Below are 1,111,374 nucleotides of genomic sequence, written 5' to 3' on the forward strand. Positions count from 1 at the left end.
TGTAAGCTCTAAATTTTACTCTCCATATCCATATCCCTAAATGGTAACTAGACTTTTTGAAATGCCTATTCATATCGCATAGATCATGTTAATAAAATATACTGAGAGTTATATGTTTACGATGTTGCGATATATACGTAACGTCTATGTCCATTTAATATGTTATATTGGCGTTTAAAATAAAACGTAACAGATACATCAAAATATAGAGAATCTAGCGACATACTAACACAACGTTATGATGATGTACCAGCGAGCACGTCTCTACTCTGGAACAATGTGGATGTCACCAGTATGTTACAAGCATGGGTCACTGTTGATTACATTACATAGCACAGGGAAAGCAAATGTACGCAGTTTGGTATGTAACAGCTAACAAGATCGTAGACAGAGTTAAGTGGCATTAACATCGCTACGACGCAACTGTGTTTAGTGGGATATACTTCTAATCTTTCTTGATTTTGTATTTGTCCAATTATAATCGAAGAAGATAGTTACCATTTGAATTATTATAGAATGCCAATTTCAAGTTGAACCTAAATGTAAATTACAAATGAATTCTAATTCACAACAATATAACGTCAAAAAACCTAACTCTATTATTTACTATATGACTCACTACTAATTACCTATTGATTTGATAACGTCAATGAGGCTTGTTCTCTTTTTTTAACAACTTATATCAAAATTTTATTCTTTCGTACCTGCATTTAAATTCAGTAAAAGTGGACGCAAATCTCCATCATTATTCAATCAGGAATTAGTTAGTTACAAGTAATTGATAAATTATTCTCAAGTCTGTAACGATATAGACTGAATAGACTGGGACACATTGTTTTGTAAAAAGGATGGCTCACCATGTTGGGATTACCTTGTAAAAGTTTAGTCAATGCTTCTGTTAATCATCAGTCATATTTAGTTGTCTCAAAAAGTATTTACGTAACCCGAAAAACTGTGGATGGAGAATTATTAGGTAATTATAGGCATAAAGTTCTGGAAAAAAATTAACATAACTCGCTCCCTGCTGATTACAGATCTCATAGACAATTTTCTAACAACCCGTCGAAAGCAATAAATAAAAAAAAGGAATTTGAACAGGGACTAGTTAATCGTAAAATAAAAACAAATGTAAATACCTAAATAATTTAAAGTCATCTACATCTCCTGAACCGACTGCCCTCCGACTTTGTTGCTTATGTTCTCGATCAGTATGTTTGCCATTGTCCCCCGTTATGTAAACATCCTTTGATAGTGGTATATTGCCTCAGCTTTGGAGAACTGCTTTTATCACTCCGATTTTAAGAAAAGCGATAAACTAGATCCTACAAATTATAGTCTATTAGCCTTATATAATAGTTAAAATTATGGAACGTTGCTAACCGTATATATGAATTTGCCATAGTTATTTTATAACATTATAGTAAAGGAACAACACAGATTGTGTTGATGTGTATCGGCGATTAGAGTTATGCTCTGGAACGCCATAATCCGATCAATGTTATTTATCTGGAGTTTGATAAAGTTCCACATAGTGATTTAATATTAAAACTGGAACATTTTGGTATTCGTATGCATATGTTTTTGGTGAGTTTTTCCGTACAAAAATTTTTGATGACGTCGTCAACATTTTAGCAAGGACACCAATTTATAAAGGTGCAGTGTAATACTATTAATTAGTACACCTACTGTTATTAATAGTATTGCACTTCCTCAAATTTTCGGAAAAATGGGATAGGGAATAAAACATGTCACCTCATTTATTAATTTTTTGTGTCACCTGAATTCTAAAAAAATGGAGGCTCTTCAACAAATTATAAAATTTAATTTTGCTAATTTTATTTTTTTATGATAACCCCTATAAATTAAAAATACTTCTAATTAAATTTCTTCTTCAGGATATTGGACAGCTTTATTTCACAATGATTTAACAATAAAACTTAAACTTCAAGACATGTCCCGCTGGTCTCCTGAGGAAGGGAACATATTCTCCCCAAAACGTTGAGAAAACTTTGTATTGTTAAATAATTGCGAATAAATCTGTTCACACCCCGAAGAAGAAATTCCATTAAAACATAACCCATAATGGGCAAAAAGAAACCAGATAGCAGGTTAAAAAATTCATAGAATTAAATGTTATAATTTTTCGAACACTGTGTGTGAGATATATCGTTCTTGATTTGATGAGAACAAAAAAATTAAAACGCGAATCCGTACCCCGGCCTTCCATCTACAAAGCACGTCGCCATATTGCATATATTTCGTATAATGTAGCAGAAGAAGAAGGATGTTTAAACCATATCAATTATAATAGTACTAAACAAAAGCAAGGCGGATTCACAAAGCACAAGTGTAAGAGAATACTATTTAATAAAATTTAAATTACATATGTTTGTTGTACAAAATTTTGAGGGAATGTCATCACGTTGTTGATGGGGATGATTAGACAAATTTTGGTTAGCTTTTAACCATATCTATGATATTTGTATTAAAACATACAAAATTTGAAAATAATCGGTGCAGTAATTTCGAAGATTATCTGTCTAATAAATATGTGGACAGACGAAAAGAGGAACACTATTCCTTCGTACTCTAGAGTTCATGAAACGTCGAGAAAACATAGGAGTAGGGAGTCGGTCGATGGACTCGATTACAATACTTTGAAGCTTACGCTCGGGAAGTAAAAATATGAATGTGTTGATAAACCTCAATCAAGTACAGACTCTTTGTGCATATTTTAATCTTTTGGGAGGGAACAAACCGAGAAATTTTTGTTAACTATTTACTATGCTTACGATAACCGTAAAACATTTGCAAAATTTGAGAGCATTTAATATTGCAGTTTCAAATAAACTGCAAAATGTTCTATATACGAGGGTGGGGTGATTAATGCCGGGCCTCAACAGGAAGGCATTGTTTTTTTCGGTTAATTTTTATTTATTTCTCAACATAATCTCCATTTAGCTCGATACACTTAACCCAGCGATCTTCTAGAGCGGTTACACCGGAGTAATACAACGATTTGTAGAGATCTTCAAAATAACTATTTGCTGCTTTGATGTTGTCATAAACCTCTTACCACCCAACCACTTTTTGAAGTTAGGGAAAAGGTGGAAGTGACATGGGGCTAAATGGGGTCTTTAGGGAGGGTGGGGAACCAATTCAAATTTTAATTCATGAATTGTAGCCATCGCAATGACTGAAGTATGGACTGGTGCATTGTCCTGATGAAACTGCACCTTTTTTTTTTGGCAAATCTGTCCGTTTTACTTTAATTTCCTGTTGTAAACGTTGTAGTAGAGTGGAATAATATTCCCCACTAACTGTTTTTCCCTTTTGGAGGTAGTCAATAAAAATTATTCCCCTCGCATCCCAAAAGATGGTGGCCATAACCTTACTGGCCGATACAACTGTCTTCGCTTTCTTCGGAGGTTCTCTTTTTTTGGTCCACTGTTTCGACTGCTGTTTTGTCTCGGGGGTGTAAAGATGGAACCATGTTTCATCGACAGTAATGAATGGACGCAAAAACTCAGTTGGGTTACGCCTGTAGTGTGCCAAACAATCAGCCGAAACATCCTTACGATGTTGTTTTTGGTTTGGAGCGAGAAAATGCGGCACCCACCTGGCGCAAAGCTTTTTCATTGTTAAGTGTTCATGTAAAATATTTCGAATACGTTCTGTTGTGATCCTTATTGATTCTGCTACCTCCCTCACTTTCACTCTCCGGTCAGCCAAGATGATTTTATCTTTTTTTTTGTAATTTCTGGAGGGGTCACCTCAACAGGGTGCCCACTGCATGGTTCATTATTTGTGCTGATTCGGTCCATTTTAAATTTAGCAACCCATCACTTAATTGTTGTATACGATGGAGAGGAGTGTCCCAATGTTGTATCCAACTCTTTGTTGATTTCACTTGCTTTTAGGCGTTTCAAAAAAAAAAAATTAATCATTGGCCGAATTTCCACTTTTTCCATTTTGTTAGAATTGTTTGATGCATCTAATCTGAAGGACTGCCATCCAACTACTAAACGACATATTGACATGAAATCTTTAAGGGAAGCTGATGGAAGATGAAATTATGGAATGCCATCATTATACTGTTCTTATTACTCCCACATCTATGTGAGGCCCGGTACTTGTCACCCCACCCTCGTAATTTTGGTTTCTTTCTCTAAAAATCTGCAGGTCTAGGGCAATTAAAGACGAGAATTTATATGAGCGCAGTAAACAGATTTAAATTTGAATTAATGATTTATCACGTTTCCAATAACTTTAAAACATTTACAAGGTTTGAGGGCTTTCCGTTTTGCAATTTACAAAGTTAAATTCGAAAATGTAGGTATAAAATTCAGATTTTTTTTATAACAACCTGGATGCCCAGAGTAAAAGCTCCACACGGATTCATAAACTATAGAGGAGTATGTTATTTTATAAAATTTATATAAAAGTTGGAGATGACGTCATATCATTGTTGATGGGGATGATCAGACAAATTTTAGTTAGCATTTTACCATCTACACGATATTCCTAATATACATACAAAATTTGAAACAATCGGTCCATTGGTTTCAGAACGTATCTGCCCAATAAAATCAACACAGACGGCAGACGGCAAACAGACAGACAGACAGAAACGGAATACCTATCTTTGATCTTTTATTTGATTAAAACTGATACTGAGTTGCATTGAGTTACATTTGTAGATCACGAAAATGTAGCAGTACCAATTACATTCATTCTACGTGAGAAACAGCACCACTATTTTTTTTTTCTTGATCGTCTACGATCTTCGCAGTAAAATGATCAACCGGTACTAAATCATTTCCTTTAAACTTATCAGGTTGGAAAAGGAAAATACCTCCTATATTTATAGCCGAAGTTGTATTTTCTATTATTTACCGTAATTTTAGGGACATGTTTTAATAATAATAGTAATAATGTTTATTGTCAAACAATACATCTAATTGTGACAGTTTAGAAAAAAACATTATTCCTAATAGATTTAATATAAAAATGAAAACAATACTATTTTTGTTAATTATTAATTTCCTAATTGTCTAACGAATGAACTTAAAGATAACTGCATTTACATCAAGAGAGTTAATTGCTCGAGCAATGTTATCGATTATACGATAGTTAGTCTTATGAAAGTTTAACATAAAAGTTTCAGTACGACTAGCTGACCTTGAAACTCGAAACTGAAATAAATTGAAAAATTCAGTGCAGTCAATTATGTTCTTGCTTAATTTAAAACCAAAAATTATGTCACTTTTTACTTTTCTCGAGCCCAGAGTTTCTAGATTAGCTAACATTAACCTATGTTCGTAAATATAGTTGTTTTTGTTCAATTTCATTTTAAAAATTAAGTAATATACAAATTTGCGTTGGACTATTTCGAGTCTTGTTTGATGAACGTCATACTAAGGATACCAAATTATATTACAGTATTCTAGAATTGGTTGACCTATGCAACAAATAATTTGCGGATAGCACTAACATTGCTGAAATCTTTAGTTTGCCTTTTTATAAAACCGCACATACGAAATGCCTTACTTATAATGTTAGCAATATGCCTATTGAAGTTTATTTGCGAATCGAAAAGAATACCTAGGTCGCAAATTTCATCTATACTTATTTTTGAGAGTTAAACCATTAAGTGCATAATTGTACAATAAATTATTCGATTTACGAGAAAAAGTGATTGTTTTGCACTTATCAAAATTAAGTAACATGTTGTTTGAACACCAGATATTACCTACATTTAGATCACTTTGTAAAAGGATAGAATCATTTATGAAAATTACTTTATTAATAGTATATTAAAGAACGAGTTTCATAAGGCAAATATTGAGGCACGAATCCAAGTTTATATAACTCGCGGCTTCGCCGCTCGTTCTATAAACTTGGATTCGTGCCTCAATGGCCTTATGAACGAGTTATTTATACTATTTTTTCTACCGCACACGTTTTTTCCCAAAATTTAATTGAAATTTGCATTTTCTTTAATCTGGGGACTTTTGTCGTGGTTGGTGATGGGTTGGTCTGACACTAACCACGAAATATTTGAGGTTCGAATTTTCACAACAACAACTGTAATTCGAATCAATTCGAGTTTTTGTAATTTAAAATTGGTTAAAATGTCTTGCGAAGAAGTTACGCGTCCGGAAACATTGGAAATTTTAAGTTTACATTTGCCACTGACATTCACCTGACATTTCTTGTCATGGCTACCAATCTTACTGATCTAAATTACACCAGATGTATTAAAGAACGCCTTTCCGCTATTAACGAATTGCTGTGACGTCATTTGCGTGCGTTAATAGCTCTATTAGAAAACCAAAAAACGTGTGCGGTAGAAAAAATAGTATAAATAACTCGTTCATAAGGCCATTGAGGCACTCATCCTTTATATAACTCGCGGCTTCGCCGCTCGTTCTATAAACTTGGATTCGTGCCTCAATATTTGCCTTATGAAACTCGTTCTTTAATATACTATTAAATCGTCTGTGAACAATAAATAGCTGCAAGAAGAAAGATAATGAGCTAAATCATTAATAAATAAGGAAAACAAGATGGGTCCCAAGATTATCCTGTGGTACCCCAGATGAAATGATAAAAGAATCAGAAAGATATCCATTCAAAAAAACTTGTTGTTGTCGGTGTTGAATGTAAAAACTTAACTGTGTATGCAATTTGCCCTGTGTGTATATTGCATCTATATACTTGATAACCATTTTCTAAAGAACTTCCAATATAACTAATATAAACAGCTAGATTTGTGACAGCAGATCGACCGGGGAAAAAACCATGCTGATGGGATCAGAGTTTACTTCTGAATGTAGCAAATAGAGCTTTTGAAATTATTAATTCTAGAACTTTACATAAGCCTAGAATTATGCAGATTGGTCTGTAATTAGTAATGTCAGATCTATATCCAGACTTAAAAAGGGGTAAAACATATGAAATCTTCCAAAATGAGGGGCACACTCCTTCAGCGATGGATTTATTAGAGTATATAATAGAGAGGGGCCACGCCAAACTGCGACTGCATTACTTAAGCAGATAAGAAGGTACACCGTCAGGACCTGGGTTAAAACTTGCTTTGATTTTATTTACTTTGTTAGAAACAATATCTGGGGATATTTCAATATTATCTAAGCTATTGATGTTATCAAAAGGGGAATAATCCGTAATAATAATGTCATTTTAAATGCCGATAATATTTTTAGTCAATCTCCAAGGCATAAAAAATATATAAAATTTCAAGTTTTTCAGCTGCATGGGACGATAATGATAATACGTGGATGCCATTTCATCCACAGAATTCATACATTTCTGAAGATATACTATTTACAATTTTATAAAACTCAATCCGAACATCAGGATTGTAATACCAGGAAGAGAAACAATTTAACAGTAACTTTTTGGATGCTAAATAAAATACAGGCGACCAATATAAGACTCAACAATATTACTACCCGAGTTTTTAAATTACTCAATTTAAAACGACTAAAAACAGGTAAAAAAATGTCTCTTTAAATATCCTCTGTATAGCATTCAGGAATATTTTAACACTGTCAAAAACAAAGACATGTTTGTACATTGTAATATTGTAATAAAGAAGAGTAATAATTGTTGCAAATCTTGGTGTTTTTTTGTTTGTTTGATTTAGTGTCTCCCTTAGTTTACAATTATTGCTGTTACGTTTATCTGTTTATAAAGAAAAGTAAACTGTCCTGAACATTAATTGGATGTTATAAAATGGTTCATTTATTTGCTATATATATATATAGTTTTTCTTTTCTTTGACGTGTCGTACCATACAAGTTTTTTTTTACATAGTTCTGTAACAGATATACGTTATAAAAGTGATTCATTTTATCAGTTCTTTTCAGAATTCATTGTGTAGTTTCTTTTGTTGTCGTGCGCACAATTTTTAACTTTTTTATAATGGCTTTCATAAGAAAATCCGGAAAGAGATTGCAAAAAACAGGGCAAACACAGAGTGATTTCGAAATGTGTGGAATAAAAAAAGTAGGGAATAGCTCACAATAGGATTTATTGCGCTGTGTAAAGTTCACGTTCCTAGGTGGTAACATTGTCTAGAAAAAATTATTTGAAATTAAATATAAATTAAATAAACCCGCCACTGGTAGTGTCTCTTGACCTACCATAACTACTTTTTAATAAATGGTACAGAACGACTAAGATTAAGAACCAAAAAAGTGGCGCACTGATAAGCATCGTGGAAAAACATGATAAGGGCCAGTCGTGTATCAATTGGTTGCCGTCGTTTGTTTGGTTAGCGTCTTTGACAGTGGTGAATTTTTCCAATTCAGAGCGTATCGACATGGTAATGCTTTATGGTATGGCTGATGGAAACGCCAGGTTGGTCCGCGAATTGTGGATCGAGCGCGATTCCGTGTACACAAACATTTATATCAGTTGTACATCATCTCCGAGATCATGATACCTTCAAGCCTCAAACTCACGATCGTGGTCGTGATAGGACCGAAAGAATACTGCAAGCTGAAGAACAAATTTTTGAACTCGTTTAAGAAGAGTCCGACACCACCACTCGCCGATTTGGAGCTGAAGTTGGAGTTTCACAGTTTGTAGTGCATCTTACATTAAAAGAACAAGGCCTACACCCAAACCACGTCGTGTAATTTACGATTCGCTCGCGATACTGTTTTCGACAGCCACAACACTCACATTTCGTTCGATGAAAATCCACACGCTCCTCGAGAAGTACGATTTCAACGAGGGTTTTCCGTAACTGTGTGGGCCGGTATCGTCAATGACCGCTTAGTTGGACCTTATGTTTTACCAAACAGATTAAACGCGATACAGTACCTCGAGTTTTTAAACAATGTATTGAAAGGGCAGTTAGTTGTGGAAATGCCTCTAGGTGAAGGAGTTCGCATTGTTACTTGCATGATGGAGCACCACAACATTTTGCTATGCCAGTAACTGAATGGTTAAATAACTATTTTCCTAACTATTGGGTCGGTAGAAGCGGCCCAGTAGCTTGGCCCCCGCGTTCACTCGATTTCAATCCGTGTGATTTTTGTCTGTGGCGTTAGCTGAAACAGTTAGTTTATGGAAATCAACAGTGTCCAGAAAATATCGAAGAACTTCAACAGGCAGTGAAAGCGGCAGCCACTACAGTTCCTGGAACTCCCGGAGTTTTTTTTACGTCTACGTGCAAACATGTTGCACGTGCTGAAGTCTATATTGCTAGTCAAGGACAACATTTTCAACATTCATTGTAAAACGGTAGTAGCATTCTAAATTGCTCTTATTTTTACTCTAATAAACAATGGGGAACCGTTGTGGCAAGGACCAAACAGCCGTCAGAATAAAAAGTCGATCAACATGAAGCATCACCAAAAATCGGTCCTTCTTCAGGACCACCATTTACTTCGATCACTAACAATCTTTCACATTGATCTTTAACGATGAATGCATACATGAATGAACGAAGGATAACCAGCAAAAAGTCGGCTTTAGTTTTAGTTGAATCTGAAGTTTTATTGGAACGTTTTCGTACCTATTGTTTAAAAGGTGGATCAGTGGCATCGCATCGAGGGTATTCGTGGTAGTTTTGCTCCATTCGACTTTTAATTTGTTTTTTCTACATTTCCACATTACTACGATACGTGATGCCGTGGGTACAATTATTGCATATAATAGGGTGCCGCATCCAAGTCTGGATATAGGGAATTAACATGGGAATTGGTTTTTATTTTATAATATCTCCCCAGATCACTTTAAAGCTATTATTGAGTGATGTCTTTGTAGAGGTCGAAGAGGGCTATCGGCCAGTATTTTTTTCAAATCGTTGCATCGCGCTCATTCACTGAAAAGGGTTTTAAAAATCGTATTTTGAAATTCGCGCTCGATCCGAATTGTCGCGAAATGTTCCATCGCACTCTCAAAGTTTGGTGATCTCGTCTTTCGATTAATCATGCAAAATCCAAATGTCAAAGTGAAATTAGAAATTATTTTCAGAAATTAACGAACAACTCGAACCTGTGACTCAAACTGAATTATTTTATCCAGTGTGATGATTATTGTAGGTCAATTTAAACGGAATAAATGCACAAACTGCACAAAATATTTTTATTAGGTTATGCTATGTTCCACTGCGTTTAGATGAAAAAGCGAGGGTCTGCTTGTTCTTGAACGATTAATTTAATTAGTAGGTAATTTGGGTAAATTTTACATTTTTTTTTCTAATGACTAAAGATTGGAAGTCAATTGATTTTACGTTCGTTAAGCAGGGATGGAATTTTTGCCGCCTGGAAGCATGTTCGTTACAAGAAATTTTTGAGAGAAAAATGTAGAACATTGACTCATCAACGTGTCTATTACGAATGTGTTTTGGGATTGAGAAACTTTTGTATTACTGTTTTAGTTGTTTATTGTGTTAACAACAAAAATAAAAATAATATTTCACAAAACAAAGTTACATTTATTTTCAAAGGTGACAAAAAGTAAATAAAATCAGGTGGGCACAACGTTTTCTAGGAATCTTAAACAGATGGGATAGAAGAGTTTCAAAAAGCATCATGACAAAAAATTGAAGCCTGAGGACTACTTCTCACGCATAGAGTTTTACGAAGGAACGCTTGAGAGAATCTAGGCTGATGGAAAGTTTTTGAGGAACATTTGTTTTACTGACGAATGTTCATTTGGTCTTAAGGGAAGTTATAATCGTCAGAACGATCAAATTTGAGCATTACACAACTCTCACGTGGTCCATGACCATCGTTATCAATGGCGTGCAACTGTCATTGTATGACTGGGGCTTTTAGGACATCATGTCATTGCACCTTTTTTCATCGAATCCGGATTGAATGCTCAGAAGTAGGACAATATGCTAGCTCAGCAAATATTTCCTGGGACTCGAAGGGTGCGGCATCTGCAGCAGGTCTTTTACATCCAGGACCAAATCTCCAGCCATACAGCTCGCATAAATGTTGTTTATTTGAACCAGTATTTTCCCACAATGTTGGAATGGAAAGTTTGCACCGCTCCATTGATCTGTGCATTCGCCGGATTTAAACCCCTGGGAATTTTTTCTTTGGAGATTTTCTTCACGACCATCTGTATTCAAACAATACCAGCTATACAAACAGGGACGCGCTGATACAAGCAATCCAGCAATATTGTCTTCAGATTTCAACTCAAATGCTAATCAACACGCGTAAGAGTTTTGAAGATCGGCTTACTTACTGTACAGCTGCTGAGAGCAGTATTTTTGAGCAATTCTTGAAAATAGTGTAATACTTCTCCAGATTCGTACAATATTTCATTACTTCATTCATCAACAATTGTTAAGTTTTGTTATTTGTAGTTATCTAAATGGTTCATTAAAAGGTTCTCTTCAAAAGCGCCAGCTGTTTTGATGGTATATCTTATCATCACACAATAAGAAAAGCGGGCCCTCGCTTTTTCATCTAATCGCAGTAGAACATGGCATTTTAATGAGATTTTAGTAATAAAGACTCGACCAGCACCAGCAACATAACCTAATAAAATATTTTGTGCAGTTTGTGCATTTATTCCGTTTAAGTTGACCTACAATAATCGTCATATTGGATAAAATAATTCAATTTGAGTCGTTCAGTGATTACTGAGTGAGGCAGTGCGAGTACATTCCTAGCTTGAGGGCTCCCAGGACATGTCACAATACTGCCGATGGGGTTTTGAGGAAGACCAGCTGCTCGAAGTCTTCATCTCAGGCTTTTTGAATACAGTCTGAGTGTAGTTCGAGATGGCTCATTTGACGGGGTCGCGCACTACGACGAATGAATGGATCAATTTGTGCATTTATTCCCTTTACTTTGTCCTACAATAATCATCACACTGGATAAAATACTTTAGTCTGAGTTGTTCGTTGATTTCTAAGAATAATTTCTAATTTCACTTTGACATTTTTAAAACCTTTTTACAGTGAATGAGCGCGATGCAACCATTTGAAAAAAATACTGGCCGATAGTCCTCTTCGACCTCCACAAAGGCCTCACTCAATAATAGCTTTAAAGTGATCTGGGGAGATATTATAAAATAAAAACCAATTCCCATGTTAATTTCCTATACCCAGACTTGGATGCGGCACCCTGTATTTAGAAATCACTGTATTACAGCCGCCACTGAGCTGATTTATTAGATGCAGTACTACAGCAAGCCATCCAGCTCAAGGGTACCATCGTCCATGAGACTTTTTCAGAAGGGTTCGAAGCTACGGAGAAGAAATTACGAAAGTTTGAGGAAAATTTTTCAGTATTGCATTAAAATTCTAAATCTGAGCCGCTTAGCCCAAAACAGTGCGCATGTAAAAAAATATGCACTATATAAATACACGCGATATGTTCAAAATTCTTAAAAATTAAAAATGTTTTAAACAATAGGGTAGAATCTTCTTCAAAACTCTCTGAAACGTCAATCAGTTCAAACTCAAGATTTAGAATTTAGAGGAAAATTTATCTCACTCAGACAGTTCTGAAAAAGAAGAATCAAAAATGGCAGAGAAATTTGGTCTCTGCACAGCTCGGGTTTCCTGCCAATGATGACAGGTAGCGAAAGTGTCACCAAACCGTTAATAGATTCATTTGAACTATGGGTACAATTTTTTACTGAATGCTTTCGGGAAAAAAATCTCTAACAAAAAAATATAATGTAAAATTGAAACTCTCATTTAATCTTAATTTCCGGTGCTGAAAATTCATCTGTTTCTACAAATAGGATACTTAAATGATTCTTCTACTTACTCGATTTTATATTTATTTAGACTTATTTGATATTGCTTAAATACATATTATATTAGCAAACATTTTGGTTATTTATTTGCAGTTTGAGGTTGCATTTTATAGAGGACCTATGATGTATTAAACAAAAGCTAATTATCTTAAACAAGACTTTAATATCTGAAAACACCTAAAAATTAACTTATTATTGCTCAAATGACCTTTATTATATATATTTAAAAAAACAATTAAACAAGTTTAAAATCGAACTGAATGCTTAATAACAGATAACCTGCTTGGATATAAACCTAACATAATAATTTACGAACAACCGCTGAATTGTTCAGGATTATTTTATTGTTTCTTTAAAATACTTAGCTTTAAATTGAAAAACTACCTAATTGATGAAAATGTATACTTATATAAAAATATATTTCATGGACGTACGGATTAGACTCTATCATCAATAAAGACATTCGTTAATTATGAAAAAACACAAACCTTAAACTTTACAAATATATCCTATAAGCAAAAGAAACACATGGCAAAAACAAATTAATTATGCTTCCAATAAATTACTCACGTTATTGGAGACGAACTAACCTCAATTTAAAATTTTCTTACATAATATAGAGAGCTTCTGTAAGAAATTGCCCAATTAATAATTAAGTTCTAATATGCTCAGCATGTTCATGGAATTATCGTTTCATACAATTATAGTTTATCCACCGCTAATTATTGTCTCTTAGAAGAAATTATACATAATTTTCTTTTAAACAGGGTCACACAAGATGTCTAGGTCGGTCATTTAGATACATCACAGAGGTATCATCTTCGTGTCTTTTTATTTATAACTTTACTGCCTTAAACTTGAACGAATTAACATATTTCGAATTTCAATGAGACAAAGCATGTTTCTAGCAGGTTCTAAGATTAACATGCAGGTGTCAGCTAAAAAAAGAACAGGATTTAATAATAATTTTAACAATAATGCAAAACGATTAAAAAATTGTGCGTTTAACTCTTACAAAAAGTTTGTTTTGCGTTCTTAACAATCATCTCTTATTAATGTTATTAAAGCTTACCTACGTATAATGTATAACTGCCGCAGGAAACATTATTTTTTATCATTAAAAGCAATTATCGCAAAAAGTAGCCATATGATCTAAACCTGAATTATCATGTTCCACTCCTAAAAATTAAATAATAGCATTCAGAGTACGGAATTTTTAAAATAAAAATTATAATCAAATAAAAGTGCAAGGCCGGTCACTGCGTATTGATCATTGTGTGAAAAATTATGCTTATTCCGATCTTAAGTGACCATAAGGCCCTTAAAAGATTCTTTTACTTATTCGGTTTTATATTTCTTTAGGCTTCCTTGATATTGCTTAAATATTAACAAACTTTTTGGTAGATAAGAGGTTATTTACTTGAACTTTGACGTTGCATTTTGTAGAGGACCTGTGATGTATTAAATAAAAGCTAATTATCTTAAACAAGACTTTAATATCTGAAAACACCTAAAAATTAACTTATTATTGCTCAAATGACCTTTATTTGAGATGAGTAATATATAGATATTATGTTTGAGTACTGGTAACTAATCATCGCTTAGAGCATGCGTATATACTTCATCATTATTTTTCTTGATACAAAGACGTTTGTCGTGTTTGGACCGTGTAGAATTTAAAAAAGGTTTAGACGTTTCGACCAGTTTCGTCAGCAGCATCTTCAGGAAGTGAAAGAACAAAGAACGAAAGATTCAGTGAAGAGAGAGAAAGCAAAGTAAAACATTTTCTGGTGAAACGTCGAAACCTTTTTTAAATTAAATGACTTTGGCCGTGAAAACATCGGAATTTATTACTTGTCTTCGTTTTGTTTGCCAAATATATATTAAGTTGACTAACATTCCTGTACTAGACTAATTTATAGCATGTCCAGTTGAATGTCCCTCATCTAAAATCGTTTTCAAAGTTGCAGCAGGATTTCGAACAAAATACGGGGCGAGCAACATAATTTGTAGTCAAGTCATCCTTGAAAGGATTTAGCATGTCGGACCATACTGACAAATGTCAAAAAGTGACAAATCTATAAGTAAAAAATAATTTTCAATAAGATTTTTAATAAAGTAATTGTAAAATTACAAGGAAAATTGGAATAAGATTAAATCATTTTATTAAAAAAAATAATATTAAAGGATAGCAAATTCTGTTTGAGAATGAATGAAAATATCCATTTTGTTGTAAGCATAAATGAACACTTCGTTTACCTTATAAAATTATCAGCAATTAAAATTAATTTAGTTAAAAACTTTTGTATGATATAGCTTTAGACACAACGCTAAATATATCATTTTAAAGAAAATATGTGGACTCAATTCCAAAGATGACTCGATTACAAATTATGTTGCTCGCGCGTTTGGAACATATTAAAATGGTCCTGTGTTTTATGTTTCACAAAATTATGTACTGTGTCTTCACATTTTCTTCTGTGCTCCCATTAATTTTATTTTTCATGTATCCAAAATGTATTTAAGAAAATGTATGTTTATTACTAAAATATTTTTAAGACTGCGGCCTTTATTTAGTAATGTCTAAACATTAAGTACAATTAAAAACTACAGAGAGATATTGCAGATAAATTCTCAGTCTAATTATTTTATCTATCCTAAAAATGCCAATATGTAGTTACAATCATTAATCAGCTAGATACATAACTACCAAACATACTGTACTACATACATTCCAGTTTAGTTTTTTTTTTCGACAATTGAGTGGTTCATGATTGACTAAAAGTCCTTAGTGTTTGTCATACTTTCAGAGAAATGGCCTTTAATCCTGATTTGCACATACTCTATAAAATAAAAAGCAAACACCAATTGTATGTAGAATTGAAGCTTTTGTTTTCATATTTTGAACAAATTTTATCATAGAATTATCATCATTAACTGTACCCCAGATTAAGCCAACCACAAACAAAAATCTGACTTTTACGTTGTTAGTTTTTGCTTTCCGGGCGTAACCTAAGGAAGTATTGTAGTATAGTCCACCTCGCAAATAGCTAGTTTCATGTTTTCTAGACATTTCATGACACTTAGAGTACGAAAAAGTAGGTATTCCCTTTCCGTGTGTCGGTCTATCAGTTGTCTGTGTTGATTAGACAGATAATCTCTGAAACTACTGAAGTGATTGTTATCAAATTTTAAATGCGATTTAACAATGTCATGTAGAACGTTAAACCCATCCCCAGCAGCAACTGAATGACGTCCCTTCACTCTTTTGTGCAGTAAAGAGTGTCTAAATTTTATAAAATAATATAAGGTACTTCTCTAGTAGTAATTTCTAAATACGTCGTAATTTGATTTTATTGCGAATACGAACGAGTTTGCCAAACATGTTAAAAGTGAGCAACATAAAATTGAGCGATACTGATAAACGATCAAATCCAGGCTTTCATGGGAAAAAAATTAAAAAATATTCAGACAGAACAATCGTTAAATCTTTAAAATTAAAATTTGCATGTGGAATTGATATAATTTATTAAGGTAAATGAATCATTTCAAGCAATCAATACGCTAAATTTTGATTTTCGAAGTGGAATTTTGGATGAGGTGTGTTAACTTTTTGAAAATAAAAACTCATAAATTATTTGTTAATCACGATTTTGCTAAAGATTGCATGCTTGTGTTGGACGAAATGGTCATCAGAGCTGGAATAGAGTGATTATTGTGTGAGCACTGGAATATATATTGGTGGTATTACTTTGTCTCAGCATAAAGGCATTAGTAATTTTATTGGGAGGAGTTGAGTTACAAGGAATATACAAATCGTGTGTTGTTATTACACTGGAGATAGTACAAATGGTGCAGTTTTGGCTGAAATTCTATTAGAAATTTTTCGCAAAATTACTTTATTAATAAGACTGGACATACATTCAGACTTCCATTATAAGGCTAACGAATCAGGCGATGTGGAAAAAAAATAGTTAGGATTACTGCAGGAAAAAAATGTGTTATAAATCCGGACAATGGAAAAACATTTTACTTTCTACCAGATGGTCCTCATTTATTAAAAAATATTAAACAATGTTTAGTGCAAAACAAAACTAACAGCGGATTATTTTGTACAAAAATATAATTTACTATGTGATATTAAAAGTTGAACAAAATTTGTATTAAGGATAATTTTGATTAAAATTTGCACCTACTTTAAGCAGCAATCTTTCAAATTCCGGACATTTTAACAAAATGAAAGTTTCAAATTCATTAAACGTTATCAATCGAAATGTTTATTGTGTTATCAATCAGGTATAATGCACAGAAAGGAGGCGACCAAACTTCAATAACGACAGCTGTTTTCATTGACAAATAATTCAAATTAATTAGTTCTAGACCTACAACGCTAGCTTTAAGCAAATCCAATACGACTGTCTATAAAGAAACACTTGAATTATTGAAAGAAATTATCAAATTATTTTCATCCTTAGAAGTGGCCCCAAATTAATTTGAAAATGCAATGTGGAAATCTATTCAGACTGGTGTGATCTTAACTACGTCATCAATTTTGAATCTGCAAGACGAGGTTTAAACGAAAAAAAATATCTGTTTATAACGAGTGATCAAGAAGTTTTTAAATTAGAGTTGATGGCCATGGAAATATTTGTCATGTCTTTGATTGAAATGCATATGTCAAAAATCCAAATTATTGAAATACAAATGAGGTTATGCATGATATTTACAGTTTAATCAAAGACATGACAAATGTTTCCATGGCCAACCCTAATCTAAAAACTTTTTGATCACCCGTTATTAACCTCACGATTTTTTCAAGCCTTGAAACTGTTGTGTCTTTCACAGTATCTGAATGTTCCGAACGACAGTGGCTATGAAGTAGATGAAAGAACACCTTTAAATATATATTTTTTAATTTATTGGAAGTATTGGAAGTAATACAAAAGAAGATAATGTTATCAAAGAGAACAAAGATTTGATTGTACCTCATGATTGAAATTTAAAAAGAATCGAACTTTCTTTAACAGAAAAAAATGCTCTTTTTAGTTACCGGTTATGTACAAAAATATAAGAATTGGTATTTGTATTATCTATATTTCTTATTTATAGGGGTTATCATATAATAATCAATAAAATTTTGCAAAATGAAATTTTATAATCTTTTGGAGAAACTGGATGTGTTCGATTTTATTTAAAGGGGGAGGGAAGTTCAGTATAAATAACTTTACATTAATTTTTTCGTACTCAAAATAGATAATTTAGACCTAGTACTTGCCGCAATTTCATTATTTTGTATAACGAATGCAGCAATTGTTGAGAAATATTTTGTATACCGAATCTCATTCCAACATTTGGAAGTGTAATTATGTATCTGCTTATCTTCGATTTCCAAATTTTCTATAAATCTTGAGTCACAGCAACAGTCTTGTTAAATTATTACTAAGTATTCCACGTCCCACAAGAGACTGGACCAAGGCTGTGTTAGGTATGTTGATTTTTGTATTCTTGTATGGTTTCGAAGTATTTAAAAGTTTAAACGAACTATTTAAATAAAAACGAGTTACATAATCGCGCAAAACGATACATTCTTAACTTTTGGCCCTGCAAAGTACTTTATACAGGATGGTGAAAAAATGGCGCACCAATTCAATGGTACATTATTAAGTTCACAAGTCTAAGTTCAGGAAAAATTATTATAAAATTCCTTACGTCAATTTAACGTTCACGTACAGAAACAAAATATCGATTTAGACCGATACATCAAAAAACTCTAAAAATTAGCCACACTTGTCCAATTCATCCTAAACAATTTTTAAGTTTTGTGGATGAAAATAAGATACCTCCAAATTTATTTTGAATAATGGAAATCTAATTGAATTCATGCATCCAACACTACTAAGTGGTGAATTAGAATATGGTGAAATATTGAAAATAAAAGTTAAATTTTAAAGGGCTATATTTTCTACATTTGGACCCAAGAATTTTTTAAATTATTTTTTCTCTGTTCTACGTATAAAGGGTCCTCAACAACGTGTTATAGCGTTTTTTCAGCACCCTAGATAAAAACGTTTAAACATTTGACAAACTGAAAGAAAATCTAATTTAGTAGGTATGTACTCAATTCACATAAGATTAATTTTGCCATAGGTGAATTTTGTCAACAATACATTAATTCTAGGTCGATGAAGTATGCTAATGCAATCTTTTAAGGATATTTTCACCAATATTTTTCCATTAACTATGATTTATAAATCTTATATTGTATTCGTTTCTAATATGTGCACGATATCTAAAAAAAATGTCAGTGATTTACACACTCTTTTCTCATCATAAACAGTATTAAGCCTTTACATGTTTGTCTTTAGAGGGGACATTAGCAATACTAACATATTAGGTACTTTTTTAAATAACAGTTAAGCCAGTCAAATTATTATTCGAACTTAAAATAAATAAAAAATAATGGTTAAATAATATAATTCATTTATAGCTTTATCACCATCGTATCTTTTCCAAAAACATCTTTTGGCACAATATATGTAATTAATTCATCATCCCTGTATTAATTTAGTTTTTTTAAGTAATAGTATAGCTAAAATTCAGTTTCAGTACAAAACAATTAATTACATTGCTAAAATTTAACATTATAATTACTATTAAACAGTTATTTTGTAACCAATACAAAAAAATGATACTTTAGAAGACGAAAACAGTTTTTTCAACTAGATATTACTGGGACATGTCAAAAGATTTCACTAATCCATCGTTAGTTAACGAACAGTAAAGGCTCATTTTAATTACAAGTGAACAATGAACATAGTATTTAATGTATTCACTTTTATGTAAACAATGAGTCTACTTTGTTAAAAAAAAAATTAAATTTTATTGCCACAAATAAACTTACTGTTAAAATAGGCCTAAAAAAATATTAATGTCATTCGCTACTCGATGTTCGTTTGACGGCCGCTTTGTATTTACCACTTTAAATACAATACGTCCTTTGTAAGAAACGTCATCATTTTCTGTAAAGATTCTACTAAATTATCACAACTTTTGACATTTTATTTCATTAGAGGGAATTTGTCATATGACCTATAATTTCGATGTCATTTATTGTTATGACTAATGACCTTCTATTAATTTGTCAGAAGTCGATAAAATAAATAGTGTAAGGTATACAGTAATTTCTTACTATTTATCTTTCCATTAGAGACGATACACCATTTACACAAACTGACCATGGAGTTTACACACCGAAAATTAAAAAAGAAATGAGTAAAAATGTGGTAAATTTAGCGTTAGGGGTATACGTGACTAGACGAAGACTAATCATATCACCTCAATTCAGGTTACTTATGAAACATTTAATGCATATATAGTACCACGCGTTTTGCAAGTTCAAAATTATTATTAGTTTTATTTCTGAAAAAAACCCTGTTTTCATAACACTCGCGCGGATATCATAAAATTACCTGAGAAATTGATTATTAATCACATAAATAAACTTTTACCTTTAAACTGCTTATGAATTAACAATAAAAAATATTAGTAGTAGAAAATTAGCAATGTAAAATTATTCAGTAAAGTTTACCCATTATAAAACTTAAAGAAAAAAATAGCTGTGTTCATCTCAAGAGATCAAAATAAACTAACAAAAAATATTATTTAACTATGAGATAATATTAAACAAATATTTAGTGCACAATTTATAAAGCGCAAACAATTTTTTACAACTCAAACAAAATAAAGCGATTTGCATAAATTTCTTAAAAGCGTTAAGACACTTGAACATTTTTTTCGTAGTACTACAGTAGTAGCATTGTACTTGCATGAATGACTTTATAATAGCATGTACGATTTCGTGACGTAATCGCCTGCGTGATAGGTAATATATTTTATTAACCACAAGGTTAAGAATTTTAGTGCTGCTTTTTATTTATTCAACTAAATGTTAACCTATGACTTCGACGAGCATGTAAATGTCCTTGTTATAAGGATGTATAGAATCAGAGTGGGGAAGTTAACTTATAAATAAATTTAAATCAATTTTAGCTGTTTCAGTCAATTTTAACAAAAGATGGGTATTTTTGTGGTAAGAGAGTGCATTTAGTTTGAAAACACGTTGTGATTATGTGCATTTCAGATACTAATTTTAGGACTCGCCGCTTGCGTGAAAGGTGACGTTGGTTATCGATATAAGGTGCCGGCTACAAGTTACGATGTTCCGTTTGGTTCAGTTGGTAGTTTAACTAATGACAGAAAATATTACCATGTTGGGAAACAGAGTTTTTCCACCGGAAGTGTTGTCCCAGTAAACCCTTCTCAACAACTCCAAACACCGATTCATGAACACACCTCTTTCATCGGAACTGGCAATCTTCCGCAACAACAGGTGTCATTGTCTGCCAGAGGTCAAGAGAACACGAATTTATTAAATAATTTACATACTCCTGTACACACAGAAGGTATTTCCACGTTCAATATTGCAGGAAGTTCTCTAAACCGAAATGCTGGTGATGTCGGTACGCACAATGTGGCACTGGACTCCAAATCAAACTTTGAAGGAGGAAATTCGCACAGTGTACTAATAAATTCCAAATCTCAGTTTGAAACAGGAAATTCTCAAGATGTAGTACTGAACTCCAAATCCACCTTTGGTCAAAATGTGGCGGTAGATTCTCAGTCTAACTTTCAAGCCGGACATTCTCAACAAGTAGAGCTACAAAGACATCTATATTTCTACTCTGCTCCCGAAGAACCCGAAGAAGTTCGTCCAAGAATAGTAGCACCTCCGGCTCCTGCGAAGAAAAATGTCAAAGTTTTGTTCATTAAAGCGCCTACATTTAATTCAGCTCCTGTTCATATTCCCGCTCTACCACAAAATGAAGAGAAAACTCTTGTATACGTGTTAGTGAAAAAACCAGAAGAAACTTCGATAGTTCTGCCAACACCTGCACCAACGAAGCCATCAAAACCGGAAGTTTACTTCATTAAGTACAAAACACAAAAAGAGGCTCAAGAAGCAGTTTCCAACCTTCAGCAAGGTGGTGGCCATGGTGGAGTTTCGGCAATCAGCAGTGATGAATTCAATGCCAATTCTTTCTCCAATAACGTTCTTTCGGCCGGTCATCACATTGAATATGAACCAAATGTTGAGCTTAACCGAAATATTAACTTTGTTTCAAAAACTTCATCATCACTAAATGAAAATGGAGGAATTGGTTCTGAATCTCCCTTAGTAGTTTCCACACTGCCAACGCCTACTTCTTTTGGTGAATCTGCTTTACACTTTACTAGTGGACACAGTGGACTGTCAAATATTGTCACACCAGGATTTCCTCATTCTATGGGACAAACTCATGGTGAACGAATATTCTCTTCTGACGGAATTACAAATTTTGATGGTTCACTAAATAGCAGAGTAAACGAATTTCAGGGATCGACAACTGTAGGTTCTTTGAACTTACCAACTGCTCCTACCAGATTTGATGGAGAGGTAAAAGTTCATCAAGTATATGGTCCTCCCAGCAACTAATGACAACTTTTTCTATTTGCTCACTTTTTTAATACATGCTTTTTTAGTAAAACAGTGTTTTTGTCTAAAAAATAACACACATACAATAATTGTTATAAGCTCATTACAACACTGCGAAACTTGCGCAAAAAATGATATTATTATGATTATGAACCTTCCATTAAACAACACAGTTTAGACATGCATATATAAACTGTAAAAGAAAATACACAAAATATGAACACACGACTAATGGATGGAAAATAAAGACGTGCATATATTTCTACTGATATATTTTTTATGTTAAGCTAAAACATACATATATTTCTAGCGAAAACAATTCAGTAATCGGCATTTATTTGATTTAAAAAAAAGCTGTTATTCAGATGGGAAAAATTGACATTTGAACAATCAACCAGTTCCTTGAGATAACAGTAATCCTTTATAAAAATCTGTTTCCTGCTTCTCTTTAAAAAATATTTTATAATTCCTATAGCAAACGAAGAATGCTTAATGGTAGGTATTTGAAATTTCAGTGAATCTATTGTAAAATCATCGGCAAAAAAATGGAAAGAAAAAGAATAAAATAAAAACCACACGTCTTAAGGTGAGTCCTTACCTTTTTCATTTGCGAGGTGTTCAATACATATTCAGAAATGTAATAACTGCGTTATGAACTTATTGCACTTAAATTTTAATTATAAATTGTCCACAACTTACTCCATGCAACACGGCAGCAGTTCTTTATTTTAAACAGTATACCATCATCATTCTTTTTAAAGTTTTGGTAAAATTTTTCATGAGGCATTTTTTAAAATTCAATATCTCAATTATTTATGTACCTTAAATTTCGGATTACAAAGCTCCGTACATTACGTAGAAAACATTGTCGATTTCCTCTGTTGAAACTGAGATACAGCAAAGGAAATTTCTTCGACACAAGTTTTTCTTTTGAGTATGTTATTTCCGACAAAAGAAGTCGACAATGTTTCCCGGATAACGTATAGTGATCCATAAGCTGAAAACACTGGTGAAATCTGCGTTACGAAATTTTCATAAATATTGAGATATTGATTTTTAAAGATACGCCACGAAAAATTTCGAGAAAATGCTAATAAGCTGCCGATAAACTTGCGTTATATAGCGGAAAGTGTGGACAGGTTATATTGAAAATTTCATAACAATAGCTCTGTCAATAAGGGGCACATTACATTTCCAAAACAGATTGAAAATACCATGAGCCAAAGGTAGGATTTCTGTTATGTTTATAAATTTATGATTGTCTGAATGTATTTTTTTCATGAGGATAAACAGAAAAATTGTGGATAGCATTTTATAGTTTAGAAAATTTCATTCTACCTTCTAAAATTTTATTGACAATAACGAGGCGGACAGTGGTACAATGGTAAGAAATATTTATGGCTCACACCAGTGCATCCGAATTTGTTGGAGAACAGTTAGCAGGTAGTTGTACTCATAAAATAATGGTCCTTTTCGTTCGTGAGTAACGATGGTCCCTGTCCGGACTTGGATTATTCTGCTTTCTAACATGTGGGAATTACAGGCACGCGACAACTTCAAATTGTAAATATCTCTTACTACTGTACTACGGTCCGTCCGTCTCGTTATTTCCAATAAAATTATATAGGGTAGAAAGAAATTTCCCAAACTATACTATCTACGCTATTCCTAAAAGTACACGTTGAATTTCACAGTAATCTGTACAGTAGTTTATTTAGTATACTTCCTGCTTAATAAATTTGCAACGGATTGGCATACAAAGGGAGAGACGTGTAGTAATAAATTAATAATGTTGTAGTATTTTATTACTATATTTTTACATTAACAATAAATAACAGAGACTTAAAAAAGTTAATGGAGGGATTGACCTATGATAGCATTCTCGTTTCTTCGAGAGCGCGAATGGAAGAGCGAGAATTTCGGTCCCTTCATCTTGTTGTCCTTGTCTTCAGCTATTCGCCGCTCGCGCGTAGTCGCGCGTTCTGATGACGCGTACCAGACGTATGTTTGGTTGCCTGGTTATACGGCGCTGAAATACCTACAAATGAAAAACCTAATTTTTCATATTCTGGAAGTCCAGGGCCTAAATTAATGTGCACTTCTACACATTTTGTGCAGTTCAAAAATGTATTTGTGCAGCTGGAAATTGCAATTTGTGCAGTAATTTTTTCAAATTATTAATATTTTTACTTCTCGAGCGTTACTAGTAAAGTGGTCGTCAAATTATACCGAATGCTGCCTGGGGCGCGGTCATTGAAGTGATTAGGATGGTTGTAATTTTTATAACTCTCCAATGTTTGGGCACAGCATACCTCTTATTTAAGTACTAACTGAATGGTACGCGGCATTCGGCCCAAATTTATGGCATCTATAAACTGTGGTTAGGGGTTTATTGAGCGCTTGTGGCGTTCAGCTTATTGTGACAGCTACTATACTACCATTGACGCCGGTTCATCCCTTCACCGAAAAGAATCGAAGAAATTTTATGATTTTGTTTGTCAAGTTGGAACCTCAAGAAACCCCAGACGTTCTGTTTTCGATCTGTCACGTACCTGCTTAACAATAACACTTGTCTCAGTGATTTCGAAAAAGTGCACAACAAAAATTTATCAGTCGTACTTGCGGAGTCGTACTGCCTTCACAACTGTTATCACTTTGGTTTTTTCTTGCATTGGTAATGCGTTGTGACTAATTTTCTTTTGTGCTATGACAAGTATTATTTACGCAATTGGCGTCATCACAAATTTTTTATTGATCAAATTAAGAACGTGTCACCCCCTTTTCTCAAAAATATGAGAATACGTAAGTCTTTATTTAATAATGACAAAATAAGAATTATAATAATAAAATTCAGAACATTTTGTTCGATGGTCTGTTTTGGGAAGACAACACACAAACTTTTGTTATGTACCTTTAAATAGTGACATATGTAATAATAGTATAGAGGACAGAAGGGGGATTAAAGGCGATTGTGCAGTTGTGCAGTTGGAAATTTTCCTTAATTTAGGCACTGTGGAAGTCTGCAATAGTAATTTACGTTATAAGTTCGGTAAACTCGTCCTCATTAAACGAGGGGACGAAGGAGTCGAGTCAGTAATTTTAAGACGACTTACTGTAAAAGTTTACCGGACGTATGTCGTAATGAGTTTTATTTCATACTACAGACACTAAATCATTGTTTAAATTTGAAAAAAAAAAATTTGAATTGAAAATATGATCTGATCATCTATGAAACGCTAGTCCCTATGGTTACTGTTTCTATTGATTGTTTTGCAAAATTTTCCGAGACAAAATGACAACAAACTGTAATATTCCGGATGATGCTATGGGATGATGTTCTGAGTAAATATAATGAATCTACCGGATCTCTCATTCCAACAAAATCGTCAGAAAGATACCATGAAGAGTATAAGCAGGTATTTTTTTTAGTAATAAATAGTTTTGATTATTATTGATTTATTTCATTTGAATCCGGTAAAGGTTTTTACAGGACATGATACCCTAAACTATCATTTTCCAAACTCAAATCATTAATTTTAACATGAGTGTTACGAATTACGATGTAGTATGAAATAAAATATTGAATTAAAACCATTCAATAGGTTTAAAATATTTCCCTGACTAACATTCAGCAAATAAAAGCTACAAATAAATATCTACAGTTCAAAGCTTGAAACTTCGTTGAGTGCCTAAGTAATTTTGACTTAGAAAAAGTGTTCAACCTAAATTTACTTGTTATAACCTAATATCAGTTTAGTTTTACTGTAAGACCAAACTAGAGTTTAAAAAACAATTAAACATCACGAGAAAACTGAGAAGACCACAATTAATGTTTTAAGATTTTTACGAAATACATATGTACTTTAAGATTCTTAACAAAATTTTATATATAGATTTTTCTATTTGTTGTTATCTTAAGTTAAAAAAAAATGAATATTAAGATTAATAGGAGTATATGATTTTGATGTATTTTAATAAGGATTTCAGCGTTTTTAACGCAGATTAAAAAAACTGTTGTTAAAGCAGTTGTAATATTAACTCGTAGCCTTAAACTTAAATTTAAAGCAGCACCGGCTCTTACAGATTTTATTGTACGCAAAATTTGTGATGCAAAATTATTCACAAATATTTGCAACTGCATGTCTTTAATGGTTTCAGTCATTAATACTACAATTTCGAAGATTTTCAAATGATTGATCAACGAATTTAATTGAGTTTTTCAGTCAGTAATTTTCTTTAACTCTTTCTTGAACATTCATGTTCAATTTGAGAGAAAAACCCATCAATGCATTGGAAGTGTACGACCAATATTATATCAAAACTCCTTCATTAAAAAAACTAAATGTCAACGTGTTTAATATTATCGTCGTAAAACATTTCTATACCTACTCAATGCGTCGAGCTTTGAGCGTAAACATCATTAAAGAAATAGCATAAATTAACTTTTAACTGAAGAGAGAAGTTAAATATATATCTTATGTCATGCAGAAAACGCAACTCCTTTCCAACTACATACTTTGGAATTTCTAGTTCTATAAAATCAGTCTTTATTTTTTACGTAACATTGGTTGCATATCTTCACTGCACTGCGGCACACTATGGCATCTACTGTGCTATGGCATTGATGTGTTTTTCCAAATTGAACACTAGTAGGACTTTATGACATATAATCAGAGTTAAAAAAATAACCCATACCTATATAGATTTATTTTAGACCAACTGACATTTTAACTAAAATACGTCTGTTTTTAAATATCGTAGAAGACAAGTTTTATTCTACTTTTCAACAAAATATGTATTCCTCCAAACTTACTATTTATATGACAGATTCATATTTTGACCAAAGCATATCCTTCTAACTGTGTGACCCACTGCTCCAGAATCAGTAACAAGACTCCTATTTCTGTCTTGTCTTGAAAAATTATACCCAATGCTTATTTGGACAATACCAGCTATGGTTGTTGTACCATTGATTTCTTGAATAATTTTAGTGATGATTACATAATAACAGTGCTTGGGAGTAATTCAATTACAAGTAATTCATTACTGTAATTCAATTCTTTTTCAAGTAATGACTAATGAGTAATTGTAATGAATTACTTTTCAAAAAACGTAATGAGTAATTGCAACGAATTACTTTTTTTGAGTAATTCAGTCACTTTTACAATTACTTTTAACCCAAATACTCAAAAATATTGTTTTGTTTTTCTCTACGAATCGTTTACCTGACTTGCTGGGATTATTACACCTAGTTCGTCCCCACAAAGAGGAGATTAACCCAGTAAGGAGTTAAAATCTAAAACAACTTTAGCATAGAATTTGTTAAAAACCAGGTAACCATACATAAGCTCTTCATCATTTTAAGGGTGAGCTAAATAATTTCAGCATAGGGAAATACGTATAAACTTCTACCCAAGCTTTTGCCAAAAGTATACGTCTGATTGTAATAAACTTCACACAGTTGAAATGAGCGTAAAAAACCCTACAGACTGCTTTTCCGTTTTTTAAATTCTGCTGTAAAAAAAATACAACGCGTTAAAATTGTGATGAGTATGAAATTATCTGGTTTTCGCTATTTATGGATCAGTTTTAAATTTTCAAAAAGGTACTGTGATAACCCAAACTTCCCGCCTTTAAAAATTGACCTTGAAACAGTTTGAAAGGCCCGCGAAAAATTCAAAAATTCAAAATTTGGCCTTGGCTGTGATCGTCTAACAAATGAGAACCTACGTTGTGTTTTTTTTTTTTTTTGCTTTTGAAAATTGGCGGGAAGAAGTTCTTTCATACAAGTGCATACACGGTCGAGAGCGCAAGAAATAATTAACAGAAATTGTTTTGGAGGGGGGGGAAACGGCACCACCCTCACAGGGGGAAAGGCGCTGCGAAGATTTACCCCTCAGCGCAAAAACCCCCTTGGTTTTATTCCCGGACGACATTTTATTACATTTCAAACACCTTAAGATATTTGAAAGAAAAACACTCGCGGATTGACAGACATACACATGTGAAAACCGAACAAACACAAGACCTACACATATGTAAATTGGATGGCAGGACCCGAATCATTATGAGAGTGTGGCGATCGAACAAAATATAGAACAAAATATATCAATTTCATTTACGAGCACAGCAAAATACCCAGAGGGGGTGTCGTAGCGTGAGCGAAGTTTGGAGCTCCCGGTCTGGGCTGGTTTCCCCCGCGACGGTGATTCTATCTACACCAAGCCTGCCAGACAGCACCCCTCCATGACGAACATGCCGTCCAAGCAGGCCGTTTCGGCCTAAAACTAGCGGTGAAGTCTGGTCAACTACTACCTCGTCGTCAAGACCGTTCCCACTGAAATCTTGTTCAAAGCCTGCACGTCTTATGCAGACAGCGCGATACATTCCGCTACCGCAACTAGGAACTGCGCCCATCGCCGACACTACGTGTTGTTGTGTTATTTACCTTCAATTCTATTTAAATGTTCAATCTCTATGACTCTAATATTAAATGACAACCGAACAAGTGTTAAAGTTTCAACAAAGAGCAATAAACAACATTTAAATTCGCCACACACTCTTACGAAAATTCAACAACAAATAATTCTTAATTGAGATTAAATTTGGACATCAGATAATTTACATGATAGAAACATTAATCAACAAAACATTTACAAGATCAAAACTTAGCAAAGATTTGTGAAAACAAAGATCTGGTATGAAATAAACCTGTGCAAAGAAAATATCATGTTAGGTCAAAACTGTAGAGCATGGAAATTTACGTTCAATTCAAATTATATTGCAAAGAAAATTACTGAAGCTAAAATTGTGAGACAAAGACAAATTGCATGAGGTGAAAGATTGTAAAGTTAACAGATTTACATGTGATTAATATTAATTCGTGTCCAGTCAAGTTATTGGTTAAAATTCAAACGTGAAATTATTTAGCTGCATTGTGGGCCATTATTACACATACATTTCCCCAAACAAAACACATAAACAAACATGGCAGACAAGCTGCAGTTGCAAAATGGCGTTGGACGAATTCGTCATTCCAAATAATAGGCGTCGAAAATATGCGATGCAAAAATACGATGAATCCTGTGGCGTTGTATAAACGATGGGCTAAATAAAAGGAATCGAAGGCACGTCCCCCCATGACCCACAATGTTGTTATTTTGTTCAATAGATTCAGTTAAAACATGTGCTCGATTAAAAGAAACAAATGGACGCTTCAAAATGGCTGCTGCCTGAACAAAGAACGGTGAAATAACAACTCGTTTGCCGCCATCCAAAATACAGATTTCACAAATATAGCTAAATAAAGCATGGCCCGAACTAGAAATCACTTCCTGTAAAGCCCTACTGCGATGGATTTTAAATGAAAGATAAAAAAAAACGAGATTAGTGGAAAAACAAGCGCACGCGTCGCTGCGTCACGAGGTCAGAAGCATCGTCGGGGCTTGAAATTCGCCGCGAAACAGGTGTTCAAAACATACCTCTCCAAAGATGCGAAGATTTCGACACGGCTTACCGCCAAAAGGAACGCAAAAACCTCGTCGTAAGAACGATGAGAAATCAGGAACACCCAATGGCTCAACGGTGGCTGCTAGGTTTTCCAATGGAACTGGATCAACACTGGAAAAACAAAACACAACAGCAAAAGGCACAGAATAATTCACAATTAAAAATACAACCTGTTGCTCGAAGCGCTCGAAAAGAAGTCGACCGTTCTCTCCAAGCGATCAAAAGGAAGTGACCGTTTTTCAAGACAATACCACCCTCGCTTTGCGCATCTCTGTTTCTTTGGGGTGGTTGGTTGCCAACCTCTTCTTCTTGTCAACCGTTTCTTGTGCGCGCGAAATTCATTTGAAATTTAAAAATTCGAATTGGATCCTTACAGTACATTAGTAGAAATTGTATTAAAAAATCCATTGCGTTCTACAGAAATAAAATCTCTTAATAAATAATTGAGTAAACAAGGGCAGAATTTTTAAAATTTGTGGTCAAACAAACTTTAGCGATTTTTCTGGTCCACTCGAATCTATAACAGGTAACCGATAGAGCCCGTCCTTTTAAACCCCACATAATCCGATTATAAAATTTTATGACAGTGTCCACCCTCTAAAGTTTTCTAAATTTAATCTGTAAGTCACAACGCCAAGCATGAGGCACTTACTGTAACCTCATTTGACATAGACCTGTTAAAACTTTAATGACTTAAGCGGCTTAAGCCAAAGGACCCTTATAAGTCATCTGGCTATTGTAAACTTTGTTGACCCGAACCGCAAGATTATTACTGTCCATTGTTGGCATAATGTATATGTGAACTGAGTGAAGTAATACAATTGCATTCATAAAACACAAATACAGAGTGACAGAGACAGAGTCAGAACATTCTACATATTTCATACAGGAGTTACTCGGCAAAATTTTTAGAAGACGTCATCAATTTTTTGGGAGGAGATAAACGAATAAACTTTGATTAGGTAACAGTTATCATGATTATGATAACCTTAAAACGTTTGCAAGATTTCAAAGCATTCGTTTTTGCTATTTCAAATTTAAATTCCAAAAAGTTTTTACACAATTTTGATTTTTTTTTTCCGAAAATTTGGATGTCGACGGTGAAAACACGGTTTCATACACCACAAGTGCAGAAGTACAAAATAAAAAAATAGATTGTAAATTTTGGATATGAACGTCATTTCATTGGTGACGGGAATGACTAGTCAAAGCGTTTTACCTCACCCACCGAAAATATCAGTCACTGTGTCCCACATGCATCTTAGGAAAAAATTCGACCTAAAAATTTTATAATGTCTTCAATTTTTCCCTATCTGCTACAAAAATTACCACCTTGCAAAAATATGTTTTATTGTTCTTAGAAATAAGCTTAAGTATAACATATAATTAACAGAATACTTAGTAACCATTTTTATGTACACAACACATGATGGTATCAAGAGTTAAAAACCAACCGGGTAATTGCAAATTCTAAGGTAAAATTAATTTAGGGCTATGAATTAAATTTAAAGCTTTGTAAATACTACAATTCAGTTAGCAAACCTTGTTCCCTGTTTCAACTTTTACTCGGTTGAAAAGATACTTTTTACATAAAATGTAACCAACAGTTATGTTATAAAAATATGTGTAATAATACATAATTAATTTAAAAATTCATACATAACTCGCACAATTTCATAACACCCCTAAAAACTCTACTTTGCTACTAATAGTTCTTTCTTTAATTCCTTCAGTTGTTCTATTTTACCACATGTTTCAATTAATCTAGTCTGCACATTAACAGCACGAATAATCCATTGTAACGCTTGTTTAAACATAGACTGTGAATGATATAAATCTTGTGGTACCAAGTATCCAAACCACCTAACTGGATCAATTTGTTCTTCATTTTTAACTACTTCTAAAGTCCTGGCTTTTTGTCCAAAAAGCTCCTCATCATCTTCCCCAACTACTGTGGTTACAGCATCAAAATCAGGGCTGTTTTCGGTTGGTAATTGTAATGATGATACACTATTCTGTCCCAAAATGTATCGAGACTTCGCCAAGTGCGTTTCACCTCCACACATGGCATTTTCCACATTAAGCTTTATTTGAATTTCTTCCTCCATAAGTGTTAAGGCATCTAGTGTTAATTTGTCCAAAACAGTACATATTTTATCAAGTTCGGTCATTATAGCAAGTCGCTAAAAATATTACTATTTTTACCATAATTTATTCTGCAATGTCTACGAATATTTGTTCTTACCAAATGCTTATTATAGGCAGCTTTTATTCAGTGTTAGCAAGTTGAATGCAACTAGAACACAATTTTCTTTTTAGGTTATTTGAAATGTCATGATCATATGATGCGTTGCTGATAATGCTGGTCGTATTGTTGGTTGCCTAGCCCGCGACATTATTACATGAACAACAGATGTGTATAACGTGATTAAAATAATAATTACTACTTCGGTTGGTATTATTAACAAATTTTGCTTGGTAAATTTGTCACCTCACCTTACTTCCTGTTGTCAAAAGGGACATTTCGTTTATGTCAAAATTTGTTATTGATTGTTTTATTAAAATTACATAACCTAGCAGTAACCCTCTGCAGTATTATCTCTGCAGTAACCTAACGTTCTTGAGCGCTTAAAAGCTGGCGGGCGGCATCTCTTTTTTTTCATTAGTAGATGAAATAAATTTAATAAAATTATAGTGCCCCCCCCTTTTCTCGAATATGTGCGAATACACACGTCTTTATTTAATACGGTTAAGGTTTTGAGGAAACAAACTCGTTAAAATCAAACAAATTGCTGCGTAACATTTTTTTTTTCTTATAAACATAAACAATCGAAGTTAAGCATGTACACTAATGATAATACACTATTTCTCGTTGGTTATCTGTTTTAAATACATATATTTCATATTATGCATATAGTGGCGGCCAAATAAAATAGCACACTTTTCTTTCCTTAAAGTAACTTTCAAATTTGTATGGATGTTTAAAAATCATTGTTAATGGATACCTATTCACTTGAGTCCAGTTTACACAACTAAATTTATTGAAAAAATCTTTTCAAGAGGTGTCTTAGGTCCTACTTTATTATTTTGGCCGTCACTGTATTTACATGCGCGAAATGCCCCCTTGCAATTTACCCCCGGCGTAGCATCTCGAAATTCCTACCTTTCAAAATTCGAATATGTTTATCCTCATCGAAGAAGTGATTATGACCGACTGTTACAAAAGCCCAATTTTATCTCACTAATTCTTCGAAGGAATGTGTATAAAAAATTCTGTGTATAACAGAACTGTATTTACAAATTCATTATGTTTTACTGTTTCATGATTGAATTCACGTCAGACGAACATTTGACATCTCCATCCGAAAACAAATCTGCTTAAGGTAGTGCCAAGCACTAAAAAGAACGTTTCACGAAGCTGAATAACCCATGTGCGCCATGTGAGGCCATTTTCATGAACAGAATATCAAACTATATTTGATTTAGTTGCAATATTTGGTTAGGTACTTACTTTTTTAAATTATAAAATTTAGTTTAGGTACAAGTATTTTTCTGTCAGTATATGAGCATCGGCTGAACCGACTGGACATAATCGTATCGACTTCAATATTCATATGTCCAAAATTAAATTATTCTTTTGCCAAGTGTGTGATAGCAACATGCAACAAATTTTTTTTTTGAAAATTATAACTGGAGGTGAGTACAATGCAGCTAATTCAACACAACGAGCATAAGTTAACAACGGTAAAGTTCTTCTGATTTCTGAATCACAGTCAAACAAATATACAGCTTCGAAAAATTATAAACTTTAATTTTGCGAAATTTATGTTATTATGATAACCCCTAAAACTTAATAAAGATATGTGTGGTCTCATATTATAACACTTGCATAACTCTTGGATCAGGGGACGCAATCCGCACAGATACAGATAATATGAAATACATGTAGAACAGACAACCAATGGGACAACATACATTATCAGTACATGCTTAACTATTATTTTATTTATGTCCATACATCAAAAGAATTCTAACAGTACAAAATAAGCGGCAGTAAATAGAAATATTTTGCACAAATAAACAAGTTATGCGAACCAGAAAATCATAATTTATAAGTGGAAAAACTAAATCAAAACAGTTTTTCGTAGCAGTCAGCAATTTGATCAAAATACTACAGTCTCCTAGTAGTCCTAGTCAGTATAAAGTAACAGTACCTCCAAAAAAATATTACTGAATATTTCTTATACACATAAGTGATAAAAATCCGAAAATTATGTCGAAGTATACCTACGTCTGAGTTATCGACCAAAAGACGTAAGATCTCAGAATAGATGAACCTTTATCTCTCGGAATGAAGATACTCTTATTACTGGAGTCAAGGCAAAATTGGTACCAATCGAAAAATTGTGTTGGATGTATGTACCAAGTTAGTCTTCCCAACGACGTATTAGTTGTATTATAGGAAGTTGACAGTTAAACTAATTTTCTACTATAAAAATCATCCAATTTCATCAAAAAATCAAACTTCTAGTGTCTTCACTTAAGGTTCATATGAAACATCAAACAATAATACTTCTGAATTATAAAGACAATTTTATAGTCCATAATTTTGGACAACGACCATAAACTCATAACTTATTATTGTAATTCATCTTTCCTCAGCGGTGCAGCAGTCAGTAATAGTTAAACAACCTTTTCCAGTAGAATACTTTTCAATACTTATTATTAAAATTGCAGAGCTAACGGTTTAAAACAATATGGAATTCAATGGAGTTGAGTCAAAATTTTATTACTATATAAGCGACATCATCATATGTATTATTTGATTTAATATTTGATTCTTCACGACCTGTTATCATAACTAGTAGGTACATAATTATAATGAATTATAAACTAAAAAAGGCAAGGTTAACAGAATTTTTGGAATTATCTTATAATTTAGCTCTATACATCAGTTCACGCGTCAAAATGCCTTGTTAGATAACTATTTAAACAACTTGGAAAAATAATGCTTTTTAAGTAGGTAACATTCAAAATTTTAATAGTTTATTATCAATGGCGTTTCTTTTAGTTAACACACTGTCTATTTTACACACCCAATTACTAAAGTAAGGTAACACCAGTGATCGACACTATTAGACCAACATGAACAAAAAACCTGTCAAAATTAGAGATTTGCGGTCAAGTATCTTGTAAAATTATTTTTGGGATTTGATTTTTGAATCTTTCTCTTTGTTCCTATAATAACAAATGATGGTTTGTTTGTGTAGTTTTAAAATTTTGAATTGTTTAAAAAACTATTCTAAATCCGCAGTAATCGACACAGGAATTTTATGATTTTCCAGTAATTAATATGACTGGAGAGACTTGTCTCGAATAAAAGTCGACAGAATTTTACAAAAAAAATTAACTTTAATTCTCATGTAAAAATGTAACGTAAAATTATGTCAATGAACAAAAAAATCTATATTCTGTAAAATTAACAGCGTAACAATCAGCCTCCATTAGTTATTAATCAGTCGTAATATTTTTATTAATCAATTCTAACCAAAAAATTAGTATATTTTGCCATTTCCGGCATGGAATATATTCCATGTGAATTTTTTTTCTTTGGTGTTTGTAATATTTCTATTATTTCTTCTTCTGTATAATGGATTTCGTTTTTTTTATTTTAGAATTTCCAGTCACATAATAGTATATTATTATACTAGTTTAATAAGACGTCTTATTGTGGCACGCATGGGTTTGGGGCACGACGAGCGCAGCGAGGAGTGCTCCAAAGGAATAAGTGCCACAATGCGTCTTATTAAACGAGTGTAATATACTATTGTTTCTACTTTGCATCTGATCAGAAACAAAAAATTAATAATATATTATAATTTAGGGCCTTTTAATTCGAAAGGTTAGTTGTAGCGTTGTGGCTAACTTCACAATGTCAAAGTTTGACATCTAACCACCGAACACTAACAATCTAACCTAAGTTTGCCTCAAAAAATGGAAGAAGGGGCCCCCACTTCTTGCACGCCACCTGAAATACAGTTTAACAATTGATCCCATTATTAAACTGGTTTCGGTTTAATAATGAGGCCATTGTTAACGCAAAGTAGAAAAACCACTTTTTGTCATGGTGGAAGTAAAATATCCGCATGTATCCAGTTTTGTCACTCGACAGGAAAATAGCGCTGTTCATATTCTACAATAATTACATATGAATTCTGAGATGGTTGCTTAACTGGTTTTGATTTTGCTTCAACTTTGTAATACTCAAAGTCTCCATCGCTATTTTCTTAGCTCTGTGTCAATGTCGTCTAGGCTGTCACAACTTTCCACCTATTGTTCCTCAGATTTTGAATCGCTCGTCAGTAATACCGTGTGTTTAGTTTTTTGTTTTCTTGTCTTTTCAAGTTTTTTAGCTTGTCATTCTTAACTTTTCTTTTCTTTCGCTTCCACTTTTATTCTTTTTTCTTATTTTTATAATGATAATCCTGCCATGCTTTAGAAGTTATATTACCCTAGGTATCTCTTCCTTCCGTTTGCGTTTAGTTTCTTCGAGCGTTTTTTTTTAGGCCAAAACAGTGCGTCTTTGACTGGTGATGGCACATTTTGTTCAAAATTTACAAGTGTTTTCTTAGGAGTGATTGGAACAGCTGAGTCACATGCTTTGCCGAGACTGATCATTGAAATTATGTTAATGCGTTTGGGTTCAGTATTCTCCCCCTAATTTCGTATTTCTTGTTGTGTGCTGGTGCTTGGCAAAACTTCAGTTTCTTGTAACCCAGTTTTCAATTCTTTTGATTTAGCCGTTTCTTCTGCTTCTATTTCATTATAATAATTTTGCTCTAAACAAATATCCTTCTCTATTTCGTTATTTATTACTTATTACGTGTCTCTCAAATCCAATGTTTCTTTTATCTCTTTCTGAGTTTCCAACATTTGAGGTGTTCATATGTTCATTTTTTTTATTTTTTTCCAAAATGAAATAAACTTTTTTGTGTCGTTACTAAATAAAAGATCATCAATTTGTTTTTGCTGAATTGCTATCTTTCCAAATTCTACATGTTCAACATTAAAGGGGAAAAGTCCAATGCATCTAAAACCGTTTTCAACTGTTTATGAATTAATCTGTGATAAAGCTTGTTCAAAAATAGGTCCAAAATTTTCCTTCCGAACTTTATTTCCATTGTTTTCTACACGCCACCGTCGAATAGAATTTTTGCAATAACTCTTTAATGGTTTGAATACAGTAATATCCGTGGGCTGTATGAAGTGAGTAGAGTTGGGGTGAAGTGCTACAAGTTCTATTTGTTTGCTACTGCAGAACTGAGATAAATAGAGGGTCATGCGAGAAGTGTGGCCATCAGTGAAAAGAATCACCGGTCTTTCCATCTTCATTTCGTCAAGCCAAATATGAAAAATATTTGTAATATAATGTAATAATATAATGAATATACATCCAAACACTTTCTGATTTTCAAAAAATACACTTTTGTCAGCATTGAACACTCTTTTAGACTGGCTTAAAATGTGAAATATATTTCTTGTTTTTAGATCTTCTTCTACTTCTCTAAACCACCCTCGAATTTGTTCTACTGATACATTTTCTCTAGTTGGAGTTAAATTTTGCGAAATCCTTTGGCTAATGATTGCATGTCTTTTAAGAAATGATGAAAACCATATTTTTCCCTGCCGTCCATTAACAAACGGGGTTTCTCTTTTTGTCTGTTTTTTTATTGGTAGTGCACTTCTGCAACTTATTTTATCCAAAAATGTTGTTCTTGGGACAGAAAAAACCTTTGCTGTAGCTACTCGTATCGCCATTCCACGTCCATCAGCATCAATGGCTTTAGACATTTGTTCTTTTGTATAATTTCTTCTAGGAACCATTTGTTTGAAATTAATGAACTAGCATCAGACATTTGTTGTCCCACTTACTGACCATTGTCTGTTGAACATTGGAGTAATGGTACAGAGGTCTGGTGTTTTGTATTCAATAATCGACAGCCATTTCTAGCTATTGTGTGTACAACTGTAAAAACTGTATTAAAAATTAGTAAAGCTTTCGAAAACAATGCCTACCTTGGAGCTGTTTTTTGTAATATTTCTAAAGCATTTGACTGCATATCATTTAATTAAAAGTAGTTATTGCGTTTTGCAGTGCCGAAACTAGCTATAGGCCGAGTAGGCCCTTGCCTAGGGGCGCCAACGACAAGGGGCGCCAAATTCGTCCAAAAATTATGTTGTATAGTTTTGGAAATTTCATTGTACCCTATAAAATTTTATTGGCAATAACCAAATGCACAGTAGTACAATAGCAAGAGATATTTACAACTTAAGTTGTCGCGTGCCGGTAATCCCCAGATGTTAGAAACCAGAATAATCCAGGTCCGGGCTGGGACCATCGTTCCTTATGAACGGAAATGACCATTATTTTATGAGTACAACTACCTGCCAAATATTCTCAGACAAATTAGAATGAACTGGTGTGAGCCATAAATATTTCTTACCATTGTACTACTGTCCGTCTCGTTATCGTCAATAAAATTTTATAGGGTAGAATGAAATTTCCAAAACTATACCAAGAATAATGTCATATTAATCTTTTTTATTTTGAACGGAAGCTCAGAAACATGTAACCGGTGCGACAGGTTTTTTAATGTTGATTTTATTTTGAACTTATATAATATTTATAGATTTATACATATTATATACCTATATGTATGTATAATCTCGAATTTTTTTTTCCTTTTTTTTATATTTTATCATAGTATCTGTTTTGCATACCTATTAAAAAATATAAATAAAACTGTTCTGTAAAATTGCATTTTTATGTGTAGGGGAGGGGCGCCTAACACAAGGTTCACCTATACCTAAATATTCTTTGGTTTCGGCACTGGCGTTTTGCTCTTATGTCGTTGTCAATCCATTTTCAAATGTAAAATCTGTCCACAACTTTCACTATATAATGCCAGAGCAACTTTTTAAACAGTTTAGTGAGTAAGATATTTTTTTTGTTAAAATTTTTGCTCCACGAAGTTTTAAAAATCAATACCTCAATTATTTATGGAAATTTTCGGTTAAAAAAGTCTCGAACCCTTACCAAAGAAGCTTCTAGCAGCTTCTACGATACAAGTTTCTTTTTACAGAAAAATGCAAAGTTTAAAAGTGGATACATATAGGTACACATAAAAGATACTTTTCTGATGAAATATTTTTCGAAAAAAATTACCAGAAACGATTTCCTTAAAAATGGCCAAAGGTTAAAATTTCGAAAGAAAAACCATCAGTTAGGATTAAAAATATATCATGTTTTAAAATACGTATTGAAATTTCTGCCGCAGGCAGACCAAGAGTTTTTTATAAAATCACTAAAAAAACAAGTTAGGGTTAGGAACATAATAACTTTTCAATACTGGAGAATTCGTTTAGATTTAATGTATACATTTTTGTTGATTATGGTTAAAAAAAAATTGATATTGTGTTCGTGCTTACTCAGTCAATTGTTACGTTGCTCGGTGGGTAAAACTCAACAATTTATTTCTTAATAACTCAAATTTACTAACTGCACAACGATTATCTACAAACTAATTCCGGCGCGACTTATTTGGGTCTTCTTCGCATTCGCCGGACTCGGCTCGACTGAATCCCTCGTTCCCGACGGTGGGCTCTATTTCAACCTATACGTTCCTCTTGATGGATCCAAAACTCCGCTTCGAGGGTTTTCTGGGCCCGTCGTGACATCCGCTTCCAGGCTTTCCTTTAGCGAACGCCGCGCCGCGCGGTCCATGAGTACATACTAGAAGAAACACATACATACTAGAAAACTCATAGGCGTCGTACCGGGGAGGCCTATGGGTTTATTTCGTATCAGTATTTATTATTCAATAAAGTAAACAATAAGTAATTTAAAAAATCTCTCTTGCCCCATATCCAAATAATTTTAATTTAATTTGAATAAGAACTAACAAGTTATAGAATACTTTTAGATATATGCGTTAATTTTTATTTATGATTAAATATAATTAATAAATCAATTATTCTTGAAAAATGACAATCTGTAAAAGCAGTTTCAAAAATATTATATTCAAATTACGTTAAAGTTTTCACAATGTGGGCCAAAAACCATTTATAAAGTTATTTATAAGGACTTCCCGGTCCGGTTTTAAAACCCAATAAAATAATGTCGCTTGCATATTGGAAATAATTTGAAAAACAAATATTTAATTAATACTTATAACAATTTTTGGAATACAGTAGATATAAAGTTTTTGATGGGGATGAATTGATTTTGATACGTTACATTAGTCGTAACGTTACTGTGTTTTTATATTTTAAGAAAACTCTTTAACAGACAACAGATCTCATGCAAAGAGACAGACGAAAACGGAAAACCTGTTTTCGTATTTACATGTACATGAAACCATGAAATTGGACAGTCATCAAAACAATTTTGTTTGAAAATACTTTCCCTAGCTATCATCTGAGCAGTAAAAATAGATGTGGAAACCTATAAAATGATAAAAAAAATAGTAAGTATTGATATTTAAAAATAGTTGCTGACGACAGCACACTTCTGATCTCATCTTTGTGTACTGCTCAACATGTTGGTGAAGTTAGCTTTTAATGATAACTTGGTATCTCCACTCATAAGCAAGGCAGTGAGTATTGTAAAACATGGATACAATAAATTTTAAGTAATCCGACGGAATCAGATTTTTAATAGCTTTTATGTATTAAGGGCATAATTAGGGAGATTATGGCACGAGGGGATTTTTAATGCCCGACGTACATACATACAACGTTTTGTTCTATTTTAGTTTCTAAAATATTTTTAACGAAATATTGAGAGTTGTTTTGGAGACCAGGTTGCTTATTTGTTAAATAATTCGATTTTCAAAATTTAAACTGAAGAAACGGAAAACGTTTATTCAAAAGAAATTTTAGAAGAATTTTAAATCGGCCGAGGAATGATTTGATGAAATATTATTTTCTCAACTTCAATAAAACTGTTGAATATCGAAGCTTGTTTGAATAATTAATTTTATTAATGTAAATGCATAATCAATCGTTGCTTAGGAATTTTTGACTGATTTGTGCCATAAAGGCTAACTTATGCCCGCATTTTGGTGCTTATAAACAAGATTATGATTCTAAAATAGAATAAAATAAATTGAATGCATACATTTAGTACGTAATCTTAAACGTGTAATGTGTTGAGGCAAGATTTATTTAATTACAAAAACTTGTATTATGTGGAATTACTGTCACTATTTTATTGTAAATTCTATAAATGATTATGTTTATGACTCGAAATTTCATGATCACGCTTAAAAATAAGTGATTAATAGAATTTGTAATATTTAAATTTGATATTCATACGTATTATAATGTGAATGAGTGTTAATAGCGGTGGAATAATTTTGTTTTTCAGTCAAAAACAAAAAACTTTTGATCGTGAAAAGAACACCTGATTTTGGATATAGTTATTTGCTTTTTAACTTCACAATTATTTAAATATGGATTTTATGGCTGCCACACTAAATTACCGATGATATTTATTTCAGGGACTTGTATGTAATTTCCCGACATAATAAACACTTGGCACCACTCTTGTCCTACTTTCTTGTAACAAGTTAATCATTCGTTAACTTTATACCAGACAGAATAAAATTTTTGACAACAGTCATTAATTATTATATTATCACAGCGATGTTATAATTTGGCCATTCTTCTCAATTACATAATAAGGGTCCCACTCTTAATTTACACTATCTTATTATGATTTGGAAGAAATCGTAGAAGCTTCTACCGCGTTGGTGCATAAGGCGGGACCTTGTCTTGATCCTTGAATGACGTAACGCGTTAAAATAAAACAAAGCTTTTATTATTCAAATTAATATCAAAACGATTACGGTTTACAGAGGATACATTTGTCAATTTTCAGATCCGTTATTGTCACCCTCAGGACATTAGAATAACAAAACTTCTAAACGCGCTTTCACAAGTGCATTTATGAAGGTCTCTAAAAATGTCTCATTACAGGTGGAATTAATAAACGAAATGGTAAAAGCCACCACACATTTTTTGAATCATCAAATCCTTCAAATTTACCTACGAGTGAGTAAATATTTATGACCAGTAAAGTTCTCGAGTGGGTTTTACAATTACATGATGATTTTTGTGCACATCTGCTGCAAACATCAAGTTCACGGTTAATTGCTCGATTCGTATTTTCTCGAAGTATGATCAATAGTGATTTGAAATGGGTCTGGCATTGACCCATACCCATATAAAGGAACATATTTTATAAAACCATTTCACTTTATATGCTGAAGTCTAGTCAAGTTGGCCCTGGCACCATGCACTTATTACATACATCACAGTGCAATCAGGCCACTTGATCTCATAAAAATAAGACGAATCAAAATCCACTTGATGCTTAAATAGAATAATTTGCACGACAGGTCCACACCCACGCCCTTTTTGATTTGAAGAATAAACTTGACATTGAGGTCGACGACGAAAATAAAATGTTTGGAAACGAATTTCTAGTTGGAGAAAATGCAATAGACGCTGACACACTGACAGAAATATTTCATACAAATAAATTGTAGTTGGGAGATATTTTTAATAATATAATGTTAATGTTGGGATAGTTCGGTTCAAGAATGATTTCACAAAACATTGTTATTTGTTGAACTCGTGCGTGAGTGGATGACCAAAAACGACGCCTTGTGGATTACTTTTTAAATCACAGGTGCTGGAAGAGCGACAAATCACTGCGAAAAAATACACCCACTAACGCTAATTATATGTCAGAGGTGGTACGACGTTATAAAACCTAACACACACAGGTAGAAAAATAGAAAAAAACATTATTTCTTATAATAATATACGTATTTCGATTATATAACAGTTTTGGTATGTTATGATAAATTTCCTAACGGAACTTTCTTACCCACAAATATTAGAAATATAAAAAGTAGATGCTACGTCTTAGAAACTTTAAAAATATACTTAGTTTATTCCACGATTGATTAACGTATAGTTTATCTCATCTCGTCCATATAAATAAAGAACCTACCTCAGCACAGTAATAAATTATAGACATTTATAAGGTTAAATAGTGAACTCTAATATAAGATTTATAGCCTGAATCGTCTGTTTCATTTTCTTGACGTTTGACTTTGTTGTGTGTAGGTACTAACATAATTTTGATTTTATTGTTTTGTCTCAGTGACAATAAAATTATAACCGAATGATTATTTCTCCATTTAACAATATTTATTTCACAGAAGGCAATGATTATTATCAGCACTGTTAAAATGGATGTTATTCATTCAAAAATTTTATTACGTAACGAGATACACGTTTTGTGTTATTGTACAAAAAAACATATTATATTTCCATTAAATAGTTTAGGAAAGATACTAATATCATTCAGAAAGGAAAGTTGTGGAACCAGAAATACTACGATCAAGTCTACAAGATTTAACAATGTTGCTGCAAAGAATAAAATTAAGAGTCTTCATAAAATTATGTTTTATGAGCGTGATGAATCAAAACGTGTACTCATATTCCAATCATATTTTCAGATTCATTAGGTATGTAATTAATCTTTAATATTTACTTCAAATGTACATTATTTCGTCTATATTAATTTTTTTATTAAAATCCGGCATAATAAAGTTAGCACACCTACATAAAATGTGTAAAGATTCGCAACTCTCATCTTTAAATTGTTTTTGAACTTTTCATTAATATTTACTTTATTTTTTAATGTAAGAGGTACCACCAAGTGCCTACTACCTGCTCATCATAAGGAAAGAATAATGTAATTCAGGTAGTAAAAACCAATGTCTAAAAAAATGTGCAAAAAAAATATTTTTTGTGTAGAATGGAACAATAATGAAACAAAGTGTCATCTCTCATCTATTATGGATTTTCATGTAACACCTAACGACAGCTTTTTTTTGCTTTTCTGATGAATTTCTTATTTTCTTATAGAGAATGCAACTATTAACTCCGAACTCTCTTACTGTCCAACAAAATCCAAATAACCCTAACCGAATTTCAACTTTTTCCAATCTTGCTGCTACCTCTCCCTACATCTCGTGCTCTTATTCTCCTTTTGGTGTATTCTTACAAAAAATAAAATAAAACACATGAATTTTGCGATTCGTACTATCCTTGCCGTTTATTCTAAGCAGTTTTCTCTTTGGCAGATCTCACCACCACAAGAAAGTATATCTAAATCTCATTCTCTTTCCTAAAGCAGACTGTACAGGTCAAACTTCAGAGAAGTGATTTTTTAAGATTATATGACCGATTTCTCTAGCAAGATTTATTTACACCGACGCTTCAAAACCGGAATGGAGAGTGGGTGCTCCCGTGCTCTCCAGTAACTTCTTCAAGTGGTTGAGTTTTTATCACTGTGTAAAATTTGCATGCTTCCAAATCAAGACTGGGTGGTTCACTGAGTTCCCTCTGAGCACTTACTAAGATTTGTGTGTGTCCCATCTCGTGTCGGGATTGTTAGCAAATAGTTATGCCAAAGAAGTTGTATTATACACGAGCTGTGCTTCTTCACTTATGCTAAAATTGCTTTACACGGTGGATTATCTTCCTTGTACAGACACATTTAAACGACTGTTTAAAAAATAAAAAATATCACCACCTAGAATCTCAAATCTCTTTATCTAATTGGCTTGCTGGCTTCTTATAAAGAAGATCCTTCTTACCGTCTTTGTCTTTGTTTTTAATAAAATAAAAGTACTTAAGGAAAAATGAGTTGAATAAAGTTATTTCGACAGAATTTTCCTCCTTATTGAAATACATATAGTCCGACAACCGCTTCTTTAAAAAATTATAATAAAATAAAAATGATTGGCTAAATAGCCCCTGCGCCGCGGATGCGCAAATTTCAAGAAAGTGTGGACGACTATTAGCACGTTCAGATTACAAGCATCAGCGGTTAAAGGAAAATGAAATTTGCTTGATTTTGTCTCCTCGATGCAGAGGAGAGGACTGAGTAATGGATTAAGTACACTTATAAATTTGAAGAATATTATTCGTCAAAATTGTAAGATACCGTCATAATTTTGTTAACACTTTAACATGCTTCCCAAACCTTAAAATATTTGCAGGGTTTCACAGTATACGGTTTTGCAACTTCAAAGTTAAATTGTAAAATATTATACAATTTTGATTTTTTTCCTAAAAATGCGGAATCTACTTAGACTAAAAACCCAGATTCCTAAATCACACAGGTATGAAGTGTAAAGAGAGATTAAATTACAGCCACCATCGCAAATCGAAATTCTTTGTTTACGATTCTCATTATTAAAATTCTTGTATTAACTATTATATTTTTACGGAAGTGGCATCATTATTGTTTATAAAATTTTGCTAAAACTAATAATCAGAAATCAGATATTGAGCCTCAATATCTTCTTTTAATAAAATCATTTTGATGAATGTCGAATTTTATGTTTTTTTTTACTTCCGGAGTGTAAGCTAAGGAAGTATTGTAAAAGAATTCATCCGGCTAACAGCTGCTTTCGTGTTTTCTCTAGAGTATCAAAAAATACGTATTCCGTTTCGTTCTGTCTGTTATTTGCCGTCTGTCGCTTTTTATAGGACAGATAATCTCGAAACTACCGGAGCGATTGTTTTAAAATGAGGTGATCATTTTTTGGGCAGCATAAACGAAAAAAGTTTTATTAGCCATTTACCATGCTTACGATAATTTAGCTTACGCTCAGGAAGTAAAAAAGTATGATTTTGCTGTTTATTGTTGCGTAAAGCCTTAACCAAAGTTTGTGTGATCATTCTCACCAACAGTTTGATGACATCACCTAAAAAGTTTTCATAGTAAATGAAAAAGTAGCGTACTCCTATACAGGCAGTTTATGTATCCGCCTTAATATTATAATCTAGGCATCTAGATTTTCGCAAACAATCCAAAGTAGGTACATAATCAAAGTCATTTAATAGATAGGTTCTCTATTAACTAACCTTGTGGTAACCTGTTCTCTATTAACTAACCTTGGTACATAATAACATTTCATACCAATGTATAGGAGAACGGGGTGTAATTGTCTACTTGGTTCACCTGGAAAATCAAATTTTATAATTTTTCGAAGAAACTGAATTTGTTGGACTGTACTTCTGGGGCGGAAGAAGGTGTATCGAAATAGTCGTGAACCATTTTTTTTATGTTACACAATACGAATACGAAAATGTTGATATCCTACTTTCGACTAAACTATATAATATATGTATTAGGTAAACTAAGAAAATTAAGACCTCGCCAAAACTGATACGTCATCTAAAAATTTTTTGAGGCATCACTTCAATTAATTATATTAATTTGAATGCAGTCAGAAATTGCAAGTATAGTTTCATGATATTTTGCACAATTTAGACAGGAAATATTCGGCAAAATTTTGAGATGACGTCATCAGTTTTTTGGGGGGATAAAGAGATATATTTTGATTAAAAATTTACAATGCTGACGATAATTTTAAAACGTCTGCAAAATTTCAGAGCATTCGGTTCTGTAGATTCAAAATTAAAATGCAAAACACGGATTCATAAACTACGCGTGCAGAACTATATGTTATTTTATACAATTTAAAACCTATTTACTATGTACAATTTTGAGGTGACGTCATCACATTCTTGGTGGGAATGATTAGACAAAGTTTGGTTGGCGTTTTACTATCCATTTGACATTCATAATACCCTTATAAAATTTGACAACGTCAATCAATCTAGTAGTTTCGGAGATCTGTCTAACAAAAATTACCATAGGCGGCGGACAGACAGACAGACAGACGTACAGAAAACCTATGTTTTTGTACTGTAAAGGGGTCATGATCATGACACAGTGAGAAAATATGAAATTACGCTCGGGAAGTGAAAAGAAAACTTCTATAATTAAATTTTACAATTTAACTTAGGAACCACATAACGGGCTTCTTAAACTTTGGTAAGCCACCACTGATTTAGAAACAAAACGTCAGTTACAATCTAATTAGTTATTGTCTCCACAAAGTTGAATGCATCATCATAAAAAAAAATAATAAATACATTTGATACTAGATTGATTGAAGTTCAAGGGACACCTCAAGATATAGCGCTTATAAAGGTATCATCGTATGTGTAAAGTGATTAAGAAGGCCTAGAATCTGTTTGCACTCTTTTTGTGAACCTGAATTATCAAAACAGTGATAGTAGTGATCAGATAACTTATTGTGTCCCCCGATTTTTCGGTGACCCAATAAATAGCCGCTTGGCTGGGTTCTGCCAAGATGTCAACAAGTCCAAGTTCAACTTTTCAGTTTCCTAAAAAATCAAGGCATTGGACTAAATGTAATTAACGACCTGAAACTCACAGACTGTACCTCAGTAACAAGGATCTGGTCGATCAGATTGTCACAGAGCACCCCAATATAAAAATCCAAGATTATTAGGCAGAAGTTAGACGTTTTATATTTCATGTGCATCATTGCGTCAAACGTCTGCTATATTCTTGAAAACATTATTAAAAGCCTTGGGTACAAAACGGTGTCTCCCATGAATTTCCTTAGAACAAGCATTCCTACAGCTACGTTTTGAATCTGAGAAGACAAATCTTTGTTGAGCCTACCGACGAGACTGAATTTCCTTCGTCCACGATCATTAAGTACGAAGTGACTGAGTATAATACAAAATATTTTTACCTTCGGTGATCAAACTTGTTTTAGGTAAATGTCGAAAAGCAGGACATATGGCAAGTGAAGGCAACTAAGACCATTTAATAAAACTACAGTCAATAATAAAAGACAATTTGAGTTCAACCAGTCGGTCTTCGAAGATGAGTTAAACATACCGAATGTCGTTAATAATCCTATTGATGAACCTCGTATTCAAGATTTAGTTGGTATGTTAACGAAAAAAATAAAAACATGCAATTATACAGAAAGTCTAACTGGGGTCCCTGAACTTCTTGATCCTGTCAAAGAATAATTCGTTTTCCATATTCGTCTTTTTCGATAGATTTTGGATCTACAGTCATGGAAGAAGTCGTTAGACAATTTGACATACTTACCGTTGCTTTTACATATAAATACAAGAAATATTGATGGCCTACTTGAAATGTTGTATAGAATTTCCACTATACTGACGCATAAAAGCATTAAGAACCGTGTAGTCAACGTTCAGCGTAAGCTTAAAGAATCCTATGATCTTTACCAGGCTCGGTCTGGTGGCGAAGCTAACTTAGAATTCTTTTAAAAGTACATATTCATGTCACAAAGCGAAACATTTTTTAATTGTACTCATGTACACTAATCTTGGATCTCTGACCCCAAAATTTGATAACTTAACAGCTCTCTTTACTCAGCAGAAACCTACTACACTCTTAATAAACGAAACTTGGTTGAATTCAAATATTACTGATTCAATAGTATCTTGTCCAAATTATATTCTTTATCGATTAGATAGTAAATCAGGAAGAGGAGGAGGAGAAAAATGTGGAAATAATTAGACACACCTCCTGTATGTGCCAGAATCATGGAATCTATTATTTCTGATGAGATGAGAAGATGCCTACTGGCGAACAAGGTCCTTCTTGCCGAACAGCACGGATTTGTCCCAAAAAAATCTGTATCCACTAACTTTCTTTGTGCCGTATCAGATTGGACCAAAAATTTCAACCGTGGTGTTGCTACCGACGTTTCATATTTTGATTTTTGTAAACCCTTTGACAAATTTCCAATAACAAAGCTTTTGTTGAAACTTCGACATTATGGCCTAGTGGACTGTTACTAGAATGGATTAAAGGATTCTTAACTAATCGAAGTTTCAGAGTTAAAGTTGGTGCATCACTGAATGATCTGACACGTGTGGAAAGTGGAGTGCCGCAGGGTTCGGTGCTGGGTCCGTTGCTCTTTATAACGTATATTGCGGATTTAAAACCAGAAATCCAGTGAAGGTGTTTGTTCTATGCTGATGACTTAAAAATTTACAATGATAGTCTCACGAATTTTAGTATTTTGAGAAAAGATATTTCAATAGTGAATCAGTGGTTCAACGAATGGCTTCTCCCAATAAATAAACAGAAATGTTCGGACCGAATACCCAACTGGATCTAGGCGTAATATAGTAAGCTCAGAATTAACAAGGAGTGATTACATCGTGAGTGTCATGAAAAAAGCAAGTTCTCCTTCCGACTGTCTTATTCTGAACGTCTTATCATAATGTCGCTACCCACATTGAAGGACAGAAGAATTAGAGGGAATGTAATTTTCACCTTCAAGTCGTTGAGGCTCGAGAATACATCGATGCAGAATTTATTCACCTTAGGCCTATACTCCAGGACTACTGAAAAACTGAAAAAGGAGAACTTTCACACAACTGTTAGACAACACTTCGTAACAAACAGAGTGTTTGAGTTTGACACTTGGAGGACTATTTGTAGATAGTGTTTTAAACAAGTCATCTCTGAACTAATTACTTTATGGTTTATTCCAGACACGGCTTTTTCAGTTTCTATGATTTTAAAATCAACATGGGTATTTATCGCTGTCAAGAAGTATATGAAATTATCTCGAAGATATTATTAACTAAATCTTAGTTAAAAAAAAACATGTTGTGCCAACCATAGTGCTTCCGTCACAGGCTTTTATTTTGTGTAATTGCTTGCAAAGAAGGTAGATATTGAAAAATGTGGATGAATTGATTTAATTTATCTAAGTATTTGAATTTATTTATTTATTTATTTATTTATTTATTTATCTATTATCTTAGAAATTCTTCATCAAATTCAACAGAAATTTCAGGAAGACTTGGAAAAATGACCCCTAATATGCAAATAGTTTAGTTGTCCATCAGCTGCACATTATTTGCAATTACAGTTTTCAGTTGCCTTTATAGAAAGTGTGTGGGATAAAGCAATTGACAGTACCTATAATTATTATTTGTAGTAAAAATCTTGCCAATGAAAGACTCTTATTCTGCTTCCCAGTGAGCTGTTTTCCACTGGAAATTTTATCATATGATTGACTAAAATTTTAGACAGACGTTTATCCAAGAAATAGAGGTATCCCTGGTTTATCTCTGATTGGTAAAAGGGGTCTTAATGTTACCAAGAAATGTTTTCTTAAATATAATAATATAATATTGAGTTCCTCTTTCTCCTGCAAGTATTATTTTCGGTACGACACGATCTTATGAAAAAAATCGATGTGAATGTAGATATCTCCACACTTTCCCGGTATTTTTCTTATTATCCCACACACGTTAAACAAATTTTACCTGTCGACCGTTGACGAGCTATTCTCGTTAAAAAATCGCCAACGCCATTCTTATACTCAGGTTAAAAACCTACAAACCAGCAATGGTAACAACATTGTCCACATGATTGATTCCTTCACAATCAATACATTAGATCATACTTAAGATCATAAATAATTCCAAGCAGAGAAAAGAGAAATCTCAAAACATATAGGGTTGTAACTCACAAGATTTGCATAATTTTTTGGGAATATATGACATCCGCAAGCTTCTTACCTAAACAAATTGGGAAAAAAGAATTTTGCCGTATGTCCTAAATTACGTCAGCTCGTCCAACAAGATCTAATTTGTACCTGCTCAATGAAGAAATTTCCGCAGAACTTAGTGAAGGTTTTGATCGAAATTCGTAGGCGCGCCGAATATGGAGATATGTCCTGATCCAGGCATCGAACAGTAGGTGGAGGTTGATGACGTCACAACTGGTAAACTTATGCACACAGTTAGGTAACAATTAAAAGTGACACTTGCCCGATGTGTAATGGTTGCAACGAATTGAATGCAAGCGACCTTTACACGAGATGTTTTATTAGATAAATTGATGCATTTATGGGGTTTTGTTAAACGCTACACCTTATCGAACATGTATCAGCGCACATATAATTAAGAGCCTGTTGTGGGCTTGTCAATGGAAATATTACACTCATGATTTTTGCAATTGTTTTACTGATAAAATAGCATAGGAGAAATTATTCTAAATAAATTACTTATTTCAACAGTTGTTATTAATTTTTATTTACCGAGAGTACCTAGGCTTGGGAGGTATGTACCTACCGTACTGCAAATTTTTATAGTGGCACTTCTGAATTATTGGCAGTAATGCTAACAGTTGTCATTTTGACATGAGCGCTCCTAAGAAACGTGTTGAGAAGATGACAGCTGCTTACTTCTTGTCATAAATGTCAATTTAACAGCAGGTATAAAATTTTAAATATGTAGCCAACCGTACAAAAAAATCACAAACATTAATGGTCACTCGGTCTTCACCGCACACTATGTATATGGTCCTAAAATTATACCTACGAACAAATATTTTCTTGTCGAACATCATCAGAATTATACTCAATATAATCTGATGTGTCACAAGGTAGCATAGTACGCAAAAAATACTAAATTATCCAGGAACTTCATCCCTAAGCTTCGCTCAAAATATAAGTATGTAGAGTCGCGGCCATAGAAAAATGGACTCCTTTGGCATAACAAAGTTTTAGTGATATATTTTTTTAATATCATAACAGCAATTTGAATGCACGCTGTTGATTTGAAAAACGGGCCAGTGACTTTGTCAAAATTATTTGATTTGTCAAACAAAACATTAATTGAACCTTTTTTTTAATTTTAAATTTGGAAATGTGTGTCAAAGCTAGTGGTCCAGTTTTCTATGACTGCGACTATACATCCGATGAAACCAATCCCAATTCAGTTAATTGCAATAATGTGAATATTAATGTTATAAACAAGAAATAAATTATATTTATTTCATGCTTCAAAACAGTTGTTTAAAAATCTTATAAATGAAAAAAATTTAAAATTTTGGTATTTTATTGTCATGGAAACTATTTTTACTCTATTCCCTTGAGATTAAATGAGCCATTGCAATCTCTTGAATGAGCGAATGAAATAGCAACTTCAATCCCGGGAGTACGAAAGTTTCATTATCTACCTAAATTTAGTGAGTTCTTAATTGACATTAATACCAAATTTTAGAAAGATTAAATGAAGTTCTAGACTAGGCAATTAGCGTTGGCAGAGTATTTTAAGTTGTTTAATGATACAGTAAAGACTTTTTAAGTTGTTTAATGATACAGTAAATACTTAGCCCACGATTAATAATTTTGGTCTATACGCTAGGAAAATATTATTAACAAGTACTTAATTGATCGAAATCTTGGTTTAGTTTAAACAAATTTTAATTTAAAGACATAACAGACTATCTAATTACGTAGAATTTGTGGTAATTCTTATAGAAATAAGCTCAACAAGGTGACCCATAACTTCGGAGGCAAATGAAGAAGATGGAGACAGAAAGTACCTAATTATAAACTCAACAATTTAAATTTGGTGTCTCACTTTACTGGTATTTTATTAAGGCGACATTAATGACTTTTTATTGCAATACGTTATGTAGAAACTTTAAAATGAATGATTCATTTCAACAAAACACTATAATTAATCCAATATTATGGTAATCACGAGGTAATCAACAGCGTGATTTACATGGTTTAAAGACAAGTGTGCGCTTTTATGTTTGTGTTATTTAACAAGACGTTACACGTCTCTGGAATATAAAACAGTTCACGTCTTTTGTTTTATAAGATAGGATTAGATTTTTTTTTTCTTAGTTAAGGAAGTACTGTAATAGGGTTCATCCAGGGAAAGGCAATTTTCATATTTTCTCCACGTTTCATGATCCTTATACTATGAAAAAAATAGGTCTCCGTCTGTCGGTCGTTTGTATCGATACTGTATAGATAGTAAAACGCTTATTCAAATTTTGTAAAATAATGTACTCCTACGCTTGTGGTTTATGAATCCGTATTGATTTTTGGAAAAAAATTAAAATTGTCTAACATTTTACAATTTAACTTTGAAACTATGATTCATGATAGAATTACTTACATGTTACATGCAAGGTCACTCAAAAAAATAATGAATGAGGCAACTTATTTTATTGACCAAATCAAGAACGGCTCACCCCATTTTCTCGAAAATTTGAGTATACAGCACTGTTGTCATTAATATCACACTGTACCTATCCAAATTGTGTCCTTATTAATTGATCACGTTTTTTTTAATTACTGAAGAATATTTCAGTATTTTATACATGCTGTTTAATAAAATATTTGTTGTTACAATTTTAAAGAGCCTACTATTATACATAACAAAATAGAAAGTTGATCGTACAGTTAGTCGTCGTGTTAATTGTTAAAGTAAATTGAAAAAATGTCAATAATTTAAAACAAACATTACGTTATTATTGCGGGACACTCATACGATTAAAATTTAATGTCACGATTATTATCGTTATATTGAAAAATAGATATTAGTTACCATGCCCAATAAGCGGGTGTTTTTCTGTTGGATTACGTCTTTCAGTCATTAATACCTGCTTATTAAATTTATTTTTCCCGACTGATCAAGTACCGAAATTACACAATGAACTGTTAAATTCATCCAATTTTGTCAGCTATTGTGTTCCACGAAATTTCTCTTAACTTTTGTTAAGTGAAAGTATCAGATTCATATAAGGGCAAAATTTGTAAACATTAACATTATAAACTGGAGAACTGACTCACGATGTATGTAGTGTTGAAAATTTTAAATTATTAAAATCCCATGTATAAGTACCTACTGCAAAATAAACTAATGCCTATTATAGTTTATTTCACAGTAAACTAATAGAAATAACGCATATATGCTTTATATATAATATATAAGTATTTTAATAAAAAATTAATGATTTTTTTATGTTTTTAATACAGATTTACCTACATTTAGTATACTTGTACATAAAGAAAATTTCTACGGTTGTATACTTCGTAGTTTAAAGTCTTAGTATAAACTCGTGTAACCTACACGAGGTTTAAAATGTAATTAATTTTTCTATTTAAAGCATTCAAAACATGTTAGCATTTTACAAAAAAATTGTTAAAGTTTCATTATATGGAAAATCACAGATCAGTGCAGGGATAACAAAATACACATTAATGTCCGATAAAAGACAAAATTCTTGGAAATGTGCATATTAAAAATACAGTAGATATTATTAATGTCAATAAATAAAAAGTACGTAAGAGTGGTCCAAACTAAAATAGATCCCCAAAAATATAAATAAATCGTAGTGTGGACCTCATATTATATCATGGTCAAGTACAGCATACGTCTAAAGTAATGAACCCACGAAACAAACATTTTTTAGGAACAATTTGAAACCCGTGGCTTTTGTTGTTGTGTAAAAATACACAACTGTACGTCAAAATTATTTTTTGACATCCATTTATGTTGTGATTATAACATCATTACCATTTCTTGAAAGAGCAGCGTAATGTCAATAAATATCTCAATTATTGTTCGAGCAAACTTCTCAAAACATTTTACCTTCACTTTTAAATTAAAAAATTAAAAAATAGCTTTAGTATAATTCATCAGTTTGGCTTTGACTTTACATTAACGCTATTTATTAAAGCAAAAACGAAAGCAGTAACTTTCACATTCTTTCTTAATTTGACAGTTGTTAAATATAAAAAACGTATCTACTACCAAAAAATTACCAAAAATCTTAGAAAAATCTTAAAAAAGAAGGACAGACACATGTCCATACGTTTATTGACTACTGTTGACCTCTATAATAATCATAAATCCTAAATATTTAGATCATTTAACTATTACAGATTTGTGAATCATTAGGTAGTCAATAAAAATTGCCGAAAATGCACAAGGGAGATGATTATTTGAACAACACATATAATAAATAGTCCCTCGTGTCAACGTATTAAACAAATGTACTGCGTGAATCACTAAACGTTTTTCTATATCGTATTAATTATTTATTAGCAGGATCCATTATTATAAGAGGTATACACTGCGCTTGGTACTTGGTCGCAAACACTAGCCAGTGTAGGTGAGAGAGGACATAAAAAGCGGTCCAGAGCATTAATTAAGTAGTAGTAAATTGTGCAGTTGTAATTTGTTTTAAACGCATAAATTTTCCCAAAATGTTTAAATTGTTGTGTAAAGTTGAATATTTGTATCTGTTTCTAAGCAGTGTAAAAACGGATGATAGCGCGAAAAGACAGAAAACACTAGGACCGAATTTATGTCTAATGTTATTTGGACAGAACTTCCCTCGCCCCTAAAATATAGTCGAACATATTGCGAACCAAAAAACTAAACAAAATTTATATTTCGGGAAATGAAAGTCGGGCAAACAATAAATTATAGTATTCACTTTAATAGATTAATTGGAACACATGTTGATTTTTTTATATTATCAGAATTTGAACAAACGTAAGGTAAAAAAATTAAAAATTTGCAAATTTCTTTCAGATGAATGAGGTTAGAAAGTGTAGTGTTCTGGTCAAAATATTTTGTCATTATATATTAATCACTTTTAATACTTAGAATCTTTTGTTTATATACCATTGTATTGTTGACTTATCACTAAACTAAACCAATACTGCATATTTAAAGTCTATCCTCAATTTACATGGTTGTACTGACTCTATTAAGATATCTTAAGTCCGAGTTTTGTACTCTTTTTGTTGAGGAAAATAAGTATTAGACATGAAGTAATTCGTAGTGTTTTATAGTCATCTATGTAATTTTAAAATAAATTTATAAAACCAAAACTCCGTTTATCGACACCAGACCTTACAAACCCATAAGAGTAGCATATTTTTATATATACAGGGTGAGTCACTGAGGACCTGTTCCTCGGTATCTCATTAATTATTAGGCAGAAATAGAAAAAAAACAAAGATTAAACTTGTACGGTTCTTTGAGGACTAAAGTCTAAAATTATTTTTAACAAAACAGCGTGTTCATTTTGTTTGTTCACGCCTGAATATTTCTGCATAGACAACCCATTTTACGTTTCATAAACGGCTTTGATTAATTTTTATTTTTAAATAATAATGAACGCATAGATAGCAATGACCAGAAGGAAAATTATGGTAAATTATTTGTGTCAGCCAAATTAATGTTTTCAATTTTCGTTTATTTTAAAATGTTTTCAATTCTGAAAAAACAGACATGCTATTAATATCGGGAAAGTGTGACAAAAATTTTGATGCTAGTGTTCGTCTCTACGCCAGGCAATATCCCAATTGAAGAACTCCCTCAAATCAGGCGTTTAGAAAACTTGAAAAAAATTTACGAAAATTTAGGCAATTCAAAAAAAATAAAGTTAGAAATCAAACTGTAACAACGCCGGATAATGAAACTGCTCTAATTGAAATTGGAGCAGAAAATCCCCACGTGAGTCAAAGACAAGTCAAATGGAGATTAGTTTGGGTTCGGCTTTCAATATCTTAAAAGCAAACCGATTTCATCCATTTTGTGTGACAATTGTCCAACATTTAACAGAACGCGATTTTATCCGACAGTTAGTGTTTTGCGCATTCGTGAGGGCTCAATTACGAGACAATCAAGATTTTTTAGTTAACGTTTTGTTTACGGATGAAACCACATTTAGCAATAACGGGTGTGTAAACAGACACAACTCACATTACTATGCTCAGCAAAATCCCCATTGGTATCAGGAAAAGCACTTCCAAGAAGTTTTCAAAGTTAATGCTTGGTGTGGAATTGTTGATAACTACATCATTGGTCAACATTTTTTTTGAAGGAAATTTAAACGGACCCATGTATCTAAATTTGTTTAAGGATATTTTACATGAACTGTTGGAAAACGTAGAGCTACACATACGAAGAATAATTTCAGAGAGACACGGGACATTAGGAACTATTTACACAGAGCGTTTGCGCCAAGACTTATTGCTAAAGAAAAAGAGTACGCTTGGCCTGCACGGAGTCCTGATCTAACGCCATTAGATTTTTTTTCTTTGGGGGAAGGTGAAAAATGACGTTCATACTGTCCCAATCGAAAATGAAAATAACTTACATGAAAGGATGACAGCGTCATGCAGACTTATAACTCCCGACATATTAGATAGCGTTCGTAAAAATTTTGAACCTAGGATAGGATTTTGTAAAGATAGTGGACGCAAGCATTTTGAACATTTATTATAAATTCGTTTTCGTTGTAATCTGATCCATTAATAAATTGAGTATTGATTTTTTCAATTTTGTCATTTGTTGGCATTGACATCTTTGTCATTTTTTTTCTCTGACTGCTATGACTACTTATTAAAAAAATTAAATTGGATGAAGTCGTCTCTGGGGTGTATAATATGTTGCCTATGCAAAAATTGTCAGGAATGAACAGACGAAATGAACACCCTGTATATTTTTACATATTTTCGTTGATCTCTTCTTAAGCTTTACAACCTCAATTTACTTTTAGAATTCTGATCCGATGTTGTCACATTATTGCAATTTTCTTGAAATTTTTTAGCAATGGAAAGGTTCACAAAATTTCAGTTTTTTCAAATAAAATACACTATTTTTTAACAGAGTATCTTCTGGATTCTGGATTCTTAATTTATGGGGGCTGACCGTAGCCAGCCGGCACTTAGGCCTCGCCTTTGGGCCCATTGTACCTTCCCCAAGTCCATATCAGGGTGTTTTCCCGCTCCTCTACTCGTCAAGCCACCCAACTGCTTGAATGTACTTGAGTAATGCAGAGGGTGGAAACTCCCTGATATTTGCCATACTAGGCCAGACGTCCCCTAGTATGGATTCCCTGTAGGAGGCTAGGGCTGGACACTCACGAAGAATGTGCTCAGCTGTTTCCTCTTCTTCATTGCATCCACGACAGATTGGGTCTGTTACCACCCCTATCGTATGTAGATGTTTGTTAAACTGGTAATGTCCCGTAAGGAATCCTACCAGTTTACGCAGTTTGTCCCTTGAAAGTGAGAGATAAAATTTCGTCAACTTACGGTCTGGTGTCGCCATACAAGCTCTACTATGCCGACAGCTGCTCAACTTCACCCATATCTGCTCATGGCGTCTCTGGGTATATTGCTTTACGAGTTCGTTCGAGAGGGCGACCGAAGGCGTGATTGCCGGTTCAGGTCCCCAGAAGGGCATGCGCGCGGCTCGCTTCGCCATCTCATCTGCCCTCTCGTTTCCTTCGTTGCCACTGTGTCCTTTGATCCAACAAAGTTCCACACTATTCCTCTGCGTTACATACTTTAGCGTTTGTCTGCACTCCCAAACCAGCCCGGATCGAACCATACAGCTGTCCAGGGCTAGTAGTGCAGACTTGCTGTCAGTAAGTATGCGTATTGATTTGTTGCCGATTTCACGTTCAGCAATGATTCTAGCTCCCAGCATTATTCCCATCAGTTCTGTTTGTAAGACAGACGTGTGGGTGCCGAGAGGTACACTGATTTGTGCGTTCAGTTGTTCGGAGTAGATGCCGGCTCCTGAACCACTATCTGTTTTGGCACCATCGACATAGATATCTATGTCGGCTCGTCCTTCTGAATTTTCATTCATTGATATTCTATATGTCTTCTCATATATTAATTTTGTGCCCATTCGGTCACAGCCCAGCCTTAACAAGGGTATCCTGTTGAACGCCTCCGTTAAGATCCGAGTGTGCTTCGTTGTGCGGCCTTGCTTGTTCCATACTCCCAGAGAGTGAAGTCTTAGAGACGTCGTCATTGCCGCTTCCTCTATGTGAAGATTAAGAGGTGCTAAGCAAAGAAGAGTCTCCAGAGCCGCTGTGGGAGTGGTCCTCATTGCTCCTGTAACACAGAGTATCTTATTCTATTTTTTGTTTTCTTTCTTTTTACTTACCAAACGTAAACCAAGGACGTATAGTAAGCCAATCCATTCGACGAATACCTTTCATATTTTCTCAACGTGTCATGACTTCTAGAGTACGAAAAAACAGGTCTCCCGTTTCCGAAATGTTGCCGAATAAATCCTCTCTGAAATATATAAAATTTTATGACTTTATATTGGTGGTTTATCAACGCACTTATAGTTTTTAGAATTACTTATAGTGGGTGACTTAAAAAAAATGAAAGCCAATTTATTTTATTGATTAAATCAGAAACGTTACAACCGAATACTTTAAAATTTTGAAGTCGTTTTAAACTTATCGTAAGCATGGTAATTTTTTAATCAAATTATATCTGTTTATCACCCCAAAAAATAGTCATCTCAAAATTTTGCCGAATAAATCCTACGTAAAATGTGCAACAGGCAATGCGATTTAAATTTTAGTAAAAATGAGTGTTTACCCTAGACATTCAAATTTTCGCAAAAAAAATCCGAATTGTATAATATCATTTCTCCCTCCCCAACCGTGATCTGAAGGTAGCGCGTTCGGAGCACTCATAGGGGAAGGGGGTTATTAAACTGTGCCTCGTATTATCTATATATTGATGACAGAAGTTAGTTCCAAAGGATAACAATTGTAACAGCCAAGTAGAAATGAGAACAAAAACTTTAGAACCAAATCAGGGTAAAACTTAGAACTAGTGTAATGGCTTATCGGAAAACTCACTGATAAGGATAACTGATAATTAAACCCTCCATTATTATGACAAACTATAAAGAAATTAGTTCTTCCACCTTAAATTTACACTACTTTAAAGAAGTGGAACTTTTTCTTATATTCAACGTCAAACTGGCAATCGAAAATATGTCAAAATATCTTTGTGTGGAATAAAATGGCATAGTTTAATTTATGAATATGGTTTATCTTTAAACAAATTTAAAAAAGTTACAACTAATTGTGCGTCACATCTACCTGGAACTCTCACCGATCATGTATGTTGATCTAGTCACGTACGTTACAAGTCAGAAAAATTCTAACGAATTGAGGGGAAATGCGCTTTTCGCTGTTATGTAGCAACATGGCCACCTGACCTAATAGCACGTACATATTTAAAGAGGAATGTGAGTGACAAGTCTGGTCCCAACATATGCATGCATTTTAACACAATTACGAAATATTGCAGAGAACCCATTTTGTTCAAGTATCCCGGCTTATCCCTCCTTACATGATTTTTTTAAATTTCTTATTCACCCTTCGAAAGTAATGAAACTATAGTCAATTTAATCTTCACAGTCCAATATACAGCCTAAAATACTATATTTTCAGATTGGCACTGTTGCTTACAGTTAAAAAGATTTAAAAATATAAAAACATATACCTACAGTTTTTCCTGTATGAGCCACATAGTAAAGTAGAAAAATACTCCTAAAAAAGTCAAAAAATTACTCAGTTGTTTCTAAGCTGTAATTTGCTTATCCTAATTTATTTTTGATAAATCAAATTTTCTGTGATACTTATCTATAATGTGTAAACTACTTATTATTTGAGAAATATTTTAACGTTCCCATATTATATTATGCTCACGTCAACCGTAAATAAAACATGTGTAGTACGTACATGAGACCTATACCGTAACATGTAAGGTGCACAATTAAATTTTATTTAGAAAGTTACCTTTAAAAGTTATAAAAATCTCAAAAATATCAATAACTTGCAGCTCACAAATACTTATGGAAAGGCGCCACGCAACAAATATTTAAAACTTACTGTTCGAATTCAAACTACTTAATCTACTTAATTCTAATACAATATTTCTTATTGCCTTTCTACTATAAACTGTTCCACCTTCTTCTATATCGTTAGAAATATGAAAAATTGCCATTTATCACAGTTAAAACATCCTTAGCATGAATATACATTTGAGCTAATTTGTAAATTTACATTTCATTGATTACATTATCCTTCTGCACATACACATGTTTGTAATTCACTTTAATTAATGAATTGCAATGAATACAGCTTACTGGAGCCTGCAGCACAGTAACATGTAAGGGAAGAATGTGACTTAATTGCAGCTAATACTTGAAGCGTAATTTGACTTTGTTTTATTATGGCTATCAAACTATTAACACGTTGCTGCAGCCCATCAAACACTAAGATTCTCTTAATTTACAAAAAAAAAATCTTTGTTTTACTTCTTTTTTTTTTAGAATTTAGCGTCAATACAACGCTATATTCATCTTCGCCATAAACGACAAAGTGCATAACGCAAAAGCCCATACACGGCTCGAACAAATACAGTACCATTAGATCAGCAGCGTAAAAAAGAACCGTCCCAGAATGCAAGATAGTGAGTGGGCGCCAGTTGCAGGAATGACGTCACAATAAGAGCGGGGCACCTCTTTAGAGGTGTCTGCTGACCACGCCGGGGTGTCCCTCGCGAAGATCCCACCTTCATGGTCAGTTCTTTAACAAACCAGTCAGTCGGCCACCGGCAACCGCGCAAATTCTACATAATAATATTGCCTCGTTATCACTTTTGCGAGAACTCAGACTTTATTTTTTGGGTGATTTTTCAAAATTTTTTTCTTGTGTTGTGATTTTTTAACACCTGCTGAGTTTCATTTCTGGTAAGTTTCATTTCTGTTGTGATAAAATTGTGTTTACTCTGCAAATTTTTCTGTGTCATACACATTGCCGCAATTCAAATGCACTGATAACACTTGCGGTTAGATTTTTTCTTCAAATTGTTACCATGTGCACGATCAAGGCGTAATCGTAATAAAATCACACCTCTGTTCTGACCATGTCTATCGATAAATCGTATTTTTCCCACAAAACTCGTTCAACGCCTACCTTTGTGACTCATTAAAACCAACTCAAAAATTTTTTCAAAATTCCGTCTTAGTTGAGATCATTAGTGACATCGCACCTACGCTGCGCTGACATCATGTTCGATTGCAGGTTTACCTTTTATGGGTGTTTGTTTACAAACAAACTCGAAATGTTTGCCTTTTGCGGGTATAAAATTTTATGATTCGCGGAAATTTAGAAGTTACGAGGAACTTTTTGCAGTAATTTCGCCACAGATGCCAGGCAATGTATGCAGATTGGAAATGCAAATTACCACAGATTATATTTTCGAAGTTAAAAATAGCTCACCTTTATGTCATCTCGTTACATAATAAACACAAATTTGTTATTGTTTGAACCGCTGTGACAAATTCGATGTATTTCACCCGGGGCATTATTTCTCTGCAGCCTAATTATCCAAATCTGGCCACAACCATATACGGTATAGATTTACACTTTTCCAGACGTCCATGGCCGGTAACTTTACGCAATTCTTGACTGTTCATCAGCAAATATGTCGATGTTTTGTTATTTAGTTCAACACGAAGACAAGACAATTATGAAACTTCTCATTCATTCTGATTAATGGGCAGCCGCGGCTTGTTTCCATTTTCATCATCGGCACCTCATGATTATGACGAGGAGTGACGAATTCATTATGACTACTTTACTCGATAATTAATAAACAAAGTGTTGTTTAAAGAAAGAAAAGGTATACTATTATATAACAAATGGGATATTATGTTTTCTTTTGCTGAGAGTTTATGGTAGTACAAACATGCCGATAACCCGCCTCCAGTTTCAAAATGAGTCGGATTATGGATTCAAAACATATTACATGTCACATGCAGAATGTTATAGTTATCTTAAAAAAAACTGTTGTGAATCATGCAATAATGTAAAAAAAAGATTAATTTACAATTGCGGATTTTTTTACGAATATGTAAATACTCAGTTAATTAAATGAAACTAAAAATTATGGTAGTTGTTTTTGTAAACATTTCAAGATGAACTGAACTGCATTTTTTTTTCGTTTTTGTTTGAATTAATTGTTATGTTAATTTAAAAGACTGTCAGTTGAGTTAAAAAAGAAACTGGTTGGATAGCGTTCAAATCGGTCAGTTATCTTTTTTCAAAGTATGTATACTGAAAAATATTTCTATTTGCACTATATACTAACACAATGACTGATTATATTTATGTAAAGGAAAATGTATTACTCATAAGATATGCCCGTTTAAAGCAAACAATTTAACCAATCCTAAAGAAAATATATGCATAGACCAAATATCTATTTTTGAAGTAATTAATCATATTTGAACTATTATTTTTCATTACATCGATTTCCTTACATTGATATTAGTATCTTATTATAAAATAGTAGAGGAAAGTATGGTAACTTGGTAAGGTAAAACGCCTAAAAGCAAAAATATTTATTTAATAAATAATTACAGAGATTGTAGGACATTTAGATATCAAATTGGCACTCTTCGTTATAAACAAACGCATTATTAAAAAGTATTTAGTAAACAAGTAATGTTATTTTCTGTGATTTAAGCTTCATAACTAGATTATAAACTTTGGAACTTATGAGTTTATATTAACAATAATAAATATACTTTTTAACAAAAGATTTAATAATTGTGATATCACTGTAACTGTCGACTAATTAGGAAGTAAGAATATAGCTAATATAAGTATACGATGTTGTCGTTGTTGTTTCTTAAAAGCACAATTTTAGGGTGGAGAAAATATGTATTGTTGTGTCATTGTAGATTTTTTTACCGAAAATGCATTGTGTCCTTAGTTGATCTAGCAATAGATTTTCAATGTAAAGTAACGGTTACATTTTCTCTATGCTTGAGAGTAAGTAGACGCTAAAACCAATTTGCTTATTTTTATATTGCCATATAATTTTGGTGATAGTACATTTCGCAATTTTAACAAAAAATTGTAACAGTAATTTGTGTAGTTCATTAACTTTTAAACTATGGCGATACCAGTAACCATGACAATAACCAAATGGTCAACTCGACAAAATGCCTGGGTCAAAAATTATAGGATGTACAATAATGTGTCGATTTATTACAGTTTATAAAAACAAAAAGAAATAAATTATTATTATTTATTTACCTTACTTTCTTCACAGTCATTTAAATTAATGATGAACAGCGAAACATGATTTGCTCACATTATGTTGTTATTTTTGAAATTATTTGAACAATTATTTGCATTACCTTTTTACTGGATTTAGCATAATTATTGTTTCGTCGAGTGTAAGATGGAATTTACGTTAAATCATTTCAGTTGAACTGAGGAAACATCAGTATGGAAGTAACATTACTGCTACAATGTATTGCTCCTTTGTAAGTTTTTGTTGTTAGAATCCCCAGCGTTTATTTATATACGTGCAATTGGTCAAAATATGTTTTGTTTAAAAATAAAAATGGTGTTATATTATCAGGATATTTTGTTTTACAATCTTTAGTATTTTTCAACGTATTTATTTTCCCTATTCTAACATTTTCTTTTTTTAAGTACTGCCCATTGCCCAACCTTTTTTGTACTATCTCAAGTAATATGCGTGACGTCAGCTATGTACCTATAGGTTTTAATTCCATAATCAAAACACTGTTGTCGATAGTTTTGTAGCAACACCAAATCTTTGCAGTGGTTGAAACTTTCTTGTGCATAATTGTCAAAGAAAGCGCATGTACCTACATATTTTTCATCATCTAATTTTTTTTTAATTTTTGTAAAAAATCAATCTTCTAAAATCAGTACTTAAAAAGTCATTCAATAAAATGGACGAAAAATTCATATTTATTCATGACAATCTAGTATCTTGAAAAATTAACACTCATGTCATTTATTCACATATGTGATCTTTTACAATGATACAAATTTGCTCCAAGAACTTTATCTTTAAAAATAAAAAATTACAAGGGTTGTATCAAATAAAAGAAACACATGGTATATTTTATATTATTCGTAGTTGTGTAATCTGCACAATACCTCTAATTTTACAAAAATCAATATTTTAAAATCAGTGCTAAAAACGTCATTCAATAATATAGACGAAAAATTCATATTTATTGATGACAATCTAGTATCTTGAAAAATTAACACTCATGTCATTTATTCACATAAGTGATCTTTTAAAATGGTACAAATTTGCTCAAAGAACTATATCTTTATTTTAAAAAATACAAAATTACAAGGGTTGTATCAAATAAAAGAAACACATGGTATATTTTATATTATTCGTACTTGCGTAATCTGCACAATCCCTTTAATTTATAGAGGTATCACAAAACAAACATCGCAAACTCTAATTTTTATAATTTTTCAAAGAAGCGGGATTTGTTGGACTTGTACTTCAGAAGCGAGGGAAGTTCTGTCGAAATAAACTTCGATAAATCTTTTAACCTACATTTCATTTGTGTGTTAATATTTTGCCTGTAAGTTGTTAATCTTGCTCTTAACTTGCTCATTTCTCACAAAGTTTTCATAATTAAATTACTATGGATTACTTATCAACATTATGAGCAAATAAAGGCATAGAACGAGTAGAGAAATCGTACGAAATAAAGTAAAATGTAGTAAGAAAAGATTACATTGTTAGAAATTCATAAACTCCGAAGAATGAACGACAAACAACGTATTTATTAAGTCATACATAAGCATAACCATGACATACTGCTTCCGCAGATGTGAAAAATAATCAAGATATTAAATGCCACACTCTTGTAACTAGGTGGCTTTTAATAAGTTGTAATAAGAGTTGTATAAATAAAGACTGAAAGAAAAACTATTTTATTAAACGCGCGTTTAGCACTGAATCCTGTTTTGACACTATTCGTCGAATTAATAGAAGTTTAGTTTTAATAAGTCAATAAAAGATCTACCCTTAAATAACGCTTAAAAACACAACAGCGCTGAAGAGTTATCATTTAATTTGTTTTCCAAACAAATTTTAGCATGGAAAGGTTTTACGCAATTGTACGAAAAATAAATTAAATCACGGTATTAAAATAACGCTAGACAAAAAATAATGTGTATGTAATAGTAAAAAAAAAAAAAACAATGCATGTCATAAACGGCGCCAGAAAAAGTGCGCATGAGCAAACAACGTTTTTAATTTAAGAACTGATAAATGTTTTTATACTTTTTTCATTATTTCCTGCTTACGATGGAATAGGATCTTCTCAAAAGTTTCTGCAAACAAAATGAAGTCTTATCTAGAAAGTGTATTATTACATTATAAAATAAGAAAATTGTTTTAGTTATAATAATAATAATAATATTAATTAATAACATATGTTCTTGGAACAGGCACGAACGTATAAAGAACGATTTGCCAAACAATAACAATTGAGTTGAAATCTGGCAATCGTGGGCACATGACACATCGCACGAATCCTTGGCTATCATCATTCAGGTGTTGCACAATTAATTAACAATAAATGAAGAAATAGTAATTTAACACATACACCGAAATATATGTCTATTTTACATGAAATTGGAATTTTAATTAAGATTTACTAAATGAGTATTTTTAGCGGAAATTTTGATTATTAAATTTTTAGAAACAGATCTAAAATGATGATAACGTTGTCAAGCTTTTTAGGGTTTTCGGTTATTAAAAATGTTATCTTCAAACGGACTTTTTAAAATAAATTTTCCTTTGGTTGCTCCTTACTTTCAAAGTATATAATCCTGATTCTATTTTATAGCATACTATAGTGTCGGAATCAATGGGCTATTCTGCTGGATATATAAAGAAATATATATAACGAAAGTAAACAAAGGAACAACAACTCTCTATTGTACAACAAATGTATTTCACGTTCGAATCAAGATAAATTCTGTTAAATTTAGCAAGCACACACCTAAATACATATATTATAAATTGTTCATATATCAGTTTTTGTATTTGGGAAATTGTTTTATATACAATTTTGTAGTACGAGTAAAAACTTTATTACCTTTTCGCTTGTAACGAAAAACTTTAATTGAATCAACATTGTATTATTTTGCCATAAATTAATAATTTTCATAAAACTAACTCAGTTCCTATTTTGAGACAAAATAATAATTAACGGAAAAGTATCGTTAATGTTTAATCTAAAATGTAATTATCTAATCATAATGTGCAATATACAACAATATAACGAATGTTCTACCAAATCGTTTCAGTATTTTTTGTCAGTATTAAATAAATCGGCATTCGTATTAGTTAAAATAAATTGAAAAATTTCAGAATTAATCATATATCTTTGGTACTTAACATGTAAATTGACCGTTTTAATGAAGTTTTCAGACCAGTTTACTTTGAAACCGTTGGAATTAACTAGGCATATAGGCAATAAATTGTAGATTGAGGAATCTAAAAAACAGATGGAAAGTATTAAACAGAACTTCCCTCGCCTCTGAAGTACAGTCTAACAAATTCAGCTTCTTCGACAAATTATACTAGTGGATTTTGCGACTGAAATTTTTTTAAAATAGGTACAGGTAAAGAAGTATTATCTGCGTGTGTTTTAAGTGAGTTTTTCCATAAAAAATTTGATGACGTCATCAAAATTTTAACAAGGATACGTATATCATCAATTTGAATGGGACTGCATTCACAAATTATCGGAAAAATGTTTTTGATTTATTTAATAAAATAAATTCCTTCCTTCATTTTTTAATCACTTTGTATAAGCAGTTCTAAATAATGTGGATGCATTGATGAATAACAAGCATAGACTCAATATTTCATACATTTTAAATGCGATTTATATAACAAAATTTTGGGAAGGCGTATTCCTAACATATATCTAAAAGTTGACAACAACAAACAGACAGACAGACAGACGGAAACGAGAAACCTCTTTTTCGCACTATCGAGTTTTATGTAACAGGTAATCTGTAACGCTACGGAACCAATTACTCTCCAATTTTAAATGTATTTTCAAATTTGCTGAAACTGGAGAAGTAATGAAAATATTATTTTCAGTATTTACCTGACATTTCTCTACAATGTTAAGGGATTTATAGTGTTTCAGTTTGTCAAATCACGATCAAATTCGTATTTTAACTTCTAAGCATTAGACATTATAGAATTTTGAAAAAAACTTTTTACTTTATGTCCAGCACTATATTTATACCTACAGAATGACTTCACACCTGCTTGGATAATAATTTTTAGTTATACATTTTTTAATATATGTCCGATACATATTAACACGGACGTTGATTTAAATTTGTACCTAAATGTATATTTGAAGCCGTTTTTGGCGATATAGTATTTAAATCTAAGTTTACCGTCTAATTTAAAAATAGTGATCTACGCTTTTTTAACATTCATTTATAAATGATCACGAATAGGAAGATGCATTGCAATTTCCAAATAAGCACCTAGTTGTAATAACCCTTTGTGTGACTACTTTAAATTACAATATAACTATTTCGAACAATCTATTTTTATAAAGTCAACCTTAGTTATAGGAAACAAGAAGCATAGAACTGTTGACCCTAATAAAGATGCCACAATTAAAATAGAATCTTTCATTGCCAACTATTTTTTTACTTACTAGAGTTCATAACACGCACCGTTTTTATTTTTAAAGATATGTAGGCAGTTCATTTTTATTTATAATTACCTTTTATTAACAATTATTGTTGTATTATTCAAGTGTAGGAAGGACAAGTCTGTGAAAATCTTGTGAATCATACACTGATAAATTCAAATTTACAAACCATCTGAAAAATAATTAACAACAAACGATGCTACTTGACAGAAAAATTTTACGTTGAAGTCTTTAGAAGATAAGCATACCCTTGCACAAATACGTCGTATGAAAACATATTTTACATAACTGTATCTAGAAAAATTTTAAAAACACAACGTTATTTATTTAAGGCGATATAGATTTTGAACAGACGCCAAAAAATTGACGTCGTTTGAGATAAAACAATTCAGCCGAGGATAGAAATATCAAAAATAATATTAATGCAAGCATCTGTATTTAAAAACACTTAAAAACGCATAAAAACATCGACATAACACGTCTGATGTGATGGTCAAGTGTGACATAAAAATATGTGTTTTTCGCCAACTCTTGGCGGTCAATTAATAACAACTTAACCCTCAAACGCCTATACATTCTGTGACATTAATAAAAGACAGTAATACGTAACCACTTAATACATTTTACCTTGATTTATTGCTAGCGGTAATGCCTTATGTTAACTAAATCCCTTTTTGTAAATAACATTGACAGTATTGCTACAACATATGGTCGTTCGTTTCTAAGTTGACAATTTAACAAATCTAAACTTACTTCATGTATCTTTCAAAAAATTCTTATTTCTTATTATACTCAAATTTTCACTTGATTATATGATAATTAAAGTCTAAAGTCTTATTAACGTGGCTTATATAATTTTGACAGTAAACTCTTTGGTACTGAAAATTAAATTTGAAATAATTTATTACCATTAATAATCGTTGGCAAGACAAAAATATTCTTGTTAAATCGTTATCATTAAGCACCTGTTTTCTAACTATTTCTGTTTCGATTTAACTTTCAACAATCTACTTATTTGCTGTTATTTTATATCTGAAAAAATGTAAAATATCTTCTTCTTTTACGTTACTTTCGGTAACTATCCATATACTTTTAATTAATGCCAAATTTTCTGATATCTGTGAAAGTTTATTTTATATTCTTCTACTAAAAAATTTACGAAGCTTTCTGAGCGGAACAATTATTCTTGTTGTGCTAATCTTTCATTTTCATAACCATATTTTTCAAATTGTTAGTGGTATTGTTTCGTTTAATTCAGTAGATGTGATATACGTTTTCCATTCTTAGAAGGAATTACATTGTATAAAACTTCAATTGAGAGACTTTAAAAACAGGAACATTTTTTTAATAGATATTTTATTAGATAAGTTTTGAATACTTTACCTTTGTAAGGAACAAGTTATATCGTACAGCTTTTACCATAGAAATATATCTAGGAACAACATAAAATTCATCAACATTTTAATTTTTTATAATATTGTTGTTTTCTGAAAACAATATAATAAAATAGAATTTTAAAGCAAATTCAGTTTGAATATTCCACACCTATGTTGTTACACACAACCAACACTCATAGGTATATGTACTCAGCTTAACATCATTCATCTATTATAGTTGATTATTTTCCACCATTTTTGGCGAATCTATTGTCGAAATAAGCAACAAAACGGTCTTATTCAACTTTTGTAGAAATTTATCATATAATTATATTAATAGTCATTTATTTAATCTTCACTAGAGAATGTCGGTCGAAACGTCGGGGGACGTGTCCCTCATTAACGATGAAGATCTCCTCCGCAAAATGTGGCAAGATACCGAAGACTTTGGTCGCAAGAAAGAAATACGTGCCCACATGTACAAGCTAAGGGAAGCTCGACTTCGTGACTTCTACAATTCTGGAGAGGTTAGTACTGACATCCAGAGGACTACTACCACAACAACTGAAGGCAAGTCTTGCTCGGCTTCCACTCATGCTGATTCTTTGGCCGATCATAGCTTTATCAGCATGAAGACCAAAGAAATCAGGGATTCCGAATCGCCCACAAAAGATGACATTTATAGAGTTACCGGTTAGTTCTCATATTTATTTATTAATTTTAATTACTAGATTTTATTGATGCTAGGTAAGGGACTAGGTAACCAAGGCTGGACTGTCGTTTCATCAAACAAAAAGAGTGATGATGGAAAAACATTTTCTACGTCTAAAATTGCAACAACGTCGGGTACTGATAAAATAGACGGTGGCCAAATCGATTATGCGGCTAGAAATGAACAACAAGCGTCGGTATTTCGAGACGGTGATGATAAAAATTTTACTAAAGCAGTTGGCGCATCTTCCAATACTTTTATCAAACAGGAAGCTAGTGGTGGCGACGAAAATTCTTCATTTAAAAGCTCTTCAACAAAAACGTCATCCTCTTCAAAATATGTCACTGAGCAGCGTTCGACTAGTGGTGATGTTATTGACAGCCACAGAGTACCAACTGCAGCGATCACACGAGACCAAAACGATGAATATTTAGTCTCTCGAAAAACTTACACTAGTAATATACCAGCTGAATTGAAAAACCACCCAAACTATGTTGAAGGTAAAACTAAGGTAACTCGAGAAACAAGAACGTTGCCTGATGGTTCCACAGTAACCACTACTAGGTACGAAATACGAGGTGGCAACACAACGCAATCAACTAAAAGCAACCAATACAACACTTCTGAGCAAAGATCATCTTCTTCTGTTGTTAGATCATCCCAAGCTACCGAATCAAAAATTAACCAAAATGATAGAAGAACTACTCATTATATTACAGAACAACCGTCGAACACGACCACTACAACTGTTACACGTTATATATACGATTCAGAAGACCAAGGGTTACAACCAGCAACCACCAGCACCAGTAGCAGAACAGTTAAAAGTCAACAGGTAGATTCCGTAGACAATGTTTCACGTTCTACAGCTGTTTATGATAAAAGTAACAAGTCGCAGGATGATTTCCAAACGACAAAATCCACTATAATCAGAAAAGTTTACGACTCTAAACAAGAACCAATAACTTCTCAAGATTCAGACGTTAAGACTACGACTACAGTAGTGAGAAAGGTGTATGATTCGGAACCAAACGTTACCCAAGACTCGAACGTTACAACAACTACTACAGTAATAAAGAAAATCTACGACTCAAAAAATGAACCAACCATTACAAGAGATTCAAATGTTACTACCAAAACCACAGTTGTGAAAAATATTGAGACACCGTATGTTACAGATACTTCAAATACCACCACACTTCGCGTAGCAGTAGACAAAAATATCAAAAATCAAAAGCAGACGGTTGATGATTCCAACATTATTACAACCAAAACTGTAGTCAGCAAAGATCAGTATGATGTAAAACACCCGGCAGAAACAACCGATGATGTAAAAACTATTAAAACGTGTAAAACTACAGTTACAAGAGAAATTCGTAACGATCAAAATAATAGAAATCGCCTCGTGGACCAACAATCCACGAACGAGGTTAACAAACATCAAATTAACGAAAAATTCATCACTATCGAACAACAAGATACTAAAAACAAAATGGAACCGATAACACCGGTTAGAGAAATACCAAAAACTGCAAGTCCTGAAAAGCATCCATCTTCACCACAAAAGCGTGAAAGCCCTGAAAAGGCTCCAAAACCTGAAGAAAAATATCAACAACCAGAAAGACGTCAACCTATCAAACCTGGGAAGTCCGAAATGGACCAAAAGCCTAAACCAACTGAAGGACAATATGAAACAACATATAGAACTGATTTTGTAAACAAAAAAATCAGTGTTGAGGTGAGTCCTACACATGATGCATTTGCTAGGTCACTACGTGCTGTAAGCCCTGATAGAGTCAGTAAATGCTCATCTCCAAGTCGTAGTTTGAGAACTAGTACCAATTCTCTGAGAAGTAGTACCAGTCCAGAAAAAAATCGCCATCCTTCACGACTATCACCTGAAAGACGTAGCACTTCACCGAGGAAGGCAACGAGTAATGAAACAGTTACTCACAAAACTAAAACCAACACAGACACCATAACTCGAAGAAGTAACACTACGGAAATCGACAGCAGTACTCTGACTAGACGAAAAAACAGATACAAAACTCGATCTAGAAGTCCATCACCAACCAGTATTGCCAGTGATATTGAATACATCAGAAATACAAACATAATAACAGATTTGGATACCAACGAAACCACTGTTGTTTCCAAATCAAGACCCTCTACATTGGAAATCACTTCTCGAAGAAAAGTTACGGAAAGATCACCGACTTCTCCACTCACCGATCCTTCTCCGAAGAAAACTACTCCCCGAGATGTAGCTCGTACTAATAGTTTACGCACCATTTCACCTACCAAGGAAGTGTCTCCAAAAACTGATAGACCCCTTAAAAGAACGGATACTTATGAAGAAAGGTGTCGTCAAATTCTAGGAATTACTAATGAATCCGACAAAACGAAAAAAGATAAAACTGAAACTAGAAGAATGTCTGGACCAAAACCCTCGCCCGATAAAGGGAGTCCTATCAAAGATCAACCAAGGAGAAAATCTCCTGAAAAGAAAGTCACTGAACTCTCCTCAGAAGTCAAAAGATCACCGGATCAACGACCAAAATCTCCAGAGAAAAAAATTCCTTCAAAAATTAATGAAATACCTTCCCAACCTAAAAGGACAACAGACAAAGAGCCTGTGAAACCTTATTACGAAAATAAAAATCCTGTGAAAGATAATTCACTCCCTAGAAGGACTAGTCCAATAAAAGAAACTTCCAAGATTAGCGAGTTTCCTTCTCAGATTAGACGCTCGCCTGAAAAAGAACCTTTAGAACCATATCCGAAAAAAACTAGCCCTGTGAAGACAATTCCACAAACAAACGAATTTCCTTCTCAAATTAGACGTTCGCCAGAAAAAGAACCCTTAGGACCTTACCCGAAAAAGAGCAGTCCTGAGAAGACAGGTCCAGAAATATGCGAATTTCCTTCTCAAATTAGACGTTCGCCGAAAAAAGAACCATTGGAGCCATATCCAAAAAAGGCTAGTCCTGAAAAAACAGGTCCTCAAACAAACGAATTTCCTTCTCAAATTAGACGTTCGCCGGAAAAAGAACCATTAGAGCCATATCCGAAAAAGAGCAGTCCTGAGAAGACAGGTCCAGAAATATGCGAATTTCCTTCTCAAATTAGACGTTCGCCGGAAAAGGAACCATTAGAGCCATATCCGAAGAAGAGCAGTCCTGAGAAGAAAGGTCCAGAAATAAGCGAATTTCCTTCTCAAATTAAACGTACACCGGAAAAAGAACCAGTGGAACCATATTTGAGAAACAGCAGTCCTGAAAAGACAGGTCCACAAGTATCTGAATTTCCTTCTCAAATTAGACGTTCTCCAGAAAAAGAACCGCTGGAGCCGTATCCTAAAAAAAGTAGTCCCGTAAAATCTACTCCACAAATATCTGAGTGTCCACCACAGGTCAGGAAATCACCCGAAAAAGAACCTAGAGGATATTATCCTGAGGAAAATGAACCTGATATAGATCGTTACACGATTAATGAATTTCCTTCTCAAATCAAAACTTCACCCGAAAAAGAACCATCAGAAATGTATCCTGAAAAAACTAAACCTAGCAGACTTGGTTCGCGAATACCTGAATTTTCTCCTCAAACCAGAAGAACACCCGAACAAGAATCTTTAGAAAGGTTACCAGAAAAAAGTATACCTGCAAAATCTGGTCCACAAGTTTCTGAATTTCCTTCTCAAATTAAACGTTCACCCGAAAAAGAGCCATTGGAGCCGTATCTTGAAAAAAGTAAACCTGTAAAATCTGGTCCACAAGTAGCTGAATTTCCTTCTCAAATTAAACGTTCACCCGAAAAAGAACCATTGGAACCGTATCCTGAAAAAAGTAAACCTGTAAAATCTGCTCCACAAATAGCTGAATTTCCTTCTCAGATTAGGAAAACACCTCAACACGAACCTCTAGAAAGTTTTCCTGAACAACGAAAACCTACAAAATCTGCTCCACAAGTTTCCGAATTTCCTTCTCAAATTAAACGTTCACCCGAAAAAGAGCCATTGGAACCGTATCCTGAAAAAAGTAAACCCGTAAAATCTGCTCCACAAGTAGCTGAATTTCCTTCCCAAATTAAACGTTCACCCGAAAAAGAACCATTGGAACCGTACCCTGAAAAAAGTAAACCTACAAAATCTGCCCCACAAACTTCGGAATTTCCTTCTCAGATTAAACGTTCACCGGAAAAAGAACCACTGGAACCATATCCTGAAAAAGTTAAACCTGTAAAGTCTGGTCCACAAATTTCTGAATTTCCTTCTCAAATTAAACGTATACCAGAAAAGCAGACATTAGAACCATATCAGGAAAAAGATAAACCTACACGCTCAAGTCCGCAGTTGGCAGAATTTCCATCACAAATCAGGAAGTCATCGGACAGAAAACCACTAGATGCAGATAATGACAGAATGCCCTACACACACGAACCTCCTTGTACATTACCTACTCCTGAAAAAGAACTTTTAGAACGACAACCTCAAACAGACTCTCCAGATCAAGAAATCTATGAAATACCGAGTCCAACAACATCATACAGAAAACCATCTAATCAGCAACTAAAAAAACCAGCAACGACAGTTCCTAAAGATAAGGCTCCAACGAAACGTACGCCCGAGAATCAACCTTCTCATAAATTCGTTCAGAACAAAGATGTACCACAGGCCAATGACTTTTCATCCAAAATAAAAAAATCACCAGAGAAGATACCGCTCGAAAAACACCCCGAAAAATCAAAACCAATAAAAGATAAAGGTACAGTGAAAGAATTTCCTTCTCAAATTAGAAAAGTGCCCGAAGGTAGTAGTCCAGATCAAATAAAACCTAAAAAAGAAATACCTACCAAAAAAGAAATTTCCCAGCCGAAGAAAAAATCAGAAACAACCATCACTCCTGTGATACCCTCGAAAAAACGTACACCTAAACAAAGAACAGAATCCGAATCTTCCTCTACTACAGATGAAGAACAAACAGTTGAGGAATTACTTACCGTTACTACGGTATCAAATTTGGAACAAAAAGTTCCTGTTGACGAACCACTAGCGACAAAGAAATTCATCAGTCAATTATGCAGAGATGATGAAATTCAGAGAACTGATTTAACCAAAAAAGAATCACAAACTATTCTTAACAAGAAAATTATTGAGAGTGGAAATAAAATACAAAACAAAACTGTAAAGAAAGATTCCGTAAAAAAGACCGATGAGTTGTTCATTGAAAATGAAAAAAGAGATATTATTAAAAATAATACTTCACCAAAAATAACATCAACTAAGAAACCTTCAACCGAAAAAAATACTACCACGAATAAAAGAATTATCAACACGGTCAGTTCGAAAACTGATATCAAATTAGTGAAAAAATCTATAGACGAAAAAGCAAGGGATGTTAAGAAGACTACGGCCAAAATCACTCTTTATGATATTGAAAACGAAAATAGAACAAAAGAAGACAATCGTGTTCACATCAGAACACACAGAATTGACGACACAGTTAATAAGAGGACTACTAAAACTGTTATTAATGGTGACACTCCTAAAAGAGAACCAACGAAGCGCCCTCAATATATTAAACCGGAAGAACCAAGAACCAAAAAAACTATTGAAAGGAGACCTCAGAAGGTGATTTCTAGAACAGTAACTGAAACTGACACAAAACGTACAAGTACCACAACTGAACAGAAAAACCCGAAAAGACACGTAGTTACTACCACCATCACAATGAGCCCAACAAGTAAACTACACCCATCTAAATCTACAACACCCAGAACTCCATTGATTTCGAAACAAACAAAACCGTTAAAGAAAAAGCCGAAAGTACAAAACGGACACATCTCCTCGGACGAAGAATCCCTTGATGACAGTTTAAATGAAGAAGAAATTACAACAGTTACGAGACATGAAAAAATTATTCGCGGTACTTCCGATCAAGTCATTAAAAAGAAACCAGATAGGAAAACTCCAGTTAGAAAGACACCTCAACCAGAACCCACTTTGCCAAAAACAAAGCAAGAAAAATGTATAACTACAAAATCAATTATTATAAACAACACAACAGCAGATAGAGAGGTAATTGTAGATTTGCAAAGATCTAAATCTTCTCGTGAACCAACTCCTGACCGTATTTGTCCGTTACCTGTATCTTCTGACGATGAAAGCGCTCCCAGGTATCCTGATCAAATCGCAGAACCAGATGATTCCAGTCTTAAACGTAAACCCAAAAAGCTTTCAGATTTACCCATATTAGAAAACGAAGATGTTACGGAATTCAGTAGAATTACAGAAATCGTCGACACATCTGAATCAAACCAAGTTTTTGAAACAGACATCACTCTTACAAACATCGACAAGAAAATAAACAAATTTTCAACTACAACCGATAAAACTGCCAGACGTAAGCAAAGTCCCGCTCCTAAAGTGGAACGACCCAAATTAGAAGTAACAAAAGATTTAGAGTCAGACGAATGTCTCTTGAGCGTTTCCGAAAAAGTAAATAAGTTCATAACAACTGCGGAACAGTTAACAGCCGCACAGGATGTTCCTCAAAGGCCTAAAAGTCCCAAATGTCAATATTACCCAGAAGACGACGTAAACGTATCTAATAAAGTTGCTCACTTCATTACGACTGCTGAAAAAGTCATTACAACACAAAAGGGACCAGCTCCTAAAGTAGAAAGACCTACTTTCGATGATGTAGATGAAACGATTAAAGAGGACGAATGTTTGTTGAGCGTCTCTGATAAAGTTTCGAAATTTATAAACACTGCAGAAAAATTAACAACTGATTCAAAGAAAACTATATCTTTATCTAAAATTGATGTAAAGCCCACGGCACAAAAACCACATGAAACCGAAGAACCTCAACGTAGGAGATCTTCAAAAGAAACAACACCCACACGAAGGCCCAGTAACCAGTATCCCTCTGCCACAACTGACATAGAACACGGTAAATATCCTCGGAGAGATAGTTCACCGAAAATCCCTGATTCTACGCCAAAATCGACAAGAAGACCAAGTCAAGAAGAACCAAAATCAGTACTAAGCCCTACGGGTCGGTTAAGAAGCACTGACAGTGTTAAGAGAGCTAAAGCTTTATTTGAAAATGTCGACAAAGATCAATCTATTCTCAAACAACGAGATATATTAAGTCGACCATCAGTTTTCGAAGGAAGAAAAATCAAAACTGAAACCTCCAGAAGATTAGATTATGAACATGAAGATGACGAAAAGACTTTAAAATCGACAAAATTGCTTCTAGAAAAAGCACGACCAAGGCCTAAGTCCCCAGAAAAAATTTACGAAATAGATAGTAGACGATCAATGACTCCCGAAGGGGATCTTCCTGGTTATATGCGACCGTTAGATAGAAGTTTGAGACCAAATAGTCCACATCGCGACAACATCCATCAGTTGAATAAAAAGCAAACTATAAATAAAGAAGAAGAGAATAAAGACGTCCGTCACACGAAATTTGGAGTTACTTTGAAGAGAACTGACTCAGGAAGGCAAATAGGCAGTACAACGACTACGAAGAGAGTTGTGAATGTAGAAATCACAGAAGAAGAGGTGGAAGAAATTTACAATTTAGAATACTTAGAGGAACTGGTAAGTTTCAAAAAATTGCTTTTTTAAAACTAACTTTTGTGTTTCAGTTGGAAAAAGTTGTTGGTTATGATATACGAAGGAAAATTAGAACTCAAATACGTGTAGTTAAGAAACTGATTTCTGAGGGTAAATTAGATCAAGTAACTAAAACAATTACGACGAGAGTAAAAAGTCCCGTAAGAATTACTGAACAGTCAAGAGAGCGTACTGAAAGAACGTCCGAATACCACTCTTCTGCATACACTTACAACGAACGCAGAAGTTCTTCTGAGTATACAAAAATATCAAGGAGAAGTCAAAGTCCCGAAACTAAATTAGTTAAATTAGTACGACGAAGCCAGAGTCCAGATCTTAAACGTACCCACCCAATCAGACAAAGTCCTGAAAGAAAATCCACCACCGACAGAACGCCTGATAAATCTGAAACGAAAGTTACTAAAACATTCCAAACACAACTAAAGAAAGTTACTCCAACTTCTAAGACGACAACTGAGGATACCACACCAGAGTGGGTTAAGCAAAGAAATTTAAGAAAAGTTACCGACAGTACAGTTACCACTACAAAAACAACTACCACAGCAACTTCTAAGAAAAGTAGATCTAGTCCTGTTAAAGAAATGAGACCGACAGATAGTATTACGTCAAGTTACGGAGTAGGGCCTACAGATGAGAATGGTAGTCCTTTGTTTGGGTTGAAAGCTTTAAGAGTTCCGACTAAAACTGACACAACTAAAGGTATGTATTACTCGAACGTACTGAGGTTACTTTTACTTTAATAAATGCGCTGTAACGATGTTTAGTTCAAGGAACGGTGATAAGGAGCCAATACTATTCCGAAAACGGACAAGAGCCCATTGGTGAGATAAGCGTAACGAAATATTCGAGCGACCCCAGAGATTTGGGACGAAACGAAAATGTAAACACTAAAGGAGTTACAAGTGTAACTACAACACAGAAATTTGGCTACAAAGATACCCCTTCACTAAGCAGTTTAACAAGTTCTAAAAAGAAAAAAGAAATTTGCGAAAAAATAGAAGATGAAGTTGAAACTAAGAGTTCTAAATTTAGCAGACGAGGGTCAGTTAAAGCACTATCGCAAAAATTCATTGATAACGCTGGTAAATATTGTTTCACTTTCAGCACAAATACTTAATTGCTTTCAAAATAATACTTGTTTATTTTAATGAATTATGTTATGTGTTATATTTAGTTGAGACCTCGAAGAATGAAAGGCAGTCATCCTATCCTAAGGCAGGATTGATCTTGCGCACTTCTAGCTTCAAGGACTCTGCAAGTAGTGGTGATAGTCGCGAAGGATCTACAGAAAGAACTACAAATGTTAAAACCTCCACAACCCGAACTGTTTCAGGAGAAACATTCTTAACGAACCGCAGCAAAGTTACTGGAGTACAAGATGTTATAAGCCGAATGAAAACAGAAGGTGATGTAAAATATCATATTAATGTGCAACCCTTACAGTGATTTATAATATAATAATTTTTTAAATACATGTACAAAAAATTTGATTAGTTCAGTGAGCCTAAGATTATTAAAATTAATGTAGGGATAATCACCCCTAATTCAGACTTTTTTGACGCCACGGATAAATTGGAAGGCGTATAAGTACAGTGGGGGAAATTTAGGGTCGGGCAGAACTTTTTGACGACTGTAAATATGACTTTATTATTGTTTTAGAGTCCTAGGAAACCAGAATTTTCTTAACGTCAAATTTGTAATTTGATTGAATACAAAATCACCGTGGAGATCATGAAGGTAAAATGGGTAATAAAGGCCGCGTTTACCAAAATTGGTGAAAATGTCAGCTTGGTGCCCGACTTTAAATTTCCACCACTGTACTTAATGTACTTTTCGAAATTTTAGCCACTATGAAGCCACAAAAATCCCGGTGGCAATGATAATGACAAGTAAAATGCTAAAAAATTGTCAGGTCTCTTGACGAATTATTGCAAAATTTAACATAAGAAGAGTAGTGATATAAGTCCATTGTGGTACTCAAACTAAACAGAAATTGAGAAAATAGTGGATCAAATTCAAATGACTTTGTGGAAACAATATATAAGGGAGACAAAAACTTAAAGTTTTATAATGGTCACCTACAACCGTACAACTTCCGGAAACAATCCAGAAAGCCTTTAGGAGTTAATTTAGTAGGTTTTCCGGATATCTATGAAAAGAATTTTTTATATCTTGTGTAAATAGCAAAATCTTTTGTTAGTCCAATAAAACTCAGAGTGGCAAACGTAAAAAAACCTTTTTTTTTTTCAAATAACGTAAATAAAAATATGAAACTTTGAATTTGTCTAACATCTAACTCCAGAACGGAAAAATCAAACAAATAAAAAAAATCAGTCCTGTCCAATACATTAACGCTAAATGGGTTTTGAAAATATGTCTCATGAATCGCATTGGAGTTTTGATCCGACGTGATATGCGTATTATAGACATTGAAAACCCTGTCTCGCATAAAAGTTGCTTCATCTCTAGAGATTTTTTCTACAAAATGTGGTTTACCTCTATTCTGTTTAACTAACGACTAACAAAATCTTACTCTTCGGGGTAGGTGTTCTGGTTTAAAGGCTTGAACCCGTCGAACATGGTAGGCTCGAAGGCCTTGTTCGTTTGGAGTTGGCCAAACAATAAATGGCGAAACATCTAGCCAGTACCCGGTGTCCTAATCTTCTGACGCTGCTTGAGGCTTTTTCTCAACCATGTCCAAAATAGTTGGTTCAGCGTACAGGACATGCTATGTCCTCTCACGATCACGGTCCACAATGACAGCACCAAATTTGCTAATTTGTTTATTTGTAAATTTTTATTTTGTTTTTATGTATTCATCATTAAGATTTATTTTAACACGAAAATAAAGGGAAACCACTTTTTTAACCTATAAACGCACGTGTATTATCTCTATAGGTACGTTTTGCAGGCTGTTTGGTATACCAAACACAAAACATAAAATTGTGGAAAATATGTCTTTGTTCGTAACGAGCAAAGCTCTCCGTTCTAAAAATATCGCAAACACGTTAAACAACCTCAAAAAGACAACTCATTGTCATAAATTCGTTCCTCAAATTTTAGATATTCGCGAAGGTGATAGCGCGGAAGATGTAGAAGCAAGAGGCCTCCTCAACAAGTTCCTTGGTGCCCAAGTGATTCTATCGGGCATCGAATCGAATGTTAAAGCATCTACAACGACATCGAACGCTAAACGAAGCACAAAAGTCACAACAACAATCACAGTAAGTTTTTTCTAGTAGATTTAAATCTCAGTTATGTTATAGCGTAAATGAAAAAGGTGAAGTGTCACCGCAGCTCTATTTTTGAGGTTGTTTTTCAGCAACCTGAGTTTTTTTGAAAAACTCAACTTGCTGAAAAACAAAAAGAAAAAGTGCGATCATGAGAGAAAAAAGCAAAATCGAGAACAAAAAAAAAGGGGAAGATCTGGGGATAAAAAAAGAACAACGGTGAGACTTTACCTGTTTCGTACAAACGCACCTATCGTAAGGTTGCCGACTTATGTGGTCCTCTAATGCAAATTAAAGACGCGCCGCAACTAATTTTGGAGGAATGACGTCAAAACACGACGACGCTTGTTCAGATTCTCGGTGTTGGCCCTCAGTGGCTCTTGAATTTTAGTGCAGTGAGCGTCTGAGCACACAGCTTACAAATTTTGAAAACCAAAGGATTAACAAGTCAAAGTTTTCCGAAAAATCATTAGGTAAGCAAATTATTGCTTGTCAGTTTACAATTTTTTTTAACGACAAGTATAAATTCAGATCATTTAGCAAATGTACTGTAAAAATGTTTATATTGTGTACTATAATTAGTCAAATATTTATAGTCATCACGATGCAACGAGCACGTCGCTGTTTTCGCCGGCATTTTCCTAACACTTTCAATACTTTTCTGGAGAAATAAATCTGAACTTGAAACAGGGCGCGTAGTAGCGCGTACAAGAACCCATAAAACCCGATTTAGTCCAATCTATTTCGAGTACAGAGAAAGTTGTAGGAAGTAATACCAATTTAGAATAATTGCGCACAACCTCCAAAAATACCCTTAAAGTTAGAACGCAGACCCTTTGTTTAGTGATTCACGCAGCGAGATATTTATGCGCTTATTTGTTATTTTCACCATCCAGCGAATGTCTCTTTTTGCGTTCAATTTTCGTTATTAGCGCTTAGATTTAACCTTGTCATGTCTAGTATCGCAATGATTTATTTGTGAAAATAATGTGTGAATTTCCTACGGGACGAACGCCAGCAGAATAGTTCGTTGGTGGTTCTAACCAAAATAGGCGAGTCAATAAGACGTTTTAGTCAGACATGCGCAGCGTCGGGACGTTCGGCGTCTTTGTCTTCAACGATGCCCCGATAAGCGACGGAAAAAGATGGTGGGAGGACTAAAGTCCGTCCACCGCACTGAATACTGCACTTTTTTTTGTTTAAAATGATTTAATTAAAATGGCAAGTGAAATGTTCTTCCGGATTCTTACACCTTTGAACCAAATGAAATAATCTGATGATCTAAATTATTGGTAATGTTCTGTTCCTAATTACAGTGCTTTTTGAATTTGAAAACTGACTACATTTTTTATGTTAATCAGTGCAAAAATAAGTGCTAATTTCATCATTTTATTTTTAAAAGAATTTTATATTTAGAACTTGAATATTTTAAGTCGTTGAACCTCCGTTGTACTTGGCTTTGTCGTAGGAGAATTTTTGGTGACCATATTTGGAACGGTCTGACAATTTATTTTTTGATATTTATTTAATAGTTCTCGTGTGATGAAATTTTGACCAATGAATTCAGTGAGAATGTTAGACACAAGAATTACAAATAACTATCCAGAAAACATTATCTCACTACCTGGAGATATTTTTGTTAAACATGTCTCTGGTATGTTGCCATTTCGTAGAACTTTTAAAATTTATAATTGGCACTAATGTGATGTGACGCAAGTGCAAGTATTCAAAAATAAATTTCGCATTACCTAAAGTAACAAAAGAAATTTCCTGGAGTTAATTTGCTTTGTTTATATATTTGGTGCGCTATTCTGTAAACAGACTGCGTTATACCATTTACGGAAAAACTATTAAAGCCATAAAAGGGTGACTAGAACATATACATTCTTGAGTCAAGCATTTGGTCATTAAAGGCGATATAACAAAAAATATGAGATATTTAAGAATACTTTTTTTAGCTACGAAAGTGCAGACTTAAAAAAAGACAACGGTAACGGTAACGTTATGCTGAAACTTTCAACAACGCACTTGTCTTATTTTAATTATTATTATTACCGTTTACAAAAAAAATATAATAACAAACTTGAGGGTGTAACCTAGAATGCAATAATTCCTTTAAAAAATATAGTTGTTATTTTTCCTATTATTATATTAATGTTCAAGTCTCAAGCAAACGTAAAAAATATGTTCATACATACCGCAAGGTTAAAATTTTATTTAATGGGCATTGTCACTCGTGCTAGCAAAATTATCTAATGTTTGAGAAAAGAAAAACTGTTTTTTTTTTGTAAAGACTAAAATCTGTTATAGCGTCTAACACTTCCCTGCTACGACATTTCATCATCACGTCTTAAAAATGTAAAAAAATACACAGTCAAAACAATAAAACGTAAAATATTCATATATGTCTGCTAATTTCATAATTTCAAATAAATTTGAATTTTACCTACGACAGTAGGATAAATTTAACTTAGGACACCCATGCAAGTTATCTAATAAGTTACATTACCGCAGTCTTTTAAATTATTTTCTAGCATAAGTTAAAATCTTTTTGCACATTACGCGTGGGCTAACACATTGTCTTATCCTTGTGATTACACAACTCGGTTAGATTGCACACTCGTAAGTAATAATGGTTTTTATGCTACTTTGTAACGTAAATAACAGATATATTTTGTTAAATACAGAACAAAACAATTTCTATTAAAAAAAAACAGTTTCTCTTTATTCAACTGTTGATATAAAGCATTCAAAGATCCACAGCACCCGATAATCCACCTTGACACTAATGATTGGATTTTATTGTTATTCCTCTCTTTGAGCTATCAGTATTATTTATTTTGTTTTTTTTTTTGTTTATAAAGTTTATATAATTTCAAAAAATATGCAAGCAATTCTTCAATGAGAAAATATATTTTTAAAGAGACAAAAGAATTTTACGTTTACATTTTCATTTTCATATCTGGCAGAATTTCAGTAAAATCCATGTTATTTAAAGATACTGACAGTAGATGTTTTAAACATATAATTTTTAATTCTTCATTCTCATTGTCGTTTTTCTATTTATGTATATGACTGCAATATGAATTTAGATAATGACACCATTAAACACTTGACTCCTTTATCTGCTGACAAAAAATTATAAGAGTATTTTTTAAAAACTATTCTAACTTTTGTCGATTTCCTATAAAAGTATCGTTTCATTGATCGCTTACGTAAAATTCCAGTTACCATTTTTAATCGGTGATGGATCTTCAACAAAAAACGATCATTGACCATAAACCATATTAAAAATACAACGAAATTCTACTAAGTCGTTAGAGTTAAGATTAAAAATATATACAACATTAGTAAATATTTTTAAACAATATTAAACCCTCAGTTATCTTCACGGACTATTTAACACTAAACCTTGTTTAAATTTTACAGAGTTATGATTTTCAGTCGGTTAAAACTAACTTTGCCGAAATGAGATATTTGAGTAAAGACAGAAACTTATGTTTTTTTTATACAAGCTACTTTGCTGATACCATGACAAGACTACAGTGATTCCTCTAACTCCAACTACAAGCTACCAAACAAAAAACAATGTAATTTAATAATACAGTACGCAAAATGTACACAAAGAGAATCAGAGGAGTAAAAATTGTTTTAATTTTGTTATTTTTGTTCATACATTTTTGAAGCACAAAAATGATTTTTATTGCAAAGCAAGGTGTTCATGTGTACAATGCAAAAAGATTAATACTGAACCAAGATCCAGCCAAAAACTTCAACAATAATTAAGTATTTAACAAAATTATTTTAAAAAACAAATATAAGATGTTCTCAAAAAATTAATTCATAAATAACAAATAAATAGGCGTTTATTAATTAATACAATGGAAAAAAAAAATAGAGGAAAAAAATGTAGAGTAGAAATACTTTTCTACATAACCTAATGAATAACTATCAACTTTTCTTGTCTGTAAAATGCTCATTACCTGGTTAAAAGTGATTTTAATACATACAAATGTTACTTATGAATTTAAACAATGAAAATACTTTCTTTCATAATTATTTTACTCCAAACTGCAATGAAAACCTTTATAGGGAATTAATTGAAAGACACTTTTTTAACTTTTATTCAACTCTTATTTTTTTATTTATAATCATTTAATTTTTTAACATGATATCTAATAATAAAATACGAAATCATACTCAGTTTAATGTCGGACAATGTACTTTATCTTTGGTTGAAATTATAAATTGTTGTTATCACACAAAAAGAATGTATTTAATTAATTACAAAATTGTCCAACTTTTCCTACGTCTAAGTATTTGACTTTTGAATGTGACGCAGAAATTTCATTGTTGTACAATTTTAGCAGAGCACGTTCCTTTTCTGTTGTACAATACTCCATCCATAACGTAACTACTTTTCACATTAAAAAGAAATGTATATCGAAAAGTTAAAGTGACAATGAATGCAGTGTCATTTTGAACAACTGACTGATAAATTTTTGATATCGAAAGTGTAGAATTAATTCTTTCTATGTCGAAAAACCAAATACAGAAAAAAAATATTTTCAAAATATCTATTAACTTTCTTTTTTACGTTTAAGTTTAATGTAAAATAACTGGAAAGGATATAATAGCTACAAATCGAAATCAATTCGCGTTATTTAACTATTGACATTTGTAATGAGTTTCATATCATAACCCATTTTAGGAAGGAGGAAAGCAAGTCACGAAAAGCCGCGTCTTCCAGCACCCCATCACCGACGAAGATCTTCATACAGTTTGGGACGAGCAAACACTGCGATTATTGGTAAAGTATATGACATTTGCAATAACATCTCATTTCTGTTACCAACCATTTCAGCTAGAACAAAGTACTGACTACGAGGAACGCAAAAAAATACGAGCTAGGCTACGCCAAGTAATGGCAGAACAAGAAGGTAAATAATTTAAATTATCACTTCCATCACGTTACTTTCAACAATAGATATTTCAGCGTGCACAGAATTAGTTGATAAGGCCAGTCAGGATCAAATTTCCGCCACGTTCGAGGGTGAGTCTCAACTACTTCCTCTTCTACAGGGCTTACTCGAAGCTCCTGATAATGAACAAACTGCTGATTCGGGAACAGAATCAGGCGAAGACCAACGCAGTGGTCTAATAGCAGAAGTGCAAAATGCACTAGATAAATTATCGGCAAATTTGCGTGATGACGCAACCGATATAACACCTGAACGACGTAGTTCTCTTCTTCAGTTAGTGACAAAATTGCAAGCTGGTCTTTCAGCATCCGTACCTACTCAGCAAAGGCGTTCTAGTGTGCAAGGTCGTTTTAGAAGAAGACAAAGACCTAATAGACACACAGTGGGGGTCAGCAGTGAGGAACTAGCAGACGCCAGAAGATTAATCGAAGAGATTTCTTTGCACGAATTGACCCCGCAGTCGTCAGGAACAAAAATTACGATGCTGCAAAAGCAGAATTCTGAAGGCAGCGTCGGTCAGAATGTAACTAGTTCATTCAAACCCTTTTTGCCACAGAAGAGTGTTGTAAGAAATGCGGTCGCTAAACCTTTCAGCAGTTCTAATAGTACGATTTCTGGAAATTCGTCATCAGTGCAAACACCTACAGAATCATTAGACTTTCTGTTTAATGAAGAAGTAACTGACAAAAAAACTGATTTCTCATCTAGATCAACTTCTGTAGATGAGCACAACATTCGAAGGTCGTCTTCTGGAGATGTCAGTATTAAATCCGTGCAACAAGCAATACAGAATGCAGCGGCACGAAAAAGCACTGAAAACCTTCTAGAATCGGAAGAAACAGATGAAGATACCACTATGAGAACGCAAATGGTAAAAGTAGAAGTTAAAAAAGAACCTGTGGTTCAACAGTATAAAGAGCTACCACAAACAGAAATCGTAATGCAATCGAATCCAATTTATCAAAAATATTCAAATGAGGACACAAGTAATAAGTTTAACACGAAAAAACTTAAAATGAAAAGAGCAAACACTATCGATATACCTAAACCTCTCAATTTTTATGAAGACGACGCCGATAGTGACTGTTCTTTACCAGATGAAGATTATCATCAAAGAAGAAGAAGTAATTATTTAGCATTACGAGGGCCCATCAGAATAGGTAATCCTGGAAATACTAAGAACACAGTACCTGTATTTGAACCCAAAACGGACAATGATAAAAAATTTTTGGCTTTTATCAACAAGCATACCGAAAATACTACAGTAAAAGAGGAACTAACCAAGAGTTCTCTTTGGTCAAAGCCTGAAACCAACCAAGGAACTATTTGGAGCAATAAATTTGGAAACATAAAAACTGCTTTCGAAAAAGCGTCGTCTGGTCCCATTCAGTCTCAGAACTCTGCACGTCAGTTTTGGAAAAGCGCAGACGATGCTATAACTTCAGGTCCTAAATACGACGGACCTAAAATTAGCAAACAGAGCGCAAGAAATTTAAGACAAATGTTTGAAGAGAAGCAAAAACAATCACAAAAATTACCATGGAGTAGTACGCAAAATGATAAAAATATTGTTACTGGATCACTGAAAGTAAAAGCTTTCGAACCTAACTCTGAAAAAACTTATAAGTTTGTACCTCAACCCCTGCCGGTCAATAAGTTCTCGCATGCACCACAATCAGCTTTCAAGCCGATTGCTAAAAAAGCTCCACCACCTAATCTTCAGATAAATAAGGTTTCTGTCAAATCAGACGACAAAGGAAAAGATTTAGATTCACCACTTTACTTGTACAGTCCTAAGCCGGCAAATGAATCATCACTAAAGCCTTGGGTGGCTAATCCGAGCGAAAGTCGTGTTTTGAGCTTAGCTGCATCTAAATTTGAAAATGTTGCTCCACCAGAACCTGTTCCCATGAAACCTAGGAAACTGAGTAAAGATAAAATAGTTTTACCTTTTTCATCGCAACCAGGACCAGAAAAATTGAGTGCTCCGTATCTTGTAAAAACTGCGGAAAAAAAATCTAATACCGTGAAGCAATTAAGTGGTCATTATGATCACAGTGGTAAAAGTAGTGATGCTTATTCTACTTACAGCACAGTAAAATATACCTCGCCTCAAGCCGAACGAATAACGTCTCATCATCATAACAATCAATACAATCAACAAGTACCTTTGCATCACAATCCAAAGCAATCTTCTACAGCAGGCAGTGAATATAGACGCAGTTATGATTATTCGCAACAGCACTTTCAACATCCAAAGACTGATAATCATAATTCTGGAATTTCATCTCAGCATCATCATAATCGTGGGTACGACCAACCACCTATTCCACAAAGAAATCAAAGTCAGTATGGTGTGTCAACTCAATATATACCTCGGCAAGAATACAATCAAGTTCCGCCACAAAACACTTACAATCAGAACTATGTGGCTGCATCACAACAATATTATCCCCAACAAAATCAGAATCAAGGTCAACTAAATCAAACACAGTATTATCAATATCCTCAAAAACATTCATCTGAATCTCATCATCCTTCTCAAAATCATGTTTATACATCGCAAATTTACACAAATGCAAATCAAAATGCCAACTATGGCCAAGAAAATTATTCCAGGAGTAGTTCACATCAAGATTACTACCCAGAAAAATCAGAAACAAGAATTCAAGAAAATCACAAGGCCAGTGAGCCTGAGGGCTATGGTCATGTTACTACACCAACACCTGCTCAAAATTATTATCACGTTAATCAACAACAATACAATGAGCCACAATATACTTCAACATATCAGTACCAACCTCAAATTTCAACACCACCAAGTCACAATCAAAAGTTAAAACAAGAACCTCAACAAGAAAAAATTGAAGACAAACAAGAAACAGTACCTTCGCAAACTCACCCACCAAAACTTGATACCCAAGTGTCAGTGGAAGGTGTAAAGGAATATAACGCTGTTAGCAGTAGAGTAATGACGGGTCCGGTGTCACAACAAGCTACGACAATTCGTCAGAAATCGCCTATGAATAGAGATGAACATGAGATTGCAGCAGCTCTTAGTCTTCGAAATGCGTTACAGAAAGTAAGCCCAAGACCAGACAGTTCTCCCCAAAAAGTACAGAACAATAGTGGAAGAAGCTCGTATACAAAACAAGATTCGCAGAAAGACACTTCTCCAGTAACGAGTTCTACTTACAAATCTAAAGAAAACCATAATGTTGCTTCGCCTACTAATTACAGTTGTAGGAGCGATGACAGCTCTCCTAGTGGGTATAGTCCCAATAATAACAGTTATAGAAATGTGGAACCAACTTACTCACAAACTGCTGCCAACACCTTCAGCTCTAATTATAGAGACGAACCTCCAAAAATAATGTCACCTATGAACTACGATTACCGATTTAAAGATCAGCCACCGAGAATCGTATCACCAAACAGTTTTAGTTACCGACCTCGCGAAGAGCCTAAAAAAACAGTTTCACCTCATAGTTTCTCGTACTCACAAAGGGATACAGTTTCCTCCAGTAGTAGTCACTACAGGAGTGGAAAACGCCCTGTTCCTATTGAGTCGTTAGAAATTAATGATGATGGTGAGTCAATAGTGACATCAAAGTTCCAAATTCCTGTGATTAACGTGCCTGAACCTGAATCTCCACGACCTCCCAATCAAGCACAAATTGCAAACAAAGCTGATTCTTGGAACCAAATTTGCATTCAAAACCAACAACCATTACATAAACCGTCACCAAGAGCATCTCCCAATGCTCGCACGGTGTCAAAATCTAAATCAAGTCACTCTTTGGCACTTCCGAAACAGTTCGAAGCAGGCATGTCCAAAGACGAAATGGCCCACAAAAAGAAGACGATGGAGGCATTCCTTGGAGGTAGCAAGTCGCCTCAGTCACTTTCCAGGACTTCGTCAAATGAAAACCTAAGCACCAAATGCGAAACTAAGCCTACCAAAAGGGCGATTAATAGACTGAAGACATCAGAAAAAGTGTTGTCAATCCGGCAGTCGTCAGGTTTATCTAGGAGTCGCACTTTACCTGACATAGTCTGCCCACAGTTGCTAGACGAAACCAATGTCGACAGAGCTTTCGAAGAACTGTTTAAGTCTAGCACGTAATTTTTCGAAACAAAAACCAAGTAAGGAAAAGCGCACCTCTGCATTCCATTCCTGCGTGGAAGTTTTTTGTTAATGTTTAGATTGTAAGAGTTTTTAGTCGAACGAAACCCAACTGTTATTACGAACAAAACCCTTCTAGAAGTTGTTTATTGTTGTTGTTGATGACAAAAAGGCGTCGGTGATTGGTGTGTTTGGAGTGCGCACACCAATCGCAGAACGTTTTGAAAAGAAAGGGGGTCGTCGAGATGATATCAAGGGTGAGAGTGTGTTGGTGTGCGCACCCATTAACTGTGAACCCCCCCACCTTGTATATAATACGCCAGCCAGCCACGCCAGCGCCACAGATTTCTTTTGCACACAAGTTGTGTAAATGCGTCTTTTGTAGTTACACCCTATAACACCTGATCAAGCCGCATTTAGATTTTTTTATGTTCACACAAAAGCACTTGCTATGGCGTGCCCGCTTTTCGTCTTCAGTCCCACCCCATCATTTTTTGTTGCACCCAATTAAACACCAGTTTTGTCTTCTAACACTTTTTTTCTCATGTGATTAATTCATTTTGTTTGATGGTAACATTTACGATAATTGCTGATGACACATTTTTCATTATTTTCAGAAGCCACTCACACCAAGAAAACTTTTACGGAGGGGCCTGTGACGTCACATGGTAAGCATAATAATAATTTTGGCAATAATTTTATTCCAAGTAATTTAAACTGGAAAAAAATGAATATGGATGTTAACAGAGGAGTTATTAACTCTCATTTTTTTTGTTTTGATACAATATATTATTATGTATCGGTTTAAATAAAACATGTTTTGTTGATGATATTTATAACAATAATGATCCGAGTAACTGGTTTCAGTCACCACTAGGGTGGCGACAACACAGCAAGTACAGTCGAAAAAGCCCATCTCTCCGTTTGCCAAATTTCGACAACTGGACAAACAAAACAGCCTCAACTCCCCAAGGTAAGCTAAAACCCAATAACAAGCTCTTCTCTGAAATATTTCGATTAACTTTCGGCTTGAAATCGCTTTCAACACTAATGCTTGGCTTGGTCTGCAGTACCCCTAAGACCCCCTCCGGCAGTGGCCCCCTTTTTAAATTCACTGACCCAGCAGTGAGCCAAAGTGCTAGTACCATCAAAGATAGACTGTTACATTGGTGCAGAATGAAGACTAAGGAGTATGAGGTATGAAACGAGAGACTGTGTGTTGTTTTATTTTAGAAGCTTAATTTAACTGGCTCTGTTGTGATTTCCGTGTGCCATTAAACAACGCAACTGCTTTGTTTGTTTTCTTATATTGTTTTTTCAAAAGGAAAGAAATTGAAGTATCCAGTTGTATACATTTACAATAAATGAAATTTCAGAACATCCAACTAGACAACTTCTCCACCAGCTGGGCAGACGGATTAGCTTTTTGTGCTCTCATCCACCATTTCCTTCCGGACGCGTTCGACTACCATGCCCTATCGCCCAAAAATCGCAGACATAATTTCACGCTCGCCTTCCGAGTGGCCGAGTAAGTATCAAAGAATATAATAGATGTAGACAGAGTATATAAATATAAAGTCACTTGTTGAAATACTTTTCTGCACATAAAAAAAACTTATACTGTTCTTGTATCGGTAAAGCAGTACAAGAGACACGAGATGTGAGCAATACCTACCACAATTGATAAAAGATCGCAGAGTATCAATGTTAAACCTATTTCAACAAACTTTGTATAATTTTCTGCCGATTTTTAACTCGAGACAATCGCTTATTAGTGAGAAGGCGGACATTGCACCGCTCCTTGACGTTGATGACATGGTAGCCACCCGAAAACCGGACTGGAAATGTGTGTTTACTTACGTACAGTCCATCTACAGACGCTTCAAGGATGAAGATTGAAGTTTGACAGAAAAAAATGTTCCTTCTTTTTAGATTTAGGCTCCTACTTCTTCAATCAGTTCCTTGACTCGACTTTCTCGTAAATTATTGTTTGTACATTTTATTGTGCTTTAACTGTTACAATATGTATGTTGTTCTGTGATCAAATTTATTATATTATGGCATTTTGTTATAGGTGATACTGTATGTCATTATATTAGATTTTACTGTTCTGTATCAAGATCTGCCCAGCGGTTTTTATAATAATACTTTTTCTACTTTTTATGCAAATTTAACGAATGTTTAAACGCTTATTTATTAACTTATTTTGTAAGAATAATGTTATTAAGGGTTGTTGCTTTTGCCATGAGGTACCTAGATAATAACAGGTTTTATATACAATAACATTTTAAAGGACAACGTTGTTTCTTTTTATATTTATGGACAATAATAATAGCATTGCCTACATGCGTAAAAGACAATAATCTTGAATTGTTATGTAAGGTGAGCTCTGTGCCTTTATAAGTCTTTATATATTTTATAAAACAGATTTATACATGAATTCAACTAATAAAAATATATATTTAGCAGAATATGTGTATGTCTTAAAGCGTTTTTTAGAAAATCTTTTTTACTACATACTGAAGTAAATTTTCAGTTCGCTATCATAATTCCTTTCTATTTTATATTTTAGACTGTGATAGCCCAAACATCCCGCCCTGCTCTTACACTAATTATACTTATTGAATTGAATGAGGCTGTGGCGTCGAATGTGATTTGTTTTTATTTAAACAATTGCGCTTTTATGAAATTACAGAGTTCTACATACCAATTTTAACATTCACAACAAACAACAACAAGTGACGTCATGACACGTGTTAAAACTAACTACGTACTCTGTATTTCCCATTGCTTGTCTACGTTGTCTACGTTTTTTTTTTCAGCGCGAAATTTAAATTTTAAATTCAAGACACCACAGTGCCGTTAACGAAGTTTTTCTTCGAATCCATTTTATTAAAAAAATAATACGAACATTTTGTGACATCTAGTCAGTATAGTGGTGACCATTCGTTAACAAAATAATGCCAATTTCTTCCCTCGGTCAAAGATGAAACAATATTGCGAATATGTTTAACAGCGTTTCCTTACCGAGTAACACGTACCTTTGTATGAAATACATGAAACCGATTTTCCAGCTAGGGTTCACTATCTTTGGTAATTTTTGGGCACCGTTGATGACCGGCTTACACTGGCTGTTGAAGAAAACCATTTTACAGATTAAGCTTGCTACATTAATTTCAAAATATGAAATTACGGAACACGGAAAAAACACGTATTTACTGTGGTCTCCCAGTTTGAATTAAAATTTTGCGCTGGTAACAAAAACAACGCCGCGTAACTGAAACATAAATAAAGAAAATCTTTAAACATAGGTAAGTATGTGCAACTTCATTTAGGGTGGTAGCTCCTCTAGGGAATTAGTAAATGTCATCAGACTTTAAGTTGCTAGTCGGTAATGGCAATGCATGGGAACGTTTTAATTGTAATGCGTCACTTGTTGTCACAAGTGCAATTATAATTATTATTATTAATGTTTTTCTAATCTGAAATGTTGTGAAATTTGGTCGGAATACCTGTTATCAATTTTTGTTTATTGTTTGTAAATTCTACTGTTCCTGAATCTAGATTGCTAATACTTAGTTCATTTATGGCATTTCAACTCATCTAAACGTTGGTCAATTTCAAAAAAAATAATGAATGAGTAAATTTGTTTTATTGATTCAATCAGAAACTGCAAAACCGAATGTTTTGAAATTTTGTAAACGTTTTAAACTGGTTTTAAACTTACCGTAGGCATGGTAAATTTGTAATCAAAATATATCTGTTTATCCCACCTAAAAAATTGGATAACGTCATCTAAAAATTTTTCCGAAAAAATAATGTAGATACTCTCAATTTCTCAGCAGGTAGGTATATATGTCCATGTTCCACTGTTTATGTTTATATTTCGAAAAAATTGGACAATTATCACGTTCAGATCAGCAGTTAAAAATAATAAAATTTTCCTCAACGCAGAGAAGAGGACTGATTAATTAATAAAATCACACTCGATTATGTCTTTTCCAAAAACACTCATAAATTTGAAGAACAATTACATATTCGGGAAAACTGTAAGAAGACGGGCAAATTTTAATCAACGATTTACCATGCTTCCAATAACCGTAAAATATTTGGAAGATTTCAGAGCATTCAGTTTTTACAATTCCAAAATTAAATTGTAAAATATTGTTATAAAATTTTGTTTTCTTTTCCAAAATCTGGATGCCAAAGGTAAAAACTCAACACGAATTCATTTTTGTATCGCACGTCCAGCCTCTCCCCAAGGGCTTTCGAGCTATCGTCCCTCCTCTTATTCTACCTCCATGCTATAACCTTAAAACTTTTACAAGATTTCAAAGCATTTGGTTTTGCAATTTCAAAGTTAAATTGTACAACACATTTTTCCCCCAAAAATCTGGATATCTAACATAAAAACTCATGACGGATTCTTAAATCACACATGCAGGAGTATAAATAAATAAATAAATAATAAATAAGATTTATTTGCCCAACAGAAATAATTCCACTTATGGGACAAATCAATTAAGTACACCTCTTTTATCTGTAAGACATCACAATAAAGAAAAATATAAATTCTTAAAAATTATATTAACCTAATTTTAACTCAAATATTAAACGTTTCATCCTGCGTAAATTACAACAAAAAATATCAATTCTATCTCTACTCTCTAACATATTTAAATAAAAATTTATAACATATAAAGGTATAATATTAGTACGCGGACATCTGTTGGAAAGAGTTACTGCATATCTAGAATTAATCCTGGACACATAAAAATGTAATTTTTCCAATAGCTCACTACAGTCTATAACATTGTTTAACAATTTGTGTAAAAATAAGGGTGCACTACAAATACGCCTGCAATGTAGAGTACTAAAATTGAATTTAGCTAGTAGAGTGGCGTGAGGATAATTCCTTTCCGGCCATCTTCTTCTATGCAATTCTATAAAATGTAAGTACCTATTCATTAAAACTGTAAAATGACGTCTTCATTTTTTAGGGGTGCATAAACGAAAAAAATTTGATTGACGATTTAACATGCTTACGATACCTTAAAACGCTTGCAAGTTTTCAGAACATTCGGTTTTGTAGTGTCAAAGTTGAAGAATTATTAAAAATTCACTTGACATACACCTTGTAAAACTTTTATGACTTAAGCAGCTTAAGCCTAAGTACCCTTATAAGTCAAACTGGCTATTGTATAACTTAACTCAGTTCACACATACCTAGTAAAACTTTACAGTTCCACTATGGCAACAATCAGTGGCGGCTCGTGGTGATTTTTGATGGGTGGGCAAAGCATTATAGGTAGGTTATAACATGTATGAAAAAAAAATATATACATATATATAATTAATCATTTTTGTGAGAACGTGTTTTTGTTATGGTGCTGCATGTCAATCAATATAATATAACAAATATTTTATGTATATTACATATATATTATTTTATAAATGTTACTTAGAATGTCGGTCAGCAAGAACCAACGAGAACGTCGAAGACTCTTGCTAGAAGAGGAAAGAGGAACAAAAAAAAGGTTCAGCACATAAATAGATTTGTTAGGTGTTTATAGAACTATAAACTCAAATAATGATTCCAACATGCAAAGATTTTTAAATAACATGACGAGAAAACATTAAATTTTAAACCTTTGAGATAAGCTACACTTAGAAAAAGCAGCAATTTGGAAAATTATTGTAAAAGCAAAATTAAAAATGCCAAATTAAACAAAAAATAAATTCTCAAAATACTAACAAAGTTAACAATAACAAATAAAATAAAAATAATTCCAAAATAGTCGTTCTGAAGACCACTAATTACCAAAGACTCCTCCAAAAAACTTTTTAAATTTATCATCGAATTTACTTTAAGAGAAATTTGCGATTCATCTTGTTCCCGAAATGTATGTTTTTGTGTAGCCAAGAAAATTATCATATCGAATAAACGCCGAATTTAAGAGAATTTTCTATAGTTTCACTTCGTTTTCCAAGTAATTTTCATTTATTCAGATTGGTCATGTTTTTGTAAAGCAGTAGCAATATATTTTATATCGCTCGTCTTGTGGAAATTTAAAGTGTTCGTAATTTAATTTTATGTTAAATAGCAGATAATTCCAACAGTTCTGTTTGTTGTTTCACTACCGATCAACCAATAGGTAGGTAGTATTTATTGTCCGAACTTTGATTAAAGCCTTTATTACTGCCACGAGAGTTTGTGATGACCAATTGTTTCATTTCGGGACATAATCTTAATTTATAAACAAATAATTCATAAATATCAAGTTCCATACTACTGAATTTATTTATTAAAAACAAAAACTCAATGTCTTTAATGCCTTCTTTACCACCTCTCTAATATTATTTGCACAGCTTACAGTAGTACAAATAAAAAAAATTGCTAGAAAGTACCTACTTTGGTACCCGCCTAACTATTTGGTAATTTGAATAGCTACATTTTATAATTAAATGCACTATCCATCTCCGATGCAGTTTCTGATCTGACTGAATTCAATTGAGTCGTGTCTCCGACGAGGACGAACCATGCCGAGTGCTTCCGATTTTCAGGGTGGATTTGCCCACCCATGCTAGAGCGAACGCGTAACAAACCTGTGCGAACGGTCTGAATCAAATAATAAATTAAGCGTATATTTAACTTTTGTTGACTCTGCTACAGTTATATTTATGAAACAAAAATGCATATGTAATAATAAAAAAATACACATGTCAGATACGTACTGCAATAATAAATATATTACTTATTCTCATCATTGGTTATTCGGATTTTTAAATTTATAATTCATTATAAAGTTTACACGGTGTCATAATACAAGAATATGGTTATTACAAGTTTTCATTTGATATGAAAAAGTATTTATTAATTATTATGGTGTTGCTCTTTTCTGTAACAATAGCATTCAAGAATTTTCGCATGACATTATTTTCCTTACTACCTTACCCATTGTTGGACGTAAAGGCTTTGAAAACACCTTTTTTTCGCGGCGATTTTACAATTCCAAAAAAATAATATTAAAATTTGGATCGAAGCTGACAAACGCATCAAAAGGTCACCTACCTTGTTTTGTTCAGCCTCCTGGGTTGAGGGTTTGTAGACCGCATGCACAAAGGAACCACGTGTCTAAGTTTCGCGACAACAATTCGCGATTTACGTCACACAAGATGGCAACTGCGTTCACTTAACGCCCACCTTAGCGATGTTACCTCTCTGAGGGTTTCTCGATAACTCTCTTCGATAACAGCGCCAACCCCAAGTACCGGGCCCTTTTGCTCGGTACTATGGCGCCTCTAGTGGAAAGTGACCAAAATACACTTGTCAGCAATCCGCGGGAAAACAAACAAAATCAAAACAAAATATTAACAAACTTCGAACCGGAACATTCCGCCCACCAAAAGAAAATTAAACATTTTTTTTTTTTTGGCGTAGGTTCCAGCACAATATGAGGTTAAATCACAATCTAAAACTAATGACTAAACTAAATAAACAATATGAGTGAAAACTATTGACGAGGAAGCGGGCACAGCTTCACTCGAGGACGTGTGATCATGCCGCAAGTGGTACGTACTTGTGCAACTCTCACTATACCGTCTTTTCCCGGGTGCAGCGCGACAACTCGGCCAAGTTGCCATTGCAACGGGGCCACCGAATCACCCTTGAATACCGACGGCAGGTTATTCGACGTGTTCCACTTATGCCAAACATCCTGGTGCAACCGTTGCACGAGCTGCCACCTACTTAGCCGATTTAACCACATTGTCTCCAACGGTTCATCGGGATTATCCGCGGAGGCGGGACACAGGGGTCGCGAATTCAATACGGCTTCAATTTGCGCCAACACGGTACTAAATTCTTCGAAGGTTAGGGGTTGCTCGCCTACAACGCGCTTAAGATGGGATTTGAACGATTTGACCCCCGGCTCCCATAATCCTCCCATAGGGGGGGCCGACGGGGGGTTAAAATGCCATTTGAAGGTACAGTTACCGGCCGCTGCTTGCAATAACAAATACTGTAATATCCGGAATCCGACATGTAAATGTTTCCGATGAGCGGCCTCTATGATTAGTTCGGTTAGACTGTGCGAGCGCGGCAACAACAAGGGGTGCTTAGTTTCATAGGGCAGTTCCGTTTGGTGCAATCTTCCGGTGACGCGAATCAAACCGTCGTTGAGGAACGGGGTCAATTCGTAGAATGGTTTTGAACACGTGCCATTCTTTTGCAATGAACGAATTTCATTGGCAAACACTTTACTTTGTACCATTCGCACAGGTATTAACAACGCATGATGCAATTCCCTTCTGTGTAATTCAAGTTCCGTACCGGTAGGAACTTCTAGGTCTACTTGTAGAGGCCACTCAGTGCCTGCCAACCACGTGGGATTCGCCCACCATAGCGGCTGTGTGACAAGCTCCTGTAGGAGTGACCCCCTCGAGGCGCAGTCGGCTGGGTTATCAGGGCCGCTTCCATGATTCCATGCCGAAGGTTCGAATATACCTTGTATGGGCGCGATTTGATTTGCAACAAAAGTGGTCCAATGACCGGGCCGCGACTTAATTCCCGTTAGCGTTACTCTTGAGTCGGGCCACGCACACACCCTGTGTGTGTTCAACACACCCTTGAGGGTTTCCCGGGCAAATGACAATAGGTCGGCCGCAAAGAGGCGCGACTCAGGGACGAGATAACGGCGCACTGCTGAGTCGGACGAGCGACCTAATATGGATGGCGTCGTGTCGGCGAAAGGTAATTGAACACGGTAACTACCCTGGATGTCACATGCGATCGACGACGTGACTTTTTCCTCACACCAAGCGTCTTGCGGGGCCACCATACTGCGTTGTGGGACTTGCTCACGCTGCCTAAAGCGTTTTAATGCCGCGTCTACAGAGTTGTCTATGGACGTACAAAAGGACCTAACCGCGGTTTGTTGTTTGTTACGCTTAACACCCCCAATCAGTACCCACCCGAAAACAGTATTTAACGCGGACGGTTTCTCGAGCCCACCTTTCCTGAAGCCGGATGTCACGATTTGTCCGTAAACATCAGCACCCAACAAGACATCCACTTGTTGTGGCTTACCGAATTCCGGGTCAGCTAATTTCAAATTACGTATGTGACGAAATTGTCGCAAACGATCCTGTGACACTGCCCTTGTGGGAACGTCACCACAAATTTGAGGCACAACGACCATTTCAGCTTTCAATGAAAAGTTACGCACTAAATGTGACCTCACTTCGCATTTCAATACACCCGACGTACTGCTTGACGACATTTGATTCAAGCCTTGAATTGGTACCACCGCGTTAGTTTGAGGGAGCCCTAAAACCTTTGCACACCGCTCTGTGACAAAGGTGGCCTCGCTCGCAGTATCCAAAAGCGCCCTAAATGCGCGATATTTACCTCGCGAATCCACCACAATTATTCGCGCGGTCGCCAACAAAGTGAAACTATGGGTCGCGATCGCGTTAGTCATTAGTGTCATTACTTTGACCCCGTCGTCGACCGATGGGTCCCCAAAGATCCCTGACACCTCTTCCGGCTCGGCGCTAGGTTTGGGGACAAAATGTAACAACGTGTGATGTCTACAATCACAAACCCGGCAGTTTAATTTAGATGGGCATTTGCTAACCGAATGCACCCTCGACAAACAATTGTAACACAGATTTTTCTTACGCGCGAAAGTATGTCTATCCCGTGGTTCCATTTCTAAGAAAGCATCGCATTTCGTTAATGGGTGCTCATCCGAACAATTAAGACATTGTTCCTTGTTGATTGGTGATCGCGTGACAAACGATGACGTCACGGGACGCTTGGCAGGTACGGAAGATGCAGCTGTGGGTTTACGAAGGGCGGATGCGGAATTATGACCCATTGTCATAACGGAAGTTTCCAACGCGGTACAATGTTTAAGCAAAAATTCTTGGGGGTCATTGTAAGCAGGTACGGAATTTCCTACAATACTCAACTCAAATTTCTGTTTCCACGTGGTGTCCAGTTTTTGCAACATTAAATTTAATAACGTGAAGTCCCACAAATCGACTTCATCGTACTGCTTCAACGCGGCCAAATTTTCAGAAAACACGTTTAACAAATTTCGCAACAAATTCGGCGAATCTCCATTCACTTTGGGTGCACTATAGATCGCTTGCCAATAATTTGTCAATAATACGCGCTTATTGTTATAACGCGCCACCAGCGCATCGAATGCGATAGCATAATTTGCCGCCGAAATCGGCAAATTTTTGATGACGGTAGACGCCTCGCGAGACAATGACGTCGACAAATATTGAAATTTTTCAATTGCGCTAAGATTTGGGTTATTGTGGATAAGCGACCGAAACAAATCATAAAATGTGGGCCAGTTTTTGATCTGACCGTCAAACGTCGGAATTTGAATTTTGGGCAATTTGACGTTGTTTGATGTTAAATTGCCCCTGGGTGCGGATGACTGCGCGGCCTCGCGATTTAATTCCGCTGCAACCGATTTAATTGAATACTGCATATCGTCAAATCTTGATTGCACCTCGTATTGTTCGTCTAGCTCCTCAGGGGTGGTGCATAATTCGACAATTTGCAACTGTCGCTGCTCAAACTGGGCAACAATATGGTTTAAGTCCGCAGCTCGAATAAAAAACTCTCCTCGTACAGTTTCGTGGACTCTGGCTTGTTGCGATAGATTCACTAAAGCCTCCACGCGTTTGATCAAACTAGCGCGTCCATTACTTAGCGCGGCAACGGTAGCCATTATGTAAACTCGAATTTACGTATTCCGATAATTTAAAATCAATTGAAAATGCGTGCTAATCACGCTTAGCAAAACCACAACAAATTTGTGCTGGAATCTACAAATCTCTCGTAATTACCCTAAATCCGGCTCGAAGGACCATATGTTGGACGTAAAGGCTTTGAAAACACCTTTTTTTCGCGGCGATTTTACAATTCCAAAAAAATAATATTAAAATCCGGCTCGAAGGACCATATGTTGGACGTAAAGGCTTTGAAAACACCTTTTTTTCGCGGCGATTTTACAATTCCAAAAAAATAATATTAAAATTTGGATCGAAGCTGACAAACGCATCAAAAGGTCACCTACCTTGTTTTGTTCAGCCTCCTGGGTTGAGGGTTTGTAGACCGCATGCACAAAGGAACCACGTGTCTAAGTTTCGCGACAACAATTCGCGATTTACGTCACACAAGATGGCAACTGCGTTCACTTAACGCCCACCTTAGCGATGTTACCTCTCTGAGGGTTTCTCGATAACTCTCTTCGATAACAGCGCCAACCCCAAGTACCGGGCCCTTTTGCTCGGTACTATGGCGCCTCTAGTGGAAAGTGACCAAAATACACTTGTCAGCAATCCGCGGGAAAACAAACAAAATCAAAACAAAATATTAACAAACTTCGAACCGGAACACCCATATTTCAATAGAGTAATAAAAATAATTACCTTTATACTCTTACAATACAGAAGAAGTAAAAAAATCGAAATTAATTTATTGAATCCTTGAGTCGAATATCGAGAGATCCGATTCTGCAGCGTTTGAGATATACGTTGAGGCCAGGGCGTCCTGCCCCGCTTGAAGCAAGAAAACACGGATATGCAAAGACGCGCGTTTCGAATTCTTTACTCTCAATTACGTACATAGAAAACCGAACGTATGTCGTTGCTTACAATCAAGAGGGTGGACCAGGGTGGACTAGCCCATCCTCACATGAACCATATAACGTCGAGATCTGACGCACTTTTTTTACAACTGCAATTTCTCAGTTGCGGAGACTGCGGGATGTAATGAAGAAAATCCGTTAGCTTAAATGATGTTTACGACGATAATTATTATTTGTGTATACATATAAAATATTTTAAAAAAGAAAAAAATTCGATATTTTACTTCGTATCATAAACAATCAAATAGGGTGGGCATTGACCACCCTGCCCACCCCGAGGAGCCGCCACTGCTACGTACTCTGTATTTCCTTTGCATATGCTTGTCTACATTGTCTATGTTTTTTTTTCTCAGCGCGAAATTTAAATTTTAAATTCAAGACACCACAACGAACTTTTTCTTCGAATCCATTTTATTAAAAAAATAAGACGAACATTCTGTGACATCTAGTCAGTATAGTGGTGACCATTGTTTAACAAAATAATGCCAATTTCTTCCCTCAGTCAGAGATGAAACATTGCGAAAATGTTTAACAGCGTTTCCTTACCGAGTATAAATAACACGTATGTATGAAACACATGAAACCGATTTTCCAGCTAGGGTTCACTATCTTTAGTAATTTTTGGGCACCATTGATGACCGGCTGACACTGGCTGTTGAAGAAAACCATTTTACAGATTGCCTCCTTTAATTTGAGGGGCTATATTAATTTCAAAATATGAAATTACGGAATACGGAAAAAACATGTATTTATTGTGGTCTCCCAGTTTGAATTAAAATTTTGCGCTGGTAAAAAAAACAACGCCGCGTAACTGAAAAATAAATAAAGAAAATCTTTGAACATAGGCAACTATGTGCAACTTCATTTAGGGTGGTAACTCCTCTAGGGAATTAGTGAATGTCATCAGAGTTGCTAATCGGTAATGGCAATGCATGATATTAAAAAAAAAGAACTAAAACTTTATTATGTCAAAGTGGCCCAGTTTTCTATGGTACAGTATTTAAAGGTGATTGAAAAACTAAATTACTTTAAAATATATTTAAATTAAATCTAATGAAACTACATAGTACATGAATGAAATTATCACCACACATAGCACAAACTAGCACCACAGTTGTAAAAGGTATACTGAATGACAGTGGCGGCTCGTGACTATTTTGGTTGGGTCGGCCAGCAGTGAGTAACCCAAAGTTTTAAGACATAGAATACAAGAACCAGGGACCTCAAGTCAGTCATTATCTATAATTTGCTTCCTGTATGGTGTTAATTCATATAGTCCTAACAACTTGGTAAAACAAAATAAAAAATATTCTTCAAATAGGTATAAAGTAAAGCATATACTTATACAATATAAGCCATCTATAATAATAAAATAACGACAATAAACTCAAATAAAAATGAAAATAACATTCAAGTTATAAAGTAACACATTCTAACAAAAAATATAACATGAAACGTCAACAACTATTTATTAGTAAAAAACAAAATTAAAAAAGTAAATTAGAAATTTTTATAAACCAATTCAATGCGTCTTTGTTTTGTATTGGCAAAGTGGTCAATTACTTGATTATAGAACTTTTGATCTTCCGTTAAGTTTGTAAGCACTTCTTTTTCTATTGCTAAAACGAATAATTTGGATAATCGATTTTGATTAATGGAGTTTCTAGTAAAATTTGTAATTCGCTTTAAAGCTGAAAAACTGCGTTCAACATATGCTGATGTGGATGGTAGGTATATGATTAAAATTAAAGACAGAAATAATTTCGGAGGCTTCTACATTTTCGTAAGTAGCATCATCAGGAGCAGGGTTGAGAAATTAGGAAGATGGCAAAAGAGCACGGTAACTCAATATGTCAATCGTACCAGACGACCAGAGGCAAAACTCTTTTTCTGAAGTTTTTTTGAATTTATTGTCAACATCATATTCAAAAATTAAACAATATCAACAAAATAGTTTGTTTTTTGACTTGCTCCCCGTCAGCCATTCATAATTTTCATACCATGCTGTATTAATTATTAATTATTAATATGCTATTGCACCGGAGCTGACGTTATTATTGCTCCGTGCTTCGATTAAATGTTGCATGGGCGGCTCCGAACGGGTCATTTCTTTTATATCCCAGGAATTAATCATCGTATGTTAAAAGTCGAAAGTCATTATTTAATAGATGTGTAACAGCATCAAAATTTAAATCAGTTACTAATTCTCTTACTAACTGTTGTCATTGTTACTGAAATTAGAAACAAACCTAAACCAATTTCATCCACGTGAAGACTGCAGAAATTCACAATATACAGACAGCGGCCGGCCGGTGCTGGTAGTGGGGAACCGCATGGAAAAGTGCACGGCAGAAGTGGAGTGATGAAACGTAATATTGTACGGTTTCATCGCTATTGCCTTCTAACTTATACAAACAGAAGGTGATAGCGCTATAACAACTTGATGTACTGCCAAAAGGCCGGCCGATTTTAGCAGACATTTGACCAATCACTGCTGCAGGCGCGTTAATCAGAGGGTATCAGACACGTATCAGTCTTTATAGCTATTTCTCTTTAATTCCGCTAAACAGAGAGCGATAGCAGATATGACATTATTCGACGTTTATTCTTGTAGTCGGCCGGCCTCAGCTGCTGCTCCTCGCAGTAAAAATATTTAAACTTCCCGGCACGATTTGTGCTTCCGAACGAAAGTGAATAAATTAGATAACGCTTTTTGTAATTAAAAAAATAATAACAACAGTAAAATCAGGTGATTTCAAAATAGCTTTAAATTATATTCTTGCGTTTAAAATAAAAATGAATATCGCAAATTGACAAGTTCGGTGACAGACTCGGCCTGGCCTAACTGGCCCCCCCTGACGAGCCGCCACTGCTGAATGAACTAAATGGTTTGTCTGGAACAGATAAACTTCTTGCATAATCATAACTAAAAAAAATTATAGTTGTTGATTTAAACAACAGTTGAAAAAAGAGATCATTTACCTGGGACTTTTACTACCATGGTACAAAAAATCCCGCTTCTTCAAAAAAATTATGAAATTTGATTATGGGATTTTCGTCTTCTCATAAGCGCAAATTAAAAACCAGTGGTGTAATTAACACCCCGCAAATTCCAAATGTCGACAATATGAAATATATTTAAAGCAAATAAACAACGGAGAAAAATGTAGATATTCTCAATTTCTCAGCAGGTAGGTATGTACATGTTCCACTGTTTATGTTTATATTTCGAAAAAATTGGACAATTATCACGTTCAGATCAGCAGTTAAAAATAATAAAATTTTCCTCAACGCAGAGAAGAGGACTGATTAATTAATAAAATCACACTCAATGATGTATTTTCCAAAAACACTCATAAATTTGAAGAACAATTACATATTCGGGAAAACTGTAAGATGACGGGCAAATTTTAATCAACGATTTACCATGCTTCCTATAACCGTAAAATATTTGGAAGATTTCACAGCATTCAGTTTTTACAATTCCAAAATTAAATTGTAAAATATTGTTATAAAATTTTGTTTTCTTTTCCAAAATCTGAATGCCAAAGGTAAAAACTCAACACGAATTCGTTTTTGTATCGCACGTCCAGCCTCTCCCCAAGCGCTTTCGAGCCATCTTCCCTCCTCTTATTCTACCTCCATGCTATAACCTTAAAGCTTTGACAAGATTTCAAGGCATTTGGTTTTGCAATTTCAAAGTTAAATTGTACAACACATTTTTTCCCCAAAAATCTGGATATCTAACATAAAATCTCAAGACGGATTCTTCACATGCAGGAGTATGTAATTCTATAAAATGTAAGTATTCATTAAAACTGTAAAATGACGTCTTCATTTTTTAGAGGTGCATCAACGAAAAAAATTTGATTGACGATTTAACATGCTTACGATACCTTAAAACGTTTGCAAGTTTTCAGAACATTCGGTTTTGTAGTGTCAAAGTTAAATTATACAAAATCACTTGACATACACCTTGTAAAACTTTTATGACTTAAGCAGCTTAAGCCTAAGTACCCTTATAAGTCAAACTGGCTATTGTATAACTTAACTCAGTTCACACATACCTAGTAAAATTTTACAGCTCCATTATGGCAACGATAGACAGTAATAATCCTTGTGATTCGGGTCCATTATTATATTAAGGGTGGTTTGGTGGTTTGACTCATAAAACTTTTACAAAGTGTATGTCAAATTTTCAAATGAGTTTTGTAGTTTCTCCAGTTTTATTTCGGTTTTATGACGTGTGGAAGTTAACTTTCTTAACAATAGATTATTACTGCCGGTGATGGGACAGTCATAAATAAGAATTTAATACAGTACAATGGTAATGGTATAGCCCCTAGAAATACATAGTCTGTGACATAGTACCGTCAGCCATTGTTGTGAGAGTGGAGTAAATGCAGTTGGTAACGCAAAAAATTCCCCTGGTTTGGAACCAAATTGTGTCAGTAGAGAGTTGACAGTGCGTAAACCGTTGTTGTCACGTGGCCTTGGCGTGGTATTTTTGTTTAAAGTCAATTAATTGTCAATTAATATAACTAATAATTATTAAATAAGATTTTATTGATTAAATTGTATATTTTATTCAAATTAAAACTCCATATTTTGTATATAAACTATGTACAAACTTTAAATCCAACATAAAACCATTTTAAATTTCGCGGTCTGTCAAATGGTGTTTATAATTTTTGTTTTTGTTAAGTTTCCGCCAGGTTTGCTCCACGGTGACGATACCAGAGATAACCGAATTAGAACTGGGGACTATAACTTACCGATATTTTCACTCATTTAATAATAATTTGAGCGTAATCTGTGATTTGAGTGTGTCAACTGTCAACCTCAAATTAAAAAATTTTCGTTTTGGTAAATTTCATCCATGCGATTGGCACTACCGTGATGTTTAGTTTCTGTTGGTAACGTTTTATCGTTTTCGTAATGATCTGTCATTTAATCCAATCTAGAAACATTCCAAACGAAGGTGTTGCTGCGTAATAATCAGTAGCCATTTATCAGTTATTTACGGCAGTTTTTATCGATTCGTTTGTAAATACGTGGATGTGGTTAGTTTTTAGGTGATTTAACAAAATGAGTGAAGCAGTGACGGAACCGCAGTACGACGTGGGTGATGCCGTTTTGGGCCAATCATTCGTATCATATACAAATTATAATTTTGAAAACTCAGCTTTAGAGTTAGCTCGATGTCAGTGGTCCAACTATGCGGACCAACATTATATGAAAGGGTGCAAGTGGTCGCCCGATGGGACTTGTCTGTTGACGGTTGTCCGAGGTGCTGGAATGCACGTAATGGAATTACCACAAGATTTGTACTCTGGAGAGACGTTAATGAATAGTAGGCCTATTGTGGCCCTCAGTCCTGCCGTTAGTGTGCCTGAAAGTGGCTTAATATATGATTGCTGTTGGTATCCAGGAATGAATAGTGGAAATCCAGCAACTTGTTGGTATGTTATTTTAATATTGACGTTAATTTAACCATTATATGTAGTAAGACACGAATTATTCGGATTATTTATTCATTTGGATAACAATCAATAATCCTTAATAACTTTCAAATAGATGTCCTTGAGATACTGTCACTAGTTCACTATTTCTGTTTTATACATCCTGCAAACAATGCCTTTGGACTTTTGTCTCTGAATACTAAAAAGTAAGATATAAATAATAAAGACGGCATTCCAACTTGAAATTTGTAAAGTGAAGAGGTATTTTTGACAAACAAAAAATTGTAATGAGAGATACATATTTAAATATACAAAATGAACTTGATGAATGAGTAAATAGTTTGAGAATTGGTTATTTTCACATGCAAACGTGTACCGTACTGTTGTTGTACATGGAAAGTCCCTTTCAAATTGTATACATACTTCATTTTTATCAGTTTGACGCGTCGGCATGATACGAGTAATGTAACATGTAATAGTTATTTTAAAAACAAGTGTACAAAGCTGTATCTTATGAAAGGGTGTGCGTTATGTTACATTTTCGCAGCTTTTATTAGCACGAATTTTCAAAGAACGATAATGTTGAAAAAGCAAAAAAATAATATTCATATTTCCGACATTTCGCATTTAAATGGCTAAAAATACAGCATGACAACCCACCAATAGCTAATATGAGGAAACTGAAGTAACAACATAGTTTCACAATCTTTTCACAATGGTGAAAAAAAAAAAAATAGTTTTTATACTCAATTTTCACAAGCATGCAAGTTTACTATTCATGTGATGGAGAAATGAGTTGTAACTGTTAATGTTAATGAAACCGAACGTTGCAGTTTGTTCCTTTTCATAACTAACCATGGAAATTGTTGTCTCTAAATCATAAAATTCAGCCTTCAAATTATGGACTTTTTTATGGCTTAAAATAGTGCAAGAAAGTAGGTTTTTCTCCAGTAGTAGCCAGTTGCTTTTAAAAAGTACCTATATAGTTTTTATTTTTTTTTGTTCCACATTATTTTTTATGTACGCACAAATCAGTCACAACTGCTTATGATTGTTATGAATAAAATGTTTTTTTTTTTTTAGTTGGTTATCGAGCGGTCATGAAGGCCCTATCCACTTGTGGGACGCTTTCACTGGAAATTTGCGGTGTTCCTACAGAGGGTACAACAGTGTCGATGAACTGGAAGCTGCAATAAGCGTAACTTTTTCAGCTGATGGTCAGAATGTATTTTGTGGTTACAAGAAGAATGTTAAAATTTTTAGTACGGGTCGACCAGGACGGGAGTTCGTTGAATACCCAACAACCCATCCAGCTTCGTGTTTGGTGGCTAGTCAAGCGCAACCTGGCGTCGTCGCTATAGGTAAACTTTATTCACACATGTATGAGTACACATTTTGTAATGGTAATATTCCAAGGGCATTGTAATTTTAAAATAGTTTAATTACAATTTAAAAAAACATGTTTGCTGCTTACGTAAAGAAACGTGCGTGAAAAATTAAGCTACAATTAGCATTTTTTATCAGTGTCCATGGCATATTTACATAGAACATTTATGATTTTTTTTTGCAATATTTTTACATACTTATATTTTTTGCTTGCTCCAAAATTCATAACTATTTTCAAAATTTTTGGCATATTTACTTCAGTATTTATGCTTTCTGTTACTACTTAATTCTTCTATCAGAAATAAGTTTCTATCTTTGGTAAATAGGTAAACGTAGCATTAAATAACATGAGCGACAACTAAAAGTAAATTTTATAAGCAAGGCGAAAAAATAAACCGCTTTTGTTGGAGTTTTAAGTGATTTTTTATGTCAATATTTCACGTATTGCAGGTACGTGGAAAAACACAATTGAATTGGTGGCTCAGAGTGATGGCACGTTCCGCCACCTGTGCAAGCTGACTGGTCACCGAGGAGGAATCACATCCATGGTGTTTTCTTTGGACGGATCCCGCCTATACAGCGGCGCGAGGAAGGACAAAGAAATTATCTGCTGGGATCTACGAGTAAGACCGTTAAACCAACATTCTAATTACAAAAAGGAAAACAGCTTCCAAACGAATAAATTTCATTGTTAACGTGAATAATTTTCAAGGTACCGGGCCGACCCATGTTCTGTTTGACCCGTGAGGCTAATACCAACCAAAAAATCAGTATTGACCTCTCCATGTGTGGTAACTGGCTCGTCTCGGGGGGCACGGATGGTAAGGTGCAAGTATGGAATGTTCACGATAGTACCTATCCAACTGTTCATATGCAAGTGAGTATTAGACTTCACTTTTTTACCACGTAATTATTTCATGTTTTCAGTACGTAAGTTAAGTCACGTTTCTATTAAATAGCATTTTTTTTTATTAATAACACCAATTGTATTTTTTCTTGTTTTGTCTTTCACCAACAGTTACAGATTCCCAGGACACTAATATTAGTTAATTTTATTTCACATTTACTTTTTCATTTTATTTTATTTTTTTTTTTTTATCTAAAATAAATTAAAGTGAGGTCCTTAGGAACAGTGACAAATTCAACTCTTGGTAACTGTGAAAACTTGGTTGGAAGTTATAATTAATTCCAAGTAAATATTTTCAGATGCCCCTGCATAGTGACAGTTGTAATGGTGTAAGTTTACATCCTTATCGACCGATACTTGCCACCGCCACTGGACAACACCATACTTTGGATCCACTGCATCATACTAGGACAGCGCTGGTTTATGAGAACGCATTGTGCATGTGGTGGGTTGGACAACAACAAGAAGACCCTGATCTACTGGCGACCATCATCAAAGCTGCAACGAACTCTTAGAAGTGATAAGTTTGTGTTTTATTTTGCATTTATGTTAGTGGGGGGTGCCACATCACAATCTAGTTGATAATGTTGTGTATTGAATAAAGTATTTTCACACTGTTTACGACTTTATTTTATCACGTCACTGAATAGCAAACAACAAAACGAAAACCTGAAATTTTTATATAAAAAATACTCCATCTGTCCGAAAATATGGATACATTTTACAAAATTATTATAATTAACGAGTGATGACCAGCAATTATAATGAAGTTATTCTGTTTGCAACTTGTATAATGATGGAAAATAATATAAATAGTGGACTGAGATTTACTTCGTTTTTGTTAAAAAAGTGACCAAGAAAATTACTACAATAACAACAAAATAAATCGACACCCGCTGAATTTAAAAAATAAGAGATTTTAGAAATAGTAATTAAATTAAATCAATTATTTATTATAATAAATAATAATAATGTATTATAATAATTTAATTTATTTAATTTTAAGTATAAAATTCCTCATCTTAATAAATCCAAACTTCGTCGTGAAGGAAAGTTACTAACGAGATTGGTGTATTCTCCAGAAGCTCTAAATAAAGTCCCATTGCATATAAATTGAAATGCATTGTCGTTATAATAGTATTATTAAATAAAGTTACAAATGTATACCATATTTTCGGACGGAAAGAGTAATAATTAACAGAAATGAAGAAAAATGGAGACAATTATCCAATTATGTTTTGTCTAGCAATGAAAACATACGTGTAATATTTTTTTTGTTTAATTAATAAAAAGAGACGCAGGATTATGCCCACGAGAACACATTTGAGGTCCATAAAAGTGTGTTCTTGTCAGTTCTTGCTGGTTCTTGTATTCACATTTTCATCAGTTCAAATTTGAAAACAAAACGGATTGCTAATACCCAAAGTCCCTAATATAGGGACTTTAGCATGGAGGTAAGCATAAAATATCTCCACTATTGCATGATTTTCTACAGGACAGGAAGGAGCGTCTCTCATTTAATTAATATTAAAGACACGCCGGCAAAAGAGTTCCATTAATATTTAGTCACTCGGAATATCTATTCATGTTTGTTATAAAATTCAAACTCGAACACAAAAAATAAATGACTGGTGATCTAGGGTTGGCAGCCCTTAGATGATTCTGTCGAAGAAAGACAACGGTCGAATCACGTCGAATGGTCGAAGACTTGCGCAGACATGTTTGCAGAAATGTTTCGCGCTTGAAAATCATGATTTCAAACAATATGTGCCTAGAAAATAATGAAAATGATTTATTGTTTCACTGGTTCTTAGATATTAGTACTAAACGTGGAATGTATAAGGAACCAATTCTTGGAGTGAATACTGTCAAATTATTTAAACAAATTTGCGATGCATTTGAACAAAACGCCCACGTCTTCATTTTAGCTGTTGAAGTGGCAGAAGATTACATTAGGGCGAAGAAATCAGATAAACAGAAGATTAGCGATCCTCTTTTGGCCGCCGTGACGATCAGTTTCTTATGCCACAAATCAGAGGGAGCACCAGAAAGCCTAAAAGTGAAGCATGTGATCGACCTGCTGTTTTATTTGACACAAAAGTGGTACAGTCCAACTCAAGTTCTGTCAATGGAAGGCGATGTAATCGTTACATTGAAAGGGAATTTACCAATTACAACAGCACTCAATGATATGGATATTGTTATAGAGAAGTATATGTGTGAAACAAAGTTAAAAGCAAATATTCGCCCTTTATGTTTGAAGATTCTTGAGTATGTTTACATGGAACGATGGAAGTGGTTTCAAGAACTCAAAGATGTTTATTCACAAAATAGAGATTGTGTAATTGTTTTTCGCCATTTAATTGCTTCTAAATTTTATATTCCTGTTAGTATTTTAATAGCTGCTATTGAATTAACACATTACCGTCATATTTTGGACATTGATGTGATTCTTGCTGATGTTTCTAAATTCACGAAAATACACGAGGATCATGTACGAATTTTAGCGGCCAAAATAATTGAATTTTTAAAGAATGTCAAGCTTTAATTCAACTTAACCAAGCCATTTCACTACATAGTAATTTCTTTTGCCTACTCTTAGTAAAGTTAAGTTATTTGCTAATCTATGAACATTTAAGTTTAAAATTTCATTAGGGTTGTTGGTTCGTTGATGATTTATGTAAAAACCTCCAGCACAAATTATTCGAACTGCATCTTCTGTAATTATTAAGTTAACTTTAATGAATAAATTTCATTTCTTTGTTTACCTTTAGTTGTAAAACATCCAACTTTCATTGATAAATCTAATACACTTTGTCCTGGATTGGGCAAAATATCTACAACTGTTGCTCCTTGAAATAAGCTCTTTATTTCTGAAGCATTCATTTGCCCCAAAGCTGAGATACTTTGCTCATATAATGCTTGTGTCGCTTTTAATGCTTCTGCTAAGCCTTTTTCTCCATGAACTAATAAAATAACTTGTTTGGCCAGGTGTTTTTGAGGTAGTCTCAGTTCAGGTTTTTCTTCATGCTGTTTCATTAAATCCTTGATACTTCCTATAGTATCAAATGTAAACAATTTTAACAATTTCTCTACTTCTCCATCAGGTTGTCGAACAAAAAACTGATAAAGGGTAAAAGGAGAAGTTTTTTCTGGTGACAACCACATGGCGTTGCCAGCTGATTTGCCAAATTTGTCACCCATTTCACTTGTAATTATGGGAAGAGTGAGACCTGCAGAAAAACGAACCATTAATTTTTATCATTTTTTAAATTCTGTAACTCCTATACCATACACTTGTTTATCACATGTTTTACTGATGAGTTCATGTCCAGACATTATATTACCCATTTGATCATTTCCGCCAATCTGGAACATGCAATTATATTTTTGATACAAATGTAACCAATCATATGCTTGGAATAGTTGATAACTGAATTCAGTAAAACTCATTCCAACTGGTGACTGTAGTCGAGTTTGCACACTTGTTCTGCTAATTAATGTTCCCATTCTTAGGTAACGTCCTGGTCCACCTATAAGTTCAGTAGCAGTCATTTTGCTATACCATTCTTCATTATTAACAAATCTATAAACATATGCATTAAACAGGGCAGTACTTAAATCAGATTAATACTTCACAGGAGGCAGTTTATCCTCTCCCTTCCACAAATATTTTGCATGATTGTAAACAATCTTGTCAATGTCCCGTTTTATGCATTTTATATTTTCATCTATGAAAGTGGTTGATAACTTTTCTCGTTCTGTACTCTTGCCACTAGGGTCTCCAATCTTGGCAGTAGCACCTCCAATCTGTTACAAATAATAATTCTAATTGAAATTACAATAACTGTATGATCTAACCAAAGCTATAGGCTGATGGCCTCCTCGTTGCCAATGCAATAAATTGACGAGAACCAACAGATTGCCTATATGAAGACTATCAGCAGTTGGGTCGAAGCCAGCGTACACACACTGTGGAGCTGCATTTAACAAGTCCTTTACCGTATTTCTAAAAGGGTCATTAATTAAATTAAAATTATATATTTTTAAATTAAACTCACGTACGCCGCAGTATCTGGAAAGATATCTTGGAACATTCCTCTTTCTTTTAATTTTAAAATGTTGCGGTTGGAATAGTGTCTTAAAAATTTTGGTTTGCCGCATTTTATTATTTGTCGAATTAGCATGTTATGAAAACCGATGCCGCACACATCACACGCATAAAAAAACTAGGTTATAATATTCTTGATATTATTTTTATCAAAAGCATTGGGAAAACTTGTAACACAGTTGTATTGTGTGTTGCATATGTGACACTGAATCCACAGTATAGATATCAATCAGTAGGGACAACTCGCTATTTTTACTAACCCGCTTTCATTAAAGTCACTAGATCTACTATTACTTTTAGAAAGTACGGCAAACTGCCTGTGGTCGGAATTCGACAGAGAGGAACCTAACCTATGTGTTAAACAAAGATAGCGCGAGGCTAGTAATTTTCGCTATCTGTCAACGAAAGTTTGATGTGTTTACGATTTGAGGTTACGACAGACTGTACTAGAATTATTGAGTTAACGGACCGGAAAGAACACTATTCCAGTCCCAAAGTAACTCCAGTCCTATTGACCCTTTTCCTGTAAGATCGTAAAACTTCCATCGTGACTTTCCGTGCGCACGCATCTTCAAAACCACGTTGGAAATAGTATCCGGCACTCCGGCAGCAGAGCAAAGGCCTGTGACCACAGTATAGACAACAGTCAGTATGGACAACTCGTGTCGGCGCCTTTGATCTTTTTGACCCGAATTTTAAGCCGTCATCGGTGGTCGTTGTCCAAAATATTTCTAGATGTCGCCACCCAATTTAAAAAGGATCACAAACGCTTCATTTTAAAATTGATTCGTGAAAACAATTTACTATACTTTGTGCAAATGAATTTTTGGAAAAGACTTAAAAATAGTGTAATAACAATAACATTTTATAACTAGTTGATCTTAGAAACCACACAGTCTATTTTAATAAATAATTAATTAAGCGCCCTATAACTACTGGGATGCCATGTTGAAATTTAGATGTGGACCGCTTTTCTGATTACGATTTTACGTTTCATTAATTTCTTTTTCATGATGGCTGTAAATTGTTGTAAAATTCAACGTTATTAGAAAATGCTAATATAAACTCAAATCCATAAGGTTGTAACCACTCCCTAGTGTAAATTTTAAAAAATTATTCAGTGTAAATCTGTCTTTTAATAGCCTGGTGACATATCTGGTGACCTGTCAATATAATGTCAGTTCATTCATGTATTCGCGACACATGATTACGTTCGACTTTACTGCAATTCTTGCACTCCTGCACAGGTTATTTCATAATTATCATTGTAACTTGTCGCAATATTGTAAAAATTGATAAACAATTTTCAGTGAAAACAGGATAACCTGAGTCTTCATGGTAATTATGATACAAGAGCAACGATAAATAGAAACGTGTTTTATCTTTCATCTGTAGAAAGAAGAATGCCACCTGCTGTAATTTAGACTTGCAGTTGATACGTTTACGAATTACGATAAAATGAAGCCAAAAATATTGTGGCCACGAATGAAATCAAATGTTGGGTTGGTAAAAAAACAAGGTGAATTGATTTATTTATTGTTGCTGCTTCATAAAAATTACTTTACAGATGGGGAATAACTGAGATATTCAGAATTTGTTTAAATTATTGTACATGAGTATACGTGATAATTATATGTGTGGCTAACTATGATATGATATGACTCGAAGGACCAGCTCTCTCGGCTGAAATGATCAATTTCGCGAGCAACACCAAAATTGTCTATAATGGGTAGATCACCTTAATTAGTCGCAACGGATGACCAATTTTTCATCAAAAAAATGGGACACCAACAAGTCTTTAACGTTATGTTTAATAACTCTAATATTTGGTACTACTTATTATTTACAAAGTGTACAAGGAATTTGGTTGAAGGCGATAGGTCTGGCTATGCTCCTCCGTCCTGAGGATTTTAGTGGTAATAATGAACAAAATGGAACTTCACAAAATTCAGAGGCTAAAATAATACGTATGTTGAAAATAATTTGACTGCTTATTTAAACTTACTGTTACAGGAGTGGTTAGAAACATTGGGAACACATAGACCAAATAACCAAAAAGCAATTATTTTTCTGTTGTTAACTTTCTTAGATCTGAATCCCATGGATTTTAATACTCGATGTAAAGTATTTAAACTTGCTGTATATTCTGGATGTTCTTTCGCAAAAATAAACAAATCCTGAAGAGTAAAAAACTCATTTTTTTTGTTTTTGTCAAATATACGGTAGGTTAGATCTTAAAATTCCAAATTTGAATACCACTGCGATTTTTGTTTTGGTTTCCACTTTGCTTCTTGTAACGGTTCTCCAGATTGGTGTTGGGTTATAATTTTGTGGGCATGACATCGGGAACACTATGAAAAGGATACGAATTAATGATAAGTTTACAGGGAAAGTCGGAAAGTTTATGCAGTGTTTGAATTTAATGAGGTACATTTAGTTGTATTGTGTAGGATATAAAGAGTGGGTATAAAACTTGAAAAGACAATGTTGTACTAAAAAGCGAGATATACACTTTCAACTTGAGGTAGTTAAAACTAAAAGTCCTTCGACAGACCACCGTGTTGTAATAACATGAAAAAAGTTCCGAATGTCGATACGTTACTCTCATAGTATAGTACTCTCTTTCCATGGTATAAGAATAACTACATACTGAAAAGATTTTTACAAGCTTGAATTCAAGTTCTCGGGACGATGCGTAGGGATAAGCAAGTTTCAATTCATTGTGGCAGTTGGCAAGTGCCATTTTCATCTGCTTATTTATCACAATATGCCGTGTTGGTACCATTTTTCAATGATATGGTTTAATAACAAACTGTGAGATATTTAAATAAAACTCTCTCGTGCGTAATTGTCAAATTTTGACACATGCGCCGTTACCAATCTGTTCATGTGAAAAACACCATTGGCTCTAATGCCAACCTTACAATTTAACGAGTGGTTACAACCTTATGGATTTAACTGTATGTACATTTAATTTTTTTACAAAAAAAAAAATAAACAGTAAACAATGGTCCTATGAAAACGTGAACAACGCTTTTTAAAATGTCTCTATGAAAATTACACTTAACTGCAATTATTACACCGGAAGATCAGCCTTAAATCATCAAAACCAATGCAACTAAACTGCCAAATTTCAAATATTTCACAATTCACATTAACGTCACTAGATAACAAAAGTACCGCAGTTCAATGTCCCAATGTGTAAGAAAGAGAAGTACCTTGCGTTGCGCGCCCTCATACGGTCACAAGACAAACGACCACCCATGAAAACGGGTCAGTAAAAACAGCGAGTTGTCTCTACTGATTGATATCTATACTGTGTCTATACTGTGACAAACCGCTTTGACAGAATGCAACCGGCTACACATGCGTAATCTGTCGCTCATTGGTTAATTTTAACTTGGCGCTCCAAAAATCTGACTTCGCCTGCGCGATGTTGTCTCACTCTGTATCATTGGAATTTATATAATGTCTACTTACTTTGCTTACAGGAAAAGGGTCAATTCAACGAGAAAGTGTCACCGGTAACCAGCAAACAGTCGTGGAAGACGTGTTACCACCAAGGCAATTGACGGCCAAATGACAGTAACAGGATCGCCATACTGGAAGCAAAAAATACCTGCTGTCGAAAAGACGGAGCATAACAAGGACACAGATATATTTCTATTTCATAAAAGTTACTAATTGCCACACATTTCAAGATCGAGTCACATTAGCTTTCATGGGTGGTCGTTTGTCTTGATGAAGGCGCGCAACGCAAGGTACTTCTCTTTCTTACGCATTGGAACATTGAACTGCAGTACTTTGGTTGTCTAGTGACTTTAATGGGAGATATTTGAAATTTCGCAGTTCAGTTGCATTGGTTTTGATGGTTTAAGACTGATCTTTCGCGTAATTATTGCAGTTAAATGTAATTTTCACAGAGACGTTCTAAAAAACATTCTTCATGTTTTGATGGAACCATTGTTTACTATTTCGTTTTTTGTAAAAAAAAAATAAAATAAAATGTACAGTTCATCACTGGTACAGCCATCAAAACATGGAAAATAAATTAATAAAACACAAAATCGTTATCAGAGAAGCGGGGCCAAATCTTAATTTCAGGACGACATCGCTGTTGTAGAGCACTTAATTTATTATTTTTATAACAGACTGTGTTGTTTCTAAGATCAACTACAAAATGTTATTGTTTTTACACTATATTTAATTCTTTTGCGATTGTGATAACTTTTAATTGGGTGGCGACATCTAGAAATAGTTTAGGCAACGACCACCCATGACGGCTTAAAATTCGGGTCAGAAAGATCAAAGGCGCCGACACGAGTTGTCCTTACTGATTGATGTCTATACTGTGCTGAATCCACTGAATGAGATCTACCAGAACGTGACCGGACTCTGTGCCGGACTAGTATAATTTTTTAGTCTTAAAAATTACGAAAACGTGGATATTAATTGCCTAAATTCCCGAATTTTGTATTTTCTGGGTGCTACAAAAATTCATTTCGTATGAAAATAAAGAAAATAATAAAGACCAATTTTCCACATTATAAATAAAAAAAAAAAAACACTCGTCAAGTGTGCTTTGGATTTTTTTTAATTTAATAATAATTGTATTGCCAGCATTGGCGAAGAATATCAAGGGTTACACATGGGTTAAACGCTATACGTTAATATTCTTTAGCATTGATTATTTCTGTTATTTTGGTTTGAGAAGTGTAATACGTATAATTTAAGGTTATGTACACGTTATGTACATCAATGACAATGACAACTCATTAATCAATAATCATGGTTGTCAGTTATCATTTAGAATCAAACTGATCAAACTCAAACATAACGTCAAATTGACAGATTTAAATAATGTTGGTCAAAAATAATCATACTGTCAACATACATATTTTTTTAAGTAAATTCTAAAGCACACTTGACAAGTTTTTTTGATCATATGATGGTATTGGTATTATCACAGTAGATTGGTATTATTGTCTGTGGCCTTTCTAGTGAACCGCCACCTGTTGATTTGCTTAAAATTTAGCAATATATAACAACTTTCGGCTTTTAGTTAGACAATCGTCTGAATATGAACGTTGCCAAATTTACGATTAACAAGTGATATTTATATAGGGTGTTTGCGAAATGCATCGACAAAAAAATTGGACGGGTTCCCAAGAGCATAAGGAATGAAAAAAACTCCTGTTGTATTATCAAAAGTTGCAAAATAAATTTACCCGTTATCCAAGCTTTATTCGCGCCACTGTAAGAGGTGGTATCAGATTCAATTAATTCACGTTTTGTAAAAACATAGCAACCAAAAACTGACAATGAAAGGTGATGTTTAAACATTTTGGAGTAAAGAATTATTTCAAATGGTAGTAATTAATTAGTCATTTTTACTTAATTTTCCTTGCATCGAGGTCGTATTAGAACGAGGGCCGGCGAACCACTGTCCAGGATCGCGGGTCTTCTTTCCCGTTTTTCGCGTTCCGCTGTGGTTTTTTCAGTTCTTACAAGAACGCGGTTCCAGAACCTGTCCAGACAGTGGTCCGCTGATCTTGGTTCCATTGGAATTCCGACGTAATAGGTAATCGTCTGCGTGTTCTTTTTCAGGATGTTGTCATTTTCTCTAGTTATGTACAGACTTATGAATGAATGAGCATAGTTTACAAAAAGAGACTACTAATAAGAATAAGACTTTTCAACGACGATAACCAACTAAACTTTACTAACCTAAATAAAAATAAAGAATAAAACTAACACAACGTTAAACAAACTGCTACAACAAGTCTTCGAAATGACGGCCTCTATTTTGCACACATGCTTCTGCTCGCCGAATTAACGACTGCTGCGTTCTTCTAACCATACCTGAATTATTTCTAATCTGGGCAGCAACATTATGAATGCGATTTGTCAACTCTTGCACGATTTTCACCGGAGTTTGATAAACTACCTGCTTCATGTAACCCCATAAAAAAATCACAGGGATTGAGATCGGGAGAACGAGGTGGCCACAACACAGGTCCATTCCTCCCAATCCATTTGTTTGGAAAGTTTCGGTCAAACCATTCCCGCTTCTACGGCATAATGTGCAGGGGCCCCATTATGAAGGTACCATAGATTCCTACGAACATTTAAGGGTATATTTTCCAAAAATGGTCTTAAATCGTTGTTTAAAAAATCTAAATACGCAACCGCCGTCAAGCGAGGGGGCAAAAACGTATGGACCACGGTTGTAGAATAGATAGGTTTGTACACTAATGGCTTGGGATGGCGACGCTTCTTTTCGATCCCTATATCCATGGAAAGGACACATACAGCTAGCGCCTCTACCTTGTCGAGCGGAAATCATTCTAGTTATTTTGGGGATTTTCGTTTACATTGCTTTATGAACAATACAAAATTTGTAAATGACATTTGATCGGAGTCGATAAGTACGATTTCTTTTATTAATTACATCGGTTATAGACAGATGCCTATAGAGTTCTGTGTCCCTAAAACGTCAAAAACCAGGCGACGCGATCGACAATTGGCGTCGCTGACCAGGGATATGCAAATGTATGCTAGTGTATCAACCTATCTATTCTACTACCGTGGTATGGACCTATCAAATTGATTTTCATCAGACCAAATATGAGTATTACGAGAATTAAAAACTCCTTCTCTTGTGAAAGTAGCCTCGTCGGTGGTACAAAGTCTCGTTACTCCCTATTTTTTTGCACCAACCACTCACAGAACTGCACTCAACGAGGCAGGTCTCCTGGTTTAAGGGATTACACGCGCTGCACGTGGTATGGGTGAAGCCCTTGTTCTTTTAGGATTCGCCACACAACAAACGGAGAAACTCCTAATCTGTATGACAATTTGCGAATGCTTATGTTTGGGTTTTCTTCCACAATTTCTAGTATTTCTGGTTCCACGTCTATAACATGTTCGGTTCTTTCACGACCACGATCGTACTTTGCCGAAATTTTCCATTTTCCCGGAGACGTTGAACAACGGCAGTAAATGTTGTGTGATGAGGCAATCTTCGGCCTGAAAATTCCTCCTGGGAGAGACGCTGCGCTTCATGAGCATTTCCAAATGCTCTTCCGTAAATCAAGACCATATCGGTCATTTCGGCATTAGAAAAAGCTGCCAATAAATTTGACGGAATTTTTAGAGTCACTAAGCTGTGGGTATTGTTGGTGATTTAAAAGCGACGGTACGGTTTTGAGATTTTATTTCGTTGTTTACTGTTCGAGGGTGCCAGGGAGAAGAAGGAAGGGTGTTTAAAATGGTACACAGGTAAGCTCGGTTTCGAAGAGGTGGAAGTAGGTAAAAACGGAGTTTAGAAAATTCTAGAAGGGAAAAGAGAAAGTATGTAGGATCTTAGGGCAGGTAGACGAAAGATAGGAAGTATTTACATTTATACAATTACTATGACTGCCCTCAGGTAGAACACCTGATTTTGTGGGAACGGTTGTTCCTACAAAGCAATGAAGATTAGGTTTTTTTTTTAATTTCTACAATGCACCTACAATGGTACATTTTTCTTAGTAACGACATTATCTTTTTAATCACTGTTAAACTCAGTAGCGTACATGCTATTTTGACCAAATTTTCAATCAATTTTGTTTCGAAAACTAAAACAATTTTATTAGAACATTTTTTTCTTAATGATATCTACTCATCCAATCCAATTTTCAGTTTTTTTTTTGTCGGTGCATTTCGCAAACACCCTGTATATTATTGGGCGACGATTAATAACTACTATTATCACATACCTATTATAGTGATTGAAGCAAATTTTTATGTCGGCAATTCTGAATTATTCGTAGCCATGCTAATATGTCAGTTCACAGTTGTCAGTTTTGGCATAAGCACAGCTCACAAACGTGTTGGTTTTGATTTGTTGAGAACACTGGCCTCAAAAGTAACCGAAAACCAAAAGCAGAAAGGCACACTGTTGCCACATCATTTTTAGGAGGAAAGGCGTAAATTTCATCGTCATTTATATCGCGAAAAATCGCGACGACTCAGAAACTGCACAGGAAAATTGTACATTTTACATAAAAATAATCTTGATAGGCTTAATTTTTGAAAATAAATAATCAACTTAATTTTTACATATGTATTATACATGTTATTTTATTAAAAAAGTCTTATTAGAAAAATATGTATAATATAGTTATAAAAAAATAAAAAAAGTGACGCTTACAAAAGTTCCTTAGACAAATTTATGACATCACCATCTTCTGCTGAATTTGATTCATACATTTTTGAGTCTTGATTGCATTGAGTATTTTCAGCATCATAATGTAAAAGCAAACAGTACTAGATTTTTAAACAAAAGTTCGCCTGTCCCATTTTTTTGTATAGCTACTTTTTGGCAAAGTAGAACAGTGTTTTTCGGTACGTGATCTGAAAATTTTTGCATTCAATCAATGGTTAAAAAATTTCTATACTGGCTGTCTAAAACACTCCATTTTGAGGGGTAAGCATACTCTAGGGGTAATTCAGAAAATTGTTCCTCAGACAAATTTATGACATCACCATCTTCTGCTGAATTTGATTCATACATTTTTGAGTCTTGATTGCATCGAGTATTTTCAGCATCATAATGTAAAAGCAAACAGTACTAGATTTTTAAACAAAAGTTCGCCTGTCCCATTTTTTTGTATAGCTACTTTTTGGCAAAGTAGAACAGTGTTTTTCGGTACGTGACCTGAAGATTTTTGCATTCAATCAATGGTTAAAAAATTTCTATACTGGCTGTCTAAAACACTCCACTTTGAGGGGTAAGCATACTCTAGGGGTAATTCAGAAAATTGTGGTCTCATGTGATTCAAAACTATAGTCGGATTAAAATTTTTGATTTTACTAAAAGTTTCCAAATGTGTGGCCATGCGCTTGATAAGTTCTTGTATTTAATAGTGCCCAGTAAACCAGTTGTGATGTTGACGTGACAGGTACGTACTCACAAAAGAACAATAAGTACATCGCATGATTATGTCTTAACGATATACCTGGAACGTAAGCTATATAACATCACAATGGAGTACTCATGCTATGTAACAAACACGTAATGTTGACTACATTTACTACATATCTCATTATTATGTCGCAGCGATATAGCTTGCATATAAGCATTTAAACATCACACTGTGGTACCCCTGTTATGTAACTAACACCTAATGTTAACTGCATTTACTAGATATCTCATTATTGTGTCGCAGCGATATAGTTGGCAGGTAAGCCTTGTAACATCACAATGGAGTACTACGGTTATGTAACCAATAAGTAATGTTAACTGTAGTTACCAGATATCTGATTAATATATATATATATACATGCTTCGGAATATTTTATTTTTATTAGTTAATTATGCAAAGTGTTTTTCAGTTGATTTTACAAAATGACATGTTAAATCGAAAATTAACGTTTCTGACAGGGCAACAGCAAAAAACATTTAAAAACATACATATCGAGTATTATATAGCTCTATTTTATATTTATTATTTATGTTTGTGTTGCAAGTAAATAGTATATTCATAAACAAAAGATGCTGAGTCTTAAAAAAAGAAATTTCTTCCCTGTCTTAAATCTTGCACAACCGAGATGACGCTAATAGTGAGTTGCTCTTAATTTTTTTTTTCATATTATATTTCCTGTAATTATATTTATTTATAATTTTATTTTTATATGTCAATAACGACCTGCGCTTTATAAAACAGAACAAAAGACTTAATGCACATAGTTTATGATCAGAATTAAAAAATGTTCGATCTAACAGGTAATACGAATTAAGACTAGTAATGAGACATTATTTTTTAACCTCTGCCTATGCGTCACTGCCAAAAAGGAACAATTATACATATACAGAATTTTGAAATGAGCTCGAAAAATAAAATGATATATTTCATTATTTTATTAATTCTAATGCAAAATATGTTGATCGGCAACAAAAGCAACAAAAAGAAAAAAATCGAAATTAAAAAACTAATCTATTTCAAGGTCAGCGATATCGTTCTTAAATAAAAATGAATTAAATAATTTCTTCACTTTCATCGTAAGGAAAATAAATAATAATTTGAATACGAAACAATAAGTGATCATCGAGTTTTGTGTATTGACTTTCGCACTCAGTTATAGGTATTTTAACATTAAATTTTCAAAAGTTTAGATTTTTCCAATGTAATCTTGGGGTCTAAAATAAACTGGTAATGTATAATGTATAATTATAATTGAGTATTTTCGTGGTTGATCTTTAAATTATTATTTATTCAAATATGCAATAACTTTCTTAATATATGCAGAGATATGCAATTGCATATGCTCCAAAAATAAAAAAAAGCGTAATAACCGAACTAAATGTATTTACAAATTGCAAAAACACCTCACCTTTTATTACAAAAAATACATAAATCACATTGCAAAGTGTTTAATTAGATCTCACTGACAAATAAATGACATTTTTTAAGATAATATTCTTATACTCAAAAATAAATATTTGTAAACAGAACGAATAAAAAATAGTAGTAATCGACTATTTAATTACTATTTTGGTAACAATTTATTTTTAAATATTTTTCGAATAATTCTAACAAAAATTTTTCCGGTGATTCTAAAGTATGTATTTGTAAATAGAAAAACTGCGTACTGCGTCCACAGATGTAAAAATACTTATCGGATTAGAGCAGTCACAACAAAACACAGTTCCTTCTTGAAGAATAAGTTCAGGAAAAGGTTTAATTCATAAATTAATTTGAGTTATCTACACATTGACACACATCTCTATCGCTTTAAATACTTAAATGCAAACTCACGATGAAAAATAATAGGATAACGTCCCTTCGACCATCATAAAAGACCATTAATACAACGAACAAAAATATTGAAATGAACGGTATTTCCAAAAGTAATTAGGACCCGAATTTACCTGGAAGGATGGCTTAACACCCGGTGGTTCCTCGAAACTACTATAAAACCCAAACCTTTCCCAGTTATTTGAAGCTCAGGACAATATTTGCAATATGATTAATGAAATTTCGTTTTTCTAGAAAAATGCCGATCGAATGGCATTTTTTTTTTCAAAGTAGCACAAAAATTGATAAAAATGCAAAATATGGACCCGTTACGTGAAATATGCAGCAGAAGGTAAATATATGCAAATATGCAATTTTTTTATAGCTGTTACTTAGTTTATATCGTGGATTTCAAACCGATTGACTCAGTCCGATCCGATTGAAACTAATGGTATAAACGCTGCAGATCGAATGTTGAAGCGGATTGACCATCAAAATTCGATCCGACAAACTAGTCGGATCGAATCGAACCGATCGGATCTAAGACGGATTCAAATGCTTGAAGATGCGATGTAAACGGGCTTGAACTTTTATAGGTTTATTATTTATATTGACCACTTCACAGATAAAAAGAAATAATGTTACACTATTATCTTTCTCCAAACGTCAAACTCAAACCAATTTCAAACTACAAATCAGTAGATCGAACGGACTGTTTTCCGTGATATAAACGCCCGTAGATTAAAGTGAGTTTGACAATTTCGATCGTCTCGAAATTCGATCGGATCGAAATCTACGATATAAACAAACTATGTATTCATTTTTAATTAGCATGATTCGTTCACATATTAAATATCAAGACTTATATGCAAAAAATAACGGATATGCAAATTTCATAAAATCCGCTCTCTAATAATAATCAATAGATCGGGTATGTTTCTGTTGTTGTCTTCGTTGGACACCACTGTATTTACAGTATCTAAGCAGGTATACGTTTCCGCCCCTAAAATCCCACGTGCGGCATCCTTTGCCCACGTAAATACAGTACCTGGAATGAAAACAGAAACAGAAATAGTTTTACAACACCTTATCAAAATTTAAAAAAACCACTATGGTATTATTTGAAATTTATTGTTAAAGATTATATGGTCAATTAGATGTGGGTCGTCGTATTCTTTAAAAAGTGACTTCGTCAGTGAGTTCGTAATGCTTAATTAATAATTATATTCAGAGCGAAAAATACAACGGCTTTATTAGAAATATACCAAAGACAAGTTTTTTTCATTGTAATAATTTCTAAGAATTATTTCTGTAAACTTGTTTACTTGAAATGTTATTTTGTAAGTACCTGCTTGGCAAATTATAAATAGAACATCTGTAAGGTGACCAGATTTCAAAAGTCCGAAATCGGAACATTAGTTTCCATTTCCATCGTAATCTGATACTAACAGTACTGACATATGCTGACATTTAAAACAGTGCTGACAACCGTATCGATACAAGTTTTGTTCCCAATTTTTCACAAAATAAAATTACTATTCATGAAAATTAGTGATTTATCCGAGGATTTATTTTTATTCTTATCAGATTTATATAGAAATCGGAACATTCACGGAACGAATGTTTTAATCGGAACATTTATTAGACGAAATTTGAAATAGGAATTATTAGAGTATTGAAATCGATACAGTTCCGATCACATCGGAAAGTCTGGTCACCTTAAACATCTGGGGTAATATAGGGAAGACCCAACGACACAAACAAAACCATAAAAATTCTTTGCCCATTGTCCCTGAAACGAGACAAGGTTTTGAAGAGTTCATTCGTCGAATTTTGATTTTATAAAGACGTTTATAAAGCGATGATGGGTAGCAAAAAAACTAGAGAGTGGTTAATTTTGATTTTATTAAATTTATTTTATCTAATGAAAAAACGCTCAACTTCTGCATTTACTATCCACCAGATGTTTGGCGGGTGCAGTCGGACCTTTGTTGGTTTGGTTTGTCTATGAGTCGGACGATTCCTTTTTTCCGCATTTATGGTTATTGCACTTCACACTCACAGTGAAGCTGTCGAATTCCATTTAGCCATTTCGTTTACAACCACCGAACCTTTCTCGTGAATCCGTAACTCACTTCATTTTTAATGCAGTTTTGTGAAATTGTGCCATTCAGCGTGGGTTGAATTTACACTAGGTAAGTTAATATAATTCTAATGAAGTAATCATTTTAATTTTTACATGCTTCTGTTGTTTTTGATAACTGTACGTAAATAACAACAACAGTTTTTTCAGACAAGCTGGAAATACCACCATTAATCACTGAAGATACTCCCGCTGATTTTGAAGAACTTACGGTGATTGTTTTTGAGAGTGAGGCGCTTTGCCATAACATGTTGCAAAGGTATGTTACTGCAATTTTTTATGAACTAGGTGCTAATGAACATAATTTTACTCTAGACTTGAAACAAATACAAAAAATATGTGCGAAATAAAAGAAATTCTAAAGGAAACGAGTGAACAAATCTCCAATATGAAAACGTCATCAAATGTGACAAATCAAAAAGAAAACAGTAATAGAAGATATGCCGCCAAGACCACAAGTAACCAAATTTTGAGGAATTAGAAGATTATCTCTGCCTACTACAACAAGCAGGTTTCTTTGTAAGTTAAAAAAATACAATTAGTCCAGTCAAATTAGCGATCAACCTCGGAATGAGAGATAATAAGCTGAATTTTCGTATATATCTTCATTTTAGCGTTCTAAAAGTTGTCTCAAAAGTCTCATAAAATCTCGTGTCTGCGTCGTAAGTTATTCAAGGTCAAAGGTCAAGAAAAACATTATTTTGCGATTATCTCGGCTTCTATTGCTCTAATGATGTTAACACCCATTATCATAATTGTAGAGCACAAAATTTGGGACAAATTTTATTTGAAACATTTTTTGATACACTTAATCGTTTTTGAGATAGAGGGCAGTGGGCGCGCAGCGTTCATCCATACATACTGTAATGCAATCAGCCGTGAATATCTGTGAATACTACCTTGAATTTTGAAAAATTTGTATTATTTATCAGTTAATACATTGCATTTAATAACATTTTGCATATTTTCAATACATTTATTTAATGATACTTACCTACTTTGTGTAATTAAAAACTCTTTAAATGACATATTTATTGTAGGTATATCTTAGGTTAGATTATTATATATCTTAAAGTTATATTAATTTTTTCAAAGTAAATTTTAAGGAAGTAAAACGAGTTAATATATTTTAATTTTATTCAGCAGCTGTACATTTCTTACGATTGAAATTGAATTGCAGTGAAAATCTATAAATTTTTAATAATTTAAAGAACAAAAATATCAATTTTCTTCTTCTTCACCGTCATCTTCTGGACGTTCGGGAATTTCTGTATCATCGTCGTCATCTTCGGTGCCCTGAATTGTTGTTTCCAGACCTTCCAGTTATAATCATGATAGAAGAATAAGTATTTAAAAACTTACACATTTTAAAGATATAAATAAATTGAGATATACAATAAATATTTCATTAAATGAGTTTTTAATTACACAAAGTAGGTAAGTATTATTCTATGAATATATTGAAAATATGTAAAATGTTATTAAATACAATGTATTAATTGATTAATAATACAAATTATTCAAAATTCAAGGTAGTATTCACAGATATTCACGGTTGATTGCATTACAGTACGTACGGACGAGCGCTGCGCGCTCACTGTCCTCTATCTCAAAAACGATTGAGCGCATGAAAAAATATTTCAAATCAAATTTGTTCCAAATTTTGTGCTCTACAATTATGATAATAATTGTTAACATCATTGGAGCAATAGAAACTGAGATAATTGCAAAAAACTGTTTATCTTGACCTTTGACCTTGAATAACTTACGACGCAGACACGAGATTTTTATGAGACTTTTGAGACAACTGTTAGAACGCCAAAATTAAGGCGTATACAAAAATTCAGCTTATTGATAATAATAATTATTTGGAATGCCAATCAATGGTCTTGATCATTATTGACAATCGGGGTTTCCTTTTCATATTTCACTCATTTACCTCGGAGGTTATGGATCACCAAATTGTATTTTTTATGCTAAAATGACTGGACTAAATATATTTATATGTACTTACATATAACATAATTTTGGATATTATATACAGGTAGATGCCTGTAATACTATAACACTTTTTAGTCACCTACTAAACATGACACATTTCGCTTAACACGTTACATACATAGTGGGTTGCAGAAAAGTCTTATAGTGAAGCACCCTGTATGTTATACATACGCGGTGACTTCCAAATAGATTCGGAAAAAAAAACCTTTAATTGTCACACGGATTCAAAGTATTTAAATTGCTGCTCCAGTTTCAAGAAACAAATACGGAACATCATGTTAATGTAAATGATGCGGCAATGATTTATTCAGTTTCCATTGTGACTAAATTTTTTCTTTATTTTTGCTGTGTGTTGCTTAGATGAAAACAAATGGCACTGAATGAGGTGTAGATCTTGATATTTTTTCCCCTGAATTAGGACTAGATAAAAGAAATTACTTAAAATTTTCTCTACTTCGTGATGTTGTGGTTTTATTTTCCGAACTTATTTCAGAGTCACTCGATATATACACATAAAAATATTTTCTTCTTTTCTTATTTCAGGAACTGCTATTGTCCCAGATAGGTGGTAATGGGAAAAAGAACAATGTGGGGCGTATATTAAAAAAAAAAATCAGGGAATTTGCTGTAGCTTGTTTGTTCGGTAGGAAAATTCCAAAATGGCTGGGACAAAAACAATGAATATTATGAAAGGTATTTTTTTTTGCAATAAATATATTTATTACAATTTTTATTTTTGAAGAAACTACAATGAAGACCCATTCGGCAATAGAAAAAGAACGCTGCTCAGAGTGGCATTCTAGTCAACGCCTGAAGAAAGGAAAAACAACGGCAGTTTATAGTTTCTGTGTCTTTTTTTAAGTGTAAATTATATTGTATTATTTTCGAATTAGGAAATCATATATATATTTATTTATTTATATTATGAATTTATATTAATTTTTATATTTTATTACTTATTACATATTATATTTTTTCAAACATTGAATAAAATAATAATTTACTGTAAGCTCTAAATTTCACTCTCCATATACATATCCCTAAATGGTAACTAGATTTTCTGAAATGCCTATTCATATCGCATAGATCATGTTAATAAAATATACTGAGAGTCATATGTTTACGATGTTGCGATATATACGTAACGTCTATGTCCATTTAATACGTTATATTGGCGTTTAAAATAAAACGTAACAGATACATCAAAATATAGAGAATCTAGCGACATACTAACACAACGTTATGATGATGTACCAGCGAGCACGTCTCTAGTCTGAAACAGTGTGGATGTCACCAGTATGTTACAAGCATGGGTCACTGTTGATTACATTACATAGCACAGGGAAAGCAAATTTACGCAGTTTGGGATGTGACAGCTAACAAGATCGTAGACAGAGTTAAGTGGCATTAACATCGTTACGACGTAACTGTGTTTACTGGGTACTTGAAGGAAGTGTAAGCATTTTTTTTTAAACCAGTAATTGTCCGAGAAGACAATTTACTGGCTTTCAATTCTTGTTCAAACATATACCCAAAATCATAAATGTTCATGTGTACAAAATTTTGTTCATGTGTCAGAGAATTCCGTAACAAGCGACCATATCAATCAACTCACATACGGGTCCTATAAAAACTGAAAGGACCCTGTTGCTCTCATCTGCGAAAGCATCAGCCAGTAATTGAGCAAAAAATCATTTTTCTTTTTCTGCACCTACTGAAAAAAAAATCTCCGCTCTAAAAATCAAGACAAAATTTTGTTGATCGCTCTGTATCGGGATAAACAACGAATAGCACTTAAGGCGGCAACGTGGTAATATTGGAATCAATATTGATTAATTCAAATATTTCTTTATACATACTTGCTCATATTTACACAACTATTTTTGAACTAGTTATAAGTTTCCTTTAACAAAAAGACAATTTGATCGTCGTTGAGGCACAAAGGAATAAACTGTGACATACGCATTTCACAAGAATTAAATAATCTAACTAAATGCACTTTTTTTTTGCATAATGTAAATAGTGTGTTGTTTACCCCACACCCCACACATACTTAATGCACCATCTATCCCCAAATCAGTTAGATTTTTCAAATCTAAATTAATCGATTGAAAGACACTAAAAAAATGCATTATATAAATCCAAAGCAGTGGTGTGGTTTTATAAACGTCAGAAACTGAGTAAGCACCTCATTTTTTTAAAGAATAATAATATTTGATGCATATGCTTAAATATTCCTCTGTGGTGTTACATCTGTAGACTTATCTATAATAATAATTATTGAAAATTTAGAGTCGCCAACCTGTTTAACTAAATCCTCTAATAAAGAAGGCGCTATGACATTTTTTATTATTGCAGAACATTTTCTTCTAGGTAAGTGTAGCTTGTTTTCTTGACTTTTACGGAAAGTTGATGATGATGTTCCGTTTTTATCTTCAGAAAAACTGTTGAAAATATCTGATAAGAGTCATAGATAAGTGATCCACACTTCTTATCGTACTATGTACAGCTACATAGCAAGCGAGAACAGTTTCTTTTACTTTACGGCGGTTACTGTTAGCTCCGTGGATACACCTAAAATGGTTCTCTTGGATTACTAAGTGATAATTACTCATAATTCTTATACAAACCATAATTAAAAAGCTTTCCTTGTGTTCTGTCAACTTTGACATGCACATGTTGTGTTTGGCGGTTCTAGCTCATATGGTGGGTCCTCAGTTCAACAGCACAAAACTTTGCAAATACTACATGTGCCTTCTTTAGCAGACGCACTGATTAAATAAGGATTAAATACGTACAGATATAAGGTACGAGACAAAAAATTATCACGGTGCAATTTTTTAAGAATTTTTTATTATGTAGTCCTTTGATTAAATAATACACCCAGTAGAAGTTAATTTAGTATACAAAAATGCTTTTTTCAGTGATATTTTTGCATCAAATAATTTCTGATCTGTGAAAACTCAATTGTGTCAAGAAATTTTGAGACAAAAAATTATCACGCATCACTTTTTGTATAAAAATTAATTAGAAAAACATGGTATGCGTAATTGTTGTTTATTTGTCCGATACGCAATTGTTTGTTAGAACTTTTAAAGTGGCGAAATATATTTGGCTGAGCTACAATAATTGTCTTTCGTCATGGGCAAAGAAAACGATCTAACAAAACGTGAAAAAGGACAGATTGAGGCATACTATGACCAAGGTTTGACTTTTGCGAAAATAGGAAGAAAAATTGGAAGAGTTTGGACCACAATCTCCAAGTTTGTAAGGAAGAAATACAATGAAAATGAACGACAAAATTGTGGAAGAAAAGAAAAACTCACTACACGTGCCAAAAGATCCATTGTGACTCTGACTACAAAGGATAACATGTCGTCCTAAGGGATAAAGACGACCCTAGGACTTCCTGTTCACAAAAGAACAGTTTTACGAGTACTGGCTAATGACAAAAATGTTAACTATGCCAAATATAAGAAACAACCAATATTAACAAAAGAGCATATTCAAAAACGTCGTGATTGGGCCAGAGAAATGCAGACGAAAAATGAAGAATGGTTCTAGACAGTTTTTTCAAATAAAAAGAAATTTAATCTTGATGGTCCTGATGGTTTTAGATATTATTGGCACGATTTACGGAAGAACCTAAATACTTGTCGAAACGAGTCCAAGGAGGTGGCAATATTATGGTCAATTAAGCGTTTAGTAGCTTAGGAAATACTAACTTAGCATTTATTTCAAATGGAATGGACTCTCTGGATTACCAAGATGTGTTGGAAGTGCACCTTAAACCACATTTGAACCTATTTCAAGACAGCAAAGTGATTTTTCAGAAAGATAATGCGTCGATTCATATATTTAATTCATCGAAAACGTGGTTTCAACGACAGAATATAGCTTTGGTACCATAGCCTGCGAAAAGCCCGGATCTCAACCCTATTGAGAATGTATGGGGTTCTCTTGTACGAGAGGTTTATAAAGATGGGAAGCAGTACGCAACAGTTAATGAATTGAAACATGGTATCTTGACGGCTTGGGAGAATTTGAACGTCAATTACTTTATCCATTTGGTCAATTCTATGAAGCAACGCGTCTATAATCTCATAGAAGCAGGTGGAAAATACGTTGGGTATTAAATTAGTTTTCATTTAGTTAGTTAGTTATTTCCCTTTTAAGCGTGATAATAATTTGTCACAATAAGTCTGTTAACAAAATTACTTATTTTCGATAAATTTCGTTCAGTTTTGTGTTTTCTGTAAAAATGTTTTATTAAATTAATTAAAAATGGGATCGCTCTATCAACCAGGTATCTTCACTTTCTTTTAATACATTTAGGCAAAAATTCTGCACCGTGATAATTTTTTGTCTCGTACCTTACCCATTCTATAGTTTGGAGCGAACATGCCAAAGGCCAGTGAATAAGAGATGGCACACCAACATTTATTAGTAGACAGCGGATTTCTGTCGGGCTGCGTCACGATTATAGGTGGGGACGCGCTGGATCGCCGGGACTCAGTAGCGGGTGATAGATAATCACTGAATTTAAACATCACTTATTCCATAAGTACAATTAACGATTTATTAATCAAACGGCTAAGTAAATGAGAACTGGTATTAATAGCAGAGTGCAACGTAGCACCGGTATTCTAATCTCAAATAAACGAAGTGCAGCCCGTAACTGCAATGAATTCCCATCCCGTACGAGCCGTACCGAGTTTGGCCTTGTCTAGCCCGACAGAAATCCGATCTCTATTTATTAGGCATCAAACGCCATCGAATAGCTTGAACTCCAAACACAGTATAAAGATTATTCAGTAGGCACTGTCGGCGCCTTTGATGTTTCTGACCCGAGTTTTGCATAATGCAATAAATGCGTATCAAAACAAAGAGATTTGTTTCTAACAAAATAAAAATTAATTTTTTTTCATCTTTGGCATTTGTAAATTTGAAACTAGCATATACAGGGTTAGGATTAGGCATTTCATTTTAAATTTAGATAATATCAAGTGGTACAGGGTATTAGTATTTTGGGTTGCGTAAAAATAATTTTCAGAAGTAATTCTCTCGTGACTAACCCTGTATAGTTATATGCCCAATTCAGGCCTATGGTTTTTTTTTGTTCATAAGAAGTATGGTTTCCTAGATGCTACCGTATATGAAGATACCCATGGTACAAGAAGATGTACCATGAAGATACCATAGTGGAATTAAAATGTCATATATCATAGCAAAGTGCACAATTAATTAGTAACGGTCTAGATCAGAAAAAACTCTTTAAAAACTAAATACCTACGTGGAAAAGTAACTTAAAAAAGAGTAAGAGATAATTATTTTTATTAAGTATAAATTCTGTTTCTAACTTGATGATCTCTATACTGTGCCCTAATCGCGCGCGTAGATTACTCACACAGCACCAACAAAACTGTTCTTAAATTTACCACTCTACATATAGACAGCGATGGATTTTTTTTAAAAATGTCATAAGCATTAAGATAATTTACAACGTTGCGAGATGAGCCTAACACACCTTTGCGGATATTTCTAGTCAACTAGATCTTATTTCGTTCAGAAGTTTCTGATAAATAAATGGGGTTATTATAATGAATAAATAATACAAACAAATTATTACTTGTGGTTTAAAATACATATACGCTTTTACTTACTCTTTCGTAAGCCCGCTTTTGTTACGAAACAACTATAAAAGAAAATTATTTTATCGTTCACTTACTTATTAAACTCTCTTAACATGCATGTTGAGGATGAATGTTAAGTTACTCTTAATATTCACCTCGAATGTTTCAACATCCGCCAGTCTTTGATTACACTCTAAGAAAGTCGTAAACAATTGAATTTTCATCGCTTGCTCCAAATATTTTTTTACTGCACATCCGTCGTAAGCATCTCGAACGTAAGAGGGTTATTAGTCGAAGACCTTCTCTCTGTCGAAGATGAGAAAAATTGGGGACGTTTCGCTCAATTTTCATTCTTTTGTGTTCGGCCAGTAAACCATCCTTACTGTTCTAATACTTAATATACTATTATTGCTGTCGTCGTAATCAGTCAATTCACACAAAATAAATTGTTATTTAAACAATTTGCATTCCTCACCACAAAACAATCATAAATAAATTATAAAACCTCTTAAATGTCGATGCCCTGGTCTAATAACTTGTTATTATGCTAAAATGCAGCAAATATCACCCACTTCCATTTCTGTAATAATAATAAGTAATTAACATTGTTACGTTGAGCAGCGAATAAATTCGGCGTAGGTAAAACTCAACAATTTATTTCTTAATTACTCGTTCCCGAAGGTGCACTGTATTTAAACAACACGCGACTTCCGTTTCCAGGCGTTTCTTTAGCGCTCCGTCGCTCCGTCGCATTGAAAATGAATCATCATCGGCATAAGATCAGAGAGTTCTCGACGGCCCATAGGCGTCGTATCGAGGCGGCGTATGGGTTTATTTCGTAACAATATTATTAGGTCAGTCATTAGTATTGCAGTAAAAATTGAAGTTGAAAAGCCAAAAAAAAACTTTTTGTACATTCATTTTATTAAAAACTTAAGTAACACGACATTAAATTGAAATGCCCATTAATAACATATTCAACACCAAGAACATACTGGGAACAATTATTCTTTGGCTGTTATTTTTAAATTGACCCATCTTGGCTGCATAACTGATGACATAGGCAACATAGGTTTGTTCATGAACAGTATGAAATAAATGAGCCATTGGTCCTGAAATTATACATTTAATTTTATTACTTATTACTACAAAATTACAGAGATTCAGAGCTACAATGAAAAATTCAAAAAGAGTAGCTAAATGTAATCAAGATTCTTTTTAATAATACCGAATCCTTCATTTAATTTACTTAATTACAGAGGCTGAACACTAAGCGCGCGGTCCTCGAAATCTCATAAATTATTATTAGAGATGGAAAAAGTCAGATAGTAAAGTTGGCTCTTCGAGTAGTATAAATTAAAATTATTTTCGACTAGGTATATAGAGAATTTTGTTTTCGCGACGTAACTTACACATAAACATCCTATACTTTATTATTGCATCTTACTCAATTTTTTTCTCTTTCTTTAAATAGGTCGATTTGTCCTTAAAAAAGTAACAAATCGCAATAACTATCAACTTTAAATATAGAAAATACTTAAGAAAAACGAAAGGGAACAAAAACAGAATAAGATGCATTAATAAAATACAGGATATACTATTTGAAAAAAACTGGAATATCGATATTTGAAAATTGTTATAATGTAATTTTTTTCATCTAAACTAACTGTATTAAAACCCATTTTTGTTAATATCACAATAAAGCTCGTGTCTTTATTTATAAATCTACAAAAGATTGTAACCCTGACTTTAAAAATAACCCTACGTGATTTTTTTGTGGCCATAAAAAATTTCAAGAAAATTGGAATAACTTGACAATATCAGAATTTCGAAAATAAAGTATGGTTATGAAACCTAAGAAAAGGCCAACTAGAGTATACTGACAACGTTCCTGTTGTATACAATAACATTTTATGATGGTTTAAGTATATAAAAATATATAGGGTATTCTATTTGAAGTAACTAAGTTGTGTGTTACGCTTTATTAAAAACAGAACACTCTGTATCGTTGAAAACAATTTTATTAGATGGTGCTCGAAGAACTGTAGAACTTTTGTCTTAGACTTTTTCCCTATTTTTTATAACAAATGATACATATCGAAAAGCGCACACTTAGTAACTCATACTGTATATAAAAGTTGTACATACCTTTGGCGTAGACTAAAACATCGCTTCCGCCATGCGTGACCTCATCAGTTAACACAACAGCCTGTTGAGAATACTGGTAATCTCTGGTATCGTTGATTGAGGGATCAGCACGAGAAACTGTACCATTAATTGAAGAGTATTGATAGTTATTTGGACCGCCGGTCCCGTATAATAAAGATGTATAAGGAATCTTGTCTAACACAGATTCTTGAGCAACATCTGAAATTAGTGAAATTTTGTAATAATTTTACTAACTTAAAAAACATTCACTATATTTTTTGGAAACAAAAAAAAAACATAAAGCTATGTTGAATGAGAATTTCGTTTGCAGTTTGCATCTTCCTAATAGGATGCCACTTATGCATTCGAGGATACGAATAAAAAGTGACTGATGAGGTCAGAATGTTGTAAAGACGACGTTAATTATTTCTAGTTCTCGATTTGCAGACATCCATAAATATATATTCTCATCAGTTTTAATAATAATAATAGTATATTTACCCAACAGAAACCTGTTCCAATTACAGTATTATAACAAAACTTAAACTTAAACAAAACTTAAACCAGTGACAAGTCATATAAAACTAGAAAGGCTAATTACTCTTTGAACTTTGATAATAACAACTGTTTTTCTTTTCCCCTAAAAATATGATTGATTACTTTTATGAAGTTCCAAGTTTTCATTTACTACAATTCTTCAAGTTTTGAAGGTTTGGTTGAGAATGTAGCAAGTCATTAACGCTTTTTATCTCTTGGTGAAACGAGACAGAAAAAGACTATTCATTTTAGGGGAGTAAGATAAGAGCAAATAGTACATCTGTTTAGGTCAAACGTTTTGATACTTTATTATCAGCTTGATATACATACAAAATTTGACAACAATCCGTCCGGCAGTTTAGAAGACTATCTGTCTAATAAAAATCGACACAGACGCGGACAGACGGAAACGAGAGACTATGTTTTCGTATTATAGGGGCATGAAACGTTGAGAAAACATAAAAGTAGGCAGTCACCCAATGGATTCGATTACAATACTTCCTTAGCTGAGGAGAGTGGAATAACATCAGTTTTTATAGTTTCAATGAATATTTAAATTTCTATTTGGTAGATTTTCCTTCTTCTTTTCCTTCACTACTTCTATTTAATTCTATTTGTTTATATATTATTTCGAGTATACTCGAGTATGTCGATTTGGTAATGAATGTTATTTAGTTATAAATTTCCGTCTTTTGTAATTTTTAATCCTTGAAGGGGTATAAAAACTTTTGTTTTCTTTTTACACAGTAACGAGTATACTCTTTGGTGGAAATAATAAAGTATCGAAACACTTGACGTCAATAGATGCTATATGCTTAGTACTCTTTCAGCCTTTGTCTTGCTATCCATCAAATTAATAAATAAGAATTTACAGAAAAAATCCGACAAGAATGACAATGTGATGGTAATAAAAGAAAATTCCATCGACGTAAAAAAATGACAACCTCCATTAATTGTAAAATTTGTACACTTACCTAGCACATTGGAACCACGTGAAAGATAACCAGTGAAGACAAGCGAATGTGAGTGATCACTAGTGACAACAATTAAAGTTTCTTGCGGGTCCGTTTTTTCTAAAGCTACACGAATCGCATCACTGAATGATACTGTTTCATCTAAAGCTTGTCTCGCATGGCCTCTATGATGAGCATAATCAATAAGACCACCTTCAACCACCAGTAAATAACCCTCTGGATTATTATGTAGTAGTTCTATTGCTTTTTGAGTCATGTTAGATAAAGATGGCATTCCCTTTGGAGATTTATTGCGAGCGTAGTCCATTGCCATGTGTCCATTAGCAAAAATTCCTAAGTTTCAGGATAAAAGTACAATGTTGGTAGTACAAATTCGATAAAAGATCGGTTAATAGATATATCTGTTTTTTTTTTGTTTATACTTTTACAACCACCAATCATTTTTTTGAGTGGTAATTTTAGCTTTCTTACGTATTTTAACACAGTAAAAACCGCAATATAAATTTTAAATGATATTTAGATTTTTTTTTAAAGAATGTGAAAAAAATTAACAGTAAGTTCTGTTAGGAAAAACTTCAGTCATTAAAAAAAGCAGAAATCATGAGTATATTACATGTCCCCTAAAAGCATATTATTTTCTTCTAGGAGTACATTTTTTATTTTGAAATATTTATTTTATTTTATAAAAGATGGAGCTGGGCAAGTTAAGAATAAGTTTGGAAACTTCAATTACCAATTTGTTCTTCCTAGGTTGTGTTGTTCTCGACATCTAAACATTACCAATTACTTTAAAAAGGATAGTTAAAAATTCTCAAAGTTGTTGTTAAATTGTTTTCTACGTATTTATTTTTCTAATATTTCTTTTTAAAACATACTAGAAAAATAAAAATATAATTAAACAGCCAAGACGTTGTAGTTTTGCCAGAGTTGATTAAATTTTTTTGGTTAATTTATCCATTATGACTATACTCTAAAGCATGTTTTACCTATATGAGTGTTTCTGTTACATTGTGTTCCCAAATTTGTACCAAATAAGTATATTCAGTGAAAATAGCATATTAATCGTAGTGTGCACCTTACCTAATACGAATTCTGTAGAAGATTTCACACTGTTGAGTTGTTCATTATTTTGGACGACTGCATAAGTCTTATCACGTCCTTTTTTGTCTTGTATCCAGTCTTTAATTAAATCACGGCCGTCTTTACTGAAACAAGCCCACGTATCTACTGGATCGCCTGGTAAATCTTTAGTGTTCGACTGAAGACACTGTCGTCCACCGCCCATAATCACATTAATGTTCTTTCCAGGTTCGTCTTCTACAAGTTGTCTTGCTATATCTTTACATTTTTTTGAGTCATCAGGTATGGTGCTTTCGCATTCCCAACCTCGGTTAGGAATATGAGCATACAGCGCACTAGGAGTTGCGTGAGTAACGCGCGTGGTGGTTACGAATCCTGTAGATTTGCCAGCATCTTGAGCCCATTTGATTAAACCATCAATTCTGGCTTCCGGTTTAAGAGAAGCTTCGCAATCGTTTAATTTCACAGAAGAATCTACCCCCGACGTTTTGTAATTAGTTTTTATGCCGGAAAAAAGAGCAGTAGCCGTACTTGCCGAGTCCGGAACTAGTTTGTCTGCGTTGTAAGTCTAATAAAATAAAACAAATAAATAAATTTAACTGAAATGGTTTTACACGGACAATATACAAAATGATCATGTAACACGACATTTGTATCTATTAATTTTTCATTAGTTTAATGTTAATATACAGGTCGCTAGAACGTATGGAAACGGTTAAATATCTTGAGAACCAATTATACAAATCATCTGAAATTAGGTATGGAGGTAGAAGAAGTTGTGCCCTAATTATTTGCAAAAAATTTTTTTTTGCTTCATTTGTTTTCGAGATGCAAGACCAACTTGTTTGTTTTTCTGAAAGTTACTACTATATAATTAATGCAATTTTGAATACAGCTTTTTTTTCTGAATTCATCGATGTAGCACAATCATTGGTACTTTCTTTCTGCAAACATGTATGTAATACCACACTATCATCTGATGTTACTCTATCGTAAAATATAGATTAGACCTTAGATCATATAATAAATAGATACCAATACTCAAACTGAAAGCTGTGACTAGACATGAAGCTATCTGTTGTCGTTTTCTACGTTAAGGGGAGTAGTATAATGCTATCCTTGTGTGATCACCACATCTTCATCTTTGTTATATGCATTTCATCTGTATATGTCTATTTCACTTCCATCCTTGTACCACACCAGCGCAGCAAATCGCTTTTGACAGATGTTTCTTCTAACCTCTCTTTCGAGTTGTTGTACAAAAAACAATTTTAGAATTTAGAATAAAGATCCTATTTTAAGTGATGTAGTCATAAAGGATCACAATTGCTGCCCAATAATTTACTATTCCTTTCGTTATCTACTGTGAATTATTTATAAAATCAAGCTGTCAACATCTTTCTTCCGAAGTTAGTTCAGACATACTTCCTAAAATTTAGGCGCGCAAAATTCAAATAGTGATCAGGCAAGGATAGCTTCATTGTAATCCCTCCATGCACGAGAGAGATGTGTGACAGGAGGATGTCGTCACAGGCTGTCCTAGGGAAAGAACACGGCATGGTGGTATCTATTTATTATATGATCTAAGGATTAGAAAAGTCAATGAAAATCTGTAGATTGAAGTTTCAAGTTCCTTAGATCTCATCAGTAGAGCATATTTCATTGATTATCTATTATATATTTGAAAGTATGTATTTAAGACTTGCGTCTGACCTGGTTTCGTCGTGTCTTAAATACGATAGAGATATACCTAAGTATCGCTTTAAAAAATTATATTTCGAATTAACAAGCTTGAGTCCAGGGGACCCCCTAATTTATATTCACGTCTAGTGTGTAGTTTTTAATAAAAAATATATAAACTGGATCAATTTTTACACCACTTTGAACGGACACGTTCATGCATTTTTTAAGGAAGCGCTGGGTTTGCCATCTGAGATAGGAGGTACCCCGAAGAAAAGTGTCAGTTTTCTTGTGGTACCATTTTTACTTCCCAAGCGTAAGCAAAGGAAGTATTGTAATCGAGTCCGTCGGCCGATTCTATGCTTTTACGTTTTCTCGGCCTTTCATGACCCCTAGAGGACGAAGAAATAGGTCTCCCGTTTCCGTCTATTTGTCCGTCTATCCGTCTGTCTGCCGTCCCGGATTTTTATTAGACAGATAATCTCCGAAATACTAGACCGATTGTTGCGAAATTTTGTATTTATATTAGGAATATCATGTAGATGTTAAAACGCTAACCAAAATTTACGTAATCATCCCCACCATTAATGCGCTGACGTCAGTTCAAAATTGTACGTAGTAAATGGGTTTTAAATTGTATAAAATAACATAGTCCTACACATGGACTTTACGATTCCGAATTGAGTTTTTACCCGAAACGTCTAGATTTTTGGAAAAAAAATCAAAATTATGAAACAACATTTTGCAATTTAATGTTGAATCTGCAAAACCAAATGCTTTGAAATCTTGGAGCTCTTTTAAAGTTATCATAGGCATGGTAAATTTTTAGTCAAAATGTATTTGCTCATCCCCCCCTAAAAAATTAATGACGTCACCTCAAAATTTTGCTGAATAAATCCTATCTTAAATGTGCAAAATATGATGAGTCTGTAGTTGTGATTTATCATTCCATTCATATTTTTTGGATTTGCATATACAGGGTGACTCAAAAAAATGAATGGTAGTGTGAATTTATTTTATTGATTTAATCAGGAACTACAAAACCGAATGCTTTGAAGTCTTGGAGATGTTTTAAATTTTTCATAAGCATGGTAAAATTTTGATCAAAATGTATTTGCTCAACCTCCCTAAAAATTTGATGACGCCACCGCAAAATTTTGCTGAAAAAATGATTAAATGTGTAAAGAATGATGATGAGTCCATACTTGCGATTCATCACTGCATTAATATTTTTTAGATTTGCTTATACAGGGTGCCTGAAAAAATTAATGAGTGAGTCAATTAATTTTATTGATTAAATCAAGAATTACACAAATGTATTACGAAAAAAGACTGTCTAATAGACTAATTTTTTAGTTTGCAACTGCGGCAAACCACTCCAGAAGCCTCGTTCTAAAACTACATTGTGGAAAAATGTCGTTACAATAGTCAGTCCAATAATAATTTGTTTGGAAAGTTATTTCTCTAGTAAAACAGACTAACAGAGGACAGACACACGAAAACTGGAGACATTTTCGTATTGTATACACTGGAAACGTCGAGAAAACACGGAATTAAATATTTTTCAAAGTGATTTTATTACTGTAGGCTGGTACTTCCCTTGTTTACGTAAAGATCATGAAAATTTAATTACTCTCAAAATGGAAAATATAGAGGCTCAAATAATAAAATAGTAGAAGTATTAATAAAATTACTGTATGAATAAATAACAGTACGCAACAAACAATACTGTTGAGGTGTACAACTATTCATATGCTTCACTGAATAATTATGATTATACGAGCAAATAAATCAGTTTGCTAACTGCACATTGTTTTATTGTTCTTGAAATAAAACCATATTTGGATTATTGTTATAAAACGAATTTATCAAAGAGTTACTTGTGATCAAAATTGTCGTTTGTTACTCTACTCTCTGACTGGTAGTTAGTACAGTTAACTATAGGCACGCCGCAATACAGCGACTACTTGACCATGGTTGTAATCCTTCAATGATCCTACCTATAAACGTATATGTACTTACCTTGAGAATTCCTACATGTGGAAACTGTTCAAAAGCTAAGTAACCAGACTCAGTTGCCGAATAAATTCGTGCGGCTGTGGTAGTGGTAATTCCCATCCCATCAGCAACAAATAGAATGACATTTTTAGCAGTACCCTGTATAACTGGTTTATTGAGGGCGTTGTTGATGTCGTTCTTTCCCAAATCAAACCAATAGGAACTATCTACACAAAGTCAATAATCATAACAATATCGATACTATCGCCTGTAGTCGAATCTTACCTTCCTTAGAGCTAAGTACACTATTTAATTTTATTGTCAAAATGAATACTACCACATCAAATTTTAGGGAATACATGCCTCCAAACAGTTTTTACTATTTGTTGCTAAACAATTAGCGCAATCAAGCGTTCACTGGTGTTATGACGTGGTTGAGTAATTTAACGATGGGATTAAGTGACAATGAAACAGTAAATAAATGCGTTTAGTTTTGTAACGCGATGAGTGGATAATTATTGTTGCCTGAGTGTTTTGTAAAAGGGTTGACACCATGGGTTGACCGATAAATGGCGGCAAAATGTTGAAGGTGCATTTCCTGTTGTAGTAACGAGGGGACTTTAAATGTAGGGTCTTATACTCCTCCCATTTGCATATACATACATCCCCAGTAGTACTACGAGTATACAGATGAAAATATTGAATTATTAAATTTTATTAATAACTTTATTGTTTGGTTTTTTATTTAATATAAACAAACAAAAGAATACCTTACCGTTACAACTTATAACCTAGTCTTTACAAGTTGCTCAACTATTGTTGCGTAAGATTTAATGAGAGTGTGCTACCTGTTGCACAATAAATAAAGTAATTAAATAATTACAGAGCTTCCCAAAATTGAAGTCACCGTTTTTTTTTTTTTGAATAACTGCAACCAAGTAGACAAATATTTAACTTTTGATTAGAACTATAGCCCCTAGAAATACATAGTACCGTCATCCATTGTTGTATGAGTGGAGCAAATGCAGTTGGTAACGCAAAAAATTCCCCTGGTTTGGAACCAAATTTTGTCAGCAGAGAGTTGTTGTCACGTGGCCTTGGCGTGGTCTTTTTGTTTAAAGTCAATGAATTGTCAATTAATATAACTAATAATAATTATTAAATAAGATTTTATTGATTAAATTTTATATTTTATTCAAATTAAAACTCCATATTTTGTATATAAAGTACAAACTTTAAATCCAACATAAAACTATTTTAAATTTCGCGGTCTGTCAAATGGTGTTTATAATTTTTGTTTTTGTTAAGTTTCCGCCAGGTTTGCTCCACGGTGACGATACTATCTGTCACAGCTATGTGTTTTCTAGGGGCTATAGTTAGAACCACGGCCATATATAACAGGTCTGCAAACTCCGAGTTTAAAATGGTCTTTTTTCGAAGAGATCCCAGAAGGCCACGGGAGCTTAAAGTTCCTAGCGCCGTCTACTGGATACTATGTTGAAACTCTCCACAATAAAGAATGAAATTTGCGTAAAAATGTCCTTGAATGCAAGTTGTCACAAATGTCAGCTTTATAGGTTAGGTTTTGTGACATCTTTTTGAAAGATAAGGGGAAATATACGTCAAATGTCATGTCAAACGTCAGTCGATAGTGCAAATAGTACAATTAACTACCACATGGTGGCGGTCATCTTAAGCTCCCACAACCTACTACGATACCAGTTTTTAAGCGCCCGTTTTATGAAAATTTATGAATGGAGTTGAAACACCTTACTTATACCACCGTGGTTAGAACCAATGAAGGTCAGCGTACGCATAAAACAATACATTCAATACTCATACACTCATATCAGCATTTTATTCAACTTTATTTTTTGTTATCAACTGAAATTGAAATAAATATGTAGTAAATGTTGTATATCATTTTAATCGCAACTTAACGGTTTTTCAAAATTCGTTAAAAAATACACGCACGTTGTAATTCTTAAAAAATAGAGATACGCGTCGCGACCCCCACATTATACGAGTATATGCATAATTTTTGTGGTGTCTTAAATTAAGATTTTCCCTCTGCATTTTGCTTTCTATTGATTATTATTATTTTTTTATTTTTCGAGCGTAAGCGAAGGAAGTATTGTAATCAAGTCCGTCGGCCAGCTCTCTACTTTCACGTTTTCTCGACCTTTCATGACCCTCCCGTTTCCGTCTGTTTGTCTGTCTGTCTACCTGTCCGTCTGTCTGCCGTCTGTCCGGATTTTTATTAGACAGATAATTTTCGAAAGTATCAAATTTTGTATTTATATTAGGATTATATCATGTAGATCTCCCTATCAATGTCATGACTCTGACATCTCAAAATTGTTCATAGTAGGTAAGATTAAAATTTTATAAAACAGCATGCTGCTATATTTGTTTTATTGTTTAAATCTTTAAAACAGTGCACCTCAATGTTATTTTTAGTATTACACTACATGTGCCAGAATTGATATACGTGTCCTTGCTGAAATAATGTTGACCGAAACAATTTTAAATGGGAAATTCACCAATACATACAAGTATAGTCTGCCCTTTATCAATGCATTCATATATATTTCTGGAGCAATTGTTAATCCGGTTCCTACCATGGGGTGACGACCAGGTCACTCCAGAGTTGCTGACCGAATATAAATAAGTGTGTTTTCGCAACATAATGTGTTGGAATGCTAGACAGTGAACAGTAACGGGGTATGGGTGATTAAAGTATGATATATCAATGAATTTAAAAAAACCAGCTCTATAAGATCTCTAAAAAAACGTATAGTGTGTCATTAAAACATAAGTGATATGTGGTAGAGAAACAAAAAAAAATATAGGGTATCAAAACGAATTTATATGATGTCATTTATCTTCTTAGAGGGTTACTAGTATTACTTATCCATATTTATTTTAATATATAGAGGTTATCAAGAATAGAAATTCGCAAAATCATATTTTTTTATTTTTCAAAGAAGCGGGATTTGTTGCACTGCACTTCGGGGACGAGGGAAGTCCTGTCGAAATAACTTTCGACCATTTTTTTAAACACTGTATAACCACTAAGCAGTTATAAAAAAGCACATAATACAGCGTGATCAATAAATATACTGTTTCAGTTGACAGCAATTAATTTTGGTTGAAATTGGTAGATTTGTCACTCTACGTTGCTTTCTGTTGTCAAAACTGTCATGGTTGACAGTGACATTTAATTTCCGCCAACATTTGTTTTATTGATTAAAATGTCACAACCAAACTTTCTTGGGCGCGTCAAAACGACGTTGAATTTGAATCAGGTTTGGCAATAGTAGCGAAAAAAAAATTCTTAGAATTGATTAATTCTGTTCCCAATTGAAGCAGTACTTGTTGATCACTCTGTACTATGTACATTTTAGGTAGGATTTGTATAGCAAAATTTCGGGAAGAGGTTATCAAATTTTTGAAGGTAAATTGAATTAATCATTTATCGTGTATATGATAACCTTAAAACGTTTGCAAGTTTTCAGAGCAATTATTTTTGTAGTTTCTAAGTTAAATTGTAAAATGGCGATACAAAATTCTGAATTTTTAAATCTAGGAGTCTAAAATAATAATTAGGGGCGTGTTAATAAACTACAAGTATACAAACATATAATTTTATAAAATTTAAGTAGGATTTACTTTATAAAATTTTGAGATTAAATTGTTAGTGAGTTGTTTCGACAAATTTTGGCTAGCGATTGACTAGTCCACTAAACTCGCTAATAGAAGACGGAAACGGCAGATCAACAATTTTATACTCAAGGGATTATGATAACATAAAATTAGCCAATGCCCAAATGCCGTCTAAGATCTCGCAACTGATTTACTTTGTATGTTTTAGGAGGCTTTCTAATATTTCCCGGACTTCACTTTTTGTTGGGTAATTATAATTAATTATTGTCATTGCTTCACCATCGTCGACTTCTATTCTGTCCACTTAATTCGTTTTTCCCTAAATTGTCTGGTTGTTTCTCTTATTTTCTTTCTTTACTTTTGAATAATTTTGTTTTCATTTTTTGCTCTTTTCTTTTCTATATAATTTTTTGCTCTTTGAGTTCTGTATAATATTCTTTTCTCCATTTTGTGTTCGTAACGCCTCCATTTGCAATGAATTCCTTATTAGTTTATTACATTTTCTCGTTTACATTCTTCATCCCACCAGGGCTCTTTCTTTCGATATTTTTTCGTTCTCTTTGTTGCATGTTGAATGGTTTGTTTCAAATCTGTTGGACACAATAGCCTTTTTTTCTTAGCATGTGTGAATTATTTCTTTTTCTTACTTTTCTTGGATGTTTCTATTTTGCAATTCTTTAACATCGTGCTCTTACTGTCTAATCGGTTTTGTTTTACTTTTAACAGTTTTTTTAGCTTTATATCTATTCTTACAAAAAAATATTCCCAGTTTATGTCCGTACCTCTACATAATTTTCATTTTGTCTTTGTTTTTGTGTTATTGTTCAATTAACATATGACTCCGTTGGGTGAGATATAATTACATAAAGTACTCCAAAAGGTATAAGATTATATGACCATCATACAATTATCCCATTGTGTCGAAATTAAGTTGTTTACAATACAAAAGGTTTTAAAGTCGTAAATAACGTGTCCACTGCAGCTCGACCGGCTGCTGTTGGTTCGTTCAGGGGTGACTTTCACTAAATATCTAACTACCTACTCCTACTACCTGCAGCCACAAAGCGTTCCGAAATAACCAGTCGCTTTGAAAGCCGGCCCTGTTAAATGTGAGCAAGAAATGTTTAGAAGACGATTTATTGCCAACCGGTAAGCTTAGTGCGAACCACACAAAGGGGGTATTTATTTGCGATTAACTACTTTTATGATGGTCATATAATCTTATAGCTTTCGGGCTACTATACCTCTGTAACTAGCGTTTCTTTTTTTAAATAGTACAATGCGTACTACAGAACATCACTACAAACTCTGGAAAGAAGTATTTTGTTTTTGTACCACAGTTCAGTCTTTTCGTCTGCAGCTCTGCAATCGCATAAATAACACCATAAATGAAGCTATCTGCCGTTTTATGTAATTTCTAATACATCTAAATGTTTCTTAGATTCATTGACTTGAGAAATTTAAAAATGTTGCAGATTTGCCATTTCTAAGTAATGGTAGACATTTTTTCTGTTTTAATTAAAATGGTTAATATATCATCTTTCAGAATAATGATGACTTTGATGATATTTGAACTTTCGTTGTCATTATAGTTATACACCCCAAAATGGCGGAACAAATCCAGTGGCCATTTAGATGCTAGAATCATTTATGAAAACCCTGGAGTTTAATCCCGAAAAAAATTTTGATAATTGCATGAAAATCTGAATTATTGTATTAGAAATATACTTCAATTCACAATCAGTTTTCAACGAGTCGGAAAAGTCTGCAAGCGGTCAGTAATGAGTCGTATCTAATCGGTCAGAAATGACCCACTTTCCGATCTTTGGCTATGAATGTCAAATGAAAGTAACGGGTGTTCAACTGAAAAATCATTTTGAGAAGGCGTTGGAATTTCATTTGAAACAAACGACATGTCTGTTCTTATAATATCCATTTGGCAGAAACATAACCTCTTATATGCTATATGTTATAAGAACAGATATGCCGTTTGTGTTAAATAATAATCCAACGACTACTCTGAGTGACTTTTAAATTGACCCGTTATTTATTGTAAAGACGGCCGCACAAGTTTTGTTGGGAATTGCTGCAAATTTTTCTGAAAGTAGTGATAGTGATAATGATAACATAACGAAGAACAAAGACTAATGAGAGAAATGTTTGCAATACGAAAAATTTCTGAGAGAATAATACAAAAAAAGGACCTTATCACCATCTAACGCTAATGAATAAGTTGTATATACGTCGCTCTACAATTTTATGCTACAGCAGGTAAGAAATTGAGTGTCAATTTTTGTGCAGATTCAGAATTCTGGATGAGTAAACACTATTTCAATATGAGACATTTTATTTGTTAACCAATATTGGGAAAATGCAAATTTGATGTGATTTTTATTAATTAACTAGCTGACCCCGTGAACTTCGTTTCACCTACAATTTAATTTTGAATCTGCAAAACCGAATGCTTGAAATCTTGCAGAGGTTTTAAACATATGATAAGCATAATAAATTTTTATTCAAAATATATTTACTTATCCCCTCCAAAAAATTGATGACGTCAGCCCAAAATTTTGCCAAATGAATCCTCTTTAAAATGTCCAAGATAGGATGACACTATACTTGTGATTTATCATTCCATTCATAATTTTTGGTTTTGCTTATAGGGGGTGTCTCAAAAAATTAATCACTGAGTCAATTTATTTTATTGATTGAATCAAGAATTGCAAAACTGAATTTTGAAATATTGCAGACGTTTTGAAGTTACTGTTTGACATGGTAGGTTTTTAATCAAAATATATCTGTTTATCAAGCCCAAAAAAAAACGTCATCTCAAGATTTTGCCGAACAAATCCTATCTAAAATGTACAAAACATCATCAGTATATTTTCGTAATTTATCATTGCATTCATATTTTTTAGATTTGTTTTTACAGTGACTCCAAAAAATGTATGAATCATTCGATTTATTTTAGAGAATAACTCAAGAGTTGAAGAAATGACTTCTTTGAGATCTTGTAGACGTTTTAAAGTTATTGTAAGCATGGTAAATTGTTAAGAATATTTACTTATTCCCCCCAAAAAATTGATGGAACGGCCCACTCGATTTTCGCAGATAATTTTGGGAATACAATACAGTTATTTTTAGTATTACACTGCACCAATCCAAGGTGGTATGCGTGTTGATCGTAAATGTTGATTAGGTCATCACAAAATTGTGTGAAGAAAAGACTCAACTCGAAAATGCTGAATATGTTTCATTATACTTTTGGTGCGAAGGAAGTTCTGTCGAAACAACGTTCGATCAAATTTTTGACAATGGTTGATATAAATAAAACTAGTAGATGCTCATACTCGAAATACGAAGTATCTACTCGAATATCAAATCAAAATATTTCTAGTTTTTCTAGATGATGCTAATACTTCAGTAGGTAACAGTTGATGCTCAAGTAGTATCTCGATACAACAAAAACGGAAAACAGTGACAGTGTTCAACCATCAAGGCAAAAATCGAGTCACCAAAATATAAGTTAGTATGGGGTAGACACCTTGAGTTGGGAATCTCTATGGTCAGTGTTAGAAAGAACGCACTGCACAATTTATGCATAAATAAAAGCTAATTATCTTACGACTTCAGTTTTAATTCATCGGATTCCGTGATTCCTTCACTCGACAATGTTTAAATTTTGGGAAAATTTTCGAAACGATTGAAGTCGGTTGATCAAAGCTATACATTTGCATGATATAAATTAATAAATTTTAAACATAATTAATATCACTTATAATGTTTAAATATGATAAGGATAAATATATATGATAATTAAACCGAAACTCGTTGTCCTAAAAGCCCGAAATTATTAAAAACAAATCAATTTGTTTAAACATTGTTAAATTATCCCCGAAAATGTGCATTTTCCCGACCAAAATATGAAAAATAATTTTTGCAATCTCATCGTGACGTACGATGACGTCACTGTCACCTGAGCTACCTGTCCGAAGGTCACGTTTCGCGGTCCTTTGTGTTCAGTATTAATTTCTGTTTGATGGCGGCAAGATCGTCGCGTCGTTTTGGCGTAAAAGTGGGGCGTTTTGGCGAATTTCTACTTTATTATTAATAAATATTGCGGAAAGTATGTTGTGTTAGTGTCGTGAACACGAATGAAAATGGATATTTTTCCGAAAAGGACCGAAAACAGGGTAAGTACGATTTCAGTTTTAATTTACTGGGTTCGGTGATTCGTTTACTCGACAATGTTTAAATTGTGGGAATATTTTCGAAACGATTGAAACTGGTTGATCAAAGCTATACATTTTCACGATATAAATAAATAAAGTTTAAACATAATTAATATCATTTATAATGTTTAAATATGATGAGCATCAATATACGATAATTAAACCGAAACTCGTTTTCCTACAAACCCGAATTTATTAAAAACAAATCAATTTGTTTAAACAGTGTTAAATTATCCCCGAAAATGTGCATTTTCTCGGCCAAAATATGAAAAATAAATTTTGCAGTGTCATGGTGACGTACGATGACGTCAATGTCACGTGAGCTACCTGTATAAAGGTCACGTTTTGCGGTCCTTTGTGTTCAGTATTAATTTCTGTTTGATGGCGGCAAGATCGTCGCTTCATTTTGGCGTAAAAGTGGAGCGTTTTAGCGAATTTCTACTTTATTATTAATAAATATTACGGAAAATATGTTGTGTTAGTGCTGTGAACGCGAACGAAAATGGATATTTTTCCGAAAAGGACCGAAAACGAGGTAAGTACGACTTCAGTTTTAATTTATCGGATTCCGTGAATCGTTTATTCGACAATGTTTAAGTTTTGGAAAAATTTTCGAAACGATTGAAGTTGGTGGGTCAAAGCTATACATTTTCGCGATATAATTAAATAAAATTTAAACTTAATTAATATAATTCATAATGTTTAAATATGATAACTAGTAATATATGATAATTAAACCGAAAACCATTTTCCTAAGAACACGAGGTTAGCAAAAACAAATTAGTTTGTTTAAACATTGTTAAATTAGCCCCGAAAATGTACAATTTCTGATCTAAAATATGAAAAATAATTTTTGCAATCTCATCGTGACGTACGATGACGTCACTGTCACGTGAGCTACCTGATAAAAGGTCAGATTTTTCGGTCCTCTGCGTTTACTTTTGATTTTGGTTTGGTGGTAGCAACATCAGAGTCCGTTTTGGTTTAAAAGTAGGGCTCTTTTCACGAATTTCTAATTTATTATTAACAAATAATAGTGAAAATGTGTTGTATTGGAACTGTGAACACGAACGAAAATGGATATTTTTCTGAAAATGACCGAAAACAGGGTAAGTTCGAGTTCAGTTTTAATTTATCGGATTCCGTGATTCGTTCGGTCGACTATGTTTAAATTTTGGGAAAATGTTCTAAACGATTGAAATCGGTTGATCAAAGCTATACATTTTCACGATATAAATAAATAAATTTTAAACATAATTAATATCATTTATAATGTTTAAATATGATAAGCATCAATATACGATAATTAAGTCGAAACTCGTTGTCCTACAAGCCCGAAGTTATTAAAAACAAATCAATTTGTTTAAACAATGTTAAATTATCCCCGAAAATGTGCATTTTCCCGGCCAAAATATGAAAAATAATTTTTGCAATCTCATCGTGACGTACGATGATGTCACTGTCACCTGAGCTACCTGTATAAACGTCACGTTTTTCGGTCCTTTGCGTTCAGTATTAATTTCTGTTTGATGGCGGCAAGATCGTCGCTTCATTTTGGCGTAAAAGTGGAACGTTTTAGTGAATTTCTAGTTTATTATTAATACATATTACGGAAAATATGTTGTGTTAGTGCTGTGAACACGAACGAAAATGGATATTTTTCCGAAAAAGACGGAAAACAGGGTAAGTACGACTTCAGTTTTAATTTATCGGATTCCGTGATTCGTTCACTCGACTTTGTTTAAATTTTGGGGACATTTTCGAAACGATTGAAATCGGTTGATCAAAGCTATACATTTTCACGATATAAATAAATAAATTTTAAACATAATTAATATCACTTATAATGTTTAAATATGATAAGCATAAATATATATTTGATAATTAAACCGAAACTCGTTGTCCTAAAAGCCCGAAATTATTAAAAACAAATCAATTTGTTTAAACATTGTTAAATTATCCCCGAAAATGTGCATTTTCCCGGCCAAAATATGAAAAATAATTTTTGCAGTCTCATGGTGACGTACGATGACGTCAATGTCACGTGATCTACCTGTATAAAGGTCACGTTTTACGGTCCTTTGTGTTCAGTATTAATTTCTGTTTGATGGCGGCAAGATCGTCGCGTCATTTTGGCGTAAAAGTGGAGCGTTTTAGCGAATTTCAATTTTATTATTAATACATATTAAGGCAAATTTGTTGTGTTAGTGCTGTGAACACGGACGAAAATGAATATTTTTCCGAAAAAGACCGAAAACAGGGTAAGTACGACTTCAGTTTTAATTTATCGGATTCCGTGATTCGTTTGGTCGACAATGTTTACATTTTGGATAAATTTTCGAAACGACTGAAGTTGGTGGGTCAAAGCTATACATTTTCGCGATATAATTAAATAAAATTTAAACATAATTAATAGAATTCATAATGTTCAAATATGATAACTATTAATATATGATAATAATTAAACCGAAATCCATCTTCCTAAGAACACGAGGTTAGCAAAAACAAATTAGTTTATTTAAAAACATTGTTAAATTAACCCCGAAAATGTACAATTTCTGATCTAAAATATGAAAAATAATTTTTGCAATCTCATCGTGACGTACGATGACGTCACTGTCACGTGAGCTACCTGATAAAAGGTCAATTTTTCCATCCTCTGTGTTTAGTTTTGATTGCGGTCTGGTAGCAGCAACACTGGAGCTCCGTTTTGGCTTAAAAGTAGCATGTGTTCGCGAATTTCTAATTTATTGTTAATAAATATTAGCGAAAATGTTTTGTGTTACGTGCTGTGAACACGAAGGAAAGTGGATATTTTTTCCAAAAATGCCCGATTTTTTTTGAAATATGTTGTTAAAAAAATGCATTCAGGACTGATAAAGTACGGCTTTGGAATATACAAAGTGCAGCGTTCATAATTCACAAAATACCGTATGCATCATTTTTAAACTACGGCGTCCAAATTTACAAAATACGGTGTCCTTCACCCTTGCTATCGAACCCTAGTCCTCTCTTTTAATGGCAAGACGCACTCCAGACCTCCTTGTATTGTTTGGTTCTTGCTGGGCAACAGCAACGAGCGAGCACAATCACCGCTCTTTGTTGGCAAACGTGGAGAAATTTGTATATTGTAACTTTTGTAATTGAAGCATTTTGTACTGTATATTGTATGTGTTACTAACTTAACTTGGGTCTTGCCAATTTAGCTCCAGTGGTGCAAATGCTTTGTGTTCACGGTGCATTTGCTTGGGTTTTAATTTTGCAACAGTGCATTCTTTGGTTCCGAGACTGAATTCTCCATGTCGTCAGACGCTTTGGCTTGGGGGGGTTCTTTTGGCCCTTAGACGCTGGGTTGCATCGTTCTTTGAGAATGAGGTAAGACGACCTTGGATTTATGCGGCTGCGTTCTCCCTTGGGCGCGTGAGCGCTGCGACCAATAGATTTCGTCCCGAGTTCCATCGGTGTGCTTGCTTGGGTTTTCATTTTGCAACATTCTCAATTTTTGGTGCAATTTCTTCCGGTGGTGTATTGGGTACTAACTTTGCATTTGTATTGTATCTGAATTGTATCTGTATCTGTAGTGTATTCTGTATTGTAGCTAGTTTGTAGGTACCTGTATTGTATTTCCGTTGTATTGTACTGTATAACGTTCTATCCCTCATTAACAATTCCTAGCCCTCTCCTTTCCTAGCGAGATCTGCTCCAGACCTTCCCGTGGTTCTTGCTGAGCATCAACTATCGAGGACAGAAAATTCAAATTCAAAACCAGCAAAGTTTCACAAAAATCATGAACATCGCTCGTTGGTGGCCAACGTGGAGCAAAAGAGACTTTTGTAACTCAACTAACTTTGTTAATTCTATATTCTTAAGAAAAAAAAAAAATATTACATTTAATTTATCATTTATAAGGACAAATAGTCATTTGCCATGCCGATGCTCATTTTTAGATTAAATGCTCACAAAACTCGTAAATGTTCAATTTGTGTCCGGGGAGATACAATGTTTGCATGTAGATACACAGTACATCGGGTAGATGCTCAGGTATATCAGAGTAATAATGAAGTAGGTACTTTGTACTTCGAATATGAGTATCTACTCAGTTTTATTCATACCGTCCAATGTCTCGCTTCAATGTTTGATTATGATGTTGATTATGAGCAGAACGCTGATCAACTTCCGTATCCGAATTACCCTTGAAATAAATCATCGCGATTTGCACCTTAGGTAATTCGTCGCACATTTGATTGACTTCGTGGACTTATGTCAGCTTGTCGTCTTCTCGGCATTGTAATGAACTTCATAAAACGACACAGAATTATTTTCACATTCAATCAAATCTGTAAATTTTGTCTTGAGAATTTTAAAATATTGAAAACTTCAAATTAAATCCTCGAATAACGGTAAAGTTTGAAGTTTTGTCGAAACCAACAAAGTGAACATAGGTAAATAGAATGGCAGATCAAAATTAATAAGACACTTTCGCAATGTGTAACTAAATTCATTTTAACTAAGACTTTTCTTAAAATAAACGACGTTTTTTTTACGAAAAAACAAAGAACGATTTGAATTGCAATAATACTTTTTTCACAATCGCACGGAAGAAATAGTTTTGTATGACACGTCAGTTAGGCGACAGGTCCGTCAGGAACGCCAACTATTCAAATTCATTTGAAGTGGCGATTCCCATGCAAAATTTTTAAAATTTTTTTATCTTTTAGCCGTCTTATTTTTTATAAATTTTCTTACATATAAACCTTGTCCTGACAATAAGGTACACGTAAAAAAAGAATCGTCCAATTCGGTGCAGTCGTTCTGAAGTTATGAGCGTACATACATTTCGGCGATTCATTTTTATTAATATAGATAGATTTAACAAAATGTCAATTATGCAGCGCCTACTAAGTGTTAATATTTTACCGACATAAACCACATGTCTTATTATTATGGAGGTAGGGTTTTTATTATTCTATTGTTGCTTGTATTATTAAATGATTGTGAATAAAAAGTATACAAAACTTCGGCAAAAGTACCATTCATGTCTCGAGAACTAGTTCTCATGACAGGAATGAATTACGTTCCGCCTCGGTATATAATATACTATTTTCTACGCCTATTACCGAGACTAGTATTTTCGCCATAGATTGCCTTATTCGAAAATTTCAAATTACAAATGACGTTTCAGAGCATGCATGAAAAGTACATAAAGGTACATGTGTCAAGTTGCCATGGTGGACTTTCGTGCACTTTACATACATCCTCGGTGGACAGCGCACGAAAGGGCGTGGTAAACTTTAAAACTATTATACAAATAATAAATAAAGTGCATGTAATTCAACAATAAAAACGGTACTAAATATTTTTTAAGTTTTATTTGTTTAACTCAAAGAATATAGGCCCAGAAAAAGTATGTGTAAAACACGTGCGAAGGTGCTGCTACACGCTCGTGTTGATATGGCACTCGACTTCGTCTCGTGCCAACAACTTCAACAGTTGCAAGTAAAATACAAGTTTCGACACAATATACTGTTATTAATATTTTACATTGCGAAAGTACATGAATTGAAGGGGAGCAAAATATATTTCAATATTTGTTTGTTTTTTGAGATAATTCTATCGTTTTTCTAAAAGAAATCAAATGAACACGAACGATCAACGGATGAGGTGACGCTGGTCTGCTAACATCGTTCTACAGAATAGCGTCGGTTGGGGGAAAACGGTGTTATTTTTAAACTAGGTTACAGTCTGGGAATGGAAAGCGTAAAAAGTAAGCTTTATTACATATCCTTGTCATGTATTTTTTTTTTTGTAGAAAAAAGGCAAAGCCCATTTTTTTATAAGTTTAATTATCCTAACAGACGGAGAAAGAAGTTCTTTATTCTACTACCCACGATACTAGGTATTATTTAGAATATTGTCACAACTCAACCAAAATTAAACTTTAAAAATGTAATACTTCTGTTCACGGGTCAGACACAAATTATACTATTTATTTATCGAATTTTTTAGGCAACTTCAGCTTTCCTGAGAAACTGAATAAATTAGCATATACCAAGTTACCACTAATGACTGAAGCAAATTTTTGTGTTGGCAATTCTGAATTATTAACATCATTTCAGAATTGTCAGTTTTGACATGAGCACACCTAAGGAGCGTGTTGATTGGTTAAGACGATGGCAACTGTCATAAATGTTACTTTGAAAATCAGATATGCCATCATAAAATTTTGAATATGTTGCCAACCGGATAAAAAAACACAAATATTAATATTCTATATGTAGGTATTTAATATGTAAACAGTGATCAAAATATTTCCAGATTAGCGTTGGCATTAGAAATATTTGTCAAGATTAAATTGCAGATGTTATAAAGTCTGAATACTCTGGAAACGTTTTGATCACCCGTTATATAGTTAATGTTATGTAATTTACAAATCACTGTTATTGTTGCTGTCATCGAAATACTAAGCTTACTTTGGTGAAAAGAATAATTATAACTCTCAAATACATAAATGAATATGATTGTGCTTCTTACATTTCCAGCGTAAGCTAAGAGAGTAGGTAGCTATTGTAATAAGGTCCATCTGACGAACAGCTGCTTTCGTGTTTTCTCGACATTTCGTGACTCCTAGAGTACGAAACAGTAGGTCTGGATTTCCGTCTGTCTGTCATCTGTATCCATTTTTATTAAATAGCTGTTACCCTTCATGTGTTAACGATATTTAACAAAAATAATGCGTGTGATATCGTATTATTTATTATCTAATTATTTAATGTTAACCGTTAACCGATTTGCATTTGTTTCAATTCAGTTCTACCGAGTATGCGCACTCATATGCAGAAAACACACGAACGAATTAATGTAAAAAAACAACAAAATATTGAGGTGTCTTAAAAAATTCGCCTCCTAGTACAATTTTACCAGGATAGTTTTTTCTTCTTTGATACAGTAATCAATACTGTAAGCTATTAGTGAATTTTCCGAATTTTGTTCTTGCATTATTTAGGAGCTAAGTGAAAATGAAGGAATGTTAAGAATAGTTTTTTAATTCTCTCCAATTTTTTCAACAGTTTCTGAGATTATCTGCTTAATAAATCATTTCTAACATACAAACAACAATGAAGAAGGTTCATATTTTACAGTATATAAAAGCTAAGAAAACATAAAATTAGACTCAAAATGACACGATTTTAATATATATTTCTTTGTTGTTTGGGAAACACAAATGTATCTCTTTTTCATCGATACCCTTTTTAATCACAATTGATAAAATGGGTAAATTATAAAATATGTATGTCTTTCGATAAAAGTATAATCAGTAATAATCATAATAAAGAAACTACTAAATAATAAAAAGTGTTTTTCCTTCATTTGGCTTACTTTTCCTGAATGGTGAAGTTTTCACGAAACAATTTCGTTATGAAAACATAATGTTTACTACATTTATCATGGCATAATCATAATATAAACAAGTAATTTAATAGCAATCAGTGAATTTGTGTTCACACGTAAATCATAGCTTATATTCCAAGTTAAATCGGTGATAAATATTCAACCGTAGTTAACAGCAACATGAACGACTTTTATAATATAACAGTTCTACTTGGAATTAGTTACTTCATATGTCTGTTTCCTTTACGGCTATCATTTAACAAAAACAAATTAATCTTCACGTTAAATAAGACATTTTATTGTGTAAGAATTTTTTTTTTCAATACGATTATCGTGATTTGCATTGTTGTCAATTGTTATAATATTTTAGATGAGCACATTAGTCTAAAAAATATTGTTTTTATTTTCTGCAGTTTTCCAATTATTCTCGTAATTCTCGAAATTCAGATAATTGGCCTCTTGAATCAAGAAAAATACCATAAGGTATTAGTGAAATTCCATTCTCTTCATACTAGCATTTTAAGTAAATCGAACGGTAACAAAGAACAAACGGATTATTTATACTTATTACACCCACTTTTTATTTTCTGTTGTTTCCTTTATCTATTTACTCTTTATTTCGTATACTATAGTATTGCGGAAGCTTTTATTATCAATTTCGGGTTTACTCTATCAAAATTTATGATCTTTACAAACTCTTGCGTAATCGTTAATTTCTTAAGATTAATAAAAGGAGATTTTCGCAAATTAAATAACATTTTAACGTCATCAGATGATTTTATTTTTGTGTTTCGTACTTATTTAGAACTAGTGTTTCTGTGCAAAAAAGTCAACAAGTTATTTGGTCGACAGTTATTGTTAAGTATATTAACTTACTTAATTTGGACAATTTATGAAATGTACCATCTGGCAATCCTTTGGTCTTGTAAAGACTGTCCACGTTTTTTAATAATGTTAGCCTCAAGTTACACGATAATTCAAGAATCTATACTTTTCACTATTCTATGGACTTGCCAAAACACTCGAAAGGAATCGAATCGTTTTAAGGAAATCTGGTATTCCAAGTTATCCAAAAAAGTCGATATTTTTAACCAAAAAACAATTGAAAAATATTCTTTGAAGCTGTTAAATCATAATGTTCTTTTTACTGCAATGGGTCTTTATGTTCTGGATATGCAGCAATTTTTTGCGGTAAGTATACATATGTACAGGGTGTTTCACTTTTCATGAAAATGCATCATTTTCTACTTTTGAAATCTAAAATGGAAGTTGTAAAAATTTTTATTTTTCGACTAGATTAGTCCAAAGTGAGACACTGTACAAAATAATATATTTTTTCAATTCGGATTTTTTTTACAGATGCTTGGTTCTTTGGTGACTCTGATTGTGATTCTCACCCAGTTTAGTACAACGGTATAGATACACTAATATATTGTGTCATTGTTTTAATATGATCACAATTAAATACAATACAAATAATTATTATTATACATTGAAATAGAAAATAAATACATTTATTCAATAACAGTTATAAATATTATACACCATTTGGTTTCTAATGAACTAATACTGAATGGGCGTTGATGAATGAAGACAGATTTTGAATTTTTCTCCTGTTGGTGCTGGTGGAGAATTCGGATAAAGAACTGCTTTGTGTATTTGTTGTGGACTCCCCATTCCTTTTCTTCTTCTTTTTAAACAGCCATTTAAATGGAGGTAGTGACCTAAAAATCACGAGTGAAAACATTAAAGTAATTTGTGACATTGTTATAAAAATACGAGCATATTTACTATATCAAACAAAACAATAATGATATATCTACTATAGATTTAAGTATACCCTGTCTGTTATAATGTAATTACTGCATTTTGTACACAAAAATAAGTATTTCCAGCTATCGAGATTTGTGGTGGTGAAAAATATATTTAATTGTATTTGTTCATCATAATATTAAACATAATTTATTACCAAAACTTCTGAGAAATTACTTAAACTGTTTCTGATTAAACAAATAAAATAAGCGATTCAAACCATTTTTGGTTGATCTTGCTTAAGTAAGTTTACAAACGTAAAAATATGCTACTAATACACACGCAAAAATGCATTTCAGAACTCATTTTTCAATAAAGATTCATGTTTTTTTTCAGATCTGGTGGCGAATTGGCGATCTCATAAAATTTATTTAATACTAAAATAATCCAAAATACTACAATTTTTTAAAACCGCAATGTAATTTAAATTTTAATCTAATGGTTCAAATTTCTTTAATACAATTCTTAGATCATAATAAAGAAATAAACATTGTGAAATATAATGCTACAGAAAATAAAGAACGTTACAATGCATAATTCAAGCGACATTTTAAGATGACGTAATCGGTTTTTTTAAAGGAGATGAACAGTCAAGACGACAAAAAAAAACGAAAATAGAAAACAAATTGCATTTTTATTACTCTATGACCTAAGGAAACGTTAGAGATCAGTCAGGCATTCTCAACTTTTGCTGTTTTGTCGTAACAAGTTGTGTAAGAATTCCAGTTGGCGAAAAATGGTAAAAAACATCGAATTTATTAATTAGCAATGTAATTTGCATTGAGAGACACTAAAAAACAAAGCTGCGAAATCGCATTTGAAAAATTAAGAAATAAGAAAATCAGTCACAATGTAGGCAACCATGCATTTGTAGCAGAATTTAAAGCCTCGGTTTGGTGATTCGAGGAGAGAATATTTTTGGCCCACTTCACTAAAGCAGTGTTAGCTGAAACGTGTACTAAATTTTAGTGTGTAGAATATTGTTTGTAATTTCGAAAAAGGGCAATTATTTAAACAAAAATAAATCGCATTCGACCCCACAGTCATCAACGAGTGCAATTAGTACAATCTGAAACATGTAAAAATTTGACTATTAGTCAATAGCTGCTATCTTTGTATTATTATTTGTAAATTCACCATTCATGTTGTAGTACAATTAAACTTCAATAATGTATAAATCTATATAAAACACGTGGCAATAAATTAATTTATTTAGGTTTCACTGAACTGTTTATCACGATATTTTTAAGGTTCTTGATGTTTTTTTAAGTTATTGCGTTATCGACACTTCATAGTTTCTCAAGCGAGAATGAATATTGTATATAAACTAATTTTAAACTTTAAACCATTTTGAAAGAAAGGATCTTAAAAATTATCAACAGTTAAATTAACAGCACTGTGAATGTTTTACTTTCTTTCATCAGGATTTTTTTCTCACAGCTTGAATTTGAACATTTATTCCCGAATTATTACATTTTTTGACCGTATTTAATACGTTTGTTGCATATGTGCTTTGTTTTATGTGAATTACAGACTATAAAATAGATAGCTAATTCGTCAAAGTTTGTGTCAAATGCAAAGATTGCGTAAACAATGTTTGAAATGTTTAACCTACCATGATAATAACAGTCTCGTTTACATACATGTTGCACGCAACGTTTGTTATGCGAGTAAAATTAGTTTAAGAAAACATTAAAATCGAATAAAAATATCTGCGATACAAATGTACAGTAAAAGCGTCATTATGAAGTTGAAATGACATGGTAATGGTAAACCTCGTCACACACGATTAACTTAATTTTAATTAAGACAACTTAAAAAACACTATAGTTGTCACACTAACACAAAACTATAAAACAATAAGTTGGCAATATGTGTGAGACAGATGACAATAAGAACGTCATATTTTTTTATTTATCAAACTCACGATAAGAAAAATTCTGAAATGAAAAGATCATACACACACAAAGCAACTCTTCAAACTTTCTCAATTTTGTTTCACGATTGTAGTACAATTAGATAAACAGAAATAATCTTATTTCTCTTTTTTTGCAGTTGTTCACTGAGTACTCAATTTCAGCAGCCTGGTGTGGATTACTTTCCGGCGGCGGCAATCAAACATCTTCATAACACTCTGTTTAACAGCAAATACAAAAATTTCCGAGAAAATCAGCAGCGTGAATTAATTGAAACTTCTTGAAAGTTTCCATTTAACAACTAGTTTCGTTCGATATATTGATTCTCAAGGGTGTTTCCTTGTTTTGGTGCTGCGAGAAGGGTTGGAATTTCACCTAAGTATACTTCAAGAGAAAATTGAAATTCTACGCTGTTGAATTGAAAACTACTGACGCACAGTTAGTTAATAATATTATAAAATGTTGAAACTTGAACTGCGAAATATATGCAGTTAACAAATACTTCACTTTTGTTGTGTACTTACTTGTAAGTAAGTACATTTTTATGTACAAAATCAATTACAGTTCCGATTGCGCAGATTCCCTAGACCAAATGTTTTAAAAATTTTCAGATGTGCCTATGAAAATTTTCATTCATTTACCGAAGTTATAAGAACGGTATTTGCCGGTCCGTAGTTTTATCAGCTTGTGTCGTTTCTTAAAATAAATCAACCTAGATTTAATTTCATTTAAAACGAAAATTTTAGTACTTAACTCAGTTCGGTGATCAATATTATTTTAATTTACTTGAACTGCTAAAGTTTGGATGGAATATGTTTGCTTGAGTTAAGCAGTCTGACATTCACAAACAAATTCGTTTCAATTTTGTAATTTCCGATTTACATTTTTCTTATTTAAGCAAATATATAGCAGGAACTCGGTTTAGTGTTTAGATAATTGCGGACTTTTACTTTCAATTAAATCAAGAGAATGTATTGAGAATAGAAGACATTAATTCTTTTTCTAGCTTTGTTCTTGATCTCTAATTTGTATTCTAGTTAGTAATGCCACGAGCAGTCCTGTCGCATTCGTCACTGTTAATTTGAATCAAAGTCACTTTATCTTAAACTTTTCTCTGCTTTTTCCTGTAATTTCATTACCAAATCTAAACTCGCTTTGAGCCTCACATTGTTATTTATCAGAAGTAAGTGTAATATATCAAACGTAACTTTAGACGTTTAAAAATTGTATTGCCGTGTATTCGGATTATTTACGATGATATATAGCGAAAGTGATAAGAAAGCTCACACACAATAGTAGCTGACAACTCGTTTCAATAAAAACTAGCTATCCTACAATATCTTAACAAAAAGGTGACACTTGTCATTTGTGTTTACTGTTGAGGAGTTCTCTCTCTCTCACTGTATTAGGGCAATCTTCTTAATAGCGAAATTTCTTATATTCGAGAAAAAACTTGTCGAAATTATTATTTTCATGATTGCTTTCAGATGGAAACTTCAAGCGGTAAAAATGAAACACGACAAAAGTTGTTTATAAAGACTTGTTTTTCCTAAGAAAATATTTGAAAACCATGTTGTTAATGGTATTTTTATGCACCAGTGATTCAACTAGAGAACTGGAAACACTGTTTGTTTGCGCGTACGAGTCCTTAGAAAAAAAAAAGATAAAAATAAGGCGGCCTTTTGTTATGCTTCTTGTATCCATGTCAATTATTTAAAAAAAATCGCACGAGAGAATGGTTGTCTTATTTTTACATGCTTGCAAACAAGCACGTGTTAACACAAATATAAATAAACCAGGAAAAAGGGAACAACGATAATGATCTTGTACAGGGTGTTAATAAATGATTTACGTCTAGTGGGCTATGAGATTAATTTATTGATTTGACTTGTTGCTAAATTAATTAATCTGTCAATTGCTGGTTTTCGGTATCTCTCTCACGGAATTTTTTTATGATTATCGATATCGGTTGGTAGTATCGCTTGTCATTCTGTCACACACAAGTAGGTTATGGGTGCATTCAAAATTTTTCTAAATTTTGAGTAAAATACCACATTTTAGGTAATTAAAAATATCTAATTGTTAAAGTACGTAACACCTTATTTTAGTAATAAATAAAGTAAATAATGTGTGGAGTTTACAAAAATCCTCTAAAGACGAAAAAAAAAAAAAAAATTCAGCACCAAGTGCAATTAGAACTCGTGATTCTCGGTTATCGAGCGGGTCCTATAATATTTTTCGATTGTGAAGGGCTATGCATACATGTACTCGTATATTCATTTCCATAATCATATACTTTCAAAAACAATAACTATAACACTTGTTTAGAATACTCTTTTGCGAATACTCGTTATTTACAGGCCTCGCCTATCGTATTTTTAAAGTAAGATTTTAATTTGATTGTTTTAACACTTAATAATAATTAATTCTGAAATATTGCAAGCGTTGTAAGGTCACGTAAACATTGTAAATCGTTAATCAAAATTTATCAGTTGCAAAAATTTGATGACGTCATCTCAAAATTTTGCCAAATAAATAATGTTTAAATATGTAAAATCTTATTTAAAATATTATGAATCTATACTTGTGTTTTTGTATGCATTACTTATACAGGGTGACTAAAAAAAATGAGACAATCTATTTTGTTGATCAAATCAAGAAAGGCTCATCACCTTTTCTCGAAAATTTAAGTATACAGTACTAATATTATTATTGCTATTACACGCCACTTGTTTACATTGATACATGTGTCCTTGATAAAGCGTTTATGACGTCAATACAAAATTTTGTTATGGAAAAACTTGAAATATACCCATATCATGCTTCTTTATCTGTACTTTAACTGCGCACACAAATCTTTATTTTATATTTATAGGTGTTATCATAACAAAAATTAAAGTGTATAACAATTTTCGCGTAACCCCCCCCCTCCCCCCCTTCCTCCCAATGATTACGTCATTTTACATTTTTGTCGAATTAAAGTTCTTTAAAATTTATAGAATAACGTACCTCTGAATGTGTGATTTATGTCTATTGGTTGAGTTTTTACTCTAGACATCCAAACTTTTGAGAAAAAAATATGTTTTTTTAACACATTTTACAATTTAATTTTGAAGCATAATAAATCGTTAATCAAACTTTATTAGTTTATGGCTTTCTCAAAAGACCATGACTTCATCCTAGAATTTTGCCGAATAAAAAATGCTCTTTAAGTTGTATAAAATAACATACTCCTGCATGTGTAATTTATGAGTCCGTGTTGAGTTTTTAGTCTACGCATCTAGATTTTTTGGGAAAAAAATTAAAATTTTAAAATTTCATACTCCTAACATTTTACAACTGAACTTTGAAATTGTAAGAAAACATTTTGAGGTTATTGCAAGCATGATAAATGTGTTTGTTTATGCCCCTCCCTCCCTGATTTTGTCATCTTACAATTTTGTCGATTAAATGTTCTTCAAATTTAGGAATGTTTGCGGTAGATTTTAATTTTTTGGGGGAAAACAATTAATCCTCTCATCTGCGTTGAAGAGACAAAATCCATCAAATTTTATTTTCTTTGAACACAAATAGCCACCGATCTTAACGTGTTAATAGCCGAATTCTTTCGAAGTATAAACATAAATAGTCAAATAAGTAGTCGAAGTTAAGCATATACTCGAAAAACTGTATGTGCGCTAGATAAATATATTTCACATTGTCCTCACTAGTGCGGATCGCGCCCCCTTGGAATATGCGTCGGGGGTGTTATTTACGCCACTGGTTTTTACTTTATAGAAGTTATCACAAAACAAAAATCGCAGGGTTAAATTTTATACATGATTTTGTTGAGAACGTTATAAAAAAGCACATCATTAAAATACAAATAAAACTACGTTGAATTAAAATACAAATAAAATTACGTTGAAAAATATATTTTTTAACGAATATTTATTCAATAATGTATTAAGATGACCTTCCCGATGAGTGCTTAAGTAAAATTTAGGTAATGTTTTCAGAAGAGTCCACTTTGTACGTTTACATATTATACAATGAAAAACATGATATGATATTTACATGTTATAAATTAAACGGCTTTACTTAATAAAATTTTTAAATTTCACTTAGTTTTTAAATGTAACATATAAATAAATTTCATTTGGTATTTTATCGTACTAAATTTCAAAACAATTAATTGGCTTATTAGTATTTATTGAATTATCTGGTTAATCCAACATACGACTGACAAACGAAAGTGAGTAGTTTACACCTTCATAGTCTGTACCATAGAATGCTAGCAAAACATCAAATTTCATTTCGTGAAAATTATTACTGTACATATGCTTTCTATGGTTAAGGAAAAACCAAGTTTCCTAAAACTGGAAACTCCAGTGACAAATCGGAAGTTTTTTGTTCGCTTTAGACACTGTAATACTGTATGTAACTACTTAGTACATACGATTAAAGATGGTGGTAATTTTCTTATATTTTTGTATATTATATAGTTTTAGGAAAACAAAATTTAAGGCTAGTGAATTGAAAGAAAGAAGATACATTTATGTAATTAAAATTATATTTATTTACTATGTATTTTAATTAAAAATAGTTTCAATAAATAAATAAAATCTGTTAATTAATCAATTCGCACAACTTTTATTCTTTTAGACAGACTGCCTGCTGAAAACAAAAGCGAAGCACCCTATGTAATTCAAGTTATAAATTAGTTTTGATTTTGTTTTACCTTGATATTCTTATTTAATGTAGCGTATGGGTGCGTCTGACACTGACACTGAAAAATCGTGCGTGTTCTAATAGCTTAAATAATAAATAAATTCCAAACAAACACACTTAATGGACGTGAGTTTGAAAAAACAGTTAAGATAATTATTAAAGTTACCTTTACTTTCATAATAGAACATTCTCTATAAAAATATTTATCACATTCCCAAGTAAATAAGAACAATGTATTATAAACTGACTGTGCCTTCGTCCTACATTCTTTCGTGCTCAATTTATACGAGTAGTAAAAATGTTTTTGTTTTGATTTCTTGCATAAAATAATCGAAATCTCGTAATACACTGAAAAACATCTACTAAACTTGAAAAGAAAAGTAATAAAATATAAAGGAAGCTTTAAATAACACAAGTACAGTAACACGCATACTGCAAAATACAGTATGTTTAAATTTTAATAGAACCACCATGACTGTGTCGTCTTTGCAGTATGCGTTCAAACAGAAAGTAAAAATATATACATATATATACTAACCATAAAGTGCGACAAAAGTGTGTAGAAAATAGGCAGTAAATAATAGGATTGGCTGCTGAATTTAGAGGTGCCAAACTCTGGATCAGTGTGGCTATGGCTGTGTTAGTTTGAGAGCGTGGTATCTGCCCGAAAACTTGCAGCAAATCAAAAATTATATACGGACTCCAACAAATTATAAAAACTGTAAAAAAGAATGAATATAAGACTGCTAACATGTTAAATTTACTGAAATGGATTGAAAGTGCCAACTTTTTAAAAGGCTGCATACATGCTCATGCTTAATTTTCATCTTCGCATTCACGGAAATTTGCTTAGTGTGTATATGTTGATAGCGTGACAGGTTAGTTAAAATCGTTAAAGTCAAGATGCGGCAAAATATGTGCGCCTACAGTAAGAACTTGGCAAAATTTATGTGGCACATTCAATCATTCCGTACACATTATACTCAGAAGGAAATATTTGTTAGATATAACACTAAATTCTGAGTTCGAGGAATATTTTTGTTAATTTGGGTAACTAGCATATGCTTTTACTGACCGCTGACGATAACAAATGTCATTTTGATAGTTTTGACTTTGGCTCTTGGTATCAATCCTCTGGAACTAGCTCTCCTGGAATTGTCAGACCCATTGGTTATTTTAGTAGTTTTTACGAATCCTTTGGCGTTTTTGGACCAAATAGTAACAATAATAACTGCATAGCAGGTAGCTATAATTGCCGCAGGAATGATAAAAATTGACACGGAGACCAGTGTCATGTAGAGTTGCCACTTCCAGTTCTCGCCAAGATCGATCCAACATTGCCATACGTTAAAACGAAATTCTTCTTTGTAGAAAATCAAAATGGGTATTGAGAATAGTACACTGAAGAACCATGCAGCTAATATTAGACCTTTAGCACGTTTCCCTGTAAAAACAGTTAATATTACACTTGAATTTTACGGTTGCCCTAAAAATAAACAACGAATATAAAGTAAAACATAAAAAATATTTATACTTACAACTCCCTGAAAATCTCATAGGGTGACGAATTGCGTCGTAACGATCTATACTTAAAGCTACCAAAACATAGGTTGATGCATATGTTACGACCACCTAATGAAAATAAATATCGGTCATAGATTTAGAGTTATGGTTTTTCGCATACCTGCAAAAATCTGATCAATTTGCATGCAATATTGCCTGCATGCCACGCAATTGTTATTTTCCATATTATATCCGTTAAAACACTAATTAAACCAACGCTTAGATCTGAAAAGATAAAAGTATACATTAAAATTTTAGTGTTTATTTGTGGTATTATTTTTGTACCTGCGAGAGCCAAATGGGTTATAAAATAATTCATTCGGCTCTTTCTAGATCTGCCGAAAATCAATGTATATAAAACACCTACGTTTCCGGCCACGATTATAATAAAAAGAATCCATAGTAGGCTGAATTGTGCAGTCTGAAAGAAGTACAAAAGGTTTGAAATTGTTCTGATTTCAACTGAAGTAAATAATTTTCACGTGGACATATTTTCACACAAAGAACCAAATGATTGAATCCTGTTTTAGTGAACTTATATCTCTACTGCTTCAAATTGTTGATTTTCGACTATTTTATAATCAAAGATAAGAGAAAGTAGGTTAAAATAAAGTAAAAAAAGAATGGGAAAATGTTTTGGATTTCCACATGTTAATAATGTATGCATAAAGATCTAAATGTGTACTTGAATTAATGTTAAGATTCGTAGATAGTGAGCCGTTGTTTCTGATGTTACGCGCCCAAATCTTAACGACAATGTAAAATTTTCGAGTAAGGAACCTCAACATTAAAAAAAAAAATATTGGTGCAGTATTTTACAATAGTATTTGAGCTTAAATTTGAGCTAACATAGAAAATAAATTAACGCTTGTTTTCACGTGTAGTGTGCCACCGTACAACAAGAAAAACGAAAAACCGCAAAAACGCTTGGCAAACAGGAGCTTCATATCAAATTCGCTGAAGTTCGCTTCCACTTACATCGCTAATAAAGAAACAAACACTCTTTACGAGTATATTTACGATACAAAGATTTAATTCGATATATTGTGCCCTCCGATGAATCCGAATAAGTTCTACTCCGTAAACATTTTATAGAATATTCTCGCAATTATAATTATTCAAATAATTTTTACGCAAAGTAGCACAGCAGATCACTAAATTTCGCACTAATGTGACTAACGTCACAATTTTTGTTCAAAATGGTTTTAAAGTTAACATTATCGGAATGAAAAGGTAGAGCGATATGGTAATTTCTTGTTCATGTGGGAAAACCAGCAACAAAATATAGTGTGAAGGGTCGCACCTCAAGAAATTGACGTTTTAGACATCGACAGGAAGTACATATACCTATTTATATTCCTGCTAAAATGTGTGGTGTTTTATGCATTGTTCGCGCAAGTAATCTGGAATAATATTATTAAAATTGAATAGAGAAAATTGTTAGGATACATCGATTTTATAATAAAATAAAAATCGACATAGATGACAGACAGACGACAGACGACGGGCAGACGGAAATGGGGACTCATTTTTTCATACTCCAGGAGTCATGAAACGTCGAGAAAATATAAAAGTAGCCGTACCTTATGCTCAGGAGTAAAGGTCGTTTCCATTATGGGATTTTCCTTAGGAGTAACTCAAGAAATTTCTATGAAACGTGTTTATGTGATTAGTCCCAAGAAAACACTCCTAAGCAAAATCATAAGGATATTCTCATAAGGGATCCCACGAAATACGACGGTAGCTATTTCTTGTGAAAATTCACATCGTTCCTATACTAGATTTTCAATTTAGCGCCGTTTCTGCACAGCGGCTGTTATTTCGTGAGGTTAAAATTCAAGAAATTTAATAATATGTCTTTTGGTTCATGTTGTTTCAATACTGTCGAGCACTGTCAATTTATTTCCAGTAATTGTTTAATAAAAAAATAAAACGAACTTTAAGAATGATCGACTTGTCTTCATTCTAGCACTTATATTATAATATTATAATATCGAATAAAAGTAATGATTTTGTTGTTATAATCAAGATATACATACTTTATGTGCTCTTAATGTCACCTCTTTGTAGGTCAGAAACTTTTAAATTTAATGTTAAATGTCAAAACTAATAGTAACAAAATCACAAGTAATTTCACAATAATGTAAACCCCAAAACTCGAATATTGACCATCCTGTTCATTCCTAAATAATCACAAGGAAGTCATAAGGAATTTGTTTAAGAAATTTCCTAAGAAAAATCCCACAATGTAAATACTGTTACGAAATAAACCCATACGCCGCCCGGTACGACGCCTATGGCTCGTCGAGAGCTTTCTCGTAATCTACGGCAATGATGACTCATCATCGATGACGTCGGTCGGCGAGCGCTAAATAGAGGCTACCTTCAGGAACGAGCATTATTCAGTCAACAAGTCGAGTTCATCGAATGAGCGAATTCATTCAAGTTGCACCACGAAGTTATTCTGTACATAATCGTTGTAATAGTTAGTCGTGTAAATTTGAGTTACTGAGAAATACATTGTTGAGTTTAACCGATTTTATTCACCGATCAACGTAATAATAGGTATTCTTACACACAGATTTGATTTCGATTATTTTTTGTTGCCGCAAAATTATTTCATCGGCATTCAACCCTATTACGTTTTGTTTAAATGTTGATAGTTTTTAAAATAGGTAACATGAAATTGTTCATTATAAATGGTACGGTACTACAGTCGTAGTTATTTACAATATGTGTATCGTAACGAATTTTACGACACACGATGGACAAAAATAAAAAATAAATTATAACATTTTGTGCCACGATTTAATTTTTTGCTGTATAAATTTCAGGTAGAATTTACTTTGCATTAAAAGACATCAACAAATTTTTGGTAGTATTGTACCATCTGTTTTAATTTTATTTTAATGTAATTTAATATTATTATTATTAAATAATAAATGTATTTTCTTAAGATAACAAAAAACATAAAGACAAAAAAAATGAGTAAAACAATAACAATAAGAGACATTATTTATAATGGATAACAAAAATTTTAGAACCAGTAAATCCTTAAGACACTACGTTAAAAAGAAAAATTTTAAACGTATCGAAACATTATTCTATTAAAAACATTGTTAGCATTGGTAATTTGTTGAAAATTTGCACTTATATGGAATATTTAAAATAAATTTGTCCTGTTTTACAAAAACTTATACAGGCATCCCTAGACTGTATAAGTCAACAAATATTAAAATACGATACTCCGAACTACAAAGCTAGGCGCAAATTATTTAATAAAAAGAAGATTAACGAGCTCAACTTTTTATCACCTACATGCCGTGATTTTTTCCAGTTCAGATTTTCATGTAAAATTGCTTTTAAAAATTTCATGTATTTATGAATACTGGTTAAATCTGCACTGTGCACACTAAGCGTGAAATCATCTATTTTATTTTATACAATTTTCAAATATCAGTTTTTACAATTTTTTTAAATCCGATGTTTTATTATTGCATCTTATTTTATTTTTTATTTTATTTCTTTTTGCTAAGTATTTTTTTATATTTAAAGTTCCTACGAGTTTTTACTTTTTTAAGGGACACATCGCCATATTAGAAGAATGAGGACAAGAAATAGAGTTACATACAACAATAAAATAGAGGGTGTTCCATTTGAAAAAACTGAAATATCGATATTTGAAAATTGTATAATTTTGGATTTTTTTGTATATTAAAATCTGATTTAGTTGATAGCAAAAGACAGCCCGTGTCTTTGTTTATTTCCACAAAATATTGTAAGACAGACTTTAAAAAGAAGTCTATTGTGTTTTTTTTATGAATCCGTCACAATGCAACCAGACGTTTTTGCATAGTGACGCCATCAACGATTTTTTTAAATGGTATCCTGATTTTTTCTTTCGGATTCTGATAGATCTTTGTATTAGTTAAGTAGTAGTAGGAAACAGTTGCTATCTCATAAATATTTTTTGGGGGAAAATTTTGATTAAAGTTGAAAAACAAAAATTCGATTTATTAATACAGTTTGAACGGAAACTCTGCAGTAAAACAACAAAAGAAAAATAAATGTACAAACTGCCATCCAGCAATCATTTGGCACATACCAGCACGTGTTAAACACTTTGTACTGCCGCTTCAGTGGTATCTGAGATGATGTTGCCCATTTCTATTCGATTCGGTTCTTGACATCGTCCAAATAAGTGTTTGGTCTGTTAAAGTAGACCTTAGATTTTAAATAACGCCACAAGAAATCAAGGTGCGTTAAATCTGCCGAACGACCCGGCTATTCAAACGGTCCAAGTGGCCATATCCATCTTCCCAAGAAAATGATGTCAAAAAACTCTCTCACTTCCCTACCAAAATGCATAGTGCCCCATCTTGTTGGAACCAAATTCGTTGATTGGGCATATCTCCATTTTCGTGGTTTGGAAACAAAACCTGTGTAATCAAAACGCAAAAAAATAAATAGCGCAGAGCTGTTAACGTTTCTTTAAAAAAAAAGACGGTCATATCAAACAGCTGTCTAGCATTCCTGATCAAGTGATCACGTGCCATCTTTTGTGAAATTCAGCACGTTTAATAACAATTTGCAGGTTTTGGGATTCCATGAAACTTCTTTTCATATTGTTGCAATGTAGATATTCTTTTTGTTGTTAAATAAAAACAATATTTTGGACAGCATGCTTTAATAGTTTGGAAACCTTCATCAATTTCCTATGAAAATCGATTTTTTTTCAACTGTAATAGCAGTTTTACCAAAAAATATTATTTTATTCGTCCATTTAACTAATAAAAAGATGTATCAAAATTCAAACGAAAAAGTTTGGGTTCATATTTAAAAAAATCGTTGATGACGTCACTGTGCAAAAAACGATACTTAGGATTATTATTTGAAATGTAAATCTAGCTGATACTACTACTGTTAAGACACTTCTTAGGCAAAAGCGGAAAAATTCTACAAACATTAGTCTGTTAAGTAATTTAGAGTCTAGAAAAATGTAATCTTACTTACATGCACCATTTTTATTGTTAAAAGTAACTAGTTTATTGGTTATAAGCTGTAAAATTTTAAACCTCCCACAAGTTAATTTTTACAACAATAATATCAACATTTAAGAAATCTGAGTTTCTGAAAAGCCTGGGGCAACGTTATTTTTTCTGGAGGAACGATTTATTTGCAATCAAAACTTCCCCATCACGTATCTATCCAACCTGGAATTTGAACATCCATATCTTTCTTGTGTACAAAATACAAGGACCAAAGACCTGTCAAATAAATCACTACTTGAGATATCTGAGCCAAACCATGTTTCCGATAAAGCAAGCAAGTCATATTGACCATCTCAAGAAGCAATTAATAAATAATTTACTTTACATATTTGAAACAGATATACGATTTCCAATATTCACAACATTGATGACTTGTAAACAGGAACAAGAATGGAATTAGCTTTGTTTGAAGAGCTAACGTTGGTATGAAAAATCACTCTGCTGAAAAAGTGAGTCAGTTAATAAATTCTGTCTAATACCGAAATAAGTATTAGTTTTACAAAAATTCTTTAGATTTCCTTACGTAATTTCTTGGATAAATTCAAAAATGTATTTAAAATTTTTTGAGAACAAACTTTATGTGTTACGTGTAACATTGGTATTTTATGTAAGTTTTATTATTATCAGGTACATTTCAAATTTTAGAATAACTTGTTCGTAGTTTTGGAGATTGTGTTTGCTAAAATCATCTTTGAGGCCAATACACATTCAGAAAGATCGAAGCAACCGGAAATTTGTTTTGTCGTATACAACTTACGAGACATAAGGAAAACCGGAAATTAGATATCATTCATATAATAAAAACTGAATTGATACATTGCATTTCTAAATCTTTAATCGAATTGATCCCTTATGTGAGCACAGTGAACACACATCGATGGAGCCCTCGACAAACTTCTATTAAAATTCCTCAAAATCATTTTTATGGTTTTTCAAACCAAGTATATATCAGGATTTTTTATGAAAGATATTTACACAATTTTGACAAAACTTAACATATAGGTGTATATTAAAACTTTGTACCTAAAATAAATCCAATACGGTTAAAATTGTTATTCTGTCAGGTTTTTCTCAAGAACATTTCCTTTACAGTTTTAATAGGTGAGTCTAAATTTATTTCGAAATTATTAATAGCCTTGGTATTAGTGTTTACGTGATAGCTACGTAACATCAAATTTTACCGATTTTTAAACAAATAAAACTTAAAGATCAAAATTATATTTCCAAGTTTGCAAATAAAAAAAAAACTGTACAAATAAAATATGATCTACTACTTAAGTAAGTTAAACTCTTTTTAATACACCAAAATTAAAATAATGTAATATCATCTAAGTCGTACGAAATAAGTAAGCAAGTTAGTTTAGTTGCTGACTTTGAAAAGCATTTATTTTTAAGTAAGAAAAATAATCAACGTAACATTTTTCACGCGTGCAACCTGTAATAACCAATTTATACATAAAATTTTATAGATCTTCCAGTAAAGTACGTTTATGATTCATAATCTAAATTAATTATTATGATATCGCGGTTCTTAAAAACACGTCAGCAACAGGACGACGAAATGAAAATTTGAAACGAAATTAATTGCCATCATTTATCAGTCTTTAAAGTCAAATATTAATTAAATTTCATCCTGTTTTTATTAAGTACTTTTGCCGACATTTTGGTGGATGCGCGTATTAATAAATACATCCTTGGAATTTTCATGCTGGTTCGTGGCAATCATGAAGTATTTATGATGTACATTGTGTCAAGAGGATGCGTTCACCAAAAATATCAGCAGAGACAATATTGATACAAGTCAAGTGTAGTGTGACGATAGAGATTAATTAATCTGTAGGCTCAATTATCTAAATTAACAATTAACTATAATTAGTAGAATGATTATTAGCAAGAATTGTTAATTGTATTTAGCGTCAATTTTTTTTCTGGAACGACAATAACTTTTGCATTTTGTAAATATGTCACAGAAGCAATAATAAAGTGGCGTTTAATTCGTCTGCAACAATAACAGTAATAATAGCATTTAGTCTATTCGCTACTTTACTATTATAGCACACGCCTTTGCACAGATAGTGACAACACAAAAACGTGTTTCGGAGGAGTTTAAACGCCACTCAACAGTTATTAAACGATTTAATTTTCGCAGTTTTACTTCATTTCATAAGAACGTTGCAATTAATTAATTTTTGTTTTTTTTTTTCTTCAAGTCTTTGTTATCCTGGAGATAACAGTCTCAAAGTACTTCGCTTCTTGTTTATAACGTTGTTAGTAATATACCCTTCGTTAAAGGAAATTTTTCTGTGTAAATAAATTTACATCCTCCCTTTTTGCACTGAATTGTAATTTCTCTTAAAGAGTTTCTCCTCCATGCTAATGTTTCTTTCCTTTTCGTAATGGTTTTAATAACTGAATACAGTTTTGAACTAAGTTATAAGAAGTTAAAACTGAGTGAGTTTTGAAGATTATTATTAATTACGGTGCACTCAGTATTTGGTTTGCATTCTGTTATGCGATATATACTATGTAGATATATCCAACTTCAGACGTGTATGACTACAAGCCAGTGTTACATAATGTGTACAATCTGGGTATTGTACAACGAGAAATGGGTTATTCCCATACCTGCAGGTAGAAGGTTTTAAAGTTCCACCCCCACAAACCCTTTAGGGTGTTCATTTTATCTGTTCACGCCTGAATATTTCTGCATAAGCAACCCATTTTACGTTTCATAAACAGCTTTGATTAATCTTTATTTTTAAATAATAATGAACGCATAGATAGCAATGATCAGAAGTTAAATTATGACAAATTATTTCTGTCAGCCCAATATTTTCAATTTTCGTTTGCTTTAAAATGTTTTCGAATCCTGAAAAAACAGACATGCTGTTAATATTGGCAAATCAAGCGTTTAGAAAACTTGAAAAAAATTTACGAGAATTCAGGCAATTCAAAAAAAAAAAGTTAAAAATCGAACTGTAGCCACGCCGGATAATGAAGCTGCTCAGAGCAGCAAACATTTTTTTCTTCGCTTATCTAGATTGGCGACTTCGACCCCTACACCGACACCGACACCGAGTTTGAGCTCGTAGATCCTATTCCGAACAATACGATAGGTACTCAAAACCATGTTTTTAATATCTCGCAGAGAAATAAGGATTTTGCAGTTAAGCTCCGGCCTCCTTGGTTCACGACGAACAAAAAAAACCATCACAATTGAGATAGGGCGGGTGGGCGGGCCGAATTTAGCCTTTTTTTCTTAGTATGTGTAGAGTTATTTCGAGAAGAAGAAACTTAAAACATGACTAAAATGGTAAATTTTGTAGTAATCAACTTAAATCATCCACTTTATAAATGACAATTTTCAGCTCTATAAGCAACGTCAGCGGGAACAGCAACTGCAACGGGAACTTCAACGTCAACAGTAAGTTTATAAATCCCACTGCTAACGTCATCAAAAAAAAGTTCATGGAATAGTTCCAAGTCTGACAAAAATCTATGATGAATTTTCAGCAGAGGACATAATTTCGGAAATTTTACGACTGAGACGCCACTTGAAAGCCGCCAGCATTTCTTCCCAAGTAGCGGTTCATTGAACTACATTGGAGCTTTTCAGACTCATCAGAGCGCGACTAAACAATCTTTCCATTTTATCAATTGAAAAAGAGCAAAGTAAATTTTGATAACGTCATAAAATATTTTGCCAAAAGAAAACCGCTCTGTTTACCATAAAAATACCATAATTACCTACCTTATTAATAATGTTTTATTACTGAATAGAATTTTGTTTGGTTGTTCTTGAGTATTTTAAAGAAATTTAGTAAAAACAACTAAAAGTTAGAATTCCATTATAGGGAAAATACCTAACATACTTAAGCCAGTGAGGATCTTCAACTGACCAGTAGTGCATGTTATGACGGTTCACTACGCTATTACTTCTAAGCAAAGAAATTTTGTACGGATGCTATTTATTCTTTTTTACAATACGCTGAATGGACGTAATTGAAACTTGTATTTCTAATTGAGAACTGCTGCCATCATCTCCTGATTTTCTGTTACCCTATTATTACGAACTCTTTTTGGTTCACGAACACTACCGGTATCTCAAAAAAAATTAAGCACATGTTTAATTCTGAATTTTGTCAGATTTTCTTCCCGAAACCGTTGCCTCAGGACTCGAATCGTATCAGGAATAATTCTGCGACATTCTCCGTACACATAGACATTTTTTAGGCATTGTAAAAGAAGTAGAAAGTTGAAACTTCAAAAATGACAAAAGTGCGAGAAAATTAGTTGTTCCGTCACGGTTGATCAAAAATTTTAAGCAAAAAACATGCAAGTATTTTTATGGCTAAGTTTGTTTTCAACGAATTAATTAAAATCTTTTTTTTTCTGCCACTTCAAGAGCAGATTTCTTAAAGAGGAATAAACTTTTCAGTTTTCTTCCACGGAATACTTTATTTCAACGTAATACTTGATTTTTTTCAAAATTTTGAACAGCCTCACGTGAAATAAGAGATTTAAAATTAAAGATTACGACAACTAATACATTTTTCACATAAAACGGAATCTGCATTCTTCAATAAACGTTGATACAAAATTAAAAAAAAAATTAGTCGAAAAATAAATGAGATATATCTTTAACACAATCTGAATTCGGCACGTAACTTATAATAATAATAATGCGTCACACATTTCTTACATTAATTATAGAGTTCCGCAAGGGTTATCCTCGGGCAAATATATACTACTTTCGCTGTTGACTTCTCTAACTGTTTGCCCAAAGCAGATGTAACACTTTGTGCAGATTATTTTTACTTATATTTGTACTGCAGGAAGTACTGTTGTTTTTGCTTAGATATATGGATCCGTTTATATGATACATTTTTTTGCGAAACTGTGCCGCGACAGAAAGTTGATGATTAGCTTATTCAATAAACTTTATTTTAACTAGGCACTATTCTTGGTAGCTGAGCAGAAGGAGCATTTGTCTTGACTTGTCTAACAAAACTCCTTATTCGAGTTCACTTAAATTTTTTATCTCAATTAAATTGTCCTCACAAAAAATAGAAAAGATTAATTAAAATGTATGTATACATTATGTTCTCACAAAAAACTAATAACATCACTTTGTTCAAAATCTTGTGAAAATAATATAGTTGGGATAAGTTTGTATTCGTCTCAAATTATTCAACAGTGTCTGGCGAAAGACTGCTATATGCAGGACGTTTAAAAAAATCTGTAACTTGGTGTGACAGCGACTGTGCTTTCAAGACGAGGGAAATTCAGTATAAGAATATTCAGAAGAATATCTACATTTTTCGAAAACTACTTTCTGATATGTACTTTACAATTTTCAGTAGATGGCTTATATGGTGTATAACGAAGACGATTAAATTCCCATCAAATCTCTGAAACTGTCCACATTTCTTTCAGCATCACTGACTGTGCAGACAATTATTATCAATTTTCCAACACGTGGCAATAATTTTCTAGGTTCTTGATCTTTGCTCGTTATAAATACATTAAGCATGTGGTGTTGAATTAAAAAACATCGCTTTATTGGTAATCACTGCCAAAATCTAAATTGCCTTTATGGTTATGTGTTCGCATCAGCGATCAAGACAAGCCTCAACTACTGCGAACACCATTCCACAACTTTTTATGTGTGCTTATACAAAGTTAAAACAAAAGAATCGGCTTTCAAATTACTTTCTGATTGAATTGATGAAATTATTCAGTTGAAAAAACACACTAAATCGTTCATCAGTTCAACGAACGAATTAAGTCACGTCTGAATCATTACGAAATCCTGAACAAGCACCTGATTCCCGATGAACGCGAATACAAAATGAAAATATTAAAGTAAAACATTTCCGAGAACTGGTAACGATCAGATTGTTCAGTCGCTAGTTTTTGAAATAAATTTTCGCTTTAATTAACACCAGATAATGAGAAATCCGATAAGCAGTCGTTTATTAGCAAAGTTAGAAACCAATTTAGCGAAATATATCCTTACAAAATAATTTTATCATGTTTCTCTGCATTTTCAGAGGCAATGTCCGGAGATTTCACATTGTGTTTACGAAAAATTCGAGCTTAGCAAGCACGAGTCTGTTTTCGGTAAATTCTCGGAATGTATTAATTCCACAGAGTATTATAATTATTACTAGAGTGGCCAGATGTACAGGACAAGTGTAAACAGTGTTTTACAAGTTTATCTTTAAACATTTTAATGCCACGAGGTTCGAAAGCGTAAAATCCTTTTAAATTTATACTTACAATTACAAAAAAGACAACTTTTATGTCTGAAAATTCTCTTTATTTATTTATTTTTCCTGACGCTTTTTCGCTTCCGGTATGTGAATAAATTATACTTTTGAACGTACATCATTATTCCACACTGAAGCATTTCTCTCAATGCAAAACTGGTCAATCAATATTCTTAGACAAAACCAAATAACATTTCAAAAGGAAAATATAAAAGGAAGTGCTGCGATTTTAAAATTTATTCTTGGTAAAGGTATGTTATGTTGAGGAAAAATTTATAATAGAATGTACGGTCTAATAAGTGGGAAACGTTTTACAAAAAAAAAAAAACTGGTGAATGAAAGAGGCGCGTAAAATCCATATTTTTAGATAATGTAACAGCGTAGAACAAAATTAGCTGGAAATGTATTTCTTATCAAACTTTCTATGATTTAATTGCTATGACGAAGAAATGTCTTTTTTCCCAATACATCACCTTCTTTTAGTTTGGTAACTTGTATTGCGTTACACCAAAAATATATATTTTTTCACACTTACCACAATTATATCAAACGTAGAAATTATTTTAGAAAGAAATTAATAAAATTATTTTTATCCACAGTCACATTATAATTCGAGTTTTATCCACACTTATGAAGCATATCAAGTACCACTTTATCCACTAGTGGAATAATGAAAAATACAACCTTAAATCATAGTAATTTATTTATGTATTTGTTTATTATTAATACTAACATTAATATTTATATTAATAGAAATTTCCTTTTTTGTTTCATCGTTTCCATTAATAACAAGCTTGTAGTTTTCATCAGTTTCAGAACGCATAGTGCTTGTCAAAGTTTTTGATAAATCTGTAGAAACAATGGATGTCTTCTCTTGTAAGGAACGACTAGTACCAGGAGTACCTTGGATCTTCCTTGCGATATCAAGCTTATTAGATATAGAATCATCAATATAACTTTCTCGGAGCTTCTCCACTCACCGTGTCTTTTTATTGTTGTGAGGTCAACACCTTTATTAGCCAGTAAAGTTGTCGAAGTGCGTCTCAATGAATGACCGCTATAAGCTTCGGCGTTTGCCAAATTCAAAAATGAAGCAACTCTTGAAGGAACTTTCGACAAAGTGTTGATTTCAACAGGTTGTGAAGTACATTTTTGATTAGTATATCGTAAAAAGAATCTGTCATTTGATAACTTCTTCGGACGCAAGGACATGTATTTTCTACATAGCAACCATTCAACATCTCCCAATTTTTTTAAATTAATTTCAATAACTTTTGACGTTACAGCCGCTCTCAGAGTGAAATGTCAAATAATTTTTTGATGAAATCTGATTCTAAATGATCCTGATTGTGAATAAAACATTGTATTGCATTCTTGTTTTAGCTGCGTTTTATCCACTTAAGAATATTAAATGCTCGAGCTTCGCTCTCGCATTTAAACATTCTTGCGTGGATAAAATGCTGTCTAAAACACTCTTACAATAAATAACTATTATCGGTTAGAGTGTACTATGTTTCTTAATTTGGGTTTACATGTTCCGAGAAAATGTGGATTTCGTGACTGACTTATGATGACTATTTACATCTGTAACGTTCATGGGTGTTAGTTAAATGATAACCTAACGGCTGGTACACCTATACAATGTTGACCAGCTGTTGGCTTATAATTTTTTTCATTACATGTTCTATTTGTTTTTAAAATTCGGTTATTTATGAGCTGTATGAAAATTGGCGAGTTGTCGAATTTCTAAATTTTTTGCCGTCACAGTTATAAAACTTGAAAACTGGAGGTACATAGTCGTACTGTTTTAGCGACTACCTTGATTAATAAACATCTTATGACGGTGAACAAATGGAACGGAGCAAATGGACTGTTGTGTCCAGCAATAATTGTAACTGGTTTAACAACAAATCGAAACGCTGTCCTATCTGTAATCGACAAGTGAAGCAACTTAAAAACCCCGACAGAACAAAAAACTTAAAAAGTTTGAAATTGGTTAAGATTCGGTGCGACGGTCGATATGCTATGCACACCTTTCACACAACCCGTTCTAATTCCTATACCATGTGTTATGAGCTGATGATCATGAAGTGGCTGAAGTGATTATCAGCGAATTTAGCTAAGAACCATCCCTATTAAACTAGAATTCAAACAAACAAATTGCATTGAAATTGGTTCATCCGTTTGGATGCTACGATGCCACAAACAGACGGATAGAGAGACAGACAAATGCTTCAAACTTAAGACAGACACAGAGACAGACAAACAAATGTTTTAAAGGTATAACATCCCTCTTTTTGGGTCGGGGGTTGATAAACTGATTAAGATTGACCACCACAGGTCAACGATTTAAAAAGATAGTGGTACCAGTGGGTGAATCATCCCTTGAGCAGCGAAAAGTGAATTTTCGAAAGGTACAAGAATTACCATTTTCCTGTGATGTGCGGTTAGCATTTCTCAGTAAAAAGCCTACACGTCAGCCTTGATAGGCTGATTACAAACATACATATATGCATGTAATCACAAAAAAGCTAAGTCCCATATAACGTCTCGTGTAGAAAGTCTGACAAAGAAAGCTCACTATTAGTTAGTTTTAAATCTCGTTTTTTTGTAAATGAAAAGTCGATTGCAGGGAGTGAAAAACTACTTAGGACCATAATGAGCTGTCACTTTCGCCTCGTAGAAAAAAGGACAAAAAATGTCTTGCTAAGGGAAAATGTTTTACTCTCCGGAAATCGTGTACTTAATAATACATATGTAATAAATTATTGACAATAATTTTTATGATAATATGTAAATAAGGTAGGTCAAGAGAAACAGTTGCTAATATATTTGGGTTTGATTAACATAAACCAACTTCCGTTTTTTTATAGAGCATTGCAAAGGGCAGAACCGTAGCTAATGCTATTTTGCTGTTGGGACTGATATTTAAATAAAAATACACGATGTTAATCTTTTAATGTCACCGCCTCTATGATTTTCTGTTTATCATAAGGACATCAACAATTTGGACTAAACACTTTGGAAGTGTAAAACCGATCTCGTTAATCAGGGCTTTTCCCCTTTTTTTTCACATGGCGGTCCATTATGTTTCTCAGCAGTTCTTTCGCTTTTAGGAAGAAAACACAATTATAACTCCGCATCATTCCTTGTAACATTGTCTAAAACGAAAAGCAAGAACTCAAATCGCTTTACAGTTTCAGTGATTTTAAAGTAACCTCGTTACCATATTAGGAACTGCCAGTTTTGTGTCGTTTTTGAAAACAATACAATTATCGAAATAAAGGTTAACTGTACGTTTTATCGATATTCCATAGCCTCTAGAGTATAAAAATGTAAGTCTTCCGTTTCTGCCTGCCCATCGTTGTCTACGATTTGCCATCTGGCTATTTTATTAGATGGGTAATTTCCGAAACTACTGAAGTGATTGTTGTGAAATTTTAGGTCTATTTTAGGAATGTCGCGTAGATTATCATCTACGCATCTAGACGATTCTGCATGCTTTAAGTGTGTTTCGTGGCTCAGAACCATCAAAAAATGTTGAAATATAGTTCAAATTCAATAAAAATCGACAAAAATACAGTTTCTAGCTAAAATTTGATGGTTTCTTTGCTCTTTCTGAGCCCATAGGGTATCTGATTGGCTTAAAAGTACAAGAAAACACTTCAAAAGTGACGTTTCTAAAGAATTTTACCAATTTTCTTGTATCTACGAACGCCAGAATGCATAAAATTGACCTAAACGTCTCCTTTTCCTAATCTGAGACGATTCTGCATGCTTTAAGTGTGTTTCGTGGCTCAGAACCATCAAAAAATGTTGAAATATAGTTCAAATTCAATAAAAATCGACAAAAATACAGTTTCTAGCTAAAATTTGATGGTTTCTTTGCTCTTTCCGAGCCCGTAGGGTATCTGATTGGCTTAAAAATACAAGAAAACACTTCAAAAGTGACGTTTCTGAAGAATTTTACCAATTTTCTTGTATCTACGAACGCCAGAATGCATAAAATTGACCTAAACGTCTCCTTTTCCTAATCTGAGACGATTCTGCATGCTTTAAATGTGTTTCGTGGCTCAGAACCATCAAAAAATGTTGAAATATAGTTCAAATTCAATAAAAATCGACAAAAATACAGTTTCTAACTAAAATTTGATGGTTTCTTTGCTCTTTCCGAGCCCGTAGGGTATCTGATTGGCTTAAAAGTACAAGAAAACACTTCAAAAGTGACGTTTCTGAAGAATTTTATCAATTTTCTTGTATCTACGGACGCCAGAATGCATAAAATTGACCTAAATGTCTCCTTTTCCTAATCTGAGACGATTCTGCATGCTTTAAATGTGTTTCGTGGCTCAGAACCATCAAAAAATGTTGAAATATAGTTCAAATTCAATAAAAATCGACAAAAATACAGTTTCTAGCTAAAATTTGATGGTTTCGTTGCTCTTTCCGAGCCCGTAGGGTATCTGATTGGCTTAAAAGTACAAGAAAACACTTCAAAAGTGACGTTTCTGAAGAATTTTACCAATTTTCTTGTATCTACGAACGCCAGAATGCATAAAATTGACCTAAACGTCTCCTTTTCCTAATCTGAGACGATTCTGCATGCTCTAAGTGTGTTTCGTGGCTCAGAACCATCAAAAAATGTTGAAATATAGTTCAAATTAAATAAAAATCGACAAAAATACAGTTTCTAGCTAAAATTTGATGGTTTCGTTGCTCTTTACGAGCCCGTAGGGTTTCTGATTGGCTTAAAAGGACAAGAAAACACTTCAAAAGTGACGTTTCCGAAGAATTTTACCAATTTTCTTGTATCTAAGAACGCCAGAATGCATAAAATTGACCTAAACGTCTCCTTTTCCTAATCTGAGACGATTCTGCATGCTTTAAGTGTGTTTCGTGGCTCAGAACCATCAAAAAATGTTGAAATATAGTTCAAATTCAATAAAAATCGACAAAAATACAGTTTCTAGCTAAAATTTGATGGTTTCGTTGCTCTTTCCGAGCCCGTAGGGTATCTGATTGGCTTAAAAATACAAGAAAACACTTCAAAAGTGACGTTTCTAAAGAATTTTACCAATTTTCTTGTATCTACGAACGCCAGAATGCATAAAATTGACCTAAACGTCTCCTTTTCCTAATCTGAGACGATTCTGCATGCTTTAAGTGTGTTTCGTGGCTCAGAACCATCAAAAAATGTTGAAATATAGTTGAAATTCAATAAAAATCGACAAAAATACAGTTTCTAGCTAAAATTTGATGGTTTCTTTGCTCTTTCTGAGCCCATAGGGTATCTGATTGGCTTAAAAGTACAAGAAAACACTTCAAAAGTGACGTTTCTAAAGAATTTTACCAATTTTCTTGTATCTACGAACGCCAGAATGCATAAAATTGACCTAAACGTCTCCTTTTCCTAATCTGAGACGATTCTGCATGCTTTAAGTGTGTTTCGTGGCTCAGAACCATAAAAAAATGTTGAAATATAGTTCAAATTCAATAAAAATCGACAAAAATACAGTTTCTAGCTAAAATTTGATGGTTTCTTTGCTCTTTCCGAGCCCGTAGGGTATCTGATTGGCTTAAAAATACAAGAAAACACTTCAAAAGTGACGTTTCTGAAGAATTTTACCAATTTTCTTGTATCTACGAACGCCAGAATGCATAAAATTGACCTAAACGTCTCCTTTTCCTAATCTGAGACGATTCTGCATGCTTTAAATGTGTTTCGTGGCTCAGAACCATCAAAAAATGTTGAAATATAGTTCAAATTCAATAAAAATCGACAAAAATACAGTTTCTAACTAAAATTTGATGGTTTCTTTGCTCTTTCCGAGCCCGTAGGGTATCTGATTGGCTTAAAAGTACAAGAAAACACTTCAAAAGTGACGTTTCTGAAGAATTTTATCAATTTTCTTGTATCTACGGACGCCAGAATGCATAAAATTGACCTAAATGTCTCCTTTTCCTAATCTGAGACGATTCTGCATGCTTTAAATGTGTTTCGTGGCTCAGAACCATCAAAAAATGTTGAAATATAGTTCAAATTCAATAAAAATCGACAAAAATACAGTTTCTAGCTAAAATTTGATGGTTTCGTTGCTCTTTCCGAGCCCGTAGGGTATCTGATTGGCTTAAAAGTACAAGAAAACACTTCAAAAGTGACGTTTCTGAAGAATTTTACCAATTTTCTTGTATCTACGAACGCCAGAATGCATAAAATTGACCTAAACGTCTCCTTTTCCTAATCTGAGACGATTCTGCATGCTCTAAGTGTGTTTCGTGGCTCAGAACCATCAAAAAATGTTGAAATATAGTTCAAATTCAATAAAAATCGACAAAAATACAGTTTCTAGCTAAAATTTGATGGTTTCGTTGCTCTTTACGAGCCCGTAGGGTTTCTGATTGGCTTAAAAGGACAAGAAAACACTTCAAAAGTGACGTTTCCGAAGAATTTTACCAATTTTCTTGTATCTAAGAACGCCAGAATGCACAAAATTGACCTAAACGTCTCCTTTTCCTAATCTGAGACGATTCTGCATGCTTTAAGTGTGTTTCGTGGCTCAGAACCATCAAAAAATGTTGAAATATAGTTCAAATTCAATAAAAATCGACAAAAATACAGTTTCTAGCTAAAATTTGATGGTTTCGTTGCTCTTTCCGAGCCCGTAGGGTATCTGATTGGCTTAAAAGTACAAGAAAACACTTCAAAAGTGACGTTTCTGCAGAATTTTACCAATTTTCTTGTATCTACGAACGCCAGAATGCATAAAATTGACCTAAACGTCTCCACCAAACACTAATCAAAATTTGTCAGTTACTCCCCTCGAAAAACTTGATGACGTTAACTCAAAATCCTCCTTAAAATGTGTAAAATAATATGCTTCTAATATACCCTCTCTCAAAATATACAAAATACGAGTAGTATGTGTGTGTATTCACCAAATCGAAATTGCCTTACCCCATTTTCTTGAAATTTTGAGTATATAGTATCGTTGTTATCCCCACGTGACAGATTGCAAGACAAATGGAGATTAGTTTGGGTTCGGTTTTCAACATCTTAAAGGCAAACCGATTTCATCCATATCATGTGACAATGAACTAACATTTAACAAAAAGTGATTTTATCCGACGGTTAGTATTTTGCGAATTCGTGAGGGCTCAATTACGAGACAATCAAGATTTTTTATTTAACGTTTTGTTTACGGATGGAACCACATTTACCAATAATGGGTGTCTAAACAGACACAACTCACACTACTATGCCCAGCAAAATCGCCATTGGTATCAGGAAAAGCATTTCCAAGAAGTTTTCAAAGTTAATGCTTGGTGTGGAATTGTTGGTAAACACATCATTGGTCCACATTTTTTTGAAGGAAATTTAAACGGACCTATGTATCTAAATTTTTTAAAGAATATTTTACCTGAACTGTTGGTAAACGTAGAGCTAGACATACGAAGAATAATTTGGTTTCAAAATGATGGCGCTCCCGTTCATTATCAGAGAGACGTTAGGAACTATTTACACAGAGCGTTTGGACTTATTGCTAGAGAAGAAGAGTACGCTTGGCCTGCACGGAGCGCTGATCTAACGCCATTAGATTTTTTTCTTTGGGGGAAGGTGAAAAATGACGTTTTTTCACTAGCAGCCATGAAGCATGCAAATGTCGACTCATTTAGAGGTAGCAAAGTTCAACTTTTGCGACCAAGGTTCAAAAAAAAGATTGCGGTTATGTACGAAATACTTGATGTGATTATTTCTTAAAAAATGAATCAATGTGTGCCATTACCTAACATTACTTGAGTATACGCATGGTAGTTGGTAGACGGTGCAAGATAAAATGATTAATTCAGCGACAAGTGTAAACGGTTTTCTTTGTGTTGAAGATTTAGATTAAGTTTGATTAGAAATCAAAACAAAATCATGTTGCGTCAAAAATTGGACGTTTATTTTTTCAATTTATTGTCTTATGGCTTCTACTATCTAGTGAAAACATAGTATATTAACCACGGTTGTAAAACCACTTCTAGACCTTGCGCTCGGTCTAGAATGCTTGGCTTTGCAACTTTAACTAATAATATACTACATATTATAGTGTCCCAATCGAAAATAAAAACCACTTACGTGTGAAAGGATAATAGCGTCATGCAGATCTATAACTCCTGACATGTTAGATAGAGTTCATAGAAATTTTGAACGTTGGATAGGTCTTTGTAAAGGTAGTGGAGGTAGACATTTATTATAATTTCGTTTTCGTTGTAATCTGATCCATTAATAAATTGAGTATTAATTTTTTCGATTGATGATTACTATAATTGCTTATTCAAAAAAAAATTAAATTGGACGAAGTCGTGTCTGGGTTGTATAACATGTTGCCTATGCAAAAATTGTCAGGCGTAATGAGCACACTGTATAGTTAAAAAATTGCATTACGTACAATTTTTCAAAAAAAAGGAAAACGAAACCATTCCATATATGTTATCATCTTGCAAAAAATACGATAGTAGACTTTTAACGGTTTGTAATGGAATAATACAGCGTGAATGCGAAATATGTGCAATAAAAAAATGAGGAATAGCTCACAATAATATTATCGTACTGTGTAAATTTCACGTTCCTAAGTGGTAGCAATTTCTGGACGATATTATTTGAAATCAAATATAAATTGTGAATCGCGCCGCTGGTAGTGTTTCTTGACCTACATAATTACTACAATGAAAGGCCCAGAGCGTTGTGGCAAGGACCAAACATCCGTCAAAATCAAAAGTCGATCACCATGAAGCATTACCAAAAATTGGTCTTTCTAGGACCACCAACTTTTTCTACAACGAATGATAAGCAGCGAAAAGTCGGTTTTACTTTTATTTAAAACTGAAAGTGTTTTATTCGAACGTTTTTCCACCTAGTGTTTAAAAGGTGGATCAGTGGCTCCGTATCGCCCCATTCGATTTTTAATTTGTTTTTTCAATATATCCACACTATTATTATTATTATTGCATATATTTCGAAATCACCCTGTAGGTATATTTGAAGTGCAGTGCATCATGACCGCCAGATGTTTGAGCAACCCTCTTAGGGGATGAATTTCGAGAAATCTCTTCTTGAACGAAGCCTCCAGTATAAAATGAACATCCTCTCCAAATTTCAAATTTCTATCATTAGCGGTTTGGACTGGGCGTATATAGATTACCGCAAAACTCAATTAAACAAAAGCATTTTGTGAAAACATTTGCGCTACTACTTAACAACGTGTAATTTTCCGTGCCAGTTTTTGTTTCTCCATACTAAATATTTTGCTTAATAACGGCTTCCTTTTTAATTATCTCTATGAATTTTAAGAAAAACCTATATTGGTAACTCGATCACGCATGATTTCTATAATTCAGTTAGAAACTCTTAAAAACACTACATTTTGAAACGCGAAAGTGGCATTTCTCGTGGTAGCGCAGTTAACCTATCTAAATTTAGGTACGAAGTTTGACAATTTAAGAGTTTAGATACATTGAACCAGAGCGAAATATCTCCGTAAATTAAAATCAATGCCACATGGTACAATAACTTTACTTTCAACCTAGCTTGATTACTCAATTTATACACAGGTAAATAAACTCTTTCTACAAATTAACCTTCGCACTCAAAGTAATGAATTAATTTAGATATATCAGTGCCATATTGTGCTAAAAAGGTGGGCACTTTATCTTTTTCATGTAAACTTTACGAAATTTACGAGAACCTCGAGATATTTTTACATTAATTCCTGCTTTGCTGAAACCAACAATGCATAGCAATTAGAAAGACGTAAATATAGACCAGTACAAATAAAACAACTTTTAGCTTTAATGCATTTTAATTTTAGCGATCCAAACACTTTTCAGAAATTTGTTTAAGGTACAAATACTCGAAAGCTTACATTTTCCAAGTTCATTTACACGAATGTAAAGACCAGAGAACAAATTAAAGCAAACTTTCTTTTTATTTTAATATCGGTATTTTAGGTCTACTTAATCTCATCAAATTTATCCATTTAACGTTAATACACACAAAAATTAATAACAATTAATTGTATTTTGAATATTATTTTAAATTATAAACATAGTTTTAAGAAATTTTTTTGGATGACTAATTAAATCTGAATTATTTATGACAGTCTTCGCCGGCGATTTAATAAGGAGATTTTACAAAATCAAAACATTAAGACTAGAAGCCGATTTACGGAAGCTCAGTTAAATATTTTATTGCAATTAAATTTTTTTTAATGCGGCATTAAACCACTTTGACACTGACTATACGCCAATCACATGTCACTAAACGCTTCATTAAGTGCCTGATCAACTTAATTTGTCTTAAAATATTCTGTACACTGACCCTTAGATCCTATAATTAATTAATTAAAACCACAATTTTTACAATTTCGTTAACTTATCTTATAACTAATAAGACAATGCTGCTACGTTACTCATTATCTTAAAGTCCGTAATCCTTCATTTAAAAAAGAACATTATAAATAGTCAAATCCACACAAAATTTCCACGGAAAATTTAAATTTATGAAAACGGCAACATTCACCACCAGACTGGCATGTACCGTCAGTTTGACAACTTGATTATAATCTTTATTTTAACACTAACCCACTCCCATGTGAAACTCCGTATTACATACGAAGTAATAAATAATTTTTTATACATGCAAAGTCTTTCATCTCAATTTATCGACTGAACTCTTTCACAAGAGTTTCTGTGTGGGAAATAAATTTTACCACAAAAAAACTTAAAAATTACATGATTACCGGCTCAAATAATTTATCTACGCAAGACGTACACAGATTAAATAAACTCAGACGAGCATATTTATAATGTTTCTTTGACATGATTATGACGCTGCGTCGAAAACTACGCCATAAAAAGTTTTTAACAAAGTTAATTTTAATTGCCGATAATTTTGTAAACCTAATTTTTGAAAACCCAAAAAGGTAAAAACTAAAATCAGTCAAATCATTATAACCTGATTTTCAACTCTGATTTAAATTTTACGTCAATGTATTATTCACTATTGCGTAACTTTAAAAACATCACACAGAACATCCCTTCTACATTTCCCGTCTACGTTTCTAGTTTTTTGCTTGTTGATGCTTCCTGGAGAACTAAACTTTACATTAAAAACAGTTCATTTCAGAACTTTATTTGCGTACTCGCTTAAAAATGGCATTTAAATTGGACCAGAAGGCGTTTATGATTGAGTAGTATTTTCGAAACAGACAGAAGGTGTATGGAAGAATTGTAAGCGGTTTGGAATGAATTCCGGTAAGAATGTTCTAACAACATCGTCGATATGCTCATTTTTGCAATGCATGTGTGACATAGTTTTAAGAAACCTCGGCTCTACACAGAAATAAGGAAAATGTTGGAAATGTTAGACAGGTAATGGAGCAGACCCAGACAACATCCATATGATATCTAGCGCAACAAATGGGATTGTCGAGTGGAACTTGCCGAATAATAGTTTAGTGCGAGAATTACATAAGGCCGATTTTCCAGCGAGCTTTGACTGTTGCCAGGGATTTTTGGATTCACTTGAGGACCGGTTATTGGAGAAAACCTTCAAAGTATTTAAACAAATATTTTTATATCAGTTATTTATACTGCTCTTTTTAGTTTAAATATAGAAAAAGTAAACTAATATTATTATCACAATGAATCGTATTATTTTGTAATTTGTCTGACTGCGAAACATTTATACTTCTTTAAAAAAACATTTGTAAGCATATAAAGTGACAAGTATACTTTCTCATAAACCAGTGGGGATATATCCATCATCAATAATTGCATTTTAATGTTCTAGAAAGACTTTGACACCATTGTTACATTACTTACAACATACTGGTCTGGAGAAGTAAAAAATTATAGTAAAAATTTGCAGAAGAAGTTCTACACAGGAACATCTAAAATTGAAATTATAGGACTCTAGACCCTAACAAGAAATGTTTATATCTATATAATCTATACGGGAAATTCGGTAAATTTCCTCAAGGGCATCTAGAAGTTGAAAAATTACTAAAATCAGAGGGTGCAAGAGTTTTCTTCAAATTTATCGAACGGCTCTCCGACTTAAATTAAGCTGAGCTTTGGCCCAAAGGTATTATACCTAAATCGCTTGATCAGTATAATACTGATCAAGCGATTTAGCTTTTTCCAAAAGAATGAAGTGCGAAAAAATCAACCTTTTTTTATGCAAAGACGTGAATACGTCTATAAATTGGACTACTTTCATTGCAATAAATCTAAGATTTGACATCTAAATACACAATCATTCAAAAATAAACAATTAATATTAGAACTAGAAATAGTAATGAATATCTTTAACTTAGAAGCTATTAGTCTTAATGAACATTGGCTTAACTACAATTAAATGAAATGCAATAGAATAGAAAATTTTTATTTCATAAGAACGAATTTGTGAGGCAGCAGCCGTAGTTCTACCAAAAAATCATCATTTGATAGTCACATTATATCGACTTCTACTACTTTTAATGATTTTTGAGAAACATTGGAGATTATTGCCTTCAAAAAAATTGATCCAATCAAATTATTTATATTTCTGCATGATGACAAATAAAAACAGAATTTCAGAGATAATTTTGCACTAGTGCAAATTGCTGGAGCAGCTTTCGTCAAACCAGCCGGAATACATTTTTAATTTTCACTGTTTACGTTGTCATGCAAAAATTTGCACAGATACAGATGCAGAAAATATTTGATTTTTCAAAATTTTTGCGTAAATTACGTTAATCTTTTAATTTTTATTCGAATAGGTGCATTTTTTTTTAGGAAATAGAAAAATAATTCATTTCGTGTCATTTAATGTCATGGTCATGGGACCAAATAAAATTAATCACTTCTTTATGATGCATTTAGAAATTAACCCACTGATAGTAATAAACTTTTAAATCTAGATTTCAAGATGCGATATAAAACTTTGCTTTTAAAAATTAAAAGAAAGATACAAAAGTTGTTGTATTCTTCAGAAAACAAAAGTAAAACACTTAGATCTACTATAAATTAAAATTTTGTAAAAAACATAAAAATTCCATCTTCTCTGACGCACCTCTCGATGATTTTAACCTACATTTTGTATTTATGTATAATGCCGAAAATACTATTTCTAAGCTCGATCTCGAATGAAACGTACATTTAATCAATCATAACATATAATTAATGGAAACCGGGAAAGTTTTTCCTCCCTATATTTAAGTCCATTCACCAAATATGGTGTAAACAGAATTATTAAGGCTCTAAAAAGCAAAAAACACGAACACCTGGAGAATTATTCTGTAAAGATTAGTCCCTGGCAACATCTTTAAACTTAATCAATGCATTTAGCGATTATTTTCGTGGTGTATTTATTCCATTTGCTGAATAGACGTTCACAATATCGACTGCATTTATGATATAATTATTGGTTTCATGATGAATTTATCTATTTCCTTCAAAAAAATTGATCCATTGAAATCGTTTACATTTCTGCATGACGACCAATAAGACTTGAATTTCAGCGATAATTTTACACTGGGCAAAATGATCAGATTTGCATTTAGGTGAAAATGATAAATAATAAAACTAATTTCAAATTTTTACTTACAAAAGGTAGGTTTGATTTTTGAAAGGTACAATAATTATATTAATATAAGGAAACATTTTTTCTATTACATTGCACACTTTTTGCGGAAGTGTTTTATAGGGTTTTAATTATGCTTTCCTCATATTCTGTTATATTTAAGGCGAAATTTTGTTAAAAATTGTATTTCTTTCAACAGCATACCCTTTTGCCACACAAAAATATTCAAACTGCTTCCAGATCCTTTTGATTTTTTAGTGTGAAATGGAGCCAAATTATTTATTTCCATATCGATTTTGCTCGAGCAATTTTCGCCAAACCGGCCGGAATGCATTTTTGATTTTCACTGTTTACGTTGTTATGCAAAAATTTGCATCAATACAGATCCAGAAAATAAGAAGAGAATGATCAATATACTTTTTTTTTCAGTGTGGAAAATATCCGCTCGTGCAAATCAAAATGTCTCCTAATTTTAAATTATCGGCAATTTGGCATGCAATCGACATACATATTACTATTGATAATAATTCTGCTACGATAGATAATATTTGTGACGTGGTGCCATATCGTTCTACAAATATTCGATATTATTTTAACATAAATGACTGATATTTTACAAGTAGTGAGAAAAATGAAATGAAATGACGACAATATACCGCATTTTTGATACATGACTGTATAGTAGATATACGTGATAATTTCGCAAAAGTTTTTGAAAGTAAACTAGTTAAATATAGGGCAATGTAAACAGTACGGTATTGCTTTAAACATATCCACAACTACGAATTTACATAACTGTACGCAAAATTCCTATAATTTATTAGACCAAAGACAGCACACTGGTGTTGTTTATCCGGACCTATCTAACTACTTTGATAGTTTTACCTAATGTTAAGGAATTAATAATATGTAGTAGTAAGTCTGGCTTATACGATAAATTAGTAGGTATCAATATTGAAGGCATTTCTTATTGGTCAACAGTGTATGCTTAGTATGAAAATTGAAAACCATTTATTTTTAAATGTGTCACGACTTCACGAGTTTACATTAAGGTTCCAATTTAGGTCTGTTGTTGGTTGCGATTTTTATTAATGGTTCAGAGTATAATATATAAAAAATATGGGATAATCTCGTCGCTGCCGTAATATTATTAAATCTGTTAAAGATGAAAATGTTGGTGTTATCTTGCAAAAGAATGTGAATAAATTGTTTAATTGATATAAATCAAATAAATTAAAAGTAAAGGAAAATAAATATCGGGTTATATTCTTTATTAGTCATAAAGTTAATATGTACTATATTGTACGATTACACTAAATATAAATGACCAGCATATGGTTAGAGGTAATGGGAATAGAGATTTTGGGAGTTGCAATGGATCAATCGTTATCGTCTGCGCCTCACATCGCATGTTAGTAATAAAGAGATGAAACCGCTGAGCCTCATCATATATAATATTAAAGAATTTTTTAGTACAGCATGTGTATACTGGTTAACTTATTTGATGTTTTAAGACGTGCAAATAAGATTTGTAAGTTTTCAGCAGAGAAGGTTATATAGTTTAATAATAATAAATTAATAATATTTTAAAGGAGGACGTCACATAAAATTTTGTAATTTTTTAAATATGTAGCTGCTAGTAATAAATATAAAGCGTAATTTAGGTGTCATTCTCTGTACTTGGTAATGCAAATATTATTTTAAATGTAGCCGATTGGTATAAATTCAAGGACGGATAAAATTTTGTTAAAATTATAACAAGTATGAGATCGGTGATCAACAGTTACTAATATGTAAATCCTTATAGTTTGCTTTCTATACTTTAATGGTAAAATTTTATTTGTATACTTTTTAATTTTTAGAAAACAGACGATGTGCTGCATTTTTAATAAGTGTATAATATTTAATTATGGAACATTATAGTGAAGAACAAATATTTTCATTCAGAAGACCTGCGTTATAAATGACAACAAAAAATAGAACAGAGTAAAGGTGACATTACATTTTCATCTCAAAGCCTAATAACAATCTGTTTTCTTCGTTGCTTTACAATAGTTAGATTAATTGAGTAGCAATGCCTAGCAATGTAATTTCATTTTTTGTTTCTAAAAAGCCAGTATTGACATCGCGCGACGGGATACAAAAGAGCTGTTTTCAGCATTGTTTTAAGTTCATCAAGTAGTATTGTTACAAAATAAGTAAACCAAATTAAATATCGTATTTTCACATATAGTTACATTTTTTAGACGAATGTAGTATTTTAAGCTCAACAAATAAAATTTTATAACAGAGTTAGATTTTATGGCCATCAAATTTACATAAAACTACGTGGAAGTACGAAAGAAAAACATTACTTTATAATCCTGAATAATGGCAATAGCAGAGAAAACTCTTTTCAGGGTCGTTATTGAAGCTTACTTTCAGAAAAGTATTTTTTAAAGACACTAATACATTCAAATTATTTCATCTTCTTTATAAAACCAGGCTGCCCTCAGCAACTGTAATTAACTTTAAATAACCGAACCAATTTATGCATATTGTCAGATAGTTGATACAATTGTATGAAAAGGAACTCATAATGTATAAGTAATGGAAATTTATTTAGCATTTATGATAGCATATTTATCATATTTAATCATCTACGTTTGTAGCTTATATTATTGTTCTTTAAGAAATATTATATTTAAATGCTGAGAACTGCAGACAGAGTTATTACCTCTCAGGAATTTTTAATATATGTTTCAATATCAGCGTGGCTTGTAGTAGATATATTAAATTTTTCTTTTTTTTATACAAGTTTCTTATATAGGTTACCTATATCGAAATGAAAGTCAATATGAGTACACTTTATTTTTGCGTATTATTTGTATCATCTTCATTCTTACACTAAAATCTAAAGCTCCCTCTTTCAAAATTTCTGTTTTTTTTTTAAGTGCACATTTTATTTTTTATAAGATGATGTGTTTTTTATTCAGAATATTAGTTATATTTGACCCTAACAAATGTAAAAAATGCCTGAGTTTTTCCTCGAAAATTTTACAGATTTATTAAATGACTAAGTAACTGTGGAAAAACTGCTCATCATCCTGGACTTGTCATGTGTGCATTATCTGCTGCAGAACAGTATATCTACATGTGAAAACTTTATTGTTTACAAACGTTTTATGTAAAAAAAAATTATATGTATGAACAGATTTCACTTTATTTTTCCACGCGCTGGTACTGACTAATTGACATTTTATGTATAATTATCAAATAACGTTCGAACGAATTTTATAATTTGAATAACTTTAATGTTAACCATAACCACACCATAAATGATTCTGGCATCAAGGATGACTCTGGAATGCCTTTAGTTTGTTTTGCCGCTTTATCATCATAGTGGAGCACTTTTTTGATACAAGAAAGTAGCCCTAAATTTATCCTCTTCACTTAAACAAATTGTGACATTCTATTTTGCAACAATTCTGTTCCTAAATTGTGTAAATGGGTATTTAAAAAAAATGTTTGCGTTGTATTTGATTATGTAAAGAGTAATTAACCATATTATTTATAAAAAATATATCTATATTATGAAAAACTATTTACATCAGGTTTAAAAAAAGCTTCTGATGGTGTGTGACTATCACTTTTCCATCATCGTATAAAAACGATCATGGCGATTTGTAAATTTTTCCTTAAAATTTTTCATCTCTACCTTGTAAAAATAAACTGTTTAATCGTAAGCAAAAGAGTAATTACTTTATATGACTGAGTTATAATTAAAATGTCGGTATAATCAAAAAACACTTGCTTGCAAAAAATTCATGCTGTAAATATTATTTATTATATACACACCAAAATGAATGTTAAAGCAGTGCTGAAAACTTGTGGAACATTTTCATGTGTTAATCTTCTTGACAGAAAAGTTAAAAAAGGTGTATTTATTTTTTTATTAAATAAATAAATAAATATTATCATCGGTATTCCGTTTGGAAAACCGTTTGTTGGAACGATCGCACTTTCTCACACGACTCAAAACAAATAATCCACTGTGGCATTTTTCAATAATTAGCAAAAATTATGTATTTATAGATAACAATAATATTTAGAACGCGAATTCAGTAAGTAGGTAATAACTTATTCTTTTTAAAATCACAGAAACACCGCTATTCGTTCGAAAATGACGTCAATCAAATTTTTGTTTCACACTTTCAAATCGCACGCATTATTATTATGTTTTACGAAAATCTACATTAATGTCCTCGTAAATGCGTTCGTTACGTTAATTATGGGTTTCAAGTAAGGTTATTGCAGACTTAGAATAAATTTTAATGATAAAATTGCGATGAGAAAGTAAATCTACGCGTGAAAGTCTCAAGAAAACAAGAATCTGATTTATGGTGTCACATCTTTGAACATATGATTATCACTAATGTGACGTTTTATCACCAAATTAAATGAGTTGTGTTGATCAATATCTAAACGAAAGAAGTCGGAAATGAATAAAGTTTTGCGAAACGCGGGAACAAGCGATCGATGAAGAGTAAAGAGGCTGTGTAATTGGTCCATTACATTCGCATAATGCATTAAACCACATCAGATATCCCACTTTTAATATAAATTTAATTATGTAAATATAAGATAAATGTGACTTACCGCAAAAAAATAAAAATCGTCTATTTTAGTACCGTTGTTAACTATGGTTTGATTTTCGTCTTGAGCTTCTGTCATTTTCTGTTTTGTTTATGTTTGTTTTTTTTATTTTTACATGATGTCTGTCCGTTTCTTGCGCAAAAATTCAGAGACTACTGGACGAAACGCGGCAATTTTTTATTATATATAGCAAGAACTTAATTCCAGACACATGCGCGCTGGACTATCCCGAAAAATTATAAATTCTCATCTTATTTAAATTATTTTATATTCTCGAGAATACCTGAAATCGACTGAAAAAACTTTATAAATTATCTCAAGATTTGACCGATCTCTAAGGCGCCGGAAGACTTTTCTCCTCGAACAAAAAACGATTTTAAATTGAATAAAGTGACAAGTAAATTGCTTGAATAAGCCGCTAATTATCGTAAACAATCGATTTAGTGGAGTTTATTAACACGCGATTTTTCTCCAATCCTAATCATTTATTTTAGTGGGAATTTTAAACTTTTTGTTGATGGGCCAATCGTTGCTGCGTAACTCGGCGAAACTGTGTATTTTTTCAGGTGAACGTATCATTTTCTAAATTTCGTGACTAAAATAGTGAGAATGGATTAGTTAGAAAAAATCATTCGGGTTAATGGGATGACGTAAATTCAAGCAAACACAGTGAATTTAGAAATAAGATGTTTCGTGGGACACTATTTTTGTATTCGGACAATTGTCGCGATAATTCACGTTAAACGTGGATAAAAAACTAATCGAAAACGGAGAAGAGTAATTTACGATACAGTTATTACGATTTTATGCCTAGATTCTTCATTCATGGCATGGGCGGAGGTCTTTTGTGCGAGGCTGAACGGAAAGCAAATTTACAATTTCTTGATAGACTCACATGTTGTTGCAACTTGTTTTATTATTTTTTCTTTGTTGTTGTCACGTGAATCTACAATCCTTTTAAAGTTTAATTCGTGATTTATTACAGGACAACAAGTAAATGAAAATCGAAGCATTAAATTTCTAAAACCTTTCTGACCAATTATCAAAATTAGAGTCCATACTTTTTAGTCATACATTTTTGTTAACCTTATGTAAGGTTTCTCTTTAAAATAATAACAAATTCATGGCATGAAGCAAAACTTAGGTTATTAGTAATCTGAACGTTATCGCAAATGCATTAGAAGGTAATAAAAATTTTTTATTTTTTTTTATTTTCTGAGAAATTTTAGATCACACAACTTGTTTTCTTAAAATTTAAAATTTTTAATGATTTCATACAATTAATAATTACATAAAATTAATGTACTACGAAATAATCTCTGTAATCCTAATCACTAAACACTGACACATTACTTCAGATTTTTTCCGCAGTATTTGTTTTAAGTAGTCAGTCCTCAGGTGGGTAGGGTAGGGTACAGTTCTCGATAATAAATTAACTCCATTTCCATTGAAATCAGACCTGGTAGTAATAGTAATAGTAATAGTTGAAATTTCACACTAAACATTGCAATACATATACAATTTTGGGCATTTGTGAATTCGAAAAAGAAGACTAATCTCGTTCCACGCACTATTCATATAATGACTTAAATCTCTCTGATCCTAGGTATATTGTAAATGGTTTTGTAGATCACTTTGCCAAATCATTCGTAAATAGAAATCCAATTGTTGAACTAAATAATTGTTCCAGTTTAAATAAATATGTTTTACGAATCAAGTGCATCAGCGAAAAAAGTGTGTATAAAGCTATAAAAAAGTTGAAATCTAAAATGACCAGTTGACCAAACCAAATTTCAGCGTATGTTGTGCGAGAGTGTGCTAATGTATTTATGAAACCTCAGGTTGACGTTGTTTATACCAATTCGTCGAAAGCATTCGATAAAATTGACCACCGGCTTTTACTCGAAAAACTTGAATTTTTTGAGTTCTCTGATCCCTTGATTTCATTATTAAGTTCATATTTGGATAATCGTTACCTGTGCGTTAAGATTAATAGGTTCAAGTCGGAACTGTTCAAACAAGAAACTGCTGTTCCCCAGGGTTCGGTGTCGGGGCCTTCATTGTTTGATATATATTAATGATGTCGTGGAGGTTATAAATGCACATTCCCTTTGGTTTACAGATGACCTATAATATTACTGACTCGCTCTAAGACTCTCATTGCTTGCAAAAATGTCTTGATGTAGTTTTTGTATGGTGCGTAAGAAATTATTTGACGTTGAATAAATGTAAATGTTACGTGATGACGGTTACAAAAAAAGAAATACCTATTATCTTCAGTTACGATTTAGATAACACTATTCTAACAAGAGCAATAGTAATACGTGACCTAGGGGTAGTCTTTGATCCAAAACTCTGATTCAATTTTCACATATAATTACATATAGTCAATAACAGAGTCGACTTTTAAATCTCTAGGGTTTGTCATTCGAAATGGACGTGATTTTGGAGACGTTGAAACGTTAAAAACATTATATTTTACGTTTTGAATATGCCTCTGCAGTTTGGTCCCCAATGTATACAGTATCCATATCTTCTTTACAGCGAATACGACGAAAATATCTTCAAAAAATTGGTCTAAAGAGTTTAGACAGTACTTCCCTCGCTGTCGGAAACTTGACGACCGCATGCCTATTGTGTTTTTTTCTCATTACATTTTTGTAGTGGGAATTTAAAAAAAAATTGCGATGACGTCATCAACATTTTTGCAAGGACACGTATATCAGTTGGAATAGATGTAGTGTAATACTAACAATAAAATTATTATATTCTCAAATTTTCGGGAAAATGAATTGGGTCGTTTTGAATATTGATTTTTAATAATCAATAAAATAACGAAACAATTTACTCACGTATACGTATCAGTGGCAACTGAAAATCGTGTATGTATAAACATTCTTAATTTAAGATGACAGGCGTAACAGCATACGTGAGAGTCAAACAGAGAAACTGTAAACAAAACGACCATCGGTTTTATTGCTTCGACTTCCGCTTATTATATAAAACATTGGGTTTTATTTTAATTCTTGACGGTGAAATTCACAATTGGTTGATTATAAACATGTCTATTTCACATTCGCGGAACCAAGTGAGCGCATAAAACAAATGCAGGTCTGTAATGTTAAAGTCGATGTAAATAAGCGTGCTACCCTTATGTTTCAACCGAGTTTTTCCTTTAACAAATTTTGTGTCTACCAAATTGGGTTGGTTGGGTGTAATACTAATAATAAGTGTTGCCTTTAATTTAATCAATAAAATAAATTCACTTCATTAATTTTTTTGAACCACCTCTTAAGAAAATCTAAAAAATATGAATGGAGTGATAAATCACAAGTACAAACTCATCATATTTTTTGCATTTTAGATAGGATTTATTCAGCAAAATTTAAGGGTGACGTCATCAATTTTTTTAGGAGGGATGAACAAATACATTTTGAACAAAAGTTTACCATGCTTATAATAACTTTAAAATATTCCCAAGATTTCAAAGCATTCGGTTTTCTAATTCCTGATTAAATCGATAAAATAAATTCACGCCTTCATTAATTTTTTTGAGTCACCCTGCATATGCAAATCCAAAAATATGATTGGAATGATAAATCACAAGTACAGACTCATCATATTTTGTACATTTTAGATACGATTTATTCGGCAAACTTTTGAGCTGACGTCTTCAGTTTTTTGTAGAAGATAACCAAATATATTTTGACTAAAAATTTATTATGCTCTTTATAACCTTAAAACATCTGCAAGATTTCAAAGCATTCGGTTTTGTAGTTCCTGATTAAATCAATAAAATAAATTTACGCATTCATTAATTTTTTTGAGTCACCCTGTATATGCAAATCGAAAAAATTTGAATGGAATGATAAATCACAAGAAGAGACTCACCATATTTTGTACATTTTAGATAGGATTTTTTCAGCAAAATTTTGTGGTGACATCATAAATTTTTTAGGGGGGACGACCAAATACGTTTTGATCAAAAATTTACCATGCTTATGATAATTTTAAAATATCTTCAAGATTTCGAAGCATTCGGTTTTGTAGTTCCTGAGTAAATCAGTAAAATAAATTTACGCTTTCATTTATTTTCTTGAATCGCCCTGTATATGCAAATCCAAAAAATATGAATGGAGTGATAGATCACAAGTATAGACTGATCATATTTTGTACATTTTAGATATGATTTATTCGGCAAATTTTCGAGCTGACGTCATCAAGTTTTTGGAGGGGATAAGCAAATATATTTTGACTAAACATTTATTATGCTCTTTATAACCTTAAAACATCTGCAAGATGTCAGAGCATTCCGTTTTGTAGTTCCTGATTAAATCAATAAAATATATTTACGCATTCATTAATTTTTTTGAGTCACTCTGTATATGCAAATCCAAAAAATATGAATGGAGTGATAAATGACAAGTACAGGCTCATCATATTTTGTACATTTTAGATATGATTTATTCGGCAAACTTTCGAGCTGACGTCATCAAGTTTTTGGAGGGGATAAGCAAATATATTTTGACTAAACATTTATTATGCTCTTTATGACCTTAAAACATCTGCAAGATTTCAGAGCATTCGGTTTTGTAGTTCCTGATTAAATCAATAAAATATATTTACGCATTCATTAATTTTTTTGAGTCACCCTGTATATGCAAATCCAAAAAATATGAATGGAGTGATAGATCACAAGTACAGACTCATCATATTTTGTACATTTTATATATGATTTATTCCACAAACTTTTGAGCTGACGTCATCAAGTTTTTGGAGGGGATCAGCAAATATTTTTTGACTAAAGATTTATGATGCTCGTTATAGCCTTAAAACATCTGCAACATTTCAAAGCATTCTGGTTAGCAGATTAAAAATTAAATTTCAAAATGTTGTTTTATAATTTTGATTTTTTTTCCAAAAATCTGGACGTTTCGGGTGAAAAGTCGATTCAGAGTTGTAAACTACATGTGTAGGACTATGTTATTTTATACAATTGAAAACCCATTTACTATGTACAATTTTGAAGTGACGTCATCGCATTAGTGGTGGGGATGATTAGACAAATTTTGGTTAGCGTTTTACTATCTACATGATATTCTTAATATAAGTACAAAATTTCACAACAATCGGTCGAGTACTTTCGGAGATTATCTGTCTAATAAAAATCCGGGACGACAGACGGACAGACGGACAGACGGACAGACGGACAGACGGACAGACAAACGAAAATGGGAGACCTATTTCTTCGTCTTCTAGAGGTCATGAAAGATTGAGAAAACGTAAAAGTAGAGAGTCGGCCGACGGACTCGATTACAATACTTCCTTTGCTTACGCTCGGGAAGTAAAAATCATTATAACTGGAATACTGGGTGTTGCACTTTTTATGTCACGTAGTATAGGATAAAGTGTAAAAACTCTATACACACCGGGACACTTTTTACTTCCCGAGCGTAAGCAAAGGAAGTATTGTAATCGAGTCCGTCGGCCGACTCTCTACTTTTACGTTTCCTCGATCTTTCATGTCCCCTAGAAGACGAAGAAATAGGTCTCCCATTTCCGTCTGTCTGTCCGTCTGTCCGTCTGTCCGTCCGTCTGTCCGTCTGTCCGTCTGTCCGTCTGTTGTTTTTGGGTTTTCAATTGTATAAAATAACATAGTCCTACACATGTAGTTTACAACTCTGAATCGACTTTTCACCCGAAACGTCCAGATTTTTGGAAAAAAAATTGGTCTAAAGAGTTTAGACAGTACTTCCCTCGCTGTCGGAAACTTGACGACTGCATGCCTATTATGTTTTTTTTTCTCATTACATTTTTGTAGTGGGAATTTAAAAAAAAATTGTGATGACGTCATCAACATTTTTGCAAGGACACGTATATCAGTTGGGATAGATGTAGTGTAATATTAAGAATAAAATTATTGTGTTCCCAAATTTTCGGGAAAATGAATTGGGTCGTTTTGAATATTGATTTCTTATAATCAATAAAATAACGAAACAATTTACTCACGTATACGGCGCCGGTGTGTAATATCTAGAGAGCGGATTTCTGTCGAGCTAGGCAAGGCCAAACTCGGTACGGCTCGCACGGGATGCGAATTCATTGCCGTTGCGGACTGCACTTCGTTTATTTGAGATTAGAATAACGTTGTTTAGTTGCACTCTGCTGTTAATTCCCGTTCTCATTTACTCAGCCGTTTGATTAATAAATCGTTAATTCTATTTATGGAATCCAGCACGTCCCCCCCCTATAATCGTGACGTAGCCCGACAGAAATCCGCTGTCTAGTAATATGAGGGGCAACTGAAAATCGTTTATGTATAAACATTATTAATTTAAGATGACAAGCGTAACAGCATACGTAAGAGCCAAACAGAGAAACTGTAAACAAAACGACCATCGGTTTTATTGCTTCGACTTCCGCTTATTATATAAAACATTGCGTTTTATTTTAATTCTTGACGGTGAAATTCACAATTGGTTGATTATAAACATGTCTATTTCGCATTCGCGGAACCAAGTGACCGCATAAAACAAATGCAGGTCTGTAATGTTAAAGTCGATGTAAATAAGCGTGCTACTCTTATGTTTCAACCGAGTTTTTCCTTTAACAAATTTTGTGTCTACCAAATTGGGTTGGTTGGGGTGTAATACTAATAATAAGTGTTGCCTTTAATTTAATCAATAAAATAAATTGACTTCATTAATTTTTTTGAACCACCTCTTAAGAAAATCTAAAAAATATGAATGGAATGATAAATCACAAGTACAAACTCATCATATTTTTTGCATTTTAGATAGGATTTATTCAGCAAAATTTAAGGGTGACGTCATCAATTTTTTTAGGAGGGATGAACAAATACATTTTGAACAAAAGTTTACCATGCTTATAATAACTTTAAAATATTCCCAAGATTTCAAAGCATTCGGTTTTGTAATTCCTGATTAAATCGATAAAATAAATTCATGCCTTCATTAATTTTTTTGAGTCACCCTGCATATGCAAATCCAAAAATATGAATGGAATGATAAATCACAAGTACAGACTCATCATATTTTGTACATTTTAGATACGATTTATTCGGCAAACTTTTGAGCTGACGTCATCAGTTTTTTGTAGAAGATAACCAAATATATTTTGACTAAAAATTTATTATGCTCTTTATAACCTTACAACATCTGCAAGATTTCAAAGCATTCGGTTTTGTAGTTCCTGATTAAATCAATAAAATAAATTTACGCATTCATTAATTTTTTTGAGTCACCCTGTATATGCAAATCCAAAAAATATGAATGGAGTGATAGATCACAAGTACAGACTCATCATATTTTGTACATTTTAGATATGATTTATTCCACAAACTTTTGAGCTGACGTCATCAAGTTTTTGGAGGGGATAAGCAAATATTTTTTGACTAAAGATTTATGATGCTCTTTATAGCCTTAAAACATCTGCAAGATTTCAGAGCATTCGGTTTTGTAGTTCCTGATTAAATCAATAAAATATATTTACGCATTCATTAATTTTTTTGAGTCACCCTGTATATGCAAATCCAAAAAATATGAATGGAGTGATAGATCACAAGTACAGACTCATCATATTTTGTACATTTTAGATATGATTTATTCCACAAACTTTTGAGCTGACGTCATCAAGTTTTTGGAGGGGATAAGCAAATATTTTTTGACTAAAGATTTATGATGCTCTTTATAGCCTTAAAACATCTGCAACATTTCAAAGCATTCTGGTTAGCAGATTAAAAATTAAATTTCAAAATATTGTTTTATAATTTTGATTTTTTTTCCAAAAATCTGGACGTTTCGGGTGAAAAGTCGATTCAGAGTTGTAAACTACATGTGTAGGACTATGTTATTTTATACAATTGAAGACCCATTTACTATGTACAATTTTGAAGTGACGTCATCGCATTAGTGGTGGGGATGATTAGACAAATTTTGGTTAGCGTTTTACCATCTACATGATATTCTTAATATAAGCACAAAATTTCACAACAATCGGTCGAGTACTTTCGGAGATTATCTGTCTAATAAAAATCCGGGACAACAGACGGACAGACGGACAGACGGACGGACAGACGGACAGACGGACGGACAGACGGACAGACGGACAGACGGACGGACAGACGGACAGACGGACAGACGGACAGACGGACAGACAGACGGAAATGGGAGACCTATTTCTTCGTCTTCTAGGAGTCATGAAAGATCGAGAAAACGTAAAAGTAGAGAGTCGGCCGACGGACTCGATTACAATACTTCCTTTGCTTACGCTCGGGAAGTAAAAATCAAAATTATAAAACAACATTTTGAAATTTAATTTTTAATCTGCTAACCAGAATGCTTTGAAATGTTGCAGATGTTTTAAGGCTATAAAGAGCATCATAAATCTTTAGTCAAAAAATATTTGCTTATCCCCTCCAAAAACTTGATGACGTCAGCTCAAAAGTTTGTGGAATAAATCATATCTAAAATGTACAAAATATGATGAGTCTGTACTTGTGATCTATCACTCCATTCATATTTTTTGGATTTGCATATACAGGGTGACTTAAAAAAATTAATGAATGCGTAAATATATTTTATTGATTTAATCAGGAACTACAAAACCGAATGCTCTGAAATCTTGCAGATGTTTTAAGGTCATAAAGAGCATAATAAATGTTTAGTCAAAATATATTTGCTTATCCCCTCCAAAAACTTGATGACGTCAGCTCGAAAGTTTGCCGAATAAATCATATCTAAAATGTACAAAATATGATGAGCCTGTACTTGTCATTTATCACTCCATTCATATTTTTTGGATTTGCATATACAGAGTGACTCAAAAAAAATAATGAATGCGCAAATATATTTTATTGATTTAATCAGGAACTACAAAACGGAATGCTCTGACATCTTGCAGATGTTTTAAGGTTATAAAGAGCATAATAAATGTTTAGTCAAAATATATTTGCTTATCCCCTCCAAAAACTTGATGACGTCAGCTCGAAAGTTTGTGGAATAAATCATATCTAAAATGTACAAAATATGATGAGCCTGTACTTGTCATTTATCACTCCATTCATATTTTTTGGATTTGCATATACAGAGTGCCTCAAAAAAATTAATGAATGCGAAAATATATTTTATTGATTTAATCAGGAACTACAAAACGGAATGCTCTGACATCTTGCAGATGTTTTAAGGTTATAAAGAGCATAATAAATGTTTAGTCAAAATATATTTGCTTATCCCCTCCAAAAACTTGATGACGTCAGCTCGAAAATTTGCCGAATAAATCATATCTAAAATGCACAAAATATGATCAGTCTGTACTTGTGATCTATCACTCCATTCATATTTTTTGGATTTGCATATACAGGGTGATTCAAGAAAATAAATGAAAGCGTAAATTTATTTTACTGATTTACTCAGGAACTACAAAACCGAATGCTTCGAAATCTTGAAGATATTTTAAAATTATCATAAGCATGGTAAATTTTTGATCAAAATGTATTTGGTCGTCCCCCCTAAAAAATTTATGACGTCACCCCAAAATTTTGCTGAAAAAATGCCATCTTCAATGTGTAAAGTATGATGAGTCCATACTTGTGATTTATCACTGCATTAAAATTTTTAATATTTGCTTATACAGGGTGTCTGAAAAAAATTAATGACGGAGTGAATTGATTTTGCAAAACTGAGTACTTAGAAATCTTGACGTTTTGAAGTTATTGTAAGCGTGGTAACTGTTTAATCAAAATGTATCTCTTTATCAACCCCAAAAAAAATTCATTACGTCTTCTCACAATTTTGCTGAATAAAGTATATGATCTGACTATACTTTTAAAATTTTTAATATTTGCTTATACAGGGTGTCTGAAAAAAATTAATGACGGAGTGAATTGATTTTGCAAAACTGAATACTTAGAAATCTTGACGTTTTGAAGTTATTGTAAGCATGGTAACTGTTTAATCAAAATGTATCTCTTCATCAACCCCAAAAAAAATTCATTACGTCTTCTCACAATTTTACTGAATAAAGTATATGATCTGACTACACTTGTAACTAATCATTGCATTCAAATTTTTTAACTTGCTTATACAGGGTGACTCAAAAAAAGAAATGAATCAGTCACTTTATTTTAGTGAATAAATCAAGAATTGCTAAACTGAATATTTTGAAATCTTGCAGATGGTTAAAATTGATTGTGAGCATGGTAAATTGTTAATGAAAATATATCTGTTTATTCCCCCGAAAAAATTCATGACGTCATCTACAATTTTTGCCAAAAAAGTTTAACTCAAAATGTGCAAAATATGATGAGTTTTAACATAAGCAACTGTGGCCTGTGGTTTAGTGGAGGTGGAGTGTGCAGTGCAATTAGAAGTTCCGGTAACAGATCCCGGCACTTCCAACTTTTTTCGCCCATCAAATCAAGAACAGCACTTCCGATTTTCGCAACAATAATGTTATAATATTTATTTATTTGTTATTGTGTGTTCGTGAATAAGCACCATAAATAGCAAATGTTGAAATTTTTTTTGTGATCGGAAGAATATCTCTTAATCATTTCATATATTGTCAATACATGATTAACTTCGACTGTTAATGTTTATACATCGAGAGAAGCAGAGAAAAAATACATATGCATTTGCTTCAGTTACGCCACTGACCGTGTCATTTCTTTATCGCACGTTGAGACATAGTTTATATAAACAAACTCCCAGCCATAGCAAAAAGCGGAAGTTGGTAACGCCGAGGGGCGCGGGGGGAATCACTTGTTTGGGTGGCGAGACGAAACAGTTGCGATTGCGAAATGCGAAGCCAATTCGAAAAAAACTGTTGAAGAGTGAGTGTCATTGAGGATATATATCTCCAAATTTTAAAAATTGGACCAAGTTACAATAATTGTTGCCAGGTAAGTGCAGATATTTTGGATTTGCATATACGGGGTGATTCAAGAAAATAAATGAAAGCGTAAATTTATTTTACTGATTTACTCAGGAACTACAAAACCGAATGCTTCGAAATCTTGAAGATATTTTAAAATTATCATAAGCATGGTAAATTTTTGATCAAAACGTATTTGGTCGTCCCCCCTAAAAAATTTATGACGTCACCACAAAATTTTGCTGAATAAATCCTGTCTAAAATGTACAAAATATGGTGAGTCTCTTCTTGTAATTTGTCATTCCATTCAAATTTTTTCGATTTGCATATATAGGGTGACTCAAAAAAATTAATGAATGCGTAAATTTATTTTATTGATTTAATCAGGAACTACAAAACCGAATGCTTTGAAATCTTGCAGATGTTTTAAGGTTATAAAGAGCATAATAAATTTTTAGTCAAAATATATTTGGTTATCTTCTACAAAAAACTGATGACGTCAGCTCAAAAGTTTGCCGAATAAATCGTATCTAAAATGTACAAAATATGATGAGTCTGTACTTGTGATTTATCATTCCATTCATATTTTTGGATTTGCATATGCAGGGTGACTCAAAAAAATTAATGAATGCGTGAATTTATTTTATCGATTTAATCAGGAATTACAAAACCGAATGCTTTGAAATCTTGGGAATATTTTAAAGTTATTATAAGCATGGTAAACTTTTGTTCAAAATGTATTTGTTCATCCCTCCTAAAAAAATTGATGACGTCACCCTTAAATTTTGCTGAATAAATCGTATCTAAAATGCAAAAAATATGATGAGTTTGTACTTGTGATTTATCATTCGATTCATATTTTTTAGATTTTCTTAAGAGGTGGTTCAAAAAAATTAATGAAGTCAATTTATTTTATTGATTAAATTAAAGGCAACACTTATTATTAGTATTACACCCCAACCAACCCAATTTGGTAGACACAAAATTTGTTAAAAGAAAAACTCGGTTGAAACATAAGGGTAGCACGCTTATTTACATCGACTTTAACATTACAGACCTGCATTTGTTTTATGCACTCACTTGGTTCCGCGAATGTGAAATAGACATGTTTATAATCAACCAATTGTGAATTTCACCGTCAAGAATTAAAATAAAACCCAATGTTTAATATAATAAGCGGAAGTCGAAGCAATAAAACCGATGGTCGTTTTGTTTACAGTTTCTCTGTTTGACTCTCAAGTATGCTGTTACGCCTGTCATCTTAAATTAAGAATGTTTATACATACACGATTTTCAGCTGCCTGGGATACGTATACGTGAGTAAATTGTTTCGTTATTTTATTGATTATTACAAATCAATATTCAAAACGACCCAATTCATTTTCCTGAAAATTTGAGAATATAATAATTTTATTCTTAGTATTACACTACATCTATCCCAAACTGATATACGTGTCCTTGAAAAAATGTTGATGACGTCATCGCAATTTTTTTTTAAATTCCCACTACAAAAATGTAATGAGAAAAAACACAATAGGCATGCAGTCGTCAAGTTTCCGACAGCGAGGGAAGTACTGTCTAAACTCTTTAGACCAATTTTTTAACTCTGTACATATGAAATAAAGTGTGGAGATGGGCTTAATCCCTATGTTCAGTTTTTAAAAAACACATCAATGCATTAAAACTATGATGCCAATATTACGTCAACGTACTTGATGTAGAAAAAAGACACTAAATGTCAATTTATTTGTAAAATAAATTTGGAAACATGTAGACAATCCTACTCGATGTGCCTACGAATTAAATCGAACAAACAATTTTTAACTGAAGAAAAGAAGTAAAATATCGTCTGTTATGCAGAAAAAAACTCAATATCTCCATTAACTACATTCCAACGACTTTGGAATTTATTGTTCTACAAAATACAGTGTGTATTTTGGTCGCATGCTGCCAATGCATTGATGTGTATTTTTTCAAACTGAACACAGGGATTGGGCTCATATTTTCACACATAAAAAAATTGTCCCGGTATGTAGATATCGCGTAAGCACCACAATATGCAACTGACTCATCCTTGGAAAGGATTTAGCATGTCGGTGATTAAACCAAAGTGATAAATGTCAAAAGGTGACAAATGTAAAAGCAAAAATGGCGGACACATTTTTATGAGTTTCGTAATAAAATAAGTGTGAAGTTACAAGGAAAATTGGTACAAGATTAATTAATTTTATTATAAGCATTAATGTGCTCTTCGTTTGACTTCATCGATCACAGGCCTCAACATCTCGGCATTATTGTTTGTGTCATTGCTTTCTTCTGTTATTCGCAACTTTAGTTCCTCTAAATTGTTGACATTTTTGAGTGAATACTCAACTACTCAGATAAAGTTCTGAAAAGAACTGTTTTTAAAGTAAAAATTATTTCTCCACGAAGCAGCGGTAAGTAAGAAAACAGTGAAGTTGGTAGGGACGTTTCATCTAACAGTTGTTAAAGTCACAGAGAGAATGATTAATTAATTATTGACGTAAAATGTGTCTATTTCAAATATGTATTAGGTTTACAAAATTATCGGCAATTCAATTTAATTTTGTTGGAAACTTTTCTATGACCTAGCTTTGGACGCAGCGTTAAACATATCATTGCAGAAAAGACATACGGATTCAATTCCAGGGGTAATTCGTTTACATATTATGTTGCTCGCCCGATATAATAATACAGTAGTATAACAATAAGACGTTAACGAGACAGATTACTCCAATAAAAATAAATATTCGTTCATGGTATAATTATAAAGGCAGTGGCTTCGAAGAATGTTGTATTTGTTTTTTTTTTTTTTAGCTTATGCATGGTAACTCTTTGAGTACACGTCCTAAAGCTTTGAGAGCTTTTACGCCAATATAATTTGGTGATTGCAGCATCGCGTGAAGGCAATGAAATTGATAATATAAAATAATTTCTGTGACGAGTTATGTAATTCTGAGTATGTAGCAAGTTTTTTTAAGTATCAATATAAATGAAGGCAAATTCATAAAATTAATCAGTAATAAGATACTGAATTTTAAACATGTAGTAAAATGTAATGGCAGTCTCAAAGTTACAGAATAATTTTCACTGAGTAATAATAATAAGTGGCTTTTTTCAATCTTGGAGCGATATCGTTTATATGATCATGCCACCAGAGTTTATTATTGATTCTAATTCCTAATATTTTGGCAGTGTTGGGAGACTTTTTAGTAAATATCAAGTGTTGTGTTTTACTATCGTTGACCTAATAGAAGTTTGTTATTTGAAAACCCCTTTTTGGCCAACTGTGTATTAATACCTTAAATTTAGTTATTGGGAAAAAATTTGAGATTACGTCATCAATTTTTTGGGGAATAAGCAAATTTATTTTGATAAAAAATTTACAGTGCTTACAATAACTTTAAAATGTCTAGAAGATTTCAAAACATTCGGTTTTACAGATTCAGAACTAAATTGCAAAATTTTGTTATAAACTATTGATTTTTTTCCCAAAGTCTCTGGAAAAAACGCAACATGATGCCAGACGGAACCGGGAGACCTATATTTTCATACTCTAGAGGTCATGACAGTTCAAGCAAATATGAAAGTAGCCAGTCCGATAGACTCGATTACGGTACTTTCTTAGCTTACGGTCGGGAAGTAAAAATCCAACTCTTAATTTTAATTGGTTGAAAAAATTACCTCTTATTAAAAATCTATCTTGGTTAGCAACAGAAAAAAAATTTTTAGGAAACTTTTGATTACCTACTATCGGAACTGTACTGAAATTCTGTCATCTCATTGGTTGTACGATTTTCCTACAAAAAACTGAGTTTGTAATGCGATGATCTTTCCTTGATCTTTTATTTCTAATGTGTAGGATATGGTTAATGGACTTACTCTGTTTTAATAACCGTTGACGCCAATAATTCCTCTTAAAAATTGATTAATTTAAACTTTACGGCTAGAGAAGCATTACATTATCTCTAAAACCTGTTGGAACTAGTATTTTAAAAATCGGTTTTTTGTTACGTAGTGTAGTTATGGTTGCTACTATTCTACATTCTGGGATAAATTGTAATGCAGCTTTCGATTTTTTTGCTTGTGTTATTTGTGTCACTCTTTTTCACCTTACCTGTACTGGCTAAAATTCTCACATTTTGATGTTATTTCGAGAATCCATTGTGTTTTTAAGTTTTTGCTACGCCTTGATTAAGACATTTTGTGATTTTTGTTACAGCCGATCTTACAAACAGTGCCTATTTTGTATGTTTTACATTATTAAAACTTTCTCTTCATTTTGAAAGAAGGTTGTTAAAAACGTTATACTGTCACTTTATCTCATTTCTAAATAAATAGAATATCATAACTAACAAGTGTGGAGGATCACTCTATATTCAAAACATGGAAAACTAAAATAAACAAAACTGATTTTACTGTAAGTCACGCCGGCAATATTTTTTTACAAAAAACTGAAATACCTGTCGATCGAAAAGTTGTTGAGTTACGTTAGGCAATATATACACCATTTGGTATTATTGTTTGCAAATGACTCCGTGTTTGTCAATGGTGTCAAATCCAGACTTGTAACTGAACACAAGAGAATTGGGGTATATTATGTTTATCAATTTATTCAACTTCATGATTGCTTAAATACACGAAAAATGTTGTACCTTTCACGTTTGTTATGAAGCCTAACAAACGTTCCTCAATTTTAGTGTATCGTTAGCTGCAAATGTAAGCTTCTTGCAAGAGTGAAAATATCGTAATGCTGTCCAAGAAAATAACTAAAGTGAAAAAATTAAGAATAAGAAATTGTGGATTCAAGCGTTTAAGTAGAAGAAGGACAAACTTAAATAAACAATTAATTGTCAGATTAAATTTACAATGTCGATAAAAGCCTAAACTAGATGTTATGTTTTAGCTTCATGCAACTATTACTGATGTTGCCATAACCAAACCGACTTCTTGAATATCGTGAGAAAATTAAAATTTAAAACAATTGTTCACTTAGAAGGCTAAGTGAACTATTCCCAAGTTAGTCGAATGCCATATTGTAAACATTACTAGTCGCTTTTTAGTAAGAAAAAGCTTTTACCCTTTTTGCTGTGCTCATTAACGCAACAAGATATTCTTGTAGAGTAGTGTGAACATGACTGCCGTTTCTTTTTCTATAGAACTAGAATTACTGAACAATCTACGGCTAGGGCTAATCAACTTAACAGTTCAATTTTGCCTCCTGAAATATTCCCTGTTTCAAAGTGCTTGAATTCATTCATAGTTGCTCACTTCATTATATAAAAGTTTAATTACTTCCCGAGCGTAAGCAAAGGAAGTATTGTAATCGAGTCCGTCGGCCGACTCTCTACTTTTACGTTTTGTCGATCTTTCATGACTGCTAGAAGACGAAGAAATAGGTCTCCCATTTCCGTCTGTCTGTCCGTCTGTCCGTCTGTGCGTCTGTCCGTCTGTCCGTCTGTCCGTCTGTCCGTCCGTCTGTCCGTCTGTCCGTCTGTCCGTCCGTCTGTCCGTCTGTCCGTCCGTCTGTCCGTCTGTCCGTCTGTTGTCCCGGATTTTTATTAGACAGATAATCTCCGAAAGTACTCGACCGATTGTTGTGAAATTTTGTGCTTATATTAAGAATATCATGTAGATGGTAAAACGCTAACCAAAATTTGTCTAATCATCCCCACCACTAATGCGATGACGTCACTTCAAAATTGTACATAGTAAATGGGTCTTCAATTGTATAAAATAACATAGTCCTACACATGTAGTTTACAACTCTGAATCGACTTTTCACCCGAAACGTCCAGATTTTTGGAAAAAAAATCAAAATTATAAAACAATATTTTGAAATTTAATTTTTAATCTGCTAACCAGAATGCTTTGAAATGTTGCAGATGTTTTAAGGCTATAAAGAGCATCATAAATCTTTAGTCAAAAAATATTTGCTTATCCCCTCCAAAAACTTGATGACGTCAGCTCAAAAGTTTGTGGAATAAATCATATCTAAAATGTACAAAATATGATGAGTCTGTACTTGTGATCTATCACTCCATTCATATTTTTTGGATTTGCATATACAGGGTGACTCAAAAAAATTAATGAATGCGTAAATATATTTTATTGATTTAATCAGGAACTACAAAACCGAATGCTCTGAAATCTTGCAGATGTTTTAAGGCTATAAAGAGCATCATAAATCTTTAGTCAAAAAATATTTGCTTATCCCCTCCAAAAACTTGATGACGTCAGCTCAAAAGTTTGTGGAATAAATCATATCTAAAATGTACAAAATATGATGAGTCTGTACTTGTGATCTATCACTCCATTCATATTTTTTGGATTTGCATATACAGGGTGACTCAAAAAAATTAATGAATGCGTAAATTTATTTTATTGATTTAATCAGGAACTACAAAACCGAATGCTTTGAAATCTTGCAGATGTTGTAAGGTTATAAAGAGCATAATAAATTTTTAGTCAAAATATATTTGGTTATCTTCTACAAAAAACTGATGACGTCAGCTCAAAAGTTTGCCGAATAAATCGTATCTAAAATGTACAAAATATGATGAGTCTGTACTTGTGATTTATCATTCCATTCATATTTTTGGATTTGCATATGCAGGGTGACTCAAAAAAATTAATGAAGGCATGAATTTATTTTATCGATTTAATCAGGAATTACAAAACCGAATGCTTTGAAATCTTGGGAATATTTTAAAGTTATTATAAGCATGGTAAACTTTTGTTCAAAATGTATTTGTTCATCCCTCCTAAAAAAATTGATGACGTCACCCTTAAATTTTGCTGAATAAATCCTATCTAAAATGCAAAAAATATGATGAGTTTGTACTTGTGATTTATCATTCCATTCATATTTTTTAGATTTTCTTAAGAGGTGGTTCAAAAAAATTAATGAAGTCAATTTATTTTATTGATTAAATTAAAGGCAACACTTATTATTAGTATTACACCCCAACCAACCCAATTTGGTAGACACAAAATTTGTTAAAGGAAAAACTCGGTTGAAACATAAGAGTAGCACGCTTATTTACATCGACTTTAACATTACAGACCTGCATTTGTTTTATGCGGTCACTTGGTTCCGCGAATGCGAAATAGACATGTTTATAATCAACCAATTGTGAATTTCACCGTCAAGAATTAAAATAAAACGCAATGTTTTATATAATAAGCGGAAGTCGAAGCAATAAAACCGATGGTCGTTTTGTTTACAGTTTCTCTGTTTGGCTCTTACGTATGCTGTTACGCTTGTCATCTTAAATTAATAATGTTTATACATAAACGATTTTCAGTTGCCCCTCATATTACTAGACAGCGGATTTCTGTCGGGCTACGTCACGATTATAGGGGGGGGACGTGCTGGATTCCATAAATATAATTAACGATTTATTAATCAAACGGCTAAGTAAATGAGAACGGGAATTAACAGCAGAGTGCAACTAAACAACGTTATTCTAATCTCAAATAAACGAAGTGCAGTCCGCAACGGCAATGAATTCGCATCCCGTGCGAGCCGTACCGAGTTTGGCCTTGCCTAGCCCGACAGAAATCCGCTCTCTAGATATTACACACCGGCGCCGTATACGTGAGTAAATTGTTTCGTTATTTTATTGATTATAAGAAATCAATATTCAAAACGACCCAATTCATTTTCCCGAAAATTTGGGAACACAATAATTTTATTCTTAATATTACACTACATCTATCCCAACTGATATACGTGTCCTTGCAAAAATGTTGATGACGTCATCACAATTTTTTTTTAAATTCCCACTACAAAAATGTAATGAGAAAAAAAAACATAATAGGCATGCAGTCGTCAAGTTTCCGACAGCGAGGGAAGTACTGTCTAAACTCTTTAGACCAATTTTTTTTATACTACGACTTGTTTCAATAGACAGTATTTCAACAGTTTCGATTTGCATAAATTTTGCGTCAGATGCTTGAAACTTGAGTAAGTTTCTCACGATTCACAGTGAACATCTAATAAGTTAAAATCTTTTCCACATATTCACGTAGCTGGAAGGCTTACGTATAATTAAATGATAAACAGAATAATCTCATCGCTGTCTTGTCAAACGACGAATCCGCCTAGGTCTGATCTGTCTGATAAGCAATTATGTTTGTGATTTCGAAGTAATGATGCTAACTATAAGTACATATGACGATTGGCTGTAGCTTTTAAAAAGTTTTCAGTAACATGGTACTTTTAAAGCCACGATATTGCTGTGAAAACTAAATTGTCAAAACAATATAAAAGATGAGAAAGTAATGTATGCTAATTTATATTGTTATTGTTACTTTTTAAAGAAATGCATTATATATAGGTATTGTTCTGCTCAGTTACACGTTATAGTGAAGAATAATAGGCATTGTTATTATAGAAAATGAATTTTTAGTTGCATTTGTTATGTTTTTCCTTAAGACACTCACGATGAATGATTTTCTACAAATTGTAACATTAAAAACTGGATCGTAGTACTTCCGATTTCATTGTAAATGAGACAAATTTTGTTTTTTAGGAAATTCACTACATTTTCAGCATGTATTATTAATAAATTAACTTATTGTTGTGAAATTTTAAATATAACCTGTCCACAACTTTCTCTATATAACGCAAAGGCAGCTTCAGTTTTTCATTAACTTACTTTTTAAAAATTTGGTGAAATTTTTCATCACGTGTTTTTAAAAATCAACATCCCAGATTTACATATTTATGAAAATTTCGGAACGTGGTTTTCACCACTGTTTTTAGCTTACAAAACTCTGTAAGTTACAAGCGAAACATTGCCGACTTTTTTGTTGGAAATGAGATACAGTAAAAGCAGCTTGTCTCGAAGAAACTGTTTGTACTGTATCTCATTTCCGAGAAAAAAGTATATTATCGCGTTTTTTATTTTTAAATGTAGTTTTCTCAAGAGATTTTTGTATTTTAAGTGTAAATATAGAAAACAAAGTGATAATGCAATAAAACAAGTTTCTTGACCGTTTTAGTGGTCAAGTTCGTAAAACATTCGTCAACAATCCTGACTTTCTATTGAAAACAGCACTAAATTGTGTCTATAAATCTATCAAATCAACGTTTAAGCTTTCCTAATGGAGCTGAATCAATATCCTGCCCAACTTTTCTTGACCTTGACGTAAGTTACAAGAAATGCAAGATTTATATACACTGAGATTAAGTTTGTAGCTTTTTAAAATTTTACAAAACCAACAATACATTTTTGCAATATATACCTATATATATTTTTTATACTGAATTTGGTAAAGCCTTTTTAACAAAAATGAAAAAAATATTAGTGAAGCCAGTGATGTAATTTGAACATAAATTGACTACCGTACTGTGATTTTTTTACATAACACCAAAATAATTTTAACGAGAACAGCACAGTTACAAGAACAAATAAATATAAAAACGGATTCCCGCTCACATTAAGTCCTTCAAAGTGTAGGTGGATTTCCAAGGCAAAAGTTTGAGTAAGTAATCTTCTTGCGAGTTTTATTGTTTCCTGTGGTGTTGAACAGAATGCTATAGTTTCAGTTTTGCAGTATTGAATATTGACCAAATAACTTCTGATGAGTTTTTGGTAGTGAAAATAATAACAAGAAACATTTTGCACGATTGGGTGGGAGAAAAACCTAAAATACTTGGGTAGTTTACCTGCTGGATTCAGGGGTCGCTGGTGCTAGAGGGCACAAAAACACGTGCCCCCCCCCCCCCCAAATTACAAAAATTATTATTTGAACTGACCTAAATGAATTCAAAATAATTAGCAAATAAATTTGCAGTATCATTGTCGCTTCCAGTCTTTGTGTCATTATACAGCCTCACTTTTGTTAAACCGTTATTAGCTTTATTGGGGTTAACAACAGGCTAAGTGGATTTAAAATTATGGCAAAAATCTAGTTCAACATTATCAGTAAATGACTTTTTAAAATTTCAGATATTTACATAGTTTTCGTAATTTGCTGAAGAATAGTGACTGTGTTCAGAATCTCTATATTGTGAACGTTATTTACATTAGAATAATTTTGTCTCATTTATTAGTCCAGAATGGATTTTTTTTATTTCAGTCTAGGAAGTTTATTTATACTGTTTGAAATATAAAATTACAAAATCAAAGATTTTGCTTGCGACATATAAGACATACTCCTTTAATTACATATATGAAGTATTATAATCCACACCTAACTATTTTTATTTTAACTTACGGAGGTTATCATCATAAAAAAAAATCCAAAATGCAATTTTATAATTTATCTAAAAAACTGGATTGTCTGATTGTATTTCTGAGGCAAAGGAAGTTCTATCTAAATAACTTTAAAAGTAGTTGTTAAAGCTGTTGGTAGGAACGTCATTGCATAGTATAATGTAGATCATAGAAATTCCGGACAAGGCGGGGGAATTCTACTTTTTTCTAAGAAGTAGACATGATAGCTGTTTTCCGATCGTAAGTCAAACAAAGAAACATTTTACTTTTTAAATTTAAATTTAAAATTGGGCAGAATAACTTAACGTAAATAATAATCATAGAATTTTGGTTGGTTGTTTATTTATAAACAACAAATCGGTGTTTTTTAATTTATTTTGAAAAAATGAGAGATACTGAAAACTCGACTCTTAAAATGTTACAGTAAACAATATGGAACCGGTAAGTGCTGGGACGGTGAATTTACTAACAAACAAATTTCCAGAACGGTATGAATTTGTATATAGGCAGCTTATGGACTGTCGCCGCAAAAAGATACCTCGTTTTATTCAGAAAATATACTACTTGAAAATTTGGTGTCGCCGGTGCTTGTCGGCCGGATGTACTGGCATGAATTGACAAGACACATGATACAGAAGATTCCAGATGCAAACTTTTAACTAGAATTCCTAACAACAAAATCAGAAAACTTATTTAGAAACACATAAAGAAAGGTTAAGAGTACATAAAATTGACAGGATTCTTAAGTAGAAAAGTAGCAACAATTGAAATCAGTTGTTACTGGAATTAAATATTCTGTGGACAGAAAACAAGCCACAAAGATTTAAAATGTCACTGTTTTAACCAGAAATCTAAGCTTACTAATATATACGTAATACAAAAGTGTGGCAAATTCCGAAAATGCAGTAGTGAGAGAAATGTAATTAAAACATATGACAAAAGAGAAAACGAATAAGAATTGTGACAGTTTTTTTTTATATTTAGTGTAGCTCATCTCTCCGTATAGTGAAATAGGCTATCATGACGACACGAAATAGTTAGTTTTTGTAAAAAAAGTTACAAATCCTACATGAAAATATAAAGTCACTTAGTAACAAAGCAAAAGTAAATAAATCAACCTTTGCAATGTCGACTAATTTGTAGTGCAACTGATGCAGTAATTTATAACGTTGTTACATTATCCTGACTGTCAGATCGTCTCGCTGATTTTTAAAAATTTTTTTTAGCTAATTAATCTAATCATTTTCTAGCAACAGCTAACAATAACATCAATCTCAAATTACAAAGTCACCAATTAGCACTTTCAAATTTTCACTTTTTGTTTACCATTTCTTGTTAGTAAATGTTTGGAATTTAACACTGTTTAGACCTTCTTCTACAGTTTTAAAACTACTGTTTACAGCAAGAAGAGAATGATTTTTATAGTGGCCAAAATAAAGTTTATTAGCCTCTTGTTACTCAGTATTTGGATAGGTATAATACAGTTTTATCAGTTGAATTTCTTGCGGAATGAAAAACAAACTGTCTATTATATTATTAGCACCGAACAAAATGTTAAAGCTCATAACCAAAAACAATAATAAACGTAGCGTCAACCCATCAATCTTCCGAGCGAAATGAAACTTATAATAACTTATTTAAACAAGAACAGTCATATATCTATGTATGTAATGCAACAATGTAACAGTTCAAAATAAGAAGTATTAAAATCTTCCATCAGCTAAAACTTGACAACCAAACTGTAGACTAGTGTTTATTTTATATAAATTACCACTGATTTTATATTAAACTTTGTGGAGACCAGACAATCTCAGTTGGAATTTCAATTTCCGAAACATTTTTTTACACATTTTGTCATCGATACCCTACTGGCACCGTTAACCGCTGCTCCACGAAATCGTCATATTCTTCGTCGTTTATAAGAGGTTCATATATAATTCAGATTTTGAGAATTTTTGATGTCAAAGTAAAAAATCAAGACGGATTCAGAAACCACAAGTACAAGGATAGTTTATTTTATAAAATTTAAACAGCGTTTACTAAAACATCCATCTAATACATATACAGAATTTGACAAAAATCGGGCCATTAGTTTCGGAGATTATCTGCCTAATAAAAATCGACACAGTTGACAGACGGAAACGTGAGACCTACTTTTTCGTACTGTAGGGATCATGGTCCGCTTCGCTTACACTCGGGAAGTAAAAAATAACTCTTGCACGATAACACTTTGTTATACAAGTGCAATAATTCTGTAGCAAGCTTTGTATCATCAAAGGGATAGAAAATAATACAAAACGAATGTTCCCGTAGTATAGCTTGTCAGTTTCTTGTAAATAAAAGTCGGTATTTAACTATAAAATGATTGAACTAAATCTGTTTAAATTATTGCAACCAATAATTTTCTAGCCCTAGTGTTATATCTTGACGCGTTTATTGGTTTGCCTGAAATCCTATTTTTCTTTTTCCACTTCTGCTGCACTGTAGATTGTTATTTTTCCGTCAACCTTCACTGCGATATTTTTGGAGTCTATTGTTGTTTTTGGATTTCCATTGCGATGAGGAAGCAAGGATGCATAAATCAATGATTACTAAAAATATTTATGTTACAGCGTTAATTTCAAGCTGATACTCTTTTCGCAATGACCCAGGTATCGTAAAAATCAGAAAATCTACGTGTTGAATCAAGCTGTCGAAGTGAAACTAAAAATGATTTCGTAGACCACAGGGATAAATTTCTATGAATGCTTTTCGAGGAACACACATATCTATACATATAGATTGTGCAAAACAAGTTCATCGACTTACCAACTAACTACAGAACAATTGTCATAGTTTACTGCAATCTGACAATGGATTGAAATTTAAAAAAAACCTAAAGTGTTTAAATAGTACTACCCTTGCCTTCAAAGTCATAACACGATGGGTTTTACCATAGCAATTTATTTAACGAAACATTTTTACAAAAAAAGGGGTACCATTTTTTAAATTAATTTTAATACGTGTGTTCATACACTTTTGGTATACACCCCGAGTCCTTAACATATCATTATTATTACAATACAGTTATGTAATGTTATGATTTAGGGTATTTTCAGCAGCATCAACCTATACTGCATGTATTAAATAAGATTGTTCATCTCTTTCAAAACCTTGATGATATCATTAAATCTATTTTGAAATGTGGAGAAACATCCCGCCAAAATGAGACATGTATACAAAATATAGAACCCAATACAATTTAAAAATTGGCCTTGATCGTCAACAAAATGGAACACTACGTTGTGTGTGTGTTTTTTTTGTGTTGGCGGAATGCGTTCAAATGCAGAGTGGTGAACCCCAAAGGTGGAAAAGTGACCTTAAATCAAAATGTAAAATATAGAGGGCAAATCGTTTATTAATGTTTCCTGGTGAGAGAAATGCGGTAAAATAAGTCTGAAAGGACTTATAGTTGCAAAAACTTCCCCAGCGTTCAAAAATCAAATGTTACAAATCGATACAAGTAATACTAAACATTATAAATTTAACAACACAATGAAAAAGAGAAATCTTAAATAAAGTAACTACATAGATGGTAACGATCAAGTTATTACGATGATCAAAACCAGAGACCATGTCGAGAGTCCAAATCAAAGATCAGGTTATGGATGCGATTGGTGTCTCTGATCAAGGTGACGGAGTTCTTCTCTCTTTTTACATTGTCACGAAATTCACGACCTACAACATACAACATCCTCGCGGCGCAGGTGTGTTACCTATATCCTGACTGTAATTTCCACAGCCTTTGTATTGTGTCAGGCTGGAAGATCTCACCCCGCGCTGGCGTAAGTACCCCAAATCGAAGTAGAAGTCAAAAAAGTAACAGGAAAACTTGCGTTAAAACTTCCCGTGTTTTGTAATTCAGCAATGAACTTCCGTAGTTCATTTAGTTATTGTCAAGAAAAGACGTCCCGATACGTGTTAAATTGAGAATAAATTAAAAAACTGTTCGCGTGGGCATCCCTTTGTACAGGTAACCTCATTAATCTGAAATTTGTACTTTTGAAGTTACAATGATTAAGTGAATTACTCAAACGGCAAAGCAAACAAATCTTCGTTAGGGCACACTGTACCAAAATGAGTTTAGTAAGATTACCTCGTGGACCGAACCCCCACTTACATTAAAAAAAATAACCACATAGGAAATAAAAGCAACAGGCACATATTAAATACGGTTAAAATCAAAATAAGATCTCGGAAATGCTTTGCTTTAGAGATTTTCGATGAGTTCAGCTTGAATAAGTGAATTTCCACCACATATTTTACTTGAATATTTACATTAATCATTAAAAACCTAACTTGACCTATGAATTTAGAGAAATCAAAATACACACGTGAAACTCGTCAACAGTTCACGAGATCTCAGATAAGAAAATCGTAAATAAACTGATCTCACACTAAGTACACTTTTTGTTTAAGCAATTGCTTTTTAGTAAAATTAAATACAAAATTACTACCAGTTTTTTAAATACGTGTTTTCGCTGCATCACCAACAAACAACTACCCGGTCAAGTGCCCCCAAATTGTACTCTACATTTTTGAATGTCTACGTTATTGGAATTAATTTTTACCTTTAACGTCAAGTTTCGCGGAGATGTTTTTTCCTCGGCGCGAAATTTAATTTTTAAATCTGGACAGCACAGTGTATATATACTTTTTTACTTTGTTTATACAATCGTATACCTTTAAGGTGTCACAAAATATTTAGTACATAATGAAGCAATATATTTTTTTGATTTTTTGATTAAATTCAACATAATTTGTTTCATTTTTTGTTCTAATTTTCGAACACAGTATTATTGTTAATAAAAGTGCACTGCATCTGTCCAAATAGAATCTTTATAGGGTTTCTCTTGGGAGTATCTAGTGAGAGGAGCGCTTGCTTTGTACAGGATGGTGACGCGTCATTGTTGGTTTGGTTTGGTGAAGCATGGTGAAAACACGCGGTGAGTTAGCTAGGTTAAGTTTAGTTAGTTTGGTAGTTAATAAAAAAGGGAGAGCCTTTGTTTAACGAAAATTAATCGTAACGACGATGACGCCACAATTTTCCCAACACGCGTAGCAAATTCTTGCGGTTTTTTCAAGCGAAAATACTATTATGCGTATTTTCGACCGACGCTAACTCGTGGTGTAAATTTGTTTTATTGTTTGTAAATTTACAGTCCATCTTAGGATTTTAATCGTTAACTAAGTCTAACACAATTTAACGGTCCTGAGATTACTTAGGTACAGCACTTGCTAGGAGATTTCATGAAATTCACTTAGTCAGAACGGATCCTTTGTTTACCAAATTGTGAATAAGATTTCTGGATGCTTATGCTCAAGTGTTACAGTAATATAACACTCCTTAATTCCTCACACAAGATTGCTAATAGTTGATATACCGCAGCAATCTAATGTTCCCCACTCTGGGAAAAGACCGTGAAAGTACGGTCGAATTCATAATATCGTCGACGGAGGTATGACGGGATTGAACATTTTTTCCCTTAGACAATTATCATCGTTATCATCATCACATCACCGAGACATTTTTTTCGCAACGTTGAAAATTATATCACAGAGACTCACATTCCTCGCAACGCTGCATACGTTTTGTGTTGTTTTTTTTATCATGTGTTTTGTTTGGGATAAGCTGAGGACAGTTCACGATATAAACTCTCAAAGCTAATAGTTTTAAGTAACCAGTCATTTAGATCAAGGCATCAATTAACATAATATAAATTCTTTGTTTGAATCGTTAAAAAAGTGTAGCATAATTTAACATAATGTAAATTCTTTGTTTGAATCGTTGATAAAGTGTGACATAATTTAACATCAGGTAAATTCTTTGTTCTGGCAGCGGCCATGTTGAAAGAGTATTTTCAAACCAAACATGTTTGAAGTGTAAAATTTCGTTGAACAAATCATGTAGGACGTGCATTTTATTCCTTTGTTTTTTTTTTTTGTAGCTGAGCATTAAGAGGTGTCTTCAACCGGTACAACTTAGTCGCAGCTTTTTTTTTTCTTTTTTTTTGTCAGTGGAGGAAGAAATAATTTTGTATCCTCCATATAAATATTTTGTGTTTTATTTAGCGGTACTTTTACAACGTTGAGGTTCACCACTTGCATCTGGACGCATTCCGTCACAAAAAAAAAACAAACAAAATGTAAAGTTCAATTTTGTTAGACGATCACAACCAAGGCCGAATTTTGAATTTTTGAATTTTTCGCAGGCCTTTCAATTTTTTTTTTCACATTTCAATTTAAGGCGGGATGTTTGGGTTTTCATAACCTTTTCGACAGGTTTAACACATTTGATATATCCGTGATATACACGTGCATATTAAAACATATAACTACATATGTACCATCTGCACTAATGATTCTGTAGAGTATGTAAGTAATTAATAAAAATAAAACAAAAAAATACTTTGATTAGAATATTTTATACTTTTATCTACAACTACTTTATAAAGGCGTTATTACACGACTCATTCGGCACTGTTTGAATTGAGTAATAAACCATTTTATTCCACTAGTGATGTAATAAAGGTCTCCACTCCTTAATAGAATTTTATTAACATGCAAATTACAACAAGTTACATTAATTAATTCTTAATATATTTGTCATATACTCCTTCGATTCCTCCGGAAGCAATAAAAAATTCTCGAGATACTTTGGTTTTTGTATCTGGTATCAAGATACAAAAAATCTATCCCTCATGTTTCACGTTTTCTAACTGTAGGTTAGTTAATTCATCTATTTTGCAAGCTCCTCCAAATCCAACTATCAACGCAACCTTAAAAATGAATACTTAATACATCAATATCAAACATTCTAAATCTTCTTACCTTTATTAACAAGAAATCTTTATCTGTCGCTTCTTGCAAAAATGTTGAAACATCCTCTCTTAATATCCTTGATTTTTTCGGCTTGTAGCCTACTGACCGCTTTTTCAAAAAAGCAATTAAATTATTAAATTTACTGATGTCCACATTTTGTCGCATGGAGATTGTGACCCGCAACATAGAATAAAACGCCCAAAGATTGCTGGACTTATAATTTTTGGGCAAATCTTCAAAAAATGCCAACAGCACCTTCTCTCTTACTTCATTATCTATTTTCTTGGATGCACACCAGTCAGTGAACCCTTTATAGAAATTTTCGTATTTGATTTTTGATTTATCAGGCCACAATGAAGACACTGCATTTCCAGCCGCTTCTTCTATTTCGAAAGGCATGCTTTCTGCTTCAGAATCACTCATTTCTCAATTAAACAAATTTTTTTCTAAAAACTGACGCGTTATTTACAACAAATTTGAGCAGTTGTCATAACACTGCAAAAAATTGTCTTGGTTCTTGATTTTTAATTAACATATAAATTTAATTGATTTTTTTCTTTTGCATTTTTGAGCAGTTGTAGATAAAGTTTTTTATTTAATACATAGGCTAGAGCACATTACAGCAACTCGTATGATTACAGATGACTCGGTCTAACGATCTCGTCATCTGCAATCTTCACACTCGTAGTGCTATAATAAAGCCTCTATCCCACTAATAAGATAAATAACTATTATATGTAGTTTAACAATCCGCAGAGAAATGGTACATTTACATGAAGCATGTGTTATTGTCTTTTTATTGGCACCGACAATGAGAAATATACTTACCTGGTCGGCAACCCAAAATACACGAACACCTATTAATTTATGTAGTTGTATTTTTGAATTTTAATTAAAATGGCTAATTAAATATCATTTGAATTGATTAATAAATGCGAAATTAAAGAAAGGCAAACTTGACGTATAAATCTATTCCTGCTGAAAGATAACGTAAACGGACGATGTGCGATGCAGTGGCGGCTCGTGACTGTCTGATGTGGTGAGGCGATGATAGAAGTTTGATAATAATAGTAATATTACTATTACTTGGTCATACTAGTTAGTAATAATAGAAGTCTTGACTGAATACCGGTCATTCCCGGGTCAGTGGTAGGTCCCAATAATAATAATAATAATAATAACACCCATAACACATTGAATCAACAATGTTTTTACAAGTCAAAATTTTGTTGAAAGTAGCACTTTCTTGGAGGGTTCAGGAATAAGTAGTTGTTGTGTTCTTTTCTAAACGTTTTAAGCCCATGAAATTTTTAATGTGTACTTTGGAACTTTCAGGTAATTTTGCACTTCGGATGAAATTCTTTAAATTGTTTTATCCCGGGATGTTGTGTAAATATTACGGCAGAGCCATTTATATGTTTCGTAGGTACCAAGTTGATTTAAAAAACTTGGAGTACTGACGATTCTGTCGCTTATCAATGGAAGTTAAATGAATTAACGGTTTTGACTGCTCAATATTTAGCAAAATTTGCCGACGTTCTAGCTCGGTTCGCCGTGAAAACGGCGTTTCAAGAAGCAACATGACGATATCGTACTCGGGATTCATTTTTCACTCACCTGTACCTATGAAAGAGACAATAACACAAAACACCAACACGTGGGTTTTTATTCACGTTCATGCTAATTACCCACGCACCCCGCAACCCTTCCGTTCTGTAAAATAAATGGAAAAATGGTTTCATGAGTACGCCGAAATTGGCCGAGAAGCACCGAAGATATCGCCTCAGTTCCGAGCGAACGCATGTATAGGAGTATAGGAGCTGAGTCATGGAAATCCGTGTCTGTGATTGGGCTTCGCTGGTTCAAGTGAACCGACGTTTTGGCCGCTTCAGTTAAAGAACTAGGGGCATAAATCGTACGGTATTCAACGAAAAATGTCAGCAGGAAGCGTAAAAAATAAAAAATCATGTACAGAGTTCCCATTTCAACATATTTTTGTAACTAAAAATGCATTGAAAACTCTTTTTTAATTATAAATTAAGTCAATCTGTTCTTAAGATATATGCTGTGAGGCGCCGCCTCACTTGCCTCATCTGACGAGCCGCCACTGGTGCGATGATAGGTATTAAAACTGAAATAAGCTACGTTTCGGATCGCTACCGACATTGTTCTCTTTGTCATTTTACTGTTCAAGGCAGGTATACATAATCCAGTGTGCCATTGATTATTAAAATATAAATGCAATCAAAATTTATCGTATTTTGAAAGAATGTTTAAGTTCATCCGACTGTAGAAAAAATTTAACAAGCATCTCATCACTAAAGTTTTTCTTTATAATTGAGGCAGTTATTTGTTTGTGTTTTACTTTAATAACTAATCCAATTGCGTGGTAAAAATTGAAAATTTCTGTCCTAATATGTATAAGTATAAATAATAATAATTTATTATTACACCCCAAAAGCAAAGTTACGACGCTTGAAAACAAATTCTGATAGGTCTATTGTTTGAAATTATGATTTCACAATAATAATCTGGCGGGTCCGTGTTCGTCTTCAAGATTGTTCCACGGGTTGAGTTCTTCTTTTTAACGACTTGGCCAGTCAGTAAACGCATTTATAAGGATTATCTCAACAGTTACAATACCTCCTTATTTTTCCATTTCCACCCTATAACAGCACACAATAACTTGCGTTCAGACCCCGCAGCCGTAACACATTTCCCATTGTGTAAAAGGATTAGGCCCTTATTGCCACAATCATGTCGCGACCTTTCCGCTTTTTTACAATTTGTGCAGGTCAAAGTCCCATATTTCATCATACCACAGCAATAACGTTCTCACCATGAATCCCACAAATTTATCTAATCAGCCCCTGTTCTTTGAGGTTATATTGTGTACCAGTTTTATCAATTTGTGACCTTACGATAAACACATAAAGTTAATGCATTATTTGGTTGTGTGAACAATGTCGTATCCTAAAGAGCATCCTAGAAATTTAATTCCAGAATTGTGTCGGCAATTCTATGATTTGGGATGGGTCACTGGAACAGGTAATTTATCGACAAAATACATAACTCCCGCTTTCACCTGCCAATCAACATTTCAAATTTTAGGAGGTGGAATTAGCATTAAATATGGGGATGAAATTTACATTGCCCCTTCTGGCGTACAAAAAGAACGTATTCAATCAGACGATTTATTTGTTCAGAATATCCATGGAGAAGACCTACAATTACCTCCAGTAGAAAAGAAGTTGAAGAAAAGTCAGTGTACTCCATTGTTTATGTGTGCTTACACAATGAGAAATGCAGGAGCTGTTATCCATACTCATTCTAAAGCAGCTCTGATGGCAACGTTGCTATTTCCTGGAAAAGTATTTAAATGTTCACATCTCGAAATGATAAAAGGAATTAAAAATCAGAAAACGGGTGTTAATCTTCGTTATGATGATACCTTGGTGGTACCCATTATTGAAAATACTCCTTTTGAAGAAGATCTAAAAGATAGGCTTGCAGAAACAATTGCCAATTATCCCGAGACATGTGCTGTTCTTGTGCGTAGGCATGGGGTAAGTGTGATGATTTCTAAAACTGTTGTGAATTTGTCAGTGTTTAATATGCAATATGTGGAAATTTATTTGTAATTATTAGTAAATGCAACCAGTAATACATATCCGTGAGCGACGTGCATAAAAGTTTGCGGGAATACTAAAGTATTGATTTCATTTCACAAAAATATTATAGATTTTTCGAAGCTTTATTGGACGACACAGATTTTATTAAGCTAATACCGTCAAACGTTTTTTACCTTTTAACATACTTGCTATATTGCCATCTTTTCGCAAAGCTTAAACTCTAAAATTATACTGTATTACAATAATAATTTTAAAACCTGGATAACCATAATTATTTGAAACGTTGTTAAATTCAAAACCATACATACGATGGAAACACTTCTTCGTTATAAGAGCGAATAGAAAGATTAACTCTGACTGTAGGTAGGGTTACCATATTCTAAAAGTTAATTCTAGGGCATAAAATTTTAAAAATCCGGACAAAACCGGACACTTTGATACAAAAAAGTTACGAGTACTTATAAAAAATTTATTGCAGAAAAAACAACATAAAATTCTTTAGTTAAAAGTGTCACCACTTAAATCTAGTTGTCGACGTAACCCGGACAGAAATATAAAAATCCGGTCGGACGTCCCCGGACAATCGAAAAACCAGAACATGTCCGGGAAAATCCGGACGTATGGTAACCCTAACTGTAGGTAGTTCTTTCTGAATAATTACCTACTTGTAAAGTTATCATACGTATGTTACCAGATTCATCTCATAATGATGTTATTGTTTATCACCAAAATGACTTGTCTAAATTCTCCGACATTCGCGAAATGTAGTAACATAATTATTAATATTATACTGTAGGTGCCGTAATTAATATAACCTATTTATCTTCAGCAAAAACTTGATAACATTTAAAAAAATTAAATAAACACTCATTTTTCAACGTGGTCTGTAATATAGGCTGCGTTTCAGAGGCAATACTTTTTTTTTTTCAAAAAGGTGCGTTGTTGTATAAACCTTTCTAAAAAACGTTCTCTGTAACACCAATGATACGTGTTAAATGTGTTGCGTATTGGTGTACCTATTTATTTATTAGTTAATACCAGAGTTATTATAACTATAAATGTATGTAACGGATGTTCGAAAAACCACTCAGAGTAATCGTTGGAATTTCAGGTGACACAAACGACATGTCTATTATAAGATCTTTTTTTTTTCTATTTTTGTAGTTATTGTAGTTTTTCTTATTGAAATATGTATTACGTTTTCTGTTTTTAATATTCTTAATTATTATTGTTGTCATGTTATTAGGTTATCCTGTTGGGCAATAAAGGATTTATTTATTTATTTATCATTGTGGCAGAACCTTACTTACATGGATGTTATAAGGATAGACATACCGGTTGTGTTAAATAAAAATTCCAACTTCTACTCTGAGTAATTTTTCAATTCAACACCAGATAGGAGTGAACTTGCATTTCTCTAAGACAAATACCTACATAGTTTAATTCATTCTAAATATAATATGTACAACAAAACAAAGAACAACTGTGCGGAGATTTAGGTAGGTACACAATAATTGTTGTCTTTCATTATTTAACATTTCTAATCGGTTTAATAATACACTATTATTAACCTAACTTGAATTTTTGATATAAATTATAATCTCATTTAGTCGGATACAAATTTCAAACACTTTTAAAACATATTTCAAAAGATAAAAAAAGATGTATTTCTAACAAAAATGAAATTTGAAGATTGGATCAACCAAAACAGTATGTCGTATAAATTTTACTAGTTTATCTTCATAAATAAAATAGGCAATTATTCTATGAACATTCACATGTGTATCACTCGTTCAATGTTGTATATGTTGCATGGAATTTGAATTCTTTTTTATAAAAAAAAATAAACACTCATAGTAAAACGTTAAAAATGTTTGTTGTTCCAGGTTTATGTTTGGGGTGACACTTGGCAGCAGGCAAAGACTATGACTGAGTGTTATGATTATTTATTTGATGTCGTTGTACAACTGAAGATACATCAAATGGCTCCATTAGTGGGTGCTGTTTGAATACACGGCAAGGTGTTATTTTCTATATAAACAAAATATACGTTTTTAATTTTACTGTTTGATTATTTTACACATTATTTCTTTTTGATTAAGCCCTAACAAATATTTTATTTACAGAGGTAAGTGTATGGTTCAGTATTAGTGACACACGTTTGTACTGTAAGTGTCGCTGCATTCGTGTTTACTTATTGCCCAATGGAAAGGAATCTGCTTATTCAAAATAATACATTGTCGTAAGCCAAACATCCTGCCAAAATGGGACATGTGACTGTGCATGCGAACAAAATTTTAACAGCCGCGAAAAATTCAAAATTTAGTCTTGAGCTGTGATCGTCAACAAAATGGAAACCTACAATGTATTTTTTCTTTGTTTTGCCGAATACGTTCAAATGCGAAGTGGTAATCCCAAGGGCTGGAAAAGTGTCCCTAAATCAAACACAGAATATGAAGAACAGAATTGTTTATTCCACCATTCTGGAAAAGGAAGATCTGGACAGCAGCTACAAAAACCCTTTCCAGCCTTCAACAATGAAATGAAATCAAATGTTATGAATCAATGAAAATATTTGAATGGTACACATTAAAGTAACTGGATGTAAGTATAAAACACAAAGAAAATAAGAGAAATCTTCATTAAAGTAACTGGATGCAAGTTCTCAAATTATTATGGCGAACTACAGAGGACCTTGTAACGAGAGCGGAATGCAAGTTCCTTGTCGTAGTCCTTTCCCTTTCTTCGATTCTAGTTGTAGCAAAGGCATTTAGTAAAATCTAGTTTTAACTAGAGAAAACGCGCTTTAACTGAAAACGGGTTTTAACTGTAACATATAGTTCTTTTGAGTACCAATTGAAAAATTTATATTTTATTTAATTGAAGCGATTCAGATCTTTTTTAATTGAAATTGTTTGATAAATTCTCTTTTGGGCATTAAAACAGGATTATGGGCATGCCTTAAGGTTCTTCTAATTAAACGAATACTATTGTGACGTTCCTATTGTTCTAATTCCTCTAAAATTGTCCAAAAAAGGAAGCCATCATTTGTCATACTAAAAACTAAAACAATAATAATGTGGGGCCTTGCCGATTCTTTTCTAAAATAAGTATATTTCAATATTTAGTGTTCAATTTTTGATACCCAAGTTTTTACCGGTGGCGGTCACAAAAATTTTCCGTTAGGTCCTGGATCTGTGAAGGGCCATGAGGCAGATTCGCTCCATAGATAATCTATTAATAAGGAAGTTATAAATAACTCATTCGTAACTAAGACTAGGAAAAGATTGTGCATGCTGAAAGAGAACAATAAATGACAATATTCATAAACATTAAGCTAGGTTAAAAGAAGCAAGCAGAGTTGTGTGCCCTTATCATAGCATTATGTACAAAATATAGTAACCTAGAGAGTTCTTGGGGCTTTTTGGATCGCAGCGCATGATTTGCGGGAACCCAGTGGTAAATGGGATTAATGTAACAATTCGTACTGGATGGGCTTTCTGGTGTTAGGGATGCATACCTTAATTGTAGACCAATGCCTGGTCGCTGAATTGTGCGCGTAAATGAGGTAAAACGTGGGCAGTGCTCTATACGAAAGACTCTCCCAGTATAGCACGATGGACCCGAACATAACGGAAAAATGAGAACCCGGTCGGGTGTTTGTGGATCTCTCGTAGCAGTTCCATGTTCACCGGTGAAGTATATTTGCTCGGTCGACCCCACACGAGGGTAGAATCTGCTGCACACGTTTAATTAGTTAGGCCAGTGATAACTTACACGATAAGAGCCATCTGATCGAGTAGTGAATTGAAGGACTGGGAAAGCTCACGGGAAGGATTCTGCGACCACGTATAAGACGATGAACTGGTGAAAGGTCTTGGAGCTGCTTCTGCCTGGCGGAGGGAGTTGGATATTAGGGCCGAAGTGGGGTCTAGACGTACCAACCAAATTCTAATGCCGCTTCCTATTTATTGAAAGTTCGGATTGTGAGAACGTGTTTGAAGGCAAGTTTCCAAGTACTTTTTTAATATTCGGACAGGTCAAGAAATGATCGGTGACATCCTTCAACGCCGTTTTTAGTGGCTTTGGAGTGCTCTGATGGGTCCTCCGTGAATTCTGCCGTTATTTGGTAAAGAAATGCGTCATTCACGTGGACTATTGAATGATTTGTTTGTTTGGTAGTAATTTCTACCTATATGTATAAGGCATCGGAACAAAAAAGCATAATGTCTAACTATATTTGGTTAAGGAACATGTGCATCGGATGAATTCTTGAAAGACATCGAAACAAAGAAGCGTGATCTCTGACTATATCTGGTCAAACCATGTGTTTTAACTTAATTCTTTGAAGAAAATTTAGACAAGAGACCATGAGGGCAACTCTGCGAGGCCGTGGAAAGTAATAGGTGATTTTGAGGGTTCAGTTATTTGAGGATGAGTACAAAAAGGCGACGCTGCTTTGTAATAGGGTGATTTTAAGGGCGAGATTTCCTGTCCACCACGACAAAAGACATTCACTTTTTGGTATCTGCAGAAATATTCTGGTGACCGAATTTGAATCAAATTGTCGCGCTGAATTTAATTAACAACGGCGCGAAATCACATTTGAATAATTTGAATTTGAGAAAAAAATTCACTAAAAAAAATCGTTAAACATAGGGCAGGTGCACCGTTAACGCTTGTTGGATAGTTGGTAGCTCTGCTTGTTAGTTAGAGGGTTGGTTATGAAAGGGCGGCTTGGTAGAGGAGAGCGGCATGTTGAAAGCATGGTGAAGGTCATTATGTTATGGTTCGGTATAGTGGATGCATGGTGAAAAGATGCTGTGAGTAACCAGGTTAAATTATTTGGTTTGGTAGTTAATAAAAGGAAGGAAGCCTTTGTTTAACGTAAATCAATCGTAACGCCGCCGGCACCCAGTTTTCCCCAACTCGTGTAGAGAATTCTTGCGGCATTTAGTCGGAAAAATGCGACTTTTTGATCAACGCTAACACGTGTAAATTTGATTCATTCTAAATTCACAGTTCATATTAGGAGTTTAATCGTCAACTAGTGCTAATACAATTTTATAATCAGGATTATTTAAATAAACCGCTTGCTAGAAGATTTCATGAAATTCACTTAGTCAGGATAACACCTTTGCTTGCTTAATTACGAATGAGGTTTCTGGATGCATATACGCAAGTGTTACATTATAACATTTCTTAATTCTTCACACAAGATTGCTAATAGTTCATTTACGGCTGTTAAATGAACTAATTCGTACCGTGAACTGGCGGGGGGTTAAAATAATTTCTTCGCTTAGGTTATTACCATCGTTATCACCATTACACCACCGAGGCATCTCCTCGCAACGCTAAAGATTGATTACATCACTGAGACATGTCCTCGCAACGCTAAAGATTGATTACAGCACCGAGGCATGTCCTCGCAACGCTAAAGATTGATTACATCACCGAGGCATTTCCTCGCAACGTGAAAATTTACATCATCGAGGCATCTCCTCGCAACGCTAAAATTTACATCACCGAGGTATTCCCTCGCAACGCTAAAATTTACATCACCGAGGCGCTTTTTCCTCGCAACGATGACTGGATATTTTTGTGTTTATTATGTGTTTTGTTTGGGGTAAGCAGTTCACGGTATTATAAACTCATAAAGTAATTTGTTTTTTTAAGTAACCAATCATTTGGATCATGACATAATGTAAACGCTTTGTTGGAATCGTTGATAAAGTATGGCAAGGATTAATTTCTTGTTCAGTAATGGGTGTGCGATTTATAGCCCCCTCCCATAAATTCTGTCTCTTATTTCTTGCGCTCTTGACTCACACGCAGTGTATGCTCAATTCCCGCCATGTTTAAAAAAATATATATACACACAACGTATGTTCCTTTTGTTAGACGATCATAGCCAAGGCCAAATTTTGAATTTTTAAATTTTTCGTGGGCCTTTCAAGCTTTCCAAGTGTCAGTTTAAGGCGGGTAGTTTGGGTTATCACAATATCTATCGATTCACCAACATGTATTTCTCCCTGGGCGCTTAGTAAACGGTTTCTAGTTTAGCAAATTCTGTTTAGCTGGTTAAACAAGAGGTTGATAATAGAGGTCACACTTTTCAAGTGCATTTGACTACGTAAAGCTAGTTCTTCTAAGCAAACTTATGTGTTTTGGCGTTGTTCGTAATTTTTATAATTTTATCAAGTCGTGTTTAGTTGACAAAACCAATTTCGTATTTTATAGAGGTTTCAAATTTCATACTTTTACGGCAACTTCTGGCGTTCCCCAGGGTTGTAATCTGGGACCTGTGCTATTTGTTCATCTTATCGATGACTTTCATACTTATGTTGATGATACGAAAATATTTGCAATTATATCCAGTGAAGAAGATGACATTCGAATTCAAGAAAATAAAAACACGTTTTAAAAATAATAAGAACTTTTTTTACGTACATGTGATTTATCGTCTACAGAATATTATTTATTGAACTATTACACTTGTTATACAAAATATTTTTTCTGTTGTTAACAGACTTAAAACCTTAGGATCTTACATCTAAAAAGATGGATATAAAAATAAGTTTATTTAAGTACCTCTGATTAAATTTGTTGTGATATCGGCTGATTTATTATATTAGAAAGGCCGTTTCCTGGTTGTACAATTTTACGAACACGTAAAACTTGACCCTGGTCAGATAGCAACGGTCACAACCACGAGAGTAACCAAAAAAATCGTAAATTTCACAAGAACAGATATACATTTTGAAGAATGAGGTGTGTAATTCGCAAACAGTTTAACAAAGACAGTAAGTGCCCTGATGGGGTTAAGAAATGAAGCTGATATAGCTGAGATGAGATAGCTCATATTTTTTTTTACATTTCTTCAAGTTTCATCTCCTGAACCTGCCCCGAAACATCCGCTAAATTGTCTTCGTCATCATCACAAACTTCCATAGCTTCACAATTACATTCTACATTGTAGATGACCTCAAACAAAGGTCGACGAGTTTGTGCAGTCAAACGTATTATATCTACACGTCCTACGCCTACGTTGCCTGGTTTCCACTCATTGAGAAAAGCACGAATAATTTGGAATAAACCACGTTCTGGGGGTTTGTCCCGAGAAAATAGAACACTCCAGTTACACCGTGGCTTATTTCTGAAGTTGCGCGGTATCACATTAAGAACCTTCATCTCAGGTAAGTACTCTTGAAAAATGCGTCGATAGTTTTCTTGAAGTGTTTCATTTGGCAGGGGCTGGAACGGTGTTATCCAGTTGCGGGGACACGGTATCCTACGTGACTCACTCATAATTCTGAAATAAATAACAAAATGTCAAAACACTGATGGATAGCTTAAGGATAAATATCTGTGAATATTACTCAATATTTCCTATCAAATCGAAATTCACAAACATGCTCTGCTTGGTTAACATTGTCATGTTTTCTCGAAATTTCATGACCTCAAGAGTATGAAAAAAGTGATTTTCCGTGTCTGTCTGTCTGTTTGTCGTTTGTGTCGAATTCTTTCGAAGTATAAACATAAATAGTCGAAGTTACGCATGTACTGTGACAGTGAAATAACATGTTTTCTCGACGGTTAAATGTTTCAAATATAATTTATTCATTCCCCCTTGGAATTTACGTCCTCGCGGCAGGGACTGGAGGGGTGTTATTTATTATGTTATAATTTTTCAAAAAAGCGGGATTCGTGGGACTGTACTTCAAGGGCAAGGGAAGTTCTGTCGAAATAACCTTCGATCAATTTTTCGAAATTGAAACTAAGATTAATCACCTCACCAATTTTTGGGTGGTATTCAGTTAAATTGTGTTTATTGTGATTCCTTCAAAGGTAAGTCTGGATTGCAAAATGGAAGTTCAATAGAATATGCATCATAAACGTTCTCAAAACACAAAAATTACGCTCAAATTGATATCCTATTGAAGGCTCAGAGTTCAATTAGCTTAAGTCACTAAAAGTTTAAACTAAGATAATAAAAAAAAGAAATTGGACTATGACTACTTGGAAAAAATAGTCATAGTCCAATTTTTTTTTTGTGTCAAAATATTTCTGAATAAACAATCTATAAATCCATATAATTAAATATGTTATTTGATACATCGTTTAGTAGTAATAATGAAAAAACGAAAAAGCTAAAAAAGTTAACACATGCTGAAAGAAAGAAAAAAAAAAGTTGAAAATAAAGGCGAAAAGGACAAAAGTTTGTGGTGCCCGAACGGTAAGAGATAAAATATCTGTTGGCTACATCAAAACTTTCTTCTAGAACGGACGTATAGGTCTACACAAAAAAATCGATCCTGTCCACATCGGTCCGCACACAGGGGCCATTTTTCACTTTTTGTGTAAGTCGCCACGTAAACTTTTCTTCAGGCAAAAAAAACGACCATCGAAAGAGGATTCGAATAAGCCCAACATGCAACATTAAAAAAAGCAGAATAATGTATTGATATGATTTATTATATCACACTACTGCTAAATAATGACATAACTACTACTACTACTACCCACTACTACGCCTACACTACTGTTATTCATAATATACATAAGATACCACTAAAAAAAATCCTATTGCTAACACTATTAACACTACTACTCACTATGTTGTTTTAATCTTGAACACTGGCACTTTGCTCAGTCAATTTTTTTCCCTCATTTTCAATGTGCCTGAGCCTGGCTTGTTCCTCCACTAATTGTCGTTCTAATGAAGCAATGTCTTTGGTAAGCTTCTTTATTTTGCGTTCACTCACTTTCTTTCTTGTAACTAGTTCTTTATGGCGCCCCACATGGTTTGCTTTCACCTGCCTAACTTTCCGTTTGAATGCACTTAACAGTGCCTCGGCACTGTTGTCATCCAGAAATTCGTCTGCTGAGTCATCAGACTCAGCAGACTCGGCAAGAGTTGCAAGAGCACGCAGTGTTGTTGGTAGTGTTTGGCGGACCTGGTGAGCAGACGTGGAAGTAGCAGTAGCAGGGTAAGGAGACGACGACAATGACACAGGTGGGGAGGATGCAGCTGCTGCTGTTGAGGTTTCCTCCGCAGTGCCAGAGGGGGATGCACCAGCAGATGTTGCCGGCTTCTCAGGGGTTTCTTCCATCTGGTTGCACAGTGCTCTTAGGAGCTCAATATTATTCCCTCCTTCGATTTCGAACATCGACTGGGAGAAATCGAAAGAGGGTGGAGGGGACGGTTGCAGAACAGAGGGTCCTGGTAAACACTCCTCGTCTGAGAGGTGTTGGTAATGGAGCAGTGGTGGCAGACTATAAAGTAAAGAAACATTATTTAATTATTCACAGAAAAAAGGAAACGCAATAGTCATAATAATAATACTAAAAAATTGGTCTAAAGGGCTTAGACAGTACTTCCCTCGCTGTCGGAAACGTGACGACTGCATGTCTATTATGTTTTTTTTGCAGTAGATTTCATTATTTTTTTTGAGTCATCCGGTATATGCAAATTCAAAAAATACAAATGGAATGATAAATTACAAGTACAGACTCATCATATTTTGTATATTCTAGATAGGATTTATTCGACAAACTTTTGAGCTGACGTCATCAGTTTTTTGTAGAAGATAACCAAATATATTTTGACTAAAAATTTATTATGCTCTTTATAACCTTAAAACATTTGCAAGATTTCAAAACATTCGGTTCTGGAGTTCCTGATTAAATCAATAAAATACATTTACCCATTCATTAATTGTTTTGGGTCACCCTGTATATGCAAATCCAAAAACTATGAATGGAATGATAAATTACAAGTACAGACTCATCATATTTTGTACAGTTTAGATAGGATTTATTCGGCAAACTTTCGAGCTGACGATATCAATTTTTTGGAGGGATAAGCAAAAATATTTTGACTAAACATTTATTATGCTCTTTATAACCTTAAAACATCTGCAAGATTTCAAAGCATTCAGTTTTGTAGTTCCTAATTAACTCAATAAAATAAATTCACGCATTTATTAATTTTTTTGAGTCACCCTGTATATAGAAATCGAAAAATTTGAATGGAATGATAAATGACAAGAAGAGACTCACCATATTTTGTACATTTTAGATAGGATTTATTCGGCAAAATTTTGTGGTGACGTCATAAATTTATTAGGGGGGATGAGCAAATACATTTTGATCAAAAACTTACCATGCTTATGATAACTTTAAAACACCTTCAAGATTTCAAAGCATTCGGTTTTGTAGTTCCTGAGTAAATCAGTAAAATAAATTTACGCATTCATTGATTTTTTTGAGTCACCCTGTATATGCAAATCCAAAAAATATGAATGGAATGATATATCACAAGCACAGACTCATCATATTTTGTACATTTTACATAGGATTTATTTGGCAAACTTTTGAGCTGACGTCATCAAGTTTTTGGAGGGGATAACCAAATATATTTTGAGTAAAGATTTATGATGCTCTTTATAGCCTTAAAACATTTGCAATATTTCAAAACATTCGGATTAGCAGATTCAAAATTAAATTGCAAAATGTTGTTTTATAATTTTGATTTTTTTTCCAAAAATCTGGACGTTTCGGGTAAAAACTCAATTCGGAGTTGTAAACTACATGTTTAGGACTATATTATTTTATACAATTTAAAACCCATTTACTATGTACAATTTTGAAGTGACGTCATCACATTAGTGGTGGGGATGATTAGACAAATTTTGGTTAGCGTTTTACCATCTATATGATATTCCTAATATAACTACAAAATTTTACAACAATCGGTCCAGTACTTTCGGAGATTATTTCTCTAATAAAAATCCGGGACGGCAGACAGACGGACAGACAGACGGACAGACAGACGGACAGACAGACGGACAGACCGACGGACAGACGGACGGACAGACCGACGGACAGACGGACGGACAGACAGACGAAAATGGGAGACCTATTTCTTCGTCTTCTAGGGGTCATGAAAGATCGAGACAACAAAAGTAGAGTCGGCCGACGGACTCGATTACAATACTTCCTTTGCTTACGCTCGAGAAGTAAAAAGAAAAAAATTGGTCTAAAGAGTTTAGACGGTACTTCCCTCGCTGTCGGAAACGTGACGGCTGCATGCCTATTATGTTTTTTTTCGCATTAGATTTCAAAGCATTCGGTTTTGTAGTTCTTGACTAAATGAATAAAATAAATTTGCGCATTCATTAAATTTTTTGAGTCACCCTGTATATCCAAATTCAAAAAATACGAATGGAATGATAAATTACAAGAAGAGACTCATCATATTTTGTACATTTTAGATAGGATTATTCGGCAAAATTTTGAGCTGACGTCATCAATTTTTTGGAGAGGATAAGCAAATATACAGGGTGACTGCGAAATAAGTGCAAATATTTTAACCACGGCATCCCCCACCCTAGTAGAGTCGAAATATAGAAAAAACAAATTACAAATCGAATGGGGCAAAACCCCCATGAACCACCCTCGATACGAAGGCACTGAGCCACCTTGTAAACAGAGTTGGAAAAACGTTCGAATAAAAACGACCTAAACACTTTCAGTTTCAATTAAAAGTAAAACCGACTTTTTGCTGCTTATCATTCGTTCATTCATTTATTCATTCATCGTTAAAGGTCAGTGCGAAAATTTTTTGGTAATGCTTCATGATGATCAACTTTTGATTCTGACGGATGTTTGGTCCTTGCCACAACGATTTTGCATTGTTTATTGGAACAAAAATAAGAGCAACTTAAAATGTTACTACCTTTTTATAAGAAATGTTGAAAATGTTGTCCTTGACTAGCCATACAGGCGTCAGAGCGTCGCAAGATGTTTGTTGATAGGTAAAAAAAGACCGGAGTAGCGGCTGCCACTTTCACTTGTTGTTGAAGCTCTTCGATAATTTCTGGACACTGTTGATTTTCACAAACGAACTGTTTCATCCAGCCGATACACATTTATCGAAAACCGTCTCTTGCAATCGTACTTGTTGACGAGCATGTGGAGTTTGATCGGACAAAAAGTGAGTTACACAACGTCGACAATCTGCGGGCTCCAAACCCTGTACTTTGTCAACATGGTATGGATGTGGCCGTATTCTTTTAATGTAGGATGCACTACAAGGCTGTGAAAACCCAACTTCTTTTTTCTGTCTTATCACGGCCACGATCGTGAGTTTGAAGTTGAAGGTACCATGATCTCGGAGTTGCTGTACCACTGATGCAAATGTTCGCACATACCAATTACCACATCGACACAATCTGCATGGGAAAACTCCACCATAAACCGATTTCACCGACCGCTCGATGCTAACTGGCCCTTTTCGTGTTTTTCACTTTGGGATTAAAAAAGTGCCTGATAAAGTCACTTTTTTGATTCTTAATCCGACTCACTCTGTTCCATTCATTGTAGTAATTATGTAGGTCACAAAACAGTTCAGCGGCGCGTACAACAATTTACATTTAATTTCAAATAATTTTTTCTAGACACTGCTACTACTTAGGACCGTGAATTTTACCCAGTGACATAATCATATTGTGAGCTATTCCCCGTTTTTTTTGCATGTATTTCGCAATCACCTTGCATTTTTACTAAAAAATTATTATGGTCTTTATAACCTTAAAACATTTGCAAGATTTCAAAGCATTTGGTTTTGTAGTTCCTGATTAAATGAATAACATAAATTTACCCATTCATTAATTTTTTGGGTCACCTGTACATGCAAATCCAAAAAATATGAATGGAATGATAAATCACAAGAAGAGACTCATCATATTTTGTACATTTTAGATAGGATTATTCGGCAAACTTTTGAGGTGACATCATAATTTTTTGGAGGGAATAAGCAAATATATTTTGACTAAAAATTTATTATGCTCTTTATAATCTTAAAATATTTGCAAAATCTCAAAGCATTCGGTTCTATACTTCCTGATTAAATCAATAAAATAAATTCACGCATTCATTAATTTTTTTGGGTCACCTGTATATGCGTATCCAAAAAATATGAATGGAATGATAAATCACAAGAAGAGACTCATCATATTTTGTACATTTTAGATGGGATTTATTCAGGAAAATTTTGAGGTGACGTCATCAACTTTTTGTAGCGGATAACTAAATAGATTATGATTAAAATTGTGTCATGCTTATCATAATTGTAAACCATCTGCAAGATTTGAAAGCATTCGGTTTTGTAGATTCCAAATTAAAAGTCAAAATGTTTCCTAATTTTGATTTTTTTTTTCCAAAAATCTGGACGTTTCGAGTAAAATCTCAATTCGGAGTCATAAACTACATGTGTAAGACTATGCTATTTGATGCAATTTAAAACCCAATTACTATGTACAACTTTGAAGTGACGTCATCACCTCAAAGTGGTGGGGATGATTAGACAAATTTTGACGGCAGAAAGACGGACAGACAGACGGAAACGGGAGACCTATTTCTTCGTCTTTTAGGGGTCATCAAAGATCGAGAAAATGTAAAAGTAGAGAGTCGTCCGACGGACTCGATTAAAATACTTCCTTTGCTTACGCTCGGGAAGTAAAAAATGGGTTTTTCAAGAAATCTAAAATACTGAGAAAAATTAAAGACGAAAATATTGAATTAATGTGGTTTTGGAAATACAAGAAAGTCCTGATACGTCGTTACGCCAAATTGCAACAAATCACCAAGTTTCTCACGAGTTTGTGCATTACATTAAAAAAAAAAAACGTAAAGTTAAACCCTACATTCCACGCAAAGTGCATCCAATTAAGGAGGCAGTTCCTCTGAGAAGAATAGCGTTTTGCAGTTTTTTTTTAAATCAGTTGCGACAAGATCCCATCTATTATCGTCGAATGATACAGTCCGACGAATGCACCTTCTCAAAAATGGGCTTTTTAACAAACGATCATGTTCATTCAAAGAAATTTTTAAAGAACTTTTAGCGTTACTGTTTGGTATGGCTCTGCTATGAAATGGCGCACGAAAAAAAAAGCGTAAAGTCCATCTGGTTTAATTTTTCCGTGATATCGAAAAAATCATTCTCTCTTCTTTCCACGACCAACGCTTTGCGTTATGCTGTCTGAAACAAGAACAACAAGGCACCACTTCATTTTAACTTAAGTGGATGTGCGAGAGAGAAAACAGCTCCGCCTGTCGCAGTGAAACCCGAAATTTGACAGAGGTTCTCAAACAGTTATGTATTGTTGCAGGCTTTATAATAAATAGAATATACAACACACAAAAAAAAAATAAGCAAAACGTGTTCTGGAAATTAAACATAACACTAACTTAAAATTTACAAGTTTCATTAAACATCACCTTTTCAGGTTCAACAGTTTTTTGTTTGATAACTTCTGCTTTGTACGAACGTTCCGGTAGATCATTTGGACTGCCCCTAAAATGCTAGGCAATACGTACCATCTCAAACGCAATGAGAGAAAGTGAGACAAAAATAGTAACGTTTGAGAAATATTATTTGTTACGGTATTACAAGACTATGGAATTCTTATAACAGATGGACTTTAGGTCAGAATAGCGCACGGCCAATATAGCGAAGGACAAAGGAGCGCAGGATAAAACGGCTATGGTACAAAAAAAGCACGTACAAAATAGCGCAGGACAAAACGGCTCTGGCACAAAATACCGCTGTTCAAAATATTATTTATTTGAGTGTGTTTGTGTTGATTTGGTTAATAAAGTCATGCAATTTTCTACTTTTTAAAAAGGAAGTATTATCTTATTCTACGACCGTTATAGGTATCGAAAGGATCGAAAAACCCTCCATTCGATTTCGTGGAGGTGCAGTTGCTTCTTTCATCTATGTCAGAATCTATGGCGAAAAATTCAACATACGCAATTGGCCCAACTGTAGAAAGATAGAGAAGATATTCGTCTTAAATGTAAAATGTTGCTGGCATTAAGTTACGTCCCAGAAAAAGATGTGCAATTCGCTCTTAAAATTATCGCAGAATCATTTCCACAAGAACTTCGCCCCCTTGTTGATTACTTGGAAGACACATATGTCGGGAGACGATTGAGAAATGTTTCACCAAGGTTTATCATTAGATTTTGGAATATGTTCGATAAAGTCGGCACCGAAATGCTAAGAAACACTGGAAGCCTGGCATAATGCGTTTCAAAACTGCATCGACTGTCATCACCGTTCGTTGAGGACCTTGATATAGTGCAACTGAAGAAAAAGCAATCCGGAACAGAAATTTTTATGACAATATATCGTTCAGTATATAGGCGGCACGAGCAGCCTCAATGCAAATATACAGGTGCAAATCACAAAAAGATTGTTTTTCCAATGTTGAAGAATATTTGCGTTCCATTTCTTATAATTTAACACTATAAATACCTACATATAAATAGAGGATTTCTGAATTGTTTCGCTTTTCTGCTTTGGGTTATTTTGTCCTTGCGCTGTTTTATTAATTATTAGGGCGCGATTATATATTGCGCTATTATATTTTGCGCCGTACTGTTCTTGCGCTTTTTTGACCTGTACCGTTTTGTCCCTGCGCGTTTTAGAAGGGAACTGCCGACGGCCATTTGATATACGTAAAAGATCTTACAACAGCCCACGTGATGTGGTCCACGCTACGAAAAACATTTGAAAGGAAAAGCATGGCCTCGCAGGGGCTTCTACGGAAGAAGCTTCTGACAATAAAGCTAAGTACAGGAGGAGATTCAATGAGTATACACTTCCTCAAGTTTGATAAAATAATTCGCGAACTGCGGTCAGCTGGGGCGAATCTCGAAGAGAGTGATACTGTGTGCCATCTGCTGTTAATAATGCCATCTGAATACAACACTGTGGTCACTGCAATACAGACATTGGCATCAGATGAACTAACAATCAGATTTATCAAAAACAAGCTCTTAGATGAAGAATGTAAGAGATCTGGGGCACGTAGAGTGACTCAGAAGGAAACACAATTTCCAGCTGTATTTATGGTACCTGCAGCGGGAATACACGTCCAAAACTTAAATGTTTTAATTGTGGAATGGTTGAACACAAAAACTGAAAACAGAGCCAAATATGTCTGTGAGGTAGATACCGAACTGTGCTTTGTTGGACTTGCCCAAGACAATGGAGAGAACTCATGGTATTTGGATTCTTGATGCACAGAACATTTGATAGAGTCGTGATTTTTTGAAGAACGTAAGAACACTCGAAAAACCCATTCAGATCAGAAGTGCAAAATCTGGCACGTTTTTGATTCCTAGAGAAATGGAGGATCTTACTGTTGAAGCTATCGTAAGTGAGCAAAAAAGTCTTGATACCATTAATAATGTACTTCTAGTTCCAAACTTAGAGTTTAATTTACTGTCAGTGCGGAAATTGGAAATGTTTGGCCTGAAGATTGTTTTCAGGAATGGAAAAGGAAATATTCAAAATAAAAATAAAATGATTGCGGTGGCACATCGGGAAGAGAAATTATATAAGACAGCCTTCAGTGCACCAAATGTCGAGTGTGCTGCTGTGATAACAACCATTAGAGAAATCCCTGAATTATGGCACCAAAGATTCGGACACATCAGCAGAACTGGTCCCGAAAAAGTAAAACATCTGGTTGAATGGAATTTAGACAAATCTAGATCAAAATCCAGCATATGCTCAGTATGTGTAGAACGAAAACAGACAAGATTAGCTCATCTCCAGTCAAGAACAAGGGCTACTAGACCATTGCAACTTGTGCATAGCGATTTAAAGGGGCCAATTCAAAATAAGGCGTATAATGGAAAAAGATATGTTCTAACTTTCATCGGTGATTATAGTTCTTCGTCGTAGTTTATCTGCTCAATGCAAAGTCTGAGGTCTTCGAACGTTTCAAATATGAGACCCTGGTCAACAGCCACTTTGAAAGAAAAATAAGCAGATTTCGATGTGATAATAATATGCGAGAATATTTTTCAAGCGAAATGATTAAATATTTCAAGAACGAACTAACCATTAGATACACCCCACAACAAAATGGAGTTGCAGAGAGAATGAATCGTACTCTGATGGAAAAGGCGAAGTGCATGCTACTTGGTTTTAAGATGGAAAAATACTTGTGGACTGAACCCATCTTAACAGCAACGTATCTAATAAATTGGTCTCCGACTTTAGCCTTAAAAGATCAGGTGCCTGCAGAGTTATGGTACGGTAAAAAGCCTAATTTGAACAAACTTAGAGTGTTTGGATGTATAGCATGTTTACGACTGCCAAACGAACTCATAAAGGAGCAGCTAAACTCTAGAACCTGAACTTGCTTCATGATAGGGTATTATTCAAATGGCTACCGGCTCTGGTGCTCACAAGTGTTGTTTTTAGAAGAGATAATACGTTCGCAGCCGAGGAACCAACATTCTATGAGGAACAGGAGCCTGAAAAAAAAATCGAAGAAGTAGGTAGCTCAAGAAAGTATTGAGGGAGACCTTGAGCAAGCCACCGAAGATTTCGAAGAAACGTCAGAAACTGAAGGTAGACACAGTAGCAGAAAGAAAACTAAACCAAAGTATTTGGCAGACTACGATATTTCCACAGTTGTCATGGGTGCATCTGTTGATGATGTACCACTGACATATGATTTATTTTTTAGTAGATTTATCCGTAAGTAATAATGACAAGAATTGTAGCCCAGTGAGTAAAATATGTAGACCTATAACACGAATAGGAAGATTCATGTTTTTCAACATGCTAAGTTCAATTAACTGGGATTTCATTGATTGTGATGTAGTTATCAACGATAAGTTTACTATGTTTGTAAATATTTTAAGTTATTATTACAATATTGCTTTCCCTAAAAGGAAAATTACTTTTAGTAGTAAGTCCAAAATTATTAATAACAACTGGTTCACTTCGGAACTTAAATCTTTAAGAAATACCTTGGGTCTATTATCTGATACCTACAAAATGCATAAATCTAGTGAATTAAAAAATGAACTCTTACATTGTAAGAAGAAATATAACAAGGCAATTAGGAACGCTAAAATCGAATATAACGAGAAATACTTAATACAAAATAAAAATAATCCTAGGGCTCTATGGCAGCTCATTAATAGTGATAAACATGCAAAAGTTGTAAATAAATGTAAAGTAACGTCTAAGGACTTAAACTGTTATTTTGCGACAATCCCCAAGTCGATAGTATCTGCTCTCCCTAAACCTAATTTCGACCCAATATTTATTATAAACTCGTTGCAAAATCATACATTCTTCTTTCAATTTCAAACAGTGTCTCAAGTTGAGGTGCGTGAGTTCACCGAAAGCTTAAATAATAGTAACTCAAAGGATATGTATGGCTTTAATGTGAAACTTATTAAAGATACAAAAAACATCATAATCGGTCCGCTGACAAAACAGCAAAAATTATACCAATTTTTAAAAAAGGGGATGTAAATGACCCCGATAACTACAGACCTATCTCTTTGCTTCCTATTATTTCAAAGATATTTGAAAAAATCTTATTAAAGCAAATACAAGAGTATTTAGAAAAATATAACTTATTAAATCCAAACCAGTATGGCTTCCGCAAAGGACGATCAATTTCTAAAGCTCTTATTAATCTCATTGAAAAAATGAATCAGTGCTTTGAGAATAAAGAAATATATACCGCCGCTTTTATAGACCTAAGTAAAGCATTTGATTGTGTGCCGCACGACATTCTAATGCGTAAACTTTATTTTTATAATTTTCATCCAAGTAGTGTCAAACTTATCATGTCATATTTAACAAATCGTACTCAGAGAACATGTTTTAATGGAATACTTTCAGAGGCTTCCAACATTGCATATGGAGTTCCGCAAGGTTCAATTCTTGGGCCGATTTTATTCCTTTTGTTTACGAATGATCTCCCTTCTTATTTACAGGATGGAGAGGTCACACTTTATGCAGATGATACCTCTATAGGCAATGCAGGAATAACAACTGAACAAGCTAGAGCAAAAAATAAATTTCTTGTAAACCAATCAGTAGACTGGTTCACTGCGAACCGATTATCGTTAAATAAAAAAAAAACAGTCACGATGTTGTTTAGTTTAAAAAAGGGTGTTAATGATACACTTACATTTACAAAATATCTTGGTGTTTTAATAGACTCAGAACTTACATGGAAAAAACATGGGGATTACATAGCAAATAAAATATCAAAAAACATTTTTCTTTTGCGTAATTTGGCTAATAAGATTTCTTCAAAATATCTTCGGATAGCATTCTACTCTTTAGTAAATTGTTATCTCAATTATGGCATATTAATTTGGGGACACTCCTCAACCTTAAATAAATTATTTAAACGCAGGTGTTTCATACTCTGAAGATTGTAGATCATTTTTCATAAGCTTAAATGTTCTTACTTTACCATGTCTATACATATATCGCTGTCTTGAATATTTGGTAAATAATGCTCAGGATTACCGGAAATTAAGCACATATCACAATTACAAAACTAGAAGTGAAGACTTAAGTTATAACTTGCTGAAGCTCACCAAATGTAAGAATGGAACCTCATATTTTTGTATTAAGTTTTATAATGCATTGCCAAAAACATTTAAATCTCTTGAAACGAAAATGCTTTTAATAAATATTAAAAAGTATTTACTTCACAAGGCCTTTTACTCTGTTGATGAGTACTTACTTCATAAATTTGAACGCGTTTATTAAAGTTGCTTTATTATATTTTACATTAAGTGCTGGGGATTTATAATAATTAATACAATCATTGTTATATAGATTTAATTAGTATAGTATCATCTTACTTGTATTATTATCTAAATTTCTTAATTATCTATGCTTTTGGACGTGTGTAAATACATTTGTAGAATGACACCAATAAACTCTATCTATCTATCTATCTATCTATCTATGATCACATCCAAGGAAGACCTGACTCTGAGAGCTGTTACAAAGCAATCAGTGAAGAAATGAATACTATTGAAAAATAAAACATGGACACTTGAAGAATTACCTGAAGGAAAAAGGGCAATAGACTGCAAATGGGTGTTTAAAATAAAACAAAATGAACTTGGAGGCTTGGACAAATATAGAGCAAGGCTGGTCGTTAAAGGTTGATTGATTAGATTACTATAAGACGATTAAATGGTACAATCTTCAAAACATGGGTAGAAGAGCATTTGATCCCGGCGTTACCATCTGATGGAAGAAAAACAATAGTGGTATTTGATAATGCACCTTACCATTCAGTAAAACTAATAGTTGTTACCGGGCCAACATTTGGAGGCCTGATTAGTGCGATCATTAGGTTAAGGAATTAGATAAGTTGTTTTATTCAAATAATATTTAAGCATGTCCGAGATCCGCGGCACCGCGGTCCGAGATCCGCGGCACTGCGGTCCGCTAATCGGAGCGCGGCTGCGACAGCAGTCGCATATAAAGATACGTAAAATTAGAGCAATAGGCAGTTGAGTTGTGGGTTTCAAGGAAGTCTGTTGACGTCAGTGCTCGCCCCGGCGGCTAAACGGCCAGACAACCCCAATAAACCGTGCCTTCTTTTTCATCGAGGCTTTTATTCACGAAAAACCCCGTGCTCAGTTTTTTGCCGTAGCAAACAAAGCACCCACACCGGTTCTTTTCAGAACCCCATCACCCAAGGCCACTCCGACACCCTGGAAAAAAGTCGGCGTACCGACGCGGGTTAAGGACCGGACGCGTCCTCGCTGGAACCGCGAGCTCGCGACGACCCGGTCCCGTAACACATTGGCGCCCAACGTGGGGCTCTTTTCTGACAAAGCTGTCAGGGGGGCTCATTCGACTACAAGGAGACCAGGCTCCGAAAAAAGAAAAAACGACTTGGCCAGCACGATGCCGCCCCAAGTCCACATTGTAGACTTCTTTCCGGCCAACTTCCATGGAGGTCAGCGCCGTGAAGACGAACACAAGGCGACCGCCACTCTGAAGACGACTTCCACCAGACACCTGGTGCCGCCACTCCAGGTGGTGGAGCCGTCGCACACATTCGAGACAACGCAGCCACTCCCGTCCAGCAGCCGCTCTGAGGGTCCAGCGGCACCCAAGACTTCCTGCGGGGCTGAAGGCCTCGTCGGACCGCCACCGCCCCAGATCTGCGACTTGCCCGGCTTGAGTGGCGATTTTTCGCTAATTTTCCAAGGCCTAATGGAACGTTTCTACCAACAGATGTCAGCCGCCACCACCGCTGCAGCCCCTGCGGCCATGACCACCTCGTTCCTGCCGATGCCGACCTTCCAACCGGAGGACTTCCTTCTGACGTTCGGGGGCGAACCTGAGGAGGACCCGGAGCTCTTCATAGAGAGTTTGGAGGCCTACTTCCTCGAGGTCGGGCCGATGAGTCACCGCCACCAGGTGCTCGCGGCGCACCGTCAACTGCGAGGAGTCGCAGCCAGGCGTAACAAACATTACGCCCGCCAAGACGCCTGCATCGCGGACCTGTGGAGGCGTTTTCGAAGCGAATTCGGCACGGAGAACAACTTCTCCGAACTGGTGGCCGTATTTACGTCAAGTTTATACAACAGGCAAGAAGATATTGACGTCTACGTCACCCGGCAGCTGCAGCTATACCGCCGCCTGTTTCCCGACGGCCCAGAACAACGCCTGATTCAACAACTAATCAGGCAAATGCCAGTTTCAATCCGCGCTGCTCTTGCTGTCCGCAAGTACGACAGCGTCGAGGAATTTTGTCGGACGACTCGGAGAGTCCTCGACATCTCCGCCGACGACGGAACCGAGCCGGTAGAGAACTGGCATCCACCTAGGGGAGCTTCACCACCGAGACGGCCCCCACCACCTGGGGTACCCGTTCCTCAATTTCCACCCGACATTTACGCCGCTCCGATGCTCCTACCAGAGCACATGAGAGTGGCGAATCAGCAGCTAGAGCCAGAGGCAGAAGTAGATCCACCGGCCACGCCGTCCAGAGAACTTCACCTCCAGGCCGGTCCAACGCTCCAACCGGAGTCCGAGGCTGAGGCAGATCAGCAGGCAGTTTCACCTGCGGAACCTCGCCTCCAGGTCCAGTGCGGTGTTCCCGCCGAACCGACACCCACGACAGAGGCAGATCAGCGGGCGGTTCCACCTGCGGAACCTCGCCTCCAGGTCCAGTGCGGTGTCCCCGCCGAACCGACACCCACGACAGAGGAAGATCAGCAGGCGGTTCCACCTGCGGAACCTCTCCTCCAGGTCCAGTGCGGCGTTCCCGCCGAACCGACACCCACGACAGAGGCAGACCAGCAGGTTGTCCCACCTGCGGAACCTCTACACCAGGTCCGACCCAGTAACTATGTGACCACAGCAACGATCTCGCTCCAGGACGTGGTCAAGTCGGCGCAGATCACAGATCCGGAAGTCGCGGACATGATATGCCGACTTCGACGCATCACCAGAGAGGGGCCTGAGGCGAGAGGCGACGTCGGATTTGCGAAGAACTACGTAGTCGACGGCGGCATACTATGGCGACGAGGTGACCAACGACGCCTGTACGTGCCGGACATCGCCCGTCCAGCGGTATTCCGCGCTTTTCACGACTCCGTGGACGCCGGACATCCCGCGCCAGAAAAAACCGTCCGCGTCATCGCGCGGCACTACGCCTGGCCGTCGATGGACGACGACGTTCGGCGACTCGTTAACACGTGCCGCACATGTGCGGGCACAATGGATGGTCCTCACAAGCAGAAGGGTCCACCACGCACCTACCTTCCAAATAGAGAACGACCCCAACTAGCGACACCGTCCCAGAACAGGCATCAGGATGTCGTCCAAACCCAGCGAGCGAGCTGGTCAGGTGATGGACACGGAGCTGGGGTGGAATAAAAAAACATTCCGCTCCGATGACGCACTTTGACGGTCCCACCGCACCAAAGTCAGGCCTTCGGAAGAGGGGAGAGTGTTACCGGGCCAACATTTGGAGGTCTGATTAGTGCGATCATTAGGTTAAGGAATTAGATAAGTTGTTTTATTCAAATAATATTTAAGCATGTCCGAGATCCGCGGCACCGCGGTCCGAGATCCGCGGCACTGCGGTCCGCTAATCGGAGCGCGGCTGCGACAGCAGTCGCATATAAAGATACGTAAAATTAGAGCAATAGGCAGTTGAGTTGTGGGTTTCAAGGAAGTCTGTTGTCGTCAGTGCTCGCCCCGGCGGCTAAACGGCCAGACAACCCCAATAAACCGTGCCTTCTTTTTCATCGAGGCTTTTATTCACGAAAAACCCCGTGCTCAGTTTTTTGCCGTAGCAAACAAAGCACCCACACCGGTTCTTTCCAGAACCCCATCACCCAAGGCCACTCCGACACCCTGGAACAAAGTCGGCGTACCGACGCGGGTTAAGGACCGGACGCTTCCTCGCTGGAACCGCGAGCTCGCGACGACCCGGTCCCGTAACATAGTTAAAACTGAGCTGATGGCTGATGAAATACCTTATTACTCAACGAGGAAGGATTTCCAAAATCCTTTATCGTATTATAGACGTCTACCTTTAATATGCCCAATCAAAATGACATACTACAGATGTTAAAAACATTAACACCACCGAACTGCCCGTTTCAATCGACCCGAATTTGGAGTCGCCAGACAAAAAGGAAAAAAACTCGTGTCTATGCACAGTGGTCTAGCAACCCCGAAACTGAGCCCAAAATGTCATTTTTAAATGTTTTTAATAATATAAAATACAGTAATATAGCTATTTTTGCGAAATGGTGGTGTTTTACGCAATAGACGTGAAATTTGTCCAACGAGCCCCTAGGGCGAGTTCAGACAACACGTCATGTGCGTAATACCCATTTCGCACGTGTAGCAAACAAGATTTTTTCTACAATCGCAACAAAATTTAAAAATAAACATTTCAAGTGGCATTTCTCACAATTAATTAAAAATTGACATTTTTGACTTGTAAATATTTAGATTTTTATTGATACAACTTCAAGTAAGCCACTAGTAACAAATGAAGCATGTTGGTTGTTTAGTAAGAAATTGTTTATCAACAAAAAAAATTGTGCCTATTTTAGTGTTAATGCAGTTTAATGTATTATTCGATCAAAGAAGTAAGGAAACGTTATAAAATTGTGTCTATAATTATAAAAACATCAGCATGAGTGATTCCGTAATCTCGTCCGACGTCGAACAAGCACCCGAAGCCGCTCTAACAACAGTAATTCCTGAAAAGTCCAAACAAGTATACGAAACAACTTACAATAAGTTTAACAAATGGTGTGATCAGAAAAAAAGTGCACTTCATTTTAGAAAAAGTAATTCTGGCATATTTTTCCGAAATATCCTTAACTCTAAAAGCGTCAACTTTATGGAGTAACTACTCAATGCTTCGAACTACAATTTGCGCGAATAAAAATATCGACATTAGTAAATGCATGTTATGATATCAGCATAAGTCCACAACGGACAATCATTCTGCAGACTCATATCCTGCCACGTGCAAGATGCGCTTTCACACTTGCATCAATATCAACATGAGAACTCCAATTCTGCAGTTTTCCTCCTTATAAAAGGATCAGAATAATTCATTTTTCAGTTCAGAAACATCCGCCATCCGCGTAGCTAAGTTCCGAAGCATCCGTCATCCGCGTAGTTTAGAAGCCCGTCATAATCGCGCTCTCCTAATAAGTTGTAATTATTTAAGTGAATAATTGTGAACAATCAATATAAAAATAATCCAATAATTAATAATCAAGTGTAATAACAATAATTGTGAATAAAAGAAAAGTTCTTTTTAAAAACAAGTTTATTAAACCAATAAACTTAACTGGCGCAGTCGGTAGGATCGTGTTAAGAAACAAAAATCGTTCGAGACCGATTCCGAAAAAGAATCATCTCAACCGCGAACATCTCGGACAAGCATCGCCGAAACTTCGCATCATCTCCGCATCGCCTTCACACCGCAGAATTTCGGACAAGTATCGCCGAATTCCCCACAATCGCCACAGGACTCCTGGACAAGAATCGCCAGACTCCTACTTTGTTTAAAGAAAAGAAAAATGCAAATACACTTCGCACTGACGTTAATGTAAGTAAAAACTCGTTCCTTTCTCAATCAAATCCCTTGCATGAACGATTTCATTGAGGATCTCGTACAATTAATTGAACGGTTGTTCGTTGAAACCAAAGACAATCAAAACAATCAAAATCAAAAAATGGCGGAAGTTCATTCATCGTTTTTGGACATCATTCCCAAATACGCTGGAGAAGCATCAGAATTCGCTGACTTTCTTTCTGCTTGCGAATTAATCGTCACACAATTTCAAGACGCAGCAAATCCACAAGCATTCATAAACAAATTCCTATTATTATTATTATCCTCGATCTTGACTTAGAGCGACACTTGCTGCTTTAGCATCAATTTTAGGGAGGCATTGGCAAAAATGCATTGCCGCCCTAAAACGATTTATTTCTTGCCATACAGAGGCATAATGGCACTAACGTGGCACGAAAATTTTCATTCTATAGATGGCGCTTGGATGTTCTCACCGAGCTTATTTATATTTTAATGTACCTATTGTCTATAAGAGGGCGTCTTAAGTAGAACAACGTATTTCCACATTCCGAGTTAGGGCTTAGAAAACACAAAGTGCACCTAATTCACTTTTAATTATGTTTTCTTAATTCAAGTCATAGCCAATAAATATATAGATTGAATAACTTCATTTATTAAATTGGAATAAAAATAAAATAGACCTTATTTATTACAAGGTAACTAACAAGCAATCTATACTGAAATGTGTCTACTTTTTATTTTATAAGAATTTGTGGATTTGATGTCATCATTTGACCAGGCACGTAACCAAGGGGGGGCCTGGGGGGACACAGGCCACCCCAACAAAACCCTGTGCCACCCCTGGTGCCCCCTTAAATTAATTTTATATTTTAAAAGTAAGCAAATTCGAAATTTCAGATCAACAGTAAATTTTAGATGTGAATAATCTTATGTTCTTATCTTGTAATATAACTCTCTGAGTAAAGCGATACTGCTGTGAACAGTTTTGGTTTGGTCGATAACTTTTTTAAGCAATTAGCCGATACAGCAGATATGCCTTTTACACACTATGCAGATTGACACGTAGGCTTTTGATATTTTGTGGTGTTAGTTTTCCGGAGTCTTTTGTCCCGTGTCGTTCAACTGTGTCTGTTAAAAATGTCAGAAAAAAAAACGAACCCTTTCAGATTATTTCACCGCATTTAAAAAACTGAAACCTGGTGAACAGACTGCTAGTGATAGTGCAGAAACTATTTGTGAAACTGCAAGTAGTGATCCAGGACCTAGTAAAATAGACGAAACTTTAGAAGAAAGTGATGAGAGTTTTGAAAATCTGCAGTCAACGGATAGTGAATCACTTTCAGAAGCTGATTCTGAAACGGAAGATTGCGAAGCAAAATTTGAGAGCTGGATAAAATCTCGACAAAATCCGGAATTAAAACTCTCGAGTAGATCACATGTGCCAGGGCCTTTAGATTTGTCGCAGACGAAAGTGGATGAACCAAAACAACCTGTTTTACAGTTCTACCCAAAAACAAAATTTTTAAATAAGTTTCGTCAGTTCAATAAAGCCTGGTACAATACCTTTTCGTGGGTAGAATATAGTGTCAGTGCCGATAGTGTATATTGTTTTGCGTGCAGACATTTCTCACCTCATGCATCAGATCAAAATTCAAATGTGGCATTTATCAGTGTGGGTTTTAAAAACTGGAAAAAAGCAATGGACCAAACAAGTGGGTTGAAACTGCATAATTCAAGTTCTGACCACAAAAGCTGCATGATCAAGTGGAGTTCTTTTAAACAAATTAAAGCATCTGGAGAAGGATCAGTTGCGGGACAGTTAAGTGAAGCTCATTTGAATTTAGTGAAAGAGAACAGACTGTATGTAAGTATCGTTGTGGATGTTATACTTTATACAGCAATGCAATGTATTGCCCAAAGAGGATCCAAAGAAAATTCAGCGAGTAGTAACCGAGGAAATTTTCTGGAACTGTTATCATTGTTTGCAAAGTATAATGATGTCGTAAAAAAGAAGTTGAATGAAGAGGGTCACAAAAATTCAAAATATACTAGCCCGAAAATCCAGAACGAAATTTTATTTATTATTTCACGAATGACGTTGGAAAAAATTTCTACGGAAATTAACAAAGCGTCATGTTTTGCCGTAATATGTGACGAAACAAAGGATATTAGCAAAACCGAGCGGGTGTCGGTTGTACTTCGATATTATTTGGATGGTACCGTTTACGAAAGATTTATTGGATTCCACGCGGCCCAAGAGTTGAATGCAAATTCCTTATTTTCTTATATTAAAAATTTGTTGCAACGGTGTTCTGTAGACATCAAGAGGTGTGTTGCCCAAACCTATGATGGTGCCAACGTAATGAGTGGTCGTGTGGGTGGTGTGCAAAAATTATTTACTGATGAGGTCGAACAAGCCATCTACGTGCACTGCTACAGTCATAGATTAAATCTGGTAGTAGTTGATATCTGTCGCAATTTGACTACGGCAAATTTGTTTTTTGGTTTGATAGAAAATTTGTATGTATTTGTGTCTGGTTCTGCAATACATGCACAATTTATTAATATACAGAAAGAACTCCGTCCAAACAAAAAACCGATTGAACTCAAAAAAATATGTTACACAAGGTGGACGGCTCAAGTTTTCGCTTGCTTATCTTTAAAAAAGGTGTTTTTTCACTAGCAGCCTGGACGCATGATAATGTCGACTCATTTAGTGGTAGCAAATTCAACTTTTACTACCACGGGTTCAAAAAGAAAAATTGAGGTTATGTACGCAATGTTTGATGTGATTATTTCTTAAAAAATGAACAAATGTGTGCTACAAACATTACTTGAGTATACGCATGGTAGTTGGTAGACGGTAGAAGATAAAATGATTAACTCAGCGACAAGTATAAACGGTTTTCTTTGTGTTGAAGATTTAGATTAAGTTTGATTAGAAATCAAAACAAAATCATGTTGCGTCAAAAAATTGAACGTTTATTTTTCAGTTTATTGTCTTATGGTTTGTACTAGTGAAAAAAATAGTATATTAACCACGGTTGCAAAGCCACTTCTAGACCTCGCACTTAGAGCCCTCGACGCTGCGCGTCTCGGGTTCTAATTTGCGCTCGGTCTAGAATGCTTGGCTCTGCAACCTTGGCTAATAATATACTATTTCTGAACTGTTGATTTTGTTAAATAAATTAAGTGTCAGTAAAAGTGCTCGGTCAGCAGAAGCTCTTGGACTTCTACATCAGCTGGACTATACTTTCATATTTAATTTATGCATGTATAGTCAATTGTTGTCTATTTTCAAAAATGCCAGCGATTATCTACAAAAAGTCACATCAAATCTTTCAGAAGCAAACATTTTAATAACTTCTATTTACGACACAATAATGAAGATGAGAACTGATGACAAAAATGAAACCTTTATGGAAATATTTTCTGAAACAGAGAAAATATGTGCTGACAACAACATACCAATAGAAGCAACAGCAAGAAGAAGAAAAATGCCAAAGAAATATATGTCATACTTGGTCACTGAAGAACTAAATAATTTGGAACGCAGTGAAATATTTAATAGAGAAGACTATTTACACAAAATATTTTATCCCGTTCTGGACTTAATTACAAATGAATTACAGAATCGTTTCGAAAAGAATTCACCAATTGTCAACGCATGCGACGCCTTACATCCCGAGAATCCCTCATTTTTAAACTACGACAAATTATTACCCATGGCACAACATTACCACAGTGAACTCGAAATTTTACAAGCGAAACTTAAAATCATTCCAAATACAATTAAACAATATCAAATAAAAACAAAAGTGAATATTAAAAATATTATGGATTTTATAGACATGCTACAAAAGTACGATCTTGTGTTTCCCGAGATATTAAAATTAGGTGTCATTGGTGTAACAATTCCAGTTTCTAGTGCAGCATGTGAAAGGACTTTTTCGTGTTTGCGGCGTCTTAAAACTTATTTGCGAAATAAAATGTCGGATGAAAGACTTGTTCACCTGGCAATTATCAACATTGAACGAGAAACAGCTAAATCGTTGGACACCTCAAAAATTGTCGATGAATTTGATGCAGCTCATAAAAACCGTCGCATAATTCTACATTAACAACCCATCTCATTCCTGGTAAGATTTTATTAATTTTATCTTGACTACTAGCGAAGTTTTTTTTAACTACTTTTTGAATTGTTGGCATATCATAATGAATACTATATGTATTTCTAGTACATATACATACCTATATACAAAAAGCAAACATATCCGTACAGTAAAGTCACTAACGCATTAACGTGAAAATCTTGATTATTCTACCTCTCAATATTAAAAGTAAATACCTGTCAATTTCAACTATTTGCACCCCATTAAATTTATATACTGGTTGTGATCCAAGTAAAATGTTGATTTATACTAATGAAGACTTTTTTTAAAGGCCCCCTTATTTGAAATTTGTGCCCGGGCTGGGCCCCTCCAAAATAAAAGGCTGGTTACGTGCCTGCATTTGACATAATGTAATCTTTCGACCTTGACAGGTCGCCGCTTCATGGTTTTGAAGAAATTCATAGTTTAGCCAGAGAGCATAGAGAAGCGTCATAGTTTAAATTAAATGTCGGTTGAGGACTCCGCAATTTATGCTGGCAGCAGTGTTTGGTTTTAACTAGGAATAAAATTAACTAGAACAAATGTCACAATATTTTTAACGACGCGTTTTACTTTCAACAAATTGACACTAGATTTACCAGAATATTACAAGCTGCTTAGTTTCCTTCATTTTCATTCAACTCATGAATTACAATTATAGTGAAACAAGGTTTTTATTGGCATCGACTATTTAAATTTGGCGCTTGCCTTTGGCGGTTGAGGACTGCAATGTCAATAAGGGTGGTTTTGCAAAATCAGCCTGTATGTCGCATCTATATTAATCTATGGTTTAGCTGCTGTATGTTTGCGGATGTGGCGTGCAGTAATTGTTTCATTTTCTATCATTTATTTTTAGTTTTATAAAATTCAATAAACGTAAATATGTATGGATAACATTTTGAAGACATTTAAATGGTTGTTCATTAGGTCCCAATTCTTCCATATAATTTGCAATTTATCGGATAAAGGAATGAACATTAATTTTATAATTTAAACAAATGTATTTTTCCTTTAAATTAACGTGAGCTCAAAAACATTTGACAAGTTATTTGTGTTGTTGCCTCCTTAGATCATATAATAAATAGATACCACCACGCCGTGTTCTTTCCCTAGAAGAGCCTGTGACGACATCCTCCTGTCACATATCTCTCTTGTGCATGGAGGGATTACAACGAAGCTATCCTTGCCTGATCACTATTTGAATTTTGCGCGCCTAAATTTGAGGAAGTATGTCTGAACTAACTTCGTACGAAAGATGTTGACAGCTTGATTTTATAAATAATTCACAGTAGATAACGAAAGGAATAGTAAATTATTGGGCAGCAATTGTGATCCTTTATGATTACATCACTTAAAATAGGATCTTTGGTCTAAATTCTAAAATTGTTTTTCGTACAAGAACACGAAAGAGAGGTTAGAAGAAATCTGTCAAAAGCGATTTGTTGCGCTGGTGCCGTAAAAGGATGGAAGTGAAATAGACATATATAGATGAAATACATATAACAAAGATGAAGATGTGGTGATGACACAAGGATAGCATTATACTACTTCGCTTGACGTAGAAAACGACAACAGATAGCTTCATGTCTAGTCACAGCTTTCAGTTTGAGTATTGGTATCTATTTATTATATGATCTAAGGTTGCCTCATGTTATTTTTTTATGGCATGATATGAAAAATTACAAGTCATTTAAACATTTAAGACAATGTATCACATAATTTCTTTTCGTTAATTGATTCATTATCAATATAAAATTTTGCTTAGAATGAGTGGGGAATTACGGTAAAATCATGTATTAAACAACGACAAAAAATTTAACGACCATTTCTAAATTTTAATTAAAAAAAATATTACGGACCATTTCAACGTGTAGTTGGACATGTTTTACCGTCCACTCGCTTATATCTCCTGAGCAAACGCGCTTGGAATTCGAAACACAGGCAACCTGACGTAATTTTTTTATGAGGCGTTACTCTTAAAGTGCAGAAAAAAACAAGACCTAGAAAAAGTTTAAATAAAAAAGTTTAAAAAAGTATATACAATCTTAAATTTTCCAGTGTTATAACTCCACTTTGATTACAAATATAAGTATACTACTTATGGGCCATTCTCAGTTCGTAGAAAAAAAATGTGATTTGTCCTTTCTTACCGAATTTTTTAAATGAATGATTACATTGCATGCTTGAATTTATAAATAACATGTATTCTTCAAAATCCATACTTAATTTCATGTCAAAATTTAATAATCACTGAGATATTAATTCTAAAAACTCAATTTGTTATTCGACATGGCATGTGATATTGAAATTAGTTTAACTGAATTAATGTTTTCTGTCTCAGATTGCACAGATTTTTTTTTGATTTGGGATTCACAATATTCTTTGTTATATAAAAGAAAGATTGACACACAATTTTGTTAAGCTTCATTATCACTATTTTAAGTCGTGTGAATTTTGTGATATATTTTGCTCAAGAATTGCAATGATAGTGGAATTTCATTGCTGCTTAGTGAGATTTTGCAAATGAACATTTGAAACTCTGTGCCATGATTGTAGAAAATATGAAATTTATTATAATATAGTGGGTATGTCTATGACTTCAAAATGAAGATACGAGGGTTGTCCGGCGGAAATTGAGCCTCGTCTAGAAGATGGGTGTTTAAAAAAAAAACTTCGACTGTATGTATACACACATAATGTTAGTAGTTGATGTCTCAAATTTGGTTATGATTGATGTAACGGTTATTGAGAAAACGTAAAACAAACCACAACATATCTAGTGAAACGCTGTCTTTTTGGAAATTGGAATATCGTGCTGTGATAAAATACCTTGTAAAAAAAGGTAAATGTGCCAAAGAAATTAATGAAGAATTATTGGCCACTTATCCACAATGTGCTCCATCATATGCAACAGTCAAAAGGTGGACTCGACTGTTCAAAGAAAGACGAAAGTTAATTAAAGATGATGAACACCCAGGGCCCTCTTGCACTGTCGTTACCGACGAAAATATCAAAAAAGTAGAACAATTAGTTGTCGAAGACCGTTGAATTCGAGTTCGTCAGATAGCAGAGGAATTGAAGATTAGTAAAGATAGTGTTGGACAAATTCTTCGTAATCATTTGTTAATGAGCAAGGGGAGCGCGCGTTGGGTACCCAAAATGCCAATGCCGTTAGATCGGGAACGGAGAGTGGAAAGTTCTCATGATTTTCTTCATTTATGTGAGAATGATTTGGATGCGATTTGTCATCGTTTGTAACCGGTGATGAAACATGGATTTATCAGTACGATCCAGAATCCAAACAAGAGTCTATGCAATGGATAAAAAAGGGAAAAAAGCCACCGCGCAAGTTTAAGGTTCAAAGGATGGCAACCAAACTTATGGAAACGATATTCTGGGATAGTGCAGGAATACTTCTGGTGGATTACCTTCCAAGAGGAAGAACGATGAACAGTCAATATTATGCTGACTTAATAATCAAACTGCGACAAGCTATTATTGAAAAACGCAGGAGCAAACTTAGCCGAGGAATTCTCCTATTGCAGGACAATGCGCCAGTTCACACAGCTCAAGTTGTAAGGCGTGCTGTACGAGATATGGGCTTCGAGGAAATTAATCATCCACCCTACAGTCCAGATCTGGCTACCAGCGATTTTTATTTGTTTAAAGATTTAAAAAAGGCGTTACGTGGTAGGAGATTTTTCGATGAAAACGAAATGGAGTCAGCTGTAGATGAGCATTTTGCAGACCAAGTTTCGGAATATTTTTTTCGCGGAATAAAACAATTGCACGGTGGATGTGAAAAGTGTATTGAAATAGATAGAGATTATGTTGCAATGTAAAAAATATAATAGATTCTAAAAGTCAGTCTTTCGACCCTAGGCTCACTTTCCGCCGGACAGCCCTCGTATCTGTAAAACAACAAGTCTGATAAATACACGTCCGTCCCACATAGTGTGTCAGAACCATGGCCACCATAACAACCGTAATAATGAATATTTTTCTATGGAATTGTTTTAGCCGTTAGATGATGTATATTGAAAGCAGTGTGCTACATTATAGTCGCACAATTTAAAAAATAAATGTCAGGACCATGGAGGGTGTCAGAATTGTAGCATTTTCAAAGCCACTATGTAACTCTGTTTATGATTTGAATTTAATAATAATTTCCGGCACCAGTCATACACAAGTTAAAATCGACAAGTTCTAATAGGATTTTTCTTAGAGAAGTGAAAAGTTTGCAATACTCTTTCAATATATCATGCGAGCATTATACAGAAACATCGCTTGAATTCATGATATCGGACAACAGCCCTCTAAAATGCAAAAAGAGTAAAATGTTTATTTTCATTCTAGTTATTAAAATTACTTTTGTTAACATGTTTACAAATACGTTATGATAATCACACTCATGGGCATTCTGTCAAACCGTAGATGAATTTTTTGGTAATAATTTTTGTTTGCCTTTTCTGTGACATTCGAGCTCAACCATTATTTTTTTTATTTAGATTTCTTTTTCTTTAATTTATGTATATTTGTTTATTTATTTATATGTGAAATTATCTGTAAATACGACTGTAATGTCAAATAATATTTGTATTTAGAATTATATTCACTCAGGTACATATTAAGTATCCTGTAAATGGGCCACGTCTCTTGGATAATGATAAACATTTAAACATTAATACAAACTGTGTTTTAGACTCACCTTCTCATAATAAACTCATACGCACTAAAAAAAACATCAAATTTGAAATTAACTTTTCCGGATCGCCAAATGCAAATGACCCTTATACATATTTAGATAAATTAAATTTATTTTTTGATAAAGATAATTTTTAATCCAATTATATTCAAACGGGTATTTCATAATTTCGGGCGTAATATAACCTCAATGTTAACATCAGATATTAAAATTTGAGCATTTGAACGCGTGATAGTATAGCGGTTACACAAATAGCATAATTTCAAATCACGTCTTTCGGACGTTTAATTGAAGGTTTCATCGAAATGCCGTTAATTTTTGGTGTACATTTTAAAGAATGTCTACAATAAACCTTAAAATTAGTCAATGACAGCTGGCAAAGCGAAATCGTACAGCTTAACCTCACTTTTTCGTATATTTAAATTAACGCTGTTCAACAATTAAGCAGTGGCGGCTGGTGGGTCAAAATTTCGGGTCGGCCAAATATTTTGAGTCTACACCTTGGTGTTATATATTTTCGTAATGTATGGCTGCTACTCATTAACCACTGACATTTTACGTGCCAGGATGTACAAAACATCTCAAATGTTTCGACCTGTTAAAATAATTTTTTATAGGAAATTGACAATGTCAGTTTGATTCCAAATACTATTAATCCTTAATTCTACTTGTTCTGCTTTATCATTAATTGAGAACCACCGAAAACATTATTTTTACTGAGTTCCGCGTCGACCGGCGGCTATACGGCTTGCCGACCCCGGACATCCACAATTAAATAATAATAATTAAATAATGACATGCAGTTAAAAAATATAAAAAAAGTAATAATAAAAGTACCAACTGTTAACTATCTTCATTTACATTTATTTTTTTTTAATGTATATGACAAATTGTCAAATAAATTAATTGAATAATTGAAAAATTAAAATGATTTAAAACTTTAAATTCGTTTCTGAAATATCTGAAAACGCTTAGATGCTAAAAATACAGAAAAAGCGCATTTATGTTGTAGCTAAGTTATGTACGAAAAATAAAATTTTAGATAATTTAATGTAATTTTTTTCGTTTATTATTCATACACAGAAAAATGTATTAAATCGACAATTATTATTTAAAAAAAATAGTATGCACTGAAGAACATCGAAGCCGTTATTGTTTTGTAATTTGGTTAGCTATCTTAAATATTAAGCGTTTTAAAAACTAAATTCGCGTTGCTGGGTACGGCGAAGGAGGATTTCGCCGGACCTGGCACAACATACGTTCCGCCAGGTCTTTGTCTACTACAGTGTACTAGACAAAGAGAACGATGAAACCGTAAGCTGCTACGAAGTCGAAACATCGAGTATAATGCATTCCTGGGTACGGCTTGCAGAAATCTCGCCGGCAAAGCGTGTTTATCAGCATTTAAAATTAGCAACAAATGCTTTATTTTGTACCTACAATATAATAAAATATATTTTTAATATATATGATCTATCCTAACGTACATTCAAACTTTATTTCTTTTTTTATTTTCTAATTTCAACGCTTACTAAGTATTTTAAAATGACTGGTACGGCGTGGCCGACCCTGCCGCCCCTGACCAGCCGCCCCTGCAATTAAGTCAATAGATAATAAGAGTATGCACAATAAAGAACCTGAGTTCTGTCACGACCTCTTTCAAAAACCAAAACGCCACTTTTTGATCTTTTCAACTGAACACCCACCATGTTGCATATAGATACCTGGTAACCCATAATAAGCTAAAGAAAAGAAATATGGTTGAAGTGATACGTCTTTAAGTGGAATTATTTGACTTCTTCAGAACATATTGAAGACAAGTTTTACCTAAGTTATGAATACATTCTTATTTCTCTAAAAAAAAAAAATATTGAACGCTATAGGAAACAGTTGACAGTATTCCAAAATGGTGTATATGATGTTAATATATATTTGAACAATCACAAATTTGGAACGAAAGGCCCTAGGTTAAAACTAATACAGCTAATCTATGCTTTATGGTTCAAGAATCAATAAGAATTATAATAGCGGTCTAATGCAAATTTACTGGATAACATAAATTAAGAAAAACCTGTAAAAACCTAAATAGGTAAATATTTTCATGATTATTAACAATTACTGAGAATACTAGAAATGTATGTAAAAAATCAAAAAATCTATAATGAGATAACAGTGTACCGTTCATGATTTGACCAAAAAATAAAACTTTTACTTCCTTTGTGTAAGCTAAGGAAGTATTGTAATCGAGCCCATCGAGCACCTGGCTACTTTCATATTTTCTCGATCTTTTATGACCCCAACAGTAGGAAAATATAGGTCTTCCGTCTGTCTGTCCACCGTCCATGTCGATTTTTGTCAAAGAAATAATCTCCGAAACTACCGGACCAATTGTCATCATATAGAGAGCGGATTATATGAAATTTGCATATCCGTTATTTTTTGCATATAAGTCTTGATATTTAACATGTGAACGAATCATGCTAATTAAGAATGAATACAGCTATAAAAAATTGCATATTTGCATATATTCGCCTTCTGCTGTATATTTCATAGAACGGGTGCATATTTTGCATTTTTATCAATTTTTGTGCTAATTAAAAAAAAAAAATTATTGTCATTCTATCGGCATTTATCTAGAAAGACGAAATTTTATGAATCATAATGCAAATATTGTCCTGAACTTTAAATAACTAGAAAAGGTTTGGGCTTTATGGTAGTTTGGAGACACCACTGGGTGTTAAGCCATGCTTCCAGGTAAATTCGCGCCCTAATTACTTTTGGAAATACGGTTCATTCCCAATATTTTTGTTCGTTAGTTAAGTGTATTGATGGTACGTTTAGTGGTGATTGAAGGGACGTTGTACTATTATTTTTCATCGTGAGTTTGTATTAAAAGCATTTAAAGGGATACAGGCATATCAATATGTCGAAGATAACTCAAATTAATTTATGGATTAAACCTTTTCCTGAACTTATTCTTCAAGAACGAACTGTGATTTGTCGTGCCTGCTCTAAACCGGTAAGTATTTATAAATCTGTGGACGTAGCACGCAGTTTTTCTATTTGCAAATACAATTACTTTAAGGTAAGTGTCCACTTGCGAGAAATCGCCTCAAAATCAGCCCTGGAGAGCTCCGAGTCCAGTCGAGTAAAGACGAAACACTGATCGGCTGATCTCGCCGCGAACGATATTCTCTCCAGTGGACAAGCCAAACTGCGTTTACTTGCGAGAGATACTGTCCGTGTGAACAAGCTTCGAATTGGGGAATTATTCCCCGAGAGTAAGCAGTTCATCATAAATTATTTCTCGAGTAAAGCCGACTTATTTTACACGTTTATGATTCTATGCAATCAGTCGGGAAAAGGACTACGCAATTCGGCCAAATCTGATCGTTTACCTGACTTCAACATTTATACAGCGTTTTGAGATAGGTAACACATTTTTATGAAATTATTAAATACTAAAAAAAATGTAAAACGAAAATAAATGACTAAATTATGTTCATTTGTCGCAAATCTGAAGCAAGTAATGTGAAAAGTAGACTAGATTAACTTTTTTAATTTATAATTAAACATCATAGTTTGTATAAGTGATTCTGATTATACTTCATTATTATTATTATTATTTTGTTGTAGTACGAGATTAAACTATGCACAACGAAGTAAATTCATTTTTTATTATTCAAATAACGTTTTTAAATGAATTTTTAATAATAATTTACATATTAGGTACTACAAATGTATTGTTAAGTAGCATGAGTATTCAAAAATTAATATTTATTTTTATTTTCAGTGTTTATCCACAAGTGCTTTTATAAATTGATACCTGCCTCACCTGAAAATATAATTATTAGGGACAATAATTTTATAGATGTTTTTACACACTACAACATTGCATGTAATTGTCCTTTGATGAATCATAACCTGCCGGGATGATAATCTTCAGGTGCCGGTCGTATTAAGCGCTCTTACCAATCTAACCCGGGAGACAATTTACCTATACCCTTTTTGCTACCTGTTGTCCCAGCATTTACATTTCAGTTGAATTTCTTGAAAGAGGATTAACAAAAAGCTCATAAAATCATAAATTATTTGTCGGTCGAGTACAAATCGCTCGTTTCTCTCGCTAGTGTACCCGAGCAGTGGACAGGGTAGCAAATTTGCTAGAACTTGGGCTCTAGTTGGAAACCAAAGCTGTACCTCTCTGGAGGTACTTTCACAATACGAACACGTTTCGAATTCCTACAGTTCTGTCCGCGAGTGGTGAGCTTTGCCATGGCCAAATTTGGATGGTCAAAAGACCAAACTGCAGAACTAATTGCACGATATGGAAAAAAAGGACTATAGAAATCGCGTAGCATACATTAAAATTATTTTCAACTATACAGAGTGTTCTGTTTTTGAGGCGTAATATTCAACGTACTTTTTTAAATAGAATGCCTAATTCTAATTTTCTAAAGAATTTTTGTAATGAAGCGGTTCACAAAAAAATCGCAATCGTATTAATTTTAAGATCTGTGTTATAATATTTTATGGGGAGGTAAACAAAAGTACGTGCTTTGCTATGGTATCAATTAAATTCATTTCTAATATGCTGAGTCTTTATAAAAACAAAACTAAAATATTAACAATTTTCAAACATCGTTATTTCCGTCAGCCCATTCTCTACTTTTACGTTTTCTCGACCTTTCATGACCCCTAGAGTACGAAAAAATAAGTCTCTAGTTTCCGTCTGTCTGTCTGTCCGTCTGTCTGCCGTCCCGATTTTTATTATACAGATAATCTCCAAAAGTACTGGGTCGATTCCAGATTTTTGGAAAAGAAAACATAAAACAACATTTTACAATTTAATTTTGATTCTTACAGCTGTTTTAAAGTTATGATAAGCATAATAAACTTTTAATCAAAATATATTTGCTTATCCCCTTCAAAAAATTGATAACGTCAGTTCAAAATTTTGCCGAATAATTTCCACCCGAAATGTGCAAAATATATATGATCAGTATAATACTTGTAATTTATTATTGTGTTCATATTTTTTGGATTTGCTTATACAGGGCGACTCAAAAAAAAATGAATGCGTGATTTTAGTTTCCTGAATAACACAAGAATTGCAAAACTGAATAGGTACTTTGAAATCTTCCAGACGTTTTAAGGTTATTGTAAGCGTGGTAACTTGTTAATCAAAACATATATGTTTATTTCCAACAAAAACTTGATGACGTCATCTCAAAATTTTTCAGAATAAATTCTATCCAAAGTGTGCAAAATATGTTGAGTTTTTAATTGTGATTTATCACTGCATTCATATTCATCTACTGTTATTTTTAGTATTATACTGCACCAATCCAAGTTGATATACGTGACCTTGCAAAAATGTTGATGACGTCAGCACAAAATTGTGTAAAGAAAAAACTCAACTCGAAAATATTAGATATGTTTCATAGTTCTTTCGGTGCGAGGGAAGTTCTGTCGAAACAACTTTCGACCAATTTTTTACATTTTTAAGAGATATGTGGAAAGAAGATTTTACGTAATATTAAATAAGAGTAATAATTGCAATGTTGATTTAATCAAAATCAACTCTACATTAAAATTATATGACATTATAATAGAGGGTGGGATCATATGAATGTGACAACCTGTGACACAGAAAAGAAAGGTCCAAAAACCCCAAAATGTACGTGACATAACCTATGGAGAACACCTTATTTTGTTCAATGATTTACAGCATACTTTTACATATGTACCTGATACAAAAAAATCGTAATGTTACTATTACTCTTTCATGAATAGAAATAGCATCGTGCATCTGCGTATTTCTTAGCACAATTTTAGGTCCACATAATAATTTATGTCCTCTTACTACCTGTTTTCACAGCTGCAATATTTTACCGTATTTCGTGAAAAATAAATTAACAAAAGGCTCGTAAAATCATAAATTCTTTGTCGGTTCGAGTAAAGAGGGTCCATTTTCCTCGCAAGTGCAACTGTGTAGTGGACAGGGTTTTGAGAGCTTTGTCTGATCGACATCTATCGGCGAGCAAAATTTGCCAAAATATCCTCTCAAATCGACAAGCCCTTGAAAGTAACTCTCGCGAATTCTCGCCAAGTCACTCTCCAGTGGACACGTACCTTTAGAATCACCGGAAAAACTTTTTGTTAGAATATTTCGAAAAATATCTAAAAATAAATTGTTACCAAAATAGTAATTAAATAGTGGATTACTATTATTTTTTAATTTGATCTGTTTCTATTCATTTTTTAGTATAAGAATATTATCGTTAAAACGTGATTTATGTGTTAGTGACATGTAATTAAACACTTTGCAATGTGATTAATGTATTTTTTGTAATAAAACGTAAGCTCGGGACACCTGTTTTTGAATTTTATAAATAAATTTAGTTGGCTTATTAACCTTTTTTTAATTTTTGGAGCATATGCAACTGCATATCTCTGCATATATTAAGAAAGTTACTGCATATTTGCATAAATTTGGTGCATATCATATAATCATATTTCTCAAAATTTTGCTGCATATTTTCCGCTCTCTATACATCAAGTTCTATACTTGTATTATGAATAACATGCAGATGGTTAAAACGCTAAGCCAACTTTGTCTTGTCCACACCAACAATGAGATGACGTGCAAAATTCTGGATATCTAGGGTGAAAACTCAACGCGGGTTAATACATCAAAAGTGCAAGAGTATCTTATTTTATATTATTGTCGTCATTGATGGCAGGGATCATTAGCCAAATTTTAATTAGTATTTTAGCATCTACCTGATATTCATAACACATACAGAAAATTTTACAACAATCGGGCCACTATTTTCAAAACTTAGGGGCAATTCTGAATCAAACCTGTTAAATTTAAAGGGTATTAAATTGCTAATTTTCATAGTAAAGAGTTAAATTCATAAATCTGATTGGCTATTTATTTTTTAACATTCTTTAAATTTTAACATGTTCGATGCAGAATTGGCTCTATAATCTGTTTAATATAAACTGACAGGAACAAACAAACAGACAAACGGTAACAGGAGTCCACTTTTTCGTACTCTAGTGGTCATGAAACGTTGAGAAAACATGAAAGTGGCAAGTCGGCCAATGGACTCGATTACTATTGACGTTGTATTGTCACTGTACGGCTAAAACGCGTTCTCCAACTGCAAAGAATCTTAATTAGTGTAGTATTTTGAGAATTGAGAATGCATTGCTATTACTCATCCACATACAATTTACTCATTTCATTTAAATTTTTTAATTTCATCTCGCTTATCATATCATAGCATACTCTGTACATATTTTTTCTACTCAAAAAAAAGCGTTTCGTAGACATTTTACTCGTGACTCGTGATAAATTTAATTTACCTGTTCTCAGTTATTAAAAATTAAACAAAAGGGTACATAATTTTTGAGACGCAGGGTAGGTTTATGAATATTAAAACTAAATTAGAATAATAATATTTTAAGCACATTCGTAGATTTTCTTCTACGCCACTGCTTAGATTGAGTTTGATTTGCGAAGATGTAACTATTGCTTTTTTTGTCTGCAAAACATGCCAACTTCCTCTGGAGTTGCACCGGTTCAAACTAGACTTCGTTTCGCAAGTCAGGGTAGATTGTGGCGGGAGAAGGCGCTCGCGTCACTGTAGTCTGCAATTGCAAGGATGCACTCATTATTAGACGTGTTCAGGTGTAGTGTCGTCAAGTTATTGCATATAATTATGAAAACGCCAATGAGTACGGTAAGTAGAAAATGAGGCGATTGTACCGCATAGTTTTAATATAATATGATTTTTTTCATCAGACAGACAAGACCTACCAAACCTATTTTATTCATTGTTCTATTAAAAAATGTGGTATAATAATCAGGTATTTGATTGTTTCAAAGTTTTGTTATCAGCCGCAAACGACCAAAATTAATTGATAACAGAACAACTAAAAAAACTGTTAATCTGTACTAATGGATGTTAATACTTTAAATGTTTTAACTGATATACAGGCTGAGTCGCAAAATACGCGGTCGTCGATATTTCCTTAACAATTAGAGACTGAAGAAAAAGTTAAAGACCAAAGTTATAACTAAGGTTCTTTGAGTATAATAAAATAAAATTATCTTCAACTATACAGAGTGTTCTACATACGACAAGTAACATACAACTTACCTTTTAGTCGTAGGTTATATGACCATGGTTTATTTTTACAATTTTGATGTGGTGTTACCATGTTATTTCTGTTTTATTACAATTTTTAGCAATGCAAAGGGGTTCATAAAAGAAATCGTATTCGGATTATTTCTAAAATCTGTTACAATATTTTATGGAGAGGTACGTGCTTTGTCGTGATGTCAATTAAATTAAATTTTACTACACAGAGTGCTATCAAAATAAATTTAAAATATTACAATTTTAAAATATCGATATTTCATATATTTATTACTGCATCTTACTCTACTTTATGTTCTTTTTCTTTCTATATGTTGGTGTGTCTCTGAAAAGAATAAAAAATTGGAGAAAATATTTACCCCAGTTATAGAAAATATTCAACAAAAAAGAAAAAAAATAAAAACTAAGTAAAAAAAAATGTTAATATGTATCTTGTTAATATGCTTGGAAAACTTTTTATTTTGTAATTGTTGGAAGGTAACCTTGAACAAAAAATAAAAACGCGAAGGTATCCTTGAACAAAAAATAAAAACGTGGAAGAGGAAAAACGTTTATTACATATAAATTAATAAATTTCTAATTAAAATATATTTACTTATCCCCTCCAAAAAATTGATGACGTTAGTTCAAAATTTTACCGAATAAATTCTAACTAAAATGTGCAGAATGTGATGAGTTTTCACTTGTGATTTATTATTCAATCCATATTTTTTTATTTTCTTATACAGGATGGCCCAAAAAATTTATAAATGCGTGGATTTATTTTATTGATTTAATCGGGAACGGCAAAACCGAATGTTTTGGAATCTTGGAGACATTTTGAAGTTATTGTAAGCATGGTAACTTTTTAATCAAAATGTATATGTTTATCAACCCCAAAAAATTGTTGACGTTATCGCAAAATTTTGCCATATAGATCCTATCTAAAATGTACAAATATGATCAGTCTATACTTAATCATTGCATTCATATTTTTTAGCTTTAGATGTGCATAAAACAAGTGGCTCAAAAAAATTAATGAGTGTGTCAGTTTATTCTATTGATTAAATCAGGAACGGTTCACTCCATATTCCCAGTAATTTTTGGGAATAGTTTAGTATTGCACTGCACCAATCCAAGTTGATATACGTGTCCTTGCAAAAATCTTGATAACGTCATCACAAAATTGTTTAAGAAAAATCTCAACTCGAAAATACTGGATATGTTTCCTTGTACTTTACGCTAGGTGCCAGGGAAGTTCTGTCAAAACAACTTTCAACCACTTTTTTTAATAAACACTCGGTATATTAAAACTCAAATCAATTTATTCCACAACAAAGTACGAACCTCTGTTTTATTTTTCCACAATTTATGTAACTTTGGTCAGTAAATTTTAATCTTATAATTTATGAGATATCGAGGATCGTACGCGCAGTAACTTACCCTGTATAAACATACCATTTAAGTAATGATGAATATTATATGTATGTGTTCGAAAAAAAAAAGGTCGGTACAGTTAAGATCTCGAATTGTCAACCGTGAAGTGTTTAACTAATTTTAAAAATTAATGTTAGTAATGTCAGATTATCAACAACGACAATTTTTTAAATTGACAAACCGGTTTTCAGAATGATTGAAATACAAGCTGTCTGTACAGGAAATTTCAATAAACCAATTTAAATTTTTACTAGTACAAAGGTTTAATGTTGATATTTCTAAATGTAGTTTTTGCTTCCCAAGCATAATCTTAGGAAGTATTGTAATCGGGGCCGTCGGGCGTTTAGCCACTATCATATTTTCTGTGAGAGAGACCCCTAGAGTACAAAATCATAGGTCTCCTGTTTTTGTCTGTCACTCTGCTTGTCCGCCATCTGTGTCGAATTTGGTTAGACAGATAATAATCTTCGAAACTATCGGACCGATTGTTGACAAATTTATATATGTATTATGAGTATCACAAAGATCGTAAAACGCTAACCGAACTTTGTGTAATCATTAGAGAGCGAATTTTATGAAATTTCCATATCCGTAATTTTTTGCATATAAGTCTTGATATTTAATATGTGAGCAAATCATGCTAATTAAAAATGAATACAGCTATAAACAAAAATTGCATATTTGCATATATTTGCCTTCTGCTGCATATTTCACGTAACGGGTGCATATTTTGCAAAATGATTGTCATTCTATCGGCATTTATCTAGAAAGACGAAATTTCATGAATCATATTGCAAATATTGTCCTGAGCTTCAAATAACTGAGAAAGGTTTGGGTTTTATGGTAGTTTGGAGGAACCACTGGGTGTTAAGCCATGCTTCCAGGTCAAATCGGGTCCTAATTACTTTTGGAAATACCGTTCATTCCCAATATTTTTGTTCGTTACTTAAGTGTATTAATGGTATGTTTTATGGTGGTCGAAGGGACGTTATCCTATTATTTTTCATCGGGCGTTTGCATTTAAGCATTTAAAGCGATAGAGGTGTGTCAACATATAGATAAGTAACTCAAATTAATTTATGGATTAAACCTTTTCCTGAACTTGTTCTTCAAGAAGGAACTATGTTTTGTCGCGCCTGCTCTAATCCGGTAAGCATTCTTACATCTGTGGACGCAGTACGCAGTTTTTCTATTTACAAATACATACTTTAGAATCACCGGAAAAACGTTTTAGAATATTTCTAAAAATATATAAAAATAAATTGTTACCAAAATAGTAATTAAATAGTCGATTACTACCATTTTTTAATTCGTTCTGTTTACCTGTATTTATTTTTTAGTATAAGAATATTATCTTAAAAAATGTGAGTGTTTTTGCAATTTGTAAATAAATTTAGTTCGGTTATTACGTTTTCTTTTTAATTTTTGGAGCATATGCAACTGCATATCTCTGCATGTATTAAGAAAGTTACTGCATATTTGCATACATTTGATGCATATCATATGATCATATTTCCCAAAATTTTGCTGCATATTTTCCGCTCTCTGATGATTAGTCTAATCATCCTTACCGGTAATGTGATGACGTCACTCCAAAATTGTACCTACGAAATAGATTTTAAATAGAATAAAATAACATACGCATACAAGTGTAGTTTGTGAATCCACGAGATATCTAGATTTTTGGAAAAAGAGCAAAATTTTATAACAATGTTTTACAATTTAATTTTGAATCTGCAAAACCGAATGCTTCGAAATCTTGTAGACGTTTTAAAAGTTATCTCGAGCATGGTAAATTATTAAACAAAATATATTTATTTATCTCCTCAAAAATTTGATGACGTTACCTCAAATTTTTGCCGAATAAATTCTATCTAAAATGTGAAGAATATGATGGGTCTGTACTTGTGACTTAACATTACATTCATATTTTTTGGAATTGCTTATACAGATGACTCAAACAAATTATTGTTTATTCATTGGTTAAATCAGGGAAGGCTCATTCCATTTTTCCGAAAATTTGGGAATACAATGCTGTTATTATTAGTGTTAGACTGCACTTATCCAAACTCATATATAAACCGGACAACATAGAGAAGTGGCATAGTTTAAATGAAATGACGGTTGAGGCACTGGGGACTCCTCAATTTATGTTGGTAGCAGTGTTTGTAACTAGGAGTAAAATTAACTAGAATAAATGTCATATTATTTTTAACGACACGTTTTATTTTACAAATTGACACTAGATTTATCAGAATATTACAAGCTGCTTACTGTTTCCTTCACTTTCATTCAGATCACACGAATTACAATTATAGTGAAACAAGGTTTATACTGGTATCGAGTATTTAAATTTGGCGCTTGCTTTTGGAGGTTGGGGACTTCAATGTAAATAAGGGTGGTTTTGCAGCCTCTATGTCGCATCTATATTCATCTACAGTAGCGGTCATTTCTACGGAACCACTCGATAAAAAGTCAAGTTGGTAGCCCTGTCATCTAGTACTTTACGCCGAACGCGGTTGGTAGCGGTAGTTGATATGGCAATCGAAACTAGCACAACACGAATATTTCGGTTGCCCTCAGCTATGCCTCACTGTATCCCGTGCACACTGTATGTTCTGTTCATCTGTTTATTAAAATAAAATATCTACATTGACAATGGGGTCATCTAACCTGTCAAATTTTTGACACATATGTTTTCCCCCAGAAACCCGTCAAGGTCACTTACACCAAACAAATTTTGAAAATTTACACTAGGGAGTGGTTCTATAGAAAAGATCGCGACTTTATGTATAAACCTTCGCAAAAATGTTGATGGCGTCATCACAAAATTATGTGAGGGAAAAACTTATTTGAAACATACGCGTAGCACGCTTCTCTATATTTAGTTTAACATTACATAAATTTATTTTACCTTCTCATAAAAAAAATAATAACATTCGCAAAATAAAATTTTAGAACTTTTCGGAAAGCTGAATATGTCATTCCAAAAAATTGATGCAGTGGTAAATCACAATCAAAGGCGTATCATATTTTGCACATTTTCGATAGGATTTATTTATTTCGATTAAAACTTTACCATGTTTCCAGTAACTTTAAAACGTCTGGAACATTTTAAAACATTCGGTTTTGCAGATTCAAAATTAAATTGCAAAATGTTACAAACGTTAATTTTTTTCCCCCCAAAAATCCATATATCTAGGGTAAAAACTCAACACGGACTCATAAACCACACGTGTGGGACTACGTTATTTTATACAATTTAAAACCCATTTAGTATGTACAATTTTGAGGTGATGTGATCACATTGTTGATGGATATGATTAGACAAAGTTTGGGTAGCATTTTATCACCTACATGATATTTATATAGTTTCAGAGATTATCTGCCTAACAAAAATTGACACAGACAGACGAAAACGGAAAACCTATATTTTGTACTTTAGGGATCATGACTCATTGAGAAAATATAAATGTAGCTAGTTTTCCAATTGATTCGATAACAATATTTTTTATAGAAATGGAGATGAATAGAAAAATTTTGTTAATGTTCGTTTCACCAAATGGTTAAACAACGTGATTAACAATTACATCTGTCTGCCGACGTTATTTCCTGTTGTCACTGTTGTCAAAATTGACAAGGGTGACAGTGACATTTATTTTAAATTAAAAATTACTACTGATTACATATTAATATAATAAGTGTCATATCCAAAGTCCCTTGAGGCAACACCTTCTAGAGACAAGGCCGTTGCACAGACTCATTGACAGCGTGTGACGTCATCACGATGAGTCCATAGTCGCAATCGCTATCGCCACAATTCAATTTAACGTTTTTACTTTTGAACGCTCAAAAATAATTTTGTTTTGTTTTATTGTAGTTTAACACTCTGCTGGTCATTTTAAAACCGATAGGTTAGTACCGATGTGTTCTGTTCATGTTTTCTGTGGTATTATAATGCATAATTATTAGAAACCAGACGTTCAACAGTTTAGGTTATATTATTGAATTTGAATTGTTTGAACTTTTTTGATCATTTTAGCGAAACTTTTCTAATTCTTATATTTTTTCAGAAATGCCAACTAAGTGTTGCGTTCCTAATTGCCGAGGCAATTACAAAAATGGGCCGCAAGTCTCAACATTCACTTTTCCAAAGTCAGAGGATTTAAAAAGAAAGTGGTTGGCCGCAATTAAGAGAATAGATTTTGAACCGTCTCCTAACTCAAGAGTAAGTTTTATCTTAGTGTACGATACAGTTACTGTAGTCCATAATAATTACATATTAAAATACAGATCGTCAGTTAATCGATATTTCCTTCTAGGTGTGTGAATTACATTTCAGCCAAGCAGACATTGAAAGGGAGACAACTTACTTTCATGAGAAGTCTGGACGGCTTCTTACAGCACCTTTAAGTCATCCACGACTGAAGCAGGGTAAGTTTTAAAATAGTTGTTACATACAGGATCAATTTATAGAAGTGAAACTTAAGTTTTAATCCCAAGTAAGCTACAATGATTGTGTGTACCATCAGCATTATGATTAGTAATTTGCAAATCTAATAAATTAGTCATACATTTAATACATAACCCTTCTATAAACTGATCCACAGTCTTCTTGACTATAATATCTGTAATAATACATAAAATTTTTACATCTTCAACATCCAACATCTCTCTACACACACAAATTCTCGGAGCCTGGAAATGGAGGTGCCATCTATTATTTACTCTTGATTTGTAACATATTAATTTCAGAATATTTCTGGGATTTAAATAAAATTACAATCCATATAAATATAAAATATAATTTTGCAGATGCTGTACCCCGTCAATTTCCTGGAATATCTCCTTCCAAACCTGGCCTATCTTCCCCCCGAGAAAGTCCTGATAAAAAAAAGATGCGACTTGAAAGTCAGATGGTTGAGCAAGCAATTGCTGCCAGTTTCGAAAGTGACGCTGACTTTCAAAAGAAGCAGAAATTTGAAAGCATTTTAGAATTGCATACAAAATTACAAGAACTTGACTTAGGAAATTGGGAAGTCATAAGGAAACAACAATCACTTTATATTATTTATTTGGAAGAGTCAGACGTTCCAAGTTTAAAATGTACTATCAAGATTTCAAATGAGCTAAAACTATATATATATTACAAAGACACAGAAATTCATTCATTACCGAAAATCAAACTGAAGTTTCCCGCAGCCATAGATAATTTAAATCAAATAGAAGAAATTCTACATGAAACAAAGCAATTTTTAGTAGACAAAAACAATGACTCTAAATCAGTGGACGAAAGTATCCAATTAATAAATGATATTCTGCTATCTTTGATTAACCGTCTACCAGAAAAGGAACCCACAATCAAATTTTTAATTGAACAGGTTAATTTTTTGTCTGTATGTGTTAAAACTCGATTTAGATACACGTGGGAAACGATTTTATTTTGTGGTTTACTGTATTCTATATCACCACATGCATACAGATTTTTAAGAAGTTGTGGACATTTAAATCTACCATGTGCTAGTACAATACGACGAGTGTGTGGTACCTATTTTACTGACCCCCGAACGGAACAAAATGAAAATTGTTTCTTGAAGTACATCTCCGCGAAATTTAGCACATTAGAAGATACAGACAAATTAATAACTGTAATGTTGGATGAAGTTCATTTAAAACCCTACATGGACTACAAAGGTGGCAATATTGTGGGTCAAGCTTACAACAGTCTAGATGCTGCAACTAGTGCGTTTGTTTTTATGATACAAAGCATAACATCTAATTACAAAGACGTTGCCCACATCTTGCCAGTAAAAACACTTCATGCTCAAGCCCTGCACGAGATTATTAAAAAAATAGTAATTGGCCTCGAAAAAATTGGATTTGAAGTCATAGTTGCAGTGTCTGATAATAACCCCATTAATAAAAAGGCAATGTCATTTTTTACAGAACCTCCTAGTATAACAAATTGTTATCCTCACCCCATGAACAGTGCCAGACCTTTGTTCTTTTTAATTGACCCTGTGCACATTTTAAACTGTATCAGGAACAATTGGTTGAATGTAAAGCCTGACCAAAACATCATGTATCCAAACTTTTTAACTGACTCCAACTCAACCAACGAAATTTTTAAAATTGCCTCATTCAATGCACTGAAACAACTACATGCTTTGGAGTACGAAAAATTATTAAAATATGGGTACACATTGTCTTTAAAGGCACTCTTCCCATCATCATTAGAACGCCAGAATGTAAAGCTTGCACTACAAGTGTTTAATCATTCAGTAGTTGTTGCTTTGAATGAATTAGGCCCAAAGCGACAATTTGACAATTTTGTGGATACTTCAACGTTTATTGGAATTATATGCAAGTGGTGGGATGTTGTAAATGTAAAGACATTGTGGAAAGGGAAGAGACTTCGCAACGAACTGGCAGAACCGATAACTAAAACATCGACACACATTTTAGAATATTTACAACAATTTCTAGAATGGTTGCAGAGATGGAAAAAAATGAACACTTCAGCAAAATTAACACCTGAGACACAGTGGGCGCTAGAAACCACCACTGATGGATTAATTAAATTATCCAATTATTGCCTGACTGACAAAAATTTGACATTCTTCCTTTGCGGAAAAATCCAGACTGATAAACTGGAAGAAAGGTTTGGAAAATATCGGCAAATGGCAGGGGGGCAATACAAAATTTCTATTCGTCAAGTTTTCGAATCTGAAAACAAACTACGGATGCAAAGCATAACGCCACTGATCTTAAAATCAAAAACTTACGGCGAATTTCAAATAACGCCTGAGGATCCACCTGATGAAGTTTTTAGGGATACCAATGAAGATCCGCTTGTATCTGTTACATTGATCACCAATTGCCTTGTGAGCGATGATGATTTAAACGATATTGATGACAATACATGGCCAGTTTTGGTGTATGTTGCAGGATATGCCTCATATGCTATAAACAAAAAGTTAAAGTGTAGTTATTGTAAGGTGTTTTTAGTAACTGATGATCTCCTTTCTGGAAGCAGTGTAATAACTGCCAGTAGCAGAGGGGGCTTGTGTTACCCTACTACAGATGTGGTGACATGCTGTGCGTTTGTATATTTGACTGTCTTGAAGTGCATAGATACAGACTTGGAAAAAATTTTTTTAGACGAAATTGATCAACGCCTTACAATAAAAACTTTAGCAGCAAAATCCATAGGCGAATCAGTCAACAATTTGTTTTTGGGTCATCAATGTTCCAAACATTCCCCAGGCAAAATTGTTGATTTTATATTACGGCCAATTTGCAATATTTTACTCAAAAATTATTGCAAAAAGCATAATGACCAGTTTTTTAAGACCCCAATGGCCGAGCTGAAAAGAAAAACTTAAACAGCCTCCGATTTTTATAGTTAGTTTTATAGTTTATAGTTAAGAAGTTTGGTATGTGGAATGTTGTATTTTTTCTAAAAAGTCTACTTACCGTTTAAACAACACTATCTAAGGCAACAATCCATGTTTAAAAGAAATCTTTAATAACTATCTGTTTCTTAAAAGTGGCATTCTAGGTTATGTCTGTTTTTTTATCAAATTTTTGTGCAAATATACATTTAACGGTACAATGCAGCCTAACGAACGATGTCTGAAATAAATTTTCATTATTAATGGTGATTACTTGTCGCTTTTTTGTAATTTCGAGAATGTTGACATTTTCATGTGGACCCATCATGATGACGTCACAAAACTAGTGCACAGGCCTTATCTATAGGAGGTGTTGCTTGAGGGCTTAAAAATGACATAGCACCGGTCATTTGGATCAAAATTTCCCAGAATTGCCAATCTAAACAGTATTATATTGATCGCGCTGTATTTTAATAATCATTTTTTGAAATTCTTTAAAACTGAACGTCGATAAATGTCGGATTAATATTCTAAAACTGTTTTTAGTTCTCCACTAATGTGAAGTGTAATAATATGTATGTTTGTATATTTTAGGAATCTGTTTCATGCAGTAAGCTCTATAAGTCGTCCAAAGGAAATATCTACGTAGGAAAACGAAAATTAAGTCCCAAATCTTCACTACTGTTTTCAGGAGGTGAGTTGATGTTACATAGAAAGTACAATAACAATTTGTGTTTTTTTTAGATCCCAAAACATTGTCTAGGATGAAAGATCAATTACAATCGTCGTTTATAAAAATTGCTAATAGTATTCAACTGGTATGAAATACAGTTTACAAAGAACAAATGTAAATAATCTGGCTATCGTTTTAGAACAAAATAAAACTTTCGAAGACTAGTAAGTATGAGATTTCTGACACCGATGAGGAGCCGTATGAAGACTCTGGTGATAGTTATCAACCAACCACTTCCTGTTCAAGTAGGGGATCCAGTCACATTTCATCACCAACATTTCAAGTTGATGATATTCGCAGTAATGTTAGACGTCAGCTTTTTCCTACATCAGGTAAAATAGTATATATATATATGTATTATCCAGGTGTCCCAGATAAAATTCTGTGATCTTATATCTTCAAAGCAGATAGAAATATTGAAATTTTGTAAACACCATTGTTTTTGGCTTGAAGGAGGAAACTTAATTTAGCACAATGTAAAAATGACGCATATGTTGCTAGCCAACGTTTTTTTTATTACAGGATGAAACATTAAACTCGGAGTTTTCAATATCTCATTTACTATTACAAATAGAACAAAGTTAACGACCAAAGTTGTACAGTTATGTTATTTTTAACTATACTAAGGGTTCTGTTTTTAAAGCGTAACTCACACGTTCGTTTTTTTTTTAAATAAAACATCCTATATATTTTTACATATTTTGATTCTTAGGCTATACACTCACAAATATACACAGTGTTTAAAAAAATTAAACTTTATAATTTTAACATGTCAATATTTCAGTTCATCAGACGAACAGCCTGTATTTTATGATCGTATCTTATTCAATTTTTGTCCTCATTTTTTTAATATGTTAATGTCTATATCAAAAAAGTAAAAAATCGCAGTAACTATCATCTTCAATTATAAAGAAAAAAAATAAGACGCAGTTATGAAAAAAGGGGTAGGTATTTTATTTGAGAAAACTGAAATATCGATATTTGAGAGTTCTAACAATTAAAACATTTTGATAAACGCTATGAATACGAAATTGAATGCCATTTATACCATAACAAAGCGCGTACCTTTCTTTAGGTGCTACACAAAGTATTGCGACACAGATTTTGAAAAAAACTTTACTCTGATTTTTTTGGGAACCCTACCATTGCTAAAAAAGACATTACAGTTAAAAATAATTTGAGAGTATAGTCCTCAAAGAATCGTACAAATTTGGTCCTGATCTTTTTTCTCAATTGCTAATATTTAATGAAACATCGAGGAACGCGGACTTAGTGACTCACCCTGTATATTTTTAACATATTTTAATAAATCCTTACATTACAATTTTATCTGAGATACTCTGAAATGTAGATAAAGAAACTTCAAAAAAACTTGCTATATTTGTTAATAGGTTTATCCCTTCTAAGAACACCGTCTTCTGAAGAAAGCGAGTCTACCGACGCTGGCATACTTTCCAGAATGACTAGAATCACACCTTCCCCTACATGCTCGATGATGATACCAAACTGCCCCCTAGAAGAAAATACACCTACCCGTAGTAATATGCCTTCACAGTTAGCAATAGTAACATTTAAGGGCCAAAATGTTGAAGTTATTATTAACCATACGTTACATCGAGGACAATATTCCTGCCACCTTAATTGCGTCAAAGAAACGCTTACTGGTTTTCTTTACGAAAATAAAACTAATAGCAACGATCATGTGTGCAGTGAGTATACATAAAATCCATAAAATCCTGTATAGGTAATGATTGCTACAATACATTATATGCTTTACAGGTTATTTTAAATCAGAAGGTGCATACTCTAACGTTGGAACAATAGTCCGAGATAAAGATGAGCGGAAGGCGGAGTTACATGTCAATAAATGTTTCCTCAGTCCTGATACTTTGTTTGGAATGGAATCTTTTTTTCCTCACATGAAAACTAATCTGACTCCTCTTCTGGTTCAACAACATATAAATCAAGAAGTAGTACCAAAATCTTGTAGAATACCAACTGATAAAAAGAGTAAATACCATTTTTGTATGTACTGTGATCAAATGCGAACATCTATAGCAAGACACTTTGTAAAATGTCATGCTGAAGAAGAAGAAGTTAAGACAATTATTTTGCTTGAAAAACAAAGTAAGGCACGCCACGAGGCTTTGACTGCTTTGAGGAGAAAGTCTGACTGTGTACATAACGCAAGATCTGATCCTCATAACAGAATTTCTATTCGTGCTTCAAAGATGGTGCCAGTCGCTAAATTTGTAAATTGCTGTAATTGTGGTGGACTTTTTGCACCAAATAACTATTCTCGGCACAACAGAATTTGTACTGAACGTCCAGCTAATCGCCAAAGAGTATTGCCACTGGCACGATTTAATACTGAGAATCAACAAGAAGATTCTGATGAAACAACACTTAACGTAAACACTCTTGTGAAGAGATTACTTGCGTCCATGGAAAATGACGAAGTTGGGGACGTTGTTAGAACTGATTCCACTTTATTACTTTATGCCAAAAACAAGGCTTTGCAGCACATGAGTGAAGAAAGACAAAATGCAAACACTCGTCAACAACTTCGAAGAGGTGCAAAACTTTTGATACAAGCACGCCTTCTAGATAGTGAAATCAGCGAATTTTCTGATTGCCTGGATCCCACTAAATACGATACGATAATTGAGACTGTCTACTTACTGAGCGGTTTAAAGATAAAAACTTATGAGCTTACCACTCCTACGGTTATTCCACATTTCAGAATTTTACTAGAAAATTGTGGTACATTTTTAAAAAGTGAACTTTTGAAAAAAGGATTAACAATGCAGGATCCACAAGTTCAACGAACTGATGCCTTTCTCGCCGTCCATAACAACGACTTTAAAATGAAAGTTTCAAAAACTGCCAGAATAAATACGGTTAGAAATATAATAGAAAAAAATAAACAATTACCGTTGCCATGTGATGTAGCGGCGTTAACAGATTACATTAAGGCTCAAGCGTCTTACAGTTGCAATAAATTAAAACAATCTGGATTTAACTACGCCCACTGGTGCAAATTAGGAAAGTCTGTTATGCTTCATGTTTTAATTTTTAATAGGCGACGTGTTGGAGAAATAAGTAACATACGTTTAGCAGACTACCAAAAAAAATCTAAGTTAGAGAAAAAACAGTGTGCAGGATTAAATAACTTAGAGCAACTGCTTGCAAATCATTTTACCCGGATGCTAATCATGGCTAAAAGAAGCAGACCTCTTCCTGTTCTGTTGGATGATGAACAAATACAGTAAATTCAACAAAAAATTAAATCACTCTCATCTATTGTGTACTGTGTTTTTTAGATATATCGATTTATTTTTGTCACTCAGAAAGCAAGCAGGAGTAAAAGAAGGGAACCCATACTTATTTGGAGCGCCATTAAAATCTCAGCATCTGAGTTGTTCAGTAGCTCTCAATGAATTTTCTATTAATTGTGGTGCCAAACATCCAATTAGATTACGTTCAACTGCATTGAGGAAACAAATTGCAACAGTGGCACAGATTTTAATTCTCAATGATAATGAGGTTCAGCAACTGTCTGATTTTATGGGCCACAACATTGAAGTGCATCGAAGACATTATAGGCAAAATGAAGAAGTAACACAAATTACGAAATTAGCCAAGTTTTTTATGTTACAAAGTGGCAGAGACTTAAACAAATTTAAAGGAAAAACTTTAGATAAATTAGAAGTTATGTTACCAGCAGTGAGTGAAATAAACGATGTAGGTGATGAGGTTGATGAAGAATTGTTTGATGACCTGAATGGCCAACATATTGATACTGATCTAGCTAAGCATCACCATGAAAATGTGCAACCTGAACCTGAAATACGCCCACATTTAGATGATGATGAGTCTAATGTATCACATGATCCTGAAATTTTATTGGAAACCGGAGAAACTGAAGAAGCTGTATCCGACATGGTTGATATGTTGAAAACATCCATAGAAACACAAGTAACGTCTATAAATACAGAGAAAGCAACAACAAGTGGAAATCGGCAAACAAAAATACGCCGAAAGAAGAATTGCTCTACTCCAGGTAAGATCAACCTACTTACTTATTATTTCAATATTTTAAATTACATTTGTTATACCCTACATTAGATTCAGCAAATATGTATGTACATGATTTTGGTAGATAATTTTTTTAAGTTTGCACTTTCACCCTGGTAACATTGTTTCTCAACTCTACCAAATTTGTTTGTGTTAAGACTTATACTTCTTGTTTTCGTACCACTGTTAAAGCGAAATTATTTTGTCTTTCTTGTGTTTTAGATAAAAGCCCTCAAAGCAGATTTCCAACCACACAAGAAATTTTAGTAACTCTAAATAATAGTCCAAGGAGGAGGAAACGAACTAGTAAAGCACGTTGGACTGTTCAAGAGAAGGAATTCGTTTATCAACATTTTAGAACGTACCTTCAATATAATGATGGTGTTTTTCCAAAAATGGCATTCTGTCAACAATTTGCCCAAACATATCCTAACCAAATAGGACACCGACCTGGGAATATTTTGTATGCATACATAAGAAATGTAAAATTAACTTTGCAGACACCCCCACTGATATAGTATATTTCTAAAATAATAATGTACAATAATTGGCCTAAAACAATAAAGAGTATAACAAAACTAACTATACTTTGATAACCCAAACCTCCCGCCTTAAAATGATATTGAACAAAATTTGAAATTTGGCCTTGGCTGTGATCGTCTGCAAAAGTGAGACCCTACATTGTGTTTTGAAAAATGGCGGGAGGCGTTCGTTCATACAAATTGACGTACTGCGGAGCGGGAAGAGTGACGGACTTAAAAAACTTATATATGTAAAAAAAAACTATGAGAAATAAACTCAATAAGGACTCAAGGGGCCTTGACATTGGGCCCCAGAAGGACCTAAAGAATTTATTCCTCAGACAAAAAAAAACTTTATTTTCATTGAAACCTGAGAACATAACAAAATATCAGCAACCTCACAAGTACAACAATAAACAAAATTAAAGGTCGCGGAATTCTCGGAAAAGTAAATGGATGGCAACGTTCCAGATATTACGGTGGTGTGGCCTCTACAAACAAGATGGGGACGCACAGCGGGTGCAGGCGACAGCCACACTTCTCGTGAAGGCCCACATGGCCCTGCCTCACCACTTCACGGGTGTGGTCTTACGCACCCGCATGTTCTAGGTTGACCTTCCTGCCCCCGCCAATAAGCCAGCTGAGTAAACTCCTAGTCAGCCAAGGTCGGAAGTCCAGCAAAACCCGTAACCACCCGCACGGAGGCGTCGACGCCACCGCGTCCACACCACACGACCCCCAAGTTAACTAGCGCTATCAAAATGAGTATTTGGATTTCAGACAAGCAATAAACAAAATTTAATTTTGTCATCAACACCTTTTTTTAAATAAAGAAAATTAAATGGGATTAAATTATGCACGTGTGATCAACAATCTTATACAACAAGAAAATGAAATGAGAAATTATTCATGTTTGTATCAATGATTTTAAACAACAAGAAGTTTGAAAGAGATTATATTATTCACATTTTAGCAATGATTTTATTAAATTAAGCTACATTTACTTCGCTGATTTTTATCAAAGAATTTATCTGATAATAACAAAGAAGCTATGGATTTTATTAAAATAATGATATTAAATAAAGAAGTTATAACTGCATTAAAATGATTTTTACCACGTTACGTTGTTTACCGAATTAAACAAACAAACCCCCCCCCCCCAAACACAATACACATAAATAAAAACACATACGAAATAAACAAAACTACACATAAAACATGCAAAATAAATAAGACATAGCCAATCATAAACGTTCACTAGCTCCGGTGTTTCCTTCACCACCTTAGTACGGTACAGGACGGAGTACACAAAAAACATGGTTTCAAATTCATCGACAATGTTTTCGGTCAATAACGAATCCCCAATAACTAATACAAAAATTTACAAAGGACGCCCTTGAAATTCCCCGGTCAACACCCCGTACTCTGCACCCTACCACTTTCTCCTTTCTATTTTTTTTTTATTGAATATTTGAAAACTACATGGAATTTTCCAGAATTAGAGTTTACAATAAACGTACAGGTAACGCAGCTAACACAAAAGAAACCCCCCGTCCCCCAGATAATGATATTATTATTTTTTCTGATGCCGTTCTCAGCGTTATTTTGTTAAAGATTAACTTATTCAGATTACGTTTGAATTTACTTTACTCACACGTGCTGAAATTATGCAACGCAAAATAATAACTCGAAAATTGCCATCTAAACTTTCCGCAAAACATTTGCTAAATAAAACTGTCCTAGCTAACGTAATTCCCTGAAAAGCCCTACTAAACGAATTGAAATTATGCTGAAAAGGTTAGTACGAAAATTAAGGGCCACGGCGTCATCCGGAGGCGTCGCCATTTTGTAGCTTCCGTTCGCGTATGTGTCACACACGCGAAGCTCACATACGTGGGATCCCCGCGTGTCACATACTCCGTAACCATCGAGAAGCAACGCCGCTTCTTCCGTCAGCACACAAGGAATCACGTGGAAAACATACCTCTCGGATCTTCAAACCAAACACGTGCTCACCAACGAAATAAAGCCTCTCTCTGTTCGAAACGGAGCAGAGAATTCTTACGTTCCCTGGTTCGTCCGGGGGGTGGAACTCCGTTAGAAGGAATCGCCGCTAAAAACAGGAAACAAACAACGCACATCTCCTTATTAGTGGTTTTCGTTTCTTTTCATTTCTACCCCTTTTCTCCTTTTCTTACCAAAGGTTTAGCGCGCGGAAATTTGGTTCGAAACGGCTTACTACAATATACATAATTAATTCTGGTTGTATTACATTAGTTTATTTCCTATTTTTGGTGAGAGGATGTACCTAAATAATTGAGATTGTTTCTGGTGGGTAAAGAGCACAGTATTCCAAATATCTCTTCGGCAATTATTTCTGAACCGAAAGTGACATTCAACGTTCACTTCAGAGTGCATGGCATATCAAAATAATATTTATAACTGAAGTTGCTTTATTTTAATTATTGGTTAGATACCAATTATTAACTCCACACATTCATTTTCCCCACTTAACCTCAATTTGTCAGTCTTTTGACGTTTGAGGTTAGGGGAATTCTCCTTGATTATCATCAAGAATTTAACGGACCATCAAAAAAATTGACGTCAAGTTAGCTGTGTTTTTTGCTTTCCACTCACTTTCACCACCCAGGCTCAAAATAAGGGTCGTCTTGTATAATTGAATTGCATTTCACGTATTTTACACTACGAGCGTAGTTTATAAACTACGGACGCAGTATTTTATAAATTTTGAACACCGTATTTTATAAGCGATTAACACTATAATATTATTTCTATCATGAAAAAAACAAAATAATTTATTTTATTGAGCGAACCAACAACGTTCACCCCATTTTCTCAAAAGTTTGAGAAAATAGTGCTGCTATTATTAGAAACACACTGCACCTACGCAAATTGATGTACGTGCTTTGCTAAAATATTGACGATATTATTATAAAAATGTTATTATGGAAAAACTTACTTGAAACTTACGCATAACAGGTTTTTTATCTGTACCCAACAGTCCATATACATAACTCTATCTTTTTTTTAAATTATAGACGTTATCATAAAAAATAAAATTACATTAACAAAAACAAATTCGATAATTGTTCGAAGAAGTTGGATTTGTTGGATAGCGAGGGAAGTTCTATTTAATACGGTAGGCCAATTTTTTTTTTTAATAAAATAATGCTTTGAATAAATTGAATTAAGTAATTTGAAACAGAAAGATTTTATTCAAACATTGTGAAATTTATGGCAAATCTGTAAATATAGGTAGGTAGATATGAGTTTTGCTAATATTTACTGTGATATAATCACCTAGCGCTTCTCTAAAACAAATTATAATTGGTTATTAGCGAGTCATATTTGTACAATGCCGCTGCAAAGTCGTCATCCGGGCAGGGGGCCCCTTCAACTTTGGAACTGATGAGTTATGAGACAATGAGACCTTTGCTTTTTTGGTTTGGATGGAGTCCCTAGCTAGAAGTACTTCTGAAAAAGTGTATGTATACTATATCAGTCTCATTGTTATTCTCATTCAGTCCTTAATGACTCTAAGTTTCTGAAATGGTAGAAAACTAGCTATGTGATACCGATGAACGACAATTCATCTCTATCGAATCTACTGACATGTTATATGTGTTCATGTTGACTCAGTCTGTACATATTTCGCTAAAACATTTGATAGAGTTAATCATAATATCTTAATTTTGAAACTGAATCATCTGGGATTTCGTCAAGGGCCTATTTTTGTCACTTGTATAATACGTAACTAGTATCTGCTCTCTCAGTATTATGAACTCCATACGAATGTTTACTGCGACATTCTCACCTGGCGCCCTGCTAAAACAAGTTATAATTGGTAATTAGCGCGTAATATTAGAGAACTAAAATAACAGCAGTTTTCTTTGCAATTTTTGATTTTGAACAATATAGAGATATTACTATATAAAACCGTTAGATACTGGTCATTCGTTTATTTATTGTCACTTGTATAATACGTAACTAGTATCTGCTCTCTCAGTATTATGAACTCCATACGAATGTTTATTGCGACATTTTCACCTGGCGCCCTGGTAAAACAAGTTATAATTGGTAATTAGGGCGTAATATTGGAGAACTAGTATAGCAGCAGTTTTCTTTGCAATTTTTGATTTTGGACAATATACACATATTAGTATAGAAAACCGTTAGATACTGGTCATTCGTTTATTTACAGTTTATAATAAAGCAAAAACTGAAATAATTAATGATCATTTTTTGTGTTAATGAAGTTAATTTAATGTATATACATATGTTACAGTCAAAGCGTACATTTCAGCGAATGTATACACTGACTAGTCAATGTATACATTGACGTACGGTTTTAGCCAAAGTATTCACTGCGCATGGAAATGGATACTTTTACTAGTAAATGTATACATTCACTAGACAGTGTATGCATTTACTGCAGTCTGTTAGTCAAAGCTTCAATAAAAAGAAATACTTAAACATCACAATTGAGGAGCTCAGAGAAGAAGTAGTACAAGTGACATTTTTATTAAAAATGAGTTAAGTGCTGAACAGTATATTCACTAATGCTTATGGAGAAATAGAAATAACATAAAAAGTTAAACATTCTACGTTGTTGTCTAAACCTGTACAGATAAGATAGGATAAATGAAAAAACTTCCAGGAATTACTCCCACATGTAGCTAGTTTTTTTTAAGTTTGCAGATGATAATAAATTAATAAAAGAAAGGATTAGCATGTCGAAATCGATAACGAAGAAGACAACAAACTTTGTTTTTATTGCAGTTTTATACATTGTAGATAATATTAAACTAACACTTAATATGTACTACACACTACACAAAAACAATAAATCACAAATACCGCTAAAACATCAGTAGGTACCAAGGTTAGTTAATAGAGAACAGGTTACCACATAAACGAGTATGTGGGCAAAATCGCTTACGGGGGAGGAGAGGTGTCAGCCCCATGTGACGTCAAAATGAGGTTGGTATTACTTGGGAATTGAATTTTTAGTAACTTGTAATTTTGAGTTGGTGTGACCGATCAGCTGATGCCTTTAATCTGTACGATCTGTACCGCTAATTCTGACGTTTGGTGTTAGTACTGCGACTCGTGTAACCCTATTTTGCCTTAAATTAAATTTATTTATGTTTTGATATATTACTAGAAAGGAAAAAGTAAAGCAGTAAATGCAGATTTTCAGATTTTTTGCATAAAAAAATCAGTTAATAGTGTCACATTTGTTATTTTCAAGTTCTACTGGCAGCAAAACATTTTTCTTGAGGTTTATTAAATTGTTCTTTACACAGGATTGAAATTTGCGAAGTAGAAGTAGTCACTTGATTAAAAGTTTCCGTTTTTAGTGCGTTACTCGAGTATTTAAAACGGGCAATTTTCGCGCCATTTGAGAGCTCCTTGTGACGTATCAATATGGCATCCCAATGTGGCAACCTTATCTATTAAATGACTTTGAGTAGGTACAATGTGAGGTTATGTCACCATGTATTATTTGGTGCATACTTTGACTAAGCGGGAACCGTTAATGTATACATTGACTAGTTAAAGCTCACAGATCGTCCATTGTGAACACATTTACTGAGCAAATCAGTCAATGCATACATTGGATAGTCAGTGTATACATTGACGGAATGAACACTTTGACTGCAACAGTGTCAGCAGAGAGTAGACAGCGCGTAAATCGTTGTTGTCACGTGGTCTTGGCGTGGTCTTTTTGTTTAAAGTCAATTAATTGTCAATTAATATAACTAAATTATTAAATAAGACTTTATTGATTAAATATTATATTTTATTCCATATTTTGTATATAAACTACAAAACTTTAAATCCAACATAAAACCATTTTAAATTTCGCGGTCTGTCAAATGGTGTTAATAATTTTTGTTTTTGTTAAGTTTCCGCCAGGTTTGCTCCACGGTGACGATACTATATGTTTTCTAGGGGCTATACTTTGGTCTAAAGTTATTTAGACAGAACATCTCTTCCACCTGAGGTACAGTATAACATATCCAGATATTTGGAATAATCATAAAATTTGAATTTGAGAATTATATTTTCTTATGATAACCCTTATATGTTAGAAATCAAGAAGTGGATGTAGTGTTAGAGTAAAAGAAAAGAGGCATGCTTTATGTATGTTTCATGTGAGTTTTTCCGTCATAAAATTTTGAGATGACGTCATCAGCATTTTAACAAGACCATATACATCTATCTGGACAGGTGTAGTGTAATACTAACAAGGACAGTACTTCCAAGTTTTAGGAAAACTGGACAAATGTTTTGCATATTTTAGATAGAATTTGTTTGCGCAAATTTTTCGATGATACAAATTTTTTGGGAAGGCATAAACGAATAAGGTTTGAGTAACAATTTGCCATACTTACGATAACCTTAAACCGTTTGAAAGATTTCAGCAGTCGATTTTGCAGTTTCAAAGTTAAACTGCAAAATCTTGTTATAAAATTTTGATTTTTTTTCCAAAAATCTAGATATTGAGGAGATAAATTTAACACGAATTCATAAACCGCAAATGCAGGAGTACATTTGTTATCGCACAATTGCGAGATGATATCATCGGATTGGTGGTGGGGAAGAAAGAGATAGACACCAGACGTCAGACGACAGACGGCACAGAGACAGATGGAATTTAGAGATCATCATTTTGGTAAACTAGTATTCCTGAAACATGAAGAACTGATGAAGTTGGAAATATCACTGGGTCGGTAAATTAAAATACTTTCCTTTGAATCGATAAGTCAAAATCGGTAGGTTGTTGCCATATAACTATAAAAATTAAATGTTATTGACAAATCGCGTAACAACAAATGTCGTAGTGGTTGAATCTGTAAAATACAAACAAAAAAAGAAATGAGTGGCTCGCATGTGAGCGCAATTTTTTATAGCCAATAATTCAATTTGCCAAATATTAAAACTATTACGTTGGCTCCATATCATTGTAGCATTATTTGACTTATTGATATTGATTCTTGCCTAGTTTATTGTAAGGGTACATATCTACCAAAAATTAATTATCAAATTCATATACAATGGCAGAATTTAAAGTGGGATAGTAAAATTATTAACTACAAAATAAACTGCCGTTGTAATTAGAAGAAAGGTGTCCTGTTCTAAAATGAAATAAGTTACAAACATTATACCACCACAGCTAAACAACGTCCAAATTTATCGTTCGAATCTAAAACCCATTCAGTGGAATGTAAAATAATGTACAGTATGAATTCATTATAATGGCTCTTTACAAAGGCAAGGCAAAACGCGCTGCTAAAGCTGGTTGGTAATATAGGGACCAATGTCCTCCTGGTGGACAATAGCTGAACTGAAATAGGTAGTGCTTGCATTAAAATGCAGCCTTAGAAAGGCAGAGAAAAATGCATCTTCAAAAACATAAATAGAATGCCTCGCTAAGTCAAGGTACGACATTATAGTTATTATTATTGTAGTTAAGTGTGTTCTACAGAGTAAACTCCAATTACCGAACACACGACCGGCTCTTGATCAACCACTTAAAAATATATAAAGCTTTAAAATCTAATGTATATCCAAATTCTAATATAACCGAAGTTTTTTCAACTCGCCAATTGTGGATCTGAAAAGATCAACATCATCCTGTACGGAGTTAGCCAAATCACACATTAAATAAAGCGGGGAATATTTTAATACATCTGTTCTCGGAGCTTGCATATAAAATGTTTTCTTGACCCGTGATAAATACGGCCTACTATCAACATGAAAATTAATCGATTGTAATAAAAATGGGCAGTCAGTAATCGAATTTACAATCTTATATAAGAATATAAGGCGTGACGCTTTGTTCCTTTCAGTTAAACTTTGCACCGAAAACCGCTCTAAAAGTATCTGTTTTGAATACCCCACCGGAGGATAAACGCCATCCTCACGAAGACACAAAAATTTCAAAAATCTTCTCTGTACCCGCTCCAGATTATTCCTATGAGTACTATGGTGAGGAAACCAGCATACGGATGCATACTCGAGTTTAGCTCGAACAAAAGTATTAAAAATACACAATAATGTGGATATATTAGAAAATTCTCTAGCATGACGCAATATATAGCCATACACTTTAAGCGAACTAGCAACAACTTCTTCAACATGTTTGGTAAACGCCAATTTTATATCAAATGTCACACCCAAGTCGCGCACAAACTCGCTTTTTATCAATACCTGATCCATTAATTTATACTCAAAGGAAATAACATTCTTTTTGAGCCCATACGACATCACCGTACACTTCTTTCCATTAACAGGTAGCCTATTTAGCTGAAACCAATTCAACGCTACATTAATATTTTCTTGCAAATTTTCACAATCTAACGTGTTTTTTATCCTAGAATATATTTTAATATCATCTGCATATAATAGACAGAGGACAGTTAGATTAGCTACGACGCCATTGACAAATATGTTGAAAAGAAATGGGCCCAAAACTGAACCCTGCGGTACACCCGATAAAGCCTTGAATTTCTCAGAAAAATGTCCATTTATGAACACAAATTGGAATCGATCGCATAAGTAGGATGAAAAAAACTTAATAAGATTAGGTGTGCCTCCCATTATACCAAGTTTGTTTAGCAAAATTCCATGATCAAGCTTGTCAAACGCTTTAGATAAATCGAGATAAATTACATCCGTCTGACAATTGTCGTCAATAGCTTTAGAAACAAACTGCGTAAACGCACACAAGTTAGTCACCGTTGACCTTCCAGGCATGAAGCCATGTTGTACTTCAGCAAAGGAATTCTTGAATTGAAAGAATAGTTGTTTATATAATACAAATTCAAATATTTTAGAAAAATTATTAATGAGAGACACTGGACGATAATTCTCCATTTGAATGTTATTACCACCTTTGAAAACGGGAACAATTTTCGATTCCTTCCACAAATCAGGAAAGAGAGAACTTTTAATTGACATATTAAATAATCTGGTCAAGGGACCGGCCAAAGCCAGGGCACACTCTCTAATAATAATTGCCGGAATTTTATCAGGACCTGCCGTGTATTACGGTTTTAATTTGTAAATCGCTTCCATAACGTCCTTCTCTGACACCGGTGATAATGCAATGACGTGCTGAGGGAAACATGAATTAACTGGAACGCTATTCAAGGAGGCACTGGTTGAAGAGTTATATACTGACTTATACATAAGAGAAAAAGCATCTACAATCATTTTCGGTCCAGAATAATTTATGTTATTAAGAGTCATGTTGAGAGGAATGTTGGTACTATTTTTTTTAACCTTTACAAATTGCCAGAATTTCTTAGGATCACTCGAAATTTCACTTTCCACCTTTGATATATAATTTTTGTAAAGCTTTGCTAATATCATTTTAACTTCCTTGCGTAGGTTTTTAAAGGATTCATAATCCTCCTCCCTGCCATTTCTTTTAAACTTTTTCCAAAACTTGCTCTTCACCTTTATTTTAAATATAAGCTCCTGGGAGAACCAAGGCGGATAATTGTAATTACGGACTTTATTTTTTGGAACAAGTAAGTCAAATAAATCATATAATGTTTGATAAAATAACTGACAGGATAAATTTGGATCAGATAAATTATTAAGAATTGACCAGTCTATCTCAGATAAGCAATCTTTAAGTAACGATATATCAGCCTTTCTAAAATTTAAAGAATCAGTTGTCTTAACACCCTTGATATAACTGCTCCGTCTTGTAACACCTGTGATTGTTAGCAACAAAGTAGGATGATGGACATCCTCCGGCACCAGACACTCCTCCGATTTCTGAACCAAACATGACATATTAGATGAAACCAAATCTAAAATGCGATTATTAACATTCAGGACATAATTATGCTGTGACAAATCTAGCGTATCAAATAAATGCATTAGCGCAACTGCGTTACCTGATAGGTTCCCACTAGTTAAGTAACTGGTATAATCCGGTACATTGAAATCTCCCATAAAAATAACTTTTGAGTTGAAAATAAAATCCAGGGAAACTATTGCATCGACTAAATGGAAAAAATCTTCTCTGTTGGTTTTAGGAGGTATATATATTACGAATACGAAAACAGTAACGCAAAGATTCAATTTAACCGCGATAAAAAACAAATTAACAGGACAGGCAAAAGTAGTAACGGGATCACGAGAAATTAATACTTTGAGAGCTTTAAAAAACATTTTACAATTAAACTTCGCAGACCAAAGAGACGAAAACTGGCTCTTACGAGATTTAAATTAATGCTTTTAAAACAAGAAAACGAAACCCCGCAACAATTTTACATTCCTTGTCAAGACATGAAAAGTCTTCTTCTTTCAAATCTTGCAGTAACAGAACCCAATGAAGGAATTCGAATAGTAAAAAGAAACATGTTCGACAATTTAACCCTCAAATCATTTTTAAGTGGTTTACGAGAGCCACTCGGTTCAATAATCCGATCAAGAAATCCACAAACGCTGGAAGCAGCACAAGCACAAATACTCAATGAAGAAAACATTTTGTACGTAAAAAATCGGTCAAATTATTTAATTCAGAACAAATCACCCGAATTAAAATCAAACAACAGTCCCATGCACTTCATAAATAGAAATGCAACTCAACATTCTTCTAATCATCAACCTTCACATCCGAATCAAGGACGCACACAGTTCCACTCGCGACCTCAACCTCAAATGCAACGCATACATCAGCAAAATACCGGACAAAGGAATATCTCAAACAAATTTCCGCGACAAGCAATTTATCATCAAGTTCCCACAATGCCGAACTATCAACAAAATTATCCGCAAAATCATCAGCAAAATCAATACCCGAATCTCAACCAAAATCCGAATCCGAGAAATTTTCAAAGAAATGTATTCGCACCAAATCCGAATGCGAGACACAATTTTCCAAGACCAATTGCAATGGAAACACAAACAATAAGAAATCAAGTTGTACCAATGGACACACACAGAGCCAGGCCAACTCAAAATTCAAATCAAAATCAAAGAAGAAAATACACCTTCACAACGACAATGACTCACCTCAAACAAGTTATCTCCCATTTCCGAATGAACTTGAAGAAGAAAATGAATCAGATGAAAATGCCACATTTGCACAATTTCGAGGACAAACTTTCGCAACAACTAATTCTAAGGAAGCTGTTACACCCGAAGAAATTTCTCCAAATCAAAATTTTTGGCTAACCCCGCCTCTCGAGGACCAGACTTAACATTTCGCCCACAACAGCCTACAATCGAACTCAACATAGACACAAACTACATTTCAAGATTACCATACATAAGGACACCGGAATTAAATTTAAAATTAATGATAGACACAGGATCAGCTAGCAGTTTGCTACGCCCTCAAGTCGCACAACAATTTTATCCTTCTTACATCAGAGAAGATGCATTTCAAATACATTCAGTTCACGTAACCACTCAACATTCAGAAAGTGTAACAATCCCAATTTCGCAAATTTTTGGAAGACCAGATATCAAACAAAAACATTTTCTACTATTTGGCTTCAATCCTAAATACGATGGATTAATGGGAATTGATTTCCTACGTTCAATAAACGCATGCTTAGACTTTGGAAAAAATCTTTGGATAACAGAAAAAGCCATAGTTCCCATTTACTTTGAATGTGATGAAATAAAAAGAAGAAAACCAGTTTTTCAAATGAATCTTCAACCAAGAACTGAATAAATCATTCAAATACCTGTCGACAAAGATGTTACAGAAGGAATCTTACACCACCAAAAATTCGACGCAGCCGAAATACCAGCCTCATACGTCACCGTCAAGCACAAAAAAGCAACGACCACCATAATCAACCCAACGGATCAAGAATTGACCTTCACATTATTCAAGCCTTTAGTAATCAATACGGTCAATACATACGAATTCATACCACAACCACCATTATGTCCAATTCACCCGAACATTGATGAAATCTTAAAGGACAATCTATACAATCTCCGACTAAAGCACATGAACACAGAAGAAAAAGACGCAGTTTGGAAATTATGCATGGCATATCGAGACATCTTTCACAGCGGACGTTTACCCCTAACGTTAAACAACCAAATCAAACATCAAATAAGAACCAAATACCAAAATCCAACTTTTACAAAATCATACAGATACCCAGAAGTACACAAAGAAGAAGTACGAAAACAAATATACTTAATGCTAGGACAAGGAATAATTCGACCTTCAATTTCACCTTGGTCATCACTCATATGGATCGTAGACAAAAAAATGGACGCTTCAAAAGAATAAAATGGAGACTCGTAGTAGACTACCGAAAGTTAAATGAAAAAACAATCGACGACAAGTATCCATTACCAAACATCAGTGACATTTTGGACAAGCTAGGAAAGAGCATGTACTTCACCACACTCGACTTAGCCTCAGGATTTCACCAAGTGGAAATGCACCCTGACGACATAGAAAAAACAGCCTTCAGCACAGAGAATGGACATTACGAATTTCTACGTATGCCCTTTGGATTAAAGAACGCCCCAGCTACATTCCAACGAGTCATGGCCAATACTCTAAGAGGAATACAGAACGAAAAATGCCTCGTTTACCTTGATGACATCATCATATTTTCAACATCACTTGAAGAACATATCTCACGACTAAAAGAAGTCTTTGAAAGATTAAGAAAAGCTTATTAGTGAAAATGATAATTCCCGTAGACACGCAAAAGAATTAGAAAATAATTTCAATAATACAATTAATCCCACACGTTTACATAACGAAGTACATAGTTATAAATCAGTATTGGACCAATTATTCACGCAAATAGAACAGCACATAACGCAGTTATTTCCCGAAACAATATCAAAAAACTATCGAAGAACCAAAAGAGGGCTAATCAACTTCTTAGGTAGCACTATAAAAGCAATCACTGGAAATTTAGTAACGAAGACGGACAACGCTATGAAACCTTAATATCTCAAATTTAAACCCAGCAAGATAAACAGAAAATTCTCCTTGATGAACAAATCTCCCTAACTACCACAGCAATAGAAAAATTCAACGAAAGCATCGCCAGATTAACGATCAATCAACAAGTATTCAAAAACAAGATCACCGAAATCGAATCAATCATCAATCGAACTATTTCCACGAAAATCGATATTTACCCACTTCTATATCTGCATACAGTTTTTCTCCAAATGATCACCATATCGCAGGAAATATTAAGAATATTAGAAGAAATCGAAACAGCAATCAGCTTCGCAAAATTGAACACACTGCACAATTCAATAATCGACCCAAAGGATCTGTTAAATGAACTAAAAATAGTAGAGAACAAACTCGACAAAAAAAGCCTCGCCTACGAAGCCAACGAAGCAAACCTTTTAACCTACGAAAGAATAATCCAAATTAAGGCTTATCAAAAAGATCTGCATATCACGTTTATTTTTGAGATACCTCTTACCGAACCTCATAATTACAATTTTTACCAATTATACCCATTTCCCATTCAGCATGACTCCAAAACTTACCAAATAATTATATCATCCCACAAATACCTCTACCTTAACCAGCTTTACTTCAGTTTGAACGACGATAAATGTAATGAAGTCACCCCTGGAGACTATATCTGCAACTTACCACAAACCAGTAAAATTTCCAAAGAAGCACCTTGTGAAATTCAACTACTCAAATTTTCAAAAAATTACCAGCAGTGTAAAATCATCAAAGTCGACCTTAAAAACACAAAAACTAGAAAAATCGACAAGAACCAATGCATTGGAATATTCCCAATTGAGCAACCAGCCATTTCAACATGCGAAGTGCCGTTAGCAGAAAGTGCGCGTAAAAAGACTGCTTTTATTACACCGGACACGACCGGAGAGTTTACGCGAATGGTGTTTGGGTTGATGGGGGCACCGTTCGAATTTGTGCGCCTCATAAACTTGGTGCTGGGTCCTCTGCGCAATAGCATATGTTGCTGTTTCATGGATGATGTCATCATACCAGCAGCTGACTTCTGTCAGTTGCTGAAGAGTTAAGGATGGTTCTGGGGCAAGGAGGTTTAAATGTATTGAGAGAGTATGCCGTGTACCTTCCATATATCAAAGTGTGACCAACATCTCCCGGGTGAGAGGAGTGAGGCGTGAGAGGTTTACTGTACTGCAGTACAGTGGCTGACGAGTTTCAATTTCATACAAATTCAAGAAAAACAAAAAATATTGCTTTTTAAACAAAATGTGTGGTTAATACACTTCCCACACGTTCGCGTATCTGGTCTTTGCAAACATCCACTAAAATCTATAACAATGACAAACGTGTTAAAACTAATAGACAGCAGTAAAATCTAGTTCCGCCACTGACTCGCTCAATGGCTTATCCGCCAATTCACGAATATGTACGAACACCATATGAACAGCAGAGACGACTTGTATATATGCGACACAAAACAACGAGCCCAGTACTCTCTCTATACATTTAAACCTCCTTGTTCTGGAGGCATTTAGAAGAGCAAACCTAACCCTAAATTTGAGAAAGTACGTGTTTGGGGTTAACGAGCTCAATTATCTCGGACATACTGTGACCCCCGAGGGATTGAGCCCCGGTAGAGAGAAGTTGGCTGCCATCACTCTGTTCCCACAGTCAACAAATGCGCACGAGGTACGTTGATTTTTAGGGTTGACTGGTAAATTCATCCAGAACTACGCTGTCATCGCCAGACCGCTTACCGATCTGTTGCAAAAGGAGGCGCCTTTCGTATTCGGCAGTGCATGTGAGAAAGCCTTCAACACGCTGAAAGGAGCTTTAACGAACGCCCCCGTGTTAAAAAGTTGTTCGATCCGCTGGCGCCTACTGAGCTGCATACCGACGCCAGCTCGATGGGTGTCGCTAGCATGCTTATGCAGGGAGATGAGCATGGGAAGCTACATTTAGTGTACTGCATGTCGAAAAAGACAACACGAGGCGGAACAGCACTACTACTCGGCTAGGTTGGAACTGCTTGCGGTGATCTGGTGCGTTGAGAGGCTTCGAGGGTACCTTATTGGTATACCTTTCAAAGTGGTTACAGACTGCCAGATCATTCTCTTTTTGAATGGCAAGAAGTCGATCAACCCGCAGGTGGCCAGGTGGTTCGCTACCTTACAAGAATACGATTGTTCTATAGAATTCCGAAAGAGTGACCGGATGTCCCACGTAGACGGCCTGAGTCGGGGACCAGTGGGAACAGCTGAGGACACCGAAGGCTATATATTTGAAAGGAGATGTCAAGTGTTGACGACGAGTGCCCACCGCCCAGGTCACATGGCAGTCATCCAGTGGAGTGATAAGCGCTTGAGAGTAATCATTGAGCTCTTATGGATACCCAAGCGTAACTTGACGAAAGGGGAAGCGGACAGAATCAAGGACTACGAACTTGTCGAAAATCGGTTGTACATAAACACGAGCGTACAGACGTGGGTCATTTTGGAGTCGATAGGACAGTGAGCAGGATCAAAGAGGTGTACTGGTTTGCGTCACATTGCAAGCTGTGCCGTCTGCCTCTATAATAAAGTTCCGGGTGGAAAACAAGCTGAAACCCAAATGAAGAAATCAAACTTCAAATCATCATGAACACGAAGTACACAGAACTACGTCGATATGGACTCACGGAACAACCCAATCTCGATGATTTATTGAGCACAGCACGTATAATTGAGTGCACAGCTAATCAACTCAAGGTCATTGAAGACAAGAATGTCATGAACACAAGCACAGAAGAATTGTTCGGTCCAATCAGGTAGACCGAAGGAGAAGGGGTGCAGAAGACTCCACCCTCTCACCCACCACTTTCACCTGTAAATAAATGTACATATTTTTTAGTAGATTCGAATAAACCGTCAAGCGAAAAGGTTCGTGTCTCACTGAAACTATATTTATAGTTTCATCAACATCATTTTGGCCATCCATTGTGACCCCTTCATTTTTGGTCATCCATTGTGACCAACATTTGTGACCCATTTGTGACCGCTGGTCCTTCGAGCAAACACAAAAACTTCCGTTAGGTCACCCATTTATGACCTAACATTTGGTCCTTCGAGCCGGATCGTCACAATTTCTGTCAGGTCACCCATTTATGACCTAACAAGAATGTAGCTACTTAAACAAACACTAGCAACACAATACCGCACCAGCCAACAGTGGTACCAGTAAGAACACTTGCAAAAATTGTGGAAGCAATTGGCATCCAAATCGGAGGAGAGCTTGTCCTGCTCTAAATGTAATTTGTCGAAGTTGTGGCAAGAAAGGACACTACGCCCGAGTCTGCATGTCCACTACATCAACACAACAGCAACAAACACAATCACGAGCAAACCCCCAGCACGACAACCATGGCACAAATACTACCATAAACAAGAAACATAATGGAGAGAGGAAGAACAGAGCACAAATATTCTCTTTAATGAGCTTAATATGGAGCCAGAGTCAACTAATTCTGAGACATCTTTCAAAACAACAATTCGTCCAAACGACAGAACAGCCATGAAATGCCCTCAGGTACATGTTAAGTTGAATGGCAAAGTAATCAATTTCATTGTAGATACTGGTTCATCTGTTAATCTGATAAGCTCAAGCACAAAGAACAAATAATTTCATCAGTAGAGAGCGGATTTCTGTCGGGCTAGGCAAGGCCAAACTCGGTACGGCTCGTACGGTATGGGACTTCATTGCAGTTACGGGCTGCACTTCGTTTATTTGCGATTAGAATAATGTTGTTTCGTTGCACGCTGCTGTTAATTCCCGTTCTCATTTACTTAGCCGTTTGATTAATAAATCGTTAATTGTATTTATGGAATAAGTGACGATTAAATTCAGTGATTAACTATCACCCGCTACTGAGTCCCGGCGATCCAGCGCGTCCCCACCTATAATCGTGACAGAAATCCGCTGTCTATTCATCGGCAGTCGCTACAACCAGATTCCTCATCGATTCTCCAGTTAGAAGTAGTTGGAAAATTCAAAGGTCTGTTCCATTATAACAACCATCAAATGCGAGCAGATGTATTTGTGATAAAAGGCAACAGTGAATCGTTATTGAGCTATGATACAGCAAATATCACATATCTGCATAATCTGATCCAACATAACAAGGTTTTAAATAACAGTGGTAGAACACTTGATCTTGTTCTATCAACTGATCAGTGGCGGCTCGTGGTGGATTTTGTTAGGGGGGCAACTTGGTAAAAAAATATAATTAGAATTACAAATTTAGTAACCACTCATAACTTTGCATAGAAATAATTGCAAACTGGCAATATGGTACAACGCTGATATGGGCAAGTATTTTAAAAGCAAAAATAAAAAAAACTTACTCCAATTTAAGTTAAAACGATGCCGGTGACACATGTTCAAAGTTTATTGAAACTATACTTTTAAAATTTTATGTTAATATATAATTATAAAACCGGCGCACAGAAAAACTTGGGTTTAATTAACTGTCTTATATATGAAGTCCATCCTTCGATTTTTTTGAAAAACAAAATGATCTATCACAAGATCATTAAAATTGTCTGTTTGTTGAATTAAAGCTTTTTCTATAGACAACATTGAAAGAGCGTTTAATCGGTCGCTACTCATAGTGTTTCGTTTCAGTGTTTTTATTCGAGCCATAGTTGAGAAACAGCGTTCATCTTCTGTAGTTGTCATGGGAATTGTGCATACAATATTAAGAAGTTTCATGGTTTCGGGAAACACTGACGAAAAGTTATTTTCTATAAAAAACTGAAGAAGCGACAATGCTCCTCCAGCAGTTTGAAAATCATCCCTGTTGTAAATAGCGGTCAATTCTCCTTTTAAAACTGTTGCATCTAAGTGAAATTTGCTTACTGCAATTTGAAATTTATCTTCGGAAAAGGTCATTTGATAGTCCTTAAAGGCTTGGTTCAAAAAAAGGTGTGACAATGACAAATAATTTGTAGATGAAAAACGTAATTCTATATCTACAATTACCGCATCACATACTCGTTGTGCAATTAATTTTAAGTCATTGGTGTTTCGTGGGCGTTTTGCTGATGGTTCCTCTTCATTTCGATAATAATCATAATCAAGCGATTGTCTTATATGTTCTACAGATTTTTTAAAATCTTGTACATACTTTTCAACTGCTGCGGAATCTACACGTCGTTTTTGCAACTGATTGTATAGTATGTCACAGTTGGGCATTATTTTATTAAAAACATGGAGCCAATAATTAAATTCATAATCTTTCAGGAAATTAACGAGCCCATTTGATTTTGTAACTGTTTTGCTGTCATCTTCCCTTTCAATGATTGTTTCTAAACAATTTATTAAATCATTTTTATATTGAAAGATAGTCGTAATTGTTCTGGATTTAAAGTTCCAACGAGTAGCAGGTCCATGAGGTAGTCGTTTGTGAACTACTTCATCTAAAACTGCAGTTCTTTTGGGTGAACGAGAGAAAAATGCTGAAAACGCTTCCGAATTAGAGAAAACAATTTTTACAGACTTGTGAATGTTTGCTGCTCTCTTAATAATTAAATTTAATTGGTGAGCATAACAATGTATATATTCTGCGTTTGTATAAAAAGTTTTAATCCGAGCTTGAACACCTTCATTGTGGCCACTCATGACTGACGCTCCGTCATATGTCTGTGCTATCAGTAGAGAGCGGATTTTATGAAATTTGCATATCCGTTATTTTTTGCATATAAGTCTTGATATTTAATATGTGAACGAATCATGCTAATTAAAAACGAATACAGCTATAAAAAAATTGCATATTTGCATATATTTGCCTTCTGCTGCATATTTCACGTAACGGGTGCATATTTTGCATTTTTATCAATTTTTGTGCTAATTTGAAAAAAAAATTATTGTTATTCTATCAGCATGTATCTAGAAAGACGAAATTTCATGAATCATATTGCAAATATTGTCCTGATCTTCAAATACATATCTAGTAAAGGTTTGGGTTTTATGGTAGTTTGGAGAATCCATTGGGTGTTAAGCCATTTTTCCAGGTAAATTTGGGCCCTAATTACTTTTGGAAATACCGTTCATTCCCAATATTTTTGTTCGTTACTTAAGTGTACTAATGGTATGTGTTATGGTGGTTGAAGGGACGTTACCCTATTATTTTTCATCGTGAGTTTGCATTGAAAGCATTTAAAGCGATACATGTGTGTTAATATGTCGAAGATAACTCAAATTAATTTATGGATTAAACCTTTTCCTGAACTTATTCTTCAAGAAGGAACTGTTTTGTCGCGTCTGCTCTAAACCGGTAAGGATTTTTATATCTGTGGACATAGTACACAGTTTTTCTATTCCAATACTTTAGAATCATCGGAAAACTTTTGGTTAGAATATTTCGAAAAATATTTAAAAATAAATTGTTACCAAAATAGTAATTAAATAGTCGATTACTACTAATTTTGTAATTTGTAAATAAATTTAGTTCGGTTATTACGCTTTTTTTTAGTTTTTGGAGCATATGCAGCTGCATATCTCTGCATATATTAAGAAAGTTACTGCATATTTGCATAAATTTGGTGCATATCATATGATCATATTTCCCAAAATTTTGCTGCATATTTTCCGCTCTCTAGCTATCAGTTTCTCTGGGCGTTCATTTAGTTTAAGTTTTTCTAATTCATTGAAAATACACGTACTTATTGCTTCAGCATTCGGTGCGGTGGGAGTAAAAAAACCCATAAATCTTTCATGTATTACACCATTGAGAACATATCGCACGATAAAAACCAACTGAGAAATTGTGGAATTATCAGTTGCTTCGTCAGCTTCGATTGCAATATAATCACACTGTGTAATCTCGTCTTTTATTAATTGCAACGATACTTCTGTGATGTCTTGTTTGGGGTGGGTAATATTGTTAATTTCTCAAATTACACGAGCTCATTTTTCTAACTTATATATTCTGTCAACTGTCATTCTCTATCTCTTTTTTTAAGCTAGTACATTACATTTCCTCCCTTACTGAAAATTAAAGAACACATACCAAATACAAAATAAAGTTAAACTCAATAACTCATATGACGCACATGCCATTAGAGTTCTACAAGATAGTCCCGGAGCTTCGACGGTGGTTTTCTGTCTCGCTGGGGGCGTCGTCCAGTGGGCGTCTCGACTCGTTGATTTGGGGGACTGTTTACTTTGTCCTCCGTGTTGTCTTGTCTAAGGGGTGTCGTGGCTGGAGCTGTCGACCTTGGAGGTGTTGTGGGGAACGGTGCTCGCGTTTGTTCAGATTGGGAAGATCGACTGGGTGCCAGACTTGTTGAGGGGTGATACTCTGGCCTTGGACTCTGTGCTGAGTGGTGTGGCTTGAAGAATGATGAATTTCTGACAATCACCTTTTCTCCTCGTCGAGCTTCAATTTGAGAACCGGTGATTCTAGTGATCGTGTATGGATCTGGATCAAAGAGTGGAGTCAGCGAATTCTTCTTTTGTTGTTTGCAAAGAACTTTTTGTCCAAGTTGTAAGCGATGTTCAAATGTCCTTCTTTTACGATTGGCGCGTTCGTTTTGTTTTCTTCTGTTGTCGATGTCCGTTTGGGGATTGTATTCATGAAACGTCTTGTTTTTGAGAGTGGGTAAGAAGTTGTTGATTTCTCTGTTGAACATAATTTGATATGGTGGGCAGTTTGTTGTTGAATGAGGGGTGCTTCGGTAATTGATTAAAAATTCTTGAATTTCTGCGTCTGGATGTTACTGTTGATCGTTGCGCACAAGAGGGCTTTCTTGAACGTTTTCACGAATCTCTCAGTTCTGCCATTTGCTTCTGGCCAACGTGGTGTTATTAAATGATGCTTGATGTTAAGGCTTGAAAGATATTCTTTCAACTCGTATCCATTAAAGGGTGGTCCATTATCGGATTTAAGTTCTTTTGGTAGGCCAAATAGTGCAAATGTCTCGTCAAGTACGGGCTTCAGCTGTTTGAAATTGGTCGATGGTACTTTTTTGACAAATGGGAACTTTGAGAAATCATCTACCATTATGAAATAATATTTTCCATCTGGAAATGGTCCGGCGTAATCTACATCTAGACATTCAAGCGGGTGAGTGGATGTCGGGTATGTTTGAATCGGATTTCGCTGGTTGTAGGGTGTTACTGCTTGACATGCTGTGCATGACTTCACTACTTCTTCTACCATTTTGTTGATGTTGGGAAACCATACCTTAGTTCTTACCAGTTGTTTGGTTTTAACGAGACCTTGATGACCTTTATGTGCCAATCTGATAATGTTTTTCTGCAGTTTGCTGGGAATTACAATTTGACTACCTTTGAGAATAATATTACCATATACAGTGAGCTCTTGTTTGATTTGTTTGAATGTTTGCAGTTCTCGTTTCTTCCAAAACAAGGAATCATCTTCTAACAAGGCCTTTTTCAGTAGCTGCAACTGAAAATCATCTTTCATTGCATTTTCGATTTCTTCAAGTGAAATTGTGTTTGGTAGTGAATGATTGGTTACAAAAGCTACGTATTCTTCACTTTTATCATATGCTTCTGGTGAGCTGTGTGTTGGATGACGAGATAAATAATCAGACGGATTTGTTATGCCTCTTTCGTGTTGAACTGTAAATTTATAAGGCTGAAGTTTCAAACAAAGTAGTTCAATGCGTGCGTTTGGAGCTGATCGAGGGTTCTGTAGGATTGAGACCAAGGGTTTGTGGTCTGTGTGTAACACAAAGTGACCTCCTAACAGGTATATTCTGAAGTGATGTATGGCCCATGTTGCTGCTAATGTTTCTTTCTCTATTTGACTATATTTCTGTTCGGTCAAAGTTAATGTTCTGCTAGCGTACGAAATAACTTCTGTTTTGTTGTTAAGTTCTTGCGAAAGGATCGCTCCAAGTCCTATGGGACCAGCGTCTACATAGAGGTGCGTCTTTTTCTGTTGGTCAAAATAGGCGAGGTTTCGTGCTGATTCTAGTTGTTTCTTAAGATCATTAAAAGCGCTGTGATGCTTTTCAGTCCAGTCCCATTGAGCATCTTTTGTAATCAGCTCACGTAATATTGCAGTATTTGTTGCTAAGTGAGGCAGGAACTTTCCAACATAATTTAACGTTCCTAGGAAGCTTCTTAGTTCATGTACGTTTCTGGGCGGTTCTAGGTTAGAGACAGATTTGACTTTGTCTGGATCAGGGTAAATGCCTTTGCTAGAGAATACATATCCAAAGAAATCGATTTTGTTTGTGTTAAAAATGCATTTCTTTGTGTTGATTGTCAAATTATGGTTATCCAAACGTTCTATTACTTGCTTGAGAGTCTTATCATGGTCTTGTTGAGTTGTTCCAAAGATTAGTATATCATCGCTGATGTTTAACACACCATCTATTTGGTTTAACAGTTGTCTTATTGTGTTTTGAAAAATCTCTGCAGCGGAATTTATCCCAAAACTCAGTCGTTTATATTGATACAAACCAATATGTGTTGAGAAAACTGTTATATACCGTGAAGATTCTTCTAATGTTAGTTGGTGGTAGCCATCTTTCAAATCAATCTTTGAGAAGACTGTTGCGCCATTTAACTGGGCAAATATTTCTTCAATAGTTGGTGTTGGATGCCTTTCTCTAAGTATGGCTTTGTTAGCCTCTCTCATGTCTACACAAATTCTGATAGAGTTAGGATCGTGATGTTTGGGAACTACAACTATGGGTGAAACCCAGGGAGTTGGTCCTGTTGCTTTTTCAATGATGTTTTGTTTCATCAGTCTTGTTATCTCTTGTTCAACTGCTCCACGAAGATTTATTGGAATTCTCCTGTGTTTATTTGCAACTGGAGGAATTGACTCATCAATGTGTAGCTTGACAGTTTGGTTCTTAAGACAACCTATGCCATTACACAAATTAGGATGCTTGTTTTTGATATAGTTCATGTCCATAGGTTGATATATCATCATAGATAGTTGTATCAGCTGCAATTTGTTTGCTGTATCATAGCTCAATAATGATTCACTGTTGCCTTTTATCACAAATACATCTGCTCGCGTTTGGTGGTTGTTATAATGGAACAAACCTTTGAATTTTCCAACTACTTCTAACTGTTGTTGACAGTTGTACGGGAGAATCGATGAGGAATCTGGTTGTAGCGACTGCTGATGAAATTCTTTAAATGTGTTTGAGCTTATCAGATTAACAGATGAACCAGTATCTACAATGAAACTGATTACTTTCCCATTCAACTTAACATGTACCTGAGGGCATTTCATGGCTGTTCTGTCGTTTGGACGAATTGTTGTTTTGAAAGATGTCTCAGAATTAGTTGACTCTGGCTCCATATTAAGCTCATTAAAGCGAATTTGTGCTCTGTTCTTCCTCTCTCCATTATGTTTCTTGTTTATGCTAGTATTTGTGCCATGGTTGTTGTGCTGGGGGTTTGCTCGTGATTGTGCTTGTTGCTGTTGTGTTGATGTGGTGGACATGCAGACTCGGGCGTAGTGTCCTTTCTTGCCACAACTTCGACAAATTACATTTAGAGCAGGACAAGCTCTCCTCCCATTTGGATGCCATTTGCCTCCACAATTTTTGCAATTGTTCTTACTGGTACCACTGTTGGCTGGTGCGGTTCTGTGTTGCTTTTGTTTGTTTAAGTAGCTACATTCTTCTGTGCTTGTGTTCATGACAATCTTGTCTTCAATGACCTTCAGTTGATTAGCTGTGCACTCAATTGTACGTGCTCTGCTCAATAGATCATCGAGATTGGGTTGTTCAGTGAGTCCATATTGACGTAGTTCTGTGTACTTTGTGTTCATGATGATTTGAAGTTTGATTTCTTCATTTGGGTTTTCAAACGTGCAAGTCTTGGATAGTTTCAGTAACTTTGCGTAAAACTGATCAATTGTTTCATTCTCGCTCTGTCTGGCTTGCCTAAAATTAAACATTTCAAATTCTTTGTTGACTCTAGGGGTGAAATATTGTTTGAGCTTTCGTTTAGCTGTTAGATAAGGTGATTCATTGGGTTGTGCTGTGTTTGCTGGTAGTTCAGGAAGTGACAAATATAAATCATGAACTTCTTCGCCTGCGTAGTGGAGAAACATGGCTTTCTTTCGGTCTTCATTATCGATGCCTGCTGCTATGAGATAGTTGTCAAAACGGTTGAGCCACTTTTCCCACCTTGAGCCAACGTTATTGGGGTCTTCTGCTATATGAAATGGAGGTACTGGTGTTGAGTGGTTGTCCATGTTCTGCTATCTTTTTCTCGATTCGTTTGTTGTGAACCACGTGTTGTGTTGAGGTTATGTTTTTCTCCTGTTGTCTGTTCCGAGTGTTTGTTGTTTTTCGCTTCGTTGATCTTCTTCTGAGTTCTTTTAATACTCGTCGCCAAAATGTGATGTCTTGTTTGGGGTGGGTAATATTGTTAATTTCTCAAATTACACGAGCTCATTTTTCTAACTTATATATTCTGTCAACTGTCATTCTCTATCTCTTTTTTTAAGCTAGTACATTACAACTTCTAGAATGGAATCCAGTAATTCATTTTGGATTGTTTTGGATAATCCTGAAAAGACTTTATTCTGTGATTTTTCAATATGTGTTTTAAGGACACTTCCGCGAGTAAATTTACCAAACCGCGAAATATGCCCTGGTTTGAAGAAGTTTCGCGTTCGTCGTGCCCGCGTAAAGCAACTTCAAAAGCTCCACAAAATTTTATGCAGTCTATTAACTTGCTTAAAATATATCTATTGTGTTTTACTTCCTCATTATGTTTTTTCACATTTAAACGATAGGCCGAATCCAATTGATTCTGAATATTTACTCTACCAAGAGTAGCATATTCGACGGCATAAAATAAATGTCTTGCTGCGATCTTATGCTTTTTAATTTTCTCACCTAAATGTTTCAAGTCCTTGACGCCAGTTTCCACCCAAGATTTATCACAATCGCCTTTATCCATTACCAAACACACAAAACAGAAAAAGGCATTTTTGTTGTTGTGCGGCACATCCACACAACCACACTGCACATTCATAAAATCTATGATTAAAGTGTCTTGTTACAGTTTTATTTTTCACTATAGACGTTTGTTTCAAACTTAAGTCCGGCCGAGGTACTCCCAATCCCTTCAGTTGAAGACGTTCTTCGAAAGTTAAATTTTCACTCAACTTCCGGCTTTTAATCGCGGAGACAGTATTCATTTTACAAAAAAATAACGAAATAACAATTTAACAATGCATTTCTTTTGTGATTGGCTCGGGCATCTGTGTATATTGCCCGGTGAAGATCCAATTCAACGAATCAAAAGTCGAAATTTATAGCGCGCAAATTAACTTTTAAATGCACAGGAGGAGCAGCCGAAACTGTTGCCCGAAACCATTTATAATTCATTCAAAGTAAGATTTTTGACTGGGAAATCATAAAAAAGAGTACAAATTTAATATTTAATTCTTTCTTTTTTAAAATTTCCGACTGAGTAAAATAAAAAGTCAGCCTAAAAAAGTCATTTGGGAGGGCACTGCCCATTTGCCCTCCCGGCAGCAGCCGCCACTGCAACTGATACAGTGACTATTAACATGGTGGAACAGTGTAATAACCCACTGGTTAAAGAATATATATATACCATCCTTGTTTGTCCTTTGAGATAAGTGGTTCAGGGGAAGTTGAAGCACCATTTGTGAATGATCCCAAAATGGTGAAATATTGTTTCCATAAGGCAGACAGCTAATTTATATACAACAATAGGTGAAATAGAGTGGTCGTTCTTATATAATAGTCAAGACAGTGAAGTTTCATGTGAAAGACTTTACAATGTCATCTATGATACAATGGACAGGTATGTGGCTAAAACAAAATCGCTATCAAGAACAACGCATTATCCTATCTGGTCCTCAAGATCTACGATTAACAAGATCATCACCAAGAACAAGCATTGGACCAAGTTTAAGAAAAAGAAGTCTTAACATGACCTAAACGTAGTAAAAATGCTAACAAAGTACATTAGAATTGCAACAAGACGGGAATATCAACAATTTATCTACAATTCAGAAAATTCGCTGCACTCTGATCCGAAAAAATTCTGGTCATTTGTAAACCAGAAAATGAGGACATCTAATATACCCGGAAGATTGATACATAATGGCAATATTCTAACAAAGCAACAAGATATTGTCTATGCGTTTGCTGGTTATTTTTCTAGTGTATTTGACTGTGATTATGATTCTCATAGATGTGATAATAGCTGTGATACCTCCAACTTGTGTCCCGATAAGTTTTGTTGTCCATCAACAAGTAATATGGTAGACTGTGACAACACTTTGTCTTTTTTAAGTATGTTCGCTATTAGTGAGGATGACATATTCAAGGCTGTTAAGAAGATGCATGCAAATAATGTCAGTGGTCTTGATGACATCCCTGCATTTAAGGGTGTGGGGACAAAAAATCTGCACAAATTTCAAACTAGAATAACTGTATTATAAAAGCAGGTATTAATAACGTGATCAACAACATTTATAAAAACAACTTTAAAGAACACAATCTGCACCATATCTACTTGCTTTACGAATTTTTGTTTTAACACGGCGCATTAAATTTGTAAAAGCCGATATTTTTGTTTGCCGTATTTTCAGCAGTATACGCTTCTTTAATTCTGCATGTGTCGAGGCTTCCCATCCATTTTTGTACCCATTTCTCTTTAGGTTTCTCCAAAAACGTTCAATTGGGCGTAGTTGAAGTACGTTGGGAACATTTTTGTCCTTAGGGATAAAAGGAATGCTTAACTCATTACATGCAGCAAAAACGTTAGCTGCGTAATGAGCTGTTGCCATGTCTGGCCAAATTACAAAATTGCCATCCGAATGCTTTTCTCTTATAAAGCGGACAAGTCGAGACCTAATGCACTGTTTTTCATAAATATCTGCATTAACAGAATTTCCAGATGGGCAAATAAACGCAGTAGAATGTCCACGTGACGAAATGGCCAACCAGACCAACAACTTGGACTGAAATTTTTTATAACGTTTGAATTTCACTTTATCATCTACTTCTTCTCCTTCCTTGCAATAGAAATGTTTATTGTTAGCAGTATCGCTACCATCAAAAGTGAAGTAGGATTCTTCATCGATGATTATTTCAGTTCCATTTGAGGGGGAAAAAGCGGATTCAGAAAGATGCCTTAATTTTCGTTTTTGTTCCAACTTTTGTTTTTCTGAATATTTAGGGGCGAATTTTCGCGTTGCAAGTTTGACATTATTCTCCTTTAATATGTTGCTAACATACTTTTTGTCAATTTTAAATTTCGGTCCAATCTTTCTTAATGAAACACCAAATTTACCGTGACTTTGATTGACTAAGGCTTCTCTCTTCTTCTGGGACATTTTTACTTCCCGAGCGTAAGCAAAGGAAGTATTGTAATCGAGTCCGTCGGCCGACTCTCTACTTTTACGTTTTCTCGATCTTTCATGACCCCTAGAAGACGAAGAAATAGGTCTCCCATTTCCGTCTGTCTGTCCGTCCGTCTGTCCGTCTGTCCGTCCGTCTGTCCGTCTGTCCGTCTGTCCGTCTGTTGTCACGGATTTTTATTAGACAGATAATCTCCGAAAGTACTCGACCGATTGTTGTGAAATTTTGTACTTATATTAAGAATATCATGTAGATGGTAAAACGCTAACCAAAATTTGTCGAATCATCCCCACCACTAAAGCGATGACGTCACTTCAAAATTGCACATAGTAAATGGGTTTTCAATTGTATAAAATAACATAGTCCTACACATGTAGTTTACAACTCTGAATCGACTTTTCACCCGAAACGTCCAGATTTTTGGAAAAAAAATCAAAATTATAAAACAACATTTTGAAATTTAATTTTTAATCTGCTAACCAGAATGCTTTGAAATGTTGCAGATGTTTTAAGGCTATAAAGAGCATCATAAATCTTTAGTCAAAAAATATTTGCTTATCCCCTCCAAAAACTTGATGACGTCACCACAAAATTTTGCTGAATAAATCCTATCTAAAATGTACAAAATATGATGAGTCTGTACTTGTGATTTATCATTCCATTCATATTTTTGGATTTGCATATGCAGGGTGACTCAAAAAAATTAATGAAGGCGTGAATTTATTTTATCGATTTAATCAGGAATTACAAAACCGAATGCTTTGAAATCTTGGGAATATTTTAAAGTTATTATAAGCATGGTAAACTTTTGTTCAAAATGTATTTGTTCATCCCTCCTAAAAAAATTGATGACGTCACCCTTAAATTTTGCTGAATAAATCCTATCTAAAATGCAAAAAATATGATGAGTTTGTACTTGTGATTTATCATTCCATTCATATTTTTTAGATTTTCTTAAGAGGTGGTTCAAAAAAATTAATGAAGTCAATTTATTTTATTGATTAAATTAAAGGCAACACTTATTATTAGTATTACACCCCAACCAACCCAATTTGGTAGACACAAAATTTGTTAAAGGAAAAACTCGGTTGAAACATAAGGGTAGCACGCTTATTTACATCGACTTTAACATTACAGACCTGCATTTGTTTTATGCGTTCACTTGATTCCGCGAATGTGAAATAGACATGTTTATAATCAACCAATTGTGAATTTCACCGTCAAGAATTAAAATAAAACCCAATGTTTTATATAATAAGCGGAAGTCGAAGCAATAAAACCGACGGTCGTTTTGTTTACAGTTTCTGTGTTTGGCTCTCACGTATGCTGTTACGCCTGTCATCTTAAATTAACAATGTCTATACATACACGATTTTCAGTTGCCTCTGATACGTAGGTATACGTGAGTAAATTGTTTCGTTATTTTATTGATTATTACAAATCAATATTCAAACGACCCAATTCATTTTCCCGAAAATTTGAGAATATAATAATTTTATTCTTAGTATTACACTACATCTATCCCAACTGATATACGTGTCCTTGCAAAAATGTTGATGACGTCATCGCAATTTTTTTTTAAATTCCTACTACAAAAATGTAATGAGAAAAAAAACACAATAGGCATGCAGTCGTCAAGTTTTCGACAGCGAGGGAAGTACTGTCTAAACTCTTTAGACCAATTTTTCTTGCTGGTCTTCCGCTTCCTACTTGTCTTTCTACCGAATTCCCATTCTCTACTCTTCTGCAAATGCTATAAGTTGTCCTTTTTGATATCCCCATTTGGAAGAAGTGATTAACGGTGAATGACTTTTTTAAATGCAATCACAGATCGGCGATCATTTTCGTTTAAGTGTTCCATTATTACAAAAAATATTGAAACTTTCAAGAGGAACTAGGCATAACAATTTTTAACAACTGTAAAAAAATGTTATAACGTCAACCGTCATTTTTCTCAAAGCTAACTCGATTTTCGGTGAATTAAAATTTGTGCAGATTTTTTGTCCCCACACCCTTATAATTAAAGACTTTATTAGTATTGTGGTAAAACCACTCTGTTATATATTTAATTTAATTATGAAGTCGTCAGTGTATCCAAGTGGCTGGAATGTTACAAAAGTAATATCTATTTTTAAGGCTGGTGAGAAAACTGATATCAAAAACTATAGACCAATATCACTCATGTGTAATTTTGCCAAGCTTTTGGAATGTATCTTGAGTGATGTGATATATTCTCACGTCATACCATATATAGCTCCAGAACAACATGGATTCATGAGAGGCAGGCCCACTGTCACGAATTTAATGGACTTCACACAGTTTGTCTACAAAGCATTGGATAATAGGCAGCAAGTTGATGTGGTGTACACAGATCTGAGTAAAGCTTTTGATAAGGTACATTTATGTATTTTATTGAAAAAGTTAGACAGATTTGGTTTATGTGAGAGTTTGTTGTATTTATTAAAATCAATGTTATGTAATCGTACTCAGTTCGTAGCATATGGTGGCTTTAGGTCACAGTCCTATGTTGTTAATTCAGGGGTGGCCCAGGGATCTACTCTGGGGCCACTACTGTTCATTATATTTTACAATGATGTTGTTAAAAATCTAGAGTGTAAATCCTTCATCTATGCAGATGACCTAAAGATCGCTAAAGTTATTAATAAAGTTTCTGATTGTATAGAACTACAAAACAGCTTAGAGAAATTGATAGAGTGGTGGAGTAATAATCAACTAGTTGTTAATAAGAAAAAGTGTAAAAAAAATATCTTTCACTAAGAAAAGTAACAAGATAAACTTTTATTACAACATTGATGGCTATGCATTAGAGCAGTGTGAACAAATTGTGGATCTAGGGGTCACTATGGATGTAAAACTTACCTTTCTATCACATATGTTAAATATTAGTAATAGCACCATGAAGATGTTAGGATTTATTATTCGCAATACCAAAAGATTTGTAAATGTAGGGTGTCTTAAGACATTATTTTTTGCATTAGTAAGGACTAAAGGATTAATGAAAAGACCTAGAAGTGGCGTGAGTGAGTGTGTTCGCTGTAGTCTCTCTCTTGATTTAAAGTGCTCAATCTATGTTTTTTTCTTGGTTTAATTGTGTTAAATTAGAGGAACTGTCTTGGTTTGGTGTTTCACGTTCGACACCCCCATCCTGGGGGGTGGTGAGTAAGCCTTATCCGTGATTTTTGATCGATTTATCGGGTTGAAATTCCCTACAATCTTATCAGTGGTTGTTCGTCGAATTCTTATCGCTTTTCTTGTCCCTGTCATCTGGTCACCGTTCACCTGCTAATAATAATCATGCCGGTCAAATGCGGGAAATGTAACCGTAATATTACTCGTAATGAGAATTACATTTCATGTAAATCCTGCAAACTGAATTATCACCCTGATTGTGTCGGTATTGATGATGATGACTATGACCTTCTTAAAAGCCAGGGCAAACTTACAACATGGAATTGTAGTTTTTGTTTAATAGTTCCTATGTCCGATAATAATCCTGATCATAAATCTGCAAAAATGAAACAGTTGCCTTTTACCAGTGAAGCTAATTTATCATCTAATGCCCCTAAAAGAGATAGATAAGATCGTGTCCAGTCACGTTAAACCATTATTAAATATAATTGAAGCGTTACAAACAGTTACTAATTTATCTAAAGAAAACTCAGAACTATGCGGTGAAATAGCCAAATTAAATAAGTGTGTGAATCGAACCAAAGCTGAGGAGTTCACTAAACCCACAGATCCTGAGGAATTAGATGCTAAAATCTCAAATTCTAATATAACGAAGAAAAACTCGCAAAAAACCTTAATAGTGAAACCAAAAGATTTCAAGTGTGTCAACTGCAACAATTTAAACATCAAAAACAAGAACCAAGACATAGACGTCGAGCATGCAGCGTGGGATTATTCTAAATGTCATGCGCACGATCCTGTACTCAGCAAAGTTAAAAAAGATCTGTTTGGACTTTCAGCATAGCAATCAAACGAATCAGTTTCATCGACCTTGTCATATTCTCTACTCTCTATTTATTACCAAAATGCTAGAGGAATTAACTCTAAATTAACGGAACTTCGTAATGCACTGACCTGTTGTAACTTTGACATTGTAATTCTCACGGAAACCTGGTTATGACTCTGTCGCTAATTCTGACTTTTGCCCTCCTTCATAACAAATTGTCAGAGCGGATAGAAACTTTCAAACAATGAAAATGTCTAGAGGCGGAGGTGTCTTAATAGCTGTTCGTTGTGAGTATACAATATTCGAACTCGACTTGTCAGCAGGTTTTGATTCTCTTCAGTTTATGGATGTGGTTGGTGTAAACTTGTTCCTCATCATTCTTCTGTCTTTATATTAGCCGTATATATTCAACCTAAAGCAACTGTCGATGAATATGATCTATTGTTTAACTTATTAGGTAGTTTAACTGAACTTCTTAGTCAAAGGGTTATCTTAATTGGAGATTTCAATATTCCTGAGTACTCTCCAGATGTATCTGACTATGGTATGAACAAAAGAAATGTGTCGTCATTAATAAACTTTTTACATTATTCTGATAATCAACAGTTTAATAATATTTCGAACAATAATAACCGTTATTTCTAATCTGAACTGTCAGGTTAAATGTTCTGGCGATAGTCTACAGAATGAAGACCCGCACCGTCCGTCTCTGTTCATTCCTGTGAAGGTATGTACATCTCGACTACGTGTTATTAATAGGAACAAATCCAGTGATAAACAATGGAATTTCCGTAAAGCTGATTTTGTGAACCTATATACGTATATAGCAGAAATTGATTGGCCCTGGCTAGTTAATATCGACGATGTTGATGATGCCACTATTTTATTCTACGATAAACTTAATGCGGCCTTCGACTTGTATATCCCTAAAACAAAACAGTAGCGAAAATCATCCTATCCACCGTGGTTTACTCCCGTTACCATAGGTAAACTTCAACTGAAATGGCGTCTATTAGGGGAAGGTGGGGTAATTGAGAACGGCGGGTAATTGGGAACACGTTGACAAGTCACACTTCCCCTCTCCCTATCCCGTCTCGCGACTATTCAAGGTACGCTTCTCCCGCCCTTCAGTGCGCGAGCGAGAGTGGGAGCGGAAGGCTGCATGCATCTTGTCACGGTGAGTCAAAATATTTTTTTTACATTTTTGTTATAAATTTTGTGTTCTCATACAATGGATGCAAATGTCATGTTTTTGAGTACAATGACACTATATTTCGTAAGTTTATTATATGGATAATCCGTTTTCAAATACTACGTGTTATAGAATTCACTAAAAACGCTATCGAAGGTGGCGACCATTTTGATTCAAATTGTCGACTCCGGGTAATTAGGAACGGTGGGTGGCGAGTAATTGGGAATGTTCCCAATTACCCCTCACATTCTCAATTACCCCAATTTGTTTTTATATTTTTATTATAATGCTATATTTTTTTTTAGATGCCACGAAAATACTTTCGGAAGACCGAGACAAGGTACGCGATCGAAAATCTTCGCCGTGCAGTTGAAGAAGTCAAAAATAAAAGACTAACATTGGGCAAAGCAGCTGCTCAATTCTCAGTACCCAAAACAACGTTGTTTAAACAACTAAAAGGAACTGTAGTCAAGACATCAAAAAAAGGTCGGCACGCAGTGTTTAATTATGAGCAAGAACAACAGCTTGAAACATATATTATTGAATGCTGCAAGCCTTTTTATGGCATAACACCGATTTCCTTGCGCCGAATCGCTTTTCGATTTGCCGAGGCCAATAAGTTGAAACATAATTTCAACAAAAACACGCAGCTAGCAGGCAAAGATTGGTATTATGGATTTATGGCAAGACGTTCATCTATCAGCTTGCGTATGCCAGAAGCTACCTCTATTAACAGAATAACAGCTTTTAACGCTACTGAAGTTAAATTAAATTAACCAATTAAAAATGATCCAAGCTAAGCATAATATACCTGGTCATCGCATTTTTAATATTGACGAGACCCGAATAAGCACAGTCCAAAAAAATTACAAGATTTTGGCTCCAAAAGGTATAAAACAAACAGGAAAAGCAACAAGCGGAGAACGTGGTGTCACCACAACAGTAGTATGCGCTGTTAGCGCTAGTAGCATATATGTACCCCCCATGTTTATATTTAAAAGAAAAAGAATAAACGAACTGCTAGTTAAAGGCTGTAATAGTGACATAGTCGCAACGGTTTCTGATTCCTGCTGGATTAATGAGTCAATATTTATCGAATACTTGCGACACTTTATTTCTTTTGTTAAACCTACCAAAGAAGATCCAGTGCTATTAATCCTCGACAATCATGAAAGCCATATCAGCCCGGGAGCATACGAACTATACAGAGAACACGGTTTGCATGTTCTTTCTTTGCCACCCCACGTATCGCACAAAATGCAGCCATTGGATCTTACAGTCTTCAGTTCACTGAAAATGGCTTATAATAAAGAGTGTGAGCTCTACATGGTCAACAATCCTGGGAAAAGAATAAGCCAATACGAAGTTGGAGAACTTCTCACCAAGGCCTTCAATAAAACAGCTAACATAAGTAAAGCTATCAGTGGTTTTAGAACTGCTGGAATTTATCCTATCGACCCTGACAGATTTAAGGAGAGCTTTGAATGCTCATTTTATGACCAAATCAACACCAGCCAAACTCAAGCAAGCGATGTTTCGGAAACAACATTTGCTCAAAATTTAGCTGGGCCCGTTGATGCAGTCAGACTGAACCAGACACCACCAATGCAAATATCAGATTCACATGACGCCACCATCACTTCAATTCCTGAAAATGACAACGATATGAGTGCTATCATTGTTAGCACTCCTGTTCCATCCACTCCTGTGCCACTCACTGAAATTACTAATGTACCCGTCACACTTCAAACACGCACAACTTCTAGGCGACAGAATAAGAAAAATGCTCAGATTTTATCCAGCACACCAATCAAGACTCAATTAGAAGAAAAACAAAAAAAACAAAATGTGAGAAAGTGCGAGAAAGAAAGAAAGAAAGTGCAGAAGAAAGTCTCAGCCGAAGATAAAGGAGTTAAAAATTTAAAGAAAGATTTAGGGGGAAATTAAAACGATGAGGAGTATTTTTGCATATTTTGCAATGGGAAATATGAGTCCCCACTGACAGAAGACTGGATAATGTGCTCTATTTGTAAGCTTTGGGCACACGAGCAATGCACTACGGGAGAGACCAGCAAAGGCTACGTGTGTGATATGTGTCGAGAAAAATAATTATAATTTAATTGTAACTGTTTCCTGTGCCATTTCTAATTACCCCATACCGTTCTCATTTGCCCCACGGGTTGATCTCAATTACTCCATAGGGTGTCGGGTAAAAAGGAACGGCAAGGTTTTTTGTTTTTGCTAATATGTCTAATAAAAAGTTGTTTAATAAGAGATATTTTTATTTGTCCGTTATAAGCAGATATATAAGTAATGTTTAAGTTTTAATAAAAGTTGATTACTTTTTAAACAAAAAAAAACTGTTTTTTTTTTCCTTTTAAGTTAAGTGTACCCAATTCCCCCACCTTCCCCTATAAATTATTTCAAAGAGAAAGTAAAACATTTGTCACCGGGATCCACGAGATGAAGTCATCAAAAAAATAGACGATGAGACATTCATTTTTTTTTTCTGTAAAGTGGCTAAATCTAGAAATGGAAAACGTTCGTTACATACTCAAATAGCCCTAGTAGGGGAGACCGGGTCTAAAAGTTCCTCAGGTAAGTTGTTCCGATGAATATAACTCGTAAACAATAACCAGTCTGACCTTGAATGAAATACGCCGCGAGTAGCAGTTGAGTCGCGCGCCTGCGGCGGCCATTTTAGTCGTGCTAACGCCTCGGTTTGAGTGGACGTACCGTCGGTTGTTGTCACGTAAGTAAATATTTTCGTAATATTGGTACCGTAAGACGGGGCTAATCAGGAAATGTGAGGATATTCGGGAACCTACCAAAAAAAGTATTTAACGCACTATAGCAGAGCTGATCGTGATAGTTTCCGAACGCATCCAGTGGAAAAGTTGAGTTTAGTCTCGAACCTAAAAGTTTCTTGTACAGAGTTCTAGAAATGTGAAGCCGATAAGGCAGTGATTTGTTTAAAACGCGGACGTTACATTTTTGAAAAATTTTTGTATGTCCAACTTTGTGCTCTAGAAACAAAATAAGTGATTTCAGAGTAAGTATGAATATTCAGACAAAAAGTTACGTATATTTGTCGCAAAATATCAAAAAATCAAAAAAATTGACTGAAAAATATGTCTTGGGCGACATTTTTACTAAAATGGGGCTACTTGGACAGCCCCATCGGGGTTATTTGGGAAATTGCTTATTATTACAGGATCTTGTATAATACAAGTACTTGCATGTATCTGCATGTAATTATTGTACTGTTTAGTTACTTTTTAAACCACAATTTTTTTTAGAGACGCAAAAGTACAAAAGGACGTTATCGAATACTAGAAATGGTAAAAACTACAAACCGTATTTTGCTTATAGCAATGAGAATTTACAGCGGGCAGTTGAAGACGTTCGTGCAAAAAAGTTAACTCTTCTTGAAGCACAAAAAAAATACTTGGTTCCAAAATCTACAATTGCACGACGTGTTTCAAGACAAAACAAAAAAGATCGTCCAGGTCGTCCAAATCTCTTCAGTCAGGAAGAGGAAACTGTTTTTCTGGAACACTTAAATCTTGTAGCAAGCTGGGGATACCCATTTGATCTTTTAGATTTAAGACTAATGGTAAAAGCTTATCTGGATAAACTTGGCCTTCAAGAAAAACGACTTAAAAATAACTTGCCTGGACCAGATTGGGCAACCAATTTTATTAAAAGACACAAACACCTGATTTCAAACCGTTTGTCTTCCAATATATCTACAAAAAGAGCGTCACTTTCACCTCCGATTATTGAGCAGTTTTTTGAGAATGCACGCGATCTATTGGAAAATACCGATCCGTCATTAATCATTAACTATGACGAAACAAACTTGACAGACAACCCCGGGGCTAAGAAGTTTATTTTCAAGCGCGGCACCAAATATCCAAAACGTTTATTTTAAAAAATCTAAAAAAATTAGTTTGAGTTTGATTAACAAAAATTCGAAAAAAAATCCCTATTAGCCCCGTTCTACGGTATTTGGTCTATTTTGACGTGTTTTATAGTTAGCTAACTGTTAACATATCCCCAGTAGCAAGCAATATTTTTCTAATATTTATACAACATTGATATAATATTAAATGTTGACTAGATATTACAAATATTTATATATTTTTCATTTTATATTTATAAATTTATATATGAATTTCAACATATATGTATATTACATATTTATGAAATGTATTTTTATCAAGATACCGAACAACAAAAATTAAAAAAAAAAAGTACCATGTTGGGACAACTTGTAGGTAATTTATTTCATAGGGTTTTTATTGGAGCAATATTAAAAATTGATTTGAAAAAATACCAGATATTGTGAAATTGACACTATTCGAAATCTCGCTTTGCACACTATTAATTGCTCATTAAAAATATTTTTTTTTTATTTTTGCGTTCAAAAAATAACAATTTTATTCATCATTTTTATAAAACTTACTTAAATTTGTGTATTCACCTACAGATGCGCTCGCTCTGCTGGCACGCGTTTGCGCAATGTGCAACATATACATATTTTCTGTTATTGTTGGTGGTTCAAAAAGTATTTTGTGTAAGTTCATGGTGTTTGTCCTATTGTACTGCGATAAATTCAGAATAGTGTAGTAAATACCGTTTTGTCAAGAAAACAGTACTAACCCTACATAACCTCACTTCTACATGCAATGCAGAAAATGCAATTTCTCAACACGTAAGTATATTTAACAGGTTTAATATTTCTGAATACAAGCATGTTATGAATGTAGAGACAAAATGATGAATGTCCGGGCGCAACCAAAAAAAAAAGAACAAATCGAGTTAGAAATTGCGGGCGATAACGCAGAAATTGGATGAATTGGTACGCATTTATTATTATTATTATTAACTCCTAGTATTTATAAACTAGTTTCAGACTGATAATAATGTTTATTTGCCAGGAAGAGAAGACGTAAAAAAACATGTATGCAATTTTGAAGAAATTATTAATAATGAACCAAATTGCTTTAAAGTTTTCAGGGCAAGGAAAAAAAGAAGCTCTCTTTTAGTGAACTCACAATTAACAAGGCTACAATATGTAAAGTTATGTGATTTATTAAAAATTACAAACTTTGTAATGCGACGAAATTCCGGATGGGACGGACGGTCCGGAATCTCGCCGACAACGAATGGAGTGGCGGCGTACTTGGGTGCCAAGCTTTGGTTCGACTAGTATCGCTGATATCAGTCACATGTCTGGTCGACCAGGCTTATGCGGCTACCTTCAGGCCGCCGGGGGTGGCGCCTTCGGTCAGGAGCGGCGGTCGCTCGGGCGCCAGCTCCCTCTCCGGGGGAGGGAGCGCCGGGGTGCTCTAAAGCCGGAGACAAGGAATTCAGGTGATGAGCCGCCGCGAAAACTCGAGAATAAGAAATAAAACGGCAAGGAAATTTTATACAATAAATAGGGTTTATTCCCTGCCACCAGCTACACGGTCTAAAATAATAAATCTTACGGCTAAACAACTTAAATAACAATTCGATTTTACAAACAAAATGAATTAAATGCCCGGCACGGTCGTTCCTCCTGGGCGGCGACTTCCTTCAGGACGGGCTCCTCCTGGCTCTGGGGGCGGCGACCTTGAACCTGGAAATCGCGCGAAGACGGCACGGCGACCCGGGAGGGGAGCGCGATGACGGTAACGACGCGTGCACGACGGTTTCGACTTTCGACGGTGACAAAAAAACAACGCGGCGACGGTGACACGGTTTTTCGCTCGGGGGCGGCGGTACAAAACAGGCAGGCGACCCAAAAGGTATTTACGGAGGTCGGAGGGTCAAACTGCACAGTTCTGCCACACTTCTCAAAAACCAAAAACAGCCACAGCACTTCCGCACTCCTCGAAGTTTCAGGCAAGAATCCTCTTCTTCCGCCGCGGCTGCGCGGCGATCGCGAATTTACCCCCGGCTCTCGCGGTACGCGGCACGGTTTCCGGCCCGCGAAAATTCGCTTCGTTACAGTAAGTTAATTTAATTGTAGGTACCACACGGAAACGTCACAAAAACGCCACAACTACTGAAATTTAAAAAATGGTAGGACCTCATTAAGCGCAGACGAAAGCAAGAATGAATTCTCATCGAAAAAAACATGAGGTATGATTTTTTTATTTTAATTAATTATATCGCTTTTCAATGAATTGGTTATAGAGCAAATAATTATTAAATAAATATTTCTGCATAACGATTGAAATGTAGCACAACATTGTTATTTCCATTGACAATGTATTTTTATTTCATTGTAAGTTGGCAGTGTATTTTTATGTTTAAAAAATTTATATTGTGTTTCACATCAGGTGATTTTTTAAATTTATGCTCTGGTTGCCCATAAAGCTTGTTGGCAGTTTCAGTTTCACTGCTGACATAAGTGTCATGGGTAACTACAGCAGAAATAAAAAAAAAAAACACCTGGTACCAATTTTCAACGAATTGATTCTAGGACAAATAATTTTTAAATGTATAAATATTGCCGCAACGTTTCAAATATACTGTTATTTTCAGTGACAATGTATTTTTGTGTTTAATAAATTTTATATTGTATTTCATACAAGTTTTTTTTATACCCCCTTTCATATGAAGAACATTTATTAAATGTTCTGAACTAAATAAGTATTAAACATTGAAAATAAATATATATTCAATATTTATGTTTAAATCCAAAATTTAAACAATAATTTCTTAAATTTAAACTTCTGCTTTACGTCACCAATAAGGAGGTCAGGATCAACGACAAGAATGTAGAACGCTGAAACATGGAATTGCAAGCACCAGAACTACGAAACGCTGACCACCGCACAAGCACCATCGTCAGCGTTAAGAAGGCAGCGGTAATGAAACAAAAGAACATGCAAGAAACTGGGTCGCAATACAATTTCAAATCTCTCATTACCTTTAGTTTAGAACCACTCATACGCTGTAAATAATTAGATTTGTATAAATAAGTCAGGTTGTTTTGAATAAAATTAGTATTAAGCTTTATTGGTTTTTTACTCACTCCCACAATTCTACCCCAGAACTGTTCATGGTCCTTCGAGCCATTACTGAACCAGGTGCCACCTTCCAAGTCTAAAAACTAGGGCTGTGACACTGCAGTCCAGTGGCACCTTCCTTAACATAGACACCATTTCCAAGTTTACAATTTTCGGACCGTGAGACTGCGGTTCGGTGGTGTCTATTCCTTTTTACCCAGTGCCACCTTCCAAGTCTACAAACTCGGGCTGTGTAGATTGCAGTCCAGTGGCACTACTCCTTTTTTTTTACTAGAACACCATTTCCAAGTCTACAATTTTCGGGCCGTGAGACTGCGGTTCGGTGGTGTTCATCCCCTAATCCGGTACCATTTCCAAGTCTACAATTTCGGGCTGTGAGACTGCAGTCCGTTGGTACAATCCTTACACAAGCACCACTTCCGAGAGAAATTTTGGTCGGCGGTGCCCTTTATCCCCAGCACGCCTTCGCAAAATTAAGGGTGCAAGAAAAAATTCGTCATGGAAGAATTCAACAAGAAAGCCAAGGAGCAAGAGGATTTGGGGAAGAAAATTCAAACTCTCCTAACCAACGCGAGGAAAGACCCCGCAAAAAGAAAAACCCAGAATTGGCGATCCAAAAGAGCAGAGCAACTCCAAGAATTTTGGAATGAGATTCAGCAAAACCATGAAGAATTGAAGGTACTAGGGCCCACCCTCAGAACTACCCACAATTATTTCGAGGTGAAGTATTTTGATCAGCTAAAAGCGTTGCACGAAGATGCGAAGAAATACCTCGAATCAGTTCAGACGTCGCCCGACGTCGACCCGGAACAAGAAGCCCGCATCCGACGTCAACTATTCAGACTACAGAAAATATCCACCGAGCTGACCAAGATAAAGAGCGATTTAGATCAGGACTACAGCCAAGCTAGGTATGAACTTCTAGCCGAAAAAATCCAAGGTCAGTGGAGAAGCATCATGGAACTGCATGAAGAAATCTACGTCCATGAAAGGGAATTCGAAGACAAATATTTCGCCGACGAAATGTACGAGAAGACTGAAGAAAGGTACGAGGTTGTGGTCGAAAAACTGAAAAGAAAAATCCAATCACCGTCCGACCATCAACAGGAGAAACCAAACATTCAATTACCCCAAATTAAGCTTCCAACGTTTAGCGAGAATTATGAAGATTCACGATCTATTCAGCAAAGTCATTCACAAAAATACATCGCTCTCCAACATTGAAAAGATGCAGTATCTGAAGACGTACATCAGAGATGAGCCCAGCAGAATCATTCAACATCTCCAGATAACAGAAAATAATTACCAAACTGCATGGGAGCTGCTGGCAAAAAGATTTAGCAACGTAAGGCTTACCGTAAGTAAGTTGTTAGACAAAATTTTGGATCAGCCAAGGATGCAAGAAGAATCTGCAGAAAAGCTGAAAAAATTACATGACACGACAAAAGAATGTCTAGAAGCATTAAACAATTTAGACATTCAGACCGACACGTGGGGACCAATACTCACCAAAATAGTCTCTCAAAAATGGGACACAGAAACAAATAGGCTGTATAAACAGTCATTGACCAACCCACGCGATATGCAGGAATTCGAGAAGATGATGGAGTTCCTGCAAACAAGATTTCTATCTCTCGAGATAATTACGGCAAACAAGAAAGAAGATGCGGAGTTTAACAAAGTGGAATCCATTTCCAACTTGAAATTATGTAGATATTGCCAAGAGTGCCATTCAATTTACGAATGTCCTGACTTCCAAGCCGAATCGCCAGAAGACAGATGGAGATTCATAAACAACGAACAGCTGTGTACGAACTGCCTAAGCCACGATGCAGCCAAACAATGCTTCAGCACAGCATCATGCCACAAATGCAAAAGACGGCACCATACATTATTACACAACGACCGAAGAAGCAACCCAAAGGTCAACCAGCAAAAAACATTCAACTCAACAAACAAACACAAACTCTGGAGAAAACTCAACGAAGAAAATTCAAAGCCATGTAGGCATTGAAAACAAACAGGTACTTCTGGCCACAGCGCTAATAAGAGTACGAACAGTAAATGGAACCTACGGATACCTACGAGCCCTTATTGACCCGGGATCGCAGGCATCGCTCATAACAAAAAAAGCAGCGACGCTCTTATCACTACCCAAAGAACACGCTCAAGCCGATATATCGGGACTTGGAGGGGGAACACCGAACAAATCAAACTCCAAAATTAGAGTCGAGTGTGCTCCACGATTTTCGAGTGATTTCACACTCACAACAGACCTACTGGTACTACCAAAAATTACAGAATCTCTACCAGAAGAAGATATCGAAACAGATCTTCATGTGTGGCAAAATCATATCATTGCGGATCCAGTCTTCCAAGATAAGGGTCCAATTGATGTATTGGATGGATCTTGTCCGGTACCATAATAAAAGAAGAAAAAAGAAACAACAAACGCATAACGGTCAAAAGCATGATGACAAGAAAAGAAAATCGGCAAGCTGCAAAAATTGGGAAACCTGCTTCAAGACCAAAGCAAAATCCACCAACACCAAAATGGCATCAGTTCCAGTCACACCCAAACCAACCACACAACCGGTGGTGGCAAATTTGGCTCCACCAAAAATCCACCAACAGTTAACACCAAAAAAAAAAGAAGCCATGGTCCAGGCTCAACACACCAAAAGAATTAGAAAAGGAAGAAGAAATACAGTCCGAACTTCAAGAAACAACGTGGCCAAAGATAACTCTGCCCATTGTAAGATTCAACGACATCATCAGCAGCATCGTCCTAACAACGATCACGGGTGCAATCTGGGCAGCATGGTTCCTCATTATCGAAGAAAGCAAGGGACACAACCACGGCCTCAAGAGGAGGCTGTCAAGAAGAGACCCACTTACCCGCCAAGAGTACCCTAAGTAATTACCAATCCATACCATTGCGATCCCAGTACAACCCTTCTACAAACCCCATCGCCCCTGTTCACTTCGAGAGACCCAACATGTTTAAATCCAAAATTTAAACAATAATTTCTTAAATTTAAACTTTCGCTTTACGTCACCAATAAGGAGGTCAGGATCAACGACAAGAATGTAGAACGCTGAAACATGGAATTGCAAACACCAGAACTACGAAACGCTGACCACCGCACAAGCACCATCGTCAGCGTTAAGAAGGCAGCGGTAATGAAACAAAAGAACATGCAAGAAACTGGGTCGCAACACAATTTCAAATCTCTCATTACCTTTAGTTTAGAACCACTCATACGCTGTAAATAATTGATTTGTATAAATAAGTTAGGTTGTTTTGAATAAAATTAGTATTAAGCTTTATTGGCTTTTTACTCACTCCCACAATTCTACCCCAGAATTGTTCATTTAAAACCAATATTGACTTTCTAAAAAAAAAATCTGTCGTTACCCATATTATTTAAATGTCAGAACTTCAATATTTATTACATATAAAATGTTACTGGGGATGCGAGTTTATTTAGTTTTTTGTTTCGAATATGAATTTTATTTGCTTTGTTCGAATTGTTTTAAGTCATAACCTAAAATTTGGATAATACGAGAGTGTGTCAAATGGGGTTATTTGTTCTTTTTTTATGTTAACTCGGAACAACTTATCCCACTAAAGGGATGTTAACTTCATAAAATCTTTATTTACGCTAATAACAAATATTTGGTATTTCAGAATGCGGACGTACGTACGAAAATCTGACAGAGGCACTACTTCTGAAAACCTGATGCGTAGAGCTGCTGACGCACTTATAAAAGAAGGAAAAAAAGCAAAAACAGTTGCAAGAGAACTAGAAATATGTCACACATGACATTGCATAGATATAAAGACTGCGCACGAAAAAAATTGGCCACATAAAAATAATAATAATTCACATAAAACTAGGGTATAATCGAGTAGGCATTGGTCGAGAGTTTACTTAGGTTCAGTTGTTTCCATGAAATGTCATTGCAATAAGATCTGCCAGATAATAGTGAATATGGAAACCAAACAATACGCTCTCCGAAAAAGAATCTTGCACATATACACCGAAGATTCTACGGCATCGTATCGGACCATCGCCCGACGTCTGGGTATTGGAAAATCAACTGTGGCAAATGTCATAAACAATTTTATTAGACGTTTATCTATAGAACGCAAACCAGGAACGGGCAGAAAAACGGGTCCTGTTTGCAAGAAAACAGAAGCAAAAATGGTTGCCATCTTCAAGAAAAATCCCAACATATCGGTGAGAGATGTAGCAAAAAAAGTCTTTTGTGCAGAAGGTAAAAAAGCGAAAAGGGCTGAGAACATTTAAAGTTCGGAAAGCCCCTAACAGAACCGACAAGCAAGACTGTACTGCAAAAACCAGAGCACGCAAGTTGTATGACGCTATTCTCACAAAATTTCAATGTGTGATTATGGACGATGAGACCTTTGTGAAAAGTGACTTCAAGCAGCTTCCGGGACAAAATTTTTTTACGTGCATTAATAAATTTGATGTTGATAAGAATTTTAAACAACAAAAGATGTCAAAATTTGCCGGTAAATTTTTGGTTTGGCAAGCCATCTGCACATGTGGCAAAACCAGCAAGACTTTCGTCACTAAAGGAAGTGTAAACCAAGAAATTTACCTGGAAGAATGCGTCAAAAAAAGATTGATGCCACTTATCAGGTCACACAACACTCCTCCTTTGTTTTGGCCCGATTTGGCCACATGTCATTACGCCAGAATTGTTCTTGAATGGTACCAGAGAAATGGAATAAATTTCGTCCCGAAAGACAAAAACCCACCTAACTGTCCTGAACTAAGACCAATAGAAAAATATTGGGCGCTCGTGAAACAGAAGTTAAAAAAAAGCCAAAAACAACCCATAAGCTTATCCGACTTCGAAAAAGAGTTCAATAAAGCGTCTGCCGCTCTTGGCTCGACTACTGTATGTAACTTGATGAGAACCGTCAAAGGTAAAGTGAGAAAGTTCGGATATGGATTAAAATAATTTATATGATAGCATTAGCATGTTATAAAGAATTGTTTATGTTAATTGTTGACGATAGTGTTGATAATATAATATTAAGTATTTTCTGGTTATTGATTTTTTTATGTGGCCAATTTTTTTCGTGCACAGTCTTTATAAAGAAATTAAAATTGGAGAAAGAAGCTAGAGTTGAATATAAAAAGTGAGGTTAGTATTTACAGAAGACAAAGAAAAAATAATAGTTGATTATATCTTGAACTGTGCATCGATTTTCTTCGGGTTGTTGCCTGATGAAGTGAGAAAATTAGCGTATGAGTGCGCTGTAAAGTTTGACCTGCCAAATATCCCACCGTCGTGGCACATTAATAAGATGACTGGTCCTGACTGGTTGTCGGGATTCTTAAAAAGAAATCCACAACTGTATATCTGATCACCTGAATCTACAAGTGTGGGTAGAGCTTCATCTTTTAATAAGCACAACGTTCAGCAGTTTTTCTCAAAGTATGCTGAAGTACTAGATCGTTATAAATTTCAACCATCACGAATTTATAACCTTGATAAAACCGGCGTTCAAACAGTTTTAAAACCTAGAAAAATTGTAGCGAAAAAAGGTTCAAAACAGGTAGGAGCTATTGTATCAGCAGAGCGTGGGACTTTAGTGACTGTGGAATTAGCAGTAAACGCATTGGGTAACTCTGTTCCCCCAATGTTTGTGTTCCCTAGTTTAAAATATAAGGATTTATTCATACAATGTGGGCCTCCACAGTCCATTGGACCAGGGAACGGTTCAGGTTGGATGACGGCTGCAGAGTTTTCTTTGTACTTAGACCACTTCATACAATATACAAAACCTACTTCCACAGATCCTGTCCTATTACTCTTAGATAATCATCAGTCACACATTGACATCAATAATGTAGAGAAATTCCCACCTCGCTGCACCCATCGCCTTCAGCCTTTGGACGTCGGAGTTAATGGGCCATTTAAAAACTACTGTTCTAAAGTACAAGATGCGCATAAACCCTGGGAAGACAATGACTATATATGAAATTCCCGGAACAGTCAAATATGCGCTTCCATTAGCATTAACACCTACAAATATTATGAACTTATTTTAAAAAAGCGCTATCTGGCCATATGATCCCAATGTATTCACAGAAGAATATGCTCCAAGTTATGTGACTGATCGCCCTTTAACCGCAACTTCTAATATGCAACTCAGAAATTGAGAACCAGATAGGGCAGTCCGACGTTATTGACTCATCAAATCAGCCAATATCTTCACGTGGTAACGAGTTCGGGAGCCAAATTGAGCCATCAAGTGAACGTGAGACACAGGAAGACATGTTACGGGACCAGGTGCTAGAGTCTACCAGGTCCTTCCGGCATTAGGAAGGTACAAAATCAGCCCGGACCTTCCAGTGTTAAAGAGAGTAAGAATCATCCAGAATTTCTGTGTTATAGAGCAGCGGTCCGCAACCTATTTTATATAGCGACCCAAAAATATGAATAGAATTATAAGGCGACCTATACGATAGAAAGAGGGGTGTGGGGGTTAGGGGGTATGGGGTTACTTAAAATTGCGGGACCTGTAGAAAATGTCTACTTCAAATAAAATTAATTTCTAGCCTTTAGAATTTGTTATTTTTCAATAAGATACAAACTATAACTATATTAATAATTTGTACATGAGCATTTATTTTTCGAAATTACAAAATCATTTTTTAAATAAGTACATATATGTATACAGTAGAACTCTGTTATAACGTCCTTCACATAAAACGAACTCCTGCTTTTAACGAACGGATTTTTTGGTCCCGTTTAAAGCCCCATATAAACAATGCATTTTTTAATCGGATACAACGAACATCGGTTTTAACGAACACCTGTTTATAACGTACGAAAATCAATAACCATACTGCTTATAACGAACTGTTGAACATAAGATCGGCTTTAAACTTCTTAGAAACAATTCCAGACGGAACACAACAACATCCGGAATGTAGCAGTCAGTTGTGTTTTAACTTCGTTAAGACAATGACCCTTAATAACAGAAAAAGACTTTCGTTAACTTTGTCTACAAAAATAGATATAATCGAAAAACCAGAAAGAGGTACCTTTAATGTTGACCTCTGCAAAGAATTTGACCTATCCAAATCCACTGTGTGAACAATATGGGGACAACGAGAAAAGATCCGATCTGCAAACTCTAGTAAGAATTTGAAAATTGTGATCCGGTGAGGAAAGACATAGATGGTGCTCTTCTAAAATAGTTTAGCCAGCAAAGAGCTTATAATGTTCCAGTAAGTGGAGAAGTTCTTCGGCAGAAAGCAGAAGACTTTGCAAAAGTAGTTGACAATTCACTTTGTAACAACTGTAGGACTACAGTTGTTACAAATAGGATGTAAAAAACACTACTTATCAGAGTTAAGCATAACAGACTTTTTCAAAAAATAAAATTACATATTTAAAACTTTTTTTTTTGCTAAACAATCTAGTTTATTACATCTTTTTTAAAGTTAGTGTTCAATAGCATATAAAACACAAATTTCTTTGGTTATACTTTTAGTACGTACAATCGTTTATTACGAACACGAATTGCTGTCCGTAGGTCGTTCGTTATATCAGAGTTTTACTGTATTATATCATATTACTTATATATTAATAACTTTTTTTTCTTGGTTGTCGTTCACTAGTTTGTCGATCCTTGCTTCAATTGACTTTGTCAACGCAATTCTTATTGTGGCGTCAATGCTTTCAAGCCGATTTCTGTATTTATTTTTAATCGAAGCTAGAGCTGAAAAACCACATTCTGCTAAGTATGTTGTTGCGAACGGTAGTAGGAGCTGCACTGCTTTTTCACTTAAAGCTTGGTATTCATTTCGTATTTGTATCCAAAATTTTACCACGTTTTTTTGACTGGTAAACTGCGTTTGAAGCAGTTTATCACACGACAATTCTGCTAATTGTTCTTCATCCAGTGAACACAAAATATTATTTGCATGTGGTAGAAACGGATTCTGTATCCACATATTACCTAAACGGATATCTGCAGCAGGAGGAAAATAGCTGAGGAATATTTCTTTTAATTGCAGTAAATGATTTTGTATTATCATCAAATTTCTCATCTTCTAATATTTTGTCTTCGATCATTTGATGATAACATGGAAACATATCAAAGTTTGCTTTACCTATTCGGTCTCTCCAAATATCAATTTTTTTAATGAATGCTTCGATTTTGCTATTACATATAAATAAATTAGTCATGGACCTCTGCATTGACAAAGTTAATTCGTTAACTAATGAAAAAATATCCGCAAGATAAGCAACTTTGCCAGCCATTATTATTATTAATATTATTATTGGTACTTCCCCAACGGGCTAAACCCAATTACAGGGAAAAAGAGAATGGATGACTAATGAAAAAAATAAATAAAAATAAGAAAACAATGAAATAATAATAATAAAAAAAACAATGAGAAGATAACAAAGAGGTCATCACATGCCATATATTGTTACTATATTCCTAGTAATAATTGAGATATTGTCAGTAAAGTCACAATAATGAAGTATCTTATTACAAGCTTTGCAATTAAATACAACTGGAGATTTAACAAAGGGTGTTACTATAACATGGGGGGCAGTAAAATACATTGTGCTCACGCGAGTTGTATTTAGGTATCAAGAAATTTAACTTGCCCAGTAGCCACATACAATTGATTTTGTAATTAATTAAATTTACAATGAATCGTACTCCAGATATAATTCTTCTTGTTTGCAAAGAATTAATATGAAATCTTTTCAGAAGTTGAGTATGATTAAAACCTCTTGGGGGATACACTCCATCTTCACAAAAAGAGAGGAACTTTAGAAGTGAACGTTGAACGGTTTCAATACGTTTAATATGGACTTGATAGATAGGGTTCCATATAAGCGAGCCATACTCCAATTGAGATCTAACCAGTGCAAAGAATAATATTTTAAGGGTCTGAATCTTAGTAAAATCCTTACCGTTTCTATAAATGAACCCATAAGTTCTCTGTGATTTAGCTACGATAGTATTAATGTGTGCAACAAACGTGAATTTCGCATCAAATAAAATTCCAAGATCAGTCACAGTATCGTTCCGTTTTAAATTGGTGTTATTAATATTATATTGGAAAAAGAGAGGTCTGTGTTTTTACGATAGTACGATATAACGACACATTTTAGAATATTTAAATACAGACGATTTTTTTGGCACCACTGAGAGATTCTATTAAGGTCCTCTTGTAGATCGACACAGTCTTGAACGGACGTTATGCATTTATAAATCTTATAATCATCAACAAATGTAAACTATCCGAAGATACAGGATTCGTGATGTCGTTGACAAACAGTAAAAATAGCAAAGGGCCCAAATTTGACCCCTGGGGCACACCAGAAGTAGGATATACATATAGGTATATTTAGAGGTATAACATCGATATCTAACGCACTGGTTTCTATGTAGCAAATACGATTCAAATAAGTTAATGAGTGAATCCACGAAACGAAACAATTTTAGCTTCTGTAATAAAATGTAATGATCGATTTGGTCGAACGCCTTTTGGAAATCCAGATATACTGTATCAACTTGCTTTCTATCATTAACTGCTTCTGCAGTAAATTGTGTGAAACAGACTAAGTTCGTCATGGTGGAACGCTTTTCACAAAATCCATGTTGTAGAGGGGTAATGTACGCTTTTACTGCAGAATAGATGTGCTTGTATAATAAAGTCTCAAAAATCTTGGAAAAATTACAGAGTAATGATATCGGTCGATAATTCATTATATTTGATTTATCACCTTTTTTAAGAACTGGACAAATTGTAGCCGACTTCCACATCGTTGGAAAGGTGGACGTTCTTAATATTAAGTTGAATAAATATTTCAGTGGCTGGACGAAAACTATGGCGCAATCTTTCAGCAAAAAACTAGGAATTCCATCCGGACCCATTGTACGAGTATTTTTTGCGCTTTTTAAGGCACCAAGAACATCACCATCCGAAATATGAGGGTGAGAAACAGAACCAGAATTACTGAAATTAAAGTCACCAGTACCAATACAAGATTTAGAGGGAACATAGATAGAATTGAAATAATCCGCAAAAGCATTTACAATCAGATTAGGGTCTTCCAGATTTTGATTTATGTAATTCATAGAAGCAGGAATTCGCGAGGTACGTTTTTTGTTTTGGATAAAACCCCAAAAACTTTTAGGATCATGGTGGAGATCATTTTCAATATTAGAAATGTATATTCTTTGTAGGAATTACGTATGGCCTGTTTGCAATAGGAACGATACAACTTAAATTCGTCATAGGCTTCAGTTGTTTTTCGTATCTTGTATTGTTTAAACGCAATTTGCTTACTTTGTAATGCCGAGATAATCTCTGCATTAAACCATGCTTAATACGTAATTTGGGAACAGTTTATTGAAAGATACCATTTAACTAAGTTCATAAAATGTAAAAACAAATCATACATTCGCTGGAAGTTGGCTTTTTTAAAATTAAAACATTTCGATTGCTTATTCATATAAAAATAAGAGACAGCACCCGTCTTTAAACTTAAACTAAAGTGTAGGCTCGGATGATGACGATCCTCTTTAACAAACGGTGAGAGTAGTTCAAAGTAGTTCAGTAGTTTGTATGTCCCCTTTTCCTGTAATTGGGCCTCTCGGCCTGTTGGAAAAGTAATTATTAAAATAAAATAAAAAAAAAAAAAAACATTAGGTACATGTCATATTGTTGGAAAATACTAAATCTAAAATACGATTATAGTAATTACGTATACGATTACACTGTTGTAAATTATGAAATGCTTGAAAGTTGTTTAGTAAAATACTGAAATTATCAGTAGAGCCGTCCATAAAACCAGAAACGTTGAAGTCACCAAGTATTACTATATCATCAGATTCTGAAAAATTGCTCCATGAATAAAACGCCTCGACGAACATCTCCATGTGTTTAATAGATATTGTTGGCGGTATATAAACAACAATTATAAAGATTGCACCATGATGCTTGGCTATTAATTTTACACCTACAATGTCAATGATAGGAATTAAGTCAGTTATTGAAGAAAAGTCCAAAGCAGAAGAACGTAAAGAAGCGTCGACAGCCAGGAGGACACCTCCTCCTCTTGAAACCTTAGTATTTATTACACTGCGGTCTTTCCGATAAACTAAGTAGTCAGATGGAAATAGTTCGCTGCTAAATATGCTTTCAGTTGCCCAAGTTTCAGAAATCGCTATAATATTTATCAAGTTTAGAAGACGCAACGCTATTAAAAAATTCGGCAGATTTGGTTCAAGTCCTCTAACATTTTGGTAATCACAGCGCAAAACTTTCGTTTGGTGTGGCATATCATCACTTTTTAAAGATCTATTTAATGATGTTCTAAAAAATTACTTTTAGAATCAGAGAGAGGCGCAAAACGATTAGATGTTACAGCCATGTATTGCTTTTGAAATATACTACTAATGGTGAGTTCTGATTATTTAAAAATACATATTTCAATCTCCATTCTTAGGTCGTAAAATCGTTTTAGCACTCTGCCTCTTGAAAGCCATCGCATATGTGAATGTAATAACAAAATTTTGTGATCCGAACCGATTTATTCACATAATAAAGCGAAATTTCGAGTCTGTACTGCGCTGTTACGAATGTGATTTATTATTTTCACACACTGATCTAAAACTCCATCTAAATCATAATTTATATTTTTGCATACCAACTGTTCGCGATGAAGAATGCAGTGGGTTTTAATCATATTTTAATGTGAAATTTGCGCCATTTGTGTAACAATACCTTTGTGTTTTCCCACCATCGCTCCTGCACCATCTGTGCATATTCCGAGGCATTTGTTCCAAGAAATCTGTTTAGATTTAAAGTATGAATTGATGGTTTCAAAAATTTCGTGGGATGTGGTGTGGGACTGTATTTTTAAAGTACATAAATATTCTTCTTTCATATCTTCCAATTCAAAATCAATATACCTGACATATACTATTAATATAGCATTACTTGAAATATCTGTGGTTTCATCCAATTGTAATGCATAAAACGGAGAATGTCCTAATTTTTCAACTAGTTGTAATTCCAAATCATTTGAAATAGTGCATATTCGTCGGTTCACTGTTTCGGCAGACGTAGGAATACTGTTAATTTTCATAGCATATTCTTCACCAAACATTTCTCTACAAACTTCTTTGAAACATGGTTTTATTAGTATCTCTCCTATATTATATGGTTTCTTCGACTTCGCAATATACAATGCTATTAAGAAAGAACATTTCAAATATTTTTTATCTGTTGCAACATATTTTGTCAAACTTGATTTGTTTGCTTTTAATTCTTTAAGTTTTGTTATGAAAAAGTCCGATGGTTTATCTTTATATTCATTATGATGTGTTTCCAAATGTCTTAAGAGTTTATTAGTTTTTAAAGATGCATTCGCTAATACATTTCCACAAATAACGCACTGAGGTAAATCAGTTTCATTTTCTTAAATACAGGTAAAACCATAATTTATATATTTTTCTTGATATTTATAAACAAATTTTTCTACTTTTCTTCGTTTTTCTAAAGGTTCAGACGAATTACTGGGAGTTGGTGAATCAGTTTGTCTAATATTCTTTGTTTGAATATAATTAAACAATGTACTTTGTTTACTCATTTTTGAAATAAGAGTTGTTGACTACAAAATAATCATTTTAAAAAACAAAACTACACTCAAATAGTTACATACCTGGAGCACTGTGAAACTCAATATTGTGTAACTTTAACGAACAGTTTTTTTATTTGTGTAAAAACACCACCACTGATTACTTGTGAACTCAAGCACTTTTAATTTTTAAGACTTTTCGTTTTGGGGAACTTCTTCGTTCTGTGTAGGCGTGGTACGAATATACAAAATACGGGTGCAGAATGAGAAGTACTTTTATTTTACTAAATAGAGAAGGGTGGGCGCTTAAGCTTGTAACAATCACGAATTAATTGTTACATTTATTTCGCACTAATTTCAAATTCTTGCGCTTTTTTTTCGTTGTGACATGACGCTTGGCCGTGTAATTGATAAGGCGCGAGGATCAGCGGAAAAAGACACACAAAAAGAGAGGGGTTCTGATAAAGATTTGAAAATGGTGGCGAGTAATTCTGTGGGCTTAAATTTATTAATAATACCACCTATCAATTATTCTACACTAAAATTATGTGTAGGGTTGTGCCGCGGTCAATTGACCGCCATGATTTTGACCGCGGTTTGATGCGCAATTGCACTGCGCAGTGCAACTTGCTGCATGAACAAACTTGTCGCTGCCGGTGAATGCGTGGTTTTGAAGTTTCGTTTTCTAATAGTTGTAATTTGTAATACAGTATAATGAGTTCAGATAGTTATAAACTTAAGCGCACAAAACCAAGAAATAAAATATGGGACTGTTTCTTGGAGTTTCGGGAGAATCGAAAGGTGAAAGGGAAGTGTAAGTACTGTGAGGCGATCTACATTACACGCGCTGACAGAATGTTGAAACACATCATCAAATCCTGCAAAAAAGTACCCGAAAACGTGAAGAACCGATACGTAAGTTACTAACTTAATATTTCTAAATCAAACAGTCAATGCACTGATAATTTCACGTATGACATACCAACATACGTATCTGCTTATTCAATCGAATTATGAAGAGCAAGGGGTTCAGGTTTTACGGTTACTGATGGACCTAAGCACCTCAGCCCCTAAGCCTAGATAAATATCTCCTGTCTGTTGCAATGTTACAAAATTAACGTATAGGTATTCTCATTGTCATGGTAGGTGAATGAAGAGGAGACTGACACGGAAACAGAAACGTGCGGCAGTTTAGACGCACGAAAAACGTACAAAAGGAAAAACACAACTAGTGAGGGTGAAGCAAGTTCATCTGGATTAGATTTAAAATCAAAATCACAAAAATTAATTCATTTTGTGGACAGAATTGATTCAGCTGAACAGTAGGAGTTGACGGAATTATTTTGTGAAGCGATATATTCATCGCACTGTGCTCTTTCAATGTTCGAAAATAATAAATGGAAAATGTTTTTTCAAAAATGCCGCCCAACATTTGCAGTTCCTAGCAGAAAGCAAATCTCGACAACATACCTTGAAAAATGTTACAATAAAATCAAACAAGGAGTGAAAGAACAAGTGCAGCTGGCAAATAACATAACTTTGATGACTGACGGATGGTCAAATATCCGTAACGAAGGGATAATTAACTATACGGTGCATACAAAAAATGGCGACTTCTTTTATGATTTTTTGGTACCAAAAGCTCAGAGGCACACAGGCCAATTTATGGCTGCTGAGATTGCGAAAATTATGCAAGAAATTGGATCTTCTAAAATTAACGCTTTGGTCACTGTTAACGCTGCAAATATGCAAGCGGCTTGGGCACAACTGAAAATGGTTTTGCACTCATGACCTTTTTTGATAGCTTTCGCGCATTCACCAGAGTGCGGGAGGTCGAACTTCCCGCACGCGTGCATTTAACTTCCCGTTGCCATGGTAACCTTAAAATACTCGGGTAGTGTCAACATTGTGACTTGTTGACGGCGCTGTCAATGGCGTTGTTTATAAATAACTCACAGTTAATCTCTTCAGTTTAAAGGTTTATTCGTCGCAAAAAATATTGTACACAACACGTTCGTGAGCCTGCTTCCCGCATTCACGCAAATGCGGCACTCCCTTCGGTCGTGCCTCAAACAAGCGTTCATGCGGGAAGCAGGCTATCCCGAACTAGTTGCGTAAATTACTATTCCAACTCTCCAAACTTACGGATGTCCATGTCACACATTAAATTTTCTGTTGAAAGATTTTGAACACATAAAAACTCTTGGTGATCATATTTCCATGTGCAAAGAAATAGTAAAATTTTTCAAACTTAAACAAGTTCCTAATGCGGTGCTTTACGAAAAACAAGAAAGCGCAAATTCAAAACAGTCATTAAAGCTGCCAGTTCAAACGCGATGGGGAAGCATCGTTGAATGCATGAAAAGCATTCAGGTAAATAAACAGTCATTGCGGGAAGCAGCTGTGAATATTGCAGTTGAATCTATGGCTCCAAAAAAAGTGCAAAATGCGATTTTGAATGATGGAGTTTTTTGGGATCGCAATTTAAAATTTATAGATCTTTTGTCTCCAATTACACGGCTGATAACTTATTTCGAGGCTACAAGTGCAACATTATCAGACGTGAGACATAAGTTAATCACGTTAAGGGATTCATTCCATTCCCATGTATCCGAAAGTCCATTTTTGTTGTTAGAAAAAAAAAAACGGCTATCTTAAAGTTTTCAAAACGCCTAGAAATGACTTGCATTTCTACACATAATGCATCATATTTATTAGATCCGCGATACACAGGTGATAATTTAAACTCCGATGAATTAGAGGGTGCCATCACGCTAATACTTAATTTGACTGTTGCTCAAGACAACAGTCAAATTATTGGAGAGATCACGAATTTCAGGACCAAAAGTAACATTTTCAACAAACCGCTGATTTGGTCTGCTACCAAAGTTGTCACGTCGGCTTATAAAACTTCATCAAATATCACACCCGCGGATTGGTGGACGAGTTGGTTTAGCACTTCTGCCTTGCATGATGTGGCCGTCAAATTATTACAAATGCCAGCTTCTGCAGCTTCCTGTGAGAGAAACTGGTCTACGTGGGGAATGGTACACAGTAAGTTACGAAACCGTTTACTCACGAATAGGTCAGGAAAATTAGTGTACATTAAATACAACCTTAAATTACTCGAAAAGAGTAACTCACAAACAAACAAGTATGGATTTCAGTAGGGAACAAGAACAAGAAACTGATTCTGATATTTCTTCTGAATCAGAAGAACAAGACACCTACAGCGACAGTAATAAAAGTATGGATATGGATAGCGAGACAGACAAAGAAGAGGATACTCATACTTAAAAGTGCAAGTATGAAAGTGTGGTTAGAGGTATGTATTTATAATATACAATATACTTAGAATAATGAAATAGAATAATTTCGTTTCAGGTTGACAAGTTTATTGTTCATTTTATATTTTTTATAGTTCCTTTATGTTACCAAAGTATAATTTATAGATCAAAAAATTTTGTATTATTTTATCAATATATCTACATATATATATATATCTAGGCGGCAATTTGGCATCGAAAACATGCATATTGTAGGCAATTCGGTAACTTCGTGGTTACTTTCGCACCTGTGCCAAATTGCCACTTTCATCAAAGCGGAATTTTGGCATAAATAAACGTGAAATTTGACATCGTTGCACACGTTTTCTTATTTCATATGAGAACCTGGCTTGCTTGTCGATAATCTGCAATGTGCTGCCTCCATGGGAAACATGTTACTCATTAAAAGGAACTTTCGCACATTCACATGGCAGGCATTGCATTTGCATGTTTTAAAAGTTGTGGTTAGTCAAACTATTATTTTTGCCATAATATTACTCGATCGAGCCATAATCACGTATAAATACTTATTTACAATAATCAAATTTAAGTGAGTTTTCGGAGTTGAGAGTAAAGACTGAAACAATATCAAAAATGATATTGTTTGGTATCCAGTCCAGTACAAGTTTTTCAGACACGATATTGTTGAACAACTGTATTGATGTTCACTTGTTTAAAATTAAACTTTCTAATTAGTGGAGAAAATTTTGTATCCATCAACTTCAGCAGAAAATTCACCAGAGGAGTGCCAATCAACCACTGAGACTATGAATACTCTCAACAACTGAAATTGTGTGAAGACTTTAGAACTCTTGAGTGAAAAATGGGCAGTGAAGACGTTTCAATTTTTCACTAGTTTTTGATTTTAAAAAATTCCTTGTCCTTTAAATTCTGTCGACTATTCGCCAGAGGAGTATTGGTCAGCTGCTGGAGTAAATGGTGATTTTATCAAAAACTGTGAACTAGAAATAAAATTTTTTGAGATGTCTTCAACCTTCTCTGTGAGGCAGTGAAACTATACAGTGTTCGTTAAGTTTTCTCAATTGGTGGAGTGACAAATAAAAGTGTGAAAATTATTTGCAAAAATTGGTTGAAAAAACATCTTTAAATTTGTGTTAATATAGAAATTTTGTTGAGAACTACACAAACACATTTTCTGTCCTTTTTTCTATGTAAACTGTTCACATTTTAAATGTGTTGTTGAAAATGTTTCTTACTATTCAGGAAATTTGGCACCCTCGTTATTAATACAGTTTTTTTAGTAAAAATATTAATTTATAACACATTTGTTAAAGTTCTTTTTATAATTATGTTGGCCACTTCGAAAAAAAATTAGATGAATTTGCAGCAGTTGAAAAAGACGAAGTTCTCCTGTGTGCCAAACTTCCTTACTGTTAAGAGATGTCCTCGTAAATGCGCAAGTTTGGCAACCGTCCGAAAACTTAGTGTATTTTCAAAAAAATTGGTCTAAAGAGTTTAGACAGTACTTCCCTCGCTCTCAGAACCGTGTCTCTATGTCAATCATAGTTTCTTCTCATTAGAGTTCTGTGACGGGACATTTTAATGAAATTGCTTTCAGTCTGAAAGTCACGGCTCGTTCTTTATTTGATCAAAAATAAATTGACTGATTCATTAATTTTTTTGACCCACCCTGTAAAAGCAAATCTAAAAAATATGAATGCAAGGATAAATTACATGTATAGTCTGATCATATTTTGCACACTTTCAAAAGGATTTATTCGGCAAAATTTTGAGATGACGTAATCAATTTTTTGGGGTTGATAAACAAATACATTTTGATTAAAAAGTTACCATGCTTACAATAACTTTAAACCGTCTACAAGATTTAAAAGTATTCAGTTTTGTAATTCTTGATTTAATTAATAAAATAAATTAACTCGGTCATTAATTTTTTAAGGCACCCCGTATAAGCAAATCTAAAAAATATTAACGCAGTGATAAATCACAAGTACTGACTCATCATACTTTGCACATTTAAGATAGGATTTATTCAACAAAATTTTGAGGTGACATCGTCAATTTTGTAGGGGGGATGAGCAAATACATTTTGATAAAAAATTTACCATGCTTATGATAACTTTAAAACATCTCCAAGATTTCAAAGCATTCGGTTCTGTAATTTCTGATTAAATCAATAAAATAAATTCAGCCATTCATTAATTTTTTTGAGTCACCCTGTATATGCAAATCCAAAAAATATGAACGGAATGATAAATCACAAGTACAGACTCATCATATTTTGTACATTTTAGATAGGATTTATTTGGCAAAATTTTGAGCTGACGTCATCAATTTTTTGGAGGGGATAAGTAAATATATTTTGATTAAAAATTTATCATGCTTATCATAACTGTAAACCATCTGCAAGATTTCAAAGCATTCGGTTCTATAATTCCTGATTAAATCAATAAAATAAATACACGCATTCATTAATTTTTTTGAGTCACCCTGTATATATAAATCCAAAAAATATGAATGGAATGATAAATCACAAGTACAGACTCATCATATTTTGTACATTCTAGATAGGATTTATTTGGCAAAATTTTGAGCTGGCGTCGTCAATTTTTTGGAGGGGATAAGTAAATATATTTTGATTAAACATTTATCATGCTTATCATAACTGTAAACCATCTGCAAGATTTCAAAGCATTCGCTTCTATAATTTCTGATTCAATCAATAAAATAAATACACGCATTCATTAATTTTTTTGAGTCACCCTGTATATATAAATCCAAAAAATATGAATGGAATGATAAATCACAAGTACAGACTCATCATATTTTGTACATTTTAGATAGGATTTATTTAGCAAAATTTTGAGCTGACGTCATCAATTTTTTGGAGGGGATAAGTAAATATATTTTGATAAAAAATTTATCATGCTTATCATAACTGTAAACCATCTGCAAGATTTCAAAGCATTCGGTTCTATAATTCCTGATTAAATCAATAACATAAATACACGCATTCATTAATTTTTTTGAGTCACCCTGTATATATAAATCCAAAAAATATGAATGGAATGATAAATCACAAGTACAGACTCATCATATTTTGGACATTTTAGATAGGATTTATTTAGCAAAATTTTGAGCTGACGTCATCAATTTTTTGGAGGGGATAAGTAAATATATTTTGTTCAAAAATTTATCATGCTTATCGTAACTGTAAACCATCTGCAAGATTTCAGAGTAGTCGGTTTTGCAGATTCCAAATTAAACTGCAAAATGTTGTTTCAAAAATCTGGACGTTTCGGGTAAAAACTCAATTCGAAGTCATAAACTACATGTTTAGGACTATGTTATTTCATACAATTTAAAATCTATTTACTATGTACAATTTTGACGTGACGTCATCACATTATTGGTGGGGATGATTAGACAAATTTTGGTTAGCGTTTTACCATCTACATGATATTCTTGATATAAATCCAAAATTTCACAACAATCGGTCCAGTACTTTCGGAGATTATCTGTCTAATAAAAAGTGGAGACGGCAGACAGACGGACAGACAGACGGACAGACAGACGGACAGACGGACAGACAGACGGAAACGGGAGACCTACTTCTTTGTCCTCTAGGGATCATGACAGGTCGAGAAAACGTAAAAGTAGAGAGTCGACCAACGGACTCGATTACAATACTTCCTTTGCTTACGCTCGGGAAGTAAAAAGAAAAAGAATGTATAGATTAGAGTCACTGATGAATAGATTATGCTTTTAGACATTTTTTCTTGTAATTTGTAATAAAGATGATACATAGACTTTACATGGATATTTTTTTATCCTTATCTCAAATACTTATTGTGTGAAATTGTTTTTTTTTATTTATTGTAAATATGCTCAATAATTTATGTTCAGAAGGTTTTATCAATTAGTGCAAGTTTAATGCAACTAAAAAATTTATGGGTGCCATACTTCTTGAATGATAAAAAAAAATCTTATAAATACGCAACACTGGCAACTCCTAATAATAATAATACAAGAATAAAAATGAATAAGGTGGATGATTACTTTTTTACTTCGCTTGTATAAGTTAAGGAAGTATTGCAATCGAGTACAACGAGCGACTGCCTACTTCTTTGTTTTCTGGAGGTTTCATAAATCCTAGAGTACGAAAACACTGGTCGTCCATTTCCGTCTGTCTGTCTGTCTATCTGCCGTTTGGCCGTTTTTTTTATTAGACAGATAATCTTCGAAACTGCGGTCCCGGTTGCTGTCAAATTTTTAATGTGTATAATGAATATTGTGTAGATGGTAAAACGCTAACCATAATTTGGCTAATCATCCCCATCAATAATATGATGACGTCATCTCCAAAATTTACATTAGTAATTATTATTTAAATTTTATAAAATAGGATACTCCTGCACAATTGGTTTATGTGGTTTATGAATCCGTGTTGAGCTTTTACCATGGACATCCAGATTTTTGAAAAATAATAAAGCAAAGTTTTGTAACAACCTTTTATAATTTAATTTTGAAACTACAAAACCGAATGTTATGAAATCTTAAAAGGTATCCGTGTTGAGTTTTTACCCTAGACATCCAAATTTTTGGGAAATATGTAGTTCAAAATTGTATTTTACAATTTTAATTTGAAACTGCAAAACGCAGGGCTCTGAAATCTTGCAAATGTTTGAAGGTTGCACCAGGCATGACAAATCGTTAATCAAAATTTGTCCGTCATTTTACAATTTTGATGAAATCTTCTAATTTGTAACTGTTTTCGGGAAAAGAAACTGATTAATCACTTCTCTCCTCTGTGTTGTGGAGACACGAAGTAAAAACATAAACAGTTGATGTTAAGCATGTATTGAGAAATTGAGAATTTCAATCATTTTTTACAGTTGGTTATCTGCTTATTTAAATATATTTCATATTGTCCACACTTGTGTACCCTCTTGAATTACGGCTTCGCGGCGTAGGGGCCACAGGGGAGTTATTTACGCCAAAGATGTTTACTTTACAGAGGTTAACACAAAATGAAAATCGCAATATTAAATTTTATATTTTTTTAAAGAAGCAGGATTTCTCGCACTGTCCTTCAAGAGAGAGGAAAATTCTGTCGAAATAATTTTCGACCATTTTTTTAAATAAATTAAACTGTTTTAAATAGCTTTCAGATGTTATTTTTAATTATTTCTAATAAAGTTGATTATATGGTGTGTACATTTGTTTTTTTTTTTTTAGAATTTATTCTAAATACATGCAGTAATTTATTTTTATAATATTGCGTCAATAGCAGAAGTTTCATGTACTCGAAAATCTGATGTGTGCCAAACTTCCTTGTTGTTGAGAAAAAAAAATTGTAAACACGGTATTCTGAAAACTCCCTAAAATATAAAAAATACTTTCTTTTTTCAAAAAAAACAAAATTAATAGAATGATGTGGATAATTACTAAATAGTATATTGTTTTATTAGGAGCTAAAATGAGACTTTTCGTGGCGAATCTGTAGGTTTGACGGCCGAGCGCGCGAGGCCGGCAATTACAGATGAGCCACGAAAAGTCATTTTTCTCCGAATAAAACATGCTATTTTTTCTTCAAACGTCTGCAATTCAATTAGAGAAGTAATTTAAAAAAATGGAATTACATATCAATTCTTTAAAACGAATGAATTAAGTTAACTGTTACTATGGTTTTTCAGTGTGCTTTGGAATGATTTGTATGCTGTTGCTATGGTTTTACTTTTGCTGCCGCCTGTAGCGGCAGCAAAAATTTTTATCTGTCGGTGGTGAGGAGCGGCTGAAATGTCATACTTTAAGTTCATTTGTTGAGGTACATAAAGTCATGTTTTTTTGACGTTTGAATAAAAACAATATTTTTCGATGTTTAATGAAGTAAACTGATATATATAAATACACTTTGTAAATTGATCAAAGTATATTTCGACAGGATTTCCTTCAGCCCTAAAGTAGTCGAACAAATCCAGCTTCGAAAAATTATCAAATTTAACTTCGAATTTTTTTTGATGACGTCATCAACATCTTAGCAAAGACATGTATATCATCAATTTTAGTAAATGCAGTGTATTACTATTAACAACTAATAAAACATGTCCCATCCATTAATTTTTTTAATAACTTTGTATAAGAAATTCAAAAAAACATGAATGCGTCGATAAACCACAAGTACCTACTTTTAGTAGTAGTGTGCACATTTTATATATATATCAACTTTTTACAAGATATTCGGCTTTTCAGTTTCAAGATTAAATACTTTGTTGCTATACAATTTTGATTTCTTTCCAAAAATGTGGATGTCGAAGGTGAAAACTCAACACGGATTCATACAGCACAAGTGCAGACGTATCTTATTTTATAAAATTAAAAACAAATTTACCATTGTAAATTTTGGAGATGACGTCACCCCATTTGTGGTGGGGCTTATTAACGAAATTTTGGTTAGCGTTTTATCATCTACATGATTGTCCTAATCCTAATATATATGTACAAAATTTGTCAACAATCGGTCCGGTAGTTTCAGAGATTATGTGTCTAAGATTAAAAATCGACACAATAAATGTTTTTTAAATTCATCTTGTGTTATTGTGATCTTAAACATGCAAATTTTTGAAAAAAATCAAGACTGCGTAACAACATTTTGCAATTTAACTTTGAAATTGCAAAAAACTCATTTCAAAACATAGGCGTAGCACGCTTCTTTACATTTACTGTAACACCACATAATACATATGTTTATTTCAACTTACAAGGCTTCTCGTAAAAAAACTAAAATTTGCAGAATCAAATTTTACAATCTTTCAAAGAAGCTGGATATGTTGTACTTTAGGAGCCAGGAAAGTTCTGTCGAAATATCAAGTGATCAAGTGACCCCAAAATAATTAATCAGTGAAGTGTCATGTTTTATTCACATCCCATTTCCTTGAAAATCTGAGGGTAACAGTACTGTTACTAAAATAGTGTTATACTGCACCTATTCAAACTGACATACGTGTCTTTGCTAAAATGTTGCTGACGTCATCAAAAAAATTTTATATAGAAAAACTCATAAGAGACATATACACACTATTCTTCTTTACCTATACCTTAACAATCCACGCATGCTTATATTAATTTTAGCCCATAGGAGTCATGATAACAAAGTTCTCGAAGTCAAATTTGATCATTTTTGGAAGCTGTACTTGTTCGACTGTACTTAGTGACGACCAATTTTTTTAAGTAATTTTCAATGAAGTTGATAAAAACAGGCTCTACCCTTATAGTTTTGTAAACTTATCTTAATTGTATAAGTATACTAAATAGTACAATAATTTATATTTGCAACATTTCGTCGATTAGCAGAAGTTTTATTCACTTGACAAATCTAATGGTGCCAAACATCCTTATTGATGAGAAAAAATTCTGTAAATCTGGAAATCTAAAAACTCTAAAAATATGAAAAACATAATTTCATCTAAAAAACTGTCAGAATGAATGGAATGAAGCGGGTGATTATTTTCACCAGTAATTTTACAAAAAACAGAATGTATCTATTTTAGTATACTAAACTCATTGTCAACTAGTATGGGGATTATTGTAATTTAATATGTACTACATGTAAATACCGAGAACAGTTTCAAAACATCACCATTTAGAAAAAACTTTTACTACTATTTAAATTTACAAAAATATTGCGACAGCTAAATTTCCCAATTATATTATATGTTCTCATAAAAACGGAAGTTAAACAACACAAAAAAATGAATAGTTACCATATTGATATATAACTTGTTTTCAAAAATTATCAATTTTTATGAAAATAGTCGAAAACATAAAAATAGCCCAACTGATTCTCTGAAACCACTCTTTGTTCCCGTGCGGATGTTTTGGCTCCCGTGCGCGCTGCACGTGTTATTGTTATTGTTATTTAGAATCGGTTGATCTACTGAAACTATCATTTTTACAAAGCGCGTCAAAGGTGATGTGTGCAGTGCATTCGCTGGGCTTCAGGGCGTCGCAGAAGCAGAACAGAACTTATGGAAAACAGATCAGCAGTTTGTCAGTTACCGTTGTTGCTTGTTAACAATTTTGGTGTATAGAAGGATAACGGAGGATATTTGACAAAAAAGAGTGAATAAATAAACGTCAGTTATCGTAGATTTTTTTTATTACAACTGTAATTGTAACAAATGAAAATTCCAAAATTTTTGAGAAAAAAATCTTATGTTTTAGGCAGTTGCCAGAATTCTGTATTTATAGATTTTTTTCTCATCCATGAGGAAGTTTGGCAGCCACTAGAATTTATTATTGACGCGCATGAGACTTCTGCTAATTGACGACATGTTATAAAAACATTATTTTAAGTTTTGAGAATAAATAATAAAGAAATAATATTTTTAGATACCACTTGAGATGAATTTACAAAAATATACGACGAAAGTCTGTTTATATCAGCTTTAATAGAAGTTATAAAAAAAGCCTAAAAGCATTATCTATGCAGTAGTTACCCCAGTGTACACATTCTCTCATTTTTTTTAAATACATACATCACGTTTTGAGGTGTTGCCGAACTTCCGTATTTATGGGAATCTCTCCTAACAGCGAAGAAGTTTGGCACACCCAAGATTTTCGATTTTTTCAAATACTGAAAATTTTTTCGTGACAAATGATTTTTATAAACACAAATTATTGTGGTCTATTAGAGTGAGAAATATAAAACACTAAAAATTAAATTTTAAATTTCATTTAGAACTCCTTTTACAGTGAGAGGTGGGTATACCAATAAAATCAATTTTCTTAGAACAGAAACATTAGTCCCGAAATATAGTACATTGATGATAAACTCATGTGGTGAATCTTTTTGACATTCTTGAATAACAATTATATATTTATGTATTCAGGAGTTAGCGAAATTCTGCGTTTACAAACAAGTATTTTACGAATGAGAAAGTTTGGCACTCACACCACATATAGACCAAAAATATTTCTAATATTTGACAAAATTCATAAACGCAAAATAAGTAATTAGAAGACATAATACTGAGCCAAAACAATTGTTTTGTACACATTATTTGAGATTCGCTTTAAACTAGTACACAAGCATACGAATAACGTCCACTTAGGAAAATATGTAAAATTTGATCTTTATTTATTCATTTTTTTACTTCCCGAGCGTAAGCAAAGGAAGTATTGTAATCGAGTCCGTTGGCTGACTCTACTTTTACGTTTTCTCGACCTTTCATGACCCCTAGAGGACGAAAAAATAGGTCTCCCATTTCCGTCTGTCTGTCCGTCTGTCTGTCCGTCTGTCCGTCTGCCGTCTCCGATTTTTATTAGACAAATAATCTCCGAAAGTACTGGACCGATGTTGTGAAATTTTGTATTTATATTAGGAATATCATGTAGATGGTAAAAGGCTAACCAAAATTTGTCTAATCATCCCCACCAATAATGTGATGACGTCACTTCAAAACTGTACATAGTAAATAGGTTTTAAATTGTACAAAACAACATAGTCCTACACATGTAGTTTATGACTCCGACTTGAGTTTTTACCCGAAACGTCCAGATTTTTGAAAAAAAAAAAAAAAACAAAATTTTGAAACAACATTTTGCAATTTAATTTGGAATCTGCAAAACCGAATGCTCTGAAATCTTGCAGATGGTTTACAGTTATGATAAGCATGAAAAATTTTTAATCAAAATATATTTACTTATTCCCTCCAAAAAATTGTTGACGTCAGCTCTAAATTTTGTTGAATAAATCCTATCTAAAATGTAGAAAATATGATGAGTCTGTACTTGTGATTTATCATTCCAGTCATATTTTTTTGGATTTGCATATACAGGGTGACTCAAAAAAATTAATGAATGCGTGAATTTATTTTATTGATTTAATCAGGAATTACAGAACCGAATGCTTTGAAATCTTGGAGATGTTTTAAAGTTATTATAAGCATGGCAAATTTTTTATCAAAATGTATTTGCTCATCCCCCCTAAAAAAATTGATGACGTCACCCCAAATTTGGTGAATACATTTTATCTAAAATGTACAAAATATAATGAGTCTGTACTTGTGATTTATCATTCCGTTCATATTTTTTGGATTTGCATATACAGGGTGACTCAAAAAAATTAATGAATGCGTGAATTTATTTTATTGATTTAATCAGGAATTACAGAACCGAATGCTTTGAAATCTTGGACATGTTTTAAAGTTATCCTAAGCATGGTAAATTTTTGATCAATTGTTTATCAACCCCAAAAAATTGATTACGTCATGTCAAAATTTTGCCAAATAAATCCTTTCGAAAATATGCAAAATATGATCAGACTATACTTGTAATTTATGGTTGGATTCATATTTTTTAAATTCGCTTATACAGGGTGACTCAAAAAAATTTATGAATTAGTCAATTTATTTTTGATCAAATTAAGAACGAGCCGCGACTTTCAGACTGAAAGCGATTTTATTAAAATGGCCCGTCACAGAACTCTAATGAGAAGAAACTATGACAGACATAGAGACACGGTTCTAAGAGCGAGGGAAGTACTGTCTAAACTCTTTAGACCAATTTTTTGAATTTATGACCCTGATCGTAATCACACATCTTATGGAAATAAAACGTGTATTTATATTAGTTCACTCCAATAAAATTAGGAAGATATTGTTCTAGTAGTTATCCACATTATTCCATTCATTTAGTCTTTTTTTGAAAAAAAAATGTTATTTATTATCTACAAGAGAAAAATGATCATTCACTAGTGGACTATTTTTCACGAGTACATAAACATTCTTTATCATCGAGTGTAATATTTTATTTTATTTTCTACCAGATTTTAACTAAAACTTTAAAACTGTTCGAATGTGCTGTACGTAATATTTTTAATACGCTGCGTCGCGCATCGGCGAATGCAAACGTGTTGGCTAATACATGTGTTGTCTTGGTTTGACTTTGGTTTCAATTTGTAATCTTAACAAATAACAAAATAAATTGTAGATAAAAGACTCCTTTATCTACCGGTAAACAAGACTTGTTTATCTACTAAACATAAGGCCAAACGACCTACTTTTAATGGCTGGTACAAAATAAAAGATTTTTTTAAATTTATTAGGAGTTTCCAGAGTTCCGTATTTGCAAATTTTTTTCTCATCAATAAGGAAGTTTGGCACGCATAAGGTTTTCAAGCCCATGAGACTTCTGCTAATTGACGAAATGTTAAAAAAATAACTTAATGTAATTATTTAGAATAAATGCATAATAAAAAACCAAAAGAAATTTTACACACCATTTGAGGTTCCAAAAATATACTCGTAAAATTTATTTATATCAACTTTAATAGAAATTACATACTTATTGACAAAAACATCTAAAAGCTATTTATAACAGTATACTTCATTAAAATTAAAAAAAAAAGTCAAAGTTTAATCATACACAAATTCAAGATTTGTAAACCACAAATACAAGAGTATATCATTTCATACAATTCTGGTAATGTTGACTATGCAGCATAATGAGCAGACGTCATCAAATTGTTGGTGGGGATGGTTAACCAAATTTTGGTTCGCGTTTTACCATTTACATGATATTCGTAATATACAAACAAAATTTGACAACAATCGATCCAGTAGTTTAGGAGATTATCTGTCTAATCAAAATCGATACAGACGGACAGACAGAAACGGTAGACTATTTTTTTTGTACTCTGGGGGGTCATGAAACGTAAAGAAAACATGAAACTGGTAAGCCGCCCGATGGATTCCTTCACTTACGTTCGGAAAGTAAAAAAGCCTAGTAATCATCCACTTCATTCAATTTTAATTTTTCATTATTAGGGAGTTGCCAATGTTGCCTCTTTATAGAAATTTTTTTTACCAATCAAGAAATTTGGCACACACTAAATTATTCAGTTGCATTAAACTTCTACTAACTGACGAAATCTTGCAAACATGATGCTAAATGTATTTATAATAAATACAAAAAAAAAAAACAATTTTACACAATATGTATTTGAGATGAGGTTACAAAAATATACGGCTCCAGACTATTTATATTAACTTTATTAGAAAAATAAAAAAAAGTCTTAAAGCACAACCTATACATCAGTGACTCTAATCATATTCCTTTTAATTTTTTGAAAATACATTATGTTTTGATATTTTCAGAAGGTTCCCGAACTTGCGCATTTACGCGAACATCTCTTGACAGGAGGGAAGTTTGGCACACAGGAAGATTTCGCTTTTTTCTAATGCTGCGATTCCATCTAAATAAAATAATAATTTTGTTTCAAAGTAGACAAAAAATTAAAAAAAAAATACAAAATGTGTTATAAATAAATGTTTTTACTATAAAAACTACATAAATAACGAAGGTGCCAAATTTCCTGAATTGTAAGAAAAACATTTTTATAAATATGGAAGTTTAACAACACATTTAATGAGTACAATTTACAAAAAATAATGAACAGAAAATGTGTTTGTTATAGATAGTTTCCAACCAAACTTCTACATTTACACAAATTTTAAACTGTTTTTTCATCTAATTTTTTCAAATAGTTTCCACACATTTATTTGTCAGTCCACCAACTGAGAAAACTTAACTAACATTGAAAAACTTCACTGTCTGTTTCTCACAGAGAGGGTTAAAAGCATCTCTCAACTTTTTATTTCTGGTTCAAAGTTTTTGATAAAATCAACTTTGGTTGAGATATTCCCCTGGTGAATTGTCGATTGAATCTGAAGGACAGGAAATTTGTTTTAACCGAAAATGCTGTCTTTACAGCCCATTTTTCTCTTCAAGGGTTTAGAAGTACTAACACAGTTTCAGATGTTGGCAGCACTCCCAGTCTCGATTATTAACTGGTATTCCTCCAGTGAATTTGCTGCGGAGGCTGAAGGATGGTAAATTCTTCCTACTAATTAGAAAGTATAACCTTAGCAAGTAAACATTAAAACATTTGTTTAACAACATCGCGTTTATAAAACTTGCACTGAACTGGTGAGAAAACCAAATCTTTCTTGATAATATCTCAATATCCACTGTCAATTTAGAAAACTCACTTATATTTATTATTGTAGATAATAATCTATTTATCGTGTTGTTATGATTTCGAGTAAGTTCCATTCCACACTGTTCACACAAAAATAAAAATTTGACTGACCTCTACAAACTACAATGGCTGTAAACACTTGCAATGATGCATAGTTTTCTACAATTTAGTCAAAACAGTGTTTAACGAAGCTAGCAAAATTACGTGCTACTATCACTGAGCAAGTGGCCAAACTGTCATTTCAGGTGAGATGTAGCTAAGATATAAACCAAGACGGCATGAATTGCGCTGTTGTCACATGAGCACCCTATGCGAAACTGCCTGCTAGATGAATATATATATATATATATATATATATATATATTTATAAATGATACTTTGTGGAGCCCACTATATTCACAGGTCGTTCATGAGCCCGGCATTTACAGGACAGATAGAAGAATATATAAAAGAAAATTATGTTTTAGATACCATTATGTACAATAGGTGCTAAAGAGGGGTAAAGTTTTATACTACTTAACTTTTGTCATATATTTATCTCTCGTTGTAAAGCCCCTTATAAGAACGCAACGTTGTGTAGCCCATTTTTATACCAAATGATATTTTGCGGACGTTGTACATCCCGCCATTGTTGCCGACTGTTACAGTTTTTGTGGTAACTTTACAAGTGTGTGCTCTTGGATTTCATACGATGCAATCGACAGTCTGCGTAGTCGGCAGTATACAGAATTTACTCAAACAAAATGAATCAAAATTGTGCAAGAGGAAAACACTTGTTAGATTTAGCGCTTTCTAATAAAGGTAAGATTCTTGAAATAAGTGATGGTGCTGTAGTTAAAGGTGTATCATTTAAACGTTAGGATACTTTCAAGATGAAGATAATGAAGTAACTTCGTCAACAAAATATGACTTAAGGCCTACAAAGCAGGTTAGTAAACACATTTTCTGAATAACTTTTAATTCGCTTAATTTGTTTTCTTGGAATCTAAATGGTAGGTTATGTATTGCAAAATATTAATATTAAAATATTACGAAGTAAAAAACGCACGTAACATCCATTTTCAGTATTTCCGGTTATCAGAGTTTTGCCACATTCTTTTTTAGTAAATGCATATAAAACAATAAATATTAATGACATAAAAATGTAGAATTTAAATTTAAAATGTTTCAAGTCTAGACAATGCCACCGTGGTTGGCGAAATGCGTCGACGGTAATAAGCATTATATTGAGATTTAATTTTGCAGCAAGTGATCGAAGAAGATTCATAGTTTTAATAGCAAAATTTGATAAAGGTAATAACACATATAAATTTCACTTTGAATTTAATAACTTTACAGATTAATATGGAAAGTACTCACTTACTTATTATGTTAAAAAAAAATTTCAATAAATTAAAAGTAATAAAAAAATCAAAACTAAATGTTGTATATAAGTTTGGTGGTTTATACATCAAATAATAAAAACAAATATTGGAAACAAAAGGATAAGAAATATGGATGAATTTTTTATAGGTTTCGTATACCTCAAAATATGCCAATAATGAAGGAAGTCACGAAGACTTTTCACCAGACTCAACTGATATTATTGAGTCGTCGGATATAGAAAACCAAGAAGATTTTTCACCTGGCTCAGATGATATAATTAAATCGTCAGACTTAGAATCATCAGATACTTCAGAGGTAAAATAGTCAATTAACCATACTAACATCGATAATAGTTTCCCTTCCAAATCAAAAATAAATTAACAAAAATTCAGAAAGTTCAGCTCAATTTTGGAAAACGTAAGTTCAAAAATTTCAGAAAAACTACTTGTAAAGAACGATCATCAAAAATTGCATTGAAATTGTTGAATTCTGTATAGTTTTGTTAGTTTTTTACTATACAGTCTTAATTATTTTAAACGCAAAGACAGATTTCTTTATTTTGAAAATAACTTTATAAAGGTAAGCTGTTGTGGTGCTTTTTTTTAATAGAGCTGGTACACTTTCATTTGTACCTAACCGTCAGTAATTCTTGTAAACAACTAAAAACTGCAACCCTCGTACAGTCTTTAATTTTTCATTTTAGGAAAATTTACAGAAACTTTTCATTTTTTATATTTAAAAAGTGAAAAATTTAGCATAATAAAGCAAACAGTTAATAAAACCACCACACCAACCAGTGTTAATAACAAAACTCGTTTATTCAAAGAAACATTTTTCTCAATGTATTGCATTCAAAAATTTCTAAAAAAAAAATTCACTTCAACATTTCACCAGTACTTACGTATGTTTACAAAGCGATATTCAAAATTGTATCTTTAAAATGAGTTTTCGCGTTTAAAAAAGAAAACTAATTCTTTCCTCTATTCCTAATTCCTAATATTTCGGTCACACTATTTTTGCAGTTTGTTAATTTTTAATGCACGATTTTCAAAATGGTAGTGAACCATTTTTAATTATTTCTGTTAATACATAGAAAAGTTGAAAAACTAATTGTGAATTATTATTTTAAGTCTTGCTCTGAAAGTACTATGAACAATGAATCCGATGAAAAGTGTCCCTCAAAAAATGATCGGTGTGAATCAAGCATGTCTACTGAAATTCCTACAGTAAGTGGGGTATGTGTAGGTACATGCGCGACCGTTGAAAAGTGCTACACTTTGACCTGTCTATATTGTTGTCTTTGTTACCTTCTCTCAATTTGAATTTTCTAAAAAAGGTCACTTCAAATCTTACTGAAATAATGTGGTTCAGTGTTAAGAGATATATAAAATTTTACATCAAGAAAAATTAATCGTTTATTGTAGCAGTCATACGCATACGCCAAAATTGAGTGCGGTAATTTTCAACAGCAGCGACTGTACGCAGATATATATGTCAGCATTTAGGTAAAATCTGTGGGATTTTTTTTAATGTTAGCCAAATTTTTAGATATCAGTTGAACTAGAACAACCCGAAAATGACCACTACACATATGTTGAGCCGAATGACGTAGGATTACATGTTCAAACAGAAAAGGTTTGTTTATTGAGATAAATATAAAATTAAAAAAAAAAACTACACTACTTAGATTATTATGAAACATTAGAAAGACTTTACATTATTGGTCTAGTAGCGATTTATTCCTAAAATCCTTAATTCATTTTGCCTTTCAAAATCACTTTTCGACTAATTTTTGAGTCCTATAATTCTTATAATGTTTACATGGACATTTTTAACTTATCCTATACAGAAAATCTTATTTATTTGTTATTAAACGTTTTAAAATGAGATAAAGTTTAGTTATAATGCTGAGTTGAAAGAAAGCCAAGTTCAGTATAATTAATAACATTTAACAAATCACTAAATAAACGCAGCTGATAAAATGTCAAAACGTATTGCTGTTCCTAGTTAAATCTTACTATATTTTGAGTAATACATATATTTATATTGTACCTATACTTTAAGTCTACGTTAACAGTAGACTACAAACAATGGTTAACATATGCGTGCTCTTCAAACTTAAAAACTGACATTAAAAGAAAGTCAATACAAATTTTTGTTTTTTTTTTTAGATTTCTACGTCAAATTTCGATGAAAAGCAACAAGCAAAAGAAACATGCAGCAGCAAAAACATTGATCCCATTATAGCGAAATTTGGTCACATAGTGAAAGTAAACGTTGTTTTCATTTATAGACAGTGGAAAACTTTTATTTTGTAGGAACGGGAAGTTGTAGAATGTGCTGAAAGCAGTAGGCCATGGACAAAGAAGAATACATGCCCATACTGTTTTAAAGAAGTAACACATTTTCCTAGACACTTGATAAGAAACCACAAGGAACAAGGCGCAGTTAAAGAATTTGCAGCCATGTCAGTTAAAGATCCAAAAAGAAAAGTTATAATAAATGCGATACGCAGGCAAGGAAATTTCTGTTTAAGTTCACAAATGAACGTCATTCGTCCCATAAGAAGACCAACTAGAACTTCCACAGAACATCCAGTGGAAAACAAAAATACGTACGTGACATGCAAGGATTGTTTCGGATTTTTTAAAAGGGAATTTCTAAGAAGGCACAGAAAACGTTGTAAATTACGCTCTGATGTAAGTGACTCAACTGAACGTGAAAAACATCTCAGTGAAGCACAATTATTTGTTGTATGCACAGGACCTCGCAATGAATTCTATGATTCATTGCGTTTAAAAACTGAAGTTTTTAAGATCATGAGAGCAGACAGTGTGTCGAAGGTTGCTATGGGCGATGTTCTAATTTGCAGCTTCGCTGAAAGTCTATTGAGGAAACATAAACGCACTCAAATCCGAAATGCCATTTCAAACAAAATGCGTGAACTGGGCAGACTTCTAATAACGCTGACAAATATGAATGGAGCTGTACGGCTAATTGATATGTTAAAACCAGAATTTTTTGATAATATAGTATCAGCTACCAGAGTAATTAGCGGCTACAATCCGGAAACTAGGACTTTCAAGGCTAGTAGTTTAGCTCTACATATGGGCACTACTCTTAAACAGGTGTGTGATATAGCGACAAAAATGATTATTAAAAGAAGTCGCTTTCTTCAAATTGATAATCCAGAAATTATGCTAAAAAATATAAAATGGCTTAAGAAATTAATACAAGATCACTGGAATTCTGAAGTTTCTAGTTTAGCGCTGAAAAATTTAAATGAAAATAATTGGCAAAAGCCAAAAATGCTACCGTTAACAAGTGATATTATGCAGTTTAAACAGTTCGTACTGCAAGAAGCAACAAAAGCCTGCAATGATATTAAAAGCGATGTACAATTTAAGAAAGCATATCGGAGATTAGCGGAAACGGTTTTAGCATTAACATTATTACTGAACAGGAAACGTATTGGGGAAATTCAGTATTTAAAGGTGCAAACTTACACTAGAGAAATTCCAACTTTACAACAAGAAGAATTTTCGCAAACCCTATCAGAGACTGAAAAAATTCTTACTAAAAATTTTAAAAGAGTCATAACGGCAGGGAAAGGAAGCAAGCCCGTTCCTATTTTATTTCCTAAAACTATACAAAATTTTATTGACGTAATGTTGAACGCTCGGCCTAGGTGTGTGGCAAAAAGTAATGAATATTTATTTGCAAATCCTGCTACTGATAATAAGTGGTTAAGTGGTTACCATGTTTTAAAAAAGTTGGCTACTCAATCGGGCGTAAAAAATCAAGACTTATTTAGTTCAACAAGATTAAGAAAACAAATAGCCACAGTACTGCAGGTAATGAATGTCACAGAATCAGAAATGGAGCAGTTTGCATCTTTCATGGGACATACAAAAAAAACTCATGAATCGTACTATAGGTAATGTTAGCAGGTGCACAAAAATCAAAATATTAAATTTACAATATTCTTATCGTAGACTACCTCAAGATGTTTATCAGACTGCGAAAGTATCAAAACTTCTGTTGGCCATAGATAAAGGAAAAAGTGCCGAATATAAAGGCAAGAAACTAGAGGAAATAGATTTCTCGGACGAGATTGCTTCTGATTCCGAAACAGAACAAGAATTAGTACTTTCTCATAGGATTAGTCAACCGTCCACTAGTAGGACTGACTACACCTCTGAAGGTGAAAATGTAAACATAACCAGCAGGGCCGGGACGAGGGTGAGGCGAGAGAGGCACTCGCCTCAGGTGAACAAATTAGAGGGGCGCCAAATTGTCAAAACTGTAAAATAAAAACTCCACCACATGTACATGTACGTCTCCTCGGATCTGGGTTGGGTGTTTTATGTGAAAGCGGCAAGACAATGGGGTGCGTAACAAAGAAATAGACTGGACACCGGAATAATAGGTTGCATCTGGGAATTTTGTTACAAGTGGATGCATATTTGCTGATTGGTCCCTAAAAGAATGCCGATGTTCAGTGAAAAAGCTTGAGAGTGAATTTATGCACTAGAGTTGAGGTAGTTGTTACAGTGTGTTAACGAAAACTGTCAGCCAAACAGAAACTACAAAAAGTACATTTCGTGTGCAAAGTACGAGCAAAGTATTAGTTTTGTTTAAATTTCTAAGTTACTTACATAAATATATAAATAAGCATCTGGTAAGTACTGAATATTTTTCGAACTCTTTTATGTTACATGATAGTCGGCACAATATTAGTTACTGAAAATGAAAATTTCAACATAAATTAAAAGCAATTTTTTTTATCCATTCTTAGCAACATTTTTAGCTTATTAAAAAAAAAAACAAATTTTTCCTCGCATTTAAATAATATTTTTTAAATATTTTTTTTTCAACATTTATACATTTTATGACGAGCAAAGCCTAATCATGTGGGAATAAATTTTCACAGATGGCTTCAAAAAGACCCAGTGGTGCAGAATACAAAAAGAAAAGAAAATTGAAGAACGAGATTCAACAAAATTGTGCATTACAGTTACAAGATTGGTTGGGAAGAGGTAGTACTTCAAGAGATTTAACATCTGCAGCGCCCAGGAAAGATCTAGCAGAAAATACAGGAGAAAATGTTATTGTTAAAGTTTTATCGGAAAAGACTACACATGTGTTAAATGAAGAAAAACATGCTCCCAAAATTTTTGAAAGCGAAGAAGAAAGAGAGACGTCCACTAATTCAATTAATTTCAACGATCCTCCATCATGGCCACCAATTTCGGATAAAATAAAATTTTTATTAATAGAACATGGATCGGAGCAAGGATTAGACGCTGATTTTAGAGAATCTACTTCACAGGACGGAAGAAAATTTGGCAAAGAGTGGTTTTCTAAGAAATGTGCTAATGGGGAAGTGATTCATCGCAACTGGCTTATTTACTCAAAAATATCTTTGTCATTGTTTTGTTTTCCGTGCATACTTTTCACTAAAATTCGAACAGAATCCATGATTACCAATGCGAAAAAGAGTTATAAAGACTGGAAAAACTTAAACCGAATTTCTGATCACGAAAATTCTATGTTTCATCGCGATGCTTATGTTCAGTGGAAATGCTTCGAGAAAAAAATCAGAAGTGGTGGTTTTATTGACGATTCATTACAAAAGTCAATACAAACTGAAAAGGAAAAGTGAAGAAACATTTTACGTGTCATATTGGACGTGATTTTATTTTGTGCAAAAAATAATTTACCTCTTAGAGGTACGCGTGAAAAAATCGGGACTTCGAATTCAGGAATTTTTTTAAATCTGATTGAATTAATAAGTCATTACAACACTAATATTGCAGATCATATAGTTAAACATAAAAAAGGATCCGTTTCCTACTTATCTAATAAGATACAGGACGAATTTGTTTTTCTTTTGGGAAACCATGTTCGACGTGAAATTCTCTCGAGAATTAAAAAAGCGAAATATTTTTCTTTACTTTTTGATTGTACTCCTGATGTGTCCCATAGGGAACAAATGTGTCAAATTATTAGATACATACGTGTTACAGAAGATTCCATAATTATTGAAGAGAGTTTTATAGATTTTATAGAAACAAAAGAAAAAACTGACAGCGGACTCGCCGACGAAATTATCTGTAAATTAGAAAAAGATGGCCTAGATATTCAAAATGTTCGAGGTCAAGGATATGACAATAGGGCGAACATGGCAGGAGTGTATAAGGGTGTACAAGCCATCATATTTCAAAGAAATAATCACGCCAAATACATTCCTTGCGCCGTTCACAATCTTAATTTAGTATGTAAAAATGCCGCTTCTACAAATTCAGGCATGATGACCTTTTTTGGAATCATACAAAGGATCTACACGTTTTTTGTAAATTCCACAAGTAGATGGGATGCACTTATGAGTGTTTTAAACACAACGTTAAAAGGCCATACAGACACACGGTGGAGCTCAAGAGCAAATGCAGTCAAAGCATTATTCCAACAAATAATAGAAGTGTACGATGTGCTAAAAAAAATGGCTTCAAATGAAAAATCGTTGCAATCTGCCGAAAGTAGCAGTCTAATAAAACAAATTAATTTTAAATTTTTATGTATGTTATCTGCATGGCATTTGATTCTACAAGAAACAGAAAAAGTAAATAAATCTTTGCAATCGAAAACGATGAACATACATAAGGCTGCTTGCCTCATCGAAGGCTTATCTTTGACTTTACAACAGATGAGGAATAATATTTTTGAAACTATTTTTGATGAATGTAAAAATTTAGCTGTAAATATGAATATTTCTACAGAATTTGAGGAGAAACGAAAAAGAAAAATGAAGAAATTAGATAATCAAGAATCAGTTGACGAAAACATTAATAATTCTTCAGAAAAATAATTGTATACAGTGGAAATGAAAGGGGTACTGGACGTTCTGATTTCACAACTTAAATGGAGGTATGAAAAACTGAATGAAACATCTTCCGATTTTCAGTTTCTTACTGGCGAAAAATTAATATCATTAGACATAGAAGATTTAAGAAAAGCATCTTACGACTTAGCTCTGAAATATCCTAATGTTATAAATGCTGTAGAAATGTCATCAGAAATATTTAGTTTTAAGAACCAAGCAATTGCCATAATTCCAGATATTAGAGCAGCTACACCTTTGGATCTTTTGAAAATAATTCACGAGTACGGTTTAGTTCAATCGTATCCAAATTTGGAAATCGCGTTAAGAATATTTTTAACTTTACCAGTTACTGTAGCTTCTCGAGAAAGAAGCTTCAGTAAACTTAAGATAATTAAAAATTATTTAAGATCTTCTCTCGGTCAGGAAAAATTGTCGAATATGGCTATTCTTTCCATTGAACAAGAGCTATGCAATCAAATAGATTTTGAAAAAATCATTGATGATTTTGCTTCATTAAAAGCTAGGAAAATTAAACTGTAAAATTTTTAAAAGTAATATAGGGGAGTAGTTTTTGTTAAATATTATTAAGAATTATTTACAAATTTTTCTATGTAATTTGCTATTATGAGTTATATTATATGTTTTTTTTAACTTTTCATTTTGTGTCATTTTGATAACTTAAAATGAATACCCATTTAATTTTTCATATTAATCCACATTTTTCAATTACAATTCTGGTTTCCTTTTAGAAATTCAGAGCACATATCAATTGTAACGTATAGGTAAGTAGGTAAATATCCTATCACTAACACGGGGGGGCGCGGATTTGGCCATCTGCCTCAGCCGAAAAATTATGTAGGCACGGCTCTGATAACCAGTACTACATCCAACATTCTTAAAGATTATAGCGATAGTGATTCAGAATATACTGAATCAGTTCAAGGTAACAAAACAATATTACATTACTCTAAAAAAAGTATGTGCATTATAATATTCATATTATTGTATCATTTCTACCATTAATACTTGATAGTTTAAAATTTGTTAGGACTGGCATTGACTTATGATAAAATTTTCTAAAATTTATAAAAAAAATAATGTCTCTTAATAATAGTATAACATTTTCACGATCAGGAGCACTTGCTGTAAAATTTCTCCATTTTGTTCCATAATCTACATGTTTTTATTTGTTATTTACAGAAACTACCCCAAAGAAGAACAAGAAGCTTAAAATTGAACGTGTAAGGTGGACAGATGAACAAAAAGACAAAATTTTGAATTTCTTCAAAAACCATAGATAGAATTCCAAGATGCTGCCGTGCGCTCAGAACACAACATTTTATCGAGAATCGAGTGATCGTTTTAGACGATGAAAAATATTTTATTTTCGCTAATGCGGAAATAAAAGGTAATGGAGGATTTTATTCTGATAATATAGAAGAGACTCCAGACAATGTAAAGTTTAAATAAAAAGCCAAATTTGAGGATAAAGTTTTAGTATGGTGTGCTATATCTCTGGCCGGTGTTTCGGCACCATACATCGGTCGCGTTAGAGGTGAAGTGGTCGGTGCAAACATATTATATACAAGGCGATGCTTACCAAAATTAGTTAATTTTATAAGGGAGCACCATCACAATGATAATGTTATATTTTGGCGAGATCTGACCAGTTGTCATTATGCACGAATGACAAGAGATTAGTTGGAGCACAATCAGATACATTTTGTACCTAAAAATGACAATCCACCAAATGTTCCTCAGGTTCGCCAAACGAAAAATTTTGGGCAATTCTGAGTAGAAAGGTTTACGGTAATAGTTGAGAAGCCAATTAAGAAGAACACCCACGAAGTAGGATCCGCCAAAAATTGATGTCAATGAGTTTAAGCACTTTTGCGACCTATGAAGGCGATATTACGTCGCATTTGCAGAGCTCGGACCGCGGTCTCTAATATAATTTAATAATAGTCATAAGAAAATATGTACGTTTACTTCCTCTGTTTGAAAATTCAATTAAATTTTGTTTTAAGCTTATTGTCCACAACGATCTAGGATTTCGGGAAGATATTGCTCGTAAAATTTAGCAATATCACAAACACAACAAACATTTTACTTTAGACGATCTTTTTTATTACGGCAAGGCAGAATTAGAATATCAAAATTCATCAACGACACTTTATCGCATTTTGAAATCGATGGGGTATAAATATAAAAAACATAACGGTCTCAAAATTCTTGTTGAAAGTCCAAAACTGTTGTCTAGAAAACACTTCTTTGGGAAAACAACCAACAATATTATGACGTCAACGTGGAGTTAATGAAACTTGGATATATCAGCATGGTAATTCAGTACGGATGTTGGTGAAGGACGATGATCCTAAAAGCAACCCATCTAAGATTCACCAAGATGGTGGTAAACGGTTTACAATCTTGTACGCTGGCTGTGGAACTATTGCTTTTCTTGAAGGGTGCAGCTTCTTTTTAGACAGCAAAATTGAACATCGAGATTACCACAAAACCATGAACCAGCATGTATTTTTAGACTGGGTGGTTAATCAGTTACTGCCAGCAAAAAAGAAATTGTCAGGAAAAACTGTTGTTGTAATGGACAATGCTCCTTATCATTCGACAATAATTGATAAACCAGTCAATTCAAATACTAAAAAAGCTGTAATGGATAACTGGCTTAGGCAGCATCATGTGGAAATAGACGGTGAATCAACAAAAAAACAGTTATATGCGTTGATAAAGCCACTTGCGTGTAATTACATCAAATCGTACGTTATTAACGAATTAACAGACAATTAGCGAAATTACGTTCCGTACAACGTATTTTACGTTATCGTACACAATCGCCAATAGGGACACTGCATTTTCTATACACATAGATGTTAGGGATGCCTTTAGTTCCCCTAGTGACAGAAGGGGTTCACAAGAGGGTTTGACCTGAATCACCAACACTGGCGAGAGTGTATGGCGCAGGACAACCGAGAACAGCCGAACGAGTGCGTCTGCGCGGGAAAAAACAGTAGTCATGTTGTTGGTTGAGGCGGCCATCATCGCGTACAAAAATATCCGAGCAAGAAAGAAGTTAAAACAAGTGGTCGTTTACCCTTATACCACCCCATATCATTACATCAGGAGTGGGATTCACGATTCAACTACAATGGCGGAAGGATCCCCAGCATCACACACCTCGGTGGAGGAACGAATTGAACCACTGGCGTCGGCCGACGGGGCTACGATACATGGTGTGGGCGAGCGTCAAGAAGCTGAAGATGAAACAGGTGGTTTAAGCAGTCCACAAGTTAAAATGGATTGGCAAGAAACTTTGGTATCACTTATGGCCGCCCAGCAACAGCAATTATTCGAGCTAACACGTCGTACCAATATGGCGACCGAAATACCTACAATGACTTCGGGCCGCACCCAACCATCGACTTCGTCTGTTGTTTCTTTCCGACTAGCAGAATTCGATCCCGAGGAAAATGATCATCCGATAGAAGAGTGGTTAGCTGTCGCCACTAGGTTAAAAGAAGAAGAGCATATCGGAGATGGACTTATGATAGCAAAGGCTGGCGAAGCCCTTAAGGGAAGTGCTCATCGCTATTACTGTAACTGGCGACCAGTGCTTCGTACATGGGACGAATTTTGTAAGGACCTAATTGTTGCTTTTCCGGATCGTGAAACCGCTGGTGCGCGTGCTTTTACCGCCGCAACTTTGCGAAGCACCGATTGTGAGTCTTTAAGCGAATACGGAATTCGTAAGCTGCGAGCCATCGATCGTTTCTACGCAGCCCTACCGTGGAACATCAGATTGAGCATGGTTGAATATGGGCTCGATCATGGTGAAACGCAGGCCGCCATTCGTATGCAACAGCCGGGTACGGATCGCGAACTTTTAAAAGTACTGAGTGAATACGACGCGCGTCGTCGAAAAGGTCGTAAAACGCAAGCTCCGCGATCAACCGAGTCGATCAATTTGGTCGCCCCCGAGAAGCGTCAAAAAAGAGGACCTGAAGGCGTATGTTTCAGATGTGGTAAAAAAGGCCACCACAAAGCTAACTGTGACGTAAGACTCGACAAAGATCAAAAAGGTGAAAATTCTGCGCCTGCAGAAAAGAGTGCTAGCGGAAGTGGACCACCAACTTGTACCCACTGCCACAAATTGGGCCATACAGAACCAAATTGCTGGTATAAATACGGTAAGCCCAAAAGAGCTCTTGTGCTTAAGAGGTGACGCCAACTTCAAACAACACCGCTCGCTACAAAGTTGTGTAGTGGAAGTACACTTGAATGTGTGTACCTCATCGATAGTGGCGCGGATGTGTCCCTTATCAATCATTCTATAGTAAAGATACTAAGTGGTATAGTCGTGCCTGAACATACAGTACGTGCTTTTATGGGTCTCGGTACGACAATTGTGCATGGTATTGGTACATGCGAACTTCTCGTTGTGTTGCCGACAGTGACGTTGGAAATTGCTTTTGTGGTTGCACCAGATGAAGTGATTCCGGGTAAGATCGACTTAATTATTGGCTGGGACGTGATTAGTCGACCTAATTTACGCATCGAAAAAAATATTGACGGCCTTGAGCTACACCATGACCTAGGCCAACTTCAAAAAGTCCTTACTGTGCAGTCTACGTCCGATGTAACAATAAACCAACACGAAATTGCTGACTTAAGGCCAAAAATAGAACAGATGTTAATTCATTACCGAAACAAAACACCAACTCATATTACAACTGGAACGATGACCATAAAATTGAAAGATCGTAAACCAGTGGTGTATCACCCTCGTCGGTTGGCTTATGAAGAAAGGATTGAGCTAAAAAAAATCGTGACTGAACTTTTAAAAGACGGTGTTATCCACGAAAGTCATTCGGATTATGCTAGTCCTGTAGTACTTGTGAAGAAGAAAAGTGGCGAAACTAGAATGTGCGTGGACTACAGAGACTTAAACAAGCGAGTCCTAAAGGAACTGTATCCTTTGCCGAACATACAAGATCAAATCAACGCACTTTGCCATGAAAAATATTTCACGATTTTGGACATGAAGTCTGGTTTCTACCAGATGGAAATAGAAGAAGGGGCTAAACACGTGACGGCTTTCATTACACCTGATGGGCATTACGAATTCAACAGAATGCCTTTTGGATACGTCAACGCTCCAGCGATGTACCAACGCGCTATAGACAAAGCTTTGGGTGATCTAAAAGGTACGAAAGCGGTTGTCTACTTGGATGATGTCATGGTACCTTCTACCACAATTGAAGAAGGAATGACCAACCTAGAAGAAGTGTTAAGTGCTCTCGCTGAGGGTGGTTTTTCCTTGAATTACAAAAAGTGTACGTTCTTCGCAACGGAGACCGAGTACTTGGGCGTCATCGTAAGTGAAGGATCGATCCGCCCTAGTCCTCGAAAAGTGACGGCACTGACTCAAACTCCGGCGCCTTCGGACTTAAAAGCTGTCCGGCAATTTATGGGACTTGCCAGTTATTTCCGTCGGTTCATTAAAGATTTTGCGACGTTGACCGCTCCAATAACAGCGCTACTGCGTAAAAATCAGACGTTTGAGTGGACAATGCAATGTGAAAGTGCACGCTAAATGGTAATCGCAAAATTGTCGAGCTCTCCAATTTTGAGAATTTATAATCCAGAACTAGAGTGTCAACTACACACAGATGCAAGCTCGGTAGGACTTGGTGCAGCACTTCTTCAGGAAGAAAATGGTGTCGTGCAACCTGTAGCGTACTTTAGCCGCAGAACTACAGACTGTGAATCAAGGTATCATTCTTACGATTTGGAAACCTTGGTGATTGTGGAAGCTGTGGAACATTTCCGTGTTTATTTGTACGGCAGACATTTTACAGTGTACACCGACTGTAATTCGGTACGAGCGACCGCGCTGAAATAGATATTTACGATATGTGTATCGTAATGTGGAATTTTACGATACGCGATGGAAAAATTGTCCAACGAGCCGAAGGCGAGTTGGATAATCCATCAAGGATCGTAAAGAAACATTACGATACAAATATTGTACAACGTTTTATCTACTTTCAATAATTTTCATAACAATTAACACAGATATTTTTGTAATTTTTTAAATTGTGTTTATGGAGAAAAAATAAGGCGGCTAAATTAGTAATCGTAGTTACTGGTTTGTTTACGTTTTTCACAAGCGTTCAGCGAAAGCAATTTATGTGCAAAAATTAGTGATTCAGAGGATAATTTGCCTTCCGATATTGAAGTGGCTACTCAATCTGCCATCGATACGTTAGTTCCTGGTAAATCTAAAGAACGTTACGAGATAGCGTACAAATATTTTGATGAATGAATGGAAGTTAAGAAAATTGGTGACGTTTCTGAACAAGGTCATGCATTCCTATTTTGCTGAACAAGCAGAGAAGTTAAAACCATCCTCCTTATGGTGCCGATATTCCATGTTGCGAACCTTGGTGTTGATTACGAAGAATGTTGATATTTCTGAATATCATCAGGTTGTGGCTTTCTTCTCGAAAATCAGAAGGTTCCCGACCCAGAAAATCGTTTATTTGTTCCAAAGAAGAGATAAATCAATTTCTTAAGAACATGAATGATAAGGATTTCTTATTTATGAAGGCAAATTGCAACTCATATTGATAAAAAACAATCTCAAATTTATATCGTTTCAGGTTGTTTTGATAGTCGGAGTGTTTGGTGCTTGTCGACACGAGGAGCTCACAAATTTGACGACACGAGACGTTAGAGCCAAAAAAGAATTTATAAAGATCACCTTACTGAATTCAAAAACTAAAATTATGTAGAATTTGCTATAACGAGAGGAAATTTTCAGGGAATAATTAACATGTTGCTTGGTCATAGAGGCTGGAAGTCGGATAGCATGGCAGAAGGATATGTTGAAACATCTGTCGAAAATAAGAAAATAATTGCTACGAAAATAACGGGTTCTTCAGTTACTGTGGGTTCAACAAATTAGGTCACGGTGGAGAAGCCCAGCTTCAACATGGGAACAGCGTCTGGTGGTAACTTTATAAATATTTCAAACTGTGTAATTTATGTTAATAAATGGTTTTGAAACTTTCTTTTCTAAAAGTCACTCTTTACCGCACTAGTGCGGTAATTGTTCCTTTACCGCACTTAGTGCGGTAAAAACTACCATTACAATATCAAAGAAAAACCTGTAATCTGGCACATTACATAATGAAAGTAGATAAAAGAACTTACACCCACGCGTGGCTCGCTGGTGGATCAAATTACAAGATTACGATTTTTCCGTGGAATATCGGCCGGGCCATAAAATGGCTCATGTGGATTATTTGAGTCGAAATCCCCTTGACCTTGATGACGAAAGCAACTTGAAAGTGTGTGCGTTGAAGACGTTAAATGCTACGAAAGTATCGGACGTGCAAACCTTGAAAGAATTCCAACAAAATGATGCTTTTTGTCGTAGTATCATGGACAATTCAAGCAGTGACTCTAATTACAAAGTGATTAACGACATTGTGGTGACCAACTCTGTAAAACCAAAGTGTTTTGTGCCTGTTGCCGCCCGTTTATTGGTTATGCAATTTTACCATGATAAGTCTTCACACATTGGATGGACCAAGTGCATTGAGAAGATGCGCGAAGATTTGTTTTGGCCAAAAATGGGCCAGTGTTTGAAGAAGTACATCCGAAACTGCAGATCTTGTGTTCTTGGAAAATCGCACACAGGCCCTAAAACTGGATTATGGCAGCATGGTACACAACCGACAGATATTTTAGAGACCTGGCACATCGACCATGCTGGAGCTTTAGTTAAATCGTAAGGATGCACTCAAATTCTTGTGATAATCGATGCTTTTTCGAAGTATTGCCGTCTCCATCCGATACCGACAAAAACGACTGATGATTCAATTTGTGCGCTAACAGCAGTGTTCGCAGAATTAGGAAAACCACAGCGACTTATAGCAGATCGAGCTGCTGCCTTTACATCTATAAGTTTCCGGAATTTCTTGAGCGAACAAGGTATTGAACTTCATCACATCGCTACTGGAGTTCCGCGAGGAAATGCCAAAGTGGAGCGCCTCATGCGAACTGTTTTCAACCTCTTATATGCCACGTTAACACCAGAAAAGGAAAAGAATTGGCCGACTGCACTTGCTGCTATTGAGGACGATCTCAATGTGACTGTCCACGCTACGACTGGTCACGTGCCAGCAGTCCTACAATTGGGACTAAACCCACGGCTTGCTGCTACTCGAGAATTTTTGGGTGATGCACCGCCAGATGACAATTTTGTCGATCCCGAAATGGCCGTCAAGGAAGCCCGAGTTCGAATGAGAAAAGCAGCGAAGGACCAAGCACGACGATTCAACGCGTCACGTGTTCGTGCAGACTTGTTTCGAGAAAACGATGTCGTAGCAGTAGAAGAATCGCAATTGGCTGGAGGAGGAAAACTCAAGGCAAAGTTCAAAGGCCCTTATACTGTGTGGAAGGTCCTGCCCAACGAACGATATGCGTTAGTAAAGAAGGGGCATCGATCCACTGTCGCCGCCCATGAGCAGCTGAGACCTTGGCCCTCTGCGGAGCACCAGGTGTAACATAACAGGTATGAAATGTTGCAACAATTGTCAAATGTGCGGACATTTTTGAGAATTGAAGTGCTTATGTGCTGAAAACTTAAATGAAAAATAAGAGATCGGGACTAGAGTTTGGGGTCTGGGATCGGGGACCTGCAGGGTCGGGTCAGGGATCCGGGATCGGGAACTCCTGGTCTTGAATTTCAGTTGTTAAGCACTCAAAATAAAAAGAAATAGTGGAGAGTTAAGGTAGAGTCCGGGACTCGAATCAGGGACCCAAAGTCAGAGATCCGTGATCAGGGACCCACAGAGGTCAGGGATCTAAGATCAGAGGCTAGAGGTCAGGGATTCAAAGTCGGGGATTCACAGAGCAAATTTCCAAAAGTTTTAACATTAGAAATAGTACAACATAAAGAAAAGGAGATTCTGTTTGTGTTTGGACTTGCAGGTGACACCTGGCAGTCTGCGCTGGCGTCGCGAGGACGCTCCGATCGCAGGATGGCCGTGTTAGGGATGCCTTTAGTTCCCCTAGTGACAGAAGGGGTTCACAAGAGGGTTTGACCTGAATCACCAACACTGGCGAGAGTGTATGGCGCAGGACAGCCGAAAACAGCCGAACGAGTGCGTCTGCGCGGGAAAAAACAGTAGTCATGTTGTTGGTTGAGGCGGCCATCATCGCGTACAAAAACATCCGAGCAATAAAGAAGTTAAAACAACTGGTCGTTTACCCTTATACCACCCCTTATCATTACATAGATATAACAGTTTTTTCTACGTTTTGCGTGCTGTACGTTCTGCGGAACATGGTTTCGCTAATTGTCTATTAAAAGAACATAATATTGATGTGCTTAGATTGCCTCCCTACCAATGTGAGTATAATCCAATTGAACTGGAGTGGGGACAATGTAAACTATATTACAATAAACATATTCTCTCTTGTTACAGTAGGTGCAGACAAATGGCAACATTTTATTAGACATTGTGAACGGCTAATCGGGGATGATTGGAAGCGTTTAATGGGTAATGCACCATATGAAGATATACCCCCAATCATAATTTCTCTCGATTCTGATTCTGAATCAGAATGTTCTTCCGACATTGATGCGCTACCTAGCGAAAGTTTACAAGAGAAATTCATGACTGTAATGTATTAATTAAGGCGTAGATTAAGTGTACAGTAGGTTAAGTAGTAAGTAGGTTAATAATAAGATGTTATGGAACGCGACTGCGCATAGCGTAGGTACTGATGTTTCTTGCAAGGACTCGTCCTCTTAGAGACAGACAGTCGAATAGGTAAGACATGAATTTGTGAGTGGCTTAATAAACACAAATCAACACGTGTTCGTTTTATTAATACTTATCACTGGCGACGAGGATTGAAAAGAAGAACAACGAAGATGATTGGTTTGATACAAAATTTCAATCCACGTGTGGACAGCTGGATTTTATACCAGGAACAGCTCGAGCAATACTTCGAAATAAATGACATCAAAGATACGGAAGCATCTAAGAAGCGAGTAGCGGCGTTGATCAGTTTAATTGGCCAAGATACATACAAGATACTCAGAGACGTGTGCACACCAAAAGCCCCTAAAGACAAAACGTACGAAGAGCTCTGCAACCACTTGAAGAAGCATTTTTCTCCGACCACGTGCGTTTTCAGAGAGAGGTTAGAATTCTACGACGCGAAGCAGTTGGAAGAAGAGACCGTAAACGATTGGCACGTGCGAATACACAATCTCTCAACGAATTGCGACTTCGGTGCCGACCTAGGGAACGTCCTCAAAGACAGATTCGTGTGCGGAATGCGAAAGGGCCCAATTCGAGACCGACTGTGCGAGGAAAAGCCGAGCAAATCACTAGAAAATCTCTTGGAAATCGCACTAGCGAGAGAAACCACCATCAAGGCTGACAAGGAGATTAATCTGGTCCGAAAAGAAAGGTGGAATCCAGGTCTTTTGGGGAACGGAAACAACACGTCAGGAGTACTCGAAGGACGCAGAAATGGAAACAATCCAAGGAGGTGGTCCTGTAAAGCATGTGGAGCCGCACATACAGGGAACCAGAGGTGTAAATACGCAACGTACAAATGTAACTCTTGCCATAAAGTGGGTCATTTATCCAAGGTCTGTAGGTCAAGAGCTACACAAAACGCCATAGAAACGGAAGAAGATTTTGAAGAGGTACAAATTTTTAATTTAGACTTTCAAGTGGAGGAACCAATGAAGCTTCAGGTCAGTGTAAACAATGTGAGGTTGCCAATACAGATCGACTGTGGAGCAACCTTATCCGTTATAACAGAGGAGTGTTATAACCAGTATTTTAAAACTGCATGCCCATTGTTTAAAAGCAGACTTAAATTAAAATCATACTCGGGAGATACTGTTGCCAATAAGGGCTACATAAAGACTACGTTAAGGTATAAAAATGTGGTACACAATGATTTTGTATTTCACGTAATAGATAAGACAGGGGATAACAATTTGTTAGGCCGGGACTTTTTAAGTAAATTCAAATTTACATTAATAATGATTGTGAAATTAATAGCTTAGGCACCGATACAAAAATGTTTGCCGAGGAATTTAATAATCTATTTTCAGAGCAATTGGGATGTTACAAGCACAGGACGTTTACAAGGTAAATAGGCTCCCTTTCGGGATTGTACCAGCAAGCGCAATATTTCAGCGCACATTAGAGCAAACGTTAAGCGGACTCGTCAGGGTGACCAACTTTTTAGACGATATACTAGTCCCTGGAAAGACCAGACAAGAGCACAAAAACAACTTAAGGCAAGTATTTCTAAGGCTGAAAGAGGCAGGCTTTGTTTTGAAATTATCAAAGTGCGAACTTTTCAAAAATGAGATAAAATACTTACGATATGTAATCTCAAGAGAGGGATTAAAAACCAATAAGGACAAGATCAGAGCCATGCTTGAAGCACCCAGGCCAAGGGATGTGCGGCAGGTAAAAAGCTTTGTTGGCTTAGTAAATTACTACAGCAGGTTTGTACCAGAATTTGCGGGAATAATGAGGCCTCTTTACGAGCTGTTAAAAAGCGACAGGAAATTTGCTTGGGATCATGGTTGCGAAAAAGCATTCAACCTCATCAAACAAGAAATAGCGTCAGATACGGTACTAGAGCACTTCGACCCTTCACGACCGATAATTCTATCAACGTATGCCTGACATTATGGAATTGCCACCTTATCACACAAGACGACGAATGGAGACTTTAAACCAATAACCTTCATTTCCAGGACTCTAAGCAAGGCAGAAGGCAATTATTTGGTTCTTGATAAAGAGGCTTTGGCGATTTACTGGGCGACATCAAAACTCAGGACATATCTTCTAGGGCATAGCTTTGAAATACACACGGATCACAAGCCACTAATCTACCTTTTCGGAGAGCAAAAAGGAATACCACAAATGGCATCAGCTAGATTCCAACGGTGGGCACTCTATCTATCCGGATTCCAATATAAAATCAAGTTCGTCAAAGGCCAGGAGAACAGTGTAACTGACATGTTGTCAAGACATCCACTGTACTCGGAAACACCAGGTGAGTCTGAGGAGGTTACGGAGACAACACATCTCAACCTAGTAATTGCAGAGGAAATGCCAGTCACACACACCGCGGTATCGCGAGACACACGTCGTGATCCCACGCTGAGTAAGATCGTAAAGTTCGTAACTGAGGGGTGGCCAGAGCAAAAAACAGACGATTTCCTAAAACCGTTCGTCCAGAGGAAAGACGAGATAACCTGCGAACAAGGATGTCTGATGCGGGGCTACAGAGTAATTGTGCCCAGGAAGCTGCAGCACCACCTGTTAGAGGAACTACACAGCAGTCACCTGGGTATTGTCAAAATGAAATCAATAGCCAGAGCTTATTTTTGGTGGCCGAATTTGGACAAGGACATTGAGAACATAGCTCGTAGCTGCATTCCATGCAATAAAGTCGCAAGGGAACCTCAGAATGCGATCCCAATTCCGTGGAATAGACCAACGCGTCTGTGGCAAAGAGTGCACATCGATTTCCTTGGACCGATTAATAACAGCCACTACCTCATTATGTTGGATGCTTATAGTAAATGACTTGAAATTTTTAAAATGAACTCAATCACGTCCGCTGCAACAATTAGCAAAATCAGGGAAACATGTGCAAGATGGGGAATTCCAGAGACTTTGGTATCAGACAACGGTACACAGCTTACATCAGAGGAGTTTTCAGTTTTCTTAAAAAGAAATGGAATAAGGCACGTTACCGGACCGCCGTACAAACCAGAGACAAATGGAGCAGCAGAAAATGCAGTAAGGAGTTTTAAGAAAGGCTTCAAGGCAGCGCTTTTAGACCAAAGAAACCGACACGTTTCGACAGACACTCTTGTCAGCAGGTATTTATTCTGGTATAGAAATTCTACGCACTGTCAAACGAATGAAGCGCCAGCGAAATTGATGCTGGGTAGACATCTCCACACGACGCTCAACTTAATGAGAGCTGACACAAACCGAGACACAGAAAGGCAATTTAACCATAAAGGTCGAGATTCTCCAACATTTGAGAAGGGAAGTATAGTTTGGATTCGGGACTATCGGAAGCCTAACACCAAAACTTGGCAGGAAGCAAAGGTCATCGACATATTGGGACCACGAAACTACACGTGCGAGTTACCAGATGGACAAAAATGGAGGAGACACGTTGACCAAATGAGAAAAAGAATTGAAGCACCAAGCACTGAGGACAGCAAGTCAGAGACAGTACAGCCAGCGAATACAAACCAAGAAGTACCACAAAGGAAGATGCCTGGGGAACCAATAATGCCATCAGCTACACCGCCACCACCAGAACAAACACCATCTCTCGAACCGCAACCCAACCCTATTCCAGAGATTAGGAATTAATATTAGGCGCATTCGGGTTTTTCAAATGTACTTATCTTTAATGGGGGGATATGTAATGTATTAATTAAGGTGTAGATTAAGTGTACAGTAGGTTAAGTATTTAGGAAGTAGGTTAATAATAAGATATTATGGAACGCGACTGCGCATAGCGTAGGTACAGATGTTTCTTGCAAGGACTGGTCCTCTTAGAGACACGACAATCGAATAGGTAAGACATGAATTTGTGAGTGGCTTAATAAACACAAATCAACACGTGCTCGTTTTATTAATACTTATCAATGACGAAGTAATGGAACATGCACAAATGGTTCATGAACGAATGGAGTGTACATATGAACAATTATTAAACATTTGTGAAATGACTAAATCAAATGAATCAATTATCCTGCCGGAGAGATTGTCTTCTTTACGATGGCACGGCAGAAATCATTTTAGTTTGCGTATCTGATAGTGAATACATTTTCATTTTCGTTTCTCTTATAGATTTGTCTGTCTGTTTCATATTGTTTTATTGGTGGTATATAATTCGAATGTTTATAATGTACAGTCTGGGACACGGAATTTCAAACGACCTGTCAATCATAATGACAATAAGGTATAAGACTACAATGTTTTTAAATGTCAGAAAGTTGGTTGTCGTTTGAAATTCCGTGTCCCTGACTGTACATCCTTATCTTTCTATGTAATTTCGTCTGTTTACACAGTCCTACATAAATAAGGGTTTCATTTGAAATATTTACGAATTCAACCAAAGTTCATTAAGCGATTAAGAAAAAGATATTAGCAATTAATGAATGTAAGACTTAACTAAAATCGTACGATAAAACTAGAAAAAATGAAGCGGATGTATGCTGCCTTTATTATGATGATGTTTAACCTCTGATTTGTGTCTAATAACATAACTTGTCAGCTTGTCACTTTTTCATTTGGCACTTAATGTCAATAAGTCCTCAATACAAACGGCTCTAAAATCCTTGTTATGTACAGCAGCAGTGTTGAAACATAAGAGTGAAAGCAATGTAAATTCTGTGTTTTCTGTTATATAACATACTATTTAGTTACATTTTCTTTTGTTTACAATATTATAGACGTGTACAACACAGATGTACAACAAAACGTGTTGTTTACTGTAACGTCCGCGACCCTACAGCTTTGCGAGGGTTGTGATCTCAACTAAATACACTGGTAAGTTGTCGACCTTGAAGTTTGCTTACATTTTGAAGACTTTTACCAGATATTCTTGTTTATCCTGGTGTGTAAGTATCTCATTTTTATGTTTCTGTACCCCTGGTCGTAACGATATTTGTGTGATGCATCACTGCGCATGTCCCTCGTATGATGCCAGATGAGACGGGAGTAGTGTCCCTAGATATACTTACTGCATGTTGTGTACTTCACAATCATATCATCATATTTGAAGGTTATGAGGATGGCGAAGATGCAATTGATGAAATTGACAACGTACCGAACCTTGAAGAACATTCTGACTTACCGTTAGCAAATGTTCATCCAAAAAGAAATAGAATTGTAAATATTCTGTAATATTTATTTTTGAAATAAACATAAAAACATAAACAATAATTCTCTAACTCAATAATACATTAACAAAAACAAAATTCGAAAATAGGCCCAACAAGAATAATGCAAACAGCAAGACAAAAAAAATAATTTAATTTCTGCAATAACTGTTGAAAAATATTGTTTCTGGCTCGCTGTATGTCGTTGTTGCCTTCAACAGCTTTTTGTAGAGCAGATATTTCTTCTTTTGGTCCACCTCGCTTGTTTACTTTCTTACAATGAGTATTTTCTCCACTTTCTTTATTGGTTGTCAGTCGTCTTTTGAGAACAGCGTCTCGCACAGCTGAGGCAGTTTCAGGAATCATTTTATGGATTCGAAAGATAGTGCGGACAATGAGGACACATTTTGCGAAGACTATGTCTACGGCAAGCACGTGCGACAACCGTTCCCGTCCTCATATTCGCGGGCTGAACGGCCAGGAGATCTAATCCATTTTGACACGATCGGCCCCCTGAATGAATCGTTAGGTGGTTCGCGGTTCGCAGCTGTGTTTACCGATGATTGTAGTGGTACGATCATCGCAGTGCCTATGAAAACAAAATCCGACATCGTCGACGCTATGATCGATGTGATAGCTGATGCAGAAGCGAAAATTTTTTGGTTTTGCAAACACTAGTGATTCAGGGTGGATAACAACAGAACATTTTATGATATGGTTTAAAATGTTTATTCCATTTTCTAGAGCAACTAAAGAACGCCCTGTGCTCCTCCACCGCATACTACTCACAGGCTTCAACCACTAAATGTGTATTTTATAAAACCTCTGAGTGCACATTGTGAGACTGAAGTTCGCAACTGGCTTCGCTGCAATCCCGGAAAAATCGTTACACTCTCTTAAATTTCAACATTATTTGGAAGTACATTCGTTAACTCAGCAACAATGAAGACCGCTCTTAGTGGATTTCGAAAGACTGGCATTTGGCCTCCTGATCCAGAAGTCTTTACCGAAGCAGATTATTTACCCTCTGCTACCACTGAGATAGCAAATATTGAACCAGAAAATGGACCAGAAGAACCATCAACAACTTTGGAGGACTCTCGGACAAAAACTCCTACAGAAATGGTATCTTTTGTTGTTACAGAGGCTAAATCACCAAGACCACAAAGAACTGCATCTGATATCTTAAATCCTCAGCCGCAATGTTCTTTTTGGAACAACACAACTTTTAAATCTAATGATAGCAGTTCAAGTTTTTCATGCTTGTCCCCTAAAATAGCACTGCCTATTCCAATTATCAAACAAACTATTAAAATAATTTTTCGAAAAAGGGGCTAAACAGTCATCTTAACATCCACTCCATACAAGGAAGAAGTAGAGACAATTGTTGCAAAAAAGTCGTCATCTTTAACGAAAAAAAAAAGAAACAATAAAAAAAAAACTCTAAAATCGGACCACACACCATCTAAAACTAAAACATCACAAAAGAAGGAATCTAAAATCGTTAAGAAATCTAAAAAAAACCAAAGAATCTTCTGATTCAAATTCAGAAGGAAGTGATGTCGAATGCCTTTACTGCGAAGAGTTTTATTCAAAATCAGTAGAAGGATGGATTTCATGTTCTAGGTGTCATAAATGGGCACACAATTATTGTGCTGGTGTGGATAGCGAAAACGACGAAGCTGTTCATGTTTGCGACATTTTCAAATAATTTTGTAGATTTCAAATATACTAAAAATAAATGTCCAGTTTATGTTTTCCACACTTATTTAACTATCATTTACTATACCCCATTCAATCCTACCCCTGGGGCAGAATGGGACAAATCCACACTTTATAAAGTAATTTTTAAAAATTTAGCAACGGCAAATTTGGGAACAACTGTTTCTAAAATGTTTAGCTAATACTGTAAGCTGTTGTTCAATGTCAATAGATATTGATATATTTCGCTTTTTTTGTCTAAAAATTCATATAAACACTAAGTACCTCGTTCCGCTCTTCCTTCCCTTATCTATTGATGACAATGTGCGATTTATCAGAGAAACTAAATTTCCAAAAAGAACTCATCGTGTGAATTGCAATCAGCGAATGTCCAAACCGCATTTTTTTGAATCCAGTCTTGCAGTTTCTGCAGAGACCTATAAGAAAATAGCAGAATTTATCAGAAATTCACACATGGGTAAAATGTTATTTTTTGGCCTGATCTTGCCCCTTGCCATTACGCAAGGGTTTCTATGGACGAGCTAACAAGGCTTGGAATTAGTTTCGTTCCAAAAGATAAGAACTCCCCAAATGTTCCACAGCTTAGATCTATTGAAGCTTTTTGGGCCAATCTTAAGCGGAAAGTTTATGCAAACAATTATACACCAAAAAACCTCAAATGTTTGAAGAACAAGATCAAGTTAGAATTAGAAAAAATGCAACATTCAGTTTTTCTAGGGCCACGAAACATGTTCCTGCTAAATGTCGAAAAGCTGCAAGAAGTGGCGTAAATACTTTTTTCCAATTTCCACTAATAAAATGCTCCTTTTGTATGTTAAATCTCGCTATTAAAACAATAGTTTAATCGAAAGAATGAATAAAATGTTTATAGTGCAACACTTTATTCACACTGTCATTGACAACACTAATAAAGTAAAAAAACTAAAAATTCGCACTACCACTGAAATTTTCGTTGCTATGGACATATGGATATTTAACTAAAATTTGCAACGTTTGATAGTCCACCTCCTGTAAAACAACCCTAATGAAAGTCCAGGAGCATCGTTTGAATTTGAGCGTGACGAAAGTACAGGCAGTTTAGGCAATTTACCTTCTTCAAATGTTCATGATATTGGTAATAGAATAATTAATAATTATGTATATGGATTACCTAAATAATACATGTTTTGAACAATTTTGCGAAATTGGAAAAAATCTTGTATAATACACGTGAATAAACGAATTTTATCCACTCAAAAACATTGTCACACTCAGCTTCGCCTCGTGTGCTAAACTGTTTTTTCGGTGGATAAAATTCACTTTTATTCACTTATACCATAAATAGCTATTATACATTGAGTTCAAGTACTCATTATTAATGTTTTTTAATTTCAATTTCCAACTGTCCTAAATAAAAATTTTCCAATGAAATAAAATTGGTAACACGTTAAGGATAAATATTAATAAAAAATATTTTTTTCTCCAAACGTAAAACGCTCAGAGCGGCATTAAAATAAAAAGCTGCCAAATTATAGTTATTATTTATTGAAATGTAAATTGAAAGTAGTTACTAATATTTGCATTTTTAAAATTACAAGCGCTTGAAAAAGCTGAGTATACATCATCAGCTCTACTTACAATCGAATTAACAGTATTGACACAATTCATTGAAAATCTCTGGGAAGGTTCCTCAAAAGGTTCAATAGCAGACGTACGTAATAGTATATGAGCTAGCAACGTTTTCAAGAAAGAATTTCAGGTCAGCTGATTCTTTGATATTTTGTTCTCCTTCCTGTATCGGGTAGACCCTAGCTCATCTGGCTGGCCGTGGCGGTTGGGTTTATTAGTGCGCATCCTACCTGTATAGAGGCTTTTTTTCGCGACTAACCGTGTTGTAGAATAGCGGTTACGAAGTGTTATACCCCCACTCTTCGTATGACGTCAGTTTAGAACACGGTTACTGAGTCTCCGCAAAAATGTTGTACGTAAGCTCATATAGGGGGAAAAAATTGACATTTTATTTTCTTCAACAAAAGTGGTAATGTAATCAACAAATCAGCAAGGATTTATGTCAGACAAAAAAAATTCACGTAAGTACATACATAAAGATGGATATTGCTTTAGTTGATGAATGAAGTACTTTTTGTAGATTTTATATAAAATAATGGCGTTAATCCCGTACATGAATAATGTGGATCTGTTTGTGTTAATCGATTTAGTTTTCTCCGATGCTTCGATTGTAGTTAATTATGAACAGCTACTTGGACGTAAGAGAAAGCAGATATTTTGGAAGATTAGGGAAAAACATATACGACAAACAGTTGATCATTCTGTTTGGTTAGAGGCATACAACGACAGAACATTTTATGAATTATTTAGGATGCAAAGGACAACATTTCGAAAATTCGTTGATGTTCTTATTGCACAAGATACGAATAATTTAATTAGAAAGAAATACAGAGGTGGTAACTACCCTGTTGCCTCAGAGAAAAGTGTACTTGTTTTTTTATGGTTTTTATCAAGACAAGACACACTGTTGTCAATTGCTGATCACTTTGATTTGGTACCTTCCACTGTAATGAATATTGTTAATAGTTTGCTATACCTAACATTACAGTTAAAAAAGAAGTACATATTTTGGCCAAAAACCGAAGATGAATATCGTGCAATTAAGGATGGATTTAAAGGATATCCTAGTAAATAATTAAATCTGAAAGAAATGTAAGTAAAAAGTCTCACGTTTATGTAATATTTTAGATGTGATTGGTGCAGTCGACGGAACACATATTAAACTGAAGGTACCAGCAAACCAACATGATAGTTATATTGACAGACACCAAACATATTCCATCAATTTAATGGGAATATGCAATGCTGAAAACTTATTTACATATGTTTTTGTTGGTTATCCAGGGTCAGCACATGATTCAAGAGTAAGAATTAAATACAAGAAGTTAAAATGTAATGGCCATTCATTTATTTTGTAGGTGTTTTCAAATAGTGCACTGGTGAGACATATTGAAACATATGGAAAACATATATATTTTCCCAATGAAGAGGATCATTTAATAGGAGACAGCGCTTTTCCTTTGAGAACGTGGCTTATGACACCGTTTTCTAGGAGAAATAATTTAACCAGAAGGGAAAGACATCATAATTGGTGTTTAAGTTCGGATCGAGTTTGCATTGAACATACGTTTGGTATTCTCAAAGGGAGATGGGCTAGATTACAATACATAAATACATACTCAGTCAGTAAAGCTATTGAAATCGCCACAGTTGCATGTATTTTGCACAATTTTTGTTACCTGAATGGGGATGAGTGGCCGGCCGAAGAGGTAGAAATTCGTCCAGAAGAAGATCACGTAGAAGAAAACGACAGAGAAGCATTTCGGCGTGGAGAACATAAGAGAAATGATATAGCAAGGTATTTAATGAATAATGTTAATGAGAATAATATACCGGGCATTTTTTTTTAAACTGAACATAGGCCTATGTTCAGTTTTAAAACGACGCTGTCAATGCAGGAACATTGTTGGTTGCATAACCACGAGAAATCGTTTGAGTAAAGCAGAGCTTTTTCACCGAAACTACAGCGTGTTATGCACATGTTCAACAATAAACAAAACCATAAATACGACAAAAATTTTATAAAACAAAAACTAAATTTTATAACAAATATTCGAAATGACCGCCTCCCTGTTCCAAGCAATAACCAAGTCTGTGATGGAATCCTTGCACTGCATTTCGTACGAAATTTGGATTCAACTCTTGGCAAGCTCTGACTATTCGTTCTTGTAACTCCTGAATTGTTTGAATTTCTACGTGATCATAAATTGTATTATGTAGGTGTCCCCAGAGAAAAAAATCATTTGGCAAAAGATCTGGTGATCGTGCAGGCCAAGCTACAGGACCAAATCTGCCTATCCAACGTTCACCAAATACATCATTTAAATAATTCGTAACTATTCTACACGAATGTGCTGGTGCACCATCCATCTGGAACCAAATATTCTCAATATTTAGTGGTTCAATTTCAGGAATAATATGGTCCCTTAAAAGTCTAAGAAATGTATTTGCATTTAAATTGCCATCAATAAAAAATGGTCCAATGAACCTATTGTTTATTAAGCCAGCCCACACATTTAGTCTTTCTTGTACTTGATGGCGAATTAAATTTTGCACATGAGGATTTGTGCGGGCCCAGTATCTGTAATAAGAACATTTTGGCATAAATAGCATTGAATAATAAAATTGTAGAAAATTTGACCGATAATTTTGTGAATTAACTTCGCCATTCCTACTAAATGATGCCTCGTCTGTAAACATAATGTTTTCTAAAAGTTGTTCATTAGTGTTCAGTGAGTTAAACATCAATTCACAAAAATCCGTCCTCCTAATTTTATCCTCTTCAGTGAGGTATTGATGATTCCTAAATTTATATGGTTTAAATCGACATTATTTCAAAACTTTTCGAATTGAGAATCTGGAAATACCGAAGTAGTTCCTCTTCAGCGTAGCATAATACGTTTAATTTCATCTCTTCGGTTAAAATGTGACATCTCCTATTTCTTTGATGATGGCTATTGACGACACATCCTCTTGCATTAAAATTTTTAATTATGTTCCAAATTGTTGCGAGAGACGGAATTGGCCTAGTAGGGTACTGTATTGAAAATAAATCTCTTACAATTCGCATGCTACTACCAGCTTGGTACCATTGCAGTATTTGAATTTTTTCTTCTGTCGAATACATTGTGTGCAAGCAGTTTTGACATTTTAGAAAACATTTCAAAGCATTCTATTTGATTCTACTTTTTTAAACGATGGAGTTGTTGTAATGTTGGTTGCATTACAGTTGCAATTGACTGCGTCGTTTTAAAACTGAACATAGGGATATGTTCAGTTTAAAAAAAAATGCCCGGTATAATATGATATATTAATGTAACTGAACAATAAAAATATATATATAAAAAAAATATATGTTCTTCATTTAACAAAAATACTAATATCTACTTTTCTAAACAAAATAAAATGAGAACATGTGAGGTCCACATCAGTTAGGGTGAGAACAGCTTCAGACAACTAGTCCGAGTCTGAATCTGAATTGTGCTTACGTTTTTTCTGACGGATTAAGCTATCAAATGTGTTTAGTAGCCTTTCTCGTTGTTCATTCTGCTGTTGTAATAATTTTTCTAAACGGTTAAACTGCTCCCTCCTCTCTGTTCTGTCATCTTCATGTTGCGTTTGCATCAGATTAATTAATTGGACATTTGAAGTGGATGGCTTTCTAATCTTGTTCAATGAGAATCTATTTTTTATCATTTCTTTCTTTTCTTGATCACATGACGAAGGCGACTGTGGGGCTAATAGATCATCAGTTTCACTCTCTTGTACTGAACTACTACTACAGGCTTCTAGAGTGTCTTGTAAATTTTTGGGGTCACTTTTGTGTTTATTGCTCATGATACCATGCATTTCTGAAAAGAATGGCGGTGGTTCTTTTTTTTCTTCGCCAGTCCGTTTCATATGCGAGACATGTTTCATGTATTGCTTCTGGAGGTTGGAGAACTTCTGTCGTAGTTTCTCAACTGCATCACGTCCAGTGCCCACATCAAATCCCAATGCATACATCTCACGAGCAATTTTGCCCCATAATTGCGTTTTCACATGCTTTTTGTCATCAAATTCGTGGGCATATTTTTGGCGTAATTCCAGGAATATTTCTGTAGCCTTACTGTCTTTTACACTTGGCCTTTTTGTTGACCACACACTGATGACACCAGTATTACTATCTGAGTGTTGTGCATTTTGTTGTTCGCTAATAAGATGTTTTCTAACATAGTTTGAAGCTGCCTCTGGATCTAATTACAAAGATAATAATTATTATTGTTATGTTTTACAACATCAACACTCACCATTCAACAATACATTTGCAGTTTCCAATCTGACAAATGCTAAAAAATCCTCCCCCTCGTGATTTATCGAAATTTCAACCAACTTCTCTTCACCCATTATTGTCGGTAAAATCTTAAAACATGCACCATGTAACCTCACTTTTCATAACCGCTATTTTGTAACCCACCTCTTGAGCAGGGTTACTGAAACCATAACACGGTTCTAAACGATGACGGCTTTCTATGACATCACAACACCTTCCCCTCAATTACCGTATGTCGCAAAAACGGACCGGTTAAGTAACCGTTGTGACTTTCACTTCAACGCGAACTCGCGAAAAAAAGCCTTAGGTAAAAATCCTAGATTTTGAAAGCATTTTAAGAAGCTTAATTTTTAATTTCTTGTTTTCAGATAGGTTTATTAAACACAATTATTTTATTGCCAGACACTTTTATCGTTGCAAACTACATGCCATACGCATTTTTTTTTTTTTTATAAAATTTTCAAACCATTTTAGTATGTCTGTCATTTTAATATTATGTTCCTTTAGTACTCAAAAACCTAAAATTAATTTGCCAGACATTAATTCGATTGCTAAACCTTGAAAAAGAACGACAAACTTAAGAAATATACTCCCGTCTGGAGCCAGTAGTCAGACAGAGAAGTAGTAGAGTGCAAGGGAGATAGACAGCGACATCGGCGCAGCCGGCATATTTACAAGATGGCGTCAGTCTAAAGTCACATGTTTGTGTTTACGTTGTTTTCACTGTTTATTTATAAATTTTCTTACAATGGCTAGGGATAAAAAGCGATGTGTTTTTTGTAACGGCACAAATGATAAAATAACACTTTTTGTGAGTGAAAAACTAAAGAGATGCCAGGAAATTTTGAGTGTACGAGTAAAAGATAAATTAAAGTATAATGACACTGAGTTCCCTGCACAAATAAATGAGACAGATGGATATCATAGACAGTGTTACAGTAATTTTACAGCGTTAATGAAAAAATACCGTGATTTATTATCAGAAGCAGATTATGCCAGTAACTCCAGTCCACCTACAAGTTCAAACAGTCAGACCGCATGTGAGGCTGTTTCTTCAAATTTAAATATTCCAGAAGACATTGATCAAAGTTTAAATATTTCAGAAGACATTGATCAAAGTTTAAACATTCCAGAAGACATTGAACAAAGTTTAAATAATCCGAACATATCAGGACCTTCTCATGAAAGTTTAAATAGTGAGATATTATCACAAAATGCTGCTTCAAGTTCAGATTGTCAGGCAACGTCAGGAGATGTTCCAGCTCCACGTGTGATTCAAGTATCGACGAAAATACAACAGGCCGACAACTTAAAAATGTGTGTTTTTTTTGTGACAAAGATCGAAAGCAAAGTAAGGGGAGACAACAAAATCTCCATTCATCAAATGATTTAAAACTTTACGATAAAATTATTGAGTGGATGGAAAAACTTGGTAATGAACAGCTTCTACAGAAAATTAATAACTTTAAATCCACCAATAGAACAATTTTTTACCACCATTCTTGTGAATTAACCTTTTTAAATAATTATAATAAAGTAGTTTCAGACGTTCCACACACATCTTGGCATAAAAACCGGATCATCCATAAAGATATTTTTCATCGTATTATTTCAATAATTAACAAAGAAGTTTTTGAAAGAAAAGAAATGTATTTGTTATCGTCTCTCTCGGATTTATACAATAATGAATTGGAATATGAGCAACAACGTCAACCTCAATCGGATATCAACCTCATAACGAATTATGCGGCGGCATCTGGCTCTCGTATATCATAAGAGAAGACATGTAGTATCGCTTTCTGGTACTACTGGCACTAGGTTTAAAGAGTGGAGAAACTCTGGTAGACTCCCCTCTCCCTCCACAATCGGTGCGGTATGGGTTCATTCGTTTTCTAGTGCTCGAGCTTGGCACGTCGCACGTCCGCTCGTCGTCTGGGACTGAACAATGGGTCATCACAAATCCCGCAAACGTCGTCATCGCTCTTCCTCCAGCTCAGAGGACGACCGCCGAGAACTTTGGAAGCGATTGCGAAGACTCGAAGCTGAACGACATCGAAGTCCCCCGTATTCCCCAAGTTCGGGTCGCGTGCTGCGTGGCGCGGACGAACCTTCAACAAGTTCGAGTCACGAGCTGCGTGCCGTGAACGAACATCCCCACGACGACGTTGGCCGTCGCCTGCGTGGCACGGCAACGCCTGGTTCGGCTGCACTCGATGCTGCAGGTGAAATAGGTTGTCATTCTAACCAATCCGTGCAGTCTGAACCTAAGCACTTAAGCGATCGAGAAGCTAACCTTGACGCTGCACAGCCGGTATTCCAGGAACACGATGACGTGGCGCTCGATCCGCACGTACTGGAAATGCTCGGTGAGACCGGCCCGTCAGCAGCTGCCCCGTATCAGTTTCACTCGACCTTGTCAGCCAGCTGGAAAAGAATTTGCTGTCAGGGCTTAGATCCGGCCAAAAAATCGACCCTTTTGAAAGACGTTGTCATCCCGTCTAATGGCGAATTCTTAATCCCACCAAAACTGAATCCGATCGTCAGAACTATTTTGTCGGGCCCAAATCAAACCCGTGACGACTCTCGGTGCGCCGCTCAAGCGCAGTTGGGCCAGGGGCTTAGCTTCCTGGGGAAAAGCATTAATGAAATTATTACAAATCACAACACCTCCGTAAGTCAAGTTTTGCCGCTTCTCACCCAAGCCGGGCAAGTGTTGACCGACCTGATGTTTTGTTTATCTAAAAATCGACGCGAGCTGATTGCGGGCAGACAAAAAGGACCGAAAACTCCCTCGTACACCCAGCAACGGAAAAGGCATCACCATTAACACAGGTACCACACATAGCAGGCCGCCTGCGGAATTTTCATTCTGTATGGCGGTCAATTTCTACTAGCCGAACGTTGCTGGACCATATAGTGGGGTATAAAATTCCTTTTTCTCGCGAAGTTCAGCAACACTTTATTCCCAGGCGCCAAAATTTTTCTGTCTCCGAAAAGGGAAAAATCGCCCGCGCCGTCCAGCACCTGTTAGCTCAGGGCGCAGTCCGCAAATGCCTGCCGCGCAACGATCAGTTCATTTCCCCAATTTTTCTAGTCAAAAAACCGAATGGGAAAGATCGTTTCATCTTAAATCTTAAGCAACTAAATACATTTGTGGCCACTTCTCATTTTCAAATGGAAGATCATCGAACAGCCGCCCGGCTAATGCAAAAGGGCTGCTACATGTCTACGATTAACCTGCAGGATGCCTATTTTCTGATAAACGTAGACACTGACCATCGAAAATATCTTCGGTTCGAACATAATGACCAATTATATGAATTCACATGTATGCCATTTGGTTTGGCATCAGCGCCTCAGGTTTTTACAAAACTCACACGCCCTATTGCATCCCGTTTACACTCTCGTGGCATTTGTTGCGTGATCTACCTGGACGATTTTCTCATCTTTGGGAACTCGGGGAATGCTTGCTCTCGAAATGTCTCTGTGGTTGTCCAAGTGTTAACTTCATTGGGGTTTTTAATCAATTGGGATAAATCCCAAACTATTCCATCGCAGAGATGCAAATTCTTGGGTTTCATCTTGGACAGCCACACCATGACAATTTCCCTTCCTCTAGAAAAGCGCAAGAAGACTCTTAATATGATTCGCGATTTTAAAAGCCGAAGCCGCTGTTCAATTAGGGCTTTTGTCCAGTTTATAGGGACACTTGTATCGGCCTGTCCGGCGATAAAGTACGGACTAATGTACATTAAAGCATTCGAGCGGGAGAAGTTCAAAGCGTTAAGAGATCACCATATGAATTATGACACCTACATGTCCCTTTCTTCAACCTTGCAGAATGATTTTTTATGGTGGGAATCAGCAATTCAAACCTCTCACAATGACATACGTTTTGACAACTACGACTTAGTAATTTATACTGACGCGTCTCTTACTGGTTGGGGAGCCTGTTGCGACGACGAAAAGACACATGGTTGGTGGACTGCTACTGAATCACAACATCACATAAATTATTTATCTAAAACTTTTGGCAATTGCTTACGCATTAAAATCCTTTGCAAAGTATAAAAAATCTTGCAGCATTTTAATCAGAACGGACAATACGACTGCCTTATCATACATAAACCGCATGGGCAGTATACAATACCCAGCGCTGTCTAACCTAGCAAGAGATATTTGGGAATTTTGCGAAGAAAGAAATTTATGGCTTTTTGCTTCATATATTAACTCGGGGAAAAATACAGTAGCAGATTCGGAATCACGCAGGCTTCCCGAGGAAACCGAATATGAGTTGTCGGACGGAGCCTTCAACCAAATCACGTTACGATTTGGTGCTCCACAAATTGATTTCTTTGCTTCTAAAGCTAACCACAAGTGTCGAAGATACGTATCTCTACTGCGCGATCCCGAATCGAACATCAAACGGTCCTCTGATGGTATCCAAATTTTTATAACGGAAACAATCAAAACTTCGTCCTGGACTGGAACGTAACCCTGTCTTCAGCTACCCTTCTTTCAGGAAAACCCTTCTATATGTGCCGCAACCACATTACTCAATTATCTCAACGAAACTGAGGACATACGACATTCTAGCCCAGATTACTTGTTTATTCAGACCAGAAAACCGCATAATCGAGCGTCCCGCGATACGATCAGTCGATGGATTAAAGAAATCCTCTTTGAAGCCGGCGTCGATACAGACCTGTTTACCACGCATTCCACACGCCACGCTGCTACTTCTTCTGCTTTTAGAAGGGGCGTATCTTTACAAACCATCCACCAAACGGCGGGTTGGAGTCATCGCTCCACAGTGTTTGCGCGGTTCTATAATTGTCCCTTGCATGATAATTTCGCTTTTGCTCGTTCGATTCTAGAACCAGGGACCTAATACTCCATATCAAAGGAACGCTCTCCTCTCAAATTTCTCCTTGTTTAAAAAAAAAAAAAAACTGAGTTAATTTTTTCTCCAGCTGTATTCCTGTCAGCTAACTTTAGCCCCGTTATGGCATAAAGACCCATTGTTCTGTTTACGTTTAGCAGTACCCAGTTTTGTAACAATATAACTCTTTAAACAACTACATGTCTTCTCTTATGATATACGAGAGCCAGATGCCGCCGCATAATTAAATGATCAAAGGAACTTACCTTAAGTGAAGTTCGATCATAATTATGCAAGGCATCTGGCTCGAAGATATCATAACCCACCCCAAAACGCTAAATGTGATGGTCGTACTTATCAACATTTACCTGCTAGTTATGATTGTTACAAATTCCTTCAAAGTAATGAACCCATACCGCACCGATTGTGGAGGGAGAGGGGAGTCTACCAGAGTTTCTCCACTCTTTAAACCTAGTCCCAGCAGTACCAGAAAGCGATACTACATGTCTTCTCTTATGATATCTTCGAGCCAGATGCCTTGCATAATTATGATCGAACTTCACTTAAGGTAAGTTCCTTTGATCATTTAATCATTACCTGGAAGAAAAAATACAGAAACATTTCAAAAATTCAATTAAAAGAGAAAAATTATTATCCATCAAGAATGCACTTTATTAGAAGAGGATTTGACAAAACTTGAAGAAGACAACCTCATTGATAAGGTGGCCTTAACTTTACGAAATGCTATTTTAAAAATCGATAAATTGAAATTGCCATCCAAAATAAAAACAAGCGACTTAATTTCTGGTGAATGTGTGATCCCTGATAAATTAGATCGATTCTTTAAAACATTGATTGGGGGTAAGGATATTCGGCGCAGAGATGGTCTCAATTGTAATCGATTAAGTTCCTCGATGGCTGCTGATGCAATTTTTTGTGTAAGTAATGGTACAATTAAACCTTCCAAACACATCACTCTTGGTATGACTATGAAAAGTCTGATAAGCAGCAAAAAAATTATAAATATTTTGAATAGATTTGGACATTGCTGTAACTATACCATTCTAGAGGAATTGGAAACTAAAGCAACTATTTCATCTGTTCATCAAACTCAAGTTTGTCCTCCAGATATTATTCTAAATCCCTCACTATGCACAGGTGTAGCATTCGACAATTTCGATAGATACGTTGACACATTGAATGGAAAAGAAACTTTACACGATACTGTGGGGATCATATACCAAAACATCGACGATAATGCCCATAGTGTATTGAATGAAGATAACGTTGATACAAATGCAGAAAATATGTTACCACCACCACCACCATCAAAGAGAAGACGATCACTAACTGAAATTACTCCTGATATTACTTACTCCCTACAGCAAGCGATTAAAAATGATCGGTCGCTTAACACCAGTCCAACTTGATCAACCACCTCCACAAAATTGCTCTTTATTACAAATGATTGATGTATTGTATTTGCTATCACATGTTTTTCACGTGCCGAATACACCGTCATGGACAGGATTTAATTGTCGAATTATAGAAGACAACAGCCCAAAACAGAAAGTATCTTATCTTACACCAATTAATTTATCACCTACAAATGTGTCAGTGGTAGCATACACAATGGAACAAGCACAAAATGTTGGTAAAGAATGTGGGCGAACTTATGTGCAAGTGACATATGATTTAGCAATTGCTAAAATAGCTTACAAAATTCAAGCAACAGAAGGTCTGAAGTTTAGTAATCTTTTCATTCATCTTGGCTCCTTTCATTTGATGATGGCTTTCTTCAAAGCAGTTGATACTTTCATCGATGAATGTGGACTATCTCACATGATGATTGAGAGTAAAATCATCGCTTCGGGGTCTGTAAATGGAATTATTGAAGGTAAACACTTCAACCGGTGCAAACGCTTGCATCCATTAGTGGCGCTAGGCTTAAAAATATTACATTTTCATCAATTTTTAAAAACAAAACGTGTTGAACACGATTTTGTAAAAGGACAAATTTATGAAGATCTTCTCGAATCCCAGGAGAAAAAAATAACACCATCATCAACGCTTACAGATGTGTTGCCGAATGAAATTTTATCACAGCTGCTCACTTCTTATCAACAACATATTGAAAAGACGAGGCAAGGTAACCATGGAAAAACAGCACAGTTTTATATTATCTATATCCAGTTGATTAGTTACTACGTAAACTTGTCGAGAAGCATACGTATGGGTGACTTCCAAATGTTTAAATCCGTGATTCCTAAAATGGCCAACTTATTTTTCATTGTTAATCAACCTAACTACGCTCGATACTGTGTAAAATATGTAGACAATTTGAACAATGTCGCAGAAACACACCCAGGGCTAGAAGATGACTTTAATAATGGATTTTTTGGAGTCAAAAGAACCGATAAGCCATTCTCAAGAGTTCCAATAGATCTTACTACACTGGAACAAACGATAAATGCTGATGCAGCCAGACGCCTTAGTGGAATTTCCCATTTTACCAACTCTATAGCAGCGCGTCAACGTTGGTCAAAAAGTCACAGTATAAGAGCTGCTTTAATTTCTCATGTTTTGGATATTTGTGGTTTGAGATACTTGCAAGATGTAACGGCAGATTTACAACCGAATAGAATCAAAATCTACGGTAAATAAATAGCCGATTTTGTGGAAATTCTGGAAAAAAATTGCAACCCATTTGATCCTAATTTAGATAACGAAAATCTTTACAATATTGCTACTTCAAAGCCTGTTTCTCCTGAGATTGCTGATTATTTACTTAATATCGAAGAAAATGGTGAGGCACTACGAAATCAGTTTATCAATGAATGTTCCGAGGATAAGAGTAGATTTGACAAGCCGATTAAAAAAAATCGTGTGTTTAATTTCGCAGAAGCTCCAAAGAAAAAGAAGTTAACTCTTGGGAATAAAGTTGTTGAACTGCGCATGCAAAGAGATTTATTTGGTCGAATATCTCTTACCCACAAGGTTGACATCGAAAAAGTCTTGTTATTCCCACTTACCCCGCTGCCAACGTCTATGTGTCATCCAGATGGCTCAATTTGTAAAACCGACAAATCTCAATTAACAAAATTGATGGAGAAGAAATTGGAAACCACCGCTGATGAATACCCGTCATCTTTTGACATTAGTATCGTTGATGGTTTTTTCATATTGCACACCATGAAAGATGTACCACAAATCTTCGATGCTATCTCTAAAAAGTTTCTTTCTTCGATCTCCCAGATGAAATCTGATCGTATTGATGTGATTTTTGACCAGTACTTTTCACCTTCAATTAAAGATTTTGAACGTTCACGGCGAGAAGAGTCAACTACCCCTGCATCAATTGGTCCTAATCAAATTCGGCCACACAATTTCTCAGCAGAACTGAAGAACATCGAATTTAAAATAGCTCTAGTTAACTTTTTTATTGATCACTGGGATAGTGAAGACATGGTACCTTTCATTGGTGAAAAAATCATTTATGTCAGTTTCAACAAATGATATTCATATAAAGTGTTGAATAACAAAGTCGTACGGAGCGTTGAAGAATCTTTATCATGTGAAGAACACGAAGAAGCTGATTCTCGCATTATTTATCATATATGCCAAATCGATTTTGACGCAGACGTCGTTATACGCTGTTCTGACTCTGATATTTTGATTATACTACTGGGTAATTTGGATCAACATTGGTGTAGGAATCATCAGCGATACATCAACGTTAATGAGTTATATCGAATCTTTGGAGATTCTTTGTCTAAAACTTTACCATGCTTCCACGCAATCACTGGGTGTGATTACACGCCGGCATTTTTTAGAAAAGGAAAAGTTAGGCTTAGCTTTTGGAAACATTACAACGGATGATGACGAAGAATTACTTGAAAGAACTTTTGTAATCCTTGAAAAATTTGTTTGCCAAATTTATGGAGCAAAAAATTCGTCGGATGTCAATAGTGTTCGATTTAATTTATTCTCAAGTACTTTTCAATCAAAAAATTCTAATGAAAATTTTGAGAAAAAATTTCGGAATTTTGACTCATCGAGTTTGCCACCCTGTAAAGCAGAATTGTATCAACATTTATTGAGGGTCCGCTACGTGACTAAGCTTTGGAGAAATGCTCACTTGAAACATCCAACCTCTCTATCTCCAGTTGCTTCCGGTTGGAATATCATCTTTCATAGTATGATTTTGTCTGGTTCCTGGGAGAGCAATTACCATCATCAATTGCAGATATTATCATTCAAAGTAAGCAAGAAACAAAAGAATTGTACTAACATGAGCTTTTTCTTTGTTGCAGATGATAGATTATTAAGAGACGATAACAATGCCTGTTTAGGACATTTTTTATATTTTGTCGGTGCGGTCTCCACGTGTTGGCGGTAAGGCAGCTGCACGTGTGCGGTCCTTCAACCTTGTAAGGCGGCCGCCGTCTGAGGTGCGGCTCGCACCACCTCTGGCGGCGGGGTTTGGACGGGTTATTTCCCCCCTAATATCATGACATTTTTGTGTGGACATTAGCAGTGTAAGTCGGATCGTTGCAATGCAACCATCGAAGGAAGTTAAAATAAAACAAAGTAAAAATACAGTCCACTTATTTATTTTCAACGAATAAGAACCCAACATTTTTGATCATTCGACCCGGATCGCGAACTAGTGTAATTTAAAAGACGTGCCAGTGTACCTAATATTAAGGGTGGGGAGCAGTTCCGGTAAGGAAAAACCACTACTGCTGGTACAAAAACAACGACGGAAGCAGTGGGCAGCAGTTCCAGTGAGGAAACACCACCACGTCGTGAGTTTCAAAACGATCCGCTGTAGTTTCAAGAAAGTTCCAGTAAGGAAACACCACTACTGCTGGTACAAAAATAACGACCTGGATACCCTCACACCGGGTCACTTTTTAATTGGGGCCCCTTTAACGGCACCCATCGAAGATGACGTCAGAGCAATCCCTCTGACCAGGTTGAGCCGTTGGCAGCGAGTTCAGAACCTACGGCAGCATTTTTGGCAGAGATGGCAAAGGGAATATCTTCAACAGCTCCAGCAGCGTCCCAAGGGTCAACAATCCGCTTCACCCAACATCACTCCAGGAACCATGGTTGTCTTAGTGGAAGACAACTTACCACCTTTAAGGTGGAAATTAGGCCGAGTCGTCGATGTTCACCCAGGTCAAGACGGTATTGTGCGAGTTGTTACAGTGAAAACCACGAGTAGTACGACAAGGCGCTCAGTTAAAAAGGTATGCATATTACCTGTCAGTGAGTGAAACCGGGAGTGAGATAGCAGAGTACTCGATTAAAAAGGTGTTGGTGAGTGAGTTACTAGAGACGCATATAGAACACTTTTTTCAGAATGCGTTAAATGTTTTGTATTCGAATTTATTTAATTTTGCTGTTTACACTTCATAGTTTTAGTTTTATATATTTTTGATAACAATGTGTATACTTAATCATAATCACACTGTTGTAAGGTCAATTTAGGTTTTGAATTGTGTAAATAGTGGTAGGTTTTCATTATTTCATGATAGTTTGAAGTTAATTACTTCAACGGGCGGAGCATGTTTAGGACATTTTTTATATTTTGTCGGTGCGGCCTCCACGTGTTGGCCATGTCTTTGTAAGGCAGCTGCACGTGTGCGGACCTTCAACCTTGTAAGGCGGCCGCCGTCTGAAGTGCGGCTCGCACCACCTCTGGCGGCAGGGTTTGGACGGGCTATTTCCCCCCTAATATCATGACATTTTTGTGTGGACATTAGCAGTGTAAGTCGGATCGTTGCAATGTAACCATCGAAGGAAGTTAAAATAAAACAAAGTAGAAATACAGTCCACTTATTTATTTTCAACGAATAAGAGCCCAACAATGCCGATGACGATGATATCAATCCTTCCGATAATGAGAGCGACGATGATGACGAATATGAAGATGCATCCTTTTTTTGTAATGCGATTATGGATTAAAAAATTAAAAACTGTCAATAGATTTGAATATTTAATATTAATGATTTGTAATTTGTGTGTGTTACCTGAGCATTTTAAATAAAAAATGTAATTTTTTAACCTTCAATAATACATTCTAATTACATTTCGGCGTCTCGTCCGAACAACTTTGTAGTATCGCATCTTTAGTGCGCACACCACAGATTTTTAGAGAATGAATTTTTTTAATTTCCCGCTCCGGCGTCTCACCACCGACTGTGTGCGTCAGCTGTCAAATGTCACTTCGTATCTTCTGTCTAGGAGGATAAATAAATAGGAGAAGGGACTACGTAGTTCACATTGTGCCGCTGAGTTTCCGCGGCGCTAGTGGTACAGCGGCACCCGACTTTAACGTAGTTGGTACGTGTATTTGTGTTAATTTTTATGAAAAAAACGATTGTTGAGCTGCTATTTAACCATATAAACAATAGTTATCATATACAAAGCTAACAGCATATAGTGTAGCGTGAGTAGTCAACGCAAATGATGAGTACAGTCCGATTTTTATAGGTTATATTTTGAAAATGAGCCTCAAAAACAATAAATGTTTCGCACCAAACTGTACAAGTGGCTACAAAAGTAATAACGAAAAATGTAGTTTGTTTCGTGCCCCTAAAGATCCAGAATTATTAAAGAAATGGCAACATAATATTCCCCGGGCTGATAGGCAATTGTCAGTTCGAGATGTTTTATGTGAGAAACATTTCACATCGGATTGTATCTTGAGAGAATGGCAATCAGGCTCGGTGAGTTCATGAACAATGTCTTAGGGTGAATTTATGCAAACCAATATAACATTTAAAATATAATTTAAGGAATATTTTTTATATTTTTTTGAAGAGAACGCACGTGAAAATTGAGGGTTTTGTATTATTGGTGAATTTTAAGTTATTTTTTTTTTATCTACAGTCGTACTGATACAGTAAATTTTAGACTAAATTAAATCTTGAATGCTAAATTGATGTGTATAAATCCACCTTTATTGTTATTTGTGGCACCTAGCAGTTTCATCACTAAGTTTGTTTTAATAGGTAGTGATTCCGTATGTTAATCCAAAATTGAAACATAACTCGGTACCCACAATTTTTCCCAATTGCCCCAGCTACCTAACAAAAATTAAAAAAAACAAACGGAAACTACCGACACGAACTTTAGTAAACAAAAAAAATCCTCTAATGATTGAAGGAATTCCAAGTACCTCAAATAGTATTTTTGAGGAAGAGTCATCATCTGTAACTAGCAGTTCTATTTGATGGAAAATAAGAAAACCGAAAATAAAGCCGCCACATTAAAAAAAAACAAGCCAAGTTGATTAAAATGTAATCAGTTGCTTGCCTTTTACAGTTTTGGACATTGAATTTCGGCAGTAATTTTCTGATATTTAAAAAAATCCACTGTAGTCTATACCTTACTGTCATTATGATTGACGTTTGAAAAAATCACTATACAAGTAACACTTCAGTTTATTATTTTAATGTATCACATGTCACACTGCAAGTCTGCAAGTCAAAAGTTAAAATTTGGTTATGATAAATAAAGGCTATTTTAGAGATGTGTCAGCTGAATAATGAGTCTGCCCGAAATTCAACGTCCAAAACTGTACCATGTTTTGTAATTTGTATGTCTACTGCAAGAATAAATGAATTTCCTAAAAATGTATTTCATTTCAAAAGAAGATATATTTTTTTCTTCACACAGTACACATCAGCAAAAAATGCAACAACAAGGTAAGTCTTTTGATTAATAATTGATAATTTTGATACGTTAAGAGTTAAAAGAAATATTTGTTAAGTAGTAATCAATAAACCTCTAGTATTACTCATCTACATTTTATATGAGTAAAAAAATAATATAGATGGATCTGATGCACTCTTTCTCAATTTCAATTGATTTCTGTTGATATTATGTATATTAGCAGAATTTAATTTACTTTTTTCTTTGAATTACCTATTTAGGCTGTTTGAAAGTCGGGTGCCGATCACGCAGCGCCTCTAGCGGGCCGCCAAAACATGCGGAAAGTAACTGGCGTCAACATTTTACGTAGAGCGCATACACAGTCCCTTCTCCTAAAATTCTATCCTCCTAGCTTCTGTGCACACGCCATACACTCCGTGAGATTTCCGCTTGGAAAATACCGTAATCTAGAATTTATTTTCAGGCAATTTAACACTTTCTTTGCAGCAAACCTTTTAGGAACTCATAGAGATGGGAAAAAAGCGAAAACACGAGCGCTCCTCTTCATCCGAGGTCGACATGGAGCGCGTACTGAAAAAGTTAAAAAAGCTCGAACGAGACATTAAAACCAGCAAACGTCGACACAAATCTCGTTGTAGGAGTCCACTACAGCGACGCAGCCCTCGAAGGCACAGGGCACGCTCTCGTTGTAGGTCAAGGTCAGTGCATTCACCAAAGCACTCCGAACGGGCTAGTTCACGTACTCAGCGTTCTCCAACGTTAGAGTTACGGAGCTGTAGCTTCGACAATATCTCAGATCGTAACACGCCCAGCCCTCGGAGCTCTCGTACCCCCGAACCGGGGGATAATAAATCAGAGCCACCCCATTCGCTAGTAAGCGACCCAGCGGAGGTGCTCGATTTAGACACTGAACTATCTGATCTCGATGCCATAGCCCTTAAAGTTTTGGGTGCAGATCCTTCACAACCCGCCGTAGAGCCAGAGATTATGCATCCACAGGTTAAGTCAAGGTGGGCTCATATTATTAAAAATGGTCTCGACAAAGAGAATAAGGAGCACCTCCTTGCTGCTTATAGGCCGTCATCTGTGCTAATAGCACCAGGAATCAATGCAGAGATCCAAGCCACAATGCCAGCAAGTACCATTCAGAAAGACGGTTACCAAAAAGCTGACCAAAACTTGCTAGGAGTGGGCCTAACTGCATTGGCCAAATGTCTTGACATAGTCCTGCACAAAACCTTTCAGGCACCTGACCAACAAAAAGAGGAGTTACTTACGTCGTTGCATGATGCGGGTAGGTTGCTAACGGAGCTTTTTTATAGGTTCTCCTCAAACCGTCGTGCCATTATTTTACCCACATTATCGACACTCTCAAAAGCAGTTAAAGATGCTGTCACAGCTCAAAAACCTACAACCCTTCTATTTGGGGATGAGTTAGGTAAGCGAGTGAGAGCAGCTAAAACAATCGAGTCGACAGGCAAAACACTCAAAGCAAATAAACCAACATATAAACTCCAGCAGCCTACCACACCAGCAAAAACACAACCGAACGTCAATCGTTTAAACCGGCCAGGGCCGTCTCGTCAAAGGGAGCAGACGCGATCTTGGGGCCAAGCCCCCACCACGAACAAAAGCAACCAGAACTTCAGACGGAGCAGCCGACGTTATTAATCCAGGTACGTTCGAAACACATTGCTGGACGACTATCTTGGTTTCTCCCCCAATGGGAAACAATTTGTCCCAGCCGCACCATACTAAGCTGGCTTAAAGGTTATAAACTACCATTTAAATCAGAACCAAAACCGCATATAGCTTCACGAGCAGTATACACTCCAACTGAAATTACTCGACTCCATCATTCAGTGGAGGAGCTTCTGAGCCAGGGAGTAGTAGCTCAGTGTGAACATTCAACTGACGAATTTTTATCCCCTTACTTCCTAACCAAAAAATCAAACGGGAGATTCAGATTTATTCTAAATCTAAAACAACTTAACCCAACCCAAAAGTGCCGATACCTGGGATTCGAAATTAACAGTATTACAATGAAACTAACCCTCCCCAATGAAAAACACACAAAGGTCCAGTACTGCGCGGAACGGATTCTCAGAACGTCCTCAATCACCATCCGTGAGCTTGCGCAGTTCGTTGGAACATTGGTATCGGCCTGCCCAGCTGTGAAATTCGGCTGGCTATATACAAAGAACCTCGAGAGGGAAAAGTGGCAGGCACTACAAAAATCACAGCTTAACTACAGGAAAAAGATGCAGCTCGGCCCAGGGGGAAGGGAGGATTTGAGGTGGTGGATAACAAACGCAAGTGCCACCAAAAACCAACAAAGTCTAATCCTCCAAAACCCCGTGTTAGAAATCTATACCGATGCTAGCACCACCGGTTGGGGTGCTGTGTGTGAGGGGAGGAGGGCACTAGGATGGTGGACTAGTGTGGAAAAACAACTCCACATTAACCAGTTAGAACTAATGGGAGCTTTCTATGGCGTAAAATGTTTTGCAAAAAATCTTAAAGCATGTAACATCCTCATACGCATTGATAATACGACAGCGCAATATTACATTAACAAGATGGGTAGTATCCGGTTCCCAGCTCTCTCAGCAACTGCCCGTAATTTGTGGCAGGGGTGTGAGGAGCGAGATATCTATATTCCAGCTTCCCATATCAGTTCTTTAGCCAATTTTCAAGCAGATCAGGCATCACGAGCCCTTCCTCATGACACCGAGTGGGAGCTTTGCCCAAAAGGATACCAAAAGATAATAGACCAGTTAGGCAAGCCAGGAATATTTGCGACATACCAGAACACCAAATGTTCAAAATTTATATCCTGGACTTTCGATCCAGAATCCATAGCAATTGACGCATTCACAGCCTCATGGACTGACAAACAGTTTTATGCATTCCCCCCTTTTGCTCTGATACACCGTACCATTAATAAAATAGTACAAAATCAAGCCGAAGGCATCCTGGTCGTTGCATACTGGAGGTCCCAGCCGTGGTTTCCCTTATTCGTGAAATTACGTACTAAAAAATTGTTAATTTTTGAACCAAGGAATGAGCTTCTGCTCTCTCCTTCTAGGACACCTCACCCACTGGCACATCAACTTACCCTGGTTGCCACCACATTATCAGGGAAGCATTCCTCCGAAAAGGCCTAACCAATAACGCCTCTCAAACAATGCTACAATCCTTGGCCCCAACGACCCGAAAGCAGTACAACAGCACATATAAACTCTGGTGGGAGTACCGCAAACAACAGAACTGCTGAATCTATGAAGCCACCCCAGTTGAGGTCATCGAATTCCTGCAACATATCTTGAATAACTCCAATCACCAATTCGGCACCTTCAATTCACATCGATCTGCACTAGCAGCAATAATCCGCAACCTTACAGATGACCCAGGAATCAGACGTTTCTTAAAAGGTATCTCCAAAATACGCCCGCAAAAGCCCAAATACGACATCACCTGGGACACACACCCGGTCATCGAACACATTCGGGCCCTATATCCACACAACTCCATTTCACTAAAGAAACTGACCCAAAAAGTTCTCTTACTTTTAGCGCTTACTACTGGACATCGCATACAGACAATCTCCCTAATCAGAATACCCAACATCTCAGCGACCAATGACGCTATCTACATAAAGATACCCCAACAGATAAAAACTTCCGGACCCAATAGATTTCAACCTCTTCTCCACATCCCCTACTTTAGGGGAAGTCCTAACATCTGCCCCGCACAAGCGCTAACGGATTATCTTACAAAAACTGCCGAATTAAAACCGACAGACTCCGACGCCATGTGGGTATCCTTTAGGCCTCCACATAGACCAGTGGAAAAAGAGACTCTTAGTAGATGGATCAAAGAAATTCTAAAAGAGGCAGGCGTTGATGTGGGCGTTTTTACAGCTCACTCCACACGACATGCCTCCACGTCGGCCGCATTTCGAAGAGGAATATCTATTGATGAAATTCAAAGAACCGCCGGCTGGTCAACTTCCACAGCCACCTTCGCCCGATTCTACAACAGACCTATTATGACAAGGAAATTTTCGGACTACATTAGACCCTAGTGGGTTGTAGTCTATATTAAGCGTTGTTCATTAAACAATATTTAATAACTATTGTTTAATTAGGGCCACCAGGACTACAGTCGACATCACAAGGATCTCTGAATTACTACAAAATTGTTCGGACGAGACGCCGAAATGTAATTGGAAAATCAAGCGAACTTACCGTGAAGTTCGATTGCAATTACATGAGGCGTCTCGTCCGAACAACTCACCTTCCCTCCTCTCCCACCTCGTCATGTTGTGATGTCTCCGTCTTTGATAAAAAGTGACCTTTGACAGCTGACGCACACAGTCGGTGGTGAGACGCCGGAGCGGGAAATTCAAAAAATTCATTCTCTAAAAATCTGTGGCGTGCGCACTAAAGATGCGATACTACAAAGTTGTTCGGACGAGACGCCTCATGTAATTGCAATCGAACTTCACGGTAAGTTCGTTTGATTTTTCAATTTTCTCTTATCTAACTAAATTATATTCTAATTTTACTTTCTTCTTTATGTTTCATTTTTTTATCGGAATTTGTTTGATTTTCCGTCTCCTTCTCAGCTATATATCCTGCAAGTGTCTCTCTGACTACTGGCTTCAGGCGGAAGTATATTTCTCAAGTTTGTCGTTCTTTTTCAAGGTTTAGCAATCGAATTAATGTCTGGCAAATTAATTTTAGGTTTTTGAGTACTAAAGGAACATAGTATTAAAATGACAGACATACTAAAATGGTTTGAAAATTTTATAAAAAAAAAAAAATGCGTATGGCATGTAGTTTGCAACGATAAAAGTGTCTGGCAATAAAATAATTATGTTTAATAAACCTATCTGAAAACAAGAAATTAAAAATTAAACTTCTTAAAATGCTTTCAAAATCTGGGATTTTTACCTGGACAGGTAGAATGCGCAGTAATAAACGCAACCGCCACGGCCAGCCAGATGGGCTAGGGTCTACCCGATAGAGGAAGGAGAACAAAATATCAAAGAATCAGCTGACCTGAAATTCTTGTTTTCTCGACGTTGCTAGCTCCCGGACTATAATGCTCTATGCTGTTGATAAAATTTTAGTTGCTATTACTTTCTTGTTGGCTCAAGAGTCTTCAATATAGCCTTCAGCTACACTGCTGGACTTCCAACCTCCATGCCTTTTTAATAATAAATAAATTACGTGAAATTTACGCGCAACCTGTTTTTTTTTTTTAATTTTGTTGTTGACAGTGAATCCATAGTAACAGTTAACTTAATTTATTCATTTAAAAAAATTGATGATTCCATTTTTTAAATTACTTCATTAATTATTTAATTGCAGACGTTTGAAGAAAAAATAGTATATTTTATTCGGAGAAAAGTGACTTTTTGTGGTTCGTCTGTGTTTGTCAAACCTACAGACTCACCACAAAAAGTTTCACTTTTGCTCCTTATAAAATAATATACTATTGGTGGAATGTCGAAACAATTATTACGAAAGATCCAAAATTGGCTGCCGCGTCGATGTGGACAAACGTATTCCGTTGCCGCGACGCGACAAAATTTCCGCAGCGAAAAGTTACACGTCCTTTTAATTTGCCAAAAGGAGACGATTGGGTTAATTCTTCACATTCTGCGGACGCAGAGTTTTTCCCGCCCTCACTGTAATTAATAAAAGTTTTGAAAAAAATTAAGGGCAACGATTAATGAGGCAGCCTCTTATGATTTGCCGGATACCTGAGAGCCTATTTTTCAGCAAGTCTACAGGTAAGTATTTAATTTTGTTTTTAAACCTCATAATCCCACATTTGACAAGAGAGTCACAAAATGGACATTACAAGTATACCTATAACTCCGATGCACAAATTGTACATGACTCTATAATTCTATACCACAGGCGGTTATCAGTAGTTTCTTGTGAACAGTGGTAGAGTGTGTCAACTCACCAAATATGACAATATCGTATCCCTTATACCAATCTTTTAGTTTACGCTAGTTGACGCTAGTATTTGAAATTACGTCAATGTTGTTACGCAATACAAGTAAATGTGCTTTCCCTCTTTTTAAAATTGGTTAAACCTCAATTTTCGTAATTAATCACGTGCAAATTTTGCTCAATCCTACTGTGTTTATAATCAAATTCACTGTTTTATTCAACGTTATATGGATCATCTCTGATAAGTTTCTTTTTTTGAAGTTCGTTCTCGGCCAATTATTTTTGTTTCAGAAAAGTTGAAGTGATGATCTTCCCCCACGTGGTGTGTAGATAATGCAGTATATCTATAAGCTGTCCTCTGCGACCTTGTTTGTGTTGGTTAATTCTATTTTTCAATATTTTTTTATTTGATCCACATAAGATTTATCACAGTGTCCACATGGGATCTAGTACACAATTTCCAATTCCTGTTGCTTAGGTGTGGAGTCTTTGTGTCTTGTGAAGAACCTATTTACTCTGTTGATGCTGTATGGGCTAGTTTTACTTCTGTTTGTAGCATCTGGTAATTGTTGTTAGTTTTATGTTATTAGGTATGCTTCCTTGTTCATTCATCTTTTTATTTATTACTTTCTTGGATAGTTATTTTTCTAGAGGTAGTTCTTTAATAATATTGATGTTTTCTTTGTGATAATCGCTTGTACTATTATCAAGTGATTTTTTTTAAGTTTACAAAAAGTTGTCATTCGTCGGATGAACCCTATTACATTGCTTCCTTAGCTTACGCTCAGGAGGAAAAAGGTAATGATAAGTTTGTGGTAATACTCCAGACGGTCATTTACCATCTTTATTTTTTTTTTATATGACATGACCAACACGAATTTAGCAATAGCTTACGTTTCCACTAGGTTCCCTTTCAAATTAATTTACTAAAGAAGACCATTAATTCGTTGATTACACTGATCAACACTATGTTTGTCACACGAATTTTGTAAAAAAATTCGAGTATCCTTATCTCACCTCATGACAAAAACAAAAATTTTTTGTTCCTCTCACGCGTAGTTTTTCTGTAATGGTCACCTCTTTCGTTTCACCTTCTAAATGTGTTTGTATTTAAAACTTCTTAGTCCTTACTAGCTTTAAGGACCTTATTCAAGAAAGTGTAGTTTCTTAAACTGTTAAAATGCCGCGGAAGTGTATCAACCACCCGGACGAGTTTTGTTATGTGTGCGGTGAAGTAACTTTTCACTCCCAACGGAGAAATTTCACGCTGTTAGTCTCTAAATGTTACTTGGAGTATTTTGGTTTCCCTGTGAGGCATCAGGACAAGTCTTGGGCCCCACATATCTGCTGTTCCGATGATTTGGTCGGAACCCAAGGATCACATCAGTGATTGTTATTTTTGTTTAACTGTTGTTAAGGGTATAACAACTAAGTCAAAACACACTCTAAAGTACCCCAACCTACCATCTGCAAGAAGACCAATTCCACACAGTGTCGAGTTTCCTGTTCCAACATGTCCAGATAATTTAGAAAATGAAGAACTTGTCTCTAGTGAAAATGATGACTTATTAGCTTGCGACCCACCTTATGAACTGAGTACTTCAAAAGAACCACATTTGTTAATGCAGAGTGATCTCAATGACTTGGTGCGTGATTTGAAGTTATCTAAAAAGCAGGCAGAACTGTTGGGCTCAAGATTAAGTGACTGGAATTTACTGTCTTGCAATACAAAAATTACCTATTTTCGAAATCGTAACGACGAATTAAAGCCTTATTTTTCCCAATCGGGCAATTTGGTCTACTGTAATGATGTTTGTGCAGTCATGAATTTGTTAAATTTTGAGTACGATTCAAGTCAGTGGCGACTCTTCATTGACTCCTCAAAGGCTAGTTTGAAAGGAGTGTTGCGACACAATGGCAACAAACGTCCATCTATACCTGTAGCTCATGCCTCCAAGATGAAAGAGTCTTATGAAAACATGAAGTTTGTTCTAGAAAAGATTGAATATAACAAATATTCATGGAAAATTTGTGGAGACTTGAAAGTCATTGCTCTTTTGTTGGGAATGCAGCTTGGTTACACAAAATTTTGTTGTTTCATTTGTGAATGGGACAGTAGAGATAAAAAAAATCATTACGTAAGAAAAGAGTGGCCCAAACGAAGATCACTAACACCGGGAAAAATGAATGTTACTAATACACCTTTAGTAAATCCTGAAGATATATTTTTGCCACCTCTTCACATAAAACTCGGCCTTATGAAAAATTTTGTAAAAGCAATGGACAAAAGTGGTGTTGGATTTTTATACCTTAAAGAGAAATTTCCCACGATCAGTGATGCTAAGATTAAAGAGGGGGTATTTGTAGGTCCCCAAATAAGAGAGTTGATAAAGGATAAGATCTTTGAAGAAAGGTTAAACGATACTGAAAAGCCAGCTTGGAAATGTTTTGTCAATGTCGTACAAAACTTTCTAGGTAACTACAGGGCGGACAACTATAAGGACTTAATTAATGAACTTTTGGCGACATACAAAACTTTGGGGTGTAACATGTCTTTGAAGATACATTTCTTGGACTCTCATTTAGATTTTTTTCCAAGTAACTTAGGTGCAGTGAGTGATGAACACGGTGAAAGATTTCACCAAGACATTGCTTTGATTGAACGACGGTACCAAGGAAAATGGAGCTCTGGAATGCTGGCTGATTACTGCTGGGGTCTTAAAAAAGATTTACCTGAAGCCAAATACTCGCGCAAATCACAGTAATCAAAATTAACTATGTATATATATATAAAGAAAGTTATATTTAATTGAGTTTTTGAGCAGTGGATATAGAAATATATGTTTCAGTGTCACAAAAAAACGTGACGTGTCAGATCTTTTTTATTAATAAATTCGTGTTAGGAGTCCATAGTACTATCATAATTAGACAAAAACTTTCGTGTGACAAAACAAAATTTTAATTTTGTAGACCAGTGTTATTAGCTAACCAATAAGTAAATACTGCCCCAGTAAATTTAAACAAGATTGTGTGACATGCTGGAATGTTTTTAAGGGTTAATCAGAAATATTTAGCTCACTTACTGCATTAAGCACAATGGTTTGGGCGAATCCATCACAACCACACCTAACGGTAAGGTATATAGAGGGATGCTACTAAATTACACCCTTCCCCTTCGGGAATATACCTACCGCTCAAGACCGCGAGCTTTGATTTCGAAAACAAAAAGTAAGCATTTGAAAAACTATAACAATCAAACACCTACATAATATTGCTCTAAAAAAGCTGCCTTCCGAATCAATTTTTATCTACAAAATTTTCAAACCGGCCTGTATTGACGGAGCTGTTTTGTGGCTGAGTTACTTTGTTGCGAGGTTATTTTGTCGCTGAGCTATTTTGTCTGGGCTATTTTGATGGATCACGCTCCTGGGCATATCTGCCCCGGACGATTTACCAAAGTCGTTTACAAAATATTGGAAACGTCACCTTACATTGCCCTGTCTGCCATAACAACAAGCGAGCCGAAGCCAAACACCAGCTACGAACTTCCTTCACAAATCAGCACGTTAGCTTAATGCTCCAGTACTAGTATTTGACGGCCACGACCGACGAAATTCTCTATTTATGTCACGGTCTGTTACTGTTACTTATCCATCTTCAATTCAAAGATCAATTCTAAAAAGTACATGACCCTTCGAGCCAGACCACCGGCCGCGAATGTAATACAATAGTGCAGTTCGCCTATTTCGACATAAAGTTGTTCAAGTCAGAAGTACTGGTCAACCGTTATACACAGATTTCTCCATGAATCGTCATCTGCAATTTTGGGGACATCGACGTAAGCTCCAATTAATTAATTAATTCTTCTCAATAAGTTAAACGCACACGAGATTTTTGTTGCTGACGAAACTAACCATTCAAAACTTGGTCAATTAAAACGTCGCCTACAAGACGTTGAACAGTTAAAATCAAAAGCAGAAAATATCAGCTTGCACTATGGGGCCGATTCTGTAATAATCACTTCAGAGGGAGAAAATGAGTCGAATGATGGGTCGAATATAAGTTAAAGATACAAAAACAAGAGCTTCATTATTTATTAATATAATAATCATCAGAAAAATATCTTCAATTTATAATCGGATTCTAAATCCTTGCGGGAGGACTGAAGGCTTTGGATCGCCCTGTCGAACAATGAAGCGATCTTATCATTTATATTCTAGTGTCAAAAATAGATCATCACATGGGAAGAGTCACTGGAACCTAAAAGCATTCCGTCTTACAAAGATTTAATTTCATTTTTAGAAAGGCGATGCAAAACCTTAGAATCTATAAGCATACATATAAATATATAAAAAAGCAAAATCTCTAGTTCGTCAGAAATGTATCATTAATACGCCACTTCATATCCTAATGCTCAAACTAACAAAAATTCAGTTCCATGTTTTATTTTATTTAAAGAGTAATAGTATTTTTAATTGTGCTGATTTTCTAAAGCTAACTCCGCAAGAACGACTGCAACACATAAAGTCACTAAATCGTTACAGTAATTGTTTTACGCAGTCATTTTACAAAAGACTGCACTATATCTGGTTGCAAACAGTGAAATAAAAAACATCACACTCTTTTGAATATTGTTGTAAACTGCTCTATCCACGGAGCTAATATCGTCCGGGAGTGGTATATAGATAGTCCGGAAATCAGATTATTAAACCGACCATCAAAATCACCTGATTTCAATCTCGAAAACCTATGGGCTCAAATGGTCAGAAATTGGAACGAATCCTTGGAAGGTTTAAAAGGTTGGGGAACTGAATAACAATGTCTTCGCCGTTTGGGAGTAGATAATATGCATAGTACTTTGGTTTTTATCAAATCTGCAGAACTTTTCCTCCAACAACGAAAAAAGATTTTGTTACCTCAAAATCACTTACATAAATAAGTATCTTTCTGTATGACTGCCTACAAAACGTTATATGTATTTACCTCGGCCGAAGAGAATTTTTTCGGCCCCATCCAATTTGCAGGTCTGGGCTACGCCTCGGTCCCAAAATTCAAATGGCCGAAAAAGTTCCTCTTTATGGGCATTATACACAAATAACTATTGTTTGTACGATGTCACAAGTCCAAATCACTCTACAATGCTCTTTTAAAATATTTATAGTTCATAAAAGTTAGAATCACATATTCAACGTAGGGCTGCCAATTTGATATTGAATAGGCGATGTAGAACATTACACAAAATTCGAGAATGTTTTTTATATGTAAACAGGTTTAGGCTTTAAAAAATGAAAGTGTCTCTGGCAGCTAAAATACTAATAAGTCTACTGCGTTAGATTCCTCAATTACATTTACCAAACCTTACGTACGCCCATTTTCAAGTCAATGAAATGTTATTTACCTTTTTTTTCATTTTAACAATAAGTATCCGGTATTCGGATCCGTGTCTACAGAAATTCCAACAAACGGTAATAATTGTAGCTGCCATTACTTGTGATGATTGTTCAGCAAATCTGGGTGCATTTTCCAATTTGGGAATTCAAACTGGTACAAGCGATATGTGCAGCTTTTATTTCTATTAAGAAAGAGACAACAAATCGCGTGGTAAGATAAAAAGCATTTCACATACTGCACATCTGCTACAATTATGTCACTTGCAGCCTCAAGTACAATGTCCAGTAAGGCTAAGAGGCAACTATGGGAGGAAAAAAACATGGCAGAGGCTTTGCGAAATGTTCGGGAAAAAAGATGGGATGGCAATTAGCGTCCAAAATCTTCAATGTCCCTGCTACCACACTGCGCAGAAGATTTAAAAACAATTGTAACAGTATCAAAGGAGATTTGGGGGGTAAAAGACCAGTATCTAGTCGGGAGATGGAAGACCAATTTGCTCAACATTTAAAGGATATGGAAGCTAAATTCTTCGGTTTAACATTAAAAGATTTAAAGAAGTTAATTTTCGAATTTGCATCTAAAAATAATATAAAAAACCCTTTTAACAAAGAAAAAGAAACAGCTGGTGATAAATGGATTCAGGGATTTTTTTTATAAAAAAAGTCTAGGCCCTTCATCAGTTCTCGGAGAACAAAATGAAGAAAAAATTAAACTTCATATAACAAATGACAACAAAATGGATGTGCTCCAACACGCGAATCTGTAAGGGCTATGGCATTTAATCTTGCAGAGCAGTTAAAAATAAAACATACTTTTGATAAAGTAAAACGATTTGCGGATATGACTGGCTACATTTATTTCTTAAACGTCATCCAGACCTCAGTATCAGAAAAGCAGAAGGTGTTTCTTTGGCACGATGTCAGGGCATGAACATGAAAGAATGTTTTTGAATTACTGGAAAAAACAATGACCGAAAATGGTCTATTAAATAAACCATCCAACATATTCAACATGGATGAGACGGGGCTTCAGCTAAATAATAAACCTGGATTTGTTATTGCACAGAAAGGGTCTAAAAATGTTGCAGCAATAACATCATCAGAAAAAGGCGAAACAATTACAATAACTTCATGTTGTAACGCCGAGGGAATTTTTATTCCACCCGTGTGTATATTCAAAGGCAAAAACAAGAAAGCTGAGTTTGAGGACAACTCACCACCTGGTGCTACAGTTTACATGAATGAGAAATCTGCCTATATTAATACCAATTTGTTTTTTACGTGGCTCAAGAATCATTTCCTGCCAAAAAAAACCATCCGGAAAAGTAATTTTGATTTTGGACGGCCATTGCAATTCAGTTGAAATGTTGGAGTTTGCAGAAAGGCATAAGATTATTTTACTGTGTCTACCAGGACACACAACACAATTTCTTCAACCACTCGACAGATCTTTTTTCAAAAGTTTAAAATCAAATTTCAACAAAGCTACCGCTCACTTTATGAGGACAAATCCCACTCGAAAAATCACAAGATTAGTATTTGGAAAACTTTTTCCCCAAGCTTGGTCGCTATCTGCAGTAGCCGGAAATGCCATTGCAGGTTTTCGAGCAATAGGAATTTTCCCTTTAAATGCTAACGCAATTCCAGATTACGCATTTTTATCAGATGACGCTGACTTGCGAGCGAGTGATGCCATACTACCTACTGCAGAAACACATAACGTGAACGAAATAATTGCAGCACATAATGATGACCCAAATGATAGATCCTCACAAGAAGTAAACGAAACAACACCATTAAAAGATACTCCAGGTACATTGTTAAACAAAATGCATCCAGTGACAAGCACATCCAGTGGCATCTAGCAAGCACGAAAAAGATCTAGACAAGTGGCCAAAATTTTAACTTATTCTAAATACATTCAAAAGCGAAAATGTATGGAAGCAAAAAAGATGTCCACAGCTGCAGTAGAAAAGAGTATGGGTGATAAGAAAGTGAGAAATACGAAAATTAAAAAGGTAGACTATTCATCTTCTGATAAAGAATGATTTAGTTCTAACATGGAGTGTGACACTGACGAGGCCATCAGTGAAGAAGATGATAATTTTGCCGAATGTGTCGGATGTCGTGAAGAGTACAAGAAGAATACGTCAAGAAAAGACGATCGGATTAAATGCGTTAACTGCCTAAAGTGGTTTCATGAAGGATGTTCCAAATTCCAAAATCATTGCGATGGTTGTGGGAAAGTATTAATAAAGAAAAAGAAGTAATTTGTTTTATATATGGTTAGTTTCCTACCATTTCATCTCACTCGGATGCATGAGTCATTTAACCCGGACACTAAGGGTGAGACGACTCAGAGTCACAAAATATTGTTTTTCTACTTTGCGTTAACAATGGCCTCATTATTAAACCGAAACCAGTTTAATAATGGGATTAATTGTTAAACTGTATTTCAGGTGGCGTGCAAGAAGTGGGGCCCCCTTCTTCCATTTTTTGAGGCAAACTTAGGTTAGGTTGTTAGTGTTCGGTGGTTAGATGTCAAACTTTGACATTGTGAAGTTAGCCACAACGCTACAACTAACCTTTCGAATTAAAAGGCCCTAAATTATAACCTTGAATTTTTATTAATTTTTTGTTTCCGATCATATGCAAAGTAGAAAAAATAGTATATTATACTCGTTTAATAAGACGCATTGTGGCACTTATTCCTTTGGAGCACTCCTCGCTGCGTTCGTCGTGCCCCAAACCCATGCGTGCCACAATAAGACGTCTTATTAAACTAGTACAATAATATACTATTATTTAATTTTTTAAAAGTTTATATTAATTATTATTATTATTATGAATAAAATATGCTTTAGTATTTTTGTTAGTGGCCATTAACAGTACGTGGAAAATTCCAATTGCGTACTTCTTAATCAATGGTTTGATGGGAAAAAAAAGGTACAATATGGTGAACCAAAGCATAGAGATAGTACATGGCACCGGAGCTGTCGTGATTTCCTTAACGTTCGATGGTGCTACGGCTAATATGACAATGTCAAAATAATTAGGTGCAAATCTTTCACAAAATAATTTGAAATACAACCTTCCGAATCCTGTAACACATGATCCCATATTCATTTTTATTGATATCCGCCATGTCATAAAGCTCCTTAGAATGCGCTTGCTGACTGGGATTATTTTTTAGATAACAACAATAATCACATAAAATGCAGTTTTTTCAAAAAGCTACTACAACCTGCCTCCGCCTCGGCGGCCATTTACTTAAGACGTTTCGTTGCACGCAGAAACAACCAACGAGGCTCTACAAAAATTGAGACAAGTGTTAAGTCTATTCCGCGAGGAAGGATTAACACTAAATCTGAGAAAATGCTCGTTCCTGGTGACCTCAGTCAGTACAAAATAACCGAGTCAAACCCGGGAAAGATTAGCAGTGGTTGAAAGCATGAAAAAGTTCCGATCAGTTCCGATCGTACTTGCTGAATAGGACTTTCACGGTAGTAACTGGCGTCAAAATGTTGCTAGACTGCAAGACGTGGGAATTACCCGGTACCAGACTTTATTGTTATGCGCCTTATAAAATGTAAGGAAATTCTTAAAACCATTCAATTTTTTATTGATATAACTAATTACAGCGGCAGTATGTAAAAGGTTTAAAGACATAACGGACTATTATTTTGAACGCCAGGTCAAAGTATGGTTTCGTCACGCACAACTATCCTACGATCGAGCTAGGGCGAACATTGTTATCTAATGTCCTTTTATATTAGCACTTTTTTCAAGTTCAAAGTTAAGTACTTAAGTACAGTTCTTGTTTCTTAACTAATAACTGCATATAAATACATAATCTTATAGTTATTTTTTATACAAATGTCTTATAAGGCAAATAAGTCGCGAAAGAAATGTTTAGCCACGAGAGCTTGCTCGAGTGGCCTAATTTTTCTTAAGCGACTTATTTGCTGTTAAGACACGACTGTAATACATAGTTTTATCCAACATCTCCTTCAGTAACAGTACTTAAAGCATTATGAAAATACCAAAAATTCAATATCGTTAAAAGCTGGTAGCCTATCAATTGGTTCCCGTGTGGTTGCCACGACAAATTGTTTGTTCACGTCAAATTGAGAAAATTTTTGAAAAAGAAAACGGCTTCTGCGCTCGTCATATTGATCCAAATGGAAAGAAAACGTGCTCTTCCGGAAAGTATTGCGAAAGATGTTGAAGAAGCTAAATCGAGTTTGTTGTTTAAGAATGTAATTTAATTTTTCACATTACAGGTGGCCCTAATTTTTTATGTATCAGGTGGCCGTCGATGTAATGAATAAGTGACAATGTCAATCGATAACGTAAAAGATAATGAATCCTTATATGTTGGTATCTGCACCAGATACAAAAACAAATGTTTCACGCAGCTTTACCATCATGAAAGAACGATTTTCCGTTAATGTGCTGGATATTTGTAGAAAATATGTCTCTGCGACCTAAGAATGTTTATCACAACATGTTGTTTTTGTGCTACAGAAGTGAGAAATCCACAGTACAGCCAGTCGGAATAAATAGTTTATCGAAAATACCATCAGTAGTAGCAGATTTTTTGAAATTACCAGAAGCAGAGTTGTACACAGGACACAGTATAAGACGCACATCAGCAACTTTACTATCTGATGCTGGAGTTGATCATGGTATGCTCCAACGTCATGGCCGATGAAAATCGACAAGCCTGGCACAAGGCTAGGTTGAAGAGTCAATTTCCAGCAAAATGATTATTGCTAAACAGATCCTGGGTGAAAATTCGGGAGTGGAAAGCAGTGTTGAGACTGAGCAGACAGTCACTGTTGAGATTGAGAAGACAAAACCAAATGAACGTGGGAACAACATTGAAGTGACAAACAAAGAAGCAAATAATGTTTTATCTTTCAGTATAAATATTAATCTGAAGCTGGACAAATGATTCATATAATTCTAATTTTATGTATTAAACTTCCTTGTGTTCAATAAATTGTTCAATTTTCTCTAAACTGTTTAATTATAAAAAAAACAGTTTAATTGTAAATTCATAATTCCACTAGTGACTTATGGGCCTTCTAATGTGTTCAAAATCGGCAATTTTATGACCTTATCATCAAGAGGTGTTGGATAAAATTATTTTTTTGTTTTATGTTAAATTTATTTTAGTATTCGTTATCAATTATTATATCACGTTTATCATAACAAATATTTTTATTTCGTCCAGATTATAATTCTGATTAACCTAACATTTTCAAAATATTTTTAATTTTAACCCTTTCGGGCCTGGCGTGCACATTTGTGTACACCGCGTTTTGACCCCTCCATTTTTTTCTTATTTATGTTTTGACCCATAGAAACCACTTGTACACATTTGTGCACCATTTCAGCTTCGAACCAATAGACGCTAGTCCATCTGTGAGCGCATCGCAGAGGTATAAAAATACATATGTCAAGAGAACTCTAGATATTTGGGCAACCTTGAACACGGCCGGATATTATATGACGTGTTCACCCCATTTTACATCGTGACACCAAGAAACATTTTGATAGTGTTGTCGAGACCTTGTTGCTTGTGTATAAATAATAAAACATTATATTATAACTATTGGTATTGCTAATATCTTTCAATTATTTGCGTACACACTTGTGTACAGTTGGTCTGAACGGGTAGTGATGTGTAGTAAGTGAAAAATAATTTTTGGATTGAATGCTTATTAATTACTGGCGCAGGAATTGAAAATTAGTCCCCAAAATATTTTGGACTTGCTACATTTTCGAGCTCAAGTGGCTGAAGCTCTTATATTAATGAACAAAGTGCCAAAAAAAAAAACTAGGGCGTCCATCGGCGGCTACACCACCACCCAGTACACCATCCCCTCCAGCAACACCAACGTCATCCAGAAGACAGGACGTAAGACCTATCGTTGATGTACGACTTGATAACGTTGGCCATTTGCCCATTGTGGACGGTAAAAGCTTTGCAAGCCGATGCAAATTTCCGCAATGTAAATCAAGATCGCGGATCATGTGTGAAAAATGTAAAGTACATTTGTGCTTGACAAATAAAAATAACTGTTATTACAAATATCATACAAAATAGTGAAATAAAAAGCTTTTTGAAGTAAGTAATATTGTTTGTCTTATAACCATCTGCACCAACTGTGCACATATGTGTACAGGGTATAAAGGGCTAACAGGCTGGCGCATGAAGTTTTGACATAGCTTAAAAATCATTAAAAAAATCAAACAACGTGTGACTCAAATATTAAAATTTTGGGAAAACTTCAAATAATTCAGGCCTGAAAGGGTTAATATTTTTTACAAATATTAAAATTTGTTTATAGTGATGATAACAAGAATAACTCCATATAACGGAATTTATAATTTCGAGCAAGTATCACAAAGTATTTTTAAGAAATATGTACTTTATTCAGTAATTACACTACTTTGTCAATTTCTGTGATATTTTGTCAGTAAATCGTTCGGCTAATTTTTATAACAATGTGAATGGTTACCAATGTAATATCAAAGTTTCAATGAAACGTTTCTGAGGAGGGCGGACATTTTGCGGTTCTGTGAAAGGAGAGTGAATCAACGAAAACGACGGTTGCAGGTATCACAGAAATCTTAACATAACTTGCAGTTCCAGTGATCGAAAACATCCTAAAGGTGTTACGTTTCATAAGTAAGTTTTACAATCACAGTTTTTGAAGCAAACAATGCAAGTTTTCCATATTTTTTCCATATTTCCAGTGAAGTTGAAAAAGTGATTGTTGCGAGCTATTAGACGAGCAACTAATTATTCTTTTAACACAGCAAAGTATTTGTTCTTTGTATTTTGAGGCCAATGATTTTAAACAAATTGGTGAAAAAAACAGACTTAAAGAAGGTGTTCATCAAGAAATTTGCCACAAGAAAGCAGCCCATTGGCAGCACCTCTGCCACCCGAAACATTGAAACAGATGCAGTTCACTGAACAATCGTTAGCCTCTCTTGACAAACCTAGCGATGAAGCTCATATATTAATTAATACAGCCATGTTGCTCGAAAGAAGTACTTCTAGGTGAGACATAACTTGTAAAAGTCAGCATACAATTTGGATACAATCTTTAAACGTAGGTGTCAAAGTTACACAACCACACATGGAAAATGTACTGCTTCCTCCTTCTCCACCACCTGAACATGAAAAAGTTGGAAATGGTGATACATTGAATTATAAATTGTGTTGAAAATTTGTGTTTTACATATTTTTTTTTGTATAGAACTAAACGACCAAAGATGATCAAAAAAGTGTTATTTGCTGAGCTAATACGAGATGAAACTAAAAAAAGAAAAATGTCATCTTCAAGTACGTCTTCATCTGTTGCATCATCTTTGGCAAAAAAAAGAGAAATAATTTCAATGATACATAATTACAGGTTGGGTACTGTATATTAATTACTTCACTGCTATATGTATTTTGCCAAAATAATTTAAATAATGAAATTTGTAAAAGTATCAATACTTTAACAATATTGTAGTCACAATCTAAAGTTGGGTTTTAGATATGCTAGAATAACAGCTTCAAAACTGTCATGAACTTGCTCACTGCAAGACTGTTGATGAAGCTAGAACTGCCGCAATTCTGATAGCAAACTAGAGCAACACAGGGTACGAAAAGGGGCCTTAGCCTTGAAGAAAACGTCCTGAAAGTTATAGCTGGGGAGAAAAATATTAAATTAGAAACAGTAGTAATGGCCATAAATCCTATGTATGCAATATTTGGTGCCTCGACAGATGCAATGTCTGATAAATATTGCGTTGAAATAAAATATCAAATAAAGACAAATACTGTAAAAAATTACATTACGCCAGAGGGTGAAATAACTCCTAAACCATAAGCACAACTGCAGTTGCAAATGTTTCTTAATAAAAAACAATGGGGTTTATTTTATATTGCATCTCTATCTTTTGAAGCAGACAGAAATGAACGAAATGGAAATTCCTTACAATACAAACTTCTCCCAGGTATATGTATATTCTTTCCACCGAAACCGAAGTGAAACCCGCTGGCGCCAGTAGAAAACAACCAACCCCGAATCTCATCACCTTCTACGAACCCAACGCTTCTGCAAGGTAGGATGTTCATCCCCGTATAAATCTCTATTATTTATTCACCTCATCTCTGTAATAACTTGGCTAGTTTCCTCTCTCGCAACACATTATTTACAGCCTCAAACGCGCAGGAGTATGCTGAAGGGAGTGTTGAATAAGGGAATGGCGAAGACCCTAACGCAGTCGACCGTCGATGGGTGGCTATTTGGTACCAACTAACCGAACGCATAAAAGCGGCAAAAGCTCTTGAGAAGACATGGGAGGCCCTGAAATCTACCAGTGCTAGCTCGTCTAAAGAACCTGCACGCAACCTTTCCCTCTCCAAAAAACGGTCAACCAAAGAATTTTTGCATTGAATATCCTGGCTGGAAAACATACACGCATACAAAATTCTATCCCACATCCCTATATAACAGGTGAAAGATTATTTGTTATTGCCGATCCTGTACACATTTTTACAAATCTTGCATCGGCACTTACAAAAGGATATAAATTTATCTTGAATGAGAATTTGGTGGCAAAATATGTATAATTTCCCATCAGGGGAAATTTCTATAGTTTCCATTAGAAGATTATTTGAGATCGACTCTGTAATATATGTGACTAGTTTACCATTTATGTATAGGAGGTTGTATAACTTACTGTAACAACCCCACCACTAGTAAAAACGCACTTTGGGCATTTCACCAGCACAATCGCCCTCTTTTACCACCAACCGTATCAACGAGAACATGTATCCCAGACTTGATGTAAATAAAGATTGTTAATTTGTAACGGCCATCATCATTAAATAAACCAGACATAACAGACTCTAACCAAGTTGTGTCCAAGATTAAAAGATAATGGGGTCCGTAACAAAATAGCGCTTGACAAAATAGCGACTGATAAAATAGCGCGCGACAAAATAGCGCGCGACAAAATAGCGATTGACAAAAGAGCGCCCGGACAAAACAGCGATACGACATAACAGGGATCGACAATACAGCGCGTCCTCACAAGGTAACGATCCGATAAAGAAAATGCGGTACGAAACAGCTGTCATTAGTATGTAGATTGCTGAAAAATTGTGTTCACTGCAAAATTTTTATTAGCTTCCAAAAAAATATTATAACAACAATATAACAATAGTTAATGCAACTGAAGTGCTAAATTTAACAGCTTCGTAATTTGGAAGATGCACTTCAGCTTCTTCGGGTAAACTTTCCGCACTCTTTTGAATAATTACCCTGGGACCGTCATTGAATGTTGTAGCCAATTCGGCGATACGTTCTCTCGCCCTGCACATTTGCTCTTCGACAGGCTCAGGGGCATGACGGTGTTCCGTGGTTGGTCTTTTGAAATTCTCTGCAACTATTAGCCTGCCGTTGCACCCCTTCTTAGTACAACGCCACGACACTGTGCTAAGGTGCACTTTGTCTCTTCTATATCTATACCCCTCATGGAAGATAATTTTTCCCCTTTCTGCGATTTTGACATTTTATTTTGTGTGACAAATCAGTAAATATTTTTATGACGAATGTCACAAAAAAAAGCTTTGATCCAAATAAACGTGCTGAACCTACTTCAATTGCTATTTTTGAAAGCGTTTGAAACTAGTTTGTGCAATCGACAAATGTTACGGGCATTACGAGGCTCCAACGTCTTGGCGCTTTGGTAGTCGCTGTTTTGTCGATATTTAATTCACGTGGTCTTTTCAAATGATAGCCGTTTTGTTGATCGCTGTTGTGTCAGATCGCTGTTATGTCGCATCGCTTTTTTGTCTGGGCGCTGTATTGTCGATCGCTGTTACGTCGCGTCGCTATTTTGTCAAGCGCCCTTTTGTCGATCGCTGTTGTGTCGCGTCGCTGTTTTATCGCCGATATTTTGTCAGTCGCCATTTGTCAAGCGCTATTTCGTTACGGAGCCAGATGAAAGTACAGATGTTGCTTGTGAAAAAGTACTTTGTTGTATGTTGAAATACTTTTCAGCAACTCGTAGTACGATTGTAACCACTTTCTATTTCAATTCATGTAGCTGCTAATTTATTAACTCCCACAGAAATCTTGGTGCTTCAGAAATAATATCGGCAACTGAACTTATATTTAAGATAGCAGAAAATCATCTGAAATATTCAGCCCATTTTAGTAAAATAATTGAAAGTTTGGTGAATTGAGATAGAGGTTGAAGCAGAGAGAAACATTCTCCAATATTAAACCCAATTTAGTGGGAAATATTGAGTTTTCAAGTGCGTAAGTGTAATTAAAAAGTGATAATACAAAGACCGGAGTGCATGTACATAACAAAATTCGGATAAATTGGTACGTAAACAAACACTGTCTAGGTTAGGAAAACCGAGCTGTAACCTACGAGGGGTCGACCCGGGGAACAGTGCGGAGCGGGGAGTAGGCAGTGACAGTGATAGCGAAATAGCGAAAAAGCGAACTGATAAGATAGAAACCGTAAGTCAGTGGGGGCGCATAAAATGTCCGATACCGACGAGAATAGCACCGACGAAAAGGGACGGAAAAGAATGGCTGATCAAGAGAATAACATCTTTAGTAGGAGTTCGAAAACTGCCAGAACACCAGGCAAAAAAGAGAAACCAACAGATGGTGATAAACTGGAAAAGATAATGGAAATGATGATGCAAATAACTACTGATATAAAAGAAATAAGGAAAGAAAATCATGAGTACAAGCTAGAGTTGAGAGGGTTCAAAGTCGAAAACGAGAAAATTAAAGAGGATAATCTCAAATTAAGACAAGAGCTAGAGAAAGTTAAAGAAAGGGTAGAAAAGCTCGACAGAGATAATAGAAAAAACAATATTGTTGTTAGTGGGTGGAAAGGAGAAATAGGATCTGACAAGCCACTAGCAGAAAATATGGAAAAATTTTTAGGAAGAATTGTCGAGGGGGAAGTTGTAGTTAAACATACTTACCAATTAGGCTCTAAAATCTGTTTAGTTGAACTGGGTAAAAAAGAAGATAAGCTAAAGGTTATGCAAAACAAGAAAAAATTGAAGAAGGAAGGAGGTGATAGAATATATATAAATGATGATTGGACACCGGAAGAAAGAGATATAAATAAGAAAATAAGAGAAATTGCTAAAGAGGAAAGAAATAAGGGGAAGCAAGTCAAGTTAGGTTATAGTAAAGTAACTATTGAAGGCAAGACTTATAAATGGAATAGACACTCAGAAACATTAGAAGAGGTCTCAAAAAACTAGCGCAAAATAGGACAAAATGGCATAAGGTAACGAACCCGGCAAGGATAAAGGATACGAGATTGGTTAACGGAAAAATACATAGAAAAGGATGGAAAATGGGAACTTGGAACATTAGAGGTTTGAACGGGAAAGAAGAAGAACTTTTGGATGAATTTGAAAAATTGGGTTTGAATATTCTGCCAATAACGGAAACCAAGAAAAAAGGTCGTGCAAGTATGGAACAAAGAGATGGGCATCTCCTGATTCTAAGTGGAGTTAAAGTAGAAGAACGGGCACAAGCGGGAGTGGGATGCCTAATAGAAAGAAACATAGTGGAATTTGTAAAAAAATGGGAGTTTTATTCGGAAAGAATTCTTAAGTTGGAGATTGAGACGGATAAGAAGCAAGAGATTAATATAATAATTATTTATGGACCTAACGAAGATGATAGAGTTGCAGTAAAGGATGAATTCTGGGCAGAAGTAACGGAAATAGTAGATAATGCAAAAGACAGAACGATTATACTAGGGGGACCTTAATGGTAGAGTAGGACGAAGGCTTAATGATGCCGAAAATGTAATAGGAAAACACGGAGAAAATATAAGAAATAAAAATGGAAGAAGGATAATCGAATTTTGCACCCAAAATAACATGCTTGTAATGAACACGTTCTTCCAGCATAAGGAAATTCATAAATATACTAGAGTACTTGAAAGTAGAAATGAAAAATCTATCATAGATTGTTTTAATTAAAAGAAACTTTAGACACGTAATACAGGATGTAAGAGTGAAAAGAGGGCCTGAAATTAATAGTGATCACTTTCTAGTCCAAGCGAACACGAGCATTGGTTATACTAAAGACAGAGCTGGAGAAAAACCTAACCCACCAAAGAAAGCACCAAAAGTAAAATTAAGAACATACAAATTGAATAATCCTGAAGTAGCACGAGACTATAGAAATATAATAGAAGAAATGATAGAAGAAACCGATACTGAAAGGTTGAATTGTCAACAAACATGGACAGTATTGAAGGAAGCGATGTGTAAGGGTGTGGTACGATCATGCGGAACAACAAAGGAAAACCCAAAAAGGATACAAACTCATTGGTGGAACGAAGAAATTAAGAACGAAGTGAAAATCAAGAAGAGGATGTGGAGAGAATACCTGCAAAGGAAAACAAATGGAAATTATAATAAATATAAAGAACAAAGGAACAAAGTAAAAGAAGTAATAAAGAAGGCAAAAGAAAAGTCTTGGGTAGACTTTGGAAATAAAATGGAACAGGATTATCATACTAACCAAAAGCTCTTCTACAGAATTCTGAAGAGTTTACGAACAAACAAGAAAGAAGAAACAATTAAACAGATAAGAAACGCAGAGGGTATTTTGCTGAAAAAGGAAGAAGAGATTATGGAAACTTGGAAAAAGTATTTCGAGAAACTACTGAGCAGCGACGAAACTGACAGGTTCGTCGAAGTGGTGGGAGACGATAAAGAATGGGGACAAGAAGCAAAAATAGAGATTAATGAGACGGAGATGGCAATAAAGATGTTGAAAAAAGGTAAAGCTGCAGGATATGACCAGATTACGGGAGAAATGCTGAAAAATCTGGGCAGAAGTGGGTTGAAATTGCTCACAGATGTATTCAACAAAGCAATGAATGAAAACACAATCCCGAAAGATTGGGAAGTTGGAGTGATAATACCAATCTTCAAGAAAGGAGACAAGACTCAGTGCACAAACTATCGAGGTATTACATTACTCAGCGTGGCGTGTAAATTATATGAGCGAATTTTGGAACAGCGGACAAGAAGGATAATTGAACCACAACTTGATCAATCGCAGAGTGGATTCCGGAAAGGAAGAAGCATCCAGGACCATATCTTTACAATTAAACAACTTACGGAAAGGGCGAAAATAACAAGTAAAAATATATATGCAGCATTTATCGATATAGAAAAAGCTTTTGACAGGGTGCCAAGGTCCGCAATCAACGAAAGTATGGTAAAGAGAAATATAAGTACAAAATTGAGACAAGCAATTATGAGCCTATATAGAACAAATAGAAACTATGTGAGGACCGATAACATGGAATCAAGAGAGTTTGTAGTGAAAGAAGGACTAAGACAAGGAGGGGTTTTAACCCCCTTGTTATTTAACTTAGTTATGGACGACATCATAAAAGAAACAGGTAATAAGACGAGCAAGCTGTACGTAGGGCATAGATGTTTAAAACCTGTATGGATCAAGCAATGTGCTTTCGCAGATGATCTGGCGATCTTCGCGGAAACGGAACAGGAGCTACAGAAGAACGTTGAGATCTGGAACAGAGCATTAATGGACAGAAAATTGAAAATAAATGTAGAAAAGACTAGGGTCATGGTAATGGGAAAAGCTAGTCATGACATTAGCGTACAAATAGATGGAAAAGCTATAAAACAAGAGGAAACCTTTAAGTATTTAGGAGTACTGCTGAGCAGCAATGGCAATCAGGAGGTGGAAATCAAGGCGAGAATCGAAAGTGCAGCAAGATTGTACCACAGTATTAAAAATACACTCATAGGAAAGAGGGAAATATCAAGGAAAGTGAAGATGAGCGTGTACCGAGCTGTTTTTACACCAATACTTATATTTGGAAGTGAAAGTTGGACCGTAACAAAGAAAATAAAAAGCCAAATACAAAGTATGGAAATGAAATTTCTGCGACGAGTAATGGGTATAACAAAAATGGATAGAATCAGAAATGTAGAAGTGAGGAAAGAACTAGATATAGAACCGATCGTGAATAAAATAGAAAGGAACCAACTACGATGGTATGGACACCTAATCAGAATGGACAGAGAGACTCCAGTAAAAAGTGTATGGGAATCTAGAGTTCAGCACAAAAGACCAAGAGGAAGACCGACCGTAACGTGGAATGAAAATATTGAGAAAATTCTGTAGCAGAAAGGAGTAGGGTGGGCGGAAGCCAGGATGCTCGCAAAAGATAAGAAAAAGTGGAGAAACGTAGTGTACGAAGGACATGTCCATGAATAATATGATGTAATATACCTAACACCTTCGGGTATTGTAGGTTTTTGATTATATATATATATTGAAAGTTTGGCACAATACAAAGCCCGTCATGACCTTTTTGTTAAGGAATTTGTAATCAGAAGCCAAAAATTAATGGCTGCCCAAACTTGATTGAGAGGGGTATATGTATGTTCATCTTCCAGTTTGAGTAAACTAGCTTATGACATTTTATGTTTACCCCCATCTACAGTTGCAACGGAACGCACTTTTAGCAGGTAAGAATAATAGCTATGAAAAGAAACAGACTCACTATAGATGTTACACTTTGTTAAGTGCTCAAAAAGAAGACATACACTTATCACAGGATGCATATGTATATGCAGATGAAGAAACTGAAGAAGAGATGATGAGTGTTGATGATGTGATGATACTCCCGATAGTCAGATGTATCTTTTTCAATAAATATGGAATCTGAAAATGAGAATGACGATGGCGAATGCTCATTTTAGTTTTGATCTTTTAATTAATGTATCTACTTAATTTGTTCCTCGTTTGAATTTTTGCATACAACATACAATTTTAGTTTTAATGATTTATGTACTTTACCTAACTTTTCTAATTAAAAGGTATAATTCGATATGTTCTATTATTTTTACAAATGACGGTAATTTTACCGTTTTAGTAATTTACCCATGCCGGTGGTACGGTAAAATTGAAGGTAATTTTACCATGAATTTTACTGGTAATATTCTCCATAAATTTACATAATTTTACATCTCTATCCGCAACTGTATCGCCGACGATAGCCAACTTTCAACTTGAGAGGGTGCTGTTGCTGATATAACCTTCCTTTTGCTATATTTAATTTAATGAATAATTTTTCCAAAGATGACTAGTACAAGTAAGTATACACTCCCTATCGATAAGGTCATAATTTTTTTTTCAGATGTTGACCAAGGCTTGTTGATAGAGTTAATTCAATCACATCCGCATTTATACGATATGAAAAACAAGCACTACAAGGATATGAACATAAAAGAAAATAGGTGGCAGGAAACAGCTGTTATTTTAGATACTGAAGCAAGCGAGTGCAAAAGGTTTTGGAAGAATTTAAGACATCGTTTTTCGAAAGAAAAACGAATGTTAAGATTCTCAACAGGAATGCGAGTGGGTATATTACAATAAATAGTTATTTATGTATCAAGGGCGTACGTAAGGCGTTTTTGGCCCGCGGTGTGGAGATTAGAGCAAGAGGGCCGAAGGCCCGAGTGCTCTAACACGCCAGGAGCCAAAGATGCTGCTTACGTCAGAGGTACATACAAAAATTTATGTACGATCGACATTCAATACAATATTTTAAGAAAAAGTTTCGTAAACAATGTTACAACGAAGATGTTTTGATTTAAAATATAAAATAATAAAAATTGTGAATAAATATGGTGATCTGTAAACAAGCGTGTCCATTTTGTGATTTCGTTCAATTTGTACTTTAAAATGGATCAAGAAAGTAATTCTCTCGACATTAATAAAGCAGCAGATGAAATTGTCGCGAATCTTTTGCTGTCGAAATCAAGAAAGATTACATGTACATCATTAATAAATATTAAGAATAGGAGGGGGCCCAAAATTTAGAAACATTTTCTCACTGCCTTGTTTTTAATAATACATATTGTTTTTACACCACGCTGCAAGAAGTTCTACGCAATGGCACGATTTACTCTTAAGAAAAAATTATTATCCTTAACACTTTCTAAGGCCAGTGCAAAAGCTTACCGTTTACTATCTACAATTTTTTGTCTGCCATCGCTGAGGACACTAATCAATTTGCTCAACAAGATTCCTCTTCGCCCCGGCCTGAATCAACGTTTATGGATAGTTTTGAACGGTCTGTGGCAAAATTAAAAAAAAAAACGTTGAACTGTGTGTGGTAATTTTCGACGAGGTAACCACACTTATCTTAGAATCAAAAATACAATATTATTGAAACCCTTGAAGATTTTGGAGATCATCGAACTAAGAAAATTGCCAATCATGTGAATGTGTTTTTTGTTAAAGGAATTCACAAACAGTGAAAGCAGCCTGTATCATTTACTTTCATCTATGGGCCTACAAAGGCAATTCAGATTAATTATAAAATTAAATAATAAGCAATAAAAAAATGTTGCTTCAAATAATATAAGCATGTCAAGAGGCAGGTTTGGAAGTAGTGGCCACTATTTGCGATCAAGGCAGCACTAACCAAACCGCAATAAATTCCCTGTGAAAGGACATGGAGGGAGAGTTTGTAAGAAGAGGAGATGTGAACCCATATTTCGACTTCCTTGTAAATGCTATGGAATACTTTCCATCAACCATCTATCAATCGACAACAAAATTCAAAACGACTACCGGAGAAGAAACAGTAAAATATAAAGCAAATATTCCCGCTTTTCCAGATTTCAATACGAACGAAAGTTTCGAATTTGTCTTATATGATTTACATAGTTTCTGCGATGGGATTATTGGTATTAAACAACTTCTAGATTTAAAATTTTCCATAGATTTGGTCAGTAAACGTCTAACGAACAATTTCATATACATTACATCCCTCTACCACACATTACGTACCCCAGGTGGTATTTTAGTTAACATGTTGGATAATAACTATATATGCAGTAAAACAGTTGTGGCAAAAATTACAATCGGCAGGTTTCAAATATTTAAAAACACGACGGCTTAATCAGGACTGCCTGGAAAATGTTTTTGGTTGTATACGACAACAAACTGGTAATTGCATCAATCCCACTCCCGTTCAATTTCAAAGAACATTTAGAAAATTATTTTGTCAGGATTATTATCGCAGTAATAGTATGAATTGTGCGGACGACTGTGATAAGTTATTAACTAAACTAAAGTCGTCAGGTCTTCCTAAAATATCTGAGAATATTTTAGAGAAAAAATCTACTTGCGCAAAAGCTATACCCCTGGACAAATACGGCTATAGACACGAAAAAATTCCCTACCAAAACGCATTTAATTATGTATGTGGTTATATAATTAAGAAATCATTAAACATACATACCTGTGAAATATGCAACAATTTTTCCAGAGAAGTTACTGAATTAAATTGTGACACATTATTGACACATTTTAAAGCTTTCAATACGGATGTATGTATGGTCGTTTAAAAGTTCCTGGAGAACGATTTGTTGCACACATCTACAAATTAGAAAAAGTCTTTGTTTCCGTGTTTCAAACATTTTGTACAAGGCCAGGAATTTCCAAATGTTATTTTGAATTAATGAAAGATGTCCAATTCATACATGCATGTTCCGACTTTTCAAAAGAGTATGTGATTAAATTATTTATCCAATTAAGAGTATTTTACTCTCTAAAATACACTAATAATGAATTAAAATCCAGCAGAACTCCAAAAAGCAATCGCAAAATCATTATATTAACCCATTTGTAATTTTGTGTATAGGTAGCAGCATTTCTGATTTATTATTATGTATTATTTATTTTGATTTTTGTGTTCATAGATAGTAGTAGTAGTTTTGGTTAGCCACTTGTTTTTAAATGTAGTCTCTAAGTGGAATGTTTTAATACAAACTTTCTTTAAATGTACTGTGTTTACTTCACCCTCTCACTCCATCCAGTAAAAATATAATATTTGTTTGTTATATTTTTTGTGTATAAAAAGGTCAGAATACGAAGCGACTTTCTGTAAATGAAATATGTACAATTTAGACACAGGTTACGTACCCTAATGTAAGGGATGTACCTAATCTGTGACTCAGGGAAGCATAATGTATTTTAAATTTCCCGGTCGAAAGTACCACCTATTTAATGGCCAACCTATTTCAAGGTCATACAACTTGCACCCTTCGACAACAAAGGTATCACCGCAAGCCTTCGCATCACCACACTTTTATTCACTTTATAGAAACTGAGCCCCTAATTAAACTTCAAGGCAATAATTTTAATTATTTTAATCAAATCAACTAAAGCTTACATATGCTCCCTATTTCAAAAGAACAAACCCCTTATACAGAAAATCTCAAGCACCTACTAATCCATACGGAATATTTAATAGTCGAAGCTCGGGATAAACTTAATAATTTTATCCCTCACATAAGATCTAAACGAGGATTAATTAACCTCGTAGACAAAACACCTAAACTCCGCTTTGGCACCTTGGATTCTGATGACGGAGAAAAATTTAATAAAGCCATAAAATTGGTAACCGAAAATCAGGAATCAGCTAATAAACAAGTCCAACTCCAAATGTCATTGACAAAACGGCTAATCGATAACTTAATAACACGATCACAACTCTCTCCAAAAATCAAGAGTTAATTGAGACGAAATTAAAAGAGTTCCAAAATAAATTTGACGATGTTACGATCTACACAAAATCTCAAAACACCTTAGAACAAATAATTTTGAATTGCCTAAACTTAATAACGCTTTTAGATAACATTGAAAACGCAATTATGTTTGCAAGACTAGATATTTTGTATGGCTCCATTATTCCTGTGGCATACATGCAAACGATATTCGACAAGTTACACAAACTTTATGGCAAAAACAAAATTCCAAAATTTAACAAGATATTCTCTTATCAAATTACGTCTTTAAAAATTTTCTCTCTTAATAACAAAATCATTTTTGCTAGTGACATGCCTATCTTCAATCCTACGACCTTCGACCTATATCACCTGTATCCCATCCCTCAGAAAAACTCCACTGTAATAGATCAAAAACCGCACCTGATGCTCATCACTCACAATCACCAGTACATGGAAAGTAAATGCGAGGCTATAGAAGATATCTACATTTGCGACGTCGAATCAGTCCCCAATGGAGAAGATTGCGTAATATCTTTGATACAACGCCAGTGGTTGCCGATCAACACCCGTATTCATCGGTTCGAGTATCTACGAGCAAATAAGCGACAACCATGCCTTAATCATTCCCGGAAAAGAGTCCGTGAAAATAAAGAAGTCCTGCACCAACACAGGACTTGCTGTAATTGGGTATCCAAGCTTAGTCAAGATTCCTCATCGATGTCAAATCAGCAACGGAAAATTCAAATTTATCAACGAAGAAAGAAAAGCTAGCCGTTCATCCTACCAGATGTCAACGCTAACATCATTCCAATGAACATGAGCCACCTGCAGTTACAAACGATCACCCTGGACGAAATCACCAAAATTCAAAAAGATGTCGCCAGTTTGAACACACCTGTTGTCATCGAACATCACATGTCATTCTCGATCGACGCATCGAACTGGAAGGATGTCTTCCAAGACGAGTCTCCGACGATCAGCGCGAACCACGAGCACCAGTTCCAACCCAAAGAACTCCACCATGAAGCCGACCTCCAACAAAAAACCAGGTGAGTGGAAACCAATAATTATGCATGCCAAGTCCAAACAGACGACCGCATCGCCACCAACAACCTCCAAATCCGCCGACGTCCTCAGCGAGGTCGACGAGGACTCCAATCTGACCTCCCGGACACGCTCCAACTCCAACACATCCTCAGCCTCCGTAATCTCCGAGCAGCCCGAGCCCCAATTCAAATACTCCGTTCAAAATATCCCCGCAAGACTTGCAACCCAGAAGAAATTCTTCACATTTCTTACCACCCACCTCCTAGTCAAAAACATCGAAGTTCTTAAAGTGAACTACAATAAGTCCGCGCTCCTCATCACCGGGAGCGAACTACCCCCCAACTTCCAAGCCCTACTTCAGACGGCATGCTCAGACGCCGCAATAACCATCGGCCCCATCAATCGCCGCACTAAGCCCCAAACAAACCCCAAGAAAAGCCCCCATTTCTCACTCGTCATCCGCGATATCGACATCAACATCGAAGAACGCGACGTTCTAAACCATGCCCTTTCCCTGAACCTCAAAATCCACAAAATGTGGAGAATAGTTTCAAAAAAAAACCAATAAACCCACTCCCCTAATCCGCATCATCTCCGACCACGCCCCAACAATCGACTCGTTCCTAACCTTCGGAATAAACCTCTTCGGCCGCCACCATCAATGCGAGCCATCAAACCCGCCTCCGCCCACGCCCGTTCAGTGTTCCAAGTGTTTCACACTAGGACACAACACTTCCGAATGCCCCAAAAAACCAATTTGCCCCACGTGTCCAGACAGCCACGCCCCAAACAAATGCCCCAAAACAGAACCCCAGTGCCCCTTCTGTAAGGGAAACCACCCAGCTTGGTCCCGCAAGTGCCCCGAGTTTGAAAAACTCACAATGACCCCAGAAACCCCAACAATTCCCACCTATATAATAAACCCACCCGCAGAATTCGCGGACCCCGAAGACCCACTCGATGACAACGAGCCCAAATCCACTGAACCCAACACCACATCAATCCATGCCAAGGCGCTTATAGCTTTTACCACCAAAATCCTTTTCGATCTCTTCCCCCATGACAAAACAAAAACTCAAACCGCCATCCAAGACGCCTCCAAAGCCATCTTCAGAATGACCCCACATTTCAATCACTCGGGTCACCGCCTCCTTTTCACTTTTGACGCTTGATGGACATACGAACCAACATGCATGTTACTCCCTCCCCGCTGCACGCTGGGCCCCCAGCCCAGCGTGTAGCACCCCCTCCTCTACCCCCAAACCCACAAAACGCCACACAAAACCCACCCCATATCAATATCTGTAAAGCCAACATCAATTTCACCAGACACAAAATGCACATAGTAAAAAACCTCATCGAAACAGACAATATCCAGATCCTAGGTCTTACCGAAACCAAAAGCAGACGAAACATCAAAATCCCTCATGTTATCACATACTACAAGCCCTCAGTCATGGACAACGCACGCGGTACAGCCCTGGTTATCTGCGATAAATTCCCATCCACCGAGCACGACCTCCCACAAAACCTTGCACACCTAGAAGTGATTGCCGCAAACGTCCTAATCGCCCAAACTTCACTCACTGTAATCTGCCACTACAATCCGCCAACCGAAAAAATATCCTCCCGCTTATTACAATACGTCTCTCAACTCCCCAATGCCATTCTAATCGGCGACCTCAACTGCAGACACACGGACTTCGGCGATAACTCCACAAACTCCAACGGCAGGAAACTAGTAAACCATCTAATCAATCATTCGTCTCGAAAACAGACAACCCACCCTAATTAATCATCACGGCGAATCTATACCCGATCATATAATAATCTCGGAAAACCTAATACCAAAATTCAATCCCTCTTGTCAAATAGGAACAACGGTCACTTCAGACCACTTACCCCTAACAGCCCAACTCCTATTACCAGCTCCACCACCAATTCCGACCTACATAACCATCCACGACAACAAACACGCCGACTGGGCAAAATACCAAAGACAAATTACCGAAAACTTGCCAGTAATAAATATAACGCGCGACACTAACGAAATCGACCATCAAATAACACACCTCACCAACACCATCTTAGCCGCGAAAGAACTAGCCATACCTCTCAAACGTATCCCGAAAAACAAAAGACCACTGCCTGCGCGCATCCTAAATTTAATAAAACAGAAGCGACAAATTTACAGAGAAATCACGCGAACCCGTAATCCTCAATTAAAACCCATTTTCAACCGACTAAATGCCCAAATCAGACGCGATATTAATCAATACCGGGAAAGCCAGTGGTCCAACACTTGCGAAAAATTAGACTACCGTGACGGTAAAAAATTTTGGGACAAATTCAAAACAATCACCGGACAAAAAACACAAACAACAACACATCTACTCCAAAACGGAACCTTCCTCTCCACTCCCGAAGAAAAGAGCAACGCCTTCGCTCAAACACTTCAAGAAATACACGAAATTCCCCAAGACCCAAACTTCGATCATGACTTTTTCGACCTCGTCTCCCACGAAGTGCAAGAGTTCCGCGAACAACCTTTTCATCCCCTAGCCCTCCTTAACATGCATGTACCCGACAATGACAATGACTTGACAAATGAAATCCCCCGCCACGAAGTTGAATCCTGTATCAAAAACCTAAAAAACTCCAAAGCCCCAGGGCCAGAACAAATTCCGCCAACAGCCACCCAAGCCCTGACAACTATCTATAACAACTGCCTAAACGCGTCATACTTTCCGACCTCATGGAAGCAAGCCTCCGCCATTATGATCCCCAAACCCGGCAAAAATCTCCATAGCCCGCTCTCCCACCGCCCCATCTCTCTCTTAAATATAACCGGAAAAATCCTCGGAAAAATCCTTACCAACCGACTAAAAGACTTCCTGGAAATAAACCACATTATCCCGCCACAACAATTCAGATTTCGCTCGCAACATTCCACAATGAACCCCATTCTAGAGCTCCACACCGATTCCACCCGTTTTGCTAACCTCAAAGAGTGAGACATAGAGCGAGCATTCGATAAAGTCTGGCACGACGGACTCATCCACAAACTTATCAAACTTCGAGTAAATCCCCAATTCATAACCCTCATAGACTCATTCCTACAAAACCGTTCCTGCAGAATCAAAATACAGAACACCTTTTCAGATCCTGTAAACATCCGTGCCGGAGTCCCACAGGGCTCCGTACTTTCACCCATTCTGTACTCCGTATACTGCAGTGACTTTCCCTTTGCAGACACCCCCAGAACCAAGACGAGGATGTTCGCCGACGACACCGCGTTCTGGACTTCACACCGAGACCCCGAACGAGCCACCTCTACCATCCAGGAAGCACTCCGGCGATTCGAGACGTGGGCTAACAACTGGAGAGTAAAACCCAACCCCACATGCGACTAACCCTGCATGCCAAACAAATTCCACAACACCAAACAGTCCGATATTTGGGCATAACTTTCTGCTTGCTCCCTAGTCCCAGGCCTCCAAAACACCCTTAAAAAAATCCGCAACCGCACCAACCTACTCTACCAAATCCGGGGCCACATCCGGGGCTGCAATCCCCTAACCCTAAAACATACCTACAATACCTTCATCTGCCCAATTATCGACTATCGGGCCCCCATATACGCGACACTTCCAAAAAAATCCATCCAAAAAATAACAGCATGTGAACGGAAAATCCTCCGAAAAGCCTTCAGACTCCACCCACGATACCCATCCATGCATGTATACCAACGCACAAACGCGACTCCCATCCCCGACCGTTTAAAAACCCTCCAACAAAACTACGTCAAACGGACACTAATCAGTAACAACACAATTGCCATCAACACTTTACACACCACATATAAATACCCCGCCGCGAACAACCGACTGTTACACCGCTTGCCGCGAGTCCCCAAACACAAATTCAAACACCCACCCACCGCCCTCCTGGAAACCCTATATCCTCCAGGCTCTCCAGGAATTAGTGGAACATACTCCGATTTCGCTGCGAGGACGCTGACGTCCCCGCCCCCGACCCCGCCACTTCGCCAGCCCTCCCCCCCAGACCCTCCACCGACACCCGGACTTGGACACCGGCGACCACCCGACGACGACGACAACGACGACAACACACCACCGATCTCTTTCAGCTTCCAGCCCTCCAGGACCAGGATGAACACCCACCCCCCAAGGACCAAGGACCCATCATGCGCATAGATTAATGGATAATAATTAGTTACCCCTTTCACATGTAAATATTTATTTAAGCTCACCACATTGTTAAATGAAATATCTTAAGCACTAGTTAGTTAAATTCAAACCCAACAGTTGTTAAATTAGCCCAGAGCTGAAAAGGCCCTAAGCCTCAGCAGCGCCCCATTGACATGTAACATATCTTAAGGAAACACTGTAACCAAGAACGCTTGAATAAATGTATTAACCGTTAACATCACATGTTCTGTAACTTTATATGTTACAGCCTTTATCTCCGTTCTTGTTATCGTTTCTGTCATATAGTTAAGTTTAAGTTAGGCAACCCAATGTACAAAAGTGTAAATAGGTTAGAATATGAATAAACGGGCAGTCGAAGCTGAACCATCTTGTGTGCAACACCTGCACCACCCTGCTCCTACCAGACAAGACATAACATGGCGCAGTCGAATACAAAAAGTGAATAAATGAAGTGAAAGTCAAATAAGTGATTAATAAGTAAAAGCAATAATGGAGACAAAACCCATCCCAGCGATGGAAATGAACGGGAATTTAGCAGCCAATTGGAAAGCGTGGAAGAAGCGATATGAAATATACACTATCGCATCGGAGTCAGATAAAAAATCAGAAAAAATCCAGTGTGCACAACTTCTACACTTGCTAGGGGACGAAGCTATCGATATTTACAACACATTTGAGTTTGCCGAATCAGAAAAGGACAAAATTGAAACTCTGAAAAAAAAATTTGATAGTCACTTCATCCCGAAGAAGAGCTTAGTATACGAGAGATATAAGTTTTTCACAATAAGACAGAAGGAGGAGTCAATAGAAGAGTTCATTACATTGCTCAAAAATAAAGCCAAACAATGTGAGCTTGGAACACTCCAAGAAGAATTAACAACGTTAATGTTAATAGTAGGAATTAAAGATGACCCGACAAGCAGTGGCGGCTGGTGCAGGAAGGGCAAACGGGCAATGCCCCACCAAAACGAAAGCACATTTTTAAATCTGAGAATTTCGCGCTATTAATTAACAAAATGCATTTAATTACGAAACCTACAAGTTGCCTATGTTCAGAACACAATCTGACATCATCTCGGCAGGGTATCATACACCTTTGCCCGTCCTGCATGTTGCCAAATTGTGAATATTTTCATTGACCCGTACTTGGCAATCTTCGCGATTATATCCACAAATGCACGATATTGCAACATCTTGGCAGGGCATAGTAATCGCTTCGTCTTAATTATGTACTGCAACTTAAGTACTTAAATGCATATACGATTGCATACACTTTTATCGATTTAGTCATCGATTTTGAAACAAAACGGTCGAGTGAAATTTGCTAACTTTGTTAGTTTTCTGTGCGTTTGCAGTGATTTTAAGAAACTTAAAAAACTGTGTTGCAGAGTTGTCAATAATATCAATATGAATTCAATTGAGAGAATTTTGCGGCTACAATCTGAAAATAAATTAAGCCATGATGAAAAACTATTAATAAAAAACGTTGGACCGCCAAGACCCGATTTGGACATTGCTATGTCGTCTAAAGTTAAAGACAAACTCGTGCATCGAAAATCTAATAAGACTATGTATCAAAGTGAGTGGTGGTTATGTGGTTGCAACGCGAAAAACGCCCTTTTCTGTTTTGTATGTACCCTTATGAATAACGGAGAAGTTGATAAAGCTTGGACTGAAACCGGAATCACGGATTTAAAACACTTTGGGGAAAACGTAAAAAAGCATTGCTCGAGTAAAAAACACTTAAATCTCAACGTATCGTTCGCAGTCTTAGGTAAAGTAGACATAAGAAATCAGTTAAATAGTGCTTATAGAGAGAATAGGGTTGCCAGATCTCATATATTTGGTATGAGTATTAGATATTTAAAGAAAATCTCATACCTCATACCAAGTATTAAATATATGAGATAATCTCATATATTTTCATTTTAACCGCCATTTCGAATTCTGTACTCTGCACTTTAGGCGCAGAAACTTAAATTCGAATTCCAATAATTCAGAGTCTACTGTCTAACATGTAGGTGCAAAGTTGTCGGCTGAATCATGACAAAAAAATGGTGCAGATTGCAGACAGTGCAGACTGCGGGGTGCGGCGGTTTAGTTTGTGGTGTCATTCACCACTTCCTTTTTCAATCGCCATTGCGTCGAGTTGGCAGAATAAAACACAAAACACAAAACTGCGCATGGGCGCCCATAGAAACCTTTCTCAGGGGGGGCCACACTGAAATTTTTGTAATATACTCTGTTCTTGTATATATAAATAATATAAAGATAGAAATCTTTACTATTATAAATATATATTTTAATCATCAACTACGTTAATCAAATCCACTCGCAAATAACCCTACAACATCATTATTCTTATTATTAACAAAACAGTGTAAAATATTAAAATTAAAAAGTTATAAAAATATAAAATTAATCAAAAACAAATTGCTAATTTCTTTTTTCTTGGCCAAAATCGTCAATTACTGTACCAACAGATGTTTCTTCGGCATTAACTCTCTCTGACTCACAAATAGGTACTACTGTCAAGTTTTTTTATTTTTACAAAATCCTACCAATTTTGGATTTCGTCTGATAAATTGTCAGTGGAGTAAAATTCGCCCAACCCTTTAAAGCAACTTGGTTTTAAGTTATGTACATTCTTTGGATGTAAGGAAAATAATGAGTATGATGACACTTTTGTTTCGGAAAATCAGGTCGTTAAGGAAAGAATGGAATGATCCTGGTATGGAATAAAAGTACCAAAATAATTTTCTATGCTATCTGTGTTGTAGTTCGCACGCCCACAGGTGAAACAGTTCTGGAGCAACCGAAATTTCCAGCTACTCGCTTCGATGGCTACTATGAAAAACCGCCATCAGTAGTAATAAATAACACCACTTATTTTATACTTTTTATTAGCTGAAGTATCATCATCAGTATTTGTAATTTTTCTCTTGAAGAAATTTCAAATATCCATATTTCTCTGTTTTTAAATAAAATATTAAATTTAAAACTTAAACAGACATTTAATCAAGAGTACTTACGCTTGTATTTTGTAATAAATAAATAATAAAAAGTATAGTCAACAAAACGCCGGTTTAACAACTGTTCGTCTTTACAGGTCACTTCACCACAGATAAAAAGTGAAAACGGATTGAATTTTTGGACGTGAGCAATAAAATGTTTGCTCTTGTATTGTAATAACTGTAAAAAGCAAATAACGAAACAACCCATAATTCAGTACCGGTTAAAAAGGATAGATTTATGATGTTTCCAGGCAAATCTAGACCGAACAGAGGGTTTCAAAACCAGATGGTCTAATGCCCATTTGCACCAACGTTAGCAGTAAGCATTGCTTAGCTAAGCAATTCTTAAAAGTAACTACTTCTTAAATTGTACAGTTGTTGCACCGTCACTGCTTAGACTCTACTTAACCAAGTAATACTTAGTTGGGGAATTGTGTAAAAGTTTCATTTCTATTGGCAACACTGACGTTTGTTGTTATTGGAACATCAAAAATTTTAGGTTAGTTTGTTGTGTGTACGACAGTCAATGACACCGCGCGTATGTAGTTGTGATATTGTTGAATTAATTTTATGTGGTGTTGAATGTGTGTTTAAAAAATGGATGTGTTCGACGCGTACGAGGATGACTTAGAAGTCATTGAAATTGTTGAGATGGGAATTCCACGGCAGATGTACACTAGAGCTGATCATTTCTATGGTTTACCAGAGCTTCAATTTTTCCAAAGATTTCGACTAACAAAACCAACAGTTTTACATTTATTAACGTTAATTGAAGAACGTTTGGAATTTCCTACAGACAGGTAAAAGTGGTTAAAAAATTTAATGTGTAAATATATTATGATTTGATCATTACAGAAATCAGGCGGTGTCACCTATAAATCAGCTGCTTACTACATTACGATTCTTTGCAAGCGGGGGCCATTTGAGTACAGTAGCGGACTATATGGGAATGCACATCTCAACTGTGTCGAGAATAATTAGACGTGTATCGGACGCTATAGCAAGGCTTTACCACCATTTTATTAAGATGCCCCAAACTCTCATGGAGCAAAGGCTTATTCAAAATGGTTTTTTTGACATCGCGAGATTCCCAAGAGTGATTGGGGCCATTGATTGCACTCATATCAAAATTGAATCACCAGGTAAAGATTTAAAAAACCAAAAACACATTCTTTTCATTGGAACGTTTTTAAGGTGGAGAAAATGCTGAAGTTTTTCGCAATCGGAAAGATTATTTTTCAATTAACGTTCAAGCCATGTGTAATGCGAATATGGAGTTTACAAACGTAGTTGCTCGGTGGCCTGGTTCTACTCATGATATGACCATTTTCAATAACTCGATTTTACGAGCAAATTTTGAGAATGGAGATTATCCAAATTGTATAATATTGGGTAAGTTTCAGTTTTTAATATGTGTAAAAATACATTGCATTTGTTTTCAGGTGATGGTGGCTATGGTGTAAGACACTATTTTTTTACACCATTATTAAATCCACACACTCAAGAAGAGCAGTTGTATAATGAAGCTCATATTCGTACAAGAAATGTCATCGAAAGAACTTTTGGTGTCTGCAAACGAAGATTTCCTGTGCTAGCATATGGATGTCGATTAAAAAAAGAAACTGTTTTGAGTATTATAATTGCGTGTGCAGTCCTGCATAATATAGCTCGACAAATGGGTGAAGATGAACCTCCTCTCCCAGCTGACATTAACCAGCATGAACTGCAGCGACTTATTGAAGATGGTCAAATACCAGAGGTCAATGTTATTGACAACCAAAGGAGGGGCAGTGAAATTAGAAGAAATTTTATAACAAATTTTTTTGGAAATTTATAAATTTAACAAATAAATGTTTTATTAATATTTTATTTTATATTTTATTGTTTTTCCGTATTATCCTGTTTCAGTTTTCTCAGCTGCTCCTTTTTTATTTCAATATCTAGTTCTAAAATTTGCTTTCGAAGCAAAAATTCAACTTGCTTTCTTTCTTCGTCATGTTTTTGTCCTTCGAGTTGTGCCTCAACTAACTCCATTTTCTTTGTAGCTAGTTCGTCGTAAGTTTTCGACAAATGGCTGGAATGTAGTGCTGTTATTGTTGGCCTCCTCCTATTAATGACTGTTTGTAACTCCTTTGATTTCTTTTTTTTCAGGTGTTCAACTTTATAATCACCCCAGTCAGCTTTAAACTGCAATTAATTAATATATATAACAGATGATAACCAACACAGAAAAAGCTTACATTTGCATTTTCTTCCCCTTGGTCATATGTATCAGAAAACACTCGTTTTTTTGTTTTGTGAACCTCATCCATTGCTTCAGGTATGTGTGGAGAAGAGGTGGCAATGGGCACCACATTATCGTTTTCATGGTCTTCGTTATCTTCTTCACCTATAGTTTGCTATAAAAAAAAAAATAAGACCAATTTTTATGATGCTGTTCAACTTACAAATAATTCACTATCCCCGCCGTATTGAGTTTCCAGTCCATACACTGAATTCTCATCCATGGTGGCTAACGTTAGCTGCAGGTATGGATCCTCACATTTTGAAGATGAAGGACCACCTCCTGTTTTTCGCATAAACACTTTTTTATCGGCCACTTCTTTTCGCACTTCTTTTTTTTTATTTGTGTAAAATTTTTGTAATGAGGTTACACTCCTCATGGCACCGCTAGGACTACATGAATTAAATTTATTCGTTAGTTCTTCCCAGCACCGCTGCTTCTCCTTATTTGTAACAGCGTCCGTTTTTTTATTTTCTATAATATGACGCTGTTCACTGATTAATGTTAAGACAAAGGTCTTTTCATCTGCCGTAAAATTTGCTCCCCTCTGGCGCTTTGTACTATTCATCTGAAAATAAAACATATGTACATAATTCTTTACAACAAAACGTTGTAATTGTGGTACATACCTTCTTTATATTATTTTTTGTCTTGTTAGAACTTTATTCCACACTTTTCACCGCTGATTACAAAACACTCACGAACGCTGCTACTGTTGAAAGGTTGAAATGGCTGAAATGATTGCAAAATTGCAAATTTTCGATTTCCAAAACCATCATCCAATAGAAACGAAGTATTGTTCCGTTACTATGGCTACCGCACATGCGTTGTATCGTTGTGTCTCGTTAAGCACTGCTTACAAATTTAAGCCACAGGTAAACGGGCACTTAAATTAAGGATTTCTTAGAAGGCTTTAAGAGAGAGTTAACCGTTGGTGCAACACATTCTTAGTTTTAAGAACCGCTTAAATTTTAAGTATCTGACTTAAACGTTGGTGCAAATGGGCATAAGTTTGTCACATTTCTGTGTTTGTGTGGCAATAAAACTGAAAGTGTAGGGTATGTACCTACTCTTACAAATGTGCTGAAGTTTAATTTTGACAAATAAAAAGGAAATTGACGCAGAATCTCAGGGGGGGGCACCGCCCCCCCTGCCCCCCCCCTATGGGCGCCCATGAAACTGCGTGCATCACTCCCACAAGTTTAGTGTTTAATTCTAGTTAGCAAGTGTGGCACTGGCGCACTGGCAGTGGTGGCATAAAATTATTTACAATTACAATGGATTTCGATAATATAAATTCAGCTGATAATAATGATCGCGGCAGTAGCGAAGATATTTCTGATATTTCATTATCTCCACCAAAGGCGACAAAAAAACGTTACGACTGTTTTTACAAGAAGGAATGGGAGAACACATTTCCATGGCTATTGAAAACGAATTCCGCAAGTAAAGCCCGATGTCGTTTGTGTAATAAAGAATTTCTAATTAATAACAGAGGCCTACACCAGGTATTTATATTTTGTATTAAATGAGGGCATTTATTATATTCTTATTTTGTTTTTTGTTTTAAAGGTAAAACAACATGAAAAAACGAAGCAGCATTTGTTGTCCATATCATCACAAAAAAATAACAACTTAATCAAAAACTTCTGTGTGAATAATGCCCCAGAAAACAGTGAATCCATGAAGCTGACAGCAATCGAACTTGGTAGTGTTTATCATAATGTGCGGCATAATCTTTCGTACAATAGTCTAGACTGCTTAACGAAACTTAACCGAGATATGTATAGCGATTATCAACTTTTACGAAAAATAACACTGGGACGTACTAAAGCCGAAGCGTTAGTTTTAAATATTTTAGCTCCAAGGGCATTAGATATGGTCATGAAGGAGTTACAAGAAAATAATATATTCTTTGGTCTTCAAATTGATGCGTCGAATGTTAAAAACAGAAAATTCTTTCCAGTTGCCGTACAATATTTTGATTCTAAGGTAGGCATAAAAAATAAGATTATCGATTTTATTGAAAACCCTGATGAAACATCTGTAGGAATGATGAAAATTATAGAAACGGCTTTTGCAACGTTAGGTTTAAAATTTTTAAACGTAACTTGCCTTAGTGCTGACAATTGTGCTGCTAATTTTGGTTGTAAACAATCATTGTTTACTGAAATTTTACTTAAAAGTGATTCAATTAAAAAAGCTAATTGCCACGCACATATAGTTCACAATGCCGTAAAAAAATCAGTTGAAAAACTCCAATATGATATTGAAAATTTAATTTTAAAGCTTTATTCGCATTTTTCACAGTCCGCAAAGAGACGAGAATTGTTGTGTGAATATGCAGAATTTGTAAACGTAGAATATAAAGAATTGTTGCATCACGTTACTACACGTTGGTTAAGTTTAAACCCGTGTATAGAAAGAGTTTTAAAAATGTGGGAAAGTTTACTTTCATATTTTAGAAGTGTAACACTTGCAAACCATCGCGTTTATTAGAGGCAACCGACGCATTTTTCTGATGGGAACTTTTCCAGAAAACGAAGATGTCATTTCTGTTGAATAATGGTTTATTACTCCGTCCCATCTTGCTGCCCAAAATTCCGAAATTACCCTGCAATATCCGTCCGTACCCAAGTTCCCAAAAATCCCCATAGACCGAGCACGTTTTCGGTTTAATGCACTTTATACAATGGGCCCCAGCAATAACGTGGAATCCCATCGTTTAGAGTTGTAAAATTGAAACGTTCTTGATCGGAGCCATTAAGCACCAGATATGCCAGTCTTGACGCGGAACTTATTCGTAGAGATAGATGATTTTCCTCGATTGTAGATTTGATAATTGTACATAGTAATAGGGTTTTTGAGAAAAGAGCTTTAGTTTCGGCCGGACAGATTGTCTCGCTTCCGGATTTGTAGAGGCGTGTTTTGCATTGCCGCCTCGAGCATGGGCCGAAGAAATCGGCCAGCAAATTCCGAAGTGGGATAATTTTTATTAGGGTTCGAGATAGGAAATTCTCACCGTTTACAATGGGCGAAGAGTACATCTGTAACTTGTGTTTGTTGTTGTAAGCCGATTGTACGGGAAGGATATTTCTATGAATTGGACGAATTTGCCGACAGACCACCCGCTCAAAGTCCTTGCTCGCTTTTTAGGTCAAAGCTGTGGGAAAAAGCCCCCGGCGCGAAACCGCCCCCGAACGGAGGTGGTTGGCTAAGAAGTACCCCCTCTAATCAGGAAGGTACGACTTGGCTTCAAAATTTTGTCCAAAAATTTAGTTACTGTTTCGGTTCTGAAGTGGTCGGTCGGGAACTTCTCCTGCGGGTTGATTCTTGTGTTTTTGTGTAGGCTTGTGTTAAATTGTCAGCTTTTAATTTAACTTCAGTTTAAGTGTTCAGATAGTTAAGGTTGTCTTTGTTTTTGTGTTTTGCTTTGAATAATTTTCTAAACGTGTGCGAATAATAAAGGAGGCTGGTCGAGACTACTTTGTAGTTTTCTTCCTTTTTTTTGACAACCCCTCTTTGCGGTTCGCGACTTCAACAGTGAATTATGTGACCTGGTGTCGACGCCGCCATCAAAAAGGTAAGAGCAATCATTTTGTTTATTCTCACATTAATATTGTTGGGACCCACACCGGTCTGGCTAGACCGGGTTACAGAAGTCTCCAAGACTGTCCTTTACAAATAAAAAAATTGATGGCAATTGATGATGATAAGTTTGAAAACACTTTTGAAAATGAAATACCGGAAATAAATTTGATGTATTGTAATAGTTTGTTAAATGTTTTTGAAAATGCTATTCTCAAATTAGAAAAAAACACATGTACTATTATAGAAGTATATAATATTTTTTATGATTTGCGCGAAAAGTTAGAAGCACGTCATGATAATAAATTCTTTGGATACATAGTGTCGCTAAAGCTAAAAAATATCCCTGAATATGAAGCTAAAAAATTGGAAAATAATTTTATATTAGTTTTAAAGACAGCCCTGAATTATGTTAACCAATGGTTTAATTTTGAAGAAAATAACAATTGGTTCTACAGTGTCTCAAAATTGAATCTTGAAACCAAACTTTTATATCAAGATGTATGTGACATTCTTGATCTAATTTCTCCTGATATTAGAAATCAAATTGTGTGCAATATGGATGCACTATTTGATGAAATGGGAAACTTTCAAAAATTGTATTCCTTATGTAAACATAATGAAGAATTTCAATCACTGAATATTCCACAGAAATGGGTTTATATTTTCAATAAAACTGATAGTTTAACGAATTTAGAAAATTTAATAAGCTATGTTTTGTCGATGCCATCATCTACAGGGTATGTAGAGAGAATATTCTCTGTTATGGGGAACAAATGGACGGACAATAGAAACAAAGCCTCAACAAAACTAATTAAAGCTGAGCTTTTAATTACATTGAATTTCAATTTAACATGTAAAGAATTTTTTTCCCACCTACAGGGGGATAAAAAACTTCTAAGTTCAGCACAAAACTCCGCTAAATATAACTGAGACTGAAAATTGGAATAATTTATAGGTTTATTTGTTTTTTTTTTTTAGCTTTAAATTATTTAATATAATATAATATAATATAATATAACAATAATTATACTTATATAAAATATAATATATGTTACTTTGCTTTGTATTCTATTCATTTTTTTCTTGTTAATAGTTTATTTTCATATTTTATTACTCCTATATTATAAAGTTTTTAGAAAGAACAGTTGTTGCGTTTTTCTTAGATATCCCAATTCTCTTCATGGTGTTTTGTGGTATTGCTTTTTAGCTACGCCTGCGCATTACATGTAATTTATATGAAAATTTGCTTTAAACACACTAAGGCCGGGTTTACAGAAGCTCGAATCAATATTTAATTGCAACAAAATCCTTCAGTTGGAGAATGGAGACTAAAGTACCACGTGACTCGTCAGTCAGTTTGACCAATGAAACGTCCAGAAACGTCAAATTAGAGACGCGATTAAATTAAATATTAATTCGAGCTTCTGTAAACTCGGCCTAAAACGTCTCATATATTTTTAACTGATCTCATATATATTTTTCCATGGAACTCATATATACCTTCTGAAAAAATCTGGCAACCCTAAGAGAGAACGTCGAGAAACATAATGATCAGGTAAAACAGAGTAGATACATTTTAAGTAAACTGATTGACGGTATAAAATTTTTGTGGAATCTTTGAGTTGGCTTTAAGGGGGCATGATGAAACGCATGTTTCTACAAATCCGGGAATTTTCAGAGGTTTAATTAATTTAATGGCAGAGCTTGACACTACATTAAAATCTCATGTAGACAAAACGAACAATCGCGTTTTTATGGGTCTTTCAAAAACCATACAAAACGAACTACTTGATTCAATTTATGCTGTTTGTATTAATTTAATCAAAGACGAAATTTTGGAAGCGGACTATATATCTATTTTAGCTGATGAAACTACAGATGTAGCTTCACAGTCGCAGCTGGTTTTTTTCGTTAGATATGAATTGAAAGGTAAAATATTTGAAAGATTTTTAGGATTCATTAATCCAACAGATCACACAGCTGATTGTATTTCTAGTATTATTTTAAATGAGCTCGAAAAACTTGAAATCAATCAAAATTCAAAAAAACTTATATCTCAGTCTTATGATAGTGCTTCGGTTATGAGTGGAAGACAAAGTGGGGTACAAGCAAAAATCAAGGAACATTACTCTAAAGCTCAGTTTATTCACTGCTATGCTCACCAGTTGAATTTAATTATAAAAAAGGCGGCATCAGCACACGGCCAAGTAAGACTTTTTTTTTCAAATTTAGAATCATTTTCCTCGTTTTTTTCAAGATCTCCTAAACGTATAAAAATACTTGATGATATCGTTTCTAAAAGATTACCAAGAAATTGTCCGACTAGATGGAACTTTAAGTCACGAATAGTCAATACTGTACATAGTTTTAAAAATGATTTGATTAACTGCTTTCAAATTATAATAGAAGATAAAAATAGTGACAAATTAACAATTGCCAAGGCAAGTAGTTTACGGAAAACATTAGAAGATTACGATTTTAATTTTTGGTAATACTTCTTTCACAGAATCATGCCTAGTACCGAGATACTTTTCAACCAACTTCAAATTCCCGAAATGGACTTAATTAAACTTCAAAAAAACATTACTTCTTTTAAACTTGCCATACAACATGTAACAGATTCTATCGACTACGATTATTACCGAGAAGAAAACGAAGAGGGTGAATCTTCAAAAAAGCGGTCTCGTTTTAATGATAATAAAATTGCAATTGCTAAAGAAATTTGTGATAATATTAAATTTAGTATAAATGATCGATTTTTAGAAGCAGATTATATTACAGCAGCAAATTTGTTTCAGACTAGCTTATTTTCATATTTTCAACTAAATTTTCCATCAAAAGAAGCTGAATTATGTGCTACAAAATATGATTTAAATCTTAATGTGTTAAAAAATGAGTTAAACGTTATTTATAATCATCCCGATTTTTCAACAGCAAATGGTGCCTTAACATTCTTGAAGTTTATGTGTGAAAACAATTTATTAGACGTATTTTCAGAAACATAAAAATTATTAAAAATTATTTGCACATTACCGATGGTGACAAGTGAATGCGAACGATGTTTTTCGACGTTAAAACGTTTTTACGAAATACAATGTGTCAAGAAAGATTGTGTGCCTTGGCAATGTGTTCAATAGAAAAAAAACTAGTGCAAGAAAGCACGAATTTCAATGAACTAGTTATAGAACATTTTGTTCGTAACAAAGAAAGACGTATGGATTTTATATATAGAAATATTAATTAAAAAAATTGAAAAGAATTTAAAGTGGGGGATAACTATTGCATCTACTGGACACGCGATTAACAAAATTTTATTTATATTTCTTATGTCAACAAATTTAAAAGGAACTTTGAGTTCGCCGCATCACTGTTGGGGAAGTATGGAATTAGGTCCACCTCCTCGTGGTTCCAGATGGTAAACAGAAATTATCGATTTTCAATTATCAATTTTCAATCGATAATTTCTGGCTAACGGACCTCTAACTTGACATTTTTCTAAATTTTTAATAAAAAGAAACACTAATTTTTACCTAGCATAAATTTTAAATTTAGCATAATACTGTGTATTAATTTTGCCCCCCCAACAGAAAAAGTCACGAGCCGCCACTGCCGACAAGAGAGAAGCTACTCCACAAAAGTGGATTGAAATTAGAGACGGCGATAGAAATGTGTATAGTGACTGAAAATTCAAGGAAACAACTGCAGGAAATGCAAACAGGAACAAGTAGTCAGGCAGGAGAGATCGACGCGATAAATAGAGAAAACTCAAACAAGAACAAACAGGCATCGAGTCGTGCGAATCCAAGGTCAATGGCGTTCGAGGCAAAACATAAGACGTCGCAGGTGTCCAACAACAACAAAAAATCTTTGAGACAACTGTATCAAGGTAGGCCCAAGGTAATTCAACATTGTACCCGCTGCGGTTTCTCACATAAAATCAACGAATGTCCAGCATATGGCAAATTATGTCATAAATGCAACAAAATAGGTCATTTCAAGAATTTATGTAAAAAGAAGACACATAGCAGTAAAATTCAAACATTGAGTATTGAAACTATTGAAAATCACAATGCAGTAAATAAAAAATGTCTAGTCAAATTAAAAATTAGGAATCAAGTTGTATCATTTAAGTTAGATACAGGCGCTACTGTTAATGTTTTACCATTTTCTACTTTTAAGAACTTAGGCTTCAGTTACAACAACATTCAGAAATGCAATGATGTCAAATTAACAACATTTACAGGTCAAAGAATTCCCATTCTCGGAGTTTGCATTTTGAAAGTTGTAGTAAATGACAAAAAACATGAGCTTAAATTTTATGTAGATAAGAGCAATAGTGGAAGCATAATCGGTTTGGACTCTGGTATTCATCTTGGTTTGATTAGTTTAAAAGATAACATCGATGAAATAAAAATCAAAAGAAATGAATGTGAGTATCACCCAATAATAAAAAAATATAAAGATGTGTTTGAAGGTATTGGCAAATTAAAAAATTCCTATAGCATCAAAATCAAACAAAATGAACTGCCAGTAATTCAACCTGTGCGCAGTGTACCGATTCCTCTTGAACATGAATTCGAAAAATGCATTCAAAATTTGGTAGATTTAGAAATTATCGAAAGAGTAACAGGCCCTTCTGAATGGGTTAGTTCATTTGTTCTTACAAAAAAATCGGATAATACTTTAAGGTTATGTTTGGACCCACGAGAACTAAATAAAGTCATAATTTCACAGCCATACAAATTACCTAGAATCGATGAAATCAGCGCGAAATTAAATAAATCAAAATATTTTACGACATTAGACGCTACCAGTGCATTCTGGAACGTCTCTCTAGACGAAGAATCCAGCAAATTGTGCACGTTTGGCACGCCACTGGGAAGATATAGATTTAAAAGACTTCCCTATGGAATTAAAACGGCTAGTGAAGTATTCCAGGAATATTTTCAAGAAATTTTTAATATAAAAGGAGTTGAAGTTTACATAGACGACATTCTGATTCATGCAGAAACAAAAAAAGAATATGACAAAATTTTGGAAAAAGTATTAGCTCTTGCAAAACGACACAATGTAAAATTTAGGAAAGAAAAATGTAAATTTGGACTAAATGAAATTACATATCTGGGCTACAAATTCACAGCTAAAGGTGTACACATTGATGAGGACAAAATTAAGGCAGTGAAAGAGATTCCAATTCCTCAAGACAAAAAAGAACTTCAAAGGTTTCTTGGTCTTATAACTTACGTAGGTAAATTCGTAAATAATTTATCGGAAAAGACTTACATTAAGACAATTAATTAAAGATGGTAATGAATTTATTTGGGACACACCACAGGCTGAAGCCTTCGAGGATCTTAAAAATATAATAACAAATTCGCCCACATTAAGTTACTTTGACACTCAAAAGCCAGTAACAATCTCTGTTGATGCATCAAAAAATGGACTTGGAGCAGTTTTACTCCACGATAATAAACCATGTGCTTATGCATCGAGAGCCATGACAGAGACACAACAGAGGTATGCACAGATAGAAAAAGAGTTACTTGCAATTTGTTTTGGAGTCAATAAATTCCACCAATTTATATATGGAAACAGGTTCACAGTTGAAACGGACCATAAGCCCCTAATATCAATATTTAAAAAACCATTAAATTCGTGCCCAGCACGCCTACAGAAAATGCTATTGACACTGCAAAAATATGATATAAATTTAATTTACAAACCAGGTAAAGAGCTAGTAATTGCAGATAACTTATCTCGTTCCAATCCAGAATCAACGTATGATGACAAATTAGACTTAGAACATCAAGTATGTTTAATAGAAAAAAATATTTCAATCACAAATGAAAAACTTGATCAAATGGTTCAAGAAACAAAAAAAGATCAGGAGCTAAGATTGTTAAGAAGTTTCACAAATAATGGTTGGCCAAGTAGCACAAATAAATTAAAATATGAACTGAAGTCTTTTTATAAATTAAGAGCTGAGATAAGTGAGGGCAGAAACGGATTATTATATATGGGACAACGTTTAATCATTCCAAAAACTCTCAGAAATGATATTCTAAAAAATATTCACACAGGCCATTTGGGCATACAAAAGTGCATTGAGAGATGTCAAAACGCGATTTATTGGCCCGGAATAACAAATGATATAGAAATTTATGTGCGCAAGTGTCACATTTGCAATAAATACGCAAGATCAAATCAAAGAGATGCAATGAAGCCACACAACATTATCAAAAAACCATGGCAAAAACTAGGCCTTGATATATTTAACATAAAAAATGAAATTTATTTATTAGTAATCGACTACTATTCAAAATACCCAGAGGTAGTAAACCTAAACAAAAATATGACCTCCAGAAATGTCATATCCAAATTAAAAGAAATTTTTGCACGCCATGGTATTCCGAAAATAGTGATAAGCGACAGCGGAACACAACTTAAAAGCAAAGAATACGAACAATTTGCAAAGTTATGGAATTTCACAATAACAAATTCTAGTCCGTATCACCAACAATCGAATGGACAAGCAGAGCGGACAATTCAGACTATAAAAACAATTATGAAGAAATCCATGGAAGATGGAACAGACCATAACTTAGCATTATTATCCTTTAGAAACACCCCTGTTCTCAATTCATTTACTCCAGCCCAGATTCTAATGAGTAGACACCTAAGAGAAAATTTGCCAGTATTGGAAAACAAATTAGAACCCAAAGTAATTAATAAATCAATTTATCATTCTAAACTTGAAAACCAAAAGGTTAAAAGTCAATACTATTACAACAGAAATGCGAAACTAAACCAACATGAATATTGTCCAAATACCACGATTAGATTTCAAGAAAAGCCTAAAAGTACGTGGCAACTAGGAAAAATTGTACAAAAAATCAGACCACGTACGTATAAAATAAGAAAGGGTGATGGGAAATATATAGTCAGAAATTCTTATTACATAAAACCAACAATTGAAAATGTAGATTTCCCTGATCCTGAAAATGATTGTAAACCATATACGACAGACGAGTACGTATACTCCCATGATGAAAGCAAAATTGTAAACCGTAGTGTTAGCAATAACAGTGACAGTGATGATAACAGTGATAGTTCGAGTGCGGAAATGCAAGAAGAAAGTGTTGTGTGCGGACAAAGCAGAGAGGTTAATGTTGAACCACTACAGCGCCCAAAACGCACTGTAACTCTGCCAGCGAAATTCAAAGAGTTTGTAGTAGAATCTTAAGTAGTATAAGTAAGAAAAGAAATCATGCTTCTGTTTAGTTTATTTAAAAAGAAAGGAGATGTCATATAGTTAAGTTTAAGTTAGGCAACCCAATGTACAAAAGTGTAAATAGGTTAGAATATGAATAAACGGGCAGTCGAAGCTGAACCATCTTGTGTGCAACACCTGCACCACCCTGCTCCTACCAGACAAGACATAACAGTTTCGATAACGATAATATTGGCCTTTTGGTACAGAGGACAACATGAAGGAAGATCACCCCAGGAAAACAGACCTTCGGTCCTATTTCCCGACTTAAGGAGGGAGGAGTTATGTTAACGAGCAACCCAAAGTCCAAGAGATGGTCGAGTCCACATGAACTCGGTAATCTTAACAACATAAATAGCCAAACTGTATATAAACCAAAATTTCAATGAAATACAATTATTAATTAACTTGTTACCCTGTAACTTGGTGTTTCTGAATAAATTTTTTTGAGACTTGTCCGAATCAACAAGTTAGTACTGCCGTCTTAGCAGCAAAGGTCGTATCTACAAAAATTATGAATTTTGAGTTTGCCGCATCTACGTAATATTTAGGATCTGTTTTAAGTCTTTCCTAAGACAAAATGCATTATACCGGGTATCCCACGTAACACTTTCGGGCGCAGTAACTCAGGTATTTTTGAAGGGGTTTTTATTAAATTTAAAACAGGTGTAATATAATAGGTAAAGATTAGGCTGATAACAAAAAACTATTTTATCGTACAAAAAACGCGTTTTAACAGCTTCCTGTTGTTAAAAATTATGCAAAATTGCGTTATAACTTTAAGCAACTAGAATAACGCCTGTCCGCGAAAAATTAATTAAATCACTGTTTTTGTTTAAAAGAATTACGTTAATAAAAACGCAAAAATTAATTAATTTGTTTTTTTAAATTTAATAGTGCTGTCGGTGCAAAACAATTGCCTGCGTCGCCGAGTTCAATTTTGTACGCCCCTGACAGTTTTGACAAGTTATTGAAAATGGTTCGCTTTTCTTTAATTATTAAAACAGAAATCAATTTAACCTACGGAGAATGCCGCACAGACCTAGATGAAACAATCAAGACTCTTTATCGAACGGTATCCCGATGACGAATTTACCAAATTCAAAGTAGAGAGAATAATAAACTTATTTGAAAATACGGGAAGTGTACAAGTCCTAAAACGAGTGAAAAAAACAAGATGTTAAATACACCTAGCAAAATTATTTCCAATCGAATTAGAATTAAGTGTCATACGAAGCATATCGTTTAAGAGTTAAAGAAAAGAATATTTCCTTTTCCCAGTTGGGAAATGAAGAATGTGAACACTGTGAAGCTTTCAAGTTACACGATCACATTGAAGAATCTTTGAAAGCTGATTGTGACGTGTGCAATTCATGGAACAGCCATATGAACAATGCCAAAGCGTCGCGAGAATTATATAAGACCCATAGTGAAAAAAAAATTGAAGATGGCACTGTATGTGTATCTGCAGATTTACAAAAAGTTACCATGCTCCCAAGGATGGATTGCTTCAAAAAAGTTATTTTTGTACGCAGATTAATTGCGTATAACGAAAGTTTCGTTCCCGTAGGATCCAAATCAAGTATTAAACCTGTTGCCGTTGTCTGGAACGAAGCTGTCTCTGGTAGAGCTAAAGAGGGCATCGTGAGTGCGTTTTATGCCTTTCTTCTCGTCAATAGGGATGCACCTAGAATAATAATTTGGCTAGACGATTGTTCTAGCCAAAATAAAAATTGGTGTTTACTGATATTTTTTATTCGAATGGTAAATTCTAATGAAATATCGGCAAAGGAAATATATCTAAATTTTTTTGAGCCTGGGCACACCTACACACCTACACACAGACCATATCTATCAAAGATAGTTTAAATTAAGGCTACACGCGGAAAATTTACATTAGAATACAAGAGTTCTTTTATAAAGAAAGGGTTTAAAACATTAGATTTTCTCTGTAAAAAGGCTTGCAAGAAAACAGGAATTTTATCTGCAAGGATTTTGTTAGTGCCTCTGGCGGAAACATGTTTCACCCCTCTCCACCCGTAAGGGTGGAAGCCAGAGCCACCACCACCTTGGAACACAGAGTAGCATAATTCATCATTCTGAACTCATGTATTCATTTCAATAAAAATGAAAAAAATGAGTAAAGGCTGTTAAAATAACTTCAAACCGCTCTATTTCATTTTGCAACTAGATGCAGATACCGCTTTTGCTACTAGGACGGCAGAATACGCATCCCAGTTATATTACAAATGTCAGTCTGGCGAGAAAATATTGTATTTCGATGTTTGTTCCTTTTACCCGTACGTAAACAAGTATGGTCGGTATCCTGTCGGTCATCCTACGGCCATTCATGTATCCATCCGGATTGTGTAAAAGTCGACATAAACAAAGTCCACGGTTTCATTAAATGTGTTGTTTTACCACCTGTTTCGTTGTATCACCCTGTTCTGCCATACAAATGTAATGGTAAATTAACTTTTCCTCTGTGCAAAAAAATGCGTTGAAACCTTGTATGAACAAGACTGCCCGCACAACGACGGATAGCATTAAAATTAAACCGCTAAAATACAGAATTGTCGAAATTTATGAAATCTGGGAATACAATACCATAAAATATGAGCCAGAAAATGAAACAGGTGGGTTGTTTTCGGAGTACGTAAACCCATTTTTAACAAAAAACAAGAGTATAGCGAATGGCCTACATGGTGCAATCCAGGACACGAGAAAGACAACTACATCCGCGAGTATTCCGCTCGTGAGGGGGTTAAATTAGAAAAAGACAAAATATGCAAGAATCCGGGGTTACGTTTCTAGGACAAATTAATGCTCAGCAAACTGCATTAGTCAACCTTACAAACTGTTCGAAATGTTTGCATCGCCCGCTCGTTGCGTCAATAAATTAACCGTTGTCAACCCTGAAGTACTCCTAGTAAATTGGGAGCGCGTAGAAGGGCTTCTAGCACCACTAATGTAGCTATCGTTAGTTACACTACTGCTTCAGTACTTCTACTTCTTCATCAATTTTTGGAAAAGTTGGGACGACGCGTATTATATTATGACACTGACAGTGTTTTTTTCACTGCCAAACCAAGCGAATGGGTGTCTGACACCGGCGACCTTTTAGGCCAGCTAACCGACGAATTAGTTGATTATGGATTATATTACAGAATTTGTGAGCGGCGAACCTAAAAATTACGCCTATGAATTTTTGAATGCCAACAAAGGGATAATTGAGCCAGTATGTAAAATAAAGGGTGTAACTCTACACTACTCTAATAAACAAAAAGTTAATTGTAACGTTTTAAAATCGATGATATTGGATAAACACGCTCCAAAGGTGGTCGAAGTAATCGACAAACAAATTTTTAAAGATACATTTTTTAATGCATTAACCAAAGACGCAACAAAAAAATATAGTATAAATTATACTAAACGTCGTGAGTTAAGCAACTCATACGATACACTCCCGTACGGATACAAAGGAGCGCTTTAGTATTTTAGAAGTAATATGAATATCGCTGTAAGACTGTTCTTTAAATATATAATGGCTGGATGGATGCAGAACTATTTACTAAATGGTTTCAGGAATCATTTTTACCGTTTGTAAAAAGTCTCGAAGAAAGGAACGGACGGAAAGTAATTTTAATCTATGACGGCGCAACTGTTCACACAAGTTATTATCTATCGAAAAAAGCAATAGAGAATGGTGTTATTTTATTAAAATTACCCCCAAATGTAACACATTATATCCAGCCGTTGGACAAATGTGTCTTCAAGCCAATAAAAATGGCATGGAACAAAATGTTTGATTTTAACCGAGACAATCCAGGCAAGATTCTGCCTAATGACGAGTTTTCTCTGAAACTTAAAAACGCTTGGGACAAAAATTTTAAATCTGATCTTCTTCTGTCGGGTTTCTGGTGTACTGGTATTTTTTCCAAATTCCCAGAAGAAGCTTACGATTGTACCAAATTGGAACGATTTAAACAAGCGAATAATAATGGCAAATCACAACCGGAGCCACCTAAAGAGGCAGACGAAAGCTTACAACCAGGATCCAGCAAAAATAATAACTCAGATTTGGAAAGTTTCATTAGAAAAAAGTTAAACGAGAATTTAACAAAGAAAAGTACTATCAAGCAACGTAAACGAATCTCAGAACAAACTGGCGATATACTAACTTCCAAAAGAGCGCTTATGGTTTTAAAAAAGAAAACTGAAGAAACTAACAGTAAGAGTAGATGTGCTTCAAAAGGCAAAAATCGTTGACTGTCCCAAAAACGTTACGATATTTCCTCCTCGTCGTCCGAGTCAGATATAGAAATATTGCTTGAAAGCGAGCTTGAGAGAGAAGATTCAAGTGAAGAAGAAGCAGTAATGACTTCACACGAAATGCTCAATACTGAACCGTTCGGTGACGATAAAGAAAATCAGGCATCTACCGAGAACACACCAGAAAATTCCTTCAGCCCGGTTCAGACTAGTTCTACGATACAACCCGTTGATATACACTGTAATAGTTTTGTTTGTGTAAAATTTACTTACACAACAAAAGGTAAAAAAGAGACTGCAAAGACTTTTGTTGCTCAGATTACGGAAATGAACGAATCAAAAAATATCTATAAGGTGTCATGCTTACGAATCTACAAAGAAAAAAGAAACGTTTATATATTTCCAGTAGTTCCTGATGTCGTGGACATAGGATTAGAGCAAATCGTGTCACTTCTACCAAAACCTGACATTGTTAGGGGACGTTATATTTTTGATGAAACTTTAGAATTTGTTTAAATCCATTTTTTTGAGTTATTTGTTTGTTTAATAAAAACTTTAGAAAATATTTGTTTAGTTTTGTTCACATTTGAAAGGTGTTTGCGTTTGTTTTTGTGCCAAAGAGTTAAATTTAAATTGCAATGTTATTTATTCAAATTTGAAAACGTTATTACTTCTTTAAATAAAAAGATATTCAAATAAATAAAAAACCAAATTAATTGTAGACTTTCCTATAATGTCCCTTATTAACCACAAATTTGATATATTACAGGGGGAAATAGTGGACAAAAAATTATTTAAAAAAAATATTTTTTTTTTTGTTTTAAATGATTTTAAACTGTTACTTAAAAACATGCAACATCTGATCTGTTTTATTAGGCAGTTAGCGAAAGTACGGAACATTCAACGTAACGTTATTTTTTAACGGAGACATGTTAAAAATCACGTTCGCAACCGTTACTTTTTACGTACGTTATTGAGATATTTGCGAAATTACGATACTTATCACGATACTATTGAAATAACGTTGCCAAGGAGTCTGTTGATTTATTTTAAACGTTATTTTCATCGTGAATTTCAAAAAGTTGCGTTGAACGTTGAACTGTGAACCGTACAATGGAGAGCTGCAGAAATGTTGCATCAAATTCAAAAGTAAGTGGTACGTTCGTTCTCGTAGGTATTTTAAAAAACACGTTGTCTTTAGCGATTTATTTTCAATGTGGAAAAAGATATCGAACTCCTAGAATCAGCCATTGGGATCAACCCATTTCAACTGGGTAATCGGAAATGGGAGGATGTAAGCCTAGACCTGAAGACAAAATATCAGTACGTCGTCTCCGCAAGAACGTGCCGAGAAAGGGTTCTGTGTCTAGTTAAGAAGTACAGAACGAATGAATTAAAAACGAAAACTGGGACAGAGGAACAGCGGAGCAGAAGGGGGACATTATTACAAGAAATAATTTCCAATGTCGATGGAGAGCAAGCTGCTATAGATGAAGAGCTGGCAGCTGACGAAGAGGAAGTTATTAGTGAATTACAAGAGGAAAGTACTCCGATAAGACCAAATAATAGAATTAAGGAAAAACAACAAGCCGATAAAGAACGAGAGCAGATTTTAAAGCGGTGCTACATTGATGCGGCTGATGGACCAAAAATTCAGCGCTCTAAACGGCAAAAAACGGAAGAAGATTTAATAAGACAAAAATTACTTCATGATATGAAACTTGAAAACAAACGCTTTGACTTAGAAGCAGAAATAAAAAAGAAGGAAGTTGAAATTGAGGAGAAGCGCGTTAATCTGGAGTTGCAAAGAGAACAAAGATTAGCAGAAGAAGCACTCAGAAACCATGAGACAATGACTTCAATTAGTAGAGCTCTTCAAATCATTAGTAATTATTCTGTATCCAAAAACAATTCATTTTGATTACAATAATTATCTAATGTTCCTTCTTCGTTCTCTTTGTAACTCAATTTCAGTATGTTTCTTAATTAACACTAATGTTATTGTAATAATATGTTATTATATTTAACTTTAAACACACAAAAAAAAAATGAAATTGTTTCAATATGCTCGTAAGATAGAACCAATAAAAATGTTAATTACAAAGCATATATTATTCTGTATTTTGTAAATACATTTCTAAATCCGGAGGATTACACGAAAACATCACAGAAACTTGACTCCCCCTTAAACAAGTGTGACAGTTTGTAAGTAGTGCACCTACAATGTATTGTTTTTTTAAATTTTGTAAGAATAACTTTTGATTTTTTTTAAAGTCCAAAAATGCAAATAGTTGGATTAATTTTCCAAAACCATATTCAACACTAACCCTTACAGCTGACATATCCTTGTTGAAATTTTTTTGATGATCTGTTAGTGTTAACGTGTTTTTATAACCAACTTTGATAAATCTTTGATTTGCATATCCGGGGTCTCCATACAAAATGAAGTTGGTACCATTATCTTGTACGAATATTGTTTGTAATTCACGTAATAATCCAGTTAAGTGCAAAATCATGTCTTCTACCATTAATGGGTCCATCTAAACGCCCAATAATTCCATTTGGCAGCACAGTGGATTGATATTTTAAAACATGCTGTTTTTTATATCCGCTGTAAGTTAAGCGTTGGCCATGTTTTGGTCTACAAATCGGAATCGGTCTTGCTGTCCCATCTATGAAACCCACTACATTTGGGTAAGCACAACCAGCAGCACTGATGATATGACTAAATCGTTCCAAACAGTCTCTAGTTAACCACTTATGGCTTCCAAGAAAAGTACGTGGTATGTACGCAAGTATTACACTAAGGGTACTGCGCATGCGATACGCTTAAATTGTAATGTTCGGCTCTTCTCAACGTTCTCTCGCCCTCCAACCATCGAACTGTTAACACAAGTCATTTCAGCCTTAATATAGAATAATAACCAATACGCGTATTATTACCAAACATACCATGGCGACGAGGATAAACTGAAGATAAAGCAAGATAAGGTCAAAGTAGAAGTGAAGAAAAAAGTCGTAAGTACGATATCTCCAGAGAAACACGTGGTTAACCAATAAAAGCCATGACGGGAGAGACGAAGAATATTGGGTCAATGGAAAGGTACGACGCATCTATGGATTTCACTATTTATAATGAACTCTTCGAGCAATATTGTGCTGCAAACGCCATCGAACCAACAAAAAAAGTGGCAGTACTGATTATTAGTTATCTCTCAATGGAAACGTACAAAACGATACGGGACAGATGCTTTCCGGACATGCCAGAAGACAAAAGCTACGAGGTTTTGGTACAGTTGCTCAAGGAATAGTATAGTACCCCGATAAATGTGTTCAGGGAAAGGATAACATTCTACAAGGCAACGCAAAACACTGATGAAACGTGTTTAGATTGGTACACGAGGTTAAAAAGATTATCAATAAACTGCGCTTTCAAGTCACTGCAGGAAGTATTAGTGGACAGATTCATATCTGGTATGAGACAAGGAGCGGTCTTAGATCGTCTAGTTGAAGAAGACGCGACCAAGAAGATTGAAGACCTTGTGAAAATCGCGATTACAAAGGAGACGGCGATGGCAAATTCATATAAAGGAAATGAAAATGGAGGAAATATTCAGGTCGTAAAAAAACAACAGAGAGGACAGAGCAGCGAAAGCCAACCAGGGAAACAGGGACCATCAAGGGCTTGGACAGGCAACAAGAACCACAGACAAAATAAAACAGGCATGAAGACCCAAGAGCGACAATACGGAAGATGTGGAAAAAACCATGGAGGATTATGCAAATACATGAAATACAGGTGCAACAATTGTGGCAAGATAGGACATTTAAAATCCGTGTGTAGAACCATGGCCGACTCCATTAATCTCTAAAGAGATATGGCCGTTCCAATCGGCATTTACAAATTGGCTATCCAAACAATTGAAAAGTTCTCTAAAGTGGTGCCATCTGACAATGGAAATGTTAAAAAAATACAACACCGATCAAGTTGACATTAAATTTTGACAATTTGTAATTTAATAACGTCAAATAAATTCAAATCAGGAATGTTTATAACAGAACTCATTTTATTATATCAAATGGAATAAATAAAAATAGCAATGGAAAATTCTAATCATATTAATGTAAGTAGATATCCCTGAATACCTATGCACTAAATAATAATAAAAAGGAAATTACAACTTTAGAACCTTTCTGCTGACTGGTTTGTGCTGCAACAATTTTGTCTTGACCATTGACTAATCAGTCTGTGGTTTCAAGACATATGTTGTCCAAAACAGGTTTTACAGTTGTTGTTACAACAAATTTACATACTAAACGTTTACGTTTTTCACATTTAAATAGAGGGTTCTTCTCTAGGTGAGGAAATATTATGTTCAGCAACTGTTCACAAGCTCTTTCAAATTTTAAAAGTGGAAAAATTTTCAAAGCAATGTCCGATATTTGTTTCACAACCCCTACAAAACGAGAATTCGGATAAGTTAGTCCCCCACGATCTTGTTAAAAAATCAATTTTAAGAGAGGTCCAGGAAGTTCAAATGATAATAGCGGAGAAAGACAGTCATCACAGTGAAATTTGTCATCTAATTTTTTTATAATGTACCCTGCTAAAAAGGGACAGAAGCGGAATAAATATCTGCGACTTGTTCAATATTCTTACACAAATTGATTCTTAAATATTTGTCAGCTGGAAATCCAAAGAAAGGTTTAGTACTGTTCCCACACAAATAACATTTCTTCATGTCTGACGATTTATTTGCAATTACCGCTCAAATTAGGATAAAACATCAATGTCAGTCAATAAAGAAATCTGTAATTAAAAATTAATATGCGTAAGGACCACCAGAGTCCGCCAGTTTAGGGTCACTTCATATCATACTTTCCGTACTTGCCAAAAAATGCCAAATGGAACGGCCATATCTCTTTAGAGATTAATGGAGTCGGCCATGGTAGAACAAAAGGCAAAGCGGTAAATTACATGAACGTGTGTGAAGAAAACGATCAGGTCAGTAATCAGTATCAGGGGGGTGATGCGATCAACACGATAGATTGTATTAATAGTGTAGGTATAAAACCGATAAAAATAGTTGTTAAAGTCAATGATCAGTTAGTCACAATGGAATTAGATAGTGGATCGCCAGTGTCAGCTATTAACAGAGTTTTCTATGATCAATATTTGTCTAATGTTACTATGGAAAGCTGTAGTACAAATTTTACAGGGTATACACGCGAATTAATAACTACAATAGGAATAGTAAACGTAAAAGTAAACTATAACAAAATGTCGCATGATCTAAATTTTTATGTAATTAGTAATGGTACTGTGAACATATTAGGCAGGAATTTTATAGACAAATTTAATCTAATAGAAAATCTTGTAGGAGTGAACAAGTTAGGAGAGGTAGATGTCGCTGAGGTACTAAGGCAGGAATTTCCTGAAGTGTGTACGGATGAAATTGGAACATTCAGGTACGCTACGGTGTCTCTGCAATTAAAAACACATGCTATTCCGGTTCATCAACGACCAAAGTCGATACCTCTCGCTTTAAAAGATAAAATCGAAGCTGAATTACAGAGATTGGAACAAAAGGATATCATCTCACCTATTGTTACGAGTGAGTGGTCTTCCTATATTGTACCCGTTGTAAAGCAAAATGGTAATGTCAGAATTTGCGGTAGTTATATTGGGCTAAATAAATGTTTAGAGGATGTGTACTACCACTGCCTCCTCTACTTAACAAGCCGTGTTGTGCGAAATACGGCAACACTGTGCGGCGGCTGGTCAACCTGTTCAACCTGTTACATCTGTGCCGGTGTGTAGCAGTGCAAAAGTGTTTATCTGGTTTTATTTATTATCAAATTTTAACTAGTAGTGAACTTTTGGAATTAACTTGTGAAAATATTAATTTTTAGGAATAACGGAAATTTCAAACGGTAAAGTGTAGCGTAAAGTAATTTGCTAATTGTTCAAAATAACCTCAATTTTAGATGCCGCGTAAATGTTGTGTTCCTGGTTGTAATTCCAATTACGACAGTGAAATAAAAAAGGGAGGTCCAGTTGTATCAGCCTTTAGATTTCCAAAAGCTGAAGAGAGAAAAAAGTTGTGGCTTTTAGCTATTCCCCGCAAAGATTTTTCACCCACTGCAAATAGTGTTGTCTGCATGAAACACTTTTCTGAAGACGATATAATTCGCTATGACCTGTACAAAACAAAGGACGGAACTACACAACAATTGCTATTAAGGTGTCCCAAGTTAAAAGAAGATGCACTCCCAAGAATTTTTCCAAATCTGCCGAAGTATCTGACTAAAGAAAAGAGTGTTGTCAGGAACGACCCTCAAGAAAGAAAAAAAAAAGTTTTCAACAGAACCGCCGCAGCAATTGACAACTTTTTAAAAGCAGACATTATTCAAAGTTTTGAAAATGTAAAAAATGACTTTGCTTCAAAAGTTGAAAGTGTTTCTAAGTGGCATGTGATAATGAAGAACAGTGAATTATTTTTTTATACTTTAAGTGTTGATTATGACAATGGAAGTGATGAAGGTGAACATCTTTATATAGTTAATAGCGTTAAATTGGACCAGAATATGAGATTGAAAGTGGTGATAAAAGGTAACGAACTGTCATCTCATGAATTAAAGTGGATTCTTCCATGATTTAAAACTAAGTCGATGGTCCCAATTGAAAAATATATTAAGCAGGTACCATAAGTTTGAAGAAATTAATTGTAAATCTGATCAGTCTCAGTTTGAATTATACTTACAGAAATGTAGGAACTATCTAGAGAAATGTTGCGAAATGGCAGAAATTCATGATTATGAACACAAAAGACAACTAGAGATTGTTTTTGATCAAGTGTCACAATTAACATTAAAAAAGCGTAGATATTCACCAGCCACAATCTTGTTTTCGTTTATTATGTTTTCATATTCTCCTTCGGCCTATAAGTTTTTGCGAAATTATTTGCTGCTACCCCACAAACGCTATTTGCAAATGTTATCGTCATCATTTAACATTAGTCCTGATAACGAAAGCAATAAAACAAAATATTATTTAACGCATGTTACCAAAGACCTATCTGAAAGAGAGCGATATGTTAATTTATTAGTTGATGAAATTTACGTTAACAGTAAATTAGATTTTAAAGGTGGGAACATCATTGGTAATGCTAACAATAATCCTAGTCAGTTAGCAAAAACCATTCAAACTTTTATGATTTCCTCAACTTTTGGGCACTTTAAAGAAGTTGTACATTTAGTGCCAGTCAGTTCTATGACTGGAGACCAACTCCATGCTTTGACCCTAAAGAGCATTAAATTCATACAAAGCTTTGATTTAAAAGTAGTGTCAGTGGTTACTGATAATAACCGAATTAATCAAAATATGTACAAAATTTTTGCAGATAAAGAATATTTTCACAATCCATCATTTGAGAATTTAAAAACATTTTTAACATATGATAATGTTCATATTTTTAAAAACATAAGAAACAACTGGATTAATAAAAAAGATGCAAGTTGCACATTTCGTTACCCAGATTTTGAAGATCACAATATATTAAGAAATGCGTGTTTTCAGCATTTAAGACAGCTTTACAATGCTAAAAAAAAAAACGCTTTAATAAAAAAGGGCTACAAATTAAATTTTAAACCATTATACCCTTCCAATTTAGATAGACAGAATGTAAGTCTTGTAGACAATATTTTCCATCATACCACTATTGCAGCTCTGAATACAGTTGAAAATTTTAAAGAAACGGGAATGTTTTTAAATATTATAAGAACATGGTGGGAAATTGTCAATACCAAAAATATTTTAAAGGGTATAATAAAGCACAATATCTGGGCAGGCCCTATTTCAGATTTAAATGACATAAAACTGGAATTTTTACGTAAATTTGTGGTTTGGATTACATCTTGGGAGCGCTTAGGGAAACAATCGGGGTTATCGATAGATACTTTTCAGGCTTTAAAAAGAAGTACTATTGTATTAATTGAAGTAACTGATATTGCTTTGACGAGATTTCAAGTACCATATATTTTACTTGGAAAATTCCAAACGGATAATTTGGAGAAGAGGTTCGGTTTGTATCGTCGATTATCCGGTTGCACTTACAATGTTTCAGTGAGGCAAGTAGTCGAATCTGAAAAAAAATTAAGGGTCCGAAACATTCTGAAATTAATTAATAAAAAGCATTTGTCCCTTAAAGACATAGTCGTTAGTAATTGTGATGCAGATACTGATGCAAATGCTGAAACCGTCATTACCGAATTTCTTTCCATTTTAAGCACCGACTATTTAGATGTGTGTGAAATTGATCCATCCTCGTATATTTATGTCTGTGGATATGTGTCACATTCCATAGGTAAAAAATTAAACTGCAATTTGTGCACTCTGCTCTTGCAAGAAGCTAAAGGCGAAACACTGGTGATGAATATTTTGATTGTTTGCAACGAGGTGGCTTGTCTATTCCCAGTGTTGCAGTAAAAACAATATTTTTGCATATATCGAGCGAGCAATATAATTTGTAATCGAGTTACATTTGAAATAACATTTGAACAAGGTACGTGTGTCTTACCAAATTCTGACGATTAATGATGTCTACAGTTCCGCCGTTTGATGGGTTTTGGAAATTTTATTAAAATTAATGCCAAAAATTTTAAATTGTACTGAGTCGTTCAGTTTTGCAATTCTGCAGTTTTTAAAATTCATCCCTATTTTTTACATGATTTGAATATGTATTCGGCTGTGGTATTTGCAGTAAGACCTTGACCGATATTGGATGTAACCAGTGTTGCCAATTCGTGGGATTTATCCCTTTTCACGGGATTTTAAGCTTGTTTAAGGGATAAAGGGATTTAAGCCTCTTTTCGTGGGATTTTTAATAGTGGTAATATTCAGTTATCCGAAGATTCTTGTTCCTTGTTTACATTCACATGACATATCGAAACAGCGCTACCGCTACCATGGTAGTACTAAATTGTCCTAAATGGTAAATCAAAAACTGTGATCAAAAATCTTCTCGGTGTGGTCGGTAATGCAGTTAACTGAACTGATTTTGTTACTCCTTTAGTCGTGTTTTAGGTTAGGTATCAGTCTATCAGTTCCTCAGCTGTTGTCAACTGTCGCCATCACGAAATATTTATGGTTAAGTTTATTTTTTATTCCTGTTGTAACAATTTTTAAAAGTATTTAGTGTGTGTATCGAAAAATAATTTTGTAAGAAAGATAAGAAAAATGTCTGATACAGACACATCAAATGGTAATGCAGAACATTCACATAAAAGAAAAAAATACAGGCATGCTGAGCATAAACGTTTTCAGCTCGCTTGGCTGGAAAAAGACAAGTTTAAAAACTGGCTGCAACCATTAGCTAATAACAAAGAAAAATGTCGGTATGTAGTATGAAAATCATAGAAGTACTTGGTTGATGATAATTATTATTAATTACAGGTGCAAGGTTTGCAATATTGAGTTGGTCTGTGGTCTCACAGAGCTAACAAGGCATTCTGAAAGAAAAAAACATATTGAAAAAATGAGAACTGTGAATTTAAATAGAAGTGTTACCAATTACTTTAAAAATAATGATGGTCATGAAGAAAAAGTAAAGAGAGCTGAACTTAAATTAGCATTATTTTTTGCTGAACACAATGTAGCTACAATGGTTGTGGATCATTTAGTCCCCTTATTGAAAGATATCTTCGGTGATTCGAAAATATTACAAGATGTGAGATTAGCAAGAACAAAATGTAGCGAGGTTGTAAACAACGTTGTTAGCAAGCATGAAACCAATGTTTTAGTTAAAAATTTGAAAAATAACAATTTTTCAGTATTAGTTGATGAGAGCACTGATATATCAAATCACAAAAACCTTTGTGTTTTAGTGAAATATTGTGATAACGATGACAATAAGACTAAAACTAATTTATTAGAGTTAGTACCTTTAGATGCTAAAGACTGCAGTGCAGAGAATCTGTACAATGCTTTTAAAGACTGTTTATATAAGCACAATATTCCATTAACAAATATCATAGGTATAGCTTGTGATGGAGCAAATGTGATGACTGGTCACACTAATTCGTTTTTCAGTCGTCTTCAAGATGACATTCCACATGTAGTATTAATGAAATGTGTATGTCATTCTGCCGCCTTGGTGGCTAGTAAAGCTTGCGAAAAGTTACCACGAGGACCAGAAGATCTAATTAGGAATATAGGGTCTTATATTACTGGAAGTGCCAAGCGTTGTGCAATATTAGTAGAGTTCCAGACATATTTTCACCAAGAACAAAAAAAAATCTTGAAGCTTGCAACCACTAGGTGGTTGAGTAGACACCAATGTGTGGTGAGAATCTTAGACAATTGGACATCTTTAGAACATTTTTTTGTTACAGCAGCTGCTGAAGATAAATTAAGATGTGCGGAAACTATTCTCAAAGATATGAGAGATGTGTACACCAAAGCATATCTTTATTTTTTAAAATATGCTTTAAATTTTTTAAATGCATTCAATGCCCTTTTTCAATCTAACGCTATAATTATACATCAACTCCAGGACAATTGCAATAGGTTGCTCTTGCAATTGTGTAGTAACTACCTAAAAACAGAAGTGTGTTATTGCAAAGATTTGAGCGCCATTAATTTAGCGCATCCAGAGTATTTTGTAGAATTGAAAAATATAAAATTAGGTGCTGCATGTGAGAGCTATTTGCAATCAGCACCACTGGCAGTCCAAGAAACAGTGAGGAAATATTGTTTATCATTTTATGTTACTGCTGGATCAGAAATTCAACAGAGATTACCTATATCCAACTCTATATTTAAATCCATGAAGTTTATGGACCCTGAAATAATTTTTTCCCCAACAAGGCATTCAGAAATACAGCTCACTCCCTTAGTAAATCAGTTTAAAAGTCTAATTGATGAAACACAATTGTCTGTCGAATGGCAAAATCTACCATCATCTTTTAATGAACAGGAAAGAAAAGACTTGAAAGTTATGCCACTTGACAAAATGTGGCTGGAAATAGCAAATGCTAAGAACTTTGACAATATCTTGATGTTTCCAAATATAGGCAAATTAGCTAAAGTAATTCTCACATTACCCCATTCGAATGCAGAAGCTGAGAGGATATTCTCTCTAGTGACAGACATTAAGAGCAAGAAAAGAAATAGAATGGGTGAAATTACTTTAAATGCAATGTGTGTCATACGTAGTGCACTGCATCAGAGCAATAAAACTTGTGTTAATTATGCAATAGTCAATGATATGTTGAAACTGTATAGCAATTTTTACTCATTTAAAGAGTGAATAAATTAATTTTTATGTTGTTAGTTTGTTTGTTAAATTTTAAGAATTTAAATTAATTTTCCGTGTAAATCGGTTTCTTTGTTCTATTTTTTACATGATAAGAGTTTATGATTTTGTTTTGATAATAAAATGTATACCATACAAGAAAACATTTTAATTATTAAAGCTTATTTTCGAAGCGTACGTTTAATAAATGAAGATTGGCCTATTCAATGTGTCTACTTGTGACATGCGCAATATAGCGCAAAATCGCCAACTGCAACCAAGAAATGTAAACAACAAACAGAAAAATTAAGCAGGGATTGAGTCAACTTTATCCCTCAAGCGATCGAGTTTTCTTCATAATTATTTAATAATTTTTCAAGAGTATTTTGTAGTTATGCAACCAACAATTGTCAATTACCTTCTATCCATTATTTCGAGAAGCGGCATTTTTTAATTTGCATGGAAAATCCATAAGCGACTAGATGAAAATCATTTTGAAACACCCGGTATAATAAATAATTATGGGATTTTTTTTTATTCGCGAAAATTTCAAAGAGCAATGAAACGAACAATTAATTGTTGCATCAATTAATTTTGTTCGTTTCATGGCGCCTTTGATCACGTTTTTTCTTGCTCTCCCAGTATATATGTTACAGCGAATATCCGAAATCCGTTATTATGCATAATAACTAGACATTTTAGGAATTATGCGTAATAACTAAACTTGTCAGTTATTATGCATAATAACCGAAAAGATTAGGGATTATGCGTAATAACTGAAACTTTCAGTTATTATGCATAATAACGGAAACGTTTAGGTAATACTGATAATAACTAACAGAGGAACAGGAATTATGCATAATATTTTCAAAAAAGCTACCCACCCTGCCTCGCTTTACCCTACATATCACATGTACACTTGATTTAAAAAAAAAACATTGGTCTAACGAGTTTAGACAGTACTTCCCTCGCTGTCGGAAACGTGACGACTGCATGCCTATTGTGTTTTTTTCGTATTACATTTTGGTAGCGGGACATTTTAAAATAAAAATTGAGTAAGTATTAATTTTTTCAATTTTATCATTATTTGGCATTGACATCTTTGTCTTTTTTTTGTGATTCCTATGATTGCTTATTAAAAACGAAGTCGTCTCTGGGGTGTATAATATGTCGCCTATGCAAAAATTGTCAGGCGTGAACAGATAAAAGGAACATCCTGTATAGTACTTGTAATTTAAGACAAATAGCCATAACACTTATCAACTTGTAGACGTGACGGTGAAACATAAACTAAACTAAAACATGTTTTCCACAAATTGGAATAACCGGATGACAATGCCGACGGACCAGACTTTTTTTATTGCTCTGATTTACGTTTATTGAATAAAACACTACATTTTATTCGGTTTTTGGATGCTGTAATTCATATTTGGTTAATTATAACTCGTCTAGATCTAGGGGAGCATCCCCTAACCTGCCCCTAGATACGGCCTTGTCTAGGGGTTATGAAATGTCGAGAAAATTTGAAAGTAACAAATTGCCCAATGGACTCCATTACTGAACGTCCTTAGCTTACCCTCGATAAGAAAAACAACTTGTGTTTATGTATATGCATCGAAAAAATGTCACGTAGAAATTAGTTTGATTTGAATGAGTTCGTCCCCTCAAAACAGAGGATCAAAACAATTAACTAGTAAGTTACAATCGACATAATTTTGGGTAGAATTTATTGGGCAAAATTTTGAGATAACGTTTTGTGAGGAAAATAAACAGATTTATTTTGATTAATAATTTGCCAAGTATATAGTACTTCAAAGTATTTAGTTTTGTAATTCTTGATTTAATCCACTTAATTGAGTCAGTCATTAATTTTTTTCAGACATCCCGTATAAGCAAATCTACAAAATATTAATGCAGTGATAAATCACAAGTATAGAGTCATCATTCTTTACACATTTAGGATAGGATTTGTTCAGTAAAATTTTAAGGTGACGTCATCAATTTTAGAAAGCAAATATATTTTGATTAAAAATCTTACCATACTTATGATAAATTTAAAACATCTCCAAGATTTCAAAATAATCGGTTTAATTAATAAAATAAATTCACGCATTCATTAATTTTTTTGAGTCACCCTGTACATGCAAATTCAAAAAATATGAATGGAATGATAAATCACAAATACAGACTCAACATATTTTGCACATTTGAAATAGGATTTATTCAGCAAAATTTTCAGGTGACGTCATAAATTTTTTAGGGGGGAGAAGCAAAGACATTTTGACTAAAAATTTACCATGCCTATGGTAACTGTAAAACATATTCAAGATTTCAAAGCATTCGGTTTTGTAGTTCCTAATTAAATCAATAAAATAAATTCACACATTCATTAATTTTTTGAGTCACCCTGTATATGCAAATCAAAAAAATATGAATGGAATGATAAATCCCAAGTATAGACTCTTCATAGTTTGTACATTTTAGATAGGATTTATTTGGCAAACTTTTGAGCTGACGTCATCAATTTTTTGGAGGGGACAAGCAAATATATTTTGACTAAAAATTTACCATGCTTATCATAACTGTAAACCATCTGCAAGATTTCAAAGCATTCAGTTTTGCAGATTCAAAATTTAATTGCAAAATGTTGCTTTATAATTTTGACTTTTTTTCCAAAAATCTGGACGTTTCGGGTAAAAACTCAATTCGGAGTCGTAAACTACATGTGTAGGACTATGTTATTTTATACAATTTAAAACCCATTTACTATGTACAATTTTGACGTCATCGCATTAGTGGTGGGGCTGCTGATTAGACAAATTTTGGTTAGCATCTACATGATATTCCTAATGTAAGTACAAAATTTCACAACAATCAGTCCGGTACTTTCGGAGATTATCTGTCTAATAAAAATCCGGGACGGCAGACAGACAGATAGACGGACAGACCAACAGACGGACAGATGGACAGACAGACGGAAACGGGAGACCTATTTCTTCGTCCTCTAGGGGTCATGAAAGATCGAGAAAACGTAAAAGTAGAGAGTCGGCCGACGGACTCGATTACAATACTTCCTTTGCTTACGCTCGGGAAGTAAAAACGGGACAAATTACAGTAACATAAACGTCATATTCCCATTGCTTTTCATTGATCTATGAGAACCTGATTTGCTTATTTTGTCCCGTTTTTTGTGAAATCACCTGGACATGTTAGGCAATGTGCTTAATGACTAATGTTTCAGGTATTATGCATAATTCCTGTTCCTCTGTTAGTTATTATCAATATTACCTAAACGTTTCCGTTATTATGCATAGTAACTGAAAGTTTCAGTTATTACGCATAATTCCTAATCTTTCCGGTTATTATGCATAATAACTGACAAGTTTAGTTATTACGCATAATTCCTAAAATGTCTAGTTGTTATGCATAATAACGTATTTCGGATATTAGCTGTAACATATACATACCTACTAGAGAAGCAACGCGGGAATAATGTAAATTTAACAATTTGGTGTGGGATATTTCGTAATCTTGGGTTGGCAACACTGGATGTAACTTGAACCACTGTTCAACTGTTCGTTACGTTTGAGGTTAAGTTGATTGTGTTTTCCAAGTGTTTTCGAACTGAATTGTGTCTTTTTCTGAATTCTTTAAGTAACTGAAGGGCCGTAACGAACGATTTTTTTCTTTTGTTGTGTTTCGTAGTGAAAATCCTCTTAAAAAAACAGTTCTTTTCAGAACTAACTTGTTTTCACTTTGGAACATAAGACTTTTATGATTGAGTCTTATTTTCGAAATGGTCAAAAAATCGACGGACAATGGCAATATTCAATTCCTGACACGTGGACCGAATTTAGAGAGCAATTTCCAAACAATATTGTGGATTATGCTAATTTTTGCAATGCTTTAAAGCGTAGTGTGGGACAGTTCAGAGAAACTGGGTCTTTGCAAAGAAAACCAGGAACTGGCAAAACAAAAAACAAGAGAACTCCTGAAAATATTGAAAATGTTCGAGAAATCATGGACGAAGTCCCAACAACGTCTGTTCGTCATTTGCAACAACAAGTGGACTTGTCATATGGCACTTGCCGAACAATATTGAAAAAAGACTTGGGATTATTTGCTTATCGATTACAATGTGTGCAAGAATTACATCACGGGGATTTTCCAATCAGACGTGAATACTGTGAGTGGTTTTTGAACACATTTGATGATGAACTGCTAGAGAAGACATTTTTTACGGATGAAGCTTGGTTCCTCTTGAGTGGTTATGTTAATTCCCAAAATATGCGAATGTGGAGCCAAGAGAAACCACCTTTTTATGTTGAGGCCCCACTTCATGCACAAAAAATTGGTGTTTGGGCTGCAATTAGCCGAAGACGCATCATAGGCCCATTCTTTTTTAATGGTAAGAAAATGAAAACTAAAGTTTTAACTTTCTTCCTCAACTTATCATTTTTTAGGCAATTTAACAGCCATTCGATATCTGGAAGAAATTTTGGGGCCATTCATAAGAGAACTCCATGATGATGAATTAGCTTTTGGTTTTTTCCAACAAGACGGTGCCACAGCACATACTGCTCAAATAACAATAGCGACATTACGAGAGTTTTTTGACCAAAGAGTCATAAGTCGAAATACTGAACACATCTGGCCTCCAAGATCATGTGATCTTACACCTGCTGATTTTTTTCTCTGGCCGCATTTAAAGAACACAATTTATTGTACTTCTGTTAATGATTTGGAAGATTTAAGGAACAGAATAACCCAAAAAATCAACGAAATAAACAACAATGAGGTTATGTTGAACAATGTCATTGATGCAGTTCGAAGAAGAGCTTTGCTGTGTTTACAAGAAAATGGGAAACATTTTCAGCATTTATTGTGAATGGGGACTTTAAATAAAGTGTTTAATGCTCTAATGGAAATTAATTGTGAATTTAAGTGTTATTTTTTTTTTATTAAAAAGTAAATGATGAAAATTCAAAATTTTGGTTTGTTTTTGGCTGAAAAATGTGTTTGCACAAGTCGATTTACCTCATTAAGGTGAAAACAAACCATCATCGATTTAAAAGTCGATTCCTTTACTGTGGTCAGACTTTATGGAATTATATTCACTGAATTCGCCCCCACATTTCAGGATACGTTCAAAACAAAGAAGATGAGTCTTACTAAATAAAAAATCTGAAGATTTAAATGGTTAATCATTCATTAATTCATTATTTAAATTCCGTTTTGAGTTCACGCCATTTTTTTCTTTCGATCTGTCAATTTAATTATGAAGTTATGAACTATGTGGATCAATCATCGACGTGACCTTTCCGAAACAAATGAAAATCAAGAAATGACTCGATTACAAATTATATTGCTCGCTCGATATATGCATTATTGGAATATATCGTTGATGACCGACAATTTGAGGAGAAGTTCTTGTTATTAACAAATTCAAAATTTGTTCTTATAAAGTTGACAATGTTGAGTTTAGAATCGTGCCATTTTTTCGCAGATTTTGATTCTCATTGCTTGTGTGGTGAAAATATAAAAGAAGTTTTTAAACAGATATCCTCAACATTTGCAAATATACTTTTAAATAACTATACAAAGACACAAATGTGTGCTGCATTCGGGACAAAAAAAAAGAAAACTAAAAACTCTTTCTTAAATTAATTTTTTTATTATGCAACAGTGTTTCCTAATTCAACTTAATTTAGTCATTTCAGTGCCTTTGATTTTTAATGTTATATGATGTTATCTGCTTGTCTATGTATGAATTGTAGTACCTAATAAATTATTAAATTTCATTGACTTTTCTGTGTTTTTTTTTGCAAAAGAAATAGTATATTTTTGGTAGAGTAAGAATAAATGGTGTGTTGGCTTGACAAGGAGCCATAGCTAAAGACATCCATATGTATATATAATATAATTAATATATATTACTTTTCCTGTGCGGCTTTAGCTCGGCTCGGCATCGACGTATGCGGCCGGCCTCCGTATCGGTTCCTAGGCGCTGTTGCCAGTTCGTACAGCACGGCTTGTTAGTAAAGGAGGCAGTGGTATTACCCTTTACCAAAGATTGAACAGATTTTTGCATCATTGCACGATAACGTAAAATTTTCTAAAATCGATTTAAAGGACGCTTATCGGCAATTTGAATTAGATGAGAAGTCAAAGCATTTAGTCACAATATCCACACATAAGGGATTATACAAAATGAATCGTATGCCATTTGGAATTAAATGTGCTAGTTTTTATTGTTAAAAACATATAGAACAAATTTTTCAAGGTGTAGATAATGTTTTTGTATTTCAAGATGATATATTAGTACGTCATAGAGCAAATGAAAATCACATGCTAATATTACGGAAAGTTTTTCAAATACTATCTGATGCAGGTTTAACGGTAAATCTTGATAAGTGTAAATTTAGTCAAGATAGAATTTCTTATTTAGGTTTTGATCTAACAGCTGCAGGATTAACTAAAAATAAAGACAAAGTTAAAGCTATTTCAAATGCACCACAACCTAAAAATATCACACAACTTAGATCATTCATAGGCATGGTAGGATATTATTCTAAGTTTGTACCTAATATCACAGATATATTGTCACCAATGTACAAGTTACTTCAAAGTAACGTCAGATTTCAATGGTCAGAAGCTTGCGAGAGTGCATTCTCAAAAATTAAAGAAGTTATTTTGTCAGACGATGTGTTAATGTACTTCAACCCCGAATTACCAATAATAGTAACCTGTGATGCTTCTGAAACAGGTATAGCAGCTATATTATCTCACAATGTTAACGGTGTTGAACGTACAGTCGCGTGCGTATAGTAACGCGGAACGAAATTATTCGACGGTACACAAAGAAGCGCTAGCTTGCTATTTTGGTATTAATAAATTTGAGGAATATCTGTACGGTAAGAAATTCACTCTAAAAACGGATCAGAAATCGTTAATTAGCATATTTGGGAAGAAATCAGACATTAATCCTATGCACGCGAACAGAATTAAAAGATATGCGCTCTATTTTTCAAATTTTAACTTTGATATTGTACACATCAGCGGAAAATCTAATTCAGTAGCTGATTGTCTCTCAAGATTGCCTTTAAATTTAAAAGTAGATTCCAGTGAGGACAATGATATGGAGAATATTTTATTTGCTAGTTTAGACTCACCAGTGGATAATAAAACGATAGTGGAGGCAACAAATAATGATAGACTTTTATCTCAAGTAAAATACAGGGTGACTGCGAAATAAGTGCAAATATTTTAACCACGGCATCCCCCACCCTAGTAGAGCCGAAATATAGAAAAAAGAAATTAAAAATCGAATGGGGCAAAACCCCCATGAACCACCCTCAATACGAAGGCACTGAGCCACCTTGTAAACAGAGTTGGAAAAACGTTTGAATAAAAACGACCTAAACACTTTCAGTTTCAATTAAAAGTAAAACCGACTTTTTGCTGCTTATCATTCGTTCATTCATTTACTCATTCATCGTTAAAGGTCAGTGTGAAAGTTTTTTGGTAATTTTGATTCTGACGGATGTTTGGTCCTTGTCACAACGATTTTACGTTGTTTATTGGAACAGAAATAAGAGCAACTTAGAATGCTACTACCTTTTTACAAGAAATGTTGAAAATGTTGTCCTTGACTAGCAATACAGGCGTCAGAGCGTCGCAAGAGGTTTGTTGATAGGTAAAAAAACACCGGAGTAGCGGGTGTCACTTTCACTTGTTGAAGCTCTTCGATAATTTCTGGACACTGTTGATTTCCACAAACGAACTGTTTCATCCAACTGATACACATTTATCGAAAACCGTCTCTTGAAATCGTACTTGTTGACGACTACGTGGAGTTCCATCGGACAAAAAGTGAGTTACACAAGGTGGACAATCAGCGGGCTCCAAACCCTGTACTTTGTCAACATGGTATGGATGTGGCCGTATTCTTTTAATGTAGGATGCACTACAAGCTGTGAAAATCCAACTTCTTCTTTCTGTCCTATCACGGCCACGATCGTGAGTTTGAGGTTGAAGGTACCATGATCTCGGAGATGCTGTACCACTGATGCACCCATTACCATATCGACACAATCTGCATGGGAAAACTGCACCATAAACCGATTTCACCGACCGCTCGATGCTAACTGGCCCTTTTCGTGTTTTTCACGTTGCGATTAAAAAAGTGCCTGATAAAGTAACTTTTTTGGTTCTTTAACCGACTCGCTCTGTTCCATTCATTGTAGTAATTATGTAGGTCACAAAACAGTCCAGCGGCGCGTACAACAATTTACATTGAATTTCAAATAATTTTTTCTAGACACTGCTACTACTTAGGACCGTGAATTTTACCCAGTGACATAATCATATTGTGAGCTATTCCCCATTTTTTTTTTTGCATGTATTTCGCAGTCACCTTGTATTTTATTTTGAACGATTGGCCAAAGAAAGTAGAGGGGGAGTTAAGACCGTACTTCTGTAGAAAATTGGAATTAGACATAATGAGTGCGTATATTATGGTCATCGAGTAGTAATACCTACGTTATTAGAACAAACAGTCTTAAAAGAATTACACAGTTCACATGAAGGCATAGTACGAACAAAAGCGTTAGCTCGTTCTTATCTCTGGTTTCCTAAAATCGATAAAGAAATAGAAAACATGTGTAAATCTTGCAATCACTGTTTAATAACTAGATCAAGTCCGCCAAAATCAGTGGCACCATGGCCGAAATGTTCGGAACCTTTTACCACTATTCATATCGATCACTTTAACCTACGGGATCACAATTTCTTGGTAATAATCGACTATTACTCTAAATGGATCGACGCGTATTTAGTTAAAAATTTGTCATCGGAGACAACGATAGAGTGATCCTAATAATCGTAATGTTAATATTCAAACGTTATTATGTAGATTTTTGTTAATTCATAACAATATCCCTAATAGTACAGTATTGTCCGGTTATAATGAACCCGCTTGTAATGAACTTCCGGCTATAGTGTACTGTATTTCAAGTAACGAAATTTTTTCCATATATCTAATGTATTTTTTTTCGGTTATAATGAACCACTGAATCCGCTTGTAATGAACTTTCGGATAAAATGAACTAAATATTATTCAAAATAAAGTGCAGTTTTCCGTTTATAATGAACTTTTCGGGGATTCCCTGATTTACGCGCTACGCATTTCCCCACCAACTTGCTTTCTGTGCCAGTCGATTCTTGGTCACTGTGTCGAAGTAGCGCTACATAAGTACTTACTTGTGTAATAACATTGTTCGAAATGGAAAAACAAAAACGTAAAGCTCTAACCTTAAAGGACAAGTATGATATTATACAAAAAATACAAAGTGGTGTTAAACAACGCGATGTTAGCCAGGAAATGAACTTGATAAAATCCACTGTTTCTATGATATGGAAGCAAAGAGAAGCCATTTTATCAGCGTATGGTCAGGGAAATTCTACGTGTAAAAAAATGAGAAAATCAAAGCACCATGAAATGGATCAAGGGCTTCTTAAGTGGTTTACACAAAAAAGACAAGAAAACGTTCCTGTAAGTGGTATTATTCTACAAGAAAAAGCTAATGAAATGGGTAGTAAAATCGAAAACAAAGACTTCAAGTGTTCTAAAAGTTGGATTGAACGTTTTAAAAGAAGACATAATATCCGAACAGGAAAAATTGTGGGTGAGTCTGCAGCAGTAGATTTGAATGTTGTTAATGACTGGTTAACTAATGTTTGGCCTCATATTCGGAAAAACTATGACAGTGAAGACATTTTTAACGCTGATGAGACAGGGCTCTTTTATCAAATGACTCCTGATAAGACTTTAAAATTTGTGGGAGAAAGTTGTGCTGGAGGAAAGTTATCTAAATTGAGGATTACAGTTTTAGTAGCTGCCAATATGTCTGGAACAGAAAAAAGGAAATTGTTGGTTATAGGCAAATCTGCCAATCCTAGATGTTTCAAAAATAAACAATTGCCCGTAAAATACAAATCAAACCGTAACGCGTGGATGACCTCTGAAATTTTCACAAATGAACTGCTTGAATGGGATGAACAATTAAAACAAAAAAATAGGAAAATTGTACTTTTAGTTGATAACTGTACAGCTCACCCTGAGATTAAACTAAACCAAATTAAATTAGTTTTTATGCCACCGAATACGAGTTCAAAATTACAACCGATGGATCAAGGTGTAATTCATTCATTAAAGAGCCATTATAGGAAAATTTTACTCGCGCAGATGATAGAGGCTATGGACAACGGAAAAACATTTTCAGTTAGCATTTTAGATGCTGTAAATTTTATTCACATGGCTTGGCAAAAGGTTAGCAAAGATACAATAGCAAACTGTTTCAAGCATGGAGGATTTTCTGAAAAAAGTGCTGAATTTGATGCAGACGATGAGCTTCCCCTAACAGAATGGTTAAAAAAACATGAAGATGATCCTGGACTTATTTTCACAGATGTGGATAATGCAATTGAAATTGCAGTGCAAGAGAAAATCGGGGAATTTAATTTTGAAGAATATGTGGAAATTGATAACGACATAACGGTAACAGAAAGACTAACTGACGAGCAGATTATAGAATCAGTGACATCAGTCATGGCAACAAGTGACGAGGCCGAGGGTGAGGAAAATGAGTCTGATGAAGATGTTGATGTTTATGTTCCTTCTCTTAATGAAATGGCGCAAAAAATGGCAGAGACTCGCAACTTTTTAGAATCGCGCACTGTTCCGGAGCCTATATGGAACAGCTTTTGCAACCTCGAACGCTATATTAGTGACATTCACTTTTCTAATAGATATGTACAGACAAAAATAACTGATTTTGTCAAGTAGACTTGTGTTTATGTGACGTCTTGTTATATGTAATTACATAAATAGCTATGTTTTTTTTTATTTTTAGTTTATAAACCAAGAAATATTTTTTGAATTGTTCCCAACGTAGAATTGAAGTAAATTGAATTTAAACAAACGCAGTTTTTATTTTTCCGTTAATAGTGAACTTCGGATATAATGAACTAGTTTTGTTACATTTTTTGAGTTCATTATAACCGGACGCTACTGTACTTCAAGTGAAATACCAGCTCAATTAATGTTTGGCAGAAAATTACGACTACGTTTAGATTTGCTAAAAACACGATCTGCAATAGTAGAGACGACTTCCTGTAAGAAAACATTTAGAAATTTTGAGATAGGTGACTCCGTCATTATTCGTGATTATAGGAATCTCAACCACAAATCATGGATAAGGGCTAAGATTGCAAAAAAACTTGGTAGAGTTGTATACCTATGCAGATTGCAAACGGGACAATTGTGGAAGAGACACTTGAATCAAATTAGGTCGGCAGTTGCAGAAACCGAAATGTCCGAAGAACAGATAGAAAAAAACGATAACAAATTTGCATTGCAGAGATGCACGGGTTTGCCTGTGGGATCCTATTTCAGATCAGATACTCATCCGGAAGACATTCATCCCATACCTGGCACATCAGAGACAACTGCGCCTCCAAACGATATTTCAGATCACGACACCTTATTACCTCAAATGACTCAACAACCATCCATATTATCCCGACCAAAAAGAGATGTTAAGATACCTCCAAGATATAGACAATGATTTTTTTTTTTTCTCTTCTTATCTTTTAGTCAATGTCAAACGAAAGGAGGGAGAGGGAAAATAGCTAGAGTAAAATGTGATAGTTTAAGAGATTATGTTAGTTTAAGTAAAATGTGTAGTTTAAGTGCAATATGTAATTCATAGTACTGTAAGTGTTAAAAGATTAGGGGGGAGATATATGGTATGTACGCAAGTATTACACTAAGGGTACTGCGCATGCGATACGCTTGAATTGTAATGTTCGGCTCTTCTCAACGTTCTCTCGCCCTCCAACCATCGAACTGTTAACACAAGTCATTTCAACCTTAATATAGAATAATAACCAATACGCGTATTATTACCAAACATACCAGTAAGTAAATGGTTAAACTTGTTATAAATGCAATGTGTCATCCAGTTAGCAATTCTTGATATAACAGTGGAGTCACGATAAAATATAGCTTCTAAATCAGTAAACGGTTGGGATAACAAAGCCGTCTCAGTAAAATGAGCATTCCTTCAAATCCAGAAAATGTTATTCCATTGCTTAATGTGCAAATTTTTGGAATTCCCAGCCCATTATACAGACGCATTAGTTCATTTTTGTTGAAACGAAAAAGCTTGTCACACTCGGTATCGCTAATACTATCGATACTAAAAGTTTTCATTTTCCGGAAACCACGTTGAATGGATGCTTTTCGATTCTGAAGCAATGTGTGATAGTATTCTATACTTATAATTCCTCTTAAATAAAGTCTTCTTAATTGATTTGAGGTATACAGGGTATACTCCATGTTTAGTAAAGCACTCAAGGTTATTAAATGCAAAGGCCAAATGCAGAATGACAATAAATTGTTACCGCCAACATATACACGTATGCTTGTCAAAATAGGTACGTTATTTCGCAAAATTTGAAATTAAATTACGTGAGATGTATAGACGTTCACGTTAAACTTGGACGGATAAGTTCTGCGTTTCGTATTTTCGCAATTTGTGTACAGACATTTACGTTAAAATTGTACGGATACGTTGTACGTTCGGTATTTTCGCTAACTGCCTATTAACCTATTTTTTTTTAATAAATTGTTTTTTGATTTTATTCACTCATTAAAGAAAAAAAAAGCACTTTCGTCCACTATTAGACGTAGTGGCCACAATTACCCCCTCCTCCCCTATATTCTAAAGCTTTGGAATGTTTTTTTCTGTTTTTTTTTTATTACAAAAATCGCTTATAGCGAATGAATCCAATGGTCCCTTGAGTTCTCGTTATAGAGGGGTTCTACTGTAATATATTACAGCTCTAATCTTAAAAATCTCCCCACTCCAATTTGTCTCATATCCTTTCTCAAACGCATGCTTATATTTACTGATTCTTATGTAATCACCAATTTTGTATTTCGTCGCCCTAGTTCTTTTGCTAACAGTCGATGTCGAATTTTTAATATTGTGATAAACTTTCAAGATATTATCAGAATTTACGTCGACAGGAGCAATTTTTATAGTTTGATGAAAGCTATTATTGTAAGAAACGACGAAATTTTGTAAAACATCTATGTACATATTTAAAAGTATTTGCATTAGTAAAGTACATTTTTGATTTTAATGTTCTCTTAAAACGTTCAACAATGGCTGCCTTTACGTCGGGAATTTTCGCAACGTAAAAGTTGATACCGTTCTTCTTAAACAAGTTTTGAACATTTTTAGCGAAAAATTCTTTTTCTTTATCGGTTTTTATATCGCTAGGGATTTGTTCGATACAAATTTCTTCAAAAGCTGCAGCTACATCAGAGCCAGTTTTGCTATATAACGGTATCACATAAGCGAACTTAGAGAACACATCAATGACGGTCAATAGATACTTCATACCTTCGTTATACGACGCTAATTTTCTCATATCAGTATTTCTTCTTTAGAATAACATCGTATTTCCTTCTTTCAAACAGCAACACATCTTTCGGAATATCACGAATTTTGTCCACTTATGTTTGGTTACACTATTGCTAGTCATGTATTTTCACAATAATTTCACAAAACAACAAAATGTTCATCGTTCCCAGCTGCAGCAGCATACATAAATAGAAGCAGCAAAAACAAAAAGTCCTTACTTATCAAAAGACTTGATTATTCTGTCCACTTATTATTTTTAATTTATGACTATGATAGAATTTTATTTTGTTTTAATACAAATCACCCTATTATTTTTGTTATGTACTTCGTACTTCTGTGGTAATTATAAGTCAATACAATGCTCCGGCTTTGAGTAAAGAAGCCTGTGATAGTGCTTATCATTTCAGATTCATGTCGAGACAAACCCTGGGTATTCATAATTAATTATTATGAAGCGTGCGGTAACATTGGCACATTGAAAATAAAATTATGGATGCTAAAGTAATAAACATTATAGCGAACATAAATACCATTATCAATATTTGTTACTTACCTTAACTTGTCCAGTTTATTCTAGTCTACCAACGTTGTGGAAACTGAAAACAACACATTGTACATTAAAACTATGCTACCAGTACCTAGTCGTGCAACTTACGAATATAATATCAAATATCTACAATATTGTGCTCGTGTTGTGCACTTTCACTTAATAAACAAAATATTTAGTTCAAACAGTGGTTCCAGATTGAGATTTATGCAAAACAATTTGTAAAATAACTAAAGAACACAACAACCTTTAAGGTTATGAACGTTAAACCGAACAGCACGGAAAACTCGAAACTCGAACAGTTGTCAAACACAAACACACGTGTTTACGGAAATGGAGCTAAAGCAACCAACCACAGAACACACACCAACAAAGCCAACTTAGCCAACACCAACTCAGAAGTTTTCAAATATCACTAGATGACGTCTAGTGTCTCGATTGGATGTTTCTTTTTTTACTTTCAACCATGGACATTAATTAAGTACATACATGCATATCTACTTGGTCAATGCCATGAAAAAATTAATATAAACGACGGAGTGAGAGTTCAAATACGTGATCCCGCGCCAAAATGCATGAAAGCAAAAGGTGCTTCAATATGGCTGCCGCTTCAATGGCGTATCTTAAAGGTATTCATTAGGGACCACGCATCTCAAAATCACGTTCAGTGAAAATACAAATTTTTAGAATACCTAAATTTGAATTTTACTCATAGAAATTTATTTTGTACAATAAAATCAACAAAAACCAAACTCTCACTAAACTTTTAATTTCTGTAATATAATTGAATTGCGATTTTTTGAATAATTTTTACGGACATATCATATTGTAGGTACCTATTAAACAATTAAAACATTAGCTAATTCATAATAATCATAATAATTTTATTAAAAGCAATAAGGGAGTATTGCTACATTATAAAGCCAATAGCACATTTAAAAAAATTGGTCGAAAGTTGTTTCGACAAAACTTCTCTAGCACCTAATTTCCTAAAATACAATGAAACATATCCAGCATTTTCGAGTTGAGTTTTTCTTTACACAATTTTGTGACGACGTCATCAACATTTTTGCAAGGACACGTCTATCAACTTGGATTGGTCCAGTGTAATACTAAAAATAACAGTACTGTTTTTCCAAAATTTTCTGGGAAAATGGAGTGAGCCGTTCTTGATTTAAAAAATGGGCAATTCCACGAAAATGTCAACCTCAGCACATTTTTTTGAAAATTGTTAAATTAATCTAAATCTTATTATTAGTAGAGCAGCTTTCATAACGAAAGGGTACAGCTGGTGGGAGTGCGCAGAACATTGTTTTGGTTTGGTCCACGGCTGTAGAATAGGTAGGTTGAGTATCTTTCATTCATTCACGTTCCGGTAGGTGGAATAATTTCTTTCCGTACCAGTTGGCCATGACGCGCGTTTTCAAATGGGTCCCTCTTACGGTATTTAGAGACATTAATTTTTGCCACATCAAAAGGACACGATTATACCGACATAAATGACAACTTTGACCTTTGACATTTAATCAAAGCATTTAATAATAATTTTTTTCCACTAGTAGCATTACAATGGCTAATTGTCGACTTGTCTAGAGGTCTGTAATTTGGAAAATTTGTGAACCTTGGTCAATAATGTAAACGTGAAGTTGGCCACCTAATGTGACAACTGTCCTCAACTCTCAGAAAAACTGAGACATAACCTGAAAACGATCATTTTGGAAAATTTGCTTTTAAATTATGCCCTGGAATGATTTCCAAACCCTGAATTGATTATAAATTGAGGATAAATTGGTGAAACAACGTTGATGAAGTTGATGGGAGTGAAAATGAAGTTTACGGTACTGAAACTGAATCATGGTTCCGATTTGGTTTGACTTGATTTGCCGTAGATGAGCTTTGGACGATTTCGGCGATTTTTTTTTAATTGAAGATCGAGCCGTCGTTGTATCCTTCTGCTATGCTGGAGGATTTCCATTCCCCGTGTCGCTTTAACGATAAAAGGTCCATACCTTTTTCAGCCAAATTTGTCGCGGTCGCGTAAATACGACGGAATGAGGAGGGGTACATGATGGTTCACTTTACAACATTTTTCACACAAAAATTTATTAAAAACGGGAAATATGGAGGAAATTAAAACAAAAGTTCTGGACCATTTCTGGATTGTCAAAAAATAATAAAATTCCAAAGCTTACTAAAATGACGTGAGTACACGTTTTTATTGATGCACTTCAGAAAAAACATTTTGAAAATTCGCAAACCTCAAATGGGCTACTAGTGGAAAAAATAGTATATTAACCACGTTTGTGAAGCCAATTCTAGACCTCGCGCTTTAGAGCCCTCGACGCTGCGCGTCTCAGGTTCTAATTTGCGCTCGGTCTAGAATGTCTGTCTTCACAACCTTAGTTAATAATATACTATTATGTTAAACGTTCAATCTTTTGGAAGCGTCTTTGACCATTGTTTACACTAGCTACTATGCGACTTCTCTGAAACCGTTTTTCCAGAACCCTCATACAACGCCCCTACCCTGATCGCGTTCCTACTCTTAAAATGTTATGAGAAATGTTTGTACAACATTTGAAGGTTAGATAGGAACGTGATCAGGGGTGTTGTATGAGGTTTTTGTGGGGACGGATTCGGCAAAATCGCGGTGGCTAATGTAATCAATTACCGAAAAGTTCTTAACCAGTACATTGCCAACTTGTTTTTCGAAGGAATCTGTGTTTATCTGGTCATCGCACATGCTTGTTTAATGATTGTTTGCATGAAATAATAGTGCTAGAAATATCGAACAAACCTGCGGTTGCCGAGGTTTGTTATGTATAAATGTACGTTCCTCTCTGAGTTGGGGATCTCGTTAAACCAATTTAAACAGTAATTTCTATCATAATACATCAACTACAGTAGCGGTCATTTTTACGGAACCACTCGATAAAAAGTCAAGTTGGTAGCCCTGTCACCTAGTAGTTTACGCCGAACGCGGTTGGTAGCGGTAGTTGACATGGCAATCGAAACTAGCACAACACGAATGTTTCGGTTGCCCTCAGTTATCCCGCACTGTATCCCGTGCAGACTGTATGTTCTGTTCATCTATTTATTAAAATAAAATATCTACATTGACAATGTAATAACCCAAACATTCCGCCAAAATCGAAGACATGCGCATAAAATTTGAAAACCCGCGAAAAATTCGAAAAGTGGCCATGAACTGTGATCGTCAACAAAATGGAAACCCTACGTTGTGTTTTGAATGGCGGAATGCGTTCGGATGCAAGTGGTGAACCGCAAAGGTGGAAGAGTGACCTTGAAATTAACAACACAAAAATATGATGGGAATTATTTTATTAAGTTCTTTCCTTTTGTTGTTGTTTTTTTTTTTGTCAATATTTCAGTTACCAAAAATCTGGTTCTTTCAGGTGGAACAATTTTAAATTTCGATCAGATTAAACACAGCTTGTTCTTATAAGTATACAATGCTCTATTAAGACCCACCACTGACCCGGAAATGACCGGCATTCAGGCAAGACTTCTATCATTACGGGTACTAAGACCAAGTAATGATATGCATTGATTAGATTAACAGAACAACTTTCGAGATTCTAGAATTACAGCATACAAATTAGTCTGCTATTATTCTCTAATCTCACCCCATCCCCAAAAGTCCAGCGTAACTACCGACCATTTATCCGCGCATCACATGAAAAGTGACCTACACTACTCTGACCTACTGGTGCTAATCTAATCTGACTGACATGATCAGACTGTTCAAGAAACTTACGAACAATATGACATGTTCCTAACAAAACAGCTTTTTGAATTTTGACAATTATTGAATCATTCAAATGCAAAGACTTTAAATTCTCAACTAAGCTATTTGGAACTACACCTACATTAGAGATAATTAGGGGTAGAATTGAAATTTTTTTAAGATTCAACATGGATTTCATTTCTATCGATAATTGTAGATATTTTGAAATCTTGGTGTCGTATGTTTGAATAATGTTGTTTGTGTTAGGAATAGCAATGTCAATAAGAATGGCTTCGTTCGTGTGTTTTTTGATAAGTATGATGTCTGGTCTGTTAGCTGTAATGTTTAAGTCTGTAAGTATTGTGCGATCCCAGTATAATTTGTATTTGCTATTTTCAAGGAATGGAGACGGAATGTAAGTGTAATAGGGTGTCGTATCTTCGATTAAGTTCATAAGTGTTGCTAATTCTTTGTGAATGATTTTGGCTGCGTTGTCATGTCTAGCTTTGTAATCAGTTTGTGCTAGGATGCTGCAAGAAGAGATTATGTGCTGGATCGTTTCAGGTTTTGCTTTGCATAGGCGACAGCAGTCGTTTTTTATGTTCGGATCTTTGATGATGTATTTTCTATAATTCTTGGTATTAATTATATTATTATTAATATTATTATTATTATGATTACGCCTCTTAACAGGCTGAGTGCCCAATAACGAAGAGGCGAGAAAAAAAAAAGAAAAAAAAAATAAAAAATTGAAAAAAGAAAAAATTGAAGAATTGAAATTATTTGAAGGTGAATATATCTAAAAAAAGAGATTAAATAAAAAGATGAATCATACCAAAAATATTCTAGAACAAAATACAACAATTAGTGCGGATCAGTTATTTCGCAAATTTCTTTTATTTCTTAATTCCTGTTTTTAGCTCTCTCAGTTTGCAATTAAATATATCAATGTTACATTGAGATTTTTTATAGCTTTCTAGCATTTGATAAAACGGGGACGCTTTCATCACGTTAGATCTAGGAAATTTTTGCTCAAATAAGAAGTAATTTCTTACATTCATAGTAGGTGTTCTTAGTCCAATCATAGCAATCAAATCTTCACATTTAATTGTGTAACTAATTATATTATGCAACATTATAATGTAGGCATTGCTTCTTCTAGACAATAAGCTCTTGACATTGAGACGTTCATACAGAGTTTGATTCGGCACTCCTCTAAGAGGATATAAGCCGTCAATTATATACAGCATATATTTTAAAGCACGGCGCTGAATTCTCTCTAGTGTGCTGATATGAGCCTGATAAATAGGACTCCAAACCACAGAACAGTACTCAAGTCGGGAGCGGACATAAGCAAAATACAACAATTTCACTATGTGAACTTCTTGAAATTCTTTGGTGTTGCGGATGACAAATCCCAGACATTTGTTAGCTGAGTCCTCTATTATCTTGATGTGTTCAACAAAACTAAGTTTTGAGTCAAATGTAACTCCAAGATCTCGAATGAATTCAGGTCGTTTTAAATCAACTCCTTGCAAACTATAATTGAAACTAATTAGGGATAACTTTCTGGAGTACGTTTTAATACAACATTTATCCTTGCTCAACGGCATTTGGTTGGTGATGGACCACTCATTTATTAAATCTAAATTCCGCTGAAGAACATGGCAATCGTCAGGAGATTTAATTTCAAGAAATATCTTCAGGTCATCCGCATATAATAGGCATTCTATATTGACCTGTTTTACTATGTCGTTAACATATATGTTAAAAAACAAAGGACCCAAAACCGAACCCTGTGGAACACCCGACATTTGAATAAACCTGTCAGATGAATGACCGTTGTAAAATACATATTGGTACCTATCTGAGAGATATGAATCGAAAAGAAGAATTAGTGATTTGGAAAAACCAAAACTCATCATCTTATGCAGCAACAACTCATGACTAATACGGTCGAACGCCTTTGAAAAATCGACATAAACACAGTCGACCTGTCCTCCCCTATCAAGACGATCTGCTAGAAACTGTGTTTTTAAGAACAAATTTGTAACTGTCGATCTGCCCTTAACAAAACCGTGCTGCCGCGGAGATAGGTAGTTAGCAACATGTGAGTACATACGGGAATGCAGGACAATCTCAAAAACCTTGGCAAAATTATTTATCAATGTAATGGGTCGATAGTTAGTGATTTCCTGTCTCCTGCCTGATTTGTGAATTGGGACAATTCGTGATTCTTTCCCGATAGTCGGAAATATTGACTGCTTTATTATTAAATTGTAGATCACAGACAATGGCTTGGACAAAATAGCAGCACAATCCTTAACCAGAAAAGAAGGAACAGCATCCGGACCTGCTGTCACTGTAGGCTTCAGTTGTCTTAACGCGTTATATACCTCACTTTCAGTTATTTGTTTAATGTCAAAGGTGTTAATATTGTCCAGAATAAATTCAAATGAATTTGACTGATTTGACTTTACAGACAGCGATTGTCTGAAATGTTTCGAAAATCCATTGACAATGTCCTGTGGAGAGGATAGCTCAACATTTTCATAATACATAGTAGAAGGAATACCCGACTGCATTTTTTTGTTTTTTATAAAGGCCCAGAATTTCTTTGGATCCGTCCTAATCTCTGAAGTCATTTTTTTTAAGTACACACTGTAAGCATTTTTCAATAATATCTTTGTTCTACTCCTCAATGATTTAAAAGCGCTATAATTGTCATTACTCTGATTTCTTTTATATCGAGTCCAGGCCTTATGTTTTTCACGTAGAATGTATATTATGTCACTGTCAAACCATTTCGGATAGCATCCACGCTGCGATTTTTTTAGTGGTACCCAGGAATTGAAAATGCAATACAAAGTGTCATATAAAGACCGCACAGCATGGTTAACTTCAGATACACAATATATATGAGAAAAGTCAGCAGAACACATATTTTCATACAAATGAAGAAAGTTTGCTTTCCTAAAATTAAATTCATTATTACTTTTAGCCAGCAAACAAGGTATTTGCTTCCTGCGGATATCGATAGTAATATTTAGTGCTGGGTGATGACGATCTTCAGAAGTCAATAAGTCTGATGAGTGAGTAATCTGGATTTTAATATTGGAAAAAACCAAATCTAAAAGGCGACCATTACTGTTCCTTATGCCATTATTTTGTGTTAAACCAAGAAAATTTGAAAAGTCTTTACAGGTGGTGAATAAATTTGATGGATTTGTTATACCTGTTGCACAATTATAGAATTCGGGTATATTAAAATCTCCTAGAATTATGATTTTCGAATCATACAAAATATTAATTAATAACAGAGACTCAAATAAAACTGTGTAATCATTGAGTGTCGTTGAAGGTGGTATGTATAATACGATAATATGGATATACTGATATCCCACTCTAAGCTTGATAGCTAAGATATCTATATGTTTCAAATCATTAAAGTTTTGACTAAATAGTTCAAGCGCAATAATCGATACCTGTAAATGTTTTTTAAATGCAATTAATATACCACCACCTCGCGTACTTGAGGTTGCAGAGAAGTCCCGATCTTTCCGAATAACATCGAAAGTGTTCAAGTCTAAGAATTCACCATTGCTAACGTTTGGATTAAGCCAGGTTTCAGTTAAGACAAGTAAATCAAATTCTAATAGCTCCAAGGAATTTACCAAAATATTAGACAATTTTGAATTAATACCTCGCACATTTTGATAGTAAGTGCTAAGTGCTCTAGTTTGCAAATTCACATCTAAGGGAAATGGAAACCAATACCCAAATTATTATGTTGGCAGATTTTGATTATTTAAACGATTTAACTGTCATCGAACTATTTCTTTGCACTACCACAGCTACGTACAACCAAGCCACTGTGCCACCCCAAACGTCACACTATCTCTATGCTGTGTTCGCCGGCGCCTGAGGCAGCGGCGGCAAGTATTATCCCGTAACTTTACTCCATCCACCGCGGGACACACGACACTGGCTCCCACCACTAAAGTTTCCTTTACCAGCAAGACACCCTCCGCATATCCCGTGTTGGCGGCATCCCGGTATTGCGAATAAACAGTCATATGAATGACAGGAGAAATTGGTCAGTCTTGACATGGGCTGAAGTAGCCAACCGAATTCAATTGAACAAAATTAATGAAACAAGAGTACAGAGTCATCAAAATTGATTGAGAGAGTTGGTAAACCTGAACTTGAATAATTTGGTTTATTAAGTTGTATAAAAATATTAGCTGTCAGATTTGAAGTTTCAAGTTTCAAATTTCAAAACTCAGTGGCGTCTTTTTTCGACTTTTTTTTTGGTAAAAACATTAGTTGTCAGATTTGAAGTTTCTAATTTTTGTCACGCCACTGAATTCATTGCCATATAACCTTAAACAAATCTGTCATAAGGTTGACAAACTTCACGACAAAAACAGGGGGTACCAACTCTCTCAATCAATTTTGATGACCCTGTACATCGTGAATCGAATTCCCCAACACATAAATACATAAACACATGTTCAATATGGTCAAAACATAAAATATCATTTGATTTGTTTGTACATCGCTCTGAGAGGTACTTTTAGTAATAAATGTTCCAAATTTGGAATCATAAAACACATAAAACATCACACAAAATTAGCATAAAATCCCATTTGCCCTTTCGAATCCACGACGACATTTATTTCGCTGATTATTTCCAAAGCGACTTAATCTTTAAAATTTTACATCTTGAATACTGCCAAAAACTATGTTAGAATTCCAGACGGGAATCTATTTAAATTGAAATAATAATCTAAGAAGAACCATCCATTTCCTGAGATATTTCATAATTTAAAATGTTATAAAATGTTGCATTTAAACATTCCTGACATAACATTGTTTTTTTTTTATCGTCACGCAAGAAAATAAAATGTATAATTCCCAGCGACTCCGTGAAATTTAATAACAATTTTATCGCTTTTAACAAGTCCGAGCGCGATCCGGGAAAACCAGCCAGCTGCCCAGCCAACGCCAGTCTAAACAACCATGACGCAATCCATGATGACGCAATCTGCCGAAATTGCAGAATTGCCCGACGCCGTCGTCGTCGCGACAAGTGAGATCGGCGAATTATCAATTAAAAATTACATTAAACTATACTTGCACCTAGGAGTAACAATGGTGTCCCTCTAATCTATTGACAATATTGGCCCTTCGGTCATATTTTACAAATAAATGAAACGTACAAATCTCAAACACATGTGACTTTAACACTGGGCATTTGCATCCGCACGCAACGACTACTTGAAACAATCTGCTCCTCCAGACGCGCCAAAGCTTCCCCACCTCTCTTCAAGAAAAACGCAAATCTACATTACAATTAAAAATGTCATTCTTTCTGGCGCTTAAATTTAATTTGAACCGGTACACTACAACAATGGGGCCATCTAACCTGTCAAATTTTTGACACATATGTTTTCCCCCAGAAACCCGTCAAGGTCACTTACACCAAACAAATTTTGAAAATTTACACTAGGGAGTGGTTCTATAGAAAAGATCGCGACTTTAGAAGTAGAATGACAGTTTTGGCAGCCTGTCAGTTGTCAATTTGCCATTGCAGTAGTGGAAAATTTCATTCATAAAGATGTTAGTGTGTAATCGTAATTCACAGATGGCGAAATGATCTAAAGCGCGCCAAAACCGCCTAGGACACCCAAATTTTATTCCACCAAATTTCCCTTAGTGTACCAACCTTATATTCTACAGCCGTGGTTTGTCCTTACAAATATCGTGAGAGCAGTGGCAGCGGCGATGAATATTTCGACTTTGAAATATCAAAATATTATTTGTGTTAATAAAAATATCAATTTTCTAAATATTTTATTAGCGTTGACATTATAGAAAATGAATTTAACTGTTGCTAATTCTCAGGGTTTTACCCCCCCTTTTATCTAAAGATTTAACTGTTGATTTAAGACTGGTCGACTATAAAATAGCGTATGATACTGGTTTATAATGCGGGGTTCGTGAAATTTTTTACTCATGCTATAATCCCTATTGTTTATTTATTTTTATTAAATGATTCTGTATTCTATTGTAGAAATTGCTCTATTTTTCATTGTTTTTGAAAGAAATATAACTCAGCGGAAGCTGCGCCTCCCTTCTCAATACATCGATGTTACGCCACTGCTAGTCCGACTACAAGTCTCGCAACTTAAGCCCCGCCTCTGTACCCTTTCGTGCTGAAATTACTTCTACTTCTGAAAACTTTAAATTTTACTGGCATATATTTGCTTTTACAATACCATAATACCCGCAGTAAAAATTTCTTGTTATTGAGGAATAATAAAATTGTTCAACGAAATGATAGACTTCTTTAACATTGCTAGAAACAAAGTAAATATCTCGATTTACTTACAATATAAAGCACGGTCGTAAAGAGTACAGCTTTATTGACAATAATGTACAATCAATACTTATCCCAACATCAGCTTTAAAAAAATATTACACTTCTTTTTTCTAATATATGTGATAATTGGTGTAAGTAACGATAAGTGACTAATTTTCATGTTATTCGGAAATATTAACAATAATTGCAAATCAGGTTACATTGTCTCTTTTTCTCGTTCTCGCGCTCTATTTTTATTCTACTTTTATTGAAATTGCCTTGTGATTATTATTAAAAGTCGCATCGTTACTTACGCGAAATGAGATAATTTTATCTCGGTGGCTTAGCATTGAAATTAAATAATTAGTCTTGATAGCCGTTAATCTACCAATAATTTGATTTTGCTGTGTCTTTAGCATCCACGGAAAGAGTAAGAAAACACCGATAAAAATTAAAGAGACTCAAAATACCTAAATTCAACCAAGCGAAAATATCAGCAGGAATATAGGGCAAACATAAGCTGCACAAAGAAAACAGACATTGCGTTAAAAAAAGTTAAGATACAATGAAAATAAAAAGGAGAAAATCGAGAAAAGCCAAAATGAAAACAAACAAATGGAAATTTCAAATGATGGTAATGTCATCAAGTAAATAAATTGTACCTAAATTCGGTAAGTTTGTATATTTTTTCTTTTAGCACTTGATCCTTTTACTTTTTACTTCCCGAGCGTAAGCAAAGGAAGTATTGTAATCGAGTCCGTCGGCCGACTCTCTACTTTTACGTTTTCTCGATCTTTCATGACCCCTAGAAGACGAAGAAATAGGTCTCCCATTTCCGTCTGTCTGTCCGTCTGTCCGTCTGTCCGTCTGTCCGTCTGTCCGTCTGTCCGTTCGTCTGTCCGTCTGTCCGTCTGTCCGTCTGTCCGTCTGTTGTCACGGATTTTTATTAGACAGATAATCTCCGAAAGTACTCGACCGATTGTTGTGAAATTTTGTACTTATATTAAGAATATCATGTAGATGGTAAAACGCTAACCAAAATTTGTCGAATCATCCCCACCACTAAAGCGATGACGTCACTTCAAAATTGTACATAGTAAATGGGTTTTCAATTGTATAAAATAACATAGTCCTACACATGTAGTTTACAACTCTGAATCGACTTTTCACCCGAAACGTCCAGATTTTTGGAAAAAAAATCAAAATTATAAAACAACATTTTGAAATTTAATTTTTAATCTGCTAACCAGAATGCTTTGAAATGTTGCAGATGTTTTAAGGCTATAAAGAGCATCATAAATCTTTAGTCAAAAAATATTTGCTTATCCCCTCCAAAAACTTGATGACGTCAGCTCAAAAGTTTGTGGAATAAATCATATCTAAAATGTACAAAATATGATGAGTCTGTACTTGTGAACTATCACTCCATTAATATTTTTTGGATTTGCATATACAGGGTGACTCAAAAAAATTAATGAATGCGTAAATATATTTTATTGATTTAATCAGGAACTACAAAACCGAATGCTTTGAAATCTTGCAGATGTTTTAAGGTTAAAAAGAGCATAATAAATTTTTAGTTAAAATATATTTGGTTATCTTCTACAAAAAACTGATGACGTCAGCTCAAAAGTTTTCCGAATAAATCGTATCTAAAATGTACAAAATATGATGAGTCTGTACTTGTGATTTATCATTCCATTCATATTTTTGGATTTACATATGCAGGGTGACTCAAAAAAATTAATGAAGGCGTGAATTTATTTTATCGATTTAATCAGGAATTACAAAACCGAATGCTTTGAAATCTTGGGAATATTTTAAAGTTATTATAAGCATGGTAAACTTTTGTTCAAAATGTATTTGTTCATCCCTCCTAAAAAAATTGATGACGTCACCCTTAAATTTTGCTGAATAAATCCTATCTAAAATGCAAAAAATATGATGAGTTTGTACTTGTGATTTATCATTCCATTCATATTTTTTAGATTTTCTTAAGAGGTGGTTCAAAAAAATTAATGAAGTCAATTTATTTTATTGATTAAATTAAAGGCAACACTTATTATTAGTATTACACCCCAACCAACCCAATTTGGTAGACACAAAATTTGTTAAAGGAAAAACTCGGTTGAAACATAAGGGTAGCACGCTTATTTACATCGACTTTAACATTACAGACCTGCATTTGTTTTATGCGTTCACTTGATTCCGCGAATGTGAAATAGACATGTTTATAATCAACCAATTGTGAATTTCACCGTCAAGAATTAAAATAAAACCCAATGTTTTATATAATAAGCGGAAGTCGAAGCAATAAAACCGACGGTCGTTTTGTTTACAGTTTCTGTGTTTGGCTCTCACGTATGCTGTTACGCCTGTCATCTTAAATTAACAATGTTTATACATACACGATTTTCAGTTGCCTCTGATACGTAGGTATACGTGAGTAAATTGTTTCGTTATTTTATTGATTATTACAAATCAATATTCAAACGACCCAATTCATTTTCCCGAAAATTTGAGAATATAATAATTTTATTCTTAGTATTACACTACATCTATCCCAACTGATATACGTGTCCTTGCAAAAATGTTGATGACGTCATCGCAATTTTTTTTTAAATTCCCACTACAAAAATGTAATGAGAAAAAAAACACAATAGGCATGCAGTCGTCAAGTTTCCGACAGCGAGGGAAGTACTGTCTAAACTCTTTAGACCAATTTTTTAACATTACATACATTTGTTTATTTTAACTTACAGAGGTTTTCATAAAAAAATAAAATTTGCAAAATCAAATTTTATAATTCTCGAAAATGCTGGAAATGTTTCATTGTACTTCATGGGCGAGGCAAGTTCTGTCTAAACAACCTTCGACCAACTTTTTCTTTTGTTTAAAACACAAATTTGCAATTTTTCTTACTTCCGGGGGAGCTTATATTCACAAGTTCGCGTAAGAAACGATGACAAGGTGTAAGTAACGATGATATCGTGTCCGTAACGCAATTTTTTCTCTTTTCAAACATAATCAAAATTAAACTTCTTCTCGGTTTTTGAATACACGAAAATTAATTTTTTTATAAATATAACTGTTTTTGTATGATAATTCACAATTCCATAGAAAATGGAGAAAATTTATCAATTCCAGAGAAGGCAGGTTCAAAGTTTTCATTTTTAATTAAATTTTGACTAAATTAAATATGACTTTAGTCATATCAAATTATTAAGAAAAACGAGAAAAAAATCTCGACGATTACGTTAAAAAATGAAAGTGTGAAAACACTTATGAGGACAGTTTAAAATAAAAAAACTTTGCACAATCCCGTACGATTTTAGCCTAAGTAACGGTGGAATTGCCCAAATAAAATAAACTGACTCATTCATTAATTTTTTTAAGCCACTTGTTTACGCAAATCAAAAAAATATGAAAGCAATGATAAATCATAAGTGAAAGCTCATCACATTTTACACATTTTGGGTAGAATTTTTTGACGGCCTTGGGAGATTTTTAAATTTAACTTATTGGTTTCTCAGATATGAAACTCTTGTCGTGGTCCTTGTGTCCGACATATAGTGAAAATATTATTTTTGTTCGTAGGTTGGTTCGTGATGAATTGATGATATTAACCCATTCTAGTGATTGGACAAAAGGAATACTTCAACTATATGCATTTTACTTATGTAATTGAGTAATTATATTTAATTTGGGAATGACTATTTACAAAAGAGATTTAGTTTACAATAAAATAATTTGGTATAACAATAAATTGTAGTGTAATTTAACATGCAAATATAATTAACAGAAATGAACTTCAGTATTAAATCACTTTTAGATAAATTCAAGAAAACGTAACTATAAAACCAAATCTTTGAAAGCATAAAAAACAAAAATTAAAAAAATCTAAAACAGAACAAAAACATAACAAAACTCAAAATTGGTAACATAATTCAAAATTGGTAAGAAACATTATAGTAGTTGCGTGGTCAGTGTTCATCAAACAACATCACTGTTTAACCAATAATTTCAAGGCAAATTAATCTTTAAAAATTATAAAATTCAAGACGTTATCCAATCGAGAATACAAAGGGTGATTTATTATCAAAATTAAATGGAACTTTAAAAATATTAACAAAAAACAAAAATTTAAACATTTTATGAAACCATGCACATTTTTAGAGATATCAATTATCAATATATACTTACCCCTTGTGTAACAACACACACTGAACTGGCAACTGGTTAGAGGACTCTGGCCTTTAATGGATCTTTTGGTCTTTTATAAGTGAAGACCCCTCCAAAGAAGTTGTTTTTGCAAAGTTGTTTACTAGTTTGTTACCACTCTATTTGGGGTGTCATAAAAGTATTTGTGTTTACACCAAATTAGGGTTAATTAACTTTAATATGAAGATTTTTAGTGGCTAAATGTGCTTTTTGTTAAAATTAACAAATCCAAACGATGAAACTATAAAACTGGACAAAGACATCGTGTCCAGTCAAATATTTAATAAATCTTGATTAGCATGGTGTGAAATCATAAAATCCAAGATTCACAAGGACAACTTTGATTTTTACGACAATGATGATTGTTCTCGGTGCCGTTTGGTTTAAAATCAGTTCATAGGTAGTAAAAACCTCTTACAATTTGCACAAGTACAGTATAAAATAAAACATATTTATTATTATTATTACAACATAAAAACTCAAATACCTTTTTTGCAACCGTTTTTAGGGTTTAAACCATGTAAAATTTAAGGAAGGTTTCGACATTCCGCCCACTTTTGTAAGGGGCATCTTCAAGAAGTGAAGAGCTAGAGAACGAAAAGTTCAGTGAAGAGAGAGAAACCGAAGTTAAACCGCTCTAATATTTATTCTATTTTATTAAATAATTTTTGTGTTTTGTACCCAGTAGCCGGCATACGCTTTCCAGTACGCCACTGGAACAATCCATTTCTCAAAGGAGCTGGAAGAGCATTTATGATCCCAGACAAAAGCGCGGTACCAAGCACCTTTTCAAATTACCTTCCCTCCCCACATTCTACCTCCATGGATTTTATAAACAGTGAAATTAAATGATACATGTTGACGGGATCGAAAACTGTTCTACGTTTCACAACATTTCTCAGATTAGGAAATCGTTAATAAACTGATCTTACAGTAACTGGTTGAGGGGGATCGTGGTTTCAAATGCGACTTAATTTTGTTCAAACAATTGTCCTTTGATGAAATTACCAATAAATTAAGTCAAGAGACCTTTTAAAATCTACCTGCGGAAAATTCCAAACTCCTAAACTACCAACCTAAAAGCACAGATTACGGCTAAAAGAGTGACTTTTGCCAACCCCTAACACGCTAAGCTTGTCTGGGTGATTGCCTACATTACTGGGATTGTGATGATTCTTATTTTTAAATGCATTGGAATCTGTTGATGTGTAGTTGATAAAAATATATAAATAGTGGACATGCTTTTATGAATGTATCGTACAGACATAATAAAAATATATATGTTAAAGGTATTGTAAGGATCCAATTCGAATTTTTAAATTTCAAACGAATTCCGCTCGCACAAGAAACGGTTAGTGAGAAGAAGGAGAGGTTGGCAACCAACCACCCCAAAGAAACAGACGTGCGCAAAGCGAGGGTGATATTGTCTTGAAAAATGGGTCACTTCTCTCTGACCGCTTCGAACAAACGGTCGACTTCCTTCGAGCGCTTCGAGCAACAGGTTGTATTTTTATCTGTGAGTTATTCTGTGCCTTTTGCTGTTGTTTTGCGTTTCCAGTGTTGATCCGTTCCATTGGAAAACCTAGCAGCCCCCGTTGAACCATTGGGTGTTCCTGATTTCTCATCGTTCTTACGACGAGGTTTTGTGTTCCTTTTTGGCGGTAAGCCGTGTCGAAATCTTCGCATCTTAGGAGAGGTATGTTTTGAACACGTTTTCGACTGGGTCCTGTTTCGCGGCGAGTTTCAAGCCCCGACGATGCTTCTGACCTCGTGACACATCGACGCGTGCGCTTTTTTCCACTAATCTCGTTTTTTTTATCTTTCATTTAAAATCCATCGCAGTAGGGCTTTACAGGAAGTGATTTTTATTTCGGGCCATGCTTTATTTAGCTACATTTGTGAAATCTGTATTTTGGATGGCGGCAAACGAGTTGTTATTTTCACAATTCTTTGTTCAGGCAGCAGCCATTTTGAGGCGTCCATTTTCTTTCTTTTAAACGAGCACATGTTTTAACTGAATCTATTGAACAAATTAACAACATTGTGGGTCATGGGGGGGACGTGCCTTTTTTATTCCTTTTATTTAGCCCATCGTTTATACAACGCCACAGGATTCATCGTATTTTTGCATCGCATATCTCCGACGCCTATTATTTGGAATGACGAATTCGTCCAACGCCATTTTGGACCTGCAGATTGTCTGCCATGTTTTTGTTTATGTGTTTTGTTTGGGGAAATGTATGTGTAATAATGGCCCACAATGTAGCTGAATAATTTCACGTTTGAATTTTAACCAATAACTTGACTGGACACGAATTAATATTAATCACATGTAAATCTGTTAACTTTACAATCTTTCACCTCATGCAATTTGTCTTTGTCTCACAATTTGAGCTTCAGTAATTTTCTTTGCTATATAATTTGAATTGAACGTAAATTTCCATGCTCTACAGTTTTGACCTAACATGATATTTTATTTGCACAGGTTTATTTCATACCAGATCTTTGTTTTCACAAATCTTTGCTAAGTTTTGATCTTGTAAATGTTTTGTTGATTAATGTTTCTATCATGTAAATTATCTGATGTCCAAATTTAATCTCAATTAAGAATTATTTGTTGTTGAATTTTCGTAAGAGTGTGTGGCGAATTTAAATGTTGTTTATTGCTCTTTGTTGAAACTTTAACACTTGTTCGGTTGTCATTTAATATTAGAGTCATAGAGTTTGAACATTTAAATAGAATTGGAGGTAAATAACACAACAACACGTAGTGTCGGCGATGGGCGCAGTTCCTAGTTGCGGTAGCGGAATGTATCGCGCTGTCTGCACAAGACGTGCAGGCTTTGAATCAGATTTCAGTGGGAACGGTCTTGACGACGAGGTAGTAGTTGACCAGACTTCACCGCTAGTTTTAGGCCGAAACGGCCTGCTTGGACGGCATGTTCGTCATGGAGGGGTGCTGTCTGGCAGGCTTGGTGTAGATAGAATCACCGTCGCGGGGGAAACCAGCCCAGACCGGGAGCTCCAAACTTCGCTCACGCTACGACGCCCCCTCTGGGTATTTTCTGTGCTCGTAAATGAAATTGATATATTTTGTTCTATATTTTGTTCGATCGCCACACTCTCATAATGATTCGGTTTCTGCCATCCAATTTACATAATGTGTAGGTCTTGTGTTTGTTCGGTTTTCATATGTGTATGTCTGTCAATTCGCGAGTGTTTTTCTTTCAAATATCTTAAGGTGTTTGACATGTAATATGTCGGTGAATAAAACCCCAGGGGGTTTTGGGGAATGAAGACCGATGACACCTTGGCCCTGCGGACTCGCCAGAAGGGCAAATTGAGCCGTTGTCGTTCTTCGTTTCTTTTTCCCCCTTAGGAAGGCTTTTGACCAACCTAATTTTGTCTATTATTTCTGGCGCTCTCGACCGTGTATGCACTTGTATGAAAGAACTTCTTCCCGCCATTTTTCAAAAACAAAAAAAAAACACACAACGTAGGTTCTCATTTGTTAGACGATCACAGCCAAGGCCAAACTTTGAATTTTTGAATTTTTCGCGGGCCTTTCAAACTGTTTCAAGGTCAAAATTTTAAGGCGGGAAGTTTGGGTTATCACAGTATCTACTTTTTTTTTTAATTTTTTGCATAATATGTAAAGGATGGTGTTTGGCAAATGTGTATGTGTAACTATCACTCATTTTGTATCAACAAAAGAAATTAGAGTGGCATCAATTTATGTAGCGAGCAGATGAGTATATCCCTTTGGATACCGTTACATACGTAATTAATTAGAGTGCAATTTAACTTTACTCGCCGCTTAAAACATTTAAAACCAGGAGGAGACAGATGCTGTACAAATATGTCGGTAAAAGCTCTCGTGCATTCCGTGTTTTTCCTATTTTCACATTGGTTGTAAAATTCCAGGCAATACAGTGTTGTAAAACTAGATGATTTAGTCAGTTCACTTTGTCTTTGACAATCGTTTTACGGTATCAGTTTAGAATAATCTTTTGTGTTCAGTGATAAAACCGTTTGAATTTCTTTTTATTGTAACAAATTAAAGACTATATTTTATATTCACTATATTCTTAATAAACTATACATCATTTACAACTTAAAATATATACATTTTACAAATAACAACGTTAAAATTAGTTTTTGATACACGACTTCACCATGAAAATTTTCAGTGATTGTAATTAAGAGGATTATCATTAATATTTAAAGTTGTATTCGTGATTAGCACCCGCATTGCCATATAATTTGATTTCTATTTAAAAAAGGGACATGAATTTTTGGTGCAATTTATTAACAAATTAAATTGAAATATATGGCACAATATTTTAACTTTGTCATAAGATAGGAACATAATTAACTTAAAGTTAAGCTTATTAAATGCGTAAAATCACAATGAGGAGATTAAAATGCACTCATATTGGAAGTTTTTTCATAGAAAAGCATGTAAGCGGTACTTTGTAACACTTCATCAACCATTACTTCTCGTATTTCAACATCAGATGTATAGTACCACCTGCAAAATCGTAATTAAAATATCACTGATGCTAAAATATTTTTAAACTTGCTTTGTGTTGTGGTGTCCTCTCCTGTATGTAATGAAATGTCCAGAATGTGCATCTCCGGTATGAACAACCACTGCTGCCAATTGATAGACATTCCGGAATTCATTCGCCATCTCTGACAAAGACCCCATTCCCCAGGACATGGGCATGCTACTCGATAATGGACTGCCACCTTCGCTGGTACTTGTGTACACAGAGTTGGTTAATTTTCGCTGATAGTGAGCGTGAATAAAAGTATAAGCTGCTAAAGACAACCTCATTGGAAATTGGACGTAATCTTGGCGCTTCGAGATTCCACCAGGTTGCCACGTATTGCGAGATATGTGTATGCAAAGGCATACTGGGAGCTAAAAATTGCAATTCCTGTAATGACAAGTGCCGGATGTGACGCATAGCTTCACAAACTCGAATGCAGCGCAAAATCGAGGGTTAAATAGGATGTTGGTAACAAATTCACCACTCACTCACAGGTTGAAAATGTACGTTTCAATTTTAAAATAAAATCAACTTAAAATTTAGTGTTTCTAATTTTCGATAAATCAAATAAAGCCCCACACTTTCCACCAAACTTTCTTCCGTTTTAAATATTAACTGCTTTAGCAAGGAGTATTTATCCACGTTTTGTCTTCTAATTTTTTTTCTTCTTACGCCCAGGAAATGACCTGACTTTTAATTATATTGGCACAAAACGATGGCAACAGCGCGAAATGTAATTTTTTTGCTCAAAAATGACAGTTGACTTGAAACGAATGCAACTTTTTCTGTAATACAACAGAATTTTTTTTATAACTATTACATATTTTAAATTTACGAATAACATTCTGAACTGTAGTTTCAAACTAATCTGAAGGAGCTAGTTCACTTTACTTGAAAGCTGTAGTATCGAATCTTTAGACAACATGTACGGAAATTTCCCCTGTGAAAAGAAAAAAATGTTGGTTGCCTTCTTAGCAAAGATGCATTTAAGTTTTATTTTGTGGACAAATAAAATCGTCATATATTTTTTGGATATTTCAAAACGATTGTTTGATTACCACTAAGAATAATATTTTGCAATCGTCTTTTCCCTAGATGTATGATTCAACTTATTTTTAGCAGTCATATTAATATATTTGTTACAGCTGTTTCGTAAAATACACTCCTAACATTTTTAATTGTTCTTGCTCATTAAAAATCAAAATTTTTGAAGGCCACCACCAAACAAACTAACAATTCAAACAAGATAAATTAGTGTCGTGATGTAAAAAATGATGTTCTATGATTCTCCATCACTTCTGTTACAATGGAACAAAAAAAAAGTAATGAGTGATTCAAACGTGCACACAAAATGATATGAAACTGTAGTATACCTTCCCAAAGTTAAGTATTTTAATTTGCTTGGACAAAATTGATGGCATGGCCGGATCTCTTCCACTATTACAACCTTCACATTGGACATCAGGTACAACTTCAGGAGTAACAAAATTGGTTAGAAGCTGATGCAACTTATGCCGTCCCCACCCTAGATCTCCAGCACCACTTGGAAGTGCCAGAGACAGACTTTCAAACTTATCATAACGAACTGTTGACTGAAAGAAATGTGTTAAAACAGATCCAATTTCACAAACTAAAATTTACTTTATGACCACATTCAGTGCATCTCAGCTGGCTGGTTAAAGTTCCGGTAAATGGATGGGAAACAGGTTGCTGAGGAGGTCCAGTCATTTGTAAAGCTCGACAAGATCTGGAAATCCATCTATTACGCCTAATTGCTGTACTCCTCCAGTTTAAACTACTTGGTCTGCACAGTTCATTTAAAGACATGACACTTCCAAGAGTATTAAATTCGGATATATCATCTTCAGGTTCTGGAGTATCTAATTCATTCATTCCCAAAGCGTCAGACAAACAACCCGCCTACAAAACCAGTATTGACAAACAAACTTAAATATTGAAATCATTACTTTTCTTGTGATTTTATGAGTTTCTTCATCTAGTGTTGTTAAAAGCACATTTAGTAATTCATGAGCGTCCTGTTCACCTGCTGGAATTACCCAACCCAGTCTTTTTAAAGCATTAATAACAGCTGCTGGAGCATATGTTTCTTTGACAGATTTGTTAGTGCCATTAACAACTAAAACCAAATTGTTATGATATCAGTGCAGAAAATTTAAAAGTTTACCTGAAAGAACAGTTGCTAGAGTTCCACGCAGACTAGTTTCTTTAACAAATCTGTCTTTTTCTAACCATGCTATAAACTGAGGACAAGCAGCTAAAGCATGTAATACAGCATTAAGGAAGCAAGTTTTTCCTAAGTTCACTAGTCCTGCTAAACGTCCACGGCCACTACCAGAAGCTGTTGCAGGGCCCCAAAATACAAAGGCCCCAACAACTGCTGCTGCCGTTAGTCCTGCTGCTACTAGAATTCGATCAGATTCCATTTCTAATAAAATTATAAATTACAGCAGGACGTGGGAGAAGAATACATTTTTACTTTTAACTCAAGTTGTCAACCATCCTGACTGAATGTACATCTAATTTTGGTCGAACTACAACAATAAGTATTAGCACAACACTGTAAATAAATATAATTGCTACAAATCACAATATTTGAAGACATATGTCATCTGCCAAATTTCACAATTTCACATAACACTTTCAGCATAGCCAACCACATTAAAATATCCCTGTATTGCTATTACATGCCCAACTTTACCCTAATTAAATAATCAGTTCAAGATTGATTAACAAATTCGCGCCAACAACAACGACTAGAAAAATGACAAAATGACCAGGATATTCAAATACTTACTTACTAGTTACGCAACGAAACACAAATTAATTATGCATTCTGCTTACCTCTCGTTTAGGGACATGGTGATCCTCAATTGGCAACGAAATCAATTTTGTTTATTGACATCTGTCATTTTAGGTTATGGCATATTTTTGGTAGTTAAATTTAAAAAATGATGGATGAAGGTTCGGAAAATAGCATTTATTATTTACTTACAAGCTTGTGTGAAAAATTTGCTGTTGATCAGAGTGCAGTGAGAAAATTGCGATCAAGGGTCTACGAAATATTATTAAAGAAAAGAACCAATAATGATTCTGACAAAAGTAATGTGCAAGTTTTTGCTTTAAAATTTACACAAAACATTTTTGTAGGTTTCAAAACTAGGAAAGGACTTGACCCTTACTGCAATTTATTAGCGTGGCAATTTACTTTAGCAACAAAATACGGTTTAGTTGAACATGGGACAGAGTTAAAAGAATGTGGTCAATATGTACGAGAACATTTTGGTGATGCTATTATTCAATTTTTACTGTGTTTGCGCAACGTGCCCTATGATCATGACGACTCAATGGTAATAGCTGTGTAGTGTTATATGATTTTTACTAAATTGTTTATTGCAGGATCTTGAGTTGCCATTATCTTGTAAAAATTTGTACAAAAATTCAGCTCTTAGAGTTAAAAGTGATTGTTCAACAAATGTGTTCATGAATTCAGATGAATCACATTCATCAGGAGATCTTTGGGATATAGTATCAAAAAACTCATATAGTTACAGAAAAAACTGGGAAGACTTTGGTCATCCTGAGCCTGATAAAGAGAAACCATTTTTATCGGAATTAGGAGAAAAATCTCATTTGTGGGTGGAAAATTTACCTTCAGTGTATTTCTCCTGTACATTTCAAAGTCCGATTCCAGTTAGACCACAAGTAAAAACAGTTTCAGAATTTGTGAAGGATGTGAAGTATCTGTTGGGTAATTTTTTTCATATTGTGTTTAGAATAATTAATCGGGTGAAATTTTGAGTTCCTGTGGTACCTAAACTGTACAGTATTTGTTTCTGCTGCATGATCTAATATGCCTTTTATGTAAATCCATTGTATTTTGTGTCTGATGGCTACCTGCAATGATACAATTCAAGATTATTTCATTTGCTGTACAGAGAGCGACTTTAAGTTGTTGACTACTTATGTATTTTACATAATTAATTGAAAATTATTTGCAATGAAAAAATGAAAGGACGTATTTAATCCTATTTGCATTTTTTTATTCCAGCTAAATACAAAACAATTTTTTAAAATTTTGACTTAATATTTTGGGTCTATTTGAAATCTTTTTTTTTTAATTCCGAGTTTTAATTAATCTAATTAGTTACTTTGAACAGTCTGGTGGATATGTGCATGCCTTGAAACTGAATTTAAGTAAATTTCGTTTAAGTTTAAGAAACACTATCACACAAGAAGGAACAAAAAAGTAAAAAGAAAACTAAGACAGGGAACCTGTGTTACTGGAAAAACTTCAGATAAACAAAGATAATTTTCTAGATGACTCTTCCCTGTCATGTGTATTAGATGATGTGAAACGTCTAAAGTTATTTAAAAAGAGCTTCCCTTAAAACAAGTTAGTTAAACAAGTTTAGTTCCCTAGATAATAATAAATAAATTCTATGATAACACCTGTAAGTTAAAATAAATAATAGTACTGTTTTTCCAAAATTTTATAAAAGTTAGTGCTCATTCACAATGGGCATAAAGCATAAGGATGTCATAAGCATTAATGCATAAAAATTTATGTTTAGTGCTCTATGCGTCACAATGAGCATAATGCTTAGGACATCCTTATGCTGTATGCCCATTGTGAATGAGCACTTATGTTCATTGTGAACGAATACAATCATAGAGCACTAAACATAAATTTTTACGCGTTAAAGCTTAGGACATCCTTATGCTTTATGCCCATTGTGAATGAGCACTTAGATAATAATTCACTTTTGATTTAATTAATCAAATTGATTGTTCATTTGTAAAGTTTTTTAAACATCGTATATAAACAACTTAAAAATGAAAATTAATTACTAAATCTCAAACAACAGCACATCTCTAAGCAGAATTTCTAATATTTTAATTTTGATGACGTCAAGAACTTCCTAGAGGGAATCGCTAATCATTAATTCGGTGTTATAGTATCTTGCCAAAATTCATTTTGTAGATTCTAACAATATACTTTTAAAAATTTATTTTTTTACGATAAGCCGTAAACGTATTTATAAAAACATCGACACATTATTATTAGACCAAAAATAAAGGAGCGGGTTACCATATTTATGGTAATAAAGCCTGAAGGGGGTCGACGATGTAAGTAGTTTCAAGTTAAATAATAACACTTTCTATAATTTTGTAGTTTATTAATATTATTTGGATATTTTAAATGTGATTTACTTGGCAAAATACTGAAATGTCTAGTTTAGGCTCAGTAAGTAACGTTTGCAAAACTATGCGGGATGATTTTTGATAATTTTGTGTCAATTTAAGGTGTTGTAAAATTTCCGACAAAGAGACTAGTAATTATTTGCGAACATAACTACAATTTCATCATTTTTAGATACATGAGATCGTAATTATTGCAAATAGACATCTATTTTTTTAATTTTCCGACGTTTGTATTTATATTTATAACTACTATATGGGACATTTTAATTAAAAAATAGCACTAGTCAACAAGCACGCATGAACGGGCAGTGCACAACTGCACAATATCAAAAATATTATAGGATTATTCAAATAAAATGCCATTCGAAAATGTTCCATTAAACAATATGAACTGGTTGTATTGTATTCGATAAAATAAATTTCTTGGTTATCAATTTTTTGAGCCTACTTGTGTGGTCAGTTCTAAAAACTGCCACGAAGGTACACACAAGTAATACTAGATTTATCTATCACGTTTTTTAAGACAGGGTCACAAACGTTTTTTGGTCAACTTTTTTCAGTAATTTGCATTTTCAAAAAAAAATAATTATTTACTTCTAAAAATTAAAAATTCGTAATTCCACCATACTTATAAATGAATTGCTGGAATTTTGCACAAAACTTTTTGGTTACCTCGCCTTGACAGACACATTGCAAAAGAGTGTTTTAATTGATTTACATAGGTTGATTAAATTCCAAATTGTCAGTTTTCTCATATTTTGTAACATTCTCAGACTTATCTCCAAGTAACTTTCCCGTGGAAAACAAATTTGTTCAGATTTAGTTTTCTTAGAATTAATGTTGGGATAAACCCCACAAACTTAGTGTTGAAGGAGAGCACACTCGAAACAAGTTTGTCGATGTATGTATGTTGGTATAAATAAAATATTTTAAAGTTTATTCTTGAAATGAGTCATTGGAAGAAGAATCAGAGGGTTGTTATCCAACTTTATGGCAAACTTTTATTCAGTGATTGGAACAATTACTTTTAAAAAGTAATACATTACTTTAACAATTACTTTTTGCACTTTGAAAAATTTGATGAAGACACAATTTTAGATATTTGTTGTATAGGTCCAAAATAAAACAAATAAATACTTCACGCAAGAGGACTATATTTATAATTTAAATTCAATAATAACTGACATTCAAAATTTTCGTCAGCCAAAGCATGATGTTTTGTCTTAAAAACATCCGCGCCAACACTAAACATCCTTTCCACTGCGGCGCTAGATGGAATTGTTGTGGGGCAACATGTTACGTTTTTTTACCCAAAAATTGAAAAGCCGATTCTTTTGCGCCTAATTTCATTTCACTCTAGCTACAAATAAAAGTTCGATGCCAACTGCAACAATTTTTAAACAGAAATTTGCATTGGTGGGAGATTTCAAAATATCTTATTGGCTACGTGTAAATGTATCGTAAATATTAGTCCACCGATAATTACCTGCGGACGCAAATATTTTAATCTTTAATAAAAAGTATGTTCCTAAATACTTAGAAGGAGGCTACAAGATAATGTAAACTTAAAAGTCTGTCTTTAACTGCCTCTTACTTGGCGTTGTGACTTAAGGTACATGTCCACTTGAGAGGGCGCTTGCGAGAAATAATTCCAAAATCAGACCGTAAAGTCATGGTCGGGCCGGCCCACAACAGGGTAAGTGTATCGTTTTTACCTGGTTTCTCTGAGTTTGTGAGCGACTCGCACAATACGAACGGATTTCGAAGTGCGACAGTGATCCCCAATAAGTCTGTTTTACGTGTATTTTTTTCGTAATAACTGAATTCATTGCAATAATAGACCTTTGAAATTTGAAATGACAACTTGAGATTAAAGATGGCTTAAAATCAAAATCAGAACTCTCGTGAGAGTTGCTCTTCAGTGGACACGTACCTTTACAGATTAAATTTAGAAAACCTTAGAGGGTGAACAATCTCATGAAATTTTATAGATTTAAGTGGACCAGAAAAATGGCTAAAGTTTGTTTGACCACAAATTTTAAATATTCTGTCCTGTTTACTCAATTATTTATTAAGATATTTTATTTCTGTAAAGCGCAATGGATTTTTTAATACAGTTTCTACTAATGTACCTTTCTGAAAATTTAAAATTGATGCATAAATAGCGAAAACCAGATAATCTCTTACTCATCACAATTTTAACGCGTTTTAGTTTTTTTTTGACAACAAAATTTAGAAAACGGAAAGGCAGTCTGGGTAGGGTTTTTACGCTCAATTCAACGGTGTTAAGTTTATTACAATTGGACGTGTACTTTTGGCAAAAACTTAGGCAGACGTTTATATGTATTTCCCTAAGCTGGAATATGCTTTGGCTCACCCTGAAAATGGTGAAGAGCTTATGTATGGTTACCTGGTTTCTTAATAAATTCTGTGCTAAACTCGTTTTCGATTTTAACTACTTACTCGGTTAATCTTCTCTTTGTGGGGACGAACCAAGTATAATCCCAGCCGATCAGGTAAATGATTCGTAGAGAAAAACAAAACAATATTTTTGAGTATTTGGGTTAAAAGTAATTGTAAAAGTGACTGAATTACTCAAAAAAAAGGAATTCGTTACAATTGCTCATTACATTTTTTGAAAAGTAGTGCATTACAATTACTCATTACTTGAAAAGGAATTGAATTACAGTAATGAATTACTTGTAACTGAATTACTTCCAACCCCTGCTTTTAATATACTAATTTAATATTTAATATTAGTTTAGTCAAATCCATAAAAATTTTAAAAATAATAAATGGGCAATGGTAAAAATTCTTTACAAATTATTTTACCTTCAACTTGGGGTGTTTTTACATGTAGAACAAAATTAATACCTCTGATTTTAAAACCACAAATCCGACATGGGATGACTCGCGGGCTTTTTATTTGCATCGGTAAACAAGCACGGTTAATTTGTGCAGTGAACACTAGAATTACATCATTTGGGGTTTAATTTGCAAAGTGTATCTATCTTTAGAACGTAATTACTTTTACACGCTCTGTTTGTTTTTAAATGGAGAAATGTAGCAGTTGATTGCAAAGGTGAAAAATTTAAGGGAAGTACAAATTTCACAAGTACATTTTACCTCCAAAATTTGATAAATACGTTTATAGTATTGAAGTCAAAACAAAATCCAAAATATTTAAGAAACTAATATAGTAATCTTCTGCTTGCTTATAAACAAAATAATAGTTGCCGAACATTTGGTGAATATGGTTGATTATTCTTGAACAAATATTGGGTGTGCCATATTTTTAGGTGATTAATAATGCTGAAAATTTTTATTTATGTGAAATTATCTCACGCCTGGAAAGTAAAAATTATAAAGAATGTCAAAAATGAATTCGTTTATTGATTTAATAAATTTTAATCGTTTGACAGGTGCGTAAGAGCGCGTGCTAATAACGGAACGGTCGCGGATTCGAACCCCTCATAACCTTTTTTTTTTCTTACGCTGTGATTGGTAATGTCTACATTTTTTATGTATAGGCGTTATCATAAAATAAATAAAATTTCCCAAAATCAAATTTTATCATTTTTCGGAGAAGCTGGACTGTTGGACTGTACTTCAGATGTAGACAAAGTTCTTTCTAAATAACAAACGTTTTAATTTTAAGAAGAGAGTAACAGTATGATTATGGTGTTCCATAATATACATCAAAATTAATATGCAGTATATTATCTTATCAAACTTAATAAAAAGTTGATGACATCGTCTTCAAATGATTTTTAAATGAGCCGTGATTATAAAATACGGCCTGATGCGGTGTTAGTTGCGCTTCAGATGCGAGGGAAGTTCAGTGTAAACGGATTTTCTGAGTAAGGAAATTATTATGCATTGAAAACCTCGGAGAATTCACGTCAAGCTTGTTTTGCTCGTTTTTTTTGTGAAACCTTATCTTTTCCAATAAAAATATTTTTCAGTGGGAATGGCTTCTTATTCGTTCAGTTACAATGAATGTGGCGACTTTTTTTTGGTACCCAATATTACAGTCAAGGGATTGACACCTTCAATCTTAAAAACATACAGCGACGAATTTATTTTTTGCGGAACATGTTATAAAGCGCTTCATGAAATAGCAACACCTAGTCCATACTCTGGGGAATATAAGCAAGACGGTTACATCTTTGCTGTAATTTGCTATCATTTGTTTTGTTGTTTTTTACTTCAATAATATTTTTAGGAACTCTGCCAAAGCATTCAACGTTATTTGGAATTTTATCGCACAGTCGTTATCGGAATTCCTGACAACATAGGTCTATTAAAATTGTACGAACGCACAAACCAGTTACGCAGTCATCTCACAACTTTAACCGAAATCTGCAAGCTAGGCCCTTACTCGAAATCAGAAAGAATGCCTCATGGAGTCTCACTTTTAAACTATTTGTACCAAACTGCATTGAATCTCACTGACAAAAATGTTTTATTGGTACTTTACGCTATACTGTTTCCGTGTTGTCAAGTTTATTTTAGCAGATTTCTGCAACAATGGCTTTTAGAAGGCAGTGTTAATGATCCATACGAAGAATTTTTCATTAAATCCAACTTTAAATACGTATCTACCAGAGGCAGGACTTATTGGACTAGGAGTTATTTCATACGTGAAGACGTTGTTCCCGATTTTTTACTGGACCTGATAATGGATATTTTGAATTGTGGAAAAACGATGAATTTACTAAAATTATGCATGCCATCGGTTAGTTTCAATGTAAGGTCAGTTTTATTTAATTAACTATTTTTTTCTGCAGAGTAAATTATGTTCATATTTAATGGGAAAGAAACCTCTCATTATTTCTTGTTGTTTGACTTCCGAACAATTATCGTTATTAGAACAAAATGCGACGAGTTATTACCTTGAAGTTTTGTCCGAATGCGGGTCTAGAATGAAGCTTGAACAGATTGTAAGAGCAAGTAAGGAGCAAGATCCATTTTTCATGAATTTGATTGCCAAGAAAAGAGCCATGACGTTGAGAAGACTCGAACGTAAGTAATCTTAAAACTTTACTCTCTCTACATAGCTATTTAAGCAATATTCGTTATTTTACTAATGTCTATTTTCTATTTAAATGATTTTTTATATTATTAGTTTATATGCTTCAAATTGAGCCTGTCTTTACCGGATACAAAGAACAATGCGAAAACATCTGAAAGTCCTTTTTTTCAAACTGGAAAATTTTGTGTTTGTTGAACCAAAGCGTGTATGTTTGGCCGAATCAATTTGAGTAATCCACTCCCGACATTCGTAATTGAACGTTATTGACAATACAAAGTATCGCCGTGGGTGCTGTTAGATTTCAAGACATTTTCGTTTGGTTAGGTGTAGGAATCATTTCACTTTTTTTTTTCATTTTCGTCTTCAAAACATATTTAGAATTTTTGCTGTAGTACTGAAAAAAAAAAGGTGTAAGCCACGCATTAGAAGCGAGAACTTTAAGTACAATGTTGATCAATTGGTTCAAGCAGTGACTATTTATATATGTATAGTCACTGGTTCAAGTATAGAATTTCCGAAAAGTGAGTACGTCAATCGTAGATGATTTATCATGGAATTTTTGTTTTGGGGCCTAAAAATTAATTTTTCTCTATTGAAGTTTGACAATCGGTCTAGTAGTGTCGAAGATTATCTGTTTAATAAAAATCGACATAGATGATACACGGACGGCAGACAGAAAGACCTATCTTTCGTACTCTGAGGGACAATTAAAATTTAAGTACTGAACAACTGAGTAATTTCAGCCAATTTAAGAAAAACATTAACATGCATTTCGATACGGAAGTTCTTTTTACTTTGGCGTAAGTTAATACATATTACAATAGGTTGCATCCGGCGAATTGTTACTTTCATGTTTTCTCGACGTTTTATGACTTCTAGAGTACGAAACAATAGGTCTCTCGATTTCGTCTGTCTGCCTGTCTGTCTGTCTGTCTGTCTGTACATTTTTATAAGACAGATAGTCTTCGAAACTACTGGACCAATTGTTGTCAAATTTTGTATGTATCTTAGGAATATCATGTAGATGGTAAAACGCTAACCAAAATTTGGCTAATTAATAATTTTTACGTGTATTTGAGGAACACAGAAACATCGATTTACGTGTATTTGAGGAACACAGAAACATCCATATTAAAAAAAAATTAAAATTGTATATGATTTTACAATTCAGTTTTGACACTGCAAAAATGCTCTGAAATCTTGCAAGCGTTTTAAGATTATCATAAGCGTGGTAAATATATTCTATATAAATGTACAAAATATAACGATTCTTTACCTGTTGGTTATCAAGGTATTCATATTTTTTAGACTTAGGTACTCCAACATATTAATGAATGGAGCAGTTTATTTGTTGATCAAGTTTTTATTTAATCAATAAAATGAACTGTTTCTACTTACCCCATTTTTCGAAAATTTAGGAATACAGTACTGTTATTATGTATATTAATATTACCATGTACTGATATTTGTCCTTGTTAAAATGTTAATAAATCATGACAAAATTTTGTAAAGGAAAAGCCCACTGGAAACATACGCATAGCATGCTTCTTTGTGTTTGCACTACACATATCTTTATTTTAACTGTTAAGAGTTATCACAAAAAAAATAAAATTCTCAAAATGAGATATATTTAGCGCAGTTCGAGACAAGTTCTGTCTAAATAACTTTGGATCAACTTTAATGTCAAACAGTTATGTAAAACTTATTTTTTTTAAGCAAGTTTGTCATTATTGCTTTTTGACAAATCAGAAAACCACGTAAATTTAATGTGGTATATGTAGGAATCGATTTGAAGTAATAGTTTTTAAAAACTGGTAGTTAATTTCTAAGGAAAAAAAAAATTAGTATATAGTTTTTCTTATTCAAGAATTTGTTACATCCTAGTCGTAGACGCCTGTAAGTTAATGCATTTTTTCCGGTGGATTTTATTTTATGTTTTTGGTTTACACATGATGTTATCATTTTAAGTGAAAACAGTACCCTTTAGTAAAAAAGTCCGGGAGGTAAATTTGAATTAAGTAAATATGCTGATTTTCATTATTAAATAAATTTTGATGTTTTCAAAAACATGTGGATTTTTTAATTTGATCACTCGGTGCACCCTTTAGTTTTTTTTTTCAAGGAAATATCAGCATTTGTGTCAAAATTTTATCGGTGTGTGTGTAACGTGTCAAAGTTATATTTGTAGAATTTTTGTGAACAATTCATGAAATATTAGTTACAAAATGTAATGTAGTAGCACTAAATGCCTGAATCTTTGGTTGTAGTTATTTCTAACACCTATTCACCTTTCTTCATGGCATACTGTGTTTTCTTTTATGTCAAAAGAATTTTGTTGATCTGCAAGTCAGACTTTTATTTATTGCAACAGCGATGGTTTCAGTAACGCTTGTTTTAATAACTCAAAAGATTGTTGGAATTCTTCAAAGCAGTTGGAAATGACGCTCTTCTTTGTAATAGGCTTCATCGGGCGATTGGCTGCTTTCATTTTTTCTCGACGTTTTATACCCTTAGAGTACAAAAAAAATGGTCTTCCGTTTCCATCTGTCTGTCTGTCGTCTGTGTCGATTTTTTCTAAACAGATGATCTCCGACACTACTGGGCCAATTATTGTAAAATTTTGTATGTACTGTTGCGCCCCCCCCAAGAGTGCACGATTTTCCGTTGTCATGGAATTTTTTTAAATTTTAAATTAATGTAAGTCTCGCTATTACCAGTGGTGTAGCAGTTTTGAATAAACAAAATGTCAAATTTGACAAATTTTGTTCTTCGAGCGCCCATGATTTGAAGATACATTTACAATAGAGAAAATTATCCTGCACTTTTGAGGGGCCGCAACTGTAGATGGTAAAATGCTAACCAAAATTTAATGACATCCCTTCAATTTTTTTTTAGTGAACGCTATTTAAAATTTTCTAAATTAACATGGTCCTATACTTGTGGTTTATGAATCCGCTTTGATTTTTTTATCCTAGGCAACTAGATATTCGCAAAGAAATCAAAATTGCAATGGGTATTTAGCAAAGCATAATATTCGATATTAAATAATATTCAAGTGCTTGAAGTTTTTGTAGTAGGTTTTATAAACAGAAAGTTAGCACGGCAGAAGTCTCAGATGAAGCGCTATATATTTTATCTAACTATGTTAGAATCGTAGATAGGTGAAAAATGTAAAAACAATGATTTATGGAAAATTGTTATAATATATAAGGAATTAAGAACGCGTTTTTGAACGTTTTATTAGAATCTTTACACAAAAATATTAATGCTTTCACAATTTTGTTTTTACGTTTGTAAATACGAATTAAGAACCAAACTTTTTAAACCAGGAGGTGCTTTGATTTTTATTTCTTGTCGAAATTTTAGTTTAAACTTTATCTTTTTCCTACTATCGTCACCTTTGTTATTTTGTATTTTAGTTGAAAGGAAAAAAGTCTTAGAAGAGGAAAAAGAAAAAAAGCTTGACGAAATAACCGTTTTGAAGGAGCAGTACGATTCGGCCCTTCAACTGAAGCAGTCACGTATAGCTTCAGAAATTGAAACCGAGATAAAACAGATCGAATTTAATATATCGATTGAAAATGTTCGAGATAAGTTAATAGAGAAGGAGGCGTAAGTTGTAATATAGCGTAAGTAATATTTTTTGATGGTTGTTCCTTTAAGGAAGGAAATGATAGATTATTACAATAAGCTATACGAAATCTCGGATCAACGTCGAAAGAAAATTGAAACCCACATCCAAAAGCTAAAAACTTATTGTTTAGACCAGTCGATACCAGTAGAGATTAATTCCTCAGAGGAATCGTTTTATTCGGTTGATGATGTAGTGAAGGAAGAAGAAAACGATGAGAAATTTATTGATTCATTACCAGAATGCGAACAAGAGGGGGCACTGGTTTCTGAACCTCAATCTGAATTAAAACCGATGCACTCGTCACAATCGCTCGATATAATTAATGCAAATAACGAAAAAAGCGAAGATAATACGATAAAAGCTGTAATGGAAACATTTGCAATGGCTCGAAAAATTAAGGAAAAGGTATTGTCAGAAGAAATGGGTATAATACTTGCAGCACCTGTTCACAAGAAACAAGTCAGCTCAATCTTTGATAACGAGAAATTAACCGATGCGCAAAGAAATAAATTGAGAGTGTTAAGCTCAGAGTTCGGAATCGAAATTAAACCACCGCAAATCAAGAAGAGTTTGACTCAGTGTGAAATTAATCGCAATGTTGTCTTAGGAAGTAGCGACTGCTTTTACCCTTTCAAGCTAGATAACGTGAATTATCTTAATAAGAACCTTGCAACTTCTACCGAAGAGAGCGAAAAAAAGATTAAGAAGTCGACGAGTTTGTCGTTGGACTTTGTTAAAATTGATCCTCCGATACCGATGAGCGTCGATACGACCCCGATGAGTGAATCTACTACAAGTAGATTAGTTTTAAGTGTAGAAAAAGGTGAATTTGAAAGCATTCCGACAACCGCCGATACTCACATTACTGACGAAGGATTTGTTTTTGATGGAAACCCCGAATCAGGGTATATTCTGATTAAAAGAAGTTTTTCGGATACTTTGCAAAAGAAAGTCTTTTCTAAACGAGTCACTGTAGAAGAAGCTTCTGGTTTAAGCACGAATTGTTTAAAGTTATTTTTGCATGAAAGCATATCTATTCCACTGGCAACACAGACGAAGTTAGCAGAGAACGAGTTACTCAAATATTTTATAGACAATTTGCACTACTTCAAACATTTGAATAGTTTGAGAGATTACTTTTTTCTTCAAGATGGCGAATTTGGTCGAAATATTACTGAGAATTTGTTTGAAAAGTTGTACGACGTGCATTTTCCTATTGAACTGATCAACTGTAGAACTTTGCAGAATTTAGTCTTTGGTGCTTTACAGATGTCAAGTAAATTTCAAGAAAATTCTAATTATTTGTCTTTTAAAATCAATAGTTTGCCAAAGAGGTTTCATTTGGGAGATCCAGACGTTTTAGATTGCTTGTCTCTCACTTACAAAGTGCACTGGCCGTTAAACATTTTGCTTCCGGTGGATACTGTTAGCAAATATGACGAAGTATTTAAGTATCTTTTGAAACTCAACCGTATTTCTTGGGTTTTAAAAAAGATATTTTTGGTAAGAGTTTCGAAGTGGTATTTATTATCTAATGTTTATATATGTAGGAACTGAAAATTCTAGCAAAAGTTTCTGGAAAAAAGGAAATATATCTAATGATATCACCTCACTATCGAAGATTGCATCAGTGCCGTCATGTAATGTTACATTTTATTCAGACGTTGCAGAATTATGTCGTTGGTGAAGTTCTGCAATCTAGTTGGGAGATTTTTGAACGAAGCTTATCTACAGTAAACAATTTGGATTCTTTATATTTAGCGCATACAACATACATAAAAAATATTTTATTTTTGTAAGTTAATTTCGCTTTTCTTCGCTTTAATGTTAAATTTGTTTTTTAGATGTCTGTTAAATCAAAAGTCGACGCCTTTGAGAAAAGTTATACATAAAATTTTCGTTGTGATTTTGAAATTTTATGATCATTTAAGATCAAGAAGTTGGAACTGCGAAAATGGTACATACGTGCATCCAAATTTCTCTAAATTAGAAAGCATTTTTCAAAATTTCGAGGAATTTGTCCTGTATTTGTTTAAAATAGGAAGAAAAGTTGCAAGAAGTGGCTATCAACCTCACCTCACACAGTTACTCGATATGTTGGATGTTAATGGTTATTACTCTGCAAAAAATGATATTCATGTTACTTGAACTTTTATTAAATGTTGTAAAAAAATAATAAATAAATAGGTATTTAATGCCACTTAAAATTATTAGTTTTTTTTTGTTTCCCTGAAAGAAATAAACAATATGCCAAAGATTCTAACAGGTGGGTATTTTTATTGTTAGTGTAAGTAAATTAAACTTTATTTAAAAATATGCAGCCAAACTTACTATATCAACAATGTTCCTAAAATAGACAGCTTGTGCAGAAAAATTAAATTTACTGTAATATTAAATTTCGTACGTTAATTAACTGAAACTGGATCTCCGTTGACTGCAAATTTATTATGGTGTCAACTTATATTGATCTGCTAATGTGAATTAAACGTCTGCATATTAATAGAGTTATTATTGTTGTCACATTAGAGAAATAGAACAAGGTTAGTCTTAAAAAAATGCATACTTATTTCATAATGTGGGAGGGGAAATATTTATTTTTTAGATGTTTTCGTCTGGATTTTTTTGCGCGCCACGTGTTTTGTGACTAGGAGAGCATTTTTTCGTATGATTTTCTCCAAGGAAACTTTTAATTGCGTCGAGACGACTGCTGGTTAAAAAATGGGAGTATATTTATATAAATTGCTCTAAGATATAAGTAGAAACTGTTCTAACCCTGGAGACGACAAAAACTCAGTTGGATTATGTTTTATACTATAAGTACTGTTCATGAAAACGAAACACCTATATACCTACAAGGTGTGATCGACAAAAAACGTCCTTAGGCAAACGTAGGTTTCTTCTCTACTTCCACTCACGACAAAGAACGAGAAAATGAGTTTGCTCGTTCAACTTGATGTTTTTATCGCTCATCTCAAAAAATTCACAAGTGGTCTGTCCACGGTTTATTCTATTTTCTTATTTTTAAACTGTTTGCACAAGGTATTTAAAAAAGTGGTCAATGATTATCTACTTTTGGAACCGTTTTCTTGAAATGTTGGTTAAGAAAGTAATTTTATATTAAGTTTAACACTGTAGGTATGTCCCCTAATGAATATATTTATGTCCTGTTTCTTAATGATTTACTGTAATCCCCCAAATGCCCTAGTCCTGCTTTTGCTGATGACAAAAATGCATCATATAATTTCCTCATTTAATATGTTGACAATTTCAATTTGTTTTAAACATTTGTAAATGTTTTTATGTATCATATACGCGTAAATCCAATCCTATTGATACTTTTTATACTATTAATGGTCTGAACTTAGAGAAGACCTCAGTTGTTAAAGATCTGGGTGTAACTTATGACTCGGAGCTAACTTTTAATATCCACATTGAAGACTTAAGTAATTTAGCAAATAAATCATTGGGTTTTTCTAATGCGCGTTTCTATATATTTTAATAATCCTGATTTACTGAAATCTCTTTTCTTTGCGTTTGTGTTGAGTAAAATTGATGAATATGCCTCATTAATCTGGTACCCCATCTACATGAATTAACATACGATGCTTGACAAGATACAAAGAAAATTTCTGAAGTTTCTCTCATTCAAGATGAATGGCTCCTATCTGAGTGGCGGCACTGATATTAACTTATTATTACAACGCCATGGAATGGAGTGTGCTAAATTTTTGATCAAACTGCTTCATAATAAAATTGATTGCTCTATTTTTCTCTCTAAAATACAATTTCATGTTCCACGTTTTTCAGCAAGACTTGCTAATAGCTTTAATATTAGCACGTCCCGCACCAATGTTTTAGCCCGAGCGCCTAAGTATACCTATTATGTCTATAACTGTGCCAATAAACTGATAGATGGCATTTTTTTTTCTGCTCTAGTTGCTAGATTAGTTTAATAATATTAATTGGGTACTTATACAGGGTTAGTCACGAGAGAATTACTTCTGAAAATTATTTTTACGCAACCCAAAATACGAATACCATGTACCATTTGATACTAACTGAATTTAAAATGAAATGCTTAATCCATGATTGCTTTGAGTTTGGCAATCTCATTTTGACAATTGTGGAAAATGAGGTTACGCGTGTATCCATGGTGGTACCACAGCCAGTCGGAAATCTCCTCCGGCGCCGCTAATAAATTTGTCAGTGTGCCTCTTGATCTTTTGCAACTGATTAATCACGAGAAAATTATTTCTAAAAATTCCTTTTACGGCATTTTATTCAAAGGTTACAACACAAACTCAAACAAGTAAGTAAATAATTTAACTACTAATCTGTTGAAAATGTTGGGCATTTTGGGGGGATGCTACGGCTTTTTTGTAAATGGATGGCCGAAGAAGTCCAGAGGTTGCAGATTTGCACTTCGAAGAGGCTCTAGGTGACGCAGAGATGGCAAATTAACACATGCACATTAGCGGCGAACAACATTGGTAGAGCACTTACGGCTTCAGTATAGCCCAGATTGATCTGACTGTATGTCGTCAATCCAATGGGGCTCTAGAGGCGAGTCAACGATGAAAAAAAATGTTAAAAATTAATTAACGTCAAAGTGACACTGCCAAAGTCAAAGCAATCATGGATTAGGCATTTCATTTTAAATTCAGATAATATCAAGTAGTAGAGGGTATTAGTATTTTACTAACCCTGTATTTCGTTTTTAGAATTTTTGATTTGCATTTATTTACTATTTTTTTTCTGCTTAAGTTGCTAGCTTAGTTTAATAATTGAGTACTTATATTTCACTTTTAGAATTTTTGATTTGTATTTATTTATTTAAGATTCCTGTTTTTTTGTAATATGTTGTTCTGTAATTGGGTTTCTTGGTGGGCAATAAAGATTATTATTATTATTAATATTATAGTTAATGATGTTGTAAACCTAAAATTAAATTGACAGAAAATACAATAATTTATTTATTGCGGATACAAAAATTTGAGACAATTTTGGAGAAAACATTTTACAGTAGAGCATTTTCTGTTTCGTTTATTATCAAAGTTTAATTTACCACCAGAATAAAGCCCATACACATTCTTATATTTTATGTTTTGTGGATCGTCATATTTATCACATTTCTTTTTCCTATTCCAAAATTATTGCTAGTAGATTTTACTACAGTAATATGTTTAAAATTTGTTCAAATTCAGTTAGATTAAGATTGCAAAACGGACGCCAAATTCGAGCTACCAAAAGGTATTTCATCGAATTTTGATAATAAAGGAATACAACTGCAAGTTGTAAGTATTAGGGTTTCCCAGATAGTTATACGTACAACCCCGCTCATAAAAAAGTGGTCGTCAATGAATTTTATACAGAATTAAATGGCAGAATCTGACATTGAAGACCACTTTTTATGAGCGAGGTGATATGTAGTTAGCTATATCTATCTTGTCTTAAATTCGAAAAATGCGACTACATATTTTACTCTCCATGTTCGAACAGTTTTATTTTTATTCCCAATGGTCATTGAATGCATTTTCTGTCCGTTTTTTAGAATTTTTCAGATTCCTTTTAAGCACGCGAACGCCAAAGCCTGTTTATTTGTCAAGGTAGTTGATCTTGGTATCATTATAGAGTAATCTGTGCCAATTGGACATACTTAAGTGTTCTTGAAACGTCTCTAAATTTCCAGGAGGTGATTGCAAATGTTGCGAAGTTCCATGTTCTGACGTCCTTAGCTTTGTTCTACGTGGTTAGAATAGAGGAAGATCCTGCTTTTAGCACTTCGTGGCACGTATTCTGTCATTTCAAACGAAAATGCTGAGGTAACGTTTAAATTTCAGTTAGAAGCAAGTTTTCTCGTCAACGTAGCCTAATAACCACACAGAAAATAAAAGTAATGTTGTTAATATAGTTCAAAAATTATTTTTCTAAGGTGAAATTACTATTGTAAAGACGGTTCCTATTTTTCTGAGATTTAATTTTCATGTTTTACGTGATATTATGGTGGAGGCGCCGGGTAAATTTTTTTAATAACGCCTTAAATATTTTCCCCTCATATATGTAAACGAAATGTACACAAAATTGTATTTGTATATTAATACAAATATAGAATTCGAAGTTCAGTATTTTGATAAGTTGTACGCGAGAGTACCACTGCCATCTTTAGTTACACACTAAATTCACTTTAATATTCACTAATCACAAATCATTACAAAAATGTACTTGTATGTGAATTATTCCATATTACATTAACAGGTAAGAATTACTTTGCGGTCTTAAATCATTCACTTCTTTTTCTATTGAGTTTTCTAATCATAAAGAGATTTTCCTTTCCTCTGTATAGGTACTAAACATTTATACCCTATTCAATTTTAAGCTACCATGTGTTGTTTTTGTAAAAATTTATTTTGTTCATCCCAGCATCGCCTTGCATCCTAGGGGTCTTGGTGGACGGGAGTGAACAGCTTCTTGAACGGGTTAAGCATCCAGTGGCATATCCAGAGGGGTCCCACCGGGTCTACGAGTCGCGTTAGTTAAGCATTCAGTGGCGCATCCAGAGGGGTCCCACCGGATCAACGAGTCGCGTTTGTCTAGTGTCGGTGTGCAAAGACTTCGTGTTCAAGGACTATTTTCGTGTTTTCGTGCTCAAGGACTCTTTTCGTGTTTAAGGACTTTTCTTGTGTTTAAGGACTATTTTCATGTGCAACGACTTTTGTGTTTACGGATTATTATGTGTGCAATAACTTGTTAATCCCTGAGATATTGTGTATATATTGTTGTCAGTAAAAGAGTTTCGGCTCACTGAACCAGCTACAAAGTGTAATTTTGTGTCATACCTATATCAGTTAGATCTTTTAGTTCCTGTTTCTCCACAACCTGTAAATTATTTTTCTTCTCCCCTAGTTTTATTATACATATATATATATATATTAATTTGTTCGCATTGAGGTTTTCATAAAATGATTTAAATATAGAATCTAAAAAATAAAGGATAATTTGTTCCCGATTTAACGTTTTTACGAGATTAACTTTTTTTGGTTGTTTTCATCTTACTTGATTGTTGTTGGTTGTTTGTAAGGGGCGTCACCTAACGAAATGTGTGAATAATAAGTTCACATAACACCTCTATTTGTAACTAAATAACTAGTCGATTTAATAATTTGTTTGGTTTTTCAGTATTGTAGTTACTTTGCTTGATTCTTGTAAACAAGAATAAAAGAACAGCCCAATAAAACATCAAAGTGTGCCAATTTTCGGTAGGTATTAGGTGGCGTCAAGTAAAACTAAGAAACATTCGTTACTGAGTGCATAAGTAGGAAGTTTATAGTATATACATAACGAAAAAAAAAAAATACAAAACTACTATTAATATTTTTTATCATTAAAGAAATGTATTAACATCAATTGAAGATCAAACAGTAGCTTTTTATTCATTCTTTCTTTCTTATTACTTAACTAATTATACAGGGTCGCTAAAAAGTATTGAAGCAGTTGAATATCGGGAGAACGGTTTATTAGAACTGATTGAAATTTGGTACACATGTAATAGTAATTTACGCAACTAGTTCGGGATAGCCTGCTTCCCGCATGAACGCTTGTTTGAGGCACGACCGAAGGGAGTGCCGCATTTGCGTGAATGCGGGAAGCAGGCTCACGAACGTGTTGTGTACAATATTTTTTGCGACGAATAAACCTTTAAACTGAAGAGATTAACTGTGAGTTATTTATAAACAACGCCATTGACAGCACCGTCAACACGTCACAATGTTGACACTACCCGAGTATTTTAAGGTTACCATGGCAACGGGAAGTTAAATGCACGTGTGCGGGAAGTTCGACCTCCCGCACTCTGGTGAATGCGCGAAAGCTATCAAAAAAGGTCATGAGTGCAAAAAAGTATTTTTAAATTAAAATACTTTTTTGCACTCATGACCTTTTTTGATAGCTTTCGCGCATTCACCAGAGTGCGGGAGGTCGAACTTCCCGCACACGTGCATTTAACTTCCCGTTGCCATGGTAACCTTAAAATACTCGGGTAGTGTCAACATTGTGACGTGTTGACGGTGCTGTCAATGGCGTTGTTTATAAATAACTCACAGTTAATCTCTTCAGTTTAAAGGTTTATTCGTCGCAAAAAATATTGTACACAACACGTTCGTGAGCCTGCTTCCCGCATTCACGCAAATGCGGCACTCCCTTCGGTCGTGCCTCAAACAAGCGTTCATGCGGGAAGCAGGCTATCCCGAACTAGTTGCGTAAATTACTATGAACTGTATGTTGTTCTGAAATTTTATTAAAATTTCTATCAATATTTATTTTGGAGATACAAGACCAACTTAATTTTTTTTAAATAGTACGAGGTCTTAAATTTAATATTTTTTAAAAAAGCACTTTTTGCATTCAATAATATAACACATGTCTTTCTTTATTTGCAATAAAAGGCAAAAAAATATATAAAAATAATACAATTTGCAAAAAAATTTGATAAAGACAATATTTCGTAGGCCAAATAATTTTCACGTTTTCTAAATTGTATTATTTTAATCTTTTTACTTCCCGAGCGTAAGCAAAGGAAGTATTGTAATCGAGTCCGTCGGCCGACTCTCTACTTTTACGTTTTCTCGATCTTTCATGACTCCTAGAGTACGAAAAAATAGGTGCTCCGTTTCCGTCTGTCTGTCCGTCTGCCGTCCTGGATTTTTATTAGAGAGATAATCTCCGAACGTACTGGGACGATTGTTGTCAAATTTTGTATTGACATTAGGAATATCATGTAGATGGTAAAACCCTAACCAAAATTTTTCTAATCGTCCCCACCACTAATGTGATGACGTTACTTCAACATTGTACATAGTAAATGGGTTTTAAAATGTATGAAATAACATACTCCTACACATGTAGTTTATGACTCCGAATTGAATTTTTATCCGAAACGTCCAAATTTTTGGAAAAAAAACAAAATTTTGAAATAACATTTTGCAATTTAATTTGGAATCTGCAAAACCGAATGCTTTGAAATCTTGCACATGGTTTACAGTTATGATAAGAATGATATATTTTTAATCAAAATATATTTATTTATCCCCTCCAAAAAAATGATGACGTCAGCTTAAAAGTTCGCCGAATAAATCCTATCTTAAATGTACGAAGTATGATGAGTGTATACTTGTGATCTAACACTGCATTAATATTTTTTAGATTTGCTCATACGGGGTGTCTGAAAAAAAAATGACTGTGTCAATTTAGTTTATTGATTTTAATCAGTTGAATATGTACTTTGAAATCTTGATGTTGTAAAGTTAATGTAAGCATGTTAAGTTTTTAATCAAAATGTATCTGTTTATTAACCCCAAAAATTTGATTACGTCATCTCAAAATTTTGCCGAATACATTCTTTCGAAAATGTACAAAATAGGATCAGACTATACTTGTAACTTATCATTGGATTCACATTTGCTTATACAGAATGACCAAACAAATTAATGAATTAGTCAATTTATTAAAGAAAGTGAAACCAAAAGCGAGGAAAGTTCTGTCGAATGACTTTCGACCAATTTTTCAAAAATATTAAATTTGATTGATAAAAAAAGAAAGGGTTCAGCACATAAAACATGGATGTGTTAGGAATTTATATAAGTACAGTACGTCAAATAATTATCCCAACATGTGAAGATTTTGAAACAACATGAATACAGAACGCTAAATTTTAAATCTTTGAGATAAGCTACACATAGAGAAAGTAGCAATTTGGAAATTTATAACAAAAGCAAAATTAAAAATGTCACGTAAAAAGAAATCTCGAAATACTAACAAAATTAACAGTAACAAATAAAATAAAAATAATTCTCAAAATAGTCGTTCTGAATGGTTTTAGAATGACTATTAAATACTGAAGACTCCTCCAAAATCTTTTTAAATTTATCATCGAATTTTGATAACAAATTTGCTAATTCTTTGAAATTACCTTGATTAGGAGAGATTTGTGATTTGTCATGTCCTCGAAATGATTGTTTTTGTGTATCAAAGAAAATCATCATGTCGATAAAACGTTTAAAACTATCCCCGTTTTCTTGGACGGTCTCATTGTGTTGTAAATGTATTCACGATAAACCGAATTAAGAGAATTTTGTATAGTTTACTTCGTTTTCCAAGTGATTTTCATTTTAATGACACAATTTTGTGTTTTTCAAATTGATCATGTTTTTTTAAAGCCGTACCGATATGTTTTATATCGCTGTAACCTGTAGAATTCCAAAGTGTTTGTAATTTTCCGTTAAATAGCAGACAATTCCAACAGTACAGTTTGTTTGTTATTTCATTACTGGTCATCCTATATTGTATCAGTTTTGATTAAAGTCTTTATTACTACCATACAAGAGTTTGTCATGACTAATTTTATATCATTTCGGGACATGGTCTTAATTTATGCATAAATAGTTCATAAACATCAAGTTCCATGTTAATGAATTCGAAAAAAAACAACTCAATATTGTCTTTACCTTTATTTATCACCTCTTTAATATTACTTGCAGTCGGATTTACCATTAAAAAAAATAGTTTAAAATTACCTGCTTGAGTAACCGCCTAACGGTTCGGTAATTTCAATAAGCTACATATATTTTATAATTAAATGCACAATGCAGTTTCTGATATAACTAATTCCAATGAGTCGTGTCTGCGACGAACGTGACGACGACCCATACCGAGCACTTCCGATTCTCCAGGGTGCTTTCGCTCATCCTATAGGGCAAAGCACGTAACAAAACTGTGTGGACTGCTAGGATTAAATAATAATAATTTAAGAGTATTTTAACTTTTGTTGACTTTGCTACAGTTAACGAAGCATTCACTTTATTAAACAAAAATGTGTTTGTAATAAGAGAACAATATATATGTTACATACATATTTTAATAATAAGTTATTACTTCTTATTATCCGTGATTCGAATTTTTAGATTTATACTTCATTATAAAATTTCATATGAAAAAGTATTTATTAACTTTGGTGTTGCTAAACAAATAATATTCAAGAACTTTGGCATAACCATTATTTTCCTTCCAACCTTACCCACATTTAAATAGAGTAATAAAAATAATTACCTACTTATAATCAAAATGAACAGAAAAATCGAAATTAATTTATTGAATCGAATATCAGAATACGCTTCTGCATCGTTTGAGATATACATTGGCGGCAAGGCGTCGTGCCGTGCTTGATACAAGAAAACGCTGCTATGTATTGTAGCAATGTGTGTTTTGCATTTTTTACTGTCAATCAGGTACACAGAAAACCGAATGTATGTCGTTACTTACAGTCAAGAAAGTGGGCTAACGCCGAGATCTGACGCATTTTCCGGAACTGCAATTTCTCAGTTGGGGAAACTGCGGAATGTAACGAAGAAAATCGATTGGCTTAAATAATGTTTATGGCCATAATTATTTGTGTACAAAAATAAAACATAATTAAAAAAGAAAAAAAAACAATATTTTACTTTGCACTGTAAACAATAAAATAGGGTTGACATTGCCCACTGTGCCCACCTCGACGAGTCGCCACTGGGTCCTTTATCAGTTCAATCGGTTCTTCGAAAAATACATTGAATTTACTTATTTCCTTCTTTCTGTTAAAATTAAATCGTCCTTCTCTTAGTTTTACTTAACTATAAAGGATCTTAATCACAATTTAACTCTTTAGAAAATTACGTAACTTACATATAGGTAAATATTGAATTGTTATCTCATATGATGATGGAATTACTACAGCAATTTTAAAGGTACTATTACTGTCTTGTGACAGTTTGATAATATCAATGTATTTTTCGGTGATTAATACTCTTCGTATTTGTTAAGAAAATTTCGACGAACGATCCCATTAGTTTGACAAAAGAAATGTTTGAAAATATAAAATTCTTGTTTAGTAGTTTTTCCACTTATGTCACATTTAATTACATAATTCCTGCTGTAAAAATGTTACCATCTATTGCTTTAATATTTACTTTATATGGTTGAATAATAATAATAATTCATAATAATTAGTATCACGAGGTAAACAATATAAATTTTATAGTTGTTGTTTCTAAAAAATGTTGGTCCTTATACAGCCTAGTTTTCAATAATTGTATTAATCTGACTGACTGATTGTAGCAGGAAAAAATCTGTTCCGGCATATTTTCCCTTATAGTGTAATTTACCATATTTTGTGTATTTTATGGATTTCGACATCAGTGTTGGTTGTTCTTGAAATTTTTCTGACTGAAGTCCACCACTATTACTGTTAACATTTTGTGGATTATTGTAATTCCAAAATTTTGTCTAAGGTGTGATTTGCCTACGTTAAAATGATTAAACTTGGGCGAAAAATTTAGCAAGGTTATGGCTTAATTGCTACGTAACTGGCGGTAGTTTTGATGATTTAGTCACAGTAGACTGCAGAAAATCCGCTTTCCTGGGAAGACCTTCTATTAAATAAAAATGTAACGTGTCATTGTTTGTATTTATTGACTTTTATGAGGGATACGCTATAAAATGCTTATGAAATCAAATTCGTAAGCGCACTTACCTTTAGCCGAATTTTATTTGAATTATTACGAAAGTCTCCTAAATATAAATATTATTACAGTGACCATGGTTCCAGCCTGGGTAAATTTTTGAACTTCGACCTCATGTAGGTATGGATACTGACTATTTTCAGGTTTTGGGGTACCAGTTTCGTCAATGGTAGATCCAATACAGACTTTCAAACTAGTAAAATTATGTGCGGTTGCGATTGTTCTGTGTTTGGAACTCTTAATCCATCTGAGAGTTGTTATTAGTTTGATTGTCAAGTTTACACAAAATTCTTTAATTCCTTTATCAAAATGTTCTGTTGACTTATTACTTTGAACCATACGCGTTAATTTCATGCTAAGGCGGCAGTATTTTATTTTATACTTAGTTAACAAATGTATTTTCATGTCTGCTACTAATGCTTGCACTGAATCATAATTGCCATTTAATCTAATTTCTGGACTAGGTGACAATCAAGTTTTTAAAACAAAATTGATTATTTTTTTGTCCCGAGTCCAACAGAGTATCATTGAGTTCATTGCCATAATACCAGTGGTAAAGCGACAGCTTCATTATTATTCATTTCGGGTAACACATTACAAGCTACTTTTGGATCAAAAGCCACTTTGGGAAGGTACTTTTCCTTTTTACAAAATTTAAACTTCCATTTTATACTTTATCGATAACCGATTTTTAAATTCTTCTATGTACTTCCTCAATATGCAACTTTATCTACATCTTTAATCATTGTGCATGTACTAATAATCGTAATAATAATAATAATTAAACAGTCACGTCGTCGGTTTTTTTCTAAACATGTCCTAATATTTTTCAGCTTAACGTAATTATTTTGTGTACTGATACCATTTAAATTACAATAATTAAAATTTAAAAAATAGCTGAATCACAAATAAATCGTCCAGGAAATGACTCTTTAAATATACTTACTTCTATTGCGATTATAAAATTCAGCAGTGTGTATATTTCGCTTACGGCAAATTTTCTTGTATCGACACCGCATCAAAGTACACAAATTTGCTACGTTTTGATAACTACGTATCCACTCGTATCATCACTCTTTAACTTCCTATGTTCTTGCACTTTTCAAAAGGTTAGGAAATTCATTAAATTGTAACAAAAGGTCATAACTGGGCTGTCGAAAATACACAAAACACTTAGATACACACAACGACGAATACGAGCCCAGTTCCTTGGTGAATCTAGTTTCTAACTCAAAAGAAACTCCGGAGGTCATTTCGTTAGTTCTTTTGCTAGATTTTTCGTAGAGAAGGTTTCCCGTTTCTGAGGCAGACGAACACTTGTAGCAACAATAATTAATAATACAGTGAGTTCTATTAACATCCAATCCGTACTTGAAAACGATGTTGGAACATTTCTAATACGGGTTTGGGATATTATCACTTCTTCTTTTAATTGTGGTCTCCTCTTGAAATAGTGGATATGTAAGACTTTTCCAATATTTTTAATTTCGAGAGTGACGGACGTTGCATATTTTATCCAAATATGTATTGTACAGTGTGGGTAAGGGCCGCCATAGTACTAAGAGAAATTTTCTTACTAGTAGCCAATTACTTAAGTCTATTATAACTCCTTAATATTTATTCCATTTTCTATTGAAGTAATGTTTTCGATTACACCTTGTAATATTTTTATGTGAAGTTCGTTTATCTCAATGAGACTATATCCAACACATTTGGTTAGTCTAACCTAGATAATTTTTTGGATTGATACAAAGAAACAAATTTTCAAAAAATTGTTTGAATTTTCGGGAAAATTACCAGTGCCAATACAAAGCATCAGTTCGGCGATTCAAAGTTAGTGCGATGAAATATGATTGATTTGAACACAATGATAAAAACATGTTTTTGTATATTGTGAGAGTCTAAAGCGGCGAATCCTTTCAAAGTTATAACCCTGGAATATATCAACAATAGCTGTTCAATAGCTTTTCGAGTAAAGGATTTTATATTGCAGACGCATACAGCTTCGCTGTGACCTTTGATCAGACAACAGTTAGCAACGACTAAAAATTTTCCAGAATTCTATGATATGCGTATTTTTGGCATCATAATAAAACTGCCGCTACGGTAAGACCTGTTGATAACAATATAAGCGCAAGCGCTCCCACCAATTTCATTCAGGAGAATTTGATGAATACGAGACTAAATAAATTCAAGCCGCTGAAACTCGATTCAGTTTCAGCGCGTACTTCAACTTGACGCGCTATCTTTTCAGCTGCTGCTAATCGAAGACACGAAAATCATGATATACTACCTCATTTTATTTTCTTGGACAAGTGTTTCTTTTTCTTTAGAGCATCAAACAAGTTGCAACAATGTCAACAACTCTACTCAGGATTATCAGATTCTTTATAGTTACTTAACTGGAACCGGAGCGCACAATTTCAGCGAATCCGTCACTATAGGATTCTTGGGAGCTTACGGCCAAGCTCAGGTGGTTTTGGGAGCTTTGCCACTAGCAGTCGAGGCGGTCAATGAGGATGCAGGTTGGTGAGCTTTAATAAATTTTTGATAGAATGCTTTTTCACGTTGACGTTTTTTTTTATCACAGACATTTGTAAAAGTCACACAGGACATACGTAAGCATAATACTCGCATATCGGCTTGTAAAATAATTGGAGTATTTATTATTATTTATCAAATTAATTTAATTAATTAATTAATTAATTAGTTTATTTAATAAAATATTTAATTACATAGCGATTATGGGAGATAAGTAGGTATAATTGCCTTTTAATCTGACAATAAATAGCACAAATCACATAAAACTACCTCACTGTTTACACAATTTCACTAAGCTTATTAGCTTTATAGATAGTACTGCAATTAATAACATTAATTACATTCGAATTAATTTTTCTATGCAGATAAACGTTAAATTAGATTTTCGTGAGTGAAACATAAAGCTGATAAGTATTTGAGATTTGTAATTTAACATGACAGTAATGAATGAATTTTATGAAAGGCGATTTTGAAGTGTCAGGAAAGGCACTTACATTACTTTACCTCCAAGAAACTTTTATCATCATTTAAACATTTCTTTTATATCCAGCGGTTTAATTGACTTCCTTCTTTTTGATTTCCTTTTATTTCCTCTTACATTAGTGAATTTCCATTAATTTATAAAATGTTGACGTGACTTCTATTAAATTCCCATACTTTTACTTAACTTTTTTCTGGAGATTTTAAACAGCATATATCAACTATTTATTGTTACGTTGTACGGAGAATTTTTACCTCCCAAGCGTAAGCTAAAGAGGTATTGTAAAAGGGCCCATTCGACGAATGGCTACTTTCATGTTTTTTCGACGTTTCATGGGCCCTAGAGTACGAAAAAATAGGTTTCGCATTTCCGTTAACCTGTCGTTTTTCGTCTATCGTCTGTCTGTGTCAATTTTTTATAGACAGGTAATCTTCGAAACTACTGGACCGATTTTTATCAAATTTTATACGAGTGCGTATGTTAGGAATATATTGTAGATGGTAAAACGCTAACCAAAACTGGTCTGATCAACCCCCACCATTGAGATGACGTCATCTCCAAAATTTACAAAACCAAATATTATTCAATTTTATAAAATAACACCTTATTTAGAAAGTTCGTCAAAAAGGTCATTTTTACGTAAATATGTACTCAGCTATATTTAAAAATAAAAATTATTAGTTTCTCATATTTTTCAAAAACATTTTATAAAATTTTCGAATTCATTTCTAGGTAAGCTCTCTTTTCATTCCACATTTACTCAAGTATTTTTAAGATATACCTCAAAAACTTGGCATCTAAAAAAGTTTATTAATTTTTAGAGTCAATTTTGAAAATCTTCTACAATACGGGTGATCCTACTTGACAACGTAAGAAAACTGACTGGAAACGGGATGTTTCCAAATTGTGAAACAGAGGTTTATGAAATAAATGTTTTCTCCATTTCGTTTATATTATGCACATTAGCAAAATAGTATATTGCACTAGCAGCATAGAAAATTATTCGTTTTCCTTGAGTGAGGAATTCGTACTCTATGTAAGTTGTAGTAAGCTATACCTTTCTTATGACTCACTGGGATTTTGCCAAAGTAGTACATTTCGACCCGCTTACAATAAACAATTTTCTAAACATTATATTATATATACTATTTGTCTTCTATTGTTAATGCGCTAATATAATAAGTAAAAGTGTTGCATAAAATGTAGAGCTAACGTGTTTCTGTACCTGCAGGGTCCTTGTATAAATACAAGTTTTGTAATTTGTCTCAGAATCGAAATAAAGAATTTTTTTTACAAATTTTGGTAAAGTTGATTTAGAAATTACATATATAACTGTAATTAACTTGAGACGTAAATTTAATATTAAGTTTTACTTCCCGGGCGTAAGCTAAAGAAGTATTATAATCGAGTCCATCGGGAGGCTGGCTATTTTGATATTTTCTAGATATGTCATAACCCCAAAAGTACAAAAATATAGATCTCTCGTTTCCATCTGTCTGTCTATTTGTCTGCCATTTGTGTTAATTTTTGTTAAATAGATAATCCGAAACTACTAGAACGATTGTTGTCAAATTTTATACATAATGTGTATAATGAAGATTTAACCAAAAGTTTGTCTAATCATTCCCACCAACAACGGAATGACGTCACATCAAAATTGTAGATAGCAAATGGGTTGTAAATTGTACAAAATAACATAGTTGCCGAATAAATTCTATCTAAAATGTGCAAAATATTTTGAATCTATACTTGTGATTTATCACTGCATTCATATTTTTTAGAATTGCTTATGTGACTCAAAAAAATTCATGAATCAGTCAATTTATTTTATTGATTTAATCAGGAACGGGTCACTCCATTTTCATAAAAAATTGGTAATACAATTCTGCTTTATTACACCTTTCCAAACTGGTATACGTGTTTTTGCAAAAATGCTGAAATTTGTATGAAACATACTCTCTCTATATTGTGTTCAATTTTTAGCCTGGATATCTGGATTTTTGAAAAATTAAATTGAAACTATAACATTTTACAATTTAAGGTCGAAATTGCAAAATCCAATGAAATGAAATATTGAAAACATGCTACGGTTATTGTAAGCATGATAAATCCATAATCAAAATTTTATCTTAACTAAAAAAAATGAGTTAGGAATGTTCGTGATTCTAACACGTGATACTCTATTAACTGCAACAAGTCGCGGGTAATAGAAACTTTTGTGTTGGGTGTGAAAGGCTTAAATGACTCTTTTTGGAAGAAATTTTACTAATCGTTGGTAAAATAAAATTGCGGTACTTTGTTTCATTCAAGTTTAATTCTTTTATATTCATAAATTTAATTTTTTTGAATGAAAATGAAATAAACACGTACGTGTTTTATATAATAATATTATTATTAATAATAATAATAATAATAGTATTTATTGCCCAACAAAAATTATATTCCATTTAAAGGACAATTTTACATATAAATGAAATGAAAAATAAATATAAATAATAAATAATTAAATATATAATATATATCATTTGTATATGTACACATTTCTCTAGTATACACAGCGTTCAGCAGGTTTAATTGAATCTGTGCTACAATTTTATTGTTATGTAAATAAGTAAACACTGTAAATACAACCCACGTAGATTCCTGGCTTTTATATTTGCATGACGATGCGAATATAATTATATTGATATCTAATACTATTAAACGAGCAAAGTTTGTATATATATATTTATATATATATATATATGTAATGGGTTTCTCGAAAACGGCTCTAACGATTTCGATGAAATTTACAGGTTAGGGGTTTTTTGGGTCAAGAAATCGATTGATCATAGTTTTAACTTCTGAAAATTACAGCTTCATGCATTTTCAGCAATTTTCAGGCAGTGAATTATATTTGTTGCTAGGCAACATCAGATGACACTACACGAACACGAGATTGTTTTATATGAGAAGTTTGGGTGACAGTCTGACCGTACGTTTGACGTACCTTTTTATCTTCAATTGTACGTACCGAAACATACTCCACTGTATAGAGGACGTTGAAATTCACCTCCTGAGGTGAGAAAATTTACCAAAAACTAAACAGTGAGCGGATAAAAGGCACACGAAAGTGTGTTGAATTGAGATTATTTTGTCAAGCATTCATTTCAGAGGTTCCACGGTCAGTGTCAACATGTGATCGTTTTCGGGGATGGGACCGTGTTATTTGAGTTTTTGGGCTCAACGTTTCGCACACTTTCGTAAATGGCATCTTCGGGAGCAGGGTTGAGATTGAGAAATTAGGAATAACACAAAAGAGCACGGTAACTCAGTATGTTAACCACACCAGAGGCGAAACTCTTCTGGCAGTAAGAATGTGGTTGTGACCTTTTTCTAGAGTCGAGAGAGAGAACTAGGAAAAAAAAACGACAGAGAGAAAACTTGGGTAACAAATGAGATGTCAAACAATAATTCCAGTTTTCTGTTCTTTAATCTCTACATCGCACTCCGGCGAGAATAACGTCACATCTAAAAAAACATAAATTGTCAGTATTAGCAAAAATCCAATTGCTTAAACTGTAAACGCGCTTACCAGGCATTTATTGATTCTGGGAGCTCAATTGCTATTATAATCATTTATAATTCTACTATTACTATAGTAATAATAGACAATATAAAAATTGTTCCTAACCAGATGTTTCCCAGGGGTAGAATAAGTCAGGTACTTTGAGTTGTGTCACTTTTCTTGCTTAACAATATTCTATATTCTGACTTGTGACATTTTCTTTTCTAGTTGTGTCAGTTTTCTCGCTTCAATATTTCAAAACTCTATCATCTTCTGCAGCACTTTAAAAAAAAAAACTAAATTTATCACTGTCAAGTTATACCTAATGGAGGGAAGGTTGTGAAAGATTTTATGACAATATTTATAAAACGTAAAAAACACGTTTTTATTGTGAAAAAGTTATAATAACACCTTATCCTTATATTAAAATTACTAATTTAACCATTAATTTAAAATTGTGTTATACAATGCTTCATAAAATTTAGGAATGTGGTTCCCATTTATGAGATCCTGTATGTCGGTTTTTTTTCTGTCGGGAATATTAATTTTTCTTGAATATGCTGGTTTGCAATTCAGCGTTGTGAAATTCACTGGATGCTTTCGTTTACCAAAAACATTTATTTTCTTAAAAAACTCCTGCTCATACGATGTTTTTATATAAATCACACCAGGCTCGTCCTTCAAAACTTTGATGATCTTAATGTCACCCATTTTAATAGATTCGTTTTCAGTAGTTTAGCTAAAATTAGGCCCAATCTGCTGCGCAAGATCTTTCAGGTTTGTAAAATCTGAATGTGACATTTCCATTACCTTGTAAGGTACACCTGTTTTTTTAGCTGAGCGGATTATTCTGGCATATTCCATTGGATGGTATATTGGTCCTGACTTCAAAGCTTGTTTTACAGATTTTTCAATGACAGCATGAACATTGTCGCCCTCATTTTGAGTATGTCCTTTTATTAGGAAGTTGTGGGTTATCGATTTAACAGTAAATTTTTGAACTGCATACAAATACATACTTATAATAAATTTATTTTTTTGTTGTCCACAACAATTATCGGAAAAAAAGATCATTTCGACATTTTCATCATTATGTAATTCAGCTGTCTGTTTTATATAATTCATCACACATGTCCCGATCTCGTTTGCACCCCGGTTCGCCTCTCCTTCGTGCCAAAAGTAACATGCGACATTCTTGAACTGCATGTCACTAATTGTGAAATTATAGCTGTTAATTTTGGACTTGTAATAGAAAACAGAAACTTCCCCACGTGGAGCGGGTAGAACTGCTTGGAGATCATAGGTTGCCAGTATAATACGTTTATTTACTGCTGTTAATTCTTTGTATTTTCTCTTCTGTTCTCTAGACAGTTCTTTTTCTCTGAGATGTGTCTCATACTTTTCTTTGAGTTCACATTTTTCTGCATCTTGGGCATTGTTATAAGCTACGCAGAGCTCGCATTGATCCTTCTTGGGAGTGAAGAAACTTAAATTAAATTCATTATTGAAAATCCTAGAGTATTGTGTCAAATTTCCATAAGAAACGTTGTTTTGAATGCATTGCTCCATGTAGTCACGATGTAATCCTGCAATTGTTTTTCCGCCTTCGATGTACTCTCTTGTGGTTTGGGCTCGTAAATAGTGGCTTTCTATTTTGGGTATACTATTGATGTGTTCACGAATGCTCGCTCCCAAGTCAGGATTTAATACTCTATGTTTTCCATGTTTCCCTCTTTGGTCAGCAGCTACAAAACCATCCGTATTTTTTTAATTACCGTTCTGATTGGCCGGTCGGTTATATCTAGTGTAGCCTTGAAAAACATTTTGCAGACACGTATGAGTTTTCCAGAAATTGTGAAATAGAAAGCATGATTCAAACCTCGATGACTTCCTTCTCTCGGGTACCTATACGCGGGCCGAACAACATTCATACTTTTGGAGATGTATTCTCGCTGCAGTTGAAGATTTGCTAGATTCCAGTACTGATCAAATATTCTTTGTCGCATATCCTGACTGATCTTATTTGCACATTTTACTTTGCATTTGTCGCCACAAGGTTGCTGAATGGCCCTCCCTCTTACTTCTTTTGGAACTTTTGCAGATGAAAGGTAACCTTTTCCGCTGTTTCTAAGAATTTTTGCTTTTTCTTTTTTCCACTCTGTTGGATTTGCTTTTCTCTTTTTCGTTTTTTTTGGCAGATCTTGATTTTCTGCTAGTTCATTGAGTACTACTCTAACTTCTTCCTCAACAACTACATCTTCAGCCGTACTGCGTTTTCCACGTTCATGTCCTATTTCCGTCAGTTTCTTCTCTTCATAGAAGCTGCTGTCGCTTGTTGAAGAATTATTTGATGTACCATTAAAATCCGGGTCTGCGTCTGAATCATCACCATTTTCTGCCGAGAAAAAGTCATCGGATTCAAATGCCTGCTGTTTCCCGGTTTTCGTAATTTTTTTTAACTTTAATTTTGTTCCATGTTTAATACCGGAACTTTTCCAAAATGAACATTGAGGACTCTGAGGATCGATTGGACTCCTATTTTCTTTATTCCGACTAAACTTCCTAACATTCTCACTTGCAGTCTGTAAACCTTTTGTTTTTTCAATCTGGTTTAGATTTTTTGTTACATTCAAAATTGTACTTTCACAGGATTTTTCCGGTGACATTTTACAGAATTTGTTTACTTCAGTTTTATTTCGCTTTTCAGCTTCATCTTTTGCAGCTTCTCCAATCTCGTTTTGAACCTTGGCAATATCGTCAATCATGTCGTCGAAAGCGGGTTCTAAACGTATTTCATCGATTGTGTGTTCACTGTTGATGTTTTCTTCACCTTTATCTTTTTTTCTATTTGCTAATTCCATTTGTAACAGAGCAGCATTGACAATTTTTTTCCCTCTTGTAGTCATAATAATTGGTCTAAAGGAAAACAAAATGCATAATCAATTAACTATTACAATTCTGTAATAATGAATACAGAGCATCAAGCATAATTACACAACTCTGAATTCTACAAACTTTACGAATGTCAACGAAACACAACTAGAAATTGACTCAACACGAAATAAAACAACGTGACACTCATTTTCTAAGAAAAATATTAAGGGAAATAGTGATCAATTGAAAATTGGGTCCAAAGTACAATAATTGTTCTATCTCAAAAGTTGATTATCTTTTCTGTTAGAAAATGAATCATTTACTTGTGTATTTATAAAATAAAAGTGACACTTTTAGACTTCGGACGTACTTAGAATTATTAAAGATTAACTTACCTCCTGCAACAAAAGGGTACTGTTTTAAGTTGTGTCGTTTTTCTTGACTAACCGTCATGAAATTTCGTGTACGAACTCAGAAGTGACACTATTCTTGCTTGATGTAACGTAAAATCTGTCAAGCGGAAAAACGACATATCTGCCCTCTATTGGTGTGTTTTGCTAGTTGACAAATGACACTTTTCCACCTTGAAGATAATAATTACACACATCTCACTAGAGTATTAACTCAACATCACGTTTTTTTTAGTTGTGACGTTATTCTCGCCGGAGTGCGACATGTCACTTATCAGTGTTTAAAACAAAGACTGCTTATGGAATTTCTTTTTTAATGTGTATTTTTAAGTAGCGCGTGTACTTCAAAATGCATACTATATTATTTTTCAAAATTTAAGCAAATTTCAAGGTCGACAACTTACCAGTGTAGTTAGCGGAGATCACAACCCTCGCAAAACTGTAGGGTCGCGGACGTTACAGTAAACAACACGTTTTGTTGTCCATCTGTGTTGTACTCGTCTATAATATTGTAAACAAAAGAAAATGTAACTAAATAGTATGTTATATAACAGAAAACACAGAATTTACATTGCTTTTACTCTCATGTTTCAACACTGCTGCTGTACATAGTAAGGACTTTAGAGCCGTTTGCATTGAGGGCTTAATGCTGATTGTTGTTGACATTTAATGCCAAATGAAAAAGTGACAAGTTGACAAGTTATTACAAAAACATTCTGATTCAGAATCAGAATCGAGAGAAATTATGATTGGGGGTATGTCTTCATATGGTGCATTACCCATTAAACGCTTTCAATCATCCCTGATTAGCCGTTCACAATGTCTAATAAAATTTTGCCATTTGTCTGCACCTACTGTAGCAAGAGCCTCCCGCCTTAAGGACTGTACAACACCAATAGCGCCACCGTGTTCCCGAATATGTTTATTGTAATATAGTTTACACTGTCCCCCACGCCAGTTCAATTGGAAACTACTGACAGTGGTAGGAATATTGAAAAATAGGTGGATAATTCCTCTTGCTCTCGTTACTGCCATAGCATTTACCCTAGACATATTTATAAATCTGTTCTTTTAGGATCTCTGCTGGGTGCTTTTAAGTTGTTCTTCTAACTTCTTCACTCAGTAAGAACATAATTTATCATAAATATTGCGATAGAACGCGCTCATAGAAACGATTCAAATTTATGCGGTTCTTGACGTCTCAACTGACCGATCAGTCACTATTGCATTGTCGATAAAGTAAAATAAGGAGGTGTAAAAAAATACTAAACTACACAGTTAAGAGTAAATTTTTGGGTTTTGCGTGTCCTTGACCTTCGCGCCGATTTTGAAAAATAATATATACGCATATTTATCTGTCCTAATCTGATCTAATACTACCAAACGAGCCGAGTGAAACTCGGTCAACCAGATATTATTATATTATATGCGATAATTATATTGATTATACCTATATTAACAATAATTTAAAGTAATTGTCTAAACCGGTAGAAGTGATTGTTAAAGCCTATACAGTACAAGCAGACTGACCGTTCCTCATCTAATGCTTTTTTTGTGCTTCGCGGGTGTTGGATACCTTAGTGTTTTCAGATGCTTCGATTATTATTTGTGAAAAATGCAAACTTGACTCAGAGATATGGTATTAGCACTTTAGCAGTCGCATTGGTTGCAGCAATTAATCACATTATGGGTTTAACTACAGCTGTGGATAATGCATTGGGCGAGCAATATTATGTAATTTGTGATCGAGTCATCCTTGGAATTGAACCTGCATGTTTTTCTCTGAAACGCTGCGTCTAAAACTACGTCATAGAAAAGTTGTTGACAAAATTAATTTTATTTCCAAATAATTTTGTAAACTAATATTTGAAATAGACACCCAAAAAGGCAAAAACTAAGATCCTTTTTTTAACTTTAATTTCAATTTTACGTCAATTTATTAATCAATCTTACTATGAATTAACAACTGTCACATGAAACGTTTCCCCTAATATTACTGTTTTCTTGTTTATTGTTGCTTTCAGGAGAAACAATCTTTAAAAAATGGCATTTTCATTAAAGCAGAAAACGAAAGCGTTTATGATTGAGTCATATTTTCAAAATGGACAGAAGCAGTTTGAGATGAATTCCGGGGAGAATTTCCCAACAACATCGTCAACTAGGCCTATTTTGCAATACAATACAACGACGAAAGATATGATTTCGGGAAACCTGGTCTCTACAAAGAAACGTGGGAAGTGGGGTGTTGAAACAGAGAATTCCAAAAAATATTAGAAATGTCAGACAGACACGATATTTAGCACAATAAGTGGAATTGTCGTATGGAACTTGCCGAGCAATATTGCGAAAAGATTAAACATGTTACTACACAGGGTTACCATTTTCTGAAAGTTAATTCTAGGGCATAAAGTTTTAAAATCCGGATAAGACCGGACTCTGATACAAAATATTGATTTACCATCTACAGGGGACAAGTACCAACCTATTTACCTCCAAGCAGTTAAATTCGGATGATTATAAGCGAAGAGCTCGTTTGTGCTTATAACACAATAATGGCGAACATTTTCAGCATTTATTGCTCTTTAATTTTATTTTTTCATTTTAATCCCCACTTATTACTGTAATGACTGTTTTTAATCCTTAGGGAGTTAAGTAAAAAAAAGTTTAACTCCCGCTCCATAAAAAGACAGATAGCAACTCATAAACAACAAGTATTTAGTTCCTTGGTACATTACGTACTATTAATACTACATATTTTTGCTGCATAAGTAAATATTAATTAACGTTACAATTTTGGAAGGGACCTATATTGAAACGATCGTTACACTTTAAATCATTCAATTTTGGGAGGTTAATGTCACTAGTAGATCTAATGGCTTCGTTTGTAATGAGTGTATTTTTTGAAATATTTGCGTCCGCTTCATCAATACAAGAAAAAATCTTCTTAGAAAATTTTTTGGTCAATGATTCCTCCACGTATCTCCGCAACAATAGAAGACTTCCAACCACCGTGATTCTTTAAAGTTAGATAGATCTCCACCGCCCTCAACTAAAAATGACGCTGAGAAGCGGCGGAAGCAATGTCCTGTGTATAGTGCAGAATCTGGTAACTGTAAGAATGCAGATATCGGCTTAAGAAATTTAGACAACGTATTTTTTCCCACCGCCTGTACAGTGCATTTGTTACGCTTGTAATTGATAAAAAATCTATATACTTGTAAATAACGTGTGTTGTTGCTCTCGACATCGACAACACCAAATACTCTAGGTCTTTTTGGTTTCGTATCTGGAATGTTAACAACAAAAACAGAATCACGATCTATATGACCTATCTGCATATCAACTAATTCGGCAGTTCTACAATCTCCTGCGATATCCATTATTGCAGCCACTTTTATTAGCAAGTAATCCTTGTCGGGAGCTTTATTCAAGAAGGTACTGACATTGTCACCCATAAGAATCTTTGGCTTCCTTTGACCTGTAACCTGATGACTGCTTCTTCAGGAATGCAATAACTTTTCCTAACCTACAATAATTTTTCATAGTGAATCACTCAATCACCACTCAAAATAAAAGTAGGTAGGTGCACACTTGCCAATATTCTTTTTTCCTTCAGTGTAATAACGGCCTTTAACATACAGCTGGTTTCACAAAACACGGGAAAAGATGAGCAAATCAGGTTCTCATAGATCAGTGAAAAGCAATGGGAATATGACGTTCATGTCACTGTCATTTGTCTCGTTTGTTACGAAACCAGCTGTAGCTCCATAAACTTGAAGGTTTGACATTCTTCGCTTTTTTCGACAAATAAACGAGGATTATATCCTCAAATTGACGCCTCTGAGCCTTTTCTAACTTCTCCAGTTGCAAAACTTCGTGTACTGTTTTTCATACACGTTTCTACATTTTTCTGGAAGCAAATTGTTGGTCGCCGTTTCAGCTGATTTAACAACATCGTTCGGAACAAAGGTACCTACTTCTGAAACTGCTTCCAAGTCCATTTTAGCACTCAGGTGCTTCTCAGTTGCTTTCAATTTATGCCAAATTCTTTTCGAAGAATAGAATCGCACGTCGTTGGTATTGAAAAAAATAGTATCTGCACCGCAGGATTAAACTGCTTTTTGTTCCCCCTAGTTTAATCCATGTTGTATGAATTTTCTATGTAAAATCACACTTATTTTGTAAAAAAAAATATTAAAAAGCGGACACCATTTTTACTTTTAGATTTGTCATTTTTTGTATGTGTAGAGAAAACTTGTTGATATTTTTCTCATTTTAATAGATTAGACTGCAGTTGACTGTATTTACCGTCATAACATAACATAACCAATTCAAACATTGTTTAGTATTTTGTCTTCCTAATAAGTAAATACTTTTGAGGTATTTTATGTTGGAATAAAAGAACAACATACTTTTAAACTTTTATTGTTTTATTAACAATTCTATCCTTTAAAAATTCGAAGGAAAATATAAACGGCGTAATAAAATTTAAATCAGTATAGACAAATTTTGGAGGTAAATTACATCTAAATTTCTTTTTCTCTGATACAGAACTGATATCACATTAGTGCGTCCTTTTCGACACAGATTTCTTTTGTACACAAAAATTGCAACGTGGCAGTTTAGCTGACCGTAATGATGTGTTATGTCCCATCCTTTTTGAAAGATAACTTGGGTGATTTCTTCCACCGACGTTACAGTAGCATAAAAGTTGAGTATTAAAAGTTAGGCACATCAGAGTTTCTTGTAAAAGTTAATTGTACCTAAGATACACCGAATTTCAGATAATTAATACTGAAAGTTTTAATGTTTGAGACTTTGAATGATCGATGACGGTTTTTATAAGAGAAAAGAAACTTTTAATTGCCTTGATAGAAAATTAAAAATATTTGATACGATTTTCGTATTAATAAAATATATTCAGATGAAATTAGAAAATGATTAGGAATTTAGTTTATCCGCTCTCAGATGAAGAACAATCTATCTTAGCAACTTTATGAAATAAAAGCTTTCGCATGAAACAAGGGACCTCAATTATTATTTTATTCGCAAATAAAAGAAGAAATTCAAATGTCTCTTTAAGACATCTTTACAATCAAACTACATTAAATTTTAACATTTAATACAAATCTTTTTAAGAGAAAAGATTTTTCGTGATATTTTTCAGTTAAGTCCGTTTTTTTTTAAATCTTACACCTGCATTTCTTGATCTTGCTAGAGTTTTTTCTCTGTTAATCTTCGTATGTATGATGAGCAGTACGCGGGAATTTATCTCACCGCTGCAATCCCCCAGTTGAAGTAAGGTGTGTTTTACGGCGAGTAGCGGGGACGCCTTGATCTGGTCCACAAAACTACTTCTATATTACTATATTACTTCAAATAATAATAATTGATGCCCTTTTTAATTTTTCAACCACAGGACCACAGATTTGTGATCTTGAAATGTTATATTATGTTGAAATAGTCCAAAAGAAAAATATATTTGTAATCAAACTATCGCCGCGACAGCACTGGTTCTAGCGTATGAGATATAATTACGCGTGTTGATGATGAGAAAATAGCGCACTAACTTAATGACACGTTTTAATGTTAAACACTGTTTATTTCGCAAAGAAAAAATTATTTAAAAAGTCTTTGAGCTCAAATGTAGAGGACGTGGGCTTTCAAAGTTTAATTTTTCATTTCGATATATCACTATATTTTCCTACTTAGTGTTGTGTACATGTAATCGGTTAGACTTTCATTAAAAAAAAAATTGGAAAAATCATGTCTTTTATCCATCGTGTTCTTCACTTTATATATCAGAAAATAAAAATTGTTCAGAATGAGTGTGACAAGACTGGCTAAATTTTATGTTTTAATCTATCTAAAATTCTGTTTTTGTAAGTGAACGTGAAATTGGCGCGTAACAAAAATATTTTTTAATTATTTTTTTCCATTTTTAGACTTGTGAACTTAATCATGTACCGTTGAGTCAGTGCTCAATTTTTTGATCACCATGTACATACAAAATATTTTTTAAATGCTAAATACAGTGCGTCGTCTACACAGCGAGAAGTTTCTGGATCGTAAAATTTCAACTAGGAGCTTCCCACAATCTGAATCCAGATTGAAGTTAACAGATTAGTTTTCTTATGCAAACTATGGCAAATAATTAAATATATCGTATTTATATTTTCAAGTCCAAAAAATACATTCTTTTCTAGAAAAAATAGATATAGAACTGGAAGCTGTGTTGTCCTTGAAGGAAAAACCTTCACAATCGTATAAAGATATTTTCTGTTCGAAAAATACGTAACCGACAACAGTGATACTAAAATTGTGTGGTATTTCTGACAACGAAATACTCGTAGCAGGACCATTTTATTTAGTTAATATGAACATTTCATTCGTTATAATTTGTGGCTAATCTGTTAGCCGCAATTATTAAGACCAAATACATTTTAATTTACGTTAAAATAGTTTTTATTTTCCAGTAACATGTTGCCACAACGCATACACTGTTTTTCATGTCTTGAACATATTTTTTCTATTTATTAAATTAAATGATATTGACGGACAAATTAAATGGCTGTGACAGTAACGGAATTAATCTCATCAATTTTTTCTGTGGAGTTACATCAATAAGAACCTTTGTTTTCCTAACCTTGAAAGAACTAAACGTAAAAGTCTTCGTACTAGCTAATTTTTATATAATATAAAATAGAGGAAAATCTATAATTTAATCTCTTGCAGAAAATTTGGGTCTTATGTTTTTTTTATTATTTTTTTTTAAGTTTCGACCAAAATAATCATAAAATAAACTGAAATTTATTTTTGAAATTCTACTTTAAAGAAATCTTTTTTTTCAGTTGACATATGTATAAATCAGCTCACGATTTTAAATTCTTAAGAAATTTTTGAAATATAGATAATATGATAAAGTTCCCATTACAGTTTCAACTTGATGCCAAAAGACTTGTGTAGTTTTCTCAAAAATGTGATAACCGTTTTTGAATTAAAATTTACATGATATTGAATAATTTTTTTAAGAGTAGGTACATCACAGCAAATTCATTAAGAAAATGCGTGTTTTTTGGTATACTTATGTTTTACGCTTCATGTTCTGTTAAGCCTGAAACTACTTAACATGTGGTTTCCGTTTGTTTTATTTAAAAAATGTTTAAATTTAAGTTCATTTTAAAGAAAATTATTTGCATCTCCGAAATGGTGGAGGCGCCGGGTGACACTGATTATGTAAATTCTTCATTATTCAAGAAATAATTTTATATTCAAAGCAAAATGAGTTTGTGGTAATTAAATAAATAATCTTATGTAATTAGAAGCATATATTAATTTACTTCTTCCTCCTCTTCAAAGTAAAATTAAGCAGTTTCGTAATAATAAGCTCGTGCGGAAGTACGTAGTTTCGAATTGTTTTATATATAAATTTAGTACAGAATGCTGACTTAAAGTCCAAATTATAAAGCAAATATTGTGACGTCGTAATTGAGAAATTTTGTTAAAATAATCGTGAAAAAATATCGGTGCTACTGATACATACATGTAGTGCTCCTTTCAAGGGTGGCCAAGTTTAATATGTGCCTAATATTTTGGTAGGTGTATTCCTTCTTCTCTTGTGTATCCCGCACAAGTACCTACGTACAAACGAATTTTATACCTTTTTCAAACTTTTACCTTTACCGGTATCTGATCCATACTATATGTGAAAACAATGTTAAATTTATTCCTGTAAAAAGAAATTGTAGAACACTTCTCAAAATCGGTTTCCATATCGTTCCATTTGCATTAATATTCAATGTTTTGAGAGGAGCAAACACTCTCATATCGTAACTATAGTTTTGAATAGCTTCAAGTTGTCTGTAGTAGTATTCTCGAATATTTTACAGAATTTTACCATTTAAAGAGGCAAATAGAAGTGGCCTATAATAGGACCCTGAAGAACTCCGAATTTTACAGAAATTGCCTTTGGGAGAAATTCACCAATGTTTACCACTTGACAATGAGTAGTAATGTAGCTTGCTACCCATTTAACAAACCTATTATTCATTGCATTATGTTAATATATTAAAATTTGATGGTTAAGCCTATCTAACGCTTTTGAAAAATCCTCATACTTCGAATCGACTTGAACACCCTCCTCAAGACTGTTTATAATATAGTTTTGGTAAATAAGTAAATTTGTTGAAATTGATATGCCTTGGTAAAACCCCTGTTGCGCGTCCACGATTATCTGTTTACTAATTGCAGATCCCCTTATACTGTGTTATAAACTCCTTGTTACCAGATTTGTAAATTGGTACCAAATAATTCGTTTTCCAAAAATCAGGAACATTTACCAGAGGAGGTGGATAAGTTAAATGAATATTGAATGGGCTTATTAAACACTCTGGGGTTTTAGATCATTATTACTTCCCGAGCTTAAGCTAAGAAAGTATAGTAATCGAGTCCATGGGACGAATGGCCACTTTTATATTTTCTCGACGTTTCATGACGCTTAGAGTACAAAAAAGTAGTCTCCCGTTGCTGTCTGTCTGCTGTCTGTATCCATTTTTATTAGACAAGTAATCTCCGAAACTGCTGGATATACATACATAATTTTGTATGTATATTATAGATATCATCATCGAGGACCCGGGGTGGGCTAGTTAGCATCATGCTTGCCCGCTACACCTTGGGTCGTGGGTTCGATTCCTGCCATGGCTCTGGGTGTAACGTGTATGTCCCGTTCCCCTGTAATTGGGCCTCAGTGCCTGTTGGGGGACGTAATTAATAAAAAAAAATAAAAAAATAAAAATATCATGTAGATCGTTAAACACTAACCAGAATTTTGCTAGACATCTCTACCAATAATATGATGACGTCATTGCAAAGAATTGTATGTTTATTTGTTTTAACTGTTATACAACAATATACTCCTATACGTGTGGTGAACGAATACGCTTTGAGTTTTTCCCCGAAAGTTTAAATTTTCGCAAAAACATATGCACAGATTACCACTAAAAAAATATCCAGATCGTGGTGTGGTGGATAATAGCCTGAAACGTGAACCGGAACTCCCGAGTTCGATACTAAACTTAGCCTTTCGTTTTTTTCTTTTTTTCTCTTTTTCTCTCGCATTGTGTATTATCCATGTTTATGACGTCATAACAAATTTTCTATTGATCAAATTAAGAACGAGTTGCCACACTTTATCGAAAAGGTGAGAATACGCACGTCTTTATTTAATAAAAGTTTATAACAAAAATAATATTCAGAACATTCTGTTCGACTGTGGCTGAATCAGTAATTTTAATCCCCTGTTTCGAGGCGATAAACTCATTCGAATCAAAACAAATTTCTACGTGACATTGTACCGATGTATAAAAAGCAGTTTCAAGTGCTTGTTTATACATTATCGGAAGAAAGCTTGTTATAATTGTTGGGAGGCCATTTTTTGCCGTTGATTATCTGCTTTAAATATATTTGACATTGTCTGTGCTTGTGCAATGTCCACAACCCCTTGCAATTTGCGCCCCCAGGCGCAGGAGCCACGGGGGTGTTATTTATGCCATCAGATTTTACTTTACAAAGGGTATCACAGAATAAACATAGCAAAATCTAATTTTACAATTTTTCAAAGAAGCGAAGAAAGTTTTGTCGAAACAAACTTCGACCAAATTTAATCGTAACATTATTTTTGAATCTATTCCTATTCCATAATATATCAAATGCATCCTCAATATTCTTACAAATTATTTTTAATGGCCTACATTTGGAAGTTTTCCCCTTTACAATCTACCAAATCCAATGACTTTCTTAATCACCTGATCATCCCACAATATCAACAGTTATTCTTAGATTTTCAGTAATAATTTGCCTAACTAAACTATTATTATGCTCAATTCTTTAATTTACCTCAATAAAATTTACTTAATTTCGACACATTGTAAACCATTCCATTCTCTGACTAAGTAATATGATCATGTATTTCGTTAGTAATATATCCGATTCATCATTGTTTGTTGTTGATATTTGCCTTTAGTTGCTTAATTAGATCTTGCAAATTTTTTATTATGTCAGTTAATTGAGGGATTTTCAAAAAGGTCAGCATAACCGTTATAATAGGACTGTGTACACGCCTCACAGGAGAATACCTTGTTATTTCTTTTGTACTAATAACATCCAGCCATGAAAAAAAAACCTCCACAAATATAGATTAATTCAAATCAACTACAAAAACTTGCAGTTATAGATCTTTTATAGAGATGACATTATTACACCAATTTGCTTGTTGGCTTAAAGAGCTGTAATGAACTTCTACACAAATATAAATTTTGTTTAAAGAGACGAAACACGACGCCATCACGAACCTACATTAGCTATCTATGACGCAATATTTGTATCTATAAGCATCACAATGGAAATTTAAAAACGTACTCGTACTGACACAAAAAGTATATCTACTACGTATTATGTTTTCGATAGTGACAGCATTATGAATAACTGTGGAAAATAAACGCATGTGGTTTTAGTATGTGGGTTGTTCATATATCATGTCCACGACATTCAAAGCCTGTTTTTAGGGTATCTCTTTTGTATATTTTAATACAGAATACACGTCAGATATTTTGTGTTTAACTATTTTGATGAATTTTGTCATAATTACATGCAGTATTGTAAAATCCATTTAGCATCACACTAAAGTTGGTGACAAGAGAATGCACTTTATAATATAATCACTTACAGAAAAATGTAATTCTCTTTGTACTACTTCAATAAATTGCCAACTTGAGATTTTGTATTTTTTTCTTATATACTTTTATTAATTTCTGTTTGAGTAAAATTCAGCCACGTTAATACATGAATTTTATCACTTTATCAGAGTATCTACTTTAAAACATCTGAGATTGCAAGTTGAGAGAAATAAATTTGCACAATTTAGGTAGGGTATAGATTGCTGAATATTTGTTGCCAAGGAAGGGAGGACTGCTATATAGATTGAAAGATGGAGTGATTGGAATAAATTTTTATTATTTTTACTTCCCGAGCGTAAGCAAAGGAAGTATTGTAATCGAGTCCGTCGGCCCACTCTCACTTTTACGTTTTCTCGACCTTTCATGACCCCTAGAGTACGAAGAAATAAGTCTCCCGTTTCCGTCTGTTTGCCGTCCTGGATTTTTTTTAGACAGATAATAATCTCCGAAAGTAGTCGACCGATTGTTGTCAAATTTTGTATTTATATTAAGAATATCATGCATATTTACTTATCCCCTCCAAAAAATTGATGACGTCAGCTCAAAAGTTTGCCGAATAAATCCTATCTAAAATGTACAAAATATGAGTCTGCACTTGTCATTTATCATTCCATTAATATTTTTTGGATTTGCATATATACAGGTGACTCAAAAAAATTAATGAATGCGTGAATGTATTTTATTGATTTAATCAGGAACTACAAAACCGAATGCTTTCAAATCTTGGAGATGTTTTAAAATTATCATAAGCATGGTAAGTTTTTGATCAAAATGTATTTGCTCATCCCCCCTAAAAAATTGATGACGTCACCCCAAAATTTTGCTGAGTAAATCCTATCTTAAATGTGCAAAATATGATAAGTCTGTAGTTCCATTCAGATTTTTTAGATTTGCTTATACAGGGTGACTCAAAAAAATTAATAAATCAGTCAATTTATTTTTCTGAATAAATCAAGAATTGTAAAACTGAATGCTTTGAAATCTTGCAGACGTTTTAAAGTTATTGTGAGCATGGTAAATTGTTAATCAAAATAAATCTGTTTATTCCCCCAAAAAATTGATGACGTTATCTCGAAATTGTGCCGAATAAATTATTATACCCAAAATGGGTAAAATATGATGAAAATATGACGAAATTAAGAACGAATCACCCCATTTTCCCGAAAATGTCAAATACAAACGTCTTTATTTAGATTTGCTTATACACGGTGACTGAAAAAAATTAATTAATTAATAAATTTATTTTATTCTTGTACTATCTTGCCACTATCTAAGTATACTGTTTGGGCAAAAAAAACGAGTACGCTTACTTAATTAATTGGTCCTCTCTTCTGTGTTGATGAGACAAATCAATCAAATGTCATTTTTTTTAATACATACCTATGTCTGCATTTAATGCCACAGTTACGTAGTTCAATGCCGGCGCTGACACGATATGACGTGCTAATGCTCGAATTCTTTCGAAGCATAAACCTAAACATAACAGTTAAAGTTAAACACTTTAAATACACTTCATGTTATCAGCATTTGTTCAGACCGTGCCCCCTTGGAATTTACACCCTCGAGGCGCATGGATTGAGGGGTGTTATTTACTCTTCTGGAGCGAAGGAAGTTCTGTCGAAATAATCTTCGACCAATTTTTTTTATTTGCTGTGTCAATTTGTGCCACGTCTTCATATTGCGACCAGACAGTCAAAAGTTTTCTAACAGCTTCGCTGCACTCAGCTGTTAGTGCGTTCTATTCCACTTTCTGTAGCTTCGTCGGCATCAAATTTTCTGAATTTTACTACGTGCTCTTACATATGATCCTTTAATAATTTGAAGCCACTGCATGGAGTTTTTTTCACACATTTTCGTTTGCAAATTCAGTCTCGCAAAGAAGGTCGAATAATTTACCTATCCACATTGGTATATTTCTAAATTTGTCCCCAATAAAACGTTAATGACGTATCAGAAAACTTTAGCAACAAAATTTTGCTTGAACCGTGTGCGTAGAATATTCCTTTACCAGTAAGTAGTTAATCGTGATCTTATTTTAAGTTACAGAGGCGATCATTACAATAAAATAAAATTTGCAAAATCAAATGCTATAGTTTATTATTAAGAAACTGAATATAAATGATTATTTTTCAGTGAAGCAAAAATGCATACTCGTATAATAGGAACGCGAACTGTGTTAAGAACTTGTTCGAGTTTCTTAGATCACAACTTTTCTTCGATTCGTAACTTTCAACTCGAACCTTATATTCTATTTTTTTATTTAAATAAATAATGGTATATGATGTACATAGTATGAAGTTAAAGTTACGCAACATCGTAAATTTACAGTTTTGTAAATTACATGTAATTTCTCAACACTAATTAGTCTAGAGAGATGATCTAACTGCCTATACCACAGTATATATTTGCATGGTCTATCCTTACTTCAGTTTGGCAGTGATTGTACGTTACTTTTTCACGCTGCTTTCTAGTCAGATTTTTTAATTTTTTATTCGTACGCATTATCTAATGAAACAGCACATAAATACATATGATTCCAATTTAACTTTGAAAAAATAACGTTTGGTTTAGACAAATGGTATATTTTAATGACTAATTCTACATTAGACTTTGTGTGAAAGAAATAAGACAATTAATAATCAAATTTATAAACTAGAGAAACCGCATGTAAATAAACCACGTTTATTATTTATATGAAATCTAGTGAACAATATTTTGAGGTATCTAGCTCAGTTTCAGAATACAGATAAGATTTATAGAAAACGACGACAGACAACAAGCAAAAGATGTACCCAAACAGAAAATTCAATTTTTTTCATTTTATGAAGCTGTAAAAAAACATTAATTTATAGCTATTAATGTAATGAGAATATTATACGTCCAGGACGTTGTCAGGTCAGGTCAGACGAAATAATCGATGAATTGGAAATATATCGTTCAAAACTTAAAATTTTACTTCACTTTAAAATGATCATATGTAACATGAGAGGATAAAATAACCTTTATACTACGATAACTAAGAGGTTCTAAAATCATTTCTAAACCTCGATAAGTAAACGTATGTAACTTATGATTAGAAAAGAATTAGTTAAAGATAGAATTAAATCTTTGCTATTCAAAATATTATCCAATCCATTAATTTTAATGTATAGTTGTTGTACAACTTCAACTGAAATAAATTATCATTTTTTTAAAGTCGTTATATAATAGCACTTTATTAAGTTTTTGAAATATGTCAATGATTTTAGTTGGTAAAGAAATGTTTTCAATTAATATTACACTGTTCCTGGATTATTTATTTTTTCTACTATTTGTTCGATTTTTATTTCCGGATAGTAAGTTAAGGAACAATTATTTTATTATAGCGTTATTGTGGCTAACGTGTAGAAAGTTAGATTATTCTTGTTTGTAAGTATACTACGAAAATTTTGCAACAGAAACCATACGTAGAACCATAAATTACAAACTCTCGGTCCAAGTTGGCATTTAGCTACTCATTACATTTTAAGTAGGATTTATTCGGCAAAATTTTGTATATGGGGGGGGGGGGTTGGATAAATAGATACAGTTTTATTAAAAATTTACCGTGCTTACAATAACTTTAAAACGTATGCAATATCAACAAAATAAATTGACTCGTTCCTGATTTTTTTGGGTCACCTGTATAAGCAAATCGGAAAAATCTGAATATAATTATTATCAGTCACAAGTATAGACTCATCATATTTTGTACAATTTAGATAGGATTTATTCAGGAAAATTTGGAGGTGACGTCATCAAAAATGAGGGATAAGCAAATATATTTTGAATACAAATTTTACAATGCTTACGATAACTTTAAAATATATGCAACATTTCAAAGAATTCCGTTTTGCAGATTCAAAATTAAATTGCAAATTGTTGCTCTATAATTTTGATTTTTTTTTCCGAAAATCTGGACGTTTCGGGTAAAAACTCAATATGTAGTCATGAACTACAGGTGTAGGAGTTGTATAGGACTATGTTATTTTATACAATTTAAAACCCATTTACTACGGATAATTTTGAGGTGACGTGATCACATTGTTTATGGAAACGGTTAGAGAAAGTTTGGTTAGCGTTTTATGATCTACATGATAAAAATCGACACAGACGGCGGACAGGCGGACAGATGGACAGACAGACAGACAGACACGGGAGACGCATTTTCTCGTACCCTAAGGGTCATGACTCATCGAGAAGCAAAACATAGTTTAAAGTGATGTTTTCCTGGTATTTTAGTAATGTAGTTTCAGTTTTACAACACACGGTGACCAAAAAAATAAGGAATAATGAACCAAATAATATTTCCATTGGTCTCAGGATTCAAGTGTTACTGTTTCAAAAATAATATATATATATTTTCCAATTGTAAAGGTTAAAATTGTGTTTTAATCATTGTTTAGTAACTATGAAAGTTAACCTTTATTCATTCAATGATGAACATTTTTTGTTCACAAGTGAGGGAAAAATTTTATTCACTGGTCAAATTTCAATTTTTTATACAATGTAAATGACAATTCTGTACTAATAAAACATATTTATTCACAATTAATATTAACAGTAGAACAAGAATTAAATATAAAAACACGGCCTGAATTATTAATTGAAGAAGGTAGCTCCATCGTGTGTTCCAACGAGGCATCTGCCAAGGAAGGCACAACTTTTCAATGTCTTCTCCTAAAAATGTTTTCGATTTTTTTTCCACAGAACCCTCAGAGTGTTTCTTTATAAAGGCTTTCAACTTTAAGAACCCAAAAAAACATCTTTTAAAGAAGATAATATTGTAGATCGTTTACAAACCTGCTAATATGTCCATATCTTCTTTAATCATTAGAGTTTTCTTCAACATCGAATATTGGGAGTCTAATGAACTCGGTTTGAACACTTTTCGGAAAAATATGCGATCATTACATTCTCAGAAACACCAGTAACTTTCTTTTCTTCTTTCCATTTGAAGAAACTGTATCATTCAGCTGATTTCGTAGGCAGCAGCTCTCCAATTGCTGCCCGTGCTTCTTGTTCCACATCCGGTGGTGTTCCAATGATTTCCTCTCTCAGTTCTTCCATGATTTCTTCCGAAACAGCACCAGAAATATCACTTTTATAAATTTGCGATAAATTGTTGATTTTATTTTTACGCGTTAGTATAGATACTCGTACTTATCAGCTCTGCCAACTATCTTTGTGCATTCCAGTATTCCACAAATTAAATTTTTAAGCAATGTTGCTTTTTTAATTTTATCCGTTACAACGTTACAATTGGAAAAAACACTACACTTCACTCATGAGAGATCGAATTTTAATCATTCGTGAACACTTACCTTAAATTGTGCCCACTCATGATTAAAATTCATAATCCCTCACTCGTAGTAATATACTATGATCTCACCGAAGTTTGTAGAACAGGGTAACGTTGTCATGATGTTCCATTTCACAAACATATTAAAATTAAAATGTTCACTGCTAAGCAAAATGATAAAATAGATCTTGAGGCATGCAGAATAAGTTGTTTTGAAAAGGCGGGGAAAGTTCTGTTTAAATAACTTCGGATCAGGTTTTTTTTTTCATTTCAAAAATCAGATCGTATCAGCAGAAATTTGCCTACTGTCTCATACTTAATGCATGGGACAATGGACTCAAACGTTATAATTATTTATTTATGGTTGTGGTTTTAGTGGATCGGATTTTTAAAGTGATAACTGTAATCAAATTTTATATATAGATACAACCCGAGGGTTTTTGCAGTAATTCTTCCGTAATCGTCTTTAATAAAGTTTTAAAATGATTTTGTCGACCCGGATAACCCCTCGTTAGAGAAATTTTATTTTCGTGTGTTAAAATACCATTTCGGGTACATAAATATCTGGAGATGTATTGTATTAGAAAAGATCCAATCATTTCGCTAAATAGTATTTAATACTCCGATAAAAAAAATTAAAGAATAAATACCAGAGTTGTTCTTTGATAGTTTGTGTTTCATAAAAGAATACTAGTAAATATAGGTCTGTATTTCTGCCTTAAAGTTAAAGAAACATCTGTGTTGACTTATTTCAGGGAAGTATTATTGCAATCGCACTTCACTTAATTAATTTAATTGAATACGACTTCAGATTATGCATGCAAAGTTTTGTTGTTTACCTTACTTGGTATCAGGTATTGTAATAAGGTAATGCCTAAAACAGAAAGAATATGGATAACGTAATAATAAGCATGTTGGTAGTACAATCAATATATACCGTGTAATGAAGTAACGCGTGTTAATATGGTTAAGTAAGTGTCCTAATCCCCGAAAATATCCCACGGGAAAACTTTAACAATGCATGATTTCTGTAAGGACTTTACGTTTCAGTTTTGAGTAATGTGTTAATGTTAGCAGAATATGTTTAGGTCTTAGTTTATCGTTTTTTTTTGTGTCACAGATTTATTACCAGGACGTCGTTTAAGCTATGTGGCAGCCGACATTGGAACAAATTCTCCAGGCTTAAGTCGAAGCAAATCGTCTTTGGCAGCTCAAGCCATCCGAGTGATGACCGAGATGAGAGACAACGGAACTGTCGCTTTCATCGGCCCCGATGATACTTGCTCCAGTGAGGCGTTAGTTGCCGCCGCCTGGAACTTGCCGATGATATCCTATGTAAGTCTGTTAATGGTTAAATTTATGGAAAACGTGATTTTTTAGTGACTTTCGGAATTATTAGAACGAGTTTACTCGCTACTGCTTTTAAGGGTTTACTACGGTAATGACAAGGTTCTTCCCGGTTTTATACAATAATTTTCTCTACGGAACTGTAAACAACGAAATAATCATATTTGCTGGCAACTTCTAATATTAACTTTGGTGGTTTTACTTCGGGATTGTGATGACAGGGGTGAAGTGGGCGACGTAATCTTGTAAACATGAAACGCCTTAAATAGAGTTCGCTATATCTTGGACGTGCGGCGAAGGCGTTATTAACAATAGGTATTAAAAACATGTCAAATTCTAATATTTAATGGGACACATTTAATTCGCTGTGTGTTCATCAACGATATTTATGTATTACTAACATTTCAGAAATTTTCACAGAGAAATAATATATAACTCGCACCACAAGTCTATCACTTCTCCGTAAATGTACCAACATACGAATGAAGAAGAACAAAAGTGATCTAAGCAGACGTTATCTGACAACTGAAACGCTGATCGATTTTAGGAGTACGTCAGAACGTATATTTCATTAACACATGCGTTATCATACATATGTATATAATTTCGTAAATTTCGTATACCGAGTAATTAAATATTAATGTTGTTGTGGTTTTTTTGTCAGGTTGGCAACTTATTTAAAATTTTATGATGGCATACTTGATTGTCAAAGCGACATTTAATACGTTTGTTAGGCGACTCATGTCAAAATTGACAACATCCGGTGTTAATATTGAATTTTCTTAGCTATGAGAAAAATAAAAAAGAAGGAAAACCCTTCCGTGTTTGCTACGAAAAGTCAAGTGCATGGCGATTAAAACTACTGCGTGGGTAAGAAAACAAAAAAGTGTTACGATAATTTTCATTAATATCATCAGATTACCTAGTATTATTGACCACAGTTACACTAAACTTTAGATGCTTAAGTCATAATTGTGTTTTCTGATTCTGATATACTTAGTAATTCACCTTGATGCTTGTCCAATATATTTAGGTTTGGGGTCTCAATCTGGATGTGTATAACACTTTTTTTCCATTACTTTGAAAACGTGTTCTAAATACGGTGACTGACGAAGAAATGAGATTATGGCCTCTGTCGTTCTCTTTGAAAAACAGAAAATTGAGAAGCTTATTTTTTAAGTTTAAACTTATTACGACCTACTTCTATTTCAATACTTACATCCAAGATTAAAACACGAATAACTTTAGTACCCTCATTTTCATTTTTTTTTACAATACTCCTTTCCGGTTGGAACATCGTGTTTTGAATTAAGTACTAGAATTTCAAACGTAACATTTAGAACGGCTACTTTGATGTTTCTTAAATGTGCTCTGGCACTCCAGACAAGGGTAAATCCTTGACCACAGATGAGATTGCTTACTGATTACGAATTATGGTAAAGATTAATAATTACCTACGAAATGACAATGAGTAAAAATACAAACAACAAAAACTTACAGACTCACGATATTTATTTTATGACTCTTCAATTTAAATTCATCAGAGTATCGATAAATACTCAATACATTGCCAACTAGGACTGGTACTTGCGAACCTGTTGCTAAGTTTAAGAAGGAACTTAAAATATTTATTAGTAGACAATGCCTTCTATAGCTTAGGAGAATTCTTTAATTGTGTTGTCAAATTATTTTCTGATGTGATTTGTGATTGTATTGTTTTGTTTGCACATTGACGTGTCGTATACAATTTCAGTGTTGTCTTAAAGGAAATAAAGTATTATTATTATGATTATTGATATTATTATTTCTAATAATAATTACTGAAATTTTGAAATAATGAAGAGCGCGCGCTTGGCGACTCACACATATAATTTTGATACATAGCAGTATTTACTAATTTTTGGGATAACACGAACAATTTTTTGAAGAAAAGGACTTATACGATCATTAAATCTCCGTTAATCTCAAAGTAGTCAGTAAGTTCTTAGAAAAATTATTTTTTTTACGTACTATACGGTTAACGATATGGATAATTAACTTTGGTTGATACTGTAACATCAATACTTAAACGATATTTTTAACGTATGTACGCGGATAGTTTCAAAGTAACCATTTTTGTAGTTTCGGAGATTTATCTGGCTAATAAAATCCCTAACAGACGAACAGACAGATGAAAACGTGTTATAATAATTCGTTTAGCTTACATTTGCCAAGTAAAAGAGAACATTTCCGTTCTTTATTATCCTTTGTTTAATAGGTTTCTCTGTTTATATTTAGAATGACAACTTACGTTACAGCTGGGAAAATGCAGCAAAAGTATTAGATATTCAATACACAAGAAGTGTTGTAATTTGATTTCTTATTTGTTGCGAAAGTTCAAAGCAGGTGGAGAATTTCAAAGGTAGCAGAAACGTTATATTTTGAGAGTACCAGATAAGAGGTTCCCGAGTTTTAGCTTCTAACATATGGATAAAAGGGAAAATTCAACAAGTTTTAGGTGATTGGATGTACCTCTGTCCCATGTTTCATTAGGTGATGTTTTGTAAAAGACACAGATTGATCAAATAATTCAATTTACACCATTGAGCTATTTTTATTAACCTTGAAAATGTTATTCAAATAAGAAAAATCTTAATCTTTTGTGTACACGATGTGGTCCACTTATTATTCCTTAAATACTTGCTGTTAAAAGAATAGCTTGATATAAATGTCGGTATTCTTTTTCGTGTCAACTTTTCAAATTTTCTATGTAAATATAAATAATAAGAGTTACAAATTACATCATTTTTCTCAAATAAAATCACAACAGGAATCAAAAGTCGTATGATTCTGAAATATTTTAGACCGCCGTATTCTGGCTACGATTTCCCAACCGCAGCTTTGTTTAACGCAGTAGTTTGTGTTTGATGGGTCACACCGTGTATTTTCGTTTCATGACCTTATTTTGCGTATTTTGCATTTTTAATTTATTATAATTAACTGCTTTAAAGATGACTTATTAAAAATGAAATTTCTAATATATCCTACTTGATTGATACTTCCATGAGATTTTTTAACATAAGACGATAATTAGGTACTATTTTCAATTAATTATGGTAAGATGCTATTTGATTAGAATAATTATGGCAATTAACGAACTAAATACAGTACAGTAATACAGAATTTTAACGTTAATAAATTATTTTTAAGATGAAATCAGTGAAGGTATTGATTTTATATATTTAACTTTTTTTTTGATAAGTAACATTTTTTTCTTTTTCTTCTTTTAATTTTTCTATGGTTTTCGTAATTTTATTTTTATTTTGCACCCCAGTAAAGGCGGCACTAAGTAAAGTAGGCCAGAGAAAACAATTATAATTGTAGTTTTTACAGCATGCATTCTGTACGTGTAAAATTAAATACAAAAATGTAGTAAACCGTGTGAACATTAATACTGTTATTTTTTGCAGAAATGTAGTGATACACGTGTGTCTGACAAGAAGGTTTTCTTTACATTTGCCAGAACTTTGCCACCATCGAGCAAAGTGTCAAAAAGCGTCGTTGCTTTATTGCGAGCTTTCCAGTGGCATCGTTTCGTGGTCGTTTCGGGCACGCATCCAGCTTCTGCAAGCGAGGTCCAGGAAGCAATTGAGGTGGGTGTATGTAAACAGTGCTACACTTACCAGCCACGATTTGTTTACTTCTCCAGAATCTATTAAACTGCATAACTTGTTTGGTTCAATAACTCCATTCTTTTAATATTATAATATTTAAAAGAAAAATGAGTTTGCACAAGATATTGCGTTGTTTAGTGTAAGAAAATATTTGCCTTCAGATTTTGGTTTAGCCAATATTCTGTTTTTGATAGATATGTCAATAAATTAATGTGAACAACCTCGTACCGGTTAGGCGCTTTTTATTGGAAAAGTTAATTACAACTGTGTGTAGCTTGATCCCGTGACGTTATAATTAAAGCGTCGACTGGATTTTTCGTGGCAATTCAAATAAAAACCGTGTTTTTTCGGATGAACGGGTAAACATTCTCACCTTAGTGGGGGTGCAATTAAACTGTTGGTGAATTTAAAAGCCAAGTGCTCTTTTTTACAGGAACTTTCGATCATTCATGGGTTGACTGTCACCGATATTAAACAATATTCAGATTATATTCCTCATTATATTGAACAGATGGACAACATAGTTGCTGATACCTACATGAAAACTCGAGGTAAGTCAAAATAAAATTACAAAATACTGGGGAAGTTAAAGAAACGGAGAACTAAACAGGAAATATCTACACTATGTGTTATTAATTTCGATAATTCACTTCTTAATTGTTGGTAGAAAAATAAACTTCTAGAGTCTACTCAAGTGCTGACAGTTTCCTCAAACACAAGTCAAAAATGCATGAAAACTATTTCTAAGCATCTCAGTATTTTGGTCTCTACAATAATAGGGAAATTACTTGATTTGAATATTTCCAAACCTCAAAAAGTTTTAACAAAATTACATACAATTGTTAGCTTATGTTTCGTGTTAAAATGATGTATATGAACTTTAGTAAAGAAAAGTTGCTGGTGAAGGGAGTAGAAGGTAGGATAAAAGGGTTTGTTGGCCGCTTTGGCACTACTACTATCTTCTTTCCCTCGTCTTCTATGATTTTGTGGAGAATCCATAGAATGAGTGAAAACGGTAGAAAGGCGCAAAAATAGAGGGAGGCCCAAGATACCGTGAATACGTCGATAGCTCAGCATTTAGGATTGTGTGTAGGAGATCAACTTTTTGCATTTCGTAATAATGTTGGATGCAAACAGGTTTATCTGGAGTAAAGCTATGTTATACTAGATTTTCTTCTGGCCTCATACCAGGGCCAAATCTGATAGGTGACGTTGTTCAGTCGTCTGAATGTGATCCTCCTACCATTCTATTAATATAGGCAACGGCCGTGGTGTTGTCTATCCGCAAGAGTCCAGAACCCTTGACTATAGCTCCCCCAGTGAGCTATAGCCACACGATCTGGCGTCTATGAATATTACTACACAGTATTTGCTAAGTGTCAGGGAGATATTTGTTAGGGGAATCTTTTCAATCCGTTATTTAAGATCAAGCTTGAGTTCATGGGTGTCATACAGATTGCCGTTGTTGCGTTTGACAGCCAAATATTTTGTCTTTCTAGACGTTTAACGTGAGTCCAACGATATTTAACAGCTGGCTAAATTGAAAGTGAAAAAAAAAAGTGAAGACAAATGTTTCATGATGGATTTTCTTTTATGTTCTTGGAGAGATATAGACAGATTAAAGAGAAAACTAACGCTCTCTTACTCTAGGTGAACTTTTACCTTCGCGTGGTACAGGATGATTTCACAAACCGGGACGTTCGTTTAACTTTTACATTACATACCAATACTAAATTTTATTTATTTAATAGGTGCCATTCAATGATTTTAATTTAAATTTTCAGAATAAAAAATGCTATACTACAAATTTTTTTAATGAGTAGAAAAGCAATGTGTTTAAGAATGTTAAAAAAGTACTTGTTCAATAACAATTGCACACTTTTGAAAAAATATTATTAAACAATATGCTACAAAAATTTAGTGTTCTTTTTTCAAAATAACTAAATAGGTAAAGTAAAATAACAATTAATTTTCGACTTAACCAATGCAGCTTTTCTTTTTATTAATTAAATGAATTAGTAAATTTGGAGACAATTTTTTTGTACTGCGAACCTTTAAGGTATTTTTATTTTCCGAGCGTAAGCTAAGGGAATATAGTAATCCAGTCCATTGGACGAATATCCACTTTTTTTAAATTTGAAAAAACGCTGGATACATCTTTACGCTTATTGCATTTTAATTAAAGTTCGTTCCGTTTTTAGCTTTCGTTGTTTGTTTTTGGTTGTTGATTTAAGATTTAATTAAAATGGGTTTGTTATCTCCCATGTGGTGGATTTTAGATAAGCTGTATAGTTGCCACTGAATCGTAGAAAGATGTAGACATAAAAATCGTCATCTGCAAACTTTCAAAATACAAAAAAACTGAACTGCACCAATAATTATTAACAGAGTAAATTGAAAATAAGGTGTCGAAAATAGTCTTTTCCAATTTCTAATAAAAAATATATAATAAATTTAATCTCATTAACAAAAGAATAGTTTAATGCGAAATTGCAAAAAATTTTGTATGATACACGTGAATAAAAAAATTTGATGCCCTCAAAAACATTATCGCGCTCAACTTCGTCTCGTACGCTAAACTATTTTTTCGTGAATAAAATTCGCCTTTTTTCACTTATTCCATAAACAGTTATTATTTATGAACAAAATGTTAATGATCAAAATCGAGACCGTTTGTCTAAAGGTGACAAATTTTATTTGCAAAAATCAGGTAACTGTGAATTAGAACCATAATTACGAACCTTTGTTGTTTCTCTGTTGGAGAAGGATATAGCCCTTTTACTTCCAAAGCGTAAGCAAAGGAAGTATTGTAATAGGATCCATGGGGCGACTGACTACTTTCAAGTTTTCTCGATGTTTCATGATCCCTAGAGTGCGAAAAAAATGGTCGCCCGCTTCCATCTGCCTGTCGTCTGTGTCGATGTTTATTAGGCCGATAAACTCCGAAAGTACTGGATCGATTGTCGTCAAATTTTATGCGTATTTTAAGCGTTTCGTGTAGATGGCAAAACGCTAACCAAAATTTGTCTAATCATCACCACCAACAATTTGATGGCGTCCACTCATTCTATTGCTTAGTTAAGATTATCCAAATTTTATTTTCTACTTGTGGTTTATGATTCTACTTTGATTTTGTTTATTATTATTATATTTATGTATTGCGTAGTCCGTCTTGTTTTTTAGAGACTTTAGACACATAATACGGTCTTCCATTTCCCCTGCGGTTTAAGATATCAGAATTATTTACTACAGTACAGTTAATAATTTGAAGAAGTTAGATTAATCTTAGGAACCTTTGAGTTAAAAAATTCTGATATCTACTTAATTTACTGTAAATATTTATCTCTTTGATATTGAATTTATGACATTTAATATTACGACTGACTGTCTTCGAGAGGTTTTACGTTACCTTCGACCTTTCTTTTATTTGTATAAGCTGATTTGCATTTACATTCAAAAGTCAGATATTAACTAAGATCATGTGCCACTTAGTGACATGAAGCAGTTTTTGCTATCTGAAAAAACCAGGCAGTATTCGATTCAGTTTAGAAGTTGGACTTGAAATATACCTATTTCTACGTATATTAAAAAACAAACAGATAAGGTCTCGTTTTATTCGTTATATTTCCAATCCCTAATACTCCATGTAATATTAACAAAACTGGCAGAGTTGATGCTGCTAGAAACGATTACCCTTGGCCTGAATCTTTATAATATCCATAACAATGAGGCATGCAAAATATGTTCTAGAAACATTTTGTTTCGCTGCAACATTGGTTCTAATACCTTTTTAGATTACGGTTTCATGCTTTCAGGATAGTATTTTAACATATCCATAATGTTTTAAGAAACAAAATTTGTGTCAAATAAGTTTGTTTTGAATCTGTTATGTATTAATTCTTTAGACATATAGTACAATATGGACGCACGTTTTCTTTAAACATTTAAAATCACATTCAGTTTAACATAAATTCAACGAAATGTTATTAATATCATTAGTTTCCGTTTTAGTATATGTCTTCGTCGGTGAACACATCGCATTAATCGACTTCATCAAGTGCTTACAAAGGCGTAAACTCTTAGACACGGGAGATTATGTTGTGATATCTGTCGATGACGAAATTTATGACCCCAATAGAAGAATCAAGATTATTAGACGAGGTAAATCTAATTACAACAGAATTTCAAGTTTACTCTAGACCTTTTTTTATAAATTATGTTACAGACTATCTCGATCCTTTCCTCAGTGAAACATGGGGCAACGTTAGCGATGTAATGGGTTTCAGATCGGTGCTCAAACTCACTCCATCTCATCCACGCAATCCGAAATACAAGTAAATGCTAGTTATTACAATTTCCCCCGAAAGTATCTGACGATTTTTTTTAGATACGTGTGTGAAAAGATTAAAGCTTCTTCAGCTAAGCCACCATTCTGTGTCCCCTATCATCATAAAATATTTGACAGTATATCGGTAAGCAGCAGATTTAGAATGTTTGCAAAGCCATTATAAGTTTTCCTAATTAAACTTCTAAACTCCTAAAACAGATTATGGTGGAACAAATAACATTCTCTCGATTCTAAAATAGTGGAACGAACTTTTATCGAGTTATAAACGATAATATAATTAAATGCTTCTTAACTAAGCAAAAACAAATTTAAATTTAGAACTGGCGAACACTTAGTGCTTTTTATTTTGAGTACTAAACTTTCTGCTGTTAATTTCAGATAAATTTTGTGCCTCTATTGAACATTAAAAAAGTTAAACGTTAACTTTTCTTACAAGTAGTATTCTGTAGTAGGTAGTACATATATATTCTATTTATTTGTATGATGCACCAGATGCACATTTTACACAATGTCGATGCGTTTCACCAACTACATTTTTATGTTATCGACCAGGATGTATCAAATTAACGGTAAAGTGAGCTGCGTATATTTCATACTAGTATCTTTCTTAAACAAGGAATTTCGTAGAGGTCTTGTCAGTTTTTAAAAACGTATACACATCTAGTACTGTTAGAATTCGATTTTTATGTAATAAAATTTCACTATAAATTGTGTTTTTTTTTAGAATTTATGTCGGTTTAATTTATATTTTTCTTATTTATCACATCATATTTCATGATTTACTAGGCTTTTTAAAAGTAATATAGTTAAAAATTGATGATTCTCATAATGTAAATCTTAAAAAAGGAACTTTATTTGTGTATTATACCTGCGCAAAACGTATTTTGAAATTTTCGACAAAAGCATCTTGAGGTAGGTAAAGTCCGCGATCTAATATTTTGAGAACGAATAAAAATATTCAAATTCTGTGAACACCATTGTTTCTAGCTTGAAAGGGGAAACTTAATTTAGTACATTGCAAACATCACGCCATGAACATATGTGGTGTCGGCGTCTTCTGGAAGGTCTTGTAGTTGGGCAAGGAGAATGAGCTCTAGTACCTCTTCGACGTAACGACGGGCAATTAATAGTGTGGCCGAAATATTGCCCCCCTCACCTCCCCCCCTCCCCAGGGAGTTAAGGTCGTATGGCGACGTTTAGCAAATTGTATATTTTGCCTTTGACCTCTAAGTCGTCTAATCCTTATATTCCGTAAGAATGCCACAAACAAAACACTGGATACTTCGTTAAAGACGATTTGTTGCCATTCAAAGTCCCAGTGCTGTCTATCCTGACTCCATTGTAGTCTAGTAGCTTTAGGTTGTCGTATCAGCGGAAGACGAAAATAAGGACGAGATTCATCGAGATTCTACGTCCAAGTCTTCTACATCCAATTGACTTTAACGGCTCGGGATGGTTCTGATGGATCGTAAATAGCACTTCGCCTTGGGAGCCGATCTTCCCGTTCTTGTGTTGTTCGACGACGTTGACGACTTCTACGGCGAGATTCTACTAGGTTTGCTTCTTGCCCATCTCTACAGATCCGTCTTAGTTATTGTGACATGGGGTGGGCAAATTTGTCTATCAATTTCACGAAAACTTAATCCTATTTTACGCATACCCACAATTCGTCTTCGCTTAAAGGACGTAAGTTCATGAAAATTTTCACGTCTTCGAACTCGTGGCATTCTATAGGGCCCAGATAATTTGAATAAACCAAAAAAAATGCCAAGCTAATGCCATAAAGATTTTCAAAGTCTTTAAATAACTTTTTTTTTGACACCAGATTCTTTGCGGTTTATTTTAACAATAACCCTAAAAAATCTATTATGATATACTTGCATAAATTTGGTGTTAAAAGAAAGATTCTTTTAATATAAGTTCGAGAATGTAAAAATTTCGGGTGTTTCATTTGAATAATATGAGAAAACTGTCAATTTGCAAGTTTAACCACTCTGTATAAATACATTTTTTCGGAAGATAACAAAAAAAATTTCTGCAAAATTCTAAATCTTAGTTTAAAGCATGGAGAAGTTGATAATTTTAAATGCTTCTCTTTAAATGTTAATATATATTATATGATTGCAATGAAACTATAATAAGTAGAAATTTAATCTAATGTAAGTAGTGAATATACTCGTAGAACGGCGGACTTAATGGATAAACTTTGCGGATTTTGCATGTAATACTTCTTCAGGGAATTTATTGACTTTTTAACAACTGACAACACCACCGGGAAATTCTTCATATAACATGTGGGTTTTTACACAGACAACTTCATCTGACATGAATTATAACAGAACTATCTAAATCTTAAGTAAAAAAAAATGGCAAAAGAATTTTTTTCGTTTTAGGGATTATCGTGTAATAGGTACATCTATGCTCTTCTAGAATCGTTATCACAATAGTTTACTCATATATTGGAATTAAATATTTGACAGTAAGAGCTATTAGAGTAGTCTCCTAATTTTCTTGTTAGCTAAAATTGTTATTATTAACGTGTTACATATGCGTCCATTTACCGAGCTTACTGTTAATTATGTTAGCAAACATTTTTAGTTAAAAGGTTGATATTAATTTAAATGACATTTTGAATTATTCATTTAGCTTCGTAGAGACACAGCTTGTAAATAAATTAATAATTCATTATCACATTTTAGCGTGAATAATTCTTGGATTCGTGTCCTCTGATTTTTTAATGAAGGTTTAAATTTAAGAATGAGAATAAATTTCTTCATCTAAAATAAAAACCAACTAAAACACTGTAAGAAACACACAAACGTTCTACAAGCTGATTTTTTTATACCTCGTAACAGGAGAAGTTGAGGGAATCCGTAGCTCTTAGTACTAAACAGGGTATACTGGTATATGTACAGTTATACTCACATAAATCCCGTACAGATGACAGTCTGAATTTGTATCCATGCTATTGATTTTGTATTGATTTTGACACAAAAGTGAGGTTGCACAGGATTTATGTACGCATGACTGTCCGTGCTTTTCGTTATCGACTGTTTTAATTTTTTTTTGTGATTAATGTTAGACTATTTTTATCTGAACATGCACTTAACTGGTTCTCTGTTTACAAAAATATGAATTTAAATTATGTTTTGGTAGAATTAACAACCAAGAAGGATGCCCCGACTAAGAATTAGGAAAGTTGTTTATATTCCAGGTCCCCATCCAGGCGGCTTATTTATACGATGCTGTCATGATTTATGCTAGGGCTTTGACTGAAGTCTTTCAAAACAACGAAGATCCTAGGAATGGGACGGCCGTGTTACGTCGAATAGTCAACAGATCCTACCACTCAATTCAAGGATACGACGTAAGTAACATATTTGACTTTTTATTATTACACAATAACTTATTAATCCTTAACCTACTACAAATTTTGCACAGAAATTATGTTATTAGACCATGTTTGGGCAACGGTGTGCTAAAAGTCACAGTTAACGAAACTTCTTGTTATATTTATTATTAAAAGTTGTCTAGATTTGAGATTATGAGTTGGGAAATGACAATGCCAGTGAATATTTAGATTTTTGTGTCTCGTATATCAACCTTGTTTAAAAACCAAAACATATTAAATGTGCTAGAGCACGGCTTATGAAGCTTTTCAGAGAAAAATGGTTGGAGGTGATGATAAAGATTTTTTCCGGTTTTTATTAATAATAATTTAATAACATGTAGGTGAAATTTAAGATATCTCATTTTGCGCAATCTACTCAAAAAACACAAAATTAATTCAACATTTAAAAAAGGGTTAATACTGGACACAGATCCACATATGTTTTCTAACCATTAGTGGTACATTTTAAACGAAACGCCAGCGATTTCTACGGTTTTTGGCTACTGTGAAGAAACAGAAAATGTATCGTGAACGATATGTCGCGAATGATTTCTTTAAGGTAAATTTTGGTAAGCATAAGCTCCGATATGATGATATTCTTCTGAAGGTATTTTAAATTCATTGATGAACCACTGATTTTATGAAACAATTTACAATGTCAATGATCTTCTGAAGTTCACTGGGTTACAATAATTGCACTGTTAATATTGTTCTTGTCTTAGGAATTTTATAGCAAATATTCTTTACTTAACTTTGGTATCATAAAGTGTCATCTTTCATGACTCTTCTAAACAGTGGTTTTGAAACGTCTTAATATCATCAGCTGCTAAGACGTGCCAAATTTTGACCTATATCAACATACGTTCATAGTTTGCAAGAGTGACAACAGAGGTATTCAAGTGTGCATTTGCATAAGGGACTTTTGAAAGGACCAGGTTCTGTAAATCGTAGACCTAGATCCGAAAGATCTCGGCGTAGAATCGAGAATGCTGTGGAACATAGTTCACGAGGGAATTATATTTCTGTACGAGCAATTTTTCCGCGTTTAAATTTAGTTCTGAATCTTCCCGTATGATTCTTTCGAATACTTGATTCTGTATCTTTACAAATCTCAAAGTGATTTGTAACCTATTTTTATTTATAAATTTATTCCCAACTCAATGTGTAATGCACTTTATTTTGTCGATTTCCGCTTTATGATTCCTTCTCTTTTAAGGTGACTTTTTTAGCTACTCTATTTCTGTTCCCTCAATTTATATATGCATACCTTTCCCTTTTCCTGAAACTGTAATCACCTCGTGGTATAAGAATCAGCTCAGTTTGCGCAAAGGTGAGTATAGTGCGTCGACCGTCGGAGCGAATCTTAACCAATTTTGTTTGTATATGTCAGGGGGTTTTAAGTATTAACACTTGTTTTCATTCCATACCTTGTAAGAGTCTCGTTCCATACTTCAAGGTTCTCTTGTAGGTATCTCGCACTATCTGGAATGATTGTTATGTAATTCCGGAAATACACACCTTGCGAGGTCTACTTTTTCCATATTTTGATAATCTAATATGCACATGCTCTTAGTTCTTCGTTTAGTTTCTCCTATTATGACGCCCATAAATTCTATAAACAGAAGAAGACTTAGACTACCTTTTTGTCTAAACGATAGAAAAGAGGCGATGGTTTGTGTAGGAAAATGTCTGTATTTTTTGGATGATGTGTAATGTAGGGAAGTGGGAATGAGAAAATCTATTACGAGAACGATATTATTAAAATAAATGGCCTGTTTGGAAAGAAAGTCTCAATGATGAGAGCGGTGTTATTGCCAAGCCTCTCTTGGCTTGGCTCATTTAACAAAGGAGTGAATATGGGCGAAACAAATATCGGTGTCGTTATTTACGCCGTCAAAATTATGTTCTGCTATTTTGTTTCTAACCAGTGTATACTAGGACTCGATTCCCATCTTAGAAGGGAGATACATATATGCGGTCATTCTTCAATTTCCCAAAGCATGTATTCAATTTCGCAATCTCTTTGTAGAAGAAGTGTTAGTTTTTCCTTTGAATTCACACTTATTCGACGGTGTCGACACAAAGCGTTAACTAAGGTTTAGTTACTGATGAGATGAGACTGCAATCGAACCTTAGCTAAGGAGAGGACCTATGGGCCATTTGAAGGTTACCCACTGTAGTCCGTTCTGTATTGATGACCAGTCTTCGGGGTTTTTACATGAAAACTCGCCGATTAAACCCCTATTACTGCACGTGACAGGCGTCGGAGATACAACATAACGCAAGACACAATCATATCTACTCGTTAAGTTAAATATTGCTATTTATTGATTCCCGTCCAAGAAAAGTGAATGATTTGTAAATATACAAAATTACCAATTGTTTTATATCTTCATGAATCAAACGAGTGCGTTTTGATGCTAATAAGACCTTGAATCATGGAGGTAGAATACGAGGAGGGAAGATACTCTGAAAAAGCGCCTGATGCCGCGCTTTCGACTGGGATCATAAATGGCTCTTCCAGTTCCTTCGAGAAACTGGTTGTTGTGCTAGAAAGCGCTTGTCAAGAGGCTTGACATAATGATACTAAAATTAACATGTAGCAAGTTAATGACATTGATTAAGTACATATACATATATTTAATCGATGATAATGGTAATGGTCATGAATGGGTAAAGGCCAAATTCTTTTACTATTTGCTATCTGTGAATCCATTCGTAACCAAAGTGCACCGCCTCTAATCCTCTATTGACAAACGATCGCTTGCCATATAGTATTGACAGGGTTATAAATGACTCTTGCGTGGAGCTCTTTTGCCGGCTTTCTTTAGCTTTGGTTAATCATTTAACCAAAGCTAAAGAAAGCCGAGGAGGGAGTGTTCCTCATGGAACACTCCCTCCTGTCATATTACCTTCAGGCCTTGAATAATGAAAATCATCCTTCAAAATCGACGATACTAACAGATGGATGAACGAAATATTGTCTGTTACCTATATCTTGTTGTCTATATGGATTATTATCGTCTAAATCTGTCAAAATCAAATCTTGTAATACATGCAAGTCCAGATTTTTGCTGAAAACAATTTGTACTTTTGTTTTAAGTTGACCACCAAATTCATCTGAAAGACTTCGTAAGCGGTTAATTAAAAAAAATGTATTTAAATGCGTAGTAGATCTGAGATACCATCATTACAAAAAAAAAAAAAACTGAGAGAAGCCAAATTTTGTCATTGCAAATCAGGATACAGAACTATCATTCGAAATGACAAATTGTCAGTGTCAATTTTTGAAAAATTACAAAAAGTAACAATCCACGTTCTGAAAGTTCAAAATGCCTCAGTTAACACGTTCGTAAGCGGTTAATTAAAAAAAAAAAATGTATTTAAATGCGTAGTAGATCTGAGATACCATCATTACAAAAAAAAAAAAAAAACTGAGAGAAGCCAAATTTTGTCATTGCAAATCAGGATACAGAACTATCATTCGAAATGACAAATTGTCAGTGTCAATTTTTGAAAAATTACAAAAAGTAACAATCCATGTTCTGAAAGTTCAAAATGCCTCAGTTAACACGTTCGTAAGCGGTTAATTAAAAAAAAAAAATGTATTTAAATGCGTAGTAGATCTGAGATACCATCATTACAAAAAAAAAAAAAAACTGAGAGAAGCCAAATTTTGTCATTGCAAATCAGGATACAGAACTATCATTCGAAATGACAAATTGTCAGTGTCAATTTTTGAAAAATTACAAAAAGTAACAATCCATGTTCTGAAAGTTCAAAATGCCTCAGTTAACACGAATTCAGAAAGAAACGATTGATCAACGTTTAAGAGATGGAATAATTATCCGAGCTCTTGCTGAAGAATTGGATGTTGCTAGAAATAGGTACTGTTCTACTGGCTAAAAGAAAAATTAGGGACTTTGGAACAATTACAAGACAACCAGGCTTGGGTCAACCGAGAATAACCGCAGCCAATGAAGACTTGCAGTTCACAAATTTCTTGCGACAAAATCCTTTACAAACAACAGCGCATTCCAGACAGGAAACAAATTTCCCCTGTATCACTCATGACAGTACGACCTAGACTACGGGAAACCGAATTAAAAAATAGTTGTGCACCAAACAAAATATACATAATGGAAAGGAATCAGGCTGATAGAGTTGCATTTGCCCAGCAGTACGTCAACGAACCAGCTGAAATGTGGGACAAGGCAGTTGTTTCCGATGAAAAATCTTTCTAATCGTGCAACAATGGATCTTTCCGGGTTTATAGGCCAGTTAGAACTGGGTGTGATCAAGAATATATCCATAAGTACAATAAATCTGGCCGTTTTTCTTTAAAAAGGTGGGCCTGGATTAGCAATAGAGGACCGGGAGTCTGTTTGACAGTGAGTGACTGAATGCTCTTGTTTACAGGAGGATACGGAAAAATGTTATGTTTCCATCGATCTTACCTATATTCGAGCTTCAAAGAAACTTTATATTTCAGCATGTTAGAGTTCATTTTTGTTTTACATAACATTATATTACATCAATGCACAATATTAGAACAACTGCCCTGTTCATCGTGTACAAATGCAAGCCGAATTTTTTGGAAGAACAAGGTATGTGTATTTTGGCCTTCTAAAACTTATAACCCATTGAAAACCTTTGGGGAAATATGAAGGGTATTATTTATAAAAACGGAAGTCGCGTTGTGTGCTCCAGAACAAGCCTAGAAGAGGTGACGGCGATCTTTCGAGAAAGACCGCGTGGCTGTTTAAATGGGAATCATCGTCGGGAGCAGTCAGCGAAGTCCGGACAATGGGAGAAGTAGAGTCTAGTCAAAAGGGCGAATTTTCTAAATTTTGTGCAAATTTGTTTACCGTTAACTTGAATTTGAATTGAATTCTCTGGAGCGTGTGTTGCGAAGAAAGGGGAAGATTTGAGTTTGCCAGCACGGGTGAAATATTAGTGACCACAAGTAAAGACAAACCCGAAGGTTAGTGTAAAATCGTTGAACAATTCATGCGATCAACTAAGATACCTAGTATGTGGAAGAAAATGACGAAGACATCTGATGTAATTAGGAACGCCGTATTTCACAGATGTTAAATGACATACTTTATAACTTTTGACGCCGTCTTTTTTAAATTTTAACATTATACTTCAGAAACGACGGACACCGTATTTTATAAATTATGAACGCGGTACAGCGTGTTAGGAAATGCTTGCAACAAACTTTCAGAGCAAAGGCATTACAAGAAAAGTAATCTAAAATCTATGTACAACTTTTTTCAAAAATGCATAGTTTTTCTTTTAAATCGCCTTAAAAATAAGTATCACACCGTTTTGGAACTGCATGGAGGCCAATTTTTCAATAATACGTTCCATTATTTAAATTTGTATTGTTACATAGCAACGAATTAGGAATGGCAATCTGCTTTCTACCTATCAAGGGAATCGTTAAAAAAAGCATCGTTGCTTAGTTACCGAGTTACATTAACATTGTTCAAATTGTTTCAAATATTATTGTTAGATTTACTGTCATTGTCAGTAATACTCATTGAGAAAAAATGCCAGAATACAGAATAGAAGAATATGTAGACATGCATTTTGTTTATGGGGAGTGTGGAGGCAATGCTAGAGCTGCAGCAAGACGGTATGCTGAACGTTTTCCTGGGCGTCGACAACCGTATCGCGAAACCTTTTCAACTGTGGATAGAAGGTTGCGGGAGACAAGATCAGTTTTACCTAAGAATCAGGAGATCGGACGAGGTCGAGATCCAGATATGGTCAACATTGAAGAACAAATTATCACTCGTGTTGAAGAAGACTCGTCAGCTAGTACGCGTGAAATTGCTCGAGAAGTAGGGGTTGGTCACTGGACTGTGTGGAGAAGGCTACGAGAATCTCTTTTGTACCCGTACCACCTCCAGCGGGTCCAGAGTTTAAGTCCGAACGATTTCATTCCTAGACAAAACTTTTGCCGATGGATAGTGAACAGCAATAATGAAACTCTCGGATTTCTTTCTTCCATACAAATTTGTTAACAAAAGATAACTGCTGGACAATCAAAAAATAAAAAGTTAATGTTGAACGCTGGAGTGCTAAGCAGTGTTTAACACGAATTTTTACCTGATTTTTGAGAATACTTCAACTGCTTAGACTACTTTCTAGAATATTTTTTTATTTCCTAATAATAAAAAAATTCTTAAAAACAAGAACATTATATAGTTAACCATTAAGAAGTAACAAAGAAAATACCTTAAGCGTTCTATGATGTTTATTATCGATAAGGAAATCACTTCCACTGCAAAAAGGATATAAACGACAGAGTTTAAGATGAGGGAATTGGCATTATCGTACAAAGGACAAATGAAAGTACGTATAAAATGAGTTTTTCTGTCATTTCAGTAGCAAGTGTTCCTTGTTACGGTTCACTTTCGCGTACATGGCTTGCGCCGGGATTGTTTGCTTATCTTGTTCTTGCGCAGGAGCCTCATGTACATTGTGTAAGTTCGGATTTTTACCTACAAGCGGCAAATTATTTTGTTGCAATTTTCATAACGACTGGTATACGAACGATCAACAAGCGGAGTTTGTTGACCTACATTCCCAACCGCTCCGCTGCTACATTAATTGACCACATTAGGCGAGTGATCAGTGATCACACCGGACTCGGAGATATGGACCGACGATCTTAGGTCCTACAGAGTCTTCCGAATCTTGGGTGGAGCGTCCTCATATGTTCATTAAAAAGTTAACCATAGCCGCTTTTTTCAAGATTCAACAACAGGGGTCTGCACTAATCAAGTCGAAGGGTACTGAGGAGGATGAAAAATTTTATCACGAGGTTGGGTGCCATGAGTTGTCCTTTTTTGCCGGAGTATTAGATCAACTGGGAGTGCTATTGCGTTTCAGTTAATGAACTATTTCAACATTTCATTCACCACACGTCGGGATTTTTTTCAGCCGAAAGATACAAAACCCCCTTTTTCTGGTATCACTGCAGGTTTTCAGAGGCCGTTTGTGGTGTTTTCTGAAATTTCCGTTAACATCCGCGTTGGTAGCCTTATTAGCGTATCGGAACCGCGTCTATTTCGTTAACTGTAAATCGTAAATTTAAAAACCAACAATATTAACAACGACACCGCTTGATTCATACAAACTCGCTTTTCCGAACGTTCTGGACAAGTTTTCGATCATCTGTACATGTATGTACTGTATGGTTTCAACCGTTGTCTGCGCTGATACTCCAACTTTTCTTCATACGCTAGAGATTATACAATACATCACGTTTTTAAATACTAAGATGAGAAATTGTAATGTTGTATTTACGAAATATATTTTAAATTAATCTGCTCTTTTATAAGTACTATGTACTTTTGTTATTTAAAAAAGAACTACTAATTTTGTGTGAACGGTTGTAATTAATTTTAGACTAATAATAATCCATACTAAGCCTGAAATAAAGAATTGCGGAATTACTAAAGTTTTTCCTATTAATATTCTACGAGTAACATACTTCGTAGTAACTATGTTTAAAAATTTATAGCTAATAAATATGTTACATAATGTACCGACCTTGTACTTGAATTGTTTATTAACCACAGCCGAGCATTTGGACACTAACAAAAGTATTTACTGGGGTGTAGGCTCATTTCCTTGGAAATCGAAGGGCTAAACTGCAACTGCAGGTGGGGGAAGAGGTAATAATTAAACGGTCGTGATATTTTAATGTTTATGTTGAAAGATAAAACTACAAACATGATTAAAGAAAAATGATTAAATATATTCCAGGCAAAAGAACAAAATAAGGCATAGGGGTAAACTTACATAACTAAAATGTGCATAAAAGTGCTAAAAGCCCTACACGGTTGCTTTCCATTACCTCAATCTTAAGAACTACACTATAACCCATGAAATCCAATAAAACTAATTTCTAAAAATCCTTTAATAAACCCGTTACGTTAAAAACCTGAAACTAAATTTACAAAGTGCTAAATATGTGTGATACCTTCTAGATCTAACAATAATACGTGCATTTAAATCCGTAATAACACTAATAACGAAACATCGAAGACTACGAAAAAACGAATTCGAGCAATGGACTTAGCTATTTAATAAACTGCTAACTAATTACCATCAGAAATTATAAAAACAATTAAAACTAAGATTCTGGTTGGATTAATTTTCATAAAAAGCGAACGGTCAATTATTATCGGAAGATCCTCCCCGGCGACCTAAAAGCTGACACAAGGCCAAGAGTAACGCCTGAAATCGAGAACATCTGTTAACGCTAAAAGTTCTTTCCACTCCCGGCGCTACATGTTCACACCAAACGCATCGAAAACCACCGACAAAAACATAAATTAATCGCTTAATAGGTGCATGCGGTCGAAATCGGGAACCCATTAGGCTAACGAGAGCGAGATATTTTAAGTGACACAGATATAACATGGAAATTTTTCTAACTTCTTCCTGATTTCAGCAAATTTTTCTAAATCCAGTTTTCTTCAAAATTCAGCAAAAATTGGGGAAAAATCACGAAACAGGCTGATAGCACGACCTCGAGACTTGACTAAATTTTGCTTCCAGAGCTTCCGCTTCTATAGGGATTCCCGTGACATTAGAGTGTAATAAAAAAGTCTACTATATGTCCTCCATGGGATGTGCCTTAGATCGTATTTCGCAATTTTATAAGGTTTAGTTTCGCTCCGAATAGGATTTTGTCTCTCATGGATTTACGCGAGTTCGGGTCAGGTTAACTCGTAAATTTTTCGGTATTTTCAGCTTGCCTCATTTGGTTCCCATGACGTCATCTCTCGTTGAGTCAGCCTGCGTCGTCTCTGTTAGTAAAGGCAGCGTTCTTTGTTCCATTTTTTTATTGAGATTTATGCGTCTGGGTTTTCACATGCTACTGTTTAAGTTTAGCTACGAATTTTAAAGAAAATAATTGAGATTGGCGATTTTTATGGATGCGTAGTTTTGCGCATGTTGTTCGCAATGTCCGACAAGCGCAATGATATTTGGTATTTGCGAATATGTGAATTTTGTTCTTTCGCTTGGGAAATAAAAATCCAGAATCGGTGGGTAATATTTTATAGGTTACCCGTGAAATAGCATAGGCATTTCCACTTGCAACGTAGATCATTGTCTTGCTCTACTCGTACTTTAAACACGACCATAATACATAACTGTACATTTTCTGTCATAAATAGCTCTTAATAATAAAATAGTGCATATATGCATTTATTGGCTAAGTGTACGTTATTCAGGTTTTTATTGATGGAAACGGAGATGCTGAAGGTAATTTCACAGTCGTCGCTTTGTTGGATGATCAAGAAATGAATGGAACTTTACGGATGAGCATGCAACCTGTTGGTTATTTCCAATACAAATTAAATGGTAGCAACATGTCGACGGCACTTCCAGTAAGGGTAAAAATTTTCACATAAATTCATTCATGATAGTTTTGAATATGTTGCAGGAGTTTAAATACTTGGACATGGACCGACCTATTCAGTGGGTAGGGGGAAAATTGCCTAGAGCAGAACCGAAATGTGGTTTTAATGGAGAAAAATGCATTTATAAAATTGATTGGAGATTTCTTGCCAGCATGTCACTGATGTCTCTGATTGTATTAATTGGTATACTCTTCTGCGTAAAGTAAGTTTTTAGATAGATAATCACTGAAATTGTTAAATGTGGGCAACGCTGTTTTTATTTATAGAGATTTTTAAATCTAATGTAAATTTTTATTATTAAAATATTGCAGACACTATCGTTATGAACACAAATTGGCCTGTCTTTTGTGGAAAATTGATATGAGGGACGTGACTATAATACCCACGGAAACTACAGAATTATCTAACAAAAATATGGTTAGAAAATTTTCAAAATTCCTTTGATAGATGTTTATTTTTGAAAATGGTTATTGAAATATCAACTATAAACAGCTTCACTAACAAGCAGGCACAATAAAATAACCACTTTCACGTTAGACTCAACGCATAGTTATCACTATATTGGTTACTTCTGAAACATTTTAACATTTCAGATACAAGTATGTCGGCATAGTGTGTTCCAAGCTCCTAGCAGTAGCATAGCCGAATTAGCCGAAACGTCACCCAAGCGAGCATATACAGATATTGGATTATATAAAGGCAACATAGTTGCTATAAAATATTTAAAAAAGAAATCAGTGGATCTTACAAGGTCTATAAGGAAAGAGTTGAAACAAATTCGAGAAGTGAGACATGAGAATTTAATTCCATTTATTGGAGCCAGTGTCGATCATGGCAGTGTGGCTGTTTTAACTGCCTACAGTGCAAGAGGGAGTTTAGAAGATGTTTTAGCCAATGACGATCTTCATTTAGACAATATGTTTGTGTCATCTTTGGTCACAGACATACTTAAAGTGCGAAAACTAGTTGATGCATTAATTAATTTTATATTACTCGAAAATAATTTCAGGGAATGATTTATCTTCACGACAGTGAAATAATTTCTCACGGCAACTTAAGATCTAGCAACTGTTTAATTGACAGCAGATGGGTGTTGCAAATCACTGATTTTGGTTTACATGAATTCAAAGCAGGTCAAGAAGACCTTGAAATGCAAATCAAAAACTTAAGAAGATCGATGTGGAAAGCACCAGAATTATTACGAGATCCAGCTCCACCAACTCGAGGCACACAAAAAGGGGATGTTTATTCTTTTGGTATCGTTCTGTACGAAATTATTGGACGAAGAGGACCATGGGGCAGGTTAAACTTAGAACCAGCTGGTAAGTTAAGTTTTAGCATCAATTTAAAGTGATATTCAGGTATTGTTAGAAATAGTAAGGCAAGTAAGAGAAATCAGAGACGTACCGTTGCGGCCGCCGCTTGAAAATTTAGAGGCTGCCGATTATATAATCAAATGTATGAAAGCTTGCTGGCATGAAGAACCAGATCAAAGACCAGATATTAGATATGTTAGAGTGAGACTTAAGGAGATGCAAGCCGGGCTTAAAGCTAATATTTTCGATAATATGCTTGCCATAATGGAGAAATATGCGTACAACTTAGAAGGTCTAGTTCAAGAAAGAACAAATCAGCTGACCGAAGAAAAAAAGAAAACTGAAGCTTTACTTCATAGAATGCTTCCAAAGTAAGAAAACACACCTAATATCCAACTTTTTATATTTGAAACAAATTTAAGGTCCGTCGCCGAAGCGTTGAAGCGAGGAGATCGTGTGGAAGCCGAAAGCTTTGACTGCGTAACAATTTATTTTAGTGACATTGTTGGCTTTACAGAATTATCAGCAGTAAGCACACCCCTTCAAGTGATAGATTTATTAAATGATCTCTATACATGTTTTGATTCAATAATTTCGCATTATGATGTCTACAAAGTATGTCGTTTGTCTAATCATTAATAACGAATCTTAATCCAAAGTATTAGGTTGAAACTATAGGAGATGCATATATGGTAGTAAGTGGACTTCCAATAAGAAATGGCGATCGACATGCTGGTGAAATAGCTTCAATGGCGCTTCATTTGCTTAGTAAAATAAGAAAATTTGAAATTAAACATAGGCAAGGGGAAGTTCTTCAGCTTAGAATTGGAATACATTCTGGACATTGCGTTGCTGGAGTTGTCGGACTGAAGATGCCTAGATATTGTTTATTTGGAGACACTGTTAATACAGCCTCAAGAATGGAAAGCTCAGGGGAAGCTTTCAAAATCCACATATCTCATGCGACTTTTGAGCTTTTACAGAAACTTGGAGGCTATAGGTGCGACGAAAGGGGTGTTATTCCCATTAAGGTAATGGACATTTTTTAATTTATAAAATGATTTACCAGTTAATATGTTAGGGAAAGGGAGAAATGCGTACCTATTGGTTAGTTGGAGAAGATCCTGCACAGAGACTAGCAAGAATTCGAGAGGAAATTGTGGGTTCTTCATTATTCAGCAGCATAAGTTCGGACAGTAAGAATCCCTAGTAAGTCTGCAATTGAAATAAATTCTTTTCCACCTAGGGTTAAGTGAAACTCCTGATTTATTACGTCAACCTGGTGTCAACTTTTCAATTGATGGTGCGCAATTTCCTCAGCACTCCTGTGCTTTATTACAATTACATCAACGTGCTAGAGAAGCTTATTCTATGCATTACAGTCAGGTTAGTAACATACTATCATTTAATTACGTAATACAAGTTATTTTTGCTTTAGGAGAATTTAACGGCGGGTGATTTAAGAAGACATTTTCAGTCGCATTGTTATCATAATCGAAATCCAAGATCAGCTCCTGCCATTACCTTTACAGATTTAAATTATCGTTATATGTAAACATCCGTCATTCGTAACATCTGTGTTACATGTCAATTATTGTTGAATATGTTGGTATTCTATTTGTATAATAATAAATGTTGAAAAGCAATTATCCTAATTTGAATTCTAAATTGCATTTCTGAATGATTATGTAGCATAAAATTATTTTTAAATCAGCTTTTCAATAGCTTTAATCTTCAGTGCATACAATATCACAAAATTGGTCTAAGGTTATTCAGGCAGCGCTTCCCTCGCCCCTGAAGTGCAGTCAAATAAATTCAGTTTTTTGCGTACATTATAAAATTTGATTTTGCGATTTTTTTGTGATAAGCTTGCATGTACTTCAAGTAAGTTTTTCATAACATCAGCAACTTTTTAGCAAGGATACATAAAGTGTGTATTCTCAAAATTTCCGACAAATGAGGTGAGCCTTCTTGATTTGATCAATAAAGTAAGTTATTTTATGTATTCATATTTTTCAGTCATCTCTATAGTAGTCATATTTGCGTAACTTTTTATTTAATTCACATTATTATGCCTAGTTTTCTTAGTCATTTTCCTATGTTTTATGCATTTTTTTTCAACAAAAACCCGTTTTTCAACTAAAACACCAAAAACCACGTTGAATTTGACTGTTTACCCTGATTTTTAACCCCTAGCTTCTAACTCCAATTTTCCTAAAAACATCAATTTTTTGGGAAAATGACTCAATTTTCACGTTTTAGTCGTTGAAGTTTGTTGAGTTTGAAAAACAGCCATTGAGGTCTTTTCAAAAACACAAAAAATTGAGTAAATGAGTAAAGTTTTTAGGCTCATTTTATCTACTGAAACATCAATTTTTTATGGAAACTACCCCATTTTTATGGTCTTTTTAAAAATGTGAGCCACATTTTTATGCTAAAAATAAAGAAAACTACCCTGTTTTTTTCAGATTTCTTAAAAATGTGAGCCAGACATAACAACTGAATTTGTGGTTTTTGTTAAAAAAAAAATGCATAGAAAATGGAAAAATGACTAAGAAAACTAGGCAAAAAAATCTGAGTTAGAACGTTACACATACCTGTTAGACTATTAAAATTGAAAATTATTTAGTTTTTCAAGTCCATATCAGACAAATAAAGAAATCTAACTCACATTTTTATGGAAACAGCATTGAATCATAAAAATCAAATATTTGAGTTATCATTTAAAACTAGATACTAGAAAGGCCATTCCAACACATTATTTTTGTTTAAAGGTTTTGACCTGTTTTTAAAGCATATTAAAAAAGTTTTTGTCTCATGGGGCTGTTCAGCACGACAGTTAAAATATTAAGAATTTTGTCCTATTTTTTAAGGTAGAAGGCATGCTATACAAACTCATGTAGATAAGGATTGAAAGAAAATTAACAGATTTTTCCGACAGGGTAAAACACCCTGTCTGTGAAATTGATGTAAAAACTGTATATATTAATAAATTAGGATTATAGGTATGCCATTTTACCCTGTTTTGAAGTTTGTGCTATATGTTTAGCACAGCAGTTCAAATTTAAAGATTTTAATTATGTGAATTGGAAAATTTGGTGAGTCCGTTGTCATTTGTCATCATTAGTTAATCATCAGTAAGTTGGCAATCTAATCCTAAAGTTTTTCGTTCTTCAATTATTGTAAATTATTTATAAATCATAACGACAAATAACATAAAGTTTTCTCAGGATTCCGAACACGGTCTGGCAAAATTTATCCGAGGAGCACAGATCCATTCTGGAACTTATGATAAAGAATTTGAAACTGACATTTAAAGTACAAGAACAAGAACACCAGTTGAAAGTCAAAGAACTAGAAGATGCATTTAAATCCGAAAAGCAAACGTTAAAAGACGAACTAGTAGTAAGTTAACGTAATTTTGATTAATTAAAAAAAATGTCATTGTTTTCTTTTAGTCTACAGCCAACTTGAAAGTTCTAATAAGAGATAAACACCTGAATATTAGTAGTTTTATCAATTATGTTAAGGAGGAACATCTATCTAATAAAAAGGGATCGATGGTAGACCAATTTCAAACTTTAGCAGCTGAGAACCTTCATCTGCTAAAGAACTGGAAAATTAGCAAGAAATCATTGGATGACGTTTTTCGCAAATTGATGAAGAAATTGAACGCATCCGCGCACCCATTTATTGACTATGGTGATAATTTTGTACTGCCTGAGGCAGACTTGGAACATGAAAAATTGAAATTATTAGGTTTCATCTGGTGTGCGGTGCCGCTGAATGAAAAGAAGATATACATATATTCGAAAATTAAACAACGAAATTATTAATTTAGTTGTATTTATTGAAGAATAAATTAAAGTTACTCGTTTATACAAAAAATATGTGTGTAATATTTTCATTGTGTGCTGTTCAAAAAAGTGATTTTTTAATCAGTTGCAAAACGATAAGAAGCCAGTTTATTTAATAAAATTTTCAGTTGTTCAAAAATACCTAGATTGGGACAATGAATAGTGAAAATCAAATGAAGCAGCTTTTATTAACATATTTGAAAATTCATCATATTCATATAAAATTTGGGTTTATAGTACATTCATTCAATTCAATATAATAATAATTATTATCCTAAAATATAAAAGTGCGGCCTGTGTACGAATTAAAAATTGAATTTTCTCACTCATAACATAACTCATAAACGTTTCCAGAATGCTTTAATTGAAAATTAGGAAATCCAATAAAAAAATTAAATACTCTATTTATTATTATTATTATTGTTAATAAGTTGGTTTACAGGCCTTCATTCAATTACAAACCAACCATACACCTTCGACACAAACTTAGCTCATTTAATATATATGCGATGTGCATTGTAGCAACAGCTTAAATATCAACTGTGCCCTCATTTGAGTCACTTTATTAAATGAAGCTAATTACAGATATTCATTACACCAGCTAAAATTTCCATATTAGCATCCACAGGTCTCCTACACACCGTCAATCTATCGTTAAATACATCATACTTATCTGAAATTGCATTATAAAGTTCACACATCAAAAAAGTTGGAGAATGCTGCAAAACATTGGTGTTGGGCTTAGGGATATAGAAAAAACGAAACGCTCGGAGATTCATCTGAGGAACATTAACACTCACAAGAGAAAGCAGAAAAGAAGAGTCTATCAAACCATGTAGAATTTTATACAAGAATATCAATAGACTATTGATACGGCGTACACTTAACGATTTTAAGTTAGCACTATCATACAGTATCACATTGGAAGTTCCACGTGCAGAGAACACTGGAAACAAGTCCTGAAAATGAACCCCAGCATTTTCAGTGCCGCCGAAATAACTTTTTTAATATGTAAGCTCAACGTGAGTTCACAGTCAAAAGTAACACCTAAATCAGTTATATTAGAACACCGTCTTATGGAAATGTCATTTGTCCGATAGTCAAACGCCACCTGATGCTTTCTCTTGGAAAACGATACCACTCTGCACTTACTAATATTTAATTCGAGATTATTTTTTTAAAGACCATCCAAACAGCCGATCAATATTGCTCTGTAGCTCGTGACCATCATACAGCTCGTTGACAGTGGAAAATAACTTTAAGTCATCCGCAAAAAGTAGAACACGGACATCATTTATAAAAAGAAGAAAAAGTAAAGGCCCTAAGTTGGAACCTTGCGGCACTTCGGAATTCACCTGAAGCCTGGCTGAGTGATATCCCATAACATAACAGATACAATTGGACAAATATGATTTCAGTAGAATCATGAGAGGATCGCTAATACCATAACATCCAAGTTTCTGTAGCAATACCTCATGATCGATACGATCAAAGACCTTTGCGAAATCCGTATAGATTACATCCACCTGCAAATTGCTGTCCAAACCATTGGCAATAAAATGAGAGACAGAAGCCAAGTTGGTAGCAGTTGATCTACCCTTGACAAAACCATGTTGGTGATCTGAGATATAACTTTTTACGTTGTCATAAATGTTATATTATACATTTTCTTCTACTAATTGGTAATAACAACGTATTTTATATCTTCATATTTAACTCATCAATCAAATTGTGCCCCCCCCCCCCTATTTCAAAAGGTCACGAGCCGCCACTGGGTATTTGTGTTAAATAAATAAATAAATGGATTCGTTGGGTTCTTTACCTATTCATTTTATTAAAGCCGATGAAAAACAATATTATAATATTAATAAATTAGCTCCAAAATGGCCTTTTATATTAATAATTATAGGACGAAGCGGTTCTGGTAAAATAAATACTGTTGTCAGTCTTTTAAAATATTTATTTTTTGATACTTATTATTTGTATGCGAAAGATTATCAGTTATTACAAAATGTTTTGATGATGAAAAAATTCAAAATATAATTGAATCGTATTATTCGTCAAATATCGAAGACATAGTCAATGTAGACGAACTAGATAGAGATAAACAAAATTTAATTGTTGTTGATGATTTCGTAACGGAAAAAGATCAAAAGAAACTGGTAGATTTAGCTATACGCGGAAGAAAAATGAATGCGTCATTGATTTATATAACGCAGGATTGGTATAGAGTACCAAAATCAATTCGTTAACAGTGTAATTATCCTTCAATATTTACATCCTGTGATGGTAATGATATAAGCTTAATATTTAGAGAAAAGGGATTGGATAAGAAACTCAGGGAATATTATGAAAATAACATCAAAAATTTTGATTGCTTCACTATTGATTTCAAAAATCCTGAAATGAAATATAGGAAAAATTTTACACTCATAAATGACATCTGAATACGGTCTTAGAAAACTTAGAAAAAAAGGGGTAAATCAAGGAAAGGACCACCTAGTGTAGGATTTAATCTAACAGAAAATGGTGATTATGATATCGGAGGACACAAATTACCTAATGTAAAACAACCTGAAAATCCTGGTGATGCTGTTAATTTACAATATTTAACGTCAGCGTCCACAAAGTGGACTAGTACCTTGCATGCTGCTGTGGATAAAGTCGACGATAATATGATTTAAAAAGATGATGCAGAAACTATTGTAAATATTGTTAAACCTGAACTCAGTTCGCTTCGCTCACAAGTGAACGAAGTCCGTGATAATATGATAAAAAAGATGGTTCAGAAAGCGTTTTAAAAATTGTTAAACCGGAACTCAGTCATATGATTACAAAAGATCCGCTGAATCTAACCGCTACAAAAAGATGTATTGATATTGGTAATAACAGATTAGTTAAAACTGCTGATGCAATTGATAATTTGGAAACTGAATTCATGAAAAAAACTCATTATTCTTTTTTACAGTTTGTAGGAAAAAATATTTTTATTAAGGAAGTTCATGGACAAAAGGCTGTTAATGTGCTTAACTTTTATTTTGATGGCGAACAATTTCTTAGATTACCAATGAATGTAGAAGTTATAAAATTCTAGTCCACAGCTATTTTGAAAGATTTAGATATTAGTGATAATAAAGGAACAATAGATGTTTCTAAACCATTTATTATTAAAAAATCTGATCTTCTAACTTTAAGAATAAAAAAAGAAAAGGTAAATACAAATGAAAATCTCGGCTCTTTTAGTCCTAACAAGCCTTATCTATTAAGTATACTCCAATTTTTTTTATGTTAGTTAAGTTTTCTGTATAATTGTTTACAAAAATAAACATAGGTATACACTCACCGGCAAAAAAATCGAATCATTAGTATTTTTGTAGAAATCTTCAATAAATTCTGGTGTGCGTCACATTTATAAGACAAATTAGTTTATTTACGACAAAGGAGATGAGAAGGTAACGGGACCTTCGCTGAAGTTGCAACAATTACGAGTTTATTAAAAAATACCAGAAAATCCATTACATTAAACCAACAAAAGACTACTTAACATATCATTAATAACGACTGTTGCCGCCTCTAGCTTGCATTAGGGTTGCCATACGTCTTCCCATGCCTTCTATGAGGTGTCTAATCTCAGCCTGGGCTAATTGGTCAAATTCTTCAACTAGCGCATTTGCAAGATCTCTTATGTGTTGTATGGCCGGCACACGTGCTCTGATACGTCTACCTAACATGTCCCACACATGCTCAATTGGATTCAGGTCGGGACTGCGTGCTGGTCATTCCATACGTGAAATCCCGAATTCGTCGAGGTAGGTTTGTACAACTCTAGCGATATGTGGTCTAGCATTATCATGCATTAGAATAAAATTATCGCCAATAAAAGGAGCAAAAGGTACGACATGCTCTTGAAGAATATTTGCTACATATCGATCAGCATTCATTGTGCCTCTATCCACCGTGCGAACCTCGGCAGAAATTCCTGCCCAGACCATCACTGAACCTCCATGAAAACTTAGTCTGGAAACAATATTGCACTGAGCCTACCTTTCGCCTCTTCTTCGTCACACTCTTTGACGGCCGTCAGGAGAACGTAGACAAAAACGCGACTCATCTGTAAAGAGTACTTGGCCCCATTGGGCAAGATCCGAGTTAACGTGTTCTCGAGCAAATGCAAGTCGGGCTACTCTGTGTCGTGGGAGAAGTTCTGGGCCACTTGCAGGTCTATGGGCCCTCAATTCAGCTGCAGTTAACCTTTTTCTTACACTTCTTTCACTTACACTAACTCCTCGTGTTTCTTCAAGTTGATTTCTGGCCTCAACTGCGGTCGTATCTCTATTACGGAACACGGTCAGCGTTAAAAAACGGTCATCTCGAGCCGATGTTTTCTTTGGACGACCCGAATCAGGTCTTCGGCTGTATGATCCAGTCTCATTAAATCGTCGTACAGTTCTGTGAATGCTCACTTGTGATACCCCTAACGTATTGGCAACGTACCGTTAACTTCGACTATCCTGAATAAGAGCAATTGCCCGTGCTGCATTAATGGCCACAATACTCATGTTAATTGACAAAAACACAGTTTTCATCAAATCACAATGACAAACCGTCTGTTCATGCCCTCTAAACGTCACAACTGCAAATCTCATTGTTGGAAAAAACTTATCATCTTCAGATTTGAGGTTTATATCATGTACAAAAAAGAACCAAAAACCTAGTGTTAGTATATTTTGTGTGATTTTTTCAAAACTGATATTGACTAGCCAAATGTTTAAAAAAGAAACCATTTTCAATACAAACTTTGGGTGATTCGCTTTTTTTGCCGGTGAGTGTATAAATGGAAAGCAATATAGTAATCAATTTAAATAAAAATGGTATCTCTACTGTCTGTTGTACAGTAAATGGTGAAGAAATTGAACTTAATCTGACAGAAGATGAAAAAGTTGAAATTTTACAAAAAAATTACTATTATTTTATTAACAAAATTACCTTATGAGGAAATGATGAAAAACATATGAAAACATCCTTAAAATTTGTTTAAATTGGGACAAAGTCTGAGGAAATCAGCCCAGAGTTCACCAAAAGTTCATGAGGGGATTTAAATATTCCGGCAAAGTCCTCATGAGCGTAAACAAAGTCTGACTTATTCAGTTTATTGCCAGCTAAATGGATTATTGTAAAATATGCAACACAAAAACTAAATCCACTGGAGAACCAGAATTTATCGTAAAATATAAACGATGAAGAAGAATATCAACTTGTAAAAACTGTAAATCTGTGAAAAAAAATATTTCTAAATCACCTAAAGATATTTCAATTATTGAATTATTCAAACTTCCTAGGAAAAACAATGAGACACGACATTTTCAACACAGAGAGGTATTGATGAATGATGATATACTTGGCAAATAGATATTTATGTTTTTTATAGACCAAAAGGAAAATCAGAAGATCGAAGCTATACTTTAAGAACAAAAAACCTAAAGTCAAAAACGAATGATTTCAATAAATTTAAAAAGGTCTACAGTAGTTGCTGAAGACACCTTTTCTAAATTTGTATGGGTAGAACCTTTAAAAACTAAATCAGGATTAGAAGTAGCTAATGCATTATTAAAAATCATACAACAAGTGATTAAAGATAAACACAATCCGCCAAAAAATTTACATGGTGATAAAGGAAAAGAGTTTACTAATAAAAATATGAGGACTGTTTTAAATAAATACAATATCAATCTTTATAGTACAGGAACAAAAAATAAGGCTTTCTTTGTTGAGAGGTTCAACCGTACTTTAGGAAATAAATTCAAGCCAATATTATATGACAGTTTTGATTGGCTTTCATTACTTCCAAAAATTATAAAATCTTATAACAATTCTTATCATATTACGATTAAAATGAAACCAAAAGATGTAAATAACGAAAATGAAAGGCAGTTATTAGAAACCATATACATGGTTATACTAAGAAATCAAAAACCAAAATTTGAAGTGGGTAATAGAGTTAGATTATCTAATATGGTTGACAAATTAAAAACAAACTGGACTGAAGAAATATTTACAGTTGTAGAAAAACGTGTATATAATGTTTGGATTTATTTTGTTTTTGATCATAATGGTGAAAAAATTAAAGAAGGTATATACTTACGAAGCAGAAATGCAACTAACATTATTATAAAAATTATTGAAATAACGCAAATAAGAATATTTTCTTTTTTAATTCAATAATTTTTAAGTTTGCCTTGATTAATAAATTCGCTGTTTTCATTTATAAACGAGAGAAAGAGAGTTTGCTAAACGTCTTTTTGCTCGTTCTTTATTGTTATATCTCATAACAGGATTTTTATTCAGTAATGCGTTTATTTTTTCTTCATCATAACTATTTACATCTTTTATTTCTTATTCTAATATAGTAATTTTATTATCTCTATACTCAATTTCTTCGTCCATCTTTTCTATTGTTTCAACTGCAGCATTTCCTAATTCTTTTAAAATTCTGTTGTCCATATATAGTTGATTAGATGCTTTAACTGAATTACCAACTGATAAATTATGCACGAATACAAGCACAGAGCACTAAACATAAATTTGTATGCATTAATGCTTAGGACATCCTTATGCTTTATGCCCACTGTGAATGAGCACTTAGTTGAAATACGGGTTTTTGTTGAAAAAAAAAAATGCATAGAACATAGGAAAATGACTAAGAAAACTAGGCATAATAATCTGAGTTAAAAAGTTACACAAATATGACTACTCTCTATTAAGCAATTCCAAATTTTAGATGGCATTTATTTAGAAAAATTTTGAGGTGACGTCATCAAGTTTTTGGGGGTTGGGATAAACACAAAAAATTGATGATTTACTTATTATATTTACGATAAACTCAAAACGGTTACAAAATTTCAGAATAGTCGGTTTTGCAATTTAAAAAAGTTAAAAAGTTAAATTGTGAAATATTGTTATATGGCAAAATTTTGAGATGACGTCATCAAATGGTTGGTACGGAAGATCAGGAACATTTTGGTTAGCATTTTACTGTCTACACAATATTTATAGAATACAACACAACAATAAACGGTCCAGTGTAGTTAATATCTAACAATATCTACAGAGACAACAGACATGCGACAGGCAAACCGTAAAAGAAGTAAAAATGAAGGTCTGAACCTGATATAAATAAATTAATATAAGTATACAAATATCTAATAAATACAAAAATACTAGATTCATGGCTCGTATTTAAAAACAGAGCTGTTGTCTTCATTTCTTACTAAACTGGAAGTGTTATGGTCAGGTTTTCGATTTTCACAAATAGATAGGAGTATTTAATATTTTTATTTTTTATGCGAAACATAGCATAGGTAATGCATTGTTAATCTTTGGAGATCCATTATGTTCAAGTTATATTTAATTTTGGATATTTGTCTCCCTCTTGAACGTAATATATGATTAGGAGACTAAATAATTGTAGTTGCTTTACGACATGTTTCGACTTTATTTAACGTCATCATCAAGTTATGTATATGTTCAACAAACTAAAGGTTATTCAAAAACTGTATGTATAGCTTCTAAACTTACCTAGTAACATGGAACTTAACACTTGAAAGAATACAATGATAAAATTACAATCATAATTAAAATATCGGAGATTAATACAAAATGGTGTTACTTTTTATATATTTTTTCCCTTTCTCGGAATAAAGTGGCGCAAACATTGATATAATAAAGGAGTGGATGGAGCCTTGTATACGTTTCCATACGCAGGCGAGTGTAATCAACATAAGAGAGAAATAGCTAGACCGGTTATGCGTCAGTGGGGAAAGGATGGCTGACTGGGTGTCACGTGCTGAGTGGCAAGAAACGCTTCATTTGCACGGGAATTAATACGTTTTCTTCTGAATTTGTTCAAACAAATTATTATAACAAACGTTTATTAATGAAAACTATATTTTCACAGCTTACATTATAATTATATACAATCTAAAATAACAGAAATCGTGTTAAGCGATGGAAATCCTCTTTTAATAAAATGAAATGTGTGCAGAATCGACAATACATTACGAATTCAATTAATACAACAATCTTCTACAAGTTACCGAAATCTAATAGTGTACAATAATTGTTTTTTCAAGCTAACATTTGGAAATCTGAATTTTTAGGATAAAAGTAATTAAACTTTCGGAAAAACTAACAGTTTGACTAATTTAATTAAACATATTAAATTGTGTGAATTCTCTACCAAGATCAATTTTTTAAATTCACGTACAATTAACTAACACAATAACCAAAAATGAATTAAAAAATAATAATATTGATTAATGATTAAAGAAAAAAATTATTGATGTTTGAAATGAATTAATTTATTATAAACATGTCTAATTCTATCTTTAATTTCGTTCATTGATTTATTTTCGTGATTTAATCTTATGTTAAAGTATTCTTTAAATATATTGTAAACAATTTGAATTAGGTGGTTATTTAATGGTTCTTGATCGAGAATATGAGTTTTTAAATTTGGAAAAATATTTTTAAAATCCTCCAAAATGGATTATGAAATCTGATTCTAGAAAATGTTTTCCACAAATACGAGTATGTTCAGTAGGTATAAAATCCTCCCTTTTTGTAGCTATAATCCATTTTTTTCGTAATTCGGGATGTTTAGGGAATCTAACAAAATTTTTATATTATGCGAAATCCTTCGTTTGTAAACAACATGTAATTACTACCTGTGAAATGAAATAAAACTGCTTCCGTTTGCACGTTCCGTGCAGTTATATGCACAACACGATTTCACCATATTTAACAAATAGTTCGATAAAATGCAATCTAAGAACACTACTAATTTGAATAATTGTAACTTAAGTCCACTAAACGTAATTTTGCAAACAAAACACCTTCACACACCATGCGAGAACACGAAAGAAAAAAGAAACCTCCCAGAAACACATTGCCGGGCAGTTTCGCGCCAATGTGTTGCCACCCAAAGAAACCCATCTCTGTCCGACTGTGTTGACAATGCGCATCTCTCTCTAAGTTACTTCCATATAATATTATTTCTATGGGCGCAAAACCTTTGGAAAGAGACGCTAGAACGTGCATCGCATGGGCGAGAGAGAGAGAAACGTATATTTTAATGGTCAATATTGCCAACTTGGAGTGGCTAAATTTACTGGCAATTGCAAACTGGGGAACATATGGTCAGGCGGGGTAAAACTGAAAAAGTATGGTCAAATGATGTGGTTGAAATTTCGAAAAAAATGGTCCGGTGGGGTGATGTAATGGTTAGGGAAATCAGTGATCTCATTTAGGATAAAATTGGGATATGAATTTTTTGCTTTAATGATGTAGATAGGTTCTAGGTGTTCAATTGTAGAGTTGGACTCACGTCAGGGGTAGGTTTGTAACTGTGTAGATGTTGTGTGACGTGGTCTGTAAAAGCAGAGGTATTATCTTTCAACCTATTAGATGTGATGGCTTTGAAATGTTCATTTGTTCTAGATGTTATTGAACGATAGCTGCGTCCTATATAGAAAGCACCACAATCACATGTGACCTTGTAGATACCACTGCGTTCTGTCTTTTTTAAAAAATCCAGTTTTCTACAAAACAAATTTCTTAGACAAATTTTATTGGAAGGACACGGGATCATGTTAAATTTCCTAAATTTAGATTTGACACAATTGTGTAGATTAGGGATATATGGAATCGAAAAAAAGGTTTTGCTTTTTGTTTGGACCTGTTGTAAAGAAGTTAGATTTTGGATAATCTGTTTGCGTTCTATTTTTTTAAATAAGTTGTGGATGACATGAAATGGAAAATCATTCGGTTTAGCTAGATCTAGAATAATGTGGTATTTGGTTTTCTAAAGATGCTAAATTCTACGAAGTTATTAGATTTATGGATTAAACTGTCAAGGAAGGGCAAAATGGAGTCGTTTTCCATTTGAAACGTAAAAGAAATATTCTAGTGTATCGTATTTAGAAACGTTAGGAAGTTCTCCAAGATCTTTCTTGTCTCCTGTGAAAATGCAGAGAATCTCGTCCACATATCTCATCCAAAGTCGGAGTCTACTTTTGAAGATGTCATTGTTTCTGATAAAAGTTAGTTCGAGATTCTTGAGAAAAATTTCAACTAATAGGGGGGAAAGGGGAGAGCCCATGCTGAGGCTCGAGGTCTGTGTATAAATGTGTTGATTGAAAATAAAGAAATTTTGTTGAAGTATGATATCTAGTGAGGTTGAGATTCCAGATTGTATAAAGTCGACTCCAAGTTGGCAATATTGACCATTAAAATATACGTTTCTCTTTCTCGCCCATGCGATGCACGTTCTAGCTTCTCTTTCCAAAGGTTTTGCGCCACTTTATTCCGAAAAAGGGAAAAAAATATATAAAAAGTAACACCATTTCCATTAATCTCGGATATTTTAATTATGATTGTAATTTTATCATTGTATTCTTTCAAGTGTTAAGTTCCATGTTACTAGGTGAGTTTAGACACTTAATATACAGTTTCTGAATAACCTCTTTTAGGTTGTTGAACATATACATAACCTGATGATGACGTTAAATAAAGTCGAAACATGTCGTAAAGTAACTACAATTATTTAGTCTCCTAATCATATATTACGTGCAAGAGGTGGACAAATATCCAAAATTAAAAAAAAAAATAATGAATTGTGTTATCTGGTACTGTTTTACTTCTTCCACGGAATGTGGAAGTCTCTCTACTGAATTCCTAGAAGATATAATATTTAAATATTGCATATATGAATAATTGTTCTCTAATTTTTATTATTCATGAATATAAATGACAGCGTGAGTTAACAAATCTAGATAGTCTACATCAAATTTTTGATAAAATACTAAAATATTCTAAATCAGCTGGAAACTATAAGCTAATGGAGGATCAGGAAGACCTTGATGTTACATATTACTTACGATCGAAGAAACGAAAAGTTGATGACGGTGAAGAGGCTACATGTTCGTATACTGTCGATAATCATTTTAAACGAAAAAATCCAATTATGTTGATGCCGTTAGAAATCTTGCAAAATGTTTTCAAGTTTATTACATATCACGAACTAAGTAGGTTTAAGCGTGAATAAAATAAGATTTGATATACATTTACGATATTTCAGGTGAAAAAGTTCGAAAAGTAAACAGAAAATTCAAACTGGCAGCAGAAGATTTACTGAACAAATCCTTCAAAACTTTGTCAAAGAAACTACAGAATCTAACCGTAACAGTTTTAAAAGCTATGGAATGCACAGAAGATGACATGGAAATTAAATGTTTGTGTCGGTTACTGAATCTACTAGATATTATCAATTTCCAGGTATGAATCCAATTGTTTAATCAGTCAGTTATTGCTAAATTACGTTTTAAGCAAACTGTTATTATGGCCACAATCTGGCGTTATGTCTACAACGAATTTTACCGCACGCACAGATCTTGCATGTACGGAGGTTTAATTTTGGACCTGTATGACCTCATATTGTATAAATTTACAATGAATCCTTATCAAATTTATGGTCCCGCTGTTGTTAAAGACTACGTATTTAATTCGTATTTCACTTATTAAAGTTTAGTTCTTCAAATATTGTTCAAGGCTTTACCAGAAGAAATCAAACATGTAATACATTTGACAAAAAATTTCTGCATCCACTTTGATAAAGTGAGTGAAGAACCAATTAAACAACCTCTTAGTATCAGTGGCTGCAAAATTGTTGATCTTCTTGACTGCGCGACACATGCTGCGAAGAATGTTGTTTTCGAACGAACAACTGGTAATACATTTTCTGCAAAAGTAAGAAAAAGTAATATGTTTAGTTAAAAAGTTAATAAAAACATTTTTCAGTATTGTTACTACTTACAAAATGCCTGGTTTGTTGCTTTTGGTATACCACCAGATAAAGAAATGTCTTTAAAACAAAAGCAAAGAATGATGCACATGAGAATTAGAAGAATAATTTTAGCACACACAGAAATATTTATGCAGCAACATCACTATGAAAGAGAAATGTTAGTGAGACCTAATCCCATAATAAAAAAACCAAGTGTAGTTGTTTACACTGGATATGGTGATGTACATGATACGTTCTTCTGCTACGGAGCAATGAACGATGGTAAATATATAAGAAAAGTGTTGTATTTCTAGCCAATAGAACAGTTTACAGCTGCATATTTACAAAAGTTTCACCTACAAGAAGAACAGAATGACGAAGACGGTGAAGATGAATTTCACAACGATGGAATCATACCTAATCCTGTTCAACTAGAAGAACAAAATGAGTTTCTTTTAATACCACATTTGGGATTAGACATCGATGTACGAATTGATTGTCCCTTAGCTTATGCACCACATAAATTTATTAAAGAAAATGAAGAACTGATCAGAAATGAAGAAAAATCTTCGAATGGAATGTTCAATCTTTCAATAGAATTTAATTTTCCTGGGGCTTATTACCCAAGATTACCTACAACATATAATTATCAGAAGCGCATATCAACCAGACAGTACTAATTTTTAATCTTTAATAATATTACCGTTTTTGGAATTATACTGCTTTTACTTCTTAGAATACCCTGTATACAGGTTAAATGATTGCACGTCCATTTTTAACAAAATACCTTTATGATTTTAATAAAATGTAAGCAATTGTACATGCATTCTTAAAATTATATTAAAGTGGGTTTTTAAATCGTAAATACAAATTATAAATAAAACTCTTGCCTTTATCAATAAAATAAAATAATGTTAAGGAATATTACACTGAAGCTTAAAAGTACAATTTATTCAAGATAATATGCACCATATTATCGAAAAAAAAAGTCCTCCAGTAGGCCATGAAATGTATTTTTAAACCAACGATGACAACACCAACGCGTTCCTTATTCGGTTTGACAGTCAAATAACTGTCAAAAAATTAGTCAAATGACTGCAGTGCCAACATGATTATTTTAAAAGCAAATGTCATGGTTTACTAAAAGGACCTTTTTCTATCATATAGTAGCTTATAAGTCATTATAATGATTTCGACAAGATTTCGATTTTCAATCAAAATAATCGCACTGCTGGATGGGTGATTCAACTAAAGTGATGCACTTAACTCTTTCTAAAAGGCACTATTATGTTACCTCTTAATTCGAAGTTTAATTTAAAAAATATCATGAATCTTAGTAAGTCAGTTTGATTACTGAAATTTGTTCAAATAAGTGGAGAAGAAGAAACGCTACTGAAAACAAAACATAGCCGTCCACCGGCGAGAGCTCTTTTCTAGGTGGCTGACTGGCTGCAAGTCATAAATTACTGGAACGGCCGAAAGTGGCCAAACGCTCAGGAGAAGACGAAATTGTATTTTTGTAATAACTAAATTAAAAACAAATATATTTTCTTTTCTTTTATATTTAGGCTAGAAGGGGCCCTTTAACTTCGGGGACCTGATGTTCTAGCATCATAAGCATCCCTATAAATCTGCCTCTGACCGGACGCTGTACAAGTTCGGACAATATAAAATATATTTATTTTACAGCAGGTAATGAACGGGAAAAATGACCTCTCAGCAACATGCGTAACTTGAAGTGTTTATGTTTATACATCAAAAGAATGTCACGTAGAAATTTGTTTGATTTGAATGACTTTATAGCCTCAAAACAAAGGACTCAAATTATTAATTAAACCACAATCGAGCAAAATGTTTTGAATATTATTATTGTATTTAAAAAATCCTTATTTTATCAATATTTTATTACTATAAAGCTGTGCGTATTCTCACATAAGAACTATTAGTTTTGTTAAATTTATTTTATCCAATGAAAAAAAGGTCCGGTAATTTCATTTGTCGACGCTGGGTCTCCAAAGCAGAAATTTTACCACTGAGCTCAGGGCCGGCTCTAAGGGACCAGGCGCCCCGATGCAACTTACTGTTCAACGCCCTTTAAAAATTGTTTGTAAAAAAAAACAAACAAAAATTTGTAATCACATATTTTTATAGAAAGATACTTTTAATTAACAAACATACATACAATTATGATGAATCAATCTTAATATATAAAAGTGTTCGTCCTCACTGATAGACTAACTGATTCATCAACGCAAGGCCTGAACTACTGCAACTACAAACATGAAATTTGGACTTTTTAATATTGTAAAATTGATATGATTTCAAAGTTATTTTTAATTTACTTACCTAAATGTTATTCGAAAATAAAATTTAAAATTAGTGATGACAAAGAGCCACGGAATGATACACAGAACAAAATTCGACTACGAATCGGAACAGTGGAAAATATAACAAAACTGAACAACCACCACAACCAGCCGACTAGACTTGGAAAATAAAATTTTTAAGTTTGTGCCGACACGGAGTTTTATGGTACAAACAAAGGTGACAAATGTTAGAAAAACATCTGGTTTTGGTCATACCGCTGTCTCGTCAAATTGTTACCCAGATAATGGCAATCATAAATCTGGTATTTTTTGTCGGTATTGATCTAAAGGTCCAATCACCCAACCCAAATGCGCACTCTTTTTCAATTATTACAGTCAGAAAGTGCCAGGAATTGACTTCTTATGACCTATTTTGGTGAACCACTCCCCATAGTGGAATGTTAAAATGTTGCTTTTTCTGAAAAGTTTTCGATGGGCGCCTTGGTCTGTTCCTGCTATAATATTTTGTACATAGTGATACAATGCAAATCTAATACTCTTATTAATTTATTTCTACGGAGTTAACACAAAAGCATAGGCGCCGCCCGCCGCCCGGCGCCCCTTGTCATGGGCGCCCCGATGCGGTGCATCTTTCGCTTACCGTGTTAAGCCGGCCCTGACTGAGCTACAACAAGGTTGCATACTATGTGAGTAAAGGACAAGGCAGATTAAGCAGTAAACAAATGTAGTAACAATACACAAAATCAAGACAACATTCGTAAACCACAAGTGCAGGAGTATATTATTTCATGCAAAATCGGTAATTTTATTATACAATATAATGAGCGGACGTCATAAAGTTGTTAGTGGGGATGATTGATGATATTCATAATATACAGGGTGTGATTGAAAGGTACGTACAACAAAATTGACAGTTATTCGCGAAGTCTAAGAAGTCTGAAAAACTTATTTTGTGTTATCAAAATTATAAGGAGAAAATTAACCCTTATCCAAACTTTTTAAACGCTACTGAAGGATAAATAGGTAAAATTAATTTATTTTAATAAATCCTAGCAACTGTAACAATAAAACTTTTGTCAAGACTAAATGTTGTTATAGAAACGAAAGATGATCTTTTTATCAGAGGCGTAACGAATTTGGACATACATTTTAATAGTTTTTATCTCTAAAATGAGAACACTTTTACCTGAACTTTTAGTACTCATACTTCGAGACCAATTGCCGATTTTATTTTGTACGTACCTTTCAATAACACGCTGTATATGTATACAAAAAAAAAAAAATTGACAACAATCGGTCCAATAGTTTCGGATATTATCTGTCTAAAAAAATCCAGATAGACGGTAGACAGACAGACAGACAGACAGACAGACAGACAGACAGAGGGGTCATGAAAGGTCGAAAAAACATAATAGTCGCTGGACTCGGTTACATTACTTCTTTAGCTTATGTTCGGGAAGTAAAAATCTCAAACATTAATAGTTACTCGGTCGTATAATATATTCTGACAAAACACAAGCACTAGGGTTACCTTTGAGCACCTTGATAAAATGGCCTTGGCCCATTTTGGGGGCAAATTACAACTTTGCTTATAACATGGAAGCGTCTAACTGGCACCAAATTTTAGAGCTCGTAGTGTAGTATGTACTGTACATATAAACGGTTGCTTAAGAAATCTAGATCTGAAATCTAAGCAATCTATAGAATACAGATTCCTTACGCAACCCTAGTTATGGATTCACATAGTACTCTACAAGTTCTACAATTTGATGCCAATTGGTATCATGACATGAAAGTTTCTAATTAGAAGCTTTCATGTCCTGACTTCCTGAGTTAGGTGGATATCTGGAATTTGCGCTGAATAACAGCTCCTACCCTGTCGTTTTAATAAAATACCCAAAGATAATCCTAGTGCTTGTGTATTGTCATAATATAACGTCACCTGAGAACTGGTGTGCCGTATAGACCAGGCCGCGTCCGAGGGATTTTCGCCTCTGCTGTTTAGTGCACATTTGCCGCATGTCGCACTTTAAATATTTCACTTGGAACGCGGACTATTCACTCAGAAATATGTGCCTAATGTAGGTGGGCAGATGTAAACTGCGGCGGATCTAGTGCTTTAATCTTCTCCAGTCCATGTTGTAAATTTTTGTAGGATGCAAAGTGCGGCGAATAATAAAATCAAGTAGCAGCCCGCTCATGGAAAACTGCGAACGAATTAGTTCTTCTTTTTTTTAGATCTAAAGCCCTCCCCCCTCCTCCCCCCCACACACACAGAAGAAAGATCTGTGCAGTTAAAAGAAATGTGATACCTGTCGCATACGCTTTGTTCCCAAAAAAGACGCAGCAAACATATAGGTACTAAAATGTTCTAAGCATTGAAATCATTACAAGGTGGATTAAACCCAACATCCATAATAGTTGACTTCGAAAAGTCTGCAGAAAACGCAATCTACCAGGAAGTTCGGGGTTATTTTTTCCATTTTACGCAATCCTTTTGGAAACATATTCAAAGTTGTGGACTGCAACAGAGATATGTTACTAACGCAGATTTTGCGTTAAATGTAAAAAATTTGGTGGCGCCAGCATTTTTTTTTCAGAAGATGCAGTAACATCAGCATAGGACCAGTTCTGCAAGAATGAAACTATTTTGCAGCCACTTTTGACATATTTCGAAACGACATGGTTGGGTATGGAATTGTAGAGACTCCGTCGAGAATGATTTACCAAAAACGAATAATGCCTTCAAAGTTGGCACAATAGTTTTCGTGAATTCCGTGCATCCCGATGTATATAAATTTATTAAGTATTTGCAAAAGACTCAGTCATTAAATAAATTAAAAATTGAACAAAATTTGGCTGCAACTATACAGTTCAGCAGAAAAAATCTTATAAAGATTTAACTTGACGTATTAAAACCATTAGTGAAAACTATGCAAAATATGCAGTTATTGATTATGTTAGAGCCATTTCGCAGAACATTCATTTAAGCATATGAATTTGTAAAAAATGTACCTGTTTTTATTAAATAATTGGATAATAAATCTGGTTAAGAACAATAAACACTTTTTTTCTTGAGTACTTATTACAATATAACGATATAAATAGTAACAATCTCTTAAAATAAAAAAAATAAATAAATAAAATGAGAATTTAATGATAAAAAAATGAATAAAAAATGCAACCAGTGGTTTACGCTCGTATTTTTTAATTTTTAAAGTGCAACTACAAACTTCGTCACTTAACTACAATCAAATTGTTTTTAATTCGATATTTACACCTTACCTACTTGCTAAATTTATTGCAACTTAAAACTCAGAATACAAAATATTTAGTTTTAATAAAAGAAACTAATTCGCGATGAATTTTACCTTGCGATCAATTGACGCTGCGATAAATTTACGTGCGATCAGTTGTTGCTGCGATCAATTTACATGCGATCAATTATCGCCGCGATCAATTGTCGCGTGCGACCAATTGTGCTGCGACGAGTTGTTTGCGATCAATTGTCGCGCGATCAATTCTTTACGACCAGTTGTCGTAGAATCGTTTAACAACACTAGTGTTAAGAAAATCATAACATAATACTAAACTTTATTAAAATTCAATGTTCTGCAGAGCTTACATTTAATACTTAATATCTAATAGGCCCTTGAATTTTAAAATCAATTGGTACTTTCTGCGCATTACTGCATCACTGCGCAAATGTCAAACTGAACTTGACAATGATTCATCAGGAACATCTCGCAAAAAAGACGTAATTTGATCTCCAGTAAACGTTTTTGCCTGTTTCGGCAAATGTTCTGAACTATTCCGCTTGCTTCAAGAAAGACTCGACTACTTAAATAAGATAAAGTATCTATATTTTCATGCATTGGCAACATTGTTTTCAACATAGATATTTTTGTCCAAACTGAAGACCATATTTTTTTTGCGCTAGTCCTGGGGTAATACTTTATGTGGAAGAGCGCCTGACCAGTAACGAGATGCTTCCTTCAAACACTAGAGTTTACCGCGCCCAAGATTTTATCTTTCACCAGGATAACTAACTTGTTCATACAGGACATCAGGTGGCAGTATGGTTTCTGAATCATGACATAAATAGATCTAAACCCAACTGAAAACGTGCGAGGGTTCCCAGTGAAAAACTTATAGCACCAGCGATTGATTTTTCCTAATAAAGAGGAGTTGCTGAGTCCGGTAACTAAGATGGGAAGTACTATCACAAGACTACCTTCAGAAATTTATGCCTCTCTATCCTCTCCAGGTTGGCAAAAGTTATAGAGGCCAATACCGCCACCATCAAATATTAGATCTCTTTTTGGTTTAAGTTTATTTTGTATTTTTGTTACGTATTTTATTTATTTATTATTCACTGTATACATACGCAGTTTTATAAATCTTGTTCACTTATTACAACCTATTTTATGAACTTTGTTGAAAATGTCAACCGATTAATCTTGGTCTGGTTCTACATTGAAGTAGGGAATGAAGTGTATATGTCGAAAGTCAAAATGATAAGCCGATAAGCATGACTAAAATTACGAGAAGAGGTCACGGTACGTAAGGAGCACAGTAAAGAGTGTTGCACAAATTATGTCAGTGAAATGACATCAATGCCCAAGATTCTGTGCTGTCATCTCTACAAAGTTACACAATGAGAGCCACACAAAACATATATGATAAGAACGATGTAGTTTATTTAAAACAGTTGTAAGAATTATAACTATAAAATAATAAAATATTATTCAAGAAATTTAAATTCCTTTTTAACAGCTGGATCTTTATCTTTATCTTTCTCTTTCTCTTTCTCTTTCTGATCTTGACTCATCATCATTTGTGTCCTCTTTAGTCTGGCCAGAGCAGAGTCACGAATTCTGCTACTCAAGTTGGGGTACGGTTCAATAGCTTCCAGAAAATCGCGACGACTTAAGCGAAATACCTCACAATTAGTAATGGCAACTACACTTGCTACTCGAGGCTCGTTTATGATTAAAGAAATTTCCCCAAAATAACTCCCATCTTCCAAGTGGCAAATCTAAAAATGTGCATCAGTCAAAAAGAGATGTGTCAGTATAATTTCTAAGTAACTTCTTGTTCATGGATGGTGTAAACTGCTACAGAACCCACATATATAAAATACATTGCGTTACCGGTAATTCCAGCTTGAACAATGACGTCATTGGGAAGATATATTTCAGATCTCAATTTAGTAACTAACCGCAGTATTAGAGAACCCGGTAGTCCTTTAAAAAAATCAACCTTTTCTACCATTTTTTTACAGTTGTGGAGTAAAATATCTTGTTTAAGTATTTTAGACAACGTGTTTAATATGTCGCCTTCTTTAAAAATATTTTTTTGAAACTTGAACTCCACATAGCGAAATACTCGGTTTTTTATAGATGTTGGTAGCTCTTTATAATTCATGTATTCTCCAATTTCTTGGATTAAGTTGTCGTATTTGTTTCTAGAACTGGAATGACGGCGGTAAATTTGCATAACTTGTGCTAAAAAATAAAAAAAAAGAATAAATTGATCAACTATTTTAAATGAAAATTAAATACCTAAAATCACCATATTTAAAACACTTCCTATTAAAATACATAAAATGTTAAATAGCATAGATATTGCTTTATCTGTCTGGATACTACTCATGGCCACTAACATGAATGATTTAACCACTTGGTAGCAAGACTCCATTGTTGGACTGAAATTGTCCACATTTTCTGAAATATCAGATTTTTCTCCATTTGTTGTGGTATATACGACCAAAGTAAGTGCTGTGGCCCACCAAATCAACGTTAAAAACCATAGAGCAAAGTTTACGGTGGACAGTTTGTAACTGTAAAGATCCATTCTCTGTAAAAATAAAGTTAGCAATTTGATTAGAGCACGCGTGTAATACATTACGATGCAAAATTTTCGTATATACTCGATCAGTGTTGGCAATCTCGTCAATTTTAACAGATAAAAGTATTTCAGATGAATTAGGTGGTATGCGTTTCCGTATTGTATGTACATGTTGTACGGTAATGATGACAGGAAATCAAAAATAAAACGTGGAATGATATAACTTTTAAAAACGCTGTTGGGTTTCATCACGACTTTATGAGACTTTATGTCGTAATATCCAGTGAAGAAAAATAGAGCCACATCAGCCAGAGAAAAAAGGTCCAGTACAAATTTTAAGTACAATATCAAAGCTGGTGTCAGGGTAGTTGCAAGTTCTAGAGGCATCACCAAAAACAAACTGAAATACACAACAATCATTATCATTTCCCATGTGATCCTTGCTTCACTAAAGGGATGTATCATATGATAATATTTGCGAAGATGTCTCGATTCTTCCAACCGTATCTGCGCTGTGGATCTTAAAACCGCTTTGCTTTCTGGGTTTGCCGCGCTAACCATTAAGTATTGTCTAAATTTTCGGCGTAGGTTTACAAAAAGGCCTCCATTTATGTATAGTGTAATGAGTTCATCGTCTTGTGGAAGAGTACAGTCATGTCCTTCTACCCTACGAACTTTATGTAAAGTGGAAGCCATTATTATTGCAGTGATTAAACTATTTTCACTAGTTTCACAAATTCATTAAATTGTTTGGCTCAAGCCAACTTTATAAAAATACGCTTGTTGTATTTCGCGTTAGTAATCATGACATACTTGCGGAATTATAAGCACGATTTGAAAATATTCCAAATCATGAATAGTACATTATGGAACTAGTGGATGAAGTTGAATTTCAACGGCGAGAGTGATTTTTTCACACGAGCGAGTGCAACGAGCGAGTGCGAAAAAGAAACTCGAGCCGTTGAAATTTCTTCATCCGCGAGTTGCATATACTATTTTTTCTAAGAAATTAGGAAATAAATGTTTGTTTATGGTAGGTATTTTATTTTTGAAATACATTAACTGTAATAGAACAATTTGTGCAATTATCACCAATAATATTTACACTTTTATCGTAAGTATTATTTGAACTTGTATCTTTGTTTAAACTTAGTTGGCTGCTTCCTGTATCAATAACTGCACTTGTATCAGATTCGAAAATGCCGCATTGGCAGCATTCAAAATTTCTTCAGAAACTTCGTCAGTCTCACTCATGTTCATTGTTTTCACTTGTGTAAACTAGCAGTATTAAACGTCAAACACTAACGGGTCGTCCAGCCTAGGCGTCATGATTTTCGAAGCGCGCGAAGCGGACGGTGCGGTCGGTGCAGGCGATACGCGACACGTTTCGCTAGCTGCGAAACGCTCAGGCTGGACGACCCGTTAAAATCGTAGACGGCCGAGTATTTTTCCACTAGAGGGTGAAATGAAATTTCATCCACTGCCAGCGATGGGAAAATGACAAACTTCAACCTTAATGAGTAGAAAAATAAAATTATTACATTCGGTCTGGATTTTACTTGACCAGAACACTGTGAACTCAAATGCAAAATAGAATTATTTTCATTACCAAACACAAAATAAACGAAGTTAAAACAACATGCAAATCATAAATGTTTATTAACCTACGTATTATCACACCACAGTTTGAGCTGATGAAAGAAATAATATCACAATAATCGAAAAAGTTCAAAAAGATGTAGCGGCGGAACATGGACGAACTAAATTGCAGGCTACAAATAAAAAATCTAAGGATAATGATTTGAAACGACATAAACCAGAGTTGTTACTTGGTAAACAAAGTAAAAATGAAACATACGTCACTCAATCTCTTATCGTTGATACAAGTACCACTCAGGGCATATGTAAACCAAGAAACGTCTACAGTGTCAAATTCTGGAAAGCTGACCAATCTCCAACGGTAACGTCTGTAGAGGCTACAGTTTCCGAAACCTTAGCTGATGTAACTCTAATTAACAAAAATGGCTTTAAAGTTGTCACCTCTCAGAAAAGGAGGAAATCAAGATCAATCATAGAACAAGTGGTGACAATGGAATCGTGACAATGATACCCAAAACTTCAATGGCGTGAAGAAAAAACTGTGACTTTGCGTTAGACGTACGCATCCCAAAACTCGAGAAGAAAATATATTAGAATACTTACGAGAAAACTCAAAAATAACGTTTACCTGCGAAAAAGTGGAATCCAAAAGTCAGTATCCAGTGTTCAAGATAAGTGCTCCTTTCAGCGAAAAAGAACGTTTTATATACGATTCTGGGTTTTGGCCACTTGGTGTGCAAGTAAGCAGATTTTATTTCCCAAGCTCGGTTTTTACAAAAACAAAAGAAAATGTACTGACAACATAGAATACACCAAAACTTGCAAAGTCTAGGTAACAAACTAGAAAAACTTGAGATCGTTTGAGAAGAACGTACACCTGATGTCTTATTATTTAGCGAGCATTGGCAATGCATCGACCAAATTCCATTTATAAATTTGGAAAATAATTCTTTATGTTGTAGCTTTTGTCGAGATAAAAACAAACATGGAGGAGTAGCGATATATACTAAGAATAATATAAGGTCTACAACTTTACCACAATGTCAAAAACAATCGGTAGCTAACATCATTGAATGCTGTGGAATAAATATATTGGACATGAACTTTATCGTTATTGCTTTGTCTAGGCCTCCTTCTGGAAATTTTAACCTATTCTTAGATGTTTTAGCAGGTATGCAGATATCCAAAATTCCCTGTAACAAAACAGTTATTGTTACAGGTTACGGGCGATTTTAATGTAAATTTCCTGAATGACTCCCTAGATAAAAAGTACTTACTAAATTTATTAATGATCTGCAATTTAGTTCACACTATATGTATCTGAGCCGACTCGGAATCATGCTTGTCTGGACAACATTTTCATCTCTGCATACACCCCCAGTTAAATCGGTATACTGTTTTATGGGTTCGGTCTACTTGCGTTGTGAGAGCAGACTATTTAAAAATGCTGCCATTTAAACAGCAGAGTCTACCAATGACGAAACTCGACTAACGTCGAAGCATGATTTATTTATGTCAGAAGTATAAACACTGAATTTCTTGAGTATAAGCATAAACTCAATTTTATTCATATTGCCTCACCGGCCTCAAAGGACAAGCCGCCTCTGGAAACGGATTAACAATTGCTTCCCAAATGTGAACGCATTAGTAAAGGGTGAAGTTACACGTTAGTTGTAATTCAGAAAGAGCATATTTTACAGGTACAATCGGTGGACATATAAAACTCGTATAAAACTGTCAAAAGAAAATACGGAGAAAATCAAAATTTATCCTGTGTAAATTTATTTTTTTTTTCACTAGCAGCCATGACGCATGCAAATGTCGACTCATTTAGAGGTAGCAAATTCAACTTTTGCGACCACCGGTTCAAAAAGAAAAATTGAGGTTATGTACGTAATGTTTGATGTGATTATTTCTTAAAAAATGAACAAATGTGTGCTACAAACATTACTTGAGTATACGCATGGTAGTTGGTAGACGGTAGAAGATAAAATGAATAACTCAGCGACAAGTATAAACGGTTTTCTTTGTGTTGAAGATTTAGATTAAGTTTCATTAGAAATCAAAACAAAATCATGTTGCGTCAAAAAATTGAACGTTTATTTTTCAGTTTATTGTCTTATGGTTTCTACTAGTGAAAAAAATAGTATATTAACCACGGTTGCAAAGCCACTTCTAGACCTCGCACTTAGAGCCCTCGACGCTGCGCGTCTCGGGTTCTAATTTGCGCTCGGTCTAGAATGCTTGGCTCTGCAACCTTGGCTAATAATATACTATTTTACGCCAAGGTTATGTATCATGGACAGGTAAATAATGCATGAGCAAAACAAACCTCAGAGTGTTTTTTTTTTGTTCTTCAGGAAAAATAAAATTAACTTAAATTATTAATTAGAAATAAAATCATTTTGGAAAAATTATGTAAGCTAGGTTTTTTAGTGATATGATGTTATAAATGCGAAAAACATCTCGTTTCAATATTTCCCCTTATTTCTGTCCGCCAGATCTCAACAGAGTATGTTAACGTTTTAAAGTAATCATAAAAAAGAAACGATAGAATTTGAAGTAAATTAAGTTTTAATTTGTGGAAATACTTTCGTAGAACAAAATAGGAGTAACACTTTACCATAATAACTTTTTAGTAAATTTTATTAAATTTTTTATTTGAAGAAAAGGACACAAAAAGTGCACTCAAAAAATTTAACAACTGTATAGACAGAAAATGGTACAATTCCTTTAAGTTTGTGTTGTTTTCGAAACAGTAGTGAAGGTCGGATGAATAAGTCATCTACAGGAATACAGCATTTCCTCCATTTGAATATGTATCTAATAATGAAAACTCATTTCGCCACGAATCCATCAAATTCTAGTTTACGAGCCCTAACAACTAAATATTGGGACACAGACAATTTCTCAAAAAAATCCGGTAGATATTTTTGATATCATTCAATTCGTTTGGACTAAATGCAAATTTTGCATGGGCATCTATTTTGGCAGAGAGTGAGGTATTTTGCAAATTAATAAATTTTCTTAGAGCGCAAAAATTGTCACCTAACTAAAAAATGTGCAATTTTTGCTGACATTTAAATGTTGGGACACCCGAGAAAATTTGCTAAGTATACCATCGAAATACAAACGTAGTAGCTGGTAAATGCTGCCATTATTATAGGGATCGTAGTGTGGCGTTGCTGTGATGTTAATGTAGGCAACACAACGCACACGTACTACTTCCTCTCGCCTACGAGTAGGCAACTCAATATGCTCACCGAACACCACTCGTGATTGGTTAGCCTGGCGCCGACGCAGAGACCAACTGGGGACACAAGGAGGCGCGAGTACGGCAAGTACTCTCTTCTGCCGCCGACATCGAAACGAAGAAGATGGGTACCGTCTCCTGTTCCACGTGTAAGATATCCGTTTGTAAATAAACTATAGAGAAACCCTACCTGGTGTTAGTCATTTCCACATTGGTGACCCCGGAAAGAAAATAGGAAGAGCTAGCACCATGGAAGAAATGCAAAAGAAACTGCAGGAACAACAAGAAATAATTTGCCAGTTCCAGACACAACTGGCTACCATCTCCAACAAACAAGCCCTTGATGAGGTAAGAAGTGGTTCAAATCTGAAGCTACCGACATTCTGGCAGCGAGACCCGGTGCTTTGGTTTGCACAAGTCGAAGCCCAATTTAATTGCGCGAGAATCAGGTCCGACCAGACCAAGTACTGGACCGTGGTAACCGCCTTAGACTGCGCGACGCTCCAGCCGGTTGCCGATTTGGTCGCCAACCCCCCAACAGAAGAGACAAAGTACGAAAGCATAAAATCCAGATTGATCGCCGCCTATGCAGACACCCCCGAAAAACGACTACGGAAGCTCATGTACGAAATAGAGTTAGAGGACAAGCAGCCGTCACAACTACTAAGAGAAATGGAAGCCCTAGCGGGTAAGGGGATCAGCGGTGACGTCCTCAAGACTCTGTGGTTGCAGCGTTTACCCCCACAACTACAGATGATCCTCGCCGCAAATGATAAAGAAACGCTGGACAAAATGGCGACCATAGCGGACAAATTGACCGAAATCCACCATACCAGCGCCATCACAGCAAATATTGGTGCCCTAAATCGCGGTACCTCCGCGCACGCCTCTCAAACCGTTACATCGGCGCAAGAAGATGGAATGGCTGCCGCCATTACGGCACTGCAGAAGCAGTTCGTAACTTTATCGACCACAGTAAACCAACTCGCAGACGACAGAAGGCGCCATGGGCAAGGCGAAAACTGGAATCGCGCCAAATTTAGGTCAAGGTCGAATCCGCAGGACGATAATATCTGCTATTATCACAATCGGTTCGGAGCAAACGCCAGAAGATGCGCCAAACCCTGTGACTACAAAAGGCCGTTAAACTAGAGGCGCCGTCGACGATTGAGGTGGTCCACGACGCAGCGCAAACACAACGCCTCTTCATCACCGACCCAAAATCAGGTACCCGATATTTAATCGACACGGGGGCAGAAGTTTCCGTGTTACCCAAGAGATTGTTCTCAGGCAGACAACATCTCAGCCCAGCTGAGACAACGCTCTTCGCGGCCAACGACAGCGCGATCAGAACATACGGCCAAAAGCTAATGTTCCTTGATCTCAAGCTGAAACGTCCGTTCAAGTGGGTATTTATAGTGGCAGACGTAGGCAAACCCATCATCGGAGCAGACTTCCTGAGGCATCACAACCTCCTACCTGATCTCCGCAACCGACGCCTCGTAGACGCAGCCACCCTCTTATCAACTCGCGGAACCCTGGCTATATGCAAGTCGCCTCAGATCACGACAGTGGCCAAGACGACGCCATATCACGCACTGCTAGCGGATTTCGCAGAAATTACACGCCCACCGCCACCTGGAACGAAGCACAGGGGCAACGTGTTCCACCACATCATCACCAGAGGTCCCCCGGTCGCAGAAGCTCCTCGCAGGCTTGCACCCGAGAAGTTGAGAGTGGCGAAAGCCGAATTCCAATATATGATGGAACAGGGCTGGTGCCGACCATCCAAGAGCCCTTGGGCTAGTCCGCTTCACCTTGTCCCAAAGAAACTCCCTGGTGAATGGCGTCCATGTGGCGACTATAGGCGCCTAAACAACGTGACAGTGCCTGACAGCTACCCCATCCCTCATATACAGGACTTCACCTACAGACTCGAAGGTAAAAGTGTGTTCTCCACCATAGACCTAGTGCGCGCATACCATCAAATTCCCGTGGCTGAAGAAGACGTTCCTAAAACAGCCGTGTGCACTCCGTTCGGGCTCTTCGAGTTTACAGTTATGACGTTCGGACTACGTAATGCCGCACAGACTTTCCAAAGACACCTGAACTCTCTAATAAGTGACCTTGATTTCTGCTACGTGTATATAGACGACATCTTAGTGTTCTCCCGAGATGAAGCAGAGCACGTCGAACATCTAAAAATGTTATTTTCTAGGTTACGGGAGCATCACATAGTGATTAACCCGACCAAGTGCGTGTTTGGTGAAGCCGAAGTGAAATATTTAGGACATACGATTTCCGGGAGTGGAACCAAACCACTTGAGACGTCGGTCAGTGCAATCCGCGAATTCCCCAAACCAAAGACAGTTCAAGATCTGCGACGGTTCCTTGGCATGATCAACTTCTACCGACGTTTCATTCCCCACGCAGCCCAGACCCAAACACCACTTCACCAATATCTGAACAACGCGCGGAAGAATGACAAAACAATAGTCGAGTGGACAGAAGAAGCTGAAGCCGCTTTTGAAACGTGCAAGACAGAGTTAGCCAACGCCGCGCTTCTGGCACATCCCGCCGAAAATCTGCCGCTCAGAATTATCACCGATGCTTCTGATTACGCAATCGGGGGCGTACTAGAGCAGCACTCCAATGGGACCTGGCAACCTTTAGGTTTCTTCTCCAGAAAACTTAGCAAGGAGCAGCGCAACTACAGCGCATACGACCGTGAGCTGCTTGCAGTTTACGAAACCATAAAATTCTTCAGGCACATGGTGGAAGGCAGAGACTTTTGCATACTCACCGACCACAAACCCCTCATCTACGCGTTTCAGCAGAAAGCAGGCAAAGCATCCCCAAGACAAGTCAGGCAGCTAGATTTCATCGGCCAGTTTTCCACCAACATTATCCACATTTCAGGAGAACAAAACACAGTTGCAGACACACTTTCAAGGGTCAATGAAATCACAACTCCTACGTTCATTGACACCGACGACTTAGCCAAGGAACAAGAAAAAGACGCCGAACTAAAAGCACTTTTAAACTCTGATACAACAAGCCTGCGGTTAGAAAAACTCACCCCACAGGCCGGCCAGAAAGCTATCTGGTGTGACACGTCAACGGGGGTGGTTAGACCATACGTTCCACAAGATTCGAGAAAAGTAATTTTTGAAGGATTTCACAACCTCTCACACCCCAGCGGCCGAGCGACCAGTAAGCTCATCAAGAAGCGATTTGTGTGGCCATTTATGGAGAGTCACATAATGAAGTGGGCACGAAGCTGCATCCCTTGCCAGCGATCCAAAGTTGGCCGACACACCAAAGCCCCATTACAGCATTTCGATGACGTCACAGAACGGTTCCAACATGTGCACATCGATATAGTAGGTCCGCTACCTCCCTCTCAAAGCTACAGGTATTGCCTCACTATGTCTGACCGTTTCACCAGGTGGCCAGAGATCGCACCCATGACCGACATGACCGCAGAGACAGTCGCCAAGACATTCTACGAAACATGGATTTCAAGATTCGGTTGCCCAAGACAAATTACAACCGACCAAGGGCGACAATTTGAAGCATCCACCATGAATGCCTTGGCGAAAATTTTGGGCATTCAGCGCTCTCGGACGACGCCATATAGGCCCCAGAGCAACGGCCTTATCGAGAGATGGCATCGAACCATGAAGGCAGCCATCATGTGCCATGAAGCAGAAAGTTGGCTAGACGTTCTACCTACAGTATTATTAGGGTTACGTACAGCCATCAAAGAAGACATCGGCCACTCACCAGCAGAGCTGACCTACGGAACGCAACTGAAAGTCCCAGGCGAATTCTTTTTCAGCAATATCGACAGATCCGTAGAACCCACTACCTTTGTAGAAAAACTACGGGACCACATGAGGAAACTTCGCCCAACTCCAGCGTCGCACCACATTAGGCAAAGCACCTTCGTCCACACAGAGCTCAGTAAATGTAGCCATGTTTTCCTAAGAGACGACACCGTGCGAAGACCGCTCCAACAGCCCTACACCGGTCCACACCTTGTTCTGTCTCGTACTGCTAAGACAATAAAGGTCAATGTAGGCGGTAGGGAAACAACAGTGAATATCGACAGAGTAAAACCCGCTTTTATTCTCCAAGAACCAGAACCACCACCGGCTCCATCCCCAGTACGAACACAGGAAGTTACTCAAACCACCAGGTCAGGCCGCAGGTCAACGCTCCCCGCACGTTTCAGAGAATGACAACTGACAGCCGTTTTGACAGCTGTCACCCGTTACTTGGGGGGGGGTATGTGGCGTTGCTGTGATGTTAATGTAGGCAACACAACGCACACGTACTACTTCCTCTCGCCTACGAGTAGGCAACTCAATATGCTCACCGAACACCACTCGTGATTGGTTAGCCTGGCGCCGACGCAGAGACCAACTGGGGACACAAGGAGGCGCGAGTACGGCAAGTACTCTCTTCTGCCGCCGACATCGAAACGAAGAAGATGGGTACCGTCTCCTGTTCCACGTGTAAGATATCCGTTTGTAAATAAACTATAGAGAAACCCTACCTGGTGTTAGTCATTTCCACAGTAGCATTTCATGCTAGTGTTGGTTTTATTTAGAAAAAAATAGTTAGCGGCGGGCTAGTTTTAGTAAAAGTTCTGAAAATAATAATTTCGCAGTACCTCAAGGGAAAATCGCTAAGAAAAAGTGAAGATTTGTTCCAAATAGCTTAGTCGTCGATGGTAAATGTCGTAAAATATTACGCAGACAGAGGTACCATCGGAATAAAAGGTAAAATTCCCGATAGGCCACCACCTGTGGAGCCGTGTGATCAACAACAACTGATGAAAATTTATAAAAGTGGACGACGGAGTACTTCAAGAGAAATTACTACTTGCTGGAATAGCGATAACCAACTAAATTTTTCAAGACAATATTGTCGCGAATGCATGCACAAATCAGGCCTTGGTTTTTACATTGTAAATCTTAAATAAAGCTATCTTTAATGGACTTTATTATTTATTTATATTATTTTAGGCTAAAGTAAAACCACAATTAAAAACTGCCCACAAGAAAAATCGGTTAATATGACCAAAATAAAAATCGGAGAAAAGTGATATATAACGCTGAGTCCAAATTTGATGTCTGGGTGAGATAATAATCGAAAAAGAGTTATTGAAATAAAAAAGGAATTTTAATATGGATTATCTCAAACAAAGAGTCAAGTTTGCAAGCGGAAAAATGGTTTGGGGGTGCATGTCTATTAACGGAATTTAAAGACCAGTTAACAACGTTCATGGAAGGGAAATTACAAATTCAAACAAATATCAAGACACTTTGTAAAAAAATATTAACAACTACTGAAGCAGTCTATTCTGTTGATATTTATATTTTTCAACAGGATGATGCTTCAAGTTACACACCTAGAACACTTATTACAAAGAATAATAATATAAATGTTTGCCCTGATTATCGAATAGCCCAGATCCTAATCTAATTGAGACGGTATGGCGTGAAATAAAAAAATATTTAGGAAATCATCCGTGACAAGCGATTGTCAATCTTCAACAGGAAATTTAGCGAGTGTAGGATACGGTAACAACTCCTGTGTATTGTAGAAAATTAGTTGAAAGTGTGATGGCAAGAATTCCTGCAGTTATTAAGGCAAAAGGAGATATGACCAGTTACTGAATTTGCTGTGTCCCAATATTTATGTGTCACAAAATATTACGTTGTTTTAGAGTTTTATGTCACTGTTTGAGTTAGAAATCAGTTTTTGTTGTGCTGTAAACATTAACAGTTTTGCAAAACGAATTAATTTTAAAATTTTAATTATCTAAAATAAATTACATCTTTGTTAAAAAGTTTGGTGATTTTTTTATAAAAATTTTTTGGTGTCCCAATATTTAGTTGTTAGGGCTCGTAATTTTAATCAGTTGTGTTGGAAAACGATATGAGTACGTAAGTATCAAGCCAATATATTAATTTTGTAGTGAAGGTTAGATAAAATAAATCTAATTAGAATAGGAAACAAATGTTTTAATTATAACACCCTTTATGGTCACAGGACGTGACATATATGGTGGAGGCGCCATGGGGAAATTTTGAAGAATAAATCACCATATTTATCTTGATGTAAATTAAGCGATATTAATAGATTAGTTTTACAAATTGTGTAATGTATTTTGCTGACGGGTGTGTTGGGAGTTACCTTGCTGCTATTAAGTAGGTAATGACGTATTATGCTCAGTCGGAACTTACAGCACAGTAGACAATCTAGGGCAAGGGCAGGCAGACGAAAAAATTTGTTTTCATGTCGGGAACGAAACCATTGTTATAAAGACACGTAGTCAAAGACGTAAGGTAGAAGAAGCGCAGCACCGGAATTTTATTCCTAAGTGCCGAAGCAATGAAGCGTTTGAGACAGTTGAAGAAAATCCGGTGCAAGTAAACATAGTTAACCCAAAGTCTGTGTCAGATTCAACATTACAAGAAATCAGAAATTTTGGACATGAGAAAGCGAGAAAAAAAATCCACGAAGGAAGAAGAAGACAAGGAGGGAAGTGGTGCAGAGAGCGAAAAGAACAAGGGAGAAAGTAGGGCAAAGAGCAAGGAGGACAAGGAAGAAAGCGACACAGAGACCGGAGAAGCCTGAATGTCAAACATAACTCTTCAGAAGATTTCGGAAAAGCAAAAATTCCAGCCTTGATAAAATTTTTAGTCCCGCCTGTCTTCAATCCAGCTACGTCATACCCAAACAGCTTCATCGATACCTACGAAAGAGTAGTTTTAACTAACTCGTGGGATGACGTGTTAAAAATTTCATACTTGCCATTTTTTTTGGAAAAAGCAGCATTGGCGTGGTTGCGCAGTCTAACGCAGATAAGACATGGAGAGCGCTCACCAACGATTTTTTGACGGAATTCGGCAGCGGTAAGTCTAGAGGGGAGTTGGGGCAAAATTCGAAAACAGGAAGCAGGAAGTGAACGAGGATATCAAGTCCTATTTTTTCGAACTTCTGGCGCTACAACAGGAGTTGGATCCGAAAATGTCGGATGCGTCCTTTAGGTCACATTTTAAAAAAGGTCTTCTACCTTCGTTAGCCGAAACATCTTATATGTTTGCAACACCTTGTATGAGTAAGAAAGAAATCAAGAGCTTAGCTTTAAAAATTAGCGAAGTGAAGAAACTCACACTAATTAATAACATTTCTACAGACAGTGCATTTTTAACGACTCAAAAGTATCCGTGCCAAAAAGACGCCAACCATGGAGAAGCGAAAAGAGAGGCAACGAAAAACCAAACACGCAGTGGACTGCCCAGAACTAGAGACGGCCGCCCTAAATGTGTTAACTGGGGGAATCCCGGACATTTTGCTGCCACGTGTCGTAGTAAGGGACACACACTATCACAGTCTCGACCTTTCGTAAAGCCCGCTCCACACTCAATTGTCTAATTCCTTGTCCTCGATTTGCCACTCTCCAAGTCCCCTTTGCTGCTCTTTGCGAAATACCTAGCATCAGCCAAACTTACTTTTTGAGGGCAAATCGGTTTTGCAACTTGTTGCTAACTGTGACAATACATAAGTAAGTATATTAAAAATCCATCAAGTTCATTAATTATTTGTTGTAAAGATTGAATAAGGTATCAAGAAGTAGGTAACAGTAAAAAGTTTGATACAACATTACATTTATTAGGTAGCATTTTATTGATACTGTGGTTATTATTTAAGATCAATCGCTTTTTCCGCATTTTTCGTACGTCGATCTTATTATTAGTCTGTAGAGTTTCTGCAAAGCTATTTAAAGACTCCTGTTGCGTCTTTTCGAAAAAATGTGAATTGAAATTTCTTCACAATTAAGCAACCGGCCAATTTTTCCGTTTATAGAATTCACTCCTCAGCTCCTACATTAAAATACATAGGACATGAGTGTGTGGTCTTTGTGGCATAGCTTCTATGTCAAAGACATTGCCCGGGTATTTCATTTGCAGGAAACTCCAATATCCTCAATGGTTGTCCCAGTTTTTACCTTTCCTACATGTATCCAGGCACATTATAAAGCTGCACTGAAGTTCACTGGATTTTCTTCACTTCACAATGAATTTATTTTTTTACCATCTGTCTTACTGTTATTCGTATCAATTAACTCGTTCGATTTGGATTTGTATTTACGTTTCTTTCAATTCGTACGCTGATGATTTTCATTTTCGCTATCATTTGTTTTTACAGTCATGCCGACGGTGGTTTCATAGAAAGTTTTTAGAACTTCTTGTTTTGACATGAATACTTCAAATTTCGATGTTGATTTTCCTGAATAACATGGCTTATCTTGGCCTCCATCTCATCGTTTTTGGCTATTAATTTTTGGTGTAGCTTCTGATGTAACTTTTACCACTAATTCTTCTAATTCATGTACAGACAATATTACACTATGACTGTGTGTTGTTTGTGACCGTGTCTTGCCTGTCAGTTTGCAACTTATATTGTTAAAATATTTATTAAGTCACGAGAACAGCCAAGAGCGATACGTACGAATTGGAGTATTTTGCATTACCATGGTAGTCTAATTATCTATTATACAGGGTTTTGATAAATGGTTCTAACTTCTAATCGAGACGATTTGTTCCGCCTCTTTAACAGTACGAGTTCAAATATTATAGTTATTTTGACAGGTGACATATTAACCATATTAAGTATTTAAAACTTTAAAATGCATTACGAAGAATGGTAAATCTGTAATATTTTTAAATTGGCCAGGTTACTAGATGTAGGCAACATTTATGAAAGCCCTGTGCAAAGTTTACTTGTGTTACAATAGAAAAACTCAATTTATGGAGACGGACGCAACATTCTGTAGAGGACTTCGTTTTACATAGATAGAAATAAATAATTTACCCAATATGTGAAACAACATTTGTAAAGTTATTTAGAGAAACTATTTCATTTATTGTGAACTTTTAAGCTTAAGAAAATTTTTGGATATTTAATCAAATGAATTTAGGTGTAGGTTAGAAAAATTTACGAACTAAACGAACGTTTGATGCTTATCTCCTTTGATGACCAGAAAGCATAAATACAAACTTAGATAAGAACATTTTCTTGTAGTTGATAAAATCAAGCTGTTTTTCAAATGTAAAAAACAAATTCAAACTAATTTTCACGCACATTTTGGTTTGCATACTTTTGTTCACATTGCCATGGAATTACCAAATAGTATTTAGCACTATAGTACAATTAACATAGAGGTTCATAATGCCCACAAATAGCTATTTATTTGTCATAAATAATAAATCTGTGTTATAAATTACTATGTTCCTAACCTTTTCACTAAATATAAAGAAAGTCTGGGGTACGCACAAAACAGTAATATCCTACAATGGAATCGTTAATGCACCCACAATACTTTTTGTTCCGTTAAACAATTCGAATTTTGCACACCACTCATTGCAATATCTGTCAAAGAATTTATTCGTCCTGTGCTCAGTCCTTGCCAAAAGTGAAAAATATAGATACATTCACTGAAGCAGCAACAGCAACTATGCAATCCATTGTTTGTTTTGATAATAACTATCCCTTAGACTGTGATGCAAAACGAAATTTCCTGCAACCCCAATTCCAGTCTGAGTCCACAATTTTATGCAATCCCATCGATTGACGGTCCTTGCTCATAGGTATGAATGCGAAATGAAACGCATGCGCTTCAGAAGGATAACTTTAAAGCGTCGTATATTTTCGTCACCCTCTTCATCAAACCCTGAATTATGAAATTTATTCTTGACAACAGTGAACCGCATTCCTGAAAGCATTTCTAAAATCAATAGCAACAGTGCACGAATAGCAGAAAATATCCGTCAATTGCGGCAGGAAAAATGGATGAGGGTTAAAAGTCGAAAGTACAATCTTTCCGTGTTCCGAACGATCCTGGCACCCTCTCGAACGTTGTCAGCTGATAGTTGTGAGTGGTAGGTGCTGTCTCTTTGTGAAGCACCTGGAAACCACAATGGTTCGAAAAAGGCGACTTCAACAGGCGATTTAAGGTAATTTTTTTTTCAATTGAATCTAGTTACGATGATGTATACACCAAAAAGTCAGAAATGTAATGAACAGCTGTCAACTGTGACATTTCGAGTGAAATCATTTCGCGTTTGAAAATGTAATACTTATTAATATTAATATCGTATAAATAATTAATCCCTGGACACAGAATAAGTGTGTGGAAAATCCCAAAGTCATCCGTGATTGGTTTTACCTTGACTGCTGTGGAATTGATTGAAAGCTCAATGTCTCATGTAACTACCACAACTAATTGTTTACACATAAGGTAACCTATTTTGTTATTTACTAATATGTTATTGAGTATCTGCTGGAAGTTTGGTTTTTCAAACGCCTTAGTGCTTGTAAGTAGTATTTACTCAAACTTTGCATAATTTATGAGTGAATCGATATTTCTCAGTTAAGAGGAATACACGATAATCTACAAGCAGTATTTATCAAAAACTACTGTGGGTTGACATTAACACCAATTTTGTTATCATCCCTAACACTTTAAAATCGGCATTTACCAATACAAAGCTTCAATATTTTCATGAATCTTTGTTTTTAAAAGACTTGTTAGAATAACCTCTACGATTTACACTACATTAATCATAGGTGTTAATGATAATGTTATATGCGAAACTATACCAGGAGAGCCTAAAGTCGAGTTTGTCGTTGATCGTTGCATTCTTTACTCAAACTTTCAAATTGACGGTAATCGAACAAGACGAAACTTCTATCAAAGACAAATCTTTAATAATCTCTGGCTGTCTTTGGTCGTGTTTCTTGCTGCTTTCTCGGTATAAAGGTACATATTTGAGAGCAGATAGTTTTTGTATAAAAATAATTTACCAAAACAGTAGACACATTTTTGGTTTGTGTCCATTCTCGATGATTAAAAATTTATATTTAGATAGTACAAAATACTATGGAAATACTGGCGCATTCATCACTTGTTGTCTTCATATGTAGTTAAGAAGATACAGTAAGTGAATGTTAGTACTGTTGATAATGAATCGAATTTCATGACAATGGCAACATTTTTAATTCCCAGTAATTAAAAATAAAAAGTCACCAATTTTTCGAAACAAATACTTTATTACACTGACATCAAAACTGAATAATTGTGTGGCAATGTTAATGTTGTCGCTAAAAAATGGTCTAAGTTTATTTAGACAGGACTGCCCTCGCCTCTGAAGTACAATCAACCAAATTTGATTTCGCAAATTTTATATTATTCTGATAAATAACATATTTCTGTATTTTATGAATCCGACTTTATTATTTACAATTGTGTTAATTGATCATTTCCATCACGTGATTATAGAGCGTCGTATGAATCCAACAAATATTTTACTACAATTTTCGTCAGTCAGAGGAGTGTCCGTGTTCATACTAATATCAGGATGTTGGTGTTAAAACTTAGAATTTTATTAGATTTCATCCACATGTGTCTTGCACAACTCCTGTCTATAATGAAGGAGATAGCCATGCCCTGCAAGCAGGCGGATTAGTTGGCCTCTAAACCGTGAGAGGTTATACATTCCCATCAACAATAAAGCTACGCTTGAAAAAAGCAAACTTATCCATTGAAGTAAGGTTAACTGAAAACCATCATCTAAGCAAGTTCGTCAAGTTCGAAGGATCAGACCTTAAGGACACCGTCGGCCCGACGACCAGTAGTGGTAGTCTGTGCCCCTCCATACCATGCAGGCTTCGGGCCCGTAAAATGAGCCTCAGGGGCCTCAATACCGACGAAAAGTGGTAGTAACCAACTTTTCGTTTTCCCTAAATCGTCAAAGGAATTGAAAGTCTGCATTAACTAGAAGTTGAGGATTGAAGAAGCTACGTTTTCGCATCATTGTCAATAGAGTTATGTCATGCCGATAGTTGTACCAGTCAGATTCATACTGCATAACGTCCCTCATACAGAGGTAACACTCACCAGTTCTGGTTACCCTGTCCCGAAGGCGACAATCCACAGCTAAACGGCAGACACGGCGAACACAAGGCGTAAACCAATTGATACCTGACGTTGACAAATGCCCTTTTTTCAATCCTCAGCTGATTAAACGAATAGTAATATGGGTCAAGTGTCGCGCCAGTGTTGTTGTGATATCTCTTTTTAATTCAATACATTGATCAGAAATAATAGAGAAACGTACATGTTTTACTTGCTCGGACACACAAACTTTTTTAATTACTACAATATGTTTTCAACAAGGATAGAGATGGTGAATTTTGTTGCTGCTTGCAAATAAAATAGTCACGTGGTGGAAAGGATAAAAAAAATCAACTTTACCGTAGACATCCAGATTTGTAAAAAAAAAACTGTATAATAATTATAAGCTTATGGTTATCGCACGCGTGTAAATCGTTACTCAAAACTTATCTATCTGTCTACCCCCCCCCCCCTCCCTTAAAAGAGAACCTGATGACTTCATCTCCAAATTTTGATGAATAAATCCTGTCAAATATGCAAAATATTACGAGTGTGCTATCTATCAATGCATTCATATTTTTTAAAATTGTTTATACATACTTAATTTCAATCAAAATTGTATAACATTTTACAATTTCACTTGACAACTGCAAAACAGAATATTGTAAGTTAAGTTTTATCTGTTTATCCCAACCTCCAAAAACTTGATGACTTTATCACAAAATTTTGTTGAATAAATACCAGTGGCGCCTCGACCGTGGGATCAATTGATGAATGACCCCTCTCCCTCCCAAAAAAAAAATAAATAAATAAAAACTGAATTATTTTCTTTATTTTTTTTTGTCGAAATTAGATGTGTCAGTTGTGTATTCGTATATATTGTACCGTGACATAGACAAAAACTCAACAATAAAATAATCGTTCTCATTCGCGGTTGGGTCAATTATAAATATTGACCTCACGCGGAGTATTAGAGCAAACTTCGCTTAGTAGAGTCCAATATAGCCCGATAAGAAGCAATGAGGTCAATGACCCTTTTTCACCAAAGATTGCGTTCGCTAGCACAACTACTCTACATGTGGAGCTGTGCAGGGTTGCAGGTGCAATATATTCTACAATTTTTACGACGGACGACGGAGTTCGAAGTCCCATGCTGCACATTTCAGTTCATTTTCATAAATTTCTTCACTTACGAACTCCAAATATTATCGATAATCAAGAAATAGTACGTCCCAAAGCTAAAAATAAGTTAAACTGATTAGAATATAACAACAGTGGTCGGCCTTTACCGAAAGGAATCCATGTATTTATAAATTAGGTCATTGGATATGTAGGTGTAGTGAGAAACATGCGATTTTTATTTTGTCTGCTTCCTTTTTTCGGATGATTGAATGGTGATTATTTTTACAGTTCTTTCTAAATACTTAATAACTTATCAGAAACTTTCTTGTGTTAGACAATTAAATACTTATTTAGTGTACATTACCTGGGACAACTACGGATACGGAAAGCGAACGGTGTTTTTCAATTTTGAAGAGAATAAAGACATTTACGGTATACTACAGGACAAGAAACACTCACAGCTTTAGCAAAGTTAAGTACCTATTGAAAAACTGTTATGAAAAACTTCGTGGATTTTAATGATATAGATAAAACATTTTTCAAACAAAAAAGGGCTTTTTATTTTTTTTTTTTTTATTAATAAAATATGTCCAGTTTAAAAGTCATCAAATTGGTGCTGCTTTTTTGTAATTATTGTGATGTATGATAACGCGGAAATATCAATTATACGCAAAAGTAAAACAGTATGTACGTATTTATAAACTTTTTTCGTTTTTCGCTGTTTTCTTCTTTTCTCTCAACTCGATGACTTTTTCAATTAAACACTCGCCATTGAAGTGTCGTGTATCACTATAACCGCAACTTAACGATCTCTCAAAATTCGTTAATAAAAATATACCTACTTTGCAATTTAGGAAACTATAGATATGGGTCGCAACGCCGACGCCATATGTGCTTTGCTTATTTAAATTAAGCGTCTTGCTTCGGGCTAAAAACAATGGGGTTTATAGGATTTCAATATTTCTGTCCGTTCTCAAGAAATGTATAAGACCACTGAGTTTTAATAGGGACTACCTGTATATAAATAGTAAAATTTGGTTACTTGGGAAAGTAGTCGTGGTGAAAAGAGAGACTCTTTTTTTCAGTTTAAACTTTCGAAAATCTGCTTTATTTTCTCTTCATCAGGAACGGAAAAGTGAGGTTAAATTTATATACTGCCACAGTCAAAGAACATAACAACTTACCGAGAAAAATATCAAGATTAAAATGAATAGTTTGTTATTATTCTGCCATTATTAAAATTTTTTATAGACGTCTATAAAAATGTTTAATAATGGCAGAATAAGAAACGTCTATTATTATTTAGCATCCTACAGATAGTGCCAAGTACTTTTCAGTTTTTGAAGAAAAATTGATAAACACATACTCTGTGTATAGAGGGAGATCAAAAAATGGCGCACAGACCCAACGATACATGATTAAATTCACAAGTCTAAGTTCGAGAAAAATCATTAAAAAATTCTTTACGTCAATTTGACGTTCACTTACAAAAACAAAATATAGATTTACATAGATAAAAAAATGTGAAAATTTAGTTACTGTCGTCAGATTCATCGCAAACAATTTTTAAGTTTTTTTTATGTTATAAAATGAAGAAATCTATGGATAAAGACGATGCTGCCAAAATTATTTTGAATAACGAAAGTACAATCTATTTCAGGTACCCAGCATAAAGTAGTGAATTTAAAATATGGTGAAATTTTGAAAAAAAAAAAAAAATTTGAAGGGCTACATATTCTACACTTGGACAAAAGTATTTTTTAAATTATTTTTTCTCTGCTCCATAAATGGTCCTGAGCAAGTGTCATAGAGTGAGCGCGCCATTTTTTAAACACCCTGTATTTACAATCATTTTATCATTACACTCATCATCTTTTAGCGTTACCTCAAGAAATAAATAACCTACATGTATTATAAAACAAAATCTGAAACAGCGGATGTAAATAATACAAGAGTCTTCTCATTTGGAATTTTTGTAGACTTGGGGGCCAATTCCAAGTTGGTGGCGCAAGTCACTGGTGCAGCGCAACTTTATAATGCTAATTTGGGTATCAAATGCTGGTTGCTAGGGGTGACGGAATCAACAAACGCAGTTTTGTCGAATTTTCCATTGAAATTTGCACCATGGAGTTGCGGCACCTCTAGTAGGCAGTGCAAGTTGGCGCAATTTATCTCGAAAAATTGCGCTTGTTTATTCCGTCGCCCCTAGCAACCAGCATTTGATACCCAAATTAGCATTATAAAGTTGCGCTGCACCAGTGACTTGCGCCACCAACTTGGAATTGGCCCCTTAGTTCACGTTTTTCTTTGTGAAGAACAAAATGCTGGTCTTTAGATTCTAAAATTGAATTTGGCACAAAGTTTGAGTAACAAAGTTGAAAGTACGTCTCATCGTCTTTGATCTTTAAACAGAAATATTATTAATTTCTCGTCATAATTATAACTACCACGTACCACAGTGAAAACGACACACGCTTTAAAATCCACAATAATACTTTGTCTCTCAATTCCCTTAATTTCATTCCTTTGAGACCAAAGTTTTCTTCTTCAAAGTAGTCTTATTATTCTGAACACGGCAACTATTCCATCACGTTAAACAATCACAAAACAATTTTGCTAATAAGCACATAGTTAGGTTGGGACCCCACAATTTCCATGTTGTTAACACGGTGGCATAACATCAATATTCCACAAAATGCCGACAGTAAGGGTGGTAACGAAGATGTTAATGCGTTTTTCATTGTCATACACCGGATCAGATAAGACTTTTCAACACTTTTTAACTCCCAAGGAAGAAATATTTTTGAATTGCAGCAATAATGACGGCATTGAAAGTCGCAAAACTTAGTTATCTCTGTAATTTCATTTACGGTATAATAAAAGTAAGTGTGCTGGAAACAATTCTGAGGGTTGCCTTCAGCTCGATTCAATATTGTAGTTATCCGTTTTTTGATGATGCCCGCAGGAGTTGAACATTTTCGTAGACATTTCATTGGATCATTCGGAGAAAGAAGGGGTACTTATTTCGGGATTTATAATAAAAAAATGAATTTTAAGAGGGGCTGTACGCAGATAGCAGTTAAGGAAAAACCGTTCACTGAAAAATTTTAAAAAGATTACAGTAGATGCATAAACGTATAAGTAAGAATTCTATTCAGTTTCACAGAGTTCTGTTTGTTCTCGGAGGAAACAGGGTGAGAAATTTTAACATTTAGTAGTAATATTAGTAGTAGTATTGCAGTAGTAGTAGTTTTTGTTAAGAATTCCATTAAAGCGATAATTTGTTTTAAATTTTATGCATGACTTCATAAGCGTAAGTATCTTAATGGTTCTGTCTTAAAATTTTTGTATGCGTAGGTATTGAAAAAATATCTAACACTTTTATTCACCGGGTGTAAGCTAGGGAATTGCAACAGGCTCCATATGACAAATGTTTTCTCCACGTTTTATGATTTGTGCAATACGTTTTACTGTCGTCTGTTTTCTTCCTGGTGGCGATTTTGTTAGGCAGATAATCTCCGAAGTTATTGGATGATTATTGTGAAATTTCACGTGTATTTTAGGAATATGATGTAGATTGTAAAGGGCTAACCAAAATTTGTCTAATCATCCTTTCCAACAACTTGATTTCACCTCATAGTCGTACTTAAATTTTATAAAACAATATGCTTCTATACTTGTGGTTTATTAATCCGTACTTATTTTTTACTTTCAATGTCTAGATTAAAAAAAATGTTGCACAACATTCTAAATTTCAGGAATTACAAAACTGACTTTTGAAATTTTGAAAACGCTTTAAGATTGTCATAAACATGGTACATCGTTAAACAAAATTGATCTGTTTATTCCTTCCAAAAATTTGATAACGTCTGCTCAAAATGTTGCTCGATAAGTTTTATCTAAAAAGCGTAAAACATCAGGCGTCTACACTTTATTCAATGAAAAACGCCTTTTCTTAAACTTTGCGAACATGGTACTTACTACTACACCTAGCATGTTCCTTTATCTGACGTTTAATAATACACCTCTATTTTTATTCAGTCTTCTAGCAAACAAAAAGATAAAATTCGCAAAATCAAAATTTGTTGTTTAGTTAAGAAACTACATAAACTTACATAAAAGAAATCTGTGTCCACACGCTGGATGAGAATATTAAACAAATGATTTAAAAATTGTTACCTTTTAACATGGTCATCGAAGGAGTTTTGAACTCAAATAACATCATTTTATAGCAGAACACCTCAACTGCTATCCGATTTCACATTACTCTGTATTAAATGATTTGCTAAACATTACTGCCTTAATATTTCAAGATTAGTTAATGTTATATCCTAAATTAAAAAATCAACTTTTCTGTTTAGAAGTAAAAAATCGGACAAAAACGTGGTTTTCTTACGTTCTTTTCTTTTAAAATAAAGAGAACACGATGAAATTGGACATCTTAGGAGCACACAACTACTGTAAATTTTTGAAAAATTTTTGATGCACGGTGCAAATTCTTACACTAGACGCAAACATTTAGTACGTTTATGGTTTCACACCAATTTAACTAACATTATAATTCAGTAGGCCGTCACAGCCTTAAACCTGCTAATATTGCTTCTATGAAATTTTTATGACAAAAGTAAAAAAAAAAATCGTATGACAATTCGTTTAGTTTATTTTGTATTACGAGTTGAAAAATTAAAATGGCTGTTTAGTTTGGTCAATTTAATGGCTACCAAATGAAAAAATTAAGGACAATGTCAGTCCTTTTTAATAGAAGCTCTTGATGGACCTAATGTAATGATGTTCGCATGATGTTTAAGGAAGGACTTAATAAAAAGACATGTTCACAATTACCAATTAATTATAACTGTTTGTCGTAACGAAAAACAGTAAAGTATGCCGCTCAAATGACTATTATGTGTGTGAATACTGAGGATATTAAAAAAAATGTCGTGATGAAGTCCGAAATTCGAAAGTAAAGATTTTAGATCACAACCAAAGATAACAGTGAGTCTAGCATTAAAATAATGACAATAAGAAACAAGAACAATACATATTAATTTGAAGGATACAAAAATAAATGTTTGCCAGTCAGGTAGTCAATCCGAGTATGTATCTGTATCCCGTCGTTCTTTTCGTTGTACGTCCGCATCTTTGTATTGACATATCTAAGAATCGACGTTCCTGAATAAAGCAACACAGGAAATGGATGTCGTTTGCGAGGATGAAAGCTATGTTTCAGATTTTATTACAAGTAAAATAAAACATGCTAACAAAATTGGGAAAATAAACTATATTCTTGAAAATCACAAGTTGATGTTTTAACTACCTAAAGCAAATCGTATACCAAAAAGCGAAAAATCAAATTAGATCCACTATCTTGTTATAAAAGTAAATCACTGAATTTAACACCTGACTAAGTAAAACAACCTGATCTGAAATCACCTAATTAACGTTATTTTACTTGATTTGACAAATTTTGAAAAAAAATTTGCCAAATTAAGTAAAAACGTTAATCAGGTAATTAAAAGTGCTGTGCAAATGGGCATAAATCACAAATCAAGGAACATGTTACAACATAAATTTCTACTAAGATTTATTTAGCAAAATTTTGATGTGACCTCATCAAATTGTTGGTGGAAATAAATATACAGAAAAAATGTTAGTCATAATTTTACATTATGCCACATCATAATTATAAAATGCACCTAAAATTTCACAGTAATTACTCCTATATTATTCGAAATATAATAAAATCTTTAACAGACAGAGGACAGATAAATAAAAACGACAAGCCAACATTTTCGGTTTCCGATTATCCCCATTACAGTACTTTTCCACATACAGTTCGAAAAGCAAAAACTAATAAGATAGTCATTGTTTTAATATTTTGCTGAAGTTCGTCTAATACGAATAAGGTGTTTCGTGTGAACGATGAACTAAAAAATTAAATGATAATGTAATATTACAAGCGATTTTGGTATTCAAACATGAGACCATTTATTTGTCCCTTTTTATTACTTTAGCATCAATCTGTCACTATTTAAGTATGAGTTTTTTAAACACTTAAGGCTTCCAAACTTTCTTAAAAATCTTAATTTAAATTAAGACTGATTTAGAGTTCCTAGTTTAGAACAATAAATCTTAGTTAGCTAGGTTAACAAAGGTAACACATTTTTTTTACAAAGAATATTTTTGCAATATGTTTACGTAGTGATGCTAATTATAAGATAAACGAAAGTAGGTCTAATGACATTACATTTCTTTAAATAACTTTTCCTTTATTGTTATACAAAACTTAGTAAGAATTTGTGTATTACGCTCGTAAACAATCAAAAATATACTTATTAATCACCCATCTCTGCTTTTGAGGTGAAACATGAAATATCGCCCCGTTTTAGTCAACGATAAATTAAAATTTTGGTAAGTGGAGGTTTTTTTGTTTGGTTTTGGTTTGTAATAAATATTTTGGAAATTGATATTTCAAATGAATTCTACTATTCAAATTTGAAGTCTATTATTTGTAAATGTGAACAATAAAAGTAATGTTTTTCGCGATAATCATTGCAAATATAGATATTTTATGCTTTCAAAATAATAATCAACGCTTTTGTAGAAATCATTAAATATATATGAAGTTTAGCATCTGAAATGATTGAGTCCAAGTAATTTTAAAATTGATGTTGCTACGAGTATAATGAACTCAAACTAAAGTAGCACATGAAAAATTCAATTATCAAAAAAAAAGTACAACCTTTTATTATTCAATTAACGATTTGGTGGGGTGGAAATGTTCTGTCAGTATTTTTTCTTTGTTACAAATATTCATCTTCAAATGCCAAACCTGTTAGTGCATAAAACTGTACATTTTTTTTAGTCTCTTTGGGAATAAGGTTGCTTTTTCCGGCTGGTATCAGTTGCCAGAATGGGTATTCCTTATTCAGTAGGTATACAAGATTTCATCCACCGATTTTCATGAGTACTATAAAGTAAATTGGGTTAGCTGTTAGAATAATATTTAGCTATTGTCAATATGGTGGAAGGTTGGTGCTCTACAAAGCTTTCATGTGCAGTTCAATGCTTTATTGTGGACTCATAAGAGAAAACATCTAATGGAAACATTGCTGTTCTTAATGTAGACTTAATACTGTTTTGGAAACTAAAACCCAAACTAGAACCTAATAAATTTTTTTTTCCAGTAATTTTTATTAATTAGTTATTAGAATTATTAATTGCCAAAGCATGAGCTAAAAAAAACATACACAATTTTTAAAACTTGGTAGAAACTCCAACTTTGTAAGTTAACTAAAAATAAAAATTGAACAAAATGAAAGCAAATCTAATAAAATTGAATACTTAATTACTTCTAATGATCAACAGGTCGTTTTTGCAAAAATGATTTAAATGCGGCGTTCGGCCAGAGGTGGATTTATTGGGACGCTTGAATCACCCCAAAGTTAAGCCAGCCCCGCCCCCCCCCCCCCCTGTGGCCTAAACATAAAGGAAAATCAAATTTATTTGTTTTTAATTTGCTTATTTTTTTCTGTTTCGTTCAGTAATTTCAAAAGTGTGTGGTACCTTATACCCATTTATCAGCGAATCTTATAGTTTATTAAAAATTAAAAAATCCACTTGTCTAATTAATTTTGTGTGGAACTATCCTTATTGGAATCAACAGTGCTTACGGTATTCAGATAATTATCTTAGTTTTATTCAAAATTAACACTACTTATTCATTAAGTATTAGATTAAATAATATAACTGAGCGCGTGAGCGCAAATAATATCTAAGTGGAAGCTAAAAAAGGAAACTTAAGGTTCAACATGACCAGGAGTTGATAAAATGTAGAAAGTCCAAAGTTTTTTTTATACCTCAGCCTTATACTTTCTTCTTTTTACTTCCCGAGCGTAAGCAAAGGAAGTATTGTAATCTAGTCCGTCGGCCGACTCTCTACTTTTACGTTTTCTCGATCTTTCATGACCCCTAGAAGACGAAGAAATAGGTTTCCCATTTCCGTCTGTCTGTCCGTCTGTCTGCCGTCCCGGATTTTTATTTGACAGATAATCTTCGAAAGTACTGGACCGATTGTTGTGAAATTTTGTACTTATATTAGGAATATCATGTAAATGGTAAAACGCTAACCAAAATTTGTCTAAACATCCCCACCACTAATACGATGACGTCACTTCAGAATTGTACGTAGTAAATGGGTTTTAAACTGTAAAAAATAACATAGTCCTATACATGTAGTTTATGCTCCGAATTGAGTTTTTACCCGAAAAGTCCAGATTTTTGAAAAAAAAATCAAAATTATGAAAAAACATTTTGCAATTTAATTTTGAATCTGCAAAACCGAATACTTTGAAATCTTGCAGATGGTTTACAGTTATGATCACATGATAAATTCTTAATCAAAATATATTTACTTATTCCCTCCAAAAAATTGATGACGTCAGCTCAAAAGTTTGCCGAATAAATCCTATCTAAAATGTACAAAATATGATGAGTTTGTACTTGTGATTCATCATTCCAATCATATTTTTTGGATTTGCAGATACAGGGTGACTCAAAAAAATTAATGAATGTGTGAATTTATTTTATTAATTTAATCAAGAACTACAAAACTGAATGCTTTGAAATCTTGGAGATATTTTGAAGTCATCATAGGCATGGTAAATTTTTAGTCACAATGTATTTGCTCGTCCCCCCCCTAAAAAATTGGTGACGTCATCTTAAATGTGCAAAATATGATGAGTCTGTAGTTGTGATTTATCATTCTATTCATATTTTTTGGATTTGCATATACAGGGTGACTCAAAAAAATTAATTAATGCGTGAAATTATTTTATTGATTTAATCCGGAACTACTAAACCAAATGCTTTGAAATCTTGGAGATATTTTAAATTTATAAGCATGGTAAAATTTTGATCAAAATGTATTTGCTCATCCCCCCTAAAAATTTGATGATGCCCCAGCAATAAGTACTATACAGAGTGTGCCTGTTATCTGTTCACGCCTGACAATTTTTGCATAGGCTACATATTATACACTCCAGAGAAGACTTCGTCCAATTTATTTATTTTTTTTTTTAATAAGCAATCATAGCAATCACAAAAAAAATTACAAAGATGTCATTGCCAAATAATGGCAAAATTGAAAAAATTAATACGCAATTTATTTTAAAATGCCCCACTACAAAAATCTAATGCTAAAAAAAACATAATAGGCATGCAGTCGTCATGTTTCCGACAGCGAGGGAAGTACTGTCTAACCTCTTTAGACCAATTTTTTTTCTACATATATTGAAGAATTGACAATATGTAAATTAAATTTTCTAACCAACTCCTATTCATAATAGGAAAAAAGGGCCCCAAATTAGGTCCCTAAGAATCTACATCCACCCCTAGACATTCGGTTGGTATTTGCGCCCTCACGGCGTAGGGTTATTTATGCCGCTAGTTTTTACTTCATAGAGGATATCCCAAAACAATCATCGCAAAATCTAATTTTATAATTTTTCATAGAGGCGGGATTTGTAAGACTTATACTTAAGCCACGAAGAAATAAACTTCGTTCAATTTTTTTATGAATCATGAGTGCATTGATAAACCACAAGTATAGAGTGATAACTGATAATATTTTGTATAATTCAGACAAGATTTATTGTACAAAATTTTGAGATGACGTCATGATTTTTTTGAGAGGGGATGAATGAATACATTTTGATTAACGATTCACCATAATTACCATGACTTTAAATCGGTTGCAAGATTTCAGAGCAATCGGTTTTGTAATTGGAAAGTTACAGTTGACAACAACAGGTCCAGTAGATTTGGAGATTATCTGTCTAATAAAAATGGATACAGACAATAGATAAAAGACAACAGACAGACGGAAACGGTAAACCTACTTTTCCGTACTATAGGTGTCATGAAACGTAGAGAAGACTCAAAATAGCGATTCGTCGGATAGATTGTTTTACAACACTTTCTTAGCTTACGCCCAGGAAGTAAAAAGGAAAATGCTATTATTTCTATTACCTTTATTACTGGATGTAGCAGAAGTAATAAAATATTGTTACGAAATAAACCCATCGTCCGCCTCAGTACGACGTCTGTAGGTTTTCTAGTACATTACCGCAATCTTTAGTCCATCACGGCGTTGTCGGAATAAAGAAAAGCCTAAAAGCCTTCTCCGGAACTCACGATGCTCTAGAACGACCTCGAAGCAGCTATCGCGAACTCTCCAGAAGGAACGCGTGGCTGTTTAAATAGGGACCACCGTCGGAAGCGGGCAGTCTAGTGAAATCTAGTCCAGTCGATTAATGAGTACAAGTCAAGTCAGAAAGATTTCCTGTACATTAACGCTGCTTAGTTAGTTATGTAGTTGTGTACCTATTACTGAGAAATAAATTGTTGAGTTTTACCCACACCGTAACCGTAACCGTTAACATTTTCACGAATAATGATAACAATAATTGTAGGATTCAGTTACACTTCGGCTTGAAAACACAAAACCAAAAGAATCCATGAAAAAAGAAGGGGATAATATTGTCTACGCTTTGTTTTGACAGTTGGTTTCCAACAGACACAGATTAACTTTTATCACATCGTCCGAATGCAGTTGAATGGCACAATGTAATTAGCTCCCAGGCCACTTTTGGTGACGAATTTAATTAAGAATTATGTTCAAATGTTATTCGTTAATTGCCCTCATATACATGGAAAGGTTTATTTCATGGTAATAAGTCTCTGGTGTATTCTTTGTAGGCTGCTATATCCATTTTAACTAAAATGGCATTGAAACAAAAAAAACACTATTCCGTTCCTCGTGTTACGAAATTAGGATATTTACGCGTTTAACAGAATTTATATTCAAAACAACCAATTTTTATTACGCAAAATCAGCACTTAATGCTTGTGATGAAACGACTATGAGTATTCGCTGAATTCTTACCAAAAAATATTGAACATTTGACATTAATATAAAAATCAATATGACTAATGAAATTGGGTCCGTAATTTCCTGCGTCATATATTGGATCCTGATCACATCTGTGTAAACATAAAAACACAGTTGTATTTCGTCTTTATGTTTATATTCTGTCTCCCAAAATGTAGCAACGCTGTCGGATATAAACACATAACTAGTTGTGAACCTGTGCGTAATTCCATTATGTAAAATTTATGTATACTCGGCCTTCTCTGTTTATTCGCTTATTATTTACAGCTATGGAATATTTTATACCATCGATGTGGCTCGCTTTGCCCGTTTTACAGCCGCCTGGAGTCACTGTCTTTTTTAAATCATGTTACATCATTCAGTAAACGACATCCACTTGCTAGTTTACAAGTAAAAATGCTTTGGATACAAATGCAACAACAAATTAATAAAGTTCTGTACTGGCTGACCACTTTATATAATATCTGCTTTTTTTACAAGTGCACCTTTTAGTATTTTAATTTGCCAAAAGAATAGCTAAGGGCTGTATTGTAACGAGATCGATTTAATGCATACCTAATTTCTAATCGATATCGTGTGTCATTGTTATCAGATTTTACCATTTACCTCGAAGAGTACATAATAGACTTCCTCAAACTTTTGACAAAAATTTGTCACTAATTTTGGGAGAATGTTGATGATTTTGGAAAATAATTCAGTAAATTACCCAATTCTAAATAACAACAAGGAGACAACAACGTTTGTAACTCCAAGATTTTCTGAAAGTATGAAAATTCGACTCCAAGACGCGAAAGAAATTACTTGGGACCATAATAACCAGTAAAATTGTAATGTCGCCTTATGGAAAAAACGACAGAATTCTTGTCAAACGGTTCGATTTGACTTTTCCGGAAATGGTCTATTTACTCCAAATTACACAAATGCTGTAATGTTACTTAACTTATTACTCTAACGTTATAAGGCACGGTATCATTGTTATGCAGTCGACTACCTCAACAAAGAAAATCATAATAGAGGTATTGTTACGAAATAAACCCATACACCGCCCCGGTACGACGCCTATGGGTTTTCTAGTATGTGCAGCAATGACTCATTAACGGTGATGGTGGCCAGGCGGTGTTCACATAAAGAAAAGCCTGAAGCAGTGTGATACGTAGGCGGCACTGAGAATTTCTGTAACCCAACATTTAAAAAATTCATGAAACTTTAAATAGGCCATGAAACAAAGCTTGTTATTTTATGTTCTGACACTATCACTATTTTTCAATAAAAGAATGCAGGCTAAAAATGCATTTGATTTTTAACAGGCTTATATAATATTAACTTCACTTGTAACAAACAAACTATGTAAACAAATCTAGGAACTCGATTTTGACCTACTTCTAATTTATCGTATCGATTTGAAACTTTGCAAAGGTATGTAATTTGGACGACTATTCCATTCGTTTTCAATTGCTTAAAAAGAGCCAATGAAAATAGTACTTTATGTAGGCGTTACTATGGTTATAGTGCATTGTAGCGAATATACTTCCCAGGAAGATATTTTAAGTGACGATAGGGGCAATTCTGAATCAAACCTGTTAAATTTAAAAGGTGTTAAATTGCAAATTTCCATAGCAACGAGTTAAATTCGTAAACCCGATTGGCTGTTTATTTTTTTACTCATTAGCGGGAGTTTTTTGACTATTTACATGACAGTTATCCGGGAAGAAAGCAACCAATAACAACATGCGGGAGTTTTGTTGATTTTACACTCCCTAGGGAGTGTTAGATGTTATAAACAACTCCACGGCAACGATTTGGCGCTACTTAAGTGATATAGCATTAATAGAAAAAAATTAATAATTTTTAATTATTAAAGCTAATGAGTAAAACCACGTACACTCCACGGGACGAACAATCAAAACACCCTCAAGCGTAATTAGCCCCCTCCTGCGTCGAGGGCCAAACTACGCTTTCGGGTGTTATGATATTGATATTATTATAACAACCTTTAAATTTTAACAGGTTTGATTCAGAATTGGCTCTTATTTCCGTCAGAAAATTTCAGCCAATGGTCCACAATAAAATCACCTATCAATTATTTGCAGTAGGTAGTGGAATGACTGCAATTAATAAGATCTTACACGACCACCTCGATGTTAGAAAAATTTGTTGTCGCTGGGTACCCTATTATATACTATGATTATATAACATAACATAACAACAAAAGTTACATAGCGTGGAATGATGCCAGAAAACTTTGGAAAAATACAACGAAGGACGAAGGTGAATCAAAAGCTGTTTACAACATCGTCACTGGTGACGAAACGTGTATACCTATAGGCATTTGAATCAGAATCAAAAATTGCAATTCATCCAGTGGGTGTTTCCAAAGGATCCACATCGTGTGAACGTTAAACAGCCAAAGGCGTAGAAAAGAAAAATTATTCCTTCTATCTTTTCGAAATCAGGACCAATTGAAACAGTTGTCCTTGAGAATCGAAAATCAGTTAAAGCTGAATGGCATGCCACTGTATGTCTGCTATGGTATTCGAAAATATAAATCAAAATGCTCTCTTACAGTCCCGACCTTTGACCCTGCGATTTCTTCTTATTTCCAAAAGTAAAAGTTAAAAATGTGTAAAATACGTTTTGAAAATGCCAAAGAAGCTGTCGAAACTGACAAAAGCCTGAATCGGAGATAGCACAAACTGAATGGAGTTTTAAAAATCGATTTTATAGAATGTATAAATTCGTTGAGTTACAACAAAACTAAAAATGTTTGTTAAACAAACCACAGATTATAAATGACAAACGACACAGACGATGGAAGGAAACGGAAGCCTCCTAATGATTAGGTAATAACAATTGTTTTAAGGAGGATATTATGTGAATCAAACTTTTATTTTATAAATAGTGATACAAATACCTTTTGAACTAAATTTCTGTTCAGAATTATTTCACCATCAATAAGCTTTTCTGCTATATTTTCATTGTTAAAAAAATAGAGAAATTGAACAAACAATTTGGAAGCTGATGATTTTTTTTTATTCCTAATAATTTATCTGTTTATTTGTTTCGGAGTTTTCCATTATTGTCTAAAGTTTAATGTATGTTATTTATTTTTAAATACATGTTGTCAAACGAATAGTACATTGCTATAATTATCTTTAATCGTTTTGCACCAAGAATTGCTGTTGAATACAAATTACAGCACTTCAGGGTGTTGACGGATTTTGGTAATGATGCGACAGTTTTGAACAGGAGTTTATATTGGACTAGCTGACCCCGTGAACTTCGTTTCACCTACAATTTAATTTTGAATCTGCAAAACCGAATGCTTTGAAATCTTATATATTTACTTATCCCCTCCAAAAAATTGATGACGTCAGTCCAAAATTTTACCAAATGAATCCTATCTAAAATGTCCAAAATAGGATGAGACTATACTTGTGATTTATTATTCCATTCATATTTTCTAGTTTTGCTTATAGAGGGTGTCTTAAAAAAAATAATCACTGAGTCAATTTATTTTATTGATTGAATCAAAAATTGCAAAACTGAATTTTGAAATATTGCAGACGTTTTGAAGTTACTGTTTGACATGGTAGGTTTTTAATCAAAATATATCTGTTTATCAAGCCCAAAGACTTGATGACGTCATCTCAAGATTTTGCCGAATAAATCCTATCTAAAATGTGCAAAATATCATCAGTATATTTTCGTAATTTATCATTGCATTCATATTTTTTAGATTTGCTTTTACAGTGACTCAAAAAAATGTATGGATCAGTCAATTTATTTTAGAGAATAACTCAAGAGTTGCAGAAATGAATACTTTGACATCTTGCAAACGTTTTAAAGTTATTGTAAGCATGGTAAATTGTTAAGAATATCTATTTATTCCCCCCAAAAAATTGATGGAACGGCTCACTCGATTTTCGCAGATAATTTTGGGAATACAATACAGTTATTTCTAGTATTACACTGCACCAATCCAAGGTGGTATATGTGTTGATCGTAAATGTTGATTAGGTCATCACGAAATTGTGTGAAGAAAAGACTCAACTCGAAAATGCTGAATATGTTTCATTATACTTTTGGTGCGAAGGAAGTTCTGTCGAAACAACGTTCGATCAATTTTTTGACAATGATTGATATAAATAAAACTCAGTAGATGATCATACTCGACATACGGAGTATCTACTCGAATATCAAATCAAAATATTTCTAGTTTTTCTAGATGATGCTAATACTTCAGTAGGTAACAGTTGATGCTCAAGTAGCATCTCGATACAACAAAAAAGGAAAACAGTGACAGTGTTCAACCATCAAGGCAAAAATCGAGTCACCAAAATATAAGTTAATATGGGGTAGACACCTTGAGATGGGAATCTCTATGGCTAGTGTTAAAAAAAAACGCACTGCACAATTTATGCATAAATAAAAGTTAATTGCCTGAAAAGTTTTTGATATTCCCGCTCCTAATGTGTTTTTCAAACTGAATGCACCTTTTGGCGACGTTCCACGTTCATGAAAGTCGCCATGTTTAGTCAAAATTCACTCTTACAACGATTCTACTCGTTTTCTAAGCTGCTTTACAGACAGCTCAGTCATTTGCCACGCCGATGCTCATTTTTAGATTAAATGCTCACAAAACGCGTAGATGTTCAATCTGTGTCCGGGGAGATACGTTTCCAAGAAGGTACTCAGTACATAGAGTAGATGCTCAGGTATATAAGAGTAATAATGAAGTAGGTACTTCGTACTTCGAATATGAGTATCTACTCAGTTTTATTCGTACCACCCAATGTCTCGCTTCAATGTTTGAATATGTTGATTATGAGCACAACGTTAATCAACTTCCATACCCATGAAATAAATCATTGCGGTTTACACCTGAGGTAGTTCGTCGCACATTTGATTGACTTCGTGACCTATGTCAGCTTGTCGTCTTCTTGGCATTGTAATGAACTTCATAAAACGACACAGAATTATTTTCACAGTCAATCAAATCTGTAAATTTTGTCTTGAGAATTTTAAAATATTAAAAACTTCAAATTAAATTCTCGAATAACGGTAAAGTTTGAGGTTTTGTCGAAACCAACAAAGTGAATATAGGTAAATAGAATGGTATATCAAAATTAATAAGAAACTTTCGCAATGTGTAACTAAATTCGCTTTAACCAAGACTTTGAAATAAACGACGTTTTTTTTTACGAAAAAACAAAGAACGATTTGAAATGCCATATACTTTTTACAATCGCACGGAAGAAATAGTTTTGTACGACACGTCAGTTAGACGACAGGTCCGTCAGGAACGGCAACTATTGAAATTAATTCGAAGTGGCGATTCCCATACAAAATTTTTCGAATTTTTTGATGTTTTAGCTGTTCTTTTAAGTTCTCTCTATTTTTTTTTTATTTATAAACCATCCCCGTAATATAAAAAAATTCTTCAAATCGGTCAAGCCGTTTTTGAGTTTTAGCTAGACTAACAGGAACAGCAATTGATTTTTATTATATAGAAGATTAAAAAATGGGGGTTGGTGGTAGAAAGGTGAAAATTTAGGGTTATGTGTATTTTTTGATGCCACATCTTAAAAAAATAAAAATAAAAAAATTTGTCCAAAAAATAAACAAAAATTTTTTAGGGTTGGCCACCCTTATCACTTATGAGTATAAAAAATAGTTTACAACCTATTCTCAGACCTACCGACTATACATAAAAAATTTCATACAAATCGGTCAACCCATTTCGGAGGAGTTTGGTTACAAACACTGTGACGCGAGAATTTTATACATAAATGCATTATTATTTTAGAACAAATTTCATTACCATAAAAAAGGTTATACTGAGTCTTAAAAGATAGACATCTGCTGTCGCGGACTTTTCTTTAGAACTTTTAGAGGGGAACAATTTCGTCATACATGATTTTTACATAACTTTAACCGTTTAAGCAGCGTAAGCAACGGAAGCTGTCAAACGAGGAATAATTTTCCCGTTTTTCCGAATTTTTCATTGCTACTTCGCTGCTAATGATCGTAGCGTGATGTTATATAGCCTATATGTAGATACGATAAATGGACTATCCAACACAAAAAGATTTTTTGAATTCGAACAAGTAGTTTCTGAGATTAGCGCGTTCAATTAAACAAACACTTCAGCTTTATAATATACGTATAGAAGTATAGATTAAAGATTTTACAATATGATTGTAACAATGGAACATGATCCACTTCAGAAATACATTTTCGATTGGTTTTAAGTTCCGATGTCCATATTGCTAATAGATAGTTGAACTTAAATTTTGCTATTGTAACAGAAATAGTTCTAGTACCACCTTCTAATTAAACACCACGAGTTATAAAATAACTATTTTATAGGAGTACCAAATATTCGAAATGACCCCCCCTGTACCAAGCAGTAAGTAAATCTGTGATGGAATCCTTGCACGGTATTTCATATGAAATTTGGATCCAACTCTTGGCAAGCTCCGACTGTTCTTATAGCTCCTCAATTGTTTGAATTTCTATATGATTATAAATTGTGTCATGTGTAGATGTCCTCAGAGTAAAAAATCATTTAGCGAAAGATCTGGTGATTGTGCAGGCCAAGCTACAGAACCAAATCTGCCTATCCAACGTTCACCAAATGCATTATTTAAATAATCCATAACTGTTCTACATGAATGTGCTGGCGTACCATGCATTTGGAACCAAATGTTATCAATATTTAATAGTTCAATTTTAGGAATAATTTGGTTTTTTAAAAGTCTAAGAAATGTATCTGTATGTAAATTTCCATCAATAAAAAATGGTCCAATGAGCCTATTATTTGCTAGATCAACACACATTTACTCTTTCTTTTTCTTGATGACGAGTTAAATTTTACCCATGAGGATTTGTGAGACCATTATCTGTAAAGAATATTCTCCTAAATAGCATTGAAAAATGAAATTGTAGACATTCTGATCGATAATTTTAAGAATTAACATCGCCATTTCTCCTAATAATACCTCGTCTGTAAAAATAATGTTTTCTAAAAGTTATTGTGTAGTGTTCAGTGAGTTAAATGTTAATTCACAAAAATCTGTCGTCCTAATTGTTTCCTGTACAATTTAAGAAAAATTAAACTCATTAACATAGAATCCAAATAACAGTATCATTAATAATAATAATAATATTAATTTAGTACGCTGCCTACCCAAGTTAAATGACCACGAGTCGCCACTGCACATATAAGGTAAGCGCCAAATATTCTCGGCCTGATATATTTGCGATTGCTCATCGGGAAATTTGTACAACTCATAGAAGACTAGAGGGTCCCCGCAGTATGTGTGTAAAATTTCAAGCCCTACTGCCCATTAGTTTTGACACATTTGAGGAGTAATCTTTGAAAAATTATGGACTCATCATGCCTGTTTAAAATTGAAAATCGAACGGCAATAAAATTCTTAGCAAAAGATGGAATTGCTCTAAAAGGTATTAAGGGCAGGATGGTTTTTGTGTTTGCTGAAGCTTGCCCTTCACATTTTACTAAAAAAAATGATTACAGTTATTTCGCATGGGGTAAGAAACCCTTGAAGACGAATCAATCTTCCAAAAAAATCATGGCCACAATTTTTTGGGACTGTAAAGGCATGTTGTTGATTAATTTTAAAGGATGAAATACCACTGTCAACGCTACATATTATGGTTACTTATTGCATAAATTAGGAGAACGTATTTGGGAAAAAAGGCCGAGAAAATTAGCAAGAGGCGTTCGATTGCTTCATGAAAATGCGCCCGTTCATACCGCATGTCTTTCTCAAGCTGCTATAGGGGCCTGTGACTTCGAGTAACTTGAGCACCCACCCTACAGTACTGACTTAGCTTCGAACGATTATTAACTGTTCTCTAAGTTAAAAAACGACTTGCAGGGAAAACGTTTGGGACGGATAAAGAAGTGCAAACGGCAGTACTACATCATTTTAGTGATAAAGATTCAAATAATTTTTTTAAACGGATAGAGCAGTTAGTTGAACGTAGTTTTGAATGTATTGAAGTTAACAGAGACTATGTTGAAATATAAACATTTAATTTTTTTCCATCAGGTCTCTTTCTTTGTTAGGCCGAGAATATTTGGCGCTTACCTCGTATACAACGTGTTACAGAAAAAAGTACATTAAATTTTACCACGAACAGAACTCGTCAACACAAAACATTTTTCTATTTGGCATTTTTTCAAAAACGAATTTTTTTGTTACAGTTTTACCCCCCCATTATTTAAAGATCCGGCCATGCATTTCTTCAATTGTTGACCGTGAATTTTACTTTCGATTCATCAGATGGAAAGTGTTTGTTTTTACCCAATTTTTTGGCGAGTTGGCTAGCGATAACGTTTTATCAGCTTCAAAACAGTTTTCGACTTTTTTTCGACTTTTCGACTTTCCTTTGCGGTGTTTTCACTTTTCGTTGTGTGAAGTTATGCCCCGCTATTCGAACAGTGAATACACGGAAATGGTGCTAGTGCATGGAGAAGCCCAGGGAAATGCAGTGCAAGCATAAAGAATTTTGATATTCTTGAAATTCTGCGGGAACGAGTGATACGTGCTGCTGAAACAATTCGAAACAATGAAATTATGTTACAAAGAGTCAAAGACTCATTTCGTCGCCGTCTTTAGTGTTGTCTAGACAATAATGCTGGCCACTTTGAACATTTATTAAGAAGTTTTTGGCGATTTCAAGGTAGGTCTTCATTACATTAAATGTTTACATTTTTCGTTCCGTGTTTTGTTCATTTCTTATCCCTCTCCGCAAGAAACTGCTTTGTTAACCATTGGCGGGTAGGCGAATTTGTATTAAATCTTTGACTAATTTTAACTCAATTTTGAAAGGGTTTACAACAAAATGTTATTTACAAATTTAATTGCTTTAGATTAGTTCTATTACCAGTTAAAATTAATGTACTTTTTTCTGTAACAGGCTGTATATAGAGGTTTAATGGTGCATTAAGGTTTGATTATTATTTAATATTCGATTTTTTTTAAATTTGATCATATGTTTAATTTAAGACTGTTCTTATAAACCAGACCTAAATGTGTCTGAGTCTTGAAAGTTTCGTTATTATATAAAAATGTGGTCTTGTTAAAAAACTACTTACTTTGCCGAAAATCTGTGTACGTACATTGATAAGAATCAATGATAAGAATAATCAATACGAGTGCTACCATTTAAAATAAACTTTTTAGATTAGACCACTTCTATTTGTCCTGTTTAGTTGCCTAGGCGTTTCGACACCTGTCACACCACGTCACTTCCTATTGTCAAAACTGACATGATTGACAGTGGAATTTAATATACGTCAAAATGTGTTACCTACCTAATGATCAGTATTAAAATGCCTTTTAGATTTGGTTAATTCTATTGCCAACTCAAACAGTAGGTACTTGTTGATCATGTCGTAGTATATATCTGTATCTCATGTTCATTTGGGCAGTGCAGACATTATCCATTCATGGATTTTTTTCTTCTTTTACGAAAATCCCGAACCTGGATGTTCAAAATTGAATGATATATTTTGCAGTGAACTGCATTTATTATCCCACCAAAAGTTTATTTTTATTTAATTACTTTTCACATGGCATTATTAATTACATACTGCTTTATACAATAAAACTCATTCAAAATCAATCATTTTATCTAAAAATTGATTAAATGATATACATTGATAATATTGATAGTACTGATAACGTGATAACCAAATACAGATTTCGTTAATATGGTTCCTTGTCACATTTACAGTCTTTTAATCCGTACACTTTGTGCAAAGTAATTAGGTATGTATAACTATTTCATATCATTGGCACGGAATCTTATCGGAATAATGCGTTCATCTAAAATTGTGTACAAATATGTAAACTAACATAACATAAAAAATAACCTTCAAAGTGTTTTCGCGGCAAAGAAACATGATCAGTTATTAATAAGACAGACAAACTTGTAGAAGCGCGCAATTATTACTTTTTATTACTATAATGCACAACAATATTTTTAATGAATTAAACACCAATTAAAAAATTGATCGAAGTTCATTTCAACAGAACTTCCCTCGCCTTTGAAATATAGCTCAACAAATGCCGCTTCTTTAAAAAAATATAAAATCCGATTGTATGATGTTTGTTTTGTGATAACTTCTATAAAGTAACAAGCAGTGGCATAAATAAATAACGCCTACGCAGCCCTTACGCCATGGGGACGCAAATTCCAAGGCGGCACAACCGCACAAGTGGGGGATAATATGAATTATATTATTTTTTAATGCTGATTACCAACGAAAAAAAATGTATCATCGATTTCTCCGTACATGCTTAACTTCAACTGTTTATTGTTATAATTAGAAAAAATTCGACTTTTAGCACATTTAGATAACAAGCAACAACGGCAGCATGCGTTTGTGTTATAATACACAATTAAATTTTGATTGATTCTGTCGCCTCAGCAGAGAGGAAAGGACTAATTAATTAATTAAGCACACTTGGTTTCTTCCCAAAAAACTGGATGTCTAGCGTACCATACTAATAAAATTAAAGAACGACAAAATTGTAATTACTTTGGGGGAAGGGCATAAACAGACAACTTTTGATTAACGGTTTAGCATGCTTCGTTTGCAAGATTTCAGAATATTCGGTTTTGCAGTTCCAAAGTTATATTGCAAAATATTTTTATACAATTTAATGCTCCTGATAACCTCTATAAGTTAAAATAAACATATGAGTTTTTGCAGAACAAAATTTTGTGATATTATCACCTGTACACATACCATACATCAATTTGAATTAGATGCAGTGTAGTATCAAATAATAATAGCACGGTATACTCAAATTTTTAAGAAGATGGGGTGAGCCATTCTTGATTAATTCAATAAAATAGATTGCGTCATACATTAATTTTTTTTTTGGGATAGGATGAATGGATAGATTTTGATTAACGATACCTATGATGACCTTACAACGCTTCCAAGTTTTCAGAGCATTCGGTTTTACAGTTTCAATTCCAAAAGTTAAAATACTTGCAAAATGTTGTTACATAATTTTGATTTTTCTCAAAAATCTAGATGTCCTGAGTAAAAAGTCAAGACGGATTTATAAACCACAAGTGGTCAATTTGAAAGGTTACACGTTGTTTCGAAAGATCGGTTAGTGAAAAAGGCGGTAGCGTTTGTACATATCTTGCAGACAATCTGTTAACAAACTTGTATGTCTCTCCTAAAAAAACGTTGGAAAAATGATAGAATTTTAATGTTAGTGAAAAGACACCGAGCACTCTGGAGTAATTACAAAAGCTCTGAAGCTGCAAAGCTAACATAACTTTTTCAAACCATGTTTCGACTGTTATCAAGATGGCTAAAATTGCATGAGACTGGACTCGCATAAACTAAAGACACAAAGAGGTTGTATAAGCGGTTTACACAAAACTCTCAGGTTCTCTTGCGACTATTCAAACTAGAGATAATTTTGGCAGTATAACGGATGATAATGGTTGAATTCTTACCATGTATATTTCGATTCTTTTGCCACCGTTTACACACGAGAATCCTTGGATGTAATATCCAAGGTAGTTAGAGAGGTTGATTTTTCCAAATGGTAGATATACGGAAAACTGAAATCGGTACAAATGTCAAAATCCCCTGGCCCTGATCTTATTACCACTAAGCATTTTAAGTGTTGTGCGGATGTGCTTAACGAACCTATTTTCAAGAAAGGAGACCAATATAATGACGGTATCTATAGGTCCATTAGTCTCACTTCTGTAGTTGCTAACATTATGGAATCATAACAAGAATCTAGGGATTCGTAATACTATATTAATAGCACTGAATCGACTAAATCTGATTGTTGTCGAGATCTGGAAGTATTAGTTAGATCTGATCTTTCTTGGTCAAATCACGTTGTTCATGTTAGCAAACGAGCCAAATCTATGATATATCTTCTGAGTAAGGTTTTTTGTAAAACCAATCCCGTGGTGGTCTTGAAGTTGTACGAAACTTATGTGCAGACATTTTGAAATTTGCTAACTGCCTGGACTCCTGTTCTTCAACCGGACATCCTACTTCTAGAGTCGGAGCAACTTAGCCACGTTATCCCGAAAGGCTTGAATTAATGAATGTGACAATCTTATCTAACGGACAGAAAAGGGGTGACTTAATTACGGCCTTCCAATCTTCATCCCACGGTCCCCTATTCATCACTTGTTTACTTTGAACACAGATAACAGAAGACAGCGTTTTTCAGTTGGCTAAGAATCAATTTTTAACAACTGTTGATGGTTTTTTATTGTCAATAGCGTTTTCGATCACTGGAATTCACTGTCTAAAGAATTATGACAGTCAATCGACTACGGCTTTTAAAATTAGATATGATGGTTATTTTTCACCGTCGCACATCAACCTAACTTGTTTACTATCACTCGTTAGCTTGGGCAGATCATTTTAACTAATAAAATAATAATACTGTTAGGAATATCATGTAATTAGGTGGTTTAGGAATCCGTATAATAATATTTTACAATTTAACTGTGAAACTACAAATCCGAATACTCTGAAATCTTGACAATATTTTAAGGTTAAGCATGGTAAATCGTTAATCAAAATGTATCTGTTTATCTCCTCAAGAAATCTAAAATGTGCAAAATATGATTTGTCCCTGCCTGTGGTTTATCTGTGTACTCATATTTTTTAGAATTGCTTATATAGGTGACTAAAAAAAATTCAGTACTGTAATTTTTAGTATTACACTACACCTATCCAAATTGATTCTCGTTCTCGCTAAAATGTTGATGACGTCATCACATTTTTTTAATGGCCAAACTCGCTTGAAACATACGTATCGCATGTTTTTTTACCTTTATTTTAACTTATAGAGGTTATCATAAAAAAATCAAAGTCACAAAACCAAATTTTATAATTTTTCAAAACAGCTGGATATATTTTACTGTACATCAGGGGCGAGGAAAGTTCTATTTCACTAACCTTGGACCATTTGTTAATCAAAGTTTTGTTTAAATAATTATAATTAATTAGTGTCGTTGTATCTAGATTTTTATGTTTTCTCGACGTTTCATGACCCCTAGAGTACCGTGCTTTCACGTTGGAAAATTTCGACAGTGCTTCTCTGCTTTTCACTCACTTAATACCATCTTTACTTTATCTGATATCTACCATATTTATGCTGTAATATTTTTAGTAGTAATCATTCTAATAATACTTAATAATCTTTTGAATTTCGTCAGTTTACTTTAACAAAAAAAGAAAATACTAAGTAAAATATGGCGTAAATCTTAGGTGAAACACGCTGTAGAGTAGAGAAATGTTAGATTTATAACTATTTGTTATGTCTTTAGAATCGAAAACCTTAAAAAAAATGCAATTCATGTTGAGAGATTTCAAAATAAATGTTTTGTATGCGGTAGCTACTTTTCTGTTAGGTAGGCCATTTATCTTGTCGGTTTCTCTTTGGTCTAAGGGTAAAAATAATAGTAGTAATTTAGGTACAGGTTTAAAATAATGTTTCGTGTGTCATAATATATCCATATTTAGCATCTAGCATAGTTTCTGGAAAGTTTGCCAAGTTGGTGAAAGTAATTAGCAGCACCTTTCTATCTAACTCGAACACGCAATGCGACACTATAAAACGAAAGACAGAACTGCTGCTTTCAATTTCCATTTTTATTTATTACAACGACGTTTTATAATGCCACTATTACTACTGGTAGGACCTTATCTGTACTGCCCAAGGAGGAGCAGACCCTTTAAATTGCCTCTTACATTTTGGTATCATCCAATAATTCACTAGTCGTGTCGTTCGAATTTTAGTCGTTTCTGACAACGACCAAATGTATCAATACTACTAGCACCGAGCAGAATATGTAGACGAAACGAACTGAATCTGTAAACTGTGAGAAATGCTTAAATGTGACATATACATATAATTTATATTCTTTGTGATGGAAGAGATCTGGAGAATATGAGATATTAAACTTTGTTTTTTGTTCGTTGTGAAAAATCTGTAGTTTATTATAAACTGACGTAAACCGTAAATTTATGAAAGACACTTCACAAAAATGCATAAAGCGTGATAAACTTCTCATATTTACAAGACAATATGGAATAAACTCATTCGAAAAAAATTGTTCTAAAGTTAGACAGAACTTCTCTCGTCCCTAAAGTTTAATCAAACAATTCCAGTTTTAGATAAATTATAAAACTGGATTTTGCGAATTTTATTTTTTAATGATAGTAAGTGAATGAAAATAAGTTAAAAATATACGTGGGGGGTAAACTACTGTTAAGAAACATGGTATGCTTTAATAGTATGTTTTCAAGTGAGTTTTTCATAACACAATTTTGTGAAAACGGGGTAGGTGTTGCGGAATACTAATAATATGTAACAGTACTGTATGTATTCGCAGTATTTCGAGAACATAAATGTGGTGAGCTGTTTTTGATTTGTTACAAAATACAATGTTTTAAATACAAGAGCTGCTGTTAATCATCAAAAAATTCTTGTAAAAATTAATAAACTGCTAACCTTTATCAAGATATGGTATAATATACACAATTTTCGAGTACATCGACAAATATTCTCACGTTAATCTTAAATGTTACATACCGGAGCTAAATAAGATAAATAATAAATATGTTTATAGTGTATTTAAATTCTTGTTTTAGTTATTGACGGTCTGCGGCAGTTCCGTAGCACATGCCATGGGTCCATGCAACTAACATTCAAATAACATTTATTGGTCACTCACTACCAACAGGCCCAACGAATGCCCACTCGTTTAAAACATCTCCCGATCTGCATATATCTTGTAGGTACGATTAATTGCATGTAAAATCGCACACAAAACTTAGCGACAAAATGGATTCGTAATAGTAGTTTATACTTAATTTGTACAAATTTTAAAGCTTTAGATACTGTATTTAAAGATCAAAACAGAATGGCACATGTGACAGATTTAAATATTTATATAACGTATCAAGTGACACTACTTGTACATGTGTTAACCCAAGTTTCAACCACATTGAATTTTGAATTGTGGCTAAACCCTAGTCTGTGTATAGCTTATAATCATAAATTATAATATATAATATACAAATTTCATGAAAATTTAAATGCAAATGACGTTTCTTTGTCGCCGAGCTTTGTTTGCGTTTGTAGAAGTAAAAAACTCATTTGAGTATTTACGGACGAAGTTTTTGTCAAGTGTGTTTCCATATACAAACATACCATTTAAAATGTCACATACTTGTTTCCAAATCCAAAAATGAGTTTTTGCATGTTAAATTTATAATTAATTATAATTAATACCGCTCTGAGAAAAAAAAACTGATAACTCTGCAGTCAAAGTGGAAAAACTCGTATGCTACCGTAAAATTGACAACACACCAATGCAATGGTTGTAACTGTTGTAAGTGGAGATAACATGCAAATAGCCTGGAAATAAACTATGGTGATTCACGTTGTTTAGTCACCACATCCTGCTCAAGTACACACATTGTGTGATAAACTTTAAGCCATCACATTTACTAAAAATCCAATAATGATATAATGTCATTAAGATATTATACGCTATTATAAATCAAATCTTATCCTTATCATTTTTGTGACTTGGCGTTAAAACTTTATTTATTCTGTAATACTGACCGAAGTACATTGACCTTTTTTAAATGCATTGCAGTAGGCGTCAACTAAAAGAAATCTAAGGTTATTTAGACAGAACTTCCCTTGCTTCTGAAACACAATCCAACTAATTCAGTTTCTCAGATAAATGATAAATCCTGATTCTCTGAAGTTATTTTTTTTATTATATTATATATATGTTAATGATAACTTTCGACCTCAAATTCTCTCACGTATATATACTTTTGGGCTCAAATTGGAAGTTTCGGCCTCGCCGTAGCTTTTGAGGCCGAAGTGACTCACACATTCAACGTAACATTTGGACTCACGCATATCCAGTGACATCTTTTAACAGTAATTTTAACAATTTTGGTTTGAGAAAAGATTGTTAAGTATAAAAGTTGGTTGCATAGATGATTTACTTAACAAAGCTAATATTATGACTAGGTTTTGTATAAATACGGGAAGTTGTTTGAAGGTAGTAATTTCCAGAAGTATGTTGGAAATTTATCTAAAATTAAAGAAAATATTAAGCAACTGAAAACAATTGGACAGTAGAAGAGCCAAAAATTCAGAAAGAAGTTAGAGAGTAAGAAAGAAAAAAAAAAGATACACAACAGGTATAGAATGTAAGAAACGGAAAGTTGAGGACATGGAATGAAGACAGGGAAATTTGGATGAAAAATTTTACAAAGAGAGTTGGAATTAACTGATCAAGGAAGCATAAAGAGAAGGGGTGGTAATTATAAAAAAAATAGAGAGGGAATGGAAAAGAAAAGCGGGGAGGACAAATGGGGTTTAAAATTGCTTGTTTGAAATATTGCATTATTAAGAAAAATAAACAGAATTTATTTAATGAGTACATAAAATTTTGATTTTGTGTGATTAACAGAAACATGGATACTAAAGAGTAAGGGGAATAAATTGAACAAGGAAAAAGGAAAAGTTGAGGGTGAAGCAAGTGGGGGATCCATAACAGGGGTGACAAAAGATATAAAACAAATCGAAGAGCGGGTAATAGAAGTGGAACGCATAGTGGAAAGAAAGATAAAAGAAAAAAAGAATTTGCATATTGTATTGCATTGGAATTACAAAAAATTTGAAGAAAAAAATTTAAGAAAAAATTGAAGAGTCTAACGAAGAATTTCTTCTGATAGGAGATGGTTTTAACGCCAAAATAGGCAACAAAAGCAGGGAATATAGGGGAGAACGCACAGAAAAATCTAAAGATAAAATTTTAAATAAAGACAGAAAATTTCTATGGAAATTAATTGAAGAAAGAGTTTGGTAGTCTTGAATGGGGTGAAGGAGGGGGATGAAGATAAAGAATTTACCTGTATATGTAACCCAGTAGCTGATGAAGAAGCCGAAACATTTAAATTAGGAGAAAGAATTGATTCCGACCACATGCTATAAGAAGTAAAATTGAGGGATAGAAGTAGAAAAGTCGGAGTCACAAATAAGGAAGTAGATAAAAAGGAGAAGGGAACTGAGCATTATAAAAGATGTTGGAAATTGAATTCAAAAGAAGTAAGCTAAAATAAAATAGAAGAATTAAAAATAACAACTGAAAAAGCAGCAATAAGAAAAGCATTTATAACGAAGAAATCACAAAAGAGAAACAAATGGCGGGTTAATAGATGCAGAGATTTAAAAACATAAGAAAGAAAATGTTTACGAAGGTGTAAAAAGGGAAAGATAAAAAAGAAGAGTACTGTCCAGCAAGAAATAATAACAGGTCGGTGTGAATCAAAAAAAGAAGAGATTCCGAAAGAAGAAATAAAATAAAAGCCATAAAATCAGAGCAAGAACCAAAATAAGGAAAAACAAAAACATGATCAGTGAAGAAATGCTAATAATACAATGGAAGTACCATTTCATGAAACTAATGAGTGGAAATGAGAGTACTGTAGCGCAAAAGAGTTAAACCGAGAATGCTGAGAGAGAAAGAATGGCCGAACATTACAGTGGAAAAAATATGGAAACAAGTTGGAGGGTCGAAAAGAGGGAAAAGACCAGGGAGGAATGGATTGGTAAATGATGTATGGACGTTTAGAACGGATGATTTGATTGAAAGACTGTGTGAAATAATGAATGAGATGTGGAAAAGTAAAGGTCTCCTCGCAAGTGGCAACAAGGACAAATATGTCCAATGGCGAGTATAAAGGAACCTAGGTACAATGGGGGTTATACTCGTCTAAAGATAATATCAGAAACAACGCCAAGGTACCTAGAGAGAGAAAGAACGAAGGAGAAAAAGTAACTGCTAGACAGAGGGGTGGACATGAAGAAAGAAACAATAACTTTTGCTTAAGCGAAAGCAGAAGAATATTTAGGATGTGTGGAGGAGTGCAAGAGACTTTAGAATACATGCTACAAGACTAGGGCGAAATTAAAGAAAAAAGGAAAGTATAACAGAAATATTGAATGAAGATGGAAGAGAAGCAGGGTGGATGAAAGGAGTGGAAAAGAGCGGAGTAAGGCTGGAGCAAAGGGGATGCGATAAAAGAAGTAAATTGTAAAATCCTTGATTGTTGACCATTATTATTGCTATACCACACCAAAATAGTATAAATAAAAATAAATAATTGGCAGAGTGGTGAACTATCTAGCCTAAAATTATTTTCATCTTTTGTACAATTCGGCCTCACAGAATCGTAGAAAACAACTTTCAAACTTACAACCCAAGCTAAAATTAACTTAATAGCAGTTATTTTAATAACAAATAAGAGAAATAAACCTACAAGAAAAAGTCATAATTGTGTTATTAATTATGAAGTAACTATTAAAAAAATCTAAAGATTGTGATGCCAAAAGTTACTTTAAATCAAATAATGGCTTTCATCCATTGAAACTTTTGGCCTCATAATTACATGACGAATAACTTTCGGACTCATGTGCTAACATACATTAAAGTACAAGGTACATGAATAAATCTAAAATCGGAAACCCAAAATTTGGTCAAATCGAGGCAGTAAAATTCATGTGAATCAATATTCGGTGCTATATATTCAGGCACACCCCCAAGTGTAAATATTCAGATTTTTTCCATAATACGAAACATTTTGTATGAAGTTAAAACAAAATTAGACTGTGAATGGTAGAAGTATCTGTAGACGCATTCATAAAAATATTTTTTATTCAAAGATAAAGTGATAATTTACATTTTTTAAATACTTGCTACTTAGCCAAATATAAAGGACGACAGGTCCAAAGTTGCTATTAATGAGCCAATTATTTTGATATGTTTGTTTCCATATTAGCGTGGGTATAAAGTTGGGTTAGGTAGTTCTGCAATCAACCAATTATTTATTTTTATTTATACTATTTTGGTGATACCAGTTTCAGGGTTCATCCCCTTCCTCAGCCACCTCGTCAGTAAACCTATAACACTTTAAAAAAGTCAATATTTGGTTAAATTTTTAGACTTATTAGTGTTAATATTATCAGGAATTTGATCTGCCGTTTTTTGAGCCTAAAATACTTGATTGTTGACCATTATTCTTGCTATACCACACGAAAATAGTATAAATAAAAATAAATAATTGGCAGAGTGTTGAACTATCTAACCTAAAATTATTTTCATCTTTTGTAGACTTTGGCCTCACAGAATCGTAGAAAACAACTTTCAAACTTACAACCCAAGCTAAAATTAACTTAATAGCAGTTATTTTAATAAAAAATAAGAGAAATAAACCTACAAGAAAAAGTCATAATTGTATTATTAATTGTGAAGTAACTATTAAAAAAATCTAAAGATTGTGATGCCAAACGTTACTTTAAATCAAATAATGGCTTTCATCCATCGAAACTTTTGGCCTCATAATTACATGACGAATAACTTTCGGACTCATGTGCTAACATACATTAAAGTACAAGGTACATGAATAAATCTAAAATCGGAAACCCAAAATTTGGTCAAATCGAGGCAGTAAAATTCATTTGAATCATAATTCGGTGCTATATATTCAGGCACACCCCCAAGTGTAAATATTCAGATTTTTTCCATAATACGAAACATTTTGTATGAAGTTAAGACAAAATTAGACTGTGAATGGTAGAAAAATCTGTAGACGCATTCATTAAAATATTTTTTTACTCAAAGTTAAAGTGATAATTTAAATTTTTTAAGTACTTGCTAATTAGACAAATATAAAATACGAGAGTTCGAAAGTTGCTATAAATGAGCTAATTATTTTGATATGTGTGTTTCCATATTAGCGTGGGTATAAAGTTGGGTTAGGTAGTTCTGCAATCAACCAATTAAATATTTTTATTTATACTATTTTGGTGATACCAGTTTCAGGGTTCATCCCCTTTCTCAGCCACCTCGTCAGTAGACTTATAACACATTAAAAATGTCAATATTTGGTTAGATTTTTAGACTTATTAGTGTTAATATTATCTGGAAATTGATGTGCCGTTTTTTGATCCTAAAATACTTGATTTTTGACCATTATTCTTGCTATACCACACGAAAATAGTATAAATAAAAATAAATAATTGGCTGAATGTTGAACTATCTAACCTAAAATTATTTTCATCTTTTGTAGACTTTGGCCTCATAGAATCGTAGAGAACAACTTTCAAACTTACAACCCAAGCTAAAATTAACTTAATCGCAGTTATTTTAATAACAAATAAGAGAAATAAATCTACAAGAAAAAGTCATAATTGTGTTATTAATTATGAAGTAACTATTAAAAAAATCTAAAGATTGTGATGCCAAAAGTTACTTTAAATCAAATAATGGCTTTCATCCATAGAAACTTTTGGCCTCATAATTACATGACGAATAACTTTCGGACTCATGTGCTAACATACATTAAAGTACAAGGTACATAAATAAATCTAAAATCGGAAACCCAAAATTTGGTCAAATCGAGGCAGTAAAATTCATGTGAATCAATATTCGGTGCTATATATTCAGGCACACCCCCAAGTGTAAAGATTCAGATTTTTTCCATAATACGAAACATTTTGTATGAAGTTAAAACAAAATTAGACTGTGAATGGTAGAAGTATCTGTAGACGCATTCATAAAAATATTTTTTATTCAAAGTTAAAGAGATAATTTAAATTTTTTAAGTACTTGCTACTTAGACAAATATAAAATACGAGAGTTCGAAAGTTGCTATAAATGAGCTAATTATTTTGATATGTGTGTTTCCATATTAGCGTGGATATAAAGTTGGGTTAGGTAGTTTTGCAATCAACCAATTATTTATTTTTATTTATACTATTTTGGTGATACCAGTTTCAGGGTTCATCCCCTTTCTCAGCCACCTCGTCAGTAGACTTATAACACATTAAAAATGTCAATATTTGGTTAGATTTTTAGACTTGTTAGTGTTAATATTATCTGGAAATTGAAGTGCCGTTTTTTGATCCTAAAATACTTGATTTTTGACCATTATTCTTGCTATACCACACGAAAATAGTATAAATAAAAATAAATAATTGGCTGAATGTTGAACTATCTAACCTAAAATTATTTTCATCTTTTGTAGACTTTGGCCTCACAGAATCGTAGAGAACAACTTTCAAACTTACAACCCAAGCTAAAATTAACTTAATCGCAGTTATTTTAATAACAAATAAGAGAAATAAACCTACAAGAAAAAGTCATTATTGTGTTATTAATTATGAAGTAGCTATTAAAAAAATCTAAAGATTGTGATGCCAAAAGTTACTTTAAATCAAATAATGGCTTTCATCCATAGAAACTTTTGGCCTCATAATTACATGACGAATAACTTTCGGACTCATGTGCTAACATACATTAAAGTACAAGGTACATGAATAAATCTAAAATCGGAAACCCAAAATTTGGTCAAATCGAGGCAGTAAAATTCATGTGAATCAATATTCGGTGCTATATATTCAGGCACACCCCCAAGTGTAAAGATTCAGATTTTTTCCATAAAACCAAACATTTTGTATGAAGTTAAAACAAAATTACGACTGTGAATGGTAGAAGTTTCTGTAGACGCATTCATAAAAATATTTTTTATTCAAAGTTAAAGAGATAATTTAAATTTTTTTAAATACTTGCTACTTAGCCAAATATAAAGGACGACAGGTCCAAAGTTGCTATAAATGAGCTAATTATTTTGACATGTTTGTTTCCATATTAGCGTGGGTATAAATTTGGGTTAGGTAGAGTTGAGCAATCAACCAATTATTTATTTTTATTTATACTACTTTTGGCGATACCAGTTTCAGGGTTCATCCCCTTCCTCAGCCACCTCGTCAGTAAACCTATAACACTTTAAAAAAGTCAATATTTGGTTAAATTTTTAGACTTATTAGTATTAATATTATCAGCAATTTGATCTGCCGTTTTTTGAGCCTAAAATACTTGATTGTTGACCATTATTCTTGCTATACCACATGTAAATAGTATAAATAAAAATAAATAATTGGCAGAGTGTTGAACTATCTAACCTAAAATTATTTTCATCTTTTGTAGACTTTGGCCTCACAGACTCGTAGAAAACAACTTTCAAACTTACAACCAAAGCTGAAATTAATTTAACAGCAGTTATTTTAATAACAAATAAGAGAAATAAACCTACGAGAAAAAGTCATAATTGTATTATTAATTGTGAAGTAACTATTAAAAAAATCTAAAGATTATGATGCCAAAAGTTACTTTAAATCAAATAATGGCTTTCATCCATAGAAACTTTTGGCCTCATAATTACATGACGAATAACTTTCGGACTCATGTGCTAACATACATTAAAGTACAAGGTACATGAATAAATCTAAAATCGGAAACCCAAAATTTGGTCAAATCGAGGCAGTAAAATTCATGTGAATCAATATTCGGTGCTATATATTCAGGCACACCCCCAAGTGTAAAGACTCAGATTTTTTCCATAATACGAAACATTTTGTATGAAGTTAAAACAAAATTAGACTGTGAATGGTAGAAGTATCTGTAGACGCATTCATAAAAATATTTTTTATTCAAAGTTAAAGTGATAATTTACATTTTTTAAATACTTGCTACTTAGCCAAATATAAAGGACGACAGGTCCAAAGTTGCTATTAATGAGCCAATTATTTTGATATGTTTGTTTCCATATTAGCCTGGGTATAAAGTTGGGTTAGGTAGTTCTGCAATCAACCAATTATTTATTTTTATTTATACTATTTTGGTGATACCAGTTTCAGGGTTCATCCCCTTCCTCAGCCACCTCGTCAGTAAACCTATAACACTTTAAAAAAGTCAATATTTGGTTAAATTTTTAGACTTATTAGTGTTAATATTATCAGGAATTTGATCTGCCGTTTTTTGAGCCTAAAATACTTGATTGTTGACCATTATTCTTGCTAAACCACACGAAAATAGTATAAATAAAAATAAATAATTGGCAGAGTGTTGAACTATCTAATCTAAAATTATTTTCATCTTTTGTAGACTTTGGCCTCACAGAATCGTAGAAAACAACTTTCAAACTTACAACCCAAGCTAAAATTAACTTACTTAATAGCAGTTATTTTAATAACAAATAAGAGAAATAAACCTACAAGAAAAAGTCATAATTGTGTTATTAATTATGAAGTAACTATTGAAAAAAATCTAAAGATTGTGATGCCAAAAGTTACTTTAAATCAAATAATGGCTTTCATCCATTGAAACTTTTGGCCTCATAATTACATGACGAATAACTTTCGGACTCATGTGCTAACATACATTAAAGTACAAGGTACATGAATAAATCTAAAATCGGAAACCCAAAATTTGGTCAAATCGAGGCAGTAAAATTCATGTGAATCAATATTCGGTGCTATATATTCAGGCACACCCCCAAGTGTAAAGATTCAGATTTTTTCCATAATACGAAACATTTTGTATGAAGTTAAGACAAAATTAGACTGTGAATGGTAGAAGAATCTGTAGACGCATTCATAAAAATATTTTTTTATTCAAAGTTAAAGTGATAATTTAAATTTTTTAAGTACTTGCTACTTAGACAAATATAAAATACGAGAGTTCGAAAGTTGCTATAAATGAGCTAATTATTTTGATATGTGTGTTTCCATATTAGCGTGGGTATAAAGTTGGGTTAGGTAGTTCTGCAATCAACCAATTATTTATTTTTATTTATACTATTTTAGTGATACCAGTTTCAGGGTTCATCCCCTTTCTCAGCCACCTCGTCAGTAGACTTATAACACATTAAAAATGTCAATATTTGGTTAGATTTTTAGACTTATTAGTGTTAATATTATCTGGAAATTGATGTGCCGTTTTTTGATCCTAAAATACTTGATTTTTGACCATTATTCTTGCTATACCACACGAAAATAGTATAAATAAAAATAAATAATTGGCTGAATGTTGAACTATCTAACCTAAAATTATTTTCATCTTTTGTAGACTTTGGCCTCACAGAATCGTAGAGAACAACTTTCAAACTTACAACCCAAGCTAAAATTAACTTAATCGCAGTTATTTTAATAACAAATAAGAGAAATAAACCTACAAGAAAAAATCATAATTGTGTTATTAATTATGAAGTAACTATTAAAAAAATCTAAAGATTGTGATGCCAAAAGTTACTTTAAATCAAATAATGGCTTTCATCCATAGAAACTTTTGGCCTCATAATTACATGACGAATAACTTTCGGACTCATGTGCTAACATACATTAAAGTACAAGGTACATAAATAAATCTAAAATCGGAAACCCAAAATTTGGTCAAATCGAGGCAGTAAAATTCATGTGAATCAATATTCGGTTCTATATATTCAGGCACACCCCCAAGTGTAAAGACTCAGATTTTTTCCATAATACGAAACATTTTGTATGAAGTTAAAACAAAATTAGACTGTGAATGGTAGAAGTATCTGTAGACGCATTCATAAAAATATTTTTTATTCAAAGTTAAAGTGATAATTTACATTTTTTAAATACTTGCTACTTAGCCAAATATAAAGGACGACAGGTCCAAAGTTGCTATTAATGAGCCAATTATTTTGATATGTTTGTTTCCATATTAGCGTGGGTATAAAGTTGGGTTAGGTAGTTCTGCAATCAACCAATTATTTATTTTTATTTATACTATTTTGGTGATACCAGTTTCAGCCACCTCGTCAGTAAACCTATAACACTTTAAAAAAGTCAATATTTGGTTAAATTATTAGACTTATTAGTGTTAATATTATCAGGAATTTGATCTGCCGTTTTTTGAGCCTAAAATACTTGATTGTTGACCATTATTCTTGCTAAACCACACGAAAATAGTATAAATAAAAATAAATAATTGGCAGAGTGTTGAACTATCTAACCTAAAATTATTTTCATCTTTTGTAGACTTTGGCCTCACAGAATCGTAGAAAACAACTTTCAAACTTACAACCCAAGCTAAAATTAACTTACTTAATAGCAGTTATTTTAATAACAAATAAGAGAAATAAACCTACAAGAAAAAGTCATAATTGTGTTATTAATTATGAAGTAACTATTGAAAAAAATCTAAAGATTGTGATGCCAAAAGTTACTTTAAATCAAATAATGGCTTTCATCCATTGAAACTTTTGGCCTCATAATTACATGACGAATAACTTTCGGACTCATGTGCTAACATACATTAAAGTACAAGGTACATGAATAAATCTAAAATCGGAAACCCAAAATTTGGTCAAATCGAGGCAGTAAAATTCATGTGAATCAATATTCGGTGCTATATATTCAGGCACACCCCCAAGTGTAAAGATTCAGATTTTTTCCATAATACGAAACATTTTGTATGAAGTTAAGACAAAATTAGACTGTGAATGGTAGAAGAATCTGTAGACGCATTCATAAAAATATTTTTTTATTCAAAGTTAAAGTGATAATTTAAATTTTTTAAGTACTTGCTACTTAGACAAATATAAAATACGAGAGTTCGAAAGTTGCTATAAATGAGCTAATTATTTTGATATGTGTGTTTCCATATTAGCGTGGGTATAAAGTTGGGTTAGGTAGTTCTGCAATCAACCAATTATTTATTTTTATTTATACTATTTTAGTGATACCAGTTTCAGGGTTCATCCCCTTTCTCAGCCACCTCGTCAGTAGACTTATAACACATTAAAAATGTCAATATTTGGTTAGATTTTTAGACTTATTAGTGTTAATATTATCTGGAAATTGATGTGCCGTTTTTTGATCCTAAAATACTTGATTTTTGACCATTATTCTTGCTATACCACACGAAAATAGTATAAATAAAAATAAATAATTGGCTGAATGTTGAACTATCTAACCTAAAATTATTTTCATCTTTTGTAGACTTTGGCCTCACAGAATCGTAGAGAACAACTTTCAAACTTACAACCCAAGCTAAAATTAACTTAATCGCAGTTATTTTAATAACAAATAAGAGAAATAAACCTACAAGAAAAAATCATAATTGTGTTATTAATTATGAAGTAACTATTAAAAAAATCTAAAGATTGTGATGCCAAAAGTTACTTTAAATCAAATAATGGCTTTCATCCATAGAAACTTTTGGCCTCATAATTACATGACGAATAACTTTCGGACTCATGTGCTAACATACATTAAAGTACAAGGTACATAAATAAATCTAAAATCGGAAACCCAAAATTTGGTCAAATCGAGGCAGTAAAATTCATGTGAATCAATATTCGGTGCTATATATTCAGGCACACCCCCAAGTGTAAAGACTCAGATTTTTTCCATAATACGAAACATTTTGTATGAAGTTAAAACAAAATTAGACTGTGAATGGTAGAAGTATCTGTAGACGCATTCATAAAAATATTTTTTTATTCAAAGTTAAAGTGATAATGTAAATTTTTTAAGTACTTGCTACTTAGACAAATATAAAATACGAGAGTTCAAAAGTTGCTATAAATGAGCTAATTATTTTGATATGTGTGTTTCCATATTAGCGTGGGTATAAAGTTGGGTTAGGTAGTTCTGCAATCAACCAATTATTTATTTTTATTTATACTATTTTAGTGATACCAGTTTCAGGGTTCATCCCCTTTCTCAGCCACCTCGTCAGTAGACTTATAACACATTAAAAATGTCAATATTTGGTTAGATTTTTAGACTTATTAGTGTTAATATTATCTGGAAATTGATGTGCCGTTTTTTGATCCTAAAATACTTGATTTTTGACCATTATTCTTGCTATACCACACGAAAATAGTATAAATAAAAATAAATAATTGGCTGAATGTTGAACTATCTAACCTAAAATTATTTTCATCTTTTGTAGACTTTGGCCTCACAGAATCGTAGAGAACAACTTTCAAACTTACAACCCAAGCTAAAATCAACTTAATCGCAGTTATTTTAATAACAAATAAGAGAAATAAACCTACAAGAAAAAATCATAATTGTGTTATTAATTATGAAGTAACTATTAAAAAAATCTAAAGATTGTGATGCCAAAAGTTACTTTAAATCAAATAATGGCTTTCATCCATAGAAACTTTTGGCCTCATAATTACATGACGAATAACTTTCGGACTCATGTGCTAACATACATTAAAGTACAAGGTACATGAATAAATCTAAAATCGGAAACCCAAAATTTGGTCAAATCGAGGCAGTAAAATTCATGTGAATCAATATTCGGTGCTATATATTCAGGCACACCCCCAAGTGTAAATATTCAGATTTTTTCCATAAAACCAAACATTTTGTATGAAGTTAAAACAAAATTACGACTGTGAATGGTAGAAGTATCTGTAGACGCATTCATAAAAATATTTTTTATTCAAAGTTAAAGAGATAATTTAAATTTTTTTAAATACTTGCTACTTAGCCAAATATAAAGGACGACAGGTCCAAAGTTGCTATAAATGAGCTAATTATTTTGACATGTTTGTTTCCATATTAGCGTGGGTATAAATTTGGGTTAGGTAGAGTTCTGCAATCAACCAATTATTTATTTTTATTTATACTACTTTTGGTGATACCAGTTTCAGGGTTCATCCCCTTCCTCAGCCACCTCGTCAGTAAACCTATAACACTTTAAAAAAGTCAATATTTGGTTAAATTTTTAGACTTATTAGTGTTAATATTATCAGGAATTTGATCTGCCGTTTTTTGAGCCTAAAATACTTGATTGTTGACCATTATTCTTGCTATACCACATGAAAATAGTATAAATAAAAATAAATAATTGGCAGAGTGTTGAACTATCTAACCTAAAATTATTTTCATCTTTTGTAGACTTTGGCCTCACAGACTCGTAGAAAACAACTTTCAAACTTACAACCCAAGCTAAAATTAATTTAACAGCAGTTATTTTAATAACAAATAAGAGAAATAAACCTACGAGAAAAAGTCATAATTGTATTATTAATTGTGAAGTAACTATTAAAAAAATCTAAAGATTGTGATGCCAAAAGTTACTTTAAATCAAATAATGGCTTTCATCCATAGAAACTTTTGGCCTCATAATTACATGACGAATAACTTTCGGACTCATGTGCTAACATACATTAAAGTACAAGGTACATGAATAAATCTAAAATCGGAAACCCAAAATTTGGTCAAATCGAGGTAGTAAAATTCATGTGAATCAATATTCGATGCTATATATTCAGGCACACCCCCAAGTGTAAATATTCAGATTTTTTCCATAATACGAAACATTTTGTATGAAGTTAAGACAAAATTAGACTGTGAATGGTAGAAGAATCTGTAGACGCATAATGGTAGAAGAATCTGTAGACGCATTCATAAAAATATTTTTTTAATTAAAGTTAAAGTGATAATTTAAATTTTTTAAGTACTTGCTACTTAGACAAATATAAAATACGAGAGTTCGAAAGTTGCTATAAATGGGCTAATTATTTTGATATGTGTGTTTCCATATTAGCGTGGGTATAAAGTTGGGTTATGTAGTTCTGCAATCAACCAATTATTTATTTTTATTTATACTATTTTGGTGATAGCAGTTTCAGGGTTCATCCCCTTTCTCAGCCACCTCGTCAGTAAACTTATAACACTTTAAAAAAGTCAATATTTGGTTAGATTTTTAGACTTATTAGTGTTAATATTATCTGGAAAATGATGTGCCGTTTTTTGATCCTAAAATACTTGATTTTTGACCATTATTCTTGCTATACCACACGAAAATAGTATAAATAAAAATAAATAATTGGCTGAATGTTGAACTATCTAACCTAAAATTATTTTCATCTTTTGTAGACTTTGGCCTCACAGAATCGTAGAGAACAACTTTCAAACTTACAACCCAAGCTAAAATTAACTTAATAGCAGTTATTTTAATGACAAATAAGAGAAATAAACTTACAAGAAAAAGTCATAATTGTGTTATTAATTGTGAAGTAACTATTAAAAAAATCTAATGATTGTGATGCCAAAAGTTACTTTAAATCAAATAATGGCATTCATCCATAGAAACTTTTGGCCTCATAATTACATGACGAATAACTTTCGGACTCATGTGCTAACACACAGTAAAGTACAAGGTACATGAATAAATCTAAAATCGGAGACCCAAAATTTGGACAAATCGAGGCAGTAAAATTCATGTGAATCAATATTCGGTGCTATATAATCAGGCACACCCCCAAGTGTAAAGATTCAGATTTTTTCAATAATACGAAACATTTTGTATGAAGTTAAGACAAAATTAGACTGTGAATGGTAGAAGTATCTGTAGACTCATTCATAAAAATATTTTTTTATTCAAAGTTAAAGTGATAATTTAAATTTTTTAAGTAGTATAAATAAAAACAAATAATTGGCTGAATGTTTAACCATCTAACCTAAAATTACTTTCTTCTTTTGTAGACTTTGGCCTCACAGAATCGTAGAAAACAACTTTCAAACTTACAACCCAAGCTAAAATTAACTTAATAGCAGTTATTTTAATAACAGATAAGAGAAATAAACCTAAAAGAAAAAGTCATAATTGTGTTATTAATTGTGAAGTAACTATTAAAAAAATCTAAAGATTGTGATGCCAAAAGTTACTTTAAATCAAATAATGGCTTTCATCCATAGAAACTTTTGGCCTCATAATTTCGGACTCATGTGCTAACATATCTTAAAGTACTAGGAACATGATTAAATCTAAAATCGGAAACCCAAAATTTGGTCAAATCGAGGCAGTAAAATTCATGTGAGGCAATATTCGGTGCTATATATTCAGGCACACCCCCAAGTGTAAAGATTCAGATTTTTTCCATAAGACGAAACATTTTCTATGAGGTTAAGACAAATATTGGTGGATTGAGAAATAAATCTAAGAAATAAATTCATAATGATGTTGTTAAGTGTAAAATACCTATGAAAAAAGATCTAAAGACTGTGATGCCAAAAGTTACTTTAAGTCAAATAATAGTTTTCATCCATAGCAACATTTAGCCTCATAATTGCATGTTAGGTAACTTTCGGACTCGTACGCTTCGTATATGTGAAAACAGGTAATTAACCCATCATTCCGGGCACAATTTTGTTTTTGGAACGAAGTACTAGATTAATAAATTTAAAATTGGAAACCCGAAATTTCAACACAAGCCGGTGAAATTCATGAGGTGTATTATTTCACGATATGGATTCGTAAAATTTAAGGCACAATCTCAACATTCAAATTGTAATTGATAGACTCCGGCTTTATCTAGTTAAGTAATTTTATCTTTGTTGTTCAGTAACTGATTTCTGGTTGAATTAATTTTTATAAATGAAATATTAACATTTTTATTCACTCTATTTAGTATGTTTTTAATTTTGTAAGATAATGTTTCAATAAAATCCAGAAAATAATATCTACCTATGTCTTCCTTAGTATCATGGTCCGTTTTGAACAACGAGCAACATTGTTTTTTTTTTAATTTTGTATCTTATTTTGTCAATTAGATTGTGGATTAATTTTACTTTAAAGTCATTATTTATTGCAATTTGTTTTATGGACTGAAGTTCTTTATTATAGTTTTCATGGTTTAGATTAGAATTGAACAATATTTCAATTAAAGATGCAAAAGTTGATATTTTATGAATCCATAGGTGGTTGGAAGAATTGCAAATAATGTTGTCTGTCTATGTTTTATTGGCCCAATATCTTACAAAATTAAAAACATTCTTGGAGAAATATTAAACACGAGAGGCCAAAAGTTGCTATAAACGAAGTCATTCTTTTCATCTTTAGTACACTTTGACCCCATATGGATTCATACAAAACAACTTTCAGGCTCACAGTCCAAGGGGACATTAAATTAGTAACCCTTGTTTTAAGAATACCAAATCGTCTTTCAAATATCGGCGGATTGAGAAATTAATAAATCAAAGGGACAGATTTATAATTATGTTGTTTACTGTGGAGTATCTACGAAAAAAATCCAAAGACTGTGATTCCAAAAGTTAATTTAAATCAAATAATAGTTTTTATCCATAGCAACATTTGGGTTCATAATTACTGCTCCATTAAAATATTAAACTGGTTTTTCAAATTTCGCTTGTTTCTTGGATAAAATAATATAAAATACGAGAGGCCAAAAATTGCTACAAATGTAATTAATGATTATAAAAGAGTATAAGTAATTATTTTCATCTTTAGTACACTTTTGTCACACAAATTCATACAAAACAACTTTCAGGTTCACAACTCAAGCTAAAGTTAAATTAATTGTCGTTGTTTTAAGATTATCAAATTGTGATTCAAATACCGGAAGAAAGAAAAACAAATCTAAGAAACAATTTCATGGTGATACTATTAACTGTAAAGTACCCATGAAAAAAATCTAAAGAATGCGATATCAAAAGTTACTTTATATCAAATAATACATTTCATGCATAGTACCATTTGATCTTATAATTACATGTTTCGGAATAATGAGCTTCATATCTATCATTTCAAGTACAATTTTTGTTTTTGGAAATGAAATTCCAAGTGATTAGAAAATAAAACAGAAGCTCAAAAATGTATGGAAACGATGCATGACGTTCCAAGATATTAATTCCTAAAATTTAAAGCACACCCTTAAGCAAATATCCAGATTGGCTCCATAAGTAGAAAAATAATTTAAGAGATTAACAAAAACTTGTACTGCTAATTGTAGAAGTGCCTGTACACACAACCATAAAAGTAAATTTCTTACTCCAACTTAAACTGGTATTTTAAAATTGACATGTACGCCTTTCTTGGAGAAATATAAAAAGAGAGGTTAAAAGCTGCTAAAAAATAGTAATGTTTCTTTTTTCGAAATCGCGCAGTAATGTGCTTTTTCTATGTTCAAAAATCGGCACAGAAATTAAATGCGGTGTTGTCATATTAGTATTATCTACCTCCACAATTACATTTTACAAGGTTATAAATTGTTTTTCGGTTTAGCAGTAATTCTATACTCTTTGATAACCCTTTTTATTAGTTATTAGAAACACATCCGGTTTATTAATTTTATAAATATAATTTATTAACTAAATTTGCGCGTAATCTCGCAACGTCGCAACCTTGCATGGCAACAGCGGATTTCTTGAAGTGCAGCGACATTCTATGGCAGCGAACAATGTGTATCCACATAACCTGTAATAAGTTTTTGTTCGGTGCAGAAACAACCATGGAAAACATTATATGGAGAATATCTCATTTTGCATACGAGTATTTCGCTGAAAAAGAAAATTCTGTGAAATCAACATTTTGGGCTACATAGTCGTTGTTAAAGTCAACTCTGTTAATATAAAACAGCATAGATATAATCTAAGTACACCAAGTTCTCAAGCAAAAAATATAGGTTATGTTTCCCAGAAATCAAATATATTTACAAGAGAAAACTTACGAAAATTTTTAACAGAGGCCCGTGATTAATGTACCTAATGTCAAAGGTAATCTCAAAGAAGGTCAATCACATTGTCTATAAAACATAATGTTTTAGGTATATTTTTTATTCGAAGTTGTAGGAGTATGCGGAAAGGAAGAATTTGAACAATTTTCTTGTATCTACATAACCTATAATAAGCTTTTATTATTATTACAGAACAGATTATTAGCTTACATGCCCATTTTAAATGAAAGTATGAAGCATACCTCTTATTTTTCGGTACTTTTAATATTTTTGCTTGCAGAAAGATCTGCAGCAATTGCAAAATAGAGATGGATAGCAATAATAACAAGCAGTTTACATGCATTCGACCGAACTTGCAAAAACTGGCAGATAATATATCAAATTTATTACCTAAAAACTCAGCCACAGTTTATGAAAAGCGGTATGAATTTTTTTTTTTTTGCGCAGAAACAACCATGCAAAATATATGGAGAACACCTCATTGCATACGAGTATTTCGCTGAAAAAGCAAATTCTGTGAAATCTTTAACACTTTGGGCTGCATAGTCGTAGTTAAAGTCAACTCTGTTAATAAAAAACAGCATAGATATATCTAAGTACACCAAGTTTTCAAGCAAAAAATATAGGTTACATTGCCAAGAAATCAAATATATTTACAAGAGAAGACTTACCAAAATTTTTAACAGAAGCCCGTGATTAAATGTACATGATGTTAAAGGTGATCTCAAACAAGGTCAATCACATTGTCTATAAATCATTATGTTTTAGGTTTATTTTTTATTAGAAGTTGTAGGAGCATGTGGAATGGATAAATTGAAAAATAATGACGGCATTCAAGACAAAAACGATACGCTAATAATTAAAATTCCAACGTCTAAAACTGGCAAAGCACGAGAATTTACAAATATGTGTAAAAATATTTATCCAATTGAAATATAGTAAAAATACCTAATTTTAAGACCGCACCATACACCAGACAAATCATTATTTATACATTACATTTGGATAGTGAATGCAGCAGCTGCTGCATTGTACAAATATACCTGCAAACACACTGTAACAAATTATGCAGACACCTCTTTTGACTAAAAGATATATATTTAACTTTATCCATACGTTGTCAACTTTGTTAATAATTGCAATCTCTAACTTCATAAGAAATATGAATAATCTACTTTGGTGTTTTATAGTAGTATTAAATGTTCATAGAACATAATTGCACTTACTACGAAGTAAGCTTTCCTAGTTTTAAGTTGTTTTCTTTTCTCTTTGATTATCTTAATTTCTTCAGCCTCTATGTGGCTGTTTTAATTCCAAAAAATTGTTTCTGAATAAACTGATTCATACCACTTTTTCTTTCTTTTACTCGAAAACAGTTTAAACTATAACTCCAAATATTTACCTACTTTACAACGTGTCAAGCATTCGGTTGTTGTAAATGATGCAACCATAAATACAAATTTGAACACTGATATGACAGGTTTGAGGCTAGGATGTGGTTTTCATATACTCCCATTACTTGTTGCCTAAATCTGGCGCGAGGCCAAAAGTTATTATTGACGTATATATATATATATATATATATATATATATATATGTATATAATCCCGGAACTTTGGCACGGTCGGCACACTATGGCAACACTGTAGTAGATCAAACGCATAAATTAGTCAGTTTCGCACATAAGGAAAATACGGCATAGTTCAGCCCCTCGACGATAGATGGCCAAACAAAATTTAATTATATTTAAAAGGCACTTTGGCATTTATATTTAAAATGTTATAATTAATAAAGTTTGCGGTAAGTTTCAACAAAATTGTAAATCCAAAAAACAAAAGGATTTGTGTTACGTATAAGAATATTCTAAGTACGTCACCCCTAGAATTACTTTTTTAAAAAATAAAACATTTCGACACAATTGTTTGTATCTGGAAATTCAAAGTGGTTTTAGATGTTCCAATAGCCCAAGTCAAGCGGAAATTGAAACCTTTAACAAATAGAAAATACTAGGGAAGTAAAGGCATTATTTGTTGTCTTTATTTCGCATTTTGCTAACAGTGACCGGGACTAAAGTGTATGCCAAACTACCTGTTGTATGCGTTCGGTACGCATTTAACAGGGAGTTTCGCATGACATTTATTTTCCCCCAAAATTTTAAATCAAAAAGGAAGTGATTTTTAAGAACAAAACACTCTATGTTACTCATAAGAATATTCTAAGCACGCTGATTATACTGTATTTGCTTAAAAAACTAGGAATTTCTATGGGATAGATTGTATCTGGGTGTGCTAATGGTTTTCGATGTTCCAATAGCCCAATTCAAGCGGGAATTGATATTACCTACAAGATATTCCTAATATAAATACAAAATTTGACAACAATCGGTGGCTCGCAGATTATCTGTATCATAATTCATAAAAATCCGGGACCGCAGACAGATGTACAGACAGACGGCCAGACAGACAGAAACGGGACACCTTCGTACTGTAGGTGTCACGGAAGGTAGAGAAAACGTAAAAGTAGAGAAAACCGCTTTTTTTAGATTTACAGTTTTGTGGAAAAATACAAATCATGCGAAACTGCCTGTTAAATACGTACCGTATGCATGCAACAGGCATTTTGGCACAAACTTATTTACCTGACAGTGTCAGCAAAATGCGAAAATTATGACAATTAATGACGTTTTTAGTTTCCAAGTATGCCACTCTTGCTGAAATTTTAAATTTTCGCTTGAATTGGTCCATTACACCATTAAAAACCTCTAATTAGTTTGTCCAATAAATACGTAAATCCCTGGCAATTTACGCAAAATGCTAAAGTAGTGAAACTTAATTTTGTTTTTACTTCCCTAATCACTTCTGTTTGCTAAAGATGTCAATTTCCGACTGAGTGGGTCTGTTAGGACATCAGCACCCACTTAACATGTCCAGACACAATTCATAAAGTGGAAATATTCTTTTTTTTTTAAACACATACTGCAGACTACTTACATTTAACTTGCTCAGAATATTCTTATGCGTAATATGAAGCCTTTTGTTGTTAAAAATCCCTTTTTTGGATGATGAAATATTATAGGAAAAAAAAACATGCGAAACTGCATGTTAAATACGTACCGTATGCATGCAACAGGCAGTTTAGCACCAAAGATACCTGTCAACGTCATCAAAATACGAAAATTATTCCAATTAATTACACCCTAACTTCCCTAGTATCTCCTGTTTGTTTAAGATGTAAATTACAGTTTGTATTAGGCTATTGAAACATTAATAAACCGATTATTACGTTCAAATACATTACTTACTGCAGAAGTTGCTTGTTTCCGAAAAAATTCAGTAAGTACTGCATTATGCGTACTGTACGCAAGCAGCAACAGTTTGACACACACGCTAAAATTTATCAAAATGTCATAGTCAGCAAAATGAGAAAATTATGACAATTAATGACGTTTTTAATTTCTAAGTATATCACTTTTGCTGAAATTTTAAGTTTTCGCTTGAATTGGACTTTTACACCATTAAAAACCTCTAATTAGTTTGTCCAATAAATACGTAAATCCCTGGCAACTTAAGCAAAATGCGAAAGTAATGAAACTTAATTTTGTTTTTACTTCCCTAATCACTTCTGTTTGCTAAAGATGTCAATTTCCGACTGAGTGGGTTTGTTAGGACATCAGCACCCACTTAACATGTCCAGACACAATTCATAATGTAGAAATATACTATTTTTTTAATAACAAAACATATACAGCATAATACTTACACTTAGCTTGCTCAGAATATTCTTCCGCGTAATATAAAGTCTTTTATTGTTAAAAATTCATTTTTTTAACGATGAAATATTTTAGGAAAAAATAAAAATCATGCGAAACTGCCTGTTAAATGCGTACCGTATGCATGCAACAGGCAGTTTGGCACCCAAGATAACTGTCAAGGTCATCAAAATACGAAAATTATTACAATTAATTTTACCCTTACTTCCCTAGTATCTCCTGTTTGTTTAAGATGTAAATTACAGTTTGTATTAGGCTATTGAAACATTAATGAACAGATTATTACGTTCAAATACATTACTTACTGCAGAAGTTGCTTGTTTTCGAAAAAATTAAGTAAGTACTGCAGTATGCGTATGGTACGCAAGCGGCAACAGTTTGACACACACGTTAAAATCTATCAAAATATCATGGTCAGCAAAATGCGAAAATTATGACAATAAATGACGTTTTTAATTTCTAAGTATATCACTTTTGCTGAAATTTTTTGTTTTCGTTTGAATTGGACCATTACACCATTAAAAACCTCTAATTAGTTTGTCCAATAAATACGTAAATCCCTGGCAACTTAAGCAAAATGCGAAAGTGGTGAAACTTAATTTTGTTTTTACTTCCCAAATCACTTCTGTTTGCTAAAGGTGTTAATTTCCGACTGAGTAGGTCTGTTAGGACATCAGCACCCACTTAACATGTCCAGACACAATTCATAATGTAGAAATATTCTTTTTTTTTAATAACAAAACATAGACTGCATAACACTTACACTTAGCTTGCTCAGAATATTCTCACGCGTAATATAAAGTCTTTTGTTGTTAAAAATCCCTTTTTTTAAAGATGAATTATTTTAGGAAAATATAAAAATCATGCGAAACTGCCTGTTAAATGCGTACCGTATGCATGCAACAGGCAGTTTGGCACCCAAAATACCTGTCAAGGTCATCAAAATACGAAAATAATTACAATCAATTACACCCTTACTTCCCTAGTATCTCCTGTTTGTTTAAGATGTAAACTCCAGTTTGTATTAGGCTTTTGAAACATTAATAAACCGATTATTTCGTTCAGATACATTATTTACTGCAGAAGTTGCTTGTTTTCGAAAAAATTAAGTAAGTACTGCATATTGCGTACTGCACGCAAGCAGCAATATTCTAACCATTTTTGACACACACGTTAAAACCTATCAAAATATCATAGTCAGCAAAATGCGAAAATTATGACAATTAATGACGTTTTTAGATTCCAAGAATGTCACTCTTGCTGAAATTTTAAATTTTCGCTTGAATTGGACAATTACACCATTAAAAACCTCTAATTAATTTGTCCTATAAATACGTAAATCCCTAGCAACTTAAGCAAAATGCTGAAGTAGTGAAACTTAATTTTGTTTTTACTTCCCTAATCACTTCTGTTTGCTAAAGATGTCAATTTCCGACTGAGTAGGTCTGTTAGGACATCAGCACCCACTTAACATATCCAGACAATTCATAATGTAGAAATATACTTTATTTTTAATAACAAAACATATACTGCATATTACTTACACTTAGCTTGCTCAGAATATTCTTACGCGTAATATAAACTCTTTTGTTGTTAAAAATCCCTTTTTTTAGAGATGAAATATTTTAGGAAAAAATGAAAATCATGCGAAACTGCCTGTTAAATGCGTACCGTATGCATGCAACAGGCAGTTTGGCACCAAAGATACCTGTCAAGGTCATCAAAATACGAAAATTATTACAATTAATTACACCTTTACTTCCCTAGTATCTCCTGTTTGTTTAAGATGTAAATTACAGTTTGTATTAGGCTATTGAAATATTAATAAACCGATTATTACGTTCAAATACATTACTTACTGCAGAAGTTGCTTGTTTTCGAAAAAATTAAGTAAGTACTGCATTATACGTACGTACGCAAGCAGCAACAGTTTGACACAGACGCTAAAATTTATCAAAATGTCACAGTCAGCAAAATTTTTTTTTATTTTATTTTATTTTATTCAAATGAGAAAATTATGACAATTACTTAATGACGTTTTTAATTTCTAAGTAAATCACTTTTGCTGAAATTTTAAGTTTTCGCTTGAATTGGACTTTTACACCATTAAAAACCTCTAATTAGTTTGTCCAATAAATCCGTAAATCCCTGGCAACTTAAGCAAAATGAGAAAGTAGTGAAACTCAAGTTTGTTTTTACTTCCCTAACCACTTCTGTTTGCTAAAGATGTCAATTTCCGACTGAGTGGTTCTGTTAGGACATCAGCATCCATTTAAGATGTCCAGACACAATTCATAATGCAGAAATATTCTTTTTTTTTTTAATAAAAAAACATATACTGCAAAATACTTACACTTAGTTTGCTCAGAATATTCTTACGCGTAATATAAAGTCTTTTGTTGTTAAAAATCCCTTTTTTTAACGATGAAATATTTTAGGAAAAAATAAAAATCATGCGAAACTGCCTGTTAAATGCGTACCGTATGCATGCAATAGGCAGTTTGGCACCCAAGATACCTGTCAAGGTCATTAAAATGCGAAAATTATTACAAGTAATTACACCCCTACTTCCCTAGTATCTCCTGTTTGTTTAAGATGTAAACTCCAGTTTGTATTAGGTAATTGAAACATTAATAAATCGATTTTTACGTTCAGATACATTATTTACTGCAGAAGTTGCTTGTTTTCGAAGAAATTAAGTAAGTACTGCATTATGCGTACTGTACGCAAGCAGCAACAATTTGACACACACGCTCAAATTTATCAAAATGTCACAGTCAGCAAAATGAGAAAATTTTGACAATTAATGACGTTTTTAATTTCTAAGTATATCACTTTTGCTGAAATTTTAAGTTTTCGCTTGAATTGGACTTTTACACCATTAAAAACCTCTAATTAGTTTGTCCAAGAAATACGTAAATCCCTGGCAACTTAAGCAAAATGCGAAAGTGGTGAAACTTAATTTTGTTTTTACTTCCCTAATCACTTCTGTTTGCTAAAGATGTTAATTTCCGACTGAGTGGGTCTGTTAGGACATCAGCATCCATTTAACATGTTCAGACACAATTCATAATGCAGAAATTTTCTTTTTTTTTTTAATAACAAAACATATACAGCATAATACTTACACTTAACTTGCCCAGAATATTTTTACGAGTAATATAAAGTCTTTTGTTGTTAAAAATCCCTTTTTTTAGAGATGTAATATTTTAGGAAAAAATAAAAATCATGCGAAACTGCCTGTTAAATGCGTACCGTATGCATGCAACAGGCAGTTTGGCACCAAAGATACCTGTCAAGGTCGGTCATAAAAATACGAAAATTATTACAATCAACTACACCCTTACTTCCCTAGTATCTCCTGTTTGTTTAAGATGTAAATTGCAGTTTGTATTAGGCTTTTGAAACTGTTAGAATAAGTATTTTTATTTGTGAATTTAAAGTTTGCTTGTTAGTGTTGGGAGACGAATGACGTCAGACGCTGCAAAGCGGATGCAGGTGTCTCGCTCCCTACTCTTTGTTTTATGTCGTTGGAATATAGTCGAAGTAAGTCTCTGATTGTCGTCGCAAGAAGACGTTTCAATAAAGCTAGACAAGTTTATTCTCCTCAATTAGTTTTGGCCAATTCCAATGTATTCACAGTAGTATTCACAGAAACATTAATAAACCGATTATTACGTTCAGATACATTATTTACTGCAGAAGTTGCTTGTTTTCGAAAAAATTAAGTATGTACTGCATAATGCGTACTGTACGCAAGCGGCAACAGTTTGACACACACGTTAAAATTTATCAAAATGTCATAGTCAGCAAAATGATAAAATTATGACAATTAATGAAGTTGTTAATTCCTAAGTATATCATTTTTGCTGAAATTTTTTGTTTTCGTTTGAATTGGACCATTACACCATTAAAAACCTCTAATTAGTTTGTCCAATAAATACGTAAATCCCTGGCAACTTAAGCAAAATGCGAAAGTGGTGAAACTTAATTTTGTTTTTACTTCCCTAATCACTTCTGTTTGCTAAAGATGTTAATTTCCGACTGAGTGGGTCTGTTAGGACATCAGCACCCACTTAACATGTCCTGACACAATTCATAAAGTAGAAATATATTTTTTTTTAATAACAAAACATATACTGCATAATACTTACACTTAACTTGCTCAGAATATTCTTACGCGTAATATAGGGTCTTTGTTGTCAAAAATCCCTCTTTTTAACCATGAAATATTTTAGGAAAAAATAAAAATCATGCGAAACTGCCTGTTAAATGCGTGCCGTATGCATGCAACAGGCAGTTTGGCACCCAAAATACCTGTCAAGGTCATCAAAATACGAAAATAATTACAATTAATTACACCCTTACTTCCCTAGTATCTCCTGTTTGTTTAAAATGTAAATTACAGTTTGTATTAGGCTATTGAAACATTAATAAACCGATTATTACGTTCAAATACATTATTTACTGCAGAAGAGTTGCTTGTTTTCGAAAAAATTAAGTATGTACTGCATAATGCGTACTGTACGCAAGCGGCAACAGTTTGACACACACGTTAAAATTTATCAAAATGTCATAGTGTGCAAAATGAGAAAATTATGACAATTAATGACGTTTTTAATTTCTAAGTATATCACTTTTGCTGAAATTTTAAGTTTTCGCTTGAATTGGACCATTACACCATTAAAAACCTCTAATTAGTTTGTCCAATAAATACGTAAATCCATGGCAACTTAAAACTAAATGCGAAAGTAGTGAAACTTAATTTTGTTTTTACTTCCTTAACCACTTCTGTTTGCTAATGATGTGAATTTCCGACTGAGTAGGTCTGTTAGGACATCAGCACCCACCTAACATGTCCAGACACAATTCATAATGTAGAAATATACTTTTTTTTAAATAATAAAACATATACTGCATAATACTTACACTTAGCTTGCTCAGAAGTTTTTGTTGTTAAAACTCCCTTTTTTTAGAGATGAAATATTTTAGGAAAAAATAAAAATCATGCGAAACTGCCTGTTAAATGCGTACCGTATGCATGCAACAGGCAGTTTGGCACCAAAGATACCTCTCAAGGTCATCAAAATACGAAAATTATTACAATTAATTACACCCTTCCTTCCCTAGTATCTCCTGTTTGTTTAAGATGTAAATTGCAGTATGTATTAGGCTTTTGAAATATTAATAAACCGATTATTACGTTCAGATACATTATTTACTGCAGAAGTTTCTTGTTTTCGAAAAAATTAAGTAAGTACTGCATTATGCGTACTGTACGCAAGCAGCAACAATTTGACACACACGCTCAAATTTATCAAAATGTCACAGTCAGCAAAATGAGAAAATTTTGACAATTAATGACGTTTTTAATTTCTAAGTATATCACTTTTGCTGAAATTTTAAGTTTTCGCTTGAATTGGACTTTTACACCATTAAAAACCTCTAATTAGTTTGTCCAAGAAATACGTAAATCCCTGGCAACTTAAGCAAAATGCGAAAGTGGTGAAACTTAAGTTTGTTCTTACTTCCCTAACCACTTCTGTTTGCTAAAAATGTCAATTTCCGACTGAGTGGGTCTGTTAGGACATCAGCATCCATTTAACATGTCCATACACAATTCATAATGCAGAAATATTCTTTTTTTTTTTAATAACAAAACATATCCAGCATAATACTTACACTTAGCTTGCTCAGAATATTCTTACGCGTAATATAAAGTCTTTTGTTGTTAAAAATCCCTTTTTTTAACGATGAAATATTTTAGGAAAAAATAAAAATCATGCGAAACTGCCTGTTAAATGCGTACCGTATGCATGTAACAGGCAGTTTGGCACCAAAGATACCTGTCAAGGTCGGTCATCAAAATACGAAAATTATTACAATCAATTACACCCTTACTTCCCTAGTATCTCCTGTTTGTTTAAGATGTAAATTGCAGTTTGTATTAGGTTATTGAAACATTAATAAACCGAGTTTTACGTTCAGATACATTATTTACTGCAAAACTTGCTTGTTTTCGAAAAAATTTAGTAAGTACTGCATAATGCGTACTGTACGCAAGCAGCAACAGTTTGACACACACGTTAAAATCAACCAAATGTCCTAGTCAGCAAAATGCGAAAATTATAACAATTAATGAAGTTTTTAATTTCTAAGTGTATCACATTTGCGGAAATTTTAAATTTTCGCTTGAATTGGACCATTACACCATTAAAAATCTCCAATTAGTTTGTCCAATAAATACGTAAATCCCTGGCAACTTAAGCAAAATGCGAAAGTAGGGAAACTTAATTTTGTTTTTACTTCCCTAACCACTTCGGTTTGCTAAAGATGTCAATTTCCGACTGAGTAGGTCTGTTAGGACATCAGCATCCATTTAACATGTCCAGACACAATTCATAATGCAGAAATTTTCTTTTTTTTTTATAAAAAAACATATACAGCATAATACTTACACTTAGTTTGCTCAGAATATTCTTACGAGTAATATAAAGTCTTTTGTTGTTAAAAATCCCTTTTTTTAGAGATGACATATTTTAGGAAAAAATAAAAATTATGCGAAACTGCCTGTTAAATGCGTACCGTATGCATGCAACAGGCAGTTTGGCACCAAAAATACCTGTCAAGGTCGGTCATCAAAATACGAAAATTATTACAATCAATTACACCCTTACTTCCCTAGTATCTCCTGTTTGTTTAAGATGTAAATTGCAGTTTGTATTAGGCTTTTGAAACATTAATAAACCGATTATTACGTTCAGATACATTATTTACTGCAGAAGAGTTGCTAGTTTTCGAAAAAATTAAGTATGTACTGCATAATGCGTACTGTACGCAAGCGGCAACAGTTTGACACACACGTTAAAATTTATCAAAATATCAAAGTCAGCAAAATGAGAAAATTATGACAATTAATGACGTTTTTAATTTCCAAGTATATCACTTTTGCTGAAATTTTAAGTTTTCGCTTGAATTGGACCATTACACCATTAAAAACCTCTAAATAGTTTGTCCAATAAATACGTAAATCCATGGCAACTTAAGCTAAATGCGAAAGTAGTGAAACTTAATTTTGTTTTTACTTCCTTAACCACTTCTGTTTGCTAATGATGTGAATTTCCGACTGAGTAGGTCTGTTAGGACATCAGCACCCACTTAACATGTCCAGACACAATTCATAATGTAGAAATATACTTTTTTTTTAAATAACAAAACATATACTGCATAATACTTACACTTAGCTTGCTCAGAATATTCTTACGCGTAATATAAAGTCTTTTGTTGTTAAAATCCCTTTTTTTAGACATGAAATATTTTAGGAAAAAATAAAAATCATGCGAAACTGCCTGTTAAATGCGTACCGTATGCATGCAACAGGCAGTTTGGCACCAAAGATACCTGTCAAGGTCATCAAAATACGAAAATTATTACAATTAATTACACCCTTCCTTCCCTAGTATCTCCTGTTTGTTTAAGATGTAAATTGCAGTTTGTATTAGGCTTTTGAAACATTAATAAACCGATTATTACGTTCAGATACATTATTTACTGCAGAAGTTGCTTGTTTTCGAAAAAATTAAGTAAGTACTGCATTATGCGTACTGTACGCAAGCAGCAACAGTTTGACACACACGCTAAAATTTATAAAATGTCATAGTCGGCAAAATGAGAAAATTTTGACAATTAATGACGTTTTTAATTTCTAAGTATATCACTTTTGCTGAAATTTTAAGTTTTCGCTTGAATTGGACCATTCCACCATTAAAAACCTCTAATTAGTTTGTCCAATAAATACGTAAATCCATGGCAACTTAAGCTAAATGCGAAAGTGGCGAAACTTAATTTTGTTTTTACTACCTTAACCACTTCTCTTTGCTAATGATGTGAATTTCCGACTGAGTAGGTCTGTTAGGACATCAGCACCCACTTAACATGTCCAGACACAATTCATAATGTAGAAATATACTTTTTTTTAAATAACAAAACATATACTGCATAATACTTACACTTAGCTTGCTCAGAATATTCTTACGCGTAAAATAAAGTCTTTTGTTGTTAAAATCCCTTTTTTTAGAGATGAAATATTTTAGGAAAAAATAAAAATCATGCGAAACTGCCTGTTAAATGCGTACCGTATGCATGCAACAGGCAGTTTGGCACCAAAGATACCTGTCAAGGTCATCAAAATACGAAAATTATTACAATTAATTACACCCTTACTTCCCTAGTATCTCCTGTTTGTTTAAGATGTAAATTGCAGTTTGTATTAGGCTTTTGAAACATTAATAAACCGATTATTACGTTCAGATACATTATTTACTGCAGAAGTTGCTTGTTTTCGAAAAAATTAAGTAAGTACTGCATTATGCGTACTGTACGCAAGCAGCAACAGTTTGACACACACGCTAAAATTTATAAAATGTCATAGTCAGCAAAATGAGAAAATTTTGACAATTAATGACGTTTTTAAATTCTAAGTATATCACTTTTGCTGAAATTTTAAGTTTTCGCTTGAATTGGACCATTCCACCATTAAAAACCTCTAATTAGTTTGTCCAATAAATACGTAAATCCATGGCAACTTAAGCTAAATGCGAAAGTGGCGAAACTTAATTTTGTTTTTACTACCTTAACCACTTCTCTTTGCTAATGATGTGAATTTCCGACTGAGTAGGTCTGTTAGGACATCAGCACCCACTTAACATGTCCAGACACAATTCATAATGTAGAAATATACTTTTTTTTAAATAACAAAACATATACTGCATAATACTTACACTTAGCTTGCTCAGAATATTCTTACGCGTAATATAAAGTCTTTTGTTGTTAAAATCCCTTTTTTTAGAGATGAAATATTTTAGGAAAAAATAAAAATCATGCGAAACTGCCTGTTAAATGCGTACCGTATGCATGCAACAGGCAGTTTGGCACCAAAGATACCTGTCAAGGTCATCAAAATACGAAAATTATTACAATTAATTACACCCTTACTTCCCTAGTATCTCCTGTTTGTTTAAGATGTAAATTGCAGTTTGTATTAGGCTTTTGAAACATTAATAAACCGATTATTACGTTCAGATACATTAGTTACTGCAGAAGTTGCTTGTTTTCGAAAAAATTAAGTAAGTACTGCATTATGCGTACTGTACGCAAGCAGCAACAATTTGACACACACGCTAAAATTTATAAAATGTCATAGTCAGCAAAATGAGAAAATTTTGACAATTAATGACGTTTTTAATTTCTAAGTATATCACTTTTGTTGAAATTTTAAGTTTTCGCTTGAATTGGACCATTACACCATTAAAAACCTCTAAATAGTTTGTCCAATAAATACGTAAATCGATGGCAACTTAAGCTAAATGCGAAAATAGTGAAACTTAATTTTGTTTTTACTTCCTTAACTACTTCTGTTTGCTAATGATGTGAATTTCCGACTGAGTAGGTCTGTTAGGACATCAGCACCCACTTAACATGTCCAGACACAATTCATAATGTAGAAATATAATTTTTTTTAAATAACAAAACATATACTGCATAATACTTACACTTAGCTGGCTCAGAACATTCTTACGCGTAATATAAAGTCTTTTGTTGTTAAAAATCCCTTTTTTTAGAGATGAAATATTTTAGGAAAAAATAAAAATCATGCGAAACTGCCCGTTAAATGAGTACCGAATGCATGCAACAGGCAGTTTGGCACCCAAGATATCTGTCAAGGTCATCAAAATACGAAAATTATTACAATTAATTACACCCTTACTTCCCTAGTATCTCCTGTTTGTTTAAGATGTAAATTGCAGTTTGAATTAGGCTTTTGAAACATTAATAAACCGATTATTACGTTCAGATACATTATTTACTGCAGAAGTTGCTTGTTTTCGAAAAAATTAAGTAAGTACTGCATTATGCGTACTGTACGCAAGCAGCAACAGTTTGACACACACGCTAAAATTTATAAAATATCATAGTCAGCAAAATGAGAAAATTTTGACAATTAATGACGTTTTTAATTTCTAAGTATATCACTTTTGCTGAAATTTTAAGTTTTCGCCTGAATTGGACCATTACACCATTAAAAACCTATAAATAGTTTGTCCAATAAATACGTAAATCCATGGCAACTTAAGCTAAATGCGAAAGTAGTGAAACTTAATTTTGTTTTTACTTCCTTAACCACTTCTGTTTGCTAATGATGTGAATTTCCGACTGAGTAGGTCTGTTAGGACATCAGCACCCACTTAACATGTCCAGACACAATTCATAATGTAGAAATATAATTTTTTTTAAATAACAAAACATATACTGCATAATACTTACACTTAGCTTGCTCAGAATATTCTTACGCGTAATATAAAGTCTTTTGTTGTTAAAATCCCTTTTTTTAGAGATGAAATATTTTAGGAAAAAATAAAAATCATGCGAAACTGCCTGTTAAATGCGTACCGTATGCATGCAACAGGCAGTTTGGCACCAAAGATACCTGTCAAGGTCATCAAAATACGAAAATTATTACAATTAATTACACCCTTACTTCCCTAGTATCTCCTGTTTGTTTAAGATGTAAATTGCAGTTTGTATTAGGATTTTGAAACATTCATAAACCGATTATTACGTTCAGATACATTATTTACTGCAGAAGTTGCTTGTTTTCGAAAAAATTAAGTAAGTACTGTATAATGCGTACTGTACGCAAGCAGCAACAGTTTAACCATTTTTGACACACACGTTAAAATCTATCAAAATATCATAGTCAGCAAAATGCGAAAATTATGACAATTAATGACGTTTTTAATTTCCAAGTATATCATTTTTGCTGAAATTTAAAATTTTCGCTTGAATTGGACCATTACACCTTTAAAAATCTCTAATTAGTTTGTCCAATAAATACGTAAATCCCTGGCAACTTAAGCAAAATGCGAAAGTGGTGAAACTTAAGTTTGTTCTTACTTCCCTAACCACTTCTGTTTGCTAAAAATGTCAATTTCCGACTGAGTAGGTCTGTTAGGACATGAGCATCCATTTAACATGTCCAGACACAATTCATAATGCAGAAATATTCTTTTTTTTTTTTAATAAAAAAACATATACTGCATAATACTTACACTTAGTTTGCTCAGAATATTCTTACGCGTAATATAAAGTCTTTTGTTGTTAAAAATCCCTTTTTTTTAGAGATGAAATATTTTAGGAAAAAATAAAAATCATGCGAAACTGCCTGTTAAATGCGTACCGTATGCATGCAACAGGCAGTTTGGCACCAAAGATACCTGTCAAGGTCGGTCATCAAAATACGAAAATTATTACAATCAATTACACCCTTACTTCCCTAGTATTCCTGTTTGTTTAAGATGTAAATTGCGGTTTGTATTAGGCTATTGAAACATTAAAAAACCGATTTTTACGTTCAGATACATTATTTACTGCAGAACTTGCTTGTTTTCGAAAAAATTAAGTAAGTACTGCATAATGCGTACTGTACGCAAGCAGCAACAGTTTGACGCACACGTTAAAATTTATCAAAATGTCACAGTCAGCGAAATTAGAAAATTATGACAATTAATGACGTTTTTAATTTCTAAGTAGGTATATCATTTTTGCTGAAATTTTAAATTTTCGCTTAAATTGGACCATTACACCATAAAAAATCTCTAGATGTCAATTTCCGACTGAGTTGGTCTGTTGGAACATCAGCAACCACTTAACATGTCCAAACACAATTTATAATGTGATGTTTTTTTTTTAATAAAAAAAATATATATACTGGACGTATAATACTTACACTTACCTTGCTCCGAATATTCTTACGCGTAATATAAAGTCTTTTGTTGTTAAAAATATTTTTTTTAATGATTAAATATTTTAGGAAAAAATAAAAATCATGCGAAACTGCCTGTTAATTGCGTACCGTACACATGCACCAGGCAGTTTGGCACACAAGAAAATAGCTGTCAGTCACCAAAATACAAAAATTTAAACAGTTAATAATGCCTTTGGTTCCCAGTACTAGAATTGTTTGTTAAAAATTTGAATTACTGCTTGAATTGGTCGCCGAACTTTGGCATTATTCACTATTTTCCGATTTTGCTTATGATAAATATTCTCATATTGCCATCTACCTGTGGAAAGAAGAAATTCTGCTTTCAATTAATGATTTTCTGTTGCATGTTTGTCGATCCTATACCATGTTGCCAAATCACGTGCCGAACTGCCGACCGGGTGCGGTGGTAGTTTGGCACCAGTGCGAAAGTGCACAAAATATGCCAAACTGACTGAAATTTACTCGAAAAATGTGCGGAAAAGCCCACTTTATGAACATATATATATATATGTATGCACGGTATGTTGTTACCTCCGAAGTATATACGTATAGTACGTTGTCACCTCATCTACAACGTTCCTACCTCCGTTTTCGGAGGTAGAAACGTTTTGCCTTGTAAATAATTTTTTAATCATCTAGGGGGCGCTAGGAGCTTGATTTTCAATTTTCGTCTGGAGGTCATAACGTGCATCCCATAGTCGCAACTTTTTATTTTAGTTCAGCTGTAGACCGTTGGCGCTGGCGTCGCTTACCTTTATACACTGCTAGTATGTTGTTACCTCCGGCATATAAACTGTACGTTCTGACCTCTGAAACTTGGCAACGTCGCCGTCATACATATGTCCAACGCATGGTAGAAGGAAACATGGTATCGACTGTTACGTCCAGAGACTTTAATACATACTGTATTTAAAGTCTCTGGTTACGTCCAAAGGCATCAAATTAGGGCCAAATTTAAAATACATTAATTTGCAATCACCCCGGAGACTAGACAACGTGTTGGAAAACTGTAGCCTGCAGTTTCTATCTTGTTTGATCTCATCAGTACAGCACATTCCATCAAGTTGTCTAGCATTCATTGTGTTTCGTTTATGTGCTTAAGATTTTAAACTTGCTAATTTCACTCCACTCTTTCTTGTTAATCTTTATGCTCCTTGCCTAAGAATGACATTAATTTACAAATTTAAACTTTTTTTCATATCCAAAAATAAAAAAAATATTTTTTACTTCTAAATTACTTACTGATAACAAATCCAAAAATGGATACTAATCCTTATCACGTCAGCTTTTAATACAAAATAATGAACTTTGTTTTTACCTTCACGTTAGGTTAAATTGATTCATGTTAATACTGTGGCATAAAACATGTCATCGAAATCGTGCAAAGTAAGTACAAATCAGTTTTGTTACGTTTGTGGTAAAATTATAGTACCTAAAGCGGGAAGACCTGTTCAAATATGCTTAAAAAGAAGGTATCAAGGATTTTGGGACGAAAATGTGTTACTGTTGGTCTATTATAAGGAAAACTGACAGTACTGTCAATAAAAGAAACGCTAGTGTTAATCATTTTTAATTTTCAGTCATAATGTTTATAATATATACTAGGTGTTGCTTTTATTTGATGCAACCCCTGTAACTACTTTATTTTTAAAGATAAACCTGTATTTCTTTGAGCAAATTTATATCCTTTTAAAAGATCTTTGTGAGACCAAGCTCACATTTTTATTATCACGTCCCGTAGAGAAATCAAAAGCAACCAATTATTCTAAAATCAATACTTGAAAAATTTTAAATAAAATATTGATGACAATCTAGTAGCTTGAAAAATTGACACTCATGTTATTTATTGACGTAGATGATCTTGTAAAATGAAACAAATTTGCTAAAAGAACTATATGTTCATATATATTTAAAAACAAAAAAATAACAAGAGTTGTATAAAAGAAGAGAAATACGGGATATGTTTATATAAATATCTCAAAAACCTGACGTGATGGATTTTCTCTGCTTTCAGATTTGATTTTCCTGAACCCAAATCCTTCAGATTCAACTATTTTTGTCTTTGGATATAAAACCTTGTAAACTAGTGTAATTGGAGTTTTCACTCTGTTGGGGCATTGTATCAGTAATAATAAGATTAGCAACCATCTAACCAGCTTTAAATTGAAAAATTTATTTGTGATTATACAGTTGTTGCAGTCGTATGTAATATGGGATCGCAGAATTTAGGTTTTCGTGTAACCACTAACCAACATTAGTGCAGAGTGCACATTCTTCTCCAAAATATTGACTAGTACCAATTTACTGTTACTTTATTTGTCGAAATTACTATTGGTTCTGAAAAGAGCCGATTTGATGCCAGTTTATAGTAACCACACAAGATTTTCGAGATATGGCCCTCCATTCTGGACACAGTCCGAGCCCTTCTTTTTTCTTATTCTTTTTTATGTAGGACATTCCAAGCTCGATTTCCTCAATTAGCCCTGATTATTGTATTTAAAATTTCAGCATCTTCGAATTCTTTCACTTACGTCATATAGGTGTTTATAAAAGTTCTATGTGTTGAACCTGTGTTTCATTAAACATTCTGTCACTAATGGTGTTTGAATCGTCTCAAAATCGTCTTGAAATTAGAATTCGAGTCGCTATTGTTGCTTAAATCGTCTTCAAATTCGAATTTAAGTTGCTATTGTTGCTAAAAGCAACGTTTTGTGATGACGTCATTTTTACAAATACAAGTATATCAACTTGGATTGATGCAGTGTAAAATACTAAAAATAACAGTATTCTATTCCCAAAATTTTCTGGGAAAATGGAGTGAGGCGTTCCTGATTTAATCAATAAAATAAATTTGACCCATTCATTAATTTTTTGAGTCCCCTGTTTTAGAAAATCTAAAAAATATGAGTGCAATGATCGACCACAAATAAGAACACATTTGCACATTTTGGGTGGAATTTATTCTACAAAATTTTGAGATGTCGTCATCAGTTTTTTGGGGGACCTAAACAGATATATTTTGATCAACAATTTACCATGCTTCAATAACTTGAAAACGGCTGCAAGATTTCAAAATATTCAGTTTTGCTATTCTTGATTTATTCAATAAAATAAATTGACTGATTCATTAATTTTTTGGAGTCACCCTCTATAAGCAAAGCTAAAAAATATGAATGCAGTGATAAATTACAATTATAGATTGATCATTTTAGATAGGATTTATTCTGCAAAATTTTGAGATGACGTCATAAATTTTTTGGAGTTGATGAACAGATATATTTTGATAAGTAATTTACCATTCTTTCATAACATCAAAACGTCTACAAGATTTCAAAGTATTGAGTTTTGCAATTTTTGATTTAATCAATAATTTTTTTGAGTCACTTGTATAAGTAAGTCCAAAAAATATGAATGGAATTGTGGGTATCGGTGGGGATTTTAATAAGAAATAGCGACGGTCACGGTTTTCAGATTTTTATTAGATGCTTACGGGTTGAGAGCTCGAGGAAGAAAAAGGAATGGTGTTTAAAAATTGTCGACACGTAGGTTCGATTTTGGAGAGGTGGAAGAACTTAAAGAAAGCGTTTAGAAAATTCTAGAAACTGAAAGAGAAAGTTGGACCATAGGGCAGGTAGACGAAAGATAGGATAAGAGGAAGGATAGGATTTGCACAGAAATTTACATAAATATCACATGTATTCAGGTATATTACGTGTTTTTGGAGCAACTGTTGTTCCCAAATATAGACTCATCATATTTTGGACTTTTCCGAAAGGATTTATTCGGCAACATTTTGAGCTGACGTCATCAATCTTTTGGAGGGGATAAGTAAATAATTTTGATTAAAAATTTATCATGATTATCATAACTTTATAACGTCTGCAAGATTTCAAAGCATTCCGGTCTGCAGATTCAAAATTAAATTGCAAAATGTTGCTTTATAATTTTGATTCTTTTCCCAAAAATCTGGACGTTTCGATAAAAACTCAACACGGCTTCATAAACTACATGTTATTTTATACATTTTAAAACCCATTTACTATGTACAATTGTGAAATGATATCATCACGTTATTGGTGAGGATGATTAGGCAAATTTCGGTTAGCGTTATACCATCTACATGACGTTCCTAATATAAATACAAAATTTGACAACAATTGTCCCAGTACTTTCGGAGATTATCTGTCTAATAAAAATTTGGGACGGCAGCCAAACGGACAGACAGACACACGGAAACAGGAGACCTATTTCTTCCTACTGTAGGGGTCATGAAAGCTCGAAAAAACGTAAAAGTAGAGAGTCGGTCGACGGACTCGATTACAATTACAATTACAAAAATTATAAGACGTTTCTGTCAGTAATAGCGTTCGAAACATGTCAAAATCGCCTTAGAATTAGAATTCAGGTTGGTTTACAGCCTGCGAGTGATGAAATGTGAGTTTTTAGCAACAGTAGCATACAGTTTGAAAAGTCTAGTCTTAAATTCCAGGACTTCGAATTACTTTCACTTATAATACAGTCACAAGTATAGTAATCGAGTCTATCAAGCAACTTGCTACTTGCATGTTTTCTTGACGTTTCATGACGTCTAGAGTACGAAAAATTTGGTCTCCCGGTTCCGTCTCTCTGACGCCTGACTCTCCAACGTCTGTGTTTTTTTTTATTAGACTGATAATCTTCGAAATTACCGCACCAATTGTTATCAAATTTTATACTTATGTTAAGAATATCGTGTATATTGCAAAACGCTGACCAAAAGTTGATTAATCATCCCCCCACCAATGGGATGACTGACAATCCAAAATTTACAATAGTAATTTTATAAAATACGATATTCCTGCAGTTGTGGTGTATGAATTCGTACTGCGTTTTCACACTGGACATCGAGATTTTTGGAAAAAAAAAATTAAAATTGTATATTTTGTAATGTAAGTTTTAACATGCAACACACAATTGTTATATAATTTTGATTTTTCTTCCAAAAATCTGGTCGTTTCGGGTAAAAACTCAACACGGATTCATAAACTATACGTGTAGGACTATATTATTTTACACAGTTTAAACCTATTTACTATGTACAATTTTGAGGTGTCATCATCACATTGTTGGTGGAGATGACTAGACAAAGTTTGGTTAGCGTTTTACCATCAACATGATATTCGTAATTTACTTACATATAAAATTTGACAAAAATCGGTCCACTAGTTTCGGAGAATATCTGTCTAACAAAAATCCTCACGGACGGCGGACAGATACACACACGGAAACGAGAGATCCATTTTTTCGTACTCTGTGGGTCATAAAAGGTCGAGAAAACGTAAAAGTAGAGACTCAGCCGACGGACCCGTTACAATACTTCCTTACATTTTGAAAATAAAAAGTAAAATTCGCAAAATCAAATAATTTTCAAAAAAGCTGGAGTTGTATTGTACTTCAGGGGCGAGGAAAGTTCTCTTGAAATAACCTTCGACCGATTTTTGTATGTATTTCTAGGATGATGTCTTGCTATTCCTATAAAAAAATTGGAGCCATTTTGCAATTTTTACCAAAAATTTCCAAAAAATTCAGTAATATAATTAAACACTTTCTTTGAATGATCGTACGAAATCAAGATATCTAATTTGGTGTGAAATAGCTATATACGTAAAAGAAGATAGCTTGTGTATAAACTTGACAACACTGTTGGAGGTAACAACAAACTACGAGTACCCACTCATATACGTATATGGAGGTAAGAACGCCTCTTTTGTATATCTTATGTATATCTTATATATGGCCTTTTAAAATACTAGAAATCGTTTCCCCTCTTTTGAGATTCGAATAGTAGAGGTTCCCCTCATTCCAAATATATCACATATATGACGCTAGCCGAAGGGGGTAACCCGGAGGTCAGGTCGTCTGTTCCATATGTCGGAGGTAACAACTTAACAGGTATCAATATATATATATATATATATATGTTGGTTAAAATAATAAAATAAGTGTAAACGATTAAAGTACAAATATAGATGTACCTATGCTATTTAAAGTGCATTATTTTTATTAAAATTTGCGATGACGTCATCAACATTTTAGTATTGACAGTTAATATGCCAATTTGGAAATTTACAGTGTAGTACCGATAACAGTAATAACAATAATAATACTACGCTCAGGGAGTAAAAACAAATGCTGGGAAAATTGCCTCAAAAATTAACCAATCCATTTGAAAGTTGTTTAATTTTTTGTTTTAAAAAGTCTGCAATTAAATTATAGAATTAATTTAAAAAATTCGAAGTTTCTATAAAAGATTATAGGGTCGAAGTAGGTCGTCATGAATACGTACCGCCTCTCAAATCTGAATTTTACAATGTGCCCAAGGACGCATGACAAAGGCCACACATATCTACATAACTGATTGCCTAAATGTTTCATAGCTTATTAAAACATAAAACTAAATCATTACAATAAAAAGAAACCAATTTATTGCGGTTAAACATTACATTTAATGTTAAAAATATTCACCATTTTGTTCAAGGCACATATTCACTCTCTTTTTCATTTCAAAAATGTTCTGTAATCCTTACGTCAATACCCATTGTTCAATTTCATGTTGTAACAGGAACACCTGACTGGTGAAGAAATCTTGTCAAAGATGTTTGCGGATTCTGCTCAAGTCGTCTCAAATCATCAACAACTTCTTCAGATACTGAAGGTCTTCCAGGAGACTTCCCTTTGTTGACACTGCCAGTTTGAACAAATCTGTTGATGACATGTCTAACATGAGCTTCTAACAATGTTTCTTGAGTTATGAGTATTAAATCAGAGTACAAAATTTTCGTACACAAGCACCAAGAGTTTTGAAAACGACTGTTTTGTTGTTTTGAGTTTCGATCAACGAGAATTACTGTAATTCACACTTGAAAAACGTTAAAACAATAAAAAGGATGAGTTTAAATGACAGATTACAAATGACATTAATGACAACTGTGAACTGTCATAATGAGACATAATTTCAGCGAAGCAGGATTTTTGAAATCCATGGCCAACTACGCTCTTAGAATCATTTATAAAAAAACGGTACTATAGATTCATTTTCAACAACAAAATTTTAAAAAACAGTTTGCTCGTAAATACCGCTTAATTTATTTATTATTTCCCTTAAAAGAGAAATAATATGTGCGACAGTATTATTTAGTATGAGTGAGTTGGATTTACAGTGCACCCCTCCAGACGTTGCAAAAGCCGCTGCAGCAGCTACAGGGAATCTTGGGCCAACAAAATCGGCAGCAGTCTAGGAAGTTGTTTATAAACGATTTTACTTCGAGTTCTACGTATGTTTTTTTAAGTGATTAACTTCAGAGTGCTTTGGATACTGTTACTATGGTTTCACTTTTTCTGACGCCTGTAGCGGCAGAAAAAGTTTTTGTCTGCGATGGTTGAGGAGGTTATTTGTGAGTTACAAAATGTCATGTTTTTTAACGTTTGAAGAAAAAAAAACTGTATCGTATTCTCTATAGTTGACTTGGCTAAACATTCGATAATTTTGAAATTTTAATTTTTGCAACTTACGTGTTATATTTGCAGCGAAGTGTATGTTTACACTACACTGCTGAAACTAATTAGCAGAAGACTTTTTTGCCAAAATATAACTTTTCTGGGAAACACTATTAAAACATGACAATTCTAAAAGCTACATTCTGTAAGTAGATTTGAAAAATCGTTTATTATATTCAACGTTTACGAAAATCAAAATAGGAAACTGTAATTCGATAGTGCTATAGAGCTGCTATTTAAACAATTGCAAATTAAAACATTGTTTTATGTCAAACAGTGTCTTGTAACACGAAGTTATGCATTTTACTGCAGTTCAAAAAACGCGGACAGTAGCCTTGCTCGAAAGGGATCACTGATCAGTCTTTCCGTGCAGTAGCCGCAGACCTTCAAGTTAGTCCTTCTGTAATCCACAGAGCATGGAGTCGTTCGGAAAGACAGGAAAATATAAAATAAAGTCGGGACAAGGTCGTAGAAGGAAAACAACTCCGCAGCAGGACCGGTTTCTTACCCCGGCATCCCTACGGCGTCGTACATATACCACTAAAGACCTTATAAGCGATCTCCGAATGGGAACTGGGGTACAGATTTGCGATCATTGCATACAAAATAGACTACGACATTCTTATTTAAGACCCAAAAGACTTGTCAAGAATCCTCATTTAACAGGAGAACACAAAAGAGCGCGAATGGTATTCTCCCAAAATCATGCAAACTGAAAACTTCGATACTGGAGATTTATTTTACGAACGGGTTCACATTTCGCCTAAGTCGTTATGACGATCGTCTTCGTGTCTAAAGACGTTTAGGTGAACGGTACTTATCTGCTGCCATTCAAAAAGTCGATAGATCTGTAATAGTTTGGGGCGGGATTTGTTTAGAAGACAAAACAGACCTTGTGGTTATTCATGCTAATTTAAACGCAATAAATTACATTGACTTGGTTTTGGAAGATCATATAGTGCCTGCTGCTTATGGAACTGGTGCTCGGAAAATATTTTTTTATTGGAGTGGCAAATTTAAGTGATGGATAGGACAGCGTTAAGTACAGACATGAATCCGATCGAACACCTGTGGAATAACTTGACCGACTTGTGCGCAAGCATCCAGTACCACCACAAATGGTTCGGCAGCTTCAAGAAACCTTCCTTGAGGAATGGGAGAGAATTCCTCAGGAAGACATCCAATGGCTAATTCGCAGCATGCCCCGACGATGTCAAGCTGTAATTCAAGTTAACAGGGAGGGAGCATACACGATATTAGATCGTTAAAAATTTTACAGTTTTTTAATAAAAGTATAGTCGATAGTCGTTTCTCATATTCTTTTTGATTGTTGCTTTGCACTATCAGTATTACCTCACGTTTAACCACCTGTTCTTATTAAATATGTACCTTTCGACATTGACTTGTTTTGTTGTCATATCCACTTCCAGAAAAAAGTTATATTTTAGCATAAAAGTGTTCCATATTAATTTTAGCAAAGTATTATGTGTATATCGTGTAATATCGTATAATATAAATATAAACATACATGGAAACGTAAGCACTTTAACTTAAGTAATAGCAACTTGATAATCTTGGGCGGTATCGCAAGTTGCCAATGAATCTGATTATCCTGCGTTGTAGAAAAAAATTCGATGGGAGCTTGAAGCATTACTTCATGATAAGATTGCAGAGTTCTTTTGCAAATGACAACAGCAAAATATATTGTAAGTAGTACACTGGTAGGCAAAGAGCTCTTTAAGGCTCCAATTAAGTATGTGTACACACTTGAAATACTGACTAGAAACTCGATAGATAGTTATTTATTTCTTTAGTTGTCTGCATCAGGTGGCAGATGGTATATGTCTCAAGTATTAATAAGTTCTGTACTTTATACCGGGTGTCCAAGTAAAAACCTGGTCAAGAATGTTACGTCTTTTTGTTTTTGTTTTTTTCGTATGTCGTTTCCGAAATGAATTTTGCAAGATGTCACCCGCCTGTCATATCGACTGTTGTGAATTAATCACTACGATATACGGAAAAAAACAGTAAAATAGCAGGTAGCCCTCTTTTTTTTAATTAGACTTCCCTTATAATGTTTTACTGGGGTTTTTAGGCCTATTTTTTGCAAGTATGAGTGTGTTTCTATCAAATTGGCGATATTCATTACGATAGCATAGTAGGTCGTTTTAAACACATACAGAACCAAGTATGTTCTTGCTTTGTGGATGAAATGTACTGCTTTGAGAGAAAGAGCTTTTCAAATTTACATTCCGAAAATTGCCAGCATGTACATACGAGGTAAGCGCCAAATATTCTCGGCCAAGAAAGAAACATGATGCAAACAAATTAATTTTTTTTTTTTTCAACATAATCTCTGTTAACTTCAATAGATTTAAAACTACGTTTAATTAACAGCTCTATCCCTTTGAAAAAATAATTTTAATCTTTATCACTAAAATGATGTAGTACTGCCGATTGCATCTCTTTATCCGTCGCAAAACGTTTGCCCCGCAAGTCATTTTTAACAGAACAGATAATAATCGTTCGAACCTAAGTCAGAGCTGTAGGGTCACACATAGAAAATTTCTGAAAATTATCGGCAAAGGGACTAGGCACAGAAATTACTTTCATAAATAGCGTTGTCAAGTAATTTTAACGCTGCAATTTCACAATACATTTCTGCCTCAGCGTAGTTATATGGTCAAGAGGTATTAACTTAAAATTACATCTTATCGTTATCAAGTTATCACCATAAATGTATTTGTTGAGCATGAACCTAAGACATAGTTAAAAAACGCATAATGTTGTACCTCTTTTTATTACCTGAACACTGACATTAAAGATATTACAATTTTGGTTTCAGTAAAGATAGTGAAGCGGATGTGTCACTGACTTATTTCCCTTGCGGTCATTTGTTTATTCAATGTTTTTGTCATTTTGTGTCACTCGATAAAACGGTTTCCGAAAATTAAATCCAAATACCCTTACGTTTTTGGCCATGTTTCCGAATTATGGTGGCTAAACAATCTGACGCCCTAGCTCAGAAGAAGCAGTAAGTGGAGAGTGTTTTTAGGTGTTATTTTTTATTTTACTTTGAATTTAGACTGGTCCTTCGTTTTGTTTCTTGACTAATTTTTTATTTGTTTCTTTCTGATTAAGCCTCGAATGCAGCTTTTTGGTAGATGTTGGCCTGTTTGCTAGTTTAGGTTTTCGCCATAAGAACTGGTTTTAACAACTTTGTCTTGGGTGAAAATTACAGGCGATGATTCATTTTATTTCCTGAGAGTAAGTTAGTATTGTATTAGTGTCTATCCAGCGAACTGTTAATGTCGTGGCTTCTTAATGTTATTGATAACCCCTAGACCCCTAGAGTAAGAAAAAGTATATATCTCGTTTCTGTCTATCTGTCATCTGTTGGCATAGGCAGATTATCTTCTTACTGGATTCCTTGTAAAATTTTAGACTAGTTTACGAATATCGTGTATCATGTAGATTGTACAACGCTAATCAAATTATACAATCATTCCCACCAACAATTTGATGACGTCATTTAAATTTTATAAAATAACATAATCTGGAGGTACCTATTGTTTATGCATCCGTCTTTATTTTTATCTTCGACATTCAGATTTTTGAAGAAAAAAACCAAGTTGTGAAACAAATTTACAGCTTAATTTAGCAAACTATAAAAAACTGAATTCTCTGAAATCTTGCAAATGTTTTAAGACCATAAAATAGTAAATCGCTGATTAAATTTTTCCTGTTCATTCTTTCCAAAAACTTGAAAACGTCAGTTCAAAATTATTCTACTGAATAAAATTCGACCTAAAATGTGCAAAGTATTACGAGTTTCCACTTGTCGTTTATCTATAAATTCATATTTTATTCTTTTTTTTTAAGTGTTGTAATCGAGTCCATCGGGCGACTTGCCATTTTCATGTTTCTTTGAATTATTGTTTTTACAGGCGGGTGAAAAATTTTTATGAAGTAGTTTATTTTATTAATTACATCAATTTATTATTACTGCACTGTATTTTATTACGAAAAATTCAGGTGAAACATATGTACGGTTATCATAAACGAAAATACAGTTTGCAGAATTAAATTTTATAATACAGATATGTAGAGGATTTTATACTAATAATTTCTTAAAAAATCATCGTCCACGTCGTTCGTTTTGTGAGCTGTCATTTCTTTTACTTATTTACAGGACAGTTTTTCATTATAACCAAGTTTCAGGTCCAAAGGGCAATTATAAAGTTGCTGCCTGTCGTCTACTTAAGAGTTGTTGGTGTTATACCTGTTATGCAAATTCTTTAACTTAGATTTTTAGATTAAGATTGTCTCTTTTCAGGTCGTCGATTTCCTTTCGTAAGTCGTTTTAAGATTGAGTTTTCCCACGAAACGCTTTCATTTAGTACATTGTAAACACTGATATCTATTTTTTTTGTTGTTGACCGTAGTGTCGGCAATATTACAGCATATTATTTGCTCTTCATTTACAATATTTACATTTCTCATCCTTTCGATACACCCACCATTATACATAGATCTGAACCTACAAATCCTTTTGTTTCCTACTCGCAAATTTCCACAGTACAGGATTTGTACATACACACTTCAGTGCTCTGTTTCTGGTGTTGACGCCATCGCACACACAATGTTAAAATGTTACATTTAGATATGAGTTACAAAGTTACACATTTGTAGAGACATAAAAAGTTTTTGCTGTTGCTGTAATATTTATGTAGGTACTTCAAAGCCTGTAGGCCCAGAAATCTTTTGAACATATGTTTTAAATCAAATTATTCTGTTACGATTATTCAAAATTCCATAAAAGTGTTTACCTTTTGAAAAACGGAAACTTGGGTTTTAGCTCAATTTTTTGAAAATGAAAAAATCTAACATAGTTTTCAGAAAATCGTTTTTTTTTATTTACACAGCACCAGCCAGCAGTGAATAGATCTAGGCAATTCCAATTCGCTCTTAAATTTATAAGAGTCAGGTTGTTTTCAAACGGTTCTATCTGGCACATATCGTAAATTTAACGAAAATCTACAATACAATATGTAATGATTTAATAAGAGCCAAATCGCATCAGAATTTTGCGTTATAAAATAAATTCCAAAACATTTTTTTTTGTTATTTATTATTATTTACGAACGAGTCGAACAGTGAATTGGACATGTGTCCGAGTCTAAGCGAACAGAATCGATTTTATTCGACCGCACAAAATTTATCCACGCTATGCCATTAACGAGACTCACTTATCACTGACATTTACTAAAAATAGACAGACGCGTATAAAATCTAGTGAAAATGTGTTTTTTTCTAGATAAACCAATATGGGATCGAGCAGCGGGGGGAAAAAGAAGTACATCAACTTCCGCAGCCGACAAAGGGCCAACATGAGCTTTTTTATCGTGGTGATGTTTTTCGCCGTGTTTGGCATTATCATCTTCACAGAAATTTTCCTGATAGACGAAAGAGGGAGAGGGGCGGGAGTTCTTGTCAGACACGGCTCGCTCACGTATCACCACCGCCAACAAGACCGGGACTACGAAGATGCCCTTCAGGTACAAAAATTTGTTCAAACACCTACAATAAAAAATGTTCAGTTACGCATGATTTACTCGCAGGAATTAAGATAAATCTGTAATTGGAACACATAAAACTATCGGCTTTTAGATGTGTGTAAACAGCTCTGTTAGCAGACACACGCGTTCTTTTGTATCTAAAAGCGGAGAACTTTTTTACTTTGATTGATGACATTATGACGACAGGCGAATTACTCCTTACACGAAATTTCTACATTGGGTGTTTTAACTTAAACGGACTTAACCAGTTTCGAATTTTATTTATAAAAGTAACGTGCGAAAATATGCGTATATTATTTATTAAAAAACATTATAACAGCAAGAAGTTTTACGTTTAGCAAAAAATATTTTTAAGCGATTTTTCCATAAAAACTATGATTACATACATTTAATCAGACTTGTATAAGTGACTAGCGTGTAGATAACAACGAAAAATGAAGACATTTTGGCAGCCACTTTCCAGGTTTTAATAGAAATTTTGCTGCGCACTGGAATTTATTACAAAGATTGAAACTTAATTATTAATTAAAGTTGAAGTATAGTTATCTTTTTAATTATAAACATACTATATCTTAAATTAATGTCATTTCGTAATAGGAAGTGTGGATAAACTTATATTTGTTTCAATAATTTAAATTAATGGGTGATTCGTGCTTCCGAGGTTTACGATGCGTAAGCATAGCAAGTATGATATATAATTAAATTTAATTTTTAAATAATTTTTTAATTAACGCGTTTCTATTTGTGACAACCAATTTTATCAATTTTGGTTTCCCTATCAGCAATGCTTTATTATTTTTAACCAAATAAAGTAATTTAGTTTAAATATCATACTATTATTTAATTAATATTGATGACCGCAAAACGCCTTCATCACTGTAAAGTTTTATTTCCCAAAAACACCAAAACAAAAACAATGTGTTGCCATTATCTAGTCAAGAGTCAATTAACGTTTCAATTTTTGATGAATTAATTATTATTTAAAGTACGCTACTAAATCTTAGGATCAGAATATTTAGTTCCATACAATAAATATCAGCCAGTGAAAAAAAATTCTGATCAGATCAGATATAACTGTCTACTAAGTAGCGGAAAATTTTAAATTAGACATTCGTTGTATACATCAGTAAAACGATTCAACACTCCTGACAGACCAAACATTTTTAAATATCTGTATTTAACGATATAACATATTCATAATCGTAAAAAATAAAGTTGATAAACGCACTGGAACTGCTGAGTAAATAAAAGGACTAAGTGCTTCTGCAGAGTATTAATTGTCTCAAAAACCGCCACTTTTCTTAATTTAACTGACTTTATATTTCTTACGGCTTTCACAACCTTAATTAATAGTAAGCTGTGGAAAAGCACTCTCCGCTTTGTATAAAAACAATAAATTATAATTAGTTATATGTCATCTTGTCCTTGTTTAAAATCGCTTCAGATTGTATGTTTTAAATAATTTGTACTCGAATTACTATTTTTTAAACTGTAAAGTCATTTACATATTAGACATAATTGTGAAAAAAAAAGTTGTCCACAGAAAATATGCGTTAACTCTGTTTACCACGGTAATCTAACAAGTGTGCTGTGTATTAGTTAAAAAAAAAAAAACAATAATAAGTTTCTATATTTACAAAAATTATTAGCTTACGAGATTTTCGTTTCATAAATTAGCATGTTTTTTTACTAATCCGTGTTTGCAAGTCCTAGATAAACTTCTTGTAGCTGTTATATACTTATTTTACTACTTAGTGAGTTGTAAAAGGTATCGGTAATGACTGATGAGTTCCATTTTGTATTTTTGTCGCAAACATTGCGTACGTAACAAATACTTGGACCAACCAGTGGGTGGAAACAGCTACTTCCCGGACAAGAGCCCCGCTGGACCCTCAATTACACCTGTTTGCACTTCCCGTCATCCTTTAGCTTTACGGCAATATGCTGTACTGATGAGACCTAAGGAGGTTGAAACTGCAGTATACTGATGTTCATTGTGTTGTCTGATTTATATAGTGATAACGGATTGCCGTAAAGCTTGCTTCCCATTCTTGTTTGAAAATAACAGTTTTTGTAGGTTGTAAATGAAAATAACACAAGAAATTTGCACGGCCATGAATGAAAATGAAGACAATTTTTTCATACAAACTTTTATACATAATTTCCGAAATTATTCTTTGTCATTTATTTAAAATGTTTCCAAATATCTATATATTTTTAGTGAGTAGTGACCCAACGGTTTGACAGCCAGAAGCCGAAAGTTACGCATACAGTGGGTCATTGAAAAAATTTTTTAAAGCTGTCGAAGAAGAACCTATTTAAAACCACAATTTAAAATCATGTATACAGTATGTTTCATTTAAAGGTTACACACTAAAGTTGCATTTTTTTAGACGAAATAGTCTATTCTGGATTCTGAATTCTAAATACGTTATTAGTGTTGCTAACTTTCTCTGATATGATTTTCTAATTGACTTCTGATTGAACAACAATAATTGCAAAGAGTTAACAAATCAATAAACATTTTTTTGAAAAATCTGTTGATAAATTTTATTCCCGTAAAACCCACCTGAAACAGCCGATTTGAAGTGGATGCACACCCGTGAAAATTTCATGAATAAGTTTGGTCAATTTCCAGTCAAAATAACAAAAGTCTATATAATAATATATATGTGGCCGTTTTCTAACCTCTGTATTTATGGATTTTACAAGATATATAGGTACGTTCTTTTCTCACCTATCACTACAAGAATCTATATTTTCAGTAAAACCAAACTCTATAAATAAGAATATTAAATAGTTACAAATAAGGGAAATTATAGCAAAAATGTTTAAGATTGTCTTTTTTCAGTTCACTTAGAGTAAATGCAAGTTGTTTCAAATACAAAATTGCACATAAATGACCTGTAAATTGAAGACAAGCTACATTTAAGTCACTCCCATTTAGCGGCTTAAAAATTTTAATTACCAACTTACTTTAATATTTATTATTAAAACTTTCCAAAATTTTATAGAAGATTCTTCGCATCGGAACACTTTCCGATAATTCATAGAACGACCCTTCGTTATATTTTTTTTAGTATCTCTAGACTTGATTGTTCGCTTAAGTTAAATTAGTTAGATACAAACTTCCAGACACGAGTTACAGAATTTTGTAGCGATGTGCTTCCTTCAACATGCTTGCTTACAAAATAACATAACAAGTAAATTGGGTCGACAACTAATATTAAGTTTCCTCTTTGTTCCTCGAACATAATGCAAGTTACAGTGTACATACGTACCTCCAAAATTCCCAGACTCTTTTTCTAATTAATTTAAACCGTTGAAAGCAAGTAAAGCAAATTCCGTTAGTAATTAAAAAGTAGGTGTGTTAGGCGGAAACTTCGGCAACCACTATCTGGACCCAGTTTCCATCCAAGGTAAATTATGAAAGGAATGTAACCAATATTAAATGTTGCTGTGACTACTTCTATTGCAGTTTGTATACGCTGTCTACTATCTTCGCTAAGTCTAAAATCCATGGCGCAAATTTCGATGTCACAACCATCTGTCAAAACAAAAAATTACGTTACCATGAAAAATTTTAAAACGAGACACGTTTCGTAACCGGTGGAGTATGAAAAAAAGAGTAGGCTGACCGTTCCATGTCTGTTGGTGATTTTACTGTATGTCTCAAAAGTCTTCTTTAATAAAATTTTGTATACAAATATAATTACATATATTAAATTTCTATTCTATAATCCAAATAGTACACTTATAAATCACTAAACTTATAGCTCATATCAAATAAAGTGGCCCACGCTCCTCAACAAGATGCAACTTTCTTCGCATATCTCGCATTGAGTTTGGCCTCGACATCGATCTGTCTGATAAACTCTTCGCCGTAACTACTTTTCATTTTCAGCCTCCCATCCTTCATTGGACACTTTTCGAGATAAAAGTGCCTAAAAGTCTTCAACTGGGCGGGTCTGAGGTAAATTAGGGGAAATGTGGCTTTTTAGGGTCAAAAGATATGTGATGATCATTAAGACAGTTTTGGATCTCTATTACGTAATGATATGATGCTAAATCTGATCAAAACGTTATGTGGTGTCCAACATGATGCTCTTGAATACAATTATCTAATTTCATTAAACACTTTTGGATATCGTCCAACATAAGGTCTACATATCCTTCTAGTAGAAATAACACATATTTAGGACATTTCTTTCTGTTCCGGTATTTTTGACCGTTTCTCTTCAATTCTCTTGATATAGTGCCGTACTCACGTCCCAGTTTTCTCACTGACCTGACCTTACTAAAAATTGTAGACCTTCCACTTTTCGGTAAGTTTACACATGCTCGCACTCAGCCGTAGTCTGATAAACAAACTTCGCGAAAATTTTTGAATTTTCAAAAATACGAACTATTTGGGATTTTGGTATCCCCTCAAGTAAATTATAAATTTTTCTACCGATGTAAAATATTTAGTTTCAACCAATTTCAAATTCTGAACTGTCAGTTTAAAAACAAGCTATCAAGGACGTTGTATTAAGAGTACGAAAAATGTCCTATATCTTTGCTGTGCTGAGAAAGTGACCCATCAATTCAAACGGTCCCGCAGGAGAGTGGAAAATCCGTGGCGTTTCAAATTGATTCAGTGTGCTGTGTTTTGTTATGGCAAGTAGATAGTTAGTAGAGTTTTTTGTTCAACTTTTATGCACACTGGTTTTCAATAAGTGCTTTTGTCGATTTTTTTTTGTTGTAAACATTAGGTGTGGTGAAGTTGATCAGATTTCCATCACTATTTATGTTTAAGACGCTCTCGATACGCCCCTGCTACAATTTACCCGCTTTCTACTGTACTCCATCTTTATTAAAACATGTTCCGTCTCTCTCTTTAGTCACTGTCATATTTGAAATGATCATCCGTCCTCTTAATATAACTTTTCTTGTAAGCTATTGAAGATTTGTAATTATCACGCATCTTATGCACCTACTTTTTTGTAACAAACATATATAATATTTTTTCTAGGTTTCATAATAATAATAATATCTTTATTACCCAACAGAATTTTCCATTTAGATGACAGATTAAATTAAGAATATCAATACAAGAATTAAGAAATAATAATAAAAAATAATATGATGAAAGAGTGTACTAAATAATAATCCCTATTGTATTAAAAATAGGTATATGTGTTCATTCAGAATTGATTGTGCTTCAAGAACGAGGTATATTCTGTCTAAATAGCTTTAAACTAAAAAAAAAAGCTACAGGAGAAAAAAAGACTATCAAGGATTTTATTATCTATAAGAAATATAATTATACATTTTATAATAAAAAACTAAAATAATTTCAGCAATTCAACAATATTTAAAAATTATTATAATAAACAAGTTATAACCAGCAAATTATAATCAAGTAATTTTGTTTGCAACTTGTGTACTAATGGAACATCATATAAATAGTGAACTGAGATCTACGTTCGTTTCTGTTAAAAAAGTGACCAAGAAAATTACTACAATTACAAAAAAATAAATCAACACCCGCTGAATTTAAAAAATAAGAGATTTTAGAAAGCATAATTAACTTAAATAAATTATTTATTATAATTAATAATAATAATATATTATAATAATCTAATTTATTTATTTTATTTATTTATTAAATTTTAAGTATAAAATTCCTCATCTTAATAAATCCAATCTTCGTCGTGAGGGAAGGTTACCAACGAGATTGGTATGTTGTACAGAAGCTCCCATTGCATATAATTGAAATGTATTGTCGTTATAATAGTATTATTAAATAAAGTTACAAATGTATACCATAATTTCGGACAAAAATAAATTTAGAATGTATACGATATTTTCGGACGGAGGGAGTATAAAATAACGTAGTCCTGCACATGTAGTTTATGACTCCGTGTTGAATTTTTGACCCGAAACGTCCAGATTTTTCGAAAAAAATCAAACCTACAAAACAACATTTTGCAATTTAATTTTGAATATACACAACCGAATGTTTTAAAATCTTACGGATGGTTTAAAGTTATGATAAGCATAATACATTTTTAATCAAAATATGATGAGTCTATACTTGTGATTTATCATTCCATTAATATTTTTTTGGAATTGCTTATATGGGGGGGGGTCTCAAAAAATTTATGACTGACTCTATTTATTTTATTGATTAAATCAAGAATTGCAAAACTGAATACTTTGAAATCTTGCAAAAGTTTTGAAGTTATTGTAAGCATGGTTACTTTTTAGTCAAAATGTATCTGTTTATCAACCCCAAAAAATTAATGACATCATCTCAAAATTTTGCCGAATAAATTCTATCCAAAATGTGCAAAATATGTATATATTTTTACTTGTGAATTATCATTGCATTAATATTGAACGAGTCAATTTAATTTATTGATTAAAGCAGGAATTCCATTTTCGCAGAAAATTTTGGGAATACAATACTGTTATTTTTAGTATTATTCTGCACCAGTCCAAGATAATATACCTGTCCTTGCAAAAATGTTGATGACGTCATTGCAAAATTATGTAAAGAAAAAACTCAACTCGAAAATCCTGGATATGTTTCATTGTACTGTAGGTACGAGGGAAGTTCTGTCGAAACAACTTTCGACCAATTTTTGTATTTTAAAATTACGGAGCAATCGGTTTTATTCTTTTGATTTTTTTTTTTCAAAAATCTGCATGCAAGATCTACTAGTTAATATATCACAGGTATAAAAGTACATTATTTTGTTCATTTTAATTAGTATTTACTCAGCCAAATTTTGAAATGACGTCACTCAGTTTTTAGTAAAAATGAATGAACAAATTTTGGTTCACAATTTTACTGTCTACATTCTAAAATACGTTTAAAGTTTTATGGTATCCGTTCAATACTTTCCAAAATGAGTTCTCTAATAAAATCGCCAACAGACAGAAATAGGAGACATATTCTAGGAGGTGGGAAACATCTATATACCATGAAACTAGCCATCTGTCCAATTACAATAATTCCCTAGTTTATGCTCGGAAAATAAAAAGCTTATGCCCTATAACGATTGAACAGCTTCTGTTTTATCACTAAGGTGTTTATCAGCTATGCGCTTAGATATCAGTCATGTGTTACGATCACGATTTAAGGAGGACACTAAGTAAATGATAATTAGAAAAAATAACAAAAATTTATCTTAAGTATATTGATTATCAAATTTTTGTTTTTAGTTTCGTGACAAATTAAAGTGGCAAATCTAACTTAGTAACATGACTTCAGATCTAAATGATCACCCGGTTTATCAACGCTTTTTAAGATAACTTTCTTACTTTCTAGAATGTATTGAAGAACATGAAGAACAATAGCTTTAATAAACATCTTTTCAAAAGTCTTTGAATCTGTTATTTACAATGAAATTTTTTTTCAAGTAAAAAACTCATTGACAGAAATGCAACATGGTTTTTGATTCCGGTAGGTGGTCAACGACTAATTTGTGTGCCCTTACTGAATTTATCTCCAGTTCAAAAGACTTCGGTTCTCAGACTGATGTTATTTACCTTGATTTATCAAAGGCATTTGATAAATTAGATCATAGTATTCTTTTAACTATACTTAGTAATATGGAACTGTTGTACTCCAAGAGTTGTCGAATTTTTGTCTTCTTACTTGTGTAATCGCAAACAATATGTTTTCGTCCATGGTTATTCTTCTAAGAAATACACGGGGACATCAAGGGTACCCCAGGGATCAATTCTAGGACCATTGCGATTCAACTTATTTATTAATGATCTCGTGACGGAGCTGAACGTATCATGTTTACTATACGCGGATGACATCAAGATTTTCACTGTGATCCGCAATCAGAAGGATTGCGAAACTCTTCAAAATAACCTTGATTTTGTTATAAAATAGTGTCGCATGAATAAGCTTCCTGTTAATAAAAATAAATGCGTTGTCATGTCTTTCGGACTTAAATTTGATGCAATATTGTGGAATTACACAATAAATGATTTCCTACTGAGTAGACCCGAAGTAGTTACCGATTTCGGTCTGGTATTTGATAAAAAACTATCATTTGTAGAACATGTTCAGAGGACGCTAAAAAGCTCACTTAAGGTTTATGGATAAGTATGTAATACGCAACGCCAAAACCTTTGTATGGTTTTCACATTACAAGAGTCATATAGACAGTTTGGAAAGGTCAGAAGAGTCCTGAAATATCTGTGTTTCAGAGCTGATGGATTCTACCTAGGATACTCTCAGATCAGACTTTTAGAGAGGTTTGCTGTTCAAACTCTTACTCAAAGAAGTAAAATAGCGAAGCTTCTATTCGTACAAAAATTACCAAAGTCAACTTTGGATTGTCCCAGTTTTCTTGCACAGGTCAATTTTCATATAAACCTAAAGATCTTACAGTTCGAGGCAAAGATCATTATTATATAATCACACGCCGCATACAAAATAAATGTATTAAAATACTCGTTATTACAAATTATGTGTAGGCTGGGTAATTATGTGAATCTACACCTTGACTTATTTCAAACCACTGTCAATGTGGTGAGGAGTCTTCACTATTCGGGTTTATCCTAAATACACTTTTTGTTATAAAGGAGAAAGTTCGTGAAATAGATTTTATTAAAATCTGTGATGTATGTTCTGTAATTGGAGGTCAACTCTGTTGAACATACTAAATAATAATAATAATAATAGCATGTTACGTTAGTTGTATATGGTTGTCTTAACAATACTTACAGAGTGACGACTACATATCAATCCGTGTGGGTGCTGTATCCAACATGGACGACACAGTTGGAGCATTATTGTTAGGTCGTCCTGCAGCTATTCCAGTAGCTGATGAAGAACCGGGTCCTCAGTCTTCCAAAATGCTCACAGAAACCCAGCTGCCACCATATCCATTTCATATAACCCCGACAAATGGTTCTTGGCAAAACGTAAACGGCGCTAGGTAAGCTACATTATTCAGTTATTCTTATTACTGCTGTTATTACTTACTTGAATTTAACCGATTAGCGATTACTAAGGGTTATAATACATTGCGGTATATGTAATATTATAAAATTGTAAAAGTAATACTAATAGGACAGAATAAATACTAAATTTATTATTATTTATTAATGAAAACAATTGTGCTCAAATAAGATTTCATTACCATATGACCAGAATTTGAATGAAATCAAGTAAGCAAATGTAAAAAAGTTAAATTTTCATATGCGCACGTCTTGACTAAATTGCTTTAAAATCTTCTCAAAATCTTTCTTTTTAATTATGTGTCTGCAAGTACTTGAGGCAGAACATCAATTAGGACCCGCTCTACAGTCTTAACTTTCAATCCAGCCTTTTAAAGTTGAGGTGTCCGGGCCTCTCAAAGATGTGGCTGTACGTAATTGCTTGTTTTGTATGCCCTGACGTCGGGCTCTGAGCAGATTTAATACTTCAGTATCATATTTTAGGATATGTATATGCATATGTACAGGGTGTACAGGCGACTCACTAAACGTTCGTTCCTCGATATCTTATTAATCTAATTAAATATTATAAACAAAATTGGTCTATGGTTAGTTAGGCAGAACGTCCCACGTCCTTGGACTAAGTGTAATATATCATATCCAGCTTTTTCGAAAAAATATAAAATTTGATTTTGTGATTTTTTTTATGATAACCCCTACAAGTTAAAATAGAGATATGTGTGTACTGTGAAAATAAAGGTAAAGAAACTTCTTACGCATATTTGGATGGGTGTAGTGTAATACATTAAACACAGTGGAATATTACATATATTCCCAAATTTTCTGTAAAATCCTGTGAACTATTCTTGATTTGATAAATAAAATAAATCCGTCTGGTTCATTAATTTTTTATTACCCTGCACTTACAAAAAATATAAATGCATTTGTTTTAACCGTGTGAAGTTCAATTTTAATAAACCGCCTTTTTTACAATTAATAACTTTACTAACAGACATTGAATAAGCAGTAATTCCTGCTGCCTAATAAAAGGATCCGATACGGAACAGGTACTGGTAGTGAATGAATACAAATAGGTCTAAAAATTAACAAAATAAGTTTTAGAGGCTGGAGCTGACAGCCCTTCTACCTAAAGGAATGGTAAAACCTATTCAGTGTTGTATATAATGTGCAATCTTATGCAGAGCAAAAGTTTAAACTCATAATATTTTGAGCATTTTAGATAAGATTTATTTGACAAAATTTGAAAAACGTCATAAATTTTTCAGAATTATCTCGCCTCCCTAAAACTCGATGACGTCACCTCACAACCAATAAATTTTAGTTAACGATTTACACTACTTACGATGACCTAAAAACGTTTGCAAGATTTCAGAACGTTCAGTTTTGCAATTTCAAATTTCAATTATATAAAATATTATTTTGATTTTTTTTAAATCTAGATGTCTATGGGGTAAAAAATCAAGACGAAGTCATAAATCACACGTGTAGGAGTATGTTATTTTATAAAACTTAAAAAGCATTTACTATAGGAATAAGAAAATTTTTGGTTATCATTTGACACCATTTACACGATATTCCTATACAGGGTGCCGCATCCAAGTCTGGATATAGGGAATTAACATGGGAATTGGTTTTTATTTTATGATATCTCCCCAGATCACTTTATAGTTATTTATGTATTAAGGGCATAATCAAGGAGATTGTGGCACGAGGGAATGTTTAAAGCCCGACGAAGGAGGGCTTTTAATTTCCCGAGTGCCACAATCGACAATTATGCACGTGGTACATACAACGTTTTATTCTATTTTAGTTTCTAAACTATTTTTAACGAAATATTGAATATTTTCGGCAAGACTGTGTGAATTGTGCCGATGCGAATTTTAATACATAGCTGGCTATTATTTTGATGTTGTTATGGATACCACGTTGATTATTTGATAATTCGTTTTTCAAAATGTAAATTAAAGAAGCGGAAAAACTTTATTCAAACGAAAGTTTAGAAGAATTTGAAGTCGGTCAGGTAATGATTTGATAAAATATTATTTTTCCAACTTAAGAAAAACGTTGAATATCGAAGCCTGTTTGAATAATTAATTGATTAGTGTAAATGAACAATCAATTGTTGCTTAGGAATTTTTGACAGATTTGTGCTAAAAAGGCCAATTTAAGCCCGCATTTGGGTGCTTATAAATAAGATTATGGTTCTAAAATAGAATAAAAGCTATTATTGAGTGATGCATTTGTGGAGGTCGAAGAGGGCTATCGGCCAGTATTTTTTTCAAATCGTTGCATCGCGCTCATTCACTGTAAAAAGGTTTTAAAAATCGTATTTTGAAATTCGCGCCCGATCCGATTTGTCACGAAATGTTCCGTCGCACCGTCGAAGTTCGGCGATCGCGTCTTTGGAATATCCATGCAAAATTCAAATGTCAAAGTGAAATTAGAAATTATTCTCAGAAATCAACGAACAACTCAAACTGAATTATTTTATCCAGTGTGATGATTATTGTAGGACAAATTAAGCGGAATAAATGCACAAATTGATCAATTCATTCGTCATAGTGCGCGACCCCGTCAAACGAGCCATCTCGAACTACACTCAGACCGTATCCAAAAAGCCCGACATGAAGACTTCGAGCAGCTGGTCCTCCTCAAAACCCCATCGGCAGGATTGTAACATGTCCTGGGAGCCCTCAAGCTAGGGATGTACTCGCGCTGCCTCACTCAGTAATCACTGAACGACTCAAATTGAATTATTTTATCCAATATGTCGATTATTGTAGGTCAATTTAAACGGAATACATGCACAAGCTGCACAGAATATTTTATTAGGTTATGTTGCTGGTGCTGGTCGAGTCTTTATTACTAAAATCTCATTAAAATGCCATGTTCTGCTGCGATTAGATGAAAAAGCGAGGGCCCGCTTTTCTTATTGTGTGATGATAAAATTTACCATCAAAACAGGTGGCACTTTTGAAGAGAGCCTTTTAATGAACCATTTAGATAACTACAAATAACAAAACTTAACAATTGTTGATGAATGAAGTAATGAAATATTGTACGAATCTGGAGAAGTATTGCACTATTTTCAAGAATTGCTCAAAAAGACTGCTCTCAGCAGCTGTACAGTAAGTAAGCCGATCTTCAAAACTTCTACGCGTGTTGATCAGCATTTGCGTTGCAATCTGAAGACAATATTTGTTGGACTGCTTGTTTCAGCGCGTCTCTGTTTGTATAGCTGGTATTGTTTGAATACAGATGGTTGTGAAGAAATCTCAAAAGAAAAAATTCCCAGGTATTTAGATCCCGCGAATGCACAGACCAATGCGTGCAAACTTTCCATTCCAACATTGCGGGAAAATACTGGTTCAAATAAACAACATTTATGCGAGCTATATGGCTGGTGATTTGGTCCTGGATGTAAAAGACCTGCTGCAGATGCCGCACCCTTCGAGTCCCAGGAAGTATTTGCTGAGCTAGCATATTGTCCTACTTCTGAGCATTCAATTTCAATAGATTCGATTAAAAGAGGTGCAATGACATGATGTCCTACAAGCCCCAGTCAGACACTGACAGTTGCACGCCATTAATAACGATAGTCATGGACCACGTGAGGATTGTGTTATGCTCAAATTTGATCGTTCTGACGATTATAACTTCCGTTAAGACCAAATGAACATTCGTCAGTAAAACAAATGTTCCTCAAAAACTCTCCATCAGCCTGGATTCTCTTAAGCATTCCTTCGTAAAACTCCCTACGTGAGAAGTAGTCCTCAGGCTTCAATTTTTTGTCATGATGCTTTTTGAAACTCTTCCATCCCATCTCTTTAAGATCCCTAGAAAATGTTGTGCCCACCTGATTTTATTTACTTTTTATCATCTTTGAAAATAAATGTAACTTTGTTTTGTGAAATATTATTTTTATTTTTGTTGTTGTTAACACAATAAACAAATAAAACAGTAACACAAAAGTTTCTGAATCCCAAAACACATTCGTAATAGAGAAAAATACTTTAAAATGTTGATGAGTCAATGTTCTACATTTCTCTCTCAAAAATTTCTTGTAACGAACATGCTTCCAGGTGGCAAAAATTCCAGCCCTGCTTAACGAATGTAAACCCAATTGACTTCCAATCTTTAGTGATTCGAAAAAAAGTGTGAAATTTTCCCAAATTACCTACTAATTAAATTAACCGTTGAAGAACAAGCAGGCCCTCACTTTTTCATCTAATCGCAGTAGAACATAGCATAACCTAATAAAATCTTTTGTACAGTTTGTTCATTTATTCCGTTTAAACTTACCTACAATAATCATCACACTGGATAAAATAATTCAGTTTGAGTTGTTCGTTGATTTCTGAGAATAATTTCTAATTTCACTTTGACATTTGAATTTTGCATGGATATTCCAAAGACGCGATCGCCGAACATCGACGGTGCGACGGAACATTTCGTGACAAATCGGATCGGGCGCGAATTTCAAAATACGATTTTTAAAACCTTTTTACAGTGAATGAGCGCGATGCAACGATTTGAAAAAAATACTGGCCGATAGCCCTCTTCGACCTCTACAAAGGCATCACTCAATAATAGCTTTAAAGTGATCTCGGGAGATATTATAAAGTAAAAACCAATTCACATGTTAATTCCCTATATCCAGACTTGGATGCGGCACCCTGTATATCCCTGTAGTATATATAAAATTTTTCAACAATCGATTCGACAATTAAAAAGCGACACAGGCAGACGGAAACGAGAGACCTCTTTTTTCATACTCTAAGGGTCATGAAACGTCCTGTAAATGGTCCATTCGCCGGATGGACCATTACATTTCTTTCTTAGTTTACTATCGGGACGTCAACAAACTCAAACACTAATAAGGTTGAACGGTTCTTTGAGAACCATAATAATTAATACTATTTTCAACTTTTTGGAGTGTTTTGTTTTAGAAGCGTAGCACACAACTTAGATTTTTTAAAGAGAACAGCCTATTTTTTTTTGGTTATTTTGATTAGCCTCTTATATCTCTTTATAATCATAATTTGTATTTGAAATTTTAGCACTGCAAGAAAACGTAGTAGGGTTCTTTTTAAATTCTATATTACAATATTTTGCAATTAGATAAACAAAGGTACGCACTTTGTTGTGGTATCAATGACATTGAATCTTAATATACAAGTGTTCATAAATAATTCTATATTATTATAATTTTCAAATGCCACTATTTCAATATTTTGAAACAGAGCACCCTAAATTTTATTACTGCATCTTACTCTGTTATTATTGTTTTTCTTTTGTAAAATTTGTGCTACACCTGAAATTGATAGTTCTTGCAATTTTTCACTTTTTTAAGAGACCCGCTGATTTTTTTTACAAATACGTTTATTAAGATAAGATCCCATTTAGTTGACAACCTCTGTTTATCTCTCCATCAAATATTGCAATACACATGTTAAAAATAACCCTATGCTGCATTTTTTTGTAAACCTTTGCATTGATAAATAATGTTATGAAAACTGGAATAACCTCAACAAAAAATATAACACAAAATATATAAGGTGTTCTTCTTTAGAAAAAAACAAGTTGTAAGTTATCTCTCAAAAACAGATTGTGTTTACTTGAAAATAATGTTGGCGCATGCCACCCCAAGAACTACACAATTTTGGTTTGTAATTTGTTTCTCTGTGTAATAATAAATTAATGAGATATCGAGGCCGTGCGCTTATTGACTCACCTCTGTATATGTGACAGCCCTTCTTCTACATATTCTTTGTTATATTTTCAGTTATTGCTTAATCTTGTAAAAAAAAGTTGAAATGTTTCTGATATCACTTTTAACAGATGACATTTTTAATTTTCAGATACAAATTTTTCGTATTTTCGGCCTTTTTTGACAATCGCAAAGGACAAAGGTCAGTGCGTGTGATAGGAGCAACGAAAACAAGAGGACCGGAACGAGTATGGTGCCGTTTGTGGTACAGAGCTAACGATAATAATGCTACTTCTTTTACTTCACGCACAGTTCAAGCAAAAATAAAGGTAAGTACAATCTGAATAAAATACATGTATGTGCTTATTATTAAAACACGTCACTCTCGGTAGTCTCGATACAGTTCAACTACATTAACGTAACACGATTGCAAGAAATATTAAAAATATATGCAATTTTTTTCATAATTAAGGATTAAGATTTTATTAAAACTACACCGTGGGTGATCTCAGCACAAGAATCTACTTCAAACGTGCACTGTCGAACAATGATCTGTAATCTGTTTGTTAGTTTTTGGTTTCCAAAAATGTTTTTAAACACAATTAAATACCTGGAGAATATGTTTTTTTGAACCCACCCGGTTTTAAAAAATTATAGGTGCCAGCGACTTTATGAATGCGCTATTAACTTTTAACGTGAAGTGATGTAAATCATCTCACAATTTAATGAACGACATGTGAAACAATGATATAGTATTATTTTATAAAAATTTGAGGGATTCACAAACTTTGGGGACTCAAAATTTTGATAGGGATGGATGGATTTATCATTCAGGTGATGAGTGCCTTAAATCATGTGCTAAATTTCAAAACAATTGATTCGGCAGATTTTAATGTACAATGAAAATTTTATTGCGTAATTTTCAAGTTTTTCCAACAATCTGCACATGTAGATTTCTAAATATGGGTGCTTTGATTAACTACAAGCATAGACGCATATTATTCTGAACATTTTAGATGAAATTTATTTATCAAGCAAAATTTTTAAAGCGTATAAACAGATTTGACAGTTGAGCTTGTATTTTCTAAGGCAAATTTTATATTTTTCCTGTACCTACTTATAATATTGTTTTTTTTTTTTAGACATTTAAGGTAAAAAATAAAAGCGGATTAATAAGCCTTTAGATTAACTTTGGAAAGTTTTGAGATGACGTCATCAAATTGTTGGTGGAGATAAATTGACAACATAATACTCTCTTAAAGTATACAAGTCACTTCCACAGATTACGGTCAGAAATTAAAAAGTTGCAGGGTTGAGTTAGACCTTTTACAGCTCCCATGGACCTTTCCTTATTGTAAAATACAAAAAATAAAATTTTACCTTTGCAATCAATCACTAACATTTGAATTTGCCAAATTTTATCAGTTGTAAACCTGAAGTCAGTTTTTTGCCCCTTTCACTCAAACCCTGCAAAAATGCTAATACATATTATTATTAATAATCTCAACATGCTTATCGTCACTTTGTCTTATAACCGCAATGGATTAATGATGGAAGTATTGACCGAATCTCGTCACTTCCGGGTCAGTGGTGGGAGTAAAATAATAATAATAACAAAGAAAAAGTCAGCGCTTTAAAACATGCAAGATGTAAGGGAAATAACCTACAAAATTTCTTATCTATCACAACAGGATATACAGTGCAACCTCGATTATCCGGGCCGACCGGGACCAGATGTTTGCCGGATAATTGAAACGAACGGTTAATCAAAATTATTTATTTATTTAGGGAAATACATATGTACGGTTAAATTAAACATGTTTTACAAAAAAAGCTGTCAATTTGGTTTGTTTTTTAGTTTTTAATTGTTTCTGTCTAATGAACGACTTCATTTTTTGTAAGTTTAAAATGGTAAAGTCATCAATATCTTGCTTTTCAAAATAATCAATCAAAGTATTACAAGCTTCCAGTGCTTGTCGATTTGTAATCTTATTGGAAGTGTGTTCTTCGAAGATATCATCATTTTCATCTGACTCTTCTTTGTTTTTTTCGTGATCTTCACCTGACTCTTCTTTGTTTTTTTCAAATTGTGCAATTATTTCTTCTTCAGTAAAAGTTTCAGTCCCGTGTTCTTGAAAATCGCAATGAATCCAATTGTCAATTACTTCAGCATCGACACCATCCAATGTTGAAATTTCGGAGGCAATGTTTGCTATGGCATTTGTAGTAACTTCACTCTCTACTATTGTTTCGTTCATATCTGGTACATCTTCTAATGTTAAAATTTTTAAAAATGCTCGCTTTATTGTGACATCTTTTACACAACTCCAAGCCTCAGCAATGCCATAAATCGCGTCCTTAATATTTAGATTTTTCCAAAACGTCATTGGGTCAGAGTCTTCTTGTAATAAGTCCATCATTATCTTTTTTCTGTAGTATCTTTTCATGTTCTCGATCACTCCTTGATCCATTGGTTGGCCAATAGATGTAACATATGGAGGAAAGAACGCTGCAGTAATACTTCCATCTTCCGATTTCAATACTGTCTCGTCCATATGTACAGTCGCGTTGTCAAGAAGTAACAGAGCTTTTGGTGGCAATTTATTAACTTCAAGAAATTTTCTGACTTGAGGGATAAATTTTTTAAAAAACCATTCTCTGAAAATATCTCGTGTCATCCAACACGATTTTTGATTATAATAATCCACGGGTAGATTATTTCTGTTAATGTTCTTAAAGGCACGTGGATTTTTTGACTTTCCAATCACAGTCAGTCGTAGTTTATGTCGTCCAGTTGCATTGGCACAACAAAGTATGGTAACTCTGTCTTTATTGGTTTTAAAACCTGAAGCACATTTTTCAGATTCGTGAGCTAAAGTTTTAGTGGGCATTGTTTTCCAAAATAAACCTGTTTCGTCGGCATTATATACTTGATCCAATTTTAAATCACGTTCCAGGATAATATTTTCAAGCTCATAACAAAACTCAGTTAGAGCTACCTCGTCTGCACTCAGTTTCTCGCCTTCTATGGATAGCTCTCTTATTCCATGTCGTTTTTTAAATCGATATAGCCATCCATTTGAAGCCTTAAAATTTTCTCCAGGATTCAGTTTTTCGTGAAATAGTTGAGCTTGACGTAAGCACATTGGTCCCGAAATTGGCGTACCTTCGGCTCGTTTTTGTAGAAACCATTTAATCATTGCTTGTTCCAGTTCTTCAAACGTGGAAGCCTTCATTGTTTTTCGTTGGGAAACCACTTGCGTACTATCGGCTTGTAATAAAAAAGCCTGTAGATTTGTTTTGTTCTTGACAATATCGCGAACTGTTTGACGCCCTATTCCAAATCGTCTAGCTAGAGCTGCCACATTTTCTCCTAGATAAAACGTTTGTTTCAAAATTTAGATTTAATTATATATTCGACGAATATCTACCTGACTCATTTTGTTTGATAATCTCAATTTTTTGTTCAATGGTTAGAACTGTACGCTTTCGTTTAGCAGAACCACTTGCACCTGGCTGATCCATAATTACTATATAAGTGTTCGATATTGAGTGAATATATCACGCTTTTACACCACAAAGTTTAAAACAGACTAAATAAATGTTAAATTAGTCAGCTCATTAATAAAAAACGCTGTGGTAGCTATTATGATTTCAGTTTCATGCTTATACCACAACGCTGTTATAGGTGGGTAACATAATATTTTGTTTTACAAATCACATTTTAGCTGAGTTGTCGGCATGCTTGCATTTCGTGTTCGGCACGGATAATCGAACCACGGATAATCGAGGTTATCTACTGGCACGGATATTCCACCGCCCGGTTAATGCGCACCCGGATAATCGGGGTTCTACTGTACCCACATTTGCTGAAGTTATCCCACAAAATCTCGGTTAATTAATATTTGTTAGATTACTAGGTAAACTAAATATAGAACCGGTTTTATCCGAACTTACGACTATTCCACAGTTGGTTTAGTCATGTTAAAGTTCGTCTAAACTTATAAGCAAACGCCGTCAATTATTTTATGAGGGGTTATAATTTTCTAACCCTCCTTCGAATTCAATCAATGTAGTTTTCGTTGAAGATTTTAAGTCCGGCTTCGTATAGAATACTACATCTGAGAAATGATTTTATTGCAAGTTGGTGTGGGATGGCAAATATCCCGCATAAAGTAATTGACGGCGTTTGCTTATCATTTTAGACGAACTTTACATTAGGTTATTTCTTATTATATTGTTACGTAGAAGATGATAAATTAATGGTATGATTTTTAAATCAAAAACTGTATATATTGGAAAAGTTTTCTGGAAAAACTTTAATTAGAGTTTACCAGAAAAGATAACAACCTCTATAACTGATAATCGATTTATTTAAAGTCACTGTAAAATAACCACCACGGCGGCTCTTTGTAATATTTAATATTTACATTGTCAACACTCTACACTTGTACTTTTTTTAATAATAATTAGTATAAAACTTCGTTTTTAAAGTCTGCGACTGCACGAGGACTACTGATCACGTTATTCCGTTGGTTTTTAACAAATATTTTGCCGAGAAATTTTGATTTGTTTATTAGTTTCAGTTAGCAATTTTAAATCGCAAGCTGACCATGAAAATTGTTAAGTATATATGTCGTCACTGGTATTTTTATTAAATATAGCTTATTCACTAGATTAAAACCTAAATCTGTACGTAATATAAATGAAAAAAATCTCATTGGATGAAAATGCCGGGTAAGGCAAATATTGTAAGTAAATAATTTTCTAGGCTAAGAATTTTTCATCAATTTAAAATCGTTGTTAAATGATGTCTGTATATAAACTGTGCTAATTAAAAATGTTAATGTGTATACATAGCATGAATGTCACGTAGATAATTGTTTGATTTGAATGACTTTATCGTCTCAAAACAGATAACTAAAATTATTCATAAGCCTCAATTGAACAAAATATTCTGAATGTTATTATTATGATTCTTACCTTATCATTATTTTATTGTTGTAAAGACGAGCGTATTCTCACATTTTCGAGAAAATGGGGTGGCTTGTTCTTAATTTGATCAATAATAAATTGACGGATTCATTAATTTTTTTGAGTCTCCCTGTATAACCAAATCTAAAAAATATTAATGCAATGATAAATTACAAATATAGTCTGATCATATTTTGCACACTTTCAAAAGAATTTATTTGGCAAAATTTTAAGATGACGTAATCAATTTTTTGGGGTTGAGACATATTATTAGATACATTTTGATTAAAAAGGTTACCATGCTTACAATTACTTCAAAACGTCAAGATTTGAAAGTATTCAGTCATTAATTTTTTTTTCAGACACCCCGATAAGATAATAAGATAGATAAGCAAATCTAAAAAATATTAATGCAGTGATAAATTACAAGATTCATCATACTTTGTACATTTCAAATAAGATTTTTTCAGCAAAATTTTGGGGTGCCGTCATCAAATTTTTAGGGGGAATGAGCAAATACATTTTGATCAAAAATTTACCATGGCTATGATAACTTTAAAACATCTCCAAGATTTCAAAGCATTTGGTTTTGTAGTTCCTGATCAAAAAAATTTTTTAGACCTATTTCTTTGTACTGTAGGAATCATGAAAGGTGGAGAAAACGTAAAAGTAGAGAGTCGGTCGACGGACTCGATTACAATACTTCCTTTGCTTACGCTCAGGAAGTAAAAACTACTACAAATAATCGTAGAAAAACTGAAACAATTTTAGTAAGGTAAAAGGTGTTTGGCTCTGATGTTTATGACTGATCAAATTTTATTAAATTCATTCTAACAGTTAGTTACAGAGGTTTTTGGATAAACCATTTGCCCTGCCACTTTTTAACATTCTCGTGTCATAATTTTCGGTTAAAAGACAATGTATTTACGTGATATGTCTTCCTACGATCTAACCTTTTTTAAACCACAACAGTGAAGACAAAAAATATCGATGCTTAGGATTTCAATCCAATCGCTTTAAAATTTTCATAATAAATCCCAAGCAAAGTGCTATAATATGCTTAATAGTAATTCAATGTTCTGAAAAGAAAAATAATCGGCTTAATAAAAATATTGGTTACATTCTGAAATGATATGTTCCATAGATTATACTTTTTTTAATTATAAATCTGCACAAAACCTAGGTTGTTTTGATTTTTTATCACTGTCGTACGGAGTTTATAATTTTTCCTAGAATATTATTTTTTAAAGCTTCATATTTCTCAAAAATTACAAAAAGTTTATCTATGTAATTTTTGCACATAGAGCAGTTGTAGAAAGAATTAAATAATGCACCATTATTTTTTTTTAAATACTTGTTTTTTGACATAACATTATAACATTCAAAATTAAACAAGTTAAATGTAAGAAAGCACAAATGTTGCCTTAAATACCTTATAAATATATACACTGTCCAAAATTACTTTTAAAATTTTCTTTTCTTAGGTGATACGTGAAAATTGGAATTTGAAATACAGCGCTTGTTTCGTGCTATGCCCCTTGCTGGCGAATCAAACAGTTCCTGCGCTGGTCTCTATCGTAACAAAGGTCAAATCTTCCCCCAGCAACTTATTAAGTGTCATCAACAACTACAACGATTCGGGGAAACCCCCGAATAAGTTTGGTGCATGCATCAAACCACTTCATTTCGACTACAACAGGGTGAGTGGAGTGTAACAATCAAACGAGTCATCAAGGATAATCTCTTGGAGCAATTAACTCGACCTACATAACCACATCCACATAGCTCAACAAATACCAAGTTTACCCTAGCCCCTTTCCTAACATTTCACGGCTTTGTTCCAGGCACTCCAAATTTTGGAATTCATTGAACTAAACCGCATCATGGGCGTTGAACATTTCACCTTCTACAACCACACGATCGGTCCGCAAGTCGGGTGTATTCTGCAAGATTACGTTGATCGAGGCTTAGTCACCCTGTTGCCTTGGCAACTCAACATGCTGTCGCAGAAGGAAATTCGCACAGAAGGTCTTTTCGCAGCCCTCAATGATTGCCTATATCGTTCCATGAACTTGTACTCACACGTCCTCCTCATAGATCTTGACGAGTACATTATACCAAGGAACAATGAAACTCTACCGCAGCTTATAGAGTGAGTCAATTCATTAAAATTAGAAATGTTGGATGTTACACGCACACACCTGTTTGCACTGCTACATTGAAGGTGATGGCTTCGCGTTTAAAAATTAATTGAGTTGAAGGCATCAAACTTGCAAGAGGATTGTCATTAATAAGTAGTGCTGTGTAACTGAAGCAACAGCTCAATCCTGACACTTGTGTTTATGTTTGCTTTTAAGGAACGTAAAAAATGTTGAGGCATTTTCTTAAAAGATTAGTCTAATGAATTTAATTGAGAAATAAATTTAGTCATGAAGGGAAAGTTATTGCGTCCCGGCTCACATAACTACACAAATTTTTCCTTGCTATCTAGACCTAATTATCGAATCAGTCTTCAAACTAACAACTTTTAATACCTAATTCATATACTTACGACTTACCTCCGTATCTTAAATTTTGATGGTTGAGTTATTACTTGAGGCAGTAGGTACAGATAATAATACTTTACAACTTATTGGTTTATTTTAGTTTTTTGGAACAAAAGCTGTACTCAAATTTTTGCAAATCCCTATATGCAAATAAATGTAGATAGGTGGAGTGTACTAATAATAACAGTACTTTATTCCCAAATTTTTAGGAAAATTGAGTGAGCCGTTCTTGAACATTGACAAATTCATTAATTTTTTCGGATCACCTCTATAAACAATTCTAAAAAATATGAATGCACTGAAGAACTGCAAATATAAACTTTGCACTTTAAATGGCATTTATTCGACAAAATTTTAAGATGACGTTATCTATTTGGAAGGGGGGAATAAACGGATACGTTCTGATTAATGATTCACCATGCTTACTATAACCTTAAAACTTTTGCAAGATTTCAGAGCATTCAGTTTTTTACTTTCTAAGTTACATTTCAAAATGTTATACAGTTTTGATTTTTTTCCAAAAATCTGGATGACTAGGAAAAAAACTAGACACGGATTTATAAACCACAAGTGCAGGAATATCTTATTTTATAAAATTTAATTAAAATTTACTATTGTAAATTTTGGATTTTGGAGATGACGTCATCCCATTACTGGTGGAGCTGATTAGACAAATTTTGGTTCAGAGATTCTTTGTCTAATAAAATAAAAATCGACAAAGACAACGGTCAGTATAGAGGTAGACAGAAGGAAACAGGGGACCTATTTCGAGAAAACAAGAAAGTAGCCATTCGTTTGATGGACTCCATTACAATACTTCCTTAACTTACGCTCAGGAAATAAAAACAAAAAATCATTGAAAAAATGGCCAAGACACTACTGTAAATACTAAAAAGTCTTTAAGTTACTAAATAACGTGGTTTTAAACTAGCCATGAACTTATTTATGATTAGTAATTATCGAGATACTGATAATCTCTAAAACTATCCATCTGACTTCCATCAAATTTTAAGTATGCTTTAACTCCAAATATATTTTATGTATTTAATTCTATCACAAACGGGTTAAATCCGTTCAAAATATCTTTACGTAACTTTCACTTTAAATGTGCAATATAACTAATATTCCAGATTTGTTTCTGATTTTACGTAAATTGAAAATTTACATTTGCCATTTTTGAGTTTTTTAGTTTCTCTTTTAACTATTTTTACTACTCATTTCTGAATAATGGTTACCATACAAGTTGAAGCCTGTTAATATCTTGTGATAACGTTTCAAGAAAAAAAAAATTAAAAGGATTATTATCAATACGTGATCATGTACAAATCGCTTTCTCTATTTTTTTTTAATTCTGAGACACTAGAACGTTAATGTCACATTCTTTGTGTCAACATTATTACTGGTTTTATTCCCATTAGGAAGTTGAAATCATCTCAAAAAATGTTAAATGTTTTTGTATAGATAGGATGTTTCTTAAAACTGATCATTGTACAAGATATCTCAAAAAATTATCATTATTGTACGATACGACCCGATATATCGATTATATTAGAAACGGTTCGTAATTTCAAGCATTGTTCTTACCATTTTACCACTTACTACCGTTATTCAATACAAATTAGAACTGTCATGTCGCCATTTTTTTTTTTTTGCTAAAGCCATCAGAATTTGATAAATTCTTATATTTGTAGCATCGCACTGTAGTGTGCCATCAGTATCAATGTCTAATTTTTAGAATATCAAACATGGATTAAGAGGTAGGTATGTGCACTGGAGCACAGCGTTTACTAAATAAACGAAATTCTTATTATATTTCCATAAGCAAGGCTTTTGCTTTTTACATTATATATTCTTGTTTCAAACCTAAATCTACAGAGAGATACTTGCTACTTTCAGAGCCTTTTGTTAATAAACCGAATTTTATTTTGTTAGATCTTCCTCGACAGTTATTTTGAACAGCAATTTTGAATTTGACGGGATTGATGTAAAGGCTCTCTTAATATGCCTCACCTCTTAATTTAGGACTTACTGAATATGAACACGTGTTGGAAATTAGAATCAATACCACTCTAAAAGAAACTAGGGGAAATTTAAAATGAATTTAAAACGACAAGACACGAAAACGCGAAGCATATCAAATCGACAAAGAAAACCTCCCGGTTACAAACTTTTCTCATAAATACGTCCAACTTTGACGACAAAAGTTTTTCCAAAGCGAAAATAATTACGAGAACCCAATTTTGTGACAAGCTAGACTGAAAGATTCATTTATATTTAGATTAAAACCGACCGATATTTATTGCTCTACGTTATGTTGTACAAACTTGTTATATTCAAAATACAGTTCGAATGTTCAGAAACACTTGCATAATTTCCAAATTGATTGAGAGTATTGAATGCTACATAATCTACAGAACAAATGCAATCAATTCAAATAACGATGCCAGAAAAAAATTCAATTTCTCTTCTATGGGTTCTAAAAAAAAACAAGATCCATTGGCCTACAGAACAGAACTCCATTTGAAGCCAAAAATTAAACCTAATTACTCACCCGAGAGTGTGTTTACGTAGGTATATAAATAATTAAAAGTTGACCGAAATAGGTATTCCCACTAATACGATTAATCGTACCTAATGAGCAATTATCATTTAATTTACCGTGTCTGACCGAAAAACCTCATCAGTTCTTAATTAAAAAAAAAACAATGCCACAAAGACAATTTCTGATGAGTGGGCAAACAGGTAGGTACTATTTTTTTACATGACAATGTCATATTTTCAAGGCTTTATCAAGAACTCAAGAAGTGTTCATACTTAAAAACCGTCGACTCAAAAACAATGAACCCTTAAAAAATCTGAAATTGGTTAAGATTGGCTGCGACGGTCGATGCGCTGTTCCCATCTTCGCTCGAACCGAGCTGATTTCACACACGAAGTGTGTTATGATCTGTTAATCTTGAAATGATTGAAGTGGCCAACATAAAACACAGCCCAGAACATTCATTCCTATTAATTTATTTATTTATTTATTTTTATTTATTTATTTATTTATTTATTCAACGGGATACCCCTTAAGATATATACAATTAATAGTGAAACAAAAAGATCCAGAAGGACATAAAAATTAAATATAAACGCAAAAATAAATAAAAGTTAACTTTCCAAAAAAAAAAAAAAAACAAAAACAGATAAAATAACCTGAGTAAATATAGCTAAATTTAACAAAATTTGACAAAACATATTCTAACATACAGAACAGAATATATATTCTTAACAAGTTTAGACGCAAGCTAAGAGGTTAACAAATTTCTTACTTTATTCCTAAATTTCCCTTTGGTTGTGTTAAACAATAGAAATTGATCATGATTTACCAGCCGATTAGCCTCTTTCATAATACGCAACAAAGGATGATTTCCAGCTCTGGAAGAGTTGTACAATGGGACACGAAACAGAACTACACTACGTGTGTTTCTAGAATTGGTCGGTGCCACCCAAAACATTAATTGACTCAATAAATCAGAATTGTCAATATAACCATTGATAATCCCATGCAAAAAATTTACGTCGGCTATATTGCGTCGGTCCTCAAGAGAATTCATGTTGAGAGTACACATAATCCAAGTGTAGTCACCTTGGCGATGACTTCGATTAAATTTATATTCAATTAACCTAAAGAACTTCTTCTGAACTCTTTCCAACAAACAACAATCAACATTGTAATAAGGCCGCCATACGGGACAACAGTACTCAAGATGTGGGCGAACAAGGGATACATATAAAGTTTTCAAAGACCAAGGGGATAACTCTTTACAATGACGCCATATATAACCTAACATATTCATCGCTTTCTTAAAAATTAATTGATAATGAGGCTTAAAAGTAAGTGTAGAATCAAAAATGATCCCTAGATCTTTCACCTCTTCAACTCTAGAGACTAAAGAATCACCAAGATAGTAATCTGCTGTAATGATCGTTTTAATATTACCGAAAGATATAATGTTACATTTCTTTATATTGAGGGGTAGCATATTAATAATGGTCCATTCGTATAAACGTTTCAAATCCATTTGAAGATCTGAAGCATCATCATTATTTCTAATTGTCTTAAACAATTTAAGATCCTCAGCAAACATCAAAACCCTGGAGTATTTGAAGCAAGATATTATATCATTAATAAATAGTAGAAACAATATTGGGCCACAATGTGAACCTTGAGGCACACCTGAAGAAACTAAAAAGGGTTCTGATAGATGTTGACCAATTCTAACTTGCTGTACTCGTCCAGATAAAAATGATTTAAACCATTCCACAGTATCACTCCTAAAACCCAATTTACCCAATTTAAAGAGGAGAAGTCTATGGTTAACCCTATCGAATGCCTTGGAAAAGTCTGTATAAACAGAATCCACCTGCAGCCTTTCCGCAAAGGCATCATTCAAAAAACAATAATACTCTAATAAATTCGACAAAGTAGACCTGTTTTTGGAAAAACCATGCTGTTTATCGGACAACACATTAACTGACATCCACTGTATTTGCTTACAAATTAAAAAATCCAGCATTTTAGGAATCGCGGACTGATTGCAGACCCCCCTGTAGTTAATAATTAGATCACGTTTTCCTGATTTATAGATGGGTGTTACATAACTATTTTTCCATATCTCAGGAAATTTACATTCAAGCAAGGATGATTCAAACAAAGAACACAATGGTGGCGTAATCGTACAAATACACTTTTTTAACAAAAAGCTAGGAATGCCATCAGGACCAGGACTTAATGAAGATTTCATAATTGAGATATAATCAAAGACATCCCTATTAGTTACCCTCAAACCACCATCATTTACTTCCATCTTAGGACAAAAATTAAAATTATCAGCCAAATCGTAGTTACTACCCTTATCATAAACTGATGAAAAAAAATCTGCAAACAAATTGGAAACGTCTTGACCACCTGAAGGGGATATTTCATCAAAAAACATTTCATTCGGAATACCATTACAATCCTTTTTGCTTTTAATAAACTTCCAAAAATATGTCGGATCATTCAATATACAACCATCCACCTTGCGAATATAGGAAGCATAAAGACTGTCATTAAGCTCTTTACAACGAGACCTAACAGATTTAAAGTATAAATAGTCCTTAAGATTGCCAGAAGCTTGAAATGCCGAATGGGCTGACTTTTTCGTTTTGTATAATTCGATTAACTCCTTATTGAACCAACTTGGGTAAGACGAACAGCCAGTTCTTAATATTTTCGTGGGAATGAAATGAGTGATGCCCGCAAAAAGTATACCGTAGAATGTTAAAACTTTGTCATTTAAATTTTTGCCTTGAAAGCAAACATCCCAGTTAATAGAAGCAAGATAGTCGTTCAAAAGAACATAATTGCCATTGGCAAAATCAAAAACTTCAACTTGTGATATCAAAATTGTCGGGGAGTTGATGTCAACGGACCAAGAATATGGGATATGATGGTGACTGTCATCAAAAATGGGATCTTCCGCTTTAAATATGTCCAACTGCTTTAAATTCGTAAATAGAAGGTCAAGGAAAACATTCCTATTATTTGGGATTTGATTAACCTGATTTAAATTCAAAAAAGCATAAGTAACGTTTAACATATTATAAAGTTCTCTGGAAGAACCAGCTAAATCATTAATAACTTTATTACCATCCCAGACCAAATGAGGTAAATTAAAATCACCGGCAATGATGTAGTGAAAATCAGGAAATTGTTCAAATATGGATTCCAAATCAGTACAATGATCGGTAAAAGTTTCAAGCGAAGACATAGGTGGAATATATACACCACCAATAATCAGCCTCAAATTGTTGATAACAATACGAACATAAATACTTTCCACATTATCACTATAAAGAACGCAAGATGAATTATATTGTTTATTAATGGCAATCAAGACCCCACCACCTCTAGTTTTCAAAACGGACTCAAATTTCCGATCAGCACGATAAATTTTATAATTGCATAACAATAATTCAGAATCTAATATTTTGTTGCATAACCATGTTTCTGTAACAATAATGACATCATAAACACTAGCGTTTACATTCTTTGAGAACTCCTTAAGCCTAGTCCTAATACCCCCAGCATTCTGATAAAAAAAATTAAGTTTATTAACAGACCTATTTAGTTTTTTGGGCGATTGCTTTTATTTCCACTGTTCCTAATTCCAACAATTGAAGCCATGTTATTCCTGTATATCAACTTGATGTCAGTTTCGCCTCGTGATTTTCTCATATTAAAGTCATTAATTATCTCCGCATTATTGTCACGTTGTAATTTAGTTAAGTCCGGATGACAATTAAAACGTTTATTAGTATTATTTTTATTACTCCTTAAAACACACATTACCTCATCATTATTGTCAAAAATCAGTTTCAATGGACGTATAGAATTGGGCTTAGGAGGGCCCATGCGATATAATTTTTTGGGTTGTGGTAGGTTTCCTAACGGTTCAAAAATCGAGATAATTTGACTCACATCATCGTTCACTCTAACTTCGGCAGATTGTGCTGAAGATTCGGGGATGTTATATAAAATTACATTTTTGCTACGAACATTACGATCATAAATTTCCGACACCACCTCACTGACTTTATAAGAGGAGGCCTCACTGGAGCTGCCAGTCTGGAGCGAATGAACTTCTTCCTGCAATTTCTTGACATCACTCTCAACAGTCGCAATCCTATTGTTGAATTGTTGAAATTGGTCGTCAATTAACTGCGAAATCTCAGTCAAAAGTTCAGTTCTTAATTTAACGAATTGTTTTGCGATTAATTGTTCGATCGCAGAAAGTGAAATAGGAGTTGTAGGCACCAGTGACGAAGGAGAGCAAGCAGGACACATCCAAGATACGTTGCTGTCCAAACTGCCAGAATCCAATCTAGAGCATTTGGTGTGACAGTATTTTTTACAAGATGAACACTTAATAGATGGTGTAGAAGGTGTTACCGCACCATTACATACCAAACAAAATATTGCCATGAGTGGATCAGATAATCAAATGATAAAAAAAATGGAAACAAAGACTGGGACACAGTACTTCACACCAGTAGGGCCTTTTATGGTGTCTAACATAAAACAAACAAGTTAGGCCACGGAAGGGATCAGGGAAGATGAACACTAGGTGAATGACTTCGCTGATAAGGAAAAAGAAAGAGCAAAAACTTACTCAGTGATAAGGTTGAAACCCACACTTAATTAAAAAGGCAAAATCCGGGCAAATACTCAACGCAGCAGCGTAAAACTTGCTAGAAGTACCGCACACATAAAAGTCCTGTGACACACCAAAATTTATCAAAATAACTGTATAAAAACCCACAATAACAGCGAAAAATTGCAGAGAACAACGAATATGTCTCACTATCTATAAAGTTTTTTATTGAAATAGGCTTTCAAACAAAAAAAAAACGTAATGAAATAAGTTTAACCCAAGGACGTTATATTACGAAAGTTTTCAGTTTTTGGCTATATTTTCGGACAAAATTTTGCCATTATTGTATTATATACTTTTACTTAAATATATTTTCTATTCTATAGTAATATCCCGAGACTATCTTAGATTGCCGATAATTTTTGGTTAAGGAGCCAATAAAGCGTTGATAAATTTTAAAAACATAAAAACATTTCAACAAGAATTAAAACGTTTCCTAAAATGTTGATGACGTCATCACAAAATTTTGTTATGGGAAAATTCACTTGAAACATACGCATAGCATGCTTCTTTACCTGTATTTTAACTGTCCATACATATGGGGGGGGGGGGGATGTTCTGTCTAAATAACATAAAAGACCAACTATTTCTAGGAGGCAACTATATCAAAAATTTGGTCGAACGTTATTTCGACAGAACTTCCCTCGCCCCCGAAGTACAATAAAACAAATCCAGCATTTGATTTTTTTTATGAGAACGCCCATAAGCTAAAAAAAAAGATATATGTGTAATTTTAAAGTAAATGTCAAGAAGCATGCTGTGGCAAAAGCTTCAAATGAGTTTTTCCTTAACAAAATTTTGTAATGACATATATGTATCAATTTGGATTGGTGCAGTATAATACTAATGATAACAGTATTGTATTCCTAAATTTTGTGAAAATGTAGAGCCTTTCCTGATTTAATGAATAAAAGAATTGACTAATTCACTAATTTTTATTACTCTCCTGTATAAGTAATTCAAAAAATTTCCTTGCAATGATTACAAGCAGGTATACACTCAGCATCATTATGTACCATTTGGCAGAAACATAACCTGTGGTGTGCTCTATATGGTATAAGAACGAACATACCGTTTGTGTCAAATGATATTCCAACGCCTACTCTGAGTGATTTTTCAATTGACCACCCGTTATAAATCATTAAATCACTATCGAAGTTAACAAAAATATAATCATTGGCGTATAATGAAAATTAAACTCAATTTGTTTCATTTTTTTATTGAAATTGAAGCAGCAATTTAAAAAACGAAACCTACCAAATTTCTTCATTTACAATAAATTTTAATGATTTTTTTTTCCGCCTCTATTTCAAAGTCAACCTGTACCTGTATATACTGTTACGTTGATCGGTAATTTAAAATCGGCGTGGCTAAAACTTAACAATTTATTTCTCAGTAATACAAAACTACACAACTAACTTATTATGTACACAATAATGACTGGAATGGATTTGACTAGACTCAACTTCCGTCATTACTAGACTCCACTTGTTAACTGAGACTGACTGACTCGTGGCCTCTATTTAAATCCATACATTCCTCTGAATGGTTCGCGAGCGCCGCTCGGTCGCCGTCACCGATGATGAGTCACCCATCATCGCCGGACATACTAGAATACCCGCCGCGTCGTACCGGGGCGGCGTATGAGTTTATTTCGTAACAGTATTATATATAATATAACTTTTCTTCAAAACATTCTATACAGGGTGATTTTTTTACCTGAACTTTCAAATATCTCGGAAAATAAGCACTCTGCATAAAAATGTCCAGAATCAAAATTTAATCAAGCCACGGGAGAAATACATTAGTGCTCAAATTAGCCCCCCGCCCCCTCTCGTTGTAGGTGGGGCAGGGGTAGGGGTTAACTTCGAAACTTTAAATGGGAACTGCTATTTTTACTCTTAATATTCAGAATGTTCATAAAAAATTCTAAAATCTAATTTTCAAATATCGATTTTTCGGGTTTTTTCAGATTGAACAACCTGTGTTTATTATTGCATCTTACTCTGTTTTTACTTCCTGGGTGAAAGTTAAGGAAGAATTGCAAATCGAGTCCTTTAGGCAACTGGCTGCTTTCATATTTTTTTATTGCCTTATACTTGAAATCAAAATGAAACATTGTAAAGTTACGAACTCCAAGACCATTTGTGCTAGAACTCTCAACATTTTTCATAAACATTTTTTATATTTAATTATGCTCAAAGAAAAATTAGGTATCCGGAATTTTTAAACTCTACCCACTCTATGGTCTAGCTTTCATTAATTTCCCTAATTAACAAACATAAATTAGGTAACACTTGTTCGAATTTGTACGTTCAACTGCCCCACTGTGGATCGGTAACAAATAAATTTTATTGTATTCTTGTAAGACTTGTATTTTCGAATACAAGATGATAATAATGTAATTAATGTACATCATTCTTTCCAGGTATCTCAATAACAAACTGAACAGTCGAACTACTGGTGCTTATTCTTTTCAAAATGCCTTCTTCTATCTCCAGTGGGGTGACGACGATTCTGTATACGACTCAAACGATCCCGTAGCCGCAGGTTTGGTCACACTCAAGAAAACTCGAAGACGTAGTAAACTACATCCACACAAACAACGTTCGAAATATATTTGTCGGCCAGAGTTAGTAGTAGAAGCTGGAAATCACTTCGTTTGGGAATTTATTCCGGGGCACGGAACCATGAATGTGCCCCAAGACGCAGCAATATTGCATCACTATCGAATCTGTGAATTCGGTGGAGATGACTGCATAAAGACAGCCTCAACTGTTGACACTACAGCTTTTAAATATAGAACTAAATTAGTAGAAAAAGTTAAACATAAATACAATGAGTTCAAAATCAAATGTAATTTAGTGGAATTACCACCACCACCAACGAGGGTTTTTAGTAAAATTATGAACATGTTAAAAAGTGGACAACAGACGATGAGGTAATTCTTATTGACTTAAATCTAAGAATACCGTATTTTCTAATAAGATAGGTAATAATTTTGGACAATATTATTTTGTATATAAAGTATGTTTATATTTTGTAAATACAGAACAAGTTGCACTGGAATTGTATCCACAATTTTATCAATTTGTAATCGTAAGTGTATAAAGATTTAGTAAAACAATTTCCTTATTAAAAAGTATCCTAAAATATCCTTAAAGTTACTTCTCTGATAAGCTGGTTATTAATACCAAATGTGCATATATTAAAAGACTCCATAAAGCTGCGTTCGCAAAAACTCTAGGTCCTCAGTGTATGCCAAGCTCAACATTATCACCCCCGATTCCCACCGAAACTCGTGACCACTTGACCAGCCAATTTTCAGGAGAGGAGTGTCAAATCTTCTTCATGACAGCATGGCCAAAGGTCTGATGTGACAATAATATGTACAAAAATAATGTTATTAAATCAAATTGTCATTCAATTCTTTTTGCCACAAAGGGTGACTTTAGAAAATTGGCCGTTTTAGGTGAAGAGGAGACCGTAAAATCACAAAGGTAATATGTGTATATTGAGACAATGCATAAGAACTAGGGTTGCGTCAACTTATCGGAAACGAAGATATTAATCTGCGGTCGCTGTATGTAGTATTATAAACAAAAGTAAGAAAAGGGAAGCGATAGCAGGCTAAACACAAAACAAATTTTATTATTTTAAACTATTTTATGTATATTTTGATTTTTTATATAAAAAATGTAAAACGTACAAGCTTTTAACAAATTTAATCTTCATACACTACTGAGTAATAATCGTGATCTGCGTAGATTTCTTCAGCAGATATTACTTCTCCATTACCTTGTTTGTTGGATTCCCTTCTGTTACAAATGCTCCCACCGTGACAACGAATTTTATGCTTTTCTAAATCACATTTTTTCCAATATGGCTTATTACAAACTTCACAAACATTTTTGCCTTGATTCATATGATAAATTTGAATATGTTTTCGTAACGAAAACTCGTGTTTAAGAGATCTACCGCAATATTCACAATGTAGCAATTTTTCTCGAGTATGAGTGCGCAAATGGTTATTTAAATTACAAGGGTAGCGGAATTTCTTGCCACAAATGTGGCACGCCCGATGTTTTGGTTTGGGATAATGAACCATCATGTGCATTTGTAAAGAACGTGCGTAAGACACCTGTTTTCCACAAAGGTGACACTGGTAACAATTTCGTATATGTGTACATTTAATGTGCTCCCGCAAGCGGAATTGGTGGTTGAAGACTTTGTTACAAAAAGAACATGCATATTCTGCATGTTTCGAGGCATGTCTTCTCAAATGACTCGGATTAAAAAACAACTGTCCGCAAACTTCACACATAAATTCACGTTGTTTACTCTTATCCTCTTTTCGTCTTATCCTTTTCTCTTTGGGAATATTGTGCTTAATCAAATGTCTTTTCAAAGATTTAACATTCGTAACCATATGACCACACTGCTCACACATAAAAGGCCCTGTACCATACGTTTGCTTCTCAGAACTTCTTTTTTTGTTTTTTTGATGCACTGGCATATTATTTCTGTGTTCCTCATTTAAGTTAAGTTGTCCATAGAAAACCGATACTGGGGTACCCTTCTCGCTCGGCTGCAAAAGATTTTCCACAATTGACTCAGTCAAATTTTTTTGTGTCCCTTCTTGTTCACTACGAGGAATGTCTTCAAAATTCTGCACTTTCTTGTCTGTCAATAATTTCCCAATGATAACCAAGTCTGCAACGCTACTAATTACACCTTTCTTTTTTTCGATAATTTTTTGTAACTTTTCTTCAGTTAGCAGCCACTTTTCTTTTAACTGGTAACTATGTAGCACTAACTCAACACATTTGGTACAAATCACAGTATTGGGGTACATTTCTAAGTCTAAGTCAGGTAATACAAATTTCAGCATACTTTTTATTTGCATGGAATCTTGGTCTGATGTGTCTTCGTATAACTTGATAACTTCCTTATCATCTAAAGAACAAAAACAAATGCGGCATACTTCTGTCATCCGATTACAATCTAAAAAGCACAAATTAGCACAAAAACTCAAGAAACGCAAAATGCTGCTATACCTTTCAAGTAACTTTTAACAGATCTAAAATACGGTTTCGTAAATATTAAAGGCGTTGTTGAGGATTCTTTTTCTCCATTTATGGTTCGTACATTCTTACAGTTTCTTTTATTTTTTTGAACGTTAGGTTTTTCAATTCCTTGAACATTTGATGCAAATGGTTCAAAGTCATCCCCTACTATTTCTTCTTGATTTGATTGATATATGGGTAAATTTTGTATTTGTATCTCACTCGGACTTTCCACCACATGACTATCATCGCGAATTGGTTCGTCACTATTCTGTTTTTTATTAATATAAACCGGCATCCTCATTGGTTGACTTATAATGGTGTCACAATGTTCTACGGCTGTTGAAATATCAAATGGATACGATATTATCGGTGTCTTCGTTTCAGGAAGGTCGAGAAATCTAGCATCAAACAGATGCAAATTATTCAAAATTTCTGCTTCCTCTGCCATTTGGAGATCAGATTTGTCTAGAAATGTATTTACAATATATTAACTATACATTGAACAAATATCTTACCTTCACTTATCTCAGTAATGGAAATACCTGCAAATAATAAATCAATAATGTTAATACAAGTTAATGGGTAATAAAGAAATTATACACTTATAATACTTTGAAGTAATCTGAAATTATTCAGCAAGGGTAATTCTTTAATTACAGGCCATGAAAAAACACGGAAAGTAGCCATTCGCTGGATGAACCCTTTTACAATACTTCCTTAACTTACACGGTTAGCTAAATTTTACTTTAACCGTACGGTATAGCATGTTACAAAGGCGTCTAATAATCCAATCTTGCTTATTTAGGAATTGAGCGACAGATTTTATGTATTTTTTTATCATTTCAATTATTATCATTTTATTAACAATTTAGATTAAACTCCATACGGACAGTTTCCTAAGCTAAAGGTTAAGCCGTCAAAATGGAAACTGACACAGGTCGTTTTCATTTCGGAATATACGACGATGTTGATCGTCTTTTCATTGAAAAACGAAGTATTTTTAACAAGGTTCTGGAAACTACGACTATTATTGATCCTAAAGTCTCTAATCGACCGAAATACATATATGTATGTATTAGTAGGCAAACTGATTTTAAAGCACTCAAATAAATTGTTTACATTATATTAAACAAAAGAAAACCCTCACCTGATTTTGCGGACCCCGTGAATGCGGCATCATCTGCAAGTTCAATAAGATTTTTCTTGTTTATTAATTCCTTACTTTACATTGCTTATTTTCATCGTCTGATGTTTCACTCACTCAAACCAGACAATTAAATAAGCAAAGGCAATTAACTACTGGGTTCACCTTTCCTAGTTTACTTTTATCAGAAAAATCATTTTTTTAAAAACAAATTTATGTCTATTATGAAATCAATGATGATAAACAGTATTGTTAACAAGTGTTAATACTTATAAATTCTCGACACAAAAACAATCAACTGAGTCTGAAATTGGTTAAGCTTCGCTATGACGACCGACGCACGAACCGAGCTCACTCTTACACCAACTGTGTTATGATATGAGCTGATGATCTTAAATGGCTGAAGTGATGAATAACAAAGAGCAAAGAACCATCCTCTTTCAGTTTTTTTTTTTTTTGTAAAAATTAAAAGTTTTTAATCGCGGAATTTATTTCATTTCCACAATGAAGACAACCAAAGAATTAAGCATAATATCATAAAATATGATTTCATTTATAGTCAAAATCAATTCCCAATGTGTCTCTCTGAACATGCAATACTTCCATAATAAGGGTATTGTTTGGATCGTGAAAACTCGTAATCACAAATCTGTGACATGGACGATTAAACAATACCTTCTATTTATTTTATATTTAATATATTAAACGTTATATGTGGTTCACTGCATTTACAGAAGAAGGTGATGGTTATGTCTTTATCACTAATGATGCAGGTAGATTATTAGAAGACAATAAAGAAAACAACTGATTAACAATATTCTCAAGAAAATTACAATGACTTGTACATACCACTTTGGGTACATGAAAAATATATATTGGTGTATTTTCAAAAAATTGGTCTAAAGAGTTTAGACAGTACCTCCCTCGCTGTCGGAAACTTGACGACTGCATGCCTATTGTGTTTTTTTTTCTCATTACATTTTTGTAGTGGGAATTTAAAAAAAAAATTGTGATGACATCATCAACATTTTTGCAAGGACACGTATATCAGTTGGGATAGATGTAGTGTAATACTAAGAATAAAATTATTGTATTCCCAAATTTTCGGGAAAATGAATTGGGTCGTTTTGAATATTGATTTCTTATAATCAATAAAATAACGAAACAATTTACTCACGTATACGGCGCCGGTGTGTAATATCTAGAGAGCGGATTTCTGTCGGGCTAGGCAAGGCCAAACTCGGTACGGCTCGTACGGGATGCGAATTCATTGCGGTTGCGGACTGCACTTCGTTTATTTGAGATTAGAATAACGCTGTTTCGTTGCACTCTGCTGTTAATTCCCGTTCTCATTTACATAGCCGTTTGATTAATAAATCGTTAATTATATTTATGGAATTAGTACTGATTAAATTCAGTGATTATCTATCACCCGCTACTGAGTCCCGGCGATCCAGGGCGTCACCACCTATAATCGTGACGTAGCCCGACAAAAATCCGCTGTCTAGTAATATGAAAGGCAACTGAAAATCGTTTATGTATAAACATTCTTAATTTAAGATGACAAGCGTAACAGCATACGTGAGAGTCAAACAGAGAAACTGTAAACAAAACGACCATCGGTTTTATTGCTTCGACTTCCGCTTATTATATAAAACATTGGGTTTTATTTTAATTCTTGACGGTGAAATTCACAATTGGTTGATTATATACATGTCTATTTCACATTCGCGGAACCAAGTGAGCGCATAAAACAAATGCAGGTCTGTAATGTTAAAGTCGATGTAAATAAGCGTACTACCCTTATGTTTCAACCGAGTTTTTCCTTTAACAAATTTTGTGTCTACCAAATTGGGTTGGTTGGGGTGTAATACTAATAATAAGTGTTGCCTTTAATTTAATCAATAAAATAAATTGACTTCACTAATTTTTTTGAACCACCTCTTAAGAAAATCTAAAAAATATGAATGGAATGATAAATCACAAGTACAAACTCATCATATTTTTTGCATTTTAGATAGGATTTATTCAGCAAAATTTAAGGGTGACGTCATCAATTTTTTTAGGAGGGATGAACAAATACATTTTGAACAAAAGTTTACCATGCTTAAAATAACTTTAAAATATTCCCAAGATTTCAAAGCATTCGGTTTTGTAATTCCTGATTAAATCGATAAAATAAATTCACGCCTTCATTAATTTTTTTGAGTCACCCTGTATATGCAAATCAAAAAAATTTGAATGGAATGATAAATCACAAGAAGAGACTCACCATATTTTGTACATTTTAGATAGGATTTATTTAGCAAAATTTTGTGGTGACGTCATAAATTTTTTAGGGGGGACGACCAAATACATTTTGATCAAAAATTTACCATGCTTATGATAATTTTAAAATATCTTCAAGATTTCGAAGCATTCGGTTTTGTAGTTCCTGAGTAAATCAGTAAAATAAATTTACGCTTTCATTTATTTTCTTGAATCACCCTGTATATGCAAATCCAAAAAATATGAATGGAGTGATAGATCACAAGTACAGACTGATCATATTTTGTACATTTTAGATATGATTTATTCGGCAAATTTTCGAGCTGACGTCATCAAGTTTTTGGAGGGGATAAGCAAATATATTTTGACTAAACATTTATTATGCTCTTTATAACCTTAAAACATCTGCAAGATGTCAGAGCATTCCGTTTTGTAGTTCCTGATTAAATCAATAAAATATATTTACGCATTCATTAGTTTTTTTGAGTATATGTATATGCAAATCCAAAAAATATGAATGGAGTGATAAATGACAAGTACAGACTGATCATATTTTGTACATTTTAGATATGATTTATTCGGCAAACTTTCGAGCTGACGTCATCAAGTTTTTGGAGGGGATAAGCAAATATATTTTGACTAAACATTTATTATGCTCTTTATGACCTTAAAACATCTGCAAGATTTCAGAGCATTCGGTTTTGTAGTTCCTGATTAAATCAATAAAATATATTTACGCATTCATTAATTTTTTTGAGTCACCCTGTATATGCAAATCCAAAAAATATAAATGGAGTGATAAATTACAAGTACAGACTCATCATATTTTTACAGTTTAGATAGGATTTATTCGGCAAACTTTCGAGCTGACGTCATCAATTTTTTTGAGGGGTTAAGCAAATATATTTTGACTAAACATTTATTATGCTCTTTATAACCTTAAAACATTTGCAAGATTTCAAAGCATTCGGTTTTGTAGTTTCTGAGTAAATCAGTAAAATAAATTTACGCATTCATTAATTTTTTTGAGTCACCTGTATATGCAAATCCAAAAAATATGAATGGAGTGATAAATCACAAGTACAGACTCATCATATTTTGTACATTTTAGATATGATTTATTCCACAAACTTTTGAGCTGACGTCATCAAGTTTTTGGAGGGGATAAGCAAATATTTTTTGACTAAAGATTTATGATGCTCTTTATAGCTTTAAAACATCTGCAAGATTTCAAAGCATTCTGGTTAGCAGATTAAAAATTAAATTTCAAAATGTTGTTTTATAATTTTGATTTTTTTTCCAAAAATCTGGACGTTTCGGGTGAAAAGTCGATTCAGAGTTGTAAACTACATGTGTAGGACTATGTTATTTTATACAATTGAAAACCCATTTACTATGTACAATTTTGAAGTGACGTCATCGCATTAGTGGTGGGGATGATTAGACAAATTTTGGTTAGCGTTTTACCATCTACATGATATTCTTAATATAAGTACAAAATTTCACAACAATCGGTCGAGTACTTTCGGAGATTATCTGTCTAATAAAAATCCGGGACGGCAGACGGACAGACGGACGGACAGACGGACGGACAGACGGACGGACAGACGGACAGACAGACGGAAATGGGAGACCTATTTCTTCGTCTTCTAGGGGTCATGAAAGATAGAGAAAACGTAAAAGTAGAGAGTCGGCCGACGGACTCGATTACAATACTTCCTTTGCTTACGCTCGGGAAGTAAAAATTAAGTAACTTCTTTATGTTGAATAACTTCTAAATTCAATTTTAGGCCACAACCACCTACTTCAGTTTTGCTTTTGGTTACAGTTTATGTTTGGCAGAATTTCATCTACCTTAAAAATCTTGACAACTCATCGTAACTTTATACACTTATACAGGTGCTCATTTTATCTGTTCACGCCTGAATATTTCTGCATAGGCAACCCATTTTACGTTTTTTAAACAGCTTTGATTAATTTTTATTTTGAAATAATAATGAACGTATAGTTAGCAATGATCAGAACCAAAGTATTACAAATTATTAACATGCTATATTATAATATTGGGAAAGCATGACAAAAATTATGATGCTGCTGTTCGTCTCTAGGCCAGGTAATATCCCAATAGAAGAACTCCCTCAAATCAAGCGTTTAGAAAACTTGAAAAAAATTTACGAGAATTTGGGCAACAAAAAAAAAAGTTAGAAATCGAATTGTATCGACGCCGGATAATGAAGCTGCTCTAATCGAAATTGTAGCAGAAAGTCCCCACGTGAGTCAAAGACAGATTACAAGACAAATGGAGATTAGTTTGGGTTCGGTTTTCAACATCTTAAAGGCAAACCGATTCCATCCATATCATGTGACAATGGTCCAACATTTAACAGAACGTGATTTTATCCGGCTGTTAGTGTTTTGCGAATTCGTGAGGGCTCAATTACGAGACGATCAAGATTTTTTATTTAACGTTTTATTTACGGATGAAGCCACATTTACCAATAACGGATGTGTAAACAGACACAACTCACATTACTATGCCCAGCAAAATCCCCAGTGGTATCAGGAAAAGCACTTCCCAGAAGTTTTCAAAGTTAATGCTTGGTGTGGAATTGTTGGTAACCACGTCCACATTTTTTTGAAGGAAATTTAAAAGTATCTATATATCTAAAGTTTTTAAAGAATATTTTACCTGAACTGTTCGAAAACGTAGAGCTAGACATACGAAGAATAATTTAGTTTCAAAATGACGACGCTCCCGCTCATTATCAGAGAGACGCGGGATATTAGGAACTATTTACACAGAGCGTTTGGATCAAGTCTTATTGCTAGAGAAGAAGAGTACGCTTGGCCTGCACGAAGGCGTGATCTAACGCCATTCGATTTTTTTCTTTGGGGGAAGGTAAAAAATGACGTTTATAGTGTCCAAATCGAAAATGAAAACCAGTTACTTGAAAGGATAATAGCGTCATGCACATCTATAACTCCCGACATGTTAGATAGAGTTCGTAGAAATTTTGAACGTAGGATAGGACTTTGTGAAGATTATTACTATTGGTTTTTTAGAGCAGAGATATATATCTATTATGCTCCCGTAATTTTAAATTTGATCATAGATTTGAGTCTTTCTTAAGATAGATTTTCCTCAATGAATTTGTCCAACTTTGTTTTAAAAGCTTCAACTGTAGGTGCTGTTACTATTTCCTCTGTTAGTCTGTTCCAGTCATTAAAAATTCTGTTTGAAAAAAAATGCTCCCTGCAAGAAATTTTAAATTTGTTTTTAGTCAATTTTAGACTGTGTCCCCGTAATTGTGTATTTTTATTAAAATTAAGTACTTTACTAATGTTTGTATTTTGACTAATAAATTTGAATACCCATATTAAGTCACTACGTCTTCTTCTGAATGCAAGTGTCTCTACATTTAGCCTGTTCATCCTTGTACTATATGTGAATTTTTTAAAACCTTTTCGTCAGACGCCTCTGTACTCTCTCTATGTTGTCCTTATCACGAATAAGCCAAGGGGACCATATTATGTTTGCGTACTCCAGAAAATATTTGCTTGTTTGGACGACTGAAAGCTTTAAACAAAATATATCCTAAAGTATTGGCTCGTTTCACAATGGATGTAACCTGAGCAGACCAGTTTAAATCACTGCTTACTATAATGCCTAAATCTTTCTGAGTAGTTTTTGACTGAATACAGTGATTATCCATAAAATAAAAATGATTTGGATTATTATGACCTAGATCAACCTAGATGTAATGTGACAAATTTGTCAACGTTTAACGGAATGAGCCAATCTTGACTCCAGGTTTTCACAATTTCAAGATCTCTTTGTATCATTTTGTGGTCGATAGATCTACCAAATATTTTACAGTCGTCTGCATAAAACACATGTAAAGATAGTGGAGGTAGGCATTTTGAACATTTATTATAAATTCGTTTTTGTTATAATCTGATCCATTAATAAAATGAATATTAATTTTTTCAATTTTATCATTATTTGGCACTGACATATTTGTCATTTTTTTTCTGTGACTGTTATGATTGCTTATTTAAAAAAATGGTCTAAAGAGTGTAGACAGTACTTCCCTCGCTGTCGAAAACGTGACGACTGCATACCTATTATGGTTTTTTTTCGCATTACATTTTTGTAGCGGGACATGATTGCTTATTAAAAAAAAAATTGGACGAAGTCGTCTCTGGAGTGTATAATATGTTGCCTATGCAAAAATTGTCTGGCGTGAACAGATAAAATGAATTAAAATAGTTTTGCGCACAGTGGTTTAAGTTTAAATGCAACTTAAAATTTTAAATATACAAAATTTTGCAATTTGATACAAATTTTTTTTAGGAAATAAACTTACGGAGAGATTCTTGAAATTCTGATAATTTGCAAACCGCTATCGTTTTAAATTTCCAGATTCTTGCAAGGCCTTATCGAGTTTCGAAAATCTCCCCCGTATATAAATTAAAATTTAAAAATTTCAGCATCTAAAAATGTAGTAGGTCTGTTAGTAAATTGTTATCATGTAAGGTTTAAGTGCGAATGGTTTTTGATAATGTACAGCACATGATATAACTACATGAGCAAAAGCGATTTGTTCTAGAGCAAAAACAATGGTTTATTCGAACCTGCAATTAAATGAATTTATGTTATTGCAAAGTTGGAAATGAATTAACAACGCAACAAAAGATGGTTCATAGAGTTTAAATATTTGCGCCAATTCTATTGACCCCACACACTTGCAATATCTTATTCCACCATAAACAAGCATAGCTAAGGATTCAGTGTTACCCATCTGTACGCTTTTAATTATGACTCGACCACTTACTTTTAGGAAGTAAAACACTGGGTACTGCAGATCCAACCAATCTTCGCTGTTGTGTTTCGACTACAAAATCTTCCGTTTGGAAGTGTTTGTGACAAACATATCCACGGCTGTAGATCTGTTCATATGTCAGTTTTGAAAATCTCGGATTGTTAACTGCTTGGACCCATTTATAAAACCTATCCAAACTCTTCCTTGGATTGGGAAAATTGAACACAGGGTTTGTTCTTCCACCACAACCATACACTGAACAAGTGTGACTGCTCTTCACCTTCATCATTTTGGGGCTATAAAATGTCCAATTACAATCACTGCACGTGAAAGCAATTCGCAGTCACATTTGTAACCTCTCAAATGCAGTCCGCAACAGTAAAACATTTAAAACCGCGAATGTTTGTAATAAGTTAAACTTAACCTAAACCAATTAAAAACTAAATTCAGGGACGTCTGCACATGTACTGACTTTATAAAACCAGAAATGAATTTGTCCTGAAAAAATTCGTTAAAACTTTGCAGGTGTCAAACAAATAAACAATAACATTTTTGTACCTATTCCACAGAATAACCGTGCGTACAACATAGGCATCCCCACAGAACAGGATCATAGAAAAGGATATCCCAGTCACAGTCCCAGTACACAGTATGATTTTCTATGACATAGAATATCTCAGACGAATTTTCTTTTCTTTAATCTTTCACATGGGCAGGCATGGGCAGATAATGCAGAATGGACATGATCGGAGAAGGTAATGGGAATGGGAGAAACACAACAAACGAATTTGTTGAAGGCGCGGCCGTCGAATTTTAAAATATGAAAGTTAGTAAATAGGATGATTTGAATTCCATGCTCTCAAACATATAAAAACAAGTACTTTTCGGATATTTTGGTAGTATTATTAATTCAGACACATATTAAACTTTCTTTTTAGCACAGTAACAAAAACAATTACAGGTTCCTGTAACTCCCGAAGTGAATGACACCTTTTGATATTTTCCCTTTTAACAAATTGGAGCGACTTTAATAGCGAACATTAATTAAATACAGGGAATATATGTACCACGACACCACGACCTTTTCTATCAACTACGGCTTGCTCAATCGTCTAGTATTCGTGTTCACCGCATGGCGCCACTTACACATTAAAACCTTAGATCATATAATAAATAGATACCACCATGCCGTGTTCTTTCCCTAGGACAGCCTGTGACGACATCCTCCTGTCACACATCTCTCTCGTGCATGGAGGGATTACAATGAAGCTATCCTTGCCTGATCACTATTTGAATTTTGCGCGCCTAAATTTAAGGAAGTATGTCTGAACTAACTTCGGAAGAAAGATGTTGACAGCTTGATTTTATAAATAATTCACAGTAGATAACGAAAGCAATAGTAAATTATTGGGCAGCAATTGTGATCCTTTATGACTACATCACTTAAAATAGGATCTTTGTTCTAAATTCTAAAATTGTTTTTTGTACAACAACTCGAAAGAGAGGTTAGAAGAAACATCTGTCAAAAGCGACTTGTTGCGCTGGTGCGGCACAAGGATGGAAGTGAAATAGACATATACAGATGAAATGCGCATAACAAAGATGAAGATGTGGTGATCACACAAGGATAGCATTATACTACTCCCCTGGACGTAGAAAACGACAACAGATAGCTTCATGTCTAGTCACACCTTTCAGTTTGAGTATTGGTATCTATTTATTATATGATCTAAGATTAAAACCTTAGATCATATAATAAATAGATACCAATACTCAAACTGAAAGGTGTGACTAGACATGAAGCTATCTGTTGTCGTTTTCTACGTCAAGGGGAGTAGTATAATGCTATCCTTGTGTGATCACCATATCTTCATCTTTGTTATATGCATTTCATCTGTATATGTCTATTTCACTTCCATCCTTGTACCGCACCAGCGCAACAAATCGCTTTTGACAGATGTTTCTTCTAACCTCTCTTTCGTGTTCTTGTACGAAAAACAATTTTAGAATTTAGAACAAAGATCCTATTTTAAGTGATGTAATCATAAAGGATCACAATCGCTGCCCAATAATTTACTATTCCTTTCGTTATCTACTGTGAATTATTTATAAAATCAATCTGTCAACATCTTTCGTACGAAGTTAGTTCAGACACACTTCCAAAAATTTAGGCGCGCAAAATTCAAATAGTGATCAGGCAAGGATAGCTTCATTGTAATCCCTCCATGCACGAGAGAGATGTGTGACAGGAGGATGTCGTCACAGGCTCTTCTAGGGAAAGAACACGGCGTGGTGGTATCTATTTATTATATGATCTAAGATTAAAACCGTTAAACATCAAAAAAAAAACCGTGCCTGCTAGATACCTACTACTAAATAATTTTCAAAAATTGTTACACAGTACGAGACCTATATGTCATTCCTCAACGCGTCTGTGGTTTCTAACCTGTTTTAGTTTATTTCTGGACAGATCCTTCAAGATCCTGTCATGAATTTCCCTCTAATTTTAGGCTAAGGCAAGGATGGTTGGGGAAAATATATTCTAATACCGGTAAATCTTCAGTAACTATTTTTAATAATAATAATAATAATAATTTTTTTTTTATTAAGTACCTGTTTTTGTTTACATGCAGTTTTACATATGTTAATAAAAAAGACACTTCTGAATACGAAAAATTGTAGATGAGTGCCCGAGATTATCGGACAAAACGGTTGTTTGCAGTTTACATTTCCTAACATCATGTTTTAAAGCGTCTGAATCAGGAAGAAAATTGCTGAAACGTTGTGCTATTCCCACGTTATTTATGGTAGTTTCCGTCTAAAATTTTTGCCAAACCTACAATTTTATTTCCAAAAATCTCCATTCTAGACTAATTCGTCCTCTGGCGCCACTGATATTTTCCACAATGATATAGTAATTAATCAAAATCCTTATGCTGTAAATATTACCTACTTATAATACTCGCTTGCCGAATTCTCTCATTTGAAAATCTGCCAGTCTTTCAAGTAATGGAATTTTTATCGTTTTTCACATGCTTATCTATGAACCCTTTCTCAGACAACGGATAATGAGTGCTAAACCGACATCATTACACAAGTAATGTACAAGTACTTATAAGAAAGAAATTAAAATGTTAAATTTGAAAATCAAACGTCTGATCCGCCAAAATGATATAAAAACCAAAAGCTACAACAAATGTAAGCAGTAATAGTTGATAAGTACGATTACAGCCCAGAAAATAAAATCATAGAGAAAATTGGATCAGATGCTCATGAAAACAACTAATATCCAGTCTTCTTGTTGGATCAAGTATCAAATTATTGTAAGAAACGTCCACAGCGGTCTGAGTTGACAGTAGGTTTTTGTTTTACGTGGCGCTTTTCCACACCTAAAGTAAAAGGCTATGATTCTCCGAGCTCGTTTATAAAGCTTCTGTCACGTACAACTCTGCAACGATACGATACCAAAAGCGGGGAATATATGCCACACATCATTAAAAATAGACTTTTAGCGAAAATTCAGGTTTTATCACCGACTGCTAAAGTGTGTAGTACTTTAATTGATGACATGGCAATTAAGCCAAAATTAAATTATAACAAAGCCGAAGATAAGTTTTATACGATAGAGACCATCAAAGAAGAAAAGAAACTTCAATTGCTAGGGGAGCAATAGCAAATAAGATGTGTTTTGTAGTGCGCGGATTATCTATAAAATAGACAATAGCAGTAGCGTACTACTTCCATAAGATATCATTTCGTGATATGTACGAACTCACACTCCAAGTCCTACAACTGCTACATGAGTGTGGTTTCGTTACTATATTCGTCTTGTCGCAGACAACCATAAATCAAACGTTGCTCTCTTCACAATGCTTGGAAATGGAAATCTAACAACACACAATATAGACTATCCTATAGAACCCAACATCACCCTATTTCTGAGCTTTGATTACTGCCACGTTGCAAAAAATGCACGTAACATTTTTTTGGATTGATCGTGATATGTCTTCGGATCAAGGAATAATTACATCGCAGTTACTAGTGAGCCTCTACAACATCCAAAAAGATATATAGTTATAAAGCCGATGAGATTCTTAACCCGGAAACATCTTTATCCCAGTAATTTTGAAAAACTTTTTTCACCGCCTGTTACTGCAGGGATCAAATATTTAGTGGTACAAGATGGTGTTTGGAATTACAACTTCACAACTTCTCTTGCAATTGTAGAATACATGGAGATGATGTACAAATTTTTCCAAATTCACGATGTTAGTGACCGAGTCCAACATATCCGACAGCGAAATGAAGACTGTACACCCTACGTAAGCGTGGATGACGAAAAATTAAGGTGGATGATGTACACTTTTCCACAGTACGTTGATTCCATTCAACAAAGCTCTGCCGAAAATCATGTTCCTGGATTGACCAACGAAACAGCACAAGCTTTAAAGTTCACGTGCAAAAGTACCGCCGAATGCATAGAATATTTGCTGCGTGTGTCCATTTTTATTTTGTGGTCACAAGAGCATTTAGTTCTGATGGTATTGAGTCCACATTCTGTCAGTTCCGAATGCGAGGAGGTTCTCAAGATGCAACTGATGCCAAAGTCGCACATCATGCTATAAAAATAATTTTGCCGTCGGGCATAATAAAGACATCACTGCATGCCAATGTTTCACTAGACTGTACCTACATTAGCCTGCAATGTTGAGCAATCTAAAATTGCAAAGGAACAAGATCAAAAATACATAAATATTATTCAAGTTCCAGAACATGTTCTAAATAAGATACAGTTGATAAAAACCGTTCGGTATAATCTGAAACAAAACATAATATCTGCCTTACAAGCGTTTATTGCTGAATATATCGTACTTACGATTCAGGAGAGGGTTTCTTGTGCAACTTGTTTGGACCCGTTGTCAACGTCAGACACTACTAATCCTTTACCTGGACTAATTCAAAATCAATATCGGGGAGGTTTAAAGAACCCTACAAAAGAATTTGCGTGCTTAATATCACATAGAGACGAATTAGTTGTGGACATCATTCAATACTTGCCGATGTCGTGTAATCCCTCAAAAATTTTGTATGAACTCCTGTTGGACTATTTTAAGTGCTTCAAACTTCTTCACATGTGGAAATCAAGATCACAGAAGAACAATTTCCCAAATCATTCTTTCCAAATTATTGCCTCCACTACCAAGTAACGTTAGAAGCACAAGAACAGCTTGTACACCAAATCTATATCTCGCAAAGTGCACAAACTATAAGATATAGTTATTATTATTAAAATAAACGTACACAAGATATTCTTGGCGTACAGTATGCATGTCTTTTGATGTAAACACTAAACAGTCAATTTCAAATTTTTCCCATTTTAGAATAACACTGTTTCAAAGGCCCTTGACCTAGTTTTGTGGCGTCATCATGGAGGGTCCACGTATGTCAAGAAACATTTTGTTCCATTCGAGGATCAGTAAAATAGTTACCGCATATTCTTTGTATGGTACTTGTAGACGGTGGATTTAAACTCCCGTAACTTCTCAAAAATCTGTATGCATGTAGGGATATGGAATAAGTATAGCAAACCGCAAAATAAATCAATTCCTTTAGTGTATCCAAATCGAATGTTGGAGAACATCGACAAAAAATTAACATGTTCACTTAAAATTTTGATTCTGGGTTCCTTTTCTGACAATGATTTAGAGTTTGTGTCCACTAAATATATACTTCTATATATTGTGTTTCTTGAATCATTTTTCCTAATTAATTAAAATCATCTATGGTCGTGGGAAACTTCGATTTCTTTTGAAATTTTAACTGTACATTTTAAGCCTGGAAAATCTGACTCTTCAAAGTGAATGATATAAAGTGATTGTTGTTTTTCTATACCTTACCAGCTTCCTTCTTCAAGTTCTTGTAATTTCGTATACAATTCCAAAATGCTTTCAAATTTCTATTTCTTTTGTGACATCTTTTTTCAGAGTTTTCTAGGGCGGAGGGGGGAGATAGGCCGGGTTTGAAAGGAAACATTCCAGAGAATTGATTGAGGGGGTACAGCATCTACAGAATTATATTTTATAAATATTATTAAGGGTTGTAACTCTGTAAATTTTGTTAAATACTAGAAACATTCTAAAATTACAATGTTATAAATATAAAGTTATAAATTAGAAAATAATAGATGGAACCTCTATTTACAAGCTCCAAGAATTCGTGTGTGTAGAGAGATGTTGGATGTCAGAAATGTAAACATTATTATGTTATTATTGCAGATAAATATTATAACAAAGAAGATTGTAGATCAGTTTATAGAAACTTATTTATTAAATCTGTGACTAATTTATTAAATTTGCAAATATGTATTAACCTTTTAATGCTGATGGTTCGAACTTTCTTGAACCATGATGTATTACAGCTTACGTGATAATAAAATTTAGTAGTTTGGCTTCTATAAACTGATTCTGTATGTAACACCTATTGTAAAATTCATCCCGCTTCGGTTGTGGATGAACTAAAGAAGCTGTCCAGACCTCTCATATATAATATATAATAGCTTGTTTCAATGTCTGCTTCGCTAAAATGAAATTCGCACAGTAAAAGATAATATGCATTAACTGACGATCTATATTTTAATAATTATTATCAACTACAAAAACTGTACACAAATGTAGAACTTACGCTTGAGTTCCCAGAAGTTTCAAAAATCATTCTCTTTATTCTTCTAAACTCAAGTTCTCAAGTATACAAAACTCACTTGACACATACCTTATAAGTCAAACTGGCTATTGTATAACTTAATTCAGTTTACATATACCTAGTAAAACTTTACAGCTCCATTATAGCAACAATGGACAGTAATAATCCTTGCAATTCGGGTCCATTATAACGGTTGTTTGGATTAAACTACTTAAGTCATAAAAGTTTTACAAGGTGTATGTCAAGTGAGTTTTTTATAATGTTGGCGTTCATCGATACATTTCACCATTCAAGTTGCCTTCAATAATGTGGTGACTCGTTTTTGATTATTTACAATGAAAACGTGCTATTTTTATTGCAGAATTGTATGCATAAGTTCTCCGAAGAGAAATCGAAAAAAAAATGAATTTCGTTTATTGTACCGTCATCAGTCATGAATATAAAAAAAGCGTTTTACGTACTTTTAGCCGCAGAATCCGAATCTGTAATAAAAATTAGGGATTCCTATTTAAAATTTCAAAGTTACCCCCCCCCACACCTACAAGGAGTGGAGAGAAGAACTAGTTTTTTGCATGAAAATATTTCCCCTATTGAATGATTAAATTTTGAATCTAAACATTTTTTTGTAGAGTGCTTATAAAAGTTATAATTTATAAAATTAATCAAAAACAAACTGCAATTTCTTGGCCCGAACTCGTCAACTAATATCTAATCTAGCAACAATTTTTTCGTTAGCGTTAACTCTCTCTCTCTCTCTCGCACTTTATTACACACCGAATACGTACAAGTTTTACTGGGATCCCATAATACGTGCAGACCTAAACATTTAAAAGCCAACAGACATCAAATTTATAAATAATGACATTCTCATTGCATTTCTGTTTCTGATTCAAGCAACTTAATACAAAACATATCGAAACAAAATTTCTAAATTTGAATCTATAATGGAGAGATGGAGATAAAGCTAAATTTTCAGAAAATTCCATTCTGTCTTTAATAATTCTCAGTGTGAGTGCGAATTTTTACATTTAAACGAGTCAATAATTGTCAAAATTTACAAAGTTGTTTTTAGGATCATTACATATTTTTCGCAAGTTTTTTTAAGAGTTTGATCATGTCAATAAGAAGGTTAACACAAGTAGATCAGAGTCGTGAAACTCATTTTCCAAGTGATGCGCGAACAAATGGTTGGCAGTAATAGGATCATGTTGGTGGGTTGAGATTAGAGAATAATAGAGATGAATCTGTATGCTATAATTGTAGGATCTCGAAAGTTGTGCGGCAACATAATATAAAGGTGGAAGTGCGACAACATAAGTATGATCCGATAGCCCAGTTGGTAGGCCCTCGTCCTGCACGGGGGGACGTGAGTACAAACCCCATTCGGTGCAACATATTTCTACAATTGTTTTAAATTTCATCATTGCAGTTACTTGGTACCCGCAATGATAGAAGTCTCGCCTGAATCTGAATCCTGTCACTGATGTGTATAAAAATAATATTAATATTTGTTATGGTTATAAATCATAATCCAAATACACACGAATACAAATTGTAACAGTTTTACTAAACTGCACTAATTGTAAAACTAAATTCAAGTAAAGTTAATTTAATTAGACACAAATAAAGTTAGCTTCTTTAAAAACTTACAATGGCAGTTAGGTTAAAAAAATAGATAGTATCAAGAAAGACACCTTGTAACTAAACAGGTCAATTAAGGTGCTGATTGACCAAGATCATGCACATGCATGTAATTTTTTTAACGAGCTGGCATTTTAAATTCCAATTCCTAAAGTTTTATAGAATTTTGTAAGAAGTTATTTGGTAGAATATTAAAGGCTGGACATTGTCTTCAACATCAGGTATTAGTCGATGTTCTATACAGTCGGAAATAAAATCAATATTATTATTATTAAAATTTCTGGGTATGTATGTATGCTATATCTAAAATTTCCGTATAGTTAATGATCATATTTCCAGGTAGTAATCCATTAGCTAATGAAAGTTCATGATATATAACCATTTTAAATTAGTACATATGTATTTTCAATAACAATTACTTTCTCGAATCATTGTGGCTTTGTTGTAATAGCTATTGATTAATCATAAAAAAAAATAATAATTCATAACTATTAAAATATTCACATTGTGACGGTTTACATACAACAAAAATGGAGATAAAAACATCCGTGGTATTCATATTTATTCCGATTAATAACGTGATAAAGAACATTTTTATACTTTAATTCAAACCTAGAATATTTACCCCATAATTTCCAAATTTAGAAATGAGAAATATTGATATATAACACTCAAATACTTAACAGGGTCTAGAAATAGTGTTATGCAAGAATCGAGTTATGCTGCTCATGCACATATGTGAATTTTGCGCTTATGTGGGTTAAGCATGGGTTAAAGTTACACTTTGCCTAACAAACTTCTTAACAAATTAGGTTTTTTTATGCTTGTCTGATTTATTATTATCAATGGGCGGAATTGTGTTTCATACGCTAGATCCAGTGCTGTCGCAGCGATAGTTTGATTACAAATATATTTTTCTTTTGGACTATATCAACATAATATAACATTTCAAGATCACAAATCTGTGCTCCTGTGTTTGAAAAATTAAAAAGGGCGTCGAGTATTATTTTTTGAAGTAATATAGTAATATAGAAGTAGTTTTTTAACAAGCTGTAAACAATCCTAGCGACGCACTGGCTACGACCTTGTGGACCAAATCAAAGCGTCCCCGCTACTCGCCGTAAAACACACCTTTCTTCAACTGGGGAATTGCATCCGTAAGATAAATTTCCGCCTACTGATTATTATGTATCCGAAACGATAAAATAGTGTCAGCAATAGCATTAAGTGGTAAAATCTTAGACACGGCCTCCTAACATGCCACCTTTATGTTACCTGACGAGCCCACTTGGAGCTGATGGAAGTGATCTGCTTCGCAGCGTTGTGGCAGATCCACTCCTCTGTTTCTATTTTTCCGGTGCACGAACAGGTGGAGAATGTCGTTAGATGTTCGAATACCTGTTGGGAATAGATGCAGTCAGAGGGGTTTGACTGGATCAAAGAAGCAGTTGCAGTGAGATGAAAAGGGACTTAGTTTTAAACGCGAAATACCATCAGCGTCACATGTATCCTCAAAAATCGTATCAGAAGAGTCAGTTTATAATTATTCATTCAAAGCTTCCGGATTTTCACGATTTCCGCGTGCTAAAAATTTTGTGATTTCCTATAACCATTGCATAACTTTAATGTCCATCTGTGTAAAAAATGGTATAAAATCTTTACTACTTAATTGGCACTTGTTTCTACATTAAATTTTGTTTTCTTGAAAGTACTTTCTGCTTCTTTTACTTTGATTTCACCAAATATTTCATGAAACTTCAGACATTAAACAAAATTAGCAAATTGGCGACAAAAGGCATTACTCAACATTCAATATAGAAATAACAATAGGTTTGTGAGAAACAAGATATGTGCTGTAAATACTTATATGGAAGAAGGTCGTACATATTTGAAAGCAGAATTTAAACAAGGTTGGGTGCGATATATTTTTCCTTACATATGGCGATGATAAAGTAATAACGCATCACACACAATAAAATTTTTATGCGTAAGATTGACAAAGGACAAAATCAATCGTAAAGATATATTTTCCACTGACCAGACTATCCGCTATCGCTGTGGTAAGATGTGTTTTTGTGAAATATCTCTTTAAATGAAACCGTATTATTTCCTTTTCATAATTTTTGTTCTTCATTCTGTACAAAAAACTAACTATATACCTATACCACGGTTGTAGAATAGATAGGTTTGTACACTAATGGCTTGGGGTGGCGACGCTTCTTTTCGATCCCTATATCCATGGAAAGGACACATACAGCTAGCGCCTCTACCTTGTTGAGCGGAAATCGTTCTAGTTATTTTGGGGATTTTCGTTTATATTGCTTTATGAACAATACAAAATTTGTAAATGACATTTTTCGGAGTCGATAAGTAGGATTTCTTTTATTAATTACATCGGTTATAGACAGATGCCTATAGAGTTCTGTGTCCCTCATAGATAAATAATACTACGTAAATAGAATGCAAACTCCCACTAGATTTTTGGTCTCAATAAACGCCCCCTGGTGCCTTGTGGCCGGTGCTAAAGCATGAACTACTAGATGCGTCATTGCTGCATATTTTATAATTAATATTTTATTTTTATTATCACTAATAATATCAAAAACACAAAGTAGAATAATATACAATTTATTAGTATTGTCTACGATTTTTTGACTTTAATTTTTTTTGGTACATTATACAAGCGTTTTGATATAATGCATTTTTATGTGTGGAAACTCTTGTATCGCGACCGCTTAAAATTAAATTCAAACCTTTTACAAACGTAAAAATTGTTAAATATATAATTTTATTACATATTTCACTTTCAATTAATTCCTTATGTTCACAATGAAACGAAAATTTGACATGATGAGATACTATAAACGAAATTTTGTTTTTGATGTTGTCGAAAGATGTACAATTGTTTAAAACGATTCTTGAAATATTATAAATTCTGTTAATGTTTTTTATAAAATCTAACTTACAATATTGCAATTTTCTGTTATTACAATTGTATTCTCTTATACGTATTAATTTGTAACATTGTTCGTCTTCCGAAAAATTGTTTAAAATTTGGGTTTTACAATATTCACACTTCAAATTTCTTAATGTTTTCGCAACCCAGCCAGACACATAACCAACAATACTTTTATGAAGATCTTTTTCTAAATTATATGGAGATAGTTTTGAAATGTACATATTCACGTTTAAAATTTCGTAACTCGTTTCATTTACTGAAGGTTGATTTATGTTTTTATCCACAAGTCTTTTAATATGAAATAAATCCGGTATGTTCGTTTTCTCACAGTTTGCGCCCACTGAATTTGAACTATAAAAATTGCGTAATAATAGAGATTTGAAACTTTCCTTAAATTGGGCTGCCGTTAGATTAGTTGCTCGATTTCTTTGACTTCTGATTTTGCCAAAATAGTTTTCAATAACATCTTGATTTAAACATCTAGGTAAAAAATATTTGCACCTGCCCTGTTCTACTAAAATTGTATGTAAATCCACAAAACCTTCTAACGTTGCAATCCAGTTTTTTATACACGGAGGTACTACCATTTTTCCGGCCTCATCGACGAAATACATATCACCCAAAATTTTGATAGCTTCCTTCCAAAAATGTTTATGACCAGAAGATTTAAATACGCCCCCAGAAAATGGTTTTCCGCACCGTGGTTGAAAAGTACTGCCATTTACACTGTCGAAGAGCTTGTCAAAAAATTTTATAATTCGTGCTGTTCCCATTGCTTCGTGTGTTAAACTGCATTCGGCTGTAAAATTAAATTGTAAATGAATCTGTTAATTATTTTTAAATTTGTATTTACTAGATTTAACCAATAGCGTAATAGTCGATGCCATTGAGTGACTCAAAACTTGTGTCGCATAGCACACCTTCATCTTTTGAATTTTTTCCGGAATTACGTGGAGATCCGTAATTTTGTGTAGAGCCCGTAATTCTCCACATGTTTGATCACTGTAGTACGCATCTATTATATGTTTCCAATTTGCAACCAAAATTTCCTCGCTTGTTTTCCACACTAAATTTTTAGTAAGCAGATTGTTCTTAATACATTTAATTAAATGAGGCGTGTCATATAATGGAATAATTTCTTGATCCCCTAATAAAATTCTTCTTTTAGGTTCCATCCCTTTATGTATATAACGTTGTTTCGACTCCTTTAGCAGAGAATTTATAGCTGCTTGGTTTGGTTGGCCTTGATCACAAATTGTAACCAGAATTTTGAATCCACAATTTTGTATTTTTTCAACCAGAGTTTTTATAATAGTTGTCAATATGTAAGATTTTGTAGACGAAAAAGAAAATGCAAAGTATATTGGCTGTTGCCATTTTTTAAACACTCCGCGAATGAAAAAAACAAGAACATGATCTGCTATCTGTAAATTTTGTTCAAATCCAAAATTTTGAAATCCGAAAAATGTATCCGTATATTTGTCATAGTCTATGTGGGGCATTATGGACATTTCATCAAAAATTAATGCACATATTCTATCTTGGTTATTTAATTTTGAAGCAGATTCTTTAAGATTGTCGAAAATTATTTTGTTTATACCAACGTCTACTGGAATTTTGTTCAACATAGACATAATTGTTTGACGTGAAGGCAGTGCAAAAATCTGTCTCATTTTTCTATAACATCTCCCAGACTGTTTATAAAACATTAATGCAAATAATTTATCTTCAGTGGTAAACCTGCGACCCTTTGGTTTGACATTTCGTCTTTTTAATTGTGATAAACAAAAATTTATAGCATCCTGACTTAAAATTTTGCTTTCTAATTTTACTTCAAATTTGGAGTATAATTTCAATCGTTGGCGATACGAAGCTACCTTAATTTTGTTTCTACGGGCTGTACGCGAAATATTCCTAGAATTTGAATGTAAATTTAGTATTCGAGAAGATTCTGGGTTTAAAGTTTCGTTTAGGGTTTCTCTGGAATTTCGAGATACTTCAGTACAAAATTTTTGAGAATCCAGTATAGAAATAGGGTTTACGGGATCATGGGTGTGTCTTTCGGGGTCGTTCATATTATCTGAAATTATTGTAAAAATTATCTATGGCATTCACTTGCACACAAATATTTACCATGCATAATTTGAATTGTAGGAATGGCAGTATTTTTAAGTTTTTGATTGGGGCCAAAATCCGTTTCTTTAAAATGTACATCGCAAAGAAAATATCCATTTTTATATATTTTCGTGGGATCTAATTTGCCTAAATTTGGATTCCCTGTCCGTTCCAACCAAATTTTAAAACGCTCGTTGTATTTGTAGGGGTTGGGAAAACGATGGCGTTTAATAATTTTAGTGTTTAGACATTTCAAAACACTGCATAGTTTCATATTTTACGCTTTGTTATCACGTATAATCACACAAATGACACTTTTATACTAATCATAAATGACATTAGTTTTTTAATTGTTTCTTAAAATTGGCTGTGGAAGTTGTCGCCAAGTAATTTTTGGAAAAAAATACTTCACTGCTATCAGTGCTATCTCTTATTATGTGGCCGGTACATAAGCCTAGACACAAACCTGGGACACGCATTACAGCCGAGTTTGCATTCTATTTTACGTAGTATTATTTATCTATGGTGTCCCTAAAACGTCAAAAACCAGGCGACGCGATCGGCAATTGGCGTCGCTGACCAGGGATATGCAAATGTATGCTAGTGTATCAACCTATCTATTCTACAACCGTGACCTATACAGTGTATTCTAAAACTATTCGTAAATCATGAATCATTATACACACAAATTGTTAGTTTTTACTTCTCGAGCGTAAGCCAATAGGGTCCATCGGATAAATGGTTATTTTCAAGTTTTCTGCACGTTTCATGACTTTTAGAGAACGAAAAAATACGTCACCCGTTTCTGTTCATTTGTTTACTGATATAATTTGTACTTTTGCTTTAACATAATGTTTTTTACTTTGAAGCGAAGGAAGCATTGCAATCGAGTCCGTAGGCCGACTCTCTGCTTTTACGTTTTGTCGACCCTTCAGATGACTTCTAAAGTACGAAGAAATACGTCTCCCGTTTCCGTCTGTCTGTCTGCCTTTACTTGAATATTACCTATTTATTTTAACTCATAATGGTTGTCATAAAAAATTAAATTCCCAAAATCAAATTTTTAATTTTTCCAACTTTATGGGCTAGGGAAGGTCTGTTAAAATAATCTTCGACCAATTTTTTATGCTTTGATTACTTTACGAAGTTCTCTTTACAGTTCTTTTTAGGCATTATTTACTCAATTTTATATTTCCTCATTTATATATTTTTAAAGCTAAGGAATGAGACTACTTTCGTGTTTTCTCGACGTTTCATGACTCCTAGAGAACAAAAAATTATTTGTTGTTTCCATCTGTTTGTCTGTCTGCCTGTCTATCGTCTGTCCGGATTTTTATTAGACAGACTATCTTCAAAACTGCTGGATCGATTGTTGTCAAAATTTGCATGTGTATTAGGAGTAGATGGTAAAACGCTAACCAAAATTTGTCTAATCGTTCCCACCAAGAACGTGATGATATCCCCTCCAAATTTTATAGAATAAACGTAACTTAAATTTGTGCTTTATGAATCCGCCTGTTTTTGTTGATTATTATAATAATAATAATTAGTTTTGTTTTGTTCTTTAGTCACATAACGGGCAGCTAACTAAACCAATCTAACCGTGGTCTAGTGAGGTGATTTGGTTTGTAGATCAAAGGTTAGCGGTTCGAACCCGCAGAGTTTCCATATTTTTTTAATCAAATGAAGATTCACTCCCTTTTCTCAGAAATGTAGAAATACAATATTGTCGCACCCGTCTATTTTTAATAATAATAAAATAAGAGTTGTCATAATAACAGCTCCTCACCCAAAATAACATTCGGTCGGACCGTTTTGCACCATTGTAGCTTAATTAATTACTCACTCCTCTCCTCTGCTTTAAAAAGATAAAATCAATCAAATTTGTTAACTACCAATTAATTATTTCGAAGTATAAAGATAAACACTCGAGGTTAAGCATGGTATTACTGAGAGTACATTGTTTTCCTTTGGTTATTTGCTTTAAATATGTTTTATATTGTGTGCAATTTTGCGGACAATATAAAAAAACAAATTCCTTAGAATTTGCATCCCCGAAGCACAGGGGCTGTGGGTGTTATTTATGCCCCTGTTTTTTAGTTTTTAAAGGTTATCTACGATAGAACAAAAATCGCATATTTTAAAATTTTTCAAAGAAGCGGATTTTATTAGACATTACTTCAGGCGCAACGGAAGTTCTGTCCAAGTAAACTTCGACCAAATTTTTTATTCATTCTCACGCAGTTTCTCTGAAAGCATTGTTTGCTTAAATACATATGAGAATTAAGTCTACATTTATTTTTGCAGTTTAAACATATAATTAAGTGCGAGTACATAATTAATTACATAGGTATGCAATAAGCTAATTGAATTTAATTTTTAGTATTCTTACAACATGTTCAAAAAGAAACATTACAATGGATAAACTTGTACCAATACACCATACAAAAAATGCTATTTGCATTTGCTCCAAATTAAGCACTTCTGCAGAAAAAACCTTTTTCTTTTTTAATAAGGCAACTTGGGTTTTGTAGGCGAATCCATCATATTTAAGTTGTATAAATCCGCTAGCTCTGATTCTACCTAACAAGCTGTTAATTTGGGGAAAAAGAGGATAACCTTTTAGAAAAAATAGGTATATTCTTATTGGATAAATATGGGGCTTAATCAAATGCATCAATAGGTTTCCCTCCGAATCTTCAAATAATTCTTCATGTTCGAAAGCTCTTTGAAATGTCACAGCGACGCAATCTTGAACAAATGCTGTTCTGTTCACACAAACAAAATGATCTTCACAGGGTAAAAAATTTTCTATCACAAATTGTTCATCTTCGTTTGTTTCGGCAGAGTAAAATGACGCTATGAATGGATCGATGTATATAATCAGATCTCTTGCGATAATATCACTCAAGCTGTTAATTTGACGTTCATAGCTCACTTTGGAAATAACGTCCATTAATTTGCTCTTAAATACAGTGGAGACTATTAAACAAGAACATACCCAGGTGATAGTAAGAACTCTGTAGTTAGGTAGTTTTACTAAACTGCATTCTAATAGAATTTGATAAAACATTAGTAGTGAAGATGAAAAAGATTCTTTGTATAAAATATAAAGGACCGTCGTTGTGAAAAGTATGAAAAAACAAATTAAAAGATAAATTTGTGGACTAAAAATTAACGTCAACCTTTTCCAAAATGGCATAATTTTTGCTCTCGGGACTAGCCAGTGAAGACCATCTTCCATATGATTGCAAGTCATTTCAAAATCTATATGTTCTTCGTCTCTCGGGTGGAACCCACCAAGTACCATTTCACCTTTCCGTTTTTGCAAATTTTCGAAAATCAAATTGTAAGATCCATTCACTTTAAAACCCCATAAAGTAAATTTATCATGTTTGGTGTATACGGTGCGAAATTTAAGTTTTTCAACAATAATGTCAAAAATTTCGGTTTCAATTCCGCGATCTTTGTCGCAAGAAACGCAAATTGTGTATGGTGGGAATATGTTGTTTACAACAGTTAAAGTAGTATTTCTCCATTTTCTAGGAAGTTCATCCATCTGAGAAAAATTGATGTTTTTCTCTAACACACCTTTGGAACACGCAGATAAATGGAAAAACTCCGTGTTGGGATTATCTGCGCTTTCTTGTGCATAGGGTCTGTAGTTATAAATTGTTTGTTGAAATTCCGATTCTTGCTTTATCACCACAACTTTAGTTATGTAATATTGTGCAGTTGCAAGAAATAAAGACTCGTCTACAGTATCCGTTATGATGATGAATACTCCTCTTGAATCGACATTTGGGTTTAAAAATAGAATTTCCAACTGTCTACCTATGCTTAGGTTTTCACTATTTAAATTTATTATACACACCTGAGTTTTTTCAGATATAAACCAAATTATTTTGCTTTGTGTAATATTAACTCTAACAATCGGTCTAGAAATTTGTAAATCATAATCGGTGCTGTAGATTACGCTTTTATTTTTTAAACCATTAATAATATGATTAAGGCAAGAATTTAAAAAAGTTGAATTCTGTGGTGTGCTTGTAAAAAATAAATTATTACCATTGCAGATGTTTATAAATAAAATGACATAAATTACAACATTCATTTTTACGAATTAATACGGTGAATGTTTTAGACATAACTAAGTCCTTAAAAAAAGAATCTATTTATCTTTCTGTTTTTATGTCAGTAAAGTTTTAATGTTTTTAAATGGATACGAAATAAGTGGGTGTTGAAAAACAACATTTTCCGAAAGTTATAATTAGAGTTATTAAAAAACCATTTTACAAAAATCTAGTTGCTATTGGACTTAATGTATTTGTGATACATTTACTCAAACCGACAAACAGTATTAGACTACTTTGCACAATAAAATTTGGTAATGTACCATTACAATGAATAATTTATCAAACAGTTGTATTACTTGGATGATAATACAACTTTCATGTAAAATATAAAAGTATTACAAAATGTGTATGACACTAACGTTTACTTATAAACAAGCCCACTTAAAATATTAAAAATAAGAAATAGCAGCACATTAAAATACACAACGTAATTGTTCCTCAGTATGTTTTTTGGAATAAACTACGTGCTAACAACGTATTAAACTATGTAAGATTTCAATAGACTTAACTTTTCAGAGATAAGTACGTAAAATGAAACGAAGAAATAATTACCTCCACTTAGACTTAACGCAATACGTTTCACATTTCAGTACCTATCTAATTTCTACAAGTTATTAAAAACTGCGTAACACTTGTTTTTTTCTCACAAAAATAGTCATAATAACATTAATAATAATCAATTAATTATAATAACATTACAAATTTATATCAGACTAATAATAAAACATTTTAAGTTAATATTTATACTCAATAGCAAATTTTGAAAAAAAAACAAATTTCATCATTAAAATGTGCGAAAACATTCCACATGAAATTATAAAAAAAGGAGAAGAATTGCGGGGTAACTTATTACCTGTGAAATCTCAAAAAGCATACGAAAAAGTGTATGTTTCATTCCAAGAGTGGAAGAATAAAAAACGCATCGCAGAAGTAGTCGAAGATTTCATTTTAGCCTTTCTTAATATGAGAGTAATTGTTAGTACTAAAATGCCTAGAACGTCTTTGAAAAGCTAATTAATAACACGTTTACAGTCGCCAGCTTCCTTATGGCAATGTTAAAACCAACTCTGAAGGTCAAACAAAATATGGATATTGAAAAGTGTGGTTCTGTCATTCCTTATTTAAAGAAATGAAATGTCGGTTGTCGTTGTCAAAAGTTGGTCTAAAGAGTTTAGACGGTACTTCCCTCGCTGTCGGAAACGTGACGACTGCATGCCTATTATGTTTTTTTTCGCATTAGATTTCAAAGCATTCGGTTTTGTAGTTCTTGATTAAATCAATAAAATAAATTTGCGCATTCATTAAATTTTTTGAGTCACCCTGTATATCCAAATAGAAAAAATATGAATGGAATGATAAATTACAAGAATAGACTCATCATATTTTGTACATTTTAGATAGGATTATTCGACAGACTTTTGAGATGACGTCATCAATTTTTTGTAGGGGATAAGCAAATATATTTTGACTAAAAATTTATTATGCTCTTTATAACCTTAAAATATTTGCAAAATCTCAAAACATTCGGTTCTGTACTTCCTGATTAAATCAATAAAATAAATTCACGCATTCATTAATTTTTTTGGGTCATCCTGTATATGCATACCCAAAAAGTATGAATGGAATGATAAATCACAAGAAGAGACTCATCATATTTTGTACATTTTAGATAGGATTTATTCAGGAAAATTTTGGGGTGACGTCATCAATTTTTTGGGGGGGATAACTAAATAGATTATGATTAAAATTTTATCATGCTTATCATAACTGTAAACTATCTGCAAGATTTCAAAGCATTCGGTTTTGTAGATTCCAAATTAAATGACAAAATGTTGTTTTATAATTTTGATTTTTTTTCCAAAAATCTGGACGTTTCGAGTAAAATCTCAATTCGGAGTCATAAACTACATGTGTAAGACCATGCTATTTGATGCAATTTAAAACCCAACTACTATGTACAATTTTGAAGTTACGTCATCATATTAGTGGTAGGGATGATTAGACAAATTTTGGTTAGCGTTTTAGCATCTACATGATATACCTAATATAAATACAAAATTTGAATCAATCGTCCCAGTACTTTCGGAGATTATCTGTCTAATAAAAATCCGGGACGGCAGACAGACGGACAGACGGACAGACAGACGGAAACGGGAGACCTATTTCTTCGTCTTCTAGGGGTCATGAAAGATCGAGAAAATGTAAAAGTAGAGAGTCGGCCGACGGACTCGATTACAATACTTCCTTTGCTTACGCTCGGGAAGTAAAAAACGAAGGTCCTGTCACGAGAAGAAATAACAACATTTTTAGAGCAAGCGGATGATGGAGAATATTCATTTATAAAAGTAAGTAATAAAAATAAAAATTATTAATATTGTGGTGACCAGATTTGAATTAAAATTTCGCGCTGAAAAAAAACCATGGCGCTAAATCGCATGTGAATAATTTGAATCTGAAAAAAAAATTCAATCAAAAAATCGTTGAACATAGGCAACCATGTGCACGTTTAGTTCTTTTCTGATAGTTGATAGCTCTCCTAGGGAATTTCTGGGGAGTATATAGTGAGAGGGTTAGTTGGAGTTAATTTGTTTGGTAGAGCTGGCGCGTCACTATTGTTCGGTGTGTGTGTTTGAAAGCATACGGTAAGGAAGCTAGGTTAAGTTTAGTGGATTTGGTAGTTAATAAAAAGGGGGAGCCTTTGTTTAAAGACAGTTAATCATAACGATGACGACACCACAGTTTCCCCAACACGTGTAGCTAATTGTTGCGGTTTTTCCAAGCGGAAATATGCGAATTTTCGACCGACGCTAACAGTGATGTAAATTTCTTTTATTGTTTGTAAATTCACAGTTCATGTTAGGAGTTTAATCGTTAACTGATTCGAACACAATTCAACAGTCATGAGATTTGTTCAAATAACGTACTTGCTAGGAGATCTTATGAGATTCATTTAGTCAGGACTCGTCCTTTGTTTATCAAATTATAAATAAGGTTTCTGTATGTTTATACTTAAGTGTTCGGAAGATTGCTTATAGTTCATTTAGTGCAGTTAAATTAACCTAACGTTGTCTCATTCTGGCAAAAAGACCGTGAAAATGCGGTAAATTTCATAATATCGTGGACTGAAGTACGGGAGGATTAAAAATGTTTCCCCTTATGCAGTTATAATCATCGTTATCACTAGAGCTGTGCGGTCGAAATTTATTTATCCCCACTATCCGTCCCATCAGGCCAGCAGTGCAAGCCGCTGCAGTCTTGCCTTCCTCGCTTCTCGCTTCCCAGTTGTGTATTATTTTTCATAATTCACACCAATCGTTTTATTGTCAACGAGACCGACACTTGAACGTTATTAAAATTATTATTCTTATTATTTCGTGGGTATGGATTTTAAAATCATCAACTGACTTTCAGTGAACATTATTTTTCGCGTAAATTTCTTCGCGATACGTAACATCCGCTGCGAGCCACTGGTCTGCCGTAGTAGGGGTCGATTCGAAGCGTTTAAATTTCGACCGCCTAGCTCTAGTTATCACCATCACATCACCGACACATTTTTCTCCCAACGTTGAAAACTACGTCACCGAGATGCATCATGTGGGTGTTTGGGATAAGCTGAGGACAGTCCACGATATAAACTCTCAAAGCTAATTGTTTTAAGTAATCAATCACTTGGATAAAGTGTAGCATAATTTAACATAATATAAATTATTTGTTTAAATCGTTGATAAAGTGCGACATAATTTAACATAATGTAAATTCTTTGTTTGAATCGTCGATAAAGTGTGGCATTATTTAACACCAGGTAAATTCTTTGTTTTGGCAGCGGCCATGTTGAAAGAGTATTTTCAAACCGAGCACATATGTTTGAACTGTACAATTTCGTTGAATAAATTACAACATTGTCGGTCATGGGAGACGTGAATTTTATTCCTTTGATTTAGACCATTATTTGCACAGCGCCACAGGATTGATGACATTTCTGGGAGACATATTTTTGACACTTTTTTTTAATGGCGCATTCGTCCAACGCCATTTTGAACCTCCAGATTGCCTGCTATGTTTTTTTTTGTGTTTGTTTGGAGGAATGTAAAACGATGGCCCACAATGCAGTTGAATGCACTTATAAAAATTAACCAGTAACTCGAAGGGACATAAAATATTAACCTCCTGTAATTTTGTTAGCTTTGCAATTTTTCACCTCATGCAATTTTTTTCTATCTCACGATTTTAGCCTCAGTAATTTTTTTTTGCTGTATAATTTAAATTAAACGTAAATTTTCATGCTCTGCAGTTCCTAGTTCCTATTCCTCACGTACTTAATATTTTTGCCTGCGCAAGTTTTACTTCACATCAGATGTTTTTTTGTTTTATAAATCTTTGCTTCTTTTTTTACGTAAATATTTTGTTGATTAATGTTTCCATCATAAAATCTCCGATAAGACTTTCTTGTTGTTTAAAAGTTCGCGAGAGTGTATGGCGAATTTACGCATGTGAGAGAAACATGTGTTAACACTTCGAACATTTATTGCATTGGTAAAAAATAAAACGTGTTTTTATCTTTCAATTTGAAGTTTTTGTCAAAGCTTTTGACAAGTGTTAAGGCGTACTATGTTTAATGCTCCAATTGTAATTATAATAATATCCAAGATAGTGGTGAAAATGTATTTTGGGTTGCGTTTCAAATTTATTCAGGCTCTTTATTACTCATGGACCAGCCTGTATAAATGAAAAATGATGAAACACCATCGAATCGCATCTTCGGTTTAAATACTGATTTTATGAACATAAAGGAGAATGCTTGTCAAATAGGAATGAACTAGCTCTACACATAGAGTCCAGTTTGTCGTTAATATTATATACTTGGGTGACATGCAACCGATTAAAACCACAGCTATCCATAGCAGTTCACGTACATATTTCGTGAAGCAAATATAATGTAAATTGATTATGAATTTATAAATAGACACCTCCACTCCGAATAGAAGTTTAATATCTAATTAATTATTCATAATTTGGCAAATTTTTAATATATTCCCAAGGAAAATTTGGGTCCAGCCACATCTGGCTTAAAAAAGCTACAAAATGACATTTTGTTTCTTGTGTAAAATTTAAAATGAATTAAACATGCACCTATTTAAAGAGAATATACTAAAATGACATGTTTCTAAAATCGAATTCCGGTTTTTAAAGAGGATCATTAATTACTATGAATAATGTAAGCTATATAGTTTCTATTTTAATAACTAATAACAAATTTATTTCGGTATTGATGATCCTAGTTTTTTATTCGTTTATGATAAATTTTTTATGTTCGCTTGACTTCGGAGTAAGAATCTTTGGAGTAAAGATTTTTAAGTAAGATCTAAACGAAAGTAGAATAAACGATATGAATAATTTTTATTTGATCTAAGTACTTCCTTGGCTTCATTTTCCGTTTTCATGCCGTATTTTAAGACGACGATGTAAATTTGGTTTCTTTTCTTCAATACGACTAATAATTCTTTTCGGCACAGGACATGTGCCTAAAGGGGCCAAATAGCTTCTCCTGCTGTAAAATTTTAATTTATTTTTCTTCTACGGTTGTGGCGTTGGATTTGGGAACATTAAAAAGCAGAACGTTGCATCAACATTAATGCTGATCAATAACTTCTTGTTACTTAATTCAGTACGATGATACGTAAAGGATTAAATTTCTTAAGCTTAGTTATTTGGTCTTCCATATTTTTACTTCATCTTCAATCATTCCTACACGCTTGATGATCAATTTTATCTGATCAATAACTATGACCTTCAGATCATTTTTAAAAAGATTATTTCCAAGTGGTTCTGTTAAGTGATATACTATCCCCACTGTTGACACATTCAACATGGTAAGATTTCTTGTACAATCCATTACACTGAACCACAAGTACAGCGGAGGTTACAACATTTTTATGGTTATGGAAATAGGTATCATTTTCATCGAGTACTAAAATTTAGACCGATAAGAAGTTAGAGAAATGCCTCAGGAGGTATAATGAGAGGATCTAATCCTAGAAAGTAGTAAAAACACGTTAAATTTGAATAAAATTTGCGAAAAATATTAAAGCATAAATTAGCACTAGAGTCCTTTGGACCCCCCTTTCCCGGATGAGGGTTTGACGTCATTACAAAATGTTGTTAAGGAAATACTCATTTGAAACAAACGCGTTGCATGCGTCTTTATATTTCATCTTTTAACATTACATACATATCTTTATTTTAATTTATAGGGATTCTCTTAAAAAAATTGAAAAATTATTTTTTATAATTTTTCGAAAAAGATGGATGTATTTTATTTTAATTCAGGAGCCAGGAAAGCACTGTCAAAATAACCTTCGATAAATGTTTTTATCAGTTTAATTAATAAAGATTTGTAGGAATACAATTCTTCTTACTAATGAGGTCCGTCGTGGTCCCAAATTGACTGGGTAAGAAGGCTCAAAGGTTATGAGAAGATGATAAAACAGAGGAGATAATTTCTGGATACAGTGATGCAAAAAGAGACCGGAGATATTAAAATTATTAAGTGGTTGGTTTATGCTGCATGTGAGTCTCAAAATTAGAAACTATAAACAAATTATCCAAAAACTTTGATTTAATTAACCTTGAAAAACCTTAGAAAATAGGAAAGAAAATTGTCAGAGTGATCCGAACGTGTTTTTAACCTTCTGAATCTTTTGCACTATCAGTGTAGGAACTGTATTTCTTTTTCAAAGCATTGTGCGTTATCTGGTTGTTATCGGTTTTTTTCTTTATTGTGTCGTTCTTCTAAAAATAGGAATTGTTGGATAACACTTTAAAATTATCCGGAAAAAAATGATTAAATATACATACTATCAGAATTACTTCCAACCATCTTTGTAAACTGTTTAGATTGCAGAGTGGTCTTAATAATAAAGAGTTGAACAGCTACAGAATCAATACCGAAGGCAACGGTAAAATTCGAACCCGTCGAGGACCTTGTCTGTTTCTACCTTCCAACCCGAAATGATGTCATAATGATCGTTAAAATAACTTACAATATTGCCTGGAGCCCTTTCATATTAAGGACGAAAATCCAGATAGAATATCAGGAACCAAAACTGATAAAATTAAAAATATGGTTTAATTTTCTAAAAAAAGAGTGACCTACATCCTACTGTAACATTAATATAACAGAATTTGTTTGTGGTGAAATAATGATGGGAAGAAGCCATGCAAAACTCGTATCGACAAATTAGTTAAGTGATTAGTATCAGTACGTAAGACCTTTGTTGTAATATTCAATGACAAAAATTGAGAACTAAATTTAAAGAAATTACAAAAAACATAAACGGAAGAATCATTGAAATATACGACTATAACTTACATTTTTTTCCGTATTAGAAAATATAAGAAAATTATTTGGAGACAAAACAATCATCAACTTGAAACACTGTATTCAGTTATTAAATAAAACAAATGTCGTTATATAAATGTCAGTTGCGGTGGCAATAATGACATGATTTAATTCAAAAAGTCGATAGCAGATCTAGATCGGCAACAAACCTGAAAGATGTGAGTATTCGACGTTTATACATCCGCGATTCTCGGCAGCCCCACGTGTATTGTCAGTTTCAATTCACCTCACAGTGTACAAGGAAGTTAAAAAACACCGTATAGCCGTCATCGATGATTGATTGATAATACTAAATTCCTCTGCAACCATCGCGCAACAGGCTAACTCATTCACACACAAATCAACAAAAAAGTATAAAGGACAAAGTAACCAGCAATAAGTTGCGCTTGCTAAAATTTGTCACACATTGCCTAAGATGTGGGAGTTGACGAAGGAAACACAACATGTAGCCCAAAAACAGTTATCACACATTCATTTTCATTCCCTAGTTTACAATTCTCTGTTATGATTACGCAAATTTGCTCAACTTCATAACCCACATTAAACAAAATAATATGCCGTACAACAACAAAACAAAAGTTGAGTAACGTTTGCATATACATAATTTCGAATAAATGTCTAAAGAAGATTACACTGAGATAAAATATTCCTTTGGGTGCGTTGGTCCTTCAACTCACATCGATTTTGTTAGTTTACAACCAAAAAAGTTGAACGTGTTAATTCTAAATCTGTAAAATCTTTTTTTTTGCCACGTTACATTATCGATATGATAGACGTGGCTGCAGTAATATGAACACATGCAAACATACTTTTTTCAATTTACTTCTTTAATGATCTAAATGTTCTTTTTAGTCACTGAAAAATCACAGAAATTATCAATTTTAACAATAGAAAATACTTACAACCAAAAAAAAAGAATAAAAAAAAACAGAGTAAAAAAAATAACAATAGTAAAATACCGGATCTTTTATTTAAAAAAACTGAGATATAAATATTTGAACAACAAACACTACTTTCTTAGAAACATCTTCATTTATTTATCCATGAAATTTTGTAACACATATGATAAACACAACCTTTTTTTGTGAATCTTGGAAATTGGAATAACTTAGCCACATCGCAACATAATTTCAAAAATACAAACTTTGTATATAAATTAATACAAAGCTCAAGAAGAGGAGTGTCAGAATATGTAAAAATATGTTTATAGGGTTTTTTTTTTAAACTACGGTGCATGTTGTTTCTTAAAAATAGAACACTCTGTATAATTGAAAATAATTTGAGTTTCTGCTGCTGAAAGGGCCGTATAACTTTGGTCTTACTTTTGTTTTCAACCGTAAATACCACCGAGCAACAAAAAAATTGCCACAAAGATTCTCATTGTAAAACTTTATTATTTTTAGGGTATTATTAAGTTTGGTAGACGTTACTTTCATTATATTATTTAGTATTTCAACTTCAAAAGTTAAGGTTAAATACAAATTCCCATTAGAGAGATTTTTCAAATATTAACACCGATTGTTACGCCCAGGAAGTAAAAAGTGAACAGCGGTAAAGTAGAAGAATAAATATAGCATGCAGATTAAGTAAATGAAAAATCAGAGAACGATATTGCAAAAAAATAAATGAAGGTATGTTGCAGATGCTCTCTGATCCCCAAGGCACAAAGAAGATTGAAATATAAAATGTGTAGTCATTACCTGCCTAAGTAAGAAAATACAACTTTTCTCCTGCAGGAAGGAAGCAACATCTACTGTTTCGTTAATGTAAAAATGAGTTCATTCTATATTTTTGTTTATTATAACTATTTCTTTACAGGTTTAAACTGAACATTTTTAAGGTATTCAAAAATAAATATTAAAATAGATATAAGAATTCCAAAGCACCATAACATGAAGGATATCCTCATTTGTGTTAAGTTAAGAACTTCGACAGAAAAAGTTTTTTTCCTTTTATTTAAAAGGGCTTGCATCTTATGTGTGACTTTCTCGTACTGCTGTTCGATGAGTCCACTAGACTTTATGGTATATAATATTTTATTAATTTGTGGCAGAATGGGATAACCTTTTACAAAAAATAAATGTATTTGCACTGGAAATACAGGAGTTTTAAAAAGGTGCAAAATTGTTTCCCCTTTAGAGTCAAAAAATGTCTCATTGGACTCAAAAGACCTTTTGAAACTCACTGTTGCAGAATCTTGTTTATGTGCAGTTCTTTTGACACATTTGTAATGTTCTGTACATGGTTCATAATTTTCAACCACATATTTTTCGGCAAAATTTGTGTAATGTTCATAAAATGAAGCTATAAAAGGATCAATATTAATAACCAAATCCGATTTGACTATGTCGTTCAGACTATTGATCTGATGTTCATGGCTGTTTCTGGAAATTACAACCATAAGTTTGCTTTTAAAAACAGTCGAAATGATTAATGAACCCATTACCCAAGTAATAAAAATTATTTTAAAATTTGGAGCTTTGTTCAAGCTACATTCGAATATAATTTGGTAAAGAATTAAAAACGACGAAGAAAATGTTTCTTTATACAAGAGATAGCACACCGTCATGCTTAAGCAAATAGAGGACAACATAAATAAATAAACTTCTTTACCAAAAATTAAAGTAAATCTTTTCCAAAATGGCAACATTTTTGCTTTAGGAACTAGCCAAAAAACACCATCTTCCATGTAAGTGAATGTCATCTCAAAATCTAGGTGTTCCTCTGTTTTCGTGTGAAAAGAACCTATAGCCATATCACCTTTCCGGTTTTGAAGATCTCCCATTAGAAATGAGTATGAACCGTTTGTTTTATCACCCCAAAGGAGAAATTTGTCACTTGGTTTTCTTGTATAATTTAACTTGAATTTTAATTTTTGCGCGATTATCTCGAAAATTTCCACTTCAATGCCTCGATCTGTTTCGCATTCAGGACAATTAACATATGGAGGACTTATATTATTTAAAATGTTGATGGTGGTATTACACCATTTTTGAGGCAAATTGTACATATGTGTCAATATTAAATGCTCTTCTAAAATCCCATTAAGACACATATTTATGCGAAAAAAATCCGTCTGAGGATTATTTACACTTTCTCGTGAGTAAGGTGTATAACTATAAATCGTTTGTTCAAAACTGGTTTCCACCGCTATTACAATTAATTTAGCTAAGTGGTATTTAGCTGCGGCAAGAAATAAAGATGAATCAACAGTATTTGTTATAATCAGAAACACTCCTCTTGGGTTGATATTAGGGTCTTTAAATAAAGTTGCTAAAAGCAGGTTTAAGTCGTCATTATTCAAGTTGATTATGCAAACATCACTCCTCACGAAATTAAACGAAGTTGTATGACCTTTCTTCAGATTAATTTTAATTGTGGGACTTTTAATTTGTAAGTCCCAATTGACGGTGTATATCACTTTGGTGTCTTCAAGTTCACTGATAATGTTGTCCACGCAAGTTGTTATAAAATTAAAATTTTCTTTGACTGTTTTCTTAATTAATTTATTGGCATTACAGTAGCCAATACACATACACCAAAGAATCCAGCGCATGTCGTCTTAATTATTAGAAATATGTAATATGTTCTATGTTGCTATTTTGAATTATTTTTATTTGATAAATTACACTAAAAGGGACAACAAATTAATCATTTTTGTCTGTTTGAAATAACGTAATTGTATTCATTTGTGGCGACCTATTACAGTATTTTAGTATTGACAAATGACTACTCTATTTTAGTGAAAATATAAAATTGAGGAAAAAAACAGCGTATGAATGACTTATAATTTACTTAAATATAAAGGCCAAAGAAAACGTTTAAGTTTTACATAAGATTTCCGATATTGACCAGTGAAGAGTAATAGTATACGACGTGTTTCTTTTATTTGATGCAACCCCTGTAACTTTTTTACTTTTAAAGATAAACATATAGTTCTTTGAGCAAATTTGTATCATTTTAAAAGATAACTTATATGAATAAACGACATGAGTGTCAATTTTTCGTCTATTTCATTGAGTAACTTTTTAAATATTGATTTTAGAATATTGGTTACTTTCGATTTTTTAGAAAAATCGATCTTAACATTTATGAAATACCTAGTGTTCTATAAAAAAAAAATTAACGTCATTTCCGGTTCTACCGGAAGTGATAATAAAAATGTGAGGTTGCCATCACACAGATCTTTTAAAATGATACAAATGTAGTAAAAAGAAAGTTTATCTTTAAGAATTTTTATACAACCCTTATAAGTTTTTTAATTTACAGGGGTTGTATCAAATAAAACAAACACCTTGTATATATGACATTCCGATGTGGAGTATTTCGTTCCTTTTTTGAGACAAAATCGACAGGCGAAGCTCCGAGGTGAACTATTTTTCAAGAATAGGTATATAGGTGCTGTGTTAAAATTCAAGTCAAAAATCATGTTCGGCGAATGTTTCAGTTGAGTTTCTAACAAAATTTTGTGATGACGTTATTAACGTTTAACAAGGGCACATGCTTCAGTTTTAACAGGCGTAGTGTAATACTAATAACAACAGTACTATATTTTCTAAATTTTAGGAAAATAGAGTAAATGGTATAGATCTACAAATGACTTTAGCTTCATTATTCGGCAGTTAATAAAAAATTTATTGACTTTCACAAGCCAATGTTTCTGTGATTCGTCGACGTTCAGCAAGCTCGACAGAATTCGATTGACAGACATCATTCACCTCATGAGGAAAAACGTCAGAAAAAATTATTGATATTAGTTAGAGAACTGAACAGTCAAAACAAAACAAGAATAAAAAAAAACACGGACTAACAAAGGAAATAGACATATCGGTCGCATTAGACAGAGTGATAGCCTTAGTCCATGTCTCTTCAATATGATAATGGACCATATAATTGAAACATTAAATGATAGAATAGGTAACAGCTCGTTGAGAATATTATGCTATACTGATGATGCTGTCTTGATAGCAGAAAAGATAACAATTTAAAACGCCTACTTCACAAATTTAACATAAAAACTTGAAAATCGTATGTCCTAGAAAAAGACGAAATCAATGGTAATGCTATCCAAAAACTCCATCAGATGTAAGCTATGGTTAACGAGCACATAAGTACATAATAGAACAAGTTATGAAATTACGTTTACTTAAATAGAAACATCAAGCGATAGAGGTTTGACAAATCAAATAAAGCAGCTAGTTAGCCTGATAAGGCTGTTTGAGGGATACAAACTGTATGAACGCTGAGAGAAAAATTCGAATAAAACCTTCATGAGACCTATGCATCTGAAACAAGACCCGAAAGTCCATCCATTCTTTTTCTTGATGATTTTTGGTTGTCGCCCAGTAAGTTCGGGAGATTATCGGTCTAATATATATCGACACAGGCGACAGACAAACCACAAACAGACAAACAACAGACAGATGGAAACAGATGAGCAATATTTTCATACTCTAGGGATCATGAAGCGTCGAGAAAACATCAAAAGGGGGTTCAGAACATAAAATCAGGAAGCGTTGTGCTTGCTTATTTTAACTACCTTGGCTATATGTATTACTACATATAATTCCATTTTATATTTAATAACTTAAAATCATTTTGCCTACAAATCTTAAGTTAGAACTTTCTAACCGATTAAAAAAATTGAATTAAAGCCGTAGTTTGTTGAATGATTGTGAATAAAATCAATAAACTTCCAGAAATTGTTTCCAAGGTTTTGGCGATTTTGTAACAAAATTTACATAGAATTTACTATCTCGTCAAATCAGTTTTGAAAGTAAAGTAAATTTTTTAAATGTAGGTATTAAAAGTTTCGCAAATAACCTGTGAATTACTTGATATTAAAAGGTAGAAGTGCTTTTGATTCCTTGATATTATCATTAGGTAACGGATTTTATGATAACCTATATAATTTTATAGCAAAACTTGATGTTGTTAGAGATGAAAATGGAAAAAACACAGCGAATATTTACTGCTATTGAAGCAAATTAATGTTTTAATGATATTTTAACATTATTTTGTTTTGTTTACAGCTTAAACTAATGATTATTGGTTAAAACTTCAACAATTTATTTTTTAACAAAATTTAAGGCTCGTGATATTGTTAAGTATAGCTGAAATCTAGTTTTTGCCACATTTTATTGACAGGAAATAAATTGAAAATAGTAAACATTGTTACGTGAAATTCTAATAGGTTACATTAAACGAATTTTTCAACTGTTTACACGTGTACTTTAAATTTGACAAAAACTATTATTTATGCGATTGAATTATTGTGTTAATTAACAGTTGTAACTACATTTTTATATAATGTACATTTATGTTATTCCGTGTTAATGTGTCTCACATATTGCTCTAATATTTGTAAAGGATTGCTGTTGTTTTTATGTACAACTTATGATTGTATTCCAATCTTTTCGTTTATAAACCTATCCATTTTACTTAATTTTCTAAATTACAACTCCACATTTAATGAACTAGTATTTGATTTTGAAAGTAAACTCCGCGTTTGAAAATTTATTGGCTACTGGTATTTAATAAACTTTGATAGTTTATGATAGTTTTATGAGAAATTAAATTAAAAATGTTGGAATCGTGTATCTTGTAACTCAAAAAAAAATCTGCAAAACTACTCGTACTTGCAATCAATATCTATCGCCTCAGGTGCATACTAAACAATACACATTTATTTAATAATTACCCCGTCATAAATTTCTGATGGAGATGAAGATTGGTGTTGATTTATTACAGATAAGTATTAAATTTGAGAGAATTAGCAAAATTCTTCTCTGCCGATTGCTAAACCAGTGTTTTTTTCTCCATCAAAAATGTTATTTATCGTTGAAACAGTATACAGCTTATATTCGTAATGTGTTAAAAGTTTGTAGATCGTAAAAATATTAATGGTATTTCAATTTATTTCCAGAATTTCAAGAAAATTAGATGAGTTTTTTCTGCTAAGCGATAAAATATATTCAAAATAGTTCATGTAAACGGCCTGTAGTTTTTTGATAATTCTTCTGAATATTGTTAACGTAATATTAATGTTGTACAATAATAAAGCAGGTTATTAAAAAATGTTAAGATTATAAAAAAAAGCTAAAACAAAGTTACTAAAAATATGATACCCTCACAATTATTGATTAACTACAATATTTTCTTGCTGGTAGTATTTCACTACATTTTAATATATTTGGTATTGATTCAGGTATGCATTAAGTTTTAGTGAATTACTTAATAGAACTTTTTTCTTGTCAGTTTTCGAAGACGTATTTTGTACAAACAAAAGTATTGTTTGTTATTGGTTATCGGAATGTAATCAGTTAATCACCCATTTTTTGATTCTGAAATGAGGTAAAGCTAATGAATATAAATATATGTTTATATTCATATAAAATAGGTAGGTATAAAATTTGTGAACCTATTTTTGATTAATGATATTTTTATTTCCCTGCGAAAGCTAATGGAAACATGGCAAAACATTAACCAAAATTTGTCTAAACATCCCCTCCATAACTTTAATGATCTTATAGCAAAATGTGATTAAATAAATTCGAATTTTACTTTTAATTTTATATACATCAGTCCAACTGAAGCAGACATAAACTTTTATAAAAGCAGTTATTTATAATAAATGTAACTGATAATTCTACGAGCAAATTTTATTATTTTTACAAACATTATTGAAATAATTCTTTGCAAAATGCATATAATTCACACTCTGCTAATCATTACTTGACTAATATTATTATTAGACAAGAAAAAAAGTCATACCAAAATTAGACGACTCTTTGAGCAACATAAACTAAACCTGTTTTAAGTTCTACCGATTTAGTTTTATGCGCAATGCAACATACATTTTTTTATGGAATTTCCTATATGCTTTTAGATATCTTTTGTTATTCCTATTTTTTAAAACCGCTGAAGCACTAGTTTATAGATTAACAACAACGGTTTACGCTCTATTGTAATATATAAGTTGTAAATTGCATCCCAAAACAGAAGATCCTGTATAGTAAAAATTTTAGTTTAAGCGGCTCAAAAAGCCATGCGATTAATTATTTTTTTCTATTCCTAACAGTGTTGCGGGAATCCACTAGATGGCGTTGGGGAGCGCAGCCCCTCCGTACCTCCGGTACCAAGGACCCTCCACGCCCCCGTTCGGTCGTACTCGCGTTGACGTTGTTTATTATTTGCACTTTTTTTGTAAAGTTTAATTGTAATAATAATAACGATTTAAGCCATGCAAGTGTTATCTTTTATGTCATTACAACGGCATAAAACTCAGTTGTAACAGTTAATAAAATATAGAAGCGCGTCCACTTGTTGACTCACACTGTATATTTAAAATTTTTAAAAATTATGATCACTTATTTTTTTAAATTTACCTTGAAAACTAAAACTGATGTACCTACTTTTCACAACGTTTTTTAGGCGACTGTACAGAAAAATAATTGATTATATAAGTAGTTTTGGAGTTAAAAAAATATTTAATTTAAATGATAAACATTAATGCTTACCACTACACTGGTAACTTGTTTAAGAATGGAAAAAAAATTGAAAAAGTTTTGAACTCATTAGCGGTAATTTTTGAAAATACCCTTTTGAAAAAAATTTCACATAATTCGCATTTTATTGGTCAAAGTTCAAAAATTCCTGTCCAGTAACTGGCTAAAATATTCTGTAAGGGAAATAATCAATAGTAATATCCCGAGACTATCTCCAATTGCCGTGAATTTTTTTATAAATGCCCCACATGAGTGTAGCGAACGATATTACTTCCAGAAGAAGATGCCATCAAGGGCGCTAAAATGTTATTTTTATTAGTTGTTGACACGAAGAATTAGAGAAGTGTCTGTGACAACAAATAATCTTTCATAATATTGTAAAAATGACTAAAAGCATGACTTCAAAACGGTTGAGGAAGATTCATTGACTGTAATCGACCAAAACGTGAACAAATTGACTCCTAGTGAATACTGAGAAATAAAAATCATACGCGTGGAAAGTGTTTGATTTTGTGTTTTTTTTGTGAAGAAAAAAATTATGGATTGGAGGCCGACACGCCTGTCACTAAAGTTGCAACTTTTTTCAAGGGTTTCGGTTTTTACCTCAAGAAATGAAATGGAGAAGACTAAAGACTACAAAGAAGGGGCAGTCAAAACAATTTGGATTACGGTGGTAAAGATTTTACAAGAAACGTACAATGAAGTGCATAACATTAGGTTCGATCCATTTCGGGATGTCACTTTCTTAAGTGCCAGATGAACCCGAGATTATTGATAAAGATTAATACATACCACTGTTAAATTGTTTAAGAATTGAATAAGTAATACAAAAAACAAAGAGGTCTAAACTCATTAGGGATATTTTTTGAAAATATTCTAGGGAAAAATGTTTCAAAAATTTTCAGGCAATTCGCATTGTTGCCTATACGGGGGCAACGCGGAGCGGGCAAGCAGTTTACCTGTCCCGAAAGGATTAAGTTTGTACTACGCAACAGTAGATATAAACCAAGTGCAAACATCCTTTACCTATAAATTAGACACACAACGGGTTAGATCCTATTTCAAATCGTTTATTCTCGTACATATTATTTCTTTTAAAAATTTTCAGAGATGGATTCACAAGATACTTAATTGACACTAAAGATACTGATTCAGCGATTGTCCAGATGACTTACTTGAGTTCAAATTCTGCCGTTACTAAGGAGTATCTTTATTGTGCCCTTAGAACAACATTTAACAAAATACAAGTTGCGATACATGATTATTATATTTCACGGTGGCCTTGAAACTCTGGAGCACGCCCCAAGGTGAAGACTCCGATAGCGTGCTAACATCTCCCCCTCAAATTATGACGTTACATAACATTTGATCTTCTCTATTGGAATGATAGACCGAGCAGGGGCATCAGGTTCGATTCTGGAGTCGTGAGTTGAAAGGGATCACCCAGTAGTTGTCTCGGTCAAAACGTGTAGATGAACTCACTGTTAACATTTAGCCCAGATTCGTTAAGCAGAATTTCCACCCGCAAGGTGGAACCCAATGGACTCTTCTTCACTCATTTGGTTATGGATTTCAGTTGATTAATGTGGGAGTGGGATCTAATTAACCCTTGTCGTTTTATATCTTCTAAGAGTACATTGTACATACATTAACTTAAAGATTCGTTCAATCAGTACCTTTTGTCCACCTACACTCGAGGCCACTTAAAATTCTCGCAAATATGTCTTATGTTACTGGGAGTGGGGGACTCCACAATTTTTCCGTTTGATAGCAACAACAGGAGCTGCCTATTCTGAATATTGGAGTGATTAAACCCAGTTCCTGAAGTCGATCTAATTCCTTATCGAGCAATGGCGTGACCGACCCTGCGGCGGACCGGAAATTTAGTCCTTAAAATAGTCCTATTATTGCACAAGATTGCTCTTTCGTAAGGCGACCTACCCCTTTTGCTGCAAGAACCAAACCGGATTCCAGAATCATCTTCAAGAATTCAGTCGAAACAGAATTCTTGCCAAATATGGGCAAAATTTGCTGTTCACTTTAATGGTAATTAAATGACAAAATGACCCGAGGTCAGTGCGAAAAGATGACCTGCTTAACCTAACGGCGATGAATTGCAGGAAACGTCTTCTTCTTCCCCTCCCCCCACGGATTAGAACTTCTTTAAATAGGAAACTGCATTCAGTTGAATCTGTCTGATTCATCAGTTGTTTAGTTGGCCGATCTAAAGTCTAGTTTGGCCACAACACCTAACTTCCGCCACCAGACAGAAGTACCCTCAAAAGCTTCTTCTAACCACCGTCCGCACGTGATCAAAGAACCACTTCGTTGAATTTTCCCAGACCTTCCACTGTCCGAAAGCTTATGGTGTGTATCGCTTATCGCTGGCGTTCGATTGTGGTCAGGTCCTCCGTGCCGTACTGGGAGAGTGCATTGCCCATATTTTTACCATTTCTAGTCGCTCAACCCAACATCGGGCATTCTTCTACGCTCAAGATATGCATCCCCAACACCAGAAACTTTATTCGATACTCCCTCTTGACGTCCCAGAGTTCCCTTAAGTCATGGGCCACGACTCAGGAAGCCCCCAATAACTCTCTGTTCTGTTATATTTTGTGCATAATGGCGCGAAGGGGATACATAGTCCTGCCCGCTTCTTTTAACCTAGCTTTACGTTTACATTTATTAGGAATATTATTTGTCGTTATTTTTAATCATGCAGTCTTTTCCTAGTCTTAGTTAAGAATAAGTTATTTTAACGAGTCATCATCTCGCTATGTCCCGTTTAAACTGCATTACTTTATTAAAAAATATTTGCTAAATTTTTTACTCGAAAATAACGTTATACCCTCTATCCAACATGGATTTTTACCTCACAAGTCCACAGTGACCTGTCTTCTTCAGTGTGTTAATCAGTGGTCCTTATCTCTTGATGAAGGCAGTCCTGTTGACATTGTTTACTTGGACTTTGCTAAAGCTTTCGATCGCGTCCCGCACAATAGATTATTTTACAAATTAGAATATATTGGAATCCGAGGTCGTTTATTAGAATGGATCGTTGCGTTTTTAACCGCTAGAACTTTTTCCGTACGCATTGGCTCTTGTGTTTCTACTGAGCGTTCCGTGTGCTCAGGAGTTCCGCAAGGATCAGTTTTAGGCCCCGCGTTATTTTTGTCCTATATTGCTGATCTTAGCTTCCAGATTACATCGGATCACATATTCTATGCTGATGATTGCAAAATTTATGCCAATCCGCTAACTGATCACAACTCCTTACAATTGGATCTGCACTCTGTGAAAAAATGGTGTCAAAATTGGCTAATCCCATTAAATCTGGATAAATGTGTCTTAATGCACTTAGGAACCAACAATCCTTTACTCACGCTTAACATTGTCAACCAACAGTTAAAAGTTGTTAAATATCACTCTGATCTTGGTATTACCATCACACCTTCCCTATCCTGGTCTCAACATATCGGTGAGATAGTGAAACGAGCTAACAGATCAATTTTCCTGTTCTCCAAGGCTTTTCGCAATCTCGATTTCCAGTCTTTCTGTTATCTGTTTAAATCATATATTCGTCCACTTCTCGAACACGCTGCCGTGATCTGGTCACCGATGCTTATAAGAGACAACAAACTAATTGAAACAGTTCAGCGTAGAGCGACAAGAATAATGTTACCATCCATTCGTAATTATTCCTATCAAGAACGACTTAAATTATTACATCTCCCAACGTTGAATCAACGTCGCCTCCGTGGAGATCTGATTTTCGCTTATAAAGCTCTAAATGGTTTCTTTGACCAGAAGACGCAACATCTTTTTGTCTTAAATCAAGATAGCCGACTACGTGGACACCCCTTAAAACTGGCGAAAGAAAGGTTCAGGACCAAACAACGTCAATTCTTCTTTACAAATAGAATCTTCGATTCCTGGAACTCATTGCCTTTAGAAGTGATATCTGCTCCCTCTATTAACAGTTTTAAGAACAGATTAGACTCAATACATGAAGTTGGTTTAGACACAGTGTAACCTAAATGTAATTAATTTTGTTCTAACTGTACGTTTGAAGGTAATTGTTATTATTTTTATTTATTAATTATTATTTTTTTTTTAAGTTCATTAGTAATTAATTTTGCTTTGTATATCTCATTTTGTAATTTATCTAGATACTTGTATATGATTATTATTTTTCACACGAATTGTATTAGGAGAGCATCACAGGCTTTGCCTCTGCTCCATTCTTATTGCATAATAATAATAATTATTAATATGTAGACTGTAATTCTTTCGCACCTCGTGAATCAGCTCTTTATAGGTTCGAGTTCTAAGAGGCATTCTTTATGTAGAGCACCGACAAAATTTCGGACACTATCTAACTAAATAAGTAATTCAGAAAAGAGCCGAGAAGACCACTACACTACTACCTCTAGAACGATACATCAGATAAGATTTACATATGAATACTTTCCTACGCCTTGGGGCATGTCCCCAAAAAAGAACAGCATAGCTCTAAACGTGGGATAAGATCTGATATGAGTCCAGCAAATCTAATCCATCGGGTAGTTCCACAACTCGAATGACTCAATCCAATCTATACCAAACAAATTGCTCCTCGGCAGTGTTGTAATGTGACAGAGTTAGAATGTGTGCTAACTCTGTTTTTAACTGCACTGTCCGCCGTGTGCGTGATTCTTTGAATTGGAGGTTTACTTAATTTCCTCCAGGTATCTTTGTTGATGGAATTTTGCACTTTGCACTTTTAACTTTTCCAACTAATTTTCCGATTTACTATGTTAATTTTGTTTCATAAAACCATTTTTACTTCCTGAACGTAAGCTAACGAAGTACAGTGGCGATCAAAATTTCCTAATGTAACTTTAAAATCTGTATTGACGTTTAAATGTCATTGTTAATATTCAATGTAGTCCAGTTTACACAACAAATTTTTTTGAAAAAATCCCTTCTACTTTATTTTGGCCGCCACTGTATTGTAATAGAGTCCATTGGACCACTGGTTACTTTTATGTTTTCTCGACGTTTCATAACCCCGAGAAAATAGATCTCCCATTTCCGTCCGTCTGTCTGTCTGCCGTCTGTCCGAATTTTTATTAGACGTTATGAACAATTCTGGGGTCGAATTGTGGGGAGTGAGTAAAAGTCAATAGAGCTTAATAAGTATTGATTTATTCAAAACAACCTAATTTATTTATACAAAACTACATATTTACAATGTATGAGTGTTTCTAAACTAATGGGAATATTGAATTTGCAAATTTATGGCGTCTCGGTTTCTGGTGTTTTCTATTGTTCTGGTGCCGCTGTCTACGTAAAGCTGACGATGCTGCTGTTGCGGTGGTCAGAGTTTCGTAATGCTGGTACTTGCAATACCGATGTTTTCGCGTTGTGCAATCGCGTAATTTTCTTGACCTCACTTTTGGTTGCGTAAAGAGGAAGTTGTAATTTTAAAAAACTATTGTTTAAATTTAGGATTTAAACACAGTAAGTATGTGTATTAGGAATATTGTGTAGATGATAAAACGCTACCCAAAATTTGGGTAATCAAATCATTCCCACCAATAGTAGGATGACGTCATCTTGAATATTTACAAGACACTATACATACGGTTTACGAATCATTGTTGAGTTTTTTCCCTAGACACCCAGATTTTTGAAAAAAAAAAATGTTGAAGTTTATTACGACAGAACTTTCTCTCGCGCTTGAAGTGTAGTTCAACAAATTCCGCTTCTTCGAAAAATTATAAAATGTGATTTTTCGGTTTTGGTTTTATGATAATTTCCTCAAAGTAAATAACACCGCCGCAGCCCTTGCGCCGACGGGTTGCAAATTTCAAAGGACGCGGTCCACATAACTACGGACAATCTACAATATATTTAACCAACGAGAAAAAATGTTCTCTCAGCAATAATAACATGCTTAACTTCGAGTGATTATGTTTATAATCGAAAGAATGTCACATAGAAATTTATTTGATTTAAATGAGCTTGTCTCCTTAGAACAGAGGGCTAAAATTGTTCAATTTCAACATTTCAAACCTGTGTTTATTTGTGTAATATTGACAATTAAAGCATGTTTATACGACAGTCAAATTAAAATGTATTACTATACCTCCTTGGCTTACGCTCAGGAAGTAAAAAATAAACTTTGAAGGCCTATGTGTTCTACATTTGGGCAAGGATTTTTAAAATTATTTTTTCTTTGCTCAATAAACAGTCCGTAACAACGTGTCATAGGGTAGTGTGTCATTTTGTAATCACCCTGTACTACCCCAAATTACGGTTTCATTTACATTTACATGACTCTGCTTTCCCTTTGTAACTAAGCTTTACCATCAACAGTGCCATCTCATATTTTAGGTGAATCTTGGCAAAAGAAAAGTTTCATATATTATGCAGAATATTTCAACGAAAAGAAGCCACGTTAAATAACTTATCTGTTGCTTTATTTTGAGCATGTTTAAAATAAAAAAAAGTCTTACAAAACGTATCTATTATTTATTATTTTTTTATGGCGTACCTATACCCAAAACTACTTGCAGCGAGAATGTACATTCTTATAGTGTGCATGTCTTTTATGTAAATTTAGTTTTCCCATTTGGAAATTAATAATTTCAGCAGTTTTTTAACTATCCGAGTGGTTCCATTAGGCAGTTAATAATTCACATAGGCAATTAAGTTTTTTTGCGGTAATCAGTTTAACTGTAGTAACAAAATTTAGTCAGCAGTATAAAAGAACTTGCCCAGTTATTTAATCCTGCTTCGGAAGTAGATACATAATCTTTCGCAATTATTTTGATGAGTTTACTCGAAAGTACCTATATTTCGATGGATTTAAAAATAAAACAAATAATTTTTGTAGCAAAATGTTTTCTTTATTTCATTCAGATTCGATAATATATTCAAATACTACCAGATATTTCAGTGTATTATAGATCACGTAAAATCAGAATTGATTAAATTAAAAATATAATAAAATTTAAAATTGTTAAAAGTAATTAACTCAAGTTCCCCTCTCGAGAGCTTCACTCTCACATCAATTTTCGTAAGTACCGCGTCACTTACACATTTTTTTCTTGATATAATATTTATTGTTAGTTTTCAGTTTACTAATTATTACTGATTAATTTGAATTACATAAAAATTATCGGGAACTAAATATTGAACCAGTACAATTTTTTAACTATCCGGATAATTAGATTGGGCAGTATTAAACTTTTCTGCGGCAATTAATTAAATTCATTGTAGCAGTAAAATTTAGCTAGTAGTATAAAATAATTTGATTAGTAATTTAATCCTACATCGGCGTTAACAAATTTACTCCAGCAGTAGATTAAATAAATTAATACGCGGTGCAATTATTATTTGAGCTGTAAAATACTTCAATGGGCAATTAGATAAACAGTTGGCCAGTTTTCAGCGTTCGGTAAAAGTTAAATGTTGTTTTATCGTTTATTATATAATAATTTTTAACATGCTTTTTCATGTATTAAGTTTTAATCTACTTTTTAATATTTTTTTTTTTTTGCAATTATTATGACATTAAAGTAGTGTCAAAAATCCAATTCATACTTAGTAACGGAAGTAAACTAAAACCGTAACATTTTAAAACTAAAAAAAGTTCAACGATTTTTTTTAATAAACGAAAGAAGAAACTATCATTATGCAATGGGATAACGTCAGATTTGATTACGTCTCCCTTAACATAAAAATTAATCAATTTCTGCATTTTTCTTAAAATAATACAGGAGTTACTTAAGGTGACTCTTTTTCATTGAGGTGTTCTATATAGATAAGTAAACTTGCAAATCGTTTTGGTAATGAATTTTGTCAAGATTTTACTTTATACTAAGATCACTTTAAAGGCCTGTAGCGTAACGTAATTCAATAAAATAAATAAATAAATAAATAAATAAATAAAATACATACTAATAATAATATTTTACAACCCGCAAAACTCTAAAACCATAAATTATACAGATACGACCGCCAAAGACCGTCTACTTGAGGCAACACAGGAAATTCTAATGCGAAAAGTCGATTCGGCATTGTTGATAAAATACCTTAATCCTAATTATGTCATAAAATTTTATTAGTATGCTTTTAAAATGATCTTACAACACACTTTTTCATTTCTGTAATATACAGTGGCGGCGAAAATAAAGTAGGACACTTTTCTTTCCCTAGTGTAACTTTCAAATTTGTATTGACGTTTAAATGTCATATCTGTTCAAAGGAGTCCAGTTTACACAACTAAATTTATTGAAAAAATTCTTTCAAGAGGTGTGTAATACAGGGTGCCGCATCCAAGTCTGGATATAGGGAATTAACATGCGAATTGGTTTTTATTTTATAATATCTCCCCAGATCACTTTAAAGCTAATATTGAGTGATGCCTTTGTGGAGGTCGAAGAGGGCTATCGGCCAGTATTTTTTTCAAATGGTTGCATCGCGCTCATTCACTGTAAAAAGGTTTTAAAGATCGTATTTTGAAATTCGCGCCCGATCCGAATTGTCGCGAAGTGTTCCGTCGTACTGTCGAAGTTCGGCGATCGCGTATGTTCATTACCCATGCAAAATTCTAATGTCAAAGTGAAATTAGAAATTATTCTCATCAGAAATCAACGAACAAGTCAAACTGAATTATTTTATCCAGTGTGATGATTATTGTAGGACAAATTAAACGGAATAAATGCACAAATTGATCCATTCATTCGTCATAGTGCGCGACCCCGTCAAACGAGCCATCTCGAACTACAATCAGACCGTATCCAAAAAGCCCAAGATGAAGACTACAAGACTTCGAGCAGCTGGTCTTCCTCAAAACCCCATCAAAGCCCATCGGCAGCATTGCGACATTTTCTGGGAGCCCTCAAGCTAGGAATGTACTCGGGCTGCCTCACTCAGTAATCACTGAACGACTCAAATTGAATTATTTTATCCAATATGACGATTATTGTAGGTCAATTTAAACGAAATAAATGCACAAACTGCACAAAATATTTTATTAGGTTATGTTGCTGGTGCTGATCGAGTCTTTATTACTAAAATCTCATTAAAATGCCATGTTCTACTGCGATTAGATGAAAAAGCGAGGGCCCGCTTTTCTTATTGTGTGATGATAAGATTTGCCATCAAAATAGCTGGCGCTTTTGAAGAGGACCTTTTAATGAACCATTTAGATAACTACAAATAACAAAACTTAACAATTGTTGATGAATGAAGTAATGAAATATTGTACGAATCTGGAGAAATATTGCACTATTTTCAAGAATTGCTAAAAAAGACTGCTCTCAGCAGCTGTACAGTAAGTAAGCCAATCTTCAAAACTCCTACGCGTGTTGATCAGCATTTTAGTTGAAATCTGAAGACAATATTGCTGGATTGCTTGTTTCAGCGCTTCTCTGTTTGTATAGCTTGTCTGAATGCAGATGGTCGTGAAGAAATCTCCAAAGAAAAAATTCTCAGGGGTTTATATCCGGCGATTGCACAGGGCAATGGGGCGGTGCAAACTTTCCATTCCAACATTGCGGAAAAATACTGGTTCAAATAAACAACATTTATGCGAACTGTATGGCTGGAGATTTGGTCCTGGATGTAAAAGACCTGCTGCAGATGCCGCACCCTTCGAGTCCCAGGAAGTATTTGCTGAGCTAGCATATTATCCTAATTCTGAGCATTCAATCCGGATTCGATGAAAAAAGGTGCAATGACATGATGTCCTAGAAGCCCCAGTCATACACTGACAATTGCACGCCATTGATAACGAAGGTCATGGACCACGTGAGGGTTGTGTAATGCTCAAATTTGATCGTTCTGACGATTATAACTTCCCTTAAGACCAAATGAACGTCAGTAAAACAAATTTTCCTCAAAAACTCTCCATCAGCCTAGATTCTCTCAAGCGTTCCTTCGTAAAACTCTATATGTGAGAAGTAGTCCCCAGGCTTCAATTTTTTGTCATGATGCTTTTTGAAATTCTTCTATCTCATCTGTTTAAGACCCCTAGAAAACGTCGTGCCCACCTGATTTTATGTAATTTTTATCACCTTTGAAAATAAATGTAACTTTATTTTGCGAAATATTATTTTTATTTTTGTTGTTGTTAACACAATAAACAAATAAAACAGTAATACAAAAGTTTCTGAATCCCAAAACACATTCGTAATAGAGAAAAATGCTTTAAAATGTTGATGAGTCAATGTTCTACATTTCCCTCTCAAAAATTTCCTGTAATGAAGATGCTTCCTGGAGGCAAAAAATCCATCCTTGCTTAACGAATGTAAAATCAATTGACTTCCAATCTTTAGTGATTCCAAAAAAAAAGGGTGAAATTTATCCAAATTACCTACTAATTAAATTAACTGTTGAAGAAGATGCAGGCCCCCGCTTTTTCATCTAATCGCAGTAGAACATAGCTTACCTAATAAAATATTTTGTGCAGTTTGTGCATTTATTCCGTTTAAATTGACCTACAATAATCGTCATATTGGATAAAATAATTCAATTTGAGTCATTCAGTGATTACTGAGTGAAGCAGCCCGAGTACATTCCTAGCTTGAGGGCTCCCAGAAAATGTCGCAATGCTGCCGATGGGCTTTGATGGGGTTTTGAGGAAGACCAGCTGCTCGAAGTCTTGAAGTCTTCATCTTGGGCTTTTTGGATACGGTCTGATTGTAGTTCGAGATGGCTCGTTTGACGGGGTCGCGCACTATGACGAATGAATGGAACAATTTGTGCATTTATTCCGTTTAATTTGTCCTAGAATAATCATCACACTGGATAAAATAATTCAGTTTGACTTGTTCGTTGATTTCTGATGAGAATAATTTCTAATTTCACTTTGACATTTGAATTTTGCATGGGTAATGAAAATACGCGATCGCCGAACTTCGACAGTACGACGGAACACTTCGCGACAATTCGGATCGGGCGCGAATTTCAAAATACGATTTTTAAAACCTTTTTACAGTGAATGAGCGCGATGCAACGATTTGAAAAAAATACTGGCCGATAGCCCTCTTCGACCTCCACAAAGCCATCACTCAATAATAGCTTTAAAGTGATCTGGGGAGATATTATAAAATAAAAACCAATTCGCATGTTAATTCCCTATATCCAGACTTGGATGCGGCACCCTGTATATATAAAGCTTAGTGAAATGTGTATGTCTATTACGTTGATTATTTCTTCTAGTAAGTATGAATCAACTGCAGTACTAGTTAAATACATCCATCTGACGTAATACCAATTAGCGGAAAAGTGATTCATAAATGCGCAGCGAATACAAGAGATATTTGCATTGAAAGGAAATTTTATTGTAACAATTTTAGTTTAATGAAAAATTGATGTTTTTTTACGCATGTACTTGTTAAAAAAATAATATATGCCTTTCCACTAATAAGGCATACATTTATATAGTCCAACAAGATAATTAGCAAAAATTGATCACCAACTCACAATTCACAGTGCTTATGATTTCTTGAAACCATAATAAATTTAACTATGCACTTAAAGGCCCCCTGCAGGGTTTCAACTTCGTTCATTGCTATTTAATACAAACGCAGGTATAGTGAACCAAGACCTATAAGGTTATATGGCCATCATAAAAGTAGTTGACCGCAAATAAATACCCCCTTTGTGTGGTTCGCACTAAGCTTACCGGTTGGCAATAAATCATCTTCTAAACATTTCTTGCTCATATTTAACAGGGCCGGCTTTCAAAGCGAGTGGTTATTTCGGAACCCTCAGCGGCTGCAGGTAGTAAAGAAATAGTGGAGTGGTGGATTTTCATATTTAGTGAAAGCCGCCCCTGAACGAAACCACAAGAGCCGGTCGAGCTGCAGTGGACACGTTATTTACGACCCTAAAACCTTTTCTATTGTAAACAACTTAACTTCGACACAATGGGATGATTTTATGATGGCCATATAACCTTATAACTCTTGGTTCACTATACATAATTATATCACTTACCTTAATGTTCTAAAATTTTAACATTTGTGAGGAGTAGGTGTACACTTTACAAATCTTGGAATTTCTGGTAATCTTAGGCATTTATTTTACTTTGTATTAAAATCTAAAACTGTCGAAAAAGTTAAATGGCATAGCACCATGATTAGCAAAAAAATAAAACCTGTGTTAAATAAAATGTACAGACCAACACTTATTATTATCCGAGTTTCAAGATTAAACGATAAAAATTTCCCATCTACATACTTTGTGGAATTATGTAATTGTTTCAAGTTTTCTCTTTAGAAAAGTTAGTATGTCTTTATACAATGGAGCGCCAGTTTATAAAACCGAGATGTTACACAGTTTTGAGCACAATGCTAAGAGTTGTTATGATGTTCTAACTTGGTAAATGTGTTTCAATAAAATGTTGGATAATATTTATCTCTTCTCCTTACAATCGCGGGATTATTTAACAAGCCTGTCATTATAAAACATTTTATTAAGAATTTTTATTTTTCTTGGAACAATTTAAAATAGACATCAGAGTAAGTAACAGATTTTATATACTAAATCAAAGCCGAGAAAAAGTGGAGTTAATTATTTGTTTTACTTAGAAAAAAATAACATACATATTTAAACAAGGAGTAATTCTGGACTTTCGTTTTAATAATCTCACATTTCAGGGCTTTGACTTCTATATAATTTCGTTTTTGAGATTTTAATTAATAAATATTTTAGTTCAACAAGATAATACTTCTACATTTAAATATTTTCACATTATTTCAAATGGACGGTGTAAAATAAAAAATAAATTAACAGTAGAAACGAACCATTTGGGGAATGAACGATGATTCACTGGAAAAAATTGTATTTAAAACCAAACAAGTGCAGCCTAGTAGTAAAAATCAATTACGATTTTAATTACAAATCACAAGTAGTAGTGATATGAAAGACTAGATATGCTTCTAATTAGGTACTTTCACTAGGTATGTCTTACAATAAATGAGATTTTCGAATTTTCTGATTGATTTTTATGTACAATATTTTAAGAGTCTTCACTCTTTAGCAACAAGAAATTTTGATGTTATTACGTATACAAAACAAATATATGAGCAACGGGAAAATGAAAAAACATTCGAGTTTTTCGTAATTCGCAGCGCTTTAGCCTTTGATGAAAAACAGCCATCTATTTCTATGTGATCAGTCTTTTATTATATTCTACATCTACCATAGCCTAGACAGCATTATTGACTGTTTACACATCGAGGACTAAAACGCTCCAAGTGAACAAAATTTAAATTACTTAAATAGACTAAATGCTCATTCCACTTGTATACCACACCAAATAAATAATTTTCACACAACTTAACTCACAAAATACGCTAAAATTCCTAATAATGCTAAAACTAACGAAGAAACTTGCGAAAGTTTTTCTCCCGCAGAAGCCAGTCCACACTCCCTCCTCCCATATTCTGAACAGTGCATCTGAAATACAAAATCTGATTAGTATAACCTTTCACACTTCACAACACAACATAAAAGTGTAGCGCGATGAAATTTAACGGCGTTTTTCTGAAGCTTTAATACTGCATAGCGGAAAAATTGACGAGCAAAACTAACCCCGTGCAATAAAAAACTAACGCTGATGCTATTTTAAACACGTTTCGGCGATATATCTGCAATACGTGGGCTCGACCAAGTTTGCAGTTTTATGTGATTCATTCAAAGTTTGAGATATTTCGTCGGTTGGTACTCACCCGAATTAGAGAGGAGGACATCTTGTCGAGGAAGTCCTTGCTGAAACGGGCGGCATCCTCACCGCAGGCTCGCCTCATCGTGTGAGTTGAGCACTCCACGTATCGTTGAAACGAACTGAAAACGAGGGTCAGGTATTATTAGCTCTTTACTGTGACATCGGGCGGCTTTATTTTTGTAGCCATTTTACATTATGCAAACGAAACTGATTTTTGTATTGACTGCTACGAAGTTGGGCAAACCACGTTTATCTCGACATTTAATATTTCATCGATTCTTTATTTACTTTTTAATATATCAGCATTGTTTGATCTTCACGGGGAAAACAAAATATAACGGTAAATTATTACCTGTAGCAATAAAAATAAGAGTTCAAAGATTATAAAGTCTCACAACAAGTTATTTTGCGCACAAGTGTGTTATAACCACGAATACAAAATCTAAACAAATTACAGGCAATTATACATTATTTTTAGTTCAGCAAAATGTGCTTAATGAAATCAAAATTTTATCTACTGAGTTCAAAAATAATTAGTAAATAGGAAATTATAATTTTAATCTTAAGAAGATTAATAATTTGTACGAGTCGCATCCACTAAAAAATATAGAATGTAATACGGTCCTCCAGTTAATGATTAGATCAAAATTGAGCATGGAATTAATTATCATGCATAGAACTAATAAACCGTCGCTTTGCTATAAATCTACAATAAATACAGAAAGTAATTATGTCTAAAGAGAAGAACAGATATTAAATTAAAGTTGCTTTTTATACGTCTTGATTTATGTAACGAATTCATAACATCTACTGTTATCACTTTTTCACAATATTCTCTACAGCAGTAATCAACATTTTGGGAAATCGATCTTTTGTTAGAAAAAAATGAAGACGTAACTGAAACATAAATATCGCGAGTAAATTGCACTTTTTTATTTTAAATAATATATTAAGTACTTTGGTAAACGTAATTTTTTATCAAACATATGCGAAATTCACCAGTAACCGACATTATCACATATTTACTTGATAGTTGTGACAAAAATGTCGTATTTGTTGCGTACTTATGCAAACATTAAGATAAGATAACAGATTACTCAAATAAATGAACTACGTGAATAATGTTTGTGTTCCTATTACTTAAGTACAGCATCTAATTATAAAACAATTTGCTGAACTCTTGAAGTGAGCTTTCTGACATCTGGCACGCCAAGTGATCATCAGTTTGGCGACTGCTACTGAGACCACTAGAATTTTGTGTTATTAAACCCAATATTAGTCAGATTATATGTTCACATTTACTCCAACTTCATAAGAAATTTGGTAGAATTTATTTATTCATTTTTCATTATGCATACATTTGCAAATAAATTTTAAATAACACTGTAATTGCTAAGATCTATCAGACAGTTAATAATGTATCATTATACGTACAATACATGATAGCTTCTCAACATTCTGTCGGATAAAAATTACAGTGCACTGAGAAGAGAAATTGCAGCTGTCATTGGCAGCAATATGCGATAGCAAGCACAGTCTACAGTCTTGATATCGTTCTTTATTAAGATGCTTCAAGGATAAATTGATTATTTGTAAGTAAAACCCTACAACATTTAAGCAGCGGTCAAAAATGAGATTGATCGTGGTTATTTTCGGTGTACACATTTATTGCTCATGATTGGCGTTATTGTACTGTTTCGTTTTCAGGATTTTTATTGCCAACATAAAATATTCTCGTAATAAAATCCGCTTCACGTGAGCCCAATGTAAATTTCAGAATAGGAAATTTTGATATTAATTTGAAGTCACGCAAACGTCATAATCTCGGAACTCACCAGCAGACGCTCCTGATGCCTTCGTCGGCGACCTCCCTTTTCCTTTTTTGGTAAGTGACCAAGTCTGGGTCTGCTGTGGTTTCCTGTTGCGTCCTGGATTCAATTTCCTTCATCTCATCGGTGTAAGTTTTCAGACACACTTCGTTCTGCTTCTCCACCTTAAAAATAATAATGTTTTATTGATTGGTGAAGTACAAACCAACATGAATGAAACAAGACCATTAGAGGGTATTAGAAGAAAAATATAAAGCAAAATAAAATAAAAATATTATGATGAAATTAATTTTAAACAAATATTTCTAGAGTTAAATTACATTATAATTATACATTTTTTTCCACAATATTTGATGTTTTGTTACTTACACATGACTTCAAAAGCAATAACTAAGTATTAGTTTAATTCAAACACAACATGAAAGAATTTCTCAAATATTTCACTGTTTTACAAACTGGAAGGTTTTAATTGTTGATTTCTCTTTTGAAGATGGTTTCAGTTTCACGTTTTAAATGGTTAGAAAATATTTTATTTCGCCGTATTTTGCAAGACTACAAAGCATTGTTCATAACTACCTGTTTCATACACGGCGCATACTTGAGGTATTCCTCTTGATAGGTTTCGTTTCTGCAGAGGTTTTCGACCATGAGGACGGTGCCATGGAACAGGGTCTTGAAGTGTTCGCGTTGTTCCAAACTCATGCAATGTCTTGAGTAACCATGGATGCATCTAACGGCGTCGCGGAGGTCCCTTGAACAATCTCAATTTCAGTGGGTCGTTAATCAAAGAGAGACGCGCAGATGAGACTGTGATAAAAATGCTCGATTTTTTCCGGCGGGTTTGCGTTGTAAATGCATAAAAAGTCCTCGTTAGGTGATGATAACAGCGCCAACGCGCTGACTTGGCGAACAAACACGGTCTGAAAGCGATTATAGTGCGGACCTGTGCCAAATTCGCGCGATTAGGCAAATTCAATTTTGCACACCGTTTTAATTGGGCACAAATTTTCTGTTTTGTTTGTGTAGTGATTATACCGTACTACGATCTGAAACATCCCATTCACTCCGTGTTGATGCTAAACAAATTAGTGATCAACGCTATCGAACTCGATTAAGTCTTGTTGCTTTTCAACACCTGCGTACGAACTCAAGCGAAAAAGAATTACCAGATCATTAAATGTAGGTACTAGTTGTAACGCGAGTTTATGAGTGAGACACCGAAACTTTTGCTTGGCTAGTAAGTGTAAAATATACAAAAAATTTAAATCTGAGATGATTCAGACCGAACTTCCCTCGCCCCTGAAATATAGTAAAAAAACATAGCCAGCTTTTTCGAAAAATTGAAAAATTTGATTTTGCAATCACAAATTCAAATTTTTTGCAAGAACACATATATGGATTTGCATAGGTGCAGTGTACTAATAATAACTGTATTGTATTTTCAGGTAAATGGGATGAGCCGTTCTAGTTTTGATTAATAAACATAACTCATTCAGATTTTTGGTTAATTGACAATTCTAAAAAACATGGATGAATCGATAAACTACAAGTACAGACTCATACCATACTTATTTACCTAATAATCCACATCGATCTTTATTTTAATTTATAGGAGTTCTGACAAAAAAATTAAATCCATTCGTCTAAGAAACTATTTAATCGTACTTCAGGGGCGAGGGAAGTTCTGTCTAACTATAAATTTATATCAACAACACAAAATCTGCTAAACTGTCACTATTGTAAGACCGTGTTTGCATAAGTTTGTAATCGTTATCTTTTCCAAATGTTTCATAGGAAGGACTTTTTTTATATCTCAGTTAAACAAATGTTACTGATATATTGGGGAGCATTATATTTGAGCAACATGCGCCCTTAGTAAATTGGATCAACATTATTGCGATTAACTAACTAATAATAGTTAAAAATTACAACGGCCATATCAAATAAATTAACAAATCCGTTTTTGCTTAACAAAATTAATCTATTTTACGAATAAATATCTGCGATAAGTCATTTGACGCGTGTAAACGGAAAATGATATATTAAATAGTTTCGCGGAACGAATATATCTAAATTTGCCGAGTTGGAATGCAAAAAGTTGCGACCGAGATAAAACACGTACTGTGTAAATGCATATTTGCATTTATTTGAAAACTGTTGTATGAGGACAGCAAATGCCTGGAGCTAGATATTCTGGAATAGGGTTATTAAAAAGTTTTTGTACAATAATTTCGATGAAAAATAATCATCTTGTTAAAGCCGCGGGAAGAATTAAATTCTAGCTATCTAAAGTTAGAACAGGCTAAGTTTTTCCTCCTTTCGCAAATTTAATTCTGGACGGTATAGATCGAAATGAGGTAATGAATTTTTAATGGGACGAACTTCTGTAAATTTTGTGTTTGCAAATTGGGTGACATAATGATATCAAGTTGAAACACAGTTTGCTCGCAATCTGACGTACTCCTCCTCATTTTAGCTGTAGAATTTATCTTGATTTTTCACGTGGCACAGCAATAAAATTTCGTGTTTTTTTTTAATTACTATTAGTACACGTCTTTTTAAAGATTAATAAGAAAGAACACTAATTAAGAAGGATGAATGTTTATTAAAATGTTTGTTTACAATTTTTATTAAAAATGTTTTGTCTTTAACAGCCTCGGGCATTCTCGCCAAAAATTAAAAAATATAAATGAAGGTTGAGAAGTAAATTAATTTCTATAGAAAAAAATATTTACTTTTTGTCATAAATTCTTAGTTGGATCAAATTTTAAACTCCTTCCCTTCGTGTTAATTATACTAATGAAACGCTTCAAAGCAGACTATTGCTGAAAACATCTTAAATGCATAACTTCTAGCGCTCCGGAAGTTTGATAAAAGTCGTTTTTTCAGTGATGATGGCAGATTTATCTGTAATCTTTATATTCTGAAGTTTTCGGGGATGTGTTACATATAATTATCTTGTCAGCATTATAAACAATGAACTTAACAAGAACATTTATAAAATCAAATCACACGGTATCTGTTCTCTTTCAATGCATGCGATGTGCCGGCTATGTAATTCCGCCGACATAAATTAGGGAACTATTCGCAACTTTGCGAGCTTCTCGGTTCTGATAAAAGCGAAACATTTCTATAATTTCCGGAACATGTACTGTATTATTTCCTTTAGCCATGCCAAGTTTCTGAAAACGTAATAAATAGATTATGAAATTTAATGAAAAAATTCCATTCGTAAAAGAGGAGTAAGTATAAAATACCAACTTTGCATAATCAGTTATTCCAATCGTGTTTAATATTCATTAAAAACCGAACGAATATTCAATTGAAAAAGTCATTGTTTAATACGGAAAATGATTAAAAAATGGTAATTTTCGGTACAATCGGCATGCAGAAGTATCGACTGAAACGTGAAACCGCTTGTTCATTTAGATGGATAATTTCGTGTTTTATTTACAACGCCAACAATTAGATTTAAACGAACAGCGCACAAAGTATTTAAGCACGTTTCGTACAATAACAATTGGTTCGGGGTAGATGTGACCGAATAATAGAACGCATAATTAATGAATTTTAAATCCAAAATAACGAACGGTCGCCGTCATAACAGGATTTGCAAATTTGAGTGGACGTAAAGTTTGCTTTCAATTATGGAAATCCAAGCGTTAAATACTCAGGATGGAGTTAAAAATTATTTTTTCTCGCTGACAATACAAAAAGAAAAATTCCATCATAAAATGCGAATAGATACATACACGCGCGAAGCTGAAAAACAACATGAAAAACATTTTTTGGGTTTAACTGCCAGATTATTAAATTCGGTTAAAATAGTACAACGGACTTGGACCTGTAGAACTATTGGCACGTAATAAACAACGCTTGGCAACGCTTTAAATACGTTAATTCGGTTGTGAAACCCTTGGCACATTTTTTTAAATATTTTTATAATAATAGTAGCAGCAGAAGAAATTGTGGGCATTAAGTTTTATACAACGTACATCAGCCTAACACACGACGAAAACGTGTTCTATCGGTGCATCACAGAAAATTAAACATTACCGTGTGAAAAAAAAAACAAGAAAAAGGGGGACAGGCGATCCACGTCCAAATTACGTCTGAAATGCTTAACTGACTTCGGCTTGCGTTGTTTAGCTCATCTTCAAGTCTATGCAAAAAGTAAACCTGTTTACTTTCATAAAGTGACATTTTATTAAATTAAAATTTGTAATAATTCAGGATATTTGTTTGTTTAATATCTACTACAGCAATAAAAAAATCAGATACTATTTGCACTTCAGTGTTACTTTGCACTGAACTGCTCAAGAGATGGTCTATATTAAATATTTTTAAATAGACGGCAAAAGAAAACGGACAGACGACTGAAAAACCTGCGTTGTCGTGTTCTACGAGATATTAAAGAAACATGAAATTAGCTTACAGCAATATTCTGTTTAGAGCAGAAAAAATATATCCTGCTTACTGAATATTTACTTGCCATCAATTAGCAACAGCGCATCAAAAACAAGATCATATTTGGTACATATTACTTATTTACTACAAAATAATGTAGTATTAATATGTAACATAGGCTTTGTGTCTAAAAAATTATGAGATAAATATCACAACTCAACTGTAGGTACATATTTAACAGCAGAATTGTCGTGAGTATTTTCATGGGTATTGAAAAGTGTTGTAAAAGTTCAGTTCCCCTAATCCTCGCTCAGTAAAATGGAGAAAAAAATCAAAATCCAACAGTAAAAAGGGCACAATATAAATACAGTAAATAAAAATAAAATAAATTGGTGTCTCATCGTAAAACTTATTACAACAAATATAACACAGCATCTTCACAAAGTATAAGCGTTGATATCTGCCTTGTCGAGAAGGAAAATTATAAGCAAATTGACAAACTGACGTTACAATTTAGTGTATGATGAAGAATGAATCTTAATGTAAAAGTGGGTAGAAAATTGGAACAATTTTATACCCATTTGTATTTGAGAACATTATGGTGATGAAAAAGTCCTGGGTATGTAGGTGTAAAGTTTAAAGTTTATATTTAACATACACATGCACACAAGGAATATTAAGAGTTAACACGAAAGTGAAAAATTACTTGAGAATACACCAGAATGAGAGTCAGAACGGGACAATAGTAATGAATATTTTTGTATGACTTGTGTGTTCTACTGTTAGAAAAACAAAGTAAAACTTAGAGATATTAAAAGACGATGTGATAAATAACAGGAAAATGTTATCTGTACCAACCGTGTGTCTAAATGTTCAGCAAACGTATTTTTTTGTTTCCGAGCGTCTTGAAATTATTTTTTAAATCAAACGGTGCCTCAAACCATTACAAAATTTTGAAGCTTTTAAAATGTAATATAAGGACAAAAAGAGACTACGAATGTAAGCCCTTGCAAATGAACACGTATTTCGCATGATTAAATGTAACCAAGTATAGAAGAATTTTAAATAATCTTACTATAACATTCATTATCAATTGTCATATACTTACGGGCACATTCTATCAAGATCAGATTTATTGGTGGCAAAAGTCAGTCCAGAGTCCGTTAATACTGTAAGGTGTTCAGCACAATGTACTAGATGTTCGGGTCCACAGCCTTGGTGGCCGCGAATCTTCGACGACACAACTGCAAAAAGACAGATTCAATTAGAACAGATAATAACGAAAAAACGTGAGGCAAGCGAATAAAAAAACGAATCGTAGATGATTTGCCGTCATCTGTCAAAAAAGCAAAAAGATAACGCTTCGACGTGTGAAATAGCCTTCAGTAATGCAATTTATTGAAGCGCGAGGATAGGAAAACATGCGTCAGAAGTGGGAAAATTCGACCGACTCTTAACAGTCACGAGAAAATTCGATTTTTTTGATGGTCGAGCCGAGCCTGAGATTCATTTGCATATGTCTGATTTTGTTTCTATCGTGGGAAATATTTCTAAAAGCAGATATTACTGCACCTGCGAAAACAATTTTCGTTCAAGTGGAATTATCGCGATGCCAATATAAGGCGAAGAAAAACTGGTGGAGCAACAAACTATCAACTGCAATTTTTCTCCGGAGTGCTATTATTTGGAATGAATATGTCTGGGAGAGTAGTTTCACCTCAGACATAAAAATAGATCCGTGTACCTGCCATTTCTGAAATAACTACACGCTTGTAATGAAGCTAATGTGCACAACTTGCCATAATCCTGCATTGTCTAGTGCGGTTTGAATTATTCACATATAGACAGAATGTATTGTAACTTTTAGGGTAATTGAAGTAAAGCAGCTTAATATCCTATAGCTTCTACTATCTCCCAAGAAATTCTCCCATTATTTTAAGATTATAAGGCGCAGTTAATAGCTTTTTGCTCTAGACAATAACTAATTTTAACAATTAACCAAATTAACTTTTAAATTATCTCGAATCTTCTGTTTACTAATCGTTGCTCTGGAATCGATATTCCATTTGCGTGCTTAAGTGTTTTCTGATTTGCTTAATAGTTAAAATCGACGGTAATCTGTCATTATTCGCAGCGAAAACATGCGTAAAATGACGCTTTCCCATGCCATTTTAAAATTAGCTCGATCCTAAGTTGATGCCCATTATAAATAAATTAACCGCCAACAACGGAATTGCATCCCCTAAATTCATTCTTAATAGAGCCCGTGTAAATGGGTTGTAAAGAAAATTGCCTTTTTATCCCCTTTTTTCACAGTCGCAAAAATAAATCCTTGTTAATTTACATCATAAATGCAAAAGAAAAAACAAAAACGAGGTAATAAAAATTAATGGCAGTTAACAAAAAACCAACGGCTGATGGCGTCGAGAGAAAGCCTTTAACGCAGTTTAATCTCGAGGGCAAAAATCGAAGAATAGTCAGAAGTTTAATTGAAAGAACATAAGGTCGAAATTGGCAGCAATTCGCAGATATTGGACCGTGTGAGAAGTTAATTCAAAAGTTACATCGTCATAAATATTGTCGGCGGAAAGTTTCCGATAAAAATCAAAGTTGTTCGTGCTCCAGTGGAGGGCTTGCAACCACCCCCACCTCATTTTTGTCACGTCCATATTCACCAAAACAGAGACAACTCCCTGATATTCTTCGTGGGCCATAAATTTCGGTAAAGAAACAGTTACGGCGCACTATTTAGCCTTATTGTGGCTGGACTGGTCTAATTCCTGAGGCCATTTAAACTTGGAACGGCCTGCAACCTACAGTCGTATTTCCTTTGCTTATTTCCCACCTATCACCACCTCCGGAGAATTAAAACAATTATAATTAAAACTCAACTAAAGGTCTGGTCAAATTATGACAAACTGCTATAAAACCAAATGAGCTCGAGGAAAATGTAAATGCTGTAAACGACTTTCTTACTGGTAGGAAATATTCAAAACTTTATCCTGCTTACATTATTTTTTTTTGTAATACTTTATGCAGTAACCTTCAACCACAAACTGAAAGTATACTTTCTGGTTTTGATCCAAATGTTCCTGGTTGTAGATGTATGTTAAACGCACATTGTTTTGTATGGAAAATTTCACATGACCTATATCTATCATTGCCATTAAAAAATTCCGTCGAACCAATGAAAAAATCAGGAAACTAAAAGACTGAAATAATGAAATCTATTATCGTACCGAGAATAAACCGGTTGCTCCTAAAAGAATAAACAGGATTTCCTAATTGGTTCAATTAAAATATTAATTTTGAATCAATGAATTATAACTTTCAATAAACTTTGGGTTCAATCTCAACTCTATTTTAACATGAAAACGGTGTTTACTTTTTACATACTTTATAAGGCTAGCACGAATATAATTCGTCTTTAACACAAATGAAACATTAATTAAGTTAATGAAGTTTCGTTTGTTTGAATATTTATTTACAGGGGTCAAAATAACTTCCAGATCTCGGTGTGATTTGACACCTTGAATACACGTAATTTTAACACCTAAAAAATGACAGTGGGTGGTAATTCTTCAAAAGTGACAAGGTATACATAAATCAATAGACAAGCCCATAACACAAACTAATTCAATTATTAAAACATTCGACCCCGTTGCGCTAGCATGGAAATCCTTCGTGGCCATTGAAAGCATTGCTCACAATGTGAATCTTTAATTAGCAAAGGTTAAAAATGTGAACTTTCGAATATTGTTGCGTTTTCGTTGGCGTACTCGCAGTTCTAAATTACGTACTGGATTCAGCTAATTAACACATAGACACGGGCTTTTAGCAACTTAGTAAAGGAGACTGGTTTCGGAGTAATGCATTAATCCCCAGGGACATCTTAGAAACCTCTGCCACGCAGGGAATCGGAGTACAGTCTTGAGAATTGCGTCTTGAGACGGTCGGTTGATTAATGAAAATTCTAATCAGGGACCCAAAAGTTAATATTGCATATCAACATTGATACGGTGAAAAGTGTGCAACATAGCGGCTTCAATGCTACTATAACGTAATTTTTTCGAAGCAAATCATTCTTCTCAAAAGGGAACAGCTGTTAAAAATCTAAATAAACTGAACTCGATTTTGTTCCAGTGATGTCTTCTAGTTTCTTTTATTCAGCTTACTCTAACTGGTAGTTTTCTTTTAGTTACTTCACTTGGCGTTGTGGAATTTGTGGACAATTAGAATATGCTTCTCAACTGTTTAAGTAACTTTTGATGGGAATCTTTACGGAAGTGAAGAGTTTTCCATGATAGTTTATTTACAGCCTTTAAAGAATATTATTTACCCATCGAAAGAATCAGAAAATGCACAATCTGTTGCCGATTTTGTCAGAGTTGCAATCTCCGATACTGCTAAAGCTATTGCGTTGACATTTGGAAGTTAAAGACCCAGTGTTTTTGACCGTTGTTAAATTTAACAATTACAGAATGTTTTCAGATACTGACGTTTTTAGATGCTGACCTCAAACATTCAAAAACCATGACGTCATTCGGACAAAAAATGTTTAATTCTGTTGATTAATGTCTAAAAAAAATGTGTGCTGATTTATTCAAACCTACCGCGCCTACATTATGTATAATCAAATAGAATCACAGCTGCTAATTCTGAGAGTAGGTCTAAATGATGTCACACTAGAGATCTGTGACTACCATTTTCACGCTTTTTATTGTCGTATTAAAATTTTAATTTCCTTTCGAAAAGTTGATGGGTTTGTATCAGTTTAGGATATAACATGATATTGTATCAGCATTTTGGCGAGCGACTCATACTGTCAGAATTTTTAGAATGTCCTAACATCCCTAGTTACATCTTACCAACTCGTGTAATAAGTATAATTTCTAAATACACAATTTAAATGTTACTTTATTTGTAACTCCATATTCAATTTTCACGTTTGACGTGACCAAGCACCTACAGTATTAATACAGTTACCGCAAAGGCAAGGAAAGTTAGTTTCTGAATAAATAACTTTATAGATTTTTTTTATAAGAATACTTAAAATAAAACTGATGCGATAACGGTACGCAGCAATGTTAGATGCTATCTTTGCTCTATTTTCGTGATTAAGATATTCAATCAAAGTAGACACCGTGTATTTGTGACGACTACTATTTCTACGATTCAATTTTCTTTAGTGGTTCATAATCTTATTTTATACGAGTATGAGCCGCTCACGCGGTACAAAACATATTTTTCCAAATAAAATGAAGTGCTATATATGATCGTACACTTTTTACGAAAATCATCCAAAATACATATTTACGTTGGGTGAATTATTTATAAAGCACTTAAAAACAATTTACAAATGCAATACCATTTTAGCACTCTAATAAGAAATATAGAGCCACTTTAATTTAGAAGAAACTCAGACGAAAACATTGTAAGCCGAACCAACTTTTGTGACAAATGATTTCTTCGCTTTGAACAGAGCGACCACATTTCAAAAACATATCGTTTCAGTTTCCGGGACCGGAAGGCGCCTCAATTGGCCGGAATCGAAGAGGCGACAAGGAGGACATTGTTAACACATGACGGGATTCTGTAGCTAGATAACATCGCACGGTTATTAGAGGATTGTTAATCAATTAAGGCGGCAATTGTGTGTGCCCAGCGAGACACTGCCTGGAATAGACCATTCTGGTGCGATCGTTCGGACGCACAATTTAACCAACAATGTCGTTGTCTGCGGCGGAAAAAACACTGGATTAAACGGCGCGGTGCGATTAAAATTTTCGTAATTATACGTACGCGCAAAATTGCGACGGGATGGGGTTGGAAAAACATCTACTCGACCGTTTGCCGCTTTTCTGCGACAGCTCTACGAAATAATAATGGCGTGGGAAGGGAAGAAAAGTGGAGCAAAACTGAAATTATGTGTGCTATTTACGCGTTCACCATTAATGTAATTTGTCAATGTTTACGGGTTATACTAAATAAAATAATAGTAATTTTCCATCGTAACATATACTATTATTTACAAGTTGTTAGTAAGCTAATGTCAATGTTTTTATATAGGTACCCCATAATAAAACCTCGAGTAAGTACGGTAACAAATATTTGTGTCCTCAAAATTTTGCGTAGCCATATACAATTTTTACAGAATCTGTAGAAACCGGTCAGCTGTTTGTCACACATTTTGTTGTAAACACGACTAGTAAAATGTAGTAGAGTTTCAGTCTACTGCATCGATTTAGACATTAAAATTTGACATAAGTTTATCGCCATCCCCTATAGACCACGTCTGGGAAAAATTGATGGTATCACGACTCTCTTCGCTCGCTGAAAAAACATACATTATCAACCGTCCTAATCGACGTTGAACTATTAACGAAATGTTAAAACTATGCTTATCTACATCAATGTATTCCAAAATTATTTAATGACACATTGAAAAACATCAGTTTATAAAGGAAAGTTGCTTCACTTTAAAAATCCATCCAAGACTTTCATCGACATTTCAGTGACGCAAACATAAAAAAAATAAAAACACGTCCCTAATCTGTAATCAAAACAATAGCCTACATTATTAACAACTCCTTTACAGGTTTATCCAAAACGCCCCATTCATGAAACCGTGTTATTCTAAAGGTACTAGATATTTACACAAAGTGTAGCAAATTCGACTGACGATTATAAGCAGTAACTTAATCAATGTGTAGGACAAAGAGCAAGCATAAAATTAATGTTTTTTCCAACTGTTGATTGGCCGCGATCGTACTGTAGTAACGAGGACAGTATATACCAAGGCTAATATTTTCAAATCCAATAACGTTGTTATCTAACAAAAAATAATTCCATTTTTCTAATATCTAAAAATTTCAATTTAAGAAGACCATTCCTTAAAAAAATGTGTCTGAACGACAGTTGGTGAATCTTCGTAGTACGTTCTATTAATTTATGCAAGTTTCCTTAAATTTCAGACACCGTATAAGGAAAACATGCATAAATAGTTGTATTCATTTTTTGCATACCTTTGTTTCTTCAGAAAGAGTCGTCCCTTGTCCTGTTCTTTTTATAATCACGGTAAACTAGTTTGGATTAATGTAAACTGCTAGTAAACAAAAAGTTGTATGTGTATGACAATCCCCTACGCTATAAAAAATTTACAAAACGAGGAAAAATGTTCTGTGAAATAAATGAATATCAATATTTCAATTAAAACATGACTCGCCTCTCTTTGTCACAATGAGAACTTTGAACATTTTTTAAACCAATATCATCTAACTGAAACAAATTGCAGTGAATATTTCCAATTGGAAATAGCCCCGTTTTATATAAATCTACACATAGGTATATAAATCCGTGATAATTTCGTTGTATTTGTGCAGGATTTGTGACGCATTAGCAGAGAAGCAGCCGATGCAAACGGCAATAATGGTTTAATTAATTAGTTATATGAAGTTACCGGTCGATTATAGCGGTATGGGACTGGTGGGTAGGTTTCCGGAGTCCGGGCATCGGTCTCCGGTGAGTAATATCGCGGTGCAGTGAATGATGAGCTGCACTTAGGGACGCATACGTGTCCAGAGCTAGTAATTTGATGCACGACCAGAGACTTAAACTGGCCAGTGTAGTGCACTTTAGAACTTTTAAAATTAAACAATCCGGAAAAGAAACGTGTTTGCGCGCAAAAAACCGCCACACAACCTTAAATCATTCCGAATTGTTAGCGAGTTTCGCCGCGGCATTTATAATGAATTAAATTAATTAAAACTTTAGACTGCACACTTGTTTAATTTGATTTACAGGTAAGCAAACTGAATGGGGATTGCACCGGAACTAACACAATAAAATATGTGAATTATGTTCAAAGTTGTACATCAATTTTTAATTAAAAACGGAAAATAATGCTGTAAATAGAAGACTGTGTTTATTAGGTGGAATGCTGAATGAGTACACTCAGAGAATTTGCGCAAAAAGCAAAAGGAAACATTTTTGCTCGACAGTCGACTATTAAAAGCCAAATGAGAATAGGAAGCTGTTATTTGCATCGCAAATAAAACAAGTTGAATCATTTTCTTGTTACATGCAAGGCAGGATCTTGACGAGCGGAGATACGCTTCAAGCCCGAAAAGCTCGTATTAAATTTTGACAAAATCATAAACATCTACATTTATAATAAGCCTTTTCTAGGCGAACAAGACAGATGAACCACTATGCACAATGCGTGTGGTTTCTTGGCAGATACGGAACTTCTCACAACTTCATCTGATGAAAATACAAATTAATTTTGTTAGTAACGGGCGCATGCCATATCACAATCCAAATTCTCAGCAACAGCGGTTGATGTTGCCTCGGTATTAATTCATCCATAAATTTCCTACATACGTGTGTCATGAAGATCATAATATACGTCTAAGTGTTTAAACTTATTTAAAGGACATTTCAAAAGATAAATCTAATAGAAATTTCCACCTTTTTAGATAAAAATTACAAGGCTTTTGATAAACTTCAAGTTTCACATTGAACCAAGTAACAAGACCAGTCAGGTACAAGCTGATTAATGATTGTTTTTCGTATGGATAGCGCATAAAAAATTAAAGTTGCGAGTGGTAACTGGTAATACTATAATCACGACGATGATCACGATGACGTTGAGATACAAAATCGTTTTTAGTAAGCGTGATATTTGCCAATTGGTTCTTACTATAAGCAGTAACTTTGAAAACCATTAGTACTTATTATCCCACACCAGGGCGCAAAAAAGTTGATCATAATCACAACATACGAACACACACATAATACGTACGATAGTTATAAGCATTATTTTATTTAAGTTTAATGCCAATATACAACAAATAAAAAAAACGAGAAGATATACAAGTTAATTTATACAACAGCAAAATATGAAAACATGTCTATGCAACCCAATAAACATTCTCCATATATTATGTACTAAGTTCTTTATTGTATTTTCGTTTTAATTAGTAATTAACGTTCCGCAAACTGACGTCATCTTTCTTATGAGATGTTTTCCCAGCGGATTTATGAGAAAAATAATCAACTAATCGTAAACAGTAGTAAATTAATAGAAATTTCCTCTGTTACCTCGACAGGAATATTCAACAACAAAGATTAAACCACAGAATGTTAATAAAATAAAGAAAAATAAGGCAAATAGAAAAGCTTCTAAAAAGCATAACAAAGACATGGTTTGTTCCTCAAATTTCTATTTCAGTCGCGAGAAAAAAAAAACGAAATTATAACTGAAAATTAATGTACCAATTTTCCAAGTCAACATGTCAGTTTTATAAGCGACTTTTTATGATAAAATCGAAAATTTACAAATTCTGTTCCTCATTTGCTCTCAATATAATTTAAGCACGTTTTAAAACGATTACCTAACTTTAGCATCATTAGATTATGGCACCATCTATGTTGTAAATGAGTATCAATCGCAAGTTATGCGATTCAGACGATCATAGATGTAAATGTTGTGTTTTTGTGTTAAGTTGCAATAAACATTTGTCTTAATTGTAACTTTATACTCCATTCTCACAATGTGACCTCCAACCTGAGCTATTCGTTTTGCACACTTACATTAACTTGAACTACTTTTGCTCAGCATAACAGTTCAAATGTTTTACATACTTTGCAAATTTATATATTGATAGAAATATAAAGATTCTGAGTATATTTAGTTGTGACTCAGGTACTCGTAAACACATAGTATAACAATCTGTTGCTAGACAGCGCAAATCGCAAATTGGTCGATATATGGTTTTCTTTTTTAACAATTATAAAATTGCCATCTTTACGTAACTATGTACACATGTTTATAGTTATTCAAGGGCAAATAAGTTTTCCGTATTAAGGCCTCGAATTATATTTATGAGGGTTTATTAAACAAAATGTAGAGTATGAGTGAGGCCTCCATTATTTCCTTGCAACTTTTTCCATTCCACGCGATTATGTGTAATATAACACCAAGCTTAGATCTCGGACTGTTGATTAAGAACCCAGCGATTAAATCTGATTGCGCCGGCGAAAAAGATTGAGAGTGACCGTTCAATTTATACAGCCAATGCGGGACTTCAAATGAAACATACTGCGGGGTTTAAAGTTAATAACATCGGTACCGAGTGGTTTTGATATGTTTTATATTTGAGGTTAACCCCTTCATATCGGTCGTGGTATTGAATAGAGACTCAAGGCGAATAAAACTAGCCAGTCTTCTCACGTATTCTGCTTTAGAAAAGTTCGCACACGACCCTCCTAACTTTCCCAGAATTTCACAATTAATTACCCAAATTAATAAAAATTGAGGTAATGATTATTAGAGGGCAGAAATAAAAAAAGAAACGTTTTTATGGCGGGATAGATCGATTTCATAAGTAAATGTTTGTTCGCACGTGAGCGGTGAAATTGTTTGGTTCAGCAGATATTATTGTCTAATCCAATTATGATTTTAGATTGGCTTTTACAATTAAAATTCGAGGATGTGTCACTGGGATTATATATGAATCGATGTAAGTTAACAGGCAGATTAAAGAGAAATGGTCGAATTCAAAGCTCCTGCTCTCGTGTAATAAATTGGAGCATTCGAAGTGACATAACGTGGTAGAGAAGCGGTAAACCCACTACGTGACGTCATATCAGTGATTTTCATTTGAAATCTCCCTGATTGCAACGACTTCTCTACATAACAAAGTTTCAAATTATTGGCGTAATTCTAGGAATTCGGTTAACGGAGCAAACATTTCAGCTCGAGTTCAGAGTTGGTGTAACCCTTCATTGCGATACAGGCTTATTTGCAATTTAATTTAAATGGCCCGGCGCATCCACCATTTTTCATCTTGAAGTATCCAAGTGTTAATTCAATATGGAGTAATGCGCCATTGAAAATTTGCCCAGTTTTGTGGCTGACGGTCCGACTTCCGCTCCCTAAGTCTCTGGATTGTGTGCATTGAAAGAGTTTTGAAAACTTCACAAGCACCTCCGGGGATTACGTTCAGTAATCGGATATAAGACGGAGACTTAATATGAATGTCAAAAGATTCGTTACAAGTGTTCGACTGTGCTTTCGAATCAAAGCGCTGCTTTCGACGGTTTTTTGTGGAGACATTGTTCGAGTCTCGGAATTAATGGGCCCCAACGCACGACTCCGAACGTAAATATCGCAGAGTTTTGTTTAATTCCGGCCTGAGCTCCTCCGGCTAATTAATTCTAGTGTTATGAAGATACATGTTTATGTGTCAAGTAGTTCTCCGTAATAATGTTTTTAGGCAGCGCGAAGGCGGATACAGTGACAACGGATTACGGCATGTGTCATGTCGGGTACACTCATCTGCGAAATTAGCGCGGATGAGACGCCATAGACAATGTCTTTAATTATAAATATAATTGGGTTCGCTCAGATAAACTTACATCCGCAACAACGTCAGTACGTCTAGTAGCTTGTTGCAACAAATTGGTCCCGGTTGCCCCCAACCCCACCAACCTACATTACACCTTCAATTCCCAAACGGAAACATGGTTTCAAGTATTGATATAAACAGTGGAAAAACAAAAACGTCGATAACATCCGTGGCCCATGTCCTTTTCGAATATTTCATTGCTCTGGGTATATTTAGATCTTGATTAATTTATCGTAGAATAGCAGCTAATATCGTCAACGAACACATATGTATTTTTCCTACACCAAACACAGGTGTTTGTTATACCTTATTTCGACTACATCTAAGATTATATGTTTTTCATGAAATGAAATTCTATATTAACTATAACTTGTTTTCTGTTTCTTCTCATTTAGGTACCTTTCACATAAATTTATTTTTCTTCCAGGGGACTTTTAAAACGTCTAAAACTTTCAATGAAATTTTTACTATCAATTTACTAGCAAACAATGGTATATATTGACTGAAAAACATATGGTTTTTCTTTTGTTAATGATGCACCAAAAGCGCATTTTATCTAGAAAACAAAGTTATTCGTAAAAATAGTAATGAAAACTTTGTTTAACATTTAAGTATTAAGTGTTTGTGCGAAGTTAAAACAAAATGCAACATAGACTTCTAATTCTAAAGCAAACAGTATCCTTTACTTGTATAACATTACTTTGAATTTAAACGACTTTATAATACAATTCAACAGGTGGTGGAATAAAAAAGTATGATAAAATGAAACATATATTGCAACATAATTAGTTGTAAAAGACCTCGGTTACACTTGGTAATAGTATTATAAGCATTACCGCTAAATATACAGTATTATAATAAATCACTCTGTATAAATTTTGAATAAAATAGAAAAGTAACAGTTTACCCACATGAAATTTGTAAAATCTCTTGCTGTTCAAGTAGAAGATTAACATGATTACGTAGATTTTTGTTGTATTTATATCATATTTCTTTCATTAGACAGTGTAAAACATCTTCCAACAACAGAACTATATTGCCAAAATTTTCAGGAAAGTGGGATGAGAAGTTCTTGATTATAATTAATAAGATAAATAGAAGGGGCAGAAGTATGTTATTTTATAAAATTCAAATATCGTTTACTACAAGTAAAATTTTGAAAAGGCGCCTTCAAATTGTTAGTGGGGATAATCATACAAATTTTTAGTTTTAGTTTTACCATCTACACGATATTCCTAAAACGTATAAAAAAATTTTATAACCATCAATCTAGGAAACGGAAGACCTATTTTTTCATACTCTACGTGACATGAAACGTCGAGAAGCAGGAATTCGCCAGATAGACCCCTTGTACAATACTTACTTCCCTAGCCTACGCTTTAGAAGTAAAAAATCAAATATATGTATAACTGCTTGAACGGCAAAAAAGACTTCCGATCATAACAATGTTCGTTTGTTTGACAGGAACAATACATATTTATAATATTAGTGTGTAGACTTACACTTATAGGTATACACCGAACATAAAAGGAATGAAGATGAATATATTTTAGCTATTCATATCAACAATAATTAAAGTGGATAAAAAGTGGTGGTATTAGCTTCAACTTTTCATTTATGTCATAATTTGGGTTTGACAGATCTACATCGGCACCATTAAATATTAGTCGAAATTGATTTTAAATTAAGAAGCAAATAAAAAGCCGAAGATAATAAAGCTCTTTTTTAAACTCTTAATAATTCATATTGTACCCCGTTTATGAGAGTGTTAACTAATGATATTAACAACAAAAACACTTACGGTCTAACCAGTTTGAGGACCCTGTGTTGTTCCAAAGCTAACTATTTGTATATTTCTGGTATCTAATCACTTCAACGTTAATAATTAAAAAAAAATTATATATAGAAATTGTCTGTGCTTCGAGTGCTGTTTATTATTATCTAAATGTTTATTTAAACAGTAGACATCTACGCCGTCAATCTCAAGAGTACACTTGATACAGTGATTAAACATAAACTTGCGATTAAAATTAGGTAACCTTAAAAATACTCATGTTTCGAATTAAAATTGAAACTACTACGAAATAGAAAACATACACTTTTTTAACTTTTCTAACATGCGTAATAGGTGACTGGATATTTAACGACAATGCTGCCTCATAAATAGTTACTGTTTCGCGTCAAGTCATTTATTAATTACATAGAAAATACAATGCATGAACACATCTGTCAGGGAAAAATAGATATAAATGTAATTACTTTATGACGATAATTCAATTTTACAAAAAAAAAAAATAGTAATGTAATGTGTAATGTCTTTAAGACTGTCAAATGTTTTTTACCACACGGTTTTTTTAATAATTTTAATTTTCATATTAACCATTAAAAAAATAATACTGGCTTTTTGGAGCTGTGTTAATCAACGATGATAAATTAAAAACAATAATTTTAAAGTCGAAAACTATCGCATCCATTGATTTCTAGGAGCCGGTTTACTGAAGCTCAATTAAATATTTGATTGCGATTAAATTTTTAAGACGGCATTAAAGTACCACGTGACCGTCTTTACGCCAATCAAACGTCGCTAAACGCCTCGTTAGATGTAACACAAGTACTTTCAGAACTTTTAGAATCGCTAAAAAACCTTTGATTGGTATCATTACTCATTAGTAACAATTACATTTTTTGGTTGTCAAATTCATTGCAATGTTTACAATCGATTTTTTCTATGGTATGTGTTAATTACGTCGCATGCATTTGTGTTAAGTATATCGCATACAAAAACAACTTCAAACTGGTTAGAACTTGTTCTTAATTCAGAATTATGCTGGGCAGAATTTATTAACAAAAATTTTTAAGGATTTAACAATTGAACGCTTGGATTTTTATTTTTAATTCATGGTTCTACAGTAAAGCAGAGTAATATGTGTCCTCCGTTTAATCCAATGGAATTTTTGGACAAGTTTTTAATACATATATACACGGGTCCTAACCATATATCTTCTACGATATATTAATTAATTGGAAACATAAAAAAAAAATAAACGAACTAGTTTACGCTGGACTTTTTTCAAGGTAGTGCCCAATTTCATGTGATGTTTAAGTGATATTGTTTACTGCTATCTATCTATTCTACATGTCTAGAGTACATAAAAATAAACGTGAAACGTAGGGGAAGGGGGCCTAAAGCGGGCATAGAGCCTAAAGCGGGCACTCTCTTTAGTTTTGGCGTTTCAAAAGATGTTGCGCCCTAACCGCGCGGACATAGTGCATCCCCCCCGCATACTTCACATCAGTCGCCCGGGTCTCCTGCGAGTACCCAATTATGTGCTGTAATAAATAAATAATTTTCACATGGTTTTGAAAAATATTGCAAAGTGTGTCACATCTGTTTTTTCTATGTTTGTGATTTTTAAGCTAAAAATGAAATTCGTTAGTCAATTTGTGTTTATTCGGCTACCATAAGGTAGCAGTTAACTGCCACTTGTCGCATCATTTTGAGTTTAGATGTTGTTTGCAATTTTAATTGTCGAAATGGGCAAAGCGAGCAGGGCAAAGCGGGCACTTGTCCGGTTTGTCCTTCTAGTGTATTTACTAAATATCTATAGTTTTTTCGAAAAGAAGAACAAAGGCAATGTGGAGTCTGTGAAACAAATTATAAAAGAAGAACTTGCTGAAGACAAAACGAAGTCTAAGAAGTGAAAAAACCAAAAAGAAAAATACGAGATATATCGCTTTAAAAAAATGATATTTCGAATTACCAAACTTCAGTCCAGGGGACCTTCATATTTATATTCATATCTAGTCTACAGTTTTTACAAAAAAACAAAATATAAAGTTGAGCAACTTTTACATCACACTTTAATCGGCACATTGATGCATTTTTTGACGAAGTGCTGAAGAGGTCTGCATTTTGAGATAGAAGGTCCTCTGGGGAAAAGTGTCAGCTTTCTTTTGATACCATTTATAATCCTAAAAAAATCCATGACTGAGGTAAATAACTTTCGAAAAGTCAAAATCTATTAAAATGAGCTTACTTAACTTCTGGTTTGGTTGCAGACTTTAGTATTTCTAAAATGCAATTCCGGAAACCCCGACAATGTTTTCAATGGATTTAGTATAGAGCGAAACCGAACCAGACGCCAACCTTAACCATCGCCTGGTTTGCCCTAGCTGAATGCCCGCTTTAGGCCTCCCCGTAGGGCAAAGCGGGCAGTTGTAAAGATTTAGTTATCTGCTTCTAACTTTTTTTTTAATAAACTTTCTTCAATTTTAGTTATGCATCATTGAAAAGGGTTAAATCAAGCATAATAATATAAAAATTTAAAGGATCTAGATTATCCATAAACTACTTTTTTTAATATTTTTCCTTATGGTGCCCGCTTTGGGCCCTCTTCCCCTAAGCACTGTAATTCTCTATCTGTACTTCAAGACTTTTTAATAACCTACAGAAGATTATCATTGTAAGAATTCTTACATTTAAACACCTTAAGTATATATAATACATAGTTTATAGAAATTAACAGCCTTACGCTACTTTATGGATTTTTTTCTATTTATAAATAAAACTAAAAATTTCGATATCAGGTGTTTTCTAATCACAAGAAAATTCTTGCAAAGGGGTAAATGTTGCCACGTGGCAGTTAAATTTTCCACTTACCTTTCGTTTCCCGGCGGAACATCCCTAATGCAAAGTCTTTTAATAATTCAGAGTTCCTTTCAAGTTTATAGCATAATATTCAATAAATATGTAGCCAACGAAAGCCACCCTTAAATTATGTTATGTACTCTGAAGTATGGTTAAATCCTCGATGTGCGAGGCCGAATATAATTGTACGGTAATTCGATAAATCTTTAAACAAGTTTAATTTCTCTTCACAGACAGCATTTATGTAAAACAAATCATGAAAATGTAAAACGGGATATCACACTATAAACTTCCCAAATTACCAACTTGACTTAACATTTAAAACATTTTCTTTACAGCTTTAGTTATTAGTATTATTACAAATTAAAATCAATTCTGAATGTTGCGTTTTTTTTTTATTTGAAATACATACACTGAAATATAATTCTAACTGGTAATTGAAACTAAACTAAAAGAACCTGTGTGTACTGCAATTATAAGTAGTTAGTTTGCTTGTGGTTTAGAATTTTTTTTATGTAAAAATATACTTAAATCCAATACGATCAATTTAAAATAAATTTTTGGGACAATTTTGTTACGTGGTCGTACAATGGTTTAATAAACTAAAACGAGTAAATACAGATGGAATATAAAACGTAATATTCTACATCTCATTCGTGTTACAATGTTGCGTGGGGTATGTTGACACGATATAGCTCGTAGTGTAACCGTCAGGTCGCCATTTCTAATAACTCAAATAAATTTTTGTATCAAAAGTAATTTTCAAAGTTACCTGACATTTACATCAAAACTTCAATTTCGTCACAGACTGTATGTTATAAAGATTAAAAAATGTTGTAATTTTAAATAAATCGGATGCCATTTGATTCCTTTTTTTCCGTGTTATGTACCTATGTATGTATCTTGTGCTAAGAAGACTTTCATAGTTATAAATCTATCTAATTATAAATTTATAATAAATGAAGTTACTATAAACTTGACTCAGATTGCAACCTAAATTCCAATAAATACAATATTATACGTAATTACGACAACCAACTACAATAAATTTATCTGTAAGGCTGATGTATATTTTTCTTACTTTCTGGTAAATTAGTTGTGTTTACCTAGTGCTACTGATAATTTATGCACTCCAGTTTATATGCTTTTTAAGTCAATTCTTAAGCTTTTGGATTCAACGTAATTGCAAGAAACTTAATTTTAAAAATAATAATGGAACAACCAAATGCGGACATTTTCTCGAAGCATGTTCGTAGAAGTGTAGAATGTATCACACTGTATTCTTTTAAAATTAAACCACGGACGGGATCAGTAACGCACTGTAATTTAATTCTGAAGCTCAGATCCGCGAAATAAAAAATCGTCAACTCTCATTCGAAAAGTTTTATGATTTTATCTCATTAGTTTGCTCCCTGCATTTAAATCTCCTTTATACCTATGTATATCGTCGCCAAAGGGTGAGGCAACAAAAAACAAAATTAATTTAAAACAAGCTAATTTTAAAAGCCAGAGATGTCAACGTTTCACGAGCACACGTGTTGTTTTACGGCGTTCAGTGGAGATAATTAAAATCCTTTAATTGCTACAAACAAAACCACCGTTGTGATACAAATAAAATTGCATAACACTAATCGTTGTCATTTAAAATAAATTATTCGCAACGAATAGACAACTTTGCTACATGCTGAGGACATATTAATCAGATAAAGGTCACATTCATCGAATCAAATATCTGAAAGCACATACAAGTATTACACAGCCATAAATTCGTTAAGACCGGTTCTAACAGGAGACACGTTTCAGGGTGGCTTTTATGGGCGAATAAACCGCAGAATCGCATTGTTTTTTCACTTTTTACAAATGGACCACACAATGGGCACAGGATAATGCAAGATTTTTTCACCGAGAACAATGACTAGTAAAGTGCTCATACATCATAAAATCAGAGATAATAAATTGAATACCTCGGACAACGAAACTGCTGACGTCATTTATAGTACCGCGATTCCATTACCTTAGATAAGCGTACAACAGATGTGTAAATTTGCCCCTCCAGTCACACCAGAATCGTACGATATATTTGGACCAATCAGAATCGAGAGATTGTGGGCTCGTCTACTTCCCCTCACGTCGCCAAAATAACGTCATTCCAGGGACGTACCTGTTCTACAGTCAGCGGTACTAAAACTGTTGCGTCAATGACTACATACGCCAACTTTTTTTGGAAGTGCGTCAGCTTGGTTTTTTTGAAAGACAAATGTAAATAATTAATCGTAAGTGGTGGAATTACTAAATGGACTGGGCTTTTCCAAATCAGTTACATATTGATAAGTCTTTCGGGAGGCCTCGTCGTTATTGGTTGATTACCTCTGTTTATGCTGTGAATGGACTGAAATAGAATACGGTTACTATTCTGGAATGGTTTGCTGGCATTGCACCGCTTAAAAATGTTTCTGGTCAACCTTGAGACTGAAGTAAAGTCTGATAAATTTTAACATGATAGGGATATCGCCAATAATAAATCTAGCACAATGTGTAATGTGTATCAAATATTGTTATGTAATAAAACCATTAATGATGATTGTCATTGCCTCGCAATGCGATAATTACGGTCTACATTTCAATTTAGATAACAAATTGATAAAAGTGCTTTATGCAAAACTTTAGTATACCGGCTCGATATACGATAATGATTAATTCGTGCATTATCACTTCATTTTTTGCAAGGCCAATGCTTATGGAATTAGGTTTGTACTAAATTTTCAGTAACTCGCCGATTAAGAACATTTCGGATTTTTATAGTCTCCAAAACTAGTCATCCGTTACGAAAAAATGTGTTTAAATTTCATTAATACTCATTCTTTTTTTAATACAACACCAAACGTCAAAAACTATAAATTTATTGTATACGTCAAACTAACAAAACATTTTTTAAAAATATGTAGTCTGCGCTAAAAATATTTGCTCTTTTTTATGACCGACGGAAACATTAAAATTACACAACTATTTTTTATATGCTTGTCGCACATTCCGCATGGTGAAATAAAATTTAACAAGTTTTTCCAGTGGATGAGAAGAATAATTACTTATCTAAATAACAGCTGCTAATAATGTTTTCCTCCGTGCTTTTAAAATTTCGAGAAGGATTAAAAAAAGGTGCGTCAAAAAAATTATCTCTTATAATTAACAAGAAAAATTAAACGATAACCTTCTCTTTTATTCCGAAAAAATGTAAACAGAAGATACGTCGGTGTTAAGAGGATAATTCTACACAAGCCATCACTAAGAATTATCTTGAAACGCAAAAATTTTAACAATTGATAATTCTTATGTAAATGGAAGGAACTCTTTTGTATGGTTTCCCGAGAATTGAGACAGTGACGAAGAAGAAAACATCCGATTACGAGTGGAATAATTCGCGCTAATGGAATGTTATTGGTCGCTTACTCAATCATAATTGCCATGGAAAAAGACCAGACAAACAATAACTGAAAATATTTTGTTTGTTGTTTTGATGTTTTGATATTTTGATTTTATTATGATTACCAACTGAAAGTTACAAGGATATAGTAACTAAATAATTATTTTTATCGATGTAAAATAAAATAATTAAAATAATCAGCATTTTTCGTATACCCATCCCGGAAACACACCGTTTTGGTACTTTAATCAAGCTAAAGAAATTATTAATGCGAACAAATAAAAACATTTGCATTTGTGCCAATTTTCGTTTCGCTGACAGTGCGACTTCGGAAAGTCTATTTTCGCGTTTGTAAACAAGACCAAGAAAAATACGTCTAAAAATGTTGGACACGTAACATTGACGTACTCTGTTGATGCCTATTATTTTGAACGCATGTTACAATTTTATAAAAAAAAATGCGTGGGCATAAATCATGCTACAATAATACAACAGTAAATTGATTTTTTCCCAAAGCTCGATGATTGCTAGCGTGAGAAAAAACGCGAAAATTGCAACACGGTTGCGTACAGTATGATATTGAAAAAGTTTGAGATAATATGACGGGAATTGTTTCGATTGGAGTGGAGGAACTTTGTGCTTTCAGGATATCCTGACAGGGTGGCATTATTTACCTAATTTTCTTCAGTTGTAAAGTTTCAGATTCGCGTAATTTATTACCTTGGGAATGTAAAATTTTATTTAACCAAAAACGATGAATCATTCCAGTTATTTTTATTGTTAGTATAAACTGAGACGGATACCATCATTTGTAACGTGAATGTGACATTTTCTCCAAATTAGATTGACACGAATCAATAGGAAGCCCTTAAATCAAGGCGTCTTTCACTCAAAATGAGCTTAATTATATAGAAAATCACTTTTCGAACCATAACTCGATGTCAATTTGTGCAACGTGGTTTGTTAGGAGAATTTTGCACTTCTGCCAATCAATTACTCCAAAAGCAAAGCGTTTTTAATTTCAATAAAAACCTAAACCCTTATTAACTCGCGATTAAAAAACAAATCATCAAGACACGAAAACATTTCATTTAACTCGAAGATAATTCGTTAAAAGTTTTTAAATTTTCGTCCTGTAATAAATTCTAAAAAATCAACTTGACTTTGTAGAGGAAATGGGCCTAAATTGTATCACTTGATTATTTTTACCGCAGTCGTATTTTACAGACATTTCAACGTTGTTCAACCAACACAAAATTTATTTTGCATCAGCTTCACGTTGACATACTGAGGCAAAATTTATATAAACAATTTGCTACAAACCAAGCAATGATATCAATCTTTTACACAATATTAAATTTTTTGAAATGTTCTACCTGCTGTAAACAAAATCTTTAAAAAGCAAAATATGATCATTCAATGGCTGTATCGTGTTAAATTATAAACTGTCCGTGTTATAGATAGAATTGTATTATTCTTATAATGTAAAAAAAAATCGCGTGGCGGTTACGTTACTATTGAAACAATCAAAAAACACTAATACATATGTAATCAACAGTTTTATGGTGTAAAAATTTGTCACTATTATCTAAAATGATTTATATATTGCAGGTCTAGTTAACAAAATTCTAATATTGGATAATAGTGACACGTGGTTTAAACTATCATATATCGAAATGCACATTTAGATGCTTACGCAATCAATCCAAGATAAAAATAAATATAATATAAATACTTATATAAAAGTGTAATATATGAAAAAATATGACTAGGTGAGTTTCCCAAAAAGAAGAAAAATGCCTGCAATAATTTAAATTAATTCAACTGGACGAAGGGGGTTCCATGTTAAATAATATATATATTATAATATTAAATATGTTAAAACTATACTGTCTGTATACACATTTCATTAATACAAATCATACTGCATTAAAATTACAAAACAGTGTAACTACTTTTGAGGCTTTTTTAGACTACAATTTCTTACTTTCTTCATTAGCAGTCTAATGAAATCTTTTTTTGGGCCAATGAAAAAATTACGCATAACAATTAAATTTTTAATATATTATAAAACTCTTTCATAGTAATAGGTTAACTTATATATTTATATAATGTATTTAGTATGCCTCATTATCATTATAACTTCCATTAAAAAAAGTTAAAAAAAAGCTAATTGCGTAAAGAAATGTACACATTACAACTTGTAATCAAACAATGACGAACTTATTTGCAATTTTTTTCTAAAATGTTACAATTTTGTTGAGAAAAATTGTGAACTATACCCTGTTGTCTATATTACCGCTCATATTTAAAAATGACTGCTATAATTTAAGAAAATCACTGTTTACACCGCATCTATTGGAAAGGTTACGGCAAAGGCAGCTACACTTTATAAACAAAATATGTAATCTAGTTGCTACACATTTTTCAGAAGTCACCACTCCCATTACTAATATATTTGTGTTCAATGAAAAAGCATACAGTTACATCTCACTTGTGTAGTTAATTTAATATTTAATTAATAGATATTTAATCTGAAATGCGGTATATGTATATGGCAAAGTAGTAGCAACAATGTAAAGCCATTTCCACATAGATTAAAAATTACAAAATTTGCTCTTTTGCTCTAAGAGCTTGTGCGCTTTTTTCTGCACACAGGTGTACAATATTAAAGTCATTATGCAAGAATTGTTCTCTTTTAATTTTCCCCGATGCCTACACACTATTGCAAAAACACGAAAAAAAAAACTCGTCGACATTTTTGTGACCAACTCACCTGTGATAAAAAGCGCTGAAAAGACAGCAAAACTGCGTTTGATTTGTTTAAACACGTTATTCATAATAGGCCGGTGGCTGGCACAAACACGTTAAAACAATATCGAATCGACTCCTGAGGGTGCACTTTCGGTTTCGTTAGTCACGTGGACGAAGAGTTAACCACGAAAACGACTACACCTTCCAACGCTTATGGAGCGACTGAATGGTTCTGTCAGCTTTTGCTGAGTTGAACCTAAACGTGGCGCCAACGTTACCACTTTACTATTTTCAAGTCCGGTCCACGTAGTAGTTTCTATCGCTCTATCGCACCTGTGGCCTAACGTGTGGAAAAAGGAAGGGGTAAAGTGTGGTTTGCGGTTTTTTTTGTGACACAGTGGATCACGCCACTATGGTTGTATAATTGCAATGGTAATTGGATAGTTTGAAAATTCGGTGGGGAACCTTTATTATTGGATGACGAACCATCGTATGATTTTGTTTCCGCTATTTTTATGACTAAATTCCAGAAATTCTGACATGCTTTTTAAATTTAATGCGCTTATGCATTTATGTGATCATTTATGTTACACTTACGATATTAAATGTGAGTCAATAATTGAATATTTGGACAAAATATTCGATACAAGATACAAGTACAAAATGTAATAAATTTTTATGACATCGAACACGAGTGGCAATGCGGCAATTAAGACATATTCTTTTAAAATTAATAAAGAAAGAGTGACAGGACACCTTTGCGTACAAGTACTGCACATATAAATCAAATCCATTTTTTAATTCAACTGAAATTTCACATGATCTAGATATAAGTACTGCATTACAGTAGTAAATATACGTAAACTGCGACGAAAAATATAGTGACTTAACAGTTACTTAACTTGCGATAATTTTTACGACCTCGTCGCAGTGGGGACAATTAAACGGCTTGCCTGGGTCCTTCTCCTATTGTAAGAGTAACAAATAAAAATTACTCCAGTACGACACATGGTCTGTTTAACTGTCTGTGTGAAAGCCGTAAGCGCACTATAGCTTTCGTCAAACTTTACATAACAATTTGTAAAAGTTTATGAGATCATTTATGTTACAAATAATTCTCGAATTATGTAGTAATTTGGTTTCCAAAAATTCAAACCGATTTGATAATGATAACATTGGGTACTACCTCCTCTAAGATAAGAACAAGGTTTTGTAAAAATGGGGACGGTTGGATTTTCTGATTTTTATCAACAAACAATTTCAAGCGTCATCCGTTGGTATTTGTTTGAAATTAATCAGAAAACCATCCATAACAAACCATTACCAGCGCCACATCAGTTTAGGCACACATAAAAGGTCGCAGAATTACTATTGCCAATATTTATGTATTTATTTATTTTTTTAACTAAAACTGGGGAGCATCTTAGTATCACAAATTTTCTAGTTTCAGAGTTGTAATTTTTTAATCATTTGACTCCCACCATACTATCGGGGGTACTAAACTTTACGGAGATCCTTTTAGATAAACTTAACCGTCATGTTCTTATGTAATCTTAGATAACAGTATGCTGTAAATTTATTGTATTGTTTTAGAAGTATACGTGTTCGATTTTGAGTTGGCAATGCAGAAAACCCATGCGTAAGCACAACATTTTACTTGAGAGAATTTGTAACAGACACTGAAATCATATAGATATAGTCTATATGAAATCATATAGATATAGTCTATATGATTTCAGTGGTCACAGATTTTTGACCACGGTATAATTATGATTCTTGTAAAACTTATTATAAAATTTTTGTCATTCCATATCTATTCTGTTCGTGTTAATTTTTATTTATTAAGATTTCGTAGTAAATTGCATTATTTTCATAATTATAAAATTGCGTTTTTTGGTTCTTCATAACGTCATGTTTTTAAAAACTATTCAAAATTTTGTTTTCGTTTTTAACAATAATATAGCCAAACACTACTGACTCTAACAATGTATCTTTTAGTGTACTAGTGTTTAAATTTCTATTAAAATACATATAATATCGGTATAATATTTCAAAATGGTTGTCAACGCAGTCGGTCATGAATGTCATGATTAATCAAAACCCACAGAGTTCGTTACAAAAATGTAACTAAGATGTCAATTTCATCAGTTTGAGGTTATAATTTTTAAAAGCCGCAAAGAGAGAATTTAAGATAACAAAAAAAAAATTGGTCTAAAGAGTTTAGACAGTACTTCCCTCGCTGTCGGAAACTTGACGACTGCATGCCTATTGTGTTTTTTTTTCTCATTACATTTTTGTAGTGGGAATTAAAAAAAAATTGCGATGACGTCATCAACATTTTTGCAAGGACACGTATATCAGTTGGGATAGATGTAGTGTAATACTAAGAATAAAATGATTATATTCTCAAATTTTCGGGAAAATGAATTGGGTCGTTTTGAATATTGATTTGTAATAATCAATAAAATAACGAAACAATTTACTCACGTATACGTATCAGAGGCAACTGAAAATCGTGTATGTATAAACATTCTTAATTTAAGATGACAGGCGTAACAGCATACGTGAGAGTCAAACAGAGAAACTGTAAACAAAACGACCATCGGTTTTATTGCTTCGACTTCCGCTTATTATATAAAACATTGGGTTTTATTTTAATTCTTGACGGTGAAATTCACAATTGGTTGATTATAAACATGTCTATTTCACATTCGCGGAACCAAGTGAGCGCATAAAACAAATGCAGGTCTGTAATGTTAAAGTCGATGTAAATAAGCGTGCTACCCTTATGTTTCAACCGAGTTTTTCCTTTAACAAATTTTGTGTCTACCAAATTGGGTTGGTTGGGGTGTAATACTAATAATAAGTGTTGCCTTTAATTTAATCAATAAAATAAATTGACTTCATTAATTTTTTTGAACCACCTCTTCAGAAAATCTAAAAAATATGAATGGAATGATAAATCCTCATCATATTTTTTGCATTTTAGATAGGATTTATTCAGCAAAATTTAAGGGTGACGTCATCAATTTTTTTAGGAGGGATGAACAAATACATTTTGAACAAAAGTTTACCATGCTTATAATAACTTTAAAATATTCCCAAGATTTCAAAGCATTCGGTTTTGTAATTCCTGATTAAATCGATAAAATAAAATAAATTCACACCTTCATTAATTTTTTTGAGTCACCCTGTATATGCAAATCCAAAAATATGAATGGAATGATAAATCACAAGTACAGACTCATCATATTTTGTACATTTTAGATACGATTTATTCGGCAAACTTTTGAGCTGACGTCATCAGTTTTTTGTAGAAGATAACCAAATATATTTTGACTAAAAATTTATTATGCTCTTTATAACCTTAAAACATCTGCAAGATTTCAAAGCATTCGGTTTTGTAGTTCCTGATTAAATCAATAAAATAAATTTACGCATTCATTAATTTTTTTGAGTCACCCTGTATATGCAAATCGAAAAAATTTGAATGGAATGATAAATCACAAGAAGAGACTCACCATATTTTGTACATTTTAGATGGGATTTATTCAGCAAAATTTTGTGGTGACGTCATACATTTTTTAGGGGGACGACCAAATACATTTTGATCAAAAATTTATCATGCTTATGATAATTTTAAAATATCTTCAAGATTTCGAAGCATTCGGTTTTGTAGTTCCTGAGTAAATCAGTAAAATAAATTTACGCTTTCATTTATTTTCTTGAATCACCCTGTATATGCAAATCCAAAAAATATGAATGGAGTGATAGATCACAAGTACAGACTGATCATATTTTGTACATTTTAGATATGATTTATTCGGCAAATTTTCGAGCTGATGTCATCAAGTTTTTGGAGGGGATAAGCAAATATATTTTGACTAAACATTTATTATGCTCTTTATGACCTTAAAACATCTGCAAGATTTCAGAGCATTCGGTTTTGTAGTTCCTGATTAAATCAATAAAATATATTTATGCATTCATTAATTTTTTTGAGTCACCCTGTATATGCAAATCCAAAAAATATGAATGGAGTGATAGATCACAAGTACAGACTCATCATATTTTGTACATTTTAGATATGATTTATTCCACAAACTTTTGAGCTGACGTCATCAAGTTTTTGGAGGGGATAAGCAAATATTTTTTGACTAAAGATTTATGATGCTCTTTATAGCCTTAAAACATCTGCAACATTTCAAAGCATTCTGGTTAGCAGATTAAAAATTAAATTTCAAAATGTTGTTTTATAATTTTGATTTTTTTTCCAAAAATCTGGACGTTTCGGGTGAAAAGTCGATTCAAAGTTGTAAACTACATGTGTTATTTTATACAATTGAAAACCCATTTACTATGTACAATTTTGAAGTGACGTCATCGCATTAGTGGTGGGGATGATTAGACAAATTTTGGTTAGCGTTTTACCATCTACATGATATTCTTAATATAAGTACAAAATTTCACAACAATCGGTCGAGTACTTTCGGAGATTATCTGTCTAATAAAAATCCGGGACGGCAGACGGACAGACGGACAGACGGACGGACAGACGGACGGACAGACGGACGGACAGACAGACGGAAATGGGAGACCTATTTCTTCGTCTTCTAGGGGTCATGAAAGATCGAGAAAACGTAAAAGTAGAGAGTCGGCCGACGGACTCGATTACAATACTTCCTTTGCTTACGCTCGGGAAGTAAAAAGTAAAATGAGCTTCACGGACTAACACACGTGTTTCTGACAAAACAATTGAATAATGTCAACAAAGAATTTCATAATTTCAAAATTATTAGACTCGATATACTGTCAACTTTATTTCTAATTTTCACAGCCATCTGCGTAGACAACCGTTTTGAAAGAAATTATTTTTTTTGTGACCTGCGCAAAAAGTGTATTAAAATTTTCAACATGTACCTAGGTAAGTATGTAACATCCATGTATTTCATTTGTTATAAAACTTGGTTACATATACCAGAATATAAGTTGAGTGATCTTTACAACTATGAACCAAATCCAAATATTTTTTGTAATTTTCCAATATAAAATTTATTTCCAACGTTGCCTACTCAACAGAAGAATTTAAGCAGAATTGATTTCAAGTTACAGTTAATTAATCAAAATTAGACCTCTGACCAAGTTGATTCTTGACCTCGAACTTTCTCCATAAACCTGAAAAAAATACATATAATCTATTATATCAGTATCCCAGATAAAATTTCGTGATCTTATAGTTTGCAAACGGATACAAAAATTTAAATTATGTAGACGCCATCGTTTTTAGCTTGACAGGATAGTATGTACATTGCAAATGTGACGCATATATGGTGTCACAATGCAACTTATATTTCTTAAATACAATGTAAAATGTTTAATGGATTTTGACAAATCATCAAATTACGATTACACTCCATCAAGCCATTAATGTATAAAAGAAAGTGTACAGGATCTAGGATTGATCCTTGCGACACTCCTCTGGAAACTGGAACAAATCGACTGTGTTTATCCTTCATTATTACTTTCTGTGTCTTATTTGTTAAACATTTGTAGGCAGTTGCCCCTAATACCGCAAAGCTCGATTTTTTTAACTAATAAGCTGCGATCAACACAGTCAAAGGTAGCGCTTAGATTAGTGAATATACCACAACAGTGTTTTTTTTTTTTGTTTCAAATGTTTTAATTTTTTTACTGCAGTGGTACTTGTTGAATCCAAATTGTTGGGGAGACAGCATTTTATTTTCTTCCAGGTATTATATTAGCTGCACACAAAACGCTTGCTCCTGAACATTTTTATGCACCCGTGTGAGTCCAGAAATTTTTAGCTTTTGTGGAAAAACTCATTCTCCTAAGCAGTCGTTAATTAAATCAGTGGATTTAGGAGGTTTAAAGAACACCTTTTCAAAATAACAGTAGGTACTGACTGACTATACGTCTTCTGTTTTTTTAGTTGAATTAATTATAATTCTTGTATGTAATAAGAGGACGAAAGTACATTGAGGGTGAGAAATTTACTGAGTCTTTAAATTCCGCATTAGAGCTAGCTGAGTTTTTCGCCTTGATAAATTTTGTAAATATTTTCAATATTTATTTAATTCTCTTCCTGTTTCTGATATATTATTTGCCATATCTACAAGAGCAATTTATATTATTTTCGTTATAGTTTGTTTCGTTTGTTTTCCTGACAATTCTTTTCTTATGGATTTTTTTTATAGTTGTTGTAGAGATCTTTGTTGTAGTTGGGCGTTGCTTCTAAGCTGAGTACATAAACTGGTTCTTTTAAGTAGTGGAAAACATAAGTTGAGATATTCCAAAAATATATTTTAAAAAATACTGAATTTTTTCTCAGCATGTCTACATGTACTGAATGAAATCCAGGATTGGTTTTGCAGAAGTTCGTTAAAGTAATTTAAATTTTTATTACCGTAGTTTCTTTTTGGTAGGCGTTTGTTTGATTGTTATTTAATTAAGTATCCTCGGAAAATAAAAAGATACTTTTCTGACCTTTATGCTCTGAGAGGTGTGGTTCAATAACAACTGGATTTCAAAATTTTTTTGTGGTAAAAATATTATTCACACAATTTGTATCACGAGCTGGCTCTGATTTTGTTTGTTGTATACCAAACGAAGTGAATAGATTTTTAATTTTAATGGCATTATTATAATTACGAGTATCTTGGTCGTCATGTTATTATACCGTGAGGTTTTTTTTTCTCTGAACATAGGATAATTCATGTATGTTGGGTTGCATATTCGTTTTCCAATGGATTGATTTGAACTTTTAAAAACTGAACATAAGATCACATAAGATTCGTAATCATTGAAGCCATGTCAACGATGACACTTACAGTAAACTTTTTGACGAAATTGTTTTAAAAAGGTCAATAACGTAAATTTTCTGTTCTTTAAACTTGTACTTATTACAATACCTTAACGTGAAGTCGTGAAGAACAGTAGTGCCAAATGTCAATGGCAATATCTTTGACATCCTAAATCTCGATTAGATTTTATATTCAGTTTTTAAAAGTCCAAGTCAATCCATTCCAAGCAGGTATGCAACCAAGTTAACATTAATTATCCTATGTTCAGAGAAAAAAACCTCACGGTATGTTTATATGCGTAAATATGTATCTGAAAAACTTGACGTCATTTTGTAAACTAGTGTAATATAATAAGTATAAACAGACTCTGAGACAAACTGCTAAATTGACTATATTTACTTTTTAGTGAAACCCGATTTCGTGAAGCCAACCATACAGATAGGTAAACTCTTAAACTACAGGAACATAATTTTTGTTACACATTTGTCCAATTTAAATTTTTTTAAGAATGCCACATTTTTTGTTGGATTAAATTTTGTTAACATTCTACCTTATTTTATAACGACTTTGTCACAGATATTTCAGTTCGCAAACGATTTTTATGTTTTTAAATCTTCTTTTTAAAAATTTTAAACGTCAGTTTGTTTACTATATATGCAGTGTTTTTGTCTTTCATTTTTTTATTACAAGTTCTGTTTTTCGTTGTTGACAGGTTATAACATGAATTAGGTAGGTAGTATTTATTATTACTACTGTTATAATTTCTCGAACTAACTTGTTCTTATCTGTGTGACAGATTTCAGATTCTAAAATTTGACCAGAAATATAGTGCGGAGTATGCCCCAAGTGTCTCTTGACTGTCATTAATTTTTATGACGGCTCAACCCCTCTTTTAAAGTTGACGCAGTCCAAATGGTTGGGAGAGGGTTTGTCGAGATCGACCGTTATGAAAATTTTGTTATAATATAATAATTGCCAAAACAAATGTGTTTACAAGCTTCTAATGAGTAGGTCATTAGGTTTCTTTAATTCTCGGAATTTCCAGTAAGTGCATATTCTTTATATTTCAACAATGATTGTACATTAACATTCTTGTTAAATTGTTAAGCTTACAACAGTAAGTGGTTAAGCCATCATAAAAATTAGTCTTGGATTACACGTCGCACTATATTTCTAGTCGAATAATACAACACTTGAAGAAAAAATAGTATACAGGGACATTTTTTTAACTCTGAACATACACCAGAAAGTCCCTATGTTCAATCTTAAAAAAAAACACAAAAATAATCACATAAGTGACAGAAAAACTTCGAAATTTATCAAAAAAACCACGTCAACTTAACTGGACGTCGGTTCTAATATATAAATTTTGTTACCACAGACCGCCGTCCACTAAATTGGACAGTGCCCAATACTGAAAACAACATTGGGAGCAAGTGTTTTTATTTCTCTATCCATTCAAAAAAGCCGCGGTCCAGAATGAAAAACTAACAAACATGGTGCGGTACTTAAAGTGTTTTAACGATAGATTTGAAGATCGGTGAATTGGTAGAGGCGCAGAACATCCGTGCCCCCCTACTAGCACTGACATAACCCCGTTTGACTATTTTTTATGGGGATTCGTAAAGGCAAAAGTTATGAGACCCCTGTCAAAAATTTAAACAACATGGAAAACCGTAACACCTGATATTTTCGGAGATTTTGTCTGAACCGCCTAGAAGGTTATTGCATTAGTTTTGTTATTCTACATATTATTGTTTTTCCGCATTAAAATTTACTTTTTTGAAAATTCAATTTACTGTATTTTTATCGACAATTTGAAGAATATTTTTGACACGTTTGACGTTTCGCAAAATTGGATATCTCTGATATTCAAAAATGATTCAAATGAAAAGTTCACGAAGTAATCTGTGAAAATGTTCTTGGGTTGCATTAACACAACTATTAAACGCTATCTATGAATCACTCGGTATATCACTTGAAGTTGAACGCTCTTTTTGTGTTTCATCATTGCGTTGCCTCAGCTGTAACCGTTTGGATTCAATACAAAAGTACGCTTTCTACTCCTAGTAATATAATATACAGGGTGCTAATAAATGATTTACATCTAGAGGACAGTGAACACGATTTGAAAAAAAATTGCCGTTCTTGAAAAATACAGTTTTTTGGCGGCGGAAGCTGAGGATTGCCATTCTCCACCAATCTCTTAAACAGAACGGAAATAGGCTTCGATAATAAATTTATCTTCTTTTAAAGTCCACATTTTTCCGTATCCTTTGTGATTTAAAGAAATAAACGTTAAAATTTTATTCAAAGTTTGACAACTAATTGACAGTTTTATTGTTTAGCAAAACGTCAAATGAAGCGGCACATTAATAAATTAATTTCATAGCTCACTAGGTGTAAATCATTTATTAACACCCTGTACTATTACGTCTACCTTAATAAAAAGTAGCTATTGTTACCTTTGAATCCAAATATTGTATTCTCTCCCGAAGAAATAAAATTAATTTACTTCCTTGGGTGTGGCTTTCTAATACGGTTTATTCAAATTTGTTAACAAATGGCAGTTTATTTATTAACATTCAAGATAACAAACAGATTCAACATATTTAATCATTCCGTTGTCGATACTACAAATATGTCGAGAATCCACCGATGAAATTTCCTACATAGTTAATCTGGTTCGCAACGCGACACTTTTTAATAATGAATTCAAATGAATAACACTCGACCGCTGACCAACTTTTTACGTGTAAGTCTTAAATTCACCTGGACTTTTGTATGATATTTTTGTTCTAGTGTTTTTACCAAGGAATTGTACTATATAATCTCCTTTAGCACCATTCACAAAAACTGAATGTGATCCTTTCTCTTTGTAAATGAAAATAGTTTCCATAAATTATTTTAGTTATATTTATTAATTCGTTTGTTGTTGGGATATAGATTTAGAATTCTGGTTAATAAAAGATCGGCTTTATATTTAATGTAGGTGGCAGTATTGATGACGGTAAGTTAGTGTGGCTATATTGATAATATAATCAAAGCAGCCCATCAAAATAAAAGTACAATGTAAATAAAAACATAAAATAAATGTAAGGTTGAGCATGAGCATGAATAAATAAACTTCTTTCTTGTTAAATCATTTGATTTTTTGGGTTTTAATCGAACAGTTTGATGCTTCAGAAATGCAGTTATTTTCATCGCGATAATGCAGAGATTTTTATTTTCTCGTGTTTGTTTAGTGCGAAAAATTTAAGCCAAAGTGATGATGGGTCAAAAAGGTAAACTAAACTGAAAATACATTTTCCGCTTCGCATCTACAAATTCTTGTGAAATTTGCAAACACCATACCACGATATACAATACTATAACTATAAAAAGTAAACAGGTACTTTCAGGGGAACGCAATTAACCGGCTAAGTTATAAGGGTTAGATATCATGATGAAGTTCTAGAATAATACATATATTATTATATTGTAGAACTTGATCGTGTCCCAGTCAAAACTCCGCAGCCTTATGTCTTAAAAGCCGACACAGATATTAAAATTTTCCGAACACCATTGTTTTTAAGGGGTAGAAAATTTAATTTTGTACAATAAATATGACGCATATCCCGAGCCTAAGGTAAGGAAGTATTGTAATCGAGTCTATGGTTGACTCCTCCCTTTTATGTTTTCTCGACGTTCATGACCCCTAGAGTACAAAGAAATAGATCTCGCCTTTCCGTCTCTCTATCTCTCTGTCTCTCTGTCGTCTGTCCGAATTTTTATTAGATAGATAATCTCTGAAACTACTGGACCGATTGTTATCAAATTTTATATGTACATTAAGAATATCATGTAGATGGTAAAACGTTCACCAAAATTTACTACGTGACAGCCAACAAAATATTTAGATCTTTAACCGAATTACGACTGGCCCCAACACAGGAGTTGCCGTATGTTGTTAACCAAAAAAAAAAGTAAGGTTATAGTCCAAAAACTTGGTTGCGGTACCCCAAAGTCATTTAATAGATATTCTTCAATTAACTAACCTTGACGTTGGCGGTACCCTAGCGATAGATTATTCCTTAATCGTGAGAATTTCGAAAAATTCGCCCTTATGCCTTGTCTACATCATAAAGGGAACCTCAAAATTTCAACTTTCTAAGTCCAAGAGCGTTGATGAGTCAGGACTTTTCTTTTTACTTCCCGAGCGTAAGCAAAGGAAGTATTGTAATCGAGTCCGTCGGCCGACTCTCTACTTTTACGTTTTCTCGATCTTTCATGACCCCTAGAAGACGAAGAAATAGGTCTCCCATTTCCGTCTGTCTGTCCGTCTGTCCGTCTGTCCGTCTGTCCGTCTGTCCGTCTGTCCGTCTGTCCGTCTGTCCGTCTGTCCGTCTGTTGTCACGGATTTTTATTAGACAGATAATCTCCGAAAGTACTCGACCGATTGTTGTGAAATTTTGTACTTATATTAAGAATATCATGTAGATGGTAAAACGCTAACCAAAATTTGTCGAATCATCCCCACCACTAAAGCGATGACGTCACTTCAAAATTGTACATAGTAAATGGGTTTTCAATTGTATAAAATAACATAGTCCTACACATGTAGTTTACAACTCTGAATCGACTTTTCACCCGAAACGTCCAGATTTTTGGAAAAAAAATCAAAATTATAAAACAACATTTTGAAATTTAATTTTTAATCTGCTAACCAGAATGCTTTGAAATGTTGCAGATGTTTTAAGGCTATAAAGAGCATCATAAATCTTTAGTCAAAAAATATTTGCTTATCCCCTCCAAAAACTTGATGACGTCAGCTCAAAAGTTTGTGGAATAAATCATATCTAAAATGTACAAAATATGATGAGTCTGTACTTGTGAACTATCACTCCATTAATATTTTTTGGATTTGCATATACAGGGTGACTCAAAAAAATTAATGAATGCGTAAATATATTTTATTGATTTAATCAGGAACTACAAAACCGAATGCTCTGAAATCTTGCAGATGTTTTAAGGTCATAAAGAGCATAATAAATGTTTAGTCAAAATATATTTGCTTATCCCCTCCAAAAACTTGATGACGTCAGCTCGAAAGTTTGCCGAATAAATCATATCTAAAATGTACAAAATATGATGAGCCTGTACTTGTCATTTATCACTCCATTCATATTTTTTGGATTTGCATATACAGAGTGACTCAAAAAAATTAATGAATGCGTAAATTTATTTGATTGATTTAATCAGGAACTACAAAACCGAATGCTTTGAAATCTTGCAGATGTTTTAAGGTTATAAAGAGCATAATAAATTTTTAGTCAAAATATATTTGGTTATCTTCTACAAAAAACTGATGACGTCAGCTCAAAAGTTTTCCGAATAAATCGTATCTAAAATGTACAAAATATGATGAGTCTGTACTTGTGATTTATCATTCCATTCATATTTTTGGATTTGCATATGCAGGGTGACTCAAAAAAATTAATGAAGGCGTGAATTTATTTTATCGATTTAATCAGGAATTACAAAACCGAATGCTTTGAAATCTTGGGAATATTTTAAAGTTATTATAAGCATGGTAAACTTTTGTTCAAAATGTATTTGTTCATCCCTCCTAAAAAAATTGATGACGTCACCCTTAAATTTTGCTGAATAAATCCTATCTAAAATGCAAAAAATACGATGAGTTTGTACTTGTGATTTATCATTCCATTCATATTTTTTAGATTTTCTTAAGAGGTGGTTCAAAAAAATTAATGAAGTCAATTTATTTTATTGATTAAATTAAAGGCAACACTTATTATTAGTATTACACCCCAACCAACCCAATTTGGTAGACACAAAATTTGTTAAAGGAAAAACTCGGTTGAAACATAAGGGTAGCACGCTTATTTACATCGACTTTAACATTACAGACCTGCATTTGTTTTATGCGTTCACTTGATTCCGCGAATGTGAAATAGACATGTTTATAATCAACCAATTGTGAATTTCACCGTCAAGAATTAAAATAAAACCCAATGTTTTATATAATAAGCGGAAGTCGAAGCAATAAAACCGACGGTCGTTTTGTTTACAGTTTCTGTGTTTGGCTCTCACGTATGCTGTTACGCCTGTCATCTTAAATTAACAATGTTTATACATACACGATTTTCAGTTGCCTCTGATACGTAGGTATACGTGAGTAAATTGTTTCGTTATTTTATTGATTATTACAAATCAATATTCAAACGACCCAATTCATTTTCCCGAAAATTTGAGAATATAATAATTTTATTCTTAGTATTACACTACATCTATCCCAACTGATATACGTGTCCTTGCAAAAATGTTGATGACGTCATCGCAATTTTTTTTTAAATTCCCACTACAAAAATGTAATGAGAAAAAAAACACAATAGGCATGCAGTCGTCAAGTTTCCGACAGCGAGGGAAGTACTGTCTAAACTCTTTAGACCAATTTTTATACCTATGTATTGATTTCAAAGTGCTTGAATTGTAATTATTTTAATAGAAAATAGCAGTACTAAAATTAATAAATATTTTTTATGTACCAAATGAAAATCCGTCGCAGATAACCATAATTCTTTTGCTATGACACAATGTTACCTTTCTAATTAATTGTAAATAAAAAAATTCGAATAGTTACTGATGGTAGTAAGTACCTAACGCACTGACTATTTAAATATGTGTTTTTTTATTATAAAATAGGAGTGTGTATTTTTGTATCATTAAATTATATTATATATATATTAACTGCAACAAAGTCCGCAAATCGTAAATAAACTCTTAAATTATTATTTAATCCTGAGAATACGCATAGTTTTATGTTATCTCTGCTTTTGTAATACGGCAGCAGGTCGGGCAGAACCTCCCTAAAAATCGGAAATATTCGACATGGTTCGTTGCAGGCACAACCCATCTGCAGTCACTAAGATCAGAAACTGCTCGCATTCTGCATTTAATTTAATGTATCTTTTTTAAATTCATTAAATCAATTTTCCCTGTAAGCTGCGTAAGTAGTATTCCAGAGGTGGTAAATGAAGGCAAAGACGTAGTATTTTATTTAATAAAACAATAATTCGGTTCCACGGAATTCGATGATAAACTTTTGGTTCACAAAACGATGTCCCGAAATTAAAAAATTAGTAATCAGTGTAGGTAATCAGTTAATCACAAACTGTCGTGGCAGCAAAACGACTTTAATCAAAGCTAGCAGTGGCGGCTCGTCAGGGGGGGCCAGTTAGGCCAGGCCGAGTCTGTCACCGAACTTGTCAATTTGCGATATTCATTTTTATTTTAAACGCAAAAATATAATTTAAAGCTATTTTGAAATCACCTGATTTTACTGTTGTTATTATTTTTTTAATTACAAAAAGCGTTATCTAATTTATTCACTTTCGTTCGGAAGCACAAATCGTGCCGGGAAGTTTGAATATTTTTACTGCGAGGAGCAGCAGCTGAGGCCGGCCGACTACAAGAATAAACGTCGAATAATGTCATATCTGCTATCGCTCTCTGTTTAGTGGAATTAAAGAGAAATAGCTATAAAGACTGATACGTGTCTGATACCCTCTGATTAACGCGCCTGCAGCAGTGATTGGTCAAATGTCTGCTAAAATCGGCCGGCCTTTTGGCAGTACATCAAGTTGTTATAGCGCTATCACCTTCTGTTTGTATAAGTTAGAATGCAATAGCGACGAAACCGTACAATATTCCGTTTCATCATTCCACTTCTGCCGTGCACTTTTCCATGCGGTTCCCCACTACCAGCACCGGCTGGCCGCTATCTGTATATTGTGAATTTCTGCAGTCTTCACGTGGATGAAATTGGTTTAGGTTTGTTTCTAATTTCAGTAACAATGACAACAGTTAGTAAGAGAATTAGTAACTGATTTAAATTTTGATGCTGTTACACATCTATTAAATAATGACTTTCGACTTTTAACATACGATGATCAATTCCTGGGATATAAAAGAAATGACCCGTTCGGAGCCGCGCATGCAACATTTAATCGAAGCACGGAGCAATAATAACGTCAGCTCCGGTGCAATAGCATATTAATAATTAATAATTAATACAGCATGGTATGAAAATTATGAATGGCTGACGGTGAGCAAGTCAAAAAACAAACTATTTTGTTGATATTGTTTAATATTTGAATATGATGTTGACAATAAATTCAAAAAAACTTCAGAAAAAGAGTTTTGCCTCTGGTCGTCTGGTATGATTGACATATTGAGTTACCGTGCTCTTTTGCCATCTTCCTAATTTCTCAACCCTGCTCCTGATGATGCTACTTACGAAAATGTAGAAGCCTCCGAAATTATTTCTGTCTTTAATTTTAATCATATACCTACCATCCACATCAGTATATGTTGAACGCAGTTTTTCAGCTTTAAAGCGAATTACAAATTTTACTAGAAACTCCATTAGTCAAAATCGATTATCAAAATTATTCGTTTTAGCAATAGAAAAAGAAGTGCTTACAAACTTAACGGAAGATCAAAAGTTCTATAATCACGTAATTGACCACTTTGCCAATACAAAACAAAGACGCATTGAATTGGTTTATAAAAATTTCTAATTTACTTTTTTAATTTTGTTTTTTACTAATAAATAGTTGTTGACGTTTCATGTTATATTTTTTGTTAGAATGTGTTACTTTATAACTTGAATGTTATTTTCATTTTTATTTGAGTTTATTGTCGTTATTTTATTACTATAGATGGCTTATATTGTATAAGTATATGCTTTACTTTATACCTATTTGAAAAATATTTTTTATTTTGTTTTACCAAGTTGTTAGGACTATATGAATTAACACCATACAGGTAGCAAATTATAGATAATGACTAACTTGAGGTCCCTGGTTCTTGTATTCTATGTCTTAAAACTTTGGGTTACTCACTGCTGGCCGACCCAACCAAAATAGTCACGAGCCGCCACTGAAAGCTAGTATACATACATATAACCACAACAGTAATATTACTGGTTGCCTATTCATCTTACGCAAACTTGATGTAAATGTCCTTTTGGGTCACTGATTCAAAGAGCAGGTGAGGTGGGTACATCAGGTGTGAATATGCTTTTCCTTTGCTGTGTAGTTTAATGTATTTTATTTTGACTAAACACCGCAGAAATTATAATTTCAATGCAGTTTTGAATATGCTGTTTTTCAAACATTAAAAAATGTATTTTCCAAACACTTTATTTTCATTATAGGAAAGTGTGACATACTTAGAACAAACTACGGAAGCAAAATTTAAAGTTTTAACTGTATTTTTCCAACACTATAATATCTCATACTGTTTCTGTGGTAGGTATACTTAAACTATTGTCTTTTGTTTCTCATAAAATGCAATTTTGGCTATAAAGTACGTCGTCAATGCCAACGTATCTTATAGCCAGAGCTAGGCAGACCCGAAGTGGTCGAGGTCAGGCGATACATTTGGCTGGTCGACTGTGCAGTCTCAAACGCAGTACAGCAATACTGAGCAACAGCGTTCAGTTCAGGGTTTAGTTTATCAATTTTTAAAGAAATTTGAACATCTAGGAGAACTTCTCAAACTGAGAGGAACAGTAAAAAACGTGGCTACGACTCCAGTAACACTGGCAGTATATTATTCAAGAAATATTTTATTCTTTATTTTTTCAATATTTTCAAAAAAATTTAAAAGTACAATTAGTGAATCAGTGTGGCCACTTCATGAGCAACAACTACCACATTCCTCTGTACTTCTTGGCTTGGTACTCCCATTTTCAATCTCCACTTTATCATCTGGTGTTTCATCCAATGCAAACAGCGTTCCATCACTGAAAAATTTTCTGGTGTTATCGGCTTTAGACCGATTGGACACAAACCGTAAGTTAATGACGTAAGTTATTTTCAACAACTGTCCCCATACTATAGGTGATGGATCCTTATATAGTGAAAAGATATGATAAGAAGGGATGTGAGTCCCCACGAGCTCAAATTCTTTGTTTACAGAGTAATTGGGGTCAGTCGACAGAAACATGAATACAAAGATTGTTACGAAATAAACCCATACGCCGCCCTGGTACGACGCCATTTAATGTGTTTAAATACGGAAACTTCAATATCTGCATTTTGTTTGGCCCTCAGAGTTGCTTTTAACATCGAATATTTTGGCCACAACGAAGCCGGCGACAACTTTTGCGACTGTAAACGTGTTATTAATTAGCTTTTCAAAGGCGTTCTACGTATCTTACTATTAATAATAATATTAATAATAAATGGTTTATTGCACCCCACAGGGCTTACCCCACAACGGAGCACAAAATACAGAATAAAAATATAAATATACTACTACAAGTAAGAACATCTATAACGGTATACAATTCAATATATAAAGCGAACAATATTTACAGGTATATATTAAATTCAAATCTTTTTATGCTTCTTAGGTTACATTTGAACACATCCATCGATAAATGAAATTCGTTGACTGTGTTGCAAATATTAGGCAGTGGGGAAAACTTCAAAATATTTGTCCTTGGAATCTTCAAATGTATCAAGTGTGGATGTCTGACGTTAACCCTTGAACAGTAAAAATTGATCATTTCAAGTAGGATTGCGTCATCAATTACGTTGCTGATAAGTTTCACAAAGAATATAATATATGTTAGTTTGATCCTTGCAGAAAGACTCTTGGTGGAAAAATTCGAGAGAAGTTGTTCTTGAGAGTATGCCCTTGGTGGATACACACCATAAGTTCTGAAATGAAGAAATTAAAAAAAAAAACGCCGTTGAACATGTTCCAAGTCATGCAAGTAGCACTTGTAATGAGGAAACCAAACGATTGCAGCATATTCGAGTTTGCTTCTTACAAAAGAGGTAAACAAAAGTTTTATTAATTCAGCATTCCGTATTGCATTAGAATTTCTTATTACATAACCTTGTCTTTTAATTGCATCTGTAGTGATCATCTTAACATGGTCTGCAAAAGATAGCTTAGTATCAAAAATTACTCCCAGATTTTTCACACACGACTGCCTTATTAATACATGAGTAGTACCCAGTTTATAAGAATAATTAAAGATTTGACTAGATAACTTAAATGACAATAAATAACACTTCTCGTAGTTGAAACTAAGAAGGTTATCATTACACCATGAATGTAAAATATCTAAATCACGCTGTAATTCCAAGCAGATCTCTAGACTTGTTATACGCCTATATATTTTTAGGTCACCTGCATATAATAGCGTATGTGAATGAAGACCATCTGCAATGGTATTAATAAAAATAGTGAACAGGAACGGACCAACAACGGATCCCTGCGGTACCCCTGAAGTAACTTCAAAATTGGACGAACAAAATCTACAACATTCGACAAAAGAAGATCTGCCACGTAGGTAGCTCCAAAAAAATGCACATAATTCTACTGAAAAACCAAACTCAGCAAGTTTCCGAATTAAAGTAGTATGGTCTAGTTGGTCAAACGCTTTGGAAAAATCAGCATAGATAACGTCAATTTGAATACCATTATCTAAATTATTAGTCTAGATGTTGCATAATAGTCAACAAGTTCGTAATTGTGGACCGTCCTCGAACAAATCCATGCTGATTTCGAACTATAAGATTTTTACACTGATAATATAAATCGTCAACTAAAATCATCTCAAAAACTTTGGCGAAGTTATTCAAAATGGAAATTGGTCGATAATTCTCAACAGCTACACGATTACCGCCTTTGAATAAGGGAACGATCTTGGATATCTTCCATCTATCGGGGAACTTACGAGAAACTAGGACTAAATTAAAAAGAAATGTTAACGGTTTGGTGAATACGGCGGCACAATCTTTTATAACAAATGCTGGAATAGAATTAGGTCCATTTGTGCACTTGAGTTTTAAATTCTTTAATTTATCGAACACTAGATTCTCAGGAATAGAACTGGTATTGAAATTATTAAAAGATGTAGGCAGTGTGGCATCGGGGAATTCATTATTACCTGACACTAAAAATACAGAGCTGAAATATTTAGCAAAAAAATTAACTATATCGTCACCACTCTCAATCAACTCATCTTGGAATGTCATATTAGACGGAATACCCAAACTTTTCTTTTTTAAATTAACGAATCTGCAAAACTGTTTTGGATCAGACGAAATATTTGCCTCAGCAGAAGATACAAACTGTCTATAGGAAATTTCAATCTTATGCTTCACGACTCTCCGTAGGCGTACAAATTCATCACGAAAAAATTGCTTACCTGATTTTCTCGCTTTTTTCCAGACAGCTCTCTTTCTTTTGATTAACTTAATAATCTTTGGAGAAAACCACACAGGGTACGATGAACGAGAGGGAGTATATTTAGGCACAAATCTGGCAAGGATAGAGTATATACAATCATAAAAGGTTGTACAGCAGAATTAATATCGTTATGTTGAAACAAAAATTCCCAGTTAATTTGTAAAAATGCATCATATCGATCAGAAAAATTTTTGCCTTGCGAAAATTAAAGCGTTCTTCAACAACCGGCAGGAACCAACATCTTGGCCTGTTTGACCCTCTCAAAACTAATTATTCAAGTGAGAGCAGGATGGTATACGTCCTCGGGCACTAGAGGATCTGTTAGACGAAAGATAGTAAGATGTGAATTACATATAACAAGGTCAAGAGTTCGATTTAAATCATTTCGTACGTTATTATACTGAGTAAGGGGTAGAAAATAAAGAAAATCTAACAAAGTTTTTACAGAAGGGCAATTATTATTGCAACTACCACATTCATAACTTGGCAAATTAAAATGTCCAACAATTAAAGTGTTCGCGTTGTGTAAGTACTAAAGTTCACAGAAGCCATCCAATAAAATATCGACATTACGAGCATCCAAAGTAGATGGAATATAAATTAAAATTAAATAATACACAATGTTATGATGACATATTTTTACACCGACCATATCTACGGAAGGTAAAGACGAAAAACTAGCATGACTGAAATCAAGACGTTCAAAGTGAAATGACGAATTCACTCCAATCAGAACCCCTCCCCCTCTAGATAAATTCAATATATCAAACTCTCTGTCTGATCTGAAAACCTTGTAATATTCAGGCAAAATTTCTAAATCAGAAATGCTCGAATCTAACCATTCAACTTACCCCCTACTTTTTTTTATGCTTTTTGAGATTTCGCTGGTAAGTTATTTCGCAATTCTTCTCCTTTATACTTCCCGAGCATAAGCGAAGGAAGTATTGTAATCGAGACCGTTGGCCGACTCTCTACTTTTACGTTTTCTCGACCTTTCATGACCCCTAGAGTACGAAGAAATAGGTCTCCCTGTCCGTCTATCTGCCGTCCCAATTTTTATTAGACAGATAGTCACCGAAAGTACTGGGCCGATTGTCGATTGTCAAATTTTGTATTTATATTAGGAATGTCATGTAGATGGTAAAACGCTAACCAGTGCGCTAACCAAAATTTGTCTAATCATCCCCATCAATAATGTGATGACGTTACATCAAAATTGTACCTAGTAAATGAGTTTTAAATTGTATAAAACAATATTTTGCAATTTAATTTTGAATCTGCAAAACTGAATGCTTCGAAATCTTGCTGATGTTTTAAAGATATGACAAGCATGGTAAATTTTTAATCAAAATATATTTATTTCTCCCCCCCAAAAAATTGTTGTAGTATTACATTGCGCCAGTCCAAGTTGATATACGTGCCTTTGCAAAAATGTTAATGACGTCATCACAAAATTGTGTAAAGAAAAAACTTAACTCGAAAATGCTGGATATGCATTGTACTTTAGGTGCGAGGGAAGTTCTGTCGAAACAACTTTCGACTAATTTTTAATATTATTATTTCTTCTTAAGATTTCCTCCATTACGGCTACCATGACCAACTAATGATATGCGTTGATTAGTTGTTTTTTACTTCCCGAGCGTAAGCAAAGGAAGTATTGTAATCGAGTCCGTCGGCCGACTCTCTACTTTTACGTTTTCTCGATCTTTCATGACCCCTAGAAGACGAAGAAATAGGTCTCCCATTTCCGTCTGTCTGTCCGTCTGTCCGTCTGTCCGTCTGTCCGTCTGTCCGTCTGTCCGTCTGTCCGTCTGTCCGTCTGTTGTCACGGATTTTTATTAGACAGATAATCTCCGAAAGTACTCGACCGATTGTTGTGAAATTTTGTACTTATATTAAGAATATCATGTAGATGGTAAAACGCTAACCAAAATTTGTCGAATCATCCCCACCACTAAAGCGATGACGTCACTTCAAAATTGTACATAGTAAATGGGTTTTCAATTGTATAAAATAACATAGTCCTACACATGTAGTTTACAACTCTGAATCGACTTTTCACCCGAAACGTCCAGATTTTTGGAAAAAAAATCAAAATTATAAAACAACATTTTGAAATTTAATTTTTAATCTGCTAACCAGAATGCTTTGAAATGTTGCAGATGTTTTAAGGCTATAAAGAGCATCATAAATCTTTAGTCAAAAAATATTTGCTTATCCCCTCCAAAAACTTGATGACGTCAGCTCAAAAGTTTGTGGAATAAATCATATCTAAAATGTACAAAATATGATGAGTCTGTACTTGTGAACTATCACTCCATTAATATTTTTTGGATTTGCATATACAGGGTGACTCAAAAAAATTAATGAATGCGTAAATATATTTTATTGATTTAATCAGGAACTACAAAACCGAATGCTCTGAAATCTTGCAGATGTTTTAAGGTCATAAAGAGCATAATAAATGTTTAGTCAAAATATATTTGCTTATCCCCTCCAAAAACTTGATGACGTCAGCTCGAAAGTTTGCCGAATAAATCATATCTAAAATGTACAAAATATGATGAGCCTGTACTTGTCATTTATCACTCCATTCATATTTTTTGGATTTGCATATACAGAGTGACTCAAAAAAATTAATGAATGCGTAAATTTATTTGATTGATTTAATCAGGAACTACAAAACCGAATGCTTTGAAATCTTGCAGATGTTTTAAGGTTATAAAGAGCATAATAAATTTTTAGTCAAAATATATTTGGTTATCTTCTACAAAAAACTGATGACGTCAGCTCAAAAGTTTTCCGAATAAATCGTATCTAAAATGTACAAAATATGATGAGTCTGTACTTGTGATTTATCATTCCATTCATATTTTTGGATTTGCATATGCAGGGTGACTCAAAAAAATTAATGAAGGCGTGAATTTATTTTATCGATTTAATCAGGAATTACAAAACCGAATGCTTTGAAATCTTGGGAATATTTTAAAGTTATTATAAGCATGGTAAACTTTTGTTCAAAATGTATTTGTTCATCCCTCCTAAAAAAATTGATGACGTCACCCTTAAATTTTGCTGAATAAATCCTATCTAAAATGCAAAAAATACGATGAGTTTGTACTTGTGATTTATCATTCCATTCATATTTTTTAGATTTTCTTAAGAGGTGGTTCAAAAAAATTAATGAAGTCAATTTATTTTATTGATTAAATTAAAGGCAACACTTATTATTAGTATTACACCCCAACCAACCCAATTTGGTAGACACAAAATTTGTTAAAGGAAAAACTCGGTTGAAACATAAGGGTAGCACGCTTATTTACATCGACTTTAACATTACAGACCTGCATTTGTTTTATGCGTTCACTTGATTCCGCGAATGTGAAATAGACATGTTTATAATCAACCAATTGTGAATTTCACCGTCAAGAATTAAAATAAAACCCAATGTTTTATATAATAAGCGGAAGTCGAAGCAATAAAACCGACGGTCGTTTTGTTTACAGTTTCTGTGTTTGGCTCTCACGTATGCTGTTACGCCTGTCATCTTAAATTAACAATGTTTATACATACACGATTTTCAGTTGCCTCTGATACGTAGGTATACGTGAGTAAATTGTTTCGTTATTTTATTGATTATTACAAATCAATATTCAAACGACCCAATTCATTTTCCCGAAAATTTGAGAATATAATAATTTTATTCTTAGTATTACACTACATCTATCCCAACTGATATACGTGTCCTTGCAAAAATGTTGATGACGTCATCGCAATTTTTTTTTAAATTCCCACTACAAAAATGTAATGAGAAAAAAAACACAATAGGCATGCAGTCGTCAAGTTTCCGACAGCGAGGGAAGTACTGTCTAAACTCTTTAGACCAATTTTTTTTATTAACAACTTTCGAGATAATACAATTACAGCATACAAATTCGGCTGCTTATTTGGGTTGGGAATTTCGTATCATAACACAACTACTGATCACTTATCCGTACATCTCCTGAAAAGTGACCTACACTACTGTAATCTACTTGTGCTAACCTACTCTGACCGTTTGAGAAATTTACGAACAATATGACATGTTCCTAAGAAAACTGATTTTTGTATTTTTACAATAATCATTGAATCATTACACCCACAATGGAGGTAACTAATGGCAGAATTGAATTTTTTTGAAAATTTAGGACTTATTTCTATCGATAATTATAGATATTTGGAAATTCTATTGTGGTAGCTATGTTTTTCTGATGTTGCTTGTCTAAAACAACAGTGTTCAAGAGAATGACTTCGTTGGTGTGTTTCTTTATATATGATATTTGTCTCTTTTTGGTAGTTTTTGATATAAATTAACTATTTAATGTAAATGAAGTGGACTTACTGACAATGATGTGGGTGCAGCGGTCATTATTAATCGTTTACAGAAAAGTTTGGCTCTGTGCTAGGTACTGTGTACCGTAACACTGATATAATGTTACTTTTATTGATAATGAAATGATAAAACGCTATGCCGGCGTGTAAAATAGGCGAGGCTACCTTGAAGAACTTTGACAAAACATTCCGTGGCGCCTCATAGTTTACAACTGGAGGGTCAAATAGGTCTTTGGTTTCCATCCGTTTGTCTGTCTGTCTGCCCGTCCGTCCGTACGACATCTTGAGTTCAATAATCCAACATTGTCAGACTAGAGGTTTGAATAAATTTAAAGTTAATTCAGTTGAAGTTAGTGTATGTTTAGGAGAAAGACTAGAAAATACAAACATCATTTTCACAATATTGTATCTATAATGTTAGCTATTTTTGCACCATACAAATCTACTGTCTATTTCTACTGCGAAATATTCAAGTTCTTTATTGAAAATTTTAAGGATTAATTTAATTTTGTGAGCGTAACCACGGAAACAACGGCTCACTATGTTGGAGGCTTAACTGTGTTTCCAGAATTTCAAACGAATTAGATAAGCCATTTCTCAGGTAATCAATAAAATAAGTGGATTCATAGATCAAATTTCTAACATATCCACGGTGTCCATTAAAAAAAAAATTGGTCTAAAGAGTTTAGACAGTACTTCCCTCGCTGTCGGAAACTTGACGACTGCATGCCTATTGTGTTTTTTTTCTCATTACATTTTTGTAGTGGGAATTTAAAAAAAAATTGCGATGACGTCATCAACATTTTTGCAAGGACACGTATATCAGTTGGGATAGATGTAGTGTAATACTAAGAATAAAATTATTATATTCTCAAATTTTCGGGAAAATGAATTGGGTCGTTTGAATATTGATTTGTAATAATCAATAAAATAACGAAACAATTTACTCACGTATACCTACGTATCAGAGGCAACTGAAAATCGTGTATGTATAAACATTGTTAATTTAAGATGACAGGCGTAACAGCATACGTGAGAGCCAAACACAGAAACTGTAAACAAAACGACCGTCGGTTTTATTGCTTCGACTTCCGCTTATTATATAAAACATTGGGTTTTATTTTAATTCTTGACGGTGAAATTCACAATTGGTTGATTATAAACATGTCTATTTCACATTCGCGGAATCAAGTGAACGCATAAAACAAATGCAGGTCTGTAATGTTAAAGTCGATGTAAATAAGCGTGCTACCCTTATGTTTCAACCGAGTTTTTCCTTTAACAAATTTTGTGTCTACCAAATTGGGTTGGTTGGGGTGTAATACTAATAATAAGTGTTGCCTTTAATTTAATCAATAAAATAAATTGACTTCATTAATTTTTTTGAACCACCTCTTAAGAAAATCTAAAAAATATGAATGGAATGATAAATCACAAGTACAAACTCATCGTATTTTTTGCATTTTAGATAGGATTTATTCAGCAAAATTTAAGGGTGACGTCATCAATTTTTTTAGGAGGGATGAACAAATACATTTTGAACAAAAGTTTACCATGCTTATAATAACTTTAAAATATTCCCAAGATTTCAAAGCATTCGGTTTTGTAATTCCTGATTAAATCGATAAAATAAATTCACGCCTTCATTAATTTTTTTGAGTCACCCTGCATATGCAAATCCAAAAATATGAATGGAATGATAAATCACAAGTACAGACTCATCATATTTTGTACATTTTAGATACGATTTATTCGGAAAACTTTTGAGCTGACGTCATCAGTTTTTTGTAGAAGATAACCAAATATATTTTGACTAAAAATTTATTATGCTCTTTATAACCTTAAAACATCTGCAAGATTTCAAAGCATTCGGTTTTGTAGTTCCTGATTAAATCAATCAAATAAATTTACGCATTCATTAATTTTTTTGAGTCACTCTGTATATGCAAATCCAAAAAATATGAATGGAGTGATAAATGACAAGTACAGGCTCATCATATTTTGTACATTTTAGATATGATTTATTCGGCAAACTTTCGAGCTGACGTCATCAAGTTTTTGGAGGGGATAAGCAAATATATTTTGACTAAACATTTATTATGCTCTTTATGACCTTAAAACATCTGCAAGATTTCAGAGCATTCGGTTTTGTAGTTCCTGATTAAATCAATAAAATATATTTACGCATTCATTAATTTTTTTGAGTCACCCTGTATATGCAAATCCAAAAAATATTAATGGAGTGATAGTTCACAAGTACAGACTCATCATATTTTGTACATTTTAGATATGATTTATTCCACAAACTTTTGAGCTGACGTCATCAAGTTTTTGGAGGGGATAAGCAAATATTTTTTGACTAAAGATTTATGATGCTCTTTATAGCCTTAAAACATCTGCAACATTTCAAAGCATTCTGGTTAGCAGATTAAAAATTAAATTTCAAAATGTTGTTTTATAATTTTGATTTTTTTTCCAAAAATCTGGACGTTTCGGGTGAAAAGTCGATTCAGAGTTGTAAACTACATGTGTAGGACTATGTTATTTTATACAATTGAAAACCCATTTACTATGTACAATTTTGAAGTGACGTCATCGCTTTAGTGGTGGGGATGATTCGACAAATTTTGGTTAGCGTTTTACCATCTACATGATATTCTTAATATAAGTACAAAATTTCACAACAATCGGTCGAGTACTTTCGGAGATTATCTGTCTAATAAAAATCCGTGACAACAGACGGACAGACGGACAGACGGACAGACGGACAGACGGACAGACGGACAGACGGACAGACGGACAGACGGACAGACAGACGGAAATGGGAGACCTATTTCTTCGTCTTCTAGGGGTCATGAAAGATCGAGAAAACGTAAAAGTAGAGAGTCGGCCGACGGACTCGATTACAATACTTCCTTTGCTTACGCTCGGGAAGTAAAAAAGATGTGTACAATCAATGCTGCATATCAGGGAGAGTACTTTATGAAGTTTATTTAATATTCCTAGTAATTAAATAATAAAAATATACGTTTTAGTATTCATACTTAATAATTGTGTGCAGATGATAACGTCTTGGTGAAGTTGAATAATAAATGTTAATTATTATTAGGCTTTAAACCACTGTTGGCATTTTATGAAGATTTCTGTAAAGTTCATTACATATCGTATCGCATGTTTGTTTAAAGCCCCTTTTGAGGCAATACCAAATTTAAAACCAACTTTGGGATGTATGTATATCAAACAAAAAATTGTTGAAGTTTATTTCGACAGGACTTCGAAGTACAAGTCCAACAAATCCCGCTTCTCTGAAAACGTAGGTATAACTTTTTTTTTCGTTTCATCATAATTTCTATACAGTAAAAATCAGCGGCATAAATAACACCCCCGCAGCCTCTGCGCCGTGTAGGCGCAAATTCCAAGAGGGCGCAAGTTATGTAATTAAAGGAATGCCCAAAAAAGCTCTAATAAAAGAAAGTAAACATGTGTGGACAAACAAATACTAGTCAAGCTTGATCTCATTAATGTAGCTCGTGGTCCGCACAAGTGTGGACAATGTAAATAGTTATTTACATTATGAGTGCGGTAGGCAACATTTTTTAGGCGAGGTTTTAATTTTGCAGCACGACGCGCGGCGGCGTGCTTTAATAAAACCGAGCGGTGTAAAATGCCCTAACGCACAAATAATGTATTCAATTTTTTGTCCGACCTATTTTTATAGTTATACTAATCTTTCAAATTCAAACCCTACGAAATTGTAACTCGGTATTGAGTACGCTGCTTTAAACAATTTTGCAGTAGACGTTGCGTTAAAACATTTGCTACAAAAGAAGAAGGTCGAAATATTTTGTTGACATTTCGCTTTTGTAACTAAAATATTAATTTTTTTAATTTTTCAAATATTCTGTTGAACAAAAACTTGAGTAAGTAGTATTTCTGCAGGTATCCTTTATTATTTGTAGAACAATGTATTAAAAGCCACTTCAACATAAAAAATTTCGAGCTACTTTACTGCACCGCGATGAATGATTGTAAAATCGTGGTTACCGTGTACATCAAACGCTCATTAATGAGCTCTTTACAGATCGGGAGGCCAAAATAGTAATTAACGGTGTAAGTCCGGTAAATCACATTTTTCAGTACGAATGAGATGTTTCAGAATTTCGAAACGAGTACTGTGAAAATAGTTACCGGACGTATGTCGTCATGGATTTTATTTCATACTGTGAACAAATTTTTTTATTCGATAAAATAATTAGGAGTATTATTTAGTGAAAAAGTTCAAATCGAGTCACTTTTTCTGACATCGTTAGCAACCGCTGGTTGCCAAATGTTTTAATAATCTATAATCTATATTAATAAAAATGAATCGCCGAAATGTATGTACGCTCATAACTTCAGAACGGCTGCACCGAATTGGACGATTCTTTTTTTTTACGTGTTCCTTATTGTCAGGAGAAGGTTTATATATAAGAAAATTTATAAAAAATAAGACGGCTAAAAGATAAAAAAAATTTAAAAATTTTGCATGGGAATCGCCACTTCGAATGAATTTGAATAGTTGGCGTTCCTGACGGACCTGTCGCCTGACTGACGTGTCATACAACACTATTTCTTCCGTGCGATTGTGAAAAGTATTATTGCATTTCAAGTCGTTGCTCGTTTTTTCGTAACAAAAAACGTCGTTTATTTTAAGAAAAGTGTTCGTTAAAGTGAATTTAGTTACGCATTCCGAAAGTTTCTTATTAATTTTGATCTGCCATTCTATTTACGTATATTCACTTTGTTGGTTTCGACAAAACCTCAAACTTTACCGTTATTCGAGGATTTAATTTGAAATTTTCAATATTTTAAAATTCTTAAGACAAAATTTACAGATTTGATTGAAAATGTGAAAATAATTCTGTGTCGTTTTATGAAGTTCATTACAATGCCGAGAAGGCGACAAGCTGACATAAGTCCACGAAGTCAATCAAATGTGCGACGAACTACCTAAGGTGCAAATCGCGATGATTTATTTCAAGGGTAATTCGGATACGGAAGTTGATCAGCGTTGTGCACATAATCAACATCATAATCAAACATTGAAGCGAGACATTGGACGGTATGAATAAAACTGAGTAGATACTCATATTCGAAGTACGAAATACCTACTTCATTATTACTCTTATATACCTGAGCATCTACCCGATGTACTTTGTATCTACTTGCAAACATTGTATCTCCCCGGACACAAATTGAACATTTACGCGTTTTGTGAGCATTTAATCTAAAAATGAGCATCGGCGTGGCAAATGACTATTTGTCCTTATAAATGATAAATTAAATGTAATATATTTTTTTCTCCTTAAGAATATAGAGTTAACAAAGTTAGTTGAGTTACAAAAGTCTCTTTTGCTCCACGTTGGCCACCAACGAGCGATTTTCATGATTTTTGTGAAACTTTGCTGGTTTTGAATTTGAATTTTCTGTCCTCGATAGTTGATGCTCAGCAAGAACCACGGGAAGGTCTGGAGCAGATCTCGCTAGGAAAGGAGAGGGCTAGGAATTGTTAATGAGGGATAGAACGTTATACAGTACAATACAACGGAAATACAATACAGGTACCTACAATCTAGCTACAATACAGAATACACTACAGATACAGATACAATTCAGATACAATACAAATGCAAAGTTAGTACCCAATACACCACCGGAAGAAATTGCACCAAAAATTGAGAATGTTGCAAAATGAAAACCCAAGCAAGCACACCGATGGAACTCGGGACGAAATCTATTGGTCGCAGCGCTCACACGCCCAAGGGAGAACGCAGCCGCATAAATCCAAGGTCGTCTTACCTCATTCTCAAAGAACGATGCAACCCAGCGTCTAAGGGCCAAAAGAACCCCCCCAGGCCAAAGCGTCTGACGACATGGAGAATTCAAACCCGGAACCAAAGAATGCACTGTTGCAAAATTAAAACCCAAGCAAATCCACCGTCAAAACAAAGCATTTGCACCACTGGAGCTAAATTGGCAAGACCCAAGTTAAGTTAATAACACATACAACATACAGTACAAAATGCTTCAATTACAAAAGTTACAATATACAAATTTCTCCATGTTTGCCAACAAAGAGCGATGACTGTGCTCGCTCGTTGCTGTTGCCCAGCAAGAACCAAACAATACGAGGAGGTCTGGAGTGCGTCTTGCCATTAAAAGAGAGGGCTAGGGTTTGATAACATGGGTGAAGGACACCGTATTTTGTAAATTTGGACGCCGTAGTTTAAAAATTATGCATACGGTATTTTGTGAATTATGAACGCTGCACTTTGTAAATTCCAAAGCCGTACTTTATCAGTCCTGAATGCATGTTATTAACAACATATTTCAAAAAAATCGGGCATTTTTGGAAAAATATCCACTTTCCTTCGTGTTCACAGCACGTAACACAAAACATTTTCGCTAATATTTATTAACAATAAATTAGAAATTCGCGAACACGTGCTACTTTTAAGCCAAAACGGAGCTCCAGTGTTGCTGCTACCAGACCGGAATCAAAACTAAACACAGAGGATGGAAAAATTGACCTTTCATCAGGTAGCTCACGTGACAGTGACGTCATCGTACGTCACGATGAGATTGCAAAAATTATTTTTCATATTTTAGATCAGAAATTGTACATTTTCGGGGTTAATTTAACAATGTTTAAACAAACTAATTTGTTTTTGCTAACCTCGTGTTCTTAGGAAGATGGATTTCGGTTTAATTATCATATATTGATAGTTATCATATTTGAACATTATGAATTCTATTAATTATGTTTAAATTTTATTTAATTATATCGCGAAAATGTATAGCTTTGACCCACCAACTTCAATCGTTTCGAAAATTTATCCAAAATGTAAACATTGTCGACCAAACGAATCACGGAATCCGATAAATTAAAACTGAAGTTGTACTTACCCTGTTTTCGGTCTTTTTCGGAAAAATATTCATTTTCGTCCGTGTTCACAGCACTAACACAACAAATTTTCCTTAATATGTATTAATAATAAAATTGAAATTCGCTAAAACGCTCCACTTTTACGCCAAAATGACGCGACGATCTTGCCGCCATCAAACAGAAATTAATACTGAACACAAAGGACCGAAAAACGTGACGTTTATACAGGTAGCTCAAGTGACAGTGACGTCATCGTACGTCACGATGAGATTGCAAAAATTATTTTTCATATTTTGGCGGGGAAAATGCACATTTTCGGGGATAATTTAACATTGTTTAAACAAATTGATTTGTTTTTAATAACTTTGGGCTTGTAGGACGAGTTTCGGTTTAATTATCATATATATTTATGCTTATCATATTTAAACATTATAAATGATATTAATTATGTTTAAAATTTATTTATTTATATCGTGAAAATGTATAGCTTTGATCAACCGATTTCAATCGTTTAGAAAATTTTCCCAAAATTTAAACATAGTCGACCGAACGAATCACGGAATCCGATAAATTAAAACTGAACTCGAACTTACCCTGTTTTCGGTCCTCTTCAGAAAAATATCCATTTTCGTTCGTGTTCACAGTACTAATACAACACATTTTCACTATTATTTGTTAATAATAAATTAGAAATTCGTGAAAAGAGCCCTACTTTTAAGCCAAAACGGACTCTGATGTTGCTACCACCAAACCAAAATCAAAAGTAAACGCAGAGGACCGAAAAATGTAACCTTTTATCAGGTGCTCACGTGACAGTGACGTCATCGTACGTCACGATGAGATTGCAAAAATTATTTTTCATATTTTAGATCAGAAATTGTACATTTTCGGGGCTAATTTAACAATGTTTAAACAAACTAATTTGTTTTTGCTAACCTCGTGTTCTTAGGAAAATGGTTTTCGGTTTAATTATCATATATTAATAGTTATCATATTTAAACATTATGAATTATATTAATTAAGTTTAAATTTTATTTAATTATATCGCGAAAATGTATAGCTTTGACCCACCAACTTCAATCGTTTCGAAAATTTTTCCAAAACTTAAACATTGTCGAATAAACGAATCACGGAATCCGACAAATTAAAACTGAAGTCGTACTTACCTCGTTTTCGGCCCTTTTCGGAAAAATATCCATTTTCGTTCGTGTTCACAGCACTAACACAACATATTTTCCGTAATATTTATTAATAATAAAGTAGAAATTCGCTAAAATGCTCCACTTTTACGCCAAAATGAAGCGACGATCTTGCCGCCATCAAACAGAAATTAATACTGAACACAAAGGACCGCAAAACGTGACCTTTATACAGGTAGCTCACGTGACATTGACGTCATCGTACGTCACCATGACACTGTAAAATTTATTTTTCATATTTTGGCCGAGAAAATGCACATTTTCGGGGATAATTTAACACTGTTTAAACAAATTGATTTGTTTTTAATAAATTCGGATTTGTAGGAAAACGAGTTTCGGTTTAATTATCGTATATTGATGCTCATCATATTTAAACATTTTAAATGATATTAATTATGTTTAAAATTTATTTATTTATATCGTGAAAATGTATAGCTTTGATCAACCAGTTTCAATCGCTTCGAAAATATTCCCACAATTTAAACATTGTCGAGTAAACGAATCACCGAACCCAATAAATTAAAACTGAAATCGTACTTACCCTGTTTTCGGTCCTTTTCGGAAAAATATCCATTTTCGTTCGTGTTCACAACACTAACACAACATACTTTCCGCAATGTTTATTAATAATAAAGTAGAAATTCGCTAAAACGCCCCACTTTTACGCCAAAATGAAGCGACGATCTTGCCGCCATCAAACAGAAATTAATACTGAACACAAAGGACCGCGAAACGTGACCTTCGGACAGGTAGCTCAGGTGACAATGACGTCATCGTACGTCACGATGAGATTGCAAAAATTATTTTTCATATTTTGGCAGGGAAAATGCACATTTTCGGGGATAATTTAACAATGTTTAAACAAATTGATTTGTTTTTAATAATTTCGGGCTTTTAGGACAACGAGTTTCGGTTTAATTATCATATATATTTATGCTTATCATATTTAAACATTATAAGTGATATTAATTATGTTTAAAATTTAATATAGTAGCCTGCATAGATATTGTAGCCGTCCATAGAGTTTGAAATTTGCGATTAAAAATAAAATAAAACCGGTTCAAACGGAGCCGACGACGGCTTGCAAGTTCTGTCACTACGGCACGCGTCGCATTACACAGGGATGTATTTAAGGCCGATTGCACAAAATCTTAGGGTCACTGTAATCTTACTATTTTCTATCTACGACAAACGATTTGTCACACAGCTACGAAACCGACGATCTAGAGTAAGATGGAAATTTGAAAATGTATTTCAACAAGTGTAATAACCGTTTGGTGCAACGCAATTGGTTCAAGCAAAGTAAAATATGACAGGAAACAAACAGTCCACGTGGACTAGTTTATAGCCGTGTTTGCTGCTAAGATGACCGGGTTTTTCGCTCCACCTACCTTCGCAACGATGAATATACCATACCAAAACTTGTGTACAGTGAACAGAGCTTCGTTTTTATTGACGAGATTGAGCTAAGAAATGAAACAGATTATACCATAACGGAAAAGATGACATTTAATATTAAATACGTCTCTGTACAACGTGTGCCAGAGTGACGTCAGAATTTGCAAGCCACCGTCGGCTCCGTTTGAACCGGTTTTATTTTATTTTTATTCGCAAATTTCGACTCTATGGACGGCTACAATATCTATGCAGGCTACTATAATTTATATCATGCAAATGTATAGCTTTGATCAACCGACTTCAATCGTTTCGAAAATTTTCCCAAAATTTAAACATTGTCGAGTGAAGGAATCACGGAATCCGATAAATTAAAACTGAAGTCGTAAGATAATTAGCTTTTATTTATGCATAAATTGTGCAGTGCGTTCTTTCTAACACTGACCATAGAGATTCCCAACTCAAGGTGTCTACCCCATACTAACTTATATTTGGGTGACTCGATTTTTGCCTTGATGGTTGAACACTGTCACTGTTTTCCGTTTTTGTTGTATCGAGATACTACTTGAGCATCAACTGTTACCTACTGAAGTATTAGCATCATCTAGAAAAACTAGAAATATTTTGATTTGATATTCGAGTAGATACTTCGTATTTCGAGTATGAGTATCTACTGAGTTTTATTCATATCAACCATTGTCAAAAATTTGATCGAACGTTGTTTCGACAGAACTTCCTTCGCACCAAAAGTATAATGAAACATATTCAGCATTTTCGAGTTGAGTCTTTTCTTTACACAATTTTGTGATGACCTTTATGATCAACATTTACGATCAACACGTATACCACCTTGGATTGGTGCAGTGTATAGTTTCCTCAAACCTATAAGGCGTTTATGGCTTTGACGTTTAAAGTACTTTACAGCCGACCCTTCATAAAGCTTAGTAAATGTAAACCATGCCACGTACCAGGGACGGCCGAGACGCGAAGGACCGGACTAAGAGTAATTTTGTTTTTAACGTTTCTTCCGTACCTTAATTATTTAATCATTATTCTGCACATTTGAAATATTTATTTTGTGTCTGCTTTAGAATGAACGCCTCTGATTTCCTGACGTCTTTTAACATCAACGTGACAGAGAAATTGCACTTACAATGGAAAAATTAAATAAAAATCGATGACATGAGTAGGTTAGGTGTTTCAATTTTTTTTGGCTGTGATAGTACATTTTAAATTTATTCAAGTCAATATTTATCAGGAGTGAATAGGTTAATAAATAAATAAAACAAAATAACCTAAATTGAAGGAATTTAATAATAATAATAATAATAATAATATATATTTTACAACAGACATATACGTCTGCAGTCGAAACATCATGTACTAATACATAAAAAAATAAAATAAATAAATACAAATGAAAGAAAACAAACTACAGAAAATTTGTATCATAATTAGGAGTAACATGCCAGAATTTTATATACATTTATAAAAAAAAAAACTATTTACAAATGTGCAACTATTTTATATTTTCTATTTTTCTTCCCACTCTTGGTACGTTGTTCCTTAAAATCTCTATTAGCAAATTTGAGCGTATAAAAAATTATAACTCGAACAAATAATACCAATAAATAATTCCACGGAAATTCTGTACATGCATGGCTAAATTGAGTAGATTTTAATTTGTCTAAAATTTTGGAGGCAACGTTTATTTCTGGTGCTAAATTCGGAAATAATTCGCAAAAATCATTTTCCATTGTAGCAACTACTTTGTAAAAGTGCTCTCTGGGTGTTCTTAAATTGCCAAAAACATTGTGACTTTTGTTTTGGTATGTTCTAAAGTAATTGTAAAGCAGGTTATTATCTAATTCTTTTGTTTGTTTGGAATATAATTCACAAACGTGGCACGTATGTCGATCAAGGCATTTTTTTATTAAATACCCCGATATATAGGTTAAAGCATTCTCTCTTGGTATTTCTAATTGAAATTGTTGGTCTTTTTACTTCCCGAGCGTAAGCAAAGGAAGTATTGTAATCGAGTCCGTCGGCCGACTCTCTACTTTTACGTTTTCTCGATCTTTCATGACCCCTAGAAGACGAAGAAATAGGTCTCCCATTTCCGTCTGTCTGTCCGTCTGTCCGTCCGTCCGTCTGTCCGTCCGTCTGTCCGTCTGTCCGTCTGCCCCCGGATTTTTATTAGACAGATAATCTCCGAAAGTACTCGACCGATTGTTGTGAAATTTTGTACTTATATTAAGAATATCATGTAGATGGTAAAACGCTAACCAAAATTTGTCTAATCATCCCCACCACTAATGCGATGACGTCACTTCAAAATTGTACATAGTAAATGGGTTTTCAATTGTATAAAATAACATAGTCCTACACATGTAGTTTACAACTCCGAATCGACTTTTCACCCGAAACGTCCAGATTTTTGGAAAAAAAATCAAAATTATAAAACAACATTTTGAAATTTAATTTTTAATCTGCTAACCAGAATGCTTTGAAATGTTGCAGATGTTTTAAGGCTATAAAGAGCATCATAAATCTTTAGTCAAAAAATATTTGCTTACCCCCTCCAAAAACTTGATGACGTCAGCTCAAAAGTTTGTGGAATAAATCATATCTAAAATGTACAAAATATGATGAGTCTGTACTTGTGATCTATCACTCCATTCATATTTTTTGGATTTGCATATACAGGGTGACTCAAAAAAATTAATGAAAGCGTAAATTTATTTTACTGATTTACTCAGAAACTACAAAACCGAATGCTTTGAAATCTTGCAGATGTTTTAAGGTTATAAAGAGCATAATAAATGTTTAGTCAAAATATATTTGCTTATCCCCTCCAAAAAATTGATGACGTCAGCTCGAAAGTTTGCCGAATAAATCCTTCTAAACTGTAAAAATATGATGAGTCTGTACTTGTAATTTATCACTCCATTCATATTTTTTGGATTTGCATATACAGGGTGATTCAAAAAAATTAATGAATGTGTAAATATATTTTATTGATTTAATCAGGAACTACAAAACCGAATGCTCTGAAATCTTGCAGATGTTTTAAGGTCATAAAGAGCATAATAAATGTTTAGTCAAAATATATTTGCTTATCCCCTCCAAAAACTTGATGACGTCAGCTCGAAAGTTTGCCGAATAAATCATATCTAAAATGTACAAAATATGATCAGTCTGTACTTGTGATCTATCACTCCATTCATATTTTTTGGATTTGCATATACAGGGTGATTCAATAAAATTAATGAAAGCGTAAATTTATTTTACTGATTTACTCAGGAACTACAAAACAGAATGCTTTGAAATCTTGAAGATGTTTTAAGGTTATAAAGAGCATAATAAATGTTTAGTCAAAATACATTTGTTTATCCCCTCCAAAAAATTGATGACGTCAGCTCAAAAGTTTGCCGAATAAATCCTATCTAAACTGTACAAAATATGATGAGTCTGTACTTGTAATTTATCACTCCATTCATATTTTTTGGATTTGCATATACAGGGTGACTCAAAAAAATTAATGAATGTGTAAATTTATTTTTTTGATTTAATCATGAACTGCAAAACCGAATGCTTTGAAATCTTGCAGATGTTTTAAGGTTATAAAGAGCATAATAAATGTTTAGTCAAAATACATTTGCTTATCCCCTCCAAAAAATTGATGACGTCAGCTCGAAAGTTTGCCGAATAAATCCTATCTAAACTGTACAAAATATGATGAGTCTGTACTTGTGATTTATCACTCCATTGATTTTTTTTTGGATTTGCATATACAGGGTGACTCAAAAAAATTAATGAATGCGTAAATTTATTTTATTGATTTACTCAGGAACTACAAAACCGAATTCTTTGAAATCCACTGCGAAAAAAAAACATAATAGGCATGCAGTCGTCACGTTTCCGACAGCGAGGGAAGTACTGTCTAAACTCTTTAGACCAATTTTTCTAATTTTAAAATTGGAAAAAGAGATTTTGCTAGGATGGGTGGTGTTGTAATTGAATGGAATTGCGTGGAGTTGGAATTATTAATTGTAGTTAATATTTCATCAAAATCGTCGATGCAATTGGAAGCGCCTTCGGATGTATAAAAATAATTTAAGCAAAATAATTTCTTAAATGCCTTATTATATTGTATCGGGGTGGGATTAACGTTATTGCCAGATTGTTGTCTGATTTTTCCAAAGAAGTTTTCCAAAGCGTCCTGATTTAATCGTCTTGTATATACGACTTTTGTGCCTTGGGCTTTAAAAAGATTCCACATTTCTAAAAACGCCGAAATGGTAATTTGCCATCCATATATAAATTTCATGGTGGCAGTTACATCTTTATTTTGCTTTGAGTAAACGCGCAAAGACTGGAAAAATGCTAGTTGTTCGTTTAAAAAATTAATTTGTTTAGCAGAGCCCATAAAAGGTAAATTAAATTCTTTGCAATTCTTAGGCATCTGCGACGAATTAAAAATGTCAAATAATTTGTGAAAATTTATTATCAACTCTATAGTGGCGTGAGTACTTGCGGGTAATGCTCCTAATGCCATGTATGTATTCATGCCAGCTGCTACACTTGCACTAAAAACCTGAGTAGCCAGTTTAACTAATAGGATGAATATGCTGTTCGGTCAATTTTGGGGCCAGTCGTAAAGAGAGTTTTGAATCGGAACTATAAAACTTTTCAAGTTATGTCTTGTCCGTAATTCCATGTTTGGTTTTAAAGTTTTAAAGTGTAAGTAAAGTAAAGCTATATACTGTGCCTAGAGTATGTCTCCCGTTTCCGTCTGTCTGTCTGTCCGCTGTCTGTTAATAATATTAAAAAAAAAAATTTAATGTTGCTTGAGACAAAGCTCCCTTACTATAGGTAGATATACTTAAATTTAATAGTAGTTGCAATAACTGACTGTCACTTATGTCTTCATTATATTAAACTTGTTAGAATTTGAGTTGATGATATGTTACTATGTCACAAATCCACCTTACTTTTTAAAACGCCTCTTTAATTAGCATAAAGTGAATAAATTTAAAATAGTTCTCTAATATGTTCAGTTTCTGTGGTTTCAAACTTATGCATAAAATGAAATACGGAGTATGAAGGAACAAGTTTTTCATTTTCATTCATTTCATAGTACATAAATGGCAATTAAGATATGCTAATTCAATAAAGAACGAATCAAGCTTCTCGATGTAAGTACTAAATAAATTAATTTCATTTTTAAAATTCATTAGAAGTAGACTTCTATTACTACGATATGAATGCAGCGAATACAACACTGAATTTACGTACACAAAGCAATTAAAGCAACGCTGTTTTGAGAACAGCAGAGAAAATTTTATTAGTTCATTGATGGCAATAGAATTAAATCTCGATTTTACATGTTTACAAGGTTTCTATAATTAAGTCAAGTACCACTACAAAAAGAAACACACAAAAATATAATTCAGAAGTGTAAACAAATTTCGACGTTGATTTTTGGTAATGGCACAAGGATAACAGAAAACTGTAAATTTTTACTTCCTGAGTGTAAGCAAAGGAAGCATTGTAATCGAGTCTGTCAGCCGACTCTCTACTTTTACGTTTTCTCGGCCTTTCATGACCCCTAGAGGACGAAGAAATAGGTCTCCCGTTTCCGTCTGTCCGTCTGTCCGTCTGTCTGCCGTACCAGATTTTTATTATAATACATGTTGTCGATTTTGGTAGGCATGTTATAATTATAATTATAATTATAATACTACAAAGCATTTATCCTGTTAGACTGTCTGTCTGTTGGATAATAAATACATTTATTTATTTATTTATTTATTTGTTTATTTATTTATTTATTTATTTATTTATTTATTTATTTATTTATTTATTTATTTATTTATTTATTTATTTATTAGACAGATAATCTCCGAACGTACTGGACCGATTGTTGTGAAATTTTGTATTTATATTAGGAATATCATCTAGATGGTAAAACGCTAACCAAAATTTGTCCAATCATCCCCACCACTAATGCGATGACGTCAGTTCAAAATTGGACATAGTAAATGGGTTTTAAGTTGTATAAAATAACATAGTGCTACACATGTATTAAATTTTACAGTTTTTCGAAGAAGCTGTATTTGTTCGACTATACTTCAGGGACGAGAGAAGTTTAGAGCAGTTTTTAGTTGTGACAATGAATTGAAAAGTTGTTCTTATCATTACCACCTACAGGACATTCTAAAAACACGATTAAAGCTTCATAGTAATCAGTCCAATAATTTCAGAGATTATTTGTTTAGTAAAACTGCGAACAGATATATTTTTATATATTATACAACGAGACAATAGAAATTCTCGATTATACGTGTTTCTCAAAGCACAATTTTCTGTTGTCGAGTTGTATACAGATAGACTATACCATGAATTTAAAAATATAAAATCTGTTACGCTGGTAACCTCGTGCGTCACAAAACTTTCGAAATAACGGAAAGCGTATTGCTCTGTTTTTACTGTATTTCCCGGTTTGCTGTTTTCTAACATTTCGTCTATTAATTCAGCTGAATTATTGCCAAAACGTTTCATGTTTACAAATTTTGACAATCGTGAATTATTGATATTGTTAATTAAAATCGACGTGGGTAAAACTCAACAATTTATTTCTCAGTAGTACGCATTTACACTACTAACTATACTGCGGTTATGTACAGAATAATTTGGACTCGCCTGGAATGGATTGGACTAGACTCCTTCTCTCATTTACTAGACTCCACTGACTGCTCTTTTTTTTGTTTGGGAGGGGAAATGCCTTGGGCAATAAATTGCTTACCACCCTAAAACCCCACCATCTTCTGCTCAGGTAAAGTAGCCGTCACAATAAGCTGAACGCCTCAAGCGCTCAGCTTATAGATGCCATAAATTTGGGCGGAATGCCGCGTACTATTCAGTTAGTACTTAAATAAGAGATATGCTGTGCCTAAACAGTGGAGAGTAATAAAAATTACAACCATCCTAATCAATTTAATGAGTGGCGGCACGACCGCGCCCCAGGCAGCATTAGGACTAATCTTACGGCCACTTTACTAGAATTTTGTTCTCTTCACCTGGGTCCTGACTTCTGAGTGGTCACAGAGATGCTGTGCCACTGCAGTTCGGTTCACTGACTGCTCTAGACGGTAGTCTCTATTTAAATCCATTCATTCCTTTCTAGATGGTTCGCTGTAGTCGCTTCGACCTCCTTCTGGAGCCCTCCGCCGAGACTTCCGCAGAAGCGCTCTTCTTTAGTCGAACGTCGCCCGGCCGCCGTGAGCGATGATGAGTCACCCATGATTGCCGTACATATTAGAAAGCCCTCGAAAAAACCCATAGCCGTTGTACCGGGGTGGCGCATGGATTTATTTCGGAACAATATTGTAATTAAACTGTCAAGTGTTTCATTCGTGGCAGCTTAGAACGTGGTTGTAATTTTATGGTGAATATACAAAAATTTGTATAATCCGAGTATACAAAGGTGGCCATAGTTACTGTAATAAGTACTGAAATACATCGTAACTAAGAAAAATTACGCATTTCTATTGGCAGATAAAGTAATGAATGGTGTAGTCGTAGTTATTTTAGTTGTAGCTACGTTATTTTGAAAAAAGAAGATGAAATTAGTTTTAGCTTTTGTACAAACACTTTCCTTCCTACAAAATATAAACGGTTTTTTTTCAAGATTCCAAAACTGAGCATATTCCTTTGTATTTCGTAACTTATGCTAGTTATGGTGTTCATATGCATTTCATACAGTTTGCTAGTCGTGTAATCCAGTTTTTTTTTATATAATTTGTTCATTGCTTTATTCTGTATTATCTTCCTTATCGTGAGTTGTTCGGATTCACTTAACATGGTTTTGTCAGTGGCGGCTCGTGACCTTTTGAAATGGGGAGACACAATTTGATTGATGAGTTAAATATGAAGATATAAAACAGGCTGTTATTACCAATTTGTAGACGAAATTGTGTGACGGAAGTAAATACAAAAATACATTCAATAAAAGTAAAACAGGATTTCTCCACATACCTTTTTGCCTTCGGTTAAAATTTTACGTTCATGGCATCTAAAACTTCATGTTGAACAGTTTTAGGCGTTTCTTTAAAACCCGTTGCTTTTTTCAAATGATTGATAAAGCAGAGTCCAATTCAGCCGTAAGATCAATCAGACCTCGAAATATACCTGGATTTTGTGATTCCCTACTTTCGTCATGTCCACGTAAAGCAAGTTCAAACACTCCACAAAATTGTATGCACATTATCAATATGCGTAATATATGGCGATTTTTGTCGACCCTTGCGTTATGTGCCTGAATATTATTAATATAGGCGGTGTGTAGTTGTTTCCATAGCTAACTTAAGTTACGAAATACAAAGGAACAGAGAGGAAGAGTGCTGAATCTTGGAATCCTGAAATAAAAACAATTTAGAACATGTGGAACATAATTAAGGCAATTAAGTAGCTGCTCGTTCAAGACGCAAAAACATAATTTTAAAACCATCTTCAATATTTCATACTATTAAAGAAAAAGTAAAACATAGTTATTTGTTTTGTGTAACAATATTAACGTAGTGTCAGATACTCTTATGTTAAAACTGACATTTCGTCAAAACTGACGCAGAGTGTACTCAAATGACGAAAAACTGATGTGATTTTGATATTTGAGTAGGGTGACTGCTTTATGGTAGGTTGTCAGCGAACATTATCCGTACAGGACATTCCCTGACGAGCACTTGTTTTGAATTTGTTTGTTTTTAATTTTAACCTAATAATTGACGTTTATTTCCAGATTATCAAAACCAAACAGCTAATTATGTTTAACTTAAAACTTTAAAACAGAAATGATGGTAAATATCAACGACTTCCTAAGTTCGAAGAAATTATACTGTTGGCTGCGATTTGAATTTTTTAGGCGTGCCCCTTCTCGTGAATAACCCTGTATATTTAAACATTTATGAGACATGGATTCAGTGCCACAATATCCACACTGTTCATAACCATTTATTTTAATAGTACTGAATAAAATTGCAGCAAGCGTTATCTTTACAGACGAAAATTTAAAATTATAACTAACCATCGACCGTTAACATGGCTTATGAATTGCAAATGTCCATCATCGCGTTGGCGTCTTCAATTAGAAGAATACGATTTTGAAATATGTTCTAAATCCGGTCGCATCAATGCGGATGCTCGATCTCGTAAACGAATTTTATTAATAAATTCTTACATCCACTAATTGTATATGATATGATGCTTGTAACCGCTTCTATTATAAGATTTTAGAATTTGTCAAATTTAAAAAAAATTGCAGTCGTAATGAATTCCAAAAGTCACAGCGGGCGCTGGCTTAAAAGTTTACAATTTCTTTCAATAGTAAGACTCATGAATCATGATACAAAGATTGAACAGGTAAGATATTGTGCATCGCTCCAACCGGTCGTGACGTCACGCGGAGACGAGAACTCAACATCTAATGCAATTGCACTGGGTTTTGTGCGTAAGTTTGTGGTTCGCGTTATATTTTAATTATTTTAGTGTTTTACTAAAAAAATAAAATCCGCTGCCCAGTTTTTGGCTACAAGAACAACAGCTGAAAAATTGTGATAAAAATTGGTCTAAAGAGTTTAGACAGTACTTCCCTCGCTGTCGGAAACGTGACGATTGCATGCCTATTATTATGTTTTTTTTTGCGCAGTAGATTTCAAAGCATTCGCTTTTGTGGTTCCTGAGTAAATCGATACTATAAATTTACGCATGCAGTTTTTTTTTTTGAGTCACCCGGCATATACAAATTCAAAAAATATGGGATGATAAATTACAAGTACAGACTCATCATATTTTGTACATTCTTGACAAGATTTATTCGGCAAACTTTTGAGCTGACGTCATCACTTTTTTTTGGAGGAAATAACCAAATATATTTTGACTAAACAGTTATTATGCTCTTTATAACCTTAAAATTCGGTTCTGTAGTTCCTGATTAAATCAATAAAATACATTTACGCATACATTTTTTTTTGGGTCACCCTGTATATGCAAATCGAAAAAATATGAACGGAATGATAAATCACAAGAAGAGACTCTTATATTTTGTACATTTTAGATAGGATTTATTCAGCAAAATTTTGTGGTGACGTCATAAATTTTTTAGGGGGGATAAGCAAATACTTTTTGATCAAAAATTTACCATGCTTATGATAACTTTAAAACATCTTCAAGATTTCAAAGTATTCGCTTTTATAGTTCCTGAGTAAATCAATAAAATAAATTTACGCATTCATTATTTTTTTTTAGTCAACCTGTATATGCAAATCCAAAAAATATGAATGGAGTGATAAATTACAAGTACAGACTCATCATATTTTGTACAGTTTACATAGGATTTATTTGGCAAACTTTTGAGCTGACGTGATCAATTTTTTGGAGGGGATAAGCAAAAGTATTTTGACTAAACATTTATTATGCTCTTTATAACCTTAAAACATCTGCAAGATTTCAAAGCATTCGGTCCTGTAGTTCCTGATTAAATCAATAAAATACATTTACGCATACATTTTTTTTTGGGTCACCCCGTATATGGAAATCGAAAAAATTTGAATGGAATGATAAATGACAAAAAGAGACTCACCATATTTTGTACATTTTAGATAGGATTTATTCGGCAAAATTTTATGGTGACGTCATAACTTTTTCAGGGGGGATGAGCAAATACATTTTGATCAAAAACTTACCATGCTTATGATAACTTTGAAACACCTTCAAGATTACAAAGCATTCGGTTTTGTAGTTCCTGAGTAAATCAGTAGAATAAATTTACGCATTCATTAATTTTTTTGAGTCACTCTGTATATGCAAATCCAAAAAATATGAATGGAGTGATATATCACAAGCACAGACTCATCATATTTTGTACATTTTACATAGGATTTATTTGGCAAACTTTTGAGCTGACGTCATCAAGTTTTTGGAGGGGATAACCAAATATATTTTGAGTAAAGATTTATGATGCTTTTTATAGCGTTAAAATATCTGCATCATTTCAAAACATTCGGATTAGCAGATTCAAAATTAAATTGCAAAATGTTGTTTTATAATTTTGATTTTTTTTCCAAAAATCTGGACGTTTCGGGTAAAAACTCAATTCGGAGTCGTAAACTACATGTGTAGGACGATGTTATTTTATACAATTTAAAGCCCATTTACTATGTACAATTTTGAAGTGACGTCATCGCATTAGTGTTGGGAATGATTAGACAAATTTTGGTTAGCGTTTTACCATCTACATGATATTCCTAATATAAGTACAAAATTTCACAACAATCGGTCCAGTACTTTCGGAGATTATCTGTCTAATAAAAATCCGGGACGGCAGACAGACGGACAGACGGACAGACAGACGGAAATGGGATTTCTTCATCTTCTAGGGGTCATGAAAGATCGAGAAAACGTAAAAGTAGAGAGTCGGCCGACGGACTCGATTACAATACATCCTTTGCTTACGCTCGGGAAGTAAAAAGAAAAGATTTTTCAGTCTTGAATAACTATGCTACAGTAAAATGTTTATTTTTACTTCCCGAGCGTAAGCAAAGGAAGTATTGTAATCGAGTCCGTCGGCCGACTCTCTACTTTTACGTTTTCTCGATCTTTCATGACCCCTAGAAGACGAAGAAATAGGTCTCCCATTTCCGTCTGTCTGTCCGTCTGTCCGTCCGTCTGTCCGTCCGTCTGTCCGTCTGTTGTCCCGGATTTTTATTAGACAGATAATCTCCGAAAGTACTCGACCGATTGTTATGAAATTTTGTACTTATATTAAGAATATCATGTAGATGGTAAAACGCTAACCAAAATTTGTCTAATCATCCCCACCACTAATGCGATGACGTCACTTCAAAATTGTACATAGTAAATGGGTTTTCAATTGTATAAAATAACATAGTCCTACACATGGAGTTTACAACTCTGAATCGACTTTTCACCCGAAACGTCCAGATTTTTGGAAAAAAAATCAAAATTATAAAACAACATTTTGAAATTTAATTTTTAATCTGCTAACCAGAATGCTTTGAAATGTTGCAGATGTTTTAAGGCTATAAAGAGCATCATAAATCTTTAGTCAAAAAATATTTGCTTATCCCCTCCAAAAACTTGACGTCAGCTCAAAAGTTTGTGGAATAAATCATATCTAAAATGTACAAAATATGATGAGCCTGTACTTGTGATCTATCACTCCATTCATATTTTTTGGATTTACATATACAGGGTGACTCAAAAAAATTAATGAATGCGTAAATATATTTTATTGATTTAATCAGGAACTACAAAACCGAATGCTCTGAAATCTTGCAGATGTTTTAAGGTCATAAAGAGCATAATAAATGTTTAGTCAAAATATATTTGCTTATCCCCTCCAAAAACTTGATGACGTCAGCTCGAAAGTTTGCCGAATAAATCATATCTAAAATGTACAAAATATGATGAGCCTGTACTTGTCATTTATCACTCCATTCATATTTTTTGGATTTGCATATACAGAGTAACTCAAAAAAATTAATGAATGCGTAAATATATTTTATTGATTTAATCAGGAACTACAAAACGGAATGCTCTGACATCTTGCAGATGTTTTAAGGTTATAAAGAGCATAATAAATGTTTAGTCAAAATATATTTGCTTATCCCCTCCAAAAACTTGATGACGTCAGCTCGAAAATTTGCCGAATAAATCATATCTAAAATGTACAAAATATGATCAGTCTGTACTTGTGATCTATCACTCCATTCATATTTTTTGGATTTGCATATACAGGGTGATTCAAGAAAATAAATGAAAGCGTAAATTTATTTTACTGATTTACTCAGGAACTACAAAACCGAATGCTTCGAAATCTTGAAGATATTTTAAAATTATCATAAGCATGGTAAATTTTTGATCAAAATGTATTTGGTCGTCCCCCCTAAAAAATTTATGACGTCACCACAAAATTTTGCTGAATAAATCCTATCTAAAATATACAAAATATGGTGAGTCTCTTCTTGTGATTTATCATTCCATTCAATTTTTTTTCGATTTGCATATACAGGGTGACCCAAAAAAAATTAATGAATGCGTAAATTTATTTTATTGATTTAATCAGGAACTACAAAACCGAATGCTTTGAAATCTTGCAGATGTTTTAAGGTTATAAAGAGCATAATAAATTTTTAGTCAAAATATATTTGGTTATCTTCTACAAAAAACTGATGACGTCAGCTCAAAAGTTTGCCGAATAAATCGTATCTAAAATGTACAAAATATGATGAGTCTGTACTTGTGATTTATCATTCCAATCATATTTTTGGATTTGCAAATGCAGGGTGACTCAAAAAAATTAATGAAGGCGTGAATTTATTTTATCGATTTAATCAGGAATTAGAAAACCGAATGCTTTGAAATCTTGGGAATATTTTAAAGTTATTATAAGCATGGTAAACTTTTGTTCAAAATGTATTTGTTCATCCCTCCTAAAAAAATTGATGACGTCACCCTTAAATTTTGCTGAATAAATCCTATCTAAAATGCAAAAAATATGATGAGTTTGTACTTGTTATTTATCATTCCATTCATATTTTTTAGATTGTCTTAAGAGGTGGTTCAAAAAAATTAATGAAGTCAATTTATTTTATTGATTAAATTAAAGGCAACACTTATTATTAGTATTACACCCCAACCAACCCAATTTGGTAGACACAAAATTTGTTAAAGGAAAAACTCGGTTGAAACATAAGGGTAGCACGCTTATTTACATCGACTTTAACATTACAGACCTGCATTTGTTTTATGCGCTCACTTGGTTCCGCGAATGTGAAATAGACATGTTTATAATCAACCAATTGTGAATTTCACCGTCAAGAATTAAAATAAAACCCAATGTTTTATATAATAAGCGGAAGTCGAAGCAATAAAACCGATGGTCGTTTTGTTTACAGTTTCTCTGTTTGACTCTCACGTATGCTGTTACGCCTGTCATCTTAAATTAAGAATGTTTATACATACACGATTTTCAGTTGCCTCTGATACGTATACGTGAGTAAATTGTTTCGTTATTTTATTGATTATTACAAATCAATATTCAAAACGACCCAATTCATTTTCTCGAAAATTTGAGAATATAATAATTTTATTCTTAGTATTACACTACATCTATCCCAACTGATATACGTGTCCTTGCAAAAATGTTGATGACGTCATCGCAATTTTTTTTTAAATTCCCACTACAAAAATGTAATGAGAAAAAAAACACAATAGGCATGCAGTCGTCAAGTTTCCGACAGCGAGGGAAGTACTGTCTAAACTCTTTAGACCAATTTTTACTTCCCGAGCGTAAGCAAAGGAAGTATTGTAATCGAGTCCGTCGGCCGACTCTCTACTTTTACGTTTTCTCGATCTTTCATGACCCCTAGAAGACGAAGAAATAGGTCTCCCATTTCCGTCTGTCTGTCCGTCTGTCCGTCTGTCCGTCTGTCCGTCTGTCCGTCTGTCCGTCTGTCCGTCTGTTGTCACGGATTTTTATTAGACAGATAATCTCCGAAAGTACTCGACCGATTGTTGTGAAATTTTGTACTTATATTAAGAATATCATGTAGATGGTAAAACGCTAACCAAAATTTGTCGAATCATCCCCACCACTAAAGCGATGACGTCACTTCAAAATTGTACATAGTAAATGGGTTTTCAATTGTATAAAATAACATAGTCCTACACATGTAGTTTACAACTCTGAATCGACTTTTCACCCGAAACGTCCAGATTTTTGGAAAAAAAATCAAAATTATAAAACAACATTTTGAAATTTAATTTTTAATCTGCTAACCAGAATGCTTTGAAATGTTGCAGATGTTTTAAGGCTATAAAGAGCATCATAAATCTTTAGTCAAAAAATATTTGCTTATCCCCTCCAAAAACTTGATGACGTCAGCTCAAAAGTTTGTGGAATAAATCATATCTAAAATGTACAAAATATGATGAGTCTGTACTTGTGAACTATCACTCCATTAATATTTTTTGGATTTGCATATACAGGGTGACTCAAAAAAATTAATGAATGCGTAAATATATTTTATTGATTTAATCAGGAACTACAAAACCGAATGCTCTGAAATCTTGCAGATGTTTTAAGGTCATAAAGAGCATAATAAATGTTTAGTCAAAATATATTTGCTTATCCCCTCCAAAAACTTGATGACGTCAGCTCGAAAGTTTGCCGAATAAATCATATCTAAAATGTACAAAATATGATGAGCCTGTACTTGTCATTTATCACTCCATTCATATTTTTTGGATTTGCATATACAGAGTGACTCAAAAAAATTAATGAATGCGTAAATTTATTTGATTGATTTAATCAGGAACTACAAAACCGAATGCTTTGAAATCTTGCAGATGTTTTAAGGTTATAAAGAGCATAATAAATTTTTAGTCAAAATATATTTGGTTATCTTCTACAAAAAACTGATGACGTCAGCTCAAAAGTTTTCCGAATAAATCGTATCTAAAATGTACAAAATATGATGAGTCTGTACTTGTGATTTATCATTCCATTCATATTTTTGGATTTGCATATGCAGGGTGACTCAAAAAAATTAATGAAGGCGTGAATTTATTTTATCGATTTAATCAGGAATTACAAAACCGAATGCTTTGAAATCTTGGGAATATTTTAAAGTTATTATAAGCATGGTAAACTTTTGTTCAAAATGTATTTGTTCATCCCTCCTAAAAAAATTGATGACGTCACCCTTAAATTTTGCTGAATAAATCCTATCTAAAATGCAAAAAATACGATGAGTTTGTACTTGTGATTTATCATTCCATTCATATTTTTTAGATTTTCTTAAGAGGTGGTTCAAAAAAATTAATGAAGTCAATTTATTTTATTGATTAAATTAAAGGCAACACTTATTATTAGTATTACACCCCAACCAACCCAATTTGGTAGACACAAAATTTGTTAAAGGAAAAACTCGGTTGAAACATAAGGGTAGCACGCTTATTTACATCGACTTTAACATTACAGACCTGCATTTGTTTTATGCGTTCACTTGATTCCGCGAATGTGAAATAGACATGTTTATAATCAACCAATTGTGAATTTCACCGTCAAGAATTAAAATAAAACCCAATGTTTTATATAATAAGCGGAAGTCGAAGCAATAAAACCGACGGTCGTTTTGTTTACAGTTTCTGTGTTTGGCTCTCACGTATGCTGTTACGCCTGTCATCTTAAATTAACAATGTTTATACATACACGATTTTCAGTTGCCTCTGATACGTAGGTATACGTGAGTAAATTGTTTCGTTATTTTATTGATTATTACAAATCAATATTCAAACGACCCAATTCATTTTCCCGAAAATTTGAGAATATAATAATTTTATTCTTAGTATTACACTACATCTATCCCAACTGATATACGTGTCCTTGCAAAAATGTTGATGACGTCATCGCAATTTTTTTTTAAATTCCCACTACAAAAATGTAATGAGAAAAAAAACACAATAGGCATGCAGTCGTCAAGTTTCCGACAGCGAGGGAAGTACTGTCTAAACTCTTTAGACCAATTTTTTAAATTTAATACCACAATCCCTTCTTCTGCACCTATGGAACGGTTGTTTAGTAGCGGAAACCAAATTCTGACACCAAGAAGAAATAATTTAGGTGACAATATGTTCGAAATGTTGTTAATTTTAAAAAATTCATTAAGCAATACATAAAAAAATACATAAACATGTTTTCATTTATTTTATTCGCCAAAGCTTCAAAATGTATGTTTTCTTGTATCTGTATCTAGATACATTTAGAAAAAATGGAAAACAATCTTTATCTAGATACTTTTATCTTCCATATATCTATATCTGTATCTAGATAATTTTAAAAGTATCTGTCCCCAGCACTGGTTGTGGTAATTTGTGTGCTCGGACAATGGAATCGGACAGCGATGAAGATTGCTCGTACACCCCCGAAAAAATTGTCAAGACGGCAAATATGGCTACATTTAATATCTATGTTCCAAAATAAAAAGTTTTTGAAGTTGGTGGGTGTTGAGTTTTGTTACGAACGCGAAAAAAATTTTGTATGCGACTCGTGAGTAAAGTGGCTTTTTTTTTCCTCGGCGGATTTGCGCACTCGCGTTCCGCTCGTGCGGCAAATTTTCCTTCTCGTGAAAAAAACATACACTTTACTCACTAGTTACATAAATAACCATTATTTACGAATTAATTCATTACCTATTAATCATGTTTTTTTTTTTAGATTTTCTCGTGAAAAATAAAAGTTTGTATGCACCACGGTTATAACTTGATATTTATAAATCTTGGGCAACTTACAAGGCCCCGGGCCAGGGACCCTGGATTTTGTAAACGTTGCTAAGGAATATCTTAATTATGCCCTTACATAAATAACAACTATTAAAGTTGTAAACAATACTCGATGTGTCTAGTATAAACACCGCTAAAGGAATAGAACAAATTATGTTTTAACTGAAGAAAAGAAGTTAAATATCTTAAGCTGTGCAAAAAAAAAACACAGTCTTCATTACTCCACCCTAACTACCCTTCTTGTTCTACAAAATTATGATTTGTGTAACATTGGTTGCATACCTCCAATATTGAACCCTGAACTGAACATAAGGATAAGCCAATATTTACTTTCATATGTTCAGAATTAAAAAATGTCTCGGCATATAATCAATTATATTGCCCTTTGTTGGTTGCGCGTGCATACAGTGAACTGTTTCAAGCGATTTTCACAGTACTAATGCTAATACTGCTAGAGTTTATCAACAAATTTTTGAAGTGAAAATTTCGATAGACTTTTTCGTGGGCAGAAGTCTGATCTGTGAAAATCATTCTTTTGTGTAAACTCAGGTTGAGAGCCGACGAGCGAGGAAAATAGAATCAGCGATGCGGTGACTAGGTAACTTCTTTTTTATCTTAAATTGAGATTATTATTATCTATATTTTTTATAGATTAAATCAAGATTGGTTCATCCTATGTTTCGAAAATTTGAGAATACTGTAATGTTTCGCTTGCTTATTTTAAATAATACTAAAATAAGAATTACATATTTTACTATACTGCGGCTTGTGTATTCGTATATATTGTACCATGATATGAACAAAAAAATCAACAGTAGGACAACCATTCTCATTTGCGATTCGTCGAGTCAATTATAAACATTGACCTCGCGTACAGTATTACCCCGCGAAACTCCAGTGAATGAAGATACCATACAACTATCGATGCAGTCTTCTCAAGACATTTAAAGAAAATTTAATCTCATACTTACTTCAAGTATCATAAAGTAATAATTTCTATCATTGAATGTACAGATTGAGTTTGTAATTATAGTAAATATTTTTATAATAATAATTATTAATAACAAAATGTTTATTTCCATAACGTTTTTAATTATAATTACAATTATATTACCATTCCTTTATTTATTTTATTGCACTATTTCATAAATCATAAATTATACACAAGCGCAATGCCGAAACTAGCTATAGACCAAGTAGGCCCTTGCCTAGGGGCGCCAACGACAAGGGGCGCCAAATTCGTCCAAAAATTATGGTGTATAGTTTTGGAAATTTCATTGTACCCTATAAAATTTTATTCGCAATAACGAGACGGACAGTAGTACAATAGCAAGAGATATTGTCGGGTGTCGGTAATCCCCAGATGATGGAAACCAGAATAATCCAGGTCCTAGCAGGGACCATCGTTACTTATGAACGGAAATGACCATTATTTTATGAGTATAACTACCTGCCAAATGTTCTCAGACAAATTCGAGTGAACTGGTGTGAGCCATAAATATTTCTTACCATTGTACTACTGTCCGTCTCGTTATCGTCAATAAAATTATATAGGGTAGAATGAAATTTCCAAGACTATACTAAGAATTATGTCATATTAATTTTTTTTTTTTTTTGAACGGAAGCTCAGAAACATGTAACCGGTGCGACAGGTTTTTGAATGTTTATTTTATTTTGAACTTACATAATATTTATAGATTTATACATATTATATGTATACCTACATGTATAATCTCGATTTTTTTTTCTTTTTTTTATATTTTATCATAGTATCTGTTTTGCATACTTAAAAAATATAAATAAAACTGTTCTGTAAAATTGGGGGGGCGCATAACGCAAGGTTCGCCTATACCTAAATATTCTTTGGTTTCGGCACTGCACAAGCGTAGGGAACGTCGTTCCATACGGGTGTCTCACGACTCCTCAAGTCTTTTTTTTCATACAATTTTGGCACATTGCGATATTCTTTCTAAGCACCTGTAAAAAAGAAATGTTGGAAAATAATATAAAGCATCGTATAACTAGGAATAGCCCTCCCAGCGGAGGCTATTAAAAAATTTTTCCCACAGATGGTTGCCCTCCAAGAGAATTTTTAAAGATCTTCACCAGCGACTTCAAGAGACGGGTTCGTAAAAAAGTCGAACGAGTTACACAACTTCTTCACCAAATTGTCAACATTGGAAGAAGAGCTGTTGGATGCTGTACATGCTGATTCTGGAACAAGTACGAGATGCCTTTATCAATGGTTTAATGAGTCCCATTAGACCCTTTGGAGAACACTGCGAGAACAGTCATTCTCATTATATATATCATCATTATATTCAGCGTGTATGAGCTCTGTCTCCTACTGATTATTATCAACCCTGTTTTGCATTTTGTAGGTGGTTGCTGCGATAGACAAAGCAAAATCCTGACTTTACTCGTATTATTTTGGCAACAGAAGAGGCAGGATTTACGAGGAATCTTTAATTATCATAACGTTCACATTTGGGAAGACGAAAATTTCCGTTTTCAGCAGGAGTTTTCAATTATTCTATATGCCGATATTGTACACAAATATCTTACAGCGCCTTCTGAACCACCTCAGTGGTTAACAAGTGCTGCTTATTGGTGATTTTTAAGAAGAGATTTGTAGGAATTATTTTCTACATGGTAGGGCGCCACCTCGTTTTAGCCGTTGGATGCGGTAATTTTCAGAATGTTCGATCAGACGAGGTGGGGCTTAGCACTGACCTGCCAAATCTTCCGATTTTAATCCACTAGATTTTTTCTTTTGGGGCCACATGAAGTTGGAATATGCAGAAAAGATCAGACCAGAAGATAGTCTTCTTTAACAACGAAGCTACCAACATCATTCGTGGGGACCCACAAGTGCTTCAATGATATAGGAGCAATGGATCCATTGTGCTAATGCTTGTGGCAGAATGAGTGTGGCTCATTTGTTGAGCATTTATTTTAATAAGATTAAAAATAAATAAAATTGCTAACAATCGTATATCTTTTTTTATTACATAGTACAAACAGTACAGACACAAAATTCTAACTTAACCACATGTTTTAGACCACAATGTTATTAGGGTTTTTGAGTCAAACTAATACATACCTAAGGAAAAACAAATCATAAGAATTTTGGATTCTTTCAGCCATTTGTTGTAAAAACGATTTTCTTTAATGATCGCTTTACGATCTTTTTCATTGACATTATAAGTAAAATGGTAAAATTCAGGTAAAGTAATGAGCTGGGGATGATGAAGTTTGCGATTATGAAATTTCGTAAGTCCGTTGATTATCGATGGCATGGAGATTGGAGTGGTGTCGTGGTCGAAGATGCCTTGCCGAAGCAGACGACTTCCTGGGGTGTTTGCAAAAGTTTTGATGTACATTTTATAGATTAAGTACGTAATGAAAGAAAATGTCAACGAGGACGGCACACAGATCGATCTACTATAGCAAAAAAGGAGACAATTTATTGCGTTTCCGTTTTATATTTCCACAGTTTGATGTCCAAAAATACAACATAATTTGTGATTAAATGTACCTATCAGTTCATTAATTTCTAAATGCTTTTTCCCAAACTTAGTTGAAGAAAATTCCAGTATTCTTCTGGTTCGGTATAGGTTTCAACGCATGCAGAATCTTGTCGCATACTTTTGGCCCATTTTCGTAGCATTGGGAAGCGGTCGAGGTTCAGAGGTAATTTTTGTCCTAAAGTTAATGAAATGGCCCCTGCGCGTTGGCCCCAAGGCCACAACATGTAATCAATCTAGAAAAACGTTAACAGTTTCCTTGTTACAAAAAAAAAACAAAGTTAAAACAACCATTCCAGGTTTGTCACCCCTGAAGAAGGTAGTTGCTCTTGTCGCAAGTTCCGACTCGAGTTCTTCTAACCCCGAAGCGAATGCTTCGGCCCACTCTTGTGGCGTTTTCTGCACGAGACTGAGCACACATTGGTAGAAAAGCCCTATCAGAGGGTCGATTTTTGTGATTAATTCTTGATCTCGTTTTCTAGCTACGAGATCTGTGGGGTACAATGGGTTCTGTGGGTACTTCTCGTCGAGAAAGTTTACGATATTCAGACTTTCGAGTACTACTTCAGAGTCGGCTTCCAAAGCAGGTACTTTCCCTGAAGTAAAACATTTATGATCTGCGGTAAAAATCTTTTTTATACAACTTACCTTCTGGGTGTATTTTAAGGTACCATTCTGGTTTGGAGATTAAGTCGATGTTTACGATTTCGTGTGGGATATTTTTCGCTTTTAGCACAAGTCGGGTTCTTTGCGCAAACGGACAATATTCCATAGAATAGAGACGCAATAGGCCTTTAATTTTCTCAGGTTTCTGCGACCCTAAAGAGCGTTCAATCAAGCATTGCGTGACAGAGTGTTTCGCTTACCTGAAGAATAACGTTCAGACATGCTGTTTGCGTAACCACACCACCTAAAATGCTCAAAACATTTCACTGTGATGTGAACGATTTGTTAAATATTTAGATAGTGGACGCATTCATTCAGGACCTGTGAGGGCTGTGTAAACAAACTTTTTGCATTTGGATAAGTTGTTTAGGTTATCAGAAAATGACACATAGAGGTATCGGCTTGTTGACTGTTGTAGTGTGACAATGTTATCATTATCTAAACAGAAAACATATTCAAACTTCATCACCGGCTCGCACTTTCAGAATATAAAGAAATTGCTTCTATCTTGCGTAGTTGCGTCAAGAATAGCTCAACGCTGACCTTGATCTATTCAATCAGCGCAACATTTTTGTAACTTTGCGATAACGATATTCGAAAACCTCCGACGCAGAACTGACATTTTGAGGTTTCAGATGGCACGCAACAACACACCTCTCAAGAAATGAACAAATATCGTAAAGGCATAGTCGCATAGTTGTATTAGACGTGCTTTCTTTGTGTTTAACGTCCCATGTCCTATGGCACAACAAAACCTGACTGAACAGGCTTTGCAATAACTTAAACCTCAACTTTAGGCCATTGTGCCTTCTCCGGTCCAAATCAGAGTGTCCTCCTGCTCCTCCAATCGAAGTTCCCAACATAACTGAAAACGAAATCAGTGCAGCTTTGGAAAAATTGAAACATAAAAATACTGCTGGTCCAGACAGAATTCCATCTATTTTCTTAAAAGACTGTTCTCCCACATTGGTAAAGCCGCTTTTTATCTTGTTAAATAAAATCTTAAGAAGTGGTGTAATGCCCAAGTTGTGGAAGATTTCTAAAATTGTTCCGATATTGAAGAAGGGTGATCGTAATGCTATCGAAAACTATCGACCAATTGCTTTAATAAATAACTTCGCTAAAATCTTTGAAATGGTGATTTTTAATAACATTTATTTCCACTTAAAAAGTAATATTGCTGAAAACCAACATGGATTTATGCATGGCAGGTCTACGGTGACAAATTTAGTGTCTTTAACTCAATTTCTAACTGAGTCAATTGATGAGGGTGGTCAGACAGACGTCATTTACATGGACTTCTCGAAGGCCTTTGACAAAATAAGTCACCATATTTTGTTGTATAAACTTGGTGTCATTGGATTCTCACCAGCGCCACTAAAGGTTTTTCACTCTTATCTTTGTGCTAGAAAACAGTTTGTCTATTGCAGTGGATGCTCATCAAAGGATGTATTTCCAACTTCTGGAGTGCCACAGGGGTCGGTACTAGGGTCACTTCTATTTTCTGTGTTTATCAATGATATAATATAACTCACATCCTGAATGTTGATTATTTACTATATGCGGACGATTTAAAAATATTCACAAAAGTAAAGTCATCGGTAGATTGTGTGAACTTACGAGTACATCGCAACCTAAATCAAATATTAAATTGGTGCAATGTTAATGAATTGCCTGTCAATAAAAGAAAATGCTACGTTATGTCCTTCTCTAAAATGAACAGTCCAATCTATTTTGAATACAGCATATTAGGTGAGTTAGTCTCTAGACCGAACATTGTTCATGGCTTAGGAGTTAAGTTTGACCGTAAATTGTCTTTTAGTGCTCACTTCGATTATGTTGTCTCTGCGTGCTTTAGGTGTACTTGAGTAATGCAGGCGGTGGAAAATCCCGATTTTTGCCATACCAAGCCAGATGTCCTACATGTAGGCTTGGTATGGCAAAAATCGGGACATTCCACCGTCTGCATTACTCAAGTACAATCAACAAATTCGATGGCTTGACAACGCTGGACACTCACAAAGAATGTGCTCAGCTGTTTCCTCTTTCTCATTGCATCCACGCCAAACTGGGTCTGTTACTAGCCCTGTCGTATGTAGATGTTTGTTAATCTGGTAATGTCCCGTAAGGAACTCGAGACATCCAGACTTTTGGAAAACAAATTAAAACACTATAAGAACATTTTGCAATTTAATTTTGAATCTGTAAAACTAAATGTTCTGAAATTTTGTAAACGTTGTAAACAAGGTAAATCGTTAATCAAAATTTATTCGTTCATACCCTCCCAAAAAGTCGATGACGTCATTTCAATAATTTGCTCAATAAATTGTACCTAAAATAGATATGCAAAATATTATGACTCGATACTTGTCGTTTATCAATGCATTCATAGTTTTTGAAATTACTTATGGAGAGTGACTCACAAAAACTATTGAATGAGACGATCTATTTTATTCATCATAACAAGCACGGCCCGCCCCATTTCCTTTATTTTAACTAATATATAATTCGCAAAATTAAATTTTATACGAGAACGAGGGAAGTCCTGCCTAAATTACTTTAGACCAATTTTTTACACTGTTATTGTTATCTATATTCTCTTTTATGTGTAGAGGTTATCACAAATAAAATATTGGAAAACAAAATTGTATAATTTTTCAAAGAAACTGTTGGAAGTAACCTTCAACAGTTTTTTTACTTTTGACAAAATACTTAGTTCGTTAGCATTTATTAGTATAGTACTAATATAATTTAAGTCAACAATTATTACTAACGTAGAATGAATCAGTTAACGATTAGTTTTCGGGGTACTTTCGTCAAGCAAAGTAATGCAATAAAAGGAATACAATTGTTTAAACTATTATTATAATATGTATGTCAAAATTACCGCAGTAAACCACGACTATCACACGTAACATATTGCAAAACCAAAAGTTCATCGATTTACGATTACAGAGATTATAAATTACTCCGTACAAGCATAAAAAAGACAGTTATCTGAATATAATGCGAACAATTTTTTCTTTTGAATGAAAAAATATGTGAGAAATGAATGGTTGGAATTTTTATGTCCCAAAAGATTCCAACATCAAATTACAGATTTTTTGCAATTACGGAGAGCCGTCTTGCTATGAATTTAAATGGCTCCTTCCGAATGAGTGGACGGACGGTTCATATTATTAATCATAAACTTCGATTATTAAATCGAGGCATCGCAGCATATCATTTGAAATATGTAGGTTGCAAAGTTCAAGAACTACACTGAAAAAACCTCGGCCGCCATAATTACCGATTATTATTATTGTAAGCCTATCAGCTGGCTGATGACAATCGAGTCACCCACGAGACGCTTGAGCTCATTGCATTATTATTATTCAAATGTACTTCATTTGTTAATATTGTTTTCTTACCGGCGTACGGAAAGTAATACTTTTCCGCATTAGTGTGGGAAGTAAAATGTAAGTAAATTTCAAGGATTTATTGATTAATGCATGATTAAAACAATTTATATTGTTATTTTTCTCGTTGCTTTCGTTTTTATATTTGTCTTGTGTGGTCTTCATCTCAAACACTTTATCATATGATGACGGAAATCTTAATTTCTGAAAGACCTGAAAAACGCTATAGGAAAAACGTTGTTCCTAACGCGCGCGGAAAATTCCGTGGGATTCCGAAACTCGTGCAGGCACCGAAACTCGTTTCGAAATCGCTGACTTCCCGTACTTATTAGGAAAATAACTAATTTTGCACTCATGACCTTTTTTCCGTTGCCATGGTAACCTTAAAATAGTCGGGTAGTGTCAACATTGTGACGCTGTCAACGCCGTTGTTTATAAATAATTCACACTTAATTTCTTCAGTTTAAAGGTTTATTCGTTGCAAAATAGTAATTTACACAACTAGTTCGGGATAGCCTGCTTCCCGCATGAACGCTTGTTTGCGGCACGACCGAAGGGAGTGACGCATTTGCGTGAATGCGGGAAGCAGGCTCACGAACGTGTTGTGTACAATATTTTTTGCAACGAATAAACGTTTAAACTGAAGAGATTAACTGTGAGTTATTTATAAACAACGGCATTGACAGCGCCGTCAACACATCACAATGTTGACACTACCCGAGTATGTTAAGGTTACCATGGCAACGGGAAGTTAAATGCACGTGTGCGGGAAGTTCGACCTCCCGCACTCTGGTGAATGCGCGAAAGCTATCAAAAAAGGTCATGAGTGCAAAAAATATTGTACACAACACGTTCGTGAGCCTGCTTCCCGCATTCACCCAAATGCGGCACTCCCTTCGGTCGTGCCGCAAACAAGCGTTCATGCGGGAAGCAGGCTATCCCGAACTAGTTGCGTAAATTACTATTTTCACATTTTTTGCTAGTAATAAATATGTTGAAAACAAGAACTGTTCCCAGTTAAAATTACCTGAAAATTCCGAAACACTTTTTGCTTCAAAAGGCGCCGGAATTTGTCTAAACTCTTCGCTGCGTGACTCGTAAGACAAGACTCAACCCACGAAAAAAGTATGACTTTCACATTTTGTTGCAAAATATACTAGGAGTATTTTTTTGGGTATTTAACTGTTTCCTTTCATCATCTTTATCTTTTCTATGATTACTGCTCTGTCTTTTAAAGTCTATGCCTTGTTTGAAATGTTCTAAAATACTACAAACTTTTATTGTAGCGAGTATCATCTTGCACATATATTCCTGAAACTGTGAGATTCTGATATAATTTAGTCTAAACATGTTTTTTTCACCTCTGTTTAGTATTGTATCCACAAGTGTCGTTGTAATCATCAAAATTCATGAGACGTTCCAAAGGTCAGTTTCGCGTAATGCGGCAATTACGACTGCAGAAGTTGAACCTGAACCTATCTCTTTCCGATATCACTACTTCTTTTTACTTTTCAACTCACCGGGTCCAAACTCGTTTCCCTATTCATGCGCTCCTTTTGCAAGTTTTGTAAACATATCGGAATAGAATGAGATTACAATCATACTTTGTTCAAATAAATGTGAACACATAATCTCATCAAAAATCGACGTATGTGCTTAACATTGTAGTTCCATTACACTTTAATAATATTGTTCCATTTTATTCCATTAAAAGTGTTTACCTCGATTACTACATTCGTGATCCATTATAAAATGACTCCCCTGAGAAACGAAGTAAAGTGCGTGTATGTATTAACAATGTTTATTTGTATTATCTGTATAAATAATAGCTACTTAAATAATAAGTTCGCAAAATAAAGTTTTAGGGGACGATTCGTAAATACAGACGAGGCAACGAAGGAATCGAGACCTTATGGGAGATAAGTCCCCTAAATGCGTACATAATTTTTACTTCTCGAGCATAAGCTAAGGAAGTGGCGTAATCGAGTACGAAAAAATAGTTCCATCTGGAGTGCATGTCTGTTGTCTGCCTGTTTCCCATCTATGTCAATTTTTGCTAGACAGATAAACTCCGAAACTATGGGACCAATTGTTGTATTGTATCATGTAGAAGGTACGCTAACGAAACTTTGTCTAATCATCCCCATTAACAATGTGATGACGTCACCCCAAAATTGTACATAGTAATAAATTGTAAAAAAATGGTCCAGAGTTATTTCGACAGAACTTCCCCTTAAGTACAATTCCACTTTTTCGAAAATCAATTGATTTTGCGAATTTAATTTTTTTATGATAACCCTTATAAGTTAAAATAAAGATATGTATGTAATATTAACGTAAAGTAAACATTAAGAAAGTAAAATTTTGAGGTGACGTCATGATTTTTTAGGGGGAATGAGCAAATACATTTTGATCAAAAAATTACCATAAGCACAACTTTAAAACATCTCCAAGATTTCAAAGCGTTCGGTTTTGCAGTTCCTGATTAAATCACTAAAATAAATTCACGCATTCAATTTTTTTTTGATTCACCCTGTATAAGCAAATCCAAAAACTATGAATGGAATGATAAATCACAAGTAAAAACTGAGCTGACGTCATCAATTTTGCGGAGGGGATAAGCAAATATATTTTGACCAAAAATTTCATAACTTTATAGTATTTAACATTACTAGCATGGTAAAAGGGTTTTTACTGGCGGACAGAAGGATATGACTGGCAAGCCGCAGGCGAGCCAGAGTCACCTTCTGGAGCCAGTAAAAACCGGTTACCTTGCGTGTATTGTTCAATATTTTATCTGTTTCTCACTTGTAAATAACTATTATAAACTATTAAAAACTCTAAAAGGTCCGATGTTTGAAGAAACATCGTATGAGCTTTAGACGTATTGCCTTGGAAACGCACGTCAGCATGGCTGTTATTGTGTTGTCTAGTTCTCTCATTTAGATTTTTCGATTTATCGTTTTCGATGTATTGAAATGAGTGTGGCGCAACCTATATTATTGAGGAAGCAGCAATTGTGAGTGAAAATTTGGCTGAATCAACTTTGGCTGTCATTTCAACTTATAATAGTTTAAAATAGCACGAGCAGGGGTGTAAAAATTTTACTGGCTAGCTTTAGCCAGTTAAGTGATATTTTCATGTTGAATACAGTGACTTGATAAATTGATGTTTACAAGTGAGGAACAAATAAAAACATTTACAAGATTTCAAAGCATTCGGTTTGGCAGATTCAAAATTAAATTGCAAAATATTGTTTTATAATTTTGATTTTTTTCACACATAGAGAAGAGTCATAAACTACATGTGTAGGACTATGTTATTGTGTACAATTTAAAACCCATTTACTATGTATAATTTTGAAGTGACGTCATCACATTATTGGTGGGGATGATTAGACAAATTTTGGTTAGCATTTTACCATCTACATGATATTCCTAATATAAATACAGAATTTGACAACAATCGGCTCAGTACTTTCGGGGATTATAAAAATCGGGACAGTAGACGGACAGACAGACGGACCGACAAACAGTCTCCCGTTTCCGTCTGTTTGTCTGGTCTGGTGATCTATTTTTGGGCAAAAAAGAAAATTGTTCAATAACAAATTTTTTTATGTTAACAAAATCAACAATTTAAAGAAGAAAATGATGCTTCGCTCGCATTCGTCTATTCATGGACTCAATTAACGTGACGACAACTTCTTGCGGGATATTAGCCCATTCTTCTTCAATGGCTATTCTGAGCTCTTGAAGATAATCTGGATGATTTACCTGTCATTTAACGAAGAAAAAAAACGAGCTTTCAGATGATATATTTCTTGCAAAACAGCCCAATATAAATAAATATTGAATAGTTTTCATTCAAAATCAAATTTGAATAGTGGCCCGATTTTAATGCTTGCAAGTTTATATCTGTTTATTCCCACTCAAAATGTGGAAAATGTAATGATTTTTATTTTCAAACGTCATATAACTGACACTTATATGACGCTCTTACCGGGGTTTAAGTGTCATTTCTATGACACCGTGTTTGAGCGGCGTATAAGTACTACTTATACTCCGCCGGCGTATAAATAAAACATTTATACTCCGCCGGAGTATAAATATGTGAAAATCATAGTGGTTGCCAACCATAGTAACCATGGTAAGTGAAATCAAGGCAATTCCTTAATGAAGCAAGAAGATAGGGAATAATCATTTCAAAAGAAGATTAACCGTTTGAAAATAAAATATTGTATTTCATTCGGAGTTTAAGTGACTTCATGTGACTCGTATGGACTTAATTCGCCTCGCTATCGCTCGGCGTTTAATCGTCCATACTCGACACAAAGTATCACTTAAACTCCTAATAAAATAAATATCTAACGGGTGTACAATAAAAAATATATTTGCAGTAGGCGCTGGAACGAAAACTTCACAATTGTGGTAACAGGGCAAATAATATCGAAGCGTAAGTAGGCAACCAAATATACTTCAGAGCATGGATGGGTACATCACTACCATCTTAAATACAAAAAAAAGTGACATTTGACGGATTTTGACGTTCTGGATTTCCTAACCCTAACGTTCGTATCGCCTTTTTGCAGTTTAGTTGTTATTTCATCTTTTGCTTTGTTTGTGTGATAAAAATCAGTTCTTTTCAGAACTAGCGTGTGAGTTTTGCGTTTAAAGTCATTTTTTAACAAGAATGGCTTTTTCTGAACGACACAAAATATTCATGGTAATGTCGTACTACCCAAACGGTGTAAAAGAAGATGGAACTTGGCAATATTCAATTGGATTATGTATGGCAGAGTTTCGAGAAGAATTCCCTGATTTTGCCGTAGAGTATACGCAGTTTCGACAAACTTTAAATGTCTCGTTAAAAAATTTTCAAGAAAATGGATCTGTGACACGAAAACCTGGAAGTGGCCGTCCAAAAAAACGAACTCCAGAACTAATTGAAGAAGCGAGAGAAGTAATGGAAGAAACCCCGGGTACTTCTATCCGTCATTTATCACAACAACTTGGTTTGTCTGTTGGCACCTGTAACACTCTTCTAAAAAAGGATCTTCATTTGTTTCCTTATCGTCTCACATCTGTACATGAATTACATCCAACAGACTTTCCTCAAAGAGTTCAATACTGTGAATGGTTTCTGAATACTCTGGATATGGGCGACCACCTTGAAAAAACGTTTTTCACCGATGAAGCATACTTTCATCTTAGTGGCTATGTAAACTCACAAAACACAAGAATGTGGACTTCAGAAAATCCACACTTTTTCATTGAGTCGCCCCAATATCCCCAGAAAGTTGGTGTTTGGGCTGCAATTAGCCAACGCAGAATAATTGGTCCAATTTTTTTTGACGGTAAAGAGGTTTTTAGTATTTTAACAACAAAATAATGATATTTTCATTTCAGGAAACATAAATGCTGCAAGATACCGTGACGAAATTTTAAGTGTATTCTTAAATCAGCTGGATGATGAAGAATTAGTGTATGGTTACTTTCAGCAGGACGGTGCCACTGCTCATACAACTGGAGAACTGAAAATAGGATTATTAGTCGCAATACACCAAATAACTGGCCGCCTAGATCATGTGATCTCACTCCTTGTGACTTCTTCTTGTGGCCACATATAAAAAATTCAATTTATACAACACCCATAAATGACTTGGAAGAATTACGGAATAGGATAACACACAAAATTAATGATATTAATAATAGTGCAAGTGTTTTAGAAAATGTGGCAAATGCAGTAAGGCGAAGGGCTAGGTTGTGTCTACAAGAAGGGGGTTCTCACTTCCAGCATTTGTTGTAATGTAATTCAAAATGTAACATTTATCAGGCCTTACATAATGTTCGACAGAATTATGCAGAATGCTTTCATATTGTTGTTACAGAAGATTTCAATAAAGTGTCGTAGACTTATCTTTTCTTTTACCTTCTTAAGAAACAAAGTGTTGTAATGAACTGATCTTTTCAATAACCAGTATGATTTGCATACTTGCATTTATTTTTATATTTCAAAAGTAAATCGTCAAAATAAAACACTAGTCACTTGTTTTCTTTTGTAATTACTGTGGCCGGTGAGAAGAGAAATGAATGAAGTGGACTGTAATTATTGTTTTATTGTACACAACACTGGATAGTAACAGTCCACATAACTAGTCTGCTATCGAAGGACTAACAAACTAAAAAATGTTCAAGTGCGGTAAAGGCAGATGTGAAAGGGTATGGTCCGCCCAACCCTTTGGTCTTCGACTATGGTACGAGCCGCCGATAAGAAATGCCGCACTAAAAGGCCGCCGCCGCCCCTTGACAGAGGGGGACCACCCAGCAAAGAGTGCCATCAACAAAAGCGCGGGTCGCCCCAAAGAGTGCTGCCGGTTGTACAGGCCGTACCAGTAATTAATTATTAATTTTATTTGAATAATTTGCGTCAAGCAGATTTGCATTAAAGTGAGAAAATGTTTTCTAACCAAACATTATTTGCCGCTAAATGTCATTCTCAATGACCTTCAGTTTTTACGTGACTCTTTCTACACTTTAAAAAAGCCGCAAACAATTGAATTTTCAGCGCCTGCCCCAAATATATTTTTTATTGTACACCCGTTATTATTTTCAAACGTCATATAACTGACACTTATATGACGTTCTTACCGGGGTTTAAGTGTCATTTCTATGACACCGTGTTTGAGCGGCGCATAAGTACTACTTATACTCCGCCGGCGTATAAATAAAGCATTTATACTCCGCCGGAGTATAAATGCTTGTTATTTATCATTGCATCCATATTTTTTAGCTTTGCTTAAACAGGTCACTAAAAAAAATTAATGAATGAGTCAATTTATTTTATTGATTAAATCAAAAACGGCTCACTCGTTGTCATTTACTATTAAAGTTGCCTTGATCATCGAGTATTTTGATCATAAGATCAAAATACTTTTGATCATCACATCCTGCTTCTATACCTAAACTGGAACGTCTCGCCAACGACAAACAAAACATATCGAACTTAATTAATTCCCTTGATGATACTGTTGATACGTCGAACCCTAATTGTTTTAGACTTGGTAAGTTCTCTGAATTGCGCGCAAGACCTATCAAAGTTGTATTACAATCCGAAGAGGATGTTTTTAAGCTCATACGTAAAGCTAAAAATCTTTCTACAACTCAAGAATTTAAAAACATACGTATATCATTTGATAGGACCCCTAAGCAACAAGAATTGTACAATCAATTGAAAAAGAAGTTAAAGGACAGAATTGAACAAGGCGAATCCAACCTGAAAATTAGGTATCGAAATGGCACTCCAACTATAGTTAATTTAAACTGATTAAAACACCCAATTACCATCCTTCGCTTAATTTATTCTATCAGAATGTACGCGGTTTGAGGACAAAAACTAATACTTTATACAGCAATATCTCTACTTGTGATTTTGACTTCATAGCTTTAACTGAGACTTGGCTAACCGACAATATCTCAAACAGCGAAATTTTTCCTTCCCATTACATTGTCTTCAGAAACGATAGAAACTACAATTTACTTGACTCTTCAAGGGGAGGTGGTGTGTTGTTGGCTGTAAAAAATTATGTCACTTGCACTCAAGTTGATCTAACATCCATTATTAGAGCATTACCAACTATTAACATAATATGTGTAAAAATTTCATTACCTAACAAAAATTATATCTTTGTAGTTACAGTTTATATTCCTCCTTCCACTTCATTCGAAGATTATGAACTTTTTACGGATTTGTTAAGCAATTTAGAAGATATTCACACAAACAATTTAATTATTGTGGGTGACTTCAACATTCCAAACTTTGTCTTGAACTTAACCGACAAATTCTCCACCTTATTAGTCAATTTTGCCAATTTCATTGATCTGACTCAATACAATTATGTTCGTAATGCAAACAACCATATTTTAGATCTGGTTTTCTCAAATTTAGTAATTACAATCGAAAAGTCAATAAATCCCTTAGTTGATGAAGATAACCACCATCCAGCATTGGAACTGGAATTTCAAGCTGATCTAGTACCTAAAAATAAAAATAAATTCCATCTAAATACCGAGTCAAAACAATATAATTTTAAAAAAGCAAACTTTATTCAATTATATGAATCATTATTAACTGTAGACTGGTCGAAATTAAACGAAACAAATGATGTCAATGTCGCTGTTACCGCATTCTATGATATATTATACCAAAAATTTGATGCCTCAGTGCCTATCCTGAAATTCAAACATACGAATCCCAAATATCCACCTTGGTTTAGTAATGAAGTTATTACTTGTGTTCAACAAAAGAATTATTACTATCAAAAATATAAACGTTATAAAAACAATAACGATCTAAATAAGTTTAAATACTATAGGTCATTGTGCAAAACACTTACTAAAAACGCTTACACGGCATACATGCACAACATAGAAAATCAAATTCAGAAGGATCCAAAAACTTTTTGGTCTTTTTTACATAATAAAAGAGGGTCTACTAGAATTCCGGGAACCATGTCATATCAGGATTTAGAGTTATCATCACCGACTGAAATTGTGAATGCTTTTGGTGCTTATTTTAGCAGTGTTTTTATTAGTTCCGATCCAAGTATTGATAACTCTCATAACTTCACTGGAAAGGACATTCCTAATGCACTTGTTTCAATCTCAGACATTACCGAAGAAGAAATTTTGCTTGCGTTAAAACGATCTAAACAATCTCTCACTTCAGGTACCGACTTAATACCTAGTTTTATACTGAAAGACTGCGCTTATATATTAGTCAAACCGCTGCATTATTTATTTAACTTAATTTTGAGGACATCTTCTTTTCCTGAGAAATGGAAAAAGGCAACGGTTACACCAATTTTTAAGAAAGGCGACCCCTCTATGATACAAAACTACAGACCTATATGTTTACTGTGTAATTTTGTCAAAATCTTTGAAAGTATTCTTTATGTAAGGATATATTCTAACATCAAAAGTTACCTAACGACATTTCAGCATGGATTTGTAGAAAAAAAATCAACTGTCACTAACTTAGTTTCTTTCTGTCAATACGCTGCTGAGGCTATAGATCACCAAAATCAGCTAGATGTTGTATACACAGACATTACCAAAGCCTTTGATCATATCGATCATTTTCTGCTTCTCAAAAAACTCCAGTGCTTTGGCTTTTCCAAACCGCTTTTAACCCTTATTAAATCGTACCTCTTTAACAGAGAGTTGGTCGTGAAATACCGTAACTTTATGTCTCAGCCTTTCACCCCAAGATCCGGTGTGCCGCAAGGGTCTAATCTGGGCCCCTTGCTGTTCATATTGTTTATTAACGACATAGTTGATGGGCTGAACTGCAATAAACTGTTATTTGCTGACGACTTAAAACTCTTCTTAGAGGTCAAATCTTTGAGCGATTGTCAACAACTTCAATTAGATTTAAATCATCTAATTTACTGGGGAAGGTGTAATCGTCTCTCAATTAATCAATCTAAGTGCTTCGTTGTCTCTTACTCGAGAAAAGCTTCTGTTGTTAAGTTTGACTATTATATGGAAGACGTAGTCTTAACTCGTTTAGATAGGTACAAAGATTTAGGCGTTGTTTTTGACAATAAATTCTACTTTTCTAATCACATTGCTGAATGTATTTCCAAAGCGTACAAAATGTATGGTTTCATATATCGTAACTGTCGTGACTTTTCGAACACACACTCACTTATTGCCCTATTTAATTCTCTCGTCAGGTCATCTCTAGAATACTGTGCCTTGATCTGGTTTCCGATCTATAATACATATATCGACCAAATAGAACGAATTCAAAGAAAATTTTTAAAATTTGTTGCGTATCTGACCGATGGCGTTTATCCCCCTCGAGGGTTCAATCATGAATTATTATTGGCCAGATTTAATTGCAAACGACTTCACACAAGAAGGATAATTACTGTTGTTAAATTTTCATACAATTTGCTAAATAATAGAATAGATTGTCCATACCTCCTTGATAAGTTTTTCTTTGTTGTCCCTAGATTAAACTCTAGACAAAATCCTTTATTTTATGCACCTCGCTGTAAAACTAATGCTCTAAGTAGATCGCCCGTTGCGCTCATGTGTAACTATTGCAACTTAATTAGCAGTGACTGTGATTTCAATTTCGATTCAGCTCAACATATATGTAAATCTCTTCTAAAGTTGTTAGTGTTGTAATTGTATTAATATTATCCCCATTTTTGTTATTAATATGTTTAGTTTGAGGTTACTTCTACAAACATTTAAGTTTAAGTTTCTGGTATTAACAGTTTACCATGTTATCTTCATTAATTTATAATTATCTTAATTTGCATCCTTATTTTTTATTAATATCTTTAATAGGAGTATGTGCTTACTCATACATTCATTACATTTTAGACTCTAATCTGAACGATTTAAATATTATATTGCTTTCTTTAATTTGTAATTATATTAATTTTCGTATTTATTTATTATTAATATGTTTAATTATTATCATTTATTTGCTTCATTCTTTTCTAATTATTTCCTGTAATTGGGTGTTTTTTTCCCCGTTGGAAATAAAGATTATTATTATTATTATAAGGAACTAGATGAATATTTTTCTGACTGAAAATGAAGAACGCAGTTAAATAATTATTTTATAAACTGAATAACTTACCATTCTTGGAAGTAAGCCATCACAACTGTCTCGCTGATAAGATTTACTAAATTTTACATCTTTCAATTAAGGAAAATTTTGTATTCTTTTTCGTATATGGAGCTTGATGTTCCAGGTAACACATTTTCATGGGCTTTTTGGGCTTTCTTCAAAATATATGTATATGTTCTGGGAGTTCACAATTTTCCTCATTCATTTCCGCGGTCGAAAATATTGTGTTGAAATAGCTTGAACAGACGCGATATTTGCAATAAATAAATAATCATAGAATCTCCTTGACAACAAAATCAACACCAATGTCTTTTTCAGATTATCTCGTGAAAAATAAAATACTCCTAAATTTTAATCGACATTCGAAAATGATTCAATTAAGAATAGTATAATGGTAAAATTTCCGTATGTATATTTTAGGACAAATTCGTTCTACTTTTGTTTACGATAACCAATATGCGAGACGACTTCAAATTTTCAGTGGAAATTATCAGATCAATTGTGGTTAACCCTGTACACAATTTGAAGGTAAAAATTATTTATAATGAACTTTCATGAATTTGACCTGAATGGAGTAAAACCCTCTTTACTAGCACTTTGAATTGCTTCAGGTAGTGAATTATTGTTGCGTGACTTGACAATATTTTTAATAAAACCACCATACCATGTAGAAATATATTTAAAAGCAAAAACTGAATGTATTCTTTTAGTATCAGTTTTTGATTTATTTTCGTAACCAGCTTTAATTAATTTATATGGTAATTTTTCCATCCTTTAGCGAAACTGTCACGCAGGTAGCAATAATGACCTAGTTATTGAAAAAAACAGCAAAAATCCTTTAAAAGTTTAAAGTGCGATCTCGGGTGGGATCTAGAAATTTACGTCGAAGAGCTAGGAACCTGTTATATCCACTATTGGATAACGAATTCGTACCGACTCTTGGTTTTTGTTCTTTTGCTGTACTTAAAATCGCCAGTGTTTAAGCTTAAGTTTATATGAAGAGTGTTCCCGATAAAACCTCGCGGTTAAATCCATTCCAGTCGAGTCGAAATTATTCTGTACATAATTGCTATATAGTTACTAATTAGTCATATAGTTTTGTATTACTCTGAAATAAATTGTTATGTTTTACTCACGCCGATCTTAAATATCCGTAAATCGTAACAATACGTTACTAGCATACTTTTTGTCTATTTTAAATTTCTGTCTAAGTGTTCTTAGAGAAATTACTGGTTTACCGTGGCTCTGATTGACTAATAGGCCGGGGACATATCTGGCGGAACTTCAGCTGCGTAATTTAGCGCGCGGAATTTCAGCTTCAACCACCCCTCGACAAATCTAGGCGAAAATTTCGTGAGGTCTCAGTATCAGCTCTGTGGTGTTGGGGAGAATACGTGTAGTTTTGTTTGAAAATGGATCTTCTTGAGTTAGTATATGTATATATCTACGAAGCTCTAGAAAATGACAAAAAAAGAAGAAAATATGGAGTACATCCATTGCATTTAAAACGCCTAAGCATTGGTCAGTTCAACTGCCAATGTGAAGAAAAAAAATTGGTTTAAAGAGTTTAGACAGTACTTCCCTCGCTGTCGGAAACGTGACGACTGCATGCCTATTATGTTTTTTTTCGCAGCGGAATTCAAAGAATTCGGTTTTGTAGTTCCTGAATAAACCAATAAAATAAATTTACGCATTCATTAATTTTTTGAGTCACCCTGTATATGCAAATCCAAAAATTATGAATTGAGTGATAAATTATAAGTACAAACTCATCATATTTTGTACAATTTAGATAGGATTTATTCGGCAAACTTTCGAGCTGACGTCATCAATTTTTTGGAGGGGATAAGCAAATATATTGTGACTAAACATTTATTATGCTCTTTATAACCTTAAAACATCTGCAAGATTTCAAAGCATTCGGTTTTGTAGTTCCTGATTAACTCAATAAAATAAATTCACGCATTCATTAATTTTTTAGTTACTCTGTATATGCAAATCGAAAAAATTTGAATGGAATTATAACTCACAAGAAGAGACTCACCATATTTTGTACATTTTAGATAGGATTTATTCAGCAAAATTTTGTGATGACGTCATAAATTTTTTAGGGGAAACGACCAAATACATTTTGATCAAAAATTTACCATGCTTATGATAATATTAAAACATCTTCAAAACTTCAAAGCATTCGGTTTTGTAGTTCCTGAGTAAATCAGTAAAATAAATTTACGCATTCATTAATTTTTTTGAGTCACCCTGTATATGCAAATCCAAAAAATATGAATGGAGTTATAGATCACAAGTAAAAACTCAGCATATTTTGCACATTTTAGTTATTATTTATACGGCAAAATTTTGAGCTGACGTCATCAATTTTGCGGAGGGAATAAGCAAATATATTTTGACAAAAATTACATAACTTTATAGTATTTAACATTACTAGCATGGTAAAAGGTTTTTACTGGCGGACAGAAGGATATGACTGGCAAGCCGCAACACTACCTATGTTCCTACGTGAAATTCACTTCTATGAACGATTTAAAAAGCCATTGGACCGTAAAAGTCTTTTTTTTGATAAATTACAAGTTACAACCTTGTAAATTCAATCTACATGTAATTTTTATTTAATCGAAGCAGAAGATGAATTTAGAACAACGTTAGTTAAGGTTAATATATAAATAGGATAAAACCAAATCATAATTATATATGTATGTATATTATTACTAAATACATTTGAAATATGCCGCATATGAAACGGTTAAGATGGAGTTTGGTGGAGTTCGTTAAGTAATTATCAGTTCCTAGAATATTGGAAAGAAACATTATCTCTCGCAAAGTGTGAAGCATTCTATGGAAAAAGTAAATTTAATTTTCTCTATTTTATTTATCTGTTTGATATTCTGCAAAGAAGTGAACTCTTCAGTGGCACAAATTACGTTAATAGCTTACTTATTTTTAATCGCATTGAAAACAATAAGCTTCCGTCGTTCCCGTTTGCATATTTAGCATTAGTTAAAAGAAAAGTTATGCAAGACACGTCTTAATTCAACATACTCGTAAATGCAACTTGCGTAAATTGTTTGCTTAAATGAAAAGCTTTGAAGCAAGTAGACTAAGAAAACATTTATAATAATAACAAACTTAATTTGATCATGATCATTGTTCATTGTACCTACATGTTTTTTATGTTACATAAGCCATATAACAATAAAAAGTTTGGACACAAAAGCGAAGGTGCAACGTAATAATAAGTTTGCCTACACTCAGTTTAACAGAAAAATTTTTGTTTCCTGGATAGCAGAGCAGTCGTTAACAATTCGCTGTTTTCTTTGATATTTTGATGTGTTTGGTTGAATGACTAAAAAAAAATATTATTAATCAGGCACTTTATTTTATTGGTTATATCAAAAATATCTCACTCAATTTTCCAGAAAATTTGGGAATATAGTACTATTATTTACCTACTAATTTGCTGTTTAATATATGTATAGATCTGATGATAATACGGCTGTATCGAAACATTTCAACAATTGAAATCAATTTCTACTACTTGTAGCATCGATATTATAATTTATCCACGTTTTAAAAATAGTCCTATTATGGTGAGAACTACCCTTCATCTAGCCAAATTACTACGTGTCCTTGATAGAATGTTGATGACGTCATCACAAAACGTTGTAATGTAAAAATTCACTTGAAACATGTGAATAGCTTACCTACCTTTACTACACACATACTTACCTACTTGTGCCTTATAGGGGTTATCATAAAAGAAATAAAAAATAAAACCAAATTTTATAAATTTTCGAAAATACCTACTGGATAATTTCCATTGTACTTTAGGGACGACGGAAGTTCTGTCGAAATAACTTCCGTCAATTTTTTTTTCACTTTCTGAAACATTAGTTATAACAACTAGATTCTGTTAAGCATAGTTTTATTCCGATATTCTGATTGGGTTAGTTTCATTAAAAAGGTGTTAGGAGTTTAGGTTTAGACAAGCTCAATTTTTAATTTGATTTACTCTTCTAATAACTGTAAATGTTGTTTCGTACGAGCTAACGTGTTGAAAATGAATACGCAGATCAAATTGATTGCATAAAATATCTATATAAATTCGGGAATATTTTTTGCTTTGCACGTAAATGCATGATGAAAAGAACGACATTATATGGCTGAATCTTCATCACTTTACCGTTCCTCCGTCCCAACAACTTTTATTGCTTTCTGAAGTAAATAAGAACGTAGTCAATTCGAATCCGAGTCGCTAAAATCGAAATATACAAACACCGAGCCTGCAATTCTCTACGGTTGTTAGATCTCCGATTTAGGATGAACTCATATAATTACAAGGAAGCTACGTTGTTTGTTCTTTCAAGCGAAATCAGTAATTCAAGATGCATGTCTCTACACACTTTATTACTTTCTTAGTATTTTCAGTGATCGATATTTAGGTACCTGCCAAATGTTTTTTCTTGGTGTTATTATAAATTTGTATCATAAAACGGTTTAGAAAATCCCGTCAGCGCATCAGCTAACAAAATAAATGTAAAATAGAAAGAATGATACACAGTAATTTAGTTTTACCTTTATTTGGGTCATTAGTCCTCGTATTTTTCGCACAACTAATGCGGACTGTCATTCTCTATATTGAAACAGATGGTTTGCTAGTCATATTTGATTATTATAATTATGAGTTATATGTGCAATATGCACGACTAACCGTGTTTTCCTATACACTTCATAAGTTGCATAAACTACACTATTTTTTAATGAGCGATGCAATTAAACCGAACTGTTTATTACTTACTAGCAGTTTGTATAATTATAATTATTACTGAACTGTTGATTATTGTTAATTCACAGTTAATATTTTACAATCCTAAAAAGAGTCAATATGTAGAATTTAATTTAAAAATTAAGGCCTCTTTGAGTATTTGATTCTGTATTAATTCTGAGAATTTGAAGTGCCTTGAATCTTGATCCCGAGAACATAATATGATCCAAAATAGTTCTCATAAAGGGAGGCTGTGATTAATCTACGACAGCTTATCCTATTTCTTTCAAAAAAAAAAAAAACATTAACTCTCTATATTAGCTCTCTGCTTATCGTGCTCTATGTGCGCTGATTACAGCCTCACTGTATGAGAAAACTTTTGGATTATACGGTATAACATATACTTATAAATTTGACCAGATGATCGATCAATGAATCGCATTAACTTAGATAAATAAAAAGTAAATAAACTAAGAAGTAATCATTCATTAAATATTTAGTGATGCATTGATTAACAGGACCTGACTAAATTGTGTTGAATTTATTACATAGTTTTTTAAGTAAAAGACGAAAATATAAGGAACTGAGTTTTCTTGCTAATGTTGCTATACCTGCAGAGGAAATGTATTTGCATGTGGTAGAAAATGGCTTTGCAGATTGATTATTATCTATTGCATCCTTTGAGATTATTACGTGATCAACATGTTCGAAGAGTGTTCCTGACAACTACCAAGAGAAACTGATACTTATTGAAAATATGATATCAATATTTTCTTTTGACAGATCTTCCTAAATTCATGCGTTTTGTGGTATTTTGGTTTTTTCAAATCAATGTGGTCGTTGTTTCCAAATTTCTAACTCTAATCTTCGAATCGACTACATATTACTAAATGATGGATTCTGGTAAATTTGAAAGTTGTTTGAATAACTTGCATCCACCTAAGAAAGACATGAGATGAAAATTTCTTTGACTCATGAATTTTCGGTATGTAGATCGCATGATATTCTTCTTCTTCCTCTAACTTCTATATAGGCTGCCATCTTTTGGTTGCTCTTCCTCAGGAAGGTTTTCTTACTGTTGATTTGTCTCTAGTTAGTCTTATGATTTCATCTTCTCCCATTCTTGACATGTGTTCATCCCATTCTCGTTCTCTTCTTCTTGTCCATTCGTTCATCGTTGTAGTTGCTGTTTAATCTTTTTACTACGTGTTCGTTTCCATGTGGTTTTATCAACTACTTATTCTTTTCAGTTTTCATTTACTTCCAAGAGTTGTTCGGTTTTGCAGGTCTCTGCCCGAGTTTCGGCGGTACCTATATGTATTGGTTAGTATTGGTCGCATAACTAATGTATATACTTTAGTTTTTGCTTCAGTGCATTTATATGTTCCCCATATAAATCCCTTAAAGGGCCTTAATAATCTCATCGTGAATTTCGAATTTTGTCTGCCGATTATTTAATAATTGTCATTACATCACATGCTCGACTTTGCTAATTTTTCCAGTGCAAATATTTCCTTACACTGCACTTTTCAGTCTTTGGAATTATCGGGGTTTCAAGGTGGCCCCTGATTATGTTGCATTGACACTATATTTGAATATTTAGAAACTTCATAAACTACTTTCCGCAAATATTTATTTCAAAAACAGTTTCCAGTTACTTTAACACAATTATTTTCATTGTGGCTAAAGTAAACACAACTTAATATTGTCGACAAGTTTGGGAATCGTGCCAAACCGAAAATAGATATAACTGGTGGTATTGTTAATATTTTAACCGTGATTTGGTAGTGTGGATATTTTAGAGTTCTCCCTTAATGGACATTTGTTTACTTACTATTCGTATTTATACTTATTACTTATTATTACATTAATTTCTGCCCTAATCATTCACTTTCTCTCTTTCAGACAGTAAGTAATTAAACTATTTAATTAATACCTATGCCATTATAATTGAAAACAAATGTAAAACATTAATTTTTTTTTGAAATTCTTTGATCTGAATTCGCAATGAAGTGTATGATTTGAAAGAGTAGATACATGTGAGTTTTTGTTTTAACTTTTTTATTAATAATGGCTGCAATGTTTTCATAATAATCTTGAAAGTTTCTTGATTCTTTATTTTAAAATGCTTTTACAACATTTTTTAATTATACCTTTACTAAGGAAATTTGTTAAACCAAGTGAATATTTACATTCAGACTACGGAGTTTGTATGTGTGTACTTTTTAACAAAAAACTTATTTCATGTTTTCTTAATATTTTCACAGTTTGTAAGTACTAGAAGAAATAGGTTTCACGTTTCCATCAGTTCGCTATTTGTTGAAAATTCACTGGACAAATAATCCTTATGATAAATTACCTTGAAATTTTGAGTCAACTCTTACATTATCACTACTATAAGGGGAGCAACAGGCCAACAAAACTTTTATTGCCGTTTCTTTCAAAATATAGATAGAAGTCCTCTTAAATCTTTTTTAGTAAATCTCACTTGAAGTGTGTAGAAAAGCCTTTTTCAAGCGTAAGCTAAAAAAGTATTATAAGCGAGTCCATCGGGCGACTGGCTACTTTCATGTTTTCTCGACTTTTTATGACTACTAGTGTACGAAAAAATGGGTCTCTCGTTTCCGTCTGTGTGTCTACCGTTAAGTTATATAAACATTTACTTGGCTAGTTCCACAGCTATCTTAAATGAGCAAGACGTGTTCTTCCACTTGGCAACGTTGCATTAGGGGAAGAGGGTAGTTCGATACCGATGTTCGCTGTGCTTTCGGACCACCTCAATCGAGGCGTTTTCAAGCATTATTCAAATGCAAATTTCTATAGAGCAATAAAAATTAAATGCATGCCAAATATAAAACTACAATTATTTCTTTCAATATTTTAACTTTCGAGAATACATTTTCGCTGCAAGCGTATAACATCAATTTAACATTTGCTGTAATTAAAATATTTGCAAAATTATGCGTCAGTTGGTTCAAAATTATCAAAACAAACAGAAATATAATATATAGTTCAGAAGTCATACATTTTGACAAAAATAAGATTTCTAGCTAAACTGTGAAGATTTTCTTGGTATTTTCGAGCCCATATGGTGCAGGAAATGCTAAAAATTATAACAAAGGGCTTCAAAAGTTACATTTCTGGAGTTTCTGAACGAACTCTCTGAATCTACAAACGCTTGTTTTCTTTAACATTAAAAATATGGCTTACTGTTCGGTTTTGGAGTGTAATAACAGCCAAAGAAAGTGCGTACATTTCTAAATTACCAAAAAAACAATGTGATTTCAGAGTGGAAAGAATGTTGTGGTCAAAAAGGAATAAATGTAAAAAATGGTAAATTTCCATTTACATTATCAAAAAGAAATTACAATTACAAGAAATTATAATCTTTTTCTTACAGCACGAATATGCTTTGTTTATTGTGAACCAAAACATATAAATAAATGGCGATGCAACAAATAGAATTGGATTACAGCCCTACAAATAGAAGGACGTTATTGTTGGTAGCAATTCGTACGCTACAAATTCCTACCAGTGTAGGAAGTTATGGAAAAATATTTCTGTGGGCAAAATTATTACTCCATACAAAAACGGCTCCACTGAAAAAAATTAAGTACCTGTAGTCGGTGACAAAACTAAAAAAAAAAAAATGCAAAATAAATTTGTTTGGTTAAGACAGTTCTGAACACGATTTAATAAGCGTCTTCCAGCCATTAAATGAGTTGTCTACATAAGATAATCAAGGAGATGAAACATTCAAGAACCAAGGTGAAGTTTGAAAACATAAATTCGCAAAACTTAACAGAAAATATTGTGAAGCGTAGAGAGAAAAGGAAAGACTTGAACAGGAAAACAAGAATCTGACAGCAAAGTTGAAACAAAAAAATTGATCGAAGGTTATTTCAACAGAACTTCCCTCACCCCTGAAGTAAAATAAAAGAAACCCAGCTTTTTAGAAAAATTATAAAATTATTTTATGAGCATTCTTATAGGTTGAAATAAAAATATGTGGAGTACGTTTGCCAAAATTAAAAAACCACCAACATTGCCTTTGCTTCGTACGCGCATTTTCAATTTTGTTTTTTTAGAATTTATTATTTTTATTTTGTTTTTTGGGGTTCATTCGTTTATACGTAAACATGTCCGCCAAATCCTTTACATCCTACACCCTATTCATGCCGCCGCCACTGCGTTGACATACGCTGCGGTTACCAATGCTGAGTAGAGCAGCCACGTTAGTAACCCTCGTGGACCTGGAAGAGGGTGGAAACCTGCAAACCTCTTCGGCTCGGCAGTACCGAGTGGTTCCTCAACAAAACTCCTGCAACGAAAGCCGCTACGCACACAAAATCGTCATCGAAGCAAATATCGGCACTCCACGTGGTAAGTCCTTCTATTTCCTCAGCTGAATTTTCAGCATTTTTTTTTGGGTCCTTCGATCGTGGATATCTGTAGAATGTTGTGCTGTATTATGCAATCGTTCCGCTAGTGGTAAACTGAACTAATCGCTATACCAGAAACGTTATTCGCAAATTTACTTTTTTGATTTTATCGCCCGCTATTTCCAGCGTTTTTGTTTGAGGTTAGTGGTGGATAACCTAAGATTGCTTTTGTGACGATTGTTTGCATTCCAGCTTGTAAGGATAATCATTTCGGTCGCAATATGACTGAAGAGAAAATAAGGAAACTAAACTTTGCAGACGTACTGAAAATAATCGGTTGGTGGCTATATAGGTAGTAGGTACAGCGTGGCGCAAAACGCCGTCGAAGATGAGGAAGTGCACATTAATTTGCTAATGCAAATTACGGATCTCGAACATATTCATACCGGGTTTTATACAAATCATAACACCCGATTGGCTTGATCGAGGACGACCATTTTGATGAAGAAGACGCTGTTCGTAAACGGTTTGACGCAATGTTTTGCTAGTATTAAGGTCATCCATCACAAAATCTTTAAGGAACAAGTGGCTACTCGCTAAGGGCCTCCTCCACTGCGTGCCCGGCCCCATATTAAATTAAATTAAATGATCTAAAATCCTCCTTTCGACGTTTTATGGGGAGTTAACTAGTTTTTTGCCATTTATTGAAATGTTTGACACAATCATCAATAATTCCACAAAAAAAATTAGCAACTTAAAGATTGACATTCACTAATTCCCTAAACGAGCTACCACCAAAAAAAAAAACAAAGTTGCACATGATGGCTATGTCTAACGATTTTTTAAATTCATTTTTCAAATGCAAATTATTCAAATGCGATTTCCCGGCGCTGTTTTTTTTACGGAAACCGTATTCTTGGCATATTTTCATGAAAAATCCATCAAATACATGAGTTCTACACTTTGGGCCAAATATTCTACAGATGATTTCGAAATATATGCAACAATTTTAACCACGACATCACGTGCCGTAGTAGTGTGGAAATATAGAAAAAACAAATTAAAAATCGAATGGGGCAATGGGGCAAACCCCCATGAACCACCCTCGACACGAAGTCACTGATCCACCTTTTAAACAGTAGGTGGAAAAACGTTCGAATAAAAACGGTGTAAACACTCTCAGTTGCAATTAAAAGTAAAACGGAGTATCATTCGTTCATTCATGCATTCATTCATCGTTAAAGGTCAGTGCGAAAGATTATTCGTTGTAGAAACAAATGGTGGCCCTGGGAAGGACCGCTTTTTGGTAATGCTTTAAGGTGATCGATTTTTGATTCTGACGAATGTTTGGTTCTTGCCACAACGATTTTACATTGTTTATTGGAACAAAAATAAGAGCAACTTAGAATGTTTTTAGAAGAAATGTTGAAAATGTTGTCATTGACTACCAATATAGCCTTCAGAACGTTGCAACATGTGTGTTGATGGATAAAAAACCATCGGGAGTTCCACGAACTGTAGCGGCTGCCACTTCCAGTTGTTGTTGAAGCTCTTCGATAGTTTCTGGACACTGTTGATTTCCATAAACTAACTGTTTCATCCAACTGATGCCGGCCCACACATTTATGAAAAACCGTCGTTGAAATGGTACTTCTTGAAGAGCGTGTGGATTTTCATCGGACCAAAAGTAAGTTTTGTGGCTGTTGAAAACGGCATTGCGAGTGAATCCTGCTTCATCCGTAAACAGAGTGCACTTTAAAAAGTCAGGGCGTTCAGGACACTGCTGTAACACCCATTTGCAGTAAATTATACAACGTGGACAATCAGTGGGCTCCAAACCTCGCACTTTTTGGACACGGTATGGATGTGTCCTTGTTCTTTTAATGTACGATGCACTACAAACTGAGAAACTCCAACTTCAACTGCAAGTCGGCGAGTGTTGTTGTCGGGCTCTTCTTCGACGTGTTCCAAAATTTGTTCTTCAGCTTACAGTATTCTTTGTCCTATCACGGCCATGATCGTGAGTTTGAGGTTGAAGGTACCATATTCTCGGAGATGTTATACCACTAACGCAAATGTTCGCGCACACCATAAAGCATTACCATATCGACACACTCTGAATTGGAAAAGATTCACTGTAAACCAACAATGACCTTTCGATGCAAACAACTGATGACTCGCCCTTTTCGTGTTTTTGCACGTTTCTTATCAGTCACTTTTTTGGTTCTTAATCCGAGTCATTCTGTGCCATTCATTGAAAGAAGTAGGCCAAGAAATACTACCAGCGGCATGTATAACAATTTATATTTAATTTTAAATATTTTTTCTAGACGTTCCTACCACTTAGAAGCGTAAACTTTACACAACGCGATGATCTTATTGTGAGCTATCCCCATTTTTTTTTATTGCACATATTTCGAAATCAGGCTGTATGTTCAAGACAATGTTTAAAATTGAAAAAGATTTGGATATCAGCAAGTGTGCAAAATGATTGGCTTTCTAAAAACAAAAACAAAAAAATTATAAAGCAAAAAAATCGAAAATTTTGTCGATGGAACAAATAAATGAATTTTTGTGGCTTTTGATGATTTTTAATAGTTACGATATGAAATTGATAATGGATTAGTAGGCATCCTATTTAAAAATTTATTGCACAGGTTACTCTTATCATTGGCCGGGCAGGAAATGTATGAAATTAAGAAAGAGTGAAACGAAACTTCGACGTTTTTTCATACATTATGCTATCAAAAAATATACTAGTTTTCAAAAACAACTTTAGTTTCCTTCCTCAAAAAAGTGCTAAATTTCTAAATCTTCCGGAAGCGTCATTATACACGGGTCACTATTTCCGACGTACCTGAGCATTTCTTCTTGTTGATGCAGGAGCTACTATAGATGTTTTAAAACATCGTGGGGGCTGGAAGTCAAGTAGTGGCCGTAGGATACGTAGAGAATTCAGTGAATAATAAAAAACAAATTGCTTAAAACATTCGCAGTCTTATGATGAAAATGAAGCTAGCAAATTTGGTAAAAACAACGAAGGGCTCTATCTTCGGGTTTCATTTGGAATGCAGGATCCTAAAATTTTGGGCTACTAAAAAAAGAAAAAGTCCATGAAGCCCTTCTACAAATCGATAAAAATTCCTACGTTAAATTAATGACAGCGGGTGGTATTTATATTTGTCAGCTACGATTATTGCATTGCATTTGATGGTTTAGAAGTTATTCACTGCTTTAATTGCGACGTTTTGGTTACGCCTCTCGGTTGTGTAAACTGCCTACGGCAAGGTATTAAAGATGACCAAATTGTAGACACGAATCATGCTGTTTGGGATCATCATGTCCTGTTCACTGTGCAGCCCTCGAAAGACTTAAAACAGATATTTTTTCAGCATAGCAAACAACTACAAATTCGTTCGGAAATGAGGTTGAAGCACATGGGCCTGACAAGTTTGCACAGTTTTCCATTACGTATACAAATATTGCCTCTTTATTTGCTAAGTCGAATTTTTTCACTTTATATGTTCAACAACAGAATCCTGACTGTATTACATTAAGCGAATCCTGGTTATCACCTGTTATTCCAAACTCTCTAATAGCTCGTAATGACTACAATATCTATCGCACTGATCGCACTTTACGAGGAGGAAGAGTTTGCATATTTAAAAAAAAAATGTTTTTAAATAGTTCGCCGTAAAAAGTTATGGCAAAAATTTTGGCAAAATTGACCTGGTTGGTGTTGAGGTCAGGTATTGTTCTTACAGCTTTTTTATGTTCTGCGTTTATCGACCACCTGCTAGTTCCATTGTAGACGATCAGTCTTCATTTGATGAAATCAAGTCCCTCAGTAATATTCATCTTAATTTCTTAATATTCGGAGATTTTAACTTTCCTAAAATTTCATAGCCAAACATGCAGTTATTAGATAATAATAATTCTGCCCTCGTAATTGTGGATATGCTTCTGGAAACCATGTTGTACAATCGATTACTTCACCCAGGATCCATGGGAGGTTTTTACAAATGTACTATCTGATTTAATACACAAAAATTCTAAAACTTACAAGATCAAATACAATATGAAAAAACCTTGGATTCAACAAATTTTCGTAAAACGTGCAAGAACGAAGAAACGAACATACTAGCTGATTTATTTGGTAACGTGTTTACTGCCCAACTTAGCGGTAACCTGCCACCATGCACAACACCTCGACTAAAACCATCTCTCCTCCCTTGACGTTTATCATGACTAGTGCATTCCAGACATCAGTACTTCCACCAATTTGGCTTTAGGCTCAAGTTATTCCTTTATTCAAAGAGGGCGATAAAAACGAATTTGCTGTAAAATCATGGAAAGAATCATATGCCGTCACCTTCGCCAATTTTTAATTGATAATAATGTAATTTCCTCAAACCAACACGGTTTTGTACCTGGCAGGTCCACCGTTACATGCCTACTTCGATACCTAAACGACTGGTCATTATCATTAGAAATAAACGAGCAAGCGGATGTCATTTATTTAGATTTCGAAAAGGCGTTTAATGGCGTTCCGCATCGTCGCTTACTGTCTAAGTTAGAAAGTTCTGGAGTGCGAGGTCTTTTGCTAGAATGGAATGAGGTTTTCCTAAGCGACCGGTACGTTAATGTAAGAGTAGCTTCATCGTTTTCTACAAAACGTAAAGTACTGTCTGGTGTTCCATAGGGATCAGTTCTAGGTCCAGTATTATTTCTCGTTTATGTATCAGATCTGCTATTTTTATTAAAGTTCTCTCACGTTTTTTTATGCCAACGATGGCAAATTGTATGGTACGAGTAACCCAGCAACAAGTTCGCACATTATTCAAGATGACCTTTCAGTGTCTTACAGCTGGACTGGCATCTGACTAATGCCTTTAAATATTCACAAGTGTGTTGTTTTTCATTTGGGCAGACTCTTCACCACCTACTTAGGTGATACCTTCGGCAGCAAACTTTCTTTTTCGCAGCAAGTCACGCATATCGTCGAATATGTTAGTGTCATTTGGTTTCCTACACTAATAAAATAAGGGACAAACAACTAATTGAAAAAGTACAGCGTCGCCGTTTGAAAACTGTTGTAATTTTGACAAATGCAAGTTATGAGGATAGACTAGCCGTATTAAAACTTCCAACTTCAACATCACGTCGCATATTTAATGATCTCGTGTATACTTTTAAAACCCTCAATCATAAGCTTAGTGTAGATGTTGCCACCATTGTTGTTCTAGCTGATGTATCCCACTTTCGTGGTCACTCTAAAAAACTGTTTCATGAAAAATATAAAACGAAATAGCGACAGCAATTTCTAACGAGTACTGTGTTTAAAATTTGGAACAGTCTGAATGTAGAAAGTATAAATTGGGGTTCCCCCGTTGAGTACAATAAACCATTTATTTATTTATTAAAAATTCCAATAGTGTGATAGTTTTTAAAACCAGACTAAAAAATTATTTTGATATGCCCGTAGCGTAATATACAGTAACGAGAACAATCTTCTCTTGAAGGCAAGCAGTAATCATCTAGCTGCTGTATTTTGTTCCTTCGGATGAGCACAATAGGTTTTTACCTCTGCTCGATATTTATATAATAATAATATTAAAATAATAATTTTTGATCAAAATAAAGAATGTTAACCGTCCACGTCCAGTAATGCCTCGACTATTGCAAAGTGTTCAACCAACAAGAAACGGCCACATAGAAGCCAAGCATCAGCAGAATCAAGTGCAGCTTAGAACCTTTATTTGTCGCAGATCCAGACTGATGCTAATAAGAATCATTTATTTAATTTTGTTAAATGTAAAAGCATAAATTTAAACGTGTACTTTAACGAATAAATTATTGTTGTCATGGTAATTGAATTTATTTCTCTTTAACCCGTGGGATTTTTCTTTACATTTAGTCCCTTGGGAACAAATGAACCACTTTAGGCCAAAAAATTGGATTTAAATCAGCCATTTAATCCCAGAAGTGCAAAAAATATTTAATTGTGTTGACGTTTAAGTTTGTTTCGTCTTCAAGGCACTACAGATTTTTAAAATTTGTCATTTTTATTTCTCGGGTAGGTATATTGGAGGTTGGAGGTATCTGCATCTTAAATAATGACCTCTTTAATGTGAATTTCTATGTGTACTACTTTAGGATTACTATTAATTTGCAACATATTGTGCAACATACAACATATGCTTTTTGTGGTTCATTCAGTCTCTGATTTTTAACCTTACGTGTGTGGTATTTTGAAAAAAATTAACTTGTAAAACATAATTTTACAATGTATGTTAGAAACCACAAAATTAATTCCTCGGAAATTTTGTACACCCGTAAGGATTAAATCCAATGTTTGTATAGATCTGATGTCGTGTTGTGTATAACTTATATACTTTTTTAAGCTAATAAAGTATCCTATATTAACGAATCACTGTATTTATACGAAGTCTTACGAACTTTGCTACTTAAATTATGTATACGTCAGATTTATACGGGTACTGAGATTAAGTAATGCTAATGATATACATTGATTAGATTAATAAAAAAAAACTTTTGAGATCCTAGAATTACAGCATACAAATTCATCGTCTATTATTCTCTGCTTCTCACCCCATCCGTAAAAGCTTAGCCTAACTACCAATAATTCATAATTTTATATAATACACAATTTTGTTATTATTTTTATTGGCTAATATTCTTAGTTTTTAATATAACTTCTTAAATATTATTCCAAAGGTCGCGCATCAATTATACTGCACAAATTCTAAGTTTGGTATAAATTTGAGTTTTTTGTTGATTATAATAATATACAAAATAATTTTCTAAATATGGGCTAAATTCACATTTTAGATATTCTGAAAAAAAAAAGTTTCATTGAATATGATTTCGAGATGTGAGATCCCTTATGAATACCATTAAGATACGCCACTGAATTGCTTCTATGAATTTTGGTTCGAGATTTATTTCGCTTCTCACTCCGTCCTTTATATACATTCGTCCATGTGTGCATACCATATCTATGTACTTACATCACACTTGGCCCTGGCCGACTACAGAACCTTTATCATTATCACTTTAGTTCGCCCGTTGTAAAAATATATCTAAATACCACAGATGTGTTTAAAGTACTTACTTCTTCATTTATTACTTCCTGAACGTAAGCAAGGGAGTATTGCAATTGAGTCCACGGGGCGACTGGCTGCTTCCAAATTTTCTCGATGTGCAACGACTAGAATTCGAAAAAATGGGTCCCCGTCCACATCAGTATATCTAGCTGTCCTCCGTCTGTGTTGATTTTTGTTAGACTGATAATTTCCGAAACTACCAGATCGATTGTTGTGAAATTTTATATGTGCATTATCTGCAAAACCGAATGCTTTAAAATTGTGCAGATGTTTTAAAGTTATTATAAGCATGATAAATTTTTAATCAAAATGCATATATTTGCTTATCCCTCCAAAAAATTGATGACGTCACCCTAAAAATATCCTTATATGTGCAAAAGATGATGGGTCTATACTTTTAATTTATCACTGCATTAATATTTTTTAGATTTGCTTATACAGGGTGTCTCAAAAAATTAATGAATCAATCAATTTATTTTATTGATTAAATCAAGAATTGCAAAAACTGAATACTTTGAAATCTTGCAGACGCTTTGAAGTTATTGTAAGCATGGTAACTTTTTAAGTAAAATATATATGTTTATCAGCCCCAAAAAATTGATGAGTCAGCTCAAAATTTTGCCGAATAAATCCTATCTAAAATGTGCGAACATGTGATGAGTTTTTACTTGTGATTTACTTATACCTATAGGTGGCTCAAAAAAATTAATGGGTGTATCAATATATTTTATATTTTTATTGAAATCAGGACCGGTTCAATCCATTTTCCCGAAAATTTGGGAATACAAAACTGTTATTATTAGTATTACACTGCACCGATCTAAATTGATTGATATACGTGTCCTTACAAAAATGTTGATGACGTCATCGCTTTACATTTACATTAACAGTACATACACATGTTTATTTCAAATTATAGGGGTTCTCATACGAAATAAAATTCCCAAAATCAATTTTATAATTTTTCGAAAATGCTGGATGTTTCACTGTATTCCAATGGCGAAGGAAGTTCTGTCGAAATAAATGTGATGGTTTGTAGGCGATCTTTGATTTTCCCATACTTGCACGTTTAAGGTAAAGTTTCAGAATAATAATAATCATCAATGTAAATGCGTGGCCTTGATATTTGCTGTCCAAGCCATGGACATACTAAACTTATGGATTGCTCTGCTCGCGATGTCTCCGCCCAAGTCATCCGTAACTGACTTAAAAAAATTTCTCATATAATTATTTATAAAAAAGAGGTTTATTCTTAGTTACTAAATATAATCCAACATTCCTTTGTTTTGTGAAGAGGACACATGGTGGGAACTAATACAAAAAGTATTTATTTTCACATCGTACAATATGTATTGCAAAAATGAGTAATCAGGTCCGAGTGTCGATATTCAGAACAGCGCTAGGTAAACATTAAAACAAGTTTTTTTTTGCAAATCGGTGTATTTTAATATCAAGGATAATATCATCCACGTAGTTTACACGACAGCAAAAGTATACATATGTACAATTTTTTTTCATTGTTATAGACCCTGCTTATCATCAAAGCAATAATATTGTTTGCTTTACTTAGCACCATCTCTACAAACAGTATGCAAAAATATTACTTTTCATACACACCTATATTAAAATATGATTTCCTCTTGTATACAATTCAAAATAGAGGTACATACATATAGAAATTTTTTTTGACATTTTACAATAAATAACCACACATGGTTCTCTAGATTAAATCTGCTTTTTTATACATTTCCTTAAGTAAATCAAGAAATAACGTGGTGTTAAATAAAAATAAATCAACATGGTCACGTACTCGTATATTTAATAATAATTATGACACAGTACACAACGAAATGAAAAATATATTCAATTGCAATGATGTTGATATAATTTTTACAAAACACGCTTTTAAAATAATATATTAATAAAAAATCACATAAACAGTATAAACTCAGATAATTACTCGGTTGTATACTTCTAAGCACCTAAAACTAAATTGATTTTTATAAGCGTATTGGTACAAATTCAAATGAAAGATTGTGGAAGAATGATACATTATTCCTTATAGAGACATTTACTGTTTCCTATTGTATTGTATAGTATGAAAAAGCATCTGAAAGCGACTAAGTATATTAAGATATATTTTTAGTACTGAGAGATCTAAGTACATACTAAACAAGAGTACATTGCACATTTATTTTTCTTTTCTTTTTTTCTTGGTTTATAATAAATACCAAAAACTCTGAAATTTTTTGACAAGACACTTTCCCAGTCTTTTCTTTATTTCAATAAAAAAATATAAACCATGTCCACTTATTTCTTGTTTTAAAGTACTTTAAGCCTAATTCACTTTTGTTCTCTTAAAATTTTTACTTCCTATGGATAAATTCATGCATCCCCACTCATTAAACAAGTTAAGTACAAACACTAATGTGTCAACAAATTTTAGAGCTTTTGTTAATACTGATTCCAATAGTAGTCACTAGGTCTTTTAGACACAATTTACAATGTTAGGCACCCACATCAGACCAATAGTTCCAAAGATTGATGAGAGATTTATGGATACCAATATAAGACCAACATGACTTAGGCTACTGGCAAATTCTATGAAAATATATTTTTTAATATATATATATATATTGTGCAAAACTATAACATATAATATTTACATATGAGTTATATCCACATACAGAATTTGATAGAAAAATCCATGACTATATGAAACAACAAATAATACAAAATAGAAAAAATGCACTGTTCAGATTGTCCAAATGAAAAAACAGTATTAGTGCACAAACCTACAACAGAATATACACCTAAATGTAAGAATTCTCTTAGTCAATATTCTTAAGAATTGTTCTATCAAATCACCACAACTTTGTCCAAAATGCAAGAATAGCTTCCGCTTAATAGTATTTGTACATTTTTTCTCAAGCTATGATGTCATAAAGTAACTTTGAAAGAAATATTTAAAACTTAACATTTCAACTCAGAGTATATCAAATTTAAAATAAAACTGCGTACTTATATATTTCCAATATAGCACCGAAAATCACTATTGTAACAATTTACATGTATGAATTATTATTTTCAAAGATCGGATTATTGCTTCATTCCGCGTGTTATTACAACATCAGTCTGGTTTTGAGAAAGGAATATTTGGCTCCATTTTCAAAGTAGTCGTCGTAGGATCATAATGTCCTGCTAAGTAATAGATATCGTTGTTGTCGTAAATAGTCGCATAACGCTGGGGGTCATCTCCTAATCGTTCTGTATATTCTCGTAATGGCAACACTTCACATTTATGCGATATTGTTTGGACATCGTTTTCATCGACGTGCGGTGATTCAAAAAGAGCTCCCTTCAATGAAGACATACTGTAGATTTTAAGGACAAGGTGCAAAACTACTTACGGGATATTGCAAATTTAAAGGACAACCGACTGTTTCTTCTGGATGATAGAACCATTTCACTTTAACAACCATAGTCCCACATAGCTCCCACATTGCCTCAATTTTACCAATGTAAGGTCTATCAGGTCTACCAGTTGAAAGAAATACGGCTGAATCTCCAACCTTGACAGAAAAACAATATTAATACAAGTTCAATAACTTATAAGCAACCATGCACTAACATCATCTTGCAAATTAATTACAAGTTCTAACTACAAATTAAAAGACAAATTTTACTATAATTGCCACAATCCGAAATCTGTTAAAAAAATTCCAATTAGTTAGAACCAGTAATTCATACATTTTGATTTTCAAGAATTTGTTTAATAAACTGATGGAAATTGAGAAAATATTTTTCAATGTTGATATTTAAATAATCGTTAAGGTTTCCAATAGTAACAACAGATACTGTTTATTCAAAAATTAAAATACCACCACATGTTGAATTAAGTTGGTGACAAATAAAACTCCTCTAAGGTTTATTTTTATATTGGCAAGTTGGCAGTACAAACAACTTCAAATTTGAAATTTTATGACAAAAATGTTATAATAAAGTAAACAAAAACAACGTGTTTTGAATAAAAACCATCCTCATCCTAATCTCATTTTTTTTGGCATCAATAATCTCCCAAGACAATGTTGTCGGTTGAGTTTTCGGACTATCTTGCCAGTCTTTTAATTTTTGAACAGATAATACCGAACCGTAAATATTGGCTTATACCGACAAAGTATGTATCATGAACTTTTGGAAACCTTAATTGTGTACATTTAGGAATTCAAATAACTAACCTTAATAAAATTAAAAGTGACCTAGTTACTGCATTAGATTCCTTTTCAGTAGTGGTGTGATAAAAAAAAAATGCAATCGAATCATTGAACATGAAATCGGATGAGTGGGTGGATACATAAATGAATTAACTTATTCAGTCGGACGACACATTAATTCAATTTACTGGGGGCAAGCGTTTTCACGTTCAAGATACGAAGCGATTACAAATTTTCTACCAACTTTGTGAAGCAACCTACCATTAATTAGGAGGCCAAAATTGGATGTTGTATTGCTTTTATGTTATATACAGGTGATTCACGAGGAATAATGAGCCTTAAGAAATGTTGATACAACTAACATTACTTTTCATAGCTAATTTTGCTATACTTCTATACAGGATTGCGGCGCATCCCCGCATTTCCGCAAAGAAGTGAACCACAAATTAGACGCAATGTATGCAAAGAAGTGGACAGGTTGGGTTTCAATTATTCATTGACCCCTATGAATCCTGATACAACTCCACTAGATTACTTTTTATGGGGAACAATAACTGATGTGCTTCGTTTTTATGTTCTGTTCGTTATTAAATCACCTTTTCCCTTAGTGTTTCACTTATTTGAGTTTTTTGATTTTAATGTCAAAACTGACAAACTTAGATATGTTAACATTTTATTAAAAACAGAATTTTGAATCTACATAACCTCTGCATCAAAAAATTTTTTCAGGCTAATTATTCCTCGTGAATCAGCCTGTATATTGCTAAATACTGAGTGACTATTAATATTTGTGAATTTTTTTTGTCAGCTTGGCAACCTATTTAAAAATGACATTTATGACAGCTGCCATCGTCTCAACCGATCACCACGTTTCTTAGACATGTCAAAATTGACAACTGTGAAGTAACGTACTACAGAATTTCCAACACAAAAATTTGTTTGAATCATTAATAGTCACCTCATACTTTAAAAGTTGTTTGGAGACTATCAGTTCATCATTAATGTTAATGTTTTTTAGTATCAATATTCGATATTATTAAATTATCAACCCCATGAGAGAAATACAATACTCCTAAAACCAATCTACATATAAGCTACGGAGCTTGTGTTTTTTTATATTACAGTCTTTTTTTATGCAGTAATTTCTTGTTATTGAATTTGTACACTTAACAATTTTCCGGCGTTTTAGGTGTGATGATTTGGTTCGCTTTAATCAACAAATTTACTTCTAGTTCCTTCTAAATGAAATTATATTTAACAGTTATTTATGACCTGATTGTAAGAATTAAACTTGAAAACAGTGATAAATGCAACTAACACTTAAATAACGCGAAGAATGCGATTGCAACAAACAATCATATAATATTGTGCAAAAATTGCCTTAAGTATCATATGCAATAACAATATTTAGATAGTTTGCATTTATTTTGAATAGTGAAACAAGCCTGTAAAAATAGTATTCATGGAGTTGCAATAATTTGAAGTTAAAAAAAGCTGTAACATGAACAAATGTTAAGTACGTGAAAAGAAAACATTTGAAATACTGTTACGACTATTTGAATAAATCAAATTATTTATATATATCTCTGTTTTTAATAGCAAAATTTCGAAACATGCATAACAAGCACAGCTTAATATTAAACATGGTTATCCAATTCAATAAAGAAATGTGCGGTATAATATATAATTGTACATATCTACATGTTCGAAATAGATTGCCGCATATTTGTAAAAATTCTAAACACTATCAATTTTGGCAACGGAAAAAGACAAACCTTATCCCAGAATTTGTAGCCGTGAATAGTACTTACTAGGGATAGGCGGAAAGAAGTGATTGACTCACACCACTAGTCCTCACAGGCGTACGGCCGAAGTGAACGCGAAGTAAAGCTCTTATTAATTATTTATATCTATCCAGTGAATTTGGTGTCCAACTTAAACTACTTAAAGCGAAAGTATAAGTTAATTTTAGCAAAATTTCGGACTTAAAACACACTTGTCTGACCCATGAAAATGTAAAACGCTTCGTAATTCTGTGTGCAAACAATGCAATTGTCTTGCATGGGAATGGATAAATATTTGAATTAACGGATTGATAGGTGGACCTCGAACGACCATGATAGTGAGGTGCGAAATTGTAGTGGGGGTTATTTGCCGAGTTTTCACTAAACTGCGCCTAAACCTAGTGATTACAGTTTATATATAATGATGTGTATTTTAAACGCAAAGAAAAAATTAGCTTCGATTGGGTTGTACAAGACATCCAAATTTTTAATTTCATGTTTACTTGGTGATTTTTTTTTAGAAGAAAATTTACAGTTTATGCAGCTTTTAAGGCAAAAATAAATAATTTTCCTATACAAATTAACTGGTATATAACAGCACAGTTCCTACTTAAATAAATGACGCTATTTACAAAATTAAACAAATGGACAAGTATCATCGAAAAAAGCAGAAATAAATGCTCCAATTAAATTAATCAACGTGCTTTTCTTTAAAATCCATTCCGATTTCATGCACTACTACTACTACTAGTGTTATTCATTTGCTTCTCTACACATTATTTCACAATTCCAAGCTATGAAGCATTCAAACATTCACTTGCAATCATAATTTGATTCATTCTATATAAAATTATTTGTAGAACAAACTGAAACGTAGATTTTCGGAGTGTAACTGAATATGAATTCTAAATTAAATAGCTTTGTTTGAAACACGTTTTCATTTACACTCAAGAAATATTTTCTATAACATATCTCTCCTTTTACATTTGGATATACTGTAACTGTTAAGACGAAATTTAGAATGCATAAATAACCGCCGAGCAACAAAAACATCGAAAAAAAAATGTAACTCACAGCTTACTCTACACACAATATTCAAAGAAGTCACAGGAGAAAAATAAAACCCAAAGCATATTTATGTGGTATTTATAAAAAAATATTATGAAAGTTTAATACAACATACAGGTGTTCGGAATGTCGCGAACATCCTCCAAGGTGCTTGATACAAAACGAGAAAAATGTTTAAAAAATTCCATCGCTTATTTGGTATAGGAAATGGCGCTCTAAATGGTAAAGAATTAATAATAAAAATAAGGATTAAGAAGCAATTATTTGAAGCTCATATTGATCTGAAAAATTAACCATGACACATGAAAGAGCTACAGATAAAAAAAAATTAAAAAGTGTTAAAAATAATTGATTTTTAAGTTTAACAGAAACTACGTGCAGCAACAAATGTGGCGTCATATCAGCTGAACAACCACAAACAATTCGTTGTTGCGCAAATGGTGTAAGTGTAGCTCAGGTTTTGAGTTATTTTGTTTCCGTCAATAACTGACGTTAATGTAAAAGTGAAACATGTTTTTTTTTTCAATGAATACGCGATATGTACATATTGGCGAGCGTTTGGGAAATGCTACAGAAGGTGTATGTCAGTATGCATTACGATATCCAAATCAGCAGTATCCGCAAAGAAATGTCTTGGTAAGGTTAGAACGACTCTGGGCATTTGGACTTTCCTGCCACGAACTACAAGGACCCCCGAGGCAGAAGAAGCTGTCCTTGAACAATTACAACAATGACCTGAACCAAGCATGCGTCAAATCAGCAGAGAATTGGGGATTCCGAAAAATATAGCCCATGAAATCGTAAAAACAGAAAAATTACATCCTTCTCATTACACTAAAGTGCAAGCCCTTCAAGATGATGACTTTTCACAGAGAAGAAACATTTTCAATTGGATTCTTGGGCACATTGCCGAAAATGGAAAGTTTACAAAGTAAGTACTGTGGACAGATCAGGTCACTTTTCGTAGAAATGGAATATTTTATGCTCAGAATAATCATTGAATAATCATTACTGGGCCTCTGAAAATCCACACGGTAGACATCAACACCGATTTGCTGTCAATGTTTGGGCTGCCATAATTAATTTTAAGATTGTTGCCAAAACGCATGGACGGAAATGTTTTTTAAATCTTTTAACTGGGCATTTCCAACAAATAATTAACGAACTTCCTTTACACGCCGTAAGAGACCTTCAATGGTTTCCATTAGATGGAGCTCCAGTCCATTTTTCTACTACAGTGCGCGAATGGTATTCATTACGAAAATCGATGGATTGGAAGAGAAGGTCCTCTGGCGGCGTGGCCACATGAGTTAATATGATAGAATCCACACTGCCGTTGCGACAGTAACCCAAGACATGCTCCAACGTGTACACAGCTATATTGCTAGAAGAGCAAACGCTTACCGTGAAGCAAATGGATAAAGTTTTTAACATTTATTATAAAATATTACTGGGTGTTATGCTATTAGTGTAGGTTTTTTACATTTTCCTTGTTTCATCTTGAAATCATTTATTTCTGTTTAATGAATTAACTTGTTGCTTAAGTTGATTGTAAAGCGAAAATAAAAGAGATGATATTTTTTGAAATATTTTTCTCACTTTGTGCGACATCGTCCAATATTGCACCTTCAAGGAAGTACGCGACATTCCGGACAACCTGTGTATTTGTATGTACAATCGGTGGACATATAAAACTGGTATAGTAGCTTGGACAGATATTGTAGCCGTCCATAGAGTCGAAATTTGCGAATAAAAATAAAATAAAACCGGTTCAAACGGAGCCGACGGTGGCTTGCAAATTCTGACGTCACTCTGGCATACGTTGCACAGAGACGTATTTAATATTGAATGTCATCTTTTCCGTTATGATATAATTTGTTTAATTTCTGAGCTCAATCTCGTCAATAAAAACGAAGCTCTGTTCACTGTACACAAGTTGTGGTATGGTATATTCATCGTTACGGAGGTAGGTGGAGCGAAAAAACTAGTCATCTTAGCAGCAAAGACGGCTATAAACTAATCCACGTGGACTGTTTGTTTCCTGTCATATTTTAGTTTGCTTGAACCAATTGTGTTGCACCAAACGGCTATTGCACTTGTTGAAATACATTTTCAAACTTCCATGTTTCTCTAGATCGTCGGTTTCGTAGCTGTGTGACAAATCGTTTGTCGTAGATAGAAAATAGTAAGATTACAGTGACCCTAAGATTTTGTGCAGACGACCTTAGATACACCCCTGTGTGATGCGACGCGTGCCGTAGTGACAGAACTTGCAAGCAATCGTCGGCTCCGTTTGAGCTGGTTTTGTTTTATTTTTATTCGCAAATTTCGACTCTATGGACGGCTACAATATCTATGCAGGCTACTATACAAAGATAATTTTCCTAATGTGTATCAAGCTTGATTCCCGGGACTGTTGCCGACTAAATATGCGTCATCCATCTATCATGGGACATAACATCGACGTCAAAAAGACAGATTTACACAAGCTACAGTTTTCATTTTTCTTATAATTTTTATGACAGTCTGTATCAGTTTTATATGTCCACCGATTGTACAATACCCTAATAGGATTACTCAATCAAGTGACTTAAATTGTCAAATGTAACTTCTTATAATATCTTTAGTACATATGTAAAAATACGTGGTTAGCTTATGTCATATTTTAAGAATATTACATAGCTTACCTTTTGCATCAAGTAAGGGAAATATTTGACGTTGCAATAAATACAAACAAGGTGAGCATGTTATACTAAAACTAATAAAAACTTAGACAATTAAAAATTATACATACAGTTATTGTCTCCTTTCCTCGCTGTATTGCTTTATAAAATTGCTTTCGGGATCGTCCCTTGGCTCTCGGTCTTTTGTATCCTTTGCCTGACCAACCCCATAATTGTCGAGCTGGTAGAAATGCACTCATTTTACTACGACTTTCGCATGATTCCTGTCTATCTCTTATCTTCTTCGATTTCTAAAATGACATCCATACACCTTTTAAAACAATAATACAAACAACATTCAAATACTTACGCTAGATTTTTTAGCTTCAAGAATATCATCCATCGTAACTTCATCTTCTGGATTAAAAACTGACGAGTCTTCTTCTTCCTCACCTCGGTCATTACTTTCGCTATCACAATCTTGATTGTCCACCGATTGTACGATCTTTACTTCTTTACTGTCGTCGTAATGGTGGTGCTTCTTGTGTTTTCTATGTTTTTTGTGGTGTTTTTTATGTTTGCAATACTCATCTGTACACTTGTGTTTCTTTTTCTTTTTCTTATCTTCGTGCAATAGTTTCTGTTTCAATTTGTCACGTTTCTTTTTTTTTAAACGTTTACGTTCTTTATGAGATTCGACATCTGGTTTGTTGGTGTCCTTATTTTCCTTTTCGGGGTCTTTTTCAACTTCTGCAATCGGTTTCAAAGAAACTGAAGAAGCGACAGGTTGTGCTACTAATTGCTGAGTTGATTGTCGACGATCTTCTGCCGAAACACTAGTAGAAGTTCGACGTCGTCGTTTACTTAAGCTTAGTAGAGGGTTCGGATCGTATTCTGTGCACGGAAAAAAATGGATAACATTTAAAATGTACAACAACGAAAACATAAATTATAAATTAACTTTTAAAAAAAATAATTGGTTTATATGGTAACAGCATACAAAGTGCCACGAACTTGGTCTGTAAAAAAATCTTATATTAAGTAGACAAAATTGTGGCGCCCCCACGGAAACAAATTATTCTGAAATTTAAAAATTGCTATTACATATTTGATTTTCTACAGTTGAAGCTCCCACCGTTGCATGAGTTCTTATTGATAAATAATTTTTACTTTTAGTGGCAGCCCAAATTTTCTTCAATTTTAATGTAAGAAATCGTACTAATGCAACCTTTCACAAACATTTACTGACAACATATTTTGGCCTTCTAAGGCCTGGAAATAAATTATATACAGCTAAATTGTCAGTGTTTATAAAAAAAATAATGTTCTTCCAAATTTTCATACTTCATCCTGTATATAATGATTGCACTGATCGCCAAATTACCGAAACAACCGTCCAGAATTAATGCTCAGATGTAAATGAACAAATTTAAAGTAAAGTTACATAAAAATGATTTTAATTTTTTTTTCCAGCTTATTTTTAGGTATATGAAATTTCTGCCAATGTTGAATAGCTAAAAAAAGCACCATTTCGATTATTACATTGGTCTACAAATTGAAAAAAAAAAAACTTACGAATCTGCTTTTGGATTTTTTTTTACCACGTAAATATAGTTTTTTCAAACTATTTATCAATAGAAAATTATTGTAACACGGTATTTACGGTAAATAGATCATTACCATCTTCGGAGGAATATGAAATTCAATTAGTCAGTAATTAAATTAGTTAACCATGTACTGATTCGAATTTTTCCAAGTCACGAGCAACTCAATAATGTACATTATCCATTTACTTCTTGACTCGAGAGTTATTAGTGTATCACTGTCAGTTTGATAGTAGCATTTTTTCAAGTCTCAAAAAAGCCGAGGTATTCCTTTACAAACGATAGTACGAAGTGACTGGTAAAAACACTGGATCAGGTGCAAACTGCAAAATGCACACAATATCCAGGACGAAGACATCCTACTCACAAAATTGTTAAACGAGTTAAAAGGTGTTTGCAAGCAAATTGGCCGGTAAGTGAACGTAGAAGTGTTCAAATTGTGTAGTCCCGATAGAGCATCACCAAACTATGTATTTTTTATGGGGATACGTAAAAGAAAGAGTACCTGGGCAGTTCCACGAAAATGTGAACCTCAGCACATTTTTTTGAAAATTGTTAAAATAATCTAAATCTTATAATTAGTACTTTTAAAAACTTTAAAATTTTACTGGCATATATTTGCTTTGCTTTTATAATACCATAACACCCACAGTAAAAATTTCTTGTTATTGAGGAACGATAAAATTGTTCAAAGACATGATAGATATTATATCTTCTTTAGCTTTGCTCCAAGCAAAGTAAATATCTTGATTTACTTACAATATTAAGCACGGTCGTAAGGAGTGCACCTTTAATGACAATAATGTACAATCAATACTTATTCCAACATCATCTTTAACAAAATATTACACTTCTTTCTTCTGGTATAAGTGATAATTGGTGTAAATAACAATAAGTGACTAATTTGCAAAGTGTTTAATCACACCGAAGGCTAGACAACCCGTTGGGAAGTTGTAGACTGCAGTTTCGATCTTGTTGGATCTCATCAGTACAGCCCATCCCATCGAGTTGTTTAGCATTCATTGTGTTTCGCTTATGTGCTTAAGCTTAGCAACCAGGCAACTAACATCTCACTAAGGGACTAATTTTCATGTTATTCGGAAATATTACAAATAATTGCACATCAGGTTACATTATTTCTTTTTCTCATTCTCGTTCTCTATTTTCATTGTACTTTTATTGAAATTGCCTTGTGATCATTATTAAAAATCGCATCGTTACTTACGCGAAACGGGATAATTTTCTTTCGGTAGCTTAGCTTTGAAATTAAATAATTAGTCTTGACAGCCGTTAATCTACTAATAATTTGATTTTGTTGTGTTAATCAAAATGCCTTTAACATCCACCGAAAGAGTAAGAAAACACCTATAAAAATTAAAAATACCTAACATCAACCAGCCGAAAATACCAGCAGGAATATAACGCAAACATATGCTGCACAAAGAAAAAAAAACATTGCGCTAAAAAAACGTAAGACACCATGAAAATAAAAAGGAGAAAAGCGAGAAAAGCCAAAATGAAAACAAACAAATGGAAATTTCAAATGATGGTAATGTCGTCATCAAGTAAATAAATTGTACATTCGGTAAGTTTGAATATTTTTTTTTTTAGCACTTGATCATTTTACTTTAACATTACATACATTTGTTTATTTCAACTTACAGAGGTAGTCAAAAAAAAAAATAAAATTTGCAAAATCAAATTTTATAATTTTCGAAAATGCTGGAAATGTTTGTTGTACTTCATGGGCGAGGCAAGGCCTGTTTAAACAACTTTCGAACAACTTTTTCTTTTGTTTAAAACACGTATTTGCAATTTTTCTTACTTCCGTGACAGCTAATATTCACAAGTTCACGTAAGAAACGATGACATCGTGTAAGCAACGCAATTTTTTCTCTTTTCAGACATAATCAATATTAAACTTCTTCTCGGTTTTTGAAAACCCGAAAATTAAATTTTTCATCAATATAACTGTTTTTGTATGATAATTCATAATTCCATAGAAAATGGAAAAAAATTATTAATTTCAGAAAAGAGAGGTGCAATGTTTTGCGTAAGTAACGCAAACTTTTAGTTAAATTTTAACTAAATGAAATATGACTTTAGTAATATCAAATTATTAAGAAAAAAGAGAAAACAAATCTCTACGATTAGGTTAAAAAGTGTAAAAGCACTTATGAGGAAAGTTTAAAATAAAAAAAACTTTGCAGAGTCCCATACGATGGTAATGGTGGAATTGCCCATCTGCAACGCCTTTTGAAAACATGGTTGAGTTGCAAGAACGAATCGGACAAATACGTCAATTCATTAGTCCCGAAATGTTGGAACACGTGATGTTTTTTTTTATGAACAGAATTGAAGCTGGGCAAAGGTGGTCACATCAAAAGATTGTTCAGAATATTTTTGGACGTCAAGTGCGACAGTACTTAAATGAAACTTTTCCTGGCAGATGGATAGGCCGAAGGGGTACTATTGAGTGGCCTGCCAGGTCACCGGATTTCACACCGCTTGACTTTTTTTGTGGGGCCATTTGAAGAATCGCGTTTATATCAATAGACCGATTCACAACGAAAACTTACACCAACGCATTAACTCAATACAAAATTTTATTCAGCGTTTTTTTTTACTGCCAGGAAGTAACTGGAGAGCATTTTGAACACCTTTCGTAGAAAGCAGAAGTTTAATTTTGGTTTCGGTTGTTATTGGTTAATTGATTTATTGTTTAATATTAATTAAAATTAAAAATTATTATTAATTCATCTAATTATTGTTTAATAATTTATTTTGCCATTTCAATGATAAAAAAAGTATGATTGTGCTATATCAATGAATTCAGAAAAAAAGCTCTATTCAAAAATGCATTAATTATATGGTAGTAATTAATATTTTTTTACTGAAACTGGAACATCTGAAGATTTGTAGAGAATACCTGCTGCTTTACGAAGACGATCAGAAGTCTGTTTGTTGACTAACGACAGAGCATGTTCCTATTTGTTTTAATCTTGTAATTGTTTTGTTGTTTTGTTTTTCATTTAGTTTATAAATAAATGTTTAATTAAAGTTATTTTTGCCGTTTGCGGTGTTGTCTTTTTAACTTTTACATTTAAAGTCTTCTCAAAAAGAGTGGATTTAATAGTATATTAGCGGCGAGTGAATGAACAAGCGTTGGAATACCCTTCTGCGCGTATGTTTTATACTATTTTCTCTGTTTTGACCCTTATTTACATTAATTGAGCTTTTTACAATAAAAACGGCAAACATTTTAGCCTTGGGGGATTTTTTTTTTGGTAAAATAGTTACCGTTGATGTCACTGCCTATTTTCATGGCGTCCAATTTAAACAAATGGACAATTGTTTATTGTCAGCGCTTATTGCAATTTTTTTGGAGAAAATGGAAAATTTTGTACGATATAGGTAAAAACAAACAAAATTTTACTAACAACATAAACTGCAGGTGACCTCAAATGAAAACAGGCCAGAGACGCCCCCTGAGCTGCGCGATTTGGCTGCATCGGCAACAAACGATTTGGTGCCAGCCAGCGGCGAAGTAAGGCTGTCGTACCAATTCCTTAAACAAAAATTGAATTGGAAGAGAGTCTCTTATTGCATGATTTTGCGTGCTGAAAAGTGCCATTCCAATGTCAAAACAGAGAAAATTAGTTTCTCAACATATTCGGTAACCCCGCAACCTCAACAATTGCCTCCTAACCGCTTTTCCGTGACTTTTGACACACCGATATATAATCTGGTGGGAAATCTCTAAGTTAATATAACATGTTATGCAACCATGATGATGATTCGACTAGCTAACTAACTAAATTAAGTCCGAAAAATATTTTGTTACAAATCGCAATATATTACGAACAGGTGCTTAACAACTGACGCATTAAACTAATTATACGTTGTTAAAGAACTCTTGCCGATAGTAAAATAGTGATTTACGCCTAGAAGTGCGGGAAGTCATATTTTACAGTACGAATGAAATGTTTTGCGACGTGGCGACCGAAGGGAGTCAAATCCTGAACACTACTAAAATGAGTACTCAAAGAGTCGCTAGACTTATAACGCACCGGATTTTATTTTTTATTTTATACTTTGACCAGTTTTATTTAAAGAAAATTTTGCTATTCAATTCCATTCGGGTGCTTACAGTTAAGTTATGAAAGTTATTTTTTACTGGACGAAGATAGACTGTAGTATTTGTCAATACTATAGGTTGTAATAACTAACTTATAACGATCGCATATTCAATGGCAGATCTTGGAAGTGTTTTGACGTTTCAAAACAAATTCTACAAACGTTGAAATAAATGAATTATAATTTGTTGCGTGTTTTGTGATGACAACTTTGATGTTCGTTGAGTTTCAAAGGTAAAAACGTAGTCCCGCTCTAAGAGCATGAAAATCACACTGGAGGTTTTTTTGTAGGCAAGTGAAATCAACAGGTGGTGGTTTTTTTAAATTACCATTTTTACATAAGTATTTGTTTATTTTTATTTATTTACTGTTGCTGTTTTGTTGTTGCTGTTCTTGTGTTTTACTTCGAAGCTTCGAGTCACTAATCAATTATGATGGAAAACATCTGATTTGTGTATCCATGGCATATAAACAAACAAGCAATAACGATGCAGTTTTGTACTTTTGTAATCAACAGTTGTGAATGGTGATAAAAAGTAAATTCGGCATATTCAAAGAAGATGTGGCCCTCTGATGTAACCAAGGGTGCGGCAGCTGTAGTGCACTGGATGGAACACGGTAAAATCTTTATAGTAAATACTACTTAGTGCGGCAATGGTCAACTTCCCCAGATTCATAATATTCATGAAAATGTGACTTTCTTGACGGTTTCAGCGAAAAACATTAAGTAGGGTCCGTGTGTGCTAGTAACGACTAACGACTGTTTGGCAAATGTTCCGATAAGTCTTGGTTGGTTGTGCTTACCGCACCGGCTCTGATAATAGCATATTTATAAGAGTCAAAATGGTGCCGGGAAACTGAATCTACTGGACAGTATGAGATAAACGTAATAAAAGAATCCGTAACATATTTACAAAGAAGCCCTTTTACCTTTGGCCAAATGCTGCATACATATTAGATTTTTTTTTAAATACATTCATATTTTCAGAGTCGGCTTGGAATTCAGGAACTACAATCGCAGTTCATTTTACTAAGTAAGCTAAAAAGAGTTTTTTAATTTCTAAGAAATCTAGGAATATAATAATTAATAGTGTGATTATTATTGTTGGATTGCATGTATCAAAATTAACACAGGGCTTTCATAAATGATTGTAACATCTAAGTGAGCAATTCATCTTCCTTAACATGTAATAAACAGTGCGCTTTATTTGAGCGATGCCCGATGCCGGTTTGAAACGACAAGAATACTCGTAAATAAATGTCACTATTCAAAACTATCTCGATTTCAGATGGTTGTTAGCCAAGCCGTGTTTAAAGAATACGAAAACTGCCGAACGCACTCAAGACCTGTTTAATGAGTCCAAAGCCACGGATTATGAAACAATGTTTAAAGCATCGTTTAGCGTCGTTCATTTACGTTCGCTAAACAACGTTTGAGCTTCGAGATTACAAAAAAAGGCTACTATAACTAAGAATAAGTGTCAAACCTAAATTTTTCAGGTAGCTGAATGAAGGAAACATTTATGAAAGCCTTGATTTAATAATGTATCGTTATTTTGGTTTTAATATAATCATCATCATTCAAAAAATAAAACTGGCAGAATAAAAGTTTCGCATTGTGCCAAGAAATTGGACTTCTTTAAATTTTTGGTGAGACATTAATTAACATTGATAAAACTTTATTTATTTATCTTCTGTAAACAAAAAAATTGATTACATTATCATAAAATTATAAAATAATATAGTTTAACTCTTTACAAGTATTTACAGAAGACCTTAAAAAAAGACGTGTTTTTTATAATTTCAACAACGGTACGAAGACTCACTAAGAATCGAAAACGAGAGTAAAGTTATGACAGTATTGTATTACATGTATTAAAATTCAAAGGTTTCTGTTTACAAAAAATTACTAAATAAATCTTTATTGAAGAATACACTCTAACATGCACGTAGAATGGGGTTAGGGAAGATCTGTCTAATTATATAACTTTAAGCCAGTTTTCTGATAAAAAACTTCATTTCATGATTTTGAAACTCACCTATGATTGGATAATCAGGTGGCAACAATCTAATATCCTCCAGCGCTATTCTGCCACTATCACCATCGTCAAATTCCACAGCAACGAATTTAGAATCCAAAGCAGGATTCGGAGTGCCTGGTTCAGCAACACTGCCGGGATACAAACAACGATACTGTTGACTCCAATAAGCACAAAGCCTCGTACCAGCGAATAATTCCTCGGTACTTTTTGGAGCGACTTCGACTATCTACAAAAAAAAAGTTTACCACTTAACACATTGTAAACTTTTTTCCCCCCTTAAATAACATTTAACAATGCAAGTTTATCAGTTAACGTAAAACACTGACCTAGAATTCTTAGATTCGACGAAAAGAATCACGACATAATGTGCCCTTTCAGTATTTTAAATTATTGACTTTCATAAAAATGCAGTATTTTTAACATAAATTCACTGGACATCATACAACTGTAGCTTCGTATGTTTTTTTACAACTTCTTGCTTAATAAATAGTATACTATTTCCAGCGATAGATTGGAAAATTTTGAATTCACAATCGCCAATCGGAGAATCCAAAATATACTAACATTATACGGTTAAAGCAGTTAAAGAGTTGTAGTTTAAAAAGTTGGCAACCAACGTTCCTTTTCCCGCGCAACGAATTTCCTACGCCTCTATGCCTGCGCCAGTCGGCCGGTTTCGTTTAACCTGTGTTTTGGACGATTAGCTGATTGACGTTAATTTAAAATTTTGATTCAAAAAGTTAAAAATTGTGTTTTTTGCGTTTAGTGTTTGTGTTTTTTTACTTGCTTTGATTTGTTAGATATGATATTATAGACCTTTGTGCTGTTTTTTGTATAGTGGCTGAAGTTTGGACATTTTAGGTTAAGTTGTTTGTGTCAAAAAACGTTTCATATGGACCCCATGGAAAACATTACGAATAAAATTCATAATTACGCAAGAGTGAGTTGTTGATTTATTCTGTGCAATAATTATATACCATTATATTTTGTAGCCCTCTTCAACCTGGTGCAATATGACTGTTATTGACAACATCGTGGCACAGAAAATGATTGCCAATGCGTATTCATTTTTCTAGAAGGAGAATTTTAATTTAAGAAGCCCTACAGAGGTTGTTACTTCAATATAAAGTACGTAATGTTATTTGAAGTGTATGTTCCAGTGTAGATAATATTGTCTGTTGGAAATAAATTGTGTTATTAAAAGTAATTTTACGTAGTTCATTATTTTCAAATCTACTTATATTTCAAATAAAGCGCCTTTGGTACTACTTTTTATAGCGGTCTCTTTGGTGACATTTCTGTCAGCTAATCTATCGGTGGAAATACTATAGTTATCTGTGTAAGCAATTATTCGAGAGTGTTTCGCCTTACACGTTACATAGATTTTAGAGTGAATTATTATCGTTTTCTATTTTTGAATGAAACACAAATTACTACTTCTTAAAAATTGTTGCAATTTGCTTCTTTAAAACAAGTGATGTGGAAAAATACATTAATATTGTAATTATCACAGATCAGTGTCCTGACAGACAGTATTCTTTCTGACAACATAACATAATAAATGTTAAAACCTATCACGTTCGTGCTTTTCAAAAGTCGAATTGGAATCACGATTAATTTAGTTCAATGAAATATATCCATTACATACATAAATAGACCTAGCGCCTTTGTTTGAAAACCGAAGGGCTGAAAGAAGCCTAGACGTTCGATAACCTATGGAAAGGTGTACGTTAACAAAATTGAAAAGGAATTTTTAATAAACAAACAACAACACTTCAAACTATCAAACTTTTAAGGTAACAATGTGTATTTAATGATTTATATGTTATTGTTGTTACAACTTTGGATAGTCCTCTTATTCAATTTCCACAATTAAAATATTATGCTTTAAGGTTCAACTTACCGCATCTCGTAATATTTCTTCTCTGGACATGATGTGTGGACGGTTACCTCTTTCGCCATCTAATGTAATGGAATATACATCTGGTGGTTCAACAGCATTTAAGTGACCAGCGTAGAAAAGGCCACCCATTGCTGTCAAAACACGTAATTTGTCTATTTCCAAATGTTCTGACGTTAAGGTACACCTCGAATCAATAGCTTTTGCTTCAACAACTTCTGTGGTTTCTTTTTCTTCTTCAACAATTTCTTTCACTTTTGAAACATTTTCAGTGCATACGCCTTCTGATTCTTCCCCAGCTAGACTTCTTTCAACATCCTCTTCGTCCTCGTCTTCATTATTTTGACAATCATTATTATCATTGTCATCTAGATTTGAGCCCCAACTAAGTTGGTCTTTATCGTCATTATACATTTTTACTGTCAGTTCCGCTTTAAGTTTCGGCCTTATTTTAGATGATTTAATATCTGTGATAACTATGTTGTTGTTGTTTTTATTCTTTTTTGTCTTATGTGTCATTGTAGTTTCTTCCAGGTATCTTGGTGGGCTGTTTGTGAACATCTTATTCTGTAGTTGGAATTTTTCCTTAGCTGCTAGGAAATAACCTACGAAATTGTTCTTAGGCTTTTTAGCTACAATTGTTTCTGTAACCACGTGACAGCCAGACGGTGACAAAAGCTTCTTAGGTCTGCCAACCTTCCGCTTCTTTGAAGAGGAATTTTTCTCTGGAGACAATTCAATTTCGTTCAAGGCCTGTTGTCTTAACAAATCATTTTTGTAATCGTTGATTATCCTATCGCTTTGTTTTATTGCTTCTAATTTAGGCGTTTTAATATTTTCGAAGGCGCATAGAGTTGGTGGTTTAAGCAGTTCTTGATTTTTGAGTGGTACAAGAGATAAATCCATTTTATCCAATTGAGGCGGCGGAGTAAGACTTCGTTCTGAATGTGTCGATCTCTTCCGTGGCCTCTTGTATTCTTGCGACTGTTTTCTGGGTTTTAATTTGTTTAACTCCTTTTGCTTTTCACGATACTGGCGCTGTAAATCTGCCAATTTCATTCTCATATCCAGCTCCATTTCATTCATATAGGGCCAATCATTATCACAACATGAAGGCTGGCTCTTACTAGCAATAAATTTCTTAACTTCTTCCTCAGATTCAGGAGTTTTGTAAGATCTATAACTATCAATAGAACACACATCTTTGTTTATGATTGTTTCAGACGTTACTTCAATCAACGCTTTGTCAGTGTTCTTTTTTGAGCTGCGTTCGTCGTCACTATGCTGATCACTTCTAGTTTTCTTCCGTTTCGGTTCATGTTCATCTGAATGTTTTCTCAATTTCCTCTTTTCCTTCTTCCGTTCTTTAGTTTTATCTTTCTCAGTTTTATGTTTTTCATTATTTTCTTCCAAAATTCGTTGTTCAGCCAAAGCACACAGTAAATCTAAACCACCCAAATTATCTTGCATTCTTTTTGAAATAGTCAATTTTTGATGCTCTTCTACTGATTTTGAAGACGTTTCTTCATCTATACCCTCTGCTTGTTCTATTGTGACGTGATTTCGGCCATTTTCAAACTCGACTATGCTGTTTGACAACAATTCCAAGCCACTAATGTCGGGTTTCGAGGTGTTGTCATTGTGTTGCGTTACAACAACCAATTCTGTGTCTTTGTGGCAATTTTGAATTTCTTCCATTTGTGTAGAAACTTCTTGTACTTGTTCAGGTTCTTTCGGTTTAACTTCTTGAATTGGATCAGGTACGACAGTAATGGAAGCACTGCTTTCAGGTTGTTCTAGTTTTGGTTCAGGTAAGTCCTGCTGCTTCACTCTAATATCTGCGACATCTTCTATAGGTATAAGATTCGTATTATCGTCTTCGCTACATATCGGTGTTTCGGTCTGATTGCTGGCATCTTGAACGGCTAAAGGTTCTTCTTCATTAATGGGAATTGTTTCTGGTGGCGGCGTCAAACAAGTAACTGGAGAGGTCGCCTGCGACCTGCATATCGTTTCTGAAGGTGTCGGTTGTGACAAAATTAAATTTGTTGGATGCTGATAGATTACATGTGTAGTAACTAGAGGGGTCATATTTGGATCGGTGAAAACAGTTCCAGTATTACTGGCGATTGTACTAACAGCTTGGAGGGTTTTTGTTTGGTCCAAAGTCGTAGCGTCTGTTTCTATTTTAATTAATGTAGTAGTTGGAATGGGTAAAGGAATTTTTCGTTTGTTGTCTGTAGTGACTGCTACCAAACGAGTGCTATGCGTCTGCGTATGCTGATGAAGTGTAGTGCTGCTTGACAAGTAATCTGATGCAGCAGAACTTAATAACTGCAGCGGGGGCGGCGGTAAGGGAGGCAGAAGAACCGAAGGAGGTTGGTGATAGCTGGGCCAAACGACGGCTTGCTGAAGGGGTTCTGGAAAGAAAGTTTACAAATGAAAACTACCCTTTTTTAATTATGAAAACGTTATAAGAACAGAAAAACTGGGAAAGATTGTGATGCAGTCAATGAATTGGTAACTAACCTATCCCGGTTGTGGGCAAAAGAAGGAGACCTCCGGTTGTTGGGTCACGGACTAGCTGGAATCCGACAGGAGGCATTGGTACCGGGAGAGGAACCATCGGCTCCATAGGAACGGGCGCTACAACACACAACACAAAAATGTGTTAAAATAAAAATAACGCAAAAAGAAAACAAAAATGAAACTACGGGGATGGTTAACAAAATTTTAACCATAGATACAGGATAAGCGTTTTAAGGATGGCTGTTGAGTCGGGGAGTATTTAGTAGTTTTTATAAAGTTAAAGGTTTAAAGCGATGGGATTATTGTCGAAATGTGAAATGTATTCATAAGATGTAACGACGGATTATCTCACGCATTGCATTTGAAATTTGGTCTACTACTGTTCACAACTTTAAAATGATATTTTGCGTGACATTTCAAATTCTCTGATAAAATACAGTTGCGGCCAGAGAATCTTGGGCGTCACTTTTCCGTCACTTTGCAAATTTTGATGTAGTCCATGCTTTAATGTCACTTCGGCGTTTAAAGTTTAAAAGATTGCCACACCGCATCCCGTGTCAGCATTCCGCAGTGTCAAAAGTGACAATACAAAAAAAAATAAGGTTACTATACTTAAAGCTGTTTCACACTTTGTGACAGTATGAATAAGGTTGAAGCAAATGCTTATCAGTAAAAGGTCGAAGTAAAAGCATTTGCTCGAAGAAGAAGCAAAATTTTATTTTAAAGCAAATGGTTGCCAAAAAAGAGTGTTTCCATCTATACCTACCTAAAAGCATTTAAATAAACAGGCCGATCATAATTACTACAAAGATTTCATTCCACGAAATATGTAGGTAAGGGTGTACCTACTAGTAGAGTCAATTCTCAGAAGCAGATGGGATTTTGAGTTTTTTTTTTTTAATGTCTATTTTAATATATTACTTTGAAATCAGATAGGACATTGCAAAGAATGCGTGTAGGTATCTTTAAAAAAAAAGTGACCACTACTTTTCGTGGCAATAAATATTCTTTCAGCAAAAAAGTTATAAAAAATTCATTAAAAAATTTGTTTCACCCAAAACTTTTAATGTGAGGAAACAGCTATGTACCAATTATTTATTATACAAAACGATAAAGAGAATGAATTTACGAGGGAAAAATGTTCGTTCACGAGTGACGGTAGGCACGAGTATACGAGTATAAAGATTTGTTATTTATCATTTATTTTAGTTTGCAACAGATTTTAACTAAAATTTTAAAACTATATTCGGCTGTGGCCGTACGAAATATTTTCAATACGCCGGGTTGCGTCGAACGCAAACCCGATGGCCATAGATCAAATACATGCGTTGTCTTGGTTTCAGTTTATTGGGTTTCATTTTGCAACCTTAACAAACAACAAAATAAACAGTGGATAAAAGACTTCTTTATCTACCAATAGATAAAGACTTGTTTAACTACTAAAAATAAGGCCAAAGAGCCTACTTTTAGCACCTGGTATAAAATAAAAAAAAAAATACGGCGACAATCAATGCATTTTGAAATTTTCATGAATATATACGAGAGACAGGGATTTTGTTGCGCAGATTAACTATCCCGTGTAAACAAATTGAAGATCAACCTCCAAGTATTTGATCGGTATTCCCCTATTCCCACGCTCTCAATATTCATGTTTTTCTAAGTTAACGAATATGTTTTGAGTTTATAAATAGGGTCTAAAGAGTGTTTTTATGTTTCAAATTCCGCGACTTTTTATATAAATCAGATTTTCGATGATCTTCGTATCGGTAACGTTTATATTTAGGTATTACAGATAAAACATTTTTCGGTTCTCCAAAATATTTAAGACATCTGGCATGGACGTAAATTTCTTTGTCGCTATTTAAATAATTCAACAATTTGTTTTGTTTTACTGTAATAGCAACAGTATCAAGTGCTGACGGTCACCTTGTTACTTTTGTTAATTTTTCAATATTTTGACTCGAAGTCCTCGGTGTATCTCTACTTGCTGCTTGGTTGTAAATGCAGTAAAAGATTTCAATAGAATCAACAATATCGTGTTGTTGGTCTTGTAGGATACAATAAATAAATAGGTAATACTGAAAAATGTCTTCAATTAATAATATGCGTGATGAGTATGAAGCGTAGGAAATCAAGACGTGAAAACTCAATACCAAGAAGTACATATTCTGAAACCAAAAATATTAATGTTGAGGGTCTCAACTCTCACAACTATTCAGTCAATATGTCTGAATTACGTACAAAAATACAGATGTAAATAAAAAGGAATTACTTCAAACAATCAAAAACGGTAAAGGATGTTTATTTCACGTTTGACGAGAGCATATGTACAATAAATTTCGGAACTAACAAAACACTGTGCTGATTATGACAGTGACTATTTTTTTCTCTGCAAAGTAATGAACAGACTGAAAACACGTATAACTGATCATAATAATGAATTAACAACTAATTCAGTGAGCAGTCACATTATAATTAATTTTTTCGTAAGTACTGATTTATATTCAATTAATTGTTTCAATTAGTTTTTTGTTAATTTTAGTCACAAAAAAACTCTTTTAAAAAATAAAAACACTATTGTCGGTTTATAACCTCAAAACTTATATTTCCTTCACTTCGAAAAATATACGAATACTCAGAGCGTTCCGAGCGGGAAAAGAGAAATACCGGCCTTCAAATTGTTTGCTCAGTACATCATATGCCGAGGCAGAAAGTGTTTCATTCCTGTCGAAAAAACTATAGTTTACTGGGAGGCGTAACCTTCAGGTGAACTAGTCCTCCAGACACAATCATTTAATAAAACAAGTAACATTATGATAATAAAGAAAACTTACCGCCGTAATATTACAGTTTATTTCTGTAATATTATTAAATAAATATTAAAACTTAATAGGCCCTGCAGGGTTGACATTTTATTAAATTAACTCAAGATGCTTTAATTTGACATTTACAGTGTAAATCAACAGTGGGGCCCTCACAGGTCGGAAATGGTTTGATTCCTGACCGCTTACGTTCATTACTGACCGCTTTCAGGCTTTTCCGTCGTTCTTTCCAACCTTTCAGGGGTCAGAATAGCTCAATGTTACTAACTGATCGTGAATAAAATTCCTTTCTGTTGTACATATTCATAAAAATTTAGAAATATGTATATTGATTTAGGCCGTGAAAATACTTTTAAATATACTTAATTATATATTTCTCTCAAAATAAAATTAACTTTTTTATTGAAAATTTTATGTTTTTTTTTTACCTAAAAACATTATTTTCACGAAAAAAAAATCATTAAAAAATATGAAAAAATCAATACGCTCTACAACGTGAATACACATAAAAATTAATTTTTACTCCTGGTTTAAAATTATGAGTCGTACAAGTACAGTGTACTCTCTTAACGGGCACTCCTCATAAGCGGACACCCCTTTTGTACGGACAATTTTTCTGCGACCGGCCAACGCATAGGCATTTTTTAATAAATGTTGTTCTCTTCTCCCCATGTAACCGGACACGGACAGTGCTTTCAAAAAAAATTTTCGAACGCAATCTCTGTTGTACGGACAATACTTGGCGACGAAACGCTGAAACAGCGTCAATAATCTCTTTCGTTTGGTGAGAGTGTAATTATGTCTCAAAAGAAGAGAATTTTAACGTTGAAAGAAAAAATCAAAATAGTGGAGTTTTACACTAAACATAAAGTTAGTGCTCGAGTCTTAGGAAAAACATTTAAAATTGGTAAAAGTCAGGCGGCTACCATCATAAACAAAAGAAACGAACTTCTAAAAGAATAGGGAAACAAACGTTAATGTCAATAAGAAGCGCACTTTCTTCAAACCTGAAGGTCTAAAAATTGATCAACGCTGCTACGAGTGGTTCATCAAAGCAAAAAATAAAAATATTTCACTGTCTGGGACAATAATAAGAAGTAAAGCTAAGGAAATTGCAGAGAGTTTGAACAATCAAAATTTTAATGCATCCTCCGGATGGTTACAACGCTTCAAGAAGAGATACAACATCACCTTCAAAGCAGTTAGTGGGGAAGCAGCTAGTGTAAATCAACTAGATGTGGCGGAGTTTGAAGAAACACTTCCTTCATTGATACGCGGTTATGATGCACGTGATATTTTCAACGCGGATGAAACAGGGTTGTTTTTTCGGGCATTGCCCACTAAAACTTTTTCATTCAAGGGTGAGAAGTGCTCCGGTGGAAAACTGGCAAAAGAAAGATTATCTATTCTACACAGTGTGAATATGGCCGGGGAACGTGAAAAATTAGTCGTCATTGGTAAAGCTGCTAGACCGAGGGCTTTTGGAAGAATTAATTTAAACACTTTACCCGTTTCATGGTATTCTAACCAAAAATTTTGGATGACATCCGACATAATGAGTGAAATTTGATAGAAAAATGGCTTCTCAAAAACGGAAGATTCTTCTTTTTCTGGACAATGCGGCATCGCACCCCAAAAACTTAAAATTAAAAAATATTAAAATAATTTTTCTTCCACCAAATACTACGTCGGTGTGTGTGCCAACCCCTAGACCAAGGGATTATTAAAAATTTCAAAACTTGGTATAGATCCATGATTGTGAAACATGTTCTGGCTAGAATGGATGAAGCCACTTCTTCAGAAGATCTGATTAAAAAAATCAACTTGTTGGATGTTATCTACTTTATTCAAAAAGCATGGGAGAAGGTGACTCCTGCGACGATAACAAATTGCTTTCAAAAAGCGGGATTTAGATTCAGGAATGACACTTTTGAAAAATCCATAGATGATGCTTTTGAAGACGACGATGATATTCCCTTAGCAGTGATTGCAGAAATGACTCGAGGAATGAAACGGATCAGCAGCAATGTTGGCTTTGATGATTTTGTTAATTTTGATAACGATTTATGCATTAACGATGAAAGATTGGAGATAAACGAGCCAAGTGATGTCGAGATAGAAGAAAATGAGGAAGAAGTAGGCGAGGCAACGACAGAATACATGGAAAATGTCTCATCTGGATTCATGAAAACGAATAGGGAAGCTATAGAAGGTGTGCAAAAGCTCAAACATTTTTGTGCGAATAAAAACGACATGAAGGGATTTCAAGTTTGCTGTGACTTGATGTTACATTTTGAAAGTGTTTCATTAAATCAGTCCAATTTGGAGCAGACAACCTTACAAGATTATTTCAATCAGGTTTAAAATTTAATATTTTATGTATTATTGTCAATTCTTATTATTATTATTATTATTATTCTACCCCTGTTGGCCGGACAAATTCTGTGCGACCGACGGTGTCCGCGCAAGAGAGAGTACACTGTAATAACATCCACGTTAAAAACTACATTATCTTACTTAAACGTATAGGTTAGCGGTCACCGCTCCTAGGGTCAAAGCCAAAGCTATACAGCTAGTGCAACCCGTACAAACAGGGTCGTATTGACAGGCATGCAAAACACGCAAACATGCGGGGTTTTAGACTTTGCAAGTTTCCTATGTTCTGAATTCCAAGGGATCATCTTTCAAATACGTGGTTCAAAACACGATTAATTGCAACGCAACTTTGAAAGATTATGGAATCAGGTATTTTTATTTTCAAAACCATAAGATAATTTTAAAAAATGAAAATGAAAATTATTTTTTAGTCTGTACAGTATACAAACAACAAAAGAATGGATTGTTATATTGTGTGCACAGCCAATACATCAACTGAAACATTAACATGACTTACCTAAAGAGAAAAAAAATAGGTGTATTTTGTATAATAAATTATAACAATAAAATAAATTTGCTGAATTTGTATTGAATTATTAGTAATAACTGCGTCTTGATCGCGTTTTGTTTTTCGTTTTAAACAAAGTGTACGTCACTACTTCTTAACAAACTGCTTCAACAATTGTGAAAAATATTTTTCCGCTTACACAACCAATAAAAATTAAGGTTTAAGATCATTTAGCCCTTTTTGCTCTATTACTAGTGGTGTTGCAGTTTGAGTAGTAAATAATCCATAAAACTGAGCATGAGTATGGTTAAATCTTTATCGGATTTTTTCAGTACTTAGTAATTCTGCCTAAAACAGTTCAATTTCCATCACCATTCGTCATGGATTTCATCACGAACATTGAAGATTAAGTTTTCAAGTAACATTTAGATAAAAAGAACGTAAGTGACATTACATCAAAAACGAATTAGAGTAAGATTTACTATTTATTTAATATGCAGTTCTCCATTGTATTCCACTACATCTATGCAAAATAAAATTTAAATTCTTATCTGTTTCTATGCTTTTGTGCAGCGAAATGATTGCCTGGTCCAATACTTTACTAATGGTTATTAATGGATATACGGAATTCTCACCGAAAAGATAAAAAAAAAAAAACACCACTGGTGCTGCTTCGTGTTGCCCCACTTTCGCTTACTTTTTCTGGTTGGTGGCATCGTCTCATTAGTTCGAAGTTCACAGAATCTTTGCGGTTGGCAATAATGGTAATAAATTACTGACACTTTCTTTGGGAGGTTCGCATTTTTTTCAGCCACCGATCACCATGGAATGTGTTGTGGTTTTACACTGTTTACATAACTGCCCATTACAACGAAAATAAACGATTCTAAGAAGTTAGGGTGTAATTTATTGTTTTCAGAACGGGTTCTATGAATGAACGAATAAGGTTGACGTTTTACTTGAAAAATAAGACTTTTTTTTGTTATAGATTTCGGAGATATAACAAATATAGTTTTGGATAGGTCGATAATAGCCGTCACGTGTCATAGACAAAGAAATGACTTATTGTTTTTTAGCATGTTAAGAGTTGTAACTAATAAATCTAAACGCTGTTTACTTTGATATCCAAGATATTTCAACGTTCCACGTACCCTTCTTTTGCTGATGTTGCAAATGTCTGTATAGATACATTATTTTTATTGTTGCAAGTTGTTTTGACATTATATGTAAGCTGTATATTTTACTTATGAAAGTATATATACAGTGCATCTTTTTTAAAAGCGGCCATTTTACTGGATGTAATTTGGGTTATCTTTTGTCGATTTTATTAAAAGTCATGTTCTACCCTAAAGGATATTTCTTTAAAAAAATTAAAATATTTGGATATTTTTGTCGCTAACATTGTAGGCAGCCATGTAAAACAGACATTTACCTGACGTTTCTAAAATTCGTCAACATGCCGCAGTACACAATTAAAGAAAAAGTAGAAATGGATACATTAAAGCCTTATCGACAACAGAGAAACTGCGGAAAACTTTGCTACAACATTCTCACATCGTTCCATACCCGGCAAGAGCACATTTTGAAAATTTTATGGCAGATCGATCGTGGACATTAAAAACGCAATTTCAATGATTCCCTTCATTTATGTTTGAATTCCATCATTCTGTTTCTTTTCTAAAAACTGCAATAAAGGTATATAAATCAAAATTATGCTGTCAAAAATGACAAGTTAAAATGATAAGCCAAAACAAAACCGTCTATGTAGTAGCAAACTTTTTTAATCATAAAATAAATTTTATTGTTTAAAGCACAAATTAACAAATCACTGCAAAAAGTGGTAGTGAAAATTAAAGTAGAACCCTAAGGCTATTTTCTCTGCAAAAATCATGTCTGGATTTTCAACCTAACAAAAGTTAACATGCGGGGTTTAAAATTTAACATGGGAATCCCTATGGCCACTTTTAAAACAGATGCACTATATATAAACGTTCTGCTGATCTTCACAGTATGATGCGATGAATACACTTGGACGTTGCCAGCCACAAGTTCCTCAAAGACACTTTAAAGCCAAAATTTTATAGACAACTGGCGAAAATTCCTTTTAAAAAGTTTTAAAAAAGCTTCTACCGCATTTGATTAGTTAGGGTTGTTAATCTTCACGTTATCAACTTTGTAACATTCCGAACAAACTGTACATGCATGAAACTGTCATTATTTCTTGTTTAGTTATAATCATGTTGGCATCTATATAGTTCAGCATTATGCATTTTTTTTTTAATTAATCAAAACTACTTAAACAGAACTACTTAGGGAAAATGATATTATTAAAATCTGCAAACTATAAACAAACGCATGAGTTTGAGAATTTGGCGAAATTGGTCCTACAGATGGTAATTAAGTCGCTAAAAATTAGTGACCGCAAAAACTGTGGTAACAGATGAAGTGGGGTCCGAAATGTTAAAGTAATGGACGAAAAAACTGGTCGAAAGTTGTTTCTTCCAGAACTTCCCTCGCCTCTGAAGTACAATGAAACATATCCAATATCCAGCATTTTAGTTAGAAAAATTTGATTTTAAGAATTTTATTTTTTTAAGAGAACCCCTATAAGCCGACATAAAACATATATAAATATGTAATCTTAAAGTGGAATGGAATTTCCGAAAGGAATATTAGGAGTAAAAAGAATAGACAAAAAGAAAAACAGATATATGGAAGAAGTTGCAAGTTAAATCAGGAAAAAGAGATGCTGATGGAAAAGAAACTACTGTGGTTTGGACATAAGACAATGGAAGAGGAAAGACAAGTCAAAATTGTGGGAGGTAAGGATTACGTGGAACAAACACAAAAATTGTAAGAGTGGAGAGGCCAAACATGGAACTCAACCAACAAATTGATTGGAGACAGAAAGAAATAGAGACATATTGTTGCAAAGTATAGTCTGCAGTAAGGAGCAGGAGGGACATCGACACCTTTTAAGGTAAGAACAGTAGCAGATTATGTATCTATATAACAGTAGGTAGGTATAAAAATCAATTTAAAAGAATAAGGTAAAAATAAAGTTTGATATAATAGTTACCTACAGTAGTCACTAAACTAAGTGCACGGTCTCCGATATTTCATTATTTATTAGTACCTATTATTAGAGATAGGAAAAAGTCAAAGACCAGCGTTATACGGTTTTTTAAAGACTACCCTTAAAAATGAGGTATTTTTTAACTACACATAGTCTTCGGTTTTTAAGACGTAATGCACAGCTTTTTTTTTTTAAATTAAACATCCTACATATTTTGATTGAGCTCTTCTTAGGCTTTACAACTACAGTTAACTTTTAAAATTCCGAGACGCTGCCATATTTTCCAATTTTCTTGATTTTTTTTGGCAATGGAAGATTTCACAAAAAAACCGCAATATGGTTTTTTTAAAGTCCGCATTACAATATTTTGTAGAAAAATAATAAAAATACGCCGTATGTTGTGCGATCAACTCAATCAAATTTCAGTATACAGGGTGTTTATAAAAAATGTAAAACTGTATTTTTTAAACACCGATAGGTAAACAGTTTTTTCAACTGGAAGCCCTTGTATTTTATTACTGCATCTTACACTATTTTTTCTCCCCATTCTTGTAATATGTCGGATAGGGTAAAGTCAGGAGAGTTGGACCAGTGGGAGAGACGGTCCATTAGCAATAACTCTGAACCTATTGGAACAATTTAAATTTCCCGCGAACTACAGTTGCATTTATCTGCATTCATGTCGGGACATGTGAAAGTACTTTTGTTTCAATTAAATGTTTTGCGTTATTCAACATTAAAATTTTCTTGCGGGCCTGAAATTTCAGCCGCTTACTTTGCGATAACGTTTGTTGGAAGTCTGGTAAGTTTGCATATAAAAGTTATAGACAGTACAATTAATGGAAGCTTTGTCTTTGATTTTAACCTCACTTTACGTGATTTTATCATCTAGTTGTGCCGCAATGTAGTGGTCCATCTGTCCTAACATAAAAGGATAGATGGTCCAACGGTGTGACAGAGAGATGGACTTATGTTCCATTTTTTAGAAAATGCCAAGTAATTACATACGAAAAACCAACGCAAGGTAGATTTGAATTCCATCTCTATGGCTATTAATTTTTAGGTCTAGCGGGCAAAATATGGTTGGCTTCTTTTTTGGATTTAATATTGTGTACTATGCAAAAGATGGTTACACAAGAGATGTACGAGCTATGAGGCCCTTTGTCAAACCTATGGAAACACTATTAACAAAAGAAAAAGTAAAAATTTGGTGGTTTATCTATCTTACCTAAAATGGTCCGACTGTCCTACCCTTGACAGGATAGTTGGACCGTTGCAAGCGTTTACCATTTTTTTTTTTGATGGATTATCATATTGTGTTGGAACAAAAAAATTACTTGTACCTTAAAAAATAAATGTTCAGCTATGTTCTTGTAAATTTTATATTTTTTTAAGTTGTTCAATAAAGGAATTATATTGAGTTTTTTAAAAGGTGGTCCAACTCTCCCGACTTTACCCTATGTCTCTTAAAAAAGTACAAATTGCATTAACTATCAACTTTAAATACTATAGAAAATGCTCGGCAAAAAATAAAAAGAACAAAAAAAAACAATAACATGCAGTAATAAAATATAGGGTGTTCTATTTGAAAAAACTGAAACATCGGTATTTGAAAACTGTAATAATAACAATATTTTTTATAAACACTCTGTATATGAGAATTTAATCTCATTTGTACGACAACAAAGCGCGTAGCTTTTTTTTATTCCTCCACAAAATGTTGTAACACAGAATTTAAAATAACCCTGTTGTGATTTTTTTATGAATCCTTCCAATGCTAAAAGATTTCAAAAAAATTGGAATAACGTAGCAACGTAGCATCGTAATTTCAAAAATGAACTGTGGTTGTAAAGCCTAAGACGTCAATTAAAATATGTCAAGATATACCTACCTATAGCGTTTTTCATTAAAGCTGTGTGTTACGCCTTAAAAAGTTCTGAACTGACAATGATGAATTGTGACTTTGATTGTTTCCGTGTTTACAAAAAAATATATTTTTCTGTTTGAACTTGAAAAATTCATTTTCAATTGATGTAAATAAATCCTGCATTAGTTAATTTAAATTGTTTAAGCCTCATTTTGATGTCACCAAAAGGTGAAATCATTTGTTTGTTATTCAAGCGGTAGATATAGTAGTTCTGAGCAATTAGGTGATAGAAAACATTCTGTATACCTACATATAGAAAAATGCAACAAATACAAATGCTATAGACAAACTGTGTAACTTCTACGAATAATAAAGGACAAGGAAGAAAAATTCATATGGGAATCAAAGTTTGACTGTAAGTATATGATGCTCTCATTACAATATAAGGGTACGTAGGTACTGTAACTTCATTTGAGATACACCTGTTAAAACTTTTATGACTTTAGCGGCTTAAGCCAAACCACCCTTATACGTCAAACTGGCTATTGTATGCTTTTTGTGGACCCGAACCGTAAAATTATTACTGTCCATTATTGGCATCATTTAGCTGTGAACTGAGTTAAGTAATACAATAGCCAGTTTGACTTATAAGGGTGGTTTGGCTTAAGCCGCTTAAGTCATAAAAGTTTTAACAGGTGTCTCTCAAATGAAGTTACAGTATATACGTTAAACTTAAAAAAAAATAGACAATTAGCGAAACCAAAACAGCACGCAAAACGTAGAAAAAACTGTTATATCTATGGAAACATCGAAAATGCAGTGTCCCTATTGGCGATTGTGTACGTTAACGTAAAATACGTTGTATAATTTCGCTAATTGTCTAATATCAAAAGCCTTGCCATGTAGGTACGTACGTATATTATTTACAATGTGAAATAATTATTAGGTACCAAGTAAGAAAATTGCAACAGAATATGTTCCAATCATTTCGTTTTAACACTAAAATACAACGAAAGAAACGATTTCTGTTGCCCCAGTTAAAAAGGAATAAAAGAATTTAAATCTAAAGCATAAATTTGTCATAATAGTTTATTTACATAAATATATCTGACTATTTTTTATTAATTATTGCTTACCGGGATACTGCCACAAAGTCGGTGTGGTCAATGTCGAATTGTGCGCTCCGCCCATTGACCAGCCCGCCAATGCCGTGTTTCGTTCGTCCGTACACTGTAACAAAGTCGCACCTCCGGCCGCGCCTCCTGTCGTGGTTGCAGCCATACCTGCCGTCGCCCCTTCTCCTGAAAGAAATTTGAGGAGGTAGCGTTATTCGAATAGTTTTAAAACCAAATGAAACACGTATCGCAGTGTTATGATTATTAATAGCAGCTTGATATACGTAAAGAGGAACGTTATACTCAAAATCATCTTTTTTCATTTGTTTTTCTTTTTGAAATTTCTATTTAACAATGAATGCAGTTTTGACTGGTTTGATTTCTGAATGTGGCAAGTCATTTCATGGTCATTATTATGGTATTGGTACGTAATATGAACATAGAGTGATACAATACCTCTTTCCATTAATCTAAACATCATCTTATAAAAACTTATTAGAAAATGATTCGGGATCGCGTCATTTGACATGACTTAGATTCTAAATACAACCATTTTCTTTTGATTTAAGGATCATACGGGCATGTATTAGTCTGCTATACCTATATATAGTTATTTCATATAATTTATTCAAAATATATACCTAAGCCTAACAACTTCATATAGATACTTTCGTAACACGGAAAACGAAATGATGGGCTGATCTCGTCTGGTCCGTTTTTGCTAAAACTTCCCATACTTATACAGGATTCATTTTTGCGTATATGATAAAGTTTAGAGTAGAATACTAAATTATTAGATATACAAATTGACACCGAAGAATTATGTCTTAAAGTGTTTAGTGAGTTAGTTTTTGATATGACATTACCAAGTTTTCGATCGGATAATAATATACCTGCTTATATCTAAGATATAATTAAACAGAAAGGAAATTTTATTGACGTGCTCTTAAATCTCAAGCAGATAAAATAAAGTGGTTCATTCATCCTCATCCTGTGCAGTGGTTTAAAAAGTGAAAAAGAAAAGCATTACTGAAGTACAAGCAATCATCCTAAGACGTAATATTTTCAATAAAGAATTACCCTTTTTTATAACTTTTTGAGATAACCAACTTTGTGGTTGGATATTGTATAGCACGATTTGTTTGGGGCACGACGAGCGCAGCGAGGAGGGTTCCAAAGGCGAGTTCTTATAGGTCTTATTAAACCAGTGTACCTGTATAACTATTTAAAAGTAAAATGGAAAATCTGGTTTCGATTATTATTTAGGGTTTTTGGGGCATCGTCTGTTTAGATGGCAATACTGTCAAAAAGATTTTGACGTTTGTGTAAAATTCAATTTTCAAATTACTGCTGGAAATTTTGATCTGAAAGTGCTTCTGTTCCAGCTTTAGCGTTTAGCACGAACTCTCTACACGTGATCTTGACCATGATAACTCAAAAGTGAGTTAAAATTTTTCATGATAATTCGTACATTCGAAAAATTTGATACCTAGGTACAACCTACAATACTTTATTCGTTTAGAACCGTCTATAAACGAGTGTGGATATATACATTTGACACCAGATACTTGACGTAGGTATGTATACTTGTCCAAAAGGTATAAGGTTATATGACCATCATAAAAGTAGTTAACCGCAAATAAATACCCCCTTTGTGTGGTTCGCACTAAGCTTACCGGTTGGCAATAAATCGTCTTCTAAACATTTCTTGCTCACATTTAACAGGACCGGCTTTCAAAGCGAGTGGTTATTTCGGAACCCTGAGCGGCTGCAGGTAGTAAAGAAATAGTGGAGTGGTAGATTTTCATATTTAGTGAAAACCACCCCTGAACGAAACCACAACAGCCGGTCGAGCTGCAGTGGACACGTTATTTACGACCCTAAAACCTCTTCTATTGTAAACAACTTAACTTCGACACAATGGGATGATTTTATGATGGCCATATAACCTTATAGCTCTTGGTCCACTATATGTAGAGTTGCGGCCCCCAGAAGTGCACGATTTTTCGTTGTCATGGAATTTTTTGAATTTTTAAATTAATGTAAGTCTGGTTATTACCAGAGGCGTAGCATTTTTGAATAAACAAAATGTCAAATTTGACAAACTTTGTTATTCGAACGCCCATAATTTGGCAATACATGTACAATAAAGAAAAAACTGTACATATATATCACGTTCGAAAAAATATGGTATGTACCAACATTCCGAAGCAAATCTTTCCTAAAAACTGTTTCGCAGAAGCTTCCATTGTGAAACTATTTTCGGTCTGAGACGAGTTGACCCTAAGAATGTTATATTTGCCTGCCGGATTCCAAATTATAGAATATATACGAGTATATAACCTTTGTGGTAAAGACCCAGTTGACTAAATCATCAGGAACACCCCATAATCATAGTCATTAGTCAGTCAGACAGGCAGAATAAGACAGCTCATAAGACTCGCAACGTCAAATCATTTTCACCAATGTGCACCCAACGATTCCATACAAAATTATTTTAAATTTAATATCATAGAATTTAAAGGACTAAACCTTGCGTCACCTATCCCTCAGGGCAGAGACAAAAACGATGAATATTCTTAAGTTTAAGTTTCAGGCAACAGATATAATATGTTAACCCAAACGAGTCCATAGAGCTTCCCTGATCAAGAGGAATTAAACATGAAGACACCAACTATCCTATAGTTATGATATACGATCATCAAACTTGTTTCAAATGTCATCAGATTGGTCCTATAGTCAGCCAATGTCAAAACGCCACAGAAAATTCTGTTAATACACTTCCTATGAACGACTCCATACTTGCCAACACATAATCGAGCCACACCACAACTGCGACCAAGAACCAGAAACACGGATTGAACAAGGGTTCTTAAAATACTGGAACTAAGAGATCCTAAGCATCAGTAGAAGAATTCGTCCTCGACGTTTCACCGATTTATCAGAACACTAATGAAAAAAGTCAGACAAGGTGGCTCTACCGAGGATTCACTAGTACCTACGAATTATTAGGATCGGTAAAATCACTGTGGGAAAGACCAGATCACATACCACGTACTCACTGAATTTCCATCACTTGATTAAGCTCATGGAAGAAATAAAGGGACAGTAAAATATTTTGACTGTTATTGATTTGTTATATCAAATTTATCTTTATGACAAAAAACTCATTGACAAAGGCTGACTGAATTTGAGTAACCTTTACCCTGCTACACGAGATACCCTTTACTAATTCTACATTCATGGTAATAACGATAGGTTCCAATCTCATGTTCTTGTCATCCCTTGAATGTACACGAATATTGTATCTGTTTGTGCTAAGCTTCATTAGGTGCTCTTGTGTTGACAACCACCTTCCCATTTCATCCCATATGCGTTCAATGGGTGATAAATCTGGATATTTTGGCGGCTATGGCAGTAAGTCGACATTTTCTTGTTCAAAATATTGTATAACAACGCGGGTAATATAAAGATGCGCTTTATCTTGTTGGAAAATCCCCTCTTCAAAATCTTGAATAGGTATATGAACACCATATGGATCCAACGCATCGTCAATATACCGGCGATCAGTTATATTACCCTGAATGAAGACCGGAAGTAACATGCTTCCTAAACAAATAGCACTCCAGACTGTATCACGTGTAGTACGTGCGGCATGACGTTCCACAGTATTGCAGATTTTGTCTTTCACCCCGATACCTTAGGACCCTCATCCATCGTGCATTGCCAGGCAGAAATAGCATTCGTCACTGAAGATTACAGTATTCCAGTGATGGTTCCGATAACTCCGCATCATGCACCATTCGAGTCTCTAACGCCTTCTAGAGTAAGAGTAGGCACCCACTATTTTTGAGTGTTGCAATTTCCATTCAACACAGTATATACTGTAAGATTTAGCTACCTATTACTGATAATAACCCAAGGAGTATTGAGTTTCTACTTATCTAATGATACTGAGCTCCGCCCAATAATCTTGAAAGTGATGAAGTGTTAATAACTGAGATAGCTAAACTAGCCAACAGTAATCCTTATTTGTTTGCTTTTGGTAACTTATTCCACCAACAATCAAGTGCTCAGCAGAAGACAACCGACCGGTGGGCGATCCTTTGGTAAAACAGGTACTGGAATTATTGGATAATAGCTATTTTGTTCAAATTGTTCGAAGTCCGACAAGAGATATTGTTATGAAGTAAACGCATACGACACCTATAGGTTTTCTAGTACGTACGGCGATGAGCGGTGGTGACTCATCATCGGTGACGCCGGCGTTCGAACAGAGAAAAGTCTTGATGCGGTACTGAAAGTATCGAATGCGACGATCTTTAATCCTCTAGAAGACCGCATGGCGGTCTGAATAGACTACCATCGGGACCAGGCAGTCGGAGTCCAGTCAATGAGAGAATTAGGGTTTAGTCAAATCCATACCAGTCTGAATTATCCTGTACATAATCGCTGTTAGTCGTGTAGTTTCGTATTACTGTGAAATAAATTTTTAAGTTTTACCCATGCCGATTTTAATTTCCGATCATCATAACAACTAACAATATAGACAAAACCAAGAAGGTTTAATACTAAATTTAAAAATAGGTCTGATGAAAGCCTTGTTTCAAATTTAGAATATGGTTCTCCAGTTAGAACGAACATCAGACTACTGAGTTTATTTGTTAACCTACAATTAAACTGTCCCCGTCAGGAGAGTCTGCAGGACTACTAAATCCTACGTCAATTGCGACTAATTAGAACAGGATTTTGAAAATATAAATTGGAATGTAGTACTGAACAGTGACTCTACAACTGAGAATTGGTCAAAATTTAAAAACGGTTTATACTCTGGTGACCAAGAATTGGACGTAAAAAACGTTCACTCGATCCACAACAAAACCTTGGATCAATGAACCTCTCCTCGATATGATAAAAATAATATTTCTTTGGAAAAAGTTTAAAAGAAGCGATAAAAATACAGACTGTAACTCACACAGCTTACGCTAACAAGGTTTCTGAGAAAACAAAATACCCATATCACAACTCATTCTTTTGTTGAACGGCTTGGGATTAACGGTTCTTTACTGAACTGGATACATTCATTTCTGTCTGACAGGATACTTTTTAGTTAAAGTTGGAGACTCTTTGAGCTCCAAAAAAACACGTAGCGTCCCTCAAGAAGCTCTATTGGGGCCAATGTTCTTTATTACATATATAAGGTTTTTCACGAGAAGCTCCACACCTAAAAAATTCAAGACGCGACCAGAAATACAATTACAAAATCATCCTTGATATTTCAGAACATTTTTTTTTTAAGAACAACACAGTTAACTATTTTATGTAAGGACATTGACGTAGTGTTAGATTATCATGTTAAAATTAAGATTTCGTTAGAATTGATGCTTCAATGGTATAATCAAACGACGAAGATATATGATTTCGACATATGGTGAGTGCTTCATAGTTGTGCAGAAAACATTATCCGTACCGAAGACACCCTGACGAGGTCTTGTTTCGAATCTGTTTGTGTTTTAGGTTAACCTAATAATTGACGTTTATTTCCAAATTATAAAACCTAACAGGTAATTACGTTTTAAAAAAATTATATAGTAAATATCAAAGATCGCTATGTAATTGTATTATTAGTTGTGCTTCGAATTTTTTAGGCGAGCATAATATTTTGCATATATCAGGGAGGATTTTGTGCTGATCTCATCAATTTTTTGGGAGGGTATAAGCAATAAATTTTGATTAAGAATTTGCCATGAATACAGTAATCTTAAAACGTTTGCAAAATTTCAGAGCATTCGGTTTTGCAGTTTCAAAGTTATTTATTTTGCAATATGTATATTGTTATACAATTTTGATTTTTTTTCCAAAAATCTGGACGTCTGGGGCAAAAACTCAATACGGATTACTAGTTGACTAGAGCAGCAGTTTTATAAAATTTAAATAACATTTACTACTGTAAATTTTGGAGATAACGTGGGTGGCGATGATTACCCAATTTTTGGTCACACATTATATTCCGAACATACTTATTACTTACGTATAAAATCTGACAATAATCGGTCCAGTGGTTTCGGAGAATATCTGCCTAACAAAAATTGATAAAAAACGTCAACGGATGGACGGACGGACGGAAAGGCAGACAGACAGAAACGGGAGATCTATTTTTCGTACATTAGGGGCGATAAAAAGTCGAGGAAACCTGAAAGCAGCGATTCTTCGGATGACCCTATTACAGTACTTCCTTAGCTTACGTTCAGAAAGTAAAAAATCGATGGTACATGTACATTAAACTACTGATCAACTTCTACTATTCGCTCTGTCTAGCCGATGATTACCTTTAGTCGTCAAATCAATATGTATAACTTTCAGGAAGACTGTTTCATTTTGATGAAAATGTTGACATTATGATAACTTTGAAATAATGGAAAATACTCCCACATTGAAACACCGATAATATCAAATTTAAGATTGTGTACTCTGTAAATCCAATTTTCCTTTTCAGATTGTACTCTACATAATTTTGTTTGCTTTGCACCATGAGAGGCGTTTAATGAATGCATTTTCAATGATAGCAACATGAATTTATTACTTACGATAACTATAATGAAGTCAATTTAATTTCTCTACTTTTAAATAAACATACTCTCTACAATTATTATTTAAAATATAATATGTTTTCCAGTTAGGACTTAAAAAATAATTTAGTTAAAATTAGAAAAAGTACTTGTAAACCTGAGAACTTATGAAAGTAACAGTTGTGTTCCAAAACAATTGACAGATAGATAGATTTGCGGTTCAATGTTTAGTATGCTTGCTGAGAAATTGGGTACCAGCATAATAATAATTATTATTACTGTGATTACGCATGTCATCCCAACTGCAGGAAAACTTTCTATGACAGCAGAATAGTAAGTACATATATTACTAATTTATAATGCAAGGGATACCTGGCGAATTCGGTAGAGAACAAAATTAAAATTGCCCGTGCGTTGGTAAACCACAAGTCTAGAGTCATAATAGTTATATATATAAAATATTATTAGAAATTTTCGAGATAACGTCATTGGTGGTAGGAATGATTAGCCACATTTTAGTTAGCGTTTGATCATCTACATGATATTCCTAATGTAGATACAAAATTTAACAACAATCGGTTCGGTAGTTTCGGAGATTACATGTGTAATGAAAATGAATATAGACGTCAGACAGACAGACAGACAGACGATACGTCGAGAAAATATAAAAGTGGCAATTTGCCCGATGGACTCGATTACTATACTTTCTTAGCTTATGCTCGAGAAGTAAAAATATATTATATTTCTCTTGTCCTTTGTGTTTTTTTTTGACTTGTTTCTTAGATTGTTTGGAGCTCTTGATGTTAGTGACTGATAAAAAGATTATCTTCCCGTATCATGTAAAAAGGTGTTCGTACTCGGCGAACCCGAGCTTTTCTTAGTTTTTGGTGGTTAAACTATAATTAATAATTGTACCCTTAATGCCAAATTCATATTTCACATAATTTGTATCATTTCTCAAGGAACCAGTTGAACAGTGCAATGAAGCGTAAGTGTAGGGGTTTTTTTTTGGAATTCGTGACATCCCAAAATTACCTCACGTGGCCTTACTGTCTCGTCTGTCAGTCAAGTTAATATGGTCCGAAGGTGCGTTGCTGGTGTCCTTGTTATTAATTTTTGCATAACACGTAAATCCTATTTTCACCACTAATAATCATGAGTAAAAGTGGCAACTACAGCGGAAATATTAGATTAAACGCTTCAACTATACAGTGTGATACATATCAACCGCACACTCCGTAGGTAGTGGACTAACAGAGCAAGATATCACAGTTTCACGTTCCAAATCTAAAGCTTTCAAATAAGTATGTAATTCCTGTGAATGTAATATGTCTTTTTTTAAGCATCACAAAATGATGATTAGTGATTTTCGTATTGAATTTACATTATGTACAGAGAGCCCTAAACGCGAGTTAGAAGAGCAAAACATCAGTGCAAAATTCTGTAACCGCCAACGACAACTCTGAAGACTGTAAATTACTTGATTAAATTAGGATTCGAATCAGGTTTTTGCGGAAAAAGCTAACAAAAGGTAATACAATTTCGCAACATTGCTTTTTCTATAGCAGGTGTAGCAAATGGTTGAAATGAGTAAAAGCCATGCCTACCGTGGACAAAAATTGTAATAGTTAAATAAAGATATTCGAGGGTATCAAATTATCAATTTTTGTCAGTTCTCTGAACAGTTTTGTGCTTTAACTACACCCAACTCTAGTATTTTAGTAGCATCATCATCCAGACATGTCATGGTTATTAGGTAATTATTAGATCCAAATCACTTTGAAACTTATTAAAACCCCTCAGTAAAATGCAGTCGTTAATTGTTTCAAATAAAATGAATCTGATGATGATTTTTAATTATACATACAATTTAATAGGTTGCGACCGGACATCGGAGCACCCAGTTGACTGTTTGGACTCAGCGAACAATCTTGCAAAGTGCGTAGTCTGCTTTTAGGATAAATCAATATCGTCTGGAAACCTATAATTTTTGCTACATAATAAAGTAAATGTTGCAAAAATCACAACATTTTATTTACCAGCAAAAGTAAAAAATTAAACCAACGCTTCTACACATGCTACAGCTGGTCTTCTGATATTACGCTGAATTCTTTCAATCATTTCAGGGGTTACTGTGGCTGCGGCTAATTTACAATTAAAACCCGTAACTGTAACTGTATTAACAGTTAGCTGTAAATTTTATTGTTGAGAAAGGGATGTTGCTTTTGTTATATTTTTCTCTCATTTAGTAAATGTTTCTAGGTATCTTTTTAAGATTTTGGTGCCCGAATTTCCGAACATCCTATATATTCGGTGCGATCTGCCAAGTCACCGATAACCAAATGAGAAGGTTAGAGATTCCTGTGGAGACTTTTTTCTGCATTCATTGAATTATGATACGAGCCCTTTAGTTTTGTCTCTGACATCTAATGCATGCGTCGATTTATGCATCATACTAATAGCAATGGAAAACTATGAATGCATTGGTTAAGCGCACGGATAAGTGCAGTGTAATATTAATAATAGCCGTATTGAATTCTCCCTCACATTGTCGAAAAAATGGGGTGCGCCGTTCTGTTTTGATGGGGAGAAAAATTTGCAACGTTGCGGGATCCGTACCCAGGACTCATAAATTGCATGCAGACATTATATGTATGTATGTATATAAAATCACAAACTGCAATCGTATAATTTTGGTCTCTGACTTATTGTTGTATCTCTAATAACTAATGAGTAATGAGATATCGAGCACTGCGTGCTTAGTGACTCACCCTGAATAATTAGTTTCAAATAATTTTAAATAACGTAGCAAACCAACTACAAATCACAATTTAATTATTTAATTAATTACAAATTTAAGTACAGGTCCCAACAAACAATGAAAACACTTATTATTGCACTCCCATGTGAAGTTGCCTCCTGTGGATGCCTTATTTTAGGTGTGTGTCCTAAGTAGGTATAATATAATTATTCATTAAGTACCACCACAATGTGACGTTTGTAATTTTGAAGTGTTGCATACCAAAGTGTTGACTTTCATTAGAACACACAGATTATTACTCGATTAATGAAATTAATGGAGTACAGTAAATTTGTAAACTTTCGGTAAATTAATTGTCGTACGTCGCTATATGAAGAATACAATATTAATGTACAAATTGGTACTTATCATTTAAAGACAAAACACAATTGGTTGCAAAAATGTCAAGAAACGAAATAATACACCACGTAAAGAATACAACAAGCACAGCGTTACCAATATTCAACTACAATTATGATAAATAGACACTAGACACGGTACCTATACAAACATTTGATCTCTTCAAGAGAATATGATGGACACTGTAACAACTTTTCTTAAATAGTTTTAGGAACAGTAGGTCGGTAGAGTTGTAATTTTGTGTGGAAGAGAACCGTGGTTATGTTGTAGCATTTCCTAGTGTTATAATCACGTTTGTTACAATGTTTGAGTACAGGGGGTTCATGAAATGTAGTGTAAACACCGGAAGATAAAAACCGATACTCTTTAAAACAATTCTGCAGATACAGTTTGACGAAGTTTACATAGGAAGTAAATCGTTTTCGTTAATTTATTACAGATTTCACCAACATGATTGTCCCAACATAGGTTAGCAATCAAAACTACTCCTAGAAATGTGACATTATTGGGATTATTTACATCATTTTGTTTTAGGGATAACACCGTAAATGTAGTTTTTGTTCCATTTAAAAAGAGGCTATTGTCTTGAAATCAACGGACTGCTTTCGATTGTTTCGTTTCTAGTTCCTGGTGACTACGTTTAGGTTTACGTTTTTTATTACCAGAAAATTCTTTATATAAAACAACAAATGGTGGTCCCAATATCGAACGTTGTGGCACGCCAAATATAGCTCTGTGACTCTCAGATCTTTCTTCTTTCTAACATGTGATTTGTTGTCCATTTTCGAGACATCTGATTAAAATGAACAAAGGCTTATTTATAATTCCTAAACTTTTTAACTTGTTCGTTATCCAAACAATCGTATGTTTTAGAGAGATTGCAAAAAGTTACCCCAATATGATTTTGGTAATGACTGGGATAAGTAATGCTGGTCTACGGTTATTTAAATCCTTTATATTTCATTTTTACTTTCCAAGCGTAAGCTAAGAAAATATTGTAATCGAGTCCATCAGGCGACTAGTTGCTTTCGCATTTCTTGATGGGTCATGACTCCCTGGAGTACGAAAGAATGGGTCTCCAGTTTCCGTCCGTCTGTGTCTGTCTGTCTGTTCGCCACCCGTGACGATTTTTGTTAGACAGATAATCTTCGAAACTCCTGGACCGATTGTTGTCAAATTTTAGATGTGTATTATGAACATCATGTAGATGCATGATCGTTTTCCGGGTTGGAACCGTGTTAATTGAGTTTTAGGGCTCAAAGAGCACCGTGCTCTTTTACCTTATTCTTAACCCTGCTCCTGAAGATGCCACTTACGAAAGTGTGCTAAACGTTGAGCCCTAAAACTCAATTAACACGGTTCCAACCCGGAAAACGATCTTGTATTGATTCCGACCGTGGAAGCCTCGGAAATTATCATGTAGATGTAAAACGCTAACCAAACTTTGTCTAATCATCCCCACCAACAATGTGACAAGTCACCTCAAAACTGTACGTAGTAAATGGGTTTGAAATTATATAAAATAACAATCCCACTCGTGTAGTTTACGAATCCGTGAGTTTTTACCCGAAACGTCCAGATTTTTGGAAAAAAAAATCAAAACTATATAACAATATTTTGCACTTTCATTTTGAATCAAGAGTTCGTTGGGACAACGGAACTGATGTTCTTTCATTCACGAATTTCAACTTTTTTAACGTCGAGCCTACCAAACGTACTATAGGTACTTGGCAACACTGCTCAATATGGTATGGTAACAAAGCAAAAATAATAATGCAAAAGCTCTAGTCATTGAAAATTAACTGGGATGACGAAAAAGCATGAACTTCCGTCTTATGCGGCTTGCTTTATCTAAATAAAATTCAGTTTCCCAGAACAGTAATTTGCCGTGATGCTATCAAAATAGAAATCCATAGATTTTGTGTTATTTCTCAACAGGTTTCTGGTGCAGCAATCTTTGCTAGAACGATTGATCCCCAAATACATAAATACAGGGTCGCTAAAATGTATGGAAACGGTTAAATATCTTGAGAACCAATTGTGCAAATCAACTGAAATTAGGTATAGGGGTATGTACAAGAACTTGTGCTCCAATTATTCGTTAAAACTTTTTTTTTTAGTTAATTGGTTTTCCAAATGTAAGGCAAACTTGTTTTTTTTATTAATGTTCATACATTTGCCTTTCTAGCTATTTAAGCAGAAAAGCAGTACATCTCGAACCTGTAGGAGAGCTAACATCCGATTCATTTCTTAATGCCTTTAAACGATTAATTTCTTGCCGGCGATGTATCTCTTTCGTTCTATGGGACAAAGCCCCACTAAATTTGTAGGCGCGAGAAAAGAGCTTCCACAATTATTTCAAAGCGAGATTTTTAAAAATAGGTTGGGCCACAAAAATATCATGTGGAAATTTATTGCTCCTCTAGCTCGCAATTTTGGTGATACCTGCGACGCTGGTATTAAATCACTGAATCAGTGAAAAATTACATTAAGCGCGTCAGAGCAGGACTAAATGGCAGCACACATCCAATAGGGTTTCAAAAGTTGGTACATTGGTGGTACTAAAAAACGACAGTCTACCGCCGTTACAGTCGCGGTTACTACGACGGCCTGGCGCGTGTGATAGTGTCGATGCAGCACAAAGGTTGTGTGCTTAAACGTGCGATTACGAAAGTGTGTGCGTTGCCAATTGATTAACGTTAATCATTCCGTTATCTATATTTCTGAAATCTGGACATTTCATATTCATTTATGCTTATTCTTATAATTTGCTTGTTTTGTTTTTGACAATTGTATACCTATATATACTGACCAGCTAAAAAAAAACCGGTCACTTCAAATATTTCGCAAAATCGCTTTAAAATTATTAAGTACATATTTAGTGATTGTTATTTTATTTATTAGAGAACTATTCACTGTAGACACAGGATGTACAAATTAGCTGAAAAATGAGGCAAATAAATAAAATCACTAGTTAAAACGTAAATTGTAAAGTGGTTTTGCGAATATTTCAGGATGGCAGTTTTTTTTTGGCCGGTCAGTGTATACATATATGATATGTGTCAAATATTAGGTAGCTGTATTTAATTCAAATTTCGAAACAACTCCATTGTTTCAAGGTGGGGGGTTATGTGACAGCTACTGACCGGGGGGGTGTTTGTTTTTACCCCTCCGCCTTCACGAGCTAGTCGTGCTACCGCCGCGCCGGCCTTAAATGGGGGAGTTTGCCTGTACCCTTCAGACAATAAACACGCAAAATTTATCTCGCATTCCGCTGCCCGTAATTATCCACCGTATAATACATGTATAGCATTCAACTTATCCATCATTAATTCGTATATCAATTCTAAAACGTACAATCTGCTTCAAGTTATTTGATAATGAATCCTGGCACGTATTTCAAATACACTTCGATGTGTCTATCTACATAATCTACCAAGAATTTTTCCGCGACCTGTTTTTTGTACTTACATCTAGAGAAATTCCTTCTCGGAGCGCACATTAAGGTTATCGTGAAAAGGAACCCAAAATGGTCATGAAAACTGATATAACATTTAGGTCCTTATTCAATATACACTGCCAGACAAAAAAACTCGGACACTTGAATTTTTTGTGATTACCTACAATTGGTCGAACTTTTGTAAAAAATATTCCAAAAAGTAAAACATTAACGGATTCATTAATAACAGCAAACATAACTTTATTCTAAAACATGTGGACACAGAAAAAAGTAAAAAAAAAAGTTATACCACTAAACTAACACTTCAAAAGGCCGCGGGTTGGGGCGAGAGGGCTGATAAAACCACACAACGTCTCGCCGTTTGGAAGATCAGTAGCCATCGCAAGTCCCCTTCTAGTGACTAAAGACGGGAACAAGTATACGAAGAAAGTCAAAGGCTACGGCGATGGCTTACACGGGAAGCTGTCGAGCGTTCACGAAATGCTGCGTCACAAGAATAGGGTGGCACGTCACGATCTTAAGGACACTAAGTGGGTTCCAGGTACGAGATTTGATATGGCTTTATAACCCCCGAAAAAGGAAAAGTAGTTGCCCGAAGTTGTTACCAGACTGGGAAGGTCCACATAGTGTCGTGACGAGGATCAGGGTGTCGTTCATAGGATACGACAAGGGCCAAAGACGAAAAGAAGATTATTTATTTAGGCCGCCTCATGAAGTAAAACAGTGGCACCGCTGACATTTCTGATCGGGACGATTAGCACTAAGAACGGGGCAGTGTTACGAAATAAACCCATACGCCGCCCCGGTTCGACGCCTATGGGTTTTCTAGTATGTACGGCGGACCGGTAAATCATCATCACCGACGGCGGCCCTCGAATAAAGAAAAGCCTGGAAGCGGAACTCGCGGTTGGCACGCTAGGACAATCTAAATCGCGAAATTTAAGAAAGGAGCGCGTGGCTGTTTAAATAGGGTCCACGTCCAGCGTCCACTCAATGGGAGAATTTGCGTCTGGTCAAATCCATTCCAGTTTAATTGGAATTATTCTGTACATAATCGCTGAATTCGTCGTGTAAATTAGTACTACTCAGAGATCAATTGTTGAGTTTTACCCACGCTTATTTTAAGATCCGAGAAACGTAATTTTAACCCTTACACAGTGCGATTAAAAAAGTCACAGATAATCCGCGGTGTGAACAATCCGAGATACAAACTGTAGCGGGAAAGAGAAAAAGGGGCTGCAAAAAGTTTAGATACGTAAAATCCTAGATATAAAACTTCCAGGAGTCGAAAGGGTTTACGCAAAAGCTCCATATTCAATAAAATAAGCGTTTAAGCTTGAGGAGGCAATATTTCTGTGGAGACATAAAGCCAGTGTCAAACCAGAAAGGAATCTCATTAATAAAAAAAAAAATAATACATTTGCATAATTTCCACAAGGTAAAAACCAGAAGTATTACTATCTTTATCGTTGTTAACAAATCAAATTACGTAACATTTCTAAAGTTATACGTCAAAAGCATATCAATGTTGCTTGGTAGTTTAATAGAAAATTCTCGCCGACAGTATATGACCAGTTTGCACCGAAGTCAATTTGCACCTAAACAAGCTTGTATATACATTGTACCCAGTTCATTTACATTCAGTAAGTTTGCTCCCACAGCAATTTGTTTTGAAGATGTCTTCTCCATGCAGAATTTATTAATTTTTATCTCCCGAACGTAGGCTATGAAAGTATTGTAATCGAATCCATCGGGAGAGTTTCATGACCACTAGAGTACGAAAAAATAGGGTTCTCGTTTCCGTCTGTCTATCTGCCTTTTGTCCGTGTCTAAGTCGATTCTTATTGAATAGATACCTAATCTCCGAAATTACGTGACCGATTTTTGTCATATTTTTTACGGATATTAGAAATATCGTGTACATGGTAAAACGCTGACCAAAATTTGTCTAATCATCCCCACCACCAATGATATGACGTCATATTCAACTTTTACAATAGTAAATGTTATTTAAATTAAATATAATAACACACTCCTCCATTTGTAGTCGATGAGTTTTTACCCTAGCTAGCCAGATTAAAAAAAAAAAAATTAAAATTGTATAACAACATTTTGCAATTCAAGTTTGAAACTGCAGAACCGAATGCTGTGAAATCTCGCAAATGTTTTAAGGTTATCGTAAGTAAGCATGGTAAACCGTTAATCACCCTTGCAAAAATTTCTGATATTTTAAAATTTTATAAAATAAATCCTATCTAAAATGTGCAAAATATTACAAGTTTACACTTGTTGTTTATCAATGCATTTATATATATTTTTTTAATTACCTACACAAGTTGTCAGAAAAATTAATTAATAAGGCAATTTACTTTATTAATCAAGAATTCTCTTCATTGGACTGACTGATGAGTGATGAACAATTGGTGGGTAGTGACGCTGATAGACTTCACCACTGATAAACGAATCTGAAGTATCTCTGGAATAACGGCCTTCGAAATTCCTTTTTCCGAAATTAAGAAGAACTGTTTTTCGAATATTTGTTTGTATTATATTCTCATCACCAGTACTATTTATAATAGTTGTAATAGTCCAAGCATATTGTCGTTGTTAAAAATAACGACGATCACTTCACATTTTTGCGTGTGCAAACACGGTGAAATTCTCTTGCACTCATATTGATCAATTAAATTCAGTTTTTATATCCTAATTATGTAGTTCTAAGTTAACCACTTATGCATAGCTTGTTTTTACACCATGTTACGAGAGTATTTATCTCATTTAGTTTTAGACCATAATACGTTGAATACTGGATTTAATTGTTTCTTGTTAATACTTTGAAATTACTCATAATTAGGTACAATGTTTACGCCTATAGCTCTCCAATGATTGCTCAGAACTCTCATTTTACGAATGTTAACAAGATCAACCCAAACAAAATCTAATGTGCAACTTATTATTATTAATTAGACTAGTACCTTTCTACCTATTATAAATACACCAAGTTAGACCTTGTTTTCTCCCCTGACTAACTAAGATTTGAGTTCTGAACCCACTTGAATCACCCTCTACTGCAACCAAATATTTTATAGAATCTGCTATTATTTAATACGAAATTTAAAGGATTAGCAATGTAAAAGAAAAAGATGAGAAAAAAGTTACTTTAAGCGTCGTCTATCCCGTTGATACGTTTGTCAAACAGCGATTAATAAATAAATTTGATAGTTCAAATCTATAGTTCGATCCATTTAGGCAGATAAGTTGTCCAAAAATTACGAAATCCAGAAAAAACTACAGAAAGTATCGTAAAATTCCTCATCGCTTTTTAGAGTAATTTTAACCATGGGGTACGTCTACTAAATTTTGTGTAGTACATTAATTTCAAACAATTATTTCATCAACAGTAGATTATTTTAAAAAATGCAGCCGTGTCTAAATAAGTACTTATGAACGACAATGTAGGTACAATCAATCAGTACTGCATCACGTACAAGACCCATATTTCAGTTAAATTGATTACAATGCGTAGTAAATATGGCTCTGACCATTACCAATCGGATGTGTAACTTATTATATTACGGCCCACAAACTTAGATTCTCTCAAATTTTAGGCTGTTAAATTTTATTAAATAGGATTGTATAGATAAATATTTTTGAAATGACGCCATCTCGTTGGTTGTGGGGATGATTGTCCAAATTTTCGTTAGCATTTTACCATCTACATGATAGTCCTAATATACTTACAAAATTTGACAATAATCGGTCCGGTAATTTCGGAAAGTGTCTGTCTAATAAAAATCGATACAGATGGACAGACGACAGACAAGCGGAACCGGGAGACCACTTTTTTCGTACTCTAGAAGTCATGAAACGTCGAGACTGTTGTCTTAATGTTTTAAAGTGGCAAGTCGCCCGATGGACCCGATTTCTAAACTTCCTTAGCTTATGCTCAGAAAATAAAAAGTTGGAAATGCCACCGGGGATCAAACCCGGTATCTTTCATCTGCAAAGCGAGTGCTTTACCTCTACGCAACATGCCACGCTTGCGTAGCGTCGTATTGCGAATTCAAAAAGAAAACAACATACTTGTAAATATTCTGATAAAAAAAAAAGTTAAAAACCTGTCGTTTTCGTTTGTAAGGATGTAATTTTCATATTTTCTTAATTTTAATATTACGCACAACTAACGTCTAAAACAAGCCATCACTTACCGTTACCATTAACGCTGGAATTTGACACAACGTTATGTTGTAATTCATTCGAGTTTTTTGGTGACGTTACTTCCACCTTAACTACCGGCGAAACACTAGTAGTTATTTCCGCGACTTGACAAGGATTCGCCCCGGGTTCTTTTTTTACACTTACTCCAGTCCATTCGATCGGATTGGTTCGAGAACACCCGTTACCGTTTTCAGAAAACTTTTTCGGAGAAGAATCGATTTGGCAATTGCACGATTTCTGCAGTTTTAAATTACAACACTTTTCATCACACCGTTTCTCTTGCACTTGGAGTTTCTTGGGACTCACTGGGTAGTCGGGTTGTTGGATAATGATGTTCGAGTTGAAGCCTTTTGCAAAAAGTTCCAACTGCGTCACTGGAACCGGAGAATATGGTGAGCCTGGGGGAGGCGTTGGTGCACCAAACGTGTAGCCCGCTGACGAAAAAAGCGAATCTGTAAATAAAACGACATACATTGATATTTTTTTACAGAAACAAAATTAAATATTTACTGCTACTGATAAAATGGTTCATTTTAATTTTCTATACATTCCGCATTTTTAATGTCATATATGTATTAGACACTTCCTATTAGATATAGAGACATTTGTATTTCTTAAACACAACTCGTTTCGTTAGAACATAAAAGTAAAAGTGTTTGCAGTTTTTTTTTTATTTCTTTCTGCGGGTAAAATGCTACAGTTACCATTGCAGTCAGGTAATCCCATTTTGATTTAAATTTTCCGTGCATTTTTTTTTGTCTATGGTAATTCTGAAACTTCTGGATTTATTAAATAAAAGAAGGATACTGTTATTGATATTGATATTGGTAAGGATTAAACTAACTGCATCGACATTATAGAACAAATGATTCAACCTATCAACAAAAAGGAAAGACTTCATATATTTTGACCCCTGGAAATTCCTGGATTTTGCTGAAAACGTAATAGTAATCTGTACTACAATATAACATTATACTATCTACCACTGTAATAACCATGAAATCGTACTATGTGCTTTATATTCACAACCTAAACAAAACGTATAAAACGTAAATCATTTCTAAAAATACATGACAATAGATTGCGTATGCACAAATACCAATACATTTGTCTGTATAAAATCAATGAACATTGATTTAACAGCTCGTTTTTTTTTTGCTGGCACGGACAGTAAGAAAAAGGTTACGATGGTTAAAAGTTTACAAGTTTAACACATTACATCCACCATTCAGAATAATATTTATAAATAGAATATTGGGTTACTTGAAAATATTCGTTATCATACAAACAGTATTATTAGACAACCAACAATTTTTCAGTAAAGCGGTAAACTAAAAATTTTTAAATTATGTTAATTATTGCTATTATTATTATTGTCTGAAAAGTTCCGCTACATTTCGAGGTTTTTTTGTTCCACCGCCGCTAGGTCGCTCTTTGGTCAAATTGCCATTAAGTCTTAGCAACCGCACTAATATGCATGCTTATAACTTTTTTTGGGAATAAGCATGGAAGTATATTAATGAACATTTTTGCCACAGATCTTAGATTATATAGAGTATAACTAAATTGAAGGACAACCTATGCTCTCTAAATGCATACTGAATGAAATCTCAACTTCCAAATATACAACAAATGTTTGGATACTTAAACTTTTATCGATCGGAATTGCAACATCGATAGTTTTACTATCGAAAAAATAAAAGCCAAGAGAAGCACTGTATGGTTATCATGGTAAATGTCTATTTTCATATTTTTTAGTGTAAAATGAAGTTATAGGTCTTTTTGTAATAAGAAATAATCAATTTTTAGTGAAGATAAATATCTTCACATATGTATATTCGATGTAACGCTAAACATAATGTTAACATCTCTTCAAAGCTTCAGAAAATTAAGTGAGTCATTTTTCAAATGCCCAATAAAATAAATCAATCCATATTTTTATTTTGAGACATCTAGTATAAACGGTCCTAAAAAACAGAATGATATTTTATTAATGGAGCACAAAAAACAGTTTAGTTGAGTTTAGAACATATGTTGTAAAATTTATTTAATAATAAATATATGTTAATCATCATGAATGGAAGTCCAAGGGACACAATTTTCTTTTCTAATCTTTCGTTTTAAATTGTATACTTCGTAATTGACAACAGATAATGGTAATGCTGCTAATGGCCTATTTAAAATGCACGTGTATTTTGATTTACTGGCGGCCGGATAAGAAAAATATTTAAAAACCGATTAAATATCCAAAATTGAAGGTGATGAATATATCAAGAATATAGTGTGATAGGCTTAATCCTATGTTCAGTTTAAAAAAACCACATCAATGAATTGCAAGTATGTAACCATATTACATCAAATATCTACACTTGATTTTGTAGAACAAAAAATTCGAAAGTACATATGTAGTTCGAATGAAGTTAATGAAGAGATTTGGTTTTATTCTCCATAGCATAAGATATTTAATTTCTTTACTTCAGTTAAAATATAATTTGTGCTATTTCTTTAGTTGTGTGTGTATTTTTTTTTAATCAAGGAGCCTTGCCTAACATTGGATGCATGATGTGTGTTTTTTAAAACTGAACATAGGGATTAAGCCCATACTTTACCATGTTTAGAGTAAAAAAATGTTCTGGTATTAAAATCTTCAGAAATCAAACTCAGAGGAATTTTGTTTCAAATTCCTTTCAATTTTGATTTAAAAATGTGATTTTTAGAGAATATGTTTTCAATGGTTTGTGGGTTGGTATTACGCCAACTTGTATTTATAAGTCATAACTGCCATTCGCGTCGGGCAAGATCAAAGAATGTTTGGTACAGACGAAGAATATACTGCTATCAGGGGCGGCTTGTCCTATGAGGCAGGTGAGGCAGTGCCTCACCAATGAATTTTACGCCTTATTAGGATTTTTATTATTTTATACGGACACATTTCGGCCAATAATTTGTGTCTTTTTTCTAAAATTTTAAAAATAAATATAGAAAATTATATTCTTATTTTTATCTCGGTAGGTACTCGTTGCTCCCTTAATTAAACAGCGCGCTTAAACACTCGACACAACATGTATTTTGTGACGCGAATGAGGCCGACTCGAAGCTTGCCTCTACAGCATATATAGAAATCATGTCGTTAATAGGCAAGCAACCTGCAATACACTTATAAGCGGTATGAGTTGAAAAAAGACAAAATTGAGGCTAGCCTCATTTCCGTGCTTGCAAAAGAGATGGACAACTATAATATTTGCGCGCGGGGAACGTGCGATTGCAATGCAGTCTGCATTCGCAGGAGTATTCAAAATTAGGCCGTTGATTGTTTTGCCACAAATCTGTGTGGGTATAAATTGATTCAAAATTTCGGTAACAGAATTTTGTCTTAAAAGTGCCTACGTTTGCGTGGGTCGCGTTAGTGCTTTGTGCTTGTCATAATTTGATTTCGGTAATCGTTATTTAAGATTACGAGTAAATCGGAATTTTTCTCTACTAACGTTAAATGACAATGGCAGTTCTGTTTTTTCTACTTTCACGTATGATGATAAATTGTATGTAGTTAAGGAATTAAAACCGCCGGTTCCTGATTTGAGTAAATCGTTAATTGATCCATAAAAAAAAATTTAAAATAAATCCGTATTTATATTTTATATTTTTTTCATTTTGTTTTTTGTTATAAATCAAATTAGCTTTATTTTATGTTGTATTTGATCTTTTTCGATATGTTTCCTTTAAAGTTTATTTTAATTTTGTTTTTTGTTAGAAGTTATATTAGTTTTTTCTGACCACGCTTCCCTTTCCTTTTGTCCTGTCATTCTCATCCTTTCCTTGCAAGACCTCCTTACACCTTCACGTTGGTTCTTTGTGGACAGTTAAATGAGTTTACAAATTTGTTTATTTGACTAAATAGAAAATATTTAAGTAAACTTGATTTATTTATATTTTAGAGCGTTTTGTGCTGTGCCTCATCAATTTTTCAAGTCATGAGCCGCCCCTGACTGCTATATCACCTGAGACCATTGCCTACACAAATGTAGCAATTGATAAATTTGTTGCTACCAAAATCAAACAATTTGTTGCTACCAAAATCAAAGTTGTTGTTTTGACTATTACAAGTTTGAAACCTTAGGACCTTGTCAGTCGTTTGTTAAGTTGCTTATTTTCTGTCTATTACATACAGAACATAAACATTCTGTTGTTTCTTATAGCAATGCACGTTTTAATGTATATAAATTTAAAGAAAGAACTTCCTTCGTATTTTAAATATTGTTTTGAATTTTTTATATGCTATTCACAATGGCGTTACCGAAATTTTGAGAAAAAAGGCTTTGCAAAGCAGTTTTCTGGCCATAATAATAATAAAAGGTGGATGAACATTTACTTGGTCTTAGTACCCGTAATGATAGAAGTCTTGCTTGAATGCCGGTCATTTCCGTCAGTGGTGGGTCTTAATACTTTTATTTTGGAGGTATTATTACTCTGATTAATTAAACATCGTGCTAATATGAGGACTAAAAACTTTGAAACTTGTTGAAACATTTATATGCATCGATTAAAAAAATTATACAACAGTAACTAACATTGAAAAATGATATCGTTAAACATAAATAATAGAAATACAATTGTATGCTCTTATGTTAAAAAATCCGTTATCGGAATTCAATGTATAAAGCGAGAAATTTACGCCTTCGATTTTATTAGCTGTATATATTTACTAATCATTGTACGCGAAGTTATGTCTTCTTTTTTGCGCTATAAACAAGATCTATTTATTTATTCATGTATTCTAAGTTCCTAGGCATATTGCAGGTCAGCTGAGTTCGTCATTAGCGGATAACTGATCCATTGGTGTGTTGATAAAAATATATACTGATGGTATTGAACAATCTTAATCAAGCGCTAAAAAGAATAACAATTTGAAAACAAACAACACATCTGATCTGACACATCACTCAAATAAGTTTCAAATATGTACTAAAGTTCAAAATTAAAAAAACAATCTTCCTTAAGATAATTATCTGAGTGGGTTCGCTATAAACTAGTTTATTTTCTGCTTATGTTCAAAAAACGTTCAGTCTCGACGCAATGTACATTTTTTTTTATTACTTTAAGTTTTTAGTATTCCCTTTGTGTTCCTTACAACAGTTAATTTATGATTAAGACGGCTAATTAATATTATTATTTATTATTATTGTTGACATCTTTCCCAACGGGGTAGACCCAATTACAGGGAAAGGAAAAAAAAACAAAAAACAAAACATTATAGGAATTTTGTGTTGCTGAATGTTAAAAATTTAGCTAGAATAAAATTAAAATAAATAATATTCCACAGATCAAATTTGACCAAATTACTATAAAGCAAATTGTGAATCTGCAAGAAAGACACTAATACGAAATAATTACCAATTGATACGTATGCCTTATATGCCATATTCCTGGATTATCACATTTTGGATAACAGAAATATTATCAGTCAGGTCGCAGGTTTTAAAAATACTATTACATACTTTGCACATTGAAATGATGGGGGATTTCACGTGTATATTACTATTACTTGAAGGACAGTAAAAGATTTCACGCTGACGCGAATTATATCAGAATCCACCACTGACCCGGAAACGACCGACATTCGGGCAAGACTTCTATTATACACTGATCAGATTAATAAAAAACTTTTAAGATCCTAGAATAACAGCATACAAATTCGTCTGTTATTATTCTCTGACCTATTGATGCTAACTTATTTTGACTAGCACGATCAGATTGTTTAAGAAACTTACGAACAATATGACATGTTTCTAACAAAACAGCTTTTTGCATTTTGATAAAATTATTCATTTAAGTGTAACTATTTCAAATTCTTAACTGTCCAGTTTGTGAGGCGTGTAGATTTTTCAAAGTTCTTGAATTCCCGTCCTCCGTTCTGATGAGATAATGAGAATCTCTCAATTGATCATTTCAGATTGTGTGAATGTTTTTCTTGTTGAGATTTTTAAATTTGCCAAATCAGTTTTTGACAATTTAATTATTCCAAAAGAATATGTTAGCAGTGGAACACAGATGAACTTGCTGCTTTCATAAAACTCTTTGCTTTTAACTTTATCTTCAAAATTAATTTTAATCTTTTCAGATATTGTTCTTTGAGCTTTGTTTTAGTTTTGGTATGATCAATACTGGAAGACTGATGAAAGCCCAGATACTTCGTTCGTGGGCTTCGATTATTTCGTTATTCTGATGATGAACGGCTCTTCTAATTGCTTGCGTCTTACATTTTTCAACACCAAAGCGCATTCCAATGTCACCGGAACTGTTCGGTTAGATTTATTAGATTTGTCAACTGATTTTTCGTACGTGGACTATTTGTATATCATCTATATGGAGCTGTTCAAGATGTCGGAAAGAGGATGCATTGCTAAACAGAACTATAGCGAAGTGAAGGAATCACCTTGAAAAGTTCCTTCTCTGACCATTATTAGATCTAATTGAACTGTTTGATCATTTAATGTTATTTGAAGGGAGATTTTCCAAAATTCCATTGAGAAGACCACATATTTTAGGTTCCAATTTGCATAATCCAGAATAATTTTGCACAGGCAGGAATGAGGGACTGAATCATAAGCGTTCTCTTATAATCAATAAAATGTACAGACTTATGTTTCTATTTTATTTCCTAGCGTATTCACAAGTCATGGAATAATCAATCCATGATTAATTGATTTTTGTAACCAAAGGATCCGTTCTTTTTCTTCTTCGTTGATGATGCCGGATGTAAAACAATGTTGATAGGTTTTTATGTTATACATAAGGTTAGTATTTTGTAAATTGTAGATAAACATGTGACAGGTCTGTATTTTGATGATGAATTTGTTGTGTCATCATCTTTATTAGATTTTTAGATATGTTACACTATGATATAAAAATGTTAGAAATGTGGATTGTGGATAGGTTAAGAAGGAACTGGTTTAAGTGTTCTATTAAATAAGTGTATACAGTGTGTTTGCGAAATACACCGGCAAAAAAAACTGAAAATTGTTCTGGATGAGTAGATATCATTAACAGAAAAATGTTCTAATAAAAGTGTTTTAGTTTTCGAAATACAATTGATTGAAAATTTGGTCAAAATAGCATGTACGCTACTGAGTTAATAGTGATTAAAAAGATAATGTGGTTACTAAGAAAAATGTAAAAACGTTATCTTCATTGCTTAGTGACCCTAAAAATTCACTCAAATTTATTGACTTTTAAAACGGCAGCTTTTTCTAATGCCGAAATGACCGATATAGTCTTGATTTACGCAAGAGCATTTGAAAATGCTCATGAAGGGCAGCGTCTCTACAAGAAGGAATTTCCAGGCCGAAGATTGCTTCATCAGTCATCACACAACATTTAGTGTCGTTGTTCAATGTCTCCGGGAAAACGCAAAATTTCAACCAAGTACGACGGATCGTGGTCGTGAAAGAACCGAACATGTTATAGACGTGGAACCAGAAATACTAGAAGTTGTAGAAGAAAATCCAAACATAAGCATTCGCAGATAATCATACAGATTAGGAGTTTCTCCGTTTGTTGTTGTTTGGCGAACCCTAAAAGAACAAGGGCTTCACCCATACCACGTGCAGCGCGTGCAATCCCTTAAACCAGAAAACCTGCCTCTTCGAATGCGGTTCTGTAAAAAAATATGGAGCAACCAGACTTTGTGCAGAAGCTTTTGACCACCGACGAGGCTACTTTCACAATAGGAGTTTTTAATCCTCGTAATACTCATATTTGGTCTGATGAAAATCCGCATGCCATACGGGAAACGCATTTTCAAGACAGATTTGATAGGTCCATACGTTCTGCCCCCTCGCTTAACAGCGGTTGCGTATTTAGATTTTTTAAACAACGATTTAGGACCACTTTTGGAAAATGTACCCTTAAATGTTCGTAGGGATCTAGGGTACTTTCATGATGGATATTATGCCGTATAAGTGCGGGAATGGTTTGACCGAAACTTTCCAAATAAATGGATTGGGAGGAATGTTGTGGCCACCTCGTTCTCCGGATCTCAATCCCTGTGATTTTTTTTATGTGGTTACATGAAGCAGGTCGTTTATCAAACTCCATTGAATACGGTGCAAGAGTTGACAAATCGCATTCAAAATGTTGCTGCCCTGATTATAAATAATCCAGATATCGTTAGAAGAACGCAGCAGTCGTTAATTCGGCGAGCAGAAGTTTAGTTGGTTATCGTCGTTGAAAAGTCTTATTCTTATTAGTAGTTTCTTTTTGTTAACTATGCTCATTCATTAATAAGGCTGTTCATAACCAGAGACAATGACAACATCCTGAAGAAGAACACGCAGATGATTACCTATCACGTCGGAATTTCAGTGGAACCAAGATCGGAGGACCACTGTCCAGAACCGCGTTCTTATAAGAACTGAAAAAATCACAGCGGAACGCGAAAAACGGGAAAGAAGACGCGCAACCCTGGACAGTGGTTCGCCGGCCCTCGTTCTAATAGGACCTCGACACAAGGAAAATTATGTAAAAATGACTAATTACTACCATTTAAAATAATTCTTTCCTCCAAAATGTTTAAACATCCAGTTAAAATTATATCAAATTGATTGTTTCTGAAAAAATACTTTTGACTTTTTACTTGAGATTTTTCAAACTTCACCTTTCGTTGTCAGTTTTTGGTTGCTATGTTTTTATAAAACGTGAATTAATTGAATCTGGAAGCACCTCTTACAGTGGCGCGAATAAAGCTTGGATAACGGGTAAATTTACTTTGCAACTTTTGATAATACAACAGGAGTTTTTTTCATTCCTTATGCTCTCGGGAACCCTTCCAATTTTTTTGTCGGTGCATTTCGCAAACACCCTGTATACAATTGAATTTTTTGATCCAAAAATGATGTATTTTGTCTGGTTCTGGTGATTTTCAGTTTAGCGTTCTAGACGCCATTCATCAATTCAGCAAGTGTTATTTGATTACTTATTATCATTCATTTGTGTAACTTTGGATAGTTCGTTGGGTATGTGAGTAGGCCATTGAGCAGATTTATTAAACTCAAATTGTTGAGACCAAAGCTTTGACCAGAAAGTTGTTAAATCCTGTGAACTTACAAGTCTACCAATTAATTGAGTTTTGTCTGCATTAGTTAAATTTCGATAAAATAATTTTTCTGAGACGTGTTTGTTTATATCTTTTAAGTCTTTTGCTGTATATGCTAAGTTTCTGTAATAAAGTGTCTTTAATTTATAATAGTCTTGCGTTGTATTCATCATGAGTTGGGTGAAAATTATTTTTGGTCAATATCGAACGCATGCATGTGGTATTCTAACTACTCTACTACTACTATTGTTAATAATATTTGTTATTATTGTTAATTCTAACAGTCAAATTATTTTCAAGTTTTGCTAACAATGTTTTCGAATTCCGAAAAAAAACCAATAGGTATACTTTTAAGTTTGGGAAGTCTAATGGAAATTTCGATGCTACCGCTCGTCTATATATCCGGTGATACAATTCCTTCTAAACAAGCATTTAGAAAACTCGAAAAAAAATTTAGGTGAAGTTGATCAATTTAAGAAAACTAAAGTTAGTACGTGCATCGTACAGTAACAAGAAAATGAAGCTGTCCTGATTGAAATTATAGAAGAAAATCCTCACGTGAGTCAATGGCAGATCGCAAGACAAATGCAAATTAGTCAGAGGTTTGTTTTTAACATCCTAAGGGCAAACCGATTTCACCCATGTCATTTCAGCCGTTCCATTTCAAATTGAAGATCATTTGCGCGAAAGCATCGTGGTGTCGTCCAGATCTTTATATAATACCCGAGATTCTAATTAGACTACGTAGGACTTTTGAACGCAGGATAGAGCTGTAAGGATACTTATTTATTTTTTTATTTTTTTTTTATATTTGTTTAATTATTGATGTCTTTGTTGTCATTTATGACATGGTGTAATTTTTGTGTTGTTGCATTTATTAACTATGGTTCCTAATTTAAAAAGATTAATAGAATGATCAACGTTGCTATGATGTGAAAATTGTTGCCTTTATGAAATTATTCAGGCGTGAATAGATAAAATAATCAGCCTGTACAAAAAAAAAAACATAAATCCAATGAAACAAACAAAAATAAACCAAAAAACAAGGAACAAAGAGAAATAGTTAATTAATTTAAAGTTTGCAGTTATTTTTTTAAATGTCGCCTGGTTAACAACAAAATATATCAATAGCGGCAAACAGTTACTGCAAAGGAAAGAAAATGGATATCCAAGGATCCAAAATCAACAAAATATTAAATTACCGTAAATAATGAACTAAGACAGCCAAGCTTTGGTCCTAGTCACTACATAATGCTAGTTTTGTCCAGGTTTTGTAAAATGGAGTAGTTAATGGTAATTTAGGATCACATATTTTGCTTGAATTTTTTAATACATCAACAAGGAGGCAGATTGTGATTTCCACCCGGACTTGTACTACGAGTATATTCTAGACACGTTTCTCTATACAAAAAAAGCAACTGTCTGTTTCAAATATTTGTATAATTGTTATCTTGTACTCTACTTTAACTTCTAAGGGAATAAACATGACATGACCCTAGAGCATTGTGGGAATCAAACAATAACTCAATTTTCTTAACCTTCTCGCTTAATGCAGACGTAAACAAAATAAAATAAAACGTGTACATACTTATGTATGCATCTATCCTTCTTTCGATTATTCAAATGAACTAATTACTTTGTTTTTACACGTAACATTTAGAATCTTAACTAATCATAAATTGTGCAAGAACATGCAATTACAGCTTATGAGTAAACCTGCACTAACAACCAATAATTTACCATTAATAGCAAGTTTTTACTCGATCTTTATCATCGACCAAAACCGCAACTGCCTTCTGTGTGTACACGCTTGAAATAATAATTATCTCCCATTTTCAAAACTGATCGTAACAAAGTGCGTCACCTGTGGCATCTACGATTGCTATTTAGCCACCAAACAATTAACGAATAATTTAATATTTACATTTATTAATTCTGGTAATTAATTATCCGCCCTGCATGAAAAAAACATATCATTTTAAAATAACAACCTTAATTGGAATAATCGAAAACACGATAGGAAATTAAAACCGAAAGCTGCAGAGACGAAAAAGGACATCTGGACATGCATATTAGCGACGGAGACGGTACGATAAAATTCGTCGGTTAAATAGCTTGAGCAGGTGAAGAAGCTCTGTTATTACCCTAAGGCGAAATTCAACTACTACGAAGTTAACGATAACATCGATGAAATTATGTTCCATGGTTCATGATACATTATCCAAGTGATTAACAATGAATGTAAAGTAAAAAGCATCGTCATAAATGTATCTATTTTGGGTTAAGCGAGACATTAGTAGCCTCTCTTTCTAGTTATTAACGAAATTAAATAATAACGAAACAACTAATTACGAGTACATTATAAGTATACTGAGAAAAAAAATTCCTTTCAAGATTATCGACCCAAAAAAAAATTTTCTATGCTATTAGTTATTATCTATTATTCATTGAACGAAATTTGAAAAATTTTTTCTTATTGTATAGCACGAATAGACGAATTTACACGAAAATTTGTTCAAAGTGTTTTGAGTAACGATATCCATTGTTTTGCCTTGAATCTACAGTTTAAAAATGAAAGGTTTTTTCTTTTGTCATAACATTTTACCGAATTAATTGCCGTCTGTAATTTTGGTGGCATACGCCGACATCGGGCCGTGGTTACTGTGATAAGGAAAATCTTTAAAGAATTAGAAATACATAGTTGTTTGTATCTTACGAAACTAAAATAATATTATCATCCACGCAAAGCTATTGCGTTTGGGGCGAAGCCGAAAGTGCAGCCACATTGAATACAAAGCGAAAAATAAACCGAGAAGTTGACAAAACTATTACAATTTCAATTTACACACACTTGGTATACTAAAAATACATAATTTCGAAACAAACAAGAATAAGAATTAGTTTATTGAAATCTGACATGTCTTTTATGTTAATCTGTTGCCTATAGAGTCTTCAATGTGAACTTCGACGACATGATTTTCCGCCCCCACGTCCTTCTGCTGTAACTAAGTCATTACAATTGTTTTCATGCAATCTCACAGATAATCTCTGCCTTCTCATAAGTGGTGGTGTAAAACATTCAAATTATAATTTTAATAAATTCAAACTTGCCTTACCTGACACAACGACCGAAAAAATTCTAGTTTTTTTTATCCAATTTATGATGTTGACAGAAATTGTTTGTGATGTAAACTTACTGTGAATTCTGAGCTGGTCAATTAGACATAATGTCAGTGTATAATTTAATTCATAATCACCACGTGTATTTTGAATTACAATAAAAAATTACTCTGAAATCTTTCAGGTATACTTAAACGTTGAAATGGTTTAGGTTTATCAGAAAAGCAAATGTAAATTATCAAAATCTTCCAATAATGAGTTTTGGATAAAATCAAGGCCAAAAAAATTTTCGAGTTATTTAGGCAGAGCTTTCCTCCCGAAGTATAGTCCAACAAATCCCGCTTCTTCGTGAAATTATAAAATTTAAGTTGGTGAGTGTAGAGGCTGTCGGTAGTGACTCACTGGGTTCCAGTGGCCTAAGGCCCAAAGGCAGTCGAAAGGGCAGTCTGGAGATTTTCATTGGGTTGTCTAAATGTTTATTATAAAAATTGATTATGGCAAATTTTATTTTTTATAATAAATCCTATAAGTTAAAAAAATTTTGATTATAATAGTCACAGTGAAAAAAAAAGCCGTATAAAATCATCGAATCTACAATCTTCGTGTTGCGACTAGGACAGGCTACTCGATACACCGCTCAACAATTGAATTTGCTTTATTTTTATTTGAATTTGCTTTATGTTTATACAAAAGTTTATTATCCAACTGGATTTTTTTGCGATATTTAGATGCCTGGGGAAAAAACTCAAGGCGGATTCATAAACCACAAGCACAGAAATTATTTTATAACAATTCAAAACAGTTACTATACACAATTTTGAGGTGATATCATCAAAGTGTTTGTAAAGAGGATCAGACAAATTTTGGTTAGTCTTTTACCATCAACATACACACAAAATTTCACAACAATCGGTCAAATAGTTTCGGAGATTATCTTTCTAATAAAACTGGACACAGATAGACGACAGACAGACAGCTTTGCGAAAACGGGAGACCTATTTTATCGTACTCTTGAGGTCGAAGAACCATGAAAGTAACTATTCGTCCGATGGACCTTATTATAACACTTTCTTCGCTTGCGCTCGGGAAGTAAAAATTAATAAACTGTCTAAAACATACTGTTACGAAGTAAATCCATACCCCACCCCGGTACGACGTCTATGGGTTTTCTAGTATGTACGGCTGTGACTCATCATCGGTAACGGCGGCGGCGTTCGAATAGAGAAAACCCTGGATACGATTTGCCGGAAATCTCGATAGCGGACACTGGAACAACCTCGAAGGCGGGGATCGCGAACTCTCTAGAAGAACGCATACCGGTTTAAATAGGGACAACCCTCGGGAATGGACAGTCAGTCGTTGAGAGAATTAGAATCTAGTCAAATCCATTCCAGTCGATTAATGAGTACAAGTTAAGTTGATCTGTACATTAACGCTGTATAAGTTAGTCGTGTAGTTTGCTGCATTCGAGAAATCAATTGTTGAGTTTTATACTCACGTCGATTTTAATACCCGCAAACCGTAACAACACACTAATGATTTACGTTTCATGTGTAACAATAACAACTAAATCGATGATTTTATTCTTGCTGCAAAAATTGTCCATTTAGAACAAAGGTCGAAGTGGGTAAACCACGCGCCCAGAACAAATAACGGATTGTCTCTGTTTGTAGCAGTAAGATTGCAACATTTATGAAAAAATTATTTGAATTTATTTAACTTAATTAAGTAAAAGATAAGTACTAAATATATGGTAGCGATAGAAAGAAAAAAAAATCCTGTCGAAACGTTGCTTGACCATGAAATTACTGGCAAGGGCGAGTTCAGTTTAAAAAATCATTTACTTCTAATTGAACTATTTAACTCCTGCCTATAGATACATAAACAAACGATAAATCATTTCTTGCGATTTGTAAAAGACATCAAAGCTTGTCTGTCAATTCTTTAGACAATGTTTAATGTTATTTTTAAAACAACTGATTGTGTAAAAATGTGTGTACTACTTACACAGCGATATAACTCCCAAATTTTCGGGAAAATGGAGTGAGCCGTTCCTGATTTAATTAATAAAGTAAATTGACTCATTAATTAATTTTTATAAGTCACCCTGTATAAGAAATTCAAAAACTTTTAGACCCGGTTTATAGAAAGCAAAGGTAAAGTTAATTCGCGATTAACTTTTAATTGAGGTCCGTTCCTAGGCAATGTGCATGTTTTAACCAATCACGGGCCCATATTCTACATTTTAATCTTCTGTTAAATTAAACGAGGATTAAATATTTAATTTGCTTTCTATAAACCAGCCGCTAATGGAATGTTAAATCACAAGAATAGACTTATCACATTTTGCACATTTTACGTAGGATTTATTCTGCAAAATTTTGAGATGACGTCATTATTTTTTTTTTGTGGGGGATAAATTGATATATGTATTTTAATTAAAAATTTGCCATGCTTACGATAAGTTTAAAACGTCTGCAAAATTTCAAAGCAGACAGGTTGTGTAGTTCCTGATTTAAACAATAAAATAAATTGACTCTTTCATTAATTTTTTTGAGTCACCTGTATAAATAATTCTAAAAACTGTGAGTGCGTCGATAAAGCACAAGTATCGAGTCATAATAGTTTAACTTTAAGATGACGTCCATAATTACGGTAACCTTAAAATGTTACAAGATTTCAGAGAATTCAGTTTTGCAGTTTCAAAGTTAAATTGCATTTTTAATTTAATTTGAATTTTTTTTCCGAAAATTTTAATGTTTACGGTGAAAATTCGACACGGATTCACACAGCACAAGTGCAGGAATATCTTACTTTATAAAATTTAAAACAATTAGTATAAACTTTGGAGATGACGTCATCAAATTGGTTCGCGTGTCCATATGTAATCCACTAGGCCAAGGAGGTTGACGTCCTATGTTACTGGTAAAATGTTACTATACTTCGCTGATTTTTTGTGAGCATTTGGCCGTTTAAGAAAGAAACTCAAAGCGGATTCGTACATCACAACTATAGAAGTACATTATTGTATAACAACTGAAACATTTTCAAATAGAATTCTTTGAAATGACGTCATCAAATTTATTGTTGGTAGGCATGATTAGCCAAATTGTGGTTAGCATTTTACGACCTAAATGGTATTCCAAATATAATACAAAATTTGACAATAATCGGTCCAATAGTTTCGGATATTACGTGTCTAATGAAAATTGACACAGGCGACAAACAGACGGAACCAGGAGACTACTTTTTTCGTACTTTAGGGGTTACGAAAACATAGAAGTGGAAGATTACCACACTTACGCTCAGGAAGTAAAAACCACTCCTTTAGGAACGGATGTATTAAGACAATCTTGGCTGACGCGAAATAAAATATTACAGTGCTTAATTTATATCATCAACAAATGTTTTTTAAGAACCATTAACGACGCTTACAAAACAATTACATCTTAAAGAAAAATCACCCGTTTTCTTGATTGTCACCACATGTTATACCACTTGGGGAAACTAAGTAGTACGTTTCTATAAACTATTGTTTATTTGTGAACGTATTTAGTACTTTTAATTATGGTGACTATTATTTTGTTTTATATTCCAAAAAAACATAGTTTCAAAAAAATTATGTTATCTATCGCGGGATATTTAGAAAACTAAATGTGTTTTAGAAAATTTAACCAAGAAACCGCGATTCCTTCACTTTGTGCAAATTGAATTCTTATTAGACCTTCACAACCGGTTTTAAAACTAACCACTAACCATTACCATCAACTAAGATTACTCGTGGAGTAGTTATTAAACGTTTCAAAATGATGGCTGTTTTATAACGGCTTTGCAATATGTTATTACTTATTTAATCGATTACGAATTATTGTTCCGTGGTAGTTCGTAAATGGTATCTGAACACGATGACGTACTCCCCAATAAATGGTGATTCACACTTGTTACGTTGCCATCAATACAGAGTTTTATCGTCTAACCTTGTTAATATAAAATGCTGTTCTTTTAACAAGCGACGTCTTTAAACCGAGGACAAAATATTCTTGAAAATCGGAATGTTGTTTCCAAAGTTTGTCAAACATTTACTCTGTTTTGAGTCGGTTCTTATCTAAACATAACAAAAACAATTTATATAAAATTGGAATAATCTTATCAGATTTTATTATATTTTCTATTGATCGCAATTCCAGCAACAGATGTTACTCTGATTGAGTAACATAAATTCATTAATAAATAACATATTAAAATACAACCTTGTCACTTACTTTGCTACACTACTGAGGCTCGCAACATGATTATACGTGTAGGTACTTACTAATTTCTATCATATTGTTTAAAAATTTATTGGCAATTACTGCTGAGAGAAAAAATACAATGCAACCGCAATACAAAACTTAAATACCGATCACCAGCAAATTCTAACCTTCACAGATGCCATTACTTGTTTTGTGAAATTACATCATCTAATGTCCAGTTAATGTTAAGTTTGTAGTGTAAAGGCAGCTCTAATCAACACGTTTATTAACATCTGTTGTAAGCAGTATTTTTTTCTAAATTTGCTAATATATATTACTTTGTTTAAATACTGCTGATTGAGAACATGGATTTTTTATTAAATTTCTTCAAACGTTTCTGATTACAGGCGATTTTTAGATTAAATTTCCGGAATACAATAATTTTTGTCTCTATATAAAAAAAAGTCAGGCGAGTTAATTATTTGCGATTCCAACCGAAAGAAAATTCTTAATCTCTTCTATCCAGATACATACATATTTTCAAAACAAAAATTTTTTGAACTGCTTTTATACAGGTAAAAAGTCATTTTTGAAGGAATGTTGTCTGGAGGATTTATTATTGTTAAAAAATTGGTATAGTATAATATATTTGATCAACGGAGATGAAAGTGGCCATTGTAATTTATTAGGGTGTATTGTGAAAACAAAACCACTTCTTTTTATTTCTTACCCCTCGTTTACATTCACTTATAATTATAGTTATACTTGTAGTATAGTGATACCTACAAATTATACTTACAAACTTGGACCTCTTTGTGGGTTGTTTACAACATAGTGCTTACGAAATTAGAATCGTAATAAGTAGCCAATCAAAATACTCGCCAAATTCAAAAGGAAGCGGGCTTTGAATTGAAAATAAACACAAACAGTTGATCGGAATGGACGCGCCTGTATGATATGGCGGTTGTGCACAATTCTGCCTGTAATTGGTGCAATTATAAAATTTGTGCAGAAAGGTAGAAGCCTGCAAGATTTGTTAACACGTTGACTGCCGTGTGAGACCAATATGGCTTCACGATCGTACTGGCAGTACATGCCCCGTGAGACCCATGTGGACTGACACCGCTGAACGACATATTTTGCCGTGTGAAGCAACACTGGACTCTGGAACTGCATTAAATTATATGGCACTAAAATGTGCTCGGCACAGTGAACCAGATGCATTATTTGGCCTGTTTGTACGTGAGACCAAGGTGGATTCATGCGGCTAGATACATCTCCGCAACATATGTGTCAAAAAAAAAAATGCATAATGTAGTGTTTGATGTAAGTTATACATCTTGAAATCGTAAATAATACCTGTCTACATCCGTGTAAATGCAAGTGGACACAGAAAACAGCGCATCTGTGTAAGTTGGGACGGGAAAATCCGTGGTGACACACATTGGTCTCACAAGGCAAAATTGGCTTTAACGGTTGCTAAGGTGCCGCGTGATACCAATGTGTCACTACATCAAAAAAATTATATTTACCTAAAAACAAGCAAAGGTAAATTTCGCAATATAATGAAAATACGTTTGTTCATTGATTTTTTATATTTGAAGTAAAAAAATTGATGTGGCGTGAGGGGCCTGATTTAATTTTATATAAGGCGGCAGTCAATGTGTTGTATGCACGATGGGACAACGGAACTACTTTTCGCTTAAGTAGTAATTCCTGCACATAACTGCTATTGTAAACAGTTCCATTAGTTTTACACTACTGAAACTTTGGCACTTAAGTATAAGTATAATTATAAGTGATTGTAAACGAGGGGTTATAGATATTTATTTATTTATGGGGTGACATGTTTCGGATATCGAACATCTATCATCAGGCTTTATCAAAAACATTTTGAGTTTATGTTTGACTTACCAAAATTTAAAACATATGAAATTAAAAGAATTGCGTAAATAATAATACACTAGGTAAAAAAACATGTCCTATTTTTAATAATAAAATATAAAAATTAAATCCTGAGTTTCGCGTTCGTGTGTTGGGTCATAGATACGAATTACACTCAAATTTGGTTTAATTTTTTCTTTTAATGTAGTGGTTTGTACGTTAAAATGTGATACACCTTGTGTCTTCACCTATTTAAAAGATACCATTAAGTTTTTTAAATAATAATTAATACGATTAGTTGTTAAAAGAATCTCCATAGAAACGAGTGATTGGCTACTTTTTTCCTTCGACGTTTCATGACCCCTAAATAAAGAAAAAAGTAGTTTCTTGTTTCCATTTATCTGTCGTCTACGTCGATTCCTATTAGAAAAATAAAACTCCGAAACTACTACTACCGATTGTTGTTGTCAAATTTTATACGTATTTTACAAGTATCGTGTAGATGGTAAAACACTAATCAAAACTTGTCTAATCGTCCCCATCAACAATTTGATGACGTCCGTCCATTATATTGCGCAGTTAAGGTTATCTAAATTTTATGAAATAATATGCTGTTGTACTTGTGTTTTATGAATCTACTGTAGTTTTGTTTCTTATTATTGTGTTTTTTTATTGTTTAATCTGTCTTCTTCTTCAGACACATAATACAAGCCTAAGGTAGCTCATGGACAACTCGTCCAGTTCATAAACCCGGTGCCCAGCTTTTTTTTATTGATTAAATCAAGAATGGTTCATCCTATTTTCCTGAAAATACAGTACTGTTACTATTAGTGTTACACCGCACCTATTATCATACTTGTTAAGCTTACGCATCGTAAACCTCGGAAGCACGCATCACACCTATTCAAATTGATATAAGTGTCCTTGCTAAAATGTTGATGCCGTCATAACAAAATTTTGTTATGGAAAACTCACAAGAAACAACGCAAAACATGCCTTTTTATCTGTAGTTTAACAGTCCATGATTAGCTTTATTTTAACATTAGGTGTTTAAAAAATTGGTCAAAAAAAGAAAAGAATATTTGCTATTGCAGCAACGTTTCAATGAAAATTGTAAACAATTGGTATTTTGTCGAAATTGCTAAAAATGGATGAAAATCTTGATCAGCCGTTTTATTTTTCTGAGCGAAAAATCTATCAGTGAAATAAAAATTTCGCAGTTCACTTGTGGATAAATAGAAGACTGTTTAATTAGTAAAGAAAAGTGGTAGTTTTCCAGTGGGTGTAAAAGGTTTAATCAACGAGCGAAGCTAGAATGGAAAACACATTTTTCTTATACCCAGTGTTTAAAAGTTTAAATTAATAGAATTTCAAAAATAATTTTTGATTTATGATTATCATGTCTACGTAAAAATGTACAATTATCACAACAACATGCTTGTTCATAGCAACCAAGTGAACACAATGCAAAAAATGTAAAAAATAATCTGTAAATTTAGTACATACGTGTGAAATCGAAACACAGTTATGAAAAGTATTACAAAAAATTTAAATGAAGCGGATGGAACTGGAAAAGTGTTGCTAACAAGAAAAGTGGCACTTTTCTTTATTATTTTCTATAAAATAAAGACGTACTTTTCTCTCGAGTATACGTAAAAACTGATTTGTCAGGGTTGCTAAAGATTTAATAAAAATAGTTAAGAATCTAAAAATTGAATAAATGTAACTTATTCCACTCAAATGACTTGATAATCCGTTCATATCAGCACTAAAGATATCTACACTTCTACAGTATGATCAAAATTTATTTTCATCAAGTCTTGCTATGAAAAACATCAACCAAGCCTGTTTTTGGTTTACAAAATTTGCTACAATGATTTCGCCTAGGCATAAACATAATCTTGAATACATGATTACTTACCGTTCGCCTAAACGGTAAATAATTCACTTACCGTCGTGTGGACGTAGCAACCAGTTCCACTACTGTGGAAACAACGCGGTAAATGATAAAAAATACAATGATCGTAAAGTTCTATAACGTAGTCGACAAAAAAATGCAATAAAAGTATTTTCAATATTAACAATGATGTCCAAAACTTGATGTTGATTTACCAAATTTGAACAAATATATCTATTGGCCCCTTAATTATTATTAATAACAATGCAATATTCAATACATGCATACATACATAACCTACCTTTATGATAAAATGGATTCCCTGAAGATTGCTGGATATGACCGGAAGTAAATTGTCCTATTGTGCGAGCATGAGAGTACAATGCACTTCCAAATGTTGGACCACCCGGAAACAAGGAGTAAACACCGCATTTGTTGAAACCTGAAATTCGATATACACACTATACTATTGTATTGTACCAAAGTCGCAGACAAAACTTGGCAACAAAAATACGTCATTTGCGTCAAAATTTTCAGATTTGTACATTATTTATTAACTTCTATAGGTCATACTCAGCAACGTGGGTTTAATCACAATTTGATGTGGTAGCAGGTACCAATATGGGTTAACACCATAGGTCATCAAATCCACATGAAAAATAGAACTTATCATTCTATTTTGACCTTTAAATGTGGTAAAAGCTTCAAAATTTAGACAAATGAATATAGGTTACTGTTGAGATGCCACTTTGTCATTAAGTTTGTCTGCGACTTTAAATATATGTATATACAGGTCATCACAAATGATTGTAGTCAACTTGGCTTTGAAAACAAATTAATGTTTTGTTATTGTCGCTCTATCATACGTTTCGAAGTAATTTGAACTATTAAATAAATGTCATGATCTGTCATTGTGTTTGAGGTTATCTTCAAAAATAAATGAAACATTCTTCAAATATTTAGATCTAACTTTCTTCGCTTTCACTTAACACTTAGAAGCGTTACATAAATTTATACGTGTTAATGCCATTTTTTGGTGCGAAAAAAATCCTCTGAAAAAGTGATACGAGAACAAGAAAAATTAAAAGCGCAAAACAGCTGCAGACGAAGAGGCCGAAAGAATAAAAATTGGAGAAGGAACATGTCCAGAATTTAAAACAATGTATCCTTGTTTTAGTCAAGTTCATTTTTAGTTTAATGTAGTTCATTTTTAATGTAGTGCTATCAGTGCTATGAGATATTATGAGTTTATAAATATGTATAGTGAACCAAGAGGTATAAGGTTATATGGCCATCATAAAATTAGTTGACCGCAAATAAATACCCCCTTTGTGTGGTTCGCACTAAGCTTACCGGTTGGCAATAAATCATCTTCTAAACATTTCTTGCTCATATTTAACAGGGCCGGCTTTCAAAGCGAGTGGTTATTTCGGAACCCTCAGCGGCTGCAGGTAGCAAAGAAATAGTGGAGTGGTGGATTTCATATTTAGTGAAAGCCGCCCCTGAACGAAACCGCAAGAGCCGGTCGAGCTGTAGTGGACTCGTTATTTACGACCCTAAAACCTTTTCTATTGTAACCAACTTAACTTCGACACAATGGGATGATTTTATGATGGCCATATAACCTTATAGCTCTTGGTTCACTATACATTTTTAGTGTTTTTCATTATAAATGAAATGAACAAAAAAATCATTTTTTCTACAAGCGTTTTGTTACTTGGTGATTCTGATTACCGACAACAAATGATCTACCGAAATCCGTGCAGCGTGCGTTTGGTTTGCATATCAGGCACACGTGCGCAGCTTTTTCAGTCGCAAAATTTTCGCTATTTTTGTTAATAAAAGACATTTCATAATGCTTTTTTAACATATTTTTTACTCGTAACAAAACTTACAATTTACAGAGAACTAAATGTGAATACACAATTTGAACAATTCGAAATGTGTATTGCTGGAGATTTACCAATAATCTTATTTTCTTTATCATCATCTGTTTTCTTGGTTTCGGTGATAACAATATTTTCACTGCAACCTCCTGCATTAACTTCTAACATGTTAGCTGTCTTCACTTTATTTTGAATTGAGTCCTCTACGTACATTTCTGCCGTGCTTGTCGATCTCCAGCTGCCATGCCGTTTTAACTGGAGAATATCTGCCCCAGCGTCCGGCAAAAATGTGGCTGATGATCTCCTAAATGCATGACCTGTATATTCTGCAGGATTTTTTAGATCAAGATATTCGGCTATCAAAGACGGTATTTTTCCTATGGTATTAATTCCAACCATTTGTCTTGTACACCTTTCATGTCTGTAGATTGCGAAAAGATGCTTATGGCCAGTAAGTTGATCCCTTCTGTATCTCCAGAAACAATTGTAAATGTTCGGCAAATTTTAGTTTTCGTCCCTAGGACCCCAATTACTAGAACAGCACTTTTATCTTCATATCATCAGTGGACATGTTAGTCAATTCTGCTCTTCGCAACCGGCAAGGGCTAAAATGAAAGCTACCTATAAATACAAGAATTTTCAAATGCACACAACATATTGTCAAATCGTACCTTTATCATCAATTACGAGTATTTACTATCCTCAACTTCTTGCAGAAATTTATAAAACTCTTCTTTGGAAAACACTCGTGATTTTTTAGCTTTGTAACCATCGTTCTTCCGTTTTAAAAAGGAGACTAATTTCGAAAAATTACCAATGTTGACATTGTGTCTTATATTCATCGTTGATTTCAACATGCAGTAATGACTCCACATGCTAGAGCACTTAAATCCTTTTGTGTTCTCTTCAGTATACTTTCGGATACTACATTTTTCACGTTCTTCTTTTGACACCATGATTGAAATTGTTTATAAACCATTTCATAACGAGCCCTTGATTTTACGGGAAACCATTCTTCTACTGCGGCGCTTGCTGCAATCTCAGGAGGAATATGATTTCCTGCTTCTTCAGAATCAGAATCAAAAGCAGAATTCACAAAATCCATAGTATTGTTGCACATTTATGCTTTCTTGCTTTCAGAACTCACAAAATAACGAACAAACCACATACGTCAAAAAATAAACAAATTTGGCATTGTTTTTTTTTAAACATTATTAGTTTATTAATGAACTGTTAAACGATTACAATAATTATTTGAAATTTTCGGATTTGAAATATAGCTTGTAGAAAAAATGATATTTATGCCTCGAGTGGGAACTCAGATTATAGTGCTTGGGCCAATTATTACAAAACTCGGCTTCGCCTCGTTCTGCAAACCTTGGCCCGCGCACTGTAATCAGTTCGTTCCCCCTCTCGATATAAAATATACTATTACCAATACATTTTTTCTGGAAAATATTACAATCTGCTTTAAAATCTTATGTGAAACAACAGCAACTGTAACAACTGTTAACACAAGAAACAGTATTTTCGCTACTGAAATACCGGTTCTTGGTTAAAGTTTTGGGAAAAGCGTAACCATGCTTTGTTAACCAGGTATTTCAGTTGTTCGTTAAAAACGTAGTTAACAAACCATGGTTACATTTTTACCAAAACTTTAACCAAGAACCAGTATTTCAGTAGCGAAACAGTGGTTGAGTATATTTCGGTTGTATAATCAACATTTTCTGAAGTTGGTACCATTATTAATCGTATAGTAAATAGTTCAAAACAGCATGCGCAAGAAACGATATTCGCGATATTATTTCATGTTTTGACTTTTGAAAGCGTATACCGTGGACTAATCTGTTTTTAACCTCACTATTGGTTTATTTACATTTTACTCGTGAAAAAAAGTATTGTTTTTTCTTATTTCAAGAATTTTATTGCTAGTTCAGACTATCAGAAAAAAAAACAACAAATTTGTTACATTTAATTAATGATGTGATAAAGCATCTTACTAATTGGTATAAGATATTCAAATTCAAACTATTCATATACATTATTTCAGCAATCATTCTTCAGTCGAAAACAACGTCAGTAACATTCATATTTTTTGACACAAATAGTTTCTGAACTGTGATTGAGGATTTTGTTCACACAGTCAATACGGATAAAGCAATAAATAGAGTGAGTAAGGGACAGAAGGTCTCACAAAAATTTTATATAAGAATAATTTGAAGATTAGAAAAGCTTCAACTGCTTTTATTTCCTGAGCGTAAGCTACGAAAGTATTGTAATCGAGTCCATCGGACGACTAGCTACTTTCACATTTTCTCGACATGTCATTACCCTTAGAATACAAAAACATAGGTTTTCCGTTTCCGTCTGTGTCTGTCAGATAATCTCCGAAATTACCGGACCGATTATTGACAAATTTTATGTGTGTATTACGAATATCATGTAGATGGTGAAACGATAACTAAACTTCGTCTAGTCATCCCCACCAACAATGTGATAACGTCACCTCAAAATTGTACATAGTAAATGAGTTTTTAATTGTATACAATAACATAGTCCTACAAGTGTAGTTTATGAATCCGTGTTGTTTTTTTTTAGCCGAGACATACAGATTTTTTTAGATATGATGTATTCACTGAAATGTTAAGATGACGTCATCAATTTTTTTGGGAGGGGATAAACCGATAATTTTTGGTTACTGATTCACTATGCCTGCGATAACCTTGAAACGTTTGCAAGACTTCAAACCATTTTGCAGTTTCAACATTAAATTGTAAAATGTTAAACGTAATTTTGATATTTTTATTCCAAAAATTTGGATGTCTAGGTTAAAAACAGCACGGATTCATAAATCACAAATCCAAGAGTATATTATTCTATAAAATGTAAATAATATTTACTGTTGTAAATTTTGGAGATGACATCCCTTTTTAGTGGGGATGGTCAGACAAATTTTGGTTAGCGTTTTACCATGTACCGTTTTACCATCTACACAATATTCTTAACATACATATGAAATTTGATAACAACCGGCCTGGTAGTTTTGGAGATTATTGTGTAATATAAATCTGGACGGACGGCAGACGACAGACAAACAGAAACGGGACACTATGCTTTCGTTCTCTAGGGGTCATAAAACGTCGACAAAACGTGAAAGTAACCATTCGTCGGATGGGCCGTATTACAATTCTTCCTTAACTACGCTCGGGAAGTAACAAGTTTATAAGGATCTTAGTTTTCGTCTTTTTAAATACCTAAGTTTAAAAAATACTCGACAATTAAAACTAATTTTGTTAAAAACTTTTCTATAGGGTAGCTTTGGATATAGCATTAAACATATCATTTCAGAGAAGACATACGGATTCAATTCCAAGGATGACTCGATTACATATTAAGTTGCTTGATCGATATTTAGATCCCAAAGATTTTACCAACACAGTTTTAAAAAGTCTTGTATTTACTAAGCTAGCGAAAATTTTATAAGTTGTGCTTAGTAAAGTTATGGCCTTATAATTCTTCGAATCTTCTTTGTCTTCTTTGTCGTATATTAACATGATGGCTCCTCCGGGTTTTTATTTTGTCTTCACGTCTGATGTATTAGTACATAAATATTTTTATTCAATTCCCTTCCCATATTTTGGCAGTTTCGTTAATATCTTGGTCTACTTCTGCTATGCCATTTCTAGTTCTACTTAATTTCTATATTCTTTAGTAAAAATTTTTCCCGATTTATTTTGACTGATATTCTGTGTACTCTCTTCGGTTTTGGTTCCTCTTGTATTAACACAATGTTTGCACCTTTTTGTAGCAATACTTGCAGAATTCCAGTTCTTAAAAGTTAGCAGCTATAACTGTCACTCACAAAATTACACAGACAAAATAATGTAAAAACTAACATCCAATATACGCGCGCGCACACTCACTTATACAACTTGGCCTGACAATGGCATTAATACATTATCCAAATGTATCTAGCCGAGGAGGTTGGAACAAAGACGGAGGGAATGTGTCGTATACTTCCAATGGTACGGTTTTGGGACAAAATCAAACACCGCAAACAGCGTTACGATGGGTCTGTCGGTTGTGCGCACGAGCGAGCAGCTTAGAAAACCCTAGCGTTTTACCGGTACTCCATAGCCGTACATGCCAGTTATTGTATTTCCCCATGTACTGTGTGTCTTTATACGTTGTTTTTTTTTTTTGTTTTTTAAATATAAACTCAACATGGTGAGCTTCAAACTCGTAATTCATGGGATGGAAATAAACAATCTCGGAAAGACACTTAGTTTTCATAAGTTTCAGTTCGTTTCGTCCCCATGACGGATGATATACCAAATTGCTCCGCCACTGGTTGGCGATACTTTCGAACCTAGGGGTATGGTTAACTCGAGTTAACTCCGAGACAATACAGTCGTAAACGATGTTTAGATCAAGCAAGGTCAGTGCCACAAATTTCACCACATTATACCTCCGTTGTTATTCCACCCTCTTCGCATGTATCCTAATAATATTACAATAAATACGTTCACAAAACAACCTCCATATTTATTGTATCAAATCATATTGTAGAGTAACAACAAAAATCGATTCGGAGGTTTTCACTGCCTGAATCATTGAGACAAAGATGTTTTTCGGGGATCGTGTAGAATTTCAGAAAGTTTAGGGCGAAAGAAGGAAAAGTTCAATGAAGAGAGAGAAACAGAGGTTAAACCTCTTCTCGGAGAGAATAATCTTTTTTCACAGCCAAGTTGATTACAGACTTTTATGCTCTTATCTTATCTTATCTAAAATACTGAAGACCGCTTGAATAGAGTACTCCCACACACCATTTGCCTCCTGCACATTTCGAAAATTCGATTCAATCATAAACGCCATTTTTGCAAATACGCAAATAAACTTATGAAAAAAACTGTTCTTAATGTAAAGATTATCTCTCCCTGAAGCAACAAGCAAGAAAACAAGAAAAGGAAGGTTATAAGGGTCTAAATTACATTAGATTAATGGTTTTTGTTAGTGGTAATCTTACTTCGTTGTTACACCGGACTTCAAAATAGTAATTTTCAATATTTAAAAAATCATCCGGAAGTTTATGTCACAAATCATAATTATCAAAACTAATTTTTTTACCTCGCTCCATTTGTATCAAATGTATCAAAACTTATATCTAAAGATGTTGTGTCTTGGATATATGTATCATTAGTAAGGTCTCGATAAAAACGGAAACCAAATCATGACTCATTTTAGACGTTTTGTTTACATCGTTGGCATGGAAACCGCACCACTAGTCGCTAGCTGGAATCGGATCACATTTGAAACAATGATCGTTAAATAAAATCTCGGTCTGTCTATTTGTCTGAACGCGATAATCTGAAAAACTACTGTACGGATTTTTATGAGGTTTTCACCAATTCAGTGTGTGATCCACGAGGACGATTTACGTGTCTGATTTTATGAAGGTTTACTGTAAATTGGCCGAACTATGATAATAATTGTCGAATAAGGTGAAAAAAAGCATGCCATCTGAAAGCTTCACTCGCATGGGTTGCGTAAACCGTTAGTATATGGAGGTTATATATTTGTTTTGTTGGACAGTGTTGTCGCACATTATTATTAAACAAATCTTTTCAAAACGTGTTTTGTAAATCATGTGCTCATAAGTAGGTATATAACTTCATTACGCCAAATAAATGATCCGGACATAGATATTTAAAACCTTCAATAGAACTCGTTATTAGCGTAAATCAAAATTATTGTTCAAGAATTAAAATTTAAAATACATGGACTATGCACTATGATAATCGCTACCCACCCATGTGTAATTAATACCTACTTTCTTCGATGCAACAAAAACCATCCGCGATTCACGAAAACACACGCTTACACCAGAGAATATGGTCGTCGTTCACATGTGTTCATGAAAAAAAAACACAACGATAAATACAAGAAAACCTAATTTATTCCCCAAAAGGCTCATTTAATAACAACAAAATAAATACATGTTGATCACTGCAGTATCGTGCGTTGGGATAATAAAAACATAAAATATCGGATGGAATTATACAGAGTTCTTGCAAAAAAACAACAAATGACTTCACTTCAATGATAACACTAAATCACTGAATACGTAGATGACTGCAGTACTGCATTTCACTCCCTTCTCTTATAAAAATTGCGCAAAATGCTGCCCTTTTCTGTACATGCTTGAATTCTCCGGGCCGTTGAAGTCTGTATCTTCTCACTCATAAACGGATTTTGACGTATTGTCTCGGCCACAGCATTCACACGTAGGTGGCATAGGTGCAATTCTTGTTCCTAAAGGGTCCGCTATACAACAAAGGTCGAAATATCCATACAAAATGCTAATCGGAGAATGATGATATTGGGCTCTTCGATAACGTCCAAAATTTCGGGTTCCGACTCCAGTACCCAGACTTTGCGGTGATGACATTGCACAGACGTCCCCTGAGCGTTATCCAAAGCCTCGCTGTATACAAGTATAGTTGGATTCATGTATCTTTTGACACACGTGACCGAAGTATCATACAAGCTCAGACAGCACCTACCATTAGAATCTTTGTTTTAAGGATTACAAAAACGAAGAGCCAGACAAATAGTATGTCTACCAAAATTAGGCCAAATTACGCTCTACGTCAGTTATTCTCTTCCACAAAGTTCCTTGAATTAGAAAAAGATAAAATACGTAATAAATGCGTCCACATAGTGCGACATGCACTGATGTAGTCGATCTAGTGACTGTTAATAATTCATCGATTTTTCATCAAACGTCACTGTCATTTTTGGTTTTACTCAGAGTGGTTAATCGCAGTTTTTCGTTATTCTATTCAAGTTTTCTATTCAGTTCTTCGTAAAGTTTATAGGCTGTTAGGATTTTTGTTTCGTTGTCCTATTTTTTATGTTTTGTTATCTTATTTCTTGTTCGTGTTTGGTCTACAACATGGCGGGCAAACGTTTGAGTTCCCGTGCCCAGGACGAGGACTTTATAGAGTATTTTGCTCTTGAGAAGGAAAACGGTGGTCCTTTAATCTCATTAAATGGTACAGAACAAGTAAGTAAGTAAAAACCACTTGAAGGTTCATGGTTAATAATTTCGCTCAAATTTTTAGCGAGTTGCAGATGCTCTAGGCGTTACTCGCCGAACGGTTTCGAAGATTAAAACTCGAAAAGAAAGACTCGGCGTTCTTCCCAGTCCGACAAAATCACGACCCAATCGGAAAGCACCGAAACCAAAAGACCTGCCTGAGCCTATACATTTGTGTCATGTTGACGTTATGAACATTGTCATCTTTTTGACTAATTACTACAAAGTAACAGTTATTAGTTCGGACGTTAGCTTTTGGTCACGTGTGTAAAAAGATACATGAATCCAACTATAGCATATTCGTCGGTATTCTACATTGGTAATACCGCCTTTTGCACTGAAAAAACTACTCGAAGGGGGTAAGAACTGACTACCAACTACACGTAACTATATAATCACAACGCACTCAGTCGTTTTTGCACAAAGTATTTAGCCAAAAAACCTCCCTGTGTCAACGAAAGCGAATTTGGTTGTGATACGCTGACCAAAAAACGAAGGAGGGAAAAAGGGCACAAAAATATGGGTTTTTGAAAAAATGTTATACGGCAATGTTTCAAATATTGATGAGTTCTACTACCAGTTAAATTTTTGGCATTGAATTCCATAACCATGTTCCTTTTATCATTAATTCATGAAACTATTACTGCGTCCCTCAGAAATCGTGAAGTATATTAAGGTTTGAAAGTAGAGATAAACTTATTTTTGAATGGAGAAAATGAATCCGACAAAATGATCCTTATATCTCTTGTAATTACAGAGAAAATTTTAATATAATCGTTCGGGCATTACTGCGTCCTTTTGTCGAGCACATGTTAGAGCGTCCAATATGTATGCGCTTTCAGGAGACGGGGTTTATTGCGTCCAGTGGATATTTTCTTTCATGAGATAGTATGCTCTGCATCCGCATCTGCATACTTATCTCAGCAATAAACAGTGTATATCCTGTCAATTGAATCAGCCTAGGGCAAATGTAAGTTTTATTTTTCGCTGGCCAGCCTGTCTGCTTTAATTAATATGACAAAGATTTCACCCAACAAATATTTTTTTTAATAGAACTATAAATATTCTAATATTCTTCCCTTATTGCAGTTTGAGTAATATGCTTTCTAAAAATACCTAATTAAAAAAAAAACTCTAAACTGACTAATAATTTTTGTTACCGTAATTTTTAATAGTCAATATTTGAGATTGACAATAAATTTTAAATACGTATGAAGGGTGCACGGGATTAACGATCAAAGTCACAATTTATAAATATCGAGAAAAATGAATTTTAAAGTTTGAAACCCAATAGATTCAAAACAACACAACAATTTATTAGGAGTATTATTGTTTAATGTGAAACTTATGAATTAATAATAACACACAAAGAGTAGACAAACAAACTTAGTAATTAACTTAAACAAAAATAAATATATAATTCTGGAAAAGGTGTATTATGTGTATTATCTTCCTAAGGATACCATATGTTAAGCCCTTCTTTCTGCTGACTGTGATCGTTTTTTGAATGGTTGTAATTTATACTACTGTAGGATTTAGCATTTCCTACAAGATGGTAGTCTTATCTCAATTTGATAAAAAAAGGGACTTTGATCGTTATTCCCGTGTACCCTTCGTATGTATGTAGGTATTGTAGGTATGTTGAGAGAAATTTGATTTGAAAAATTTTTTTATGGGTAAGTCCTTTACTATTATAGCATTATGTCGCGGGCTTCCCATAAGGAAAAAACGATTAAAAAATATTATTTACTGTCATATAACTATTGCAACCACGAAAATATGTAGTTTCAGTATCAAAAATACACCTTATATTAGCTTTTTCCTTCAGAAAGTGTTTCAGAAGTTACAGATAATAAAAATACGGTAAATAGGAAATGCCAACATATCTCCTTTTTAAAATAAGACAAAAAAATTAAGTCCAAAGTTATTTAGGCAAAACTTCCTTCACCTCTGAAGGACGAACAAACCCAGTTTCGTTGAAATGGTTGGAAAATCAACGGATTATCTACATTAAAAAAATAACTTAAACGGAAGGAACTGCATCATGGAAAATACATACGGTTTGAATTGGCAGTGGAATTAACTAATTCTGGAAAATGTCTCTTGCGCTGTTATTATTGCCTAACCGGCTGCAAATGGTTGCCACTACTTACGTCATTTTTAAACGCTCATGAAAATTAAGTTATAGTAGTGTCAATTGTAACAATAATCCATAGCAAATTTTCATTCAAATTTAATGTCACAGTCAATTATGTGATTTTGATTACAGGAGGTAAGGTGGGGTGATAGTTCTACCCATTTCCAGCAAAATTTGTTGATACTAACTGAAACAGTAATTGTTGATCATGTTGCGTAATAAAGTATAAAATTAAGTTGTTAACTGAACAGTTAGAAACACTAACTGAAAATTGATTATAAGTAGTTGATACGAGAAAAGTTTCAGAAACTAAATATTAATACTAAGAAGAGACGAGTGACTAAATTGAAGCTACCAAGAGATTTTGTACTAATTTAAACGTACACGAACCTAGAACGCCTTAACTCTAACATAAAAACTAAGTAACATTAAATTACAAAAAGTTTTACAAAACTCATTTAGAACCGCATTAAAGACTTTTAGGTTATCATTATCAATTATAAAACACTGATTAGAAAAGACTGATTGATTGGACAGTCCAAAACTGTAATAATTAATTCCTTACGGCGAAATATTATTTCAAATCCACATTATCTCTGTCATTCGTGTCATTCTGTTTTAACATTTCAATGAACACAAAATTTTGACAAATTAAGCGTAGGCCATTGTTGCGAATGTAGTTTGTCGCAGATTTTAGTGTTTTCAGACTTTCCGATCCATATTTTCCCTGTTTAAAATATCTTTAAACTTTAAACCTTTATTCTAATTGTACAAAAAAGAAATGATGTTGGCATACTACAGTGAGAATTGTAAATATTTACTGTTTGACAACTGCTACACAGGAAAGTCATTGAAAGACAATGACTGTGGCTGTTAAACTTTCAAGACCTTTAAAAAAATGCATTTTTTTTTTCTGCTAGTTTTAGTAACCGTAGAGTTTTCGGTTGTCATAAATGAGAGAAGGTTTAGGTCATTAAAGTTTATAAACAAATCACATATGTACTACAATGCGTATTGATCGTTTAGAATATCTAACGCAGTTATCCGTCAACAATGATTTACCAGATTTAATTAAACTAGACGTCATTAATTCTTGTTATACTAAAAAAAATAATGCGTCAATATTTTAAGAGAAAATATTTATGAACGAGTTAATTAAGTAAACGAAAACGAGACACATTTTTCCGTCGGGTCATGACCCATCGAGAAAATATGAAATCAATTAGTAGCCCGATAGACTCAATTGCAATACTTCCTTGACTTACGCTCAGGAAGTAAAAATCGCAAATCTAATGGTATAATTTTTCTAAACAGCTGGATGTTATTCTCCTCCAAAGGCGAGGGTAGTTCTGTCGAAATAACCTTCGAACATTTTTCTCGGCGTGCTCTTGAATATGTGCTGAATTAAGTGGAAGCTGCTCTAATGTTTCCAGATTGTGCCGGACGCAACATTAGTGGAAGAACATGTTTCCTGTATACTTCGCGGAAGCAATACCCGCCAATTTGTTGACATCATGGTAGGGCTACCGGCCTTTGAAATGGGGACTGGCGGTATAACCATACAGACCGCAGACCTTGCTAATGTAGGGATTTTAGTACGCACCGACGCAAATTCTCATTGTCCTTTGAAAATGTTTACGTCCGTCAGAAAGCACCACTTCACAGTCCGTGAAATGATTGAATGGATGTTTTGAGTAAAACCTCCGCTTAATACCAAAAGTTAACGAAAACAATCTCAACAACTTATCGCCAGTTCGGAATCTCACAGAAATGTTTCCGGACAGTGGTCAAAGTATGTAAAATTCATTATTTGATAGAAAAAGGCATGGTTTTAAAAACGCTGCTGGGAATAAAATCTAACTTTCGATTTAACTGCCCCTACATTACTTTTACATTACCGCCACTAAATATATATATATATAAAATTCTAACATGAAGGACTCGATGCACAGGAGACTACGTCCCTGAGCACACAAAAAAATAACATGGTGAATTTTTTTTTTTGCTCCCCTGGACATTTATTGCCTTAAATATTTAATATATTCACTGTCATTATTAATCTTCATTTTTAGTTTACCCCATGAGCTTAATCTATTTATTGGAAATTCAACATCACTCCACGAGCTTACCTGGGTTATAGCCGTTAATTGTACTCTCTAACGTTATGCCCAAGATCAATTTAGTGGGATAAATTAATACAATCTAAAGTGAGACAAAATAAATCATTCACTGGTTCTAAGCGAGTTTTAAATACTAATCGTAACTTTAATTGTCATTTTCACGGTAAGTGCAATAGAAATTGCAGCGAATAAATTACGTATGCAATTTAAGTTCTAAATTTTGAAATAATGAAACCATCTACCCAGTTCCAAAAAATACCTTCCATAAAAGTCAATATCAATGAGCTTCAGTAAAAGTTTGGTTGATGTGACATTCAGGGAACAAGAAAAAAACCTACATTTTACAATATAATTATTTTATATGCAAATTGTGGGGTATCAAGTTGACATTCATGACTGTTTCACAAATTTTGGTAAACTAGGCTTTTACTACATAGGTTGCCTTTATTAATGCTTTATTATTTCCACAGTGATTTGGAATTCTCTTTATGAAACAAAAAGTGCTGCCCGACTTTAAATTTCCGCCACTATACAAATATGGGATTATAAGTTTCATACTGTATTTGTGCTTATATCTGAATTACAAATCTCCTTTTACCTAATAATAGATATTGCAGACAGAAGCTTCTGTTACTCTGTGAAACACGTTATATCTTCGCCTGGCTCAGTAACCGTTCACTATGCTATAACTTGTATTTTATAATTTGCATTTAACATTTGACATTAATCATTAACAAGTGCTCAGAACGGTCCTGTTTTTTATTTACAGATGTTTTTAGACATTCATTTCAAGAAATGTGACAAATCAACATTTTAATTTTCTTAAAGCCTACTTCCTGATTTACGAATAATTTCTTTTTTGCAGTACATATCTCTAAATGATTTTCGCTGAAAAACACGGTCGCTTATTTTTTGTACATAGTATACTTTTATGGTAGAATCCGTAGGGAAAGATTTTAATTTCTCTGTTGCAAAATGTTTACAATTATTGTACATTGAGGTAACCGGTCAAACTAATGATAACTAATTTAATATTCAGAACACACTAAAAGAAACCGCACAGTTTATTAAATTGTATACTTATAAACTAATTTCAATATGTTAACAGATTACAACTTTTTGCGATCACCTACGTTTTTGGAAGAACATTGAATCCGATTCCTCCGTCACCCTAACAAACACTCCGTGCATAATTCCTTAAAAATAAATTTGTCAATACAGGACAGTGTGTAAGTAACGGGTTCTTCACCGTGGAAGTATAATATACAGGGTTATTCAGCTAAGATAACCCACTTGAGTCTTTTAATGCGGCAATCCAAACTACTGACTACAGTTGTTGCTGGATTTTTTAAATGTTTTTTAAATAATTTGAACCCAGATTGGCCTTTAAATAAATTTCAAAGATATTTTTAATCGTCAGAAATTTGTCAAAATATTAATTATTAAATTATGAAAGAAAATTATAATGAAACCAAACTGAATTAATTAAATCAAGATTTACAAAAACACTAAACAAATGCTCAATGTGACCTCCGCCGATTCTTTCGCAAGCCTCAATTTTGTGCATAGATCTTCCAAATATAAAACACTAGGTATTTAGTTGCCTTAACAGCTACAAATTAATTAAAAACAAAACTTCCAAATTTACAACATTATTCACGAAATGAATAATGTCCACCAATCACTTTTCTATAAATACAGTACAAATTCGTTTGAACGATAAATGTCCATAATGACTGCGATACACATTAAAAGCCATTATTCGACAGTTGAATATGTTACTACTATTTAACAGTTTAATTTATAATTTCATTTCAAAGTGATTTTGTTAGCGCATTCAACTATCGCAAATTAGATTACCAATTTATAGGATCCACAGATGGACTCGTCATACTAGAATAAAACTACACTTGATAAATTTACTTAATTTAACCCAATGTTTAAGTTTGAAACTAGAAGCAATAAGCAAATGCGTATAATTAAAATTCTGCGAAAGAGACGGAAGAGCAGAATGTATACTAATTATTTCGGATCCAGTAAGAAGCATAATAAGAAAATATGTCATAACCATATCAAACACTAGAGAACATCAATTTGAATAAAATCATAGCTACCAGAAAGCAATTGAATACATATTTATAAAACGCTGTATCCTATAGATACATATGAGTAGCTCAAACTGACGAAAATTCGATTAAAAACTAAAAAATACAATTATTAACAACATTTTCAGCTGGGTTTAATTATAAAATTCCAATTAAGTATCTAATGATTATTTTATTAGACACAATTTTTTACATTTACATCGAATGAAATTTTTCCAATAGCGACCGACAATTTTAAATGATAAAAGATTCAATATTAAGTAGTAGTAACGTAAACGCTTTTACTCTCCGGAAAGTTTATTATTAATTGTCGGACATTGGATCCTGAAACCGCTCGCCTATTGCGTTCCTTTCTCAAGCCAGTCCTACACAGATCAACATAACGTAAATTATATCTAAAATATTTCCAAACATCAAAGATCCTACCTATCCTATGTTGTTCAACATAAAATCTTACACTTCTTCTTGTAGCTGTTAACATCACGAGAATATTATGCGATTTATAATAGTCGAGGACCTAGACGACGTCCGAGACGGTTTAAATCGCTAATATTCAAAGCTTCATCGTATCATTGACAACGCGTTGCTAAAATAAACTGATTCTGATTCTCTCTCTCTCTCTCTTTCAACTTATATTTTATAAAAAAAAAAATGAAAATTTTATCATTGATCCAACAAACTGTCTTGTAAAATTAACTTAATTAATTAAAAGACTAGGGAAGTTCTGTCTAAATAACTTTGGGTCAACTTTTGCATTTTTTGGCCCTCAAATACCTACGTTTCGTGCTAGTACTGTTGAGAGTATTTCTAACAAGACTCTTAAATTATATCAGGATAATTTAATTGTAAAACTACACATATGCATAAGATTATTTGTATCGTTTTCAATACATGATAATGTACGCAAATCACCCCTAAAAAAAGGCCGAAGGATATTATGTACACAAACTTAATAATAATATAATAATTGATAACGAAATTTTGACGAGGTTATCGCTGATACTGTCTCCGTACTGTCCCTGTAAAACACTGAATACAACACCAAACATTTTATATTCCTAGTTGTTATCAGCTTTTTCTTGAAACAGATAAGCCACTGTGAAAGTACGTAGGTATTGGACTGAACTCTTCTCATAAACAAAATACAGAACACCACACGAAAACAAAGCTATTGTAAAGTCGCAAACAAAACTTACGACAAAGATACGTCATTTGCATCGAAATGTTCAAGAGATTCGTGTATTATAAATTATAAGCTGTTCATCGACGTCATTTTAGCCACAATTCAATGTGACAAAAACTTAGGTTAATACCTTAGTCTTATATGTCAAGTAAATGTTCATATCCACATTATATTTGCCACTTGTGTCTCTGTTTTGACACTTGAATACAGTGGCTAAAGCTTCCAAATTTTGACACATCAAGTGTAGGCGATTAGTGCGAAACTATCTTCGTGAAGGTTATTTTATACAAATTCCTATACAGGTGCTGGTGACAGATTACGCATGTATCATAGATCGTTGACAAAATTTTTTGTCACATTCTAGCAGAACAAATTACCTCGAGGCCTAGGGCTACAACTTACGAATATCTTCCAAAATACAAAGGAGTTTATTTAAACGTTACAACTGATATGCTATTACAGATTTAAATTCTATATGAAAAAAGGAAACGACATCAACAATTTTCAAGATATAAGTCATAGTTAAAAGTTCACAGCTTCTCCATTTTCAAATACAGGTTTGAAATTTTGCAGATTTTTTTTGTCGTTTAGCCGTAACATACGACGTATAAAAAAAATGAACAAGTTATAAATTTGTTTATACAAGGGGTTTTTTATAATTCTTGAAAATTATTTCAAAAATTAAAAAAAAGCACAATCCACTTTTGAAATAAAAAATATATCCAAAGAATTATCCATAACAGCAACAGTGTAATCGTTGGTTACTAATTTCTCAAAATCAGATGTCCTAAAGTGTGTGTAAAGAGCTTATTTTATAAAATACGTTCTTTCCATACTTTATATTATTCATATGACTTTTTTTATTTAATACTTCTTTTATTCTGATTAAATGTAATTCAAAAGTATATAAGGGCGTACTGAATGTAAAAAGACAAGTTCAAGAATCTATTTAAGTCCTACAAACATTTAAACATCAATAGATTTTATATCTCGAGTCCCTTAATAAAACTGAAAAATAATACTCCCATCGACATTATATTACACAGTAAGTTTACATTTATTTTTATGATGACAAATTAAGAACCATCAATATATCATTTGTTTGTATGATATACTTACCATCAGCCGTGAAAGCTGTAGCAGAAGGTGCTGGTGCTGGAGCCAGGGGCCACAGACCTCGCTGATTCGGTCCCCCTGGCCCAGCTGGGCTGCCCAACATAGTTAGTTCGCCCTTGGGCCCTGGGGACTATCTGAAACAAAACAATAGCAGTTTAGTTTTTGGTGACTTAAGAATTAAACGGATGATTTTATCAAAAACTTGTAGAGAAAACATTACAATTTATCTAATATTGACACTTCGAAATTTGAAGCCGGTAGAAAGATACCAAAAGCAAATAAATTTATTGTTACAGTTTTTCGACAAGAACAGTACATATTTAGAATTCACAGTAAATTAAAATTACTTCCGCAAATCATGCGGAATACATTGCCATGTCCAAATCTGGTGTTGGAATGAAAACATCCATTGTCAAAACAAATATAAGCTTATTTCAAAATTTGTATTTGAACAAGAATTAGTAGTGCAAATAAAAAAAACATAAGAGACTTTTATTCCTGTCAGGTGTTCAATGTCATTTAGGAACGTCCATAAATATTTGTTCACTACATATCCAATACGGATAAAAATTTAAAAAAGTCTGGTTGATTTCTTTACAAATGCAAAATACTTGCTTTTTACATACTTCCCGATTGCTAAATAAGGTCCATCTGGCGAATAGCTACTTTCATGTTTTCTCAATGTTTCGTTACCTCAAGAGTATGAAACAATGTTCCTCGTCTATCGTCTACCGTCTATCTGTCGTCTGTATCGATTTATTAGAAGGATTATTTCCGAAACTACCGGACCGATCGTTCATGAAATTTTACATGTATCTATATAGACTTATTGAGAATATCGTGTAAACCGTAAAACCTAAACTAAAATTTCTCTAATATTCCCCAACAATACTACGTATTATTTAAGTTTTATAACATACTCCAATAGTTGTGGTTTATGAATCGGTCTTGATATTCAGATTTTTGAAAAAAAAATTGTAGCACAACATTTTCCAATTTAACTTTGAAACTGTAAGCATGATTAATCAAAATTTATCTGTCTCCCGCCGCGCCAAAAGTGATCTCTAAATTTTGCCGAATAAATCTTTATATATAAAAGGCAATGTACCGACTGACCTATCAACGCCTAGTGTTCCTGTAGAGAGAGTTCCGCAATTGCTTTACTCACTACCTTGGAGTTAATATGGCGGTTCGGCATCAGCTGGAAGAAAGCTAGTTTTGCTTGTTGTTTTGATTGTTGTTTTTTGGGCAAAAACAGGGTGCAAATGTGTGTATAGTGCGTGTATATATATATATATACAGGGTTAGTCACGAGAGAATTACTTCTGATTTTTTTTTTTACGCAACCCAAAATACGAATACCATGTATCACTTGATACTAACTGAATTTAAAATGAAATGCTTAATCCATGATTGCTTTGAGTTTGGCAATCTCATTTTGACAATTGTGGAAAAGGAGGTTACGCGAGTGTCCATGGAGGTACCGCAGCCAGTCGGAAATCCCCTCCGGCGCCGCTAATAAATTTGTCAGTGTGCCTCTTGATCTTTTGCAACCGATTAATCACGAGAAAATTATTTCTAAAAATTCCTTTTACGGCATTTTATTCAAAGGTCACAACACAAACTCAAACAAGTAAGTAAGTAAATAATTTAACTACTAATCTGTTGAAAATGTTGGGCATTTTGGGGGGATGCTACGGCTTTTTTGTAAATGAATGGCCGAAGAAGTCCAGAGGTTGCAGATTTGCACTTCGAAGAGGCTCTAGGTGACGCAGAGATGGCGAATTAACACATGCACATTAGCGGCGAACAACATTGCTAGAGCACTTACGGCTTCAGTATAGCCCAGATTGATCTGACTGTATGTCGTCGATCCAATGGGGCTCTAGAGGCGAGTCAACGATGAAAAAAAATGTTAAAAATTAATTAACGTCAAAGTGACACTGCCAAAGTCAAAGCAATCATGGATTGGGCATTTAATTTTAAATTTAGATAATATCAAGTGATACAGGGTATTAGTATTTTGGGTTGCGTAAAAATAATTTTCAGAAGTAATTCTCTCGTGACTAACCCTGTATATATATATATATATATAATATTATTTACTGGGAAAACATGGGAATAAGTTTAAGATAAAAAAAATTGTTACCAATAGTGCTAATATTACAGGTAGTAAGAGTATTGCGATGCGAATTTTGGCAAACAAAATGCAATAAGACATTTCAGTGTTTCTGCGTTTCATTGACCTTTCGTTCGTATACCTAAATTCTTGTTATATCATTAAAATCCAAATTAAAATAGTATTATAACCTGAATGATGTGAATAAAATTCGGAAATAATACTTTCGTTTCAATTCAAAAATTGCCCTTCGTTTTACATATATTCTAAAAATTTATTGTACAAGAATTTATTATTCATACCACCCATCAACTTGGCCCGTTTAAAGTTGGCGCGTGGTGTTGGAGTTAAAATGGCGGAGGTTTGCGGAACTCTCTCTCTACAGGGACACTATCAACGCCCAGCCCAAACTGCTAACGATAGAAAGTTGAAATTTGGCGAGAATGTTCATTTTATACTGGAGGAGGCATAGTTTAAGAAGCGATTTCTCGAAATTCATCCCCTAAGGGGATTAAAATGGGGTGATAAAATTTGTTTAGGACCAATATATCTACTGTAAATTTAGATCGTTACGTGAAACCTGGTACATTTTAATTCTCTTCAATACAAATACGTATTTAAGCATTTTCGGAGATTCGACCCTTAAGGGGATGAAAAGTGGTGTCTAAGTTTGGGCGGCCGAGTTTGTATAGGAACAATGTTTCTACTATAAATTGAAATTTTTATGTGAAACTTGGTATTAATGTTCTTCAACACAAGTAATGAAACCCGTCTTTAAGCATTTTCTAAAATTCAACCCCTAAGGGGATGAAAAGTGGTGGCTAAGTTTGTATGCGAAAAATATTTCTATTGTAAATTTTGAGGTGATGTTTATTTAAAACTTAGTATTAATGTTCTTAAACACAAATAACGAAACACGTATTTAAGCATTTTCGGAGATTCGATCCCAAAGGGGGTGAAAAGTGGTGTCTAAGTTTGGACGGCTAAGTTTGTATAGGAACAATATTTCTACTATCAATTGAAATTTGTACGTGAAACTTGGTGTTAATGTTCTTCAACACAAATAATGAAACCCGTCTTTAAGCATTTTCTAAAATTCAACCCCTAAGGATGTGAAATGTGGAGGCTAAGTTTGTATGGGAAAATATTTCTATTGTACGAGTATATTTAAATTTTTACGTGAAACTTGGTACTAATGCTCTTCAACACAAGTAATGACACACGTATTTGAACATTTTCCGAGATTTAACCCCTAAGGGGGTGAAAAGTGGTGGCTAACTTTATGTTGGAAAATTATTTCTATTGTAAATTTTTGACATGGAATTTAGTATTAATGCATAGTGAAACACGTATTTAAGCATTTTCCGAGATTCAATCCCTAAGGGGGTGAAAAATACTGGTTAAGTTTGTATGGGAAAAGTATTTCTATTGTAAATTTAAATTTTTGCATGAAACTTGATATTAAATTAAAGCTCTTCAATACAAAGAATGAAACCCGTATTTAAGCATATTCCAAGATTCAACCCCTAAGGAAGTGAAATGTGAAGGTTAAGTTTGTATGGGAAAAATATTTCTATTGTAAATTTAAATTTTTACGTGAAACTTGGTATCAATGCTCTTAAATACAAATAATGAAGCATGTATTTAAGCATTTTCCGAGATTCAACCTCTAAGGAGGTGAAAAGTGGTGGCGAAGTTAGTATGGGAAAATATTTCTACTGTAAATTTAAATTTTTACGGGGAACTTGGTATTAATAGTCTTCAACACAAATAATGATAGATATATTTCAGATTTTTTCAAAAGATGAAAGGAGATGAGGAAAAATATTTTTATGGCGATTTTTATTTGAAATTTTGTATTGATGCTTTATTCACGTGACAATATTTTCGATATTGAACACATTTTTTACTTGAAACTTAGCAATAATGCTCAACACAACGAATCGTCTACGCGAACGAAGCCGCGGGCGAAAAGCTAGTCTTATATAAAATGTTAAAAATGTTATGAATCTATACTTGTGGTTTATCAATATATGTATATTCATATTGTTTAGAATTGTTGTTTATACAAGGTGAGTCGAAAAAAATGACTGAGGCAATTTATATAATTGATGAAATCAAGAGTAGCTCATCATTTTCCCGAAAGATTGAAAATACAGTCATATTATTATTACTTAGTATCAGGGTTGGCCGGATTTACATCATTTGATTTAAATCTAGATCCACTATTTGACCCCAAGAAAAGCTATACCTTCTGTCTTTCTAAGATTTTCGGTTCCAAAACGTGCGTAACTTAACAGGAAACATATCTCTGTTCCTCTCATTCTGTAGCTCTGTCACATCTTCATTTTGCCCGCGAATTGGCTATTTCTGTAGCACTGGTCGTACACGCTCTAGATTGGATGTCTTGAAAGGATAGAAGATATAGCTTTCTTTGGGTTCAAATCCTCTTACTGTGTCTTGTTGGAATTTATCATTCTACCTCCTCGAACTCTATGAGTTGTATTGAGCCTTTCCCTGTAAGTTCGTAAAACTTCCATAGTGACTTTCCGTGCGCACGCATCTTCAAAACCACGTTGGAAATAGTATCCGGCACTCCGGCAGCAGAGCAAAGGCCTGTGACAACAAACCGATTTGACAGAATGCAACCGGCTACACATGCGTAATCGGTCGCTCATTGGTTAATTTTAACTTGGCGCTCTAAAAATCTGACTTCGCCTGCGCGATGTTGTCTCACTCTGTATCATTGGAATTTATATAATATCTACTCACTTTGCTTACAGGAAAAGGGTCAATTGTTTACACCTAATAATCATAAGTGCGACTATACTCAAATTTTTCTTGTTCTAAACGACGACCCCTTGACTGCATCGCCACCGCGGAAAAAATATTTTTATTCACATCAAACAAAATGGCTTGAACAACAGAAGTGATGTGGGCAATCGAATCTCTACAATTTTATATGCAAAATAGGTGGTGTCTACAATAAAACATGATGGAGAAAAAGCTGTCAATCAACAAAAAATTACCAAAACAAAAATTTTGAAAAAGCTGCTAAAAATGAAGTAATGAAATCGTTTCTTCCGAAGAAGTTTGTTCCTGAAAAGAAACAATTTCCGCAGTAATTATGGGGCACATATACCATAATGCATAACGTTGTCCACAATCATAATTACAACAGTTTCGACACCGGTATAAAATTGATCAATGCAACCTTAAAAAACTTCATTGTGCACGAACTAAACCCGAAGCCATCACCAAAAGTGTTTTGTTTCCCAATTCTGTTCAAATTGTTTTAAAACATCTTAAATATATTTTTTTAATTATTATGAGAGTCCCTTATGTTCCACACTTGCGTCCGATGAATCTAACAAGGGCAACCGAAATTTTGTACTTCCTAAATGTCTGTCGTCTGTCTGTCCGTCCGCTTTTGTTAGACAGATAATCTCCGAAACTACTGGACCGATTGTTATCAAATTTTGTGTGTACTACGAATATCTCTTACGCTCGAGAAGTAAAAGGAAATTAATTAGATATAGCTACCTTAAACATATGACGTAGGTATATATTTTTTTATAATCTGTAACACTATCTTGTGTTTTCAATTTTTTAACTAAGAATTAATAGATGTTAAACGAAACATTGTTGACATCGAGGTTAACTTTCAAATCTCTAGTGGACCAAGGAGATAGTCAGGCGGTACGCATAAGTAGACCGTATTATTAGATTTTACATTTTTGTACAATGAAAACACTGGACTTAGATAACCGTAACCCCTATCAGAGAAATAGAGGCGAAAATTGCATTCACGGTTGTAAATTGAAACAAAGTAAATGGCCGTTAAAGGGGACGGGAGGTACGGCAAATTGAGTATGCAATCTAATTCTCTGTTAGTAATCAAATCACCCAAGGAATGTACTTCTCTGTTTACGATTGTTAGATGACAAATCATTAATTACTATCTTTTCAACCCCCGATTGAAAAAAAGGGTTTTATCACTTTGATTCCTTTGTCTACCTGTGTGTCTGTAGCACCGTGCCGCCCAAAGGGATGAACCGATTTCAATGCGCTTTTACTGTTTAAAAGCTGGTTCGATCGAGATAGTGCTTAGCTATGTTTGATGGTAACCACTTAAGCTACTTTCAACTGTGAAGCTTTTAACTGTCTGAGGATTTGTCGGTGGTACCGTAGCTCCCAAACGGATAAGTCGATTTCGATGCACCGTCTTTTTAGTTAAAAGCTGCTTTAATCGGGATAATAATCACTTCAATCATTTCAAAATCACCAGCTGATATATCTGTGTCTCTCTGGTGTACTGTACCTTCCAAACGGTTATATCGGGTGTTGAAAATCTGGTCAATAGTGTGATGTTACTAGCTTTGCTTGTTTGCGTATGCCGTTTCCTAAATGAATCTTGAAAGCTGTCATCCGCTTGTCACATACACTGTTGTGAATTAATAACCTTTAAACTGAGTTTGACATTGAAATGACAACTGTCTCGAACACAACGACAAACACTTCGACATACGGAAAACACAATAAAATAAAAAAGCCTCCAGATTTTTAATTAGACATCCAATACCTATTTCAATGCGGTTTCTTTTCTTACGAGGGTAGTTTTTTGACGAACAACTCTGTTCGCATTGTCTTAGAACATGGAAGAAGAAAAAGCAGTAACTGCATATGTAACTCCCCATAGATGGATGGTGTTTCTATGTCAATTTGTTCGGTCAATAATTCTTCGTTTAGGAGTTAATTGAATACTATCTAGTGTGTCGAGTGATTCTTATTTAAAAAGGAGAAAAATGCAATTCGTAGTGACTCAGTTCTTCTTTTTGGAAAGTAAAACTGCCAAAAACATGCATGCAAAGATTTTTCTTACAATGAGCGATTCATATTTTTCTTTTGAAGCCATTCACCTTTGAGATAATGAGGTCAAGCGTGGAAGAACATCCATTGAAGAGCACCACATTCTGGATAGTTCAAAATAGTTGTTTGTAATAGTTGAAGAATCAGCGCTCTTAACCAATTTCAAACTTCTTAACGGTTATTTTTTTGTCGGTAGTTTTTAAGTATTACATTTGTTTTTTAGAGTAACAAAAATGAATGAATTAGCAAGCACATTTGATACAAAACTCTTTCTGATTTTTTCATACAAATTCCAAATTATATGGCGTTCACGACTGTTTTAAGACACAGTAGCAAAGACATTTTTTGGTTAGGTCGGCGCCAGGTCATGTTATATGACGTTCTTTTTTAAATGTTCGCCTTGTTGTCAGTGCTGTCATTAATTTAGCTAATTTACTCCCGACAGCCAATGCTCCGTTGTCGTTAGTTATGTTATAACCTAAAATAAATTCATTATAACAAATCGCAATACTGCCAACTAAAATTTCAGATTTTCATAGACAACGGAAAATTGAAACAATCGTGAACGGTTAATAAATTATTACATTATTATTCATTTCAGAACGCCAGAAACGACTAAATCTATTATATTTATTTTTTGAGCTATGTAATTGTGGACCCCATTTTTCCAATTTAAAATCGTCTTAGAAGTGTCACGTAAAATGATTAATTTTCCATGAAATGTCGGTAATGTCGCTCTAAATATTAACCTAATTCGTCTACAAGCTCAAATTCTGAGTCATCTGACTCCGGCAAATTTATAACAGCGGGTGGAATATTTTCCACAGACGATGTTCCCTTTAACTTCTCGGAGACCTCGTGAATTTGTTTTTCACAGTGCAAAACATTTTTTCTTCAAATGCTTGAGGTGCACTGCAGTGTGGCCTTCAGTCATAAATTGCGAACTATCTTGTGATGGTATGTTTATTATATAAGCCTTTGCACTTCACTTTTATGAACACCGAGAGATAGATCAATAATAAAAAATAACACTGTTTACAACAAAATAGATAAAATCGAGGGAAGTAATGAATTGCTAGAGAGTTATCTCTTTAAAAGAGTTACAAAGGTGTTTTGTTTTAATTAGTTTTTCAAGCACAGCATTTTGAACGTTACGTATGGAACAAAAGTTTTTGTAAAAAAAGTAAAATTGCAATGTGAAATTTATATTTAATTTCATGAAAACTGTATGTATAACAACAATGACACAAAAGGCTAAATTAAAAATGAAAAGTTAATTAGTTAATTTTTAAATAACTGATTGGGGTCCATAATCTTCTATCGTAAATTTCTTCAAACATTTAAGCGTTGGCAAATGTTAAGATCCATTTCTCTTACTTTTTTCTTATTCTATAACGAACTGTTCTTCTGTTTTGGTTTCCCAACCACCGCCGTACAGTTTGCTACCAAGGATCTACCGAAATTTTACTTTACTTTAATAATTATTTATTATATCGCGTTTAGCCATGTAACTAACGCAGTTCTAATTTGCACACATTATTTGTAATTTATCTAAGCACAAATTACATGTCAACAAAAACGTCAAAGGCTACTTTATTTGGTATTATAAATAATTTTATTGTTCTCTAATTTTACATTTTTTTTTATCGAAAAACTTTTGTTCCATTGTTTTTTGGTTCCATTCTAAAGAGTTATAAGAAAACTATGTATAATCAGGGCAGTACTTTTGTATTCACTAAAATTTGATGACTTGATTATGCAAAGTAGGATTGCACAATAACAAGGTTAATGACGATTGTAAAATGACCCGTGCCGGTTAGCGTCCGGTGAAAATATAGAGGTTGCAATTGGGCGAATTGAGCCCCCAAAATAGAAATAGAAAAAATATTTACAAAGCAGCACAACATAAAATACTTTTTAAATACACATACATATGTATATATTTATTGATTTAATTATTTTTTTTTGTTAAATGTTTGAACTGAAATTTTAAAAGTACATCCTTGGCATGAGATTTTACCTGCTCTGGGTACAGTGTCTTTTAGGGTCTATTTACACATTTACTTATTAGTTATTATTACTGTTAATATTTTAGTGGATACAAAAATAACGTTCCAGTAGTACTTATATCGTGTATGAAGGTGCATACGCACTGGATGCAGAGGCAAAGCGACATCTAACATTGGCTCAAACAATTCTAAGAAGATGTTTTTGTTGGTGAACGAATGTCTCGGATTCATCTAGGTGTGTGGGTACACGAAAGAAAATTTTATAAATTCCCTGACGGATGATGTAGTGTCCACACAATCCTGACAGTAGCTTCTATTAATTTCAGGTTACCTCAGTCCTTCGGAGGATTATATCTTGGAACAAGCAGAAAGTGTATCGATAATATTTATAATCGACAAATATTTGTTATATTAAAATACTTTTGGAAAATTTGATTTATTCGAATTTACCTCACGATTGCAGTTCAGCGTCATGATCCGTCATAATCCACCATTAATGTCCTTTTGACAAACACCTTTCTATGTTTTGTTGGCAAACGGCAACGCTCACTTTGATATGACAAGTCATTGGTATCAATGCACTGCTTCCTAACCTTCACAACCTTCATAACCTTCAACTCACCAGTAAGCATATTTTTTGCATGAAGTATTTATACAAATCACTCTTTTATTTATATGCCCAGTGATAGTTAGTAGGAGTAGTATTTAAAGTTATGTACAAAAACTTTCCTCGATTCTCCAACACAACAAATATTTTTCATGAGATTTTTCGTGGCGAATCTGTAGGTTTGACGGCCGAGCGCGATAGACCGGTAATTACAGATGAGCCACAGTCATTTTTCTCCGAATATTTATTTCTATCACTCATGCTATTTTTTCTTCAACGTGAAACTGAATCCAATTTATTGGACATGAAAATGTTGAAATATAAAAAATTGTGACAAAAATCAATTAGAGCTGATTCTTAAAGCACTAATACAATAACTAATTCTAAAGTCCAAAAAACTCAAAGACACTTTTGATTATGATCACAAACCAAATAGGTAGGTACCTACCCCTGACTTTTTCTGCCGCTGATGAGCGGAAAAAAAATACGAAAACAGCCTAAGCAGAAAAAGTGGAGTCACTACAATCTATTCTACAACCTTGTGGTTTTTTTCTTTCAATATCCATACAGTTTTTCACTTTGATCAGTTTTCAAACATCTCGTGCAGTTTAAAAAAATTGGTCTAAGGTTACTTAGTTATTTACGCTAGAACATACCCAGCTATTTCGAAAAATTATAAAATTCGTTTAAGCAAAGATAAAGAAGCATGCTATGTGTCTGTTTCAAGTGACTTTTTCCATTACAAAAACATCAACATTTTAACAAAGACAAGTATAATGCGTTTTGATAGTGTGATACTAACAATAACGGTACTGTATCCCTAAATTTTGAGGAACATTAAGTAAGCCATTCTTGCTTTGATCAATAAAATAAATTGCCCCATTCATTAATTTTTTTAATCAACCTGTTTAAAATTCTAAAAAATCTGAATGCATGATAAACGAATTTTGTACATCGTTGAATTATTTGTCAAAAGTTTGAGATAAGCGTTTTACCATCTCTACGACATTCCAAATATACACATAAAATTTTTGTTACTCTAAAAAACCTCTAGTTAACTAATTGATAGCCTTTTTTTCGGGAACATAGATCCTAGAGAACTACCGCATATGGGCAGCACTGTAACATCTTCCGCCGTTTGGATTTCCTTCTATGTTTTGTTTCGTTGCTTGTGCCTTAAAATGTGGGTAAAGAAATGTTTAGAAGCCGATGGTGGGCATTTTCATTACCTGTTGTACACTTATTATCTTATTAATTAGCACTGAAAACATTAAGGAGACTATTTTTTGTTATAATACAGCTACATCTTAAAGAATTTTTAGCGTAGCTTTATCAGGCCGCCGTTTTTAATGACTGTTACCTCTAAATCCGAACGAACGAACGAACAAACGAATAAAAGCAAAAATTCTTAGGAAAATACAAACAAGAATTGAGATTATGATGAACGATAATGAAATTCTGTAATTGATTAACTGATATTTCTTGCAGTTTTCTAAGAGGACATCTGCATTCAACAATCTATGTTCTTTAAAATTTGCTTCTTAATTTTTGACCAGTTTTTTTTTATCACAATTATATCCTTTACCATTCGTTACGATTTTAATAATGTCATACTCCGCTATCATTTGTACTTTCCGATCAATTTTAATCCTTCGTGTTCTGAAACAACAATAACTAAAATAAGTAGATAACACTTATCGTTATAAACTTGTGTTGGTAGTTTATATAAATTTAACAGACGTAAATAAAAAGCACTCGTACTTATTTATTTGTAGGTATCTCTCAATATCAATGCAAAATCTCAACATAACGCGGGTAACAGTCCCGTCGAATTCGAGTACTCATGTAATTGTAACAATCAAAAGCCATCGAAAATAACTTCAAAGTTTATTTTCAAATATACAGAAGTTTTGCGCTGAAGTTTCGAAAATGTTTGCCTGGATAACTTTTACTCCAAGGTTTCCCAAACAGTGTTACTTGAGACACAGTCGAGTATTTTAATATTTTATGTGCTTCCTCGGAGCAAAAGCAACACTAAAGATAATCACAAATATAATGTTTTAAGGTGGGTACTCGGTTGCGCACGAATGCCCCAAACCGACACCGTACACTGTGTTCCGCCGAACTTGACGAAGTGTTTTAATTTTTTATGTCTATAACTGTAGGAAAATTAGTGAAATAGTCGCAGAATTAACGTAAAGGTGAGTGAATATTCTCTTGCGCATGAACACACTGAATGTCCTCAACTAACTAGGGCGCATTATGCTAAAAGCATTCATCCAAAGTCGATAAATTTGACATAAATTAGAATTACATCTGTATTGTTAGCCATACACTCGTAGTCAGGACGGCCAACACGAACATACATGCATTCGTGTTTTGGGTGTTGATCGAAAATGGGAACAAACCGTGCACGAGCAAACAACACGCGCACTGTATTTTGGTTTGTGAATGCGCATTTGATAGGTTCTGTGCAGAACGTTTAGCGTGTTCGTGCGCGAATATGTAACATCCAACTATTTACAACGATTTGAAATGAAAAACCACCAAAACCAACTCAAAAGTGGACATTTTAAATTAGACCGCATATATATATAGTATACCTTTTTTAAAACTGGCTATGGGAATTCACACACTGAAAAAAGTCGTCGTGAATTCACAAATCTAATACATCATTTTTCAGGTGAATTTTACAAGAAATCTAATGCGATATTTAATTTCTTTGTAATATTACAAAAAACGCAGAACTTTTGCCGTACTTACGGTAAATTTCCTTTTGATAAGGTAATTTTAATTAATTTATGTACAATTGATCAGTAAATATACAATAAAGAATGTAATATTTCCATCAAATTGGTAAATTTACCTTGGCCAGTTGTGAATAAAGAGCAACGTTGTGAATTCGCATCGAAACCAGTATATTTACAACGTGTATGTAATTTTTTCTGCTTGCGTGCGCATATTCGGTTAAAGTGACGCATTATTACTTGTGTTGTCTGGACAAACGTGTGGTCTCCTCGTGTACAGGTAAGTCTAAACTTCATACCCGCCATACTGATTTGCATTATTTGTAATTGAAGATTTGAAGATGTTTACTTGTGATATTTGTAAAATGAATCTTAAATCGATAGAGAAATATCAAATACATCAAAAGTTTCATCGCAACATGACTGGAGTTAGATTTAAATGCCTACAGATTGGTTGCACTTTAAATTTTAAGTCATATAATCGTTTTAAATTTCATGTATACAGAAAACATAATTATCCTAGAAATCAACAAAAACGTTTAACTTCTCAAATATCTTATAGCTGTAATGTGATCAAATGTGATTACAAAAACGATGTTAAAAAAGAATTTATTGCTCATGTAAATAAGCACATTGAAAGAGGGGTTACAATAAAATGTCCACTGTCAAGCGAATGTACTTCTGTATTTTCCAGAGTTACGATTTTCAAGCAACATATCTTTAGGAAACATTTTTTGAAGTCATCCCTGAAAAACGAATGTGAATATGAAGACACCCAGTCAGATATTAATTTGCCATCAACTAGTAAAAGTATAACGACAAATATAGAGTATGTTGAAGAAAAAACACATGATAGCGATGATTTGTCAGAATGTTTTACTGAAAATTTGGAAGAGGTCAGTTTAAAATTACTCAGTTCATTGTACTTAACATTAGAATCAAAATTTTTTCTGTCAAATAAATCTTTACAATTATTATTAATCAACGGACTCTCTGATGTTAACGATCTAAACACAAATTTAATCATTAAAAATTTACAAGCTTCTAACTTCGAAGTTGAGAAAAAAATTATTGAAAATAATTTGTTTAACATAGCTCACAATTAATTCTAAAGGCGGTAAGCTAAGAAGTAAGTTTTGTAGAAACAAGTATTATAAGAAATATTTTAATTACGTAAGTCCTGTGTGCGTTGAATTAAATCAAAATTCGAAATATTTTTATGTGCCCATAATAGAAACAATCACAGAATTAATGAAAACAGAATCGTTTTATAAACAGTTTCATAATAAAAAAAAACGTTTCACTAAATACTGATGTTTTTTCAGATATTCAGGATGGAAGTTGCTTCAGAAATAATATTTTTTTTAAAGAAAATGTTGAAGCCGTTCAAATTATTTTATATCAGGATACTTTTGAAATATGTAATCCTTTAGGTGCTTCCAAAAAAAAACATAAAATTATAGGCCTTTATGCTATATTTACAAATCTCCCTACTTGGCACCGATCTCAAGTTGAACATATTCAACTACTTGCATTAATTTATGAAAAAGATGTAAAACAATTTGGATTTGCAATGGTTTTAAAAAATCTACTTCAGGACTTGAAAAAACTTGAAGAAGGTGTTAATATCCAGATATCATGCTCTGAAGTTAAATGTTTAAAAGGAGCACTGGTAGCTGTAGTTGGTGATAATCTTGGCAGTCACCAAATTGGTGGCTACAATGAAAACTTTAGTTTATCTGGATTTTTTTGTAGATATTGTTATATTAACAAAGTAAACAAAAATGACGGTTTAACAAAAATATGTGAACGTCGAACAAAAAATTCCTATATTTACGATGTTAATATGAGTTTAGCAACTAATGGATCTTATAGAGGTGTAAAATCTGATTCTGTTTTTAATACATTAAGCTTTTTTCATGTCGCTAATCCTGGTTTACCACCATGTATTGCACATGATCTTTTCGAAGGAGTTGTACAATCCGATTTAATATTAACTCTTGATCAGTTGGTTAATGCTAAAGAAATATGTTTCCAAGAATTAAATTCTACATTAAAAGTCTTAAAATTTGAAGGAGAAAAAAAAGTCGATATACCACTGCTAAAAAAATCCGAGAGACTTTCAGGTACAGCTCATCAAAATATGTGGTTAATAATAATATTGCCGTTTGCACTAGAAAATAAAACATTAACAAATAATAAAGCATGGAATGCTATTTTAATTCTTAGGAAAATAGTTCTGTTTTTATTAAGTTACAAAGTCTCAGTGGGTCAGATAGCTTATTTAAAAGAGTTAATTATTTACATAAACGCAAAGAAGTACTACCACAAGAATCTTTAAAACCAAAACATCATTATTTATTGCATTATCCACAACTGATACTACAATTTGGACCATTGAGATATCTATGGACCATGAGGTTTGAAAGTAAGCATCAGTACTTTAAACGAATTGTCAAACATTCAACGAATTATAAAAATGTTTTATATTCTCTTTCTCATAAACACCAATTGTTACAGGCTCTGTTGTATTCACAAAATACTTTGTTCAGCACCAAAGTAATAGCAGATGAATCCCAAATCTACAATTCGAATAATTATCTGCCGACTCTATCCACTAAAATTGAAGGTGCTTTTAAAACTACAAAATGTTTTGTATCTTCAAAAGTCATATTTAGAGGAATTACTTACCAAAAACATGCCGTAGTTTGTTTTGGTGTTGACGATTATGGTGCATATAAATTATGTTCGATTCAATACATAGTTATTGATGAATTTTTTGATAACATTTGTTTCATTGGAACTACATTAAAAATAACATATGATTGTGAAATAGGTTTGTATTACAACACTGATTCTAATTTTAAAAATGAAAATTTGTCAGTTGTAAATTATGATAGCTTAATTCATCCAGAACCATTGCTCCAAAAAACCGAAAGTAACAAAAAAACTGTGTATAGTTTTAAGTCAGAACCATTCGAGAATTTGTAAGTTGTGTAAGTTTTAAGTTTTTATTTAGGAGTATTAATTTTATTTCGAAGTCTGAACATTTGTTTGTCTTTATTTTAGCATAGCAATTTTAACAGTATAATATGTTACTTAAATTTACCCATAACCATCATTGCTCAGAAAGAATACAGTAGGTAACAAAAGAACTGTAGGTAATTGTTGTAAGTATGAATCATTAGAAAATTTGTGAGTTATTCTTTAAGTGTTCCTTTATCATATTATTAGCATAATAGTTTTAACAATGTAATCAATTATTAAAATATAAAAAAAAAAATTCTAATATTTTATATTTTAATAATTTAATAATTTAATAATTTATGTTTAGCAATAAACTGGGTGTTGTGTTTTGTTTAGGATGCATTTATTCAAAGTATGGGACCAAACACGTACAAAGAAGGGACTAATCTTAATAAAAGAACCTGGAAATGTTTACGTTGATTTAATATTAAAAGGTAAGTTATAAATATTATTTTATTCTATTTTAGAACCATAATCTTATTTATAAGCACCCAAATGCGGGCTTAAATTGGCCTTTTTAGCACAAATCTGTCAAAAATTGCTAAGCAACAATTGATTGTTCATTTACACTAATCAATTAATTATTCAAACACGCTTCGATATTCAACATTTTTCTTAAGTTGGAAAAATAATATTTTATCAAATCATTACCTGACCGACTTCAAATTCTTCTAAACTTTCGTTTGAATAAACGTTTTTCGCTTCTTTAATTTACATTTTGAAAAACGAATTATCAAATAATCAACGTGGTATCCATAACAACATCAAAATAATAGCCAGCTATGTATTAAAATTCGCATCGGCACAATTCACACAGTCTTGCCGAAAATACTCAATATTTCGTTAAAAATAGTTTAGAAACTAAAATAGAATAAAACGTTGTATGTACCACGTGCATAATTGTCGATTGTGGCACTCGGGAAATTAAAAGCCCTCCTTCGTCGGGCTTTAAACATTCCCTCGTGCCACAATCTCCCTGATTATGCCCTTAATACATAAATAACTATTATATTCAGACATCATTGTCTTTTTTCAGCATCTCAAAAACTTGAAATTAATGGCGCGACTGTTGTACTAGAATCAGATGGAACACCAGTTGAGGAAGAGGAAATATTAATTGCTGTAAAACATGAAACTTTAATTTTGTTAGAACCGGGTCAAGTTTGGTTGTCGTCTCAATCCCAGTGTGAAATAAGTGAATCATCCAGTGGTCCCAATAATCATTCTTTCATGTCACTGACTTCAACAGAGACTATTGCTTCCACTAAAAGTAACGAATGTATCAGTGGTGCAACGGAATTTTTGAATAATGACTCTTCTTCTTTGGATTCCACCATACAAGCATCTAATTGCAATTTAGAATTTTCCTGGACCAATTTTGTAATACCTTGGGAGAAAATTCCACAAGATATGCTCCAATGTTGTGCCCAAGGCAAACGGGACAAATATGCTATTACTGAAATTGTCCACATTGTTGTAAATGAAATGAAACAAATCAGTGAATCGATTCCGTCAAAAGCTTTTAAAATCGTTTCTTTTAAAATGGTCGATAAATATCCCGCAACCTTTAGAGATTACGACGATGATGGTGTGGTTCTGGGAGATGGTACTGCTAGTTTAAAAACAAAATTGCAAGAACGGTACCATTACCTAAAAAGGCCGCATAAACGGCCAGTATCCACATCACCTGAAACACCACTACATCTTGCCAAAATTAAGAAAAACGCAACGGCAGGATGCGCCCAATGGGCACCACCTTATCAAAAAGCTGGCGCTGCAGCTAAAAACAAATTAAATACCTTCCTAGATGATGCTTCAGACGAGTTTTTCCACCTTTTGGAAGAAACTTTTGCAGAACAAAGGGCGTTTATCAACAGTGTCGACCCTCCAAGTATCACTAACATAAAAGACCAATGGCCCGTCCTTTTTAAAGTAGAAGCCATAAAATGGCATTTTAACAAAGTTACGAACGGAAACATAAGCAATCTTACAACGAATTTACAATTAAAAGCAGAAAAAATTGTAAATTTTGGCTTACAACATAAAATTATCATCAGCAAAGACGTAAGACGGGATTCGGCAGAAATAATTGCTTTAGAAGTGTTTGCAAGATATTTCCAGGAAAATATCTATGGGGCCTTTTACCTCAAATTTCAGGTATACAATGTCTTTGTCAGCGATTAATTATTGTTTATTACCGTCTTCTTTAATATTTTAGGATGAAACTATGATTGAAATTACACAAAACGAACCGTGCATTATCAACTGTAAGCGTAAAAAAAATTCTGCAATCTGATACTTTTTACATACGAGTTTCAATTTTAGGTACTGTCGAAAATCAGTTTTATATATATATGGAAAAAGAAAGGGTGGTACAGTGCAAAAGCTTTTTTCAAGCTTTAGAATGTTGCTTTTCTTTGTACTTTATATTTAATTTACACTACCCGAAGGAGACGTCCACATTTCTCGAAATGATTCAGAGATATTTTTTAAAAATCCATCCCGACAGTGGAAGCAAATCGCGCAAGTTATCAGCCTCCAAAAAAAACGTGCTCGGTCTCATGAGGAAGTTAAGAGACATTTACACAGTTAGATATAAGTTACTTATAGGTTAGTTAAGTTTAGTTAAGTTTAGATATAGGTATGTTTTCTATTAATGTTTTTTTATTTTGATATTTTTTCATATTTACAATAAATGTATATACAATTTTTTGTGCTTTTTTACACTAAACAAGAATAAAAATAATAATAATAATAATAATAACAATAACATATGGTAAATATACAAAACAACCTAAATTTTACTGTTTTTATTGTAAAAATACATTACAGACAGAATAGTAAACTTACCAAATACAGTAATGTTCGGTTATAACGAACCTCATGGGACTGGGAAAAGTAGTTCGTTATATCCGAAGTTCGTTATAAATGATCTCAAAAAAATCATTATATACTTTCATAAACTGAACTATGTATTTCAGGATGCAACATTTAAAAGTATTACAAAAATATAAACATGTAAAGATAATAATACAGTAGTACATATAAGAAAAAAAAAACTTGATTAATAAAAAGTTGATTAAAAATAAAAGTTGTTACTTAATTATAATCTCAAATTTTACGTTGCTTCTTGTGAGAAAGATTAATTTAAGAGGGTTTTGTGATCGTTCCCTTTTTCTTCTTCTTCTTCTTCGTTATCATCATCGTCTTCAGTCTCATCTTTTGTTTGAATGTTGCATTGAACTAATTCTACAATAGCAGCATCATCCAAAATTTCAGACTTCACTAAAATATCGTCAAAAGGGACGTATTCTCCGAAGTTGATATCAAATTCATCGTCAGAATTGCTTTCGTGCTTTCTCAGCCATTCAGCCAATAGTAGCTCGTCTTCTGGGGTGGGATTTTGTTTCTATAACGATAAAATATCGGTACCGAGAAAATGTAGTCGTCTTTTTCTTTCGCATCTGAAATTTATATTTTCGTCTTTGTCATTTATCGCTTCGTATCATATCGTATCGGTAGAAACAAAATCCCACCCCTGGTTCAAATTTTTCCTCACACTGGAGAAACCCAGCATGTCGAAAACAATTAGCAATTGTTTGTTCTGATACTTTTTGTCATGCCATACTGATAAAATTGACGGGATCTAATAGATTCATACAAAAGTGTTCCTGACCATTGTCGAGATAAAGCTGACTGGTGAAAAAGTTCGTTATAAACGATTTTTTTTTCTTAAATATTAAAAATTTGGTTCGTTTTATCCGAAAGTTCGCTATAAGCGCGTTCGTTATAATAGGAAAAAAATAACACGTATCTTATGGTACTTCAATTCGTACTTTGCAAGTCGGTTCGTTATATCAGGAAATTCGCTTTAACCGGGTTCGCTATAAGTGATCATTACTGTAATTTACAAAACTGTTGTAAAATTACTTTTTATTTTTCAGTGACAAGTAATTTTTAAATTAGCATTGTAAATTTACAGCATTTATCAGGGCAACCGGTAACCAACGATAATTACTGTAAATTTACAATTTTACTTTTTTCAGTGCATGTTAAATTTTATACCCCATGTTAACTTACGCTTCAATAAAGATTGAGAGTTGAAGCGTTTTTCTTATAAAAATAAATTCTTTGCGTTTTTTTTTCTGTACTATCTGTTGTAGGCAGCCATGTAAAAACGGTTGGGACAATTAAGTATAACTGAACTTCTTTCAATTACATTATATTTTATTTTTTTAGTTTATGTTTGAATTCCATCATTCTGTTTCTTTTACTTCCCGAGCGTAAGCTAACTATAGTATTATATACAGGCTGACTGCGAAATACCTGCAAATATTTGCATGTATTTCGCAGTCAGCCTGTATAATCGAGTACATCGGCCGAATTGCATTTTCACATTTTCTCGACGTATCATGGCCTCGAGAGTTCGAAAAAAGTGGTCTCCCGTTTCCGTCTGTCTGGTGTCTGCACCCATTTTTATTAGACACGGAAACTCCGAAATCACCGTACTGATTGTTGTCAAATTTTGTATGTATATTAGGAATATCATGTAGACAGTTAAACGCTAATATCCCCACCACCAATGAGATAACGTCATCTCCAAAATTTATAACAATAAGTTTTTAAATTTCATAAAATAAGATACTCCTGCACTTGTGGTGTGTGAATCCGTATCGAATTTTCACCCTAGACATCCAGATTTAAAAAAAAATCTGTAAAACAATATTTTGCAAATTTAGCTTTGAAATTGCAAAACCGAATGCTCTGAAATCTTGTAAATATGTTAAGGTTATCGTAATCATGGTAAATCGTTAATCAAAATTTATTCGTTTATCCCCTCCCAAAACATTGATGACGTCATCAATTTTGCCGAATAAGTCCTATCCAAAATGTGCAAAATGTGAAACGTTTATACTTATGGTTTAACATTGCATTAAAAGTTTTTAAATTTCTTACACAAGGTGACTCAAAAATTAATGAATGAGTCGATTTATTTTACTGAAATCAGAAACGGCTCATTCCATTTTCCCCAAGATTTGGGAATACAATACTGTTATCAATACATCTATCCAAAGTGATATACGTGTCTTTGCAAAATGTTGATGACGTCATCACAAAATTTTGTTAAGGGAAAACTCATTTAAAAACGTACGCCCAGCACACTTTTTTACATTTATTTTAACGCTACATACATATTTTAATTTTAGTTGATAAAGGTTCTCATAAAAAATTAAATTCGCATAACCAAATTTTGTAATTTATAAAAGCTGTACTTCAGGGGCGAAGGAAGTTTTGTCGCATTTCAAGCAATTTTTTAAAAACTACAATAAAGGTGTTTAATGATTAAATTAAAGTTATACTGTCAAAAACTACACGTCAATATGATAAATCAAAACATTTTCTAATGTGTCTAAACTTTCTAACCAAAATAATTTTTGCTTTTTACAGCACAAAGTAACAATTTACTGCAAAAAGTGGGAGTAGAAATTAAAATAGAACCCAAAGGCTATTTCCGGCACAAAAATCATTGCTAGATTTTCATCCTAACAAAAGTTAACATGGGGGTGAGAACAATACAAAGACGATCAAAAGCAACCATAGACTTTTGAAATTTTCTTGTCTCTGATGGTGTGTTTTATTGCTCTTTCGGTATAATTATCATACTTTTGCGTCATTATAGTTGATAAAATCCTGTATCGCAGATTAGTTAATACTTTTATTGGAACATTACATTCTAAATTAGTGTCATTAAATTAGTTGTCAAAGACTTCGGGAAATATATTTTTTAGGAATCTCGTTAGATTTCAGATGAAAAATATTTGAGATATTTTGATGTTTGTACTGAAGTCCTCGATTGGTGAATCTATCCGAAAACATGGTTTCACACACCGCCTGCCCCGCCGACAGCCGAACATTAATTTCTCCAATCGCTTTGTCGCAAACTCTATCAATCCTATCAATTATAGTAAAGAAAATTCCGTAGCTTTGAAAACACTGTCAACAAATTACAATTTCATAAATTTTCAGCAATTTTCAGGCGGTGAATTATACTTACTCTTTGCAAGGCAACATCAGATGGCATTAAACGATGGTTGTTTTAGACAGTACGTTTAACGTATCTTTTTATCTTCAACTGTACCGAAACATACTCCACTGCATAGAGGACGTTAAAATTCACCTTCTGAGGAGAGAAAAATTTACGGAAAACTCTACAGTGAGCGGATAAAAGGCACACGAAATTGCGTTAAATGGAGATTATGTTATGTCAAACATTGTTTACTATTCATTCGCATAATATAGGCAACCAAATATACACGCTCACAACTTCCAATGATTAAATTATTTACCAAAGATAATTTTTAATGTATTAGGTGCTAATTCAAAAAGTTGCAGCTAACTTTTAGTGGTACAATGAAAACAAAATCATAACCTCAAATTGCTTCCTTTTCACGTGTGACTAGTTCACAGTCAAGTCGATCACTTATTATCTTTGCCATTTCTATTGAAACACCACCTCTTGATTTTGCTTAAAATTTAGCAATTGGTAACAGCTTTCGGTTGATTGACAACGGCTTTTAGTTAGAAAATTGTCTCAATATGAACGTTGCCAAATTTACGATTAACAAATGGTGTTTAAATAGAAATGGCAGACTATGTATGTAATCTTCAGTTCTTTGGTTATGATTTAATTATTCACGTAAAATAAAGTGTTGTTTGATATACATTCTTGAATTTTATTTTTGACCGAGTTCACCTCTTACGTACGAAATATAGTGAGGATTGCATAATATCCATACATATTTATCTGTCCTAATCTGATCTAATACTATCAAACAAGCCGAGCGAAGCTCGGTCAACCAGATATTAATAACCTAAATTTGACGTTGTGTCACATTTTCAAATATTGTTTACCATGAAAATAATTACAACTAACAACTAACGTTTATTCTAATACAACACACAATATTCGAAAATAGCCATTCTTAGATTTGGAAAAGGATTATCCCACAAATGTTGGATTAAATTAGTTCCTGAGTCAAAACCCTTACCAAGCCTGTACCCATTTCCTACTGATGCTTCCCTCGTTTTCCCGTCTTTTCTTCACACTCATAGGTAACGTCATAACAATCGACTTATATATATTAAAGAACTGTGCAACTTCCCTAGTATAAACGTTTTTCAATTACATCAAACTGGCGTATTTTATCGTTTTCAGTTAGTTTTCTTGCCGTTATAATTTATAAATGTGCCTTCTGACAAAAACATCAATTTGAGAATAAAGGCACAAATAACAACACAATAAAAATGAAAACATTTTTCTATGAGATTGCTGCGAGTACGGTTGTGCATTCGTTGCTACCATCTGTCTACTCATATTTAATATTTCACGAACTGGAGAACCGAACATGTATAAATTTTAATTCAAAACTTCCCCTGTGTTACTGCGATTGTATAAAAGTGAAAAGGAATTTAAATAGCGGCCATTAATCATTAATGCCCGTATTTTACGCAAAACGGGTTATTTTCATTTTTTAAGACACGTTCGCGAAAATTTTATAAACGGAATAACGTGAGCTCATTATGCCAATTTCGATTTTTTTGTTCCGAAACAATTAGATCATGGCGAAAAAAAAATACACAGAGTTCTTGGAAAACCCTACCAGACAGAGACGGTGAATTTCCTATCATATTCATTTAATTCATTCATTGGGTGTCACCAGTGCTAGTGATCTTGTGTTTTTAGAATAATCAAAAATACGTACAACTCAAACATTTAAAATGCTTAAATAAAGAAACAGTTTTACAAGGCAGAATACCATTGTGAACAACTAGGCAAGAGTTGTTATCACATTAAATTTGGTCGTAAATTTTTTACAAAGTTTGTGGAAAATTGGTAAATTCTAAAAAGTGAATATTACTTAATAGTGTTTTTTATGTAGGTACGTCTTTTTCTTGTTTATACATATGTGAAAAGAAAAACACTTATATCAGCATAAACAAACATTCAAACATAAAGATTAAAGATAATCTCAAAACACTGTAACACACAATTTGACAGTCATTGAACAGCGAATTTAATTACGAATTTTGCAATATTCTTTTGGCTGCAAATATTTCTTTGTATAAACTAGAAAACGCAGAGTTCAATGAATAAAAAAATTAGTCGAAAATTGTTTCAACAAAACAAAACATAACATCCCTCCCACCTAAAGTACAAAGGGCACGTATATCAACTTGGATTGGTGCAGTGTAATACTAAAAATAACAGTATTGCATTCCCAAAATTTTCTGTAAAAAAGGAGTGAGCCGTTCCAAATTTAATCAATAAAATAAATTTACTCATCCATTAATTTTTTTGAGCCACCTGTTTAACCAAATTTAAAAAACATAGATGCAATGATAAATCACTAGTAACAATTCATCATATTTTTTCATTTTAGATAGAATTTATTTGAAAAATTTTAAGGTGACGTCATCAATTTGGGGGGGAATAAGCAAATATATTTTGATTAAAATTTACCATGCTTATGATAACTTCAAAACATTTGCAGTTCTTAGATAAGCATATCAATACCGTTAAGTAAGCTATAAAGCCCCGGCAATTATAATCATTTAACAGGTTTGTAAGTAAATATCTGATTCCAGTGCAACCAGGAGCGGAGGCTAATTACTCGATTTATGGAAAAAATTCATCAAATTCTAATAGTTATTTGTCTGTTAAGACTACAAAGAAGAACGATTTCGACCGATCTGAAATTTGAGACTGAGGCGCGTAGTCGAAGCCAACAAACAGATGAAGCCGAAAAAGTTGTCTTTGTCCTAGGTGCACACGCATAGAACGTTTTTTATGCAACCATAGAGAAAAATAATTAGTTACATAAGTGGTTTTGAGGTTAGAAAATCTTTTTTCGTTGTTGAAGGAAAAGGCCTGCAGATTTCATAAAAATCAAAATTCTACTTTGCTCGTCTACTAAGAAAAAAATTGGTACCGTGATGTTTCATAACAATATTCAGCAAAGGTGGAGTTCAAATAACGGCGCTCTTGAATTTTTATTTAAAGAAATGTTGATCAAAAACAAGGCCAAGGACGCAAAAGTAAGCTTCCGACATCTGAGTACAAAAAAGTGACAAGTAAATCCGAAAAAATAATTTTGACATTTCAGTACAAAAGAAGGTTACACTTCATCGACATGATTGAGGGCGTAAAACGACTAGATTTGTAATGGTCGCCTAAAAAATGTTTTTTTAAGGTATTCGAAAACTGTTGAACGGCCAATATTGCATTTAGTAGGTGCAGAGATATTTTATTAAAACGTCTCCTTGCCCGTTAATTCCATTTTAAAGATCCCTCCAAAAGTGAAGCTACGATACGTGGAGAGAACATGAAGGACGTTCAATAATATCTCATCGGCTAATCCGTTTTGTAAGATATATGTACTTCAATCCAAAGCAATTGGAACCAGCTTTTTCATGTGGCATCAATTGTTTGAAATTTAATAATAATAATAATAATAATATTTGGAAGCATCGCCCAATAGCAAGCAGAATTGCATTCCTTAATAAATTCAGATAAAGCTGATAATTTAATTTCCAGCCATGGAAAATGGTCCGATTATTTGATTAGCAACAATATTGTCCCATAGGTACATTAGTTTTTTGGATATGCTAGATATGACCTTGTATCTAATACGGGTAGTTTCTGAAAATCACCATCCGAAAATACTATTCTGCCTAACAAGTTAGGATTGCTTATAATTACTTCCACGTCAGTTTCACAAAACTGCACTCTGTGGTCTGGATCACCTTGAAGCAACTCGTGGACAAATTCAATTTTGTAAGGTTTCAACAATTGCAATTTAAAACTGTTACGGATAGAGGCTGAAATAATATCACAATATAATGCTAATTGTCCTGAGGAAACTTGAGGATTTTCCTCAATGGCTAATAACATATTGACCTTACTTTCTTCGTTAGTAGTTAATTTAGGGGATCCCGTTCTAGTGAAATTTTTAACATGACGATTTGCTTCATAGCGCTGAATAGTTTTACATACCGTAGACTTACTAATATCAATCTGGATAAACACTACTAAACAAAACATGAACGTTACTTATCAGTATCACTATACCTGCGCGTTATCAAAATCTCGATTCGTCTATTCGCTCAACTCAGAGATTACGTTCAGTTTTAATAAAAGGCTAATATTAACATTTGGTGCTAAAGAATAGTGAAATAAGTTCATGTACTTAATGGTCACAGCATTCAAACGTGTCTCGACTTCGCGTTAACTAATTTAACGTCCCTATTTAAATTACGTCTCAAACTTGTCTTATTTTGTGCAGTGGAAATAGTATAAAATAGAATTTTTAGTTTACGATTCACCTATGTTCATATCCAGCTGTCCAATGTTAAATTTCTGTATATGTGCAGTGTGAGATAGCTGAAAGGGAACACCTCTAATTTTTTTATTTATGAACCTATTTAGTTTATATATAAATAAAGATGAACGTGTTCTATGTATGCATCACTATCTAAATTTTTATTTTACTATAAAATGGAAAAACGTCTGCAAAGTCCAATATTTGTTATTTTTGATACGTTTTATTTGCTTTTGTAAAATAATATGTTCTTAAAGCATTTTCTGTGCTTTGTTTTCTAAACACGTTTTTACTACATGCATTTTATAAGCGTCCGAAAAACAGCAATATGAGACTGCATCGAGATCAGTTAGGCCGCACGGCTATGTGGACTAGTAGTGAGAGTCAAAAACATATTTCCTATCTTTAGTAATGAAGCATCTATTTTTGAAATCCACAAAATTTATTTGGAAAATTTAAAAAGATAAATGGTATTTCTGCAATATACTTTTTTCCGTTGCTTTTTTCAAGCAGTCAATTTACGTGGGCTATTATTCTCCATTTGTAAATTTAATATCATCATTTTTGGCTAATAACTAAAAAAACCTATTCGAGGTGTCCTTTTTTAGCTGACTCACCCTGTATAATAAAGAAGAATTGACGTTGTGGAGATCCAATACATATTTTTAAGAGTTGAGACATTATGTGGTGGCCTATATTTACAATTTTCTAGAAATCACTTTCAGTGTTTTTTTGTGCATTTTTTAAGCCTATGAAATACAATGAATCATGACGTCATCAACATTTTAACAAGGACACGTATATCAATTTGAATAAATAATGGCAGTAATGTATTTTAAATGGTTTAGAAAATGGGGTGCCTTTTTGATCAATAAAATAAACTGCCTTATTTCTTTTTGACTCACTCCATACAATTATAATACAAATTCTAAAAAATATGAATGAATTCATAAAACATAGGGAAAAAAAATTGGTTCCCGTTTTACGATATTCCTAAAATAAATATAAAATTTGATAACAATCGGTTGAGTACCTACTTTCAGAAGATTATCTATCCAACAAATATTAACACAGACGACACAAGGCAGACAAACGGAAACGAGAGAACCATTTTGCATAACTTACGGGTCACAAAACGTCGAGAAAACATGAAAATAGTCACTCGTCTATTACAATACTTTCTGAAATAACGCTCGGGAAGTAAAATACTTACAGCTACAGTGTTGTTCACCGTGTTTGACAAGATTTTGGATAAGAGACAAGACAGGACATAGTCCCCGACGCACAGTGATTTCATTTCACTGCTGGGCTCTGTGGAGAGTTTTGTACGTCTACAGTAATGAATGAACTAAAACTAGGTAAGTAATAGCACTTTTAAGCATCATATGTTATAATTCCTACGGATAGAACTCTTTTCTAAAAGTCTAGGTCCGTTTTATTACATTTATATACTTTTAACTAACTTACAAAAAAAGCAAGAACTGGCAACTGTGAACCCTGTGATTTACTGATAAAGCCATTATTAAAAAAGTAATTTCTAAAATATGAAGTACGAAGTACGTATGAGTGCAAATTTTAAAATTATAACAATTGTTCTAGGTCCGTCCGGGATTGTCACACATTTGGACTTATTTTCCGTGCAAACAAATATTTGAAAAGAAAAATACTTCTTCTGTCTTCAAGAGTTTGTTCAGGGCAAAATTAATGCTGATGAAAGCAATGCGGAAAAAGCACTTTTGAATTTTATAAAATCCCTGGTAAAGCCGCTAGAAAAGTGCAGTCGTAACATTAAAACATTTAAATCGACAAATAAAGACTGGCTTAATATGAGTTTAAAAATTCTACCAAACACAGAACCAAAAGAATCAACAAAAAGACGTGGTCGCCCCTCAAAAGTTTTTCAAGAATGCGGAAGCCGAGGAAAATTAATAAAGACAAAAAATTAAGAATTGACATTTGCAACTTAAACACAACTACGAAAATCAGGCAAACGGTAAGCAGCTTCTGTTGGCCTTGATGTTACATCTACAACATCAACAAGAGTAGAAAAAATATCGAAGATCATTTAAAAGTGTAGCAAGTGGTAAAAAAAACTGCGTCATTTGTGGTGCTGAAGAAGCTTTGTAGCTTATTATAAATGCTAGATTAAGAACAACAAAACAAGAAATGCCTCAATTTGTCCTTCATGACATCATATATTGGAAGCAAAGAAAAACTGTTATCCTGATTCAACGTCTATAAGAATTAGAGAAAAATCAGTCAAAATGATACTTCAGGACCTGCTAAATCTGACAAGACGCAGACTATTTTCGCTGCAAGCGGATCTGGTGAAATCTTTACCAGAGGATCCCAAAAGCTGTAAATTGCTATGCCAATGGAGGTGCGATGGTAGTTCGGATCAAAGTTCGTACAAACGTTTTATTGAACAAAATGTAGATGATTCATCAGTGTTTATGTTATCCTCACCCATTTCAGTGAGGTCATAAAAAATGTTCTGCTACCAACAGGACAATTGAGCGAGGAAGCACAAGAAGCGAAAAATAAAGTTTTTAAATTTATGCGCAAATTTCACACGAAAACTATGTAGGAAATTGACAAACGAGGATCTACTACACTATTTACTTCTTTCTTCAGATCCAATAATTTCATACCAATCACGCCAAAAATTCTCAAATTATAAGAAGAATATTAGTGCAGAAGTATTTCCTCTGTTAGATGAACCTGCTTTAATAACAGAAAAAGCAGATCAAGAAGAAGTGAAAGATCGCAGTGGTGATGAGTTTAATTCTTCAAAACAGTTATTTTTTTTGTGTTTACAAAAATAAATTGTACAAAGAATTAATGTATATTCGTTTAGAATATACCTCATAAAATTATATAAATTGCAATTTACAAGAGACGTAGGCTGTATTAAGAACCAGATAGATCGAAGAGACACTGCCAACAATAGTGGTTTGCCGCATCTCCATCTCATCGTAAGGAGCTTAATATTATCATAAAATTTTATGAGGTTTACATCTTAAACGAAACTAGTATAGTTTAGTAGTCGCTTTTTCAAAACTATTTTTTATAACGGTTGATATAGGTTGGTAACTACAGAGTACCAGATAAAAATTTTTGATTGTAATCGCAGACCTATATACTGTTATTCTATATTTAAATTTCTAGTAAACTTTTCATTTTATTTTTAACCCCCGACCGAAAAAGAGGGATGGTACAAGTTTGAACCCCTTTGTTTGTCTGTGTGTCTGTGGCACCGTAACTCCCAAACGGATGAACCGATTTTAATGCGCTTTTTTTTGTTCGAAAGCTGATTCAATGGGGATAGATTTTACGAGGGTAATTTGCTGAATACCTCGGTTCGCATCGTCTTGGAGGGTGAAAGAAGAAAAAGCAGTAACTGAGATTTCAAGTAGGCTTCCCATAGAAGACGTTTCTATAATGTTAAAGCATTCTGTCAGTACTACTTCGTTTAGGAATGAATTGATTACAAATGTGTCGAGCGATTCTTATTTAAAAAACTTGGTCTAAAGAGTTTAGACAGTACTTCCCTCGCTGTCGGAAATGTGACGACTGCATGCCTATTATGTTTATTTTCGTATTACATTCTTGTAGGAGAGCATTTTAAAATAAATTGCGTCTTATTTTTTCAATTTTTGGGGGCGAGCAAATACATGTTGACTAAAAATTTGCCATGCCTATGATAACTTTAAAATATCTCCAAGATTTCAAAGCATTCAGTTTTTTAGTTCTTGATTAAATCAATAAAATAAATTCACACATTCATTAATTTTTTGAGTCACCCTGTATCTGCAAATCCAAAAAATATGATTGGAATGATAAATCACAAATACAAACTCATCATATTTTATATATTTTAGATAGGAATTATTTGGCAAACTTTTGAGCTAACGTCATCAATTTTTGGAGGGGATAAGTAAATATATTTTGATTAAAAATTTATCAAGCTTATCATAACTGTAAACCATCTGCAAGATTTCAAAGTATTCGGTTTTGCAAATTTAAAATTAAATTGCAAAATGTTGTTTCATAATTTTGATTTTTTTTTCCAAAAATTTGGACGTTTCGGGTAAAAACTCAATTCGGAGTAATAAACTACATGTGTAGGACTACTGAAACGCTGACAAATTTTGGTTAGCGTTTTACCATCTACATGATATTCTTAATATAAGTACAAAATTTCACAACAATCGGTCCAGTACTTTCGGAGATTATCTGTCTAATAAAAATCCGGGACGGCAGACAGACGGACAGACAGACAGGCGGAAATGGGAGACCTACTTCTTCGTCTTCTAGGGGTCATAAAAGATCGAGAAAACGTAAAAGTAGAGAGTCGGCCGACGGACTCGATTACAATACTTCCTTTGCTTGCGCTCGGGAAGTAAAAAGGACAAAATTGCAATTCGTATTGTGATTCAGTTCTTTTGTTAGGAAGGAAAAACTGCCACAGAAATCCATAAACAGATTTTTCTTACAATGAGCGATTTACATTCTTCTTATGGAACCGTTCGCCTAATGAGTTCAAGAGGAGAACATCCGTTAAAGACGCACCACCTTCTGGAGGACCAAAAATTGCCGTCATACCAGAAGTCAGTGGCAAGGTTCATTACAGGATTTTAGCCGATAGATGAATATCAACATGGTGAGTTAGCCGAAACTATTACAGAGGCATCTCAACTGAGAGAGTTAATTTTATTAACCCCCCAACGCAGTGGTGCAGGAATCAGCTCTCTTAATCAATTTCAGACTTTTTTCCCTTGCCCAATTTCAGATTTTTTAACGGTTGATTTTTTTGTCGGAGGTTTCTAAGTATTACACTTGTTGATCAAGTCATTTTTTTCGCGCTACGACAATAAATGAGACCCCTGTGCGACGTGACAAATCGTGTTCTATATCACAATCCCGGTCCCCGTTCTTAAATTTTATCTTCAACATTCGAAATGGTTTTCATCAAATTTCATTAAAAACAGCAAATTTAAGTATTTATAGAAGTGCTTCCGGACGTATTATTGTTAGATTAATTATTATAACAATAATTTATGTTACTAGTACTACTACTACTACTATGTTACATTTGTCATTAAAAAATCTCATTTTATAAAAACAATATTTACACCAAAACTGTCGCTTAACAAAATTCAAATTATTAAGGAGGAGTATTAAACATCCATTAACCATAAAATAACTTTGATAGAGACGAGGAAACGAATGCCAGACAAAAACAACACTTTCTCTAATTGTATGTTTCGCCTTCTGGTCGAACCGAAGTTTGCGTTTCACAGCAATAAAATCCAAGAAGAAACCACAAACTGGTATATATTTAGTCCCCGTCCGTGGCAACCTCGACTAGTGTATCCTTATAAATTTGTATGCCTTTTAACAGAAACTTCAAGTTTATACGACGCAGAATTAATAAATATGTTAAAATCTGCAAGTGTCAAAATTCACTTGATAACTTTGTACGTTTATCACCAATAATAATTAATTTGATTTAAATAGTTCACATCATTACAACTCAGTTTTTTAAATATTCTGATGATGGCAAATTGGTAGCAAAACACATCAGTATTTTGTTGTTGGCCTCTAGTATTTTAACATTAACCCAATTTGTATTTTAAATTAATTATATAACATCACGGAGCTTCTATACAATTATTTAAAACCAACGTCCTGAAGCACGACCAAATCCACAAGTATTTTTTTTTAATTTGTATCAATTTTCAGTAGAGATAAACATTATCATCATGTGGTATATCAAATTTTTTTAACAGATCCTCTGAAAACAATAATTCCAAAAATAAAAGCATATATCATTAATGTAAAAGATAAATGAAGTAAATTAATACATATTTATAACGTGAATCATTAACTTACTACTTTACAAAACATCACGGAAATTATATGCGCACTTTACGATACATCAAGTATCTCCTCGAAGGGTCTATTTTTACTTCCCAAGCGTAAGCTAAGTAAGTACTGGTATTATAATCGAGTTCATAGGGCGACTGGCTACTTTTTTATTTTCGCAATTTCCACCTGTCTATCTGCCGTCTGTCCGCGTCTGTGTTGATATTTGTTGGACACGTAATCTTCTAAACAGCCAGACCTATTATTGTCAAATTTTGTATGTAAATTAGGAATATCGTGTAGTTGATAAAACGCTGACCGAAATTTGTCTGATCATAACTAATATATCACTAGATAATAATGACATGACATCATAACCAACTTTTAAAATGGTAAATGTTATTTAAATTTTAAAAAACATCAAAATTGCGTAACAACAGTTTGCAATTTAACTTTGAAACTGCAAAACCAAATGCCCTGAAATCTCACAAAGGTTTTAAATCGTTAATCAAAATTCATCTGTTCATCCTCTCTCAAAAAAGAATTGATGACTTCATCTCACAATTTTACCGAATAAATCTAAACTATACAGAATGTTATGAGTCTTGTACTTGTGGTTTACGAATTCATTAATTTTTTTTTATTGCTTATATAAGGTGATTAAAAAAAAAGTAATGAATGAGGTGGGAAGGTTTATATGGCAGCAATACAGTTCTTGACCACTAATAATGAAATGTCTCTTATTATCATAATACATTTGCACGCGTTCAATAATTGCAGGCTAACAGATCGGCTTCAAATTTGTGCAAATGTTCTACCCGGTCCTTTAACACAACAAAGCACACTACAAGATGAATATTTTTCTTTACTGTAACAAATTTGTTGAAATTGAAATTATCGCATGTACATCTGATTTGCACAGAAAAGTACAACTAATTGAGTCTATGGTTTCTTTCCTTTCTATACTAAAACTTCCCAGTACGTCCCTGCGTCTCATGGCAGATAGCGAGCGGCAAACGCAATGTTATTTACAATCATTGCGGTTTCTTTTCAATGGAATAAGTTGTTGGCTCTTACACAAAAGAGTCCATTTTACTACTGCCATATAACCTTACAAAATATGCTTTATTACATACTTTACTTGTTCTTGCTAAAATGTTGATGACGTCATTGAAAAAATATACATATATATATATACATATTTTACGCATACGACGTGTCTTTACCTGTTCTTTAACAATCCACGCATTTACTAATTTCAGGTCACTGTAACCACACAAAAATATATAAATAATATTCTCAAAGTTAAAGTTAGTAGTTTTTCGAAACTGTGTTTATCCGGCTGTACGTTAGGAGCTAGGGAAAATCTGTGGAAATAACCTCCCATCAATTTTTTAAGTGTCCACAATTACATAGCTCGAAAAAGAAAGAACACTATAACAGTACCTAGTAAAATTTTATTGGTATTTCAAAGTTAACCATGAAGGTTGGACCCACAAAACCATAAATCACAAATTCAATGCAACCCTGGATGTTTCTAGCCCACTATACCCTGGCAGCACGCTCCTTTTATAGGCGTCAACGTACCCCTGCATTGTCCGACAATCCCTCAAAGTAGCAGTTGTAAAATTTTACTAGGTACTGTTGTAGTGTTCTTTCTTTACTAGATTTGGTCATTTCTAGCATTCTGAAATGGATAATAATTTAATAATTTATTAACTGTTCACGATTGTTTCAATTCCGCGTTATCTATGATAATCACCGCGCGGAATTGTATCTCATACGCTAGAACCAGTGCTGTCGCGGCGATAGTTTAATTACAAATATATTTTTCTTTTGGACTATTTCAACATAATATAACATTTCAAGATCACAAATCTGTGGTTCTGTGGTTGAAAAATTAAAAAGGGCATCAAGTATTATTAATTGAAGTAATATAGTAATATAGAAGTAGTTTTTCTACTAGCTGTAAACACTACTAGCGACGCACTGGCTACGACCTTGTGGACCAGATCAAAGCGTTCCCACTACTCGCTGTAAAACACACCTTACTTCAACTGGGGAATTGCACCGCTGAGATATAATTCCGCGTACTGGTTATAACTAATGACAACCAAGGGCTGACTGATGGGAATAAATTAGCTAAATTAATGACAACACTGACAACATGGCGAATATTTAAAAAAAGAAAGTCATATAACAAGACCTGACACCAACCTAACAAAAAATATCTTGCCCCACTTCGTGCTTAAAAAAATCATAAACGCCATACAGTTCTGACAGTCTGAGTCCTTCAACTTCAGCATTTTTGATGTTGATTTTCTACGTGTTAATTTCCAACGCATCATGTTCATCACGCCTATTATTAATCGAAAACATTTTTTTAGTACAAAATCCTTATTTCTTGTATATTACAGGAATAACCACAAGATATTATAAATTTTACTGACATCTTTTGCTGCAGTTGCAACCAAACGTGAAGTAGACATACACGAAGGACTCCAAATATTGAAATATGAATACAAGTAACAAGGGGGCTGTCAACACTAAAACGGTTGCTATTAAATTAAAACAAAACGAATTTTTGATTTAATTAAATAGTGATCAAAAAAATTGAGTCCAGGTGATGTAAATGTTGCATATGTTTCAAATGAGTTTTGCCTTAGCAAAATTTTGCGATGACGTTATCAACATTTTGCAAGGACACCTATATCACTTTGGATAGGTACAGTGTACAGTGGGGCGGACGCCAACTGGGCACCAACTAATCGCAGGTAAATTTTGCGGGTAGTTACGATAGGCCAACTCGGCACTGAACCCCAAATAAAGATCGGTGAACTCGGCACTACAGCACCAGGTATGGTAACAAGGATTAATCCGCCCTGTCCCCGAGATACCTTCCCTCTAGTCACATTGTTATATGCAAATAAATAAAACAAGTCTGCAAATTTAACTTTTGAAAATTTGTTTTTGTTCTGATGGCTGTCTTAGGTAGTTTTTTTTAGAGTTGATTACGTCTATGATATCTGGTTGTCGCTTTCACGTAAGGTTTATTTGTAAAACAAGATTAAAACTGAAATTTTTAAGTAGTATAAGAATATTATAGAAATACTGTAATAGATTTTTTTCATAATCTACATACAAAAATTTATTGGATGAGGTGATTTTTCTGTTAACAGGACCGATTTTATTTTTTACTTTCATTTTTTGGTTTTTTAAAATTTGTACATGATAGAATGTTTTAAATAGCTTTTTCTCGTGATTAGCGTTTAAAAATCTAGGTGATGACTCAAGGATTCTTATTAATAAACATTGTTTTGTTGAAATCCTATAATGTAATACAATTGTTTAGTTTCGTTTCTGTAAAGTTTTTTGAAAAAAAAAACACTGCTATATGTATATGTAGGTAAAATCATTTACTTATATATGATTTTAAGTAATAAAAGATATTTTGGAAAAATTGTTTTAATATAATGAATTGTACAAATATTTCCTGTTAAAAAACATATTTTTATGTTATTTAAACACTATCTCTTTATTTTTAGACGTGATAGAATTTTGTTAGTATTTTTCCTCTAATTAACGTACTAAACTCTATGGAATACGTCATTTCTCTACACGCCAAGGCAAGGTAAGGTTTCTGTTTTAATTCTATTGAACTTATTCTTTTTTTGTGGAGGAGAGGGATGTAAACGTGCTGGAATTTTTTGCAATTTTTTTCCGTTATCAGTGTCCATAAATCTAATAGACCAACAGCCTGTCAAAGTTAAGACACGTTTTTTGTTGCAGGCCTGTGTAATAATTGAAAACTAGATGAAATACTTTTTATTAAATGCAAAATACTTAGATACAATGATTTATTTTATATACAATTAATCTTATTATTAATAATTACAAATTTTGTATCTATGCGATATCAGTTTGACGAATTCGTAGTCTGTTAAGATGCCGTTTTTTAAGTTGATGCAATTCATCTTCTAAAAACAATTCAGCTTGTCGAACCCAACGTGTTTTTATCACTGCTGGGATGTGTATAGATTGAATTTTAATATATATACTGGTCTATATATATATAGGTACATAAGCTGCTACTACCGGTTCATTCATGAACTACCTGAAGCGGGTGGTTGGTGTCGAGTTGGCTTATAGTCAAAGGGTAGTTTTTAAAATTACCTGTAATTGCTGGTGCCGAATTGGCGTGTTTATTTTATGACGGATTAGGCTTGGTGCCGAGTTCACTTGTACCCGTACAGTGTAATACCAATAATAACGGTATCGCATTTCCTATTTTTCAGAGTGAGCGGTTCCTGATTTAGTTAATAAAATAAATTGGCTCATTCATTAATTTTTACGAGTCACCTGTATAAGCAATTGATAAATCACAAATAGAGAGTCAAGATATTTTGCACATTTTCGATAGGATTTATTCGGCAAAATTTTGGGATAACATCAACAATTTTTTGGGAAAGGACAAACTTAACAATGATTACGATAACCTTAAAATGTTTACAAGACTTCAGAGCATTTGGTTCTGCAGTTCCTAATTTTATCAATAATATAAATTGACTCCATTCATGCATTTTTTTGAGCCACCTGTATAAGTAATTCTAAAAAATATGAATGCGTTGATAAACCACAAGTATAGAGTCATATTGTTTTGCATATTTCACAGAGAATTTATTCGACAACATTGTGAGGTGACATCCTCAATTTTTTGGGAGGGGATAAACGATTAAATTTTGATGAACGATTTAGCATGATTATGATAACTTTAAAACGTTTACAACGTTTCAGTGCATTCGGTTTTGCAATTTCAAAGTTAAATATTGTTATATAATTTTGATTTTTTTCCAACAATCTGGATGTAAAAAGGTGAAAACTCCACACGGATTCTTACACCACACATGCAGAAGTTTTTTATTTTATAAAATTTTAAAAAAGTTACTATTGTAAGTTTTGGGGATGACGTCACCCCATTGCTGATGGTGATGATCAGCCAATTTTTGATTAGCGTTTTACCATCTACATGATATTCCTAATACACATTCAAAACACACAATCGGTCCAGTAGTTTCGGAGATTACATGTTTAATTAAAATGGATGCAGACGACAGACAGACGGAAACGGGTGACCACTTTTTTCGTACTCTTGAGGTCATGCTCATGACACATCGAAAAAATATGAAAGTGGCAATTCGCCCGATGGATCTGATTACTACACTTCCTCAGCTTATGCTCGGGAAGGTAAAATAACAACTATAGTCTTTGCCATCTCTATTGAAACACCACTTGTTAATTGTAAATTTGGCAACGTTCATATGCAGACAATTTTGTAACTAAAAGCCGTTGTCAATCAACCGAAAGCTGTTACCAATTGGTAAATTTTAAGCAAAATCAACAGGTGGTGTTTCAATTGAAATGGCAAAGACACTACTATCATCACAATTTATTTATTACTATGTAGGTATTAGTATGTGATCAACGGTTTATTTTTCAATTAACATACGTAACAGGATCGAAAAGTAAAGTAAACAGATTTACTGACAGTAAATTTGATTAAGAATGTTGACAACTAAATAACTAAGAATTTGGGCACATGTAAACTGCAGCAGAACTAATCCGTTAATCCTTCCCAGTCCAAGTTGTAAATTTTTATAACATGTAAACTGCAGCGCATAATAAAATCAGGTAATACCAGACCTATGTAGCGTCCACTCGTTTACCTGCAATGACTCGAAACTGATTTCTTTTTCGTCTTATTAGCAAATCTACGGTCTGTTTTGGTTCTTCTGCAAAATAGAGGCACTTAAAAAATCAAAAAGAATGATATTTCCAATAATCCCCAATTTATTTTGGGATGAATATCCCGGAAACAGAATATTTATTGCTTGGAAGATACCAACAAAGAACATTTTTATTAGAAAATCGTTAATACAATTAAAATTATTTTTAACTTTTGCTAACTAAATCTACAATGTAATTCTTTAGAAAAAATTACGAATCTTTAAATGCTTGTGTACAGTATCAAGGTGCAAGGAATTTGCTACTTTCATCATTACTTTTGTACAAGCTTTACCGTTGTTCTGTTCAACCCTGTTATCTGTCTCTAACTCGATTTTTGTTTACTTAATAACATAATAACACAATAAGACAACGACGTATATTCGCGGCCATAACAAACGGGCCACTAAGTTTTCACAGAAGCTTCAAATTTTTAAAAAAATATTGAGTTTAGTTAATGCTTTGTATAACAAATCAAAATTTTGGCCAAATCACTATTTTTTTTTTCAAATTGCTATTACGAGGTAAGCGCCAAATATTCTCGGCCTGATATATTTGCGATTGCTCGTCGGGAAATTTGTACAACTCATAAAAGACTAGAGGGTCCCCGCAGTATGTGTGTAAAATTTCAAGCCCCACTGCCCATTAGTTTTGATACATTTGAGGAGTAATATTTGAAAAATTATGGACTCATCATGCCTGTTTAAAATTGAAAATCGAACGGCAATCAAATTCTTATCAAAAGATGGAATTGCTCTAAAGGGTATTAAGGACAGGATGGTTTTTGTGTTTGCTGAAGCTTGTCCTTCACATTTTACTAAAAAAAATGATCACAGTTATTTCGCATGGGGTAAGAAACCCTTGAAGACGAACCAATCTTCCAAAAAAATCATGGCCACAATTTTTTGGGACTGTAAAAGAATGTTGTTGATTAATTTTAAAGGATGAAATACCACTGTCAACGCTACATATTATGCTTACTTACTGCATAAATTAGGAGAACGTATTTGGGAAAAAAGGCCGAGAAAATTAACAAGAGGCGTTCGATTGCTTCATGAAAATGTGCCCGTTCATACCGCATGTCTTTCTCAAGCTGCTATAGGGGCCTGTGACTTCGAGTAACTTGATCACCCACCCTACAGTACTGACTTAGCTTCGAACGATTATTAACTGTTCTCTAAGTTAAAAAACGACTTGCAAGGAAAACGTTTTGGACGGATAAAGAGGTGCAAACGGCAGTACTACATCATTTTAGTGATAAAGATTCAAATAATTTTTTTAAACGCATAGAGCTGTTAGTTGGACGTAGTTTTGAATGTATTGAAGTTAACAGAGATTATGTTGAAATATAAATATTTAATTTTTTTCCATCAGGTCTCTTTCTTTGTTAGGCCGAGAATATTTGGCGCTTACCTCGTATATTTTAAAATTAATTACGTAACTAAAAATTTGTGTGCGTCAAAGTGGTCCAGTTTTCTATAGCAGTGACTGTAATTTAAATTTGAAATTTTCGCCCAGCAACGATTTTTAAAATATGTAATCACAAGTGTTAAAAAGCCTCCAATTTCGAAATATTATTTCATCTGTTCCATCTCACTTTTAAAGCATATTTATTAATATCAGTTACTTTATAATAAGTTAAAGTAAATAAACACAGAGTCTGCTGATGAGAAAATGTAGAGGAATATTCTGAGGTGGTGTGGGCGCGTGGCGTTCCCGGTTGGCAGTGCGAGACGACGCCTGTTTAAAGAGAATATTTCATTCCAACACTGGTTGGGCAGGTCTGCTTTAAGCCGAACCCGTACACGTCATTTCTCGACCGCCTCGCTGCCAGTTCGGGCTTCCATCTCGTTCTTGTTCGCGTTCTCAAACTCTAATCTCATTGATATCCTTCGTCGCACCGAAGCGTTTTAACTATTCCAAAACGTTACTTTGCAAGTCGGAAGTGCTTGAATTTACTCGCTGTGAAACAAGCACACGGGTCTACTTGAAATATTTTTTACCCGAATGGTGAAAAGAAAACGGTTTGCTGACAGAAAACTCTGAACGTAATCCACTCAAATATTCTCTTAAGCGCTTACATAAAAGAAGCGATTCATAACGAACATAATTTGTAAGCGCAGATTTGTTTTGTCCGCACAATGTGTAGAACATTATAGGTGCATTTGATTGAATACCATTAAACAAATAAATAATAAAATAATTGAACTCAAATTCAAATTAACACTTCAATTACACGCCTACGTAATATTAAAAATTGGTTATGTAGAAAAAACTTCCCTCACCCCTGACGCACATTAACAGCATTCTAGTTTTTTCTAAAAATTATACAATCCAAAAATCTGGATGTTTAAAAGTAAAAAGCGAAAACGGATTCATAAACTACAAGTCTAGGAGGACATTATTTTATTATATCTAAAAAACATTTACGATGCAAAATTTTGAGTTGACTAATTTTAGTTGGAATTTTACGATCAACACGAAATTACTAAAATACATACACAATCTGACAACAATCGGTCCCGTAGTCTCGTCGATTGTTTATTTGTCAAATAAATATCGACACAGACGACAGATAGGCACACGGAAACGTGGACATATTTGCTCACATACTCTAGGGGCCATGAAACGTCAAGAACACATGAAATTCTCCGAATGGATCCAATTGTAATACATACTACCTTGGGGTACGTTCGAGAAGTAAATAGCAGTGATTGAGGAGGCATACCTACATCATGTACACCATTGTCTGGCACTGCTACTTCTAGTTTTGCCTATACCTATATACATATATACATAGATGATTGTCGAAATTTACGATAGTGACTAATTGCAACTGTTTATTATTGATATTACCAATCGATGCTTTCATCCGTAATTGCGTGATATTTTAGTTGTCCACTATCATTTTTTTTTTAATTTTGTGCAAAACTAATCGATTAATATCGCATTAATTTATTGACCAAATATGATCGGTAGGAATACTACGATTTGCAATGAAACGGTTTCATGCAAAGCTTCATTCAAATCATAAAATTCTTACGATCGATTTTTCACAAAACCGATGCATGAAAATTGATTTAAAATTATTTAGACAGAACTTCCCAATGTACATACGAACAAATATGTACAGATTCTTCGAAAAATTATAAAATTTAATTTTGCGAATTCTATTTTTTACTTCCCGAGCCAAGGAAGTATTTCAATCGAGTCCATCGCACGAGTGGCTACTTCCATGTTTTCTCGACGTTCTATGACCCTAGGGTACGAAGAAAAATATGTCTCTCATTTCCGTCTGTTTGTTCGCCAATTTTTATTAGACCGAAACTCTCCGGACCGATTGTTGTCAAATTTTATGTGTGTTTTAGGAATACCATGTAAATGGTAAAACGTTAACTAAAATTTGTCTGTCATTCCCACCAACAATAAGATGACGTCATTTTATTATTTAAATTTTCTAAAATAAGACCCTCCTGCATGTGGGTTATGGATCCATGTCGAGTTGCAAACGTTTTATGGTTATCTGCATTGTAAATCGTTAATCAAAATTTTGTCATTGATTCCCCCTCCCCAAAGCGTGACGTCGTTTTACAATTTTGCCGAATAAATGTTCTTTAAATTTTATAGAATTACATACTCTTGCACGTGTGATTGAAGAATTAGTGTTGACTTTTTACCCTAAACATCCAGATTTTTGGAAAAAAAATCAAATTTGTATTGTACAATTTAACTTTGAAATTGCAAAACCGAATACATACTCTGAAATCTTGCAAACGTTTTAAGCTTATAAGAAGCGTGATAAATGGTAATTGTTTCTGACGTAAATGTTAAAAGTGAAATTTTATTTTGTAAGTGTGGATGAACAAAATAAAATTACTTTTAACATATCATACACTATTTTTTATACAAACACAAAAAAAGCAACAAAAACGCTCAATTATTATTAACTTTTAACAAACGAAATGAACAAGATCGACGTAGACGTAAACAAATTCATCGAAACCGTCAGTTTATTGTTATTTAGTTAATTACAAACAAAACGTTGCATAAGTTTTTAAAAGTATGGAATACTTTTAACACCAGCTTCATGAAATGACACTTGGCGTTTCGTGATAGACGTCAAAAAGTCTACTTACTTATAATAATGTTTGTATAAAACAAATTTTGAACTGTCCCCCTCTCAACTGATCACGTCATTTTACAATTTTGCCGAATAAATGTTCTTTACACTTTGTGAAATAAACTGCTCCATGTGATTTATGAATATTGACTTTTTACCCTTGGCATCCATTGTTGGAAAAAATAATTTCAAGAGAACTTCCCTCGCCCCTGGAGTACAGAAAAATAAATCAAGATTTTTCGAAAAATAATAAGATTTGATTTCGCGAATTATATTTTATTATGAGTTAAAATAAAGATACGTGTGTAATGTTAAAGTAAAGACAAAGAAGCGTGCTACGCATTTGTTTCAAGTGAGTTTTTTCCATTAAAAAATTTGATGATGACGTCATCAACATTCTTGCAAGAACGCGGATCTCAATTAGAATAGATGCAGTGTAATACTAAATAATAACAATAATACTGCATTCCCAAATTTTTTGGAAAAAGGAGTGAGCCGTTCTTGATTTAATCAATACAATAAATTATCTCATTCATTAATTGTTTTGAGTGACCCTGTATAAGTAATGCTAAAAACTAAGAGTGCACTGATAAGCCATAACATTTTGCATATTTCAGGGAGGATTTATTCGGCAAAATTTTGGAATGACGCCATCAATTTTTTGGAAGAAGATTGTTTTACAGGAGGTGGACTATCAAGCGTTGCAAATTTTAGTTGAATATCCACACATCCATAGCAACGAAAATTTCAGTGGTAGTGCGAGTTTTTAGATTTTTTACTTTATTCGTGTTGTCAATGACAGTGTGAATAAAGTGTTGCTATAAACATTTTATTCATCCTTTCATTAAACTATTGTTTTAATAGCGAGATTTAACATACAAAATGAGCATTTTATTAGTAGAAATTGGAAAAAGGATATTACGTACCGAGTTCACTCACTAATCAATCGTAACTTACGGTGAATAACCCAAACTCTTGACGAGGAAATAATTCTTGAAATTCAAATATCGACTTTGACAACAATTTGCAGTCTGACAACCTAAAAAAGGTGAAACTACTGGTACTCCGTTAGCTACATACATATTTTTTCCTGGTATTTCATTGTGCGTCGACTTTATGTAATACAATATACATACCTATTCTCTTGTCGCAGAGTTATGGTAGCTTTATAGAACAAGTTCAGCAATTATATCTTTCGGGACTACATCAATAACAACATCTACAATTTATTACGTATATACGTGATCAACTGTTCGTTTTTCATACCTATTGATGTAGAACAATAATTTCCTGACAATAATTTGAGCTTAACTACTAAGAATTTTACCGCAGGTCGGTCTGAGATTATATTTATATCAGATAGTTAGAAAATTTCGCACCGCAGTTCGGTCCCGGACACGGTGTATAATAAGTTAGGTGTTACGACGAAGCGTATTCATCTTGACGCCGGTTTAGTCACGATGAGCGGTCGAGAGAGACAGACAGCGGCGGCCTGTAACCTCTCACTTAGATCTGTTTAGCAGCGTTTGGCGGGCTTTTTCCCTCTCTAGGTGTGACAGATTTTGCTAGGTTTTCTCTGCGATTTCTTACTTGTTTTTTGATTTATCAATAAAAATGGGTAGAAAATGTGTTGTGCCTAATTGTTCTAGCGGATACAATGGTAATCCCGAAAAAGTGTCGGTGTTTCGGGTACCTAAAGACAGATTACTGGAATGGCACTTTTATTGCAGTAGTGAACTGCTGCTTTTGAACAACACTTTGCACTAAAAAATACTGGTCGTCGCTATAATAATAGTAGGCATTTTATGTTGAATTTTATTTTTACTTGAAACAATTACTCCCTTTTTATCGGTTATGTGTTATGTTTTAACATTCAAGAAACAGAATTTATGTTTATTTTCAGAGGGTTTTTGAAGGCGATATGTATTTTTTTTTTATTCCACATAAACTATACTTTTTGCAGAGATTTTTCGGCACAATTCGACAAGCAGGTTGTGCCAATGGACATCCCTTATCTATAACTCTTTGCAGCTATACCGAATGTTATCGGTTTATAAATTATTAAAACCTCCGAAATTTGGTAATTGCACACAGAGGCAGGAAAATAGTAATGCAAATCATTCGTTATCATTTAATGACTCCAAAAATATTTTTGAAACAAATACCAGAATGCGGGAAAAATCATCTTGAGAAAATAAAAAGGAAAATTGAATATATTTTAGATACAGATTCACCGATTAACGAAATAGACGAACAACTATTTGAAGATGCACTACAACTAAAATTGTTGACAACATCATTTATTACTTGGCTGGATTTGTTGCAAAAAAAAATTGAACAATACTTCAAAATGTAATATTTGCCGTGAACAGTTATATAACAAAGAAGATCCATGTTCTAGTAGGTACATCTGAATTTACTAGTACAAAATCCAGGGGGTGGTTAAACCATCCAGATTTGTTAATGTTTAATATGTTCCGATGGGTGGAAGGGATACTTATGAAATATATCGATTTTGTGGATGTATTCGATGCAACAATTGAAGAGCTATTCGCAACAAAAATTTTTATGACTATTTACTTTCCTTTTTCTTGTGAAGAGCATAGAATGGAAATATTTTCAAAGGCAATATAACACAATTATGCAAATTAAACAATTTTATAAACAGCAACAAGAGAAAACAACCAAGGCATGTGCAGAAAAAAGGAAAGACTCTCGATTACAGACTACGTAATAATGGTAAATTTTTATTTCTCAAACAGTAAAGCAGATCATGGTTAATGGATATTTTTTAGTTGTCTTGTGAAACGAACAGAAGTGAGTGAAACTAATATAATATGTGAAGGCGAAAAGAACTATCTTTAACAACGAGTTTACATTCATCTTTTTAAATAAATTATTATTTTAAAAATGTTTAAAGTTTTGATTTTAATACAACGGATAATTAATTTTGATCATTTTTGAACCTAAACGGCTTTAATTCCGACAAATACTTCTCCCGTCTCTTTCCCGTCAGTGCGATTAAATGATGGCCGCCCTCTTCTGTTTCTCTCACTCCAAATCTGTGACTAGTTGGGGACACGTTTCACGCGCTCGTCGGAACACCTAACTTATTATACACCGTGGTCCCGGATTAGAAAAGCACTGCAATTAGGACAGACCGATCCGTAAATATGTACTCGGGATTTCAAGAACAGAACTTACGATAACAGCAACAGGTTTTATGAAAATGCAAAAATAACACTTTAACAGAAAAGTGAGGATTTTCCTTGCAATTGCTGGTTAATATGTATTACAGAATTTAGATAAAAAAATTACTCTAAGGTTATTTCAGAGAGAAGTTCCCATGCGTGAAATGCGTATTTTTCAAGTAACTTTTCCTATTAGAATATTTTATAGTCATGTCATCAATATTTTAGCAAGAACACGTGTATCAATTTAGACAGGGCGGTGTAATACTAATAACAAGAATACAAATAAGTTGTTAATATAATGTCAACTAAAGTTCTGTCGAAATAAACTTCGACCAATTTTTTGATAGCGTTTTACAACTTACACGATATTCTTAAAATACATATACAACTCAACAACAATCGGTCCAGTAGTTTCGGACATTATCTGTTGACACCGACGACAGACAGGTAGACGAAAATCAGAGATCAATTTTTTCATACTCTTTGGATCTGGAAATGTTGAAAAAACTTGAAAAGTATCCATTCACCGAATAGGCCAGATGACAATACTTCCTTTGCTTACGCTCGGGAAGTAATAAGCAAAAATTAACTTTATAAAATAAAATTAAGCAATTTATGGTTAACACAACCATAACCTTGACCCATGTAACCTTGAAGCACCACCGTTTCGTTCATATCCATCGTGGTGTCAATACTCAATAGTACCATTTCCCGTGAACAGCAGGCATTTGTAAAGAAAGTATATCAAATAACAACTTGTCATTAACCTTATTTGATTAATGTTAGCGTCCAAAAATGACAGCAGTCTGAAGCTGCTTGGTTTTTCTGCGATATTATGTTTATATAGAGGCTTTCACTTCGTAATGCTTAATGTGTATAATTAAAAAACAAAATATAAAATTGGAAATGAAGACTTCTTCAGTCATTGCCTAATAAACTTTTGTATCCAACACTCGTATACACGCATGTGTAAAGTTAGCACCATCACGTCTTTATACAGGGCTTTTATAAATGATTCTAAGGGCGTAGTTGGCCATGGATTTCAAAAATAGCGCTTCGCTGAAATTATGTCCGTGATTATATATCATTATGACAGTTCTCACTTGTCACATTAATGTCTAATGTCATTTGTAACCTGTCATTTAAAGTCATCGTTTTTTTTGTTATAATGTTTTTCAAGTGCGAATTACAGTAATTCTCGTTGATCCAAGCTCAAAACAACAAAACAGTCATTTTCAGAACTCTTGGTGGTTGCGCACGAAAATTACGACATACAGTCAAGTATCCGCAGTATTGAGGATACCTCTAAGAATACGGTTTACTCCATTATAAAAAAATTGGTCTAAAGAGTTTAGACAGTACTTCCCTCGGCGTCGGAAACGTGACGACTGCATGCCTATTATGTTTTTTTTTCGCAGCAGATTTCAAAGTATTCGGTTTTGTAGTTCCTGAGTAAATCAATAAAATAAATTTACGCATTCATTTTTTTTTGAGTCACCCGGTACATGCAAATACAAAAAATATGATTGGGATGATAAATTACAAGTACAGACTCATCATATTTTGTACATTCTAGATAGAATTTATTCGGCAAACTTTTGAGGTGACGTCATCAGTTTTTTGGAGAAGATAACCAAATATATTTTGACTAAAAATTTATTATTCTCTTTATAACCTTAGAACATCTGCAAGATTTCAGAAGATTCGGTTCTGTAGTTCGTGATTAAATCAATAAAATACATTTCCGCATTCATAATTTTTTTGGGTCACCCTGTATATGCAAATCGAAAAAATATGAACGGAATGATAAATCATAAGAAGAGGCTCATCCTATTTTATACACTTTGGATAGGATTTATTCAGCAAAATTTTGTGGTGACGTCATAAATTTTTTAGGGGGATGAGCAAATACATTTTGATCAAAAACTTACCATGCTTATGATAACTTTAAAACATCTTCAAGATTTCAAAGCATTCGGTTTTGTAGGTCCTGAGTAAATTAATAAAATAAATTTACGCATTCATTAATTTTTTTGAGTCACCCTGTATATGCAAATCCAAAAAATATGAATGGAGTGATAAATCACAAGTACAGACTCATCATAGTTTGTACAATTTAGATAGGATTTATTCGGCAAACTTTCGAGCTGACGTCATCAATTTTTTGGAGGGGATAAACAAATATATGTTGACAAAACATTTATTATGATTTTTATAACCTTAAAACGTCTGCAAGATTTCAAAGCATTCGGTTTTGTAGTTCCTGATTAACTCAATAATATAAATTTACGCATTCATTAATTTTTTTAAGTCACCCTGTATATGCAAATCGAAAAAATTTGAATGGAATGATAAATCACAAGAGACTCACCATATTTTGTACAGTTTAGATCGGATTTATTCGGCAAACTTTTGAACTGACGTCATCAAGTTTTTGGAGGGGATAGCCAAATATATTTTGACTAAAGATTTACGATTTTGTTTATAGCCTTAAAACATCTGCAACATTTCAAAGCATTCGGGTTAGCAGATTTAAAAATTAAATTGCAAAATGTTTTTTTATAATTTTGATTTTTTTTACAAAAATCTGGAGGTTTCGGGTAAAAACTCAATTTGGAATCGTAAATTACATGTGTCGGACTATGTTATTTTATACAATTTAAAACCCATTTACTATGTAGAATTTTGAAGTGACGTCATCGCATTAGTGGTGGGGATGATTAGACAAATTTTGGTTAGCGTTTTACCATCTACATGATATTCCTAATATAAGTACAAAATTTCACAACAATCGGTCCAGTACTTTCTGGAGATTATCTGTCTAATAAAAATCCGGTACGGCAGACAGACGGACAGACGGACAGACAGACGGAAATGGGAGACCTATTTCTTCCTAGAAGTAGGGGTCATGAAAGATCGAGAAAACGTAAAAGTAGAGAGTCGGCCGACGGCCTCGATTACAATACTTCCTTTGCTTACGCTCGAGAAGTAAAAATTGAGGGAAGTTGAGACAATTGGAAGGCGACGACGTTCAGACAGACGTGTTTCAGCCCTTGAAGATCAAATCTTAGTAAAGTTCGTGGGAAATAGACTCTTTACCACAACTGTTGAAACTGTAAGGGTTACCCATTTTCCTGTTCAGAACCGCGCAACGTCATCTTATGCAAAATGCATTGCGAAATAATCCCGCTGCCAAAAAAATGCTTCTTACGCCTCGGCATCGGGAAGCGAGGGTAGGATTTGCACATAGCCCGAGACAGGCGCGGATCCAGGGGGGGGGGGGGGCAATGGGTGCATTGCCCCCCCCTGACACACGACCGAGGTACTTTATTCTGACCAATTTCAAAATTTTGAAATCATATTTCATTTTGTAAATACAGTACAACCTCTATAATCCGAACTCACGATTGTCTCAACATCCAGTAATCCGAACAGAGGCTATTTTAAGTCGATGCCTTTTTAATCCGAACAAAAACTCTGCAATCCGAACTGAACTTGAAAACATGCATCTACTTCCAAAAATGACGCAAGATCTTTCTGCATATGTTGTATGGAATATTTGAAATTTTTAAACATTGCTATATTTCAAAGCACTAAATTAATTAACTAATTCTGGAGAAACGGATGAAGTTATCGGAGACCCGAAATCTACAAGAGAAAGTATTTGGTAAAATTTTGAAAATCGTCGAAAATTTGCATGAGAAAAATTTAATTTTTGAAAAATTTTGCTAAAAATTCTGAAAAAATTCAGGGATATATATCCCAACGTGCTGATTCCAAAAATATACCATGTTTATGGTAACGGAGCAATATTTACGGAAAATTCGCTGTGAAATTCGAATTTTTCGAAATTTTTAAAAACTGCGATATTTCAACTGGACGATTCTGGAAAAATGGTTTAAGTTATCGAAGAAATGAAGCCAGAAGTGACTTCTGAGGTCCAAAATCTACAAGAAAATATATTTAGTTAAATTTCGAAAATCGTCGAGAATGGGTCGAAATTTTCATAATGGAGGTAATACGAATACATAATGGAAAATTTCATTTTTGAAAAATTCATCTAAAAATTCTGAAAAATTTCAGGGTATAGATCCCGGGGTGTTTATTCCAAAAAGATAGCGTGTTTATGGTCACGGAGTAATATTTTTTTAGAATGTATCTATTATCCATTGTTGCTTAAGAATTCTTTATGAAGTTGTTATTCAATTCCCTTTCAGATTTTTGCGAAAATTGCTGATCCGAACAAATCGTTAATCCAATTAGGAATTAGGATTATCGAACTTCTACTGTACACTATACGTGTAATGAAAATAACCAAATGTCACCCATGTTATGTGAAAAAGAGTATACTAGCTAAAATTTTATAATTTTTTTTGTTTAGAACGAATTTCTGGTAGATACGTAAAATTACACAAAAATTGCCCCCCCCTGAACGGAATCCTGTATCCGCGCCTGGCCCGAGACGAAGCTTTTTGGAGCAGAGTGGACTGAATTTTTCTGAACCTCATGTAGAACCGTGAACTGACCCTAGGTTTTAAAGACGAATCCGTTATTTCTATTTTGAAAAAAACAACCTATAAAAATATCCAGTGTACCCAACAGAATTCGACTTCGTTTCAAATTACCATAATGAATGTGTTATTGTGGTACTTTTGACTCACTTAGTTTACGTTACAACTACCTTTATGTAATCAAGTGTTAAAGTTAAAAATGACAGCCAAATATTTAGGTTAGAAACACCTAAAGTTTGCTCATGGCCGACTAGTATAAAGATTATGGCCTGTCCAAGAGGTACGATACGTGTTGCCATCTATTAATAATTACACTTAATAATTTAGCAAAATTTTAATTTGACTTGACATTATGGGACTTCAAAACGTGTAATGGTGGTTTGTTTTGGTATGAATGCCTTTGTGCCTTTCAAAAAGTGTTAATAATTCTTTTGTCGTTTTTGAATTATTAATAGATGGCAGCACGTATTGTACCTTTGGCATTCCTTTGGACAGGCCATAATCTTTATACTAGTCGGCCATGGTTTGCTTTACACCATCTGACGCTGAATGACAATGACGTCTGCAATTTTTTGGCGGCAACTGTAGAAACTGTATATGATAAATATACACGGAACGTGCAAGAGTGCAGTTTATACAATATTTCAACTGAGACTAAGTTAATCACGCATTTAACGAGGCATTTAGCGGCATCTGATTGGCGTAGAGTCGATGTTAAAAATTAAATCGCAATGAAATATTTCATTGAGCTTCTGTAAACCAGGTCTAAATATTTTAAGTCGGAAACACTTTCAATATCTTAATAGATGATCCTAAATAAACGCACATCACTGACGAACATTCGAAAATGCACGATTGATTAAATCCTGTCATACATTTGTTAAAATGTCATCGTAAGGTAAATTATAATGACATTTAATTTTTATTTGTCAACAAGTTGTATCAAATGTCTATCAAAACAGTACTGTCGTCAGTAGAAGTACCTATTAAATATATATCATTAAAACGGAAATAGTAATTACAATGCGATGGATTTGCAAGGTAAATTATTTCCCGATTTCTGTTGCAATAATTTACACGTTAGTGGTAAATGTTCCGGATTTATAGTTATTTAGAGTAATCACCAGATTACACACAAACACAAACGTTGTATGTTGTTGCATTGCTGATTTGCAAAAAAATATGCTTTTAAAATTTGAACAAATTATATAGTGAACTGGTACAAACCCCACATCACAAAGCCACGCGCAATGGTGGGAATACAATCATTATATTGTATCTAGAATCGAGAGGATCTTTATCTCAAAGTTGCAATCCAAATTTCAAGATTTTAGCAGTTTAACAGACGGTTTTAAAAGTATTCCCATGTAAGTCTGATATTTAAAAATGTCAAATTTCTAAATATTACAAGGTTTTGTGTCAAGAGTTGTCGCTAATGTTATAATCTTCTGAGCAATCAAAATTGTGCATTGCAGTATCACTATTAGGTATATCTCGCACAAACTGAGAATAGCACGTCGTCGTCAAATTGTAAGTGGAGTAACTGGGCCAGTGGCGTTCGTTGATTTGTTCATCGTTCGTGTTTCGTGTGTCGTTGGTGTCATTTGTGCTTGGTCTGAATTTGCTGTTTTATTTGTTTTAAAAATTGTCGAGTATTTATTTCAAATAACCCCTCCCCACATGTAAAACACCGACGCCACTGATGATCACGGTCCACGCCAATCCGCGGAGCCGGTGATGACTCGTCTATACTATTTTCAGATTGTTCGGACTTTACTTTTTACTTTACCAATGCGCAGATAAAAAAATTGTTCGATGATTATTTCGACAAAACTCCCCTCGCCCTTGAAATACAGTCCAAATCCAACCTCGTTGAAAAATGATAAAATTTGATTTTGCAATTTGTGTGTTGTGATAACTGATAACAGTGATAACCTCTATAATGTAAAGCGCCGCCGCGACCTAAATGTAAGGGAACGCGGTCCGCACAAGTGCGGACAATTGAAATATATTTAAATTTAAACCAAATAACCAATGGACAAAAATGTATTCTCAATTTTTCAGTATATGCTTAACTTCGACTTTTTGTATTGTTACGCTGATCGATAATTAAAATTGGCGCGGGTAAGCGTATACAGCGATTATGTCCAGAAGAGTTCCGACTCGACTGGAATGGATTTGACTGGACTCCATTGCCCGGTCCCGACGGTGGTCGGTATTTAAAACACGCGTCCCTTCTGGATACTTCGCCGTCATCGCTGCGAGCTTGTACTGGAGCCCGCCGTCGAGACTTCGGTAGAACCGCTTCTATGACTTGTTTATTCGAATGCCGCCGTCACCGATGATGAGTCACCCATCATCGCCGTACATTCTAGAAATCCAATAGGCGTCGTACCGAGGCGGAGTATGGGTTTATTTCGTAACAATATTTACAGTTCGAACGAATTTGACTATCAGCACGTTCAGGTAACGGAGGCATTTGTATTAAAAGAAAATTAAATTTGATTTATTTAGTCTCCTCAACACAGAGGAGAGGACTAATTAATTAATTGGACGCACTCGGTTGTTTTTTCCCAAAAAACAGTATGTCTGGTCTAAACATTCGTAAATTTAAAGAAAATACGGCAAAACTGTAAGATGACATCATCATTTTTAGGGGGCATAAGCGGACGATTTTTGATTAACAATTTAATATGTTTCCGGTAACCTTAAAAAGTTTACAAGATTTTACAGTATTCGGATTTGCAATTTCAAAGATAAATTGTAAAATGTTATACAATTTTGACTTTTTTCCAAAAGTCTGGGTGTCTAGGGAAAAAATCCAACACGCATTCATAAATCACAGGTGCAGAAGTATCTTATTTTATATAATTTACTATTGTAAATTTTGGAGAAAACATCATCCCATTGTTGGTAGGGATGATTTAACAAATTTATGTTAGCATTTTACAATCTACGACATCCCTAACATACATATAAAATTTAACAATGGGTCCGGTAGTTTCGAAGATTAATCTGTCTAATAAAAAGTGATACAAACGGACAGACAGACAGTCAGAGAGGAAGACAGACCGACATAGAAACAAACATACAGATAAATGGACGGAAATAGGAGATATATTACATATAATACATATAACAGTACTTAATTAAGAATTGTTTGCCGCATTAATACCGTTCCTATAGGAATTACCATGCAGGCACTGTAGAGTCTGTAATACTAATAATGTAAAAATGACACGTTGGGGAAACAAAATATGGAGTCGTTTGCAACAAATGTATATATGAGGAAAAAAATGTATCTATTTATCCCCCCTCTCCTAAAAGATTGATGCCATGATCTTAAATGTGCAAAATATAATGAGTCTATACTCGTGATTTATCACTGCATTCATATTTTTTAGATTTGCGTATACAGGGTGACCCAAAAAAAATCAATATATGAGTCAACTGATTTTATTGAATAAATAGGGAACTGCAAAACCGAATATTTTGAAATCTTGCCAACGATTTAAAGTTATTGTAGGCATGGTAAATTGTCAATCAAAATATATCTGCGTATTCCCCCAAAAAATTGACGTCATCACAAAATTTTGTAAAATAAAAATTCATTTGAAACACACGTGTAGCACGCTTATTTACATTTACTTTAACATTACATATCTGCATATGTTTAGTTCATCCTATAGGGTTTCTCATAAAAAAATTAAATTCGCAAAATCAAATTAGCGGGGGAAGTTCTGTCGAAACAACTTTCGACCAATTTGTTTTTACATCACACTCGTAAATTAATATTTATTTAAAGCGATCTGCTCATAGGTCATATACAATTAGCGGAGAGTTTAGTGGTTATTTCATTTTTCCTAAACTTATAAATGAACGTAAGGCTTGCTGCCTGCAGTTCTAATATGCTTTTTATTCTTCGGCGACCGAAAATGCTATTGAGTATACCTCTATAAAATTCTGGAGTTCTGTTGAAGCTAACTTTAACAGTAAAAATCTTCCCAATATGTGGTATGGTGGTAATGCGGTTTATAAATTGGAAATAATATTCATAGCTGTGCCAAATACTTCTCTTCCACATATAAATTTAAGAATTTTCATTTGTATAATTTTAATCCTCCAATGTCTTCAACTGTTGATTTGAACAATGTTTGAATTTTTAGTGATTCTGTGCTCAAGATGTTAAACGAACTTGATCGTAAAAATTCAATTGAACCAGATGGTCTTCCACAGTAATTGTACAGTTTATCTACTGGCTCCGGTTAAAGTCGGTCCTTAAAGCGGACTCAAAATTATAGACCTATCGAAAATCTTTGAGAGCATTGTAACTGAAATGTCTATACAATTTAAACATGTTATTTCTTCCACGCAATTCTATTAAAAATGTTCTACTAGGTACAATTAATCAATGCCTTTGAAAATAACAGATGTTCACGCGATTTGTACCGATTTCAGTTGAGCTTTTGATACGGTTAACAACTCTGTTCTCTCGCATAAACTATATGTGTATGGACTTAGATATACGCTGTTGTCTTGGCTAAGAAGAGAGAACACAATGTGTATTTTTAAATGGTTCAAAATCAGCTAAATATCAAGTTAAGTCGGGTGTTCCACAAAGTTCAGTTATTATTAAGTCCATTTCTTTTACCCCTTTATTAAAGATATTTATTTTGACATTGAGTGTCACACAGTCTTTTACGCTGATGATCTTAAGATCTTTAAAACCATTCGTTCTTCGAATTATGTAATGTGACAGCCGGATATTAATAAAGATAAATGTCGTGCAATTCGTTCAGCCGAAAGAAAATGGCTTTGTCTTGTATATAGCCTTGGTAGATCAAAATTATTGGTCGTTGATGTAATTAAAGATCTAAGTGTGTATTTGGATTCTAAGTTAATTTTTCTTTTCCATTATAATGCAGTAAGGTAGAAAAATGTTACGTTGTGTGAACACATTGTCAGGCGATTTTTCTGATGTTAGGGTCCTTACTCTTGTCTTTAATTTACTCGTTAGATTGTTGTTGGAACATCTATCTATATGTTAGTTAAACGTTTTGAGGCTAATCAAAATAGTTTTTTGAAATACATACCTAAAATACTACAGATTATCTTTAAATAATACTGTTTTTCAGAATCACAGAAATTGCCGGAAGCTGTGCTTTAATGGATGCTCCTGGACCATTGTCAGAGATTAATTTTAATGTTCCTGTTCGAACTGTTCGTTCACCCTATGTGTTTTCTCTCCCTTTTCATAGATGCAACTATGCACTACATTTTCCTTTTACGTACCAACCAACTATTGTCACATTCTTGATTTTTTTGTTGCTACTTTCAATACAATTTTGTGTTTTCTAGATTGCTATTTATTGTATTGCCGCTATTTTCGACATGATATATACATTATTATTACTATTATTACAATATGACTATTTTCGTGTGGTTCATCATTGGATTCATAGTTTTTATTATTACTTATACCGAATAACACAAAACAATTAAACAAGTAGAATTTTTTTTATCAAATCATAAACGGCTCACCCTATTGTCCCGAAAATGTGACTATACAGTACTGTCATTATTACTACACCTATTCAAATTGACATACGTATTCTTGATAAAACAACAACAAAACAAAATTGTGTTATGGAAAAACTTACTTAAAATGTTCGCTTAGCATGCTCCTTTACTTGTATTTAACGCATAAGTTTATTTTAGCTTATAGGGTTCATCAATAAAAAATAAAATTTGCAAAATTAAATTCGATTACTGTTCGACTATACTTCATAAGCGACCAAATTTTTCCCAATAATCATCAGTACTGCACGACATGCGCTGATCACAGCCTCCCTTAATCTAAAACTAACTGTATTGTTATACAAAAAGGGTACATTATACTAAGTACCAAACACGGTAAGGGTCGTTTACTAGTCAAAGACAAAATTTTGGAGACGGACCGAAGGGACGTGGTCGATAAGTAATGAAACCACAATATTCACTCCCCTCTAACCCCAAGATGGGAAAATCATGCTACAAATTGTATGCCAAGGCCAATAGTATGCGATTATTTCTTGGTAAACCAGTGATAGCCCAGGGCGCTTTTGTGGACTGGGAAAAATCCAGCTTTGTTACCGCTCTTGAAATGAAAAAAAAATCACAAGGTTAATCATATGAGACTGAATTCAAAACGTTTCATGCTCCACCTATTATTTTTTCCTAACTTGCGTTTTAATAATTAAAACAAATAAATTAACTGAACTTCCAGAATTCCGAATTTTCTGAATTATTATAACTACGCCTTACAATTAAATTTGCAAATAACATGTCCTACACGTGTAGTTTATGAATACGTGTGAGTTGTTACCCGCAACGTTCAGATTTTTGGGAAAAAAGTCAAAATCATATAACAATATTTTGCAATTTAATTTTGAATCTGGAAAACTGAATACTTGGAAATCTTGCAGACGTCTTATTGTGAGCATGGTAAATTTTTAATCAAAGTATATCTGTTTATTGCCCCAAAAAATTGATGACGTCATATAAAAATGTTGTATAATAAATCCTACCGAAAATGTGCAAAATATGATGAGTTTTTACTTGTGATTTATTAGTGTATTTACATTTTTTTAATTTTCTTATGCAAGTGGCTAAAAAAATTATGAATGAATCAATTCATTCTATTGATCAAATCAAGCACGGCTCCATTTGCCCGAAAATTTCGAAATAGAATACTGTCATTATTAGTATTACACTGGACCTTGCAAAAATGTTGATGAAGTCATCACAAAATTTTGTAAAGACTGATTTGAAACACCAGCGTAGCACGCTTCTTTATACCTATCTCTGTCATTTAAAAATTCTATAATGCTGCTAAATTTGTGACCTTGAGATGCATCACCCATATAGCAATTGATTCTGTTTGTCGTAGATAGCGAGCTCACTCCTGGCTAGTGTACATTTACATAAAATGTGCCCCCTCTGATAAACTTAATACAAATTATCAATATGAAATTTATTTATCGAGAAAACAAAATGGTGAGATAATTATTATCATTTATTCTGCGCATCAATCGATTGAATAATTAATTACACAGGCCTGCGGTGAAAAACCTGTCATAGGATAAACAGACAAATCTGATTTTTCGAATGGTAGTACCTGTAAAAATAATAAAAAAAATCCATTACTTACACATTTCCTAAAAAAAAATCAAAATTAACAATTCCATCTAAATTATCGTCTTACAAAAAAATACGCTTTCAGTGGTTTGAAGTCGAGTGATAGATAGTAATTAACGTATTATAAGAGGGGTAAACTAGGCTTACATTAGAGCATATGTTATGCGAGAAATGCTAAGCCAAGTTACCCTTCGAAATGCAAGCATTAGTTTCACGAAAATAAATCTAACAAAATATTTAAATTAAAAATTACTTTTTCATCAAAATCATATTGCTTATGCACATGGGTTAGTATCATATTATAAAAAATAAACAGCAAATTTGGTAAACGCTGTCAAAAATGTGTTCATTGTTTATAACTACGTAATTACGAAATGGAGCCGCCGATTGTTACTGAAGAAATCTGAGCTCTGGCTGCAGCAGCAATTGCAGAAATTCTTCCCAGTGCCTCTAGAAGTAGGTACGAAAAGGAGTACGAAATTCTTAATAAATGGAGCGCCCAAAAAGAAATTATTTTCGCCTACCTTAGAGAAAAGTAAAGCAGGTTAAATTTCTTATATAAAATATTTTCAATTTTCATAATTTAGTCAGGAAAATCAATGCCATCACCCATGTGGACATAATTTTTAAGGTTGAAAAAAATGCTTCTAACAAAAGAAAAAGTGGATATGGAGAAATTTGACTTAGTCGCTGAGTTTTTAAAGAAAAATTCAAAAAAGTATGAAAGTAAAAAATCACGTGTATTGACCGCAGACCAGATTAAAAAAATTCTTCGAGGAGCACCGGATTCAACGTTTTTTAAGGTTTGTTTTATTGCTATTGACATTTTAAATTAAATTTCTTCCTTTACGATATTCATTAAAAGTTGCTGTTATAGTGGCGTTCTTTGGTGCCTGCCGTGGCGACGAACTTTATAAAATGAAAATTAGTGATATGAAAGACAAAGAAAGGGTTGTAAAGTTGCTAAAAACAAAAACATCTCCACGGGTTTTTACGGTAATAGATACAAAAAATTACATTTCTTATTTGAAAATACATATATCGAAATTATGTTGCATTAAACCTGCACATAGAACACACGAGAAATTGTTTATTTTCTCTAATTCAGGAAAATCCAGCGTACAAGTTGTTGGATTGAATACTTTTTCAAAAATTCCAATGAAAGTTGCATCGTATCTAGGTTTGGAGAGCCCTGAACAGTATACTGGGCATTGTTTCAGAAGGTGTTCAGTCACCTCGTTACCAAATGCTGACGCAAGTATGACAATAATGAAAAGGCATGGCGTTCCCCCTCTGTGGCAAAGAAGTAAATAAAATTCAAATTGCCAAGAAAATTAGTGCAAGAAATAGGGAAGATGCTAGATGTAGTACTCAAATCGGATAAAAATCCGATGATCCGTGTAATATTGTTTCTTCCAATAATGCTGATTGGAATGTTTTTTCGACTTCGAATAGCTCATTTCAGTGTAGTTTTACTATTAGTATTTTCAACAAATATACATATAGTTAAAATAAAAAAAAATTGGTTTAACATTTTATGGCGAAATATATAGTGTTGCCATGGCTTTTTTTTTAACATTCGAGATGCATACTAAGGATTTCATAACATTCAAGGTGAATGTTAAGGGTAGCCCAGCATGAAGCTATGATAAGAGAGTTTAACAAGTGAACAATGAAATATGTTTTACTCAGTTTTTTTTTCGAGTTTCGCTTATTTTACACTCCCAAGGAAGCGTAAAAATATTACATCTTAATAATAATTCATTATTGTAAGAACAACAATTAACAATACAATATCCCATGCAACAATTTGCTCTAGGTTCAACACCTTCGATTCTTCGGTTCGTATCCTTTTTTTCTTCAAAAAAGCCTTCAATTTGCTACAAATTGCTATATTCACATCTTTTTCACACAAAACATTGCACGTAACATTAAATATTTTGTTCACACTACTCTTAAATGATTCCGTCTGCGGCACAAATAAATTTCGACCCAAACATTAGGAAATATGTGTGATTAAGAGAAAAATCATTACAAACCATATCGGCAAAATAGGCCAAAAGAACAGCTTCTTTTACTCGTTCACGTTTCTTCACCGTTCAGAACCATTATATTCTTATTTATGTCTTTTCTTGGAGTCTATCACTTTTTCGCCTTCCATTTTATTTATTATTTTTATTATAAACAACTCCAGACAACCATCGATGCTACTTACTTGATACAGCAATTTCAATTATTTCGAATTATTTTAGTTTTGAACATTTTAATTAAAAAAAATTCTCATAATTTTTAAATATTAAAGCAAATGAGTAAAATCACGTACATTATACGGGACGAACACCCTCAAGCGTCATTAGCGTAGGGAGCTTTCGGGTGTTATATTATTGTTTCATCCCTGTATAATGCACTATTTTCCCATACCGACCTGATTTTCTCGATTTTAATCATTTCTTTTTGAGCGTTAACGCTTAGTCCTTCAAATGTCATTTTCAGATTAGATGGACTAAAAAAAAAATAATCCCTCCTGTATCACATGAGAAAGTAACAAAATGTTGATGCTTTTGTTGATCGATAAATTAAGTAATACTAACACAAATCACTCAAAACTATTAACATGTTAGGAATCGGAACAACAAGAAATATTTACAGCGCAATTATTAACAAAATTAGAACGATTCCGAGCTGACATAGAAGAAAGTGTTGCTATGATTAATAGATATGTTGTGTTCTTCTTCGTTAAAATTACCCAAATAAGAGCAATTACTCCAAGCAATTGATGTCGATGGCACAGTGCCGAAACCAGCTATAGGCCGAGTAGGCCCTTGCCTAGGGGCGCCAACGACAAGGGGCGCCTAATTCGTCCAAAAATTTCATTGTACCCTAATGGACAGTAATACAATAGCAAGAGATATTTACAACTTAAGTTGTCGCGTGCCGATAATTCCCAGATGTTAGAAACCAGAATAATCCAGGTCCGGGCAGGGGCCTTCGTTACTTATGAACAGAAATGACCATTATTTTATGAGTAAAACTACCTGGCAAATGTTCTAGACAAATTCGAGTGAACTGGTGTGAGCCATAAATATTTCTTACCATTGTACTACTGTCCGTCTCGTTATCGTCAATAAAATTTTATAGGGTAAAATGAAAATTCCAAAACTATACCAAGAATTATGTCATATTAATCTTTTTTTATTTTGAACGGAAACTCAGAAACATGTAACCAGTGCGACCGGTTTTTTAATGTTTTTTTATATTTTATCAGAGTATCTGTTTTGCATACTTATTAAAAAATATAAATAAAACTATTCTGTAAAATTGCATTTTTATGTGTAGAGGAGGGGCGCCTAACGCAAGGTTCGCCTATACCTAAATATTCTTTGGTTTCGGCACTGCGATGGCATGATGCTATTCTCATTCACGTTGATGGTTTAACGCATGAAAAAATATATTTTTTCTTTACCAAACTTTGTTCGACGATATATCTCAGTAACGATCGATGACTTCCAACCACCATGGTTCTCATTAGCGTAAGCAGATCCCCACCAGCATACACTACAAATATAGCAGCACACAGACGAAAACACTGCCCTGTATATAGTGTAGAATCTGGTAAGTTAGTAGTAATCTTAGTTCCAAAAATTCAGCAATTAATCCTGGAAAGGTATTTATTGTCAGGCACACAAAAATTTGTTGACCTCACCAATAATATAATCAATCAATTGTGATTGCATTTTTTTTTTTTCAAGAAAGTTAGAACTGTTCCAAATCTACGTAAAAGCAATATCGCTTTTTTCCATTTAATTTTCGGGTCGCCTTTAACACTGAAAAATATGACCATAACGACGATGACTTTACTTGTTTTGATTTCTCCGACATGTATACCAAAATAATGTTTTCATTCAAACCTTGAACATATTTCTGCTTTCTCCAGTTGGAAGATTGCTGGTATTCATTTTCATAGACGGAACGCGATTTTCGGGAAGCAAATTCTTGGAAGCAGCATCGGCTTCTTGAAATACTTCATCCGTTATAAAGACATCTTCATCACTTTCTACCATTTTCGCATTAAATATAATTGATTAAAGTTTCACAGAAAAGTGATATTTTTTTCTGCTGACAATTACATATAACACGCGTTACCAAAACACTACGCAGTTGAATTTTGTACTAGTTTTAACGTGTCGTTATGGGAAAAATAGTATAAATAAACAACCCAAGATTAAAGCTAATGGTGGATATTCATAATTAGGAAAACAAATATGTGCTCTTAATTACAGATTATACAGGGTGACTGCGAAATATATGCAAATATTTTAACCACGGCATCCCCCACCCTAGTAGAGCCGAAATATCGAAAACACAAATTAAAAATCGAATGGGGCAAAACCCCCATGAACCACCCTCGATACGAAGGCACTGAGCCACCTCGTAATCAGAGTTGGAAAAACGTTCGAATAAAAACGACCTAAACACTTTCAGTTTCAATTAAAAGTAAAACCGACTTTTTGCTGCTTATCATTCGTTCATTCACTTACTCATTCATCGTTAAAGGTCAGTGTGAAAGTTTTTTGGTAATTTTGATTCTGACGGATGTTTGGTCCTTGTCACAACCATTTTACATTGTTTATTGGAACAGAAATAAGAGCAACTTAGAATGCTACTACCATTTTACAAGAAATGTTGAAAATGTTGTCCTTGACTAGCAATTCAAGCGTTAGAGCGTCGCAAGAGGTTTGTTGATAGGTAAAAAAACACCGGAGTAGCGGCTGCCACTTTCACTTGTTGAAGCTCTTCGATAATTTCTGGACACTGTTGATTTCCACAAACGAATTGTTTCATCCAACTAATACACGTTTCTCGAAAACCGTCTCTTGAAATCGTACTTGTTGACGATTATGTGGAGTTCCATCGGACAAAAAGTGAGTTACACAACGTGGACAATCAGCGGGCTCCAAACCGTGCATTTTGTCAACATGGTATGGATGTGACCGTGTTCTTTGAATGTAGGATGCACTACAAGCTGCGAAAATCCAAATTCTCCTTTCTGCCCCATCACGACCACGATCGTGAGTTTGGGGTTGAAGGTACCATGATTTCGGAGATGCTGTACCACCATATCGACACACTCTGCATTGGAAAACTGGACCATACACCGATTTCAACGACCGCTCGATAATGACTGGCCCTTTTCGTGTTTTTCACGTTGCAATTAAAAAAGTGCCTGATAAAGTTACTTTTTTGGTTCTTACTCCGAGTCCCCTACCCATTCATTGCAGTAATTATGTAGGTCACGAAACATTACCAGCAGCGCGTATAACAATTTACATTTAATTTCAAATAATTTTTTCTAGACACTGCTACCACTTAGGACCGTGAATTTTTGCCAGTGACATAATCATATTGTGAGCTATTCCCCATTTTTTTTTGCATGTATTTCGCAGTCAGCCTGTATAACTAAATAAATTACCACTACGGTTTAATTAAGTTATTCGTTTATTCCAGATGACAATTTGGCAGAGGAAATATTAGGCAGTAAAAAAAATAAACTTTGTATGTCCTACATACGTTTGATGAAAAGCAATTCCAAATATAACGGCTGTTTTCTTTTGTAATTAAAAATGCACCACCTGTCGAATTGTATCAACGCAAGGACACCAAAGAAGTTGTTTAAATTATATGTAATCCTACTTATGTAAAAGGAAATTTACTTAATTCTTTCCAACCATATTTTCGCAGGTTACGTTGTGTCAGTAGAACAAAAAAAAAACCTGTCTTGCTTCTCAATGAAAACAATAACAACAGTAAATCAATAACCTGTTCTCAGCTCATTATATCGAAAAATATCTATATTGAAAACAATCGTTATGTCAGGATATTCTATGGTTATGTCGGTCGTAGTCATCCAGTGAAATCCGTCACTTCACGAAAATACCGGGCAGTTCTTGAAATTCCGTCATGTAATGTAATTGATGACCAGTTGAAGCCGTCTTTACATGAAGGCATTTAATGTGGAAGGCAATAAATATTATTATTATCTTCAGTAAAACCCGGCAAATAGTGCAAAATGTTATTGTGTTGATTGAGGTTATGTTTTTGACTTTCTTCATGTTTGTGCAGAATTTAATTAAAATTGATAACAGTTAATAATGGATCTATTGTATCCAAGAATCATTTTTTGAGGACAAAGTTATTCCAAATGTAATAGTTTGACCAAAAATGCAATGCTTAAATAATGGACGTTTATGTTGTAAAGTTCAAATTAAATGTAACAGTTGCTGTCACCAAAGCGCACCGTGTGCAAACAAATAATCTGTAACGATGATGTTTCTTCTTTTTGCCTCTTTAGTTCCTTCTCTTCTTACATTAAAACAAACTGGAACTCCACGCAGTGCCGTTCATTTAAAATAGGCTTTGCTGAAGGACACCGTTTTACAATATGTAAGCCATCTCTTTATGAAAAGACGGCGTCAATTAGCGTAAGAATTATATTAAGTGACGGCACTTCAAGTATCGCCCCGGAACTGCACGAATGACGAATTTCAATAAATGACTCCCAAAAATATAAATTATCTCTGTCTTGATCGAAAATCCATGGAATGAAAAGGGGCTACTTTCCCCTACATCTTCAAAATATTACCTATTGGTCGACTTCATTATATGTGATACTAACTGGTTTTAAGCGTTCATTCCTCATAACGGCTGAATATGCGTCCACGGTAAAAAAACAAATTCTATGGTTCACAGACACGAACACTGGTCAAAAAAATTGGTCGAAGGTTATTTCGACAGAACTTCCCAATTGAAAAATCAGTCGGAGTAGACGTTGGAATTTCATTTGACACAAAAGGCATGTGTCTACTCTTATAACCATTTATATTCCATTTGGTAGAAATATAACCTTATGATCGGCAGAAACTGTGTGTATGACTTTTAGATTAAACGACTGCAATGGTTGGATATGTGACAGAAACGATTTGTTGAAAATGTAAGGGTATGTTTCTGCCAAATGGATGGTATAAGAATAGACATGCCGTTTGTATGAAATCAAATTCCCCTATTCTGAGTGATTTTTCAGTTGAACAGCCGTTACAACAAAATATATCTATTTCGAAAAATGATAAAATTTGATTTGAAAAATTGTATTTTTTTTTTAATAGAACCCCTATAAGTTAAAATAAAAATATGTTTGTAATGTTAATGTAAATTTTCAAATGAGTTTTCCCTTTACAAAATTTTGTTAATGACGTCATCAACATGAAAACTTGACACGAATTCATATACCATCACCACAAATGAAGGAGCATTTTATTTTATAAAATTAAAAAATATATCAATATGGTGATTATGAGATGACGCCATCCCATTGGTAGTGAGGATAATCAGCCACATTTTGGTTAGCGTCTTACCATCTACATTTTCGAAGACTATCTGTCTAATAAAAATCCGGACAGATAGATGGCAGACAGACAGACGGACGGACGGATGGACGAACAGACTGACAGACAGAAACGGGGACTTATTTTTTCGTACTCTTAAGCTTACGCTCGGGAAGTAAAACTGTATAATCGATACTTAAATGCTTTAAAATTCGTACTGAAAGCAATCAAATACTTACAGAATAAAATTATCAACGTAAAACCTCCAATATGACCACAAGAAAAAATAAAACCTTAAGACCCGATTTATAGAAAGCGAAGTTAAAGTTAATTCGCGATTAACTTTTAACTGAGGTCCGTTGCTAGGAAACGTGCATGTTTCAACCAATCACGGGCTCATATTCCACATTTTAATTCTCTGTTAAACTAATCGAGGATTAAATATTTAACTCGCTGTTCTATAAACCGGCCCTAGATAAGGCAAATTTAACACGTACAAAACTGCAATACTTGATCTATTTTTACCAAATTATAAAAGCATGAAGATCTCTTCTACAATGACGAAACGAACATTTCCTGTCATATATGTCTGCAACGGCAACATAATAATATGGTTAATACTAATATTTGCTCAAAGAGTCCTGCAACCCATAGAACGCTAATGACCAAATACCTATATGGCAGTTGAATGTGGATTGCGTTTTTTCTTTTTGTTGGCTGTGAAACTAAATAAAAAATTAAACGCTGTCTATATATGTGTACAATAAAAGTGTCACAAATACATATATATGCACCACTTCTTTATGGAGTAGTTAAAACTATTTTCCAATCACCTGCTTCAAAACACGTTGGTCGGCAAATATATCGGTAATGGCACGGCACGAGAAACTTTAAACGGCTATATAAGTGTAACTAACTCACGACAGAATAGGTTAAATTCAACTCAAATTATGTAATCGGATGAAGGGCTATAATTAATCTTTCAATTTTTAATATAAATTCGAGGACTAGCATATTTTGGACCGCAAAATATTAAGTCTGGAGCATTCCATAGCTTCGTCGTTAATGTGATCTAATTTGACCAAAAAAAATCTGTCGCGAATAATTCATATTATATTCATATAATGTATAATTTTATTGCAAAACAACAATATCTAAAGTTCGGATGCGAAAATAATAACACAGCATTAGTGAAAACATTCTTGTCTATCAAGTGCTTTCAGATTATTTTGATTGATATTTATTTGTTATGTACTACATCATTCTTATCTTCGTAAACCGGCCGTGAAATACAACAGTATATACGCATGTTTAGCATTAAAAAAAATAATCATAAAGTTTTATTAGACACACAAACGTAAAGGTGTGAAAAACAAATAGCAAAGTGCACAACACGAGTACAAATGAAAAACACCTTAGACCTACTGTTACATTAGTAATATACAACTTTAAAACAATGAAAACCCTGTTTGCGTCTAAAAATACAGCGATTATTCAATGCTTAATTTGGACTCATCAAAAAGATGAGCAAGATCTTCCTACTTTGCTCAGTCACCGTAGACAACTGAAATACACTGCGTTAAAAAGTATTTTATTTTTGTTTTGCTCATTTTCTGATTTAATGCAATTAGGTACATATGATTTATGAATTAGAAAACAATTTGGAAAATTTTCTACGCTGGTTAAATCTTAAGATATATACATATTGCCAATTTTGTTTTCTTATAAGTACCTACTTAATGTATGTAGAAAGAGAAAAAACAGCAACTTTTTGGATAAATTGCACAAAACGCACATATTATAATACTTGTTTTTACTGCCCAAACATAGGCTATAGTGATGATGACATTTTCTAGATTTCACAGTTCCCAGAATATGAAGAAGAAATTTACCGTTTTCGTCTCTCTGTCTGTGATTAAACATATAGAGCCGGTTTACAGAAGCTCAGTTATATGCTCGCGATTAAATTTTTAATACGGCGTTCAAGTACCACGTGACCGACTTTACGCCAATCGGGCGTCGCTAAACGCCTCATTAAATGCGCGATTAACGTAATCTCAATTAAAATATTCTATAAAATGGTCCATAACAAGTGAACAAATTGATTCCTACGGAATTTTAAGTGTATTTTAACAATGTCATGAAGATGATAAAAAGGTAAACAAAATTTGTCTGATCATAATTCTTAAAAACTTGAAGACGTCGTCTCAACAGTGTGGTTAGGGGATGTCGCAAAATGACGTTGCTATGGTAATGTCGGAAAACTCTTAATATACAGTTGCGATCTTTTCTATGGAAATTTTCAAAATTTGTTTGGTGCAAGTGACCTTGACGGGTTTCTGGGGGGAAACATGTGTCAAAAATTTGACAGATTAGATCCCCCCATTGTCAGTTAGTATTTTATTTTAATAGATAGATGAACAAAACATACGGTCTGCACGGGACACAGTGCGACAAATTGAAGGCGTAGCTGAGGGCGATCGACATATTCGTGTTGTGGTAGTTTCGATGGCCATGCCCGGAAACGCATTTAGAACAACAATTTTGAATTATTTTGCCATGTGTTTGCGAGGTGCGAGCACTACAAAGGAGGAGGAAGGAAAGTAATACAGAGTAGAGGGCGTATAAAACTAGTGTGAAGTGGATTTTGTCGTGTTTGAATTGAAAAACTTTACCGAAAATATTTTCCCAACTTTTGTTTCCAGTTCTCTCCTAGAAGCTGTGGGACACTGACTTCGGATTTCCCGGTAACATTTTATTGCCGCAGTCTTTAACTTTTGGGATAACAATGGCTTCGTGGCTTTTCTTTCTTTCCTTTCTTTCTCTTTTTCACAGAAAATCAAAATGTTTTAAATCAGAACCACTACGAGTTAAAGCGCTTGTCAACATCAGAGATATGTAAAAGACAGATGCGGTTATAGCTTTCCCTATCTAGGGCCAACATCTATGATCTAAGAGTAGCAATACTTTGTATCGCCTATCCTTTTCTATATCAGCACCAGTACTATGGATTGCCAACTGTAGGCTACATCGATCACTCTCTAAAAGGTGGTTGTCTTGTTATTGGCCCGTTCTGATGGCGGCAATTATAAATAATCATAACCACCCACAGTCTGAGTGGTCTGACAGGGACCGGCACAAACACAAGAACGGTATCAACGACAAACGTTGCGCCAACTCTGATTGGTTGCGCCGTACAGAGCGAGACCTTCAGATATCCGGTTACCATTATACGTGCTAGAGAAAAAGAGGGAGATATAAACGTACAGTGACATTTTGGCCCTAAACGTATGTCCACGAGAACATTAAATATCTGTATCTAGTCTTTTACATATCTCTGGTCAACATGCGCCGTACGGTGGCCGTGCGTCAAACGTCAATGTGTCACCAACTGCGTTCGGCGTAAAGAACTAGATGACAGTGCTACCAATTTGACTTTTTATCGAGTGGTTCCGTAGAAATGACCTGAACTGTATACAATCATTAGATTTTTGCAATATCACCATAATAACAACGTAAACGACGTTTTGCGACGTCGGTAAATCAAACTGAAATTGACCCATACATCTCATTTAAAGTGTAAGTATGCTTTTATGCATGTTGATTATTAACCCACATTTTACCTTGACAATCCAATTCGAAAATTCTTAACCAATACAATGGCAGAATTATTTGAAATTTGTCCAATGGCATTCACCGAAAAATTTTTTCAGTGAAAAAACATTCTTCTGTCAGGCAACAACACTGTTTTTCAGCGAAATAAATTATGTCAAATTAATTTGTCAAACTTGTCAAATGAACTTTAATAAAAAAATGATAATACAAATTACTTTTCTGTTGGCGTTAAAGACATAATCTTCCAAAATACTGCCCACCTCGTTCATTTCGACTGCTTTATTTAGAGAAAACTTGCGTATTTCACAAAATTCTGTAAACTGCTTCCAAATTGAATCTTGCGTTCTTGCAGTGTTTCGGCACTGACTTTCTTTCACTGCATTTCGAATTTCAAACACAGTCTTGTTACCAAATCTTGCTCCCATAATTAAGAAAATCAACCAGCAGCACACACAAAATTTGATGTTTAGAAATTTATTTACGTTTTGTCTTGTTGTTTTGTTACTATTTAGACTGGGTAGGTATGGTTACTCAACTACTATGCTAACTATAAATTATGTGAATTATTGTCCGTAAAAAGTAAATAAAAATTTTCTCTTTGGATTGTCAAGCCGAATATAACTCGTGATCTGATTTTTTCTGCAAAATTTGTGTGAAAATTAACTCGTAGCTGTTGCTTTTGGAAAATCACACTCGTCTCCTTCGTCGACTCGTGTGATTTTCGTCGCAACAGCTACTCGGTAATTTGTGTCACAAATTTTGTCGGAAAAAATCAGACCACTTGTTATATTATATTTGATAAATAAATGTTTTTATTAAAAAAACTTGTCTAAAGTTATTCGCCCTAAAGTATATGTACAAAGTATACTTCGAAAAAGTATAAAATTTAACTTTGCTAATTTTATTTTTTTATGATAACCCCTGTAAGTTAAAAAATTATTTTCATTAAGTTTCTTCTTCGGGGTGTTGGACACATTTATTTCGCAACTTAAGCTATTGTTCCGCAAATCTCATGAGAATGGTAACAGTTATCCCGAAACGTTTGGAAAACTTTTTAATGTTACATAATTGCCACATAAATCTATCCAACACCCCCAAGAAGAAATATAATTAAAACATGACTATAATGGGGAAAAAGAAAATAGATAGCAAGTTAAAAAAATGGTCGAAGGTTATTCCAACAGAACCTCCCTCGCCTCTGAAGCATAATAAAACATACCCAAATTTTTCGTAAACTGAAAAGATTTGATGTGCGAATTTTATTTTTATAAGAACCTTTATAAGTTAAAATAAAAATATATCCCAAAAGTAAATGTAATGAAGCATGCTACGCCTATGTTTTAAAACAGCTTTTTCTTTATAATATTTTATGATGACGTTATTAACACTTTTGCAAAGGCACGTATATCAATTTGCATAAACGCAGTTTAATACTAATAATAACAGGATTGCATTCCCAAATTTTCGGGAAAACGAAGTGAGCCGTTCCTGATTTTATCAATAAAATACATAAACTCACAAGCTCAGACTCATCACATTTTGCACATTTTCGATAGGATTTATTGGGCGAAATTTTAAAATGACGTCATCAATTTTTTGGGGGTGAAACAAATATATTTTGATTAAACATTTACCATGCGTATGATCAACTTTAAAACATTGCAGGATTTCAAAACATTCGCAGATTCAAAATTAAATTGCAAAATGTTTTACAATTTTTTTTTTACAAAATCTGGACGTCTCAGATAAAAAACTCAACACGGATTCACAAACTACACGTATAGGAGTCTGTCATTTTATACAATTTAAAACCCATTTACTATGTACAAGTTTGAGGTGATGTTATCACATTGTTAGATGAGATGATTAGACAAAGTTTGGTTAGCGTTTTACCATCTACATGACATTCCTAACATACAGACAGGCAGACAAACAGACAGACAGGCAGACAAACAGACAGACAGACGGAAACGGAAAATTTATTTCTTCGTATGTCGAGTAAACATGAAAATAGCTTACGCTCGGGAAGTAAAAATTGATCTAAAGTTATTTAGACAGAACTTCCCTCGCCCCTCAAGTGCTGACGAACAATTATTATAGATTCTTCAAAAATTATAAAATTAAATTTTGTGATTTTTTTTTATTTTTATGAGGTTAACATGGAGATATGTAATGACTGTCAAGCCCAGGTAAAAGTGCACGCTGAGTGTATGTTTCAAGTGAGTTTTTTTTTGACTGGAGTGTACACGAATTCGTAAAAGACAAGTGAAGGTATTGTATAAAACTGAAGTAGCATTTACTATTTTAAATATTACTTAAATTATACAATAACGTACTGCTGCACTTGCGGTTTCTGCATTCGTGTTGAATGTTTACCATAAATTTTTGGAAAAAAAAATCAACCGTACAACATGTAACATTGAAACTACAAAACCAAATGCTCTCAATTCCTGCTAGCGTTTTAAGATTATCGTAAGCATGGTAAAATGTTAATCAATGTTTAGCCGTTTATCCCCTCCCAAAAAAATTGATGACTTCGTCTCAAAATTTTGCCAAGTAAATCCTACCCAAAATATGCAAAATATTATGAGTCTCTACTTGTTGTTTATCAGTGCATTTATATTTTTTAGAATTGCTTATGCAGGGTGAGTCAAAAAAATTCATGAATGTGATGGTATATTTTACTGATCAAATCAAGAACTCCAATTTCCCGAAAATTTGAGTACACAATGCTGTTACTTCTAGTATTACACTGCCCTTTTCCAAATTTGTATGTGTCCTTAATAAAATATTGATAATTGCATCACAAAATTTTACGTAGAACACTTGTTTATCTATACTTTAACAGTCCACATATAACTTTATTTTAACTAATAGGAATAAAATAAAAATTCACAAAAGTAAATTTTATCATTTTTCATAGAACCTGTATCGACCGTACTTTAGGGGCGAGTGAAGTTCTGTTCGAAATAACCTTGGATCAATTTTTTTCAATTATAATTATTATATGATACTTGTTCCACACGCTCAGATTGGTAAGAGATCTAATGGCGTAATAAGTCTCAACATTTTCCCTGAACTCCCCTCGTAAATAATTCAAATGTTACTTACTTACTTATCATCGTATTGATTGATTCTTTGGCTATCCGTAATGCTAACCTAGATCCATTTACACACAAAATTACAAACGAAAAATATATTCTCAAGCAACTGAGCAACAAACTTTGCAATCTGATTAAATTGATTCAGCATGCGATTTATTTGTGTTTCTGTAATTATTTAGAATAATATTTAACATTTACTGGATTATCTGTATTATAGATATGACTGCATTTGATTTTTTTGTACCGCTTAGTTATATGAAAAAACCGAATCGATTTCTCTTATTCCGTTGTCTTAAAAGGAGTTATCCAAATCCCTTGAAATTTATTTAGTACATAACTCGTCAGTGACAATGCTCACGTCAAAACGAATACATTTAAACGCACCAGAAAGTTGAGGACGTCATTTCAAACAAGTTTATTGAAATGAAAGGCATTGTTAGTACATAACTTAAGCCCATTAAAATATTAAAAACCATATCGGGCTCAGACTTTAATACTTTTCTCAAAATATACACAAAATTAAATGTATAATTTTATAAAGCAACAGAAGGGGGTTAAGGCTCTCCCTCCCTCTTTTACCGCAGAGCCACTGCGAACAAGGACCGGTCGATGCGAGTGGTGGTGACGTGGGCGTCTAGTCGAAAATGACCTACTCGGCAGGTTAGGAAACCAGGATTCCCGTCAAAACAAAACAAATTTGTAGCATACTTTAATTTGAACATTCATTAATAACATATACGTGCTTAGAAGCGATAATTATCGCTTGATTATAATCAACGTTTGTAGTTCCTAGTACCTTTCAGTGACCATAAACAGTGTTCACTTTTAAGAGAGAAAACTCCAGAAATGTCTTTCTAGCATTCGAAGTTACAAAATATCTATAAAAAGATCTGCACAATCTTTCCTTTCTGAGACACTGGAGATATACATACATTATTATATAGACAATGTTTCACCAATTCTAGCGTAATTGTGTTTCTATAATTTCAATATCATTTGAACGGTATCGGAAATATGTAATCGATAAAATATACAGCTGTAATCAATTTAAAAAAAAAAGGGAATTAGATATCTCGTTTCTAAGATAACAGATGACATAAATGATTCATATTTTTGTTTCCGCTCAAACAATTTTTAATATTGTTCGTGAGCAATTCTGAAACCCAATTGCAATAGCGCCCTGTAGGACATTCAAAGCAGGTTTCCTTACAAGAAACTTCAACCTTCCATGAATATGTAAAAATACAGGTGTCCCAATTAAAATCTCCAGCCTAAATATCTTGAGAACGGGTGTAGATATTAAAATTCTGTAAACGACATCGTGTTTAGCTTAAAGGTGGAAGCTTATTTTGGTACATTGCAAATACAACGCATAGGTTTTTAGATTGCAATTCATATTTTTTTCGAGGAATTTAATAGAGCAATAAATTACGCTTACAATGACATAATATACTTGTATGTGCGGCATTAGTTGTTGTAAATAATATAAATTATATGCATGAATAGATTTATCAGGTTGCCATGTATTGCCATGGAAAACAGATACACAAAGACGATAATACTGCTAGAGTTAATTTTTAACGTCAAAAAACCAATATTTATATACTTCTTATCAACAACGGTTCAATTTTCAAATTCCGTAAAACTCAATATGGTCTTAATTTACGGAGACAAGACAAAATGTAAGAGAAGCAGTTCGAATTTACAGAATTAGGTACCCATATAGAAAATGCCCAACAGACAAAACAACTTCTAGCATTATAAAAAGCTTCAAATAACGAGGAAGTTTTGGTAAACTAAAGAAAATCAGAACAGCTCGAGATGAAAATCACTCAGTCGCTATACTCGGACAAGCGGTTCTTCAGCCTCAAATTTCTGTGCGTAAATTAGTGTTAGAATGAGTTCGATTCAAAGAAAAGAAAATAAATTTGAACCATACAAAATTCATCTTGTGCAGCAATTACGGCTAGTTATTTTAAAGTTTTATTTTTTATTTAAACTGATTTCCATCGTTAGGAGATTTAAACTGAAGACTGACATTTACTACTTGGTTAATCACACAATACGAAGACAATACTTTTTTGAAAAAAATCATGTGGAGTGACGAAAGTCGTTTTCATAATAATACTGTAGGTACTTAACAGACACAATTCGCACTATTGGTCAGATACTAATCCATACTGGGTACGCGAAACGAAGAACCAAACTATTTGGGGTATAAATGTATGGTGTGATATTAATATTATAAACGGTTACTTAGTTAATAGGTCCTTATTTTTTCAAAATACATTTACTGGCTTAAGATACTTACACTTTCTTCAGGAAAAATTACCGCTGTTGTTGAAAAATGTATCTCTACGAGACCATGACAATAGAGGCCCCACTCCATGGCCAACTCGCAGCCGAGATTTAACGCCATTAGATTTCTTTTTGTAGGGATATATCAAAGATTTGGTGTGTTTGCGACCTTTGGTCGATTTAGAAGATTTAAAAATAGAATTAGGAATGTTTGTGCTGCATTAGCGTGTGATGTCCTGCTAGCCACGATAACTCGCGAACTAACAAAAAGATATAACTTTTGTGTTCAATGTGAAGGACGCGAGTTTGAACATATGCTAAAATAACTACGTTGTTGTTTAGAAAATGAAGCGTACTTTATTTCACTCAACTTTTATTTTACTATTTTTTTTAATTCCATTTTTTTGCCGACCAAAAATTAAATAAATAGCCAAGTTTTTATATCAATGTAATCGTAATTTATTGCTCTATTAAAATCCGCTAAAAAAACATTATCCTACTAAGAAAATACCAATACATTATTAAAACACAAGCAGTAATAACGTCATTGATTCTATGACAGACAATATATCCAAAAAATTCGTCGACAGACGATGGACCGGCAGCTAAACCGGAAATCAGTATTTCCGTCTGCTACAAGCTGGGATACACCAAGAAAACGTCAAATTAACGTTAACAAAACCTCATTTTATTAACAGCTTGCCATAAGACTTTTTGGAATCGCACATTATCCTCATCTGACGTATAAGAGGTTTTTATAGTAAAAAAAAACTTTTTTCAAAAAAAGTACAGCTTACTAGCTCCGCAAACCTTTCAAACAATTTCCAAGCCTCCCCCTGTGCACCCTATAAATGATTTTTTCATGAGGAAAAAGTTGACCAACGAATAAATATTTAAGTATTGATAATGATATAATAAAATTTGAAGATAATGTTTCAACGTAATACTGAGATACTTTGAATATTTGGAAAGTCAAATTTTTTTCGACAGTTGCTAGAAAAACGCAACACTTTGAAACAGCTTCATTGCAACAAAAAGAAGATGAATCCTGATGTAAATATAGGGCACATATTTCAGTCAAGGTTAAAAAAAAAGTTGGCTCTGATCCAATCTAACTATACCCCCCGTCGTGTGATATTTTTAACAAAATTCTGAGGAATATTATAAACTTAAACTACTCTGCGTAAAACGAAGACGTCCCTTTAATATACCCTTCACAGGAGATCATCTATTATTACAACTGAAAAGAGATAGAAGCAATTTTTTGTGTTACATGACGGCAAATAAGAACAGCAGACCAAATGAAAAGCGAACTAAAGAATACTGAAAACCAAAACCTCTGCTTTATTTTATGTACATGAATTATAGAGCAAAGCTGTTTTAGAGATGGTTACCTTTTAGCTAGCACTAACAACGCAAGGAAGTTAATTGAGGACTAATAAAATCAATTTATCACAATAAAATAACAGACGCAAACGTAATACATAGTCGTAATAAGCTAATAATAAGGCAAGTTCTAACGGGTGTTCAAATTTGATATTTGGAATGGGATTGCCTTTACTAAACTTACATTGCGTTACCACAATTAGTCAATATAAAATCAGTTTTATCACCTAATTAACAAGAGATAATTTATTGCGTATTCTAACTTCTGAGTAAGAAAACGGAGCAAAAAACTGCACATAAAATTATAGTAAAATCAAAACTGCTGAAATATGTATTATCTCAAAAAGTTTTTTTTACAGCGTTATACTTTAAACCTATTATTTTTTCATTAGTATCATTATTAACTTTCAATATTTCCAGTACACGAAATTTGTTTATCTCAAGGCCGCAGCTAAACATTCGAACCTTCAACTATGTAATCAGTGACATTATATTTCTAACTAGAAATAGAAATTTTAAAAATATTAGAATATACCCATTGGTAATATTTGTAACATAGTAGAGTACTTTAAAATTTGTAATTTGTGTATAAACAAGCAAAATATTTGAACTTAAGTTGTGAACATACAAACATCCTAGACTATGAATTTCTTTTGTACCCTACCCTACTACACTTCGATGCGAATAACAAAAAAGTGTCAAGTTGGGGTTGAACAAGGAGTCTTTTCGTGTACCGTTGTGTGTTGCAAACAACAAAAAAGCAGCTTGCTCATTCAAAGCCAACTTAAGAATGTTTTTTGGTAATTCCTCACATAAAATCTTTCGTGTCGATTTCTGTGAAAAATTTATTGCTGAGCTATTTTTCAACACACTACAGGCGAAACCATTTTAATTCCTAATACAAGAGAAACATTTTTGTGGTTTTGCTGTTGTTCCTCTGTTTGCTTGTCATCTGATGGCATTCTTCAGCTGCCAGATGTTACTAAGTAAAGTAATTAAGATGCGAAAGTGCGGTGTGCTAATCTAACTACATAAACAGTTTAACTTTTCCTGCGACTTAAGAAAAAAAAAGGCATTTATTGAACAACGTTGTGTATCTGACTTTCTTAATTTTTTTTTTTTAACGCATAAATACATTAGCCAATATCTTAGATGATGCGCATAATTACGTATTGCATAATTCTTTAAGCTATTTAAATAACGGGTGTTCCATTGAAAAAGTCTTCAATTTGGCGCTGCTTGTTTGATCGAAGAAAACGTAGCGAAAAACGCATGTGTTTTATTAATTCATATTGTTGTGTATAATTAACATTTCGACATTGTCAGCTCCCATTGATTAAATTTTAGGTTAATTTCATGAATTTAACATAACGTGTGTTTAGTTGAAAAATTCATCAAGTTGGCTTTACTTTTTTGACGAAAAAAAACGTAGGGAAAAACGCCTGCTTTTTATTAATCCATACTGAGTTGTATTATTGACACTTCCGGGTTGTCAGCTGTCATTGAATAAATTTTAGGTTTATTATACAGCGTGTTATTGAAAGGTACGTACAAAATAAAATCGGCAATAGGTCTCGAAGTATGGGTGCTAAAAGTTAAAAAAAGTTCAGGTAAAAGTGTTCTCCTTTTAGAGATAAAGTTTATTCAAATTTATGTCTAAATTCGTTGTACGCCTCTGATAAAAAGATCATCTCTCGTTTCTATAGCAACATTTAGTCTTGACAAAAGTTTTATTGTTACAGTTGCTAGGATTTACTAAAATAAATTAATTTTACCTATTTATCCTTCAGTAGCGTCTAAAAAGGTTGGATAAGGGTTAATTTTCCCTTTATAATTTTGGATAACACAGCATAAGTTTTTCAGACTTCTTAGACTTCGCGAAGAACTGTCAATTTTGTTGTACATACCTTTCAATAACACCCTGTAGACATACTTCGTAATGTTTACAAAAAATCAGAGCTCGCTTAATGACTTTTTCAATTAAAAACCCGACATATCTGCACTTGTTTCAATTGCCATAATATTATACAAAATCATTTGTTAATGTTCTTAATTCTGTACTTAATTAACATTAATTTAATATTTTTAACAGCGAATGAAAAAATAAAGGTTGTAGGTATTAACAGAAACATCTTTTTGTGTATTCATATTTACACGTTAAATAAATAAATCTACTTTAATAGCCATCGTTAACCAAGAGACTACACAGGCATTCAAGCGAAACTTTGTGCTGTTTTACCGAAAAGCCACCTGATCTCAATTGAAAAATAAATAAACAAACAAAACAGTATGACCGAAATGAGAATCTCCAAATATAACGTTTCTGTAGTGAATATTATCAATTATTATAATGTCAAGCTAAACGGTGTGTTTAACGCGTTGATCACAAATCCAAAAGAATCTGGTTTGATTCTGTTTTATAACGAACTAAGTAACACCAGCATGCGTTGCAGTGCTACTTATAAGACGTGTGATACCGCATTAGTTATTGTCTAATTAACTAAAATCTACTGACTTTCAAGTTAAACTTGTGAATAACAAAATTGACTGTGGAAATCTACTCCCCAAATTAGGTTCAATGTACCTCGATTATCGTCGAGATACGTAAATACCTTGAATATCCCAAGAGCTCACATCAGATATATTCTTTATCAAAAGTTAATCTGTAACAAAGTATAACGTTTGTATTAATTATTATTTTCGTTTGTTATTTCATTGCTGAGTGAATTACTGTATTATTTTATTTTTATTGTTGTCCTGTAATTGGACAATAAAGTATTATTATTATTATTATTATTACTGACCACCGAAATGTCACCCTTTGCATTTGTTTCAATTCTACCGAGCATACGCACTCATACGCAGAAAATACATGAACGAATCATTGCAAAGTGGTTGTAATAATTCAAAAACCTTGGCGGGTGTGCGGTCTACAACTCACCCAAACAACTACAACTCATTCAAATCAAACAAATTTCTCGTGAATGTATAAACATACACACTTGAAAGTTACCATGTTATTATTGCTGAGAGGCCATTTTCCCCGTTGGTTATCTATTTTAAATATATTTTACACTGTCCGTACTTGAGCGGCGTCCCCTTGGAATTTGCGCCCCCACGGCGCAGGGGCTGCGGGGATATTATTTATGCCGCTAGTTTTTACTTTATAGGAATTATAAATTACAAAACAAACATTGCAAAGTCTAAATTTATAATTTTTCAATGAAGCGGGATTTGTTGGTTTTGTACTCCATTTCTTTACATTATGTATCATTTTCAGTATGTCTTATATCAGTGGCTCCATATTCATTCTCGTACGACTCGGATCTATGATCAGAGATCGGATGATGGTCAGCAGATATGGGTTCTAACCATTTTTTGTTCTACACAAATTCGCATTACTTTTATGATCAAGTAGCGATAAAATGGTTTATATTCTACCTCTTATTACTGTTGTTTGGTGTTGCTAAAAACATATTTTACATGTACCAAAATAGGCTGGAACCTACGGCATAACCTTATTGTTTGCTGTAAATTTTACCATACCAATATGTCAAATTTACAATACTGATACAAAGAGCAAAAAATATTTGATCGTTTAAGCAACATTTCTTCTAATTTGGAACTTACAACAAGATAATAAATTGTTACAATTATGGAACATCTTAAGAGTACCTATTTTCTTGAGAGTAAATCTAATCGAGTGTACGAATATGCTTAACTTCGGAACTAATGTTGATTTTATAACCTTTGCATGAAAGCACGTTGCAATTTCTTCGTAAATTAAGAATTTTAAATGAGTTTATTAAAGTAAATTTAGAACGCGGTATATGGTCGCCAAACGTAAAAATAAACACGACATGTGGTTCTAGTCAACTTAAAAGTGTAACATGTCCACATGAGAACTGGAGAGTACGAATGTTCACAAATGTACCTATAAACCAATTCCTGTAACTTTTTTATGTATCTTTTATGTTTTTACTGCTCGAGCTTAAGCTAAGGAAGTATGTATTGTAATGGAGTCCATCCGGCGAACGGCCACTCTCATGTTTTCTCCACGTTTCATGATTTCTACAGTATGAAAAATTCCGTCCGTCCGTCCGTCAGCTGTCTGTGTCAATTTTTATCAGACCGATAATCTCCGTGATAAATAGACAGATTGTCAAATTTTATATGTATGTTAAGAATATATACTGTGTTGTACTAATTCACGCTATTTGGAAATTGGCACGGAACATCATGAACAAATCATTAAGAAAATGTGTTTGCAAGAAAAGAAATCGAAAACTGTCTGGCTGAAACCAATGGGTTGCGAGCGCCGACGTCTTCTAATAACACCTGCAATTATAATAATTGTACTTTTGTATTTAATTATCATATTCCAAAATAAACCAACAACATTTTGAGTTATTTCACTTACTGACATAAAAAAACTATGGATTCTTTTTCTCTGAATGACTAGTTAAAATTTTAAAAATAAAACGTTCTTATTGGCTAAAGCTACCCGAGGTAAATTATCTAAATAATTAATTGTAGAACTGAATACTAGTTCTCAATTTTACATTTAAAATAGAAGAAATGGGAAATTTTTACAATAAATTTATTCATAAATGACGATAATTTTTATGTGATAATTTTAATTATTTAATATATACTAATTTTATTATACATACCACAATGTATTTTACGAAACAAAAACGAGTGAAATATACAGGTTATCTGTTTCTGACATTTTTATTGATAAAAGTTATACTATGCATGATACTTAAAAAAAAAACCTACGCTGCGTTTAACGATCTTAAAACCTTGTGCAAAAGTATGGTTTCGGAAACATAATGTATGAACCTCAAAAGTATATGTACCTGTAGTTGTAATTTATTGTGCTCGCACATTAGGAACGCATTACTTTTCCAGGCGTCTACAGTAACACTAATAACATCTTTCTCTGAATCCTAGAATTTAATTAGTCTGAAAAAGATAAGTGTATACTATTTTTACCTGGATGGCACTATATACGTAAATATCTAAAAGTTGGTCTTCTGTAGATTGTGTCATTTTTCTAAACGCGAAAAGTATCATGCGAAATCACCTTTGTGAAATGAGATTGCCAGGACGAATAGTGGACGAGATAAATCTTCGTCTTCACAAAAAAAAAAAAAACAAAAACAACTGTACTCAAGACTACACAGCCGAAGTGAAAACTTCTATAGCGATCGTATAAATTCAAAATATGGGTGTTTCTCAAATAAGAAACTCTTGAACCGTGTATTCTCGCATTTATCAATAATAAATTAAATTGTGAACGAGTGCATAAAAGATGTCAGACTGTGAACTATATACGCCTCCCGAGATGCTATTATGGCAGTTAGCACTTTTACATCCCTTGTAAAAATAATTTCAGAATCTAGTAATTGCCAATTTTCATTTGTCCAGCATTACATAACCTCAATCTTTATTATAGACCTTGGTCGATACGGATTAACTTCACTTCCATTATTAACCTTGGTCAAATTTAACTATCATTATTGACTTTGGTAGAGAAAAACGAATTTACAACTCACCGACATTTCCAATGTATGTGCTTTACATATCAATTATTCTGCTGAATCTTGCTGTAAATAAATATGTTCTACAACATTATCATAGTGTAAGAAAGCAACAGTGGGCTTCTGGTAACTTACATACGCGACAAATACTTTTGATTAAAATCTATGTATCTAAATAACTAACAAAAATTATGTCAACTGTAGTTCCAAATTGTACTCTCACTTGGTTCATTGGACATATTGAAATTCAATGTGGTTGTCACGATAGTAAGTATTAGGAATAGTAAGTATCGTTTACTGGGCGATGACAAAAAAGGAGCGAAGTGACGTTTCCAATTTGCCTGAGGCCAGGAAACTCCTTAAGGCGAGTCTGTATACGATCGACAAAATTCTAGCGTTTTTTTAACCAATTTGTGCTGTCGACAAAAATTTAGCACATCAACGAAGCCTGTTTTTAGTTTTCAGAATTTGTTGCTATGGTTTCACCCAGACATAAACAATGTAATCTTGAATACATGATTACTTACCATTCGCCCTAACTTACCGTGAAAACATTCATCATTCTCTCAAAATTTTTCTCCATTAAACTGAGTTTGTAATGCTATCATCTTTACGTTTTATACCTAATGTGTAGTATGAATGATATGTGTACAACAAAATATAGAACTACAGTTGAAGGAATTTTGTTAGATATTTAGAGACATTTCAATCAAAAGTAAATATCTCATATGTATTTTAGTTGCCATAAGTCCATAACAAATATTTTCGTATAACATAATATTTATTACTTCGAACTGATTACGATCGCCATAGAAGTTTTCACTTCAGCAGTGCGGGCTAAAGCACACCCAGTTTTTTTTTGTTCCGTACAGTTGGCCACCTAAAGGTTAATCGCTCCGACGCGATGGTCAGGTGCATCATCGTACTGGAAGTATGCCATTTTTACACAACGAACTTGTATCTAAACAGTGCAGCTATAGACAACAGCTGAATGTTTTTCCTGGCTCGCTCGGTTCTCGAACCGAACTTACCTGCATGAGCGTTTTATCCTGTTGCCTAACGAATCAAACTTATTTATTGCCCATGAAAAAATCGAAGTTTTTACTTCAAAAGTAAGCGCTGTGAGGCTACAGAAGTTTTCTCTTCAAAAACATGGTCTAAAGTTATTTAGACAGAACTTACGAGTATTTCATCTCTTAAATATAATCAAAGAAATCCAGTTGGTAAATTTATTTTGTTATCATAATCCCTACAAATTAGAACATGGGTAGACTGTAACTGTTAAGTTACAGGTAAAGAAGCGTGATGATATTCCATGTTTCACTGGAATTTGGCATAATAAAATTTTGTGATGACGCCATCAACATTTTAGGCAGGACTCCATATCAATTTGGGCAGATATAGTGCAATACTAATAATACGAGTAATGTAAAGTTCGGCTAAAAATATTGTGCGTTTAAGACTGTGACTTCCTTACAGGGGATGCCCCATAAGATTCAGTAAATAGACGTACCATATTGAATTAATTTTTAATTGTTACTCTTACAGTAAGGGAGATAAGCGAGATTTACTAAGCCAAATGTGACGAACTCCTAAACATTACCGCAAATTGAGTAGCAATTAAGCCATAACCGCACTATGTCGTTCAAAGAACTACACATACACATAAACTTCCAGAAAAATGAAATGAGCCGCTCTTGATGTGATCAACAAAATAAATTATTTCATTCGTTTTTTTAATCATCCTCTATAAATAATTGTTTGCAGTCTCTTTATTAAATTGAAAAAATGTTATGTTACTTTGATTGAAGTTTTTCCCAAAATCTGGAAGTCTAGGATAAAAAATCAAGGCGAATTTATAAACCACAAGTATAGAAGTATGTATGTTATTTTGTGAAACTTAAATAGTATTTACTATGAAAAATTGAGATGATGTCATCAAATTGTTGCTGCGGCAGAAACATTCTCAAGATCTCCCATATGATTTTTTATGAATTAAATTTAAACGCCACAACAGTGAAAGTAAATCTATTTTAAAAAATGTAGAAACAAAAAGAAACTGACATAATATTCAACAGTGAAACAAGAAATCGAAAATCGATACAAACTACGTTATTCAAATAAATACATAATTACTGACCAGGAAACCGAAAGAATCTAAATGGTATAAATGGAACGAACATTAAAACAAGCAGATGTGAACATTTACAATTTTTATAAAACAAATTTCAACAAAGATCTAATAAGAAGCAGTCCTAAACGATTGCGTCTGATTAACTTTTTGTCGTCTCAGGGATGATCTTATTAGGAAAGATACAATTAAAAATAGTGACATATGAAAAATAAATTCAGTGAACATATGAACAACGCAATATTATCAGCTGAAAAAAAACTTTATTTTCAGTCAACACTCATCAACTTAAAAGGCTACAGGGCTGAATAATGGTGCTACAATAGTAGAAGATAATGACGTGTCATCGCAACGAACGTAACACCAGCCGCAGTAAAAGTATACTGTAAAAATAACGAAATTTAATTACAATGTTCCAACTATTTTAGCAAAATTTTTATAAACATGTCCGAAAAATTAATTAATTAATCTTGTGCTTAAATTTAAGTAACATTTATATTCGTACCTATGTATCATGCAAATTGCAATCTTAAAAGTACATTTGTGTTGCACATATGTAGTTCATTAGTTCATTACACGTATATACTTATTTATAGCATCTAGCTATCGTGGAAATTCCTAATATTGTAAATCTCGAATTATGCAGCTGCAACCTCTTCAGTTCTTTGAATTAGATGTGTGATCATTTCTTCGTAATTGTACTTAGAAACCTTGTTATAATCATTTTGTTTAAGTAAAGGATCCTTATGGTGATTAAACTTAATAAAATAACGCAAGATTACCAATATATTGCCTAAATACACACCACCCAAAAGTTTCAATCAACACTAGCATTTTACTACTCTATAACTAAACCTATCTGAAGTAATGTTCTTTGTGTACCTTTTAAGCAATTGAAGCTAACTGGTTCCCGATAGGCCATTTTCGTAAACATTCTTCAAGACGAATTTCAAATTCTTCGGCTTACGAGGCGTTCAATAAGTAAAAAAGTTTTGCAAGAAATCCCTATTTAAAATCAAAATCAACAATTGTGAAAAACAAAAAATTGACCTACAAAGTTCAAACATTGCCTTGCCCCCTTGCCCCCTTGCATTATTCTCACACAGATATCTGTGACGATAAATTACACAATGTATAAGGTAGATCAGTGGTTCGCAAACTGGGTGCCGCGGATCCCCCAAGAGGGTGCCGCGAAAATTTTATAATGATGTTTGTAAATATAAGCACAGAACCAACTTTAAAAAATAATAATTGATGATCTGATTTTATTAATGTGGTACAACTGTTCAGTAATGGAAAATGTGTTCTGAACATGTTAATTTTCTTCATACTGAAGTAAGATGGCTATCTAAAGGCCGTGTTTTTTCCCGATTTTGGGAATTAAGAAAACAGATATAAACGTTTTTTGAATCAGAAATTATTGAACAATTTTTTGACCTATTAAACTAATATTTTTGAACACTTAAATAAAATATGTACATTCAAGTATGCAAGGTAGAAATGAAAATATTTTAACCTGCAGTGAAAAAATTTTGGCATTAAAAGACAAGCTTAAATTATGAAAAACAAATATTTATAAAACAATCTTAACATCAATTACATATTATACAAACATGTGATAAAGTGTTTTTGATAATAAATTAGTTACAATTAAAACTGTTCTTGGTGGGTGCCGCCAAATTTTGTTTAAAATTTTAGGGTGTCATCAATAATAAAAGTTTGCGAACCACTGAGGTAGATGCATATTGTTTCACACATTCTAAACAGAATTTGCTCCATGTTGTCACTATCGGAGAAATTTTGGTTAGCGATCTATTAGGCTGATAATAATCATCTCAAATTTCACAGCAATCGGTTTAGTAGTTTCCATTAATAAATTGCAAAATTTGTTTGCACAATTTTGATTTTTTTTTAAATATGTATAAGCGGATTAATTAAATTATATGTTGAAGGGTTAGTTATTTTACAGAATTTAAGAATTGATTTTCGTTACCACTGAACCATCTACACGGTACCAAGTACACCTAAAATTCCACAGCAACCCGTTCTGTTTCGGGGATTGTGTGTATAACAAAATCACTATAACGGACTACAAACGACAGCCAGACGGAAATGGGAGACGCGACATTTTTCATATTGTATGAGCCATGAAACGTGAAATTAGTAATTCGTCAAATGGACCTTTGGACCCTTTGCGTTCGTGAACTAAAATGGTAAAGAAATCATATTTTGTGTCAAAATTTAAAAACATTATATTTTTTTGGAGGAATAGTACTCTACTGTTACTTTTTACTGCTGAATTCTCATAAATTTGTAGTTAATATTTAAGCAACCAATGTTTTAGGCTAATAAATCTTAAGTTTTTGCAAAATAGTAATGACGAACTGTGTTCTCTTGTTTTAATAATGACCTAGGCGTTTTATTACTTTACGTCAGTTGAGGCAAAAAAACAAGTTAAAAATCGCAGATTACAATTATTTGGTTTAATCACAGTTTGCTTTGCATACCGAAACATTCTTTGATATTTAAGATTAGACGAACTTCATTTTATACGAAAATTTAATGAAATATGTTCTGACAACAGCTGAAAACCTATGCAAATTTTAGTAAACGTACACAGTTATTAAAAAAAAAATGCGCCAGTGAATCACATTTAAAGTTTTTTTTTTCCTTTTTTTTTGAAACTAGATCATGTTTAACTATTTTTTTGGTTAATTTTACCCTAATAATACATTCGATTCTTACTAGTTATTACTGTACACCTGTATAATCGCGTTGCAGAATCATGCGAACTATAGGCCCTCGGTATGGACTGTGGCTAATAGGAGAAAAAAAAAAAAAAAGTAAAAACAAAACTCTTAAAGACAAGAATAGCTATTACGCGACACGTTTTTCAGTCTTTGTGGGATTTGATGTAAAGTAAATAAATCAACAAATCTAAATTTTCACTACAAGATAGAAATTTACCGAGTGCAAAATTTTCACCAGTACAAAATTCTTCTAAAACTCAATTTACCATCCGAAACGCCAATAAAAGATTACCTTTCTCTAACGTAAAAATTTTCTTCAGTGGAAACTTCAATATCTTCTACAACGGCCATAAAGATCGACACTGTTTATAACAGAACTAGTACCTAAATATTTGCACTTTAATAAAAAATACGTTTCTGCAATGTATTAATCTCCGAGGATTGTACAGGCTATTGTTAAAGTTGACCACCTATTGTGGTGAAATATTTGTGGTATTTTGTGTTTCTATGGTATATCATGTTTAATATCTTGATTCCTTCCGATGAGTTTATTTTTGCACCAAAAACTTTGGAAAAAGGAAATAACTGCGTTTCTAGCGCACTAAAGTTTAAAAATTTAAAACGTGCCTGCTTTCGATAAAATACTATTAATACTAATGCAGTTTGTTAAGATGTAGTTTTTTACTTATGACCATTAATTGAGTTTACAATATATTTGATTAAACGAGTTACGGAGATATAAATCTGCAGTAAAATAACGGATATAGGTGTTTACATACATACAGTGCAATAACGGACAATCATTTTTTTGCTTTAAACTGTCCTATTACCAACATGGCTGTTTGGAACAATCATTTTTATACATAATAGCAACATTTGGGTAAACAAATTACTGTAAACGTAAAAAGAACACGTGTTGTGGTGGCATTATTTCACAAATATATTTTCTATACTAGGAGGCTATGTCTAAACTTGTTACCGACGGTTCCCCAATAAACCGTTGCAATTTAGTAATGGGATGTCTACATTTACTCCACTAAACTGTTAATGAAAATGTTACTTTCGTTAATAATAACAACAATAAATTATATTTCCACGTCACATCACACGAAAATGCACTTTTATACCTTCAGCTTGAAACTGCGACGTTTCTAGAATGCGAAAGACAAAACTTACATGTAAGGGTAGGTCCAATATCCGAAAATCAATATGCCCAAAAACACTTCTGCATATTCTTGCAACAATAACAAACTCCACACACGAACTTCCGCACTAAACAGAAAACACTTAACATCAAACAGGATCACATCTTCCTACTTTTCCTTGATTGAACTAAGAAATTCTGAATAAAATAACAGACACACGAATAACCACACTGGGACTTGTAGGAACCATTAAATACACTTTAACTGTTAGATTGAAGTAAACTGGTGTCGTTTTTCGCGTTCGCGGTTTAAAAGTCGTTTGTTTTATTTTTTTATAGTACACCGGTTACAAGAATTTGATTGTTTGGCAATATAATTCCTTCCCTATCACATTGATGGCGTTGGCTCACTGTTCACTGTAGTCGATGCAAGAGGACAGCAAAGGAATCGGTATGCTAAGCCTTCCTCGGACGGGTCCGGAAGTGTTCGGAACGAGATCGGAATATTTTACGAACAAGATGCGTTTAATTTTACTGACAACAGGATTTTCAGATACACAAGCACTCAGTCCATTAGTATCTTTAAATTCTATCTAATCTACGCAGGCATATTATGTAGATAGTTACATAGGTGACTTATTATATTACTAGTAGTACTCACAATAGTAATAATAGTGGGATTACAGATCCCGTCAACCCCATCAAACCAGCGCTGGATTATATACGAGGCGCATGAGGCGCGCGCCTCAGGGCCCGGGGAGACAAGGGCCCGACAGCAAGCGAACAACAATAACTTAAGTTCAAATTAATGCTTAATAATTTAGGTTCGCTAATTCATTATTTTAGGTTGTTTTTGGTTTTTGTTGAGAGGTTTGTGTTTATTTTATATTACAGGAAAGACAGGAAATATTTTTTTGTTGTTTTTATGAAAAATATATTTTATTCTGATATTATATTTAGTTTGTTGTTTTCTACACGTAAGTCATGTTAAAAAATTTGACAACAATCGACCCAGTAGTTTCGGAGATTATCTGTCTAATAAAAATCCGTGACGGCAGATAGACAGACAGACAGACGGAAAAGAGAGACCTATTTCTTCGTATTCTAGGGGTTATGAAAGGTCGAGAAAACGTAAGAGTAGAGAGTCGATCGACGGACAATACTTCTTTCGCTTACGCTCGGAAAGTAAAAATTAAAACTAATAATGTCAAGATGAAAGGGGCCAGGGGCCCAGTATTTTTTGCGCCTCAGGCCCGAAGATTCTTTGATCCGGCCCTGCATCAAACGGAAACGCACTGTTACTTTTACGAAATTCAAAATAAAATTATTCGGAAAATGGTAAAAAAAGGCAACCCAGACAATAAATTAAAATTTTTTGTCACAACTTGTGAAAGCTATTGTAAGACGATTCTTGGCCAGATATCAGCTTTAGCGCAAATTATTATCAACAAATATTATTATTATTATTAAGGAAGTGATCGGGCAGAGGCTACGCCTGTTAGCCTGCGAGAAACTAACTTAATCTCGAATATAACTAAGGTTAAGGATTGTTTGTCGCACAATATGTATCATATTTCGATTTGAAACTTACAATAGATGAGGCTAGCACTATATCCTTGGATAACGCGTTCCAAGTGTCAAATACCCTATTCGTTAAAAATTTTTGGCGAGCTGAAGTGCAAAACTTCAACTTACGCAATTTTAGAGCATGCCCTCTGGTGCGGTCTGAGGTATTAAGAGGGAAGAGATGCCTCACTGGGGAAAAACTATTACCAAGGCCTGATAAATAATGATTGGATCCCCTCGTTTGCGCCTGTCTGAAAAAGGGCAGAGATGCATTAGTCTAAGCCTTTCGCGGTACGGAGGCCGAATTTTGCCGAACGGAAATCTGGTTCCTCGACGCTGAATGGATTCAAGCACAAAATGTCTTTTTGACGTATGGGAGACCAGACACCATTAGCAAACTCTAGCAACGGCCGCACATATGTTTTGAAAAGTTTAGAAAAGACTAATGGACTAGCTGTGGAAAATGATTTGCTAAGAAGAAAGAGCATTTTATTTGCTTTACTTGTTGGACATGTTCAGTCCAGGACAAATTGGAGGTGACAACAACACCCAAATCAACGTGCGAATCTGTACATGAAAGAGGTAAGTTGTCAATGGAATAAACGTGTTTTATTCCCAAGGTGCAGGACTGCTGTAAAGCTTGATGTCATCTGCAAATATGACAAAAGGCAAGGTTATGGCATTCTTGATGTCGGCAGTATAAGCGACAAAAAGTAGCGGGCCGAGCACTGGGGCACCCCACTCACAACATCGACAGATCTACTAAGTCCATCACCGACTTTGACTCGAAATGTTCAATTGCTCAGAAAAGAATCTATCCACCCAAGAAGGTTTCCTCGTGTACTAAGATGTTGCAATTTGTGCAGAAGCCTGCGTTTAGGAACCTTGTCAAAAGCTTTTGAAAAATCGAGTTATAAAATATCGACGGGGCGACCCAGGGCAATGTCGCTAGTCCGATCTGACAAACAGCACAAAAGGTTAGATTGAATAGATTTCCCAGATAAGAATCCATGCTGATCAGGTGAAATTAGGTTATAATTGACAAGAAACTTGACTAAATGATCACAGATAATGGATTCCATGACTCTGACCACGAGCGGTGTCAAACTCACAGGCCTATTGTTCGATGCATCAAACTTATCACCCTTGTTCTTGTAAATTGGTTTGACGAACGCCGTTGTCGATTCGGAGGGAAATCTAGATTGCAGGAATGATTGCTCCAGTAGAATAGAAAGCGGAATGGAAAGAGAGAGAAAGAGGCTGCACAGTTCTTTAAAACGCAGGTGGAAATAAGATCAGGATCTGGAGATTTAGTGATTTTCAACTTTCTGAGCTTATCTAACACCCCGTCCGCAGAGAACTTTATATCAGTGATACTATGCGAATTATAAACGATAGATAAATTAGGCATCCCAGAAAGAGGTTCCAGAATGTATACCTACTTTGGCAAGTCGACAAATATATCGGTAACGGTGTAACTGTTATCAATAACCATGCCGGACACATCTTTGACCTTAACCGTTTTAACTGGACCTGATAAAGCAGTGCGAATATGCTTAAAAAGAGTTTTGTGTCCTTATCCTCTGCAATACGCTTCTCATAAACAAGTCTAGACTCTCTGATGAAGATATTTTAAATGTAGAAATAGTAGTGTATTTTGTGACCGTACCGGATAGTGTTGTTTTAAAGCAATCCCAATTGTTGCTTATCGACAAATCCGAAAGAAGAAATTTCCAGTCTAGTCGCCTAAGTGCTTATTCAGTGCTTCAAAATCTATCATCTTCCGTTCAAGCGTGATATATAGTTCTCCTAAGACGTGTGTAACAAACGTGTAAATCCATCATTAGAACTAAATATTCTAAGTTCGAGATTGAACAGCAAATCCACCAAAAGTTGAGAGGAAGGAGAATAGGAACGACTGCCACTAATGGGCCAATCCACATCTGGAAGGTTTAAATCTCCAAAAATATACACTTTGTCCTATGTATTCGGTATATTGCTAATCTAGTTGAAAGGTGTTCTATCGTCGTTGAAAAGAGATGATGATGGTCTATGCACATCCTAGAGCAAAAGTTGTGCTGCTGTTGGTCACTTTTAAGAAAAGAGAATCAATACCACCGGTGTGGACAGCAAGGGACGTAACCGTGAAATTCTCATGGACTAGATCACAAATGTAGGGACAGACACCACTACCCCTTGTTCCAACCCGATCTGATCTGAAAATGATATAGCCATCGAGAGAAATTAACGCATCAGTTATAAAAGAAGTCAACATTTCGGACAATATTATAACCGTAGTGTAGGCAACAGTGCTGAGAAAGTAATCCGACAAAGAGTTATTATCCATGAGATGATTAAAATTGGGCAAGAAGAAAAAGAGAAAAAGGCGTTGATGCTATTTAATTAACACACAAGTCCGTTTAGTTGTCAATAACAACCGATTCGTCTTGCAAAGCTGACAAATCGGGAACCAGATCGTCCGCATTTTTCTCTTTCCCTATTTCCCTATTGCTTTTTTAATTTTTCTCTGTACCTTCTTACGTATATTTTTTGTTTTCTTTTTATCAATGATTGGATAAACGTCGTACAATAAAATAAGCACCCAATTATAGTTATTTTTGTTACAAGTACCTAAAACATAGTTTTTTGGGACGAATTTTGCTGTTTCCGGACGAGCCGAAGGCGAGTCCGGAATAGCAAATGAGTCCCAAAAAACGTTTTAGGTACGTGTTACAAACAATATTTTTTTGTTCAAGCTCCCAAAACACCTTAAAAACCATTTATAAAAACGACTAATTTTGACAAACGAAGCAAATATTTATTGAAAAGTGGGCTAGTGGGCTGCCACCATAGTAACTACAGTGTTTTGTAAACACGAAAAAAACTGACATTTTTTTGCACAAAATGCAGAATCCCGCACATATTACGGAAAAAGCAAAAGAAATCGTACTGGATTTACTGCCAGCGAAGTCTCAGCAAATGTACGAAAAGGAATATCAAATATTCCTACGATGGAAAGAAGAAAAAAAAATTGTAGTAGTAGATGAAGATGTAATGTTAAATTATCTTCTTGAAAAGGTAAGTGCCGCTTTTATATTCAATTTTTATAAGCCTTACACATGATTATCGTGATAATTTCCTTATTTTGTTACAGTCACAAGAAGTAAAACCATCTACTCTCTGGTCAAAATATTCAATGATTAAAGCTGTCTTGTCTGTCAAAGAAAATATTGAAATAAACAAGTTTTCCAGAGTCATTGCGTTTTTAAAGAGAAATTCAGTAGGACACGAGCCCACGAAGTCAAAAGTTTTGACACGTCAAGAAATTGACACATTTTTGACAAATGCAGACGATATGAAATATTTATTAATAAAGGTAAGTTTAAAAAATATTCTATGTATCAGATAGATTTATTTTTCATTTTGTAGGTTGCCCTTCTTTTTGGTGTGTGTGGTGCATGTAGGCGTGAGGAGCTACATTCACTAAAAATTCAAGATATTGTCCAAAAAGACGAAGAATGTCTAATTATAACAATTCCTGATACTAAGAGCAACATTAAGAGAGTCTTTCCAGTGATAGCTAAAGGCAAAGCTGTCAATGGCCTGGAATTATACCAGAAGTTTTTACGATTACGGCCCGAGACAGTTCAACACGATTATTTTTTCATTTGTTATCTGGAAAAATGGAAAATGCACTGTCCAATGTGTAGGAATTCATTCTTTTGCGAAAATTGCCCTCGGTTGTTGCTGAATTTCTTAACCTGCCCAATCCCAAGGAATATACAGGGCATTGCTTCCGACGAAGTTCTGCATCTCTGGCAGCTGATAGTGATGTTGATTTAATCTCCCTGAAACAGCTAGGAGGATGGAAGTAATTTTTTTGCAATATAATTATTGTTTTCTTCTAAATAGTAACAAACTTTAGGTCGTCTTCTGTCGCAGAATCATATATAGAAGAATCTGTTGAAAGGAAGAAGAAGATATGCAGACAGTTATTGGGAGAAAAGCAAAACGAACCATCGACTAACACACTATTAGTTACTACTGAAGCTACTTCCACGACATCAAGAGACATCAGTCTGATACCTTCAAGCTCCTCAGGTACTTCGTTTGGACACAACAGTTTTCAGGGAGCTCAAAACTGTTCATTCCATTTTCATTTTGAGAAATAAATATTGTATTGTTGTATCTACTCCTTTAGAATAAATGTGGTTATTTAATTATTATTGTTTTTATAGTTTTTACTATTCAGTCCCAAAAAGTTGCCATGGCAACTTTTTCGTACTAGTACGAAAAAGACTCATTTTACGGACACTTTTGAATCCCTAAAATAACCATTTTTGGGAGCGTGTACAAAAAATATCTTTTATTTTCAAACGTCATATAACTGACACTTATATGACGCTCTTACCGGGGTTTAAATTTGATTTGCGTTTATGCAACCGGCCCCTAATAAAATAAATATCTATTGTATATGAACGTGTTAGTTTTAAAATGTCATTATCTCCTGCTGCTTTATTCATGAACTCAACGACTTTGTCAATGCTCACTGGGTACCGATCTGTATTATCAATCAAATTTTTAGCGGGGGCAAGTAGCTGTGAAGTAGGAGTTAGATTTTCACAAGAGTTGCTAGGTCTAATTTTTTTTTGTTTACGATTATCATCATCAGGAGTACCTCCAGTAAGATCCAGAGGAGAAATGTCCGAAGAAGAGTTATCATCGTCTATGTATATGCCTTTTTGCAGAAACATTTTGCGCATTCACCTCAGCCTCTGGACTAGAAGAAGTGGTGCCGGGCAGTTACTAGCAAAGTGCCCAGTCCCTTTGCATTTAAAACAAATGTCATCAAACGGCAAAAAAATGCAATAGTTGGTATTTTCATATTTCAAGACCATTGATTCTGGAAGATTTATTTTGTCATCTGGTTGAAGATGAATTTGTCGCCGAAAACTCATGACGTGAGCATATTGATCGCTTTGGAAAAGACATTGGCGATAACGTTGTAAAACCAAGAGCTTTAATCTTGTCAACAAAAACATCATGAGGGATCGAGGGACAAAAATTTGATAGAATAATTCGTCGCGAAGGAGTTAACAACCGACGCGACGGAGGCTAACTTCTATACCATTAATGAAAATACGAAAAAACTTGTTCACTACATCATCTACCAGAGTTTTGGAACTACGATAAATGCAGATCCGATCTTTTGAAATTCTGGAAGCAAATAGAACATTTTTAGGTGCAACAATATCACCTATGCTGCTACATAATCAATTAAAACAAGATCATCGACAGTGGTAAAAACTATCACTTGATCCTGCTTTGGAAAATTAGGCGGCTCAGCGATTTGAACTCATGGCGTCGTCTTCGGCACGCGATCTCCTGGTGATGTTGTCGAGTTATTTGAAATTGCCCTAACTATACAGTTTGGGAAGTACTGTCCGCCTACAGCCCCCTCAGAAGGAGTACTGTCACGGCCAAAGTGTAAAAAATACTTCCACGTCCATACATCACTGTTCCTCTACAGAAACCGGATTTTGTTGATTTCTAACAGACTGCATGGACTTTCCACATGGAGCATTAACCATTAATTTCCAGAAATCTCTTTTTCAAAATCATTGTTTGCTTTTTTGCCTTCGTTTTGTGTTAAATTTTACATATGGTGCTGTGAAATTTTACTGAGTAAATTTTATACCTCTGCGAACCTTTATTATTCTCATACCTAAACTTTCGTAAAGTTTTAATGTTTTGTAATGAATTACATAATTTTTTTTATTAGAAATGACAAAGCAGTTTTTCTACTTTTCCGCCAGAAGGAATTCTATTTTCCGGAGCTAAAGGCAAGTCATTGAATTTGTTATGAACAGTCAAGTCTACTGGAAATGATAAATCGGCTTCTAAAACAAAACCAGAATCAGTATCTGATAGTGATATACCGTCAACATTTTTAATTTCATCACATGTCAACCATTTGAGGTCTTCTTTTGGTAATTTCAGATACTGTAATAAGCATTCACGTTCGGTAGAAGTAACTGACAGAAACTTTTCTGTGGTTAAGTTGCAATCTTAAGATCACTAGAAATTTAAGATTGGCATCAACTGTCTAATTTTCTAATTCAAATGTCAAATCTGAATTGTGTGGAAAAAAAACGAAGTTTTTCCAATTTCAACACGCTTCGTTTCAAGAAAATCCTTAAATACAGCATGGAAACAATTTACATAAAAGTAATCACGAGAAAGCTCATTTTAAAGGAAAAGAAACAAGAAATATTTCGTGATTTTCAAAAAATTGGGTAAAACGGAAACAGTTAAACTGGTGGCAGAAATATTCTCCGTAAAGTTCGCTAGTGTTGTCGAGTGTTTTCCGAATTTTAAAATAATACAGATACAGCGGCGCTTGTGCCGTTAATATTATAATCAGAATCAGAAAGACGACTGCGCAGATTTATATACCTACATGCTTTGTTGGTTCCTTTCTACGATTGGTTTTTAAATTTTATATAATCGTTATTGTTTTGTAAGAGGTAAAACACTCGGCTTTGAAAATAATTGTACGTAATACACGTATAAATTTAGGTTTCCGAAGGCGAAGTTTTTCACATTTTAAACACGTTATAGCTGCCAGAATCAAATTTCTAAGGCGGTACCTATCTCCAATTGTGTGATTGTGGTGAAGATTTACTTTTCATTTTCTTGGATGAGACATGGATATACCAGAACGGATCCATAGTGAAATTGTGGATCCATGATGATGACATCAAAGCTTGTCCTCCTAAAAAAACTAGTGAAGGGAAAAGATTCAAAATTTTACATGCGGGTTGCTCTTTGGGCTTTTAGAGGGATGCGATTTTCTCCTTCGTTCAAAAATAGATTCACCAGATTACCACAAAACCATCACATTTTCGATATTTGACCTTTACTTACTTACATGTCACATTTTTGATACCTACTTTCTGACATTCCAGTAATACATTATACACTAGAACAATTATGTCCGATGTTACACAGCTAAAAAAAAAAGTTACCAAATCTAGTTACATCTACCGAACGTGAATTCCTTATAGATTATTAGCATCTATGTAGATAATCTGAGTATTTTCATTTGCTTGCGAATACCTACCTGTTACTGCGTGTGAAATACTTCATCTAATTCCGTTTTCAAAAAATTGGTCGAAAGTTGTTTCGACAGAACTTCCCTCGCACCTAAAGTCCAGTGAAACATATCCAGCATTTTCGAGTTGAGTTTTTATTTTACACGTGTATCAACGTGGATTGGTGCAGTGTGATACTAAAAATAACAGTATTGTATTCCCGAAATTTTCTGGGAAAACGGATAGAGCCGTTCCTGATTTAATCAATAAAATAAATTAACTCTTTCGTTAATTTTTTGAGTCACTTGTATAACCAAATCTAAAAAATATTAATGCAATCATAAATCACAAGTAAAAACTCATATTTTGTACATTTTAGGGAGGAGGTAACGTCATGAATTTTTTGGGGAAATAAGCAAATATATTTTGATTAAAAGTTTACTATGCTTATGAAAACTCTAAAACATCTGCAAAATTTCAGAGCATCTGGTGTAGATTCGAAATTAAATTGTAAAAAGTTATACAATTTTATTTATTTTTTTCCAATAATGTGGACGTTTCAAGTAAAAACTCAATACGGATACTATACCAGGACTATGTTGTTTTATACAATTTAAAAAAAGCACAACAAAATAAATATGAATATTTCGATCATTTTTACTTTGGAAGCTACGATTTTAAGTAATGTGTTTTGACGTATATTTTTCAGCGGCAACGATCACACTTGCCATCTGAACCTCACATAGCTGTCCCAAGCTGTGTATAAATTCAAATACTGTATAATATTTATGTACACTAGTGTTTCAACTCGATGAAAAACCACGTTCATCTGAAATGAGTGCAATTGGCGGCATATTAGAATCCCATCCATTTCAGCCGACTACCGTGCTGCAGGTTTAATTAACAGAAATTCTGAAGAAGTATGGTTGAAGGGCAAAATGTTCTTTGTCTATCACACAAGAGGTATGTTTAAACTAAATTCTTATTATAAATATATAAATTAAATTTAACATGTTCAACAATAACCTCGTGAGTTTATAACTAATAAATATGGTGTAAAATACAAAAAATCAACATATTTTACAACTTTATTGAAGAAATGTAAATATCATGATTGCATAGTAACTGTTATTATCAAAGCATTCTTGAAGTCTCGTATTCAAACTGTCAACGAGACTGACGGTAGTCTCCGTTCCTTATCTTTCCCAGACGGTAAACACATTATTGCGTAACTTCTTCAGCACTCCTTATTTATTCCAAGTCCATTTAGAGGTTGCTCCCAATTTTTCACCAACTACAACCAAAGGTTGTCAAGTGCATAATAATTTTAGGAAACGGGATTACTTAAAATTTAACAAGTGTTGTGGTAGATTATACGAGTATTAAAAGATTTACGAAAAAAAAAAGATAAAACATTTCGTCAGAAAGAGAAAAATGTCCATTGTGCACAGGACATCAGGGGAATTCCTTCAAAAGAAACGGCCCTTACATTCGTACTGATGACGATATCTCAGAATTGTTCTAAGTAAATTTCACTTGAAATGAAGTGGGTGGAGCAATATGCTTCTACACGTGTAGTTACTTTAACTTCTCTTTTTTGAAATTTACTCATGGGAATTCTCGAAAAAAAAATTAAAATAATGCAAAAAAATTTTACAATTTATGCAACCTAAACAGCTGTTTTGAAATCACACGAAAATAAAAAAATCTGATGAATTTAGGCATTCTAAGAAGTTAATAAACGACGGCTGCCTAAGGAAAGTCTTTAAGGGAAATTTAACCCTTATCCAGGCATTCACACCTCCATTGGTAAATCTGTACCTGAGAACGCATAGTGCATAACTCCATTTTTACATAAAATTGGACAATGGGTATTTTTTGCTAAAAAATATTGACGCTTTTTTGTCTAACTCAGGTATTTACAATTTTTTATTTGTTATATTCAATATTTTGTATTATATATTTAGAAAAAGCTAATAATTTGTCTGGTATGTAAAACGAAGCACAAATAATTGCCCTCACTGAAAACTGACAATTTGGAGTTACGCACTTTGCGCTCGCAGGTACAGAAATAATAGCTTCAAAACCCTAGAACACGAAAACGTCAAATGATTGCATAAATTTTAAATTTTTTGCTTCCTGAGCTAAAGCTAAAGAAATATAGTAATGCAGTCCATTGAACGACTTGTTACTTTTATGTTTTCTCGACGTTTCATGACCCCTAGAGTACGAAAAAAAGGTATCCCGTTTCCGTCTGTCCGAATTTTATAAAACAGATAATCGTCGATCGATTGTGGTCAAATTTTGAATATGTATGTGTTAAGATAATCGTATAGATAATAAAACGCTAACCAAAATTTAGCCAATCGCCATCTCCAAAATTTGCATTAGTAAATATTATTTAAATTTTATAAATATTTATAGAATAAACTACTCCTGCACACATCGTTTATGAATCCATGTCGAGTTGTTACTGCAGACATCCAAATTTTTGGGAAAAAATCAAAATTACTTAAATAACAATATTTTGCAATTGAACTTTGAAACTGCAAAACCGAATGCTCTGAAATCTTGCAAGCATTTTGAGGTCATCATAATCATGGTAAATCGTTACTCAAAATTTTTTTGTGTATGCCCCTACTAAAAAATGATGCCGTCATTTTGTAATTTTGCCAAATAAATGTTCCTTAAATTTTATAGGATTCGTACTCCTGCATACGTGATTTAAGAATCTGTGGAGTTTTTGTCCTTGGCATCTAGATTTTTGGAGAAAAAATCCATAACAATATTTTAGAATTTAACTTTGAAATTGCAACAATGGAACGCTGTGAAATCTTGCAAATATTTTAAGGTTATTGGAAGCATGGTAAATCGTTAACCAAAATATGTCCGTCTTCTTGCAATTTTGTCGAATACGTGTTCTTCAAATTTATGCCGGTCTTTGGGAAAAATACTGTGTGGTTAATTAATTAATCAATGTTCTCCTCTGCGTTCAGTTAAATTTCATTTTCTTTTAACCACTGAAGCTGATGCTTGAAATCTGAAGCTAATAGTCGAATTCTTTCGAAGTATAAAGATAAATAGTCGAAGTTATGAATGTACTGAAAAAGTCAGAATACACACACTTCATATTGTCCACACTTATGCGGACCGCATCCCCTTGGAAATTGTGCCTCCGCGGCACAGGGGCTGCGGTGATATTAATTACACCACTGGTTTTTACTTTATAGAGGTTATCACAAAACGAAAATCGCAAAATCAAGTTTTAGGTATACTTTTTAAAGACGCGGGATTTGTATTTACTACTGTACTTCAAGGACGAGGGAAATTCTGTCGAAATAACTTCCGATTGAGTTTATCTCTTATTATCCTTAATCAAACACGGCATTTTTTACAAATTTTCAGTAAATTTATCTCGAAAACTAAAACAATCTTATTAGAGCAATTTTTGGTCCAAGGCGTTCATAAGTCGTAACGAATTATCATAAAAAATTTTCGTGAAATTCAAAAACCCCCCTGTACAACTAATTGCTTTGAAATTTTGTACGCGCTTTGAGGTTTGGAATTTATCTGTACATCCTGTCCTAGAATTTGATGATGTTAAATTAAAATTTGTCCGAATAAATAGCACATAACATGTTCCTTTAACTGCGATAATTAATATATTGTAGGAGTATAATATGTATGAGGGAAGTTCTTCCCTACTGGTAAGTTACTAAAAAAGTGTAAATATCAGTAAATGCTCAGTGTGATCTGCAGAAATCTGTTTCGGATTGTACGGCATTGATTATACATATTCATATACTAGCTGACCCCGTGAACTTCGTTTCACCTACAATTTAATTTTGAATCTGCAAAATCGAATGCTTTGAAATCTTCCAGATGTTTTAAACATATGATAAGCATAATAAATTTTTATTCAAAATATATTTACTTATCCCCTTCAAAAAATTGATGACGTCAGTCCAAAATTTTGCCAAATGAATCCTATCTAAAATTTCCAAAATAGGATGAGACTATACTTGTGATTTATCATTCCATTCATATTTTTTAGTTTTGCTTACAGGGGGTGTCTCAAAAAAATTAATCACTGAGTCAATTTATTTTATTAATTGAATCAAGAATTGCAAAACTGAATTTTGAAATATTGCAGAGGTTTTGAAGTTACTGTTTGACATGGTAGGTTTTCAATCAAAATATATCTGTTTATCAAGCCCAAAAACTTGAAGACGTCATCTCAAGATTTTGCCGAATAGATTCTATCTAAAATGTGGAAAATATCATCAGTATATTTTCGTAATTTATCATTGCATTCATATTCTTTAGATTTGCTTTTACAGTGACTCAAAAAAATATATGGATCAGTCAATTTATTTTAGTGAATAACTCAAGAGTTGCAAAAATGAATACTTTGAGATCTTGCAGACGTTTTAAAGTTATTGTAAGCATGGTAAATTGTTAAGAATATTTATTTATTGCCCCCAAAAAATTGATGGAATGGCTCACTCGATTTTCGCAGATAATTTTGGGAATACAATACAGTTATTTTTAGTATTACACTGCACCAATCCAAGGTGGTATACGTGTTGATCGTAAATGTTGATTAGGTCATCACAAAATTGTGTGAAGAAAAGACTCAACTCGAAAATGCTGAATATGTTTCATTATACTTTTGGTGCGAAGGAAGTTCTGTCGAAACAACGTTCGATCAATTTTTTGACAATGGTTGATATAAATAAAACTCAGTAGATGCTCATACTCGAAATACGAAGTATCTACTCGAATATCAAATCAAAATATTTCTAGTTTTTCTAGATGATACTAATACTTCAGTAAGTAACAGTTGATGCTCAAGTAGCATCTCGATACAACAAAAAAGGACAACAGTGACAGTGTTCAACCATCAAGGCAAAAATCGAGTCACCAAAATATAAGTTAGTATGGGGTAGACACCTTGAGATGGGAATCGCTATGGCCAATGTTAGAAAAAACGCACTGCAAAATTAATGCATAAATAAAAGTTAATTACCTGAAAAGTTTTCGATATTCCTGTTCCTAATGTGTTTTTCAAACTGAATGCACCTTTTGACGACGTTCCACGTTCATGAAAGTCGCCATGTTTAGTCAAAATTCGCTCTTACAACGATCCTACTCGTTTTCTAAGCTGCTTTACAGACAGCTCAGTTATTTGCCACGCCGATCTTCATTTTTAGATTAAATGCTCACAAAACGCGTAGATGTTCAATTTGTGTTCGGGGAGATACAATGTTTCCAAGTAGGTATTCAGTACATAGAGTAGATGCTCAGGTATATAAGAGTAATAATGAAGTAGGTACTTCGTACTTCGAATATTAGTTTCTACTCAGATTTATTCATTTTATTCATGTTGATTATGAGCACAACGCTGTTCGACTTCCATATCCGAATTACCCATGAAATAAATCATTGCGGTTTGCACCTGAGGTAGTTCGTCGCACATTTGATTGACTTCGTGGACCTATGTGAGGCTGTCGTCTTCTCGGCATTTTAATGAACTTCATAAAACGACACAGAATTATTTTCACAGTCAATCAAATCTGTAAATTTTGTCTTGAGAATTTTAAAATATTGAAAACTTCAAATTAAATCCTCTAATAACGGTAAAGTTTGAGGTTTTGTCGAAACCAACAAAGTGAATATAGGTAAATAGAATGGCAGATCAAAATTAATAAGAAACTTTCGCAATGTGTAATTAAATTCACTTTAACCAAGACTTTTCTAAAAATAAACGACGTTTTTTTACGAAAAACAAAGAACGATTTGAAATGCAATATATTTTTCACAATTACACGGAAGAATTAGTTTTGTATGACACGTCAGTTAGACGACAGGTCCGTCAGAAATGCCAACTATTGAAATTAATTCGAAGTGGCGATTTCCATACAAAATTTTTAAAAGATTTTTTTTATTTTTTAACTGTTCTCTTAAGTTTTCCTTATTTTTTTTATTTATAAACCATCCCCGTAATATAAAAAATTCTTCAAATCGGTCAAGCCGTTTTTGAGTCTTAACGAGACTAACAGGAACAGCAATTGATTTTTATTATATAGACGATTAAAAAATGGGGGTTGGTGGTAAAAAGGTGAAAATTTAGGGTTATGTGTATTTTTTGATGCCAATTCTTAAAAAAATAAAAATAAAAAATTTTGTCCAAAAAATAGACCAAAATTTTTTTGGGTGGGCCACCCTTATCACTTAGGGGTTTAAAAAATAGTTTACAACCTATTCTCAGACCTACCGAATATACATAAAAAATTTCATACAAATCGGTCAACCCATTTCGGAGAAGTTCGGTTACAAACACTGTGACGCGAGAATTTTACACATAATGCATTATTATTTTAGAACAAATTTCATTACCATAAAAAAGGTTATACTGACTCGACCTTAAAAGATAGACATATGCTGTCGCGGACTTTTCTTTAGAACTTTTAGAGGGGAACAATTTCGTCATACATGATTTTTACGTAACTTTAATCGTTTAAGCAGCGTAAGCAACGGAAGCTCTCAAAGGAGGAATAATTTTCCCGTTTTTCCGAATTTTTCATTGCTACTTCGCTCCTAATGATCGTAGCGTGATGGTATATAGCCTATATGTAGATATGATACATAGACTATCCAACACAAAAAGATTTTTTGAATTTGAACCAGTAGTTTCTGAGATTAACGTGTTCAAATAAACAAAAGCTTCAGCTTTATTATATAAGTATAGATTATGTAATTAATCAATTTGTAGGGAAATAAATTTTGATCATCGAGGTAGCATGACAGGAAGGGGCAGTGAACCAATTTTTTGAATAACTTTAATTATTATCTTACATACCTGCTTCGTTTAACAATAAAATTTGTATTTATTTTTTTTTCTCAGAAATGATTCAACTCATTTTCCGTAAAGGTGTAAGTAGTAAGAGAATAAGCGTTAGTTCTACGTCGGATATATCAAAATTAGCCTTACTAGGGGCTAAAAATATATCCTGAAAAGTGACAGTTAATTAAACAGAATTTAAGACTTTTCAACATTATTCCTAGGTCAAATCGATAAACAGCTAATATTTGTTGCAAAAATATTTAATTCTTTTTTTTATGAAAATTGTAATAACAGAATAATAAGTGTATTCCTGAAAGATGCTGACCGAAGTGAAAATCAAAAATGTAGCACGGAAATTTTCGTATTTCACTATGATATTAACTTAAAATTTAAAATAGTTAAATTTGATATTTTGTTATTTTTAACAACTTGAGACGTGTCATAACTTTAAGGAAATCTATTAATTTTATTTTTATAATTCCTTAGTGCTAAAATTAGCCTCCTTCCCCCTCTCCTTGTAGTTGGGGCAAGGGTTGAGTATGAAACCTTAAATGGGAACTAGGTCTATTTTTTATTACAGATTCGTAGTCTACGGTTAAAAGTACGTATGATTCGTCTGAAACATTTTTTCCGTTTCGTGATAAATGGCGCTGAATAGACGAAATTCAAATTTTTTCGATTTCTCCTACTGAGGATCTACGAGTATGCATTAGATTCGTTGGCAATAAAAAACACCACGTTTTATGTAAATAATTGAAATTCGTTTCCAAAAAAGTTTATTCATGTTGCAAATTTCTAATAACTTGGAAGTTGTAGAAATGTAAATGGCTGGCGAAGAAACTACTTTTAATGTCACCCAGGAACAACGATGTGGACGAAGTAGTTTCTTGTTCCCTTCCGGGTGGTTGATTAACGTGAGTCTCCTTGCCTCTCACGTATCAGGGTGCTTGATTTAGGTGAGTCCCCTCGGCTCTCATCTATCAGGCTTTTTGATTTATGTGTGTCCCTTCGCCTGATCGCCTCTCACTTATCAGGGTGCTTGATTTACATGAGTCCCCTCGCCTCATCAGCATTCAGTGCATATACACTGAGAAATATGTCTGCTTGAATTTTGGCACAAGCATTTCTAATTTGCTCAATCATATTCTCACGTGTTGTTGGTTCTTGTTTGTAAACTTTGTCTTTGAGATAGCCCCACAAAAAGAAATCTGGCGAACTAAAATCTGGTAGTCTGGCAGGCCAATTTATCGGACCAGTTCTATCCATCCAGCGACCATTGAAATTAACATTTTAACTAATGTTGGCAGTTCATTTTGCAAAATATCTCGGTAAATTTTATGCATAGGTTTTCAGTAGGAGAAATCGAAAATATTGAATTGCGTTTATTGCAGCGTCATCTGTTATGAATCTAAAAAAAAGTTTTATACAAACGCTACGTACTTTTAGCCGCAAAATCTGAATCTGTAATAAAAATTCTGGGTTCCTATTTAGGATTTCAAAGTTATCCCCTCCCTTTGGAATTTCAAATAGGAACCCCGAATTTTTTGGACAAAAGTATTTCTCCCATGGAATGATTAAATTTTGAATCTGGACTTTTTTGTGTAGTGCTTATTTTTCGAGATATTTGAAAGTTTCAGGTTAAAAAAATCCTCCTGAATATACAGGCTGTTATGGAATTGGATGCAAAAAATTTAACCGGTAACAGAAGTCATTATTTGTTCAAGAATTAAAATTGAAAATACATGGACTACGAAAATCGCTACCCGCTGGTGTATAATTAAAACCTACCTTCTTCGATGAAACAAATCAATTTCAATTTTGACGAAATATCACCTCAGTGAATTAAAAATATAATTTTACAAAAACTGAACCGAAGGAATCAAGTTTGCAGCGGTTGCGATTTATTGTCGCAGCAACCTTTCACTGAAAATTGTATTCTGTGAAAACTCCTAAAAAATGAATGAAAATTTGGATAAACAAGACGTTTATGTCTTCGAATCGGTTTTTTATTTTTCTGTGAATGATTAAAAATTTAAGAGTGGATTAAAAATATCGCTATTCAACTTACGAATAAAATCTTATTTGTCAGCAGGATGGCTAAAGATTTAACAAAGACAGTTTAAAACGTCAACACTGATTATAAAAACAATTTTAGCGCTTAGACATGCTAATAATATTATTATAATAAATGTTTCATAATCACATCCAAATTAAACATTTATCAAACGAATAATTTGAAAAATGGAACATTCTTTTCTCGAGATGACAACCCTCAGCTTTTCAGCTTCATTTTTTAGTTTGCAGTTTAGCAGCCTCGAATACGACGGTAAAAATTGGGCACTGTTTCACTGCGCTGGCTGTGGCAACATTTCAAAAGCACAGTATGCTAATCGCGTCGAAATTCTGGGCGTATGGAACAAATATTTTACGTTTGTTTTGCTAATTCAGTGGGTCTTTCAGAGACAAAACTAAATTTAATCTGCAAAAAAATTGTTTTTAGGGTCTCTCTTGGAAGTAAAACCTGGTTACATCAATGACTTGAACAAGTGTAGAAGTATTCTGTTACACCAACACCAGCTATCTACACATACATCGACGAGGCCCGTCCACCGTCCGCACTTGACGTTGTGTTCGTAAAGAGCAGCGATCACCCGCTAACTCGGCAATAGTGTGGTTCGCTCTATGTTGAGGACAAAGAAAGGCTGTTTCGTGGGAGGAACTGCATCTGCAAAATGTGATAAAATGAAATGGAAAATATCACGAACCAGACAGTTTGAAAAGAGACACATATAACACATTTTGTGTCTAACAAAGACGCTCAATAAAATTATCTACGATTTAAAACTGGTTGTAAAGATCTAGCCGATTGAGTAAGTAAGAAAGAATGCGACAGAGCCACGTTAGAATGGGATAAAACAATTGCAGTAAAAGCGAAGGTCGTGAAGAAAAGTTTAATGCGGAATAGCATGGGTTACGGGTTGAGGTAGGTGTTATGTAATAAAAAAGTCTACATTTGGGATGTTAGAGCTGTCCAAATAAATAATCCGTTTAAAGCGTAGCGGGACGCGAAACCGTAAAGTAAGTTTAATTCATGACTAACGCTCTACGAGTACATAGGTACCTGAAAGTAAAGGCGAACAATGTAATTGACTGAGTTATTTATTGTACCTAAATAAAAATAAGTAAAACAGTACTTTTCTCTACATTCTGTCCTTGAAGTGGAAATATTTTACCCCTATCCACAGGATGTACGTTACAGAAATTAAAATATTTTTACTTTTTCTGGAAAACTAAAATTCGTTTACTCGGAAAAAAACGCTGCGTCGTTGAGCATTTGCTGTAACTAAAAGAAATTTTAATATCAGTGAAAAAAAAAATTAGAACAAACACTTCATTTAGTAGAAGCGATGGGTATCGACATAAACAATATTATATATACCAGTGGTCGAAAGTAATTTAATTACAAGCAATTTATTACTGTAATTCAATTACTTTTGAAGTAATGGGTAATTGTAATGAATTACTTCCCTAAAAATGCAATGAGCAATTGCTTTTTGAAATTACTTTTAACTCAAAAGTATTGTTTTATTTTTCTGTACGAATCGTTTACCTAGCCTGTTGAGATTATTATAACTGGTTCATCCCCACAAAGAGAATTTTTACCATTACTATTGAAAATACGTTGCTCTACGTCCGGCTACGGTTAGTCAAATGTACTGCGCAACCTATTGACAAGAACACATTCGGAAACATACCAAGCATAATAGCAACTTTGTTGAATTACCAAATCCTATTTTATACACATGCTGTTGTCTTCGTAGATCATCGGCCACTCTGTTGGCGAACGCAAGTGCAGATATTACAACTATGAAGAATCAATTGAGAACAAATGTACTATAGCAAATCAAGTTTTTCGGGCGTCAAGCAGCTGCATCCAAACTACCAATTTAACAATCCAAAGTGAAGATGTTTCCAAAAAATTTATCCAAACTACCAATTTAACAAAGCAAACTGAAAATGTTTCTGATATGATTCCAAATTCTAATTGTAACAATTGTCAAGTATCTTTTACTTTTAATATTAATAAATAAATAGTTCTCTCTCTTTTGTTTAATTGTGACAGATATGACAAAATTTGTCCATGGAAATTTGTTTATTTCTCTCCCTACGGAGCAAATGTTCCATTTTTCTCTTGATTTTGCGGTCATAGAAACCGACTTCTACTCCTGCGAGTGCAAAAAATGGTTTTTATCACCCGACTATGTTGTAGCATACCTACAGGTGTTCCAGATAAAACTCCGCGGCCTTATATTTTGAAAACGGATATAGAGGTACTGAAATTCCGCAAACGCCATTGCTTTTATGCTGAAGGAGGAAGCTTAATTTAGTATCTTGCAAATTTGACATACATGTATATAGCGTCAGCTGAGCTACGTAAAGGCATATTTATTTAAATTGCAATGTTTATATACTGACTGGTAAAACCACTTATCAGTTTAACTAGTGGTTATTATTTTTATTAAAGAACCATTTACTGTTGACACAGGATGTACAAATTAGCTAAAAAAAAGAGACAAATAAATACATAATTAAACTGAATTTAAGAAAGTAACACAAAAAATATTTCAGGGTGGTCCGTTTTTTTGCCGGTCACTGTATTTTTAACTGGTTTAGATAGATCTTTAAATTACGATTACAACGACAGAAAACACCCCGGGGTATATTCCAGTTTCAGTCTATTAAATTATTGTGCTAAAGTTATGTAAAACTTTCCTCTCCTCTGAACTACAAGAACACAAATAGATAGAGCTTCTACGAAAAATTATATAATTAATTTAATTTTGGAGAACCTATTATTTTCCGAGCGTAAGCTAAGGAAATATAATAATCTAGTCCATCGGCCGAATTTCCACTTTCATATTTTCTCGACGTGTCATGACCTCTAGAGTACGAAAAAAGTGGTCTCCCGTTTCCGTTTCCTGTCCAGCTGTCTGGTGTCTGTATTCATTTTTATTAGACAAGTAATCCCCGAAATTACTACACCGATTGTTGTTAAATTTTGTATTAGGAATATCATGCAGATGGTTAAACGCTGACTAAAATTTGACTATTCATTCCCACCACCAATAAGATGGGGTCATCTCCAAAATTTATAATAAAAAGGTTTTTCAAATCTTATAAAATAAGATACTCCTGAACGTGTGGTGTGTGAATTCGTGTGTGATTTGGAAAAAGTTCAAAACTGAATAACAATATTTTGCAATATAAATTCGAAACTGCAAAACTGATTGGTCTGAAATCAAATAAATATTTTAAGGTTATTCTATTCGTGATAAATCATTAAGCAAAATGTATTTGTTTATTCCCTCCCAAAAAATTGATGACGTCATCCAGAGGCGTGCTGACAGTAGGTATTAGCATTGACCGAGATGTTTCCAACATCAGGCCATTGTGTTTTGAGTTTTCTTTTATCCTTTATTTAAAAAATATGTGGATCAGTTTCTATTATACATCTATCGTGAGTTTAACGCAGGCAATAAAATTTTTAATTGGCAAGTACCTACTGGTATTTACATACATATTTATTTTTGCGTTAGATACATATATTAAAAAACAATAGGGTTGTAACTCAAAATCACCTCTAATTGTGAAGTGAAGTGTTATAAAGTTAGGAAATAACATTTCTTTTCGGCGAAGTTCGTCACTGTGTTCTGCTACTTTATCAATCACATAATCGTTGTCTACAATGTTCAACAGATTACTCTGAATAGACATTAAAAGAAAAGTTTCCAAATTTTCGTTCTTGAATGAGCTTCTTAGCCGATTTTTAACAAATTTCAAAGTGGAAAATGTTCTCTCACATGTTACTTGGGCAGGCGCGGATCCAGGGGGGGGGCAATGGGTGCAATTGCCCCCCCCTGACATACGAGCGAGGTACTTTATTTTGACCAATTTCAAAATTTTGAAATCATATTTCATTTTGTAAATACAGTACAACCTCTATAATCCGAACTCACGATTGTCTCAACATCCAGTAATCCGAACAGAGGCTATTTGAAGTCCATGCCTCTTTAATCCGAACAAAAACTCTGCAATCCGAACTGAACTTGAAAACATGCATCTACTTCCAAAAATGACGCAAGATCTTTCTGTATATGTTGTATGGAATATTTTGAATTTTTTAAAAATTGCGATATTTCAAAGCACTAAATCAATTAACTAATTCTGGAGAAACGGATGAAGTTATCGGAGACCCGAAATCTACAAGAGAAAGTGTTTGGTTAAATTTCGAAAATCATCGAAAATGGGTCGAAATTTGCATGAGAAAAATTTCATTTTTGAAAAATTTTCCTAAAAATTCTGAAAAAATTCAGGGATATATATCCCGACGTGCTGATTCCAAAAATATACCATGTTTATGGTAACGGAGCAATATTTTCGGAAAATTCGCTGTGAAATTCGAATTTTTCGAAATTTTTAAAAATTGCGGTATTTCAACTGGACGATTCTGGAAAAATGGTTTAAGTTATCGAAGAAATGAAGCCAGAAGTGACTTCTGAGGTCCAAAATCTACAAGAAAATATATTTAGTTAAATTTCGAAAATCGTCGAGAATGGGTCGAAATTTGCGTAATGGAGGTAATACAAATACATAATGGAAAATTTCATTTTTGAAAAATTCATCTAAAAATTCTGAAAAATTTCAGGCTATAGATCCCGGGGTGTTTATTTCAAAAAGATAGCGTGTTTATGGTCACGGAGTAATATTTTTTTAGAATGTATCTATTATCCATTGTTGGTTAAGAATTCTTTAATTTTTGTTTAATAAAATTTAGGTTTATTTCTTGAAGTTTGTTTTCAGTTGTGTATGAAGTTGTTATTCAATTCCCTTTCAGATTTTTGCGAAAATTGCTGATCCGAACAAATCGTTAATCCGAACACACCTTTTTCCCAATTAGGAATTAGGATTATCGAGGTTCTACTGTACACTATACGTGTAAAAAGAACCAAATGTCACCCATGTTATGTGAAAATGAGTATACTAGGTAAAATTTTATAAATTTTTTTGTTTAGAACGAATTTCTGGTAGATAGGTAAAATCACACAAAAATTGCCCCCCCCTGAACGAAATCCTGTATCCGCGCCTGTACTTGGGTTGTCGGTAAATTCAGCAAGTATTTATGCGTCAGTGTTAGATGTGCCTTTGAATAGAGGTTGTACTTAGTAAGAACCTTAAAACGCAACGTTAACTAAATAGAAAAAGGATATGTACCACCCTTCTTACCTTGAAAGAACAAATTGGACAATTCTTACATGTTTTACTAGGAGATGCTGTTTCTTGTTCATCTTCTCCTTCACTTTCGTCCCTTTGATGAAAAGAATTTTCTTCCACTTTTGTCTGTTTTAAAAACTCCCAGTTATTTGCAAAACTAATGAGTTCACTTTGTAGTTTTTCTTTGGTATGGGCTTCATTATAGCCCCTAGAAAACACATAGTATCGTCACCGTAGAGCAAACCTGGCGGAAACTTAGCAAACACAAAAATTATTTACACCATTTGACAGACCGCGAAATTTAAAATGATTTTATGTTGAATTTAAAGAGTTTGTAGTTTATATACAAAATTTGAATTGTTAATTTGAATAAAATTCAAAAAATGTGTTGATTAGATAAATATTAATTAAATACAATCAATAAAATCTTATTTATTAATTATTAGTTATATTAATTGACTTTAAACAAGAATAACGTGCACGCTAAGACCACGTGACCATAACGATTTACGCGCTGTCAACCCTCTGCTGACAAAAATTGGTTCCAAACTGGAGGAATTTCTTGCGTTACCAACTGCATTTGCTCCACTCGTACAACAATGGATGACGGTACTATGTATTTCTACGGGCTATAGGCTTTATTAAATTTGTATAATTTTTAGTATAATTTTTCCAACGAATTGGAAGGAATGTTTCCGGCTTTAATTTCGGGAAAGTATTTCGGCGATAAGAAATGCAAATCCATATAACGTTGTCTGTTTTTTTCAAATCTACTTGTCGTACTTTCTATCACTGTGTCCATTATTACATTAAAAACTTGCACTGTAAATTTAGAGAATTCGCTTTGAACAGCTTCGTCTTCACACAGTTCATCAGGTATCTTTTTAACACGTTTTTTTCGTTTAACAGGTAAAGTATTCTGAACTTCAACATCCGTGTTTTTCTGACTTAGTTTCTCGTTTGCCCATGTAACAAATCCATCAGCTAATAATTTAATTTCATCTATATTACTTTGCTGTAGTTGTAATAAGTAGCTTAAGTGCCGAAGAAACCATCTGATAGTTTTTCAAAATATCCATTCCTTGCGTTTGAAGATACTTGGATAAGGGTTCAGTAATACTAAATATTGTGAGAAAAATTTTTGACACACACATTCCATTTATTTCACAGTGCCGGTACTTGTATTTTCATACCTCACCGGGACCGAATTCACTCTTCCTTCATTATCTTATCCTTCTTCACCCGCACCCCCATACCTCACTCCGTCACACCTTCTCTCATCCTTCTCCTTTTCTTAAACACCCTTTCCGCAAATCCCATTAATCTCTTATTATTTCGTTTATCGAGACCCCATTCTCTCCTAAATACACGCCTCAATACATCACTCCGATCACCCTACCTCTCAGACTCTCGACGTGCGGCCTAAAATTCATACGCTCACTAACAAGAGTTAGTGAGCGTATGATAGATACTTCACCTCTTTCACATACTTCACACGCTTTTTCTGAACCCTCATCTTCGGCGGTCTCGACTTAGACAACGATCTCTTCAGCAGCATCATAACCGTTTGCTCCCTGGAGATCTCGACACCCACTCCATTTCCCCAAGCAACCACCATTTCCATCACTTCCGTTCCCACATCCTCAATCTCCTTTTTATTATCCGCCTCAATCATACACGACAGATCATCCGCATACGCCACACACGATATCCCCCTTTTTCCAATATCTTCCAACAACCCATCCATCATCATGTTCCAAACCGCCGGTCCACAGATAGATCCTTGTAGACATCCTCTACACACCTTCCTTTCCACCTCATTTGCCCCTCCTACCACACACACTTTCCGATCTCTAAAATAACTCGCCTAAACCTTGATCTCCTTACACCCAACTTCTATCAATTTACTCAACACCGCATTCTAGCTCAGATTATCAAACGCACCTTTAAAATCAATAAAAATTCCCAACACGTACTTCTTTTCCGACCACTCCACAACCTGTTTCACTCTTATCCACGCATCCTGTATTCCCAATCCTTTCACGAATCCGAACTGAGCCCTCGATCTTCTTCTTTCAAGTACCCTCGCCAATCTCCCCACCAGTACCCTCTCAAACACTTTGCTCATCACATTCAAAAGGCAGATAGGTCTATACGACCTCGGTAATGACCTATCCTTATCCATGCCTTTCAAGAGGATGACCAGTCGCTCTACCTTCCATTCGTCCGGAACCCATCTTTCCTCCATACATGCATTAAACACCTTCAACACATACTCCGGAACAGTCTCCCATACAAGCGCCATCATTTCAGGCGTCACACCATCCATTCCCGGCGACTTCTTCTTCCTCATATTCCTCACGCTCCTTTCAACCTCATCATAATTCACTCTCTGCACTACACACCCCACCCCTTCATACAATTCATAGCTCACGGGAAAGTCACCGTCCCATACGCCTATCAATCCTTCGTTCTTCTCACTCCTACAAAGCTTATAAACTGCACCCCACGGATCTATATTGCCAACAAACCGGACAAAATTCCTCCACCATAAGACCTTTGTCTCCTTGATGGCCTTTTTAAAATGTTTGAGCAAGCCTTGGTACTCGAACCTGCACCTCTCGTTTCCGTCCTCTCTCGTTTACGAGTCAACTGCCATTTTTTGCTTGCTTTTGCAACTCGACCTTTTAAGTCTTTTAGTTGCTCGGTCCACCAGGCTACTCTTTTACCTTTACCTCTTACAAACCTTTTTGTCGCCTTACCATAGCAATGCAGATCCATCCATGCAGGCTTTCTAGCTGCAAATTTGGGACAATAAAATAGTTTCGTATTTTAGTAAAGACTCTTTAAGAATTCTTGCTTTGGTTCTTACTTAAGCCGCAAAATCTTTTCTTTCTTCATTTTTTTTTAATAAGAGCAATTATGACATCGACGTACAAAGCTGTAGAATACGATTTTAAATTCCTAAAAATTTTCATTGAAGCAGTGTGTTTAGCCCACCATCTGGTTTCTCCAATTCCTTCCAGTTTCTTTTTCTGAGATTTGTTAAATTCACTTTTAGCCTACACGCCCATCCTCTCGTAAGATTCTTTAAAGAAAACTGCGACGGAATTAAGTAAGTTGAAAAACGATGCACAAAATATGTATAGATGATTTTGTTATATCGCATAAAACAAGATTTAGTATATGACTGTAATGTAACACCAAATATGAACTTTCTCCGGAGCACTTTTTGAGAGCCATGCTATGCCGTACAACTATTATATTCTCCTCTCATATTGGAAGCTCCATCTGTAGCGCTGCCAATACAATTTGTAATATCTACATCATTTTTTAGTAATTTATTTTTTAATACATTCGTTAACTCTGCTCCTGTCGACTTTGCGCATGATTTTACCGCAAGCATTCTTTAATTTCGTCATTCACATTCACAACATATCAATCTCAACAGCGAACATTTGAGCTTGTTGAATTTCGGTTGATATAAAGTTTTTTATCTATACTTCTATATCTACACCTATATTATAAAGCTGAAGAGTTTGTTTGATTGAACGCGCTAACCTCTAATCTCAGAAACTACTACATTTATCATTTATCGTATATACATACAGGCTACATAACTTCACGCTACGATCAATAGGGGCGGAGTAGCAATGAAAAATATCGGAAAAAACGGGAAAATTATTCCTCCTTTGACAGCTTCCGTTGCTTACGCTGCTTAAACGGTTAATAGTATATTAAAGAACGAGTTTCATAAGGCAAATATTAAAGCACGGATCCAAGTTCATAGAACGAGCGGCGAAGCCGCGAGTTATATAAAGGATGAGTGGCACAATGGCCTTATGAACAAGTTATTTATACTATTTTTTCTACCGCGCATGTTTTCTCGCAAAATTTAATTGAAATTTGTGTTTTTTTAAATCTGGGGAATTTTGTCGTGGTTGGTGATGGGTTGGTCTGACACGAACCACGAAATATTCGAATTTTCACAACAATAACTGTAATTTGAATCAATTCGAGTTAAAATTAGTTAAAATGTCTTGTGAAAAAGTTAGTGAATTCCTTCCGCCTCCCGAAATACGGGAAATTGAAATAGTATATTGCATTTCAAATGGTTCTTTCTTTTTTCGTAATAAAAACGTCGTTTATTTTAAGAAAAGTTTTGGTTAAAGTGAATTCAGTTACACATTGCGAAAGTTTTTTATTAATTTTGACCTGCCATTCTATTTACCTATATTCACTTTGTTGGTTTCGACAAAATCTCAAACTTTACCGTTATTCGAAGATTTAATTTGAAGTTTTCAATATTTTAAAATTCTCAAGACAAAATTTACAGATTTGATTGACTGTGAAAATAATTGTGTCGTTTTATGAAGTTCATTACAATGCCGAGAAGACGACTAGCTGACATAGGTCCACGAAGTCATTCAAATGTGTAACGAACTACCTTACCTCAGGTGCAAACCGCAATGATTTATTTCATGGGTAATTCGGATATGATCAGCTTTGTGCTCATAATTAAACATTGAAGCGAGACATTGGGTGGTATGAATAAAACTGAGTAGATACTCATATTCGAAGTACGAAGTACCAACCTACTTCAGGATTTTACTCTTACGCATCTACTCTACATATGTACTGAGTACCTACTTGGAAGCATTGTATCTCCCCGGAAACAAATTGCACATCTACACGTTTTGTGAGCATTTAATCTAAAAATGGGCATCGGCGTGGCAAATGACTGAGCTGTCTGTAAAGCAGCTTAGAAAACGAGTAGGATCGTTGTAAGAGTGAATTTTGACTAAACATGGCGACTTTCATGAACGTGGATCATCTTAAAAAGTTGCATTCAGTTTGAAGAACACATTAGGAGCAGGAATATCGAAAACTTTTCAGCAGTGGCGGCTCCTCAGAGGAGGCCGGGGAGGCTGAGCCTCCTCTGTTTTTTGGTGCTAAGCTTCCTCTACTTTTTTAGATGAAAGAATTTGTATTTTTGTAGACATTTATTACTTTTCAGAATATTTTGTTTGATTTAATTTACTTTCATCAGATGTCAGGTTAAAATGTCGAAAAAAATTATATTTGCGCCCTTACAATCATAATTCACACCACTCCGCGTTTGGCTTCAGCGATAAAGGCTAGCCTCCGCCGTGAATGCATCTTACTATAGAGACCGCAACCTTGACGCATCGTCATTCGGTACTGCATTGGCTAAAACGTTGATCAGGGTGCCGCTTCAGACCGCTAGCCTCCGGCTAGTTCATCTCTTTTCAGATCAAGTCGCACGGATAATTTTATCTCTTTCTTATTAATTGGAGCGATCGGGTGTAAATTGGAAAAACATTGAGGTGGTTTCGCGTGCTCCCTATTCAGTGGTGAGTGGTGTTTAGGCTTTAGTACCTACGTAAAGCCTAAGGTGTTTTTTGTATCATTTATTTGCGTTTTATTTTTGATCGTAAAAAACAGCTGGTATTATCGGCATATTAATATTACTTATACTTAACGAGAATGAGCAACGAAAATAATTCAGTCTCATGTGCAGATACGTAAATTATCTATTAAAAAATGAATTTAGTAGCTTTGATTGTGATAAAAAGATCGCTATAAAACAAAAGGGGAGACCAACACCACCACTCCCATTAATGGTAATGACAGGTAAAAAGCAAAACAGAGCATTTCATGAAAATAATTATAATAAAACTAAATGGTTAACGGCTTCGGTTTTTTAAGAAACAAATTATACTGTTGGATTTGTGTATTATTCACAAGTGATAAATTTTCCGTTTGGGATAAAACAGGCTATAATAATTTATAAAATTTGTCATGAGCAATAGAAAGGCATGAAAAATCACAGGAACACATATTTTCTTCTACTACTTTAGATTCCGCTCATAAGAGGGATATTGAGAACTATAACGAGAAAGTTGGTAAAAATGGGGCAATTTTGAAAAGACTAATCGATGCAATAGTTTATCTATCAACGCAGGAGTGTTCTTTTCGTGGACATGACAAAAAAAAATTATTCAGATAATGAAAGATATAAAAAGTAGTGCTTTTCAAATTTGAGCCTCCTCTGAAGAAAACTTCACGAGCCGCCACTGCTTTTCAGGTGCTTACCTAATTAACTTTTATTCTATTTTAGAATCGTAATCTTGTTTATAAGTAGTTAAGCACCCAACTGCGGGCGTAAGTTGGCCTTTATCGCACAAATCTGTCAAAAATTGCTAAGCAACATTTGATTGTTCATTTACCTTTATCAATTAATTATTCAAACAAGCTTCGATATTCAACATTTTTTTTTAAGTTGGAAAAATAATGTTTTATCAAATCATTATCTGACCGACTTCAAATTCTTGTAAACTTTCTTTTCAATAAACGTTTTCGGCTTCTTTAATTTGCATTTTGAAAAACGAATTATCAAATAATCAAAATAATAGCCAGCTATGTATTAAAGTTCGCATCAGCACAATTCACAGTCTTGCCGAAAATACTCAATATTTCGTTAAAAATAGTTAATTCGTCGGGCTTTAAACATTCCCTCGTGTCACAATCTGCCCTTAATACATAAATAACTATTATTTATGCATAAATTGTGCAGTGCGTTTTTTCTAACACTGGCCATAGAGATTCCCATCTTAAGGTATCTACCCCATACTAACTTATATTTTGGTGAGTCGATTTTTGCCTTGATGGTTGAACACTGTCACTGTTTTCCTTTTTTGTTGTATCGAGAGATGCTACTTGAACATCAACTGGTACCTACTGAAGTATTAGCATCATCTAGAAAAACTAGAAACATTTTGATTTGATATTCGAGTAGATACTTCGTATTTCGAGTATGAGCATCTACTCAGTTTTATTTATACCAACCAACCAACCATTGTCAAAAAATTGATCGAACGTTGTTTCGACAGAACTTCCTTCGCACCAAAAGTATAATGAAACATATTCAGCATTTTCGAGTTGAGTCTTTTCTTCAGACAATTTTGTGATGACCTGATCAACATTTACAATTAACACGTATATTACCTTGGATTGGTGCAGTGTAATACTAAAAATAACTATTGTATTCCCAACATTATCTGCGAAAATCGAGTGAGCCGTTTCATCAATTTTTTGGGGGGACTAAATAAATATTCTGATTAACAATTTACCATGCTTACAAAACTTTAAAACGACTGCAAGATCTCAAAGTATTCATTTCTGCAACTCTTTTTTGAGTCACTGTAAAAGTAAATCTCAAAAATAAATGCAATGATAAATTACGAATATATATTGACGATATTTTGCACATTTTAGATAGGATTTATTCAGCAAAATTTTGAGATGACGTCATCAAGTTTTTGGGCTTGACAAACAGATATATTTTGACTAAAAAGCTGCCATGCTTACAGTAACTTCAAAACGTCTACAATATTTCAAAGTTTTCAGTTTTATAATTCTTGATTCAATCAATAAAATAAATTGACTTACTGATTAATTTTTTTGAGACACCCCGTATAGGCAAAACTAAAAAAATATTAATGCAGTGATAAATCACGAGTAAAAACTCATTATATTTTGCGCAATTCAGATAGGATTTATTCAGCAAAATTTTCAGGTGGCGTCATCATTTTTTTAAGGGAAATGAACAAATACATTTTAATGAAAAAATTATCATGCTTATTATAACATTAAAGCATCTCCAAGATTTCAGAGCATTTGGTTTTGCAGTTTCTGATTAAATCAATAAAATTAATTCACCCATTCATTAATTTTTTTGTATAGACTCATCCTATTTTGGACATTTTAAATAGATAGGATTATTATACAAACAATACATTTGCGAATAATATGTTTGTATTTACACTTTAACCGACTATAATATTGGAAACCGCATTATCAATTTGCTTGAGCAGCATTTTAAAAAAATTCATCAATTGAATAAATGCTGGGGTGAAGTAGGAAAGCTTTCAATTTTTTTTTTTAACAAAGCAGGAGAATCAATATTTTTAGGATGAAGAGGTGAGCTATTATATATTTTGACAGTCACATAATACGGGCCGTTTTGACTTGACGTCGGTCTACACTTAGGAATAATAGCTAAATTATTGGTCTCTCTAGTCATGTAGTGGTTATTTACATCTTTGTTCTTTTTATAAGTATCTAAATGCCTGGGGACAAACATAGCACAAGTTAATATATATATAGAGAAGTTTCAGTTAGGTAGTATTCTTTCATTTACAAACATGGGTCTACAAGAGTGCCGAAAATTTAGATTAAAAACAATTCTGACAATTTTTTTTCAGGCAAGGAAAACTTTGTCTATATTGGCTGTATTCCGCAACATAGGATGCAATAACTCAGATGTGAATATACTTGAGCATATAATAAAGACATTTCAAAACATGTGTATTTACTGACAACCTCAGTCTTAGGTATAAGTAGGTAAAACATGCAAGCTTTTTTATTATTTAATTGACGTGAGGAGTCCAGGATAATGTTGATTCAATAGTGATTTAAAACTTTAAAAATAAAACTGATGAGAAAACAAGTTTTCTTTCTAAATTTAATACATCGCAAATCACTGCTGTCTAATGAAAGTGGATGGATGACATCATCAAATTTTGAAAAATATTTGTTACACTTTGTGAAATATTTAAGTAAATGTAGTCCTGAGAGAAAATGGTTGCTGATTATTATCGATAACCATGACAGTCACATTTCGCTTTCTGTTATAAAAATATGTAGAAGCAACGGTATTATAGTACTATCACTACGACCATACACTAGTCACAGTTTACAACCGTTAGATGCTTCTGTATACGGTTTCTTTAAACGATTTTACAACGAAGATGCTTTTATGGTAAGCAATCCTGGTCAAACAATATGTCATTAAAAAGGATTTCAGAATTTGTGGGGCGGGGATTCAGTCAAGCGTTCCTTCTTAGAAGGACCATTAGTGGTTTTTCAAAGACTGAAATCGGTCCAGTGTCCACATAATTCACATGTTTTTGACGAAAATGATTTGCTGGATCGAAAGTGACCAATCGCTTATAAGAAGAAATAGCAACTGGTCATCAAGATGAAATAGAAGACGATGTAGAGCCCGGTTGCTCTTTTTTTTCCTCAAGTTTGAGCCTGATAAATTGGTAGCTTCACAAGCAAAAACTGTATTAAAAATCCCGGAACAAATATGACCTTATCCAAAAGTTGAACCAAGAAAAAAACGGAGGTCGAAAATCAGGAAAAACAAGAATTCCAGCAGACACACCTGAAAAACTAGCAGTGGAGGACGAGTGAGCACAAAAGAACAGTCCACAAAAACATGTGCAACAAAATTGCAAAAATTAAAAGGGCACTAGTCCCGACGTCTAATCGTATTTCGAAACAAACAGTGTGTACCAAGCAGAATGTTATGAATGAACAAACAGAACTAGATGAAGACAGTGAAGATGACGCTGCTTGTATCTGTTGCATTTCTTTGTATTTGAGGTCTAAGACACGGGATACAATGTCAAAAGTGACGAAAGTGGGGTCTTACAGAATGAGCGGGTGTCCCGAAAAACTTAAAAATGTTTACGTGCCAGTTGTGTTAATGATTTTTATAATTCTATAATTTTGTTTTTAAGTAGATGTGTTTTTCTAAAATAAAACTGTTCCTTTACCCCAGCTGTTTGTTTGCACATGGTCCATAACTCCATAAATGATACAGGGACATGTTAGTGTGTCAAACCTCCCGCACTTAGGTAAGTATGATACATTTGTCATACATCCAAACAAACGAAAATAACAACAAATAAATTAAAAAATTGATGACATGTTAATTTTGTTTCATTAGGTGATAGCTGAACTGTTGCTCTCCAGTCAAAAAATGTTCCAAGAAGTTTTTAATTTTAAAAATATAAATGATCAATTACCTATAAATCGTATCAATCCTCCCCAATCTCCCTTACTCGCAAGTTGTGTCTTAAGTGACATAAAAACTTTTATTGACTAAAGTTTATGATTCAGTATAGCTGAAACTACCACATTAATTTGTCGACATAAATTCCTGCCACCTGTATCTATAGATATGGTGTTTAAAAATAGTTTTAAGCCTATATGAGTGTTGTTAGATTATCACGTCAAAGAATTTTTCAATTGTCCATAATTTCCCTCCATATAAGACCGTTGGGATATCTGTATACAATATTACTATTTTTTATTACGTTTTAAAAGATTAGAAAAAGCTAGATACAAGATACAAGTCTAATAAAAATTTTAGTCGGTGTATTAAAAAACTATGTACCTACCTACCTACCAACTTATTTACGAATTTATTAATTTTAGTGTTCCAGCATAATTTGACGGGCATCTAAATTAAAATACCTGAATGTGTATAGTCATTTTAATGTTTTTGCGTTTTGTAGTTTCACAAATTTAAATCACTTTTTGTGGTCGAAACGAAGTGTATAGTTTTGCTTATAAATTGTTTTTATTCAAACAAGTGTATGTGGTGACATCTTTTACCCACTTATAAAAACAAATCAAAGATGGCCAATCTATTAAATTGGTAGTGGATGGGCGGTTCCCATGAACAACCTTTATATTGTGGCTCCTCCTTCTGTGGGTCTTTTTATCAACATCTTGAACATATTCACTTTACTTTAATAAAATTCGTGAAATGTAAACTACTCAATTAAACAAATGGTAGTACCTAATAATAATATACTCCTTACATATATATAATTTGTATCTTCCTTAAAAAAAATAAATAAATATTAACTTTTGATTGTCATTAATATTAGGTAGGTACAATATGATATTTGCCATTTTGTTATACCTACAGTGACACTACAAACGCAGATTTCTCGCTTGCAGTTGTGCCGACATCCCAATTACTTTCATTTTAACAAAAAATTAATTCTATATAATAATAAAAGGTGTGTTTCTCCTATCGTCACAAAAGTAGGTACCTACGACATTGTTTAACTGTCAACCGTCTGTAAGGTTGACGTTCTCGCTAGAAAAACATTTGGCTACATTTTCTGCTAGCACTAAAAATAGTAATTATAATAACCCTAGCAGAAAAAATATCTAAATTTTTATCAGAAGAATAGAGAATGAAATCTAAAATTATTTATTTATATTTATATTAATATTAAATGTACAATTTGAACAACTGTGAAAAATAAATAAGCTCTCAGAACTGGAATTTATTTCATTCTTGGAATAGTCCACATTTTGATTAATTATTATTATTAAATCAGTGACAGAAGTATCAGAGGAAACATTTACATTTTGTATAGGTACTACCTACAGTGAGAGATTGAGTGACAGAAAAGTCACTAAAATCTATGCGAAGTGAAGTGTACCATTCGGGCGAAATTTGAAATTTCAAAATGAATCTAAGGTAATCTCAAGCGCTATGAAAAATTAATTTTACATTACTCGAGAATTTTCGTATAGTGAGTTTTGTTTAGGAGTTACTTTACTTTACGATAGGAAAATGAATTCCTGGCTTTGAGTTTTATTACACTCACCGGCACAAAAAACGGGCCACGCCCGTTTTTTTAAAGATCCGAAAATATGCTAAATAAAATACGATTTCGGTTGCAATACTTTAATTTACCTTAAAGTAAAAACCTCATTAACGATGGCTAAAACTAGCTGAAAGATTTTGGGAAGTGCGAATTGCGCACATGACCTGAAAAAGATAGGGGTTGCGCCCTTTTACCGCTCGGAAAATGTCCGAATTGCGCCCACTACCTGAATGCTCCCTTACCACGTTCTTAGACCCTATAATACAGGTAAAAATTACTCAGTGTTTTGTGACGTCGGTATAGGATATTTCAATTACGTAAATATAAATGAACACAGAACTCTAAAAATACATTGACGAATGCATGTTTTACTGAGGTGCCATTTTTACAGTAATATGACTAATATGATTCTATACCTACCTAAAATGTACATATAAAATATCTATTCAGTCCAATTAGTAGATAAATTGTGTTAACCTGCTATGTTTTATATTAGAATAAAATTTTACTCAGTCTGATTGTAAATTCGTGCACCTATTTGTATATAATCTACATAGATGCTAATGGGCTGTTGTTTCCTCGTATCATGTGGGCCCACAGTGAAAAATTTTGAAGAACAACAACAAATGCTTGCAAATCGTTCCACGCGAGATAATAATAACTCATTTAGTTTTTGTCATCCTAATAGTTTTACCTTTTCGAAATATTAAAGAAATTTGTCTTTATGTACAAATTTGGTTTTCTTTCCTCAAAAAAAACATCATACTTAGAGACTATGAAAAAAAAACCTCCAGCAAAATTTTACCTACTTCATGGAGGATAAAGCGGGGTAGGTGTGATAATATTTCCAGGTAGTGGACGCAACTCGAAACATTCACCTACAGTAAAATGTGGGCAATTCGGACTTTTTGAGCTCGAAAACTCAGGTAGCAGGCGCAACTCGGATACGTCCGTCTACTCGCTAAGGCTCGGATTTAAAACATTCGGCTGCGGCGGTTATGGCACTATTTACATTCCTAGGTATGTTAATAGCTATTATTTTACTTCGTACTGTGTCAAATTTGACGTTTTACTGGAGTCCGGTTGCTAACGATGTCAGAAAAAGTGACTCGATTTGAACTTTTTCTCAAAATATAGTAATTATTTTTTCGAATAAAAAAATATGTTGACAGTATGAAGTAAAATCCATAACGACATACGTCCGGTAACTTTTTTCGCAGTACTCGTTTCGAAATTAAAGACTCGGGCTCCCTACGGTCGCCTCATCCTGAAACATCTCTCTCGTACTGTAAAATTTAAGTTACCGGACCGTATTTAAACTTTTAAGCGAAATAAAATCTAATTGACTAGAAATAACGGCAAAGTTGTGTTAGGCTCACCTGGCAACCTTGTAAATTATCTAAATGCTTACTATGAGATTTTTACAATTTTTTTTCGTCGCCCTCTATCGAGTGATACCCACTATATTGTTGTTGTTATATGGGTTGCCTATGCGCGTGATTGAGGCTCTACCACAGTATAGATATCAATCAGTAGGGACAACTCGCTATTTTTACGGACCCGTTTTCCAGGGGCGGCTGGTGCTGGGGGGCACAAGGGCACGTGCCCCCCCAAAATTACAACGTCTACAAACACACTGGACATAGAAAAATAGTAATTTTCAATATTTAACTAATTTTTTTACCTCGCTCCACTTGTATAAAATGTATCAAAAATTGCTTGCTTCTAAAGATGTGTCTTGGATATATGAAATGTTATTTCTGATGAAATGCTGATAAAAGCCCGGCACAGAGACCGAATGGACCGAATCATGGCTGATTTAGATGTTTTGTTTATACCGTTGCCATGGAAACTACACGTCGTAGCCGCCTGATATGCGCCTGATACAACTGGATTGTGAGCCCGTTGCGATCGTGCTCTCGAGGATTGAGTTACTATCGCGGGTTTTAATTTTCATTCTGCGCGAACATATGAACATATGATAAATATTCTTGGATAATCTTCTCGGTAATACACAGGCGCGGATCCAGGGGGGGGGGGGCAATGGGTGCAATTGCCCCCCCCTGACACACGACCGAGGTACTTTATTTTGACCAATTTCACAATTTTGAAATCATATTTCATTTTGTAAATACAGTACAACCTCTATAATCCGAACTCACGATTGTCTCAACATCCAGTAATCCGAACAGAGGCTATTTGAAGTCGATGCTTCTTTAATCCGATAAAAACTCTGCAATCTGAACTGAACTTGAAAACAAGCATCTACTTCCAAAAATGACGCAAGATCTTTCTGCATACATATGTTGTATGGAATATTTTGAAATTTTTAAAAATTGCGATATTTCAAAGCACTGAATTAATTAACTAATTCTGGAGAAACGGATGAAGTTATCGTAGACCCAAAATCTACAAGAGAAAGTATTTGGTTAAATTTCGAAAATCGTCGAAAATGGGTCGAAATTTGCATGAGAAAAATTTCATTTTTGAAAAATTTTCCTAAAAATTCTGAAAAAATTCAGGGATATATATCCCGACGTGGTGATTCCAAAAATAAACCATGTTTATGGTAACGGAGCAATATTTTCGGAAAATTCGCTGTGAAATTCGAATTTTTCGAAATTTTTAAAAATTGCGATATTTCAACTGGACGATTCTGGAAAAATGGTTTAAGTTATCAAAGAAATGAAACCAGAAGTGACTTCTCAGGTCCTAAATCAACAAGAAAATATATTTAGTTAAATTTCGAAAATCGTCGAGAATGGGTTGAAATTTGCGTAATGGAGGTAATACGAATACATAATGGAAAATTTCATTTGTGAAAAATTCATCTAAAAATTCTGAAAAATTTCAGGGTATAGATCCCGGGGTGTTTATTCCAAAAAGATAGCGTGTTTATGGTCACGGAGTAATATTTTTTTAGAATGTATCTATTATCCATTGTTGCTTAAGAATTCTTTAATTTTTGTTTAATAAAATTTAGGTTTATTTCTTGAAGTTTGTTTTCAGTTGTGTATGAAGTTATTATTCAATTCCCTTTAAGATTTTTGCGAAAATTGCTGAACCGAACAAATCGTTAATCCGAACACACCTTTTTCTCAATTAGGAATTAGGATTATCGAGATTCTACTGTACACTATACGTGTAATGAAAAGAACCAAATGTCACCCATGTTATGTGAAAAAGAGTATACTAGCTAAAATTTTATAAATTTTTTTTGTTTAGAACGAATTTCTGGTAGATAGGTAAAATCACACAAAAATTGCCCCCCCATGAACGAAATCCTGTATCCGCGCCTGGTAATACAGACATTCGGAAACAACTACACACCGTTTATATTAATAATATTCGGGCACATAACGCAAGGGTCGACAAAAAACGCCATATATTACGCTGATTGATAATGTGCATAAAATTTGTGGAGTGTTTGAATTTGCTTTACGGTGACATGACGAAAGTAGGGAATCACAAAATCCAGGTATATTTCGAGGTCTGATTGATTTTATGGCTGAATTGGACTTGATCAGATCATTTGAAAGAAGGAACGGTTTTTAAAGGAACGCCTAAAACTGTCCAAAATGAACTTTTAGATGCCATGAACACCGAAGGCAGAAAGGTATGTGGAGAAATCCTTTTTAATTTTTATTGAATGTATTTTTGTATTTATTTCCGTCACACAATTTCGCCTTTTAATTGGTAATAACAACCTGTTTTATATCTTCACATTTAACTCATCAATCAAATTGTGTCCCCCCATTTCAAAAGTTCACGAGCCGCCACTGCCGTTTTCATGGGTGGTCGTTTGTCTTGTAACCATATGAGAGCGCGCAACGCAAGGTACTTCTCTTTCTTACACATTGGGACATTGAACTGCGGTACTTTGGTTGTCTAGTGACTTTAATGTGAAACATTTGAAATTTGGCAGTTTAGTTGCATTGGTTTTGATGAGGTAAGGCTTATCTTCCGGTGTAATTATTGCAGTTAAGTGTAATTTTCACTGAGACATTTTAAAAAACGTTGTTCACCTTTTCATAGTTTATTGTTTAATTTTTTCGTAAAAAAATTAAATGTACACATATTAGCGTTTTCTAATAACGTTGAATTTTACAACCATTTACAACCATCATGAAAAAGAAATTAATGAAACGTAAAATCGTAATCAGGGAAACGGGGCCACATCTAAATTTCAACACGGCATCTCTGATCTCTGTTATAGGGCGCTTAATGTTAATTAATAAATAGTTATATTTATTATTTATTATAATAGACTGTGTGGTTTCTAAGATCAACTAGTTACAAAATGTTATTGTTATTACGGTATTTTTAATTCTTTTCCAAAAATTCATTTGCACAAAGTATAGTAAATTGTGTACATATATGAATCAAATTTAAAATTAAGTGTTTGTGATCCTTTTTAAATTGGGTGGCGCCATCTAGAAATATTTTGGGCAACGACCACCGATGACGTCTTAAAATTCGGGTCAGAAAGATCAAAGGCGCCGACACGAGTTGTCCCTACTGATTGATGTCTATGCTGTGGCTCTACGTCTAACATTTGATAAGCTAGGCGCTAGGCCACTATCTAAACTCTGTCGCGCAGTGTTTTGCCGGAATTACAGGCGCAGTTAGTAATGATATTTTTGCACTCGTGAGAGCAGAAGTCGGTTTCTATGACTGCAAAAATCGGGAGAGAAATATATAACAGTTGCTCTATAGGGAGAAAAATACATAAACAAATTTCCATAGACAAACTTTGTCATATCTGTCACAATTAAACAAAGAGATTGAACTATTTATTTATTAAAAATTAAAAGTAAAAGATACTTCACAATTGTTACAATTAATATTCGGCATCATCAGTGGCGTAACAATCAAACTGCGGGTCTGTGTTCTACAACACTGTGAGGCCCCTAATGAACAGCGAAATAAAAATATTTAAAAATACGAGTATAATGAGTAAAGCATGAGTAGATTGCAATTAGGGCTTACGTTTTATTAAAATCATTCTACCTGAAACACTGAATTAAAACAACAAAATACAGTAACTACCTGAATACATATAATTAAAATATATACATATTAGAAAATAAAAATGCCCATTTTTTTATTTCAAAATTGTTTTCTTCTTGCTTTCCAATGGGCACAAGTTGATACAAAATTTGACACATCTAAGCTTCTGGCAACTTGATTTCCAATTGAGAGATTCATTGACGATAATCTGCATTGGCTCATTGTGTTTCTTAAAAAATTTTTAGTCAGTTTTAATTTCGCAAAAGATCTTTCCGCTGAAACCACCGAAAGAGGTATTGTACGAAAAGTGAAACATGCTGTGATAATTTCAGTGAAACTAGTGCAGGTAGGTCATTCTGTAATAATTGCCCAGTTCGGTTTTTTTTCTACTTAAAAAACTAGTTGTAACATACATCAGATATATTTTATTATTCCAAAAAAGCACCACAAGTACAAAATTAAAATAGTTTTGCAAATACGAAAGTTTTCATAAAACACAACTGAAACTGAATTTTTTTTCACGTCTTATTACAGCATGAAGTTTCACTGTAGATCTGAGGACAAAATTTAAGTATTTTGTTGTCTTGCATCATAAATTAGTCATACTTTTGTCGGATAAAGATTGGTAATTCACTACATGGGGTGTTAGATTTGCCACAATGGGATTGCGACACTGCGACAGGTTTATTAGAAACAGATGCTGCTGCATTTTCGACTGCCGGTGTCGGTCGCTAAAACCTGAGTTTATTGAGTCTATGATATTTAGATGCCGCCAGAGGTCCAGCCCTTTGCAGCAAAAAAAATCGTAAATAGCAATGAACGATCGATCCTGGGATTACCGCATATTTTCGAATTTTTTATTTCGGGATGTACTTTGCGCAATAATATAAAAAAATAAAAAAAAGTTCGTGTCACCGGACCAGGCCCCTTGAATAAGCGGGCCCGTGTTCCGGCGAACACATGAAACACCGGTAGTTACGCCACTGGGCATCATATTCAAACATTGTACTGCGTCTTGATATCTTACACTTTCAAATTGACCAGATCCTTACTTCTACCGGTGCTCGCAACTCCAACAATAAGAGCAACCTAAGAACAAATGTTTAAAATTTGAAATAAACAATTAGTCAATCCATGTTTTTAACTTGATCATGCGATATTCGTTGTCATCAGCAGTCAGTAAAAAAGTTTTATTTTTATTTATTGTCAAAACCTTTCATGAGCCTGATATCCGTCAGAATTTCGTTTCAAAAACGAAACTAGTTTACAATACTTGCTTATATCTACGTTAATCTAAGCAGTAAAATCTTATCTAATAATTACTAGTTATATTAATTGATTCTAAACAAGAATAATGTGCACGCCAAGACCACGTGGCAACAACGGTTTACGCGCTGTCAACTTTGCTGACAAAATTTGGTTCCAAACCAGGGTAATTTTTTGCGTTAACTGCATTTGCTCCACTCGTACAACAATGGATGACGATACTATGTATTTCTAGGGGCTATAGATCTTCCTACTTTTAAATATAGAGATATTTTATTGACCAAGTAGAGTTCCTTGTCCTGTTTTCATGAAAACGGATAACAGTCTTCCAATAAGGGTAATTAGAATCAGGGCCGCCGCTATAACTTTTGGCGCCCGAGTGCAAGTTTGAATTTAGCGCCCCTCTTCAATATAAGATTTTTTTAAGTAAAAATTGTATTAAAATCAGTGGAAAATTAAGGGCCAGTCTTTAAAACGTTAAAATTAAAATTTATTTCGTATAAAATAAACAAACAAATCCCTTTATCGAACACAAATCTATTTTGCTAATAAAAAACATTATATTCAGTCATATTATATGGATACATTATGTATCCATATAATATGACTGAATACAAAAAAAAAGAAACGAAAAAACCTAAAGCATACAAATAATATAATTAAATATTTTTTTACTAAACCAAATGAATGTTTCTAGTGTCGTGTCCATCCGTGTTATTATCCGTGGCCAAGCATGGACACTAACAAAATTATTTATTTGGGTGTAGGCCCATTTCCTTGGAAATGGATAGCTAAATTGCAATCAGGGAGAGGTAATAAGTAAAATGTAGTCTTCATTTAACAAGTATATTAAATATAAATTCAAACAGAATTAATGGTTAAAATTGTAAGTCCCAGACAAAGGTTAAATATAATTGCATTCTTAAGGCTACGAAACCGAAAATCGTTATTTGACGCGTCCGCTAAATAATAATAACCTTTACTTGATAATACAAAACTAAAAGAGTTACTATTCACTTCAATTAAATATATCGTAATCAACCGTTACTACAAAAGGCCAAATATCAATGTCCCCTTAAAGCTAATTAAAACGAAAACGTTATTTGAAATATCTGTTAAATATTGTTTCCCTATCCCTGATTAATAAAATATTAGCATAACACTTAAATTAATTGGCAGTAAATATTACAAATATAACGTTAAATTGACATGGACGTATGAGGTCCAATTTGCAAATGGTACTTTTCACAAGGATCATTCCCTATTACCCTAAGTCGCAGTAATAAAATTTGGAATGATTAACATATCCATAAATAAATTAAAAAAAAAAATAAAAGAAACTGTTCAAAAATCATGGAAGGAAGTTTCCGGACCTTAGAGCAAAAATAACAAATGACAATACTACATATTTTCATAAATGCGCGATTAATCATTAACTACGGGAAGTCTTAAAGCTTTTATTAAGGTACACGGGTTATCCGGAAATCCCAAGATTCGTCAAAATTCCGAGATTCACATTAAAACAGGGACCGTAGAGTGCAGTGACCGCTTTCGTTATCTTCATCATTTTGTTAATGGCGTTTGCATTTAAGCGACAGACTAGTAACCCATCTCTCAGATAATTCCTCAGTTCTTAGTTGATAAACGTTCGCCCTTTCGATGACAGTAATGGACCATTCCCCAATTTAACAAGTTAAATTTTTCGTATAATGACGGAGGTCCAGGTTAATCACACATCAGTCGATTATCGAAGAAGGCACAGAAGCAAGATAACACATGCATGACGGTTTAAATTTAGATTCTTTCACTTACAAAAAACCATGGAACTTTTCTAAGTCTTCCTTCGCAATTTCGGGCAAGGAACTATCAGCTGGACAAGGCTTCAGCACGGCTCTACTTGGGTATCGATCGTTGTAGGTACTTGTCGTCTTCGTGGCACACTGGATTCGACTTCCTCGACTTCCCGATTTTTGCGACCATTTATACGGCGTTTTTCTCATTAATTATGTCTTTGGTGGCATCTTTATGAGTGCACGTGTTGCATCGTGGTATTCGTATTTGGGTTAGTTGATAAGAATGCAATCCTTTTGGGCTTTATTTAGAGGTTTTATAAGTCTTAGTTTCGTTGTTTCGAGAATTTCGTCAGACTGATAAGTCGCAAAATAGATTGATGGTAATGCGTGAGATTTGGTTTGTTTTATGCTTCTTTTATCTTGCGTTGCGTTATTGTGTAACGCCTTTGGTAGTTAATTTGGTGTGATTTATTTGGTGTTGGTTCCTCTGTGCTTTTAATTGAATGTCGTTAGAATCACGTGCCAACGTTGTGGATTCTTCTTTGTCTTGTTATCATGTTAACGTCACATGCTGTCGCCATCTTGGAACTTTTGCTTGGGTGTGGTATTTAGCTAGGGTTGACTGAGTGAGTACTTCTCAATGGTGTGCGAATATGGGTTTTGCAATTATTTGGTGGTTGGAATACATGCGCGATTGGACATGCGCAATTTGCTTGCTTTTTGCGAATATGCGAATTTAGTCTTTGAGTTAGAGAATTATGTTCTGAAGTTTCTTATTGCGGTATTTTGCGGTTTCTCCTCAAGGGTGGACCGTCACACTAGATTTCATACTGGGAAATTCTGCAACTATTTTTTTATGTCCAAACTGTCTAACAATTCATGTTCAGTTGCAACAATAGATAAGTTACTTAGCCTGCCTTGACTCATGGTTGATCTGAGATAATTTTTTATTATTTTCAATTTTGAAAAGGATCGCTGGCCAGATGCAACCGAAACCTGTGGTGTAAGCAAAGTTCTTAATGCTATTGATGTATCGGAAAAGTTGAGATTAAATTGTTTTCACACCAGTACGTAAAATTTGGTGGGGATCTTCTAACGGTATAGCTGAAGAGTGCAGTTTTAAAGCTTTAATCTTATTAAATACGGCAGTGTCGACCTCACCAAGGGAATCAACTGCAAGTTTTAAATGTAAATCTTTACAGTTTTTTAACATGTCTTCTTCTGAGGACTTCAACACATTATTGAAAAACCCAAATATATTATCATATGTGTTTAGTTCCTCAAATCTATTATTTAAAGAAGACAAAGTTTGGTTCAGAATTCGATAAAAAAAAATTATTTTAAAATTAATTTTTGGATCTACGACTTCGTAATTCTGCTCGTGATCAAAATGTTTCGGTTTTCTTCTTGGACGCACGGTTTGGATTGGCGGAAAAAATGGTTCAACATTAATTTCATAGGCAAGTTTGTCTGCTTCAGTTATAATTTTAGCAAAACTTTCATTTGAACGATATTTGGTAAAGTAACCTATTACATCTTTAAATAAATTGATATATACTTTGATGTTGATGTTAGGATTCTGCATCATTTTAGTTAAGATGTTGATTTGATTCAGAATACTTATCAAATCAAATTATCGTTGAACAAATAACTGCCATGAAGAAGTATTTTCGGATATTTCCAGCAAATCATCAAAGATTTTGCAACAATAAAATAAATTTACCGTCCAAACTACAAGTGCAAATAACAACTATGTTGCATTTGCCAGCTCGGACACCAACTAATTTTTGTAGCAATGTTTTTTAACACCTTTCTGTGAATTACTAAAATAATTTAATTTATTGCTAACATCCCCCTTGACGTTCCGACAAACAACACCCGCAATTCTGGAAACTTATTCCTTTATGCTTTACCGATCTACAAGTTTGTTCACCATGCACTATAAAAAACAGATGTTTATTGATTTATCGATGACTGGATGACCTAAACAATATCTCTTTTTTTGCTTTCTCCCAAAGTCTCAATAAACCCTTTTTTCGAGTTGTACATTTTTTTATATTATTTTGGGAATTTTGAAAAGTGCTACTTTGCGTGCCAATTTGCCGCCCCCCTTTGGCAGCGCCCGCGTGCGGTGCACGCCTTGCACCCCCGCTTACGGCGGCCCTGATTAGAATTACGAACACGGTGCCTATAACTGCGATTTTGAAACAAAACTGTTGCCTCCGTAACGAGAGCACCACGAGCCGCTACTGGAGACTGCAGTTGTAAATTTTGAGTACTTATTAGTTTTTGAACCTCATTTACCAATTTAGCAACAGGTAAATTAATAATATTCTACCTGAGACCTTCAGAATTACCATATTTAGCCGTGAGATCAGCGCCAGCGGCATTTTGGATACTGTTGCTACTTTTACAGAAGTTACAGACCTAGGTTGAAAGTTTATCTTGCTCTATCAGTTTTTCGTAGGCTTCGTCGGCAATACCACTACATGTCAGATGGAAGTTTGATTAACATCTTCTACAGGATACGTATGATTCTTGGCGTGCATTAACATTCCTGTTATATTTTGAATATTTCACAGGCATTTATACAGGGTGTCTCAGAAATAAGTACATTAATTTTAATCAGTTATAGAGCTCATCGAACTCAACAACTTTTTTTAATAGAGTTTTGTCAAGAACTTTTTAATTATCAAGTTCAAAATTGTTAAAGTTTTATCCCATTTAAGGTGACCCGCCCATGGATCCTCAGTCACCCATGGACACTAATAATTATTACAATTAATAATTTATGGTCAAAAACAGTGACTAGGATATATATTTTCCTAATCTTGTCAACATGACAAACATTTAGAGAGAAATTGAAAATGCTGCTAGCTGCTCCCTAATGGCGTACGGAATTTCATCGGCCCAAATGTGGATGTTGATTACACCTTCCCTCGTGTGTTCGGCCTCATCAGTTGATGGTATAATAAGAGATACAAAATTTGCTTGTTCGTTTATTTTTTTATCAACCCACTCACAAAAGTTTTGCCTACGTAGTAAGTCTGCTGGTTTAAATAACTGATCTTTCTGGTCCTGAAAGGGATACAATTGTTCTCTGAGTATCCTCCAAATACTACTCTCCGCAACATCACACTAGACAGTGATGCGTGCTAGTGCCCGGTCGAGCTTCGACACTCTTCAAAACAGCCTCTTCAATATTAGCAATAATTCTATTACTACGGAACTTACCCCGATCCTGAGGTCCAAGTTTAAAAGATCCGTACTCTCGAAGATGCTGCAACGTTCTTAAAAGTGCGCACATTTGGCAGACGACGATTTGGGAGGCTTCTGAAGAAATTCTTTGGGCGCGAGCGCCGTTTCCCAGAGCTTCACCGTACGTTAAAACAATATCGGTGCATTCCAAATTTGAAAACAAAGCAATTTCAACACATTTCGTCTATAAATTAGAAATCTGTGCCAAACAAACTTTAAAGAGACAACGTTTAATAACATACACTTGCCATAAAAATGATTGTCAGTGTCAAAACAATTGCTAGGGTACCTTCTTCATTGTTGTAGTGTTGTTATTATTTAAGGTGAACATAGACGGCTCGTGAATGTATGGGTGGAAAAATTCGAAATTCGACTTGAGTTTTCGAAAAAATGCTAGATAAAAAAGTTGTTCCGTTTCACGAGTTCTGTTACTGGTTAAAATTAATGTACTTATGTCTGAGGCAGCCTGTATATATATATATATATATATGTATATTTTTAATTACCGTATCGAGTTGTAGAACAATGCTGCAATCACACTGTTCCCCCAAAGGGGAACCCTGGTGGAGCGTTACTCTTATAACACAATTTTACAAAAAGTTTGCGAGAGTTACCAAGAAAAACTATGATAACATACAAGTGGTATCTATTTAAACATTAAAAAGAAAACGCGAATTTGCTACTGATATAAGTATCGTGTTTTTTTAAATCTAATAATAAATTTGTACTTATCTTATATTTGCACACAATAATTGGAAACACAACCGTACTACACCGTACCTCGAAGATAATTAAGAATTACCAAAAACACTGTAATGTTAATTACTTAGAGGATTCA

General features: G+C 33.8%; 32 protein-coding genes, 12 long non-coding RNA genes and 1 pseudogene across 67 annotated transcripts; 27 read left to right on the top strand and 18 right to left on the bottom strand.

The window, feature by feature from the left end:
- The first annotated feature begins 20,739 nt into the window (after window positions 1-20,739).
- On the top strand, window positions 20,740-22,349 carry LOC135123160 (uncharacterized). The gene is made up of 2 exons (XM_064047656.1): window positions 20,740-20,854; window positions 20,906-22,349. The coding sequence occupies exons 1-2, from the start codon at window positions 20,840-20,842 to the stop codon at window positions 22,295-22,297; spliced, it is 1,407 nt and encodes a 468-aa protein (XP_063903726.1). The 5' UTR covers window positions 20,740-20,839; the 3' UTR covers window positions 22,298-22,349.
- Window positions 22,350-24,084: 1,735 nt separating this feature from the next.
- On the bottom strand, window positions 24,085-81,262 carry LOC135123733 (uncharacterized). The gene is made up of 3 exons (XR_010279705.1): window positions 81,185-81,262; window positions 58,568-58,701; window positions 24,085-24,335 (listed from the first exon to the last, which is right to left on the bottom strand). It is a non-coding gene; the product is annotated as an uncharacterized LOC135123733 (long non-coding RNA).
- Window positions 31,140-32,174, bottom strand: LOC135123161 (coiled-coil domain-containing protein 115-like). 2 transcript variants are annotated; one of them, XM_064047658.1, is made up of 2 exons: window positions 32,052-32,174; window positions 31,140-31,989 (listed from the first exon to the last, which is right to left on the bottom strand). In XM_064047658.1, the coding sequence occupies exon 2, from the start codon at window positions 31,975-31,977 to the stop codon at window positions 31,501-31,503; it is 477 nt and encodes a 158-aa protein (XP_063903728.1). In that variant the 5' UTR covers window positions 31,978-31,989; window positions 32,052-32,174; the 3' UTR covers window positions 31,140-31,500. The 2 variants fall into 2 exon arrangements, with proteins under 2 accessions (XP_063903728.1, XP_063903727.1); XM_064047657.1 differs by having other exon boundaries at window positions 31,140-32,001; window positions 32,052-32,169.
- LOC135123162 (ribonuclease H-like) lies at window positions 57,508-58,153 on the bottom strand. Its single transcript, XM_064047660.1, has 2 exons — window positions 57,721-58,153; window positions 57,508-57,668 (listed from the first exon to the last, which is right to left on the bottom strand). The coding sequence occupies exons 1-2, from the start codon at window positions 58,106-58,108 to the stop codon at window positions 57,646-57,648; spliced, it is 411 nt and encodes a 136-aa protein (XP_063903730.1). The 5' UTR covers window positions 58,109-58,153; the 3' UTR covers window positions 57,508-57,645.
- Window positions 60,980-92,532, top strand: LOC135123727 (titin-like). Of its 4 annotated transcripts, none has more exons than XM_064048587.1 (15): window positions 60,982-61,186; window positions 69,726-70,056; window positions 70,111-77,687; window positions 77,735-78,422; window positions 78,488-78,805; window positions 78,898-79,128; window positions 80,787-80,947; window positions 85,665-85,763; window positions 85,818-85,893; window positions 85,941-86,006; window positions 90,679-90,729; window positions 90,929-91,034; window positions 91,132-91,258; window positions 91,438-91,589; window positions 91,837-92,532. In XM_064048587.1, exons 2-15 carry the CDS (start codon window positions 69,729-69,731, stop codon window positions 91,958-91,960), a joined length of 10,104 nt encoding a protein of 3,367 aa, XP_063904657.1. In that variant the 5' UTR covers window positions 60,982-61,186; window positions 69,726-69,728; the 3' UTR covers window positions 91,961-92,532. The 4 variants fall into 4 exon arrangements, with proteins under 4 accessions (XP_063904661.1, XP_063904657.1, XP_063904658.1 ...); XM_064048588.1 differs by having other exon boundaries at window positions 85,950-86,006; XM_064048589.1 differs by lacking the exon at window positions 85,941-86,006.
- A 5,043-nt stretch (window positions 92,533-97,575) lies between these two features.
- LOC135123860 (uncharacterized) lies at window positions 97,576-100,815 on the bottom strand. Its single transcript, XM_064048737.1, has one exon. It carries the CDS (start codon window positions 100,813-100,815, stop codon window positions 97,576-97,578), a length of 3,240 nt encoding a protein of 1,079 aa, XP_063904807.1.
- Window positions 100,816-106,629: 5,814 nt separating this feature from the next.
- Window positions 106,630-110,108, top strand: LOC135123712 (telomerase Cajal body protein 1 homolog). Of its 2 annotated transcripts, none has more exons than XM_064048571.1 (5): window positions 106,630-107,198; window positions 108,282-108,559; window positions 109,035-109,207; window positions 109,297-109,461; window positions 109,512-109,735. In XM_064048571.1, exons 1-5 carry the CDS (start codon window positions 106,825-106,827, stop codon window positions 109,521-109,523), a joined length of 1,002 nt encoding a protein of 333 aa, XP_063904641.1. In that variant the 5' UTR covers window positions 106,630-106,824; the 3' UTR covers window positions 109,524-109,735. The 2 variants fall into 2 exon arrangements, with proteins under 2 accessions (XP_063904641.1, XP_063904640.1); XM_064048570.1 differs by lacking the exon at window positions 109,512-109,735 and adding an exon at window positions 109,791-110,108 and having other exon boundaries at window positions 106,640-107,198.
- A 1,907-nt stretch (window positions 110,109-112,015) lies between these two features.
- On the bottom strand, window positions 112,016-114,406 carry LOC135123713 (tyrosine--tRNA ligase, mitochondrial). Its single transcript, XM_064048573.1, has 6 exons — window positions 113,557-114,406; window positions 113,353-113,500; window positions 113,126-113,301; window positions 112,782-113,077; window positions 112,260-112,724; window positions 112,016-112,209 (listed from the first exon to the last, which is right to left on the bottom strand). The coding sequence occupies exons 1-6, from the start codon at window positions 113,676-113,678 to the stop codon at window positions 112,046-112,048; spliced, it is 1,371 nt and encodes a 456-aa protein (XP_063904643.1). The 5' UTR covers window positions 113,679-114,406; the 3' UTR covers window positions 112,016-112,045.
- A 352-nt stretch (window positions 114,407-114,758) lies between these two features.
- LOC135123714 (uncharacterized) lies at window positions 114,759-115,798 on the top strand. 2 transcript variants are annotated; one of them, XR_010279695.1, is made up of 3 exons: window positions 114,759-114,849; window positions 114,913-115,121; window positions 115,170-115,798. It is a non-coding gene; the product is annotated as an uncharacterized LOC135123714 (long non-coding RNA). The 2 variants fall into 2 exon arrangements; XR_010279694.1 differs by having other exon boundaries at window positions 114,778-114,940; window positions 114,998-115,121.
- Window positions 115,799-126,478: 10,680 nt separating this feature from the next.
- Window positions 126,479-129,191, top strand: LOC135123163 (uncharacterized). The gene is made up of 3 exons (XR_010279569.1): window positions 126,479-126,785; window positions 126,842-127,045; window positions 129,071-129,191. It is a non-coding gene; the product is annotated as an uncharacterized LOC135123163 (long non-coding RNA).
- A 5,871-nt stretch (window positions 129,192-135,062) lies between these two features.
- On the bottom strand, window positions 135,063-142,948 carry LOC135123715 (alkaline phosphatase). The gene is made up of 6 exons (XM_064048574.1): window positions 142,863-142,948; window positions 142,602-142,804; window positions 138,900-139,467; window positions 137,820-138,152; window positions 136,309-136,527; window positions 135,063-135,272 (listed from the first exon to the last, which is right to left on the bottom strand). The coding sequence occupies exons 1-6, from the start codon at window positions 142,936-142,938 to the stop codon at window positions 135,109-135,111; spliced, it is 1,563 nt and encodes a 520-aa protein (XP_063904644.1). The 5' UTR covers window positions 142,939-142,948; the 3' UTR covers window positions 135,063-135,108.
- On the top strand, window positions 142,788-143,306 carry LOC135123716 (uncharacterized). The gene is made up of 2 exons (XR_010279696.1): window positions 142,788-142,877; window positions 142,930-143,306. It is a non-coding gene; the product is annotated as an uncharacterized LOC135123716 (long non-coding RNA).
- Window positions 143,307-158,044: 14,738 nt separating this feature from the next.
- LOC135123861 (uncharacterized) lies at window positions 158,045-159,283 on the top strand. Its single transcript, XM_064048738.1, has 2 exons — window positions 158,045-159,055; window positions 159,224-159,283. The coding sequence occupies exons 1-2, from the start codon at window positions 158,045-158,047 to the stop codon at window positions 159,281-159,283; spliced, it is 1,071 nt and encodes a 356-aa protein (XP_063904808.1).
- Window positions 159,284-159,294: 11 nt separating this feature from the next.
- On the bottom strand, window positions 159,295-197,570 carry LOC135123164 (cardioacceleratory peptide receptor-like). Its single transcript, XM_064047661.1, has 7 exons — window positions 197,433-197,570; window positions 168,151-168,286; window positions 167,987-168,090; window positions 167,841-167,934; window positions 167,378-167,746; window positions 166,841-167,021; window positions 159,295-159,588 (listed from the first exon to the last, which is right to left on the bottom strand). The coding sequence occupies exons 1-7, from the start codon at window positions 197,505-197,507 to the stop codon at window positions 159,420-159,422; spliced, it is 1,128 nt and encodes a 375-aa protein (XP_063903731.1). The 5' UTR covers window positions 197,508-197,570; the 3' UTR covers window positions 159,295-159,419.
- Window positions 197,571-223,505: 25,935 nt separating this feature from the next.
- On the top strand, window positions 223,506-237,056 carry LOC135123732 (uncharacterized). The gene is made up of 3 exons (XR_010279704.1): window positions 223,506-223,554; window positions 236,042-236,258; window positions 236,314-237,056. It is a non-coding gene; the product is annotated as an uncharacterized LOC135123732 (long non-coding RNA).
- LOC135123193 (uncharacterized) lies at window positions 225,301-225,879 on the bottom strand. The gene is made up of 2 exons (XM_064047687.1): window positions 225,440-225,879; window positions 225,301-225,387 (listed from the first exon to the last, which is right to left on the bottom strand). The coding sequence occupies exons 1-2, from the start codon at window positions 225,851-225,853 to the stop codon at window positions 225,301-225,303; spliced, it is 501 nt and encodes a 166-aa protein (XP_063903757.1). The 5' UTR covers window positions 225,854-225,879.
- On the top strand, window positions 228,234-231,125 carry LOC135123717 (methylthioribulose-1-phosphate dehydratase). Its single transcript, XM_064048575.1, has 3 exons — window positions 228,234-228,478; window positions 228,542-228,996; window positions 230,949-231,125. Exons 1-3 carry the CDS (start codon window positions 228,394-228,396, stop codon window positions 231,069-231,071), a joined length of 663 nt encoding a protein of 220 aa, XP_063904645.1. The 5' UTR covers window positions 228,234-228,393; the 3' UTR covers window positions 231,072-231,125.
- On the bottom strand, window positions 235,481-487,397 carry LOC135123729 (uncharacterized). Of its 4 annotated transcripts, none has more exons than XM_064048594.1 (4): window positions 487,131-487,397; window positions 478,249-478,291; window positions 237,678-238,338; window positions 235,481-236,374 (listed from the first exon to the last, which is right to left on the bottom strand). In XM_064048594.1, the coding sequence occupies exon 3, from the start codon at window positions 238,230-238,232 to the stop codon at window positions 237,687-237,689; it is 546 nt and encodes a 181-aa protein (XP_063904664.1). In that variant the 5' UTR covers window positions 238,233-238,338; window positions 478,249-478,291; window positions 487,131-487,397; the 3' UTR covers window positions 235,481-236,374; window positions 237,678-237,686. The 4 variants fall into 4 exon arrangements, 2 of the variants coding, with proteins under 2 accessions (XP_063904664.1, XP_063904663.1); XM_064048593.1 differs by lacking the exon at window positions 487,131-487,397 and adding an exon at window positions 478,351-478,744; XR_010279701.1 differs by lacking the exon at window positions 237,678-238,338.
- Window positions 254,152-256,695, top strand: LOC135123862 (zinc finger MYM-type protein 1-like). Its single transcript, XM_064048739.1, has 2 exons — window positions 254,152-254,280; window positions 255,157-256,695. Exons 1-2 carry the CDS (start codon window positions 254,152-254,154, stop codon window positions 256,693-256,695), a joined length of 1,668 nt encoding a protein of 555 aa, XP_063904809.1.
- Window positions 270,483-285,244, top strand: LOC135123718 (uncharacterized). Its single transcript, XM_064048576.1, has 8 exons — window positions 270,483-270,622; window positions 280,447-280,546; window positions 280,597-280,670; window positions 280,725-280,917; window positions 281,977-282,294; window positions 282,365-283,853; window positions 283,909-284,648; window positions 284,885-285,244. Exons 1-8 carry the CDS (start codon window positions 270,545-270,547, stop codon window positions 285,178-285,180), a joined length of 3,288 nt encoding a protein of 1,095 aa, XP_063904646.1. The 5' UTR covers window positions 270,483-270,544; the 3' UTR covers window positions 285,181-285,244.
- On the top strand, window positions 276,227-277,324 carry LOC135123719 (uncharacterized). Its single transcript, XR_010279697.1, has 3 exons — window positions 276,227-276,372; window positions 276,532-276,686; window positions 276,781-277,324. It is a non-coding gene; the product is annotated as an uncharacterized LOC135123719 (long non-coding RNA).
- On the bottom strand, window positions 278,914-280,363 carry LOC135123720 (uncharacterized). 2 transcript variants are annotated; one of them, XR_010279699.1, is made up of 3 exons: window positions 279,935-280,338; window positions 279,244-279,825; window positions 278,914-279,195 (listed from the first exon to the last, which is right to left on the bottom strand). It is a non-coding gene; the product is annotated as an uncharacterized LOC135123720 (long non-coding RNA). The 2 variants fall into 2 exon arrangements; XR_010279698.1 differs by having other exon boundaries at window positions 279,244-280,363.
- Window positions 374,678-375,469, top strand: LOC135123863 (uncharacterized protein K02A2.6-like). The gene has a single exon (XM_064048740.1). The coding sequence runs from the start codon at window positions 374,678-374,680 to the stop codon at window positions 375,467-375,469; it is 792 nt and encodes a 263-aa protein (XP_063904810.1).
- On the top strand, window positions 381,219-382,119 carry LOC135123165 (uncharacterized). Its single transcript, XR_010279570.1, has 3 exons — window positions 381,219-381,383; window positions 381,445-381,620; window positions 381,675-382,119. It is a non-coding gene; the product is annotated as an uncharacterized LOC135123165 (long non-coding RNA).
- On the top strand, window positions 435,792-437,360 carry LOC135123721 (putative nuclease HARBI1). The gene is made up of 4 exons (XM_064048578.1): window positions 435,792-436,291; window positions 436,347-436,633; window positions 436,686-436,883; window positions 436,934-437,360. The coding sequence occupies exons 1-4, from the start codon at window positions 436,089-436,091 to the stop codon at window positions 437,326-437,328; spliced, it is 1,083 nt and encodes a 360-aa protein (XP_063904648.1). The 5' UTR covers window positions 435,792-436,088; the 3' UTR covers window positions 437,329-437,360.
- Window positions 436,058-438,775, bottom strand: LOC135123722 (uncharacterized). 2 transcript variants are annotated; one of them, XM_064048580.1, is made up of 4 exons: window positions 438,405-438,775; window positions 437,939-438,343; window positions 437,732-437,890; window positions 436,058-437,678 (listed from the first exon to the last, which is right to left on the bottom strand). In XM_064048580.1, the coding sequence occupies exons 2-4, from the start codon at window positions 438,341-438,343 to the stop codon at window positions 437,370-437,372; spliced, it is 873 nt and encodes a 290-aa protein (XP_063904650.1). In that variant the 5' UTR covers window positions 438,405-438,775; the 3' UTR covers window positions 436,058-437,369. The 2 variants fall into 2 exon arrangements, with proteins under 2 accessions (XP_063904650.1, XP_063904649.1); XM_064048579.1 differs by having other exon boundaries at window positions 437,939-438,775.
- Window positions 468,002-469,090, top strand: LOC135123194 (uncharacterized). Its single transcript, XM_064047688.1, has 2 exons — window positions 468,002-468,610; window positions 468,666-469,090. The coding sequence occupies exons 1-2, from the start codon at window positions 468,223-468,225 to the stop codon at window positions 469,088-469,090; spliced, it is 813 nt and encodes a 270-aa protein (XP_063903758.1). The 5' UTR covers window positions 468,002-468,222.
- Window positions 473,486-475,829, top strand: LOC135123865 (tigger transposable element-derived protein 4-like). Its single transcript, XM_064048741.1, has 3 exons — window positions 473,486-475,015; window positions 475,316-475,377; window positions 475,436-475,829. Exons 1-3 carry the CDS (start codon window positions 473,486-473,488, stop codon window positions 475,827-475,829), a joined length of 1,986 nt encoding a protein of 661 aa, XP_063904811.1.
- A 9,254-nt stretch (window positions 487,398-496,651) lies between the features above and the next one.
- Window positions 496,652-500,037, bottom strand: LOC135123724 (ubiquitin carboxyl-terminal hydrolase 30 homolog). Of its 4 annotated transcripts, XM_064048585.1 has the most exons (8): window positions 499,740-499,892; window positions 499,629-499,683; window positions 499,317-499,577; window positions 499,099-499,268; window positions 498,773-499,051; window positions 498,505-498,723; window positions 497,159-497,502; window positions 496,652-497,106 (listed from the first exon to the last, which is right to left on the bottom strand). In XM_064048585.1, exons 3-8 carry the CDS (start codon window positions 499,573-499,575, stop codon window positions 496,995-496,997), a joined length of 1,383 nt encoding a protein of 460 aa, XP_063904655.1. In that variant the 5' UTR covers window positions 499,576-499,577; window positions 499,629-499,683; window positions 499,740-499,892; the 3' UTR covers window positions 496,652-496,994. The 4 variants fall into 4 exon arrangements, with proteins under 4 accessions (XP_063904655.1, XP_063904653.1, XP_063904652.1 ...); XM_064048583.1 differs by lacking the exon at window positions 499,740-499,892 and adding an exon at window positions 499,994-500,037 and having other exon boundaries at window positions 499,317-499,683; XM_064048582.1 differs by having other exon boundaries at window positions 499,317-499,683.
- Window positions 499,948-513,233, top strand: LOC135123723 (gamma-tubulin complex component 6). The gene is made up of 11 exons (XM_064048581.1): window positions 499,948-500,011; window positions 500,067-500,251; window positions 500,300-500,499; window positions 500,549-500,900; window positions 506,320-506,528; window positions 506,580-507,092; window positions 507,145-507,379; window positions 510,809-511,001; window positions 511,053-512,526; window positions 512,574-512,818; window positions 512,868-513,233. Exons 2-11 carry the CDS (start codon window positions 500,101-500,103, stop codon window positions 513,169-513,171), a joined length of 3,876 nt encoding a protein of 1,291 aa, XP_063904651.1. The 5' UTR covers window positions 499,948-500,011; window positions 500,067-500,100; the 3' UTR covers window positions 513,172-513,233.
- Window positions 513,234-525,852: 12,619 nt separating this feature from the next.
- On the top strand, window positions 525,853-574,542 carry LOC135123726 (guanylate cyclase 32E). The gene is made up of 19 exons (XM_064048586.1): window positions 525,853-526,096; window positions 550,601-550,815; window positions 554,277-554,459; window positions 554,914-555,031; window positions 558,492-558,641; window positions 558,706-558,814; window positions 558,868-558,952; window positions 562,043-562,195; window positions 571,483-571,638; window positions 571,695-571,873; window positions 571,983-572,088; window positions 572,265-572,624; window positions 572,681-572,993; window positions 573,043-573,358; window positions 573,410-573,602; window positions 573,653-574,018; window positions 574,069-574,183; window positions 574,234-574,373; window positions 574,426-574,542. The coding sequence occupies exons 1-19, from the start codon at window positions 525,853-525,855 to the stop codon at window positions 574,540-574,542; spliced, it is 3,618 nt and encodes a 1,205-aa protein (XP_063904656.1).
- On the bottom strand, window positions 530,876-533,670 carry LOC135123195 (uncharacterized; annotated as a pseudogene).
- Window positions 574,543-587,693: 13,151 nt separating the features above from the next.
- LOC135123166 (uncharacterized) lies at window positions 587,694-589,448 on the top strand. The gene is made up of 6 exons (XM_064047662.1): window positions 587,694-587,925; window positions 587,979-588,175; window positions 588,227-588,394; window positions 588,449-588,646; window positions 588,698-588,965; window positions 589,017-589,448. The coding sequence occupies exons 1-6, from the start codon at window positions 587,739-587,741 to the stop codon at window positions 589,361-589,363; spliced, it is 1,365 nt and encodes a 454-aa protein (XP_063903732.1). The 5' UTR covers window positions 587,694-587,738; the 3' UTR covers window positions 589,364-589,448.
- A 6,306-nt stretch (window positions 589,449-595,754) lies between these two features.
- On the bottom strand, window positions 595,755-597,601 carry LOC135123866 (potassium/sodium hyperpolarization-activated cyclic nucleotide-gated channel 1-like). The gene is made up of 4 exons (XM_064048743.1): window positions 596,921-597,601; window positions 596,575-596,869; window positions 596,102-596,517; window positions 595,755-596,048 (listed from the first exon to the last, which is right to left on the bottom strand). The coding sequence occupies exons 1-4, from the start codon at window positions 597,554-597,556 to the stop codon at window positions 595,755-595,757; spliced, it is 1,641 nt and encodes a 546-aa protein (XP_063904813.1). The 5' UTR covers window positions 597,557-597,601.
- A 1,956-nt stretch (window positions 597,602-599,557) lies between these two features.
- Window positions 599,558-608,363, top strand: LOC135123867 (uncharacterized). Its single transcript, XM_064048744.1, has 10 exons — window positions 599,558-599,630; window positions 601,626-601,700; window positions 601,747-601,840; window positions 601,892-602,060; window positions 602,103-602,810; window positions 602,852-605,881; window positions 606,118-606,232; window positions 606,476-606,580; window positions 607,959-608,155; window positions 608,202-608,363. Exons 1-10 carry the CDS (start codon window positions 599,558-599,560, stop codon window positions 608,361-608,363), a joined length of 4,728 nt encoding a protein of 1,575 aa, XP_063904814.1.
- A 3,080-nt stretch (window positions 608,364-611,443) lies between these two features.
- LOC135123736 (uncharacterized) lies at window positions 611,444-719,420 on the top strand. Of its 7 annotated transcripts, none has more exons than XM_064048595.1 (8): window positions 611,444-611,746; window positions 640,452-640,598; window positions 686,649-686,889; window positions 695,647-695,858; window positions 701,742-701,919; window positions 708,049-708,264; window positions 708,409-708,716; window positions 718,780-719,420. In XM_064048595.1, the coding sequence occupies exons 3-8, from the start codon at window positions 686,659-686,661 to the stop codon at window positions 719,294-719,296; spliced, it is 1,662 nt and encodes a 553-aa protein (XP_063904665.1). In that variant the 5' UTR covers window positions 611,444-611,746; window positions 640,452-640,598; window positions 686,649-686,658; the 3' UTR covers window positions 719,297-719,420. The 7 variants fall into 7 exon arrangements, with proteins under 7 accessions (XP_063904665.1, XP_063904666.1, XP_063904669.1 ...); XM_064048596.1 differs by having other exon boundaries at window positions 640,452-640,594; XM_064048597.1 differs by lacking the exon at window positions 611,444-611,746 and adding an exon at window positions 635,477-635,562.
- Window positions 657,235-659,404, top strand: LOC135123735 (uncharacterized). The gene is made up of 4 exons (XR_010279706.1): window positions 657,235-658,242; window positions 658,293-658,431; window positions 658,483-658,920; window positions 658,971-659,404. It is a non-coding gene; the product is annotated as an uncharacterized LOC135123735 (long non-coding RNA).
- Window positions 719,421-719,982: 562 nt separating the features above from the next.
- On the bottom strand, window positions 719,983-730,170 carry LOC135123737 (zinc finger protein 711-like). The gene is made up of 6 exons (XM_064048603.1): window positions 730,128-730,170; window positions 729,668-729,951; window positions 722,568-722,600; window positions 721,936-721,962; window positions 721,409-721,885; window positions 719,983-721,355 (listed from the first exon to the last, which is right to left on the bottom strand). Exons 2-6 carry the CDS (start codon window positions 729,942-729,944, stop codon window positions 720,076-720,078), a joined length of 2,094 nt encoding a protein of 697 aa, XP_063904673.1. The 5' UTR covers window positions 729,945-729,951; window positions 730,128-730,170; the 3' UTR covers window positions 719,983-720,075.
- Window positions 730,171-771,685: 41,515 nt separating this feature from the next.
- On the top strand, window positions 771,686-773,211 carry LOC135123740 (uncharacterized). The gene is made up of 2 exons (XR_010279707.1): window positions 771,686-772,035; window positions 772,092-773,211. It is a non-coding gene; the product is annotated as an uncharacterized LOC135123740 (long non-coding RNA).
- A 2,354-nt stretch (window positions 773,212-775,565) lies between these two features.
- Window positions 775,566-805,578, bottom strand: LOC135123738 (uncharacterized). The gene is made up of 6 exons (XM_064048604.1): window positions 805,330-805,578; window positions 784,182-784,317; window positions 779,243-779,417; window positions 778,673-778,830; window positions 776,842-776,956; window positions 775,566-776,569 (listed from the first exon to the last, which is right to left on the bottom strand). The coding sequence occupies exons 1-6, from the start codon at window positions 805,391-805,393 to the stop codon at window positions 776,450-776,452; spliced, it is 768 nt and encodes a 255-aa protein (XP_063904674.1). The 5' UTR covers window positions 805,394-805,578; the 3' UTR covers window positions 775,566-776,449.
- A 53,545-nt stretch (window positions 805,579-859,123) lies between these two features.
- Window positions 859,124-860,271, bottom strand: LOC135123167 (pyrimidodiazepine synthase-like). Its single transcript, XM_064047663.1, has 4 exons — window positions 860,052-860,271; window positions 859,834-860,004; window positions 859,477-859,781; window positions 859,124-859,421 (listed from the first exon to the last, which is right to left on the bottom strand). The coding sequence occupies exons 1-4, from the start codon at window positions 860,071-860,073 to the stop codon at window positions 859,215-859,217; spliced, it is 705 nt and encodes a 234-aa protein (XP_063903733.1). The 5' UTR covers window positions 860,074-860,271; the 3' UTR covers window positions 859,124-859,214.
- A 7,343-nt stretch (window positions 860,272-867,614) lies between these two features.
- LOC135123168 (uncharacterized) lies at window positions 867,615-869,164 on the top strand. Its single transcript, XR_010279571.1, has 2 exons — window positions 867,615-868,602; window positions 868,655-869,164. It is a non-coding gene; the product is annotated as an uncharacterized LOC135123168 (long non-coding RNA).
- Window positions 869,165-882,898: 13,734 nt separating this feature from the next.
- On the top strand, window positions 882,899-888,614 carry LOC135123741 (uncharacterized). The gene is made up of 3 exons (XR_010279708.1): window positions 882,899-883,059; window positions 883,132-883,258; window positions 883,311-888,614. It is a non-coding gene; the product is annotated as an uncharacterized LOC135123741 (long non-coding RNA).
- A 2,798-nt stretch (window positions 888,615-891,412) lies between these two features.
- LOC135123739 (protein winged eye) lies at window positions 891,413-1,065,353 on the bottom strand. Of its 2 annotated transcripts, XM_064048605.1 has the most exons (12): window positions 1,064,959-1,065,353; window positions 979,170-979,300; window positions 961,822-961,962; window positions 941,287-941,748; window positions 923,911-924,075; window positions 912,126-912,242; window positions 909,600-912,016; window positions 907,694-907,922; window positions 900,285-900,808; window positions 900,046-900,225; window positions 893,596-893,757; window positions 891,413-893,543 (listed from the first exon to the last, which is right to left on the bottom strand). In XM_064048605.1, exons 2-12 carry the CDS (start codon window positions 979,267-979,269, stop codon window positions 893,316-893,318), a joined length of 4,725 nt encoding a protein of 1,574 aa, XP_063904675.1. In that variant the 5' UTR covers window positions 979,270-979,300; window positions 1,064,959-1,065,353; the 3' UTR covers window positions 891,413-893,315. The 2 variants fall into 2 exon arrangements, with proteins under 2 accessions (XP_063904675.1, XP_063904676.1); XM_064048606.1 differs by lacking the exon at window positions 912,126-912,242.
- Window positions 991,665-997,253, top strand: LOC135123169 (uncharacterized). Of its 3 annotated transcripts, XM_064047664.1 has the most exons (6): window positions 991,665-991,797; window positions 992,212-992,413; window positions 994,881-994,978; window positions 995,581-996,701; window positions 996,763-996,811; window positions 996,870-997,253. In XM_064047664.1, exons 2-6 carry the CDS (start codon window positions 992,349-992,351, stop codon window positions 997,157-997,159), a joined length of 1,623 nt encoding a protein of 540 aa, XP_063903734.1. In that variant the 5' UTR covers window positions 991,665-991,797; window positions 992,212-992,348; the 3' UTR covers window positions 997,160-997,253. The 3 variants fall into 3 exon arrangements, with proteins under 3 accessions (XP_063903734.1, XP_063903736.1, XP_063903735.1); XM_064047666.1 differs by lacking the exon at window positions 992,212-992,413; XM_064047665.1 differs by lacking the exon at window positions 991,665-991,797 and having other exon boundaries at window positions 992,172-992,276.
- Window positions 1,065,354-1,111,374: the final 46,021 nt, after the last annotated feature.

Source organism: Zophobas morio, unplaced genomic scaffold (assembly GCF_036711695.1).
Source record: "Zophobas morio isolate AGI-343-1 ecotype UQ-CSIRO unplaced genomic scaffold, CSIRO_AGI_Zmor_V1 ptg000006l, whole genome shotgun sequence".
NCBI lineage: Eukaryota > Metazoa > Arthropoda > Insecta > Coleoptera > Tenebrionidae > Zophobas > Zophobas morio.

Bases quoted from the DNA above. Each gene is read 5' to 3' on its own strand.
- LOC135123161 (XM_064047658.1), bottom strand. From the start codon at position 31,977: ATGACCGAACTTGATAAAATATGTACTGTTTTGGACAAATTAACACTA.
- LOC135123162 (XM_064047660.1), bottom strand. From the start codon at position 58,108: ATGGGAATAATGCTGGGAGCTAGAATCATTGCTGAACGTGAAATCGGC. The intron at 57,669-57,720 runs GTATGGCGACAC...CTCACTTTCAAG, and splicing joins CTGTCGGCATAGTAGAGCTT to GGACAAACTGCGTAAACTGG.
- LOC135123727 (XM_064048587.1), top strand. From the start codon at position 69,729: ATGTCGGTCGAAACGTCGGGGGACGTGTCCCTCATTAACGATGAAGAT. The intron at 78,423-78,487 runs GTATGTATTACT...AACGATGTTTAG, and splicing joins TAAAACTGACACAACTAAAG to TTCAAGGAACGGTGATAAGG. The intron at 91,259-91,437 runs GTATGAAACGAG...ATGAAATTTCAG, and splicing joins TGAAGACTAAGGAGTATGAG to AACATCCAACTAGACAACTT.
- LOC135123860 (XM_064048737.1), bottom strand. From the start codon at position 100,815: ATGGCTACCGTTGCCGCGCTAAGTAATGGACGCGCTAGTTTGATCAAA.
- LOC135123712 (XM_064048570.1), top strand. From the start codon at position 106,825: ATGAGTGAAGCAGTGACGGAACCGCAGTACGACGTGGGTGATGCCGTT. The intron at 108,560-109,034 runs GTAAACTTTATT...CACGTATTGCAG, and splicing joins ACCTGGCGTCGTCGCTATAG to GTACGTGGAAAAACACAATT. The intron at 109,208-109,296 runs GTAAGACCGTTA...ATAATTTTCAAG, and splicing joins TTATCTGCTGGGATCTACGA to GTACCGGGCCGACCCATGTT.
- LOC135123713 (XM_064048573.1), bottom strand. From the start codon at position 113,678: ATGCTAATTCGACAAATAATAAAATGCGGCAAACCAAAATTTTTAAGA. The intron at 113,302-113,352 runs GTTAGATCATAC...TATTTGTAACAG, and splicing joins GCCATCAGCCTATAGCTTTG to ATTGGAGGTGCTACTGCCAA. The intron at 112,725-112,781 runs GTATAGGAGTTA...GTTTTTCTGCAG, and splicing joins ATGTGATAAACAAGTGTATG to GTCTCACTCTTCCCATAATT.
- LOC135123715 (XM_064048574.1), bottom strand. From the start codon at position 142,938: ATGTATTCCCTAAAATTTGATGTGGTAGTATTCATTTTGACAATAAAA. The intron at 142,805-142,862 runs GTAAGATTCGAC...GACTTTGTGTAG, and splicing joins TGTACTTAGCTCTAAGGAAG to ATAGTTCCTATTGGTTTGAT. The intron at 135,273-136,308 runs GTATGTACAACT...GTATAATTTCAG, and splicing joins TGTTTTAGTCTACGCCAAAG to GACCAATGGCTCATTTATTT.
- LOC135123861 (XM_064048738.1), top strand. From the start codon at position 158,045: ATGAACGACTTTTATAATATAACAGTTCTACTTGGAATTAGTTACTTC. The intron at 159,056-159,223 runs GTAAGTATACAT...TTTTTTTTACAG, and splicing joins ATATGCAGCAATTTTTTGCG to ATGCTTGGTTCTTTGGTGAC.
- LOC135123164 (XM_064047661.1), bottom strand. From the start codon at position 197,507: ATGACAGAAGCTCAAGACGAAAATCAAACCATAGTTAACAACGGTACT. The intron at 167,747-167,840 runs GTAAGTATAAAT...CTGTTTTTACAG, and splicing joins TATGAGATTTTCAGGGAGTT to GGAAACGTGCTAAAGGTCTA. The intron at 167,022-167,377 runs GTCAGTAAAAGC...TCTTTTTTACAG, and splicing joins GACATTTGTTATCGTCAGCG to TTTTTATAATTTGTTGGAGT.
- LOC135123193 (XM_064047687.1), bottom strand. From the start codon at position 225,853: ATGAGTGATTCTGAAGCAGAAAGCATGCCTTTCGAAATAGAAGAAGCG. The intron at 225,388-225,439 runs GTAAGAAGATTT...TTCATTTTTAAG, and splicing joins AAGATTTCTTGTTAATAAAG to GTTGCGTTGATAGTTGGATT.
- LOC135123717 (XM_064048575.1), top strand. From the start codon at position 228,394: ATGTCGTATCCTAAAGAGCATCCTAGAAATTTAATTCCAGAATTGTGT. The intron at 228,479-228,541 runs GTAATTTATCGA...TTCAAATTTTAG, and splicing joins GGGATGGGTCACTGGAACAG to GAGGTGGAATTAGCATTAAA. The intron at 228,997-230,948 runs GTAAGTGTGATG...TTGTTGTTCCAG, and splicing joins TTCTTGTGCGTAGGCATGGG to GTTTATGTTTGGGGTGACAC.
- LOC135123729 (XM_064048594.1), bottom strand. From the start codon at position 238,232: ATGTTCGAAATCGAAGGAGGGAATAATATTGAGCTCCTAAGAGCACTG.
- LOC135123862 (XM_064048739.1), top strand. From the start codon at position 254,152: ATGGCGGAAGTTCATTCATCGTTTTTGGACATCATTCCCAAATACGCT. The intron at 254,281-255,156 runs GCATTCATAAAC...TAAAAATGTCAG, and splicing joins AAGACGCAGCAAATCCACAA to AAAAAAAAACGAACCCTTTC.
- LOC135123718 (XM_064048576.1), top strand. From the start codon at position 270,545: ATGCACTCATTATTAGACGTGTTCAGGTGTAGTGTCGTCAAGTTATTG. The intron at 282,295-282,364 runs GTGAGTATACAT...TATGCTTTACAG, and splicing joins TAGCAACGATCATGTGTGCA to GTTATTTTAAATCAGAAGGT. The intron at 284,649-284,884 runs GTAAGATCAACC...CTTGTGTTTTAG, and splicing joins GAAGAATTGCTCTACTCCAG to ATAAAAGCCCTCAAAGCAGA.
- LOC135123863 (XM_064048740.1), top strand. From the start codon at position 374,678: ATGAACTCAATCACGTCCGCTGCAACAATTAGCAAAATCAGGGAAACA.
- LOC135123721 (XM_064048578.1), top strand. From the start codon at position 436,089: ATGGATGTGTTCGACGCGTACGAGGATGACTTAGAAGTCATTGAAATT. The intron at 436,292-436,346 runs GTAAAAGTGGTT...TGATCATTACAG, and splicing joins TTGGAATTTCCTACAGACAG to AAATCAGGCGGTGTCACCTA. The intron at 436,884-436,933 runs GTAAGTTTCAGT...ATTTGTTTTCAG, and splicing joins TCCAAATTGTATAATATTGG to GTGATGGTGGCTATGGTGTA.
- LOC135123722 (XM_064048579.1), bottom strand. From the start codon at position 438,358: ATGTTTTATTTTCAGATGAATAGTACAAAGCGCCAGAGGGGAGCAAAT. The intron at 437,891-437,938 runs GTAAGTTGAACA...TTTTTTTTATAG, and splicing joins GCGGGGATAGTGAATTATTT to CAAACTATAGGTGAAGAAGA. The intron at 437,679-437,731 runs GTAAGCTTTTTC...AATTAATTGCAG, and splicing joins AAGGGGAAGAAAATGCAAAT to TTTAAAGCTGACTGGGGTGA.
- LOC135123194 (XM_064047688.1), top strand. From the start codon at position 468,223: ATGGACGAAGTCCCAACAACGTCTGTTCGTCATTTGCAACAACAAGTG. The intron at 468,611-468,665 runs GTAAGAAAATGA...ATCATTTTTTAG, and splicing joins AGGCCCATTCTTTTTTAATG to GCAATTTAACAGCCATTCGA.
- LOC135123865 (XM_064048741.1), top strand. From the start codon at position 473,486: ATGGAAAAACAAAAACGTAAAGCTCTAACCTTAAAGGACAAGTATGAT. The intron at 475,016-475,315 runs GTACAGACAAAA...AATGTTTGGCAG, and splicing joins TTCACTTTTCTAATAGATAT to AAAATTACGACTACGTTTAG. The intron at 475,378-475,435 runs GTAAGAAAACAT...TCGTGATTATAG, and splicing joins AATAGTAGAGACGACTTCCT to GAATCTCAACCACAAATCAT.
- LOC135123724 (XM_064048583.1), bottom strand. From the start codon at position 499,575: ATGGAATCTGATCGAATTCTAGTAGCAGCAGGACTAACGGCAGCAGCA. The intron at 499,052-499,098 runs GTAATGATTTCA...CTGGTTTTGTAG, and splicing joins CTCATAAAATCACAAGAAAA to GCGGGTTGTTTGTCTGACGC. The intron at 497,503-498,504 runs GTATACTACAGT...TGCAATTTTTAG, and splicing joins AAATACTTAACTTTGGGAAG to CTCCCAGTATGCCTTTGCAT.
- LOC135123723 (XM_064048581.1), top strand. From the start codon at position 500,101: ATGATGGATGAAGGTTCGGAAAATAGCATTTATTATTTACTTACAAGC. The intron at 507,093-507,144 runs GTTAGTTTCAAT...TTTTTTCTGCAG, and splicing joins TAAAATTATGCATGCCATCG to AGTAAATTATGTTCATATTT. The intron at 512,819-512,867 runs GTAAGTTAATTT...TTTGTTTTTTAG, and splicing joins ATAAAAAATATTTTATTTTT to ATGTCTGTTAAATCAAAAGT.
- LOC135123726 (XM_064048586.1), top strand. From the start codon at position 525,853: ATGATATACTACCTCATTTTATTTTCTTGGACAAGTGTTTCTTTTTCT. The intron at 550,816-554,276 runs GTAAGTCTGTTA...TATTTTTTGCAG, and splicing joins ACTTGCCGATGATATCCTAT to AAATGTAGTGATACACGTGT. The intron at 572,994-573,042 runs GTAAGTTAAGTT...AGGTATTGTTAG, and splicing joins GTTAAACTTAGAACCAGCTG to AAATAGTAAGGCAAGTAAGA.
- LOC135123166 (XM_064047662.1), top strand. From the start codon at position 587,739: ATGGAGGATCAGGAAGACCTTGATGTTACATATTACTTACGATCGAAG. The intron at 588,395-588,448 runs GTATTTAATTCG...ATATTGTTCAAG, and splicing joins CCGCTGTTGTTAAAGACTAC to GCTTTACCAGAAGAAATCAA. The intron at 588,647-588,697 runs GTAAGAAAAAGT...AACATTTTTCAG, and splicing joins GTAATACATTTTCTGCAAAA to TATTGTTACTACTTACAAAA.
- LOC135123866 (XM_064048743.1), bottom strand. From the start codon at position 597,556: ATGGCTTCCACTTTACATAAAGTTCGTAGGGTAGAAGGACATGACTGT. The intron at 596,518-596,574 runs GTATTTAATTTT...TTTATTTTTTAG, and splicing joins TTTAAATATGGTGATTTTAG to CACAAGTTATGCAAATTTAC. The intron at 596,049-596,101 runs GTTACTTAGAAA...GCACATTTTTAG, and splicing joins ACACCATCCATGAACAAGAA to ATTTGCCACTTGGAAGATGG.
- LOC135123867 (XM_064048744.1), top strand. From the start codon at position 599,558: ATGAACTTTATCGTTATTGCTTTGTCTAGGCCTCCTTCTGGAAATTTT. The intron at 606,233-606,475 runs GTAAGATATCCG...AATATTACGCAG, and splicing joins TACCGTCTCCTGTTCCACGT to ACAGAGGTACCATCGGAATA. The intron at 606,581-607,958 runs GTACTTCAAGAG...TATTATGCTCAG, and splicing joins TTATAAAAGTGGACGACGGA to TCGGAACTTACAGCACAGTA.
- LOC135123736 (XM_064048595.1), top strand. From the start codon at position 686,659: ATGGGATCGAGCAGCGGGGGGAAAAAGAAGTACATCAACTTCCGCAGC. The intron at 701,920-708,048 runs GTAAGTACAATC...TTCTTTTCTTAG, and splicing joins CAGTTCAAGCAAAAATAAAG to GTGATACGTGAAAATTGGAA. The intron at 708,717-718,779 runs GTGAGTCAATTC...CATTCTTTCCAG, and splicing joins ACTCTACCGCAGCTTATAGA to GTATCTCAATAACAAACTGA.
- LOC135123737 (XM_064048603.1), bottom strand. From the start codon at position 729,944: ATGATGAAGGTGAAGAGCAGTCACACTTGTTCAGTGTATGGTTGTGGT. The intron at 722,601-729,667 runs GTAAGTGGTCGA...TTGAACTTGCAG, and splicing joins CAGTGTTTTACTTCCTAAAA to ATGATGCCGCATTCACGGGG. The intron at 721,356-721,408 runs GTATAGCAGCAT...TGTGCTTTTTAG, and splicing joins TGTTAAAAGTTACTTGAAAG to ATTGTAATCGGATGACAGAA.
- LOC135123738 (XM_064048604.1), bottom strand. From the start codon at position 805,393: ATGAATAACGTGTTTAAACAAATCAAACGCAGTTTTGCTGTCTTTTCA. The intron at 778,831-779,242 runs GTAGTTATGAAC...ATTATTTTTAAG, and splicing joins ATGCGCCGTGTATGAAACAG to GTGGAGAAGCAGAACGAAGT. The intron at 776,957-778,672 runs GTGAGTTCCGAG...CCTCGTTTTCAG, and splicing joins GGCATCAGGAGCGTCTGCTG to TTCGTTTCAACGATACGTGG.
- LOC135123167 (XM_064047663.1), bottom strand. From the start codon at position 860,073: ATGTCTGAACGTTATTCTTCAG. The intron at 860,005-860,051 runs GTAAGCGAAACA...AACGCTCTTTAG, and splicing joins GTCTGAACGTTATTCTTCAG to GGTCGCAGAAACCTGAGAAA. The intron at 859,782-859,833 runs GTAAGTTGTATA...GTTTTACTTCAG, and splicing joins CCTTAAAATACACCCAGAAG to GGAAAGTACCTGCTTTGGAA.
- LOC135123739 (XM_064048605.1), bottom strand. From the start codon at position 979,269: ATGTTGGGCAGCCCAGCTGGGCCAGGGGGACCGAATCAGCGAGGTCTG. The intron at 900,809-907,693 runs GTGAGTTTCAAA...TTCCGTGCACAG, and splicing joins ACCTGATTATCCAATCATAG to AATACGATCCGAACCCTCTA. The intron at 893,758-900,045 runs GTATGTATAATT...TTTTCTGTCAAG, and splicing joins GAGGAAAGGAGACAATAACT to GTTGGAGATTCAGCCGTATT.
- LOC135123169 (XM_064047664.1), top strand. From the start codon at position 992,349: ATGTTGAAGAAAAAACACATGATAGCGATGATTTGTCAGAATGTTTTA. The intron at 992,414-994,880 runs GTCAGTTTAAAA...TGTTTTGTTTAG, and splicing joins TTACTGAAAATTTGGAAGAG to GATGCATTTATTCAAAGTAT. The intron at 996,812-996,869 runs GTAAGCGTAAAA...TTTCAATTTTAG, and splicing joins CGAACCGTGCATTATCAACT to GTACTGTCGAAAATCAGTTT.